The sequence below is a fragment of the Anabrus simplex genome, chromosome 3, assembly GCF_040414725.1.
Source record: "Anabrus simplex isolate iqAnaSimp1 chromosome 3, ASM4041472v1, whole genome shotgun sequence".
Lineage (NCBI taxonomy): Eukaryota > Metazoa > Arthropoda > Insecta > Orthoptera > Tettigoniidae > Anabrus > Anabrus simplex.
In genome coordinates this window covers 307,722,739-308,876,171 of record NC_090267.1, presented here as the reverse complement: position 1 = coordinate 308,876,171, position 1,153,433 = coordinate 307,722,739, and the positions used below count along the sequence as shown (strand labels likewise).

The window sequence follows — 1,153,433 nt, the reverse complement described above, 5'->3', positions numbered from 1 at the left end:
TCTAAAGGGCATAGGGAGAGCTCTGGACCTTCAAATAGAAGAAAATATGATAGATGCCTGTCACCGGTTACCTAGACTACCCGGCCAGTCTCACAGTGGGATCATCGTGAGGTTTGTTCGACGCTCCGACAAGGAGAACTTCATGCAGAGAAGGCGAGTTAAACACAACTTTTCTACACGGCACCGAGGACTTCCGGACGACAACATCATTTATGTGAACGAAAGCCTGGCGCCGGAGAAGAGGAAGCTGTTAGCACTCGCTCGCAGATTCAAGACGGAGCACAACTACAGGTATCTATGGGTAAGAAATGGAATCATACGACTAAGAAAGAGAGAAGGTTCAAAGATATGTGTAATTAATGAAACTGAAGACTTGAATAAGTTGAATTAAAAATGCCAGCTTTGACTTCTGTTATGCTTCATGTCCTTTTATTGTCTGTAGTATTAGGAAAGCGAGTGTACTCCGAGTCAGGTATGTTCAGAGAGCAGCGGGCCTAATCGCCTTTACTTTCACTTTGCAAGGGCTTCTATCCATAGCTACCGGCATTCCTCCCTGCATTACTTGAAGAGTTCTCTCTAAGTAAGTCATTAAACGTGTATTACCAGAACTGTAGAGGTCTAAGGACCAAGCTTGATTTATTTTATACAAACTTATTAGGTGAGAACTTTGATCTGTTGGCTTTGACGGAGAGCTGACTAAATTCTTCTATTAGCAATTATGAGCTCTTTGATCAGAGATATAACGTATTTCGATGCGATCGTAATAAAATATCTACAGGTAAAAAACTTGGCGGAGGTGTTTTACTGGTTATCAGCAACAAATATAAGGCCTCACAGGTTGACATAGATGTTTCAGCTGAGCATGTATGTGTTAAACTTCTGAGGGAAAATCTTGATAGTATCTTTATTTGTGTGGTATACTTTCCGCCTAGTACTAAACTGGCTGCATATAATGAATTTTACGAAGGTATTGAAGCCAGTCCTATTTTAAATAGTAAACAGTTAGTAATATGAGGAGACTTTATTTTACCACAAATTATTGCAGAAAACGATATAACATGTATATCCGTACGCATGAATAATTTTATTTCTTACCATTCATGCAATGGTAGAATGCTTCTCCTAGTATTGTCGAATATCATTGCCATTACTGTCGCCAAAAACTTCCATTCTCTCGTACCAAAGGACAAACATCTTCCGGCCTTAAACATTACTTTTTGTTACCAAAAAAAAAAAGAGGAAAATGTAATGATGCGGGAAATAAAATTGTATACAATTATAACAAGGCAGATTATGAATTGTTATACAGAGGACTTTCACACATAGACTGGAGCTTTCTGGAAAATTACACTGATGTTAACCAGACACTAGATATATTTTATTCTAAATTTTATTCTGTTATAAGTTCCTGTGTTCCGGCAACCGTCAGGAAAAAAACGATACACTTGTTGGTTTACGCAAGAGATAATAAGAAATATTAGGCGGAAAGCATACCATCACAGGAAAATGCGCGAAGGGCAGAAAAATCAGACCTCCCATTCCTTGAAATTCAAAGAATTGAGAAGAAGTGTTAAGAAAGATATAAGCATCGCGTATAAAGCCTATATCGGGCAGGTCGAGCATGAAATAGGCGTAGATACTAAGAACTTTTGGGCGTTCGTTAAAAGTAAGCAAATGAACCACTATGTCAGTGTAATGAAATACAGACAAATCTATTGCTGACAGTTTTGCAGGCTATTTCTCATCTGTACACTCAGAGAAACGGGCGCGGTATGATTTACCGAAATATGAGAATACGGAAATAGATCCATTGATGAATGTACTAAATGTTAATGAAATTAGTACTACCGAAATTCAAAATGCAATACGCAAGATGAAACCTAAAAAAGCCGCAGGCCCAGATCTAATCCCTCCGTATATACTTAAAGGCTGTGGATATATTTTAATACACCCTCTCTCAATTATTTTTAACATTTCGCTAAAAACTGGAACTTTTCTTACAAAGTGGAGTTAGGCCGCTTCACAAATCCGAGGATAGGTCAGTAATTAATAACCACAGACCCGTTGCAATTTCTTCCGCATTAGAAGAAGTCTACGAACAAACCCTATATCGGCATGTGTTCGAACATGTAGAAATTATCATCACCGACACCCAACATGGCTTCAGACCGGGGAAATCGACAACGACAAATTCGTTGAAGTGTTGGCAGCCATGGATACAGGAGGCCAAGTTGATGTAGTTTTCACAGATTTTAGAAAAGCATTCGATAAAGTTGATCACGATGTACTTTTAAATAAATTATCTTATTATGGACTCTCTCACGGCTTAATAAAATTATTTGAATCATATCTCTCTGATAGACAACAATTTGTGTCTTATAGAGGATTTGAATCTGTGTATTACAATACTCGATCTGGTGTCCCACAGGGCTCAAATCTTGGACCATTACTCTTCTTACTACTTATTAATGATCTTCCTAAATGCATACAGTATTCAAACATATTGCTATTCGCAGACGATGTTAAAATTTTCAAAACCATTCGTTCACAGGTGGACTGTAGATTTCTTTAGAAAGACCTCAATAGCATATCACATTGGAGCGTTATTAACAAGTCAGATTTTAACATTAACAAGTGTCATGTTGTGGTATTTTCCAGGAATAAAAATAAAATTAGTCACTCGTATAATATTTTGAATACTAATCTGTCATCAGTGAATTTTATCAAGGATCTTGGTGTGCATTTTGACGCTAAATTGACGTTCCCTCTACACATAAACGAAGTAGTTGCAGATGCTTACAGAATATTAGGATTTATTAAGAGATGCACACGTGACTTCACAAATCGCGAGGCAATAAAGCTATTATACAACTCCTTTGTAAGAAGTCGGCTAGAATATGCATCGACCATTTGGAATCCCATCTTTAAACTATATGAAAACAAAGTTGAAATGGTGAAAAACAAATTTCTTAGATACCTTACGTACAAAATAACTAATAATTACCCAAAATTTGATTCGTATGACGACTTAATGAAAAAACTTGGCTATAAGTCCTTAGCAAAAAGACGAGTAATTGCAGTTCTTCTATTTGTCTACAGAAACATGTTACTTTCTACTGCTCCAGATCAACAACCCAACAACATAGTAATTCACCAGTGTTAAACTCAATGAAAATATTTACCGTCTTACTAATAAACGGTGTATAACTTTTATACAAGGTTTATACACCGTTTACGCGAAATTCGTTACTAATAAACCGTGTATAAGCCTCCTGTGTATACATCTGTTATAGTTATTCACTGAATTGCTTATACAGTCCAGGACCCTAGTATAAGCGTTGTATAGCAGCGTGTAGCGGAAAAAAAGAAACGAGCGAGCAGTTTATTTTCGTGGTATTTATTGTCGACAGTAATACAATCGTTGTAAAATATTCGACTTATCCATTTAACATTGAACACACGTTGAAAGAATGACGATAACGTTGATGATCTTCACGATATTTTAAACATAGAAGACATACGGTACCGTACACCATTCAGAGGTTATGGAAGCTAGACATCTTCGTAAAGTAAAACACTTTACAGAGACGGAATGACAATGAATAACTATAAAAGAAATGATGGTTGGGCGTATTTTTGTTTAAAAATATGTTACAGCTTAATAGACCTTTGATATTGCGAGTTTATTATACACTATCTGCCCCTACAAAGATCTTTCTTAATTGAGTACCTACCGTATACAAGGGGACATATTCCTCGAGATAAAAAGTGGCATAACTTGAAAACCATACGTAATATGATTTCCATACTTTGTAGTTGAATACGTAGAAATGTGATGTATAAATGCCTAATAGAAACTTTTTTGATCTAACCTTTCGTTTAGCTACAAAACAGGTTTTCCTTTCTCCTGAAAAGTAAGGATTTTGGAATGTGTACCCTTTTCAACTCGCCGGTTCAATTACAATTGCTTACGTTTTCCGAACTACCCCAGTTAGGAGCTTTTGATATTTTCTTAAGCTTTTCCATTTCTTTTTTAGCGTCCATTACACAAGCAAGCTGAAGAAATGTTGATATCAATATAAGTCAATTTCCAGCTGTCTCACGGAATGACAATGAATACGGTAACTATAAAAGAAATTATGGTTGGGCGTATGTTTGTGTAGTAAGGTGTTACTGCTTAATAGACTTTAAATTGCGAGTTTATTATACATTATCTGCCTCTACAAAGATCTTAGATCTTTCTCAAAGTTGAGTATAAAAAGGGACATATTCCTTGACATAAAAAATGGTATAACTTGAAAACCGTACGTAATATGATTTCCATACTTTGTAGTTGAATACGTAAAAATGTGATGTATAAATGCCTAATAGAAACTTTTTTGATCTAACCTTTCGTTTAGCTACAAAACAGGTTTTCCTTTCTCCTGAAAAGTAAGGATTTTGGAATGTGTACCCTTTTCAACTCGCCGATTCAATTGCAGTTGCTTACGTTTTCCGAACTACCCCAGTTAGGAGCTTTTGATATTTTCTTAAGCTTTTCCATTTCTTTTTTTAGCGTCCATTACACAAGCAAGCTGAAGAAATGTTGATATCAATATAAGTCAATTTCCAGCTGTCTCACGGAATGACAATGAATAACTATAAAAGAAATTATGGTTGGGCGTATGTTTGTGTAATAAGGTGTTACTGCTTAATAGACTTTAAATTGCGAGTTTATTATACATTATCTGCCTCTACAAAGATCTTAGATCTTTCTCAAATTTGAGTATATAAAGGGACATATTCCTTGACATAAAAAATGGTATAACTTGAAAACCGTACGTAATGTGATTTCCATACTTTGTAGTTGAATACGTAGAAATGTGATGTATAAATGCCTAATAGAAACTTTTTTGATCTAACCTTTCGTTTAGCTACAAAACAGGTTTTCCTTTCTCCTGATAAGGAAGGATTTTGGAATGTGTACCCTTTTCAACCCGCCGATTGAATTACAATTGCTTACGTTTTCCGTACTATCCCAGTTAAGAGCTATTGATCTTTTCTTAAGCCATTCCATTTCTTTTTTTGGCGATCATTACACAAGCAAGCTGAAGAAATGTTGATATCAATATACGGTAAGCGAATTTCCAGCTGTCTCACTTAGTGCTGCCACTGCCTTTTCGATATGCCGTGCTACTGTGCGACTTTCCGGAAAGTTTTGCTCGTAGATAACCAACAGAAGCGATCATAAAGGCGGTGAACGTGCGAAATACGTCAGTGAACTACAGGAAGAGATTCCTACTCCTTGGAACGACTGTATACGTGCTGTGTAGTAATACAGTGCGTATACCTCGTTTATTAGTAAGAAAAATGTAAAACGCTTATACAGGGTTTATTCACTGTATAACTAAACAAGAGTTAAACAACGGTATAAGGACTTTTTATTAGTAAGACCCTAGATATATTTGTAACTACATACACATTCATAGTAATACAATGTAAACAAATAACTTAATTGTTTTCTGTTCTAAGTTAAAATCCCACTTTGCTGACTCCTATTGTTAGGCTCATAACTTTGGTTATCTTTCTAGTTTCTAGTTATACCATCTACCTCATCATCATTATTATCTTCGATAACATCACTACCATCATGTATAATTACAGTACTAATGCAGCTTTAAAGCAGTTTGTAAATCATTTTAATTGTAACATTTTAAATATTGTTATAATATGTGCATACGTAACTGAATATTTGTAACATTGTGTTACTGAAGAAAAGTGTATTTTTATTTCATTTATGACTTTATTTTACAAGGACTTTCATAAGAGATATTATAATTTTAATTTAATATTTGTTTTTATCCAATGTAATAGTATATGTGTTTCACATCATTAGGTTTGTACCTGTCTGAAGCACAATAAATTAAATTAAATAAATAAATTAAATAAATCTATTTGTAAGAGAACATCTAACTTCAGGTTTCTCTTGCCTCCTCTCTTTCATAACAATATTCATGTACATTATAAACAGTATAAACAGAGGGGGAAGTCCATATTCCTGCCACCTCTATTAATTGATTTCCATTCTGTCTGCCCCCAGTCCAAACTTATAACATATGTAAGATATATCGGAAAAGTTTAATATGTAAAATGTGTTGACTGACACAGGCTTGCTTTAAAATTTCCATTAATTTAGATTATTTTGTCAAAAGCCTTTGCAAAACCAATGAATGCAATATGCATTTCCAGATTAAAGACGCTAGGCCTACCATACTTGCCAACTTTTAGCATTCAAAAATAGGAAGATTTTTTTAATTCTTGGATTTCATCACATATATTGCGCCACAGTCGAGGTGAAAAAAGGATAGGATAAAAGGCATACATATCTACAGTCACGATGCGAATTCACCATTAAGTTCAAAATCTTAAACTAAGAAAACATAAAAATTGTTGCAAGGAAATGTACCTAATCATTCTCATTTATGACACATACATAATATTTATATCACGCCGACACATGCAACAAAATGCATAATAGTTTCCTTCATTAGACTGTAAAATGAACGGAAATGTTATGCTATAGGTATCTCTGAAAACTCGGAGATAACGTTTGTTATGTTCTTTGGCCATAACGTGAAGAGAAAATACCAGAATCACCGTCACTATTCCCTGAAATACGTTCAACTCATTAAAATTATGAGGTAAGAATGAACACAAATGTACTGAAATACGCGAAAGTACCACGTACAAACTAATCAATATGCCTCATACATTATTAACATATGAGTTTGACACGGCGAAAAGCACAGAACTACAAGAAAAAACACGTGGCCTAAAACTCCAAGGAAAGTTCGCTCAGAAAAGTTGTTAACAGCGCTCGAACCACACAATAAGAGACTCATTCTTTCGTCCAGATTATCTTAGTCAAATACGGTAGAGACAATACGCGACACTCTGCGAGATATCGAGGGACAGCGACTAGAGCTTTGTCTAGCGGAGTGACCTGATTCTGTCATAAGAGCACGTGTATTTGTTTGTGAATTTTTTGGGGTTATATATGCGTTTGCATCAAGTTGACATAAGTAAATAGTAGCGTATGTCATTCCTTTATATATCCTGTCAAAATGAGTGGAAAGATATGTGCTGCGTTTCGCTGCAATAACTATGAAGTGCAGAAGGATTCGCGGTCTTTCTTCCGTTTCCCTCGTGTCAAGAAAATGTAAGTAAATACTGTGTTTGCATATACAGTACACTGACTGACAGAGCAAATGCAACACCAAGAAGGAGTGGTTCGAAAGGGATGAAAGTTGGGGAAAAAACAGAGACGGCACGGACGAATAATTGATGTTTATTTCAAACCGATATGCAGGTTACACAATACGCACGGCATCGACTCAGTAGGATGTAGGACCACCGCGAGCGGCGATGCACGCAGAAACACGTCGAGGTACAGAGTAAATAAGAGTGCGGATGGTGTCCTGAGGGATGGTTCTCCATTCTCTGTCAACCATTTGTCACAGTTGGTCGTCCGTACGAGGCTGGGGCAGAGTTTGCAAACGGCGTCCAATGAGATCCCACACGTGTTCGATTGGTGAGAGATCCGGAGAGTACGCTGGCCACGGAAGCATCTGTACACCTCTTAGAGCCTGTTGGGAGATGCGAGCAGTGTGTGGGCGGGCATTATCCTGCTGAAACAGAGCATTGGGCAGCCCCTGAAGGTACGGGAGTGCCACCGGCCGCAGCACATGCTGCACGTAGCGGTGGGCATTTAACGTGCCTTGAATTCGCACTAGAGGTGACGTGGAATCATACGCAATAGCGCCCCAAACCATGATGCCGCATTGTCTAGCGGTAGGGCGCTCCACAGTTACTGCCGGATTTGACCTTTCTCCACGCCGACGCCACACTCGTCTGCGGTGACTATCACTGACAGAACAGAAGCGTGACTCATCGGAGAACACGACGTTCCGCCATTCCCTCATCCAAGTCGCTCTAGCCCGGCACCATGCCAGGCGTGCACGTCTATGCTGTGGAGTCAATGGTAGTCTTCTGAGCGGACGCCGGGAGTGCAAGCCTCCTTCAACCAATCGACGGGAAATTGTTCTGGTCGATATTGGAACAGCCAGGGTGTCTTGCACATGCTGAAGAATGGCGGTTGACGTGGCGTGCGGGGCTGCCACCGCTTGGCGGCGGATGCGCCGATCCTCGCGTGCTGACGTCACTCGGGCTGCGCCTGGACCCCTCGCACGTGCCACATGTCCCTGCGCCACCCATCTTCGCCACAGGCGCTGCACCGTGGACACATCCCTATGGGTATCGGCTGCGATTTGACGAAGCGACCAACCTGCCCTTCTCAGCCCGATCACCAATACCCCTCGTAAAGTCGTCTGTCTGCTGGAAATGCCTCCGTTGACGGCGGCCTGGCATTCTTAGCTATACACGTGTCCTGTGGCACACGACAACACGTTCTACAATGACTGTCGGCTGAGAAATCACGGTACGAAGTGGGCCATTCGCCAACGCCGTGTCCCATTTATCGTTCGCTACGTGCGCAGCACAGCGGCGCATTTCACATCATGAGCATACCTCAGTGACGTCAGTCTACCCTGCAATTGGCATAAAGTTCTGACCACTCCTTCTTGGTGTTGCATTTGCTCTGCCAGTCAGTGTATATTCTTCCAGTCACAAAGGTACTTTTATAGAAGGCCTACTTCCTAAACTTCTGACCTGCACGACCCATATTTTAACTGGCTTAAAATATAATAAGCACATTTCATTGTATTAGTGCTGCAGTTAACCTTCAATACCGAAGTGTTGTTGTAGGTGTGATCTGTGGGTTTTGATTTAATTCAGGAAAATGCATATGCATATGTGTGTGGCTGGTTGGGTTCCAAGTTACCCCATTTGGAATGCCGTAATGCGTTGTCAAGCAGTGGAGAAAATATGGTTAATTTAAGAAATGTGATGATGATGATGATGATGATGATGCAAATTTGATTTACCCCAATGTAATGGCAAGTATTGCTTATAGGGAAATTTTGAATGTTTTTGCGGCTAAATTTATAGATTTTCTTTCTGTTAGTAGGTTTCAAGTTAAAAGGAAAATTGTCGAGCTCTTAAATGTAAATTCATTGAATCATGTGTGTAAGGAATGTGCCGATGTTTTTATTGACAAGTGTCCTAATGTGATGTACAATGCTTTTAAATGAGAAGAAAGACAAATCTAGCCATGAAAGTTCAGGCAGTTATGCTACAGCTAAAAAAGTAATGCATAAATGAAATATCAAGCCCTTTCACAGCAGTCCATTTCACATCTTGGTTATATGTCTAATTTCAGTCTTTAAATAATAACCTGTTAAGTAATTCTTCATTCATATATCCAGAACTGCTTTAGCAACTTTGAAGTTAATATTTTAGCAACAATTTATTTCTAGGCGTAATTTATTTATCTATTTCCGTATATACATTTCCATTGATATTTGAATTTAGCGCGAATTTTCAGGTCAGGCCACTAGGAGCGCCACTTGCGAATTGTCTCCCATTTTAACAAGGCTAAATCCGGAAGTGTCGCGTATTGTGTCTACTGTATTTGTCTGAGTCACTAGCGCACGCTAGCCTCTCTTGCTTGTAGGATGATTGCCGTCCCGAATCCCCAGCTGTAAAGAACACACGCTGCTGTGGTAAGCGGGAAACACGATATACGAAGGCGACGGACGATACACTCGCTAAATAAAGCGTCAAATAAATACGCTTGAAAATGAGGTTGCGTGAATTACACAAGCACATAAGAATTTATCCCTTATCCTAGGGGAAAAGTTTTGACCATGCTGGGGTTATACAAAGGGCACTAGGAAAGTTTTGCAATGTGAGTGAACGCTTTAGACTTATTCAAAATAATTTCCACCACACTCAATACCCTTTTCCATACGTCGAAACCAGTCACTGAATCAACTCTGCCACTTTTCTTCGGTTAAATTTTCACACTCTATTCCATGCTACCAGAAGCTCCTCGTCGGATGCAAAACGCCACCCTTTCAACGTCATCTTCACTTCTGGGAAGAGTGCAAAGTCACATGGGGCAAGATCAGGACTGTATGGAGGGTGATCAAGCACAGTCAACCCTGATCTGGCAAGCAAATCCATTGTTGCATTAGCACGATGTGCTGGAGCATTGTCGTGATGCAAGAGCCAAGTGTTCAGCTGTGATCTTGGACGGAGCTGGTTGAGAGCCTGGATGACCTGAGGCAGACAAGTCTCACTGTACCACTTCACAGTAACTGTCCTTTGTGTTTCTAGCACAACCCGAGTCAGGATGCCCCGTTTAGTGAAGAATACTGCAATCATCCTTTTCTTCACTGACCTTGACTTTCGCACAGTCACAGGAGTACCCTCATCTTCCAACAGCCACACCTTGTTCTGGGATTTTGTTGGGACATCGTAATAATGAAGCCAAGTTTCGTCACCTGTAGCGATGCTTTTGACGTTATGCGAAGTCCTATTTTCAAACTGTTTTAGCATTTTTCGACACCATTTCACTCGATGTGCCCTTTGTTCCTCTGAAAGTGAATGGGGCACCCAAAGAGAACAAATCTTTCTAACATGGAGATGGTCGTGTAGAACTGAATAAATAGCTGGTGCAGGGATGTGGAGGATCTCTTCTACCTGCCGATAAGTCAACCGCCTCTCTTGCTGCAACATTTTCCTCACAGCTTCAATGTTTTCCTCAGTCACTGATTCAGACGGTCGCCCAGAACGAGGATCATCTTCAACACCAAAATTTCCCCTCTGGAACTCTTTGTACCAGCGGAAAATAATTGTCCGATGTTGACAGTCTTTCCCCAGCACAAGAGTCATTTCCTTCAGGCACTAGTCAACAGTTAATCCACGAGCAAAATTGTAGCGGATAATTGCGCGATATTCACCTTTAGACCACACTGACATCTTAACTTGCTTTCAATCCCACAGCTTGGTAACAGCTGGTGTGAAGGTCGCGCCTTGCTGTCTTCTAGACCGGTTTTTACCCCTCTTTTCATCCCTCACCATAACGGGAGTGTCTAGCCAACCGTTTTTGCGTATTGCAAAATTTTCCTAGTGCCCTTTGCATTTGTGAAAAATGGAATTAAGTAAAAATAAATCAGAAAATCGGAGGACGAGTTAAAAGGGGAAATTTCTGGGTACTTCGGAAGGGTTAGCAGGTACGTACTTTTTCTGTAAGGATTTTTATCACAGCAAAGTATCGGCCTTCACGAAACACGTTATGTTCACTTCCAATTTTTACTATTATATTATGTTATTGGCTTTACGTCCCACTAACTACTTTTACAGTTTTCGGGGAGGCCAAGGTGCCGGAATTTAGTCCTACAGTTCTTTTATGTGCCAGTAAATCTACCGACACGAGGCTGACGTATTTGAGCACCTTCAAATACCACCGGAGTGAGCCAGGATCGAACCTGCCATGTCGGGGTCACAAGGCCAGCGCTTCAATCGTCTGAGCCACTCGGCCCGGCACTTCCAATTTTAGCATAGTATTTGTATATCCTCTGGGCGTAGAGCTAACCACTCTACCCCATCAAGTGCCGAGGTTACGGATGGTGGAAACCTTTACCTTCCACCCCTCCAAGGGCCTTCATGGCCTGTACGGAGATGACTTTGTATATTTAATTCCTTATGATATTGATATCAATCTTGTAAGCCAAGTTTAGCTGACTTATACCACTATAATCTCCATAAAACAATTCCAAGCTTATGTATCGAAATAACCATGGCCTCTTGCCAGCTGTTGGGTAATTCCCCATTCCAAACCATATTTAGAAAATCTTAGAAGCCTGTAAATAAATTCTTCACTAGAGTATTTGAACAGTTATGAATTCAGTTGATCTTCGCCAGGATCTTCATTGTTCTTAAGAGCCATTTTCAGTTCTGGCTGGGGAAATTCATTTGATATCAGTATTTGCCAAGTTTGACTGTTCTAAAGACAAAAGAACTGTCTTCTTGACTTACTTGACCTCCTTTCCGGAGACTTCTTACTAGTATTCTTCTGACCACAGATGTTGAAATAATTTATCAATGTTTCAGAGGTTACACCTAAGAATAATCAGAAGAAATGAATGTTTTAATATGAAATTAACTCCACAGACAGGCCTATTCATATAATTGTATGTATTAATTTACAGTAATATCATCATATAAGTTGCCAGCAGAATCAGGAATCATATATCTCGCAGAAACTCTGTGGGACTAAGGGCAGAAACACACTATCGTCACGTTTCGTGAGCTCACACGTATTGTGTCGCACTCAAACTTGTCCAGAAAAATGTGCTATGCCTTTTCCACACTGTACGGAATGTAGTGAGATCATACTGCAGTTCATGTCACGGCTGTTCACATACCGAGACACTTGACCGTACGATTAAGGGCGCACATCCGTGAGCTTGCATTCGTGATATAGTAGGTTCGAACCCCACTGTCAGAAGCCCTGATCATAAATGGTTTTCCGTGGTTTCTCATTTTCACACCAGGCAAACCAGGCTGTACCTTAATTAAGGCCAAGGCCAATTCCTTCCCACTCCTAGCCCTTTCCTATCCCATCGCCATCATAAGAACTATCTGTGTCAGTACGACGTAAAGCCAATAAGTAGGGAAAAAACACCGGAGGTGGCGCAGGGGCAAATTGGCAAGATGACGGCTATACACAGGCTCTTATGAGACTAACTCTGGGGAGCAGGCACAGGGGCAAGTAGGGAAGATGGCCGTCACGCGCAATCCGCCTCTACCCACGCGCTACTACCTCCGACATCCTGAGACAATAGGATGTCATCTTACGAAATACTGTCCAAAGAGGCTACTAAAAGGGTGCCTGACTTGGGAGAGCATGGGTTAGTGAACTCGGGGTCTTTAGCTGAGTCTAGGCAATGATGTGTTCTAAGCTGTTGTCTACCTAACCTCCCTTAGCGAACTCTTGAAGGACACTTCATTCCGAGGTGGTAGGGTCGAGTAGAGTAAATTTCCTCTAGGGACACCCCTTGCCCTCAGGTAGAGGCATAGCAGAGTGAAGCTCCTCCAGGGACAGCCTTGCCTTAGGTAGAAGCCGAGCAACCTGTACTATTGTTGTGTCTGCATTGGCGAACTCGGCGTCTTTAGCTGAGTCTAGGCATGATGTGTGCTAAGCTGTCATCTATCTAACCTCCTTGGCCAACTCTTGTAGGGGGCACTTCCACCCGAGGAGTGGTTGAGCAGAGTAAATGCCATTCCCAAGGTTTTGAACGTGGAGTTGACATAAACTCACAACTAAAGAGCTTAAGTGCAATTCAAATATCCTCACCCTGATTGAAATGTACGTATGATGAAGGTGTACTGACAACAGTAAATGTGCAGACATGTACTGTACATCTCAACAGCGAGCTAAGCAGTATATTCCGATCTGGTGTAGTAAAGGAATGCCGACAATGTGTTATGACGCAAGACATCTAACTTGAGAGGACTCGAGGTCTTTAGCTACAGGTCAAAGCTTGTTAGCGGTGATGTTACTACAGCTCTCGCTACTATGATGATGTTACTCTTAGGCCTTAACTCTACAGAACTACCTCACGGGCTCACAACTTGTAACTTATGACCTATTAGTTTACAGCCTGACATTCGGAGAACTGAGGCAAGGGCTGCTATGCAAGATAGCTGCTATACTCTATTCGTATAGACCTAACTAGAGGGCTCCCTCAGAGGCTCACAACTTGCTCACTTGACTGAAGCATCTCTAAAGGTATATCAATGTGCATGAATTTATATAAAAAATCATTTTAAAAAGAACATCCACATTCAGAACATTGGATCATGGTGACCCGGTGCCACCATTTTTGTATGCAGTAAGAGCGCCATTAGTGCCGGGTTAATTTGATAGGACCTCCTAAATAATTTTTTGGAGGTACCGGTATAGCTAAATATTGAATATTGTTTATTTTCAAAACAAATAACTGTTAGCTACTACAAGTTTTATCTTGCATAGACATGTGTGTGTAGTTACTCGAAGGTCACTAAGTGTATGCAATGCGTCATACAGGCACTGTGCTAAGGTATTACCAGCAACGGCTCCTGAGGTGAACTGGCGGAGGGGCACTACTTTTTCACAAATTTATGCACTCTGACAAATAAGCTTATGTGGTGTGTCCCTTAATATGGGATTAATTTGTTCTAACAGACATTGACACAATCCATCCGCTGTCCGGTCGATTGGATTCATGAACCCCCAGAATCTTTTATGGACGTGACCCTCTAATGCATATCGAAAAACAAGTATCAATTGGCATTTGTTTGAAACATCTGTTGTTTCATCTGTTTCTATTGCAACGAATTGGCATGTATTAAGGTTTCGTCAGACACATTGGCTCAAACCCTACGCTGACTTTATTGACAATCTCAGAAAAGAAGCAAAACATGACTTTGAAAAAGATCTGTACAAACTGTTTAATAATGCAATGTTTAGAAAAACAATGGAAAATATCAGGAAGCGAATAGATATATGTTTGGTTACTGATACTAAAATGTTAGAAAAACATGTAGAAAAACCTCATATTATTGACAGAACCATATACGGACCACAGCTAACTGCAGTTCATCTGGCAAAGCGTACGCTGTTATTTAACAAACCTTTTTATGTTGACATGAGTGTACTAGACATATCAAAAACACTTATGTATTCCTATCATTCTGATATTTTGCTTCCTTATTACGGAAAAGAAAACCTAACTTCGATGTACATGGACACCGATTTGTTTATCCATGTAGTAAAAACAGATGTCTACAAGGATAAACTACACTTCCTACATCATCTTGACACATCCGATTACCCTGCTGATCATATGTGCTACTCACTGAAAAACACGGAAGTGTTAGGAAAATTTAAGGATGAAGCTTGTGGAAAAATTATAAAAAGATTTATTGGTCTAAGACCTGAGATATATGTCCTTGACACAGATGGTTCTGATATCAAGAAGATAAAAGGTATTACAAAAAGGGCTGTGAAAAATTACATCCATTTTGAAGACTATAACACTGTCTCACAAAGAAAGAACAGAAAAGGGTTCCTATTAATATCATACCTCAAAGCTTCACAAGTTATCATCCTTACAATTAAACAAGATTGCACTCTCTCCTTATGACAAGAGAGTAATTGCAGTAGAGAGTAGTTGAGTAATTGAGAGTAGTTAAAATACAGTGCAATGTAAAATGTATTTCAACTATTTCTACAACAGAAGAAAATCTAGAACAAATTAATCAATTTGCATCAGGCTAAAAGCACTCTACATATTATTATATATCCCAGTTCACCCATACCTCCTTCCATTTTAAGCTATGTCTCGTGGTGGATCGAGTAGCTCCAATGTCGCAAATTCCTAGCTCCTTAAAATCTCATCCTACATCCTTATTCATACCTAGAGTGCCCAAGCCCCGTTCAAAAAGGATGAGGGCACTATATCCTTCTCCTCTTTCAGTTATTCCTCTTAAAATTCATCCAGAACAGGCTTTCTAGGCCTCTACCTAGGGGAAAGGGGTGTCCCTAGAGGAGCTTTACTCTGCTCGACTCTACCACCTTGGAATGAAGTGTCCTACAATAGTTGGCTAAGGGAGGTTAGGTAGACGACAGCTTAGAACACATCATTCCTAGACTCAGCTGAAGACCCCGAGTTCGCTAACCCATGTTCTCTCAAGTCAGGTGTCCCTTTTTAGTAGCCTCTTTTAACAGTATTCCATAAGATGATGACATCCTATTGCCTCAGGGTGTCAGAGGTTGTAGTATGCGGCCCTATAAGCCATAAGTTACAACTTGTGAGCCCCTGAGGGGGTCCTCTACTTAAGTCTAAACAACTAGAGTATGGCAGCTATCTTGCATAGTAGCCCTTGCCTCAGACCCCCCCAAAAGTTGAGCTGAAAAAACTAATAGGCCATAAGTTACAAGTTGTGAGCCCCTGAGGGAGCTCTGTAGAGTTAGGCCTAAGAGTAACATCATCAATCACCATAGTAGCGAGAGCTGTAGTAATATCACCGCTAACAAGCTTTGACCTGTAGCTGAAGACCTAGAGTTCCCTCAAGTCAGGTGTCTTGCATTATAACACATAATCGGCATTCCTTTACTACACCAGATTGGAAAATACAGCTTAGCTTGCAAAGTCTTCTTTTTCTCCCCTGTTGTGATGTACATGTCTCCACATTTACTGTTGTCAGTACACCTTCATCGTATGCACATATGTATCAGGGTGAGGAGATTTGAATTGCACTTAAGCTCTTCAGTTTTGAGTTTATGTCAACTCCATGTTGAATCCGTGGGAGTGGCATTTACTCTGCTCAACCACACCTTGGGCGGAAGTGCCCCCTACAAGAGTTGGCCAAGGAGGTTAGATAGATGACAGCTTAGCACACATCATGCCTAGACTCAGCTAAAGACCCCAAGTTCACTAACCCATGCTCTCTCAAGTCAGGTGCCCTTTTAGTAGCCTCTTCCTACAGTATTCCATAAGATAACGACATCCTATTGTCTCAGGGTGTCAGAGGTCGTAGCGTGTGGCTAGAGGCAGATTGCACGTGTCGACCATCTTGCCCACTTGACCCTGCGCCAGCTCCGGTCTTTTTTTCCTACTCCAACAGTAAAAGTAAAAAACTACTGTTCAAGTCGACTGACGTCATTATGGCACAGAATTAGGTGACAGCGCTCCTCATGTGGAGCATAATTTTCTGCTCTAGCACATACCTGGCGAAATGACATGGATGGAAGCATTTTCTGTAAACGATATGAAAGAAATGTTAATTGAATTGGTGTGGATGCACAAAAATCACAATTAACTATACAAACCAGTAAATGCAGCATGAGGCACGGCATGAAATAGCAAAGGAAGTTCACAGGTGAGAACTAAAATGAAGTAATGAAATAATTTAAATGGCCTTAGGCATTCAGCTAGGAAATACAGCTACCTGCATTGATGATGACGATGATGATACACTTACCTGAAGCATACAGCTAACTTGTGTTTGGTGCAGTTCTTGAAATTATGTCTTTTGGCCAACAATTTCATCCTTGATGAGATTATACAAGTAATTAAATTCTTCTTTGTTCAAGTTGAACACTGAAATCTTTCTGGATGTCTATTTACCTCCCTTACTAAATTGTTTTGTTTCATGTACCCACTGTCTTTTCCAACAGACAGTATCCATGACAAAAGAAACAGCACAGACAATTAGAAGTTCATCAGAATCCGATGAAGTCAGATGTACTGGTAATTTGCCATCATACTAAGTATACTGTGATCTGTGAGCATGAGTACAGTGTGTTTCCTGTCTTCACACCACATGCAGTGACAGCATCAACCTTTCCTCAACAATGACTTAACTCAGCACGTACATTCATCTAGACCAAATTGTAAAGAAAAATGATAACCTTAATGAGGCTATAGAGTATAAGAAACCATTATATGATCAAATTCTGGTGTATTTAAAAATACTTGAAAAAGATTACGAAAGAAGAATTGGAATCTCTCCACCTCCAGATAACCCTATGACATGTTCCTCCCCCTTTGAAGCACAAGGTAACAACAAGGAAGTTAGTGACACACCAATATCCCCTGCTCCTCCACCTCCTCAAGTACGTGAACAAGAAAGAACACATCACTACTACACCAGACACAAGACCATAAAAAAGACAAGAGATACTGTTCCAGAGGAAAGCAGGTTTAAAAAGAATTGACAACTAGGAATTAGTTATATTATCATCTCCAATAGTAATAACAGCCATTTTATGAAACCTAGATTTCTTCATTTCGACAATTACTAACAAAATGTATAATTTTTAATTTATAAATTGGCTTAATTTTTTTTATCTGCAAAAGTGATAGAATCATTAAAATGTTCATGAAACTGGAGAACACTAAGTACACCATCATACAAGTGTATGCCCCACAGACAGGCTGCAGTGAAGAAGACAAAGAGAAATTTCGGCAAGACCTGGAAGATACAGTTAATGAGGAAAATGTTATTATTATTGGAGATCTAAATGTGCAAGTTGGGGTAGACTGACTTGGGTACGAGAACATCATTGGTCCACATGGATTTGGACAAAGGAACCCAGAAGGAGAACAACTATTAGATCTGTGCAGAAGAAATGATCTTATAATCAAAAATACATTCTTCAATAAAAGAGACAGTCACAGAATAACAAGGTACAGTTGGGATGGCCAGTATAGAACATTGATTGGCTACGTAATCACGAATAAAGGTGGTGGCAGGTACATCACAGATGTAAAGGTCATCCCTAATGAAAGTATGGACAGTGACCACAGATTGTTGGTAGTAGACTTCAAACATAAGACAAATGAAACACAGAAACTTATTACGAAAAAACCAAGGGTTGAAACTTGGAAGTTGCAATAAGTCCAAATAAAGGAAGAATACAAACCAAGGATTCAAAAGAGTTTGCCGAAGTGTGAAGTAACCAGCATTAATGAAGAGTGGAAGGCCTTCAAAGACACCTTTGTGAGAGAAGCCAAAAACCTATGTGGAGTTACAAGTTCTATCAAAAGAAAAAAGGAGACCCATGGTGGAATGATAGAGTGAAAACAGCAGTGAAAGAAATAAACCAAATAAAGAAGGCACTGGACAAGGAAAAGCAAAAACAGGGACAAGAACGAAATGAACAAGAAATACAAAGACTTCAAGGAGTACAAAGGAACAAGAAACTTGCTGTAAAGAACATTGTAAGGGAAGAAAAAGAGAAGAAATGGAACGAGTTTGCAGACAAATTGGAAGAGGTTAGTAGAGGAAATATGAAATTGCTATACAGAGTAGTGAAAAACAAGCGAAGGGATCAAGAGACCATAAAAGCAATAGAACGTGATGATGGAACTCTGGCACAAGAAGAGGGAGAAATTAAACAAGAACTCAAGATCTATTTTGAAAAGCTGCTGAATGGAGATACAGAAAACATAACGGATAGAGGAGAGCCAAGTCGAGGAACCACAACTGAACCACCAATTACATGGCTTGAGGTTGAAAATGCGCTCAAGAGCATGAAGAAAGGAAAGGCAGTGGGCATAGATGAACTAAGTGCAGATATGCTGAAAGCAGCGGGAATTCCAGGAATCCAGTGGCTCTACAGACTGCTCAACAAGATATGGAAGGAAAATACTATTCCTGAGGACTGGAAGATGGGCATCATTGTACCTCTCTTCAAGAAAGGAAGCCGACAAAAATGTACTAATTATCGTGGTATCACACTACTGTCTCATGTCCTGAAAATATTGGAAAAAATAAGAGACCAGAATCAGAGATATTGTTGAACCAATTTTGGAAGAAGAGCAGTATGGTTTCAGACCAGGAAGGTCAACTACAGACCTTATATTTGCAATTAGGATGCTAATGGAAAAATACTGGGAGAAGAACAAGCCTTTATTTCTCATATTTTTGGACATTGAGAAAGCATACGACAGTATACCAAGGGAAAGAATTTGGCAATGCATGAAAGAACTTCATAGACAAAGTGAAAATATTGTATAGTGGGAACAGAAGCTGTATTCAAGTAGGATGTGGTTTGTCGGACTGGTTTGAAACAAAGAGGAGTGCAGCAGGGCAGCTCATTGTCACACTTCTATTTATTATTGTAATAGATGTAGTAATGAAATCTATTAAAAGGAAAGAACATGGAGATATCAAAGCCTTCACATTTACAGATTATGTTGCGATCTGGAGTGACTCAGAAGAGGAATTGGGAGAGAGAATACAAAGCTGGAATGAGGAGTTTAAGAAATATGGTTTAAACATCAGCAAGACCAAGATGGTGGTGATGAAAGTGTATGGGGAAGGAGCAGAACCAACAGTCATGTTAAATGAAGCTCAACTGGACAGCGTTCCAGTTTTCAAATACTTGGGTAGCGTTATATCAAATGACAACCTAGTAAAACATGAGGTGAACAATCGAATCTATAAGGCAACACAATTTTACCACCAGGTAAGACACCTGCTGTGGGATGAGCAAATACCCGTGAAAACAAAAATGACATTGTACAAGTCCTATTATACACCAATTCTTACATACAGTCTCGAAACCACAACACTGACCAATAGAGATAATTCCAAACTTCAGGCAGCTGAAATGAAATTCCTACGCACTATGATCCAGAAAACCAGAAAGACAAGATTAGGAATGAGAAAATTAGAGAAGTAGGAATGGATGATTCTGTCCTCAATAAGATTCAGATATCAAGACTGAAGTGGTTTGGTCACATGAAGAGGATGCCAGTAAACAGAACTGCAAGGAAGGAATTTGACAGAAAGGTAGAAGGAAGACGACCCGTGGGAAGGCCACGAAGGAAATGGATAGATTTAGTTAAGAGCGATTTACTGCTGAGAGGTCATGATTGGGACAAGTTGGTGGAGGAAGAATGGTACAAGGACAGGATGAGATGGAGGAGGCTCATATACCACACCCGGGAAACTGGAGATGGTTTAGGATGATGATGAAGATGAACTTTTTAAGAAAGAGTATTCATCAGGACACATTCTCTATAGCCTATTGTACAAGTGTTTCCTTGACAACCACTTTCAATTGTAAAAAGAATTTATATATTTTCTCAGGAGTATTTTGTTTTTAATGTTGTCATTTAATCTTCTTATGCTATTTTTTAAGGACACTTTCTCTCAAAGCAATGATACTTTGTCAATATATGATTTTTTCATCTAAACAGTGTTATGTGGCTGAAGATGTTAATATTATACAAAACATGTACCACTTTTAACCAATAAGTTGCCTTAAGCAACTAATAATAATAATTATTATAATTTCGTGTGGCTATTTATAGCTGAGTGCAGCCCTTGTAAGGCAGACCCTCCGATGAGGGTGGGCGGCATCTGCCATGTGTAGGTAACTGCGTGTTACTGTGGTGGAGGATAGTGTTATGTGTGGTGTGTGAGTGCCTTAAGCAACTAATGTATTGACAAGGTGGAAAACAAAAAATAGTTGCGAATCAACAGAGGTTGCTCGGATGAGATCAAGAGACGTCATTAAATTGCTTGCACGACTGTCAAGCTACATAATATCTGGAAGGACAGGAAAATCACTAAACACAAAACTGCAGTTTGTCGATATTTTAATGTTCTTGATTTTCTCGTATGCTACTGAGACATGGATTATCAAGGCAGCTGACAGGAAGAGGATAAGAACATTAGAAATGTGGGTGTACTGCTGTGTCTTAAGAATAACTTTGACAGAACACAGCACCAACTCATCAGTTCTTGAAGAGCCAAAAGTCAAGAATAGGCTAATGGAAAAGATGAACTGATCATGTGTAAAATAATTTAGACACATCTCCAAACAAATGGGTGTGATGGAGAAGCTGGGAAAGTGCTATGAAGACTAGAACCAACCAGATGGGTAGACCAAATAAAGATTACATAACATATCACCACACACACACACGAGAGAGAGAGAGAAAATATGCAAAAAATATAACAGCAAAGGCAGAATCATATAAAATCTCAGGTTCAATATATTATGCAATCAACTTCACATAATAATATTAGGACACATTTTTCAAAACTATTGGATGTATGTCATAAAGCTTCCTATTGCTTTTGGTATGTACTAATAAATACTTAAATCAGTTCACCTAGAGCCACCGGCGAGTGCAGACGTACGGAGTGGAGGGTCCCTGGAGTGGGAGAAGGTAGTGTAAGTGCGGAGTGTTGGAAGTCAGCGAGGTGCTTACAGGCAATGATTGGTACAGAGCAGTACAGGGCGAGCATAGGTGGTTGGGAGGGAAGGAAGAAGAAAGAAGAAGTGAAGACAAGAAGATGCAGAATAGAACTGGATAAAATAGGATACTTTATACTTTCTGCAGCGGTGATTTTGATATTGCTTTGGATTGGGGGAGTAGAACTGAACCCAGGTCCGACTTACAGAGGAAATATGAGCTGGGAGGACATGGAAACAATCAGAAAAATCGTAACAGAGGTGGTAGCAGAGACATGTCCCCTCGAACAAATCAAGAACATGATCAAGGAACAAACGAGGGAGTTTGAAAAAATGAAGGGGTGGTTTCAGGAAAAGATAGAAGACACAGCTTCACAGGTGAGAAGAAATGGTGAAGAAGTTTCAGCATTAAGAGAGGAGATAGGGAGATTGCAAGAGGAGGTATCGAAACTGAAAGCCGACGTAGTTGTTAACACCCGAAGTCGCAGAAATAAATGCTTATTTATATATGGAGTGCAAGAGGGTAAGAAGGAAGATAAGACGAGTATAGTTTATAAAGTAGTGGACTTAATTCAGGGTAAAATGAAAATAAATTTTAGTGAAGTGGACATTGATGATGTGACAAGAGTGGGAAGATTTAGAGGTAATAGGCCTATCAAAGTGCAATTATTTTCTACACTGATGGCTGATACAGTGGTGCGTAATGCAGGTAACGTGCAAGGAGAAAAAATATGGATAAGGAGGGACATAGGAGCTGAAGAGCGGAGGAATGAAAAAACTCTTAAAAAACACATGATACGAGCTAGGCAGCAAGGGTTGAATGCAGTCATCAGAGGACAGGAATTAGTGGTGACAGGCAACAGATGGAGGAGAGTATGGTCGGTGAATAGACTGATGGACCTAGAACGGAGGATGAAACAAGATGAGGAGGCTAAGAGAAGTGTAGTGAATAACGGGGATGACAAACGAGTGGAAGATAATAGGCAAGTGAAAGATAACGAGGGTAGAAGTGTAATTATAGGAAGTAGTACTGAAAAGTGTCAAGAGAGACAGAACGAGGTGCTAAGTGGAAGTATGAACAACGGTAAGGAAAGAGCAGTGGATGGGCAATGCAGGAGAGAGGCTGAAGATCAAAGGGGTGATGGGGGAAAGGAGAGTGAGCAAAAAGAAGCTGAGAGAGCTGAGTGTAGTGGTGTAGTTAGACAAGATCAGGGTATAAAAGTAAGGCCAGTGTTAACCTATGAGTACCTCGCTCAGAAGTTGGGTAGGAGCGCAGGGAGAGATAGAAGATATATTTGTAGAAGAAGTAGAGATGGTGGTACTGAGATTGCATTGGTGTAGGGTATAAATGCTGAGTGATGGCAGATGAGTGTGTGTTAGGGCTGAATTGAGGTGTTGGAAGTAGAGGTGGTATATGTTGAAATGTGGTGTTGGAAAGGTATGGAGATGTAGTTATGATATGTTATAGGGTTGAAATGTGGTGTTGGAGAAGTGGTGGTATAAGATGGTGGATGACAGTTTGTTGATATTTGGAGCTGGAGGAGTGATGGTAAATGTGGTGTTGGATAAGTGTTGTAATTTGGCTATTTGTAAATTTTGGTTTGGGGGAAGATGGAGTTTTTGGTAGGAAATTATGATGGATATTAGGATGAGTATGAGTGTATGGCAAATTGAGCAAATTATGATATGTTATAGGGTTGAAATGTGGTGTTGGAGAAGTGGTGGTATAAGATGGTGGATGGCAGAAGGTGAGTGTATTTGTAGAAGAAGTAGAGATGGTGGTACTGAGATTGTATTGGTGTCTGGTATAAATGCTGAGTGATGGCAGATGAGTGTGTGTTAGGGCTGGATTGTGGTGTTGGAAGTAGAAGTGGTATATGTTGAAATGTGGTGTTGGAAAGGTATGGAGATGTAGTTATGATATGTTATAGGGTTGAAATGTGGTGTTGGAGAAGTGGTGGTATAAGATGGTGGAAGGCAGAAGGTAAGTGCATTTGCGGAAGGAGTAGAGCTGGTATGCTGAAGGGTGGTGTTGGAAGTATTGAAGGCTTAGTATGATATGTTATAGGGTTGAAATGTGGTGTTGATGGCTATTTAATTTTTGGAGCTGGAAACAGGTGAGTTTATTATCATTTTGTATTGTATTGGTGACTGGTATAAATGCTGAGTGATGGCAGACGAGTGCGTGTTAGGGCTGAAATGTGGTGTTGGAAGTAGAGGTGGTATATGTTGAAATGTGGTGTTGGAAAGGTATGGAGATGTAGTAATGTAACTCGGCTATTTGTAAATTTTGGTTTGGTAGAAGATGGAGTATGGTTGATTGGAACGCAATGACGGAATAGGATGGCCGGGTTGGTATGCAATCATGTAATGGCTGGTTTGGAATGCAACCTGGTAATGCTGCGGTTGCAGCTTATGCTGGAGTAGGTCAGGGAACAATAGAGGTGATGAAAATGCTGAAGTAAGAAGGCTGCGTACGTGAGAGTGATAACAAGCATGGAGTTGTAACACCAGCAGTAGAATGTAAACATTGACCAGGCTGTTGTGAATTGATGTAGATGGAGTTGGTTCTGGTATAAAACCGGGACGGTATTGTTTATTTCATTTGATGTTATTTAGTATATAGGGGAGAGGGGTGGCTCAGGTTGGACTATTCTTATTAATTTTATTTGTTATTTATTATTATTATTGTGAACATGTATTCGGGGCTGAACGCCTGTTTTGTTCACTAATAAATACAAATACAAATAATAAATACTTAAATAAAAAAATTATTTCAATACAGGAAATAAGATGATAAGTTGTAAAGGATCAGGTATCATAAGAGAGAAATGCATTAGAATATAATTATTAGTTTTGTAATATACTTACGAAAAGAACATTATACAATTCCAGACACCACCACTTCAAATTACACCATTTTATGAATAACAAGGTACAGGAATGTATATACGAGTGACTAATATAGATATAGATATATATATATATGTGTATATCAATTACATAACAATGGGAAACAACAAAATGCCAGCAAATAACAAAGTAAGCTGGTTGGCAATGCAAGCATTATTAAAGCTGAGAATACAAAAACACCCCACTGCAATAATAAATATACTAGATATTTGTTGACACTTGTTGCCGAATCTATAGTGATTTTAAGAACCTACATATCACTGGATTAAGTATCTCCTGTGACCCCTACTTTTCACTCTTCATTTCAACTTCAAGATATAGTATTACTGAAATTTAAGTACATATTAACACATGGTTTGAATGATTGTGTGTTTTTTCTTTTTTTTTTTTTTCTTTTTTCCTCACAGGTTTAAGTGAACAATATTGCTGGCATCAAGCCATAAAGCAATCAGCTGCATTTTCTTTGAAGATATTTACATCATTAAATAAATAAATAAATAAATAAATACATAAATAAATAAATAAATAAATATATTAGAAATTTTACTTTTTTTTTATAGGAAAAACATTTACAGAAAAGGTTTGTCTTATATATAAATCTACAAGTTGTAACCCATCAACAGCAATGCAACCTAGCACTGATACACATGTACACATGCCCAGAGAACTGAAGAATGTTCTACTGAACTGATAAATGTATACATTATTAGATAGTATTTCTTCACCAAGATTACAGTCTTTTTTCTTTCTTCCATTTTTATCAATAATCAAACAGCACTGAATCTCAGCTAGTTTGGGAAACAGTCTATATTTTCTCTACAGGTATCCATCTGACATGTTCATTTAATTGTACAGAGAAATTTATTACAAATTTGTCTTCAATTTTGAATAATGAAGGTTGAAAATAAAATAAATACCTACAGACTCCTGTCTTATGAATGTTCACGAACATTCTTAATAATAATAATAATAATAATAATAATAATAATAATAATAATGTTTTTGTGTGGCTACTGTTGGCCTGATCCCAGCCCTTCTAAGGCAGACACTTCAACAAGGGTGGGCGGCATCTGCCATGTATGCGAAACTATGTATTGTTGTTGTGAAGGATTGTGTTGTATGTGATGTATGAGTTGCAGAGACGTTGGGAGATATTACAAATACCCAGACCCTGAGCTAAGGGAATAAATCATTTAATATAAAGTCCCCAACCCAGCTAAGAATTGAACCAGGGGCCCTCTGAACCAAAGGCCACTATGGTTGAGAGAGAACCAAAATGGAATGCATTAAGATTACACATGAACGTCAGAAGTTAAGAATTTCCGGCCCTATGTTGTTATAACATATAATCTGTACATCAATATTTTGGATAAATTTACCTTATAAAAACACATCAGATGAGTTTTATATTAAATTTCATGTTCACACAATGTAAATGCTAAGGATTCTATCGTACTGAAAATCAAGTTCCATCAGGCATAATTGCTGCTTCTGGGAAGGGTATCATTTCAAAGTTCTCAACATAAATTACATTAGCAAGAACTACATAAAACAAATACCTTATATTTACAGTAACAAAATGAAGTATACCTTTATACAGTATTTTGAAAGAAGTCATTTCATAATTTGAAGGAAATTCTGTCTATCTTTACAACTACAGTACATTTAAGGATAAAAAAAATACTCATAGTTTGTTTGAACTACAAAATTTTATCTACCGGTATAAAACCTTTACCTAAGACAGGGATAAAAATGCAAAAATATTCATATTTGATGCATGTGATGCACCAAATATGGAATGTACTGCATAAAATAGTGGCTTTTTTTTGCATGAATAATAAAATATACAAGCCTAAACATCTATGGAATCAGTCGTTCATCAGTAATGAAAGCATCAAATCACAGCTAACGTATGTTGTACATCTCTCCTACTTTTGAAATGTACAAAGCTGAGTAATCAAAATCATCAAGGTCATGAATCTAACACAACAGGGACAGTTTGAGGTTATAATTTTGATTTTCTTTTCAAACTGTAGCTTATATTAATGTCAATCAATGGACCATACAAGAACATTTAATACAGTCAAGGGTCTAACTGTACATCAATACACCTGACTACACAATGGGGTCATTTCAATAAATAAGACTACCAACATACATCAAAGGAACCCAAGCAGATTACATGGCTGCATCCTGCTTCTCAAATTGAAAATTTGGTGGTTTTTAATAATACTGAACTACATAGCTCACAGGAAGTACAACATAGCTTACGTAAGAAAGAAGAAAATGTAAAACAGATCATAAATGCACAACACAAAAATTCACTGCATAGTTAACACAAACAGAAGAAAATTGATATTGTATCAAAATGAACTACATTAACAAAAATTCAAATTCTGACATATCTTTTCCACAACCATCTTGAATTTATGGAAATTAAAACATTTGGCAATGTAACCAACATTTCAATTACTAGCCCATTCATTTCAAACCCAGAACTCGTGTAAATTAATGGTATGAAAAATCTTTTCATTATTTGTTAACAACAAAAACTCAGCACCAAATATCAAATGTTCTTTAATACCTTTAGAAGAATAATTTGGACCAGACCAACTGGTACTACCGACCTTGGGAAAGAATAACCATGATCTATCTCAGTTCTAGAAGGCCCATTTCAACAGACAGTATAAGAGAAAGAGGAATGACAAATTCCACTTGCACTGTTACATTGCTATGTTTATTATGGCCATAACATTCCATATACAACTCTAGAGGTTCTGACACAGCCAAGTTTTGTGATTGGATAACTAGTATTTGCTATGACAGATACTGTTATAATATAATAAACATGATGCTTCTCAACCTCGATGCACAAATTTGTCTAACCTTTACAATACATGTTCTTACAATTATCACAAACAGAAAATGGGCTATGAAGTATTACGAACAATATGAACACATTCCAATCCTCTAACACTTACAGTATTTGCTATCAATTTCCAGGCAATTTCACAACAGGTTAACTACAGTGCTGACCCAATAAGTAACAACACACTTTAAAAAAATTGTTATTATTATTATTGCTTATACTCCCAACGCACTTGAACAAAAACTTCTAGCAAAGCCATTTTCATACAGGCCATGAAGGCTCTTTGAAGAGCAGGAAGTAAAAGCTTTTCCTTTCCATAACCTCGGCACTAAGAGAGAGTGGTTAGCCCTATGCCCAACCGCCTTTGCTCCCAGGAATGAATTTGGTGCTCATTTTTGGTGCAGACTGAGTGAACCTCAGGGTCATGTGTCACTCTAGAAGTGGAAATCTTGTTTCTTAATTTTTCATCTTCATAGCAGGAATCAAACCTAAAGTTAGTATATAACAGGTTGCCCAGAACAGGGGTTTCTGCGTTCAGAGGGCTTCAGCTACGCTCGGTTATGACGTCAGCCAGTTATCCACCACCAAGGTTAGTAACCTTGACCGCCAGTCTCATTAAAAGTCTGTGCAGTAATACTGTATGAGAGTAGTGTATGAGTTTCTTTAATATGTACAAGTGAGTTGCAGTTTTGATTTTATAATTTCATGGTACTTTCTACGCCTAGTCCTTGTGGTGAATAGCTGCTTTGTTATGGCAGTATTATTTTGTGTTTGGCTTGAATTGATTTGCCTCGGGTTGCATATAAACATGCTTGGTATGAGGTGTACGGTTGCAGTGTGCAATAACAGCCGGGTGAAAACCAGGAAAGATCCCTCCAAAAGTCATATCAAATACTTCAGTTTCTCTACAAATGAGGACCTAAGAAAGAAGTGGATCCAAAGATGTAGGCGTGATGGAAAGTGGAACACAGATTCGTGCCGGGTGTGTTCTGAACATTTTTCTGATAGCGATTTTGAAAGGGATCTAAAGGGCGAATTGTTAGGGCTACCTTACAAACGTGTACTTAACAAAGACGCTGTTCCCTCTAGAAATTTGGGTGTTTTGCGTAGCATAGAACAAGTGTCACATGATAGATTAAGAAGGAAGGAAAGGGGGCGCAATAGGAAAATGGTTGACGAATTATTAAAAGATTCAGAACATAGCACAACTATTGCAAGTTTACCACCTCCTCCAGCCACTTTACCAACCCAGGTCTGTGATAATACTACGGCCCTGATTGAAGAAATTGAAAGATTGAAAAAAAAAAAAACAGATGACGAAAGAGAAACTAACAATGTCCTTAAACTGAAATTAGATACAACGGAAAGCAAATTATATCAATGCTGCATATCTATAAGTAATTTGCGTAAGTAGTTAATTAAATGTAGGAAATTAAAAAATTCTGCTCAGAGCATCCATACAAAACTGGCGAACGGTTTGAAAGGAATGTTTACTGAAAATCAAATAAAGATACTCACAAACCAGAAAAAACACGTTAATTGGACTGATGAAGACATATCGGCGGCTTTCACTTTAAGGTATCTAGGGAAGAAAACTTACATTTATGAAACAAAAACTGCATTACCCTCTGCCTGGACTTTCAATGCAGGAAAAATGAGCTTCAAAAATTGACATGCGAAATGGAAGGGGAATCGTGGAAGATATTCTGCGTATGATGAAGATTGCTGTTGTCTCGTATAAAGACCATGAGAAAAATACAGTCCTCCAGTTTGACGAAACGTGCGTTAAAAGTGCTTTCGAATATGATCCCCTGAAGGATGAAATTATACGCCCCAGTTCATTACTGCGAGCCGTGATGGTGAGAGGACTGTTCAAGAATTGGAAGCAAGTAATTTACACAGATTTCGATAAAAGGATGACAAAAGACATACAATACAATTTGGTTTCTTGTCTTTCGGAAAGAGGGTACAAAGTAATGGCATGTGTGACATGGGAGCAGCAAATCAAAGCTTGTGGAAAGCATATAAAATCAATTAAACAAAAACATGGTTTCTGAACCCACGGATGTCAGTAAAAGTGTACTTCTTTGCAGATACCCCTCACCTGTTGAAACTAATTAGGAACTGGTTTTTCGACACAGGCTTCAAATTTTCTGATGGTAAAGTTGTCTCAAAGGAACCTGTGGAAGCTCTGGTTTAGAATCACAGCCACGAAATTAAAGCATGCCACAAAATCGATGTCAGTCATCTAAACTGTAGGGGTACAGAAAGGATAAACGTAAGAAAAGCTGCAGAATTAAAGTCTCACACAGTGTAGCTACAGCGTTACATCATTTCAAATTAGGAGATGATGCAACTGTTGCTGAAAGCACAAGTGAATTCATTGAAACAGTTAATTGGTAGGATCTCATTAATTCCTACAGTTCGATGACGTTTTTGAGTATTCGATGACGTTTTTGACTTGTTATGCTGAAGAAGGTGACGATATGTTGAGTCACATCATAATGGAAGACAAAACATGGGTTTCACATATCACGCCCGATTCGAAGCAACAGAGCATGGAATGGAGACACACACATTCGCCTGTAAAGGTAAAGGCCAAACGGACTCTGTCCCAGAATAAGATCAAAAACTCTCGGTTTCTATGAAGAGGGTATCCAAAACTTAGCTGTAAGGTATGATAAGTGTTTAAACAAACTTGGCAGCTATGTTGAAAAATAGAGAAAAGTATGTAGAATCTGCACATAAATTGGTGTTTGAAAATCGTCTTTCGTTGTGTAGTTATTTTCAAACAGCCCTTACTTAAAAAACATGCCTTGTAGGTCAACTTACCTGCTTTTCCACTAAAAAGAGATGAGTGAGAAAAAGTATTCAAAAAGTGTTACTTCTCTTCTGACCTTTTAATTCTTTCTTGTGAAAACTAGTGCAAGTCTCTTTTTCTCATCAAGGAGTGACTGTTGACTCATTATTGACCCTTCTGTTACAGTCACCTTCTACAATGCAGGCAGAAACAGTATGTGTACAGAATTTGTTATGTACTTAGTAATAACCTAGAACAGTCTGTTCATTTTAGCCCAAGTTACCACTATGGCAAGTTGTGCACGCAATTTAGCAGACTTAAGTAAACCAACATACAGTGAAAATTATCGGGAAGACCAACTCAAGAAGGATAAATATCAACGTAAACGAAGTGATGGCAATGATCAAGATTGGTGTTAATTTATATCTTATTTTCTTCTGGTGATATTAAACTGCTTCTTCACTGTTCTATTGGTAATGTTCAAGGGTTAAATCATACTGTTGGACCAATCTAATGAGGTGCACCATGGTAATTTCAATACTTTGGTTGTGCTTCAACATTCCAAAAATCTTGAATGGTAACAGTAATGCTTTATATAAGGTGTAGCAATCCAACTGATGAGCCCACTGCTACACTGGGGCAAAATGCTGGTAATTTCACAATTGAAAAAGCCTAAGGAGCTTAATGTTTTCAGTAATGCTTTACTTTGTTTCATATTCCACTGTCATAGCCTTAAAAATTACTGACCAGAACATGAAAATTTTTGTTTTTATCATAACTTTTCACACTACAGTATGCTGAACTGGTGTTTTCAGCTGTAATTTATTATGGTTTTAGGTTCTTCTCCCTTGACATTAGAACAAACCTACAGTGATACTTTAACAGAAGAAATACTAAGATCCGGATGACCTACGTCATCCAAATCTATGGATTTTGATTCTGATGACAGTGTCAAAGAACCTAATTATAGGTCTGACATCCCTACAAATATGAATGATAAAACAGGGGAGAGTAACTCAAAATTTCAAGAAGAGATACTGCAGTGCAGCAGCGAAATGCCTCAGAAGGATTCCTTTCAAGATACAAATTCTTCAAGCTTTATGAACAGGAAACTTGGATCAGTGTGCTTCTAAGCAACAGGAAGGGACATGAAGCGACAGGGAAGTTAAAAAAAACAATCAAAGGAAACTTTATGTGTCAGAGAAAGAAAAGGAAATTTAAGCAAGAGAAATGCTTCCTTTGAAACAGTGCCGAATAAAGTGCACAGAATGCTTCAGAGAAGCAGATCAGAGTTCTCTATATTTCTTCACTTATAAAACCTAAAAGCCATAGTGTTTCTGAAGACAGCAGGGGAAAATTAAGAGTGTAGATCTGCAAATATGAACAAATTATTAAAGGGCCCATCCCTAAAGAATGTTTCTGAAGAACATTTGGGGAAGAAACAGGTTTTATTGACCGGGTGATTCAGAAGAAAAAGATTTCATTATCAGAAGCAATTTCACTTGATGCTAGAGAGAAATCTATCCCTGTAAACAAGATAGAGGACTTAAAATAGTACAGGATCACATTCTCTCATTCCCCAGTTATGAAAGCCATTACTGTTCGAAGAGAACTTAGAGAAACTGTCCCTGTCCTTCAACCTCAAAATAACCAAACGAATGTGCAAACTATCATGTCAGTAACAGTTTATTCTATGTTTCCAACCTTTTCTATCTCATGCCCGAGTTAACTCTGATGTCAACATGCCTCCTGCTTCCCAAACACTAGTTAACTCATATTTCAATCAATCAATCTATCAATCAATCACTACTGATCTGAATTTAGGACAGTCGCCCAGATGGCAGATTCCCTATCTGTTGTTTTCCTAGCCATTGTGCTCTTCTCTACTTCAAAGTTCAGTCTGATGCTGTAATTTTATTGACCATCACATGCTCTGTCCAGACGACTATTCATAAATTGTCTTACCGTATTTTCATGATAATTATGTTCCTTGCGTTTTTCTTTCACAGCTGTCTTCTGAGATGGGTGTGCAGAAGTGTAAAGAAAGCATGTAGGAAAATTATATTTTAGAAAGTTTAGGTAACCAAGAGAAAACTATTGCTAATGTTATTGTTCCAGAGCTGTTTACAGTAGGTACGTGAATAGAAGGTATTTTTAGCCTATTTCAACCATAGTCGAAACATCCAGAAAAATCTGTATGGGTCATGCATAAGACTGAAAAGAACTTCGGAGTGAAAAGGTTAAAAAGTTGAAACAAGATACCTGCCATAAATGTAACTTTTTGAAGGTCAAGATAAACAGTTTGGCAAGAGGAGATAGGGAAAGTTCTTGAGGAGGGTGAAGTACACCAAAAGGCTATCAAAGACGTGAATGAAGCCAAGAGAAGAAATAAGAAAGCTGCTCAGGGTAAGTGCACCAATAAGCTGTAGAAGATGCATATGAAGCCAAGAGTAGAGACAAGGAAGCTGCTGAAGATGACATCACCAAAGGTGTTTTTGCTTTTGAATTACAGCAATGCTTATAAACAACTTAACTACATCTACATCATTTATAAACGATAGCTGCGGATATTCAACTTGACCATTCGCAACTTGGCAACTAACGATGCATCATGTCTTATGAGGAATGAAATGACAGCAGGGAGAGGCAGCAATGAGATAGCCTCCTGTCTTTATCAGTTCATCGTACAAATACCCCATTTTACTCTGACTTTTGTACGGGTCAGAAGTGAAACAGTATAGTGGACACCATGTTTCAAATCATTATGGAAGAGAGTCCTAATGTTCATGAAATACACCAGAAGTTTTTAGTGAGTGGACATACTCACATGCAGTGAGATTCAGACCACTCAGTAATCGTCGGCGGCGGCGGTAGCGCCAGCAGCCACTACAGTAAAACCTCGTTAATTCAAAGTCATTGGGACGCAAAAATAAGACTTCGAATTACGTGATTTCGAATTAACCACCAACAAGTACTTTGGAAACGCCAACCCTTGCGGCGTCACATTATATTCTAAGACCCTTTACTGCATTCAATTAACCTTGATTCACAGTTTACAGCTCTCAAATGCCATGGTAAAAAACTATTTCCAAAATGAATCCAATAAGGTGCATTTACAGCATTCAAATAATGCACTTGGATAACTCACCGACAAACATAACCTCACATAGTGAAATAGAAAGAAAGAAAGAAAGAAAGGAAGCAAGAAAACATGATTCAAAGACGAGGAGTGCTTTATTAAGTGGATTACTGTACTGTATACATTTTAGATGCCTTGTGCTTGCACAGAAAGTACCCGATGCCCTTAAAACATCGCGGCTTATCAAACTTTCCTATGACGAGGGGAGAAAGTCTCTCGCTTCCGTCAACATTACAACAACAGTACAGTGAATATACTTGTACGATTTCCCGCCATGGCACTTCTAAGACCCATTAATGCATGCAATCACCTTGATTCTCAGTTTAAACTTTTCAAATGCCATGGAAAACACCTTCAGAAATTTATCCTACAAGGTGTATTTACATTATTCAAATAATGCACATGTATAAAACAATGACAAACATAACCTCACGCAATGAAAGGAAGAAAAACATGATTCAAAAACGAGGAAAAATTATGCTGGCTCCCCTGTGCAAATGCTTTATCTTTTGGATTACTGTACTGTCTGCATTTTTAGATGCTTTGTACTGGCATGGAAAGTGCCCGACGCCTTTAAAACGTCGTGGCTTTTCGAACTTCCCTATGAAAGGGGAAGGAAGACTCTCACTTCCGTGTGCACTGCATATCAACACAATACCTTTCCCGGCTGGCAATTCTCTCCTTTAAAACCATAAGTGCGTTTGGCCTCAGCATTTTATAATACACACAAACAATGAAGTTCCATCGTCATTGACAGTATTATTTGGTGCGTACGAATTGATTATAGGCTATAAGCCACGCTTTTAAGCCAACCGTCGGCATCGCCAGTGTTGATGAAGGCTTCTATGCCGTTCATATGATCCTTGTCAAGAACTGCCACATTGGTTATGTAGTCATCCCATTTGATGTTCATGATGGATCTAAGTTTCTACTGATGGAAGCTTTCCAGTTTCTTTATGTCACGACAGTAAAGTGTCCAGGTTTCACATCCATATAGTAATGTTGTTATGACTCAGTAATAGAGAGGGGGAAAAAATGATGGGAATGAAGATTAAGCAACCCAATGAATGGTACCACCTCAGAGATCCTGTAGGAGGAGGAAACCATCCAAAGTATCCAACATTTTAAAACCTCTCCTCACAGAGCAAAGTAAATCGACCATTTTAAGGTCTATATTATGCTATTTTAGACAACCTCTTGAACTTTGTTTTCTTCCTCCTGTAAAATTTACTTTTTAAGGCTAATATGGTTTTTCACAAACTTTGAAAACATAACACCATGTTCAAGGTTGATACAAAACTTACCATTAACATTTACAAGTAAATCATACCATTTTCGTAAGGACAATCCCAATTATTTTTTGTACTAAACTGCACACATAAGGTCTAACTCTAACTGAATCATCTTGTGCAGTTTATTAAAACATACCTATCACAAAAACTACAACTATAGTATTTATCTCCTTTTGTCACAAAGAATTGTATATTTCCACACAATGAAATTAGCAGAGGGAAATGGATGGCTGTCTATTAATATAATCTTACAATCATATCCAAAACTTCCACTGAATCAAACCACTGGCACATAATAATTGATTTACATAGATATAACCAATACAAAACAAAATTTCAGGAAAATTCCTTCAAATCTGCAAATCTTGAAAGCAATGTTAGCTAAAATATCACTATTTGACCTAAAAAGTGAAGTCAAGCACCATTAATAATTTGTCATGCTTCACTATTGCTTGCACGAAGTATCTTATTTGCTCATTTTTCTAATGATTTCAACTCAGTTTGTTCTTTTATTACAAGAGTAATGAAGAGAAAGCATTTAATGGTATATCATCTTGAGCAAATAACTACACAACCTTCAGAAGAATTAGCAGTGACCGGGTGAGTTGTCCGTGCGGTGAGCTTGCATCTGGGAGATAGTCTGTTCGAACCCCACTGTCGGCAGCCCTGAAGATGGTTTTCTGTGGTTTCCCATTTTCATACCAGGCAAATACTGGGGCTGTATGTTAATTAAGGACACAGCCACTTCCTACCCACTCCTAGGTCTTTCCTATCCCATCATCGCCGTACAACCTATCTGTGTCGGTGAGATGTAAAGCAAACTGTAAAAAAGAAAAAATTAGCAGACTCCATCCATTTGCGAGGAGGTGCTAAGTGTACACTTACGGATCTTGCTTCAGTATAATTCTACACCCGAGACAGATGGCAAGAGATGACGGATGATCTAGCAGAAATGATTAATAAATTCAAAGTTTGTGTTTGTATCATCAATACTAACACTGAAAAATACTTCTGCTACTGTTTCAATTACCAGTACTTTTCCAGGTGTACGATTTCTCACTAAACTCAATTACTGAAAATATTTTCTTAGACTTCATAATTAAGTAGGGACATGGTATAACTTTTTTTAAATTTATAGAAATACTTTATTATCCAAAACATCTGACATCTAGACCCAAGATATGAATCTAAAAAGTACTATTAATGTTTCCAAGAAAGACTTGGATCTCAGTATTCTTGACAGTATTCTAACCATGTTCTATCTTAATATCATGAAATTGCACAATACTGGCAAGGATGTGCCATACCAGAGTGTGCACACGATTCCAGTCAGTGAACAGGTGAATTACAATGACTTTTTTCGGTCTTGAAGAACAACAATTTCCAAAATGAGGGAAGGATTCCACACTGATCACTCTAAAATCTGCTCTGCATAATACAGTATTGTTAGCTATCAGGAAACAGAGTCATGAAATCTAATGTTGAAGACAACCTCAAATATTACTTTTTTAAAACCACTGCAAGCTGGAATAATGATAGACACCTCAGGTGAATTGTTTATGAGCTTGTAGTTCAACACAACTGTTAAGTTCATAGCTATGAGATATCCAGTTCTAAGTGAAATCCAAACCATAGAGGTGTGAATATTAATTTACAAAAGCCAACCCTCCTTGGCCAGAACTGAACTGGAGCCTCCTTGGTGATAAGTCAGTGATAACGTCACTCAGTCATCATGCCCCTTACGAACTATGAGATATGATCTTACCAGCATGTACACAATATAAAAATCTAATGCCATGTTCCAATTCTTTTATATGGAATGCATACTATACGACTTCCACGCAGCTCTGGCAGCATCTAAGATCACATAGATCCAAAATATACCAGTAATGTTCTGTTATCTGCCAATGGTCTCAAAGAGTAAGCTACCATATTTCAGGAACTGGTTCTTCTTTTCATACAACAAGAATCCTGACCTTGCAGTAGATATATTATGATTGCAGATGAACAGTAGACAAAATATTTCTATTTATTCTCCACGTAAATTTTCTCAGCCTACAAATAATAAATACTACCGGCCATGAAACACAATTTTTATTTGCATTACTGTACAGTAATTGTAATAAATTCATACTTTCCAAGCAGGTACACAAGTAATGGATCACACAATATCACATGAGCACGAAACAAGATTCAATTTTCAATCATCAAAATCAATCAATCAAACATCCTTTACGAGAACTCAACATTATAAATATATTTCCTGCACATTTTTATCATTTTCAATTGTCAGATAGACACATTCTATTGCATCGGATCAAATTTTACCACACTACAAATTTCACTATAAATTTGCATTTATTTTGGATATGTTGAGAATATTCATATATATTCACATGACTGGCTGAGCCACCATCAAGTAACGCCACCTACACACTACGGTTTTTCTTCCATTCTGACATGTCATTATTATAACCTCCATATTATTTGTTTCTCTGTATCCATCTGTGATTTACAGCTGTAATAAATAGTTATTCTAATATGAACCGTGCTCATCTTGTTACATTCTGTAAAAACGTGCCTTTTGAACATGTTATGGGCCCAGCTACGTAAGCCTACATACGATTTTTTAGTAACACAGCCTTCATGTGCATTTTCCATGTGCAAAAATTATCCTTTGACAACGTCTCGATGCACACCATACTTCAACTGTTCATCTTCACACACTCATTTCTTTGCAGAAAACACTTGATTAAACGTTTAAGTCAAACTCTTTAAGTGTGCGCGACACGATACTTCCACGTGTCTAATTATCAATGTGTTTTATCACTACACATTTAATCCCTTTCCGAAACACCGTGCCTTTTCAAAAGGTTATGGGCCCATGAAACTGGTATCACAGTTGAACAGAAAGGTTACGTTATGATCATCTTAGATCGCCTTCAAAAATCTAATCGCAAGCCAGTGGCCACACCAATTTTGAAGCTGGAGTTAAGCTGTTAAGATTTGAGTACTTGGTCCAAGGATGATAGTGACAGGCCCTTCTACAGAGAATTGATAGGTGCACTTAAGTACCTATCAACTGCAAAGCGTCCAGGCATATCTCATGCAGTGAGGGTTTTAAGCCAATACAATGATTCTTTCAGCAATAAACACTGGCAAGCGGCAAAAGGGGTACTGAGGAACCTGAAGGGTTCTTCTTACATGGGGATCACTTTTGGAAGCTATACCAACAATTTAACTGGATATATAGATAATGATTAGGCTGCATGCATCAAAGATTGCAGATCATATGCTGGCTTCGCCTTTACAATGTACGGCGGAGTCGTATCTTGCGAACCCAGAAAACAACGGACAGTGGCATTTTCCTCAATGGAGACTGAATGTATGGCCTTGAGTGAGGCTTCAAGAGACTAATGTACTAACGACGATTAGCAAGGGAGATAGGCATTAACAGCGTGTTGACTGTACAGCTATATAATGACAATACTGGCGCTCAGAATCTTGCTGGAAATCAAGTTTTCCACTCTAGGACTAATCACACTGATGTGCGACATCATTTTGTACGAGAAGTTCCTTCATCTGGGGACATTCATCTCAAATACTTAACTAAGAAGATGCCTGCAGACATATTAACCCAGGAGCTACCGAAGGAAGTGCTTAGAATGTCTGGTGTCAGAAGACTGAAATGTTGAAGCTGGTTCAGCCTTCGAGAGGGGGTGTTGAAAATATTTATTTCACATGACGCTGGCTGAGCCACCATCAAAAGTAGCACCACCTACACAGTATTCACCTACACAGTTTCACTGTACCCACATGTGATTTGTGTCTGCAATAAATATACAGTATAACACCAATTTTGCGTGACCTCAATTTAGCATAAACCCCTATTTAACGGTAAAAAATGCTAAAATTCTCAACTATTTATTTCTACTATGTCACGAGCTTGCTGAGAATGAATGAAGGCAGAAGAGGAATTTAGAGCACAGGCACATAGGGCTCTGTATTAACAGTAGAAGCAAACCCCCGTTTTAATGAAAATGTTATTATGCCCTTCAAAAATTCCTATATTTATCTGTGCAATATCCTTCGGTTTCAATGAGAACCCTTTTACTGATTCATCCGTTATAACAGGCAAATGCGGGCGTGTTAGTTTCTTGTTATCAATATTCATATATTTTACTCCAGTCTCTAGCATATACATTGAACATGATCGATCTTCCATATCGATTCCTTGTGCATAATTACATAAAATAAATTTCATCGTAAAGTCCGTATTGTCGTACGTATACTCCAATCAATCTTGAGCGAGCTCTCCTCGCAACTCTGACTGGTGTAAACAAACACTGGGAGAACATGTTTTTGCAATAAGTGCACTGACAGAAGTTGTTAAGTTCTTAGAAATAAAGGCTGAAGTAAATGACTGCTTAATTTTAATACTCTGTGCTAAAATAAAATAAGAATGTGATAATTCTCTTTCTCACGATACAGCAGTGTGCATAACTAATTTGATGCTGCTTGTGGTCCAAAGAGGCCCAACATCCAGGTCATTGGTCCCCATAACTAATTTCAGAGGTTAGGTTATGTACTTCCACATCAGGTTAAATTTCAGAAAGGCTGTTCCCATGTAAACATTGTTTGAAGTAAGATAATGAAAAACGTGTCACAAGCCTCTGGAACAATGATGAAATAATTTTTAAGAATGAAAATGAATATGCATGTTCAGACTATTAGAATCAGAAAATACCATGCTAATGAGTAAGCTGCTGTTTGGAAAACATCCGCAATTTTTTTTTTAAACACACCGATTGCTGTTTCATACCGATTTTAATATGTTTTTGTGCGACTTTGGTATCCTTCCTGACTTTCGTAGAAAATCATGTATAACCTCGTATGAAGAACCTTAAACCGAAGTGGTTTCGCATTCACCAACATAAATCTACTCTCAATAATGGACTCCTCATTATCAGGAATAATGGCAAACATACTCCTAAATAACATTGAAAATAATTTCTTAAACAACTAAGAGACAGAGGGAGACCAAGTTTTAAGAAGTGTGCAACTAAAAGAAGCTACTGAGCTGGTTACAAATAGAGGATTATGTAAGCACTTAGTTAATTTGCAGAGGCTTGCAGGCTTAATGCTAAAAGGCAAAATAGAGTACGAAGAAGATGTATGAGATAATAATCCATCATCTAGTATTTCCTTCTGTTGTACTAATCTGATGATAGTGCAAAGGAATAATTTGTTAGGCTGTACTCAAGCATGCATGCATTAATTATTTATTTAGTTCAATTTATTTACTTTCAAAGAACAATCTAACCCAAAGCTAGTTATGGCATAATACAGGCCTCTTGCTTAGATGGCAAGGGCAGTTTACCACAAGATGATCTTCAGCACAAACAGCACAAAGTTGTAACTACACTATACAGTGTATAGGGTAAGTATCTCCTTGTTTTATTGCTGTCGCTGCGTAAATAATGTGTGATGATACAATTGATGTTAATACAGGCAAAGATTTCTGGAAAAGATGCTTCTACTGAAACCTTGATTTAAGGTAAACCCCCATTTAAGGTTTAAAAATAATCAGGTCCTTGTAAAAACGCTAAATAGGGTTCTACTGTAGAAATTCTAATATAAACCATGCTGACCTTATTACTTTCCAAAACACTGTGCCTTTTTAACAGGATACATTCTATTTATTTTAAGCATGGGATTAGTGAAGTGCCAGAGGATCCTTAAGTGGTCAGTTATCTTGTTCATCATTAAGTCTACCATAACACTCATTGCTTTCCCTTCTCCATAAATATATGTTGAATCCCCTTCAACAAATCTCATTCCATCAGATAAGTATATCTGCAGAGAAAAGAAGCTTCTTATGTAGCATCATCTCACTGCGTCACACTTGTTGAGTAAACAAAGATTATAATAACATGGAAACTGTGAATCCATTTAAACCCATATAATTTACAAAAACTGACAAAGTTTTAAAAAATACCAGCATGAGGTACAGTCATCATCCAAGGTCCCATGAAAAGATCACTTGCCACGACCCAAACATTACCCATCTCAGAGGCTTTAGGACACACTCCACATTTGCCAAGTTAAACAATGGTCAAATACCCTTTGCTTCTTTTTTCTTTTTTACAGCCCTGTTATTTATATTTTCCTATAATTTACAAAGTCTCAGCATTTCTCATATGTTTACAATGTAATTTACAACAAAGAATCAAGAGCTCATCTTGCAATATTTATACAATTTAAAGACAGCACAGCAGCTTCTCACCAGAGGAGCTTTGCTACCAGTTATCTGGACACTGTAGAATGTATCAAATCCTGGATTCATCAATACAGGTATTCCATTGGTAAATAAGCAACAAATTAATATCATTTGATGCATATCATGTTATTTACATAATTCCTCTACCTGCAATGCAGGTAAAACAATCTAAGGAGACCAGCCAGGAAAGAACATGCTGCATACACCAAGTAGTTGGGTCCAGCACTATGCACCAAAGGAACAATCTGGCATAACCATCATTCTACTTAAACCTTAACCAGTACTAATGGAAATATGACCAAATCAACTAATATGTGCATATGCATGCTGATCTATACCCATTTGAGAACAGCCAAGTTGTTCCTTACTTGTGATATTTCCTGCAAAGATGTCATTTGATATGGTTTGTTATACAAACTTCATTAAATTTTGTTTTTCTTTCTCCTAATTTACAATTGTCTGCCTTCTACATTTTTATCATTGGTCCCTGAAAAGTGTAAAAAAAAAAAAAAAAGGGGGAGGGGGGGTTTCTAGCATAAAACAAATCTGGACAATGATAAACTTCTTACACCAGAAAAGTAATGCTTTTTATATCCATTGTTTATGCATGGCAAAACCAACACACTTTTACACTCCCACTGTATTATTATAATTCAGAATGCGTGATTAAATTACACCTGAGAAATGCATTCAAAAATGCATATAAAAATTACATTTGTATTGCCAGTGTAATTCTAGTCCAGTATACTCTTGTAGAGTATAAAATAAACTGAAATGATATTGTATTCCAGTACAGTTTCGTATATTGCCATGGAAAAACCTTCAAAATGAGCCCACATTATGATTCATAACCTTATTATACCTTGACATGTCTACAAGAACTGAGGACATTTCTACACAACATAGTAGCTAAATATGGCAACTAATAAATAATAAATTAAATGAAAAAAATAAATATATATTTTATAAATAATATTTCTTCTAGTTAGAATATAGCATTTACCAAAATAATGTTGAAGCTAACAGTATATAACGAAACTCACAAAGAGGTATAGGTCTAGACTGCATGCTCACGGAATGGCTTCTAGACAATCCCGAATGTGTGTCCATGTTTGCAATCCCTGTAAACATAAAAGGTTCAAATAAGGTAAAAAAATTATCCTTCTACATAATTCCCTGAGGAAAGGTACCGAAGGCTGAGAATGAGAAATACTAAAAGTGTTGAGTTACACAGTGATGTGATTTATACCTTTATGAACACCCTGACTATCTGTGTTATGTGTTTATTCCTGAAGTAAATTATCTTTCTTCTTCCCTTCTTAAAAGGCCAGTGCCGGTATGTTTGGGAAATTTTTACTTTTTCTTGTAAATATGTGTGTTGGTACATATATCAAACAGTTGAATGTTAATAAATATGGTGTTCGAAGATACATTCCCAATATTGATCCGGCCCGGAGGAAAGATGTATATAAGATGTAATTGGAAAGATGTATATATTTAATTTATGGTAGGTCATTCTAAATTATTATTATATATATAGGGTTTTTGGTCATTTATTTCACATTATCATCTCATTTCTTTGTATCACGGCAATAACGAAATCTGAACGAGTTAAGTCTTGAGTAAGGTATTACAACATCACCCGTATTAATAGCTTGCAGTAAATTTCCAGTAGCCCGAGGTCAATCAACCGGATACACCATGCTAATTTTAGCCCTTTACCACGAAAAGGATGTCATCGAGATTCCAGAATTACCCTACCCGTCTACTTTTGAATGAGGCAGCTAGAATTTGTCAACTCCCACTTTTTGAAGCTGCCTATCTGACACGAAGCCCGCAAACTTTCAACCTATGTGAATGAACAATACGAAACAAGGTGATGGATATACAACGATTGGAAAGAAGAAGGGATAGAATATCAGATCTTACTGGACCGTGTGATATGGGAGATGGAGGAAGAATTTAGAGTTGATATACTTCAACAACAAGAGCTCGTGAGGGTCTTAACTACTTAACATCAGAACATCGGAGCGTTGGAGGTCTTAACTTCTTAGCGTCTGAGGGCCTTCCTTGGTGTCTGATGGTCATGATGATAGGCGAAGAAGGTCGTTTTCGTCATTCTTATATACAAGAGACGACAGGGCAGATAACAAGAGGAGGTTCTCCGTTTAGTTCACAAGTCCTCACATCTGAGTAGAGCGCTACTCAAAGTTACTTTCATTAAGAACTGGCTACCAATGACTAGAGATAAAGTTAGCAAGAGACCAGTTTTGACTTGTCTGGAACAGAAGATAATTTTTTTAATATCTTTAGTTATGCTACATTTCTGTAATACGGAAGAATACAAGTGTATTCTCTCCAAGAATGTAACCCTAGGTGGTTTTGATATTGAAATTAGGGCTCATTACCATATTATGTAATTAGTATTATAGGAAGTGTTAAGGTCAGGAAACTCGCCATCCAAATAGTGTATATATTAGTGGGCAATGCACGAATCAGAAATAGGACTGGTACTTACTACGAGAGATAACAGCAGTACGAGAGGACCATCAAACAACAACTCCTACATCGAACATGTCCGGATACCAGAATCTACAAATGGTGAGCTAATGGCAAAAATTACTGCAACAGTTCAGTTTATTAAATTTTATTTCATTCAATTTTTCTTTTGTTTCCGTTAGGTTAAGTTTTCATAAATACGCTGTCATGTTTATCATCCTAATGAATCGTTAATTTAATTGGTACTTTCATAAATTCTTATTTAAGATCCTTAGTTTCCTAGTGTGAGTGCACTTAACGGTTAGTGTTCTGTCACCCCACTTCTGGGAGTATCTAGTCTCATTACTTATTACTATTTATTATCAACTATTGTCTTCAAGCCATAAGTCTGAAGGCTGGCGCCCAAGAGATATTGTTTATGGAGAGTGAAATGAGCGAGTATTTATATTAAAATTAAGGTGACCCGGCACGTCACAAACTGGGTGGCAGGAAAGAGTATCTGGGTGGGGAATACTACGTAAAAAATTAATATTATAAAATTTCATTTATTCCCCTCAGGGCATCAAGAGTAATATCACACAGGCAAACACTAACTGCAAAATTGAACTATTTCAGTGCTATTATCATGAATAAGACATAACAGAATATTTTGTATTTCTAGTATTCTACTGCTCGATCATAATCATGTAACACCGTGGCTTACCATTCGGTTGCTGTGGAGTGCCATACGGGTTTGTGACAACATGCGGAATCGAGTGCTCGCATGCAATTCCAAGCTAATTGAGATACTGCTTGCACACGACACTACATGATAGTCAAGCTAAACGTTTAAACTCCGATATCATCGTCTTCATTTCCCGTTTCCAGCTTCCCGGGTCAGGTTGTGAATCAAGGACCTGCATCGCTGCCTCTCTCTCCACCACTCTTCTCCTTTTTTAAGTACATCTTCTGGTTTTCTTCCGCTCTTCTCTATGCACTCGCACACTGAATCTGTCCACCTCTTTGGGGTCTACCTCGTGGTCTCTTTTCTGTTAACTTCTCTGAAAAAGCTTTTTTTGGCACACTCTCTTCTCCCATTCTCATTATATGCCCATACCACTTTAGCTTTGTTGTTTCTACCCTGTCTTGAAGTTTCAAGATTCCTGTCCTTTTCCTTATCTCTTCATTTATAATTCTATCCTTTCTAGTCTTGCCCTCGATACCTCTTAGGAATTTCATCTCCGCTGCCTGTATTCTACTCTTCTCTCGTTTTGTTGTAGTCCACGATCCAGCTGCATAGGTTAGTATGGATTCATAACAGGACATCTTGGTTCCACAAAATACCCCTTACACTCTGGTAGAAGCTGTTTGCTTGTATTCTTTTTCCACTTTCCTTGGTAATCTTTCCATCTTCTGTGATCACATTTCCCAAGTACTTGAAACTTTTAACCACTTCCAGAATTTTACCATTCAGTTTTATCTTTCCTCTTCCTTCCTTCCTTAACCTTGTCATCACTATTGTTTTACTTTTCTCTGTGCTTACTTTCATCCCAAATTTTTCTATCTCTTGCTTCCATACATCTACTTATTTTTGCACTTCCATTTCATCATCACCCCATATCACTATATCATCTACAAACAACATGGCTTGCGTTGCCTGTCTTTATCTCTGTTTAATGTTCTTATGAATTTCCCTGTCGGAGACCAGTTTCAATTGTAAACCATTTTGTTTTTTCTATACTAGTCGTCACACTACTAACACTATTTTTGTACATAGCTTTTATCATATGCACTTCCACTCTGTTAACTTGTTTTTTCCTTAATGTGTCCCATACCAACTGTCTGGACAAACTGTCATAACCTTTCTCAATGTCAATAAATGTCATTACTATGTCTTTTCCTAACTCTCACTTTTTCTCCATCATATGTCTTAATGTAAAGATCAGATCAAACATTGATCTGTCTTTCCTAAAACCATACTGTTCTTCTTCCATTCCTCCTTCTAGCTTCCTCCTCAGTCTTCCTTCCAATACTCTTTCAAATATCTTAGCTATATGGGCAATAAGGGTGATCCCCCTGAAGTTATTGCATTCCTTTTTATCACCTTTTTTAAATATCGGGATAATTAAACCCTTTCCCCACTCTTCTGGGATCTTTTTCTTCCTCCAGATTATTCTAAATAATCTATACAGCCACTGTAGCCCTATTGGTCCTGCTGCTTTTATCATTTCCGTAGTAACCTCATCCATTCCTGCTGATTTAACTCGCTTTATCTTTTGTATGGCTTCATCTATTTCTAACATTGATATCTCCTTTTCTTGTTCTTTCTTTCCCCATTGTTTCTTCTTGCTCCTTCTCATCTACCCGTTCACTGTATTTAATATTTCGAAGTTCTGAGGAGTATTCTTCCCATCTTCTTAGTATGTCATCTCCTGGTTTCGATATCTGTCCTATTTCAGTTTTTACAAATTTTGTATCTTCCCTATTTTGTAAACTATTCTTCACCAAACCATACAAAACCTTTTTACTGTACTTCCCTTTATATCTTCTCATAAAGTTTCCGTGAAACTTTCCCAGGTCCTCCATTTCTCTTCTTGTACTATTTTCTTACCTTTTTGGCTTCTTTATATTTCTGCCAATTCTCTGTACTATTGCTGATTATCCGCTTCCTTCAAGTCATTTGTTTCTTTTTAACTGCTTCCTTTACCCTGCTGTTCCGCCAAGGAGTCTCCTTTTCCTTTTCTCTCCCTGATGATCTTCCTCAGGTGTTTATTTCTAACTTTCATCTCTTTATTTTTTTTTCCCTTTTTTCTATTAACTTCGTTATTTTACCAAGTCTTAATTTGGCTACCACCACTTTATGGTCTCCTTCGAAATCTTCTCTTGGCATTGCTGTCACATCTTCCAGTTGTCTTATGTTTCTCCTTCTCCACCAGAATAAGATCAATCATTGTCTTTGTCTTTCTATCTCCCCAACCATATCTAGTTAATTTTTGTGAGTTCTTCTTTCTAAACCACGTATTGCCAACAATTAATCCATTCCTTCTACAAAAATCTATTACCAAATCTCCTTCATCTTCGTTTCCATAACTATACGGGCCAATTACCTTTTCTTTTCCTTGTCTGTCTGTTCCAACATGTGCATTCATGTCTCCCATTATTATAACCTCTTTGTCTTTAATACAACTTTCTAGTCCTTCTAGAAACTGTTCTAAACATTCATTTGCATTCCCCGATTGGGGTGCAAAAACCTGTATAAAATCCTTGATTCCACTCTCGAGTCCAAGTCTAACTTTAATTATCCTGTCACTGATCTGGTCAATTTTGTCCACATATTGTGCTAGGTAAGCTTTGATATAAAAGGTGCAATTGTGCTGACAATACTTCAGATTTATCACTTAAATAATTTTACAGTGTTAACATTTTAATTTGGAGCACCAAATGACTCAAACAAGTATTAATATTATGTAATTAGCAGCACATATCTATGTTATATTAGCCGGGTGGTCTGTAAAAACAGCAGGGCAGGGCGCCCATTAAAAAGGTCCTAGGGAGAACACTGGCTTTTGATACACAATTCACAATGCTTACTTTTCGATTCACTAATGAAAGAGTATAACCAACAATCTAGATCCAAGCTGTGGAAAGATCATTCTATAATCTGTGTTGCAAGTGATTCAAGATAACATGGTTTCCGAGTATATACATCTGTCACGGTATCCTGAAGGCAAAAGATCACATATTGTGAGGTCACACGATCAATGTGATCATTCTATTACAGCCCCATTACTAATCCATTCAAGAGCTGGTGTACTACACTGCTGCCATATCAACTGTACTTAAGCAAAGCAAGAGCTCTTTTCAAGTCCTGGTTTTCAATAGCTCAGTAAATACAATTGTATGAAGTTAACTTCGCTACTTAGCTTAAAAAAGGCTTCAATTTATAGAATGGTTTTACAAAAGCCAAGACTAGCTTCATGCTGCACAAGGAACTACTTGTAGATTTCCAAACCTTAGTTCACATATGTGCAAACTGAAAACAAATTATGGGAAAGCAACTTAATCTAAAACTTGAAAATTCCAAATATTCAAGTCAAAGATTTATTATTGATTATAACAGATTTACATGCCACAGATTCCTTGGCAGTGTTTTGCTGATTTTGTAATTTCAGAGTTGTGTGGGAAAAGAACTGTATTGTAAAATATGTTAACAGTATTTATTTATTTATTTATTTATTCGTGTCAGTAGCACAATATAGATTACAGATTGCAAATTAGATAAAATATATAAATTACAATATTGCATAAAATTAAACAGTTATTTACAAAATATCGGCCCAGAATTTGGCCACGTTAACAGCAATGATACTGGCCTGTGCCATATCAAGTTCTGTACATTTAACAGGGCGTAGAGGGCAATTAATAAGGTGCCTTGTCGTTTGTACCACGCCGCATTCACATAGGGCCTGATCCCCCTTCAGGAGGCCCCATTTCTTCATATTGTCCTTTGATGTTCCAACGCCTGCTCTTAGTCTGTTCAGTGCCTTAAATGCAGTCCAGGTTTCTTCATGACCAGGGGGAAGCTTTTCCTCCAATTTTAAGCGTTCTGGATGAAAAGGGATCTTCTGATTCCAGAGTAGAAGTCTGGTCTTGCTTGCATCTGCACTAGCGCGAGGTGAGGAGTGCATAAAACTGTTCCTGGACTTCATTCAAGTTGGTGGCAGTTTGTGTCCATGTAGGGGGTGGGCTGAGCTGGTAGAAGCCCTTAACCTCTCCACATTTGCAGCTACTTCGCGTCTGATCTCAGGAGGGGCTATTCCTGCAAGGGAGTACAGTTTGTCTGTTGGTGTTGGTTTCAGACATCCTGTAATATGTCTGCGTGTTTCATTCAGGACGACATCGACCTTTCTGGCATGTGCAGATTTATACCAAACGGGACTTGCATACTCCCCTGCTGAGTAACAAAGTGCTAAGGCTGTTGTCCTTACCGTATGAGGGTGACCGCCCCACTTAGAACCTGTCACTTTACGGAGCAGGGAGTTCCGAGAGGAGATCTTTGCCTTGATGTTTGAACAGTGCTCCCTGTAAGTTAGAGAACGATCCAAATTAACACCCAAGTATTTTGATGTGTAATTATGTTCTAGGACTTTGTCTTTCCAATTCACTTGCAGCTTTCTTGAGGCTTGTTTGTTCTTCAGATGGAAAGCACATACTTGAGTTTTTGATGGATTTGGTTTGAGATTATTGGTCTCATAGTAGCGAGACAAAATATCCAATGCTGAAGTGAGATTATTTTCTACTCTTTCAAAGCCTTCACTCTAAGTAGCCAAGGCCAGATCATCAGCGTACAGGAAGCTTTTAGTATGAGGTGGATGTGGCTGGTCGTTGGTATATATATTGAAAAGTAAGGGAGCTAGCACATTTCCTTGAGGAAGACCATTCTTTTGCGTTCTCCATCGACTTCGCTGACCCTGAAATTCAACAAAGAATCGTCGGTTCTGTAAAAGGGCACCAACAATTCTGGTAAGCTTGAAATCCTTTGTAAGGCTGTACAGTTTTTGTAACATGATTTGATGTTGTACGGTGTCATAGGCACAAGAAAGTTCTACAAACGCTACTCCTGTGATCTTTCGGGATTGAAAACCATCTTCTATATACTGTGTTAGGATTATTACTTGCGCAGTACAGTTCATGCCTGGCCTAAAACCAGCTTGCTCTGGGATTAACAAAGGTTCCACAGATGGTGCAAGGCGATTATGAAGCATTCTTTCTAAGATCTTGTAGAGGTGTGACAAAAGGGAGATCAGTCAAAAGTTCTTAGTGTCATTAGGGTCCTTGCCGGGTTTAAGGATAGCAACTACTCTGGCCTTCCTTCAGATTTTTGGAACGCGACAGTGCTCCAGGCAGTTATTGAAGAGTTGGAGTGTCCATTCTTTGGTAGCATTTCCAAAATGCTTGATTTGCTCTATAAGAATGTTGTCTAGACCAGGTGCTTTTCTGTTCTTTCACATCTTGAAGGTGTTTTTCCAGCTCTCCAAACACAAAAGGTTTGGATATTTCACAGGTTTCATCTTCAATGTTCCTTAGAAATTTTGGTGGTCTAGCTCTGCATTTAATTTTGCCATTCAACAAGAACTGATGGGCAATTTTATTCGGGGATACATTATAATGAATAGATGCATTGGTGGGGTCATTATTCAAACATTTTAGTAGTCTCCAGGCTTTCATGGTGCTCTGAGACATATCCAGTTCTTCCATCAAATTAATCCAACGTCCCCTTTTCAATTTACCAACAGTCTCTATCAATTTATTGCCTCGTCGCCATAAGACCTATCTGTGTCAGTGCAACGTAAAGCAAAAAAAAAAATTATTACCAGCCTGTATTGTTTCTTCACTAAAAGGATCCGCTTCAAAGAGCGAAATGTACTTTTTCAGATCTTTTACTGCACACAGATCTAAACCTTGTATGTACTATGTTCTGCAACCACGTGGGATTGACTTGCGTGTGAACATTTCTTGATTGCATCAGTGAACTTACCATATGATTCTGGACTTGGATCGATGTTCAAGATCGTTTCATCTAGACTCTTGGTGAAGTTATCCCAGTCAGCTTTCTGAAAATTGTACCTTCTTCGAAAAGGTATTATTTGAGGTCGAACCACTGAGAACACCTGACACTTAATTGGTCTGTGCTGAGTATGAGGAATAGATTCACAGACTTCCTTTACACATTGATGGGATATGGTATCAATAACAAATGAGATCAGGATTGTATCCGCGTCTCCATCTGCCACAAAGGACGGTGGAAGCTTGCTGTCATGAATTAAAGACAAGTGATTCATTTCAGCCCAGCTAGTCCATCTTCGTTGTCATCTCTATATCCCCAAATGGAGCTGTGGCAATTGAAGTCACCCACAACAAAACAGATCTTACTTCCTAGAAGATTAACGGATTGGGAGACGTGAAATGGAACATTTGGTGGTTTACAAACTGACGTTATCATACAGTTTGATAATTTGAAAACTGAGGTTGATAGTACATTGAGTTCAGGGCTTGCAAAAATGGCACTGCCGTATTTTCTGTGAGGTCACTCGGCAACAAGTCACATTCTATGTACTTTTGGTCGGTTTTGTGTACTACTTCTGTAAGTTTCCTGAAAACAAAGAATGGCACGCGCGTGTGGGGGGGGGGGCACATTTGCTGTAATATGGCCTCTTTATTCGATGTCATGCCCTCTATGTTTACTGACATGATTGTTAGCTTTGGTCCTGAAAAGGACCCTTTGAAATATTTATTAACCATACTGATTAGTAATAGTGCTACTGGAGTAAGAGAATAGCCATCTAGGAATAGCCTAGTCCGTTACCCAGGAGACACCCGGATGTATGACAATATCACATGTAAATACACCCTTCTGTGACGTTTCTCTCGTGTCAACAGTGAAAAGCATGTAAACAAGCTACAAGAAAATTGAAAATAGAGTTTTAGAAGTTATCCTGACAAACATGGTTTTTGCTAATAAAAAAAAATTTAAAAATCCATTTATAATTACCTACAAAATAACAAGTATTTGCTAATTTTGCATTATTCACATTTTCAGTCAAATTTTTTTTTAAATTCGCAGCTATCGCAAAATGCAAAATTTTCTAGTCCCTAGCTATCTGTAAGTTAGCAATTTGGTTTGTGGTATAGGTTACTGTAGTCACGTCCTAGTTCATGAACCATGGGCAACGGCTGAGTGATCTAGTAAGTGGCCCAAAGAGTTGGGATACCAGCTGCTATGGAATAGCAGTGCACATCTCAGATATATTCTGAATCATGGCCCTCCTTGTGCTCACGTGGCTAGGACTATACAATCCACAGGTGATCCCTAACTTGTTAGAGGAAAGATTATCGCTGGGACTATGGTGTAAGTGGGGTAGCACCCTGCTACACAGAATTTTCATTGAAACTCTGAATGTTTTAAATCTTTTCCTGCCAAGCTAAAATGCTGTAGTACTGCTAAAACTGTCAACCTTAATTAAGGCAAAACGTAAGGTCTTACTGAAAATTTTGTACTCTCCTCAGTTTTGAAGCTATATACAGTAGATAAAAAAATTTGATGATTCATTATATATCCATGTATATCTCCTGTGATTTACTGAAGTACGCATAGGAGTGATATCAGTGATTTAACCATGTTTGATCTGTTTTCTTAAGGTAAATATGAGGTAATAAATCATAGTTTAAAGGTATTTAAATCAAACTTTAGTGAATCAAACTAGTAAACTATACACTTAAGTGACAGTGTATGATAACAAAATGAGGAACCTACTGGACATATGATAAAAAGGAAGTGAAGCCACATTTAAATGTAAAACCTACAGTATGTTTTATTTTGATGGCAAGGTAAATTCATAAATTTCATTCTACTTAATTTACAATGCTTATGCCATAGAGCAGATGTCTGTTACGTGTAATGCAGTGCTGGATTTGTGAGGCAATGTCATTTTCTTTTTGTTATTCTTCTTATTTGCTTTTCATAATTTATTTGTATTCCTGGATGTTGTTCTTTTCTTTCTAAATTAAGCTATAACCCTTTCTTTATGTATCTAGCCATCCTATGCACTCGTTATCCTATTTTAACCCGCATAGGCCCTAGATTTCATACTTACCCACATTCCCAAATCATTTTAGGGCACAATACATACATACATACATACATACATACATACATATAGCACATTCATCATCATCATCATTTCCCTTTATCCAGCTGTAGCCGGGTAGGGGCAAATATGGTTCCTCTTCACTTTCTTCGGTCTTTCCTCCACTCCTCCTCCAACACTGTGTCCCAGTCCAGGTTTCTTTCTATAATGCTGCATTGGATGGTATCCTTCCATCTCAATCGTGGTCGTCCACGGCCTCTCCTTCCTTGGATTTGCATTTCCATCACCTTTTTTGGCATTCTTTCGTCGCTCATTCGCTTTATGTGCCCAAACCATCTTAGTCGGCTCTTCTCTATTCTATCATTCATTTTTTCCACTCCAATTTCTTCCCGGATTTTCTCATTCCTTATTTTGTCTCTTCTACTCTTCTGTATCATACCCCTCAAGAATTTCATTTCGGCCGCCTGTATTCGACTCTCATCCTTCTTTGTCATTGTCCAAGTTTCTGCTCCGTAAGTTGTTATGGGTACGTAATACATCTTGTACATAGTATCCTTTGCTTCCATTGGCACATCTTTGTCCCATACCATATTTCTTACACTATGATAGAAACAACTTCCAGCTTGAATCCTTTTACTAATCTCAGCATCCAGTCGAGCATTCTCCATTAATTCACTCCCCAGGTATTTAAACGTTTCCACTACTTCCAGGGGCTTGTCTGCAAGTCTAATCTGACCTTTCCCTTCTTTCTCCCCTCTAGTCATAACAAGAGTTTTACTCATTTCTACACATTTTCAATCCACATTCTTCAATCTTCCCATTCACCACATTCAACTGTTCTTGAACCTTCCTGTCGTCTTCTCCCCAAATCACAATATCATCTGCAAATAACATCATGTTCATTTCTCTTCCTCCATATGCTGCTTTTGCTGTTCTCATGATGTCATCCATGACTAATGTAAACAGGATTGGTGATAGAACACTTCCCTGTCTCAGCCCACTAGTTATTTTGAACCAACTTGTCCTGCCAACTTGTGTTTGCACGCAACTACAACATTCCTTATACAATGCCATGATCATTTTTATTAATCCCTGTCCAATTCCTTTTTGCACCAGACTGTCCCAAACTTTCGTCCTAGGGACACTGTCATATGCCTTTTCAATATCAATGAATGTCATCACCATATCATTCCCGTACTCCCAATGCTTTTCCATTAGTTGTCTCATAATGAAAATGGGTTCTATTGTTGACCTTCCACTTCTGAAACCAAACTGATTTTCCTGTATCTGCTTCTCAACCCTCAACCTTATTCTACTTTCCAGTATCCTTTCCATTATCTTAGCAACATGGGATATTAGAGTAGTTCTTCAAAATTTTCTTATCACCTTTCTTGAAAATTGGGATGATTATTCCTTTTTTCCAATCCTCAGGGACCTCCTTATTCTCCCAGACCTTCCTGAGAACCCGATATGTCCACTGCAGGCCTACAGCTCCAGCTGCCTTTATCATCTCCACTGAAATTTCATCTATTCCAGCAGTTTTTCCATTCTTCATCTTTCTTACTGCCATTTCAATTTCATTCATTTTAATTTCTTTATCCATTTCTTCGTCAACTAATTGCCTTTCCTGGTCGTCCATTGAATGACTGTCATCCGTTCTTATGTTCAGCAGCTTCTGATAACATTCTCTCCATCTATTTCTTATTTCTTCTGGCTTTGTTAAAATTATGCCACCTTCATCCTTCACAAATCTGGTGTTTACTTGATCTCTCTTTTTGTTTCTTAAGATACCAAACAGTAATTTCTTGCTGCCCTGCGTATCATCTCTCAATGTCTGTGTAAATAAGGCCCAGCTTTTCCTCTTTTCTTTCTCCACTACTTTCTTGGCCTTGCCTCCACATATTTTCTTCTACTTTCTTCAGTCTTAGATGTTTTCCATGCTTTCCATGCCATTTTCTTTTCCGTCACTTTAATCTTTACCCTATCATTCCACCAGTGTGTTTCTTTGTCTTTCACATTTCCTGATGTTCTACCACACACCTTTTCTGCACATCCAACCAGTGCTTCCTTAAATCTTTTCCATTTCTCTTCAACATTCCCCACCTCTGTCCTGGGTACCAAGGGTATTATTTCCTTTTGAAATTCTTCTTGTATGCTTTTCTCCTTCAACTTCCATACTTTAATTCTTTTCTCTCTTCTTAACTGGGGTTTTTCAATCTTTCCAACTTTCAATTTTCCTATCACAACTCTATGATCTCCACCAAAGGCTTCTTCAGGCATGGCTGTTACATCTACAAGGTTCTTCCGGTGTTCTTTCTCTATGATTATATAATCAATCATGGTCTTTGTTCGTCTGTCTCCCCAGCCATACCTTGTAATCTTCTGACTGTTCTTCCTAAACCAGGTGTTTCCAACAATCATTTGATTCCTCATGCAAAAATCCACCAACAACTCGCCTTCTGGATTTACATTTCCATATCCAAAGGGCCCTATCAATTCATTAGCCATTTCAAATGCGGTTAATTTTGGCATGTACAAACTCTCTATTCACATTATCATCGATTCTGGCAACCTCCCAAACAAGCGACAGTCTGACGTGGATAAAAATCTTCTCCTTTGAGATAACTCCAGTATGTCAATAAATGGCAACTTCTGGAAATTCTCCAATAAACTCAAAATATATTAAACTAAAGCTGAAATAATTTACATTAACATACCTTCCGGCATACTTTGATCTGCAAGACTACATAACCAGCCAACGTCTCCCTTAAATCAGCCACCTTCTGATGCTGGAACCTTTCGATGTCAATGAGTGCATTAGTAGAAAAATCCCTGAAAATTTTAAAAGAACAATGCAGGGAACACACACTGGTTGAAAAGAGAATAGTAGAACACAACAACTTACTGAAAGAATTGTGAAACAGAGACAAATCAGAGTAGAATCAGGGATGAACATAGAGCAGATTTCTGCTTAGACATCTTGTAACTGTTCCCTCTCGTCAAAACACTTGAGGAGATGAAAGTTATTATCTTGGGACACATGAATATTAAATAAACTATTTGTGACTTGCCCGCAAATTGCCACGCAAATAGAAACAATTAACATTCCATGGTTCCCCATTTCTCTATGTAATGTTTGGGCGCCATGGTTACAGTTTTAAACAAAACTGTAAACCAAAATTTATATTTACTAGCATAGAGACTTATACTTAGATCACAGGGGTAGGATTTTAAATAATTAACCATCAAGTATCGCTTAAGAAAGAAAATTAATGCAATATAAAATACAAATGAATTTATTATACAAAAAAATGAGATGAATCGGAAAAGTTTCCTTAAAGCGTGGAGGAATTTATAATTTACTGAATTTACTATTGCTTGCTTTATCTAATTGAAGCTCACCAGTTGCAGCTTCCGTTGAAGTCATCTGGTTTCCGTGGTTACTCGTTCTCTTCTTCTCGATGTAGACTTTGCTCCATGGACATCCTTCCTTCCTTCTCTGATATGGTACGGGCTATCTGGACTAACACTCCCTACTTGCCTAGTCTTTAAATTAGACATTGGCCCTATACTTGTAAAAACTGATCAGCGTAGATCGTATGAGGAGAAAATTCAGAGATATGAATTTTTCCATATTAGTAGAAATCTCAATCCAACTGAGCTATACTATTTATACGGTACAGACTTGTACCAAAATTCCTTGAACTAAACATAGTTCTTCGTCCATAATATTTACTGAAAATTACATAAGCCATAAGCTTGTTTCGTTTCACGTAGATCCGATAACATTACCGCAGCTGAGTACTGTATCGAAGCGATAACACATTGTACAAAAATAACTATGTCGCGGAGCGACCACACACTGTATCAAAATTCAAATCACGTCGTTCAAAGTAGATGTTCACAGTTGAAGTAGTAGTGATGGAGTATCTCGTAGTTAGGTTGTAAGGTCGTAAAGTCCCGTTCTCGTGTTGAGAATCAGTATATATCCGGGCTCACCCCCACTCTTGGTAACAGTTCTATCTCAAAACTCATATACAACGAAGTACCTGATTCGATAGATCGAAGCATCAACTCCCCTCCTCTTCTTCCTCGACAAGTCCAGAAGGCGTGGTGATGATATAGCTGACCAACTTGCAAGCCTCGCGCATGGGTCGCTGTTTACTAGCCTTGGTCATAAAATAAACCCATGACTCACGCAAAATCCCAAGCTTCAAGAATAACCCTCCGTATACACAAACATGAGATGAAATGAAAACAACTATGTCTCAACATATTGACCGTATTTACAACATAATGAATTCTTATCCTACATAATATAATAACTTAAATAATAAAACGATGTTATCATATATACAATACGATTCCAAAAAGCCTTGATTACAAATGATTGACGTTGAATAAATATGTTATTACGAATAATTGCCGATGGCGGATAAACTTGATATCAAATGATATCGCGTAAAATGATATTATATTAAATTAGTAGGGCTGGAGAAGCCTGGACGGTTACAATCTCGAACAGAACTTCCTGTCACTCTTCATCCCTTTCTACGAGTGCACCCTCCCATCAACTAGACCTCAGAAATGTGTAATATTCTGTAATATTCTGTACCATTTTGCTTTGTACTGGTCTTGCTGCTCAAACTGAAGAAGACAAGGTCTATGTCTTCAGTAGCTTTAGGTTTTATCCCTGAGAAATTAATTTGTTTTAGAACTCTAAGTCATCTTCAGCCATAAGCAGATTTTACAACATTGTGCGATCCATAGTTCAAACTCTTGAGATTTACATGCAGCCTTCTATCATTAAAACTTTTCCAATAATTAAGCATTTAACAGCAAATTGGTCAAAGAAGTATTTTATGTAACATTACATGTAAACTACAACTTGAATAACAGACTAACTTTAAAACAAACTTTGTAAGTGAAATTACAAGCTATGATTTGATTGGCTGTTTGCATAGTTCCAAACATCAAGATATTTAGGAATTTCTTAACCTTTTCATTGCCGAGTTTTGATGACCTGCCGAGCCCTGTGGGCCGGGTTTTTTTTTTAAGGAAGAAGCACTTTGACAGATACATATTTACTGTTACTATTAATGGAATGCATACCATCCCCTTAGTCCTACAGCCCAATACGATGTTGGGGATGAAGTGAGATTATATTTTACACCATATTTTATGACCGGATGCCCTTCCCGACGCAAACCTCAGTTGAGGAGGTAATGAATATGAAATGAATGATGGTGAATGAAACTGGGTACAGAAGTGGAAGGAATTAGCTGTGGCCTATGAATAGGAACTTTCCCGGCATTTGCTTGGGGGTACGAAAGGGAAACCACAAAGAAAAGAAAAGAAATTCTCAGGACAGCTGACGGTGAGGTTCGAACCCACTCGTCTGCCGAATGGATAGCTTGACTCCATAGCCGTAGCAGGTTAATACGCGCGGCCACTCCTCTCAGTGATACTATTACTGAAATACAATACAAAATTCTTGATCCAAGAACTGGTAATATCAAAATCATTTACATTTGAGGAAAAAATAATTTATCTGAAGAAGGGGTGACAATTCCGCATGAGACTCGTCATTACTACTTTGTCTCGCACTTTCTTGTAGTTCAATGTCGCCACTTAGATATTCTCCATCTTCATTATCATATAGCTCTCCAGAAACACGATTTATGAGGAAACATTCAATTTCTTTGTCAAGAAGAGATGAATGTATACTTCAAGACGCCATGATGGCTGCACGCAAGCGGGAAAGATGTTCCACTCCAACGAAGATGAAATAACACTAGATCGCTTTCAAAACACACGTAATGGTACATCTGCAGTACAGAAGTTCTTTGAGCATTTCCATGGAATCTCAAAGCATGACACTATATCGCGTTCATTTGTGAGATCGGTGAAGTACACACTGCACCAAAACGTATATATACGGGTTTGGCGGACATGGCACGGCATTCAATAACGTATATATACGGGTTTGGCAGTGATTGGGTTAATAGACAAATAAGTATTTTAACAATTCCTTATATTTACATAATCCTGGTACAACACCTTTTTTTTAACAGCACAACATACTCTGCAGAAAACCAAAACTACATTTATTTTTCAAAAAACAAATCATACCATATTCTGAGTAAAAGTGTTTTTGCATGTTATCACTAATTCAAAACAACTACACACTACATGCAAAGGTCATTAAACAAGAAGACAAATAATTAAAGAATTCTGACATACCCTACACAATCACTTTTCACAAACTTAAACTTTAGCAGTTCTTTCACCAGTGGGGTCCGAACTTCAGATTTCCAAATAATGTAGGTTTCCAATTTTATTGCTGTACCGGGCGGTACACCTCCACGCCGCTAGTTCAAATATTGCGCCAATTGAAACTCCGCTACAGGAGAAAGCCTGAACTTTAAAAAACTGTATTAACTCAACAGTTTCTCCGAAGATGGCTCTGTGTGAATTTTGATGTGTTTTTGTTTATCATTGATCAAGAAGTGTGGACATTCCCTAACAGATGTCTCTACCAAAATCTATGGTAATACACTCTGGTGCAATGGAATGAACGCTCTTTAAGAAATTTTGTATTCCTGAGTTTTGTTTTTACTATATTTTGTTCTGTGGTTTGTGGGTTGGCAACATTAATCCTTTCTTTCCGCCTGTTTTGAATTTAACCAATCACTAATTTCTGTAATTAATTTTCCTCCAATCATTGCTTTCTTCTTTGAATTTCCATGTGTAATTATTTGTCTACCAATAAAATTGGGAGGTGTGTCTACTCGTTCTTGAAAGGTCTCGAATTTTCCACGAGGGTATAAAAACTGCTGATTTTCTTGTCTTGGGGCCACTTCAGTAACATCTAGCTTAGTGTGTGGATATGTAGTAGGGGACGGGAAGCGCCTCGTTCTTCAGACAGCAGTTCTTCTACAAGGTAATGGCCTTTTAACATCTTTATTTCTTGCTAGCTCAGCAGTCTAACTCTCGGGGAGGGTTTGAAACCTTTAATATGTAACCCATCTTTTTAAAATGTAAATTCCTTTTCTGTCTATGTAAAATCTACAAATCTCTTTTAATGTAAAGCGGGGATAGAGAGTGCTTTACCCTCTCGAGCTCCCCTTCATTTTGAAATTGAGGTGACTACGTTTTCATAACCGTTTCTTCTCTTCCTTAATGTATTAAAGTTTTCTCATATGAGTCACCTCCCTAGCTTGGGATTAGCCCCTGTATTATCACCCTAGCGCCACATAGGTTTAACAAAAAAAAAAAAACTTCAGTGTAGGAGTGCAAGTAATCGCCCCTATTCAGTTTTGTATTTTGGGCCATTTATTTAACTCGTTTTGTTTTCCTTCCTGAGAAGGCCCAGTAGATTGGGTACGAGGTACCCCTGTACCATTATATGTGTGCCTTGAGGGCAGTTAGTGTGAAGTCTGCTTATGGCCTCCTGATAGGCTTGAACTTTGAGAGCGGGTCTGCTATTTCCTAAATTTGATCTCTGTGTGCCTTTAGGAGGCTTAACATTGTAATTTGGAGCAAGTGCTCCTTGGCATGATGGGGTTTTCTGCCCCTTTGTTCACTTTTGTACCTTGGTAAAGTTGGGCTAATAGCTCAAGGATTGTGATTGTGGGGCTCAAAGCCCAGACCTTGTAATAATCCCCTAACACCTATAATTTCTTTGTATCTGATTTTGGTTTGTTGTTGACTTCTTAAGATTTCAAATTCTATGTCACCATTGTTCAGTTTTGAAAATATAACCTTTGTTGAAATTTCGAACTTGTAGTTAGACCCATTCCAGCCCGCACCTTCTTTCACCTCTGCTTTCCACGGATAACTCCGTAACAACTGCAGAGAATAATTATTCATCTTGAAGACAGTTTCATCCCCACAAACTAAGTTAAAGAGTAAAAGTTCCATGTAAATACATTTCACGCTAAGTAATTTTAGACAAATCTTAGTTCACCACTTGAAAGTATATTGAGTGATGTAGAATAGAGTTGTTCAGCAGAACATACTTATAGCGTTGCACTGACAGACATATTTCTTGTGCCAGAACTGGCGCGATCTGTTGTTACCATTTATTGTACAAGGTACTGGTATGCCTTCCGTTTGTAGCACATGAACACATCAGAAACCTTAAATGGTACAAATTTTGTCAGAAAATGGTTGATAGGGAAACAGAGTCAGAGGTAGCTGCCGTACAAGCAATTATTTCTGTAATAATTCAAATTTTATGAAAATTTAAGAACACTGTATCCGTATTGAACCGAGAATAGAACAGGAACAAACTAATGGGTCCACCTTTTCAATACAAAACAATGCTATAATATTTAAATTTAAATTACATTTTAATTAATGGAACTAGTTTCAACTTTTTCTGTGTCATCTTCAGCCATAAAACTTAGAAAAACAGACATTGACATATATAAAATAAGCATACAAAGCAATGAACAATACAATTGAACATACGACTAAATTGTAAATGAATTAACGTGATGAAAGATCGCTTCTTACAACACTAAGTTACAGATTAATTAAAAGTATAACACCATTTCTTGAATCACTGCATAACGTTTTTTAAGATAGCTCTCTTTAGATCATAAGGAACTTTAAGTCCAAGTTCAATATTTATTCTGAAAATGTTGATTATATATTTGTAGCTTGTGGAAAGTGTAAAATTTCTTTTTATAAAAAGATGTAACGAATAAAAATTTAATCTATAAGCCTGATCAGAACTTGAAGTTCCGGGTTCAAATTTGTGTTGCCAAAAATTAAGGTACGAAAAGAATTTGCATCACTGTTCAAGAATCAAGTACATGTCTTCTCTACACGAGACATACAAAACAAAGCACAGGACCAATATGGCCATATTAAGTGGTTAAATGGACTGAGAATTAAAATGAGTATCACCTTATACAACACTAAGTTAAAATGTTCTTAAAATCTTAACACCAAGTCTTGAATCAACAAGTAATATTATGAAAGTTCTCTTTTGAAATCTTAAGGAACTTGAGTCCAAGTTCGAATTCCAGTCTCAAATTGTTTATTATATACTTATAATTTATGTGAGAATGAGCTGGAACAGTACCAGATTAAAATGTAACATTCCTTCTTAAAACACGACGTAATACTGTATGATATGTTTATCTATAAGCCTGAAAGGAACTTTGAAGGTCCCGAATTTGACTTTGAGTTACCAATTTTCGAAGTGTGAAAAGATGGATCCTCTTCAGATATGTGTTGTTTTTAGAATTAATGACACAAAATTCTTTTCTTTTTAGACAAACATTTTAAATTGTTTAAAGTAATTTTAGCATGTGTTGTATATGCTATGTCTCAATATCTTTATTTTGTACAATAACTATTCCACAGTGTCAATACTTTTAAGAAATCAACAGTTCAATTTTTATAAGTGACTAGCAAGATACCCGTGCTTTGCTACGGTATTATACTGAAATTTATAATTGAATGTTGTTTTAGATATATAATCAGTCGAAATTCGCGATCTGAATCGTTTTCTGCGAGAATCCGCCAAAATTCGCGATCTGACTCATTTTCTAATAGATTATGGCAAGTTTCCTCCCATTTTTCAATCTTTATTTCCAGCAATCGATTTCCTACTTCCCAGGCTAGGTCCAGGTATTCCACCCTGTCAGTTGGGTCCCTAAATCTTTGCCATCTTTTCTTATAAGCATTTTTAATATGGAACAAATACTTCAGGAGATCCGGCGTGGTGTCGTCTTGGGTGCCTTGGCGGTACTGAACCCGCGGCCAGACTGAATTCTTAGTCATTACCCGTCCAGGACCCATTTCCACCGCGGTCCGCACATTTGACGACGGTCCAGAACAATATTATTATTATTATTATTATTATTATTATTATTATTATTATTATAGATGTTCTGGACCCCAAAGCAAGATGCAAGACCGCTACTTGGCGGTAAATTACATCTGCTGCCATTGTTATTGTTGAGAATGTGACCAGCACCAATGTCGCGCGTAGGCAAGTGTGCGGGATTTCTGGCGATAGGAATGACATACTTCCGTGCATTATTGACCTGATTATAGAGGTGAACAATTGGACGGTCAATCTCATTCCTATCGTTTATTTCAAATGTGTTTAAATTTTTATTCATATGCCAGGAGAATCTACTGTAATATAAGAACGTTCTCCGAAGGAAAAGTTGGCTGTTGAAAACGAACCCAGGAAAGATTAAAAAGATCGGTTTATGATCAGAATAAGTACATCGAAAATATACAGCCTGTTTCCAGTCATTCGACAGGGTCAGGAATGGAATGAATAAAGCCCCATCTAGCGGCGACAGTAGGAATTGTGCCGGCTGCCGAAGCACTCCTCTGGGGCAATGATCGATGAATGACAAATGAAATGAAATATTGGACAGTGTTGCTGGAATGAATGATGACAGGGAAAAGCGAAGTATCCGGAGAAAAACCTGCCCCGCCTCCGTTTTGTCCAGCACGAATGTCACATGGAGTGACCGGGATTTGAACCACGGAACCTAGCTGTGAGAGGCCAGCGCGCTGCCGCCTGAGCAACGGAGGCTCCTTATAAGTACATTATGAACAGCAAAATCAATTGGTCTCACCTCCTTTTACACCCCACCGCCGTTAAGTTTATTTACCCCCCCCCAAAAAAAAATGAAAAGAAGGAGTGTTTCTTTATGTTTAAAGGAGATTCCAAATCCCAATGTTCACGTGTATTACCTTGAGTTTTGAGATATAAGTATCCCCATAAAAATAATTCGCTTTTTTTACTTCCTTTCACACTTCTCCCCCCCCCCCCCCCTTAAGTGAATTTTCCGGCAAAAAATACTTGTTTCTTTAATAGTAAAGGATCTTCTAAATAGCAATTATCACGACTCTAACTTCTTCAGTTTTTTATTTGTGTGTCCTCATGAAAGGAATTCAACTCCTTTCCACTCCCGCCCCCCAAGATGGTTTCCCCCACAAAACGCGTATTTCTTTGTTTTTAAAGGAGATCAAAATACCAATTTTCACGTCCGTAACAACTTTAGTTTTTGTTAGATGTATGTATTCTCATACAATTAAGTCAATTAATTTTAGAATTCTTCCCCCCCCCCCACCCCTGTCATTGGATTTTCCGAGAATACGCGTTTCTTTTTTTTTAAGGGAGATCCCATATACAAATTTTTAATTCTGTAATATATTCAGTTTCTGAGATATATGTATCCTCATTAAAGGCATTCAACCCACTATTCACCCTTTTACACCCCTCCTATTGGGATTTACAGAAAACGAAAAAATACTTATTCCTTTACTTTTAAAGGAGATTCTAAATACTAATTTTTACATCTGTAAACTTTTAAAGTTTTAAGATATAGACACAATCATTTTAAAAATTCAGCCCCCCTTTCACCCCCCATTATCCGGATTTTTCAAAAACGAAAATATACGTGTTTCCTTATTTTTAAAGTGGATCCCCAATACCAATTTTCAGGTCTGTAATATCTTCAGGTTCTGAAATATAAGTAGCCTCGTTAAAGGCATTCAACCTCTTTTTCACCCTTTTCCACCCTTCCTATCGGGATTTTCCAAAAACAAAAAAAAAAGTGTTTCTTTATTTTTAAAGGAGATTCTAAATACCATATTTTACATCTATAAACTTTAAAAGTTTTGAGATATAGATACACTCATTTTAAAAATTCACCCCCATTTTCACCCCCATTATTTGGATTTTCCAAAAACAAAAGAATAAGTGTTTCTTTATTTTTAAAAGAGATCAAAGGTACCAATTTTCAGGTCTGTAATATCTTCAGTTTCTGAGATATAAGTACCGGTATTCTGATTAAAGGCATCCAACCCCCTTTTTATACCGTTTTTCACCCCTCCTATTGGGATTTTCTGAAAACAAAAAATACGTATTTCCTTATTTTAAAGGAGATTCTAAATACCAATTTTTACATCTGTAAACTTTCAAAGTTTTGAGATATAGATACACTCATTTTAAAATTCCAACCCCCTTTTCACCCCTTTAGCGAAGGAATATCCAAAAATCCTTTCTTAGCGAGCACCTACATCTTAATATGAATCTATGCCCAAAATTTCATTTCTTTATGTCCAGTAGTTTTAGCTCGGCGATGATGAATCAGTCAGTCAGTCAGTCAGTCAGTCAGTCAGTCAGGACAAGCTACTTTATATATATAGATAATGTCCTCAAACCAAAGCTTGGTTTAAGATTAAATAAGGCTGATGATGCCCAATAAAAGAAGGGCAAAACATATCCCTTTGAATCTAGTAATTTGTATGTTCATTTAACCACATAACCGTGGAATTAATTGTACTGAATAGGTGGGGTTATGAAATACTCCTTTTGTAAACTTAGTGAGATAGCTTGCCTTTGCTGGGGGGACCTAGTGTTTACAGTGCACTATGTCTTCTGGTATGGGCTATAGCAATTTGGTTACTTTCATTGATCTGTCTCAGCTTTATCCTTGGCTTTGACAAAATGAAAGTGACTTGAGGTATGAGTGAGGCTAGTAATGCCAATCCTTCTGCAGCCAGTCGCTGCTATGAATGGTGTGAAAATATTGCTCATAGGGTCAGTTGGTGCGTGCATTTCAGTGGGCTTGGCAGACTGATATGTAATAGCAACTTCTGGCTTGGTGAGGAAAACAACGGGAAACTACCTCACTCCTCATTTCCCTAGTACGCCTCTTCAGTGATGCCTAGGCCATCTACGACAGCTGATGGCGGAACTGTTGAGGATCCAATCAGCCTTCGGGCTGAGGACTAAACGTACACATACAGTGAGATAGCTGTTTTCAATATGGAACAAGGATGAGAGTAATGGTTTGTAATACAATTATGTTATCGAGACCAGAACAAATGCTGCTCCTTACTTACATAAAGCCATGGGAGGTTTTGGGACTGCCTATTACAGTTTTGGTACTAATATAAGACTGGGAAATTCGGTTTATACGTTAAAATGTTTTAAAAAACTGCAGTCGTTCTATTTACGCATGTTACATAATTTAAGAACTTTGCGTCATTTCGCACTCGTACCGACTTTTACAGCGAGCGCACTTTCGAGCTGAGCTCAAGGTCGCGAATAACCGTAATTTCAGAAGTGTTAGTGATATTTTTTTCTCTTTCCTATTTGATTATGATTAGTGACGGGCAGAATTGAATATAATGCATTTGAGAACTTGAGAACTGAAACCATATTCTCGAGTTCAACATAACCCTTAGAAGTCGATGTAGGCCTAATTTACGCGGTACAAGATTTCCATAAATGACTACGAACAGTATACCAGTGACCAAACAGCAATGGAAGATTTAAAAAAAAGGGATTTCACCATCATGTTGGACACTTTTGCATCTAATGTTCATTATTTTATTAGATTATAGAATTGAAAACTACTTGTGGTCGATTGTTGTTTGACTTGGCATTACGCGTATTAGATTTTTTGAAGAGTTTGGCTAATCAAAGTTGCTGAACTGAAAAAAGTTTTCAGAGGAAACTGACGAAGTTTCTCCATTAAAACCGAATGTAAAGTTTCGAGATTTTTAAGTTGCATACTGTTAATTAATGTTTGAAGTGGACCCCGCAGTCTAACTTGCCTGCCTCTGACCCGGGTTCAATTACCAGCCAGGTCAGGCATTTTTACCTGGATATGAGGGCTGGTTGTTCACTCATTCTATGATTACCTTAAATTGAAGAGCTATTTAATGGTGAGATGGCGACCACGGTCTAAAAAGCCAGGAATAATGGCCGAGAGGATTCATCACACTGACCATGCGTCACCTCGTAATCTGCAGGCCTTCGGACCGAGCAGCGGTTGCTTGGTAGGCGGAAGGCCCATTGGAGCTGTAGTTTGGTTTGGTTTAGGGGTGTTTGTAACTATTCATATTTCATTTTTTTAATTTTTAGTCAAATTGTTGATGGTTCATTCGTTCCCAGATTTTCCATTTTCCCGTGTTGTACGTTTTTTTCCGTGGTCCCTCCAAAAACGGAGAATCGAGTTTCCACTATATTTATTACAGTGCCTCTAAAAATGATGTAACTACAACATTTTTAGGCATAATGGAGCTTAATAAATAATGTAATGCCTTAGCTATTACAACAACAATTAAAACTTGCTTGAGACAGTATTCTTTAGACCCATGCAAATTGAAGGGGATAGGAACTGACAATGCCAATGTGATGACAGGAGTAAACAATGGTGTTCATAAGCTGCTTAAAGAAGATGTAGATTTATTTATTTCGACTTTCCCCAACTTTACTGGGAGATGCGGTTCTTCAGGATGTGTACGGAACATTACAAGGCAGTCACTGCAATTTCTTTTTTTAATGCCTGATTGAGGTTAAATGATTTGCAGAACTGGACGAAAAAGAGAGAAATTGTTCCTCTAGCACCAACCATTAATCCTAAAACTTCTGTATCACCAGCAGATATTCTTGTTGATAGAATGGAATGGTTGGTTCATATGTTGTTTTCTTTTCCTCGTGTACCTCATTGGGTTGCGCTTCGGATGTCTCTAATATCATCGTCGGATCTATTATAAAGCCCTATCGGTGGTTTTTGAAGGCTATCACTTCAATTCGGCACGTGCTGCCTATAGAGAGACTGTGAACCTCCTCAAAGACTGCAAAGCCTGAGTCCCTTAATGCTTGAGCAATGGTAGATCATATTTTATGGTGTCTAGTATTTCGTAGAGCTTCTCCATGCAAGCAGTAACCGAGGACATGAGCAAGAGTTTCTACCTCATTGTGGCAGCGCCGACAACAGTTAGTGTCCATGGTCCTGCAAGGAATAGCTCGTACAGCCACTATGTTGCCTGTCATTTCCAAGGCATCACGTCATTTGCTACAAGATAATCCTTGAAGGCAACTAACCCACTGATTAGCTGGAGACTTTCGGTGGGAGATTGCACCACTTACAAAATTCAACTTCTCTCAACTTGGTTCTTATTTTCCAGGGGTCTAAAAAACCATCTTTTTTATTCAATACGCTGCCATCTGGTGTTAGATGAAGCCTTTTCAAAAAGTTGAGGCTTTCTTCCTTTGTTTCCCTTGTACTTAGTATGTACGGATGTTTGGAATTAAAGAGCATTAATGTGTTGAAGAACAACCTTCCAACATGAAGGAATTAGCCCTAATAGAGATCGGGCCAGCTAGGAAGACATCCGGTGAGGGGAAGTGTGCGAGTGAGAAAGCAGAGCCGTGGGAGCGAGAACGCTGACTTCCCCTTCTCACTCAGTGTTGTGGCGACGTACAGTTGATCCGAAATATTTGTTATAACTGACATGTAACACGCCGCAGATTTTCAGTTCGTGGAATTCCCTTCCGGCTGTAAATTACCGACATACCAAGCCGAAATGAATGCATTTAGAAGTGTTACAGATGACAGATTGAAGGAGTTACAACATAAGTTAATCTCTTATTACAGTAGCTGTCAAAATCGTTTCCGTGTATCAATTTGCGTAGTCCTTTTAAATTATAATTTGATGTAAAATTAACTTTACGATGCTGTAGATATACAGTGTAGAATATGGTTTGCAATAACACCAGGCTTCATAACCTGAGCCACGTCATATAAAATAACTCGATAATAATAATAATAATAATAATAATAATAATAATAATAATAATAATAATAATAATAATAATAATTGTTCCGAGGTATCTGTGGAACAGCAGAGGTGAAAGAAGGTGCTGGGTGGAATAGGTCTCAACAACGAAATTAAAATTAATTTAAAATTTAACAAAGGTTATATTTTCTTTTCGAGATCAAGAAATAACAAATATAACAGGAACTCAGTTGTATATCAACAAGTTAAGAATGTACAATTACAGTTTATTAATGGATTTTGGGCTTCGAGCCCCAGATTTGCAATCCCTGAGCAATGAGCCCAACTTTACTAATACACAAGATTCAACAAAGGGGCAGAAAACCCCAATCATGCCAAGGAGCATTTGCTCCCTATTACTCAGTAAAGCCTGCTCGAGGCACACAGAAACCAAATTTAAGAAAGAGCAACCCGCTCTCAAAGTTCAAGCCTATCAAAGGCCACACCAAACTCCACCTTCAAGCCGTCCTCCAAGCACATGAAAACAGGGGTAAAAATACCCAACCTCCTGAGGCCTATTCCATAAAGAAACAGGACAATTACATGGCCCAAAATATCAACTTGAGTGGAGGCATACTCAACACTCCTAATACACTTTATTAAAACCTAATTTGGCCCTAGGCCGCTTATACAAGGGCTAATCCCATACTACGGAGGTGACACGAAATAAAACTTTATTACATTACAAAGAGATGGGAAACTGGGCACTCTCTATCCCAATTTGTAGTTAAAGAGACAGAACTTTATACCAAGTGTCTTTTACATTTTAAAGGAAGGTTACATGGTAAAAGTTTCGAACCTGCCCCGAGGGTTAAACTGCTGAGCTAGCAAACAAAGAAGTTATTAAAAGGCCATTACCTGATGGATGAACTGCCGCCTGAAGAAAGGGGCGCTTCCCGCCCCCTGCTACATAATCACACTAAGAAGATGTTACTGAAGTGGCCCCGAGACCAGAAAAACAGCTGTTTATATACCCTCGCGGAAAATTCGAGACGTTTCATGAATGAGAACCCACACCCCCTTCACTTTTATTGGCTAGGATTAAGCAACATATCCATATTGGACAAGATACACCTTATTAGTCAAAAATTAATTAAAGAAATTCGGGATTGGCTAAATTCAAAACAAGCGGAAAGAGAAGGGTTATACTGCCAACCCAGAAATGACAAAAAGAAATTTAACAAAGCACAAACTTATGAACACAAAATTTCTCAAAAAAAAACAGTTCCTTCGCTTCGCACTAGGGTGCACCATTGTAGTTCTTCAGTAGTGCCATCTAGAAGAGAATGTTCACACTTCTCACTACAGAGAAAACAAAAATAAATCGAAAAAGACACAGTTCAGAACTCTTCTGAGAAACTTTAGAATTAACATGGTTGTTAAAGTTCAGGCTTCCTCCAGTAGAGGAGTTTCAACTGGCGCAATGTTTGAATTAGCGGCGCGGAGGTGTACCGCCCGGTACAATAATAATAATAAGCTACAAGAAAATTGAAAAACTCTCAGATACTATGCGAAGAAGGAGGATAAACTTTTACGGTCATCTTCTCCTCAGAATGAACTCTATGATTAACCGAACAAATCTTGACTTCTTCCGTAACCCAAAACAAAACCGAACTGGTTTAAAGAAACTGAAAAATACATGATAGAATTAAAAATTACAGAAAATTCACTATTCGGTCGAACAGTTAAAGTAATAACTAAAGAAGAAAAACGTTCCAAAACAAATCTACATTAAAAGCCAAATCTATTATCTCGGAAGACGAGAAGAAATGAAGATCAGAAAGAATGAAGAAATACTGGGCACTAAGAAAAGAACAACACACAGAGAAAGGATTGATTCAACATACCCCAAAGAGGGTGAAACGAAATAATAATAATAATAATAATAATAATAATAATAATAATAATAATAATAATAATAATAATAACCTATATGTTAAAAAAAATATGAAAACTAAAGTCAGTCAGTCCGGCCATTCTATCCAGTCGATTTCCTTCATTCTTTTTTTAAATGAAAGGTATTTATGCACAGATTTGTCATCAGGTACTATAAATCACTTAACTTCCGCCTTCCTCAAATTATTTGATTTTCAATTTTTTGTCTCTTTGAAGCAATCATATCTTTGGTTCTAATTGAGGTACGGAGTTTGTTTTGGCCCAAGAACACTCAGTGGATCAACCTCTTTCATTTCAGCTCTTAATTATTCAAACTGGTTGATTCTGAGGAAAGTTATGAGTGCACATTCAATTTGACGTCTCATTTCTTCAACATTTGTTCTCAGGTACAGAAACAACATCGAAGAATTCGCTTGACACTAGTATTGGTTCCTTTGAACTTTAAGTCTTTACCTAACTTTGCACAAATTTTTGAAACTGTAGGTAAACATTTTTTCAGCTAAATAAAAATTGCTAACAATACGACGTACGGCACCTTTGTCAAAGTCGTCCAATCCAGTAATATTCTTTGTGCGCATTCTATTTTTGTTTGGTGTTTCAAACAGACTATCCATAGGTTTTCCTAATTCTTTCGTTTTTCGCTCTTAATCCGTACCAAAGAACTTTATGACACTCCAACAGCTGCTGCTACTCTTTCCCGCATTTTTTTACAATCTATCACAAACTTTTCTTCCATTGCCTCCCTTTCCATAAAGACTATAACGTTCAAGATTGCTGCACGAGTCTGATTCTTTAGCACCTTACGATGCACGCTACTTTTAATGCCTTCCATACTGTCACAGATAGGCCTAACGTACACCACCACTAACCACAGTTACTACTCAACGGGAAATTAGAAGGCAGAGCGCGGCAGCTGAGTGTAAACTTATGCACTGAACTGTCCTTGTAGCAGGAGCTCTGTTAGGAGGGGATAGGCTACGCGAGACAGTCCAAAGTGCGCATGCGCTCCCAGATGTCTTCCTAGCTGGCCCGATCTTTACCTTGAATATCCTAGGACAGTGTAGCATGGGGTCCGGCATATCGGCGGAAACTTGGAAGATTTCTTTTAATGTTCATCTGATCATTTTATCTGAATCTTCAAGAAATTTTACAGGAATTTGCTCAGAGTGAATGTTTGTAACTGGTAAATAAGAAATTGAGGTATTTAGAATACAGAATTTTTTTAAGAGTTTGTAAACGAGGTGAGGACGACAGAGATTCTAACTTGTTTCTTAGATTAATCATTGATGCTTGAGAGTTGAATGTGATAATACTCTCAATGTTCACTCCCAAATATTTGATCGATTCTCCCAGAAAGATACTCTTGACGTCTCCTCTGCAAGTTGAGATATCTTCACCAATGAGCTTACCACATACTGACTTGGACAGATTAATATTCAAACCAATCTCACTGAATCCTTGAACTGCCATTCGTGCAAGTTTGAGGGCAGATTATTTATCCCTACCGATGACTACGGTATCATCCGTGAAGCCTCAGTTAACGGCTTAAAGTCAGGTGTTACGGAAAATCCATATTCTGTAACCACAGGTTCATCGTCGAGTTCTTCCAAAATATGATCCGTTGCAAGATTGCATAATGCTGGAGATTAAAGAGACCCCCGCAAAATGCCTCTTCTGTGCAATATTGGCTTGCTTTTGAAGTGGTTACATTCAATTTGTGTTTGATTTCTTTCTTGAAACTTAACAAACAAAGAAGAAAGCTTTGAGGGAGCAGCGGAATTTTCCAGTGTTCTTCTAAGATGTTTGTGGCCTATGTTGTCGAAGGCTTTGTGAATATAAAGAAAAATTATAGTAGCATTGATGCTATTCTTCTTTGCACAATGTAATATCGACTGCAATATGGATGTGTTCAGTACTATGCCAGGTGAATTTGTGAAACCTCTTTGGTACTCAATGAACACTAAAAATTCCCTTAATCTCCGGTCGAGAACTCACTTGATCACTCTTCTAAGGACTGAAACAATTGTGACTGACTGCCAGTTTGAGCTTGATATCTCATCTCCAGATTTAAATATTCATACTGTTCTTGCTTTGTTGAAACAAGGTGATGCATGTGATGTCTCTAACATACGGGTAGCTGGAAGAGCTCATTAGCACATGATCAGGTCTGGGTGACGTATCAACTGCTATTTTCTGAATTGGTAATAGAATTTCCCCTTTCGAAATGATGTGTTGGTATGTATCATCTAAAATAATTCTCTCAGGATCAGGTAACTGCTTTGTATAGGAACTTCTGATACAGTCATTACTGACAGAAAAAATATGGGGAAAATTATTTTCTATATCCTGAATAGGAATTCTGCGTTGTGGTCGACTATCGCCAAGAACACGGTGAACTGCTTTTCTCCTCTGATTATAATATTGATATTGCACTACCTGGTATTCATATTTTTCTTGTCTCTTGGTTCTATTGCGCTTTGTTTGCCTTTCCGGGTTTGATGATTGTGTATAATTCCTCTGAATATTTAGGTCCATCCCATTTTTCCTCAGGTCATAATACCTGCGAGCAGAGTGCTTAGGATCCAGGAACAATATCAATAGCTTGAGCAAGGAATTGTGTAAATTTATGTACACTTTCTGAAAACGGATTTTCATCCATATTATCCTCAAATTTCCTTTTCCATTCTGCAATTCTTGATTTTAATAGATTAACATATGAGTTTGAACAGGGAGGATTATCTTTAATTGTCGAGGAAGAGGACGTTGACGATTCAGAAGCGTTGGCAGAAATGTTCATCTGAAGTGATACAAGTCTCAGTCGAACATCAGGATGAGATTTGCTTGTGAGATGTGTGTGCCATTCCATTCAATTGGCAGTTCCCCATGCATGTACTGAAACTTTACCCCAAAATAATGGGTTTCATATAAGTGAGATTTATAAATGGTTCTCTGAATCTTCCCTCAGGCAGCTTGCATAAAAAACACATTTACCAGGCTATCAATGATGGCCATGAGCCTTTGAAAATAGTTCAGTCCTGTAATACCAGATGGCTATCAATTTACTCAGCAATTGTTAGAATAATTGCACAATGGCTGGAACTGAACACACGTTTCAGAATTGTTAGGATCAGTGGGAACTGTTATACTAAAGAAACTCTGCATGCTATGCTTAAAAATGAAGACTATTCCTTGAAGGGATTCTTGGGGATATTACAAGAGTAAATAAAGCCTTTGAATCAAACCAGCAGACCCAGCTAAACTCTTAACTCACTTACAATTGTTGATTGAATCATTGGGAAAAAATACTGTATTGCCTACATTCAAATGTGATTAGACCAATAGTGACTTTGAAAACAATCTTAACCCTAAACCACACCTGGGCTATTATGTAAAAGTAAAATCAGAAAGACGAAGACGGAACAAAATTTCACTGCAGAAAATGAACAGTTAATTCAAAGATGATGTACATGTTTTGTAGTTTCTTTGATCAAGGAACTGTAGAGAAGACTTCCTGAAAATATGGAAATATTAAAAACTTTTGCTCGACTAAGTCCTGGTTATGCTCTTCGACAAATTAAGGAATCTTTGATTCCATTAATGGAGATGTCTAGCACCAAACCAGAAGTGAAGGGGAAAATATAGGGGCACAGTGGGGTGCAGTAAACTTAATTAAATGGCAGAATGTCACTAGCTTTTGGTGTGAAGTCATTAGTTATAGAGATGCTTCAAACATAAACCCATTTAAAGAACAAGCCCAGTTTGCATTAGCAATGTTACTTTTGCCCCGGTCAAATGCAGAGGTGGGACGGTTGTTCAATCAAATGAATGTTGTAAAAACAAAATTAAGAAATTTTTTTTTGGCTAGTTGCTTTACGTCGCACCGACACAGATAGATCTTTTGGCGACGATGGGATAGGAAAGGCCTAGGAATGGGAAGAAAGCGGCCGTGGCCTTAATTAAGGTACAGCCCCAGCATTTGTCTGATGTGAAAATGGGAAACCACGGAAAACCATCTTCAGGGCTGTCGACAGTGGGATTCAAACCCACTACCTCCCGGATGCAAGCTCACAGCCGCATGCCCCTGACTGCACGGCCAACTCACCCGGTAATTTAGAAATAGGATGGGGACAGAGCTATTGCAGTCAATCTTGAAAGGGCTGGACTAAGATGGCTTAGTAAATGCTGCCATGATTTTGAACTGCCCCAACAAGTGTTAAAACAAGCTGGGGCAGTACAAGTCTACAAGACAACATCTGCAGGAGCTTCAACATCTAAAGCCTCTTCAGAAAACTAAGATGGAGATGCAGAAGTATTAATTTTCTAGTTTGGTAAGTGTTCAACGATGACTTTTCTCTGTTGTAACAGATCTGTGGGGCTGCTACCTTAATACATGTGTACTAATATTAATGATACTGAGGGTTATATATAACGAGTGACAAAAAAATCAGTGTGTTTTATGTTACATTTGGTGGTTTTTTGTGTGCATTTAGAAGCTTTATTCATGTTGGTGTTGGCAACACTGATGAGGATCATCTCGCTGACTTTTTCATTTTGTACACTATATCAAGATGGAGAAGGTAAGAAGCAACTGTGGCTTTGGAAATAACCAAGTATACCTATAATTCAAAAATGCTGGTATATGCAGAGAACCTGATGACTGAACTGAGCAAGGTTTGTCTTCAAGGCTACCATTACCATAAGAGAGATGCTTGAACCAATTTGATAGTGTTTTAATGCCAATCCCCTGTTTATTTCCACTCAACATACTATAACCTTCCAATGTATGTCAGGATGAGATTGGTGAACACATTGTAAGTTTATGTTGAGAAATAATGTCAATGAAATCTTATATTCGGTTATCACACCTCCAGGTGAATTTGAGTTCAGTTGACTTGTCTAATTATGTGGACGGCATCGCTGAATTAAAGATAGCGGCGGATTGATAACAAGCTCTAAACCCCGTGGTGCCTTGGAAATATTGGTAGACAATTAAACATCGTGGAACATAGGGCAGGATTAAATGAATAATACACATTCCTCAAGTAAAGTTTCTGAAATGCATGAACGGCAGAATATCAGTGTCAGAATGTTACTGAGGGCCATGAAATGTGTGAATAATAAGTTTATATGAGAGGGCCATACCTTGTACATCTAGTCTCGCACGATTCGACGATCGAGATGAAGAATGAAACCGTCGATTACTAACCTAAATACGAGGCAGCAATTATTAAATAAGTTCCTTTGCTAGTACAGCTGATTTATACGAGATCGTTACGCATTATGTGTCAAATGTTTCCAATTGTCAAGAACATATGGGAGCTAGAAGCATAGAAGAATTCTAAAAAGCAAACCGTCTGCGATTATTATGTTGTTGTAGAATTTGTTTTGTCTCTGAGGAAGTTGACTCTCAATCTGTATCTTAGAAGGATCGGAAGCAAAAATTCGTGGAGAAAAATTGTGTTGAGATATATTAGCGTGATATTGGCATATTATAAACACTTATTATATTGTAAAACAAGATATCTTCTTATCGAAAGTGCAAAGGCAAGTGTGTCAATTGAACTGTAAAATTGTATCAAGGTGTATAACCCTGTCCTAATTGATATCTCTGAGTTTCAGGTAACATGGAACCGTTAGTTATTGGTTATACATATGAGATGACTGCACGTATTAACATGAACAACTAAAATAGAGGGACCTCGAAGGATCTGGCCAGGAATGTGATGGACACTAATGGATAATGTTAATAAGTGAGAGCTGAACACGGAAGGTGACACCGTCGTGGAGCAACAACCCAAGATGAGTACTTGAATATCGTCTATATATTCCGCCATGTAGTTGCTTATTTTAGATGTAGAGTAGTATTTATTTTAATGTCGATTTGACATGTATAATTTTCAACTTGAAGGCGACCGTTATTTGTTCATCATTGCGTTGTATTACTTATGATCGTTGCGTCTAGTGCGGTGAGTCAATCTACGTTGTGATAATATGCGATGGTCGTGTAAGTTTTCTTTTAATGTCTGCTGGCAAGGTTTTACGGAATGATTTTCGGCATCGATGATATTGGTACCGTAATGGTGTTATGGTGATGAGCGTTAACTTAACTCGTGGCTCAAAATACCCCGGAGGAGCTTAGTATTTACGACGTGCGATTCTGTGGTCTTCAAATATTATGTGCTTGTGCAGAAATACGGTGTTTGATAATGGAAGTGTGATATTATTGTGGTGATATGGTGTTAATGCGGCAACGTATTTAGTAGTTTTGACGTAATTGCCTGAATAGATTGTTCCTAGGTATTGTGAATTCGCTGTGCATGACGATTTGTGCGACGTGATAAGGTGTTTGATACGGTAGGATCTTTGAAAATATGTACGTGGATAGAGAGATGTGGATGGTTATAGACGTGTCATTAGGATTACGTATTTTATGATGATGTAATGTGAAGGTCCTGATGATGGCATTGGCGTTAGGAATTGTGTTGGTCATGCGTGAATTGTGATGTTGTTGTGATGAATGATTTATTTAGGCACGAGGCCGTATTTTAGAATAATGTTATAGGATTTTGCACTCACGAACACTAATAGATGGTCGTCACATTTATCCTATTTAAATACAAGATTGACCAGAGCGCACGATATTAAAGGGATGTTTAGGATCTTCGCAAAATAATCGGTAACGTAAAGATATTGGGTCATGTCGTAAAGGAAATATGATCTCCTATGGTAAGTAAATCATTTCTTTGCTAGTTGGATATTTTGTAGATCATTTGAGTTGACGCCTAGTGCTGATGTAGTTATTTCAGGCCAAACGTCGCAGTGGAATCCGGAGGCGCAGAATCAACGTAGTTAGAGAAAGTTATTGTAGATGCTGCAATGTCTATTGATGTCCTTTGTTTAGGTGCAGTCTTCGATGAATGTTCGAGAGGATCGAGTCTGTCTTTTAAATGCATGATTTTGATGGATGACATATTATGTTACGATCCTGTGTCTTTCAAACATTTCTCTTGCATTTATGATGATTTATGAATTTAGAATAACGGTGTTTTCAAGTTGCTAGGTAGACAGTTTACCGATAAATAATGCGATGTTTTAAATTAGAATGACGGAATATTTTGAGATATTTGAGTAGGGACAGCATTCTGAAGTGGACGATTCAATAATTCCCAGTTATTTATTTCGAAATGCGTGATGGATAATAGATCTTTCACTGTAAGCCTTCAGCAGAGGGACACTTTGTCTCTTTTGTTTTTTTGATTTTCTCTTGATTGACGATGTTATAATTTCTTTGTAACAAGAGCATGAAGTTAGGTGTTTATTTCAATTTTAACGTAACATTTATTTTTTTTCCTTGCTATATCCGTTTGTGTTGCTAATAATTTGCTCATAATGTAATTGACATTCGAAGTTATTTGAAGTCATTAAACGGAAAATCCTTCCATAAATGAAACATTTTACAGAGTTCTCATTTCATGTAACGTAGGAATACTAGGATAGTTATTTAATTTAGGATAAAATAAAATGATGGTCAATGTATCTTGATGAATATGCCAATATCCTAGATCTCTAAACAATCTGTTGCGGAATAGTCATGTAATTTTAGGCAGGAAATGACGATTACTTTCTACGTTTAAACCACGATGATAACAGTCCACTATATAAACCTGTGACCCGACTCGTCGGACTTGCACGTCCCTAGAGTGGAGGCTTCATGGATCTCCGACTGCTTTGCTTTGCCGCGGCATAACCCAACACTGAGATACAGAATTAAGATGTGCAAAATGGTCACAGGGATTGTTGTCAGGGCTCAATACTTATACCCACATAGCTGTTGACTTTAAATAGTATATATATATATATATATATATATATATATAGTGATTTTACAATCCTACATTTCCAATGAAATGTATATTCTCACAGTTGAACCTCAGTTATATACAGCAGAAGTCCGCTATAGCGAGTTCGGCATTTAACGAGAACCCCGTTATAATGATAACTTTCGTCCATCCCTTCGGAATTCCTATATTAAACTGTGTATTATCCTTCGATTACAGCGAGAGCCCTATCACTGACGCATCCGTTATTATGAGCGATTATGCGCGCTCGATTTTTCCCATTGCCGATATTAATGCACTCAGTCATTATACTGCATACGATCGATCATCTTCAACCGTATCATTTTCTCGCTATGCCCACCAGCGAGCTCTCTCATCGACATTCGAAGGCAATGTCAGAGTCGATTAGTAATACCCATCGACTGCTCTTCCGCAAGGAAAATGGAAGGGGAGAACATGTTTTTGTAATAAATGCGTAAATAACGTGCCCGATAACCGTAGTTAACTCGTTAAAAATACAGGTTGAAGTAAATGATCTCTTAATTTTAATGGTATACTGTATTCTGAAATGAAGTAAGAATGTGATACACCTCAAGATATGGCAGGGTACATCACTGATTTCAGAGGATAGTTTAGATTTTCTCGCGTGTAGTTAAATTTCGGAAAGCTATTCCCATGTCAATGTTTAGCGAGGAGGTTATCATTTCTCTACATGCGTTTCAAACAGGTTTTCATGATACAAATACGGTTAGGTTAGGTGACGCTGTTTGAAGAAGAAAACTGAAATGTTTGCCACAGAAGCCCTTGGAGTGATACCGTATTTCTCCGAAACCAAGACTACTTTTTTCTTCTTAGAATCTCTTGCGAAAAATCAAGGGTCGTTTAGCATTCGTGGCCTGATAGTAATGAACACCACTGGCAACTACTGCAGTAACCACGCTGTTTCTTTTCACCCCCGCACGCGCGCACAAAAAACTCATTGACAATAAACGACCGCTAGCCGCGACGACCGGTTGTACAGTGCCTATGTGTAACGTCACTGGATCTCGGGAAATAGCGAAGAGAGAATGACATTCTATTATCCTCTAAAAAAAACGTTTCTCAAATCTGCAGAATGGCATCAAAACATACGAGCCTTTGAATTCTTAGAAAGGCCACGGCTACTCAGTAGTAGAGTTATAACGCGTCTGCTGTACCTGACGCTTAGTAAAATTAAGTTTTATAGACAGCAGGAATATTTTCGTTATGGATCGTCATATTGTAAAGATACGTGGAACAGATATTGCCAACAAATTTTAAGTTAATGGCTATTAAACACTCGGAAATGTATAATAATTGTGCAGCCGCAAGAAAATACGACATAGGCCTAACTAAAGCCAATATTCGGCGTTACCGTGAAGACAAAGATAGCTTTAAAATGCGTACTGCACAAAAATGCATTCAGTGGCCCGCAACAAGGACGCTTTAAAGAAGTCTGAAATTGTGAGTTTGTACACAAAAATGCAAGGGCGGAATTGCCATACCGCGGTGCAATAAACTCGTTCGTTGACTTTCAAAGTCCGCGATTAAGACCTATACATCGCTAGCCGCTGAAGTTGACCAATCCGGCAGGCAAGACGTGCGTGTAGCGGCAGCCAGTTATATCTGGCGCTGAGTGAAAGCAACAGTTTTACAGTAAGCAAGAATATTTTCGTGATGGATCGTCGTATTGTACAGACGCGTGGAATGTGTATTGCCGGCAAATTTTCTACGAGTTCCCTTCAATATTATTATGCCAATTTTAAGTTAATGGTTATTAAACCCGCTGAAATAAAGCATAATTGTACAGCCGCAAAAAATACAGCATAACTAAGGCCAATGTTCGACGTCTACACATGGTCTAAAAAGGTGTACTGTATACGAAAGATATTCATATGATTTTTTAAAGCACTTTTTAAGCCGCATAAAAAATTTTTGAAGGAAAAAGTGGGGGTCGTCTTGGATTCTGAGAAATATGGGAATATATTTTTTTCAGAATGAAATTAAACACACACTTTCACATAGTATCGGATTTCGAAAAACAACAAACAAGTGAGCCGTAGTGTGGATATTATCCGTGAAAATGCAAGCTTTGAACAAACTGATTGCCATAAAATTCCCGATTTTTAAAAAAATCTGATATGACAATCCGCTATAGCGAGTGAATTTTTTGCTGTTATGCAATCTTGCTATAACAGACTTCTACTGTATATTGTTATTTGTCAGCCCTGTGGTAGTCCCTTTCAGTACTTCCTAGAAGGGGCTAGCAGGTCAGAAGACAAGGGATCTCCTAGCCGGCCTGGAGGACGGGGCCGGTCTTTCCATGTCTTTTTCTTGTCGGCTGGTTTACCTGCGAGTTTATGGGAGATGCAGTCAGAATATTTCACCTCTAGCCACATCACAAATATTCTGGTTCACATCACCAGAAAAACAAATGCCTACAAGACCTGCCTAGCAACAACTATACATAACTTCATATCACAAGTTCAAATTCGTAAACAAGAACTTTTTACGTTTAATGGCACCATCCATCAACAAAACGGTCTGGCAATGGGTTCACCAGCCTCAGGTATTCTCCCAGAAATCTATCTGGACTTTCTCGAGAATACTAAAATCAACAACAAATTCGACAACATCCTTTTTTGGCCTAGGTATGTCGATGATGTCCTAGTAGTTATAAACGAGAATCTGGAAGATGCTCACACCACACTTCAAGCACTAAACAACATCGATCCCCATATTACATTTACCTTGGAGTCAGAAGTAGATCAAAAAATCAACTTTCTGGATCTTACTATCACTAGACAACAGGAATCTTTAACCTACAAGATTTAAGGAAAACCCACTCAATCGGCTGTCACAATCCGACAAGATTCAGCTCACCCCCTCCCCCACAAAAAAGCAACATAGAACAGTCTTGTACACAGAGCATTCAACGTACCCATGAATAAGAAAGATCTTAATATCGAATTGAATACTATCCACCACATTGCCAGATTCAATGGCCTAATAGCCATTTTATAGAAAATTTCATCAACAAACATGAATTTCGCCCCAAGACCACACTTAAAAAAGAACTATCTAAACATGACTTTTTTCCACTTTTACTTACGTCAACGGAATTCACAAGATCACTAATGTTTTAAAGAAAAAAAGGTATGAAAATAGCCTTTAAAACCAACAACAACACATCCTACATAACACATCACATATTAATAAAATAAATAGGTAAGCAAAATCAGGTGTGTACAGGCTTAAACGTAACACATGTTCTACTATTTATGTAGGGCAGACCGGTAGGAGCTTTAATATTAGATATTCAGAACATTTCAATGCAGTCAAATACAACAAATTCTCAGCCATCGGCCAACATATGGTCGACTATAACCACAAATTCACGAACATTGAAACAGACATGGACATTCTCGAAATAGCTCAGAAAGGACCTCGACTCAATATAATTGAGAATTTTTACATACATTTGGATCAATACTTTAATGCCATTTACAATCTCAACGAAATAACTGAGAAACCCAATATTTTATTTGACCTTTTCATTACTTATTACAGGAAAAACAAATTGGTTGTTCAAATCTCTTTCTTTAAGTCAATTAAGGGTCCCCCGCCAACACAAACATCATCAGTTCCCCTCTTACCCACCCCACCTTGATCCATTGCCCATCCCTCCCACCTTCCATCACTTACGTCACTCTTCCCTTCCGTATTTCCCCTCTCCTCTCTCCTGCTGATCTACTCCGTGCGATGCTCACTCCGCCAGTTGCATTCAATACAGCAAGTTTGTTCTACAGAACGCAAGGTGAGTCATCGTTATTTTGTTTCTTTCCCTTGCTCGTTCTCTATTTTATTCTTCATGTTAATTCTAACTTCTTTTCTTCAGGTTCATTGGGCTCCGATTGAATTGAGACTACTTCCGTTTAACACAGCAAGTTTTCATTCCATCATAGAACATGCCCAACTCTGTCAACTTTTAATTTTACGCTGGTCTCATTGGACAAATTTTCCCTCTACGCTAATGTGGAACTCACATCTAGAACTTTCCAGAACATAGGACTTCGTATATACCAGATATAACTTTAATTGTGCAACACAGGAGTAACCGTCAACCAGAGACTTTCTCATCAGAAGATTTCATGTGACTTCACAAAGATTTTTTATTTTTTTATTTGTCAATGTTAACGCATCTTTGCTACATTTATCATAATTCATATATACGGTATTTCACTTTTGTATGTCATTCCAACTCTATCATTTCTCCACATTACTTTATTTTATTTTATGACTATGTCTTTTGCTTTTGTACTTTGGCTAGGCTGATGATGGTCCATAATCGACCGAAACTAGTACCTGTTAATATCATTGTAATGTTTTTGTAAACATCAAATGATTTTTAGTATTGAGAAGGTGGAACATTAAAAAAATGTATTTATTTTAAGTATAGTCTTAACTCAATACGGAACCTAACCATGAAGTTTATTACTTTGAACAAGTCCTTTAACTCGTTATCGATCGATCTCAAACACATCATCTTAAGTCTTCATTATGTGAATGCAGCTTAACAGGATGCTTATGACTTCAACTGGATTTGTTTCAGCAGGAAATAGTGGTGTTCCTTTTACTCTTTTGACTGTGATCATTGAGTTATGAACATCAAGTGGAATTGCTTCGGCACGAAATAGTGCTAATTTTTTGCCTGTGCTCATTGTGTTAGCTGTTTTTAGATCTTTATGACTTAATTTTTGCACTGCTTTGCTAATTGGCTGATGATGACACTTCAAATGTGTTGAAACCAGTTCCAAATGAACAGGTTGTAACTTCTATTTGGTTCAACAACGGAGTATTGAAAGGTGGATCCTTCCTTCCGGGTCAGGAATGGAATATAAAGTGTAATAATGGCTCGGTGGCAAAAACTTACTCCTGTACAGCTATTAGCAGAACTTGAAAAGCTACGAGAAGACGAATCAGGTGACGAAGACACATTATCAAATATAGATGCAATGAGTGATGAGGACTTTATACTTCAACAGTGTGGTAATATGTCTGTTAGTAATAGTGATTCGGCTAATGAAAATATACACACAGTGGACTTCGTACCTACAATTGACGCAGGGTCAGGGTCACCAGCCGTGATCAATCTTGCAGCAAAGGACTATCTCATAGCAGCAGGCAACCTGTTCAAAGAGGAAGGGGACGAAGTGGGAGAGGTCATGAATTGGTAAAGTCTCCTTGATTTGCACCAGGGGATCAGTTATGTGGTAAGGATTGAACAACTATTTGGATTGTCATCGCCAGTAGTATTTAGTATTTATTGAACGTTACAGGCATTTACCCCAGATACATGTTCACAATGCCCAGTTACATGCACAAACAACTTACAATAAAAAGAAAAAGAAGAGACTCCTTGGCCATGCCATGAGGTCCATTAGATACTCCGCAAAATGTAACACTCCCTAGGGAGGATCACCACAGTAGTCATCCTCAGTCCCTACATCCCACATCCATCATCTCCACTGGATATTAAGAAAGCAAGATAAAATAATAATAATAATCATACGACCTACTACTACTGTCCGGCCGTGTCATCACCCCTGGTGAGCAAAAGGGCCACCCTCCCAGTGATGACACGACCGGCCCTATCCGTGGGGCCCAAAAGGAAGACCCCAACATCCCCTACCAGCTGACAGTGCAGATTTCTCACCATTCCACTTGCGGCCGGCCACATGAGGCGGAAACCCATCTCCTCATGTCTCTCTCTCTCTCCCCCCCCCCCCCCCTTCCCTCACTCCACATATGCCTCTATCATTCTTTTTCAGACTCTCTGCATATATTTGGGGTAGACCTGTCCTACCCCGTCCTCTTACGGTTATGTCCTGCCCTCCACCTACCCATCTCTCCTTACCATCTCTTACTATACATAAATAGTGAGAAATGAGCACATGCCAAAATAAATACAACTAGGTGTCGTAAACTATAAGGAAAGAATAAGGCAAATGAGACGTGACCAGTCAACATGTTATGTAACAACAAAGACGAAAGATAGTGGAGAAGGAAAGATTATGCAACCATGTGTGGGCCTACTTCTACACTTTCATCTTACCCTGTCAGCGTGTCTGGTAGCACTTACCACTCCACGCTGACATCATAACATTTTAAGTTGCTCAGTGCCAATCAACTACTTACTTACTTAAACTGGTCACTTCACTGATTACATTCCAGGTCAACTATGCATTTGCTTAATTACATCATACAATACCTTTCACTTTCCTGAAACATAGTTTTTTTACTGAACTTAAAAACTTATTCAAGTTACCTTCACTTTTCCATTGGTTCGCTATCCACACTAAAAAATTTTGTTCGTCATTTTGCTTGCACATTTCTTGTTGTTTCACGCTTAGAAACAATGCCCTCAACTTCTGCCTCTGAACAAGAACATAGTAAGTGCAAATCATCATTTTCCTCACATAGGATACATTGTGAGCTCTCTTTACTCCTAATCCATCCCTTATTTCTATGCAATCCCATCAGCCATCATAATATCCCGCCTTTCAATCTTCCCTACCCAAATCTTATGTTTAAGAAGACCTTATAAAATAGACTGAGCGAAAGCCTTTCTATACATTCTTCTAACCATTTTTGCATTTGTATATCCTTAATTCTCATTATCATGGCCCTCTGGGTTCTGCTGTCTTTTCCCTTCCATATCTCCCGCCAAATATATCCCATACCCAGATTCTCAACATAGGTTTTAATTTTTGCTAGCCAACAATCATCATACATTCCTTTCAATTCTTGTTTGAATGTTTCCTGCAGCAAAACACAGCCTCTTCCCTTCTAAGCCTCATTAAATAATTCAATATTCTTAACGCAATCTACCTCTATATACCCTCCGCATATTATTAATGCCCCCACATTAGCTGTACATTGCTGTATCTCATAACTGTCTTGCTAAATTTGTGTATTATTTGGTTCAAACTAATCCTTTTCTTTTCTAGTCCCCATACTTCTACCCCATATTGAGCTCTACTTAGGACTAATGTCTTTAATACGAATCTCAGTACTTTATAGCTTATCCCTGGGTATTTAGCAACTAGAATTTTTATTGTTTATTGTTGCAAGGCTGCAACCCCTCTCAGTTTACACCTCTTGATGTGATCATCCCACCCTCCTCTGCTATTTAGCAGCACTCCTAGGTATTCTGATCTCTCTACTTCCTCAATTCTTTCCCCCTGCATCATCCATTTCCTTCCTTTTTTTTGCCCTCTTCCTCTTACTTATAATCATCACCTTCGATTTGTTACAATTAATTTTTAACGACCACTTCTTTGCATATTCCGCTAATTTATCCATACTTCTCTGCAATCCGCCACCTGATAGAGTCATTAATAGGGTTGCCATAATCTCGAAATCCAAAACCAGGACAAAACTTACGGTCAGAGTTATCGATCGAAGGAAATAGAAATATGAGGAATAAGGAGTCCTCATGCCCCTAAGCATAGGGAAATGTGCATTTAATTAATGATCCAGAGTTGAGGAAGGACTACTTCATTAAGAAAGCCTTTATTACCAAAAATGAGAATATGCATTAAATTATTCAGTACACAAAGTTCCATTGTCATCATTTAAGTAAGCTTTTCTTATACCAATCGTATTTTTCAGAACTTTGAACAGATGAAAGGAACTTCATCTGGTTCTCAATCAGTTTATGAAATTCACTGCAACTTACATTTTTCATATTGTACTGTATTTGCAACATTGCATTAACTGATTTTACTATTAACCTATTCCTTTCTTCTGTCCATTGAGAATTCATGAGGGAAAAGACTCTCTCTACATTGGGGTTATGACCGGGAACGGAGAAATAAAATTCCACAATTTTCAGCAACTCTGAATACTGCTCACTACAAATACAATTATGAATGAAGAACACCCATTTCTTATGTGACATCAAATTCTCAAAACTTTCATCTTTGACCTCCCCCAAAACACACTTTAATTTCAGTACTTGGTCAAAGAGAAGGGACTCATTCAATTTACAGCTTGTGTTTTCAAGCATCCACTTGAATGTCTTTTCAACATTTTCCCATGAAGGTACAGTCTTTAGCAAAATCCAGTCAAAATGTTTAATATCAGACAAGGGCTTACTCCATTTTATCAAGTAATCAGTAACAGTTTGACAGAAAAGAGAGACTTCCCCTAGAAATGTAGACTGCTATTGTGCAAGGTCAGACATTAATTCTTTAACTTTCGACGTAACGAAAACACACTGTTTTCTCTCTCCTAAAATTTGCAGTATATTTTCTACCTCCAATCTTAACTCATTCACTGATATGTCTTCCCTCTCAATACTGCTAACTGCCCTCCGGAAAGGATTCATTAGTGCATTCAAGAAGAGCAGATACATTTCACCAACAGAATCAGAAAAGAATTTCTTGAGAAGGAAAAGACACATATCAAGTGAAAGAAAGTAAGACTTAAGTGCCTTAAACATGTGGATGAACCTCTCTATAGCAGGAAACATGGTGAGCCACCTGGTTCTTACATGTCTAAGTAGGTCCTCATGTGTCACATCAACAAATTCTGAAAATTCGTTTAGCGATGCTACACGAACAGTATATATGGAGAAATAATTAAAAACTTTTATGATAATGCTCTCAATATTATGAGAGAGGACATCTGCACCAGTCTGAATTACGCAAAATATGAGCTGGACAACCTACTCCTAAAATTTCCCTATTCAGTTTATTCTGAAGTTTCTTGTACACATTGTTTTCTCCTTTTCTTGCAACACCCCCAAAGTTAGAATTTGTGTTATCTCCATAAAAAGCAGATACTTTATCACTAACCCCATGTTCTAAAATGGCACTGTATACACACTCTGTTACTGTACTAGAATTCTCACTGTCACATTCATTTAAATTTAACAATCGACTTTGGACACCGTCATAATCAAAATACTGCACAAGAACAAGAAATATTTACAAATACTTGTGGTTGCTAGCATCAGTGCTAATACCAACATAATTGGCCTTTGATAGACTGTTCCTTGTTCTGTCTTCAATGAACAGTGAAATCACATTATTAACGATGACTTCTGTTTTAGTTTTGGCACTGGAAAAGTTTACTGCAACTTTCGAGTCACTAAAAACCTGAGATATAATTTTTGAAGTGCAAGAACTGGAGTTGTATGAATGATGGTACTTGACACAGTGAAATGCAAATGTAGCTTTTGCTGCAGCTACTTTATTACCATCTGCCTGTGTTTTGAAAAAGCTGGTGAGCTGTTTGGAAGATGATGAACCCACTGCCGTCGTATGCTTTTTCGATTTCACGTAGTTCAGAATATCACGTCTACCTCCATTATTGATTGAAATGTAGACACTGTGAAGAGGAAAAACGTATAATACGATCATTTTTTCTAGGAAAACAATGATGTAGCACCTGCACAATTAACAATTTAAAAACGATTTCAATGGGTCTGTGTATAAACGTAATGTTACTCACCCGCAAATTTTGCAGAAAGCTTCATATTCAGTAATAATAATCATATGACCTCAGCTACCGTGTGCAGACATTTCAATTTGACGCCATCTGGCTGTCTGCTCGTCAATTTCAACGTTCCGTTTTACTGTAGGGTCCCAGTAGATGGCAGACCGAGTAAACCGAAACTCTCTTGGGCATCTATGGCTGAGATTTAATTAATTTTGTCGGGTAAACACCAAATGTGTCACCAGAGATCTTTTACATGCCGACATCGTACGACATGGAGTGTCGAACGGACTTTTTTCCGCCCTTCAAAAATCCGACTACCTCTGCCGGGTTTGAACCCGCTATCTTGGGATCCGGAGGCCGACACTCCACCGCTGATCCACAGAGGTAGCTTTCATATTCAGTTCTTCCTCGTTTATACTTGGAAACTGTTCAGTATATCCCTATATATGTCTAGCCGACATTATTAAACCACCAGGCAAATAATAACAACTATTTAATACAATATAACACAACTAAATCGCAAGCACAACAAACCATGCGAACATTCAACAAGCTAATCAAAGAGGATAATACTCTTCATTGCCAGAGATGACTGGCCACCCCTGTATTGACAACTCACAATCTCACAAATAAAGAGAATGTACTGTATACCATCAGAGTTGACTTACTGCCCACTGTTTCGATATCTCGAAAGCTGTTCTGTTCTCTTTTGATTTTATATAATGTGAAGGCAAAGAGATAACATATTGATGCTTCTTTGACAGCAATTTTTTTTTTACCGGAAGTTGACTTCAAATCCAGCAAATATCGCGGACATTTGCCTTTTCGGCCCGGACGTTTTAATTTACCCTAAAACCGCGGACTGTCCGTGAAATCCGTGGCGTATGGCAACCCTAGTCATTAAAAATATATAATCTGCGAATATTAAGCCTGGAATCTCTATATTGTTCACTGTCGGAACAGTCCAATTTGCTCCTCCTTGCCCATCCAGAATATCATTTATAAATAATAATATAGGCAATAATTTGCATCCATGTTTTAGACCCAGCTTGCACTCTATCGGCTTGCTAATTAAATTATCCTCTAGTTTGACGCTACTATATATTTTCTCGTACAATGCCTCAATCGCTCGGATCATCTTCCTTGATACTCCCAACCTCCCTAATTTTTCTGTTAAAGCTCTTCTACTCACAGTGTCAAAATTTTCTCAAAGTCAATCGCTGCAAAAAATATGCTACCTCTTTCCCAAACCATGCATTTTTCTGTTATCTTCACAATGATGATATCTATTGTTTGCCTCCCTTTCCTGAATCCTCCTTGAAATTTAGATATTATATCATTCTCTTCAGAGCAATCCCTTAATTTATTTGCCAAGACTCCTGTGTAAATTTTACTCAATGAGTCTAAGAGAGTTATTCCTCGGTAGTTGTTAGGGAGCTTTTTATTCCTCTTATATATATATATATATTGGGCAAATAATCCCATATTCCCATTCTTTTGGAACCTTGCCCCCATTAAAAATCCTGTTAAATAATTTTACAATTCTCTCCCCCATCTGACTGTATTTACTTATTTCTTTCCAAAATACATTGCTGATACCATTACCCCCCCCCCCCCCCCCAGCTGATCTCCTCTTTACCTATCAACCCATGAACTTCTTCTAGTGAGTGTAAATTCCTTATCTAGTTCATGTATACTGTACCAGGAAGGCATAGGCCCTGGCACATATAAATTATAAATTTTATTTTCTAGCATACAATTCAGTCCCGATGCATGAACAGCTGTGTGAGAGAATGTTCTCGTACCTACTGCACTCCATGAGGGAGAATGCAAGTCAAGCAAGGTCAAGTGACATTACCGCTGCCTGTAGCTTACTTCCCCTACAGAAGTTTCTTGGTTATTTTTATGAACTTTTTAACGATTGGACCAATTAACACGAGACCAATGCTGAATTGTAGCTAATGTTCTGGAAGTAAAATCCTGCAAATTTGAAATCAATCCATCCAGTGGTTTCCAAAATATGATAATTTAAAGTTTGGGAGGAATACTCGCCCCTTCATCACCTGATTTCGAGCGCTGTTCGCCAGACCTGTATAAATAGGCCACTGGGCCAAGGCCTTAACCAGTCCCGTGTACAGAGTCCTGCATGCACAGTGTGTGCAGAAAGTATTCGTGATTCACGAGGACATAATCGTGGCCGTACTCGAACGCTGTTGAAATAGTAAAAGAACGTTGTACCGTACGTGAAGTTCCGCCGCGCCGCGACGACGGTAAGATTCTAGACGTTTCTCAAAGTGAATTATCGTAATATAACACTTGTGAATTTATTAACAGAGTGAAGCTATAATTGGAAGTGAGAATTGAAGTGTCTAATATTTTACTGACTAGTCTACGACACCGTGAACTGTACTAATTTCACATATTTGTAAAACTGCAACAATATCCTAAATCATTGCGTGTGGTAAACCGAAATCATAATTTAAGACTACTGCAATCAGTCTAAGACATGTTTCTTTTACGATAATATATCATTGAACTGTGTGTAACTTTATTTACTCGACTTTATTTACTCGACATTTGTCCCATAACAGGGCAAAACTTAACTATTTTCCTTGTACACTTTCTCGATCTTTCGATCACCACTGTGAAAAACCAGTGAACATTAAGGACTATTTACAATAATATTAAATAGTACAGACTAGTGTGGTGTACATACAACCATAAAATCACCTTAATTTGTTAATAACATTTGTTCAGAGACTGCGATAGAGACTGTTACAAATCACATTTTCAAGTGCTTAGGGACTGTGTTCACTACTTTACAATCGTATTTCAGACATAATTAGTGACGATTATGAACTGTGTTACATCTCAAACCCATGAACTGTGTATATAAGAACTGTGTCTTCTACAGCATGGACTGTGAATGTTAATTCAACATTGTAAAATCAGTGTAAGAATAGAATTGTGCATTACGATGGTGTGTAGTATTGATATCCGTGATATTTGTGAATTCAATAGTGCCAACTGAACTTTCCGTGTTCCGACATTACTCCAAGAACAACGGAAATCTTGGCAAAAGTACTACGAGATCCTGCTACATCGAACGTCGCTTCCAACGAGGGATTTACATGGTTTATTCAGTTATGGTACCTATCGTGGGACGTCGACGAGGGAGATCGATAGAATGTTCCAGACACCAAGTCACCAATTCCAACACTTGTAAGCAGATCTTCTCGTATTCTGAGTGAGTAATCACAACTGATTGACTTTTACAAAGCACTTAGTCCAGTACAGTGCTCTTACAACTGCTTCGTGTGGATATCAATTCATAATTTTATCGTCATTTAAAGGAAGTTCATATTTTGCTATAAATTCCTTTTCAAAGTTATGAATTAATTGAATTCACATTACCTAGAGGAACTTTAGGATTTTCAAGTGCTTTATTAATTCCATTTTTCAATCCAAACGAACTGAAAGACTTACAGCAAGAGATCAAATATTTTATTTAATTTATCAAACTTTCCATGACAAGTGTGTGTTCATTTTTGTGGTTTGAAAATTAGAAAGACTGTAGGTCAGCACCATAAATAATGAACTGATCCCAGGTGTAAAGTGATATTTTGTGTTTACATTTAAATTAGAAAGACTGTAGGTTGTTCATGTTCTATGGAAGAGTAATAATTATTTTGATATTCCCAAGCAAACAGACGTCAAGAAGGTCACAACATAAATCTTTTATTTCACATTTTTGGCAAATATTAGCCACAAATTCGAATCGCAATTGGAACTGCAGGGTGATATATCTGTGGATATTGTTAATAAATTTTACAAAAAAAGAATTACCATCTATTATTCGCCCTGCAATACTATCCGTCTCTGTACCTGCTCCAAAAAACACCGAACACCACCCGAGATCCTTCCCATGCTCAAACCCCACAATCATTTCCCGGTACAATACTTACAACCATATTACTCCATATGACCTGCCTTCTTTCCTTATACGCCCATTCATCTCTTCCTCCTAATACCTTGTTAAAATATGTCACCCATTGATCATAATCGATATTCGTTTTCTTATATCCCTTCCCTCCTTTATTATTTATATTTATTCTCTCCTATATTCTTTCAGTTTAATTCGTCCTACATTCCCTAGTAATTAGCTCTGATTGGTCCTTCATCCACTGCTTCTTCCTTTCCGCAATTTTTTGTTTGTACTTTTCCTCAATCTGCAAAAGACTTCTCGTTCTTTGCTCCTTCCTTTTACTCTATATTCTTTTTTTTTTTTTTTTGCTAGGGGCTTTACGTCGCACCGACACAGATAGGTCTTATGGTGACGATGGGATAGGAAAGGCCTAGGAGTTGAAAGGAAGCGGCCATGGCCTTAATTAAGGTACAGCCCCAGCATTTGCCTGGTGTGAAAATGGGAAACCACGGAAAACCATCTTCAGGGCTGCCGATAGTGGGATTCGAACCTACTATCTCCCGGATGCAAGCTCACAGCCGCGCGCCTCTACGCGCATGGCCAACTCGCCCGGTCTATATGCTTTTAACGCTCTCTTCGCTGCCTTTCTGAGAGCCTCACATTCCTTGTTACACCACCCTTCACCTTCCATCTTTTTCCTTCTACTATCTTGGACTGCCCGTGCCAATCTCCTTACGGGATATTCTATTAACTCCAATGCTCTATGTTTTCCTCCAGAGCCCTTTCCCACCCAATTCTAATTAATTGTATTTCATTATCCATAAGGGCGTCTAACTCCCCTTTTGTGTTCTCTGTCCATATTTATTTAGTATAGCCACTACCCCTCTCTAATGACCTTTTTCTGCATCCCTCCTTAAATTCCTTTCTCCTTCTCACTAATCTAACCCATACCGGAGCGTGGTGCGATTCAATCCAGTTCTCCACCCCTATACTTTTGATGTTCCCTAACATGTCTTCCGAACTCATTACTATGTCAGTAACACTCCCCCCATGTTCAGTAATATAAGTCATTTTGCCTTCTCTGTCCCCCTCCCAGTAACAATTTAAGATAAAAAAACTCCCAACATCACAGAATTCCAGAAAATTTCCACCGTAGCTATTAATTACCTTATTATTTCTTCTTCCTATCCCTATTGTCAACTCGTCTTCCTTGCTAAACCTTGGACTTCGCTTGTCTATTCTGGCATTCCAATCCCCAAGTAATAATACTCCGTCCTCCTCATACCTCCCTCTAACAATACTGGTTTTTACTAGTAGTTCCTCAAAGAAATCATTTGCATATAAGAGATCCTTTGGGGTGACAGTAGGCAAAAATCAAGCAAACATGTTTTTCTCTCCCTACCTCTCTGCCCATGTTAAATCTTATCCACATAACTCCTTCAATGTTGCTCTCAATATCTTCTATTAATTCATTAAACTCTTCTTTAACTAGCACAACTATTCCTCCGGGCGATCGGCCCTTTTTATTCAATCTTTTTCTTGACTTGTGCCTTACCGTAAATCCCCCCAAAGTTATCATCCTGCCTACCTCTAGCCATGTTTCCAAGAGTGCTACTATGTCATAACTTTCTATTAAATTTTACACTCTTATATTACCTATTTTACCCAATAAACCTTCAATATTAACAAAGCCTATCTTCCAGTCTAGTTACAACTTTTTTTTCCCCTACCTTCCCAATTACCATCTTTGTTTTTGCTTCTCGTCACTATCTCCCTCTGCCTCCATTCCATCGTACTTTGACGTTTTATCATCATCTTTCTTTTCCTTATCATCTAACCCTTTTTTTTTTTCCCCACAGGTCCTTCAGGCTCCTGCTTCTCCCCTTCAACATAGAATCTCACCCTTTCTTTTCCTCCCTCAGATCAACAACCACTGTATCAGTTTTTTCTTTAAGAACATTATCTGACAGCACTTCCTGAATCTGCGGACTTAATTTTTCACTCTCACTACACTGCATTGCACTGATTTCTTGACTCGACACTTCAATTAACGTTACCACGTTTTCTCCCTCCTCTTGGGTGTTCTCCTGCCTGCCTTTTAGCCGCTTCGTTACTTCCTCTTCCTGTTTGAGCTCTTCCTCCATGCCTTTTAATTTTGCCACAGACCAAACTCACCACCAGACACCATTAGATACCACCAGCCTTTGTTCCTTAATAAATGCTCTAAGACCCTGATGCCTAGCTCTACCTAGAAGCTTCTTCAGGATTTTCAAGTTCTCGATCCCTTCTCTTCCCAAGTCTCTCTTGACCCAGATCCCTTCACCTTGCAAGTTCCTTGCGTTTCTTAACACTATGTCCGCCATCAAGGTTGATATTAACTTCACTTTAATTAGCCTCTGACCTTTCACCTTACCTACTCTTTCAACAACATCAATGTCTGCTTCACTGAAATTGATTTTCATTTTATTTTGGACGACGTCCAAGACTTTATATATAAGGTTCACTTTTTTTTCACTCCTTTCTTCCTGCAACCCATAAATATTTATACATTTCTTCATCCTTTCTTGGTTAACGTTGTCTATTTCCTTCTTTTAAAAAAAGACCTTTTCCAAATTTTTTACCTGCTCCCTTAGCATTCCAGTTGCGTCTCATTATTTTCTACTTTTTTACCGTGACTCCCCATTGTTCCTGGAACCATACCTTCATATTTTCAAATCCCTTAGCTTGTTCCTTTCTCATTTCCTTTGCCAGTTCGTCTCCAGCATTTACTTTAACAGCATCCCCTACCAGCTCCTTAATTTACTCCCAGTCCTCCCAGCTCATGTTTGGGCCCGGGTTCATCTCCACACCTCCTATAATTAGTAGCATTGTTATCACCGCCGCTACCAGTAGTGTCTCGCCAATCTTCCCGTGCACTCCCTTGTTCGCCGCACGCCCTACTGTCTTCTTCTGCCTTCGCTGCCAGCTCCCAATCGCCACCCGGTATTGCTCAATGCCTACCAAGTTTTCCGCAGTCACAATTCAACACGACCACTCTGGTTGCTTGCTCAAGTTGCACTGTGTCTTCGACAGTAGTGGGAACCCCCTGGAAGGAAGGCTGCTCAGAATGTACTGAATGAGACAGCAGGGCCTACTTCTTACGCTTACGTAACGTAGAGACTAATAGCAAGGTTAGTGCCTGGCGTTTATTCATTGACATGTCCATTTTGAAGCAAATATAGATGTGCACAGAGACCAAAGCTTGTACACAGACAATGGATAATAACTGGTCTAATTCTTTGGAAGAATCAGATGCTTTTATTGCTTTGTTATACACTTATGAAGTTTATAAACCTACTAGTCTAGCTGCAGATCATATGTAGTCTTCTTTACGGGGTCCCCCTGTTTACACTAACACTATACCAAGAAATAGGTTCAAAGAAATTCTAAGGTATTTGTGCTTTGATCTCCGTAAAACCAGATCTACTCCTTTGCAGACAGATACATTTGCTTTGGTGTCTGCTATTTGGAATAGATTTATTGAGAATTGTTATGCGTGCTACAAACCAGGAGCGAATGTCACAGCTGATGAACAACTCTTCTCCAGCAAAGCTTGGTGGAGGTTCACACAGTACATGGCCAACAACAACATTTGGCATAAAATTCTGGCTACTGGTAAACGTCGGTTATAAGTATGTGTGCAATGGGTTTCCTTACCTTGGGAAAGACTAAATGCAACCTGCCAATAAGTCACTGCCTGAAAATGTTGTCATGAAACTTACAGATCCATACCCATGAAAGGGCGTAACATGACAACTGATAACTTCTTTACATCGGTCAAGTTGGCTGAGAGACTGAAAGAGAAGAAAACTAGTATTGTTGGAACAATCAATTGAGTGAGGACGGAAATCCCAAAGTCAATAAAAGCATTACCTATGTATATGTACGGGACTGTCGTACTTCAGAAGGAAGATTACACTACTCTCACAGTGTATCAAGGAAAAGTGAACAAGAATGTGCTTCTGCTAAGCACTCTACACCCCAGCATTCAAGTCAGTAAAGATAACGAGAAGCTCCCTAGTACTACTGAATTTTATAACGGAACTAAGTATGGTGTGGATTTAGCTGATCAAATGGCGCGTAAATACACCACTAGCTGAAGGTGGCCTGTGCATTATTTACAACGTACTTGATCTAGTAGCAGTAAATTCATGGATAGCTTACAAGGAAGTTCCGGTACAGAGAATCTCTCGATATGATTATATTCTTGAAGTAATACAAGGACTAAGATCTGATTTCGTAAATACAAGATCCCGGTTGATTGAACTCCCAACAGTACAGTCTGAGCCTCAGACTCGGGTCCAATGTGCTAGTCGCAAGCGACAACAATGTCAAGTGAACTTCAATTATAATCAGAACAAAACCTCTGACACGTATTCTTCGTTCAACTAAGTAGTCTGTGGGAAATGTTTGTGTAAGGTAATCACTTGCATAAATTGCTTGTCAAGTGCCTGAATAGGCTTGTAAACAAATACTTATTTTTAACGCAAGTTTTCAGAAAGGCATTCAATAGCAAGTCCGCCAAAATATTCCATTGTTATCTATTAGGAGTGAATATGAACAATTATTAATATTCAACAATGGATTGATCTGTATACAATGTATCGCAATGTTTAACTGTGTTGTTTTAAAATAATTTATTGAACATTCACATGTTTCCCAGATCCTGGATGCTAGATATATATCAGTAAGCTGCAGCAGTCAAAATATCAATACAGATATAAGATGAAATTCTTAAATTTAAACTCGGCCTTTATAGGTATGAGGAAAGTTTTGTCGTTCTAGTGTTAAATGCAGCGCGGTCACTTCCCATGACCTGTCACACCACTACTCCGTACCCCTCTGACAATCTGCAGCTGAAGTCCTGCTGCCAATAATAAGATTCTAATGTATTGCATTTCTAACTTGCCTGTGTTTTCATCAGAGGAAATAACATTATTTTAACTTTTATGTACAAATAAACAGCATTTAACGAAAATAAACAGGTATAACACAGAATTATGTATAAATGTGTAACGTACAAATGAGGTTTAATTAACACGTTTTAAAGTTATATTTTGCCAGAACCCACAGAAATGTAGGTATACAACAGAATTACACACAAATGATATACACACATACATAATCTTTATAGACTGTTATGCCTTTCAGCGTTCAGTCAGCAAGCCTCTGTGAATTTACAAAACGGCCCAACGGTTTGCAACTAGTGTTGTGGCCTCATTTAGTTCTCTACCTCTTATCTTTAAATCGTTAGAAACCGAGTCTAACCATCATTGTCTTGGTCTACCTCTACTTCCCTTACCCTCCATAACAGAGTCTATTATTCCCCTAGGTACCTATCCTCCTCCATTCGCCTCACATGACCCCACCACCGAAGCCGGTTTATGCGTACATCTTCATCCATCGAATTCATTCCTAAATTAGCCTTTATCTCCTCATTCCGAGTACCCTCCAGCCATTGTTCCCACATGTTCGTACCACCTATCATTCTTGCTACTTTCATGTCTGTTACTTCTAACTTGTGAATAAGATATCCTCAGTCCACCCAACTTTTCGTTCCCGTAAAGCAAAATTGGTCTGAAAACAGACCGATGTAAGGATAGTTTTGTCTGGGAGCTGACTTCCTTCTTACAGAATACTGCTGATCACAACTGCGGGCTCACTGCATTAGCTTTACGACACCTTGATTCAATCTCACTTACTATATTACCATCCTTGGAAAACACACAACCTAAATACTTGAAATTATCGACCAGTTCTAGCTTTGTATCACCAATCTGACATTCAATTCTGTTGAATTTCTTACCTCCTAACATCAATTTAGTCTTCGAGAGGCTAATTTTCATACCATACTCATTGCACCTCTTTTCAAGTTCCAGGATATTAGACTGCAGGCTTTTGGCACAATCTGCCATTAAGACCAAGTCGCCAGCATAGGTCACACTGCTTACTATATTTCCACCAAACTGAATCCCTCCCGGCCATTTTATATCTTTCAGCAGATGATCCATGTAAACTACGAACAGCAAAGGTGAAAGATTGCAACCTTGTCTAACCCCTGTAAGTACCCTGAACCAAGAACTCATTCTACCATCAATTCTCACTGAAGCCCAATTGTCAACATAAATGCCTTTGATTGATTTGAATAATCTACCTTTAATTCCATAGTCCCCCAGTATAGCGAACACCTTTTCCCTCGGTACCCTGTCATATGCTTTCTCTAGATCTACGAAACATAAGCACAACTGCCTATCCCTCTCGCAGCATTTTTCAATTACCTGGCGCATACTGAAAATCTGATCCTGACAGCCTCTCTGTGGTCTGAAACAACGCTCATTTTCATCCAACTTCCTCTCAACGACTGATCGCACCCTCCCTTCCAAGATGCCAGTGAATACTTTGCTTGCTATACTAATCAATGAGATACCTCGATAGTTGTTGGAATCCTTCCTGTTCCATTGCTTATAGATAGGTGCAATTACTGCTTTTGTCCAATCTGAAGGTACCTTACCAACACTCCATGCCAATTTTACTACTCTATGAAGCCATTTCATACCTGCCTTCCCACTATACTTTACCATTTCAGGTCTAATTTCATCTATTCCTGCTGCTTTATGACAATGGAGTTTATTCAGCATTCTTTATACTTCCTCAAGCGTAATTTCACCAACATCATTTTCCTCCTCCCCATGAGCTTGGCTGTTTGCAACACCACCAGGATGATTTCCTTTTACATTGAGAAGATGTTCAAAATATTTTCTCCACCTCTCCAGTGATTCCCTGGGATCTATTATGAGTTCACCTGAATTACTCAAAACACTGTTCATTTCCTTTTTCCCTCCCTTCCTAAGATTCTTTATTACTGTCCAGAAAGGTTTCCCTGCTGCTTGACCTAGCCTTTCCAAGTTATTACCAAAATCTTCCCACGGCTTCTTTTTGGATTCAACAACTATTTGTTTTGCTCTGTTTCATCTGCGTACAAATCCCTGTCTGCCTCGGCCCTTGTTTGGAGCCATTTCTGATAAGTCTTCTTTTTTACATTTACAAGCTGCTCTCACTTCATTATTCAACCAAATTTCTCACTAATCATATCCATGTACTTCTGTCTAATTTCCTTGTCCTGGAGATTTTCTACCCTTATTCGTTTGCAGACAGATTTCACTTTCTCTACCCTAGGCCTAGAGATACTTAGTTCACTACAGATCAGGTAGTGGTCTGTATCATCAAAAAATCCCAGGAAAACTCTTACATTCCTAACCGATTTCCTGAATTCGAAGTTGGTTAAAATACAGTCTATTATGGATCTGGTACCTCTAGCCTCCCATGTGTGAATAGCCTTATGCTTGAAGAATGTATTTGTAACTGCTAAACCCATACTAGCACAGAAGTCCAGCAAACGCTTCTCATTCCCATTAGCTTCCGTATCTTCCCCACATTTACCAATCACCCTTTCATATCCTTCAGTTCTATTCCCAACTCTTGTATTGAAATCGCCCATTAGCACTATTCTATCAATGCTATTGACCCTGACCACGATGTCACTCAATGCTTCATAAAACTTGTCAACTTCATCCTCATCTGCACCCTCACATGGTGAATACACGGAGACAATTCTAGTCCCAATTCGTCCAAGTGACAAATCTACCCACATCATTCACTTATTTACGAGCCTAACAGAAACTATGTTGCGTGCAATGGTATTCATGATAAAGAGCCCTACTTCAGATTCTGCCCTTCCCTTTCTAACACCCGTCAAGTACACTTTATAATCTCCTATATCTTCTTTGTTATCTCCCCTTACCTGAATATCATTTACTCCTAGCACATCCAGATGCATCCTCTTTGCTGACTCAGCCAGTTCTACTTTCTTTCTTCCATAAGCCCCCATTACTATTGGTAGCTCCCCATCAAATTCAATTTTGTTCAGCAAGTTGTTTCCAAGGAGTCCCTCGCCTGTCAAATGGGAGTGGGACTCTGTTACTCCCATAGGTCCAAGGCTTGTTTAAAATGTTGAGAACCGAGCTCGATAGCTGCAGTCGCTTAAGTGCGACCAGTATCCAGTAATCGGGAGATAGTGGGTTCGAGCCCCGCTGTCGGCAGCCCTGAAGATGGTTTTCCGTGGTTTCCCATTTTCACACCAGGCAAATGCCGGGGCTGTACCTTAATTATTATTTTATTTTTTTTGCTACGGGCTTTACGTCGCACCGACACAGATAGGTCTTATGGCAACGATGGGATAGGAAAGGCCTAGGAGTTGGAAGGAAGCGGCCGTGGCCTTAATTAAGGTACAGCCCCAGCATTTGCCTGGTGTGAAAATGGGAAACCACGGAAAACCATCTTCAGGGCTGCCGATAGTGGGATTCGAACCTACTATCTCCCGGATGCAAGCTCACAGCCGCGCACCTCTACACGCACGGCCAACTCGCCTCGTGTGTACCTTAATTAAGGCCACGGCCGCTCCCTTCCACTTCCTAGGCCTTTCCTATCCCATCGTCGCCATAAGACCTATCTATGTCGGTGCGACGCAAAGCAAAAAAGTTCTGAGCTCAATAAATTCATGAAGCAGGATGCTACCCTACTTGCACATAGTTCAAATGAGGATCTGTGCTAACGGGTTATGGACCACCGGTGAATTGTATAGTCCTAGCCGCCTGAGCACAAGGAGGGCCATGACTCAGAAAATGTCCGAGATGCCCACTCCCATTCCATAGCAACTGGTATCCCAACTCTCAGGACCACTTACTAGGCCACTCAGCCGTTGCCCATGGTTCACGAACTATGACGCGACTACAATAACCCAAACCATGAACCATCACAATTGATATATGTATAAATAAACCACGAGGAATATTATTTGTTATATGTTGCCAAGCAAATCAAATATAAATGAACATAACTTTAGTGGTAGAAGATTTTTCAGACAAACTAGTACAAAAATAAAATCAATGGAAGATATCTATCACTGAAATACAGACACAGGAAACACAACTACAAAAGCCATCTAAAACTAAAACTAGGGTAACGGTAGTCAAACTCACTTCAGTTCCTCCTGAGCATTCCTAATACTGCTCTTGCCCTCCTGAATCCTCTGATCAAGTAGATTCACTTTCAGTTCACGTACTTCCTCAGTATCCACAGTCCCAAATAAACGGGACATCAAGCCAGTCTTGCCTAAGAAAGAAAATTATTCACAGTAAGCTCCACGTTAAATATCATAAGACTCAGTACAGAGGAAAGACTTAACACTGCTTTCCGTAACATGTATCAAATTATTTTAACTACATAGAACAGTATTTTTTGCAAACATTTTTCAACTTCCTTTAGAACAAATCATCTAAGACAGGATGACTTGGAAGATCTGAAAGCAGTAAGCCTAGCAGTCTAAAAGCACAGGAAATCCATCAGTACCAGGTGTATGCACAAGTTCTCGCCGGTTTGTGTGGTAAAGATAAACATGTAATTTTCACGGGAAATTCATTTCTTGTTTATTCAAAATTTTGGCCATTGGCTTCTACACACTTCACCCATCTTTCAGGTAAGTAATGAATACCATGCCAGAAAAACTGCTTGTCTTTTGCAGCAAACCATTTGTCGAGCCATTTTCCAACTTCCTTGAAATTGGTAAGTGCTGCTCTGTGAGCGCATGCCCCACTGATACGAAGAGGTGATAGATGGCGCCAGGTTGGGGAGTACGGTGAGTGCGGCAGGATGTCCCACCCAAGCGACTTCAAGGTGTCTTTCACTGGTTTTGCTGTGTGAAACAGCGCAATTGTGTAACAAAATCACTTTGCCATGTCTTCTGGCACATTCCGGCTTCAAGAGTTCATAATACACAATACTGCTCTGGTCCCACCACACACAAAGCAAGGTCTTCTTGCCGAAAATGTTTGGCCTTGGTGTTGAAGGACCGGCTTCACCAGACGACAGCCACAATTTTCTCCGCTTCGGGTTTTCAAAATAAATCCATTTTTCGTTACCTGTCACAATTCAGTACAGAAATGATTTTCTTTCGTGGTGTTGAAGCAGCATTTCACAAGTGACTTTGCAATTTTCTGTTTGATGTTAATTTAAATTGTGTGGGACTCATTTGCGGAGTTTACTGATCTTCCTCATTGCTTGTAAATGTCTGCTGATTGTTTCTTGTGACACATTTAATGCTGTGTCACTTGCTGATGAGTTTGAGTTGGGTCATCATCCAGTAACGCCTGCAATTGCTCGTCTTCACACTTTTGTGGTCTACCAGAGCACACACTGCCCTTCACATTAAAATCGCCATGTTTCATTGTCAAAACCATGTCTCACATGTTCTAATCGATGGAGCATGTTCACCATATGTTTCTACCAGCAAGCAATGTCTTTCCACGGCCTTTTTCTTTTGATTAAATAAGAAAAGCAATGCGTGTCGCAAATGTTCTTTTTCAGGTACAAACGTCGGCTAGTGTTTGGCGGACTCAATTTGTGTATTGGTAGGTTAATGTCAAACAAACTGACGTATGTATCAAATTCATACGCTGCGAACTGTTCGCTGGCACCATTCCTTAGTGAAACCGGAAAATACTTGTGCATACACCTGGTAATAGTGAGTGCTGAGGAAAGTCACTTTACTGCCACCAAATTAGAGACATCATTAAGATACAGAACATGCAATAATCAAGTCATACACAAGAATATAACAACACGAAAATTAATTAATGATGGGGGGAAAATAGATGTGAGAATAGGGAAAATATGCACCAAGATGAACATCTGGAAGCTAATGTAATGCAAGTAAAATAGTCAAATGCTTGAGGAAAAAAAAAAGCAGTGTCTACCCTTAAGCACACGTGTTAACCTTTCACTGACCTCTATACGTGGTACAGGCCCTCTTTTCTTCTTCAGTAGCCAATGACCTCTATATGTGATATAGACCCACACATGGCTTCATATTTACGGTTGTAGCGTAGAGTTTTGGAGTTATCGAAATGTAAATGGTTTTCATTCCAAGTAGAAATGTTGGGAATTATTAGTGTTGTAAAATAAGAATTGTTTTTTAAAATGTAGTTGTTTGTGCAAGGATAAATTTTTTGTCAAGCAAATCTGAGGAATAATCTTTCTTTTTTTAAGGCTGTTTACTTCATTCTTTCCCCACAGAAAAAATAAAGATACCATGATCCAAAAAGTTTGTCGTTTTGCATGTTGTTCTTTGCTCTATTTTGTACACTGAAAGTGCTGGTTTATTTAGTATACAGTAGAACCCTGTTTATCCATAATCCATTATCCCACTTCGGTTGACGCACTTTTTCGGATGACACATGGCAAATATTTTCGGAAGTTAAATGTCGAAATAAAAATGCATAAACTCTGTTAAGCAAAGGTATATACTGCATATTAACATTAAAATATTTACAGAATGTCACTCAATGTATAAAATCAGTTATTTTCTTCTGTCATGGAGCTCTTTTTTTTTTTTTTTAGTTGCTTTACATCGCACCGACACAGATAGGTCTTATGGCGACGATGGGACAGGAAAGGGCTAGGAGTGGGAAGGAAGTGGCCGTGGTCTTAATTAAGGTACAGCTCCAGCATTTGCCTGGTGGGAAAATGGGTGTCATGGAGCTCATGTCGCGCCACCGTTTTATCAACAATACAGTAGAAGTCCGCTGTAACGAATATAGCATATGGCTTGAACTCCGTTATAACGACAGCTTTCTTCTGTCCCTTGAAAATTCCTATATTTAACTGTGTATTATCCTTCAGTTACAGCGAGAACCCTATCATTGATGCGTTCATTATTATGAGCAATTAAGAGCGAGTAATTTTTCCCATTATCAATAATTATGCACTCCAGCGATTATATTGAATGTGATCAATCATCTTCAGTATAGATTTTTCGCTATGTGCACTAGCGAACTCTTGTAGACATTCGAACTCGAAGGAGATTTCAGAGTCGATTAGTAATGTTCATCGACTGGTGTTCTATAAGCATATTTCGAAGTGAAAGAGAACACGTTTCCATAACAAATGCATAAATAATATGGCCGACAGCAGTAGCTAACCCGTTAGAAATAACGGCTGAAGTAAACGGTTGCTTAATTTCAAATTTATGTACTGAAATAAAGCAAGAATGTGATACACCTCAAAATACGGCACAGAGTTGATGACTGATTTCAGAGGTTAGTTTATTCAGTAAAACCTTGTTAAGCATTTCTGCAGGGGACAAGGAAAGATAATGTGTTAAGCGAGAAAACTTACTATTGAATACACGAATAAAAACTATCCAACACAAATATGTAAACACTCGATATTTTTTTTTTTTCTGACATGCGTGCATTTAACGTTGTGTATGCACGGGTACAGTGAAAGATTTAGGCTATCTATCATTTCTGAAGATGCGATAAGAGTATTAAAAGGCGTGAAAAAGATGAGAGAACAAATATGAAAATCTCTTCTACTGGGGCTTATTACTGTATTTACTCTCGTGTTAGACCCCTTTTTTCCCTACATTTACAGTCAAGAAACATAAGCGGGGAGGGTTCCAATATGTGGTAACCTCAAATTTTGTGCAGTAAACACATAACTTCTAGGCTATAAAGAGCTATAAATTGTACATGTTAACATTCGATACTATTCTTTAACAAAGTTACAAATGTATTCTGAGTTTTACTGGCTATTTTTGTTGGAAGGCAGTATTTCGAAATTTAGAAAGAATAAATTATGAACACGCGACTTTTAGACCTACATATAAAGTAAATATAGTCAGTTTTAGTTACTCTTATATCACATCATTCGTTTCATCTCATTATCTCATTTGATGAGGCTGACGTCAGGAAGGGCATGCGGTCATAAAAACTCGCTACGAAAATTCGTCTCACTTCATATTCGACCCCATAGAGGTAAGAGATAAGGGTATTGTATTATGCAGTATTACCGGTAATACTGATGTATCCACAAAGATGCACACAAATGCTGTCAGTTGGTACACTTATTTATTCACAATTATTTACAAGTTAAACACACACAACCTTATTCACAACCGTCACAAACAGAACACGTCGCTACGAAAACATCAACACACCACCATCTTTAACAAATGCCTATCACTAAGCATATGCAACATGGAGAGCGCAACCTGAAAACAACTGACTGCTTACGAGCATGTCGCCCAAACATAACACGAGGTCACAAGTATACTCCTGTTAAACCATAACTTCAACTAAAGAGTAACTCACGTCTATCATCAAGACCACCTCCCTATATAAGTGCCTGTCCAGGCTTCTTGAAAGATACGTTACTAAATACCTCCTCGTAAATTCTAGGGTGCTTAATACATAGATATAATGTACAGAATATTCTCCATAGTTCTCGTCTACCTAGTACCATTCTGAATGTTACAGTGTGTTTCACAATACTGTAGTGGATTACAAGTATACAGGTAATAATAAAATATATACAGGTTCTTATATTAACTGAACTAATATAAATGTCTATATACAGTTCATGTTTCATGACATAACATCGCAAACAATGTGATCATCTGACTATGTAAATAATAATAATAATAATAATAATAATAATAATAATAATAATAATAATAATAATAATACTAAATGGATGTAAACACTTCATGGCCATACATTACTAATAATAATAATAATAATAATAATAATAATAATAATAATAATTCGAGCTCGATTCTTGCATCATTTACCCATGGGTAAGGGAATATTGTTTTCAAGTTATATCAGTTTATCACACTTGGATCAATACAAAAGAATGTAATGGCAGTAATTTGTGTGTCAGTTAAAGCAGTAGGCCTACCACACGGTAAACTTGATCATTGCTCTCATTTGAATTATCGTCGTCTTGTGCTGCTAACTTCCCTGCTACCGGCATGTCGTCATTCCAAATGACGTCATCTTTACAGCAATCACAAGTATTCAAGATCCCATCTTTTTGCAACTTAAAAAATAGTTTCGTTCCCGACTATAGTCCTAACAGCGAGAATCTATTCGCAAATGGTTCCTGAATATGGTCTCTGTTAATCCCAGTTGGTGAATGTTTAGTAGAAGCCACCGATTCTGAATAAAGCCATGCTGTAAAAAGTGTGCCAACCCACCAGCTGATAACTAGCGTATATTACGAGTTGTACTTCCGAATGTAATACATAGTGACTGGAAGCATTCTTTGGATAACTGCGGCTAATGAAAGCCAGACCTTTATTTCTAAGTATATTTCATGCTTGTTCTCTAAATTTATCACATCAGGATTTATCTAAGCAGCTATAATTGAGATATGAGAGACCACATTGTTTAGGTTATGTATGCTACTAAGTACCCAGCTAGTGTCGAAGTTCCATGGCAGAAGGAATTTAAACAAATAACAGGAAAGCTTCTTGCATTTATGGATATCTACAGGTGTGGCAGTAATGCATTTTATTATGTTAAGTTATAACAAGTCAAGTTTTGTTTTAACTTAACATATAAACATTCAATATGGACTAAACATGAACATTTATTACATGTAATGCATTTTATTATCATAAGGTTTAAATTTGCACGTTCGTTGCCTCCATTTTGTTTATTAACGCATAATATGTTCTGTTTGGTGTCTCCGAAAATCGTAAAAGTAGTCAGTGGGGACGTAAAATAATTTTTTTTAAAAGGTACGTTGGCGAGTAAAACAATAGTTATGATTGAATAGTTTATATCGCGTTTTAAACCTACTTCTCTCCAAAGATTACGCAGGATATACTGACCCGAGTTACAATATATTAAACGATCACTTTGTTAATGATCTTGCCTGCTATATTAACAGCAACAACCTTGAATATTTCTTAACTAATGTAAATTCGTTTCTTCATCCCGAAGTGGTACAGCCCCCAACGGAGGGGAGCTGCAGGTACCATTTTGACCGCATATCAACTTTCCTGTCATTCTTAAATCTCTGGCAATACGGTACTGGGAATCGAACCCAGGCCACCGAGAACGGCAGCTAACTGTGCTAACCATTACGTTGGCGGATATTCTGAACTACAGAAAACAGACATATAGCATGACAGATGCGTGCTTTAATTGCATAGGTCGGACACAAAACTAGTCTATTTATACAATGTCATCAAAGCTGCAGTAGGCCTACGCTACAGAAGCAACGTTTCTTAACTACGAAACACAGATGATGTACCACATGACTTTGACACGTGTTTTCATTGCATGGGTCGTATGGACGAAACTATTCACAAATTTGTGTGATGTCATCGGAGCTGCAGTAGGTAAGGCTTGTACCCATTTCGAAGCGGAATCTCTGTTCTTCTCTGATGAATTACGTTGGTGGATCTTGTATGCAAGATTTATTTTTTTATTTTCTTTGCTCCAAAAAGCCAGGGGGGTCTAATACGTGAGGGGGTCTAATACGGTAAATAAAAATAGTGTATTAAAAGATGTGTAAAACATCTGATAACACACACACAAAAAAAAGTTTACTGTGGGGCCACATAAAAATATCAGCACATTATTGCAGATCGCGCACTTTCTAAAATGTCAGCTGAAGCTTTATATTTCAGACCAGTGGGTTAAACACTGTCTTCTGGTCACACCCTTCGACCATGAATTAGGAGGTTAAACTCGGCCATCTGCAAGAAAAATGACTTTGACAGTCATTTTGAATGTGTAACACTTCGATTTACTCGAGTAGAAACTCGAAGCTGCGAATTTCAACACACATGCCACAGCTGAAAGATGCAGATGCCTGTCCACTTCATGGATTTTGTCTTCATTCGTAAGCGATTTTACAATTTTTTCAGTATCTATAATGGGACTACCACAACATTAATATGCACCACGCTAGTCAACTTCACACTATTTTCCTAATCCTTAAGTAGTCTAACCCGCGAAAAATATTCACTATCCTTAACTCTGTCACTCAGCACAGAATAAGTTTCTAACTTCAGAATGGAATGCAAAATACAAAATCAGGCTTACTGGGTTATTCACTAATATCAATGAAAACTAGAAAGCAATACTGAACTTTCCTGAGGCTAATGGCTTGCTTCCCAAAGCTAAGTTACTCTCTAAATTATCGGAATTCAAGGCCATTTCCCGTTTTTGCATAACTTTCCCCGACCTGGCTCCTGTGGCGAAGGCTCAAATCTGTATTGGAAATCGCATTCCTTTCACAAGGGATGACAAAGAACAATTTCAGGGCTGGGAAAAATGTGATCGTACTGAGCAGTACTAATGAAAATTTGTGACGCAATAAGTGAGGTATGTTTAAATAGATTTTATACGACGTGAATCGGGACTTCGAATTTATGACGTGCCAAGCGAGAAATCGTCTTAATGAGGAATGCACTACAGAGTTTCACTGCATTTTCGTGCATCCGGATAAATTTCAGAAAGGCCATTCCCGAGTAATTTATAGAGAAAAGGTTATCATTGCTCTACTGGTGCTTGAAATATGTTTTCATGATACATACAAGGTTAAGTTAGGTTAGGTGACTGTTTGAATAAGAAAACTGAAACATTTGCCACAGAAGCCACTGGAGTGATACTACTTGAATTCTTCAGAATGAAATTGAACATACGCATTCACTATGTCTCATAATTAGAAAAATAACTTACAAGTAAGCTGTAGCGTGGAAATCTGCAAAAACCCAAGTTTTTAACAAATGGACTGCCGTTCCATACCTATTTTAATGTGTGTGGGATTTTACCCCCAACTTTTAAAAAAATCTGATATAACGACAATCCGCTATACCGAGTAAATTTTTTGCGGATGTTGTAGAACTGGACACAGCTGTCAAGGCGTGGGTACGCAGCACTCCGAAAGAATGGTTTCACGAAGGTCTGGAGAGACTGACACATCGATGGCAAAAGTGCATACGGTTGCAAGATTATGTTGAAAAGATGGATGTAACAACTGATTTGGGTAAAAAAAAATAAAGTGTAAAACAATATAGTACGCCCTTTATAGTATTAATAAGATCGTCAATAAATAGGACGAAAAGAAGAGGATCTAGGATACTGCCCTGTGGGACGCTAGAATGTACCATAACAAGAGTCAAACTGAACCCAGCAAGAACCACACGCTGAGTTCTGGTATTGAGGAAGCTCTGCAGGAGAATTAGTGGGACTTTGCTAGTTGCTTTTACGTCGTACCGACACAGATAGGTCTTTTGGCGATGATGGGACGGGAAAGGGCTAGGAGTGGGAAGGAAGCGGCCGTGGCCTTAATTAAGGTACAGCCCCAGCATTTGCCTGGTGTGAAAATGGGAAACCACGGAAAACCATTTTCAGGGCTGTCGACAGTGGGGTTCGAACCTACTATCTCCCGAATACTGGATACTGGCCGCACTTAAGCGACTGCAGCTATCGAGCTCGGTTGCAGGAGAATTAGGAAGCGACCATGGATATTACGTTCTGAGAGTTTAGAGGAAAGTATATGGTCTACAGTATCAAAAGCCTTTGCAATATCAATGTAACACATGTCCAGCTAAGAATCAGCATTAACAGCAGATGTTGCATGACAGAGAAGAGCCAGATTAGTTAGGCAGGAGCTACCAGGAAGAAAAACATGCTGCTGGGACGATACAAAAGGAAGGGTGAAAGAAAGGAGACGCTGGTGGATAATCTCTTCACAGATGAGTGACAGGGTGGGTAATATAGAAACCAGGTGATAGTTTCTGATATCAGACCTCTTTCCACTTTTAAAAACCGGAGTGATGTTAGCGATTTTCCAGTCGTCAGGAAAGTAGAGAGCTAAGAAGCAATGGTTAAATATAACAGCAATAGGATGGCCAAGAGTTGCAGCGGTATTCTTAAGGAAGACAGGACTGAGACCATCCGGACCAGTAGATTTATTTTCTGGCAGGGAGGAAAGTAAAGAATAGACTTCTGACTCAGAGATGAAAAGATTACTGAGACTATGAGAAGGAACAGAATCAATACATGGAAAATCTGGGAATTGAACAGTTGCAACAAAATTAGATGCAAAGTAATCGTTAAAAATTTCCAGTCTATTACTACCACTGGCTAAATTATCACCCCAAGTCACTGTGTCTGGTATCAGATTTGTATTTTTCCTACTGTTTATCAGAGACCAACATCTCTTGCTATTACTTCTCACTTCTAGGCAGGCAGAGTTTATGTAATCCTGGTAATCCTGTTTTAGAAGCTGTTTATGGTGTTTACGAAAGTCAGAAAAAATTTTATACTTGGCTTCAGAAGGTGACCTTTTCCAGTCTTTCCAGGCTTTCATTTTATTAATTGCTGCAATTTTGGTGTCACTTTTCTTCCATGGAGGGCATCTGGCAGATGTTTTAAGAGTGGAAACAAGGTCACGGATCACAGCGCGAGTCCAGTCATAGGACAGGTCCACTGCTTCTTGAACTTCACCCACTTGCAGCAAGTGCCAGGGTAGAAGAGAGAGGGTGTGATTGACAGCCTGCCAATCAACCTTTCGTCACATGGGTATACAGTTCCTGGTATAGGGTCGATGACATTTCGGGGGGCGGGGAGGGGCAATAGAGAATGTTGCCTCAACAGACTTGTGGTTCGATTTAAAAATATTTCGTCGTATAGAAATAACTGAAGGCACAACGGAGCAGAGCAGTTAGTTAAAAAGACCATTCCCACAGGTGTTCTCAAGGACGTACTGTTGGAAGTGTAGGCCCGTAATATAATGGTCGAGATACCACTTGTGGAAACTATTAGAAGGGACACCTTGCGCAGGGGATTCAAAGATATAGAGAGGTTAAAGTCACCCAGTATAATTACATTAGGATTCAGATTAATGGCTTTCATTACAGAAGAGAGAACATTTTCAGAATAATTGAAGGATGATCGAGGTGGTCTGAAAAAACAAGTACATAGGTTAGCGTGCCATTTGGATTTAACGACCAGGAGAATCCCCCGCCCCGAGATCCATGATCCGTTCTGGAAACGGAGAACTCCTTGGAAAGAGGGATTTCTGTGTCCGAAACGAAGTCAGTTAACCAACTTTCAGAGAAGGGGACAATATCGAATGAGGATAGTTCTTGTAGGTACAGCTCATAGTAATTTTGTTTTTAAGAGAGCAGATATTCTGATGATAAAATGAAAACGCACTATCCACTGCAGGTCCTGGGTTCATCTCCAAATCACCAGTTAACAGTCAGAATGTCAATAACAAACTTAAAGTAGACCAAGTAGAAAACAGAGACAATTTACTGGAGGCTGGAATCGAAACCGGTGCTACAAGAATGCAAGGAAGATTTGCAGTCAGCAATAAAGGAAAATGAAACTCACGAATGGCAGTCAACTAGTTTCCAACCTGAGGTATGTTCCATCTTGAGACGGGAAGTCATGCACTCCCGAGGGGGGGCTTGGGTACGCCAGCAGCCGCCGTAGCATGTGAAATAAAAACAAAGCCTTTTAAATTGTACAGACTTATTTCCGAGCACTTCACAACACATGGAATATTGCGCACACTATTTGTTTTGACACCAAAACTCCTAAAAGAACACACAGGAAATACACACAATTACCCTCACTCGCCGCCATCTTGAAGCCTTGAGCCCAGGCATACGTCATAATATAAAAATAGGGTTTGCCCGGTAACTCTCAGCACACAGAGCAAGAGAATTACTAATATCGACAGCTAAGAACGAGAGGGTAAAACAAAATATTAAAATACAATTTTGCCAGAGCATTTCGGTTAAGCCGGGTTTCGGTTAAGCAAAGTTCGGTTAAGCGGGGTTCTACTGTACTTGTCTTTTTCCTTGGCTTGAAATATTTTTGTAATTCTCCACAGTGTTCTGTGGAGGTGTCAGTGCTGTTTTGTGTCATACGATACGAGAACCAGTTGTGCATGGTATATATATCATTGGAAAGACTATATGTCAACCTATTATCTGCAATATGTGTAGAGTGGTTTGTTTTGTCATAAATTTTGTTCCTCTCAATGAGGTTTGTCCTGTTGCATTTGGTCTTTCTTCAGCTGCATCAGTTCATGTGACACACCGCGCACAATGGCAAGCTCCAGTCATAGTTTATCTGACAGTAATGTGCTTGAAATATTGTAGAATTCAGATGAGAGCTTAGCTGGAAGTAGTAGTGACAGTAATAGCAGCAATGATAATGAACTAGATGAGGTGGCTGTGGGAGATGCAGTGATAAATGATAAGAGTGCCGATGAGTAGGAACCAATACAGTATATCAAGCTGCTCAAAAGACTCTTGAATGCAACCATTCTAAATTCTCTAATAATACCATACTTACGCAAATAATCCCCACTGCCGAATAATCCCCGCACCCTAATTTTAGGAAGGCTCATTTGGAAAAAATTAAATGAAAATTCCTTCCATTGAAAGAATAACATAGGCATGAAAAAACATTTCATATCACTCCGTGAGGTCCACGTAGACTTTACGCAAATATGAACATGTAAATTTACGGATATAGCTGCTTCGCCTGAACATATTTGAAAAAATACATTATCACTGCTATAAAATAGATTTGCCATGAAAATTATGAAGTAGGCCTAGGTATTCCATTAATCTGAACTTGCAGTAGGCTCGATTCCCTGTAGATTGAAAGATTTGTTGTCTCTTGCATCAATAGTATCCTCTCCTAAATTACTTACAAATTTGTTACACACTACGTCTAAAACACTTTTCACACGCGGTCTTTTCTTTCCGCGGATATTAACACGACCGGTGGTGGATAATTCTTTTTCGTGCAATGTAAACAGTTGAAATAGACATACCAGCGAACCTGGATGTTAGTTTTGCGATATAGTAAAACCTTGTTAATTCGAAGTCGTTGGAACGGAACGCAGAAATCGGACTTCAAATTACGTGATTTTGAATTAACCGCCAACTCGTACTTCAGAAATCCCAACCCTTGTTGCGTCAAGATATACTCTAAGATCCATTACTGCATGCAATTAACATTGATTCACAGTTTAAACCTTTCAAATGCAATGGAAAAGAACTATTTCCAAAATGTATCCAACAAGGTAATTTACAGTATTCAAACAACACACTTGCATAACTCGCTGACAAACGTAACCTCACGCAAAGAAAAAAGATTCAAAGACTAGAAGTATATGCTGGCTCCCCTGTGCAGGTACTTTATTCATTGGATTACTGTACTGTATGCATTTTTAGATACCTTGTATTTGCACAGAAAGTACCCGAAGCCCTTAAAACATTGTGGGTTTTCGAACTTTCCTATGGCAAGGGGAGGAAGTCTTTTGTGTCCGTCTGCATTGCAACACAGTACAGTGACCCTATCACCTTTTAAAAAGTCTGTTTGGGGAAGGCATTAAGAAAATCCATGCTGCTTCATTGGCACTGACAATATTGTTCATTGCGTTTGAATTTACTGTAATTATAAGCTACGCTTTTACGCCAACTGTCGGCATCGCCACTGTTCACGGATTTTGCTTCTTCACATACTGCCTGTTGCGTGATACAGTGGCGTTCCTTAAAATGCTGAATACAAAAAGAATTTCGATTTCACTTGAACTTAGCAGCTATGAAACAAACTGTCAACACACTGAAGTGAAAGTGCGGAAAGCTACCACTGCAAATTCCGGAAGACGCATTCTGTTGTGACACGGAGAAATTCTGAATTTAAATTACTGTGTAAAATACAAATTTTTTAAAATGTAAAGGCAGATTTTAATTAAAAGTCTGAATTTTTTTCCATTTAAATATGAGATACGGGGGTAGTTTTCTTCCATGTGCACTTACACAAAGCATAAATTTACAACCAATATCGAAAACTAGGTGAGCCAGGAGCATTGCCAACATTGACGCAAATAAAACCCACACCCCAATTTCGTGCTTCAATTTTGTTTAAAAATATGCGGGGATTATCCGCGTAAATACGGTATTTAGCCAAGTGACAGGGAAAAACATTGAGCAGTTATCTTATCGAGTTCAGCTTGTGGAAGGTTTGTTTACAAAAAACGCTCGCTCAGGCGGGGAACAAAATATTCAAGGTCAGTGCACATCAGATAATACAGTTCGAAGGTTGCAGGAAAGGCATTTTATCAGGAAATTAGCACCATAACTGAGAAATCTAAACCTCAGAGATGTCGTATCATGTGTTCCAAGCACGGCAGAAAGAAGACATCAGTGTGCTGCTGCCAGGAATGTGACTTGGGTGTCTGTCTCGAGGAGTGCTTCGAATTCTATCCTCTATCACATCAAACTAAATTACTAAGGTAATGTGAAACAATTATGTAATTATCTGCATGTACATAGTTTTATCATACAAAAATCCAAATTTTGTGAATATCGGACTCCTTATACTTGTAGTAATGTTTCAAGTGAATCAATGTATTTTAGCAACGTGTAGTTGAAATCTCCTCTGGCCAAAGAGCAGGAGGCTCTTTAAATGGCTGCAACACTGAGGGGTTAACAAAAGTAGGTCTCCTACAAAAAACCCATTTACAGCTTAACACTTATTTCTGAAAAACACTACAGAAAATAACCCTCCACCATGCAATTTATACAGACAAGAGTTAGAGAAAAGCACGGCCAAGACAATAAACACTATTGAACATGGCATGGAAGGCCTACAAATCTTACCACAAAAGATAGTTTAGCACCACTGATGAGTTGCCATAAAATTGTCATGGCTTACTCTTGTAAGCAACAGAAATAATTCCCTGCAACTACAATGTAGTAATTACCTGAGATATGTCCGAACTGATGAGTTGTCATAAACAAGTATACATTACGAACCCATTCCTTCCATATCAGCAATGGTAGCAAGTACAGCTATTATTCAACTGTGATGAAAGTCCACATAACATGACTATACACATGGTAACTCATTTTTTACTTAACACTTATATCTCTGTTATAACTCATAAGTAAAAATATACTGGGACAACGAATGGTTGAGAGTGCAGGGTGTCTGCAGAAGTCTATAATACCAGCAAGAAGCCACAATGTGTGTGTGTGTGTGTGTGTGTGTGTGTGTGTGTGTGTGTGGGCCAGCAACCAAAATTGTTGAGGCTCATGGTAAGTGATTTTAGTTTTAACACAGTCAGGACTAAGTCCATATTTTGAATTTGTCCTAAAAAAACAGACAATTTTAGTTATTTTCTAAAAATTCCTGCTCTGAACCTACAACCTACTCTATGTATCTTAATCTGTGATACACCATCTGAAATGTGCTGTCTTCTACACTGATATCCTACTTACTGCATTTTAATACTCTGAATGCTGTACAACTATTGCAATGTTATTCCTCACTATGTAAACCGAAAAGAAAAAAAAAGTAACTAAACCAATCTGTTGCTCTGGGAATGTTGATTACATATTATGAAAATCTTAGGGGCTACATATTAACTAATTTATACTATCAACTAATTAACAAATTGTCTTATTTCTTGGTGATAAATTGTCCCCCCTCATCAACAGTGCCAAGTTTAATGTATGGATCAGAAACTTAGATGAAGATGGATAAGACTAGAATACAAGCAGTGGAAATGAAGTTTCAAGGTGTCGGGTAGGTTTAACAATAATGGAACAGGTTTTTATTTTTTTCTAGTTGCTTTACATCGCACCAGCACAGATAGGTCTTATGGTGACCATGGAACAGGAAAGGCCTAGGAATGGGGAGGAATCGGCCGTGGCCTTAATTATGGTACAGCCCCAGCATTTGCCTGGTGTGAAAATGGGAAACCACGGAAAACCGTCTTCGGGGCTGCTGACAGTGGGGTTCGAACCCACTATCTCCCGGATGCGAGCCCACAGCTGTGTGCTCCTAACCGCACGGCCAACTCGCCCGGTAATGGACACAGTAAGAAATGAGAGAGTTCGGGGAATGTTAAATTCGGTACCCCTACAGAAAAAGATAGAAAAAAATCAAGGCTTCAATGGTATGGACATGTTAAAAGAATGGGAGAAGAGAGGAAACCAAGAAAGATGTTAGAAATGGAGTTGAAGGGAAGGAGACCTAGAGGAAGATTGATGGACGGATGGCAGCAAGGTGTAAAGGAGAGCATCGAGGCAGTGATGGAAGTGAAGTGGTGGACGGACAGAAAACTGTGGAGAGGCTTATATTCCAAGCAGACCCAGCCTGTGGTTGGAAACTGCTCCAGATGATCATGATGATTTTCATTACAAAGCCTAGGCCTAAATTTTGAGAAGGTGTATTTGAAACATTATGATTTTGGCCTACTCAAAATAATTTACGGCAACCTTCAGACACACCGGTAGTATTCCCCAACTTATCAATTTCACTATTACAGTCATTATCGACATTTTCATTATGAAGCCTAGGAATAAATGTTGAAAAGTTGTACTTGAAATGTTACAATTTAGGCCTACTCAAAATAATTATTATTATATATAACATTCAAACACATCAGTAGTATCAATCTATTTTATTATTAGTCACCTACATCATCTTCTACATAAACTATTTCAACTATTTAGTCTTTTTCTACCCTTTTTCATACCATTGTTACTATTTTACAATCATAGATGTTACATTCCTTCACTTCTCTGCACTGAATCTTTGATTCCTGAAAAATATAGCGAAAACTGCCATCTAGAGAGAGAATTTTTTTACAATACAGTACCATGCACATGTAGACTTAACGAGCCCGTAAAAAATGTGTGCAGGGATTTTAAATATGCTTCAGTCTGTAGAAGTTAAGGGTTTGTGCAATTTCAAAAGAACAGAAGCCTGATTATGAGCGTGGATGCTAGAATGCCAAGGACCCTGATAACCCTTCACAACTGATATCAAAAGTAGGACTGAACAGGTAGTATGTTTAGTAGGAGGAAATTTAGTCATTAACAAGATGGAGTCTGCTTCCAGGCCCTGTTAGATAAGCTCTATGCTAGACGCACCTCCGTCATATTTTCGCTCACCACTTATTAACCACTTGACGTACTTTGACGGATCTCTCCGTCCAGGCTCTCGATCGCATTCCGGTACAAAGCCGGATCTCTCCGTCCGTGCGTAGTGTTAATTTCCGGACCCGCTCCAAGCCGGTTTCCTTTGTGAAAGGATTTGATATTAGTAAGGTAAACTCTTGACAGATGGAAGCACTGTTTTATTCCATTGATGCATTCGATAAACACGTCTGTGCAGTTATTCCGTGGAAAGAATTACCTGTAGCTTAGCAACCTCATCGTAAGCGAAATCATGGCTGCCTCCAAGTTGAGTGACGAAGCGATTATAAGGGAATTTTTAGAAGATAGTGACATTGATATTGAAATAAGCAACGAAGAATTTAGTGGAAGAGAATGTAGTGAAAGTAGTTCGTGTGACAGCAACGTGAGTGCTGGTAGGGGTGAACAAAGTGCTGTTTTGTCGTCAAATGTAACACTGAATTTTAGGCCTACATCTGATGCTACACCAGCGGCTTCTAATCATCTTTCACTCGATAGGGAATGGAACTAGGAGCACATAAGTAATACTCCAGAGTATCATTCATGCATCGCAACTGGTGAAATAAACAGTGTTGTTCAAAGGCGCCTAGGACAATGCCCTAATGAACTGCAAGTTGTGAACGAATTTCTAACAGCAGACTTTTGGGAACATGTAACAAAAGAGACAAATGCTTACGCAAGTAAATGTCTTGTATCTGCTGCCGAGGATACAAACAGGGTGATATCATATGAAAAGGAACACTGGTTTCCTGTATCTGTGGATGAAATAAAGGCACATTTTGCTCTGTGCATCCTAAAAATAAGAAGCCCTCACTCCAAGACTATTGGTCTAAGCGCAGGGTTATGGAGACTCCAATTTTTGGAGAAACCATGCCTTTCAAGAGGTTCAAATCTATAAATAAATTCCTCCACTTGTCCAGTGATGCCCCTGAAACTGCTGGTGATAAACTTAGGAAAGTAAGGCCTGTGCTTGATTTACTTTTAGATAGATTTCAAAAGGTCTATATGCTTGGAGAAAACGTGTCTATAGATGAAAGTCTGATGAAGATCAAAGGTAGGCTTTCATACGTACAATATAACCCATCAAAGAGAGCCAGGTTTGGCATAAAAATATACAAAGTGTGTGCATCTGATAATGAGTACTGTTGGAACTTCAGAATTTATACTGGGAAGGAGAATGGCAGTGAAGTAACTACAGTGGGATTACTTTCAAGTGAAAAAGTAGTTATGGAAATGTGCGGAGAGCTTTTGGGTTGCTGGAGAACGCTGTACATGGACAACTGGTACAGTTCACCAACATTAATCAGAAATCTTCTGGATAATAAGACTTATGCTGTTGGTACAGTGAGGCCAAATAGGAAGTTCATGTCCAAGGAACTTAGCAGCACAAAGCTGAAAAAGAGGGAACTCATCTTTGTTTCCAGTAATGGGGTTTTGGCTGTGAAATGGGTAGACAAGAAGGTGGTGCACATGTTCTCTACACAACATAGCAGGCCAGATTACCTTGAAGTGGTGAAGTATGATGGCAAGAAGTAGTTCAGACCCAATCTTGTTGTTGACTACATCTGTGGAATGGGTGGTGTTGATTCTCATGACGAGAGACTCGCATCATTCCCCTTGATGAGGAAGTATGTAAAAGGATACAAAAATATATACTTCTACATACTAGACATGACACTTATTAATTCCAACAAATCACCTCCTCAACCCTGACAAGAAGAGAGTAGGCTTTACCAGCTTCCAGATCAATTTGGCCGAACAGCTGTTGGCAAGTGTGACTTTGCCCGATTATCCAAAACGAGGACGCCCAAGCCCTGGGAATACACCACTGAGACTTCAGGGAAGGCACTGGGGACACTTTCTAACCAAAATACCCCCAACAACGAAGAAGGTTATCCCATCACGGAGATCCAAAGTCTGTATGACACGGGGTCTGAGGAGGAATCTTTATTTGAATGCCACCGGTGCAAGGTGGCGGTCCATGTAGATGAATGTTTTATGATCTACCATACCTACCATACACATAAAGACTTTACAAAGTGTAACTGACAGTAGTTTGAATATTTCCTCTCATTAGGTTTCTGTAAAATATGCTTTTTCAGTGTCAGTGATAATATCATGTGAAGTAATGAAAATAAATGGTACACCAAGGCGTAAATAAATTGAATTAAATGGTATGTGAATGGGTTAACCTTTGGCCTCTGCACTTCGTTACGACTGTTAATGTACTCGATTTCTATAGAACACTTTCCCGCCTTGTCAATATTTTACATATTGTATTATACTTAATTAACGTACATGTTTCGAGAGCTAACTACTTTCTTCTTCAGCGGTGCCAAAACATCAAAACTAAATCTTTGGACTTGATACATTTGTACAGATATAGTTATCAACAGAAATTAGATATAAATCTTGAAATTGTTAAAATATTTCTTTGTGTTTCAACTTTTACTTACTATGTAATTTATTACAAACTTTAAAATAGAAAATTTCAAATCATAAAATGAATAAAACCAATTAAATTAGTCACTATATGCTAAAATTTAAAATCTGCTCTGCTCTTGGAACTTACGTCCTTATTTACATATAAAAAAGAAATAAAATGTTTCTTTGTGTCTAAATTTACATTTACTTTGTCATTTAGTAAAACACTTTAAAATAGAATAATTTTCAATTCATAAAATAAATAACACCTCTTAAGTCACTATATGTTGAATTTAAATTATTTTCGGCTCTCTTTTTGAAATTTCTCCGTTCCTTAATTCTGCTGTATTTCTGAGACCTTTCACATAAATTAGAAATTACTCCTCTTAACCCCGTCCGACCATGCTAGCCATTTTAACCGGCAAATTCTTCAGTTTCAGTTGGTTACAAATTTATCCACAAATTAAAATACAAACTGTGACAATAAAGTTCGGTGAATAGTCCTGTACTATTAACACAGATGAACAATGCACGACAGTGACCTTACTGTCCTTCGAAATAGTCCCCTCCCATAACTATGCACTGCTGAGATCAGCGATACATTCCTGGAAACTTTGCAAGAAGGCTTCCTTTGGGATGGTGATAAAAAGCCTCGTCACATTTCGTTGGATGTCAAGAATATCGTCAAATCTCTTTCCTTTCAAAGCGAGTTTGAATCGTGGGAATAGGAAGAAGTCTGGAGGATTGAGATCTGGCGAGTATGGGGGATATTCAAGTTGCACCACCCCCTTTTTTTGCCATGAACTGTTTGACGATCATTGGCTGTGTGTTTTATTCATTTTATGATTTGGAATCTTCTATTTTAAAGTTTGTAATAAATGACATAGTAAGTAAGTAAAAGTTGAAAAACAGAAATATTTTAACAATTGCAAGATTTATATATAATTGTTCTGTTGATAACTATATCTGTACAAATATATCAAGTCCAAAGATTTAAATGAGCGAACCACTTGTGCTCACAATTCAAGTACAGTGCTTGATCTTCTTCAACATGTACTAACATCGCATGCATTTCTTTCGGTGTCTTGCCAGGCTTAAAACAAAACTGTACATTGATCTTTCGGTCACTGATGTTCCTGTTCAAAGTTCAGAACCAATGCACTAAACATGCACTGTGTCAAATTGGTCTTACACGGCACACACACAATGCTCAACAGAACAACGTTGAAAGCAGGTGGTCAAAACCTGCTGCTATGCAGGTGCAGCGTTGTGTGTCGCCAGTGTTGCCGGATCGACCGGTCTGACTTTATTCACCGAACTTTATTGACACAGGTTGTAACATTACAGTAGTTTGAACCAAACAAACATGTACTTGCTCCTTTGCCTGCTGTCAATGACCTTACGAGGCAAATTGCTACTTCTTGCTATGCTGCCAGTTACTTAATGACCATACTAACCATTTTAACCATCAAATTCTTCAGTTTCAACTGGTTACCAAATTTATTCACAAATTAAAATAACATTCCGCTAGTCTGAATGAAACAAACATGTTCTTGCTCTTTGCTTGCTGTCTATTTTAACTTTTAGCATATACAGTAAAACCTCCCTATAACAGACACCTTCAGGACTGAAAAAAATGTCCGTTATAAAGGAGTGTCTGCCCGCGAGAGGTTATGAAACCGGTACCATTAAACATAAGTTGGAACACAATAACCCATGTATTGTATGTGTTAACAATTCTCGCAAATGTACCTTTAATTGTATACTGTATATAGTATTGCACAATATACTGCACTGTACTCACATGAGAAAGTTGTAGATGGGCTGCAGCAGCTGTGATGCACTGTATTAGAGAGACAAAGACACTTCTATGGAAACCTCTACTGAGCACACTGTACACTATTACCATTCACCATGTTAAAATTAAGAAGAACATATGAGTTTTTGAAACTTCAAATCAGTTTGTAGATGTAGCAATCTCTAGCACAGTACAGTAAAACAGCACTTGAGAAAATCCTTAATGTATGTTTGTTTTGTCTATTTTGGTTTAGCAATGATGTTTTCACTATGTGCAATTAAATCCTGGGTCATAATACACCTTTTTCATCATTTTGTTTATAATAAAATTCTTTCAGTCGCTTAAAAAAGCCAAGAGCCTCACTGTACGAGGTTATTGGCAGCACATTCATTTCCGTATTTTCTTCAAAGTCGTCATTAGCAACGCCTTCACTCCCGCCATCGTCAGAATATTTTTGTCCTCCTTCCCTTGGATTGACTGAAGAATCATTTTCGTGTCTCCACTCTCACACTCTGTTGGAATATCTGAATCAATTTCGATATAGGTGTTCACTTGTACACTGTAACCTGCTGCATTAATCAACTCTTGTGTTGTTTCCATGCTGTCAGGAAGGGTATTGGATTCTATTTCGGGATGTCCACCACTAGCAGGAAACCCAGCTTTCAGAAAGCAGTTACGAATTGTTGAGGCCGTGACTTTTTTCCATACATTGGTTATCCATGAAATTGCTTGGAGAACATTCAGCCCCTTTGTCAGTGTTTGAAGGGTTACTTCATTCCCGTTAAGTTCTGATACTATGTGCTTCATCACTAACTGTCTGTACATAACCTTGAAGTTCTGAATCACTCCTTGGTCAAGCGGCTGAGAAACTGATGTTACATTTGGTGGGAGAAAGACGATCTTCACATTTTGCAACTTAATTGTATCCGGATGTGATGCTGCATTATTGAAGAATAATAACACTTTTCGCTCCTGGCGTATCATTTTCTATCCAATTGTCCTAGCCACTCTGTCATTATTTCTCTGGCCATCCATGCTTTTCCATTCGCTTTCCATTCAATGCCAAACTTTGTAATGTCCATATTTTTAAAACACCTTGGTTTTGCAGCTTTTCCTATCACAAGGGGCTCCTCCCGTTCTCCACTCATACTTGCACATAACAACACCATAAGACGTTCTTTCGCAATTTTTCCACCAGTACAACGATTTCCTCTGAAACACAAAGTTTTGTCGGGTAAAGCACGGAAAAATAATCCAGTTTCATCGGCATTCGAAATATTTTCCGAAGCATACCCGTCTATGATTGAAGGTATTTTTTCTTGCCAGTTGTCAACAATCTCCATATTAACACTGGATGATTCTCCGCAAATCACTCTGAAGTTGATACCATGTCGCTTTCTGAATCTTTCTAGCCAGCCATTCGAGGCTTTGAAATCTCCAATACCTAATTCTGTCGCGAATTCTAACGCTTTTGCTTGTATCATTGGTCCTGACACAGGGACATGACTTCTTATTTTAGCGAACCACTCTAGTGTTACCTTGTCAATGAGAGCTCCACTACCACTTTTGAAACAGTTTAATGCGCTGTTTGTTGCCATTTAAATGCTATTCTTTCACTAGTTCCTCTTGCTTTTTCACAATTTTACCTGCCTGTGTCTTTCCAATCTTAAACTCTTCGGACAGTTTACGCACACCACACTTCTCACGTTTATGATAGTCTATTATGCCTACCTTTTCTTTTAAAGTTAAAAACCTCCTCGGAGCCATGTTTACACCAACTTACTAACGTAAAATTGAACACATCAAAAGTCCACGAGTCAATGAAAAGTAACCTGACAGTGAAAGTACGAATTCCAGCGCTGTCGAGCATGTCAGATCACACAACTTCCAGAAGTGATAGCGTAGCATAGTGTTGCCTTCCAAGAACGTGTACAGCCAGGATCAAAAGTTACGGTGTCTGTGATTCTTATAAGTACCGTGTGTGCAAAAAGTAAGCGAATACATACTGTACAGGGCACAAATACAGAATTTTTTGAAAAAGAAAGTGTTCGTTAGGAGAGGTTTAATTCGAGTTTCTCGTGGCTATGGTGTGTCCGTGTCCGTAATAAAGGGTGTCCGTATAAGAGGGGTAAATTACTCATACACAACATGGCATTTAATTACGGACCTAGAAAATTGTCCGCCAATGAGGGGTGTCCGCCGGTGAGAGGTGTCCGTTAAGACAGGTTTTACTGTAGTGCCTAATTTAATAGGTTTTATTCATTTTATGATTTGAAATTTTCTATTTTAAATTTTGTAATAAATGACATAGTAAGTAAGTAAAAGTTGAAACACACAGAAATATTTTAACAATTTCAGGATTTATATATAATTGTTCGGTTGATAACTATATCTGTACAAATATATCAAGTCCAAAGATTTAGTTTTGATGTTTTGGCACTGCTGAAGAAGAGAGTAGTTAGCTCTCAAAACCTGTACGGTAATTAAGTATAACAAAATATGTAAAGTACTGACAAGGCAGGAAAGTGTTCTATAGAAATTGAATATAAGTCAATACAGACAGGATTAACCAACATGGTTAAATTAATCAATTCTGTCAACATACTGTCACTTGATCATCTGTGCCTTGTGCCAGATAACGTCATCACCACTTGACCTCCTACGACAACATTCTACCATGTTAAAAGGAGAACAATAAAACTTTGATTTCCACCTATTCAATCAAAGTTTTATCGTTCTCCTTTTAACAGACTTTCAATACGGAAAATATGAGGATAGTCTCTTGCAATTCTATCATGTTCTCGACATCTTGCATTTGCCTATACATCTTTACTTCCCCTTTCTTCCCTCTCCAGAACAACATAAATTTGGCCGCTTCAACATACTCCTGGAAATGGACTATGGACCTGTTGTAGAGAGCATGATTTTCTCCGGCGCTTTGTCTCCTGTCACTATGGATGTATGCACTATAATGCTGGGAAGCTTCAGAGGTATGAAAATTTGTAGTACTTTGTGTAATTAAAGTCATTTTTCTACTACACTTGCTTATTGGAAGTGTACCATCATAGTCAACCTATCGCTGAAGGACTGAGAGGAAATATGGAAGGACAATGTTTTGACTTACGACAGCCTCGTATCAGTAGATTTACTGGCACATAAAAGAACTCCTGCGGGACTAAATTCCGGCACCTCGGCATCTCCGAAGACCGTAAAAGTAGTTAGTGGGATGTAAAGCAAATAACATTATTATTATTGATGTTTTGACAGACTTCATTTGGATGTTCTTGGAATGCCTTCAGCACCACTTATCTCTTGGCAACTTTTGCATGTAGGACTTTGTATCCTTTCGTCCCTTTTTTTTTTACCGAGTAGTGCAGATCTGGAGTTTACAATGCAGTTATTTCTTGTAAATTTTCTACTTTACCCCTTTTGATCTGTACTGCTCCTTTGGTATTTTTTTCGGGATGCTTTGTTTTTACAGTTGGTATTAGTGTAAAAATATGTCTGCATGTATCGATATATCCTTCGCGATAGTGTTTAGTTGTACTGAAAAAATGGCTGGGAAACAATTCTGTTAACATGTTTGTAAAGTTATTGAAAATAATTGTACTAGTCTGGACGTTGATCATCCCGTATGCCATGCATTCATATTAACTTTACTTCTTCTACCTGATTAACTGAAAAGGTGTGCTAACTTTGAATGGTGTTTAATGGAATATGTTGAAGGTATTGTAAATTTGTTTACCCTGTGAGACGTCTTTTGTCTATTTTACCTTTACAGTATATAATGCAAGTACACTATTCATCAGCAGCGTTTGTTTCCTATGTTAGGGGCAGCTGCAAGGGCGTCTGCTCTTAATGCAAGGGGCAGACTGAATAATTGCTGGCAGCAGCTCCAAAATGCCTTCTTGAGTGGCGACCCCATCATAACAATAGCCTAAAAATGAGTAATGGTATACCATCAACTCAGGCAGGAGCTGGCAGGAGCTAGACATGGGGAAATGAAAATGATCTATATCTCCGAGATTCAATGGTTATACAACCCTGCCCCTTTTCCTTTTCTTGAAATTTGTACCTGAAATAGCCTCATACTTATCAGACAAATGCATGTCATTTTGGATATTGAATATATTTATATTTAAATTTTGGTTAAAAAAAATTAAAGGTTATTTCACTCCCCTTTGCCCTCCTTTTCGAGGTCACATCTACCACTATGTTCAGTAATTATTCATGACTGCAGTACTGAAACATGCTTGGTATAAATCTACGTATCCTTGTCCTTGTTCACTTAAACTTATTACCTTCAAACTCCCTGTACCATCCACCTTGGACCTCCACTGCCCAGTATTCTTGACCTACACTCCCATTATACTCTGATGTTTGCTTCTTTAATATAGGAGGCTAATGCTTTAAGTTTTTACTGCTCTTGACATCTATACTACTATGCGTTATTTTGCTTCGTACTTTATCACAACACTATTTAAGGCTAGGCAGAGTAGCATTACAAAGGATAGCCAGTTAAACTATTATTTTATACCAATAATATTGTATTTTCGCATAACACTAATCGTGACAATCCACAACCATACAACGTTCATGGGGTTACTTGTGCCATCCTGAACCATATGGAAAAATGGTGAATACAGAGTGCTACAACACCTATCTTCAGAATAACCTACAGCACATACTCAAGTATAAATGGCCTGCATTGCTTCACAATGCAATATTGTTCTGCAGAATAATGCCACACCCCATATGGCAAATGCTATCAAATGCCACTTATGATGCTGGAGGTGGTAAGTACTGTATTTAAGCACAGACCATAAACCTTGTGATTATGATTTTAACCCCAAACTGTGAGTTTCACTGTGTGAGCAACAGTCCTGTACACACTGAAGAGATTGCCAATACAGTGAAGCAAGAATACGAGACAAGATGCAGCTAATCATCGCCTACCCAACATTGATAGTCTCTCACCTTGAAGGTTGCTAATGAATGAGATCACAGCTACGTAAACTTCATTAAACTGTATTCAACAGTATTACTCTCAAGGCGCGCACTAACAAGTTCAACTGGTGTGGTTTTACTCTCCTCTCTGTCTAAAGGACAATATGCACTAGCGTATAATGTGTCTGTCTCTTCTGGAGAAACAAGCATTTGCCCGATAAAATGTGGTTGCTGTCGCTCCCATATTACTTCTTATGGAATTTAATCACACTCACAAGAAAATAAAGCAGAACCACTTGGGGGTGTGCTCATAAAGCCCTTTTTGTGAAAGTTTGTGGATATTGCACTTCTTTAAGCTCAAGTATCTGCACATGTCCAAGCTACAGGGAAAAAATAGAAGGAAGAATCAAGGCAGTATCAAAAACAAGAGGTACAAAAATAACTAATGGATTCTTACAACTAGACAGAACAGGTAGGGCTAAACTACTAAAAGAAAGTGAATGAAAACACAACACATATGTGTGGATTTGTAGCCTACACAATATATGCTGTCCACCTTTCTGCACGTTGTCTTTCTCTGTGGTACGAGAAGCCACCTGTGCTTCTGCTCGCTCCAGCTGCAACTGCAACATCTCCTGGCGCCGGCACACAGCCTGCAATGCTCCAGCAAAGAACAGATATTCCTTCAGTTGATCTGCAAAGAGTTCCTCTTCTTCCAAAGGAATATCAATTCCAGCAGCAAAAGAATCCAAGTAGTGTCCAGCTTTCTAAAGACAAACAAATTGAATTTCTCTCATACAAGCAATAACAAATTAATTTAACTGGTTGATCCTCAAGACCTGGACATCAGTACAGAAGTGCATATTAGAGAAGTACATGAAAGCTTGCCTAAAACAGATCCCTATAAAGTGGAAAACTAGCCATTCGACAATTTCCTGACAAAAGATTTTCTACGTAAAATAATACACTACTTTGAACAGAAAACTGCATGTTGCAGATACGAAATAACTTTTGGGTCTCATAACCTGATAACATTATTAAAACTGTTTTAAATTTCTCCCGTGTATTATTCCAGATGATTATAAACTACAACACATACATACATACATTGGTAGGTAAGTTTCAGAAACCTTTAATACTATCTCTTCCATTTTGTCTTCAAGAACACAGGCATACAAAATTGAAGACTTAACATTCCTTATCCCACAATCAGAACAAGAATCTTTCAAGTAAGAAGCAATTCGAATTGAGGTACATAAGGGACCCTCTTGCAAAGCATAGCATTGCAGACTTTCTTCCATGTAGGTATGAGAAGTGGACACCACGAAAGAAATCTTAACATTCAACTGGGGAGGAAGATCAGTCAGTAAAGAACACACCGCATGGCACTGGTTAGATCATGCATCAAATGTACCGAGTTTTACATCTCCTTTCCCGGACAAAGCTATAACAAGATTTGTCCACATCTCTAGTACAGTACATACAGGGAGAGGCAGCAAAAAGTTACCGTACTATGCAGGAGGCATCAGGGGAACAGAATACCCACAATGCATTGCTGGATTCACCAGCAAGTAGTAAGCTCCATTACGGTAGGCCTAAATTATTAGTTAACCCTCTTCTGAACACATTTAAATCCATGTTATCCCCAGAATGAAATGAATTCTTTTTGCCTCCATCCTGAAAATGCAAACATTTATAAAAACAATTTTAAAAAATTGTGTTGTGCAATAACTAATGATGCTAGAAATATAATTATTTTACCACATGAAAGTCAACTGTCCTCAGGTTGAACATAACACAGTTTATATGTCCACTTAAATTTAGGCGACATTGTCCACAGAAATGTTTTCTCAAGTTTCCCTGACTTTCCCTGACCTACTGAGAAAAATTTCCCTGACTCATGAAAACTGAGTGATAAGTTAATTCATTGAACAGCATGTTTCACAAGGAAGTTAAAAAAAAAAAAGGAAATTCCAGCCTCCACCGTTCCCATAGCTGGCTTAATTCTCTCTCCACTTCCTTTTTTCCTCCTTTTTAAAAATTATTTATTGAAAACAATTACACTTAATAGCGGAATCTCTGAAGTTGATTCTGACAAGTACAGATATCAACAACAATGACTCGGGCACTGTAACATACTCTCTCTTGAACTCACAGACTCCACCTCGGAGCCCAACAGTTACTCACAGTCCATCACTTACCTTCGAGTCCAACACTGACTGTCTCACCGACTGTCAGTATATATAACCTCAAAATCTATATATACATAAGTCAGTATATATATATATATATATATATATATATATATATATATATATATATATATATATATATATATACTGTTCGATCAACCATCTAGAATTATTCATTTCTGGAAGGGTTCTTACAACACTCTAATGGAACACACACTAAACATCGATCGACCAGCTAGTCGAATGGAGTACTTCAGTAATGGATCCAGCTCGAACTTTCGTTTACTGTTTACCAATACACATAGAAATTTCTCTAACATTCCTAATGTCTCTACATATATCTGGATAATAAACCTTACAGGAAGTTTCCAGAACCCTGCATATATACCAAATTATAGTACAATAAATCTAATATACGAACATTATAGTTTTCTACCGCTTTCAACTATATAGATGGTTAAACCTATACACAGTATGTATTTGAAGTTATACAAATTTCATAATACATATTCACAGGGATGTATGTATTAGTCATGTTTAACGTTTAATAAAAGATAATTTAGCATTTAATAAAATATAGTAATTAAAATATATTAAACATAATAATTGAAGGTTTTACACCAGTTACGATGTCTTACCTACGACAACTTTTGTCTGCTTTTGTGACTTTTAGTTGATTTTCTTTAATTTTTTGTTTAAGGTGGTTAAATGTTCTAGTAAAGGGTGTACTTGTATTTGATGTTTGATTTTTGAATAGTTCTGGAAGTTTTTTCTTTATATCATGTCTGATTTAGTCTTGTTTTTCTTTGGGCATTTTTACAATAGTTTGTTCTATTTCAGCAATGGTGGCAATGTATTCTTTTTGTTTTATATGGACCTAACGAGTTGTGTTCTGGACCTTTGTTGAGTATTTGTAACTATCTTCACTGCACTGATAAAAGTCTGACATATGACCATACTACTGCAAGTTCTCTTTGCATATCTTGTTTCACGTCTGATAGAAACAGGTATTCCAATTGAAAAGTATTCCTATAAATTAATTGTTATTTATTTAGTGTATGATAATGCAAAGGTATGTACAAGTTATGCACACAATCTAAGAGAAGTAATGCAAGTTCACAAGATCAGAATATCGGTTACAAATCCAAATCGGGAATCTACTGGACGGCTTCACTGAATGCGAGATGAAGATCTGTCAAAGTGTCCTAGAAAGCTTCAAGTGGGTATGTAAAGGCAATATGTTCAATCGTACGCAACTGCTCACCACAGGCACAGTTCGGTGAAGTCTGCCATCCCCGTTTGGCAACTATAACACCACATCTGCCTTGATCAGTCCTTATTTAACTGAGAATTGTCCACTGATGTCTGGAAAGGTAGAGCACAGCTGGCTGAATACAAGGGTTTTAAATGATTTAATGGTGCGACAGAGAAAAACATTCTTTCCATTAACGTTTACAGGCATCTGTGACGTTGAAAGAGCTCCGAAGATTGTCTGCCGATGGCTGCCAAGAATTCAGTTGCGTTCTTGTAATTCTTAACATATCTGCATGGACTGATAAAAAACATGAATCAATCAATCACCATTGATCTGCATTTAAGACTGTTGCCCACGTGGCAGATTCCCTATTAGTTTCTTACAGGTCTGTTCTAAAAAGATTTCAAAGAAGTTAGAAATTTATCAAATATCCCCCTCGATAAATTAATCCAATACCTAATTCCCCTTCCTTCTTCCTTATATGAGAACTGGAAAAGATTCAAAGGAAAACAGCATGATTTGTTAGGGATGATTTCTGACAAAAGAATAATGTTACAAAAATGTTGCAAACTTTGGGCTGGGAAGACTTGGAAGTAAAGAGATGAGTTGTTCGACTAAGCAGAATGTTCTGAGAAAAAGAGAGAGAGAGAGAGAGAGAGAGAGAGAGAGAGAGAGAGAGAGAGAGAGAGAGAGAGTGTGTGTGTGTGTGTGTGTGTGTGTGTTTAACCACCTAATCCATAATCATTTTCATATCCCCTATCTATAAAATATTCAACCTTCCCTCAACCCATTCCTCCAACCACATTCTTTAATTTTCATATTCCATCATATTTTGTTATGAATACCTGTAAACCATTGATTATTTTCGTATATATAAATGATATGATGAACATGTGAAGAAGTCTATATTTATATGACTAAAAGATGCCACATCTGATGAAGCTCCTTTTCACCTACGCACTTCTACTTCTCAACGAGATTATTGCATGGGTGCCCAGCAGCAGCTCAAGAGTGAAGTTCTCATCTTTGGTGTATTTAATATTATATAGTTAGCCATCATGTGGTAATTTTACAAACTTTTCATCAATGAACTTAGTAATATACATTTAGCCATCTTGTGGTGAATTTACAAACTATCAGTGAGCTCCAATATTTTGTTTTGAATTGTCTATCTTACCAATACTGCATTCATGATCTTTCTTTCAAATGTATTTATGTTAAAATCGTTTCATACATCTATGTGTGAATGTGCTTGTAATCTCATTTAAGTGTTTGTGTACAGATGATGGCTCCAAGAAGCTGAAACATGTCCACTTTTGTTGCATAAATAATCTTTTTAGATTATAATATTGTGTACTGATTAGGTGGTTACACTATATATACAGGTATATATCTCAAGTTATATACTGTAGTCAATGCAGACCAAAATGAGCATGATTACTTGTAATAATAAGCAGAATGTTTCAAGCTGTCATTGGAGAGATGGCTTGAAATGACATTAGTAGATGAATAAGCAGGGATTGCCTGCAATTTTCCTCTTCGTCTTCAGTAGCGATTCTGATCTCCCAAGTAATAGTGGTATTATGTTGCTTAAGACAGGTAACCAGTGAGTGTCATTAGGATGAACACAACCAGTAATGAGGTGCATTGTCTGAGTTGGGTACTTAATATTTTGGTATGAACACTGTTTACCCAGATACAGGAGCAGTATTCAGCAAAGGAATAACAAAGAATCAGAGCAGTGAATCGAAGGACAGAAACATTAACTCCCAAAGAGGTGCTGTTAGTTTCTGGAGTACAGTGTGTTATTCTGTGTTTTAATCATAACAATTACAATAGTAATCGCTGAGGACTAGAATTTATCACATACGTATTACAAAAAACTGTCATCTGTGTTTCGTTTTAAAAAATTTATCACACAAATTTTAATTTCAGAGGTGATGGCCTAACATCTGAAAGCATTTTAGTATGTCAACATGGAACATGGGATTACAGAGCTAAGCTTTGATACACTGGGAGGGAGTGAGTCGTCTTCTTTCTTTTTCTACCACTTTTCCCCACACCTGTGGGGTTGCGAGTACGAACTGTGTCGCACATGTGAATTTGGCCCTGTTTTATGGTGGGATGCCCTTCCTGACACCAACCCTACATGGAAGGATGTAATCACTATTGCGTGTTTCGGTGGTGGTTGGTAGTGTAGTGTGTTGTGTGAATATGAAGAGGAAAGTGTTGGGACAAACACAAATGCACAGTCCCCAGGCCAGAAGAATTAATCAGAGGAGATTAAAATCCTCGACCCAACCGGGAATCGAACCCGGGACCCTCTGAACCGAAGGCCTCAACACTGAGCATTCAGCCAATGAGTCAGACCCAGGGAGTGAGAATATAAGTCATCTTACACCAGGTTCTCACAGTACAAGTTAGTGATTTAATTTCCAATGGTTAGCAGATGAAAACAATTATTAAAAATATAAAATACAATTTTCTGAAATACAGTATGTTGATATAGGCCTATTCATTTCAAGCCCTCTACAATACTACTGTCTCTGTTCTTAAAACTTCAAATATGTCCTGAAATGTAGCTCTTTTGACTTATACTCTTTAGCCCTGGCACGAAAAAATCATTGTATAACAACTTCTGAACCATCAAATATTGAGGATATTTATGTAATGAAACATCAAAATAAGCTATCCACCTGGTGGTCATGACTGTTAAGATGTCAAGCCTTTATGGCCTGCCATGTGTTTAGCCAGTTCAAGTTCCATTGACAGAAAACAATCACCATCAGAATGTTGGGCAGCAGGATAGGAGAGGTGAAATAAAATTCCTGATCACTAGATTGCACCTCAAAAGCCTGGGTTCAATTCCCAATCTCTCCGAAGTGCAGAATTGGAGTGAGAGCTTATGATGCTGTTGATAGCAAGTCATCCATTGGATGGGGATGTTTAACCTTTATCAGGCCCTTAGGTGTTATTTGAAAGAAGTACACTACAGTATGTGCCAACAAAGGGTTTTACCCTCTACCAATCTAATCATTATCATAATCATCATCAACATAATACAACACATACCATGCAGTCATCAAACTGGATATTATAATCTTCACTTTTGAGGCAAGAAGCAACTAACTCCTTGACTAAAGATGGTGCACACAAATACAGCCTCAGCTGCCAAAATGCAAGTCATTTCAGTTAACATCATTAAATTTACAACTGTTATGTTCTTCAGTGTGTCAAAACTAATTTATCTCCTATATTAATATATACAGCGAGACTGAGTAGTTTGTATGTTACGTGAAATCTCAGAAACCATTGGACCAATTTTGAAATTTCTTCCACCATTGGAAAGCTAGTATAATGGGTAACATAGACTATGTATCATCCTGAAATATCAAAGGGTTCCCATAAGGAACAGGACTGATGGAAAAAATCGCAGCAATAATATATCAGAAGGTTTGTATATTTACCTGTCTGTGTTTTTTCATATAAAATCTACTTGACTGATGGAGCTCAAATATGGCAAGCTTATAGCTGATACCTATGCATTTACTAGCAAGACCTAGTATTCTCAGTGCACTATTACTACTTTCATTAACCTGTCTCATTCTTGCTTTTTTTTTTTTTTTTTTTTTTTTTTTTACCCTTGCTAGTGGCTTTACGTCACACCGACACAGATAGGTCTTATGGAGACGATGGGATACGAAAGGCCTAGGAGTTGGAAGGAAGCGGCAGTGGCCTTAAATAAGGTACAGCCCCAGCATGCGCCTGGTGTGAAAATGGGGAACCACGGAAAACCATTTTCAGAGCTGCCGACAGTGGGATTCGAACCCACTATCTCCCGGATGCAAGCTCACAGCCGCACGCCGTTGACCGCATGGCCAACTCGCCCGGTGTCTCTCATTCTCATCCTTGGCTTTGTCAACATGAAAGTGGCCAAGGTATGAGTGATGCTAGTAATGCCATTCCTTATGCAGCCAGTCCCTGTCATGGACGGTGTGAAAATATTGCTCACAGCGTCAGTTGGTGCGTTCATTTTAGTGGGCTTGGCAGACTGATATGTAATAGCAACTTCTGGCTCAGTAAGGAAAGCAACAGGAAACAACTACCTCACTTCTCATTTCCTTAAGTACGACTCTTCAGTGACACCTAGGCCACCTATGACAGCTAATGGCAGAACTGTTGAGGATCAAACCAGTCTCCGGGCTGAGCAATTAACATACACATACATACATTTGGTTAATACACAAATTATTTACTATCACGCTATCTTGATTATGCTTGTTGTTTAAATGAGCCTAACATCTACGTTATCGGCCCCTCATGGTATGAAATGAGACAAAATTTAATGACAATTTAAAATCCCAAAATTCATCCACTGACCAGAATTCAAAACCTGATGAAAAGAAAGAATGGATAAATATGAATGTAAAAAGAATCAGCAGATCCAACTCACAATATTAAAAGTTCAAAATAATTCCAAAATAAATCCACTGACTAGAATTCAAAAAAGACGATGATGAACAATAACTATGAACTTAAAACAATCAGTGGATCCAACCTGCAATGCCCCACCTTCCCAGAAACTAACTTAAAACAATGGTGTATACCAACCAACGGGCTGCTTTCAAAGCACAATCCTGAATCGATGATGTTTGTTTAAAGGGATCCGAAATCCAGATCAACGGCCCAACATAATTTTTTTTTAAATGCTATTTGTTTGGGGCATTTATCTAGGAAGACCTTTTGCCTCTACTTGCACCATATGTGAGGAACCTGCATGTATTATTCAAATGGCAGAAGTGTAACGTGTTGAATGTGAGGAAAGGAACATTAAGGACGACACAAACACCCAGTCCCCAGGACAGGGATATTAATCGCTTACAATTTAAAAACCCTGACCCAGCCGGGAATCGAACCCGGGGCCGGCATGTGACAGGCGGACATGTTGCCCTCATAATGGTACTTATCGCTGGTAAAGTAGAACCATGGTATTTCTCCTGTAGCAGTACTAATCACAAGTAACAGACTCAAGGTGTTCCTCACATTGTGATACTACTCATAGCTAACGCAGACCTATGGTGTTTCTCACATAATGGTGCAACTCATAGGCAATGCAAACCCATAGTATTCCTCACATAGTGGTACTAATCACAAGAAAAGTCTACTCATAGTGTTCCTCACAAGATTGTACTAATCACAGGTAATCTAATGGTTCAAAATTCAGCATCCCTTGATCGCACCTTTCAGTTGCCTCTTAAAACAGAGGATACCGTGGTTGAATTCTTAGTCTGTGTCCCCCACTCACAGGGGGTTTCACGCTCTCTTTTAGTGCACTATGTAATGAAAGAAAATGTGAAGCAAGTTGGAGCAAAACGTATGCTTGGAACCTTTAAAATTGAATATGCTGCCTGAACAGTTAGTCCTACTGAACAATGGAGAACACCAAGTACTTGAAATTAAATTTCTCAGAAAAAACTTTATATGAATTTTCTTCGTATCTCTGATAGTTTTCCAGAAAAAATTGTTTGTCTTTGTTTCTTTCACGTAAAAGCATTTTGACGGACTGTGCTCAAATTTGTCAAGCATACAACAGGAAGCTTTTGTTAACTTATAGGCTACTTCCTATTACGGAGTATCTTACACGAGCCATGCAGAGAAATAAAATGTGAAGCAAGCCATAGGAAAATGTATACCTGGGACTCATAGAAGTGAATAGCCTGCCTAAATGATTAGTCCTATTTAATAATGGAGTCAGCAAGTGTACTTAAAATTATATTTCTTAGAAAAAAAGTCTGTAAATGTTTCCTTTGTAACAGTATTCCAGAAAAAGAGGTTTCTCTGAGGTTTAATACAACACAATCTCTTATGTAGGCTATGTAGCAAAACAAAATGTGAAGTAAGTCAGAGAAAAACATAATCCTGGGACTGTTAAAGGTGAATAAGCTGGCTGAGCAGTTAAGTCATTAAACATTCAAGCAGAACAGGTGTACTTCAAATTTGATTTGCCAGAAAAAGGTTTAAATGAATTTTCTTCATAACTAATAATTTCCAAGAAAAAAACGTTTTCTGTGTTTTAGCGTATACTTCTCAGGTTTCACGTGTGATGTCCTTACAGTGAACAAATAAAATTAACCACAAAATGGAAGAAGCTGCACCCTTTCATTTGAGAACTGTTACACACATTTGTATGTGATTCACGACACCCACTCGCGCTCTCACCTTCCCTTTACTTTTTGCAGTAACCAAGTAAAAACCATATACAACGGACTCTGCTTAAATTTGAAGACCATACACTAGCACGGCATGAGTATCTTATTTTAAATGCCTTTGATTACCAAGGAACATAAATAGATTAAACAAATTACAAAACAAAAACAGAAACACACTTGGTCAGCTATCTCGGCATGCAAGTTCACTGTAAGATACTCCACTGATATACCAAGAGATCATTTTACCTTTAACTCAGTCACAATCTTCCTGATTCTTAACATTCTTGAAGTTATGACAAACGTTAGCGATACGTGTTGGAAATGTTGTATACTGCTCTTTAGGAAACCGTTTTAGATTATTTCTATATGCAGGCCAATTACAGTATCTCATGTTTGTTGTTTGCGTCATCAGTCCATAGAATGGTTTGATGCAGCTCTCCATGCCAGCCTATCCCGTGCTAACTTTTCCATTTCTACGTAACTACTTCATCCTACATCTGCTCTAATCTGCTTGTCATAGTCACACCTTGGTCCACCACTACCGTTCTTACTGCCTACATTTCCCAACAAAAAAAAAAAAAAAAAAAACTGAACAGGGCATTTTAAGATGTGTCGTATCATTCTATATCATCTTCTCGTCAAACTTAGCCAATTAATTAATTGAAGGAACAAGAATCCACCTGATCGATACTTTCACTTTTATTTAGCCTTAGGCTATTTCATAGACATTAAATTAAAAGTTCAGAACATGTTTCGAATGCATTGCATTCATCATCAGCTGCTTACATTTGGCAAAAGTAAAATTAGCTAAGAACAGTCTCACAATTTTCTTAAAACCTTAAAAACAAGTGTTAGTAGTGCATGTGTGAATGGATGTGGGGGGGGGGGGGGGAGGGTAGAGGGGGATGCATTGAAGGCAATTGTTAAACTATGAATTATTATTTAAAATCTTAATGTTAAAAACACTGATGGACTAAAATATAGTTCGCTGTAAGTCTTGTGAATTTTCCATAAGTTCGTTGATTACTGAAGAATTTGTATGCACTATGTGAAGTATTTCTGTTGAACTGTTGGTAAAAAGTTTCTTTAAGAAGGCATCCGGTGTTTTCACGTCTCTTATCTCCTGTTGGGTGGAGAGGTGTGGCTTGTTTCGAATATGAAGTTTGCTATTTGTAGTTTGAATTGCGAATTTTTTCCTGCCGGTTACAGGTCATGATACAGACGATCCAACTTTTTTCAATTCAAACTACAAATAGCAAACTTCATATTCGAAACAAGCCACACCTCTCCACCCAACAGGAGACAAGAGACGTGAAAACACCGGATGCCTTCTTAAGGAAACTTTTTACCAACAGTTCAACAGAAATACTTCACATAGTGCATACAAATTCTTCAGTAATCAACAAACTTATGGAAAATTCACAAGACTTACAGTGAACTATATTTTAGTCCATCAGTGTTTTTAACATTAAGATTTTTAATAATAATTCATAGTTTAACAATTGCCTTCAATGCATCCCCCCTCTACCCTCCCCCCCCCCCCACATCCATTCACACATGCACTACTAACACTTGTTTTTAAGGTTTTAAGAAAATTGTGAGACTGTTCTTAGCTAATTTTACTTTTGCCAAATGTAAGCAGCTGATGATGAATGCAATGCATTCAAAACATGTTCTGAACTTTTAATTTGATGTCTATGAAATAGCCTAAGGCTAAATAAAAGTGAAAGTATCGATCAGGTGGATTCTTGTTCCTTCAATTAATTAATTGGATCATATAGTCGATACGGATATGAAGTGGATAGTATGTAACAAATTTAGCCAAATCGATCTCCTCTCACCAATTCAATTCAGTATCTCTTCACTCGTGAATTGATTATTTTAACCACAATGGTTCAATTTTGTCTGTACTGACTTACATTCAATTTGTGAAGACACCTTTCCGCCTTGTCAATACTTCACATTTTATTGTATTACCTCCCGTACATGTTTCGAGAGCTCAACTGCTCTCTTCCTCAGCGGTGCAAAACATCAAACAAAAATCCTTGGACTTGACAAATTTGTACAATACATTCATCAATAAAAGAAATTATACATAAAATCCTGAAATTGTTTCAAGAATTTCTTCCATTTCAGCTGGTACCAAATTTGTCAAAATTGTCTGAACCAAACAAACATGTCCCAGCTCCTGTGCCTGCTGCCATTGAATTTGACTGTTAAAAATGATTTGCATGGTCGGATGAGATTAAGAGGAGAAATTCCGGTTTATATGAAAGGTCTTAGAACTTTAGCAGTGTAAATAAGGATTTACGGATAGGAGAAGTTTTCAAGAACAGAGCAGACAGCCTTTCAAATTTTAGTATACAGTATAGTGACTAAATAGGTTTTATCCATTTTGTGATTTGAAAATTATTTTCTTTTTTGAAGTTTTTACTAAATGACATAATAAGGATAAGTGAACATTTTGCTCATTTGTTGCTTAAAGGGGCATAACAGCTAGGTCATCGACCCAGTGAACTATTTTGTGTCTAAAAAGGATGTTTTTAATGATTCCAAGATTTTATGTATAATTTGTTTTATTGATGACTGTATTGTACAAATGTGTCACATTCAAGGATTTTTGTTTGATGTTTTGTACCGCTGAGGAAGAGGGCAGTTCAGCTCTCGAAACATGTAAGGGAGGTAATAATGAAATTTAAAGTATTGACAAGGCAGAAAAGTGTATTCATAGATCTTCATTTGTGATTCAAACTATTCATCTCACCTTCAGCATTCTTCTGTAACACCACATTTCAAAAGCTTCTATTCTCTTTCTTTCTGAACTAGTTATCATCCATGCTTCACTTCAATACAAGCCACGCTCCAGATGAAAGTCTTTGGAAACATCTTTCTAATTGCTATATCAATGTTCGAAGTGAGCAAATTTCGTTTAAGAAAGCTCTTCCTTGCTTGTGCTAGTCAGCATTTTATGTCTTCTTTAATTCTGCCAACGTTAGTTATTTTACTCTACTATTTTAATAATAAAACATTAATATTAATAAATAATAATGTTCCTTTGAAATTGAACGTTCGCAGATATATTAAAGAAAACTGCTTCACTGTGTTAATACTGCTGTCATGTTGGTTTCCTGTCCATTGGCAGATTTTCTGAGACTTTCGGAAAACCACAGAGACAGTCTTTCTGAAGATACAAAAAAAAAAAAAAAAAAAAAAAAAAAAAGGCAGTTGGAGAGTGTGTCTGCCGTTATAATTAGAACTGCCCAACGTGATTGTGACTGGCAGTAGGTAAGGGGGCCTGCCATTACAATGAAAACTCACTAGCCCACTCTTCACATGAGAAACGATATATGGCGACCTCCCCATCGTGTTTCTGGGGTAATATTAAGAGCTATGCAATTTAATATAATCTTACAATGAGTACACTACTTCACTTGGAATTCTGTAAACAATGTAGAATTCTATAGTGAAGCCTGAGCACATCAGCTAGTGAATAAATTATATTTAGAAATTACTTGAAATACCTGAAAAAGAAACTACTTAATTGAAAATAGAATGACAAGTTTTGTCCTTGAAAGATCATCAAATTCTATCAAATCACACCTGAGAATATTAAGAAATGTATAAACATTTATTTAAATTCTATGTAAGCCCTTAAGTACTTGAAATTTGGAACATATCTGAATGAAGTCCTCCCGCAGTGCTTCCTCACTCCTTACTAGTCTAGCATAGAAAAACTGAAGAACATAACAGTTATAAATTAACTGAGTCAAAATTGAAAAGAAATGGCTTCAAATATCACAAATTAACTTCAGCCAGGCAATTTGCAAGTTAATTTTGAAATTCCAAGCTAGCTAACAAATCATTCTCTTGATCACAATTGAACAGAGTCAGCAATCTTGATGACAAAACACAGAACTAACATCAATGGTTACAATTTTCACTGCGATCGGTATTGACAGTTATCAGTTAAATCAGTTACAGTTGATGTAAATTAACATTTTATTTTGTAACATCAATGGTTTAATGTGTCAAGATAATTTTTTCCAAATGAAAGAAATATGAAATTAAAGCATTCTAACTTGATTTTTTGTAGTCTACAGTAGTGTTTTATTTTTGGCTAATTATTTCAAAATGACAGACTGAATCTCCTAGCATCATTCTAAAGATACGTTTCACTGCTATTAATACAAATACTTTGAAATTGTTTCCAAAATGTGTCTGTTAAATACAAGCACCTTCCTTGAAGAGTACGACACAGTTTAATAAATATTACATGAACATTAAATAGAGGAGACCTGGGAGCAAATAAACTTGGCAAAAATAAACCATCCTTTGAATTATGTTAACACACCTGGAGTCCATCACCCATTTCTTTCTCCTTGGCACTCCACTCACTGAAGACGCGACCATAGTTTGCATGAAGTTTATGGATACCATACAACCGTTCTACCATCCTTGCACGCACACGTAGAAGGTTGTTGAGATTACTCTGTGAATAAAATGTTCAAATGTCATCATTATTCCTTCAATGACAGACATTCTAATAAATTAAGAAAATACATCCTGTCCTCAATTTGTCAAATGGAATTCAATGATCTTCATAACTTTCAAAACTGAAGGAGTTCCAAGAACACAAAATGCACTCATAGTTCATAAAATATTTAGGAAGAAAAGAAGAGATTGAAAGAGCTACATCGTTCAACAAAATGAAGTGTTTATGAGATACAATTTCAACAGAAATATGCCACTATCATGAAGGCAAGACAACCAAAATTATATACTAAAACATGCACAGAACAATACATAGCAGTACATCTTTATAATAGATTCTTATGCCTTTCAGCAATCAGTCTGCAAGTCACAGTGAATTTACTAAATGTCATCACATACCTCTATTTGTCACTAGTTCTGTGGCTCCCTTTAGTTGTACAGTATACCTCATCTTTAAATCACTAGAAAATGAATCTAATAATTGTTGTGTTGGTTTCCCTCTACTTTTCTACTCCATGAACGAGTTACTATTCCACTAGGTAACCTAGCCTCCGCCATTCACCTCGCATGACCCCCATTACCGATGCTGGTTTATGCTAGTTCCCTCCTAACTAAGCCCTAATATTTTAAAAATTCTTGGTAAAAATTAACATATATACTGTCCACCTGTTCAATACAATAAAATGTTACCACTTAAAATTAAATGGCTTGTCTAAACATTCGATACCTTAAAACACACTAGTTCTATGTCCGGGCATTATGAACAAAAAATATATATGTGTTTAACCCATAAGGAAGACATTTATGACATCTTAGCACTCTGAATACAATAAAATGTATAATAGGATATCTAGTGTAAAAAGATATAGAACAAAGTCCACCACTGGAACATTATTTTTTTTTACTATTTCATTTACATCACACTGACATAGATAGGTCTTACGATGACGATGGGATAAGAAAGGGCTAGTAGTGGGAAGGAAATGACCGTGGCCTTAAGTAACGTACAGCTGGTGTGAAAATGGGGGACAACGGAAAACCATCTTCAGGGCTACTGACAGTGGGGCTACAACCCAATATCTCCCAAATACAAGCTGACAGTTACGTGACCCAAACCGTGCAGCCACTTGCATGGTACTGGAACATTCTAATTATCTTAGGTACCCACTGTCCATACCAATACAGCTTCATCACAGACATCCTTTGCAGGGGGCAAATTGTTGATGAAGGCATTGCAATCTGATGGGAATACACCATTTTTCACCAGATTCAACAAGTGTTAAGCACTGTGTTTTCTTTTCATAGCAATGTTTGCTCAATCAATTGCACATGGATTCACCACAAGCTTGTGGAAATCATTCTTCACACTGTACTTGAACAGCATTGTCAAACAGTTTGCTTGGAAACTAAACCACTTGACATGAAGCCAATTAACTTCTCATTCGTAGATCTTTCGTTTGCTCCTTCATAACTTGTTTCATCAGCTGGTCTGAATCAAAATGTTACTTTTTTTTTTTACGTCCCACCAACTACTTTTTCGGTTTTCGGAGTCGCCTTGGTGCCAGAATTCTGTCCGGCAGGAATTCTTTTACTTGCCAGTAAATCTACTAATACCAGGCTGACGTATTTGAGCACCTTCAATGCCACCGGAGTGAGTCAAGATCGAACCTGTCAAGTCAGGTTCAGAAGGCCAGCACTCTAAATCCTACACACTATCGCAGCTCCGTTGAATTACAGTATACAACCGAGATTTCTTTCTGGCCATTTTGATGGCAACTTTACACTCATGTGGAGTACAAATATTTTTATAATAATAAATTTTATTGCGCACAATGTGCAAAATTTGTTTAGTACATCAAGTAAATTACATTTCACTCAAGGAGAACTTTGTTCAGAGCAAAATTGAGTCAGAGACACTGTTCTCTTCTTGCACTTCATAACGTGATATATATCACAATGTACATTGCACAATACACATACACACTACTGGCTGGCCCGGTAGTAGGATTTCTTGGCACAGATACGGTGGTGAAAGCCATGTACTCCAAAGCATGTCACCAAATGTCTCAACTCATATGCCTCTTTCATCCAATTCTTATTTATCAGCGAGTCTGCACAGTAAAAATTTTCCTCGATCGAGTCCCTTTTCTCTCATAGTTCTCGTAACAGTTCCTCGTATGCCGGAGTTTGCTGTAGAGGCATTTGCAGTCTTAAATTCTCTATCAAGAGGGTTTCCTGAGCTAAAACATATACATACTAGGATCAGGTGAATTTAGATACCCCTAGAACCCTCTTAAGGTATTTTGGTTTCATGCTTTCCAGTTCTTGTAGCTGATTTCTTGATAGGTAATCCCATATTACTTTAATCCATATGTGAGCGTTGGTAGCACTTTGACTTGGAAACGTTTCATGGCCATCTCCAGTGACATTCTTTGCAGATGTTTGATATCACGCTTGTAAGTGCAGCAGCTAGTCTCTTCTTTATGTGTACTGAGAAGGTCGTCCCAGAGACTTATAGTGTGATCCCCAGATACGTGAACTGGTTTTTCCGTGTTAATGTATATCCCCCACACACAATGTAGTCCCCTTTCAATAAGCGTCCTCCTCTCCAGAATACCATTAATTCTGTCTTCTTTTAGATTCATCCTTAGCTCGTCATCTGCCCATTGTGTGATAAGCTCCATCCGTTTTGCAAGTCTTTTATATTATCAGCGGCTAGTGCCATATCATCCGCATATATGTATATAATTACATCTTGTGCTCCCTCTTTGATTTTCGAAGCGAGATCCTGGGTCAGCGCATTGAACAATAAAAAGCTCAATGTGTCCCCTTGTAGCACTCCGATGGTTTGATCTATCCAGTCTGATTGGGATACCGAGTCACTGATCTAGACTTGGTTTGCCGCTAGTATGTTAGCTATCAAATTCGTCAGATCCGAGCGTCCCACGAGGCTTCCCAGTTTCTCGATTAATTTCCTTCTATTGACAGTGTTAAAGGCTTTGGTGTAATCAATGAAGATTACATACTTCTTCCCGTGGGCTTCTGTTCTTTCCTGTATGTCCTTTAGCAAACAGCTCACCACTATCAGGGTGGATCTCAATTTCCGGAATCCAAATTGTTCACCAGGTAACAGTGGTTCCATCAGGTTACTTATTTTCTGTGCTAATAGTTTGGTGAGTATTTTAAATGCCATTGATTCCAGGGCTATACCTCTGTAAGATTCTGGTTTAGTCATTTCCCCTTTAAATCCTAGGATCGTTTCTCCTTGTCATTTATACAACAGCTTTATGACTGCCTTCCACCATGCATTGGGTATGTTACCGGATTCCACGCACTTGTTCATTAGCATTGTCCACACTGGTTCTAGATAGGGTAGTGTAGCTTTTAGATGTTCTGCGCAGAGTCCATCTACTCCCAGTGCCTTGTTAACCTTGCTTGTTAAGATGGCCTCTCTCACTTCCTTGCTTGTGAAGATAGTAGTTCTACAACTTTCCTCTCCTCTAACTTCGGTCTGGTTTCCTTAACGGCTAACACAACTCTCATATGATTCTCCCAGGTCTCCATAGGTATGTCTGCAGGGAATCGCGGTCTGCCATGGTCTAAGTGCCTTATAAGGGTTCTTCTCAGCATCCTTTACAAGCTTTTAGTCTTCCTTTGCCCTAAATTCCCGCTCTTTCAGCTTTAGTAGTGCCTTGAATTTCTTTCTCGCTGTCTGGTAGCATTCCAAGTCTTTTTGTCTTTTGTTCTTCTAGCTATGTCCAATTTTTCTAGTGTAATTCGCCTTTCTAGGTAACACTCCTTGTCAAACCATTTTTGCGCTTTCCTGGTGTCCTCCCTGGCTGCTGTTGCTTCTTCAATGAATTTCGTCATTCCTGCCATGGCCTCATCCAGATTTCCCTCACTGATATCTTGTAGTAGGCGTAGTATCTTACCAGTGATCTCCTGGAGCATATGTAGGTCCAACCTTCCCTCTATCCTTTGTGTTTTTGTTTATTCATATGTGTGTGTTTGTCTTGAGTGTTGTTCTTACTGGTATATGTTTCCTGATTAATGCTGCCTCATTTCTTATTAGGACGTTATGTTCCAATGCATCGAAGCGTCTAATGAATGCGAGGTCTATGGTGCTTCCCTCCGTTGTGGCATATGTATGGGAGTGCCTTTTCGTCATTCACTAATGTGAGCCCTTCACCTAGCAGTTAGTCCAGTACTATTTCCGCTTGTTATTTGCTTTATTTATTGGGCAATTCAGGTAGCCCGCAATTGTCACTTTTTTATTCGCCTGTATAGTGTCTAATGCTCTCTGTATACCATCTACTATGTCTATTACGCTGTACTCTGGTCTGTACTATATGCCTACTAATGTTCCTATTTTATTTTGATCATCAATTGATTTTCCTCCTTGAGAATTGTTTCAAAGGGGATATATTTCGAGTTTGATTAGGCATGTTATTCCACCTAACGGCCTTCCTCTATCGCCTTTCCTCGCGAATGCATGAATGTTATAGAATCCTTTCACTTCACATTTTGATTCCGCGGTAATAAATGTCTGTCAGTAGACAGATGTCAAACTCACTGAAAATGTCTCTCAGCATCTATCTTAATACGCCTTCTAGTTCTTCTACATTCCAGTTGAGAACTTTCACTCGATCCAGTTCCATCTGACAATCTTTTCTTGCACCTCCAGGGATCTCAAAAGGGCAGTCATTACGTCCTTTGGCCAAAATGCCCGCTCATGTACTTGTTCTTTCATTGGGATGCCTATTTTGAACGCTCTCCTGGTATTGCTGTCAATAACCATTTAACAGTTTATTGTTCCCGACACCCCATTTTCCCTTAGATATTCTTGTCTTCTTCTGTGGTTTCTGGGGTCAGATGTCCCAGATATAGCCATGCGTCTCCCTGTACTGCCTTCAACTTGCTTTCCCCTTGTCTTGTGCCCCTAATTCTTTCTCTTGTTTCCTTTTCTCCTTCCCCCTCTGATACTCGTCCACTCCTGGATCCCCTTCTTCCTCTCATCATTTCATCCGCACCAGGTTTAGAATTTCTTTCGGTTCTGGTAACCATCACAATTTCTACTTCCTCCTTGGATTCCATCGTTCCTCTTGGGTATTTTTGCCTTTCTTGCATTCTTGTCTTATTTTGTATTCTCACAAATATTTTTGTTTCCAACATATCTCCATTGCAGCATGATTTGAGTCAACCTCGAGGTAGTTATGACCACTCTCCTTAAATTGGAGGTTTAAGGTTTTCAAGTTGGGGTGCAATAACGAACCTAGTAGATCTATTTCCATACTTGTTTCATAAAGTTACTGCACACAGATACTATGTCCGGACACTTGTGTGCGCTTGTAAAGAAGAGAGATGAGGACATGTTAATTTTAGGTTTCTCGGTTCTTTTGATATTTCCCACTTGATATGGACAAAGAACAACTGTGCATTCAATGCAGTTTCTCATGACTAATTTATTGGTACCAATATGTCGATATCCCAAATAAAATGGACATAGCACTTATGTGTTTTAAGGTATGAATATATAAGGACATGTTTCAACCTGTGTTAAGTTTGTCTTCAGCTTGATGTACAAAAAATAAGACATACATATAAAACAGTAGTACATGAGGAAAAACTAATAAGAGAGAAGAAATTTAACAGTATACAATAAAAACTCAATTTGGTTTAAAATATTTATAATTCTCCAGTCTTGCTGTGATTAAAATTAGTGCTGATTTGACTAGAAATAAGTCCCGAGTTGAACAAAAATTGGTTGGCTGGAGGAGTATCGTTCAAATCAGGTGGACTGTTTTCAATGGAAATGTCAAATATTATTGGTTGTCAATGTTGGAACAGAGTGAAATTTAGGCTCCATATTTCTTCAATGAATAATAAAATCAAACACTACAACACATTTATCAAACACATTGGGTTCTTAAAAATTAAGATTTTGATCATGTCATTCTAATTTAACGGGACATATCAGCCATACTCTCATGCCTAAAAGATAAAGATCAAGATACTGATTACTCTAGTCAAAGTGTTACATAAAGAAATATATGTGTTATAAAAATGAGGAAAATTGTTATAAGTTCCCAAAATACAATTTACACAATTAAAACGTTTAAAAATATGTCCGAGAAAAATTAGTAATGTTGGTGCAATCTTACATTGAAATTCTTAAAACATTTTTAAAATAGCCAAACTGTCCTTATTTACATAAACGATAAGAAAGTACATGGCTAAAATTATGGCCTTGAGGTACAAAATCAAAATGAATGTAATCTGGTTAAAGACAACACAAATTTGAAGTCTTAGAATGGCAACAATGAACCTTAAGTGGTTTAATCATTTAAAAAATACATTAAATATTTTTGTAGAAAGTTTATAGTAGGCCTATTATCATAAACTATAAATTTTCTACAAAAATATTTAATATCTTGTATAAATGATTAAGCCACTTAACCCTCAATCACACGCGCCGAGGTGAAATCCACCCCAGTTGAGTTAGATACTTCGACGCAGAGCGCAATTTGTTTTGCAGCCGTTTCTTCTTTTAGGTACCTTCCTAACACCTCCCACTCCAAACGCTCAGCCATGTGCAGGCAGTTCCGGCACAGTCGTCAAGGAGGGTACACCTTCAAAGTTGGACCGATGTGAAATACACCCCGTGTGAGTGCTTGCGTAACACCTTTTTTGTTTCAGTGTATTGTCGAGATATGTGCCCTTATTTGTTTCAACACAGCTGTGTTAGGCATATTGCATGAGTTCTATTTTCATTTTGTGTTTCCCATGGGGAGAAACTTATCTGACAAGAAAATGGATAATTTCTTCATCGAAGAGGACAGAATAAGACGTTCATTTGATTCGGTTGACAGTGATGAAGATTCTCTTGGCAGTGACGTCAGCAACGGCAACGAGGATAATTTAAAAGACAGTGAGCATGACTCGGAAACTGAACAGGAGGTACTGAAAGTGATTGAGATGACGATTTGCCATTAGCACATAATTATGTTAGACATTTACAAAGGAAAGGATGATACCGTTAGGAAAAAGAATCCTCCGCCAGGAAATATAAGAATTAGGGCAAGAAACATAGTTTCCATAATCTCCCTACTGTGAAAACTGCAGCTAAACAGGCAAATACTCCTCATGATGCTTGGCTATGGAACACAGCTTCACTTATTACGAAGGGTGTGCTCCGGAATAAAGGCAAGTACCACCCTCCCACTTCCCCCGGAACTTCCTAGTGAATTATGTGTGCAACAGCTGATTGATACAGTATATTTTTAGTGTTAACTACATGTTTCAGACAGTCAACCATTCCATTCCTTGTATGACCCACTATTTTCTCTGAGTGGAAGGAATTTTACAAGCCACATTTTGTGCTGTTATTTCCAAATATTTTCTCGAATAAGTGTGTGTTGAAACTGTACAGTTTTCATGATTTATTACTCCTTTTGCTTAACATAAACGAAATACAACAGACAATTCTCATGGTTGGTCCGTATTGAAGCTGACTATAAGCAAATTATCACAAAATAATTTATTCTATTGTACCACCCATTCAATACAAGCCACGTGCTACGTGGGTGAAATTAACATAATACTATGTACACTTCTTAGGAACATGTTTCGCCCCTTGTTAAGGGCATCATCATCCTGTAGGTAACCTTAAGGTCAAAAGTCAGAATCATTAACCAATCATACAACAAATACACTGAAAATATGTTACACTTTAAAAACATGTTAAGTTAACATGCTACAATTATAATATGGAAAGATGCCTATTACAAATTAAGAGTATTGAGAATAACTAGTGTCTGAACACATGGTAAATAAATTTAAAAGAATGTAAATGAAGACTAAAAATAAAAAATGTTTAACGAAGACCATGACTTTGCAGGTCTTGGGCTAGTAACAGTCGTGAAAGATTGAAATCTTTTGGGTATAATAATCCCAAGAACTCTGTATCTGAACTTGATACAAAAACAATGTCCAATAGTTACAGTATAAACAACAGCTAGAGATTGAGAATAATTTAGGTAATTTGAGTGTTGTGATTAAAATGCTGTAACATTTGAAAAATGATCGTATGTTTTTTGTCGCGTAAAGCGGTGTCGTAAATCCAAGTTCAGGCTGGTGCGTAATTGTTGAATTGTGTCCTTGACGGTACGAACAGTCATGTGTGAATATTCTTGCTTGCAAAATTGATAATTTTTCAAATGTTCCAGCATTTTAATCACAACACTCAACTTACCTAGATTATTCTCAATCTCTAGCTGTTGTTTATAACCAATGGACATTGTTTTTATATCAAGTTTGGATACAGAATTCTTGGGATTATTATACCCAAAGAGGATTTCAATCTTAATCACGACTGTTTCCAGCTCAAGACCAGCAAAATCATGGTCTTCGTTAATTTTTTTTGTAGTTTTCATTTACATTCTTTTAAATTTATTTCCCATGAATTCAGACACTATTTATTTTAAATACTCTTGGTTTGTAATAGGCATTTTTCTATATTATAATTATAGCATGTTGACTTAAGATGTTTTCAAAGTGTAACATATTATCAGTGTATTCCTTGTATATTTATTCTCAATACTCTTAGTTTGTAATAGGCATTTTTCTATATTATAATTGTAGCATGTTAACTTAAGATGTTTTTAAAGTTTAACATATTTTCAGTGTATTCCTTGTATGATTGGTTAATGATTCTGACTTTTGACCTTAAGGTTACCTACAGGATGATGATGCCCTTAACAAGGGGCGAAACATGTTCCTAAGAAGTGTACATAGTATTATGTTAATTTCACCCACGTAGCGCGTGGCTTGTATTGAATAGGTGGTAAAATAGAATAAATTATTTTGTGATAATTTGCTTATAAACAAAATAGATGATGTTCTCAAAGAATTCAGCAATCTTTTTTCTGTAATTAGCGTAAACTTACGAAAATCCGTCTGGAAAAAAGCGTATATCAAATTATGCTTCGTACTGATGTCCATTGACCAATTGTGTAATAAAGAAGTGATAGAATATTAGCGAAAGAGTTGTTTTATTTCAATAACTTACAGAAATCCAAATCACTATCATAATTTTTGAAATACAGTATGTTGTTTTAAATCCTGGGGTGTTTAAGACCCCGTGCGTGTTTGAATCCTAAAATTTGGCACGTGTGCTTAAGGGTTAAGGATCATGGTTACCATTCTACGACTTCAAATTTGGGTTCTCTTTAACCAGATTCCATTCATTTTGATTTTGTACCTCAAGACCATAATTTTAGCCATAGACTTTCTTAACGTTTACATAAATAAGGACAGTTTGACTATTTTAAAAATGTTTTAAGGATTTCAATGTAAGATTGCACCAACATTTCTTATTTTTCTCGTACGTATTTTTAAACATATTTTAATTGTGTAAATTGTATTTTGGGAACTTATGATAAGTTTTCCTCATTTTTATAACATATATATTTCTTTATGTAACACTTTGACTAGAGTAATCAGTATCCTGATCTTTATCTTTTAAGCATGAGATTACAGCTGATGATGCCCATACAATGGGTGAAACATGTCCCGTTAAATTAGAATGACAAGATGTAAATCTTAATTTTTAAGAACTTTTGTATCAATACTGAATTAATAAAATTTATCTCTCGAGGTGATTCGAGATACCGAGGTTTTACTGTATTTATATCACACTGACACACGCAACAAAATGCATAATAGTTTCTTTATTAGACTGTAAAATGAACAAATTTAATTTTATAGGTATCTCTGAACACTTGGAGATAACGTTTATGTTTTTTGGCCATAATGTGAAGAGAAAATAACAAACTGACAGACCCAACTCCCTGAAATACATTCAACTCATTAAAATTATGAAGTAAGAATGAACAAAAATGCACTGTCCGACTCATTGGCTGAATGTTCAGCGTTAAGGCCTTCGGTTCAGAGGGTCCTGGGCTCGATTCTCGGCCAGGTCGTGGATTTTAATTGCCTCTGATTAATTCTTCTGGCCCGTGGACTGGGTGTATGTGTTTGTCCCATAACTTTCCTCTCCATATTCAGGCAACACACTACACTACCAACCACCACAGAAACACGCAATAATGATTACAACCCTCCATATAGGGTTGGCATCAGGAAGGGCATCCGGCCATAAAACAAAGCCAAATCCACATGTGTGACACAGTTCGCACCCGTGATCCCACAGGTGTGGGAAAAGCAGTAGAAAAGAAGAAGAACAAACAAAAATGTACTGAAATACGCAAAACTACCACATACAAAACAGATCGGTATGCCTCATACATTATTAACATACAACTTTGACATAGGGGAAAGCAGAGAACCACTTGAATAAAACATGTGGCCTACAACTCCAACGAAATTGCATACAGAAACGATGTTAATAGTGCACGAACCACACAATAAGAAACTCATTCTTTCGTCCCGATTAACTGAGTTGCTAGCGCGCGCTAGCCTCTCTTCCTTGTAGAACGACTGCCGTCCCGAATCCCCAGCCATAAAGCACACGTGCTGCTGTAATGAGCAGGAAACACGATACACAAGGCGAAGGACGATACACTCGTGAAATAAAGCACCAAAATATACACTTGAAAATGAGGTTGGATAAATTACACAAGCACATAAGAATGTATCCTTTATCCCAGGGGTAGAGTATTGACCGTACTGGAGGTTATATTAGTAAAAAATAGAAAGAATTAAAAATAAGTCGCGAAATCGGAAGACGAGTTAAACAGAAAGTTTCCGGTTAAATGGGAAGGGTTGGCAGGTATGCGAAGTGTAATGTAACAAACAATTTAAAGAAGGTTTTGTTTTAGTAAAGTGACAGGTATGAATATTCTTGTTACTATGATCGAGAGAGTGAACTTAACCTCCAGAGGACTTAGTATCTCACCATTAATGAACCCACTGCTTTGAGATTTTATGCTACCTCTTAATTTGTTTATTATTATTATTTTGCTAAACTGATTGGAAACTTGTTACAAGTTGACAGGTTATCAAGACTGTACGCCTATAGAATAGTAAAGAATAAGACTGACTTCTTAGAAAAATGAACGTGTTGTAATACCACCATTTATTTTAAGGTTGTTTTGTGCTAATTATATCAGGTTAGTCAACCAATCGCTTGTCGGATTATATCAGAAGTTTCTGAAATCATGGCATCACACAACAAAACATACTACAGTAGAAGTCTGTTATAACGAGAATTTATAACAGGGAAAATTTTACTCGTTATAACGGATTGTAGTTATATCCGATTTTTGTAAAACTCGGGAAAAACCACATACACATTAAAATCGGTACGAAATGGCAATCTTTTTCTTCAAAACTTGAGTTCTTGCGGATGATATCCACACTACTGCTTACTCGTTTGTTATTTTTCTAAATCCAATACTACTTGAAAGTGTATGTTTAATTTCATTCTGAAAAAATTATAGTATCACTCCAGAGGCCTCTTTGGCAAACATTCCAGTTTTCTTCTTCAAACAGCGTTACAACCTAACCGTACATATGTATCATGAAAACATATTTCAAGCACAAGCACATGTAGAGAAATGATAACCTCCTCGCTACAAATTTACATGGAAACAGCCTTTCCAAAATTTAACTAGACGCGAGAAAATATAAACTATCCTCTGAAATCAGTTGTGTACTCTGCCATATCTTGAGGTGTATCACATTCTTACTTAATTTCAGTATATAACTTTAAAATTAGGCGATCGTTTAATTCAGCCTTTGTTACTAATGAGTTAACTAACAACTGCTTTTGGCCATGTTATTTATGCATTTATTACAAAAAGGTGTTATCATATTTCATTTTTAATATTCTTTTAGAGAACAGCAGTTGACAGGTATTACTATTAAGTCCTACGTTGCCTTCAAATGTCGACAGGAGCTCGCAAGGGTACACAGCGAGAAAACAAGACAGTACCGAAGATGATCTATCACATTTTGTGGCAACTGTTTCAGTTTTCTTATTCAAACAGCGTCACCTAACCTAACTTAACCGTACTATATGTATGATGAAAAAGTATTCCAAGCGCAAGTAGAGAAATTATAACATTCTCGCTATAAATTTACATGGAAATAGCCTCTCCGAAATTTAACCAGACATGAGAAAATATAAACTAACCTCTGAAATCAGTGATGTGCTCTGCCATATCTTGAGGTGTTCCGCATTCAAACTTAATTTCAGTGGAGAGTATTAAAATTAAGCGATCATTTACTTAGCCTTTATTTCTAACGAGTTAACAACTGCTATCCACCACGTTACTTACGTGTTTGTTGCGAAAACTTATTCTCCTTCATTTCTAACTTTCTTTATGGAACAGAGTTGACGGGTATTACTAATCAACTCTAAAATCGCCTTTGAATGTCGACAAGTGGTGGTGGTGGCTTTAAGAGGAAGAACAACTAGGTAACCATCCTCTCTGAACAAATTAGTGAAAAAGAAATTTACAATAAAATAAAAATATATATTCATCGAAAGAATTTGGAAACAAAGTACAAAGTACTGAGCCAGGATCGAACCTGCCAAGTTGGGGTCAGAAGGCTAGCGCCTTAACCGTCTGAGCCACTCAGCCCGGCGGGGATACATAAGAACGCAGCTTATAATAACACGATTATCAGAGCACTTGATATCCCTCTATCTCGTAAGAATTTTAGGAAAGTAATCAACACCATTCACACAACAGCTAAAAGTAATGGTTTCAGTAAAGCCTTAATGAACAAAATTCTTAATACATTTAAGAGTAAACTTAACCCCACCTTGGGGAAAGAACCTCCCCCTAAAGAGAAGTTTATGTTTACCTTCAATAATAACAATAATAATACATCAAATTTCTGATATTTTTAAAAATCGTAAGTTAAAAATAGCTCTCAGGACTACTCACATCAATTCTAAATTACTGTATGATCTCGAATACCACCCGCCAGCCACCGAATAAGACCCGCACCCTTATTTTGAAAGAACAAAAATTTTTTTTTAAAAGTGAAGTCAAAATTATTTACAATCTTTACTAACACACATCAAATGATTAGAAAATATTAATAAAAGTAAACGAACATTTCTAGAACGATATCCAACGAGTTCATTCATCATCATCATCAGTACCAACTTCAGAACTTTCATCACCACCTTCCCACAAAATGTCGTCATCGCTGCCATCCATAGCATTACAAATGCTACATTTCCTGAAGCTCTTCCATATGAGGTCTCCAGGGATATAATTCCATGCCGGCAAAATCCGCAAACACAGCAGCTGAACCTCCGGGTGTTGAATGCGACCAGTTGGCGTCAGTGTGTGATTATCAGCCGCCACCCATTCAATTTCTGGAAACTGTACACTCAGTCCACAAAAAGCTCTACAATCACCAGTACATGTTAATAGCACATTTTTCTTCTTTCTCCAATCGTGAATACACGACTCGTCAATATCTTATTGCCTACCAGCGGCACGATTTCCAATAATTTCAGCTTCCCGAACTACTTTCAGTTTCTCACTCGCAGTAAAAGATCGCAAACGCTTTGTGGAATTCATGTTGATACTCCAAGAATGTGCATGAGACTGACGCCAAGCGCGGAAGTAGCGTATACTGAGAGCGGAGAGAGCACTGTTGCCAAGCCGCGCCGGCGGTGATGCCCGATTTACGCGCATTCGGAAAGATAAATTTCCCAAAGTTTTAAATAAGACCCGCGCCCAACTTTGGAAGTGATATTTTCAAAAAACAGTGCGGGTGGTATTCAAGATTATACGGTACTTCTTAATCCCCATACCATCAGTGAAAACAATAAATATACGAACTCTGGGGTATACAGATTGAAGTGTCAGTCTTGCCCCTCAACATATGTAGAACAAACAGACTGTAATTTTAATATAAGGTACACTGAACATCTTAACGTCTTGAAGTACAACCGCTACTTAGCCATGAGCAAACACTGTAAGGATCTACATCACAAATATACAACAACTGAGCAAGATTTTACATTATGAACAGAAAGGTCCCTTACTCAATATACTTGAGAATGTTTATATTGGTACTGATAAATATAGTAACTCTTCACATAATTTAAAACAAAATTAATGAGAAGAAGAATGGTTTGCTTCAAACTTTTGTCCCACTTATTTGTCAACAGTTTGATATTAAGAATGAGTTTCACTGTCGACATTTCAAAACTATACCCGCCCTTTGCTCAGTATCCCCCTCCCGTACCTTACTTCTTCCCGTTCCCCCTTCCGCTTCCCCTCCCAACCGTATTAACTCTGACTTAACAACAGCCAACAACACACACGTCTAGTATGAACTGAAATATGAGAATGACAAGGTCCTGCCACTCGAGAGGACAGCCACCTAATGAGTACGTTAGTTGGATTCATAACCTTTTATTTCATGCCATGGTTTATTTGTATCTCCCATTCGTTTCCCTCTTTTTTCCCATTGCAGACTACATGTACTCACAATCCCCTCATTAATAGTTTCACTACTTTGAGCAAAACAAATGTGAAATACTCAGATATCGCATGAGCTATTGATTCCAACTGCACCATTTACAGAATATCAGCACCTTGGAAGATAGATTTTCCATTTTACAAAGGACTAGATAAGTTTTTGCTTTAACCAGAAGAGTTTTAGAGAAGAAAACTTTTTCATCTGAACATTAGCACGTCTTTTAACTGTCATTCATGACCATTGTTCCTTTAATTCTATACAATTTTCTCACCGTTTTATTTATCAGTGTATATACCGGTATGTAACATTTTAAGCTTCCTACTGAAGATGGCTTTTAGATAAGCCAAAACACGTCTAGTTAGACACTGTCCCATCTAACACAGATGGACACTTTTAAAAGGAGGATAACAAAGATTGTAAAGTAAAGCTATATAGGTCAGATGACTACTGCATCATCCACTCACCTATACACAGCATAAATAACAGAAATAACCAGCAATTCAATTTGGAGTGTTTAGAGGTTTAAAATGGAATTGGTTGGCATCTATATTACAACTGTGATGAGTACCACTAAGTCTAGCAACTGAGCTGTGTTCTACAATAAATATCTCTAGGAAAATTGGAATCTATCTGCCTAAATCCGGTTTTACTCATGGGCAGCTGAATATGACATTCAGGTGAAAACTCCAACAGACGTACACTGTACAGGTAGTAATATTAATGAAACAAGTGAGCAAGGCGAAGACAGTGATACTTCATATACAATGAACGTCATAAACATTAGAAATACAATTTAGTTGTTGTTCCGAGTTCATCAGTGTAGTTTTATATACCTTTATGTAGAAGTTGCCAATGTTTTGAATACATTGCAGTCTTCTTTATCAAGGCAACTGATGCACCCCTGCTCGAGCCACGGTAATTAGTCTCCCCAGGGAGCTATATTAAACTATGAAGGTGGTCACTGTGCCTTGCCTTAAATAGTATCTCCTCCCGCCGGCTACCGCCAACCCTGGGGGACATCTCGAAACATCTGGAAGAAACCACTCGCTCAGCAGTCAGCTGGGAGTTACCAGTACTGCTACGTACCTTGAGAGTTCGTCTTGTATTTTCATAGTCTGACCTCCATAATAGTCATTTGTGTATAATAGGCATCCAAGAATTACTGATTTTGTAGGCTACTTCTAAATGTATACTGTTCAGATGTTTCTTATTTTCTTTAGCCTACTGGATTTTTCTTTCCAGATTCCAAGGAACAGCTACTGAAAGCTTAGTTCTGTCAAAAGAAATTTTAGGTTGTGTTTTGCAGAAATGCTTACAGCTGAAACTTCCATGTCTTGGTTTTTGGTATGACAGATAGGTTCTATAAGTCAGATAGAAATCAGATGCTTCACTTCATCTACATGGCAGATAACACAATTTATAAGTTTATCAGTCTGCTGAAGCACAAAATATAATACCTGTGGAACTATAACAAGTGAGACAAATTACATGAATATAGCAGTCCATTATCAACACTTTAATAAATCTGAGAGTTTTCTCAACTTTAATACAACTCTGGTTCCACAGTGCTATCCCCAGTGTACAAACCTTGAATGATTTCAGGTCGTTGGCTTTGATCGTGGCTTGCTAACACAAATCTGTCTGTAGAGAAGATGGGGGAAGGCAGAGGGAGGGAGATTGTTCAGTGGAGAGACAGACAGACAGACAGACAGAAGTGTACATGACTATAGCCTATTTGCTGTTACGTATTTAAGAAAATGAATGCATGATAATGATTTATGATTTTTGAAAGAATTTAATGTGCAAGAATGTATTAAAGAGCACTTTGTGTGACAATCTGCCCAAATTCAGAAAATTTCAGAGCAGATACCATAGCTATTTTTAATGTGATAGACTGACTGGTACAGGTAACTAACTTCCTTTGTAGTCTGTAAAGGTCTTGATGTAAAATTTTCTTCGTTACGTCCCAATTTTGTCTGCTGTGTTTCTGACATATAGAATTATCAATGTCTTCAGACAAGTCAGTTCCTTCTTTCCTGTATTCTCTTTCACCACAGCCTTTCCTTTACTTAGTTCTATTTTCCTAAAAAAAATGTGTATGTTGTGTAACAAGTATCCATATCTTCAACCCAAAAAACAAACTAAATAGTAATTTAGCAGACCAAGAAAGCTTCACATCTAAGATCACAAATACAATTACAGAACAACGCAATCACCTAGGTTGCTTTGCAGACTTTATTGCAGAACATGTCTTGATAAATCGGTTTCTCATTTTATTGAAATATGTTTAAATATTCTCAACTGGGAGAAGTGCCCAACAAGCCCTTAGTTTATCATACATTTCACAATGATAAAAGTAAAATATAACAACATACAGTTCCTGTTGTCGCTATAGCTAAAATGACAAACCGATTTTCGTTTCACGTAGACTTGATTGTTTCAAATCACACAGTTTTCTGTTGAACACGTTCCAAGATGAACAGCTGTACAACAGTACAAAAGAGCTACTTATAAGAACCAGTAACAAATGTTCTTTAAATGCTATGAAAGTACTGTATGCTTTCCACACAGACATTTGAAGGCGAAAAAAAACCCACATCATTCAGGCCGATATCACAACATTCATCAATAAATCCCAATAAAATTGTGTACCTTAATTTTTGTACATGTTGAATGCATGCCATATAAATTAAAACCAACCTGCAATTCATTGCCATAGTTCTTAATAGCTTCAAATCTCTTATCAGGCTGCTTTAACCTCACTGACACACTGAGTGCTTTCAACTTTGATTCAGCCAGCTGTAGGTACCCTGAAATGACAATAAAACACAAGAATTACATGTTTTGTATAAAATATATTAGGGCTCAGATGTTTAGAAAAAGTCATATTTTTCTTTGTATTTTCTTGCCTGATTGGATTTTGGTGCAAATCCGCCACAAATGATTTTTATTTGTCATATAAGTGCATATTTTGGTTAATTTTTGTCATAAGGTCATATTTTGAGCTATTTTCGTAGAAACATAATTTGGTCATATTTCGGCGGTTTGGCGACAACTGTAGCTGTGGAAAATTCTAAATTCCCATGGAGGGAAGATATTTTTCACCAACAGAGCATGTCAAAAACGTATCAGATGTAAGGCTTTTCAGGCGTTTGCTCTATTAACCAGCGTTTCATCTTAGGTCCGACACTAGACTCGTCAGAGCCTGACACATCCCACTCTGACGAGTCTAGTGTCGGACCTAAGACGAAACGCTGGTTAATAGAGCAAACGCCTGAAAAGCCTTACATCTGATACGTTTTTAACTGTAGCTCTGCAAAATCATAGTCAACTTTCCGAATGAGAACTAATATTCACAAAACTGCTTTTCCGTATCACATCTGTAGTTAATAAAAGTGGAATACTCTGCCTCTTCTATCAAGATTGCGCAGGAATTGTTTTCCAACAGTTTGTCAGAAAGTCTGGCATATATTAAGTCGAACTTTTGAATTATATAGAGTGCAATTGCTCATTTGGAAGCTGCTAGCTTAGAAATTCATGCAAGTATTGAAATTGTGAGATGTGTTGAAGTTTCAGCACGACGATCACATGGAATAGTTGGCATTGTAACGGTTCAAATCCCGTTACAAGATGATATCTGTATTTTTATTATTTTATTATTTTATCTGTGTTGTTGTTATTATTATTATTATTATTATTATTATTATTATTATTATATCTGTGATATTATTACTATTATTGTAATTATCATTCTTATTCAATTCAATTCTGCAACGCTTGTCGCTTGCAGGATTGTACTTAGATGTATGCATATATACGTATGTGTAGAATAACACTCAAGACATGTATACAGTGAGAATTGTTATATATCAGATGTTGGATATGACATTGCTATATTGTGCAATACTCCTGACATTTCTGTCAAGTCATCGCCACGTCATGGCTACGTCATCGTGCTCACTTAGCACTGAGCTCAGTTCCTTTGAGTTTCTTAGGGAGCCCCAGGGGATTTCACCATTACATGTAATATCTGTCGCGTTGTGGGAGTATGTCATTGTTATTTCTGGAGGTTACGTATGTGTGCTATCCAACGTCTATAAAAGGCGGCTACATATTGTAGCGTCAGTCATTAGTTAAACGGAAGCAGTACTACAGTGAAGAAGCCAAAAAGGATAAGTGAACAGTCATTATTCTACTGGAAGCAGAGGCCCTAAGTCGGTCAGTCAACGAGAGTCCATGAGTGGGAACGAGATGGAGAAGACTCAGTGAGTCATTAGTTTTTGGTCATTGAGAGAGTGAGACCAAAGTTGGTCGGTCACTTAGTTGAATACCATACAGATTTACCAAGAAATTATATGATATGAAGGAGAAGCAGTCGCATGGATACGTCACCAAATTAAGCGTGACATCTACAGTAAACACCAGATTTAAGGAATACGTCGTAATTACACTCAAAGTGTTGAAGGTACAGTCAAGTGAAACAGTGAGGGATATACTTTGTATAAATTGTTAAATGTCCGGCCAAGAAGAATTCAAATTCATGCCCAGTTTCTTTCAGTTGCAATGTCATAAATTCATGTTCTCATCTGTTTTATCACAACAAGTCTCACTATTTTTTTTATATTATTTAAAGAATATATTTTGTTCTATCAAATGAATTTATAGTATTATTTCAATGACAGTAAAATATCTTAACCTCAAAATTAATGGGGAAACCAAACGCCAATCTCCTTTTCCCAGAACTTATATGGTAAGTTGTCAAAAGTAAGCTTATTACCCCACACCCTAGAGATAGTCAAGATTCTAATTCTATTATTGCTGCACTGAGTGGTAGATGGCGCCCTTCAAATAACGTATGTGTAAGTAAGCAGGTAAGAAGTGTGAGTACAAGGTTCGACATTGTGTATTTTATTTAATTAATATTAATTTTCATATTTTCCATTTTAAATGCAGATATTCACATTTTTCAATTTAAATGCAGATTTATATGTTTCAAAAGAGAGTCAACGAGTCACGAACATCTTACAGCATCAGTGTAAAATGGAAACTTCAAAACGTGCTTGATGAAAGTGGCTCTCCAGCCGAGTGTTAGAAAATAATTTTATTTGTGAAACAACAATTACAACTTTTCTAAATACTCTCCATTAGCATGTATACATTTTTTCCATTCTCAGAAACCACTTAGGAAATGTTTCAGTCCAAGCTTCTTTCGGGATGTCATTTAGTGCACTCTCGTACGCTGCAATGGCCTCTTCATCTGACGAAAACTGCTACCCACGTATTTTTTCCTTGGTCTTAGGGAACAGAAAGTCACATGGGGCCAGGACAGGTGAAGAGGGTGGATGAGGTAACACTCGCACTTTTTCCCTTTATAAAAAGGCCATTGTTCTGGCAGCCCTGTGTGCAGATGCATTGTCGTGATGCAGCAGAAGGTGCCCACTCTTGGACTTTGGGTGCTGTGATCACCAACTGGTGAGGACTTTGGGAAGACAGTCATTCACGTACCATTCAGCATTGACTGTACGACATGTGTCCAAGGTCACAGAGGTGAGATGCCCCATTTTCGTAAAAAAGTTGCCACCATCTTTTTTCCGGAGCTCCGACTTTGTTGAACTTTTGTGGGTGGTTCCTCCCCTGGAAAGCACCACACAGAAGACTGTCTCTTCGTTTCAGGGTCATAATGGTAGACCTATGTTTCATCACCTGTGACAATACTGTAGGTGTCTTCGGACTGCCCTCCATTGAATTTTTCTAGCATGAAATGACACCAGTCCACTCTCTCCTCCTTTTGGCTTTCTGTCAGGGAATGTGACACCTAACGGGCACATCTCTTGGTAAGGCCTAAATAATCGTGAACGATGGTCTGCGCTGCTCTTGACCCAATATTTAAGGTCCCTTCAATGTCACAAAATGTAAGATGTGGATCTGCTTTGATCATTTCCCTTACGGCATCAATGTTTTCTTGAGTCAGAGCTCTTGCTGGGAGACTGGGACAAGGTTCATCTTCAATTACTGACTGCCGACCCCTTGAAAACTTAAAGATAGAAATTTCATAATGTTCCATATTGAAATGTATCACAATGAAATTGAAATAATAAATAAGGTAGTTCAACCTATTCAATACAAATAAATACGAAATGTAGTGTTACATTCTTATTTAATTATAAGCGGAAGCGGTACCAGTTTCGACCCCAATCCGGGTCATCAGCCGAATAAAACGCAAAAAACAATGCATAGGTAAGAAAGAAATTAAAGATAAAGTCCCCACAAAAAACAGTTGAAGAGGCAATATAAAACAACAGGGATAGCCACTGTAAAATTCAGAAGAAGTAGAAGGTAAGTCACTTAAAAAAGCAAGGCGCAATCTTCTGAACAGCAGCATAGCACCAAGTCCCTTACATAATACTTCTTAATTCATCCAAACATTTTTACTAAAAAATTATCGATTTTATCCAATAAATCTATCAAAAACACTTCTGAATTAATCGACAAATTAAAGAACTTTGACATCCAACCAAATTTTTCTCTCCATTCTTTTGACATCGTAAACATGTATCCTAGTACTCCAATTTCCAAATTATTCCCCATAATAAACAACAACTTAAACATATTCAGTAATCTGAGTAAACTAGAAATTCAAGACTTCACATCTATCTTAAAATTGGTTCTCAAAAATAATTATTTCACCTCTGATAACACCATTTACCAACAAGATGGTTTAGCTATGGACTCACCAGCTTCAGGCATTCTAGCTGAAATATACCTCGACTTCTTAGAAAACACAAAAATTAATAATTTCTCTAATATTCTCTTTTGGGCCAGATATGTTGATGACACATTAGTAATCTTAAATGAAGAATCAACCAACACAGCCTCTACACTTCTTCTAAACAACACTGACTCTAACATTAAATTCACCCTTGAATCAGAACACAACAAAATTCTAGACTTAGCTATAAGTAGACATCCTTCTTTAACTTACAAAATTTTCAGAAAATCAACCCAAATAGCAACCACAATACGGCAAGATTCTTCACACCCTCAAGCACATAAACGTGGTACTTATAACAGCGTAATTTTTCATGCCTTCAACACCCCTATGTCTAAAAATGATTTAAATAACGAATTGAACACCATCCGTAATATCACTAAATTTAATGGCTTTTAACAACTCTTTCATAAACCATATTATCAACAAATTCAAACACCGTCCTAAAACTACGTTCTCAAAAGACAAAAGCAAACCCACTGCATTTTCTACTTTCACTCAAGATGCTTATAAAATAACTAATGTTCTTAAAAAACACAACATGAAAATTTCTTTTAGAACCAATAACAGAAATCTTGATATATTACACAACTCTAAATCACTGAATAAATCGAATGCTTTTTCTAAATCGGGAGTATACAGAATCAAATGTAACAACTGCAGCTCCTCATACATCGGACAAACTGGCCGCAACTTCAACATCAGATACTCCGAACATATCAACGCCATTAAATACAACAGATTCTCTGCTATAGGATAACACATACAAGACTCCAAGCATAAATTCACTAATATTGAAAGAGATATTAAAAATATCTTAAAATCGTTAACAAAGGCCCCCTCCTAAACACTACTGAAAATTGTTTTATTCACCTTGACCAATACTTCAACCCTAATTTCAATTTAAACGACATTTCTGAAAAACCCAATATCCTATTTGAATTCCTAATTCTTCTTCTCAAAAATTCTAAATTTATAAACCCAAATTCAATTTTTCATGCCTTACAAAGTTCCTACCCACATTTTCTACCTCCAATAACCCACCCTCCTAACCCACCCTAAGCTACCCCTCCTTTATTTCCCTATCTTATCCTTTCCCATCATCTGTCCGGCTCCATGGCTAAATGGTTAGCGTGCTGGCCTTTGGTCACAGCGGTCCCGGGTTCGATTCCAGGCAGGGTCGGGAATTTTAACCATCATTGGTTAATTTCACTGGCACTGGGGCTGGGTGTATGTGTCGTCTTCAGCATCATTTCATCCTCATCACGACGCGCAGGTCACCTACGGGTGTCAAATAGAAAGACCTGCACATGGCGAGCCGAACATGTCCTCGGACACTCCCGGCACTAAAAGCCATACGCCATTTCATTTCATCCCATCATCTTTTAACTTCAAATCCTTTTAACCCTTTGACCGCCAGCCTCATACGCGGTGCCCAAGCCCTATACTGCCAAGACCTAATGAGCACATTTTACCTTGCAGTAAATTATTCCTAATAACTTCTGTTCCATTTATGTAAATTGGATGGACATTTTTTTGTTTTGAAGGTAATGCTTTGGACATTTAATTGATGTAAATTAATGCACTTTAATTTTCTAAATTTTTATTTTATGAAGTGATAATTCAAATAAATATTTTCTTTCTCTGAAAAGATATTATTTCGTGAACAAAAAACGTCAAAAAAATATATTTTTACTATCAAAAACTGCATTATTTTAGAGAGGTGGTATTTCCTGTGCCGCATATAAAAATATAGAGCTCTATGTACGATATTACAGTTACAATATTATTATTATTATTATTATTATTTGACATGAAATTTTCTGATCTTACATTATATGCAAATAGCCGCAGTTCCTGGTTTGGTTTAAGTAAAAAATTATTACTAATGTCTATTTCACACACATTGAACACTCAAAAATTCACTTTTTGCCTTAAAAATATGATACAAGAAACTATTTACGAATAATAGACATGTTTATGACGTGCTCTAGCAAATGTGCTTAGCGAGGCACAAAGGGTGTACACCCTTCTTACACTGTTTGCAAATGTATCTGGTCTTTTTCCTTTTACCATCTTGACTGGTACTGATCTTGCTGCATACGGAACAGTTGTGTTCTTTTTTTTTTTCCGATAAGAGAGCAAGGGGTTCGTTGGCCGCCCGCGGGAGCTGAATTGCCACTTGGTCACCAAGCCACTCGGCAGCTAGTTCCTCAACTACTGAAATTGTGAAGTCAAGTCTTGATAGGGGTTTGTCCGTATTATCTTTAGACAAAATGTACAAGTTGATTATCATTCTACCAAATATGTGAAATGTCACTTTTTTCCAATACTTTAGTGTCCGTCGCTCATGTAAATAAGAGTACAGCATTTGATCTGATGAGTCAACTCCGCCCATATAAGAATTGTACTGCTGAATAACAGATGGCTTGCTGGTTATAAATAACTTGTTTCCTTTCTTCCTTGATTTCATTTCACTTTTTGCCTCAGCCTTTGTAGACAGGAGAAGTACTTGCTTTTTCTGCGATTTTTTTAGCCGACTGCCCACCATTAGCGTAAATCCTTTGCGGCGATATTTAGTTTTTCCAACAGAAAATGTTTGCTTCATAGTAGAGGGTATACCTTTCCGATTACTACGTAATGTGCCAGTTAGATGTGTCAGTTTTGAATACAAAGCCTTAGTTAGAGGAATTGAGGTAAAGAAGCTGTCTACGAACACATGGAAGCCCGTATTCAAGTAATTTCCCATTCCCAACAACTTCATCACAACCGTATAACCAAGCCCGTTTTTTCCACTGTCACTATTTTTGTCTTGATCCCTCTTACCTTTGTAGCAAAGAAATGACAAGCAGTAATGCGTAACACTATCACAGAGTAACCACAACTTGATTCCCCACTTGTGGTGATGCTTGTTGGGCATATACTGCAGCAGCTGCGTATGGTTTTTCGTACCAACTAAACTCTCGTCAATTGACAGTTGTTCATTTGGGGTGTAGTAACGTCTGAAAACTCTATTGGCATGATCAACTATAGGACTAAATCGAGCACAGGGGTCATAGCCGGGCTGTCCCGGTTTTGGCAATGTTCGAGTGTCTACCATGTGAAAAAATTTCAGAATTGACTGGAATCTGTTCCTAGCAACATTTTGCTAAACCACGGAATGTGTTGGGAAGATCTGGCACTCCAATACAATTCAATTGTTGGTTTTTTATTCAAACCCATGTTCACTAAGACAGCAAGGAAAGCTTTCATCTCAACAAAGCTCACAGGTCTCCGAACACGATTCCTGCTGTGTCCTCCAAATTTATGGCGATTTTCCTGAATAAAATTTCTTGCGTACATGTTTGTATAGGTCACTAACATGTTCAAGAAAGACATAGGAAAGAACAGATCAAAATATGAGATAGGAGGAGAATTCCGAGGTGGACAGTGTTTACTGCCTGGATTTTCACGGAATGCGAAGGAATGACTGTGTAAGGAGTCATTGCCCTCAACAATCACATCCCACCCGTCACTGTCACGTTCAGATTCACTGCTGGAAACATCAGGAGAGACGCGGGGGCGGCCACGACAGCGGGATGGCTGAGTTGTAGATGTAGTTTGACCATTGGCAGAAGGGTCGTCCTCCTCAGACGATGACAAGATTCACCTATTTATAGAACCGTTTGTTACACTGTTCCGAAAACTCATACTGGAAGTAGCAATAGGTGAATACGTTGAGTCTGAATCACTGTTTTCCACGTCAGTTTCACTAACTTCTGAAGATGAACTGGTTTGTAATTTGTCAAACTCACTATCACTAAGGAAATCATCATCTGCAACGAGATGTTGAATGGTATTTTCACTCAACAGCGAACGACTCATTTCACACACAGGAAAGGAATAATGCACTGACAGCGACAATGACACACAGTGAACTGAGAGAATGACAGCAGGGCTAGGCGGGAAGCGGTAGAAGCTCGTAGCTCGCCACGTGCCAGCACCTTGCAGCAGACTTACTCCCGCCAACTACTACAACAAAACATCAGTTTCTACACGGTTATCAGTGCTACCAACTTTAAAACATGTTGTATATAGTCTTATTTAAACCTATACTAGTCCAAAACATGTATTATTTATTATTAACACGAATAAATAACTTACAAAATATTTTTACAGGAACGTCCGATCAATCGGACGTTGGCGTTTTTAGACAACCTCGAACGTCCAATCAATCGGGTGTTGGCGGTCAAAGGGTTAATCTTCTCGTAACTACTAATCCTCTTCCTTTATTAACTTATCCTATCTTTCCTTTCCACCTTTCCTCTATATTTAAAAAAAAAAACTACTTCCCGAATTGAACTGTATACTAATATACTATATTGCCACCTGCATTTTGGGTCTTGACATTCAAATTTAAACTCATGCCTTGCGCTGACTTTGACTACTTCAATTACGACCTGAATTTTTATCTTCAAGAAATAGCGCACTGTGCATATACGTTTTTCATTTGTTTCCGGTATTGCGCGTTTTACCATTTTTCTCTTCACAATTGTTTTTTACGTCAACTGTTCTAAAAAATATGCAAGATCCTAGTTACATATTTCAATAATATTGAATTGTATTATATGTATACATATATATGTACATTTTCGTGACCGAAGCAAATACTGGATCATTAAGCTATTCATCAAGTTCAGTCGGCGTTTGAAAGCACAGCGCCTGATGTTGAATATGTCGTGCTGATCTTCGGGAGCTGGCAATTTACTTCAATTGAGCTATTACAAGTTGTCCATTTCATGACCGTATCGATGTTTAATCAAGAAGTAAGTATTAATAACCACCTAATCGATACTTTATTAATGCCTCAGGCAAAATTGAATAAAATTAAAACTTACAGGACATGTTTCGACCACTTAGTGGTCCTCTTCAACTGTATAAATAAAGAACTGAAAAGAAAAACATTATGACAATAAGCACAAATAAAAGTTCTTTAGAGACTCCTTTGATAAAAATGGAGGTCATCACATCGTTACTTCACCAGGTCGCGCTCAAATACAGACCCTCTAGACAGCACAGAATAAACATCTTTTCCAAACAAGAACGAGAGGCAAGATGACCTAATCTCATGACCTCCATTTTTATCAAAGGAGTCTCCAAAGAACTTTTATTTGTGCTTATTGTCATAATGTTTTTCTTTTCAGTTCTTTATTTATACAGCTGAAGAGGACCACTAAGTAGTCGAAACATGTCCTGTAAGTTTTAATTTTATTCAATTTTGCCTGGGGCATTAATAAAGTATCGATTAGGTGGTTATTAATACTTACTTCTCAATTGAGCTACTCGTCTTCGCTTCTGCACGATTTTGGATCTTCACATTTGTTGGATTGTGTTGTGACTTTGCGCCTGATAGTGTATGCAAGCTGGCTCATTTAACTGTTCTTCGCTTCTCGTGTACATTATGCGACAATGCCAAACTTTGCGTGTGCTATGCTGCTGTTCAGAAGATTGTGCCTTGCTTCTTTTAAGTGACTTACCTTCTACTTCTTCTGAATTTTACAGTGCCTATCCCCGTTGTTTTATATTGCCTCTTCAACTGTTTTTGTGGGGACTTGATCTTTAATTTCTTTCTTACCTATGCATTGTTTTTTGCGTTTTATTCGGCTGATGATGACCCAGATTGGGGTCGAAATCGGCACCGCTTCCACTTAAAATTAAATAGGAATGTAACACTACATTTCGTATTTATTTGTATTGAATATATAAACTACCTTATTTATAATTTCAATTTCCCTTGAAAACTCGCGAAACCAATTTCCAACTATGGGTCTAGAAGGGGCAGCCTCACCAAAAACGCGCAGCAAAGAAGAATGGCATTCTTCAGCACTTAATTTATTTTTATAATCATAAAAAATCATTGCTCGAAAATGGCGGCGCAACAGATCCATCTTGCATCGTGTCTGACTCCTCACTGCCTGTGCTTCTTCCCTCACTATGGAGGAACTACCGCTAGGAGGGGTGGCGTGCATATGTTCCAAGGTTGAAAAACATCGCTCTTTCAAACGAAAATAATCCCATTGTCCTGAGAATTACGGTTTACGCGCTGTTAAAAACTTTCGGCATAACCTTCGCACATTACTTCTTTAGCCTTTGCTGGTACATCTTTATTCCATATTTATCTCCGTACCTGGTGGTAAAAGGCACTCCCCAGTTGTATCCTTCTACTAATTTTCATATACAGTTTTCCATTTTCTGTCACTCCACTTCCCAAATATTTTAAGAACTCTATTATTTCTGGTTCCTTGTCTCAGAGGTGCCAACCTTTGAAATGGCTTTTCAGTAATTCCCCTCCTCTCAAAAAAATTGAGAGTCAAATACAAAGCATCCCCCCCTCTTGTCGATAACGACACCCCCCTTTGTCCTGCCCGACAGCAATCTGTTCTAAAGTATATCATATTATGCAATAAAATTTGCACATTACCAGTTAGTTCTGTCATAATACATTCTTTGTAGCTTGTTTCACACCCAGCAGCTGCTTTTTAGTGTGGGTTTTCTTGAATCATCCTTTCCTCTATGATATGTTTGCCTTCTGAACAATAAGCAATTTCAGTGTAGTAAGCTTATGTAGGCCTGAAGTCCTAGTTTTTCCTATTAACACTGTAAATTTTTGTGGGAGATATACTGTCAGGTACACATAATACTGCAATAATACAACATTACATTTTATAATGGAGAAAAGCAGAGTAGAGCTCCTTCATTCACAATGAATTTCACAACACTGACAGTAGCAAAAGGAAGTGGCAATCGAAGTATTATTACCAACTTACAAGCATTGAAATGAGGAGGGTTGGGCATTAATGTTTGAAATGATTCACTCCCCCCCTTCTTTCCTTTCTTCTCCGTAGAAATTATTTTTTCGAATGTCGCTTTTCAATAATAATTTCTCCCTTGACTGTAATGCCATAAGCGTGAGGGGAAATCTGTATTAATTACGGATAATCCGTAATATTTGGCACGTTTGTTGTCTACTTCGATAACTCCTTTTCCTCCTTTACTTTCTATACTCATCACCATTGACTTTCTCTTCTCCACATTGATCTTCCAATGCCCAATGTTCAATCCTTTTAGACAGTACATTCAGTTTTTACTGTACACTACCCCTCATCTTCTCCCCAGATCACATAATTATCCGCAAAACATCATTACATTCTTTCCCCTCTATAATCTTCCCATGCGCCTGTATGATGTCATCCATCACCATTATGAACAGAAAAGGTGACAACACACTCCCTTGTTTGAGCCCAATTTTAAAGTCCAAACCATTCTGTTCTATCCACTTTTGTCTTCGCATAGCCATGACGAATACAAGAACAAGTGTGAGGACTCCTAGAGTTCAAGTGCGCCACGCCAGGCAGCACTAGAGTGGGTAAACTCAATAGTACCGATCAGCTGGTCTTAGGAATGATGCAGAAAAAAACGTATTACTCTGTAACTTGTAAGTATATACACTGTCTTTTAAAAAACGATGAGAGATTACAATTAAAATACCATGGCAAGGTACAACGGAAAATATCATACATGGAAATATGAACTACGGCCTTCATCACGTGTTGCGGAAAGCACAGATTATTGGAGTGTACATACAGAGTTAAACACATAAACACATAACTAATTCCCAGAATATTAAAACAAACACCCATGAACTATTTAAAGGTAATATTATACTTACCAACTCAATTTGTCGCTTACTGGGCTTTCGAAAGCTTTGTGATGATTTGGCGGATGTTCGAGATTGTAAATCTCGCCGGATTTCCTTCATTCTGAAGAAAAATTGGCACTTCAGATAATGACAAATAAGTCTTATATTCGTCATGCTAATCTGTAAACATAGAACAGTTGAACTCCACGGCCGTTCTTATATTCGTCACGGTATTGGTTTGATGCTTTATAGGGTGCCGATGTCCAGGCTTTCATCAAAATCAGAAATATATGCCAGTTTTTGGTTCATACAACGGGCCGTTCTAAAAGATCTTTTCCTTCTTGCTAAGGTGTTTGTTATCTCTATAATTAAACGCCTGTGTATTTCTGACCTGCTTCTCCAGGAAATTCTCGATTTTGCTGAGCTGAGACTGGATCTAGCTCGAATTAAATTTCGATTAGCATTTTTCGGGTGCCTTTTGAGCGATAATGCTGTCTTTTCGGCATCAGAAAGTACATTAGAATGACCCAAATTTTGATCAACATTAGACTGACCTTTTAATTCCCCATTCACTGCTGCACTACTGTCTTTAAACATCTTTCTTCTTTTCCTGATGGTGTCCAGGTTTTTTTTTTTCCTGTTTGGAGTTTCACGGGACTTAATCTCACTTGAAAGATATTTCGGCAAATTAGGGAAAATGTGAGGCACTGCTTCTGGGCGTAATTTTCATCTCACACGAGAGATATCCACTTTTTTACAATTCACTATAAAACTATCTGATTTTATTATCAAATCATCAGAGAAATGTACATGACAAATTCTGCTATTACGTGTTAACTCAGTATCCTTCTGTGGAATAGCTGTGGCTCACTTTTCAAATTGATTTCTACCCTTTGGTGGTGAAAAATTCACGTATCATCAAATACTCTATCATAGCCCGACCTACATCTAGGCACAAAACAGTACGGCATGCTGAACTATTAAATTAATCAAACCACACAAGCTACATGCTTGAAGTACATAACACACAACGAACTGAGTTTAGGAACTAAAAAGAAAGAAAATTTAACTTTTTTCACTGAAATATCTCGCACAGTAACGTCTCCCGCACTTTTCTATGCATGGCTTGCCGGAACTAATGGACTACGTGTTGATATAATCGCCTGCAGTGCTTGCAGTGGCGGGACCACAAACTACCATGCTATGACTGAGTCCTCACACTTGGCTTTATATTTGTCATGGCATAGCTGTAACAGTTTTCATATATTGCTTTCATCATTGATATTAGTTCCTTGCCAATGCCCCTGTGTGTCAGGCTTTCCCAAGCATTTGATGTGGGTATGCTGCCATATGCCTTTTCTAAGTTATATAAGTCATTACTATATCCTTACCAGCTGCCTCTGTGGATCAGCGGTAGAGTGTCGGCCTCCGAATCCCAAGATAGCGGGTTCAAACCCGGCAGAGGTAGTCGGATTTTTGAAGGGCGGAAAAAAAAAAAAGTCCATTCGACACTCCATGTCGTACGATGTCGGCATGTAAAAGATCTCTGGTGACACATTTGGTGTTTACCCGACAAAATTCATTAAAAATCTCAGCCATAGACGCCCAAGAGAGTTTCGGTTTACTCGGTCTGCCATCTAGTGGTGGCGTAGAGTAAAACGGAACGTCGAAATTGACGAGCAGACAGCCAGATGGCGTCAAATTGAAATGTCTGCACACGGTAGCTGAGGCCATACGATTATTATTATTATATCCTTACCATATTCCCAGCTCTTTTCCATGATCTGTCTGAGAATGAAAATGGGTTCTACTGTACTGTTGACCTTCCACTTCTGAATCCAAATTGTTCCTCTTGTAAACTGACTTTCCACCTTATCTCTAATTCTTCTTTCCAATATCCTTTCCATTATCTTGGCAACATGGAAGAGGATGGTGATTCCTCAGTAGTAGCTCCAAAATCATCTTATCTCCTCTCTTGAATATTTATATTATAACCCCGCCCCCCCTTTTCCCAACCCTCGAGCACATTTTTCTCTCTCCATACACACTTGAATATTCTGTAAGTCATCTGGAGTCCCATTGGTCCTTCAGCCTTGATCATTTCTATGGCTACTTCATCTGTGGTTACACAAAGCATAAACGTACACCTTTGCTTCTCATTCCCGCCAGTTCTAACCATGACATTGGATGCACCTTTCTTGTTCACAGTATAATCAAGCAGCATTTCGAAGAAAATTGGTATCTGGTCCACGTTGCCTATTTGTGGAAGTATATAAGAGTTTTTCTTGCGTAAAATGATCACATATTTATGGAAATTCACAATTTTATCTTCATGGTCTATTGGAAGATACTGCGTGAAGATAGTTTTTCTTCAAAAACTATAGCCATAACGAACATAAAATCGCAAAAGCCATCCACGACTAGCTTTGAATCCTGTAACACCTAGTTCTTTTGCAATTGACAGGGTTTTAAGTTGGCACATTTCACTCGTAGTGGCACATCCAAACTGTCTCTTTGCCTCGATAAATGCACATAATCTTGCTTCAGTCTCAGAAAACTTTGCTTTCTGCCCATAAAATGCCCGGCGATTACTACTAGTTTGCTGAAGCCATAATTTAGTTTCTTGCCAGTCACGAATACAGCTCTTATCCACATCGTATTTTCTTCCTGCTGCACGATTTCCAGTTTCTTCTGCGTCTTCTATAATCTGCAGCTTTTCTTTGGCCATGAAAGACCTACAGCGTGTACCTTTAGTTGCCATTTCAAACACGTTATTCACTTCAACTGATGCACACAGAGGAATGACACCATGGCCAATGAAGAGTTGCCAACTATGTTTGGCACAGTCCCGTTCGATGGATCTTATAAATTTGCAGTTCTTCTCCAAATCTCATTATAATTTCAAACTACTGTATTTCTTGGAAAAGGGGCATGACTGAACATATACAATCACATATTGAATAACATGACAACCAATATAAAACAGTTTACATTAATTTCCAAATTATACAACATGCAAAATAAGCGCATTCCACCATTTCCAGACACGTCGACATTCTAGAGTGCACAGCCTGGAGGGTAAGGGCCAGCTGGTGGTATACCATACAGAAACTGCTGTCATTACCTGTCGACAGGTCACAGACCGGGAACATATAGTATGCATCTGAATGAGACATAGCGGCTTCCCTTTCATATGAAGTAGAGCCACAAAAAGAGAGACAGACAATTACAGCGAAAAGACTCTGATTCCTAATTTCCTATTTTCAGCAAAATAAGAAATAAAGCCATGCTGCATCAATATGCAGACTTTTTTTCCTTAGCATTAAAATATTAAGTCTCACTCACTAATACATATTTATAGTTGACAGTACTATACTGATAAAACCTTATTTAATAGCAATAATATTTCCGGCTAGATTCCATGTATTCATTAAGTTAGAACCTGTCAGAAAACCTGCTTGCTGCTCTAGTTAATTTTCACCCACTACCTTAATATTAAAAGCCTCCAGATCTAGCGAGAAAACTGCTGAATTAGCAACACTAGGATCATTCACAACCACACTTGTTTACCATTATAACAACCCCATTCAGATTCATATATATTCATAATAGTTCATACGTTTACTTCCTTTCAGTTGCTAGGCATTTATTATCTTCTCACAAGCAGTGAACTAATGCCAACATCGAAAACTAGGTGAGCCAGGAGCATGTTGCCAGCCTTGATGCAAATAAAACCTGCATCCCAATTTCTTACCTCAATTTTTTTAATAGGCGGGGATTATTCGTGTAAATACGGTAATAGGAATACAAAGCACTAGAGGCGAAAAAGATGTGGTGAGCTTCTGCCTCGCACTTAATAGGCAGAAATGCGGGGTCATATTTCCCAGGGCTGAACGTATCTGCGAAATGCAATGTAATCTGGAACGACTGAAGGAATCATAACCATACTTTCATTAACAGAGGTGGAGTTTTGTCCACATTTGCAATGACAGAGTGTGTGCCTTCATAGAAGAAACATTCTTTTCCCGTGTAGCTTTCTTATTCTAGAATTTAAAATGGTCCTCAGCATGCATATGCTTAAATATAATATGATTGGCCAACGTAGGATTCTGATGATAATGCCTGAAAGCATGCCAACAACCACATACCTATGGCTGCACCTCTTGCGTCAGTCCATCATGGGACCTGCTTCCTGCAAAGGACGATGGATGAGGACAATATTGTTTCCTCTGCAGAATTCCAGGTGTAATGGAACAAACATGGTCATCAACAGACCCCAGCACCTCATCAGCTATCAGTGTTTGGAAAAGTAAGGCCAATTTGCCCGACGAAATTACCAGCACTTCAGTATTTCGGAGTGTGTCTGATTCAAGAGCATGAGGTATCGGGAAATGGTCACCATCGCAGAGGTCGCTGTGTACTTGCCACAGTAACAGGAGAACTAACGCAAAGCTGCAAAGAGTGACAGCCAAGTGGAAGAATGTGGCATCTGTGCTACTAAAATGAGTAGGTTCCCATGTGTTGAACACAAAGATTAAAAATCAAACTGGTTAATCAATCGCTCAATAATACTCCCCCTACCACACAAAGAGGAGAGCCCCAGAGGGGATTACGGGTAGAGCCCTGCACAGATGCAGATATCCACGGATTTATGTATGGCAGTGCGGATAATTTTGCTGATAATTTCTAATAAATGACGTTTATTGATTTTCACTCAGGGATACGCTTGTTTATGCTTGTGGTCTGCGACCTTTGGCATTTGTATGGGAGAATAATGATATATAAAGAGCCTTGAAACCATAAAGCTGTAAATAGGACCTAAGCCTAACAGGCTCCTGCCCACAATTATTGGAAGGAAGGATCAAAGATCAACAAGTCGGTAGTTGTCGCAAGAGAAAATCCCTCATAAACCTGCGATTGTAGGGGTTCTGGTGCCAGGTGTCAAGCCTATTGTATTAAGTTAACAGATACAACCGTTTCAATACCTTGGGTGTAATATACTGTAGTTAAACATTTAAATTATCCGCGGATGTCCATTTTGCGGATGCGGATGAAGGAAGTGTGGATGCACAGCGGATGCAGATATTATTTTGTATATCCGCGCAGGGCTCTAGTTACGGGTGTTTACTTCTCCCAGTAAAAAGAAGAGACGGCTGGAAATGAGCAGCTGGATCTTGGAGATCACATATATTAAGATTCTAAGTTGGTGGAAAGTACACATTGCACACCATTGTCATTACTGGCAATGAAGTGCGAACTGCAACTGTGTCCAGTTGAGTTCGTAGCAGAGCTTCTGCACCGAAGATGTTGGAATGGACTAGGATACAAACACCTCCAGCCGCTCTGCCAACCACAGCTACTCTGTCCTTAGAATAAAGACAATATGCTCTCACAGCAGTGCCATGTCCAGATTTTAAATGAGATTCCTATATATAGGCTATGGTGGTCACAAAGACATATCAGTTGATACAACTCAGCTGTCATTGTGTGGATGAGATGCACGACTAATTGCTTGTCCTCCTTTCATCCAGCTATCTGCCGTTTTCTGCCATCATTATAGTCATCGCCATCTATGATAATGAGTCGTCCAGTCTCCACTGTCTCCTCAGTACAGGATGAATTGGCAGCTGAGCACTCTGTAGATGGTGAACTGTCTGATATGGAATGATGGACCTTCCTCCAGGGACTGGATAAGTAGCCAGAATATGGATGGAAAAGGATAGTACCAAACCTAGGAGATCAAGAATGAAATAAATTGGGTAAACTGAAGGTCATGATGAGTCAAGATTTACAATAGACGAAAGTTGAAAATGAGAAGACCTAACAAAAAGAGACAGAAACCACACTTGGGAGACCAGTGGTGACTGCCTCATGTTGGTAATAATGGCAACAGTAGTAACTAAAACATGGGAAAATGTTATTCTGCCACTACCTCGTCTTGCACAGCAGAAATACAGAATAGGAGGGGGAAGAATTCCAAAGAAACTGTTGAGTTTGATTTCTTGATTAACAATTCAGAGAGAGTTCAATTTTTAGTACTCATTTTGAGAGACGAGTGATTCAAACCGGAGTAACCTAGGGAAGAGGGATAGTTAAAAATTCTCACCATTAATCTGGACCAAATCTTGATCCTTCTAGTTAGAAAGTTAATGATTTACTACATCCCAAATCAAATCTATATTCTTATAATTCAACAGAAATAAAGAATAAATATAATATTTTCCCTTAATTTGCAACATACATTCTCAACAGAAATTCACAAAGAAAATACCCCAAATTAAGAACCTTACCAGTTTCCTTGATACTTTCACGCCATCCATCTTCTTGTTGTAGGAAACCAATGAATAGATGGTCATGTGATATCATAGGATGTGATGCCACTCGAAGAAGAAAATTCTGAAAATACAATAGTTGCTTTTACATTAGACACCAATATTTTTAACAAATTCAGTCCCTAGCCATATTATTTGATGCACCTGGTTTTATTTACAATACATTGCCTTTGAAGGGCTTGCTTTGTAATATGGCTCACTTAATCATTGTTACAATGGGCTGAATAATGTCAGAGAGCTATTATGTGAAATGAACATATCTGTTGTAATGTATCATTCTTGTGACAACATATTTCTGATGAACAAGTATCAGTTACATTATTGGAAGGAACAAGAGCAGACGTGTTTGAAGACCGTGTTATTAATATGGGTATTATTGGTTTTTTCTCATCTTACAGTGATCTTAAACTTATGATTTTTTTTATTTGTAAGAGACTGTTTATGAAACATAATTGGTAAAAACAAGTGATCTGACACTTCAAAGGACTGCAGAGGTAACAGCTCTGATTGGCACCAAAATTTTGAGATTTCTCGAAGATTGCACGTATCTCAATCATCAGTGAGGTAAATAAAGACAAACTGACTGTGGTGAGGAATTATCACCTCAAAGGAGGAAAGAGAGTGGTCGGAAACCAATAATTACGCCAAGGTCTGAATGCTGCTTAAAGAAGGTATTTCAATCGGTCTGCTTCTACGAAAGAAATTAAACTTAAATTTGAACACTGAGACAACCCTGCAGCTGAAACAACTGTAATGTGAAAACTTTCACAAATGAACTTGAAGGCCCACAGCCCTGTCCGGAACCCAAAATTAGTGGCTGCTTTGATTGCAAAAACATCTTATATGGGCAGAGGAATACAAGCATTGAGATTTATACTTCTGGAAATCAGCAAGTTTCATTTAAGTGTATATGCCTTGTGATAAATGTATTATCAGCATTCAAGGCCATTCCTAAAGCAAAAGCTCATGGCCTTTACATTTCATTTCAGATTTGGTTTAGTGATGACTCAATATTTGAAATTTTGGCAAATAAATCTCAGTTTGTGCGAAAGCACTTTGATGAAAGGTACCATCCCGACTGTGTTAAATTTTCAGGAGAGCCTTTTTTTGGTCCAGAGGTTAATCTTTACTTATTTGTAAAAAAAAATTTTTGTATTGTAGCTTTTGATGTTCTTCTACACAATCTACCATGAGAAAATTTGATATTTACATATTAAAAAAGTAATATGTGACATATTATCATGACCATATCCAGAGTGTGACTAATACTAATATGACGAATGGAAAATTATCTATTGTTACTGATGTTCTAATCATACTCGCACTGGGAAATAAAATACGGAGGAAGGAACTAAAACATTAAGATCAAATGACACTACTTTATTCATAATTGTATGTACAAAATTGACCAAAGCAAACTACCATAAATTCACATTAATATCCTGCATCTGAAATAAGAAATTATTCACACTAACAAGTCTTACTATGACAAAGGACGTACAATGCACAGAAACTGACTGGAAATTCGTGTTTAAACAATAAAATGAAGAGAGAGAAAATGGACATTGATATTCACACAAGACAGTCTGCAATAGTTGAAAGAAGTTTAATCATCATCTATGTGTTCTTTTATGTCAGGATAAACTTCTGGAACTCCGTATGCACACTTCAGGTTGTGACAGAACGGATGGAATATTTCCGGAACTAGTAGTAGAAGATCCACAATATCCTTCCTTTTCTCTCTTGTGATTGGCAACAGAGCAGTGGAACATCTTTGAGGTCGACGTACAGCATCGGTTTTCCCTCTGCGAATAAAGCTTAATTGTTTAAAGTCTTCATCCTCTTTGAGACTATTCTTGAAATGAATCATGCCAAACTCTTTAGTGTATCTGAACCACTTGGCATTTAACCAGTTAAATGGTTCTTCATTCGTGTCCTTTCTCAATTGCAATGTGCACTTTAACAAACCTGAGAAGTCCAAAAACATCAGAATGAAGGAGTTCCGTAACTTCAAAATGTCTTTTCTTCCCTGCTGTACGTACCAATTGGTACCAATCATGCCGATGGTAAATAGGGAGTTCTAGTTTATTCTTTTGCTTTTCAATAAATGCATGGTCAACATCACATTTCATAGGGCTATGGCCACTGATCATGAACTTGTGATCAATTACTTCAAAGTTAGGATTATCTTGCATTACCGTCAAAAGCACCGAGGCCACATGGGAGTTCTTATTTTGACCTCCACAAGGATCAGAGTAAAGAACTACATGTTTAACATCTGATGGGAGCAAAGTAAATTTGCAGGCATTTATTATAGTTAACGTTATCGCTGTATTCTTCACATTGGCTCCATTTTGCCATCTCTATTTTGTGAAGCACACCGATTGTAGCTCAGAATTGTAAACGAAATAATAATACGTACAACCTCAAACACTGAATGAAGCTTCCCGTTTGGCTTCCATAACCTTCTTGTATATTTGCAATAACATTGAGATAATCTTTCACTGAAATCATTCCACTACTGTACAATGTGAGAGTAACAAGCAAAGCTAAATTAAATGTTGTAACAGTGTGCTAGCAAGACTGCATTGTGAGTTCATGTTGAGGAAGTTGTCTTACACTGTTTTGAGTAATCACGGGAAGCTACGCTGTCTCATCAAAACAGTATAACTTGAGTTGTTATACTTTTCTTGAACACAACTCAAAACTTCAAACTAGTACTCTATGAATTAAACCGAATTCCATAGCCACTTTTCATTTTAGACTTATACTGATTTGACCTTTCAAATGAGCGTATTTTCTTACATAATATAGGTGACATCTCATTTTAGCCATTTATTACTTAGACTCTTTTGCCTTAACACTCTAGAAATATCCTAACAAAGCAATGATTTCATCAGTTACCACTAACTGGTAGAGCAGCTTTGGCTGGAACCATGTGAAAAGTGCTTTCTCCAAATCTACGTACCTTCCTTTTTGCTAACGGCTGAACTTTGCTGATTTTGAACCCAGTTCTTAGAACTCATCCAAAATAGAGTGTTTTATTGATGACTGTACATAGCGTGTTACAAGCAATCCCCAAGTCTGAAGCAACTTCAGTTTTTGTTTTGTGCAGATTAGCGTCCACTTCTCGTATAAATTTTACTTTTTCATCTATGATATAACTTTTCCTTTTCCTGTTTTCCATGGCTAATCAAAAGCAACTGAATGACAAAACTACTGTTCAACACTAAACACTAGATACCAGCACCGTGGACATTTTACTTCTCCATTGTTCCCATGAAAGAAATTCTCATATTCAAACAAATTTACTATATTTGCTTTTGTTTCCACACCGAAATTGCCCACCTTGCTTGTAATGTACCTTAATCTTTGGCAGCACTGTGAAGGTAAAACACGACAAAGGTAGAGGAGGAGCAAGCTAGAGAGCGAAGGGGACCCGCTCGGTTGGCCTTTGTTAAGTCACCAGTAAGCAAGGTTCAACAATATCACTCAGTGAAACTCTTCGAGTTCTGTTTCAGCACTGAAAACCGACCGCTCTACTTCTGCCTACGCCGACAAAGAGGAACCTTCGTAAATACAGAAGTTTCTTTAAAAAAAGCACTTGTTCATTACAATTACGCACAACTCACTTATATTTCACCGACACTTAATACGTAAAACAGCGAATTATGTATAAACGGATTACATGTAAATAAGGTTTAATTAACACGCTTTTGAATTACATTTCGCCGGGACCTAAAGGAAATTACGTACAAATACGAATTACGCAGAACAGAGTTAAGTATAAAGCAGGTTCAACTGTATTGTGCGATTAATTATATAAATTTTCTCGAATCCCTCTTGCAGCACTCAGTTTGGATACAGTATTGAAGCATAATTTTGTTTTTCTGTATGACAAAATTGCGTCAATCTTGTCTAGCATTTAACGAACCAGTCCGCGAGCTTTGAGGCTCAGATCGTACTTCAGGCAGTCTCGGTCCTTCGGTCCCTATGCCATAGTGAGCTGAGCTTGAAAAGCTCATGCAGCAATGAGCTGGTCCGGTCAGAGCTGGAAAAAATCTAAAGAAAAGCAACTCGATTTGTTCTGGGTGATTTCTGACAAAAGAGTAGCTTTACAAAAATGTTGCAAAGTTTGGGCTGGGAAGACTTGGGAGAAAGGAGACGAGCTGCTCGATTAAGTAGTATGTTCTGAGCTGTCAGTGGAGAGATGGCGTGGGTAGACAAATAAGTTTGAGTGGTGTCTTCAAAAGTAGGAAGGATCACAACATGAAGATAAAGTTGGAATTCAAGAGGACAAATTGGGGCAAATATTTATTTATAGGAAGGGGAGTTAGGGATTGGAATAACTTACCAAGGGAAATGTTCAATAATTTTCCGATTTCTTTGCGATCATTTAACACTAGAACCGCCGGAGCGGTCAAAATGACCGCTACACTTTTTCAAAGCCTTATTTTGACCACATTTTCTGTCGTATTGCAAAGAGCTTCAGTGACTTTTCCTGATTACCGGTCAGAATTATCTGTATTAAATGTAATTAATTTTGCGTGATTGGTTAGGACGTAGGTAACGAGTATACCTAGAACCGCCGGAGCGGTCATTTTGACCGTTGTATTATCATAATAAAATGTATTAGAACATGTGCTTATTCCTCTGTTTGAGATAACATTTCTTTATAATTATTCTCCCTGCAATAATTTAAGCACAACTATGAAACTCTGATAGTATATCTACGGCTATTGTTCATTCTCTTCTTTATTCATTTTTCTAAAGGCGGCCAATGGGTCACTCTCCTCTGAGAATAGCTAACATTCTTTCGCTGTCACAATTCCCTAATGATATACGTTATTTTGATGTCAACATTACAACCTTGGTACTGAAATTTAGCAATTAGACTGCAATTATGCCTGGTGTAGGCTGAGAACTGAAATTTTCGATTGTTCTATTACAGCAGTAGAAAATGCAATAGGAAAAGCTGGAAGAAAGAAGGGACGCATCTACACAAGCCTCCCAGGACCAAGTAATACGTTACTAGGTACAGATGGCATCACGGAGTGGACTGTAGGAGAGTTTGTGAAGACTACACCTGGCAGGGTGGCTTGTCACAACATCTTGAAAGAAAATCCAGGACCTACTCCATATTCAAAGCGGTATGTTTCTGACGACAGTGTAGCGTGTGCATGGCGTCTTTTTATTGATGAATCTATATTGAGACACATCAAACACTCTACGGAAACTGAAGCAAAACGCGTATTAGGAGATAAATTGTAGAGTGTAAGTTTAGAAAACTGGAGGCATTCATTGGCTTAGTGTATGCTCGTGGTGTACTTGGAGCCAGTAGCACTATACCTAATAAACTCCGGTCTAAAAATTGGGGGCCACCATTCTTCAGTGAAACAATGGGGAGGAATTTGTCGAGAAATCCATATATTTTTGCGTTTCGACGTCAGAATTACAAGATTAGAATGTTTGAAAACTGATAAATTTGCGTTAGTATCAAAAGTATGGGACAAATTCATTGAAAATTGTCAATGTCTTATATTCCATGTGAAAATCTGTCTGCTGATGAGCAGATTTTTCCAAGCAAAACAAGGTGTCCATTCTTACAGTACATGCCCAACAAACCAGATAAAATTGGTATTAAATTTTGGCTTCTTGTGGACATTGACTCAAAGTTTCCGTGCAATGAGTTTCCTTACCTAGGAAAAGACGATCTCAGACCACATGATGAGGCTCTACCCGAAAGTGTAGTAATGAAGTTGGTGGAGCCGTTTCAAAGGAAGGGGCGAAAAGTGACTACTGATAACTTTCTTTGCAACAGTGAAACTTGGTAAGAAGTTGAAGAGTAATGGTTCGAATATTGTTGGAACCATTAGACGATCAAGGAGAGAAATTCCTAAAGCTGTGAAGGTTATGAAAGCTAGTCTGTACGACTAAACTCTCCTGAAATATTCCAATGACACACTTACTGTTTATCAAGGAAAACGAAACAAGAACGTCCTTCTATACAGTACTTAGCACTCAGAATATGAACTTCAAGCTAATCCCAAAAGGATTCCCGAAACAGAAGACTTCTACTACAATACGAAATTTGGCGTGGACATGGTAGATCAAATGGGAAGAAAATATAATGTTCGATCCGTTACACGAAGATGGCCTGTTCATGTATTTCATAATATTCTTGACTTGGCAGCTATCAACTCCTGGATGTCTGGCTCCATGGCTAAAAGGTAAGCATATTGGCCTTTGGTCACAGGGGTCCCGGGTTCGATTCCCGGCTGGGTCGGGAAATTACATTACATGTTATAAACCTCATTTTAGGTCCGTATTGAAAATTTAACAGTTCAACAATGATAAAGGTGTTTTAATTTATTCCACCTATTCAATACTTATATTATCATGTATAGTTGTTACATAATTAAATTCTTAGTTACATGGGACATGTTTCGCCCTCAATTAAGGGCATCTTCAGCCTAAATACAATAATCAAAATTACAACTAAATTAAAAGTGGACGTTAAATACAATCATCAAAAATACAACTAAAATAAAAAGTGGAAGTTAAAAGTTTAGTCTGTTCTTAAAATTCAGAACAATAAAATTGTGAAAAATGATAAAATAAAAAGATGCTAATGGAAAACTTTCTTATGATTAAACTATAATCTTGTCAGAGACTAAAACTTCTATTAAAATTCGAATTAAAACAGTTCATATAAAATATTGGAAAATCAAAGTGGTAGTAATAAAAAGCCAACGACATGAGGGCGTGTACACAAGCATAAACTTGATTGTCATGAATACAATCTTTTCAAGGCCGTTGATGAAATTCGTAGTAAGTAAGGCAGAAGCATCTATTGAAAAATTGTAAGAGGCCGTTAGCACCGGTAGGTAATAAAATGGCTGAATCCTTGCCGGAAAATGTCAACAGATGCAGAAATAAGTTTTCTGTAAGAAAAGGAAAAGAAGAAATAAGAAATTGAACGTAAGGAGAGAATTCAGTCTTACATAATTTTGAAACAGATGAGGACTTACATGTAAGTGGAAGTTGTTATTTCTTAACTACTGTTGAGTTGGTTGCTGCCCGTCTGTTGGCTCTAAGTCTGGTGTTATAACTGTGCTGCAGAGGCGGTAGCGAACTCGGAGGGGAAGGAATAGGGGAGTGCGGAAGGGAGGAGAGGATGGGTGGAGTCAAATGTGACGAGGCTGACAAAGGGGCGGAGTCAACTGCATTGCTGGAAGTAGGCCTAATATCTGTAGGTATGGGAGGAGTATTAGGGTTTGAAGAATTAAATATATTAGGTATCCTAAATTTATTCGAACTAACTGACTTTAATAATTTCGGCATTAATTCATGTAACATACTTTTATTGTCCGTGGTTTCATTGAGATTCTTTTGCTTATTGTACGTCTGATCTAAATAGATGTATAAACTTTCTAATTCATTCAGCATTCTTCCTTTTTGTATGTTTCTAATTATCGTTAAGTCTTTCTCTATGGATTCAAATCTGTGGCCAGTCTCCCTCATATGCAAACTCATCGCTGAGTATTTCCTATGTTTTTCCGCGTTAACATGTTCCATGTATCTTGTCATAAAATTTCTCCCAGTCTGTCCAACATATGAAAAATTACACTGAGTACATTTAAGTCTGTATACTCCCGATCCTAAATAACGATTCTTATCATAATTAACTTTTTTATGATTAAAGAATATGGACTGGTTAGTATTAGTAGTTTTAAAAGCTATATTAAAATTATGTTTCTTGAATACGCTAGTAATCTGGTGTATAGCTGGATTATTAAAAGTGAATGTAGCATACTCAGTTTTTTTGGTCTTTTCTGGTATCAGATTCGTAGATAATTTGTTCTTAATTTTATTGATTAATTTGTTGATCATTTCTATTTTGAAACCATTTTGTTTAGCGAGGTATCTAATATAATTCAATTCTTTCTTCAAATTCATGGGAGATAGAGGGATTCTAAATGCTCTATAAATTAGACTGTGAAAAGATGCTTGTTTATGTGAACTCGGGTGTAAAGAGGAATTGTTTATAGTTGTAGATGATTGTGTCGGTTTTCTAAATATTTGGAAATCAAAAGCGTTAACCTTACGCGTAACTGTTATATCTAGAAAATTCAATGAGTTATCGACTTCGTCCTCTTTCGTGAATTTCAAATTAGGTTCGATTTCATTTAATTTATTTAAGATTTCTTGACTATGATGTCACTAATAGTCAAGAAATCTTAAATAAATTAAATGAAATCGAACCTAATTTGAAATTCACGAAAGAGGACGAAGTCGATAACTCATTGAATTTTCTAGATATAACAGTTACGCGTAAGGTTAACGCTTTTGATTTCCAAATATTTAGAAAACCGACACAATCATCTACAACTATAAACAATTCCTCTTTACACCCGAGTTCACATAAACAAGCATCTTTTCACAGTCTAATTTATAGAGCATTTAGAATCCCTCTATCTCCCATGAATTTGAAGAAAGAATTGAATTATATTAGATACCTCGCTAAACAAAATGGTTTCAAAATAGAAATGATCAACAAATTAATCAATAAAATTAAGAACAAATTATCTACGAATCTGATACCAGAAAAGACCAAAAAAACTGAGTATGCTACATTCACTTTTAATAATCCAGCTATACACCAGATTACTAGCGTATTCAAGAAACATAATTTTAATATAGCTTTTAAAACTACTAATACTAACCAGTCCATATTCTTTAATCATAAAAAAGTTAATTATGATAAGAATCGTTATTTAGGATCGGGAGTATACAGACTTAAATGTACTCAGTGTAATTTTTCATATGTTGGACAGACTGGGAGAAATTTTATGACAAGATACATGGAACATGTTAACGCGGAAAAACATAGGAAATACTCAGCGATGAGTTTGCATATGAGGGAGACTGGCCACAGATTTGAATCCATAGAGAAAGACTTAACGATAATTAGAAACATACAAAAAGGAAGAATGCTGAATGAATTAGAAAGTTTATACATCTATTTAGATCAGACGTACAATAAGCAAAAGAATCTCAATGAAACCACGGACAATAAAAGTATGTTACATTAATTAATGCCGAAATTATTAAAGTCAGTTAGTTCGAATAAATTTAGGATACCTAATATATTTAATTCTTCAAACCCTAATACTCCTCCCATACCTACAGATATTAGGCCTACTTCCAGCAATGCAGTTGACTCCGCCCCTTTGTCAGCCTCGTCACATTTGACTCCACCCATCCTCTCCTCCCTTCCGCACTCCCCTATTCCTTCCCCTCCGAGTTCGCTACCGCCTCTGCAGCACAGTTATAACACCAGACTTAGAGCCAACAGACGGGCAGCAACCAACTCAACAGTAGTTAAGAAATAACAACTTCCACTTACATGTAAGTCCTCATCTGTTTCAAAATTATGTAAGACTGAATTCTCTCCTTACGTTCAATTTCTTATTTCTTCTTTTCCTTTTCTTACAGAAAACTTATTTCTGCATCTGTTGACATTTTCCGGCAAGGATTCAGCCATTTTATTACCTACCGGTGCTAACGGCCTCTTACAATTTTTCAATAGATGCTTCTGCCTTACTTACTACGAATTTCATCAACGGCCTTGAAAAGATTGTATTCATGACAATCAAGTTTATGCTTGTGTACACGCCCTCATGTCGTTGGCTTTTTATTACTACCACTTTGATTTTCCAATATTTTATATGAACTGTTTTAATTCGAATTTTAATAGAAGTTTTAGTCTCTGACAAGATTATAGTTTAATCATAAGAAAGTTTTCCATTAGCATCTTTTTATTTTATCATTTTTCACAATTTTATTGTTCTGAATTTTAAGAACAGACTAAACTTTTAACTTCCACTTTTTATTTTAGTTGTATTTTTGATGATTGTATTTAACGTCCACTTTTAATTTAGTTGTAATTTTGATTATTGTATTTAGGCTGAAGATGCCCTTAATTGAGGGCGAAACATGTCCCATGTAACTAAGAATTTAATTATGTAACAACTATACATGATAATATAAGTATTGAATAGGTGGAATAAATTAAAACACCTTTATCATTGTTGAACTGGGTCGGGAAATTTAACCAAAATTGGTTAATTCCCCTGGCACGGGGACTGGGTATATGTGTCGTCTTCATCATGTGTCCTCGGACACATCCCGGCACTAAAAGCCATACGCCATTTCATTTCAACTCCTAGATCATTTTAATAATAATAATAATAATAATAATAATAATAATAATAATAATGCTATTTGCTTTACGTCCCACTAACTACTTTTACGGTCTTCGGAGATGCCGAGGTGCCGGAATTTAGTCCCGCAGGAGTTCTTTTACGTGCCAGTAAAGTGCCAGTAAAATCTACCGACACGGGGCTGTCGTATTTGAGCACCTTCAAATACCACCGGACTGAGCCAGGATCGAACCTGCCAAGTTGGGGTTAGAAGGCCAGCGCCTTAACCGTCTGAGCCACTCAGCCCGGCCCTAGATCATTTTCAAACACTGACAGGGAAGAAGTTCAGTCGCCGAAATGACATCCTGAAACTAGCAGTGGAGCTTCGTGTGGGGTACATGGGATCGAAACCTAAGTCTGCGGATAGAGAACCCGAATTTAGGAAGCCTGTGGAAGGAAATGTACAGAATAGGCAATGCCAAATGAGGAAATACAGGAATAAGACAAGTTTTACCTGCAGAAAGTGCAAACAGCGAGTGTGTGGTTCTTGCTCAAAGGACATAACTAAGGTCGTGGTATGTAGTTCCTGTTTCTAAAGATGCAGGATTGCATCAGCGTGTGCAAATACACTGAAGGAAAAGAAGGAGACAAATATGTTGTGGTACGTGGATTTGGCAAACAAGTTTCAGGTCATAAATTGCACTAAATGGAATATTATAGTAATTCTGTTTTCTGATAATGAGTAATAACTATTTTTACCGTTTATAGTAAAGGAATTTGAAGTAAAAACAATGTTTGTTTTTAGTTAAGTGTGTTTTATAGAAACGTTTTTGTGTTGTAATAAATTAGGAAAATATTACATTTGCAAAACTGTTAAATGTTTTGAATCTTTTCCGTGTTAGATCCCATAATTAATGTTTTATAAACTTAGTAATACATATTTTAAACGATGATAATGAGTTACTATACGTATTGAGCATAAAAATAATAATTAGAATACAGCGGTCAAAATGACTGCATCGGCGGTTCTAGGTATACAGTATGTTCCGGCGGTCCTAGTGTTAAGAAACGGCTAGGAAAACAACAGATAGGGAAAATGCCACATGGGCAACAGCCCTAAATGCAGATCAGTAGTAATTGAATTAGATTAGTGATTAATCCTTCCATAAACTACAGTAAAGTTGTATTATAAATGTTGGTGTAAGATGTTACATAAATTGTTTAAAATGTTCAGAACTACACTGTCCATTGTATGGCACTTGATTCTTAAACTTTTTAATAAACCTCATGTGTATTTTGTTACACTTCCTCTGCTACTACAGAGTAAGCAAAGGAGAGATCAAATTTAATATCTGAAAGAACAACATTAAAAAATCAAAGATCTAATCAAGTTATATAATTAGTCAAAAATCACCAGCTCCAGTATTTCTTAGATAAGGAAATGCAAATTACCTCTAAACCAGCCCTTCGACGATCAACAAAATCAGGATCAAAAGTATCAGATGCTACTTTCTGCCAAGTGTACATAACTTTCTTTTCAGGCAATGGAGGTAGCACAACATAAGGATATGTCACTTCTAAGTAGGTTCTCAATAATTCAAATTCACTGTAACGTCGCCACAGTGAACTTATTTTGCTGAAGGCTCCATTCCAATCGAGGTCAGTGACTCTGTAATCAAAATATACAAAGTCTATTAAAAAAATTAGTAAAAATAATTGTATAAATCTAAAGAGTCTGTTTATAATATGTCGTCCGGCTCCATGGCTAAATAGTTAGCATGCTGGCCTTTGGTCACAGGGGTCCCGGGTTCGATTCCTGGCAAGGTCGGGAATTTTAACCATAATTGGTCAATTTCGCTGGCACGAGGGCTGGGTGTATGTGTTGTCTTCATTATCATTTCATCCTCATCACGACGTGCAGGTCGCCTACGGGTGTCAAATCAAAAAGACTTGCATCTGGCGAGCCGAACTTGTCCTCAGACACTCCCGGCACTAAAAGCCATACACCATTTCATTTCATTTTTTTATAATATGTTAAACACAAAAGTAAAAAATCTAAACCAGTAGACACAAAGCACTGACACAACACAAGTCTGGGAAAATTGTCTCCAACCAATAAATTAATCAGGATGCATGTTATTACTCCTCCATCATTCAGCCTGTAAACCTCGTAAATGAATTCTGTATCTCCACAAAGTTACATTAGCAGTAAGCAGCGATGCTTTGCCTTTTATCAATTCTTACTCTAAAGTCAAATTTTAACTTCTAACTTACCTCTGCCTTTATCCCACCCTACAGCCAAGACCATTACTCTGCAAGGCATGTGCACTCATCCACTAAATCTATGCAACTGCATCATTTTTTATTTTTTTGCTAGTTGCTTTACGTCGCACCGACACAGATAGGTCTTATGGCGACGATGGGACAAGGAAAAGCTAGGAGTGGGAAGGAAGCGGCCGTGGCCTTAATTGAGGTACAGCCCCAGCATTTGCCTGGTGTGAAAATGGGAAACCACGGAAAACCATTTTCAGGGCTGCTGATAGTGGGGTTTGAACCTACTATCTCCCGAATACTGGAAACTCATCATTTGAGTTGACTAATATGATTTTTTTTTTTACAAGTATCCTTGATATCTATGCCTAAGTGGCTTTATGCCGCACTGACACAAATAGGTCTTATGGCGATGATGGGACAGGAAAGAACTAGGAGTTGGAAGGAAGCGACCGTGGCCAGTTGTGCTGGGTGTGAAAATGAGAAACCACGGAGAACCATCTTCAGGGCTGCCGACAGTGGGGTTCAAACCCACTATCTCCCGAATACTGGATACTTTTGCATAAGGCCAATGTAAGGGAAGAGTGTTAGAAAGGAGTTCGCTTCAGGGAGCAAGAACTGGATAACGGGTAATACCACACTTTCTTGTAGTTCAATATCGCCCCCTATATATTCTCCACCTTAATTATAAAATATAGCTCTCCAGAATCACTATTTATGAGGAAACATTCAATTTCTTCATCAATAAGAGATGAGTGTATACTTTAAGACTCCATTATGGCTACATGTTAGCAGGAAAGATGTTCCACTCCAACAAAGCTGAAATAACGTCAGATCACTTTCAAAACATGTGAAATGGAGTGGTATATATATCGTACAGAACTTCTTTAGGTATTTCCACAGAATTTCAAAGCACGACACTATATCCCGTTCATATAATGGAATTGGTGAAGTACACACTGCACCAAAATGTGTGGTTTGGCGCTGAATGGGTTAATAATTCACTGAAATGTGGTGCAATACCACGATTAATCACATAAGAACACTTACTTTCACCAAAGGTGTCTGGCTCCATGGCTAAATGGTTAGCGTGCTGGCCTTTGGTCACAGGGGTCCCGGGTTTGATTACCGGCAGGGTTGGGAATTTTAACCATAATCGGTTAATTTCGCTGGCACAGGGACTGGGTGTATGTGACATCATCATTTCATCCTCATCACGACGCGCACGTCGCCTACGGGAATCAAATCCAAAAACCTGCATTTGGCGAGCCGAACTTGTCCCCGGACACTCCCAGCACTAAAAGCCATACGCCATTTTTTTTAACCAAATGTGAATTTTGATGCAATTGCACTATCTGGGAACATAAGTTTAAATGTATCACGTATGTCTGCACATGAACTCCTCTTGTATTTACTAGCAACAACTTTTAACGCCCATAAAATTTCGCCTCAACCACTCAGCCCGGCAGAGAATATAAGAAGAGTATATAAAGTCTGGGAATATGGCTCTACAATCTAGGCTATAAATAATTTTACTCAGACTGGATGAAATGGTATGTTAGGGGAGGCCTAAACATAATTCTCAAATATTCGTGTTGTTAATGGTCCTATCGATAAACACTACATAACAAAAGTTATAGACAATATAATTTCCTATCATTTATGTCTTGCACAGTTTTTTTTCTTTTTTGCTAGTTGCTTTACGTCGCACCGAAACAGATAGGTCTTATGGCGACGGTGGGATAGGAAAGGCCTAGGAGTTGGAAGGAAGCGGCCGTGGCCTTAATTGAGCTACAGCCCCAGCATTTGCCTGATGTGAAAATGGGAAACCACGGAAAACCAACTTTAGGGCTGCTGACAGAGGGATTCTAACCCACTGTCTCCCGGATGCATGGTCAACAGCCGTGTGCTCCTAACCGCAATGCCAACTTTACACCGTTTTACCATACCGGCTATGATAACAGAGATATTCATGAATTCATACTTTTGTTGCTTAGTCTGTCAACATAGAGTATCACTAATGTGGATTTATTGTTCAATGGTGATGGTTGTGGTTTTTGTCATGATTGTTGTAATGTGAAAAACCGCGTGGTCATCAACCCATATCAGCAAGGGAAATTGTAAACATGACTATCAAAATTAGAAAAATATTGTGAAGGAACTTTGTGAAAGGAGTTTCACAGAGTTGGAAGAAAACTAAAAATGAGGGCCTGCAGTATCAAAAGCCCATGAAACTGATCAACAATAACATTACATTGACTAAGATGTACAATATTATAGGTTAGGATCCACCTTTCAATACTCCGTAATAAGATGGTAAAAAGTAGTTACAACCTGTTTAATGGGACCGGTTTCAACACATTTTAAGTGTCATCATCAGCCAATTTGCGAAGATTTTAAAACAACTAGCACATTGAATACAGGCAAAAAATTAACATTGTATCATAACGTAGCAATTCAGTAAATGTTCAAAACACAATAATCACAGTCAAGAGAGTAAACAGAACATCACTATCTTGCGCCGAAAACAAATATAGCTGAAGTACATAAGCAGGTCAAATATTCACTTATGTAAAGTCGTTGCTAGGCAGGTCTTGTAGGCATTTGTTTCTCCGGCCGAAGAGCAAAAGGTGACGTGAATGAAGTCCTAGGAAAACAGTGTAGGATTTAATTTCGTCAAATTTCAAAGTGGATATATAGGTTTTTTAAAATAATTAAAAACGTTAAAAAAGAATAAAGCCAAATAAAAAATATATTTAAAAAATAGGAAGAAATAATGAAAGAAATACGAGGTTCAACTCGAAACAACTTGCCGTAGTAATTGATAAAGAAATGATAAATAGAGAAAGGGGGGGACGTTAATTAGAGGGTGGTGATGGTGGTGGTGGTGGTGGTTATTGTTATTAGAGGAAATACAATTGGGCAACAATCCTTAATATAATACTAATTCGAAGAAAAAAGAAAAAAAAAAGAACCGACACTTCGAAAAATGAAGATATCGGTTAAAGGAAGACAAGGGCCACGAAGGGCGTGAAAATGAAAGACTCCCTAGCCCTCGCAAACCTAATAGCATCGGGGTCGGAAAAGAACAAGAATTGACCAAGGGAGGTCGGACAGGATAGATGAAAGTGAGGAGCCTGGCACAAGTAAGTGGAAGCAATGCCAGGACTCAGCTAAGGGCCCCGTGGTCGCCAACCCACGCTCTGAAGTTCAGAGCCCCTGGGGAATGGAGTTTTTAACTTTAAATTACATTGACTATTGATAATGTGCTTTGTCTCTTCCACTGCCACTCATCTCCGATAGATGGCATTACAGCTGCATGCCCACTAGAACAGCCTACCTGAAAATTGGCAGGAACTAGTTGGGGAATTAAGGTAACTTTCATATGTAGCATACATTTTCTGGTAACTACTGGTATGTGACACACTAGTTTTATTATAGTATTCCAGCTATTCAATCCCTCTTACCAGGTGCTGATAGAAATGGGGAGTGTGCACACTTTACAGTAAATGGCAGACAAATGTTCACCGCTGCCTGCGGTGCGGCCATTCCAGTTCTGGAACTTGGCACTGTTAGAACGCCAGCATAGTACTGTTTGTGAAAAGTGAGAAAATCTGCCCTTTCACATTTGATGAAGCATTTCTTAGGATGGAATTGCTTTTAGACATGGCATTCCAGTTGGTTAATACCATATTCCATAACTGCCAATTTTTAGAAATGAAAAATAGGAAGAATTTTTAATTCTTGGAATTCATCACGTATATTGCACCACGGTCTCGGTGAAATAAGAGACAAGGTAAAAGGCATACATATTTACAGTTACAACGCAAATTGACCATTAAATTTAATATCTTAAACTAAGAGTCCATAAAAATGATTACAAGAAAATGCACCTAATCATTCTCATTTATGACACATACGAATAATATTTATATCACACCGACACACGCAACAAAATGCAAAATAGTTTCATTTATTAGACCATAAAATGAACAGAAATTTATAGCAATCTCTGAACACTTGGAGATAATGTTTGTTATATTCTTTTGGCCATAACATGAAGAGAAAATACCAGAAACTGTCACCAACACAACTCCCTGAAATACATTCAACTCATTAAAACTGTGCACCGAAATATGCTAAACTACCACATACAAAACAATTCAATATATCTCATACCTTATTAACATAATGACTTTGACAATTGGGTGGGGGGGCACAGAAACGCACGAAAACACACGTGGCCTATAACTCCAAAGAAACTATGCACAGAAACAATGTTTAACAGCGTGCGAACCACACAATAACAAACTCATTCTTTCGTCCCGATTAACTAAGTCGCAAATGCGTGCGAGCCTCTCTAGCTTGCAGGACGATTTCCGTCCCGAATCCCCAGCTGTAGTGCGCACACGCTGCTGTGGTGAGCGGGAAACACGGTATATGAAGGCGACAGACGATAGATACTCTAGCGAAATAAAACATCAAATAAATACGCTTGAAAATGAGGTTGCGTAAATTACACAAGCACATAAGAATTTATACTTTATCCTAGGGAAGAGTATTGACCATACTGGAGGTTATATTGGTCAAAAATAGGAAGAAATAAAAATAAATCGGAAAATCAGAAGACGAGTTAAAAAATTGAAAGTTTCCGGGTATATCGGAAGGGTTGGCAGGTATGGTATTCTGACAAGAATACCAACGTCATTGTAGTGACCTATGTCGAGTTAAGTTTCAATATTTTTCTGTGTCTGTTACAGCATCAGGGGAAAATGGATGGGTGGATTTTTATAAAAGTATTTCAATTCAGAATAAGGTCGAGCAGGATCTTAGCTGTAAGTTGTCCAAGAAATTTCACCAGGGGGGAGTGCTTCACAGGGGCCTGAAGCATAAAACTATCTCTCTCACAGTTGGTTTTACAAGAAAATAGCTCATGATTAATTTTTGTTCTATATTTCCTTCTGAGACAGCAAAAAATATCAGTGGCAGTCATGTGAAAGTTTAAGTCAAAGAGCCGGTAATTAGCTCAACAGACTGTACAGAGAGTTGCTATGGATACTGTTCCGGCAAATATTTGGCTTTCTTTTATACAGGAAGTGAAGAGATCAATTCAAGATCAGAAATAACACAAAAATTATAGTCTTTTCCCTGCTCTCTACTCATAAAGCATGACGAAAGCTGTACATCCCACTAATGACCCCGATGGTCACTGTTGGTGACTGGTTGGATTCTGATTAATCAGGAAACATTGATAGTGACAGGATTAGGTTAGAGTTTGGCTATGTCACCCAGATACCTTAATATTGACTACTGTCAGTGTCAAAATTACTGTCAAGGATGGTAGAGTTAGTGTTTGTAACAAAATTACTGATAAACTTACTGGGTGGTTCAGTCCTCTTTCTCTGAAAGCACTGTATGTTTTGTAATATATGAAACCATCCCTTTTCAGTTTCAATTCACAAGGGAAGGGTGCATACCGGGGAATCACAGATCTTATGTAACCTTTGCACACACATTAAATGAGCCAAGGATAACACAACCGCCAAAATATTTATTTCGGAAATTAACTTACACGACCTACAGAAAACGTTAAAATTTTCATGTCTGAATTGGCGTGCTTGGCCACGCAGGACTGTAGTGCGTGCCGAGTTCACTCGCCAAGGAACCTTTCTTTTTATTCTGCTAGTAACTGCGTAGCACATGAAAATGATGTAGCGGCATGAAGAGAAATAATTTAATCCCTCCATAGATTTTGGGTCAATAAAGGCAACATAATAAGATTGTTATGGAGAAAAAGATTAATCAATATCTTATAGTTTCTGCAACATTGATACTCGTCGTAGAAATGCTGAAAGCACAAAGCAGTTCTACCAAAAAAACACCTAACGAAGCGAGGATAAGGGCGAATGGAACTTGTTAAGTCACTGCTTTCAAGTCAATATTGCACAGGATGCTCAATGGCTCCTGGGTTTTTGAATAAGTACTGGCTTTGGTACAAAGCTTACTGCCACAAGGCATGAAAACAAGGAGATGACAGTGGTATGTCAGATTGAAATTTTAAGATGGTGTTTCTCTGTGCCAAAATATCAAATTCAAAGTGTCAGATAATATACGTACAATGCCTTTCCATACTCTAAACCCATATACATCTAGTACACAGTAAGCTGTGGCACCAGGAGCGATCATCATCAGCTGTACAGTATCTTCATTTGGGCCGATGACCTTCAATGTTAGGCCCCTTAAAACAACAAGCATCATCATCATCATCAGTATCTTCATTTTGTATAGATTTATGTCCAGAAAAGGAATCCAGAATGAGCGCACCTTTACAGGATGGTGTATTTTTGCTTGAATACGCCATTAAGACATTCATTCAGTTATGTCGCGCATTCCTATCTACGAAATGTCACTGTAAAATTTGTCACAAATGGAACATAATAATTGCCTTTACACAGTTGAAGTCTGAAATCTACGGTAAATTGAGAAATATTTCATTTTTGGAGAATATTATGTATACCTTTACAAGTACTTTTGGTGCTACGCTCACAGTAACACACATGTCCTTTGTTTGTCTTACACTTTCTACAATTTCATGTGTGATGTCTGTATTCACTGAATTTCTTTGCTTTCATTTCATTGCTTCAGCATTTGCCTCATTGAAGAACGAAATAACATCGTGAATGCTGTTGACCTCCATTTTGCTGTTTGAACTGGCCGCACTAGTCATATGGACACAGATAATGAGAATCCACAGACATAGCACTCCCATTCCTCGGTGCTAGCCCTGGACCTCAAGAAATTAACAAAAGACGGCACCAGCAGCGGAATACGACATAAAGGAGTCCTTAATGGTTATGAATTTCATGTTTTTGGTCCGTATTGAACTGAGAATAATATATAAGTAATAATAATAACAACGTAAACGTTTCCACCTTTTCAATACTAAAATATATTCACAAAATTATAAATTACACGGTACTAGTTTCGACCCATCTAGGGGTCATCATCAGCCGTATTGGAGCAAAGATCACTTTTGGCGAAATCCTAAGAAAATGTTATTTTAAAGAATAACAAGTGAAATGAGATGTTATTATGGTAATAGTTAATAATACAAGGAATATACATACTAAGAGGTTTTTAACAAAGAATAAAGTATAAATGGGGTGTTGTAAAAATTATAATCATGGAAATCAGTAAGTTCTTGTATTGAAATGAAATATGGCTTAGGAAGAGAGCTTAAGGTGGGGCTGAAGGGTGCGGGAGAAAGTGTAATTGTCTTGGAAAAGTACCTTTGATTAAATTTAGGATTGAGTTTAGGTTGGCTGCAATATTGTTTCTGAGGAAAGTGATAAAGTGTCCTATGGACATCCTCGTATTAGCAAACAAGGGCCCTTTACTCAACATAATGGAAAATTACTACATACACCTAGACCAATACTTTAATGCCAGTCACAATCTCAATGAAATCTCAGAGAAACCCAACATACTCTTCGATCTATTTATCACTTTCCTCAGAAACAATATTGCAGCCAACCTAAACTCAATCCTAAATTTAATCAAAGGTACTTTTCCAAGACAATTACACTTTCTCCCGCACCCTTCAGCCCCACCTTAAGCCCTCTTCCTAAGCCATATTTCATTTCAATACAAGAACTTACTGATTTCCATGATTATAATTTTTACAACACCCCATTTATACTTTATTCTTTGTTAAAAACCTCTTAGTATGTATATTCCTTGTATTATTAACAATTACCATAATAACATCTCATTTCACTTGTTATTCTTTAAAATAACATTTTCTTAGGATTTCGCCAAAAGTGATCTTTGCTCCAATACGGCTGATGATGACCCCTAGATGGGTCGAAACTAGTACCGTGTAATTTATAATTTTGTGAATATATTTTAGTATTGAAAAGGTGGAAACGTTTACGTTGTTATTATTATTACTTATATATTATTATAAAGGAGTCCTGTCTACAGGCCTCAAGTATGTATTCATATTTCTCTAATAACAACGGTATTTCTTAATTTACCGCAGATTTTTCACTTCATTTAAGTAAAAGCAATTATTATGTTCCATTTGTGACAAATTTTACAGTGACATTTCGTAGATAGGAATGCGCGACGTAACCCATTCATTCACTTGTATAGATCTCACTTTTTCGATTTAGTGGACCAACATGAATATTTTGATGCGAAAACGTGGGGTTTTTTTTTCACAGTCTTACTAAACACACATTTCGACTCTTAAAGTGATGCATAAAGGCCCCATAAGTTTGTCACTTGCAGTAACTGTTGGCATTATGGTGTAACTGATTTTCCCCCTTTTAAAGTCAATGGCCCTTCCTGTATATATATCTCTAGGCTGAACCCACTCTGATCACTGTTTCATATGTTTTAGGGGCCGTAGGACTCGAAAACAGATTTAACTCCTCCTACGAATATTTCTGCTTCTGCCACGGAAAAAGAAGACCAACAAAGAAGTAGTGCTTTGTTCTTTATCGTCGTTAGGCTACAGATATTTTTGGAGGCATAATACCATTGCACTTCTTAAAGTTACGTACCAAGTGTGGCATGCTTTAAACCCTGTGCATTCTTCAAGAGCAACTTGCATAGCCCACTGCTGGATGATCACATTAAGAATTATTCTATAATAATGTTGATGGGTAAAATCAATTTTTTTTGTGACAGCACATACTATTACTCTCAATTGGAAGTGATGCACCAAAAAGGGATCTCAATATCCATTGCAAAGAACTTCACACACAAAGTGAAAACAAGGCCTTAAAAATAGGTTTCCCTTTCAAATTCCTTGAAGATGCTGTACGACCGGAATTCTGGCCAAATAGAACAATCGTAAGAAGATTTCGTTTTCGGAGAGCAAACCGTGCTGAAGGAAGAGAACTACAATAAACATACACATATGCTCCTATGGAACACTGAAGGCATAAAAAAATGCTCTGCCTCTCTTTCCAATAGAGACATTAAGCAACTACAACGCCATTATACTGACAAACATTCTTAACACAGAATTTCAACATTCAAGGATATTATGGAATTCATTCGTTCACTCGTCAGACCACAGGAAGACCATCAGGAGGGGTCTCCATCTTTCTCAAACCAAACGTAGGGAAAATAAAACAAATAATAAAAGAAGAAAACACAGTAAAGACCAGCCTACTATCAATCATTGGCATGTATGTTCAACCACATATGTCAACAGAGGACACAATCGAAAGAATAACGGAGGCCTTGTCACAAACGCAAACAGATGATAGAGTAATCTTCGCAGGCGACCTAAATGCAAGAATAGACAAACCAACCGTCAGAACAGAATTGATTAAAGAGGCTCTGGAAGAAGCCGGCTATGTCCTTGTTAACAGTCCCTACATGAAAACGTACATAGCCTCGAATGGAAGCAGCGCCATAGATTTAGTCTTTTACAGAGGTACAGACATTTAAAAAAAAGCAAAAGTCAAAAAGCATTATGGACTTCAGCCATAGCTCCGATTAGGAAACATGTACCAATCTCGACAGTCTTTGAAATTACTCATAAAGATCAATTGCCAACACAACCAAGTAAGAAAATATCCAGGAAATTAGATCCAGAGAAACTAAGACATATCGGTGATGAGATAGATAAAGCCAGGCTATTAGTTCAACGACGTGAACTAACTGAAGCAGTAGAAATGTGTACAAGAACCCTTCAATCATGTCAAACTCACACGAAAGTAAGGAGATCACAACCATGGTTCAATAAAGACTGTTACAATGAACGGAAAAAGACCCTCCTGGCACTACATCGAGCGAAGAACACATCAAACCCGAGTCACCTGGCCCAATACGCCGAACAAAGAAGGAAATATAAATCACTAATCAAGAAAACAAGAACAGAGTACATTGAGGAAGACGCCAGGAGACGTGCTGCAAACGCCCAAAATGACCCATTCCTAGTGCTTAGGAAACCAAAAACTTCAGCATCAAATAATATCTCAATGGAGTCATAGGAAAACCATTTCAAAAGCATTCTCAGCCTCCAACACCGATCAACAGCTTTTGAATTAACTCCAGTAACAATGACAGGAAATCACATCCCCATAACGAGGCACGAAATATATAATACAATAACAGCAGCAAAAAATGGACAGGCCCCTGGCCCAGACAGCATTTGCACAGAACACCTGAAAGACTCTACCTGTCATGCTAGACTACTGGGTAGAACTATTCAACACATGCATGCACACTGGGGAAATTCCAGAGCAATGGAGATTGTCAACAATCAAAATGATATTTAAGAAAGGAGAAACTGACAATCCTGATTCATATCGAGGTATAGCCCTCGAAAATACATCATTCAAAATCTTCATGAAAATCTTAACAATTAGGCTTGCAGACTCCCAGATACCAGAAAATCAATTCGGCTTCCGAAAGGGAAGAAGCACACTACATGCCGTAAAATACCTAATAGAACAAGTCCAAGATACATTGAGGCATCCAGGAAAGAAATATTTTGTAGTCTTCGTACACTATCATAAGGCTTTTGACCTTGTTGATAGAGCAACACTCATCCGGAAACTCAATTACCTAATAGGAGCTACACATCCGATAGCAATCAATCTCGAATATCCTCAAATATAACTATGTCCAAATATCAGACAACATAACCCTATCCAAAAACGTAACCCAAACAAACGGAGTCCTACAAGGTGACCCAATCAGCCCAATTTTATTCAACATCATGACAGCAGACATCGCAGAAATAATCACAGATACCTCAGCATTGCTTATACTTTACGCAGATGATATGGCAATAGGCTCAGAAAACATAGAAGAGCTCCAAGAGGTCCTCAATAGGCTCACATCATGGGCAGAAAGAAATGGTTTGCAAATAAACCACAACAAAACTAAACAAATGACCTTTAGGAAAGGAGGAAAACATGCACCTAAAAATACAATAACCATGCACAACAAACCTCTGGAAGTAGTGCCGAAATTCAAGTACCTTGGAGTCACCCTCCAAACTACTCTAACATCCTACAATATCCACGTCAAAGAAAGAGCAGCCGCAGCAATAAAAGCCATCTACAACATTCAACAACCTCAACAAATATCATTGGGTACAGCAATGCTACTGTTCAGAACAGCCATATCACCAATAGCAACCTATGGGATTAGCATCACCTGGGAAAAACTCACACTCAGCGACCTGATGACAACAGAAAAAGTCAAGTCCCGATATCTCAAGAGAATACTAGGCATTGGGAAGTCAGCCCCTTCAAGGTTAACATATGTTCTAACCAAGGAGGACTACTTCATTGACGATATCAAAACACAGTTTTGTCTACCAAACACCAAGCCCTACGAGAATGCACGCCAAACTTTAAACGAGAAAAGGAATGCTATTTGGTCCGACTTCTATTCCACGGACGCTATGACGGAAGAGTGGAAGCAAGCAAATTACGAGCTAGAGCACGTAACTACACGTTACGCCACTCATGGATTTCACCACAGATTCTGCCAAACCAAAAACTTCCACCAGCCGAACGAAGACTGTATATGTAACCTGTGCAACGATCATTGTGAAAGATACCATGCACAAAACTGCAAAATGAGGACAACCTCAATAATAAGAATGGCATTAGCATAGTTGACCATCTGTACAAAAACTGTTTTTGCACATTGTGTGCTTTTCATTTAATAATAATAATATCAATTGAAATAATAAATAATGTGGTTCAACCTATTCAATACAAGTAAATAAGAAATGTAGTGTTACATTCTTAAGCGGAAGCGGTACCAGTTTCAACCACCAATCTGGGACAATTGTTTTCTACATCAACTGTTCTAAAGAATCTACAAGATCCTAGTTATATACTTCAATTATATTAAATTGTATTATATATATTTTCGCAACCGAAACAATTACCGGCTTGATCATTAAGCTATTCACCGAGTTTCGTCGGTATTTGAAAGCACAGTGCCGGACATGAGAATGTTCTACACATTTTTGGGACTTCATATTTATTAAATTGTGTTGTGACTTCGCGCCTGATAGTATATGCAGGCTGGCTCACTTAACTGTTCACACCTCTTCTCGTAAACATTTTGAGGCATAGTGCCGAACATTGCGTGTGTTGAGCTACTTTTCAGAAGATTGCTCCTTAATTCATATAAGTGACTGACCTACTTCTTCTAGATTTTACGATTTAAAATCACGCAGTGCTAATCCCCATTATCTTATATTGCTTCAACTGTTTTTGTGAAAGACTCTTCCTTTAATTTCTTGTTTTCCTATGCATTGTTTTTTAATTTTTATTCGGCTGATGATGATCCAGATTGGTGGTCGAAACCGGTACTGCTTCCGCTTATAATTAAATAAGAATGTAAACACCACATTTCTTATTTACTTGTATTGAATAGGTTGAACCATTTTATTTGTTATTGATATTGTGATACAGTTCAATACCGAACATCATGAAATTTTAATCTTTAAAATGGGATCTAACATACATTTTTTCCAAAAGTGAGGTTTCTTCAGAATACAGATCTATTTGGACGTTCCTGCATAGTAGCATCGTCATGTGGAAGAATTCAGAACTTGTTGCTATGCTAGAGGGTGGAAAACTTCTGTCTCGCACGGAAAAAGGATCTAACTCCAGTCCAAAATGGTGTTTTTTGCAATTAACTCATAATAGAGATTTTGGTGGTTAGACCCCTATTCGGCACATTGCTTCATTTGTTGTGCCACGTCCCACTGTTCTTTACACGCTTTCCCATAGGCCTATAGAAATAATTTTTTGCTTTTGACATGGTGGAACTTTTGTTTCACCAACGAAAACTAAAGCAGGCCCCACTTACCACTTCTCCAATATTGGACAATCTTCCTTTTGTATTCAATACCTGTAAGTTCGTCTTTAGCATTCCCTGGTTGACTATGATGACCTCCTACCAAATATTCGTCATCGGAATAGTTTGCTTCAGGATCACATGACATGTCATTTGAGATAAAAGTGACATGACATGCTGTCTATGTAAACGTTACTTCTGATGACACCTGTAAAAAATTCACACACAAGCTTTGAAACGGAAGCAAACCTACAAATAAACAGACCCACCAATATACCGTCAATAGCATCCAGCTATGTTCTTTAACGCTGAAAGGCTTAATATGAAATGTTACATATTTTTCTTCCAATGCAAAAATAACTTTGCCTATGTTGATTACCATTATACAAACAACCACTTGTTCCATACATGGACTATAAGTATATGTCAGCATGGCCTCAAATCAGCTGCTGGACAGTGCAAGTTGCGGGTAGGATGTGAAGTAGAGGTCTCTCGACAAGTGAACCCAGCACCCGGTGCAGCACTGCTTAGCCAAGCGTGTTGAAATGGCGTATGGCTTTTAGTGCCGGGAGTGTCCGAGGACATGTTCGGCTCGCCAGATGCAGGTCTTTCGATTTGACTCCCGTAGGCGACCTGCGCGTCATGATGAGGATGAAATTATGATGAAGACGACACATACACCCAGCCCACGTGCCAGAGAAATTAACCAATGGTGGTTAAAATTCCCGACCCTGCCGGGAATCGAACCCGGGACCCCTGTGACCAAAGGCCAGCATGCTAACCATTTAGCCATGGAGCCAGACGCCGAGCCTGTTAATTCAAACATACAAATTTTAACACATTCCGTGCATCACACAAGCTAATTTCTGGAAGAAGTATTTTGGCCATTGTGTTATTCTTGACTCATTGAACATATGTGTAAAATTTACATAAGATCGGTGATTCCCCGGTATGCACCTTTCCCTCGTCAGTTAATTTGTAACTGTGCTTCTTCAGTGTGCCAAAACTAACTTTTAGTAATAATTTTATAAACTATCTGAAAAAGAAAAACATATGGTAACAGTAATATACTTCAAAAAGAAACAACTTCCAGATACGAAAATATGTACCAATGGGTGGAAGACATACAAGCTCCGAGGGGAGGGATACTACATGAGACTATTTTAATTAAGTTGTTTCTTTTTCAAGTGCGAGAGGTGTACTATATTGTTTTACACTATTTTTTGCAAAGGTTGCGGCAGAAATACCTGACAAATTTCAGACGTAAATAACTTGGCAACACAACAAGCCATTCACAATTTTGCTGTGCAGTTTAAAAGAGCAGGGTTTGCCAATTATGTCACATACAGTAGATTTGAGCAAACTAAAGGTCGTATTGGCCACAGCTTTCAAACAGGTGTTATTGTCGTGGTGCGCGCGGTCTTGGCCTTGGAGAACACTTTCATCGCCTCGTCCGGGCTAGTCAGTCAGCCAGTCACTAGCATGGAGTGGAGTGGTGAACACCGAGGTTTTGCGATTTCAAAAATGCCGACTTTGTTACCACAACACAGTGTTTGTTTCGCAGACACTTCGGTTTCTGTCGACATGACAAAGTTCCGAGCAGGAACACCATTCTGTTCTGGGTGAACAGTTTGAGAAAAGGTGGTTCGTGTGTGAAAACGAAGCCGCCTGGTAGGCCTCTTAGTGTCCAAACACCAGAGACCGTCCATGCAGTGAGACACACTGCTACGCAATCTCCTCAACGTTCGGTGCATAGACATTCACGTGCTATGGGACTCTCGAATTGCACCATAAGGAGGATTTTACACGCAGACGTGAAGTTCCATCCGTACAAAATGGTGGTGTTCAGAAACTCAGTGAATATGATTGGACCAACCGCAGAGCGTGTTGTGACACTATCCTGGAAGCTGTAGCAGCTGACACCAATGTCCTGGCAAGTGATGAAGCATACTTTCATTTGACAGGCTATGTTAATAAACAACCAATCCTCAACAGCTCCATGAGCGACCTCTCCACAGCAAGCGTATTACTGTTTGGTGCGCTGTCGCTGATTTTGGAATTGTTGGCCTTTACTTTGTTGAAGAGGAGGACAGAACTGTAACAGTAACATCAGATCGTTAAGTACAGCTGTTACGCAACTTCCTGCAGCCGACACTCACCGACTTAGGGAATCCTGCTGTGTGGTTCCAACAAGATGGTGCCACTGCACACACAGCCAGGGCGTCGTTGGGTCTCCTCAGAGAAATGTTTCCAGGACGTCTTATCTCCTTATGGGGTGACATTCCATGGCCAGCCCGTTTCCCTGACCTCGTCCCATGCAATTTCCTTCTCTGGGGATATTTGAAGGATCGAGTCTTCCAACGTAAGCCGCGAACACTACATGACCTGAAAGCTGCCATCCGCGAAGAAATCGAGGCAATACCATAAGACTTGCTCAAGCGAGTCATGCGGAACTTCTGGGAGAGGCTTCAGAGGTGCATTGAACAGGACAGTCGGCATTTGGATGACATTAGTTTCAAAACCTAGTGTGTATGTGTATGTGTATGTGACGCAAATGGCAAACACTAATCTTTCCAACTGTGCAATAAATCTTTAAATGGCTTGTTGCGTTGCCGAGTTATTTACGTTTGAAATTCGTCAGGTATTTCTGCCGCACCCTGTACATCCGGGTATGGTTCACATTTCACGTTTAAAGGTGGCGATGTGTAACTAGTGTCTTGTTTCACCGTTTGGTAGCAGCACACCCAAAGGGGCCAACGAATGCACTCGCCATAGCCTTTTCACAACAACACTGTCAGCGTAGGAGCAGACAACATGGAAAGCAACCATCAGGGAGACCGCTATATGACTTTGTTCCTATGGAAAGAAGGCATGATCACTGCAGAAAATTCATCGGCGCTTGGTGGCAGTCTGTGGAGAATATGTGCCGTCATGGAAAACAGTTTACAACTGGGTGGAAGGTTGGAAAACAGGGCACACATCGGTGGACAAGGGAACCAGTTCTGGAAGGAATGTGACACTGTCAACACCAGCCAACATTGCCCGGGTCAAACAGGCCATCCAAGGAAACGAATGCATCACATTTAAAGAAATGGAGGCAGCCATGGCAATTAGCTGACAACCTGCAGCAGATCGTGCACGGCCACTTACAGTTGGAGAAGGTGTCATCTAGACTCTTGTCCGCAGACAAAAAGCACAGGCGTGTGGACGTGTGCAGAGGACTTTTGCAATGCCATGATCAAGATCCAGCCAACTTCATGGAACCTAAGTTATTTTTAAACAATATTTAAAAAAAGCACTGTATGTTACAAAAATCATGAAACATACCAATCATGTCCAACATTGTAGTGCCAATCTTAACTTCCTTGGCACTAACCGATTTCCTGCTTCTAAGCTCACTGTTATTTGTAATATTGACATGTTTGCTAATTACAGACTACTACTTCTTTTTCCTGAAGGCCTGAGTGGTGGAGCATGGAAATTTTCAGTGATTTTCTTTTTTTGTGTTTTTGAGAGTTTTGTTCAAGTATCTTGAGTTGTACTGACTCTACTACATCTAAATTTACCATTTTCCTTTCTATCAACTTTGATAATTTGTCTCATCTTTTTAACTTCTTCGTACGAAAGTATGTACGAATGTGTCAAAGAGATACAGCCAGCTCCGAGGAGGGATACATACATCAGACTGTTTATAAAACCTGATGATTTTGAAATCCATACCCAGAATTTTTAAGTTTAGAGGAAATCTTTGAAAACTGATGTTAAGAGAGTGGGGCAGGAGATGGGATATCCATTATGAAATTTTGAGTACCTGTATATCCAGAGGCAGTGCAACTTTGGATTCAAAATGCCCAGGGAAATCATGTCAATTTTCCCTCATGTCACACAGGCATATCCAATATGAGGAAGAGGGGATATGACTGAAGGACTACCTTCCGAACACTGGTGGGAAGTAGTGCTGTGGCTAGTGAGGGAACAGGCAGCAGCAGAGAGCACCGAGTGAGGACAGTGTGCGAACGGAGCTGCTACTGTCTATATTCCTCTACCTGGACAACCTATGGCTCATACAGAGAGCATAGCCACTTGTTGGCAGCCCTGAGAGCACTCGATGACGTAGGATGCCTGGGTGGAGGAGTGGTTGCAGCACATAACATAAACGTGCTTGCAACACCAAATACCCCCTGCAGCTTGTAGTAGGGTCTTTCTTTAGCAGCTTAATATCACACAAATTCAGAGTTGTTAATAATAATAATAATAATAATAATAATAATAATAATAATAATAATAATAATGGCTTTACGTCCCATTAACTACTTTTTTTACGGTTCTCAGAAACACCAAGGTACCAGAATTTTGTCCCGCAAGAGATCTTTACGTGCCAGAAAATCTACTGACACGAGGCTGACGTATTTGAGCATCTTCAAATACCGCCGGACTGAGCCAGGATCGAACCTGCCAAGTTCGGGTCAGAAGGCCAGCGCCTCAACAGTCTGAGCCACTCAGCCCAGTAAAAGATAAGTTATAGGCAACGTGCGAATTGTGGGGAAATAATGAAAAATCATTCTCTGTCAATGGTGAGGCTCAAGCTCTTCATCTCACGAATGCAAGCTTATAGCTGTACCACACAATCAACTTGTTCGTTGTAGCAGGATTTTGGCCCTGCTTATGATGCGAGGATGACAACAGTAGTTAAAGTACATTATTTCGTCTGCACTGCCGATTAGCCATCTGCTAGCCCCAATCTCAACCCCTCAAAGTACAAATTGCGGTCAGTGTTACAAAGCACAGTTTGCAACAAGAGGCACCAGCAATAATTGAAAGTTTCAGGTGCTAATGCAACAGATAATAGGACAGGAAGAGGTAAAATTTCCATTGATCATTCGCAAAAGATAGGTTAGAGATCTGAAATGGCACAGCTCGGACGATATTATTAGTAATAAACAAAAGTTGCCAATGTCTGAGAATTAAGATGAGAGAAGATCTTTGCTCTGGAGACATTATAATATTGGTCTGGACAAGACCATTAGTCTGCATAGGTTAGGATATGGACAGGTTAGGATATGGACTGGACAAGCCCACTCGCCTGAGGGAACATAAACGAAGCCCATATTAGGGCCGCGAGGTGGCCAACAGAGCTCTAATAATAATACTATTTGCTTTACGTCCCACTAACTACTCTTTTACATTTTCGGGGACACCAAGGTGCTGGAATTTAGTCCCGCAGGAGTTCTTTTATGTGCCAGTAAATCTACCGCCACGAGGCTGGCTTATTTCAAAACCTTCAAATACCACCGGACTGAGCCAGGATCGAACCTGCCATGTTGGGGTCAGAAGGCCAGCGCCTCAACCGTCTGAGCCACTCAGCCCGGCCAAGAGGGCTCTAGCAACCCCTGGAGCCCAGTTAAAATGTGACAAACATTATAAAGTAACAAGAAGTAATGTTATCCACCGCATGACATGACAAATTCAAACTGCACAGTTTTCTTATTTTTATAGTTACCGAACGTGCCAGCACTGAGACCAGATATGATACAAGCTCTACTGGAACAAATAGAAATTTTGACATTATAGCTGCCCAAGTCAGCCAAAAACCATACCGAAAATGGTCTCATTTCTCAGATTTACATAGTTTCTGTTTTAATACCTCTATATACTTAAGATTACTTCTACGAGTGGGTTATTGGGTCCCTGAAAAGTATTAAGGTAGGATCTCTTCAAGTATCATATCACGTTATTATTCTAAGCATTTTTTTTTCTACAATTAGCTTTACATCGCACCGACACAGGTAGGTCTTTTGGCGACAATAGGATAGGGAAGGCCTAGGAATGTGAAGGAAGCAACCGTGGCCTTAAGGTACAGCCCCAGCATTTACCTCGTGTGAAAATGGGAAACCACAGAAAAGCATCTTCAGAGCTGCCGACAGTGGGGCTCGAACCCACTATCTCCCGGATGCAAGCTCACAGCTGCATTCCCCTAAACGCACAGCCAACTCGCCCAGTTCTACACATTTTCAACTGCAATTGTTGACCACAAGGGCAAAAGTTCAGTTACTGCAATATTTTCTCAGCGCAGACATCTACACGCGATTACATTGTCATTTGTTCCTTTCTCGCCAACTTCTCATTGTGGATGTGATCAAGCGGTGCACAAGACCGCCCACTTTTGAACTTACGAACTTGTGACGGCTAGTGACCAAACCATTGGTCTGGAATGGTTAGGTCCGGCTAGTGACAAAACCATTGGTCTGGACTGAAAAGGTTAGGTTAGTGACAAAACCATTGGACTGGAATCAAGCAAAGGGGCCTCAAAGCGGCTGCTGGGCCTCTAGCACTCCATACGGTGAGAGCAGCGCATTGAAAAAGCTCAATAATTTATCATGCCTGCTAGTGGCAAAACTATTGATCTGTATTGTACATTGTTTCATTACAGATTGCACTTAGTTGTGTTTTTGTTGTGTGCGAGTTGGTAACGAAATGCACTTCACTTCACTGCTGGGAATTACATCATATCCGACTGTATCTCAGCCAATGGAAATGCTAATGTGCGCTTGAGCAATGAATAATGGCGTGTGATAAATTATATTAGGTTATAAATGTAAATGTACTTTGAGGGGATGGCGGGTGGGTCCCTGGCAGTTGCAGTGAACACATCTCTCCTCTACAAGGTATTCCACGTAAGAATTGTAACATTTCAAATCCCTTATGGTGCTATAAAATTTATGCCGCACATACTGAATTTCTACCAACAGAAGTATCACCCAGGAAGATCTTAAGCCAGATGTTTTGAAGATAAACTGGTGCTATTTGTCTTGAACATAGGCTATCAAGTGCAACATAAATTGGAAAAAATAGTCAACTTGCTCATAAAATATCTGGCAAGCACTTATGGGCCTTAGAGCACTAAATGCATAAGCTTTATGACATTTTCAGAAAGCGAGTTACTTACTTGGTCTCAATAAGGTAGACTGTGTAAAAATCCCTAATGTTTAAAGCTCCATTCTCTCTTTTTTCTGCTTCTGTTACAGATATTTCCATGTGATCCAACAGAGAATCCTGAAAAATAAAATATTAACAAATCCTATGCAGTATAGAAAATATCACAGCAGTAACAAAAGGGTTACAACATACAGTGCTAGTGAAATGACATGTTAATTTCTGTTTTTAAAATAAGATCATATGGGTTTCAAGGTAAATAAGGAGTAAAATTTGGAGACCGTTAGTAAATATTATTATTAAAATGTCAAAATATATATGTACATACCCTCGACTATATCGCTGGCTTTCTTCAGTGGCACTGTGCTTGAACATGCTGCCCTGTTACCTGTTGAAGTCCAGGGCTGATATCACAGAATGTCAAGTACTATGTCTGAAGTCTGAATATATCTGTCCATGACTGACATGGACAGTTCAAAGCCAAAACTGGAGGTGAAAAGTGTACGAAAGCTTTATTTCACTAAAAAATAGCATGACCCCTGGACCAATAATACTATTAATGAACTAATTATCGGCATAACTCTACAATACGTCCTAATGCAATGTCGTAATATATTACTGTTACAAACAAGGAATAAGTTATCTACAATGAATGAAAGCAAAAGACATCACAAGAGAGACATTCCATTCTACATTTTAAAAACAAAAGACTTGATAACACCCAGTGACCAAGTAAAGAAAGTCGTTTGCAATGTACATATATATAATTGATGTACTGATGTTTTAATGATATTTGCTACGGCTCACCAAATTTTTCACTTGATTTACCTTAAAACCATTGTTCTCTTGTATTTACAAAAGAAAGTAGCATAACATTTCACTATCACTAATGTGTGCCATAACCAACTAAAGAACTAGGGCCTACTTTGCTTATCAACTTACGGATACTAAAATGGCAGTAACGGGGGTCTAAATGGAGTCTGTAAGTATTTAACATAAAGAGGGTAAATAAAATTGAGGATTTGCAAGAATTGTACAACAAATTTGAAACTATAAATTCATACCAAGCTGTCAACATTCTTATGGAACCTATGTACTACAAGTTTATAAAAATCAAGTGGAGGAATCCATTCTTGTAAACGAGTACTCTAATATAAAATGTTTATTTGCTGCCTCATTCCAATCCAGCACAATCTGCCAGAAGTAGAATATGATTTTACTATTCCCACTAAAACAATGAAAACATCCAAACATGCGTATCCAAATTTTACAAGTAAGCTAAACCTAATTGCTTTAAAACAAATATATCAAGATAAATAAATATAAACGGTTTTGCATCACAGCCCAATAACAAACCTACCACCATGCCTCCGTTTAACATTTCCTCTAATCCCATGCCAGTTATTCACAAAAATCCAGGGAACATTTTCATACCTACTCAATACATCGGATGTAAACATTTGACAGCACAACAAAAACGAAGAATAATTGGCAAATGGGAATGTTTCCACACAAAATGCACTCAGTAGACAATAGATTTGGAACTAAATAATCGGATGTTTTCATTCTCGTCACTATAATATGAAAAAATATGATTAAAAATATACAAAATTCTACACAAAAACGGCACTGACAGTTCAAGTGTTAGATGTACCATTGCAAATAAAATCTGGGGAACGCTGATATAATAACAAATCCATGAAATTAACACCACTTACCTTTTTTTCATATTCTTGAGATTCAATATTTGCATTTACTTTCTCTTGAAAGTTTTCCCTCATAAAGTTGTCCTCCATTACACAAATCAGAAATTAATTGCGATAACTGCGCTAAGTAAAACAGGTGCCTACTGTCACTACCGTCCTTTACCAATGCACAGCCTACCTGTGCACTGATCATCGACCTCAACAACACGCTCTACACTCGCCAAAAAAAAATATAAAAAAATGCAAAAGTATTCGTAACAAAATGCACATAGAAAAATCAACCCTAGTAGTAACACACCAGCGCACCAGAAGCGCTACAAATAAGGAGTAGATGTTGATTATTGCCCGTTATTTCTACGAAGGGTATATTGAATGCTTGAAATAATAACATCCGAAGATACAATTTCTGCAACGCCTATGTGATAGAAAACTAAGATTATAGCTGTCTCTATATGTATGCCAGACATAGTTTAGTATCTCTTAAAAGGCCGGTCTCCACTGATTAAAATTTAACACCAACATGTTACATTTAACATGTTAACATTGACATTTATATTGTGATTGTGTCTTCCGATTGACTTTGCATGTTAACTCAGAATGTTGAGGTTAACACTTTTAAAATGTTGGCCTGGAGCGGAAAAAACGTAAAGTCAATTCGTTGTTCGTGAGATGTTGGCACAGCTTCGGCAACTTTCTTGCCGTTTCCATGTCAACAAATAGTCAAACGACAGAAACGACGTGCTTTTCGTGAAGTAGGATTATAGTTACAAAATTCCGCAACACTCATTCTCTTTGTTATAAGATACAAATACGGTACCGGTACGCGCACGCGTGTCATTCTTTCTGCACTATACTAAAACTTATAGTCAGGAGTTCAGGAGTGGAGCAAGATTACTTTCGACTTAATTAATAACGTACCGTAATAGAAATGCCTTGTTTGTGGGATGTCTCATCAAAGGAATACAGAGATAAAGCGAAGAAAGCCGACAGTTTCTAGGAACTCTTAATTATCTATAACTAGCTGATGTTCCCGTGCTTCGCTACGGAACTCTACATTGTATTGAGAACTGTAGGTTAGGAAGTGTCCACGTTGTGAGCAAGACTGTATTAAATTGCATACTCTTAACGTTACCCTAGAAACGCGAAGGAGAAATCACCAAACGTATTTTCTCATATGAAGACTGCATTAGGGAATTTTCATTGTAATGAAAGGCCCGCTTGCCTACCATCAGTCACAATCAGGTTCGGGAATTTCATTATAATGGCAGACACTCACACTCCACCTGCCTCAGAAAGACAGTGTTAGTGGTTTTCCCAACTGACGTTACAATGACTCAGTAGGATGGCGCGAATAAAAGCAATGAATCCACATAAAATACTCGATCAAATGAAAAACCACACATTCTCTCACTTTTAACAAACAGTACTAAGCTGCCGATCTAACAGTCCAAAGTTCCAGAGCTGGAATGACCAGACCGCAGACAGCCGTGATCTGTGAACACTCTTAGTCTTTCTTCGGGGGAGTGGTCGAATACTGGAGAGTCCCAGGGCAAAAACTACGCCGTTTTACTAATATGTTTCCCAGGAGTACCCGATGAGTCGAAAAAGCTCAATTCACTACATTGGCGGCGGAAAAATCTATCAGATTTGGAGGCAATTTTTTCCTCCAAGCCAGAGGAGAAATGTAGAAATGTAGAATGAAGAGGAAGAAGCTCTTTTTTAAGAAACGGCTCTTTTTCAAGGTTGTATTTTGAGTTATTTAGTGAATTGTGGTGCTATAATTTGGAATATGACTAAATTGTAATTCTAGACCAGGTCATATTACTACTACTACTACTACTACTAAGTGAGGCTCTGCCGTAAGTGTGCACACTACTCATTCAAAACAGCGCGTCAGAGTAGGGATCGAATAGCTGGAATACTACGATGAACCAGTGTGTTACATACCAGCAGTACGGTATCAGAAAATGTATGAACCAGAGGAATGACATATTGTCTAGGTTACCTTAGGCACAATTCGGTGCCTGGCTGACATGTACCACATCCTTTCCTTCCTTCAATTTCCTGCTCCACCTTCCCCTAATAATGTTAAATAATTTTGCAATTATATCCGGGTGCATCCATTCTCTGTTCAACAACTTTAAGAGGAATGACATGCTAAAGAAGAAAGTTTTCTAACTCCCCAGTGATTTCCCACCATTATTCAGTCAGGCTGTTATACTTGGTACGCAACAGTAAATCCATCTATCGGCAGCATATGAGACAAAGAATATCACAACAAACAATGGTCAATGTAGTATTATTGTTGATCAATGTTAAGGGCTTTCAATATTGTAGGCCTTCAAATTTAGTTTTCTTCCGACTCTGAAATATGGATGATTGGTATACAAAGGAAGGGGTGCGTCGTGCACTTTAAAAAACTATTATTTCTTGCAAACATACTACTTTGAAAAATTAAAGAATAACATCAATAGAAAAGCCATGACAAATACGTAATTATTATTCCATCGGATTAAATAATGAAGTCCTTAGGAAAAGTCTAGGACATTTCATCCTACCGCGCATTTTGGTGAGGGACGAGAGACAGGGAGAGTTCGTGTGCGATGAATGATAGGAATGGAGAGGGTGCAACCCAGCGCCAACAGATAGCCTAGCCAAGACCAACTACAATTACTAGCCTAATTCTGTCGAATAACTCCAAGAGGTCTATTCAAGTACCCATCCAACGGATGAATCGCCATCAATAGTGTCATATTTCTCATTGGTATTGAACCCAGAATTTTGGCGCGAAATCTAATTATTAGAAATTGTATACCACCACCTCTCCTGCCCCGCCGGTCTACATTCTGTTGGTAGAAAGTTTCCGACCAAACGTACAAGAACTGCACAACCGCGGTGTCAGTAATTTCAAGTTGATATATAAAGGATGATGACAACCAGGCACATATCAATTAATATGTTAATATTATTGTTATATTTTGTGAACACCCAATGTTCTTCTTGACGAGCCGCCACTGAATTTCACAAAACGGTCTAAGATAATCAGAAAGAATGTTTACCCAGAGTTTACACGCAACATATGCCAAGCTGACTGGTCTGTATTTATCTATTTTATGTTTACCAACCTTTTCTTTACATCTTGGGACTGTTACTCTATAGCAACCCTCCACTAATTTGATGTAGCTCCTACATGCAAACGACAATAAAATAAGTAGGTACTTCAGATATGGTACGATATTCGCAGTTCCAGCTGCTTTCCTAGCTTTCAAATTTGTGTCTTTTTGTAAAAATCTTTATCATACGTACTTATTAGTACTTCATTAGTATGCATCTCCTCTACCTGGACATTATCCTTGTGTACTGTTTAGAAACTCCTTCGTGCCTCTCTTGTGAACGTTATAATACTGTATAACATTCCTAATTGTAAACCTTCTTCCGTTTATTTTTGACTACGATTAAAACAGCTTCATTATTACTTATATACACTGCATAACGAAAATCGATGCACCACGAAGGAATTGTCCGATGTCGTTAAAAATCGGTGGATGTGAAGAACAGAGATAGAAAAATAAACGATCAAAAGTGCAGAACAATCGAATGATTCCTTGCAGAGTTAGAGCGTTACAAAGTGATGAAGTCAATAAGATGTTGGTCCACCCCTGGCCTGGATGCCAACTGTCACTCAACGTGGCATAGACCGATAAAGTTCCCGGATGGTTTCCTGCGGAATATTGTGCTAAAGGGTCTCCAACTGTTGGGCTAAATCGGCGACATTCCGGAATGTTAGCAAATGTGCTCTATGGGAGAGAGATGCGGCGACCGAGCTGGCCCCAGACGGATAGGGCAAGCTTGAGACAGTTCATAGCAACACGTGCCGTGTGCGGCCGGTCATTATCCTGTTGGAAAGTAAGGCGTGGATGTCGCTGAAGGAACGGTAACACAACCGACCGTAGAATATCATCAACATACCGCTCTGCTGACTGTGTGCCAGGAATGACTACCAGAGGGGTCCGGCTATCAAAGGAGATGGCACCCTAGACCATCACCCCCTGTTGTGGGGCTATGTGGCGTGCGATAGTCAAGGCAGGATCCTCACACTGGCTTGGACGTCTCCAAACACGTCTGTGGTTGTCGTCAGGGTACCGTTGGAAACGGGACTCGTCACTAAAGACTATACGTCCCCCAGTCAGCGCAGTTCCACGTTGCTCGAGCGCGGCACAACTGTAATCTGGCTGGACGCTGAACAGGCATGGGTGGTAAGCGGAGCAACGGGCGGCGCGAGCGCAAATTCCTCTCGCTCAGGCGTTTGTTGACGATCATGGTGGATACATGTGTACGGGTCACACGCTGGATCGTTGATAACGACGACTCCGGTGCTGTGACAGCTGTTCTGACAATCGTTCTGTCTTTCTGTGCTGTTGTGGCCCTCAGTCGACCACTGCCGTCCTGACGCTGATGCCTGCCGTTGCTGACTCACGCTGACCGCCGCATCACTTCGACCCAAATGTCCAGCGACAGCTCGATTCGACCACCCAGCTTCTTTCAATCAGATCGCACGACCTCTTTCGTAATGAGCACGAATCCTTAGGCGTGGCGTTCTTATAGCCGACGTTAAGATAGCGTAATCGAATGCAACAGCTAACCTGAGCATACGCTTCAGAATAGCGCCTTATATATACCTGATGCATGCCCAGTTCGGATGTGCGGGAGCTCCCGCTATCCATCCATTGGGCACGAAACTTTAATCATTTGCATGTTCGGTCCGAATGTCCTTGCATACGTACGAAGTAATTTCCTTACAATCGGACAACGCCTTCCCGGTGCGTCGTTTTTCTTGTTTTTTTTTTTTTTTGCTAGGGGCTTTACGTCGCACCGACACAGATAGGTCTTATGGCGACGATGGGATAGGAAAGGCCTAGGAGTTGGAAGGAATCGGCCGTGGCCTTAATTAAGCTACAGCCCCAGCATTTGCCTGGAGTGAAAATGGGAAACCACGGAAAACCATCTTCAGGGCTGCCGATAGTGGGATTTGAACCTACTATCTCCCGGATGCAAGCTCACAGCCGTGGGCCTCTACGCGCACGGCCAACTCGCCCGGTGTTTTTCTTGTTATAGAGTGTATTACCGAACTTCAGTTTCTCTATACAGCTCGTCTCGTTTCATCAGCACTACGTCTAGAACACTACGTCTAGCACTACGTCTAGACCTTGTAATAATTAAGAGGGGAATTCCTCAAGGCAGTATTATTGGGCCTTTATGTTTTCTTATATATATCAATGATATGTGTAAAGAAGTGGAATCAGAGATAAGGCTGTTTGCAGATTATGTTATTTTATACAGAGTAATAAATAAGTTACAAGATTGTGGGCGGTTGCTGGGTGACCTCGATAGTGTTGTGAGATGGACGGTGGGCAATGGTATGATGATAAACGCGGTTAAAAATCAGGTTGCGAGTTTCACAAATAGGAATAGTCCTCTCAGTTTTAATTACTGTGTTGATGGGGTGAAAGTTCATTTTGGGAATCATTGTAAGTACCTAGGTGTTAATAAATAAGAAAAGACCTCCATTGGGGTAATCACATAAATATGATTGTTAATAAAGTGTACAGATCTCTGCACATGGTTATGGGTTATTTAGGGGTTGTAGTAAGGATGTAAAGAAGAGGGCGTATAAATCTCTGGTAAGACCCCAACTAGAGTATTGTTCCAGTATATGGGACCCTCACCAGGATTACTTGATTCAAGAACTGAAAAAAATTCAAAGAAAGGCAGGTCGATTTGTTCTGGGTGATTTCCGACAAAAAAGTAGCGTTACAAAAATGTTGCAAAGTTTGGGCTGGGAAGACTTGGGAGAAAGGAGACGAGCTGCTCGACTAAGTGGTATGTTCCGAGCTGTCAGTGGAGAGATGGCGTGGGAGGACATCAGTAGACGAATAAGTTTAGATGGTGTCTTTAAAAGTAGAAAAGATCAGAATATGAAGATAAAGTTGGAATTCAAAAGGACAAATCGGGGCAAGTATTAGTTTATAGAAAGGGGAGTTAGGGATTGGAATAACTTACCAAAGGAAATGTTCAATAATTTTCAAATTCCTTTGCGATCATTTAAGAAAAGGCTAGGAAAACAACAGATAGGGAATCTGCCACCTGGGCGACTGCCCTAAATGCAGATCAGTAGTGATTGATTGATTCTTCCCTGTAGTTGGTTTCAGTGTAGTAGTTTGTAAACTAACGGCTTTCTTCTCTCCCCTCAATTATGGCTACGATACTCCCTAAATAACCCCCACCATCCCCTAAAATATTAGGGATTTTAAAATACCCTGAAACCAAAACCTAGAAGTTGATGTTGAATTTCGTGTAAAATGTCGTTCCTGCAAATTTTCTGCATTATTTTGAATTTAAAAACCACAGAGAAAAAATATTAAGTTTGTAGTAAGCAGTGGCGGCTGGTGATCGTTCTGTTGGTGGTGCCAACAAATTCAATATTTGTAAATGATTCTTTCAAAATTGAAAGTACAGATATTGCATATTTACCTATGCTATAAGTTACATGAAATCACATTGTGAAACTGTCCTATTTTAGTGGATAATAAATGGCACAAATGTATAAACTGAGAAAGTAGTATATATATATACACTGACTGACAGAGCAAATGCAACACCAAGAAGGAGTGGTCAGAACTTTATGCCAATTGCAGGGTACACTGACGTCACTGAGGTATGCTCATGATGTGAAATGCGCCGCTGTGCTGCGCACGTAGCGAACGATAAATGGGACACGGCGTTGGCGAATGGCCCACTTCGTACCGTGATTTCTCAGCCGACAGTCATTGTAGAACGTGTTGTCGTGTGCCACAGGACACGTGTATAGCTAAGAATGCCAGGCCGCCGTCAACGGAGGCATTTCCAGCAGACAGACGACTTTACGAGGGGTATGGTGATCGGGCTGAGAAGGGCAGGTTGGTCGCTTCGTCAAATCGCAGCCGATACCCATAGGGATGTGTCCACGGTGCAGCGCCTGTGGCGAAGATGGTTGGCGCAGGGACATGTGGCACGTGCGAGGGGTCCAGGCGCAGCCCGAGTGACGTCAGCACGCGAGGATCGGCGCATCCGCCGCCAAGCGGTGACAGCCCCGCACGCCACGTCAACCGCCAATCTTCAGCCTATGCAAGACACCCTGGCTGTTCCAATATCGACCAGAACAATTTCCCGTCGATTGGTTGAAGGAGGCCTGCACTCCCGACGTCCGCTCAGAAGTCTACCATTGACTCCACAGCATAGACGTGCACGCCTGGCATGGTGCCGGGCTAGAGCGACTTGGATGAGGGAATGGCGGAACGTCGTGTTCTCCGATGAGTCACGCTTCTGTTCTGTCAGTGATAGTCACCGCAGACGAGTGTGGCGTCGGCGTGGAGAAAGGTCAAATCCGGCAGTAACTGTGGAGCGCCCTACCGCTAGACAACGCGGCATCATGGTTTGGGGCGCTATTGCGTATGATTCCACGTCACCTCTAGTGCGTATTCAAGGCACGTTAAATGCCCACCGCTACGTGCTGCGGCCGGTGGCACTCCCGTACCTTCAGGGACTGCCCAATGCTCTGTTTCAGCAGGATAATGCCCGCTCACACACTGCTCGCATCTCCCAACAGGCTCTACGAGGTGTACAGATGCTTCCGTGGCCAGCGTACTCTCCGGATCTCTCACCAATCGAACACGTGTGGGATCTCATTGGACGCCGTTTGCAAACTCTGCCCCAGCCTCGTACGGACGACCAACTGTGGCAAATGGTTGACAGAGAATGGAGAACCATCCCTCAGGACACCATCCTCACTCTTATTGACTCTGTACCTCGACGTGTTTCTGCGTGCATCGCCGCTCGCGGTGGTCCTACATCCTACTGAGTCGATGCCGTGCGCATTGTGTAACCTGCATATCGGTTTGAAATAAACATCAATTATTCGTCCGTGCCGTCTCTGTTTATTTCCCAACTTTCATCCCTTTCGAACCACTCCTTCTTGGTGTTGCATTTGCTCTGTCAGTCAGTGTATATATAGTGTGTGTGTGTGTGTGTGTGTGTGTGCTTTAATCCACATGCATTTAATAAAAATGAACGAATTAACATATCAGAAAAATGTGAAGGAAACATATGAAGGAACTACTCACCGAAAGTATTTGTTCCAAAGTATCGACCGACACCCACAAAGGAACTAATACAAACTGTACTGAAAGTAACACGTGTATGACTCGCACAGGAATAAATAACCGTAGGTATTTGCCAACATACGCACTCGCACAAACATTATGTCGCAATTTCAGATGCCACAAAGTGTTAACACCTACATACATTTTGAAGGGACATACTCTGCATTCTATACGATTGAACCCAAAATTAATTTTACGAAGCTACACTTAAATACATAAAATAAACACCAGAAAAATTAGCAAGCTTGATATTTTGTGCTTTCGTCCTGGTCGGTAAAGGTAATTATATCGCCAAGTAACAGTGATTGTTTCAGTAAAAATATAGAAATATTTATTCAGCCTATTAATAATTTACTAAAAATGTCGCTAGGTGTATATATTAACATGAAAGAAGAATAATATCTTGTCATTAAAACAAACAAGAGTCGTCACATACAGTCATGAAATAATCGCAGAATAAGGTATGGATACAATTACTTGAAATTTATATTTGATGTAAACTGCACCTAGGAGCAAAAGGATCTCATATTCTTCGTTTATTACATTGACGATGAAATGGCACACAGGCACTACTTCACGAGCCGCCCCGTTGCGGTATGGATATAAATACTATCGGGTTTACCACATTCACATTAATGTGTACCACCAAGATTTTAGGGTTTAGGTTTTAACTTATGTTCACACGTTTTTCCTCCAGTAAATCCAGGTAGTATGTGTTCGTTTCTCATGTCATTTTCAACTTTTCTCTATGATAGCTTGATTTTTGAATTTTTTAAATAATTCAGGCATTGATGAACCATCTAGTGTTGATGACGGTGATCCAGTGATAAGTGATTATGAGCCTCTGTAGGAGCCGAATCCATATAAAGTGAAGTAAAATAACATTAAGGAACAAATAGTGCTGCAATGAAGACACCCTCGCCCGTGCCAACGATTTACACTACAAAAAGGCGAACCTTTTGGAAGAAAGAAGGTTTCCAGAAAGAGCCGTTTTCGATGCCTATTGATTGGACCAGTATTCATGTTCGAAAGTTTGTACTCTTGTGTGGTTATTTTATATTAGTACACTCAACAGTAGGTAAAGACAGTTACAAAGGCACGTAGTGTTTGCTGAATTTTTCACCTTTATTTTCAGAATCCGCCTGTTGAAAGAACGCTTTTGCAGTACCATGAAGACTCTTTTGATGACGACTACATATATTTGGCTGCAGAGAAGACTAACATGTATCCCGTGAAAAAAAGCAGGGAGGCCATCAACACAAATCCTGAGCAATTGTAAATGTTTTTAATAATTTACTAATGGGCTGCATTCGATATTCCAGGTTGTCCATGTATTGGCAGAAGGATATTCAGCTAAATCTAACTTCATACTACATTTCATGTGATAGATTTTAGCACTGTGTACGAATCTACATGTAATCTGTACTATAATTATACCCAATGATGCTGACCCGAATGCACTTTAGAAAATGCAATTAGTGATCCAAAATGTGTGTATGCTTATTAAAAATACGTGAAATCAGGTAAAATGTTTAAAACATACAAAAACCAACATCCAGCCCTCGCAATGAAAAAATTCCAAACACTGCTAATTTGCTCCACATTTACCTCCACCTTGTTGACATTGTTTGTAATTTCTCCAATTTAGTTTCCGATCATCTTTAAGTATTATCTGAATCCCTCGTTGGTTGTCACCCAGGAGTGTTTAAAACTCGTGAGAACAGGCAATACTTCATTTGAAAAGCCATGAAAGTTGAGTTAAGAGAGCTCGTTAAATCTTGCAAAATCTGTCACATGAGGAAGCCTCCCTTGAACACTCGTTTAGGATTGCTGTCTTCTCAACAGACTGATCGACCCATGGAGTGAGTATACAGCCTTTCCCAAGGATGAAATCTGGAACAGTTTTGTACTTGTGTGCATTGACAGATTTACCCGTTTTTCTGGATATTAATTAGTAGAATGGCTAATTCCCAACTCACCATGATTTGGTTAAATTCGTTCTTTTCATCTGTTGGTCGATGTCAGTTTCTAGTACCAGATAACGCCAAGGCCTTCACCTCCAATCTATTCTGCTATGAATATTATATTTCTCATGTCATCACAACTGCATATTACCCTCAGCCCTCCTATATAGATAGACTGAATCTCAAACTTCGTTCTCCGCTGATCGCATTTCATCATGACGTTCACTTCCGTTGGGATACGTCGTTACACGGGTTATTGATGCATTCAGTTTTGCAGTTTGTGTGTCTCACAAATATACCCCTACGTCTTTAATGTATGCATTAGCTCCTAACTCCGTTTATTCCAATTTATGGTCCATGAATGACTGGTTGCCCGAGAGTGTAGATCCTGACAAGATTAATAGTGTGTGGCAGAATACCAGATATAACTTCAAAACGTCTCACACGGTAATAAAAGAAAAGTACGACCATGGACGGGGGACCATTAAAACTAGCGGTTAGGGTTAAGGCACTTGCCGAAATATTCCTGCGAGCAGCGATGCAGCATGTTACACCTAGATATCGTGGACCGTGGAACATTTTAGAGTTCCTTACTCCGGTTACCCTTCTGGTGAATAATCCGGAAATGCATATTTTTAGAGTACAACTATCACAGGAGAAGCCCACTTGCCGGCTTTAGTAATGTATTTCTTGGTGTCTACGTGGGTTCTTATATGTATTATCATCTTGACAGTCAACTGTGTCATTCTGTTTCAATTAATTGGTCTCTTGTTCTGGCAACAATCCCCTTGTGTGCATGTACTTACATGTCATTATTTCATTTAATATTAATATATGAACTATTTTTACCAAAGACTGCCGCGACTTCTCGTTAGACGCAGATAGTACATCGTGTGACCTACCGGATTTTTCCCAGTCGGGTTATGTCACCTAAAAATGCTCACATATAACCAACAGATGGCATCATATTCCTAGAATTGCCTAAAAGTGGACTTACATTGCTTTTCCTCTATGGTTTTCAAATCTAAACATCAATGTTGGATATTTATACCAAAGAGTTTAATTGCTAATGAAATTTCTAGATAGCCTACAGCTTATAAAATATAATAAAAGATTCGCATACGGTACATCATGATGCAAGCCGTTCTAAATCCTTCATCCTCTATACGTCACGATTATAAATTTGTCAGACATTTCCATAAAATGCTAATGTTAGTGTTAATATCAGCGACAAATTGTGATTTCTTGGATTTCTTTTTATCTACTATTCACCACTGAAGGTGCTCTTCATCGCTGTCTGTACCTTGTCATCCAACAGTATGCATATCGGGTAATATTTCGTGATCCTTCCGTTTTGGATCTGTTCTGTCTCTATAATCGTGTATGTTCTCCCGTACGGACGATTCCTTTCCCCCATTGGGGTATACCTTTGCTTCGGGTTGTGTTCCTGGTTGGATTTCCTGCAAGTGATGTTTTCCTTGCCTAGCCACCTCTCTGAATCTCTTCGTGGAATTGGTTGGGCTGGTCGAGCGTGTTGATTCAATCAATCAATCAATCACTACTGATCTGCATTTAGGGTAGTCGCCCAGGTGGCAGATACCCTATCTGTTGTTTTCGTAGCCTTTTCTTAAATGATTGCAAAGAAATTGGAAATTCATTGAACATCTCCCTTGGTAAGTTATTCCAATCTCTAACTCCCCTTCCTATTTACAAATATTTGCCCCCATTTGTCCTCTTGAATTCCAACTTTATCTTCATATTGTGAACTTTCCTACTTTTAAAGACACCATCCAAACTTATTCGTCTACTGATGTCCTCCCACGCCATCTCTCCACTGACAGCTCGGAACATACCAGTTAATCGAGCAGCTCGTCTCCTTTCTCCCAATTTTTCCCAGCCCGAATGCAACATTTTTGTAACGCTACTCTTTTGTCGGAAATCAGCCAGAACAAATCGAGCTGCTTTTCTTTGGATTTTTCCAGTTCCTGAATCAAGTAATCCTGGTGAGGGTCCCATACACTGGAACCATACTCAAGTTGAGGTCTCACCAGAGACATTTATGCTCTCTCCTTTACATCCTTACTACAACCCCTAAATTCTCTCAAAACCATGTGCAGAGATCTGTACCCTTTATTTACAATCATATTTATGTGATTACCACAATGAAGATCTTTCCTTATATTTATACCTAGGTATTTACAATGATCCCAAACGGGAACTTTCACCCCATCAACGCAGTAATTAAAACTGAGAGGACTTTATTTGTGAAACTCACAACCTGACTTTTAACCCCGTTTATCATCATATCATTGCCTACTGTCCATCTCACAACATTATCGAGGTCATTTTGCAGTTGCTCACAATCTTCCAACCTATTTATTACTCTGTACAGAATAACATCATCTGTATCTCTGATTCCACTTCTTTACACATATCATTGATATATATAAGAAATATAAAGGTTCAATAATACTGCCTTGAGAAATTCCCCTCTTAAATTTTACAGGGACAGATAAAGCTTCACCTACTCTAATTCTCTGAGTTCTGTTTTCTAGACACAGAGCCACCCATTCAGTCACTCTTTTGTCAAGTCAAATTGCACTCATTTTTGCCAGTAGTCTCCCATGATTTACCCTATCAAATGCCTTAGATAAGTCAATCGCAATACAGTCCAGTTGACCTCCTGAATCCAGGATATCTGCTATATCTTGCTGGAATCCTACAAGTTGGGCTTCATTCGAATAACCTTTCCTAAACACAAACTACCTTCTGTCAAGCCGTTTATTAATTTTGCAAATATGTCTTATATAACCAGAAAGAATGCTTTCCCAAAGCTTACATAAATGCATGTCAAACTGACTGGCCTGTAATTTTCAGCTTCATGCCTATCACCCATTCCTTTATATACAGGGGCTACTATAGCAACTCTCCATTCATTTGGTAAAGGTCCTTCATGAAAACAAAAATCAAATGAGTACTTCAGATATAGCACTATATCCCAAACCATTGTCTTTAGTATATCCCCCGAAACCTTATCAATTCCAACTGCTTTTCTAGTTTTCAACTTTTGTATCTTACTGTAAATGTCATTGCTGTCATAGTTAATTTTAATACTTCTTTAGTATTAGTCACCTCCTCTATCTGGACATTATCCTTGTAACCAACAATCTTTACATACTGCTGACTCAATAATTCACCCTTTTGAAGATCCTCGCATACACACTCCCCTTATTCATTAATTATTCCTGGAATGTCCTTCTTGGAACCTGTTTCTGCCTTAAAGTACCTATACATACTCTTCCATTTTTCACTAAAATTAGTGTGGCCACCAATTATGCTTGCCATCATGTTATCCTTAGCTGACTTCTTTGCTAGATTCAATTTACTAGTAAGTTCCTTCGATTTCTCCTTACTTCCACAGCCATTTATAACTCTATTTCTTTCCAACCTGCACCTCCTTCTTAGTCTCTTTACTTCCCTGTTATAATATAGTTGGATCTTTACCATTCCTTACCACCTTTAAAGGTACAAACCTATTTTCACATTCCTCAACAATTGCTTTAAACCCATCCCAGAGTCTGTTTACATTTTTATTTACCGTTTTCCACCGGTCATAGTTGCTTGTTAAAAACTCCCTCATGCCTGTTTTATCAACCATATGGTACTGCCTAACAGTCTCACTTTTAAGACCTTCCTTTCTTTCACATTTATTTTTAATTACCACAAAAACAGCTTCGTGATCACTAATACCATCTATTACTTCGGTTTCTCTATAGAGCTCATCTGGTTTTACCAGCACCACATCCAGAATATTCTTCCCTCTAGGTGGTTCCATCACTTTCTGAATCAGGTGCCCTTCCCATATTAACTTATTTTCCATTTGTTGGTCAATCATCAATCAATCAATAGTGATCTGCATTTAGGGCAGTCGCCCAGGTGGCAGATTCCCTGGTCATGCTTCCTGTTATTCGCATTACCTTCCCAGTTGACATTTGGTAAATTGAGATCACCCGCTACGTTCACGTTTCTTTCCTTATCGTTTCCCACATAACTAATTATCTTATCAAATAATTCTGAATCATCATCTGCACTACCATTTCCTGGTCTGTACACTCCTAAGACATCTAGTTGCCTATTATCTTTAGAAATGAGCCTTACGCCTAGAATTTCGTGCTTGTCGTCTTTAACTTTTTCGTAGCTTACAAATTCTTCATTCACGAGAATGAATACTCCCCCTCCTACCTTTCCTATCCTGTCTTTACGATACACCCTCCAGTTCCGCGAGAAAATTTCTGCATCCATTATATCATTTCTCAGCCATGATTCAACTCCTATTACAATATCTGGTAAGTATATATCTATTAAATTACTTAATTCTATACCTTTCTTTACAATACTTCTACAGTTGAGCACTAACAGTTTTGTGTCATCCCTACTTGATTTCCAGTTCCCTGTTCCCTTAACACCGCTGCCTAGCGCACCCTGTTTCCCTGAATGTACCTCCCTATAACCCTTCTAAACAAATTTCCTAACTTATATGTACCACTGCGGTTTAAGTGAAGGCAATCTGAGCGCAGATCCCTATCTCCTACCCACCCATTAGGATCTAGAAATTTCACTCCCAGTTTCCCACATACCCACTCCATAGTCTCATTTAAATCCCCAATCACCTTCCAGTCAGTATCCCTTCTACACAGTATTCCACTGATAACAATCTCCGCTTCCTTAAACTTCATCCGTGCTGCATTTACCAGATCCCACACATCCCCAACTATGTTGGTACTTATACCTGCTTGTCTTACGTTGTTAGTACCAACGTGAAATACTACCACCCTCTCCTTTCCCTCCTCCTTCTTTTCTACTTTCTTCAACATCTGCCTTAACCTAATTCCTGGATAACACTCTACCCTGGTTCCCTTTCCTCCACACACTTTCCCGACATGTCTAACGATAGAATCTCCTATGACCAGAGCCTCAACCCTACCCACCTCATTTGATCCCCTCCCCTCCTGGTCAATCCTATCTTTCCTGACAGCTGCAGAAGCTACTTCCTCCTCCCTTTTCTCCATCCCATGACCCTGTTCCACCTGTTTTTTCCTATCCACTACTCCACATTTCCCTTTCCTACCTCTTCCCTTTCTCCTACTTCCAAACTTCTCGGCAACATTTCCCTGTTCCTCATCTTTCTCGGTTGTTCTACCCGCAGTGACTCGTACCGATTTCTCACCGACACCTGTCTTGAATGTTGATCCTGAATGGAGCTCTTAGTCTGCAATCTCCTTCCCCTTATAACATTAGACCACCTGTCTTCCACAATTCCCCCCATTTCCTTCCAATCCCTCTATTACACCTACTGTATCCTGTACATTGTTTGGAGGCCTACTTTCCTTCCTGTACTCTGAGAGTATCCTAATTATCTCCCTCAAGCTCTCCAATCTCCCTCATACTCCTTAATGCCTGGCCACACCCACAGTTCCTACACTCGCACTGCTTAGCATTTTTTACTAAATAATGATAAGAAAAGGAAAAATAAGATAACTTATTCTGTGCTAAATAAAAATGAAAGGAAAGAAATATTGTCTAGGTTAGTTCACAAAGAACACACAAGGGAAAATTATTTAATATAGGCTACTACTACACTACAATACTACTTAATTGTACTATTTTTATTCCTACAACACGTTAACACGATGAAAATTGCTGTTAATTACTGGGAAGAGGGAATAATACACAATTATTAACTGCAGTTAAGTCTACCCTAATTACAACAACAGAATTTTTAGTAAGAGAGTTACTACAGATACCACAGAAACGGTACTATACTATACAAATATTTCACAGTAATAGAATAAACACACTACTGGTACTTTCTAATAAGATGCTATAACTCAATACACTACAATAATTTTAAACTACGTTCAGACTAAGTATAGATACTACAATACACTACAATAATTTTAAATTACGTTAAGACGTATTCTAATTACAACAGGTTATTACCAAGCAAAAACAAAAAAAAGAAAATTACCATTAAAGTTCGAAATTCGCAAAACTACTCGAATTATAGAATAGGCACTCTAATTTCTAATAAGTTACTATACTACACTACAATAATGTTAAAACTACGTTCGGACGTATCCTAGCTTCTTACTAAGCACAAATAGAAATTAAAATTCCAATTAGGCCTAAATTTAGATATTCACAAGAACTACCGGTAGGTACGGTACTCAAAGATTACCAACAAAATTAAACACGTATACAGGTTAATATTAGTACTACTTTGTCCTACTATGCTGTAATAGAAATGAAACCTGCCGCTTGCACAAAAATACGCACTAATTTAACAGGTAAGATACTTTCTAATATACTGTATCTACACTACAATTCTCAACTGAAATGCGGTTATGTGATCTTTACAGATAGTGGATTACTAATATTTTCCATACTCCGCGGGACGGAGAATAAAAGTGTCCTTAAATGTTGGAAAATATGAGTCTGTTTACAATAATTTCTCAAAAGTATTTCTGTCTAAACTACGCCAGGGACTTGAATTGCAGTTATTGGAATGTAGGTACTTGATTATTAGCCAACCGCTCATAAATACTGAAATGTCCAGGGTGTGAAATATAAATTAGGGATACTTTAACTGCCTATTCAAAACTACAAATGATCGGAATACAAGAATCAGCTGATTTTTATTTATATTTCCTTGATACACTACACCCTTTGTACACAGACTGTAGCCTACAATGCCAATATTTGAATAAGAAGAGCGACAATAATCAATAACAATTACGACTGTTAACTATTTGTCAGTGAAATACTGTCTATTCTGTTGAAATCCTTTCTTTCTGAGACAATAATTTACGATACCCTCATTTGTTGGACATGTATATTTGTGTGTGGGGACTTTTATCTGCAATTATCGGCCATTGTTGAACTGCCGTTAAATTATGTGCCGGTACTGTGGGTATTTAAAATGCATTTAAAATCCATTATTACGTCAATAATTTTGATTTTCCTTATTGGCCCAATAAGCTAATCCTTGACTTGAGCATGCGTAGTGTCTCTCTTGAAGGGAGCGCTCTGCAGTTGTTTTGCTGTCTCGTCAACTAGCGAGCAAGAAGTCTTGTTCTGACCGAGCAGTGAGTTGGACGCCATTTGCCTTGTTCCTTAAAAGACTTTGAAGACTGGCGAAATGGAGTTAGATACTCCCGGTTAGACGGGAGATAGAATAGGCAATGGCCTGAATACGTTTTCTGTCTTGTTATGTTCCACTAGTGATAGTAACTTTGTATTTTGGTGATTCTTTTATTTCTACTATGTGAGTGTTGACTGTGAGCCTGCGTGCCAAGGCAGGCAGGTTACCTCTGAAAACATGTGTCTGGTGTAAGTTGTGATAAAGGATTGCACTAATTTGGATATAAAACCACCAGCATGTAAGTAATATTTATTCAAAAATTATCTTGGAGCAACGCGTACTTCAGTGGATTACTTGGAGGAGACATTGTTTACAACCGTCGTCTTGGAATTTTCAAAAACATTATCTTGTCCGTTAACGAACCAACGTTATCACTGTTATTTAATTTTAGGCCTACCTCGAGTTATCGCCAATGTAGTGTGAATTGAATTTGAACTCTATACCCGGTATTTGGAAATTTACTAGCCGACTGGAAAATTTAAATCACTATTGATAAAATTCTCATGTAAAAGTGATATGTAAATTTAATTACGAGGCGAATTGGAAACTCGCGGTGAGCATATGTGCTTTATGTCATTCCTTCCTTGCTGTTATTGAGATTGTTGTACGTTTTTGGTTTTCTGCTCCATATACGGTGTGCGTATTGTTTTGGTTGTTCGTATTGTTATTTTTTTATTATTATTATTATTGCTCGGTGTGTTTCTCTCTCTGCCTGTTTTCTCTGATTTTGAAATGCGTACTCTGATTGTATCGTATTTAGTGTGATTTTCCGAATTGTGTCATGTTGCTATGTAGTCCTTTCTTGCCGATATCTCCCGCGTTCGGTCTTATCTCATGTGCTCATTGTTGTGGTTCCAAGGCCGCCTCGTAGTAAATTTAATAACGACCATCTTGGTCTTATGTAAAATTATTCTTTATAGGAAATGCCACCTTCTATGAATTTAATCTCATGATACATGTAATTATAATTTATTATTATTATTATTATTATTAGTCATGTCAGTACTCCTCGGTTGTAGAAATCTGAAATTTCTTTGCCCGGTTCATGAACTTCGGGGTGATTAACGCTCACATTCCTTATTCTTACGTAGTTTTGTTACGTCACTAGCCTAAATACTTATTATCTGGTAAACGCTAAAATTTTGGCAGGCTTTGCCTATTATTAAATGAAATTTTAATAGCTTGGGTCATTCATTGTTGGCTGCCATATTGAATATAGTCGGAAGAAAAACAAGCTCCTCAAATAAATACCAAAACTAAGTAATTACGCAAACTAATCTTGTGAAAATAACTTTCCAACATCCTTAACATCTAGACACGGTTGTGCTGTGCTCGCTTTGCTCTCTAGAGCTCGCTATCACCTCGTGCCCTTGTTTACAGAACTGTGTGACTGTACTGAATAATAGTATTATATAGACACGTGCACATAAGGGATTAGTGTTACCTGTGAGTGGGGACGAGGGTCCCCGGGACTTAGTGAGGATGGAGGAATCATCAGACGGTGGCCTAGGTACTCTATCTAACCATAATTCACTTAGCTCAGCTATAGGTACCGCATTAAACTTGTGCTATTCAGACGGACCGTTAAGTGATGTAGACCAAATACCTTCTCAAATATCTACACTACGTAAACGTGGTCTCCCGGACGAGCGTCCTGATTACTGGAATGAAGAGGGCCTAAGTGTGAAGAAGCTATCAGTGTCAATAAGTGCCAGTGAAAATTCTCATGAACATCGAACTAGCTGCCCAATTCCGCCAGCCCCATCTGTGCAGCCTGTGCAGTTGAATACGTCCCAGCATACAGCTAGCCAGCTTGCTCCAAGTCAACAGGTACGAAGCAGCGCTCAGCATGAGTCATACCTCTATAAGTTAGATGATGAAGGTCCGTTCATAGTGTATGCTGAACATAAACCCGATGAGGCAGGTGCGGTAACTAAACATATCGGCCGGTTACATCCAATGTCCGTGGGAAAGTGTATTAGGGCCTTAATTCCAGACATGCGTACTTCTATAATGAACATTACTACAAAGGGACGTAATAGGGTTCAAATAGAACTTTCTTCCGCTACCTGTGCAAACAGGCTTGCTCAGTTACAATCCCCCTCACTCAGTCTTTACATACCAAGGCATCTAACGGTGAAGACAGGTCTTATTCGTGCAGTAGATACGTCCTTCTCGGAGGAAGAATTACTTTCAGAAATTCAGTCAGATAAGAAAATATTAGAAGTACATCGCTTTCACCGTAAACTTGTACGAGACGGACAGACTGTACTAGTGCCTCGGCAACTGTTGCGTGTTGTATTTGAAGGTCGCACTTTACCTCCTTACGTGTATATATTTAACACTCGGTGTGGTGTAGAACCTTACGTCCAGAATGTAACCCTTTGCTACCAATGTCTTAAATACGGCCACGTAAATAAACAGTGTCGTAGCAAAGCACGCTGTGCATGCTGCGGCGACAGTCACATCACTGCAGATTGCCTTACTCCAGATCCGCCTAAATGTATTTACTGCTCTGGCCCTCATCGTGCAGATGATCGATCCTGTCCAGAATACGAACGACAGCGTAGGATTAAATATAATATGGCCCATTTAAATATCACCATTGAGCAAGCACTCGAAATGGAATCTACAAGCACATATGCTAATACTGTGATGCAAAATAACACTCCTCCAGCAAGTACATCTTATCACAAGGAATTTCCACCCCTTCCTTTCCCTGCACGTGGGCCACTTCCCACCAATAACCTTTCCAACTCTTCTTTCCCTAGTACCTCTAAGGTGTCCTCTCGTTTTACACCCAAACGTTCTTTCACCCCAAAGTCTAGAGTTCCAGTTCACAACCAGTGGAAAACATACTACAATGGACAGCGTTCTCCTGCCAACTCCACTGGACCTATATACCCTACACAACAAGTTCAACCAAGTCAACAGCCTCAAACAACACCACAGGCTCTACCTACAACTCCACTGCTTGAAAACATTGTCCAGTTTATTTTGACGCTTAAAAACACGGCCTCCTCGGAAATTGATCCCTCTCATATACGTGACGTTATTTCATCACTTTTAAATCAGAATAACCATGGATACCGCACATCAACTGAATAAAATAATACAGTGGAACTGTCACTCAATACGAGCGCATAAACTTAGCCTTCAGACTCTACTGCGAGATTACTCCGTTTCAATGTGTGTAGTTAGTGAGACCTGGCTGAAGGATACTACCCCCTTTCAGCTTCCAGGCTACAATTTTATAAGAAGTGATCGTGGTGATGGTTATGGAGGGGTTGGAATTCTCCTCCAGAAGAACATCATTTATGATCAAGTAACTCTTAATCTTCGAGGATCGAAATTGGAAACATGTGCCATCAAGGTTAACTACAGGGGTTCACCGTTAACTATTGTTTCCGTATACCGATCACCTAACCAACTGGTATCTGTACACGAACTGCGTCGACTCTTTTCCCAACTTTCACAGCCTGTACTTATCTTCGGAGACTTCAACTCACACCACTTGAATTGGGGAAGTTCTTCTACTGACTCACATGGAATACAACTCATGGGTGTAGCTGAAGAAGAAAACTTAGTGCTACTGAATGATGGGTCCCCTACCCGTATTTCTCGACCTAATCAAGCTCCTTCGGCAGTAGATGTTACTTTTGCATCTCCTTCAATAGCACTCGACTTCTCCTGGCAGGTTCTACAGGACACTCTAGGATCTGACCACTTTCCAATATTATTAACATCGACTAATACATCAACCATTCCTCATACCATCTACCCAACATATCGTTGGAAAATTCGACAAGCTGACTGGGCAAGTTACAAGGAAGCAATAGATCTCATCCTGGAAGAATACTACGAAACGAATGACATTGTCAGAGACTACGAAACATTCTGCGATTCCATTAATCGAGCAGCCTGCCTTACAATTCCACAAAACAGACCATATGCATACAGCAAACGACCTCCAACTCCCTGGTGGGATAACGAATGTCAAGCTGCGTTGCATGACAGGCGTGTGGCACTCCATCATTATAAACAGGATGCTTCTGAAGCTAATTTCCTCACCGTACAACAAACTCAAGCGAAAGCAAAACGCTTATTCAAGCTTAAAAAGCGTCAAGGTTGGCGCCAATATTGTACTTCTCTCAACTCATCTATCTCTCCTGCTACGATGTGGCGGAATATTCGTCGTTTCCGAAACTCACAGAACTGCCCTCAGTTTACATCTACATGTACGATACCAATAAAAGAGGACATCCTGAGAAAAATGGCCCCTCCTTCAGCTCATATAGGTTATTTACCACGCAATGGCCATGAAGATAATTTCCATCCACTACTTCGTCCATTTGAATTTAAAGAACTTATTAAAGCCTTGAAAACTAGTAATAATACTTCCCCAGGCCCAGATACCATCCATTACCCAATGTTACTCAACATGTCTAGTGATGGACATAAGAAACTACTTAAGCTGATGAACAGGATGTGGTTTCAAAGAGTGCATCCTCCGTCATTTAAACTTATTCGTCTGGTACCATTATTGAAGAATGGGAAAAATCCACGACTGTCTTCATCCTATCGCTCACTGTCCTTGATATCCTGCTTGTACAAGACTATGGAAAGGATGATTAAGCATCGATTAGAATGGTGGGTAGAACATCACAAGCTGCTACCACCTCAACAAATGGGTTTTCGACGTGGGAAAGGTACAATAGATACACTTGTACATCTAATTACAGACATCCAACTTGGTCTGAGCAATAACAATTACGTTGTGGCATTGTACACTGATCTGTCTTCTGCGTATGACAGCGTGCTTATTCCCGTCTTAGAAGACAAATTACGCTTCCTACATCTCCCAGAGGACTTTATTGGGAACCTCAGTTGCCTTCTACAAGATAGACATCTCATCATGTTTCACAATGGCACGACAATTGGTCCTCGAATGACATCCCAAGGTCTTCCACAAGGCTCTATCTTGTCTCCGTTGCTTTTTAACATATACACAGCAGACCTCACATCTATATTTTCTCCTGAGATTCAAGTTCTTCAGTATGCTGATGATATTTGCATTTATACAGAAGCTGAATCCTTGGACAAGTGTCAAGAACATATGACGGTTGCCATGAGGACTTTCACTCCTTGGCTTCATAACCATGGATTAACGATATCTGCAGGAAAATCAGCAGTCTCTATCTACACTCGACATTCGAGACCCCCACTGGACACGATTCATCTGGGTTCCTACTTATTTCCCTACAAGGTGGTGGTGCCTTATCTAGGACTTCTCATCGATCACAAATTGACATGGTCTCCACATATTCATCATGTGCTCCGTAAGTGTGATATTTCAGTCAATATCTTACGAGCCATTAGCGGCTCTTGGTGGGGCTGTGACCCGAAAATTGCGCTGCAACTGTACAGAAGTTTGATTCGACCTCTCCTGGATTATGGAAGTGGATGCTTTGCTACGGCTTCCAAAACATTGTTAACTAAACTAGACAAATGTCAGTATAAGGCCCTTAGACTCTGCATAGGAGCAATGCAGACTACACCTACAAATGCTCTGCTACTTGAAACACTCGAACATCCTCTTCATCTACGAAGGCAATATCTAGCGGGGAAATATATTTTCAAACTTTTTCAATACAGGGAGTCTCCAATACTTCACAAGATATCCAATCTGACTACCCTAGTACTGACTTCACGCTACTGGAGAAAGAAACGTCAACCGATCCTAGTGGATGAATTTACCAATCTCAGTGGTTGCAGGCGTATTATAAGCACTACAGATACCCATCCCAGTTTTAACTGTTCTTTTGAAACTACTATTAAGAAACTGGATATTCGACTAGAAACATCATTTGAGATCACTGTGAACTGTAACGATGTCAGCCTGAAACGTTATCTGGCAGAATGGCCACACGCCCGACACATCTACACAGATGGATCAAAGGACTATAATACAGTGGGTAGCGCCTATATCGATGTTCAATCCGGCAGTTGTGGTAAGTTCAAGCTACCTCCGACAGCATCTATATTTACGGCTGAGCTTACAGCCATTTTGGGGGCCCTCGAATACGCTGCAAATCTTCCTGAGCGGTTGATTGTGGTGTTGTCTGATTCTAGATCAGCACTGCAGAGTCTACAAACCATTAACTCACGGACATCATCCTTGATTCTCGTACACGAGATTATTGCACAGGTACATCGACTTGAGACACAGGGGAAGAAAGTTTCATTTGTGTGGGTAAAAGCCCATGTAGGAATCCCAGGCAATGAGCTAGCAGACAAAGCAGCACGATCTGCTGCCACTGAAGGCCAACAGACTTACACGACAGTTCCAGCATCGGATTACACCTCCTTGCTTCGTCGACGGCAATTGACGGCGTGGAACAACGAGTGGCATGATACCTCCCAACAACGCGGAAAACACTATGCCACTATCCATCCAGATATTCCAAACGTTCTTTGGCACCATCAGCGTCCCTATTCGCGTCAATTCATCAGAGCAATCGCAAGAATGAAGTTTCATCATGGTTGTTTCCCTCAGCATCTGCACAAAATCCAAGTACTACAATCTCCCGTCTGTTCATGTTCAGATGATACAGTTGCCGATCTTAATCATATATTCTTTGGATGTCCACACTACTTTGTACGCACTACTTGCCTACTTCAAAATTTATTGGCATTAGGATACCAATTACCCCCTATTCTTTCGTCAATTCTCCACAAAAGTGATCAATCTGCTTACTTTGAGTTATATGCATTTCTTTCTGACATTGGACTGCGAATCTAAGTCCTTCGCCTAGCATCGAACTTACCCTATAGTACTACAACACTCCTACCTTCTTCTGATCCACGGCCTAGTCACGCGTACCACTGGATGTCCTCATAGGCATTATGATGAGAAGATGAATCCATCTCTCCTGTCTCCGAGCAACAAATAAATTAAAACATAAGTTCCTATAAAACTCCCTTCCATTCATAATTCACTGGCTGAGTGGGCTTCGACCCGAATGCCAAAAAAAAAAAAAAAAAAAAAAAAATAGCTTGGGTCGTGAGTTGCTAGTGGACCTTTAGCGTGTGTGGTTGTTCGTTTTACATTGTGGAACATAATTTTTTTTTCTCCCCTTGTAATACTGTATGAATTTGGGGAATATTTTTATGGTTCCTAGTTATTAACTTTTGGTTCGTTTCTTTAAGTTATTTTGTAATTTTGGTTCTGCTTGCCACATATTTCGGGTTTGTGTGTATGGTGTGTATTGCCTAGTGATTGACAAAAGGAAGATTGAATCCTTGTTGCAACAAGTTAATTATCTATGGCCAGTAATTAATTTACAATGGTATACCTTAAAGTTTAAAGTCTAATATTAAAATTAAAAATAATATATTTTTTTACAAAAGGCATTTGTTAATAAGATTGTAATCCTCTTCTGTATTATAATTCTGCTACTGGTCTGAGTTAGTACCATTTAGTTTTAATGAATTCAGTTCATTTATTTAAATGTTAAGTATTTTGAAAGAAAGTTATTTACCCTTTATTTTTTTGAAAGAAAGTGTTTATTTAACCATAAATGCTATTTTTTTCTCTTTAAGTAAACATCTTATTTACAATTTTATTTCGTCTGTCATTTAGTAGTTAACAATGTTGACCTGCCAACCTGTCAAATGTTAACGTAAGATCCTGCCCTTTTCACTCCCTATTTTGCCCTCCACGCTTCGTATTTGGTGCTACTGCCCTTATGGTAAGTATTGAGTTTGGTTTTCGTTGTTGTTTGGTGCTTTTCTTGATAAGGTTGCAGTAGTGTTGTGGTAGCAATTCGCTGTGGTTGTTGTTGTTGTTCTAACAACTTGATAAGTTGCACAGGTCAACATTGCTAGTTGCAAAAAATAAAATAACTGGTATTTAAACTTGTATTTGTAAGACCAAGTGTAAAGTCTAATCTAACTGTTGTCTGTTTCATGTCAATCATGGAGTCTCGCCCCTTGCCAGTTCCTAGAATGTTGCGGAAGCTGGAGTTAAGCTATGAGGTGCAGATTCGTGGTAGGAAGCCATCCGGTACTATCCAGGGTGACGTAGAATTACTTTCAGAAATTGCTGATCTCCCCATTGTTGTACCTGACATGTTAGAAGCAGAGATTGGTGAGTCTGTTTTGTTCATTACTGATGCCTTAGATGAAATAAGTGAATTAACTGAAGCCTTTAAAACATCTCAACCTTCAGAGTACCAGGTACAGAGACAAATAGCTCGTGTGACGCATTACACGAATCGCCTCCAGGATCTGTTTACCTTAAAAATGGATCGGTCCACTCTGAACCAATGTACTGTGTTGCTAACTAAGGCTGTTAACATATCTGCTGATTTGAACGTCATCATGCAAACTCTTTAATTGGGAAATATTAATATTAATGCTGGTTCTCAAGATAATGACCCCAATGTTTCTGCTGCTCATGATTTTAACCAACCCATTTCTAGCTCTGTTTTGGGTAATCACTCATTAGCTGCTTTTCATGGCCAACCTGTATTATTGGTTGATAATCCTGGCATGCTAAGGTGCGATAATGTGAACCCTGTTTGTGATTTGCTTAAAGGGGTTAACAAGTTGTCCATTGATTCAATTGAGGAAACAGTGTCCTTTTTGAGATTACTGGTCGAGGTAAAAGAGACCGCAAATTGTTTTAAACTTAGCTCTTCCAGTGTATTCCGAACCCTATTTTCCCATTGTGTTGGTATCCTTAAATCTGAGATCTTAGAAGCTTGTTCGGGTGATACTACCTTGGACCAATTTCATGATGGAATTTTAAGGAAGTTTATACCGTTCAGAGCGCTCAAGGATTTAACAGCAAAACATTGTTTTCGGGTACAGTTGTATTCTGAAAGCCTGTATAACTATGTCAATGACCTTAAGTTTTATTGTAATGTGTTCAGGCTATCTATTGATGAGGCAAATATGGTAGATAGTATAATGAGTGGTGTATCCCCTGAGTACCGTTCATACCTGTCCTTTAGGAAATGTCCTGAAACATTTAGTGAGCTGAAAGTGGCTTGTATTAAGGCTGAAGAAGCCAAACATGGTGATAGCTGTAGACCTGTTAATGTACCCCCTCCAACTGGTCCTTCCCCTAGGCAGTCCTCTGGTCTGAACGCCAGTAGTTTAGGTGCTGTTTCAAAAAATGTTTTGCTTGCGGGTCTAAAGACCATCTGAGGAACAAATGCCCATTGGTAAAGAGGAAGAATTTGCCTACTAGTAATTTTCCTAGCCCCCAATTTCAAGGCGTTGCTTACCCGGTGCCAAATTATCCACCTCCCTCTGCTAATTTCGGCTTGAGTAATACTAATCAGCGCATCTGACTAGGTGAAAGTACTGATAACGCAAGCCCCTCCATGAGTAATTTGAATGACCATGATAATACTTATGTCTATGATAATGATGTTGTTTGTCCTGGTGACTGTAAAGGTATTTCAGGGAGTGTCCATTCTAAAATTCCGATTATTCCTGTAGAAATCAATAATGACCCTACATTTGCACTGGTGGACTCTGGCAGCGTTACCTCTGCTATTAATTGGTCTTGGTTTTCTAAAAATCAATCTGTCTGTAAATTTCCGAACCTTGAGCCCCTTTCAACTGTGTTTCATGTCGCAAACGGCTCTGTCTTGAATGTTAAAGGTTATGTAAAGGTCAAAATTCGTATTAATCATTTCACCTGGAAATTTAATTTCATTGTGGTCGAAGGATTATCGCATGATGTAATTCTTGGTTACGACTTTGCTGTTCACGTAGGATTAATTCTTGATGCCCATAATCGTTGTCTGTCTTTCAAGTTTTGTACAGATTATGCTCTGCCATTGGTCAATTATCTCCCTTGTTCTGGTAAACATCTCTGTTCTATTGATGCACACGACCAAGTTACTGAGGAAAAATGTGACCTGAGTCATTTAACTAGTGAACAAGCTCAACTGATACATGAATTGTGTGATGAATTTCCTGAGGTATTCACGGATAAGCTAGGGGTAACTAATGTGCTTGAGTATAAAATTGATGTGAGTGACACCATCCCTGTTCGATCTCCTCCCTATCGTCTATCTCCCCCACGTATGAAGGTTCTGAAAGAAATTATTGATAAGATGCTTGAGGAAGGAGTTATCAGGCCTTCAACTTCTGCTTATGCGTCCCCCATCTTCCTAGTCCCTAAGCCCCAAGGTGGCTTCAGGCCTGTGATCGACTACCGATCTCTCAAAAAGAAGATTATCTTGCAATCAATTCCACTACCTGACTTGCATACTTGCTTTTCATTCTTCTATGGTGCTAAATTTTATTCTGTATTTGATCTCAATCAGGCGTATCACCAGATCCCTCTGGCCGAGGAAAGTAAGCATTTAACCGCATTTATCACGGACTGGAACTTATACGAGTACGAACGAATCCCGTTTGGCCTCAGTATGGCGCAGCTGTGTTGTCGAGACTACTAGATTCCATATTGTCTGACATTAAGTTCAGGTTTGTGTACAATTATCTTGACGATGTCGTCTTGTACTCGGAAACCTTTGAGGAACATCTCTCTCATATCAGGGAAGTGGTTCGTCGCTTTAAGCAAGCTCGTCTCACTGTCAAGCGATCTAAAGTTTCCTTTGCGCAGCCTCGTATGTCTTTCCTGGGTCATATCGTGTCGCCTAATGGTGTAGCTGTGGACCAGAGTAGAACCCAAGCCATCTATGATTTTCCAGTACCTAAGGATCAGAAGGGAATAGCCCGCTTCGTTGGTATGGCCAATTTTTTCCGAAAATTTATCCCAAATTTTGCCCAAATTGCTGCTCCCCTTAATGCCCTTCGGCGTAAGGATGTTAAATTTGTCTGGAAGGAACCTCAACAAATTGCTTTTGATAAACTTAAATCTGCTCTGGCAAACGCCCCTGTCCTGGCTATTCCTAACTTCTCAAAACCTTTCATTATTCAAACTGATGCTTCTGGTTCTGCCGTTGCTGGTGTCCTCCTCCAAGAAGATGAGCTAGGTAGGAGACCCATTGCTTATGCCTCGCGTACCCTGAATTCTGATGAAATGAAGTATTCCATATACGAACTTGAATGTTTGGCCGTTATTTTTTCCCTTGAAAAGTTCCGCATGTATGTAGAACACTCTAAATTTCTTCTTGAAACTGACAACATGGCACTTAGTTGGGTATTAAATAGACCTAAGCGCACGGGTAGGTTGACCCGTTGGGCAATCCGCATCTCCGCCTTTAATTTTGATGTTCGCCACATCCGTGGTACTGAAAATGTTGTAGCTGATGGATTGAGTAGGATGTTTGGTGAAAAGCCTCTTGACCCTCCTGATTTTGATGTCAATTCCCTTCCTAACCATTCTGCATGCCAATCCAATTGCATTAATGCTATGTTGACTGACTCTCCGTTGCTGTTCCATGATATGTCAAAATTGCAAGCTAGTGATCCTGAAATTAGTTCCATTGTTAAACAACTTGAAGATGGTAACGTTGTTAAGCCTTATAAGCTTGTTAACAATGTCTTATGTTGCAAGGCCAGACATGACAATAAGTACAAAATTGTGTGTCCTCAAATCCTCATCCCTGAAATCTTTAAGTATTACCATGACTCCCCCATGGGAGGACATTTAGGTGTTTTTAAAACTCGTCAAAATATACGAACGCATTTCATATGGAAGAATATGGATTTTCACATTAGGGAAATGGTCAAAGCTTGTAGACTGTGCAGTATAAGTAAACCTAGTTTGAATACCCGTGTTGGGTTGTTGTCCTCATCTCACCCTACTAAACCAATGGAGACACTGTTCATTGATTATGTCGGAGCGTTCCCATTAAGCTCTAAAGGAAATCGATTTGCACTAGTGTGTGTTGACGGTTTTACCCGTTTTACTTGGATTTTCCCGACGAGAAAGATGGATGCTCAGACCACTATATCTTGTCTCAATTCGATCTTTTCTGTATTTGGTCCTCCTAAGTTCATTGTGTCTGACAATGCTAGATCCTTTGCCTGTAACCTGTTTAGGAAGTTCTGTTTTGATCTCTCGATATCCCACGTCACCACTACACCTTACTATCCCAACCCCAGTTTTGCTGAAAGAGTTAACCGCAACTTACGTGCTGCCCTCATTGCATACCATCATAACCAACAATCTAAATGGGATTCTTGTATTCATTAGCTTACTTATGCGTTTAATTCATCTGTTCACGAGTCTCATGGCCAAACACCCATGTCTTTAATGCTTGGATTTACCCCATTTTCCCCCATCTCTAATGTGTTTAACATTGATTCTCTCCTCCCTGATGATCCAGATCCGGAGGAGATTCGTAAAATGAGGAACAGAGCTAGAGCAAAACTTGTTGTTTCCTATGATAATGTGCAAAAGAAGTATGACAAAGGACGCAGGCCTACCAATCTATCTGTGGGTGACACTGATTTTGTCAAGTCTTATCCTAGTAGTAAAGCTGTAAATAAATTTTCTGCTAAATTAGCAGCTCGTTATCACGGTCCTTGTACGGTATTAGAGTTCTTAACTCCAGTATCCTTGTTAGTTAACGACCCAATTGCCAAACGCATTAGACGTGTACACTTGAGTCAAGTTAAGCCCACTTAATCATCAAAATTTTGTAAACATATTTATGGTCATGTAAACTGAATTTCTTTAAAAATTGCGTTTAATAATTTTCTTCAAAATTATGTAACTTACTCACACGCAAGATACATTGTCAGATATTACTATCGATGACAGACTATGTAAATTATTATGATTATAAACTTCAAGTGACATCAAAACTTATACATCTAAATTTTCAACGGTATCCTCCATCAGACATTTTCGAGTGCTACTTCGTTTCGGCTGTTCGAGTGATTAGTTATATGCCATGCCACGACGCCATTAATGCCTGTGTTGTGTATTTCGACCTGCAAAATTATTTACGGTCTTTGGAACATTATTCTGTGCTCCCACATATTATGTTGCAGTTTGTTTTGCGCGCGCTTTTCCAGCCATGCAACTATTTTAAGAGAGCAAGAATGTGTGATAGCTATGGTTGCCTACTACGCTCTGTACTGGTATGATAATCCTACTCTGTGTCATGTGCTGTCAACTTGTGTGGTGTGTGATGAGACGCTGGCCACGTTGCATCCCATTCTGTTCACACTCAACATGTAATCTGCTAGTATTGTGTGAAGGTCAACATTCCTGCAACCAAGTAAGACCATTCCATGTTTACTGTGCTTAATATGTTGGACTATCACCTTCTGTAATCAACGTGTGAAGATTTATTTTGGACATTGAAATTGAACCATGTAATATTGTATCCCAAAGTCTTGACCCTTCGCCTCTCCGTGTTTTGGCTTTCGGAGGGGAGAACTGAGACAATAATTTACGATACCCTCATTTGTTGGACATGTATATTTGTGTGTGGGGACTTTTATCTGCAATTATCGGCCATTGTTGAACTGCCGTTAAATTATGTGCCGGTACTGTGGGTATTTAAAATGCATTTAAAATCCATTATTACGTCAATAATTTTGATTTTCCTTATTGGCCCAATAAGCTAATCCTTGACTTGAGCATGCGTAGTGTCTCTCTTGAAGGGAGCGCTCTGCAGTTGTTTTGCTGTCTCGTCAACTAGCGAGCAAGAAGTCTTGTTCTGACCGAGCAGTGAGTTGGACGCCATTTGCCTTGTTCCTTAAAAGACTTTGAAGACTGGCGAAATGGAGTTAGATACTCCCGGTTAGACGGGAGATAGAATAGGCAATGGCCTGAATACGTTTTCTGTCTTGTTATGTTCCACTAGTGATAGTAACTTTGTATTTTGGTGATTCTTTTATTTCTACTATGTGAGTGTTGACTGTGAGCCTGCGTGCCAAGGCAGGCAGGTTACCTCTGAAAACATGTGTCTGGTGTAAGTTGTGATAAAGGATTGCACTAATTTGGATATAAAACCACCAGCATGTAAGTAATATTTATTCAAAAATTATCTTGGAGCAACGCGTACTTCAGTGGATTACTTGGAGGAGACATTGTTTACAACCGTCGTCTTGGAATTTTCAAAAACATTATCTTGTCCGTTAACGAACCAACGTCATTACTGTTATTTAATTTTAGGCCCGCCTCGAGTTATCGCCAATGTAGTGTGAATTGAATTTGAACTCTATACCCGGTATTTGGAAATTTACTAGCCGACTGGAAAATTTAAATCACTATTGATAAAATTCTCATGTAAAAGTGATACGTAAATTTAATTACGAGGCAAATTGGAAACTCGCGGTGAGCATATGTGCTTTATGTCATTCCTTCCTTGCTGTTATTGAGATTGTTGTACGTTTTTGGTTTTCTGCTCCATATACGGTGTGCGTATTGTTTTGGTTGTTCGTATTGTTATTTTTTATTATTATTATTATTATTATTATTGCTCGGTGTGTTTCTCTCTCTGCCTGTTTTCTCTGATTTTGAAATGCGTACTCTGATTGTATCGTATTTAGTGTGATTTTCCTAATTGTGTCATGTTGCTATGTAGTCCTTTCTTGCCGATATCTCCCGCGTTCGGTCTTATCTCATGTGCTCATTGTTGTGGTTCCAAGGCCGCCTCGTAGTAAATTTAATAACGACCATCTTGGTCTTATGTAAAATTATTCTTTATAGGACATGCCACCTTCTATGAATTTAATCTCATGATACATGTCATTATAATTTTTTATTATTATTATTATTATTAGTCATGTCAGTACTCCTCGGTTGTAGAAATTTGAAATTTCTTTGCCCGGTTCATGAACTTCGGGGTGATTAACGCCCACATTCCTTATTCTTACGTAGTTTTGTTACGTCACTAGCCTAAATACTTATTATCTGGTAAACGCTAAAATTTTGGCAGGCTTTGCCTATTATTAAATGAAATTTTAATAGCTTGGGTCGTGAGTTGCTAGTGGACCCTTAGCGTGTGTGGTTGTTCGTTTTACATTGTGGAACATAATTTTTTTTTCTCCCCTTGTAATACTGTATGAATTTGGGGAATATTTTTATGGTTCCTAGTTATTAACTTTTGGTTCGTTTCTTTAAGTTATTTTGTAATTTTGGTTCTGCTTGCCACATATTTCGGGTTTGTGTGTATGGTGTGTATTGCCTAGTGATTGACAAAAGGAAGATTGAATCCTTGTTGCAACAAGTTAATTATCTATGGCCAGTAATTAATTTACAATGGTATACCTTAAAGTTTAAAGTCTAATATTAAAATTAAAAATAATATATTTTTTTACAAAAGGCATTTGTTAATAAGATTGTAATCCTCTTCTGTATTATAATTCTGCTACTGGTCTGAGTTAGTACCATTTAGTTTTAATGAATTCAGTTCATTTATTTAAATGTTAAGTGTTTTGAAAGAAAGTTATTTACCCTTTATTTTTTTGAAAGAAAGTGTTTATTTAACCATAAATGCTATTTTTTTCTCTTTAAGTAAACATCTTATTTACAATTTTATTTCGTCTGTCATTTAGTAGTTAACAATGTTGACCTGCCAACCTGTCAAATGTTAACGTAAGATCCTGCCCTTTTCACTCCCTATTTTGCCCTCCACGCTTCGTATTTGGTGCTACTGCCCTTATGGTAAGTATTGAGTTTGGTTTTCGTTGTTGTTTGGTGCTTTTCTTGATAATGTTGCACTTTCAACAAAATTTACAACAGTATCGCGTTATTAAAAGAAGTTATTACCTTTGTGATAGCTGGGACCGTCGAACTGCTATTTGAAATACCCTGTCACATGCCTGCACCAATAGATATAACCGCTGCCGAAGTTACGACTCTTTTTAACACACTGTTGTCCGGGCGCGCAATACTCCATACTTTCCTGTGGACCTGCAACAGAAGAACACCTAGCATGAGAAGTAGAATGAAATATAAATACATGTAACTTTTAAATGACATCAAAATTTCCTGTAAATGGTTCTAGGACTTTGTTTTCATTCTTATTTGTCCATCCATCAACCTTACTGTCCTTACTATCACTGGCAACTTCACTCGTATTATTGTCGCCGTCAACAGACTCGTCTGAACTGAATGTCGCACTTGCACTTCCGCGCGTATATTTCGATGTTGACGGACACACATCTTCATAATCACTAATACTTACACTTTCACAATCACTAAGGACATCAGATAAATTATCAGCATGCAATTCTCCAAATATTTCATCATCGTTCAAGCTGTCTTTGCTACGGCGCGCCACGCTGACACCTGACAATACACTCGATCACTCGGTACAGAGTGTTATGAAACCACACTTCCTGTGCCAAAAGCATTGTCAAGAAAAGAATATATCTATCTAAATTCCGGTCAACAAAGATTTTAGTTTGTAAACAACACGAAATATTTTGATTAATAAACAGCGGAGAAGGAAAAATCACTCAAGAACGAAGCAATGTGATAAAACGTTAATTTACGTAGCCGGTCGTCCGCGCACCAATACGAAACTACGTTAATTAACGTAGCCCGTCATTAATGTGTTAATATCCCGTCTTTGTCAGTACCGTATTTTTTATCAACAAACCTAGCAAACCTATTGATATTTTAATAATACTATTAAAAAGAAAGATATATTTCTTCTTTCACGCAGACCTAAATTACCGGTTGTAATCTAGCGAACGCCTACGGAGCTACTCAGTGTGAAAACTGTAAATAAATACCACTAATCGCAGATTAGTACAAATAAACATTAAACACGATTATTTGTGGAGCTAAATGTATAACACACACACAATTTGGTTAATTTCTACAATTATTAACTACTTTATCACTGAGATAACACAGAGCTCTTGGAACAGTCAGCCACTCGCTAGCGCATCCAACAATCCAACCTATCCTCTCTATGTTGTTCGGGATTTCTTTCCCTGTATTTCGTTTTGTTGGCATCCGTAGTTGTTATGTCACCTATACCTACTGTAGGGGATCTGGTATGTTGTCCGGCGACGGTTGGTCGAATATCTGCTAGAGTGGAACATGGAATATTATTATAGGAATTGGAGGGAATAGGATTGGATGTAAGGGTTATACGCTGGATAAGAGCATTTCTAAATTCAAGGAATGAGTTGACTATGTTTGTAAGACATTATAAGTAGAATTTTGTAAACAATATAAATTTATTAAGGATGATGTGTATGTTTAATAGAAAAAATTATTAGCGTAAATTGTATAATATTGTATTCTGGGAAAATTTTCTTCGTCTCCTGTTAATTTAAAATTTAGTGCTTGACAATAATGTATTTTAGTGTACCATTTACCACCGAGGTAGACACCTCATTTGCAAATAAAGAGATTTTGATTTGATTTAACTCTTTCTTTGTTTCTTCCATCGTTTCCTTGATCATCTTTTTGTTGGTATCCGGAGTTATTATGTCTCCTATACCTACTGAGGGGGTTCTGGTATGTTGGAAATAGGACACCTGAAAACAATCAACTAAGAGCAGGAGATAAATCAGCTTGGTTATATGTCGGCCGAATACATGAAACGGTCAAAGATTCAGATCTTGTAGCGTGCCTAAAAGATAATGGTTTTGCCGGGAAGATTGAATGTGCTCAGCTAAAAGCAATCGGTAACAATAAGTCATTCAGAGTATGAATACCGTTCGAACTGAGAGAGTTAGTAGAACAACCACACTTCTGGCCGAAAGGTGTCTTAGTAAGGCGATTTCTTTTTCGAGGACACCAAAGAGAAAGCATACGGCTATAGGAAGGAAACAAGTAACACATTGGAAGTGATGACATGGAACGCTGAAGGTGCAGTAAATGCATTCGATATGTTACCAAACGATGATTTAGCAGACTTTGATTTCATCATTTTAACAGAAACTTTTCTAACTAGAGAGTGGAATATTCCTACTTTTTATACGATGCATGTTTTTGCCACTCAAGGACAAGCGGATAGACCAGTGGGATCAATATCATGCCTTCTCAAACCCAAAATGGCCCCCTTTAAATTGCTGTACGAAGTACCGTAGATGATAATAGTCAAAACAAAACTATGCACAGTGATAAGCGTATACTTCCCACCACGATACAAGGCAGAAGACATTGTGGATATTATTAGTGCTGGGCTTCATGGAATACAACCACAGGATCTATTAATACTCACGGGAGACCTGAATTGCAGGATAGATATTCGCAACTCTAAAACAGAGGTACTTCTGGAATACCTCAAGACAGAAGGGTTGAGCCTTATTACCGAACCAAGTGAAAAGACATATATATGCCATAATGGAAATAGCACTAATGATTTGTTATCTTCCAATATGAAGGACGTCGAAATGATTTCCCAGACAGTTCTACGCACAGCAACCAGGAAGCACTTACCAGTGGCAACAACACTGATGCTGCGAGAGAGAACCAGAGCCGTCACTAAAACTACGGAAGTTTCAAAGAAAGTCAACATGCGGGTAATATCAGAGTCTAATGCACTAATAGATATGGTGTCCCTACATGTCCAAGATGGTGATATTGATAGTGCAGTATCGAAACTACAAAACATTATCCCTAATTCCGCTATAAGATATAGTCAAACCGAGAAAAGAGCAAAACCATGGTTCGACGGGTCCTGTTACCAGGCTAGATATGAAACAATCAAACTCCTCCATGCTGCTGCAGATACGCTAGAAGAAGAAGCATTAATAATGTACGCCTGCAAAAGAAGGGAATACAAAAAGCTAATAAGGGAAACTAAAGCGAAATACTATGAAGAGACAGCACTAAGACAGATAGAAGAGTCAGAAAACAACCCTTACATGGTTATCAAGCCGAAACGACCAACATTCCCTCGGAATAATCCCATGAAGTCGTGGACGGCTCATTACACACAGGTTTTGACATTGAAGGACACGAGAACACGCATCATCAACGATAGCACCGAAATTGACGGACCAATAGATATGTTCAGCGCACAGGAGATACAGGAGGTACACTTAAATTTAAAAAATTACAAAGCTAACGGGCCAGACATGATCTATAATGAACATTTGAAGAGTTTGGCTCCTGTTATCTTTGAACCCCTTACTAGCCTGTTCAACGAATGTGTTAAACAGGGAAGAATACCAGATCGATGGCGGACTTCAACGATAAAGACCCTTTATAAAGGAAAGGGAGCCTTAAGCGACCCTAATTCATATCGAGGAGTAGCACTAGAATGCACATTACTGAAGATATTGACTAAACTGTTAACGCAAAGGCTGAATGCTTTAATATATCAGTACCTCCCAGAAGAGCAATTTGAATTTAGGAAAAACCGGTCCACAATACAGGCTATAGAATGCCTTCAGAATGATATTCATGAAGCCTTTAGATTAAAGAAGGGAAAGCCACATGTTATATTCGTGAATTATTCGAAAGCCTTTGATACAATTAGTCGAACACAAGTCATACCAAAGATTGAGTATTTCATAGGAAAAAATAATCCATTATTGCAATTAGTAAAAAACATCATGGCAAAGAATGAGGTGCAAATAGACGATTCTATCACAATATCCGATCCAATAGATCAGACTAGAGGTGTACTACAGGGTGATCCTTCAAGCCCTCTCCTTTCTAACATCGCAACAAATGATGTCATTCAGGCAACGAAGACAGAAGGCACGAACGTTTATATGTACGCAGATGACATGGTTTTAGTGTCCAGATCAATGCCTGCTCTGCAGTTGGCATTTGATCGACTCGTAGAGTGGGCTAAAACAAATTACATTCATGTTAACAGAAGTAAAACCATGACTATGACCTTTAGGAAAGGAGGCAGACATGCAGCAAGTGATGTGATATATTTAGATGGAGAACCATTAATCAGTGTGAATACATTTAAATACTTCGGAATAACACTGCATATACAAGGAACCAATTTCACAGCGCATATCAAACAAAAATTAACAGCAGCAGTGGTAGCTATTAATGACATCAAATATTTGTATAAATTATCCCTTCAGACAGCGTTGAAGTTGTTCAGAGTGAAAATAGCACCTGTAATAACCTACGGCATCTCCAGTATCTGGCCGCATCTGCCGGTAAGAAACTTAAAGGATGTGGAGAAGACAAAAGCAACATTTTGAAAGAGAGCCCTATGTTTATTGAAATTCACCTCTTCGAGACTGGTGTAGGAGCTAACTAGGGAAATGATGCTTTGTTGGAAATGCGGGACAAATTCTCTCTCCCATCAACTCCAGCGTACCAAAGTTTATTGCGCGAACGCCAGAGAAAGAAATCGGAAATCTGGTTGGACTTCTACAGTACGGAAGCGATGATGAGTGACAAATGGAAGGAAGCACACTACGAGTTACGGCATGTATCAACAAGGCTTGCTGTGCATGGTTTTCACTTCAAACTATGCTCCACGACGAAATATCACCCGCCAAATAAGGGATGCACGTGTACTTTGTGCGGGAAGCAGAGTGATCGCTATCACGTACTAAGGTGTGAAGGAAGGAAAATTCCTCTAGTTAAGTTCTGCATTGAATGATTTTGTTTATTCTTTGTATATGGTAATTAGCTGCAATAAATATATTATTATTAATATCAGCGACAACAGAGGGCTAAATTTACTTTAAAGGAAACCAAACAATCAGTGACCCGCTTTTAACTGATAGCCCACCCACGGACATCCATGAGCCCTCATGAAGCAAAGAGAATCTTCGTCCAATGTGAACATAGCGCGGAGCAGGACCAAGACCGACTCCAATCCTCAGACCGTAATATAAAAAAGCATGGCGGCCGAAGTAGCCGGATTGCGGGTATTGGTTAACACGAAAATATCACGTAATATTACATAAACGGCGGTAATTTAACATGATAAATAAGACATCATATGTAGAATAAGCTTTTCACACATGAAAACGCTTCGCCAACATGTACGCACCACATATAATCATCTAGAATTGCATATATTCTACTAGAAAAAAGAACAAGCTGATTATTTAGACATTTCAATTAGTCAAATATCGTTTTCTGTTAGATTTCACTTCGCTCGACAGATGAAAATCTATATATATATATAATAAGAGTTTTGTCTGTACATTGCTCAGAATTTAAAATGGATGATATTTCTGTATCAGTTGTGTCCACAGTAACAAGGAAATGCACTTTTTTATTTCCCGTAATTTCTGTCTGTCTGTCTGTCTGTCTGTCTGTCTGTCTGTCTGTCTGTCTGTCTGTCTGTCTGTCTGTCTGTCTGTCTGTCTGTCTGTCTCTATGTACACGCATCACGAGAAAACGGCTGAAGAGAATTTGATGAAAATCGGTATGCAAAGTCGGGGAATAAGTCGCTACAATCTAGCCATAAATTATTTTATTCAAGCTGAGTGAAATGGTAGTTTAGGGGAAGGCCTAAAATTTAATTCTCAAATATTTATGTTGTTATTGGTCGTATATTAATGAAAATCGGTATGCAAATTCGAGGTAATACGTCGATATAACCTAGGCCATAAATAATTGTATTCACTCTAAGTGAAATGGTAGTTCAGGGCAGTGCATAAAATTTAACTCTCGAATATTTATCTTATTACTGGTCTATGTTAATGAAAATCGGTAATCAAAGTCTGAAAATAAGTCGCTACAATCTAGACTATAAATAATTGTATTCACGCTGAGACAAATGGTAGTTTAGGGGAATGACTAAAATTTACTTCTCAAATATTTATGTTATTAGTGGTCCCATATTAATGAAAATCGGTATACAAAGGCATGGAATAAGTCTCAATAATCTAGGCCATAAATAATATTATTCACGCTGAGTGAAATTGTAGTTTAGGGGAACGCCTAAAATTTAATTCTCAAATATTTGTGTTATTAGTGGTCGTATCGATAAATACTACAAAGCTTAAGTTATATGGCATTAAATTTCCGATCATTTATGTCTTATACATTGTTACCGTACCGGCTAAGATCACAGAGATATTCATGAATTTGGACTTTTGTTACTAAGTCCGTATCACCACCGAGTCAAGAGAAAATGGGTAAACAGAACTTAATGACAATCGGTATGTAAAGTCGAAGAATAAGGAACTACAGTCTGCATTATAAATAATTTTATAAGACTCCCTAATATTACAGAGTGGAAAGAAAACTAAATGTGAAGGCCTACAATATAGAAAGCTCATAAAATTGTCAACAATAACATTACATTGACCATTGTTTGTTGTGATGGGCTTTGTGTCTTCTGTTGCCATTCAGCTATGATAGATAGGATTACTGCTGCGTACCAAGTATTTTTAAATAGTTGCTTTACGTTGCACCGATATAGCGACAATGGGATAGAATAGGGCTAGGAGTTTGAAGGAAATGGCCTTGGCCTTAATTAAGGTACATAACAGCATTTGCCTGGTGTGAAAATAGGAAACCACGGAATACCATTTTCAGGGCTGCCGACTGTGTGGTTCGAACCCACTATCTCCCGGATGCAAGCTCACAGCTGCGGGCCCCTAACCACACGACCATCTCGCCCGGGCGTACCGAGTGCCTGAATATTGGCGGAAAGTAGCTGGAGAGTTAGATGACATTTTGTTTAGTGTGCCATTCATCTGATTCATACATTTTCTGATACTACTGGTACGTAACATACTGGTTCATACTGGTCATTCCAGCTCTGAAATTCTGGACCGTTACATCGGCACCGTGGTACTGTTTGCTAAAAGTGAGAAAATGTGAGGTTTTTCAGTTGATCGAGTATTTTATATGATAACATTGCTTTTATTCGCAACATTCCTACTGACCTTTTTTGTAATGATCTATGTTGACTGATATAACTGATATTGTGTTTACCGAGCTCGATAGCTGCAGTCGCTTAAGGGCGGCCAGTATCCAGTATTTGGAAGATAGTAGGTTCGAACCCCACTGTCGGCAGACCTGAAAATGGTTTTCCGTAGTTTCCCATTTTCACACCAGGCAAATGCTGGGGCTGTACCTTAATTAAGTCCACGGCCGCTTCCTTCCCACTCCTAGCCTTTTCTCTCCCATCGTCGCCGTAAGACCTATCTGTGTCGGTGCGACGTAAAACAACTAGCAAAAAAAAAAAAAAAAATGTGTTATTCCGACAATGTCTATGTGCTTCAAAATGTCGAGCGATTTAGATGCAAGTGTATTTTACAATAATCTGTGCTTTTCCTGCGGAAATGAAACTGATGAGTGTGACAGATGGAGCAATCTGTATACTCTTACACAGAAGAAATAGTGACTTGGGGAATTAGCTGGGTTTGTAACGTAAGGTTTTACACTACCAACACCTTCATATTCATGCTGTGGTTATCTGTTATCAAGCAGACAGCGCCGAACTGAAGCTCGCCCATGTGGTTAAATATCAATGTTTGGTCAATAGAGTTTATGCACTCAAGTTCTTTAATGGGTAAAAACCTATTATATCACTTATGTCTGAACGTTTCATTACTAAGTTTACCATCCTTGCGTGAAGTGCTGTTATGCCATATGTCAACATTATGTTAACATTACCAGGGCCGTTCATTGGGTTAACATAATCATTTCGGCTGTACTTGGGCTGAGTGACTTAGACGATTAATGCGCTGGCCTTCTGACGCCAAGTTGGCAGATTCGATCCTGGCTCAGTCCGGTGGTATTTGAAGGTGCTCAAATACGTCAGCCTTGTGTCGGTAGATTTACTGACACGTAAAGGAACTACTGCAGGACTAAATTTCGGCACTTTGACGTCTCCGAAAACCGTAAAAAATGTAGTTAGTGGAACGTAAAGCCAATAACATTATTATTGCGGGTGTACTTCCCATTCATTGGGCGCTGAATTTCAGCAATTGTCCACCATTTCAAAACTAAGGTAACAAATTATGATTCACAGTTCTCACGAGAGCGAATAAATCGAGGAATTTCGTACCTTAATTTATTTTGAAATATTCAAAATGATGTTAGAAATATTATTTTGAGTTTTATAATGTATTTTCATCTATCCAGCCAAGTGTAATCTAAGAGAAATCGTTATTTGACGAATTGAAATTTCTAAATAATCACCTTGTTAGTCTCCTTTCTTGTAGAATATATGTGATTCTAGTTGATTATATGTGGTGCGTACTTGTTGGCGAAGCGTTTTCATACGTGTACAAGTGATTTTTCCCTATGATGTGTTACATTTATCATCTTAAATTACCACCGTTTATATAATACACCGCCGTCTCAATCTAATACACTGCCTGCTCTATGGTATGCGGTTCACATGCTGCTCTGGGTGAGCTCTTAGCGTCAGAAACCTCCGCTATGGGCGCCAGCTAACGCACCCAGTTTATCTCCATACCCACGTTGTTGTGTTCCTGTGCGTTTGCGTCGAGTATTTATGCGTGTATCTCTGGTTGTAAAATGATGAATTGTTGTGTTCCTCTCTGTATGTCATAGAAAGGAATCCAAATTCTTCAGGTGTGGCGTTTCATGAAATCCTCCCAAGCAAAGAACTTTGTCGAAAATGGCTTAAAGCTATATCAAGCCAAGGATCAACCAAGGATAGTTAATGGATTCCATCCGATTATTCTCGTGTTTGTAGCCTGGATTTTAGAGATGGAGATAAGATATAAAACTAGAAAAATATATCGAAGCCAGAGAGTGTGCCTAGCCGGTTTTCAAATTATCCCCATTACCTTCAAACCAGAAAAATAGCTCCACGAAAAACCAGACAGCGACAAGATATATCTTCGGAACAAATCTATGAGGAAACAAGTTCTTCAACCGCAGGAAATGTATTGGATGAAGAGTACGAAATTCATGTGAACAATGATGTCTCAATCCAAGTCAATATTCCAAGGAGCGAGAATGACAGCATCTGAAAATCATACATTAGAGGCTCCGATCGAGAATTCTGAAACTGCGATAAAATCTGATGACTAACCATAATGAACTTAAAAGCCTACAGAGGAAATTCGAAGACAACCCAGAAATAGATTGTCTGAATGAAGTAAATAATAATTTATTGTAGCCAATGGCCATACACATAATAATACACAATGGTTAGGTTTCATAGGTAATTAAATTCCATAGAGTAACAATGTAAGTGTAACAAGTAAAGGAAGCAGCTAAGTGTCATGAACAAAAGACCGTTTCTCTTTTACATCAAATTCATAATTTTCTCAAGAAAAAATCTGCGCGGTCAGAACAAATCATACGGTACTGTATGGAGTGGAGGAAAATATTGCAAACAGTTACGAATATGTGAGGATCCTTGTTCTAGTGTCAGCTCCATAACAAAGTACTCTGGAAGGTAGCCTAAATGGGAAATTTTGACTGTCGGGATTTCATATGTAGTGAAAGAAAGATTAGAGCTGAATGTAAAACTCTCAGACCAGCAGAGAGTAGTGTAACAGTGATTGCCAATTAAACGGCTAATTAGGTACGGCTCCTCTGCGATCTATCCAGTGACAAGTTCGTTTGTGTGGTCAATATTGAAAGTGTATGCGGCACAGATATCGGAAAATCTCCTGCTCTCGTGAATAAACTGTTGCGTTTTGTTGTAAACGGACTTTAGACACATTTCCCTATTCTTGCTGTCTACTTCCTTGTTTTAAAGGCTTATAAGATTCCGATCTATTCCTTTTTGTATAAATATGGTCAATGCCACTGACTAACAATCATAGAACCAATGTTTCTGTGTTCAAACATTTGGAGAGGGAAAAGTGATAACCTGTGTGTCTCGTCCAAGTCATTCCAGTCGTTATCTTCTCACACTTTTGACTGTTGTAATTTGATTAAAAAGTTTATCGCCTCCAGAGGGACTTGTCATTCAAGCCTATTCTGTATTACGAAAACACAGAAGAATTTCGAAAAATATTAATGTTCTGCTGTACAAATATCTCCCCAGCGATTACTGTTGCTATTCGCTTCCTGATAAAAAAAACCATACCCGTTTATATAAACACAAGTTTAGACTTTCCAGACGCGAAATCGACGGTGCGCTTCATGGAGTCAATTTACAAATTTCCACTTTCCACGACGTAATTGACAGAATTAAGCACATTAAGCAAAATAATCCAGATTGTGTGCATGTCTATTCAGCAGTATGTAAAATACTGCAATGGTTAATGATAATTTCATCGAGTACATTTGAATAATTCAGTTGGAATCAAAACGTGCAAAACTGAAGTGCCTGACTAATGGGACACAGGTGCTGTCTCACTAACTGTGAAATATATAGTGGAAGGTGTGTTTCATCTGTCACAAAATGAATTATTTTATGTTCTCACTAGATGATTTTCTGGAGACGCAATAGAAGCTTTATTTAGTGCAGTGATATTGGGTGGTGGATCTGATGACATGACGAATGCACACGCTGCCGTATGTGCTATAAAACGTATCCTGAAATCTGTACATGAACAAAGGGTCAGCGAAATAGAGATAGAAAAATTAGTATGTCCACTGCTGGTAAATAACAGTAAGAAAACGACTGAAAAGGTGCTCCGTTATTCGTGTCGTGACAATTCTGAAATTTTCATCTGTCATGCAGCAGTGGGATGATCCTAATATATCTACTGTAACTGGTAAAATTATATATATTTTACGTATCTATCTCTTAAGCGAAACTCAAAAGTGAAATGTTAGTTTCTGTATGTGCAATACCTGCTCAATTGATGGGCTATCCCTCGTAAACGAGTATGATTGTCTTCCTGAACAACTAAGTTTTTGAGAGACCTTAAGTGACTGTAGAGGCCAATTCTAGTACCGCAGCACATTTTGACACACATTTGTTCTGTTAGGTACTGGCTGTGTAGTTTGGTTTTTCTTCGTGAGCTCACGTTGTTATCTTGCAATACGCTTGTCAATTTCTGTTCTGCGCCTTTCTTGCTCGAAGCGCTGAGTTCCTTCCCAGACATTGCGATGCTAGACTATGCGGTTGCGTGGCGTAGTTTCCCAGTTGTTAGTTTTCATTTGACACTTTCCCATGTTGGTTTTTAGTGCATCTTTCTAATACTTTTGTGGTCTTCCAAGTTTTCTATCACCATCCTATCAATCAATCAATACTGATCTGCATTTAGGGCAATCGCCCAGGTAGCAGATTCCCTATCTCTTGTTTTCCTAGCCTTTTCCTAAATTATTTCAAAGAAATTGGAAATTTATTGAACGTCTCCCTTAGTAAGTTATTCCAATACCTAACTCCACTTCCTATAAATGAAGGGAGTACATCATTTGCTTTGGGAGACGGAATTCAGGCATGCGAACGATGTAGCCTGTCCAGCGAAATTGATGCTTGATAATCATGGCCTGAATGCTAGTGGGGTTAGCTACTTCCAGAACACTGATGTTAGTGCGTCGATCTTGCCATTTCACCCTCAGGATCCTTCTCAAGCAACGTTGGTGGTATTTTTCCAGGCATCGTATGTGCCTCCAGTAGGTAGTCCACGTTTCGCATCCAAGTGTAGGAGATGGTATAAAGGTAGCTTAAGTCTGTGTGCTGATATTATGATTATTAAAAACCCTTAGGCGAAGACGACCAAAAGCCATACTAGCACATTTGAGGCGGTGTTGAATCATCATCAAGATTTTCATTTGCTGACAGATGGCTGCCAAGGTACGAGAAACGTTCTATGTTCTTCAGAACTTTGCCTTGGACTGTGATTGTAGGACATACGGAGGTGGAGTTGGGTGCAGGCTGGTAAAGGATCTGAGTCCTTTGGATGTTAAGGCTTAGGCCAATATTTGTATAAGCTTCATCAAATGCATTTAAGATTGCTTGTAAATCGTGTTCAGAGTTTGCAAGAACAGCATTGTCATCAGCATACTGAAGTTCAATGATGGATTGATGGATGTAGTGAAATGTTTGGTCTTGGCTCGTAGTCTACTGAGATTGAATAAACCTACATCAGTCCTGTATGCAATTTCTTTGCCTTTTGGTAGTTTCCCATCAACGAGATGAAGTACAATCCCAACAATATTGAGAACAGAGTGGGAGCTATCACACAACCTTGCTTCACACCTGCTGTGATTTCAAAATTTTCTCCAGGGTTATTGTTGACAAGAACCATGCTCTTCATATTATCATGCAGCAATGTAAGAATATTTATGTACTTCTGAGGACAGCCTATTATTGCTAGGATCTTCCACAGGGCATCTCTTTTAACCGAATCAAAGGCTTTGGCATGATCTATGAATGCCATGTACAGAGGTAGATGTTGGTTTTGCATTTCTCCTGCATTTGTCTAGCACAGAAAATCATATCTGTTGTGCTGCGATTGGGTCGAAATGAACACTGAGTTTAACCTAAGCAGTCTTCAGCGACAGGTATCAGACGGTTGGAGAGAATTCGAGTGAGAATTTTCCCAGCAATAGACAGAAGGGTAGTTCCACAGTAGTTACTGAACCATGCTCCATTAACATGTTTCCCAAATGCAATGTTTTACCATTAAAATGAGTTGTGTCGACCTCAGTTCAAGGAAAAACTTATGTATTTCCATCGATGCACTACATAGCGCAGCACTCTGCATTATGTGTATTGACGATCTTTTCTTTTACAAGACAACTAGGTTTTATCTTTTGACGCATATCTTTGCCTTGCTTGCTCGAGATATTTTAACAATGAAGCCCAGGCGGTCCGGAATTGCCTTTCTCTGTTTTAGGTGGATTCTTAACTTATTTAAATGAGCCTTTACTACATCCATATCATAAGTTAACTATGGATATAACAGGTATGTGCTTTTAGTTGTTACTTTATTATTTCGATGTTTGTGGACGTTTTTTTACAATGCTTGCTAACTGGTCGATGTGCGTCTTTGTACTTCGGTGCGTGTAATGACCTGTGGGAGTGCCTGTGCTTGTTATTATCATTACGGTTCATATGGGATTTTGGTCTAAGACTCATCGCTTTTTTGGTGCACTTCGTTTTGTTGTACTTCGCCATCTATGAAGCCATGACTTTCGTGTCGACTAAAAGTTTCATTTGGGTCGTACGAAACTCGAGCTTGATGGGCTTTGGTACGTGATCTTGCCTGTTTCCCTGATTATATATATATATATATATATACATTTATATTGTGCTCCCATAGTGCACGCTACTTGTTGAATATGCGAGACCTGGAACTGTGTTAAGGTGAGTCATGTGATGTGTATCGGCACCTCGTGTGAATGTTTCGAATGAATGCTGGTGTCTGAACGATGTGTAAGATGGGCTATCGATTAGTTTATTTAAATTTTGATTTTAATTTTTTTGATCTTATTTCTGTACCTTATTTTCTATTCTTGGTACAGAATTGTTATATACACTGACTGACAGAGCAAATGCAACACCAAGAAGGAGTGGTTCGAAAGGGATGAAAGTTGGGGAAAAAACAGAGACGGCACGGACGAATAATTGATGTTTATTTCAAACCGATATGCAGGTTACACAATGCGCACGGCATCGACTCAGTAGGATGTAGGACCACGGCGAGCGGCGATGCACGTCGAAACACGTCGAGGTACAGAGTCAATAAGAGTGCGGATGGTGTCCTGGGGGATGGTTCTCCATTCTCTGTCAACCATTTGCCACAGTTGGTCGTCCGTACGAGGCTGGGGCAGAGTTTGTAAACGGCGTCCAATGAGATCCCACACGTGTTCGATTGGTGAGAGATCCGGAGAGTACGCTGGCCACGGAAGCATCTGTACACCTCGTAGAGCCTGTTGGGAGATGCGAGCAGTGTGTGGGCGGGCATTATCCTGCTGAAACAGAGCATTGGGCCGCCCCTGAAGATACGGGAGTGCCACCGGCCGCAGCACATGCTGCACGTAGCGGTGGGCATTTAACGTGCCTTGAATACGCACTAGAGGTGACGTGGAATCATACGCAATAGCACCCCAAACCATAAATAATAATAATAATCGTATGGCCTCAGCTACCGTGTGCAGACATTTCAATTTGACGCCATCTGGCTGTCTGCTCGTCAATTTCGACGTTCCGTTTTACTCTAGGCCCCCACTAGATGGCAGACCGAGTAAACCGAAACTCTCTTGGGCGTCTATGGCTGAGATTTAATGTTTTTTGTCGGGTAAACACCAAATGTGTCACCAGAGATCTTTAACATGCCGACATTGTACGACATGGAGTGTCGAATGGACTTTTTTCCGCCCTTCAAAAATCCGACTACCTCTGCCGGGTTTGAACCCGCTATCTTGGGATCCGGAGGCCGACACTCTACCGCTGATCCACAGAGGCAGCTACCCCAAACCATGATGCCGCGTTGTCTAGCGGTAGGGCGCTCCACAGTTACTGCCGGATTTGACCTTTCTCCACGCCGACGCCACACTCGTCTGCGGTGACTATCACTGACAGAACAGAAGCGTGACTCATCGGAGAACACGACGTTCTGCCATTCCCTCATCCAAGTCGCTCTAGCCCGGCACCATGCCAGGCGTGCACGTCTATGCTGTGGAGTCAATGGTAGTCTTCTGAGCGGACGCCGGGAGTGCAGGCCTCCTTCAACCAATCGACGGGAAATTGTTCTGGTCGATATTGGAACAGCCAGGGTGTCTTGCACATGCTGAAGAATGGCGGTTGACGTGGCGTGCGGGGCAGCCACCGCTTGGCGGCGGATGCGCCGATCCTCGCGTGCTGACGTCACTCGGGCTGCGCCTGGACCCCTCGCACGTGCCACATGTTCCTGCGCCAACCATCTTCGCCACAGGCGCTGCACCGTGGACACATCCCTATGGGTATCGGCTGCGATTTGACGAAGCGACCAACCTGCCCTTCTCAGCCCGATCACCATACCCCTCGTAAAGTCGTCTGTATGCTGGAAATGCCTCCGTTGACGGCGGCCTGGCATTCTTAGCTATACACGTGTTCTGTGGCACACGACAACACGTTCTACAATGACTGTCGGCTGAGAAATCACGGTACGAAGTGGGCCATTCGCCAACACCGTGTCCCATTTATCGTTCGCTACGTGCGCAGCACAGCGGCGCATTTTACATCATGAGCATACCTCAGTGACGTCAGTCTACCCTGCAATTGGCATAAAGTTCTGACCACTCCTTCTTGGTGTTGCATTTGCTCTGTCAGTCAGTGTATTTGGCCATGTCTTTACTTTGGGTCCGGCCTAGTCGCCTGTCGGCCATGTCTATACTCTTATTTTCTATTCATCGCGCATGCCTGTAATCCTCTGGACCAGGGATGCTGTACTCAGCGCCTTGTTGATACCTTCCTTCAATTTCTTGCGTTTTTATGTTGATCTCTCTGGACATGTGGGCTGATATTTTTTTGTCAGTGAGAGGCTTCTATTGTTGTTGCGCTGATAGCAAAAGGAAAGATATGTGGTGTGAATAATGTAATCTCGTAAAAAGATACTGCTTATATTACCGTGCGCACGTCAATTTGATTGGAATGCTAATTGTAACGATGTTGTTATTGAATCAGTGAGCTGGTAATAATATATTTTAGTGTTTCATTATTATTTATGTTGAGCTCACTCCACGATGTCTAGAAATACGCTTGAGAAGGTATGTTCATATTTTATTTATTGGTTTGTCTTGTACAATTGGCTTCTTTTCCATGCTTCTTAATTCAAATACTACTTTATTAATAAACCCTGTCCTTATGTATATTCAGCGTTTCATTTATAGTAGTCTTGGATAATCATCCTTGTTCATTAATAACGAGGGCCATCTTCAGTTCAGGGCTGTCTTTCTGCCTTCCCTAATCGGAGTCCGCACCTCAATTCTCCCGATATGCGCATTTATTTACATTGCGTTAGATATGTAGGGGAGGGGGTTCGGCACAAATGGTAGCAGAGGCGTGCTCGATTAGGGTATCTCCTCTGAGAAGAAGGAAATTCGGACGATATAGAACTGGAGATGGAGATTATGTATTAAGTCTAGTCCAAAATTCCCATGCCTTCAGTTCATGAAGCCAATATATATTTTTAATTTTAACCTTGAGTGTTATTAGTAATTGCATGTGTGTGTGTGTGGTGTTTAATATCTCTAAGAAATAGTCTGTATTATGGAAAACCTGAAAGATTTAGAGTTGAATAGAGACAGCGAGGAATTTGCGGCAGAAATGTCTAACCTTGAGAGTGATGAGAGAGCGTAGTGCTAGAATTGACGTAATGCCTGTATCTGGTAGTAACAGTGATAGATGTACGGGCGATAGGCATCCCATTGCATGTGGTAATCGTGCCTTCGGCGAGAGCGGTGTTGGCCCTGTTTTTCCAAGTTCCAGATTTACTAGCGATTGTAAGGTAAATGTAAACCCTGTGTTCGATGTTGCACGAAAGTGGAAATTGAATTTCTCGGGGGAAGGGAACGGCTCCAGTGTGATTGAGTTTCTGTAACGGGTTGAAGATATTGCTGAGTGTAGCTCAATACCCCTTGACTTGTTTATTCCTGTCATTCCTGGAATGCTGGAAGGGCCGGCATTGCGATGGTTCAGATTAATAAAAGGTAGCATTCAGTCGTGGGAGGAGTTTGCTGCTCGAATAAAACAGCGCTTTGGATTGTCCGACATGGACTATTGTTTGAGGCAGGAAATTTTTAGAAGGACGCAAGGGATAGGGTAAGGCATTGACGATTATGCTACAGGCATTCTCATCTTGTTTAATCAGATGTGCGTCCAGGTGCCTGAATCCGAGCTGTTCGATTAGTTTTACCGGATTCTACCCCCTTATTATAAATTACATATCAAGTGGTCTGAGGTAGAGTGTATCGAGGACATCATAAACCTAGGTCGCGAGTTTGAGTCTGCCGTAAATCAAAATAAACTGTATCGCCCACCCCCTACTCCATCTGATTGTTCTTTCCCCGATGTTGCCTACCGTGCGGCCGCCAAATCTGTCTCCTTCGTTACAACACCTTTTGACTCCCCCCTTTTATTACTCCTAGTCGTAGACCTAACCTTGCATCTGCACCTCAACGTTGTGTAAATGCTATCCAATCTTCTGACCCGCCTACTGTAAGAGACTCCACGGTGAGAAAATGTTGGAATTGTGGGAAATTGTGGCACGGTTCTAAGAATTGTTGGTCAAGGTCTCCTGCTAAATGCTCGAAGTGTGGTCTTGCTGGTGTCACTCTGCGCGTATGTCCTCGGTGCAATTCTCAACAGGGAAACGAGAGGCGCGCCGGCGTGATGGCCCGTCGTTGGCGCCTGATGACGGTGTAAATAGGAGGATCAGGGGCCTTCGTTCATCTACACCCTGGGCTAAGATTCATATAGGATCGCGCATATTCTATGCTCTGTTGGATACCGGATCGTGTGTTTCGTTTGTCAACCAGTCCTTGGTATCTTCTGTCAATTTAGCGTATCTCCAAGGTTGTGAGACCTTAGGAAAGTTCCTGTTTGCTGACGGCCGTCAGGTATGTCCGGTGGGTCGAGTCGAATGTCACATTAAAATCCATGATTTGTCATGGATTGGACTTTCAATGTCGTTCCCGACCTGTCAGTGCCGATGATTCTTGGAACTGATATCATGCTAGCTATCGGCCTGTCTATTGATTTTATCACTCGCACCTTTGCCTTCCGTTTTAAATCGGGCGTTAATTACCCCCTTTAAACCCCCTTTCCTGCGTGCCGCTGTATGCCCGTAACGAAATGCCAACTTCCCAACGCCTCATGTGACCTCCCTGACAATCAAAATCTTATGTTAAAAGGACTGTTGGAAGAGTTTCCTGATGTTCTAAGTGCCGAGCTAGGATGTGCTAAAAATTTCTCCTACACCATCGAACTGAAAGATGATACCCCTGTAAGGTCTCCTCCGTTCAGTTGCTCGCACCAAAGTCATCCGCCATGCGCGAATGTGTGAACGACCTTTTGGAGAAGAAGGTCATCAGCCCCTCCAAGTCACACTATAGTAGCCCCGCCTTCCTTGTCCCCAAAAAGGACGGTAAATTCAGATTTGTGATATACTATCCTAAAATCAATAAAAATGTTGTCTTTGACAGTTTCTCCTTGCCCACCATTGAGAATGCGTTTCAAATTTTCATGGAGCCAAATATTTCACAGTTTCCGACTTCAATTCAGCATATTTCCAAATCCCTTTGGACCCCAAGAGTCGCCCCTGCACTGCCTTTGCCACTCCTTTGGCCTGTTTGAGTTCAATAAAGTGCCGATGGGCATTTCTATTGGTGGCCAAGCGCTCAGCCGTGTGATGGATACGATCTTCGGAGATCTAAAATTTTCCTGCGTCTTTAATTTTCTGGACGATCTTCTCATTTTTTTCTGCCACCTTCGACGAGCACCTGGCTCATCTGCGTGAATTTCTCACTCGCTTGCGAAAACACGGATTCACAATCAACCCGAAAAAGGTGTCCCTTTGCTCCAAACGTTTGAATTTTCTGGGTCATGTCATCTCCGATTCTGGAATCGCTGTGAACCCCGACAGGGTTAAATGTATTAGGGAGTTTCCTTAGCCTAAAAATGTCCGCGGCGTCAGGAGATTTCTCGGTATGGTTTGTTTCTACAGCCGTTTCATCCAGAACTTTTCTCAAATTTCGGCCCCCTTAATCTTTTAAAAAGGAAAAACTGTCGTTTCGTGTGGGAGGAAGATCAAACCCGTGCCTTTGACTTACTGAAGAAGGCCCTTTGCGAAGCCCCTGTACTCTACAGTCCTGATTTTTCCCGAGATTTTCTTCTGATGTGTGATTCTAGTGAACTCGCCATTTCTGCTCTGCTTAACCAGTCCCATGAGGATGGGAAGCTAGTCCCAATTGCATACTTTAGCAAGCTGTTATGTGGAGCTGAATTGAGGTACTCGATTTATGAGAAGGAATGCCTGGCTGTTGTATTAGGTGTTGACAAATTCCGCTCATAATTGGAACACCGTCATTTCTTCGTCCATACGGACAATCAAGGCCTATAGTGGATGAGCGCGAATGTCAAGCGGCTCGGTCGCACGGCTAGATGGATCCTCCTGCTTTCGGCCTATAAATTTACAATTGTGCATATACGTGGTAAGGAAAATATCGTGGCCGATTTTCTGTCGCGAATGCTTGACGGGGAAAAGGAGAGTGAGGTCGAGTTGGAGAAAGACTATTGTCAGACTGATAGTATTGAGAGTATTAATATCCTGCAAAATTATCCCTGGTCCTTCACGGACATCTCCGAGCATCAGAAGGGTAACTGTGAGTGTCAGGAATTGTTAAAAGGAGTCGATGATGGGTCTCTCCGAGACAAGTCGTTCAGTGTCAAAAGAGGGTTGTTGGTTCGTCGAAATTGCAAAAATGGAAAGGACAAGTTTTATGTGCCGGTTAAATTAAGGTCCATGATGTTGCATTATTATCACGATTCGTACCTAGGCACTCACCTCGGCCAGTACAAAACCTTGCACGGTATCTCTCGTGATTTCTTTTGACCGAATCTCAAAAAGGACGTGCTTGAGTATGTAAGGAGCTGCGATGTGTGTTAGCGGTCTAAACCTGCGCAATCATCTCAAACCGGTTTCCACTCTACTGATGTTGCCACGCCCCAGGGGAAAAGCTGTTTATCGATTATTTTGGCCCTCTCACGAAATCCCAGAAAGGCAACGTTGGAAATCTATCCGTCGTCGACGCCTTTTCCAAATTCGTTTGGTTATTCCATGTACGTAAAATAAATTCAAGCAACGCCGTCCAGCTCTTAACCCGGCATGTGTTCGGAGTCCATGGTCCCCCGAAAGTTTTAGTGTCTGACAATGCTTCTACTTTCCGATGCCGCCAATTCCGGCATTTGTGTTTCGGATGGGGTGTTAAGCACGTGTTTCTGAGTCCTCACTACCCCAAGCCTTCCCACGTCGAACGATTCCATCGTAATTTGAAAGCCTGTCTGTCAGCCTTCCACAGCGCGGACCAGCGTATCTGGGGCAATAATCTGTCATTTTTTTGTTTTAGCTTTTAACAACGCACTTCATGATTCTCATCGCAATTCCCCAGCTTTTCTGTTTCTAGGGAGAAATCTTACTGACCCGCTCCAATTGAAATGGAACATTGGATATCTGTCGGAGCCGTCCAAAAACAGGAGCGTGGAGGAGAAATGGAAGGAAGCCTTGGAGCACTTAGTCAGAGCCCGTGACCGGGTGGCTAAAAGATTCGACCAGGGCAGAAAAAGAGTCACTGTGGAAATTGGAGACCTAGTCGTGGTGAAGATGTTTCCAATAAGCTCTACAGCTGTCCAAATCACTGGTAAACTGTGTCTGAAATGGTCTGGTCCCAAGAGAATTGTGAGGTTCCTGGGACCGGTAACAGTGGAATATAGGATTTAACGAATAAGAGGTTATCAAAGGCTCACGTGAGTTTGTTAAAGCCCTATCGTCAACGAGCCAGTAATGTTTGATCCATTTGCCTTTCAGTTTTGTAGTATCATATGCTTGGTTGACCTGTCATACTATTACCGGGATTCTAAAGTCCTTCCTTTTTCAGGGATAATGACGCTAAATAAATTGTATGGAATGGATGCTGGTATTGTTCAGTGAAAATGAACCAAATGAATTCCAAAACCTTTAAATAGCAGGAGAAGTCGCACCTGATTACACCGTTCCCCTTGGAAGTCCGGACTCTGATTCATGAATGAAATGGGTCGGATGATGCAAAAAAAAAAAAGGAATAGACTGATTGATTCAGCATAACCCTTGTGAGATAATACGCACATCAATATGTGACGAACTGACTTATTTGAATGTTGTTGAAATTGATGCTTGAAATCATTTGTGTTTGTATTTGTGTATAGGTATAGTTTAATTTAAGGTCTTAGTTGTAGTAAATGCGCGCATTTAAGTTAAGGGAAACCTCATTTAAAATGTGTCTGCTTGCCTGATCACCAAGAAAAAAAATTTAAATCCGGGGCTGTTGGATGGTGAACCATGCTCCATTAGGATGTTTCTCAAATGCAATGTTTTACTATGCAAATGAGTTGTGTCGACCTCAGTTCAAGGAAAAACTTATGTATTTCCATCGATGCGTTACATAGCGCAGCACTCTGCATGATGTGTATTGACGATCTTTTCTTTTACGAGACAAATAGGTTTTATTTTTTGAAACTTATCTTCGCCTTGCTTGCTCGAGATATTTTAACAATGGAGCCCAGGCGGTCCGGAATTGCCTTTCTCTGTTTTAGGTGGATTTCTAACTTATTTAAATGTGCCTTTACTACATTCATATCGTAAGTTAACTATGGATATAACAGGTATGTGCTTTTAGTTGTTACTTTGTTATTACGATGTTTGTGAACGTTTTTTTACAATGCTTGCTAACTGGTCGATGTGCGTCTTTGTACTTCGGTGCGTGTAATGACCTGTGGGAGTGCCTGTGCTTGTTATTATCATTACGGTTCATATGGGATTTTGGTCTAAGACTCATCGCTTTTTTGGTGCACTTCGTTTTGTTGTACTTCGCCATCTATGAAGCCATGACTTTCGTGTCGATTAAAAGTTTCATTTGGGTCGTACGAAACTCGAGCTTGATGGGCTTTGGTACGTGATCCTGCCTGTTTCCCTGATTATATATATATATACATTTATATTGTGCTCCCATAGTGCACGCTACTTGTTGAAAATGAGAGACCTGGAACTGTGTTAAGGTGAGTCATGTGATGTGTATCGGCACGTCGTGTGAATGTTTCGAATGAATGCTGGTGTCTGAACGAAGTGTAAGATGGGCTATCGATTAGTTTATTTAAATTTTGATTTTAATTTTTTTGATCTTGTTTCTGTACCTTATTTTCTATTCTTGGTACAGCATTGTTATTTATTTGGTCATGTCTTTACTTTGGGTTCGGCCTAGTCGCCTGTCGGCCATGTCTATACTCTTATTTTCTATTCATCGCGCATGCCTGTAATCCTCTGGACCAGAAATGTTGCACTCAGCGCCTTGTTGATACCTTCCTTTAATTTCTTGCGTTTTTATGTTGATCTCTCTGGACGTGTGGGCTGATAATTTTTTGTGAGTGGGAGGCTTCTATTGTTGTTGCGCTGATAGCAAAAGGAAAGATATGTGGTGTGAATAATGTAATCTCGTAAAAAGGATACTGCTTATATTACGGTGCGCACGTCAATTTGATTGTAATGCTAATTGTACCGATGTTGTTACTGAATCAGTGAGCTGGTAATAATATATTTCTAGTTTTTCATTATTAATTATGTTGAGCTCACTCAACGATGTCTAGAAGTACGCTTGAGAAGGTATTTTCATGTTTTATTTATTGGTTTGTCGTGTAGAATTGGCTTCTTTTCCATGCTTCTTGGATAATCATCCTTGTTCATTAATAACGATGGCCATCTTCAGTTCAGGGCTGTCTTTCTGCCTTCCCTAATCGGGGTACGCACCTAAATTCTCCCGATATGCGCATTTATTTTCATTGCGTTAGATATGTAGGGGAGGGGGTTCGACACATTACCACAGTAAGTTCTGATCCTTTATCTAAGACCGTAACTATCAGAGCATCTCTGAGATCAGGAGGTATTGTTTCAGTGTTCCATATTTTGACTGTGAGCATTAGTGCACGTTCAACAAGAATTCGTCCACATTCCTTGAAATAATCAGCAGGAATTCCATCTGATCCGGCAGCTTTATTATTTTTGAGCTGTTTAATAGCATTTTCAACTTCTTGTAAGGAAGGAACTTTGCCAAGGTGAGATTTTGTAGGTTTTGTGGAATTTTGAAGATTTCTACTATGTTGATCTCTGGATCCTTGTTCAGCAGTTCATGGAAATGTTTTTCCATCGTGCATGAATGTAATTGCTGTCTTTTAGAAGAGTAGAGCCATCCCTAGATTTAAGAGGGTTTAATCCTTCAGCTCTTGGGCCATATGCGGTTTTTATCATGCTGAAAAAAGTTCTAGTATTGTTAGTTTCGGCTAGATGTTGCATTTCTTGGGACTTCATCGTCCACCAACTGTCTTTCAGAACATGGGTTTTTCTCTGACATCTGCTTTCGCTCCTTGATATTCTCGTTTCTTAGAGAGCCAACTAGGATTGATCTGCCAAGCTTGGTGTGCTGCTCTCTTTTTGTCTATTAGAGTCTGAATTTCTTGGTTATTTTCATCAAACCAGTCTTGGTGTTTGAGCCTAAGGTGTCCTACCGATTCTTCACCAGCTGACAGTATTGCAGTCTTCAGTGTTACCCAGTGTTCTTCAGTGATTTCAGGATATTCATCCGGCAGTTTATCACCTAAGAGTTGTTGAAATTTTGCTTTAGTGCTATGATCCTTGAGACGGTCTGTGTTCATTTTAGATCTCGTAAGTTTTCTCTGCTTTCATCGCTGCTCGTGGATATGAAGGGTCATCGTGGACCGTATAAGTCGGTGGTCCGTCCATCAGTCGTCAGCACTTGCTAGAGCCTTTGTGATTAACCCATCGCGTTGGTCTCTGGCGCGTAGAATCATGTAATCAATTAGATGCCAGTGTTTTGACCTTGGATGTTGCCATGGTGTTTTAAATTTATCCTTTTTTCTGAAGAGGGTATTAGTGATAACTAGATTGTGCTCTGAGCACTTCGTGAGCAGAAGGGTTCCATCTACTTTCCAATTACTTTGGTCCATAGCGTTGAGTCTCTACCTACTCGCACATTGATGTCTCCCAAGAGAATGATTTTGTCAGCTTGGGCTATTCTTGTTAGAAGTGTGTCAAGTTGGCAATAGAATGCTTCTTTTTCGTCTTCTTCACAAGTGAGGGTCGGGGCATATGCACTAAATACTGTTGATACTAACTGAGTGTTGGTGAGCTTGAGGCGTAAGCTCGTGAGTATTTAATTTAACCCAGAAGGAATTTCATCAAGATAAGGGACAAGTTCATTTGCAATGGCAAAACCAACACCATGAATGCGGGGCTCATGAATGCTTTTACCTTTCCAGGAAAAAGTGTATCCGCCTCCTTGTTCTTTAAATTGTCCCTCATCGGGCCTTCTAGTTTCACTCAGTGCTGCAATGTCGATGTTAAATCTTTTTAGTTCACGATCCACGATAGCTCTTCTCCTTTCTTGCCGATTAGCTGTATCATTATCCATTCGAGTATGGATGTTCCAGTTTGCAAAATTCATCTTTATTTTCTTTTGACCTCTTATGGTATACCCTCTGGTGGCGGTTTCAAGATCGGGATGTGTTGAGGCTGACTATGTTTAGGGCACCTTTTATATCCCCCTCCCCATTCAGGGTGAGCAGAGTGGTTCTTGAATAGGCCTGCTCAATCACGAATGCAGAACACGAGTTGCTTTACATCCTCTCCTCAAGCAAAACGGCGATCACACATTCGTCGCCTACGTGCCGGTTCGTCACTAGGAGCTCCCAGACTACACAATACTGCTCCCGTCACAACTCCCCGATCGCCGCAGGACTTGTAGTGTATGTGCTGAGTTCTTCAGAAAACGTCTGTGCGTGACATCTTTTAGTGTGAGAATGCTGCTGCACATCAACTATCGCACATTTCTTGAACATGTTAAGGATCATTCTTAATTTTATATTGGTGTTATTGACGAACTCTCAGTTAACCAACATGTGCTGTGTGTGTGGTAAGGGCTGCCATCTGTTATGTCGCTGTAAACTCAATTCTCGCGGCACAGGGCAGGCAGTATGTAGAGATTGAGACGGCGGTGTTTTAACTTATTAGTCGGTTTCCCAGCCTACTCACCGTATAGGGAGTTCCTCCTTAACGAAAAAAGCGGCAGCATATACTCCTCATGTACGCTACCAAAATTGGTAAAATGCAGCAACAACCAAGCTACCTTTGCATCTTTAGTACCGAGTACCACCAGAGGTACTAAAACGGGCCGAATACCACACAACGTATGGGATTCGAATTGATAGTTTGCCTCGTGTGTTAGATGCGGCTATTGGTGGTTATGTTGATCGGATCCCTAGCGAGATACCTTCGTAGATAGTAGTCGGTAGTATATATGTCTAAATCTAATCCGTGGATCCAAAGTCAATACGGATGTCTCTATTCATCGGAGGTATTTCCAGGACTTCTTTCTCCAGCATCGGTCGGCGTGACATGTCTTCTCAGAGAGTTTTAAAATAGGAGAAAGTGTGAGATGATTTTCTGTCTCCAATAAATGTAGCACGAATATCTTGATTCCTGGTGTCTGTAGCATGTATACTACGGAGCTTTTCGTCACCTTAGTCGTTCTGGAGTGTGAGACGGGTGAGAAAAGAGACCACTTTCTCGTCTGTACCGACATGTTAAGTTCTCCGCAGTCTATTGACACCTCTTTCCCTCAACGCCCTCTGGCGAAACATATTCATGACTTTCTAGCCAGGTTTTGTGTTGCTGGCACCAAAATCACTTTCGCGTGTCTCCAAAATCTCTTTATGAATTTGCGGATGAAGTCCGAAAAGAAGCGCTACTTTCACCATCTAGACCTGTGAATGTACCAGCTAGGGACATTTGTTCTCTGCAACGTCATATCATCTTGGCGTCCTGGGAATTTGAGCGGCTAGCTACCCTAACTACCATCAAGCCGAGAGCAATTAAGAAGACAACTGCCTTGTGGCGGTCATCTGTCCGGCCTTCGCGGAGAGAGGCGTTGACTTTGTGTAGGCTGAGGATACGTTATGGAAAATCTACGCACTCTTATCTCCTAAAGAGGTATGTACGATAGTGTGTTTTTGTGAGACCGACGCCAACCCACATCCTAACAGAGTGCACCGATCTCTCTGGCCTACAGAACCTCGGCATACAAGTGACGCTCGAACTTATACTCGCTGTTGATGCGAATATTGCTGATCTCGTGAGAATGTATTAATCAAGGGCATAAACATTTCAATTGTTGTGTTATCCAGGGAACGTATGTTCCATTTTGTTGGGTTTGTGCCCTTTGCGGTTTCATAAAATATCTTTCATTTTAAAAGTCATTTTCAAATTGCTTCGTTGAATAAATGGATTCATTTTATTTTATTTCTGTTTTCATTTGAAGAATGTCTGTTGAAAAGGTACTATTTCCACCTTAAGAAATGTGTGGAAAAGCCCAAGAAACGTAAAATAAAAGGCGCATGCAATGTACCCCTGCTCGGGTTTGGTACAACTTTTAAGGAACTACGAGGGCAGATCAGAAAATAAGTTGAACTTCCCAGTTATGGTCATTTATTACACCACCTATACAACAGCAACACGACTATAACGACATACACTGTAACGTCACTTTTCCACATAGTTTCCAAGAGACTCCAAACATTTCTGCGAACGCACAACCAACTTGTCGATGCCGGATGCACAGAAATTTCCTCCAGCTTTCTGCAACCACTCGGAGAGAGCGGCCTCCACCTCCTCATCGGTCTGGAAACGTCGACCACCGAGCTCCGTTTTGAGCTTACCGAACAGATGCGAGTCACATGGCGCTACGTCGGGACTGTAGGGTTGATGTTGCCAGACCTCCCAATTGAAACGCTGCAGCAATTCTCTCGTTTGGCGGGCATTGTGAGGTGTTGCGTTATCGTGCACAAAATCACACCGGTGCTCAATTCCCCCGCCGCTTCTCTTTAATCGTTTTACGGTACCGGGCAATGTTTTACAATACGACGCCGCGTTGATCATCGTTCCTTTCGGCATGAATTCCACGTGCAGCAAACCCTCCATGTCAAACAACACTGTCGCCATATCCTTACCGGCTAAAGGTTGAACCTTGGCTTCCTTTCGTTGTGGTGATGAGGGGTACACCCATTCCATTGATGTTCGCTTCATTTCGGGGGTGAAGTGGTGGACCCACGTTTCGTCGCCTGTGACGATCCGCCGCAGAAACCCCTTGCCGTCTGCGGCATATCGTTGCACAAATGCCAGGGAGGATTGGAAACGTTGTCCCTTGTGCTCATCGGTGAGAAGACGTGGGACCCACCTTTGACACAGCTTACGATATCCAAAGTCCTCGTGAACAATGGCGAACACACTGCCATACGACATGATCAGCTGCGTCGCGATTTCCCTCAGTTTAATGCACCGGTTCTGTCTAATGATCGCATTCACACTGTTGACTTTTGCACGGGTCCTGGGCGTTGTGGGCCTGCCTTCGCGATGGTTCTCCGTGATATCCGTGCGTCCGGTTTCGAATTGCTGACACCACTTTACGTTACCTTGCCGGAAAATGGCCCGCTCCCCATACACAGCAATAATTTCACAATGAATGTCCGTGCAATTCTTCCTTTTGGCCCATAGGAATCGGATTGTCGCACGCACCTCATATTTGGAGTGAACGTCCAGTTGACGCGCCATTTCATTTGGCCGCTATTCACACAATACTAAACGAGACACCACAGCGACCTGCCTAACAGACGTGTGGGCAGTGTCTGTCCCTTTCTCCGCTGTGCGCACGTTTGCGACACACAGTGCACTGCTGCGGTGCGTTAGTGCAACTAACCTTCTGATCCACCTGCGTACATATTTCTGGTCGGGATTACTCATGGCACTCCATAACATTCAACTACTGTAATGCATGTGTACGATATACTGTTGTACTTTTGGAAGTGGAAATAGCACCTTTTGAACAGATACTCATCTTTTGTTCGGAGAGGATGATTACCTAGTCGTACTTCTTCTTAAAACAAAATACACTACCACCACCAACACCACCACCAACACCACCACCTTTGGATTTTGTAGCCTCAGTGTTGCCTTCACAAATATTTTCTTAACGTATGATATTAATCGGTCAACGTGAGGAAAATGCCATCTTATTTCTTCAGCAACTCCATGCAACCCGTGCGTAATACACGTTAAATGGACCATTTTTGTGTAGACTACATTAAGTAGCCTTGCTACTTTCACCATGTATAGTATGATGCGGCATCGTTTACTAGCAACAGGATTCGTTCTCGCATTACTTAATAATCCCACATTTGCCTTATGGTATTGTCTAAAAACATTGAAATTGTGGAATGGTTAGCAGCATCTAGAAAGTCTGAATGGAGTATATAACGTATACATCCATACACAAACCCCTGACGATCCACGAGAATCGTGCCAGTTGTGACTATTCCGGGGTTTTCCGTGGTCAGCAGAGGTAAGGAATCGTGAGGGGTAATTGGCTAGAGAGTGAAAAACAGAGTATAAATCACTTCGGTAGGTATTGTAGGTATTGTAGGTATTTCTTTTCTCAGGAATCAAAAAACGTTAGTATAAAAATGGCAAATCAAAAAGAGTATGATATAGATCCGGCAGTTGAAACACTAACGAGAAGAGTACAGGGGCTCACCTTTTACAATTTTGGCGAAGGCACATTAACACCACTGGAGCTCGTCAGCACTGAATAAGAAACGAGGGGCTTAGAAACCTCGGAACAGATACATTAGTAGCTCCGAAAGGTACAATATTTTGTAAGGTAACTCCCATTTCAGATTACAGTCAGTTTAACAAAGATAATATACAATGCCGAGCGGAGGATAGCCTCAGTTTTGAGAAGTATTCGTATTAGAAAATGAGACCACGCCTCAGTACATTTAAACTTCACGGGTTACAACCTGGTACTACACCTTACACGGTTTACAAAAGTGCCCCATCACATGGTATAGAAGTTACCTTCGAGATACATTAATAAACAGAGCATTTATTACACTTTATTAACAAAATTTTGCTTAACACCAAGGTTACCACAAGGTTAAAAGCATATGCAGGGGTCTAATGCTCGGCCACAGAAAAGGAAATATTTTGTCGTGATACCTGTCATGATCCTAAGGACAGGACAGGCTGGGGACTTGGGCTCGATTTTAGGAAGCTTACACTATCACAATAACAAAGCTACACTTCCAATTCACTCACAACTCCCTTCACCTGGATTATGCAAAGCAACTGTATACTCTTACAAGTAAACAAATAAACAAGGAAACTGGTCTGTACAAATATGAACAAACTTGATATGTGAGAGGGATTCTCTCAAGTCCTTGTCCTCTCGAATTTCTTCTACACATGATATTTTACGACTGCAAAATGATAGAGAAACTTGGTGAATAATTAACTCGTATTTAAGGATCTTATTTCACCTCCCTCTTCTATCTTTTCTCTCGATTCTCCTCTCTGCTACGCCGTAGCAGTCTCGGATGTCGTGATATCTAGTCGAAAGGAAAATGTAGCTCCACATACTAGAACTCGGTACACAGAAATACCGTTGTTACCCAACTAAAGTCAAATTCCCTTTGTTGTAGTTTTCTGGTTATATATGCGTTTGTTGAGCATAATAGCACACTGCCTTTACTTAAATCTCTTTAACAGTTGGGTAGGGTTCCTCTCTCTGATTCTCTGTGGATCACTGCCACGATGCGTAATTCACGGTACCTGTATCAGTTCTCCTTTTTCTCTATGGATCTCAGCCACGACACGTAACTCACAGTAGCTGGATAGCCCCCCCCCCCCCCTCACGGGCTTTTCAAAATTCATCTTATATGGTTAGGTCCTACTTTCTCGAATTTTTCCAGTGCCTTCCGAAATATCATTCCCTACTACCCACAGAGTTATGTTGTGTCTGTCTGATTGGCTCGCATGTTCCTCCCACCAATCTAACGCGGAGTGTCGAGGAATCTATAGAACAAAGTATTTTTCCGATGAGTCAAAATTATTGCGTGGCCTACGTGACACTTCTTCCCACTGGTTTCTCGATCTACCCGTCAAGGTTTCCTATAGCGTTTATGTTTCTGCATTGCCGCCGTTCTGTTGGATATCTCATCATGTTGCACACACACTGGACTCGCTTCCACTAAACTTAGATTTATCTTAAAATTATATTGAATTATACGCGTTTAATATTTCGAATTTACACTCAAATATAATCATCACTCGCATGAATATTCAGGGCACTGAAACTTTCTGCCACTATTGCACATTTGCTTAGGTTTTAAACCATTACTCCCAATCTCTTACTCTCGGAGGTCGCGGATTCGAGACTCGCACGTGTCTGTTCTCTCGGCAATGAAGTATGAAAGGGGCGCATCACGACATGCGGTGGTGACAACATCCAATAGGCCGGTAATCCTAAATCGAGAGGAGGCTGAAAATCAAGCACTTCAGAATTTAAAGACGAGAACCCTAATTGGGCTTAAGGTCCAACGAAACAGAGGCTAAGCCCATACTAAGGGGCCGACTAAGTGATAGAACATATAAGGCTGAAAGCAGAAGTTAAATTTAGAAGACGAGAAAACTTAATCACCCAATTCGAATTGAAGGGGAGAATTACGAGGGTAACCAATCGCGCTCCCTTGCATTAAGTATACTTTTCATCAGGGAATACAATTTAAGACCGAATACTGCCCACAAGGACCATCATTACAATTAGAAATGATGCCCTAACTATTTCATACTAACAAAAGCCGCTGAAAACTACACTACACTTCACATTCAGAAATAATCACTTAGTTACTGTTATTGGGCCGATGACCTTCGATGTTAGGCCCCTTTAAACAACAAGCATCATCATCATCAGTTACTGTTATTCTGCCATACTTTGTTCGTTGGGACTTCCTTCGGGCCAGACCCTCGCCTCCTATCTTCCAAGGGAGACTGTCTCTGTCCTCGGTCAAGACGCATACACAATCATCGTAGCAAGTTCAAAAAATACACGGCTTATATAGGGAAATGGTATAATGATCTAGGTGTTTTAGTCTCCTGAGCACTGTTTGGGTAGCCTCAATTAGATATTACAGGCTATGATTGGCCAAATATTTTACATTCCAGCTTATGATAGACATATAGGATTAGATGATGTTTCGGAGGCAGTATTAACAACTTCAGAAACATAATTTTAACAACAGCCTGTAGATAGGTTCACCAACTTCGAATTACAAACTTTGTCAGTGACTAATACTGGACTTTGCCTTCAAACAGATATCAGGTCCATCTAGCCATCGGAGGAGAAACGTTTACAATGACACAACATTCTCAGTTCTTATCAGAGATGGCCATAGTAGAGAAACGCATAAAATCAGGCGATGATGCTGTACCACCGGTACTGTAACATCCGCGACATACCTCCCAGAAACAACCGTAATCTCATCAACCGATACACAGGCGATATTGTTGCTGCAATTCATTCTAATTTCTTAAACGCGAATTTATATCAGGAGGGCAAAGGACTTTCCCTCCATGTTGCCTTGTCCTAGATCAACTGTGCTGTGTACATAGTTAAGAATTTTCGGAATTGCTTCTTGTTCACTTTCTTGAGCGGAATGTTGGTAGATACTAACATTTCGCACAGTTCATTTAAGAAATGGAAAGGTTTGGCAGACTAATATTTCGATGTATCAAACAAAAGCCTACCTGCTCTCTTCAGAAGACTCTCTATTCACGCAACTTTTATGCTTGCCGTAGCGCAGTGGTGCTAGCACTTTAAATCGATTTACCGCCGCTACCTTAACTTCACACTTTTTACAAGAAAGTGTTTTTCCGTCAGGACTGAAGAACTTTTTCCCGTAATGATGATGATGATGATCAATCAATCAATCAATCAATCAATCAATCAATCAATCAATCAACACATTTTCTCACTTTTAACGAACAGGACTACACTGCCGATCTAACAGTCCAAAGTTCCAGAGCTGGAATGACCAAGCCGCAGACAGCCGTGATTCGTGAACACTCTTCGTCTATTTTCAGCGGGGAGAAGGTCAAATATTGGAGACTCTCAGGGAAAAAACTATGCCCTTTTACTAATCTGTTTCCTAGGAGTACCCGATGATTCGGAAAATATCAATTCACTACACTAGTGGCGGAAAAATCTATCTGACTTGGAGGCCAATTTTTCCTCCAGGCCAGAGGAGAAACCTCCTCTTCATTGATAATTTTGAAAAGTGAAGAGGAAGAAGCTTTTCTTAAGAAAAGGCTCTTTTCAGGGTTGAATTTTGAGTTATTTAGTGAATTGCGGTGCTAAAATTTGGAACAGGCCTAAATTGTTATTGTAGACCAGGCCCTACTACTACTACTACCACCAACACTACTACTACTACTACTACTACTACTACTACTACTACTACTACTACTACCACTACTAAGTCAGCCTGTGCCGTAAGTATGCACACTGCTCATTCGAAACAGCGCGTCAAAGTAGGGACGGAATAACTGGAATACTATGAAGAACCAGTGTGTTACGTATCAGCTGTATCAGAAAACGTATGAACCAGAGGAATGGCATGCTAAAGAAGAAAGTTTTCTAACTCCCGGCTATTTCCCGCCAATATTCAGTCAGGCTATTATACTCGGTATACAGCAGTAATCCCATCTATCGGAGTTGAGAGCCAGCATAAGAGACAAATAACATCACAACAAACAATGGACAATTTAATGTCATTGTTGATCAATATTATGCGCTTTCGATATTGTAGGCCTTCACATTTAGTTTTCTTCCGACTCTGAAATACCACTCATCATAGTCGGTACGGTAAAACTAAATCAGTCATAAACGATCGGAAATTGTAAACTTTCGTTATGTAGTACTTTTCGATGGACCAAAAACATAGGTACTTAAAAATTAAATTTTAGGCGCCTTCCCCTAAACTACAATTTTATCCAGGCTGAATAAAATTGTTTATAGCCTAGACTGTAGTTTCTTATTCCCAGACTCTATATACCGATTTTCATTAAATGCTATTAATCCATTTTCTCGTGGCTCGGCGTCGATACGGACTTAGCAGCAAAAATACAAATTCATGAATATCTGTGTTATCATAGCCGGTACGGTAAAAATGTATAAAATATAAATGGTCGGAAATTTAATTTTATATAACTTTGTTTATATAGTATTTATCGATACGATCACTAATAATATAAATATTTGGGAATCACATTTTAGGCCTTCCCCTAAACTACCATTTCACTCAGCGTCAATAAAATTCTTTATAGCCTAGATTATAGTGGCTCATTCTCCGACATTGTATATCAGTTTTTAATGAGATAGAACCACTGGTGACGTAAATATTTAAGAATTAATTTTAGGCCTTCCCCTAAAATACCATTTCACTCAGCGTGACTAAAATTATTAATATCCTATATTGTAGCGACTTATTCACTGACTTCATATACCAATTTGTATTAAGATAGGACCACTAATAACATAAATATTTGAAAATTAAATTTAAGGCCTTCCCCTAAACTACCATTTCTATCAGCGTGAATAAAATTATTTATGGCTTAGATTGTAGCGACATATTTCCCGACTTTGCATACCGATTTTAATTAAATTCTCTTCATCCGTTTTCTAGTGATGCGTGTACAGACAGACAGACAGACAGACAGACAGACAGACAGACAGACAGACAGACAGACAGACAGACAGACAGAAATTACGGAAAAGTAAAATGTGCATTTCCTTGTTACTGTGGACATGACCGATACAGAAATACCATTCTTTTTAAATTCTGAGCAATGTACAGACAAAACTCTTATTTTATATATATAGATTTCCCATGGTTTAACCAAGAATACGTCTAGTAAGTTATTGAGACGAGTCGTTTCTTGTACTACTTGTGTAAATCCTCCCTCCCGAATTAACTTATTTGCCAGTTTCTGTTCATGGGCTTCACTTGCAGCTCCATTCCATTCAACCTCAGGCAAGTTTAGATCTCCCCCAATTATTACCACATCATTATTATTGTTTTTATGAGTATAATCTATTATTTCCTCAAATATTTCCATGTCTCTTTCCTCTCTTCCAGGCTTGTATGTTCCTATAATTCCCACCTCCTTCATATTATCACAAATTAATTTTATCCCTAATATTTCATCCCTTTCATCGGTAAACCATTCATGTGAACAATAAGTTTCCTTCACCAGAATAAACAACGCTCCTCCCTTTTTATCTCCTCGGTCTCTACAATAGACTGTGTACCCTTCTGGAAATACTTCTCTATTACCCACCCCTTCTCTCAACCACGATTCCACTCCTAACACCACATCAGTCTCATAAGATTCCACCAATGTACAGAATTTTAATTGTTTATTTACTACACTCTGACAGTTTACCAAGAGCAATCTCAGACCCCCTCCTCCCTAAAACTTGACTGTTGCAATTGGGTAACTTGAGAAATTCCTTACTTTCCTGAGTTTCATTTTTAGCTGGCTGAGCCAGCTTGAAGTACAGCTGGCTCTTTCTAATAGTTTCCCTGGTCAGTATTATAACTCAAGGGAGTTACCTTTTTTACAGTACATATCTTATGATTAATAAAATCTAGAACAATATTTGCTATCTTTCGTTTACCTGAATTGTTTAGATGAAGGCCATGCTTTGTGTAACAGTGTCTCTCGAAACTGCTGCTATCAATTACCTGTGTATTACGAAAATTCACAGGTAATTGAAAGCAGCAAATTTTAACCATATCTGTATTAACTTTGTCCATTTCAATGTTCACACACGAGTCTCTAATCAAATCATGCCTGTGGGGCACGTTCACTACGAAGATGTTAGTGTGAGTCAGCTTACCTAGTGTACATTTAAGTTCAGAAATAGCATTCTTAGCGTCGTTGTGAACTACGTCGTTCGTCCCGCCGATGATCACTACTGCATCACGACTACCGAGATTTCTTACCGCCTGCTCCGTGTTTTCCAGAAATAGAAACACACCGCTTGACATTGCCCTGAAGTTGAACCGACACTCGTTAATAGACGCTTCATATTCCGAACCGCACGTCAAGTTACTAAAAGAACAATGTACTCCGCATTGTAAGGTATTTGTTGTACACAGAAAAAGGACATGATTGTTCTCAAAGCAGGGTCATACTATGGCAGGAGGACGTCCCGTTTGTCAAGTGCAAACGTTTCGAAAATTGTTTTTAAAGTTCAATTGAACTAGATTTTAAAGCTGAATTAGGTCAAATCTGTTACTGTACGACCAACCAGATGAAGTAGACAGAGAAAAAAGTATATCTACCTGCCTACAGTGCCGTATTACAATGATAAATACGAGCTGGACGACGAAGAAGTGAGGGGTCTCATGATCGGTGCAAAAGGCACAATCCCTAAGAAGACGAGCTTCAACATCAGTACCAAGGAGCTCAAAGCGCTCAGGGGTTCTCTTCTGATGCTCATTCAGACACCACTTATATTCGCCAGACAAAGATCATGGATTTACCATTTACAAAAAAGAATCCTTATATTTAACGAAGTTGTTATAGTGTATTCTTTGTCTTTACGCAGCCACCAAATGGATTTTGAAAATAAAATAAAAATAATAGCGATGTTCGACTCTTCTTAGATTAATTACCCATTTTATAATCATTTAAATTAGTTCACTTAGTTTGTTAACTATCTTACTATGCTTTCGTAACTACATAGTTACATGTACGTAAAACCGAGCGAGTTGGCCGTGCGGTTAGCTGTGATCTTGCATTCGGGAGATAGTGGGTTCGAACCCCGCTGTCGGCAGCTCTGAAAATGGTTTTCGTGGTTTCCTATTTTCACACCACGCAAATACTGAGGCTGTACCTTAACCCTCAAACACACGCGTATGGGGTGGAATCCGCCCCAGCTCATTTTATTTCCTTGTGAAATGTACAAATAACTTTTCTGTGCTCTCCCAGCTCCTGTACCTTTCTGGGTGGATCACCGCAGAAAGTCATTCTTACATAATCTATCTTAAAACCTCCAATTAATACATTAATTCATATTTTACAATACAATACGTGGGGTGGAAAGCACCCTCACGCATGTCTGCTTCCTAAGATCTGGCGCGTGTGCTTGAGGGTTAATTAAGGCCGTTGCTTCCTTCCCACGCTTCCCTGTCCAATCTACGTATCTACCTATCTACATCGGTGCGACGAAAAGTAAATTATTAAAAAAAACCTTAAAATTCCTATTACGGACTCTTCTTAGATTTCGTAACTCATTTTATAATTTTTAAAGTTAGTTCACGTACTTAGACTACTATGCTTTTCTAACTGGATTATTGTACATAGAATGCGGTATTTTGTATTGTTCCGAAATGTAATTAATCATTTCATAATTATTCAAGTGAGTTATTGTTATGGTGTGATTTTTACTGTAAAACGGATCCCATTTAGTATCATTGTAAGTAGTATAATTGTATCGTTCTGCGGCCACCTCCTCCTCCGGCTCTCGGGAGATTTTGGAGCGAGATTTGAATTTGTAAACAAAACCACGTGCTTTTTGACAGCTGTCAACGACAACAACGCATCGCTAACCTCACTGCTGCCATCTTGACGGGCCTAAACCTCAGTGGTACCAACTTAACCTCACAAGCGCGAGACAAATCCACGTGTTTTTGACAGCCATGTGCTTTTTGACAGACAACAACGCATCGCAAACCTAAGTGCTGCCATCTTGACGGGCCTAAGACCTCAGTGCTACCAACTTAACCTCACTAGTGCGAGATTTGAATTTGTAAACAAATCCACGTGCTTTTTGACAGCTGTCATCCGCCATCTTTAAACTACAGAGCACCGTGCTGCCCTCTTTATCGCAGTAGCTGCAAATTCGTCACCTGTCATCCGCAGTGCTGCTATCTTAACGGGCCTAAACCTCAGTGCTACCAACTTAACCTCACTAGCGAGAGATTTGAATCTGTAAACAAATCCACGTGCTTTTTGACAGCTGTCATCCGCCATCTTTAAACTACAGAGCACCGTGCTACCTTCTTTATCACAGTAGCTGCAAATTCGTCACCTGTCATCCGGAGTGCTATCTTAACGGGCCTAAACCTCTGTGCTACCAACTTAGCCTCACTAGCGCGAGATTTGAATCGGTAAACAAAGCCACGTGCTTTTTTGACAGCTGTCATCCGCCATCTTTAATCCAGAGAGGACCGTGCTGCCATCTTTAGTTGAAATGTGGTGGGGGTAAATTCCACGTTCTTCACAAACCCACGTGCTTTTTTGACAGCTGTCATCCACCATCTTTAATCTACAGAGCGCCACGCTGCACTCTGTGGTGGCGGACAATTTGAAATGCTGCCAAGAGAGCATCGTGTTGGCATCTTTATTCTTTGACATGTGGTGGCGGCAAATTCCACATCCGCCATCTGAGAGCACCGTGCTGCGCTCTTGATCGTAGTAGCGGACAATTTAAAAAGAAGCGATTAAGAATATATAATCGAACACTGTACTCGATATAACATATGATCAGAACATCGATTTGTTCTAAGAGAAAACAAGACTAAAGTTTTGAATAGCTTGCGTATGATAGCGATTGCTATAACCTCCTTTTCCAGCTCTGTTAAGGCATAGCTTTATCGAACATACAACGCGATCTTACACATAAGACAGCACGCATACCGCGTACCTACAAGTTTAGACTTGAACACATACTACTGTTTATAGTTCGACGTTGTTGAACACTGCATTGCATGACTAGAATCGAGCACTGTTTAGAAAGAAAAAAAATTATCTTCTCAACATACTTACTAAGCTGCTCTTCCTCCTCTATCAAGGTACATCTCTATCGAACGTGCATCGCAAAAGCAAGAGTATTGCAAGTTTAGACTTGAACACATACTAGAGTTCGATGTTGCTGATATTGCTCTTCTCAACATGAGATAGACGATAACATACCTACGAATCTGCTCATCACCTTCTTTCTTGACATATTTACTCTTCTTCCTTGAGTGATATACTATTGAACAAAACTCTATCTTGCTAATAAGGAGCGGGAGGAATGTAATACCTAACCTAAAATAAAAGAATATGTCAATTCTACATTATTTATTTACATCTTGTATGTACAAGTTTTATCTCGCATCATTTTACCGTAGTGATGTTTGCGTACTTCTCCTATTCTCGACATAATTCTTGAATGTACAAGTTTAAACTTGCCGTACTACGCTCTCAGCGTATCTCTCCCTATCTTTATACAATATGTACAGTGAATTGTGATATAATACAGCTTAACGTATATATTATAAAGTACACACCTCTAGCATAACGTTTTTTTACACACACCTGCTTTATGTAAAGTAGTACCTATCAATAATACTATGCCCCCAGGCTAGAGTGTTGGTAGAATTTGGAATGACAAACCGTTTGCAATCATCATTATTAAGGGCTACCTTACTAATTAAATGAGTGTACAACTGGTGCTTCTTGCTTCTAATGACAGACATTTGCTTATGCAAAATAGGTGGATTACTTTTAATGCAATTGTTATAGTTTTCAAAACTTAGCTGATTCTGAACTACATTCTTTTTAACCCCCTTCAATCTCTTTATTTGTAGTTCATTTAAGAGTTTTATGGAATATGACTTGGATTTAGTACCTACAAATGAATCGATAATATTTCCAGCACATTCATCTTTCATTTTACCTAGAACCTTTTTGTTCACTAGCGGAAGATGATATTGCTTATTTGCAGGATAGTTACTAGTATCAAACCTACCCAAGTCTGGCTTTATATCATTGTAATAGTCATCAGTTTTGATTTGATAATAAACGAATCGGTATCTGTGTAGAGCAATTGCGCATTATGCGCGTACTCCTTCATCATATAATCGTAATGGAATTCATACGTGAGTGTTTTAGCCAATTCAAGTACTGCAAAGCCGACGTAGGTATGTTTGTCGTACTTAACCCTAACACGATTCATCTGTATAATAACTAAATTCTCATGTATGATGGTACAGCTGTGGAAATTTGGTTTACTTATTAAATAGTTAGCACCATACCTTTTCTTAATATTTTCCCAGTTTGTAATCAATTTTACATCAACGCGTTTGTCAACAATTTCCATAGTCTTACCAAACACACTGTTATTCATGAGCTTGTAGAAAACTTTCTCAAACTCGTTAACTGCATTTGTTCTTAAATTATTGTTCAGATCGATATATGGCTTTAGCCACGGTGACTGATTTAATTCTAGTACGCGATGAATTTTGGATAACTTCAAACCATGCTGCAAACACTGTTTTAAATTTCGGTAATGAACGGTATACTTAGATTTATCACACAAATTAGCAATTAGCATTTTCGTCGTTGATGCGATGAACGGGGGCTTCATATTTTCAGGGCAGAACGGTAAGTCATTATGAGAAGTGTGTAACTCTTTAGAATACTGTAAGTCAACTTCGAGGAAATAGCCTTTATCAGCTTCATCGCCTAGGGCGTGCAGCTGTAAAGCATCAATTTCGCACTGCGTTAGCCAGCGGAAACCACTCACCGGTAGATGCTGACTCATCGCCCACCCATACTGATTATTAGCATCGAGATAAACAATATACTGAGATTCCTGACTAGAATCGAAACTCGGCATGTACTTATTATTTGCCTTAGAATACCGCCCACTGCACTGACTTAGACCGCCTCGAATAGACGATTTTATAAAGTGCACCATATCAATATCAGTTAGCAGTTCCAAATTCACCTGCGTGTATTTTAACATGGCATCCCAACTTAACTCAGGCGCTGTAAAATACTGACATGGGTCAAGGCTGTAGGTTTCCTTGCAAACACAGCGAAAATTTTCAAAAACAACAGCTAACAAAAGTACATCCGTCTTTAAATATAAGTCGGAGTATTCACCTAGCGTTTGAATGTGGAACTGCTCCCAGATATGTTGTGCATGTAAATAGTCATCATCACTAATATCCGCTGAATTCAGCGAGCTGTAAAAGGATTGTTTCGATGGTAAAGCACGTTCCTCGAGGCGTTCAAAGCAGTCAAGATATTCATAACAAAAAACACCCATACGCCGAAGTAAATTAAACTGCGCTTCTTCAGGAAAAACGCGTCGAATTTCCGTAAATTGTTCTGGCTGTAAATGACTAGAAAGTTTATCGAGGCTACTCGCCATAAAGCGAAACGAGTCAAGGAATCTCAGTTTTATAGAATGCTCCTCATCTACTTTTACAGACTTTGCAATTGCAATGTACCGCTCTTTATTCTGAGGGATTATATCTACTTTTTCATCTGAAGCTCCAAATTGTGAAATGATGAAATGTGAGTCGTAACCAGATAAGTTATGAAAAATTACAGGGATAATATTTGGAACTCTGTACTTAAGATTACAGCTATTATGAGCGGTACATCTGTAGAATCCAGTTAAATGATCATGATCAAAAACTTTAGGGTCATTTTCGGAAAATTCCCCATCACAAATGCTACATTTTGTAGCATGTTCATGATCATTTAACTGAATTTCGGTGAGTGGATTCATAGGAATATTACTATTTAGAATACGACCAAGACGTACTGCATCACTTTCAAGTTTTTCTAAAAATACTTTAGCAGCATCAGGTCCTCGATACAGCTCTAACTTGTTAAGCGTACTATCATAACTACACTTGATGTAATACGCGAAGCTATACGGGACATACATGTGCGTAGTATTAGTGAAAGAGTTGTTAGGATTAGGTAAGCATGTGCTGCATGGCTTGAGGATGGCTTCAAAGTCTGCATAAATCACGAAAGGTACCCACATCTGCTTGTCATAATTTGTAAATTTTAAAACATCATTGCCTGTAGTAGGTATCTCTGTACGTACATGATTTCAGTCATTCTTGGAATGGTTCGTTAACTGATCTTCAGTTCTAAAATACTGCAAACATCCATCACATAGCCACTTTTTGTTACACCTGTTTGACAACTGATTACCAACAAGTCTACTCAGATTTTTAATCCAGCAAAAGTGGCTATTCTCACTGTTTTCGATATAGAGTAAGTTAACATGAGTACTCTTCTTATTACATGTATAATACAGAGGACATACTACAGACTTTTTTCTACACCATACACATTAATGCTAATGTTATTTAGTTCTTCAAAGCGCTTAATATCCTATAACTGCACAGGAAACTCTATACTATCGAAATTTAGTTGCGTTGAATAGTGTGGATATGATGATGTTCTCTTAGCTACGTCTGATTTCGCAGGATTTAAAGCCGACATCACCGCCCATGCAAAACATGCTTCGTCATTGTTTTGGATGTTTACAACAGCTTTTCTTTGCTGAATCCATGTCGGCAGTTCGATGTACGATGAACCTCGCATAGGATTGTACTTATTGATGTTAACTTCTAGATACATTATTTCAACTAAAGCCCACCTGATTCCTTTTCCTGAAATTCCTCGCTCTTAGTTGAAATAATGTTCGAGACATCCCTAAGTACATCACCAAAATTAGTCGACTGACTTATGACGAAATTTTTCGTATTAAAGGATTTAATGTCCGTTATTTCCGATTCATCCGTGCTTTTAATGTACAAGGCGAAAAGTTCAAAATTAACTTTAAATAAATTTTGATTGGACAAAGTTTTAGCGAGAAGCTGTTGTACATCCGGTTGAACACAATTTAAAAAGTTCGAAGTGCTCTGGAACTTTTGACTGACACGAATTCTACAACTAAAAATCCTACTTTTAAATGCTGTATTAATTTCCTCGATGTTTGCATTACAACCACTTCTACTAGCATTATTTTTATGCTCATTACTGCGTAAGTGCCCCTGAAAATGCGAAGATGGTACATCAGTGTTACAGTGCTCGCAGTGAATAGTTTGAAGTTCATTATTTTTTCAAGGTTTTTACTACTAGTACTTTCTACAGCTACATCCGTTTTTTACGCCTTTCTCCTATTACCTGAGGGTTATAGTTGCAAGTAGATACCTGATACGCTTCTACTAAGTGAGCCTCGTATCGCTCTACGTTAGCGAAATACACACCACAAACTTTACATAAAGCAGATGTTATGCTAGGGTGTTTTGATTTCATATGGCGCATGAAGTTATCTCGCCTTGTAAACGTTACATTGCATTTCTCACAGCAGGGGAACATCTGAAATGAGAACAACCAATAGAGATTTGGCGAAAGTTGCTATGTTCGAAAGAAACCAAGTTTCAACCTATGGAGGTCAGTCGCAAAGAACAAACGAAAATTTAATTAATAACGGTCAACCAGCATGAGGATTGAAGAAAACAACTATGTATCAATAGAGATTAGACTAAAATTACGATGTTCAGAAGAAACGAAGTTTCAACCTATAGAGGTCAGACATTGCTGAAAGTTTGAAATTACAAGATTAACCTCTTCTACAGCATGTGGATTAAAGAGAACAACTATTTATGAATAGATTAATTTTACGATGTTCGGAAGAAACCAAGTTTCAACCTATAGAGGTCGGACATTGCTGTGAGTTTAAAAATATAAGATTAACCTCTTCTACAGTATGCGGAATGAAGAGAATAACTATTTATCAATAGACTAAAGTTACGATGTTCGGAAGAAACCAAGTTTCAACCTATAGAAGTCAGACATTTTTTAAGTTTGAAATTATAAGATTAACCTCTTCTACAGCATGTGGATTGAAAAGAATAACTATTTACCTATAGACTAAAGTTACGATGTTCGGAAGATTCCAAGTTTCAACCTATAGAGGTCAGACATGGCTGTAAGTTTGAAATTATAAGATTAACCTCTTCTACAGTATGCGGATTGAAGAGGGTAACTATTTATCAATAGCCTAAAGATATGATGTTCGGAAGAAACCAAGTTTCAACGTATAGAGGTCAGACATGGCTGTAAGTTTGAAATTATAAGATTAACCTCGTCTACAGCATGAGGATTGAAGAGAATGACTATTTATCAATAGACTAAAGTTACGATGTTCGGAAGAAACCAAGTTCGAACCTTTAGAGGTCAGACATCAAGTTTCAACCTATAGAGGTTAGACAAGGCAGTAAGTTTGAAATTATAAGATTAGCCTCTTCTATGGCATGCAGATTAAAGAAAATAACTATTTATCAATAGACTAAAGTTACGATGTTCGGAAGAAACCAAGGTTGAAGCTGTACAGGTCAGACATTGCTGTGAGTTTGAAATTATAAGATTAAGATCTTCTATAGCATGTTTATTAAAGCGAACAACTATTTATCATTAGACTAAAGTTACGAAGTTCGGAAGAAAAGAAAGTTTCAACCTATACAGGTCAGACATTGCTGTAAGTTTGAAATTATAAGATTAACATCTTCCATAGCATGCGGATAGAAGAGGGAAACTATTTACCAATAGACAAAAGTTACGATGTTCGGAAGAAACCAAGTTTCAACCTATAGAGGACAGACATGGCTGTAAGTTTGAAATTATAAGATTAAACCTCTTCTACAGCATGTGGATTGAGGAGAATAACTATTTATCAATAGACTAAAGATATGATGTTCGGAAGAAACCAAGTTTCAACGTATAGAGGTCGGACATTGCTGTGAGTTTGAAATTAAAGATTAACCTCTTCTATAGCATGAGGATTGAAGAGAACAACTATTTATCAATAGAGATTAGCTTAAAGTTACAATGTTCGGAAGAAACCAAGTTTCAACCTATAGAGGACAGACATACCAAAAATCTTCGCACTGCAGACTGTAACTCGGATGAATAAAATGCGTGCGTTCAAGCCTGAAACTCGAATGATAATATTCTGGTCGTACCTAAAAAGAACAATCATATATGAATGTAGTGTAGGGTACGTCAGCTAGCCTAGCTATCTTTACAACTCAAAGTTCGAAATATACCTTAAAATGCACGTGCTGCAGACTGTTACTCGGACGAATAAAATGCGTGCGTTCAAGCCTGAAACTCGAATGATAATATTCTAGTTGTACCTTAAAAAAACATATATGAATGTAGTGTAGGGTACGTCAGCTGGCCTAGCTATCTTTACAACTCAAAGTTCGAAACATACCTTAAAATGCACGCGCTGCAAACTGTTACTCGGATGAATAAAATGCGTACATTCAAGCCTGTAACTCGAACAATAATATTCTAGTTGTACCTAAAAATATATATATATATATGAATGTAGATGTTTATTACCTAGCTAGACGTTGCTTTGCAAACACTAACTAACAGTTCAAGCTTACCGTAAGTCGAAGGCTGAAGAATAATATTCACAGCAGACAGTACTTAGACGAGGATGTGCACGCAATAAACACACACAAAGAACTGTGAGCGCTTCAGGCAGACTGCAGCGAGTAAATATGCTGCTTGTCACCAAGCGGATGTGAAAGTTGCAGACGTTTGCAGTACAGTTGGAACGAAATGTTTATGCAACAAGAGCTCTCCTGAGTGCCTTACGCTGAGTTCTGCAGGCTGACGTATTTAAGCCGGGATCGAACCTGCTGTTGATGCCGAGGTGTCAGAATTTAAGAGTTCTGCAGTGGATCGAGAGTTGGAAAGTTAGCGCGCGATCCTCGACCTCTGGACTTAAACGGGAGGGTACTAAGCTAAGCAAGAAGCCGACATCCGCGGTATACCTTACCTGTAGGCACTTAAAGGTATTGAGCTAAGACCGCATCCGGCTAGATCATGTAATTACACGTTATGACGATCGCGCAGGTCCCTCGCCTAGCATTTGCTATTTTTACGGCTTCCGACAGTAGGGGTTCGAACCCGCTATCTCCCGAAATAGCGAGAATGACTGCGGGTACAAGACTGTTGAGGGTGATTCATCTATCGGATGGAGGCGATCCTACTGTTGCATATTACATTCTCAGGTAGTTTCGAATAACCAGAGGGCGTACAAAAAGCCAGCATTAAGTAAGGGCATATAACGCTGTTGATGGGGACGTTAAACCTTGTGCAGGCTCCTTCGAAAATGATTGTGAGTACAAGATGTTGATGGTGATTCATCTGTCGGATGGAGGCGATAAGCTATGTGCAGGCTTCTGCGGTAGGAGTAGGCTATGTGCCGGCACCGAGTTTTACCCTCTCCCTGCTGTTGTATATTACATTCTTAGGCAGTTTGGAATAACCAGAGGGTGTGCAAAAAGCCAGCATTAAGTAAGGGTATATAACGCTGTTGATGGGGACGTTAAACCTTGTGCAGACTCCTTCGAAAATGATTGTGAGTACAAGATGTTGATGGTGATTCATCTGTCGGATGGAGGCGATAAGCTGTGTGCAGGCTTCATCGGTAGGAGTAGGCTATGTACCGGCACCGGGTTTTACCCTCTCCCTACTGTTGTATGTTACATTCTTAGGCAGTTTCGAATAACCAGAGGGTGTGCAAAAAGCCAGCATTAAGTAAGGGTATATAACGCTGTTGATGGGGACGTTAAACCTTGTGCAGACTCCTTCGAAAATGATTGTGAGTACAAGATGTTGATGGTGATTCATCTGTCGGATGGAGGCGATAAGCTGTGTGCAGGCTTCATCGGTAGGAGTAGGCTATGTACTGGCACCGAGTTTTACCCTCTCCCTACTGTTGTATATTACATTCTTAGGCAGTTTTTAAAAACCAGAGAGTGTGGAAAAAGCCAGCATTAAGTAAGGGTATATAACGCTGTTAATGGGGACGTTAAACCTTGTGCAGACTCCTTCGAAAATGATTGTGAGTACAAGATGTTGATGGTGATTCATCTGTCGGATGGAGGCGATAAGCTGTGTGCATTCTTCATCGGTAGGAGTAGGCTATGTACCGGCACCGTGTTTTACCCTCTCCCTACTGTTTTATATTACATTCTTAGGCAGTTTCGAATAACCAGAGGGTGTGCAAAAAGCCAGCATTAAGTAAGGGTATATAACGCTGTTGATGGGGACGTTAAACCTTGTGCAGACTCCTTCGAAAATGATTGTGAGTACAAGATGTTGATGGTGATCCATCTGTCGGATGGAGGCGATAAGCTGTGTGCATTCTTCATCGGTAGGAGTAGGCTATGTACCGGCATCGAGTTTTACCCTCTCCCTACTGTTGTATATTACATTCTTAGGCAGTTTCGAATAACCAGAGGGTGTGCAAAAAGCCAGCATTAAGTAAGGGTATATAACGCTGTTGATGGGGACGTTAAACCTTGTGCAGGCTCCTTCGAAAATGATTGTGAGTACAAGATGTTGATGGTGATTCATCTGTCGGATGGAGGCGATAAGCTATGTGTATGCTTCTTCGGTAGGAGTAGGCTAGTACCGGCACCGAGTTTTACCCTCTCCCTACTGTTGTATATTACATTCTTAGGCAGTTTCGAATAACCAGAGGGTGTGCATAAAGCCAGCATTAAGTAAGGGTATATAACGCTGTTGATGGGGACGTCAAACCTTGTACAGGCTCCTTCAACAGGAGTAGCCTATATGCCGGTATTGTGCAGGCTCTTTCAATAGGAGTAGGCTATGTGCTAGCACTAGGTTATACCATCTCCGTACAATCATAATATTTTATCTTAAGAACTTACACCAGAAGGAATTACTAACACGATTAAGAAAATGTTCCGTGAGTTACAAGTAGCTTATCATGCACGCACTGTCCTCGCTGAAGGTTACTACAGCCGGAAGACTAGCGTACAATTTCAGTCAACGCATGCATTCCGCACTTCACTCTGACTGACTGCGCTGATACAACTTCAAAGACAGTGTTCTAAGCAGCGGAACAAAAATCGAACAACGAATGATGTAACCCGGTGTGAGCACATAGCCTGTTCCTAAAGCTTAACACTGTAAATGTTAGGAGCTCCTTTTTTACAGCTAGATGCGGTTCCTAACGTAACAGGACCGGGATTAAAAATATATTTTACAGCAGTGTGCCCCCTCTTGAAGCAAGATTCTAAATCGCAAGAATCTGTTTTAAGGCTAGATGCCCTTCCTGACGCTGAAAGACCAGGATTTAGCCAGTTTCCCTTCCTGATGTAACAAGACTAGAGTTTATTTTTAGGCTGCACTTGGCTAGAAATAGCCACACGAAATTATTATTATTATTATTATTATTATTATTATTATTATTATTATTATTATTATTATTATTATTATTATTATTATTATTATTATTATTATTATTATTATTATTATTATTATTATTATTATTATATAAAAAGAGAATTGCCGGCTCCTACGGTTTGGTTTATTGTGCTTGCCTCTCACCCGGCAGTCTCGGGTTCGATTCTCTTAGAACGAAGGTGCACCTCAAACACATCAATCAATGTTCTGATCATATGTTGTATCGAGTACAGTGTTCGATTATACTCTTAGTTTTTTTGGAGAAATGTAGATACCAAGCCCTTTCAAAGGTATCTAGCTAAAGAGGACCGGGCGAGTTGGCCGTGCACGTAGAGGCGCGCGGCTGTGAGCTTGCATCCGGGAGATAGTAGGTTCGAATCCCACTATCGGCAGCCCTGAAAATGGTTTTCCGTGGTTTCCCATTTTCACACCAGGCAAATGCTGGGGCTGTACCTTAATTAAGGCCACGGCCGCTTCCTTCCAACACCTAGGCCATTCCTATCCCATCGTCGCCATACGACCTATCTGTGTCGGTGCGACGTAAAGCCCCTGGCAAAAAAAAAGCTAAAGAGGGCAGCACGCTGCTCTCTAGATTAAAGATGGCGGATGATAGCTGTCAAAAAAGCGCATAGGTTTGTTTCCAAACAAGAGAATGTAGAACTTGCCGCCACCACATTTCAACTAAAGAGGGCAGCACGGTGCTCTGTAGATTAAAGATGGCGAATGACAGCTGACGAAATTGCCCGCATGATAGCAGCACGGTGCTCTCTTGATTAAAGATGGCGGATGACAGCTGTCAGAAAAAAGCACGTGAGTTTGTTTCCAAACAAGAGCACGTGGAATTTGCTACCGCTACAAAGAGGGCAGCACGGTCCTCTCTGGATTAAAGATGGCGGATAGCAAAAGCACGTGAGTTTGTAAAGCACTTCGAATTTGCCGCCACCACATAGAGTGCAGCACGGCGCTCTCTTGATTAAAGATGGCGGATGACAGCTGTCAGAAAAAAAGCACGTGAGTTTGTTTCCAAACAAGAGCACGTGGAATTTGCCACCGCCACAAAGAGGGCAGCACGGTCCTCTCTGGATTAAAGATGGTAGATGGCAAAAGCACGTGAATTTGTAAAGCAATTCGAATTTGCCGCCACCACATAGAGTGCAGCACGGCGCTCTCTTGATTAAAGATGGCGGATGACAGCTGTCAGAAAAGCACGTGGCTTTGTTTACCGATTCAAATCTCACGCTAGTGAGGTTAAGTTGGTAGCACTGAGGTTTAGGCCCGCCAAGATGACAGCACTGCGGATGACAGGTGACGAAGATGCAGCTACTGCGATAAAGAGGGCAGCACGGTGCTCTGTAGTTTAAAGATGGCGGATGACAGCTGTCAAAAAAGCACGTGGATTTGTTTACAGATACAAATCTCTCGCTAGTGAGGTTAAGTTGGTAGCACTGATGTTTAGGCCCGTTAAGATAGCAGCACTGCGGATAACAGGTGCCGAATTTGCACCTACTGCGATAAAGAGGGCAGCACGGTGCTCTGTAGTTTAAAGATGGCGGATGACAGCTGTCAAAAAGCACGTGGATTTGTTTACAAATTCAAATCTCGCGCTAGTGAGGTTAATTTGGTAGCACTGAGGTTTAGGCCCGTCAAGATTGCAGCACTGAGGTTTGCGATGCGTTGTTGTCTGTCAAAAACGAACGTGGTTGTCAAAAACACGTGGATTTGTCTCGCGCTTGTGAGGTTAAGTTGGTACCACTGAGGTTTAGGCCCGTCAAGATGGCAGCAGTGTGGTTAGCGATGCGTTGTTGTCGGTGACAGCTGTCAAAAAGCACGTGGCTTTGTTTACAAATTCAAATCTCGCGCCAAAATTCAAATTTCCCTCCAAAATTCAAATTTGCCGCGGGAGGCGGAGGCCTTTCCCGAGAGCCGGAGGTGGAGGTGGCCGCAGAACCATCCAATTATACTACTATTGTAAGCGCTTTGTGAAGAATAACGATTCATATTTCACCACGTCATCGCGAAACACTGCTTTTCTCGCAGTCCGAGACGGAAACAAGACCATTACAATACAATATTGTAGTTGGTACTTGACGGAAGAGCGCCGTGTGTCGACATTAGAGCCGAGATGTGAAATATTCGATACCTCAAGGTTACACTCGTCTCCATGGCAACGAACAAACCCTTCGTCCATGCTTTTGTTTTCACTTATCAGCTCTGATGTCGCAAGCCCCTTCAGTTTGGAGTAGAAACGTAACTGGTTACTGGACGACAGTATTAGGTCTTAGCGAGTGACTCAAAGTACATTTAAAGTAGTAACGTGTTGTGTTTAGTGTTAGCTATTGTTTTACCCCATGAGAATCACCAAAATACGATTTTGAATCCACCAGTACGCAAAAGGCAATCTAGTTTAGTCACGTTTTTTGAAAAGAAATCCAAAACGGTGGAAAGTGAACAGGATATTTCAACGGAATGTATAAAACCTGAAGCTGAAACGATTAAAAATCTGTGCGCACTAACTAAAGGCCATCAAAGATTGGACTTACCATCCGCATCCACTTCTAGTGCCAGTGAATTGTATGCAAATGCAAAGGGACATAGCAAACCTTGTGGGAAAATCTGCTAAGGTAGGACATCACACACACACAGTATTAGTACTATTATCAAACAGTGGCGGCTCGTGGCTGTAAAGTATGGTGAAGAGCTAGGACAGTGTCCTGGAGCTTCAGACTCTGGGTCGGGGGATACAACTGGGGAGGATGACCAGTACCTCGCCCAGGCGGCCTCACCTGCTATACTGAACAGGGGCCTTGGTGGGGATGGGAAGATTGGAGGGGATAGACAAGGAAGAGGGAAGGAAGCGGCAGTGGCCTTAAGTTAGGTACCATCCCGACATTTGCCTGGAGGAGAAGTGGGAAACCACGGAAAACCACTTCCAGGATGGCTGAGTTGATCTCCCGAGGCTTAGTGGACCCCGTTCCAGCCCTTGTACCACTTTTCAAATTTCGTAGAAGAGCCTGGAATCGAACCCGGGCCTCCGGGGTGGCAGCTAATCACACTAACCACTACACCAGAGAGGAGGACAAGATTTAGGAACTACGTGTTGTTTTTGGTTGTTTTGTACTCGTACCTGTGACTGCCGGAGGGTCCAGCACGTGACCACGATTTATTGAATTTAATGTTTCGTCATGAGCACGAAAAGCTAGTTCTTGCTTACTTAAATAGAGCACTGCATCAATTACCAACTGAAGGAAAAGCCTATTTAAATGTACATTTTCACTGAACTGTACAATTACAATATACAGTCTGGCCTTTTCCTTCAGGACATCAGAGATCGTATTTTGGTTTGTTTCCAATGTCTTGAAATCTAGCTGCCGTATTTTATGTTCTGCAGAGTCTGAGTGCTTATGTAAAGAACGTGTTATGTTCATAAGGGCTGAAAATCATTCTTTATTCCAAACGTTATTTTTATTGATAAAAGGCAAGCAGGCCCAACAAAACAACTTCTGTAGAGCTGGAGAGGAGCACGACCATGGAAATTCCTTAAACCACGATCGTTTGAAACTAAGATAGTAAGGTTTACTGGAATGTTTCACTTCTTTTGTAGCACAAATTTGCAGTGATTCGGTAGGGCGATCAAAACCTAGAACTTCATTCTGATCTTCGTTTCTCCAACGTGAAAATGGTGTTTATAATAAAATGCACATTATGTCATACATAGGATACATATTTAAATAAAACAGCACAACACTACGAATGAACCACGATGCGTAAGTACTCGTACTTCACACAGGATGACGCAGGGAAGACGAAACATTCCGAACTTCCGATAACTTCACTAGCACATTCCGCTATGTGGAAAGTACGCGGGTGACGTCACGGTTGTCATGGCAACCGCCAAGGCCAAGCGCTAGGAGGGAGCACTTGGGAGGTAGAGGCAGCTGCGGAATCTCTCGTCTTCACTCAGTCTCACGCGCCGTACTGTGGCCGACAGCCGGCGCTTTCGTGAGTTCCCCTGGTTCTCATCAGGTGATGAGGTGCTCCAAACGCCGTACAATAAAACATTTTCTTTCCGTAAAACCAACAAAACCGAGCTCGATAGCTGCAGTCGCTTAAGTGCGGCCAGTATCCAGTATTCGGAAAATAGTGGTTTCGAATCCCACTGTCGGCAGCCCTGAAGATGGTTTTCCGTGGTTTCCCATTTTCACACCAGGCAAATGCTGGGGGTGTACTTTAATTAAGGCCACGGCCGCTTCCTTCCCAGTCATACCCCTATCCTGTCTCATCGTCGCCATAAGACCTATCTGTGTCGGTGTGGCTTAAAACCAATAGCAAAAAAAAAACAAATGTCATAAGAAAAATAAATTTAAGTAATTCATCATGGTGAAAATAAGTGGTGAAGTGGCACTTCACCTACTTCACCTGAAAAGCCTCTCCTGTTATCAAAATAGTGCAGCAGGTCGAACTACAACCCTGAACTGCTAGTGGGTACATTTTTAGACGTTCGGAAGAGGTTATTATTATCAGTTGTTACACTTTGATGATTAATTCCATAATTATAAGTATTTTATCATTATCGAATAGTTAGAAATAAAGTAAAAAAAATTACATTCACTTATGTAAATTTTTCAGATGGATGTCGAAACTAGGCACAATGTTCTGACTGATGTTTGGGTGCCAGATTACAACTTCAAGTTTCCAGGTAGTGGCAAGAGGAACATAAAATTTCAACTCCATTGGTTAAATAGATGGAAGTGGCTAACATATTCTCAAATCGACGATGGTGCTTATTGTAGATATTATCTGCTCTTTTCTTCTCATGGAGCTGGAGTAGGGCATCAGCCCTTGGGCAAACTTGTTAAAGCTAAGTTCAATGTGTGGAAAGATGCTGTTGAAGAGTTCAATAGGCATGAAAAAACCGAGTACCACAAGAATTATATATTACGGGCGAGCCAATTCAAACTTGTCGCTGAGAATAAGAAAGACCCAAGCGACATACAAATCGACAAGAACGTGAAAAAGGAAATCGAAGACAACAGAAAGAAGATTATTCCTATTATCGAAACTATAATTTTGTGTGGCCGCCAAGGTTTACCCCTTAGAGGACATACAGACGATGGACCCATTATATTGAATTATGAAGAGCCTACTGAAAATGATGGAAATTTTAGGAATTTTCTTCGTTTTCGTGCAAGAAATGGGGATAAAGATTTAAAAACTCATTTGCTTACAAGCAGCCGCAATGCTAGGTACATTGGCCCACAAACTCAAAACGAGATCATTCACGTGTGCAATGACTTTATTGTTGAAAACATCGTGCGCAGAGTGAATAGATCACAGTGCTTCACTGTACTGGCCGATGAGATAAGTGACATTTCTGGAATGGAACAAATGTCAATTTGTGTTCGGTATGACGACCCTGACTCTCAGACACTCAGGGAGGACTTCCTCCAGTTTGTACCGATCACAGACGCCAATGGAAGAGGTTTGGCTGCCAAAATAATTGATGTGCTTCAGAAGATAGAAGTCAACTTAAATTATTTAAGAGGACAAGGATATGATGGAGCTAACGCTATGAGTGGGCAGTTTAATGGCGTCCAAGCGATAATAAGGGAGACCTACCCATTGGCTTTGTACGTGCACTGCAGCTCACATGTTCTCAGTCTTGCTATAACCCATGCATGCTCAATCCAAGGAATCAGAAACTGTTTGGGTACTGTGGGGAATATTTGTTCATTTCTTAGGTTTCCTAAAAGGCATTTAAAGACTCGATAGATGCCACTGTTCCTGAAAGTGACAAAACGAGGCTTAAAGCATTGTGTCTAGCAAGATGGGTGGAGCGCTATGACTCAATTGCAGTATTTTTAGAACTGTTTGATGCCGTCTTTGCAGGTCTTGAAAATATAATACAATGGAATAATAAAGAAGCCTCTACTAATGCTCAACAATTGTTGTGTGCTGTGCAGAACTCAGAATTCCTTGTATCCATACATACACTAAATAAAGTATTTAGTATAAGTGCCCCTCTTAGCAGATTTTTTCAAAATGAGGAGTTGGACATTGCAAAAGCATTTTCATATGCTAATGTTGTGGAGAACAGGATTACCAAGATCAGAGGAAACGCAGAAGAGGAGTTCATAAACATATTTATGCAAGCAAACAAGAAAGCTTCTCAATTGGACACACAAATTACCATTCCTCTTATAGCAAAGCGCTAAAGGCAGAGGTGCAATGTCGAAACATTTGGTAGTCCAGAAGAATATTTTCGCATATCCATATTCATACCTTTTTTGGTCAATTTCTTAGCAGAACTGAGAAAACGTTTCACATCTCATAAACTGACTTTGCAGTCTTTTATGTGCCTTCTACCTCCAAGTGACAAGAAAACACCTACTGAGGAAGATGAAGAGGCAATTAAAGTCTTAAGACAAAAGTATTCTGTGGATCTCCAATGCGGTGAAGATAGTGCTCTAGGAGAGATGAGTGTGTGGTACGGCTTGCTTTCATCTCGAGAGAAGAAACCCAAAGGTGCTTTAGAAGCTCTTCTTTTATTTGATCAAGAACGCTTTACATCTCACAACATTTTCGAGGTCACGCTGCAGTTGCTCACAATCTTGTAACTTATTTATCACTCTATAGAGAATAACATCATCCGCAAAAAGCCTTACCTCCGATTCCACTCCTTTACTCATATCATTTATATACATATATATAAGAAAACATAAAGGTCCGATAATACTGCCTTGAGGAATTCCCCTCTAATTATTACAGGGTCAGATAAAGCTTCACCTACTCTAATTCTCTGAGATCTATTTTCTAGAAATATAGCAGGCCATTCAGTCACTCTTTTGTCTAGTCCAACTGCACTCATTTTTGCCAGTAGTCTCCCATGATCCACCCTATCAAATGCTTTAGACAGGTCAATCGCGATACAGTCCATTTGACCTCCAGAATCCGAGATATCTGCTATATCTTGCTGGAAACCTATAAGTTGAGTTTCAGTGGAATAACCTTTCCTAAAACCGAACTGCCTTCTATCGAACCAGTTATTAATTTCACAAACATGTCTAATATAATCAGAAAGAATGCCTTCTCAAAGCTTACATACAATGCACGTCAAACTTACCGGCCTGTAATTTTCAGCTTTATGTCTATAACCCTTTCCTTTATACACAGGGCTTACTATAGCAACTCTCCATTCATCTGGAACAGATCCTCCGACCAAACAACAATCAGATAAGTACTTCAGATATGGTACTATATCCCAACCCATTGTCTTTAGTATATCCCCAGAAAAATGATCAATTCCAGCCGCTTTTCTAGTTTTCAACATTTGTATCTTATTGTAAATGTCATTGTTATCATATGTAAATTTTAATACTTCTTTGGCCTTAGTCTCCTCCTCTACTTCAACATTATCCTTGTATCCAACAATCTTTACATACTGCTGACTCAATAATTCTACCTTTTGAAGATCCTCATAAACACACTCCCCTTGTTCATTAATTATTCCTGGAATGTCCTTCTTGGAACCAGTTTCTGCCTTAAATTACCTATACATACCCTTCCATTTTCACTAAAATTTGTATGACTGCCAATTATGCTTGCCATCATGTTATCCTTAGCCGCTTTCTTTGCTAGATTCAATTTTCTAGTAAGTTCCTTCAATTACTCCTTACTTCCACAGCCATTTCTAACTATATTTCTTTCCAGTCTGCACCTCCTTTTTAGTCTCTTTATTTCTCTATTATAATAAGGAGGGTCTTTACCATTCCTTACCACCCTTAAAGGTAGAAACGTGTTTTCGCATTCCTCAACAATTTCTTTAAACCCATCCCAGAGTCTGTTTACATTTTTATTTACCGTTTTCCACCTATCATAGTTACTTTTTAGAAACTGCCTCATGCCTGCTTTATCAGCCATATGGTACTGCCTAATAGTCCTACTTTTAAGACCTTCCTTTCTATCACATTTATTTTTAACTACAACAAAAACAGCTTCATGATCACTAATACCATCTATTACTTCAGTTTCCCTATAGAGCTCATCTGGTTTTATCAGCACCACATCCAAAATATTTTTCCTTCTGGTTGGTTCCATCACTTTCTGAATCAGCTGTATTTCCCATATTAACTTACTTGCAATTTGTTGGTCATGCATCCTGTCGTTCGCATTTCCTTCCCAATTGACATCTGACAAGTTCAGATCTCCCGCTACAATCACATTTCTTTCCATGTCGTTTCCCACATAGACGACTATCCTATTAAATAAATCCGAATCCGCGTCTGTGCTACCCTTTCCCGGTCTGTACACTCCAAATATATCAAGTTGCCTATTATCTTTAGAAATGAGCCTGACACCTAGAATTTCGTGAGTCTCATCTTTAACTTTTTCGTATCTTACAAATTCTTCTTTCACCAGAGTTAATACTCCCCCTCCCACCATACCTATCCTATCTCTACGATACACACTCCAGTGCCGTGAGAAAATTTCTGCATCCATTATATCATTTCTCAGTCATGATTCAACTCCTATTACAATATCTGGTAAATATATATATATATTAAATTACTTAATTCTATTTCTTTCTTTACAATACTTCTACAGTTCAACACTAACAATTTTATGTCATCCGTACTTGATTTCCAGTTCCCTTTTCCCTTATCACCGCTCCCTAGGCCACCCCGTTTCCCTGAATGCACCTCCCTATTAGCCTTCCAAACAAATTTCCTAACTTATACGTAATACCAATATAAATGGTCCGTTATTGGACATTATAAATTTTCCAGCTAGCTCATTCTTGGTTGCCAGCGTTTCGCCCTCGTGTGCTAGGGTGGGCTCATCAGTTGGTACCTAGCACACCTACCAATACGCTGGCTAGTGCATACCGTGGAGGCCACTGCGTAGGCTAACTGGAGCCACCGGCAGTGCCAATGCACTAAGAGACTTTGTCTCATCACTAAAACTTGATGCCTGCTTGGCCATCAGATGATATAGATGTTGATTCCCATAGGGAATCTGAAATATTTGTCCTGAATGAGCAAATTTATAATACCAATATAAATGGTCCGTTATTGGACATTGTAAATTTTCCAGCTAGCTCATTCTTGGTTGCCAGCGTTTCGCCCTCGTGTGCTAGGGTGGGCTCATCAGTTGGTACGTACCACTGCGGTTTAAGTGAAGGCCATCTGAGCGCAGATCTCTATCTCCTACCCACCCATTAGGATCTAGAAATTTCACTCCCAGTTTCCCACATACCCGCTCCATAGTCTCATTTAAATCCCCAATCACCCTCCAGTCAGTATCCCTCCTACACAGTATTCCAATAATAACAATCTCCGCTTTCTTAAACTTCATCTGTGCTGCATTTACCAGATCCCACACATCTCCAACTATGTTGGTACTTTTATCAGCTTTCCGTACGTTGTTAGTACCAACGTGAAACACTACCACCTTCTCCTTACCCTCCTCCCTCTCTTCTACTTTCCACAACATCTGCCTCAACCTAATTTCTGGATAACATTCCATCCTGGTTCCCTTTCCTGCACACATTTTCCCCACGTGTCTAACGATGGAATTCCCCATGACCAGACCCTCAAACCTACCCATCTCATTTGATCCCCTCCCCTCCTGGTCAGCCCTATCTTTCCTGATAGATGCAGAAGCTATTTCCTCCTCCCTTTTCTCCTTCCCATGACCCTGTTCTACATGTCTTTTCCTATCCTCCACTCTACATTTCCCTTTCCTACCTTTTCCCTTCCTCCTACTTCCACACATCTCAGCAACAGTTCCCTGTCCCTCATCTTCCCTCTGTTGTTCTACCTGGAGTGACTCGTACCGTTCGCACAGACACCTGTCCTGAATTCTGATCCTGAATAGAGCCCTTAGCCTGAAATCTCCTTCCCCTTAGAACATTAGACCACCTGTCTTCTACAACCCCCCCTTTTCTTCCCCTCCCTCTGTCTTCTGTGAGAATCCTAATTATCTCTACCGAGCTCAATAGCTGCAGTAGCTTAAGTGCGGCCAGTATCCAGTATTCGGGAGATAGTAGGTTCGAACCCCACTGTCGGCAGCCCTGAAAATGGTTTTCCGTGGTTTCCCATTTTCACACAAGGCAAATGCTGGGGCTGTACCTTAATTAAGGCCACGGCCGCTTCCTTCCAACTCCTAGCCCTTCCCTGTCCCATCGTCGCCATAAGACCTATCTGTGTCGGTGCGACGTAAAGCAACTAGCAAAAAAAAAATTATCTCCCTCAAACTCTCCAACTCCTCCCTCATACCCCTCAATGCCTCTCCACACCCACAGTTCGTACACTCGCGCTCCTTAGCCATTCTTTAGGGAAATGATGATGATGATGATGATTATTATTATTATTATTATTATTATTATTATTATTATTATTATTATTATTATTATTATTATTATTATTATTATTATTATTATTATTATCGTCCCACTAACTACTGTTCACGGTTTCCGGAGATGCAGGAATTTAGTCGTTGCAGGAGTTGTTTTAGCTTCCAGTAAATCTACCGACACAAGGCTGGCGTATTTAAGTACCTTCTAATACCACCGGACTGAGCCGGGATCAGACTCCACAAGTTGGGTTCAGAAGGCCAGAGGTTCAACCGTCTGAGCCACTCAGCACAGTGTCACATTCAATTAATTTCGTTGATACCACTGAAAGCGCTGCACAATATCTAGTTCAATCCGCCAGAAATTACGAAAATTTCACGTATATATTTTGCCAACGGCGGTAATTTATCTTGGTCAATGTCACATCATAGGGAAAATCACTGTTGCACCTATGATAACGATTCGCGAACAACTATTAATCACATATAATCAACTAGAATCACATATATTCTACTAGATTAGATGGACAGCACCATAGTAAAAGAGGAAAGCAAGCTGATTATTTCGAAATTTCACTTAGTCAAATAACATTTTATCTTAGATTTCACTTGACCGTATAGTTGGAAATACTGCATAAAACCGTTAATAATAATAATAATAATCGTATGGCCTCAGCTACCGTGTGCAGACATTTCATTTTGACGCCATCTGGCTGTCTGCTCGTCAATTTCGACGTTCCGTTTTACTCTAGGCCCACTAGATGGCAGACAGAGTAAACCGGATCTCTCTTGGGCGTCTGTGGCTGAGATTTTTTAATTAATTTTGCCGGGTAAACACCAAATGTGTCACCAGAGATCTTTTACATGCCGACATCGTACGACATGGAGTTAAAATTATATTTATAACATCATTTTGAATGTTTAAAAATAATTTAAGGTGCCAAATTCCTCAATTTATTGACTCTAATGAGAACTATGAAACATAACGTGTTGCCTTAGTTTCGAGGTGGTGGACAATTTCTAATGTTCAGCACTAAATGAAAGGGAAGTACACTCGAAATGATTCTGTCAGCCCAATGAACGGCCCTGGTGATGTTAAGCCTTTGTTACTGGAAATTCAACATATATTGACATGTGGTATAGCAGCACTTCCAACAATGATGGTAAACTTATTAGTGAAACGTTCAGACACTAAAGATATAATAGGATTTTCCCCATTGAAGAACATGAGTATAAAAACTCTAGTGACTCTAAACACTGATACCTTTAACCTACATGGACGAGCTTCAATTTGGTGTAAACTGCTTGGCAACAGATACCCGTAATAGGAGATTTTATGTTCTAAAACAATGGGTACTGAATCAGCATTTTCACATGAGGTCATTGACCCCTGGCTAGGTCATTGACCCCATGATGTCACTGCCACGTGCTATTGTTTACAAACAAGACCACGTGCACGTGTTTTGACAGCTGTCATATTCACAGCTGTCATGTTGACAGTCTTAACCTTACTTTTAAACACGTGCTCGTGTTTTGGCGCGGAATTTGTATAAGAGAACGTACCTAACCTCACAGCTGTTTTCTTGACGGAACTTAGCCACGTACTTTTTGACACGTGTGAAACGCGGAATTTTGAAAAAGAAAACGACCCTTAACCTCACTGCTGTCATCTTGACGGGACTTAGTCAAGTGCTTTTTGACAAGTGAGAAGAGAAGAATTTTGAAAAAGAGAACGACTTTAACCTCACTGCTGTCATCTTGACGTTACTTAGCCACGTGCTTTTTGACAAGTGTGAGGCGAGTAATTTTTGTGAGGCGTAGAATTTTGAAAGAGAGAACGACCCTAACCTCACAGCTCTCATCTTGAAGGGCCTTAGCCACGTGCTTTTAACACGTGTGAGGCGCGGAGTTTTGAAAAAGTGAACGATCCTAACCTCACAGCTGTCATCTTGACGGGACTTAGCCACACACCATGTGCTTTTGACAAGTGTTGAAAGCGGAATTTTGAAAAAGAAAACGACTCTAACCTTATGGCTGTCATCTTAACGTTACTTAGCCACATGCGTTTTGACAAAGTGTGTGGCGCTGAAATTTTGAAAAAGAGTACAACGCTAAACTCACAGCTGTTTTCTTGACAGGAATTAGCCATGTGCTTTAAACAGGTATGAGGTGAGGAATTTTTCTGAGCAGTCTTCTCCGCTTCTCCTCTAGGCAAACGCTGCGGACGGTACATAACTTAAGGCCACGGCCTCGTAAAACTGGGGGTCAAGGCTTAGCTACCTGCGATGTGGTGCAACTACAACGCTGTAATAATTGACGAGGGCTGGGCGGCATATTTTTTTAAAATTAAGGATGGGTTTTCTAATGGGTCAGAGATGGAATGAACCCCCATCTAGCTGTGAGGAAAATATAGTGTCTTTTAGTTACCACATTTAACAGGCAGGGGGATACTGTTAAAACATCTAACCTTGCTAGGACAGGAATCGAACCCGTCTACAAGCAGCCGGTCGCAAGTTTGGAGTCTCCTAGCACTGTTCTAAAATAGCATCTTCTGCCTACATAAAGAATTAGAGAGTTAACAAATATTCCACTTTTTTATGCTGCAGGCCTTCGGGGTCTGTGCAGCGGCCGCTTGGTAGGCCAAGGCCGTTCAAGGGGTAAAGTGGTATGGAGATTGGTAATGGACATCACAACGCGCAGGTCGCCTAGGGATAGCCAACATGCCCGGTAATTTAAGAATAACAGAAGTTTTCGTTGCATGTGAGTTTGAAAATGGCTCGTAAGAATCTTCTGCCTCCTAGTATTTTCTGCAACAGTAAAGAATTACAGAGTTAACAATTATTATTTAAGACGATAAGAGCAATTTAATAATAATAATAATAATAATAATAATAATAATAATAATAATAATAATAATAACAATAGCATGGTGTCTCTGAGAGGGACTACAGGGTCTGCTATACTAGAGAGACTATTCATAACAGTGACTACTCAGCTATAGATTTATCGACGGATAGTAAGATAGCGACCCGGTCAGATCTGGGGTTTGATTCGCTTGGCAGGTCAGGAAAAATGTAAGGATATCCGATAGAGAGGTAATAGAAATTTAACATAGTCAGAATCGATTAACAATACAATAGATAGTCATATTGTTAATATTTATGGTTTCACATTTTTTTCGCTAACACCACGACGCAAATGTGATAATTATTTTAATATACAGTAATTCTCAGTACTGTAAGGAATCGGTACTGTAAGTAAGTGAAAGTTGCTGTACTTGCATGCGTATGCTGAACCACATCCGGTCTAGCCTCTTGCAACGTGCAGGCAGAAACAGTATCTCGTTCATTTCTTTTTATGGCTTCGCACAAATCACACACCCACATACAAAATTCTTAATATGTGATTTAATATTACCCTTATTTTTTCCACATATAAGTATATACTGGTAAACTCAGGTAAACAGAAAATGTGAATGAAGAATTAAACTCGTGTGTTTGCTATATCTAAGTTTTTTACTGCGCGTATGCGAATAAAGTGTGCAGAGAATTAAACTCGTGTGTTTGCTTTATCTAAGTTCTTATTACTGCGCGCAGTAATAAAATATGTACGTGTGTAAAGGTTAGCTCACAGCATTTGCTTGTCGCACAAATATTTTTCCTATGTAACAATCAATTCCGTATTTTGTGTCTTGTGTTCTTTTACGATACGGAGTACAAGCAAATTAAATGTCTGTTGTGCGTATAACACTAGCGAAAATGAGAATTGTTGTAATTTTCTCACCTAATGTAGTGGGATTATTATCATGTATAGTTTGTTGCTATTTTACACATTCTTTACACATTGTTTTCTACTACACAACAGAGAGTTTCAGTGTTCGATTCCATGCATGTAATAGTGTTTTTTTATTCTGTCACGATGACTATGTGTTTGTGCCATGAATCATGTGTAGACAGCTCGCGAAATAAGGAGTGAGTTAGTTTCAGATTTTTTTATTCTAACATTAAACAGAGAGATCAGGGTTCAAATCCATGTCTGCAATAGAGATTTTTCTGTTACGGTTACTATGTGTTGCATGTAAGAGATATTTTTTATTTTGACACTGAACAGAGAGATCAGGGATCGAATCCATGTCTGTAATAGAGACTTTTTACTCTGTTACGGTCACTATGTGTTTGAGAACTCGCGAAATAAGGAAAGAGGTAGTTTGCCGTTGAGTTTCAGAGTTCGAATCCATGCATGTAACTGTTTATTACAAAATGCATGTATATTTGTAATTTATGAGTAAGGTAAGATAAGAATAGACTATGTATGTTCTAAACACGAAATTGTTGTCATCTTGCTCTTAGTAGAGGGCACGGCACAATGCATTTCCGGTCCTCTGTAACAGGATTGAACCTGTACAGATTGCTTGTGCTCTGTCGACATGCTTAGTTTGATAAGGAGAGGGAGGTCACGCTATAACGTCGTCGGATGGAGACGTAAAGCCCTTAGCAAGATGGCGACGGTAATCTACACCATGCTTATTAGTTTGATATCATATCAATAACGTAAGTATATCTGCAGCAAAACGGAGTGATTGGTGTTATTAATGTACGTATAGTTAACATGTAATGATAATGTATTAAATTACTTGGCCTCATCCTCTCATCCGTTATTCTTGGCAAACTAGACCGGGATCGATAACAGATAGCTCTTCAATTGTATTAATAACAAAATTATGATTTTCTTTGTTCGAAGTAGATGTACATTACTGTTCTTTACATTATTCATTTCATCTTTTTATCTTCCGTGCGTTGTAAAGGGGACCCCGAAGCCTATCTCTAAAACAAGGACAGACGATGAGGAGAAGGAGGAGGAGGAGGGAAGGCATATATCCGCAAAACATGGGCCACGCGATAAAGAAAAGAAGGGTATCTATCCGTCGAATAGAGACGTAAAGCCTTAAACAGACCTTACAATAACATAGGTGCACAAATAAGTAGAGATGCGTTTTAGGTAAAGGAAGAGGAGGTGTGATCATAGGTATTTGTCCGTCGGATAGAGACGTAAATCCACCAAGATAGTTTTGGGAAGGGGGAACTGGCAGGATGGTGTCGGGAAGGGCATCTCTCCGTAAAACTATGGCCCTGTGAGGTTAGGCCCCTCTAAGATGACGTCGGGGAGGGATCTTGCAAGGTGGTGTCGGGAAGAGCATCTAGCCGTAAAACTATGCGCTGTAAGGTTAGGCCCGTCCAAGATGACGTCGGGGGAGGGATCTGGCAAGATGGTGTCCGGAAGGACATCTTGCCGTAAAACTAGGGCTTGTAATGATAGACCCCTCAAAGATGACGTCAAGGAAGTGATCTAGGAAGATGGCGTCGGGAAGGGCATCTGCCCATAAAACAAGGTCCTGTGCAGTTAAGCCACAGCGTCTGTGAGGTTTGCCTTGCACTCTTGCGTGCCTCGACACGTGGTCGTGTTGTCAGCTGTTAATAAAAAGAGCATGTGGTGTGTCGCTAAGTCCCTTCAAGATAACAGCTGTGAGGATAAGATCGTACACTCTTCAAAATTCCGCGCCTCATACCTGTCAAAAGCACGTGGTGTGTGGCTAACTCCCGTCAAGATGACAGCAGTGAGGTTAGAGTCGTTCACTTGTTCAAAATTCCGCACCTCAGACTTGTCAAAAAGCACGTGGCTAAATCCCGTCATGATGACAGCAGTGAGGTTAGAATCGTTCTCTTTTTCAATACTCCGTGCCTCACATTTGTCAAAAGGCAAGTGGCAGAGCCCCGTCAAGATGACAGCAGTGAGGTTAGGGATCGTTCTCGTTTTCAAAATTCCACGCCTCACACTTGTCAAAAAGCACGTGGCTAAGTCCCGTAAAGATAACACCTGTGAGGTTAGGGTTGCCCACTTATTCAAATTCCGCACCTCACATCTGTCAAAAGCACGTGGTTAGGACCTGTCAAGATAACAGCAGCGTGGTTAGCCACGTTCTCTTATTCAAATTCCTCACCAAACAAGTGCACGTGGTCAAAAAGTCAGGTTTGGATCTTTCAAGATGACAGCTGTGTGGTTAGCCCCGTTCTCTTTTTCAAATTCCGCACCAAAATACGAGCACGTGCTCAAAAGTGTGGTTAGGACCTACCAAGTTGACAGCTGTCAAAACACGAGCACGTGGACTTGTTTGTAAACAATAGCACGTAGCTGTGACGCCTTGGGGTCAGTGACCTTGGCAGGGGTCAATGACCTCGTTGGAAAATGCTGATTCAGAACCCATTGTTTTAGAACCCGTATTCTCTTACTACCGATATCCACAGCATGAATCGGAAGGTATTGGTACTCTATAAACCTGGGTTACAAATGCAGCTAATCCCAGCATGTCACTGTTTCTTCTGTGTAACTGTGTACAGATATAAGTTTTGTTATACTCCAAGATCCAGCCAAACTATTTCGCAGGCAAGCATAGATTCTTGCAAAATACAATTACATCTTGATCATGAGATACTTTGAAGCACGTAGACACTGACAGAACATCACCATATCAATTATCATCTATCTAAATGAATGGTTTTATCGAGGAATACAAATAGGTTCACTATTTAGAATTAGAAAAATATCTTTCCTAACCTCAGAGATATTCTCAGATGAATTATGCAACTACTGTTTTCTCGAAATATTCACGATGTGTATTAATAATCCACTTCTCTCTTAATGTTTATTCCTTAGAAAACTTAAGAATAGTTGTATGAGAGGCATTGCCGTAGTTCGATTTAAATCCGGTTCACAACACGATCAAATCAACACAGTAATTCTCACATTACGGCGCATAATTACAGATCCTAAATGATCAATGACCCATGAAAATACACTCACACACTTACACTGTGCAAAGAAACCCATATTTATCGTCTATTTTCACGAAATTACACCGACTGAATAAGAAAACAAAAAAATGAACAGGCTTATAAATTTCTGTTGGAAAGAGATCTTCCTTAACCACAAATTTCAATTCCACACATCCAACAGTTACATCTTTGACTTCCAAATTTTCCCGACGAATAATTCTTATCCATTTCTCCCGCAAAGATCTACCTTCAGGGGATTTAAAAGTTGAAGTATCTGCAACAGTATAATTCGATCTACAACTACGAACGCGGCAGGAACAACCCATTTTGTGAAATGTTACATCATGGCATATATACACTATTACAGGCTACACTAAAAATACCAACATATACACTCCTAATAATACTCCATACTAATAAACCCTAATAGATTAGTATTTCACCAAATATATAATTTATACTTCAATGCCTCGATCAAAATGACACATTTTAACAGAATGTAAGCATAGATATGAACCAACCACATATCTCAAACGTTCGTCCACGGAGACGCCATTTTACTGCCAATCGATAGTAGCATTAAGGTCTGATATATTGTAGTCTGTCTTGCGAAGACCGACTCCATGTGTCAGACCGTAATATAAAAAACATGGCGGCCAAAGTAACCGGAATGCTGGTATTGGCTAACACGAAAATATCACGTACATATTACACTGACTGACAGAGCAAATGCAACACCAAGAAGGAGTGGTCAGAACTTTATGCCAATTGCAGGGTACACTGACGTCACTGAGGTATGCTCATGATGTGAAATGCGCCGCTGTGCTGCGCACGTAGCGAACGATAAATGGGACACGGCGTTGGCGAGTGGCCCACTTCGTACCGTGATTTCTCAGCCGACAGTCATTGTAGAACGTGTTGTCGTGTGCCACTGGACACGTGTATAGCTAAGAATGCCAGGCCGCCGTCAACGGAGGCATTTCCAGTAGACAGATGACGTTACGAGGGGTATGGTGATCGGGCTGAGAAGGGCAGGTTGGTCGCTTCGTCAAATCGCAGCCGATACCCATAGGGATGTGTCCACGGTGCAGCGCCTGTGGCGAAGATGGTTGGCGCAGGGACATGTGGCACGTGCGAGGGGTCCAGGCGCAGCCCGAGTGACGTCAGCACGCGAGGATCAGCGCATCCGCCGCCAAGCGGTGGCAGCCCCGCACGCCACGTCAACCGCCATTCTTCAGCATGTGCAAGACACCCTGGCTGTTCCAATATCGACCAGAACAATTTCCCGTCGATTGGTTGAAGGAGGCCTGCAGTCCCGGCGTCCGCTCAGAAGACTACCATTGACTCCACAGCATAGACGTGCACGCCTGGCATGGTGCCGGGCTAGAGCGACTTGGATGAGGGAATGGCGGAACGTCGTGTTCTCCGATGAGTCACGCTTCTGTTCTGTCAGTGATAGTCATCGCAGACGAGTGTGGCGTCGGCGTGGAGAAAGGTCAAATCCGGCAGTAACTGTGGAGCGCCCTACCGCTAGACAACGCGGCATCATGGTTTGGGGCGCTATTGCGTATGATTCCACGTCACCTCTAGTGCGTATTCAAGGCACGTTAAATGCCCACCGCTACGTGCAGCATGTGCTGCGGCCGGTGGCACTCCCGTACCTTCAGGGGCTGCCCAATGCTCTGTTTCAGCAGGATAATGCCCGCCCACACACTGCTCGCATCTCCCAACAGGCTCTACGAGGTGTACAGATGCTTCCGTGGCCAGCGTACTCTCCGGATCTCTCACCAATCGAACACGTGTGGGATCTCATTGGACGCCTTTTGCAAACTCTACCGCAGCCTCGTACGGACGACCAACTGTGGCAAATGGTTGACAGAAAATGGAGAACCATCCCTCAGGACACCATCCGCACTCTTATTGACTCTGTACCTCGACGTGTTTCTGCGTGGATCGCCGCTCGCGGTGGTCCTACATCCTACTGAGTCGATGCCGTGCGCATTGTGTAACCTGCATATCGGTTTGAAATAAACATCAATTATTCGTCCGTGCCGTCTCTGTTTTTTCCCCAACTTTCATCCCTTTCGAACCACTCCTCCTTGGTGTTGCATTTGCTCTGTCAGTCAGTGTATATCACCGCCGTCTCAATCTCTATATACTGCATGCTCTCTGCCGCGATAATTGCGTTTACAGCGACATTGCAGATGGCAGCACTTACCGCACCCAGAGAACATGTTGTTTAAATGACAGTTCGTCCGTAACACCAATATAAAATTAAATATAATCGTTAACTTATTACTAATTGAGAAGATAAGGCACATACAGAAACTAACATTTCATCTTTGAGCTTGACTTATGATATAGAAACGTAAAATATATAAAATTTTACCAGTTACGGTAGATATATTAGGATCATCCCACTGCTGCTTGGTACATAAACATTGTAGAATTTTCTCGACACGTGTAACGAAGCACCTTTTCAATCCTTTTCTTACTGTTATTTACCAGCAGTGGACGCAAAAAATGTTCAACCATTGTAATATTTTATTTGCTGGTGGATAGAAATGCACACAGTCTGGATTGTTTTGCCGAATGTGCTAAGTTCTGTCAATGACGTCATGAAATGTGAAAAATTTGTAAGTTGATTCCATGAACAGCACCGTCTTTTCCGCGAATGAAAAAAGTAAACCTGTGTTTATAAACGTGCATGGTTTTCTTTCATGAAGCGAATAGCAGCAGTAACCGCTTTCCAAATCTTTCCAAATTCCTCTGTTTATTCGTAATACCGAACAGGCTTGGATGCCAAGCCTCTCTGAAGGCGATGAACTTCTTTCACATATTTGGAGGTGATGATGCCATTGCTGTCATTTTACTGTCTAGGAACTGGGACTTCACATTTATAAAATGCTAATAGTGAAAACTGAAAAGAAGTTTACGACTAGGACAATATGGATGAGTCACACAGGTTCTCACTTTTCCCTCTCAAAAATGTTTAAACATTGGTTCTATGATTGCAAGTCAACGGCATTAATTATTTATGAACTAAAAGAGATAGATCGGAGACTTCTAAGCCTTTAACGAGGAAGTAGGAAGCAGAAATAGAGAACTTTTTTGAAAGTTAATTTACAACAAATCACAACAGTTTATTCGCGAGAGCAAGAGATTTTACAATATCTGTGCCGCATATACCTTCAACATTGACCGCGCAAACGAACTTGTCACTGGTTTGGTCATAGAGGAGCCGTAAGTAATTAGCCATTTAATCAGCAATCACTGATACACTCCTCTCTGTTGGTCTTAGAGTGTTATATTCAGCTCTAAGTCTTTCCTTCACTAATTGGGAAATCCCGACAAACACTATCCTCATTTTCCATTTAGGCTACCGGTACCTGTCCAGAGTACTTTGTGACGGGGCTGACACCAGACCAGGAGTGCTGCCATATTCGTAACCGTTTAGGATAGTATTCCCCACGCCACATAGTACCGTGTAATTTATTCTGGCCGCGCAGAATTTGTCTTGCAAAAATTATGGATTTGATTTAAATGATTAACGGTGTTTTGTTCAATATATTTAGCTCCTTCTTTACTTTATCCCGACGATCAATTTCTGGGTTGTCTTCGAATTTCCTCTGTAGTCTTTTAACTTATTATGGTTAATCAGCTGTTGGTTAGTCGTCAGCTGTTATCGCAGTCTCAGAATTCTCGATCGGAGCCCCTAATCTCTAATTTTCTGATCACTGCTGTCATTGTTACTCGTTGGAATATTGACTTGGATTGAGACATCATTGTTCACATGAATTTCGTACACGTCATCTAATGTATTTCCTGCAGTTGAAGAGCTTGTTTCATAGATTTCTTCCGAAGAAATATCTTGTCGCTGTCTGGTCTTTCGTGGAGATATTTTTCTGGTTTGAAGGTAATGGGGATAATTCGAAGACCGACTAGGCACACTCTCTGGCTTCTATATATTTTTCTTTTGGTTTTATCTTTTATCTCCATCTCTAAAATTCAGTCTACAAACATAAGAATAATCGGATGAAATCCATTGACAACCCTTGGTTGATTCTTTCCTTGATATAGCGTTAAGCCAATTTTCACGAAATTCTATACTTGAAAGGATTTCAGGAATCTTCACACATGAAGAATTTGGATTTCTTTCTATGATATACTGAGAGGAACACAACAATTCATCATTTTATAACCTGTGACACACACATAAATGCTGGGTGCAAACGCACCGGAACACAACAACGTGGGTACAGAGATAAGTTGGGTGCGTTAGCTGGCGCCCTTAGCGGAGGTTTGTGACACTAAGAGCTCACGCTGATAAGCATGTTATCCGCATAGCATAGAGCAAGCAGTATGGTTAGGATGGAGGCGCCTGTATCGATTAGCTTATCAGCTGTACACCCCTTCAACCTTCGCACATGAGTAATGCTCCGACGTGCAGTTATAATGACATCATCGTAAGCTTTAACCAAATTCCTGTGGAACACTATCCCTGTGCAGAAGTTCGTAGATTTTTGCTTCTCCAGTTTGACTGCCACATTCCTAAACATTGTAACTGCAAGCAACCGTCTACTCTGCTCTGCCGTTGATGTCTTTATTAGTACGGATCCATCGCGCAGCTTTCGCATTTTATTGACTTCACCACCAACAATGTCCCCAGCTGAATTTCTTATAAGGAAACGTCTTTCGTTTAGAAAGCTCTAATCATCGACCCTGGAATCCACCAGGAATCAGGGAGCCGATCGTCTCTTTTTCGCTGTTAAGAGTATATCTTCTCATCTTCTTAACTTTTAAAGACGCCGTATGAAGGCCTACAGCCTTAGGTGAGTTAACCGCAAAATGACCAGATTCCTTTCATGAACACTCGGTAAGGCTTAATTCTCCAGAGGGAGCCTGGTATTGGAAGAGGCCCGCTAGTGACTACTCTCCCAGTAAGCATGCATCACTTCACACGACCCGAAACTTGTGATTGGGCGAGGATAAACATCCACACATATGCATTCACTCCAAACCAAACCAAACCAAACCAAACCAAACCCCATGGCACTACAGCCCTTGAAGGGCCCTGGCCTACCAAGCGACCGCTGCTCAGCCCGAAGGCCTGCAGATTACGAGGTGTCGTGTGGTCAGCACGACGCTTCCTCTCGGCCGTTATTCTTGGCTTTCTAGACCGGGGCCGCCATCTCACCGTCAGATAGCTCCTCAATTCTAATCACGTAGGCTGAGTGGACCTCAACCAGCCCTCAGGTCCAGGTAAAAATCCCTGACCTGGCCGGGAATCGAACCCGGGGCCTCCGGGTAAGAGGCAGGCACGCTACCCCTACACCACGGGGGCCGGCATGCATTCACTCACTCAGACAAAAATTCTGACTGAGGCAGAGAGGCTGACTAGACAGTCAAAGAAATGAACATTAATTAGGTGAGCAAAAGAAAGAATTATGAAGGAAGGAAAATAGCACAGACACTTCTGAGGCAGCTCATGGGACACCATGTTGGTCTGGCTCTACTCCGAGGCCAATCCTACGTGGTTAACCCTGAGCTGGCACAGCACACGGGATCAATGAGCACACAAGGCCACATCGACATCAAGGTGTTGGTGTCCATAGAGGGGGTAAAAGTAAAATAGTGGAGTGGATTAGTATTGTGAACACAACGAAACTGTCTGAGAAATTATGTTGGCTTTTAACAAGAAAATATGTACATGAGCTGTTCCCCATGATAAGTATGTCGGGAAAATTGGCATATATTACTTGCATGTTATACAAATTTGTCGAAAACAATATCTCGCCTAGAAACTGCTGGTTTAGAATTGTGCAAGAGTTTTGAAATAGTAAAGTACATGGTATTCAAAGTAGAACAAGCGAGAGGTAGTGTGTCAGTTAAGGAGAAGAATAAATTCCGTAAGGTACTGTGCGCAAATGAAGGATATGCAACAATGTGCAGAATTTAGAGGGTAGTGGATCGGGCTTAGGCAAAGATAGCACACAACAAAGTAGCGGTGAACTGACTGTCTTTAAGTACAATCCTGTTACGTCATGTGTCGTAGAAATTAACTTTTCCCAGTCCAAAAAAATACTGCGCGATCTTCGAAGGAGATACTTTTCAACAACCTGAGAATGAAAATAGTTGTGATGTGCAAGGTAGAATTTTACTATCTGCCCAACAGAAGAGAAAAGGGGACAGGTAAGGAATGAAAGAATAAGGGAGGAAGCTGGTGTGCACCCATCCCTGAATGAAAAAGTGACAAGGGCCCGTTTGAAATGGTTTGGCCATGTCAAACGATTGGACGATGTAAGGACAGCAAAACAATGGCTACACACAGTCGTGGCCGGAAAACGACCGGTAGGAAGACCTAGGAAGAGATGGCTGGACCAAGTGAAAGAGGACATAGGAACAAGAGGAGTCAGCTGGGATGTCGTCTTGAGAGAAGAGTGGTACATGGACAGACAGAAGTGGAGAGTGCTCGTAAACCACACCCGGCAACTGGAGTGGAAAACTAATGATGATGATGATGATGATGATGTTCAAAGAGTAATTCATCGACCTATATCTGAGGGAGGAAGACTGGTTATTGTTAATTCTGGAACGAAATGTGACTTTGTACCTGGTACATTTTTCTTTATTTTACTTTGTTTTCTTATTATTGTGACCTGATATCTCTTCACATGGTTATTAGGGTATTTAGAGCTTGTAGTAAGGATGTAAAGGAGAGAGCACATAAGTCTCTAGTAAGACCCCAATTGGAGTATTGATCCAGTGTATGGGACGCTCACCAGGATTACTTGATTCGAGAACTGGAGAAATTAAAATGAAAGCAGCACGATTTGTTCTGGGTGACTTCTGACAAAGGAGTAGCGTTACAAAAATGTTGCAAAGTTTGGGCTGGGAAGAATTGGGAGAAAGGAACCGAGCTTATGACAACGTGATATGGTCCGAGAAGGCGTGGAATAAATCTGGTAGACGAATAAGTTTGAACGGTGTTTTAAAAGTAGGAAATATCACGGTACGAAGATAAAGTTGGAATTTAAGGGTACAAATTGGGGAAAGTATTTGTTTTTAAGAAGAGTAGTTAGGGATTGGAATAATTTACCAAGAGCGGTGTTCAATAAATTTCCAAATTCTTTGCAATTATTGAAGAAAATACTAGGTAAACAACATCTGCCATCTGGGCAACTGTCTTAAGTGCAAATCAGTGGTGATTGATTGATCGATCGATTGATTGATTGATTGATTGATTGATTGATTGATTGATTGATCGAGTGAATGATTGATTGATTGATTGATTGATTGATTGATTGATTGATTGATTGATTGATTGATTGATTGATTGATTGATTGATTGATTGATTGATTGATTGATTGATTGATTGATTGATTGATTGATTGATTGATGGATGGATGGATGGATGGATGGATGGATGGATGGATGGATGGATGGATTGATTGATTGATTGATTGATTGATTGATTGATTGATTGATTGATTGATTGATTGATTGATTGATTGATTGATTGATTGATTGATTGATTGATTGATTGATTGATTGATTGATTGATTGATTGATTGAAATTAACTGGCACGATATAGGAAGTGGCATTATAACTTTCCGGTTCACAGAGTTCTATCTGTGGTTCTGCGTCTTTAGTACCCAATACCAACAGAAGTACCAAGGCCGGCCGAATGCCACACGGCCAGTTGGGTTTCGAATTGATAGCTTGTGTCGTGATTTGAATATCGATTTCGGTGGTTGTCTTTAACAAACTTTTAGCGAGGTACCTCCATGGTTAGTTCCGCGACCGGATATACGTCTACATCTGGATGTGGTCGAATATCTGCAACATGGTTGGGCCACTTAGAAGCGAGAAACAAGCTTGCAAAGCAGTCTACATTGGTGATTTCAACAGTCACCACCAGGACTGGAAATACAGAACTGATGACGATAATGGGGAAGCAGTACTGGAATGGATGGATAGAAACAACCTCTTTCACGTCTGATGCCAAAGACCGGGACATATTCAAATCAGCAGCCTGGAAACGGGGGTATTGTCCTGATCTGTGCTTTGTGTCCAGAGACAAAGGAAACAAACCTCTACCAACTACTCAAAAAGTGCTCCACGACTTCCCTCATAGCCAGAACAGGCCTGTACTATACGAAATTGTCTTCCAAATCCCTCTGATCACATCTAGCCCTCGACCACGCTGGAATTTCAATAAGGCTGATTGGCCTGGCTTCGCAGAAGAACTTGATAAATGCGTAGGCCGGAAACCACCTACACATATCGCTTATGAAAGATTCATAGGAGCTGTGGTGTCAGCAGCAAAGAAACATATCCCTAGATGGTTTCGCAGGGAATATATCCCTGGATGGAACGAAGAAAGCGAAAACCTTTACCAACAATTTATTGAGAGCAGTGACCATGAAATTGCAGACCAGCTTCTACACAGCCTAGATGCAGCCAGGCGGCAAAAATGGGAAGAAAAAGTTAGCTTTCTAGACTTCACTAAATCGAGTCGACAAGCATGGTCTCTCCTAAAGAAGCTTGGAGACGGAAAAGCAACTGGACGGACGATTTAGAAATCCATTCAAACAAGGTCGCCTCTCATCTGGTCATGACTTGCAAAAGCAAAAGAAACTTACTAAGAACTTAAAAGAAAGAACTGGAAACTCCTGAAAAGTCGTTCCCCGGTGGCACACTCCAAACCATTTAGCGTGGAAGAAATAAACATAGCTATCAGTGACACTAAATCAGGTAAAGCCCCTAGTGAGAATGGTATACACCAAGAGTTCTTCGCTCACTGTGGAGAAAAGGCTCGTGCCTGGCTGGCTAAATTCTATACTGATATCCTTGAAAGAGGCAAGACACCAAAACTATTCAGTCATACAAATATTATTGCCTTACTAAAGAAAGGTAAACCAAATGAAAAACCGGAGAGATACCGCCCTATTGCCTTGCACAGCGTTGCATATAAACTACTAGAAAGACTTCTGCTCAACAGAATTGGTCCCGAGATACTCAAGAAAATTCCAGTGGAACAGGCGGGCTTTAGGCCACAGAGAAGTACGACAGATCAAGTTATGTCTCTTACATCCTACATACAAGCAGGCTTCCAAAGAAAACTCAAGGCCTCAGTGGAATTCATAGACTTGACAGCAGCCTATGACACAGTCTGGAAAGATGGATTACTCTACAATTTCCCGAAAGTGGTCCCATGTAGGATAACTGCACGACTCCTGAACAACATGCTGAGTCAAAGACAATTTCGTGTGTACAATGGGACAGCTGTAAGCAGTCAAAGATCGCTGAACAACGGTCTGCCACAGGAGTCATTTCTCGCTACTTTGCTGTTTAGTTTATATATTGCAGACATGCCGAAGACACTTTCAAGGAAATTCGGATACGCAGATGACTGGACACTTGCTATCAGAGACAAAACAGTTGAGAAAACCGAAGAGATCCTGACTGAAGACCTCAAGACACTGGCACACTACTTTAAAATATGGGGACTCCAACTAAACATCAGCAAAACGGAAGTTCGTTGCTTCCACCTAAACAATAAAATGGCTAACAGAGAGTTAAATGTGTATATGGACAACCAGGAATTGAGACATAATAGGTACCCTAAATATCTAGGAGTCACACTGGATAGAACACTGTCTTATAAATAACATCTCCTGAACGTCTCTGCCAAAGTAAGAACTCGCAACAATATAATTCATAAACTGTGTGAAACAACTTGGGGATCTACAGCTGCAACTCTGAGATGTTCAGCTTTAGGGTTGGTGTACTCGACTGCTGAATACTGCACTGCTGTTTGGCTGAATAGTGCACACACAAACGTCATATATCCCCAGCTGAACACTAAAATGCGTCTCATCACTGGCACAATCAAGTCTACTCCCACACAGTGGCTACCAGTGTTAAGTCATATCCCTCCTCCAGATCTCAGACGTAAAGATGCTCTCCTAAGAGAATTCAGTAAAATAGTGAATAACCCAGAACTCCCGATACATAATGACATCGGCGATGCGAATATTAATCGTCTGCGTTCGAAAAAACCACCAACTAGGGATGCCATGAACTTGTGGAACAGCAACTACCAAACTTCCGCTGAGTGGCAGAAGAGACTAAACGAAAAATACTGCCCGACAATGCATTCTGTGAAGTAGACGCCGCCACCTGGTTTCAACCTCCCTCGTAGACTATGGTCCGCACTGGACAGGGTCCGAACAAACCACGGGAACTGTGCAGCCTTCCACTACAAGTGGAAAAGAATTCCAACGCCTGAGTGTGACTATGGCGCTACACAGCAGACAGTGAAGCACATCATCGAAGAATGCAGGACTAAAAAATACAATGGCTGTGCTAGTGACTTTGCTCTTGCGACTCCAGAGGCTATAGACTATATAAAAAATAAAAAAATTGGACATACGTATATAACGTAGATCTTATAAAAATAGACGCTGTATCTCTAGCTATACGCCAAATAAAAATTATTATTATTATTATTATTATTATTATTATTATTATTATTAGTATATATTTCTTAAAATGTAAATAAACGTATATTTATTATAGTATATATATATATTTATTCGTGTGGCTATTTTACCCGAGTGGAGCCCTTGTAAGGCAGACCCTCCGATGAGGGTGGGCGGCATCTGCCTTGTGTAGGTAACTGCGTGTTGTTGTGGTGGAGTATAGTGTTATGTGTGGTGTGTGAGTTGCATGGATGTTGGGGACAGCACAAACACCCAGCCCCCGGGCCACTGGAATTAACCAATGAAGGTTAAAGTCCCCGAACCCGAACCCGTGACCCTCTGAACCGAAGGCCAGTACGCTGACCATTCAGTCAACGAGGCGGACATTTATTATAGTAAATTGTATTTATTTATTTCTTTGCATATTGTTATTACTATGAAAACATGTCCTCTTTATGATGCAAATAAAAGAGTATTTCTTACCAAATAGATTTGTTATACCTGCACCAGTCAGACAAGGGGCTAGGGAAGTATCTTTTACTGAGGTACATATATGTATATTTGAAAACTGAACGTCCATATACAGGTAAGTGGGTCGCCTTATGGTAGAAGTCCAAACTGTGTCAAATTTGGGTGAGTAAGCATATGTGGTATTACGAATCACAAGAAACTGAGTTAATTGGCTGTGGAGTTCAATCACATCGCTGTGAGCTTGTTTCCGGGAGATGGTGGATTCGAACCCAACGGTCGGCAGATCTGAAGGTTTTTTTGTGGTTTCTTCATTTTCACTCCAGGCTAATGCTGTGGTTATTCCTTTGTGGCAGCGATCGCTTCCTTTCATTCCAGTCATAGCCCTCTTTCCTATCCTATTCCTGCCTTACGACCTGTCTTCATTAGGTGCTATTTAAGCCAATGTATATAAAAATATGTTAATGTTGTTTGACTCATTGGTGACCCTGTACATTGTCTGGGTTTCCCTACTATGGCAAGCTTGAGATACACAAACCAGCAAGCTGAAAATATGTTTTAAAATGCCCGTCCCTTACTGCTTATTGAAGAAAGAACAAGAAAACAACATCCAAACAAACAGGTCCTACATGGTAAGTTAGTTTTGCACTTTTGGAAATCGCAATAAATCATACAGTCTAGATATCTCTCTCTCTCTCTCTCTCGCTCGCTTTTAAGAATACGTTTTATAGTACATCAAAATAAAGGCAGGGAATGTTTAAAATTAATTTAAGCGAGTGAAGGAGAGAGTATATGACTGGCTCAGATGGTAGAGTACTGGCTAACTGAGCTCAGATTCGTAGGTTCGTGTCCGGTGGTATTTGAAGGTGTTCAAACACGCCAGTCTCGTGTCTGGAGATCTACCGGTATGTAAAAGAGCTCTTGCTGTTGCAGGACGAAATTCTGACACCTCGGCGTCTATAAAAACCATAAAAGTACTTAGTTGAACGTTAAACGAATAATATTATTATTTTCAATTTTGCAGTGAGCTTGAAAGTTGAAGTAATTTCCGTTCTCGTAGCTTGGCACGTTAGTGCTCCCATGTGTTTCCTAGACAAGGTTGAAGATATAACCAGCCTGCAAGCTGTACACGTGCCCAATAATCTTTCTCCTTTGCTGGTTATTGTAGAGAGAAGAAAACATTCGCACAAAGGAAAGGAAAACAGTAAATAATTTCTGGAACTTTCGAAAATCATACTGCAAAGATTTAGTTAATAAATTGCATCGATTGAGATATCCCTATTTTCTAGAATACGGTTATAGTAATGTGTATATCAAAATACAGGCAGAAATACATAATATTAAATTGAGCGAGGGTGAGAGAGTGTGTTTATACACTTATTCCTCATTGAGCGTGGAGACCGACTTAATTAATATATTTATTTCATCTACACTTTTATGATTTACTTGGGTAAGGGAACTTCCATTTCATCGAGGTTAGTTTGCTATGATTATGTCTGGTGATGTTAATATGTAACTAGTCAAGTTGGCAGCAGTGATGACCCATTGAAAGAAACGAGAATAGGGCGGTGATATTTACCCTCTAGTGCAGGGCCTCTCATGGTGCATGCGCCCGTGCAAGGTGCAGGAGACGACTTTACTAGGTTGACCAGAGTGCAAACCCCCACTCCACTTCCCCTACACCTGTCTCACCCGTTCAGCCTGTCTTCGCCTTCTCCACCTTCCCCACTGATTCTCCCCTCACTGCGAAATATTTATGTGCGGTGAGCGGTAACACTGTTATATAGGACAATGTTACCGGTGTTAAAACAGTCTTCTTTCAATTTGGTTTGAGCAGACAATTTATCTTCTCTAGCTCTTATTTTCCTTTTTCTTTGCAATCACACCAGTTATGCCTGGAACAAGGGACTGGCTGACAGCAATTCTGAGAACCTTCTTTAAATTACAGTCAGAAATGGGCCTGCTCGCAAGCAATCCAGTTTTCGTACAAATCAAAACAGGAAAAAAATAACCTTTCACATATGCATGTGGAACCATACATAGAAATATTCTTAGCTGCTTCTCGATGCAGCTTAGGAAAATCGTCCTTCGACAAATTCACGTAGAATTTGAGCAAGGCCTTTGTATTAGAAAATAGATCCTTTCGATCAACATATCACATAATTATTGTCCCACGGATTAAACATTGGGCTTTATCGTCACGAATGACAAAAAATACGAAAGTTCCCAGCTCGATTGAAATGGACTTTCGGAAGTCTTTGCTTCCTTCGACACAGTATTATGTTTTGGTCTTGCATTTATCTATTTCACTGATAAACAAGCCGTCTATCACCGAACGCTTCGTCGCTTTCACCGCACTACACCATTCGAGTCAAGCCGAGTTGAGCCGAGCCAGACCGATGCAGAGTGCATGGAGTCTCTGCGTCTCGATTTGCACGCGTGAGATTTTGGGCGTTTGAGAGGCCCTGCTCTAGTGTATAGCCTTACGTTGCGATTAGTATACGTGGGAATGAATGACTGGCTCTAGGGGTGGGTGTGAAAGCTGGTGCATTCCTTGTGCTTCTGAAAAGTTAAGAAATACTTTCTCCTAATAATCAGACTTCTGTGTTGTGTTCCTGCACATATCTAGGAAGCATAAGCCTCACTGGTATAAATTCTCTCCTTGCCCTTTCTTAGTCAAAGAAAATGGTTTGTTGCTACTTGTGGACTTTTATCATACGTGCATACATTTAAAATCACCCTAAAATGATACAGTATAAACATTCTTCAAAATTCTACATATTGATCCGAACTTTCTAGGAAGTTGAAATAATGATTGATTACTCAAAACCGGCAAAAATTGCGAAAAAAATGCTAAGTAAAAACATGCTATTATCGTTTGCTATACCGCACAATGATTTTCTATACTTCTATACTCAGTGCTCCGCTATCCCATGACATTTGCTCAGTCAGCGTACATTATTTTCAAATAAATGTGTGACAAACGGTAAATGTTCTGCAAAATTTGTACATAATCCGATCTCAGGTGCACTACACACCAAGAAAGTATCATTTCGTAATATGATAATTTGGTATCAATTTTCATACTAGTAATTATTTTAAAATAATTTTGTGCAGGTCTTTACTGAGAAATGTTTCAAAGTGTTACGAGAGACGAGAGACAGTTGTTCCCTGTTACACTCAACAGAAGAAACTGCAGCTGATGCAACCAAGTGGCAATTTCTCTGCGAACAAATTGTAAAAAACGAATTATTTCGACTGCTTCTACTAAACCGCCTAGACCATTTCCTCCGTGTAGAGTGAAATTAGACTAGGATATACTGAATATATTTTGCGTGTAGTCTGCGGGGTCCCTTAAAGACCGGGCGCGCCTGTAGTGCGTCGGCGGAAGCAGAGTGGATCTCGGCCCACAAGTTGCCACGGCTGGTCCGTAGTCCGACAGCTCTGCACTCTGACCAGCGAACCGAGCAGAGGACGGGTGGCCACTGAGTATACTTCTGAGCAACGTTCTAATACTAAAAGCAAAAAGATGTCATTTCAATAATACCCGCCTCTTATTAATAACAATATAAGAAAGTTTAATTGATTAAAGTCTTACATAGAATTGCTTTTACAGGAGATATGTGTTCATTACTCTACCAGCCCAACCTCAGAAATACTTGTATAACCTATTCAAATATAACCTGCACCATTCCCGATTCGTTTAGCAGCTACTAACAATGCCATTGGCCGACATATAACGGAAAATAAAGTCATTCCCAGAAATCGACACAAATACATTCCGTTAACGATGCGCGTAGAATAAACGAAGTAATTAAGACCTGTAAAGTAAACAATGAGGAATACACAACAACAGTATTTTTCTATGAAGCTTACCTTAATGTAGTAGAGTGTATAGCTCACATGCAGCTTTGAGATGCCTCGTCTCTAAACGGAACGTTGTTTTAAAAAGGTAATCTATGATGTTGTACTCTTCATTAATTCAACTTAATTCAACACTATCGAACATAAAATGCACTGTTGTCATTCTAGGACTTGCTAGAGATCTATTGGCAGTTGCCCGGCCTCAACCTGGGGAAGGCTCGTATTTAAGGTATATTACGCCCCGTGCACTCAACTATATTACGCCCTACCGCATCAATTTTCAGCATAACTTTTTATGTTTCGACTATAAATAATAATTTACGTTAAAAATGAGGGACGTTATAGTCTTACATTTGTTATAGTTAATGCATTCGTCAGACTGAAATGCCTTAAAGTTTCATTAACTAAGTCGACACTGGAAAATATTGATTCCTTCTTAACAAAACATTTTAAATTGTTTTGAAAAGTGTCTAAACTTATCCGAATATACATCATATAAACCGAGCGAGTTGGCCGTACAATTAGGATCGCGAAGCTCTGAGCTTGCATTCCAGAGGGAGAGGATTCGAAAACCATCGTCTGCAGCCCTAAAGAGAGGATTTCCGTGGTTTCCCCAAATTTCACACCTTGGCAAATGCTCATGCTGTACCTTAATACATAGTAAACAAGTAGAAAAGGATCACTACAGTTTAATGGATGCTACAAAACATCACTGAAAAAACGACACACTACGTAATGGAGTTTTGAAAATTACATAAATTAGAGAAAACTCCTCGCATTTTCCGCTGCGAATGAGTTAATCACTTCCTCGAAATGGGATTGACTGTGATATCTGATTCTATGGTGGGCTCTCCAAGATTGACCAGTCGTTCTTGACACTGTGACGTCCGTAGATAATTTTAATTCTTTTTAAAACTGAGAATGAACATTCAGCAGAACAGTATTTTACTGGAGTACCTTAAGTGAGGTGAACAAATTTGGATGGACATCAGTAAATATTTTGAAGCCAACTTCCTGCAGAGAAATGGAAAAGAGGAAAACTTACCAATATATTCCTCATTTACGGACAAGAGACAGCTTTTAAAATGGATACACACTTCACCACAGTTGCTATCTATGACAGAATGATAAAAGTTTCTATGTTTCTCCACAGCATCGAAATTATGAGCAGCGTCTACTTTCTCGATATTTGAGAGAAATGAAAATCTTGAAGTGTATTCTTTGAAGACATTAACTCTCTGCTGTAGTTCATTTTGAAGAATACAACTTTTCCATTCTCTTCCAGCTCTCGTCATCATCTTTGAAGCAGTCTGATCCTATTTCTTCTTTAGGACATTATGATTCTATTTCTGACTCAGACGATTCATAAAACAACCTGTTACGGTAATTTGACGGTCTTGTCTTGAAATGTCAACTATAGAAGTAGTTGAAACGGAGCCTGATCTCCTTATCAAAGCAAGTTTCTTCTAGTTAAGTATTTGTAAACGAGAAGAAATGTCCGAAGTTATGTTAAAAACGTAGTAATAGAGTCATATATTTCAACAAGTGTGGACATGTCCACATCTTCAGCTTCAAAATTTTCATTACTTTGCTAAACAGCTGAATAATATATCAATATACGGAATCCATAATTGCTACCTCAGTACTATTTAACTTTCCAAGAAAAGGTACAGTTTCTCATCTGACTTTCTTTTCGTTTCCCGACATCGTTTTTAGTGCAGAAAACACTGCTTTCCAATCAGCATTTAAGCTCTTCCAAGCATCTTCACGTACACACTATCGAGCTGTTGACAGTGATTTCAATGCCATGCTTTTAGAATAAATAAAAACAATTTCTAATGTGTTCCATCTACCTGCAGAAGTTTACATAAATATTTCAATTAATAAAAAGAACGTTCTAATTTTGTCCAGCATGTTACTGTGTGCGTTCCAAATACATTTAGCGAGTGAGCTGAACATGGAATGAAGAAAGTAAGGCAATTCATTTCCTCGAATCGTGCCCTCAAGCCTGAATATATTCCTGATATGTTGGCTGCATTGTCATATGACTGACCTCTACAAGTGCTAAGTTTCAGACCATCTAGCTCTAGAGAATTCAAATCTGCGCCAGAAAGCTTTTCTCTGGCATGGAATATAGTTTTATAAACAGAAATGTTTAACTAAAAAGCTATAATTAGTTACATGTCTAATTATTATACTTAACTTGTCATTATGGGACACATTTGATGTAGAATCTACTATGATAGAAAATACTTACAAATAAGAATTTCACTAGCAGTTTTTTCACTCACTGATTTACAGATAAGACGTGCGGGTGCGGTACTAATTCTTCACAAGTTGCTGGTGACGTACTGTGCCGTTTCCATGTGGGACGAGCGCCACAGCGCGAGTGACGACAGCGAACACGAGGTCCGGAAACATGGCGCCGGAACAGTCTGGACATGAACTCATCTACATACGTCGAAAACGCAAGAAAGTGAGAGTAAAAGATAGAGACTTAACATTCATTTTTAGCAAAGATGTGTAAAATCATGTATATAATGTAAAATTTAAGCTAAATGTAGAATATAGAATGTATTAAGTAAGACGAAACCAAAGATCATACAAACTGGGTAATGTTATGTAATGTAAAACAGCGAGAGTTGTAAGAGTGACGGTGGTGACATCTAGGTATCGATAGACATAAGTATGTATTTAAGATGAACTTCCACATCTAGTATGATACACCGCTTCTGCTACTACCCTTGCACGTTTAAATACAATACCGCGCACTACGTGTCGGTTTAGGAGCACTTAAAACTACACCAACCAACGCCTTATCAATAGAAGCCGGTGAACAGCCTTCAAAGATTCGGCGACAGACCTTAGCCGCTATGTATGTCCTCAAACATTTTACTGTCACCCGGACTCAGCTTTTCTCCAAGCTACGTCTTTTACATTATAATTCTTCACATCCTCCCCGTGGAAATCGTGTCCCTACTTTATATACTGCCTTTCGTTCTCTTATCTCGAGAGAATTTGAGCTCCTCCGTTTACCCACATTGCCCTTATACTCTATCCCTTATGATAGTCAGTCCTTTTGTCCTCAAGTAATTATATCTTCTTCGGAATCATTTTCTTGTCTGACACATTCTACTCCTCTTTCCCCTCTTGCAACTAAACGTATTCGACTTTCCCTCAACTTAAGGGAAGTAAGTATTTATACCGACGGGTCAAAATCAGTACACGGCGTTGGAGCAGCCTTTTATATCCCTCAACCGTATACTCTCTCTGAGTTTTCCCTCCCTTCTGCCTTTTATGTTATAACCACCGAATTGTTTGCTATTCGACAAGCCCTCATTACCATCAGGTCACATGCGTATGATAAGGTTACGATTTTCACGGATGCACAAAATGTTCTGCATGCCTTATGCTCGTCTCTTTCTTCCCCTAATTGGTACTTATATTGCGTCAAGTATCTCTTATATATCCTTACTCCTTCTGGCGTATACGTAACTCTGGTTTGGGTTCCCAGTCACTCTGGTATCATGGGGAATGAGATTGCTGATCAGGCAGCTAAATGAGCATCACAAAAATCTTCCCCTCTTTCTCTAGCAATCCCTCCTTCTGATCTCATACATGAAGTGCGGGCTATATCGTATCAACAATCGCAGTCTGACTGGAATGAATCGTCACGAGAAAAGGGACATTTTTATCATCTATTTCAACCTGTTATTCGTCATAAACCGTGGTTTTATTATGGCACGTACTCTCGGCGCCACATCACATCTATTATTCGTCTACGTTTTAATCATGCTCTTACCCCAATATAAAAATCGATTTCATCTTTCTCCCCCAACTTCCTGTGTTTGTGGCTTGCCTGATACTGACAGTAATCACCTCCTGTTACAATGTCCTGCTTTTTATGTTCCCCGCCAGCGCTTCCTATCCTCTTTGCTTAACATGAACATCCCCTTCCCCACAAGTATTTCGTGTTTACTATTCTCTCTAACTCCTACTCTTGTTAACAGCATAAATCAGTTTCTTGATGATGCACACATTGTATTATAATCCTTTAAAGGCCTCTTTGATCTCACTCTTCCATTGCAAAATGTTTGTCATATTTTGGGTGGGATATAAATCACCTTAACCTGTGTCTTATATGAGGTCATCATGTTTTGTGTGAGACCTATGTTTTTTTTCTATCAGCTATACCTTTAACGTTTTATTACGAGTGATATATGTGTCAGTATTGATGTTATTAATCTGGTTTCGTGAGTGGACGATAACAAATGTGTTCAACCACACCATTCTAGAAGAAGAAGAAGATACACTTCTGTTCCATGTCTTTGTTTGGATGAAAAAGGCGGAGTATGAATCTTAGCCATTGTTGTTGATGTAATGGAAGTGTGCAGTCGATATATGTGAAGATCAAGGAAGGTTGTTGTTAAACAAGCACATTATTGGCATATATTAAGAGAAGTCGAAGCGTATGCAGGTTGAGTGTATAAAGGGAGTTGTAACATACGACGCACGCAGTAAAGGAGTGCCAGTAGTGATAAATAGCAACGAAATATTGGAAGTTATGCAAGGCCAAGCCATTATAGGAAAATCAACGTGGTACATGGAAAAGAATGTCGGTATCTTATGAATAGTTACATATAGCTGGAAGTGTATGCATTATGGAAATTAATAATGAATTTGTGTGTACTTGATAATCTAATGTTAGACTTTTTCAGATGTGATCTACATCAGAGTGAGATAAAGATTACAATGATGTACCCAGGTAACAAATACGAAAACATGGAGAGCTAAATTGTAAAAGCAGGTCCAGCTGAGACGATGGCGCGGTTACGGGGAAGGATCGCATAGACCATGCGCTCCCTCTACCCTGGGCTCCAAGTCAGTAATCTTCATCTTAATAATAATGGTTTTTCATGTTCCATTTTATTGCATTACTTAGTAGTCATGATGTAGATATTAGGGTAAATACATGTCCTGAAGTAGTTCGTTAAACGCGAGAATAAGCACACAGTGAGCGATTTGATATTGAGTTAGTTGGCATGTAGTAATTTATATACGCGTTTGGCGACACGGTGTTAGAAATTTTACGGTATCTTGCGAGTGTATGATTGTTTATGGTAAGAGTCGACATCGGCATTGTATACATTGTGTTGTATCGTAATTACTGAAAGGTACGAGGTTATGCGTGCATATGTGAAATGCGTTAGAGGAAGAATTTGAGCATATTTATTATGAAGTAAATAACGGTAACGCATGGGTAATGGAGATGTGATTTGTTTCGAGTAGCGATATGGTGAACTTCGTGAATTCAAGGGCGAATTATTCTTCGAGTGATTAAATGCAGCATGTTTACTATGATTATGATAATGAGAAGGAGGCTATGGCATATCGTGATATCGAAGAAGATATTGTACAAGTAAGTAATGCAATAAACAGTGAAGCTACGAATGATAATAAGAATATGAGTCGACGTGAAGTGAATATAGTAATGATGATGTGAGTACCAAGCGTGTATTAACTGCCTGTAATAGTGATAGTTACTGTGGTTATGTATAATTCAGTGCAGTGTGATATCGAGGTATGCTAATGAGGCGTGGGCGAGCTCACGTGTATCTAAGATTCATGTAGTGAAATGTGCTGTGAAATGAAAGTTGTGAAATCATTTGAGATGTGATAGTGAAAGTTCACCGTGCAATTCGTCGCGAAGAGCGTGCCATTCAAATGTGTCATGGCTATCATGGAATTAGATCATGTGAATGGATGCGTAATGCTCATATATGTGTGTGTATGCTAAAATTGTAATGCTTATATATAAGTATATGCTAAGATTTTAATACTCGTATGTAAGTGTATGCTAAGGTAGTGATGTTGATGATTACTAATTGCGATGCAATGTTGGTTACTGTGATTCAATCTATTACCACGACACTACGGATGTCATATCTGAAATTCACGTTCAGTTATTATGATTGTCGGCCGGTACGATAGCAATACGGTTGCGGCGTTTGGAACTTACCACACACATGGTTGCGAGGATACGTACCATGATATCAGTTAGGTACTTCATGGGCATAGTAATTAATTTTAAGTAGTAGAGATATCATATGATGTTGATTGACACATGAATGTAAATATTTCTTGTTGTTCCATGCGTTGTTTTCCTATCATTCATTTCATGCAGTAGTGTTAAGTCAAGGTGATCCTCGAAGGTATGTGTGAGGATGAGCGTGCGGTTATTGTTGCCTTAAGACGAGCATCCTCAGGACAATATAATTTAATTAAGATATAGTAATGATCACTGATTTCAGTTAGGGTAATTAACACATGAAAAGGCATTATTGGATGGACTCATTCGACTCAAATAAAAGCAAAACTTCCTATAATGTACGCCTTGCTCCGAATAGGACATGAAGGTACCCATGTCAGTGAAATTAAGCAAAGAATATTATCAGATAGGTTGATTCATCCAGACGGAACAGGTTAAATGAGATCTCAAAAAATGGTTATCAATTCCAAGGTTAATGCAAGTTAATAAATAAATTGTAAACTTGTGTTCGTGTTCACGACTAGCTCTTGGAGAATAAGAATTGCTTAACCAATATCAGTGCATTATGTTGAGATAGGGACAAGTCAATTAATTGGTTTCGATGGAAATGATTGCATAAGTTAAAAGTTAGATTACACTTTGGTTTCGTCTTAGTTAGCTAGGGTTTTTCAATGAACAAACGGAATCCAACCCAGAATATCTCTATCCTTTCATTAATAATTAGCCGCAAATAACCTTACCTGTAAACCAAATCAAGGTCTAACCTCATGGTCACAATGAATTATGAGAAATTCTAACCGCAAGAAAAAAAAGAGAACAAAATCAATGTTGCTACACGCATCGTATAAGTCATGGAAATAGGAAATCCAAACAGAACAACGACGAACTGGAAACTTCTATGCATAGAAATTGAAGAGATACTCTGCGAATTAGACTCGGGAACTAGGTAGCCCGATAGGATTCCCAATCCGACCTCCTACGACAGACGCGATTCGCTTCCACTTGAACGTAGACACCTGAACTAACAAAAGTTACTCGTCAATCCAGACATTTCAGCTATCCGAGGTACTGCGACTCTATGAAATAGCCCCACAACGAGAAAAACCCGGCAAGGCCCTGAGTGTAGATAGGACGCGCATCCGAGGGGGTGCAGTACTGTACATCATCTTCCATGGTTACCAAACCGTGCAATATCTTGTGACATATTTTCAGTGTTAACATGCAGTCTCGGTGAGCGTTAGAATTTTCATGTTTACCTATTCGCACGCTTACATGACTCCATTCATTAAAATAAATGTTGCAAATTGAGATGTACCGCTGAATAATTTGCAAAGTGGCGCAAAACATTCATCCTTTGCTAGGAGAATAAACAAGACATTCACGGTTGACAATATTTATCCATTCACTAAATCCTTTTGGAACAGTTTTCTGCCGCAAACTCGCCAAGAGAAATGAGAAAAGACAACTTCTTTATTTAATTTATTCCATTTTTCGACAAATAAACCCGAGGCTTGTTGGTGTATTCCCAATAAAATGGGTCGTTACTAGAGACACAAATTCCTGAATCCAAAGCTTTGGAGAGTGTAGAATTTCTGGGTAGTACGCATTGTTCCGAATTGTCTTTAATGCTTTCACCCAAATGTTCTGGTCTACGCTCTTCACTTCTGCTTTTACCACTAAAACATGAGTCTAGTCGAGGTACCTCAACATTTAACTCCCTGTAACGTGCTCTCCTACCCATTTATTACTTCAAGATTTCTACTTTACCATCTGTCAACTTCTGGGGCCTGCTCTCACTACAGCGTGTGCTTTGACTGATTACCCAGCCCGCTATGCACTCTACTACTGCTCTCCCTCCGACCCCTCCCCTCTTCCACTGCATGTATACGTCACGTCTATTTCTCGTACATTCTGGACTCTGCTATCTTCCACTATAAATGCCTGCCCTGGCCTTGAACAGGCAGTCGAGGACGAGTTTGACTGCGCTAGCGAGAGGACGTACGTGCCTATCGCTCCGCTGTCCCTCTCCTCTCACCGAGAACTTCTGAGAACTTCGAGTGGATACACTACCTGCCGGAACCGGTTACCGTTTCTCGGTACCTAGGGATAGATAGGGAATCTGAGGACCAGGGACCCGCTTAACAACGGATCATCCCGCGCCCACTAGCTAGCTCTAGAATGTCCCCACACTAACACACACGAAACCAGGCTCGCAATTTCCAAAAGAGCAAACATTCGCTTCGGAAAGGGCAATTTGTCAGCAAGCCTGGGACCATTGCAGACACAATTGCCGAGCAACCAGAACGTCCAGAGCCGACCGATGGGGAAGAGCCGCTGTTATCATAGCGCTCTGACCAATCGCCAGTCGCCATTATTACGACGGAGAGACACCCTCACCTCTCTACTCGAATGTGGCGAAGCTGTACTCACAGCGTCGCAAACCCAACACCACATATCCGTGGCTACAGTTTGAGGGCAGCCCCACAGCAACGGCCGCTGGCAGGAATACTAAGCCAGCCTTTCTTAAGGCTGGTACAAGTAGCCTTGTCACGCGCGGCCCCAACAGGTCACAGACGACACTCGCTCCGGACACTGGCCCCTTAGAGCAGGGAATTGATGTGACAGATAGTGTTTCACTCACGAAACACTATATTCTACACATGACAGGCATACATAGCATTGACACTTAACACAAACACCCCCTCGACAGCTAACCGGAGCCTAAGCTCGCACCTTCTAGTCCAACCAGTGCCGGTCCGCGCGGAACGCTGTATAGCAGAGGCGGCGGCCGGCCTGGCGAAACCTGGGGGCGGCGCGCCAACCGTCCCGGTAGCCCAAGAGGCCAAACACAAAACGGAGAGCACCTCTGCCCCCAATACAATCCACCCCCTCCTACCTAACCTGGTGGTCGTGCAGCCAGACACCGGGAAAGAGGGACCCAGTCCTACAGGCCCGAGCGAAGAGGCGGTCCCACAGGGAAGGAACGTGGGGGAAAAATAACCGGACTCGGCGAACGGCGCCATCACAAGTCCAACCTCCCCCCAAGCAATCCAGCATCCCGGAATCCGACTTGGACGAGGCTAAACTGGTGATGGACCTGTCAAGTTCATCGCAGGAGGCCGACTCTGAAAGCTCGGAGGGAGAGGAGTTGAGCGAGCAAGGGTTGACCGAACCCGTGGCCCCAGCCACCCAGACTAGAAATCAGGGTGACGGTTTTATGGAGGCTAAAGGGAAGAAGAGGGAGGACGGGAAAGGAAAAGGACCCCAGCCTCTGAGCCGCAAGGCTGAGAAAGGCGGGGGTCGAAAGCCAAGTACCCAGGCCGATAGCTCCACGGACACTACAAACGACACGATTATGCCACCACCAAACACAGACACGAGGCAGACACATCACAAACTACCTCAACCAGCACAATCAACAAAACCAGCCACCCGTAAGGGGTCTAAACCCCCACCCCTTACGGTCTTCACAACAACATTAAGCAGGCTGAAACGGAGCTTCTCAAAAAGCTGACATATGAGCAGAGAAATTACTATTTCTCCAAGCCGAGAATAAATGCGCATGAAGCAGTCCGGCTTTATATGTCTACCTTCGAAAGCTATGAAATCGCCATACAAGTGCTGAAAGGGCTTAATATCAAATTTGTAAATATATTGCCCAACGGTACAGTTAAACGATTCGTAGTGAGAACGCCCAACAACTCATATAAGCCGGGAGATATCGGGCTAGCCATGCAAGCCCAGGGTATCAACGCTCTTACAGTGTATCGGGTGCGAATAGAAAACAGACCAGCCAAAGGCTGTCTCTTCCTAGTTGCCGTGGCGGACATCCCAGGAGCAGACAACCTGAGGATAATGCGGATGCTGGCGAATATGCTGGTGACAGTCGAACCGTACCACCCCCCAGCCACTGGCCCTCAATGCGGAGTGTGTCAGAGGCATGGGCATTCAGGAGCGGCCTGCCAGCTGGATCCCATATAAAGCAGATGCGCAGCCTCACACCTGTCTCGCGACTTCCCCCACGGCAGCGACCCCGCGTACTCTAAGTGCGCTAACTGCTGGGGGAAACACGCGGCTAACTTTAGAGAATGTCCCAGCCGCGGGGACTACGAAGCCGCTTATCAAGGCAAAGGGCCAAAGGGTGACAAACGTGGCGACCCTAAAGCCCAATTGGGCCCGTCAGGCACAGGCGTTGCACGCAAGCAGAAAACAGGCCCCTCAGGCAAAAAGGAATCTTCAGGTCCTGCAGGCCCTTCAGGCAAAAAGGGCCGAAAATAAGGCCAATCAGGCATAATAAACACATCAGGTGGAGGCAAATTTAACTTGCAACCCCCAAGGACGGTGGGTACACACAACCCCGGGCCCTCAGCCCAAGCACCCCTCACCACCGTCCAAAGTAAGACCTCCAGGAACAACACAAAAAAGAAGGCCCTACCCCAAAACCTACAAGGCAGGTTAAGACCACGCACGCTGTCCCCGAGCTGCCCCAGGGCCCACCCCAAGCCAGTTCCACCCCCGCATGCAACCTGCCGCCAACAAACCAGCATCCGAGGCCCCGCCCCCAATGCCCGCCCCAGAACCACAACAACCAGACCCATCTCGCCACATACACACAAATCACCAAACCAGATACAACAACCTGAGGGGAACACGGCAGGGAGAACGTTCAAGGATAGGATAGAAGAAATCCTGAAAATCATCTTCCCGAACTTGAACCTCACTGCAATCATAACCTCTGCAGTTATGATAGCCAACTTGCTGCCTTTTCCATGGCTGAGGAACCTGGCGAATATGATCTACGAACTCCTAACCCTAGATGGCTGAACAACAGAAAGAGGAAACATTGAAAAGACAGAAAGGAAGATCTTGAGGAAGATACTAGGGCCCAGGAAAGTGGGTCAAGAATTTAGACTGCGACCAAATGAGGAACTATACAAAAGGACCGAAAAAATCACAACATCCTTCAAGAAGAGAAGACTCTGCTTCTACGGACACATTAAAAGAATGCCACCAGAGAGAACAGCCAAGCGAATTCTGGAATACATGGAGAACAGGAAGACACAAACTAGCTGGCTTAAAGGGGTCAAGGAGGATATGGAGGAAAATAATATATCACAGCAGGCAGTGTACAACAGACAGGAATACAGAAAAATCATCAACAAAATTAAGGGATTCAAAGATCAAAGTAGAAAAAAACGGACCGGCAACAACTGGTCACGAGAACGTAAAGAAGCCCACTCCGAAAGGATGAAGAAGTACTGGGCCGATCGAAAGAGGAAGAACCGTAAATGAATGATACTTAACGTGGTCCATAGTAGACCTATTCGAAAACAATAATAATAATAATAATAATAATAATAATAATAATAATAATAATAATAATAATAATAATAATAATACACAAGGGCTTCGAGTTCTAATGTGGAACTTCCAGGGCGTCAGGTCAAGAAAATACGAACTCGAAGCCTTCCTAGCCGCGAATACCACACATGTAGCTCTCCTAACAGAAACCTTCCTCCCACCGGGGAAGAAGTTCACCATAAGAGGCTACAAATTACACAGAAGCGACAAGGCTAATAGAGTCGGAGGGGTGGCAGTTCTGGTAAGGAAGGACATTAAACATATGGAACTAGACTAACCAGAACTGGTCGAGCTGGAGGCATGCAGAATTGCCATGCCAGTGCGAGGAACACTCATCAATGTCATATCGGCATACGCCAGACCTAAAAGCCTTAACACACGAGACATAGAAACGGTACTAAGGCTAAATCGAAACATGATCCTAGGAGCAGACCTAAATCCGAAACACGCCAGCTGGGGCTGCCTGAAACCTAACTCAGAAGGCACACAGCTGTACAACCACATGCTATTCCAGGACTATGTGGTAACCGCCCCCAGTGAACCCACGTTCCTAGCGCCAAACGATCAGGTCGACGATATACTAGACATAGCCCTACTGCGACATATTCCTCAAAGACACAGCATAAAAGTCATAAACGACCTAGGGTCGAGGCATCAATCAGTGATATTAACACTGGAAGCGAACCCAGAGGAATATGAGAATAACCCCAAGCGCCGACTCAACTATAAAGCAGCCAGTTGGAGTAAATTCTAAAGAAAACTCGATTCACTCCTACAGGGGACGGAGGACATACAAATAGTAAACCCATCCCAAACGGATTAATCCGTAAAAACACTCATAAATGCGATCCGGACAGCCACAACTGCGAGCATCTCGGTACACAAACCTAAACAACACACTAACATCGAAATACCGGCCCCACATTAAAGATCTGATACGCAAGCGCAACCAACACAAGCGCAACTAGGCCCGATACCACCACGATGAAGACCACATACGTAAAATGAACTCAGAACTGAAATCGAAACCGAACTAATGTAATACAGGTCGCGGATCTGGAATAACAAACTGAGTACGTTTGCCACAAATACCAGACCGGTGTGGAACTTAGCGAGATATTTCACGCGAGAACCACACGTGATCCCAACAATTAAGGGGCCTAATGGGCCAGTATTCGAAAACCAAGATAAAGCCGAGGTGATAGCTGACTCACTGGAAGCGGCCTTTACACCCAATGACGAACTGTCAGATCCCGCCTTCATTAGACAAACATAGGCCAAGGTAGAGGAATTCCTAGCAAACGCACTTAAGCCCGAGGTTAAGAAGACTAAGATCCACGAAATTAAGTGGATAATAGATCATCTTAACCCGAAGAAGGCACCCGGCCCAGATGAGATTCAGAACATAATACTCAAAATGCTAACTCCGAAAGCCCTCACACTACTCACTAATATATACAATGCAATTTTTTCAATTGCAGTATTACCCGGAACAGCGGAAAAGGTCTAGAATCCTTGTATTTGGCAAACCAGGCATGGACAAATCTATCCCTAATAATTACAGGACCACCAGCCTCCTGGACGCCCTCACCAAAGTATTCGAGAACATACTACTGAAAAGGCTATTAAGGAAAAAAGGAATCATTCGAAATGAACAATTCGGTTTTAGGAACGGCCACTCCGCCCCGCAACTGCTTACCCGGGTCATAGAAAAAGCGACCATCGGACTAAACAAGCAGAGGGACACAGGCACGGTATTCCTTGATATCCAGAAGGCATTCGATACAGTCTGGCACGAAGGCCTACTAGCGAAATTAATAGATCTCGAATTCAACCCAGGGTACATAAGATTAATAAAATCATACCTGGAAGGCCGAGAGTTTCATGTAGATGTTCACAACACACTGTCAAGCACGGACCGATCAGGGCGGGCGTATCCCAGGGGTCACTAATAGGCCCAATCCTGTTCATCCTATTTACGAATGACATGCTGACAGCGGAACTCACTACCACGCACCTCTACGCGGATGACACTGCTATTACAGTACAACACCCTCAGCTAGCATGCACCCGAAAGAGACTAAAAGTAGCACTGCGAACCCTCGAGCCCTGGCTAACCAAATGGCGTATCAAGGTCAACGTTGACAAATGCCAAGCTGTGATGTTCACTAGGAAGAACAGACGCACACATAGGCCAGCCAATATAAAACCGCTCAAACTATTTAATCAAGATATAGCATGGCACGACAAGGTCAAATATCTTGGAGTAGTCCTAGTTAGAAAACTATGCTACATCACATTAAAGACATCCAGCGGAAAACTCACGCACGACTGTCACAGCTCTATCCTATATTCAATAAAAGATCCAGTATTAACAAGAGAGTAGCAATCAACATGTACAAGGTCCTAATCAGGCCAATAATAACGTACGCAGCACCTGCCTAGGGCTACACTGCTAGGACGAACCTGGATAAGCTGGAACTAACACAAAACAAATGCATTCGAGCAGCTGCTAGACTCCCATATGACACACCAATACACCACCTACGCGCAATTGCGAAAGTCAGCTCGATAAGGCAACACATGCGAAAACAAACACTCCAAATGTACACGAAGTCATCGGGTAATAAGATCAACCCACTAGTCAGTGGAATAGGACGCTACGACGTCGATCTATACACCAAATATACCACGCCGAAGCACATTCTGGTCAGCCACAGGGTAAGGAGGCCAGGAGTCCAAAAACGCCCCCCACCCCTCCTAAGCTGACACCAACTCACTACACCGCTCCACTTAATATTACGCACACACACTACAATACAAACACCTGTATATATGTACATGTATATCTATGTCTCTTATCTTATGTTACAGGGAACCAAGCGAGGGAGGATTGAGAGAAGAAACGCAACGACGAAGGCAACACAGCCAAAATAAGAGACGACCCAATCCACCCCCACCTCCCGCCAGTGACAACCCTGCCTCCCGCCAGTGACAAGGGAGTGGACAGAAAACCCCTGCAGCTATCACTTAATTATTTAATTTACTAATTTTACAGGACATGATAGCGGAAGAGCGCCCCGCACTCTACCGAGAAACGTATAAATGTAAATATGATAACGATGTATGTGTGTATGTATATATAGTTGCAGAGACAAGTGTGTGCCACCAACACCGCAAAGAAGGGACGTCATCAGGCGAGAAGAAGAAGCCCCTTACCCCAAGTAAGGCTTGGCTATACTCCCCTTCTCCTTAAAGGAGACTTGGCACCAGAGACCGCTGGCTGCTGGACCAAGGGACTAACCTGTGGCCCAAAGCCCAGACGCCAGCGGACACGAGCCGCGCCAGGCAGTGACAAGGACTGATTCCCCATAATAATTGACAAAATCTAGGAAAATGGTTATGATTGCATGACACATACGCCTAAATAACACGTCTGGACTTTTCAGCCACATCCTTGCATGTGCTATCAAAAGATGCCAGGTTTTACATGTAGACTCTTTCTCTTTTTCTGCCTATGTGGTTTTTCCCTGACACTGCAATACCACACCTTAAAACCATTAGCGTACTGGCCTTCGGTTCAGAGGGTTCCGGGTTCGATTCCCGGCCGGGTCGGGGATTTTAACCTTCATTGGTTAATTCTAATGGCCCGGGGGCTGGGTGTTTGTGCTGTCCCCAACATCCCTGCAGGTCACACACCACACATAACACTATCCTCCACCACAATAACACGCAGTTACGTACCCATGGCAGATGCCGCCCACCCTCATTGGAGGGTCTGCCTTACAAGGGCTGCACTCGGCTAGAAATAGCCACACGAAATTATTATATACCATTAAAATAATACAAACTAACCTGGTAACGGGTCTAACATGGAAATAGGCAGATACTCCTTGTATCATTTCCCACTCTTCCCAGTTATCTCTTTCTACTTAGAACTAATAGCATGTCGGAGGCAATGTAGAATGAGTCGATTGCCACGACGGGGGAGCGAGCTAGCCCCCCCCCCCCGTAAAAAAGAACAGGCAATCAGACATGCAGTGACGAACTGTGTGGAGGGAGGCGTTCGCACTCACATAACGGCTGGCCCGTATGCGGTATCTTATTTTAACTGCAACATCACATCTGAACTTTCGACGACTGGCTGGGTGAGCAAAAATTAATCGTATTGTGCTTTCAACTCCTAAATAAGGAACTATTAATCTCTTCCATTATGGCCTTCAGGCTGGATTCGCAGTATTACATTTTGTGTGGCAACTAAAATTATCTACGAGTATGTTCATTCTCGATTTATAGTTTTCAAACGGTTATTGCCACTAGACTTACTTCGTGTACAGATGTTTGAAGAGATAATCATATCTGTGATTTTCCTTGTTGTGGAACAGTGTGTACGCCTAACTGTGTGCGCGACTTAACTACTTTGTGGAAACTTTTATGCGGGCTAAAAATCTTCTTTCCCCGTCCCCTCGCCAGCCCTTTGATTTCTTTTCTCTCCCCTATTGCTCATTTTTTCTCCTTCTAGGTGACCCTGGTTGTCTTCTTATTGTACTGTGGCCTTCGTGGATACCAATCAACATAACAAATTATTTGTTGTTTTGTTTCTTTCATTTATGCCTCACAACTCACAGCGTTGCCAAGGTGAACATTTTACATTTAAACGATCTCGCATTCGCAGGATGTCTTTCTAAACATAGTGCTGTTTTTAATAGGGTGTTAGTCATATTGTAATCTAGTCGATATTTGCAGGATATAACCTTATCCATAGTCCTGTGTATTAAATTTTGTAAAACTTTTCTCTTCTCTTCCTGATTGAATCTATACTGTTATGAATTTGCCCCGTTTTATGGTGTTACAATTTCTAGTTTATTGGTTTCCATTAAACCTAGTCGTCTACTCTGTAAAATCAACTTATACACTAATACTTGCCTATGTAACCATACTTTTATTGGTATTTGTAATATAAAATGTTGTGCTAATCTGAGTGGTTGTACGTTCCTGATCGTCTTTTCACCATACCGCTTTCTCTTCCCAATTTGTACATACCACGTAAGACTTCTGGAAAGATCTCACTAGAACGCTTCACGCAAAACACTACCCACTAGCTGCGATTTGGATTTTGAATCATAACTTGATTAGTCTCTTATTAATGAAACATCTTGTTAAATGCTGGGCACTCACCGTGTAAAGGTGTCCAAAGTCTTTACTGTTTACATCGCCAAACTGCAGTTCTTTGCCCATCCCATATCGCCTGTGCCAACTACACTAGTCAGACTGGTGTCTCAATTTTGGAGTGTATTTCTATTCTAAACTGTTATTCCAACTTTTACTTATCTGAGTTTATAATTGTGATTAAGCGTAATCGACCATTAGCATTATTATTTTTATATCATATCCAATTAATCACAATCGACAATAACTACAAAGCAAGAAGATACGTCACATCCCCTTCCGCCATTTTTAATTGGCTTTCATCCGATACGCAGCACCACCAATCGCGATTCGTTCGTCCATCCATAATCGGAAAAATAAATCACTTACACTAATTACACAGTCTTATAATGTGTATAATAAATACACATGACAGCAACCTTGTCTGAAATACACCGTATATTAATACCGTAGTCAAAACAACACACAACCTGCAGATACTAATCAACGTTACAAGTTATTTGTTGTTTTGTTTGTTTCATTTTATGTCTCATAACTAGGGGCCGTATTTTTTGGTAATAACGATATGCACGAGTTTTCTTGAGATCTTCTTTCTTGTCTATATATGACTTCCCAGGTACTAACAATATCGTATTTTAGCAAAATGAATTCGCGAAATATCGCAAAATTTTATTTATTGCGCGAATTGCGCAAATAATCGCGAAATATACACCATTTTGTGTGAAAAATGCAAAATGGCACCAGAAGAGCTCTCCAATAAACGTTTAAATGCTTCTGAGAACATGACTATTGTAGTTTCTTTCTCATTTGCTTGATAGCGCTGTATATTCTCCACACAAATGCACACAAAGCGGTACGCACTGTGTATCGAAAGTATGTGTATTCAGTGCCGCGACCTCTACGCAAGACCGACTCCAATCCTCAGACCTTAATGCTACTCTCGATCGTTCAAAGATGGCGAATCGAGTAGCCGTAATTGTTGGAAATCTGGATTCGTTTTGGTTTGTTGTTATGGTATGTACTCTGTTAATTTTATGAAAGTTGACGATAGATGTTAGTTTCTTTGTAGAATATAAGTGTGCGAGTGTATTTATATGAGTCAGTGGACACATACGATCTGTAATTATACGCCGTAATGTGAGAATATGCTTGACTTGATCGTGTTTTTACCCAGAACATGAGTGCACTAGGTGGACCAGGTTTTAGTCTAACTAAGACAATGCCTCTCATACAACTATTCTTAAGTTTCCTACGGAATAGAACATGAAGATAGAAATGGATTAGGAATATACATCATGATTATTTTGAAGTCCATGACAAAACTGTAGCGTGCATACATCATTTTGAGAATAAATCTGAGGTTAGGAAAGACATTTCTCTACTTCTAAACTATTCGTGTTCCTCGAACAATTTAATTTAGATAAAATATAATTGATATTGTGTTATTCCGTCAGTGTCTGTATGCTTCAAAGTGTCGAGTGATTTAGATGCAAGTTTATTTTACAATAATCTGTGTTTTGCCTGCGGAAATGTTTGGCTGGATCTTGGAGTATAACAAAACGTATAAGTGTGACAGTTGTAGCAATCTGTATACAGTTACACAGAAGAAATTGTGACTTAGAGGAATTAGCTGGGTTTGTAATGTGGAGTTTTACACTGCCAACAACCTTCCGATTCATGTTGTGGTTATCTGTTATCAAGCAGACTGCACCGAATTGAAGCTCGTGCATGTGGTTAAATATCAATGTTTAGTCATAGAGTTCTTGCACTCATGTTCTTTAATGACTAAAAACCTATTATGTCTTTAGTGTCTGAACGTTTCATTACTAAGGTTACTATCATTGTGTGAAGTGCTGTTATGCCATATGTCAACATTATCTTAACATTACCAGGGCCGTTCGTTGGGTTAACATAATCATTTCGGGTGTATTTGGGCTAAGTTAAAGCCCTGGCCTTCTGACCCCAAGTTGGCAGATTCGATCCTGGCAGTCTGGTGGTATTTGAAGGTGCTCAAATACGTCAGCCTCGTGTCGATAGATTTACTGGCATGTAAAAGAACCACGGCAGGACTAAGTTTTGGCACTTCGACGTCTCCGAAAATCGTAACAAATGTAGTCAGTGGGACGTAAAGCCAATAACATTATTATTTCGGGTATACTTCCTATTGTCCACCACTTCAAAACTTTTTTTTTGATAGTTGCTTTACGTCGCACCGACACAGATAGGTCGTATGGTAACTATGGGATTCGAACCCACTATCTCCCGGATGCAAGCTCACAGCAGCGTGCCCTTGACCGCACGGCCAACTCGCACGGTACACTTCGAAACTAAGGCAACAAATTGTGTTTCACAGTTCTCATGAGAGCGAATAAATCGAGGAATTTCGTACCTTAATTTGTTTTGAGTCCGCCTCTGTGGTGTAGTGGTTAGTGTGATTGGCTGCCACCCCCGGAGGCCCGGGTTCGATTCCCGGCTCTGCCACGAAATTTGAAAAGTGGTACGAGGGCTGGAACGGGGTGCACTCAGCCTCGGGAAGTCAACTGAGTAGAGGTGGGTTCGATTCCCCCCTCAGTCACGCTGGAAGTGGTTTTCTGTGGTTTCCCACTTCTCCTCCAGGCAAATGCTGGGATAGTACCTAATTTAAAGCCACGGGCACTTCCTTCCCCCTTCCTTGTCTATCCCTTCCGATATTCGCATCCCCCACCAAGGCCCAATGTCTCACGCTCCAGGACACTGCCCTTGAGGCGGTAGAGGTGGGATCCCTCGCTGAGTCCGAGGTAAACCAACCCTGTAGGGTAAGCAGATTAAGAAAGAAAGAAATGTATTTTGAAACATTCAAAATGATGTTTGAAGTATCATTTTAACAGTTTTATCATGTATTTTCATCTATCCAGCGAAGTGAAGTCTAAGAAAAAGCGTTATTTGACGAGTTGAAATTTGTTGGTCTCTTTTCTAGTAGAATGTTGGCGAAGCGTTTTCATACGCGTAAAAGTGATTTTCTCCATGATGTTACATTTATCATGTTAATTTACCGCCGTTTATATAATATGTACGTGATATTTTCGTGTTAGCCAATCCCAGCAATCCGCCTACTTCGGCCGCCTTGTTTTTTTATATTACGGTCTGAGGATTGGAGTCGGTCTTGGTTGTGGTCGTAACAAGATACAAGACCGGTTGTAGATACAGCAGTGCGCAATGAGAGTTCATTACTTACGAACCTTTATCGGCAAATGTCCAACATTTAAGTATAAAAATGCCGAAAACTGAAGTCAGAACAGGTTTTTCGAGGGCCGAAGTATACAACAGTGAGGGGTTCGATGTATTTGACGTTGCAAGAAAGATTCTAATGTATCAATTGTGTACCGGTAATATTCGTAAAGTTGAAACGTAGGCTACGATATACAGTGCAGAGAATCAGAATGAAGCAAATGAACATAATTCCAAGCGGCAAATAACAATCGGCGATACTTTACATATCGTAAAGATGTTAAAAAATTATAGAGAGCAATCTGTAATAGATACAAAAAAAAAAGCATTCATGCAAGCCAACATGCCTCTAGAAAAATAGGATAATCTTGACATGAGGAAGAGAATGAATATTAAAGGAGAGGTAAATAAGACTGTCTTTACTGTAAAATATGATGGTATTGATAGGCCTATTGTAAATAAATCACCTGTTTGAGTAGTAATAATGGTATTGTTTTTATGTCCCACTAACACTTTTACGTTTTCTGGAGACGCCGAGATACTGGAATGTTGTTCCGCAGGAGTTCTTTTACGTGCCAGTAAAATAGTGACACGAGGCTGACGTATTTGAACTCCTTCAAATACCACCGGACTGAGCCAGGATCGAACCTGCCAAATTGGGGTCAGAAAGCCAGCGCTTCAACCATCTCAGCTACTCAGCCCCGACAGGGGAAAAGAGCATATCCAAGAACATCTTCCAGAGCTACATTACTTTCAAAAATGCAATGAAAGCACATCTGGTTGAGGAAGTGAAAGAAGACAGTGTTAGCAAAGTTTTAGGAGGTTTTATAAAAGACCACATTGAATTTACATCCAAGTGTTCGCAAGCTTTATGGTTTCCGACGTCTAATGTGGTCAGCGAGAGGAGCTTCTCTGCTTACACAAAGACACAATCTGACTGTCGCACAACTCTGCATCCTGTTAATGTTGAAACCATGCTTAGTTTGTACTTTGGAGACAAGTAATTCAACGTATAAAAATGTAGGCTATGTATAAATGTATATCACAGGGCAGATCACCTAACTTTAGTTCAAAGTATCAGTGATTTATATGCCGGCCCTGTGGTGTAGGGGTAGCGTGCCTACCTCTTACCAGAGGCCCCGGGTTCGATTCCCGGCCAGGACAGGGATTTTTTACCTGGACCTGAGGGCTGGTTCGAGGTTCACTCAGCCTACGTGATTAGAATTGAGGAGCTATCTGACGGTGAGATAGCGGCCCTGGTCTAGAAAGCCAAGAATAATGGCCAAGAGGATTCGTCGTGCTGACCACACGACACCTCATAATCTGCAGGCCTTCGGGCTGAGCAGCGGTTGCTTGGTAGGCCAAGGCCCTTCAAGGACTGTAGTGCCATGTTTTTTTAGTGATTTATATATTTATTTCTATAACAATTTGCATATTTGGTTTTTCTAAGATTTAATAACAATGATTTATTACAAGAGTTTACTTTAAAACCCCTTATCACAAAGTTAGTTACATTTACGCCATACGCTACTACAAGGAAGATTTTGCAGGAAACATCGATCAGTATAACAATTTATTTCACGAAATACCTACCAAAATAGTGTCAGTTTAACACCGAAATCAACAGTTTTATTTCACCAAAAAATAAGGCCCCTACTCATAACTCACAGCGTTGCCAAGGTGAACATTTTACATTTAAACGATCTCGCAATCGCAGGATGCACTATTTTACACGTTGTTCAGATAGACTCTTATGGATAAAATGTAATCAAATAATTATGTGATCAAAAACTAAAAACCTTTAGACGGGTGCTACGACATACGAGTCAAACATGAACAATAGTGTATCGGGGAAAATCAATTAACAATTATCAAATGATCTTTCCTTTTTGCTATATTTTGCCACCCTGTGCAGTTGCATAATGCACATGCCTAAACACGGGCCTGCCTAACCCGCATTCCTTTCCCCATGTACAATGCTTTTCTCACTAGCCGGTCCTAATAATGTAGACCAGTGGTCTTGTCTGTAGTCCGTAAATTTTCCTACGTTGGCAGCCTTATGTTGCACCATCATGCCTTCCGAGAGAAAGAAACAAAAGACATTCATACCGTCCCTAGATGCCTGAACGGCAAGTGGTGACTGTGTTAATTTTGGACAGCGCATAGTAAAATTTTGCCACATGCAATGCTGGCGAAGGCACGTACGATAATGAACTCAATAAACTTTCTGTTAGCCAGTGTTTTTTGACATACGCCGACGGATGATATTAAGCATTTATAGGGGTACCAATTGTGAACTGAGTCTCGAGGCTATGATATTAAATGAATGTTTAAAGTTTTAGCGTGCTGTAGTTTTATCAGTTTGCATGATTAAATATGTTTGGTGCATTATCGCTGATCACGCTTTGGTACTTTAGCCGTTTAATGTTAATAATTTTTCTGATTCTTGCTACCTATACCAAAAATGCACAAGTCATATTTTACATTTTTAGGTCACATTTAATTAGTTTTAGGCAGACTTGCTTGCATATTTTGTACTCCTTTAGGTCGTAAACTTCGAACCCTACTGATACTTGGCTGGGTCTACGCAACGAAACGGATAAGAGATTGTCTAATATCTCAAAATAAATATACTGCACACTATTTACAGTGCATCTAAACATACAACAATAGGCAGAAAAAGCATAAGTTTAACTTGAATATATTCTGCCGCAACTAATGTGAGAGGAATTTGATAAAGTTTAGTAATTAAATGGGGTGAAGTGCATATCTGTATTTCCGAATGGTTTCATTTTATCTTTATACATTATCGTATACATAATAATAACTTAACACTCTTTAGATAAGATAGTAACAGAATTACATCGAATGTTAGTGTCGGTCTTAGCGAAAGCACTGCTTTTAACACATCAGCTTTACACAAAGAATCTGGATCCTTTAATTTTGACTCTCTTCAAGAATATAACCAATACACCAAGGTGTTAATCTGGAGTCTAGAGAAAATTCTGCAGATTCGTTCTAGTTGTAGGCATCTGGAAAACAATCAAAGAGTGGAACATACGTATTAAAATCAAGTAACAACGGTAGGAAAGGAATTCTATGAACCAGTATAGATACATGAAAGATTAGCTGTTATTCTTTAAATGTTACATTGATTCAAAGATTATATTTTATGTAGAATAAAATGTATCTGGGCTTAACTGAGAATTTTTTAACTTCGTAAAGTATAAAATTACAAAAGCATACACACCTCTTCCCGTGTTCCTCTTGATACTTCTCATGCAGATTGATACAGACACCATCAAGGCACATTATGCCGAGTTTGTTGCCAAAGGTTCGAGAGGTCGTCTTCTCTAGCTTCTAATGGCATATCTATCCCTCCAGTTGGCCTCTCATTGCAAGGCTCGTAAGTTCACATCAACATTTGTACCTGTCATCCCTTTAGACCTAAATGCTTCATAAATTGTGGGTGTTCATCTTTGTTTTGTTGTCTCTGGGTACCAACTTTCATCTGCTCGGTTTGTTCTCGTTTTACAGGTAAACTCCTCATGTTATCTTCTTTCGAGACTGAAGTTCACAGCTGAAAAGCAGAGAAATATGTGTGATCATCTATTATTATCTTACATGGTACTGGTAGGCTCTACACATAACTTATGCAAGGAGATTACTGCTACAATATCGTCACTAAGCATAGCTTACTGTGCGATACGAGAGATTCTGACAGAATAATGTCTTCGTGAATTCCCAGCAAATAAATCATAGTGGTAAAGGTTATAAGAAATTACACGATAATATAATATAATTGATTAATCGTATATGATCAATGGTCCTGCTCATTTACTGAATGGGCAGCGTCAATGTCTACGGTTTAGAGGAACCCAGGTTCGATCCACAGAAATACGCAATATTAAATACGTCCCTCCACATAGGGTTGACGTGAGGCAGGTCACCCATCCATTAAACAGTGCTATGTTCATATGTGCACGCCTCAGTTAACAGCCACAACCCCACAAGGATATCGGTAAAATGATAGAAAAAGAAGATGATATGAAGAATAATAGCACTACATAAAAAATGTGGCACGTACAGCGCAATAAATACCGGTAGCCTTTGCCAAGCTGTAGAAATTTACTTCAGAAAGTGGAGACTTAAGCCCAGCACCAATAAAACGCAGGTGTCTTGTTTCTACTTAAAAATCACTAATACTAAATTGAACGTGAGTTTCTGTGTCAGGATAGTTCACAACTGGAAACCAAAATATCTTGGAGTAACCTTGGATCGAACACTATCCTACCAGCAACATCTGCTAAACTCCGGACAGAAACTGAAAACACGTAACAACATCATTCAGAAGCTTTGTGGAACTACCTGGGGGTTTTCGGCAAGCGTTTTTCGGTCTTCAGCTTTAGGCTTGGTGTATTCAAGTGCTGAGTACTGTGCTCCGGTATGGATGAACAGTCATCACACAAGATTTATAGATACTGAATTGAATTCCACTCTGAGCAAAATAACTGGCACAATTCGATCTACGCCAACTCATTGTCTCCCGCTTTTATCTGGAATAATGCCATCTGATTTATGCAAATCCACCGCTCTCATCAAGGAATTCCATAAAATCTTAAGGAACCCCAGTCTACATGTACATGACGATCTACGAACTGTCAACCAAAAAAGATTACGTTCACGCCATCGAACTTTACGTAACGCTTTATACGTGGTTGCTTGAGGATACAACCCAACTACAGGGTGGAAAAGACGGTGGGAAGCAGCAACGGAGATGCACCTGCACAGTATGTTCTCGAATGCTAAACTTCCAAGTGGATTCCAGCTTCCACGTAAAACATGATCTGCTTTAAGCAGAATAAGAACAGTTCATGGCAGATGCAGAGACATGTTGTTTAAATGGAACAAGCTGCCGGCACCAGCGTGTGACTGCGGAGATGCACGACAAACCAGATATCATATTGTCAGAGAGTATGAAACGCGGGCATACACAGGCAGCAAAGTGGATTTCCTGATGGCAGCTCCAGGAGCAATACAGTGGATAAATGATCTCGACATTAAGTTGTAAGGAGTATTTTCTTGTTCATTGTTTTCTTGATGTGTAAATATGTATATAATTTATTTCTATACTCAACTTGATTGTATGGGTCATACGCAAAATAAAACGAAAAATTAAAAAAAATATTTTGATGAGGTGCACCCTAATAAAGAAAACTGATGGAGCATGACACTGCCATAATTAATTCATTATTTCTTTATTTTAACTTAAATTGTTTCAATAAACGTTCATCAAATACCGGGTAATGATATGAGAAGTATGAAACAGGTTTTAGCGATCACATGAATAACGCTGAGATGTAATTACTAGAAACAATAGAATCTGTTTAACGGCCGGATTCCCCTCCTAACGTCAAAGTCTAACAAGTAATAGGACGTTAAGTCAACGGGATTTGAATCGTTGTATCCATCATTTTATTTCAAACTAAATGTAAGTGTCTGACTTAAGTATGCACGAACAAGGTAATGTGTATTTTTGCTGAGATGACATGTCACTTCCGTTCACGTTTCCGCAAGCAGTAGCAGAAACTCACAGTACTGTTCCCATTTGGCCTTGTAACTTGGAGGAGACTACATGCATACAAAAAGTAATGATTTAAAATCTTTTTCCTCCCGCTTTTTAAATGTAAGTATCTTAGGTAACTTGCCTGAAGTTGAATGGAATGGAGCTGCAAGTGAAGCCCATGAACAGAAACTGGCAAATAAGTTAATTTGGGAGGGAGGATTTACACAAGTAGTACAAGAACCGACTCGTCTCAATAACTTACTAGATGTATTCTTGGTTAAACCATAGGAAATTGTTGATAAAACTGAGGTAATTGAAGGAATAGGTGACCATAAGGCTGTAATAATGGATGTAGGACTGGTACCAAAAAGGCTTAATAAGAGGGTCACACAAGACAAGAAATTATACAGAAAAACTAAAGTTGATGAATTTGGGACTTACCTTAAATCACAATTCAGTTGTTGGATAAGTGAAGGGAGTAATGTGGATACACTCTGGGCTAAATTTAAAGGAATCATGTGGGAAGGAGAGAAGAGATTTGTACCTGTTAAGAAGGGTAAAATGACCTCAGACCCTGTTTATTATACAAGGGAAATAAGAAAATTAAAAAGAAAATGTAGATTAGTAAACAGGAAAATCAAAGAGGGTAGGGAGAATAGAGAAACTAGAAAACAGCTAATGAGGGAACTGAATAGAGTGAAAAAGGAAGCAAAAGAGAATTATATGAATGGCATTCTTCAAGAGGGTAATGACCACAAAGGGAAATGGAAAAAGCTGTATTCATATATTAGGAATCAAAAAGGAAAAGGAATCCAAATTCCTACAATGGTGGGAGAAGGGGGTGAACACTATTTAACAGATACTGAGAAAGCAAACCTCTTCAGTAGGGAATTCAGAGATTCAGTAGAAGATTGTCAGGACCTGGAAACCATAACAGAAGATAGAGGGAGAGACGCATAGGGAAACAAGAAGCTTCTCATTCACAAATAAAGATATTTTCAGAGAAATCCAACTGCTTCAGCAAGGAGAAGCAGCAGGAAGTGATGGAATTACTGGAGAGGTATTAAAGACGATGGGGTGGTATATAGTGCCTTATTTAAAATTTCTCTTTGACTATGTCATAAATAATAGTGTAATACCAAAGGAATGGAAGGAATCTATAATAATACCAATTTATAAAGGAAAGGGTGATAAAAGGAAACCAGAGAACTACAGACCAATCAGCCTGACCAGTATAGTTTGTAAAATACTGGAGAGTTTAATAGCAAAGTACATCAGAGGGATATGTGATGATAAAAATTGGTTCATGAGGAGCCAGTATGGATTTAGAAAGAAATTTTCTTGCGAGGCACAACTGGTGGGATTTCAGCAGGCCATACCAGATCAGTTGGATTCAGGAGGCCAGTTAGATTGCATAGCCATAGATCTTTCCAAAGCCTTTGATAGAGTGGAACATGGAATATTATTAAAGAAATTGGAGGGAATAGGATTGGACGTAAGGGTTATACGTTGGATAAGAACATTTCTAAATTCAAGGGTTCAGAAAGTAAAAGTAGGAAATTATATATCACAGGAAGAGAAAGTTTGGAAGGGAATTGCACAGGGTAGTATAATCGGTCCGTTACTTTTCTTAATATAGGCAAATGATTTAGGGAACAATATAACATCGAAAATAAGATTGTATGCAGATGACATAATTGTTTATAGGGAAATAAATAACATTGAGGATTGCTCAGAATTACAAAGGGACCTTGAGAGTATCCAAGAATGGGTTGAAGAAAATAATATGAAGATTAATGGAGGCAAATCAACTGTTACAACTTTTACAAACAGGAGCTTTAAAACTGAATTTGAATATACTTTGGATGAGGTAGTTATCCCTAAAGATGGCAAGTGCAAATACTTAGGTGTGAGATTTGAAAGTAATTTGCACTGGAAGGGTCATATTGATGACATTGTTGGGAAAGCATACAGATCGTTACATGTCATAATGAGGCTACTTAAAGGATGCAACAAAGAATTAAAAGAAAAAAGTTACTTAAGTATGGTTCGTCCATTATTGGAATATGCAAACAGTGTTTGGGATCCTCACCAAGAATACCTAATAAAAGAACTAGATGGTGTGCAGAGGAAAGCTGCAAGGTTTGTAACAGGGGATTTCCGGAGAAAGAGTAGTGTATCAGAAATGTTAAAGGAACTTGGTTGGGAACCTTTAAGTAAGAGAAGGGAGAAAACTAGACTTATAGGATTATATAGAGCCTATACAGGAGAAGAAGCATGTAGAGATATCCGTGAGAGGCTTCAGTTGGAAAATAATTATATTGGCAGAACTGGCCACAAGTACAAAATTAGAAGGAGTTTTAGCAGAAGCGATTGGGGTAAATTTTCATTCATTGGGAAGGGCGTGAAGGAGTGGAACAGTTTACCAGGGGTAGTGTTTGATCCTTTTCCAAAATCTGTACAGATATTCAAGAAGAGAATAAACAACAGAGAAAATAAATGAAATGTTAGAGGGCATTCGACCAGTGCAGGATATTGTAAATAAAAAATGTGTGTGATTAAATTAATTCCATCCCCTGGTCTATGGAGTTTGGACAGCCCAAGTAGGGGACTGCCTGTAGGGGTGAAGTACAGTGGGGACTTCGAGGGCCCTGGGACCGCTACGGTAGCTGTGAAGGCCCTTCAGGAACTCTGAAAAGTGGTGGCAAAAGGGGCTCTGGTTAAGACGCAGCAGGTCGTTATGCTACTTAGGTTCCAAAATGGGTAAAATATAAATATGTAAATAAATTCAATGTTAATTTTAATCTTATACCAGTTGTATATTATTATTAGAAGTAATTTCACATACTGTATATGAGTTGACTATGTTTGTTAGATATTATAAGTAGATTTTTGTAAACAATATAAATTTATTAAGGATGATGTATGTGTTTAATAGAACAAATTATTAGCGTAAATTGTATAATATTGTACGCTAGGAAAATTTTCTTCGTCTCTTGTTAATTTTAAATTTAGTGCTAGACAATAATGTATTTTAGTGTACCATTTGCCACCGAGGTAGACACCTCATTTGCAAATAAAGAGATTTTGATTTGATTTGATTAGATATATCTGTGTGTAAGTGGTATCTCGCAACATTCTTGTCCATGTGTTCCGTTTTTCGAGAAAAAGGGTGACGTGTATTTGTATATCAGTGTTCTGGTCGAGAACACGTGTTGTGATGTATACATATTTTGTAAATTTGCAATCACTGAGCGTGTTAGCTGTGCGGTATGTGTAATATGTGTTTTTCCGTAGTTTCTGATTTTCGCACTTAGCAAATTATTTGTAAATTACGGTTTACCGAGCGTGGCAGCTGTGCGATATGTGTAATATGTGTTTTTCCGTAGATTCTGATTTTCGCTCTAGGCAAATCATTGAAGTTGTGCTTTAGCTATATATATATATCTTGTGAATTATCGTTTACTGAGCGAGATAGCTACGCGATATGTGCACAGTGTGTTTCCGTAGTTTTTTATTTTCGCACTAGGCAAATCATTGAAGTTGTACTTTTGCTATACCGTATACATATTTTGTAAATTATCGTTTACTGAGCGAGGTAGCTACGCAATATGTTCAATGCCTTATGCATAAGATCGCGTTGTTATAGAAACGTATATTCGATAGAGACATAAGGCTATGCCTTGACAGAGCAAGAAGAGGAGGAGGAAGTTATAATAGGCTACGTATAGCCGCCATCTTTCGCAAGCTGTTCAGAATCCTAGTCTTTTGAGCATTGTAGTAGGCAATATATATTTTTTCTCTGTTCGAATCCATCTTCTTCGAACAAAGGTATCTCCTGCTACCCAGTGAACATGTTCTAAAGACAGCAATCAGTGATCTGAGTAGGTACATGCTGTAACGACATCGTGTATCGTGTTCGTTTCTAGTCTTGTTGTGTTTTTATCACTTATTTAGTGATCTGAACACATCAATAAATGTTCTGAACACATGCTGTTGTTAACGACATCGAGTACAGCGTTCGATTCTGGTCTTGTTATGTTTCAATCTCTTCCTTAGTGATCTGAACACGTGTTGTATGTAACGACATCGAGTATTTAACATTGTAGCAATAAGGTTAGAATCTGTCGAGATAGCTACACTAAGGATAGCTATGTTTATGAATATTGTAAACATAGTAACAGTACTTTTTTATTTTCTACCGCTAGAGCGTGTTTGCATCACCTATCGATGATACATGCATCAATTATCATACTAAACTTCTTCCGACAGAGCGTGCGGCAATCGCATGTGCGCGCGCACACCTATCAATGATGCATGCATCGAATATCGTACTAAACTTCTTCAAATAGAGCGTGCAACGATCGCATGTGTGTCCGTGCACCTATCGATGATGCATGTATCGATCCCACTACCACGTGCCTAATGTGGAACTCATGAGTGTTTAGCCCCGTCATGATGGTATCATGATGCTCTCTTGTTTAAAGATGGCCGCTGACAGCTGTCAAAAACCACGTGGCTTTGTTTACAAACAAGAACACGTGGAATTTCAAATTGCCGGTCATCACGTGCCTAAGGTGGCATCCATGAGGATTTAGCACCGTTATGATAGCATCATGACTCTCTCTTGTTTAAGGTTGGCCGCTAACATCTGTCAAAAAAGCACGTGGCTTTATTTACAAAGAAGAGCACGTGGAATTTCAAATTTCTCGCGCCTACGTGCATAAGGTGGCACCCATGATATTTAGTGCCGTCAAGATGGCAGCACTGAAGTTAGCGATTGCCTGTTGTTTAAAGATTGCAGCTGTCAAACAAGCACGTAACTTTATTTAAAGATGGCCGCTAACAGCTTTCAAAATACACGTAGAATTTCAAATATCCGCCACTACATGCCTAAGGTGGCAACCATGAGGTTTGGTGCCGTCAAGATGGCAGCATCTTGCTCTCTTGTTTAAAGATGGTTGCTGACAGCTATCAAAAAGCATGTGGTTTTGTTTACAAACAAGAGTACGTGGAATTTCATCTTTCGCGCGCCCACGTGACTAAGTTGGCACCCATGACGATTTGGCTCCGTCAAGATGCCAGCACGATACTCTCCTGTATAAAGACCGCCGCTATCAGCTGTCAAGAAAGCACGTTGAATTTCAAGTTGCCCGCCACTTCGCGCCTAATCTATGAGGTTTAGTGCCATAAAGATGGCAGCACGATGCTGTCTTGTTTAAAGATGGCTGCGAACAGCTGTCAAGAAAGCACATGGCTTTGTTTACAAACAAAAGCCCGTGGTGATGACGTCACGGTCACGTGGTCATGACATCACGGGCCAATTACCTCGGCGGGGTCAATGACCTCGGGTGGTGACGCAGCAGAAAAATGCTGACGAGGTGGTTTGGGAACCCTATTGTCCTACTACTATCAAGCTTATTTTTTATACATCTGCTGTTTATGTACAAAGCCTAACATCATTGTAGGATACTAAAGTACTATTGTTTGCATTCATCAACGATTCCGCTGTAAATTTACTTGCGTTTTGTAGCGTGAAATCCTTTAAGGACTCATATTTCAATTCATAGCACCCCAATTGAAAACTTGATTTCATTTTACCTCGATTCTCAGGAGACACCATTGTTCAGTTCTGATATGGTTACTTGGCTTCAAATTACCCGCCACCACGTGCCAAATGTGGTTGCCATGAGGTTTAGTGCCGTAAAGATTGCAACACTGAGGTTAGCGATGCGTTGTTGTTTTAAGATGGCTACTGTCAGCTTGACAGCTGTCAAAAAGCACGTGGCGTTGTTTACAAACAAGAGCACGTGGCTTTGTTTATAATGAAGTGCATGTAGTGATGACGTCACGGTCAAGTGGTCATGATGTCACGGGGTCAATGACCTTGGCGGGGTCAATGACCTCGGGTGCTGACGGAGCAGAAATTATGCTGACGAGGTGGATTGGGAACTCTATTGCCCTACTACTCTTGATGGCATATCAGTACTGCTGTATACGACAGGTCTAGTAGATATCCTAGTTGTCTCAGAAACCTTGTTAAATAATAATGAGGCCCAATTTTAAAACGTAATAAATCATTCTTGTGTGCTTGATCATAGAGGTAGCAAAGTTGGTCACGGCCTGGGCATTTACATATCGTACAAATAAAAGATAATATTAAAATAAAATATGAGTGGGGCCGTAGCTTGTTGTGGATTGAGTTTGACAAGGGAAATTTAATTTATATCATTGCAGGCTATAACCCAAATAGGAGTATGGTATACCATTTATTACATCATCATTTGAACATTTTCCAAGTCATATAAGTAATAAGCTGTGCATATTTTTAGTGACAGAAATATCGCCATTTTATCCAATGATCAGCTAGAAAGAAAATATTTAAATCTACTACCATATCCTGCTATGGTTTAAGGTGTTTTAAAGTACGGCCGACTGGATTCCTCGCTGCGCTCCTAGTACCGGCTTTGAAAATCGCTTGTGAAGCCCAGCATAGAGCTGTAGTGGAATGTTTCTCCGTAACGCTGCTGGTGCGCTGGTCATCTAAAGCACTAACAGGAAGCTGTGTACCGCAAATTATCGTACGGTATTTCTAGTTTAATTTGTATTGTTTTGCTTTCGTAAGCGTTGGCAATAGGTGCGTAATGACAGGGAGTAAAGAATACAGGGAGATGCCTTGGAACGCTGAGAGTTAAGTCCAACGACAGTGCTCTACGTAGGGGGCGTGGTCGTCCATAGGCGCGAGAACGCATGTTGTTTTTTGATAGTCGAACCCATCACAGCTCATTGAAGTGAATACGGTGAACGCAAATTGTAATTGTGGGAATTTTCACACATGAACACTATACGACACACTATTGGTTCGAAACCCTCTGTCAGCAGTCCTGAAGATGGTTTCCCAAGGTTTCCCATTTTCATACCAGGCAAATGCTGGGGCTGTACCTTACTGAAGGCCACGGCCGCTTCCTTCCCATTCCTAAGCTTTTCTCGCCGTAAGACCTATCTGTGTCGGTGCGACGTAAAGCAAAACAAAAAAACAAAAAAACCGTAAAAGAGAAACTAATATTAAGATGGTACTGTACCTGTTATAATGGCGCGTTGTGCATACGGTTGCATGAAACGGAAAACCTAAAATATTCCTGGAACAACACTTCACAGCTAAGATCATAAGTATAGCTTATAATATGTACCGGTAGTGCAATATATTATATTACCTCCATTGTAATTGTGCTAGTATTTCGGAGTCCCAGAAGCACCGTCCACTTACCACCTCTGAAATATGTATCCCATTGTGGGTGGTGGCGGTAGAAAAAATCCACGGTATCGCCTACCTGTCGTAAAAGGTGACTAAAAGGGCCCAATGGGCTCTTAACTTGGGAGTGTGGGTTGGTGACCACGGGGCGCTTAGTTGATTCCTGCATTGGATCCACTTGTGTCAGACTCCTCACTTTCATCTATCCTATCTAACCTCCCTTGGTCAACTCTTGTTCTTTTCCGATCCCGACGGTATTACGTGTGGAGGCTTAGGGAGTCTCATTTTTACGCCCTTCTTGGGCGTTTTTCTTTGGCAAATACCGGTACCTTCAGTTTTCGAAATGTTGGGCCCGTTCCATTTTTTCCCTCTGAATAGTGTTGGTATTAATTCAGCCCGTGACCACGATATTTGTAATGTTACAAGTAAGTGGAATTAGTGAAATCTTACTTGGAGAGCGTATCACAGGAGAGATGTGTTCATTGCGATGTCCAGGAACCCACCATCCCGCCCCAAGAAGCACATTTGCTTTTATAATCTGATTAAGCTTATTTCACGCCATTTTCATTTCTGTTGTAGCTACTTGTATTCCTATTGGCCAATGTAAAGTGGCACGTGATCTTCCCGTAAAGAATGTTGATCATAATCCGTTACTAACCGCAGCACAAAAAAAAAAAAAGCGCAAGTATATGAAATATGTAAAGAAAACAATAACTGTCCAGACCAATGGTCTTATCCACGGCAAGAATCCTAAACACCCAGACCAATCGTCTTGTCTAGATCCTATCCTAACCGTGTACGAAAATAGGGGCCTACTGTCGGATTTTTTATTATGGACACTCCAGTTTAGGCTTTAATTACAAACGAACCAATAGGCCTATGGAAATTCGAGTTATACCAATATTTTCCTTCGCACTGAACTGCTGAGCACTGCTGCAGAACATCCTTTCCGAGAAGGCCGCGAGCGAGTAAACAAACAACGTTTGTGTGAATAGTGACCCACGGGCTGAACTAATGATATAGTGGGTATAGTGTTAATAGGGGATGGTATACTTGATGGTTGTACTTGCTATTAAAACAATAATCACCACCACCACTCTAAAGTATGTAGTAAATAATGTTGCTAAGCCCAGTTTGGTGATTTGTTGTACACCCCCTTCAAGCAATCAGACTGCAGTATGCTGTTATTAACAGCAAACTCACTGGCTAAAAACCACCATCTCTATGCTTTGAGCGAAAGGATGAAGAAAATTGTAGCATTCTGGCAGACTACTTCAAGAATTTACTTAATTGTTCTAAACTGCAAAGCCCCACTGAGACCAAGGAACTCTTAATCAGGTACCGGTACCCAGATTCCAGACCACCCGACAGAGATGAAATCAAGCGCCACATTGCCCGTCTCAAAAATAACAAAGCGCTGGCGGTAAGAATCAGTAGTAGCAGAACTATGGAAATATGCCCCATAGGAATCACTTGATCTCTTGCAAAAGCAAATAGAAGAAATTTGGAGCAAGGAGACCCTACCCGAAGATTGAAAAATAGCCATTACACACACACAAAGAAAGAAAAGCAGCATGAAGAACATCAGCAACTATAGGGGAATATCTTTGCTACCCGTGACTTACAAAATTCTATCACTTGCCATCCTGGAGCGTTTGGAAGCACAAGTCGAACATCAAATAGGTGAAAACGAGGGTTCAGAAAAAGTCGCTCAACAGCCGAACAGATCCAAAATCTCAAAACGATCATCAGATATTGTACACTAAGGTCCAAGCAGTATGTGTCTGTGTTTGTGAACTTCTAGAAAGCGTAGACTACGACTCCACTGACCGGGAGGTCCTGCTAAACATCTTAAAATGAATTTGGAGTTGATTTGAAACTGTTGGCATTAATTAGAGCCACCCTGATCGATACAAAATCCAAGGTGAAGTTCCACGGATGTCTCTCGCATTCATTTGACATCAACCAGAGTCTAAAGCTCCAGGACACAGCCCTTGGAAGGCGGTAGAGGTGGAATCCCTCGCTGAGTCCGAGGGAAAAGCCAACCCTGGAGCGTAAACAGATTAAGAAGAAGATATAAATGGATGCAACAATTAACGTACCATTGCCACCTTATGCTATGCCGACAATTTCGAGTTAGTAAACGGGGTAGCTATTTGTTTAAATTTATTTATCGTATGGCTTTCAGTGTAGGGCCGAAGTGTCCAGCTCACCTGTTGCAGGTCTTTGACTCCCATAGGCGACCTGATCGCCTGGATGTGGTCTGATGTTTATAATGCGGTAAGGAGAGGGTGAAACCCCGTGTCGCCACGTAGCCTACTCCTGTCGAGTAACACCAAGGGTTCTGCTCAAAGCTTTACGTCCCCATCCGATGACCTCACTCCTTATGAGCATGGCGGAGAGGTTTTGGAATTTAATCCAGGCTTTTGACTCGCAGCATGAAGAATAGGCAGGGAGGGGGAGGGCTGGAAACCACGGAAAACCACTTCCAGGGTGGCCGAGGTGGGAATCGAAATCCTCTCTACTCAGTTGACCTCCTGAGGCTGAATGGACCCCGTTCCAACCCTCGTACCACTTTTCAAATTTCGTGGCAGAGCCAGCAATCGAACCCGGGCCTCCGGTGTGGCAGCTAATCACACTAAGCACTACACCACAGAGGCGGATATTATTATTATTATTATTATTATTATTATTATTATTATTATTATTATTATTATTATTAATATTAGGAAGAGCATCCGGTCATTAAACAGGGCCAAGTCCATACGTGTGACAGTTCACACCTAAGACTCCACTACGGTACCGTATGAGAGCGGTGGAAGAAGAAGAATGTTCAATAGAATGAGGGTATTGTAGGACACTTCAGAACAAGATTTAGCTGTTTTATTTCCTTAATGACTGGGAAAATACTATCTTTTATTACATTCATGACAATTTACAAGCACCTAAAATGAGTGACATACACACAGACAAAAGGGTACGAATTTTTTACCATCAATTATTGAGGTACCGGTACGTCTTCCGTAATAGAAGAAGCGTGAAGAACAAGATATTTGGCTATGATCGTTAAGGTGTTGAAATCTATATGGTCTGACACCGTGGTTAGCCGGTTCGAGTCCCTTTGGCCGAAAAAAATGTCACCATCAGAATGTTGATTGGCAGGGAGGGGGAGGGCTGGAAACCACGGAAAACCACTTCCAAGGTGGCCGAGGTGGGAATCGAAATCCCCTCTACTCAGTTGACCTCCTGAGGTTGAATGGACCCCGTTCCAACTCTCGTACCACTTTTCAAATTTTGTGGCAGAGCTGTGAATCGAACGCGGGCCTCCGCGGGTGGCAGCTGGAACGGGGTCCACTCAGCCTCGGGAGGTCATCTAAGTAGAGGTGCATGGGCGCCCGCAAGGGGGGGCAAGGGGGGGCAAGGGGGGGCACTTGCCCCCCCCCTGGAATTCTAAAGATGTTGATGTTCAATTGTTTAATATCATACCAGATTATTTCATAAACTGAAATTACTCACAGTCATCTAGCATATGTTATAATTGGAAGTTACTGTAAACAATTTAATGTTGCTGACGTTATATTGGTTTTTATATTCAAGAACATTGTTAATGTGCCCCCCCCCCCTGGAAAAGATCCTGCGGGCGCCCATGTAGAGGTGTGTTCGATTCCCACCTCAGCCATCCTCGAAGTGTCGGGGAATAAAACTGGGAAGGAGGACAAGTACCTCGCCCAGGTGGTCTCGCCTGCTATGCTGAACAGGGGCCTTGTGGGGGATGGGAAGATTGGAAGGAATAGACAAGGCCGTGACCTTAAGTTAGGTACAAGCCCGGCATTTACCTGGAGGAGAAATGAGAGAAATGAGAAACCACGGATAACCACTTCCAGGGTGACCGAGGTGGGAATCGAAACCCCCTCTACTCAGTTGACCTCCCGAGGCTGAATGGACCCCGTTCCAACCCTCGTACCATTTTTAAAATTACGTGGCAGAGCTGGGAATCGTGGCAGCTGGAACGGGGTCCACTCAGCCTCGGGAGGTCAACTAAGTAGATATGGGTTCGATTCCCACCTCTGCTATCCTCGAAGTGATTTTCCGTGGTTTCCCACTTCTCCTCCAGGCAAATGCCGGAATGGCACCTAACTTAAAGCCACGGCCGCTTCCTTCCCTACTCCTTGTCTATCCCTTTCAATCTTCCCATCCCCACACAAAGACCCTGTTCAGCATAGCAGCTAAGGCAGCCTATGCAAGATACTGGTCCTCCATCCCAGTTGTATCCCCCGACCAAAAGTCTCACGCTCCAGGGCACTGCCATTGAGGCGGTAAAGTCCGAGAGAAAACCCACTCCTGGAGGATAAACAGATTAAGAAAGAGAGAGAGAAAGAAAGAAAGAAAGAAAGAAAGAAAGAAAGAAAGAAAGAAGGAAAAGGAAAGAAATTTTTATAATATGTAGAGAGAGAGATAACTGATATTTATGTTAATTTTCAGCACTCTTTTGCAAAGTCTTTGTGCATAAATTAATTCATAAGCCTATATTATCATTTTTTCGTTTTTTAAGTGTGTAATTATCCGGCTTACTTATCACGTGTATATTTTGCTCCACATTATCTAATCTCATTGAGCTATGTTTTTGTTAGCACTTAAAACATGTTCGTTAAGCAAAGCAATTTTTGTATCTATTAGTCTGCCCGGCTTTCTTTTTTTTTTTCTTTTTTTTTTTTTAAAATGCGAATTGAACGTCATAGGTTAGTTACGTACGTTTGCCTACGCAACGTAGGCAACGGTTACGTATGAGTGTACTCCTACAACATAGTCAAAGTGTGCTAATCCAAAGGAAATTGTCCACAAGTTTCCTTGTACAGTATGGCCGCTTCCGGTTTATCCTCAGGTTTGCGAATTGAGGTAAATGACATATTTTGGCACATGAAGGGGTGGCTAGATCTCTGTATTTGCTGTTTACCTGAATGGAATAAGTTCCTTGTTTCCAATATGCAAGCATTCCGGTGTATTTTAAGTTATGTCATCTCTATATTTCCTTTTTCTTTAGGATTCTAAGCTGGGAATGATCAAGGGTTGGTTAAGCGATATTTTGTTTCTTCAAGTGTCTTGTCAAGAGGTGGGTGAGTGTGTTATACCGTTACAAAATTTCAATTTCTAGTGTTTCTTTTTACAAAGAATATTTGACGTACCTCTATAATTGATGGCAAAAAATTCGTACCCTTTTCTCCGTATGTCACTCATTTTAGGTCCTTGTAACTTGTAATGAATGTAACAGAAGATAGTAATTTCCTAGTCATTAACTAATAAATAAAACAGTATTGTGTCGTAGGTGTTTTACCATGCAATTTTTTATGGTCTTGTTTACTGTGTGTTGCAAATGACCTTTCTGTGACCTTTACATTTAGTAGTTCAGTAAAGATGTGAGATTTCAGATAAATCTCATTCTCAAGTATCCTACGGTATCCTCATTCTATTGAATGTTGGCTTGATAAAATTGTATTTTGGAGGCCTGTGAAGCACATTTACCTGTAAGTCTTATTTTGATAATTTAGGATAATAGCTTATTGGCAATTGTTACAAGGTGAAGATACCAGATACTAGGCAGATCTCCACAATTACCTACTTTATTCATTATAGCACCAAAGAAAAGTAAGTGTCACATAATCATGTTGCTATGTTTGATCATTTGAGGGGGGTAGATGAAAATAGAATAATCACTTAATGCCACTATTAGCTAAAATTAAAGTCGCCAGAATGTGAGCCTGCTGATTGAATTATCCTTAACCAAAGCCAGCTTCAGTCTTGTTTATTGAAGGGGGTTGAAAGGTGATTTTGTCAAGTGTATTGTTCCGCACGTTCCACAATCTCTCAAATGTACAGACTTCGCTATATAGTAACTTGCTCAGGTGATGGTCATCTTCATGGTAAAAAGATTCACCAAAGGAGTTGGAGCCTGTATATGTGTAGTTCTTTGCTGTGTCTTGTATTACCATCACGGCTATTCAGTTTACATCAGTATTCATCATCCTGGCTGCTTCACATTGATTGCTGTCCTTGGCTCTTGGAACAGTTGATCTCTTGCTATAGATGGTTTCCTTGTCTGGATGATGAAATCATTACACACTCATGTTTCGCTAGGATCACATTAACCCCTTCAGACCGTGTACGTACAATTGTGCGGGTTCGTGTTTTATATATGTCTGAGTATTTGACGTTTTCTTGGTGCTAGACCAGACTGCAGTGCTTGTGCGTGACACGTAACATGTACTTCAGTTGTTTTTATTTAGCGCTTGACCGCCAGGAGGGGTGAATTAAGTCCGGACATGCACAATTGTGTGGGTGCTTTTTTTCAGATGTTAGTTTCTATTTTGTGAAATAAACTATAAATATATGTATTTAAGAGCAGTTTACTCAGTTTTTGATGTACAAACAAAAATTCACACATCCAGTCTTCTTTCTGGTCTGAAAGGGATAGAGTTACCGGTATCAGTTTTTTCATGGTAGGAAGTACATTTTGGATGGCGTAGAATTCTTTGACACTACTTTTTTTTTTATGAAACTAGGGTTGCATCGTCCCTTGAGTTCTCTCTCAAAAAAAAAAAAAAAAGGGAAGAAAATGATACAAGGTTTGCACATTAAAACCTATTAGCCATAGGAATAATGTAAATCATAATACAATAATCAGACTGGACTTTTTTTTTTTTACCATGGGTACCTAAGATTTGCCTAGCTGAAAGGCTGAAATTTTTTTAAACCTTTTAATCATAACTACAGATTTTCCTGTATATGTATCAGCTTGTTCAGTTTACTTACTGAGAAGGAAGAGCAACTGTTTGTTGTATTTTACCCTATCACAACAAATGCTACTTTAGCTGTATTTCTGCCCTCACTGCCCATGGTATTCATTTCATAGTAGGAGCTGTAAGGTGTTTGTGATATACCTGGAATTTTCTCAGCCATTGCAATATGTTTTAAAAGTTTTGTTTTCAACTCTACTTCTTTGCCTTGCTGTACAAGTTGCAATAGAAGCCAGAGTTTTATGACTGTACTGCCAGATAATCCATTAGTTTTTTGGTGTTAGAGGTTGTCAGTCATTATCATATAGGTAATTAAGTCCTACTGATTCAGCACTTGGGAACTAAAGTATCACTGAAAGTTTTGTGGATAAAACTTGGCAGGTCAGTAGAACTGGTTCAAAAGACTGACCATTTATTAAACCACTTACTATGCTTCCAGAAACCCTACCTTCCTTATCTGCAGTATCATAATTAAAGTCAGAGCCAATTCATTCAGGCCAGGCTGAGTGACTCAGACGGTTGAGGTGCTGGCCTTCTGACCCTAACTTGGCAGGTTTGATCCTGGCACAATCCGGTGGTATTTGAAGGTGCTCAAATACGTCAGCCTTGTGTCTGTAGATTTACTGGCATGTAAAAGAACTCCTGCGGGACAAAATTCCGGCACCTCACCGTCTCCGAAAACCATAAAAGTAGTTAGTGGAACGTAAAGCAAATAATAATAATTATTAATTCATTCAGGATAGTGCATATGATTTAATCCATAAGGAATTCCTTGAGGGTGTGTGTTAGTTGAGTAACTTAACATCGTTCCTGCTTTTCAACAAGGCAGCTACAGTTAGAATCCCTGCCAAGTATTTGGGATTTTTGAGATGAAAAGTCAAGGCTATGAACATAGTATCAACACTCACGTAAAACACTAAGTGTGCTTGCTTTTGAATTCATTGAGACCTGGATTGTTGAGTTTTTAGAGGAGAATGTCTGCTCTCATCAAGAGTGGCAAAGATGATAGTTGAACTTGTACCTCAGACACAGAGTTGATGGTTTTGTCAACAGTATCATGCTCTGCTTGATGTTTCAGTGTTTGTTGGTTTAAGAACTGGTAGTTGAGATGTTTTGTTGCCTTGCCAATAAAAACGTGTTGCTGCAGCAAAAGCCCATGAGTAGCTGGCACTTTTATTTAGTTTAAGTTGCTGAATACATCCCGCTGTCAGTAGTGTTCATAAATGTTCTTCTTTTGCTCAGAGACTTAGCCCTAAGTTTTACAATTTTTGTTTGTACTTTTTTGCATTGTGACATTGCTGAGTGAAGAGCAAGATTTACCTTCAAATGAATTTTACATTAATTGGTAGGCAGGCTAAATTCAGGCTCTTGTGACCCTTTTTTTTATGTCATTGTGTTGGGACCATTATTGTGCTATGCTCTGATGTAAAATATTCTACATAGGGGACCATAGCTAAGAGACCTGCAGTGCTGTTGGCACACCTGTATGTTATTTACTCCAGTTATGTTAACATGTTCACAGTTCTGAGTGACAGGATGAACTGGGAGAGAGCCTACCTAGAAAAAATAAAATAGCAGTTCATTGCTTTAACCGGATTTTGCTATTCCTCTTCTAGCTGGGATGTTGGGTGGAGAGCATGTTGAATCTGAATATGTATTTAGCTTCCATGACCACATTGTGCTTGAAATAGACTTTCAGCATGTAAGGTCATGTCGAGTACATATAGTACATGCTGAATAGATTATTAAGTACAGAACAGAAATGGTCAACCAGACGCCAGTGGGAAATTAACACACAACCTTTCACGTTGGATGCTCTGTCAATTGACCTACAGTGGCCTTGGTTATTTTTGTTCTGTTAGGAGCTACAGGTTTGGCTCTACAATCAACTCAGCTATAGAGTGCATGCTAGTCGGCCACTGTGGGCCGTTCAAATTTAGTATTTAGCTTTAAAAAGTGCATTGTACTTGAAATAAACTTTCAGTGTATTAGATCGTATCTAGTACATATAGCACTAGCTGAAAAGATGTTAAATACAGAACAGTTTATAGCCACATCCCATGTAGTTTGAAATCCACGTACAACTTTAGGTCCTCCTGCTTATGATCACTAGGCCTATATTTAATAGTATAAAACTATGTGCTTGCACTTTGTGTTCCAGTACACATTTACACGTACAGTTTTGTAGCAGATAATAAGAATTGGAAAACTAAGTCCTTATACATAGGCTTCAGAAATTTGAATAAAGGTGACAGATAGCTATTTTGATTCATATGCCATATATTTAAAAACAGGTTGAGATAATGCTTCTTTACTTACAAGCTCCTTTATTTTTTCTCCTGATGTTTTCAGTGGGCTTTCACATTTGTGTATCTAACTCAGAAGTTCATTCCTAAATTCGAGTGATCTTAATTTACAGTAGGAGTAGTTAGTGGGATGTAAAACAATTAACATTATTATTACTTTTCTAGTGATAAATACCATTATGAGGGCCGATGACCTGGATTTTGGACCCGTTTCGAGAACGAGCATATTCTAATCGATTCAGCATGGTGCTATAGAAGCAGTCCCTTGGTCCGTTCTACTATTGTTTTGTGCCAGCTTCTGTGCATGTGAGGCACTGTGGGTCGGATCACTGATCGTTTTAATTTCATATCAATTCCATCCATTCTTGAATTCTGGTCAGTGGAGGATTTCAGACTTTTAATTTGTCATCTCATTTCGTACCATTAGGGGCCGATGACCTCGATGTTAGGCCCCTTTAAACAACAAACATCAATCAATCATAAGTCAAGAAAGGAAGGATGCCGGGGCAGTACCTTAACTAAGGCCCTGGCCGTTTCATTCCCACTTCTAGCCCTTCCCCGTTCCATCGTCGCCGTAAGACCTATCTGTGTCGCAAGGTAGTTCTACGTACCTTGCCTCTGTCGGTGCGGCGTAAAGCTAACCTAAAAAAAATAAAAATAAGGAAAGTTCAAAAATAAATCAATGGGGAACTGAGATACTACACCTGAAGGGGGCAGAAAGGAATACTGCACCTAAGTAGATAGGAAATGAAAGACAGCTGAGGAGGAATGAAAGAAAAGTGTAAAATATTGTAGAGAAAGTGCAGGATGCAACTTATTCTGATGATACAGTACATCAAAAGACAATGTTTTCATTACTTCAAACTTCGGGTGTGATGGAAAATACTCTTATTTACATTCTGTATCCTACCATGTGCAGTAAATATTTTTAAAGTGACAGCTGGGTTATAAAACTATTACAAGTTACTATGCGTTGCTTAGGGTGGTGGAGGTAAGGCTATTCGTATTCAGTAGCATTTTTTTTTTTTTTTTTTTCGAACTGATACCGTAAAGATTCCATGTTTTGAAAGGTCCAAGGTGATGTTTACTCTGGTGCCTCAGGCCTAGACACACAACCATGATACGACAAGAAGGCAGAGTTGAGTTGTTCGATGAATACACCCCGTATTAAATTTGCATTTACTTGTTCACGTTTTCACACACGGTCCAGAAAAATAAGCGTTGTTGGATTTGTAGAGACCTCTTGTGTTCACGGTTGCGGGATCGAATCCCGGTGCAGGTGGTTGGCATTTAAGTGTACTAAAATGCCATGGCTGTTGATTTGACGCGATAAAGAACACCTTTTCAGTACAAAATTTCAAAAATTCCGGCGTTTCTTGAAGCTGATGGCAGTTGGTGGGACGTTAGACTCGTAGCATTGTGATCGTGTTTTTATTATCATTTTTAAAATACCAGAATATAACCTTATTTCAAGTTCCGTGACAAATTCACAACCCAAGCATTAACTTTCATGTTTTAGTGCTGAAATCTTAATTGCACATAGACTGGGTTTGATGAGTGTATGCTGGTCATGATCCTTCCATCTTCACCACGCCTAGTGAAGATTAAATAATAATAATAATAATAATAATAATAGTGGCAGTCACTGGTACCTTGAAAGGTCATAACTGAAACTGGAGAGGTCATAGTAAGGTCATCAACATGGTTGGTTTATGAAAAATCTGTTCACATCCTGTAGATTAGTTGTATGAAGCTGTGGTATCGGAGGCTACGGCAGAACTGTATTAGGCCAATTAATGCTGTTTGACGTTATCGTTGAGTAGGAAAATCTAGTCTTTACAGTGGCTTTCGTCGCACCACTAATATTGCCATCGTTCTAGAGGGAGTGAATGGGTGGGGTGAGGTGGTATGCAGGATCGCTAATCAAGCCTTGCGTTTGTTGTGGGAAATAATCTCTGCCGTTTTAGACGTTGTGAACATGAATGGATGATGCCTAATAACACGCACTGAACGTCTTTATCCCTGTTGTCTTCGCTTTCTGTTCGCTCTCGGGCTAACAGCCAGCATCAAACTATTGTCTTAGCCTTGTGCTATTCTGGCGGCGGGTTTCTGGATGGATACTCGCCAACAGTTACGAATTTTTTGGCCCCATGTCCTGTTTTTAGTTTTAAGTAGACCAATCTTGGGTGTTTTACTTTTGAACATCATTCGTGTATGAGATCGTCAGTCGAACATCTTAATTTTATTTCCAGGAATGAATGTACTTATTACCGTGTGGCTTTTAGTGCCGGGAGTGTCCGAGGGCATGTTCGGCTGCCTGGTGCAAGTCTTTCTATTTGACCCCAATGGGTGACTTGCACGTCTGGATGTGGGGATGATTATGATGATGACGAGGTAGGGAGAGAGTGTCGAATAACATCAAAGGGTCTGCTCAAAGCTTTTACGTTCGCATCCGACGGACGAATCACCATCAACAGCGTCATATGCCCTCACTCCATATGAAGTTCATATTATGAATGCTGCGGAGAGGTTTGGAATTGAACCCAGGCTTTTGCCACGCAATCTAGTGATTAGAAATTGTATACCACCACGTCTCCTTCCCCTGTCGGCCAACATTCTGATGAACATTTTTTCGACCAACGGGTCACGAACTGGCTAACCACAGTGTCACTGTATAGTCTTGACACCAAAAATCATGGCCACCAGGCGGGCTAGGAATAAATGTAATTGAGTTTTAGGTTCTTACGCCCCTTCTTTATAATTATTAAAACGTATAAACGCAGTGTTGTTTTTTCACACCACCTTTCATACCTTATATCAGATTACTTTTATTTCTTAAGCTTGTATTTCTCGTAAATAATTCAGCATTGTTTCCTGAGCAAATAGTTCTTGCCTTCAATCATATTTAAAAGTAGGAAAGATCACAATATGAAGATGAAGTTGGAATTCAAGAGGACAAATTGGGGCAAATATTCGTTTATAGGAAGGGGAGTTAGGGATTCGAATAACTTACCAAGGGAAATATTCAATAATTTTCCAATTTCTTTGCGATCATTTAAGAAAAGGCTAGGAAAACAACAGATAGGGAATCTGCCACCTGGGCGACTGCCCTAAATGCAGATCAGTAGTGATTGATTGATTGATTGATTGATTGATTGATTGATTGATAGGAAATTGAAGCGAGTGTCAAGGATTTTCTATATTTTAAGTGGTACCTGTTGCTATAGCAATACACAGTATATTTTTATAGCAGCAATATAATATAAGAATCAGCACTGTGGATGCATTAGTATAGTTTCTCTTTACTGATTTCATTAGGATGCTCAGTGTATATTTCCCATTTTTCAAGCTCATGTACTGAGAGCCATGTTACTAAAAAACATTTCTTTGTCAGTTTCAACCTTTTTTTTCATTTTTTGTCAAGAAAAATTCTTTATTTTTGCACTAATCATTGAAGTGAACATTTTTTCAATTTTATTCAATTCATTATCTGCTTCCAAAATGATTTTCAGTGCACTTAATCAGATATTAAGTCAGTTGTAAAACTGGATAGTGGATACATTTCCTCCACTTGGAAAATCTAATGCTCCTGTTCCATCTTTTGATTCCCTTTTGTTTTCTGAAGTTTTAATTGTTGATGAGCCATGGCATTTAGCTTACTGACTCGGAGAATGAGGTTCAGAACCTGGTAGTTATGGAAATTTTTTCCTATAACTTCATTGAAATATAAAAGCTCCTCCTGTAGATTTCTGGTAGAGGTTGATCTCTGAACCCAAGCTCAGGCTGAGGGAATAACACTCCTTTCTCATGGGTTTAAGATTCTTGAGAAAATCTTAGAGAGCAGATTGCGACTCATCTTAGAGCCACAGTTAGGAGAGGAACATATGGCTTTAGGTCTAACAGGTCCACACCAGACAGTGTCCATATGTTAATGGAGAAATATTGGGAAAAAGGCAAAGATCTATTCATAGTTTTCCTTATTATTATTATTATTATTATTATTATTATTGCTATTATTATTATTATTATTATTATTATTATTATTATTATTATTGCTATTGGCTTTACGTCGCACCGACTCAGATATGTTTTATGGCGACGATGGGACAGGAAAGGGCTAGGACTGGGAAGGAAGCAGCCATGGCCTTAAGGTACAGTCCCAGCATTTGCCTGGTGTGAAAATGGGAAACCACGGAAAACCATCTTCAGGGCTGTCGACAATGGGGTTCGAACCCACTATCTCCTGAATACTGGATACTGGCCGCACTTTCCTTGTTATTGAGAATGCATATCACAGCATTGCAGGAGAGAAGATATGGGAATGCTTGAGAAAAAGGAATGCATGGTAGAGGGACTGGTCAGAAATGTTTACTGTATGAGCACTGTACCGGCTGTGTGCAATTGGGTGACAGACATTCATCGTGGTTCCAGACAGATATGAAATTTGAGGGAAAACGCAGGTGACTGGACTAATTTTTAGATATCAGAAAACAAATGTCCAAAATCATTTGGATAGAGAAATGTAATTATGATAAGAAGCGATTGGAAGAAATAGATGTAGATTTTAAAGAACAGTACTAGAGAATTCTACAAAATATTTAGAGACGGGATACTGGGTTACAAGCCACTGAACCTTCACTTCAAGTATTCAGCGGGGAGACTGGTCACTAACAATAAAGACAACTGTGAGTTACTTGCGAAATACTTCGAGGAACTCCTTAATTGTGAAGAACCTTTTGAAAGATCACCTTCTGTCAGATCCACCAACTGTCCAGCAGATAGAGCAATATATTGACCATCTTAAAAATAATAGGCACCTGGTGAAGATGGGATACTAATGGTAATGTTGAAATTTGGTGGTAAATTGGCAGCTGAAGCTTTACGCAAATTTATCACAGATTGTGGGGGAAAAAACCAATACCACTTGAATGGAAACAGGCCATAACTCACTCCTGGCACAAGAAAGGGGATAAGACAGACCCCAACAATTATAGAGGTACTTCTTTACAGCCAATAGCTTACAAGAGTCAAGTGTTGTTCCACAATCTAATAATGATGTTATTTTGCTTTATGTCCCACTAACTACTTTTACGCTGAGGTGGCGGAATTTAGTCCCACATGAGTTCTTTTACGTGCTAATAAATCTAAATCTACTGACACGAGGCTGGCGTATTTGAGCACCTTCATATTCCACCAGACTGAGCCAGGATCGAACCTGCCAAATTGGGGTCAGAAGGCCAGCGCCTCAACCTTCAGTCACTCAGTCCGGTGTTACACAATCTAGAAGAACAAGCAGAACACACTGTTGGCGAGTACCAAGCTGAATTTTGAAGAGGTCGATCTTGTTCAGAGTAGATTATCCATCTTAAAACAATCCTTAGGATCAGAACATTACATAACTCAACACAGTTGTCTTTCATTGATTTCAGAAAGGCTTATGAATCACTAAATAGGCAATCCATATTTGTAACTTGAAGAGAATTAAGCATAGATAAAAATACTAGAAAACTGTTTGAACAAACACTAACAGATACATACTACCTCAAAATCAAGACTGAAGTTTGTCAAAGTGATGGACTTTCACCAATTCTCTTTACGGTAATTTTGTATTAAACAAAATCATGAGGGAATGGGAAATAAGGTTACATGGAAAAGATGTTCAGGGGATCCATTTGGGATAAGGAAAAGGAAGATTTGAGGTGAAATCTCTTGCCCTTTCAGTAATTCAAGAAAACAAATTCCAAGCAGAAATGACATAGCCATTAAAGCTGGTCTTCAAATTACATATGAAAAAACTAAATATATTGAACATAGACATAATGGAGAAAAGTACCTAACAACACAACATGGACATATTCAAAGAGTTGATAAATTTAATGTCTGGGAGAATGGATCCGGTCAAATGGACTTGATAACACATCCTGCAAAGAGAGATTGAAGAAGATGGACATGGCTTATAAATTCACTCAATACATTACCGTTACAACAGATGATCTAATCATTCCAGGCAAAAATCAGGCACTACAAAACTTTAATTAAACCAGAGGTATTGTATGGATCAGAATGTTTAATGTTGGAGCAAAGAGGTGAACAAGAGAAGTTGGAAAGAGAAAGAAAGGAAAATACTTAAGGAAGATTTTGGGACTTCAAAAGAATGAAGATATTTGGATGAAAAGAAAAAAAAAGAAGACCTATGCTGCAATATAGAGAAAACTACAGACATAATTAAAAGACGAAGACTACAATTATACGGTCACCTTCACAGAAAAAACAGACGACAGACTTAACTAAGAAGATTTTTGATTGTATCTCCAAATTAAAACATGCCACTGGTTGGCTGGAAGAGATATGATGTGATCTACAAAGACTGAAGATTGCAGATGACATGATAAATAACAGGGTGGCTTATCGGCAAATTTTTCACTTTTGCATATTCAACGTCAGTCTTGGAGAGTGTTATTGGAGGAACAGAGGCAGGTGATCAGCCACGCATGAAGTAGTTCTGGGAAGGAAAGAAAAATATTGTACCATAGTCTTAGGTTCTAAGTGGTCTATAATTGGTCAAATTCTTTAGTAAACGGAAATAATAATAATAATAATAATAATAATAATAATAATAATAATAATCATCATCATCAAAGATCAAAAAGTGAAATGAAATACTAGCCTCTATTAATCCTTGAGAAGAAAGAAGGTATACTAGCCAGGATGATTAGCTCAGGCAGCAGAGCACTGGCTTTCTGAGCCAAACTTGGCAGGTTCGATCCTGGCTCAGTCCGATGGTATTTGAAGATGCTCAGATGCATCAGCCTCGTATTGGTAGATTTACTGGCATGTAAGAGAACTCATACAGAACAAACTTTTGGTACCTCGGCATCTCCAAAAACTATTAAAAAGTAGTTAGTGGAGTATAAAACCAATGTGTCGTTGCCATCAGTTAATAGACTTGTTTAATGCAGCTCTCCATGCTACCCTATCCTGTGCTAACATTTTCATTTCTACGTTAACTGCTACATCCTACATCTACTCTAATCTATTTGTCATATTCATACCTTGGTCTACCCCTGCTGTTTTTACCGCCTGCACTTCCCTCAAAAACTAACTGAACAAGACCTGGGTGTCTTAAATGTGCTGTATCATCAGTCTCTTCTTCTGATCAAATTTTGCCAAATTGTTCTCCTTTCACGAATTTGATTCAATCACAACTGTTTAATGTTCAATATAAGTTTACAAACTAGAAAAAGGGGTATTGTGCCATGCAAACCAGTCATTGGTCAATGACATCAGTTAAGACAGTGTTTTCCTTTTAAAAAACAGAATAATTTGGTCAGTTTTTGCTTTTCTCATTGGGAACTTCTGAAAATTCAAATTTTAAAAGTTCATTTGATGATGAATGGGATATAATAGTTTTCTTCAGACAGTTCATGAATTTCTGCCTACACACGTACGTACGTACGTACATACATACATACATATTATCTGCGCACTTTTTAGCGATAGATTTACACCCTAGTGCTGAATCGGTCGACTTCGGTTATCTTCGAGATTCGTTTTGGCAACCTTTGAAACACAAACTAAGAATTGCTTATCATCACTGTGCGACATCTGGTGTGTATTTTAAGTACTCGTACTGTTGTTGTTTACACAGCAAAGCCAAACTATAGAATTCATGTAGGAACACGTTTCGCATCAGGAAATGTTATATAGTATTATATATTGTGTGTGTGACACAGTTGTTGGCATAAGATAATAAAGGTTTGGAAAATTCATATTGATCGATCATATTATCAATTCAGTTCAGATTTCATTTCCATTCAGTTGGCAGTACTACCGGAACCGGCAGTGCTCTCTTCTTACTCCTCAACCGAGTACAAAAATCTATTACTAAAAAGTGCGCGTACAATACATACATACATACATACATACATACATACATACATACATACATACATACATGCATGCATGCATATACATTCATTATAAACCGATTTGCTTGTCAGCACTCAGTCTGTGATGCTCTGTGAATTTACAAAATGCCACCACAATCCTCTACTCTTAATAAGCTCTGTGGATTCATTTAGTTCTTCTCTTCTTATCTTTAAACCATTAGAAACTAAGTCTTAACCAATGCCACCTTAGTCTCCCTGTACTTACCCTTCATGGCTGGGTCTGAGTCCATTATTCTCCTAGGTAACCTATCTTCCTTGCCTCACATGACCCCACCACCAAAGCTGGTTAGTGTGTACAGCTTCATCACTAGAGTTCATTCCTAACTTGGCCTTTCTGTAGTGATCGTTCTTGCTATTTTCATATCTGTTACTTCCAACTTATGAATAAGATATCCTGAGTCTACCCAGCTTTTACCCCTGTAAAGCAAAAGTTGGTCTGAAAACAGACTGGCCTAAAGATACTATCATCCAGGAGCTGACTGCTTTCTTACAGAATACTGTTGATTGCAACTGCGAGTTCACTGCTTTAGCTTTCCTGCACCTTGATTTGATCTCGCTTTCTCTACTACCATCCTAAGAGAATACACATCCTAAATACTTGAAATGCTCTACTTATTCCAGCTTTGTATTCCCAACCTGGCATTCAATTCTTTTAGTTTTCTTATCTACTGACATCATTTAGTCTTGAAAAGGCTAACTTTCATATCATAATCCTTGCACATATTTTCACATTCCAAGATACTGGACTGCAGGCTTTCAGCGCAATCTGCCACTAAGCCTAAGTCATCGGCATAGGCCAAACTGCTTGCTACTTCTTAACTGAATCCCTCCCTGCCATGTTATATTTATCAGTAAAAACTAGGATTGTTATTTTATATATATTTTTTTTACGATTTGCTTTTTCGTTGCACCGACACAGATAGGTCTTACGGCGACGATGGGATAGGAGAGGCCTAGGAGTGGGAAGGAAGCGGTCATGGCCTTAATTAAGGTACAGCCCCAGCATTTGCCTGGTGTGTAAATGGGAAACAACGGAAAACCATCATTAGGGTTTCCGACAGTGGGGGTTTGACCCCACTATCTCCCGGATGCAAAGGATTGTTATTATGCTTATGTTCGCACTTAATAACAATCATAGTTTTACGAATATGGAAAAGGACATGAAATTACTGTATACAGTTCAGAAAGGGAATTACATAAATATCTTGGAGAAGCTGTTTATTTACTTGTTGAAGAAAGGTAATAGTTACTTAAATTTGAATTAAATTTTGGCAGGAAAAAACTCTGTTTGAATTGGCAAACTTATATATTAGAAAAAAGAAAAGAGAAAAATAATAGTGTATCTATGACCTTTCTCCCTATCATCAAGGTTTCCCATTACCTACAGTACATTGCTAGCCACAGCTGATCTACATTCACAGTCCTAGAAGAACATCACGTCAACAACAAGCATTATTTTAATTAGCATCAACAACATATTGAAGAACAGGTTAGCATATAGTGTTATCTGAGTGGAACCTTGTATTAGCTTAAGATGTTTGAAGATATAATAGCTGTACTTCAATATTGTTTAAGTAATAGTTGAACATCTAATAATTAATTTGTCATTCACATAAAGTCATTGGATTTTGGTAAGTATTATTTCAATGAAGAAGAGAATGATGTTTTCTCGAAACATGTGTGATTAGATTAGAATATGTATTAAACAGACAAGGCAGATCATATTATCACCTGATTTTCCATGTAGTGAGATTGTTACTTTAAGAATACTGTTGAGAATACTTCATAATCTCCTATGTCTTCCTCGTTATATCCCCTTACCCAAATATCGTTAACTCCTAACCCACCCAGATGCATCCTCTTTGTTGACTTAGCCAGTTCTACTTTATTTCTTCCGTAAGTTCTCCATTGAATTCCAATTTGTTCGCCAAGTTGTTTCCAAGGAGTCCCTTGCATGAAAAATGGAATTAGGACTCGATTACTCCCATAGGTCCGATGCTTCCTCAAAACTTTCTGAGCATGCTCTGTAAAAATTCTGTGAAGCTGGATGCTAACCTACTTACACATAGTCTCAGTGAGGATCTCTCCTCAAACAGATTAGGGAGCATCGGTGGATTATATAGTCCCAGCCGCCTGAGCACAATAAGGGCCATGACCCAGACAATGTCCGAGATGCCCACTCCTATTCCTTGGCAACTGGAGTGCCGACTCTCAGGATCACTTACATACTACATTGCCTATGGTTCATGAAGTAGGGGTTGAGTAGGCCTACAGTAACACACATACACTTTTTTTCTTTCTTCTAAGGGCAATGACAATCATAGCTTGTATATGGTGATAGTTTTTATTTCTTAGTGCATTACTGCATAGACAGTATTCTTAGTTGTAGGCAAGGGTATCAAACTCACTGATGCATCGGTACTTGTTGTCAATCTCTTTCCTGATGGAAATATGTCTTAGATAGTTTCGAATTAAGTGGTATATTTTCTAATTAACTTTCCAGAAGGGTTGGGGACTAATTTATTAGTGATGATAAAATCTGTTTGTGCTGTATGGCCATGATGTGTTTACTCAGCAGTAAAAATCCTCGACCTGTTTCCAGTCATTCGATCAGGTCAGGAATGGAAAGAAGCCCCCATCTAGCAGCGAGGATAGGAAATGTGCCGGCTGCTGAAGCCTGAGGAAAAACTTTTAACTCAGTATAAAAACCATTCCCTTTTCATATGCAGCAGAGTATTCATTAGATCGATATATTACAGTCACATAGAATAATAATAGTGTCACATTTATCTGTATTTTTCACAAGAGTACATCTGCTGTATAATTATACTCTTGCTTTCTTTGGCATTCTAATGTGATACTGTAGACTGCACACTTCCATTTTCAATCTTGGTATATATTTTTATTTTCTTGATTTTACTCCCTTCAACAGGACAGTAGTTAGAGCCATTATTTCATGAATGATGACTGTAGTTTTTGCAACAGTAATCTGAATTAAAAAGCAAGTAACAATCCAGTTTATATAATTACAGAATCTACCACGATGTGAATTTTCTACCATCAAGAACAATGAAACCATAAGAAGACTGTCAGGCTTGTTTTGTATGAAAATACATAATATTTGGGTTTAAGAAGAGTAGCCTACAAGTCTTTCTGGTTCGTTTCTTGAAACTTGAGTTGAAGCAGTTAGAAATAACTGGAGGAACTTACATTTCAAATCCATTCTTTGTATGAGTTGTTGAGTGATTTATTGTTAATGTAAATATAAGGATCTCAGTAACAAATTGCCTATCATGGAGGATACCAGTGGCTTTTCCTTTCCATTACAAACATTAATGCATACGTATTACTGTAATTCACTTTCTTCTAGTGCTACAATGTGTTTATAAAGGACAACATCCTAGATTTACTCAATGGGATTGAGATTGGGGCTCCTCAGGAGCCAGGCAAATATCTTCACATCCGTGGAGAACCAGCTGGCCACAGTTCGATAGCGATGGGCTGCAGCATTGTCTTGCTATAGGTATGTCACCTGCAGGGTTCTGGCGGCAAACAAAGAGGTGAACATGATCTGCCAGCAGGTTTCTGTAACTGGTGAGGGACGTTGTTAGATGTACCAGGGGTCCTATTTCATCCCATGTGAACAGTCCCTTTACGAGAATACCGACTTGCTCTGTACCCTGCTGGCAAGAGAGATCCATTGCTTCATGTGGTTGACGACCAACTGGTACCTCGACTTATCTGTCCGGGTAATTTTTTCCCATACTTTGAGCATCCAATGGTAGTGTTCCTTTGCCCATGTCAGTGGTTGTGCCTTGTGACGGATATTTAGCGGTGTTACTCTCTTGGGAAGCTTGCTTCTGTACTCCATGGTGAGGATATGGTTCTGGGTGGAGGCTGCTCACATGTCGTTGTCCAGCATTGAAATGACGAGTGCTCTTCTGTACTTAGCCCCGTCTATCCGCTCTTACGATCCGAGTTAGCCGACGGCGACTTTGTCATCATCGCGTCATACTTAACGACAGCTGACCAGCCGACGCGGCCCTTGTATAGTCCGCGCACCTTTTTGCGATATTATTTTGTACCGGGCTGAGGAATAAGGAGGGAGCTGTCCCGGTTCCGGTTAAACTGCCAACTGAATGGAAATGAAATCTGAATTGAATCGATAATATGATCGAACATTTATTATCTTACGCCAACAACTGTATCACACATACATTATTTAACAGTATATAACATTTCTCGATGCGAATCTTGTTCCTAGCATGAATTCTATAGTTTGACTTTGCTGTGTAAAAAAAATCAGTACTAGTACGTAAAGTGTACGCCAGATGTTGCACAGCGATGCATAAGCGATTCATAGTTTGTGTTTCAAAGGTTGCTAATACGAATCTCGAAGATAAGAGGTCGATCGATTCAGCACTAGGTTGTGCATGCATCACTAACGGGTGCACGTACCCATCATCGCGTTATACTTCACGACAGTTGACCCTGGCGGTGGCGGTTTTGCCCAGATCATGTTATCACTTCATACGGTGGCTTTCGGAAAGGCCAGTGACGGCACGATTTCAGAGATGGAGTGACAGTCTGCCCGCGATCAAATCCGCTAAGGTCTCGTGTCTTACCCACAGACATATAGTAAACTAGCTGATGTACCCGTGCTTCGCTACGGAATTTTACATTGTATACAGAATTCTAGGTTAGGTAGTATACACGTGAGCAAAATTGTATTAAATTGCACGGCTCTTAACGTTACTTTAGAAACGCGATGGGGAAGTCACCAAACGTCTTTTTAATGGTAGGCCCTTTAGCTTACCATTAGTCACAATCAATTCGGGGAGTTTTCATTATAATGGCACTCGCTCACTCTCCACCTGCCTTTTTACATCCTCAGAAAGACTGCGTTAGTGGTTTTTCCAACTGAAATGAACATAGGCCATTACAATGACACCAGTAAGAATGTCGTGATTAAAAGCAATGTTGTCATATGAAATACTCCATCATACGAAAAACCTCACTTTTAACGAACAGTAGTACAACGCCGATCTGACAGTCCAAAGTTCCAGAGCTGGAATGACCAGACCGCAGTCAGCCGTGAGCCGTGAATACACTTATTTTCGCGGGGGGGGGGGGGGGGGGGGGCGAAGAATGGAGAGTCCCAGGGCAAAAAATATGCCCTTTTTTACTCTCTGTTTCACAGGAGTACCCGATGAGTTGGAAAATCTCAGTTCACTACACTGGCGGGGGGAAATCTGACTTGGAGGCAAATTTTTCTCCAAGTCAGAGGAGAAACCCCCTCTTGGCTGCTAATTTGGAATAAAATGAATGCAGCATTTAATAAAAGTGAAGAGGAAAAAGCTTTTCTTACGAAACGACTCGTTTCAGGATTAAATTTTGAGTTATTTATCGGGTAGTGAATTGTGGTGCTATAATTTGGAATAGGTCGAAAATGTAAATCTAGACCAGGTCATAATGTGAACCTCTGCCATTATTCCGTTAATTGTGCACACTGATCAATCCAATCAGCGCGTCAGAATAGGGATCGAATGGCTGTACTGTGACGAACCAGCGTGTTACGTACCAGCAGTATCCGAAAATGTATGAATCGGAGGAATGGTATGCTAGAGAAGAAAGTTATCTAACTCCCCTGCTATTTTCCGCCAGTATTCAGGCAGGCTGTTATACTCGGTACGCAGCAGTATCCAATCTATCGGAGATGAGTGGGAGCATTTAGAGACAAAGAACATCACAACAATGGTCAGCGTAATGTTATTGTTGATCAATTTTATGAGCTTTCGATATTGTAGGCCCTCACATTTAGTTTTCTTCCGACTCTCAAATACCACTCTGATCATAGTCGGTACGGTAAAACTGTATAGAACATAAATGATCGGAAATTGTATTCTCTCTAAATTATGTTATGTAGTACTTTTCGATAGGACCAATAACATAGGTATTTAAGAATTATATTTTAGGTGCCTTCCCCTAAACTACCATTTCTCTCTATATAATTTTATTAACTAGCAAAGATCTTCAGTCAGTATGAAGATTATTAAGCAGCAACATACGCTGCCAGTCGCTAACCTTGTTTCCTGTCTGCTCCTGTAGCCCTTGAAAACATCAGTTTATTATCTATTAATATTTTCAGGTACGATCCACTCAATTCTGGATCGAGTTGCATTTCTTTACCTGCTAACATCGGCAAACGTGCTGTAGTAAATATTCAAAACACAGATATTTTTTGCTTTCTATGGCGTATAGCTGCCTTTTTGTAACCAGTTCGTATACATAAGAACCGTCCAAAACAGTATGAGGTCACCTTTAACCGGTTACTAGAAACACTTAATTTTGTCGGTGTAATTTTCCTATGAAAATAACAGATATTTCCCTCTTTGACAAAAACAATCCAGAGTTTTCTTTTATGGTTTACGGGATTAAAGGAAATACTGCTGTTGGCCCTTTGTATGCAGCAAAATAACAGAAGAGTTATATTCACCTGTTATACCTCTCGAACAACGACGTGAACCACTATTGATTAAAAACTAACATTTCAAGACTTGTAGGTTCACAACTTTCTGCACATAACGGTAAGAAGTTCGTGTGTGATCGGTGTTTAAACTCTTCGAGCAGTCAGTCACAACTTGATAAACATATCGATTGTGTTACTCATCCCGCGGTAAAACTTGTTCTTCCGGAAGCTGGAAAGGCAACTATGACGTTTGTGAACATTCACAAGCAAATTCCCGTTCCATTTGTCGTCTATGCCGATTTCGAATACTTAACCGTTCCAATCCAGCGATGTGCACCAGACCCATCTTGTTCGTATACTGATGCAGTGCAACATCACATTCCGTTTTGTGTTGCCTATCACGTTGTTTGTTCTTTTGATAGTAAGCAACAAAAGAATAACTATGACGCAAAGGATCGTCGAACCGGGCGAGTTGGCCGTGCGCGTAGAGGCTGAGCTTGCATCCGGGAGATAGTAGGTTCGAATCCCACTATCGGCAGCCCTGAAGATGGTTTTCCGTGGTTTCCCATTTTCACACCAGGCAAATGCTGGGGCTGTACCTTAATTAAGGCCACGGCCGCTTCCTTCCAACTCCTAGGTCTTTCCTATCCCATCGTCGCCATAAGACCTATCTGTGTCGGTGCGACGTAAAGCCCCTAGCAAAAAAAAAAAAAGGATCGTCGAGTAATACGATTAGCTCCTCCAGCAAACGACACGGATGCAGCTAGAAAGGACTATGTAGATAAAAGAGTAAACAGTTTACAGCCTTTAGTGCCAGTCCTAACTGAAAAAGGCTATGCAGCAAACGACAACCTGCACAAAACGATATCTAGCTTCAGAATTAAGTAGGCCTAAACTTGGGACTGTGCAATATGGGATGGTTTATATGAACAAGCTGAGACTGACAGATGCAGCTGATGCAAAAAATCCTTTTGATATTGTTACTAAATAATACTTGCTTTATACAAGGAAAAAAGAGATGTTAGTGATTCCGACCGTGTTGAATTTAGACCGAAGAAGGTAATGTAATAGTTTCATTTCTTTTGAGAGAGTTTGGCTGTAATAACATAGATAAACCAATAACATAAATATACAACACTCAGTTGTTTATTGTGTGTTGACGAGAGAAGTTGTGTGCAGGATGGTGAAAAAACGTTATCCTGAGTTGTAAAGAAGAAAACGAAGGCAGTAGGATGGCAAGCAGCTGTAAAAGCAGCACGACAGGCTTTTCGAGTAGAAAAAGATCGGATAGCCATTACTAAGTCACTGCGAGCAGCAAAAGCACGAGTTAGTCTTAGAAGTAAAGTGTTGTTTCGCAAGTGTGCGCGGATTATTCCCGTACCAAAACGTGGAGGATTTTTACCTGCATTATTTGCTGGGCTAGCTGCCCTTGGTCCCCTCCTTGGTGGGGCTAGTGCTGTAGTAAGAACGGTTAAAGCCGTAGAAGAGGCAAAGCAGCAGTTGAAGGAGAGTGAACGGCACAATAAAACTATGGAGGCAATTGCATTGCGTGGTAAAGGAGTACACCTGGAGCTGGCGCCGTACAAAAAGGACTGGGCATATACATGTCACCAAAAAACGCCTACTGAATGCACTGCCACGGCGAGCCCTAACCCATGAAGAAGTGACTAAGTATGCCAAACAACTCGGAATTCGTGACTTCCGCGGTGAGTTTATGCGAAATCAGCTACCAGCACATCCACGTCACGACGAGAGTGCCGTCATCAACTTACTTCGATAGTTACGGAAACTTATCTCCTCCAGCAGAGCTCCTACGCTATTTCGGAAGCAGTGCAGTTATTGTTTACAATAAACACCGTGTACAAAAATTTCATACACACACGTCGTGTGGTCGATTATGTTTTAAGTTCCTATATGAAACTCAAACATCGGACCAAGTGCATCAGTGTTCACGCGATGTCCGACGTTGCAAGAACGTTTACTATACACGGGCAAGGACCTGAAACCACCGTCTACTTCAACCCACCGATTGAACTTGGACATCGACCTTACAGTCTTGGACTAGTATAGTTTGAAGGTTATAATAAAATCTATAACGTGCAAGAAGGATCAAACAAATTCTATTATGATGAATACGTGCTAACCTTACCGCAGGGTACGTATTCTGTAGATGATATTTATGAATATATTGAAAACAAATTAATTCAACAGTTTAGTCTTGAGGGCTTTCTTACAAAAAAGTACAGGTTCTCCCTTACAGCAAGCAACGTAACTCATAAGTGTATTATAGAATCGTCTGACCGCCCTACAATACTCTTAGACGATCATCACGTGACTATCACCTGTAATATTATTACAGACGTGTACAGCAATCAACAACCTTCGCACGCCCTGCACGACTTTATTATTGAAAAGGAAGGTGGTTATAGCATACGTGAGAAACCATCAGCAGTGCTCTATCACCCTGTAACTCTGACACGTATCAGTGACATTACCCTTCGGCTTGTCAATAAAAGCAATCTGCTTGTTCATTTAGACCCTCACACACACGTCACGTACCTTCATCTCAAGCCAACATGAAACGTATTTACACGTCTCGATATAAAACAAGAGTTCACCAAAGAAACGTCTCACTTGTTCACAACGACTCATGAGGCTAACACGTGCTCATCAACAGGTGTTAATGATCTAGGTTACACCTTACAACACCATGGAAAACATTCTAGACGTCGTGACCTCAGCGGAAACGCAAGAGGGCGTAGTAAGAAGTGAGCTTGATTCCTACCAACCCTTTACGTTTGGATTGAACAATAACGATGAAATTTGCACGGTCATTCATCAACAAGATGTGTACACCCTGCCCCACGAAAGTTACATTTACATTGAAGGACAGATAGTAAAAAGTGATGGGACTAGTGGAAGCACCTCAACCCTAAATAATAATGCACTTGCTTTCCTCTTTTCGGAGGCCCGCCTTGAAATTAACTGGGTAGAGGTAGACAGTACAAGAAATGTAGGCGTTTCAAGTGCTATGAAACATTATCCATCGTACGGAAGTGAAGAAAGTAAACCATTACGCACGGCAGGATGGTGTCCGGGAGCTACTAATGAGTGGATGGTTAATACAGACGGAACTTTTACCGGAATGCTACCATTAAAACACATTCTCGGATTTGCTGAAGATCATAAGCGTATTATACTCAATGCAAAGCAAGAGCTCATTCTTTTTCGCGATCGCAGTGATTACAATGTGCTCAAAGCAGCATCAACACCTATCGATTCAAAAGTTATCTTACAACGTATTCTATGACGAGTGCCCCACATTACCTTATCCGACAGAGACTGGCATGGTAATACCGATTCGCTTCCGAAGCTGGGAACTGCATGAGTATGCGGTACTACCAACTACAGATAAACACAGTTGATCTGTAAAAACATCTCGCTTCACAGAAAGACCTCTTTACATCCTGTTCTGTTTCCAAACCAATCGTAAATTTGTATACAGTGCTGATGCTTCACAATTTGATCATTGTCAATTAAGAAACTTTCGACTCTATCTGAATGGAATTATCTATCCTTGCGAAAACATGGAACTAAATTTTGAAAAAGAACAAAAACAAATTTGGACCACTATACGCCATGTTCTGCAATTTTCAGTTTTCGTGTTATCAGAAAGAAAATCGCCCTTTGTTTTCTCCAGAGGAGTTTAAAAACAAAAGACTGTTCCTACTTAGAAGAAGCCATGAAGGAGTCACCAGTCGACATTCGTCTTGAATTTGAAACAGCTGAAAACATTCCTGCAAATACAACAGCCTCCTGCCTTATTATTCACGAATCCTCTATCAAATATTGTAACACGGCTGTAAATACATAGGTATACACCATGCAGAAATCAGTCCTTAAAGAGATATGAACTGCACCGATTGTATGGCCATGGAAGAAGACAAAGTTTTAGTAACACTGCAAGTCTACCTCCCGACCTATTTGTACATGTAAGTGTGAGGCCTGCGTCTTTCAACAAGCAAACAACACATTAGTGTGTGAGGCTATAAATGCCTATAATAAACATAAGTTTTTGTGGTATATGCCAAAGCATTTAATACCCTATCTACCATCTAGTTTTGTAGCAAAGTATGCCTCTAAGGATGCAGAATATTCATGGAAGCTGCTACCACTTCACCTTAAAATGGCACCAGAAGTTGTCGCTTGCCGGTACTGCATTCAACATTACAGTTGGAGAAGTAAAGACGACTCTGATGACTGGGACGGACCAAACCCTATGATTAAAGATTGTTCAGAATGTATTTTTCGGTAATGTAATCTATTCCTATTGTGTATACCTATAGTTATTTTTTCAATAAACAACTGCATTGAATGATCTACCAGGCTTAATGGTTTGTCATACTCCTACTATAAGCAGTTACATCCCAAGCTGCTTACCATTTGAAACGCCTCACATCTTTTATTTTATGTTTAATTTAAGACTTACCGTATTTTAGCAAACATGTCCCTTCCACTCTCCCTGCCAACTCAGTACTATTTCATGTTCATGTTATCTTGCGTCAAGGGCACAAACTGTGACGTTTCTTATTCCAGCATTACTATTCAGAACAATGTAGAAAAGTAAACACAGCAGGTAGTAATCTGAGTATTGTTTGGCATTAGTCATTTACTTTTCCTGTACGTGACAGCAGGTGATCAGAAAATTCGGTTTGTGTCTATTATTGTTTCACATTAGCATAATAGCCGAGCAGTTATCAGACCTGTGAATAACCAGGAAAAAAGCAGATCCAGAATAACCTTAGTGTATGCTAATCATTGCACACTGCACTAACTCAGTGGTAATAGGTACTGAAGAATACACTTCCAATGTTCTTCCACTACAACGGAATATAAAATAGAATGAAATATAATACAATATTCCATTAAAATATTTTCCACACATTGAAAGAGAAAAAAATACCTGTCCGTGTATAAACCGGGTAGGTCACCGCCAACACACCACTATCATGGCGGACATGACGTAGGAAGGGCATCCAGACGTAAAATTAGTACTTGTCAAACACGTAGGGAAGAGCATCCAGGCGTAAAACTAGTACTCGTCTCACCAACGCCTGCTGGATAGGCCACAGCCAACACACCACCATCATAGCGGACACGACGTAGGAAGGGCATCCAGGCGTAAAACTAGTACTCGTATAACACGTAGGGAAGAGCATCCAGGCGTAAAACTAGTACTCGTCTAACATGTAGGGAAGGGCATCCTGGCGTAAAACTAGTACTGGTCTCACCAACTCCTGCAGGGTATGCAACCGTCAACGTACTAGCATCTGCGCGGGAAACGACAGCCAACACCCAAGATGGCGCCTGCGCGGGAAACAACAGCCAACACCCAAGATGGCGCCTGCGCGGGAAACGACAAGCAACGCCCAAGAGAAATGACCTTGAATTTGGTTTTAGATGCTCAGTCTCCCACTACTCACGACAATGCGCCGTGTCACAAGCAAAACCAGTGAAAGACACCTTGAAATCACTTGGATGGGACATCCTTCCGCACCCGCCGTACAGCCCCGACCTGGCGCCATCTGACTATTACCTCTTCGCAACAATGGAGCACGCGCTCGCAGAGCAGCATTTCAGCAATTTCGAGGAAGTTGTAAGATGACTCGACGAATGGTTTGTCGCAAAAGACAAGCAGTTTTTCAAGCATAGTATTCATAACTTTCCTAAAAGAAGGGCGAAGTGTGTAGAAGTCGATGGCCAATATTTTGAATAAACAAAAACTGAAGTTCCCTTGAAAATTACATGTTTTCTTTACCACAAAAACCGGCAAAAACTTACGCTTACTCCTGGTAACACCCGCTGTGTGTCAAAGACACAGTCACTAGTATCGTGTGTGTTTGTTTGTTTGTTTGTGTGCTGTGAGTACACGTGTTTACAATCACTCGCCACGCATGCGACGTAACGCAAACGGAAACATTGACCTTTGTCTTTCCGGCAATTATAGGACGTGGACAGTTGTACCATATTGTAACAGATACACTTCTTATACACCCTTCACGTCTTCAGTATAACTTTCCCATACACCATGTATATTAGTTTTCTATTATGTTAATGGTAGTGATTCATAAACTATCATATTTTACCTTAGATCATGGAGCTCTCCTTCATGTTACTGGTATGTGTATTTTCTTCTTTATTTAACCTCCTCCTATTCATCTTCTCTTATTATTCTCTAGGCTGATTTTTGTTACAGCGAATTTTAGAGAACGGTTGAACTGATGAAAACTCTTGTCCTGTAGATTTGCATAGTATCTTTAAAAGCATAAACTTTCTTGCCGTATATTTTAAATAATTAAAAAATACAGCATTGTGATAGGCCAAAGAACTCGCCAGTACTTCAAAGCTACATGAACCGCGAGAGCGCCGAGGTATGTAGCACGATAGATGGGGTGGGGGGTAAGCATGCATGCGCAGTCAGACGTCGTCCTGGTCTGCTGTACTTCGGCATCTTCCAGCCTGTATTGTAGCGAGTCCCTATTTTACTGTCTCGCCTGGTAGTTCTCCCTATATTTCCTAGTCTGAAGTGATTTTGGATACATGTAAACGTTTCCTTCTCCATATTTGTTAACTTGAGTGATTTCGGATAAATTTTAACATTGAGACCGTGAATTTCTTCCATTCCGGTATTTAGCGAAGCGAGTCGATCGTACGTGTCATATTGATGTGCTAATTTTCAATTTTGATTTGGCAGACATGGTACTCATAACAAACTAGGAACAACTTTCAATTATTAATGAAATCAGTGACGTGCTCCGACAAAACAACTCAAATATCAAGAACGCATTTTTCATCGATGGTCCCGGGGGCACTAGAAAAACATTTAGGGTATACTGTATAATGCAAGCCGGCCCCGTGGTGTAGGGGTAGCGTGCCTGCCTCTTACCCGGAGGCCCCGGGTTCGATTACCGGCCAGGTCAGGAATTTTTACCTGAATCTGAGGGCTGATTCGAGGTCCACTCAGCCTACGTGATTAGAATTGAGAAGCTATCTGACGGTGAGGTAGCGGCCCCGGTGTAGAAAGCCAAGAATAACGGCAGAGAGTATTCGTCGTGCTGACAACATGACACCTCGTAACCTGCAGGTCTTCGGGTCGAGCAGCGGTCGCTTGGTAGGTCAAGGCCCTTCAGGGCTGTAGTGCCACGGGGAGGGGGCGTATAATGCAAAAGTGCTTCAATTTAGGACTTAATGCTGTATCAGTAACATGGATAGGAATAGTCGCTATCTTGTTGCTCAGCGGTTGTACAGTGCACATTACATTCAAAATCAAAATTTAAATGAGAGTTCGGTGTCTGGATTAAAATTAAATTCCAAAGCAGCTGACGAAATTCCTTTCAGCACAGCTCGGTATGGGATAAATCCCCAATGGCCAATAGTCGTTCATTAATGTGTGTGAATCGTCTTCTACAATACATCATAAGTAACGACATTCCATTCTTTCAGGTGGAAAAATTGTTGTACTTAAGGGATATTTCAAAAAGGTTTGGCCTGTTTTGCCACATGCTTATCGCCAAACAATTATTTATAATTGTATGGGTATTAAATACTCTCCTCTTTGACCCTTCAAAATATGCCGCTTACGTAAAAATATGCGGGCAAAACCACAAAAAAAGAAAAAAGAAAAATGGAATTCGCTGAATTTTCGCAAGAAATCGTTAACGGCTACTACCCATCTGTAGATGCCGATGGATCAAATGTTATTGAACTACCAGCCAGAATTTTAGCACATGATGATATCGTGATTGAAATTTACAGCAAAACGTTCACTTCTGCAAACTATGTCATTATTTTCTCGAAAGTTGTCATTCTTAATTAATTTGGAAGTCATTGGGCTTATACCCGGTAGTTCAAAACCATACGCTAGCGTTAACATATTAATGCTGAAGATGAAAGGTAGCTATTTCAATTTCCTACGTAATTCTTGAATTCCTTGGAATGAATGATTTGCCTCCACATATTGTAAAAATTGGAGCCAGAGTTATGCTCCTTAGAAATATGAATGTTTAAAATAATACGTGAAGATAAAGCTGGACAGAAAGCTCTAATCGCTCGAATTGACTTAACAGCATCCGGTAAAACCCTTCCATTTTCTTTCAAGAGGCACCCATTTTCAATTATCTTGGCATTTTGGATCACGATCAATAAACCTCAAGGGACGTGAAGGTCTCAGCCAATATTCAGCCATTGCCAGTTAACTGTTGCAATGTGAAGAGACCGATATTTTAAAATTGCAATAGTGCCAAAAGGAATGCACCGAGCATGTGGCTGCGCGGTTTGGGTCACGTAGCTAACAGCTTGCAATCGGGAGATAGTGAGTTCGAACCCCACTGTCGGCAGTTCTGTATGTTGGGTATTCATTCCGAAGGCTGGTTTGATCCTCTACAGCTCCACCAACAGCGCCATAGATAGCCTAGGTGTCACTGAAGAGGCATACTAAGAAAGTGAGGAGTGAGGTAGTTTCCTGTTGCTTTCCTCACTGAGCGAGAAGTTACTATTGAATATCAGTCTGCCAAGCCCACTGAAATGCATGCAGTTCTGAAGATGGTTTTTCCGTGTTTACCCATTTCATACCAAGCAAATGCTGAGGCTGTACCGTAATTAAGGCCACGATCTCTTTCTTCCCACTTCTAGCCATTTCTTATCCCATGGTCGCCTCAAGAACTATCTGTGTCGGTGCGACGTAAAGAAAATTGTAATAAATCTCAAGGAGTGTCATATATAAGGAAATACTTCAATAAATATTTACCCCATTGACCGTCATGTCTTGACGGGTTTCAGCCAATTATTATTATTATTATTATTATTATTATTATTATTATTATTATTATTATTATTATTATTATTATTATTATTATTATTATTGCATTGTTGGGACTTACTTGAGTTGCTGTAATGCAGTTCTCCAGCAGTTATTTAACTGTTAGTCTCCTTCAGTTTTCTTCCAGAGGAGTATGGCATCTGTAGAAACTGCAGTGCTGAACATGCGGTGATCTGAAAACAGAAAATAATGCACTTAAAATGGAATAGGAACACATTTAGGATTGTATCAATACACGAAAATGAATTGGCTGAACTTCTGATAAATAAAGACTACATACAGTATGTCGCTGCAGATTGTAAAAGGTTAGTTGAGTTTTTCCTGCATGCTTGTCATATTTAAGAGTATAGCCAAATGGTTTTTCCCCCCGAATTTGCTCACAAAATAATTTCTTGCTTCAGATTAATATCCGAATACCCTGACGTCTTGCTTTATTAAGGACAAACTCGAAAAATGCCACTGTTATTCTCAACTTAACCTCACTCTCAATACTGTGGATCATAGTGAAATATATATCACCTAATTTGGAGCTACAAAAGATTGTGTTGCTAATATCTGGATGACCAGTGGGGAATGAAAATGTGGCATTTTATCATATTCTACAATGTGATAGACATAGACCTTATCAGTGCGCACAGTGGTTTCGCTCCCAAGCATGGTATTTGCTATCAAAATGCAGAATCCCGAAGACAATCTTCTTACATGATAACCAGAAATGCACCCGTCATGAGTCCGACTCGTTGGCTGAATGGTCAGCGTACTGGCCTTCGGTTCAGAGGGTCCCGGTGCCTTTTGTGCCTTTTGTGGCTCTTCCCTTTCTTTTGCCCATATCTTCACCCTTCGAAGCATCGGAGCTCTCTCATGTTCCCTATAGTTAGTGTTAGAGGAAGTCCGGCTCCCTGGCTGAATGGTCAGCGTAATGGCCTTCGGTTCAGAGGGTCCCGGGTTCGATTCCCGGCCGGGTCGGGGATTTTAAACTTCATTGGTTAATATCAATGGCCCGGGGGCTGGGTATTTGTGCTGTCCCCAACATCCCTGCAACTCACACACCACACATAACACTATCCTCCACCACAATAACACGCAGTTACCTACACATGGCAGATGCCGCCCACCCTCATCGGAGGGTCTGCCTTACAAGGGCTGCACTCGGCTAGAAATAGCCACACGAAATTAAAAAAAAAACGTCATGAAACAAGAACTTTGAGTATTAATGCAGATCAGTGAATGATGGCAAAGGCCTTGCCAAAAAAGAGGATACTGAAAATAATGCTGCTAGGTAGTTACAGAAGGACGCATACAGTAGCCGCTCAAAACTAAAGCATTGCGAATATATTGTTGTCGAGATAGGCACCAAGCATGTGTCCACCTACCTATTCAACAGAGGATTTTTTTGGCCTTTCCAAAGTTTATCAGCCCAGTTTTACGGTCGGGTGCCCTTCCAGACGCAACATTTATGTCTAGGGATGTATTCACTATTGCATGTTTCTGTCGTGGTTGGTAGTGTGGTGTGTTTAGGTGAAGTGTATTAAGACGAACACAAAAACCCATTCCCCGAGTGAGAGAAATTAACCATATGCAATTAAAATCCTCGGCACGACCTGAAATCGAAGCCAGGACTCTCAGAACCGAAGGCCATTACGCTGACCATTCAGCCAGGGAGCCGGACTTCCTCTAACACTAACTATAGGGAACATGAGAGAGCTCCGATGCTTCGAAGGGTGAAGATATGGGCAAAAGAAAGGGAAGGACCACAAAAGGCAAGAAAATGAAAACCCCGTAGGGCTCGCAAACCTAATTCCGTCGGAGTCGGAAGAGAACGAGAGTTGACCAAGCGAGGCCAGACAGGAAATATCAACGTGAGGAACCTGACAGAAGTAAACGAAACCAATGCCAGACTCGGTAAGAGGTACCGAGGTCGCCAACCCACGTTCACGAGGTGAAAGTCCCTGGGGTCCTCCTAGTCGTCTCTTATGACAGGTAAAGAGTACCGTGGATGTATTATACCGCCCCCACCCACAGGGAGTAGAGAGAGAGAGAGAATTGAATACATCATGAAAAATGAGATAGGCTACAGGCAAGTTGATGGAAAACTAAGTGTGGGAATTTTTCAAGGAATGTGTTGCAACGATCTAAATTAAGGTGGCGAAAGTAAACACCATGGTTAAGAGTGGGCAGTCATATAAGGAACGTGATCAATAGGGCTGCTGATAAGAAAGGAAGGACCCCCTGTGGCTGGGGGACGCAAATGAATACACCCACGGTATCCCCTGTCTGTCTAAGAGTCAACTAAAGGGGGCACAAGGGGCTCTCAACTTGGGACTGTGGGTTGGTGACTACGGGGCCTTTAGCTGAGTCCTGGTATTGCTTCCACTTACTTGTGCCAGGCTCCTCAATTTCATCTATCCTGTCCGACTTCCCTTGATCAACTCTTGTTCTTTTCCGACCCCGAAGGTATTAGAGTATTTGAGGCCTAGTGAGTCTTTCATTTTCACGCCCTTCGTGGCCCTTGGCTTTCTTTGTCTGTTATTTCATTTTTTGAAGTGATGGATCACTACTTTTTTCTTCTTTTTTTCTCTTTATCTATCCTCTTTGGTTGGGGGCGCAGACGAAGAATACATCCACGGTATCCTCTGCCTGTCGTAAGAGGCGACTAAAAGGGGCGAACAAGGGTTGATCAAATTAGAACCATGAAACTATTTGTGATTAGTACCACCACGCGGGGAACACCATAGGTCGCCTTTACTTGCGTGTAGTACCACTATGTTGGGTACCCAATAGGTTTGTGATTAATAGCAAACGTGGGCACGACGGCTTTTACAATACCTGTGGTTAGTAGCACTATATGAGCGACACCTTGGGATGAAGGAACACATGGTTCCGGCTTGCCTGTGATTAGTACCCCCTACATGAGGAACGCCACGGGATAGTACGAGTCCCTGTGGTTAGTGCACTTAGGTGATGAGCACCATAGGTTTGCGTTGCCTGTCAAGGGCGCCGTAATGTGCGAAACATATCAGGTGTATAATACATGTGCGAATTTCGTTATCTGTGAGTCGTACCCATAATAAATGGAATACCGCGAGTCTACGCTACTCTTGATTAGTACCGCAACATGGGAAATACCATGGTTCTACTTTTCTAGTGCCGGGCTGAGTGGCTCAGGCGGTTAAGGCGCTGGCCTTCTGGCCCTAACTTGGCAGGTTCGATCCTGGCTCAGTCCGGTGGTATTTGAAGGTGCTCAAATACGTCAGCCTCGTGTCGGTGGGTTTACTGGCACGTAAAAGAACTCCTGTGGGACTAAATTCCGGCACCTTGGCGTCTCCGAAAACCGTAAAAGAGTAGTTTGTGGGACGTAAAACAATTAACATTATTATTACTTTTCTAATGGTAAATACCATTATGAGGGCCGATGACCTGGATTTTGGACCCGTTTCGAGAACGAGCCTATTCTAATCGATTCAGCATGGTGCTATAGAAGCAGTCCCTTGGTCCGTACTACTATTGTTTTGTGCCAGCTTCTGTGCATGTGAGGCACTGTGGGTCGGATCACTGATCGTTTTAATTTCATATCAATTCCATCCATTCTTGAATTCTGGTCAGTGGAGGATTTCGGACTTTTAATTTGTCATCTCATTTCGTACCATTAGGGGCCGATGACCTCGATGTTAGGCCCCTTTAAACAACAAACATCAATCAATCATAAGTCAAGAAAGGAAGGATGCCGGGGCAGTACCTTAACTAAGGCCCTGGCCGTTTCATTCCCACTTCTAGCCCTTCCCCGTTCCATCGTCGCCGTAAGACCTATCTGTGTCGCAAGGTAGTTCTACGTACCTTGCCTCTGTCGGTGCGGCGTAAAGCTAACCTAAAAAAAATAAAAAAATAAGGAAATTTCAAAAATAAATCAATGGGGAACTGAGATACTACACCTGAAGGGGGCAGAAAGGAATACTGCACCTAAGTAGATAGGAAGTGAAAGACAGCTGAGGAGGAATAAAAGAAAAGTGTAAAATATTGTAGAGAAAGTGCAGGATGCAACTTATTCTGATGATACAGTACATCAAAAGACAATGTATTCAATACTTCAAACTTCGGGTGTGATGGAAAATACTCTTATTTACATTCTGTGTCCTACCATGTGCAGTAAATGTTCTTAAAGTGATAGCTGGGTTATAAAACTATTACAAGTTACTATGCGTTGCTTAGGGTGGTGGAGGTAAGGCTATTCGTATTCAGTAGCATTTTTTTTTTTTTTTTTTGTTCGAACTGATACCGTAAAGATTCCATGTTTTGAAAGGTCCAAGGTGATGTTTACTCTGGTGCCTCAGGCCTAGACACACAACCATGATACGACAAGAAGGCAGAGTTGAGTTGTTCGATGAATACACCCCGTATTAAATTTGCATTTACTTGTTCACGTTTTCACACACGGTCCAGAAAAATAAGCGTTGTTGGTTTTGTAGAGACCTCTTGTGTTCACGGTTGCGGGATCGAATCCCGGTGCAGGTGGTTGGCATTTAAGTGTACTAAAATGCCCTGGCTGTTGATTTGACGCGATAAAGAACACCTTTTCAGTACAAAATTTCAAAAATTCCGGCGTTTCTTAAAGCTGATGGCAGTTGGTGGGACGTTAGACTCGTAGCATTGTGATCGTGTTTTTATTATCATTTTTAAAATACCAGAATATAACCTTATTTCAAGTTCCGTGACAAATTCACAACCCAAGCATTAACTTTCATGTTTTAGTGCTGAAATCTTAATTGCACATAGACTGGGTTTGATGAGTGTATGCTGGTCATGATCCTTCCATCTTCACCACGCTTAGTGAAGATTAAATAATAATAATAATAATAATAATAATAATAATAATAATAATAATAATAATAATAATAATAATACTTAGTGGCAGTCACTGGTACCTTGAAAGGTCATAACTGAAACTGGAGAGGTCATAGTAAGGTCAACAACATGGTTGGTTTATGAAAAATCTGTTCACATCCTGTAGATTAGTTGTATGAAGCTGTGGTATCGGAGGCTACGGCAGAACTGTATTAGGCCAATTAATGCTGTTTGACGTTATCGTTGAGTAGGAAAATCTAGTCTTTACAATGGCTTTCGTCGCACCACTAATATTGCCATCGTTCTAGAGGGAGTGAATGGGTGTGGTGAGGTGGTATGCAGGATCGCTAATCAAGCCTTGCGTTCGTTGTGGGAAATAATCTCTGCCGTTTTAGACGTTGTGAACATGAATGGATGATGCCTAATAACACGCACTGAACGTCTTTATCCCCGTTGTCTTCGCTTTCTGTTCGCTCTCGGGCTTACAGCCAGCATCAAACTATTGTCTTAGCCATGTGCTATTCTGGCGGCGAGTTTCTGGATACTCGCCAACAGTTACGAATTTTTTGGCCCCATGACCTGTTTTTAGTTTTAAGTAGACCAATCTTGGGTGTTTTACTTTTGAACATCATTCGTGTATAAGATCGTCAGTCGAACATCTTAATTTTATTTCCAGGAATGAATGTACTTATTTACCGTGTGGCTTTTAGTGCCGGGAGTGTTCGAGGGCATGTTCGGCTCGCCTGGTGCAGGTCTTTCTATTTGACCCCAATGGGTGACCTGGACGTCTGGATGTGGGGATGATGATGATGATGACGACGAGGTAGGGAGAGAGTGTCGAATAACACCAAAGGGTCTGGTCAAAGCTTTTACGTTCGCATCCGACGGACGAATCACCATCAACAGCGTCATATGCCCTCACTCCATATGAAGTTCATGTTATGAATGCTGCGGAGAGGTTTGGAATTGAACCCAGGCTTTTGTCACGCAATCTAGTGATTAGAAATTGTCTACCACCACCTCTCCTTCCCCTGTCGGCCAACATTCTGATGAACATTTTTTCGACCAACGGGTCACGAACCGGCTAACCACAGTGTCACTGTATAGTCTTGACGCCAAAAATCATGGCCACCAGGCGGGCTAGGAATAAATGTAATTGAGTTTTAGGTTCTTACGCCCCTTCTTTATAATTATTAAAACTTATAAACGCAGTGTTGTTTTTTCACACCACCTTTCGTACCTTATATCAGATTACTTTTATTTCTTAAGCTTGTATTTCTCGTGAATTATTTAGCGTTGCTTCCTGCGCAAATGGTTCTTACCTTCAATCCTATTTAAAAGTAGGAAAGATCACAATATGAAGATAAAGTTGGAATTCAAGAGGACGAATTGGGGCAAATATTCGTTTATAGGAAGGGGAGTTAGGGATTCGAATAACTTACCAAGGGAAATATTCAATGATTTTCCAATTTCTTTGCGATCATTTAAGAAAAGGCTAGGAAAACAACAGATAGAGAACCTGCCACCTGGGCGACTGCCCTAAATGCAGATCAGTAGTGATTGATTGATTGATTGATTGATTGATTGATTGATTGATTGATTGATTCTACTGCAAGGCTCTTTATAGAATGGCGATATTTTAGACCACAACAGAAGAGGTGCAAAGTATTTTAATTTAACAAAGAGTTGCATAATATTGTGAAATTACAGTTTCTAACTGTATTATACAGGATGTCCCAGAAGGAATGGTCACTATTCAGGGAGATGGCAGGAACGATCATTTGAAATAAAAAATTTCATGTGGACTCATGCCCTGTTCCGAATGGTTTCCGAGATAGAACACATTTACTGTACATTTGTGTTTGGGCTAGTGGCGCGTACATATGTGTCTTACCCACCCAACTTCTTTGATGTTTTATTCTAGCCCAGCCTACCTCGTTGCTTTCAGCCTCTTTGCTCGGGATGTCTTTCTGCCATTAAACTAGCCCATTGAACGCGCAGTTGTTCATGGTGTATTGTAAGTGAAGTAGTGCGAGGGATTGCGAGTGTATCAGAAAGCATCGGTTAACTGTGTTTGTTTACGCGCTGGCTAAAATGCCACGCATCTACACTAAAGAATATTCAGATATAGTGGATGTTTACGGCTTCTGCGATAGTAGTGCTGCTGCTGTCGAGGAATACCATCGGGGCTTTCCGACACGTCGAATTGCTGATCGTAGATTGTTCACCAGAGTTTTCAGCACATTGTGTCAAAAAGGTATTTTTCCAAGTTCCCATTTTTCTTCTGAACGTGTAGTTCAACAACCTGTGGAGGAACAGCAACGCATTGTTGGAATGGTGTAGCGTAGTCCTACTACCAGCACACGGCGATTTTCTGCACGTATCAGTGTCCCACAAACACGTGTATGGCGAATATTACATGCGGATAGCTTGTACCCATTTCAAAACGTCAAGGAGGTGCGCGCCACTAACCCAAAAACAACTGTACATAAAATGTGTTCTATCCCGGAAGCAATTTGGAATGGGGCGTATGTCCATATGCAGTTTTTTGCTTCAAATAACCGTTCCTGTCATATCCCGGAATATTGACAATTCCTTCTGGGACACTCTGTATAGATGCCTGTTATCGAGATTTGTGAATGCACATCAGATAGATGAATTAAATTGAACTTAGTGTTATTTGGCATGCATTATTTCTATGCAGATTTAGAGAAAATAGCGAAGGACAGCTTAGAGAGTGTTTGTTAGCAGTAAGGGATGGTGAGATTTCTCAGAGGAATATATGAGTCAAATTTAATATTCCAAGAAGGTTGATGATATATGAAGACTGACACCAAGTGAGGAAGCTGGGGCAGCCACCTTTATTCAGTCAAAAGGAGGAAGGATGATTTGTAAAATGTAGAAATCGTGAGTGATTTTTGGATATCTGATTACTTCGTGCAGTTTGCATGCCAGAGTACGAAACTATCTGACTCAAATAGAATGATAAATAATCAAATTCAAGGACAATTTGCCTGGTCAGGAGTGGGTTACAGGATTTCTGCAGCGTCACAAAACTCTTAGTGCGATTTACATCTAACATTAAACGCAGCAGTACTGCAGTAAATAAGGAGATTCTATTGGAATCTGGGATAATTTTTTACCAATGTTCTTAGTGAAAATATATGGAATTTCGATTAATCAAATCTTGTTCATAATCGTGCACTACGGCGATGACCTAGATCAGGGCGCCTCAGAGTGCGTGCACCTGGTGCATGCACTGTGTACGGTGCAAAAGCCGACTTCGCTTGGTAGACCAGAGTGCAGACCCCCTCTCCTCTATTTGGAGCAATAGCGCTCTTTCCCCACGCCTGTCTCCCTCTTCCTCACTTGCTCCGTAGCGCTCCAAATCCGAGCCGAGCTTAGCCGAGTAGCCCAGAGACGAAGCGTTGGTCCGAGCCGAGCCGAATGGGACCGATGCACTGTGCACAGGAACTCTGCGCCTCAATTTGCACGCGTGAGATTTTGGGCGTTTGAGAGGCCCTGACCTAGATATTAGGCCCCTTTAAACAACGAGCATCATCATCAATCGCGGACTAAAGAACATGAGAGCGTGGACACCCAAGTGTCCAGAAAATATACATCTTCCAAATCGAAAAGTGAATGTAATTTTGTCAGGAATTGTTCGTAATTTTCTTGTTTTCTGTAGGAAAAACTAAAAAAAGGAAGGCTTAAAGTATATAATACTTATAAGAACTGCTACGCTATGATGCAAATATACCTTCCTTTGAATTTAGTGGGTGATTGTTTCATTTGTAATGTTCTTTCATTGCTACATTCCCATTGTTACCTTGAAATTTACAATGATATTTAGCTTCTCCCCTTATTAGGATACTTTGCACCACTTTCTGATGTAGTAGAGAAAATACCCATATTCATTGTTTACGGGGTCCCTTTGATGCTTTTATTATACATTTATGACAAAAGAGTGTTTCCTTTTACAGTGTGGCTCCTATTTTGGGCAGAATACGAACATTATTCCTTAAAGCAGAGCAAAGTAACTCCAGTTTGCGGTTCCTGTTGTATGTTTAAATTTCCAAGTCGAGTATTGAGAGGCTCTGTTGCCTTTTAATACTCCCCGTGATTTCATGGTTCATAAAAGGTCCTTGGAAGTAATTGTCCAATTAATTAGTTGGAGGAGGTCATATGAGGGGTCCGAGTGTTGCTGGACGATGAAGTTTCGACTCTATCAGCTGATCGCAAATGTAAGCTTTACAGTGAATTAACAATAGCATTTTAATAACATTGATTGTAAACTCTTTTTTTTAAATACAATATTTTAAGTCTTAGTAAGATTGTACACTTTTTAAGTTAGCTGAACCTCTGGTTCGCTTGAAATCCCGAGAAATGATAAAGATAAGAAATGACACGCTGTTAAACGTCGCCGGTGCCTAGTTCATTGTTTGGAAGAGGCATTGAGCTGGTTATGAAAGATATTACCTTAGCTGTATGAAGTGTGTAGGAAGTTATTCTATTCGCAATGTGGTTTAAACGCAATACCGTTCGCTCGCGGTATGTTTGTAATAATTTATTTAGTATAATATAAGTGCGGAAAGAGATCTCTTGCAAAATTAATGCGTGTGTTTTAGATACAGTTTTTTGTACGAAAGTGCGGAAAGAAAACTATTACAGTCATTTTCCGCACGCCTCCTAATACATGCACCTACAGTAGAACGTTTGTCAGTAGCAGTTAATGAATAATATTATCGCAACAAACACTTCTATAACGATTTATAAATTAATATTGGTTAATATTAATTGAATACCTCCCCAGAACTGTACAGACAAGAAATGTGTTCCACCTATCAATACTTATTTATTGTAAGTGGATTTACATTAGTACCGGTTTCGGCCTTCCATGGCCATCATCAGCTAGTACGTAATTATATTACAGCCATTAGACAATATCACAAAGATGTTATTATGTTAGATCATCCGGATGTCTAATGGGAATAACGCACTCGTAGTAGAACACAGCAAGCTTCCAAACATATCGCTACACGAGCTCCACAACAACAATAATAATAACTACAACAAGAATACAGACGAGAGAGGTATCGCCACCGACAGCTCCTAATCAAAATTTAAACTCACGTCTTGCAGTCTGTCATAAAACTTACTGAAGTACATCGACGGTTGGATTACATAGTTCCCCCTATGGGTGGGGGACGCAGATGAAGAATACACCCACGGTATCCCATGCCTGTCGTAAGAGGCGACTAAAAGGGGCCCAAGGTGCTGTCAACTTTGGAGTGTGGATTGGCGACCACGGGGCCATTAGCTGAGTCTTGCGCCTCCCTTGGTCAACTCTTGTTCTTTTCCGACCCCGACGGTATTAGAACATTCGAGGCCTAGGGAGTCTTTCATTTTCACGCCCTTCGTGGCCCTTGCCTTTCTTCGTCAGTTACTTCATTTTTTGAAGTGACGGATCCCTTCTTTCTTCTTTTTTCTCTCTCTTAACCCCCTGTGGGTGGGGGACGCAGACGAATAATACACCCACGGTATCCCCTGCCTGTCGTGAGAGGCGACTAAAAGGGGCGACCAAGGGATGATAGAATTAAAACCATGAAACTACTTTTGTTTCGTACCATCATGCGGGGAACACCATGGGTTGCCTGTACTTGCGAGTAGTATCACTAAATTAGGTACGAAATAGGTTTGTGATTAGTAACAGTAAGGAGGCTGGCCTGGGGGTTTCCAGTACCCGTGCGTCGTACCCATGTGAGCAACACCGCGGGTCTGGGCATAGCCTGTGTGTTGTACCGCTATATTAGCGACTCCGTGGGTCCGCGTTGCCCGTGATTGGTACCCGCTATGTGAGGAACGCCACGGGATGTGTGGTTAGTACACCTAGGTGAGGAACCTTACCGGTTTGCGTTGGCTATGAGTGACGCCATTGTGTGAGAAATACCATAGGTCTGCGTTACCTGTACGAAGTGCAATACTTGTGAGCAGTACCATCTTGTGTGGAACACTGTGAGTCTTCGTTACTTTTGATTAGTACCCCAACATGACAAATACCATGGTTCTACTTTACTCGCGACATGTACCATTCTGTGGGGCCTTAGACGTGGATATGCACCCCTTTAGACATCAAGCATCATTGTGCTTTATAAGTGGTCCCTTGGTCAGTAATACTATTATTTACGATCTTTTTTGAGTCTGATCCACTGTTTTCTTTGCTTCTTTCTTTTTTTTGTTGGGTTCATGTCCATCCATTCATTCTTCATGACATTTTGTATTTTATTTTGGTCAGCGGATGAAATTGGAACTTTTTGTTATTTCATTTCGTACCATTAGGGGCCGATGACCTCGATATTAGGCCCCTTTAAACAACAAGCATCATCATCATCATCATCATCATCATCATCATCGGATTACATAGTACCCAAAAAAAATTCACGACAAAGGTTTTCACCACGAATCAATATGACATATATCAGCCATAGAATAATCTCGAAGATCACTTCATACAACTAAATTAACATGATACAGAAGCACAAGAACCAAAAAGAAGATTGAAGAAGGAAATCCACGCAACGGGAACTCAAATTTTAACAAGTGTTTTAACATATATATACACCATATTTTAGAGTGTTTAACTTAAGTGTTTTATACTGTGGCTTATGTATTTTAATATGTTTAATGTACTCATGTCCAATGTATACTCAATATGTTTTAGTTTACTGTAGCCTTCATCACCACTTTGATCACAGATATTTTAAACTCACATAGACAAACACTACTACAATTTGTTTTATTTTCATCCCCATTAGACATCCGGATGATCTAACATAACATCTTTGTGATATTGTCTAATGGCTGTAATATAATTATGTACTAGCTGATGATGGCCACGGAAGGCCGAAACCGGTAGTAACGTAAATCCATTTACAATAAATAAGTATTGATAGGTGCAACACATTTCTTGTCTGTACAGTGAATCCAATCAATACGGAAAATGAAACTTATAAATAATAATACCTCCCCAGAATATCGTTGATTAATCCTTTTGGTCTACTTTAGAGGAAACAGTGTAAATAATATCATTTAATATTTATTCACAGATAATTTTATGCATGCATACCTTGTGATAGTACATATATCAACCCACGCACTGTATTCAGAAGTAGGAGATATTGTTATTGTTATTATTATTATTATTATTATTATTATTATTATTATTATTATTATTATTATTATTTCATTTGTATATTTATTGTTAATATATTAAGCTGGAAGGTCTCCATATGTGATATGAGTAATTTGTTTTGTACAGACGGATGGGGAAACAGTGCTATTTACAACTCGGAAACTTTGTATGTCATGTGGAATAGCCCAGAGTCCGTTGATGATGTTATTGTCTTGGGATCCGAACGTGGTTCAGGGCGTGATCTTGGAATGACAAGAGGATCTTCCACTCGTTGGCCAACATCAATCTAGACGTATCATGAAAGAGTAGAGGGAAGCTGAGGTCTATATAGGCATGTGTGAAAACAGCGGAGGAGAGGACTTCAAACTGTGGTAGGAAGAGATGTAACTTTGGTGGAACGTGGTCTTATAATGTTTGTGGTATGTGAAGTGTGGTACTCACCTACAACTGTGGGGCGCTTAGGCACTTGGTATTTTATTACTTGTGGCGGCTTGGTATAGTGTGTTGGCGAAAGCTATGGGGTACTGTACCTCAGACTTCCCAGAATTTATGTTTTGGAACGACAAGCGTGTGTTGCTCAGGTGAATGTATCTTTAAACCAAGTGTTAGAATCAGTGAATACAGAATTATAAGGTACAGTATCAGTGTGATGTAACAAGTGCCAATAATGAGAATATGCAAGTTGTGTTGATACACAGAGACATTGAAGGGCATTCTTCTACACATATTATATGCCTTGTAATTAATCTTCATCGGTCTGACTACAAATGGTAACTTGGTCCTTGGTTTTGGTTTCCCCACTGTTTTTGTTGTTGTTGTTGTTGTTGTTGTTGTTGTTTTTGTTGTTGATGATGATGATGATGATAATTGTGTAAATATGGAGTCTTCTAGCGGTATTTTGTGAGTGTATTTTATGTATATTTAGGTGTGTTGATGAGGGGCCTTGCTCGGATATTATTTAGAATATATAGAACATATTTTTAAATCAGTGGAGTTATTGATGAACCTAGGTGCAGTTCCTACCTATTTAGTAGTTTTCCGAAGGTTACGTAAGGCCTGAAGCAGATGTACCCCACCAGTACACAGCTTTATGTACACGCCCTGGGAGTGAGAAAATTATGCTCTATCAAAATTCGAGGGATCCATTCTGGTGAACTCTGGCGCTCATACTACGGACATTTCGAAATATTATTTTTATTAATTTATTTTAATTATTATTCACATATAATAATAGTATTACAACATAAACATTCATTATAGACTGGTATGCATTTCAGCTTTCAGTCGGCAAGCATCTGTGAAATCACTAAATGCCGCCACAATAATCTGTTTGTATCCAGCTCTGTAGCCTCGTTTATTTCTGCACCTCGTATGGTTAAGTCATTAGAAACTGAGTCTAACCATCGACGTCTTGGCCTTTCTCTACTTATTTTACCCTCCGTCGCTGAGTCTATTATTCACCTAAGGTAACCTAACCTTATCCATTCGCCTAACATGACCTCACCACCGGAGCAAGTCAATGCTTACGGCTTCATCAATCGAGTTCATTCCTAACTTAGCATTTTATCGCCTCATTCCGAATACCCTCCGACCATTGTTCCCACTTGTTTGTACGAGCGATCATTCACGCTACTTTCGTATCTGTTACTTCTAAATAAGATATCCTGAATCCACCCAGCTTTCACTCCCCTAAAACAAAGTTGGTCTGAAAACACACCGGCCTAAAGATAGTTTCGTCTGGGAGCTGACTTCTTTCGTACAGAACACTGTTGATCGCAACTGCGAGCTCACTGTTTTAGCTTTGCTGCAACTTGATTCAATTGATTTCAATACTTGAAATGATCTACCTGTTTAGCTTAATATCCGCATCCTGACATTCAGTTCTCTTAGGTTTCTTCCCTACTGACATCATTTTAGTCTAGGAAAGGCTGTTTTTATATCATACTCATTGCACTTATTTTCAAGTTCCAAGATATTAGACTGCAAGCTTTTAGCACAATCTGCCATCAAAACAAAGTAGTCGGCATGGGCCAAATTGCTTACTACATTCCCACCTAAATGAATCCCTCCCTGCCACTTCATACATTTCAGTAGACGATCCATGTAGACTATAAACAACAAAGGTGAAAGCTTACAACCTTGTGTAACCCCTATAAGTATCTTGAACAAGAACTAATTCTACAATAGATTCTCACTGCAGTCCATTGTCAACATAAATGTAATAGTTTGCATGTAATGATCTACTCTTAATCTCATAATCCTCCAGTACGGTTAACATTTTCCCCTCGGTACTGTGTCATGTAGTTTCTCTAGATCTTCTAAACATAAACATAGTTGTCCTAGATACTTAGTTACTGGAGATCAGAGAGTGGTCTCTATCCTAAAAAAATCCCGGAATTTCTGCACATGCCTAACAGATTTCCTGAATTTAATGTCTGTTTTATAGTCTATTGTGAATCTGGTGTTCCTGTCATCCCATATGTAGCGGTGAATAGCTTTATGCATGAAGAATGCATTCGTAACCGCTGATTCCATACCAGCACAGAAGTCCAATAAACGGTCCCCATTCCTATTAGCTTCCATATCTTCCCCACATTCATCTATCACCTTTTCGTATACTTCAGTTCAATTCCCAACTCTCGCATTGAAATCGCCTGTTAAAAATATCCTATCCTTGCTGTTGACCCTGACTACGATGTCACTCTGTGCTTCATAAAACTTGTCAACATCTTCATCTGTACCCTAACTTGTTGAATACACTGAGACTATTCTCGTCCTGATTCCTTCAGCAGGTAAAAATCTACCCACAATGTGGAGTGGCGCTGTTCACCAGGAAAAAAACAGCACGCAAAATAGTTTCTGTTAGGCATGCAAATGAACGAATGATGTGGATAGATTTGGTGGTTGGAGGAATTAAGACGAGAATCGTCTCAACGTCTTTACTATGCGAGGAAGAAAATGAGTAGAGGATGATGTGGTTTATGCAGCACTGAGTTACATCGTAGTCAGGGTCAGCAAATATTTTCAGCCGGTAAAATCTTCTTGTTTAATTTCGATATATGGCTGCTCTAGATGTTTTATAAGTTATGCTGTAAATATCTGCTTATCGTGCTGACGAACACTTGGCCTAGGCCGAGAGAAGTGTTCCGTGCCAGTTTTAAGGGGTTATTTATATCCTCTCTATCTTGTAAAGCGGACTTCAGTTATTTCAACGAGGAATCACAATGAAATAATGGCTGTTCATTGTCAGGATGCATTGTATTTTATCGTGTGTACTTTCAACGTACTTTTTCTGTCAGATATTTCCAGCTGAAATGTGAGTTGTCATTCCTAACAGTCTTCAGGCCTAATTTCTTTACATGGGTTTTAGAATTTGATTTTTCGAAACATATTTAATTTTCCGTGTTAGCACGGCTGTTTCTGACTAAGGCAGTAGTATTAGAAGTTTTCAGCGTTACCGCATTAAGGGTATTTTTATTAGGTGGCAAGTACTTGCTACATATAACCCTTAGGGGTGTGGAGTATTTAATTTAGAAAACACTTTAAGTAGACTTCATGCAATTGCATCGACATTGCGTAATATGACCACACATTCTTGTAGGCAAGTTTCACAAACGGCGTTCGATTCACCCTTCTTTTCCTCCTACGGAAGTGATATTTTGTTGAGTCGTGCAGTAAACTGAAATGTTGTTGTAATCATTAGTTTGTATAGCTACGTATAATGAGACTCTTGATTAAGGCCGTCGTATCTGAATAAAAGTCTTCAAAAATATTATTTGAAATGTTTATTGTCGTTCTAACTCGATGATCATATCACGACTTACATTAAATTGGAAAATATCAAAACATGAATAAAAGTCGTATTCGGTAACATTTTGTTGTTGTTTAGAGATGTGTTATGGAACTGAATATCTTGTTATTGGGTTCCCCTTAAACCAGTAGCCGTCACCATCATCATTCAGTGAAACTTTATAGTATTTGGATATGCTTCTTTCTATGTCGGGCGGATGGCCTAGATGTCAGGCCTAATAATAATAATAATAATAATAATAATAATAATAATAATAATAATAATTCTATACTCCCTGTCAGCGTCTTTGGTAACTCTTTAATAAGGCATCTTTGACAGGAATATTTGTGCCGGGTTGAATGGCTTAGACGGTAGAGCGCTGGCTTCCTGAACCCTAGTTGGCGAGTTCACTCCCAGCTTAGTCCAGCGTAGTATTTGAAGATTCTCAAACTCAAATGCCCCAGCCTTGTGTCGGTAGATTTAGTGGCAAACATTTCCGAAAACCGTAAAAATAGTTAAAGGAACGTAAAACCGTTTGTATGGTGGGGTGAACAAATTGTCGTGAGATAAGGCGCGGTGAGTATTACAGCGCGCGATTGCAATTTGATGTATTAAAGAAAACATATCATTTCTTAATTATATTAATGGCGTCTGTTATTATATGAAAGGTCGTGGAGACAATTTTAGCAACAGCTTGATGAGATATGGAAATATAATCGGATTTCCTTTATTATTATTATTATTATTATTATTATTATTATTATTATTATTATTATTATTATTATTATTATTATTATTATTATTATTATTACGGTTTAGGTTTGGAAAAGAGCACCGGAACTTGAACGAAGTAATTGTGTGAGATATGTTCAAAGAAAAAGAAAAGAGAGGAGTGCACCCTCAGAATAACGGTTCGCCATCTGGTAGAGTAAAACGGAACGTCGAAATTGATACGCAGACAGCCTAGATGGCGTCAAATCAAAATGCCTGCAAACGATAGCTGAGGCTGTACATTATTATGTCGCTGTGGTCTGGGATCGAATCAGACTTCCTAAACCAGTGCCTTAGCACAGTGGTATTCAAACTTTTGGGTTGGTGTACCCCCAAAATCCAATTGTTTTACCTTCGTAGCCCAGAAGTACGAGTATATTGCGATTATACCAAAAACAACAAATGATTGTTGCTGGATACCAAATAATAATAATAATAATAATAATAATAATAATCATCATCATCATCAACTGCAGCTTATCCCGCTTGTTCAGGGTCCCTGCACGCACTGAGGCATGAACGAGTCGTGGCTTGGGATTTAAGATAACATACCCTTCCTGACACTACAGGATTTTCGGGGGATTTTCAACTAAAAATCCCACACCAGCAACACGAGGAATCAAACCACGGTCGCCCGGATGACAGGCAAGCAGCAAAACCACGACACGACCCTGTTTCCCAATAATAACAATAATATATTGTATATATATGTTATCTTCGCTGGGCAAAGGAAACCTCGTAATTCCTTCGGAGTAAAGTTCACGGAAGAAGCCCCAAACTAAGTGCTCAGCAATGACCGAAGAACTGTTTCTAGCATTTTCATTGCTTAACGATAGTCCAATTATTCGACCATTGGAATCTTCTGTTCCCTTCTCAGGCAATGCGGCAAGCCTTCACAAGAGAGATTGATAAACGTGGTTTTCTCTTGAGTGGAATTACGAGGTTTTCATTGCCTGGCAACGATATACATAAACCAAACCAAACCCCATGGCGCAACAGCCCTGAATAATAATAATAATAATAATAATAATAATAATAATAATAATAATAATAATAATAATAATAATAATAATGGGTAATGGGTCTACCAGAATGCACAGCAAATTGTGGATCTAGAAGTATATGTGAAGATACCAGCATCCAAGCAGATATAAGCAGGAAAGTAGTAAAATATTGGTTAAGATTAAGAAGGGGAGAGGGGGGGGAATATTGAACCTAGCATACCAACACCAGATGAGACACTTAGATGATGATTATTGGCTATCGAAAGTGAAAAGTATGCTAGATAAAATAGGAATGGTAGAATATTGGGACAAAGAGATGAACAGTAAAGGGAACAGATTCATTAAAAAATGAACGATTAGAGTGAGGGACATAGAGAAACAGATGCTTAGGGCAGAATGTGAAACCAAAAGAACACTAGCAGAATTTTGCGGAATTATTCAAAACATGTCGATAAGAAAGAAAAAAAAAAAGAATCCCAAATAGGGAACTAAGAGGTGTGGTGTGGTGGCTAATGGGGTTATATAAAAACAAGGGACTGAGAGAGAATCATAATGAAAATCTTTGTCTATTCTGTGGCGAAGTAATGGAAGAAGCTCATTTATTGAGAACATGTAAGGGAACAAATGTACTGAGAACTAAATATCTGGGTGATGAATATAAATTAAAAGTTTAAAGAGAGAAGGAATTTTATACAATAGCTAAATTGTTAAATAAAGAATGGATCACCCCAGGAAGAATAGCTAAGTTTTTTGTATTTTAAGAAACATGTGGCAGAAAGAAATGAGAAGAGATTAGCAGTAACTAAAAGTAATTCTATTGTTAGTAAATGTGATTTTGAATGGTGTGATGATAGACAAGTAAACTTGAATTATATATGGTATAATGAGTAATGAGAGGTAGCATGAAAACAGAATAATGCACTAAGTAGAAACCTGAAGACAATGTAAGACACAAGTTCAGCAGGGATGTAATATGATGACTGTACAACAAGTGGTAGTGGATCGTGTCAGGAGAGGTAGAGGTGGAATGTTATGACTTGCTGTGTCAGTCAGGTGAGATAAAGGAGGATACTCTCCTCCATATGGATGGCCTTAATTCATTTTAATTTTGCCATTCTAATTTTAACTTCTCGTTTTAAATGTAGTAATATAAAAATTGTTGTATTAAGTAAGCTAAGGTAGGGGAAGATACATGTTGTCCTAGACTGTATAATATTGTTAACGTCTAGGACAAAATAAATTACATTCAGTATAGTAATAGTCAATAATTGTGAGAGAGAAATGTAAGTCATGTGTCGAATTTAATGAATTGTAATAAACGAATGCTCTCTCTCTCTCTCTCTCTCCAGCTTCAGGTGATCCTGAACTAGAAGACGCGTGTATTCTGTTCTATTCTAATCACGTTGACAGAGTGGACCTCGAACCAGCCCTCAGATCCAGGTAAAAATCCCTGACCGGGTCGGGACTCGAATCTGGGGCCTCCGGGTAAGAGGCATGCACGCTACCCCTACACCGCGGGGCCGACTCTACGATATACACGAGTATAATTATTAATGAAACAATTGCAATTGTATTATGTGCACTGCTACTGAAGAAACATTGACGTGAATGAGTGGATTTCGAAACAAAAAATTAAAACAGAGCAATGCAGCATAAGTAAGCATTTGTACATGCCTAGTCAATGGGAAGTACAAAATGATCCATAGGCCTATTTTAGGATGAATAATGTAGTAGTAGACAAAAAAACACTAAATAAAAACAAGATTTTATTGAAAATGAGCAGGTTCAACGCATTCCTGAACTGCTTACTGAAAATAGAAGCTGCGATGAATTTGCGTACCCCTTGAGACGACTCTGCGTACCCCTAATGGTTCGCGTACCACACTTTGAACACTGCCTTAGCACTCTCGCCTGTAAAGGTAGGTTTCGTTCATTCATGGTGGATGGTTTCAAGTATGGATCATAAACTCACCGGAAATATCGGCCAGCCATCCTGTGGTCCTCCTAAAGCGAGGTTAAATTTGATACAGAAGAAATGCAAAGGATATTCACATTACTTTGTGGAGTGGCTTAGATAGTAGAGCGCTGACTATCTGAGCCCAGGTTTGTGAGTTTGATCCCAGCTAGGTCAGATAGTATTTGAAGGTGCTTAAATACGCCAGCCTCGTGTTGGTAAGTTTATCAACATGTAAAAGAATTCCTGAGGTACAACATTTCAAACATTTCGGCGTGTTACAGAACTGTAAAATAAGTCAGTGGATTGTAAAATAAATACCATTACTTTGGATAAAAAAGTTATGATCATGCACTAAACACACTACAACTTCTTTGAATCCAAAATATAAACTGTAATGTTACAATGATTTGCCGTTGATCACGGCGTAACGGCTAGTGTTTTTAGCTGCCGTCCTCGGGGGCCTGGGTTCGATTCCCGGTACTGCCAGAAACTTAAAAACTGGCAGGAGGGCTGGTATGTGGTTGAAATTGTACGTGCAGCTCACCTCCAATGGGGGTGTGCCTAAAAAAAGCTTCACTACCTCGGGATGAGGACACGAGTTTACTTACAGTGTCCACCATAGTCCCTCACATGAAGCAACTGTTACATATGTTAGGAGACTTATTTCCGGGCTAAAGAACTCATTGGGGCAAAATTGCGGCATTCTGGAGTCTATTAAGACCGGTTGAAGCCTTAATAATAATAATAGGAAATTATAGATTGACAGAATAACGAGTTATAACAAACTTGATATTGTACTGACAGACAAGACGTCAAAGGGCACATATCTGATCGAAATTGCAATCCCAACTCCTGAGAAAATCTAGAAGATCAGGGAGAAAGTCCACAAGTACCTGCCACTGGCAAATGAAATAAGAGAGATGTGGCATCAGGATAGAACTGTGGTTGTTGTAATAGTAGTGGGAGCACTAGAACGAATTCCCCACGAGCTGTATAGGGCCTAATGCACTTCGCCACCTAAATCTCAAGAAGAACTGCATTGAGTTGCAGAGGTTGGTGGTTTTAGGATTTTTCGGCATTATGAGGAAAGTGCTGAATTCGAAGGATCCATAATTGAAGAAAATCATTAGACCAACAGTGTTTCACTAAGCTTGAATAGTAATCCCGCGTACCGGGCGAGTTGGCCGTGCGTGTAGAGGCGCGCGGCTGTGAGCTTGCATCCGGGAGATAGTAGGTTCGAATCCCACTATCGGCAGCCCTGAAAATGGTTTTCCGTGGTTTCCCATTTTCACACCAGGCAAATGCTGGGGCTGGACCTTAATTAAGGCCACGGCCGCTTCCTTCCAACTCCTAGGCCTTTCCTATCCCATCGTCGCCATAAGACCTATCTGTGTCGGTGCGACGTAAAGCCCCTAGCAAAAAAAAAAAAAAAAAAAGAAAAGTAATCCCGCGTAATGTACCTGATCACCGGGGTAACGTGAGAACCTGGCTAATAATATGTTTATATTCAATCGAGTAAGGTAGGTATAAGATGGATGTGCTTCTGTCAGTAAACTGCTGGACTGAATATTGGTGTTCTGAGTCTTTATTTCTTGGCATTGATCGTAGCGCATTATGTGTTTGGTAACTGCATGGCAAAATGCCACCAGGGCTGGATAGACAATCAATTCGTATTTAACACCCAGACCGCTGAACTTGCACGTGAAATGTTCAGTGAATGTGGGTAACAAATATTGATAAGTTGGAAAAACAAAAAGATTTTACAACTTACCCCGATCCTCGGCGGTCGCCAATGCTCGTAGCTACTGACTGTGTGTGGAGGTGACACAACAGGTAGTGTCGGGCCAGCCGAGCGAGTCCAAGCTACTCCGTTCCTCTGCTGAGTCGACCTCTCGCCTACCGCGACCACCGATTTTGAACGACTAGTTTGTTTTTTATTGTGAAGTGTGCCTAGTGCTGTTTGTCACCTGGTGAAGGTGGAGAAGTAACTGAAGTATGGTGGCAGCAACACACATATCAGAAGAGGTTAGTATTTCCTGTACTTCATACTGATTTTGTTGTATGTCCTTGTAGTGACCTTTCTACTTAATTGCCAATCCGCAAAATCTGTTTGGAATTTAGGGAAGCAAACATTTTTATAGTAATAGGTCTTTTTAATGTACGAATGGCATTTGTATTTCACAACCTGTTGGTGACCGAAAAATTACTTCAGACTGGAAGTGTGATTAACGAAAATATCGTACATTTTTCTCAGTCCAAGTGAAATTGTTGACCATTGAATCATTGAATCCGCACACGTTTAAGAATTAGTGCCAAAGGATCGAAATCACAATTTTCAGTACTAGAAATATTATTTCGCCGACCTGTGGCCAATAGTTGTTAAAATTGTTTATTGATAAATTAAATTAGTTTTCTATTGAGGATGGTCAGTTTAAACAAATGGTGTCATTGTAGGGATTACATCGTAATTTTGAAATAGAATTGCGAATTGGGTCAATGTGTTGTTTCTACTTTCTCCTCAGGTGGCTTCTCCTATCATATGTACAGCGGTTTATTTATAAGTCAATTTATCTTTAATAAAATGGTGGTATTGCCAGTATCAATCAGAAATGAAAATGCAAAATACTTTATCGGTATAGCACTAATGCATTTAATTTATTTAGAAATCTAATGTTTTTCAAGTTAGTTTAGGCAGTTCTTATTTATCGACACTCAACCATATACTAACAAAAAATTACCATTGTGTGCCGACGGGTAGTTTTCGGATAAGCACCATTCATATAATGCAGTTTGATCACTTTTTTTAATCGACCTCGATGCTATTAGGTTTGTGTATCTGGAAAGTTAATTTTTCCGGTATTCATGGTCATACCTTAGTTTGCCTGTTACCGTCATTCTTCTGAGAGGTTGAAATGTTTGGTTCCTGTCCCATTATGAAACTGATGACCTTGATATTAATTTTCCTTAAAATAATGATCAGTCAGTCTATGGAAATAGTAAATTGTACCTTCAATGTAGTTAGGAGGAACTCACCTCTTTGATTTGTTGTTTCGAATAGCCGCCGTCGGTTGAGTGGTTCAGAAGGTAGAAGTTGGCGGGTTTGATCTTGGTTCGGTCCCGTGGTTTTGAAGATGCTCAGATACGCCAGCCTCGTGACAGTAGATTTACCGATACGTGAAAACACCTGCGGTATAAAATTCCGGCACCTCGACGTCTCCGGAAACCATAAAAATAGTTAGTGGGACTTAACACCAACAACATTATTATTTGTGGAAATAACTATCACAAAACTTAACATTTGAAAACATTGTCCTTGGACGTGCGTATGAATTTCTATATGTACAGTGTATTTGTGTTAGCTTGTAATGTTCATAACACAAACAAATGTCTACTACTTTGTAATCCATAATTGGAATCGCCGCCGTCGTAAGATTTGGTTCTCACACTAACTCTGTGAGGAGAATATCTATCTATATATAAAATAACATGTCCTGACTGACTTACTGATTCATCATCGCCGAGCCAAAACTGCAGGACATAAAGAAAGTAAATTATGGAGGTACATTTATATTGGAGTATAGGTGCTCACTACGGAAGGATTTTTGTATATTTCATCGCTAAGGCGTGAAAAGGGGGGTGAATTGTTTAAATTAGTATATACATATCTCAAAAAGATGAAGACATTACAGACGTGAAAATTGGTATTTGAAATCTCCTTTAAAAATAAGGAAACATTTTTTGTTTTCGGAAAATCCATTTTGGTGGGTGTGGGGATGGGGGGGGGAGGACTGAAAAGGGGTTGAATTATTTTTATGGGGATACTTATATCTCAAAAACTGAAGATGTTACAGAGGTGGAAATGGGTATTTGGAAACTTTTTAATAATGAAACAAGTATTTTTTGTTTGTTTTCGACTTGAGAGAAGATTGTTTCTCACATGTACAGTTCTATGCCACATGGTCATCTTAGCCCCATAATGGAGTACCACAAACGAGGTTTACAAAGAGTTTCTGGAGTAAATGAAACTCAATTTTTCGATGAGTTTTTATACTTTAGGGATGTTCAGTTAATGTCGTAGTACAGTACCGAGGAACAATTACTTTTATAAAATTACGAAATCCACGCGAGCGAAGCCGCGGGTAACTGCTAGTTGGGATATATAGACCGAATGAAAGTTGAGTTATTCGATCTTGGTCCACGGCAGCTGACTTGAGTGTGGTTTTCCCCTCGCGGTTTTTCATTTCTACTCCTAGCAAGTGTGGCAACGGAATTATATTTCAAGGATCAGGTCACATTTCCATACTTTAGCCTCGCAAATTACAGGTTGTCTGATAAATGTACTCGAGCCCAACACGGTTTCATGACCCACATCTTGGTGTAGTGATTTGTTTTTCTGCCGACTGTTCAGATGAATCCAGGCTCGGTTCTCGAGCAAATATAATAGCTGAGTAGCCTGGTAGCAGTTTTGAATTCTAGTCAATACAATTGTTATTTTCAAAACTGAAAGTGGCATTCGTTGGCGGTTCCGATTCCACGTATAACTGTAGGTTCCGAGATTTATATTAGGACCTGGGGTGAGGTTGATTCACTCCTGTAAGATAAATTGGGAGAACGGTATAGTGTGAAAGTAGAGTTAGAGAAGTTCAAGTTAATGGTGCTGAAATATTCTGCATTTACTACTTTACCCTCAATTCTGTTTCAAGGAAGGCTGTCATTGGACAGCATTCTTTAACCGCAGATGGTTGAGAAGCACGAGGTTTATTTTTTAAATGAAGCTTCTCAATATGATGATAATCTTCTGGAACCCACCTTCCTTCAATGTCCGTTGGTTAGGTGTTGCGGGAAGTGTTCAGTATATATTATAAAATAACTTAAGTGTTTAAAATCATGAATGGTGTTTTCCATTTACACAGTCGCTGACTAGTGAGTAATAATAGTTGAGCGATTTGGCAAAAGTTTGCACTCACGTGCTACCCTGGTGAGTACAATGTGAACAACACGAAGTACCCAGAGCCAGCGCCAGAAAGTTGTGTATGTCGCTATTTGTGTCTTTATGTTTTCATTTTCTTTTGCACTGCCATCACATGTAGGCTACATGTTACCTGGTGACAGGTTATGTGCACCTTTGAAGGATACATACCATGGAAAGAAATTAAAGAATGATCCAAAGGAGTTCAATAATTTATATTGAATACGTACTGACTTTGACGTCCTAAAATGATCTTCACATTTCGTAAGTCATCTGACTTCACATTTTGTAAGTCATCTGATTAGTGAAATCTTGTCTTCATATCTCAATGCGTTTAATTTATCACGGATTGTGATGTAATTCATGTTAGTCTTTCGTGCCTTTTAAGTCCTCCCTGAATCACTGATACCCTGGCTTCGTGGGGCCAATTTTGTTTTCTTATTCCTTCTGGTATGTAACCAAGGACAGAATTATTATACATATATTGAGAGAAGAGTTAATGAGAACTAATATCATTCATTTTTTCTACCAAACAACAAAGTTTCCATGCGGTTTTTAAACACGCAGAGTTAAGTTCTCGGGACTGATGATCACGATATATGTAGCCCATAAATGGGACAATTGATTTGTCTCGGGTATTGTTAGTGCCTTTTCTTGGCTAAATCTAATGTTAATAGTGACTGTGTCTTCTACTATGTGCAACGTCAAATTTGATATTTTTATTGACCTGTCTTAGTCCCATCTTTAGCTTTGACGATATGAAAATGACTGAGGTAGCTATGTGCAATGTTAATACCAGCATTCCTTATGCAGCCAGTCCCTGTTATGAATGGTGTGAAAATGTCGTTCATAGGGTCGGTTGGTGGGTGCATTTCAATGGGCTTGGCAAACTGATACGTAATAGCAACTGCTAGCTCGGTGAGGAAAGCAATGGGAAACTACCTCACTCCTCAGTTCCCTAGTATGCCTCTTCAGCGATGCATAGGTCATCTATGACAGCTGATCTTGCAGCTGTTGAGGGTCAAACCAGCCTTTGGGCTGAATACTCAATATAGGCTACAGGAATTGTTCTTGTTTTTTGATCCAAGTATGGTCGGTACGTAGGTCGATGTGACAGTCCGTAAGTAAGTTAGCAAAAGTTCGTTGGAGTTACAAGGCATATTTCTCCCACACCGAGCTCGATAGCTGCAGTCGTTTAAGTGCAGTCAGTATCCAGTATTCGGGAGATAGTAGGTTCGAACCCCACTGTCGGCAGCCCTGAAGATGGTTTTCCGTGGTTTCGCATTTTCACACCAGGCAAATGCTGGGGCTGTACCTTAATTAAGGCCATGGTCGCTTCCTTCCCACTCCTAGCCCCTTCCTATCCCATCGTCGCCATAAGACCTATCTGTGTCGGTGCGACGTAAAGCAACTTGCAAACAAATATTTCTCCCATATGGGGAAGATGCCGAAAAATTGAGTTTCCGACGGTGGTTTCTTTTCTAAGTAGGCCTACTGTAGTTATGTAGTTTGCAGGTAAGTGAGCCATGGACTACGGCTTAGTTCTGAGAGTTGAGGTATTGTGGGCCTCTCGAAGATATGCTTATCCGTAACCTGGACGAACTCTTGTACAGAAAAATCAACGTAAAATTTTGTGTACCTCGACTCACGTTGTGGTCTTCAGCAGTAAAACATTTATTGTCTCAGACTACTGTATAATATCGGGTATTTGTTCAGTACATGCTTTGCCAGTAATCTTGTGTCATTTAATGATGTTAGGTGGCAGGTAGCGTTTAAAGGAATTTGTATTATCATTTAAAGTCATGCTAAAATCATTAGTACAACCGTTTATATTAACTCCGCATATTAACTAGCGAAGAAATCCCTCCGATAATGTGCTTCTTTCTTTCGGTCGCTACCTCCTGTGTGTGGGGGACGCAGACGAAATACACCCACGGTATCCGCTGCCTGTCGTAAGAGGAGACTAAAACGGGCCACCAAGGGATGATTGAATTAGAACCATGAAACTACTTGTGATTAGTACCATCACGCGGGGAACACCATGGGTCCCCTTGATTTGCGAGTAGTTCCGCTATGTTAGGTACACAATAGGTTTGTGATAAGTAGTACCAGAGAGCGGTTCACTGTGGGTTTCCAGTACCTGTGATTAGTGTCACTATATGCGGAACATCACGGGCTTATTTTTCCTGTGATTTGTACCACTATGTGAGAAACACCACGGGCCTGGACGTTGCCTGTGATTAGTACCACTATATGAGCGACACCGTGGGTCTGTGTTGCCTGTGATGATTGTACGCACTATGTGAGGAACACCACGGGATAGTAAGAGTCTCTGTGATTAGTACAGTACCCAGTAATCGGGAGATTGTGGGTTCGAACCCCACTATCGGCAGCCCTGAAGATGGTTTTCCGTGGTTTCCCATTTTCACACCAGGCAAATGCTGGGGCTGTACCTTAATTAAGGCCACGGCCGCTTCCTTCCCATTCCTAGACCTTTCCTATCCCATCGTCGCCATAAGACATATCTGTGTCGGTGCGATGTAAAGGAAATAGCAAAAGCAATGTGATTAGTACACCTATGTGAGGTGCACCATGGGTTTGCGTTGCCTACGAATGGCGCCATTATGTGAAAAACACCATAGGTCTGCGTTACCTGTGCGACGTACAATACTTGTTAGTAGTACCATGATTGGAACACCGTGAGTTTACGCTACTTTGCTTAGTACCGCAGCTTGAGAAATACCATGGTTCCACTTAACTAGCGATAAGTACCATAATGAGGGGCCGTTGACCTGAAATTTGAACCCCTTTACACAACAAGCATCATCGATTCAGGATTGTGCTTTGGAAGTAGTCCCTTGGTCAGTATGTAGTTTCTGGGAAGGTGAGGCATAGCGGGTCGGATCTACTGATTGTTTTAAATTCATATTCATCCATTCAGTCTTCATCATCGCGTTTTGAATTCTGGTCAGTGGATGAATTTTGTACTTTGAAATTGTCATTGCATTTCGTCTCATTTCGTACCATTAGGGGCCGATGACCTAGATGTTAGGCCCATTTAAACAACAAACATCATCATCATAATCAGCTTTCGGTCGTACTTGTATTTGTGGACTTCTCAGCCAATCATTTGTGGTGTCCGGTGGTGTTCCTAAGTCTAGCATCCTTCACAATGTTCAGAGCTAGCCTGTGACCTAAGAGTGACGAAGTTGTTCACAATGTTCATAGGTTAGACAAGGGACTTCACGGATATGGTCCATCAGGCGAAATGCAAATCTTTGGAACATAATTTATGCTTGTGTCAGTAGGCAGGACGAGATAGTCAGTGGTTGTTTGGAGAAGGGGACGGACGAATGGAAATACCGTCAGACGTCTTTGTTTCAATGAAGTGTCAGACGTGGTGCACACAGCGGAATGTAGAGAGAAGTATAGAGCGAAACGTACTTAACTGTTCTCTTCGTAATTTAAATTATAATATGCGAAGAGTTCGCTTTCGCGGGAGGCGCAGCTACTTAACTTTCTCACTCTCTGACGGATGGAAATTGGTGTGAGAAGTTTTAGAAGGCATTAGGTGCTAAAGTTGTTAGTGTCAGCAACATAGTAGATTGTGAAGAGTTGATTGGTAATTTCGTTGTGAGAATCGGAAATAGAATGATTTTAACGTTTCGCCGATTTGAGTGACTCAGACAGTAAAAGGTGCTGGCTTTCTGAGCCCAAGTTGGCAGGTTGGATCCTGACTCAGTCCGGCGGTATTTGAAGGTGCTTACATACGTCAGGCTCGTGTTGATAGCTTTACCGGCACGTAGAAGAACTCATGCAGGACAACATTCCGGCTCCTCGGTTTCGCCGAAAACCGTAAAAGTAGTCAGTGGGACGTAAAAATATTATTATTATTATTATTATTATTATTATTATTATTATTATTATTATTATTAACGTATCATCAGTTATTGCAATATTATATAAAGAACATTCGTATTTGGCCTTTGTAGGCAAATTCTACAATCATACTAATCTTTCTTATAATAAAAATGTAACTTTCCTTTAATTATGATCGAAGGAAGTGCTCGGAAAAATATTCACAAAGAACATCCACTATATTGTCAAAAGTTTCCGGACACGCCAGTTATGTTTAGTTGAACAATCAAAAATTGACACAAGAAACATTTTGAAGTGTTGTATCGGGTATCATCGTACTTGGGTGATGCGGTACAGCTACAACAAAACGTGATGCATATCGCTTATTGTTAAACGACACGTTCATGATGAAATCCGACTGTCAATACACAGTGCAACTGTCCGTATGCCAGAATAACATAAAAGAATACACTGAATTGGACGAAAAACTACCATAATGCTTAAATAAATATGTGAAGTGAGGGACACGCCTGGCAAGTGAAGCTCGACGTGAAGCACTTCGAGTGACGCAGCGTGTCAGTGTTAGTGTAGGGAAAAGGTCCTTGGTTATCAATAAGGAAATCCAGGGTTCGAATACTGGCACGGTCAATTCTTTATTTACTGGACTCCGTTACTCTATTGTGTAACTGCATCATTTTGACAGTCTTTGCATTTCCGCTCGGAGTGCTTGCAATGATCGCGTAGTTCATCATCAGTGGCTCTCGAAGGACTGTTGTAGAGGTGTAAATATGTTACGTGCCATGCACAACAGAGAACAGCCGTACACTATTAAGCATGTTCATGTGAGTGCCAGTTAGCACCGTGGAAGCGTACTAGACTCTCAAAAGTAAAAACCAGGGCTCGAGTATTGCTCTACGCATTACTTTTTAACATTTTTAGTCTTGCGTTAACCAAATACATGTGTATTTCTATTCATTGTGAAATCTGGCATTGCGCTTTTTATTATGTTAGTCCTAAAAGGACTATTTTAACCATGACTGAGTAGCCTGCCTCGTCCAGGATCCATTGGCCTGAACTACCTGTCGGAGCCGACGCGGTGCTGACTCAACAAGCTTCCTAAATATTCCTCGTCGAGGGCGATCTCCTCTCATGCCTCCAAAGTATCATGCGGACGTGTTGGAGGGTGAGGACAGTGTTTCTTTATATGGCGTTTCAATGGGATTCAATTCTTGAGCTCGAGAGACCTAATTGAGCAGTTCAATAGCGTCCTGCTCAGAAAACCAGCTCTGAACACGACCGCTTGCATCGATTGTGAAGAGTTGTCTTTCACGAACTGTACTACCTCATCTGGATAGCGCTTTCCCACACTCGGAACTATAATACTCTGCAGAATGTTCAAATATTAATCTGATGTGAGACGTTCATCTATCCAGCCCCATCAGACGATATCCACCTCCAACATGACGCAAATATGCGGCACTGCGTGAACACTCGGCTATTTTATTGTATCAGGCTCCCCCGGGTCTTATAAACATGAATCGGCCCGATCTCCGCCGAACTGAAAGAAGTCTCGTCAGAGATCGCATGGTCCCAACTACGATAACTCCATCTCGGCAAAGCCGCACCGATCAAACATCTGTTCATCGGAGAGAGGCTCTTTGGCGGCAGTTTTTCTGCAGTGGAGGCCGGCTTCTCGTAATCGTTTACGGACCGCGTATGGACATCCAGGAAAATTGGTCGCCTGCATGTGAGCTCCGAGCAGTCTCTGAGCAGCTCTAGATGAAACGCTACAACGAATCTCTTGATCACGAAAGCTGAAAGTGTCATGTAGGATGAGACTCAACTTGCTCTGTTGACTTGGGTGAATGATGTGCCTTGTCCGAATGGAATGAAGTATTTAGCATCGAAGTTAGCTCGGCCAAACTTAGTGTGTTCGTTGCCTGACGTCATTTAGGCGTATTTATTCGAGGAGAAAAAATAAGAAACCGTTCCTGCCCGGATTCGAACCTTACCTGTTATAGTAGACAAGACTTATGTAGACTACAGCTAACCCATTGTGCTACGTGCCATGTGCTTATAATTTCACAGTGATTTATGCAAGAGCATGTCACGAGGGGGATGAGAGCGACTGTCAAATGAGTGAGAGACCTAGCTCGATAGCTGCAGTCGCTTAAGTGCGGCCAGTATCCAGTAATCGGGAGATAGTGGGTTCGAGTTCCACTGTCGGCAGCCCTGAAGATGGTTTTCCGTGGTTTCCCATTTTCACACCAGGCAAATGCCGGGGCTGTACCTTAATTAAGGCCACGACCGCTTCCTTCCACTTCCTAGGCCTTTCCTATCCCATCATCGCCAAAGACCTATCTGTGTCGGTGCGACGTAAAACAAATAGCAAAAAAAAAAAAAAAAAAAAATGAGTGAGAACTACGGGCCGTGTTGCTAAACGCATCCAGCTGACTGTACAAAGCCGAACATAGCCGAAGTGGACTTCCTTATATTTCACGCCTCCGGAGATGTGACAGTGTTGTTGATTGTTCATTTGTACAGAATCGCTTGTTTACTGTTGAGGTAGAGGTACTGTATCCTTGATACTTCTTTGCTGTCGTCATAGTAGAGTATTAGCCAGAGAATGCGACTTCCAGCGTGCCATGATTATATAGACAGCTTTCCTCCCCGATAAGCAGCAGCGGCGATTAGGGGTTGCGTGGGGGCACTCGCCTCCACCCCCCCCCCCACACACACACACTTTCTGGAGAAAATATTACATTTGTATTACATTTTAGCCGGCTGAAACTAGGAGTTATTAAAAGAAGCAATTTGCACAAGCCCTGTTGTCTTTTCAGCCAATTCTTTCCTTTATTTTATTCATTTATTAAAAATTACTAGCGGAAATGCGCACAAAACGCCGTTCGTCCCGGCTAACCGATTTCTATAGCACCACAGTCGCAGTCTGGCGGTCTCTTTGTCAGTGAGTTTTTTAGTGTGTAGTCAAATACTAAATGATTTTAATTGTGTAATCACACCGTACTTCATTTTAATTGTAAAAAAATGTCTAATATTGTTCCTTTGAAAGTTTTATTGTATAAGTATTGAATCAAAATCTTGAACAATTATTACCGCACTGAAGTTGGTAAACTGTCAACCTTTACCTCTCTGTCGAAATTCGCCCAGAGAGCATCAAAAACAATATTTTGTAGCTTTTCATTTTTTTTTTTTTTTACAGTTTTGATTTATATAAACCCCCCCGCCCACTATATCCCACAAACCCGGGTAGTTTGTTGTCTGTATATTTTTTTGCCACTGGGTGAGTTAGCCGTGCGGTTAGGAGCGCGCAGCTGTGAGCTTGCATTCGGGATATAGTGGGTTCGAACCCCACTGTCGGCAATATTGAAGATGGTTTTCCGTCGTTTCCCATTTTCACACCAGGCAAATGCTATGTCTGTTAATTAAGGCCACAGCCGCTTCCTTCGCAGTCCTAGCCATTTCCTATCCCATCGTCGCCATAAGACCTATCTGTGTCGGTGCGACGTAAAGCAAATAGCAAAAAAAAAAAAAAAAAAGTTTTTGCCCCCGCACTTTTAATTCCCAATCGCGGCTACTGCCGGCAAGTCAGTACAGGGAATTTCGATCTTCCTGAAGATTGCTCGATCAGCAGTAAGTGATGCCATTGTAATGTGGACGTTACAGGGAGCGACAACAGCACAACCAGGGACCGGCGAGTAATGAAGACAGTAGTGCGACAAACCTGCATATCGTCAGTTGGAAGAATCCACACTGAGTTCCAAAGTGTGCCCGGTAACACCACCAGAACCAGAACTGTTAGCCGAGAGGTGTACAAATTGGGTATTCGTTGCCGTGCAGCTTCGCACAGACCGAACTTCACTGACATCAGTGCCCGCCGTCGGATAAGGTGGTGTAAAGAACTGCGCCAGTGGGCTCCTGAACAATGGAGGCAAGTTTTCTGGCAATCTGACGGACGGGTAAGGAGGATGCCAGGTGAACGCCACCTTTCTGATTATTAGTGTGTACTACGAACTGTGAAGTTTGATGGAGGCGTTATCATGGGACTGTTTATCATGGTCCTATAGTTCTTGTTCATGGAGCGCGAAGACCAGTGGGTGTGAAACAGTTCTAGACAATTTTGGATTTCACACATTATGGTAATAGTTCGAAGAGAGTCTATTTCTGTTTCAACATGAAAATGCCCGAGTGCATACAGCAGCGTCTATAGTTATGGTTTGACCGAGCTCGATAGCTGCAGTCGCTTAAGTGCGGCCAGTATCCAGTATTCGGGAGTTAGTAGGTTCCAACCGCACTGTCGGCAGCTCTGAAAATGGTTTTCCGTGGTTTCCCATTTTCACACCAGGCAAATGCTGGGGTTGTACCTTAATTAAGGCCACGACCGCTTCATTCCCACTCCTAGGCCTTTCCTGTCCCATCGTCGCCATAAGGCCTATCTGTGTCGGTGCGACGTAAAGCAAGTAGCAAAAAAAAAAAAAAAAATGTTATGGTTTGATGACATGAGGGCTAAAGAACTGGATTAGCCTGTCCACAACCACAATCTTAACCCTATCGAGCATCTTTGGTATGAGTTGGAACTCCGAGTGCGAGCGAGACCACAACGCCCACGAACTGCTTCCGATCTACCCAAGAGTCTTCAAGAAGAATGGAAATTAATTCCTGTGGCACACACCAAAACCTGGTGGACAGCCTTCGCAGAAGAATTGTATCCGTGATAGCAGCAAAAGGCGGACCACTGTCTTACTAGAAACGGTATCACAGGTAACTCGCGAAAGGGCATCAGTCCGGAAACTTTTGGCAGTATATGGTGTGTAATTTAACTTCGTATCTCTGCGGAATATAAAGCTTTCGTTTGATAATAGTACACATTTTCTAGATATTTTACTCAAGGAGTTTTACGGTTTGTGGAAAAGTTAGTCCGATTGATATTTCTAGTGAATCGAGATCGTACAGTAGTATCATTTAAATTGTCCATTATTTATGCTCACATACCATTAGTAAATTGTCCGGCTCCATGGCTAAATGGTTAGCGTGCTGGCCTTTGGTCACAGGGGTCCCGGGTTCGATTCCCGGCAGGGTCGGGAATTTTAACCATCATTGGTTAATTCCGCTGGCACGGGGGCTGGGTGTATGTGTCGTCTCCATCATCATTTCATCCTCATTATGACGCGCAGGTCGCCTACGGGAGTCAAATCAAAAGACCTGAACCTGGCGAGCCGAAGTCGTCCTCGGACACATCCCGGCACTAATAGCCACACGCCATTTTTTATTAGTAAATTAACTACCAACAGTTTCACAATTCATTGAATAATAAACTGATTCTGTTTCATTAGATACGTTTTGTACTGAAAGATTTAAAGTTCACACGATATAATGCGGGAAAAATTCAAGTGGGTCATTTAGATTTCAAATTTGTTGCATCCCCTACCGCGCCTTTCAGCTCGTTGGCAGTATTAGTATTTTCCGTCCAATCTGACGTGTTGCTTCAGCAGCCTGCCTAGTTATCTGTGACATTGTTGGCACCCGTCACCAATTCCATTGGAGGGCTTCACTTCTGATTTAATCCCACCGGACTCCACAAAGCTAAATGCCTCTTGCGTCCGGTTCTAATGGCTTCCGGAAATTTTTGAAAATTAGCTTTCAGATTAGCCAAACATGCATGAACTGACAAGCAAGAGGTGGCGTCCTTTGCTCATCTTAAACAAGGAAAATCCTTGTCGGTGAATAACCTAGGAGAATTTTATTTGCTAGCAAGCTATTTTGCTTAATTTTTAGGGTCTGAAAATACCGTAAAAGTACTAAGCGGAACGTAAAACCATTATTTATTTATTTATTTATTTATTTATTTGTTCATTCATTTAGTTAGTTATTTATTTCATTAAGGTCATCTATGGACCACGTTTACACAATCCACCAGATCTTGTATCTGTTATTATTATTATTATTATTATTATTATTATTATTATTATTATTATTGTTATATTCTGTTTGTAAGGCTAAGATAAATCCATTGCGACATGTAGAAAGAAATTATGACTTGATCCATTGCTTAAAATACTACTACTAATTGGCACTTCAAAACATTATAAGCGAAGATGAGAAAAGAGAAAAATATGTATTCTTAGTTAATGCTCTGTTCTCTTTGAATATCAAAAGAAAAGCGTCGGCTCGATAGTACTGTAAATGTATCATTTGTATGTGGTGGAGAACGCATATTCTAGCGTAGACAATTCAAATTTGAAATCATTATAAAGCGCACCGGAAGATCACAGGAAAGGTGCTACATGAGATACAGTAGTGCAAAATGGGATTGCTCAACGTCGTAGTCATGTGTTGTAGAAGACATTGATTCAAACACAGGTGATTGTCACACCTGCAGCAGATATCGACGACCCTTGGGGCTTTTTGAGGAAGGTTTTTAACATCTAAAAAGTAGTGATCAACACATTACGGAATGGAAACTTTCTGTCCCTTGACACGTACAGAAAATTATTCGGATACTTGCTATTTAACACTCATTGTCGTATATTCATAAACATTTTGTTCTTGTAAGGGCTAACAGCCGTAATAAAAAGAAATAACTCAACATTTCCTATAATAATAATCGAAATACCGCCTGTGGGTGGGGGACGAAGACGCAGACAAAGAGACGATATCCCCTGCATTCCATTGTATCTGCAACTTGCCTGCCAAACTTACGACTTGTTTCTTGAAAACATAAAAATTCTTACGATAAGCTGCTTCAGAAAATATACTGCTTAACCGTCCAAATTCTGATATAAGTTCTGTGCGAATCTTCCAGATGTGGACAACACTTGAAAAATATCGTAATGGGTGGTAGATGCTATTGTTTGAAAAACTATTTCAGTCATCTCCCAATTTATCATGGATGGTATTCTGTTAGATTATATTCAAAGCAGTTGTTATCTGTATTGGTTATCATATTGGCATCAGAATTTCTGCTATTAACCCTGTAATCCTTGTGCACCGCAGCCAGTGCTGACAGTAACAGTTTTCCTCTGGAGATAATTATTTTTACGTGCCAGTAGCCTATACCTACAAACACATGTCCCAAGGTTTTTAATACCAACTAACCGCGCCAGGATTAGACCGTGTAATCTTTGAGCATAGGTGGTGGTAATTTAAGGGTACGTCCAAGATGCACGCTGGTTTTTTAGTCAGACAGTCGGCGCTAACTGACTCCCAGCGGCAGGTGGGATGTGGCCATTAAGAAAGCTGGTTGTCAGCGCAGACAGAGCTGCCACAAAAGAAAAGATATGAGATACAAGATACAACTGATCATTGTAGCATGGAACTAACAAGAGAACAGGCTGCAGCTCCATTGCTGCTAAGTGATAATGTTACAACCAAGTTAAAACGAATGAGAAGTGATATACATTCAATTAATGAATTAAGATCTATTTACGGGGAATACAAACACCTTTTTCCACAGTTACATACTTACTTCATTTCTGTAGAAATCTTTCTCCAACAGCCATAGACGATGTTCCTATTGGAATGACCTTTAATTCCCATATCGGAGAATTAATTTGAACTTTTGAAATCAAATCCTCGATATCCATCATTAACAAAATGTCAAACACACTCAACACGAAAATCAACAGTCTGCGCGGCAGGTTGTCTGAAACCAAAATGAACTATTCATTCCGGTAAACATCTGAGTCAGACTACCAGTGCGCAGGCTTCCTGCGCGCAGGTGCAGTATGGCCAGTCCCGCTTAGCAACAAAGGATATACTTATGCCGACTCGGCGCCGACTGTCTGACTCAGAAAACCAGCGTGCATCTTGGACGTACCCTAAGGTATTATGCTGACAGTCTCTGACAATCAGCTGCCAGGTTTGGCCAGTAATGTGTAATTTTATATATCTTTTCGTAGCTAGTTTTCTCGGACTTTTCCGTAAGTAATTAGGACTCTAAATATTGTACTGTGGTATAAATAACTTTGTAACAACGTAACCCGTCATTTTCTGTCATCGCATGGTTAATACCTGCGCCGTCTCCGTCTCTTATCGACCAGAGCTAAACAAGCATTTGGTTTAGTTGTCCGTGTACGCGGTCTTAGTCGGTCTCTTTTCGGATGATAGTGCGGGCTAATTTAGTGAGTATGAGTTCATTTCAAATCATCTGTCTTGTACAGTTTATAATTATTGCGGACACAGCTAAATCAGAATATAATTGCGTGTTCGTTCGGTTTTGACAGCATTAGTAGTCCCATGGTTGAAATAGGAAGAATTTCAACTTAAGCTTAAGGATATCGGGTAATGAGAGTTACGGCAATGGGAGGTGGGAAAGGGCCGATGACCTAATGTTCGGCCTCTTAGGACAACAGTCAACATCAAAGGTGGAAGAATGAGTGACTCGTAGACCTCGCATACCAATGCCGTTAAGTCGTTTAATGAACAGGAGTCCATTACAAAATATCAAACAAGAATTATGAAAGATACAAACCTTGTAAAAGAAAGTGGAAGTAATGCCACTCAAGCTGTTCTCGGTTTTCGCCATACGCATTTCACAAGTTGAGAGCGCTGTAAAGAGGAATAAAAACTTGGTGTACTCTCTTTGTGTGTGTGTGTGTGTGTGTGTGTGTGTGTGTGTGTGTGTGTGTGTGTGTGTGTGTGTGTGTGTGTAAGAGAGAGAGAAAGAGAGAAAGAGAGAGACGGAGAGAGAGAACTAACTAGATGCTAAGCCCTACTACAACTGGTGAAACACCGAGCTCGATAGCTGCAGTCGCTTAAGTGCGGCCAGTATCCAGTAATAGGGAGATAGTGGGTTCGAGCCCCACTGTTGCCAGCCCTGAAGATGGTTTTCCGTGGTTTCCCATTTTCACGCCAGGCAAATGCCGGAGTTGTACCTTAATTAAGGCCACGGCCGCTTCCTTCCACTTTCTAGGCCTTTCCTATCCCATCGTCGGTAGTCGCCATAAGACATATCTGTGTCGGTGCGACGTAAAGCAAAAAAAAAACTGGTGAAACAAGACTACAGTTCATTGAATGAGTTGAATTGTGCAACTCTGCTTTTTGTGATTTTCAAGATTTTTTTCTACTATGATTTTGTCATCCATAAAGAGGCTATTTTACTTCAGTTCGATTCGAAGCAACTTTTGCGTCTTTAAGCCAATCTGTTCTCTTCAAAACCATGTATCCTTTTATTTTTAAAAATCACTTACAGGGTAGTTTATGCCCTATGACAATCTCAAATTGACATGAGATTAAAAGAGCAAGAAGTAAAATAGGATTTGTATTTTGCCCAGCTGTTCGATTATTTTGTCGTAGCTGTGTTAATCTATACTAATATTGCGAAGAGAGAAATTTGAGAGTTTGTATTTGGAGGCTAATTCGGAAACCACTCAACCGATTTTAATTTTTTCACCAATGAAATCGTATTTCTTCCAGATTATTATAGACTATGTAGAAGTACGCCAGCTTATCAGGAGTGCAGGTATTTTTAGAAAAGTAGACCAAGTCGGAAGAAATGGATATGGTGCCTGAACCGTCACTCCTGTCAAAAATGGAGCCCATTATGTCTTACTTACAATGCAGTTTTCCATACACGAAAAAGTTAAACAGCATTTTCCGCCTAACTCTTAGCAGTTCTCCAGAAAAAAAAAATGAAAAATGAAAAGCCCTTCTATGCTTTCGTGAATACATTATCCGATAAAAACCAAAATAACACGTAAACTCTTATTCATATAAAAAGAGAGCATACAGTACATGCAAGGTTTAGAAATAAATTTCCTACATATATATGCATATGTATTTTTCAAGTGACTAATAATCAGCCAGATAGCAGTAGGGCTATGTTTGTCCTAAAACAAACAACCGTCAGCATTTCTGTGCTGAGTCAGCACCTGAGGTCATTGACCTGGCAAGGTCATTGACCCCTAGCATACGTACATACTGTCCTCGCCGGATTTTGCATAAGATAGCAAGCCTAACCTCACAGACACATCTTGGAGGGGACTAACCTTACTTTTACGGACAGCTGCCTTTCCTGGCGTCACATTTTGCATACATGAGCAAGCCTAGCATCACAGTCGCAATCGTGGAAGGGCTTAACCTCTCAGGGCCTAGTTTTACGGGCAGATACCCTTCTCGACGTCAACAGTTGCCATCTTTGGGGCCTAACCTCAGAGGGCATAGTTTTACGGGAAGATGCCATTCCCGGCGGCAATAGTCGCCATCTTGGAGGGGCTTAACCTCACTTTTACGGCTAGATGCCCTTCTCGACGCCATCTTGAGTAGTAGGGCAATGGGAATTCTCGCGACGCCATCTTGAGTAGTAGGGCAATGTGGATTCGCGTAAGAAAGCAAGCCTAACCGTATGGAGGGGCCAAACCTCAATTTTACGATTAGATGCCCTTCCCGACGCCATCTTGTGTAGTAGGGCAATGTGGATTCGCGTAAGAGAGCAAGCTAACCTCATGGGGCCTAACTTCACTTTTACGGTTAGATGCCCTTCCCGACGCCATTTTGAGTAGTAGGGCAATGGGGATTCTCGCGACGCCATCTTGAGTAGTAGGGCAATGGGGGATTCGCATAAGAGGGCATACCTAATCTTATGGAGGGGCCTAACTGTACAGGGCGTAGTTTTACTGCCAGATGCCCTTCCCGTCGCCATTTTGGAGGGGCTTAACTATACAGGGCACAGTTTTACGGTCAGATGACCTTCCCGTCGCCATTTTAATTCTCCCACCACAGGGAGCACATATGGCCTAACCTAGTTTTACGGCCATATACCTGTCTCGTCGCCATCTTCGAGGGGGCTAACTACATAGGGCCCAGTTTTATGGTCAGATGCCCTTCCCGTCGCTATTTTGGAGGGTAATAACTACACAGTCGCCATCTTGTGCTCAGTTTTGCGGTCAGATACCTTCTCTCCTCACAGGCGACATTTTGAAGGGGCCTAACTACACTGTCGCCATCTTGGCCTCAGTTTTACGTATAGATGCCCTTCCCGTCGCCATTTTCGGAGGGACCTAACTACACAGTAGCTATCTTTGGTCCAGTTTTACTAACAGATACCCTCTCCCCGCCATTTTGGAGGGGCCTGGGCCTAACCGCACAGTTGCCATCTTGGGGTCTAGTTTTACGGTCAGTTGCCCTTTCCGCCTCCTACTCATCTGGTCTAGTCCCTCTTTGGTGTAGTGACAGAGCTGTGGCGTAATAAGCGGGGCGATTTTAAAATGCACACAACCGAACGCGCAGGCCTCCTGACAGAGCTGTAACGCCACAGCGTGAGTGATTTGAAATGCGGACTGATGGCTAAGGGTGCATGGAGTGTGTCTATTCCTTGTCTTGTTTTTCTACGGTGTCGGTTTTTTGTGAATGAGATGAATCTGTTAAGATCGATTACCTGATGCCCTTCCTGACGCCAGACGATAAAATGAATGTTATGATATATGGAGAGAGGGTAAAACCCGATAGTAGCACATAGCCTTCTCCTGTCGAATAGCATCGAGAGGTCTGCGTAAGGCTTTATGTCTCAATCCGACGGACAAAGAACCAACAACAGCGTTATGTGGCCTTTTGCGGAAAGGATTGGACACACAATCTAGTACTTAGAAATTGTATACTACAACCTACCTTACCCTGCTAGACTGAATGGCTCAGACGGTTGAGACGCTGGTCTTTCCGTCGCAAACGTTTGTCTCACCGTATACACGATCCTCCTCTTCCTTCTCCTAAAGTCATCTCTATTTTATAGTCTACCTGTGCCAGAGTTGTCTCCGACGGGACTGAGCATGTGCTAGACTAAGGGCATTCCGTTTTAACATGCTGCGATAACGTCGTCATGGTTATGCATATTTAGACTTGTTCGTTATCAAGGTCACTCTCTAGTACACTCAAGCTTTATAGATTGTATGAGTGTGAATATTTCGATAAGTGTGAGTAGGCAAAGGGAATGCAGTAAGTAGAAAATTTTGAATTTAATGAAATATTTATTGTGTAATTATTTACAAAATTAAACTACTACCGGTTAGGCCATATAAAACAGTCTTGGTTATGTTGCCGACAAGGTTGTTGTACTACTTAACAGCTTACTGCGAAGAGGTAGCTTGCTTCCAAAATTGCATTGCCCCCTGCAACATTCAAATTAAACAAAACATTTATTGTTTATGAAATTATTTTTAAATATATTGTACTATGTATGTTATGCTTTACAAAGAAGTTGATGCAGTTTTTACCTTGTTGTTTTTCATGTGTTTTGTTCATTTCTGAATTATTATCAGGTACTATAATGAAGGGGAAAAGTTCATCCATACACTGTGTACAGTTTATAATCTTCGGATTAGGTCCATCCCAATCATCTGAACAATTTTTTACCTCGATGCTTGTAATGACGTCGACAGGGTCTGCATAAAGCTACATCGATTGACATCTTATTGTGGAGAGGAAGGATGTCCAAAAAAGCATCTACGAAAGGAACAGCCTACGAAGATAAAAATCCTGGTGGCAAACATTGAATCAGATGTGTAGGCATCTGATATAAGGTTCTATATTTATAGAACATCTTAATAGCCTCACTTATTTGTGTGAGATAAATAAGATGTTGCGTTTTAGTTACGCTGGTAGGCGAACAGGATACGCATTCACAGTTTTGTTTGTTATCAAGACGATTGTTTGTAACCGTGTAGTCTTTTTCTTCTTTATGTTCCATAGTGTACGTTGTAGAAGCACACACTAATGCTTGTGATAAGTGGCTATCCATATTTATAGGCCCGAATTCATAGTCAGTACTTATTACTTAAAGGTTCCACTTATGTATAAGGGAACACTTATAAGTATTCACTTAATATGAGTTTACATTTCGCAGAGAGCACACTCATTGATACAGTATGTATTCACTAGAGATGTGGCAATGCTGTATATTATGCCCATGCTTCCTGGATCGTGTAGATCTGGCTACCGAATAGTGGGATGATATAGTTGGGGACAAAACATGACCTCGCCTCACACCACTACTTTCCAGCGGCAGCTCGGTGTCTATTAGCGACTAATAGGATTTACTACCTCTACTGCAGCCAATGTTGCCAAATCGGCTACTGCACTGTACACGAAGAAAGGGTAAATACTACAGAGAGTGAGGAAGAAAGTGGTTTGGCAACCTCTCCAAAACAAACAAGGATTACTTAGAACTCGTTAACTCAGCAGGGTGCAGGGTGTGATTGACTACTGGCTTCCAGCTCGCTTCTAGGAACTGAGGTCGTCATGTTTTGTCCCCAACTATATATTGTTTTGTATATCGAAGGACTTCGCGCGACCGCGCGCGACATTTTTGAAGTTAAAAGATCGTCTATATTGTATTTGGTTATCAGAATGGATAACAAAAAGCGAGCTGAGGGGGCACCTGCAAGGACATGCGCATAATAAAGAACAAGCAGCCAGACAGACACAGTTTCTCATCAGAATATGAATGACGTGGGAAAAACTTGTTGTGGACAACGCAAACTACGAAAATGTCCAGAGTGTATTTTCTTCTTAATATAATGTGTTTATAGTTATCCAGGTACTCGAATCTATACAAATATTCATCCAAATGTAGAATATCTAGCCTTACAACGCGATTTGACAAATACATCCGTAGCCGTTACGTTGTAATAGGCGTAATTACTTCCCCAATAAAATGTCAATAGTATGTTTTGATGTGCGATGCCATAAGTTCAGAAACTTCTGATATAATCCCGACAAACGATTGGTTGACTAACCTGATATAATTAGCACAAATCATCCTTAAAATAAATGGTGCTAGTGCCACACGTTCATTTTTTATAACTCAGTGTAGTTCTTTACTATTCCATAGGTGGTCTACAGTCTTGATAACTTACCAACTTGTAACACGTTTCAAATTTAATCGAAATACCGGTAATGACGATGGTGATGATAATAACAACAATAATAATAACTACCTGAAATTAAGAGGTAGCATAAAATCTCAAAACAATATCTTCATTAATGGTGAGATAGTGAGTCCTCTAGAGGTTATGTTCACTCTCTCACACAGAGATACAAGAATATTCATAATTCTCACGTTAGTAAAACGAAACCTTCTTTAAATAATTTAAAGAAGGTTAAAGATTATTGTTCGTCACATTACCTATCGACAGGATTTTTCATTTTTTTCAAATCATTCTGTGAATGAAATGCAACATATTCAGCAAAATCATTATCCTCCATCTTGCTGGAACGTAAGTGAGTCACTTAAGAGTGCGTGGAAGGTCCACTTATAGCAGTAAGTGGGACACTTAAGTGGGTAATATGAAATGAAACCTGGCTTACAAGGGGGCACTTATGTATAAGTGCTGTCTATGAATTCGGCCCGTACTATTGTAACAATATTCGTTGGCGGATGGTAAGTGACGTCACCCATATGAATAATAAGACAATAGGCTGTTGTGTTAGCAGGAATGTTTTCAGATGTTTCAAATTCTAAACGTATATCGACAGGAGATTCTTCATGATAAGAGCAGTCTATAACTACAATCGGTACTTTATTTTTAAATTCTTCAGGCGAAAATAGCGTAATTTGATGATTGGAATTTACAAAACATGTCATAGAGCAACCCAAAATTCATTTTCTCAAAAATGAATGTCCATGTTTTCGTAGGGATACGTAATTCCGCTGAGATATAGTAGTCTAATATTTCTTAATTTACAGTTATCAAACTTTTCCATGGTTGAATTTACGATGGGTTTGAAATCTAAAAATAATATACAAAGACTTTTCAGTAAAACGTGACGTTTTAACAGTCCGGCTATGCTTGTTTGTAGGTGGTAACACAGGTTATTCATGCAGCTCCCAACTTCGAAAACGTATTGGTAATGGTATTTTATTTTCTACAATCGAACTCGATCAGATAATGTTACATGTGGAATCCTCGACAGTATACGATGAAGTGAAATTTTCCAGTCTACTGGTCTTTCTGCTGCTTTAAGAGAATTGTTATCACTTCGATCACGGATTAGAATTAGCTCTTGTTTTGCGTTGATTATAATACGTCTAAAATCACCTGCAAAGCCGAAAATATGTTTTAATAGTAACGTACCAGAAAGAGTACCGTCCTGATTAATCATCCAGTTGTTATTAGCTTTCGGACACCATTCTGCTATCCGTAAATATTACTTTCTTCATCACTATAAGAAGGGCAGAGTTTCTTTGCAGTTGTAATTCCAACATTCTTCGATCTATCTATTTCCACATTATTTATTTCATAACGCGCTTCAGAAAAAAGAAATGCTAGACCATGGTGGTTTAGTTGAGATGTGCTTGGTCCACTTCCATCTGCCTTATCTAAGCGTCCTTCAATATGGAGGTAGCTTTCGTGTGGTAGGGTGCATACATCTTGCTGATTAATGATTGTTATTTTGAGTCCAAAGTAAAAGGTTGATAAGAATGAAGCTCACTTCCTACTACACCTTCATGAGTTTCTACTGTGTTCATAATGTCTAGCATTTCTTCCATTTTGTTGTAGCGTATAACCTAAATCTCGGAGAAACTGCTTATGGTCATCTGTTAACTCGCTGAGTCTTCGCAAACATGTAGTATGTTTCCGGGATGTACACCGTGTTTGATAGATTTTCATACTGGTTTAAGATGAAGTTTGTAAGCTACGTAGGTGTGACCGACAGAAATTAATAAGCTGATTATATGTATTCACAAGCCTAAGAGTGATGTTACTAATGTGTTTTACAGACACAAGATGATAAAGAGCTATGGACGGTTTCTCACGAATAGTATAACCACTTTCCTCTGTAATAAAAAAAGTCGTTCAGGGCGTGTGAAGGTTGTTGATTACTATTTAAGTCTGTAATAATATTACAAGTAATGTATACATGATGATCATTGAAAAGTGTTACAGGTTGATCAGACTCGTAACGTACGTTCGGTATGAGTTTTCTTGGTGAGAATCCAAGCAATGGTCCAATCGAATCGGGTTGTGATTCGAAGTCAGTCTTGAATGATGGCTCAATAACACATTTATATGTGATGTTGCTCAAAGTAATTCAGAACTTGTAAATATTACCACTAAAACTCTCTTCACCAAACTGTTCAATTAACGTACTTTTAATGTAGTCATGAATATCATCTACTGAATAACTGCCTGATGGTGGCTTTAGCACATACTCATCGTAATAGAACGTGTTTACGCCATCACGCACATTATAGATTTTATTGTAGCTTTCAAATGACGCAAGTCCAAGACTATGTGGGTGATGACCGAGTTCGATCGGTGAATTAAAGTAGACGGTTGTTTCAGGATCTTAGTCCACTCATGAGACACCTTATCCCAGATCATCTTTACAGCATTCGCAACTTCATTAACCACAAATGCCTTTGGTAATGCATTCAATTCTTCTTCTTAAAAGTGTTTAGTTTCTTTTTCCATGCATAAAACTTTACGAACCGGGCGAGTTGGCCGTGCGCGTAGAGGCGCGCGGCTGTGAGCTTGCATCCGGAGATAGTAGGTTCGAATCCCACTATCGGCAGCCCTGAAGATGGTTTTCCATGGTTTCCCATTTTCATGCCAGGCAAGTGCTGGGGCTGTACCTTAATTAAGGCCACGGCCGCATCCTTCCAACTCCTAGGCCTTTCCTATCCCATCGTCGCCATAAGACCTATCTGTGTCGGTGCGACGTAAAACCCCTAGCAAAAAAACTTTCCGGTTGCCTTTTCAACTGCGTTACACTTAGTATCAGATAGAAATGACATGATGTCTTTACAGATGTTTCTTTCACATTGACGTCATTTTGACACTGCAATTTGCATATGTTGTTCACCTCCCGGCAGGCACTGCAACACAACCATTCAAAGAGCAAGCACACATGTCGTAAAGACTGTTTAATTGTTTCTCCACTATGCTCCTCGTGAGAGTTCTAAATGATGGACATCCTAATTCATGCATATCGGTAATTTCACACGTTGATGGTAGATATTCACGCATCCATTCCTTCTTTTCACAACCCTTTAGAAAACAAGTTGTGCTCTTGACAAATGAGCGTTCATGATCATAGCTAGAAAGCGATAAGGTATTCCTTTTGCTTCCCACTGCAGATCTAAATTGTTTCTATCCATTATGCCTGCTTTTGCATTCATCTGTTTGCAAACAGTAAGGAAAAGGTGGACTAAATACTAAACTGACGAGTTTTTGGCGCCCATAACACAGTGCAGTCCATCACAGCCACCTCTTTGAACACAAATTTGTTGCCGTTCACTTTGAAGCCTTGTACGTCAACTATTAGTGTTCTTGTCATGATGGAATAAAGCGCTCTACTCTCTATCATAGTAATTCATACTTATACCATCTATAAAGGCTTGAGTTTACTAGAGAGTAACCTTGATAGCGAACAAATATAATCTTGCATAACAATAACGACGTAATCAGTGCATATTCAAACGGAATTATAAATCGCCCGCGCTTATTACGTCATAGCTCTGTCACTACACCAAGGGGGACGAGGCCAGATGAGGAGGAGGAAAGATGGGCATCTGACTGTAAAACTGGACCCCAAGATAGCGACTGCTCGGTTAGGCCCCTCCAAAATGGTGACGGGAAGGGAATCTGTCCGTAAAACTGGGCCAAAGTTGGCGACTGTCGTTAGGCCCCTCCGAAAATGGTGACGGGAAGGGCATCTATCCGTAAAACTGGGCCAAAGATAGCGACAGTGTAGTTGGGCCCTCCAAAATGTCGTCTTTGAGGAGAGAAGGGCATCTGACCGTAAAACTGAGCACAGGATGGTGACTGTGTAGTTATGCCCCTCCAAAATGGCGACGAGAAGTGCATTTGGCCGTAAAACTAGGTTAGGACATATGTGCCTCCTCTGGTGGGAGAACCAAAATGGCGACGGGAAGGTCGTCTAAACATAAAACTGTGCCTTGTGTAGTTAGGCACCTCCAAATTGACGACGGAAAGAGCATCTAACCGTAAAACTAGGCCCTGTGTAGTTAGGCCCCTCCAGGAGGTTAGGCATGCTCTCTTATGCGAATACACATTGCCCTACTACTCAAGATGGCGTCGCGAGAATCCCCATTGCCCTACTACATAAGATGGCGTCGGGAAGGGTATCTAGCCGTAAACGTGAAGTTAGGCCCCTCCAAGATGGCCACTGTTGCAGTCGGGATGGGCATCTGCCGGTAAAACTAGGCCCTGTGATTTTAGGCCCCAGGATGGCCACTGTTGCCGTTGGGAAGGCATCTACACGTAAAACTAGGCCCTGTGAAGTTAAGCCCCTCCATGATAGCGACTGTGAGGTTAGGCTTGCTCTCTTACGCAATATCCGCGTCGGGAAGGGCACCTGGCCGTAAAAGTGAGGTTAGGCACTCGAAGATGGTGTCTGTGAGGTTAGGCTTGCTCTCTTATGCAAAATCCGGCGGGCACAGTATGAATGTATGCTAGGTGTCAATGACCTTGCCAGGGGTCAATGACCTCGGGTGCTGACTCAGCCCAGAAATGTCGGTCGTTTGTTTTGGAAAACACATAGCCCTACTACTCCAGATAATAACGCTTTTACGTGTTAAAGGAACATTTCGAGTATACGATCCGGTGGGCTCGCGCTTCGAGCTTGATACTGTTGAATGCATTAGGTTGAACATTGTTATCGGTATACATTAATGGTGCAAGTCCAACAATCGTTTTGCTTTTTCACTTTTCGAAAGAAACTTTGTTGAGGTGGAAGACGGAGGACAGCGAATGAAAATATATAATAAACCGAAGGGAATGTAGATTACGTCTGGGATCTGTAAAAAAGAACACGCTGTGTAATCTATTGGAAGTACAAGAAATGTCTTCTGGCTGCGCGAATTGACACACACTAATTGACGTAGAGGCTGAGGAGAGACATCGAACATTTTTTATTTTATTTTTTACAATTTGCTTTGCGATTAAATAAATTGTGCCAGATAACCCGCGATTTTCGGGTGTGGGTAATGCACGTAATTGTATGTTAGTGCTCGGAGAGATACCATCCTAGTATTTATCTGGAGCTTAAATGGAAAATTACGCATAAGCATTTCAAGGAAGACCGACTGGGAGATTCGCCCTGATCTGTCTCCTGATTCCATGAATAGGCTACATTCCTAACGGCTAGCGCTTTCACCCGCTGAGATGCTCTGGTGAGCGGTGGAAGCAAAAGGTGTCTAATGTATTTGGCTGAAGTTAAAAACCTCTCTGTAACTCTGAAATCTTTTAATTCAAATAAAAGTACTTCATAACAAATCACCAGACTGCCTTTAGTTGCGTCCCGATACATGCTCAGTGTACAACAAGCAGTAATATTCTATTAATGGCATGTACCCGCGGCGTCACCTGCGTTCCTTTATTCAACCGTTAGGTGTTTTTAAACCATGAATTTAAAATCAAATTTAAAAAAACGTGTTTTAACATGCATCCTTTTACGTAAATTCCATTAATTATATTCCATAATTATATTGTTGCTTTCAGTGCTTATCCCGTTTGTGAATGGTACAAATACTATTCAAACAATGACCCTGTAATATAAAAATCAAACTTATTTTTTATAGAGCTTCCGGATAATCTGTATCAAGTATCTTCCATACGTTAACAGTTCAATTGCTCTTTGACACAGCCATAGGTGATCGGTGAAATGCTGTGCCAACCTGTGACACAAATTCCCCTGTGGGTGGGGGCGGTAGAATAACGCCCATGATATCCCCTGCCTCTCGTAAGAGGCGACTAACAGGGGCCTCAGGAGCTCTGAACTTTGGAGCGTGGGATGGCGACCACGGGGCCCTCAGCTGAGTCCTGGCATTGCTTCCACTTGTGCCAGGCTCCTCACTTTCTTCTATTCTATCCGACCTCTCTTGGTCAACACTTGTTCTTTTCCGACCCCGACGCTATTAGGTTTGCGAGGGCTAGGGAGTCTTTCATTTTCACGCCCGTCGTGGCCCTTGTCTTTCTTTGGCCGATATCTTCATTTTTCGAAGTGTCGGATCCCTTCCATTTTTTCTCTCTGATTAGTGTTATATAGAGGATGGTTGCCTAGTTGTACTTCCTCTTAAAACAATAATCACCGCCACCGCCGCCACTGTGACACAAATATCAGATCTCTGCTGGGCATCGTACCCATACACACAGACAAACACTTCCGGATATCACGGACTGAACGAAAATAGATTCCTATGTCATGGACTTAAACTGGCAACTTAAGTGTATGAAATTAATTTCGGGTAAATATGAAATAACTAACTACCTACTTGCCTAAATAACTAACTAACTAACTAAATAAATAAATAATGAAAAGAGGTCTTCACCTGCATAAAAATCATCTAAGGATACGCCTACGTTAAAAATTTCAGATCTCTGCGTGCCGTAGATTTTGCTGGGCATCACAGACATTTTCCTTATACACACAGACAAACTCTTCCGGATAATACGGACTGAATATGGCCCCTCGTGTCGGGAACCAAAATTGGCTTCTTACGCCAAGGACCTAAAATGGCCCCTTGATTTGTATTACCTATCTTACGTACTTAGTCTAAGCGTCATTGACAGCAGGCTGGATTATCATATCCCAACACACGTTTTCTGTCGGCTTTTCATTCATAACTCACCAGCGAAAATGAAAATTAAAAATCAGGCTTCGAGGTGCATTTGGATCCTTTTTCATCTACGTGTGATAAAAATTTCACATCTCTGCATGTCGTAGATTTGGCTGGTCAACGCGCACACACAGGTAGACAGACAAAAAAGACTTCCTTTTATTATTACAGATAACATCTTATGTTATATTTAGGACTAGCAAATGTACCCGCGCTTCGCTACGGTATTCTACACTGCATAAAGATTTCTCCGTAAATTACTGTAAAGGCAGATTATATTAAATTGCATATATCTTAGCGCTATCCGAGGAACAAAACAGGGAGGACGTCATACGTTGTTTCCGATATAAGGTAGACATCGGGGAAGTTTTGTTGATAATGGCAGGCCACATTTCCACTGCCAATCACAATCGAGTTCGGGAGTTTCTACTATAATGGCAGGCTCGCTTGGCAACCACCATTCACAATAGAGATGGAAAGTTTTCATTATAAGGATAGGCCCCTTTTCCTAATGCCAGCCACAATCGAGTTGTAGATATTTGATTATAATCGAAAAATGCTGCGCTATATAACGTATCAACAATCCAGACACGAACGTATCAACAATCCAGACACGACAATAAGTCGTAGGATAAAAGTTGTAGATCTCTCCAAATTGAGCGGTGATTGTGCCACTAACTATCCCGAAACGATTGTGCTATCTATTTTGTAATAAGACTTACCGTTTAGCCACTAACCACCCCGAAACGAAGGTCTGCACCGTCATTAAAATGAATCCATATCTTAATATTTTCGGAGCCAAAAGTTATACGTTTGAACAGCTTGGAACTTTTCCTCAAAGAAAAGTGTGTCCTGGTTTCGGGATTAAGCAGTTGCATATGTGCGGAGTAATTAAGGAAGAAAGTAATACAGTTAAGAAAGTTGAACTTAATAGAAAATAGGATTATAACTGATGACAGCCGGATAGGACAAATATGTAAATACGAAGTGGATGTTTCGGAAAATAAAATGCCCCTCAATAAATTTTGAAAGTATGAGTTACGGATATATAGAGAAATTTAGGCGCAGGGATTCTTAGACAAACAGATAAAAAAGGTAACTTATGGTGTTATTACTTAAGTCTAAATAGGCAAGGCAAAGGCAAGGGCAAGAAATTAAAGCGGAAAACAGAAGTAGGATAGAAATACAGTAAAAATTATAGCAAATGCCAGAAAACACCATACGGTGTGAAATAATAGGCTACACTCCGCTGTACTATTCAAATATTAACAACTCCCCTTAATGCTATTCGAGGACGATTGTAACATCCAACGGTATTCCGCCAATATCCCGCAGAATGGTCGATTAACGTCTCTCTTGCTTTCTAATCAAGGAACAACCACGAGTTTACAGGAATGATGACGAAAATAGCAATACGTTACTTCCCTGCTAGCAAGCAGTCCAGAGACGTTGCCATAGTAACCTGGAGGTTCGTTGTTGGTGTGTCGGACACATAGTGCAGAGCAAGAGACCCGCAGAAAATAGTAAATTTCTCCGTCATTTGAAGAGTAAGCGAAATTATGTACATAACAAAAGTTGTTTATAACGAAGGTACGTTTCACATATAGTCCACGGATTTTACACAAAGTCAATAGTATAAGAGAAAATGGAAGAAAACTCTTCTGGTTTTCCTATAAACACCCCATCATTCAGAGATTTTTAAGTAATATGCATATCAAAACCTTTCCCGGGATGAGTATACTCTAAATATCAAGTTTAGTCGAGATCTATCCAGCCGTTTCGCCGTGATGGTGGAACAAACAGAGACACGAAAAATAAAAACCACTGATACGGTCTTGAGTTGACCTAAAACGGATAAATGTCTGTAAAATTGGCAAAACAAACGAAATTACAGGCAGCGGACCCCTACAACTTTATTTATATAGATGATGATTATTATTATTATTATTATTATTATTATTATTATTATTATTATTATTATTATTATTATTATTATTATTATTAAGGGGTTACCCGTGGACCCGCAGAGGTGAAAGAAGGTGCCGCGGTGAATGGGTCTAACTACAAAATCAAAGATAATTTAAAACTTTAACAAAGGTTATATTTTTTTTCTTAAAAAATCAACAAATTACAATGTAACAGGTACCAGTAGCAATAAACAAGTCTAGGAAAGACAAGAATGGTGGTATCAACAGAACTTGGGCTTCAAGCCCTCGCTTAACAATTCCTGAGCTATACACTTAACTTTACAAAGATCATAACTTTACTTAAGGGCAGAAATCCTCTAATACCTGGAGCCCTGGCTCCCAACTCACAATATTAATCTTACTTTGAAGAAGAGGTAACCGGCTCTCAGTTTTCAAGCCTATTCAAGGCACTATCGGAAATTACAATTACTTGCCATCAAGGCACAACCTACAAAATGAAACAGGGGTATCGTGTACCCAACCTACTGGGCCTTAGCAGAAAAAGAACAGGTTAAGTAAATGGCCCGAAACACCAAATTGAATGGAGGCGTGTACTTGCACTCCTAAATATGCATTCTAAAACCTAAAAGGCACTAGACCGATGAAACAGGGGCTATTCCCAAACTATGGAGGTGACTCGTATATGAATAACTTAAAACATGACGGAAAGGAAGAAAACCAGTTACAAAACGTAGTCACCTCAAACCAATATGAAGGGGAGCTCGAGAGGGTAAATCACTCTCTATCCCCGAATTACAGTTAGAGATTTTATGAAATTTTCACATTAGCCGGCAGAACTTACATTTTCAGAGAAGTTGGTTACATATTAAAGTTTCGGACCTATCCCTCGGGTTAAACTGCGGAGCTAGCAAGAAATAAAGATGTTAAACGGCCATTACCTTGCTGAAGAACTGCTGCCTGATGAAAGAGGCACCACCCGCCTCCTGCTTCACACACACACACACACACACACACACACACACACACACACACACACACACACACACACACACACACACACTTAGTTAGATGTTGATCCAATGGCCAAGAGACGTGAAAATCAGCAGTTTATAAACCCTCGGAGAAGGTTCGAGACCTTTCATGAATAATCAAGACACAACCACAGAATTTTATTGGAGGATACAAACGTTACACACAAAATCGAAGAGGAAACCTGTGATAGGCTGAAAGTTAATTACAGAAATTCTTGATTGGCTAAATTCAAAACTGGCGGAAAGAAAATATAAATATTGCCAACCTAAAGATGAATGAACAAAATTTAGTAAGAAAAAATCTTATGAATACAAAATTTTTCCAAAAAGGTTCTTTCACTTCGCACCAGGGTGCATGATCAAAGTTTGTTTGTAGTGACATCTATGAGAGAATGTTCAAGCTTCTTGTTAAATGGAAAACAAAACAAGTTGAAATTCACACAGTACTGGAAACTTCACAATAACAAAATTTTTAGTGGTGCCATCTTCAGAGAGAATTTATAAGTTGGTCCAGTTTCAAGTTCACTGTTTCTCCTGTAGAGGAGTACTATCAGGCGCAAGATTTAAATGGCGGCGTAGAGGTGTACCTCCCGGTACAATTATTATTATTATTATTATTATTATTATTATTATTATTATTATTATTATTATTATTATTATTATTATTGTTGTATGTATGTTGGGTATTCAGCCCGAAGGCTGGTTTGATCCTCTGCCGCTCCGCCAACAGCTGTCATAAATAGCCTAGGCGTCACTGAAGAGGCATACTAGGGAAATGAGGAGTGAGGTAGTTTCCCGTTGCTTTCCTCACCGAGCCAGCCGTTGCTATTATTACGTATCAGTCTGCCAAGCCCACTGAAATGCATGCACCAACCGACCCTATGAGCGATATTTTCACACCATGCATAACAGGGACTGGCTGCATAAGCAATGATATTACTAGCATCACTCATAAGTCAGTCACTTTCATATTGTCAAAGACAAGGATGAGACTGAGACAGGTCAATGAAAGTAACAAATTTGATACAGCCCATACCAGAAGACATAGTGCACTGTAAACACTACATCTTGCCAACAAAGGCATATTATTATTATTATTATTATTATTATTATTATTATTATTATTATTATTAAGAGAAGGCAATTTTCTGTAAGAATGTCCACAAATATTTTTTACGCCCTTGTCTGCGGCTTTACAGAATATCACACCACGGCTACTTTTAGAATTGCGTTATTTTTATCATGTTACTGTCTTAATAATATGTTTTGGGCGTGATAGCTGAGTTACATTATCACTGGCTTTTCACCATGGCACGGGTGCCTCTGTGGTGGGAGGGTGGTAGAATACATCCATGTTATCCCCTACCTGCCGTAAGATGTGACTTAATCGGATAGTCCCGCAGAGTCTCTCAAGTTGGGAGCAGAGTATATTAGCATCCATAGATCCCGTAATTGAGTCTGACATTGGTTCCTGTTACTTGTGCCAGATTGACCTCAGTTGGTCAACTCTTGTTCTCTTCTGATCTCGACGATATTATGTTAGCGAGACCTCGAGAGTCTTTCATTTTCGTGCCCTTCATGACCCTTCCCTTTCCTTTGCCGCTACCCTTATTCTTCGATGAGTTAATGTTATGAAGGTCTGATAATCTCATTGTTTTTCTGTTAAAAGTGCAATTCCTAGAATCTCAATTGACCTTTCAGAAATACATTATTATTTTCTTCCCCGGGAGGAACAACAATTGTCACAGTAATGCTTGCTAAATAGGAATGAAATGGAACACTTCCGACGGATGTTTCACGAGTAGTTGGCGATATGCTTAGTTGACAGACGAAGTTGTGCCCTGTTTAGTTTTTAATGCGAAATAGCGACAACAAACGAAAAAAATTGCATTGTCTGACTATTGCAGCGTTCCAATGTGCCAGAGGCTAGGTCGAGTAGATTCGTACTATCTGTGTCTTAAGCCTTTACGGAAAGAGTGGCTGCATGCGATTCGCAGGAAAGACTTTAGAAATTAAGGTATGACCTGCAATATCAAGGTCTACTTAAACCTGACCTGTCCTTTAGAACAATATTGCGTTGGATTGTACTAAGCACTTCACAAACTCAATAAACCTATCATTGAGTAGTTTGTAACCTGAATCACAGAGTGACCTATCATTTGAAACCGGAACATCACCATTTTCAGTCTTTCTAAGAACGAAATAATTCAACATCTCCAAGTCTGAAATGTTTGCTTCTGTGTTATGAGCTGAAACAAGGCAAGGCGCTGAAGGGAAATCACATTCAGACCGACTAGTAATATCCAGTTACAGCAGTCCTACCAATGCCGTACTTATGTACGCTTCTACACTTTAATAAAATATATATTTTTTAAATCAGGCATGTTTTCAAAAGACTACCTTGCGGTGACAGCATTCCACGTTTCCCATTTTCACACCAGGCAAATGCTGGGGCTGTACCTTAATTAAGGCTGCGGCCGCTTCCTTCCCATTCCTAGGCCTTTCCTGTCCCATCGTCGCCATAAGACCTATGTGCATCGGTGCGACGTAAAGCACCTAACAAAAAAAAAAAGAATTCCAAGTTTAATACAATCAGTAAAAAATCGATTAGCTGTTATTTATTTCCACCTCTTTTCTTCAATTCCGCTTTCAGATCAGCAATATTGTCATCGCACCTATACTTACTCGCATTAATATTCGTCCAGAGCGATTCGTTTATTAATACCGCCTGTATTATACGTTGAAAAGAAGTATAAGAATATTCGATAGATGTATGTGTTGAAGTGTTCCACATGTATGTATTAGAAACTAATGCATGGTCTTCTGTAGTTTCTATAGATGTTGAAAGTATCATCGGTGTGCGCCACTTTAATATTCGGCCACCCCATGTGTTGACCACTACTACCACGGCTGTTTACTCAAGCGCAGTTCTCCGTAATCAATGTATCGAAGTGCTGCTGCAGAACGTCAGTAAAATGGGTCTGAAAGAAAAGAATACTACGTATGAGCAACATCAACTTATTTTATTCCATCATGCTAAAGGGATGTCTCAGAGACAAATAAGCAAGCTTTTGAACATACCAAGGAGCACAATAGGAGACATAATAATATTTGATGAGGAAGATAGGCTCGAATCACTTCCTCAGCAAGGCTAGCCTAAGAAACTCAATGAGCAAGGAGAACGGATATTGATTAGGAATATTAAGAAACAACCCGGGATTAGTGCTCCTAAATTAGCAGCGGAACTATTCCAGGAGTGCGGTAAGAAAGGCCGTCCTGAACCGAGTCACGAGGAAACAAGGATACAGTGGTAAGAGCTGCGAGAAAGAAGCCCTTCATGAGCGATGCAAACCGAAAGACGAGATTGCAGTTTGCAAAAGACTACTTCAAGAAAGATGATTCTTGGCGAAACGATCCAATTTTTGCCGACGAAAGCAAATTCAATGTCTTTGACTCGGAAGGCAAGGTATATGTGTGGCGGAAGCCAAATACAGAACTGGAAAACTGAAATATACGGCCCACTGTCAAACACGGTGGAGGAGGTATCATGATCTGGGGCTGTGTATCTTCAGGTGGAGTCGGTGAAATTACTAGGATTGATGGCACTATGAAGAAAGGACACTATCTCCTCATCTTGAAGGAAAATCTCCTTAAGTGTGTTGCTAAACTGGGCATCAGAGATTTACATTTTATCAGGAAAATGATCCTAAGCACAGAGTTTTTATTGTGAAAAGTTGGCTCTTGTAGAACTGTCCCAAAGTGATTAAAACACCGTCTCAATGCGCAGATCTCAACCTAATCGAAAATTTGTGGGCAGAACTCAAACACAGGGTTCGCAGAAACCCCTGTTCGTTCTAAGAAAGAACTTCGAAGACGAATTGAAGAGGAATGGCGAAGCATCCAGGTTGTCGATACCAAAAGACTGATTTCCAACGTGCGACATCGTTTACGAGAGGTCATTCGCAGAGAGGCAGGTGCTACAAAGTCCTAACAGTTGACTGTAATGTATTATTTAGAGGTGATGTACGGGTGGCCTAATATTAAAGTGACTCATATTCCGTAGGCGCTACTTCTCACAAAGTAATTTATTTTTCATTCAATATTCCAAAAGTGCATTTGTATTTGCAATACTGTGTCTTGTGAAAACATAATATTCGTCCATTAATATAAATTTTTGTTTTTGTTTTTTTGTTTATGAATAATTTATTTTTGCTATTTGCTCTACGTCTCACCGACACAGATACAGTGCATAACAGTATTGTTTGTACACCCCACATAGCAGATACGTATAATGTATTTATAATTACTAAATAGTGCTTAACCAATGCACAAGACTTGCATAAGTTATTGCACAAGGTTTTGAGAACTTGATGTTAGCGATCAAAAGTCTCGGTACATCTTTTTAAAAGAATAGGAGTGAAATATGTTGTGTAGTTACCTATTTGCTTGCAACAGTCTTGTTTGTACACGTTCACTGCCTCGTATTCGCTTGGGAACACTGCTAGTTAGCTAGTGTCTATCTGTGCTGTGCTAGTGTGTATAATTTCGCAGATAGTGCACCAGGCCGTGTGTTATATAATGGGTAAAAAACAGAGTTAAGTGACGAACTAAAAAATGTAATTGTATCTCTCGGATTGTAAGGGTATTCTCTGTGTGAAATTGGGCGCAAAATTAATAAACCGCATTCCACAATACACTATGTGTTGAACAAATTCAGATAGGGCCTATAGAGGAACCACAAAGCATTTGCCAAGGAAAGCAAAAGAAAGATACTAAAGAGGAGAGATGGACATTATATTGTGAAACAACTAAAATAGAATCGACAATTAAGTGCACCTAAGATCCGCGTATTGTTGGAAGTACGAAGAAGAAAATGTCAAGCCACATAATTCGTAGGGTATTGTGGAAATATGATTATCACCGTAAGACGACCACGGGAAAGGCCGTCCGTTACTAAGAAAAATCGACAAGCCAAAATGATATTTTGCAGAGAGTATGGAAACAAGAATTGTACGTTATGGAACAAAGTTATTTGGTCCGATGAGACCAAAATATCTCTATACGGTTCACATGGAAACAGTTTATGTACGGAGAAAAGTAAAGACAGCCAATAAACATACAATGGAGGTAGATCAATTATGATTTGGGGGTGCATGGCGTATTGTGGAGTGGGAAATATCGAAATCATCAATGGCATAATGGACAGATGGGGTTATTTAAACATTTTAAAGAACAATGTCAAACAGAGTGCTGTAAAAATATTGTTGGGGTCTCGCTACATCTTTCAGCAAGATAATGATCCCAAGCACACAAGTAATATTTGAAAGCAGTGACTGATTTGAAACGTACCAACGCAAGTGCGAACTCCTGCCCAGTATCCTGACTTGAGCCCCATAATACATTTATGGGTCGATCTATTTTTTTTTTTTTTGCTAGTTGCTTTATGTCGCACCGACACAGATAGGTCTTATGGCGACGATGGGACAGGAAAGGGCTAGGAGTGGGAAAGAAGCGGCCGTGGCCTTAATTAAGGTACAGCCCCAGCATTTGCCTGGTGTGAAAATGGGAAACCACGGAAAACCATCTTCAGGGCTGCCGACAGTGGGGTTCGAACCTACTGTCTCCTGAATACTGGATACTGGCCGCACTTATGCGACTGCAGCTATCGAGCTCGGTGGGTCGATCTAAAAATAAGGGTTTATGCAATGAAACCTCAATCACTTGAGCAGTTAAGTAGAGTTGACGAAGAATGCGGGAAAAACCGACCTAAAAAGATGTGAGAAAACTGGTTCATTCCATGTAGAGAAGGTGCAAGGCAGTTCTCACGACCAGAGAATACTCATCGGGGTATTAAAACCAAGGCAACAAATGTTTTTCAGTGAACTTTTCATTTTCTTCTGTAAGTGTACAAACAAGATTGTTGCACGTTGAAACGCCCGGTTTTGGTACATTGTTTGTATTTTTGTTAAATTGTTAGATCACAGATCTGGTTTTATTATTTACATTTATTAGTGTATCTATTAAGATATGGGCAATAAAATACAACACAGTAATTGTATACACAAGTTTAACCGCTATTTCTACGGGCGTCAAATATAAAGACCTGTACCCGGCGAGCCGAACATGTCCTCGAACACTCCCGGCATTAAAAGCCATACGCCATTTCATTTTTACCGCTATTTCGTTGCAGTCAGTTGGTACAAACAAGACTCTTATGCACTGTAGGTCTTATGGGGACGATGGGACAGGAAAGGCCTAGGAATGGGAAGAAAGCGTCTGTGGCCTTAATTAAGGTACAGCCCCAGCATTTGCCTGATGTGAAAATGGGAAACCACGGAAAACCTCCTTCATGGCTGCCGACAGTGGGGTTCGAACCCACTATCTCCCGGATGCGAGCTCACAGCTGCGAGCCCCTGATATTAACAAATTAATGTACAGTATAAAACTATAACAAGTCGCTGAGTATTAATAGGAGTAAGTGCATGTTATTTTCTATCTCTTTTACAGCATTACCAGAGGGTAACTTCATTTTCTTTCAATAGAAATAAAACTGTTTTGAAAATCACAAATTCCTAAATACTTGATATAAGTAATACCTAAACCAAATGAGGGGTGGGAAGTAGAGTCGTACAATAAGCGAGTCTGAGCTCATTCCATTAGACTATATCTCTCGGCCTCTACTACACTATATACTCACAACAGCAAGTTTGATAAGAGAACGGGCCCGTCTGTTTGAACGAACAGACTCGCTCATGAGATGAGTGAACGAGTCGGGACCGACTTGACCGTACTCATTGCTGTTCAGTCGAAGTGGGCGCTGTTTGACCAATGAGCTGTGTATGTCATTCTCAACTCAAAACTAGATAACATACTCGGTACACCAGTCCATTTAGTTGTTCACTCAGTGGGTGGTCGAAGAGCGAGTTATTGCCTTGTTTCTCCTTTACGTGTGTGCGTAACGAGTGTTGCATGGCCCAAGCATAAGGCTGGACGATAACATACAGTCGCGTATTGTCTCTATATTTGACGATAAAGATGTGCCGAGAACTAATATATTTGGCAACGGTATGCCAGTGAGTGAGACCCTTGCACTTGAGTTTCTGAGCTGCTCGATCTGTCCAGACTCGTTCTGCTCACAGCATGGGAAGTTCAGTTTTTCTGCAAGTTACGTCTTTTCGAGTTAGGATCTTCAGTGATTGACAAGAGCGCTAGAGCAGGTAGCTTTCAACGAGTCTAAACTTCGAAATAGGGCGGGACCCATTTCTCATAAGTACATTCGAGCGAGTCTAAACGTCATTTTGCACTGCTCTAGCGGGAAGCGCTCACTACCCCGCGTTCTATTCCTGGCCGACGCGGGATTTTTAACTGCGTGTGGTTAATTCCTCTGGCTCGGGGACTGGGTAATTGTACTCATCTTTAAATACTTCTCATTTACGTACAACATACCACACTACTAACCACTATAGAAATATGCAATAGTGTATACCCCCTTGCGCATAGGGTTGGCATTAGGAAGGGTATCCGTCCGTAAAACTGGGCCATATTAGCACGAAATGCCGAATCCAAGACATTGGGAGAAGGCCAGGAAAAAATAATGTTTGTTTTACGACTCACTAACTACCTTTATGCTTGCTGGAGACGCCGAGGTATCCTAGCTAGTATGTGCCAGTAAATCTATAAATACGAGACTGGCGTATTTAAGCACTTTCAAATACCACTGGATCGAACCAGGCGAGAAAGAGAGAGTGAGCGCTTGCTTGCCGATCATTTAGACCACGTTTGGGTTTCATAACTTGGGGCTTAAAACGGGTACTATTGCTGCAGTCCTGGAATGAGGCTAAACTCAAGATAACTACTGCCAGCATCTCATCTACAAATTATACAAGTCCGCATTTCTGTCGGGTAGCGTGGGTTAGTGGTAGTGATTATTATATTAAGGGGAAGTTCAGCTACGCAATCATCCCCTCTTACCACTAATCAAAAGACAAAGAAGGGCCATGGTAGGCGTAAGCATGAGACCCCCTATACCTCGCTAACTTAATGCCGTCGCAGTCGGAAGACCACAAGAGTTGATCAAGGAAGATCAGATGCAGAAGTTGAGAGAGGGGAGTTACGGAAGCAGTGCGCGATTCGGCTGTGGGGCCTGTAGTTGCTGACTCACGCTCCCATGTTGAAAGCCTCTGGGATCTTCCTTTCAGTTGCCTCTTAAGCGTACTTACCGGCTCAGCTACGACTGTAATATGCTGACCTAATATCTAAACTTTATTCAGCTTATATCAGGCATTTGAAAGTTTAGTCAAACAGCTGAATGAATCAAGTGCAGCTGATCCGAGATACTGGGCTATCCGTTGGTCTTTTGTTCCTGATGAGGGGATGTAGCTTTTTTGATGGTTGCAAAACGATATAATGATCAAAGCAGCCGCGAAGCAAAGCAAGATATGAGTCGGTTGTTTTGGTTTTGCTGCTTAGCTGAAAGCAGCAGGAAACTACAACTGCATGTATCTGAATTGTTGAACGATAATTAGGCGAACTGCAAAAGAGAATCGAAACCTTTGAATTGTGGCGGTAAAAAAAAAAAAAAAAAAAAAAAAAAAAAAAAAAAAAAAAAAAGATTGGCAAAAATGAAAGGGTAAATCGGGTTTTTGCATGGATATCGAACCAAGTTGGTGAGAAGAAATCTACTTCGAGGAATTCGGCCATAGAAGAGTCAGGTTGATTGTTCACATGTTCAGACACCGAGATCTTGTTCACTTCCTTTTGGCGAGAAGTATTGTTGGAAGAGTCCTATGCTTGAATATGGATTTGTGTAAATATTGACAACAGTGAATACATAAATGTGAGAAGGTTAGAACTGGATAGAATGTTGTGAAAATCTGCATACAGGTCAGAATAGCACGGCGACTAAAAGGTGGTCTGAAATTGCGAGCGTGGATGGGCGACCAAGGCGCGCTTAGCTGAGTCATGGCATTGCTTCCACTTACTTGTGCCAGGCTCCTCACTGTCATCTATTCTATCCGACCTCCCTTGGTCAGCTCTTGTTCTTTTCCGACCCCGACGATATTAGAGCATTTGAGGCATAGGGAGCCTTTCATTTTCACGCCCTTCGTAGCCCTCGTCTTTCTTTGGCCGATACCTTCATTTTTCGAAGTGTTGGATCCCTTCCATTTTTTCCTCTGAAATTGAAAACCTACAGCCTGTTTTCCAGTCTTTGACTGGGTCAGGGATATAATGAATGAACCATACATAGGCTATTAGTACTATGGGGTCGCCATTCCCAAAGTGATATATTAAGGACTGATAGATGCTATGAAATGAGAATGGAGAGTGTTGCTGGAATGTCAGATGACAGGGAAAACCGGAGTACCCGGAGTGTCCCGCCTCTGCTTTGTCCAGCACAAATCTCACATGGAGTGACCGAGATTTGAACCACGGTATCCAGCGGTGAGAGGCCGACGCGCTGCCGTCTGAGCCACGGAGGCTCTCCATTTTTCCTCTAATTAGTACTACTACTAATAATAATAATGCTATTTGCTTTACGTCACACTAACTACTTTACGGTTTCCGGAGACGCCGAGGTGCCGGAATTTAGTCCCGCAGGAGTTCTTTTACGTGCCAGTAAATCTACCGACACGAGGCTGTCGTATTTGAGCACCTTCAAATACCACCAGACTGAGCCAGGATCGAACCTGCCAAGTTGGGGTCAGAAAGCCAGCGCCTCAACCGTCTGAGCCACACAGCCCGGCCCTTCCTCTTAAAATAATAATCACCACCACCACCCAGATACATGAAAAAATAATTCTGACCTGATTGCTATGTTGCCTTCTTTGACTGCTAGCTGATGAATCATTTCCTTTTGCTAGAAGATGCCGCGATGATATGCTTAGTTCTGTGCCGCTAGCCCGTGCGAGATGCTTCTGATATGCTACTTGTGATCACGGAAGCTGTGCTCTCACTGGTTGTAACAGCTATTGATGCGTCATAATCTCTCCTCATTGTGGGTTATTTGACCATTTAACCCAACACATATGGACCGTCAGCGGGGTCACGCATTTGATCCTCTTCCCATTCACCGATAATTCTTTGGTATGTTTATGTAATGTATCTATGGATACTTTAAATGTTTCCAAAATGTCCGGGCTGAGTGGCTCAGACAGTTATAGGCCGCTTAGAACGTAAGACTATGGTACAGTTTTTTAATTTATATTTCCTTCCCAGAACTTAATACTTCGGCTGATCGCCTGCCTCCGTTCCTCCGATAACACTCTCCGAGGTCGACGTCGAATTTGCAGAAGCAAAAAATCCACAGAAGTTATGTCACCGGAAGGTCACCCCGTTATTTATTATGTAATCTGTGATCTTCATTCTTTGTAGATCCCATCGTATCTCTTCCAGTCAACCAGTAGTGCGTTTTAATTTGGAGATGATATCAAAAGTCTTCTTAGCCTGTCGTTCGTTCTGTGAAGGTGACCATAAAATTGTAGTCTTCGTCTTTTAAATGTATCTGTAATTTTCTCTTTATTGCGGTAGAGGTCTTCATTTTTTCTTTTCTTCCGAATGTCTATTCTTTTGGGGTCCCAAAATGTTCCTATTTTCCTTTTTCTTTCTTTTCTAATTCCTCTTGTTCACCTCTTTTGTTCAACGTTAAACATTCTGATCCATATAATACCTCTGGTTTAAATACAGTTGTATAGTGCCCGAATTTTGTCTTGAACGATATCGATCACTTGTAACAGTGTTGAGTATGTTTATAAGCCATGTCCATTTTTTCTATCTCTCTTTGCAGGTTGTGTTATCGAGTCCATTTGAGTAGATCCATTCTCCCAGATACTGTATTTAAATTTATCAACTCTTTGAATATGTCCATGTTGTGTTTTTAAGAACTTTTCTCCATTGTGTCTTATGTTCAATATCTGTAGTTTATTCATATGTAATTTGAAGACCAGTTTTAATGGCTATGTCATCTAGAGTTTCCACCATTATTTGTGCTTGTAATTTGTTTCCAACTTACTGCTATATCATCAGGACGGGCAAGACATTTCACCTCATATCTTCCTTTTCCTTGCCCCAAATGGATTCCTTGAATGTTTTTCATGTCATCTGATTTCCGATTCCCTCGTGATTTTCTTTAATACCGTACCAAATTAAATAGAATTGGTAAAAGTTCATCACCTTGTCGAACTCCAGTCTTGACTTTGAAGGAGTCTGAAAGTTCTTGTAGAAACTTAACTTGAGGTTGTATCTGTAAGTGTTTTTGTTCAGACAGTTTTCTAGTATTTTTTATCACCGGGCGAGTTGGCCATGCGGTTAAAGGCGCGCGGCTGTGAGCTTGCATCCGGGAGATTGTGGGTTCGAATCCCACTGTCGGCAGTCCTGAAGATATTTTTCTGTGGTTTCCCCATTTTCACACCAGGCAAATGCTGGGGCTGTACCTTAATTAAGGCCACGGCCGCTTCCTTCCAACTCGTAGGCCTTTCATATCCCATCGTCGCCATAAGATGTATCTCTGTCGGTGCGACGTAAAACCACTAGAAAAGAAAAGAAAGCACTTTTATCTATCCGTAATTCTACTACCGTAGGAACACGGGCTGCCTATCTAGTGAATCAGAAGCTTTTTTTGAAATCATTGAAAGAGACAACTGTGTTGATGTTACATACTGTTCTGATTCTAAGAATTGTTTTAAGATTAAAAATCTGCTCTGGACAAGATCGACCTTTTCGAAATCCAGCTTGGTACTCGCCCATAGTGTGTTCTGCTTGACGATCTAGATTGTGTAATAAGGCTTTAGAAATAATTTTGTAAGTTATTGGCTGTAATTGTTGGGGTCTATCTTATCCCCTTCCTTGTGCAAGGGGTGGATTATGGCCTGTTTCCAATCGTGCAGTTGGCTTATTCTTCCTTTTCCCCAGTAGTCTGTGATAACTTTGTGTAAACCTTCAGCTGCCAAGTTAAGAGTACCACCGAGTTTCAACATTCCAGTTAGTATCCCTTCACCAGATGCCTTATTATTTTTAAGATGATTAATGTATTGCTCTATCTGCTTAATTATTATTATTATTATTATTATTATTATTATTATTATTATTATTATTATTATTATTATTATTATTATTATTATTTCCAACGTTTACAGCAGATATTTTAGTCACACGAAAGAATAGAGGAATATATGTCGCATTTCCCGAGATGTTCTAAACGGGCTACCGTACCTTCCAACAGTTCCATTAATCATTGACCGAGTTAGTGCCTGCGCGTGGTAGTACTGCTTGTATGCATGCTTATTCAGCTGAGTTATCCACCTGAAGCAGCGCGTGAACCGTTGAAGATATCGACATTCTATTTTATCGGACTTGCAATACTTTTTAATTGTGTCAGTATCTTCTGAGATAATGGTTATAACATTGTTTTTTTTTTTTAAATGGAACTATACTATTTTCTTCACCTAGACTTAAACTTACTAATATTATGGATTGAGTACCGTGGTCATTTTGAAAATCGGTCAAGTACTTCTCGAGAAAATGTAGTATATTCAAACTTGCTTTATTTGCCAGCCGGGTGCTGCCCTGTTCGATTAGCACAACGTATGAACCATGAGCTACAGTGAGAGTCATAATTTTTCGGACAGAGTTCCTTTAAAATTAAAAAAAAAGAGATTAATAACAAACATATATAGTTTAATTTTGCTTACTTCAGAATGAATAGTTACACATACAGATACCAAAAATAAACATGCACTTTATTTCATGATACACAAACAATTTGAAACTTATGAATGTAATTACAATAATACAAAATTGCTTATTCATAAATATTCGGACAAAAGTCGCAAGTACAACAAAATATGAAGGATGGAGTTCATGTAGGAATATTAATACTTCGTGATTCTTCCCTTCCTGCGAAGCACTTCAGTCAGGCGTCTCGGCATGTTCTCCACGAGTTTTATTGTGGTAGAATGGGACAAATTTTCCCACTCCTCTTGCAGTCGTCTCTTCACATCAGCCTTGGAATTTATGGGAAGTTTACGGATGTTGTTTTCCAGTATGTCCCACAAATTCTCTGTGGGGTTAATGTCAGGACTTTGTGGGGGAGGATTCACAACTTTAGGACAGTTGTACAACAACCATAGCCGTACATTATTGGCCGTATGTTTCGGGTCGTTGTCCTGATAAAATTTAAAACAGTCCCCAACTCTCATACTTTCTGCACTTTTCTTCAGGTTTTTTTAATTTTTTTTTTTTTAATAAATCTGAAGATACTTGCGGTGGTCCATGGTTCCGTCTATAAAAATCAGCTCACCTACTCCTTGAGCCGACATACAGCTCCACACCATAACATGTTCCCCTCCGTGTTTTACCGTTGCCTTCATATTTCTTTCTCCAAACTATGATGCGCCCATCTGAGTCAGAAACGTTGAATTTCGATTAATCGCAGAAAATTACAGTCTTCCACCAGTTCATATTTTTGCGAAGATGCTCCTTAAGCAAATCGTCGTTGCTTGACCTATTTATTTTGTTGATATAGGGCTTCCTTCTTGCAGTTCGCCTGTGATAATCACCTCTATATAATACTCTCCGGATTGTACTTGCACTGATTTTCTTTCCAAACTCGCTCTCAACTGCAGCGGCAACAGTGGATGTAGTAAAACGTGGATTTATTTTCACTTTTCTTACTACTGCTCTCTCTTCTCTCCTAGTAAGGACTCTCGGGCGACCTGTCTTGACAAATTTTCAATTCTGTCTTGAAATTTGTATCGGCAGATAATATCGTTAACAGTACTTTTCTTCATGTTCAGCAAATCTGCGATTTGTCGACATGTTTTCCCTTTTTCATGATGGAATATTACTTATTGCCTTTGATGAAATGTACTGTTGTTTCATCTGCGTCCCATTTCACTCGTGAATCGTTGCGTCTGATTTGTGCATTAGGAAGGCACAGACTGGGATCTTCCTGCACAGCGCTTAACCAAGTGCAAAGCATGCCTCGAGTAGCTAAACATCTCATGTCCGAAAAATTTTGACCAGCAAATTTTCGTATCTCAAATAAGTAAAAGATATTATTACTTTGTAAACTCATCTACAAATCGCAATTGGATAATTACGGTACCTACGAAGTGCATTAAATTCAGAGTTTAGTAATTTCGAATGTATTACCTGTTCTTTCTTTAATAACAGGGGTATTACATGTATAGATTATTCTGTCCGAAAAATTCTGACTGTCACTGTAGCTGTTGACATACATAACTCCTCCTGATGGCTAGGTATTCTCTCTACTGTGCCCATACGTTCACTGAATTGTATGATTTAACATCTTTAATATCGCCGTAGGTAACAAGTAAAGGAAAAACAGATATGCGATGGGTTTCCTATTAGACTTCGCTTAGTCAACGCTTATTCTTTTCTGATTCCGACGGTATTAGGTTTGCGAAGCCTAGGGAATCTTTCATTTTCACAGCTTTCGTGGCCGGTCTCTTTTTTTTATTCATTCTTCGAAGGATCGAACTACTTCCTTTTTCCTCATCTGTTTAGTGTTAAGAAGAGGTGGTTGCTCGGTTGTATTTCTTCTTACAGTTATACTCACTTCCGACACCACTATTACTTCCAAACATTCCGTGTAAGCTTAACTACTTTACCTCATACTAAGCCTTTCTTTCTTTCTTTCTTTCTTTCTTTCTTTCTCTGCAACTTTCCCCACTCCTGGTGGGGATGCGGTTGCGATCATTGTAACGCATGTGGATTTGGCCCAATTTCACGACCAGATGTCCTTTCTGAGGTCAACCATGTATGGTTATCTTTTTCTAGTGTTTTAACTTCGCACTAATTCAGATGGGTTTTCGGCGATGATGGGATAGGAAAGGTCTAGGACTGGGAAGGCAGCGGTCGTGGCTTAAATAAAGTACGACCCCAACGTCTGCCTGGTAAGAAAATGGCAGATCATGGAAAACCATCCTCAGGGTTGTAGATGGGGCTTGAATCTACCATCTCTCAAAGGCGAGCTAACAGCTACATGAGCCGTACATTGCAGCTAGCTCGTTCGGTCCTGTGTGGTTAATGTCACGCCAGCATAATAATGTTGTCTCTTAGAAGCCGTCGAACATCCAATGTTCCCTTACCTGTTAACGTCGGCAATACGGAAGGTGTTACATCATACAGTTTATGATAGTGTATATTTACAGTGGGTAAAATAAGTATTCATACACTGCATGTGCGGCTTGCCACATAACTTTAATAGAAACACAAATACTTCGTTTCCTGGTACATGAATTACATTTCTTTATGACGTGTGAAGAACCACCAACGGATAGAAATTATGCAGTCTTTACAACAAAACAAAATGAATATAGTTTTCTGTTCGCAAAATTAGTATTCACGCATGTTGAAACACTGTTCTTAATCACACAGATTGGTAATCAGTACTTCGTATGCATTCCCTGGGCATTTATAACTGCTCGAAAGCCTTCGTAACATAGAATTTGCAAGGTTTGATATGATTTCGGTATCAATTTTCGACCGTTCCTTCTTCAGATCAATGAAAACTTCTTATGACGAGAATGTCAGTTTCCTTACTTTCCGCTCCAACAGTATCCACAGATTTTGAATGGGATTGAGGTCTGGGGATTGTGGAGGCGTTGGAAGTTGCTCGCGAACATTATATAGCAGCCATTCTTTAGTTATACGAGCCGTATGTTTGGGATCGTTGACGTGTTGAAAAACAAACGAGTCATCAGGTTTTAATTTCGCAGCACTGGCCAGCAAATTATCGCAGAGTATGTTCACATATGCTGTGGCAGTCATATTATTCTCAGCAACAACAACCAGTTCTCCCACCTCAGCGTAGCCCATGCATCCCCACACCATGATATGACCTCCGCCATGCTTGACAATTGGTACAGTGTGCTTAGGGTCAAATTCTTGATTTGGTTTACGCCACACATACCTTCCCCCATCAGATCCAAAAAGGTTAAACTTGCTCTCATCCGAGAATGCAACCTTTTTCCAGTACAGTATTACATGGGTTTATCGAGATATGCGCGAGCAAATTCCAGTCTGTTCACCCTATTGCGCTGATTAATGAATGGTTTCTTTCTTACCGCTCTGCCTTTCAAGCCAGCTTCGTGAATGTAATTCCTTATGGTTCGAGGTGTTACTTCCTTGCCTGTTACCGTTGCGACGTCTTCAGCAAGCATTCGGCCGCTCACGCCCGAGTTCTTGCGCGCTTGTACTACATATCGCGACTTTCCGTTCGTTAAGAGTTCTATGACGGCCAGACCTTCGCACATTCGCCGTAGATCTTGTTCGTTTGTATTTGTTCACAACACACTGAACAGTAGCATGCGAGAGGTTCAGTGTTTTTTAGCAATGTTTCGGTAACTAAGTCCCTCTTGCTATAAGGAAATTATTTTTTCGTTCACAACTGTCTTCAACTCATACGATCGTTGTCGCACTCTGTACACCCGTAGTTCCAGGCACTAATACTCACTGTTAAACTGGATACTCCAATGATGATTTGTTTTGAGCCGTCAGCCGGCGACGTTTACCTACCATACATGACTGCGATCCAATTGTACGAGTATGGGCATTGTTTGTGTGCCGTTAAATAATACTTTATCGTAAACCAGGGAATATAGTACGTACACCACTGTACGTCGCAGTTAATTACGTCAAACCGTAGTACATCTATAGTGTTCGTATAGCCTAAATCGCTTACCATCAATTCCAGTTTGTGTACCGTATGAAACCAAATATGTATGAATACTTATTTTACTCACTGTATGGGCTCAATAGAACGAATACCTAGCTATAAGAAGAAAGTGAACGAATTCTGTGTCAACAGCTAGCTCATGTTTCGTACGTAGCGCGAATCGAACAGGGTGTTCCGACCTCATACGGACAGGTCTCTGAGAACACGTGGTGCTATATGTCTTTTCACGTGAGTTTAATCCTGATGTAAACATCGTATGTCCACGCCTCCGCCAAAGAAAGAGTTGTGATTCGCTGACCATGTAGTACCGACCTCCACCCCGTCAACGTCTCGTGTTCGGACGTACAGGGCTGCGCATCGCATACGACAACAGTGGGAAGATCTGCACTTCTGAATACACGACTAAACCTGGATTCTGTTCACTTAGTTCATCGAACACATTCACAGTGCACTGCCTATGGTCACTTCCGAGCGGTTTTCCTTTTGTGTGCTTCACTACACACGATGGTCTTACCGCTTGCTCCATTTCTCTCACTATGAATATTGACACTGACTGCTGCTGCACGCTGTACAGCTTGGGACTTTCCCCCACTACGAGAAGACTTCCTGTATTATACCACGCCTTGTGCTTTCATTTCTTGTTATTTAATCACCAGTTTATATTTTAAAAACATACATATATACACCGGCATATATGACAACCATATTTTAATTTGAATACGTAATCTTCCAAACTCTCTAAATGTAATAAACTAAAAATAAATGCCACGTACTACTTTTCTTCGAGCTCTCATACAGTCGAGTGAGTGCGACGGTTGCTTCTCCAATCAACTACGTCTATGTTCACGTGCAAAGTCAACGTGCTCCACCTATTTGTTTACGTCCGGATTAAACTCTCGTGAAAAGACATATAGGAACCACATGCTGGTTCATACACATAGAAAGATGAACTGTACTTAATTATACATATACTAGGTTTATTACACTATATACACATCGTGATACATTTGTTTAACCTGTCGCTCACGCGATGGTTTAGATATTTACAGAACTTGTCCGCATAGCACATTTAACTTAGTTGAACGAAGTGGCGCGAGAGCTGATTTCATGAAGACAGCACAAAACCAACCAGAGGGAAAAATATCCTGGATGTGGTGCTGATAAAACCAGATGAGCTCTATAGGAAAACTGAAGTAATAGATGGTATTAGTGATCATGAAGCTGTTTTTGTGGTAGTTAAAAATAAATGTGATAGAAAGGAAGGTCTTAAAAGTAGGACTGTTAGGCAGTACCATATGGCTGACAAAGCAGGCATGAGGCAGTTTCTAAAAAGTAGCTATGGTCGGTGGAAAACGGTAAATAAAAATGTAAACAGACTCTGGGATGGGTTTAAAGAAATTGTTGAGGAATGCGAAAACAGGTTTGTACCATTAAGGATGGTAAGGAATGGTAAAGACCCACCTTATTATAATAGAGAAATAAAGAGACTAAGAAGGAGGTGCAGACTGGAAAGAAATAGTTAGAAATGGCTGTGGAAGTAAGGAGAAATTGAAGGAACTTACTAGAAAATTGAATCTAGCAAAGAAGGCAGCTAAGGATAACATGATGGCAAGCATAATTGGCAGTCATACGAATTTTAGTGAAAAATGGAAGGGTATGTATAGGTATTTTAAGGCAGAAACAGGTTCCAAGAAGGACATTCCAGGAATAATTAATGAACAAGGGGAGTGTGTATGTGATGATCTTCAAAAGGCAGAAGTATTCAGTCAGCAGTATGTAAAGATTGTTAGTTACAAGGATGATGTCGAGATAGAGGAGGAGACTAAGGCCAAAGAAGTAATAAAATTTACGTATGATAACAATGACATTTACAATAAGATACAAAAGTTGAAAACTAGAAAAGCGGCTGGAATTGATCAGATTTCTGGGGATATACTAAAGACAATGGGTTGGGATATAGTACCATATCTGAAGTACTTATTTGATTATTGTTTGGTCGGAGGAGCTATACCAGATGAAATGAACTACCTCGTTCGTTTAAACTACCTAGTTCATTTGTACGACATAATAAGCTCGCACCACCGCCGTCTCAATCCTATATACTGCCTGCTCTATGCTATGCGGTTAACGTGCTTCTCAGCGTGAGCTCTTAGTGTCACGAACCTCCGCTAGGGGCGCCAGCTAACGCACCCAACTTATCTCCGTACCCACGTTATTGTGTTCCAGTGCGTTTGCATCAAGCATTTATGTGTGTGTCCCTGGTTGTAAAATGATTAATTGTTGTGTTCTTCTCTGTATATGAAAGCAGGAAATCCAAATTCTTCAGGTGTGAGGATTCCTGTTATCCACCCAAGTAAAATACTTTAGTAAAATTGGCTTAACGCTATATCAGGGCAAGGATAAACCAAGGGTAATCAATGGATTCCATCCGATTATTCCCGTGTTTGAAGCCTCAATTTTAGAGATGAGGTAAAAAATAAAACTAAAAAATATATTGAAGCCAGAGAGCGTGCCTAGTCGGTCTTCGAATTATCCCCATTACCTTCAAACCAGAAAAATAGCTCCACGAAAGACCAGACAGCGACAAGATATTTCTTCGGAAGAAATCTGTGATGAAACATGCTCTTCAACCGCAGGAAATAGTATCAATAGTCAATAGTCAATATTCTAACGAGTAAGAATGACAGCAGAGGTTAGAAAATCAGACATTAGAGGCTACGATCAAGAATTCTGAGACTGCGATAACAGCTGATGACTAACCATAATAAAGTTAAAAGACTACAGAGACAATTCGAAGACAACCCAGAAATTGATCGTTTGAAAAAAGTAAAGGAAGCAGCCAAATATAATGGAAAAACGACCATTTAAAAAAATCAAATCCAAAATTTTCGCAAGCCAAAATCCGGGCAGTCAGAACAAATCATGCGCTACTACGTGGCGTGGGGAATGGTATCCCAAACGGTTATGAATATGGCAGAACTCCTGGTCTTGTGTCAGCTCCGTCACGAAGTACTCTGGACAGGTAGCGTAAATGGAAAATGTTGATTGTATTTGTCGGGATATCCCAAGGAAAGACTTAGAGCAGAATGTAAAACTCTCAGACTAACTGACAGGAGTGTAACTGATCGCTGATTAAATGGCTAATTAGGTACGGCTCCTCTAGAACCGAACCAGTGACAAGTTTGCTTGTGTGGTCAATGTTGAAAGTGTATGCGGCACAGATATTGTAAACTCTCACGCTCTCGCGAATAAACTGTTGTGTTTTCTTGTAATCCGACTTTCAGAGAAGGTATCTAGTCCTGCTGCCTACTTCCTCGTTAAAGGCTTAGAAGTCTCCGATCTATCCCTTGTAGTTCAGAAATGATTACTGTAATGCCTTTCGGAAAAACAATCTAGATTTTGTGCATTTCTATTCACCAGCAGATAAAATACTTACAATGGTTGAATGATGATTTCGGTTGGAATCAAAACGTGAAAAACTGAAGTGTCTCACTAATGAGACGGCAGATGCTGTCTCGCTAACTGTGAAATCTATAGTGGAATGTGTCTCTTATCTGTTACAAAATCGGTTATTTTATGTTCTCGCTAGATGATTTTCTGGAGACGCAATAGATCTATTTAGTTCAGTGAGATTGGGTGGTGGATTTAATGGCATGACGAACGCACGCACTGCATTATGTGCTATAAAAATGTATCCTGAAAACTGGTCATAAACAAAGGGTCAGCGAAATAGTGATAGAATTTTTTTTGCGTCCACTGCTGGTAAATAACAGTAAGAAAAGTACGGAAAAGGTGCTCCGTTATTCGTGTCGAGAAAATTCTGAAATTGGCATGTACCATGCAGCATGGGATGATCCTAATATAATATCTACTGTATTATTTTACGTTTCTCTATCTTAAGCCAAGCTCAAATGTCGAATGTTAGTTTCTGTATGTGCATTATCCTCTCAATTAGTAACATGTTAAAGATTCTTTTTCAGTTTATATTGATGTTACGGACCAACTCTCATCTAACCAACATGTTCTCTGGGTGCGGTAAGTGCTGCCATCTGCAATGTCGCTGTAAACGCAATTCTCGTGGCACAGAGCAGGCAGTATATATATACTCCGTACGACTCTACTTCTAAATTGACGTTTTAGCAGATTTTGGCTCTGCGCTGAAGCATAGACATCCAACCAATCCCAAGCTGTCATTCATATCGATTTATATCGGCAAAGCACGATCTCGAAACCTAGTTGCCAACTCTAATATTTACATTCGCCACGTGGTTAACCTATCTCGCTCAGCGTGTATGGTATTCGGTACGGTTCGCGATCTTTTGCATTGTCCTTCAATATTTAGCGTGTTTTTCATATTGTTGGAGGGTTCCAGTGACTCTGAGATCAATGGAGTGTTCACTTTGTAGGCCATAATCTCCTTTCTGTGCCAGCCGTTAGCCGTTAGTGATGTGTTATTTCCTCATTCTTTTTTATTGTTAATAATATATTATCTTTTAGTGCCAGATATTGTTAGAAAATGTAGTTCTTGTGAATTTGTTTTCAATCCATATTCATTCGTTTTTCTGAGTACTGTATTACAATTTAAAAGGGCTGTTTACCGCGGTCATATTGCATCAGCTGTTCTCGCAGGCGTAGCGCTCTGGCAACAGAGGGAAGGCGATGCTCATTTGTTTTGCGAAACTTCAATTTAGAAGTAAGGCCGTGCGGAGTATAGATTGAGACGGCGGTGGCTCGCACATAAATGGCCAATGGCGTGCCGTGTTAATGATCACATGACAGCACATCTCCTCTCACACTTCTCAACTGGCGGCGGCGCTGTGCATTGTGTATTTGTTTGCTGTTCGTGCTAGGAGCTCCGAAAGACGACAATGAAATTCCAAGTTCGCAAAATGTCGTACCGGTACTTGCCTGCTAGCTGTAAATGTGCTCGTGTTTGTTCGAGTCCGGTTTTATGCAAAATACGGTCCACAATACACACAGTGGGGTGATAATATGGCTGGTTTACCTCTTAAAACACTACGAAGAAAATAAAAACGTGTTTATAGTCTGGCACTTACGTACTGTAAGCGTTCTATAATACACGACAGTTGTGGGGAATTATACACGGGCATTGGTAAATAAATACTTTGTCTACACACAAAACATCAATGTCAACAACATGACGCACAACGAAATCACACGCACTTGGAGCGGAGTAGCAAAATCATGTTATCACATGGTAACCGACACGAGACTACAGTATTGTATTCAGTACGCGTAGGTTATCTTAAGATGAGTGTATTGGCGTAGAAGAATAATCAATTAAAATAACAACATATGTTAAAATTGTTCATATCACATAGAAAACGCTCATAAATTTTAAAGTGCCCAAATACGACAGCCTCTTGTCAGAAGATTTACTGGCACGTAAAAGAACTCCTGCGGGATAGAATTTCGGCACCTCGACCTCCATGGAAACCATAACAATAAATGGGGACCGTAAAACAGGTCAGATATTCAGATATTACTGTTAAAAAATAATAGCTGCTCAACCCTTTTTCCTTTTCCTGTGAGACGATTCTTAATCTCGGTTACTATCTGTCCTGCCCCATGTGTAATGATGTCTAAAATGAGATGAATGTAGTAGTGGTTAAAATTAGGTGGTGATAGACAGAAAACTATAGAAGTTCATCATTTCAGTCATTACTCTCATTACTCCCCTTATTACAATGTAATATTAATGGAAATATTAAGGGAATTAGATTTTACACACCAATAGAGCATATAAAAAGTTAACGGGCTTCTGATAAAACACCTGCATACATCCTACCGTCAATAGGTAGGGCCTGACACATGCCACTCTGATGAGTGCATTGTCGGGCATAAGGAAAAACATTGGTTTTATAGAGTAATTACTTGTATATACTTATATCTAACATAGTAATATTAGTTAGTTATTCAAGAACATTCCTTATTAACAGGACGTTTCCACAGGATTCGTCTTCCCCAGCTCTTTAAAAGCCGAAAAGGACAATTATCATCTTAGAGAAATGTTTTCCCGTGGATAAAACATGTAAAACGCTTCTTCTCTCTCAAACAGCTGATTCATACGCCCCTCGATCCGCCGAGGTTTAAATAGCGAAAGAGGTGCGGTGCGGTTGAAGGCTATATGATTTATCGTTCATATTTAGACCTAAGCAAGCACCAGCTATCGTAAAATATACATACTAACTCGCGCCGCTATGCTGTTACTAAGATGCTCATAATAATCTACCTCGTTCATTTGAACGACTTCGTTCATTGAATGACGTGCCGCGCGAGCTCTTTCCGTGTAGACAGCCCAAATGAACCGACTCGTTCATTTGAACGACTTCGTTCATTGAACGAGGTGCCGCGAGAGATGTTTCCATGCAGACTGCACAAATGAACTACCTCGTTCATTTAAACGACGAATAAACTTGCACAAAAATGGCCAATGGCGTGACGTGTTAATGGTCACGTGACAGCACATCACTCACACTTCACAAATGGGGTAGAAGGAGTTATACAAAATTAGAAAGCTTATATGTCTCTCCGTCTCTTAGATACCATTTCTTTACTTAGGCAGGCGGGCGGAAGCATTGTGTAGCTGTTTTCTGTTCGTGCTCATAATAAACTAACTCGTTCATTTGAACGAAGTGCCGCGAGGGCTGTTTCTAGGCCTATATCACGTCATGAACTACCTCGTTCATTTGAACGACTCAAGGCTATGAACGGTATCTAGTGAACTAGTTCGAGCAAAAGAACTAACTGGACCCATCCCTACTAGTCACACATTCGCTCAGACGCTCACCCGATTGCACGCGAAGGTGCCCGATCACTTCCGACATAAAAAAACCCCAGGAAGTGGCGCAGCGCCAAAACAGTGGCGCTCTGGTCAATCACAAACACAGGGCATCCTCTGTCTTGCAAGTGAAGCACTTTTGAATGCATTACATTTTCTTGAGAAGTATACTTGTTCGGTTTTCAAAATAATCACGGTGCTGAATTTGTAATGTTTGTAAGTTTAAGGCTTAATGTAGAAAGCAGAATATTTCCATTAAAAAAAAAATAGTACCCGTACCATTACCGGTATCTCGGAATGATAAATTACTAGTGTAAGTCCAATTATGGAGCCCCTTGTTAACATCACTGAATATCTTTAACGGTTCAAGAGTTATTTGAGGTGGTCATCTTAGCTGAATAACTCTGTATTTGAATTCCGACAGGTTGGCTGAACGGTCAGCGTACTGGCCTTCGGTTCAGAGGGTCCCGGGTTCGATTCCCGGCCGGGTCGGGGATTTTAACCTTAATCGGTTAATTCCAATGGCACGCGGCTGAGTGTATGTGTTGTCTTCATCATCATTTCATCCTCATCATGACGCGCAGGTCGCCTACGGGAGTCAAATAGAAAGACCTGTACCTGGCGAGCCGAACCCGTTCTGGGATATCCCGGCACTAAAAGCCATACGACATTTCATTTCATTTTCTGTATTTGAAAAGTTTAAACGTGAAATTTTATATGAGATTGCAACATTTGTAATTTGATGATGGGCTGATAACCTAGGTGTCAGGCCGCTTTATGCAACATTAATACTTTTTATTTTGATGATGCGTCGTGGCCTCCTTAGAGACCTGTTGTAGGTCTTTCTAGTTGACGTCCTTGAGCGTCTGGGTGTGTATGATGATGATTATACTAATAAATAGTACGTAAGCCTGTCTTTGATAGTTGAAATTATCTATAAGGTAACAGGAAATTCTAAATGGACTATTAATATAGGCCTATCTTAGGTATAAATATTAGACTTTCCAGATTTTATACGGCATTTGAATGGAATCAAAACAGGTATTAAAGTACTTCCTTACAAACCATATGAGTGCAGTTGTAGCTTAGAGTTGTACTTTGAAGTCTATGGATCTGAGTACTCTTGAAAAAAAAAAAAATAGCTATGTACAGCTGTCCAAAACACTGGAGAGATTCATCCCAACTTTAAAATTCGTCCTGGTGGCGTATTCAGTGTGACATAGAAGGCTAAATTGAGAGGAAATGGCCTCGATTTAAGAACGAATGGTATTCCCGCATTCACATGTCCTAAATTTGTTCTTGGAATAAAACACTTTCTTCCTGAAGCTGAGCACGTCTGAACTTCTGCATGAACGATATTTTTGTCTAGCTTCAGTAGATTCAATCTCGTTCCGTTGCACAAACCAGCTTTGTTAAATTCAATAACATCATCGCACACTATGCAATCAATGGTAATGTACGTTATTTGGTCATCTTTCAAGCTGTTCAGAACTATTGTTTCTTGGGCAAAAAATATGCTACTTTGGAAAACACCGTACTCTCGCTTGGATGAAAAGAACCAAGTGAATCTCGTAGAATATTTTTTGAAATCCGGTGTTGTTGAATGTCGACAGTGCCATTTGGTCTAGTTCTCCGTATGTGCAACAAAATGACAACCTCACCTCGTTGAATGAGAGGCATTTTATCGAGAAAGAACCAAGCCAACGAAATTCCATCTCAGCCGAAACATGTCTCTACCATAGAGACACTTGCAACGAAACATCCAAGATCAACATTAGTGAAGATGTCATTTCTCAAACTTGTATGTCCAACCTATACGGCGTCGGGTATGAAGTAAGATGAATCTTCGCAGCAAGTTTTTACGACCGGATGCCCTTCCTGGTGTCAACCTCAACAGCGGAGTTAATGAGAAAAAACGAATGACGTGATATTGATAGAAGGGAGAGGGTGGAACCCCTGGCGACACATAGCCTACTCCTGTCTAATAGTACCGAAAGTTCTGTTCAAGGCTTCACGTCTCTAACCGACAGACGAATCACCATTAACAGCGTCATATGCCCTCACTCCATATGAATACTGCGAAAAGTTTTGGAATTTAATCCAGGCTTTTGGCATGCAATTTAGTGATTGTTAGAAAATGCATACCACTACCTTTCCTACCCTGTCGGCCAACATTGTAATGCTTTTTTTTTTTCCGATCAACGGGACTCGAACCGGCTAACCACGGTGTCCGATCATTTAGCCTGCACGCCTAAACGATCATCGCCACCATGCGGGTTGTGCTAACCGAGGAGACAGTGTGTTTTCATACCCCACAGTGGAAAAAGAATTATTCATTCATTTCACAGAAAGATAGAATTTTTCACTAAATAGTTCAAGTATGATCGGCATCATCATCAATGCAGTGTTCTTGCAACCCATATAACTTCGATGATAGAAACGTATTTTTCTTTTAAACAGTATGAAAGTCGTAGTCGTGAGAGGTTCATTGTATTTTTCTTGTAAAGGACACATAAGAACATGAACACTGCGAAAAGGTTTGGAATTTAATCCAGGCTTTTGGCACGCAATCTAGTGATTAGAAATCGCATACTACGATACTACCACCTCTCTTACGTTATGTACAGTATGTTCATAGTTCTTGTAACCCATATCAGGCACCGTTTCCTCCATATATAGTGTTTCCGGAAGGTAACAGAAGTCACGATGTATGCAGTTCGACCCAATGTCGATAGATATAACTGTATACCTACATCATCATGGCGAATGAGACAATAACTTCGCTGAAAGAAACGTATTTTTCTTTTAAAAAGTACAAAAGTTGTGGTCGTGAGAGGTTGATTGTATTTTTCTTGTTAGGTAGATATAACAATCTATATCTGGGAACAATTTCAGCTGTTGAAATCTTCCCGTTTTCTCAATATCGCTGTGAATGACAGTATTAGGCATTATATAATAATAATAATAATAATAATAATAATAATAATAATAATAATAATACGGGGTCCACTCAGCCACGGGAGGTCAACTGAGTAGAGGGTGTTCGATTCCCACCTCAGCCATCCTCGAAGTGGTTTTCCGTGGTTTCCCACTTCTCCTTCAGGCATATGCCGGCAAACGTTCAGCATAGCAGGTGAGTCGGTCTGGACGAGGCAGTGGTCCTCCTTCCCAGTTGTATCCCCGACCCAAAGTTTCAAGCTCAAGGCCACGGCCGTTTCCTTCCCTCTTCCTTGCCTGTCCCTTCCGATCTTCCTATCCCCCCACAAGGCCCCTGTTCAGCATAGCAGGTAAGGTCGCCTGGGCGAGGTACTGGTCCTCCTCCCCAGTTTTATCACCGATCCAAAGTTTCAAGCTCCAGGACACTGCCCTTGAGGCGGTAGAGGTGGGTTCCCTCGCTGAGTCCGAGGGAAAAACTAACCCTGGAGGGTAAACGGATTAAGAAAGAAAGCAAGCAAGAAATAAATAATAATAATAATAATAATAATATAATAATAACTAATTGTGTATCGCCACCTCTCCTACCCTGTCGGTCAACATTCCTGATGGTGATTGTTTTTCACGAATGGGACTCGAACCAGCTAACCACGGTGTCAGATCGCAAAGACGCCTTAACGACTATGGCCACCAGGCGAGCTTATAATAGAATGGCCGGGCTGAGTGGCTCAGACGGTTGAGGCGCTGGCCTTCTGACCCCAACTTGGGAGGTTCGATCGTGGCTCAGTCCGGTGGTATTTGAAGGTGCTCAAATACGTCAGTCTCGTGTGGGTAGATTTACTGGCACGTAAAAGAACTCCTGCGGGACTAAATTCCGACATCTCGGCGTCTCCGAAAACCGTAGAAGAATTTAGTGGGACGTAAAGTAAATAACATTATTATTGTAATAGAATTACTTTGTAAGTAATATTTTCGCCATTCTTTAGGAGCGATTGCATTCTAATTCATCTATATTATAATTTGTTTGTTGACTCAATCACTTGATTTTAAGATAAATAGTTCGTATATTTAAGCAAGTTGGCTGCGCGGTACGGCTATGTACCTTTAAACTTGCAACTGGAGATGATTTGTAGCTCACCATCGGCAGTCCCATAACCTGGCAAATGCCACACCCGCTTTCTTCCGAGTCTCCCATCGCCCCCGATAACCTGAGTGCGACGTTAAGAGGACTACTAGAAATCCTTCCCCCCTTTTCCGCTTGCTAGTTCGAATATTTAATTTCTTGGTTTATCTTGAACGTTATGTATTTTTAATTTACAATATAAAATATTAAACATTAGTGTACACTATTCATTTCCTAAAATTGAACCTACTAAACAACAACACTACGGTAACAACAACGGTTTAACGTCTCGGTATATGCTGTCGATCATTTGTGTCGTCCGCTGTCTCTCAGTTGTCCTTCATATGTTCCTGAGGCTCAACCGAACCTTATGATGAATTATGACGCCGTTTTAAGATATGGTTGATTGAATGAAAAATTGTGTAATAAAATCGTTTGCAAGATATATGCTGATTCCATTGTCTAATCTCTTCACACATTCATGAATGTCAAAAATGATACCAACATCCACACACAAAATCTGCCCGCCACTACTAACGTACCGGTACTGATGATGTACTCATGTCTGTGCCTTTCTTACATCAACCGTCATGGGCATGGCCTTGTTCTGATCCGTTTACCAGATTGAATCATCCTGAACACAGTTCTACTGTATAATAAATGTAGCTTTTATTGTCTGTGTAATTGCATAATTTAGCGGGAAATACACATATAGCCTACATAGATTAATACAGATATTATTTGTACTTACTTGACATGGCTGCATCTTTCCTCGGTGACTGCCTTACTCGTTGTGCCGGAGATATCTGCACTGACCTTGATGTATTTACTGAGTTCACCAGTTATCACTGTTTGTGTATGACGATATTGATACCACATGTTTTGCAAGATGAATACGTAAGGTAGTGTAACTCGTGGTGAAGGCTGAACGGGCAGTCCCAGTATCTGTCTCGGCGTGGTGTCGGGCTCACGTGTGTTGAAATCATGGTGCGTGAAGAGAGGGGACTCCGCAAGGTATGTATAGGTTTCGCATGGTCGGCTGCCTTTAGTAACTTTTCAACAAGCCAGGTGTCGTTTTTATTTAAATTGTATACACTAATGGATATGAGTCATACAGGGACAACGATTGGTAATCCTTCGTAATTCTCCTGTAGCTTGTCCAGTAGGCTAGTGCTATGTATCTTTAATTCGGAGAACATTTTCTGACAGTTTCAATGATGTACATATATTTTTTACTTACCGAATAAGTTGGATTATGACTTATTAACATGAATAACGGAAGGTGCTCCAGTGTGGTAATTATTCGCCATGGAGAAAAGTGTGGACCAAATTACGTATGGGTTTTATCATAACTAAGTAATGGATGTAAGAAGTGAAGAGAGGTAAGAACCAGTATCAGACGCTTCCGCGCAGAATTGGCGTTGCTGATTCATTTTCATTTATAGGACTTAGTGTTCATCAGTTCCTTCTGTTGATGCGTATGTAAAAATCCTGTGTGTCGTGTGCATTTGTAATTAATTGAGCATGGAATTGGGAAGTAAACAGGACGACCAGATATCATAAATAGAAAAGAGGGCATGGTGCCCCAAAATGTAGGACATTCCAAAAAGAGTATAGAACATTACAGAATAAAGGTTGAAAACACTCATTATATTGATTTCATTTCATATAATATTGAATTTCGTGTTATACCTATTACATTTTATTATACATGCCCAGGGAAAGCCATGTTACGTTGGAAAAATAACAATTCATTTAAATGGAAAAGGCAGTGAGTTATAACCAATTAAGGAACGGTTTAGTGGGCACGGCCATCATATGCTTTACCGCATTTTTCTGATGAACTAATCTTCTTTAAAACACTTTGTTGACGTAGAATACTTTTAGAACTTCTCAACCTGCCATTTTATGGTAGAATTCCTGAATACAAGATCGCTTTGAAAGCAAGTCGCCAAAATACGACATTTGAAATTACTATTAGGCCTATCACAAGTGGAGGACATTTTGGAATTATTGAAAATTCCTCCCGGACGTCGGACAGAAGGTCACATTGTAGGACATTTCCGGTAAAAGCTCGTCATCCTGACAGTAAAAGCTAATTGCCTTGAAAAATTCGTCTCATCATTTTCCTGGAATCGGCATGGAGGAAAACTAAGTGTAACACATCGTACACTATCAGGAGTGACAGTCCGTCGCCGTTTATTACGGTCTGGGTTACCGGCGCGTCGTCCACTTCTCCGATTATTTTTGGTTAATGTGCATAAACAAGCTAGACTGCAATGGTGTATGGAACGACTTCATTGGGGACAGGAATGGCAGTAGATAGTGTTTTCGGACGAATCCAGGTTCTGTTTGTTTGAAAATGATGGCTGCATTTTGGTTCTTCGCAGACAGGGGGAGAGGCATCACATTGACTGCATTCGCACAAGACACACAGCTCCAACTTTAAGGCCTTATGGCATGGGGTGCTATTGGGTACAACCACAAATCACAGTTGTTGCGTTTCTACGGCACTGTGACCAGTAATTGAACAGTGAGAACTGAGAGAGAGAGAGAGAGAGAGAGAGAGAGAGATTTGATATTTTTGAATTGAATTTATTGATAATGATGATATACATGCCACTGAGGCTGAAAAGCCCCTTTATGTAGCGTCTACTTATAACACAATACAAGTTTATGAATATACTAACTACATTTTAGAGAGAGAGAGAGCTAACCAAACAGTGTACTTGTATGTATGTGGTTAATATAATTCATAAATATTAGTGTAAAAGATGCCAGGCTCCATGGCTAAATGGTTAGCGTGCTTATAATTTCGTGTGGCTATTTCTAGCCGAGTGCAGCCCTCGTAAGGCAGACCCTCCGACGAGGGTGGGCGGCATCTGCCAATGTGTTGGTAACTGCGTGTAATTGTGGTGGGGATAGTGTTATGTGTGGTGTGTGAGTTGTAGGGATGTTGGAGACAGCACGAACACACAGCCCCCGCCCCGGGCCATTGGAATTAACCAATGGAAGTTAAAATCCCCGACCCTGTCGGGAATCGAACCCGGGACCCTCTGAACCGAAGGCCAGTACGCTGACCATTCAGCCAACGAGTCGGACGTTAGCGTGCTGGCCTTTGGTCACAGGGGTCCCCGGTTCGATTCCCGGCAGGGTCGGGAATTTTAATCATCATTGGTTGATTTATCTGGCACGGGGGCTAGGTGTATGTGTTGTCTCCATCATTTCATCCTCGTCACGGCGTGCAGGTCGCCTACGGGAGTCAAATCAAAAGACCTGCACCTGGCGAACCGAACATGTCATCGGACACTCCCGGCACTAAAAGCCATACGCCATTTCCATTTCATTTTCAGTGTAGAAGATACCAGTCGAGTATTTATTTATCCATTACCCCGCCATGACGTTACACTATATTTTGTATGCAACATACTTAATGACTGAATAAATTGTGTTCTATTCTACGCCCATGGCTCGCGTGTTATTTGTTCTCAGCCGGCACACACATCAACGAAAGCGACCTCATTAAAAAACATGATTTTGTACCCGTTCTACTCCCCCCTTTGGGTGGGGGCAGTAGAATAACCCACGGTATCCTCTGCCTGTCGTAAGAGACGACTAAAAGGGACCACAGGGGCTCTTAAGTTGGGACCGTGGGTTGGTGTCCACGGGGCCCTTAGCTGAGTCCTGGCATAGCTTCCACTTACTTGTGCCGGGCTCCTCACTTTCATCTGTCGTATCCGACCTCCCTTGGTCAACTGTTGTCCTTTTCCGATCCGGACGGTATTAGGTATCGAGGGCTAGGGAGTCTTTCATTTTCACGCCCTTCGTGACTTTCTTTGGCCGATACTTTCATTTTTCGAAGTGTCGGATCCCTTCCATTTTTTCCCGCTGATTAGTGTTAATAGAGGATGGTTGTCTAATTGTACTTCCTCTTAAAACAATAATCACCACCACCACTCTCCGCTCTGCGCTAGTCGGTAGAATCACTTATTGGTACGACCCTTGCTATACATTGTGTGACTGCGGTGCTGACGGGCAGTGACTCACTCCGGGCCTCATTATCCATTCAAGGCATTTACTCCTTGTCTCGTGACTTTAAACTAAGTGGCTTGAAGGACTTTGGATTTACATTCAACATCAGACTGTTAATACATTTGATGTATTTTGAATTTTTACCTTCAAAAGGTGATCCCAGTGTCGATTGAAAGAAACAGTGATATGATGGCAACAAAAATATATTTTAATTTGTCGAAATCTAGCCAGGAGATTGGTGTGAAACGAACGTAACTACAAATATTGATATATATATTTACACCTGTCGAGAGTAAATTTGTTTTATTAGGTGACAAAAATTCGTAACCCAGTTCCGAACAGTCTTGTAGGCTATTTAATACACTTCCTAACTATAAAACATGTTGCATTATTTCCTGTAAAATAAACAATGAAGAGGCACCACGATCTATACAGGATGAACCGAAATTCGCGCACTCGGACGTCGCAGCGCGACTCCTCACATGCCAGCAATAAAAAAAAAAAAAAAAAAAGTCTCACACAAAAGTTCGTCCTGCGAGTATATCCGGCAGAAAAAGGACTACTACGATCCTAGAAATGGACGAACAATCGTTTCCATTGGTCAGCTTTGAAAAAGCAAGGTAATGGCCGAATTTTCATAAACATGTGATAGCTCCCGCAGATAGCTTGAGGGGAAGGTATCAACCTCTTTTATTTCATGTAAATTTCTAAATCTGGGGTATAAATGTAGGATTTTCGGCCGGTGTGAGGACTCTGTTCTATTCCCTACTGGGAAATATGTAATGTAACGGAACAAAGAGTGATTCCTCTGTTAACCGGCTCCATGGCTATGCGGTTAGCGTGCTGGCTTTTGGTCACAAGGGTCCCGGGTTCGATTCCCGTCAGGGTCAGAAATTTTGGCCATCATTGTTGAACCCTTGCTGGCAAGATGTAGTGTTTACAGTGCGCTATGCCTTCTGGTTTGGAATAGAGCAATTTGTTACTTTCATTAACCTGTCTGTCTCATCCTTGGCTTTGACAATATGAAAGTGGCCGAGGTATGAGCGATGCTAGTAATACCATTCCTTATGCAGCCAGTCCCTGTTATGATTGGTGTGAGAATATCGCCCATAGGGTCGGTTGATGCATGCATTTCAGTGAGCTTGGCAGACTGATATGCAATAGCAACTTCTGGCTCGGTGAGGAAAGCAACGGGAAACGACCGCACTTCTCATTTCCCTAGTATGCCTCTTCAGTGACGCCTAGGCTCTCTATGATAGCCTTTGGTGGAACTGTAGAGGATCAGACCAGCCTTCGGGCTGAATACCCAACATTCATACCTCTGTTGGTTCCCGTTCAACTTGGTATGGGGTGACTAAAGTTTCTAAAACTTTAAAATTCTTAACTCTCTTTTGGTATTTAATTATTCTCATTTAGTCACCCCGCTGTAGAATAGGCTTAGCCTCTGTATCATTGGGCCATAAGTCCACTTAGGGTTTTAAGTTTTTCTAGAAGGAGTGCAAGTGTTTCATCTCCTTTGCATTTTGTTTATGGCCGGTTACAGCCAACCTTTTCTTTTTACGTTAAGGCCATTTAATATGGGCTCTCTTGCCCCTGTAGATTGATTGTGGTGTGTAGAAATGAGTCTGGTGTGACGTTCCCTTGAGGGATAGAAAGTTATAAACTGTTGAGCAATAGACAAGCCCACCTCGGGGCTACCTTGTGTAAATTCTTTAATTAAGAGCAACCGATAGGTTGAAAGTGCTCAATTAGAAACTGATGCCTCTGCGAGGTTGGACGATAATACAGTTGAAGCGCAGACTCCTCTGTTGTGTGAAGGATAGGACCAAATTGTGCTCTTGTAAGTTTGGTACCAGCCAAGAGCAATTTAGCTCTTTCCTGTGTAAATTAGCATTTGTAATTCTCTCAAGTATTGTACCTGATATTTTTGGACTTTAAATCATTGTTGTTGGAGCTGACGAGCTCGAATCGTTAGTGTTGCTTCAAATTTTCTATTTATCAAATTTAAATGAGAAAAAAAAGGAAGGAAATGTAATTTCAAAATTGTTGTGTTACGTTATGCTCTAGTTAATTCCTTGTCCACCCATTCATAACAGCCGCTTCTTACACCTCTATCAACCCTGTATCAATTTATCAATTTATTATTATTATTATTATTATTATTATTATTATTATTATTATTATTATTATTATTATTATTATTATTATTACGTTAAACCGTTGGAGTCCCTTTCCCCTCTCCAAAGCGCAAAGAAATCGATGATATACAGAGCGTGGTGCCTGCGTGTAAGACTCCTTAAAGATGTATATTTTGGGATATGAGCTTTTAAACATGTTAATCATTTTATGTTAATCATTTTATTGTGAATCAGATGTCAACATTTTGATGTGAAAGAAATGTATGTTCACAATACCGTCATTTCTACCTGTCAGTTACGAACAAAATCAAGTAAATGAGAAAGAGGCTATGTATAGTTGTGAATAAGGTAGTTAAAATGTGTATTTCTTTGCAAGAACAAACAAAACTTAATATAATTTATTTTCGGCTTGTTCTGTGGCAGAGTATCTTAATAATTATTAACGTGATTAACGACTTTACTTATAATGGTTTTCCGTGGTTTTCCATTTTACACTGGGCAAATGTTGGGGGCTGTACCTTAATTAAGGCTACGGTCGCTTTCTTCCCACCCCTAGTCCTTTCCTATCCCATCGTCGCCATAAGACCTATCTGTGTCGGGGCGACGTAAAGCAAAATTGTTAAAAAAACTTTAAACTTGCGTATGTTTAAAGAATATTCTAAACATACTTCATAAAGATAATATTTCCTGACGGGCTGAGTGGATCAAACGTTTGAGGCGCTGGCCTTCTGACCCCAACTTGGCATGTTCGATCATGGCTCAGTCCGGTGGTATTTGAAGGTGCTTAAATAAGTCAGCCTCATGTCGATAGATTTATTGGTACGCAAAAGAACTCCGGCGGGACTAAATTTCGGCACCTCGGCGTCTCCGAAAACCGCTAAAGTAGGTGGGACGTAAAAAGGAATAACATTAAAAAGTATTTCCTCTCTACGTGATATTTTGTTTCTTAATGAAGTAATAAATTTGCTCTCATTCAGAAGTGGAATATCAACAATTTTGTATTAAATATTATTTTGTATCTCCTGAGAAGTTTAATATTTGTAATTACGTAGGTTATGTTACTAAGTACAGAATTTCGCTATGATGACAGGCCTTATAATCAGGGCCGAATTTAACTACTACAGCGCCTCTTGGGTCCAAAAACATCCACGGTATCCCCTGCCTGTCGTAAGAGGCGACTAAAAGGGGCCCAGGGGCTCTCAAGTTGGTGACCACGGGGCCCTTAGCTGAGTCCTGGCATTGCTTCCACTTATGTCAGCCTCCTTACTTTCATCTATCCTATCCGACCGCGCTTGGTCAACTTTTGTTCTTTTCCGACCCCGACGATATTCGAGTATTCGAGGCCTAGAGAGTCTTTCATTTTCATGCCCTTCGTGACTCTTATGACTCTTATGTTTCTTTGGCCGATTCCTTCATTTTTCGAAGTGTCTGATCCCTTCAATTTTTTCTCTCTGATTAGTGTTATATAGAGGATGGTTGCCTAGTTGTACTTCCTCTTAAAACAATGTCGCCAGCACCACCACCACCATCTTGGCCCAAATAATTTTGCGCCCTCCTTCGTTAAACTTGAAAAGACAAAATTGCAATTACTAGGGGTCTATTATGTTTATATAATGAATAAAATAATAGAGTATAATTCCTTCCAGGTAAAATATCAGTTATTATTATTATTATTATTATTATTATTATTATTATTATTATTATTATTCCAACTGAGAGAACAGACGGCTTTCAACTTTGCACTAACTACTACCCTGTCTTTAAAACCTTAACACATAATCATCGATGAGCGTGGAAATTATCATGTTTCGTTAAGTGCTGATTTCCGTGCTTCCAATCATTGAAGCCAGTTGTTTTAAATTGAGCTGTCCCTCCAAAAAGTTTACAAGGAGCACAAAAGCACATCATAGGCTGCAGGAATAAAGCAGACATTCACGTTTCATAACGTCTCCTTTTAAAAGCTTTCTTTCCAACAGCACTTTTATTGTCAGAAATCGCTAATTGTCTGGTTACATAAATTGTTTCCTGATTCTGTTTCCACTTTTAGCATAGCCGTCTCTAGTAACATTATTCATAAGCAAGAAATAAGGGTAGTCTTTTGGTTTAAAATACCTTATCTTGGTATTAGATCGTCTTCACAAGATTTTCACTTTCAGTTCCAATAGCAGACCAATGGAAACGCAAGTAAAACTGGGCGTATACTGATCAAAGTTTCCTGTGCCGGTACCATAACTTTTATTTTCGTCATTGCACGAGAGGAAGTTGTTTGAGTTATAGTTTGGATCCTGTTAAAAAACAAGTCTAATTTTGGCGTTTGAGAGAACAATTCGTTTCCCTCCTCTTCCCTTCTGCTAATCTGCGATAATTTGCGCCACTTACCGTAATCGTTTTCGACTAGCTATGTTGTGTACGTAACGCGAAAAACACGTAATAAAACTCTCGCAAATAAATAAAAATGGCTTTCACTTTCACAGACTTCTCCGGAACTCTTGGCAATTATGGGAAATTAGCGGCCTTCTCGATTCACTCAACATCACGCGGTTGACTCTAGGTGGCGTTGGTTCGCCGCCCGTTTGACTAAGTTGCAGCCCGAATTCATCTTGGTACTCGTACGAAGAACCGAGGGGGCTGTGTTTCAAGATTGAGGTGGTATTTATTATGTTATTACCGACAGTTTTCACATAAGCGGAATGAAGATTCCGTTATTCATATCGGGATAGAATAAATTTAGAATGGAGATTATCTGATGAGTTTCAAAGAGTGGCAGTTTCAATTCAGTCAGTCAGTCAGTCAGTCAGTCAGTCAGTCAGTCACCAGTGATCTGAATTTAGGGTTGTCGTGAAGTGGCAGATTGCCTGTCATTTGTTTACCCAGTCTTTTCTTAAATTATTTAAAATAAGTTGGAAATTTATCGAATTGGTGTAGATATAGTAGGAGGCAGCATTGGTAAATTATTATCCCAGTCCGTAATTCTTCTTCCCGACAAAACAACAGCTTGAGAGAATCTCAGTAGCGATAAGAAATATCTGATAATTTGATGAAATTTTCCTTTCGTTGTTAACACGACGACGACGACGACGACGACGACGACGACAACAACAACCAACAACGGTCGTGCAGTTATTAAAATGACACTTTCTTCCGGACTTGATAAAAAGTCCAGGGTCAAGAAATGGAACGAATCCGAACGACGCGACGGTTTCTATACGCAGAGAATGTGAATTGCGAAACGTCACTTGATCGATACCACTGGAAAAAACAACAGAAGATTGGCACAGAGAGTAAATGAAATTATTTTCTTGCAATGGTTACATTCTACAAATACAACAGTTGTGTTCCCGAAACGGTTGCGTTGTATCTGTCTCAGCTCTAAAAAGTGGTTTGTAACTTGGGGTTGTGAGCCGAAGGTCTTCAAGGGGATACATAAGACATTTAAGTCTAAAATTAGTGGTCGGGAAAAGGGAGTGGTCGTCTTATAGAGATAAAGAATACATTAGCGTAATGGAATAACAATTCCATTCCCGAGGTAAATGGTAGTGGAGAGGAGTCTGGTTAAAGGAGTGGTCTTGTGGAAAGGTTTTATTTACTATATTATACTAGCCTGTTGTACCCGTGCTTCGCTGCGGAATTCTACATTCTATATGGAATTCTAGGTAAAGTACTCTACACGTTGTGAGTAAACTTTTATTAAATTGGATGGCTCTCAGCGTTACCCGAGAAGCAGCACGGGAAGGTCACAATACGTTGCTTCTCATATAAAGTCCCGGTTAGGGAGTTTCGATTATAATGGCAGGTCCCCTTGCCCTACCCCATTTGCAGTATTGAAATAATTTTCTTCTGCTACCGCTTTTCGCACATCTGTGGGGTCGCAGGTGCGAACAATGTAGCACATGTGAATTTGACCCTGTTTTACGGCCGGATGCCCTTCCTCACACCAACCCTATATGGAAGGATGTAATCACTATTGCGTATTTCTGTAGTGTTTGGTAGTGTGGTATGTTGTCTGAATATGAAGGGGAAAGTGTTCGGACAAACACAGACACCCAGTCCCCGAGTTAGAAGAATTAATCAGACACGATTAAAATCCCTGACCCAGCCGGGAATCGAACACGGAACCCTCTGAATCGGACGCAGTATTGAAATAATATTCATTTAAATATTTTAAAATATATGCAGCAAACGTCGGTGGGGGACAAATTGTCCGCAATCCATTGCTAGACTCATGGGTACGCTGCAGCAGTCCGGGCAGGAGCTTAAAGTTTCATTGCGGTAGGCCTACATTATAAATTAGTTTAGAGATAATAATGAATGAAGTTGTAAACTTATGTAAGTTTTACCTTTCATCAAAGCAAAAAGTAGGCTTTCTACAGTCCCCCCTCCGCCGCATATTTGTGAGCTGTATATATTCCAAGAGGTCCTATCGGGTAGTACCGTGAACTTCATGTCGTTATGAAGTAAACTTGTGGTGATAGGCCAATGCAATGTGTATTTCTTAGTTAATATTATGGTCGTTCACAGACATGTACCCTTAATGATTTTATTATTATTATTATTATTATTATTATTATTATTATTATTATTATTATTATTATTATTATTATTATTATTATTATTATTATTATTATTATATGCCGTAAAAAGGTGAGTATAATGAATGGAACGAAACGTGAGTGTTTGGAATCTGTAGTGCTCTCCACAAGGCTGTACCCAGGGGGAAGTTAGCGGGCTTCAAACCCCATCCGAAATAAAAGTAAACTTGACAGATTTAAACAGCATATGCGGGTTTTGAAATAGCCTACAATAAATTGGAAATGTTATAAAAACGAGCATTTAAAAAATAAATAATTGAATTTAATCTATACAATCTGTGTCATCTTTAAATGTTTCTCTATGAATATAGTTAACAAATTTACTGAAAACATAAATGGAAATTTTATTTTTGGTGAGATATACGGATTGTTTGTTTTTTATGTTCTTAATACATTTTGCACCATAATAATCAATGTCAGTAAACATATACAAATATTTTCTTGTTATCGAGTCGCTCCAAGATTTTTTAGAAAATGGAATCAAACCTCTTAATATTTTAATACTTACAGTGAAACATACTGTTTCCTCCATTTTTAAACACACGACAGAAATCTTTGTATCGCACTGCATGACGTGTTAAAGCGTGCTCTGCCCACCTGGCCGCTTTGAATTGTTCTTTCTACTTCATCCGTAGACTTGTAAAAGGTACTGCTCTAAACAGTTTCAAACAAACTTTTCATTCTGTAAAACTTATTCGAAAGCAAAAATGTTACGATAGTTCTTGTTTTCGGAAGAAGCATTCCCCACCACCCGCAAATTCTAACCCCTCCAAAAAAATTCCTGAGTGCAACTTGGCTCTCCATATATTGTAATTAAACTAGTATGGTAAATTTCGTAATCTATTATATTCTTCCTTTGCTAACTTACAGGATGGTCCTCCTACATTTTTCACCTCAAATATCTTTTAATTGAAGATAGCGATAGGTGGTTTTCAGCTACGTAAATAACAATAAGGGGCACATGAAAGAACGAACAATTTTTATCCTGTGATATAATTAGCACAGAGGTTGCAATATCATTTAAAAAAATAGTACTATTCCCTTTTCTGTTGCATGCATAGTAGGTCGTAAGCACCTACATTCAGCGACGCAATTACTTCCACAGCCAGACATACCGCTGTCTTCTAGTCAGAAGGTATTATTGAGGTGAAGAATTTTGGTGGGCCACTGTTTGTAACCTGTTCAATTGAAGTATCACCTATTGTCACAACACGTGTTACTGACATACTGTATTATAAGAAGGAAGTAATTAATGTAAGTCCTGAAACAGACCGGTCTTACTCGTCTCTTTAGAAGTCCGAAAAATTTCTTCCATTTCTAGCATAAAGTAAGAGGCTTGCGATTGGATTGTTTCCTGCGTAAAATGCTATAAAAACGGTTTTCTTCTGTTCTCCTCTTTCAAGACATTCATACTAGTGCATATAATCTCGGTACTTGGTAACAATTTGTAAATTTGATGTTTGTAAATGAGAATATTTTATCTGGTAAATCTGGTTTTCGATAAGAATAATTATATCATATTGAGACTTTATGTTGTATAAGTCATTAACAGCTAATACTCGGCGTCTTATCTAGATATTACTTGAGTACTCGCTTTTACATGGCCGTATTATGTAATCAGCCACTTTGTAGAATGTTTATCTTTCTTGTATGCATGACTCTGCCACGCCCTTTTATATGTCAAACACAATACCCTCACCATCTTTCTTTGCCAATGAATGTTGCATTAGTAAAGCGTTAATCATTATTACTCCATAAAGAGATAAGTTTTCTCTCACTTTGATGAAATTCTGTACGATAACAAGTGTAGACTTGTAAATGCTTATAAACTCTGAATGTCTAACGTTCTATTGGTTTTCAGCCTCAGTTTCAGAAACAGTAATTTTAATTTCTTAAAAAGTAATCTCAATTTCAGAAAGGTTAACTTCTATTTCAGAGGGAGTAAATTTAAATGAATTTAATTTAATTTTAAAAAATACAGCTCAACTCATATGATGTGAAAACACGAACAAAGCGTTACTGTATTAGTGTATTATTTTATTCTCAGTACTGAGAAGCGTAACAATGCTATATATCTCTTAGAAACGAGTAAGCAGACCGTACAATTCCATATTGTTTCATGTACATTTAAGTAATAATAATAATAATAATAATAATAATAATAATAATAATAATAATAATACCGAGCTCGATAGCTGCAGTCGCTTAAGTGCGGCCACTATCCAATATTCGGGATATAGTGGGTGGGAACCCCGCTGTCGGCAGTTCTGAGGATGGTTTTCCGTAGTTTCCTATTTTCACACCAGGCAAATGCTGGGGCTGTACCTTAATTAAGGCCACGGCCGCTTCCTTCCCACTCCTAGTCCTTTCCTGCCCCATCGTCGCTATAAGACCTATGTGTGTCGGTGCGACGTAAAGCAAATTGTAATAATAATAATAATAATAATAATAATAATAATAATAATAATAAAAATAATTGTGCAATATGGAAAACAGAGGAGAAGTTATTCGACATCGAAGAGGAAAATATCAAAGGGTACCCGAGAAATGTTGTAATTCTGAATGCTGCAGAAAATGGTGAAAACTGGAAACAGATGGCTACAGCTAATGGAGTGAAGAACAAGACTGCTTATGACTGGCTCAAAAATAGGTAATGTCCAACGAAAAGAACGTGGCGGTAAGCGGCATCCTGAACTGTCTGAAGATGATGTCGATTCCATTATTCAGTGGATAACTGAAAATTCATAGCTTACATTAAAAAGTTATGCCAACGTTTTAAGACAAGAGAAAGGCATAACTGTTTCACAGCAGACTGTGTTCAAAACTCTGGATGTACCTTTAATAACGCTGAAGAAAGTTTACAACCATTGTGACGGGGTACATTCAATCGAAAACAAGACGAAAAGAAGACAGTACGTAGAAAAAATACTGGAATTTGTTGGCCAACAGAAGCATGTAGTTTCATTGATGAAATAAACTTACTGTAAAAGTAGTATGGGACGTGAAAGACGCGGATAAAACGCCGTTGTAGTCCGGCTCCATGGCTAAATGGTTAGCGTATTGGCGTTTGGTTAAAGGGGTCCCGGTTTCGATTCCCGGGAGGTTCGGAATTTTAACCATCATTGGTTAATTTCGCTCTCACGGGGGCTGGGTGTATGTGTCGTCTGCATCACCATTTCATCCTCATCACGACGCTCAGGTCGCCTACGGGAGTCCAATAAAAAGACCTGCTCTTGGCGAGCCGAACATGTCCTTGGACACTCCCGGCATTTCATTTCATATTGTAGGTTCCATTTCTTCTCGGGTTTAGAATTCTGGCAACGCAAACCAGGTGCGTTCAGGAGAGACCACTCCTTGAGTTTGAGCCACTGTATACGACTAGTAGCAAATAATGGACGCAAAATGGAAGACATTGTTGTTTTAGACAACGCTGCAGCTCATTCCCGTTGTGAGGAAATTCTACAAGAACAAGAGTTCATTGGGTTGCACATTTGTCGGCTAGCGCCTTACAGCTTCATGTTGAACCCAATTGAACATTTAGGGAGAGCAATAAAGGCACACATTTCAGCAACGTCTGAAGGAGAACCACGACATTTTAATGAGGGATGATCCAGCTATGACGCAAATTGAATTCGGACTTCGCCACCTGGAGATTATCGCTGATGGTGCAGTACAAGCTGTCACCGCTCAGATGTGCCTGCGATCGGTCAACCGTGTGCAGATACATTATCCTGCTGTCATGCGAATGGAAGACATGATTGTGGAAAACTAAAAAATGAAATTTCGTAGAGATGAACTTGTTGTTTGGTTATTAATTTTTACTTGATTTAATTTATATTTGCGCGCAGAATGTTTTCAGGACTACATAGAAAACATTTCACTTATATTTTTTTTTTTGGAAATTAAACAGACATTTTTCTGAAATTGAGGTTAAAAACCTATAGTTGAAATTCCATAAAAATATCGTTGATATAAGTATTATTTACGAAAGAGACCGACTGATTGACTAGACTTTTCCTACTCCTTGCCTCTTACTTTAAAATCATTACAGATTCTCTCGTATCATATGACATCATCTAAGTCAATTTAAATACACTGGTTCATCCAAGTAATTAATTAGTTCTCAAGACTTTTATTTCTTGAGTTCGAATACACTTCTTCCACTTTTCTCATCTGATGTTATTGGTTTTTCGTTTCTTTTTTGTTTTGTTTACGGAGACGCCACTTTTCTTACCCTCTTATAGCAGCAGTCATATATGTCCTCCTACTTATGAACTAGTTATCCGACGTTTACTCAGCTTCGGATGACAAACTGATCCTGGAAATAATGCGACGAAAGCAGGGCGGCATTCAGGAACGGGAAAATCGGCGCAGGTTCGGCAACGATGAAAGAAAATCATCTTGGATGACATGAGGATACAGTATCACTATCAAAGTGTACTATCATATGACGTCAAAAACACCTGTGTAGTCTGTGGCTCGGTCCGGCGGTGTTTGAAGGTGCTTGAAATACTTTAGTTTCGTCTAAGCAGATTACCGGCACGCAAAGAAATTCCTGCGGGACACAATTTCGGCACATCGGCGTCTCCAGAAACCGGAAAAGTACCTAGTTAGTGGGGCTTCTTTCCAGTAACATTATTATTTCATTAAAAGTACTTATTTGATTATTTCATCTGAGCTGTTCAGCTCGGTATGGGATGTAAAGGTAGCATTCACAATTTCCTGTAATCGTTGACTTTAAACAATGTGAGAATGACGCATGAAAAATTGTATACCACTTCGATGAACTTTGATAAGATGTTATTTTGCAGCCTTTTCCTACCGTCATCTGGCAATTGCACGTTTAATGAAAAGATATTGTATCTCTCACGTGAGCTTACGTTATCTCTGAATAGCATGGTGGTGATTGTCACGTTAGTTGCACGTGGTCATTGTGAAGATAAACCATATTGGGACATTACTCTTTTATGTCGAAGAGTGGTGCATCATGAACGAAATTCAAATAAGCTATTTTGGGTATTATTATTCCAATTAAAATTATACTTTGCCAATAGGTTTAGTGGTAGTAGTAGTAGTAGTAGTTACATTGTTTTGAGAGGAAGTACAACTGGGTAATCATCATTTCTTAACACTGACCAGAGGAATGAATGGAAGAGATGAAACTCTTCTAAGGACGAAGGTATCGGCAAAAGAAACGGAAAGGCCATGAAAGGCGTGGAGATGAAATACTCTATTGGCATCGCAAACCTAATGCTATTGGAGTTGGGAGAGAACAAGCGTTAACAAAGGAAAGTCGGATTGGAAAGATGAAAGGGAGGAGCCTGGCAGAAGTGGACTCAATGCCAGATTCAGCTGGTGCCCCCGTGGTTGTAACTCACGCTCCTAAGATGAGAGCGCCCGCCCCTTCCCCTTTTTAAGTCATCTCTTAGGGCTGGTTTACACGGGTAGAGTAGCGAGGCGAGTAGAGTGGATAGTAGAGCTACTAGCATCGTGTAAACGACTGGGATAGTAGCAAGTAGAGTAGAGTAGCTAGTACGCAGTAGAGTAGAGTGGGTTTCTGCTGTGGTAAAGTAACTCTACCACTATCCTACCCCCTCCACCGGAACCGAGCTCCGAGAGCTGGCGGAGAAGGCCGAGGACGCTCGATTTTTCAGTTGGCGCGTCATTCGCCTATTTCCATGTGTGTACTGACGGTATTCCGCTGAGTAAATTGAGCGAAATTTGGTAGCAAAATCAAGTGTACGGAAGAAGAAACATGCAAATTTGTAGAACTGACAGTGAAAAAAGAGTGTTTATGGAACATAAACAGCATTATTTACAGAAACTAAAATATGCGACGGGCGGCGGAAGAGGACTTGATTACGAAAATGGGTAAAGAGGGTTTTGGTTTTATGGAACTTAAACAGAATTTTTTTAAAAATACGATGTACCAACAACCAAGGACTGACAAAAATTCGTAAATCCAAGAAGTCTGGAGGTGGTGCCGCCGACATCTACACTCCCTCTCTTAAGTGGTTTAGTAAAGTATAATTTGCAAGGTAATACTGAAAGCCGTCCGCCTCTGTGGTGTGGTTAGTGTGATTAGCTGCCACCCCCGGAGGCCCGGGTTCGATTCCCGACTCTGCCACGAAATTTGAAAAGTAGTACGAGGGCTGGAACGGGGTCCACTCAGCCTCGGGAGGTCAACTCAATAGAGGTGGGTTCGATTCCCACCTCAGCCATCCTGGAAGTGGTTTTCCGTGGTTTCCCGCTTCTCCTCCAGGCAAATGCCGGGATGGTACGGTACCTAACTTAAGGTCACGGCCTCTTCCTTGTCTATCCCTTCCAATCTTCCCATCCCCCACCAGGGCCCCTGTTCCGCATAGCAGGTGACACCGTCTGGGCGAGGTACTGGTCATCCTCACCAGTTGTATCCCCCGATCCAATGTCTCATGCTCCTGGACACTGCCCTTGAGGCGGTAGAGGTGGGTCCCTCGCTGAGTCCGAGGGAAAAATCAACCCTGGAGGGTGAGCAGATTAATAAAGAAAGAATATTAAAAGCCACAACGTAACATTATAGCTCAGTGATATTAAGGGGAGGTGCGCCTTTGGAGGTCAAACAAATGCAGGTGTATTGTCCTATAATGGAGTACAGACCTCCCTCTTTTCGATGGAAGAAGGATTTAAAAAATACCTAAACCTATAATAGTTTCGAAGATGCAACAACAAATATAAACAAGTGTCAGCTGGATTGTCCCTTTAGATGAAGGTTTCTCAAGTTTGTGTTACACAGCGTGTTCATCATGTGTCTCGACGTGTTTAAGTTAGACAATGATGCAGGATGTGTACTTTAATCATATTAATAACATACATAGGGATCTTCTACCTCGTTTCACTTGATAGGTAAGGGTTATACTGCCCGAAGGCAGGTCCGAACCTCCGCAGAGGTGTTCCTGAGCCGGAGTGGCGAGTGGCGAGTTCCTTTCCGCCGTATCACTTGACAATGCCATTAATTTTAAGCAATAACAGAAATGTCCACAACAAATAGAATAATTTTCATATTTTGTTTGGAATATCCAAAATAATTATTGTTTACAGTACAATGTCAGGTCTTGAAACTTAATCTCTACACCTGGGCCGTAAATGCAAATGTCTTTAAACTCTTAGTTACGATGTGCTTGCGTCTTGACATGAAGCTACTACTCTACTCTACTGTATGACTCTACTCCCGTATGAACGATACAAGTGTCAACTCTACCATACAGTGGTAGAGTAGAGTAACGTGGCTACTCTACTATCTACTCTACTCGCCTCGCTACTCTACCCGTGTAAACCAGCCCTTACGACAGACAGTGGGTACACTAGATGTATTCTGCTGTATCCACCCGCAGGTCGGTTTCATTTCATGTTATACAGTTCTCAAAGTAATTAAATATGGATTTTAGGCTTTTCCCCGTTGAAAGAATTGGAAATGAGATTTCCATTATGGACTGGGACGTTTACTCAGCTTACACTAAAACTGAGTACAAAGGTAATTCTTGCAGCCGGGCATAGAGCTAACCATTTTACACTTTCTCTCTCTTAAACTCAGACCGTCCAGCGGCGTTTTTACTCTCCGGGACCTAAGCAGCTGTACGGGAGGCATAGTTCTTGACCTTGCAAGGAGCGTGCACGTGTTCGACCTAGCATCAATAGCCAGTCTGAATTTCAGCTGTTAACATGGTGAGACAATTATCATTGCAACACAGTATCTTCGTATGTAAAAGTTAATTTATTTAAGTACGAGTCGGCTCAACGGGTACGCGATGCATTTGTTCAGCAATTTCCTGGAGAAGTGCCACCTTCATGAGCACAGATTCACGTAATTGTAAATACATTTGGAACTACTGGCTCAATGCTCAGTAAAAAGCATGCGCGCACACGAACAGTTTTAACAGAGGAAAAGCTAAATGACATTGGTGCGAATCTTGAACGGTCACCGAATAAATCACTCACAAAATTAACACAGCAAGTAGGAGTTGGTTTCTTCTTCATACAAAGCTACAAAACTGTTATACATCAAACCGTACAGGTTTACACGGGCTCATTGTTTAAAACCTGCTGATCCAGCCACAAGAATGAGATATTGTGAGTGGTATCTTGCATCATTGAATGATCGTTTATTCGACCCACAGCTTGTGTTCTTTTAGGATGAGGCCTGATTTCATCTTCATGGTCGTGTGAACAGTCAGAACTGTTACTATTGGTGTGCAGAAAATCCTAATGGTGTTTATGAAGTCCCTTGTTGTAAAGGATGGCACTTCTAGCGTCTTTTATGAGGCAACCCGGCCGTTCCTAATAGAGGCGTAACGCACGGAAATAATACTTGTTCCATTAAATTCTGAAGTGTGGAAACATTGCTGGAGAGGGTATTAGTTACTATCTTATTTCAGCATGTTTTGACGGAGTCTATTACTCCCTTGTCTTCGAAAAAAGTATTTTGTATTCACCCTGTAGGCCCTATAACAAAACGAACGAACGAACGTCATTATAGAATGTTATGCCTTTCAGTATTCGGTCTTAAACCTCTGTAAGAATGAAGTAAGCACCTATTACGCATTTGATTTTCAAATCAGTAAAACCGATTCTTGTCTCCCTCTACTTTTCTTACCCTCCATCTCCACGTGAACTGCTGTGCTTGTTTCGACACCTATGAAACATGGTGGCGCACGGTATTATAAGCTTAACATCCACATCCACATACTTTGAACTTCGAAACATACACTGAGGAAGTGTATAATTTGATATATTTAGATCTTTACGCTCCACTTCTGCTCTTACTGCGGCCATCTTTGCGACGAAATATGTGTTGATTTACGTAGCAACACATTTTACCTTGTTCCGTTTCCTCTATTGTTAACAGGTCGAGAATTCTGATTGTAAAATGGTGAACCGAAGCTGTATATATTTTGAAGAGACGTTTTGAAGTATTATGATACCTGTGTTTTAATTCCATTTTTTTGTTTTTGTTCTTGCAGAGCGATGGATACATTAAGCGAGCAGACCGTGTCAAACTTCGAGAAATATTTAATAAGGTAAGTAGTCGTTATCTTACAATACCTGCAAATACAGTATTGATAAAAGTGACGAAAATGTAAACTGTAACAGTAGCGTAAGGATGGTTATTTTAAAATTATTACTAACTGTAGTACCTGGCTGTGCTCGAGTAATTCCTTTGAATGTTCAATTTTAAGATTTGTATTAAATATTTGAAATGCTTTTTTGTAGATTTCTTTATTGTGACGGTTGATATTTTACGAATTCGTTTGTAGATTTAGAGTTATTCTTGTGTGTTTAAATTTATTTTGAGATCGTGTAGTTTCGCTGTCACGTTGTCCTTGTGACAGCTGGGATTGTCTGGGAAGTAGCTGACTCTTTCAAATAAGTAATGAAAGTAAGTTATAACCATGACGAATATAAGAACAGGTGTGAGGAGTGAGGAGCTGAGGAGTCTTAAGTTCAAGCGCGCCCTGCCAGGCAGCCTTAGACTGGGCTACTACTACTACTACTACTACTAAATATTTTCATTACTCCTCTGAAGGGGGAGACGGGCCTCTTAGACGGTGACGCCGACTCTCAGGCCGGGAGATTTGTTACGGTGAAGGAGATGCTCGGAGAAGGTAAGGGGGTTGGCGGCCGTGGCCTATAGTAGGAACTGTCCCGGCATTCTTCTTAGTGCAGGAGGATGGAAAACCATTCTTAAGACAGCCGACGGTTGGGGCCAGTCGTGAGGTCCAGCTCTGTCCCGTCTCCCGAATGCAGAGGCGTAGAGCCACGGTAGAGCCATGGCCACCCCTCCTCGACTGGGCAAGCTCCACCAAGGTATATATACACCTTCGATCGCTCTAAGATATACACAGATCTGGTCACGCTCCCAGAATTCTTTGCGACTGCAGCCATTTCGGGACCAAAATTCCCTACTAATACTTGCTGTTGTCTGCGTGTTAGCCTATGTAATGGGATTACAGTTATAATTGGTTATTATGCCTCTCCAGGTTGTAAAAGTCACTCATCTAAAGGGACTAGATTATTTAGATTGCCGAAAGATAAGAATAGGAGGGGAAAATGGGTGCAGAATTGCCGACGTCGTAAATGGCAGCCAACAGAACATTCACAGCTGTGTGAGGTTAGTATAAATTTTGCTGGAGAAAATGAAGTAATTATCACCAAGTTTATTCTATTTGCTTTTGTAAAAAAGCTTGTCTATAGAAGTATTTCCCACTGACCATATGTTGATTATAATCTTTTCCTGCAGCTTCGTTTTGAGGAATGTCAATTTGAAGTAAAGAGAGCAGATGGAAGGAAGCTGCTAAAATGAAATACCATCCCTAATCCCCCGAAATCTTCTCGTGTGTCAGGAAGGCCTCGAACGAAAGAAGGCTGCCTTCAATGCTTGTAATAAAATTGGGTTTGTCAGTTTATTAGAATGGTAATTTATTGTAATCTTTTTCTTTCTTAATCCGTTTACCGTCCAGGGTTGGCTTTTCTTTCGGACTCAGCGAGGGTCCCACCTCTACAGCCTCAAGGGCAGTGTCCTGGAGCGTGAGACATTGGGTCAGAGAATACAATTGGGGAGGAAAACCAGGACTCGTTCAGGCGACCTCACCTGCTATGCTGAACAGGAGCCGTGTGGGGAATGGGAAAATGGGAAGCGATATACAAGAAAGAGGAAAGGAAGCGGTCGTGGCCTTTAAATAAGGTAACATTCCGGCATTTGCCTGGAGGAGAAGTGGGAAACCACGGAAAACCACTTCGAAGAAGGCTGAGGTGGGAATTGAACCCCCTCTACTCATTTGAGCTCCCGAGACTGAGTGGACCCCGTTCCAAACGTCGTTCCACTTTTTAAATTTCGTGGCAGAGCAGGGAATCGAACGCGGGCCTCCGGGGATGGCAGCTAATCACAGTAACAGTACACCACAGAGGCGGACTATTGTAGTAATTGTAATAATTTTGTAAATTCATGTACGTAAATCAATGACACATCAGATTCTTTAATATTTAGACATGGTTTTCTTTATAATATTAATGTAAAATTTGCATAACTTATTTAATAATAATAATAATAGTAATAATAATAATAAATTATTATTTAAAATTCATATCACACTATTATAATAATAACTCACGTCCTCACCCGAGGTTGTTCAGCTCCTTTTTTTCAAGCAGACCGCCATTGGAGGTAAGCTGTATATACAGTTTCAACCACATACCAGCCCTCCTGCCATTCTTAAATTTCTGGCAGAACCCGGGCCCCGAGGACGGCATCTAATAACACTAACCGTTACGCTACGAAGGCGAACACAACGTCTGTACCCTAAATTAGGTCTACTAGCTCAAAATATGATAATTTTGTCATATAGTTTGGTTTTAATTCCATTGCAACTTTTCACAATTTACGAAACCCGAGTTCTTATAGGAGGCAAAATATATATCATTATACACAATTCACGGGTTATAGGAAAGCTATTACTGTAATTAAATGTAGTCCGAAGCAATAAAACTGATTTTAACAGCTTTTGTGTTCTTAAATATATTTTTTTAAACCGATACTCGCCTATATGCAACACGGAAATCTGCAGGGATCGCTCGCATTGAGTCCCTAAATGGCGGCTCCATAAGTAACATTCGTGTCCTGACCTGTGCATATAGACCTTGAGCTCCACAGTACCGATCAGCTGGTCTTAGGAATGATGCCAGAGGAAACGTATTACTCCGTAACTGTAACGTATATAGGCCTACACTGTTTTTTAAAAAACAATGAGAGATTACAATTAAAATGCCACGGCAAAGTACAATGGGAAAATACAGGAAATAAGATATAAGAGCTACGGCCTTCATCACATGTTGCGGAAAGCACAGGTTACTGGAGTGTACATATACAGATAAATAGAACATAACTCCCAGCATATTAAAACAAACACCCATGAACTATTTACTTACCAAGTCAATTTGTCGGTTACTGGACTTGCGTGAAGATTTGGCGGATGTTCGAGATTGAAAATCTCGCCGGATTTCCTTCGTTCTAAGAAAAAAAAAAAAAAAAAAAAAAAAAAAAAAAAAAAAAAAAAAAAAAAAAAGCACTTCAGCTAACAGGTAATGTTAAACAAGTCTGGGGATTATATCCACAGCATGTTGAAGCATCAGCGCCCATATGACAGTTTGTAGGGGGGGGGGGGGGGGCAGACCTGGGGCTACGTAGTATTTTTAATATTTTGGAAGATAAATGGCGACTTGTATTCTGTGTTAGAATAACCCACGGTGTTCCCTGCCTGTTGGTGGGGAACGCTACTACCGCTTCTACGTAATACTGACTTTTAAATCATTTTCTTGAAAGGAAAACACCTGACTAGACTAGATTTTTGCCTTTCCCTGAGAGCTAGGGAGGGGGGGGGGGGCGGCCCCACCTTGCCCCCGGGTATGGGCGCCCCTGTGTTGAAGGCAACAGCCAGCTCCTGAAGGATCACTGAAAGTTTGTCTATGGAATCCTTTCGGTGATTTTATTCTCAACAATAAACTCTCTAAAATGAATTCATTGTTGTACCTCATTCCATTAGAAGATTTCACCCAGCATTTCTTAAGCATGGTGTCGATTATCACATTTTCCTCCTTGCTTAAGGTGTTTGTTATCTCTATAATTAAATGCCTGTGTATTTCTGACCTGCTTCTCCAGCAAATTAATTCTCGATTTTGCTGAGTTCAGACTGGATCTAGTTGAAATTAAATTTCTATTAATATTTTTCAGGCGCCTTTTGAGCGATAATACTTGTCTTTTCGGCATCAGAAAGTACACTAGAATGACCCGAATTTTGATCAACATTAGACTGACCTTTTAATTCCCCATTTGCCTCTGCACTTCCGTCTTCAATCTTCTTTCTTCTTTCCCTGATGGTGCCTAGGCTCTTTTTCCCGTTGGGAGTTTTACGGGACTTGAAAGGTACTGCTCCAGGACGTAATTTCCATCTCACACGAGAGATATCTACTTTTTCACGTCCGCAGGTGAAACCTTAATTTACCCTACACGTGTCCCCCGGGTGGTGCTAAGAAAGCAACGGCGAAGAGATGCGATCGAACTGTCTGAAAAGACCTCTCGGTCATAATGCACAGAGTAATGAAGAAATCGGTCCTTATCAGGACCCGGAAGCCTATAGCCGAAAAATCGGACCTTCAATTCGAATATGCCATCTTAACATCGAAGGCATCAGCAGAGCAAAATGCGAGTGTCTAGCTAAAATTCTGAAAGGTCAACAGATCGATGTCATTGCGCTACAAGAAACTCATATGCAACTAAGAACAAGAGGCAAGATCCCAGGCTTCAAATTAGTGGCTCACAATAATCACGAGATGTATGGCTTAGCTACCTATGTGAGAAACAATATTATTAACTACGCAGTAGTCGACTGTAGCTCAAGTGATGACATTTTCACCGTCACAATTAAAATCAATAATCTAACAGTAATGAACGTATATAAGCCACCAAACACAACGTGGCCCACTCCTCCTCTACCATCCTTACAACACCCAACCGTAATCATAGGAGACTTCAACAGTCATCACACATGTTGGGGCTATCAACAAAAAGATCTAAATGGGGAGGCAATTGTTGACTGGATGGACATGGAAAATCTTAAACTAATCTATGATGCTAAAGAAAAAGGAACCTTCTTCTCCGCGCGATGGGGTAAGGAATACACTCCAGATCTTTCCTTCATAACCCAATCCCCAAACTCTCCAAACCAGATACTTCGCTCAGTTCTCAACAGTTTCCCTCATAGTCAACACCGGCCTGTCATACTCCAAATTGGCATATATATTCTTGTCATTCGATCTTATCCGAAACATAGATGGAACTTTAAAAAAAGCTAATTGGAAAAAATTTAAAGAACAAACTGATGCAAATATAAGATGGATTAAGCCAACCTTTAATAAATATGACAGATTTGTTGGAGTTATAAAAGGTACTGCTCGGCGCTGCATTCCAAGAGGATGCCGTAAAGAATATAGTCCTGGATGGACTGCAGAGAGTGAGAGCCTTCTTAAGGAATTTGAGGAAAATGGCAACAATGAAACAGCCACAAAACTTATTCGATCGCTGAATGACAATAGAAAACAAATTTGGAACGACACTGTGTCATCTCTTGATTTTACCCACTCAAGTAGAAAGGCCTGGTCTCTCATTAGAAAGCTTGACTCATCAAAGCCAGCTGGTAGACAGAATATGAGTGTTAACATTAATGATCTAGCCAAACACATGATCTCTATCTCAAAGATCAATAGAGATAATCAAGTTGTAAGGGAAATCCGGTCAGCACTGAAACATAAAAAGCAATTAGCAAAACAACAATCATCCCAATTCTCTTGTCCTTTCACAAGGGAGGAAACCCTAGAAGGCATCAAGAACATAGAATCCGGGAAAGCAGCAGGTATAGACGGTATCTATCCTGAATTCCTGCAACATCTTGGACCTGCTACAATCACTTGGCTCACCAAATTCTTCTCCAATATTTTGGAGACAGGTAACTGTTGTATGTCCGGCGCTCCATTCTCGCTCCGCCTGCCAGCTGCACGCGCGCCTGTGTTTCATTCTGCTAGCTTCGACGCGCAGCCCTCAGTGCGCGTGCCTGACCATCGAGTGTACTATAAATGGCGCTCCCTGTCTGCTCACTTGCCCACTCGCCCCGGTGTCCAGCTCCAGAATACACCCTACGTCGAGCACGGAGGCTACTCCTCTTGAAAATGTGCTTCGACCAGGTGGACTGAATTTCTGGCAGTACGAGGTTTCACCTCTGGTCACCGCTCCCTTACCTGTTTCCGCTGCCTATGTTCCGTAATTCTTTTACAAGCCATTTTCATTCCCTAACTTATGCAAGCTCCCTTAGTTTCGCTAGGTGGAATTTCTTCAATCAATTGAACTTGCTTTTTAGGAATTCAGGCACTTCAACAAACAAGGACTCTCATAACATTTATGTTAGTGTGCCAGATAGTTCTCGACTATCAAAGTGTCAATTCAGAAATACTATCTTTTCGAGATAGAAGTGTATATAAAGACTGCAAACCTGTACATATTGTATAAGGACAGACTTTTCTCAAGATTCAATATTCCTTTTTGCTTCAAAATAAATTTCAGTTATTTGTGTAAATATCATAAAGTGAAGCAATAAAAGTTGTGATTTGTGAACTTCAACCTTGGTTACAACAGTAACCTTCCTTCACTATTCAAGAAGACCAAAGTAATATCGATCTTGAAACCCAACAAGGACCCTCTGAGAGTGGAAAGCTACAGACCCATTGCACTGCTAAGTGTTACTCTAAAGCTCCTGGAAAGACTAAAATACAATAGGATCTAAGAAACCATCAACAATCTCCTTCCCACAGAACAAGCTGGCTTCAGACCTGGAAGAAATTGCGCTGACCAAATGTTTGCATTGACCTCTCATATTGAAAATGGATTTGAGAATCGGAAGATTAGTATGGCTGTCTTCTTAGACTTATCAGCAGCCTATGATACTGTTTGGCGAGAAGGGCTCCTGCTAAAACGTATCTCTGCCATCCCCTGTGTCAAGCTTACAAATCTCATTGGCAACAGTAACCTGCCCCTCCACGACTTAAGTCTAGATCTCCATCCTGGCGCACTGGACTTACACTGGAAGAATCTGGGTTCTCCATCACGAACGCCTGGTTACACCAATGGCAGCAGTCTTCTGTTCCCAATCAACATCTTGTGACTCTACCTCATGTTCAACCTCCCGGATTCCATCTACCCAGGCGTCAATGGAGGACTCTAAACAGTATAAGAGTCAATCAAGGAAGATGCGGCTATACTCTTTATAAATGGGGCTGGCAGAAGTCTTCTGGGTGTGATTGTGGAGCTACCTCACAGACCATCCACCACGTAATTGCCGAGTGTCCACAGAGAGCATTTCAAGGTCCTTTGGAGGACATACACAACGCAACTGAGGAGGCCTTAAAATGGATCAATGGACTTGATTTGGAACTATAGGCTTCTGCTTGTATATATTGTGTATATATTGTATACTTATTTATATAATCTATCTGTGCACATCATACGATAAATAAATAATAAATAACCATTCACAATAAAATGATCTGATTTTGTTATCAAATCATCAGAGAAATGAACACGACAAATTCTGCTATTACGCGTTAACTCAGTATCCTTCCGTGGAATAGCTCTGTCCCATTTTCAAGTTGATTTCTATCCTTCGGTGGTGAAAAAAGTCTTGCACTGTAACGTCTCCCACACTTTTCTGTACCCGGCTTGCCGGAACCACAGGTGCACGTGTTGGATATAATCGTTTGCAGTGCTTGCAGTGGCGGGACCACAAACTACCATGCTATAATGGCAGAGTCCTCACACTTGGTCTTATATTCGTCATGTTATAACTATATATATTTACGTGCTGCGCTATAGATATGATGTACATTATTCCAACTCTCACTGGAACAGTCACTAATCAGCCTAGCGAAACCGAAAATTAGGATTCAACACTTACAGTATATAAGTATTTTTTTTCTTTATTTTTCAAAGCTTCTGAACCCCCATGCCATGGAGGTTGAACGTGGATTTCGAGGGCATCGAGATCCTCAGAATTCATCTCAGCGATCCCGAAAACTATGGATTCGACACTAATATATGTCGTTTTCGACTATTTTTGATGTCATCCCCCAACCCCAAGGGCAGTTCGGAGTGTCTTACCCCCAGAGTATTTTTTTCGTTTTCTTTCAGATATTAAGTCATATGTGTAGCAGGTTTGGTTGAGTGCTAAGCTGGAACACACAAACATATATCCATAATTCCGATATTATTGGGCATTCTTTTTTCATTTTGTCTGAACCCCCATACCAATGGAGACTCATCTTGAACTTAAACGGCGTCCATAATGCTTCTATACATATCAGCAACCGAAAAAACTATGAATTCAACACTAATATTGGTCATTTTTCGATTATTTTTACAGGTCATCCACTCCTCAGCCCGCCTCCGTAGCGTAACGGTTAGCGTTATTAGCTGCCGTCCTCGGGGGCCCGGGTTCGATTCTCGGTACTGCCAGAAATTTAAGAATGGCAGGAGGGCTGGTATGTGGTTGAAATGGTACACGCAGCTCACCTCCAATGGGGGTGTGCCGGAAAAGAGCTGCCCCACCTCAGGATGAGGACACGAGTTACTTACCCACTCCTCAACCCCGCCGCTATGAATCATAGGGGTGTCTTACACCTAAAATGCTTTTTCTAGATAGAACTCACGAGTGTACCATGTTTGGTTGAGAGTTATGCTGGAACATACACATCCATAACCTTTCTCAACCTCCAGTCCTAATTAGGGCTGAAGCAGGACTTACACGGCATCCAGAACGCCACAGTTCATCTCGGTGACCCCGAAAAATATGGAATCGACATTAATATAGATTTTCGATTATTTTTACATTTCATCCCCCTCGCCTCGGGTTGCTCGATGCTTGATACCCGCACAGTATTGTTTCCAGATAGTAAGTCACATGTGTACCAACTTCGGTTGAGAGCTGTGCTGGAACATACACACATCCATGAACATCAATATTATTACTAAATTTGGACGTTTCTTTTTTCACCCCTTCTCATCACCATGCCCATAGGGGCTGTACTTCGACTTAACGGCTTCCAGAATGTCACAGTTCATCTCAACTACCCCGAAAACTATGGATTCGACACAAATACCGTTCGTTATCGATTACTTTCACCCCTACTCTAGGGGTGCTAGGGGTCTCTTACCCTTACAGTATTTTTTTCAGATAGTAAGTCACATGTGTACCAACTTCGGTTGAGAGCTATGCTGGAACACACACATACGTCCATTATCTCGGTCATTTTGGACATTTTCTTTCTCACCCCTATGCCAAGGAGGCTCAACATGGAGTTAAAATTGTCCAGGGTGTCACTATTCATCTCAGCGACCCTGAAAACTATGGATCGACACTATTTTCGATTATTTTTATGTCTCACTCCCCCGCGCCCCCCAAGGTAAAGGGAGCTGAACTTAGACTTTTAAAAAATCCGGAGTGTTACTATTCATCTTAGTGACCCCGAAAACTACGGATTCGACACTATTTTCGTTTATTTGTACGTCTAACTCCCCCGTCTCTCTCCACCCAGAGGAGAGCTGAACTTGGACTTACCGAGCTCTATAGCTGCAGTCGCTTAAGTGCGGCCAGTATCCAGTATTCGGGAGATAGTAGGTTCGAACCCCACTGTCGGCAGCCCTGAAAATGGTTTTCCGTGGTTTCCCATTTTCACACCAGGCAAATGCTGTGGCTGTACCTTAATTAAGGCCACGGCCGCTTCCTTCCCACTCCTAGCCCTTCCCTGTTCCATCGTCGCCCTAAGACCTGTCTGTGTCGGTGCGACGTAAAGCAACTAGCAAAAAAAAAACTTGGACTTGAAAAAAATCCGGAGTGTTACTATTCATCTCCGTGACCCCGAAAACTATGGATTCGACTCTATTTTCGATTATTTTTGTCTCACCCCCCTCGCTCCCACCCTAAATGGGGCTGAACTTCGACTTTAAAATGTCCGGAGTCTTACTATTCATCTCAGCGACCCCGAAAAGTATGGATTCGACACTATTTGGGATTAATTTCGAGCCTCACTCCTCCGTCTCCCTCCACCCAGAGGAGGGCTGAACTTGGACTTTAAAAATCTGGAGTGTTACCATTCATCTCTCAAGGGAAGGTCACAATGTCCGCATCAACGATTTTGTTCAAACTTTGTAGGTTGGTAGTACTACATCACATAAACACACTGGCGGAGTAGTAGCGCGCAACTCTCAAACATTTTCGATAAAAGCTATTTTGAAAATGTCGAAAAAAGTTAAGAGAAGTTTAGCATTCCAGGTACCATCAAGCGAGAGACTGTGGCGCGGTGGTCGAGTGGTTAAGGTTCTCCTCTTCAGTTATGAAGATGGCGAGTTCGAGTCACGCTGCTACCAGCTTTTTACCCCTCTTTTCCCCCTTTTTTAATCTGTTACAAATTTATTTTCTTCTATTACTGTCAAAATAGATTTAAACATTTTTTTTCCCAATAATTCGGCCTCTTCTGTAATCTCTGCAGAGTCGTCGGGATCCAGTAAGCGATTTGTATAAAGAAGGTCCTCGACGTAAGTCATGGCCCTTTTCAACTGTTTATTTATTGCTTGCTCTCCCGGAAACTCGTTTGCACTTTGCGTAGCTTAACATTCAAGAACACTTTCGTTCGAACATAATTCAACATGCGAGATCTCCATGCCGATCGAACTTAATCATGAGCACGCCTGGTTACATCGCACACAACCGTTACACGACACAATGCCGTCAGACAGTGATTAACTGCTGCTCTCATTCGCAACACGAGGAAAAAGGGGATGTCAGAAAAAAAAAAGGTCAGACGAGCGTGACTCGAACTCGCGTTCTTCATAACTGAAGTGGAGAGCCTTAACCACTCGACCACCGCGCCACAATCTCTCGCTTGATGGTTCCTGGCATGCTAAACCTCTCGATAACTTTTTTCGACATTTTCAAAATAGATTTTTTCGGAAAGTTTTGAGAGTTGCGCGCTACTACTTTGCCAGTGTGTTTTTGTGATGTAGTACTACCAACCTACAAAGATCGAACAAAATTAGTGATGCGGACATCGTGACCTCCCCTTGTCAGCAACCCCGAAAACTATGGATTCGACACTACTTTCTTATTTTTATATCTCACTCCCCCGTCGACCCCCGCCTAAAAGGAGCTGAACCTGGTCCTCAGGAATTCCGATGTGTTACTGTTCATCTCAGCGACCTCGAAAACTATGGATTCGACACTGTTTTTGATTATTTTTCTCATTGCCCTCCTCGTCGCCCACCCGAAAGGGTCATCACTCTTCGTTCCCTTACATTACATATTTCTCAGTAGCGAATATAAACAGGATCCCCGGACTTCGCCGAAAATCCTACATTTAAACCACCAGATTAGAAAATTACATTCAAAGAAAAACGGCCTAAATATACCCCTTCACTACCCCCAGGCGCTATCACATGTCTAGGTAAATTCTGCCATTACCTTGCATCGCTGGATGTTCTTCAAGCAGGCCGCGCCCCTGTCCCCCAGGTTTCCGTCAAGTCGCACTTCCGCGTAGAGGCGCGCGGCTGTGAGCTTGCATCCGGGAGATAGTAGGTTCGAATCCCACTATCGGCAGCCCTGAAAATGGTTTTCCGTGGTTTCCCATTTTCACACCAGGCAAATGCTGGGGCTGTACCTTAATTAAGGCCACGGCCGCTTCCTTCCAACTCCTAGGTCTTTCCTATCCCATCGTCGCCATAAGACCTATCTGTGTCGGTGCGACGTAAAGCCCCTAGCAAAAAAAAAAACAAAAACAAAAAAAAGTCGCACTTCCGAGCATTGGAGCAGTTCAAACAAGGCGGCCCTAAAGTGTCCTCCTTTTATAGTTCCGTAAAGGCAAACTTCCAGAATACTTTGCTGATAGGCTGGATTCCTGTACACATCGCCGGTTTTAATTGGCCGGAGAACATATTTCCAAGCATCTGATTGGTAGATTTCCATCTAGCCTCTGAACTCTTAAAATATTATTTCAGAATTAATGACAAGGCTCTCGAAAGGATAAAGTTAGCCAGCAAGTGAGCATGGAAAATTTCAATGGAACTTCTTTCCGATATAGTTTTAACTATTTTATCTGATAAGACACCAACGGTGTAGGAATAGATTATTTATAAAATTTGAGAGTGCGAAAGGGCAAACACCAAAGCGTGATCTTGGAATTCAAGAAGAATACTTAAAAACGATATGACGTCGTTATCGGAGTTGACAGAAAATCTTGAAATCCCTTTAAGCAATATGGCTAAAGGATGGGGTAAGCTGCTAAAGGCTGGGGATACTACCGGAGAGGCAGCCGGAGGGTGAGGTGCTTCGAAAGTGGCATTACTATTGGAAAATGGGGGAAGGTGTTGGGGATTGCCGACCGTATTAGCTATCTGTTCAGCTAGAGCAGATACCTTTTGTTCAACCTATTCCCCGCTATCTGAGGACTCCTCTACCGAATTCGTAGTTAGTGGGGCAACGCAATCACTCTTCTCACTAACGAACCCAGACAATTGGTTCACTTTACTAGGCAGCTGAGAAATATATTGGCACAAGGAGTTAGCCATACTAGAATGTTCTTCGCTCAGCTTAAGAGACAACAGATCCCGCACTCTGTTACAGAAGTGCTAATGTACTTCAAGATTTCAAAGCTGTTCACGCTATTGCAAAACTTTACGGGGTGGAGATCTGTACCAGGGATACACCTTGCCCGGCTATTTAAACTGCGTCCCTTCTTTACGGCCTTCTATGCCAACAGACTTGAACTTGTAAACTACCAAGTGGAACAGCCTAGCCTGGACACGTTAAAGTTGGTTACCGGGGAGTTCACCTCCTTCCAAAAATTATAGCAACAGATGCAAGATCAGCAATATTGGTGGTGATAGTGGATAAAGCCTCATCAACTTCCTTCTTTCCATAAACAGGAATAGAAATAGGTAGATGAAAATAATCCTTTAATCTTGATGCGTCTGTCGCAACCGTGCCACCAGACTGAATCGAGGAGGAATCACCTGAAGTGGTGACAACATGGGTATTAAAAAAAACATTCCTCAGAAAAATGTTTAACAATTCCTGAAATAAACATTAATCTATCAAGTAGTTAGTTTTTAGCCCGGTAGAGGGATCAAACACATCGACGATAGAGCCATTTAACCGTAGAAGACGAAATTCTTTGGCCTGGACAAAGCCCATTTTGACTATTTTCTCTATTTAAAGACTAGAATTTTTTCCGTTTTCCTATTTTTCTAAATTTTGTCTAAATTTCATTAATCATACCTCGCACCAGAGATGTTCTTGCTCCTTGGTATTTACGCAAGGAAGAGCTTATTTATGAACTAGCAATTAGAAAGGTCCAGTCCCATGCAACCACGTTCTGCTACCACTTGTTACGAAGTTTCCGTGGCTCGCAGAGGAATAAGAAGCGCCTGCGTGTAATGGCTGGACAAGGAATTACTTAGAGCAGCATTTAACATAACAAATTTGGACATTTTATTTCTTAATTTTTTTAAAAAAATTGAGAGATAGAAAATCTGAATGAATAACAAACACTAGAACAGGTTGTTAATGAGCTCGTCAGCTCTGACAATATCGGGGACTTAGAAGTCCAAACATCCGGTACAAAACTTGCGATAATTACAAGGTTGTTCATTTACATATAGAAGAGCATAATTGCTCCGGACAGGTACAGTGTTTTACAAGTGCAAAATTTGCTCCTAGCAGGTACATTACACAGGAGTCCAAACTCCAAAATTACATAGGTCGCAGAGGCAGTCATTTTCCTTTGATACACTTAAATTACAATAGGCAACCCATCGGGTGACTCCACTTTAAAGTGTTCGTACACAGTTGCCCGATCAATTACTCCACAATAAGATGAATCACTGTTCACAAAAGGAACCAAAACCAAGAAACAGTTACCCTAAGGATAATAACGCATACACAGGGGCACCAATGCCCATACTACATGGCCTAAATAGTAAAAGAAAAGCTTGTACGTAGCCAGCCACAAACAAAAGGCAAGGAAGCGAAACACCTGCACTCCTTATAGAAATTGCTATAAATCTAAACAGGCTTATAGCACAATAATACAGAGGCTAATCGTATACTGCAAGGGGTGACTAAAGGAGGAACTTTTTTTTTTTGTTGGTAGTGGCTTTACGTCGCACCGACACAGATAGGTCTTATGGCGACGATGGGATAGGAAAGGCCTAGGAGTTGGAAAGAAGCGGCCGTAACCTTAATTAAGGTACAGCCCTAGCATTTGCCTGGTGTGAAAATGGTCAACCACGGAAAACCATTTTCAGGGCTGCCGACATTGGGATTCGAACCCGCTATCTCCCGGATGCAAGCTCACAGTCGCGCGCCTCTAATCGCACGGCCAAGTCGCCCGGTGGAGGAACATTTAAAGCCGAAACAAGATTTACAGTACAACATATTGAGGTGAAAACTTTTGTCACCCAATGCAAGGTTGAATGGGAAACGACAGAGGGTCATCACTCTTCGTTCCCTTACACTACATATTTCTCAGTAGGGAATAGAAACGGAGTCTTCAGATTTCGCCAAAAATCCTACATTTAAACTACTAGATTTCAAAATTACATTAAAAGAGAAACAGATGAAACTTTCCCCTCCAACTGCCCGCAGGCGCTATCACATGTCTAGGTAAATTCTGCCATTACCTTGTATCGCTGGATGTTCTTCAAGCAGGCCGCGCCCCTGCCTCCCAGGCTTTAGTCAAGTCGCACTCAAGCACTGAAACAATTCAGACAGGACGGCCCTGAAGTGTCCTGCTTTTATAGTTCCGTAAGGGCAAGCTTCCAGAACACTTTGCTGGCAGGCTGGATTCCTGTACACATCCCCGGTTTTAATTGGATAGAGCACATATTTCCAAGCATCTGATAGGTACATTACAATCAAGGAGGATCCAGCTGAAGTGTTGACAACTTCGGTACATTAAAAAAACAATCTTCAGAAAAATGTTTACCAATTCCTAAAATAAACATTACTCTGTTTTTAGTCCGGTAGACGGAGCAAACAAAACTATGGTAGAGCTATCTTAACTGTAGAAGACGAAATTCTTTGGTAGTTTACAAGTTCAAGTCCGTTGGCATAGATGGCCATAAATAAAGCGCGGAGTTTAAATAGCCGGGAAAGTTGTACCCCTGGTACAATTATTATTATTATTATTATTATTATTATTATTATTATTATTATTATTATTATTATTATTATTAACAACGAATGCATTGCTGTTGGGTGATATCCCAGTGGCAATGCCTGCCTAAGTAGTATAGTAACGAAATTAAATGAAAACATAAATTACATGAAAGTAAGACAGGTTATTACAAGAAATTATATCCAGACAAGAAATGCCAATATAAAGAAAGCATAAAACAAAATATATTGAAAGAAAAATACATGACAATTAAAAATTATAAATACGAGAATTATGACATAATAATATCAATGAAATATACGAATTTATGAATGTATATGTATATTAATACCATAATTTCAACGCAGTCACTCAGGTATTCACTCAAAATTTACTAAATATAACTTAAAATATTCTATATCTAGTAATGTAGCATAATAGTGGACTACAGTATGCATTCACATACAAATCCACAAATAACTCAAATATTTGTAATGCCTAAAGAGCTACGATTTACAGTCAGTAGACTGAGCTTCACACCCATGTATTACCACAAGCATCTGTGCTAGACTGAAGTTATGAAGGGCAACTGGATGAGTGTTAGCCCAGCTCCTTAAAAGTCTAATATAACCAATGTACAGCGACTATCTTGCCTAGTAGCCTCCGCCTCCGCTCCCAAACGTTAGGCTGATAAAACTAATGGGTCATAAGTTACAAGCAGAGATGCCAACTATTACGGATTGTCCGTCATTATTACGGACTTCGCCTCATGGTTACGGCATTAAGGTAAACGGGGAAATTATTACGGAAAATCGATATTATTCCGAAAAAAGTTTTTTTGCGGAGAAAAGGAAAGAAGAAACATGGTTTCTTTGGAGCATTACTTCTCAACCTTCCTCGTTTCAATGCTTACGAGTTCGAAAGTAAACTTCTCAGTTACTGTTGCTATCCGTGAGCGTTGTGAAATTCATTGTGAATGAAAGAACTTCTATTCTGCTCTTCTTCACTATAGAACCTTAAGTAATGTTGTGTACCGCACAGTAACTTTTCCACAGGAGTAGTTTTCAGTTTGTTAGGAAATATCTACATTAAGCACATCTACACTGAAATCGCTTGTGGTCCACAAGACGAAACTATCATCACAGGGGGAAGGATGCTTCAAGAAAACGTACGCTGAAAAGCAGGTGCCGGGTGTGAAATAAGCTACAAGGATTGTTTTAGCACAGTAACTACCGGGTAATGTGCAAGTGTTATTGTGTAATGTGATATACTTTAGAACACATTGATGTCAGGAAAGGCAAAGGGCGTGTTATCGATAGGATAGGAACATAGTTTCGATTTAACTCGAACTTTTTCGGAACGGGTGGGGGTAATTACTGATCACCCACTTCAAACGTTGGCACTTCTGCAAGTTGTAAGCCCCTGAGGTACCTCTCTAGAGTTAGGGCCGTATTTCAACCATTTTGCCCAGTAGCCCTTGCTTCAGTCCCTGAGAGTTAGGCTGATAAAACTCATAGGTCATAAGTTACAAGTTGTGAGCCCCTGATATAGCTCTCTAGAGTTCGGTCCATGAGAATAGAATATAGCAGCCATCTTGCATAGCAGCTCTTGCCTTAGATCTCGAAAGTGTGGCTGATAAACGAATAGGTCATAAGTTCCAAGTTGAGTCCTGAGGTAGCTCTGTAGAATTAGGCTTATAAGAACAATGTATCACCATTAGTCTCCGGACCAGCTCCTTAAAGTTAGCCTCATATACTCAATGTATACCGGCCATCTTGCCTCGTGAGCCCCATCACTAAGTGGTTGCGCGCGACCGCCATCTTGCACATTAGCCCCTAGGGTAGAAGCTCTCTTTTCTATCTACTACTTTGATTTTGTCCTCCGCCTCTGAATATTTATAAATGTTGCTGTCTGCTCTCAATTGCAGCTTTTAGTTTTTTTTACGTTTCTACTGAAACTTTTTCCGTTTCCGAACTCTGTGTTTGTTTTCAGTTAATCGGTTTTCATTTCTTCTTTAAGACTAATGTAAGTTCCACGTGCCTGAACATGTGCAATTTTGACTTCATAGCCAAATTTTAAATCCTACATACTGTACCAGGAACGCACGTTACATGCAGTATTTATTAAGAGCAATGTCGTATCATTATCACGCGTGCCGAGAACTCAAAGCTCGGTGTGTTAACATCTACCAGGACGAGCCAGCTTACGAGCGGACAGCCGTGCGTGACGCAGATGCGGGAGCAAGACCTACTAGCCCGCCCAACTCGTCAACCTACCTCGTGGCGAGCACTGGATAGATCTGGAACCATGAGTCATTCGATTCAGAAATTCACAAAACTTTTTAAATAATGGTCGTATCGCCTTGGGAGATACGCCATTCTGTAGCCAATCACAAGAACGTCTCTGTTGTCAAATCTCAAAATCCATAGAGGGATTTTCGAGTAAATCCAGTTCAAAATAATCACCTTATCCTATGACGTGTAGGCCTTGACCATATAAAAGACGGGGCTACACAGCGATAGACAGGCATTCTTTGGCAAGGGCTCTGCATGGTCAGACCCTATGTTATTCTGTCCGTCGGAAAGTAGAGTCGAGTGACGACGTGGAGGTTATCAAACGCAACTTATAAATTCTCACGCCGAGAATTGAACTCGGCGTAACTCTCGAACTGCGGAACTTAATATTTCTTCGAACCAAGTAAAGTGTTTATTTCGTTGCTGTTAATTTCTATCTGCAAGTGTCAAATGAAGTTTTTTGGCATATTATAAACAACGTGTTGTCTGCTCATATAAATTAAAGGCTGTATTTTCAAATTTTGGTGACAAGTGATTGTGAACGTGTCTAGGGACTGTACGGCTGTGGACAATATTTAATATCCCAGTAACTGTGATATTTAAAAGTGTTTGAAATATTTCATCGTTATAACACTAAGTGTTTGTCTATTTCTTGCTATTCAACACTTAAGTGCTCCTTAACTAATGATAAGCTTTGAGTACGATAGACTGTGCCAACCATACTGTTAAAGACGGGCGACTTAAACTGATAATCCATTATAGTGTTAATCTTAACTGGATTCGAACTGATTTCTGCACATAATTGTATGTAGTTGCTTCTAAATATTCTTCGGTGACTTTTTTTTATATTTTACGACACTCACTGTGCTAAGAGTGTCTGACAAGTTATTATTTATTTCATCGCTATTAGCAGTGTCTTACGGATAAACTCTTGAATAGCACTTTTTGTATGTCATGTGCAACAGTATTATTTTTTGTTGTGGCGAATAACCACGGACAGTGATCTGTGTTTAGTTTCATCATTTTCAGTGGTAAATGAAATGGCGTATGGCTTTTAGTGCCGGGAGTGTCCGAGGACATGTTCGGCTCGCCAGGTGCAGGTCTTTTGATTTGATTCCCGTAGGCGACCTGCGCGTCGTGATGAAGATGAAATGATGAAGACGATACATACACCCAGCCCTCGTGCCAGTGAAATTAACCAATGATGGTTAAAATTCCCGATCCTACTGGGAATCGAACCCGGGACCCCTGTGGCCAAAGGCCAACACGCTAACCATTTAGCCATGGAGCCGGACATTTTCAGTGGTAAATAACCATGAATAAATCAGTGCTATCCGCATTTTCAGTTTTAACATAATGAAGTGACGTTCGTTAATTTCTATCTGCAAGTGTCAAATGAAGTTTTTTGGCATATTATAAACAACGTGTTGTCTGCTCATTAAATTAAAGGCCGCATTTTGAAATTTTGGTGACAAGTGATTGTGAACGTGTCTGGGGACTGTACAGCTGTGGACACTCGTATAAAGTTAAACCACGAGTGATTTACCCCGCATTCAGATCACCGTAGACCTCCGAGAAATTTGAGACCTTCAGGTACGAGGCACGGATTCGATTCCAAGGTGGCAAGTGGGCTTGGGAGCACGAGTCTAGTTCCATAGTGACGAGAGGATCCTAGAGTACGAGTCCAATTCCATGGTGACGAGAGGACCCTGGAGAATGAGTTGCCTGGAGAACCTCAGGAAGGTGATTTAGGAGATGGTGTTTCACTGCACCAAGGTGATATGAATTTAAACTTGCCAATGTTTTGAATAAACAGACTATTCAAAGTACATCTTCACTTATTGTAGATAGAACCTATCCTCCTGTACCAAGCCCTAGCTATTTTTGCCTAGGAAGCGCCTTGAGAACTTCAATTCATGCTGTTTTCAAATAACAAGTTAGTACGGGCTATCTTTTACTGGTACAGTACTAACTGTAAGTTATGTATGTATGTATGTAAGGTATTCAGTCCGAAGGCTGGTTTGATCTTCCACAGTTCCGCCAACAGCTGGCATAGATAGCTTAGGCGTCACTGAAGGGGCATACTAGGGAAATGAGTGAGATAGTTTCCTGTTGCTTTCCTCACGGAGTCAGAAGTTGATATTACATATCAGTCTGCCAAGCCCACTGAAATGCATGCACCAACCGACCCTGCGTGTGATTTTTTTCGCACCATTCATAACAGGGACTGGCTGTATAAGGAATGGTATTTCTAGCATCGCTCATATCTCGGTCACTTTCCTATTGTTACAGCCAAGGATGAGACTGAGACAGGTTAATGAAAGTAACAAATTAATCTAGCCCATACCAGAAGACATAGTACACTGTAAACACTACATCTCGTCAGCAAAGGCATATACAGTACAAAGTTAACGTTACATTATGTATAATGGAACCTCGGCTAGTAACACTTGAGAACGATGTCTAAGATACAGTAGTATTCCTTTACCCTTGCCAGCTTTTTATCAGTGCTTGCGTCATTATGACCTTATATTCTCTATTTTGTATGCCCTTGTTATCTCATGAATTGTAGATGTTATGGAAAGAGGTGAAACATTCTTAGCTCGCAGAAGGGATTATGATGACCGTATTATTGGATCCTCAGTCGCAGTGGCTGTAAATAAATGGAATTTATAAAGAAACAATGCAAACATCAGGTTGAAAACCATTGTTTCTTCTTCCGATCATTAGACAAGTGTTACCGATGTTGAGAAATTGAAAATTTATATGCATTAAATCTGGGAAAGTATGCGTACGGTTCTATCCATAGACAATTTTCCTGCGAATAGAATAAAATTAAACTCCCGTAAGAGATACTCGATATAGGATGAAGTGTCTGGCTCGATCTTAAAAGACAAAGTGCGGCAAAGGCACACTAGACGACGAAGACGATGATGATTATGATGGTGGTAATGATAGCAATTTTAAAAGGATTATGAATGGAAATATTGTGAGCCGAAATAGAAATTGAGGCTTGGAGAGGAAGATTTTTCACCACTCGAAAGATGGGGGGAAAAAAAATTGGATATTTTATGAGTTTCGAATGCCGTGTGATCAGGTATATAAAATCTCTATACATATAAAATACCGGTAAGAATGATATTTCTGTATCGGCCGTGTCCACAGTAAAAGGAAATGCATTTTTTAATTTTCCGTAATGTCTGTCTGTCTGTCTGTCTGTCTGTCTGTCTGTCTGTTCAGGCATCACGAGTAAATGGCTGAAGAGAATTTAACGAAAATCGGTATGTTAAGTCAGAGTATAAGGTGCTACAGTCTAGGTTATAAATAATTTATATTCACGTTGGATGAAATGGTAGTTTAGGTAAAGGTGCCTAAAATTTAATTTTTAAAATACCTAAGTTGTTGGTCCTGTCGAAAAGTATAACATACCGTAACAAAAGTTATAGAGAATACAAATTCCAATCATTTATGTCTTATACAGTTTTAACATACCGATTATGATAATAGAATAATGAATTTAGACTTTTGTTGTTTAGTCCATATCAACGTCAAGCGTTGTTAACATGGGGATATTGTTTAATAGTGTTTACTGGCGATGATTTCTGTCATGATTATTTTAAGGTGTAAAATCGCGCGATTTTCCGTCCGTATTGACAAGGCAAGGAAAAATGTGAAGACTATTATAAAAATGAGTAAGTGACAAAAAATTGCAAAGAAACGATCGATTGAAGAATAAGGCAAGAGGGAGTCATGAAAGAAGGAAGGTCTGCCTTTACATTAGATGCTCTAATATCCCAGAGTCGGAAGAAGGCTTACAATATCGAAAGCTCATAAAACTGATCAACAGTAACATTATATTGACCATTATTGCGATGTGATTTGTCTCTTCTGCTGCCGCTCATCTCCGGTAAATGGGATTACTGCTGCGTCCCGAGTAAAACAACAGGACTGAAATTGGCGGAAAGTAGAGGGGAGTTCAATAACTTTGCACATTCTATAGGCCTATGATTGGCACGTTAACGACGGGTACTGCGGCTAATAATAATAATAATAATAATAATAATAATAATAATAATAATAATAATAATAATAATAATAATAATAGCCGGGCTGAGTGGCTCAGATGGTTGAGTAGCTGGCTTTCTGACCCCAACTTGACAAGTTCGATCCTGGCTCAGTCCGGTGGTATTTGAAGATGCTCAAATACGTCAGCCTCGTGTCGCTGGATTTACTGGCACGCAAAAGAACCCCTGTAGGACTAAATTCAGGCAACTCGGTGTCTCCGAAAACCGTAAAAATGTAGTTAGTGGGTCGTAAAACAAATAATATATTTTTGATATTGGTTTTAAGTCCGTCTAACTACGTTTACTGTTTTCGGAGATGCCGAGGTGCTATACTTTTGTCGCACAGTAGTTCTTTAATGTGCTGGTAAATGACGGACACGAGGCTGACGTATTTGAGCACCCTCAAATACCACGAGATGGAGCAAGAATCGAGACTGCCAATTTGAACTTACAAAGCCGGCGCTCTGCCGCCTGAAATACTCAAACCGGCGTATTCAAGTTAATGTGTTGGGAGAATTCCCAGTGTTCGCATGACAAACGCAGTGAGGGAAGGTAAACAAAAATACTTGTAGATTTAATAGACTGTAGATATCCATAGCCACGTGAGCCCCAGTTATACGTGAAATCCGAAATCACAGTGACGTGACTTTTTAATTTGACTGGCGGTGACAATAGCAATAATAATAATAATAATAATAATAATAATAATAATAATAATAATAATAATAATAGAACAGTTATGTGCGTCAGGTCGCTGTGGCGACTGGAAATACGAATCTAGCGTGTAGGTTCTTCTGACGTTGGTAGTCCTAATTTTTACCTGCCAGTAGATCTGATTTTTATTACAATAGCCTAAATTAGTTACTGGATGAAGTTCATAGTTTCATATTTACCTTGAATGTCAAATATATTTAATTCCGTTGAGTACCTTGAATGTCAAATATATTTAATTCCGTTGAGTTACAGGTGTGCAGTTACAAGGGTAGAATAATAGTACCAGTTCTTCTCTTCTTGCTGTCAAAGAAGCTTCGGTGCATTATGGGGCGAAACATCTAGAGGAAAGATTTCTCTAGAATCAACATAGCTTCGAAATGTTCACTAGGATATTTGGTACTTTTACCTAATAAAAATAATGTTATTGTTTCTACGTCCCACTAACTACATTTTTGACGGTTTTCGGAGATGCCGAGGTGGAGGAATTTTGTCCCACAGGAGTTCTTTATACGTGCTGGTAAATCTACCGACACGAGACTGACGTATTTGAGCACCATCAGATACCTTTACCTGGCCAGAAGGGAAGGAACTATAGAATTTTGGTTGGAGATGAGATTGAAACATTGGTGGAGCACTTTAAGAACAAAGTTGTGGGTTCTACCATGGAGTTTGAAAAAGTAAAACTAAGCCCTATATACGAATGATGCGAATTCGAAGTGCTTGGCCAAGGGGTGAAGTTCAGTGAGCTTTTGAACAACGTTTTGTAAAAAACGTTGGTAGTCCTAATTTTTACCTGCCAGTAGATCTGATTTTTATTACAATAGCCTAAATTAGTTACTGGATGAAGTTAATACTTTAACATTTATTAATATGAATGGCCCATCAATAGATAATTTTGATCCAACCAGAACAGTGAAAAACTGGTAGTGCTGAAACTACAAGACATATGCATATGCGTAAAGCACACAAAACACACACTGCTGCGTTGTATAACTTTATTTATATTGCCTTCATTTGTTTTAATCTTCGAGGGACAGCCTGTATACTTTAAGATTGTGCTTTCTGTACCACCAACCATAAGCAAAATATGTAGTCTTATGAATCACACTATAATTGTGTTATTGCGGCGCCTGGTTTTCAGAACTGGCGCCTAGGTGAGAACAATATCTGCCACTGAAACAGAAAACATGGACATCCCCAATCCTGATCTTAGTGAATTCCAAATTGATCACGTCACTATTTCCCGCAAAGCATATTTGAACACTTAAAAATACCTTACTGCGGTGGTATCGAATCCGACTCCGGCGTCTTTTTTCTTTGTTTACAATTGGCTTTACGTCGCACCAACGCAGATAGGTCTTATGTCGACGATGGGAAAGGAAAGGGCTAGGAGCGTGAAGGAAACGGCCGTGGCCTTAATTCAGGTACAGCCCCCAGCATTTGTTTGGTGTGAACATATGAAACCACGAAAAACCATCTTCAGCGCTGCCGACAGTGGGCGTCTGACCCACTATCTCCTGACTGCAAAGGCATAGCTGCGCGCCCCTAACCGCACGGCCAACTCGCTCGGTCCGGCGTATTTTAAAGCTAGTTGTAGTCGGATTAATGTTTTAATTGAAAGGGATTGGACCAATGTGTAGATTGATGCTTTCATTGCCAAGTATAATGAACATCATAATCTTTCGGAAGATACCTTCATACCAGCTGCGTAGGCAACAGGAATGGATGGTTATTTCTGTGTTTCAGAAGTCAAAAATTGTAGCTCACAATTCGTATATTTTTCAGGAGACGAGAAAAGCTGCACACTTCATGCGCCCGTGTTACCAGCGCATAGGTTGGCTGATTATATGGAAACAGCTATTTCTGCCCACAAATTTAGAGTCATAAGAGGGAGTTGCTACTTGTTGCCTAATAATAATAATAATAATAATATAATAATAATAATAATAATAATAATAATAATAATAATAATAATGCCGGGCTGAGTGGTTCAGACGATTGAGGCGCTGGCCTTCTGACGCCAACTTGGCAGGTTCGAACCTGGCTCAGTCCTGTGGTATTTGAAGGTGCTGAAATACGTCAGCCTCGCGTTGGTAGATTTACTGGCACGTAAAAGAATTCCTGAGGGATAAAATTCCGGCACGTCGGCGTCTCCGAAAACCGTAAAAGTAGTTAGTGGGACGTAAAGCAAATAACATAATAAATAATAATAATAATAATAATAATAATAATAATAATAATGATAATAATAACACAGCTGATACTCCCAGTCATGGGCGTCATTGTGCTAAGGTGGCTAGGACTATACGATCCATCGCTGGTACCTAACCCATTAGAGGAGAGATCCTCGGTGAACGAAATGGAATCGACGGGGGAGCTATATTAATCGGGCTTATGGAAGAAAGTAGAACTGGCCGAGTCAGCAAAGTGGATACATGTCGATGTCTTAGGAGTTCGTGATATTCGGGTAAGGGGAAATAACGAGAAAGAGACAGAAAATTATAAAGTTTACTTGACGGGTGTTAAAAAGGGAAGGGCAGAGTATGAGGTAGGACTGTTCATCAGGAATATAGTTTCTGTTAGGCACGTAAATGTGCGAATGATATGGGTAGATGTGGCAGTTGTATTCATTAGGACGAGGGTAGTCTCAGTGTATTCACCACGTGAGGATGAATTTGAGAAGTTTTATGAAGCATTGAGTGACATCGTTGTCACTGTCAATAGCGAGGAAAGGGAAGTGCTAATGGGCGATTTCAGTGCGAGCGTTGGGAAAAGAACTGAAGGATACGAAAGGGGATTGGTAAATGTGGGGAAATATGGAAGCTAATAGGAATGGAAAGCGTTTGCTGGACTTCTTTGCTAGTATGGGATTAGCAGTTACGAATACATTTTTGGAACATAAGATTATTCACCGCTACACATGGGAGGGTAGAGGCACCAGATCCTTAATTGACTGTATATTAACCGACTTTGAATTAAGGAAATCTGTTAGGAATATGCGGGATTTACTGGGACTTTTCGATGATACAGACCACTATCTGATCTGTAGTGAACTAAGTATCTCTAGGCCTAGGACAGAGAAAGTAAGATCTGTCTGCAGATGAATAACGGTAGAAAATAACCCGAACAAGGAAACTGAATCCAAGAAGTAGTGGGAAGATTTTGGTAATAACCTGGAAAGGCTTAGTCAAGCAGCAGGGAACCTTTCTGGACGTTAATACAGAAAGGTAAAATGGGAGGGGGAAAAGGGAATGAATAATGCTTTGGGTAAGTCAGTCGAACTCATAATAAATCCCAGAGAATCACTAGACTCGTGAAAGGAATATTTTGAAAATCTTCTCAACGTAAAAGATCATTTTACTGATGACGTCGCGAAGAGCCGAGTTCATGGGCTGGAGGACGATGGTGAAATTACTCTTAAGGAAGTGGAAGGGATGGTAAATAAACTCCATTGTCATAAAGCAGCAGGAAGAGATTAAATTAGACCTGAACTGGTGAAATGCAGTGGCAAGGCAGGGATGAAATGGCTTCATAAAGTAATATATTAGCATGGATTGTTAGCAAGGTACCTTCTCATTGGACAACGGCAGTAATTGCACCTATCTAAAGGCAAGGAAAGAGGAAGGATTGCAACAACTATCGAGGTATTTCAATGATCAGTATACCAGGCAAGGTGTCCATTAGGATTTTGGATGGAAGTGTTCGATGAGTGGTTGATAGGAAGTTGGATGAAAATCGGTGTGGTTTCAAACCACAGAGGGGCTGTCAGTTTCACATTTTCAGTATGCGTCAGGAAATTGAAAAATTATGCGAGGAGAGTAGACAGATATACACTGCCGAAAAAATAAGTACACCTGGAAAGAAGACACCGATTTTGATCCGATGGCAGATGTCACTTGGGGGATAGTAGATGTACTGATAATGGTTTCAGTGTCGTCCACCAACAGATAGCGTAGTGACATAGCTGCCAGAGCGCCATCTGCGGTACCCTTTAATAGGGAATGTTTACATTCAAAAGGCTCAGAGTGATTTAAAAGTGTGAAGCAAACAGGCGTCATGCCGCGGAGACGCACTCGTGCTTCCTATAGCCAACTGAGCGAGTTTGACAGGGGGCCATATTGTGGCCTTCCGAGTGGCGGAGTGGTCCTTTCGGAGAATTGCTACACAAGTTGGACGTGCTGCGTCAGTTGTGCAATGATGCTGGTTGCAATGGTCACGTGAACACTCTCACACCCTTAGACGAGGTTCTGGACGTCCATGCAGCACAGACGTCCGCCAAGATGGTACAGCTACCACAGCACAGATAAGAAGGTTTGTGAACCCAGAAGTGTCAACACGAACTGTTCCCAATCGGTTACTAGCAGTGGGACTACGAGCACGCACACCTCTAGCCGTCTTCCATTCACGCCACATCATCGACTTGCACGGCTCGACTGGTGCCGTCAGAGGGTCACTTGGAAGATGGAAGGGCGGGGTGTGGTCTTCAGCGATGAAAGCAGATTCTGCCTGCACGCAAGTGATAGTCGTTTGCGCGTACGACGTAGACCTGGCGAGCACTGTGCATTGGTCTAAGATACACTGGCCCCACCCCAGGCCTTATGGTCTGGGGTGCCACGACTCTCGTTTACCTTTGTTGTTAGTGGAGGGAACGCTGACCAGCGCTCGGTACGTGCAGAATGTTGTAAGACCCGTTCCTTTGCCATTCTTGCAACAGGAAGGTGATGGGTTGTTCAAACAAGATAATGCTCGCCCAAACACTGCACGTGAAACTCAACGTGCTCTGCAAGACGTGCAGCAACTTCCCTGGCCACCATGATCTCCGGACTTGTCTCCCATCGAGCACGTTGGGATATGGTGGGACGACAACTGACACGTGCGACTCGTCAGCCCACAACTCTTGCAGGACTAGGTGAAAAGGTCGAACAGGCGTTTAATAATGTATCCCAAGATAGTATTCACCATCTGTAAGATCGAATGGATGCCAGAATCCGCGCCTGCATTGCCGCCCATGGAGGATACACCTCGTACTAATATGGGTGTTTCAGCATGGATCTACACCGGTTACCTCAGTACCGTACCGCTTGAGCTATTGATCTGTAAATGTAATCATTTCATGTACTCCATATGCACTTTTTCAACAATAAATCTTGAGTTAATTGGAAAACTCTATCCCATCGTCGCCATAAAACCTATCTGTGTCGGTGCGACGTAAAGCCCTTACCAAAAAAATAAAAATAAAAGATAAAATAAAAATAAAAACATAAATTGAAAACTCTAAGAGGGTATACTAATTTTTTTTCCGGCAGTGTATTTTTGTTCCAAACCTCTAGAGAAGACAAATGACAGAGTACCGAGGGAAAAGATCTTCGCCGTACTGGGGGACTATGAGATTAAGGATAGATTTTAAAAATAATTCAGAGGCATTTATGGTGACAATTGGGCCGCAGTGAGAATTGATGGTAGAATAAGTTCTTGGTTCAAGGTACTTACAGGGATTAGACAAGGCTGTAATATTTCATCTTTGTTCATTATTTGTATGGATCATCTGCTGAGAGATATTGGAACTTGAACATACATACTATGCGTGTGGTATGAAAAATAACCTTTCCAAGACTGAATTGATGTCAAGAGGTAAGAAATCCAAGAGAAATGAATGTCAGATTGGGAATGAAAAGCTGGAACAGGTAGTTCATTTTAAGTATTAAGGATGTGTATTATCGCAGGATGGTAGTAGGCCTATAGTAAGTTATATTGAATCAAGGCGCATTAGAACTAATGCAGTGAGCTCGCAGTTGCGACCCACAGTATTCCCAGACGAAAATATATTTACATCGTTCTGTTTTCATACCAACTTCGCTTTATGGGAGTGAAAGCTGGGTGGACTCAGAATATCTTCTTCAGAAGTTAGAAGTAATAAACATGAAAATAGCGAGAATGATTGGTGGTACAAAAAGGTGGGAACAATGACAGGAGGTACTCGGAATGGGGAAAAATGAAATGAAATGTCGGAGTGTCCGAGGACAATTTCGGCTCGCCAGGTGCAGGTCTTTCGATTTGACTCCCGTATGCGACCTGCGCGTCGTGATGTGGATGAAATTATGATGAAGACAACACTTATACCCTGCCCCCGTGCCAGCGAAATAAACCAATGATGGTTAAAATTCCCGAGCCTGTCGGGAATCGAACCCGGGACCCCTGTGACCAAAGGCCAGCACGCTAACCATTTAGCCATGGGGCCGTACTCAGAATGAGGAGATAATTTAGGAATGAACTCGATGAATGAAGCTGTACGCATAAACCGGCTTCGGTGGTGGGGCCATGTGAGGCGAATGGAGGAGGATAAGTTACCTGGGAAAGTAATGGACATTCTTACGGAGGCTAAGAGAAGTAGGAGGAGACCAAGACGACAATAGTTAAACTCAGTTTCTAACGATTTAAAGCAAGAGGTATAGAACTAAAGGAGGAACTAGGTACAAATAGAGGATTGTGGCGGCGGTTATTACATTCACAGAGGCTTGTATTCTGTACGCTGGAAGGCACAACAGTCTATAAAGATGATAAATGTATGTGTAATAATAATAATAATAATAATAATAATAATAATAATAATAATAATAATAATAATAATATCAAGTGTTCGTAATTTGGGTGCCAGAAGCTTACCAAAATAGATCCTCTGAATTTAGATGGAGCATGATAAATGTTCTCTTCTTTCCCAGGGCGTGTACTTGAGACTATGATGTTTACTGGTACATCTGCTACAGACCTTACATATCCCTCTGAAAGAGATTAAATGGGTGGGTGCAGAGTCTAGGGTATGTAATAACGTCTCCACTCTTAATATACTTAAATGATCTATATTTTGACATAAACACATTCTGTGCAGGAGCACTTCATCGATACACATACAGGGTGCAGAACAACTTTGTTTCGTAAATTAAAAGAGTGCTAGGTGGTACATACACAAACATTGTGAACGTAATGTTACGTACCAGCCCCGTGGCAGCCTTCTTTCGGTACTTCCTGGATCAGGGATCTCCCGGCCGGCCTGGATGACGAGGCCGATCTTTCCGCGTGTTGTTCTCGTCGGCGGGTTTACCTGCAAGTTTCTGGGAGTTGCAACGAGAATGTTCCGCTTGCAGCCACATCCTGATTATTCTGGTTCACATCACTCGAAGTATAAAAAGGGAGGCTAGCGCCGCGCACAATAAGTTATTGTGAGACTCAGTGTGTTCGGGTTCGGAGGCTGGGCTGAAGGGGGCAGAGGTGTTGGCTGTCGCTAGTGTCCCACCGAGGTCTGAACAAGGAGTTGTGGCTGTTGGTGTGTCGGAGTGTCCAGTGAGTAGATAGACTGGAGACGGCGTACGGAACGGAAGGCTGTATACTTACTTGAGAGTACTCTGTGTTTGTTATTTCTGCGGACTGAGGATCGCCGTGAGTCAGCGAGGGAAGCGGCTACCGTGAGTGTAATTGGAACGGTGCTAATGGTCGTCATGTGAGTACGGTCCTGCTGTTTAGCACTGTTGAGCTGTTTCTGTTTAGTTGCTCACTGCATGTGACTATTTAAATCCCTGGAGTCGAACCGAGGAATGGCCATCGCGTGTTATGTAGCCAGTAGCACTGTGTTCAAACCTAGCGGTCTGCCCGCAGCTGCTGTATGGGGTGATTGTATTTGGAGAAGCGAAAGTATGGATTATAGCCGAGTCCTGGTAACACCAACAATCCGGACTACCTGCTGTGTAAAAGGAAGAGAGACTTGTCAACAAATAGCAGTTAGTGAGTGTGGCCATTCATGGGTCATCCTGAAATAAATTAGAGTAATAAAACCGACGCTGTTTTATTCGCAAGAATGGGAACCATAGGTCTGCGATAGTTAGTTTCGGCGCTACACGCTGTTAAATATTTCATATCGACTGCCTGTCTTCCAGGCGCTTGAGCATAGGCCTAAACGAGATACACTGTTCGCATTTTGTTTACATTTTAGCTTCGCTCAGGTGAAAACGGACAAACGTACAGTACCTCAGAGCGTATGTTTGAAATGTCTCCCAACTTGGCCGCACAGTTCTCATCGTCGCAACAGTGATTTGCATATTCTTTGGAAAATTCGCAGCTCTTCTCGGACACGGTATGCGAGAGTAGTGACTGACAGACGGGACTGAAGGAAGACAGAAGGAAGGTCACGCAGACTAGGGATGGGCTTAGCAGTTATTTTTGATAAACGGCTATAACTGGAGCGGTTACACAAAAATACTCGTTAACGTCAACGGTTAAAAATAACCTCTAGTGCCAAAATAAGTGGCTGAGACAGTGAGGTGCGGCCTTCTGACCCCAACTTCGCAGGTTCGATCCTGGTTCAGTCCGGTGGTATTTGAATACGTCAGCCTCATGTCGGCAGATTTACTAGCATGTGAAAGAACTGCGGGACTAATTTCCGACACTTCGTCTTCTCCGAAAACCGTTAAAGTAGTTAGGGGACGTAAAGTCAATAAAAGTATTATTATTATAACCTCTAGTACAAGAGGGGTAGATACCTAATATTCGCTGCACAAAGGAATTATGGTGCCAGCCCTGTAGTCTCGGGGTAGCGTGCCGACCTGGTCAGCGATTTTCAACTGCATCTGAGGGCTGCTTCGAGAGGTCCACGTGTTTATACACTTGAGAAGCTATCTGACGGTGATGACGGCCTCGGTCAAGAAAGCCGAGAATAACGACCGGGAGGATTCGTTCCGCTGACCACGCGTCATCTCATAATCTGCACACATGCGGGGTGAGGAGCAGTCGCTTAGTAGGCCAAATGCCCTTCGAAGCAGGAAGCATTAGGGAAGTATAGTATGTGTACCAACCGCAAGGTTGACGTAAGAGGCGTAAGTTCAGAGGCATAATTCCTTTTATGTAAATACCACTCTACCGCAGATAGGCCTACTTCGCCCACGGAAAGATACATGAAGTCGATCAGTTTAAGAATGACGAAAAATTACCTCCAAATAACAGAAGGATACTGTAAATGAATGTAAAATACATGCTTAAATAACTTTAAAGAAAAGCCACGGCAAGTGTTTAACAGAAGCATGAACAAGGAACACAACAAAAATTTAATCCACCATCATTTAAGAATACTGTTAATTACAAGCCGAAATAACTTGCATAAATTCTGATTATAGAAACTGGTAGCGAGTACGGCCGCACGGCTTTGCCCACTTCATAATTCCCGTAACTCTTAAGTGTACGGCCACACTTGCGTTTTTTGAAAACACGCGCTAAAAATGCACAACACTGACTTTAATGGGACTGGCCACACTTGCGGGAAAAAGACGCAGCGGGACAAGAGACAAGGCGCGTCTTTAAGGTCGCTCGCTCGAGAATGGGCCGGGGTCCATTTTCTTTGCGTGTTTCACGCTCTCCCGCTCAGCAGTGCCTGGCCACACTTGCGGGAAGAAGACGCTGCGGTTTTGTTCGTGTAAAACTTAGGAGAATGTTAGACAGTGAACTGATAATTTTGGAGGTACAAAGGTACCCATGCCTTAACGACACCTTAATGTCAGTGCGAGTTTTTCTTCCTCAGGAATACATTCCCGCAGCCTTGTGTTTCTTTCGCTGATAGCATTTTTCAACATACAGAAAAGCAGTTCAAATAAGGTCACGGACAATCTGTAATACTCAAAAAAATTATCTTGGTTGTCTTTTAGTTTATAGTGTAGGAGCACAAATTGTCCATTTGATGACCTGTCACTTAATACAGGATGGATCCAATGTTTTCTTTGACGCTGACGACGGCGAAGAACAACCAAGCACATAACACAACGGAATTATTATTTAAAAATCGAATGCCTTCTATATGAAGAGCAATGGCGATGTTTTGCTACTCACAATATACAACCAAAACCAAACCCCATTGCACTAGAGCCCTTGAAGTGCCTTGGCCTACCAAGCGACCGCTGCTCAGCCCGAAGGCCTGCAAATTACGAGGTGTCGTGTGGTCAGTACGACGACTCCTCTCGGCCGTTATTCAGCGCTTTCTAGACCGGGGCCGCTATCTCACCGTCAGATAGCTCCTCAATTCTAATCACGTAGGCTGACTAGACCTCGAACCAGCCCTCAGGTCCAGGTAAAAATCCCTGACCTGGCCGGGATTGTGGTGGTGATGATTATTGTTTTAAGAGGAAGTACAACTAGGCAACCATCCTCCATATAACACTAATCAGAGGGAAAAATGGAAGGGATCCAACACTTCGAAAAATGAAGATATCGGCCAAAGGAAGACAAGGGCCACGAAGGACGTGAAAATGAAAGACTCCCTAGCCCACGCAAACCTAATAGCGTCGGGGTCGAAAAAGAACAAGAGTTGACGAAGAGACGTCGAATAGGATAGATGAGTCAGGAGCCTGGCACAAGTAAGTGGAAGCAATGCCAGGACTCAGCTAAGGGCCCCGTGGTCGCCAACCCACGCTCCGAAGTTCAAACCCTCTGGGTCCCCTTTTAGTCGCCTCTTACGACAGGCAGGGGATACCGTGGGTGTTATTCTACCGCCCCCACCCACAGGGGAGCCTGGCCGGGAATCGAACCCGGGGCCTCCGGGTAAGAGGCAGGCACGCTACTCCTACACCACGGGGCCGGCATCACAATAGACAACACACTAATATAATCACGCCGTACAAACACGCAAGTGTGGCCACGTGTTGTCGTCAAGTTGGTGGAAAACACGCAAAAATCCAGCGTGAACAAACCGCAAGTGTGGCCACCCCCCTCGCAGGTCGTCCAGCTGCGTGAAAAACACACAGTCCCGCTGCGGGAAAACACGCAAGTGTGGCCGTAGCCTAAAAGGGCCCCATACACGCGCAGACTTCTGGAATACGTACCTGCACGGACTTGTCTGCGGGAGGTAAGTCGAAAGTACGCAGTTGCCCACACACGGTCAGACTAATTTACCGAGGAAGTTGAATACGGCGCGCTCAGCTGTTTTCTGTTTAAGATTATGCGCTTCGGATGGTTGGAAAATGTATACGGATTGATATTAATTAGATAGTCGGTATAGAAGATGAGTTGTTACTTGGACATAATATAGCGCTCTGCACGAAGAAGACGCGCGAAAAAGATAGCAGTTTCATATTAGTAGGTTACCACGTTTACATTTTCTGCCGCAACTCTGAGATAGCGCTTTCGTCGCAAAGTCTCCGGCTGAATTCAAGCAGCGCCAGAATGTCAGAGACTTGCCTGCAGACTTTTTATCGGCAGACTTATCGGCCATACACACAGAGACATGTCTGAAGAGACTGGTTTACGCAGACTCACCTCCGACTAAGTCTGCGCGTGTATGGGGCACTTTACATTCAGTACTACAACGGGTAACTTGCGGTCATTGGCTGTTTGAGCGTGACGTCAATGCGAGACCTCTGCAAGTCGTCCGCTTTTAATCGCTGGATAGATTCCCGATGGAGTTCAGGGAGTGCAGTATGTTTTAACCAATTATTAGCTCTTATGTCTCCTATACCAGCTCAAGCCGACTTTAAAAGTACTCTAGTGGTTAACGAACACAGTAATGTACACTGCAAAACTGCTAATCGTGATACAAGACCGTCGTTCTTGCGAACAAGATTTCAGTGGACACGCTGCGCTACTGAAACCCAATAAAGCATTTTCTGTAAAACAAAACCGAACCTTAAATATTACTAATAAACAAGCAAGCGAACGAAAGAACGAACAAACAAGGCTATTATGATAAAGTGCATCTTTATACTTTTTCTGACGTTCATGGGTTCAAAAACCGTGGTTTTTTGTTCTATTGATTCCATAATATTTTGCTTTTCACAATGTACTTCTAACTCACAACACGTTATACTGCACTTCCGTAGCATTTATGATGAGAGATATTCATCACTGGACCGAGCTCGATAGCTGCAGTCGCTTAAGTGCGGCCAGTATCCAGTAATCGGGAGATAGTGGGTTCGAGCCCCACTGTCGGCAGCCCTGAAGATGGTTTTCCGTGGTTTCCCATTTTCACACCAGGCAAATGCCGGGGCTGTACCTTAATTAAGGCCACGGCCGCTTCCTTCCACTTTCTAGACCTTTCCTATCCCATCGTCCCTATAAGACCTATCTGTGTCGGTGCGACGTAAAGCAACTAGCAAAAAAAAAAAAAATCATCACTGGTATTTTGTTCGCGTGTTGTTGTTTTTCTCTATTTTACCTGCATTATTTCCTAGAAAAATCATCCGAAGATGATAAGAGAGCGGGTATGGCGGTCGTATAAACCTACTCGAGAACGGATCTGAGAAAAAACATTCTCGAGTGAATTTTGGTTCATTCGGTTGATTAAAATGTACTTCTTTCCTAGATTCTGAACTTCTGAAATCAGATATTTCAGGGTGGAGATAGTCACAAGGATAGTTTTCTGGAACACTTGCTTAACTTTTCCCCCCGTTTAGGTCATACCATTAATGAGGTCACTCATTTTAACGCGTTTTTGTTAGGGACTTTGGAAATAGCCGAACTGTAAGAATTCATGAGAACGTACCAATTATTATTAAGTGTTACAATGAATCCACTCGTGCTTTCAGCAATATTTGCATCATCCTCCTAATTTGAAATGACGTGATGATGTAGCTGTTCTGTACGCCATTAATCCTGCACCTTTACTTACGTTCATCCGTTCAGTGCCCCAACAGTTAAGATGACTGAAATCGATTTTGTGGCATGCTTTAATTTCGTGCTGTTATTCTTAACCAGAGCTTCCAAAGCTTTTTTTTACCGATGGAAATTCTACGCCGGTGTCGAGAAACCCAAGAGCTGAGGAGTATCTGCAAACAAGTATACTTTTTCTGACGTTCGTGAGTTCAAAAACCGTGTTTTTGTTCCATTGATTCCATAATAGTTTGCTTTTCACAAGCGTTGATTCGCTCCGTCCATGTTACAGACACACGCTATTACTCTGTACTCTATTTTTGAAAGACGTGAAAACAAATTGTATAGAATGTCTTTTGTCATCTTTTTATTGAAATCAGTGTAAATTACTTGCTTCCAGTTATTGAACAATCCTTTCACCATCGCAGCTTGCAATTGTGAACTGGAGCGTATCATTTCATCCTTCAGAGGGTCATACGCGAAAGCACTTTTGGCGCGCATTTCATCAAAGTGGAGGACTGCAATTTTCTTTGAGACAGCAGCTATCTTCATCATATGTAAAATATCTTCAGGATTCCACGTCCGTTTCGCATGTAAATTTTTGAATCCCATTTTTCCAGCTTTGAAAGTCCAGGTAGAGCGGTAATGCAGGTTTTTTCTTACATAAATGTAAGTTTTCATCCCTAGATAACTTAAAAGTGATATGTCTTCATCAGCCAATTCACTTGGTTTTGCTGGTTTGTGAGTATCTTTATTTGGTTTTCTGTAAAATCTCCTTTCAGACCGTTTACCAGTTTTGTGTGGATGCTGTGAACAATATGTTTTAACCTCCTACATTTAATTAACGCCTTATGGGAATTACTTATAGATACGCGATCTTGATATAATTTGCTTTCCGCTGCCTCTTATTTTAGTTTAAGGACGTCGTTAGTTTTTCCTTCGTCATCTGACTGTTGTTTCAACCTCTCAGTTTCTTCAGTCAGGTCCATAGTACTATCACAGACCTGGGGAGATGGTGAGCTTGCAACAGTCTTGTTATGTTCGGAAGCTTTTAACAATATTCATTGGCCATTTTTGTTGTCCCTCGTTTCCTTCTTACTTTATCATGTGACAAATGGTCTATGCTACGCAAAACACCCAAATTTATAGAAGGAAGCTGCGTCTTTGTTAAGCATACGTTTTGGGGGGAAGCTCTAACAATTCGCCCTTTAGATTTCCTTTAAAATTGCTATCAGAACACACTCAGCACGAATCCTCGTTCCACTTTCCATCACGCTTATATCTTTGGATCCACTGATTTCTTAGCTCCTCAGTTTTTTAGAAACTAAATATTTGGTGTGACTTTTGAAGGTATCTTTCATTTTTTCGTCCTGCTGTTATTGCTCAGAGCGATCCTCATCTCATACCAGGCATGTGTATATGCAACCCGAGACTTAAATCAAGTCGAGCTCAGGGAAAAAAGAAAGCAGCTATTCACCACAGGGTTATTCGCTAACTCATAGAAAGTACCATGAAACTATAAAATGAAAACTACAACTCACGTGAGCATATTAAAGAAACTCACACGTTTCTGCACAGACGTCGTAACCCGAGCGTAGCCGAAGCCTTCCGAACGCAGAAACCTCAATTGTGGACAGCCTCTTCTATACCAACCGTGGGGTTGGGGTGGTAATGGCAATGGTGAAGAACAGCTAGGCAATCATCTGCTATTAACGCTAATCAGGGGGTAAATGAAAGAGTTCCGACTTTTCGAAGAATTGAGGATGTCAGAAAAATGTAAGGGTCACTAAGAGAATGAAAATGAATGACTCCCTAGGTCTTGTAATTCTAATACCGTTGGGGCCGGAAGAGAAAAGAATTAACCAAGGGAGTTCGGATAGGAAAGATGAAAGCGAAGAGGCTAGTACCAGTGGAAGCAATGCCAGACTCAGATAGGGGTCGGTAATCGTTAATCCACGCTCCGACCGAGCTCGATAGCTGCAGTCGCTTAAGTGCGGCCAGTATCCAGTATTCGGGAGATAATGGGTTCGAACCCCACTGTCGGCAGCCCTGAAGATGTTTTACCGTGGTTTCCCATTTTCACACCAGGCAAATGCCGGGGCTGTACTTAAGGCCACGGCCACTTCCTTCCCAGTCCTAGCCCTTTCCTGTCCCATCGTTGCCACAAGGCATATCTGTGTCGGTGCGACGTAAAGCCAATAGCAAAAAAAAAAAATTAAATAAATCCACGCTCCGAAGTTAGAGGCCTCTGCAGGTTACCCTTTTAGTCTCCTCTTACGGCCGGAGTTCAGTGGATGCATTCTACACTAGAGGTGGTGGTGGTGGTGATGAATATTCTAAGATGAAGTACAACCGGACAACCATCCTCCATTAACACTAATCAGAGGGGAAAATGGAAGAGGTCCGGCACTTCAAAAATGAAGGAATCGGCAAAGAGGTCAGTAATGATATTCCAAGCCCCTTACACCTACTACTACTACTACTACTACTACTACTACTACTACTACTACTACTACGGACTATTATCATACTCTTTTCCCATTTGTATTTACCTTTACTGGAATTTCAACATTAGATCTACCTTTTAGATCTGTCATCTATTTCATGCTTTAAGCCTTCAAAGCTATAAATAAAGACAGAAAATTTTTAAGCCTTAATAGTATACCTACTCCTTTAGAATTGCAGTCTAATGTCATTATTGACTATAAAGGCTGGTAGGGGAGAAAATTCTCCTAAGTTGCAGATAGTACTCTGTTGCTGTTATATTGCGTGGCGTTCGCCAGTGGTTCCATTCCAGTTATGCAACTTGTGTAACAGCAAGATCCTGCTGGTTGCCTATCGAAATCCGTGATGTGTGTGACAGGTCTCGACCTATTCCATGTAATGACCCACATGTAAAGTGATAAATTTATCCCGTTTAATATCTGTTGTGAACAATAGCTTTGGACATGTTTACCAACCTCAGAATACGAAGGTGTCGTACCGAGTGTTCTAAATCCAGGTGTATGCATACGTCTTTTCCGGTTTCACTAAGAGATGGCGCCAGTGAAGAGTACGCAGTGTATGAATTTGACACACAGGCTGCGTCAGTTTGTTCGTCTGACAGCCTATTAACATACATAAGTTGAGTCCGCCAAACACTAGCGTCTGTGCTGTATCGTTCAGTGATCATGTCGACGTTTGTGCCTGGAAAAGAAAATTTGCGGCACGCATTGCTTTTCTTATTTAGGGCCCGTTCTACCACCTACTGATCAAGTAGCGCGTAACTTGCCCTCCGCGTAAAAAGGATATTTCCGTTCGACCACTCACAGGTAGCGCTATCGGCAGCATAAATCGTAGTTATCCGGTGCGTAATTTATCGGCCACGTTGAGGGCCCGATAAGACTTAACCTGTCGGGCAAGTTTTGAGAGCTGAACATTATTAGCTGTATTTCTGGTGACATACAACTTAAATTAGCTTAGTATATTGATAAAAGCATGATACCATAACAGTGATCGATATTGTATTGCAGGACTTTGAACATTAATGCTTCCCTTCAGTTGCAAAGATCACACCAGCCTGTCGCATCGACAGCGTCGGGGATACATTTTATACGTCAAGCTTTCGCAAAGAAACTCTACAACGATCGTCTCAAATGGGCTTTAATTTTCTAATTTTAATTTTTCAGTTTTCAGATACCAGGTTTAAGTTAGTATATGTATCTCGATTGTCCCAAGCGTTCTTGAAGTGCAATGGCTAACGCGCTCTCTTCGTCCTATGAGGTATGCATGTTCGAGTCTTCATAATGCCGAATGTTTTTTGTTTTCATTATTAGTGTTGTATTCATCTCTATTTTTCTTTTCATACGTTCTTTAGTTAATAATATATTTCATTGAAATGTTTAATCACAATATTATGTCTACTAGGAAAATTCTTTATATGTGTGCTACTTATAGAAAGTGATGTTACGATTAATTCCAATCTTCATTATAGTAGTAAAGCGTATAGCATATATGACTGTCGTCCAGGTAGCAGATTCCCTATCAGTTGTTTACCTAGTCTTCTCATAAATTATTTCAAAGAAATTGGAAACTATTCCATTTCCGAATGGATATTTACCCCAATTAGTTCTTCACATTTACAGTATCTCCTAACTTTTTCATAAAGTTAAACATTAGAATGAAATGCATTATCACTAAATGGAAGCATGTGGAAGTAAACGAGGTCACAGAGGTAGTTGCAAATAGAGGATCGTGGAGATAATCAATTCCCAGAAGTCTGCAGATAGAATGCTCAAAGGCAATAAGTCCATAAGGAAGATGTGTGTGTGTGTGTGTGTGTGTGTACGTAAATAGAAGCGTGTGAAAGAGAGTTAAGAACAACTGCAGGGAACGAAAATAAATTTTGAAATGTAAATTAGAAAGACGAAGAGTATCTGCGTACCTTCTATCACGGAGCGAAAGACTTGACCAATCTACTACGAGAATACTTTCCAAAACGCTATCTTACATGACAAGTTATAACTGGCGTAAGAAAATGTAATCTCGATATTTTAATCCCAATTAGGTATTGATTTGAAGCTCATTGATTAAAATCACGAAAGCTTGACATAAATCGTTGTCCATAACTTTTAAGACTCCCCTTATTAGGCTTTTTGGTGATAATCAGCAGATGCAAGCACAGGAAAATAAGACAATCGAAATGAAATCCAAACATCTAACGATAGATAGCACCTCGCTCGAAAGTGAGAAGCAGGGAGTAAAGAACACGAGCAATTGCAGGGGCAACCGTTAATGCACAACGCTATCGCCAACAAATGATTAATTTATATCACGCATTGGTCGAAAGACGACCTGAATGGGCCAGAAGACATGGCAGAGTGATTTTGTTACACGACAATGCGCCGTCTCACGCAGCAAAACCAGTGAGATACCTTGAAATTGCTTGGATGGGACATCCTTCCGCATCCGCCGTACTGTCCCGATCCGGCGCCTCTTCGCAACAATGGGGCACGCGTTCGCAGAGCAACACTTCAGCAATTTCGAGGAATTTGAAAGTGGCTCGACTCATGGTTTGCCGCAAAAGACAAGCAGTTCTTCAGGCATGGTGTTCATAACATACCTGAAAGATGGGCGAAGTGTGTAGAAGCCAATGGCCTATATTTTGAATCAATAAAAAATTAATTTCACCTTGCAAATTACGTGTTTTCTTTACCACAAAACCCGGCAAAAACTTATGCATACACCTGGTAATGGATTAAAAAAATAACATTCATTTTAGAAAAAAATACTGTTTAATGAAGAGAAGTACAGATTTTTTTTTTAGAGCTCTCCCCGCCGCTTTCATTCGTATAACTTTATTTTCAAGTTTCTATACTTTTAGAAAAAAAATACTGGTTTAATGAAGAAAAAGTACATTATTTTCTGTATCGCAAGAGTTGGCCGTGCGGTTAGGAGCGCACAGTTGTGAGCTTGCATGCGGGAGATGGTGGGTTCGAGCCCCACTGTCAGCAGCCCTGAAGATAGTTTTCCGTGGTTTCCCATGTTCGCACCAGGAAAATTATTTCTTTCATCAAAATCTTGTTAGGCCTATGTGTATGTTTCACTATTATTTTGACTATGTAAGTATTTTTGAACTCACCAGACGAATGTAGTCATGCCTTCCTGGGATCGTACATATCGGTTGCGGAGGGATAGGTTCTGATCCGCGATATCACAAGTTGTGCGTACAATCTTCGTTTCGCGCCTTCAGGCAGGAAATAATAACTAAAAGTGAACTAAGAAGTTTCGATCTCATTTTATTCCTTTTTATAGCCTTTGTGTCACACAGCACAGAAAAAATATCGCTCTGTTTCCGCATTCGAGTAAGGAAGAGTACGAACTAGTTTTGCAAGTGTGGAATGCAAATGAACTAAGTTTACAGTTGTTACAAATTTGAAACATAGGGTGTCATGAAATCACATGGTTATCCGTTGTTACCTATAACATTTGAAAATAAAGTATGTTTTTATATAAACCAAACATCTTTGACAAAATATGGACGCAGTTTGTATAATAATCTAAATCCTGTGACACCCAAAATAAATACGTATCTTAGTTTAATTACATGTCCTTGCAGACAGCACTGCGAAGTCAAGACCAGGACAGAAAACTCGAGTGCTGCACGTGGATTATAACTATGGGTTTGGTGAGTGGGATTGGTGGAGTTGGTTGTCGAAGCGCCTACCATGAAAACAAAGAAAGGAGAGTGCACGAGCAAGATACGGCAGTGGCAGAAATAGACGAACACTTCCAGTGTAATCATTGCTGATTAAATGTTTGCTCTGCTCTGCAGCTAATAAATAATATTGTCTTTGGATATTACCAGTATTAGCTATGAATTAGATTATTTATCTTTCATTAAGGGTTCAAAAATCGCTTCATTTCGCGCCATTTTATGAAATCCGTGCCTACAAATATCAAAGAGCAAGAATGTCACTATGATTGGAAACGCTTCTGTGGAATACAGAATCACTACTAGATTTTTCTGTACCGTTGTCTTTATTTAATCGACTGGGAAATGATTTATAATATTGAGTAATTAATGAAAACGTCTGTTTGCTTCAGTTTGTGTTGCTTTGCTTTAAGTCCTTACGTTCAGATTAGGGTGATTTGTATTTAGAACTGTAATAAACTTACTGAAAATTACACTCTTCAAAGATTTCAATAACACGTTTTGAATAATAATATTATTCACAGAAATTGCGTTTTCCAGCTGCAGCGCACACAACCTGCTTGCTTATTAACAAGTACCATATCGAACTGGCTTTATAGATAAATACGCTTCTAAACCAAAGAAACAAAAACAAGAACAAGTGTTTTGATATCACTCATGACGAATGGATTGTTTGCGTATTCGTCTCCAGTTATATACTACCAGTGACATTGGAAAGGGTAGTGTCTACAGCTTATCATGTCCGACTCGTTGGCTGAACGGTCAGCGTACTGGCCTTCGGTTCAGAGGGTCCCGGGTTCGATTCCCGGCCGGGTAGGGGATTTTAACCTTAATTGGTTAATTCCAATGGCACGGGGGCTGGTTGTATGTGTTGTCTTCATCATCATTTCATCCTCATCACGACGCGCAGGTCACCTACGGGTGTCAAAGACCTGCACCTGGCGAGCCGAACCCGTCCTGGGATATCCCGGCACTAAAAGCCATACGACATTTCATTTCATTGTTTCTCATTCTCTCAGATATTTCTGAAGGTATAGATTCCACGTTTAACCAACACTACTAATGACTGTCCCTTTTAAAATTTGTGAACCACGTGTAATTTCGACTGCCGGTACCGAGAATGTGTATTTTGGACTGTTAAACTATTTTCTTGTTGAAGTATCCCATTTCACTTGTTTTTCTAACTGGTTTACGATTAGTTTTTTTACTCTCACAGGAAATCCATACCGCAGGAAGTACAGTGTGTTCAGAACAAAAACATTTTGTGTTTAATGTTATTTTTCTGTACGTTTGTCGTGGATGATGTAATTTGGAGTGTGAAGGAAAATTGATTCGAATTTGGAGCTGTACTTTGCATTGATATTTAGTGGGGATGGTAGATACGGTGGTCTAGGAAACCAAGAGAGGATTCGTCGCCTTGACCTCGCGTTACCTCGCAATTTGCAGGCCTCCAGGCTGAGCAGCGGTCGTTTGTTAGGCCACACCCATTAGGACTGTAGTGCTACGGGTTTTGGTTTATGGTAGATGAAGGTAGTCATTTATGTACCTGGGCTATTTGTATACGAAGATCAGTTGCGAAATAAGTGTTTGTGATTGGTGCATTTTCCCAGGATCAGTCATCTACATATTTCTGTTATTGTGCCACATGTGAGAAGTGGCATGCTGGCCTGTACATACTGCAGTGTGTACCGGACCCAATACGAAAAAACACATATATAACCGACGGGAGATTCGAGGACGTGGACTCCGATCAGGAGAGGCAGATAACAGCCTCGAACTGAAGACGTTGATTAATAATAATAATAATAATAATTCATGACAAGGAAAAACAACTACCAGCAATAAAAATCAAATGAAATTAAATGAGGGTTTAATAAGATAAAACGTAAATGCAAAAAAGGAAGCTACCAAAGAAAAAATAAATTATTTACGTGCCTTTGTCCTTCAGGTTAGTAGAAGCTAGCATCGTAACCGTACGAGCACAACGTACCATAAATATATGGATAAACAATACCATACGACCTACTCACAGCTTAGTTAATATATTCACAACATATTGAAAAAACCATTGACAGAAAAGATCCTCACGGACTTATATTGGTCATTTCTTTCCGGGAAGTAGTTCACATTTCATTTACTAAACATTACTCAAGCCTCCATCATTATTACAGCATCAACAATGACCATCACAAGGATAAAAGATCACGCAGCCTCTCGGAGTAGAGCGAACAATAGTTACATGAAGGCAATGAAGGTATCGAGATGGCCAGGGGTGCAGCATCTCAGTACCAAAGAGCACACAAAAGGCAAAGAAAATAAAGCGGGTGTGCGCATCACCCGAATTAAAATGAAACGAAAAATGGCGGCCATAAGAACGAGCAAAACGGTCATAAAATAGACCAAGACAAAAATAATAAACACCGCACTCGAAGTGAAAAAACAAGTGTACGAGGAATAAATAAAAAGGAAACATAAATTAACTGACCGATACGACATTCTTTTAGCCCCTCGCTCGCTCTCACACATACTGCACACACAAACATTCAGGCATTGTCGACATCGGGTAACAATAGGGTCAATTACCTCTTTTCCAAACAGATCGTAAACACATGTAGTATGACTCACCTGGCCATAAGTTAGTTCCAACACACGACGTAGAAACGTGCACACTGCAAATATGTTATAAACGATATGGACCCACGGCCCACGTACAAGCCCACCAACACAGGCGCTGGGTACGACGTATCTCCGTATCGACACCCAGAGCCTACTAACATTTGGTGACAATAAAGAAGTGTAATGTCGTGCACATAATGACAATTCTCGTAGAGACCCAGTTACCTCGTCACCACCACCACAATAATGCCCGCAAACACACACCCATTCATATCGCGGGGCAAAGACGTATATCAGTCAGTCGCGATTACAAGGCACTTGAAACAGCCACAAGATAAACATAAAATAAAAGCGAAAACACAGCTCACATTACCTGAGGTTGAAGCTGATCAATTAAAAATCAGAATATGAATACAGGCAGAGTTTAAACCTGATAAAAACCCATCGATAATTCAAAAATGCTACTCCGAGTAGAGGCGACTCCATCTTTCTTTCTTTTTGGTCATAACAACAACAAAGACATCATGTCAAGGAGATAAAAGACTCGCGGAAGGAAGGACCATCCGTTTACTAAGCAGGGGCGCTGCCCTCTGCGGTACAGTTTGGGAAATAGTTAATAGCCAGTTTAGTGAAATCAAACGAGAGCTAATGCAAGCTCTTAGCAATCACAGATAAACCTACATGTTATGAACATGCTAAACGAGTATGTTTCATCATCCCACAGCCCCGTTTTAAATTGTGTCTTCCTTTGGTGATCAGCCAAGAGACACATTTTAAAATGAGATTCAAACCTAGTAACTAGAGTGTGCACACATCTAAACCTAAAGAATCTTACATCCTAACTACAACTAAATGAAACACACAAGACAGATACAGTTACGAGCTATGTACACAACAAGGTATCATGAAATCGAGTTCATTTTGAGGTTCACTACTTTCTTAATTAACAATAACAGGCTGAATTAATCAGTCTCTCTCTTCCCTTTTTTTCTCTTATCCCTTCTTTTTACGCAATTTATTTAATGTCTCCACCAGCGATGGTCGGAATAGCTGAGCGAAAGTGAGATTGGGAGTCCTCTCCTCTCCACGGAATCTGCATTCATTTCATCTCATCTCCAATTCACGACATCCGATTATTATTTTTCCTTTCCGGTCTCTCTTTTTCATCAATAGTATCCCTGAAAGAAAAGGAATTTTAGAAGATTGCCAATTTTGCTACAAGCAAAGAACAAGTACAAGTATTAAACATAATATGGCAAATTAATGAAGTATTATTGGCTCCGTGGATGATAAACGTTCAACAAAGACACGTGAGCCTTACTAAATTTGTTACTTTTCAGGTCCTGTAGTTCAACGGTGACAGGTCCCAAGAATCTGACTATCTTTTTGGGGCGTGACCATTTATGACACAGTTCGGCGGTGACCTGGTTAGCTGCAGAACTGACAGGAAACGTTTTCACCACCACCAAGTCTCCAATTTGCAGGGCGACCTCTCTTCTGCCCCGGTTGAACCGTTCAGCCACCCGGTCTCGTGCACGGATCAAGTGGGCGACTGCTTCTTTCCATTTCTGTTCAATCTCTACGTTCCTTGACGGTTTGCTCAAGTATTCAATATTCCATTTCAACTCCAATGGGTCAGCTAGATTTCTACCAATGAATAATTCTGCCGGGCTGCGGCGATGGGACTCGTGGACTGCACTGTTGAAAGCTAGAACAAAAAAATCAAGATTTTCATCCCAGGTCCGCTGATCAGCGCTATGGTAAGCACTCAGACAGGCCTTGAGATTGCGATGAAATCTTTCGACGTGTGAGGGTTTGGGATAGTGGGGGCTCAGAAAAACCTGCGTCACTCCCCATCCGAAACACAAATGACGAAATTTATTGCCACTGAAGGTAGACGCATTGTCAGTTACTAACATTTTCGGGGGGCCATAAACTCCGAAAATATGGTGAGATAGAAGGCGAATGGCGCTGCTGGAGTTAATTTTTCTAACCGGAAACAACCAGACGAATTTAGAGAAAGCGTCAACTACCGACAGAATTCCGATGTTGCCATTTTTGGACTTCATAAGAGGACCAAAAAATCTACAAACATCTTTTCTCCGGGGTAGGATGCAATGTCAGCGGAATGAAGACCAGTTTGACAGGATTGCGCAGGTTTGCACCTTTGACATATGTCGCAACTTTTCACATACTCCAGTACATTCTTTTTCAGGTTGGGCCAAAAGAAATCCCGAGAGATACGATCCAGGGTTTTGAATTGACCCAGATGAGCACCTAGGTAAGAGTCATGGTAGTAGTGTAACATCATGGATCGTAATGCCAGAGGAACGAAAACCTTGTCTTTGCCATTTTTACGGCTGCGGTGGACTAACAGCCCTCGTTTGACACCAAATGATTTGTCTCGAAGAACCCATCGGCGACACCCTTCATCAGCTCCTGACATTCAATATCATTTTTTTGATGTTCGGAGATGTCTGTGAAAGACCAGGGATAACTTTGCAAAATGTTGACGCTTTCAACAAACTCGGATGGATAACAATCGTCTTCGGGTTCGACCTCACTCTCCGGCACTCCGTCGAACATGCGCGGCAGACAGTCGGCCACCACATTTTCTTTGCCTCGAACGTGAACAATGGTGAATTTATAAGCTGACAAACGGTGTATCCATCTAGCCGTTCTACCGAGTCGTTTGACATTGGCGCTCATCCAAGATAGCGCTTGGTTGTCCGTATGGACGAAGAAATGGCGGTGTTCCAAATAAGACCGGAATTTTTCAACTCCCAAGACTACGGCTAGACATTCTTTTTCATAGATAGAGTACCGCAATTCAGCTCCGTGCAACAACTTGCTGAAGAATGCAATGGGGACCAGCTTCCCATCCTCATCGGATTGATTTAATACGGCGGAAACTGCAAGTTCACTAGAGTCGCACTGTAGAACGAAATCACGGGAGAAATTTGGACTGTGAAGAACAGGGGCTCGACAGAGGGCATCTTTCAACTGATTGAAGGCATTGGCTTGGGGTTCGTCCCAAGCGAAGCGACTATTTTTCTTTTTGAGAAGGTTTAAGGGGGCCGAAATTTGGGAGAAATCCTTAATGAAACGACTGTAGAAGCCAACCATAACCAAGAATCTTCCAACGCCACTGCTAGAAAATGCTGGAATTGTGGTAAACTGGGACATATTTCAAAGTACTGCCGGTCTAAGAGTCCTCTCAAATGTTTTAATTGTGGTCTTACTCGTGTTACTCGGCGCGTGTGTCCGCGATGCGATCCTGAGCAGGGAAACTGAAGGCGCGCTGGCGTGATGGCCCGCCGTTGGCGCCGGATATTGGTGTGAATAAAAGAATCTGGGGTCTCCCCTCGTCTACACCCTGCGCCAAGATATATATATACATACATATATAACCGACGGGAGATTCGAGGACGTGGACTCCGATCAGGAGAGGCAGATAACAGCCTCGAACTGAAGACGTTGATTAATAATAATAATAATAATAATAATAATTCATGACAAGGAAAAACTACCAGCAATAAAAATCAAATGAAATTAAATGAGGGTTTAATAAGATAAAACTTAAATGCAAAAAAGGAAGCTACCAAAGAAAAAAAGAATATTTACGTGCCTTTGTCCTTCAGGTTAGTAGAAGCCAGCATCGTAACCGTACGAGCACAACGTACCATAAATGTATGGATAAACAATACCATACGACCTACTCACAGCTTAGTTAATATATTCACAACATATTGAAAAAACCATTGACAGAAAAGATCCTCACGGACTTATATTGGTCATTTCTTTCCGCGAAGTAGTTCACATTTCATTTAGTAAACATTACTCAAGCCTCCATCATTATTACAGCATCAACAATGACCATCACAAGGATAAAAGATCACGCGGCCTCTCGGAGTAGAGCGAACAATAGTTACATGAAGGCAATGAAGGTATCGAGATGGCCAGGGGTGCAGCATCTCAGTACCAAAGAGCACACAAAAGGCAAAGAAAATAAAGCGAGTGTGCGCATCACCCGAATTAAAATGAAACAAAAATGGCGGCCATAAGAACGAGCAAAACGGTCATAAAATAGACCAAGACAAACATAATAAACACCGCACTCGAAGTGAAAAAACAAGTATACGAGGAATAAATAAAAAGGAAACATAAATTAACTGACCGATACGACATTCTTTTAGCCCCTCGCTCGCTCTCACACATACTGTACACACAAACATTCAGGCATTGTCGACATCGGGTAACGATAGGGTCAATTACCTCTTTTCCAAACAGATCGTAAACACATGTAGTATGACTCACCTGGCCATAAGTTAGTTCCAACACACGACGTAGAAACGTGCACACTGCAAATATGTTATAAGCAGGACGATATGGACCCACGGCCCACGTACAATCCCACCAACACAGGCGCTGGGTACGACGTATCTCCGTATCGACACCCAGAGCCTACTAACATTTGGTGACAATAAAGAAGTATAATGTCGTGCTCATAATGACAATTCTCGTAGAGACCCAGTTACCTCGTCACCACCACCACAATAATGCCCGCAAACACACACCCATTCATATCGCGGGGCAAAGACGTATATCAGTCAGTCGCGATTACAAGGCACTTGAAACAGCCACAAGATAAACATAAAATAAAAGCGAAAACACAGCTCACATTACCTGAGGTTGAAGCTGATCAATTAAAAATCAGAATATGAATACAGGCAGAGTTTAAACCTGATAAAAACCCATCGATAATTCAAAAATGCTACTCCGAGTAGAGGCGACTCCATCTTTCTTTCTTTTTGGTCATAACAACAACAAAGACATCATGTCAAGGAGATAAAAGACTCGCGGAAGGAAGGACCATCCGTTTACGAAGCAGGGGCGGTGTCCTCTGCGGTACAGTTTGGGAAATAGTTAATAGCCAGTTTAGTGAAGTCAAACGAGAGCTAATGCAAGCTCTTAGCAATCACAGATAAACTTACATGTTATGAACATGCTAAACGAGCATGTTTCAAGTGTTCAGTTATTGTGTAAGCCAGGGCCTCTCAAACGCCCAAAATCGCACGCGCGCAAACAGCGGTGCAGAGTTCCTGTGCACATTGCGTCGGTTCCGCTCGGCTCGACTCGGACCAACGCTTCGTCTGTGGGGTACTCGGCTAAGGTCGGCTCAACTCAGCTCTGATTTGGAGCGCTACGGAGCAAGTGAGGAAGAGGGAGACAGGGGGAGCGAGCGAGACAGGCGTGGGGAAAGAGAGAGGGACAGCGCTATTGCTCCAAATCGAGGAGTGGGGGCCTGCACTCTGGTCAACCAGGCGAAGTCGTCTTTTGCACCGTGCACAGTGCATGCACCAGGCGCATGCATCCTGAGAGGCCCTGGTGTATGCCCACCGGACACAAAATTAGTCACCCTAGTGCGCACGCACAGATGGATCGTTGAGCCTGTACAGAAGGGGCAGCGAACGAGTCCTGTACTTAACCTCACGTGCACTGCCTCTGCGAGAGCAGAAAGCAATAGCGATCAGTGAGACATTGATGTTTCAAGTGGACATTGCACGTTAACATGGGTAGATGTAAGGATGTGACCAAGTGGCAAAAAGGGGCAATTGTGTTTGGCCATGCCCAGTCTACACGTGGCCACGAATCACGATGTCTAGAGTTGTCGTCGGAAAAAATAAATCCTGACTGAGAGGGACTGAAGACGCGTTTCACGGCTTGTGAATCAAAATCGCTTCCAAACCCGACAGGAATTGTTGCAGTAAGTGAATGAAGCTCCATTCCAATCTGTTAGCGAGAGACCATTGCGACGGTAACTGCATGCAGTGAGCATTTGGAGTCGGTCCCCATTGCTCACACAGGCACATAAAATTGCGCGCATTCAGTGGGCTAGAAATCATTGGACGTGGACAGTAGCTAACTGGTGGAACGTAATGTGATCTGACGAATCACGTTTTTGCATGTATTCCAAAGACGCACGTCGTCGATTGCACCGAAGGCCAAATGAAGCATTTAATCCTGGACGTGTGCAAGGTCAGGTTCAAGGCGGAGGTAGGTCTTCGGTGTTTTGGCGTGTTTTTCGTATCATGGATTGGACCCACTCACTGAGGTGACCACTAACATGAACCAGCATGTTTCTTTAAACATTCTGGATGATCAGGCGTTGTCTTTCAGAGAAACCTGTAGCTATAGAGCGTTCCAACCTTAAATTGCAGTACAGCGTAGATGGAGCGCACTGTTGCGAAATCGACTCGTGAAGATCATGCTCGAGTGTAACTCAAACAGGGCGTCACAGTTCCACATTTTTCGTTTGTAATTTTGTAATTTTAAGTTCATTCATAAATTAATATTTGTAGGTGCGTTGCTCTCAGACATTGGACGTACACCTTCTATCATTTCTGCAAGGCCTGATGTTCCCGCTTTGGATGAACCGGGTTCGGGAGATGAACTTGAGGATGATCCGGACGATGAAGAAAGTCGTATTAAAAACTTTTCATCGTCGACATCGTCCTGCAATTCGTCTGCTTTCCAGAAATCTCTTTCGTTTTTCTTTACTTCGTTCACGTAATTTACCCTTATGTTTTTATGGCATAAAAATGTTAGTTCAGCATTTGGAACAAAACCATGTTCATTACCCGCGTGGACTAAGGCGAATCGCGGTCCTCGGCTTTTCGGTGGCATAAGTCCCGAACTCACCCCTTCAATGGCGGCCTGCCGTGCACTTTTCACTGTCGTATCCTTCCATTCTTTCGTCACTGTCTGCCCAATATTTACCCACGATTCATCTGTGAAAATTATACGGTAGCTTTATTTTGTGCCCTCAAATGTTTTATCTCCCTGAGATATCTGTGCCTCCAATTAATAATTTCATCGGTTTCAATGAAAGCTGCTTTATTACCCCGTCTTAAATAACGGAAGCCTATATCATGTAAGAAGCGATACAACGGAAAATCGTGGCAAAGAATCTTCGCCATTTACCCGACTCAGAATCACGTTCAGTGTCAGTGGTATTTTATGTTAGCAAATAAAAGAGTGTGAACCACCCGACGCACTCCACTTCGCACAATTTCATCATATTTAATTTTCCTTGCATTTTTCTGCCGCCCTTCTCTTTTCTGCTTTTTTGACCGGAATTCGCAAAGGACCATATGTGTATTCCTTCCTTATAGCATAGATTGTTATTTCGGAACAACCTGTAGCTTTAGCTGTTTCACTGACTGCGCTGCTCATATTCAATAGTCTTTAAAAAATAATCCAGGACACTCATAATATTGCGTTCTTTTTCCCTGAGTTTACCTACGGAACGTTTCTTTCTAATTTGACGATCCATTGTACATCCTTCTGCACTTTTTCTTCGAACTAAGAACCCCCCGCACGAGCACGAACTGACAACTACACAGACTACATAAACACAACAAACACAATCCACTTGTCCTCAAGATCTGATCTCGTCCGGCTCCATGGCTAAATGGTTAGCGTACTGGCCTTTGGTCTATAGGGCCCCGGGTTCGATTCCCGGCCGGGTCGGGGATTTTAACCTTCATTGGTTAATTCTAATGGCTCGGGGGCTGGGTGTGCGCCGTCTTCAGCATTAGAATTCATCACAGATAGGGCCACATTCTTATTGACGCGCAGGTCGCCTATGCGTAGTCAACTCGAAAGACCTGCACTCGGCCTCTTCGGTGGCCACACGCCATTAAATATATATATATATATATCACTGATCTTTATTTAATCAATCTTATAATACTGATTAAATGAACACCACTGCACACTGCTGTCAGTGTATTTAACAGCTCAGCCAGCCGAGTCACTCGTGAAACGTAAACAAACGAGACGTTCTCCCTGTCATAAATTAAGAGCTAACGAGATAAGGACTTGAGGTATGTTTTAAAAATAACTTCCAATTTCGAAGACCGTTTGTTTTGCTTTAACCACGCCACGATTCTTCTGCACTTTTTCTTCGAAATTAGATCTCCACGCACGAGCACGAACTCACGAACCACATAAACGAAATACACTTTCCCTCAAGAATTGTACGTATGTCGCTGATATGTATTTAATCACTATTATACTACTGACGAAATGAGCACTGCACTGCATGCGACTGTCTGGAAATGTTAAAAGCGCATGTTTGGGAGATCACTACCGGTACTTCAGCCAGCCAGCCAAGTCACGCGCGAAACCAAAATTCAAGGAGATATTCTTCCTGTCACAAATTAAGAACTAAGCAAGATAATAACTTCGGGATTGTTTTAAAAATCACTTCCATATCTGAAGACCATTTGCTTCGCTTTAACCCCCATGCAAATTCAATAGAAAAGACGCTGGCCAGCGACTGACTTTTTCGTGCCTGCACATAAAATTCCCTGAACACGACTGAATATAAACAAATATACTGCATTTTTTTATGATTTAAATTTAAAAATAAACTTATCTACATCGAGCTGAAATGTTTCTTTACCAGAAGTCAAAACATTAGGAAAATAATGAATATAAAATAGGAGTTATGACATGATAAGTTCTATGCATTGAAGATTTTGCATTTGGCGTAACTTTCCATTATATTACCATTTTCACACTAAATTATTTTTTACATTTTTTTTTTGTTAACGGCATCAAATGCGCCTTGAAATTCTATACATAACACGATATTCACCCATTTTAACCGATAACATTCTGATTTACGGATATTTGGCAAACCTGCTGCATTAGAGTAGGACAGCGCTACCCGCAAAACATGGGAGAAGGAAAGAGACGGAATTATCCCATTACTTCTGTACTGTAATTTAAGGTTGGAACGCTCTATAGATTGTTTTCACAGGAGCTTTAAATTATCTAATTGAAGTTAAAATTGTCTGTTTACATTATTTATTTACAAGCTTTCCCATAACAATTGTTATTCTGGTTCATGTTGTCCAATTTTATTTTTATTTTGTGTGAAAAAAATGAAATGGCGTATGGCTTTTAGTGCCGGGAGTGTCCGAGGACATGTTCGGCTCGCCAGGTGCAGGTTTTTTCATTTAACTCCCGTAAGCGACCTGCGCGTCGTGATGAGGATGAAATTATGATGAAGACGACACATGCACCCAGTCCCCGTGCCGGCGAAATTAACCAGTGTTGGTTAAAATTCCCAACCCTGCCGGGAATCGAACCCGGGACCCCTGTGACCAAAGGCCAGCATGCTAGCCATTTAGCCATGGAGCCGGACATTTTGGTGTGAGATGGGAGGATAACAGGGTTGAGGGCGTTACGTCACGGATCACACTCAAGCATCACCTAGGGTGGGGGAAGGGACCCGTAGAGATGTAGGAATTTGGATAAAGTGTGGGGAAGGGGGATGTGGATCACGTAGAAGTTGGTTAAGGTAGGAGTGATCTCGGTTGAGGGCTCAACGGAAGGCACGTTGGAAAAGGGTTAAGGGATAGGAGTCGAGTTTAGGTAAGGTAAAGATATCATACAAGTCAGAGGCGTGAAAAAGGAATGGGAGCCGGAGGGCATGGCGTACGGTACGGCGTTCAATGGAGAGGAGCGATTGATAGAGGTTGGGGTTGGAATGGGCTATGGCTTCGCAGGTGGCGAAGCCATAGGTATAGGAGGTCGGACGAAGGTCTTCCCGGGAGGAGGAGGAGAAGGAAAAGTCTCCACCGAGTGTCGGCTAGGTGACGAACCAGTCGGACACGGGTGTCAGTCTTGATTTTCAGGTTAAGAAAATGGGGACGGAACATTAGGTGTTGGTCGAAGAGTTTGCCGATGTATTTCAGGGTGGGTTTGGCGCGGATCGGGGTGTTTCGTATCTGGAGCATGAGCTGGTCTGGGTTGCGGGTGGTACTGTATTTTAGTCGTTTACAATGGAAGAGGACAGATTGGGTCTTGGAGCGGTTGAGTTTGAGGTGCCAGCGGTCACACCAGGAGAGGAATGAATTGAGGCAGGGTTGGATGCTACGGTTATTGGACTGAACAGATTAGAGGGGGGCTGGGATGGAGGTATCATCAGTGTTTAGCGGGCGAAATTAATTAGGAAACTCAGAAATAGTTTGACCAGTAGTATTCCAGATTCTCTACCATCTAGCGGAACGTCGAAATGAAGCCTAAATGGCTTCAAATCAAAATACCTGCACACTTGAATTGAGGGCATACAAATATTATTTTTTATTGCTCCATTTTCCTCGTGAAGTGAATTACAGCTAAGTAGATTCTCAAGAAGAGATTTCTTTTTTTTAAATGCGTACCAGTGACATACACTCAGTGTCTGGTTCCTTGGCGGCTGACTGGTCATCATAACGGCCTTCAGAGGACTCCGGTTAGATAACCGACTGGGCAGGGAATTTTAGCTACACCTGGTTAATTCCTCTGGCATAGGGACTTGGTGTTTGTGTTTGTCTTAATGCACGCCTGTTCACTGCACACAACGCACGATAACACGGACCACCACAGAAACACGTCATAGTTTAATACATCCTTCCACATAGGGTTGACGTTAGGAAGGACATTCGGTCATAAAACTGGGCCAAGTCCACATGTGTGACACAGATCGCATCGGCGACTTACGAGGTTGTGAAAAAATCGGAAGATGATCATCATCATTCACTTGTACTGATATTAAACAGGCTGAAATGAATGGTGACCTGGCGGTATTAAACATGAGTGCCTTCTTGACGAGGTTGATTGTGGAGGTAAAGTTGATGAGAGCACGTTACTAGGAAAGACCATTCTTAACGCTTCAAGAGTGTGTTTATATAAATGAGAAAAATAAATAAAAATAAGAGTCAAGAAATTAAAAGTTAGAATTATGTTCTAGAGATCACGCGCCAGGTCACGACTCCTTCGTTGAGAATGGAAGAAAGAAGCCATGCTTAAATTAAAATTAAAAGGATGACCGGCTCCATGACTAAATTTGGTTAGCATGCTGGCCTTTGGTCCAAAGAAATCCCGGGTTTGATTCACGGTTGAATCGGGGATTTTAAACTTTATTGGTTTTGGAGTTAGTTGTTTGTACCGTCTTCCATATATTTAATAGTAGATAAGGCCCCATTCTCTTTGACGAGCAGGCCGCAGGTGGGCATCAACTTGAAGAATCTGCATCACGGCCCTTTACGGAGGCCACACACCATTAATTAATTAATTAATTAATATAATAATTATTTGTGTCTGAGATTGTAGGTGAGGTTTTTTTCTCATAAAGGTGATTTTTAAATACCGAAGAACATACCATCCACCACTGGTATACTTACCGATCTAATAAACGAGATTTTCGATACGTTTTTTAAATGATCCAGGTTTCTCCAATCATCGTGGAAAGACTCACTTGAAAGTCATTGGACAGTTTTGAAAACCAACAGGACGTAAAATGTCATATTTATTGAGCCAATAAATGAGATTTTTAATACGATTTCGAAGTGATCAGTTCGTTTTTCCAATCAGTGTGGATAGATCCACTTGAAGGTAGAAAGTGAAAGTAATAATGGAACCACAGCTCACTAAGCATTTGCATCTGCGGGTAATTACTTCTCAGTGGTCGGTACTAAAACGTTCTCAGCTACTCTGGTCATTAACACAGAAGTTCGAATGAAATCAAATCACATAAGAATTAAATTTCCGATGTGGTAGTACCGTTTGTCTGTCTGGTTAGAACTGAGTCAATCATTCGTATATTCTCACTGTGTGTGTCCAAGACATTGTAACCTACTATATATGAACGGGAGATCAAAATTTGAATAATAATAATAATAATAATAATAATAATAATAATAATAATAATAATAATAATAATAATAATAATAATAATGGCGTATGGTGCAGGTCTTTTTCTAGTAGACGACCTATTAGGCGACCTGCATGTCTGTGAAGATGAGGGCCTACCTAGGATGATTTCTAATGTTGAATACGCCACACACACCCAGCCACCGAGCCATTGGAATTAACCAGTTAAGGTTAAAATCCCCAACCCGGCCGGGAATCGAACCCGGGACTCTCTGAACCGAAGGCCAGTACGTTGACCGTTCAGCCAACGAGTCGGACAGAATTCGAATAATGAAGCTCGTTAAGATCGTATAATTTTAACCTCCAAGTTTATATCTAGTCCACAGAATTATTCCGAGAGTTGTTCACGATCCTGAACATAGTAAAAAGAACCCTGTCAGTAAGCCTACAGTTTATCGCTAATCAGTACACTTCATTACTGAATTCCACTCATTCCGTTAAGAGAGACCGGCTCTGTGATCTGCACCAGTTGTAATAACCTCTGTGTATAGTAGTAACTGTAAAACAATTACAAATGTTAATCAACAGCAAACCAACCGCAAGCATGCTGTTGGCAAACTGTAAGTAATGTCTGGCAATAACACAAACTCAACGCTAACCACACTTTGTAGTACTTTGCAAAAAGCACAGCAGTAGGTTTCTTCCGTGCTTCCATCTACAAGCCAACAGCATTACCTATAGACCCTTGTGACCAAAGACCAGCACGCTAACCATTTAGGCCCGGTTTCTTCAACGAATGTTAAGTGTTAACTCTGCTGTTAAGGAGATTTAACACATAATTTAACAAAATGGTCGTCTCATCAAGAATTGTTAAATCAAACAAATTGTTAATACTTGTGTTAAATTAACCTGGCAGCAGCCCTGTGTTAAACCTCTTAACAGCTGCTAAAATTTCAAAATGGAGGCATGTAGAAATCGTAAGTTTGAAGCTTTACTGCTGTATGAAGACTATTTATAAACTGAAGAAGGCAAAGAAATACTAAAAAATAACGACTGTTTATAGTTGTCAGAAGCAATCTTTCTAATTACCAAAGCCATAATGAAGAAGGTACTAGATGATATTGAAAGTATGTTAGAGTTTCCAACAAATTGAAACTAATCAGTGTCTCCAGTGCAGCAGTTGCTTGTAGATTTTACAAGGAGGGGTCAGACCCTGTTGGGGGACATTCAACAGTAACTCGTGTATAAGGGTTAAGGTCAATACGCTTTCGTTTTGGAAAAAAAATGAGGGCAAATATCATGAGGCAGGATCCGCTTCGGACCACATGGAGGTGATAGAACACTAAAATGCTAACACATTTTACTTGAACTTGTCAGGTCCGCAACCTAATTTATGGAGCCGGACCGTATAGACGATTGTGCGAGTACACAAATGGCTGTTCAAAGTTAAGCATTCGAAAGGCGAGAAACGTAAATGCAACTAAACAAACATAAATGCAACATTTTCTTAGGTGCGCGTGTGGCGGCTCATTTTTATATAGACCTTATTAGTCAACTACTTTGTGTGCTTTTGTGAGCATTTCATTATACCATTATTGCTCACATTATTTTTACAATATATTTAACCTTTTTAAGCGAGTGGAGGCTGTAAGTGCTAACTCCCAGGGGCTCACATCTTTGGGAAGGATGGGTTGATGACCACAGGGTCTCTAGCTGAACCTGGCATTGTTTCAATTTTCTTGTGCGAGTGGTAGAGTACATCCACGGCATCCCCTTCCTGTAGTAAAGCGAGACTAAAAGGAGGACAAAGGGCTGTCGACCACGAACCTACTACGCTGGCGTAGCAGGGGGAGGGGTGATATTCCCACGTGGCGCGTCCCAGATGCTGGATAGTGGGGTCCTAACCGAATTGCCGGCGGTCTTGAGCGAAATAGAATAGCTCTCGTGGACCAAACACACATCCCCCCGTGGGTGGGGGGGACAGGCGAAGAGTACACCCACGCTATCCGCTACCTGTCGTAAGAGGCGACTAAAAGGGGCGACCAAGGGATGATCGAATTAGAACCATGAGACTATTTGTAATTAGTACCACCACGTGGGGAACACCATGGGTCGCTTTTACTTGCGTGTAGTACCACTATGCTCGGTACACAATAGGTTTGTGATTAGTAGCGACAGTGTGTGAATCAGGGTGCGTTTTACAGTACCTGTGATTAGTACCACTCTATGAGCGACACCATGGATCTGCCTTGCCTATAATTAGTACCCACTGTGTGAGGAACACCACAGGATAGTAAGAGTCCTTGTGATTAGTACACCTATGTGAGGAACACCATAGGTTTGCGTTGCCAGTAAATGGCGCCGCAATATGAGAAACACCATAGGTCTGTTTTAGGCCTACATGTGTGCATCACATTACCTGTGAGAAGTACCCATAATGTGTGGAATACTGCGAGTCTACGTACTTTTGATTAGTACCACATGACAAATACCGTGGTTCTACTTTCCTAGCGATAGGTACCTCTGTGAGGGGCCAATGACCTAGATGTTAGACCCCTTTAAACAACAAGCATTATCATCATCGAGGGCTGTCAACTTGGGAGCATGGGTTGACGATCATAGTTTGCCTACCTGTGTCTCTCATTGCTTCCACTTGTGTTAGCTTCCTCACTTTCACCTTTCCTATCCGACCTACCGTGGTCAATTTTTGTTCTCTTCCGACTCCGAAGGTATTATGTTTATGAGGCGTCGAGAGTCTTTCATTTCCCTACCCTTCGTGGCCCTTGCCTTTCTATTGCTGATACCGCCATTCTTCGAAGTGTTGGATCTCTTACATTTTCCCTCTGACTAGTGTTAATAGAGAATGGTTACCCAATTGTACTTCCTTTTAAAAATAACCGCCGCCGCCACCACCACCACCACCACCACCACCACCACCACCACCACCACCACCACCGATCTCCTCCTCTATCAATTTTATCTTTCCTATCTAACCTCCCTTGATCAATTCATGTTCTCTTTGTACCGCTACGGTATTAGGATTGAGAAGACTAGTTTTTTTTTCTTCATTTTCACCCCCTCGTATCCCTTCCCTTTCTTTTGCCGATACATTCATTCTTCGAAGGGTCGGACCTCTTCCATTTTTAACTCTGGTTAGTGTTAGAGAGGATTGTAGCGTAATTGTACTTCCTCTTTAAACAGTCGCCACCATCTTCTCACATGTCTGCCTTACCTAAACTACCATCATAGTGTAGTTATACACCGCTACGCAGTTCGAATCACGAGGTTGTATTCGGGAAATGGTGGGTTCGAGCCGCACTGTCGATAGCCCTGAAGATGATTTTCTGTCGTTTCCCAATTTTTACAGCAAGCAAATGATGAGACTGTACTCAACAAAGGCCGCGCACGCTTTCTTCATAGGCGTAACCTTTTCCTACCCAGTTTTCGCCGAAAGGCTTAACTGAATCAGTATGACGTCAAAACACTACCAGAAAAAAAGAAAAAGAAAAAAGAGAACAGTTATCCCTATTTTCCGCTTTCAGTATCGCAGATGTTGAGCTGTTGTTGGGGGTTCTGCGTCCTGGATGATCTTCACCTTCTATATTACGTTTTATGATCTGTTGAAATTGTGTTAATATTCTGTTAAAAACATCCCTTGAGTCCTGTGTCTATTTAGATCTGCAGGTGGCAAATGGATGCTGACGGATAGTAGATATCCTGTTTTTTTTTTTTTTTTTTTTTTTTTTTTTTTTTTTTTTTTTTTTTTAAGGCGTCGTTTGCCACGTACTGAAATAGCACTTTTATGGAAGTGGTATCTTTGCCTAAGCTCCTTACAAGAATACATCTTTAATTGAGCCCAAGAAGAGAACGAACTTAGTTTTTATGCAGTGAATTAGAACCAATGATCCATCTGTCGACAGATCACCTGTATCTAATGATGCTTAACCTCGTATATCTTACGGCAGTAGGTTCCAAACGATTTTGATCGCGGATCCTTTTGGACTAGAACAAATTTTCACGGATCCTCATATGAATTCTGTTATAAATAAGCCTCCGTATTTATGTCATGTGAATATAAAGTACTTAATATTGACAATATATCATTGCTGGATGTCTTTTCTGACGTCGCGTGATTTTTCAGTTAGAAATTCCAATTTAGGATCGACCGGAATTCGAGCCTTAGTCGCCCGGGCGGAAAGCCAGCAGCTAAGCCACTGCGTTAATCACAATATTTTGTATAAACTGCATATATTTGAGTAATTTATTGCACAATTATAAAAATTTTATGTTGAAATTGCTAATGCGAAGAATGATGGTGTTTCCTTGTCTCACAAATTTATTTCATGTTGGGGGGGGGGGGGGGAGATCGAAGAAAGTTGAATTTTCCTAATTATCTGGTGTGACATCCAGATGATGACTGAAATTTTAGTTGCTACATATGGCGAAAATTCTACTTCGCACAGCCACATTATGTTAGAAATGGGAGGAGTTTCGCCACCATACGTTTAGTGACGTCCGAATATTTCTGAAGTATGCTACACCAGAATTCAGTGAGAGGAAGTTCGGCAAATCTCTGTTTGAAAGTAACCGAGCGACTTGGCTGTGCGGTTTGGGTCGCGTAGCTGTGAGCTTGCATTCGGGAGATGATGGGTTCGAAGTCCACGGCCCTGAAGATGTTTTTCCGTTGTTTATCATTTTCAGACCAGGCAAATGCCAAATGCTGGGCCTGTACCTTAATTAAGGCTACGGTCGCTACCGTCCCAATCTTATCACTTTCCCATCCTTGCGTCAGTGAAAACAGTCGATGTGTTAGTGCGACGTTAAACCACTAGCAATAAAAGAAAGTTTTCATGTAGTGTCTGAAATCAGATCAACTCAAATATTTTTCCGAACATATCATCAGGTCTTTTTAAAATGCTGGAAAGAGTTCTTGCCCAACTATCTTCTTCGGTGGAGGGTGTGAAATATTTCTGAAAAGATTCTTGCAAACCAGTAAAATGTTAGAGGATGTTAACAACAGCTTCTTCGAGGCAAGTTTCTGTATCTACCAAAAATCACTGTGTGTTGAGAAGCACTGACGTTGTTTCTTTGCTATAGGTTTCTTCCACCGAGCTCGATAGCTGCAGTCGCTTAAATGCGGCCAGTATCCAGTATTCGGGAGATAGTAGGTTCGAACCCCACTGTTGGCAGCCCTGAAAATGGTTTTCCGTGGTTTCCCATTTTCACACCAGGCAAATGCTGGGGCTGTACCTTAATAAGGCCACGGTCGCTTCCTTCCCACTCCTAGCCCTTCCCTGTCCCATCGTCGCCATAAGACCTATCTGTGTCGGTGCGACGTAAAGCAACTAGCAAAAAAGAAAAAGAAAAAAAAGGTTTCTTCCAAACTTCAAGTTTGTTCTGAAATCACATCATATCGTGCCTGGCAATGAATATAGACACATTTTCCTCTTGCATGGGAGATCAAGTTAATTTGCTTTTGCAGACATACATACATACATACGTACATACATACATACATACATACATACATACATACATACATACATACATACATACATTATCATTATAGACTGTTATGCCTTTCAGCGTTCAGTCTGCAAGCCTCTGAGAATTTACTAAACGTCGCCGCAATCCTCGATTTGCAACTAGTGTTGTAGCCTCATTTAGTTCTATACCTCTTATCTTTAAATCGTTAGAAACCGAGTCTAACCATCGTCGTCTTGGTCTCCCTCTACTTCTCTTACCCTCCATAACAGAGTCCATTATTCTCCTAGGTAACCTATCCTCCTCCATTCGCCTCACATGACCCCACCACCGAAGCCGGTTTATGCGTACAGCTTCATCCATCGAGTTCATTCCTAAATTAGCCTTTATCTCCTCATTCCGAGTACCCTTATGCCATTGTCCCCACCTGTTTGTACCAACAATCATTCTTGCTACTTTCATGTTTGTTACTTCTAACTTATGAATAAGATATCCTGAGTCCACCCAGCTTTCGCTCCCGTAAAGCAAAGTTGGTCTGAAAACAGACCGATGTAAAGATAGTTTCGTCTGGGAGCTGACTTCCTTCTTACAGAATACTGCTGATCGCAACTGCGAGCTCACTGCATTAGCTTTACTACACCTTGATTCAATCTCACTTGCTATATTACCATCCTGGGAGAACACACAACCTAAATACTTGAAATTATCGACCTGTTCTAGCTTTGTATCACCAATCTGACATTCAGTTCTGTTGAATCTCTTACCTACTGTCATCAATTTAGTCTTCGAGAGGCTAATTTTCATACCATACTCATTGCACCTCCTTTCAAGTTCCAAGATATTAGACTGCAGGCTTTCGGCACAGTCTGCCATTAAGACCAAGTCGTCAGCATAGGCCAAACTGCTTACTACATTTCCACCTAACTGAATCCCTCCCAGCCATTTTATACCTTTCAGCAGATGATCCATGTAAACTACGAACAGCAAAGGTGAAAGATTACAGCCTTGTCTAACTCCTGTAAGTACCCCGAACCAAGAACTCATTCTACCATCAATTCTCACTGAAGCCCAATTGTCAACATAAATGCCTTTGATTGATTTTAATAATCTACCTTTAATTCCATAGTCCCCCAGTATGGCGAACATCTTTTCCCTCGGTACCCTGTCATATGCTTTCTCTAGATCTACGAAACATAAACACAACTTCCTATTCCTCTCGTAGCATTTTTCAATTACCTGGCGCATACTGAAAATCTGATCCTGACAGCCTCTGTGTGGTCTGAAACCACACTGGTTTTCATCCAACTTCCTCTCAACCACTGACGCACCCTCCCTTCCAAGATGCCAGTGAATACTTTGCCTGGTGTACTAATCGATGAGATACCTCGATAGTTGTTGCAATCCTTCCTGTTCCCTTGCTTATAGATAGGTGCAATTACTGCTTTTGTCCAATCTGAAGGTACCTTACCAACACTCCACGCTAATTTTATTACTCTATGAAGCCATTTCATACCTGCCTTCCCACTGTACTTCACCATTTCAGGTCTAATTTCATCTATTCCTGCTGCCTTATGACTGGAGTTTACTATCCTTTCCACTTCCTCAATCATAATTTCACCAACATCATTTTCCTCCTCCCCATGAGCTTTGCCGTTTGCAACACCACCATGATGATTTCCTTTTACATTGAGAAGATGTTCAAAATATTCCCTCCACCTCTCCAGTGATTCCCTGGGATCTATTATGAGTTCACCTGAATTGCTCAAAACACTGTTCATTTCCTTTTTCCCTCCCTTCTTAAGATTCTTTATTACTGTCCAGAAAGGTTTCCCTGCTGCTTGACCTAGCCTTTCCAGGTTATTACCAAAATCTTCCCATGACTTCTTTTTGGATTCAACAACTATTTGTTTCGCTCTGTTTCTTTCATCTACGTACAAATCCCTGTCTGCCTCGGCCCTTGTTTGGAGCCATTTCTGATAAGCCTTCTTTTTACGTTTACAGGCTGCTCTCACTTCATCATTCCACCAAGATGTTCGCCTTTTCCCATCTTTACACACAGTTGTTCCTAGGCATTCCCTTACTGTTTCTACTACAGCATCCCTGTATGCCACCCATTCACTTTCTATATCCTGAACCTGCTTACTGTCTACTGTTCGAAACTTCTCACTAATCATATCCATGTACTTCTGTCTAATTTCCTCGTCCTGGAGATTTTCTACCCTTATTCGTTTGCAGACAGATTTCACTTTCTCTATCCTAGGCCTAGAGATACTTAGTTCACTACAAATCAGATAGTGGTCTGTATCATCGAAAAATCCGCGAAAAACTCGTACATTCCTAACAGATTTCCTGAATTCGAAGTCTGTTAAGATATAGTCTATTATGGATCTGGTGCCCCTAGCCTCCCATGTGTAGCGGTGAATAGCCTTATGCTTGAAGAATGTATTCGTAACAGCTAAACCCATACTAGCACAGAAGTCCAGCAAACGTTTCCCATTCCCATTAGCTTCCCTATCTTCCCCACATTTACCAATCACCCTTTCGTATCCTTCAGTTCTATTCCCAACTCTCGCATTGAAATCGCCCATTAGCACTATTCTATCCTTGCTGTTGACCTTGACCACGATGTCACTCAATGCTTCATAAAACTTGTCAACTTCATCCTCATCTGCACCCTCACATGGTGAATACACGGACACAATTTTTCAAAAATTATCTATAAAGTAAACCGACATTCAAAGAGATGAAATGGGTGCTAATTAAAATATAAGTACATTTTCGATCGAAGTTTGAACAGTCCTACGAGAATTTAACCCCGAGAGAGTAATCTTACTTCTGTGTGAAGCAATCACATTGTACAGTACATACGCTACTCATTTCTTCACAAAGTAATCTAAGAAGTCTTGGATTGAGTGGTTTTGAATATAATTCACTATTTTGACCACTTGTCCAATCATATTGCATTTTGCTTCATTCTGACAAGCGCTTTTCGAGCAGTATGTAATGACTACTTGCACAGGATGGCGCCACAGCTTTAATACGTTACTGATTCAGGTGTTTTCCACTTCATTGCTTTGGCTCCATCTGTACAAACATCACTACACTTCAGCTGATACAGGGTGTATGACGTACGGCCAAACTTTCAGGACACACTCTTCACACTTTAGAAGAAAATATTACGTGGATATGGGCAGTGGCGGCGATAAAGACCTCGCTGACCCGGCGGGGGGGGGGGGGGGGGGGGGGGGGGGGGGAAGGGTGGCGGCTGTTTCTTCCGCTTTCTGGTCCGATGGTACGAATATCCTTATGCCCACGGAGCGGTAAAGAGCAGACAGTTAACGTTCGAATTACGCCAATTATGTGGACAAAAATATCTTTCCACTTAAGCTTTTTATCTGAAAGTTGGTTCCCCGATTGTTCTGTTCTTCTTTCTAGTAGAATACGTTAGTGAAGCGGTTAGTCATTATCGTTTTACCGCTGAAGCCCGGTTTCGATTCCGGGCCGTTCATAAGCAGATTTGTTGGTCAAAGCGGAAGCTTTGTAATCGAGTGACCAGAACACTGGTCTTGAATTTGATTTCCGAAAGATGATAGCCGCGAATGGTAAATTCCTCTTGCTTGGGGAATTGATGTTGGTAGGCTATCTCGGGGAATTGATGTTGGTAGGCTATCTGTCGTACCTCATCCCTCTTCATCTGTATACATAACATATACATATGATAGCACAATAAGCCTGAAAGCTCCAGTTGTACATCGACTTTTTTTAAAGCGTAGGCGATGCATGTTTTCCAGTTTCATTCTGCTCATGCTCTCCACTACTAGCTGGTTTCACCCATTTCACCACTGCTCTCTACGGACTGCTATGTGAATCTCATTTCAACGCTCAACTCCCGAGTTCATATCCAAAATCAGAGTAAGTGGTAAAAACATTATCGGCTTCAACCCACTTATGTCAAAGCGTTCGTGTGCCATCTGGGTCTATCAATGCACTCGGGAGACAGCGGGTTCAAATCCCATGTTGGCTGTCCTGTAAATGTCTTTCTCATTTTCATTACCGGGGACGGTACTCTTACGAGAGCCGCATACGTTTCCTTTCCGAAGTCTTAACAAAATCTGAGCTAAAGAGAAAACTGCGAAAAAGAAAATCGGCACCTTAAAAAGCGTCCTACAATTTATTATTATTATTATTATTATTATTATTGTCGTCGTTGCGTTGTTGTTGTTGTTGTTGTTGTTGTTGTTCATTGTAATAATATACGACCTTGTACTACAAAATAAACTTGTACGCAACTTTCCTTATGAGGAAACGAGAGGCCCATTTTCAATTAATGTGCGGGGTGGGGAGAGCTTCTTAGCGCTGCTGCTGGGGGCCGGAAACTATTTATTTCTATGTTAGAACTCATTTTCTACAACTCTGCATAGTGCATTAATCATGGGGAAACACACAGAAACAGAACGTACCAGCGTACCACGTGAAACTTTTCTTACCGTGCATTAAATGTTCAGAATGCTCCGTTAGCATTGATCCATGCATCAACCCACCACGGCGGGCATCAACCCTTTGAACATATGCTCATATTTTGATTTTTTGATTGATTCACCCGTCTTTAAATTGGCAGCACTGGCATTCTATACATGACACGGTGATCAGTTGGTTCCTGAATCTATAGAATATTATCACATTTTTTATCTTCTGTTTGTCATCGATCCGTTGAGATGACACTGTATGAGAGAATTAAAATTATTCGTAATATTGAATTAATATTATGTTCGGAATTAAAAGCACATTATTATTAAAACACAGTTTAATACGAACTTGTAACGTGAGCATGCTTTTACTAAATGCATATTAAAGATAGACTTCAGAATCAAAGTAGCAGAAGTAGAACGCGTGTACTACAATGGGGAATTTGAATTTCATTAAAACACGTTTCTGACGTAGACTAGAAATCACCATAAAGCAAACAAGAATTTTCAGTATAGTTGACGGACAACCTCAACTGAAAAGAAGAAAGTTGTGCTTTTTAAATCTGCTTGAAGGCCAGCTCGTGCAAGGGTGAGATCTGGTCATCTACCCATGGTGATATAACAACTTCCTCTCGAAATGCCATGCACAGTATTGCACAGGAAAACTGTAGTTTTAATATATTGTTTATTTGAATAATATATGACCAACCCGCGTATCCATTAATAACTGTTGACAGATCCCGGGGAATCTGCAGAATACACTTCGGGGACCACTGTCTTTCGAGATTCGGTGTGGTAATGTAGTTAAGGCTTTGGTGATAGCTGATTGTGTGTTAGAAATCCAGTGCAGTGCTTTCTTAAAATTTAAAAAAAAAAAAATTGTTGAAGAAGCTGAGAAGCTCTGTATACGGGCTATCATTTGTCAAAGAACATGTAGTATACAGTATTATCATACCACTACGGAATTTCTTTCGGAAGAACCATATTTTAGATTTTGATTCTAGTCGTAGAAGCCGCATGTATTGTAAAAACTTTTCGGACATCCTTTAAATTATTTTAAATTCGATCTTGCTTGGGCTCAACAACTTTCGTTGGCTGTATATCAATGTGTAGACTATTGGACACTGTGTCTTTGCCCATGAATGTTGTGCGTCAGTTTATGAATGGCATGGATGACCGATATTTGTGTTCGATGCCAGGGTTCAAGTATGGTGATATGCTGGGATCTGTATAGTATTGTTGCATATTTACTTGTAGTAATACGTAACCCTAATATTACACTTTTCTTTTATTTTTCTTACAGTATGCATCCAAAGAAGAGAAAGGTGAAAAATTCATGACAGCATCGGATTTCCTACAGCGTTACTTAGGATTGTTTTCGGAAGTAAATCATAATCCCGAGTCTATGAATCTACTTGCTGGCATAGTAGATACAACGAAAGATGGGTAAGTAGATTTCATATAAATGCAACTTTTTAGTGTTAATGATTTCTTTGTCTTTCTTGAAAACCTATGTACTTGATAAAATATTTCCTTGGTTGAGAAGTTACGATACTCTGGTTTCATTTTGTTTCTGTTGACCATTCGACATGATAGGGCTGGGCCATACTGTTGTACAGCGCAAAATCATAATACATTTCCTTTGCCTGGTTATTCGAAGACGTGAATCTGGAACAATACTTTGATTTCAAGAGCTTTCTGCGATGCGCACGTCAAGCTGTCATGCACAAATTCTGTAGGCCAATCAGCTTTCCTTTTATGCACGTCAATTGTGTACTTGATAGTGAAATATGTAGCAGTAGTTTTCAAAACATTATATATAAACAAATCTTCTAATGTAAATATTTGATCATATTTTATCACTTTAAACCCAAGAAGTCTGATGTTAGGAAATATTCTGGTACAATACCCAAAATCGTTTTTGTTACCTATGGTGGCTAATCAATTAGGTACCTAAACATCTAAATGCACGTATACAGGCAAGAGCTGATCTGACAGAATACTGAATGATACGTTATTCTGTGCCATAGTTGGGGGAGAAATTGTTGTGATGCAATGATACGTTTTTCTTTTCTTTCTTTTGTCTGTATCATCACTCTAACAATATTTAATTTGAATTCGACGGTTCCTTATTTAGTGCGCAAAATTTTGTCATTGAGTCCTTGTAAAGTAGATTAAAAGTTTGCAGAGTAGTATCAAGCAATAAACAGTTGATAGATTTGTCCACAGTGTTACATATTATGTTTCAAATTACTAACACTTCGGGATGGAGAAAGCTGGCATCCCCCCATCTACCCCCACAAATGTTCGATGGGCAGACAATCAGGTCACTAGGCAGACCAAGGTAAACACATGATATAAACACGCCTGGGAAATACGAGTTGTGTGTGGCAAGTGCTGTCCTGCTAGAAAATTGTTGCTGGACATTTGGCGAGAAAGGGTACATGTTGAACTCAGGGTTTCTTCAACGTACCGCTGTGCAGTCAATGAGCCTCTTACTGCTATCACTAATGGACGACGATCATATGCGGTAAGTCCTTAACCATCACATGTGTAGTGGCGAATAGGAACCACTGTAAAGTGAGGCAGAGATTGTAGTGCTGATATGCGGTCCTCAAAACTCTGGTCATCTGCTCCCGAAGAAAGGCTTGATTCATCATTCAAAACAATACGAGTACATCAGCAGTACATTGTTCTCTGCTGATGCTACCACAAACGAAGGCGTTCAGGTATGGATGGTAGGAAACGTAAAGCCACGAACACTTGCGAAAGACTGCTGTCAAGCTCAAAACACGGAAGTAATATACGTAAAGCCGGTTCTAAATCAAGGCGGGTGATTTGAATTTTGCTGGATGAGCACTTTTGATTGCTGCAGTGTCAGTAAGGTCAGTAACTTCTGACGTCACCCTGATGTCACAAGGTCATGACGTCATAACCTAACCCCACAGGCTCCATAGGGGAGCCCATCGACCAGGTTCGTGACCTGTTTTGGTGGAGAGGGCTTCTCCCACCTGGGCCGTCCCTTGGTCCACCAAAAATTGGGAGAGAGGATTCTACCCCCACCGGACCATCCCTCTGTCCACCAAAAATGTAGCTGGTCTCCTTACCACCCCTCCTCAGGCTTGATGCCCGAGGGCAAGAAAGCTTACTTTGGGGAATGTAGGGGGCAGCACTGTCGATAAGAGCAAGTGGCAGACATCTGACAAAGTTACGGATTTGAGCGCATGTTTTAAATGTTTGACAGATGGTAGATTGCGGTTGATGTCTCAAAATGGTGGTATGGTTTGAAATAAGGAGTACGTATTTTGAATGTTGACAGCTGTCAAGAGAGTTTGCAGATGTGCGCGTGCACGTTTCTTTTCTTTTAAATTTGATAGAGCCTGGTGCTGGTCAAGACTTGCCTGTGCGCTGAAGAATGTTTCAAGGTGAGTGCACATGTTTTGAAAGTTGTTCACTGAGAGAGTTCTTTAAATAGCTGATAGACCGCTGTTCATATCATATATGAGAGTGCGCTTTTTTGAATTTGTCAAACACAGAGCACGTACTAGAGTGACGGGTCATGATTTGCCTGTGCACACGTTTCTTGATGCATAGAACAAACTCCTGCTGTTATTTATTATTATTTTATTTAGCATATGATGCTTACAAGACAATAAGAATTACATTAAATTATATTGTTATGTATTTACAATTTACAGCATTAGGACCACTTTTAAAATATGGATAAAAAGGTCTGCAATCTATCTAATTCCTTCTGGAGATGCTGAGTGGAGTTCATCCAAGGAGCTGGGATATGCACGTAGAGGGCACTCCTGCACAATATACTTCATGGTTTGCAATTCAAAACCACAGTCACATTGGGGAGAATTTATCCAGCCCCATTGATATAGGGCTGCACCAGTTCGACCAGTACCACATCGAATCCTGTTTAACCTTGACCAGACTGTTTGAGGTAGATTAAAGCCAGCAAGCCTTGTAGTGGGATCACTGATTGAAAGTAGGCCATGAGGTGTCAAGTTTATCCATTCATCTCTCCAGGCATTTCGGAGATTGAACCTGGTTGACGTAAGATCTACAGCCGTCTTGCAAGCTGGCCTTCTTGATTTCAATCTTGGTTTAGAAAGATGTTTGACATCATGATCAATTGGAAGAGCATCATTTTCCACGATCCTACACCACAGGCGAACAAGAGCTTGCTGTCTCCTAAGATGGGGTGGAGCGATGTTATGCAGTACAGGCAACCACTGGGAGCGAGTACAACGGAGAGTACCAGAGATGATACGCATTGTTTGGCGAAGTTGAACATCCACTAGATGGCATTGAGAGCTATTTAACCAAATGCCTGCATAATATTCAGCTGGGGAATATACAACAGCGAAAGCGTAGTCCTGAGTGTACTGGCGTTGGTACCTCATGATGTTCCAGCTAACCTACTAAGTATGTTATTACGACTGTTCAGTTTTGCAGCCGTTTTTCCAATATGATTTCGGTAGGTCAGTGTCCTGTCCAAGGTCACACCTAAGTACTTAGGACAGCTATTGTACTTCAGGTATACATTCCTAAATTTCACTGAAGATTATAGTTTGCTTGAAGGTGACTAAGGTGAAATGTGGCAACCTCAGATTTTGAGGCACTCGGCTTGAGCTGCCAATTTCTGAAGTACTCATCCATCTTCCCAAGATCTGCATTTAATATATCCTCAGCTTCATCAAAGGTGGTAGCTTGAACTGTAAGATTTATATCATCTGTAGAGATGAATTTGCGATATAGAGTTTCAGGTAGATCATGAGTATACAAGTTGAATAGCAGAAGGGATAGGACGGATCCCTGCGGTAGACCATTATTGATTGTATGGAACCTGCTCCTAACATTTTCAGTTGAAACTTGGAACAGCCTGTTAATCAGCATATTAGCAATCAGTGTGACTATTTTAAGCCAAGGAACTGCCTTTAGAAGTTTGAGGAGAATTCCTCTTCTCCAGACTGTGTCATAGGCTGCTGAGAGATCCAGGAAGGCAGAAACACTTTTGAGCTTTTCCTCAAAACCAACTTCTAGATAGGAAGACAGGGCAAGAACTTGATTGCTGCAGTCTCGTTTTTGGTGAAATCCAGCTTGTTCAATAGAAATTAATGACTCAATTGCAGGATCAATTCTATTCAGTAAGAGCCTTTCAAGTAGTTTGTAGGTGACACTAAGTAAGGAAATTGGTCTGTAGCTTTGAGGTATCTTTGGATCCTTCCCTGGTTTTAATATTGCAATAATTTTGGCCTTCTTGAAAGATGAGGCAGACATCCTGAGTTCAAAATGGAGCTGAAGAATGTCATAAGCAATCGCTTGGTTGCTGGGCCACACTTCTTAAGGAACTCTGGATAAACACCATCAAATCCTGCTGTTTTGCCAGTCTGGAGACCATCTAAACCCTTTTGTATCTCTTCTAAAGTGAATGGTTGTAAGTACACTGGATGTGGTTTGACTTCTTGTTTTAACTGATTGAATTCCAATCGTATCTTTCTACTGAACTTCTTGTGTCCTACAGTCTTAGATGTAGACACGAGGTGGTTAGCTATGGATTCTACATTGATACATGAATTCTTTCTCGATGGTATAGATGTTGGGTCCAATTTTCGTATGAGGGACCATGCTTTCCTACTTGAGTGAGTAAAGTTCAAGGTTTCAACAGTCTCGGTCCATTTCTCCCTTCTAGCATTGTCTAAGAATTTCAGAAGTTCAATTGCTTTTTCATGAGTACTGTCTTGTTCAAATTCACAGCTTAGGCGAGTTGTTTCTTCATTCCAACCGGGGATATAGTCTTTCCTAAAACCTCTAGGGATGCTTCTTTTGGCAGCAGATTTGATTAAGCCAACAAGCTGGTCATAGTTCTCAGGGCTTGGTTGCACCCATCTAATGTTAGCATCTGTATATCTTGCGTACATATCCCAGTCACCTTTATGGAAGTTCCAGCGAGGTTGGGGTACAGGTCTTATTGGAGGGATATGCATACTGATGTTATGAATGATTGGTCTAGCTGCCTGCATGGAAAGTCCTTCAGAACTTGTCTTCGGATTTGTGGTGTTGGGGTCATCAGGCCCTGCGAGACAAAGCAAAGGTCAGGAGAATAATTCTGGTTCCACCGAGCAGAATGGAATGTGCCACGATCTTTAGCATCAAATATCAGTGTGAGATTATTTATATCCATCCATTCAAACAAACCCCATTTTCGTCATTTCTGTCATATCCCCAAGGAGTATGATGGCTGTTAAAATCACCAAATTTTATACTATCTTCATCAGGTACAATGGTGACAGGATCTGGCCTGTAGACCATTGGAGGCTTATAGACGTTTATGATGGTAACATTCTGTATCTTAATGGAAGCTGAGAAGATATTCTGACGTTTATCAGATGGCGAGACTGTATAGTCTTCAATATCACTCTTAATATATACAGCAATACCATATTTTGGGTGATGTAGTTCTGTCACAATCTTGTATCCCAGAATTTTACCCCTATTAGACAGCTGAATATCATCTTCTGTGTGGGTTTCTTGCAGTGCCAATACATCTGCTAATTGTTCCTCGAGTATCTTGGATAGATATTCACATTTAGCTCTACTAATGCCCTCAATGATAAGCTGACAAATAGTTAATTGAAGGCCAGGGCCCGAATATTGAATGCTGAGTCCTTAGAAGGACTTTTTGTCTTATTTCTACTCTCATGGCCGTGAGGCCCCATGGGGCAGTGCGACAGCATCTTATCACTGCTGCTGGTCCGGCTCCATGGCTAAATGGTTAGCGTGCTGGCCTTTGGTCACAGGGGTCCCGGGTTCGATTCCAGGCAGGGTCGGGAATTTTAACCATCATTGGTTAATTTCACTGGCACTGGGGCTGGGTGTATGTGTCGTCTTCATCATCATTTCATCCTCATCACGACGCGCTGGTCACCTACGGGTGTCAAATCGAAAGACCTGCACCTGGCGAGCCGAACATGTCCTCGGACACTCCCGGCACTAAAAGCCATACGCCATTTCATTTCACTGCTGCTTTCTTAGCACCACCCGGGGGACATGTGTAGGGCAATTTAAAGGTTTTATCTATGGACGTGAAGCAACGTTTGACCCCCACTCCTGCAGTGATCGTGCGGCCTGGTTCGCTAGCCTCTCTGCTGACCCTCATATGTTTCTCACAGTTTTTGCTGACTATAAACACAACACTGATCCTAATATTTAAGCTTATAGCATGGCGTACGGAAGGGAAAGTGGGGCCTAGGATTCACCTCCATCTAGCACCATACTTGGCGTCACACACAGCCGAACATAGCCGATTCCTTTCCGACATGAAACAGACAGTATCTTAATCTAGCACTTGATAGAGGACAGCAGCTACGCGCGCACATCGGGACTTGTATTAATGTCATAATTTAATAAAATACTGAAATATACACTTTCAGTGTATGGTACCTACTCACTTTATAAATGATGCCAGGAGATCACCCCATTAGTCATAATTATTGAAAATAAATGGAAGTGTATTTTAACATTCGAAGTTCTTCAATTACACACCAAATTTGACATTATATATCACTTTGTCAGAAATATAAGGAATATACCATCAAATAATTTTATTCAGAACTATTAACTGTGTCTTTAATCAGAATCCTTGGAAAACATTCTGTAAATAAAGAATATTTATTCACTGTCACAAAAAAACATTTTATGACAGCAAACGATAAGAGTACAATTCACTGTAGTTTTATTATTAAAGTAAAATGAAGATTCATTTAGATAGTAGTTTTCAATAAATAACAGAATTGTACATAGCCAATATACACAGGTTTTATTCATGAATAGCTAGTCATCTCCATAGAAATTACACGTTTAGTTTATCTCCTTTTCAGCCGAAACCTCGTTATTATGTCTCCATGACAGTGAGAAGGTGGCGCTGATTATTGTTTTAAGAGAAAATATAACTGGGCAACCATCAACTCTTAACATGATCTCCACCCCCCTCTCCCCCATGGGTGGGGACAGTAGAATAACACCCACAGTATCCCCTGCCTGTCGTAAGAGGCGACTAAAAGGACCCCTAGGGGCTCTTCACTTGGGAGCGTTGGTTTTTGACCACGGGGCCCTTAGCCTGGCATTGCTTTCACTTACTTGTGCCGGGCTCCTCACTTTCATGTATCCTATCTGATCTCCCTTGGTTAACACTTGTTCTTTTTCGACCCCGACGATATTAGGTTCCGAGGCTAGGGAATCTTTCATTTTCATACCCTTTGTGGCTCCTGTATTTCTTTGGCCGATACCTTCATTTTTCGAAGTGTCGTACCCCTTCAGTTGTTTCCTCTCTGATTAGCGTTAATAGAGGATGGTTGCCTAGTTGTACTTCCTCTTCAAACAATAATCGCCACCACTTAACACTTATCACAGGACAAAAGGAAGGGATCCAACACTTCGACAAATGAAGGTATCGGCCAAAGAAACACAAGGGCCACAAAGGGCATGAAAATGAGACTGCCTAGCATTCATAGACCTAATAGCACCAGGATCAGAAAAGAACTAGAGTTGACCAGGAGAGGTCGGATAGGACAACTAAGTGGAAGCAATGGCAAATGCTGGAGCTGTACCTTAAATAAGGCCACGGCTGCTTCCTTCCCACTTCTAGCCCTTTCCTATCCCATCGTCGCCATAAGACCTATCTGTGTCGGTGCGACATAAAGCAACTTGCAAAAAAAAAAGAAAAAAGAAAAGAAAGAAAAGAAAAAACCAACCTAGTATTCCACTCAGTACATTACTCCATAATTATTCTTAATGTTCAAAATCTGATCTATACAGGATCTGTCAGAACAAAGTCCTGCTTGTTCTCTCCTAATCTTGCTTCCACTTTATCATTTATTCGGTTTAGCATAATCCTGATAAATAATTTTTCTGGAACAAACAGTGTGATTTCTCTCCAATTATTGCAATTTGTAAGATCTCCCTTCTTTGGAATTTTGATTATAAGTCCAATCTTCTGGCATCTTTTCATTTTCTCACACTTCTTTGAATATCCAGTACGTAAGTGTTGCCACCAAGTCTATGTTCACCTTCAGGATTTCTCATGGAATTTGACCTATTGGCCCTCTCACTGCCAGGAAAAGAAGGGTACCGGTAGCTTTATATGGTCACGTGGCAGGATTATGTTCCAACAGACTGACCAATTGTCTGTTCACCTTCTGGCGAAACAAGAAAGTTTGTACAATTTGGCTGACGGAGACTGAGGACGTACAGGAGCTGGGCCTGACAAATTTACGGAAAAGACAGAATGTGAGGTAGATCCTGAAGAAAGTCTGTGGTTTTCAGGAAAAACTTCGGAAAAAGATCCTTCGTCATAGGAAAGAAACCAGCTACACCGGGAGAAGATGTGACAATACTGGGAAAAGATCAGAGCTGAATGGTTGAATAAACATGGTCTCAGGTAGGCCCATTCGATAGAAGAAGAAGAAAAAGAAAAGAAAAAAGAGAAGAAGAAGAAGAACCACCTTACTAATTCAATGGTCTCGGCTGCCTCGTGTAAGGATTTTAATTTGATACCATTTTGGTTGCCTGAGTATCAGTCAGGGCAGAATATGGGGTAAGGCTGTTTGTCAGGAATACCATTGCACACAACATAATTTCTGTTAGGTACGTAAATGAGCGAATGATATGGATAGATTTGGCAGTTGGAGGAATTAGGACGAGAACTGTCTCAGTGTATTCACCATGTGAGGGTGCAGATGAGGATGAAGTTGACAAGTTTTATGAAGCATTGAGTGACATCGTGGTCAGTTTCAACAACAAGGATAAAATAGTGTTAATAGGCATTTTCAATACGAGAGTTGGAAATAGAACTGAAGGATAGGAAAGGGTGATAGGTAAATGTGGGGAAGATATGGAAGCTAATAGAAATAGGAAGCATTTGCTGGACTTCTGTGCTAGTATGGGTTTATCAGTTATGAATACATTTTTCATGCATAAAGCTATTCATGGCTACACATGGGAGTTTTCTGGGGATTTTTCTATGATACAGACCACTATCTGATCTGTAGTGAACTAAGTATCTCTAGGCCTAGGATAGAGAAAGTGAAATCTGTCTGCAAACGGATAAGGGTAGAAAAATCTCCAGGATGAGGAAATTAGACAGAAGCACATGTATATGATTAGTGAGAAGTTTCGAACAGTGGACAGTAAGAAGGTTCAGGATATAGAAAGAGAATGGGTGGCATACACGGATGCTGTAGTAGAAACAGCAAGGGAATGCCTAGGAAGAACTGTGTGTAATGATGGGAAAAGGCGAACATTCTGGTGGAATGATGAAGTGAGAGCAGCTTGTAAACGTAAAAAGAAGGCTTATCAGAAATGGCTCCAAACAAGGGCCGAGGCAGACAGGGAATTGTACGTAGGCGAAAGAAACAGAGTGAAACAAATAGTTGTTGAATCCAAAAAGAAGTATTGGAAACATTTTGGTATTAACCTGGAAAGGCTAGGTCAAGCAGCAGGGGAAACCTTTCTGGACTGTAATAAAGAACCTTAGGAAGGGAGGGAAAAAGGAAACGAACAGTGTTTTTAGTAATTCAGGTGAACTCATCAGAGATCCCATCGAATCACTGGAGAGGTGGAGGGAATATTTTGAACATCTTCTTAATGTAAAAGGAAATCTTCCTGGTGGTGTTGCGAACAGCCAAGCTCATGGGGAGGAGGAAAATGATGTTGGTGAAATTACGCCTGAGGAAGTGGAAAGGATGGTAAATAAACTCCATTGTCATAAAGCAGCAGGAATAGATGAAATTAGACCTGAAATGGTGGAGTATAGTGGGAAGGCAGGAATGAAATGGCTTCATAGAATAATAAGATTAGCATGGAGTGTTGGTAAGGTACCTTTAAATTGGACAAAGGCAGTAATTGCACCTATCTATAAGCAAGGGAACAGGAAGGATTGCAACAACTATTGAGGTATCTCATTGATTAGTGTACCAGGCAAAGTATTGACCGGGATCTTGGAAGGGAGGGTGCGATCAGTCATTGAGAGGAAGTTGGATGAAATGAAATGGCATATGGCTTTTAGTGCCGGGAGATCCCAGGACGGGTTCGATGAAAACCAGTGTGGTTTCAGACCACAGAGGGGCTGTCGGGATCAGATTTTCAGTATGCGGCAGGTAAATGAGAGGAATCGGCAGTTGTGTTTATGTTTCGTAGATCTAGAGAAAGCATATGACAGGGTAGCGAGGGAAATGATGTTCGCTGTACTGGAGGACTATGGAATTAAAGGTAGATTATAAAAATTAATCAAAGGCATTTATATTGACAATTGGACTTAAGTGAGAATTGATGGTAGAATGAGTTCTTGGTTCAGGGTACTGAAAGGGGTTAGACAAGGCTGTAATCTTTCACCTTTGCTGTTCGTAGTTTACATGGATTATCTGCTGAAAGGTGTAAAATGGCAGGGAGGGATTCAGTTCGGTAGAAATGTAGTAAGCAGTCTGGCCTATGCTGAAGACTTGGTCTTAATGGCAGATTCTGCTGAAAGCCTGCAGTCTAATATCTTGCAACTTGAAAATAGGTGCAATGAGTATAGTATGAAAATTAGCCTTTCAAAGACTAAATTGATGTCAGTAGGTAAGAAATGAAACAGAATTGAATGTCAGATTGGTGATACAAAGCTAGAATAGGTAGATAATTTCAAGTATTTAGGTTGTGTGTTCCCCCAGGATGGTAATATAGTGAGATTGAATCAAGGTGTAGTAAAGCTAATACAGTGAGCTCACAGTTGCGATCAGCAGTATTCTTTAAAAAGAAGTCAGCTCCCAGACAAAACTATCTTTACATCGGTCTGTTTTCAGACCAACTTTGCTTTATGAGAGCGAAAGCTGGGTGGACTCAGGATATCTTATAAGTTAGAAGTAACAGACATGAAAGTAGCAAGAATTATTGCTGGTACAAACAGGTGGGAACAATGGTAGGAGGGTACTCGGAATGAGGAGATAAAGGCTAATTTAGGATTGAACTCGATGGATGAAGCTGTACGCATAAACCGCCTTCTGTGGTGGGGTCATGCGAGGCGAATGGAGGAGGATAGGTTACCTAGGAGAATAATGGACTCTGTTATGGAGGGTAAGAGAAGTAGAGGGAGACCAAGACGACTATGGTTTGATTCAGTTTCTAACGATTTAAAGATAAGAGGTATAGAACTAAATGAGGGCACAGCATTAGTTGCAAATAGAGGATTGTGGCGACGCTTAGTAAATTCACAGAGGCTTGCAGACTGAACGATGGAAGGCATAACAGTCTATAATGATTATGTATGTATTTATTTATTTATTTATTTATTTATTTATTTATTTATTTATTTATTTATTTATTTACATAGTTTATGCCCACATTGGAGCACTTAAATCAAACTCAAATACATTTATGTCAACAAAGAATTAACTGAAGATTTAGCTTGCACCATCATTTTCCTTTCCCCAAACCTCTTCATTCTGGCTGACCTGGCTGCCCTTTCTTCATCAGATATGACATATTGTTTGTGTTGTGCAGTTTTTAATGACAATTTTATTTGTTTGTTCTTGAGGATCCTTTTTTCTTCTCTATTTTCAGTTTGCTTCATTGTAATATTCAGATCTTCTAAATCATTCTGAACTACTTTGAACCAATTATTTTTTGTTTTACTTTTCCAAAAGTAATTAAATAGTTGTTTTATTATCCTATTATTATTTAATCTAGAAAGATGACCAAAAAAAAGGCAATTCTTCTTTTTCTCGTCGTATCTATTATAGATTCACTTTCCCTATAAACCACTGCATTAGGCAATAATCTCCATTGTCCATCCACCTGATGTTTTTTATTAATGATTGTTCTGAGTATCCTTCTGTCAACCTTTTGCAGTGTATCAGTTGTTGCTTTGGTGTTCAATTTAAATAGTGTTTAACAAGCATAAGTCGCTTCAGGTTTAATGACGGAACAGTAATGTTGAAGTTTAGCATTTATTGAAAGAGATTTTTTGTTGTACGTTGGCCATGTAATTCGTTGTGCTTTTTTTAACGTAAATGTTCTGCTTTCTATTGATGATTTTTCATTGGAGTTCCAAGTTATAATTTCACCAAGATATTTAAACTTATTCACAATTTTAATTTGTTTGGTATTGGCTAAGGTAATGGTTGGTGCTGTAACAGGGAAGGTTGGCATTATTTCTGTTTTTTCATATGAAATTTGCAATCCAGCTTTTCTTGCTATGTTATCAAGTTCTTCTATTTGCAATTTAGCTTCTTCCATATCATTAGCAAGTAGTGCAAGATCATCAGCGAATGCTAAATAATTGAGTCTTATTTTTCTGTCAATCTTGATGTTAGGTTGACACATCTTATTCCATTCCCGCATGATTTTTTCCAACACACAATTAAACAATAATGGTGAGAGTCCATCTCCCTGCTGAAGTCCAGTATTAATGTCAAATGGCTTTGAGAGTTCATTTCTAAATCTGACTTTAGATTTAGTGTTCTTAAGGGTAATTCCAATAAGGCGAATAAGTTTTGGATGTAAACCAAATTCTTTTAGGATATTCAATAATGACTCACGATGGATACTATCATACGCCTTTTTAAAATCAACAAAAGTGATAACAAACGTTTTGTTTCTAACCCTATGATGCTTCATAATCCACTTTAAACTGATAATTTGATTTGGACAACTTCTCCCTGGACGAAAGCCTCCTTGGTATTCTCCAAGTTTACAGTCAAGTTGTTCTGGAATTCTCATGTATAATAATTTGGAAAAAAAATTTGTAAGTGATATCCAGCAATGATATCCCCTGATAATTGTTGGGATCTGATCTATCACCTTTTTTATGTAAAGGGTGTATTATCGCCATATTCCACTCTTCGGGCATTTTTTCAGTATTCCAAATGTCTATGAGGTATTTATGTAAATTCTGAATGGTTTGTATATTAGCATTCTTCCATATTTCTGCAGTTAGTTGATTCTTCCCTGAAGCTTTGTAATTTTTAAGTGAATCGATGGTTTTCAACACTTCATTGTAATCTGGGGGTATAACCTTTTCTAATGGTGTTTTATTTTTTGAATGAAGGTCATACTCTAGGTATTGTGTTGGTTCTTCGCTATTAAGTAATTCTTGAAAGTATTGAGCTAAAATTTCTGCATTCTCTTGGTTACTATGTGCCAGTTTTCCATTTGTATTTCTCATCATAAGTGTTGGTGGAGTATAGTTTGATTGGTATTGTCGAAACGTTTTATAAAAATCGCTCGTCTTATGTTGTATGAATGCTTCATCTATGGCGTTTAATGATTCTTTGTGATAATTTCTCTTAACCCTTCTGATTTCTTTGGCTGTTTGTTTTCTAGCATTTTTAGTTCTTCAAGGGACTTTTCTGTTCTCTTTTGTTGATCATTCAACCATTCTTTGTGCCTGTTTTGAATCGCTGTATCACACTCCACATTCCACCAAGCATGTTTCTTTTGTTTTTTAACAGGAGCAATTTCTTCAGCTATGGTTTTTAATTTTTCAATTACCGTCCCCAAATTGTCTCTTAGAGGAGTTTTAGACCTTTCAGAATACAGTTTATTATTAATTAAATAACTAAGACTGAGCTCGATAGCTGTAGTCGCTTAAGTGTGGCAGTATCCAGTATTCGGGAGATAGTAGGTTCGAACCCCACTGTCGGCAGCCCTGAAGATGGTTTTCCGTGGTTTCCCATTTTCACACCAGGCAAATGCTGGGGCTGTACCTTAATTAAGGCCATGGCCGCTTCCTTCCCACTCCTAGCCCTTCCCTGTCCTATCGTCGCCATAAGACCTATCTGTGTCGGTGCGACGTAAAAAAAAAAAAAAAAAAAGTGGAGTATTTTAAGTTCATTTATCTCAGTTAAAATTTAAAAAGTGTTTTGATACATCAGAATTAGCTATTAAATTTGAACGTGGGGCAACATTGCATCAGAAGTGTGGCACTCGTGATGAGGTAAGATGACAGCGGTTGATGGTGTTAGTTCAGCAGTAAAGTGCATTTACATTACGTTTATATAACATGCATGTGGTTTACCATTCAAACTCCCAGAAATACTTTTAAGTAGAATTTTAGCTTACTAGTTTATCTTTTTTTCATTTTAGTAATGTAGAAACTAGCACTGTACATAACAACAATAATAATAAATAAAATCAATGAATTAAACACGTGCTCCAGTAAAGTAACGCACATGTCATTGGGTGATTTACAGTAACTGTTCAGAGTTGCCTCTATTTGCAGTGATAATCATCTCAAGGTATCGAATCAATCCCATCTGTACATGCAGCAACAATTCTTCATTAACTGAAACAATGCTAGCATGAATGTGCACTGTTGATTCGAAAATGTGTTGGTTATTTCTATACACAGTGGACTTCATATGAACCTATAGAAAAAAAGAAGAGGCGTTATGGAGACGTAGTACTCCATCATTTGTAAATGTCTTCCCTTCACTCCAGAGTATAAATGTAGAAAAGTTTTTAACTGAGATAAGTGAGATAAGTGGACTTACAATATTCTAAGGATTTACATACTGGTCTTCTTATACAGCAGTTTCTGGACACCTTTATAAATATATATAAGTGGTATGTTCCGAGCTGTCAGTGAAGAGATGGTTTAGAATGACATTAGTAGACCAATAAGCTTGAAAAGAGTTTTTAAAAATAGGAAAGATCATAATATGAAGATCAAATTGAAATTCAAGAGGAGAAATTGAGGCAAATATTTGTATATAGGAAGAGGAATTAGGGACTGGAATAATTTACCAATGGAGTTATTAACCCTCAATCGGGCATGCTCTTCCGACGAACAGTCTCGGGCACGCGCGGTCTTTTAGACCGCAGAGATTATTTTCATAATTTATTGTACGGCCTTGGAATCTAATAAAAATGTTGAAGTTTAATACTGTTGCAAGTAAGTTTACTATTATTTAGATAATATTTAAAACATTTTACATACTCAATGTTCGCATTAAAAAATAAAAACTTGTTGAAAACTGAGTTTATTTACAAATAAATTTTGAAAGCTTTGAAAAATAACTTTCCGTTCTATTTATTTTTTCTGGATTTTAAAATGGAAGCTGTTTGAACTAGATATATATTTATCCTCCTCTTCACCCATTGTCACTGTAATATTTCTGGCATAAGTAATCATAAATTGAAACACCGTTTTTTCAGAAATATTTGTATTTCAAATGATAAAAACTTCCTAATCTTACAGCATAACTACCACCTTTGTGAAAAACATGTATATGAGAGAATTATACAATATTTTACGTATATTTGAGTTCATATTCAAGTTCAATTTTGCACTATTTTCTTTATGTAAACACACTGAAGAATTATTGTCATTGTTTTAACCAAATATTGGTATAGTCGACAATCTTTTGTACAATATCGTCTGGAAAAAGTAGCTCCCAGGTTCCAATTGGAGTTTTAACATTCCTGGCTAAACCTTTAGGCCCTATAAGGCATGTTACAATATTATGACCTGGTCCACGACCAGTCCTTGCGAATGTTGGGTGCGCATGCCGTTATGTCTTACCGTCCTTGCCTGTCAAATTCACTTCAGAAACACCAGCACCGCATCCATCATCACCAGATAGCTCACTATTTGTATCATGGTCAGTAACCTGAAGATTGTCAGTTTCACCTTCATCATCACTTTGTGGCTGCTGTCTGGAAGTATTTTCTGCTGCCTCATCAACTTCTTCCAATAGGCATCCTACTGCTTTGTCTCTGTCTTTCACAAATGCAGTTATTCTTTCACTTTCTTCCTTTTCAACACTCTCTATCAATAATCGGATCCTTTCCTCTTCAACAGGATTCATATTGAGATGTATATGCACACGAAACTAAACGAATCTAGTAAAACACAGCCGGGCGCGCACTGGTCACAATGGCCGAGACACAAGTTACACTAACGGGTGCATCGGTTTAAAAGACCGCAGACTGACTCGAACATCTACCTTTCTGTCTACAGGGTGTCTGACGAGGGGCCACCCTATCAGGTGGGGGAGATGGTCTGGAGGAAGGGGGGCATAGCTGACCTTCAGACGGATTCCCTGACGAAAACTTTTAGAGGTCGGTCGTTTAGACCGCTACGCGCCCGATTAAGGGTTAAATAAATTTTGAACTTCTTTGAAATTGTTTAAGGAAACACTTGGTAAACGACATATAGGGACTCTGCCACCTGGGTGACACCCCTAATTCCAAATCAGTGGTGTCTGATTGAGGATTGACTGATAGTTTATATTGAAAGAAGGGTCTATTCCGTCAATTGGCAGGACCACTGGGAGGCAGTTGTTGGAAATAGCCATGGCTTGCAATGAATCATTCAACTATATTGTCTGAAATTATTTAGTTCAAAATGATATTCTTCTACTGTTTACCACTAGTTAAATTGTTTGTCTTCTTTTTCATTTGTGATAATTTTTGTCCTTAATTTACATTTTTATACTTGTTTTTTTGTTTTAGACTTATATCTTTTGAAGAGTTCTCTGCTTTTGAAGGCCTATTGTGCATGCCCGATGCTCTCTATAAAACAGCTTTCCAGCTGTTTGATACAAACGGAAATGGAATGGTTACATTTGGTAAGTTTTCTTTTCAAATTTAAGAGCATGTTCTTATTGTTAAGCCCTCAGATCGTGAACATCAGTCAGCCAACTAGGGGCTAATGACCTTAGATGTTAAGCCCCTTTAAACAGCAAGCAACATCATCATTGTCAATCAGCCGAAACAATTTTTAGTTTGTCTTTCTCATGTAATGGATGTTATTTCATTACATTCATACAAAATCATGTTCTCTTCCCCTATCATTCTTGTGTATGTACTGTATTAGTAGAGGTTCCATGAACTCAGAATCATTAACAATGATATTGCTACTACTACTACATATCGGCCTACTCTGATCTGTACGAAGAAAGTTTTGCCTCTCCCTGAGAAAGTACAGAATTAACATTGTTTTTAGTTATAATTTAATTTATACTACATTTATATTAAGTATCATATTTATGTTAATTTATATTAAAGATGATATATTAAGCATTGGTGGTGATATCTGCTATTTGTGTTCAGTATATTAGTGTACTATTATAATATATTATTTATTTGCTGGGATCATTGAGAACCATGAAGTCTTGTTACATTTGGCAGTGAACTTTGCTTTCATGGGAGCCCAAACTTCCCACATTCTTCTTGAATGGACCTGCTTGCATCTCTATGTCCAAGGGACATTGTGTTTTCTTTTTGGTTTAGCCCGTTCATCACTATATTTTTTTGGAAGAGATCTTTGTCAAAGGCATCTTCAGGTTTGATTCATTTGATTTCATTGGATATTCAAGTTTGTTGAAGGTTAGTGGATTTATATATTTATCGTTTCACAATTATTATTGCAGTTATAAAGTTTATTCTTCTGTTTATGAATTTTTATGTGGTTGAAGCACTTAGATCGCCTTAAGTAGTAGAAATAATACAATTCCCAGTTTTGATCTGCGAGAATATAGTCCATTTCCTTTTTACATTCATAATTGCATTAATATAGATTATAATACCAGAGATAGAAATTTTCATCCTATACCAGATATTATCAGTCAATCAAATCACACTGTTTGAGTCCTTAACTCTTTATGTTATTTGTTTGGCTATGTTATTTACTTTCAATGGTAAAAAAATTTATTTATTTAATTAATTTAGTTATGACCAAAATTGGTAGTGAAGTTGATATGTCTCTGTTATTTTTATCAAAACTGTTTAATGGACTTGCAGTGAAGTATGACCTTTTTAAAATATTGATTGTTTTACACTTGTAATTGATACTGTGGATATTTGTTACTTCACTGACTGTAACAGCATTATAATACTAGGTTATCCAGAAAACTTAACATTCTTGATATGGAAAATAAACAGATTTAGTGAAAACTATTCATCAAAGTACCTTGTCTTATTTTTCATGAGTTAAGTCCATCTTTGTGAAAAATTTTAATTCTGTCAGTGTAGAACTGGGCAGACTGGAGACAAAGAGTGCAGCTTCGTCTAGTTCAGATCAACTTACTGAAAGATCTAGTTGAATTGTATTTTGCAATTGGTTATACAGAGTAGTGAAAAACAAGCAAAGGGATCAAGAGACCATAAAAGCAATAGAACGTGATGATGGAACTCTGGCACAAGAAGAGGGAGAAATTAAACAAGAACTCAAGATCTATTTCGAAAAGCTGTTGAATGGAGATACAGAAAACATAACAACGGATAGAGGGGAGCCAAGTCGAGGAACCACAACTGAACCACCAATTACATGGCTTGAGGTTGAAAATGCGCTCAAGAGCATGAAGAAAGGAAAGGCAGTGGGCATAGATGAACTAAGTGCAGATATTCTGAAAGCAGCAGGAATTCCAGGAATCCAATGGCTCTACAGACTGCTCAACAAGATATGGGAGGAAAATACTATTCCTGAGGACTGGAAGATGGGCATCATTGTACCTCTCTTCAAGAAAGGAAGCCGACGAAAATGTACTAATTACTGGGGTATCACACTACTGTCTCATGTCCTGAAAATATTGGAAAAAATAATAGAGACCAGAATCAGAGATATTGTTGAACCAATTTTGGAAGAAGAGCAGTATGGTTTCAGATCAGGAAGGTCAACTACAGACCTCATATTTGCAATTAGGATGCTAATGGAAAAATACTGGGAGAAGAACAAGCCTTTATTTCTAATATTTGTGGACATTGAGAAAGCATACGATAGTGTACCAAGGGAAAGAATTTGGCAATGCATGAAAGAACTTCAAGTGTGAGACAGCCTCATAGACAAAGTGAAAATGTTGTATAGTGGGAACAGAAGCTGTATTCAAGTAGGATGTGGTTTGTCGGACTGGTTTGAAACAAAGAGAGGAGTGCAGCAGGGCAGCTCATTGTCACCACTTCTATTTATTATTGTAATGGATGTAGTAATGAAATCTATTAAAAGGAAAGAACATGGAGATATCAAAGCCTTCACATTTGCAGATTATGTTGCGATCTGGAGTGACTCAGAAGAGGAATTGGGAGAGAGAATACAAAGCTGGAATGAGGAGTTTAAGAAATATGGTTTAAACATCAGCAAGACCAAGGCGGTGGTGATGAAAGTGTATGGGGAAGAAGCAGAACCAATAGTCATGTTAAACATTCCAGTTTTCAAATACTTGCGTAGCGTTATATCAAATGACAACCTGGCAAAACATGAGGTGAACAATCGAATCTATAAGGCAACACAATTTTACCACCAGGTAAGACACCTGCTGTGGGATGAGCAAATACCCATGAAAACAAAAATGACATTGTACAAGTCCTATTATACACCAATTCTTACATACAGTCTCGAAACCACAACACTGACCAATAGAGATAATTAATATTTAGAAATTTCATGATCCCTATTGAAGTGGGATTACAATATTTAAAAATTAAGAGGGTTCCTCCTATTCAATTCCTCCCTTCCGCCTCACCCCTTAACCTTATAATCGCATTCATCAGACCAGCTCCGTCCGCCGATCACTCAGGCTGCTCAAGGTGAGTTCGTTTCTAGTATTCTCTGGGTTTTTCTAGACTTTTCTTTTTGATCTTTCCTTCTGATCTTTTGCCTAATTCGACTTCTAATTTCTTCCCCAGGTTCCTCAACCCATATTGAAGTGGGAATTAATTCTTTGGATCTAACCAAGTTCATGTTTACGTTTATTTTCCGGAACCAAACTACAGAACACACATAGTGTCAACTTCATATGACAATAAACCCTACAACATAATTTAACAGTTTTAGGAAACTAAAGATATATACAAGCTGGACAAACCGCCATGGGTATACAACAACGGAGTCATCGTTTTAACGGATTTTAAAATGGAATGCAACTTCATCATCTACCATATTTTATTTTATATTCATCTGTGCAAATGTTATAGTGTGTTTTTATAGTTGTTTTAAAGTCATATTTCATATTCATCCTTGCAGATGTTATAGTGTGTTTAAAATTGTTTTAAGGTTTTATTGTGTTTGCCCGATTTGACTTTGTGGCTGATGATGGCACATATCTGGTGCCGAAACTAGTACCTCATGTGAACGATATGTGATTCTTTCACATTAATAAACATCTTTGTATTGAATAGGAGGAACCCTCTTAATTTTTAAATATTGCAATAGAGATAATTCCAAACTTCAGGCAGCTGAAATGAAATTCCTACGCACTATGATCCAGAAAACCAGGAAAGACAAGATTAGGAATGAGAAAATTAGAGAAGAAGTAGGAATAGATGATTCTCTCCTCAATAAGATTCAGATATCAAGACTGAAGTGGTTTGGTCACATGAAGAGGATGCCAGTAAACAGAACTGCAAGGAAGGAATTTGACAGATAGGTAGAAGGAAGACGACCCGTGGGAAGGCCACGAAGGAAATGGATAGATTTAGTTAAGAGCGATGTACTACTGAGAGGTCATGATTGGGACAAGTTAGTGGAGGAAGAATGGTACAAGGACAGGATGAGATGGAGGAGGCTCATATACCACACCCGGGAAACTAGAGATGGTTTAGGATGATGATGATGATTATAATAAAATATCATGATAGACAAATATTAGGCTGCATATGGAATACTTAAATATCTACCTGTCAAAAATTCTCAAAGGTTACTAGACAACCCAATAAAATGGACAGTTCCCATGAATTTGCTGTATTTTGTTCACTTTGAAAATTTAATTTGTTTATGTTCTTCTGTAAAATTTTCAGACTGTCAGAGCAAGATTGAGGGAGAATGGGGGATAATTTCTTCTTTTCTAAAGTGTAATGTCACTTTATTTACTGTATATATATATATATATAATTCATCGGTATCAGTATTTTGTTTATGTTCTGTCGCAAGATATTGGGAATGTCAGACCGAGATTGGGGGTAAGGGGGACAATTTCATCTTTTCTAAAATGTAATGTCACTAAATTTACTGTTTCTTTTTTTTAAAATGTAGATGAGTTTGCTGAAGTGATGAAGAGAACTATTCTTCATGAGAAGATTCCATTTAACATGGATGGAGGCTTTGTGCAGTTGTATTTTGGGAAAGAAAAGAAAAGGCTTATTAACTATGGAGAGTTCAGCCAATTCTTACATGTTGGTAACCTTCATTTATATTATAAAAAATTAGCAGCATGCAATGAAATAATATGATATGTGATGGAGAAAATGATCCTAAGATTATTGATTTCTTCAGTACATCATAAATATGTTATATGTTTATGAAGGATTTCCATGAAGAATACGCAATAGAGGCATTCCGCAGGTATGACAAGACTGGATCTGGGTTCATCTCTGCGATGGATTTTCAAGACATCATGATCAGTATTAAGAGCCATTTGTTGACGAAGGAGGTCAGAGCAAACCTTGTTGCAGTAAGTATTACACCTGCTACATTTCTTAATGAATTTTAAATTTGATGTGGTTTAGGGAAGTTGGATGTAATGAAAAATGAAAATGATGTGAAGTTTCTATTTAGTGATTGCCATGAGGCTTTTTATTATATTAGAAGCTGCATTATCTAAAGATATGATTGCTGTGTCTCTTCTACATATATAAAATGATTATCTTGCAACTAAGCATTTTCTGATTGCTGTCAGTTTTGGGTGAAATGTTTATTATAGATATTTGATAAATTTCAGTCCCTGTCAGAAATTTAGAGAAGGTTTTGTAGGATAGAAAAATGTACATATTTCAGTTTTACATAATGACTTCCAAGTAACCACATAAGTTTGAAACATTATTTAAGAAGATAAGTTTTAACTTTGTGTAATTGGTACTATCAACAAATGGGGCACACACAAGGAATAGATGTGAACTGAGTGAGAGACTTCAGACTTAAACAGAACTTGTTCACACGTGGCCAATTTACCAAAACTTGAATTGGAATTTCACATCTGGTGTTTTAAGGGTCTTCTTTTTTGTCATTATATATTTTAACGTGTGCTTTATGTCTTATGATAATGTATACGGTAAGGGATCTTAACGATTGTGTGTATATATATATAAAATAACATGTCCTGACTGACTGACTGACTGACTGACTGACTGACTGACTGACTGACTCATCATCGCCAAGCCGAAACTACTGGACATAAAGAAATGAAATTTTGAGGATACATTTATATTACAACGTAGGTGCTCACGAAGGGAGGATATTTGGATATTCCATCGCTAAGGGGATGAAAACGGGGGTGAATTTTAAAAATGTGTGTATCTATATCTCAAAAACTTAACAGTTTAAAGACGTGAAAATTGGTATTTGGAATTGTCTTAAATTTTTTTATTTTTTTTTTTCGAAGAAACCTCTTATGGGGGATGAAAAAAGGAGAAAAAGGGATACTTAAATCTCAAAAACTGAAGATGTTACAGCAATGAAAATTGGTATTTGGAATCTCCTTTAAAAATAAACACTATTTTTGTTTCTGTTTTTAGAAAAACTACAGGAGTGACAAATGGGGTGAATTTTTAAAATGAGTATATCTACAACATATCTCAAAAACACAACATATAACAGATGTGGAAATTGGTATTTTTAATCTCTTTTAAAAATAAAGTAACACACATTTTTGTTTTCGGAAAAAGAAAGTGGGTTGAATTATTTTTATTAGGATACTGATATCTCTAAAACAGAAGATATTACAGACATAAAAGTTGGTATGTGCAATCTCCTTTAAAAATAATCACTTTTTTTTTTTTTTTTTTTTGAAAAATTCCCTTGAGGGGGTTGTAAAAAGGACTGAATAAGGGGTTGAATTCTTATTATGATGATACTTATATCTCAAAAACTAAAGATGTTACAGACATGAAAATTTGTATTTGGAATGTTCTTTAAAAATAAAAAACACATATTTTTTAGGAAAATTCACTTAAGGGGGGGTGAGGTGTGTGAAAAGTAATGAAGAAAGTACTGAATTCTTTTTATGAGGATACTTATATATCAAATACTGAATATGTTACAGACGTGAAAAGTGGTATTTGGAAACTCCTGTTAAAGCAGAGAAATGCACATGATTTGTTTTCTGAAAATCCACTTAAGGGGAAGTGTTCAAGTGGTTAATTTTTAAAATGAGCGTATCTACATTATATCTCAAAAACTTAACATATTACAGGCGAGAAATTGGTATTTTTAATATCTTTTAATAATAAAGCAACACATATTTTGTCGCAGGGTAGGGAGGCTGGTGGGTGGAATAAACTTACGGGGATGTAAAAGGAGTTGCATTTTCTTTATAAGGATACAAATAAGAAGTTGACTTAAAGCAATATGCTCCTATGGGGGTTTTGACTGCGGGGGAGGGAGTGAAGAATGATGAAAAAAATATGCATTTAAATGAAACTGTTTTAATTATGAAGTTAAAATTTCAAATGGTATCCTAGGTTTGAAATAACAGAAGGTTTGAAACAAATGTGACCGCTCGGAGAGTTAAATGGGGGTTATGATCCGAAAACAAATGTATTCATTCCTTCCTCCAAGACTGTTTAACGTATGAAGACAAAATTCCAAATAGCGGTATATATTTTAAATCCTAGGTGTGAAATAGAAAACATATTTTAACATTCCACCCCCTAAAGTGTTAAATGAGGTTAGCTCCGTCAACAGAATTATTCAACCATCCAAAACAGTTTGACGTACAAAGTTGTAATTTTATGAGAAGGGTCTTCTTTTATGGCCTAGTTGTAAAATATTGTATACTTAGAAATATTTCTCCCCAAAGGGGTTTAGGTGGTGGTTGGCACACAAAAACACAATATCCATTCTTCCAAAACCATTTCAGGCACGATCTAATTTTTTTTATGAAGGGTGGTCTTCTATACCCTAGATGTTAATAAATATTTGAAAACAGTCAACCCTTAATAAATTATTCATTCCTCCATTACTGTTTGATGTACAAAATCAAAATTTCACAGGTTGGTCGCTTTTACACTGTAGAAGTTAAGTAAGATAGGGTTTAAAACATTAAAATTTTTTTGTATGGGGTTCAAATGAGTGTTAGGTCAGAAAATAAATAATCATATCCCCAGAACCATTTGACGTACGAGCTGAGGGGGGTGTTTTACAGGCTCAGCTGACAGTGGACTCTACAAATTGTAAAACTTTGAATAATAACTTTCAGTTTAAACCCATAGCGAAGCACGGGTACCTTGCTAGTACATTATATAATTTGCTGATGTTAGAATTATAAGGCCAAGGATGGCACCTGCTTGGGTTGAAACTGGTTCCTTAAATAGTGAATTGATCTAAAATCTCTTTGTCATTTTACTTACAGTGTATTGAAAGGTGGATAACCTCATACTTATTCTCTTAATCGGTTTAATTGAAAGATTTGTTATGTAGGGTTGTGGCACTGTATATCTAAAACTATATGAATAATTGATCAGTATTTTTTGAAGAACAGACCTCTGAAGAAATGATAAAACCCTAATGGAACATCCATTGATTGCAACTACCTTATTCTGACTTTTAAAATGTATAATATATAGGTTCGAGGGGTCCTTAAATGCAACTTTTTTTTTTCTCTATACATTCAATGGTCTGCGTCATATATTGATCAGGAAATTGAAATAATAGGGATATTGGCCGGAGTTCGTGGTATCGTACCTCATCACTTTGTCACTACGTGGAAGCGCTTCCAACTTTTCATGAAGCTCATCCCCGAAATTGTGACTCTCATTCTCCGAGACTCCATCAAGATCCTGAGACACCACCTCTACAGCACTGAAATGTTGCACTGATTATATTGTTTCTTTATAATTTAGAGTTTTCTTCAATTAATGGAACTGTATAGATAAAATTTGATATGTTTTACCTTATTTTTAATGGCAGCCTGTAAATACAGGAGGTTGTTCATAAATAAACGAAAATGTATATTAATTATCGAACATGATTTTTATATATTGAATGGTAAGGTTTTAAATACCAAACAGAACTATTTATTATAAATCACATTACCTTTAAACATTATATTTTTTTTAATAACATGAACAAAATAGAATGATTCTTAAATCTAAAATACAAAAGTAGAGGAAGCAATTAATACATACTAAAATATCCTGAGAAACACAGAAATCAGTTTCTTATCTCTATCTTTCCACCAAGAGCAGAACATGTCTTTAGTCTTCCTTGTTTCTTTTCTTTCTCTTCAATTCTTCCTGGTACTCATTTGAAGATATCACATATGTTTTCCTTAATCTAAACTGATGAGGTTTTTCTGGTACTTGAGGAACTTTGAGAAATTCTTTGAGAGAATCCTCGTACTGCTTGAGGTAGATTAACAAGCAAGTTCCAAAGCATTTTCATCCTCCTTCAGTAATTTCAGCTTGTAAACTTTTACTCCACCCTTCAAAATGATGATATCAAGAAGATTCTTCTTGGGAGAAGGTACATACACCTCTGAACATTAATCATTCCATGTGAAATCACGATTATCTCTGCCCTGATCATAATTTATTTCTTCTTCTGATGAACTGTTTGCCATTGTTTCATTTTGATTAGCTGATATTGTTTCATTTGTTGTACCCGGTTGGAACACTTTTCCAATAAGCGTACAAATCTGGTTCACTGTCATTCTGCTTTTCTCCATCACGTTGTAGTTTGTCGTTGAAATTGAGAATACAGGGAGGCAAGAATTCTTCCAGGTCATCAAGCACAAACTTTAACTTCTGATTGGAAGTGGAAGGGAATGAAGGGCTACCTTCGTCAACACTCTTGCTGTTGCCTTCCCACTGGAAACGTCAAAATATTTGCAACATAGTTTGTGTAGTCCACAGCGTTTGATCTGGTGAATAGAGACCACGCTTATGAAAGGTGCTTTTCATAATATCTGGCCTAGTAGCATCATTCCAAACTTTCTTTAACATGGGTGCAAAATTTATTTTGGTTACTGATGCCTCGAGAGTTCATATTTTCTCGTCTTGAAGAGCATTTTCCCATGATCCCTGTAGAGGTTGAAATACCTCCACATCTGCTGGTTGTGGAATATGGGTGGCGTTAGGGAAAAGACAGTACAATATTATTCCAGGGTCATGACAGTATTCACTGACTTGAAGAGATAAATGACTCCTGTGTCTGTCAAGAAAGAGAATAACAGGGAGCGTAATTTTCTTTGTCTCTAGCCATGACCTAAAATGCTGAAGGTAGTTCAGAAACATTGCAGCTTTCATCCAGCCAATTTCTGTTTTCTCATAGATCCATGGCTCAGGTACACTATCTTTGATAAGTTGCTTAAGTCATATGTTTCTGTAGATGATCATTGTTGGGGCACAACACCGATTGGCACAGAAATTTCTGAGCACTTTTATGCCATCTTTCTTTTTAGAGGTTGTTGTAATTTGAAGCTTTCCTTCACTGACTCCAAGGTACTTTTCTGAAACTTTATGGAACAGAAAATTTGTCTCGTCTGCATTGAAGATCCTGCTTGGGTCTTCCATAATTGATCTTACATCTTCAGATTCCAGGTAGCACGACAATCCAGCAAATCAAGCATGTATTCTCACTTCTGACACAGCAGCCCTGCCCTTGCTAATGGTTTCAGGCTGCTTCTTAGACAGGGAAGGATGCCATTTCATAAAACACTTGAAGCAGGTTTTTCCAGGTCTTCTGTGCTTAAATGGTATGTTCCTTCTTGATGGTTGCACAATTTGCTGAACAGTGTCAAGTAAATTCTTTTTCTTCAATGGAAATCCTCTCTTTGCCTTGTTGGTCACCCTTTCACTAAGACCCTCTTCTTCTCATGGACTCATGAATGGCTTCCAGCCAAGGGCAGTCTGAATCTTCTGATGTCCAGATAGTTTGTCGTTTAACCTGTGAGACATCATGCCAGTCTTAACCTGTTGAACAGCTTCAGTCAAGGCAGATAATGAATACTGACACCGTTTTATTTTTTTCAATAGGTTTAATTTTGGCTTTTGGAACATTTTCCCTGTTGAGCGTCTTTATTTTGACCATTGTGAAGCTCTGAGAACTAGTTAAGGAAAATAAGCAAGAACTGAAAAAAAGAATAATTTTCTGCTTTTAATCCTCTACTTTGTTTATTACACAATATTTACCCAGTAGCGGCAATTGGGAGTTAGAAGGGGGTGGGGGGCAGAAATTTTATGGACTACGTGAATTACCAGGGATCAAGGGTTATATGACTGGCAGAATATAAAATTAAATAAATTTAGGCACAAAAGGGAAGGTTTGGGATCAAATGTTTATGATTTCTAGTTTTAAATGGCTAAAATGTAATAAAAATTTAATTTTTTCCGAAAAGTGGGGGGCAGCTGCTCCCACATGCACTTTCTTGTCACTGCCACTGTATTTACCAACAATGAGTACCTCTGGAAAATGACGGGATTGTCAAATAAAGTGATTAGCACAACATATGGCATCAAACAGACATAAGATATCATAAAAGAAATCTAACTATACCTGTTGAGGGTTTGAATTCAGGCCCTTTCAGGTTACAGATAGACTCCTCAGCAGTCACGATCACAGAAATGCGGACTTCGGCGCAAAAGAAAACAGTACTACAAATTAAAATAGTCAACAGCCCTTTAATTTTCAGTGACGTTGTTGTTTTTGTCATCTTTTATCGAACAACCTTTTGATATTATAAAATGGGATTCAAATATCAAACTATATTTTACTTTAGAAATAAATATGAAGATAGGCAAGAACTCACAACATACAAAATTAATAAACGTACATTTATGTCAATGCAATGTATTATTTAAAGGATACCTTCTGAAGACACTGTTTTGCCAGCAGAAACAGACAATCAAAGGGACACAGCACCTTACTAACAACACAACACAACACAATATCCCACCAACAACAAAGTTCTGACACTTTCTCCACCTTTGCCAACACGTTAAAGACTTTGACCTATCAATTGACATAAAGCAAAGTTTGCAGGGATGAATTTACAAATTTCAGATATGTAAACTTATTGATATCCTTATTTTGCAATAAGATGTGTGAAGTGTTTGAAATTTAAAGGGCGATACAAATGTTGACTCCCATAATGTCCAATAATGGACCATTTATATTGGTATTTAAAGGGCGTTCGATATATAGTGCTGTTACCCTATGAGCAAATTTTAATAATTGAATTCCCGCTCAGCGTAATTTGTCCCGTCTATGTTTTGGAGTAGTAACCTGAGTGTAAGTCATTCACTGAGTGAAATTGTGTAGTTGCTATCAAATACCTGAGTTGCTTCGTTGTTGTAAAATGAAACGTTATTTAATAACTGTTGTGGCAGGTTTTATTCACTTAGAAAAAGAAAGTAGCAAATATTATCTCGAAAAATCAAATAAATGCAGCTCAGTGAACTTTAGTGGTGGTGGTGGTGTTGGTGGATCTTATTGCCTGTTGCACATTTAGTTGGAAGGAATGCTTTGCCTTTATGAATCTACTTTGAAGTACAAATGCAAGTGTATAAGCCTCTTTTTTTTTAACAAAAAAAGTAAGGAACAAATTTTCTATTTGAAGAGAAGACCTTACTGAAATAATGTTCCAGAAATCATGCAAAAAACAAAATTGAAATTTTGGTGCTAGTATCGTTATCGTCGTCATCATCATCATCCATTTTCCTCACCCAGCTTCGCTGCGCTGAGATATTTATGGGACCTTTCCATCTTCCTCTATACATACACTGTTGTGCTTACTTAACTGTGTTCCAATCCAGTTTTCTAATTATACTGTTCTTGATCATTTTCAGCCACCTAGTCTCCTTTCCTTTTCCTCTCCACTTAACCTTACTCAACCCATCACATCCTTATCTCCTCTGGTTATTATCTCTCCTTCTTTCCATTTCACTTTTTTTTTTAATTTTACAACTTTTTTTTGGGTAGATATTGCTAAAATCTCCTACATAAAATCAGTCACCTCTTCTGACTTTTCAGTCAGTGACCTGAGGTTGATTATTGCCACTTTCATAATGTTCATAATGTTCTCTACTGGTTCCCCTGGTGTAATAACTGCATATCACTTCCGTGGAAAGCCCTAGCCTTCTCCAAGGCTGATTTAAAAGTGCCAGTTTCATTGTAGGCTGTTACTACAATGGGGTTGCCACTCCATAGGCATTTTATAACAACTCCCAGCAGGTGATCAGCCCGCTTCTAACGTGGAGTACAGGCGCCTTTTGCAGCCTCTACTACCTGGTGTCATACGCTACTCGACGTGTTCCAGTGTCATTTCCTACACTGAGGGAACCATCAACCCACCTAATGAATTTTTTTTTTTTTTTGCTAGTTGCTTTACATCGCACCGACACAGATAGGTCTTATGGCGACGATGGGACAGGGAAGGGCTAGGAGTTGGAAGGAAGCAGCCGTGGCCTTAACTAAGGTACAGCCCCAGCATTTGCCTGGTGTGAAAATGGGAAACCGCGGAAAACCATTTTCAGGGCTGCCGACAGTGGGGTTCGAACTACTATCTCCTGAATACTGGATACTGGCCGCACTTAAGTGACTGGAGCTATTGAGCTCGGTCCCAAGGAAACTCATCTGCCCGAAGTCATTGGTCACCTTAAGGGTTTGGGTTGTTTACTGCTGCCCGACACTCTGCATTGAAATACAATGTTTGTGTATTTCTGGTGCTGTTATGATCAGTGTCATTGTCTGGACAAACTTGCGCACGTGTTTGGACATCCTGGCTATCAGTGTATATGTCATTTTATTCCACCTAATCAATTATCCCCATTATATAATTGTGAGATTGATCAACATGTACATGAAAATAATAAACTATATTGATAAGGAAATAGGCATACTGTCAAACGTTTGGCTACTGTATTTGTAAAAGTGAAGATGAACTTAACTTCATGGCTAAATATTATGTGACTTTGCACTAAACGAAAAAGTTAAAATTGTTGAAGCTAAGGAAAAGGACAAATTTTTGATAGAGTAAATAATGTTCCTGTTCAAGTGTGGAAAAATGCAAAGTGCTTAAAAAAATAAGGAAAAAATTATGGATGGGACGATTCAAGCGAATGGTCAAATGAAAGATCAGGCGAAGGTCACCGATAATGAGGAAATCAACAAGGTAGTGTGGGAGTGGTTCACTTTTGTCTGGTCAAAAAACATGCTCATATCTGGTTTGATGCTTCAGAGTGAAACTCATGCTGTGGCTAGATTTCTAGGAAATGAAGTGTTCAAAGTGTCTATGGGATGGCTCGACATTTTCAAAAAGAGGCACAATATTGTCTGGAATCAAGAATGCAGGGAATTTAAGGGTATGAATGAAAGTGTAGTGGATGATTGGAAATCAAAACTGCTAGGTTTGATTTCAGAATATGAAGGTAGAAACATTTTCATTGCAGACAAAACAGAATAGTTCTATCAGTTATTACTGTACCAACAAAGTTGCTCCCCATTAAGGAACAAAAGTGTGGCAGGGGTAAAATGTCTAAGGAAAGACTTAGTGTTAATGTGTGGGAATATGGAGAGAGAATTGAAAGAACCTCTTGTTATTGCGAAGGCAGCAAAACTCAGATGTTGCAACAATCTGAAAATCGATAACCTTCCGGTGGTTTGGCGAAGCAGTAACAGTTGGTTGATGGCTGCTACTTTTAATGGAAGAGTAGTTGAATGGATCAAACACAAAAAATAAAAACGGAAAGGTTATTCTTTTTCTTAACAATGCCACCTGCCACCCAAACATACATTGTCAAACATGAAACTATCTTACAGCCATTGGATAAGGGTATCATTTTCAAATTCAAATCATACTATAGGCACTTTTTTAAGATATTCTTTGATCATGGAAACAGCGGACAGCTCTTACACTGTGCTTGATAACATATTGGCAATATCCGACTTGTGCCAAGCAAGAAATGTGCACTGCGAAGCAGAGAACTGTATTCAAAACGATGAACAACTTACAACACATTACAATTTTAGAATTAGCTACAGCCCTTCTAGCAGTGAGAGAGTCCGAGATAGAGGAGGGGACGGAAGAAGATTGAGATGAGCAAGAAGATGAAGATAATAACAAGATTAAAACCAGCGAACAAGCCCTACAGTGCATTTGTGATGTAAAGCAATTTGCTAATACATCTAACTCTTCCACGCTTCTTGAACTGATGTCCTCAGCTCAGGACTGCATTCATAAAGACATAATAAGAATGCAGAGGAAACAAGTTTCTTTGTTTGATCTGTTATGATAGCATCAGAATGATTTCTGCGTATAATGCTGCATGTAATAATAAAGCACTGTAGTAATAATTAACAAATCAGTGTTCTACAGTACTACGTACATCAATCTGGATAGCTGAGCATTATGCATAGGCAGATACAGATAACCTCTAAATAATAATTTAAAATACTCGGTATACTGCATGATATTTTGTGTAGCGGTGGTGGTAGTGTTTGGTGTTTTAAGACAGAAAACTTTTTGTATAATGCGGAAACTTCGCGAGTTTGGAAAAAAATGTGGTCCCTTGTGATTCTGCTTGGAGCAAGTTTTACTGTATCTTTTTTTTTTCTTTCTTATGTGGTCATTTTAAAGGTCCTTCAGAAAGGTTTAAATCATAGTATTATACAAGGGGTGCAAATAAAGTAGTGGCAATGATAGAACACAATATTTAATGAATTAACAAGTACAGTTGCATTACATTCCTTCATTGTAGTCACCCGCAATGTCTATTACGTTTTGCCTAATGTTGGGAAGCTGTTGGAAAGGCGTTCTCTGTTGATGACAGTAATGGAGCACCCTACTGCACAAAGTACAGATGCCACGTCAGGAAATCGGCGGCTTTGGAGGGGTTCCTTCAACTTTGGAAACAGATTGAAGTCACAAGGACTCGTGTCTGGTGAGTACGGAGGGTGTTCCGAGACCTCCCAGTACCACCATTGCAATAAGAGCTTGACGTTGTTTATGACATGACACGTGCGTTGTCATGCAACACAATGGGTCAATTGTCTCGCAATAAATGTGGACATTTGTGCCACATAGCCGGACGCAGATGTCTCTTCAGAAATCGTCACTGTAGTCACTGTTGACGGTTTGTCGCTCCAGCACAGCAAGCGTAGGAATAACACCCTCGTAGCCATATGCCACAGTCAGCATAAGTTTTACCCATCCAGGTTCCTGTCAAAATTTCTGTGGACTTGGAAAACCTGGATGACGCCATTTATTTGATGGACATTTTAATTCAGGCTCGTAGGCCTCGTGCCCACATCTCGTCAGTGGTGACAATATGCTGCAGAAATGTGTCTCCTTCATTGCGGTATCTGTCCAGATGGATGCCAGCCAGTGCATACTGGTGTCATTTCTTGACATCGGCAAGTTGACGTGGAACCCAGCGGGGTGCAGTTTTCCTCATGTTTAGACATTTCGTCAGTATGTACCATGCCGTTTGATGACTGAGACGAACGTCTGTGGATAATTCCTAGACAGTCCATGTATGATCTACGGAAATAAGATTATTCACAATGTCAATCTGATCTTGAGGAATGGACGGCCAACCTGTGCGGTGCAAATCCGCTGTCTCATTCCGACCCGCACGGAATACCTTGACCCATCGTGAAACCGTCCTATATGGTAATGCATTCTGACCGCAGGCTTCATGTATTCCTTGATAACATTCTGATATATTTTTTCCACAGACAACCTTGATTTTAATCTACGAACACTGATCACCTGTTGAAAACATCCTTTAGAGTGGTGAAATCGACAATCTTCACTTCAATGCCGCACAGCAGCAACACTCCCTGATGGATGCCAGTCATTCGCACACTATACAAAGTCAACAGCGCCGCCTGACCGCTCCCATGTCCTATTTGCATATGCCCGAGCTCCTGTGAGTGTCTTGACTACGTTGCCACTACTATATTTACAGCCCTCGTAGTGAGATTATGCTTATAAGTAGAAAGTCAAATATATTTCAGTCACATATTGCTGGGAAGTGTTTAAGGGCAGAGAAAGCAAACGAAATGAACATGCTTGTTTAGATATTGGGAAATTAAAAGAAATTTCACTTTAATTCTGAATCAGAAATTAATTTTAATACAGGTCCTTCTTTTGGTGTAAATTACTGTACAGTAGTGGTTCTCAAACTGTGCTGTGTGGAACTCCAGAGTTCTGCAGTGCTGATCATGGGGTTCCATAAAATATTTTCTGCAGTAGTGGGCAGCTTGGTCTATATGTATTTTAGTAAGGGTAAACGCACACATTGTACATGAAGTTTGTCTCAGTAACATGAAAACTGTATTATTGTAAATATTATCATACCATATATCTCAGTACTGTATTAATTACTGTATTTAAGGATTCTGTAGTACTGATAAAATGAGTTTGCCAACACAACAATGGATAAATTTTCTTCATCAGTTTAGAACTGCCTAGTTTTTATTTTAAATTCTAGTCAGGCTAGCTATGAGTCACAGTTTTCATTCATAACATTCTACTTAAAAGTAAATATATGTCATTGTTCTTAAGGTGGTGCAGTTCTTTTCAGGCACACCCGCAATGGAAGGTGAGCTGCATGTACCTTTTTAACCACATATGAGCCCCCCCTGCCAATCTTAAATTTTTGCCAATACTGGGAATAATACCCAGGCCCCTGAGGATGGCAGCTAATAGCACTATTTTTACACTACAGAGGTGAACATGACATTCTACTGACGTAAATGGATGGTTGATAATTTTCTCGATGAGTAGTTCTACTTTGAATTAACATCTATATGAAGGATAACCACATTGAAGTGGCTGGAAAGTGGAAGTCTAAAAAGAAAGGATGGTAACAGAGCAGGATTTACTGTGTACAGGTCCCTAGGCTGCAGATGTGATGCAGGTTTCTTTGTGGTGTGGACCCCAAGTTGTAGCCTAATCAGCATACTCTTAAATGCGGCCCTTAAACATTGGTTCCACCATTCACTGCTTTTATTGATTAGGGTTCTGTGATGCAAAAATGTTTAAGAACCACTGCTGTATAGCAACATTTCCTAGAATTCAAAATGCTCCTTGCACAACACTTGTAATCTGATTGCCTTCACATTTGGTGCATACGTGCATTCATATAGCATTCATAGTTTGTAGTACCCATTTTAACAGTAGTCGGTACCTTTCCAAAATATTTTGTATTAAAAAAACCCATCGCGCAACAGCCCCGAAGGGCCATGGCCTACCAAGTGAACACTGCTCAGCCCACAAGCCTACAGAGTATGAGGTGTCATGTGGTCAGCAAGACTAATCTTCTCGGCCGTAATTCTCGATTTCCTAAACCGGTGCAATCTCACCATCAGATAGTTCCTCATTTGTAATAATGTAGGCTGAATAGACCTCGAACCAGCTCTGAGATCTAGGTAAAAATCCCAGACCTGGCTGGGAATCGAACACGGAACCTCCAGGTAAGATGCAGACACGCTACCCCTACACCGTGGGGCCGTATGAATAAAATAGAAGTTCTATGATGCATTACTGCATGCTGTTGAAATGACAAGAATTTAACTGAAACAAGAAATAATGTGGCTGTCCATTCCTTTTATCTCTCTTATCTATATAACCCAGTTTCAAAACAATAACCCAAAAATTGTTGCACCTGGGATGTTTTTAAAATGAACCAAGTTGATTGCAAAAATACTATAAATTTTGGAAATATTTGCTCTACTTCAGCACAGTAAGAAAGACTAACATTTCAGAAAATATAAATTTCAATTAGGGTCTTCCCTTAATTCAAAATTGTACTCATCTGTATTTGGTGTACTTTTTAAAGAATATGGAGGGCTGTTATCAGATCTTGCTGACCATTTGTATCCCCACAGGCCTTTGATAGTCAGAATGCCATTAACAAGAGAGGAGGTCGTTTGTATTTCCTGCAAATGCCTTGTGTATGTACCGTGGTAACATGAAGGAATTCACCATTTATCATCAGTTTTGAAGTGAATAGTTTTAATTTTATTTGTTACCTATGATTGGTAATTGGTACAGCAATTGTATTGTATTGTGGGCTTTATTACATTTCTTCATGAATAGACATATGAGAGGAACTGCTTGTAATACCATGACATGAATGATCTTTGAGCCTCCATTAGAGCATGTTCTCCACCTCAATCTAGTTTTCATTAAGTTTAAAAAATCGACAACATTCTATGATCATTACAAATTGAACTCTTTGTTCTGGAAGCTGACAGCATCTTGATTGATTGATTGATTGATTGATTGATTGATTGATTGATTGATTGATTGATTGATTGATTGTTTGTTTGTTTTGTTGGTTGATTGACTATTCATCATCATGTCCAGCTCGCATTTCCTGTATTGACTGTTAAAGCCTTTATTTATCATCATATCCAGCTCCAGTGTCCCGGGTGTGGTGTACAAGCGCTCCCCACTTCTTCTTGTCAGAATGTAGTTTCTGTTACTTTACATCCGCCCACTTGACATTTCTCTTGCTGACCTCTGATTTCACTGTGTCTATCCATCAATTCCTTGGCCTCCCTATTGCTTTCTTCCCTATCACTTCTCTGTCAAAGTAATTCCTTGCTGTTCTCCTTCTGTCCATCCTCATTACATTGTAGCCTGCATCTTCCTAAAAGCTTGGTAACAGGTACTGTATTTTGATGCCAGCTTCTTTCCTGTTTGCTTAATTTCTAGTATTTTCTCTTCTGGTCTTTTGGTTAATTGTTTCTGATGAATTTCATTTCTGTTGACTGGATCTTACTATTAGTCTTTGTGTAGGGTACATGTTTCAAGTCCATTGATGAGAATTGGAATGAGATAGGAACGAATCAGGGTCAATTTTGCATTTTGGGGTATTTTATCTTCCTGCATTAGGTTTCTCAATTGAAAATAAAATTGAGAAGCTTTTTGTGTCCTATTAAGCATTTTTTGTTTTAATGTGTTATCTTTTGAAATGATACTTCCAAGTTATATGAAGTTAGAAACAGATTGTAACAGAGTTCCCTCCAGAAAAATGTCTGAATCTGTACCTTACCTGATAATAATCATTTCAAGAGTTTTTGTTTTATTGATATCTGTTTTCTTTAAACTTGTTTCTCCAAAGATTTAGTTTCTCCTGTACTTCTGATTCATTTTCTTCCCAAATGAGAACATCATCTGCAAATATTAGTGTTATGCTCTTTGTAATGTTCTCTGAAGGACACAGCTAAAGCATTTTTGATAGAGCATCTTTACTGTATCTGTCAGAAAGTTTGGCACACCTATCTGTACCTTCTAGGCATTCCCAGATCATCTTCCTAGGGACACTGTTATGGGCCTTCTCGTTGTCCATAAAAACCATCACAAAGTTCTTTCCATATTCCCAGTGTTTCTCTGTTAGCATTCTGACAGCAAATATGAGGTCTGTAGTGGTTCAGTTCTTCTTGAAGCCATGTTGCTCCTCCTTAGATAACGGTTTTACTATTTTCCTTAGTCGTCTTTCAATTATTTTCTCCAGAAGTTTGAGCAAGAAAGTAAAGTGATGCCCCTATAATTTCCACATTTCTTCCTGTGTCCCTTTTTAAATAGGGAGATGCTGATGCCTTTCATCCAGTCCTTTATCTTGTCCTCTTCCCAGTTGACGGAGAGTACTCTATACAACAATTGTGTGCCTTGTGCTTCAGTTGCCTTTATCATGTCAGCAGTGAGGTTATCAAATCCTGGCTCTCTCTTGAACTTAACCACAACATATTTATACATATGTGATTAAAACTTAAAATACTAAGAACTACAAAATAACAGTAATATTTAAGACTAAAATGAAAAAATACATAAGAACCACCTACATATTATTGATTTGAAAATTATAAACTATATTACAATAACTCAAAGAAATGCAAAAAAAAAGTATAAATATTAATAATAAAAATATTAAATGTATTTAAATATTCTTTTCAGTACCATATAAAAATTACTACTGTAATTTGTACTAACTCTGTTTAATTCTAATTGGTACTAGTGATATTTTAAATTTAATTAATGATCATAAATTATTACATTATCTCTAACTGTACATTCATCTAACATTAATTTTCACACACAATCACTTGTTCTACTTATACAGATACCGTGAAGGAAGCACTTGAGTAATTGCTGGTAAGAAGTTTTAAATCTACTTTTTGATGTAGCTTCCTTGATGTTTTTGGGGGAGAGCATTTCACTATCCTGAGGCGGTGACAGTGTATGATTGATGATACGTAGTTGTTCGATGGACAGTTATTCTAGGAGGGACAATGAATGAGTATTATGGAGATATGGCAAAGAAAGGTGATGAAAATTGCAGGAATGTCTTCAGAAAGCATCTGGTACAGGAGTATTTGAATGCAGTTTACATCTGTCATTTGGTCATAACCAAGATCTTAAAAGGACAGATCAAAAGAATTAGATCAGTTTTGTTACTTCCAGGTTTTTTAAAAAGGTCTATTTTAAAAATTTCTCTATGCATATTATAAAATAAAGTCCCTGGTAATATTGCCACTGCCAAGCGTGATAGCTGCAGTCGTTTAATTGCGGCCAGTACCCAGTATTCAGGAGATAGTGGGTTTGAACCCCACTGTCGGCAGCCCTGAAGATGGTTTTCCGTGGTTTCCCCATTTTCATACCAGGCAAATGCTGGGGCTGTACCTTAGTTAAGGCCATGGCCGCTTCCTTCCCACTCCTAGCCCTTTCCTGTCCCATCGTCGTCATAAGACCTATCTGTGTCGGTACAACGTAAAGCAACTTGTAGAAAAAAGATATTGCCACTGCTCAGCCTTATGTTGTAGATTAGTATTTCATACACCTAAACCTTCCTTGATAAATGCTACATACAATGTTAGAAACCGCATTAAAATTTGCTTGGTAGTTTTCGCAATCAACCCATACAAAGACAGGCAGACACTTACCGAAGGGAGTCAAAGGAAAAATTGTCATCCAAGCACCTTCTTGATTTATGCTGCCTAAACCATAGGTCCCAAGTATGCCTTGGAAGAATTGTTGACCATAAAAATGCTCTATGAAATTGTTGATGACGTTCCTCAGTAATCTTTATGATACAGTAGTAATGTTGTTAGTTTTTATATCCCGTTAATTACTTTTATGGTTTTTGGAGACATCAATAAACTTTATATACTTTGCATGAGCACTTTGGGAGTTATCGTTTTACTGAAAGCAACACAGGAATAGTTTAAATACCGTATTGGTGAAAGGAGCGAGCTGAAAGGCAGCCAGCTGGAAGGGCCTCAATGAATGCCACACTGAGCTGTGTACAGTAAGTACATCAGGAAGAAAACAACTAATGTCATCTACAAGGAAATCTTGCAGTTCCTGTCACCATAAATTGAAAATTGCTCCTGTGCAAATCTGGTTTCTATTACTTGTAACAAATCTAGTTTTTCATGAAATATCCCATACAGCCATCGAAAGGTCTTAGACCTGCCAAATTGACTGCTGCTACCAGGTGGTTTGTTAATAATGGAATGTCATATTGTCAACATGAAGATTCTTAAGTCTAATTGGGTTTCATGATCAAGTTCACTCCCTCACATATTACATGATTCCTCAGCCGACCACACAGGGCTGTGTAAACTATGGCCCAATCTTCAGATCATGAGATCCTTGTACATTATAGGAATCAAACTTCACGTGTACACATGAGAAGGCGGACACATTACCTCTACAACAAAAGATTAACTCAGGAATTTTGAGGCTCCTGTATGAGAGAATGGTGGGTGTAGCCTTGATCTAACATGTTATGTTGTACTAATGCAATGTATAAACTTTTGTATTCAATTTTCTTGCCAGTTTTCTTTGTAGCCCTGACTTTATTTCATTGAATTATATGCATTTTATTGTAGGCAGCACGAGGAGGGCAGCAAGGAGGCCATCGAGTTAGCTTCCCCTACTTCATGGCATTTAATTCTCTTCTTAATAACATGGAGCTAATTAAGAGAATTTACCTTAATGCCACTGGAGGCAGTCGGAATGTTGAAGTGACAAAAGGTAAGTTGGGTATTATTTGGATTGGGTAAGGGATATTTATAAAGTTTATTGTATAACTCTTCATATTTGTTAATCCTAATATACACATTATTCATAATGGATTACAGGTACTATACATCTTGTTACTTCTATTATAATTTGTACATTTGTTATAGTTTTAATTTTGCTTGGTGAATCAAACTGTATAGTTTTAATTGAAGAAAAAGAAGCAAAATGGTTCATTGAGTCATATATAGACCGGGTGAGTTGGCTGTGCAGTTAGGGGTGCGCAGCTGTGAACTTGGACCCGGGAGATAGTGGGTTCGAGCTCCACTGTCGGTAGCCCTGAAGATGGTTTTCCGTTGTTTCCCCATTTTCACACCAGGCCAATGCTGGGGCTGTACCTTAAATTAAGGCCACGGTCAATTCCTTCCCACTCCTAGGCCTTTCCTGTCCCATCGTCGCCATAAGACCTGTCTGTGTCGGTGCGACGTAAAGCAAGTTGTAAAAAAAAAAAAAAAAGTCATATACAGTAGAAGTTTATACGGCATATAATGAGAACCCCGCTATAATGTGAGATTTTGTGTATCCCTTCAAATTTCCCATATTAAACTGTGTATTATTCTTTCGTTAAGGTGAGAACCCTATCACTGACGCATCCGTTGTTACGAGTGGTTAAGCATGCATGATTTTTTGTTACCAGTATTTATGCACTCAGCCATTATATTGCATGCAGTCGATCATCTTAGCTATGTCTACTAGCAAGCTCTCTCGTAGGCATATGAAAGTGATGTCGGAGTCGATGCCCGTCGAATGCTGTTCCATAAAGAAAAATGGAAATTAAAGTGGAGAACATGTTTTCGTAATAAATGCGTAAATAACGTGTCCGATAGCAGATGTTAACTCGTTAAATATAAAGGCTGAAGTGAACGATCGCTTATTTTTCTGATAAATACTGCAATTAAGTAAGAATGGGATACACATCAAGATATGGCAGAATGCATCACTGATTTCAGAGGTTAGTTTATATTTCCTCGCGTCTGGTTAAATTTTGGAAAGGTTATTATCATGTAAATTTATAGCAAGAAGGTTATCATTTTTCTCCTGGCGCTTGAAATATGTTTTCATGATACATATAGTACAGTAAAGTAGGGTTAGGTGACCCTGTTTGAATAAGAAAACTGAAATGTTTGCCACAAAATGCGATCGATCATCTTTGGTACGGTATAGTTTTCTTGCTATGTGCACTTGCGAGCTCTCACGTCGACATTCGAAGGTGATGTTGGAGTCGATTAGTAATACCCATCAACTGCTGTTCCGTAGGGAAAGTCAGAAATGAAAGAGGAGAACATATTTGCATAATAGATATGTAAATAACATGGTCAATAGCAGTTGTTAACTCGTTAGAAATAAAGGCTTGGTAAACGATCGCTTAATTTTAATACTCTACACTGAAATTCATTAAGAATCTGATACACCTCACGACAGCAGAGCGCTTCACTGATTTCAGAGGTTAGATTATATTTTTTCACATTTGGTTAAATTTTGGTAAGGCTATTCTCATCGAAATTTATAGCAAAAATGTTATCACTTTTCTATTGGCGCTTGATGTATGTTTTCATGGTACATACATGGTTAAGTTAGGTTAGGTGACGCTGTTTGAATAAGAAAACGCAAGCGATTGCCACAAAATGCGATCTTCGGTACCGTTTTCTCGCTGTGTGCACTTGCAAGCTTACTCGTCGACATTCGAAGGTGATTACATGTAATAAATTTCATGTAAAATTGAAAATTTATATATTATCTTAAATTATCGAAAACTGAAACATTTGCCACGAAATGCGATCGATCATCGAACCGTATCGTTTTCTTGCTAAATACACTTGTGAGTTATTTCATCAACATTTGAAGGCGATGTTCGAGTCTATTAGTAATACCCGTTGACTGCTGTTCTCTAAAAGAAAATTCAAAATGAAAGAGGATAACACGTTTCCATAATAAATACGTAAATGACGTGGCCAATAGGAATTGTAATGGTATTGAATGGTACTGAATAGGTGGACCCTTCTCTGTGATCAATTCTCAAGACAGACCATAACGAAATCATAACTTATGAGGAGTTGTTAACTCGAAATTAAAAGCTGACGTAAACGATCGTTTAATTTTAATGTTACACACTGAAATTAAGTAAGAATGTGATACATCCCAAGATATGGCAGAGTACGTCACTGATTTTGAGGATAGTTTATATTTTCTCATGTCTAGTTAAATTTCGGAAAAGCTATTTCCATGTAAATTTGTAGCGAGGAGGTTATCATTTCTCTACGTGTGCTTGAAATATATTTTCATGATACATATATGGTTAGGTTAGGATTTTTTCAGAATGAAATTAAACATCCACTTTCACGTAGTATCGGATTTTGAAAAATCACAAACGAGTAAGCCGTAGTGTAGATATCATCCGCGAAAACGCAAGTTTTGAACAAACTGATTGCCGTTACTTACCAATTGTAATGTGTATGGGTTTTTTCCCAACTCAAAAAAATCTTATATAACGACAATCCTCTATAGCGAGTAATTATTTTGCAGTTGTGAATTCTCGCTATAACGGACTTCTACTGTATAGAAAATAGGAACATGAATAGGAAAACATAATGGGATAAACACAATGGCAGGTTAGCGTCAGAAGAGAGAGCAATAGAAAAGGAGACTAGAACAAACATGAAAACACAAAAGGACTAGAAGAGTTTCTACATCTTCAAATAGATAGGCTCTCTTCTCATCAATTCCCATTATTCTCAGCTCCAAACAAGCTTGTTTCTACTTCCCAGCTACATCAAAAGGGTGGATATCAATACATTGAGGAACTGTCTTGATAATCTGCTTTTTTTCTTTGTCCTGTGTTCCTACTCTTTTATCACCTGTGTTCATTGTTATCTTTACCTTGTTCTCTTTTCTTGTTTTTATCTGGCTTCCTTCTCAACCGACCCATATCACATCAAGACCCAAGATCTCTCAAGATAGCCCCCCTTTAATAACTGTTGAACCCCATCCTCCTACTGAAGCTGGGAGGCAGAAACAAGCTCATTGGGAGCTGAGGAGAATTGGGATCAGTCACCATTGATCTGCATTTAGGGCAGTCACCCAGGTGACAGATTCTCGATCTGTTGTTTACCTGCCAGGCTGAGTGGCTCAGACAGTTGAGGCGCTGGCCTTCTGACCCCAACTTGGCAGTTTCGATCCTGGCTCAATCTGGTGGTATTTGAAGGTGCTGAAATATGTCAGCCTCTTGTTGGTAGATTTACTGGCGCATAAAAGGACTCCTGCGGGACAAAATTCTGGCACGTGAGCATCTCTGAAAACTGTAAAAAGTAGTTAGTGGGACATAAAAACAATAACATTATTATTGTTGTTTACCTAGGGATTGATGAGAAGAAAGCATATCTATTTGAAAATGGCAGTGTGTGAAGATTGTCCTTGATCTTTCATGTTTTTGTGTTTATCCTTATCTCCTTTTCTATTGCTCTCACTTCCAATGCTGGCTAGTTGTTGTGTTTATCTTATTATGTGTTCATACTTACGTTCCTGTCATTCTGTATATGACTTGATTTGCAATTAGTTAATTGATATTAATTTTTTTATGATGGTTGAAAAACATTTGCATTATATGTACTGCATGGAGAATTGTGATTTTTACTGACCACCTTGTATCAGCTATCTCAGCTTGAACTAAGCCCTCATTCTTGGGGATTGTGACCAGATCTTCACTTATAATCAGTCCACTGAGACATTTCAGCAAATGACCACCAGTTTGCTACTATAAGGGCTAGTTCTTTTGGGCACTTTGCTATATTTTTACACTTTGCACACAGTGGACAGCTTGTAACTGAATATGAATTGCTATAGAATAAGAAAATATGTATAGTACCTCCAAATTATTGCATGTAATTTTAGAAGTTGGATGCTGTGGGAATTTGTTTCATGCATAGGTAAGCCTATTGCATAACTTTTATCCTATTTCTTATAATATAGGATTTTTTTTACGTAGTTATATAGCTAGCTACCATTCCTTTCATTGAGTTTGGTCTGAATTTTTTTAAATTGTTGCACTTTGAGATAATTTAATGTACTTAAACTCTGACAGAAGGGTGAAGGTTTATTATGAAACTTGACCATTCTCTTAGTTTAAAATGGGTTCAAATGATATTGTTGTTATATAGTACTTTGTCTTGCATTACAGAACAGTTTTTACAGTCAGCACAGATGATGTCTCAGATAACACCTCTTGAAGTAGATATTCTTTTTCTGCTATGTGATCTTCTACATCAGACTGGGTAAGTCAGCAGTAATATATTATTTTAATTTTGATGCTCTTATATTTTTAATATTGATTGTTTTACAGTAAATTAAAGGAAAATATGTTCTCATATGTTGTAGAATATTTTAGTGATGCTTACTGTTTCGTTCCATGCTGTCTTTTAAAGAAAAATTCATGGTGAAATCGGTTTATGTCTTAGCAATAAGGCATAATTAAATTTTCTGTACGTTTCCTCTAATTTTGTTTCATGAAGAAATGTGTTCGTATAAACTAACGAGAATCGATCCCTTTTCTTTCTTTCTTGCTTGCCCCTTGGATATCAGTTATTTACGGACGAAGCCAGGGGAAGAGAATCAGCAGTGGTTGGGGTGATTATATCTCTCTCTTTATATATATCTTATTTTCTCTCTGATTCACCCCTTTCTGCTTTTGTTGTATTACCGCGCTTGTTTTAATGAAACCTTTTTGAACATGAATTTTGCTTATTTAGATATAAGATTGTGTGTGTTGTTTTAATCTTTATATTTATTGAAATTTACTGTTCTTTCTGTATTTTATATTACAATACTTCTTTTTTTTTGATGATTTATGTTAATTGTTTCCTTGCAGGAAAATTGTATACAATGACTTGCAGGCAATTACACCTGAACAGTACTTCAAAAATATCACCCAAATGCTCAAAATTAAGGCAGTGTCAGTAAGTACTCAGCTTTGCAAGTATTAACATCTTTAATTGCCACAGAAATGGTGGAATACAGAAGTGTGAGGTTTATATGTTTAACCTATATATTCTTCATAAATGGTTGCTCAAGTTTGCCTTGGTAGTTTCCAGAAATTTCGGTGTAGGAACAGTGGACTATTTTGTTTTTTGTATCTTTCTTACTAATGAGGAAGAATTAAATGTAAAGTATTTATGTGATCCTGGATCTGTTTTTAGTTTAGCAGAATGGATCCTCTTAGAAAGAACCTTGTTTTTATAATGTTTCTGTTAGTAGATCCATTCATTACAGATATTTTAGCAGCCACTTACAGTACAAGCAAATGTGTGTACTATGTAGTATTTCAACAAATGATACTCTCACATAGGTTCTTGTATGCAGTGTTCCTGTTTAATATCATGAATAGACTGAAAATGTCTCGATAGGGAAAGAGTACTTCCAGGATTCCAGGGGAACATACAGCATGTTTCATTTTCTGGGATTCATCATCAGTGTGGACTTGAGTCAGGAGAGATTTTTAATTAACTAATGGTGTAGCTAGTGTTTCTATTTTTGTTTGTTTATTCTTCCTTCTTTTTAGGATAGCGACCAGCAGTATATTACTTCAGTTTAAAGGGTTATATTTGAATTTGTTGGCTCTCTCAGTATGTTTCTTTATTTGTTCAAATTTCACCCTATTTCAGTGCAGGGATACATGATGGAAAGGAGTGATAATATTGAAGAGGACTCAAGGAAGGCGCGATACTAGCACATATCCAAACAGCATGAAAGAATATAACCCACAACATTGAAAGAAGGATATAGTTTCACATAGCAGGTGCATTTCAAATCATTCGAGCAGTTGAAATGTTTCTCTCATGTAGTTAAGTTCCATGGATTTTTAAGCATATTGCAGGCATGAGCAAATAAGATATAGGTTTGGTCATGTGTAGCATCAGGCTCAAATAGAAGACTAAGTTTGGAAAAATTAAATGTAAACATAAAGCCAGTATGTCTGAATGGTTGAATGTACATGCCATAGATTTCTGTTGTGACATGAAAACATCCGTAGCAGTATTAGTGAGAATAGACCCTGTGCTGAGAGTTTTTATACTAAAAAGCTAAATGTATCAGACATAACCAGATGTTCAGGAGCTAAAAATTTCCAGATAATCTGTACCAATTCTTGTGCTCTTTATTCAGGTTATAACTAACATGATAGGTTGATCTTGATTTAGCTGACAGGAATGGGCCTACCTTATGCTGCCAACAATATCATATGTAACCTAACGAATCAATAAACATAATGTAATACATGAACATTGAAATTTATACATCTTCATTGGAAGTATTGACCAAGTTACAACCAACATTTGTGCTTTACTTCATTTTATCAGTTCAAAGGAAGTCTTGATTCTTGTTGTAAGGTTGCATGTACGGTACATTCTATTTAGGGAAACTTTCAAGTACACTAACGGAGTTAATTTAAATGTTATTTAAATGGATGGATGGGATTCATTTTTAATTTTTAGGGGACTGCAGAGGTTATTTCTTTAGCATTCTTCATATTTTACCACTCCAAGGCTGCCTATGGAGAATAATTCTCAATGTACACTGCCTGACAATTGCTAAGGAACAACTGACCAATGAGAAAAAGGCAATGGAGAGGGCAGGACATGTTGTCTGCACCAAAGCCAGTGCACGTAAGCTCTGTATTCATTCGACAGTTCATGCATGGGGTGTTGGATGAGGTTGTTGTTGAACGTATTTGTAGGTGTTGTAAAAAACAAGGTCAAGTCCGTGTGGTATGGAAACAGGTGGCTTAACTGTAAAAGGAATGGCTGCAAGACACAATACATCATTTGAGTGCATACGATTGTGGATGAGCAGTTGGACCATTCGAAGCCAGTGAAAGTGTCACTATTGTGGCAACAGTAATGGATGTGTCCAAAAGTGTCATCTTGCTATTAAAAAAAGGCTGCTGAAGGTGGAAATGCTATGCGAAAGCATGCTGGTGTTCGTAGGACCACCACACCGCATGAGGATCGGTGAAAGGGAACACTCATCTTACTCTTCATCAGATAGCTGCAGATCTTGCAACCACTACCGGTACATGTGTATCTGCCAAAACCATTCTGCAGCAATTAAATCAGGCTGGTTTGTATGCTTGGAAGCCTGCTAAATGCATCCCACTTCAACCATGCCATCGTCAAGAAAGAGTTTGTTGGTGTAAGGAATAGATTGGTTGGGGGCACCGACAGTGGTCCAGAGTGATGTTCTCTGACAGATCTGGTTTCACTGTGACAAGTGATTCTGCCCACCAGTTAGTGTAGAGAGAGAGAGGAACACGTTACACACCACAGAATGTTCATGAGCATCATCGGTATGGCTTTCACATTATGGTGTGGGCAGGCATTATGCACAATGGCCGAACACCGCTGCATATCTTTGAGTGAGGTACCATTACAACACAGCAGTATTGCAGAGAGATTATTCTGGACCATGTTCATGTTTTTTAGGGGTGCGCTATATCCAAACTTCCTGTTTATGGATGACAATGCACGGCCACACAGAACTGTTGCTGTATTGGACTCCCTGGACCTAAAATGCTGTAGAGCATGTCTGGGATGCTCTTGGCAGATGTGTTTCTCAACAAACTCCCCCTCCCTGAACTGTGCAAGAACTGAAAACTACCTTGAGAGAGGAGTGGGACAATATCTCTCAAGGACTCCTCAACAGTTTAGTAGACAGCATAAATAACAGGTGCAAAATGTGCATTAGTGTCCGAGGAGGGTATGTTCCTTACCAAGAGACTGATATCGACTTTTCTATTGTGAGACTGAACTGTTTCAAACAAGAATGTTATTTCTTGATTTCTTTATATCTGTTATCCTGCTTTCCCATGAGTTGAACGCTGTACCATTTTTCATTGTCAGTATACCACTCCACCTCTATTACGTATTTACTGTTTCATGTCTCAGCTGTAGCTGCATCTCCCTCTGGCGTCATGTGACCACAGCTGATCATCATGGTGGGATCTCGCTTTTCTCAAGTAGTCCCCGCATGGTCTATGGCAATGTATTCGGTGAAAGTTATACAGACATCGGACTTTTGCCGTTACTCCTCCCATTCATCTTCATTGTCGTCATCTTCTCCTTCTTTTACTTCATTTAACGAACCAAAACCACACTTGATGTAGCAGTTCTTGATTGTCGATGAAGGAATGGCATCCCAGGCAACTGTCACACTCCGCATTTCATCAGTATCGTTCCACTTGCGTATTTCTCTCGTCGGAATTTTTCTAGCAACTTCATGGAGAAAATAATGCACCAGTCATTTTCTGTACGCACATTTCACAGATGAAATTAACCTTGATCTAGGGGCTGCAAGTAGCTCATAGTGTTGGCCGGCAGAAAAAGAAGATGCACATGTTTTAAAATTAAATCATGTTTCTGTGCAGCGTGCTCATCCAACAACAGAAGTATTTTTCTATCCTGGCATGCCATTTTGCGCTCAAGGCATACCAGCAACTCCTCAAAAATTTTGCCTGTCATCCAGGAATTTTTAGACGACTTGTATTTGCACGGAAAGTGCCTGATGCCCTTAAAACATCGTGGCTTCTCGAACTTGCCTTTGGCGAATGGAGGCAGTCTCTCGCTTCCGTCCGCATTGCGACATTGAAGGACTGTGACCCTGTCGTTGTAAGATTTCCCACCATGGCACTTCTCTCCCTTAAAACCATAAGTCTGTTGGGGCTCAGCATTAAAAAGCAATGCAGTCCCATCGGTGTTGAAGATATTGTTCTGTGCATATGAATTGTTATGTGAGCCACGCTTTCTCGCCAACTCTCTGCAACGCCAGTATTCACTGATTCTGCTTCTCTGCACACTGCCGGCCCGTGATATTGTGCCATTCCTTAAAACGCTGAATCCATCCGTTTGAACACTGAAACTCAAGCTCCATCTTTAGTGCCAGTTCATTCACTTTCCCCTGAATAATCTCACCATCAACAGGGATATTGTTCGCTCGAATATGCCGAAACCACTCGATCAATTGTACTTCCAAATCAGAGTGTTTAGCTCCTCAAATGTGCTTTCACTTTGCTGTATTTACATCCTGCATTTCCTGAGCTTCTATGTTCTCACGATTTTTTAAAAACTTTGAAAGCATGAACACAGGTATTCCAAAGTCTTTAGCTATTTGTTTTCGTTTCTTGTCCTTTGCCGACCTCTCTTATAATTTTCACTTTCTCACTGAGTGTCTTGGAAGAATACTGACGCTTAGCCATCTCGCAATAGGAAAAAAACCAAACACATGTGCCCTAAACTAAAATACCATAACAATAAACTAAAACACAGTATTAATAACATATAAGTACTTTGAAGTTTATTACTGCACACTAGAACTTTAAGTAAAAGGAGTAACTACAAGAATACAAAAGAACTATGATTTCACTAGAACTTAGCATCTCTGAAGCACGCTGTAGACACACCAAAGTCAAAGCGAAAGTGCAAAAAGATATGCCTGCACATTCCGGAAGACTCGTTCTATCATGACACGGAGAATTTTAAATTTAAATTACGCCGTAAAATAACATTTTTAACAAAATGAAGGACAATTTACAATTAAAAGTCTGAACTTCAATACTGGGACCGACATTGTTCTTCGAATTACGAATTATCCATATTTCGAATTAAACAATTTAAAGAACATGCAACACCATGTCTCTTGTTTTCGGGAACGAGAGATTCTTTGAGTTAGGCAGCATTTTGAATGAACCGATTTTGAATTATCGAGATTCTACTGTATCTTTCTAAATAGGACTTGTAAAATGGAAATCATGGTTCCTAAACCAGGTCCTTAACAGGTAGTACATCAAGTGACCGTGACTAGGAAATTCTTGATTTTTTTGTTGAAAATAAAAAATCTCCATTTCTAGTGTTCTACTCACCTTAAAGTGTTCTGTAAGATACCCATCTGTAGAACCTTCTCATTATTTCATGTTGAACTTGCGTTACAGTGTGTAACATGTTCTAGGAGTAGATTGTAATAGTTTTTCCAAACTGTGTGCTCAAAGATCTATCTTGTTTATCATACTTTTAACATTAAATTCTGGTTGCAAGGATGTTTTCATGATTATTTGAGTACAGTTATAAAGCCCCTGTATTAAATTTGACCATTTGTGTACTTCAAATATTTTTCACGTGAAGAATTGGTTAAGTTGAGAATACTGGCATTGTGGTCAGTGTACATGAATGCGAGAAGCAATTGAACATTTGGTTTGTAGGCTTACATTAATTAAAATATCTTACATGTAATTTGCTCATGCTGCTATATTTCTTCCTCTTTGTGATACTGAAATCAGATAGGTGATAATGTGTTTTAGAAATTAATTAAAATCCATAACAAACTGGCTTTCTTTAAAAATATTTTTTCTTCATTTTCTTCCTTAAATAGTCCTGCTTTATTTTTATATATCTAGTACTTACTTAACATCTGTTAGCTCATCACGATTGTTGATAAGAATGAACAGCTGCATACCATATTATAATCATTCTATTTTGTGGTAGAAATGAAAGAACATCAGATAGTATAGATGACGGTTATTTTCAACAATTTTTTAGTTTGCAGAGGTGGTAGATAGTTTGGACACCTTTCATCAGTGTTGAAACATAAGAGTAATGAAGATGATAAGGAATTTATTTCTATAATGTTACTGTCAGCCAGGAAACATAGATTAGCCTGGCCATTAACAGCTGACTTTGACACAGCAGAGTGATAGTGCTTTTGGACTGGGAGCAAATACAAGTTAATTACAAATTTATTACTGCCGGGGGTTACTACTGTATGCCAGATATAATAACACTTGTTGACTGAATGAAATGTATTTGGTTTTCGAAAAGCTGATATATAATACTAATATAAATGGTCCGTTATTAGATATTATAAATTTTCCAGCTAACTCATTCCTGGTTGCCAGCGTTTCGCCCCCGTGTGCTAGGCTGGGCTCATCAGTTGGTACCTAGCACACCTACCAAGACACATGGCTAGTGCATACCCTGGAGGCCACTGCGTAGGCTAATTGTAGCCACTGGCAGTGCTAATGCACTATGAGAGACTTTGTCTCACTACCAAAAATTGATGCCTGTTTGACCATCAGATGATGTAGATGTTGATTCCCATAGGGAATCGGAAATATGTGTTCCGAATGAGTAAATTTATAACACCAATATAAATGGTCCGTTATTGGACATTATAAATTTTCTAGGTACCAACTAATAAGCCCAGCCTAGCACATGGGGGCGAAACACTGGCAACCAGGAATGAGTTAGCTGGAAAATGTATAATGTCCAATAACGGACCATTTATATTGGTATTATAAATTTACTTATTTGGAACACATATTTCTGATTCCCTAGGGGAATCAACATCTATATCAAGGTGATATATGTATTGAAAATATGAAAACCTATTACATTTGATCACTAGTATGTCCTGTTATGTTGGTAGTAACACTTAAATACAAATTTTCAGATAACACATATTACAACTACATAATAGGGATTTTAACTCGACATATGTTTTCTTGTTCCTTTGATGCAACTTTCCATCGGCTAAATCTCCTCGGAAAGAAATTCCATGGATAAATGGTTTGGGACATTAGGTAACCATATTCTGTTGCTATGATGACATTTCAAAATCAGATTTGATATCTGAAGCCTATTGCTGATACTTCTTGCTCTTTTTGCATTAAATTTATTATATTAGGTATTAAGAAAAGTAAGTGATACCTTATAAGAATTAATGGGAATGTGATGGAAATGCCGTTCTGAGTAACTCACATGGTAGAGCACCGGCGGGGTTGATGCTGACTCAGTCTAGTGGTAATGTAATTGTCGTTCTGCATGATGTTCATGGAGTGAAAACTATACATGACAGAGAAAAACGATATTAGAAATTACATCTCTGGTTAAATACCTGCTCACTGATGCAATTTCAGTCCAAATTATTTACTTGCGTCAAGTAAATAATGTGCTTTCTATTTGGAATGTACGTAATTTCATAATTAATGCCCTGAAATATGAAAGTTACCTCCAGGAGTTCTAAACATATAGGTTTCTCTCACATAATTCAAAAGTTTACGTTTTCAAATTAAGTTAAGGTTCATGTGTTAGCTGAATATTGTTAATGTATCATTTGTAAGGCTTGTGACAACTACAATCAGCAGTCTGTATACTTGCTGTATATATTCATTTTGTCTGATAATCTGTTTTGCTGTGCTATGCTGTTAAATGGCTGTATTGATAATTAATTAGGCCTATAATTTGGAGGGAAGGACTGTGGTTCAGAGAAAAATATTATCTCATAATTTGCTGGAAGTAGAAATGAGAAACAACAGAGAAATATGTCAAGGGTAATTGACAGTGGATGTGAAAACACTAGACTCCCATTTCCTTCAACTTCGAATTGGAGTGTTAATGATAGTTTTAGTGGATCTGCTAGTATTGACAGTTTAACCTATTCAGAAGGTTATCAAATTTCTAAAATACTATGATAATGTGATGCCATAGTGATATCCATTAAGTGGCACTTTGTAGTAGTGTACTTCCTAACTTAGCGTGGCTTTCTAAAATTAAATTATCAGTCATTACCCTGCAGTTGTTAGTAAGTTAAATGAATGTATGTTGCAATGTTAGGTTTATTAGAAGCAGTTCAGCAACATTCATTTTTGCTTTAAGGTAGGAGAAATCTTTCCTGAAATTGTATAAAATAATTAACAGTGTTTGTGAAAATCAGTGCATAAACCATGTGCAGTGTTACGAGTGGTTCAAACGATTAGAGGAGAGTACATAACTCATTCATTATATCATTAACATTGTCTGATAATGCTTATATTGCACAAGTTTGTGAAGTTGCATGTTCTAGTAATCATTTGAGAGTTTGAGAAGTAGTGGAAGAAGTTTGATTGTTGAAAGTGATGTTAATACGCTACCACTGAAAGTGATTGAATAATATGTAATATTCACATAGAAAAAAAAATAGAAATGCATTGGAAAACTTTAGCAAGAGTAATTTTTCCATTTATCAGGAACCTATGGGTTGTGCTCATAGAGGCAAGAACTTTATGAAAACAATCCTAACCAATTATGAAATTGGTTTATTGACCAAAAATGCAGCAAATCAAGATCAAGCTGAAAATGAATGTGATTTTTTTTAATGAGTCATCTCTAGGGTTCATCATGGAGAAAAGTTGGATAATTTATTGTATTTTCTCAAAGTCCCGAAATATATAAAAGAAAATGTTTGAAGTAAAATTCCAAACTTTTGAGAAAACTCCTAGAGCCTGTTCACTAGTGAATTATGAAGTTGTGGTAGAAACATAGGCAACAGTTCTTCCTTGCTCACCCTGCTCACCTAACTTGGCCTGACTATTTACCATGTCCTGAACTAAAATTCACTCTAAAAGGAGGATGACTTCAGTTGATTGAAGACATTGAAGAGAAATAGAATGTGAACTTATCAGGATTGCTTCCAGAAGTGGAATTGGCATTGGTCTTCATAGGGAAGAGGAATATTTGAAGATGACAGAGCTAACAAGATTGCAGCTACTAAGCAATTAAAATAAGCTTGGTAATTGATTTCAACAAATTTCATAAGTCTTAAATGAGAGAACTGAGAACAGATTCAAAAACGTTTTATGGATCCATTACCAATTTTGGCATTGTAACCTCTCAATGTTCAAAAATCTACTCCTTAATCATCATTTCCTGTGGAACAAACATGTGCTTTTGCTTGAATGCTAATTCAAATAATGATGATTCTGTTCACTTCACTTCTAGCGAGTCTTAAGAGTAAGACTGTCATGTAGAGGTGCTCTAGTTCTTTAAGAATGGATGCATACATAGGATTTGGTGACAGAGGGTGTGTGCTCACACGAGTTAGCTACCACTTTCTTAGACTTTAGCAGGAGGGTTAGAAACAAGATGTGTCTGTGTAAACTATGTGGCTATCTGTTTCCCACCTTGCTGTAAGCATTTGTTTATCTCCCTACCCTTTTATGTCACTGCTATATTTTTAAGAGAATGTAATTTAGTTCTTTATAAGAATATACTTTGCTGTTCAAGATATAGTATGTGAATTTCTTCTTAATTCCTTGTGAATGAATTTGTTATTTAGCTCACTGCTTCAGGATAACTTAAATGGCACTAATGCTTATAATTTTTATGGACCTTGGGATAATCATCAATGATGTAGTAATCACCACTTTTATGTAAATAGTTGCGTTCTCTTGTGGCATTCACTTTTTGGAAGGGGTGTTAAATATACTTTAGCATTATTTTCAGAAACAATAATTTTATCATCCTGAGATCTCTTAATGAATACATACTCTTTTGAAAATACATGGTAGAACTTGACTCTAGCAGAGTCTTTATCATGTTAGTAAAGTGTAGACAAAATTGTAGGTAACCAGGCAAATTATTTTTGGGTTAGTTGACCTTTCATAGGAATGATAAGAATATACAATACATTGCAGTTATTTTTGTTGTTGTTGTTGTTGTAAAACCAAGAACAATCCCAGACCTGATTATCATACACTGACAAACACCTTATTTATGTGACGTTTAAAAATGTTCACAAGGATTGTTTAGCGTGTTCTATCTGTTTCCAGAGTCCAGAGGAGAGAGGACTCTTCATTCAAGTGCTGGAAAATGTGTACAGATTTGCACTTGGCTCAATTGGAGGAGGTAATTAGTTCTCTAATTCTGTTCAATATTTGGGTTTTGGGTGGTTCAGCTTTTTAAAAGTCTGATTTCTTTTGTAATTTTTGTAATAAATGGATAATTTTCTTTCATACTTGTAAAATCCCTACAAGCTGTTTTTGATCATTTCTTGGAAATGTAACATGTGTGTGTCCAACCCTTGTCCCATTTCTCTATGGGGTAGGGTATGAAATGAGTTGAATCTTTGTAGTGAGTTTTTATGATGGGCCCTTCCTTTCATCCTCATCAGAGGAGTTACTGAGATGATATTATAGTAGGAAGGGAGAGGGTGAAACCCAGTGTTGGCACATAGCCTACTCCTGTTGATTAGCACCTTGGAGATGGAAAAAAAAAAAAAAAGAAGTAATTGTACATTAGAATACACTTCTCTCCAATTTTAGAACCAAAAACAGGGAGGAGAGCGTTTATTTCTAGTAATCTTCTTCTGATTCTTGCTGGCATTTGTTCCATTTTGTAAAAAATCCAAGTGAAGCAGAAAATATGTTTGATTGTAAATAAGTAACATGCTGATGAGCAGTTGTGAATTACAGTAGAACTTCGATAATTCAAAATCGGTTAATTCATAATCCCACCTAATTCTAAGAAGCTCTCATTCCCGGAGACATGAGCTGCGGTTTTGTTTAATTCGAAATATGGATAATTCGTAGTTCGAAGAACAATGTCGGTCCCATTACCAAAATACATTAAATAAATAAATTAAATTCAAAATGTATTTGCGTCATGATAGAACACGTCAACTGGAACATGCTGGGGTAACTTTCCTTACTTTCACTCACTTCAGTGTGTCTACAGTGTGCTTCATGTTTGCTAAGTTCGAGTAAAATCGTAATTCTTTTGTATTCAGCGTTTTAAAGAACGCCACAATGTCACATAGCAGGGAGTGTGCAGAGAAGCCATTGTTCACAGATTCTGCTTCTTGTCTTTGAATCATGTGTTTTTTTTCTTTCGTTGCTTGAGGTTATGTTTGCCAGTCATTTATATAAATGCATTATTTGAATAATGTAAATATACCTTGCTGGATACAATTCAGAAATATTTTTTCCATGGTATTTGAAAGGTTTAAACTGTGAATCAAGGTGATTGCAAGCATTAATGAGTCTTAGATTACTCTGTGCTGGGCTGAGTGGCTCAGACGGTTGAGGCGCTGGCCTTCTGACCCCAATTTGGCAGGTTCGATCCTGACTCAGTCCAGTGGTATTTGAAGGTGCTCAAATACGTCAGCTTCATGTAAGTAGATTTACTGGCATGTAAACAAACTCCTGTGGGACAAAATTCTGGCACATCGACGTCTCCTAAAACTGAAAGAGTAGTTAGTGGGATGTAAAAATAACAACATTATTAGAATACTCTGTGACGCAGCAAGGGTTGGCATTTCTGAATTACGAGAGAAGTGCCATGGCAGGAAATCTTACAGGTAGAGTTACTGTATTGTGTTGTAATGCAAACGGAAATGAGAGACTTTCTCCCCTTGTCATAGGAAAGTTCGATAATCCACAAAGTTTTAAGGGCATCGGGTACTTTCCGTGCAACTACAGGACATCTAAAATGCATACAGTACAGTAATCCAATATGCACAGGGGAGCCAGCGTAGATTTTTTCCTCATCTTTGAATCATGCTTTTTCTTCTTTCGTTGGGTGAGGTTATGTTGTCAGTGAGTTAATCAAGTGCACTATTTTGGAAAAAAAAAAAAAAATCCATGGCATTTGAAAGGTTTAAATTGTGATTCAAGATTAATTACTTGCAGTAACAGGTTTTAGAATATTTTATGGCACGGCAAGGGTTGGCATTTCTGAATTATGAGTTGGTGGTTAATTCGAAATCACGGAATTCAAAGTCAGACTTTTGCGTCCCAACAACTTTGAATAAAGAAGGTTTTATTGTATACAAGTTTACTGGAATCCATATAGATCAATATTTAATTATTTTAAAAGTCAGTTAGAAAGAATCAGTCTTAAAATTAGCTGAGACTGAGAAGGTTAGGTACAAGCTGGTGTCTGGAATATGGTAAGGCAATTAAAATGCGCTAAACTCTTCTTGGATTAGATCCAAGGGGTCTACTAAAAGGATAAATGAGGAAGTACAGAATGCCTTATATTGATCACATTTGATTTTGAACTGAGGAACACATTCTCACCATCAAGATCTTTGCAGCTTATTTACAGATTGTCCTTTCTTTGATGTTACAGATTAGTGTCGGAAAAAAGAGTTCGGACAGAGAGACATACAAGCTAAACACTAAACTTCTGTAATATGACTTGGTAGGCCTATATCTTAATATGGAGAGAAAACTTGTGATTTTTCTTTTATGATCAAAATTTGCTTCAGAGGCTGAACTCTTTAGTGAAGGAAGACTATAAAAGATATTCTCAATTATTTTTTAAGATTGGGAGTTAGTTGCAATCTGTGTTTTTTTGTTTCCTTTAAAATGCTTCATACAATTCCCCCTCAAAGAGACATTAGCTTAAGAATTGTAAGTAATCACAGGTGTCCTGAAACAATATAATTTTGTACTTAATAAATTGAAATAACCTAGTGAAATATAATTAACTATGTTCACTGAGATGACTGTTAACTGTGGTCCTAAATAGGACTAAGATTAGCCAGCACTTTTGCCGTTGCCAAGGGAACCCCTGATTGAATCACATTTCTTACGTGCGTCACAATCTTCGGGGAGGCACCTTTCGTGTTCAGCCAGCTATTGACCCCAAACACAAGAAGCTTCTTACATGCAGATGATCTAGCTCTTAGTGCTGCACAAGGCTCAGGCTTTGAATCCATGGAGAGAAATCTGTCAACTGCCCTTAGAAATCTGTCAAAGTACTACAATCAGAACCAACTCAGACCCAATCCTTCTAAAGTGGCCCACAAACCTTCAGTTTATCGAAACGAAAAACTGTCCATATAACTGAGTGAGAAACTGAACACCTGAACTGAAGGTGTGTGGCTAGCTGAATTTTTCTTCATCAGTTTATCAGTTTTTGTACCAGTTCTGGCAAATTTTCTCGTGAATGCGGTAGCTGTGTGTTTTGTAGTGTATAAAGCAATTGAAAAAAATAAGCCATTATAAGGTAGGTTGTTGTATGTTGGATGTTTCAGCTTTAATTTTATCCGAAAAACACCACGGAAAGAATGGAGTAAATGTTTCAATAATGTGTCTTTTATTAAAATTAAATAAAACTTTTCTTCTGAAAACCATGGCTGCTCCTGTAAACACTGATTCATTTATTTAAGAAAACAAAATGAAGACTGCTGTGTTTTCCACATCTTTGATGAATTGTAGTTTACACATCGACACATTTTGGTCAGGAGTTTCTTGCTCAACCAGGAAGGGGTTATTATAGTGACGCAAGTGAAATAGACTGATATAACTTGAAAACAATATTCTTTAACACATGGGTAAATAATGCCAATATCAAATTATTATTATTATTATTATTATTATTATTATTATTATTATTATTATTATTATTATTATTATTATTATTTACAATCGCATTATTTGTGAGGTTATGTCATGAGTCATGAAACGTGCTGTACATACAATATATATTAATATATATTAATATGAGTTTCGTTAATGTAAGAACCCATAATTAATAGTGTAGAAATTATTATTAACTGTGTATGTGATGTATAATCCACTACAATAATGTGCAGCACATCGTAATATCTAGAAAAACGCTATGTACGATGAGAACTATGGAGAACCTTCCTTGCATTGTAACTATGCTATTGGGCACTCTAGAATTTATGAGAAGATATGTTGTGTCATAAGCTTGGCTAGGCAACATATATAAGGAGGTGGTCGTGATGGTGGAGTTGAGTTATTGTTTAACATGAGTTGTTTTTATGAACTTGTGTTGTGCTTGTGCCGACATGCTACAGTAGCAGTCAGCTGTTTCAAGATGGCAGTCTTAGTCTTCTGATTCTTTGTGATAGGCAGTTGTTAAAAATGGTAGTTTATTGATGTGTAACATGTAAATAATTGTAAATAAAAACCATGTATGCAAGTGACAGCATTTTGTGTGCGTCTTAGTGAATACATCATTGGTGACCGTTGTGACAGGACTGAAGAATAATTTTCGAGTGATTAAGAGGGTAAGTGCGAAATAGATCAAAATGCAAGTGATACTAGAAGATATGTCCATACAACTACTCAAAGACGAACTCGCCAACAGAAATCTTCCGATGAATGGTAAGAAGAAATCACTGCAGACGCGGTTACAAGATGATCTCTTCAAACAAAGCAAAGATAGGATGCTAAAGGGTTTAACAATGATATTTATCACTTGAAAAGCGAAGATCCCGAAAAGTTTTTTTTCGAGGTCGACGAAACATTGGAAGATGAGGTAATTATTACCAAAATGTGTTCTAAGTTAATGAACATGATACAGACACTCAATTCTACCCTAACAGAACAGATTGCAGACCAAATTTACAAAGTAAAGTAAATAATTTCAGACAAAATTTCTCCAGCTGATACAGTTTTAACTGGACAAATATCACAAGTGTATACACAGGTTTACAAAGTAGAACAGTGCCTAGAATTGAAAATTTCAACTGTAGATGACAAAATTTCATCCCAAATTAGTGACGTCACCAGTCGATTAACGCAGCAGATATCGGGCATTAGATCAAAACTGGGAAAGATCAAATAGATCGATAGTAGGGTAAGCCAGCTGGAAGGGGACATCTCGAACCTCAAGGAGGAGGTGTAAATCCAGGTTTCTGGCATAAAGCAAGAGGTTGAGGGGAGAATTTCTACCATTGAGAGAAATTTTAAAAGCCGTATCTCTGCTGTTGAGGGAAAATTTGGGAGCCGTATTTCTGCTGTTGGATGAAGGTTAGAAAACTTGTTTTCGACCATCAAGGGAGATGTGCAGAATATAAGAGAAAGCATCCTTCATGCAGTAGAAGATAGATTGACTCGAACAGGACCTATTGCCATGCTCTAATCCCTCAAACCTAACTGGCAATACAGGACACATAGACCTGAAGGTGATTATAGAGAGCCTTCCGGAATTCCACGGGCGACTGGAAGAGACCCCGACTAGCTTCATCGTGGGATTTGTCAATCTACTAGGATGGACTAATCTACCGGAGGACATCTTCGTTCAACTGATCACACCACGGTTAAAGGGGCAAGCCGCTACTTGGTGGAATAACTTGAAGGGCTCATATTTAAACTGGGCGGACTTCAAGAGGGAATTCCTTGCTAGGTTCAATTCCGAAGGGGTGAAAGCTCAGTGCAAAGGAAGCTACTGACTGAGGCACAACCCACCGGCATGAGAGCTAACACATTCGTCCTCCAGAAGTACCAGCTCTTCCAGAAATACCAGTTCTTCAAGTGGCTACACTCGGAGGGAAGCGAGAACGAGATCTTACCAGACATCACAGAGCTACTCCACGATAAGATTCGACCCCTAGTGAAAGTATCACAACCGAGATCCTTTGATGATCTGCGTATAATAATCGCCCAGCTGGAAGAGGAACACAAGAGCAAAGCTACGGAAGAGACCAGCACGGTTAGGAAGTGCTACCAGTGTGGAAGAAAGGGACACCTGAAGAACAAATGCCCAGCCTTGACGTTGGAAAACTAGTTCCAACTCATACTGGATTGAGAGGGGATGGGACCGGGAGCAGGAATGCACCTCAAGACACGACAGACAAGCAACCCTGGTCAAGTAGGAGAGGGATTGGTCAGACTGTGAGTAGAACAGGCCAACTCCACCCAGCTATCATCTTGAGGATAGGTAACAATAATTTTTCAGCCATACTCGACAGCCAAGCAAACCATTCATTTGTCAGATTACTACTGCCTATGAAGTCTCACCATCTCGGAAGGGTAGTGGGAGCAGCAGACGGGGTAACCTATTCCATCCAAGGACAGACTAACCTAACCGCTAAATGCATAGACCTGCCTATTGTAATTTACGTTGCAATAATTCCTGACAATGAAATACATGGTGATCTTGGACTATGCCCTGCAGGTGGGGGACGCACATGTAGAATACACTCACAGTATCCCCTGCCTGTCGTAAGAGGCGACTAAAAGGGGCCCAAGGGGCTCTCAACTTGGGAGTGTGGATTGGCGACCACAGGGCCCTTAGCTGAGTCATGGCATTGCTTCCACTTACTTGTGCCAGACTTCTCACTTCGTCTATCCTGACCGACCTCCCTTGGTCAGCTCTTGTTCTATTCTGACCCCGACGGTATTAGAGCATTCGAGGTCTAGGGAGTCTTTCATTTTCACGCCCTTTGTGGCCCTTGCCATTCTTAGTTTGTTACTTCATTTTTCGAAGTGACGAATCCCTTCTTCTTTTTTTTTCTCTCTCTACCCCCTGTGGGTGAGGGGTGCAGACGAAAAATACACCCAAGGTTTGAGATGACTAAAAGGGGCGACCAAGGGATGATTGTCTTTAAACATGAAACTACTTTTGATTAGTACCATCTCGCAGGGAGCACCGTGGGTCGGCTTTACTTGCGAGTAGTACCACTATATTAGGTACGAAATAGGTTTGTGATTAGTAGCAGTAAAGAGTGGTTCCCCTGTGGGTTTCCAGTACCTGTGAGTCGTACCCATGTGAGCAACACTGCGGGTCTGGGCGTTGCCTGTGAGTTGTACCACTATATGAGCGACACCGTGGGTCTGCGTTGCCTGTGATTGGTACTCACTATGTGAGGAACACCACGGGAATACCGGCGCCCGTGACTAGTACACCTAAGTGAGGAACCTAATCGGTTTGCGTTGGCTATGAGTGGCGCCATTGTGTGAGAAACACCATAGGTCTGCGTTACCTGTACGACATACAATACTTGTGAATAGTACCATCATGTGTGGAACACCGTGAGTCTTCGCTACTTTTGATTAGTACCCCAACATGACAAATGTCATGGTTCTACTTTACTAGCGATAAGTACCATTCTGAAGGGCCTTTGACCTGGATTTTGGACCCCTATAGACATAGAGCATCCTCGATTTAGGATTGTGCTTTATAAGTGGTCCCTTGGTCAGTAATACTATTAATGATCTTTTTTTGATTCAGATCCACATCTTTTTTTTTTTTTTTTGGGTTCATGTCCATCCATTCATTCTTCATGACATTTTTTATTTTGGTCAGTGGATGATTTTCAACTTTTTGTTTGTCATTTCATTTCGTACCATTAGGGGCCGATGACCTCGATGTTAGGCCCCTTTAAACAACAAGCATCATCATCATCATCATCATCATCGATCTGGGACTATGCAGCTTATGAAGACTTTTTGGGAAAAGACAAACATCTGAGGGTCGCCTGGCATGATGGAAATCTCCAGACTCAGAAGGATGCGGAATTTGACGTAGACCTTATCCAGTTAACACATCTTCAACAAAGTGAAGAAGAGGAGCTGAGACGCGTGTTAAAGGACTTTCCGGAGGTCATCACCAATAAAATAGGTTGGACTACCACGGTAACACACACCATTGAATGCAGCACTTCCTCATCCGTCAAGCAACGTCCATATCCAATCAACCCGGATAAGCCCAACTTTGTCATTCAGATTCAAGAGATGGAAGGACAAGGTCTCATCGAGTCCTCTATATCCTGTTGGGCTTCACCTATCGTCCTACCGGAAAAGAAGAATGGCGGGGGGGGGGGAGGGTGGTATTGACTGTGTGTGGACTTCCGCAAGTTGAATGAGAAGACCACGAGTGATGCCTGTCCCATGCCTTACTTGAAAGACTCGCTGAAACAAGTAAGTGGATCTCAACTCTGGATACTGGCAAGTGGAGGTCGAGGAAAGTTCTAGACCACTGACTGCCTTCATGACAGCGAGAGGATTATACCAGTTTACAGTAATGGCTTTTGGACTGAAGAATGCTCCTGCAACCTTTATGCAACTGATGGATAAGGTATTTTCAGGATATGTTGGAGATTTGTGCCAAGTGTATCTCGATGACATTTTAATTCACAGCAAGAATTTTCATGAACACCTTGTACATCTGAGCAAAGTGCTGGAACGACTGAAGATTCATGGACTGACTTGCCAACTGGAGAAGTGTCACTTCGCCCGGTCCCACATAGAATATCTTGGCCATGTCCTAATATCTGAAGGCTCAGAAAGGCAACTGGAGAAGAATTGAGCTATCGAAGAAGCTGAGTGTCCACGGACCAAGCAACAGGTACATCAGTTCCTTGGCTTGTGTGGATGGTATGGCAGCTTCATGCCACACTTCGAAGAGAAGGCAATACCACTCACAGTTCTACTCCATAACAACCGCCCATTCCAATGGACCAGCAAGGAAGAGGCAGCATTGCAAGGGATTAGGGCTGTGATATGCAATGCTCCTGGTCTAGCCCATCCCGACCCTCAACGGAAGATGTGCCTGCAGATGGACGTCAGCGACTCTGGCCTAGGAGCAATGTTATTCCAGGAGAGGATTAACAGCAGAAGGGATATTATTGAGTACACCAGCAGAAAGCTATCTCCCACCAAACAACACTACTGCACTGCCGAGATGGAAGCCTTAGCCGTGGTGTGGGCCATGGGCAAATTCAAAGGCTACTTGGAGGGAAGGATGTTCCACCTCTACACCGATAACGCTGCTCTCAATAGTACCAGAGTGACGGAACGAAGACATCGTCAGGGAAAGTTCCAGACCGTTTGGAGTCGTTTACTTTTTAAAACTATTTCCTAAACATAGAACATAGTTTATAAATTTGTTGTTTCAACACTTTCTCTCATCACATCAGGTTCATAGGATATAAACATGGTTTTGATCCGTATTGAATTGTGTTCACAATAATTACTAAACTTATGTCGTAATGGTCCACCTTTTCAATACTATATTGTGCAATGTTTACATTACATTTGTAATCTAAGAACTAGTTTCAGCCTTGGCTGGCCATCATCAGCCTTAATGTAAAACTGTACACATCCACAAAAATGACATTAAAAGGTGTTAAAAACGTCTGGGATGAACTATGTGCATAACATGTAAAATATGACAAAATTGAAATCAGGCTCTAAAATTCTTAGATGCATTGCATCATGTTAAAATTTTCCATTAGTGCTTGTTGTTACAATATCATAAAAATGCTGAAAATTTCCTCTGTTGGAAATTGTCAATGGTTGAATCAAGGACGGCATACGAAGATATGATTAAATAACTGGCACGTTCATAGTCAAAATTAATGAACTAAAGAAGAGAGTGTGCTAACCAAATGGCACAGGTTATATAAGACCTTTCGTTGCGGCATGTGGTGCATGGCCTACCATTGTACCTCTTATTCTAATGGGGAGGAGTTGAGATTGTGAGATTCAAAGAAATGGGAGAGGGCAGGGCAAGGAGAGGGGAGATGGGGGGGGGGAGAAAAGGGGAGAGAGGGGAAGGGAGATTAAGGCGGGGCCGAAGGATGTGGGAAAACAGATGGCTGCTGAGGAAAGGTGCTGTGAACAGTATGAAAAACTGAATTACGACTGTTTTGTTTGACGTTTCTAAAAGTAGGAATTAGATGGTCAAACAGGATATTTGGCTTTTCTGAAATGTCATTAAGATTATAATTTGGGTTAAAATATTGATCTATAGGCCTATGTATGAAGCATCTTTCTATAATGTTGATGATTTTGAGAATTTCCATATCTTGTTTTATGTCTGTGAATTTGTGATTATAGTCATGCATATACTGTCCCACAGCTAAAAATTTATTGTACTTCGGGGCATTAACGTGTTCTGAGTATCTTATATTAAATCTCCTCCCAGTCTCTGCAATGTAAGAAGAATTACAACTGTTGCAAATAATCATGTACACTCCTGATCTTGAAAAACTATTGAACTTTTTTATGGATGTGGCATTATGTAAGACTTCTGCATTCCTATTATTGGTTTTGAAAACTACTTTTTACATCGTGCTTTTTAAAGATGTTGGTGGCTTTGTAAACTTGTTCGTTGAACGTAAAGGTAGAAAAAGGGGAGTTGTTTTGTTATCTTATCCATTAGGTTTAGCAATATTACAAATGGTGTTCAACTCATTTTTGAGGTTTCTTTTAGACATTGGAACATTGAAGGCTCGGTACACCATGTTGTTGTATGCTGCGCGTTTGTGAATTTGGGGGTGTGAAGAATCTAGACGGATTGTAGTGACTGTTTGGGTAGGTTTTCTGAAAATCTTATAAAGGAGCCTGGGTGCCTGATAATAGTTAAGTCTAATAAATTCATTCTCCGTCCAATTTCAGACTCTGTATTGCTCTTATTCTTAATTATTACGGTATCATCTACGTATCTTGCCCAGGAAAGGATGTTGTCAAAGTTGTTATTATCAATGCTGGTGTGTTCCAAAAAATCCAAGTAAATCTCGACCAAGATACCCGAGGCCGGCAATCTCGTAGCCAAATCTCCTCGTTGATAAATAATGTTATTGGAAGTGAAATAATTGTTGTTATAACTAATTTAAGCATAGACATGTAATCCTGTATTTCTAATATAGTTTATCGATCAATTTTTGTAGTGTTTTAACAGATTTCTTAGAAAAATCGATAGTTCCTTCTTAAAAACCTTTGAATGAATTGTGACACTTTATATAACGGACTCGGTCATTTTTTTTAAAATTAGTTGCTTTACGTCGCACCGACTCAGATAGGTCTTATGGCGACGATGTGACAGGGAAGAGTAGGAGTAGGAAGGAAGCGGCCGTGGCCTTAATTAAGGTACAGCCCCAGCATTTGCCTGGTGTGAAAATGGGAAACCACGGAAAACCATTTTCAGGGCTGCCGACAGTGGGGTTCGAACCTACTATCTCCCGAATACTGGATACTGGCCGCACTTAAGCGACTGCAGCTGTCGAGCTCACTGGTCATTAGTTAATGAGCAGGCAATTGGGGACACCAGTTTTGTGTATCTTTGGGAGGGCTTTGGCAGTGGGTAGACGTGGGTTCATACTAATTAGTTTAGTTTTTCTTGATCTGTCAATAAATATGAAGTATTCTTGAGGGTCTGCTTAAGTTGACATTGGATTGTTGGGGTAGGATCCTTCTTTACTGTAGAGAATGAGCTATCTTTAAAAAATTGACTTGTTTTGCTTATACACTCAACTCTCGATTAACCGGGATAATGTAGGTTTAACGCTTCCCGTATAAGTAAAATCGCGATTAGTCCGCAAAAAGTAAAAAATAGAACAGGCGTACTGAAAGTACAGTTCATCATCATCATCATCGTCATCATTTCCTTTTATCCAGCTGTAGCCGGGTAGGGGCAAATATGGTTCCTCTCCACTTTCTTCGGTCTTTCCACCACTCCTCCTCCAACACTGTGTCCCAGTCCAGGTTTCTTTCTATAATGCTGCGTTGGATGGTATCCTTCCATCTCAATCGTGGTCGTCCACGGCCTCTCCTTCCTTGGATTTGCATTTCCATCACCTTTTTTGGCATTCTTTCGTCGCTCATTCGCTTTATGTGCCCAAACCATCTTAGTCGGCTCTTCTCTATTCTATCATTCATTTTTTCCACTCCAATTTCTTCCCGGATTTTCTCATTCCTTATTTTGTCTCTTCTACTCTTCTGTATCATAGTCCTCAAGAATTTCATTTCGGCTGCCTGTATTCGACTCTCATCCTTCTTTGTCATTGTCCAAGTTTCTGCTCCGTAAGTTGTTATGGGTACGTAATACATCTTGTACATAGTATCCTTTGCTTCCATTGGCACATCTTTGTCCCATAACATATTTCTTACACTATGATAGAAACAACTTCCAGCTTGAATCCTTTTACTAATCTCAGCATCCAGTCGAGCATTCTCCATTAATTCACTCCCCAGGTATTTAAACGTTTCCACTACTTCCAGGGGCTTGTCTGCAAGTCTAATCTGACCTTTCCCTTCTTTCTCCCCTCTAGTCATAACAAGAGTTTTACTCTTTTCTACACTTATTTTCAATCCACATTCTTCAATCTTCCCATTCACCACATTCAACTGTTCTTGAACCTTCCTGTCGTCTTCTCCCCAAATCACAATATCATCTGCAAATAACATCATGTTCATTTCTCTTTCTCCATATGCTGCTTTTGCTGTTCTCATGATGTCATCCATTACTATTGTAAACAGGATTGGTGATAGAACACTTCCCTGTCTCAGCCCACTAGTTATTTTGAACCAACTTGTCCTGCCAACTTGTGTTTGCACGCAACTACAACATTCCTTATACAATGCCATGATCATTTTTATTAATCCCTGTCCAATTTCTTTTTGCACCAGACTGTCCCAAACTTTCGTCCTAGGGACACTGTCATATACCTTTTCAATATCAATAAATGTCATCACCATATCATTCCCGTACTCCCAATGCTTTTCCATTAGTTGTCTCATAATGAAAATGGGTTCTACTGTTGACCTTCCACTTCTGAAACCAAACTGATTTTCCTGTATCTGCTTCTCAACCCTCAACCTCATTCTACTTTCCAGTATCCTTTCCACTATCTTAGCAACACGGGATATTAGAGTAATTCCCCTGTAGTTCTTCAAAACTTTCTTATCACCTTTCTTGAAAATTGGGATGATTATTCCTTTTTGTTTCACTGAGCATCTGAAAGTAAACTTGTAGTTTTGATGTAAGTCTCATATAATCTGTGGTTAAAAAATAACGTTTTCTTGTACAAAAATTTGATCTGCTCTCTCAGTCAAATATTATTTGTTCTAGTTTGGGTCTTTGTAATTGAAAAGAAGAATGATGTCTTTTAAAATTGCCTTTAAGAAAGTTGGGTGTCAAATTGTGAGCATTTCATCCATTGACAATTTTTCGACAGAGGAACTTTTCAGCATTTTTATGATATTTTAACAACAAGCACTAATGGGACATTTTAACATGATGCAACGCATCTAAGAATTTTAGGGCCTGATTTTAATTTTATCATATTTTGTGTGTTGTGCACACAATTCATCCCAGATGTTTTTAACACCTTTGATCGCTATTTGTGTGTGTACATTTGTTTTAGTTATTAGATGTTTTTGTATGGTTTTGCATTAAGGCTGATGATGGCCAGCCAAGGCCAAAACTAGTTCCTTGATTAAAAATGTAATGTAAACATTGCATAATATAGTATTGAATCAAGGACATTGGGCAGACTGGGAGGAGCTTTAATACAACAAGGTACGCGGAACACATTAATGCCCTGAAGTACAATAAATTTTCGGCTGTGGGACAGCATGTGCATGGCTATCTCGTGAGCCTCCTCATGAGCCCTGGCAGTCACTGTACATCTGGTTAGCACCAGATTCATGCACACGGTGGGCTTTGCCTGGTGGACCCACTCTGTTGCGGTGAGCAGCCTCACCGTATCAGGCCTTGCCAGGCAGTGGTCAGTGGGTGAGGAGTCCACTACACTGACAATAGCCTGTACAGTACTGATATTGGTGGATTAGATTGATTCACAGGGCCTACGGCACTCCGGTAGCGTGTCGACTGTTGGCCATTTATTCTCAATTTATTATCAGTTTGTATTCAATTTCTATATGGTTTTGTTGGCTTAGGCTATTATGGATTTGAACTCTGTTTGGGGCGAAGGCCTGTTTGGTTCAATAAATCCACTACTAATACTGAAAAATGCATGACTATAATCACAAATTCACAGATATGGAAATTCTCAGAATCATCAACAAAGGACTCCTTAATATTATAGAAAGTTGCTTCATACATATCGATCAATATTTTAACCCGAATTATAATCTTAATGACATTTCTTTAGAGATACACTGTTTGAGAAATTCGATGTCTTTGCCCAGTTTGATTTTAGTGAAATAATACTCATTCATAGGTGAAATGAAATAAAAATTGAACTAAACACGGACTTTCCATAAAGGTCCTTGTCTAGTATACATTGTGAGAACAAGTATAAACAATTGTGTCAGTACAGACATGCAGTTTGCATGACAGCTGCTGTATGCTATGTATAATATCACCAGTACTACACAAGCTAGTTGGTCACTGTTAAGTACACTGAGCAGCTAGCTTCGTGCCAGAAAGTAGATGTGTGCTCACATTCATAAAGTAGCAGGATTTACATATTCAAAATATTGAGGTGGTCTGAGAGATTGCATGTCTGTGGTTGAATGGTAAGGATGACACATAAACAATTATTATACTAGAACTGGAACATGGTATCAGTTATATAGGAAGACATGTCTAGTAAGAGGCAATTCTGTATGTAGAGCTGTGTTATGTCAAAATATTTCCTTATTTTGTGGTTTCATAAGAGAGATTAAAAAAAGTTGATGATTGCAGAGGTTGATTGATGATTCAGTTTCATAACACATCACTTATGTTCTTTCCTATATCAGCTGTTGGTGCAACTACTGTGTACCCTATTGATCTCGTGAAGACTCGAATGCAGAACCAGAGGACGGGGTCACTGGTTGGTGAATTGATGTATCGAAACAGCTTTGATTGTTGCAAGAAAGTGATCCGGCATGAAGGAGTTTTAGGCCTCTATAGAGGGCTTTTACCTCAACTCATGGGTGTTGCACCAGAGAAAGCAATCAAGCTGACGGTAGGTGCCAGTTGCCTTTTTGGTGGTTATTTCAGTGATATTGGAAATAAATTCTTCATTCAGTAGGTGTTGGGAGATGACACTGCTTTCCATATTCACTTGTTTAATTAAGGTCAGAAAATATTGGCCAAAAATTCAGATATATAAATTACACTAGTACTTTTGATAAAATATATTCACATCTTTAATGTGAATCATCAAATAAGTAGTAAATAAATAAAATTTTAAAAATAGGTTATAGTATTCAAAATACATTGTAAACATTTGTAAGCTGGCAGTAATAAACTGTAAAATCTTAAACATAAACATTTTTTTATGTAGGCCTTGTCAGTGGCTGTGAATGAATTCCTTATGAATAATTAAAACTGTTACCAGTCACAATTTTTATTCAATATTGTACTCTACTGTGTGTTTCAGAAGAAACTGTAAAATGCCTGTAGGATTCTTTTATTTCTTGAAGTATGTTCTGAAACTTCTTGCCAGCGTACATTGCACTTAGACACTGACAACATGCGTCCCATGCTCTGTCCTATATTCATAGATATAATCAATAAGCATGGTTGTTAGTAATCTATGTACCGTATTGAACTATTTGTTTGCTGAATTAGAAAAAAATTATTTTTACAAGTAAAAATGTCTCTGAATTAATACAAACGTAGACTAAACATTATTAAGCAGTTTATATAAGAATTGAACTTGTCACTGAGCACTTGCTCTCAAAAATAAAGTACACTGCTTATGTAAACACATGAATTATATGAATAAATATAACAGGTAGAAACAATATTATTTTCTGAATTCTCTTTTCCATCATTCTTTCTTCGTTTTGGTACGAATCTCCCAACCACCCATCTGTCTATCTATCTATCTATCTATCTATCTATCTATCTATCTATCTATCTATCTGTCTGCTCATGTAATTTCTTTAGTAATCTGTGCATTGAAATCTGTCATTGCTGTATGCTTGGTGTCTTCAACAGCCTCATCCACAACATTTTTCTCTGATTGTCTATTCTACTAAGATTAAATATATTCATTTTGTGTTAGAAATCTTCCTCACTCTTTTCTTTTTAATTTTTTTCTTTAGAATTTTCCATTATATTGTTTACTTCTCTGCTTTGTACTATTTTTGTTATCTCTTTCCCATCCCCTCTCATTCTGCTACAGTCAAGAAGTTCATGGACTGGCATGTAGAGTGTACATGCAACATGGCACATATTTTCACAGCTACACATTGGTCCATCCCTCAAAATAGTCTGTTAGCCACTATGCACATCTGCCAGCATTGGTATAGCTGTTGAAAATACCAAAATATATTGGTAAGAAGATCCTGTATGGCTGCTCTTGTAGCAGTGAATATCTTTCAATGTGGTGGTTTGAAATCTACATCCATGTAACCTTTCTTTTAAAGTGCTAAAGAGAAAAAGATAGCTTGTGTAGCCTTGCCTTGAAATGGCAAAAAAGCCAGTTTTTCCTATACCACAGTTCAGGATGCTCATGATGAATTGAATTGTGTAGACAACAAAAACATCTCCTTGTAGCTGTTCTTATTTACAGTTGCTCTTCATGGCCACCCATTATGCTCATCTTCCTCCAAACTGTGTCTCCCCTGTGCAAAGCATTGATACTACTTAAACAGAGCATTGCTGATCAAGACGTCATCGCTGTACACTTGTTTCATCATCCGAAATGTTTTACTAGTGGATTTGCCTAATTTTCGGCAGAATTCTTTGTTTGCTCGTTGTTCAAGCTGCAACGTCCTTATGTTCTGCTGCTCTCATTCGTCTGTGTTTTACATGTTCCAATATATATTGTATAACTTGTATAATGTATGAGATTAAATGCATCTATAAATCATTTATCTGAATGCACTAGCAAAACATTTCAGATGTTGGATTTATAACCTTCTTTGTGATCACTTACTGTACTAAAAAACAAGTCAGTTATAAAATAATGTGTCTGAGGGACAAAACAACTTGATTTTCAGTTTCATGTGTCCACATGTTGAATTTGCATTTCTTTACTTTTCACAGGTAAATGATTTGGTGAGAGATAAGTTTATGGATAAAAATGGCAATCTGCCTTTGTATGGGGAGATCATCTCTGGTGCTTGTGTGAGTATTTACATGCAACTTTTAAATATGTTATTGATAGATATTATTGTTCTATAATCTGTGGATATTTTTTACTTCCTTCTGAGAATTTCTTTTTATATCTACATACCTACTTGGCTTGTTATTGGAGAAGGAAAAATGCTACTGTGTTCTGTTCTCTTCCGTAAATAATAAACTGAGTTGTTTAATTTATGATAATGTAAAGAAAGCTCTTTCCATTTAACTATGTAGTTCTATGTACAGTAAAACCTTGTAAAACCTGTGGCATAGGGGACAACGAAAGAGAACGTATTTAGCAAGAAAATGTACTACCGAATTCATGAATAAAAACTATTCAACAGGGATATGGATACAGTTGATATGTATTTTGTTTCGACGTGTGTCCATTTTACGCCATGTATTTATGGGTACAGTGAAAGATATAGGCTATCTACCATTTCTAAAGATGAGATGAGAGTATTGAAAGGCATAAAAAAGTTGAGAGCACAAATACGAAAACCTTTTCCTCTGGGGGATATTAAATAGCAATAGTATGTTCAAATGTGTGTAAAACATTAGACGACAAATACAACAACATTTGAACTTGTGACCATAAAAGTATCAATGTATTATTGCAGATCACACTTTTTCTAAAACAAATGTTAGCTGAGGCCTTAAATTTCAGACCATTAAGTTATTAAACACTGTTTTCTAGTTACACTCTTCGATCATCGATTATATAGAGAGTCGACCATATGCTTTGATTGCCATCTTGAATGCGACAATACTTTGATCGACTTAAGTTGAAACTGCAGGGTGCAAGTTTCAGCATACATGCCACCGCTGAAAGATGCGCTTGCCTGTCTGCTCCCTGGATTATAATTCCTGGATTTTAATTTTGTCTTCATTAATAAGCTGTTTCACGACTTTTCCAGTATCCGTAACTGAGCTACCACAAGGACAATTGAGACTGCACAATGGTTCTGAAGAAATTGTTTGTCCCCACTTTTAAATACTGGAATAACTTTAGAAATTTTAAGTAAATCAGGAAAAACTCCAAACTCTAAACACTTATTAAAAATGAAAGCAAGAGGTTCAGAAATCATATGTATTATTCTTTTGATGATGTAATTAGATAACCAATAACAATCCATACTGTTAGAGTTTGATAATTTTAAGCTAACTTTAATTACTTCATCAGATGTGATTTCAACCCAATGTAAAGTGTTTCAGCAGGGGTTGATTGTGAAGAAAGTCACTCGCAGCTGTACTTGTTGCCCTAATTTGATTTCAGATTTCTTTTACAGAGTTTAAGAAATAATTATTCAGTTCTTCAGATTCAAGAAATGTGTCTTGAGTACGAGTAGGGATGTTTTCTTGTTCTATAACATCCCATGCTGCCTTGCATTTGTTGGACGCATCCTCAATATATTTTTTACAAGCTAAAGTTTTGGCATGGATAAGTTTTCTTTTATATTTTTTTCAATTAAGATAAGCTTTATACACACCATTCTGCTCGGTTCCTCCTTGGCAAGAGTTTTTATAAAATCTATACAGCAAAAGCATTCTTTCTCTATATTGAGTCAATTCATCAGTATACCAGTTCAACTTCTTGCTTTTAAGTTTACCATTACAATTAATTTTTACCAGTGGTGAACATAAATGCCACAATTCAACCAATTTATCTACAAAGTTTCCAGACACTGTTTCAGTATCATTTTTTCCCATTTGAAATTCAAATAAAAAGACCCAGTTAATTTGTTTCAGATTTTCAGTAAATATGTTAATATAATCATCACCCTGACTTTTTACCCACATCAGAACAGGTTCATCATTGTAAATTATGTCAGGCTGGTTAAGATATAATGATATAAGGAAGAGGTCATGATCTGCGAAACCCCCCGCCAACAAGTCTAAGTTTATAAATCTCTTGAAAAATTTACAATAATATTATCCAAGCATGCATTATTACATGTAGGTAGCTTGTTCGTGCAAGTTAAATTTAGAAAATTCAGAAAATTTCTAGAAATCTGCCCATCTGAATATGCCATCTCTATGTTAAAATCCCCACAAACAGCAACTTTAGCCTTAAACTTCAAAATTTTTTCCATTGCAAATTCAAAATTCTTAAGAAATACATAAGCATTGGCATTTGGAGATCTATACAAACTAACAATTATCAAATTCTGATCAACCAGCTTCACACAACTAAATTTTCCCTCTAATTTCACACAATATTGACTTAAATCAATCTTTACAAATTTAAAACACTCTCTAACTAAAATCCCACCTCCCCCATTTTTCTTTTTACACCTACAAAATATAGCTGCAACAGTGTACAGTATCCACGGGGCACAAAATATTCTGTTTGATTTTCAGAAAGCCAATGCTCAGATACACAAATCACATCAACTTTCTCGGTTTGGTGAAAGTGTTCTAATTCTAACAACTTACTTCTAATGCATTTCATATTCACTTGCAATGAATTGAGAGATTTACCCTTGCTATCCTTTTTTTGTATGCCATTTACCTCTCGGCAGCTACTTTTTGTATCACTCATTACTGGTGGAGATTTTTGACCTGATGTTTCATGTACTGGTATTTTATGAATAGGAGAATAACATACCCGAGTTTGACTACTTGCTAAACTATCTTTGATAATGGTTTGATTTGGTGACCAATCTGATTCAGTCACAGATGCTAGTTTTGGTTTACATGGCCTATTAAAATTCATAACATTTTCTAGTTAACTGAGCCATTAGTTTTCCTGGTGGGTATTATAACCTAAGGGAGTTGCATTTTTCAAAGTACATATCTTATGATTAATAAAATCGAGAATAATATTAGCAATCTTTCGTTTACCTGAATTGTTTAGATTGAGGCCATGTTTTGTGTATCAGTGGCTCTCAAAACTGCTGCATTCAATAACCTGAGTATTACGAAAATGTTTACAAATTTTAACAATATCTGTATTGACTTTGTCCACTTCAATGTTTACACACAAGTGTCTACTCAAATCATGCCTGTGCGTCACGTTCACTACAAAGACGTTAGTGTGAGTCAGCTTCCCTAGTGTACACTTAAGTTGTGAGCTTACATTCTTGGCGCCGTCGTGAGCTGCGTCGTTCGTACCACCGATGATAAGCACTGCATCGCTGCTCCCGAAGTTCCTAGTTGCTTCTTCTACGTTTTCCAGGACATTGCTGATAGAAGCTCCTGGATATATTTCTTTGGTTGCGGCTATATTCTCGTCGTCTATCACTCCTGCAATTCCCCTTCCTTGGCTATCGCCAAACACAGCTACCTTTGCTGATTTAGGCCTAGCTGGGTCTTCATTCTGAAATCTAGGCCTAATTTTTTAATGGCAGCGGTTCGCGATGATTTGGTATCACGTGCGCGATCACTTTCTTCTAGAATGAAATTATTTAGGGCAGAAAAACTATTTCTGTTGTGTATTTCCAGAAATTTAGCTGTAGATTTCTTCTTAGAGCCAACGAACCATGAACTGCTTGACACCACATGCTCAAGTTTGTTACTGGTACCGATATATCACTTGAAGAAGGGTCAGTCTCGAAATCTAGCGATCGCAGTGCAAGTATGCACCACACTAGTTGGTAACCTTCATGTAATTATATTCCTAATCCATAGGTAAGCTATCAACTCTTACAAAACAAAATTTATTATTCTTGTAAGTCTATAGGCTATCACGCGCAACAAATATTTGTTACCCTTCACTGTATCACTCAACATAGAATTAATTTGTAACTTCTGAATGGAATGTTAAATACAAGCACAAACAGGCTTACCAGATTATTTGGTTATACCACTGAAAACCAGCAAGTAAGACTGAACTTTCCTGAGGCTAACGGTTTGTCCCCTGAAGGTGTAATTTTTCCTGTAAAGTTCAGGAATTTAAGGCCTTTTCCTGTTTTTGCACAACTTTCCACGACCTGCCTCGTATGGCAAGGCCTTTTATCTATGCTGGAAATCACATTCTTTTCACAAGGGATGACAAAGGGAAAGGAAAAATACGATCTTACTAAGTGGTAAAAGCAAAGATTTGCGACATGGTAAGTGGGGTATTTAATAAATAGGATTTCAAATTTATGACGCACTAAGTGAGAAAACATCTTAATAAAGAATGCACTAACAAGGTTTTGCTGTATGTAATAACATCCATTTGATGTTGCTGCTACAATCTCTCTGCAAAAGTATGTATTATTATGGGAGCATCAATATATGTCAAGCATACAACATCAAGCAACAACACCCGGGCTACTGGAGTGGGACATTGTTGATGATGATGATGATGATAACAACAACGACAACATCTAGCCATTCATTTGAAAATTTTAGATCCCTGTATTGCATTTAAGTATTTTGTTCACTGTGCCTTAAAATACAAATTTTCAAACTTGTAAGTGCCATGTGTGTTTGTGACAGTGTAAATTAGTGTAAGTAAATGATTTGATGAATTACGGATTTGGACTGTGGACAGTATTACAGTAGAAAGGAATCTTTAGTTTGACTACAAGTACTATCCAACAAGAGTTAAAAGTGTGACATGAATTTGAGTAACTATTTTCTTCTTCTTCACCTTTTTTTTTTTTCACCTGCCCAGATTTAATTTGTTTGCATTTTGTGTTTAGTACAGGATGTATTTTACTTGATATCAAGTTCAATGTTTCATAAAAAAAAACATTCAGCTTCAAATTCCTCATACATTGTAAGCTATGTTATTCACTATATAACATATTAATTTAACGGCATTCATACATTATTTCCAAAGTAGCAAAACTTTTAGATGGTATTTTAGGATTTCTTAAAGGCAATTCTTTTTGATGTGTTTGCTGTTAATGTCTATTATCCTCTGTCTTCAGGCTGGTGCTTCACAAGTGGTGTTCACAAATCCTTTGGAGATTGTCAAAATCCGCCTTCAAGTTGCTGGAGAGATTGCTAGTGGTGCAAAAATCAGTGCCTTATCTGTTGTCAAAGAACTTGGATTGTTTGGATTATATAAGGTAATAGACGACAACGACTACTGCTACTACTACTACTACTACTACTACTACTACTGCTGCTGCTGCTACTACTACTACTACTACTACTCAGATTCTGTATTTCTGCTCAAAGTTTGCCAAATCATTCTGCTCTGTATTTGTGATCCAATCCACCTTTGACACTCTTTAGTAACACTACGCTTTAAAGGCTCCTATAGTAAAACCTTGTTAATATATTTCTGCAAGGGACAAGGAAAAATACGTTAAGTGAGAAAACATACTACTGATTATACGAATAAAAACTATCCAACAGGGGTATGGTACCCCACACTAGATAAGTTTTTCCGGCATGAGAGTATTTTTAAGCGATAAATTTCATAGTTGAGCCCGTATTGATGGATATGATTTACTTTTTACAAAAAAACTTTAGTTTATTGTCCACTTGGTTTTTGTACTTGGTTTTTGTTAAAAGTATGAGGGCATTTTACATCATGTATCTGCAGGTACAGTGAAATCTATATCTACTACTACTACTACTACTACTATGACTACTGCTGCTGCTACTATTACTACTACTACTACTACTACTACTCAGATTCTGTATTTCTGCTCAAAGTTTGCCAAATCATTCTGCTCTATATTTGTGATCCAATCCACCTTTGACACTCTTTAGTAACACTACGCTTTAAAGGCTCCTATAGTATTAAGTATTAAAGGGTAAGAAAAACACGAGAGAACAAATATGAAAACATTTTTTGCTGGGGGCTTATAAAATAACAACAGTGCACTGAAAGGTGTGTAAAACACCAGACAATAAATGTGGAAACATGTGCATGGGAGCCAATAAAAATATCCAAGTAATAGCAGACTATACTCTTTCTAAAACAAATGTTAGTAGAAGCCTTTTCTTTTGGACCAGTGGGAATTATTAAACATTATTTTCTGGTTACACTCACAGACAATGTATTTGAGGTTACAGTATACTCGACCATGTGTGACTGCCAGTAATGACACTGGCCACCATTTTGAATCTGATTAAACTTTGAGCAACCCGAGTGTTTGAGTCAAAACTCGAAGGTGCGAGTTTCAATATTCGCGACCTCTGTGCACTTAAAGATGCAGATTCCAGATCACTTTCTACAGATTTTAACTTTGTCTTCATTAGTAAGGAATTTCACCACTTTTTCCATATCCAGAACTAGGCTATCACAAGACAAATATGCACCATGCCAGTCAACTTCACATGATTATGTTCCTAATCCAGATTTAGGCTTTTATGTGATAAATATTCACTACACTTCACTTTACCACAAAATACGTTTCTAACTTCTGAATGGAATGCAAAATACAAGCACAAATAGGCTCGGTGTGTTATTCAGCAATCTCGCTGCTAACCGGCAAGCAAAACTGAACATTCCTGAGGCTAACAGTTTGCTATCCAAAAGTGCAACTTATCCGTGAAGGTCAGGAATTCAAGCCCTCGTCCCGTATTCACACAACTGTGGCGACGGCTCTGACCCCAGTTGGAAATCGCTTTTCTTTCACAAGGGACGACAAATAACATTTTCAGGGCTAGAAAAAATGTGATCGCACGAAGCGGTAATAGCAAAAATTTGTGATACACTAAGTGAGATATTTTTATATAAATTTAATATGATGGGAATCGGGACTTCGAATTTACAATGTGCTAAGCAGGGAAACGTGTTAATGAGGAACGAACTAACGAGGTTTCACTGTATTCTCTTTCATGCTGTACAAGTTATTATCCATGTTTCATCTCCATACAATATCATGCTCCTCACAAAAACTCTTCAGAAACATCTTTCTAATCTGCACACCTATGTATGAGGTGAGCAAAATGCATTTTCTTCCTAGCTCTAGTCTACAGATTTATGTCCTTCTTACTTCTGCCGTTACTTGCTATTATCATATTTACTTGCAAAGTTAACATACTTTTTTGACAAAAAATACAGGCGAAAAATTTGAGTGCGTAAATTATTCAAGGGATTCAGATACACAAAATTACTATTTACTGTTCAGTTACATTTCAAAGATACATCAAATATACTATACACAAAATTGGTTCAACTCTTTTGCAGCTATTGTCATTTGGCATAAAATCACAGCATAAAATTTCTTCTGAACAGTCCAATAAGAGTATATCAGGCGAGCTGGACATCTGGGTTTGAAGTACGGACACTGGAAAATATTCTTCCCTTTATGACCTGATAATTTGACCTGAAGTGAAATAACTATGAATTACCATTTTCCCCGCATAATCGTGGCCACCACGAAATTGTCGCATCTTTTATTTTCAATTAAAAATATTCTAAATTTCATCACATAATCATCGCATGTTCAAATTTTGTTCCTCAAGCCGCTTGAAAGGTAAATGGAACTGCAGTGTAAATTGCATATGAAAGTGCAGGTCAAGTACGTATGTGGCCTATGGGGAGTTTAGTCACAGTCACTTTTGTGACATGTCGGTACAACTTTTTGCCATCGACAACGCGGAGACTACTTCCGAGGACTGAGATCTCGCCATGTTGATCAGATGGTTCACGTGACGCCAGACGAAGATGCCGCTCCAGCTGATGAATGCGCATCTAGAACAGCTTGCGTTTTAATTTCTGCCAGTCGTCCATCAACATATCACTCACTGAAAATTTTCTTTCCACAGCTGTGCTTCCGTGCTGTTCAGCGAAGGCAATTACGTTTAGCTTGAAGCCCACAGAACAGTTTCTGTAATTAGCCATGATCACAAATAAATGTTTCACATGTTAAATTTGTTGCTAAGTACATTACTGTCAGTAACTGTTCAGTATTATTATATTTTTTAAAAATATATATATTTCTACAAACACACCAGAAACAAAATGAAACTTAAATTCTCATGCACATATGTCTACTGTAATCACGTCACTCTCAAACAAATACCTGCATCTGTACATTCCAGAGCAGTTGATACTTCCGCAAGAGTACCTAATAAACACAAAACGGGAAAAACTTACATACTCTCAGGACATGGAGACGCTCACTTGAGGTGAACTACAAGGGTTGCAAGCAGAGGTGTACCTACTCATAAATTTCCTAATACTGGGATGTTCAATTATGCTTTATAGAGGATCACAAGAATGTGGCCCTTGGTGGCTGATTACATGACAATATTATGAAAAAAGGGTACATTCATTTCAATGTTTACCAGTGATAAGAACAAATATTAACTTTTTGATGCATCAGATTCTCAGTGACTCACTTTGCCACCATTTGCCTGTGCATGCTGATACCAGTGTATGCTGTTGCAAGGCTTTGAAAGCCTTACTAAAAACAAGTGTGCATGGTGCCAGTATTTTCCGGCAACATTGCCAACAAGTGATAACTTAAAGACTTACATATTTCAAATGAGAACTCATATCACTGGTAAATAAATTGTATATTGTCTCGTGACCATGTTTTCAAACTACAGATCTTGCTGCTTTTCTTCGGACTTTTGTCCAGTTCTCGAATCAAGTAATCCTTGTGAGGATCCCATAAACTATACTCTAATTGCCATGCGTTGTACATATACCGTTATCTATCTATCTATCTATCTATCTGTCTATTTATTTATATGTTTGATTTGGACTATTTTAATTTTGATGTATTTGACGTGATTGAAGACTGATTATTAAAATCAGTCAAAGGCATGTTGACAATTGAGCTGCAGTGAGAATTGATGGTAGAATGAGATCTTGGTTCTTGGTACTTACAGGGGTTAGACAAGGCTGTAATCTTTCACCTTTGTTGTTCGTAGTTTACATGGATCATCTGCTAAAAGGTATAAAGTGGCAGGGAGGGATTCAGTTAGGTGGAAATGTAGTAGGCAGCCTGGCCTATGCCGACGACTTGATCTTAATGGCAGATTATGCCAAAAGCCTGCAGTCTAATATCTTGGAACTTGAAAACAGATGCAATGAGTATGATGTGAAAATTAGCCTTTCCAAAACTAAATTGATGTCGGTAGGTAAGAAATCCAAGAGAATTGAATGTCAGATTGGTGATACAAAGCTGCAACAGATAGATAATTTCAAGTATTTAGGATGTGTGTTCTTTCAGGATGGTTAATATACTGAGATTGAATCAAGGTGCAGTAAAGCTAATGCACTGAGCTCACAGTTGTGATCAACAGTATTCTGTAGGAAGGAAGTCAGCTCCTGGACGAAACTATCTTTACATTGGTCTGTTTTCAGACTAATTTTGCTTTACGGGAGTGAAAGCAGGGTGGACTCAGGATATCTTATTCATAAGTTAGAAGTAACAGGCATGAAAGTAGCGAGAATGTTTGCTAGTACAAACACGTGGGAACAGTGGCAGGAGGGTACTTGGAATGAGGAGATAAAGGCTAAGTTAGGAACGAACTCGATGGATGAAGCAGTACGCATAAACCGGCTTCAGTGGTGGAGTCATGTGAGGCGCATGGACGAGGATAGGATACCTAGGAGAATAATGGACTTTATTATGGAGGGTAAGAGAAGTAGAGGAGACCAAGATGACAATGGTTAGACTCAGTTTCTAATGATTTAAAGATAAGAGGTGTAGAACTAAATGAGGCCACAGCACTAGTTGCAAATAGAGGATTGTGGCGATGATTAGAAAATTCATAGAGGGTTGCAGACTGAACGCTGAAAGGCATAACGGTCTATAATGATGTATGTTATGTATGTATGTATGTATGTACATATGAGAATATTACATACACCTTAAACGTGTATCAAATAAAATTTAGATATATATTCATTTTTTGGGTAATACAAATATTGATATTAAAAAATTCTTCGTGTAATGGTCGCATCCTACTATATATATATATATATTATTTTTTTTGCAATTGGCTTTACATCGCACCGACACAGATAGGTCTTATGGCGATAAAGGGAAAGGAAAGGCCTAGGATTGGGAAGGAAGCGGCCGTGGCCTTAATTAACGTACAGCCCCAGCATTTGCCTGTTGTGAAAATGGGAAATCGTGGAAAACCATCTTCAGGGCTGCCGACAGTGGGTTTCGAATGCATTATCTCCCGGATGCAATCTCACAGCCGTGCGCTCCTAACCGCATGGCCAACTCGCTCGGTCCCTACTATTTTGAAAATTTTGGTGTAAAAAGTGTGACGATATTGTGGTGAAATATGGTAACTAAAGCAACAATCATGTAAGTAATAATGACATACCGGTAAAAAAAAGAACTTTATCTTTTACAGGCTACATCCTTAAATGTCACCACCGGCACTGCAGAAAGAATTGCTACTGCGATCACTGCTCATAGCTCGCATCTCTCTACAGGGTGGCCCACTTAAACCTTTCACCGCAGATATATCTGGAACAGCAAGAGATATTGAAAAATGACTTTTACGGGCATGAAGGCAGGGAATGGGCTAATTAAAGTAAATACTATGAGCCAGTCAAAAACGTAGTATTTTTTTCATAAAGTTACAGTTTTTCAAATGGACACCCTGTATTATTTCTTGCGCAGTCGTTAACATGAAAAATCACATAAGTAGTGGCGTTTGTTTCATCGCAATAGGTCAATTACATCCCGAGATATTGCAGTGTGAAGTTGACGCTTGAGATAAAAGAAACGTGCAGCAGTTGCACATCTCAAGAGTCAAGCACGAACCTCACGTGCCTCTAATCGCGATGTGATTAACGTACTACGATGTGACAAGCACTGTACTTAATGCTATTCTATCTAAAGTCGGATGGCTCTTCTCAACATACAGTTTACACACTAACTGGAATAACCTTGCCATGCTGGTTTCTCGTAAGGCCATCTTCTTGTTCTGTATTTTCATATTTCTCTCGTAGAAATGCAGTGTAGTTGCTTGTTCTTTTTCTCGTATTTACTATGGACAATTCAATTCGTCCAGCTCGTTTTCAAATATGCAGCCGGCAAGATTGACTTTGATCCCCTGCACTGAACATGACCTACTTCAATCAGTCCTTGAAGAGTAGTTACACATTTTGTGCAGTGTTTGTAACTACTGCCACTAAACGATCCCCTTCAGTTTTGTCGGTATTCAAAGTGTCTAATACAACATTGACGCAATTTGCACTATTGGCAAAATCTAGAACAACAGAGGCAACCAGGTGGGTGTTCATTTCAATTGATGGTACTGATGGACGAAGTGGGGTGTTAAAAACCCACCTACCATTCTTGTCAGTTGTTTTGTCATAATATAGTAGAAACACGTCTTTGTTTTTTTAGCTCTTCTGTAATGTCCTCCCACCTTCTTTCAACAATCATGGAGATGTGTAACTGACGGATCTGATTTACTGATGGTAATCTCCACTTCTGCGAACGTACTTATTAAGGCAAGTATGGATAGCAGAATTGTCTAGTTTCTCTACTGGTATGTTAGATTTCATGAATGCAGTAGTAGTGTCCAAAATAAACTTGTCTTTCGAATCTTTCACACGACTAGCATTTGATAATGTTTCTTTCAATGTGGCCACTCGAGGAACACTAACTTCAAGATGCAAAGTTTCTCAATGTTTTGAATGCTTTTTCGATTACAATGTTTGTCTAAAGCATCTTTCCTGCAATAATCTTACCAACAATCACAATATTTGCACATAAGAATGCCACAAGAAATTATAAATCCTTCATTATTATATTCTTTAAGTCTATCCACGGCAGAAACTGCTACAGTCTGCATTTAACCCAGTTTTGCAATGCCCAGTAACAAACACTGTTATCACATGGTTGCTTGTAGTCACATGAAAGTATAAAGTCATAAACACACGCAAAATTTATTTCTGAATTCCTAATATTCAAATAACCCATTGTTGGATACTGTCAAGACCCCTTTGTAATTCTGAGCAATCCTCAGTGTTATCTATTTCCTTATAAACAATTATATCATCTGCATTCAACCTTATTTTTGATGTCATATTGTTCCCTGAATCATTTGCATATATTAAGAAAAGTAATGGACCGATTATACTACCCTGTGCTATTCCCTTCCAAACTTTCTCTTCCTCTGATACATGATTACCTACTTTGACTTTCTGAACTTTTGAATGTAGAAATATTCTTCTCCAACTTATAACTCTTATGTCCAATCCTATTCCCTCCAGTTTCTTTAATAATATTCCATGTTCCACTCTGTCAAATGCTTTGGAAAGGTCTGAACCACGGGGAGTATCACTAGCTTCACCCCAGGCGGTACGGTGTAAATTAAAGTCACAGCTATGCAATCCAACTGGCCTCCTGAATCCAACTGATTTGATATGTCCTGCTGAAATCCTACCATTTGTGCCTTTGCAAGAAAATTTCTTTTTAAATCCACATTGGCTCCTAATGACAGGCTGACTGGTCTGTAGTTCTCAGGTTTCCTTTCATCACCCTTTCCTTTATAAATTGGTATTATTATAGGTTTCTTCCATTCTTTTGGTATTACACTATTATTTATGACATAGTCAAAGAGAAATTTTAAATAAGGCACTATATACCACCTCATTGTCTTTAACACGTTGAGTGCCGAGCCGATTGTAGCACACTATTCCACTGGTGCCAGGCATGTTTTTGAATAGTATTTCACTGGTGCCAAAGCAATTGTACACGTTGTAGGCTGTTTATATAATATTGGGATGTATTTATATGATGTACTAAGTTAATTTTATCTCACCATACCAAGGTCATGTGTGACGCCACATGGTCTCACAGAAATTTTTTGACATGGAATGTACAATATGAATTTCAAATATGTGATATTTATTTGCTAATTCATATTAACGCAACATTTATGAAAACCTATTAAAATGCAAAACAACTACTTATATTACATTACATATTGTTGTGAACAGTTTTCTGATAACTCGAAACAATGAAAATATGAGTCTCGGCACGATTGGCAGGCAGGGACACTCGCATTGCAACATAAGCATTAGTTTTTAAACAACAATTAACCTTCAGTCACTCTTTGTTGTGAAATGATTCAAAGCACTTCAGACAAAGGAAAGGTGTGTCAGGAAAGGTTGTGCAAACAGTTGACACACGTTTTGCGGCAGAAGCAGCAGCCTTTCTGCCCATGACCTTGCATAGTTGCTGATAGCATCTTCGACACCGACCTCGAGCTTTCCTGCAATATTGAAAGGAAGAAATAACAAATAATTTTATAATTAGTATTGACATCCTTCAGAAGTGCAAAAATGTTGAACTTGATAACACTTACCTGGTACTTTTCTGTCCTTCCGTCTTGTTGGCTTCCCCAAGGTAGTGGTTCTCTCTCTTAGGAGTACGTCTAACAGGTTGTTAGTTAGACAAGGTAGAGTGTTGACCACGTTCCTTCGAAACTCCGCAAGAGACATTTTCCGATGTCCAGTAACCCGCGTCTTATTGTACAGAAGCAGTGCATTTACAATGGCAGTACCAAACATAATGTCATCTACAACTTTGTGGTACCATCGGATGGTTTTCCTCATTGCAGTATGATACGAAGAAAGTGTGTCTGCAATATCTATTCCTCCTTTCATTTTATTGTACGTTATTACCATTTTCGGTTTAACCACATCTTTGTGTTTCCTGTTCTTTTTGCCCATAGCAATTACATCGTTAGAAAATTTGGTTGACATAATCAGTACGTCCCTCTGATCTCTCCACTTCATCACTGTCAATCCATTTCCATTCTCCATTGCAATGAGTTCTCCCTTTTTAAGCTTTGCATGTACAACATCCTTTGGTAAACCTTTTCGATTTTTCCTAAGTGTGCCAATAAAATGTGTCTTACGATCCAGTAGCACCTCAGCTAACTCAATTAATTGATGAGTAATAATTGTCGGTGCAGAGAAAGCGACCACTTTCCAGATACGGGTCCATAAGTTGCATTACAACTTGAGTAGCCATACTCAGTGTATTCTGAGCATTCAGTGTACCTTTACCAGCGTACACTTTAGTTTTGTAGGTGTAGCCCGTGTCGTCGCACAGCTTAAATTGTTTAACACTGTACCTGTGTGCCTTAATCAGGAATGATAAACGACCCCTCCACGGAATCATTGATTCATCAATTACGAGGTTTTCACCTGGAGTTTTGACACTCTTGAAGTTCATATGCATTATACCTAACAGTGGCTGAATCTTGTGCAACTTTCCAGCTGAAGCATCATTGGGACCAAAGTGCCAGAATCGAAGTAGTAACTGAAAACGATTTCTTGGCATTGCCTTACCAGCTACACTATTTCCATATGCAGAAAACTGGCTCCAGGAATTTGATAATGAAGGCATTCTTACAAGACCCATCCACAATCTCAAATCTATAAAAACTTTCATTTCCTCCTTTGTAGCATCTACCCACTCCTTCAAACGACTAGACCGCTTAATATGCATAGACCTAGTGTTTGATTTGCATTGATATTAGTTTGTAGTACCATTATATCAAGAACTTCGTCTGTTAGGAACAGTCGGTAAAACTCATATGGTGTGGCTGTAGAAGTATCAATTTGAAGATTTGATGCTCATGGCTTGTAAACAGAATATCTTTCTGTGCCCCAACACAAGGACCCTAGACATCATTGTTCACATGATTGTCTGCACCATTTGCACCGGCACCGTCCCCACCTATATCACTATCAGTATCGCCATCGTCTTCCGCATCGCTCCATACATCCGTCATGTTGTCACTGTCACTGCACTCATCATCACTAGCGTTATATTCACTGCCATCAACACTTACATCTTCCTCTCCATCAGAATCCATCAGTAATTCACAAATTCACTAATTCTCTTCTTTGCAAGTCGCTTACCATTTCTACTAAGATTATTACCAATATCTTCCATTTTTTTATATTTTTGCACAACTATACAAACTGAGTGATAATACGTACGTAAACGAGGAATAAACAATGCCTGGCGCGCTTTCACCTGTGACAACGACCACTGGCCAGTCAGTAACTTCGGAAGAATACTGTGGCGCCACATGGTGGCACACAAGAAAAATACATAGCTGGAATAGACCCTGAAGTTTGCTCTTCACGTAATACCAATTTTACGCGCATAGATATCACAGCTAATTATCTATGGCGCATCACCTGAAACTCTACTGTGCCGCCATATGGCGTCACGCCAACTCTGATTTCAAGAACGGTGTGCCGCCATATGGCGTCACGGCATCTCAAATTTGACGACCACCGTGGCGCCATAATTATGGTGGCACGTGGCACCCAACGTGTTAATACCTCCCCAGTAATTTTATCACTCCATGCTGCTTTTCCTTGCTGAAGTACTTGAATTTCTCTGAAAATATCCTCATTTGTGAATGAGAAGCTTCTTGTTTCCTTATGTGTCTCACCCTCTCCATCTTCTGTTTCGGTTTCCATCTCATCACAATCTTCTACTGAATCTTTGAATTCCCTGCTAAATAGATTTGCTTTCTCAATATCTGTTAAAAAGTGTTCACAGTCTTCTCCCACCATTGTGGGAATTTTGATTTCTTTTCCCTTTTGATTCCTAATATATGAATAAAGCTTTTTTCCATTTCCCTTTGTTGTCATTACTCTCTTGAAGTATGCCATTCATGTAATTCTATTTTGCTTCCTTTTTCAATCTATCAAGTTTCTGCATTAGCTGTATTCTAGTTTCTGTACTGTCCTTAGCCTTTTTGATTTTCCTGTTTACTATTCTACACTTTCTTTTTAATGTTCTTATTTCCCTTGTAGGATAAACAGGGTCTGCGGTCATTTTACCCTTCTTAACTGGTACAAATCTCTTCTCTCCTTCCCAAATGATTCCTTTAAAGTTTGCCCAAAGTGTATCCACATTACTCCCTTCACTTATCCAACAACTGAATTGTGATTTAAGGTAAGTCACGAATTCATCAGCTTTAGTTTTTCTGTACAGTTTCTTGTCTTGGTTTGACCCTCCTATTAAGCCTTTTTGGTACCAATCCTACATCAATTATTACAGCCTAATGGTCACCTATTCCTTCAATTACCTCAGTTTTATCAACAATTTCCCATGGTTTAACCAAGAATACATCTAGTAAGTTATTGAGACGAGTGGGTGCTTGTACTACTTGTGTAAATCCTCCCTCCCAAATTAACTTATTTGCCAGTTTCTGTTCATGGGCTTCACTTGCAGCTCCATTTCATTCAACTTCAGGCAAGATTAGATCTCCCCCAATTATTACCATATCATTATTATTGTTTTTATGAATATATTATTTTCTCAAATATTTCCAGTTCTCTTTCCTCTCTTCCAGGCCTGTATATTTCTGTAATTCCCACCTTCTTCATCTCATCACAAACTAATTTTATCCCTAATATTTCATCTCTTTCACCAGTAAACCATTCATGTGAGCAATAAGTTTCCTTCACCAGAATAAATACCCCCCTCCCATTTTATCTCCTCGATCTCTACGATAGACTGTATACCCTTCTGGAAATACTTCCCTCTTACCCACCCCTTCTCTCAACCATGATTCCACTCCTATCACCACATCATTTTCATAAGATTCCATCAATCTACCAAATTTTAACTGCTTATTTACTACACTTTGACAGTTTACCAAGAGCAATCTGACTCCCTTCCTCCCTAAAACTTGACTGTTGCAATTGGGTAACTTGAAATTCCTTACTTTCCTGAGTTTCATTTTCTAGTTGACTGAGCCAGCTTGAAGTACAGCTGGCTGTTTCTACTAGTTTTCCTGGTAGATATTATATAACCCAAGGGAGTTGCCTTTTTTACAGTACATATCTCATGATTAATAAAATCGAAAACAATATTTGCAGTCTTTTGTTTACCTGAATTGTTTTGTGTAACAGTGTCTCTCAAAGCTGCCACATTCAATTACCTGATTATTATGAATATATTTACAAATTTTAACCATATCTGTATTAACTTTGTTCACTTCATTGTTTACACACGGGTCTCTACTCAAATCATGCCTCTGGGGCACGTTCACTAAAAAGATGTTAGTGTGAGTCAGCTTACCTAGTGTACATTTAAGAGAACTGACATTCTTGGCGTCATCGTGAGCTACGTCATTCGTCCCACCGATGATCACTACCGCATCACTACTTCAGAGATTTCTTGCTTCCTGCTCCGTGTTTTCCAGTACCTTTTTGAATGGGGTCCCAGGATAGATGACGACCAATGCTGCAATATCTTCATTGTTCATTTCCTTTGCAATTCCTCTTGCCTTGCTATCACCAATTATAAGAATGTTCGACACTTTCGCGAGTGCACTGTGTAGGATTTTAGGCCTAACTTAGCCACGTCTCATAATGGAGTTAGTGCTATCAGCTTGGCTGTTTCCCATACGGATAAGTCCTTGTGTATCGCTTACTTCCCTCAGAGCTGAAAATCTATTTCTGGTGTCAGTTAAAAAATTTTCTCTCTCCAACTGTACACTTTTTCTCCTAGAATCCAAAACAACCACGTGCTTGAATTTGCGGAGTGACCTGTGTTCTGAGTGTTTACTTTTGATTCCAGTAAAGTACCTTCTCCTTTAAGAACTCATTCTGCACTTTTAATGCTTGTAACCTGTTGCAATAAAGATAGAATTACAAGTACATTATCATTACCTCCATCCTCCAAAGAATGAGACTGCAGTGATTTGCTGACCATTGTAGGCGTAGGTTTGTTACCGCTATACAAATTGCACTCGCCACAGCTCACACAGGTCCATGTATCTTCATTTTCAGCATAACCAGCACTACATATACACTCAAAATGCTACCAAATTAAATACTTTTCACACTGGATACCATTCTTCAGTTGCTTCTTGTTTACACCACACTTATTCCCGATTATTTCACAAGAGAACCGGGAGCTACCTTCACTTACATCCTTCACTGACACTATCTTAAACATATCGTGCCTTTCTTGCTAAACCTTCTTCAGCAGCCCTCTTGATCTCATTCTTCACGACTGACTACTATTCATCTATTTTGTTTTCTTCACTCTTTTCATTTAGTCCTTGTACAACATATTCCTTGAAATAATCCCTCACACTCTTTTCTGTCAACTTGTCTAGATCCCATCTCCTTGCATTCTTTCCTTTCTTCAATTTCGCTAATTTCAGATGGCATTTTATGACCACAAAGTTGTAGTCAGAATCTACGTTTGCTCCTGGAAAGGTCTTGTAGTCCAGCACCTGGTTTCTGCATCTTTGCCTAACAATAACAAAGCCTATTTGATACTCTCCAGTGTCTCCAGTTATTAGTGTTTACAGCCATCATTTGTGATGTTTGAACAAAGTATTAGCAAGGACTAAATTATGATTAATGCAGAATTCTACTAGACAACTTCCCTCTTTCATTCCTTTGTCCCGTTCTGAATTCTTTTACTACAATACTTCCTTTTCCTTGGCCTGCCACTGCATTGTCTCCCATCACAATTGGATTCTCATCTCCTTTTACATATTGTATTAAATCTTCTCTCTCTTCACATTATTCTTCAGATTTCTACATAATCCGCATATAGATCTGCTCTGTTGTGGTGGGACTTGGCTTGGTGTCTGTCTTCACATTTGTAACCGTGATTGGGACAATTACGCTTACACATAATAATAATAATAATAATAATAATAATAATAATAATAATAATAATAATAATAATAATAATAATAATAATAATAATAATAAAATGCTACAGGATAACTCTGGATTGAGAATTGGCTACAAGAAAGACAAGTTAACAGTCAACTGTTTAGCCTTCGCAGACGACCTTACACTCCTGGCATCCAGTGTGGAGGAAGCTATCCATCAACTATCCTCTCTCGACCACATAGCAGCTAAAGTAGGGCTGAAGATCGCCATCAACAAAACACAGTTTATCACCAACATCAAAGATGCACCCAAATCAATCCCACTGGGGGACAAAACAGTACAAAGGACTAACTCCTTCAAATACCTAGGAGAATGGATAACCCCAAACATGAATGAAGATCAGGCCATGAACAGCAGATGCATCAAATTGGAAAATGCCTACCACCTATGTAAGAGTATGTACAAATCCAAATCCCTCTCCCTTAACCTCAAAATCAGGCATTACACTACTGTAGTGAGACCGTCAGTACTATACGCCTCAGAATGCCTAAACATGGTAAGAAAAGGGCAACTTAGAAAACTGGAGCTGAAGGAAAGGAAGATCCTGAGAAAAATCATGGGCCCCATTAAAGAAGAAGGCAAGTACAGAATCAGGCACAACAACGAACTGTACCAACAATTGGAGAGCATTACAACATCTATGAGGAAGAGGAGATTGAACTTCTACGGTCATGTCATGAGAATGGACAATCAGAGGCTCACCTCCAGAATCTTCCACACCATCTCTAGAGGGAAAGCGACTAATGCCAAGTGGGCAAGACTCGTCAGAAAAGACCTTCAAGAATTGGACATTGCTCTCAGTGAAATTTATGACAGGAATAGGTACAGAACGTTGATCAGAACATCAAACTCTCTCCAGTCACTAACAGAAAAAACAGTACGTCCAGGAGGAGGTGTGAAATGGACTCAGGAGCGAAAAGACATTCACAGTGCAAGAATGAAGGAGTACTGGTCAAAGAAGAAAGCTGCTAGAGATAAGAACCACGTGGTCCATAGCAGGCCCAAACGGAACTAAAAAAAAAAAAAAATTAATAATAATAGTCACTTAATAATATGAATAAGGAAATAGTAATATGACACAGTGGCGGTGAATTCACATCAAAACATGGAAACGTGACGAGTATCTTTCGATATGTAAACTTACATCAAATACTAGGGAACACTTACAGGCCTAAAAATGACAACTAAGAGAGGAGAGTGGAAAGTGCGAGGGCCCTACGAGGTCCATGGGAACGTATGGCGTTATGGGGGAGAAAAGACTTACATGAAACACCCTGTAGCTCAACTATATTAAAAATAACGACGAAAAATTACGAAACAAAGTTAAATCACAAAGCAGCTGATACTTAACGCTTTTGACAAACTGATACAATTACGAATTCAAAACCACAAATGAATGGATTGTTAAATAAAAAACAGGTGAAAAACTTAAAATTACCAACATCGGGAATCTAGGGCGAACTCAGACACGTTAAATTTAAAAATGACATAAAGAAAGGAAATACTGAAATACCAAAGTAATTAAATTAAATGAAACCAGAAAACAATGAGAAAAACATTGAAATAACACTTACCGCGGAAAGGCAGGGGTTCCCGAGGGAAACCCTCGAGCTTGCGTTCGCTAGGGCGGTCGGATGTAAAAGACGCCGAGCTCACGCATGATAATTCCGAAGCCGGCAGAAAGTCCGGAAATGGCCCGATCACAACCGACCAATGGGAAACAATTTCCACTAGATTTCCTAAATTTTCGCCAATAGAAAATCTTGTTATTCTAACGAATGAAATTGCATGACCATATATGGTCATATTAAGATAGTTAGCAACTTCTCGAGATTTCCTATTGCGACACCTATTTCACCACCCATAACCGCGCGTGCGGTACAGGCTGTTTCAAATTAAATGTTACCAAATTACATCATGATATTCAGATCACTTAATCACTCTTGCAATGTTAACAATCCAATCTTGAGGTTTTCTTAAATTACATTTTTACTAGTTACATAATTTTTGAATCAAAATACTTCTTGCATCTTGCAATGTTCATACCGTTCAATATTTCTTGCCTATTGCCTAAAAGAAAAATTATTACACACATATTTCAATACATAAAATAATTCCAGTAGAGTCCAGAGTTCCAGCCAAAAATGAAATCCCCTCAGACACTTTAAATAAAAACTTTAAAATTATATTTCCACTATTGCAGTTCTCCGTCTCACCACATACTACAACATTAATAATCCTTTCACTATGCTGATTGTAGTAGTTTACCTGCTACCCTATTTTCTTATTCATTATTAAGCCAACTCATGCATTTCCTTTTTTTATTTATTTTATGTTGATAATTCTGTAGTTGACTGATCTAAAATCTTGCTTTTACAGCCAACATATTTCACTTTTACCAACTACATACAAGTTTAGCCTATCCTTTTCCCTTTCCTGGTTCCCTAACCTAAAAAAAATATAAATTTCATTATGATTGATCCATATTGAACTGTGATTACAATAGTATTTAAATATTAATTATTATTGTCCACCTTTTCAATACAAATTGTACAATGTTTCACATTACTTTTACTTTCAGGGACTAGTTTCGACATAACTGTAGGTCATCATCAGCCTTAGAGCAAATCACACAAATATATCGAAAAAAATAAACAATGTATAGACACAAAGGTCTTAAAAAACTGTATGCACAGCTCATAGAATTAAAGTTGATACTGGTTACATAAAATAAAATTCTGCTGAAAGTTCAAGAAATTGAAGGCAGTGCAGTGTCAATGACATAAAAAATGATATATACATACCATGTATGAATTAAGGTAAGGTTCAAGAGATGCACTGCACTACGTTAAAAAGATGCTATTTGATAGAGATTCATAAAATGCTGGTGCGCTGCACTACATTAAAAAGTTGCTTTTGATAGACATCTTAAAGTGCTGGTAAGGATGATGAATAGAAGTTCAATTAAGGCTGGCTCCTTAACCCTTTCCCACCCTTAGCGCCTGGAAGCGCCCGCCTGTTCACTTTGCCTTCCGGTCCTTAGTGCCCTAAAGCGCCCAGCTGCATTATCTGCACACATCTGCGATCTGTGAGATAGTTTTGCGGGTTTTTTTGGCAGTGAAGTGTTTATAAGGCATTCATGAACACGCAGTACAATCTAGAAGGCTTAGGCAATAAAAGAAAAGTGATAATGTCTTGAAGTTGCGTAGGCAACTTCAGTGGTCTTGAACTTCCACGAGCACGGGTCAGCTGTTTCGTTCGTAAACATGGCGGGATTGAATATTGCGGATATTGAAACTGAGCCGAATATAAACGTAGAAAGTGACACAGAGTCGTTGGATAGGGGTGGAGGTGAATTTTTAGTGTGTGAATAACATATCAACGACTAACGAACCTCACTGACCATCAAACACCAGAGCATCAATTTGGATTTAGAAGGAAATGATGAACCTTATAGGGTGTAAAATATCTACAAAATGACGTTCTGGGTGGCTTAAGACACCCCAAAGGCAAATACTGTACAGTCTTCATAGACTTTACAAAGGCATTCGACATGTTGGTCAGGAAAATACTGATAAATAAACTGGACTCCATGACAGAAGTCAAGGCAATTGTAAACCTCATAGGAAATCTCCTATCCCAAAACAAAGTAGAGATAAATGATGGGAGAAGTACATCAAAAGAAATCCTTCAAAACAAATGGAGTACTCCAAAGTGACCCAATTAGTCCTCTCCTGTTTAACATTGCCACATCTGACACAGTAAAATCCATCGAAAATCTGAAATCGGTTTCACTCTTTATGTACGCTGATAATATGGTCCTAGGTTCACAGTAATTATTAAATTAATGTTGTAGTGGTCCACTTTTTCAGTACTATAATATGCAATTTTCTTGAATTACATTACTAAACTATGGACTAGTTTCGGCCTTGGCTGGCCATGTTCAGCCTTAATGTAATATATCTAATAACTAAACAAATGTACAAACACACAATTGACATAAAAACAAATGTACAAAAATACAATTGACGTTAATATCTGGGATGAACTATGTGTAAAATTTGAAAAATAAATAAATTAGGCTCTAAATTCTTAGCATCTGGAGTATGCTCATCATCCAGACTCTTTCTTGCATTAATATTCATAGAATTGTTAGTTCCATCACTGCTAATCATTACAATTTCAATTGCAAAACGGGAACCGGTAAATGTTGATTCTGCAGTCAGATCATCAATCACCAAATCTACGTGAGTGGTGTTAGTAGTATGCAAGCCACTGGACGCCACTGTAAATAACCACCAGCAGATGCAGAACTGCTAGATGGTGTTTCCACATCAACCAAAGTAAATAAAATGAAATGTTCCTGTCGTGCTTGTTAAAATCATGCTGAAATGCTGTTGGACATTGTCAGGATGGCACATGAAGATATGGTTAAAACTGACAATTCTTAATTTGTGGCTGGTATAAATTCGCAATTCATTGCGGTGTCCATGAAGTTAACCTCTCGTTGCAGCATGTGGTGCGTGGCCTGTTGTTGTGCGCCTCATACTAATGGTTGTGCAAAAATGCGTTAAAGCTAATAAATGAACTTTTTTTTTCTTTCTTGTGTCAGCCCCGAGATTAAAGGAGGAATTGAGAAAGTGTAAGGTTACCATTCGATGCCATGACACTTTCAAACTTCGCGGGCGTCCTTAGTTTTTTTTTTTTTTCATTTACAGTGGTTGGTAATGGCAGCCAGTGTCTGTAATCCTTGGCAAAAGCAATACGCCTGGACCACTACTTTAGGTTATAAAAGTAAATATACTTCTAGGGGCAGGTGGGTTGGACCTTGGCAAGTGTAATGAACATATCTCTCCTCCAGAATCATTTCTAGGTAAGAATAGCAGCATTGAAACTAACATATTGTGTAATAATCCTTCAGGGGCAGTCTCTATATTTCTACCCTTTGTTGGCTGTTCAGTACAGTAGAAGTCCGCTATAGTGAGTACGGCATATAACGAGGACCACGTTATAACGACAGTTTTTGTCCTTCCCTTCAAAATTCCTGTATTAAACTGTGTATTATCCTTTGGATGCAGCGAGAGCCCTATCACTGACGCATCATTATTACGAGCGATTAAGTGCGAGCGATTTTTTCTGTACCCAGCAATTATATTGCATGCGATTGATCATCTTCGGTATCGTTTCCTCGCTATATCCAATAGTGAGCTCTCTCGTCGACATTCAAAGATGATGTCGGAGTCGATTAGTAATACCTGTCGACTGCTGTTCCATAAAGAAAAATGGAAATGGAAGAGGAGAACATGTTTTTGTAATACATGTGTAAAATAACATATCCAATAGCAGTTGTTAACTCTTAAGAATAAAAGCTGAAGTAAACAATCGCTTAATTTTAATGCTAAATACTGCAATTAAGTAAGAATGGGATACACCTCAAGATATGGCAGAGAGCATAATTGATTTCAGAGCTTAGTTTTATTTTCTCCCATCTGGTTAAATTTTGGAAAGACTATTATCATGTAAATTTATCATGAGAAGATTATATTTCTCTACTGGCATTTGAAATAGGTTTTCATGATACATATAGTACGGTTAAGGTAGGTAAGATGATGCTGTTTGAATAAGAAAACTGGAACATTTACCACAAAATGCAATCGGTCATCTTCTATACCATATTGTTTTCTCGCTATGTACACCTGCAAGCTCTCCCCTCGCCATTCGAAGGCGATGTCAGGGTCAATTAGTAATGCCCGCCGACTGCTGTTCTCTAAAAGAAAATTCAAAATGAAAGAGGAGAACATGTTTCTGTAATAAATGCATAAATAACGTGGCCGATAGCAGGTGTTAACTCATTAGAAATAAAAGCTGAAGTAAACAATCGCCTAGTTTTTTATGTTATACATTGAAATTAAATAAGAATGCGATACACCTCAAGATACGGCAGAGTACATCACTGATTCAGAGGAGAAGTTATATTTTCTTGCGTCTAGTTAAATTTCGGAACAGCTGTTCCCATGTATTTTTGTAACGAGGAGGTTATAGTTTCTCTGTGTGTGCTTGAAATACGTTTTCATGATAATATACGATTAGGTTAGGTGACGCTGTTTGAAGAAGAAAACAGGAACGTTTACCACAGAGAGATTTTTTCAGAATGAAATTAAACATACACTTTCACGTGGTATCTGATTTTAAAAATTAACAATCAAGCAAGCTGTAGTGTGAATATCATCTGCGAAAACACAAGTTTTGAACAAACTGCCGTTTCATACCGATTTTAGTGTGTATGGCTTTTTTCCTCGACTTTTATGAAAAGTCGGATATAATGACAATCCGTTATAGCGAGTAAATTTTTCGCCATTATGAAATCTCGCTACAACAGACTTTTACTCTATTCTGTTTTTCTGCTATTCATTTATATAATTTGCATCCACATGATACCTTGCCTTACATCACAGTTTACCGGGCAAGTTGGCCATGCAGTTAGAGTCGCGCAGCTATGAGTTTGCATCCGGGAGATAGTGGGTTCGAATCCCACTGTCAGAAGCCCTGAAGATGGTTTTCCGTGGTTTCCCATTTTCACACCAGGCAAATGCTGGGGCTGTACCTTAATTAAGGCCACGGCCACTTCCATCCCACTCCTAGGCCTTCCCTATCCCATCGCCGCCATAAGACCTATCTGTGTCGGTGTGACGTAAAGAAAAAAAATCACAGTTACAAGTTAATTTTGTCTTCCGTAGTATACAAACAAATTCCCAGCCGTGTAAGCAGTCAACAATAGAGTTTGTTATAATTATTCTTAACTTTTGATTCTCTTGACAAAAGGAGACCGGTATTAAGATTTAGGTATGACAAGAGTTTGTTATGATTGAATGAAAATACAGCTCTGGAGACATTAATGTTGAAGTTATCAACATGTATACAAATAATACTGAAGTCCCGACTATTTGTTGACCAATTTTGAAAAAAGTATGTTGGAATTAATTGTTTATATGTGGCAATATGTGGAAAGATATTTTATAGTCCTTTTTAGTCTTATGCTGTAGAGCTAAGAACATCACAAAGAATGGGCAATGATTACTCTGAGAAATTCTGGGTTGCTAATATCTACTGCTCTTGAAATAAGTAAATGAATGTATGAATGATTGAATGAATCTGTCTTGAAGTTCTTTTGTACAATTCTCTTTATACTAGTTTTATGACTTTTAATATTTGTGTTCATTTACCTTTCAGGGTGCAAAAGCCTGTTTCTTACGTGATGTTCCATTTAGTGCGATCTATTTCCCCATGTATGCTCACACGAAGGAGAAGTTCACAGATGAAAATGGCTATAATCATCCCTTAACTCTACTCTGTGCTGGAGCAATTGCTGGTGTGCCTGCAGCATCATTGGTCACTCCAGCAGATGTCATCAAAACGAGATTACAGGTTTGTCCAGATTCTGTGATTGTGGTATAATAGTAATTATTTGAAAGAGCAATGTCTTGTAAACCTGTAACATTACTAGTACATTTTAGAACTTTTCTCTTTTAATAACCTAATTCTGTTTCTTATTTACAAATGTATTTGTGAATTAGTGGTACAGTAAAATTGTGGTGGAGTTGTTCTAAAGAAATGTTTTCGATTACCTTCATATACTCTTATACAATTTAGGTGCATAATATGGTATGAGGAGCCTCCGTGGCTCAGACGGCAGCACATCGGTCTCTCAACGCTGGATACCATGGTTCAAATCCCGGTCACTCCATGTGAGATTTGTGCTGGACAAAGCAGAGGCAGGACAGGTTTTTCTTCGGGTACTCCAATTTTCTCTGTCATCTTTCATTCCAGCAACACTCTCCATTATCATATCATAGTATTTATCAGTCATAAATGAATCACCTTGGGAGTGGCGACCCTATTGTAATAATAGCCTATATATGTTTCATTCATTACGTCCCTGACCCGGTCAAAGACTGGAAAACAGGTTGTCGGTTTTCATTTTCAGTGTGGTATGAATAGACTCACCTATTTATTTCATTATATTATTATAATTTTATTTTGACTACAGTTGTCCATGGTCTCATAGTTGATGTTTGCATTAAGATACCCAAATGTCTTGTACAATTTTGGAATAGTATACGACACAGCTGGATACAACTCTGGGTACAAGACTTCTGTTGCTGCTGTGTGTGCGTATTGCAGTCTACTTTAATTTGAGAAAAATAATGGTGGCATCTTTCATAATCTTTCTCTTCGTTTACTTGATACACGGTCTTCAAGGGGTTGCAACTTGTCCTTTTTCCTCTTCAATTTATGCCTTGTAAGATTTAATTGAATCCTCAGGTCTATTTTTTACTTTGCAGTTGTGTTTATATTTTTATTTCATTATCACATTTGTACTCATTATTTTATTTACAGACTTTATGCTCTTAAATGAACATGGACAGTAGATAACTGTAAGTCATAAATTTAAAACTAGAACTAGAGGACACTGAAAAGTGTGTCATTTTAAACACACTCATAAGCTATTAAGCATAATGTCTCTCCACCCATAGTCTCACAGAGTGACTTAAGCCTTTTGACTTTGTTTTCAGGAAAGTTTTTCTGAATCTTTGCTCCTAGTTCTGCACTACTTTTTACTGTTCCAAATTCGTTTCTTGTTTTCTATATAACACAAGCTTTAAAACTGACTGGATTCAGGTGTACAGTGCTAATGGTTACAATCTGAGGATATGCAACTGTATCCTGCTGTTTTCCTGTCATGTTTGCTCCACTGTTACGCGCCTGGCTCCTTACATCTTAAACTGACAAGCTAATGCTGTGTAGTTTAATCGCAATAGTGTCTGCTAATCCTTCTCCTGTTAGATCGTTATCATTCACGAAGCCCACAAAGTCTTCCTGTAGTATGTTATTTTGTAATTTTCAGTACTTTTGCCACTTGTGATAGGAGTGTTATTCCTCTATAGTTATCACATTATCATATACATTTTTTGTCCCCTTTCTTAAAAATTGGTATTGTTATTCCTTTCCCTCAGTCTTCTGGCACACGTTTCTGTTTCCATATGCACTTCAACAATCTGTATACCCATTGTAGTCCATCAGGTCTAGCAACCTTAATAATTTCCACACTGATTTCATCCATCCCTTGTGCCTGCTAATTCCACCTCTAACATTGTTACATTGTCTTCCACTGTCGAGTCATCACACCGTATTACTACCGTCACTGATGCACAATTTCTCACATTCAGCAGTTTATCAAAATACTCCTTCAATCTTTTTATTTTTTCTGGATATGTTATCAACTCTCCACCTTCCTCTTTTATTGGCTTTGAATAAACTCTTTCTTTCCTATTCGTATAATTCCATACAGCTTTTTAAAATTTTTTTTACTGCCAGCTCCATCCGTTTCCATCTTTTGTGTAAATTTTTCCCAACTTCTCTTACAGTTTTCTTACATTTTCTTTTATTGTCAAGATACTTCCTTTTACTCTTCTTCTTTTTATTATCTCTTTTCCATTCGTGCTATGATTTCTTTTTTCCTCGCAGTGCTGCTCTCACCTTCTCATTTCACCATTGTGTCTCCCCTTTCTGACCTTGGTGATCTGTATATTCCCCAGAGATAGGTGGTTTGTGAGGTGCAGATACTGATGCACCTATTGGCGCTCCTCTGTCAGTCTGTAATGATTTATAAATTTATGATTTAAAAATGATGAAAAGAGAATTAAACTTCGTTAAGTGGGAGTTAACTTTTGTGTAGTAAATTAAATATGTGTGTGTGAGGGGACGGGGGGGACGGGGGCAGAGCTCAAGACTTTCAAAGTTGGCTGGCACAATAATTAGTGGGCATCGGTATGTGGTAGTCCTGGGTGGTCACCCATCCAGGTACTGACCACGCACAATTTGCTTTAGGAAATTTGCAATGAGACTGTTACCGATGGTGTTGCGCAGTGACTGTCACTTTAGTAGACTGGTACGTTTACTTTGATGTGAGTGTGTGGATGTTGTGAATTTAGAAAGCATTGTTTGAATAAGCAGCATTTAATTTGCGGTGCAACCGCCTCCTTTCTGAGAACCAGTGCTTCATCTTGTTGTTGTTGTCTCCCTTTCTTTCATTCTCGTAGATGTTTTACCACACGCACTCTCTGCCCCACTTAGAAATGCCCTTTCGAAGTTGGACCATTCATCTTCCAAATATCCTACTTCAGTAACTGAACTTTTTGTTATTTCAGTCTCTCCAAAAAATTCTTCCTGTACATTCTTACCTTTTAATTTCCACACTGTGATTTTACTATCTCTTGTCTCCTTTAATTTTTCCATTTTCCCTACTCTCATTTTTGCTATCACAACTCTATGATCTCCATTTAATGCTTCTGGTAAAGCTGTTACATCTTTCAACTGTCTGCCATTTGTCCTTTCCACTGATTTTAACCTTCTGTCACCCCAGCCATACCTTGTAATTTTCCTGATTTTTTCTTTTACTTGAAACCATGTGTTGCCTACACTTATTCCAGTCCTCTTACAAAATTCAACTAGTTTCTCTCCTTCATTTCTTTTCCGATATGCTTGTAGGTTCTAAAATGGGAAAATAAATAAACAAATAAATAAATGCAATGTACATGTTAATCTTATAGCAGATGTATTTTGCGTGATCTATAGGAGTTGATTATGTTTGTAAGTACAGAAGATATGAGTAGAATTTTGTAAATACAGTAATATAAATTTATTAAGGATGAGCTGTGTGTTTGATAGAAAAATTGTTAGTGTAAATTATATAATACTGTATTTTAGGAAAATATCTTCTTCTCTTGTTAATTTAAAATTTAGTACTTGATAATAATGCATTTTTGTGTACCATTTGCCACTGAGGTAGATACCTCATTTGCAAATAACTGATTTTATATGATTTGATCTATATGGTCTGATTACTTTTTCCTTTCCTTGTCCTTTCATTTCTCACCTTGCCTTTAAGTCTCTCATTATAAACACTTCCTCATTAGTTATCTCCTTTTCTGGTTTTGCCAGCAATTCCTCAATATCCTTCTCTTTGCTTCCTGTTTGTGATGCATGTACTTGCATGAAGTCCTTCCCTTTGTTCTTCATTCTCAGTTTAATTTTCATTATTCTGTCACTAATGTACTCTTACCATATCCAGTTATTCCTACAGCTGTTTTGAAATTGTCAGGCCCACTCAGTTTTTTGCCTCTCGGCCACCACTCCAGTATAGAGTATATCCTTTCCTCATTCTTTTCTTTCCTTTCCCCTCCCATTTAACTTTGCTCAACCTCATCATTTCTATACCCTTTTTCTCTGTAAAATCCACCACTTCTTCTGCCTTTCCTGTCAGGATCATAAGGTTGAATATGCCCATCGTCATGATCTTTGCTACTGGTTGCCCATTTTTCACAGTTCCCCCAGCACCCAAGGAGCTGAGCATCACTTGCAGGATAGTTACAGGCAAGTTTAAAAGTGCCCTGTTCATTTTTTAGGCTATTACTATAGTGGGGTCGCCTCTTCCAGAGGAATTTTATACCTACTGCCAGGTCTAACTTTAGGCCACTCCTCAGAAGTGCGGACACCGTTTGCACCCACTTCACTGAAGTTCAGATGTTGCTGACAGGAGGAAGTTCTTCCGTTTTATCTGCCGCTGGGACTGGGGTCCTCTTCTGTCATCTAGACCATTGACCATGTCTCCTTTCTGGTGAATTTGTGTGTCATTTCCTACACAAAGGCTTCACCTGGCCTTCAAAAGGAGGACTCCTCTGCCTATAGCCATTGATGCCCCCTTTGAGGGTCAAGTTTGGTATTGGCCGCTTGACCCTCGACCATACAATCACAGGTAGTACAGTCTACTGTTACATATGGTAGCCGGATGATCCTGACCTGACATATTATATGACACTAGATTAAAGATCTATAAAGCAACAAATGTACATTAAGAACATTGCATTTTAAGCTATAAAAATTCAGTTTTCAAAATGACTCCATGCTGGCATCTGAGGGTGGTCACTATTCTCATCCATTCAAAAGTTAACAAGCTCATTGTTGCATTTAATGAAAATATTGTGTATATGAAGTTAATTTCACTAATGTTCACCAGTATTAACATCATCGGTGAGAAGGATTAAATGTTGGAGAACAGTTGCATGATTAGGGATGAAGTGTACAAAGTGAGATTTTCTGAAAGAGAAATTGTTCAAAGGAAAAGGAATAATCCTACCAGTAGGCCTAAATGTGAGGGGGATGTCTTTCATTCTCATTGATCCTTTCCTCCCATTGAAATTATGATTTAAATCTTGAATATTAAGTATACAAGATGAACTTTAAATGGATTTTGGTTCAGTTCCTTATCTGAAGGGCCAGTATTGAGACCTTCAGTTCAGAGTGTCCCATGTTTGATTTCCACTTGGGTCAGGGATTTCAACTGCATATAGTTAATATCTCTACATGGGTGTCTCTGTTTATCTTAATACACACCTTATCATCCACACACGCAGATGACCGCCATTGTAACAGAGAAGATACCAAAGAACTTTTACCAATCAAACAATCGACACAGCAAATATTTTTTCCATAACCTAAAGATTAACGCTTGTGCTTATTGTCCAATATTTTTCATCTAAGTTTTCCTTATACAGCTGATGATGACCAATAAGTGGTCGAAACATGTTCTGTGAGTGATTATGTATATTTAATTTTGCCCAACGCAAAAAATAAAGTATCAATTAGATGGTTCTTTAATTATACTTGTTGATTATACTCATCGATACGGTCATGAAGTGGACAACTTGCAATACAAATGCTAACCAAGCAGGTAACATTACGAAGATCTATCTTAGACTGAAGATGAAACTCGCAAAACTAAGCACAGATATATTATTCCTTAAAGAATGTCTGAATAACAATTTAATTCCTAAATTTTTAAAAGGGGCACAAAGAAATAACTTACGCTCAGTATTCCAAATTTCAACACAGAGAACAGTTGACCGTCTATGGCTTAAACGAGAAATCAAATTTATTTATATGAAGAAATCCTTCCTTAATCGGGAACTTTACCTAGCGCACCTTTCTGCATCAATAAACTTAGTACCATTAGAATGGGATTCTGTGCAAAAATACAGCAGAGATAAAATAGAGTGTCTAATACATAAGAAACAGGCAACATTGAATAAGAAGTTAGAAAACCTAAAAAACAATTCTTCAACAAATCAAAATAAGCCACAACCTAAAACATCTTTACATACATACATACATTATCATTATAGACTGTTATGCCTTTCAGCGTTCAGTCTGCAAGCCTCTGAGAATTTACTAAACGTCGCCACAATCCTCGATTTGTAACTAGTGTTGTGGCTTCATTTAGTTCTATACCTCTTATCTTTAAATCGTTAGAAACTGAGTCTAACCATCGTCGTCTTGGTCTCCCTCTACTTCTCTTACCCTCCATAACAGAGTCCATTATTCTCCTAGGTAACCTATCCTCCTCCATTCGCCTCACATGACCCCACCACCGAAGCCGGTTTATGCGTACAGCTTCATCCATCGAGTTCAGTCCTAAATTAGCCTTTATCTCCTCATTCCGAGTACCCTCCTGCCATTGTTTCCACCTGTTTGTACCAGCAATCATTCTTGCTACTTTCATGTCTGTTACTTCTAACTCATGAATAAGATATCCTGAGTCCACCCAGCTTTCGCTCCCGTAAAGCAAAGTTGGTCTGAAAACAGACCGATGTAAAGATAGTTTCGTCTGGGAGCTGACTTCCTTCTTACAGAATACTGCTGATCGCAACTGCGAGCTCACTGCATTAGCTTTACTACACCTTGATTCAATCTCACTTACTATATTACCATCCTGGGAGAACACACAACCTAAATACTTGAAATTATCGACCTGTTCTAGCTTTGTATCACCAGTCTGACATTCAATTCTGTTGAATTTCTTACCTACTGACATCAATTTAGTCTTCGAGAGGCTAATTTTCATACCATACTCATTGCACCTATTTTCAAGTTCCAAGATATTAGATTGCAGGCTTTCGGCACAGTCTGCCATTAAGACTAAGTCGTCAGCATAGGCCAAACTGCTTACTACATTTCCACCTAACTGAATCCCTCCCTGCCATTTTATACCTTTCAGCAGATGATCCATGTAAACTACGAACAGCAAAGGTGAAAGATTACAGCCTTGTCTAACTCCTGTAAGTACCCTGAACCATGAACTCATTCTACCATCAATTCTCACTGAAGCCCAATTGTCAACATAAATGCCTTTGATTGATTTTAATAATCTGCCTTTAATTCCATAGTCCCCCAGTATGGCGAACATCTTTTCCCTCGGTACCCTGTCATATGCTTTCTTTAGATCTACGAAACATAAACACAACTTCCTATTCCTCTCGTAGCATTTTTCAATTACCTGGCGCATACTGAAAATCTGATCCTGACAGCCTCTCTGTGGTCTGAAACCACACTGGTTTTCATCCAACTTCCTCTCAACGACTGATCGCACTCTCCCTTCCAAGATGCCAGTGAATACTTTGCCTGGTATACTAATCAGTGAGATACCTCGATAGTTGTTGCAATCATTCCTGTTCCCTTGCTTATAGATAGGTGCAATTACTGCTTTTGTCCAGTCTGAAGGTACCTTACCAACACTCCACGCTAATTTTACTACTCTATGAAGCCATTTCATCCCTGCCTTCCCACTATACTTCACCATTTCAGGTCTAATTTCATCTATTCCTGCTGCCTTATGACAATGGAGTTTATTTACTATCCTTTCCACTTCCTCAATCATAATTTCACCAACATCATTTTCCTCCTCCCCATGAGCTTGGCTGTTTGCAACACCACCATGATGATTTCCTTTTACATTGAGAAGATGTTCAAAATATTCCCTCCACCTGTCCAGTGATTCCCTGGGATCTATTATGAGTTCACCTGAATTACTCAAAACACTGTTCATTTCCTTTTTCCCTCCCTTCCTAAGATTCTTTATTACTGTCCAGAAAGGTTTACCTGCTGCTTGACCTAGCCTTTCCAGGTTATTACCAAAATCTTCCCATGACTTCTTTTTGGATTCACCAACTATTTGTTTCGCTCTGTTTCTTTCATCTACGTACAAATCCCTGTCTGCCTCGGCCCTTGTTTGGAGCCATTTCTGATAAGCCTTCTTTTTACGTTTACAGGCTGCTCTCACTTCATCATTCCACCAAGATGTTCGCCTTTTCCCGTCTTTACACACAGTTGTTCCTAGGCATTCCCTTGCTGTTTCTACTACAGCATCCCTGTATGCCACCCATTCACTTTCTATATCTTGAACCTGTTTACTGTCTACTGTTCGAAACTTCTCACTAATCATATCCATGTACTTCTGTCTAATTTCCTCATCCTGGAGATTTTCTACTCTTATTCGTTTGCAGATAGATTTCACTTTCTCTACCCTAGGCCTAGAGATACTTAGTTCACTACAGATCAGATAGTGGTCTGTATCATCGAAAAATCCGCGAAAAACTCGTACATTCCTAACAGATTTCCTGAATTCAAATTCCGTTATGATATAGTCTATTATGGATCTGGTGCCCCTAGCCTCCCATGTATAGCGGTGAATAGCCTTATGCTTGAGGAATGTATTCGTAACAGCTAAACCCATACTAGCACAGAAGTCCAGCAAACGCTTCCCATTCCTATTAGCTTCCATATCTTCCCCACATTTACCAATCACCCTTTCATATCCTTCAGTTATATTCCCAACTCTCGCATTGAAATCGCCCATTATCACTATTCTATCCTTGCTGTTCACCCTGACCACAATGTCACTCAATGCTTCATAAAACTTGTCAACTTCATCCTCATCTGCACCCTCACATGGTGAATACACGGACACAATTCTTGTCCTAATTCCTCCCACTGACAAATCTACCCACATCATTCGCTCATTTACGTGCCTAACAGAAACTATGTTGCGTGCAATGGTATTCCTGATAAAGAGCCCTACCCCAGACTCTGCCCTTCCCTTTCTAACACCCGTCAAGTACACTTTATAATCTCCTATCTCTTCCTCATTATCTCCCCTTACCCGAATATCACTTACTCCTAGCACATCCAGATGCATCCTCTTTGCTGACTCAGCCAGTTCTACCTTCTTTCTTCCATAAGCCCCATTAATATTGATAGCTCCCCATCGAATTCCATATCGTTCGCCAAGTTGTTTCCATGGAGTCCCTCGCCTGTCAAATGGGAGTGGGACTCCATTACTCCCATAGGTCCGAGGCTTGCTAAAGTGTTCTGAGCTCGGTTAATTCATGAAGCAGGATGCTGCCCTACTTGCACATAGTCCAAGTGAGGATCTCTCCTCTAACGGGTTATGGACCACCGGTGAATTGTATAGTCCTAGCCGCCTGAGCACAAGGAGGGCCACAACTCAGAATATGTCCGAGATGCCCACTCCCATTCCATAGCAACTGGTATCCCGACTCTCAGGACCACTTACTAGGCCACTCAGCCGTTGCCCATGGTTCACGAACTAGGACGTGACTACAGTAATCCACAAACATGAACCATCCACAAACATGAACCATCTTTCAATTGTAAAAAACTTCTACCCCCTGTCAAGAACTTGTCGAACACATCTTTTACAGAACAAGAACTACAAATATCAGGCAAAAGGCCAAATCACAATTGGGATAGTTTCAACAACAGATGGGATTTAATTCAAACTTTGGCAGAAACAGAAACGGCCATACAAACCCTTCCAGTCAACATTCAAAATGACATTTGACATGAAGCAAAGAAAAAAATTCCCTCCGTAATTAAAGGTTTTCTGACTAATTCCATTAATACTAAGATTGAGAAAAATCTTCAGCGTAAAATTAAACGAAATGATGTAATTATAACGAAAGCCGATAAAGGTGGAACAGTGGTAATTTTAAATAAAACCGATTGCATTAAAAAAACGGAATTTTTTTTTCGTTAACAACAAGTTGTTGTTGTTGAAAAACACCCCACCCAAAAAATTCAAAGGAATTTGGAAGGAATACTGAAGCAAAGCTCTTTCCTTTTTAATGATGAAGAAATTACATAAAAAGGACATACCTATGAGACCTGTAATTAATTTTCGGGAAAGTCCCACATACAAAGTCTCCCAATTTATTCATAAGTTCTTGACCCAGAACTACGTTTTTTATACCAAAACCTCGGTAAAAAACTCCAAGGAATTTTGCAATGCTGTTAAAGATTTCAAATTAATTTCTTCTCACGTAACATGTTCCTTCGACATTAAGGATATGCACACGAACATTCTTATAAAAGACACTATTAAGATTATAAAAATTAACTTATTGGATCACAAACATATCAGTAAACCCAAAATAGAAAACTTTTTAACTATCCTGGATTTCGTATTGAACCATTCACCTTTAATAACCTGAGGATTTATGAAATCACAAATTTCTTTAAGAAATACAACGCCAAAGTAACTTTTTCAACCAAAAACAATACGAAACATAGATTCTTCAATCACAATAGAGCCAATAAACTTCAAGATGACGAATTCCAAGAATCTGGCATTTATAAGTTGACATGTACTCAGTGTAAAAAAACATATGTGGGACAATCAGGAAGGAGCTTCATAATCAGATATCAAGAACACGTCAATGGAGAGAAATACAGAAGATTCTCTGCTATGGGAGCTCATATGAAAGAAGCGAACCGCAATTTCACTAATATCAAACAGGACCTTCAAATCATAAGTAAGATCAATAAAGGAACACTAATGTAAAACCTAGAAAACATCTACATTTTTCTTGATAAATTAGAAAATGGGGAATGGAATCTTACCGAAATGTATGAGCAAAAAGACCTCTTATACGAGCACATCAACAAATACATGGAATGGGTTGACAGACAACAAATAAGACGAAAAAATGTAATAATCAAGCACGACGTCGCAGAATCACTGCTAAGTCTTCCTCCTCCCTCAAATGACGTACTAGATGATGACACAACTCCACTTCCCTTTTCTTCTGTAGATTGCATGAACAATCAAACCGTGTCACATCGCTACTACACTAGGTCGTGCACAAAGACAGCTCCCCAAGGCAGCGCGGAATAAACATCTTTCCATGATATGATAACGTGAGACAAGCTGCCCTAACCAGATGACCGCCATTTTAACAGAGAAGATACCACAGAACTTTTACCAATCTAACAATCGACACAGCAAATGTTTGCACGTTATAAATTTCATATTAGAGCCCGTGTTGTCAAAGTATCAACTTGTGAAAACTTAGATTTTATAATTCCACCTTTACAGTACTGTAATTGTCTTTATTAAAGAGATTACATTAAATTACACTCGTGAAACATGTTTCGTCCTCTTATAGGACATCTTCAGTCACAAATACATAATATTAAAAATAAGGCGACGACACATTAAAATAAGTAAATGCAAAGTCTTTGTATCCTGTGACGCGGCGTGATAGCGTCTTGTCAATCTTCAATGTTAAAATGGTGCGGCGTGAACATGATATGAAGCATGAAGTCCAATTAAAATCATATGTTAAAACTGTTGTTCAAAACAACGAATTGTCAATTATAAAACACCGTAAGTGGCTATGCGAATAAAATTATGTGCATATTGTACATAAAACAGTGTTGTGGTGATGCCACATTATAATAGCTTTCTTGATTAGGAGGTGGAGTTATACTGATGCAAGTTGAACCTGATTGTGTGTTGACAATAGGCGCCTAAAAAATAAAAAGAATATATGAATGAACTGAAGAATAAAATTCCATTAAAATGTGAACTAAGTGCCCATCCAGTCACTCACCTCCTTGCCCGTCCTACGTTGACCACTCCACCTCAAGTGCTAAGGCTAACTGAGTGACGTCCTCGAAGGTCATTGACGATCGTTCAATTTAAACTTAAAGACGCGATCATGATCACGGCGGAAACCGAAAGTGCAATACAAAAGTTACCGATAGAGAACCAAACAGAGACGACATTTAATGTAAAGAAAAAACTTTCTAATTTAATAAATAATAACAAAGATAGAATTTCTACACATCATAACCAAACGATAGCTTCATTGAAACAGAAAATTAAGGAGAATGGTTTGATTGTGACTAAGGCGGACAAGGGGAATGCGATGGTCATTATGAATAAAGAATCATACATACAGAAAACCGAAACCTTTTTCGCAGAGAATTCATTCAAAATTATAAAAACAGACCCGATGAATATCATTCAGAGAAACTTAAAGAAACTTCTTAAACAATCTTCTTTCATTCTTAATGAAAGGGAGTCCCATAAACTTATTAATATGAACCCGGTATTCCGACGGCTAAGGCACTACCGAAGGTGCATAAAGAGAATATACCTATAAGACCCATCATTAATTTCAGAAATAGCTCTGTATATAAGACGTCTAGATTTATACACAATTAAAAAAAAAAAAAAAAAAAAAAAAAAAAACACACATTATAGATTTGAGGGTAATAGGTCTATTAAGAATTCCAAAGAATTTTGCGATCATATTAAAGATTTAAACATGCAATCGAACCATAAGATGTATTCATTTGACGTCAAAAATATGTTCTCGAATATTCCAGTATCAAAAACAATAAATCTTATAAAGAATAATCTACTTAAATACAGTAATTTGAGTAGGCAAGAGATAGTTGATTTTATTAATATTTTGGAGTTCGTCGTCGCTAATAATTACTTTACTTTCAACAGCCAAATATATAAACAGGAAGGTCTTCCTATGGGAGCCCCAGCTTTGGAAATTATGGCGGAAATTTATATGGATTTTCTTGAAAATAGCAAAATCAACAACATTAAAGGATTAATAAGCTGGTTGAGATACGTAGATGATACATTTACAATAATTGACCATAGCATTACTAATGGACAGGAGGTGTTAGAACAATTAAACAATATGGATTCACAGATTAAATTTTCTTTTGAAAGTGAAAATAATAAAGCATTAAACTTTCTTGACATTATAATTATTAATGACTCTAATAAACTTAGGTTTAAAATATTTAGGAAATCTACTCAAACGGCAAACTTAATTAAACAAAATTCCGTACACCCGGCAGCACATAAGAGGGTCTCCTTTGACAGGATGATTTATAGAGCTTATAATATACCCATGTCAGAAGCAGATCGTAAAAATGAATTGGATACTATTTATTTTATAGGAAAAAGAAACGGGTTCAACAGGCAATTTGTGGATAAAATTATTAGCAAAATTGAGAAAAAATCATTTTCCACATTAACCAAGGATACCAAAAAGAAAGATAGTTATGCCCTTTTTACTTATAGTCACAGTAAAATATACAAAATCACGAATGTTTTCAAGAAACTTAATATGAAAGTTTCTTTTAAAACAACCAATAGCAACGCTCATCTTTTCTTCAATCAGTACACTATCAATAACGGCAATAGCAAATTTCAGAAATCAGGTGTTTACAAATTAAAGTGTCAGCAGTGTCCCGCCAGTTATATTGGACAGACAGGCCGCAATTTTAACATAAGGTATAATGAACATGTTAATGCGTCAAAGTACGGCAGATTCTCAGCATTTGGTTCTCATATGGACATTACCAATCATACATTCACGGGCATACAACAAGACCTTCAAATTCTCCATTTATATAAGAAAGGAAATCTTTTGAATATTTTAGAAAACATCTTTATAAATATTGATAAAAAATGCAACCCGATTTATAATCTTAATGAGATATCGGAGGATATCAATATACTTTTCGAGGAGTTAATCAATAAATTCTTTTCACGAAGGCGCTTGAGTAATACGTTACCTCACGCCTCTCTCCTTACGTCAATCTCTTCTCAACTTCCCCTCACAGTCAGTCCTCAACGACCTTCGAGGACGTCACTCAGCCTTAGCACTTGAGGTGGAGTGGTCGACGTAGGACGGGCAAGGAGGTGAGTGACTGGATGGGCACTTAGTTCACATTTTCACGGAATTTTATTCTCAGTTAATTCATATTTTCTTTTTCTTTTTTAGGCCCCTATTGTCAACACACAATCAGGTTCAACTTGCATCAGTATAACTCCACCTCCTAATCAAGAAAGCTATTATAATGTGGCATCACCGAGCTCGATAGCTGCAGTCGCTTAAGTGCGGCCATTATCCAGTAATCGGAAGATAGTGGGTTCGAGCCCCACTGTCGGCAGCCCTGAAAATGGTTTTCCATGGTTTCCCATTTTCACACCAGGCAAATGCCGAGGCTGTACCTTAATTAAGGCCACGGCCGTTTCCTTCCACTTCCTAGGCCTTTCCTATCCCATCATCGCCAAAAGACCTATCTGTGTCGGTGCAACGTAAAACAAATAGCAAAAAAAAAATAATAATAATAAAATAAAATAAAAAAATAAATAAAAATAAATGTGGCTTCACCACAACACTTTTATGTACAATATGCACATAATTTTATTCGCATAGCCACTTACGGTGTTTTATAATTGACAATTCGTTGTTTTGAACAACAGTTTTAACATATGATTTTAATTGGACTTCATGCTTCATATCATGTTCACGCCGCACCATTTTAACATTGAAGATTGACAAGACGCTATCACGCCGCGTCACAGGATACAAAGACTTTGCATTTACTTGTCGTCGCCTTATTTTTAATATTATGTATTTGTGACTGAAGATGTCCTATAAGAGGACAAAACATGTTTCACGAGTGTAATTTAATGTAGTCTTTATAATAAAGACAATTACAGTATTGTAAAGGTGGAATTATAAAATCTAAATTTTTACAAGTTGTCAGCAAATATTTTTTCCATAACCTAAAGATTAACGCTTGTGCTTATTGTCCAATATTTTTCATCTAAGTTTTCCTTATACAGCTGATGATGACCATTAAGTAGTTGAAACATGTTCTGTGAGTGATTATGTATATTTAATTTTGCCCAACGCAAAAAATAAAGTATCGATTAGGTGGTTCTTTAATTATACTTGTTGACAGGAACACTCAGTAGTGAATACTCTCCTTCACATAGGGTTGCGTCAGGTAGGGCATCCAGATGTCAGACAGGGCCAGGTCCACCCATGCAACATTAGTTGTACCTGTGTTGCCACTAGAGTATGGGAGAAGCGGAGGAAGAAGACGACGAAGAAGAAGATTATTATTATTATTATTATTATTATTATTATTATTATTATTATTATTATTATTATTATTATTATTATTATTATTATTATTATTTTGTTTTACATTTTATGGCCTGTATTGGACCACTCCAGTCAATTATACAAAGGATTTCTTGATTTCCTATCAGCCCAATATTTTTTTTCATTCTGAGAGATGCTGCCTTCCTTTGTTCTGTTGAAAATACTCTCCCATTAGACCTTTTATTGATCTTGGTCTGTAGCCTCGTGTGTGTGTCTTGAAGTATCTAATATCCTCCTTAATTTCCGTGATCCATTTAATCTTGGTCTTGCTATTCCATAATTTTTCAATTATTCTTCTGCTAATTCTGGTGTCAGGAGTTCTTATAAGATGTTCAAAGAATGATAAAAGTTTTTTCCTAATTGTGCTCAATACTGGCTCAATTTCCTTATAAACTGTTTTATTTGATGCTATTCTCCATTGTCCATTAACTTGATTCTGTTTATTTATGCAGGTTCTAATTCTTCTTCTTTCTGTCTTAAGTATTTTGTCTGTTTCAGCTGTATTAGTAGTTTTAAAAATGGTTTCAGTAGCGTAAGTTATTTCTGGGTGTGTGACTGTTTTATAATGTCTTAATTTTTCTGCTATCGATAAGCTTTTTTTAAAAAAATTTCGTTAGGGCTATCTATGGATCACGATGCTTGTATTTTAGCTGTTTCTTGATGTCATCGTCGTTGTTTGCCACAATGGATGTTCTTAGTGGTTAGTTTGGCAGCTGTTTTCTTCTTGGTGCCTCAAGCTTTTCTGGTGGCCCAGTAGTCCTTAATTTTCCGGCTAAATTCAATCTCACGTTCCTCAGACATTTTCCTGGTTTCGTCTTTTGGTCTGTGGGTAACTTCTGTGAGGGAAGTTACAAAGGATTTAGTTTTAAGAGTTGTATGATAGTTACTCTGATCAGCTATGTCATTTTGATTTATATGGAGTTCCAAAAGGTCCCTTCTCCACTTGCTTCATCCACACGAATCCAGTAGCTTTGCCCTTGTTAAGAGCCTTAAAGATCCTATGGGATAACCTATTTGAGTCCTCCATTCTGGATAGGTGTCCGTGAAAAGCCAGTTGCCTTCTTCTGAAGGTATCTATGAGATTTTCTTGGTGTTCATATAGCTCACGATTTGGTTGATACCATCGGGTTCCATCTGGTAAAATTCTTGGTCCCACTATCCATCTCAGGAACTTTCTTTCTTGAACCTCGAGGGCTCTTAGTGGGGTCTTCTTAGTTAAATATAGACACTCTGCTGCATAGAGGACCGAAGGTCTGATTACTGCATTGTAGTGTCTAAGTTTCACATTCATCGACTGATTTTTTTGAAGCATATGGTTTTCTACAGGCATGGTAAGCCTTATCTAGTTTAAGTCTCCTATGTTCAAGAGCCATTGTTTCACTGAGGTCCTCTGAGAACCATTCCCCAAGGTACTTTACACTTTTGACTTTCTTGATGTAGATATTATCACTGACTCATCATTCCAGGGACATCTTTGATGTTAGTAATAAACTCGGTCTTTCCTATGTTGATCAAAAGACCCGTTTTAGCCGCTATTGAGTGCAGTGTTTGGAACTGAGTAGTAGCCTCCTGTATGTCATTTGCCAATAAAGTCAGATCGTCTGCAAAGGCTAGGCATGGTATCCTTAGGTTGTTAGCTTTAATCCCCATCCGTAATCCAGTGTTCTCTGGAAGGAATCTCATCCACTCTGTAATGATCTTTTCCAGAACGCAATTAAATAATATGCATGAGATGCCATCTCCTTAACTCACACCTGTTTTAATGGCGAAACTCTCAGAGAGTTGTCCTCTAAACTTTACTCTGGCTGTGGTATTGTGCAAGGTGGCTTGCACCAGCCTATTGATCTTGTTAAGTCCTAGCCTTATAAAGAGTAATTCTGTCTACTGAGTCATATGCTTTCTGGAAGTTGACAAATATAGCTACCCATTGTCGGGCTTTTGACTTGCTGTATTGAAGGATGGTCTTCAGATTTTGTATCTGCTCGGTACAGGGTCTCGATGCTCTGAACCCTGCTTGATATTCTCCGAACTCTTTATCCAACTGTCTTGTTACATGGCGTTCCAGAATCTTGGAAAATATCTTACAGGTAACAGCAAGGAGTGATATTCCTCTGTAGTTACTGGGATCTGTTTTGCTTCCCTTCTTGTGGATTGGATGGATAATGGCTGACGTCCAATCATCTGGGAGCCTCTCACTAGTCCATATCTACAGCATTACTTCATGTATTCTCCTGAAGGTGTGTTCTCCGGCATGTTTTAGCATTTCTGCTACTATCCCGTCCTCCCCAGAAGCTTTATTATTCTTGAGTAGTTTAATTATATCTCTGACTTCTTCATAGGTTGGAGGAGGGATAAACTCAGTATTAGGGTTAGTTGGTTCTGTAACTTGGAGACGTTCAATAGGTTCTTCTGCATTTAAGAGTCCTTTGAAGTAGTTAGCTAGGGTCTTGGTAAAATCGCTGTCATTAAGACAAAGGGATCCATCTGGTCTCTGGAGATGTAAGGCAGGGGAAGCGAATTGGGTTGTTTGTTGTTTGAGGCCCTTATATAGATCTCTAGAGTTGCTTCTTACAAAATCCTCCTCTGCTTGCTTAAGAAGTTCCTGGTTGTGCTTCCTCTTGGCCCCTCTTATGATGCTCAACATAGTTTTCCTTTGTGCAATAAAGGCTTGTAAATTAGCTTCGTTCTTATGTACATTCCATTTGATCCACGCTAGCCGCCTAGCTTCTATAGCTTTATCACATTCGCTGGACCACCATAGATGCTTGTTCCCTTTAGGTCTGTTGGGGATTGTTTCCTGAGCCGCTACTGTATGGCATCCCTAAGTTGATCGCATTTTGTAGATGTGTTAATCCTGTTGGTATTATGAATCAGTCTCTCTTGGTAACTAGTGCTGTCTTTGAGTTTGGTGATGTCAAACCCAGGGATCTTCGTGTTTTTCGCTAACATACCCATGGTCTTTATTAGTGGTTTCAGGTTTGTATTAACCAGCGACAGGTAGTGATCAGAGTCAATGCTGGCTCCTCGTATCACCTTGACATTCATAATATCCCTGTGGTGCAGCTTGTCTATGGCTATGTGGTCGATTTAGAATTCACCCATCTTGCTATTTGGGCATCGCCATGTCATTGCTTTTCTGGGAGGATGTTTGAAAGCTGTAGACACCAAAAGTAATCCATACTTGGTGCAGACACTGATTAAGCGTTCCCCATTGGTAATTGGTTCTCTTATGGGCAGGATATCTTCCTACAATCTTCCGGTATTTCTATTCTCTACCGATCTTCTAGGGTTTCCTCAAGGGCATCCCAGTACTGGTTTGTCATTTCTGGGGTTTTCCTGTTAGTCATTGGTAGGAGTGTGGAAGTTAATCATAGAGTATCCCCTATTCTTGCATCTGAAGGAAAGCACCGATGTTCTATCGTTTGGTGATGAAAAGTCAAGTATGCTTATAACTAGCTGCTTGTAACTCTGTACTGCTGCAAACCCAGTCCCAAGGAATGGTACATTTTCCATTACTCTATTACCAGGTTTCCCTTGATATATTCTATATCCTTGAGACTCTATGGCTTCTTCGTCCAGAAACCTAGTCTCTTGGAGAGCTGCTTTACTGATGTTTTTGTCGTTCAGTACATCAGGTGTATGCTTAAGCTTTTCGGTCTTGATCAAGGAGTTTATATTCATTGTGGCTAGATACGTAATATTTCGTTTCAAGTTTCGTTTAGATCCGACTGGGTCACATGAAGGTGTAGGTCCCCCAGAACCCGATGACTTACTTGTGGATTGTCTACCACCTAAGGTATTATGTTCATTAAGTTTGAAGATGTGTGCTTGCTTACTAATTTAAAAATAAAACAGAATAAAAATATTCATGAAATATTAAAAATAAATGAAATAAAATACTGAAGCATTGAACTATGTAGTCTCACTTAGTACTTACCTTATTATTTACACATACAATTGTTGATGTGCACCAGCTACAAATAAATGTAACGATAATAGAACAAGAATCTTGAATATCTCTAGGGTGTGAGGTAATAAGCTTACTTTGACAGCATAACATTAGGTTCCGGGAAAAGTACTTTGTCGTTTGGTTTCCCAATTAAAGTTTGAGGTTATCTGATCTACCATTGAAATAAAACAATTAATTGTATTTGATACTAAACAAAGTATATTCTTTGAATTTTAAATATAAATGGTAAGATTTGCTGCGATAATTTTAATGATAATGTAAAATTCTGAAATTACAACTGAAAGAAACTCTAGGCATTAAATTTGGAATCCTTTTGACTGGACATTTAAAACATGTACAAGAAATTTATCCCTCACTGTTTCACTTAACAGTACCTTGAACACTTTGAGTGTTATTATGATGTATTCCTTTGAGTTGGTGTCAGGTGTAGGTATCTCAAACCTAATTTGGTGAAGTATCCTTTTAGTTTCACAAACGAAATATAGCATGGCTTGAAAATATAATCACACTTCACATTCAACTTTACAAGTAAGTTAATTCACTGATGACTGTTAGTCTGCATGATGACAACTTAATATTCGGTTGTCACTGAACTGACACAAGAACTCGACCGAACAGATACACAAAACACACTCTGAACATATATTCCATTGGTCATTGATGACTATGTATCCATGTCAGTGCTCTACCTCCAGCTGACTGACTGGCTAACTGTGGCCTCGCTCTCCATATGAGTATCCATGGACCAAGACTCCTTCCATCTGACTAAAACACTTCATCGCTCAAGGCATTCCCTCCAACTCACTAGCTGCTATAGGATACTGCTCTTTATATAGACACTAGTTGTCACATGGTATTACACCCACATCATCTTTAAAACTGTCCATGACATCACTCACACCCAGCTCCAAAGTGTTACAGATTGTGCTGAAATAGCTTGAGGCAAACTGGGAACTCCCTAAATTATCTCATACTTATAAATGCATACAGTGACAAAGTGATGACTTGACAGTTACTGTAACAGTATTGCACCATGTGTTGTAATGTCTTAAAAGTTTCACAAAATATATCCATATCTGATATTAGGCAGCAAATCTCACTCTACATTATCTTAATGCTAACACACGCACGCACGCACACACTCTCTCTCTCTCTCTCTCTCTCTCTCTCTCTCTCTCTCTCTCTCTCTCTCTCTCTCTCTCTCTCTCAAATATAATGAAGCAAGTGATAATTAATCAATGAATAGCGAAATCAGATGATATAATTGAATAAAACAATAATAGCAATAATAATAATCGATGCTATCCATGCCACATGCCTCTTGATGGAAAAGCACAGAGAGAGACAGAAGAGTGTACACATGGCATTTCTAGACCTAGAAAAGGCTTTTGACCGTATCCCACACGAACTTATTTGACGAGCTCTTTGCTGTCATGGCGTCCCTGAAGAGTACGTAAGCTGGGTGCAACTTCTGTATCGCAATTCCACTAGTGTCGTCCGGAGTCCTGCTGGAATCTCTCCACCTTTCGATATCACTGTGGGTGTTCATCAAGGTTCTCCCCTTTCACCATTGCTATTCATCCTCTGCATGGATACGGCAACAGCTGACATACAGACTTCACATCCCTGGACCCTTCTTTATGCCGATGATGTGGTACTTGCACAAGAAACCCGTCCTGAACTCCAGCATCAGGTTCAAACGTGGAAGGACAAACTGGCTGAAAATGGACTGCACCTCAATATCCAGAAGACCGAATACCTGGAATGTGGCCCCCAAACCAGAGGTACCATAAGTATCAGCGAAGAAGACCTGCAGAAGACCATGCAATTTAAGTACTTGGGATCCGTCGTCACCTCAAACTGTGACACCACTCCTGATACTCGGATGAGGGTTAATGCAGCTTGGCTCAAGTGGAGACAAGTCATTGGAGTCCTCTGTGATAAAAAGATGCCTCAATATCTAAAGGCAAAAGTTTATAAGCGTGTGGTACAGCCAGCAGCGATCTATGGGACTGAATGTCGCCCCATGACGAAACAACAGGAGCAAATGTTGACAAGCATGGAGATGAAGATGCTTCGATGGTCCATGGGCCTGACCCGATGTGATCACATAAGGAACACGGACGTCCGGCAAAGGTTTGGTGTCGCGCCCATCATAGACAAAGTGAGGGAAGCCCGTCTCCGCTGGTACGGCCACGTCATGAGAAAACAGGACGACTCAGTTGCCAAAACAGTGCTCCACATCAACCCAGAGGGAACAAGACCACGAGGAAGACTGGCAAAGAGATGGACTGACAACATCAGGGCAGACATGCACAGTGTTGGCTTAACACCAGAAGATGTCAACGACAGACAGAAATGGAGGAGATGTAGCAAAGCAGCAGACCCTGCAAGTCGGGATTAATGCTAAGAAAGAGAGAGAGCAATAATAATAATAATAATATACAAAAGAATATTTGTAACAGGATTTGAACCGTTACAGCTGTTAGGAAGGAAGTTGGGATAGGAAAGCTAAGTGACAGAGTTGAAAAAAATTAACTGTGGTGGTTTGGACATGTAAAAAGGATGGAGGAGAATAGATTGTATCAGTGAAGAGCGGCCTAAGAAGATGAAATCTGGGCTGGGATAAGATCACGGAAGAAGAACGGTGGAAAGAAAGAGGAAGAAGGAGAAGTGCCTTAAATATGCCAACCCGGCAGGAGCTGGATAAAGGGAAATGATGGTGATGATGTATTAAGGCTGTTGTCCAATGTTCTGGAAACTGTTCAGTGATCCAAATTTTTGTTACAGCCATGTTTAAGGCAATCCGAACTGTATTACTTGAATATTTCCACATCCCTACAAAAGCCTGGTCTTCTTGTATGCCTTATAATTTTTAAGTTCTTTTAGTGCTAATTCTGGAAATGTTGGAGGGTTGTGTTATTAAATTTGTTTTTTATTGGATTATTATTGTATTAATTTGTAATGGTTCCTTAGGTTCTTCAAAGTTCAAAGGTTTATTGAATGCTTTTACCATAATCTCAGCATTTTCACTACTGGTGTGTATCATTTTTCCATTTTAATCTTTCAACATTTCTTCTTCTTTTCTTTCATGACCGCATAGGATCACTTTAGTCAGTCCATTGTTAGGCCTCTTTGAAGGGATTGTTCGGGCTTTGCGGTCTTCCCAGTACTTCTTCAGACACTCTGATCTTCGTGTCCTTTCCTCAGTTGAAAATATGCATGTTGTTGGTTTGTTTCATGTAAGGGTAAAGTGGAGGTTTGTATTCTTGAGTTTTGTATTTAGTTTTATCTTATTTGTGGTGTCTTCTGTTGTAAGGCCTATTTCCTTCAGATCCTCTCATACTTCTCTGATCCATTTACATCCTGTTGTGGTATTTTTTGAGACGAGATTGTGTTGTACTAATTGTTTCAGAAGTCTAGAATTCTGCATCCTCATGACATATCCAAAGAATCCCAGTCTCCTCTTACGCATAGTATCTGTGATGGGTTCTGGCTCTTTGTACGCTTAGGTATTATCTGCCACTGTCCATCTTTCTGGTATTTTTTGTTGATGCAGGTTCTTCCAATCCTCCTTTCAATTATCTGAAGTCTGTTAGTCTTTGATTGTTTATTCAGGTGGAAAAATGTTTCTGCTGCATGTTTTATAACTGTGTTGTAGTGTTTTATTTTTGCATTTATTGATAGACATTTCTTTTTGTAGATATCCCATGTTAAGTTTTGTGCTTTAGCTAATCTAATTTGTTCTTGTTTGGATTGAGATTTTTTCATTTAGGTTATGATTATTACTTCTCCAAGATATTTAAATTGAGTTACTATTTTGATTTTATTACCATTTATGGAAACTTCTTTTAGTTGTGTTGGTTTTTGGGGCATAATTTTTTTTTTTTCAAATGATATTTTGAGGCCAATTTTATTTGCAATATTTTGAAGTTCTGATGTCTGGGTTTTTGCTTCTTTTATGTCCACTGCTAGTAATGTAAATCGTCGGCGAAACCCAGGCAGTTTGTTTTGATTTTTTGGCTAATCTTTATTTTTGGAGGACATTTCCTAAACCATTCCCTCATTACCATTTCTGGAGCACAATTAAATAATAGTGGTGAGAGCCCATCTTCCTGCCGGAGTCCAGTTTTAATTTCAAATGTGTCTGATGTTTCACCCCTAAATTTCACTTTTGAACCTTAATGGAGCAAGCTCGAATTCACAACTATGGTTGTTAACCACAGAGGTTCTTGTGTGTTTGGTCCGTGAGAGCTATGTTATTTCGCTTAAGTCTTCCGGCAAGCCAGTGAAGACCCCTGAATCCACCACCTGGGACGCTCCACGTCGGAGTATCGCCTCTCCTCCTGCTCGACACCGTAGTAGATTCGTGGATGATGATGATGATGATTATTATTATTATTATTATTATTGTTATCATTATTATTATTATTTCTTTTCACCTTCTTTGGGGTACATTGAATCAATTGCTTCCTTGTGCGTTGTTCTTTCCTTAGTGCCCAGTATTTTTTCATTCTCTCTGATCCTCTTATCTTCCAAGATAATAGGTTTGGCTTTTAATGTAGATTTGTCTTGGAACCTTATATTTTCGTCTTTAGGTATTACTTAAACTGTTCTATCGAATAGTGAATTTTCTGTAATTTTTAATTCTACTAGGTCTTTTTCAGTTTCTTTAAACCAGTTGGGTTTTGTTTTGCAGTTACGGAAAAAGTCAAAGATTTGTTTGGTTAATCTATTAGAGTTCATTCATTCTGAGAAGATGACCTTAAAAATGTATCCTCCTTTTTCACATAGTATCGGAGAGTTTTTCTGTTTTCTTGTAGAGCATTTCATTCTTCATGTATGTTATTGTATTGTCCTGAAATTTTGCTTCTATGATCTTTCTTCAAATTTTCCTTTCTATTAACTCTATTTTCTCCATCTGGCCTTTGAATTTCATGTTTAGTGTTTCTGCTGCATATAGTGCTTCTGGTTTAAGCACTGTTTTATAATGTTTAACTTTGGACCCCCGTGAAAGGGATTTCTTGTCATATGTATCTTTTGTTAGTTGGAAGGCCAGTTCAAGTTTATTTTTCCTGGATTCCATTGCTTTGGATTCCACAGCATTCTAACTAATCCATTCTCCATTATCATCATCATCATCATCATTTATTGATTTATGAACATACTTTGCAGTCTTTAATAATGACTTTATGAAGCTTGGTAGAAGGGAAGTCAGTAACAAGTGATTTGAATTCTGAACCAGATTCTTTTTCTTGGGATGAAATTGAGACAGTTGTAGTGAAGACGAAGAAGCTATCCTAAAATTTTGTCTTTCAGTTCTTTATGTCTTCCAGGCCTTTCAGAGATAGTATTAATATAAAAATATCAGTGTATTTTGGGACCAGGGCTGTTTTATGGACTAAATAATGGTAGAATATTAGGATCCATTGAAGTTTTTCACTGCCCTTTTATTTGAAGAAATGAATAAGATACAGAGAGTATAGTTTTTATTCTCTGTAACTGATATTTCTGTTAAAATATCCTAGACTGAAAAACTTTTTTTGTAGAAATACATGTGAGATAAGTTTTTGGATGAATGCTAGTTTTTAATTGATTTTTTGTTTTGTTTGGGACTTCAGACTCAGTTTGTCACTTTGTCTTAATTTATGTTGTAGGTGGTTGCTCGAGCTGGTCAGACAACATATAATGGTGTAATTGATGCTGCACGGAAAATCTATGCAGAGGAAGGGTTCCGAGCATTCTGGAAAGGAGCAGCAGGTAAGCGTTGAGATATATATTTTTATTTTGGCTATATCTGCTCTAGTAGGGCTTTGCAATGTTGCTTTCTTGTAATAAGGCTTTATAAATGGTCATTTCATTTTTATTGCATCTTCAGGGCTGGAGTCAGATAACTTTAAATTGATCACACACCTCATTTTTACTAAGGCAGTGTTGGATTTCAAATGACACTTGCAGAAATTTTTGGAGAGATTTTGAGGATATTTAACTGACTCAGATTTTTGTATGTATATTTTTGGATAGTTAGAACATTAAACATGCACGGTGGGAAATGTTTGGCTCAGCAACTGAGAACGTATGATTCCATAGGTTGGAACGTGCCAAATGACATGAGAAATGTATTGTAAAATTTGCATGGTTTAGCAGGAAAAAAAAAAAAAGAAAAAAATTAAGGTAAGATATTTGACCATGTCTAGCATATTAAGCATTATTCTTATAGGCTTGGTATATGCTACATGTTGTAGAGCATAACAAAACAAAGAGAAAAGGTCTGTGTTGTTTCTTCACACAATGAGCAGATCATCCAAAAAACCATGTTACTGAAACATCTTTTTTTGCTGCTCCCCTAATAGATGCAGTTTGTCAATAGCATTCTTCAGTATGTATGTATGTATGTATATGTGAAAAAGTTGGGAAGGTACATGTTTACAAATATAGCAGTGCTCCTGTGAGTCAGTCCCTCACTATGGGCGTGTAATGTAGTTGAAGAACACAGTGTGTTTGATGCACATTTTATTAGCACACCAGGAACACACCATGAAAGCATTTTCATTTCAGTTATTTACACTGCAGCTGCCCACATAAAAATTAATATCTAGAATATTTGAATATCGAACATGAGAAGCCATAGGAATAAAATCTGCTGCTTGCCAGGCATAATGAAGTATTGGTTGAAATTTGGATGAACACAGGTGATTATAAATAAAAGAGCACATTTTGGTGATAAAAATTTGGTCAGGAAGTTTTAATACTAACTACTTTTATGGGTTTTGGTGCCGGAATTCAGGCCTGCAGGAGATATTTTACGTGTCGGTAAATCTACCAACATGAGGCTTCAAATATCACCAGACTAAGCCGTGATCGTACCTGCCATGTTGGGGTCATAAGGCCAGTGCCTCAACCGTTTGAGCCACTCACGAAGTGCCCTCGTCACATTAAATTTCTGTTTTACAGATATTGTATTGTAACATTTTATGGCCAGCATAGGACCACTCCAGTCAATTATACAAAGAAAATGTAGCTTTTCTATGCTCCCAATATTTCTTCATCCTCTCAGATGCCTACAGCCTTCCTTCAGTTGAGAACCCTCTACCTTTTGCCCTTTTATTAATTTTGGTTTGTTGTCTCACATGTGAGTCATTGAGAATCTTAATTTTGTCTATTTTGTTCTAGAGATCATTTAGTATTATTTGTAGTTCATTAATATCCTTCTTAATTTCTGTGATCCATTTAATCCTGGTAATGCTATTCCATAATTTTTCTATAATTTTTCTACTAATTCTAGTTTCTCATGTATTAATCAGATGTCAACAAAATGAGATGTGCTTCTTTCTAATTGTATTCGATACTAGTTCGATTTCCTTATCAACTGTGTTATTTGAGGCTTTTTTTACAATTTGCTTTACGTCACATCGACACAGATAGGTCTTATGGTGACGATGGGATAGGAAAGGCCTAGGAGTGGGAAGGAAGCAGCTGTGGCCTTAATTAAGGTACAGCCCCAGCATTTGCCTGGTGTTAAAATGGGAAACCATGGAAAACCATCTTCGGGACTGCCGACAGTGGGGCTCGAACCCACCATCTCCCGGATGTAAGTTCACAGCTGCATGACCCTGATCGCATGCCCAACACGCCCAGTAATCCTATTTTACAGGTATACAAGTTACTATTGTCTTGTTCAGATAAGACACATGTTCCAATAGAAGAGATAATGTTTAACCTGATGAGTGCTACGCCCGCCTATAGACGGGCTGATGCGGCCGGTCCACCAGTGCTACGCCCGTCTATACATGGTGCGCGAGAATTAAATTTTTTTTTGAGTTTCCCGGTTCACTTTCGAGTGCGAATTTGACCTCTGACATGTTCTGCCATCTTTTGGGCATTATGTAGAACTAATTGATCAGAGATTATAGCTTCGGGAAGTAACTTACACAGCATTTTGTAGACGTCCGTGGAGTTCATCTGTGATGTAAACAAACATGGCGGAACAACAGTCTAGGTTCTCTTGCCGCGATGTTATTTTGAATCACAGAATCTTTCGGTTATTAACCACAGTGGAAAGTGATGATGGAGATAATCATTTTAAGGAATTGTTAGGCGATTTTGAAAGTGAGAGTGATAGAGAGAGTGCCGAAAATATTGTATGTGAGAGAGGAATAGAGCCTCTTTCTAAACTAAAGAAGAAAAACACGGTGAGTACAAAAGGTATTTTATCGCTAATTTCATGGCGGAGGGATTACTTTTCTTCACCAGAGTTTCAAGTAACTGTGACAGGCTCTGAGGACCAAGTAATGTTTGATGACAACCCGAAAATCATTGATTTTTTAGAAATTTTTGTGCCAGTGGAGTTGGAGCAGATAGTTGAACAAATCGGCATCACAAACAACCAGTAGAAACATTTAACTATCACCACATTCCAGGTTTGGAAAGTATTTTAAAATATCAATGTATATACTTCTAAGAAGTTACATGTATTAGTTGGCTACAGATTTTAGGAAATAATATTATTTTGGGCTCTTTACTTTGATAAAGATAATGCACGCATGGGCACATAAGTGTAATTTTGTTTTCTCTCAAAATAATATTGAACATAAGCGTATGATTTTCCATTTGCATTTAGATTTTTTTTTTTTTTTTTTGCTAGGGGCTTTACGTTGCACCGACACAGATAGGTCTTATGGCGACGATGGGATAGGAAAGGCCTAGGAGTTGGAAGGAAGCGGCCGTGGCCTTAATTAAGGTACAGCCCCAGCATTTGCCTGGTGTGAAAATGGGGAACCACGGAAAACCATCTTCAGGGCTGCCGATAGTGGGATTCGAACCTACTATCTCCCCGATGCAAGCTCACAGCCGCATGCCTCTACGCGCACGGCCAACTCGCCCAGTGCATTTAGATTTATAAACAACCAACATTTATAAACATTTTAAGGTAATCACACCACTGATAAGTTCAAAATTGAGGATTCTACAATTTTTTTACATACGAATGAAAAAACTCAGCACTGAGGTACCAAACAGTCAACTGGTAACTCGGCACTTAAAAGGTTAAATGTAATTTCCGTCTTACATTATACCAAATGACACTTTCATGTTGCCTACCTACAGGGAGGAATTCAAAGTTTCCCTTTCAGCAACTTGAAAAGGAGGAGCTCCTAAACAAAGTACTTAATGGATGTTACTCTAACCTCAGTGCACGCATACTCATCATCATCATCATCATCATCATCATCATCATCATCAATGCCCCACTCCAGTCTCCCGGGTGTGGTTAATGCATTGTTACTAAGTTTCATAAAAATTAAAAACTGGAAAGTCGCGTTGTTACCTTGTGAGATTCTATATAGCAAGTTTGGCTGCTCATGTTCAGTCTTGTGTACGTTTTTCGGATGTATTGTTGTTTATGTTCCATGTTTACATGCACAACCTCCTTTGTTTGTCACATCTCTCTTCTCCGATGTATTTATGTTTATGTTCCATGTTTACATGCACAACCTGTTTTGTTTGTCACATCTCTCCCTCTTTCTTAGTATACCTTGTTCTAACTGCAGACACATCGCTCAGCTGGTTTACCTACTTCTGGCTGATGTGCACTTGTGAACTGGGTACTGCAAGTGGTGTTGCTGCCTGCTATGTACTGTTTCTCATCTTTTCTCCCAAACCGCACAACTTTTATTATACTTTCTGTATGTCTGTACCTGTTATTGTTGGTATATTGAAATCTCCAGCTAAGACAATAATTTTGCTCAACATTTCATGTCTCCCCATGCATTTTAACATTTCTTCATAGGATTCCAGCTTGGATCTCGGGGGAATGTGAACAGAGTAGACATACCAGACAAACCCTTCGACTTTTAAATTTAAGTAGCAATACCTCTGACTGCATTGTCACTCCCTCAGCCTTGAGAATTTTAATCCCTTCCTTTACAGCTATTACAACTCCTCCTCCTTCCTTCCCAGTAGCTCTCTTCTGTCTGGTGACTCTGTACCCAGTATTACAAATCTCACTGTCCTATATGCTAAAGTCAAGCCAACTTTCACCTAAGATACAAATGTCAGTATTGTTATATAATAAGTTCGTACTGAATAAATCAATTTTTATTTTTAGTCCACACACAATTTGGTAATAAGTTAAAAGTTCTTTTATATCTTTGTCCTCTATATCTTTTCAAGATATAACTACAATATAATAACAGCACATGAGAACAGTGATTTCTTTTTGCAGTTTTATTGTCCCAATTCCATACCCATAAGAAAGCATAGTCCTCTCCTCTTCTGTTGTGAAGCTGCCAGTAATCTCCTCCTCTCCGGAGCCAGACTCTTGTTGGCATACACTGTGTTGTCTCTGGGTAGCCAAAGGTGTCTTGTACCTCTTCACAATTTTCACAATAATTTTACTGTGTGCTCTTGACTCGGTTCATTGGCAGACAGTGGCATACACCCACCATACCATCTGTCACTTCCATGTCAAGAGCCTTTCCCACCTGCTTCACAGTCTCAAGTATGTTCTCATTCCTACACTCAGGAACTCCTTGTACATTATTTCAAGGGTGTTCCTTCTTGAGTACTGTTCAGACTCCGTTACACAGTTTTCTAAAGCCTTCACCCTTGAGCACAACTGAGCATTCTACTGTGTTAGAGACTTAATCTGAGACAGACATTGTGCTATGTCATGCTGGCTGGGTTTTTTAGTTGATGCACGTTGTCTAATTTATCATGATATGCATTAAGTGAATTCCCTGGATCAGTTTCTCTCTGGCACTGTTCCAATTTAATGGCTTGTGCTTCTTCCCGCAGTTTGTTCAATTTAATGGCTTGTGATTCTTCCAGCAGTTTGTTTTAAAGTTCATGATATCATTTACCGAATATGATGGATTTTTAGAGATTCAGTCCTTGCATGATCTGGCCACTATTCTTGCCATCAGTAATGGCGCACGCCCTGTGAGACTAGTTTTTGCATTCCCTACACTGTGCTCTTCCTGCCTTCTCCAGCTCTTTCTTGCACCAGCACAAAGCTTTAAGTTTTTAAGAGTGACTGAATGGGTGGCTATATTTCTAGAAAATAGATCTCGGAGAATTAGAGTAGGCGAAGCTTTATCTGACCTTGTAATAATTAAGAGGGGAATTCCTCAAGGTAGTATTATTGGACCTTTATGTTTTCTTATATACATCAACGATATGTGTAAAGAAGTGGAATCAGAGATAAGGCTTTTGGCAGACGATGTTATTCTGTACAGAGTAATAAATAAGTTACAAGATTGTGAGCAACTGCAAAATGACCTCGATAATGTTGTGAGATGGACAGTAGGCAATGGTATGATTATAAACAGGATTAAAAGTTAGGTTGTGAGTTTCACAAATAGGAAATGTTCTCTCAGTTTTAATTACTGTGTTGATGGGGTGAAGGTTCTTTTTGGGGATCATTGTAAGTACCTAGGTCTTAATATAAGGAAAGATCTTCATTAGGGTAATCACATAAATATTATTGTAAATAAAGGGTACAGATCTCTGCACATGGTTATGAGGGTATTTAGGGGTTGTAGTAAGGATGTAAAGGAGAGGGCATGTAAGTCTCTGATAAGACCCCAACTAGAGTATGATTTCAGTGTATGGGACCCTCATCAGGATTATTTGATTCAAGAATTGGACAAAATCCAAAGAAAAGCAGCTTGATTCATTCTAGGTGATTTCCAACAAAAGAGTAGTGTTGCCAAAATGTTACAAAGTTTGGGCTGGGAAGACTTGGGAGAAAGGAGATGAGCTGCTCGACTAAGTGGTATGTTACATGCGATAAATGTCATTTTTGAACCATATTGATGATATTTGATTGAAATAATAACAATAAGTTACTTTATTAATTTGACCACCTAATCAATACAATAAATCTTGTCTTTGTTGAATTACATTGACATGTTAATTTTATTTCAAGGTTAAAGCCATGGCTGATGATGCCTATATGTAAGGCAAAACATGTACCATTTTAATTAATATGTCAATGCAATTCAACAAAGACAAGATTTATTGTATTGATTAGGTGGTCAAATTAATAAAATAACTTATTGTTATTATTTCAATTAAGTGGTATGTTCCGAGCTGTCAGTGGAATGACATCGGTAGACGAATAAGTTTGAGTGGTGTCTTTAAAAGTAGGAAAGATCACAATATGAAGATAAAGTTGGAATTCAAGAGGACAAATTGGGGCAAATATTCATTTATATTAAGGGGAGTTAGGGATTGGAGTAACTTACCAAGGGAGGTGTTCAATAAATTTCCAATTTCTTTGCAGTCATTTAAGAGAAAGCTACGAAAACAACAAATAGGGAATGTGCCACATGGGCGACTGCCCTAAATGAAAATCAGTAGTGATTGATTGAACATTCATGTTGAGTAGAAAGCTCCAGTATTTATTTTGGAAGTTTTTAAGCTTATTCGACCTCTGAACTTTCCACTTTATTTTTAGACCACACAACTATATTCAAAGAATGTTACTACTTGTTTTATTGATCAAGTTCCATAATACACACTAAGATATATACACAATTATCAGGGACTCAACTTTTGTGTGCTAATCACTCTGCCATCACCATCATTATTATTATTATTATTATTGTTATTGAAAAAATCTACAGCCTCTTTCGAGTCATTCGACCAGGTCAGGAATGGAAGGAATGAAGCCCTCATTTAGCAGCGAGGATAGGAATTGTGCCAGCTGCCGAAGCCTGTCACACTTCTCTAGGGCAATGATTAATGAATGACAGATGAAATGAAATGATATTGGAGACTGTTGCTGGAATGAAATATGACAGGGAAAACCGGAGTACCCGGAGAAAAACCTGTCCTGCCTCTGTTTTGTCCAGCACAAATCTCACATGGAGTGACCAGGATTTGAACCACAGAACCCAGCGGTTAGAGGCTGGTGCGCTGCTGCCAGAGCCACGGTAGCTATCATCATCATCACCACCATCATCATCATCATCATCATCATCATCATCATCATCATCATCAAATGTAGAAATTTGCCTCATCTCCCTTATGCATTCTGTACTGCTTGTCAACTTTCCTATTTACTCCATATTTATTTAGACTAATTTTTAAATTTGAAGGCACTTATTTTAGCTTTATTTTAGTATTAAAACAGACCTTTTAAAAAATGTTTTTGTTTTCTTCTGCATTATTTATCTGACTCCTAGCCAGGTGGGATAATGGACCATTGATCACCACCTTTGTCTATCTGTCCTACCTTTCTTCTCTGAACACTCCAGGCCAGTTCACAACTTTACCCTCTATTGCTTCCTCTACTTTCATGATCCACCACTTCCTTGGTTCCCCTCCTTGGTCATGTTCCATTTACCTTTTATTCCATCATTGCTTCAGGGGTTCTTATTATTTCCATCTTGCAGATATTACCAAACCACTGTATACTGTACCTATACTGTTTACTATGAACACTGAAGTTAGAAGTAACAGAACTGAGAGTAGGAAGAAATATTGCTGGTAGGAACAGTTCAGGTGGAAATGGATGGAGGAGATAAAGGCTAAGTTAGGAATGAATTAAGTGGATAAAGCTGTACATATAAACCTTTTTCAGTTTGTGAGGGGTTTGACATGTGGGGTGAATGGAAGAGGATAGGTTAATTAAGAGAATAATGGATTCAGTTTTAAAAGGCAAGATAACCAGAAGGAGATCAAGGCGATTATGATTAGAATCACATTTTAATTATTGAAAGATGTGTGGAAATAAGAGTCCACAGAGCTGTTGTTGATGGAGGATTGTGGAGGCACTTAGTTAATTCACAGAGGCTTACAGGCTGAGCGCTGAAAGGCATAATAGTCTATAATTAAGATGTATAGTTGGAAGTAGGTCCAGTAGAAGACTACTATACGTATGTAAGCTAACTAGTGCATTAAAATATAGATTTCTTATTTTTCATCGTATAATAGCTTTTATATGTCTTCTTTATGCCAAATTGAGGGAACTTTATTGTAAATGTAGCTGTAACTTACTAATTTCAGATGCCAGGGTTGTCTGGTATCCAGGATTTATCATACTCTGACTTAGTCTTCTTCTACCACTTCTTCCCGCACCTGTGGGGTCATGTGTGTGAACTTTGTTACACATGTGGACTTGGCCCTGTTTTACAGCTGTATGCCCTTCTCGATGCCAACACGTTGGAGGGATGTAATCACTTTTGTGTGTTTCTGTGGTGGTTGGTAGTGTGGTGTGTTGTCTGAATTTGAAGATGAAAGTGTTTGGACAAACAGCCAGTCTCCGAGCGAGAAGAATTAATCAGATGTGATTAAAATTCGTGACCCAGCTGGGAATCGAACCCTGGATCCTTGGAACCGAAGGCTTCTATGCTAACCATTCAACAGCACCATATGTAATGTAGTTGTATGTATGTATGTATGTATGTATGTATGTATGTATGTATGTATGTACAAAAGCTGACTCTCACAATGGGCTTGGCATAAGACACAATACAATATAGTGAAAGAAATGTATTACTGAGCAAGTAGAGAGTTTCTCAGTAGGGGAGCTGACCCTCTTACTGCCACCTCAACAATTGTTTGTAGGAAGCTCTCCTTTAACTGAAATTTTCTTTAAATGTTAAACATAAACTTTTGTGCTTTTTGGCACCCACTTATAAACTGTTCATTGTCATAAAGTAAACCTGATGTTTTTCCTTAATGTAGGTGTACACTACTGAGCAAAAATACACAATGACCGTGATAGTGACCACTTCCCAATAATTTTAACGCTCTTGAATCAAAGACAGTCCAAAATACCCAAGCGCTGGTTACTTTGGCGAGCAAATTGGCCAGAATTTTCCATTCGTGCAGTGATGGCCGACGATATACTAGAGTCTGTTGACGGCCACGTTTCTTCCATTACTGCTGGAATTCTGGCAGCTGCAGAGGAAACAATTCCTTCCTCCTCCGGTATCCCTCACCAGAAACTGCTGCTGGACCTGCAGTCATTCCATCCCTGTATGTAGGGGCCGATGACCTAGATGTTAGGCCCCTTTAAACAACAAGCGTCGTCATCATCTCTTCATGTAGATGATTTAGCTCTACATTACAGCTCCAGAAGGATGGCATGTGCTGAGAGACAGCTACAGCAAACTATTAACAGAGTCGACAGGTGGGCCCTGCAACATGGTTTTCGATTTTCAGTGGTGAAAACCTCAGTTGTACATTTCTGTCGACGTCGGCTTGTGCATCTGGAACCAGAGCTTCACTTGCGAAACAGTGTCTTACCAGTCGTAGACACCTGCAGATTGCTGGGTCTCCATTTTAATAAGAGATTAACATAGCAGCCCCACATCCGCCAGCTGAAGGTTGCCTGCATGAAGAGAATTAACATGCTTAAGTTTCTCAGCAGCACTTTGTAGGGGGCTGACCATGTGATGCTGCTATGTTTCTACATGGCAACGAACCTGTCCCGAATGGATTATGGTAGTGCGGCTTATGGCTCAGCATCAAGATCTACACTGAGCGTTTTAGACAGGGTTCACCATAGTGGAATATTAGGCTGGCAACGGGAGCTTTCCCTACTAGCCCCATTCCCTGCCTATTCGCTGAACTGGAAGGTCCATCTTAACGCATAAGGAGGCAGCAGTTACTTCTCAGCCGTGAGGCATATTTTCACAGATGGTTCTAAGATTGGTGAAAATGTTGGTTGCTCTGTCGTCACCGATGATATAAGGTTGAAAGTCTCGCTTCCTAGTGTATGTAGCTTGTATACTGCGGAGCTTTACGCCATCTTTGAAACTGCAGTTTGGACTGGGTGACCAAAGAAACCATTTTCTCATGTGTACTGACTCGTTAAGTTCTCTGCAGTCTGTTGAAACCTATTTCTCGCAAAACCCACTGGTGCAGCACATTCATGACCTTCTAGCCAGGTAACGTGATGCTGACACCAGAATCCCATTCGCATGGCTTCCAAGCCATGTTGGGATTGCACGAAATGAACTTGCGGATGAAGCTGCAAAGGGAGTGGTACTTTTACCTCTAAGACCTATGAATGTACCTGCTAAAGATATTCGTTCTCAGCCATGTCGAACCATCTTGGCATCCTGGGAATCAGAGTGACTAGCTATCCGAACTCCCAGCAAGCTGAGAGCAATTAAGAAGACAACTACCATATGGCGGTCCTCTTCCTGGCCTTCACGGAGAGAGGCCATAGTAATTTGTAGGCCGAGGATAGGTCATGGATGATCTACATACTCTTATCTCCTAAAGAGGGAAGACCTCCCAGTGTGCTCTTATGGTGCCGAATTTACCGTGGCCCACATCCTCATAGAGTGCACCGATCTCTCTGGCCTAAAATGGAGCCTCAGCGTGCAAGAAACACTTGAACGCATGTTAGTCGATGTTGCGACTACTGCTGATCTCGTCATCTGCTTTATGTGCGACAGTGGATTAATCAAGGGTATGTAAATTTCAAGTGTTCTGTTCTGTTACTCAGGGAACTCGTGTTATCTTTTGAGTCGTTAGTGATCTTTTTGTTTTATTGTGTACTTAGTTTCAAAATTCTTTTGTTGAATAAATAATATTGTTTTATTAATTTCTTTTCCACTTAATTTGTTCAGACAGGACCACCACCACCACCACCACCACCAGTTTATATTTACAAATGAGTTACATGGATTATTTCAATTGTTGTGGTTTGTTATCGACCTTTAGTCATGTGTGATGGATCTGAGGATCTGAGTATTGTTTATCACAGAGCGATTCGCCATGGCGTGACACGAACGGAAAACATTTACCATAAACACTGAGGCTATATGAATATTATTGACTAATAAGATTAACATGCATGCAACAAGTCTGAGCAATCCCTATACTAAAACACACAATTATTCTCCAAAAAAATACCAAGAAAGAACTCTCACAAATGTGGAACAAACGCCCGGGTTTGAACCGACCCTCACAAGGATACAATTTGCTGCCCCCATGGTCAGAACCATCGCCAACGCTAATTATAGTCACAACATGATACATAAACAACTTAGAGAAACACAGATTATATACAATAAACACATGAGACACCTGTCCTTCATTTTGGCATTTTCGAGTACCAGTGCCGCCGTACGGAAATGAACTGTCACCCCTTGGGATGGAAATAGGACACTGAAACCCTAGCTACATTATACTCAAATGAATAACGACAGTAAACTAACAAATATTGGTACCAATCGCCGTGTCATTTAATAGCGAATACTTCATTTTGGCGTGTTGAATATTTCCATTATTAGCCGATTCCTACAGGCCTCGTTTTCTTTAACTCAAGGCTCCCCTCTTATATGAGCGGACACGCACACAAAAACACTTCTCTTTACTAGGTCAAACGCCCTAACGCCCTTCCATGGGCGGTCGATGACCTTGGCTTTCACAGGCATAACACGGCCTTTCTTTAACAAAACACCTCATCCCGAGGTTCGTTCACAATAAACTGAGTTCTGTTGCTCATTAAGCAAATTGCATCAGCTCTCAATACTTCACCTCAATTCAACACACACATTCATTTTATACTATCATGACTTCACAACGCGACACCGGTTTCTATGATACCAATATTTGTATGATTACCTTCATTACAATTTATTATTATTATTATTATTATTATTATTATTATTATTATTATTATTATTATTATTATTATTATTATTGCTGGATTCATCATTACACTATCTTCCTACATGACTTACCTGGTAATTAGATCATACTGTGTAATCATACCGAACTTCCTCGTAACGACGATGTAATTAATCCCTAATAAATTTGTGATTAACAGATAATTAATTTCTAATTAAATCGTCACACGGTAATACAATAATGAATTAAATATACACACAGTGATCCACCCAATTCAGTTTTCACACGGTAATTACTCAATTAAATATTCACATTTAATTATCCACACGATAATTATCTCATCCTCAAGTTGCACTTAAATTGTGATAAACCTGCCAATTTAAATTGTAGCAATCCCTATCTAAATATTTCAGTGGAGGCCTGTGGTGTCAGTTCCGTAGTCATATCTCATAGTTCTGGGTGCTCACGTAATCTAATTACACTACTTACCAGCCATGCATTATCAACGCTGGACTAACTACAAGCTAACTTGAATTACTCTGAATTACTAAAAATTGGTCTCCTGACGTATCAATGATTACAAGTTCCCCGAAATAAAATGAATAAGTCAATCTACTACTGCATGCAAACTTATCAGATTATACCTTTATTTACAATTAATCGCTCAGAAGCTACGTGCATCATGACAGCACATCTACATTAAATGAAGTTACAATCTCTAACATTATAGCGTCAGGTTATGATAACTGGTTCCCGCACCATCTGATCATGTCATATTAAATAGGATTAAATACTCATCTCCATCACTTGATGACCCGTTGTCGGCTTGGGAAGTCCATTGCTGGTTTAGTGCTGATCCGTTGGCCCCAAAGCAGTTACTGGTGGCACCATTCTTCCTTTAGGCTGGGAGTCCGTGGTTCTAGGTTGATGAAACCACTGGCGGTATTCCTAGGGACACAACACGTCACTATTTATTTCCAGATCTGTTTAGTTGCGTTCAGTGTGAACGTCCGGCCACGATATCGGATCTTACTCCGCAATCTGCGGTTCAGGATCGGATTCAGTGTACCTTTGTTACTACTCGAAACAGTAGCGCCGTAGTAATAATAATAATAATATTACGAATTGTATTGAGTGTTCGCGACACGTCTCTGATCTTTAAAGTTTAATCACGGGTGTCACGTCTATCCAATCTATGCAATATTTACACACAGTACACTATTTCACTTGTAAATTTAATTTAAATTCACTCAAACAAAGGATCGATGGGAGCTTAACTTCACATAGCTCTGCCCTCGGTAAGCCACGAGTCCCGAATGACACGCTTCGCCCTCAGAAGTACTTTTTACAAAGAGACCATTTCTCCCACCCCTAATCTAAATATGACCTATCCACGGCCCATTAGAGGTGTAATAGTACGACTATCAGGTGACCAATATTTACTTGATGTGATTGAGACATAGCCATTCAACTATCCTGCGTTGGATCTCCTTTAATTAATTAATGTTTGTCCTGCTTCCCCCTCCATGCTAGGGTGAACTCCTGTCTCGAGGATGTGTGGTGACGATAACCAGATGGCCCTCGGTAACTTTCCACGCAAAACTGAGACTGTATTCTTTCTCTCTTCAAAGATTAGCGAGTTATAGGACATTAGAGACCCTAAATAAATGCCCCACTGACATTTATCTCTTTTAAATCAGGAGACAACTCCAGAATCTGAATTTCCTTAAGTTTTAGATCGTAGATAATTGAGTTGGGTAGTCCGAATTAAAGATGGCCTCTATATTTCGTTTCGAAAAAGTTGGTTTCTCCTCATTCTCTGAGTCTTGAGGAAGGGATGTCTTCTCTCGAGTGATGTCATGGGGAATCCCCATTCATAGCCCCTCCTGGGTCTAGATGGGCTTGCCTTCCGCTGTGGGCCCCCGTTGCATGAATAAATGTATTGCGCAATAGGTCGCAAACAAAGAAATCCCGTAAAATAACTTTAAAAGACTCAATTTATCTGTCTTAATGATGTGGATATTAATTAATTTCAGTTTTATTCCCTCAAAGATCATTGCATCTGTAATATCAAAGACCAGTATTGACCAGGGGTCCTCGGATCATGCCCCTGTCGGGTGCAATACGTACATATGTTCTGCGTGATTTGGAAAGCTACCTCTTTTTTGTTTTTGCTAAAGCCTCTGTATCTAGACCATTTGATTGAATCCACTTATTAAAGTATTTAAACTTACGCACATGGTTTATTGTTCCATATTTGGTGTTCAGTTGTTTTGGTTGTCATTGATGTTTGATATTACTTCCGTCTTTTCAAAGGATATATACAAGCCTGTTTGTTCTGATACCTCTTTCAGCACAATTTCTTCTGATGTGCTTTCAAAATTGTCATTATTGCTATATCATCCACAAAAGCTAAGCGGTTGAATTCTACTCCATTCTTCCTTGTCCCAATCCTTAAAGACTTGAATAAGTTTCTACCTTGTAGTATTTGACGCCCCTCTCCAGTATGTAGTTGAACAAAAGTGGTGAGAGTCCATCTCCCTGCTAACACCAGTTTTAATTTCAAAGGATGCAGAGTAGCGTCCTTGGAATTTTACCTTGGAGATAGTATTAGTTACTGCTAGCAGATTTTTGTTGACGCCCATTTCTGCAGTTATTTGAAGCAACACATCGTGGTCAGTGGAGTCGTAAGACTTTCTGAAGTTTACAAGTGTACACACGTATGTTCGGCCTCTCAACGTATGATATCTTATTATCATTTTAACATTGTGGATCTGCTCTGCTGCTGATCAAGCCTTTCTGATAACCTCTTTGGTATTCTCCAAGCGAGCGCTCAACTTGCTGTTCTAGTCGTTCTATGATGTATAACGATAGAATCTTGATTGCTACTGGGAATAATGAGATAGTTATTTACATCTTTGGTATTTCCTTTCTTATGTAAAGGGTGGATTGAAGTTACATTCCGGTCCTCCAGTAGTTGTTCTTTCTTATGCGAGATATCTGTGGCTTCTTGTGTGCCTTATTTCCATATTTCTGCTATCATGGAGTCTTCATCAGAGGCTAGTTATAAAGTTGCACATTTATTAGCCATGAAAGGGAAACCATTTTCTGTTGGGAATTTGTGAAGAACTGTATTCTTTCTGTAATAGAAGAAATATGTCCTGAAAAGAAACAACTGATAAATTCGGTCAGTTTATCGTGTAGCACATTGACTAGAGGAACAGAAGAACTTGGGGCTAATTTGTGCTCACAACTGCGCGAAAAATCAAAATCATTCAAGTGCTTATTATTGGCTCTGGATGAAAGTAATGACTTTGATGATAAGCACAATTTTTATTCGTGGCATCGACAAAGCGTGTGAAATAACTGAGGAGCTGGCATCTCTAAGAAGCAACGATGGACCTATAACGACAGGTGGAGCAAGGAATATTAGTACAAAAAGTGGATTAATTGGAAGAATAAGAAACAAATTTACTTACAGAAATACTGATATGTCTCTTGATTTACACTGCATTATTCATCAACAAGTGCAATGTAGAAAAGTATTAAATTTAGAACATGTGGTAAACATAGTGACATCTACAATTAATTATATCAATCATCAGCAGTTCCAGTCATTTCTGGCTGAAATTGATTGTGATTACAGTGATATAATTTATCAAAGTGAGGAACACTGACTTAGTTGTAGTAATATTTTGAAATGCTTCTTTCATTTTCTTGAAGAAATAAGCACACTTATGAACATAAAACAGAAAGAAGTGGCAGAATTTTGGGACGAAAGCTGGATGTGGGACTTATTAGTACTCTCAGATTTAATAGAACATTTAAAAATTTTGAATAAGGGATTACAAGGGAAAGGTGTGCTTTTAAATGAAGTGTATAGTTATGTGTTAGCGTTCCAAAATAAAATTGAAATTCCTTCGACAGCAATTAAGAGAAGGGCATGTTCCCACACTTTCCATGTGGTATTCAGCTTCTAGAAGCAAACCCAAACAGTTCAGTGCATTATGATAGGCTTATTAAGTTGATTGACTTATTGAAGAATGAGTTTAAAAACATATTTAACATATTTAAAGATCTTTCATTTGTTCGAAAATCCATTTGCATTTGCAGTTGACGTCGGTGATGCATCTGTGCAACTACAGGTCGAATTAATTTAAATTCAGTGTTGTTCCCAATTAAGGAACAAGTTTGCGGAGGGAAATCTTATTCAATTCTCAATTGATTTAATTCAATTTAATTGTTTACTCATCCATACACTGCATTTACAGTTACCAGAAGAATGAAACAGGATATGGTTACAGTTCAAACCAACTGAATTAACTAATGACGTTACTAACTGCTGTAAAATTCTGATAGTAAAAAACAAACAATCCTGTGTGTCCTAAAAGTGCTGCTTCCAAGAGTATAATTTACCTATATTTGGACCACAGACTACTTGCAAACTACAAACTCTGATTTTTGCCAATGATATCGTTATTTTATCTGAGTCTGCAGAAGAGCTGTAGGAATTGCTGAACAGCATGAACACAGTCTTGGAGGAGGAGTACAAGTTGAAAATGAATAAATCCAATCCAAAAATAATGGAGTGCAGTCATACAAAGTCAGGAAATAAGATGTTTTTCAAGACGTTCGTTTGGATCTTCGGATTATATGGAAGTGATTCATGGACAAGATTAGCTCAGAAAGAAAGAGAATACAAGCTTTTGAAATGTGATGTTACAGAAAGATGCTGAAGGTGAGATGGGTAGATCAAATCATAAATGAAGTGGTACTGAATTGGATTGGTGATTGGAGAACAATTTTGTGAAATTTGATCAGAAGAAAAGAGAGAATGATAAGAACACATCTTAAGACACCCAGGACTTGTTCATTTTGTTTTTGATGGAAGTGTAGGCCGTAAGAACAGCATGGTTAGGCCAAGGTACGAAGATGACAAACAGATTAGAGCAGATGTAGGATGTAGTAGTTATGTAGAAATGAAAAGGTTAGCACGGTATAGGGTGGCATAGAGAACTGCATCAAACCAGTCTGTGGACTGATGACCCAAACAACAAGCAGCTTGTTAATTGAGTTTTGGTGGTTAGTCTGATTACATTTTCTCCAAAATTGAAAAGCATAGCATTGTGGTATAAAATCAAAATCTAGCTGGTAGTAACTTATGCTCATGTTTATATTAGAAGAAATTAACTTATAAAGAAATCTTAATCATAGTTCCCAGATTAGGGACCTGTGAAGAAATGAAGTACCAAGGTAAAGGAGTGTTTTGTATCCAACCAAGTCAGAGCTTTGCTTCGCAAGTGTACTTGCTCATTCAGTCAAAATTAGGGTTTCATGTAGAGCTTACGATTTTTAAGCAGTTAAAATATGGGAATCTTCCAATGTTTCAAAGGAACGTAAGGAGTAAGGTATGTAATTATTTCAAGAGCATTTTCTAGCAAATATTTATTATTCATTGGTTTTATTAGCTTATTAGTTAGAACTGAGCACATGCTTCTGTAAGTTCAGACTCATGTTGGTTCATATTGGATTTTCTAGTTGAGATCATATTTATTTTTAGTATGTTCAGTATATCCAAAGCTTGAAGTATATGTTTAAAGGTAAGTGAAGATCTATTAGCTGTAGTTTTCCTCTAGATGTAGGGGTAGTAGTTTTTGTAAACTTAGAATACTGTTCTTTCCTTTATTATGGAAGAAAAAGGCAGATGTGATAAATTGCATATTTACATTGTAGGCAAGTGTCTTAATAGTGAGTGGTATGTATACAAGATTTCTGCTATGATTCTGATTTAGTGTTTAACATCAGAGGAAAATGGGTAATTAAATAGAGCTTGTTTTGATAGTTGGACAGCAATTTCACTTATCTACAAACAGTTGCTGCAGAGCAAGAACAGAGTGCTGGTGTTCACTACTGCAAAAAATGACCCAGAATTCAACTTTACAAAAAGTACACACCAGCAAGCTCTTGGATGCGAGATCATACTGGATTGTCTTATAACAAGTTGAGAGAGGCTATAAACATAACGTTTTTGCGGTACACTTGGTGCCAGGCATGTCCCTGGATAACAACCTCTGTTGGCATTGCCATGGAGAGAAAGAAATTCATGGTCATGTCCTGGGATTCTGCAGATGCAGAGAGCTCCTAAGAAACACGCGGCACCTCCAGATCAGATCTTTCATTGCCGAAAAACTCAGAAATGAGGGATTCAGTGTCCATAAGAAGGTACACGGACCGGCCATAAACGACAGGTCACAGAGAATTGACATCATAGCCTTTAAGACAACACTTCTCAGGGATTCATCTTAGATCAAACTGTAAGGTTCAAACACCATAGCGGTCAGCCAGAGGAGGTCAATCTAGAAAAGATTAAAAAATACAAAACCCCTATCCTTTACTACAAATATGAATACCACCTTCAGGAAATTGAAATAATAGGGATAATGATCAGACCTCGTGGTACCGTACCTCGTCAATTTGTCGCCACGTGTACGCACTTCCAATGAAGCTCATCTCCGAAATTGTGACTCTCGTTCTCTGAGACTTCATCAAGATACTGTGATACCACGTCTACAGCACTGAAATGCCATACTAATTATACTGTTTATGATTTAGATTTTTCTTCATTTAATGGAACTGTGTAGATAAAATTTGATATGTTTTACCTTGTTTTTGATGGCAGCCTGTAAATACAGGAGGTTGTTCATAAATAAATAGAGATGTATATATGCCTACCAGCCTATGTCTGAACTTTGCCGAATATGAAGTTTAGATTATAGCTTCTCTTAAAGCAGAGATAAAGATTTGACCACTCTCAAGGCTTAGACCTGAATCCTCCTACTTGCCCAAGGGATATATTAACTCAGTCTGCTTGAACATTAAACTGAACTATCTGTAAGAAGTATCCTTAGACAGTTATTCAGCATAAAAAATTGAACTGCGATTTTTTCATGCATGGGCCATCCTGGCATAATTGATTAATATCTTCTATTTGAAAGATGTAGGTTGCAGATTTGAATTTCTGTAATGTTCTCTTGTTTACTGTAAACCTTAAGCAGTACAAGGAACAGAACAGTGTAAAATCAATGTATCATCAAGAAACACAAAAGGGATATGAGAGAACTTTCAAGATTTCAGTGGTTAAGGTGGGAAAAAAATAATAGAGGTAGCAATTAAGATTCGCCCAAGAATAATTCAGTATTCAACAATAAACAGTGGAATGGTACAGGGATACAGGAATACTGATAAGAGAAGCCAAAGTAAAACATGCCTTTCACATTTGTTTCATCCTGAACAAGTATGTTGTTCAGAGAAGGAGACATATTTTATTGCTTAATACGATTTATCAACTCAACATCTAGACTATGCAGCCCGACTTTGAGAGACAATTGTTTATTAAAGTGCGGCAGAGTGGACATGCCCAATTAGAGTGCAGTGTTGGCTTCTGTAGTATAATATCAAAAAATGCGATGGAATTCTTCTTTATTTTCCCCTTAATGTAAAAAAAAAGAAAAAAGAAAAAAAAAAGATATTTGTTTGCAGATCTTTTGCCACTTCCCCTTAATGTTAAGAACAATAAAATTGGTGGTACCCTCATTGTAGGAAATGACACTGGAACCCATTGAGCTGTGTTCTTCCTGAACCATGTATTGCCTACACATAACCCATTTCTCACACAAAAATCCACTAACTTCTCTTCCTCTTTATTCATCTTTCCATATACAAAGAGCAAATCATAGGCAGTTGTTAGATGTAACAGCCTTGCTAGAAATAGGCTTTGTGGAGACCATACAGTAATGGTAGCAAGAAGGAAAGTAGGAGAAATAGTGAAAATGAAAGAAATGAGAGGGAAGAATGGATGGAAATGAAAAGGTATGGAAGTAAAAGAAACACTCCAATATAAATAGAAACAACACATACCCAGAACAGAGGTAGAGAGTGTGGAAGTGGATGGGACATGTCCAAGAAGGCATTTGTAAGCTGTGCAGAGAGAGCTTGTGGCAGAATTTAAGTGTTATGAAACTGGACTATACTAGAAAGTGTGTTGTCACCACCCTAAATGGACTCTCCGGATCAGGGTGGAAAGACACGCTAAAAATGCAATACAATGTGGTTCCTGTACGGACCCTCCCTGGACGTAGCCGGGATGGAGTCCATTGCAGACACTACAGTGAGCCTGAAACCCTACCCGATGTTCTTGGTTCTTATCCACGGGGGGACTTGCTTAGGAATGTTAGGCACAACAGAGTAAGATCTAGAATTGAAGCAGCATTCTCCCAGAAAGGTTACAAGGTACATAGGTGGTGGCATGTTTTGCTGACAGTGGAAGCAACCGGAGAATAGATATAGTCGCAATTGACCGAGAAAAGGACTTTGCATATATATTGTATCCCATCATTAAATGTGAGGTTGACTTCAGTCGGCCATCAGAGGTAGACGTGAAGAAGCGAGCCACCTATGAACCAGCCACCAGCTACTTCAAAGAATCATACATCATCTCTTGTATAAGGGTTGTAGGACTTATCAAAATAGTTGAGTTTTTCAAGAGTGTGGGCATTCCCAAGAATCTGTACTGCATGTGAGAAGGATTAACTCCAGAAAACTCTTCATGGTTAAACATACATTCAATCAAGGGCGCCCATACCCGGGGGCAAGGTGGGGCCGCGGCCCCCCTCTAGCTCTCAGGGAAAGGCAAAAATCTAATGTAGTCAGGTGTTTTCCTTTCAAGAAAATTATTTAAAAGTCAGTATTACGTAGAAGTGGTAGTACCGTCCCCCACCAAAACGCAGGGGATACCGTGGCTTATTCTACCACAGAATACAAGTCGCCATTTATCTTCCAAAATAATAAAAATACTACGTACCTCCAGGTCTGGGCCCCTCCCTACAAACTGTCATATGGGCGCCCATGCATTCAATATTTAAGTGTTATTGTATACTTTGTCAGATTTAGGCAGCCTATCATTGTAGGAAGTACAAATGATTAATTAGTAAAGTTCAATTACAAATTTACTTTCTCTTTCCACAGTAGTATATTTGATTCTAGCTGCAGTCAGTAGCACTAGTGTGTGTTTAAATTTGACAACTTCTTATCGTTGGCTTCTGGCAAAGTAAGGATCTTCTGTGAGACAATATTCTGACTTCCCAGGGTCTCGGAACAACTGCAGTACTGTGCAAATTAATCAGAATCAGGTTGTTTCTTTTCTCGTCATAATTTTCCCATGATTGACAGCAGTGTGCTACTCATTGCATATTCTTAGATCCTGTATGCTCTGTGCATTCTTTGCACTGTTATACATCAGTAATTTATATGTCTGATGGTTGTTTTAGGTTAAAAGTGTGTTTATTGAAGTGAAGGAATCGGTGTGCATCACTTTTGAGGAATTTTGACGTTTTCTTTTTCTGATTAATAATACCTATGTCTTCAATGGATGCGTTTCACAGGAAGCGTAGTGCGATTGTAGCATAATCTCAGAATACTTCCATGGCACAAAGAAAGTTAGCTACTAAATTTGGTGTCGGTGCAGCCGCTATAAATACAATTATTCAGCAGCACAAATGGACTGGATCAATTTCACTGAAAGTAAAGGGAAACTGTGGCAGGAAAAAGAAAGTGACACTAACTGGTGAATGTTTTCTCCTCAGAAGAAGCAAATCCCAGAATCATGGGTGACTCATGAATGGGGGTGGGGAAGGTGAGTGAATCTGCACGTTTCTAATGTTCATTGTAGACTTCTGGCCAGCTGGAATGAAAGCCTGCAAACCTATAAAACACTAGCAGGAGAAATGTGCAGGAAACATCTCTTGTGGGGAAGTAGTCATCAGGATTGGATAATGGAACACTGGAGGAAAGTTCTTTTCTCTGATAAGAGTCACTTTGCAGGAGCAGAGGGTTCACTATTTGCATCGGGTGAAGAATGAGCCAACAACTTCAGCACATTTGCAACAGACGTTAAAACACCCTGTAAGATGATGTGGGTATGTTTCACACAAGAACCGGGACCCTTAATACCAGTCGACAGGATGATGAAATCTGACCAGTACATCAACATACCAGAAAGGAAAGTTATTGGTGAGCTACAGAAGAAGTTACCAGATGATGACAGAATATTTCAGCAAGATTTGGCTCCTTGCCGTACTTCATAGAAAGTTAAGAAATTCTTCAGTGAGAACAATATTCATATCTTAGAGTGGCCAGGGAACTCTCCTGACAGTAATTTAATAGAAACCTTCTGCACTATTTGCAAAAGAAGACTCACGAAACTTGACTGTTCCACAAAAATATGCGTGGTAGAGTCTCTAATTACAGTGTGGTTTCATGATGTGAACTTAAATACATGTGCTCAGAGCTTATGGAATGTATGCCAAATTATGTAAAGCAACTTATAGAAAGAAAAAAAAAAAAGGACATGTTAGCTATTAGCAAACATTAAAGGTATATATTAGGTGAATAAGTGAAAAATAAATACAAAATGTGTATGTTATTGTTGTGTTCTGATTTATTTGCATGGGACTGTATAGCTATTTAAAGAACTTAAAACAAATAACATTTTAGGGGATACTGGGGTACAGTGGGTACATTTTGTGGGCTACAGCATTTTGTGCAGAATGTTTCTGCATATATTTTGTATATCTTTTTCTATTGTGAACTTTTAACAATAGAACACTTTATCACGTTAAACATGCTCACTGTACTCCATCCTAGAGCAGAGTGGGCATCTGCATTGGGGATACTGTAAGCAGTTGTTAAAAACTAACAGAAGAGAATAGAAAGAAATAATCTGATCACCTCTGAAGGAGTTCACTTTTAATTTTTGTTGAGTGAACTATTGTGATCAGTACATTGACTTATTCATGCCTGCGTCACACCACCAAAAGGGGAATTTTCCATGGCTTTTCTTGGAACGAAGTTTTCCAGTGGCAGCTAACATTATGCGTGTAAGCTATTTGTAGTGTGGGACGTTCAACATTATCAACTACATTGTGCTTTTCAGAGCATGAAGTGGGGTTGGTTTCTCATTAGTGATGTTACAGTATAGGTTCAAGCTTGAGCTGGTTCTTGAGAACAGTGCAGTTACCAATTTTAAACAAGTAATTATCTTATGTAAGCCCTCTAATAAGTGTTCTTTATCCAGGATTTTGTATAGAGTGGGATGTTTAACACAGGTTATTACTGAAGAGCACAAGGGACCAGAGAACATATTAGGCCCACGTGGGATTACAAATTAAGCAGTAGTGAATATGAATAACGTTTCACTGTGTATATATCGATATGCATGGTAGATTGACTTCCAGTGATGTGAAATTTTGTGTGTGTGTTCCTCTTTCAGAGGCTAATTTTGCTGCAGCATGGCATAGCTATCATTATCTATAATTTGCTACTTTCTGTATAGAAATGCTGTTTCTCCCATATTTTATATACATATACAAAGAAAATTAAACATTTTTCAAGTCAAACCAGGTTGTCCTTGTAGAAACTAGTAACATTTTTATGAGAATAAATGAAACAATTAATAAAAATTCTTCGTTGCTTATATGAAATATGTATTTGTTAGCACTATTCACATCTTATGAAGACCATATAAAAACCTGACATTTCTGTTTGGGAATCGGAAAAGTATTTGACATTGAGGTGATATGTTATGCAAATCTGTGGGATCTGACAAAATGATTACTATAAATATATGTACACTAGAGTCCTGTTAATCTGAACCCCGTCAATCCGGAAGTCCGGTTAATCCGGTTAATCCTATCTTCCTCAAATATTCAATTTTAAAAGAAATTATCATTATTGAAATGAAAGAACATATTATAGTATGAAGATTTACTTGCATTTTATTAGTCAATAACTTAATGTAAACACAATTATACATCATAAACTATCAATCACTGGTCGTTTATCTTTACAAAATCTGTTAGTTTCTTTTGCCGTAGTGATTCGAACCTACTCGAAGATGCAGTGTTAAACCAGCGTCTCATAAACATCACATCAATGAATCACGTGTTCACGTTCTACAGCGCTACCACTGACAGAGTGGCAGAACTATTAAATAAACATCACAAACAGCTCTTCACATCCCGGGCACAATGAAAAAGTGTAACCCGTTACCCTGTTTTAGCAGTTTTAGGAGACAAGTTTTAACCTAATTTTAGTCGTTTTCTCCCCTATGGGTTCTTAACTACCCTACTGAAATTTTATACAGTATTTTATTAATGTTACTGCTGAAGAATGGACATTTCAAATTACAGTATGTATTGTATTGTACTGTATTGTATTGTATTGTAGAAACTGTTTTTCTCAGATGGTTGAGGCACTGGCTTTCTGACACCAACTTGGCAGGTTCAATCCTGGCTCAGTCTGGTGGTATTTGAAGGTGCTCAAATACGTCAGCCTCGTGTACGTAGTTTTACTGGGACGTAAAAGGACTCCTGCGGGAGAAAATCCCGGCACCTAGGCATCTCCGGAAACCGAAAAAGTAGCTAGCGGGACATTAAAAAAACCCATTATTATTAAAAAATATTTTCCGGTTAATCCAAAAATTTCATAATCCGAACAGACTCTGGTCCCAATTAGTTCGGATTAACGAGACTCTACTGTATGTGAATTGGACATATGTCACCAGTATAGTGAAAGTGCGTGGTTTGATAAATTATCAGTCAAGTTTTGGTACTTGAGAAAAGTGATAATCATTGGAAGGGTGTTTGACAATATTCTATATCAGGATAATTTCAAAGGATGAAAAACAACAACAACTGATGCTACTTACAAATAATCAACCGTTACACCAAGGTTTATGTAAGTGGGACATTTCTATGTCTGCTATTGCATGGGCTTTCATAAAGACTAGTATGGCAATGGTTTACTCTTTGAACTCTTCATTTAAGCATTATCAGTATCATAAATTGATTAGAGGTATGTTAATCTACAAAGGAGGACCTCCTTCATCGTTACCATCAAGTTAAGTATACTAGAAGTATTATTCAATTAATGTGAATCAACCTGTTGCTGGTTGAAATTTATTTGTTTCTCTTTAACATATGAAGTAATATATGTTTCCTTTCTTTCTGACTGGGGTGGGCTGTGGCCCGACTCTCCCCTGTTCTCTTCGATTTGATCTACCCTTATCAGTAAGTACTTGATGTGTCTCTGTCAGATATCTTCTTCCCGCTGGTGTGCTTTTATGTTAGGAAGTTTACTTGTGTTTCTTGATTTTCATATTAATTTCATTATTTAATTTTGCATGGCAAAATGCACCCTACTGCATTTCAACACACTTATGGGTTGCTGTGCATATTACTGATAATTTCTTCAAAAATTTGAATTAAAAAGGAAAGATGTTTACATAATTTCTAATTACAGTAATATAAATTGTAGCTTATTTCTACATTTTAAACATGTAATGTTTAATTTAAACTGCTGCAGTAAAACCTCTGTGTTAAAAAGACAAGTAAGAATATAAGACGGACTTCTTACATAATTAAACGAAATATTAAAATGGAATGCATCTTATATATCAAGCTGAATATTCACATTTATGGACCTCAAGGACTAGTATAAATAAGTTGTACGGTACTGTTATGTAGCTGTGATGACAATTCTTATGTATCTTGTAAGATTGCGAGGATAATAGTTATACATCCAGGATTGTAGTAGTACAAACTTCACCGGGCGAGTTGGCCGTGCGCGTAGAGGCGCGCGGCTGTGAGCTTGCATCGGAGAGATAGTAGGTTCAAATCCCACTATCGGCAGCCCTGAAAATGGTTTTCCGTGGTTTCCCATTTTCACACCAGGCAAATGCTGGGGCTGTACCTTAATTAAGGCCACGGCCGCTTCCTTCCAACTCCTAAGCCTTTCTTATCCCATCGGCGCCATAAGACCTATCTGTGTCGGTGCGACGTAAAGCCCCTAGCAAAAAAAAAAAAAAAAAAAGTACAAACTTCAGTCATTCATGATGTGCAAATGCTCATGAGAAGGACCAGCTATCAGTATTTACTTTCTAAGGTAATCATAATTGGTAGTTTAGGGAAAGGTGCCTAAAATTTTTAATTTTTAAGTACCTATGCTATTGGTCCTGTTGAAAAGTACTACTTGACAAAAGTTGTTCAAGTTTCCAATCTATCATGTCTTATACAGTCTTACCGTACTGACTATGATAACAGAATTCATGAATTTAGACTTTCATTGCTTAGTGCATATTATCGCTGAGTGTTGGATAAGAAGAATTGCAATGGATATTACTAATGCAATAACACCACCTAATTTATTAGGGATAGATCGTAGAATCGCATAAGCAAAGAGGACATTTTGTTCAATCATGTTAACTGGCAATTGTTTTTGTCGTGATTGTCTTAGGGTGTAAAACTACATGGTCATTGGTCCATATCAACAAGGAAAATTGTGATTAGGCCTATAAAAGAAGAGAAAAATATTGTAAAGGAACTATTGCTTGAAGAATAAGACAAGAGAGAGTCATGAAAGAAGTTTATATTAGATGCCTTAATATCACAGAGACGGAAGAAAACTAAATGGGAAGGCCTACTATATCAAAAGCTCATAAAACTGATCAACAATAACGTTACCTTGGACCATTGTTGTGATGTGTTTCATTTCCTCTGCTGCCACTTGTCAACCGATAGATGAGATCACTGCTGCGTCCCGAGTAAAACAGCATGCCTGAATATGGGTGGAAAGTAGCTGGGGAGTTAGATAGCTTTAGATATGCCAAACGATTATCCCATCAACAACGGGTACTACAGCTATTTACAGCAAGGGAAATTGTAAAGATGACTATCAAAATGAGAAAAAATCATGAAGGGATGAAGAAAGACTCCCTTTACATTGGATGCCCTAATATCATAGTCAAAAGAAAACTAGATGTGAAGGCCTACAATATCGGAACCTGGTACTTAGCTTTCTCTTATACCAGAAGAAATAGATCAAATCAAGATCTACAATAATACAGAACAATATTAAACTGCTAAGGGCCACAGAGAGCAAGGAAGCGAGTACGTCACAAGAAGCCGCTAACAGGGAGAGGCATGACCACTTATGGAGCTCAGAATCTGAGTTGGATGTGAGAGTTGAACAAAAAATATATTCATGCACATGCTAAGTAATTATCCCATCAACAATGGGTACTTCAGTTAGTAATCATATAGTGTTTCGTCAGTCAACATGTTAAAATACAGAACACGATACCATTTAAGTTCACATCTACCACACAGTATTCAACAATTTAGAAATAATTTTCCATAGTGAATAATTCAGAATTTTACCAAACATTTAATAATTTGAAATACACACAAATTACATTGCCCAATGATACAGGAGAAATTTTGTAAAATTTAGATCATATTTCTTTGGTTTGATGCATGAAACACATGAAAGTGGCCTGATTCAATGCCTAAAAGTTTTTCCTTGTCATATATCACAATACAATACGCCATAGAAGGTTGTATGTTTAAACCAAAATGAAGTTAATGAATATTGAATTTTCACGACCGTATTGTAATCGAAATAGATTTTCAACCTATTAGATCGTGTTACGTACATTTAGTATGTGTTGAAGAGATATTAAGTACAGAACACCGGGCGAGTTGGCTGTGCGGTTAGGGGTGCGCGGCCATGAGCTTGCATCCGGGAGATAGTGGGTTTGAATCCCACTGTTGGCAGCCCTGAAGATGGTTTTCCGTGATTTCCCATTTTCACACCAGGCTGTACCATAATTAAGGCTATGGCTACTTCCTTCCAACACTAGGCCTTTCCTATCCCATCGTCGCCATAAGACCTATCTGTGTCGGTGTGACGTAAAGCCACTAGCAAAAGTACGGAACAGAAATGGCCAACTGGACACCAGTGGGATCCGAGCCCGCAACCTCCCGATATTGTGTTGGTTGGATCCGGTTGGCCATTTTTGTTTTGTACTAAACATCTCTTCAACACATACTAAATGTATGTAACACGACCTAATAGGCTGAAAGTCGATTTCTATCAAAATGAAGTTATTCATGATGTATATTTTGGTTTTATGCCATGTAATGAACTACATAAACACTCTCAATGCGTTTCAAAAAGAACCTTGCCTTTCTTCATCAGGAGAAAACATGATTGAGTGAGGTTGTAGCCTGTATTGCAGTTGAAATTATCTGGGTGTTTCAACTGCCTCCCTGATGATTCTGGGGCGATATTGTTTTATACGGGCAAGAACATCCACTCCTTGGAACATAACATGACCAGGTGTTAAGGCATGATCAGCAACAGATGATTTATCAGGTTGGTTGAGTCTGATACACCTGTCAACTGAAATGGGCACCATTCATTATAAAACAAAGCTTGATGCCAGTGAATTTGTAGAGGTCTTGTTTTTGAGGAGGGATAAGCATGCCACCCTAAACCCACCTGCAGCTTACAATGGTCCAGATCCCATCTCTGATGACTAAAAGAAGAAAGATTTAATGGATCTCCTCCAATTTATCTTGCCAGTTTTACACAACTTCAACAAGGAGATTCTATTGGCAAGCACAGTAAGAGACTTGCACCTCGACACCAATATAAATGGTCCTCAACATCTATATCACCTTCAATGATGGTGACGATGAACAACACAATGTTGTGTGAACATAATGTCTCTGTCAATGAAATGTGACATTTTGTGAGGTGAACCGTGTGTAATCAAACACTTACGGACAAATTACGAGTGGTTTATGTAAATAATCAATACTGGTTGTGATATTGTTCATTAATAATAAAGCTGATTTACATTCATATTACTGTGCAGCATTGCATTGTATTACTAAATGTGGGTGTGCAAAGTGTGTTAAGTCATACTTTATTCGACAACTCGTGTTGTTTGCCCCCATAATTACATGAATTTACATGGAATTTATTATGATGAACTACCCCATTGTTGTGAACAGTATTAGGTTACTTATTAAATGACAAAGTAATTTATCATCATCCACCTACTAGATAATCCTTATATTCAGGATATAATTATTTTACATTAGTTGTTATGGTACATGTTTCGCTTGTCCTTGCAAATATCATCAGCCAATTTAACCTTTTAAAAACTAGGTCAGAAAACTAGGTCAGGACCCTGAATTATTTACACAATGTGTGAGATTGTCCCTTAAATTGTAATGTTACATTTATTTTGAGAATAGTACATAGTTGTTACATCTGAACCTTCTATATACAATGGATTGTTGTTTTGGTTGAAAATTACACCATAAAAGTATCTTAATGAGCAAGATTTCTTATCATGTTCTTATTATCTTCACTTCAAATGGGAATAAAAGTTGTGATTGTAACGTCTATATATATCAGTGTACTAGCACAGTAGTTGACAATTATTAATATCATTAAAAAAGTTATAATACATACAATAGTTTATGCATATTTTGTACATTATTTTAATCTTCCACATGTGTTGCAAGGTATGTTTGTCACCAAACAGATAGTACTTACCAATGACAATAATTATATATAAAAGCGGAGCAACCCATCCCAAAGCAAGATAATTCAAAAGGCCTGGGACTACAGTAGTATTAAAGTTTCAGCACTCTTACCTATGACTCATGAAATGAGCAACACCAGTAAATATGAAATAATTTTAATTAATCTGTTTGAAATTAACAAGTATCACATATGTAGTTAGATGAATCATTTTAAATGCTAAGGTTTGTTGATAATTTAAAAATAGTATCCTTAAATGACTAACTTCCAAGTTTGCTGATAATCAAAATTAACACCTTAAGTGAGGTACCTCAATCAAAAGAAAACCATTTACTTAAATTATCTCTAAAAGAAAATAGATTATTCCTAAATAGAGCATAACATCCGGAACCTCCAAATTATTTCTGTTTGGTGAGATCAGTAATGTAAGATCAGAATTAAAGAAACAATTTCCCAACTTTTAAGGTTCAAGAATACAAGTGAGAATAATTTAAGTTTGAGACTGAATTAAGTGGATAACCATTTAGGATTCTACCACGAAATCACAAGCTTAAGGACTACAAGAATTAGTCATCTGATAACCATACTTCATTTCAATCAGTAACATCTGAAGTCTCTCATTATTTTTAAAAAACAAGGGAAGGTGCAAAGAAACCAAATTATCATCAAATAAATGTTAGAAGCTGGCAACAACCAGAACAATAGCTAAGACCAAATGTAACGTACCAAAAAACTAGGCTAAAGTCAGCTGCAATAATAATTTTGAGGTTTTCAGTTACATAAAAAGAAATGAATGAGACGATATACAATATCATTCATTATTAGGCCTAACCTCACATATACAAGGACATCAATAGGCCTTGAATAAACTTTACCCAAGATAAAATAAGGAAACAGCATTTAAATATTACTGGTAATTATGTTAGCAGAAGTAAAACTTTGATTTTAGCGAATATTACTCATTTCGAATTGAATAACACCTGAATATCAGATATAGTTCACAGTACAATAGAATCAACACCAAATTTAGCCATACATAATAATAGCATTACAATATTAAGTTAGAGGTTCCAGAATTAATACAGCAGAATAACATAAGGAAATACAAACACTACTAGGCCTAAAAGGGCGTAGAAAAAACTTAGCCCAACATAAAATAAACTTGAAGAAAAAGAACTTCGGCGGCTGGTGCCGATGAAAGGAAGGGTCTTCAACCTTTAATCCAAAAACGATCCCTAACCAGGATCATATTTCATTCCTCTTGCCATTCTGTTTAACGAGAAACATAACATTCCGTCTGATGCTGACTCAATGATAGCGTCGACTACCAACATAATTCTTCACTTGTCTGTCTCAATTATTGCTTCATTGTCACAGTTTAGGCTGGCAGCCACCAGGAGCGCCACCAACTGGATAAGGCTTTAGTTAATAGTTATGCCAACAGGCAGCATTATGATGCTCATCAACTACGTTCCTTTGTAAATTTAATCAATTATGTGACACGGATTTCAAATTATTCCCTGAAGATTTTAAGTTCCTTAGTAATGTCACATGTGGATTAAATGAAATCCTAAAATATTAAACCATTATTCTTAAAATTGGTAAAACGGGAATTGTAGTCAATATGTCAGAGACAGAATCACTGGTTGAACAAAAAATGTGCGGGTTTGTGATCAGTCATTAGTGAAACACGCACATTTGTTGTTCAACCAGTGGTTCTGCCTCTAACATATTGACTACAATTCCCATTTTACCAATTTTAAGAAGAATTGTTTAATATTTAAGGATTTGATTTAATCCACACACATTGCAACATATGTGGAATATTAAAATAATTTACACAATTTGCATAAACTATTGAATGTATTATAACTTTTTAAATGATATCGATTGTCAACTACTGTGTTAGTACGCTGATATATAGACGTTACAATCACAACTTTTATTCCCATTTGTAGTGAAGATAATAAGAACATGACAAGCAATCCTGCTCATTAAGATACTTTTATGGTGTCATTTTTAACCAAAACAACAATCCATTGTATAGAAGGTTCAAATGTAACAACTAATGTACTATTCACAAAATATATGTAACATTAGAATTTAGGGATAATCTCACACATTGTGTAAATAATTAAGGGCCGTGACCTAGTTTCTAAAAGGTTAAATTGGCTGATGATGCTTGCAAGGACAAGCGAAATATGTACTATAACAACTAATGTAAAATAATTATATCCTGATTATAAGGATTATCTAGTATTGAATAGGTGGGTGATAATAAATTACTTTGTCATTTAATAAGTATACTGAAATTCAATACGGTCATAAAATGAGATTAATCACTTGTAATTCAGTATTAGGTTCCTGAATATATAATTCAAATTACTTATATTCCACAACTCGATTTTGGGCTTCAAATTGAACTTCAAAAAATGTATTTTCTCAAAACTAGTAAACTATAACATAATACACTTTACACACCCACCCATCATTTGTGACTGTGAGTTTGAGAGAACGGCTGACCCGATTGACATCGTAAAGCATTTTGACTAAAGCTCTTAGCCTGTAGATTTGCAGAGTGCCTTTAAAAGCATAAACATTTCTTGGCGTATATTTTTAAATTATTAAAGTTAATGTAGTATTCTGATTGGCCAAACCACTCGCCAGTACTTCAAGGCCGCTTGAACCGTGAGAGTGCTGAGCAGGAGGCACAATAGGGGAGGTGGAAATGGGTAGGCACGTATGTGCAGTCAGACATCTTCCTGCTGAGTGGTACTTCACGGACAGGAATAACCGCTGTTTTGCTGCCGAGCTATTGAACCGTGCACATTACATTCCAAATTCCTCTAAATTTAAATGAGTGTTCAGAGTCTGGATTAAAATTTAATCTTAAAGCAGCTGATGATAGAGTTAGCACGGCTCAGTATGGCAAATAGCCATTCATTAATGTGTGTGAATTGTCTTTTAAAATATATCATAGTTAAAATTCCATCTGGTGGGAAAATTATTGTTCTTGGTGGAGATTTCATAAAGGTTCTGCCTGTTTTGCCACATGCTTATTGCCAAACAATTATTTATTTATAATTTTATTAAATACTCTCATCTTTGACCGTTATTCAAAACACTCTGCTTACATAAAAGTATGTGGACAGAACCACAAAAAAAGAAAAACGAATTTGCTGAATTTTTGCAAGAAATCTGTAACGGCGACTATCCCTCTGTAGATGGTGACTGATCAAATGTTACTGAACTACAAGCCAGAATTTTCGCAATGATGATATCATGATTGTAATTTATAGCAAAACGTGGCAGTAAGGAGAAATTGAAGGAACTTACTAGAAAATTGAATCTAGCAAAGAAGGCAGCTAAGGATAACATGATGGCAAGCATAATTGGCAGTTATACAAATTTTAGTGAAAAATGGAAGGGTATGTATAGGTATTTTAAGGCAGAAACAGGTTCCAAGAAGGACATTCCAGGAATAATTAATGAACAAGGAGAGTGTGTGTGTGAGGATCTTCAAAAGGCAGAGGTATTCAGTCAGCAGTATGTAAAGATTGTTGGTTACAAGGATAATGTTGAGATAGAGGAGGAGACTAAGGCCAAAGAAGTAATAAAATTTACGTATGATAACAATGACATTTAGAATAAGAAACATAAGTTGAATAGAAAAGCGGCTGGAATTGATCAGATTTCTGGGGATATACTAAAGACAATGGGTTGGGATACAGTACCATATCTGAAGTACTTATTTGATTATTGTTTGGTCGGAGGAGCTATACCAAATGAATGGAGAGTTGCTATAGTAGCCCCTGTGTACAAAGGAAAGGGTGATAGACATAAAGCTGAAAATTACAGGCCAGTAAGTTTGACATGCATTGTATGTAAGCTTTGGGAAAGCATTCTTTCTGATTATATTAGACATGTTTGTGAAATTAATAACTGGTTCGATAGAAGGCAATTCGGTTTTAGGAAAGGTTATTCCACTGAAGCTCAACTTGTAGGATTCCAGCAAGATATAGCAGATATCTTGGATTCAAGAGGTCAAATGGACTGTATTGCGATTGACCTGTCTAAAGCTTTTGATAGGGTGGATCATGGGAGACTACTGGCAAAAATGAGTGCAATTAGACTAGACAAAAGAGTGACTGAATGGGTTGCTATATTTCTAGAAAATAGATCTCAGAGAATTAGAGTAGGTGAAGCTTTATCTGACCCTGTAATAATTAAGAGGGGAATTCCTCAAGGCAGTATTATCGGACCTTTATGTTTTCTTATTTATATAAATGATATGAGTAAAGGAGTGGAATCAGAGGTAAGGCTTTTTGTGGATGATGTTATTCTCTATAGAGTGATAAATAAGTTACAAGATTGTGAGCAACTGCAACGTGACCTCAAATGTTGTGAGATGGACAGCAGGCAATGGTATGCTGATAAACGGGGTTAAAAGTCAGGTTGTGAGTTTCACAAATAGGAAAAGTCCTCTCAGTTTTAATTACTGCGTTGATGGGGTGAAAGTTCCTTTTGGGGATCATTGTAAGTATCTAGGTGTTAATATAAGGAAAGATCTTCATTGGGGTAATCACATAAATGGGATTGTAAATAAAGGGTACAGATCTCTGCACATGGTTATGAGGGTGTTTAGGGGTTGTAGTAAGGATGTAAAGGAGAGGGCATATAAGTCTCTGGTAAGACCCCAACTAGAGTATGGTTCCAGTGTATGGGACCCTCACCAGGATTACCTGATTCAAGAACTGGAAAAAATCCAAAGAAAAGCAGCTAGATTTGTTCTGGGTGATTTCGGACAAAAGAGTAGCGTTACAAAAATGTTACAATGTTTTGGGTTGGGAAGAATTGAGAGAAAGAAGAAGAGCTGCTCAACTAAGTGGTATGTTCCGAGCTGTCAGCGGAGAGATGGCGTGGAATGAGATTAGTAGATGAATAAGTTTGAATGGCGTTTATAAAAGTAGGAAAGATCACAATATGAAGATAAAGTTGGAATTCAAGAGGACAAACTGGGGCAAATATTCGTTTATAGGAAGGGGAGTTAGGGATTGGAATAACTTACCAATGGAGACGTTCAATAAATTTCCAATTTCTTTGAAATCATTTAGGAAAAGGCTAGGAAAGCAACAGATAGGGAATCTGCCACCTGGGCGACTGCCCTAAATGCAGATCAGTAATGATTGATTGATTCTGCAAAAGATGCCATAATTTTCTGGAAAGTTGCCATTCTAAATTATTTAATTATTAAACCATACACTAGCATCAACAGATCAATACTGAAGATGAAAATTGGCTACTTCAGTTTTCTACATAATTCTTGAATTCCTTGGAATTAATGGTTTGCCTCCACATATTCTTATTCTAAATATTGGAGCCATAGTTATGCTCCTTAGAACTTGGAACGTTTCCCAACGGCTCCTAAACAGATCCTGATTAGGGCCTAATTCTAAGAAGTATGTACAAAATTGTTTTAGGAGATAAAGCTGGACAGAGAGCTCTAACCCCTCAATATAATACTTCCATTTTCTTTCAAGAGGCATCAGTTTCCAGTTCGCTTGACATTTTGTATCACGATCAATAAACCTCAAGGGACGTAAAGGTCTCTTTACCTCAGCCAGTTTTCAGTCATGGCCAGTTGAATGTTGCAATGTCGAGAGAGTGATGTTTTAAAGTTGCAATTGTTCCAAAAGGTAAATTGTATAAGGAATGCACTGAGCAAGTGGCTGTGTGGTTTGGATCACGTAGCTATCAGCTTGTATTCGGGAGATAGTGGGTTCAAACCCCACTGTTAGCAGCCCTGCAGATGGTTTTCTGTGGTTTCCCGTTTTCACACCAGCCAAATGCTGGGGCTGTACCTTCCTTCCTTTCCACTGCTAGCCATTTCGTATCCCGTCGTTGCCTAAGATCTACCTATGTTGGTGCGACGTAAAAAAAAAAAAAAAAAAAAAAAAGTACAAGTACAAGAAATTTGTATGTAAGGAAATCCTTCAATAAATATTTACCCCATTGGCCATCATGATTTAATGGGTTTCAGTTAGTTTTATTTATTATTATTATTAATAATCTTCGAACCTACTTTGTGTAGTGTTAGTTTATTTGAGCATTATTTATTGTCTGCAGTATATTTCATTATTAAAGTTGCATTATTAAGAGTTTACAGTGTCTCTCTGATGTCCTCATCCTGGCCCAGACCAATGTAGGGCTGGCATTCAGGAGTGATTCCAGTTGGATTTCAAAAAGCAGTATTGTGGCTGGTCTGGCTAGGAAAAGAAAACCCATGAAGCCTATAACAACTCATATACTCAAATTCCCTTCAGAGTGAAATTGTTCCACATGGAGGTGACATGTCTCATACTGAATTCACTTCTGTCTCTTATTTAATAACATGACACTTATTTCATAGAATCTGTATGTACAGCTAATCTCTTCACAGTCCAGAACTCATTTTAGTCATGTAGCTGTCAGCTAGCATTTAGTCAGTTTGAACGTCATTCTCATACCAGCCGAATGCAAAATGACTACCTTAATGTTTACCTTAAGGCCACAGACTATTTATCGATGCCAAGTACCATGGTTTCTCAAATATGGGTGTACTAGATTATGAGCTGGGTGTGGATTTTGATTATGTCATCTTAACTGGTGCATCATACACATTGCTAACATACATAAATCGTGATCATGGCCCCCTGATTACAGAAATGCATATTTATAAAGTCATTTTTGGTCTTTTTTGATTTTTACTTTTAGATCATTTTTTTCTATTTTAGCTCATTATTTTGTCATTTTCAGCAACTCGTTACATTAAATTCTTGTTTTCAAGTCAAATTTCTTTGTCTGTGATATTATTTAGTCATTCTTGTGCATTTACATTGGGTAATAAACATATCTGAATATCATATGAGCTTTCAATAAATGAGAATACTCCAACTTCAAAATGTTTAGTACTCAAGTTCCAAAACTGTGAAATAAAGCAACCTTCTATAACCACTATCCGAACTTTTTGCAATCTATATCCCTAGAGAGACAAGACATTCCTTCTAATCTGGATGGGCTTGTGATGAGAGTGGGAGGTATTATGATTGTAGTAGGTCTTAAAGAAAGTAGACTAACATTTTTACTTACGTAGTAAAATAACTATCAAGGGCAGAAGTAAGGAGGACAAAAAAAAAACAGACTAGCACAAGCAAGGAAGGCCTTACTTAAGAAAAGAAATTTGCTCACTTTGAACATTGATATAGGAATTAGAAAGATGTTTTTGAAGACCTTCGTTTGGAGCGTGGCATTGCATAGAAGTGAAACATGGATGATAACTGGCTTAGAAAGAAGGAGAATAGAAGCTTTTGAAATGTGGTGGATTGGAGCAGACCCGTTGCAATGAAAAAGGTTATACAGTATTCAATAAAACAAATGGTACTGAAATAACAAACATTCCCTGAAGATCCAGATACGTCATTATAACATGCAAGGCGATGTTAACATTAGTGGTACAGCATGTGTTCATAATGTGCCCTCTCATGTCTCGCACATCATTAACAACGGTTCTGTAGATTGCTAAACGTATTCACGAACACAGGTTGCCGCAGAGACAAAAAATGACTGTAACCTCTCTCGTAATTCGGAAACATTCCTAGGTGGGTCATCTGACCAGAAAACGGATTCTTCAGGATGCCTTTCAGAAGAGCAAGTGACCTCTTGCACTGTGGGCTATAGCTCCATCTTGCTGCATCCATCTTGCAGTGGCTGATTCCTGGTGTCAGTGACACTAAATATGCTTTGATGTTCAGTGCATGTTTGTAATTTCATTGCTGTTTGTTTTGCCACTTACTGTTTTAGTGGCTTGCACATTTATGTATACATGACTGAGCGAGTTGGCCATGCGGTTAGGGGCGCGCAGCTGTGAGCTTGCATCCGGGAGATAGCAGGTTTGAACCCCACTGTCAGCAGCCCTGAAGATGGTTTTCCATGGTTTCCCATTTTCACACCAGGCAAATGTTGGGGCTGTACCTTAATTAAGGCCACGGCCGCTTTCTTCCCACTCCTAGCCCTTTCCTATCCCATCATCGCCATAAGACCTATCTGTGTCGGTGCGACGTAAAACAAATTGCAAAAATATGTATAGATGCCCAAGAATTCATACTACATAATATTTTACTTCCCTTATAAATGATACAGAAGTATTTAAACCTTAATATTTTGATGTAGTCATATACTGTACTGTATATATTAGTAAAAATAGGTTTGTAGAGTGTAAAATTCTGTTCATGTTGTCAAAATCTCATTTTCAGTGAAAATGTTTTATATAACATTAAGATGGAACTGTCATTATATTTCTGCGGTGCATACATAAGGTCATTCCACATCAACTTGCATTCGAGAGATGGTGGGTTTGAATCCCACCATTGGTAACCCTGAAGATGGTTTACCTTGGTTTTCCTTTTTCACAACCAGCTATTTTTTTTGCATTTAATTATAACACTACTATTGATTTTAAAACAAAATGATTATTACTGTTTAATTTAAAATATGTTAATTGATCATTTACTCAGGGTTCATATTGAAATCTGTCTTGTCCAATTCAAACAGACGCTTGTTAGTTGGCTTGCTAAGCTTTTTTTTTGTTGTTGTTGTTGTTGTTAAAATTTGCTTTACATTACACCGACAGAGATAGGTTATATGGCGACAATGGGATAGGAAGGGCTAGGAGTGGGAAGGAAGCGGCCATAGCCTTATTTAAGGGGCTTCCCCAACATTTGCCTGGTGTGAAAATGGGAAACCATGGAAAACCATCTTCAGGGCTGCTAACAGTGGGGTTTGTATGGTCTGTGATTAAAATTTGTGTTTATAATATTCCAGTTAGCATTCTTAAATACCGTAGATAAAAGAAAGCTGTGAATATTCATGCAGCAGTTCATGTTATAGGCCTACTAATTTTTAAAGGAAAAGGCTGAATTTTCTTCATTTGTCCGAATCAAAGAGGTTTTACTGTTAAAGTATTAAGAGTGTTCTTCACGTGATTTGAATTCTCTTTTAATTCAGTAATTAGTATCAGAAAATCATATCAGCAGCAACTGTAGCCTTGCTTCATCAGATTCTTTTTGAAGTATTCTTATCTGTCGTAGCTAAGAGCTTCAAACTATATTCTTCATATCTTCTCTTTGTTTTGTGTTTTGAAAGCATGTCATGGTGGAAGAAACTTTTATATTCTGATCATTGAATTTAAAAAAAAAAAATTTCTTGTGCTGTCATTTCTTAAATGTTTTATTCTTCTGTTGTTACTAAACAACATTATCATGGTCTTGTGTTAGTGATTCAGTAGAGTGTTAGTGATTCAGTAGAGATTAGAAAGTGAATATTCTGTGTGTATGTGTGTGTATGGGTTATTGGAAATCTAGAATAATAGCTGTAGATGTCTCATGGTGGAAGGGAATGGTAGTATGGATAGAATTTGCAGATTTAAATCTTAAAAATATTTTAATCTAGTTAGATATTTCTTTCTTACTTACTGGAATATCAGTCTCTCTGTTAAATATCAGAACAGTCTCTAGGCTGCAGAGTGCAGTCTTGTCCTGAACTCAAGATCACATGAAATTCTCTGAAGGCATTACATAACTTCCTGCTGTCCAACAGAATATAGATTTTTTTCAAATTTTGACAATCTATTAAATGGTGTATAGCATTTTCAGCTATACAGGCCAGATATACAGTTATTTGCAGACCAAAAAGGAGTTCTTCAATTCAGACTAATTTTTGTTCGTGCCATGGTGCAGACAAAGTAAAGAAGTGATTATAGCGGTAATATCATTCCGCTTGGATAATGTTCTGTCCACCAATGGATCAGAGTAATGTCATCTTTGGTAACTTCAATCAGTCAATCACTGCTGATCTGCATTTAGGGCAATCGCCCAGATGGCAGATATCCTATCTGTTGTTTTACTAGCCCTTTCTTGAATGATTTCAAAGAAATTGGAAATTTATTGAACATCTCCCTTGGTAAGTTATTCCAATCCCTAACTCCTCTTCCTATAAAAAAATATTTGCCCTAATTTTTCCTCTTGAATTCCAACTTTATCTTCATATTGTGATCTCTCCTACTTTTAAAGACACCACTCATACTTATTCGTCTACTAATGTCATTCCGCACCATCTCTCCACTGACAGCTCTGAACTTTTCCGAGACAATTATCCTTTCTCCCACACCCTTCAGCCCTGCCTTAAGCCTTCCCCCCTCCCCCTCATCCCCCCAAACCACCCCTACTCTTCCTAAGCCCCCTCCTAACCCGCACGCGCCTGCCCTCCTCTCTGCCCACATTTCTCTTCCCGCCACCAGTCGCACACCATCAGCTAAAGTACACACACCGCAGCGCGAGGTAAGCATCCTTTCACTTTATGGTAACCTTTTCCTCTCCCCGTGCTCTTTGTTTTTTACCAACCTTTCTCCATTTTAACAGGTTCAATTTGGTTTCCGCTAAGAACTGAGAATTAATATCTCCATGCGCAGTATCCACCTTCTTCTTAACCAGAAATTCAAAAATAACTTCAAGTCCAACAATCAACAATGCTGCCGGTCAACACAGCTTTAATAGACCAAATGCCTAATTTCTCTGCTTAAGCTGATCAGTGTCAAGCCAACTCGGCATATAAAGAGTATCACTTTTTACTCTCCAGACTTTGTACATACTTGTATATATTTTTATATTTTTATATGTGTCATTTTACATTGTATTCTTTAGTACGAGGACTACTGATATCCATGAGTGTATAATTTTTACAACACTAAGCACCCCATTTTTGTTCCAAACTTCTTAGTTTGTATATTCCTCATATAGTTATTAATTATTACTCACCTGTACCATACTAACATTTCTCATTTCATTAACACACTTCACTTTATAAATTATAAATCCATAAGATTCTTACCGTTAAAATAACATGTTTTAGGATTCGACAAGAGTTGTTTATGCGTTAATATGGCTGATGATAACCCCTAGGTGGGTCGAAACTAGTTCCATGTAATTTAAAATATTGTAAATACATATTAGTATGTGTTATTACTCATATGTTGTGTGAGCCTCAGTCAAGTTGCCATTTATGTGGATGATGCATAACTGCCTGGCCCATTTAGTTCATCCAGTGAAGTCATGGTCTCTGCTAGTCTGCAATAAGCATCCGTACAACATGTGGAGTGCCGGGCTGAGTGGCTCAGATGGTTAAGGCGCTGGCCTTCTGACCCCAGTTTGGCAGGTTCGATCCCAGCTCAGTCCGGTGGTATTTGAAGGTGCTCAAATGCGTCAGCCTCGTGTCGGTAGATTTACTGGCACGTAAAAGAACTCCTGTGGGACTAAATCCGGCACCTCGGCGTCTCCGAAAAAGAGTAGTTAGTGGGATGTAAAACAAATAACATTATTATTATTAACATGTGGAGTGACTTCTCCATATACAGCTGTAATTATTCGGTTTGGTGCGTTTCATAGGTTCTGAATTTTGAACAGCATATTTCATTTGCTCTAGAGTTTTAAAGCACAATTCTGCTGGGAGAGTAAGAAGAGAATTCCACAAACAGTTTGCTGGAACATGAGTACCAACGTATTATGGAATGAAGAAAATTGTGAATAAATTCAAAACGATGATTCCATTCTAAGCATAAAACAAGTTGAACTGACAAAAAAGTCAGGATATTTCTGAAAGACTTAATTGATTCCCCCCCCCCCCCAAAAAAAAGAAACCTTTAAGAAAACTGGCTTAACCAAGTGAAGTTCCATATTCTTCTGCATGGTGGGTGACGAGAAAACTGAAGTTTAAGACCTACACTGTCATGAAAGTGCAAAGTTTAAGCTCCAGAGATCCAGCCGCAAGGAAATATTGTTGCACATGGTTTCTTTAGTCTGTCAACAGTAGTTAATTAAATTCTGAATTAGTACTGTTTTCTGATGAAGCATGGTTTTATTTGTATGGTCTTGTAAATTTGCAAAATAACCAGCGTTGGTCACGTGAGAATCCAAGAAATAGGAGTTTGGTGCGCTATTAGTGCTAAAAGAATTTTAGAGCCAAATGTTTTTTAATGACACCAATAATTCTAACCAATACATAAAATTAATACTGAAGGAGTCTTTCCTCAACTGAGTGAACAGTAAACGTTGCTCGGATATTTCCAGCTATAGCACCATTTTAACCATTTAGCCACGTTTCCTGATACAGCAGATTCTGCTCCTAATTCATTGATGAATTTTTGGGGACAGAATAATTAGTCCAGATTTATGGCCAACTTACTTGCCTGATTTAATGGTTTGCAACTTCTATTCATCTGGTAGTTTGAAAGAAATAGATTATAGAACTAAGCCCTGAACCATAGAAGAACTGAGAAATTCAATTCACATGAAAACTTTGAAGATTCTGAGGCTGAATTGCAGAAAGTGAACTGGAATAGCCAGATGCTACAAGGCTTATCTACAGACTGAGGAAGAGCATTTTCAACACTTACTGTAATGGGGTAAGTTTTATTGCTGTACTATCTGTTTTTTAATCTGATTATTCATTGAAGTTGATGGGTTTTTTATGGGTGTACACAAATAGTGTGATGGCGACCGAGCTGTCACTTACAGGAAGGACGGGGCTTGTCCTGCATATAGAATATGACAAGTAGTAAGTCAAAGTAGGCCTTGTATGACATAAAAGGAAGTCATTGCTAGATTTGTGGTTTTTTTTATAAGATCCATATACAAAATGCAGTTTTTGGAGCCACACAACATTATTATGCTTTTTAATCTTGTTTGTTGTGACAGATCTGTAAAATATCTGTTATAACTAATTTCCATCCATGGTTAAATATCTGCAACCCTCAGGTAAGTTGTTTCTTTAAGAACAGTTCTTTTTTAATTTTATTTCTCAGTAGTTCATTGGATCTTCACTAAGCATATGATACAAAAGGAACGCATTTCTGTCTAAAATGTTATCTGATGTACATTTAATGGTAAACAAATTCATAGTATTCGCTTTGCAGATGATATTGCGTCAATAGCTGATTCAGAACACAAAATGACTAGGATGCTTGGTATACTACACAATACGGTACAGAAGTTCAGGCTAAAAATAAACATAAAGGAAACGAAAATGATGATCGTTCAAAAGAAGAAGACTGAATTGAAGACAAACATTAAATTAGAGTGTGAAAAAATAGATCAGGTTAAAGAATTTTGTTATCTGGGTAGTGTTATTACCAATGATAATCAGTGCCTGACAGAAGTCAAAAGAAGAATTGCTATGGCAAAACAAGTGTTTCAAAGCAGGAAAAATCTATTGTTAAATAAGCACGTAGGAATTGAAACCAGGAAGAAATTTGTTAAAACCTTTGTTTGGAGTGTGCTAACTTACGGTTGTGAGACCTGGACTTTGAGAAAACAAGCACAATCAATACTAGAAGCTGCGGAAATGTGGTTCTGAAGAAGACTGACAGGGACGAGTTGGACAGAAAAAAAAGACTAATATCCAAATCTAGAATGACATTGATGAGAAACGGACCTTAATTTATTCAATTGAGCGAAGGAAAGCTAAATTTCCTGGACATGTCCTATGACATGACACCTTTCTCCAGAATGTCTTCGAAGGAAAGGTCCTAGGGAAGAAGTTGAAAGGAAGACCACGTCTCTCATACCTTAGGAACATAATCGCTCAGCTGGGTTTTGCTTCCTATGTCACGATGAAAAGGACTGCTGAAGATCATGGGATGTGGCTGCAGCGACAAGGCTTAGCCTTTAGGTAATGGATGGATGGATCTTAGTACCAGGCTGAGTAGCTCAGACAGTAGACTGCTGGCCTTCTGAGGTCAAGATAGAGAGTTCATTCCCAGCTCAGTCCAGTGGCTTTTGATGGTGCTCACATATGCCAGCTTCATGCCGGTAGATTTACTGGTCCAAAAAATAACTCCTGCGGCACAAACTTCAGCACCTGAGCATTTCCAAAAACCATACAAGTAGTTACTGCAACGTAAAATCAATAACTTTATTATTTTATGTATTTCATTCGTTACGGTCATCTGTGGACCACGTTTACACAATCCACCATATCTTCTCAAACTGATTCCTCTTTTTTCTTTTATTTGCACTCCTTCCAGTTGTTCTCAAGTCTCCGACTTGTCACTCTTCAACCAAGATGATGTGTGATCTGACAAGTTTCTCCAGTGTATCCCTCATTCCTGCAGTTTTCTTCCTAAAGGTTGTTCTTTCCTGTATATCTCCCTTCTGGGTCCTCACTTCTTCAAAGTCCTTGTGAGCCTTCTTAAGCTATAAAGGTTATGCCTTCCACTTTTCTTGCAGACTAAGTGTCCTGTCTGTCACTCTCTTTGGATTCATCATCTTAATATGCCCATAAAATGATAGTCTTCTTTTCCTCATATAGTTCTCGATTCGGTCTCGATTGGAATATGAGTCGTGAATCTAGTGACTTCTTTGGACCTAAGATTTTCCTAAGGAATCTCCTTTCCCCCTTTTCCAATGACTGGGTCCGGTTACTCTTGACATGGTTTCCTCCGCATGTAGGCACTGTGCTCTGATCGTTATACAATAATGTTTTAATTTTGCTTGGATGGATATGGATTTGGATTTGTAAGTTTCATGACATAGTCTGAAAGCCATTTCCATACAGTGCGAGAATTTCTCCCAGATGTTAGAATTTCTGTACACTGTGGATTTTCCCAAATTTGGTTTTGATTCTGTCTGTTTTCTTTGAATCGATATATGAAATTTTTCAAAAGATATTCATAGACAAGTTTTGGTGGCCACATTTTGTAATTCCCGTACTTGTTTTGCAGCTGACTGTAGATTGTCATGATACACAAAGGTTAGGCAGTCAAATATGATTGCACCTTTCCCACATCCTAACTTTATCCTGTTTTGTTGTTCCCTTTTGGTTATTCTTGATTTCCTATCTCTGATGACCTTTTCCAGGGTACAATTAAACAGTAGTGGTGGAAGGCAGTCCCCTAGTCTCAGACCCATTTTTATCTCAAATGGTTCTGAGATTTCACCCATGAATTTAACTTAAGATGAGGTGTCTGTCAATGTCAATGTCTCCTTGATTAACACTAGGGATTTATCATCCAAATCAAACTCACGAAGGATGTTAAGCAGTACTTTACAATCTACTGACTCAAAGCTTCTCATTGGTGTTATCTTAATTAGAAATTTAAGGATATATAAATTTGTTCTGTGTAGGAGTGTCCTATCCTAAAACTGCCTGATCTTCACCCAACCCTTCGTCTAGACGAGTTTCAGTTCTATGCTGCGGCGCTTTTGAGAGGATTTTATATGCAATGGGAGGAAGGGAAATGCAGCTGCAGTTGTATCTAGTTCTGTCCCCCTTCTTATGCAATGGGTGAAGGAGTGCATTCTTCCATTCACAAGGAATTACTTTCATGAAAAGTTCTTCTAGTTTTTCAAATACATTTTCAGTGGGGTACTTAAATAGTTCTGCAGAGATGAAATCCTTTCCTGAAGCTTCATTGTTGTTTAGCTCTTGTATTATCTATTTAATTTCTCTCCTAACTGGTGGCAGATAATTCTTTAATTTATTCTCAAGTTCTTCAAATACTAACCCATCCTTTGGAGGATCACAATTAAGAAATTTCTGAAAATAGCTGGCCATATGTCCACTGTTCTTGTTATTATGGATAAGCTTTCTTTCTTCATCTTTGAAACATATACTAAACAATTAATAGGGTATCTGTCACCTGGGTAACAGCCCTAAATGCATATTATTGATGGTTGATTGATACTTCTAGGGGTGAATCCCATGATCTTGTTTTTGAACGTTCGATAGAAATCTGCCATGTTATTCGTCCTGAATTCTTCCTCAATTCTGTCCAGCTGTTCCTTTTCACACCTACATTTAACATTCCTGATGATTTTTAGCTGTGCATTTTCTCTGTTTCTTGAATTCTTCAAAGTGGTTTTTATTTATTCAAACACCATGTATCCCAGGCTTTGGAACATTTCCATAAGGCCTCTTCACGTTCATTATTCCACCATGGGTGTTTCTTCTTTTTGACGAGTAATAGTATGTGCTCAGCAGCTTTGTTGATCGTCCTGGCCATTTCGCCCCATTCAGAGGATTCTTAGGCTTCAAGCTCATGTTGGTACCTCTCAACAATCTCTCTATTTAATTTGAGCTCATCAATCCTGTATCTCTTTATTCTAGTAGTGAGTTTCTTCTTGGAGTTATAAATCAACCATACTCTGACTCTAGTCAGGTAATGGTCTGACCGGGCGAGTTGGCTGTGCGGTTAGGGGTGCGCAGCTGTGAGCTTGCATCTGGGAGATAGTGGGTTCGAACCCCACTGTCGGCAGCCCTGAAGATGGTTTTCCGTGGTTTCCCATTTTCACACCAGGCAAACGCTGGGGGCTGTACCTTCATTAAGGCCACGGCCACTTCCTTCTCATTCCTAGGCCTTTCCTTATCCTATCATCGCCATAAGACCTGTGTCGGTGCGTCGTAAAGCAAAAAAAAAAAAAAAAAAAAAAAAGGTAATGGTCTGATTCTGTGTTAACCCCTCTTTGTACTTTTACATTCGAAATCTTTGCTGGGCTTGAAGTGGCTACATGATCTATTTCAAATTCTCCCAAACTGGGATTTGGTGAATGTCACGCCATAACTTCTTTCTCTCTTTTTTTAAATTGAGTAGACATAAGCTTGAGATTGAATGCTCCCCATACTTGAGTTAACCACTCCCCATTCTTGTTCATTCTCTTGTGTCCAGGGAAGTTGCCAACTATTTTTCTTTCCTTCCCAAAGTCGCCCATTATTATTTTAACCATATGATCAGGTTTTTATAACAATTCTTTTTGCAGCAAAGACCAGAATTTGTCAACTTTGTCACGGTTCTTTTTGTTGTATTCACTTATCAGGGCATGCCCATTAAAAATCACATAATGTATGACTTATTTCCACTCTTCAAAGTTAAGACCAAAGGCCTCGAAGATGATGATCTAAATTCAATAATGGCATTTGTGATTGGTTTATGAACAAAGAAGGCAGTTCCTAAAATTGGTGGAGATTTTCTTTTATTACCTGTTCCATATTCCCTGATAGCTGGTAGTCCTTTGTGTCTTGTAGTTGCCCATTATAGATATTTCATCTGAAAGAAATCTTGTCTCTTGTATTGCAAGGATCTTGATTTGAAATTTCTCAAATTCCTTGACCACCTCTATCTGTTTACCAACTCTCAAGAGGGTGTTCTCATTCATCATCCCAAAGAAATGTTTCTTCTTCTTCCTAATCTTACAGGGTGAGGGATCCCGACACGATGATACAGGGCCCGCAAAATCCAATGCCCTGCTTAGACCAGATGGTGACTGGTCCCAGATCTTACCGGCTGGGGTAGCATCTTCTGATTTATGTTTTCCCATCGTGGTAGTTTGTGTGACAACAATCGTCAGCAGGGGCCTCCAAAGAATGGAACCAGATTGGTAAGATCTGGAACATGCGGGTACAGCCAAGCCTAACCTGGGTTGAGGCACTGGCCAACAAGCCGCCGGATATGGGAGCAGACACTATAGCTGGTCGTGATATATTGTACTCTTTGATCCCTGGGTACTGGGCTGCCTCCTTCGTCATTTCACACTGTACCAAAGTCCATCTTCTGTACTGTAGATGCTGTTGAGGGCTTCTCTTGTAACCCTGAGCTGGGATCCAGACCAGATACTACGCACCTGGCCACTGTGCTGTGGAACTCACATGGGCAGGTTTGTCACACCCTGAAGTAGAGCTGCCTCAAGGAGGGTCTCTACCCGCTACCCATATTATTATTATTATTATTATTATTATTATTATTATTATTATTATTATTATTATTATTATCCTTTCTTAGTAAAATGTTAAACAGTAAACATTATCTGTGCTAAATAGAGTATATATATATATATTTTTTTACTATTTGTTTTGTCCGTCTCGTTGGCTGAATGGTCAGCGTACTGGCCTTCGGTTCAGAGGGTCCCGGGTTCGATTCCCGGCCGGGTCGGGGATTTTAACCTTCATTGGTTAATTCCAGTGGTCCGGGGGCTGGGTGTTAGTGCTGTCCGCAACATCCCTGCAACTCACACACCACACATAAGACTATCCTCCACCACAATAACACGCAGTCACCTACACATGGCAGACGCCGCCCACCCTCATCGGAGGGTCTGCCTTACAAGGGCTGCACTCGGCTAGAAATAGCCACACGAAAAAAAAAAAAAAAAAAAAAAAAAAAACTATTTGTTTTATGTTGCCCCGATACAGACAGGTCTTATGGTGATGGGATTGGAAAGGAAAAGACTGCAGTCTAAGGTAAAGCATTTGCCTGGTGTGAAAGCTGGGCTGGGTAGCTCAGATGGTAGAGCGCTGGCTTCTGAGCCCAACTTGGCAGGTTCGATCCTGGCTCAGTCTGGTGGTATTTGAAGGTGCTCGTATATGTCAGCCTGGTGTCTGCAGGCTTACTACCCGCTGTGGGTGAAGGGCACAGACGAAGAATACACCCATGTGCCCCCTGCCTGGCGTAAGAGGCAAATAAAAGGGACGACCAAGGGATGATCGAATTAGAACGATGAGACTACGTGTAACTAGTGCCACCACTCGGTGAACACCATGGGTCGCCTTTGCTTGCGCATAGTACCACTATGTTATGTACAAAATAGGTTTGTGATTAGTAACAATAGAGTGTGTAATCACCTATCGGCTTTTACAGTACTTGTGATTAATACCACTATATGAGCAACACCATGGGTGAGCGACATCATGGTTCTGGCTTGCCTATGATTAGTACTCACTATATGAGGAACACTACATGATAGTACGAGTCCCTGTGGTTAGTACACTTACGTGATGAACACCATAGGTTTGCGTTGGCTGTAAATGGCGCTGCAATGTGCGAAACACCATAGGTCTGTGTTCTGTGTGCGAATTTTATTACCTGTGAGTAGTACGGTAATGTGTGGAATACCACGAGTCTACGCTGATTAGTACCGCAACATAACAAATACCATGGTACTACTTTCTTCGCAATAAGTACCATTATGAGGGGCCGCGATGACTTGGATTTTGGACCCCCTTTAGACTACATCCATCATCGATTCAGTATTGTGCTATAGAAGCAGTCCCTTGGTCAGTAATACTATTGTTTATCGTCAGTTTCTGTGAATGTGAGGTCAGATCCACCGATTGTTTCAAATTCATATCCATCCATTCATTCTTCGTCCTCACGTTTCGAATTCTGGGCTGTGGCGAATTTTGGACTTTTAACACGTTCAGTACCTGCTCCTGAGCGGGACACTTGAATGCCTGGACCAGCCATTTCCATGCCCGGCCCTCTTAACATGCATCACTTAATAAAATGTACCATTACTCCTGAACTATAAATGTTAGAAAACTGATACTTTGTGCTTACCTCTAGTAAATATTTAGGGTGTGAATCTGGTATCACAGGTTTCAAAATACGTCTAATTTTATACAGCCTATCTGTATTTTCGGCATAATGATTACTGTCACCGAAATGAAATGAAAGAATACGAAGGAAGCGTCTATTTCAGGAATAAGTTCATCACCAGAATAATCATTGTGAACAATATCTAATAATTAATCTTCCGTAAGAAACTTTGTTTTATAAGCCATTATACTTCACTCGGCAAGAATGACACACACTGCATTGGAATCTCATGTACCGTCTTGACGCGCGAGGAAGTGCTGAGATATTCCCGCTAAAACAGCTAAGATAAACATGAGCCCACTCAACGCGAGTTATCTCAAAAAGGTCAACCAACTTCCTGCTCTAACCAGTAACGCTGACTAAGGTGTAAGAATGCATAGATGACAAATATAAACAGCATTGCTTCGCGCGGAACATTAAACGTCTTACGCCGTCCACGGCCCGCAGCATAGGAGCAAGCTTAAACGTCTTACGCCGTCCACGGTCCGCAATGAGTTAATTTGTCATTACATTTCATCTCATTTCATACCATTAGGAGCTGATGACCTAGATGTTAGGTCCCTTTAAACAACAAGCATCCTCATCATCTGTAGACTTACTGGCACATTAAAGAACTCTTACGGCACAAAATTCTGGCACCTCGGTGTCTTCGAAAATGGTAAAGTAGTTAGTGGGAAGTAAAAGCAATAACATTATTATCCTGCAGTGAAAATGGGAAACAATGGAAAACTATCTTCAGGGCTGCTGACAGTGGGGATCAAACCCACTATCTCCTAAATGCAAGCTAACAGCTGCTTGACCAAACTGCATAGCGAACTTTCATTGTTATCCAAACGCTTCTCCATAAATGTGACACATTTACCTGTATTCATTTCTCACTGAACAGATAGCTGGTGAGAGAATACTGCATGATATTTTCCTACAAATAGTGCAGTCCATGATCTTTCTGCAAGCTGCACCATTCATTATATCTAGTCTGAATTGTGACTTGCTCCAGTTACTTTTGAAATGTGAATTTCAATACAGTATTGAGTTTGCTTACCATGGTGAGTTCAGTTGATATAGACAGATACAGAAATAGCAAGAATTTGTCATTAAAGAAAACATAATAATATTGTCATATTCATTGTATTGAAAGCGTGAAACAAACAGAGATCCCCTTTAAAATTACTTGTTTTAGTTGACTGATGAACTGAGAAATCCAGAGTAATTTGTTGCAGAATACAAATATTTACTTTGTTGCTTGCGTTTCATCCTTCTCGTAAATAGCAGTGAATTTTAATTTGTTAGCAGATGTTTTCTGGCCAGAGCTTATAAAGAAGAACTACTTGTAATGTGTAATAACCTTAAGTGTGTGCTTTTCATTGGCTACATGTATAGGTTATGGAACTTTAAATACTGAAGTTGACATTAATTCTGTGGCAAATTTGAGTTTACTCAGATAATTTCAAGACTGATATCTGAGTATATGCTGTGGATATGATCATGCTGCTTTTGATACCGAGTATCATGCATTGGTAGAACTAATAGTTTATCTTCTTACTAACTGCATGATGCTTCATAAAATCTATTTAGTAGCTATATTTGTTGAAAGTGATGAAAGTGATTTTTAAAATGTTTCTGTACTTATATATTAGTTATTGAGAATTAGACAGAAGAATCAACAGATGGAATAATGAAAATATTTATTTTGTACCATTTCTGTTATTGAGAGTGATGCATATTGTCATACAGTTCTTTAAACTTTAGATTATACTATAGAATCTGTCGGTCATTGAAAGCTTCTTTGCCTGCTTACTGCTCAAAAATTTCAATTAGTGTTTTGCAAACTCTACAAACTTTCAGATACAGTAGCTTGCTTGATACAGCTATGCTGACTGACATTTGCTATAATATAATTATGTACACTGATGAACAATTGAATTAGAGAGCATGTAATGCCATTTTTCGCCCAGAATACGGCAACAACACTGTGCGACTTTGAAACCAATGATTCATAACTATTGCACTGCCTCCCACCATGCTCAGGGATTGGTCCAAGCAAAGTCCAGGGCACAAACATCTCTCTCGACTTAATTCCAGAGTGCTCATTAGTACTGAGATCAGTTGACCCTTGAGTCCAGGCAAGCATCTTCATATATAGTGATTCCGGGAGAGATGGCGCAGGGTAGGCCAGTGCGAAAATCGCCTGCTAGATCGCTCGACCACTGCTTCTCATGTGTACAGTGTGTACGTGAGAACAAAAGCTATCTGTTGGATGTCAGATGATGCGAGTGATTTCGCCTGAAATCCTGGATATTTCTGGCAAGTACGTCTTCTTTACCTTCAAAGTTTTGCTACAGCATGATATAAAAGCCCACTGACTGGGTTGTTAAAGCTAAATTAAATTTGCATAGGCACAGGCGGGTGACTAAGTTAGACAACAATTATGCTGGTGTGATATACGCCATGTTCGTCCAACGTAGTTCCTGGGGCAGGGGTGAGATGGCGCGCTGCATTTCTGGGAGAGATGGCACGGGATTCTTTGAATTTCCATTTAGGTGTAAAATGTGTTTCCATTCTCCGATCAGCTTGTTAATAAAATATATAATATATTAAATAACCTATATGTATTTTTTTAAATTCTGTGTCAAATTATACTAATTATGAAGAAGAGGAAGCAGCTACAGCCTGATCAAAGTTTGTGGCACGTCTTTAATGAAACTTTAAAGCATAATATCGCCAACAAAAGAGAAATCTCAGTGAACGAAAAGAACAAAGTGCAAAGAAAAATTGCAACCACTGCCACAACGGGAAAGAATAGGAAAGGAGAAAAACCTCATTCCAATGAAGCAGCCAAAATGATTCAAGTTGGGCAAAATAATGCAATATCTGATGATTGGAACAAGTGTGTGTGGAGAACTGTTATTTGACAAAAAAGGATGATGATTGGATTAAGTGCACCGTCTGCAACAAGTGGGTGCATGAATTGTGCTCATTGTATAAGAACTTGTGTAATGGTTGTGGATGAGAGAGTAAGCAAAAACATATCCTAAAATGACTGAGGGATAAATCTTGAAGTTTAAATAATTAATTGATTTATTAATGACCAAGGAATAATAGACAAGTGAATGTAAATAAGGTAAATAAGTGTATTAAGCCTGTAATCATAGTTTACTTAATTTTTCCCATCTTAGCATATCAAGTACATAACACCATCTCACCCGGACACAACGGGAGAGATGGCGCAGGTGATACACTTTCAAATAAACAATCTCTTTCTGTAATCTACTTACATTAAGGCCATTTCCTTCAAAAGGCAGTGAGGAGAGAGATAAAGAATGATGTCTAGCATAAAAATAAGCTAATCGAAATATTGGCGAAGACTTGCTGCACGATCATTACAAAATGTGCGCCATCTCTCCCTGACTTACTCTACATGAGGTGTTAATCAAACCAGTTGGTCACAATTCAGGAGTGACAAGTTGATGCATTGTCTTGCTGTACGTACATTCTCTTGCAGGGTGCTGGAGGCAAATAAATTGAGTGGAGATGATGTGACAGCAGGTTCCTAAATCACTCAACCATTAAGGACATTAGCAGATGTACCAGAGTTCCCATTTCATACCACCTGAACAGTCCCCTTATGAAGAAAACACCTGCACTGTACCCCCTTGGGAAGAGTGATCCCATAACCTTGTGCTTGCTGATGCACTTGTATCTTGCCATTGCAACTGGACAAACTTTTTCAATACTTTAACAGTCCAGTGGTGGTGTTGCTGTGTCCATGTCATTCTTTGTGCTTTGTGATATCTGGTGAGCAAAGGTGCCCAAGTAAATAGTGGCTTCCTTAACCCATTCTGTCCAGATGATTCAGGATGGTAAGGCTACTCACACTTCACTGTTGTCCAGCATTGAATTTGCAGGTAAGCTAATTTGATGTGGACTGTCTATCTACTCTTACCATCTGAACTAGCCAATGATGACCTCTCTCATCAACTCATTGTAAACCTTTGGAATTTGACCCTGGCAGTGGTGGTATTTTCCGAAACCAAATGCTTACGGTTTCCTGGCACTGGTGTTTGTTTTCTAAAACCAAATGCTTACGGTACGCTCTTGACACAGTGGCATGTGGAAAGCCCAGTGCTTGCACGACTTCAGAGATGGAATGACCCATATGTCAGACACCAACAATCTAGCAACTGCCAAATGCACTGAGACCTCATGTCTTCACCATCCTGTGCTCAACTGTTACTTACATGGCCAGTATGAGGTCTGATGACATAGCAGTTCCTTACATGCCACATCTTGCTACTGTATTACATTTAACAGCTTGACCACGGTGCCATTTCATCAAAATGGCAGCTCTCTATTTCAGATGCTCATCAGTCTGAACATTTAACATCATAGCTTTGTAGACCTTTATTATAAAATTATCCTATATTTTCAGAAGATAAACTGTCTGGCCAGTTAATCTGCTATGGTAATGGAGTGAACCATTTTTCCAGTGTCTCCACGCCGAGCGTTGGGCGACGGTAAATAGCCTGACCCACTATAAGGACCAACGGCTAAGGGCGGAGGAGTCCTTATAGAAGGGAAATGGGCCCTCAGTGGAGGAAATGCCACTGAAACCCCATATCAGCTGTAGCATCTGTACTCCGTAGGAGCGGCTACAAAAGGCGTCTGTTCTCCATGTTAGGAGCGGCCTACAAGTTTCGGCTGGCAGTAGCTCTAAAATGCCTTTGGGAGTGGCGAACCCACCGTAATAAAAGCCTATAAGATAAGTGTACTGAAGCCTCGGAAAATGCTATGGCGTTCCCTACAAGCGACGTGCAATTCTTGCGATGCTGGCAGAAAGGTGAGAAATGGGCGACCAGCAACCAAATACATCAAGATAGCGACCATCAATGTAGTGACACTAAGAGGGAAAGTGGAAGAAATTGTAGATTTCATGGTTGACAAAGATATAGTATTGCTAGGAGAGGAAAATAAAGAAAGGATACACCTTGTACTATAGTGGAGGAAGAGAAGCCGAAAATGGTGTAGATCTCATTAGAAAGGACCTAAAGAATTTGTGGAAAACATAAATGACAGGTTGATTAAGGTCAAATTGAGACTTGAAACTGGTGTTACCGATGTAATTCAGGGGTATGCTCCACAAAGAGGAAATACAGATACGGATCGAGAGGAATACCTTGAATAACTGGAAGACCATATATAGGACAAACAGGTTGTGATCAAAGGAGACATGAATGCCCGAGTAGGTCAGGAAAGAAAAGGAGATGAAATTATTGGTCCATTTGGATATGGGAAGAGAAACAAGGCTGGAGATATTTTGGTAGACTTTTGTAGAAGAAATGAGCAGATCATTGGTAATACATGGTTTTGAAAGAAAAACAGTCAGAAGATAACGAGATATAGTTGATAGTTGAGATAACAAAATAAAAAATCTGATAGATTACATTTTGGTCGAGAAGGTAACAGGAAAATGTTGGTAGACGTAACAGCCCTCCCAAGTGAAACTTTCGAAGGAGATCATAGAGTTGTGATAGCTAGGTTAAAAATGGGAAGGATACAAAAGATGACTGAGATTAGGCAGAGAAAGCTAAGGGTGTGGAAATTGCAGGAGAAGGAAATAATGAAGAGTTCCAGACACACATTAAAACAACTATACCTAAGGAAGACATTGGAAGGGTCGAAGAAGAATGGGCATACTTTAAAACAGTCATGGTCGAGTCTGCAGACAAGACCTGTGGAAGAGTATCAGGAAGAAAGATCAAGAAACGTCCTGGTGGAATGACAGGGTAATTGATATAGTTAAACAGAAGAAACAAACTTGGAAAAGATGGCTGAGAAACAGAACAACAGAATGCAAAACAGAATACAGCCACTGCACGAAGGAGTCCTCCAAGGTGGTTCAAGAAGAGAAGAAGATATGCTGGCAAAAATTCACTGAATCTCTGCAAGAAGATACAACCGGAAACAAAAAGTTCTTATATCAGTAGGTTAAAAAGAAGAAAACCGAGCTCGATAGCTGCAGTCGCTTAAGTGTGGCCAGTATCCAGCATTCGGGAGATAGTAGGTTCGAACCCCACTGTCAGCAGCCCTGAAAATGGTTTTCCGTGGTTTCCCATTTTCACACCAGGCAAATGCTGGGGCTGTACATTAAGTCCATGGCTGCTTCCTTCCCACTCCTAGCCTTTCCTTGTCCCATTGTCGCCATAAGACCTATCTGTGTCGGTATGACGTAAAGCAAAAAAAGAAGAAAAACCCAGCTGAAGGTGCTAACTTTATTAAAAATGAACAGGAAGAAGTGATGGCACAGAAGCAGGATATATTACAGAGGTGGGGAAAATACTTTGAACAGCTTTACACCGTGCAAAATACCTTGGTACAAGGAGAAATTGAAGAACCAGATTTAGTGCAGATGGAAGATAAGGAAATCAAGGTGTCCATGGCAGAGATTGAGTGGGCCACTAAAAGAATGAAACGAGGCAAGCCAGCTGGAATTGACGAGGTCACCATAGAAATGATAATATCAGCAGGAGTAGTTGGTCTACAGTGGTTGTATAGACTCTTCAAAGTGCTATGGAGAGAAAAGACTGTTCCAAAATAGTGGGCGAAAGGGATCTTTATACCAATTTTCAAGAAAGGAGACAGCAATATGAAAATTACAGAAGAGTGACACTGATACTTCATACAGCTAAGATCCTTGAAAGAATCATGGATAGACGAATAAGAGACAGAGTAGAGGGAAAATTGGCAGAACACCAGTGTGGATTCAGAAGAGGCAGGTCCACATTTGAGCCAATATCTACATTGCGTCAAATGATGGAAAGGTATTGGGAATATGGAAAGGACATGGTAGTAACTTTCCTAGATATTGAAAAGGCATATGACAGTATCCCAAGGAATTTGGTATGGAAGACATTGAAAGAGGCACAGATTGGGAATGAATCAATGCATATGGTAATAGCATTGTATCAAAATTGCTAAAGCTGTGTTAGAACCAAAGTGGGTCAAACTGAAAGGTTCAGAGTAAAGACAGGCTTACGACAGGAGAGTGTCTTGTCTCCCTTACTCTTCATTATCATCATGGATAGAATTCTACATAATATCAAGGAAAAAAATGAAGTGGCTTAGGACTTTTAGTACCGGGAGTGTCCGAAGACATGTTTGGCTTGCCAGGTGCAGGTCTTTTTCATTTGACTCCCATAGGCGACCTGCGCCGTGATCAGGATGAAATTATGATGAAGACGACACATACACCCAGCCCCCATGACAGCGAAATCAACCAATGATGGTTAAAATTCCTGACCCTGCCGGGAATCGAACCCGGGACCCCTGTGTACAAAGGCCAGCACGCTAACCATTTAGCCATGGAACCGGACAATATCAAGGAGAAGATGATGGACGAGCAAATAAAGTCTCTTTGCTGATGACATGGTAGTTTGGTGAGATAATGAAGAGGAAGTACAGACTCAAGTTGATTTATGGAATGAGGAGATAAGAAATTTTGGAATGAAGAATAGTACTGCGAAAAGTAAGACTTTGATCATGACAAGAGGTAACAGAAAATCCAGGGGAGTGATAAAAATAGGAAATGAATCTCTTGAAATAGTGAATTTTTTTAAAATATCTAGGCAGTGTGCTATTACAAGACGGAAATTTGGATGGAGAAATTAATTTTAAAATACAGAAGTATGCAAGTTTCTACCAGTGTGTGAGAGACATTGTTTGGAACAAAGATGTACCAATGAAGTGCAAGGTTTTATACTCGTCCTATTATAAACCTATACTGACCTATGCTTCAGCAGCCTGGACATTAACTAAGCGGAACCAAAGTAAGATACAAGCAGCTGAAATGAGGTTCTTGAGGAACATACAGGGAAAGACAAGGCGAAATAGAAAACAAAATGAGGAAATAAGGAGAAGCATGGGAGTGTGTAAACTTCAAGGAGAGATTGATATAGCAAAGCTAAAATGGTTTGGACACATATTGAGTGATATGAATAAAAATGAGATGTAACTCGGAGACAAGTCTCGAAGGAGGATTGAGACGGAAGTCACTTGCGAGACAGAACTCGTCATGTATATGAATAAAGTTTGTTTCTCGCTAACGAGACTTGTCTCCTTCCGCTTGAGATGAGTCTCGCACACTGGCTCTGGTATCTGTCAGCTGACGAGTGAATTACTACAAAAAGTGGTTTTGTTGGAACAGAAGAAAGTGTTAGATTTACAAGCGAAAAGATTGAAAAGCGACAGTGTGTTCTCGAAAAAACAGAAGAACTCATTTCAGTGCAAAAACAGATTTTGCAACTGCAAATGGAAAATCTTTTACATGAAAGGGAGAGAAGAGCAGAACAAACAAGTACAACCGAAGTGGAACACCCACCGATATTTTTTTCATTTAGAATAGTTCTTGACAGACTTTTCTTCTTCTTCAGTTATGTTTAACTTGGGAGCCTATTCTGCAAACTATAGGCTACCTTTCGTATTAATCAATATTCAATAATCACTAGTTCTTATTTCAATTCTTTCTAGGCTTACATAAACGTAGTGGCTCGTACATTTGGTATACTTGAACCCCAGCTTGTGAACGACTGATTTAAGGTTTCTTTTCTTGTAAGTTTCTTTCAAGATATTGTGTAAGAAGTTACATTGTATTTATCATCACATTCAGGATCCACATACAAATGCATAATTTTCTGCGGTCATTGAGTCACTCAAACACTTTTTAGCACACGCTTCGTACTTCATTCTTCACGAATATGAAGAGTTTATTGACCATACCTGTGCATAGCTAGGGGTGTTTCTGCCTATGATGTACTTTTTTTCTACAATTTGTTTTACGTCGCACCGACACAGATAGGTCATATGGCGACGATGGGATAGGCTTAGGAGTGGGATGGAAGCGGCCGTGGTCTTAATTAAGGTACAGTCCCAGCATTTTCCTGGAGTGAAAATGGGAAACCACGGAAAACGATATTCAGGGCTGTCGACAGTGGGGCTTGAACCCACTACCTCCCGGATGCAAACTCACAGCCTTGCGTCCCTAACCGCACGGCCAACTCACCCGGTATATAATATACTACCAATACCTAGATACTGTTGCATAAACTGTCTAAATTGCAAACTTTCAAAACTTACAAACAATACAAAATGCTATCTATATTGATAATCGAAGGGAGTTGTTTGATTTGGACCGGACAAATTGCAATGAAACTTAGTAACATGATGAGCTAAGACATCCGGAACTCAATGGTGATAACCGTTCTGCCGTGATATAACATTTCCGTACCGGTATTTATTGACAGTAAATTTTTGCTCCTGTTTTAAATGGAACGTGGTGTGTAGATGGCAGCGATTTCAATGAAACACGGTAGGATGGTCAATTAAGACATCAGAACATCGCTGCATGATTGACGTTGTTATATAGGTTACCCGCAGTGTGACAAAATGAATCAATCTCAACAAGAATCCGAAAGTTTAAGGCTATTTATAGCATGCAAGTTTATATACAAATGACGAGGATTTCATATTACATATTTCAGCCTCAATTGTAAACGACAAAGAAGTATTAAAAGCCTAATATTTTGAAATATTCATATACTGTGCATGTTAGTAAAATGGGTTTGATGAGCAAGACATTCTGTTCATGTTGTCGAAATCTAATTTTCACTCTATAGCGCACTGTTTAATGTAACTTTAAAATAGAACTATCAGTGCATTTCTACAGTGCATACGCGAGGTCAATACAGCTGCAAACCACCCAGCTGTTTTTTAGCAATTACTCATAACAATGTCGTTGATTTTATGACAAAGTGAATAGCAGCAATAAATTTAAGACAGGTAGATTGACAATTCATGGAAGTTTCATCGAAATCTGTCTGATCCAAACCAAATGCTTTCCTCGTAGTATTCGGCGCAAGTGAGATTTTGGTGCGATGGTTGAGAAAGAGCAGCACTCATAGAGGCAGCAAATCATTGGCCGAATAACGTCATTATGCGAATCTGTTAAATGTTGTGAGACCAGTTACAGCATATTTTTTTAAGGGCACGAGCCGCCGGTTGAAACTTTTAAACAAACTTAGAAACAGTGCAATCGAAAAAGGCATGGGCAGGAAATTTTACGGCACTTAAACATAAATCGGATAGCTTACACCAGGACCAAAGATACTCGCACATTCGTTCAATACCATTTGGCCAACATGTGATAGAGAGCGATAATTTTCAGACTTGAAAAAATATCCTTCCAGATATCAAAATGTGAATAATAATAATAATAATAATAATAATAATAATAATAATAATAATAATAATAATAGGTAATAATTTCGTGTGGCTATTTCTAGCCTGGTACAGCCCTTGTAAGGCAGACCCTCCGACGAGGATGGGGTGTCATCTGCCGTGTTATTGTAGTGGAGGATAGTGTTGTGTGTGAGTTGCAGGAATGTTGAGGATTTAAGGTTAAAATCTCTGACCCGACAGCTAATCGAACCCGGGAGCCCCCTGAACCGAAAAGTACCACGCTGACCATTCAGCTAAGGAGCAAGACAAAGTGAATAATGAAAACCTTGAATAATTGTAAGTCATATCTTAAACATAGCTATGTTTTATTTCGGGCTTTTCCGTGATTGTGAATTAATTTTATTTATAAAATGTTAGTCGTGTTTTGTGAATAGAAAAAATGTCAACGTACAGAAAAAATCACAAATGTAGAATAGATTAAGAATAATTAAAGTAATTTAATAATTACTGAGAAAATTATTATAATTGTATGTTGCACGGTTTTGCATATTTCTGGTTTGATTTTGAACATTTTAGACTTTATGATGCATGTAAATCCTATCGCAAATGGCTATCATCGTCATCATCTTTATCATTATTGTTATATGAATATCTCGTGTATTCGCACCAGAAAATGTGCTAACCATTCCACATTTTCTTTCCGGTAACGGTAGAGATCTTTATAATCATGTTCGAGAGAATTTCTTCGTGGTTTATACATTTTTCTTCTCCGTTGTAAAACCATCATAAACTCCGCCATCACGTTTTCAGCTTGATTCTATCGGCTTGAGTCACCTTCTAGGCTGTCTCAAGAAATTCTGAGACCAGTCTCCATTCAGAGAGACTAAACTCCAGTTTATTCATATACATTTGGAGATGTGTCTCCGAGAGAATCCGCTAACGAGCTGTGTCTCAAGGAGCAAAGGTCACTGCTGAGACATCGCTTTTTTATTCATATACATTTGAGACATGTCTTCATATTTATGAGACAAGAGATAAGTCTCCGGTTTATTCATATCACCCATTGAGAATACCAAAGAGAACATTCATGGATACCGAGACTGGAAAGAGGCCCAGAGGACGTCCTAGAATGAGAATGGAGGAGCTCTGTTGTGGACTGCACTGCACTGCAAATACAGGAGTCAATAGCAATAAAGTACTAGAAGAGGAATGGTGGAAAGATCGAGTAAGGTGGAGGGCTTTGGTACAGTACCCTACCCAGAGAGAATCTGGAAAAGGGAATGAAGAAGATTCTCAAAAGATAGTGGAACTTTCTTCCTGCATTTCATAAAGTTCAGTGATTCTTAAATTAGAGTTAATGTACAGAATAGTCATATAATGAAGAAATAATCTCCTTAAGTATGGCTTCTACAAGAAATTTTTTTAAAAAAGGTGGATTCCATAGATTCATATTTTAGACAACTTGTTCTTACATATAATTTTACAAAGTTTATTCCACCTACTCAATACTGAACAATAATTGTAATGTTTATAAATACATTACAATATGTTAATAAGGGACTAGTCTCGACCCGATGTGGGTCATCATCAGCCTAAATAAGATACACTTTTGATTTGCAGATGTCCTAAAACAAAATTACATTGTGGAAATAAAAATTAAAAAAGTGAACTGTGTATGTGGTGCAGTAATATACATATGAAATGTTGATAGATAAAATTATTTTGTACTGATCATTGACAGATAAAATTTCAGGTTTACATATGCTGCAATTAGACTGTAAGAATAGTATCACAACGATTTTCTACAATTTTGATTAAAATATTGCCCTTTTTTAGTGAGTACTCTCAAATTGAACATTAAAAGTATAAGATGCCAGTCTGAATACAAAGTCCAAGTGCTTCTATTGAGTTCTATATTTCAAGTGCATCTTCCGGTGGAAAACAATGTTGAACATTGGCGCAGGGGGTGTCTGTCTTGCTTAAGGTCCAATATTTCTGATACAGAAATTAAATGTAGGCAAAACCATGCGACTTCTTATAATATAACGGATTCTTCCTGTGATATGAGGAGAATTCCCAATCCAAGTTGGAACCGTTAGAACGTGTTGATGAAAAAATTAGAATTAACGCAAAATTTTAAGAATGGAATGGCGAAAAACGAAGAAAAAGAATGAGTACTCACCTCGCACACAATGTTAACGACTTGACCAGTAGTGTTCAACTAGAGTAATGGGAATGGCAAGGAATAGAAGGGGAGGAAAGCTGGTGAAGGGAGGAGCAACCCGGTGGAGTGGGTGGCGTGCAAAGGGAGGGGCGGGGAGTTGGGAAGTGGCTTAAGGCGGGGCCGAAGGGTGGGGGAATGATGGTGATTGTATCGACGGAGGACCTTTAATTAACTTCAAGAAAGAGTTTTGATCCACCTAATTGTTTTTCTTGAAATAGGTAATGAATAAATCAAGTAAAATATTGGACTTTTCTGTTATTTCATTAAGTTTATAGTTAGCATTAAAATACTGGTCGAGATGTATATAAAAATTCTCGATTATATTACGCAGAGGGCCCTTGTTAACTATTTTGAGAATGTCCATGTCTTGTTCCGTATTCGCGATTTTATGATTGTAATCGACCATATGTTGGCCAATAGCCAAAAATTTATTATATTTGACTGCATTGATGTGTTTGGAATATCTTCTATTAAAACTTCTTCCAGTTGCCCTACATAATAACTATTAGTGCATGAGTTACATTTGAGCCTGGAAAGACCTGATTTTGCATACCTGTTGACCTTGTTGATATGTGCTGTGTTATGTAGAATGTGTCTACTGTTATTATTGGTTTTGAATGCTATTTTTACGCCTTTTCTCTTGAAAATATTAGTGATCTTATGATTTTCGTTATTAAAAGTGAAATTGGAAAAGGATTCGTATTTAGGTAGTTCTTTCTTAAGTATTGTTTTAAGGCAAAATTTATGTTTATTGATTATACTTTCCATGAAGTGGCTACCGAAGCCATTGAATTTTGCTGTGCTGCGAATAGTATTCAATTCGGTGGAAAGATCTTTCTTGCCCTTGGGTATGTTGAATGCTCAGTGAACTAGGGTATTATATGCTCTTTTGTGACGTTGGGGGTGTGTTGAATCTTGACGAATAGTAACTGTGTATTGGGTGGGTTTTCTATAAATTTTATAGATTTAAGAATCAGGATGTCTTATGATTAGATCTAGAAAGTTGATCTTTTGATCTATTTCTGATTCCAATATGAATTTGATATGGGAGTCGATGCTATTTAGCCCTTAAAGGGTGGTGGGAGCGTCAGTTGAATTTTCATTTTCAATTGCTAGAACATTATCGACATACCTGGCCCAGAAGACGATATTATCGAATTTGTTGTTAATTTTGGTGTGCTCAAGGAAATCGAGGTAAATTTCCGCAAGAATACCTGAGGCCGGTGAACCCATTGCCAGACTGTTCTGTTGGTAAATTATACCATTGAATGTGAAAAAGTTGTTGTTTACGACCAGTTTAAGTAAAGTAATAAAGTCTTGAATCCGATTTACTCAAATGACTATTTTTGTTCAGATTATTTTCCATGATGGGAATTAACTTGGAAATTTGAATGCTGGGGTACATATTTATAATATCAAAAGAGTGGAGAGAATATATTTTTTTTTGCTAGTGGTTTTACGTTGCAGCGACACAGATAGGTCTTATGGCGACGATGGGATAGGGAAGGCATAGTAGTTGGAAGGAATCGGCCGTGGCCTTAATTAAGGTACAGCCCCAGTATTTGCCTGGTGGGAAAATGGGAAACCATGGAAAAACATCTTCTGGAGAGAATAATCGGGTTGCATGCTGAACTTATTTAGTTTATTAATTCATGTGTGTTCTTAGATGAAATTTGGTAGTTATTCCTTAAGAACCTTTGGATAAATTGCGAAGTTTTGTACAATGGACTCGGTCTATAATTAATGATTGGGCGAATGGGATCACCGGCCTTATGCATCTTCGGGAGAGTTGTGGCAGTGGGAAGACCCGGGTTCATACTTATAAGTTGACTTTTCTCTTGTTCGGTAAGCAGAAAGGCTTATTTGAGGAGTCTTTGAACTTTTTGCGTAGGATCATTTTTAATTATGGAAAAGGAACTATCTGTAAAGAAATCAGTTGTTTTACTGATGTATTCATTTTTATCTATAATTACTGTTGTGTTGCCTTTCTCAGCTTTGGTTACAATTAGATCGTTGTCTTCTATTTTATTTTTGAGGCACGTAGAAGTTTTTGTTTGGCTATTATTATTAGACAACGATCTAATTGTGACCAAAGCCGACAAAGGCAACACAACAGTAATTATCGATAAAAATGAATATATCAGTAAAACAACTGATTTCTTTACAGATAGTTCCTTGTCTGTAATTAAAAAATATCCTATGCAAAAAGTTCAAAGACTCCTCAAACAAGCCTTGAAAAACACTTCCTTTCTGCTTACCGAAAAAGAGAAAAGTCCACTTATACCCGGGTCTTCCTACTGCCAGAGCTCTCCCGAAGATACATAAGGCCGGTGTTCCCATTCGCCCAACCACTAATTATAGACCGAGTCCATTGTGGAAAACGGCACAATTTATCCAAAGGTTCTTAAGGAATAACTACCAATTTTCATCTAAGAAGTCCATTAAAAACACAGATGAATTAATAGCTAAACTAAATAAGGTCAGCATGCAATCCGATTATTCTCTCCACTCTTTTTATATTATAAACCTGTACCCCAGCATTCAAATTTCCAAGTTAATTCTTATCATTGAAAATAACCTGAACAAAAGTAGTCATTCGAGTAAATCAGAGATTCAAGACTTTATTACTTTACTTAAATAAATCGTAAACAACAGCTTTTTCACTTTCAGTGGTATCATTTACCAACAGAACGGTCTGGCAATGGGTTCACCGGCCTCAGGTATTCTCGCAGAAATTTACCTCGATTTTCTTAAGCACACCAAAATTAACAACAAATTTGATAATATCCTTTCTGGGCCAGGTATGTTGATGATGTTCTAGCAATTATAAATGTAAAATCAACTGATGCTCCCACCACCCTTCAAGGGCTAAATAACATCGACTCCCATATCAAATTCATATTGGAATCAGAAATAGATCAAAAGATCAACTTTCTGGATCTAACCATCATAATACATCCAGATTCTTTAACATATAAAATTTATAGAAAACCCACCCAATACGCAGTTACTATTCGCCAAGATTCAACTCACCCCCAACGTTACAAAAGAGCAACATATAATAGCCTAGTTCACCGAGCATTTAACATAACCATGGCCAAGAAAGATCTTTCCACCGAATTGAATACTATTAGCAGTATAGCAAAATTCAACGGCTTTGTTAGCCACTTCATAGAAAGTATAATCAATAAACATAAATTTCGCCTTAAAACAACACTTAAGAAAGAACTACCTAAATACGAATCCCTTTCCACTTTCACTAAAATTTTCAAGAGAAAAGGCATAAAAATAGCATTCAAAACCAATAATAACAGTAGACACATTCTACATAACACGTCACATATCAACAAGGTCAACAGGTACGCAAAATCAGGTCTTTCCAGGCTCAAATGTAACTCATGCACTAATAGTTGTTATGTAGGGCAAACTGGAAGAAGTTTTAATAGAAGATATTCCAAACACATCAATGCAGTCAAATATAATAAATTTTCGGCTATTGGCCAACATATGGTCGATTACAATCATAAATTCATGAATACTGAACAAGACATGGACATTCTCGAAATAGTTAACAAGGGCCCTCTGCGTAATATAATCGAGAATTTTTATATACATCTCGACCAGTATTTTAATGTGTTAATTCTAATTTTTTCATCAACACGTTCTAATGGTTCCAACTTAGATTGGGAATTCTCCTCATATCACAGGAAGAATCCATTATATTATAAGAAGTCGCATGGTTTTGCCTACATTTAATTTCTGTTTCAGAAATATTGGACCTTAAACAAGACAGACACCCTCTGCGCCAATGTTCAACATTCAGTTTTCCACCGGAAGATGCACTTGAAATATAGAACTCAATAGAAGCACTTGGACTTTGTATTCAGACCGGCATCTTATACTTTTAATGTTCAATTTGAAAGTATTCACTAAAAAAGGGCAATATTTTAATCATCATTGTAGAAAATCGTTGTGATACTATTCTTACAGTCTAATTGCAACATATGTAAACCTGGAATTTTATCTGTCATTGATCAGTACAAAATAATTTTATCTATCATCATTTCACATACACCACATACACAGTTCACTTTTTTAATTTTTTATTTCCACAATGTAATTTTGTTTTAGGACATCGGCAAAGCAAAAGTGTATCTTATTTAGGCTGATGATGACCCACATCGGGTCGAAACTAGTCCCTTATTAACATATTGTAATGTATTTATAGTCATTGCAATTATTGTTTTTTGCTAGGGGCTTCACGTTGCACCGACACAGATAGGTCTTATGGCGATGATGGGATAGGAAAGGCGTAGGAGTTGGAAGGAAGCGGCTGTGGCCTTAATTAAGGTACAGCCCCAGCATTTGCCCGGTGTGAAAATGGGAAACCACGGAAAACCATTTTCAGGGCTGCCGATAGTGGGATTCGAACCTACTATCTCCCGGATGCAAGCTCACAGCCGCGCGCCTCTACGCGTACGGCCAACTCGCCCGGTGCAATTATTGTTCAGTATTGAGTAGGTGGAATAAACTTTGTAAAATTATATGTAATCTTAATTCAATACGGAACCAACAATGATTTTCATAACCATGAATAATGATGCTAACCAAGCAAAACAAAAAGCCTTCCAATACCTAAGCATGAAGCTAAAAGCAGCCAAAATATGCAAGGATGTCAATTTTCTGAAGCAGTGTATTTTATTTTATTTAACGCCAAACTTTCTAGGAAACAACAAAAAAGAAACACTGGATCACGTCACAAAAAACTTAAAGTTACAAAAAATGTTGATGTTGTTGATAATATTTTTTTGTATTTCAGCCAATTATTGAGTTGCGTTGCTGTTTTTGCTACAGAGCCTGCAAGGCACACTGTAGATGGTATATGTGATAATGCCAGTGTGTCAACACATGTTAACATCGCACATTTACTATTTTCCTCTGGACTATGGAACAAAGGTTTATTCCATCTAGCAGCTTACCATTAGATCGACTTATTCCAATAGGTTCCTGTGTGGTGTTGGTAGTATAGTGCAGTACCGTACTGGTATTGATGTTAATGCTCTTTTGATAAGGTCGTTCCTTTTATTGGGTTTAAATTATTTGATTTTCTGTACATCTGTATATTGGTCTCTAGAAATAGCCCCCCTTGATCAGTGGTAGTGGCAGCCTCTGGATCCCAAGATTGTGCGTTCCAACTCCGCAGAGGAAGTCACATTTTTTGAAGGACAGAAGGAAGCCCATTTGGCAATCCATGGTGCACGATGTCAGCATGTAAAAGTTCTATGGGGACACACATCCAGCAAAATTAATAAAAAGTTCAATGATAGGTCACCCAACCTGCTATCCTGTAAATTATAATGGTTCTTCACCATAAGACCTATCTGTGTCGGTGCAATGTAAAACAAATAGAAAAAAAAGTTATAATGGAACATCAAAATTGTCACTAAGGCAGCCTAAATGGCATCAAATCAAATCACCTGCACACAGTATCTGAGTTTATTATTATTATTATTATTATTATTATTATTATTATTATTATTATTATTATTATTATTATTAAACATTTTATTGACACTTGATATTAAGCATTGTTAGTGTGGTTAAGAATGATACAGAGAGTTTTTTTATCTGAATGATGATTCACACTTGTGTGACTATTGTAGTTGTACTAGAATTTTAATTTAAAATTAAAATATAAGTTACTGATCCATTAATGGAAATACAATACTTCTATAGTACCATTTGAGGTGGGAAAGTAAGAAGTGACAACTATTTTAATTGTCATAGATACATAGCAGATACCTGTTCTGAAGTTTCACTGACCCTTACTGTTATAACACCCCATTGTCAACAATGTAGAAGTGGACTTGGGATGCCTCTGGCAGCACCTGTTTAATTGATTACTTAAATGGAGCAACTATCCGAACAGTATGTGGAATAGTTCTAAATCGATGCAGCAAAATTATGCCTTCATACTAAGGATTAGTTAAAGTCTCAGGGGTTTAAAATTCATAAGTTAGGTGAATGGTAGAGCACTTCCCAGCTCCAGTGGTCAAACAACTCACCCACAACTTGTGCAATATTTGCTCGATCATTATTATGCAAAATGATCGGTTTTCTCAAAACTAGTCTAAGGTTCTGTTTCACAAAATTTAGTGCAATATCCACACCCATGTACTAAATTAACAGACATTTTGAGAACATTTCTTTATTTTTTAGAGAAGGATAGTGTCTACTTCTTATTTGAAAAGTACGAGTAATTTTATAAACGTTTATCCAGAAAGTAGAATAATAATAAGAAGCAGCATCATATAGCAGGGTCATGACATCATTTCAGATTTGTTTGTTATTTTATTTTATAGAGAGAACTAGTCCACGGAAATGTACACAGAATGTTCCATGACATAAGCAGCATAATCAAAATGGTTCAAATATACCTATAAACTGTGAGTTGATATGAACCTCTTAACTGCAAGAAAATAAAACATTTCAGGAGATAGTGGGTTTGAACCCCACTGTTGGCAGCCCTGAACATGGTTTCCTATTTTCACACCAGGCAAATGCTGGTCTGTACCTTAAAGAAGGCCACGGCTGCTTCTTTCGCATTCCTAGCCCTTTCCTATCTCATTGTCACCATAAAACGTATCTGTATCTGTATCGGTGCAATGTAAAGCAAATTGCCAAAAAAAAGTAAGATCTATTGTACTGTCATCCAACCTGTTGCACTGTATGGTTGCAAATGTTGGCCAACTACGACAGAGGTAGAATGTCAACTAGGCGTAATGGAGACAAAGATGCCGAGACAGAAGCTGGCGTCACTATACTGGATTGCATCTCCAGTGAAATACATTGTGGGTAGATTTGATGCTGCACTGATCCGAGATAAAATATGTGAGAGCTATCTATGATGGGTAGGAGCTGATAGTTACATAAAGATGAGTTGCACTTTAGAAGTCACCAGTTGGAGACCACAGGGATGACCTGAACAGCGATGGGCCAGTACTCTTCACAAACGTCTGCAGAGTATCATTCTTCACTCAGACATGGCCCAGCACAGAACTAAATGGAAACAGCGAATCCGTGTAGTGAACCCGCCACCTGGTGGAGCAAACGCTGTAAAATAGAGAGACCCATAGTACACAGTAAACTGTCTACTCATAATTATCTTATCGTGTATTCATTTTTAGTACCAGTATTTATTAGTACTTGTCCTGCCCTTTATGTGTTTTAATTGGTTTGAACCCCACTGTCGGCAGCCCTGAAGATAGTACAATTTACGAACTTCATTGTATAGATCCGTATTGATTCAGTTAAAACTAAGAAACAGTGTTAGGTTTTGGTCCACCCAATCAGTACACCCTGAAGTTGGTTTTCCGTGGTTTCCCATTTTCACACCAAGCAAATGCTCTACCTTAATTAACACGTTCACTACCAGCTCCTACCTGCTTTAAGGGTAAGGCCTCACTGAAAGCGTTTTAAAGCAGCAAGCATTAACGAGTGGTCCTGAGCAGTTATGCACGTAGAATCAAGCCAGCGGTTGAACATGGGCTTGGCCAGATAGAGAGTAGAACCGGCGCACCTGCTCACGCTTACTGCCCAAAGCTGCTTCAAGTCAGTTCAATTTGTTTCCTGCTGCTCAGCTGTGAGCATATTGTACCGAGCTCACTTTGTCTTTTGGAACAAAGGAATTGATTTCATCAGTTTTTGAACAACTGATATTGTATCTCAAAAATATTTCAAAGACAGGAACGTTACCTGATGTTAACGTTGTTCAGAACAATGGACAATAACAATGTATTTTCTACCTTTATATCAAAGTATGCTTCTTTAATGATCTCATATCTGTATTTTCTTACGTTATACAAAACTTTGCTTCTTTCAATTAATCAATAAAATACTATTTCAAATACAATAGAACTAGTGTTGGTATTTTACTTACTTCAAGATAACAACAAGCCTGTCCTCTACCATGATGCTTTTTCTGTAATTTTGTTCCATTCTCTGCAACCTGGGTTTTAGTTTATGTAATTATTTATGAAATGTCTCTATAGACATTCATAAGTATTCAGAAAATTGTTCACTGCAGTTGCGTAATTATTTATACAATTTCTTAAACTCACCAAGTTCTTCCTGTCTTAAATTAATTTCATGTGTCCACTGTCCATCCTATCAATTCACACTGGAGAAACCTCGCTTAGTAATAATAATCTCGCAAATCATGATACTGCTGGCGGCATGTAGTCTGTACAACGCTGTTTCAACGTCCCATTTCAGCTCAGCGCTGCTTTTGAGCTTGCTCTCGCTTGTTACTGCTCCAAGCTTAAACCTCCTTTTTGTCTGGCCCTAGCCTAAACCTCCAAACCAGCCTTTTAAATCCTCTCAGCTCTACAGTGCACTATTTTACATTAAATGTTTCTGTAAGAAAACAATCATACTGTAGGTACAATATTGAAAATTTCAACATACCTTCAGGATGATTACTAGTAGTGCTCTAGGCTATGGCACCAGATTGAACACTTTCCTGGATGGAGAGGCACACTACACTTACACTTTCCACAGAATCATGTGGTTTCATGCCAGATGTTGCTTTTTGCGCAGTTGGGAAACTGGGAAACTGTCAGATTTCATGCTTGGGGAATTTATGAAGTACTTGTCCCTTTATTTTCCCATCAAGTTGAATCGGTGAATCATTAGCTGAAGTTCACTTAGGGGCTACACCGGTGGGCTACACATAGATGCTCACGAGCCTACTGAAGACTGAGATGGGACCAGTGTCACAGAAATATTTGCGGCTTCTAATGCTTCTTCTTGTTCACTGTCTTGTATGAAGTTTCTGCATATTGTCTGCATGAATGTCAAAAAAGTTATTTTTGAGTTTAGATTAGATTTTTGGAAAAGCCTAAATGCATTTAAAGATGTACACTGACAAATGTAGAAAAACATAGGTTTTGGCCAATTCACAGTTTTTTCACATAAATGGATACATTGCCAAATACCGGTCAGCTGTATCCGCTCTGTGCATAAACTGATTATAATTAATGGTGCTTACAGGTTTCATTTTTATTTTCCCAAACCTCTTTGAAACTTCAGTCATTTCTGTAGAATGTACTGTTCAAACTATGGTAATTACTTTTTTGTCCTTCCATGAACATAGCAACACTTTATTGTCCCTATTGAAAGTCATTTCCCCTGTTTTCAAGTTCTTCTGCCTTTCACTGAATTCCTTAGAAAGTCCCCTCTTTCACCTTATTGTCCCACATACAGCCGTTTCTCATTCACGCAGTTGCTTGGCTAAGCCTACACTATTGTAAAAATTGTCCATGTACCTTGTATGCCACTTGCCAAAGTAGGGATCTAACAAGTCAGATATAGTGTCTCGGATGTTCATGCCACTTGCATCATCGATTTTCAACTTATATATTATGTATCCTGCAGGAGATTCACACACCTTCCTTACCAAAATCCCATACTTCATTATTTTTCCTCGATTGGGAACTCGGAAACACAAGTGGCCCCTCCAAGCCAACATTCCTTCATCAAGGGTGATTTTCTGATCCAGAGTGTGCAAAACTGAAAATTGGTCACTGAACCTTTCAAGAATTGGCCTAATTTTGTATAGCCAATCAGGATTCCCCTCATAATGACTGCTGTTGCTAAAGTGCAAGAACGACAAAATGTTTTCGAACCGGCTTTGTGCCATGCTTTTTGAAAAAGTCGGTGACCCAAAAATAATGTCTCCTGTCCAGTACATTTTCAAATCTGGTTTTTGAATTATTCCTGTTTGTCTGGTGGCATATGTATTCAAGGAAATCATCATTTACAAATAAATTGAAAAAAGACATTGACTGCATGCGGGCAATAAGTATATCACCATTGGAATTGCTATCACTTATCACTGAAATCGGGGATGAGTTCATCACTAGAATCATTGTTCAGTAGTATGTCCTCAATTTCCTCACTTCAAATACTGCTTTTGTAACTAGTCATTTTATCCGACACAAGAACTTGCTTCACTACACACCCTCACAAGAACACCACGACTGGCTCAAAGGGTAAAAGCATTGGAATGTACTCTTTGTTCAGGTAGTCAGGGGGAGAGACTGTTCATTTATATGCCATCTATGGTTTTCAATGCAAACTATGACTTTGCATGAATTTAACGCTAGATGTGTAGGTGCAACATAAAGCAAATTGTAAAAATGAAAAAGAAAAAAAATCATATCAGGGGTGAAGTTGTATAGTCGCTGGCATCTCATCAAGGCAGCTGCAGTCTGAATCCCAGCCAATGCATGTTGGATTTTTGAAATAAAATTCGCATCCCTGTGATTTGGATTCCATGTAAAACTGGAGGTCCCATGATTGTGGTCACAAAATTGACAGTCTCGTAAAACTGCAAGCTCACTCACACTTAATTTAGGTTATAAACATGATACTGCCATTTTCTCATTCACAGTTAGTGTTCAAAATATGTACTCTTTCTCCTTTGGTGAACAAATAAAAAGTTAAAAAATAATTAAGAATTTCACTTATTATGTTTTGTTTGTCTTCGTAACAGCCTTGGTGTTGCAACAGCTAGTCTGTTGGTTGAGTAGTGAACAGGAATATGTTATGGTCTAATTTGTAGAATGCATTCAATCAAGCAATATGCTGACATGATATAACATACTCTACTCACTGTCCTACCATACACAACCGGACATGTAATTGCTGTACTGAATATAATGTTCCCAATTCATGAAAGGGACAGTGTGGATCAGTATCATGACCTTCTTAATCACCTGATCTGTCTCCATTAAATTTCTCACTTTGGATCTGTATGAATATGCTGACATGACATAACAACCTCTACTCGCTGTCTGTCATCAAGTTGACATGGAATATTAAATAAAGCAGCTCAGAGGTAGTGTTGCATATATTTATGAAAAAAAAAAATCATCATTTAAAACATTTTAAAGAGCAGAAAAGGAAGAGAGAAATACATAGCAGCTTCTTTCAACATTTCTAGTCGTGTCACTATATACTGTTATTAAAACTCTTATGAAGTTGTTATATATTCCTGTGATTGCTGGTTAGTTTCATAAAATGCATTGCTACCAGGTAACTTGGTTTAAATTTTTAGATCAAATTTTATGTTTGGCAGTGAACAACTACTGCTAGGTGAATCAACTGGTGATTTGATGTTTGAAGAGCAGCCAAAATGTTGGCACTCTTGTGTTGTCATTAGCGTGTTAAATATCTCTAGTGACTCACTTTGTGTCACCAAACAACAGCCTTAGGAGCTGTCCAGTAGCGTTCTCCTTTTGGTGCTAGATAATAGCACAATCTGAATGTTGAAATTGTTAGGCAGATTGGCTGCATGACACCGCTTTTAGAAGATGTGCAACTCTATGGCTGATGCCATGAAATAATTAGTCATTGGATAATTTTTGGTTTAAAAAAATAGTAATTTGTTTTTCATGCTGAAACTGCTGTAACTTCTTGAATCTAGAAGTTGTGCTGTTTAATATGATATTTCTTCTTTCACTACACAATTTATCGTTTGTTCATTCTGTGTATTTGGTTGTTAGATTGAAGAGAATGGGTTTACTTTCATTTATCTTGTACACATTTTATACCCTTCTTTGCTGTTTCAGGTATATCTGATGGTTTTAAAATTTTACTTTATTTATTGAATGATACACTGTTTGCAGCACATATTTTAAAATTTCCTGTAACATAAATTTCAGAACATTAAACCAAAGTTCTTGTTTTATGTATGTTCTAGCTCGAGTGTTCAGATCATCCCCACAGTTTGGTGTGACCCTTTTGACGTATGAAGTTCTTCAGCGGTTATTTTATGTTGACTTTGGTGGAAGGTAAGTACCTGACATTTTAATAAGGCATTTTACTTTTATAACAAGATGGTGAGGTTCAGTACCATTATTTTTGAAATAACACAGAAACTAGCTTTTCAATGAAGAGTCATCATCATCATCATCATCATCAATGTCCCACTCCAGTCACCCGGGTGTGGTTAACAAGCCTCCTCCACTCCTTCCTGTCCTTCCACTTTTCCTGCTCCATTACTTCCACCACATCCAATCCAGCTTCTCTAATGTCCTTCCAAATCTGATTCATCCACCTTCTTCTCAGTCTTCCAACTGGTCTCTTTACCTTAACTTCTCTTTCTAATTCCCTTCTTGCTACCCATTCCTTACCCATTCTTTTTACACGTCCGAATCATCTCAGTCTTGCTTCCTGTATGTTCTGTACCAACGGTTCTATATTTAGCTCTCCTCTGCTTTTAATATTTTGGATTCTATCTCTTCTTGTCTTTTTAACTGATCTTCTTAAAAATTTCATTTCTACTGCTTGGATCTTACTATCTTGTCTCTTATTAGTTACCAGAGTTTCTAGTCTGTATGTTACAATTGGTATGAAATACTGTTTATATAATGTTAATTTCATTCTCGCCAGTATCCAGTAATCGGGGTATAGTGGGTTCGAATCCCACTGTTGGCAGCCCTGAAGATGGTTTTCCGTGGTTTCCCATTTTCACACCAGGCAAAGGCCGCTTCCTTCCAACTCCTAGGCCTTTCCTGTCCTGTCGTTGCCACAAGACCTATCTGTGTCGGTGCGGCGTAAAGCCACTAGCAAAAAAAAATAAAAAATATATATATATAAAATTCTTAAAATAGTTGTTAATATGTTCGGTGGAAACACTTGTTTTGTAACACATTATAATGTTTTTATAAAGTTAGCCCTATTATATCTTCTAGGTCATTGTCTCTTATAGAATAAAGATCACATTTACTCATTTATACACAAGGAAGCACCACATAAGTTACATTTATAATCATCCACTGGATTAAGAATCTGGTTAAAAATGTCTAAATGCTAATTAGGCATCTTGGCACTATGGATCCATAGCACATTATCCATCTTCTCTCTCTAATACCTTGACTTTTTCTTGATTCTTTTTGATTTTATTAGTCTGTATAATAGTTTCTGATTTCCTCAACTATCTTGCTCAATTTTGTTCGTAAACTCTCCCCAACATCTCTCCTTTTCTTCCTTGATACTCCTCTTTACTTGTAGTTTCAATCTTCTGTATTCCTCATGTAACCTTTCTATCTTATTCTCATCCCTCTGATACGTTTTTTGCTTTTCCTTATCCATTTCTTTCTTCACCTCATTTCTTTCTTTTATTTCTTTTTTTATTTTGTCTGTCTACCTTCGTGTCTCCTTTCCCTTAAACTTTGCTTCTGTTTTCTCGTATACCTCAATTGCTGCTTCCACAAATGTCTGTCTTAAATTGTCCCTCTCTTCTTCTCCACTTTGTATTTCTGTGTTAGGCAACTTCCTTTTTTATACAATCTTGGAATGCCATTCTTTTATTCTCCTCCTGCAATTCCCAAATCCTGATCTTAGGTTTCTTCTTCAGTATAATTTTAGGGATTTTTACTTGTTTTAATTCCACAATTAATAATCTATGATCACCTTCCATACTTTCACTAGGGATTATCTTCATATTCATGGTGTATCTTCCCCATTCTCGGTCTGTTGTTAAAAAATCAATGAGTGTTCCATACTGTCCATCCCAGCTATATTGGCTGATCTTATGGCTATTCCTCTTCATAAACCATGTGTTCTTTATCAAGTTTTTTTCTGATACAAAAGTCCAATAGTTCTCTCCATCTTCACTTCTATCACCATACCCATGTGGGTTTAAAGATAAAAATTTCATTGCATTTACCTTCAATGTAATAGTATTTTTATTTTCCGCCCCGTTATATGCCCCCTCAAAAATCAAGAAATATTTTTCATTTAGACATCAAATATAAATGACGAATCTCTTTTTCATAAAATATTTAAAATATACATTTTGTAGAGAAATTAATTCTGATTATAGGTATGCAAATTTTAAGTGAATAGTGTTAATACTTCAGGAATTATTCAATAAAAAGTACGGTATTTGATAGAGCTCTAACCGGTGGGCGTTCATAACCTACGTCAGGTGGCACAACACCTCCATTCTGCTGGAGTAGGCCTTGAATTTCCAGATGCATTTAATTCAATTACAATATCTTCATCATTTAAATCCGAAAATGTAGCCATCGTGTGTGCATAACACACAGTAAACAATGAAAGGAAGTCACAACAAAATCAACATGTGTTTCAAAGCTCTGCGAATTGCGATCTTCAATTGTTTCAAAGATATCGCACAAAAATGGATGTATTTAACAACGAAACCTTCCACATTCCAAGGAGAAAACATGCCTGCGTGAATGCTGCCATCTAACAGAAATATTCACAACATCTTCTAGCTTTATTTACTGGTTAAGTGGACCTGTTCCGTATTGAAAAGTATCACAGTTAAAATTGAAATAATGATGACCTGGACTAGGGTTGAAACCGGTACCACTTCTGCGTATTATTAACCCTCGAACCGGTAGTTGAAATAGCTCTAACCAGTGGGTGTGCACCAAAAATTTGCAGTACCTGATGTATGTCACTTTGACAGATGTATTATTCACAGAATATGCACATATAATACACCAAAACATTCAGCATGAACTGGACACAAAAACATTTTCATGATCACTTGAAAATGAAAATGAAAACCTACAACCTGTTTTCCAGTCTTTGACCGGGTCAGGGATGTAATGAATGAATCAGATATAGGCTGTTATTACGATGGGGTCGCCACTCCCAAAGTGATTTATATTAATGAGTGATAGATGCTATGAAATGAGAATGGAGAGTGTTGCTGGAATGAAAGATGACAGGGAAAACCGGAGTACCCGGAGAAAAACCTGTCCCGCCTCCGCTTTGTCCAGCACAAATCTCACATGGAGTGACCGGGATTTGAACCACGGAACCCAGCGGTGAGAGGCCGACGCGCTGCCGTCTGAGCCACGGAGGCGATTACTCATGATCACTTATGCCATCCTATCACTTCAATTTGCATTTCTCTATAGAGCTCATCTGGTTTTATCAGCATCACATATAGAATATTTTCCCCTGTAGTTGGTTCCATCACTTTCTGATTCAGCTCTCCTTCCCAGATTAACTTATTTGCCATTTGTTGGTCATGCTTTCTGGCATTCATGTTACCTTCCCAGTTAACACTGGGTAAATTGAGATCATCTGCATCAACCCTTCCAGATCTATACACCCCAAAATATTAAGTTGCCTATTATCTTTAGAGATTAGCCTTACACCTACAATTTCATATTTCTCATCCTTAACTTTTTCGTAGCTTACAAATTTTTTCTTTCACCAACATGAATATTCCTCCTCTCCTGTGTCTACAATAAACTCTTCAGTTCCATGACAAAATAGCTGCATCCGTTATATCTGGTGTACACACACACACACACACACACACACACACACACACACACACACACGCACACGCACACGCACACGCACACACACACACACACACAAAAGCGCTGTTTTTATATTTTCAACCTCCAATAGGCTATAAAAAACAAGGTACATTGACATAACAAGATGATTTTATCACTAAAAGTTTCATACCTATTTTTCCACATAATCACTAAAACGTTTTAGACATTTGTCATATCGTGACACCAGCTTTCCGATGCCCTCTGCAAAGAAGTCTGCCGCCAGTGAGGTAATGTGCATCAGGAGAGCCTCCTGCTCCATAAATTCCACCAACAAGATACCTTTATGGTCCCAGAAAAATGGCAGCCATTGCTTTCCTGTTGCTCAGTCAGTTTAAACTTTTCTTTTGGCTTGTTTGAAGAAGAAGGATGCTTCCATTGCTTAGACTGTTCTTTGGTTTCTGGAGTGTCATACAGGACACAAGTTTATTACCAGTAGTGGTAGACTTTAAAAACTCTTCCCTCTCACTATGATAATGCATGAGAAACATTACAGTTGACGCCATTTGCTGGCTGAGTTTTGTGATTGTCGGTCAACACTGTTGGGACCCAACGTGAACAAAGTTTCTCGTATCCTAAGTGTTGAATCACAGTTGTGTACAGAGAAGACCTTGAAATGTCTGGGGTTACTGTAGAAAGTTTACTGATTCATTTATGTACAAACGAAGAACCAAAATAATTTTGTTGATTATATGGAAAAATAAGTTTGAAACTACTGAACTTTTAATGATAAAATAATTTTGTTATGTCAGTGTGTCTTTTTTTATAGTCCATCGAAAGTTGAAGAAAGAAAGCAGCGCATGTGTGTGTGTTTTTTTTTTAAATGACTTAATTCTGTTCCTTTCTGTAGGGTACAGTACTTCTACATAATAACACTAACAACTCCGTCACCCTTAATTGACGTCCTGCTTCCTAAACTGTCATCACTGCTCCCTGGTCCGCCCTGTTTACCTGAAAGTACCTCCCTATAACTCTTCTAAACAACTCCCTTAATATACGTACAGTTTAATTTCAGGTGAAGGCAATCTGAATGTAGATACCTATCTCCTACCCAACCATTAGGATCTACAAATGTCACTTCCAATTTCCCACATACCCTCTTTATAGTCTCATTTAGATCCCAGATTACCTTCCAGTCATTATTCCTCCTACACATTATCTCACTAATTACTGTTTAATTAGTCACTATCCACAGTTTGTCTCATTTCTGTGCTTGTTTGTATTTTAATCAGGTTTTAAGCCTGGGTACCCTTCCTGTTGCTTCATATTCAACAGTCATCTTACTTTTTTCAGCCATTAACATTAGTGTGGAGAATGAATTGTTAAATACACTGGCAAAAAATGAAATTCCAACACTAAGGAGTAGTTGTGCTCGATAAGCAAAGATGACACAATTCAAATTTGCGTGCTAGTCAACAAAGATTGGTGCTAGTAGCACTACTATGACCTTGAAAAGCAAGTTTACTTGAAATACGCACTGTACACTTCATGAGCATTAGTCACCGTTCCGCATTGACATTATTATCCCAAGACAGCGGATTTGTATTTGTATGTCAGACTGGTAATTGAGTTAGTTGTACTGCCATTCATTTGCAGTATTCAAGGGAATGTTTTCTAACACAACAACGCTCATTCTCATACCACTGTTGTCACCCAGCATGCTCTACAGAATGTCGACCAGTTGCCTAGGCCTGTGAGATCACCTGACCTTTCGCCCATTGAACACGTATGGGACATTATAGGACGACAAATCCAGCATCATCCAATACCAGCATTAACCGTTGCTGATTTCACTGACCAAGTGCAACATGTGTGGAACTCCATCCCACAAAATGACATGTGGCACATGTACGACACAATGCATGCACATTTACATGCTTGCATTTAAAATTGTGAGAACTACAGCGGTTGTTAATGTACCACCATGTCGCACATCTTCTCTCGTATACTTGAATCTGTGACCTGGAAACTTAAATCAAATAAATATGTTACCTAGACAGTTGCTTAGCTTAAATTGCATTCCTCTAAACTAATTTCTTCCTGGTGTTGGGATTTAACTTTCGTCCAGTGTATTTTGTATGATGCAACCTTGACTTTGTCTCTTGTTTGCTGTAGGCTACTTCCTTTCTTCTGTGATAATTCCTTACCAACTTCCCACCTGAAGTTCAAAAATTGTATGTAGCCATTAAGGAAGATTTGAAAAAAACATTTGAATAAGGAAATTAGTTAATTGATAAGTCTATCTATCTATGATAAAGCGTTGGTAACCACAATGGTAGAGACCCCATTCTCTTTCTTGTTGGTGGTTGTGCAAAGTATGATCGATACCCTTTCTCTTAAAAAACTGCATGTTGTGAGGTTCACAATATAGACAAGCGAGAAAGGATAAGCATTGACAACAAGCATATCAGATGTGAAAACAATAGCTGCAGGGAATGTCAGAGGGTGGTATTATAAAGAACCTGAACTTAATGTAGAATTGAAGAAAAGAAAAGTGGACATGGTTCAGTTACACAATGTCATTATGAGGTAGCACTATTTTTTTATTTGTTGTATAAATGAGCTAACAAATTATCCCACCTATCGCCATCTTCCTTACTTCATTCCAGCTCTTTCCTTCTTCAAGTTCCTCAGCATGATCATATCTTTGCCACGAGTGCCTGTGTCTCTCTATCTTCCTTTTTCCCTATGATGGTGGTGATGGTAATAATTGTTTTAAGGGGAATTACAACTGGGTACCCATCCTCTATTAACCCTAATCAGAAAGAAAAAAGGAAGAGGTCCAAACCTTTAAAAAATGAAGGTATCAGCAAAAAAAAAAAAAAAAAAGTGTGAAAACGAGCCGCTTTAGGACGTGAAAACCTAATACCATTAGGGTTGGAAGAGAACAAGAGTTGACCAAGGGAGGTTGGATAGGAAAGATTGAAACGAGGAGCCTGATAAAAGTCGGAATGATGTCAGACTCAGCTAGGGACCTGTGGTTGCCACCCACACTCCCAAGTTGAGAGAACCTGAGGTTTCTTTTAGTCGCCTCTTATGACAGGCAGGGTATACCGTGGGCATATTCTGTTGCCCACACCCAAAGGGGGTTTCCAATCCAAGGCCCTTCTCTCATTAGCTTAATTTCCTGGGTATGACCAATCAGTTTCCATTTCTGCAACTTGATCTGTGTAGACATCTTGATTTCTCCCACCCTTGTCCAGAGTTCATGATTTAAAATCTTTTCTCGCCAGGAGATGTTTCAAACAGTTGTTATCGTACAGTTGTTATGGTAAAGTCATTAACTGCAGTGTTGGCGGACAAGGAGATCTGTGATACTGCCAAGTTGTGGATAAGGCAACCCACCCTGTTTGGGTTAAATGAAGAGCAAAGCCACTGCCTTTTGGTTAAGAGGGATCTTTATAAGCTTAGGGAAACAACCCCAACAGAAAGCAGCATGCCTGGGGGCTTCAGGTGGCAGTTTCACCAATGAGCTTGGATACTGTGGACTAATTACTTGCAGGCATGAAACAATTATTTTAAAAAAGTCGAGAGAGAGGAACCAGACCGATTCCTTTCATTTGTAAAACTTCAGAGGTGTGAAGCTAAAATGGATGAACAGAAAACATTAGATAATAAACACACTGACAAATCATGTGCAGAGGGCATAACAGAAGAAAAAAACATGAAAGAGCAAGGAAAAATTCCACTTCTTCACACATTGCCTGCTTCATAGACGAGCTCTCTTCTCTTCTTCCATGTCTACTTCTCAGCCTTCCGAGAAGTTTCAAGATGGTTTTCTTTAGGGAGGTTTTCTTAAGAATACTTTTTTTTCTTGGTTTACAAAGTGTAGTATAAGAAGAAAGCTGAATATGTACAAGAAAACTAAGAGGCAAAAGTAAAAAAGAGGAGTTAATACAGGTAGTAGAAGATAGGGAACTCAAGAGAAACACAGAAGTAGGAAGAAAATGCCTTGAGTTTAAGATAAATAATGAAAATGGGATAAACAAGTGCATGGAAATAAAGCATCGAAGACAGGAAGTTTGGAAGGAGAAATAGGAAAACATAAACACATGAACATAATGGCAGACCTGTAGATGGAGAGATTAGTGGAGATAAGACAAGAACATTATGAAAACATAAAAGGACAAGGAAAATTCTGCATCTTCGCACACCCTGCCTTTATCATAGATGGACTCTCCCTTTCCGTCTATTTGTATACCTTATCTTTCATTTTGTTTTGTAGTGCATTTCTCATTCATCTGTTTTTTACATTCAAACTATGGCAGAAGCAGTCAGATAACTTTTCTGCCTTATTAAGAGTGTCTGTTAGGAAATCAATAAATAGAGCAGGGGATTAGAAATTGTTACAGTGCTGTAATAAACTGCGGGTGAATGAGTGATGTGGGAAATTATTATGCATGGACTTGTCAAAATAATTTTGCTACAGGCTTTATACAGTATTCTTATTTGATGTTGGACTCAGACAAAGTTTAGGGCATAAGTCATGGCAACTATTTTTTTTCCTCACATTTTCATGGTTCTTCCATACCATGTTCATATGTCCTGGAAAGCATAAAATTCATACTACATGGACACAGTACGAGATGGTTGTTTGTTGGACAGGTACCACGCACAGGGCGATGGAACAGCAGTAGTGAGTCAGGCTCCATGCAGAATGGATGTGACAAGGCAAGGACAGCGTGTGTACATTAAACTGGCCATTCACTAGGGTTGCATTGCTGAAGAATGACATAGAGAGCATGGGAAAGCTGTGGGGTGCCCTTCCATACCAAACCGTTGCGAGATGGGCAGCAGGATTTCAGCACGGATGTGAAACAAACGGGGATGGTCCAACGGTCCAGAAGACCTGTTAGTGTCTGAACTGATGTGTCCTGTGCAGTGATTCCCCAGTGCATGCACAGAAGATGGACACTACATGAGTTACAAGCTAAAACAGGCATTGAAAAAACGAACCATCCACATCCAGACCGCATGCAGCAGAGGCTGTATGGGGGGCAACTTCAATTCTGGGGTTGGAAAGTACTGGAACAGTCGCCATACTCACCTGACCTGTCTGGATGTGATTTTGACCTCGTCCCCAAAGTGGAAGGACCATTGTGTGAGAAACTGTTTGGGACATGAAAGAACATTGCCAATGCTGTGAAACATGGTACTGCAAAATTCACACATGGTGAGGTGACTGGTATCAGACATCACCCACATCGTTAGCATTATTCATATATTCCACAGCGCCTTATGCTCCCCACTTCCATCTCTATATTTCCATTTGTCTTATAGATCCCACATTCATGTGAAAGAAGGAATAGTCGCATGACTTATGCCCGACCCCGCGTGTGCTTTGTGTTCTAGAAATGAAAGGTCACTTGTTCCACATGTCAAACTATGCATGGTTCCTCAAAATGGCAATTCAGCCGTTAACAACCACCAAGGCCACTACATTCATAAATTTGTTTGGCTTTTCCAAAAACAAAAAATACATGTTTCTTTATTTTTAAACGTTATTCCAAATACCAATTTTCCCATCTGTAACATGTTAAGTTTTTTAGATATACTGTAGACACATTCTTTTTTTAAATTCACCTGCTTTTTCTATTCTTTTCACCCAATGAGATGAATTTTCCAAACACAAAGAATATGGGTTTCCTAATTTTTAAAGGACATTCAAATACCAATTTTCATGTCTGTATCATCTTCAGATTTTGATATGTAAATATCCTAATAAAATGAATTTGACCCCTTCTTTGGTCCTTTACATTCCCCCTTAAATCGATTTTCTGAAAGAAAAAAAGAGGTTTTTTTGTAAAAGAGATTCTAAATACCAATGTTCACGTCTGTAACATATTTAGTTTTTGAGATATAAGTATTCCAATTAAAGGAATTGCCTTTTCAGTCCTTTTCAGCCCTGCACTCTTTTATATGGATTTTCCAAAAACAAAAAAGACATGTTTCTTTATTTTTAAAGGAGATTTAAAATACCACTTTTTATGTGTAACATGTTAAATTTTGGGGTATAATGAAATATAAACCTACAACCTGTTTTCCAGTCTTTGACCGGGTCGGGGATATAATAATAATAATAATAATAATAATAATAATAATAATAATAATAATAATAATAATAATAATAATAATAGTAATAATAATAATAATAATAATAATAATAATAATAATCGTATGGCCTCAGCTACCGTGTGCAGTCATTTTGATTTGACGCCATCTGGCTGTCTGCTCGTCAATTTCGACATTCCGTTTTACTCTAGGTCTGCTAGATGGCAGGCAGATTAAACCGGATCTCTCTTGGGCGTCTGTGGCTGAGATTTAATTAATTTTGTCGGGTAAATACCAAATGTATCACCAGAGATCTTTTACATGCCGACATCGTATGACATGGAGTGTCGAATGGACTTTTTTCCGCCCTTCAAAAATCCGACTACCTCTGCTGGGTTTGAACCCGCTACCTTGGGATCCAGAAGCCAACACTCTACCACGGATCCACAGAGGCAGACAGGGATATAATGAATGAACCATATATAGGCTATTATTACAATGGTGTTGCCACTCCCAAAGTGATTTATTAATGACTGATAAATGCTATGAAATGATAATGGAGAGAGTTGCTGGAATGAAAGGTGACAGGGAAAACCGGAGTACCCAGAGGAAAACCTGTCCCGCCTCTGCTTTGTCCAGCACAAATCTCACATGGAGTGACCGGGATATGAACCACGGTATCGAGCAGTGAGAGGCCGACGCGCTGCTGTCTGAGCCATGGAGGCTCTAAGATTTTGGGTATACTCATTTTTAAATTTCACCCCCTTTTCATTTCTATTCACCCCACCACCAAGTGGATTTTCTGGAAACAAAAAATATGTTTCTTATTTTTAAAGGAATTCCATGTACCAGTTTTCATGCCTGTAACATCTTCAGTTTTTGAGATATAAGTATCCTCTTAAAAAGGATTCAATCCCTTTTTCACTTACTTTTAGCCCCCTTTAGTGGATTTTTTGAAACCAAAAAATGTGTTTCTTTATTTTTAAAGGAGATTCCAAATACCATTTTTCACGTCTTTAAACTGTTAAATTTTGAGATGTAGATATACTAATTTAAAAAAGTTCAACTCTGTTTTCACCCCTTAGCACTGGAATATCCAAAAATACTTCCTTAGTGAGCACCTACATTGTAGTATACATGCATCCCCAAAATTTTATTTTTCTATGTCGAGTAGTTTTGGCTCGGTGGTGATGGAGCAGTCAGTCAGTCAGTCAGTCAGTCGGTCGGTCAGTCAGAACATGTTCTTTTATAAATATATGATAAAGAAGACAGATTTGACAATAGGCAATATAGCCTCAGTGAACAAAAGAAAAATAATATGAATACAAAGAATATATGTATAGTCGCTCAAAATGAGATTGAGTGCATGGTATGGAATGTTATTCGCATTTAATATTTTGACAGAGTTACTATCAAAATATAATTCACCTCCCATGTAGATACAAACCCCCTGTTGATACCCACAACAAACATTTTTTCTTTCCCTTTTGCTATTTCCTTACCTCGCACCGACACAGATAGGTCTGATGGTGACGATGGGATAGGAAAGGCCTAGGAGTGGGAAGGAAGCAGCCGTGCCCTTAATTAAGGTACAGCCCCAGCATTTGCCTGGTGTGAAAATGGGAAACCACGGAAAACCATCTTCAGGACTGCCGACAGTGGGGTTCGAACCAACTATCTCCCGGATACAAGCTCACAGTTGCGCGACCCTAACTGCACAGCTAAGTTGCCTGGTGAACAAACATATCTATAGGTGCAATTGTTTCTCAGGAAAGTGTACCTACAAGGAATGTATACAGTACAGTACCATGCACTCACTTTTTAATTATTTTTTTTCGTGACTGTGAATGTGAAGTGGAAAATCTATAGGACAAAAGCAAAGAGCAATAATTTTGTGCAATATTTTCTCACTGAGTCCTTTCAGACACACTAAATCTTGATGAAATTTTATTATTCATTATTTTCAGGTATCATACCTTCTCGATGTATAACATGCTTATTTTAAGAGATGGTGTGGAATGACATTAGTAGACAAATAAGTCTGATTGGTGTCTTTAAAAGTAAGAAAGATCACAATATGAAGATAAAGTTGGAATTCAGGAGGACAAATCGGGGCAAATATTCATTTATGGGAAGGGGAGTTAGGGAATGGAATAACTTACCAAGGGAGATGTTCAATAAATTTCCAATTTCTTTGCAATCATTTAAGAAAAGGCTGGGAAAACAACAGATAGGGAATCTGCCACCCGGGCAACTGCCCTAAATGCAGATCAGTAGTGACTGATCTTTAGTATACATGTAATTTTTCTTTGAAATTGTATTGTTGAAGGTTAAGAATAAATGATAAGAGCTAATTGGCTCCAAAGGGTTAATATTTATTTCAGAGTAGCATTTGTATTTCCACTCAATGACAGGATGATAATACATACCTTATTTGTTTCAGTCGTCCTACTGGCTCAGAGCACAACCTTCCAGCCACTGGGGTTGCTGATGAAATGAAATCGACAAACCCTGATCACATTGGAGGATACCAAGTTGCTCTTCCCATCTTTGCTGGCATTGAGTCAAAGTTTGGTCTGTGTTTACCAAAGTTCCGAATAGCACCGTCGTAATGAGCAGCGTTTCACCTGCTTCTCTCCATTGTTTAGACATTGAGCAATTGACATCACCGTTAAGTTAAAATGGATTGGACTAAACCGTTATGGTACTTGATGGACCTGATTTGAAGATTGAAAAGGAAGTACAATGAGAATTGTATTTTGTGTTCCAGGTCATAATCTTGCTTGAAGTTTTCAAAGTATGATGATGTTGAGTTGTGCTCAATGCTTTTACTGTGGCAAGTAGAAGTGCAGTGTATAACACGTTACACCAAGGAGGTAGTCATGTTTTATCTCATATAGAAAGAAACATTAGGAATTTAGAATCAGTGCTTTTTTGTGCGTGTGAGAGTATACAGTGACCTGAAGCAACTGGGAAGACAAAGTGTCTGTGTAAATATTGTAACAGTGAAGCAGCATCCACTAGAAGAAAATAAACAGCATTTCATATTACAATGTGATCTATTTTATTATTATATTAACGTAAATATTTATTACAATTTAAGGTCATATTTACTTGGTACAAATGCAATCCACTTTCATGAAGTTGGGAATGGGGCATAGTGATGACTACATTTTCACTGTAATATAACATGTTGTACATAAGCAAGTTTCATAATATTATATTATCAATAATTAATTTCATAAGTTGAATGTATGATACAAAATCAGTCTTAATTCATAATACAGCTTAATCGTGAATCAAATATTGGATCTTCATGTTACTGGCCAGAGGTGTTTATAATGGCTTGAGTATTTTAACTGGCCATCCACTTCTCAGTCCAATACTGTTGAACAGAAATGAGTAATTGTGATATTAGCTTGTAATTTTAAATATACTTACAAGTAACCTTTCAGGGTCCATATTTGTTTCTTGGATGGTGGATTTATGACATACTTTTGTTCATACTGCAAGAAAGAAAGAAAGCATTTTTAAATATAAAAACAATAATATTTTATTTATCTTGTTCCTCTTATACTTGCAGCACAATTTGAGCTTACTACAGAAGCCTTGTGTAAAACTACTTAAATTCAAATGGAGAATGACCTTTATGAGGTCTTAACAGTATTTTAGTTTGCCGGAGAGTATATGTAATCTAAATTCTATCATGAAAGAAACTATGTTTACAGGCTGTATGGGTAGTTTCCTAGTTTATCGTGAAATGTTATACGATAATTAGATCTTACTTAATTTTTTTTTAGTCCATTCTTATGTTTGTACATACATACAGATTAATTTAAAAACAAATTCTGAAATATTTATCTTCAAGTATTTGATCAAGTTGTAATTTATAAATAAAATTAAGTTTTTGTTTTCATTGTTTACTGTTTACTTTTGATAAAGAAAGTGCAATTTATTTTTAGACAAATTATGATTTATATATATTAGTCTGTTGTTTTTGTTGAATTTATAAGATATATATTAGTGAAATTAAGTAATGCATTGTAAATGCATGGTTTTATCCTACTTATATAATACATAGTATTATTGACACTAATTGCTAATGTATTGAATTTATTTTCATGCAGGGTGGCCCATAAGCTCCATAAAACTGAAATGAAATAATGCAATGAAAATGTATAATTACATAGTTCATTCCTAATTTCATATTATGACAAGACAATCAGAAGTGAACATGAATACTGGGTCAGTGTTAACTTATAGCCTTCAAATAACCATGAATACAGGGTCAGTGTTATTTCATAGTCTTAATAAAACTTCAAGCTTTCAGATCAGGTCCATTGAAAGTTTTATATTTCAGTTACATTTCTCAGAGCTGATGACCTTTCAGACTTGAATATAGGTCAAAATGCTTTTGACATTAATAAGTGCAGGGTTAGTTTAATAGTAATGTTTGAGTTGGTTTTGTAATTTTAAGAAATTGTTCTTTTATATGACTCTTACAAATTTCAGGCCTAGACCTTTCTTGAACTCCAGTAAAGTCAAGTGGAGTCTTTTATGTGCAGTGTTACGTTATCTATCATTATCTAGGTCTACTCTCCTTAAAAATGTTGCTAATGCAGTTATTTCTATTCATTTAACACAAGAGACAATTTAAGGCATGCTGTGAATGCAATACATCCTTTCTCTCATTGATGGGGGGAAAAAAAAAAACCCAGCATGATTAATGTATGTGGAGAACTGAGAGATTTGTTCACAGTAAGTTTCTAAAGATAAGATGTTGCACATCCACTTTTAGTGATTAATGAACATTGTACTCTTATAGAAGAGATTCAGTTTTAGCTATACAGAATGATTCTATGAGCAGTGTCCATAGCTTAAGAATTAGTAGATGACCCTTGGTGAATTATTGTACAACCACAAAGATACTCAAACAGAAATTAATACAGCCATGGGGACATTTGTTTTATCAGCAGAATGATCAAGAGATTTAGCAAACTCGGTTGCTACCTGTTGCTTCTTCAGATCATAGTCGATATAAGCGACATTTGCTATATGGGACTTAAGACAGACAAAACTGTTATGGAGTTTGTTCACCAGATATAAGAATATTGAGAATAACTAGAATATTGAAATTTCTGTAACCCTTCGAGGCAAGGTAATCAGAGAGCTGAATGTGTTATTACACTATAACCCTTGTCTATAGAATCATGAATGAATTGTTCTTTTGTTGCTAGTGTGCTTTGTTCGGATTTGAAAATTTAATATGTAGTGGAACTACAGGTACTTCTTTGTAGTGCAGATGCATATTAACTAAGCCTATTGATGCATTTCACTACTTTTGTATGACGTTGGGGTTAATTCTGTTGACGAAAGTGCCTTTAAGCTGAATTTTACATCGCTGAAGTTTACTCTAGTTCTCAGAAATTTCACTCTTGATGTTAGTTGTAATACTTCATTTTATCTTGGTGGAAAGATTTTGCATTATAATATTTAAGTCCTTATTCACTTGTTTTGTGCTTTCAGCTCTTTCTTTAATGTCCTTGCCATTTGTTGGAATTTATGCTAAGAAACATGCTTCATTAAAGATTCTTATTCTTGGCTGTACATCTAGAATTAATTCAGTTGTAGGCCTTTATAATGTGTAAGTCAAATATCGTATTCACTCGCGTATTAGACCCCTTTTCCCTCCACTTTTACAGCCAAAAAAAAGTAAAGGGGGGTCCAGTATGCGATAACCTCAAATTTTGTGCAGTGAACACATGATTTCTGGGCTATAAAGAGCTATAAATGGTACATGTAAACATTCTACACTATTCTTTAACAAAGTTATGATGTATTTGAGTTATACTGACTATATTCGTTGGAAGGCAGTATTTCTAACTGTAAAAAGACAATAAATGGTGAACACAACTTTTAGGCCTACATATAAAGTAAATAAAGTTAGTTTTAGTCACTCATATCACGTCATTCATTTTATCTCATTAATTCCTCTGATGTGGTTGATGTCAGGAAGGGCATACGATTGTAAAACCTCGGTACGAAGATTCGTCTTGCTTCATACTCGACCACGTAGAGAAAAGGGATAAGGGTGTAGCATTATCAGTAATGATGCAATATTGATACGAAATAACTTGATGGCCATTCATTTGTCTCTGTCAGTTGAGCAGCAGGCCTACCTCACAGTAAACCTGAATAAACCTGATTGCTGCTTTCATTTGAATTATCGCCCTGCGCCGCCAACTTCCCCGCTACCGGCGTGTCGTCATTCCAAGTGACGTCATCTTCACTGCCGTCTCGTTAGCTGTGCACTGCAATCAGGAGCGTTCAAGGTCTCGTCTTCTTGAACCTTTTACAAATAGTTTTGTTCCCGACTATAGAGTCCAAATAATGTGAATCTATTCCCAATGGTTTCTGGAGATTGTCTCTGTTATTTACAATTGGTGTATGTGTAGCAGAAGCCACTCCTTCCGAATAAAGCCGTGCTGTAGCAAGCATGCCAAACTACCAGCTGATAACTTGTGTATGTTACGAGTTGTACTTCCGAATTTAATATATAGTGACTGGAAGTATTCTTTTGATAACTGTGGCTGTTGAAAGATAGACCCTTATTTTTAAGTATATATCATGCTTGTTCTCTGCATTTGTCACATCAGGATTTACCTAAACAGATGTAAATGAGATAAGATAGACCGCATTGTTTAGGTTAGATATGCTATTGCCGGGATAGTGCCAAAAGTTCCATGACGGAAATAATAAAAATAAATAACAGGGAAGTTTGCCACATTCATGGATATCTACAGGTGTGTCAGTAATACGTTTTATTATCAAAATGTTTATTTTGTACGTTCGTTGGCTCCATTTTTTATTAACGCATACCCTAATATGTTTTGTTTGGCATCTCCAAAAATTGATAAAAGTAAGTGGGGGCATAAAATCATTATTATTGTTATTATTTGTTAGGTACGTTGGCGAGTAAAACAATCGTTATAACTGGATAGTTCTTATCACTTTTTAAATTTACTTCTCTTCAGAAAATACCTATAATGGTTCAGTTACGAGATATTAAACAATCACTTTGTTAATGATCTCGTCTGCTATATTAGTAGCAACAACCATGAATATTTCTCAACTAAAGTAAACTCGATTCCTCATCCCGAGGTGGTGCACCTCTTTTTAGACACGCCCTCAATGGAGAGGAGTTACACGTATCATTTTTACAGCATATCAACCTTCCTGCCATTCATAAATCTCTGGCAGTATGGTATCAGGAGTCGAACTCAGACTCCTGATAATGGCAGCTAATTGTGCTAACCATTACGCTGGCAGACATTCTTAACTACAAAACAGACATATAGCATGACTGAAGCATGCTTGCAATGCGGGGGTCAGATACAAAACTATTCACCTATTCGTGCGACGTCATCAGAGCTGCAGTAGGCTTACGATAGGAGGCGGACATTTCTTAACTATGAAACACAGATGTACCACATGACTTTGACGTGCGTTTTCATTGCGTGGGTCGTACGGAAGAAACTATTCACAAATTTGTGCAATGTCATCCGAGCTGCAATAAGACTTGTACCTGCTTCGAAGTGGAATTGTTGTTCTCTGATGAATTACGTTGGGGGTCTTATATTCGAGATTTATTTATTTCTTTTTCTTCATCTTGAAAAGCCAGGGGGGGGGGGGGTGCATCTAATACATGAGTAAATACAGTACGTACTTTTGTTTTACCCAAAACTTGCATTACTCAGTGAATATTCTTTCATGCTTAAATTTTCAATGCATCTTTTATTTTTTAAAGACAATTGTTATATGGTAGTGAAGGCCACCCTGTATTCAAAATGGTGCTTTGGTTGAAATATATTAGTTCTGGAAGATCATCAGTTGAGGAACAAGAAATATTGTTACGCATGTCTGGCACATTGCGTTCTGAGAAATTGATCAGCGTCACAATTTTCTAGTGTACAATCCTATTGCAAAAGTAAATGTATAGCCTATATTTATTTTGTGAATGCCTATAAGGGATCTGTGAAGATTTAACTGCCATGTTACATAATCTTGTACTTATAATGTTTTAAATCAGTCTGTACTAATACTTGTGAAATCAAAAATGTTAAGAAGGAAGTTTATGTAAAGTTGTTATGAAATGCGATACATCACAATCTACTTTAACTATGGTGTATTGCTCGTAATTCAATTTTTCTTAATTCTTCTTTATAGAAGCATATTTATGCTTATGGTGCTTGCTAAAATATGTACATCCTAATGATACATTATGTCTATTGAATGAAAGAATGCCTGAATTATAATATAAATTTTACAGCTGCACTGTTATACCACATCTTGTCACATTATCACTGTTTTGTAGATGATGGTGTATTCTGCTGATTGTATCATCCTATTGTGAGTAATCTCAGTAATACATCTCAAATCCCTCATTTGGTCTGAAATGTACATAAAGAAATTGTTAATCTTATCCTTGTGTTCACTTTCTCCTTTCCTTATAGGGAAAATTTTGGGACATCTGTATTGGATTCTTAATTATTATGAATGAATGACAGAAAGATGATCTGCTGTTCTAGATATTTTTTCCAGTAATAGCTTTCATTGAAAACAAAAAGTGGCTTTGACATAGAATACGTCTATGGTTTCGGAAATGTACTAGCAAGCATTACAAAAACATCAAAGTATTAAAATCAAAGTAATTTCTAGACAGCATGTGTGATGACAGTCTTCAGTAAAAATTATTTTAATTTTATCATTTGGAAGAAGTGTCCAAAGACAATCTGTCAATCTTTGTTCCCCGTCATTTGATGAAATTAGCTGGTTTTGAGGCTGCTGTTGTCTTTAATGATAGAAATGAAGTCAAGCTTAACCTTCTGAGGAAGTCATGGTTTGGACCCGAGTTGTATGCAGAGAAAAGACAACAACAAATTGGCAGGCTGCATGTCATAAAAGCAGATACTGTTCTCCTAAAGTAGATCAGTTTGATACAGAAAGAAGGGGATCAACAAGAGAGAGATACTGTAGAGGATCATGTAAAATGAGCAAGCACACAGTTATGGGGGATATTAAGCAGTATAAGGCAAAAGAACTAATTTCCAATTCTATATTCTTATTTTTTTAAGGTTTTACAATTTTTATAACATTTTTCAAAAACTATTTACATTATTGTAATGAAACTAGCCACCAACCTTCTGCATTGGGTACTGTTAATTTCACTGGAAGTTTTCCATGATATGTACATCATGTTGGTAACTGGATTATCAAAAAGTGGCATTTAAAAAAGTGAAATAATTTTAAAATCTGTTAAAATTCAGCTAGTAAAAATATCAGTAAAAGAAAAATTTCCAACTAATGAAGATTCATATTCATAAACCATGTGTACAAATTTTCTGAGTGGTATGTGTTTTGAAACCAAAAAAATGTATCCAAGTGGTACGGCAAGTAATAAAAATGAAGGTTACAGTGTCGTATTCTTCCCTTTAATTGTAATATATCAAAGTAACTAAAGCTCATAACAGTTTTCTCAACAAAGGAAAATGGCCTTTACACTTTATAAGATGAAAATGTGCAGAGAATTGCAGATGTGTTCCATCATATGTAGTTTTTCCATGCCCCAAATATGCACATTATAGTGATTAGGGCACATCAGGAACATGGATCATTGCCTCGTCATTGAGCACAAGTTTATTGACCAACTCATTTTCCTCAGTTCATTTTCTGTTATGTACTAATTGATAATGAAACCTTTTATCTTGGGGAATGAATAGACCTATCTGAAATAATTTGAGACAATCACAGTTCTTGGGTGGGACAAAATTGTACAGTAATTCTGAGTAGGCCTGTTTGTGGAGGAAGATTGTTGCATTACAGTCTCAGATATGCCTGGTAGTTTTGTATTGCTTAAACAGCCAATCTGTCTGAATTTCTTATACCACCTTCAAATGTTTGATCTGTTGTTTGGGTTTGCATAATAATAAAAAATAGACATTGAACCATTACAACAGACTTGCTTTTACCAAATTACAAGACACAAATGGCTTTCTGTTTGCCTGAAAATACCATAAAACGGGGTAACTTCGGCCATCCAGGGTAAATTCGGCCACTGACTCATGGCAACACTGATTTTCTCCTGCCCCCTATACTATAAAAGATGAATCACTTGCAACAACTAAAATATGAGCGCAATAGAAGGCTATATCAACACTCGCCAGTTCACAGAATGTAGGCGGCTTATTGTCGAGTAAAGCGATTTGTTTTACAACACCAATTATTGTCCTGTTGGGTAACATTGGAAAACAAACTGTTCTCCAGCCCCAGCATCTGATTCTGTACTCCAGCGGTTTATGGTGTTAGAATGTAAGTATGTCTGGTAACTGATCAACGGGATTTGATGCATTTTATTCAAATAGGTTTTTCATGGAATTGTTTTGTGATAAAAGTTGTCCTGTTCTAGGGTAACTTCGGCCATGCCAAGAAGATACAAGAAAGTTTTAGGCGGCCGCAGGTATTGTAATTACAATCCCGTTTACGTAAAAAATGCATTAGATGAGATAAAGAAAGGCACAACAACGATTCGGCAAGCCTTGGAGAAACATGCTGTTCCACGATCGACCCTGCAAGACAAGCTGAACAAGACGCACACAGGAAAAATAGGACGTCCAAGCATTCTTTCAGCTGAGGTTTGCTTTGACGCTTATATGTAACTGCTTCCTTTATACCCCCAAGGTATTGCTAACTGAGATATTTTATTTACCTATTATCTCTGGTGTTTGTTTTCAGGAAGAAGCCAACCTCATTCATGGACTTACTACGTGTGCTGTATGGGGATACCCGTTAACGCCTGGAGACATCAGAATTGTGGTGAAGGATTATGTAGAAGAGAGGGAAAAACAATTTCCATTTTCAAAGATAATGTGCTTGTTGCAGACTGGCTCAGAAGTTTTCTTGATAGACATCGAGATTTATCGTTTCGCTTTGCGGAAAATATCAAACGTGCTAGAGCCTCCATAGGATCAGTAGAAATTGGAAGGAAACAGCTGAACAAATGGAAGAATAAGTATAGAGGAACCCTACCTAAAACAGAATTTCCCAGAGTTTTCAAGGTGGCCCTGGAGGATATAGAGGATGAAAGGTTGAAAACTAGCCTGAAATCTGGCTTCAGAGCTGCAGGACTTTGTCCTTTTAATAAAGATGCTGTCCTAAAAAGACTTCCTGACTTTACCCAAAATCAGAGTTCGGAAAAGTCATGGAGTGAATCGTTCACGAATCTCGTGAAGACATCTCAATTAGGAGAGAATAATAATTCCAGATTCAAAGGAAAACGACTGAATGAGAGGCCTGGACGAAGTGTAACCGCAAACCACATATCAGAGCAACCCCAAGATGAACAGGAGCAGCTTGAAGGAAATGATGAACTTTGCAGCCAAGGAGAGAGAATTTCAACTGAAGACAGGGCGGCAAGTTTTGAAATGCAAGTAGATGGGACTGATGAATATGAAGTAGAAAACTTCGTACTTGTAAAATTTTCCAAGGACAAAATTCAGCGATTTTATGTTGGAGAAGTTAAAGAAACTGGAGAGCACTTGGTAGTGACGTTTTTAAGGAAGAAAGCTGGAAAGGATGTGTACTTCACTTTCCCAGTTATTGATGATAATGTGGCGTCCAGAAAGATGATATTGTAAGGAAATTGGAAGTTCGGGATCCAGTCAGACTGGGCGATACAAATTCAAGAGCTTAATTGACAGGCCAGATATATTTTAAGGTAGACGCCAGTGTATTGTGAGAACTATCCAAAATATTTTATTTTTTTCAACTTGTATCTTTCTTCATACGTTGGACTCAAGAGAATATGATTTTGCTATGTTCATTATCTTTCATGTCAGTAAAATTAGTTACATAATATAATACATAATTTTTATATCATTGAATGCCTATAGATTTAAGTTAAATAAACTTGTTTCTTCTTTGGGGAAAATGTGAGTTGTTTGGAAATATCTTGTAAAGTTGATCACTATACAGCTGTTTTACCCCGAATGGTTTTAATTTGTTTGCCGATTATTGATATCAGGCATTTTACAAGTTTATAAAAAACTTTTACAATGGCCGAAGTAATACTAAGTCGGAGGAAACTTTGTTAAGTTATTTACACGGTGGCCGAAGTTACCCCAGCTGCTTTTTCGATAATCATAATTCATTACTGAATTACAATTACTATTATGTACATACATAACAGTGAAGAAAGAATATGACAGAACTTATATTATTTTTTCAGAAAATTAGAGGGAAAATTCTATGTATATATTTTAAAAATACACGAAAAAGTGACCGAAGTTACCCCATTTTACGGCACCATGTTTTTTGCACTATTGACTCCCAGTGGAAAAAAAAACACTACATAATTGTGCCTGATGTGAAAGTAGCATGTTTTTTTCTCTGCTTGTTGACATACATTATTTTCCTCACTGTTGTTTGGTTGCTGTCTGCTTAGTTCAAATCTCCAGGGGGATTTATGAATCACCTGTACCATATTTTAATAATTATTTTAATTCTTGCACAGTGTATTCAATATTTTCTGATTTACAAGTTAACATAAATTCTGTTAATTTGAACCCCACTGTTGGCAGCCCTGAAGACTGTTTTCCATGGTTTCCCATTTTCACACCAGCCAAATGTACCTTAATTAAGGCCATGGCCGCTTCCTTCCCACTCCTAGCCCTTTCCTGTCCCATCGTCACCATAAGATCTATCTGTGTCAGTGCGACGTAAAATCCATTGTAAAAAAAATATATATATGCATATTCACATGTACTGCAATATGAACTTCAGTGTCATATCGTCGCCTTTATGGCAAACTAGTGAAAGTGACGAACTAGGGAACCTGTAGTTCTGAAGTTTTAGTCTAGATTTTATTATTTATAAAGTGTCTATACTATGACAAAGTCTCACAACTGCAACTCATTCTGTATGGCTAACAGTATGGCTAAATTAAACCAATCATTAAATATACCAATTGATCTGACATGAGTAATCACAACTTCTTTCAGCTCTCCTAACTTTTTGACAATTTGTACATTCGTTAGTTTGCTAGACGGGGAACAATATCTCTTGTAGTGCCTGCCTTGTAGAGTTATTAAGTTATTGTGTAAACACATGGATACTTCGCTCTGCTATTTGGTATCTTACATACTTATTTCATCTCTGCAATCATAGCCACCAAAGAGGGTCTAGATGCAGGGTGTTATGAAGTTGGTGGTTAAATTACAAATACAAAATTAAAAGGAACAAACAAGTGACATATCAAGATAAGAATGTGAAAAGGAATGCATAATGGAATAAATAGAGTGACTGGTCAGTGTGGGAAGAGCTGGGAGCAGTAGAAAGAGGAGACAAGGATAAACGTGAAAATGTAAAAGGATAAGAAGAGTCTCCACTTCCTTATACATTGCCACCTTCAAATAAATGGGCACTCTTCTCATCAATCTCCATTCTACATCCATATCTTCTCAGACACAGACTAGCTCGTTTCTGTTCCCAGCTCCGTAGCGTAACAGCACCATTAGCTGCTGTCCTCGGAGGCCTGGGTTTGATTCTTTGTACTGCTAGAGATTTAAGAATGAGAGGAGGGCTGATAGGTGGTTAAAATGGTGCATACCGAGCTCGATAGCTGCAGTCTCTTAAGTGTGGCCAGTATCCAGTATTCGGGAGACAGTGGGTTCGAACCCCACTGTCGGCAGCTCTGAAGATGGTTTTCCGTGGTTTCCCATTTTCACACCAAGCAAATGCTGGGGCTGTACCTTAATTAAGGCCACGGTCGCTTCCTTTCCAATCCCATCGTCGTCAAAGACCTATCTGCGTCAGTGCGACGTAAAGCAAATAGCAAAAAGAAATGGTGCATGCAGTTCACCTCCATTGGGGGTGTGCCTGACAAGAGTTGCACCACTTTGGGATGAGAAAATGACTTTAAATGATTCTGTAATGGAAGAGGAATAAGAGATGTTTACCAATTGTGTATGTATGCGGAGAGAAAGAGAGAGAGAGATTTTTCAGATCCTGGTGGCCATCCTTAAATAGGACAGATGATTTTTTAAAAGAAATCTTTCTCTGTCTCTAACATCAAAATCTGAAAGACAAACCCATAATGTTATCTCTTTAATAGTCTAGATTGTAACAGCTATCATATCTTCAGAGAAACAGACAAGGTATATTTTATTTACAATGTGATGGAGATAAGTGAAAATGAACATTTTAAATACCTACACTAAATGATATATTGAAGAACTTATTTCAAATTACTTCGTATGTCCTTCACTTGAAGTTTTGTTATATTTATCCTTTAATATAAAGGATAGTATGTCTTATGTCTCAATGCACATCACAAACACACACACGCACACATAATTGACTTCTATCTTCCATAATAGAACTTGAATGCTGAGTTGTACTGAAATTTTGAGTTTGATGTGTCTGTGTTGAATCCTTGGCTTATGGAATTAGAACATGCACTGCCCAAATTTGAGTATCCCTGGACTCCTGTAACAAATAAATATAATGTTAATGTATTTTGTGGTAGTTACACCAACTCAGATTTCAATAAGTAAATGGAAGAAAAAAAAAAAAAAGTGACAAATGAAGTCGCTTGTAGAGAAATAGGAACACAAACAGGATAAACACAATGATAGGTCAAATTGTATATAAAAAGATAGTAATGTGTAGGGGGCCTTTTTTGGCATTAATTTGTTTGATTTTGCGAAAAGGAAACAATTTTTTGCATTATTTCGCAAAATAAGGCTGACCCTATCGCTTTAATTTCACGTTAATTTTCTTAAGATTATTGAATATTTTTCATAGTTCCTTCATTGTGGTTGGGTCACGATTTTGGAATTCAAGATTACATAACAAATAACAAATTACCCTTTCAGCCTACATTTGACAATTTGTACATTTGTTAGTTTGCTAGAGGGGAAACGATATCGCTTGTAGTGCCTGCCTCGTAGAGTTATTAAGTTATTGTGTAAACACATGGATGCTTCGCTCTGCTATTTGGTATCTTACATACTTATTTCATCTCTGCAATGGCTATATGGCCATATCATTAAGGGATTGCCGAGCTCGATAGCTGCAGTCACTTAAGTGTCGCCAGTATCCAGTATTCGGGAGATAGTGGGTTCAAATCCCACTGTCGGCAGCCTTGAAGATGGTTTTCCATGGTTTCCCATTTTCACACCAGGCAAATGCTAGGGCTGTACCTTAATTAAGGCCACGGCTGCTTCCTTCCCACTCCTAGCCCTTTCCTGTTCCATCATCGCCATAAGACCTATCTATAGCAGTACGATGTAAAGCAACTTGTTTTATTAAGGGATTTCCTAGAATATTAGTAAGAAAAGATACTTCTGTCGGAATGAGAAATCCTTAGTCAGTCTACTGTTTCCCTTCACACACACGTGATATTGCAATATAATTTCAAGATTGTTATTTTCCGCTAATTTCGGTGCCATTATGCACATATCAAAAATAAGTAAATTTTGCTTTAAACTGGCCTTGTCTCTGTAATTTGCTGTAATTCGCAAAACAAGTCACTGATTTTTTTAACCAGAATCATATGACTCGTTAAGTTATCTCAAAATCACTTTAAAATATATTTTGTCGTGTTTATCGTTAATACGAAAATATCATGACTAGTAGTATAAAAAGGAACACATAATAGGATTATCACTGTTACGTATTACAGTTCAAATACAAATGTTTATTCCATGAACCTGCTACGCTGGCGTAGCAAGGGGAGAGGTGATACTCCCATGTTGTGCGTCCCAGGTGATAGATAGGGGGATCCTAACCGGTTTGCTGGTGGACTTGAGGGAAATAAAATACCTTTTGCGGACCAAACACACACCCCCTGTGGGTGGGGAAGGAAGACGAAGAATTCACCCACGGTATCCCCTGCCTGTCGTGAGAGGCGACTAAAAGGGGTGACCAAGGGATGATCCAATTAGAACCATGAAACTACTTGCAATTAGTACCATCACACAGGGAACACCATGGGTTGCATTTACTTGCACGTAGTACCACTATGTTAAGTATGCAATAGGTCTGTGATTAGTAGTGACAGTGTGTGAATCAGGTGGTGGATCCTACAGTACCTGTGATTCGTACCCCTATATGAGCGACACCGTGGTTCTGCCTTACCTATACTCAGTTCCCACTGTGTGAGGAATTCCACGGAATAGTACGAGTCCCTGTGGTAAGTCCAATTATGTGAGGAACGCCATAGGTTTGCGTTGCCTTTATAGGTTTGCGTTGCCTGCAAATAGTGCCACAATGTGCGAAACACCGTAGATCTGTGTTCTATGTGTGCATTACACTACCTGTGCATAGTACCATAATGTGTGGAATACCGCGAGTCTCCGCTACTTTTGATTAGTACCGCAACATTACACATAGCATGGTTTTACTTTCCTAGCGATAAATACCATTATGAGGGGCTGATGACCTGGATTTTGGACCCGTTTCGACTATAAGCATAATCGATTCAGCATCGTGCTATAGAAGCAGTCCCTTGGTCAGTAATAATATTGTTTTGTGCCAGCTTCTGCGCATGTGAGGCACTGAGGGTCGGATCCACTGATCGTTTTAAATTCATATCCGTCCATCCATTATTCTTCGTCCTCATGCTTTGAATTCTGGTCATTGGAGGATTTTGGACTTTTAAGTTGTCATTTTATTTCATCTCATTTCGTACCATTAGGGGCCAATGACCTCGATGTTAGGCCCCTTTAAACAACAAGCATCAATCAATCAATCAATCAATCAATCAATCAATCAAACGTTTATTGAATAGTAAACAATAGTGATACAATCACATTAACTTCTCCATTGGAAGAAGTTAATTAACTAAAATCACTTCTTTCTTGCACACAGTCAGAACGAAAAGGAACAAAAGTGTATTCTTATACAAGAGTCTGACAAGATAAGCACTATCATTCAGCTTTAGTTGAAAGATAACTCAGTTTAAAAGGAAAACTATCCAAAAGTCAAGCAGTCTAAGCACAGAAATATATGACAAACCAAGTCTTATAAGTCCACCAATAGATTATACTCCAATATTCTTCAGCTCATAAGTAAAACAGGTTGCACTATGTCCCGGAGTGTAACTCCCACGTCAACCACTCCGCCCACCTAGCTGGTACACATTTTTACTCGACCATAAGTTGTTGTGTCTGGCGTCAAGTATAAAGGTGTCGCTGGACAGACATGCCCATTTGCCTTGGTGAGGCGATCTGCTGTCCCTGCTGTGTGTCTCCATATATATAGTAATTCTGGTAAACTGACTTGTGCCTCGTTTTATATTACGAAAAACTAATGCTTAGGTAATTTAATACTCATGTAAAGAGTTCGGCTAACATAACTCAACTTGAGAATATCCTGTATTGTTTTTTCTTTCTCTTCCAGGATGTTATGTTCACTAGCATGACAGAAACCATTCTAAGGTGTTACTTTAAGATAATAGTCTATCCAGTATAATTCTTATAATTTACTTACCACACAATCCTTGATACCTGGAGGAAGAACTCATTCCATAGAGAGGGCAAGAGGGAGGTCCCTGTACATATGGCTCTTCCCCTACCACATTTCCTCTGGAAATAGAACAGTTGAATACATTACAAAGAGTACTTTCTGTGTTGTTAAGTATGCAGTAATAGTGAAGAGCAATTTAAACTTATTAGCATGCAAATGTGAATTGACATAATAATGGTAATAATAATAATTCAGACATTTTGACTGCTTTAGGGAGGTATATGTATAGGCATTTTGCAAACAGTTATTCTGTTAGAAAACTCATAACATTTATATCTCCTTGCAATGTGAAATTTGACTATGTGTCTCAGTTTAAGTTGAAAATTCTTAATGAATGTCAAATATCAATGAGGAAAAGTTTCATTTTTTATATGCAATGCTATTTTTCTAAAAAAAAAAAAACCTTCCTGCTTGTTTTGGGTCTACACAATTCCGTGATCGAATATTGTTGGATGAATTTAACGCAGTCACAAAGTACCTACATGGTTTCTCTGCTTTCATGCATTGGAACATTGGAATGAATGAAAACAACTATAAGCCTCAACTTTAGCATATATACACCGTGTACTCACCAATTTACAAGTACAATGCAGAAATAACAAACAGTACAAATCAGAAAAAATTGGACCCATTTTACTTGTTTTTACCATTTCATTTATTTTTAACTGGCCTGTTACATCGGGTCTAAAACTTTTTATGTATATATATCTTGAAGACGATAATGCTGTAAATATGTAACAATTTTACAAATACTAGTGTAAAGAAGTGTAAACTTCATTTGATGTTTAATAGATTAGGTACATGAGGTCACATGCCTCACATAACAAGTACTTTTCAAGCCAAAGAATAAGATCCATTTACTATTTTAATAAGTAACTTTTTAATGTTTGGTTTAATTGAGTCAGTTATATGAAGGTGTAATGTTTTACATATGATGTTTTTGAAACCAATTTAATGTGCGTCAGCTGAGGATGACCCCATAGGGGTCGAAACCGGTACTGACTGAATTTACTGCTTTATAGTAAATAAATATTGTATTGATAAGGTGGAGGCTTCTAAATTATTTTATGTTGTAATAGCAATCAATACGGAAATTAAGCTAATAGATTATGTTGTCCAAACTTGTGGTCAGAGGGACCTGAAAGTGTAGTCATCGAATCACAACCGAACACTCGTCCTGCATGTTCAATTGCAGCAGTGTAGCACCACTCCTTCTGGGTGTTGCAATTTCCATTTTCTTCAGTGTAAATGAAATTAAATTTTTTTCATGTTTCGAGTCCTGTCGATAGTGTTTCACATCGTGGTGACATTTTACCTTACTCGCCAGTTACTAGGAACACAGCTGAACATCCTAATGCATAAAGTAATATCTGAAGTAAAGGAAATGGGATATCAGATATTAAGAAATGTAAGTGATAATTGCTCAGTTAATGCCAGTATGATGAAAGAAATGTGTAACTGCATTATCCAACCAGAAAATATACAGTGTTGTTCTTGCATGGAATAGCTGTCATCAGCAATTAGCAACACCCTTATCACGTATGGAGAAAATACTGGAAAGGGTATTAGATAGAAGACTGAGAAAAAAAAGGTAGAAGGAGAGTCGCAAGAGGAACAGTATGTCTTTAGAAGTGGAAGATATACAGTGAACTCAATCTTCATCAGGAGGTAATTAACAGAAAAGAATTGGGAATATGGAAAGGATCTGGTCATGACATTCCTAGATCTAACAAAGGCGCACAATAGTGTTCCCAGGGAGAAGGTTCAGGAAACCATGGTCAAAAATAGACTGGGTACACAAACTGTAGAAATGGTGCAAAAATGTACAACAACTGCATCAGCAGCATACAGACTTCGGTTGCAAAGAGGAATGGTTTAGAAATTAAACTGGACTAATATAGGGGAGTATGCTGTCACCCCTGGCCCCTTTTCTGTTCGAGGTCAGCTACAAAGCAAGATCAATCTTTGTAGCGAGTTTTAACAACTGGATGCTCTTCATGATGTCAGCATCATCATTGGAGGACTTTATGAGATGAAATTAATGACGTGATATATGATCATAGGAAGGGAGAGGGTTAAACCCGGTGCTGACACATAGCTTACTCCTGTTGAATAGCACCAAGTTGTCTGATCAAGGTTTAACATCCCCATCTGATGGATGAATCACCATCAACAGCGTCATAAGCCCTCACTCCGTATGAACACTGTGGTAAAATTTGGAATTGAATATAGGCTTTTCACTCGCAATCTAGTGATTATAAATTGTAAATCACCCCCTTTCCTACCCTGGCGGCCAATATTCTAATGGTGAAATTGTTTTCGACCAGTGGGACTCAAACCACCTAATCATGGTTACAGACCATAGAAACATGATGCCCTAACAATCATAGTCACCTGGCGGGCAGTCTTGGAGAAGGACTACAAGATGAAAATAAATTAATCCAAAACAAAGGTAATGGAGTGCAGTAGAACAAAGTCAGGTTATGCAAGAAATATTAGAAAAGGGAGTGAAGTCTCAAAGAAAGTAGATGACTATTGTTGTTGTTTTGGCAATAGAGTAACTCATGATGGCAGATGTAAGGACATAAAATGCAGACTAGCTCAAACAAGGAAGGCTTTTCTTGAAAGAAATTTGCTCATTAGACCATTGATACAAGAATTAGAAGGATGCTTTTGAAGATTTTCGTTTGGAGTGTGGCATTGTGTGGAAGTGAAATATGGATGATAACTAGCTCAGAGCCCGCTCCATGTCTAAATGGTTAGGATGCTGGCCTTTGGTCAGGGGTCCCGGGTTCGATTCCTGGCAGGGTCGGGAATTTTAACCATAATTGGTTCATTTCCCTGGTAAGGGGACTAGGTGTACATGCCGTCTTCATCATCATTTCATCTTCATTATGATGCGCAGGTCGTCTAAGGGCGTCAAATCAAATTGACCTGCACCAGGCCTCTTCAGAGGTCACACACCATTATTATTAGTAGCTTAGAAAGAAGGAGAATAGAAGCTTTTGAAATGTGGTCTTATAGAAGGTTGCTGAAGTTTAGATGGGTAGATCGAATCATGAATGAAGAGATCTGAATCAAATTAGTGATAGGAGAACAATTTAGTAAAATTTGACCAGAAGAAGAGATAGATTGATGGGATACATCTCAAGACACCCAGGACTTGTTTAGTTGGTTTTTGAGGGAACTGTAGGCAGTAAGAATGGTAGGGGTAGTCTGAGGTATGAAACAAATCGATTAGAGAGTAGTTTTATAGAAATGAAAAGGTCAGTACAGGGTAGGGTAGCATGGATGGCTGCATAAAACCAATATATGGACTGGTGATCCAAACAACAACAACAACAAGAACAAGGTCCTTATGAGAAGATTTAAAATTATGATAGGGTCATAAGCACTATGGTATTTCCCACAGGTGACCTGCACTCTAAACGAACAGCATACCCTCAAGGATTGAAGCAACGGTTTATAGCTAATCTAAGGTAAAATTCTAAAATAATTTAATTGTATAAAGTCCACCTGTTCAATACACGTTTGCCATTTGATAAATGGTCTGTCTAAAAAGCTACAGCTGGACTTTATACAATTAAATTCTTTTAGAATTTTACCTTAGAAATTTAAAGTCAATACAGAACCGGAATGAAGTTCATTACTTGTAATAGTTGATAAGTCAAGATTTGTTGTGAATACTTACCCAGGTCCATAATTGCAGATGTATAGCTTAGTGTATCCTCTGGACTTGTCGTAATAAAATGAGTAGCCGCAGCCCACCAGGTATGTCTCACCCCATGCCAACTGTAAAGTGGAAATAATTTCCAGTTTCGTGAAAATATGCAAAACAATTCCTTTAATGCATTTGAATACGTATAATGTTTCAGATCACAGCATCTACTTAATTTGTTTATAACAAACCACTTTGCTGTCATGTCCCTGCAAAAAAGATTTTAAAAAATAATTATATAGAGGGTGGGTTCCTTCTTACCACTAAAAGTAAATCCTTGAAATTATTGGCCTAATTGGAATGAATAAGTCATTATATTATTCTGCAAATAAAAGTGTGACGAAGTAGCTGGACTTCTTTAAGGTATATGTATATTTTTTTCGTATGCACACCCTTGTATGTGTACTATTTTATCACTATTGGCGTGTTACTTTAAAGTCCTAGTTCTTTTATCACCATTCATCTGTTACTGTGAGTTCTGGTTCATTTGTCTCCATTGGCAGTAGCGGCAACTGGAAATTAGAAGTGGGGGGGCACAAAATTTTATAGACAGCAGAAAGTCCTGGGGATCTGGGATATATCGCGAGGTGTAGAGAACAAAGTTGAAAAAAAAAAAGAAGCTAAAAAATTATAAGTTTTGATGCTCTCCGAGCAAAGTTTGACAGAGAGGTAAACTTAATTGTGGTAATAATTGTTTTTTTTTTAAATTCAGAACTATACAATTAAACTTTCAGCATGGAACAGTTATACATGTCTTACAATTAAATATAAGCCCTGTGTGATTATACAATGAAAAGGCCATTTAGTATTTGACTACACGCAAAGAAAGTAACAGACATTAGATAGAACTACACAGACTAAGTGAGATCACCATATTGACGAATGCACGTGGCAGCAGGTGAATCATACCTCATTATCCATGACTGTGGCAAATATATACCCCTGATTCTCTTCTGCACAACACATGCTACAAGTGTGATTACTTTCTGATGGTACAATTCTGTGCGAAGCCCCGAGCTTGGAGGGAAAAGTAGGGTAAGGAATGTAGTCATCAGGAACTGACATGGACAGTATGGTAGCAACTAACGACGTGAACGTTCTTCCCATTTCACTCACACTGCAGCACATGGACTTAGCCGCATACAAAACTCCTTAAATTTTTAATTGAAATTAAACACAATGTGTGCAAATATGTTAAAGATTACAATATGTCATTATTTTTCTTCTGGTACATCACTTCGTTTTTACCAGTCCTTAGCAAGTGTGCCGATGCGTTGTGTTTGTTTAGTACAGTTCATTAGGTGGTACCTAGGACAGGTCATGCTGCAGAGATGACAGATACATTATTTGTCCTGGACGTGGAATCTGGTTGTTAGGCATATTTTCCCATGGAATCCGTGGACACCGAAGCGTGTGTATACATGGCATAGTTTGTAGTTTGGGCCCTTCCATTCATTGTTATTCATTACTTCTGTTTCATAGAAACCTTCAGGTGTCTGCTGGGCTTTTTGTCTCCTTTCTTCAAGGATGTCAGTTGATGCAGGGGTGTCTAGTAGTCCGAATGTTTGCTTGATGTCTTCCAGAAAGAACGGTTCACATGCCAGTATGTATGCCATTCGATTCTCTGTAAATTTTGAGATCTGTAGGATCCGTTTCAAGTACCTGGCCCTTATATTTTCTATTCTTTTCATGTTTGCAACAGTTAGTTTGTGCCATATTAATTATATCCCATATGTAACTACCGGGGCAACTTTAAGCTTGAACAGTGCCAATGCAGTGCTCCTCGAGAGGTTCTGCGGCTTGGGGATCTCGTACATTGCTTTGGTTGCTGCCACTGATTTTTCTTTTATGTGCAGTGTGAAGGTTGCGTCTGTGGTCTACAGTGTGAGTGAGATGGAAAGAACGTTCACGTCGCTAGTGATTTAAATGATGGTGTGATTTCGAATTGTTAATTTCCATTACAGAAGACATCATATGTTGCCAGTTTTCTTCCCCTTCTAAATTGCATAACTTTTGTCTTAGCACTGTTGATGGTTAGCGAGTTTTTATTCATCCATGCTCTGAGGTGATTGAATGCTGTCTGGATATCCGTAGGATCCCTGGATATCAGTACCATGTCGTCTGCATACATTATTAGCTTGTCCTTTTCAGTCCTCAGTTCGTTTATGATGTCCATTGTCATCAGGTTGAATAGCATAGGGCTCATCAGAGCTCCGCCCAGAACTCCTCTCGTCTGTATTAAGGCGGGCGTGTTGGAGGTTCCATCGTAGATTTCCACCTGATTTGCATTAAGGACAGCTTTTATTATCTCCTGTTTGTGTTGTAAGTCAGGTAGTGCTTTCTCAAGTTTTTGTATGTGTATTTTCCTGTCAATGCTGTCAAATGCTTTTGCATAGTCAATGAAAATGGCATACAGTGGGCTGGTTGGTTGAGTTAGTGTGCTGTCTATTTTGACTATGATTTCTTCGATGGCCTGTAATGTCGATTTACCTTCGATGAACCTGTACTGGCTTGGTGGTATCTCTCTTGCTATTCAAACACATGTGCCGAAAATATAATAGACAGCCTGGGTGAAGCCGTCGAAGTATTCAATGACAACAAACCTTTAATTGTAACTGGTGACTTCAACTGCCAAATCGACAAAAGATCCACGAAGACGGACAGCATAATAGACTTCCTAACAGACCACGGTCTGAGACTAGTCAACTCAGAATCGGAGTATACATACATTGTGCATAACGAGAAGAGTACAAACGACTTGGTATTTATTAGTAACGAAGGAATCGAAGAAGTGGAACAAAGGGTTGGCTCCAACCCAATCAGAAAGCTTATGCCAGTTCAGACCTATTTCCAACTGAATATGGAAAAGCACATAGAACACCCAGGAACATACATGAGGAGCTCTGGAAGGCAAAAAAGGAAGCAATACCAGAAATTAAAAGAAACAATCTAACAAGGAAACGTAGACAAAGGCATGACTAAACTACAAAACATTCTTTTGTCATCAACAACCAAACTACAAAACTCATTTAGTGCACAATTAAGGTTTTGTATCATCAGACACAAACTGCGCTTCTACATGTTGCTGTGCAAGTCTTCACTACTTGCTGTGGTGCTGTACGAATCAGTTATGTGCATTGAACAAGAATGTAACATTAGAGCCTGCAGGGCCTGTAATGCAGGTGGCCCGGGATTTTGAGGGGCCCAGCAGACTCCTCACAAAAAATGAAAATAATATATACCAGCCTAATGTCACTTTGTACGGAAATGATTAGGGCGGTTTCCCATTTTCACACCAGGCAAATGCTGGGGCTGTACCTTAATTAAGGCCACGGCCACTTCCTTCCCACTCCTAGGCCTTTCCTGTCCCCGAACCTATCTGTGTCGGTGCGACGTAAAGCAACTAGCAAAAAAAAAAAAAAAAAAAAAATAGAATCAGTCGAAATAGTTGTTCGTTTTTTACAATTTGTACGTAGAGAAATTTCACCTAGCAGCAGTTTATTTTTCTGAGTGTAACACAGCACAGCTGTAAACAATGTTTGCCCTTGCTTTCTCTCTTAACACTGTGACATGCTCCTCACAAAAGACTTCAACCAAATTACTGAAAAATAATTACAGCAATGAAAATTGATACCAAATAAGTTAAAAAATGATACCAACCTGAGATCATATTATGCACACATTTTGCTGAACTTTTAAGTTTTGACACACGTTTGTTAGACAACAATGTATAATGCCAATAAGTTGGTGTAGCAGTTTTAAACGAGCTCTGTCTGTGTGAAGTTAATATAGACTAGGCTTACCAGGTGTGTGGTTTGATATTTTTCAAACTTTATTTGAACAGATTTTTCATTTTCTTTTTTTTTTTGGTATTCAAATAAATTATTATAACTGGGATTTCATTATTGATTACAGAGAAGGGTTCTGTAGTTACTGAAAAATGAAACGAATTGAAGTACAAACATCTAAATGATGCATGGTTGCTGCTCAGAAGCTTGGCCATAAACCCACGGAAGCAGTCAAACTTATTAAACATTATTTTTAATAATCTTACGATTATGAATAATACCTGTGTTTATATAACTTGACAATATAATGCATTACTTATACCTCCAATAATTAATTTTATATCAGTTATTCATTGGTTTTTACGTTTTATTTGAGGGAGGCTCAAATGTTTATTTTGGCAGGCAGGCCCGTATCACATTCATTACGTCCTTGGTGTTGAATTATGTTTTGTGCATATTTCTGTAAGTAAATGTTTTAATATATAAAGAAATTAAAGGAAAGTATTAGGTGATAAGACAACAGGTTTTTTTTATTTTTTATAATTCCTAGTTTTAGGTTGCTAAAATGAAATAAAAATGTAATTTATCCTCCACAAAATGGGGGGCAACTGCCAACTTCCCCTTCCCTCCCTCTTTAATCACTGCCACTCTCCATTTGTTTTGTTACAGTATTGATCATAACTGGGCTAGATGTCATGGTAGATCTCTCTTTGGAAGTTTTCTCCATGATAGTTGAGTTACCTGAGAATAGTGTCCTGTAGCCACGGTGAAACCCGTGCTGCCGTAGTGGAAGAGACTTACTTCGTTGAACCAGTCATTAATCTGGCGCCTGAAGTCTGGAATAGGGCTTATTGATGAACGAGTAGTCCATGTGGCAGCTAAATTCTGCCCAACAGGGAAGCGACCTGTAGATAAATCAACTGTAAATCAACAAGAGAAGATGCATACGGTATTTGGCTTTTTTATTGAGAGAAGCATAGTCATACATGTACTTCGGTAGCTCATTTCAGTTAAAATATGTGATAAGGTTTTAGCTCACCAATTCTTTGACAGTTTTTGAAGATTCTGAGGTGCAGGAATTTTGACACACAAGATTTCTTTAAAGTGCCTATAAATTTACCGTTACAAGTCTAAGCCAGGACTGAAACTGATTACTTTGTCTAAAAAGGCTACCACTCTATCGTCTGAGCCACACATTCCGGCAATTGGATGTCACATCATGTACGTGTTACAAAAACACTTTTTAATGTTTTAATAGAAAACTCTTAAATTACACTGGCCTGCGGAAAAAAAAAATCTCTCCAGCGAAAGTATGAAGAGATGATTTACTCTAATTTAGGTGTGCTGATTTCAAATATGTAAACTATTTTTGTCTATCAGCTACAGTTTTTTTGCTATTTGAAATCCAAATTTGACATATTATTGTAATTTCGATAGAAAACACCATAATATATATAATTTTAATGGGACATGATTAATTGCAACGAATATACAAAAAAGTAGAGCCTCCATGGCTCAGACAGCAGCGCATCGGCCTGTCACCGCTGGATACCGTGGTTCAAATCCTGGTCACTCCATGTGAGATTTGTGCTGGACAAAGCGGAGGCGGGACAGGTTTTTCTTCGGGTACTACGGTTTTCCCTGTCATCTTTCATTCCAGCAACACACTCCATTCTCATTTCATAGCATCTAAAAGTCATTAATAAATCACCTTGGGAGTGGCGACCCCATCGTACTAACAGCCTATATCTGCTTCATTCATTACATCCCTGACCCGGTCAATGACTGGAAAACAGGTTGTAGGTTTTCATTTTCATACAAGAAAGTAACATGTTCATTGCTAGAATGTATGAATCTCTATACAAGAACACTATTGTTTGCTGCACTTTGATGTGAATGAATGCTGTGTTGATTGGCGTTTGTGTTCCTCAGTAGTTATCTCACACTAGACACCAACAGTAATCTGACATCACGGAGACATCCCATTGCCCCTGATACCTTTGTTCCATTTCCTTTAGATCCTGATGGAACCGCTCGCCATGTTCCTCACTGAATGCTCCTAAATTTGCAGGAAAATAATCCAGATGACTGTGCAGGAAATGTAATTTTAAGCTCATGCGGCAACCAAATTTCTGAAAGTTGTACAGCATGGTTTCCACAATCTGTTGGTGGTTGACATCTTTAACATTACCCAGGAATTTGCTAAAACGTCCTTGAATGATTCCTATGCCTGAAGCGGTGTTTCATTCATTGTTGCACTAAATGTCGGATCCTTCATAAGCTTCCGAATTTGGGTCCATCAATTTTGGCATCCGACAGTTCTGAAAATTTCTGACAGAGGTACCAAAAGCAGGGACTGCCTCTATCCAAACTCTTCACGTACTGCTTCATAATTCTCAATTTAAAATGTAAAGGGGGCAATAGCACACTTTGAGGATCAATTAATGGACGATATACAATGTTTTTTCCTCTAGACACGAACTGTTTCTTCTTGGGCCACTCAGACAATAACCAGTGACAATCCCTGTCCCAGGAGTCTCACTCACACAGAAAACGGGAACTTTGCATATCCTCCTTGCTGCCGTAATGTGATACTGCACACTTTTAAATCACAGCAAAGTAACCATCTGTGTTCATTGTAGTTCAGTTCCTGCAACACCATAGATAAACTGTGATAGATTTCATGAAGAGATGTTGAATGGGCGACTGGCACTGAAGTAAGTTATTTCCATTGTGCAGAAGAACACATTTGAGTCTTCTTTTCCTGGTATCAATAAATAGACGCCAGTCCTTTGCTTGGTAAATAGTTCCAAGATGATGAATGATATTTGTAGTATTAATGCTTCTGATACGAATAAACAAATAAATAAAATATCACAGTAGAACACAAGCTCGTCTTCGTGAACAAAAACTGCCAGAATTCTTCCTCCCAATTTCCATAACAATATGAATTTGTCCCAGGAAGTAAAAAGTTTCTCTTTTAATCTTGATATTAAAAGTTTGCTCTTTTCTTTAATGAGGCCTAGATCACACACCAAATCATACAAGTCACACCGATTGTAAAGATGTGGAGTTTTATCCTTTACATCTGGCACAAAGGTATCATCACCATCCTCTGCACTTTAAGATGATGAGACACACTCTCTGGTAACTGTCCTGGTGGTTTGGGGACAGGAATATTGGGTCCATGTGGTATGGTGGTTATGGCAGATGGAAGGCAGGGATACACAATGTGCTTTTTTGTTTTCCATATTGAACCCAGACACTTTACATACACAAAAATAACACTCCTCAAAATGATTTCTTCGTTCCCGCCAAGCCATTGGGATTCCGAATGGCATTGACGGCAACAACCCATTGTACCATTGCCGCAGGTTTTCTAGACACGTTTTACACACAATATGGGGTGCGAAATTCTTGTCCTGATCACCTAACTTCATGTTAAAATATGCCAAGCACAGGCTTTTTATAAATGGCATAATATTTCACTTCTGGCCTTTAATTGTATACTGGCACATATATAACAGAAAGAGTTGGGATTGTTTACACATTTTCGCCTCTGAACATCACTGCTCCTTGCCATTTTAACACAAACTAACTCACTTATTCACTCAATTGACTTCAACTGCACATTGTAACTTCCAGACAAAGGCGTGACACACGTTCTCAGATTCTCCTCTCAGACTACGGAGAAACGCGATCTTGGCGTTTTGACCTTGTCTGATATTGCGCATGTGCTAACTGCATCTGTTCTAATTGTTCTTCCGGTGTTCTTGTATGATTACCTACTCCCCTCCAAAACAGAGCACATACAATATTTTCTCTCAGACATGTCCCTACCTGCATTCCGTACAACCAATCCAAACCTTATTTACAATAACGAAGCTCCATTAGCATAAACACGAGACGGACTTGTGACAAATCTATACGTGATACGAAACAACTGGTATTATTTTTTACATAAGGACACTAAATGCAACATATATCACATACAATTACTTCTGCTGGAAAATCTTTGCAGGCTGGTGTTATTATTGGCTGAAGCTATTCTTTTATTTTTGCTATTCATTTTTCACTAACACAAGTAAGTCTTGTGGCAAGAATAAGATAGGAAAGGAAGTGATCATGGTCTTAATTAAGGTGTAGTTCTAGCCTTTCCCTTGTGTGAAAATGGGGAAAATATGCAAAACCAGTTTCATGGCTGTCGGCAATGGGGTTCCAATTCACCATCTCCTGAATACAAGCTCACACCTCATGAATCACATGGTGTAGCCATCTTGCTCAGTGGTTGATGGTGTCAATACAACAATAGTTCTCAAAATGACATTAACTGGAAAACAAGAAACACAAATGTATGCATTCTCCCACCAAGATAAAAACAAATTCCAGTAAGTAAGAAATTTGCAGACATAATATTCATGACTAATATAACATGTACTCTAGCTGCCACATGAGAAGAGGATCATTATCTGGCAGTCAATTTTGATGGTGCAGTTAACTGGAAGACCTGTACACCTTGTCCAAATAACCAGTTTGTAGGAAGAACTATTTGAATAACTATGCTCCTTGGCTGAATGGTGCGCACTGACCTTCGGTTCAGAAGACCCCAGGTTTGACCTCTGACTGTGCTCTGAATTTTAATTGCGTAAGGTTAATTCTTCTGGTTCTGTGTTCATCTTAACATCCACCAGGGGCTGCCTCCGAGGTGGTAAAGGCCTTCTCGGTTTACCCAAAAGTATGTGGGTTTGTGTCCCCATCACTTAAAAAACAATATTTCCACTGCTGAGTTGGCATGTAGCCCTGAGGCTCTCTCAGCCTACACCAGAAGTACCAGGTTAGTTTCTGGGGACAAAGGTGCTGGGTATAGAGCTAACCACACTGCCAACCACCACAGAAAAATGCAATAGTGAGTACATCTCTGACCAGATCTATATCAAGTGCCAACCCCAATAAAAAATTAAAAAGAGGCCAGGAAGAAGAAGAAGAAGCGAGTTAGCCATGCAGTTAGGGTCGCGTAGCTATGAGATTGAATTTGGGAGATAGAGGGTTTGAATCCCACCATAGGCAGCCCTGAAGATGGTTTTCTGTGATTTCCCTTGTTCACATCAACCAAATGCTGAGGTTGTACCTTAATTGAGGCAATGGCCACTACCTTCCCAAGCCTAGCCCTTTTCCATCTTTGTATCACCAGTTGTGTTAGTGTGACGTTAAACCACTACGGAAAAAAGAAGAAGAAGAGTTTTGAATAATTGGTAACTTTGACTACCATATAAAGTAATTCCTTTGATGGACATGAGAATTTGATTTGCATCATGCACGTGTTACAAAAATATTTGTCATGTTTTAATAGAAAGAAGCCTTCAGTGAGCTTTAAATGTAATTCTTTATTGTAGTGTTCACTTTAGCAATTCTTGTCATGTCTCACTTGAGTATTTTGGTCCAAATATCGAAGAATATATACATTTTAGCTCGTTTATAGTTTGGATCATGACTCAGTCATTTGGTTAGTGAAGAATATATTATCTAATTCTGCAGGTAGAATAGTTTCATGAATACTATCAAAACTACACTTACTTTATTTAGTGAGCAATGGTGAAAAGTAATTGTGCAAATGACTTACCATCATTTCTCGAGTAGTCGTGGGCGATGGTGCACTGATCGGCCCATGACTGAGCAAGAGCGGCTAAGTTATCATCCCAAACCTTAAAAATGAAATAGACAAAGACAATCTCTTAAGCAGAGTGTACATAATCAGTTGTCAACCTGTACCGGTGTTTTGGGTACAATTTATGATTATGTAAGTGAATTTGGAATCTATCTGATGGTTCTGAAGCCAAGAAATCCATTATGAAAGATTTTGTTTTCATGGAGTAAATGTCATGCATGAAATATCTGAAATAATAAGTGATATAAACACCAAGAAGGTTCAAGAAAGATGACTGATCTAGTAGGTAATGGTCACATATTTCATAGGAATGACAATCATGAGGGGAGAAGAATGCTTAGTCTGGAGGTGGAGGGTGGGAAAATGAGAGGAAGATGAAAAAGAAGATGGATAGACTGCAAAACAAACAAGCAGGCAAGTTTGTAGTTTTACATGTTTCAAGTAATTTTGATTAATCACAGCCAAAGGACTCCCAGTTTTACATGGAATCTGAACCACTGGCTTGTCACTTGACTATCACACTCCAGGACAGACTACCTTGTATGGAGATCTGAGGGAGAAGCAGTAAATTGAGGACAATGTTTGGGACAGGAGTAAATGGAAATGTCTAGAAACGTCAAGCTCACATGAATTTGAATAGAAGAAGAAGATGAACAAGAAGAATAAGTAACATATGGTTCAAGTTTCATGGATGATTAAGTGAGAGTATTTTTCGACTTATTTTTTATTATACATGGTCTCACTGTCAAGTCATGCTGACAGTCAACTTGCACTCCAGTAGCAGGGACTGATATTCTTGTTGATTTACTCATTACCAAGCACCAGGGTGACCGCGGTTCAAATCCCGGCCAATGCAGGTGAGATTTTTGAAATGAAAAGTCATGTCCCTGTGGTTAGACTTCCATGTAAAACTGGCAGTTTCGTCGGTATGATTTCAATGTTAACAGTTGCAAAAAGAACTACAAACTTGCTTTTACAGTTTATCCAATTTCTTCATGACACATCTTTGATATATTAGTGATTATACTACAACATTCTTAATATTCAGTACATACCATTTCTCGCATGTTGGAGGCTCTCGGCTGACCATTGACTTTCCCCAGAGCCAAAGACTGGCGCAACTTATTGTGCTCATCGAGGATTAACTGACGGTCCGCACAAGTCAGCCCTCCACTCTCTGCAACAAACCATCCATATTTCTTAGAGAATTTATAGAATTTCGTCTTGATAGGCTGAGTAGCTCAGATGGTTGAGGCAGGTTTAATTCTGGCTCAGTCTGGTATTATTTGAAGGTGCTCAAATATGTCAGCCTTGTGTCTGTAGATTTACTGGCACATAAAAGAACTCCTTTGAGATGCATTCTGGCACTTCGGCATCTCCAAAAGCCGTCAAAAAGTAGTTATTGGAATGTAAAACTGATAACACTATTATTAGCTTTTGTTTAGAACAAAATAGGGTTGTAACTCCAGAGAAAAGATTGACACCACCGAGCAAGTTGGTTGTGTGTGTTAATGCAGTGTTAAAACAATAGAAAATTTGACACTATAAATGAGGCACAGGTGAAGCATTTCTTTTGTTCTGATGAACAGCAACAGATTAGAAGGCTTATGCTCTTTGAAGTCAATGGGGGATTGATGTGTTACAATTCATATCCATGATGATACTTTTTTTTATTTATTTTGAAGAATGCAACAGTGTATTGAGTATGAAAATACAATGGTCTCAGTACTTCCATGTATGCACATCCTAAATGATGAAAAGTGAAAAGCTTGTGTTTGTGCTCATACATATGTTGGCAATAGGTATGGTTATTTATTCCTATGAGAGGCATTTTTTTTTTTTTTTGTACGTGTTATTTTCAGTACTGTTCTTATTATGAATAGATCATATGAAGGTGTCCTTCGAGGTTTTGAAGCAATTATTTTTACCCTAGTGAATGGGTCCTACATATGTTTTCTTTATTTTTTCTGAGAAGTTGTTCAATAATTTCTTAAAACTGGAGTTTTAAGAAAAATGTATGTGGATTAAAGAAAATATTTATTAGAAGATCAAAGATCAAGGATTTATACATTTGTTTCAACTGATATTTCATTAAAAGAACTGTCTTGTACAATAGCGAAGTTAAATGTGATTTCATGTATCATATGGCATAGGTAAATATGCACTGTCTGTACTTGCAACTTCAAAAGATTTGTTTACAAATTTTGAATTATCTGGCACTACCATAGCCTGCTATGATTAAACCATCCCAACCATGTTCGTTGGCAAGTTCAGTGGCCAGGAACTAGTAAAAACTAGATGTTTTCTATATCTGGGTTTATGTTTGTAACATTGATTATGAAGTGCAGGCAAAAACATAAACAGCATTACTGCAATAGGATGGAAGGAGTTCACTGGCCTAATGTACGATCAAAGTTCTACCAAACAGACCAATGGACGATGGTACTCGCATGGTACTCAATGGAGCATTGAATGGTTACTAAAAGCATGAGCTTCTCTAACGCTCCATAAAGATATGCGTATTACATTGATCTTTTCAGGTTTTTTTTAAAAACTGGTCATTTAAGCTGCGAAGCAAGGTGGGAAAGGACTGAGATAGGGAAGGTAGTGGCCATGACCTTAATTGAGTGTAAAACTAAAAATATCAGATTCAATGGCAAATGTTTAAAATATAATTTAACTCCAAATTTCATTAATTTGAAATGTAACAACACTTCAATGTCCGGTCAATGTGCTGTAAAAATAGGTTGAACAACTTGGCTAGAGAGCAAAATCAAGAGCCTACATGCCAAAAAGGACCTGCTAAATGAGGAAGCTTTTCACTTTCAACTTCAGCTTGTGGATGGATACAAAAAACTGGAATGTCCTTGTTTTAGAAAAGACATTCATGAATACATAAGAATCAGACTAGAGAAAAAAGTGAAAACTATCCAGAATAAACTAAGTAAACTTAAGAGCAAACTCAATTATGTCAAGGTAATTCCAGTAGAGTTGCCGCACTTTTTATAACGTTTGTTATATCTCCTTATATTTACTTTACTGTAAGAATTGTTGCAAATTGATACAGCATAATTTGAAAATAATTGCATTAGATCACAGATGAGCAAAATATTGGTAACTGAAAATAAATGGGAGAAAGGAAAGAACAAAAGAAATGTTGCATCCGCGGCGTCTCTCCTTCGAACCCGGTATAGATGCCGACTTTGCTTGGGAGAGATGCCTCAAGTAAAACAATCAAGAGCAGAATCAAATTTAAGCTTTCTTCAAATTTAAAATAAGTGAACATCGGAACACACTATAAGTTAATTATATCTATATAATTTAGTCATTCAATGGTAAAAGGAACTAACTCATAATATTTTTTCCCTATGAACGTGCATGTGCAATGGATTTTTCCCTGTGTTATATAAAGAAAACATTGAGAACATAATTCTGTCCTGACACAGATATTTAGTCTCGTTTGGTGTTGATAACAATGTGATAATTATCTTGTAAAATCTAATTTAGATCCGGATGATTCTTGAATCGAAAACTGATATTTATCCTCTTACAAGGTACAAATTTATACAGATTGTTTCTTAGCACTAAGTTCTCTAGCAATTTTTCTGCCACAATCTATACATCTGTCATTATTTGTGGAGCAATATTCACGCAGCCACTGGTTGCAACTCAAACACTGGCTCCAGTCATCCTTTTTTGGATTAGGAAATAATTTCCCCACACACACAGCGCAGTGATTTGTTTCTGAATTTTTAGGGCTCTTTCCATTTGCTGAGATGGTTCCCTTCACTGGCCATGTCCTGTCTTGTGGAGATACTGAGGAAGTTGTTTTCACCTTTTCTTTTGCTTTCTTTCCTTAAATTCCTTTTCATTTTGTTTTTGACGTTTCTTGTCAATGTTTGCAGCATTTGTCAGTAAGTGCTTTGAGTTGAGTTTTCGTCTTACTGTTGATATGGGCAGTTTTGGCATCAAACTAATCTTCTGGAGAATTTTTGTTGGCGTCATTTTATTGGGTGATGTACTAGATGTGGAAAGTTGTGGAGTGTTTTGTGGAGAATCAGCAGGATTAGGTGAGGGGTCCATAGAACTGGAGGTTTGTTGTGCTGATAATGATGATTCAGTTTTGTTTGACATTGGAAAGAAGTGTTCAGGTACTCAGTTTGGGTTAAAATGAAAAATGCCTGTTGCTTCAAAGCCACTAAGTGCTACTTTTACAGACACGGCTGTACTACAAGCTGCACCGATTAGTCGACCCATTTGTCATCGAGTGATCTTCCTTTCACTGTGTTGTGCAACTCATATGCTGAAGCTTCTTTCCACAAATATGTTTCAAGCAGCCCAAAAAATGACATGTCCAGTGGCTGCAAGGCATGAGTTCAGTGACTCTGTGGGCAGATTATTATCACAGCATTATCAACAGCTCTGAAGCAACTGCAGTGAACTACTATGAGAGGCGTAACCATCTAAAGTTAGAAGGACCTTTCCTGGTGGCTTGTGTTTTAGAAAATGAACCATGAACCGCCTATAGAACAACTCTGTATGATGACGTTGGGTTTGTGTACATGTCAGAATCAGGAGACAAGCCACCAGCAAACTGGGGTTTCTTATTAACCCCCTTAAATATCAAAACAGGAGGTATAAATTGACCTGAAGCATTACAGCAAGCCAGAGAGGTTACATATTAGCCTTTTTCTCTTGACATTATTACATGAACACATTAAGAACCTTTTTCCGTTATCACAGAACCAAACTAGATTGCTTGTTAGCCTGCACTCCAAACTCATCCATGTTAAAAACACTTTCTGGTCTGTCAAATAAATTATTATTTCTGAAAATAATGTAATTTTATATAATAACAATAGTGTTACAAATGAAAGCAACAAAATAAATTATGCATTTTAAGAATCGTGAGGCAATAAATTATTTGAATAAAATACTGGTACCTTCTGAATAGTATTGAATGTTTCCAGATTGCTTTTAAAATCTAATAGCAATGAGGCATCTCTAACGCATTGCTGTGCGGCAACTCTCCCAACTGTTGTCATACCTTAAGATTATCATGGCCAAAAATAAGCTTACTATCAATTACAGTTATGCTTCTGACTTCTACTGAACCAGAAATTACTGATTTAAGCATTTGAAATCAACTTGATATAGGCCTACAATAAATGAATACAAGGAAAACCTTTGTCAGGAAGAAACTTGTACTCTCCTCAAGATATTGGCCATAATTGGCGTAATATAGAGCAACTTTCATTACACCCACAGACAGTAATTCTACCTTAGAAACTGAAAAACCATACACATTGCCATCTAGCTCTAACGATGGGAACCTCTGCCTGCAATGTGTATGCGGCATCCTTACCAGAGCAGCATCTGTACCGGATTTACCTCATATCATAAAGGAACACTTTTAAGGCCTATTGTTTAGTTCACACACGCTGTCATTTGTTCCTTCTTCATATTTATGGTTAATTTCATATTAATTTCATATGGGCTCCATTTTATCTTGACACACCTATGTGGACTAGCATGTTTTAAATAATTTTTATTCACTGATGATGGACCTTAGTGTCTGAAAACCGGTTTTGAACTGAACAAATGTGTGCTGATACGACTGGACTATTATTATTATTATTATTATTATTATTATTATTATTATTATTATTATTATTATTATTATTGTTATTATTATTAGAGAGAAAAAGTGTATGATCCTAAATAGAATAGACCCAGTTTTTATAAAACATATATGTTATCAAAATGTATGTTGCGGGCTAATACAGCAAAAATATTATACTATTACAATATGTAGATGTACTTACGTATCATTTTGTGTCCATTGCAGTAGATGCCAAAGCAGTTGGATATCTGGTAGGAGAAGAGACATATCAGCGTCGTCAAATACCAGCAATTTGAAATCATCGCGTTATGGTTTCTGAAAATCTATAATCATAGCATTCACTAAGAAATCAGTTCACCTCAAATATAAAATGTTAGAAGTCAACATACAATTATTTACAATTGGAATATGAGAGAAGATGGAAAAATGTAAGCGTAACAACTTCTGGCGATGAATGAGAGAGAGAAATAATAATTAAATTAACATGCACATAGGAGGAAAAAAAAATGCAAGAAATCGTAAGGTACAAAGAATAATATGAATTTTGCCCATCGTTCTTAACTTTTAAAAGAAATTTAAGGATAAACAAAAGGAGCATTTAAAAAAAGGAATCTCTGATTTTTCTATACGGCAGGAATATCTTTAGAGAGCCATGCTGTCTGCAGATATTTGTCTACACGTGGTGTGCGAGATCTTATCAGGTCTTCTAATTATTGGTGTACATGGATAAACGTGTATACGGGCAATAAACTACCAGTTTCTCGATTACGTGTATCCGTATGACTCAGGACAATGGTTTCGTGGTGAGCTTTTCACGTACAGTGACGGTTTGAAAAATATGTGTTCATTTTAACGTTTATATATAAGTGTTAATTATTGCGCTCCCCTTTCTTATATTTCTGTATGTATTTTACAACTTAAATTTCTAAATGTTATAACCTCTGTAGTTGCTACTAGAATATAAATGAACTTTTAAAACGAAAATATAGTTACGTTTGGTCATATCATGCTTTAAATTATTTTAGGCTACGGTATTGTCAGGGTAGTCACGAAAAACTGCTGAACGTGTGTTATAAACTCTGAGGAAGGAAAACAAATATAACTATCTACGGAAAGGAAATCATAAATCTGTTATTAGCGTAGAGTACTTATTTACAATGGCTTGCACTGTCGAAAATATCCTTGATGAAGTTATACAATTACAACCATACAAGTGCTTTTTTTTTTTTTAGAAATAGAAAGGCAAGCATTTCTACGGTTTGTGGATTACGACAATTGCTTTTTGGTGTTAAACCATTTCTTGCCGCAGAAAATGTGCGTACCGAGCGTGCAGAACTTATTGGTATGCACAAATATCTGCATGCCACCACCGGGTACTTATTGCCCTCGCCTTCCATCAGTCGCAGAAGCTTAAATCGAACCGCTGTTGACGTTTCACCTGATATCCGCCCAGTTGCGTAAAATGCGTAATTAATATTTTATCAGATATTGCCTGCTGCGGACGTACTGCCAAACCATTTCCTTCGCAATAAACGTCTCAACACCGAAATACTCATGACTGAGACAAGGAAGGATGGGATAAGTCGTGGATTCAGTTCTGATTGTTCATCTTCCTTCAAATCGAAGCATTCGCTCAGTTCCTCAGAAATAAGTATTTCGAACTCCACTGCTATCTTCTTGTAGAAAAAAATCATGAGGTTTGCAGATAGTTTGGGAAAACTTGTACTTTTAAGCTAGGAAAAAAATCTTTGCAGTCAGGGTGAATCGAAGCCCAGTGGTCTAACTGAGAAGCGTCTCTGCACCAGTCCAAAGCGTGTAGTCGTTTGCATTTACATTTTCAAGAATTAATATCCGTGTCCGTCTGTGAACACGGTTCTAAGCAACGTTTCTTCTCCGGATACACGGATTACGAGTACCTGCAAGCGTGGGGTAGGCTGATTTGTCTATACGGCCATGAGTGTTGTGGCCGTGATAACATTCACTCGCGAGGAAAAAAATGAAACTCTATTTACGAAGCAAATCGGAATGTTTTTTCTTTCCTTTTTTAATAAGTTACTTTACGCCGCACCGACACAGATAGGTCTTATGGCGGCGATGGGACAGGAAAGGGCTAGGAGCGGGAAGGAAGCGGCCGTGGCCTTAATTAAGGCACAGTCCTAGCATTTGTCTGGTGTGAAAATTGGAAATCACGGAAAACCATCTTCAGGACTGCCGGCAGTGGGGTTCGAACCAACTATCTCCTGAATACTGGCTACTGTCCGCACTTAAGCGACTGCAGCTATCGAGCTTGGTAATTGGAATGATAACAAGACAATAGGCTTTTTCAAAGTTTTTAGAGCAGAATGCCTTTGCTGGCAAGATGTAGTGTTTACAGTGCACTATGTCTTCTGGTATGGGCTAGAATAAATTTGTTACTTTCATTGACCTGTCTTAGTCTCATCCATGGCTTTGACAATATGAAAGTGACCGAGGTATGATCAATGCTAGTAATACAATTCCTTATGCAACCAGTCCCTGTTATGAATGGTGTGAAAATATAGCTCATAGGGTCGGTTCGTGCATGCATTTCACTGGAACTTGGCAGACTGCTATGTAATAGCAAATTCTGGCTCTGTGAGAAAAGCAACGGGAAACTACCTCCCTCCTCATTTCCCTAGTATGCCTCTTCAGTGACACCTAGGTTGTCTATGACAGCTGTTAGTGGAACTGTAGAGGATCAAACGAGCCTTCGGGCTGAATACCCAACATACACACCTTTAGAGCAAAAATATATTTAAAATATTAAGAAGGAATTTATTCACCTTGCGCGTCATTGTGCCTCAGTGGCCCACTCTCATGGCGTTGAATTCGATGATGTCGCAATGGCGTCGTACAATTGACTTACCGGCGCGCCGCTACCAAATTCATCGTCACATAGCATTTGCTTGGATGGTGAAATCTTTTTGATTATTTCACCATTGTGTTAACTGTGCCGAGTTCTCTTCATGGTGTATAATTTGAATGGCGAGAGTTAAATGGTTACCTATAAAAAATAAAATGTTGTTGCAAGTTTTCAATGTTCAGTCATTTATTCACAAACTGAATTCGTATTGACTGTAATGTCACCTATATTTGTTAGCTTGACTATCTGTGAACAGAACAAGATCAGAATCTTTCAAATCGTTCGACACGTTTACTCGCTACGGTGCTCCAAATTGACCTGCATGCGTGTAATCCAGCGCTCCAAACACAAGCCCCGCCCGCAGAGAAAAAATGCATCATCGTGCTAAATTTATCGTTGTGCTATTTATCTGAGGCCTTGAATTACCTAGTGATGTCGGGATATCGAAGTATGACTTATACTTTGCCATAAGCAGCCTGTGATAAACAGACTGATTTTCGTAACGCCACCTTTCCGTGCATACAGGCCTGCGTAGTGATGTCATGTGAAAAGTGCACTAGTTCTTTAACTCTCACGAACAGTTCACAGATTTTCATTCATATTATTCATATTGCTCCTTATTTTCCTTCTTGTGGCTAAATGATATCCGTTCCAGTCCTCCGACCAGGATTAAAATGCTGGGACGACCCAGAAATCGAAGCCAGGACCTCCAGATTAGAGGAAAATATGCTAACCTTCAATCAGGCGCTGGAAGAGGAGAATTATTGGGAGTAAATAGATCAAACGTTTCCTAGTGTATTTTTGAGAAAGTGAATTAATATTTTTATTGTGTAAAATGTTCTTGTAGCTTCTTGATTCATTTAGGAAATAAGAACGTACAGTTCGAGTTAAAATTTTTGCACGGCCCTCCATGAAAAAGATATGATATGTGCTAAACAATAGATTGCATGAGTTATATTTTCATACTAGAGTTCATCGCTAAGTAATCAATAAACCATAATATTACCGATTGCATAATTGGCATTGAAAGTTAATTACTTTTTCTGTTTGATAGATGTTAAAATTTTGCAACCATCCAAATACGATTGGGTCAAGAAGAGCATCGAGTTTTAAAACAGGGGGAAATCAGCATGTGTTACACAGTACGCACCAGGATGTGCGAAAAGTGGCGGAATAAATTTAAATTTTGCAATGAGTTAAGGGAACGTAATAGCCAAGAGAAATCATCAGTGACTTCACACCAAGATGGTCGCGATTCGAATTCCGGCCAATGATTGTGAGATTCTTGAAATGAAAGTCATTCATATGAGTTTTAGATTCTTCGTAACGCTGGAGGGTCGGCGTTTACGATTACACCATCAAGAATCACGAAAAGTACATCACCTCCCCCAGCCATGACACTACAGCCCTGATGAGCCTTGGTCTACTAAGCGACCGCTGTCAAGTCAGGGCGGGAGCTTACGCATTACGAGCTGACGCGTGGTCTGTGTGGAGAATCCTCTCGACTGTTATTCTAGACGTTCTAGACCAGATATACTATAGTCAGATATTTCTTCAATTGTGATCAAGTAGGCTAATTGGACCTCGAACCAGCCCTCAGATCCAGGTAAAATCCATCACCTGACTGTTAATCGAACCCAGGGTCTCCAGGTGAGAGACAAGCATGTAACTCTACACCGCGGGACCGACCACTTCATTTTTTGTTTGTTTTTGTTTTGCCTAGTCGAGGTGGTCTTCATGGTTTATACGAGAATGTTCTTTTAATATAATATTAGAAATACTGAAATACGGAGATTTTACATGGGGAATTTCACAATTTTCTATTTTTTTTAGGGAAAAGATTAAACTCTCTTCAACTGAGCGAGGTGGCTAAGCGATAAGGATGGATCAGGAGTGCAATCTCACGGCCGACCCGCTGCTCGCAAGAGATACTAATTTAGCTTGCACTGCCTGTGTTGTAAAGCAAACAGGTGTGACCCTGACAGACACTGTGTCCTTGTGGAGTTCCTGAATGGACTGTATGCCTGGTGAACGCAGGCGACCGTCAGCGGTTTCTAGATCGAGGTACATCTACACGATACCGAAGGTCGGCGGGAGGTTGATGTCTCTTACGTGTTTCGTATTGATAATGATATGTTACTTTACAGTTAACCTGCTTTTTGTTTCTATTTCATGGGTGATGACAAGGGAATGTTTTTAATCTTCAGCCCTTAGGCTGGTTGAATCTTCAGATAGCACCATGGAAGGTTATAGGAAACCGTAAAACCCGATGGTGGTGTCGTAATAAGGTGTACTAGACAACAGGAGGAGGCACTGCTCACAAGGAAGTTTTATTTATTTTTGTTTAGAATTTGCTTTGCGTCACACCGACACAGATAGGTCTTATGGCAACGATAGGATAGGAAAGGCCTAGGAGTAAGAAGGAAGCGGCCGTATCCTTAATTAAGGTACAGCTCCAGCATTTTCCTAGTGTGAAAATGGGAAACCACCACGGAAAACCATCCTCAGGGCTGCCGACAGTGGGGTTCGAACCCACTATCTCCCGCATGCAAGCTCACAGTTACGCTCCCCTAACCGCACGGCCCACAAGGAAATAATATTTATCTAAATGGTGAAACTTATGCCAGATACAGACTACGCACAGCAAATACAGCGAACATGCAGTTTAACGTGACTGTTGATTTCGTGATCATAGACATGGGACCTCTTCTTTTACGCAGAATCCGAAATTCATGGATGTGCATTTAAAAACTGCCCATATACCAGGCGGCTCGCGAACGCCGTACTTTCTACTAATAAATGCCCTGCACGCACAAGTGATGAACGGGATATCTACTAACTGATTTTGATAGGGGCACTACTGCCACCAAGCAGGTTACGTCAGAATATGAAGAGAAGGCGGATAAGTTGTGGCTTGTGGTTGTTTGGGTTTAAAATATCTTATAAACACACCAACAATCCAATCATGCTTACCGAGAACAACATCAATTAGGTTATTTAGACCTATTTGAAGACATATTGTGTAACTATTTGGTAAATGCATTTACATTTTTGAACTTTAATCTTGAACAGTAAATATCTATGTCCTCACTCGTGATGAAACTCCCTCGCCATTTAGATGCTATTATCATCGGACGCCTGATAAGTTTTAAATACTATTTTCAGAAATTCAGTGAACGGGGAAAGTCACATAACACTGCAGCACTCTGCAAAATCGAGCAGTAAACTTGCTGAATTATGTAAGCATATTACGTTTTGCTGAATTAATAACAGGAATTCCACTTTTTTAAAATGGAAATATCGTCATTCCCACCCAAGAAATTGTAAACCGTAGCTTGTACGCTAAAACCCCGTATTGTAACACAACAATTATAATGTGTCGCTTTTCTTTGAATGTATAAATATAAGAAAAATGAAATTTACTGTTTATATTGAGCGCGGTATCAACCAAACCAGAATATTTTGAAAAGGTCGTTTTTTTTTTGCGATTATAACGTCTTTGTTTTTTGTTTCCTTAATACTGTATCCCGTCTTCTTCTGTGGTGTAGTGGTTAGTGTGATTAGCTGCCACCCCCGGAGGCCAGGGTTCGATTCCCGGCTCTGCCACGAAATTTGAAAAGTGGTACGAGGGCTGGAACGGCGTCCACTCAGCCTCGGGAGGTCAACTGAGTAGAGGTGGGTTTGATTTCCACCTCAGCCATCCTGGAAGTGGTTTTCCGTGGTCTCCCACTTCTCCTCCAGGCAAATGCCGGAATGGTACCTAACTTAAGGCCACGGCTGCTTCCTTCCCTCTTCCTTGCCTACCCCTTCCAATTTTCCCATCCCCCACCAAGCCCCCTGTTCAGCATAGCAGGTGAAGCCGCCTGGACGAGGTACTGGTCATTCTTCCCAGTTATATCCCCCGGCCCAAAGTCTGAAGCTCCAGGCGGTAGAGGTGGGATCCCTCGCTGAGTCCGTGGGAAAAACCGACCCTGGAGGGTAAACGGATGAAGAAGAAGAATGCTGTATCCCAATCAACATTTTGCTGAGTAGTGGAGGAGAGCTTCGTAGTCACAATTGACGGTCACTGCTCCACTTTCCCGCTTTACATCCCTACAAAATTGTGCTCTCTCCCTTTACTGTGACGTATGTTTGCTACGTAAGCTGCCCACATTTACGTCAGGCCAGTTCGGCCGCACTGGGCTAGCCTCAAGGGGCACCCAGCTGAGCACCTCTGGTATACACCGATGAGCCATTACATTGCGACTACCTTCCTGATACGGTGTAGAACTATCTCTATTCTGAAGAACCGCGAGGCACTGATTCACTGAGGAGGCGGAAGGTATCCTGGAGCCTGGAGCATCTTATACCTCTAGCGTGACAGCAGGTCTTCCAGTTGGCGTATACTGCTGTACGATATTGATGTGGCACGAACTTGCTTTTTCACGTCGAAGCACAAATATTCAGTTGGGTTCATATCCGCGTTATTTGGGGGCCACGGCATTAAAACAAATTCACTATCTTCTCGAATCAGTCCTTCACAATCCTAGCAAAATGGCACGGTGCATTGCCCTGTTGGAAGCGGCTGTCACACGTAGGAAACGCCATTGGCATGAATGGATGAACTTTGTTCCCAATAGCGTCCAGATATCTATCAGCTGTTAGATATTGATGTACCCGAATAATGGGCTCCAGTGTGTCCCATAAATAAAATCATCGCCCAGACCATCACACCTCTTCCTCCGGCATATCTCCGCTCAACAAAGCAACCAGTTGCTATAGACCCCGATGGTAATCAACGTACATGCGCTTGGCTGTCGATGTGATGAATCTTGATTCATCGAACCAGGCGACCTTTTTCCAATCATTCACAGTCCAGTGTCGATGATTTTGTGCCTACCTTATGCACTGCTGTCGGTGGAGTGCGGTCACAATTGGAGTACGACTGGGTCTTCGACTCTGCAGCCCTATGCGCTGAACATGTGCTGTGAAACATTGCCCTGATCACTACGTTTGTTCTTCTGGGCGATTTCTCGAACTGTAGCCCTGCAGTCACTCCGAACACTGGCCTCTGGCATCATTGAGCCCCTGTCGACTAATGGCTGGACGACTTGTCGTTTGCCCACCGCTGCAGTACTCTCGATACGTGCTCACAGGAGCGACATGAGAACACGCAACAAGCTTCGCCGTTTCAGAGATGATAGTGCCAAAGCGCCGTGTTCATTCAATAAATTCATTAAATTAGGAGAGATCATCCATTTTCCTATTCTGACGCCGAAGATACAACTTACAGTGAGCCTGCAGACCTGCCCTATATAGAAATGTCATGCTGCGAGTATATCGCGTGTACCTCTCCGTGCTCCAGGCACAATTAATTTTCCCGGGTAAACGTGGTCTTAATGTAATGGCTCACGAGTGTAAACAGATTGAAATAGATCGCACATATAACTGTAGGAAAGCGAAATGTCTACAGAAAAGGAGGATATCGTCGTTGCGCCTAAAGAAACCGCTATATGATAATATTTCAGCTTAGAACTCTGACCAGAAAGGTTCTGTCATCTAAGGTTCAGTATTGCATGAATTCTGCATGTCAACGAATTTTCGTCCTAAGTAATACGTGTGCTGCGAGTCAGTTCTTCTCCATTCAACATTTTGAGGCGCAACGAGGATGTTTTGATCAATATTCGCACTGCTGTGACCTCGTTGGTTCCCAAGAAGTCTGGTTCTTTATACGAAAAGGATTGTTCTTTTAATTATCATTAATTAAAGTGTAGTTTGAGGAGGAAAACACATTATCATTAAGCTCTTTAGGCTTTTTCAATCGTGAAATTACCAACCTTTCACGCCAGTGTGGCAGTGGGCTCATCAGTTGGATTGCTACACCTTTCCAAGATGCTGGCGGCTAGTGCGCCATTGAGACACCACTGCAAGCCTCTTATGTAGGACAATGCAATGACGGTGCACTAGGGTAAGCATGTGCCACCACTTGTATAAATGCCTGCCTTTGGCCTTTATATCACATTATGATGTTAGTCATCAGAGTCTTTATTAATTCTCTGAAATCACATTAATATTCAGTAATCGTAGGTATAGATTAATGTTATATGCTTGTTAAGCTGATAGGATTCTCAGTGATTTTTACCAAATTGTCGGTCCGATTCGTTGGCTGAATGGTCAGCGTACTGGCCTTCGGTTCAGAGGGTCCCGGGTTCGATTCGCGGCCGGGTCGGGGATTTTAACCTTAATTGGTTAATTCAAATGGCTCGGGGGCTGGGTGTGTGTGGCGTATTCAACATTAGAAATCATCATATGTAGGGGCCTCATCTTCACAGACATGCAGGTCGCCTAATAGGCCGTCTGCTAGAAAAGATCTGCACCAGGCCTCTCCGTAGGCCATACGCCATTATTATTATTATTATTACCAAATAGTCATTTATATTGTTGACGTGAATCTTTTAAATGTATTTCATGGTACTTTTCTAAACACTTTTAGACTTTTCGAGTGTCTACTTTAAAGTTTTACTTCGTCTATAGTGGCACATTGCAAGTGAAAGATGTATTATTTTGTGTTGTACAGAATAAATTAGTATATGAATTAAAATCTTTTAATTCACTTCTAAGAATAATCCCATCATTTAGGTTGTTCTGTGCGACAAATTAAAGAGCATTTTGGATACTGGTTATGAATAAACATATTAATTCACTTCTAACTATTTATTTACGTTTTAAGGGACGCATGCTAGTTCTGGATCGACATAATTGAACTCCTAAAAATTATAAACATCAGCCAGCTTAATTTTCACTTCACTTTTCCCAAAAAAGTAAACAGTAATCTGTACATTCAAAGCTTTTCCAAAAAGAAAACTTTTGAGGCACTACAGATTTCCAGGTTCCGAGCTCTAATGTTTGTCTCTCCAACAGAAACGGTTACCGGTTTGAGTTGCTGGCACTTAACTACAATATCTCAAGCCTCTATTATCACACCAATTTGTTGTCTGTCTGTCTTCTGTCTGTCTGTCAAGTTTTCAGCCCAGAGATCCTCACAATAGCACTACCAAAGGCCATGCAAATATTGGAAAATCTCAAAAACCGATGGTGGCGCCATAGTGAGGTCCAAGAGGTATAACGAGGAATGAGGTAGTTTTCCATTGATTTCCTCACTTGACCAGGAAGTGCTACTACAGCACAACCGGCCCTATGAATAGCGTTTTTATATCATTCGGATCCACTAATCATGCTCCGAATGAATGATCGGTTAACATATCCTTAACTGAATGGTTAATAATTTTAATTTCTATCCGCACTTGATACTGTATCGTGAACTTGTATTGAATTTTGGAACAGATAGTCTCACGCTAAGAAATTGAGGTTCTATGGCATTCCTTTTCAAAATTATAAACAATTCAATTGATGATTCAGAATTATTTTCTCACTTATATTTCCGTGCACCGCGCATCAATTCAAGGCAAAACGTCACGTTTGCAAACAAAAGAAGGGGGACATCGGGCCACATAAATTAACTGCTGAACAGGCTATGGAATATCTTCAACAGTGCTGTTCGTAGAAATAGTGTCTTAGATTTCAGTACTCTTTTTTACCAGAATTCCTTATCACTATCCAGAGACAATCTGTTTGAATTTTGTAAAATGGTAAACGTGTAGGCTATGTTGTTCACCTCCCGACATGCACTGCAACACAACCGATCAAAGAGCATGTACACATGTTGTAAAGACTGTTTACTTGTTTCTCTACTACGCTTCTTCAGAAGAGTTTTAAATGATGGACACCCTAATTCATGCACGTCGATAATTTCAAACGATGATGATAGATATTCACGCAACCATTCCTTCTTTTCACAACCCTTTAACAGAACAAGATCTGCTCTTGAAAAATGTGCGTTCATCATAAAAAGATAGAAATCGATAAGGTGTTCCTTTGTCTTCCCATTGCAAACCTACATTTTTTCGATCCATTCAGTCTGCTTTTTATCTTCATCTGTTTGCAAACATCAAGGGAGAGGTGGACTAAATACTAAACTAACAAGTTTTGGTGCCCACAACACACTGCAATCTAACACAGCCACCTCTGTAAACACAACTTTGTTGCCGTTTACTTTGAAGCATTGTACATCAACTATTAATGTTCTCGTCATGTTTGCACTCTACTCTCTATCACTGTATCTAGAAGATTAAAGAAAATTTCTCACACACATATTATCTATAAAGCCTTCAGTCAGTAAGCAACGATCAAGTCTAAACATGCATAACTATGATGACGTCATCGCTGCAGGTTGAAAACAGAATAATAGCATGTGCTCACTCTTGCCTTCGCGTCGTTATAGTAATGCACGTTTAAACTTGTTCGATAGAGATATAACGCTATGTCTTGACAGAGGAGGAAGAGGGGGAGGAGGAGGCCTTAACAGCCTATTTATAGCCCCCATTTTGTGCAGTAGCTTCTAAGCTAGCTTTCTTCATAAGAGCCTGTGTATAGCCGCCATCTTGTGCAGTAGCTTCTAAGCTAGCTTTCTTCATAAGAGCCTGTGTATAGCCGCCATCTTGCGCAATCGCCCCTAGGCCGTCTCATAAGAGCTCATGTATAGTAGCCATCTTGTGCAATCACCCGTGGCCGGCATCTCTAAACAGCATCTTGGTTTAAAAACTAAGTTCTCTAAGGTAATAGTATGTTGAGAATGGCAGCTCCGTAAGTATGTTGTAAAGGGCAGCTTGCTTTATAACTTTGATCGTGGTAAGTTGAGAAGGGCAGCTTGCTTGCTGCGTGGTTGTCCCGTTAAGGTTAATTTAAATTCCGCGGTATAAAGTTTACTTCCGTCAACATAGCAGCACTCAAGTAAGCCATGTGCATGTAGTTAAAGGTAGCGGCTGACAGCTGTTAAAAAGCATGTAGAATGTTTCAAATTGCCCACCTCTACATGCCTAAGGTTGCAGGCATGTGGATTTAGCCCCTGCCAGCACCGAAGTTAGCGATCGTCTGTTGTTTAAAGATGGTCGCTGACAGCTGTCAAAAAAGCATGTGGAATTTCAAATTGCCCGCCACCACGTGCCTAAGGTAATAGCCGTGAGGTTTAGCGCCGTAAAGATGGCAGCACGGTGCTCTGTTGTTTAAAGTGGCAGCTGTCAGCCATCAAAAAAGCACGTGGAATTTCAAATTGCCCGCCACCACATGCCAAAGGTGGTAGCCGTGAGGTTTAGTGCCGTATAGATGGCAGCAAGATGCCCTGTTAATTAAAGATGGGCGCTGACAACTGTCAAAAAAGCACGTGAAATTTCAAATTGTCCGCCACTACATGCCTAAGGTAGTGGCTATGAGGTTTAGTGTCGTAAAGATGGCAGCACTGAGGTTAGCGATGCGTTCTTGTTTACTGTCAAAAAAGCATGTGGCTTTCTTTACAAACAAGAGCACGTGGCTTGGTTTAAAGTTGGCCGCTGCCAGCTGTCAAAAACGCACGTGGAATTTCAAATTGCCAGCCAACACGTAGCTAAGGTGGCAACTATCAGGTTTAGTGCCGTCAAGATGGCAGCACTGAGGTTAGCGATGCTTTGTTGTTTGAAGATGGCAGCTTAACAGCTGTCAAAAAGCACGTGTAATTTCAAATTGCCCGCCACCACGTGCCTAAGGTGGAAACTATGAGGTTTAGTGCCGTCAAGATGGCAGCACTGAGGTTAGCGATGCTCTGTTGTTTAAAGATGGCCGCTGACAGCTGTTAAAAAGCACGTGGCTGCCAAAAAGGACGTGGCTTTGTTTACAAATTCAAATTTCGCGTCAAAATTCAAATCTGTCTCCCGCCAAAATTCAAATCCTTTCTAGTACGCCTCATTTTGGTGCTGCCATTGGTTTTTGCGGTTTCCTTATAACCGCATAACCTTTGGTGGTGCTATTTGAGGATCCAACCAGCCTCTGGGCTGATGACCTAACAGACAGACATATTGTGATTATAACTCTGATAATTAAATGTTGATAAAATAAGCACTATGTGGTGTCACTTTGTACTTACTCTCGGATTTCCACATAAAATATGCCCTGCTGTTGGGCATTTAGTTTGTAATTAACTGATTAATTACACATACAGTAACCAGAAATACTAACACTTTAATTATTGATGATGGGCGCCAGCTACAAATAAATGTAACAATAATAGAATGAGAGTCTTGAATACCTCTAGGGTGTAGGGTAATAAACTTACTTTGACAGCACAACATATTGGTTTTGGGAAAAGGATATTGACGTTTGGTTCCCAACTATAATTTGGGACTACCTGTTTTACCATGAAATAAAACAACTTCACTTGATACTAAAGAAATTATATTCTTTAAATTTTGAATTGAAATGGTGAAATTTGTTGCGATACTGAAAGTACAATATAAAACTCTGAAGCTATAACGGAATGAAGCTCTAGGCATTAACTCATTAACTTTAACATACTCTTGACGGGACATTTGAAATCTGTACAGGAAATTTATCCCTCACTGGTTCACATTACAGTACCTCGGACACTTTTAAGTGATATTATGACGTATTTCTTGTAACTAGCATCAGCTATAGGTATCTCAAACCTAATTTGGTGATGTATCCTTTGAGCTTAACCCGCGAAAGATCGGCCTATAAATATAACCACACTGCACAATCAACTTTACAAGTAATCCACCTAACTGTTAGTGTCCATTACAAAGACTCTATCTTCGACTGTCACCGAACGATGGAAGTAGACTTGACCGAACATATACACGGAACACATTCCGAACATCTAATACACCTGATCACTGAAGACTCCGTATCCAACTGACTGCTTCTTCACCATCCAACTGACTGACCGACTGAGGCCCCACCATCCATACGACTGCTGACAACCATCTGACTAAGACTCTCCATCGAGCAAGACTCTCCGTCCAACTGACTCACCAACTGTAGGACACCAGCCCTTTTATAGATTATATATTGTTATATGGTTTACACCTACGTCATGGTTAAATCAAACCATGACCTTACTCAAACTAAGCTCCAAAGTACTGCACATTGTTGTGTGGCAATCGCCTCAGACAGGCTAAAAACTCCCTCCGAGCACCTCCTGTTTCTCATTGAACGCAGTGACGTATGGGGTAGAACCTTGACTCGACACTAAATGTAACAGTATTACACCACCTAATGCAATTTCTTAAACGTAGGTTCACGTAATAAATTAATATATCTTACATAAAACAGGAAATCTCACAGTATACAGATTCCCTTAATACTAACACACACATACCTATGGTACATAATAAATGAAATGAAATCGAGCAAGCGATAATTAATAAATAGCGAAATCAGATGATAGAATTGAATACAAAATATAATAATACTTAATAATAATAATAATAATAATAATAATAATAATAATAATAATAATAATAACAGAGGGATGTTTGTAACGGGATATGGACCGTTACAGTATCCTACAATAAATTATTATTTGAGCATTTTTTCCAGCCTCATTCTTGAATTTAGATTTTTCAGATTATTTGGTAGTTTTTTTTAAACTTTGGCACCAGTACTTCTAATGTTTTCTGTCCATATTTATTTACAATTTATGTCCGACTCGTTGGCTGAATGGTCAGCGTACTGGTCTTCGGTTCAGAGGGTCCCGGGTTCGATTCCCGGCCGGGCCGGGGGTTTTAACCTTCATTGGTTAATTCCACTGGCCCGGGGACTGGGTATTTGTGCTGTCCCCAACATTTCTGCAACTCACACACCACACATAACACTATCCTTCACCACAATAACACGCAGTTACCTACACATGGCAGATGCCGCCCACCCTCATCGGAGGGTCTGCCTTACAAGGGCTGCACTCGGCTAGAAATAGGCACAAGAAATTATAATACAATTTTATTACGTCGCACCGACACAGTTAGGTCCTATGGTGACGATGGAATAGGAAAGTGCTAGGAGTGGAAGCGACGCGACGTTGGCCATAATTAAGGCACAGATCTAACATTTGCTTGGTGTGAAAGTGGGGAAACCGTACCCTTAATTAAGGTACAGCCCCAGCACTTGCCTGGTGTGAAAATGGGGAAACCACGGAAACCGATCTTCAGGGCTGCCGACAGTGGGGTTCGAACCCGCTAGTCCCGAATACAAGCTGATAGCTACGGGCCCTAAACCACTCGGCCACTTGCTCGGTTGTCCAGATTTATTAAGTGAAATTGTTGGCACATAATAATCAGCATTCCTTGTTCTATTACTATGTTGTTATAATTTGCCTAATCTTGTTTTTAAAATAATGCATTTTATTTGATATAGAAACAATTGACTTAAATTCATAATTCTGATCACTGTTTGGCGTGTGCCCTCCGAAAAAGCCTGCTGCAGGTCTTTCGAGTCGACACCGTACACGCTTGCTGCGCATCTGTGAGGATGGAACCCTACCTAAGATGAATTGTAATGCTGAAGACGGCACGAACACCCAGCCCCGAGCCGTAGGAATTAACAGATGGAAGTTAAAATCCCTGACCTGACCGAGAATCAAACCCGTGACCTCTTCGACCAAAGTCTAGTTTTTAACCATTTAACCATGGAGCCGGACTTTCTGTTCACTGGAAGCTATCTAGTCACCTATCATTCCTCGTTAATATGCAGTGTTGCTTCTTGATAATTACTGTACATTTCACAATTCAGTTTTGGATATTCTGAGCCAAATTTAAACTTTATTGAGATGATGCATCCCATATCCTATGCAATATTATTGTCTGTATTGAAGCAAAATATCGTCTTTGTGCCTCGAAATACCGTTATGTGACAATGTTGTCGGAAATACTGGCCCTCAGCACATTTTTAGTGAATTTCCTTGCAATCTGTACTCTTTACAAAATATAATTTTTCTTTCTTTCTTTCTTTCTTTCTTTCTTTCTTTCTTTCTTTCTTTCTTAATCTGTTTACCCTCTAGGGTCAGTTTTTCCCTCGGACTTAGCGAGGGATCCCAACTCTACCGCCTCAAGGGCAGTGTCCTGGAGCGTGAGACTTTTGGTCAGGGGATACAACTGGGAAGGAGGACCAGTACATCGCCCAGGAGGCCTCATCTCCTATGCTGAACAGGGGCCTTGTGGAGGGATGGAAAGATTGGAAGGGATAGGCAAGGAAGAGGGGAGGAAGCGGTGTAGAGCTAAATGAGGCCACAGAGCTGGTTGCAAATAGTGGATTGTGGAGACGCGTAGTTTATTCACATAGGTTTGCAGACTGAACTTTATTCACATAGGCTTGCGGACTGAACATTGAAAAGCATATATACTATTTTATAGTATTTTTAGCATTAAGAATAGTTAACAATACACCCATAATTTTTCGAAAAATTGATAATAGTAGAACGTACATTATTCGATTGCTAAGGATTAATAGAATGCAATACTTACTCCTTAAACAAAGTTCCTTCTACGCTGCGTCGCTTTTGCTACATTTAATTCACTGTTGAATCTCACGTAAAGTATGCCTATTTATACAGATCCCGGTCAGATCTAAAGCGTCTAAAGGAGGGGGAAGAAAGAAACTTTGGGTTTTAACCCATTAACCTCCGAGAATGGATCATTAGCTTCTTACCGAGGCTGATATTAAATGAAGGTTCAATCAACCCCTAGGGTTGTCAGTTCAATAATCACAGCAAACAAAAGAATTTTGGCGTCTTAAAGACCCGGAAAAGTAACATTTATTTTTGATTGTGTACTCCTCCTTGATTAGACCAGAGCCTTGAGGTTACTTTGCTGATGACTAGTGGAGTATTACATTACTATTAGGAAAGGTGGTGTGGAGATTTCCACACACATGTTAAAGGAGACTGTCTTTCTGATTCTCTCTGCGTAGAGAAATCCCCCTGTGGGTGGGGGCGGTAGAATAACACCCACGGTATCCCCCTGCCTGCCGTAAGAGGCGACTAATAGAGTCCCCAGGAGCTCTGAACTTTGGAACGTGGTCTGGCGACCACGGGGCCTTTACCTGAGTCCTGACATTGCTTCCACTTACTTGTGCCAGGCTCCTCACTTTCACCTTTCTTATCCGACCTCCCTTGGTCAACGTTTGTTCTTTTCCGACCCCGACGGTATTAGAGCACTCGAGGCCTAGGGAGTCTTTCATTTTCACGCCCTTCATGGCCCTTGTCTTTCTTTGGCCGACACCTTCATTTTTCGAAGTATCGGATCCCTTCTATTTTTTCCCTCTGATTAGTGTTATATAGAGGATGGTTGCCTAGTTGTACTTCCTCTTAAAACAATAATCACTACCACCACCACCACTGGGTAGAGAAAGAACAGCAAGATCACTGGAGCCACACCATCAAATCGTATTCAGATACTGAAAGAATATTATAAATAATATTTTTCCAATTAAGATAAAGTATTATTATTTTAACAATAATATTCAGCACCTTGGCTGAATGCCCAGTGTAGCGGCCTTCGGTTCAGAGAGTTCCGGGTTCGATCCCCGGGAGTTTTAACTGCGTATAATTAATTCCTCGGGTTCAGGGACTGGGTGTTTGTGTTTATCTTAATACACATCCGTTCACACACACCACGCCGCACTAGCATCCACCACAGGAACACATTTTAGTAAATATATCCATTCCCATGGGGTCAGTGACAGGAAGGGCGGTAAATCCGAGCCAAATAAACATGAGGCTCCGACACCAATAAAACTGGAAGAAAGACCAATAATAATAATAATAATAATAATAATAATAATAATAATAATAATAATAATAATAATAATAATAATAATAATACCAGGGGTAGACCTTTCTAGGCTATTTAAACTGCGTGACTTCTCTACGGCCATCTATGCCAACGGACCTGAACTTTTTAACTCCCAAAAATTCTTCTTCTTCTACAGTTAGATGGCTCTACCATCTATTGGTTAGCGCACCCTGATGACAAGAAACAAATTAATTACTAAGGACATATTTAGTTTAGAAGTTGGTAAACCTTTCCTTTGAGGCACCGGAGATGTCAACTCTTCAGCTGGTTTCTCTTCAATTGTAATCTACCTATCAGATGCTTGTAAATATGTTTTCAAGACAATCATCCCCGGGGTTATGTATGGAAATTCAGCCTACAAGCAAACTGTAGTTCAATTTAATCTGGAAGCATCCCCTACGGAACTACCCATAAAAGCAGGACACTTTAGGGCCGTCTTATCAGAATTGTTCCAGTGCTTGGGAGTGAGACTTGCCGAGGGCCTAGGGAGGCGGGGACGCGGCCTGTTTGAAGAACATCCAGCGATACAAGGTAATGGCAGAATTTACTTAAACATGTGATAGCGCCTGCGGCTAGTTTGAGGGGAAGGTTTCAGCCGTTTCTTTTAATGTAATTTTGTGATTTGGTGGTTTAAATGTAGGATTTTCGGTGAAGACTGAGTTATATTCCCCATTGCAAAATATGTAATGTAAGGGAAACGCGAGTGGTGACCCTCTGCCGTCTCCCATTCAACCTTTCAGTTGGGTGACTAAAGTTTTCAACCTCTAAATTTTGGAAATCATATCTCGGCTTTAAATTTTCCTCCTTTAGTCACCCATTTTAGTATGGGGATTAGCCTCTGTATCACTGGGCCTTAAGCCCACTTAGATTTCTAGAAATTTCTATGAGGAGTGCTGGTGTTTCGCCTCCTTGCCTTTTGTTGATGGCCGGTTGTGTGTAACCTTTCCTTTTTATTCCCAAGGCCGGGTACTATGGGTATTTATGCCCCTGTTTATTCTGAACTTTCATAGGCTGTTTCTTCGTTTTAGTTCCGGAAAAATCAATGCGTGTATTGAAAACAACCGAACTAACTGAGTCAATTAAATAATTAGAAACACAGGATTTTGCCATGAACATTAAGGCGTCAAATCTATATACAAAAGTCTGACACCGTGCTTAACCGGTTCGAGTTCCGTTTTCACCAACAGCATTTTGTCCGGCAGGGCAGAAGAGGTGATTGTATACAATTTATAATCAGTAGATTGCGTGACAAACGCCTTCATTCAATTCCCAACCTCTCCGTAGTGTTTATACTGAATGAGGGCGTATGATGCTGTTGATGGGGACGCATCCGCCGAATGGGGACGTCAAGACTTGAGCAGACTCCTTGGTTCTATTGGACAGGAGTAGGCTATGTGCCGACATCGGGTTTGACCCTCTCCCTTCTTATTATAGTATCACGTCATGCATTTAATCTCATCAACTCTTCTGATGAGGCCGACTTCAGGAAAATGGCATCCGGTCGTATACTCGCTATGAAGATTCATCTCACTTCGTACCCGACCCCATGGACGAACGGAAAACACACATACACACACACGCGCGCCCGATTAATTGGATACGATCTCTTGTGAATAATATTGTACACAAATTTGGACTTTAATTTTGAAGTCTATCGAAGCAAAGTCGGTCAACACTGATCTACATTTGGAGCTATCATCCAGGTGATTCCCTATCAGTTGTTTTTCTAGTCTTTTAAATTATTTCAAAGAAATTTGAAATTTATCGAACATCAACCTTGAATTGTTCCAAAATCTAATTCATCTTCCTACAAATGAATACTTTTCCCAATTCATCCTCTTGAATCCCAACTTTATCTTTGTGTATTCCTATTTTTTAAAACTCCATTTAAGCTTATTCGTCTACCAATGTTATTCCGCGCTATCACTTCACTGACAGCTTGGAATATACCGCTTGATCGGGCAGCCCGTCCCTTTACTTCCAAATCTTCCCAGCCCAAAATTTGCAACTTTTTTCGTAACACTACTCTTTTGTTGGAAATCGCTCAGAAAAAATAGTGCTGCTTTCTTTATATAATATTCTCCTGTTCTAGAGTCAAGCGACCTTCTGTGGCTTAGGCGGCAGTGCGCCTCTCACCGCTGGGTCCCGTGGTTCAAATCCCGGTCACTCCATGTCAGATTTGTGCTGGACAAAGCGGAGTTCGGGGCAGGTTTTTCTCCGGGTACTCCGGTTTTCCCCGTCGTCTTTCATTCCAGAAACAATCTCCAGTATCTGTTAGTCATTTATCGTTGCCTCAGAGGAGTGCGACAGGCTTCGGCAGCCGGCACAATTCCTATCCTCGCCGCTAGATGGGGCTTCAATAATGTGTTTGGGTGGATTTGAGATAGGATTGTTTCTCACACGGCCAGTTATATATTTGGTTATCTAGATCAAGAAGTGCATAAAATCAGACCCTTTTAATTCCATTTGGAAATGGGACAAAAATTGTAGGTAGTTTAATCAGAAGTATTAAAATAAATGCATGAAAGCACACCAAAAAAAAAGACCCGGGGATTTTAAGTAGCCCCTATGTAGTCCAATATAAAAACATTCATATTAATCATTAATTTTTCCTTTCTATTTTTACTTACGCAGATACGTATTAAATCAGCTTTATTGCGTTAATATTGCTGTCACTTTGGTGTTCTTCAAGACTTTGGGAAAACTGCAGAGATAGCCTTTCTGAGGACATATAAAAAAATAAGCAGGTGGAGAGTGAGTGTGTACTACTATAATGAGAACTGCCTGACTCGATTGTGACTGGTATTAGACAAGGAGCCTACCATTACAATGAAAACTCACCAACTCGGACTTCACATGACAAACGACGTACAGTATGGTAATCTCCCCGTTGTGTTCCCTCGGTAAATCTTACTACGTGTTCACTATTTCATCTAGAATTCTGTATACAATATAGAATTTCGTAGAAAATCACAGGTACAGCAGCTAGTAATAACGAACTCATGTAACCTTCCGTTTTTTACATTGCATTCCAGCTTTAGCTTGTTTTCCCACCTTCTGGCTCCCATTTTACTTGTACGCATTTTGCTTGTTGTGAAGATCGAAGTGTAGCCGTATTACAGAAACTGTTGTGCGATTTATGTCTTTAGCCTGGAAACTCGACGTAACTACTGAAACTGAATCCAGAACTTAAGCATCAAATTAGTTATTTAGGAAGTATACCACTACACGTCACCACTTACCGGACACCGCTAAGGCTTCGCATTTAACTTATCGCCGATGATAACGATTTCAATTAACGAGTATTAATAATTTATACATAATGTGTTGAATATGTAGGTATGGCAAAAGCAATTTTGAAATTTCTCACGATTTTTAGTACTTTTTCAATGTTTCCCTATTTCCCCTCATTGTTTGTGTCCGGTAGGCAAGAGCACGTGATAATTCCTCAAGGAAGTAGGTCTTCGGTAAGCTCAATTGTGGGCTGAAGCCAATTAATCCTATGAACTTCCTGCTGCTGGATAAAAAAAGTTACTTTATACAACGGAATGTTAAAATGGAATTGAAGTGAAGGATGAGCAGTTTCCATGCATGTTTTGTGACATCACAATACAGGAATACTACGGGAATGTAACAAATGTATAGGGCAGGATACTGATTGTGACGGTGGAGAAGAAACTGCAATTAAGTATGACAGTCAAACAGTTCTGTCGGTGAAACGATCTCCATCAAAAGTACTTACAAATTAAAGTGAATACGAACCATCAGCCCCAAAGTTATAAAAGCCTAATGTGATACGGTGTACTGATGATGTAACATTTGAAAAATATTTATCACGATTAATTATAATAGCAGTTACAGTTCTTATGGGAAACTAGTGAAGTGCTATAGCTGTATCTGTTCGAAAGCAAACTGCAAGTTAAACTAAGCGAAACTAAACATAAGAACTGAAGACTGTAAGAGAGTCTGTAATAGCACAGTTTGACAGAGAAGAATATGAATCAGTAGCCCACTGTTGGCACATTCGGGTATGGACTCTGAAAGGTGTTAGAGCAATCGGTCTAAAAGCTTCTTTCCATTTCGTCAGTGACTTCAAAGATGAATATAAAATTTCGTTCAGGGATATCATTATTTTCATGGCTCACAAATAGATTCGAAAAGACCATATTCATCGTCTAGCTCGGCTGAATGATCAGAGTACTGGCCTTCGGTTCAGAGGCTCCCGAGTTCGACTTCTGGCTGGGTTGAGGATTTGAACTGCATATGGTTAATTCCTTTGGCTCGGGGACTGTGTATACAACACACCACATTACTATCCACCACAGAAACACGCAATAGTAAATACGACCATGGACACAATTCATTGGTAAAAGGCTAGGAAGAAGACGACTTGGCTATTGCCAACACCTCCCCTTGGCTTAGTATTTAGACTTCTGATACCTTGTGTAAGATGTAATAGGAAGTAGATACAGCATATCCCCATCCACGATCAAAATAGCACCAGATATGGTCTTGAGATCAGGTTTTTTTTTTTTTTTTTTTTTTGCCTATGATGTGTCTGTGGTGAGCTCACAGTGGGGCAGAGAAGTCACACGAAAGTTCTGTGTTAAGATCCCAGACTAGGAAGTTCCAAAAACTTCGATCAGTATCGCCTTATGCAGAATGTTCTCTCACAGGAAGGAGACGACTTGGCTACTGCCAACTACTGTCGATCTAGATATTCAATTCAAGAACCAAATCAAATTTCGGAAATAATCAGTTAATAACGAGGATACGATGATAAGGCTGTATATTTCAAGCTTAAAAATTCTCACAGTTCAGACGAATACGAACAACTGTACACATTTACGTTATTGCGGACTGATAATAATGTTATTGGCTTTACGTCCCGCTAACTACTTTGACGATTTTCGCAGACGCCGAAGTGCCGGAATTTAGTGCCAGTAAATCTACCGACACGAGGCTGACGCATTTGAGCATCTTCAAATACCACCGGACTGAGCCAGGATCGAACTGCCAAGTTGGGGTCAGAAGGCCAGCGTTTCAACCGTCTGAGCCGCTCAGCCAGGCATTGTGAACTGAGATTTCTATACTTTTTTTTTTACGGCTTTTACTCAGTGACCTCAGAAATAAATTTCAATTAGATTGCCAAGCATTTGTTGCTCAACTCAGAACGTCTCCCAAAAGGTGTCAAGAGAAGTGTGTGAGTGAGACCGTTAACCCAATGAGGTCCAGCAGCTGATCGATGAGTTCTTTTAGCAGACCTGCTGTTTTCCGCAAGCCACGTGGTTATATAAAAAGAGTTGGTTACGACAGCACGCTAGCTTTTTCTGTTAATATATATCAACAGTTTGCACCTTGAGTGATGACGCAACTCGGTAACATTAATTTGCTTCTGATTCACCAACTGCAAATCTTGGAAATGTTATTTCTCTTCATCTGTTACTATCCTCTTAGGCTCTTCGTCCACCGGTGCAACGCAGTGCAACCCAACTTAAACCCAACTTGTTTAGGACAGTTCACGAGAGTTGCGTTGCACGTTCTTCGTCCACTGACGCAACTCTCCTCTGACGGTCAAATGAAAGTTTGTGAGTCTGCTACAGAAGTCTACAGTCGTACTCTCATCCACAAATTCAATGGTAGTTGGAATCTGCCGTTAATACTCTAATCGCCTCGTTTAATAAATTAGCTAGGAACTATGTCATAGATCTGCTTTTTTTCTTATATAAACGACTTTAGTAAATCGAAAAATTCTGGTATGTTTCTTTTGTATATAGAGGTAATAAATAGTTTTAATTTTTTTTATAAATTATGGTCGGAAAGTGCATTATCTATAACGTTTGTTGTGTTTATCGATAGGACCACTGATAACATAGATATTTGGGAAGGAATCTTAGGTCTCCCCCTTGACCTAAACTAATATTTCACCGATACACAAAGCTGCCTCTGTGGGTCCGTGGTAGAGTGTCGGCCTCCGGATCCCAAGATAGCGGGTTCAAACCCGGCAGAGGTAGTCGGATTTTTGAAGGGCGGAAAAAAGTCCATTCGACACTCCATGTCGTACGATGTCGGCATGTAAAAGATCTCTGGTGATACATTTGGTATTTACCCGACAAAATTAATTAAATCTCAGCCATAGACGCCCAAGAGAGATCCGGTTTACTCTAGGTCCGCTAGATGGCAGACAGAGTAAACCGGAACGTCGAAATTGACGAGCAGACAGCCAGATGGCGTCAAATCGAAATGTCTGCAAACGGTAGCTGAGGCCCTACGATTATTATTATTATTATTATTATTATTATTATTATTATTATTATTATTATTATTATTATTATTATTATTATTATTATTACCGATACACAAATAGTAATCTTATTGAATTCTGAGCAATGTATAGACAAAACTCTTATTTTATATATAAGCTACACGATTAAACACTCAATGGTAGAAGGATATTAATCATTTGCACTTTCAATGTAATGTACTTACCATTCGTATCGACATCTTTGGCTGCAGCTTCCCATGCCTTTTCCTGAGCGTCCTTGTTTGAATATTCTGGCAAACCATGGTTAAATAAACAAAGGTGGTTTTTCCATTGCTTCTACGAGTTGTATATACAACTCCTGACACGATCTGGCATAATATAATTGAATTATTCGAGCGGTGAATTGTGAAAAATAGCAGGAGCGTCTGACTAGTGTCAGGCCACGCAACTGATCCCCCTGTGGGTGGGGGCGGTAGAATAACACCCACGGTATCCCCTGCCTGTCGTAAGAGGCGACTAAAAGGGGTCCCAGGGGCTCTGAACTTTGGAGCGTGGGTTGGCGATCACGGGGCCCTTAGCTGACACCTGGCATTGCTTCCACTTACTTGTGCCAGACTCCTCACTTTCATCTATCTTATCCGACCTCCCTTGGTCAACTCTTGTTCTTTTCCGACCCCGACGCTATTAGATTTGCGAGGGCTAGGGAGTCTTTCATTTTCACGCCCTTCGTGGCCCTTGTCTTTCTTTAGCCGATATCTTCATTTTTCGAAGTGTCGGATCCCTTCCATTTTTTTCTCTGATTAGTGTTATATAGAGGATGGTTGCCTAGTTCTACTTCCTCTTAAAACAATAATCACCACCACCACCACCACCACGCAACTGACAAGGCAGTCGTTTGTGAGTTGTTCGTTCGCGAGTTGATCGACGAGTGCGTTGCAGTCGCGCAGGTGGACGAGAGCTGTGCAGTTAACAGGGGTCTGACTGTGAAACGACTCCCGTCCAATGCTCATGAGACATTTTTGGGGTCGGATCGCAGTTGCGTTGCACCAGCGGACGAAGGGCCTTACTCGCTATGCTGAACAGATTTTTGGCTCTTAACTTTCAAATGAGAGGGAATCTATTTTGAGGATAAATTTATGGAATATTATATCACTGGCACTACCGTGAAGGACTATTTTGAAACAACTGTTATCTACAACTGAAACTAAATCAGTTCGAATCACAGAACGATAACGGAATACGAACTGTATCAGTGGCTCTCGCGGTTGGGGCACAATGCTATGTTATGTCACACCGTAGGAAGCATGGCAAAAAAGAAAGTACCTGCTTATTGTGGAAAGGTTTATATTTCATTGTTGAATAAGTGGAGAATATATTAACAATACTTTGCTTCACAAATCCTGGCCATGTTGGATCTGACTCACATATTCTTATGTACACAGTGGTTCGAAATTCGTAGAGCTTGTAGAGGGACTGAGCGGAAAAGGCTTTGAATAGGAACCCATGTTTGAAAACGAAGCATGCTACAGGTAAAATAAATACAAGGAAAAAGGGGATGTTTAAAAAATTTTCAAATATTCTAGGTTGATAGGTTTCAAATACCAATAAGGAAGTCCTGCTATGACCTAATGTAAAACGTGAACTTTTAATGCCGGAACATCACTTATATCGGACATTTACTGAGAGGGGAAAATATCAGTTGCTACAAATAATACTCCAGGGTCAAGAGGATGGTCGCCGTCGATCTGGAAGGAGGAAAATGTCGTGGTTGGACAACACCAAGAAGTGGACAGTAGTTTAATCAGAACAGTTGTAAACAGATGAGAAATTGTTAAATTGGTAGCCAACATCAAGAAGACCTGAGCTGTTACGATACATACTGAAGAAGTTTTTTTTTTACAAGTTGCCTTACGTCGCACTTACACAGATAGATCCTATGGCGACGATGGGATAGGCAATGGCTAGGAGTGGGAAGGAAGCGGCCGTGGCCTTAATTAAGGCATAGCCCCAGCATTTGTCTGGTGTGAAAATGGGAAACCACGGAAAACCATCTTCAGGGCTGCCGACAATAGCGTCCGAACCACTACCAATAAATCATATTGATTGGAATATGTGCCGCACCTCATTACCTTCATATTTCATTTTACTGAAATCGCATTCTTTCCGATGTCATAGATCAGTCAGTTGTGACTGGTTAGTATTCTCTATACCTAACTTGACGTGTAGTTCATCCCGATTAGACAGATGGCACCTCATGTAACGGAGGATCGTCAAAGCATTTCTTTCTATCTTATTTTTGATTGATGTGATCTCTGATCTGGGCAAAACAATGGCTTTGATAAAAAAGATGGAGACGTTAGCCTACGAGATGATTTTCATCTCATATAAATGGACTTTCCACCTGCCAGTGATCTAGAAACATACTTAACATTTTATAATTTATTTAAAACTAATGAAAAACTTCAAAGCCAGGATATCATACTTGTAGGCGATTTCAACCTTCCATTAATAGTTAGTTCAGATTATGATATGTTAAATGGTGGAATCGCATACAAGTCCCTAGCTAATTTTATGTCTCTGTATCAATTGAAATCTCTCAATAATGTTTTGAATGTTAATGATAGAACTCTTGATCTCGTTTTAACTAATGTAAGTGGTGTTACTGTGAGTAGAGAGCAATATCCGTTAGTCCCAGAAGATTCACACCACCCTGCACTAACAATTCTTCTAGAACCAAGAGGTGAACGTGATCGAATAAAGCAAACTCGTACTATAGCGTATGATTTTCAGAAAGCAAATTTTCTTGGTATATATAACATGTTTCGAGAAACGAACTGGTCTGAGTTGGAAAAAATCGAAGATGTAGATGAAGCAGTAGAACATTTTTACGTGAAAGTAAATTCTGTATTTGAAGCCACGGTCCCCAAAAGAGCATTTTTTTGGAGAACTAAATACCCGGTTTGGTTTACTTCGGAAATAGTCCATAATATTAAGTTGAAATAATTGCATAGAAGACGACAAAAAAATTCTGATCATAGTAAACAAATATATAAACAACTCAGGAAATATGTTAAAACCTTAATCAACAAAGCTTACAATTGTTATATCTCTGAAATTCAAAACAACATCACGAAAGATACTAAATCATTCTGGAATTTTATTAAAAATAAGCGAACTCAAAAAGATCCACCCTTACAGAGTATGAAACTTAATAATATAACGCTAGATAATAGTCAATGTATCTCCAATGGTTTTGCAACGTTCTTTAAATCTGTTTACTCTTCTTCTCCACCTTCTTACGCTATTCCTGATACACCGCGATTACTGGTAAACGATTCCCTAGGAGTAGAATTTATAACCACAAGTGAATATAAAGCAGCTATTATGAAATTAAAGTCCAAAAAATCATGTGGCCCTGATGGGATACCTCCCTACATCCTAAAAGCATGTTCTGAAGTGTTACTCATTCCTCTTCTGAGACTGTATAATTTGATACTTAAGAAGCAGACATTTCCCAAAGCCTGGAAAATATCGAGAGTTTGTCCAATCTTTAAATCTGGGGACAATAAGATGATTGAGAATTATCGACCTGTCTGTATTTTATGCGCTCCGTGCAAAATCCCAGAACAAATTTTATATTGTCGTATTTTCGCTCATGTAAAGAGGGCTATAAGTGAATATCAGCATGGCTTTATGCCTGGTAGATCAACAATAAGCAATCTTGTTAATTTTGCGCAGTATTCTTTTAATGTTCTACATAGGCAGGGAAATGTTGATGTAATTTACTTGGATTTTTCGAAAGCCTTTGACAAAATTGATCACGATATTTTATTGAAAAAGCTCTCTGAATTTGGAATGACTTCGCCAATGCTATCACTGATTTCATCTTACCTTAGAGACAGGCAACGGTATGTAGCATATCGCAATTGTAATTCAGACATTTTTTCTGTCTATTCTGGTGTTCCACAGGGTTCAAACCTGGGTCCGTTGCTGTTTAACGTTTATGTCAACGATCTCCCATCTAAGGTTAAGTTTTCAAACTGCCTTTTATATGCGGATGATGTAAAACTTTACAAAGAAATAAAATGTGATGGAGACATCGACAAACTTCAAAGCGATTTAAATCAATTATACGAATAGAGTATAGAAAATAATTTACATTTCAATATAAAGAAATGTTGCTTCATGAAAATTACACACGGAAAATTCCCTAAAGAACACGTGTACTCTATCAACAACGAATTACTGACGCAGGTTAATTCAATTAATGATCTAGGAGTACGCATCACAAACAATTTGTCGTTTAACTCACACATTTATGACACAATTAATGATGCCTACAAAAAACTGGGCTTCTTAATCCGACACACCAGAGAGCTGAATAATATCCAAGCCCTCACACTTTTGTTCAACACACTTGTGAGGTCCAAACTTGAGTACGCGTCGGTAATTTGGTCTCCCATTTACAAATCTTATCAAAACCATGTGGAGAAAGTTCAAAAACGTTTCTTACGTTATCTTTACTTTAAAAAATATAACAGGTTTGTTCCTAGCGGCATAATTCACTATAAAGATCTCCTGAAAGAATTTAACTTCACTTCATTATTAAACAGACGTATAATAAATGATCAAAAATATCTCCATAGAGTTATCAGTAATGTGGTAGATAACAGTTACTTTCTACAACAATTCTCGTTCAATACCCGGAAAGGAAGTTTAAGACACAGACATCTCTTGTTTCTTCCGATTTCTAAAACAGTATTTTATAGAAGCTCACCACTGTTCAGAATGTGCACTACTTATAAAGTCACAGTTCAAAAATTTCCTGATCTTGATCTAGACTTTGCTGTTAGATACAATTATTATGTAAAATTATTAAAGAAGGCACACAGTTGAAGTAATGGTCACACTATGCTGGGCACTTTGAGTTCAGTACACTATTTCTGAAGGTTTACCCTATAGGTGTATATATGTACTATATTTATACTTATTTCTTGGTTAATTTGTGTTTCATTTTTGTGTTTTATTTTATTTAAATTCATATAATTTAATATAGATGAAGAAAATGTAGGGAAAACTGCAAACAAATTATCATTACTAATGTCTATTTGCACTTAAGATTTAATGTGCTGTTCATACCTATTGCTACAACTCATCTCTCACCAAACACATATATTTCATGCGTTACTTTCTATGATTTTCTTTTTGTATGTCAGTTTCTTTAACTGATGTCAGCCTAAGATTGGAGCTAATTTATTTTATGTTTCTGTTTTTCTAATTTTTAATTCATTTTTAGATATTAAGTATTTTAGGTCATAAGTCCTCTTCGAACCTGAAAAAGTCTACTTTTTAAATTAATTTTTAGATATTACAGTAAGTATATTTAAACTTGAAAAAGTATTAATGTGCTGTAAATTCCGTTTGCTACTCTACTTGTTAATAATGTTGTATATTTTTATTTTTAGATATTAAGTTCTGTCTAACAATTGTTATTTTTAATAATTAATGCATAATGACTAAGCCACCTGTAATTGGAGAAACATCTCTGTTGGTGGTATAAAATAAATAAATAAATAAATAAATAAATAAATAAATAAATAAATAAATAAATAAATAAATAAAAATAAATAAATTCTCTAGGTATTTATCCTTCCTTGGCTTGCCATAGTTATGCTGATTTTGTTTACTGAGAGACCCCTGTTCTGTGTATCATTTATTTATTTATTTATTTATTTGCTGCACACTATTTCAGTGTCCTTCATTTATCTTTATGTCTGCTTATTATGTTATCGTTCCTACGTTGAGCGAAAGATAGCACTGATCCAATTGTTTCGTGTGTGTGTGATGAGTTAGTTTGTGGGTTTTGATTGGAGACCTTTTTATTTCTCTTCGGCTTCCACGTCTAGCTTCAGCTTATGTTCTGTAATATGTTTTAACGTTGATGTTGTACGATTTATGTTCGCCTTCATGTGCGATATGAATGCGTGTTATGCGGCGTGTAAATAATTTTGGTTATGGTGTCGACTGGGTGAGCCAGACCTATTTGCGGCGACCCAGATATCTGATCAGTGCTCTCAGATGAAGCTCATGAGCCATTGACTGATTCTTGTCATGCTGTTATGATGGTTATCGTAACGTGTCTTGATGTTATATTTTCATTCTGCTTCGCATATTTGGTCTCTGAGAGTGTGTGTACGAGGGGGGGGGGGGGGTGAAGTATGATTATCGGAACTGTGTTATTTTTCAGTATCTTATGGATATTTGCTTTTATCATCGTTCCTATTTTATCTCGATATTGTTTTCGGCTTGCTCAGCCGATTTACATGCTTATTTCGGGATTTTACAATCATTTTACTTGTTTCATTTGACTCGTGTTTATTTGTTTCCGTAACTATGGCAACTCCTTTTTAAACTCCTTATGTTCCATATTTGTTTTCTTTTCCGCCAGCATTGGTTCACTGGTGTTTTCGATATCTGGAGATCTCTATGGAGATTGTTGGGAGCCATGTTTATTTTTATAAAAAGCCTTGACTTTATATGAGGAGCCATGGTTAATGTTATTCTTGTGTGAAAGCTGCTACTTTTACCTCTTTATGACATCTGGTCTCTAAGAAGAAATACTTTGAATCACGTTTTAATTGCCACTGTCTGGTAATGATTGAATATAATTGTATAACTTTTCATGATACCTCTGTTGCGACGGTGTAAAATTTCATGAGATTCAGTTTGATGAGTCAAACGACTCGATTGCGATTGATATATCTTCACAAACTATGTATGTGAGTATTCGACTCCCTGTGTTCCCCATTTTGCTTGTTCTATGCCCATATCATAATATTTTCTTGTTAAGCTTATGTTAATAAACATTCGTTTTAATTGACCTCTGCTCTACGTTGTCTCTCTGCTTTGGGGACATGCCTTTTAGACTTTGTTTCTCTAGTCTAAAACGCCAGGATTCAGCTCCTGGCAGTTTCTAGCCAGTTTCAACCGATCCAGAGTAAATAGGTAGGTAGGTAGTGTAATTATCAAGATACAGTATTGTCCTGAAGAAGTATACTTTCTATGAATTTCATCCGAGGGCGCTATTATTATTATTATTATTATTATTATTATTATTATTATTATTATTATTATTATTATTATTATTATTAATACCATTCATGTTCATGTATAGGTTGTCGAAACTAGTCTGTCGTCATTAGGTCTACACGTTCCATAGCACTGAACAGCCATTGTTATCACACACTAATAAATTCAAGTATTAATGGAGTAACACGTGTTGAGTAACTCAGACTGTAGATCGCTGGCTTTCTTAGCCCTAGTTGGTGGGTTCGATCCCGGCTCAGTCTGACGGTATTTGTAGGAGCTCAAATACGCCAGCCTCGTGTTTGTAGAATTACTGGCACGAGGAATTCCTGTGGGACAAAATTTGCACCACTGCTGCGACTCCGAAAACTATAAAAAGTAGTTAGTGGGACGCAAACCCAATAGCATTATAATAATTATTGCAAAGTAAACACTACGGGAGATACGAAGTATTTTATACGTACATTAATGGAGCTAAGTTGTATCGTCACTGATCTTCTATCATGGTGGTCATGGTTCTAAATGCGACACATGTGCGTTGATTGTTTCTTGAAAAAAGAAGTATTTTGTTAAAATGGTGGCCATGATTTCCTGTATCGACTTGGTTAAAATAAGGTTTTCAGTCTGTCGAGCACAAGATACAAACTTTACTAGATACTAGATACAATTTACAAGATACAAAATTTACGAAGCACTAGCGCATACCTGAAAGAAAAAATTAATAAACTTCAATTTTAGGTATGTGTTGGTGTTTTATAAATTCGTAGTTTTATATACGCCAGACTGAAGAAATTAAATGTTATTTAAAAAAAGTATGGGGTAGCATGTGGTCAAATAGATTCTTTATTGGGTTTGAAACAAGGATGCAAGCTATCTCCTATTTTATTTCTGTTATTTATAAACGATATATTAAATGGACATGGAGGTGATAACTGGATGAGCCCAGTTTTAGTAAATCAAGAAATACCAGGCCTAATTTTCGCGGACGATGTCCTGCTGATGACGTTAACGGCCGGAGGCATGCAAAAGAGCATTAATGCTGTGACAGAGTTTGCTAAAACGTGGTCATTAAAAATTAACATTTCCAAGACGAAAGTTCTGATCTGTAAGAAAGGCTGTAAACGAGCGAAGAATGAACAATGGACGATTGATGGTTGTCAAGTGGAGGTCACAAATAGATTAGAGTACCTGGAAATATATATAGCAAACAACGGGAAGTGGATCCATCAAATAAAACAAGCCAAATGGAAAGGTCTTGCAGCATTATCAGTAATTAGAATTCTTGAAAATAAATTCCCAAATATAGACTATAAGATTCAGAGAAATGTCCTGCAAGTCGTAGTTAAAAATCGAATGCTTTATGGAGCTGAGCTATGGGGTGTAGAGAAAGAGTGTGAGATACTGAATCAGGTTATAAGTAAGTTCTGTAAAATTGTAATGGGGTTACCAAATTGTACAGCAAATTGTGGAGTAAGATTAATATGTGAAGAAAATATCCAAGTAGATGTTCTTAAGAGAGTTCTGAAATATCTGTTGAGATTGAAAGGAAGAGAGGGTGGCGAGCTTCTGCAGATCGCATATCAACATCAGAGAGATAATATCCAGGGAGAGTATTGGTTAACGAAAATCAGAAGTATATTAGATAGGTTGGGATATGGAAGTTATTGGGAGAGGTTGGAAAGATCAACGAATAAACTAATCATTAGACGACTCAGAGATATTCAAAGACAGTGGTTGGTATCCGAGTGTAGAGGCAAGGCGACCCTCTCAGAGTTTATTAGGATAAGGCAGGATATGAACATAAATATTGTCAGTGTAAATAGAAGAGAAATCAGGGGTTTGATATGGTGGTTAATGGGAATTTACAAGAACAGGGGATGGATTAAAGTGAAAGATGCAACAAGGTGCCTTCTCTGTGGTGAAAACAGAGAAGAATTTCACATGTTGAAATCATGTAAAGAAACCATAGCGGTGAGAAGGAAATTTTTGAATAACAAGGAACAATATATGATAAATGAGGATGAGAATGGCTATAGGATTATTAAGATGATAAGCAAAGAATGGTATAAACCTGGTAATCTCAGTAAACTGTTAATTGTGATTAGAAATTCATGTAGAAGAGTGTTGAAAGAGCCTACAATGAGGGTAGGTCATATTACGGATGGATGATTGTGTTGCGAACCGATTAGTTAAGAAATTGCCAATAGGGATATGTAGTAAAAGGAATATTAGTATATGTAGCACTGTAAAGTCGATATGTTAGTAAGTCATAACGTAATTAACTGTCAAACTGTTTGTAATGAGACAGGGCCCAATGGATATAATGTTTCTTCCTCAGCTGCTGGCGATCCGTGGCTGTAGGTTGATAACATTCACTCATTCATTCACTACTCATTCCACATATATTATTCATTCAATCATTTATTTAATTCATAATAAGGGCTCTCTCCCCAGTTACTGGTTATCCGTACTGGGAGGGATGAGTATTTTTTCCTAACATGCATGCATGAATATCAATATATCCCTTCATAAATCCATCCATACGTGTTTTCTCAATACAGTTAGGGAATTGGTAATTAATTAATTAATTCATTTATTCATACACTCATGTAGATAATCGTAGGCGTGGCCCGTGCATGTGGAATGGCGATCCGCCTGTGCAAAGGGCACTATTTTAGATAGGGAATCATAGCCAATTAATTAATTAATTCATTCATTAATTCATACACTTATGTAAGGCTATAACCGAAGTAGGACGGGATAGGACGGGCCTATCCCAATCGAATATGTAGAGTGATCTAAATGCAACAGAGAAAGAAGAATAGGGAGGGGGGCACATGGGGAGGGGGAATTCCGCTTACGTGTGCCTCGCAGAAATTAGGGAATGGTGAGAAATTAGTGTTTGACAGCTATTAGATCAGGTGGGGTCTTCAGTTTGGGCCTTAAGGGAAAGGGCCGGACGTGTTATCCGTGGGAAGGCGGCTCCTTTTTCTCACCAGGGTTGGATAACACGACCGGGTAGTAGTCATGCATAATCCCATCCATGCATTTATCCTGTCAACCGAATGCTCTCTCCTCAGTTGGTGGCTATCCGTGACTGGGAGAGAAGTGTTCTTTCATTTATTCATGCATGCATGACAATTTAATTCGGTCATGGAATCATTAAAAAAAAACCTCATTCATGCATTTATGTACACCTATGTATAGGCACCGTGCGCGTCGCTCTAGCGGCCGGGCGGAGAACAACACGTGAGGCAGACTCGCCGTAGCTGTTCTGTTATGACTGAGCGTGTAGTCACTCAGATGATAATGGCAGAGAAAAGGAGATCAAGTAAACGCAATTGTTGTGTTGTCAGTTGTTCCAATACTTACGCAAATACGGGAAGTGAAGTACAAATTTATTGTTTTCCAAAACGAGCGATAGATGTGGACCGAAGGAGGCGATGGATAATACAAGGAGTTAACCGAACGAAGTAAGTAGGCCTACACATACATACTGCACATGTTTGCAATAAGTTCAGTTGATCCGATTTAATTTAATTTTTAGCACTGATAGATCACTTTGGCAACCTACGACTTACCGGTACTCAAGAATATGTAGTGCACATTTCATCGGAAACAGAAGATCTGGACACGCACTAAGTCCAGCCTATGTTCCGACAATATTTCCGGATGAATACAAGAAGAGGAATGTGTCGCCGAGACCCAGCTTACAGGGCTTTCACTGACAACTCAAGCGATTAAAAAAGGAAGAATCAGACGGAAAATTTTCAAGTACAGTTTGCCCTAGTAACATAACCAAGGATGCATCCGTGCGAACAGGTGCATCTGAATTTCATTGTTCAGACTTCATGTTTCCATGTTCAATAAATGAAAACTTAATTTCGGTCTGGGAGGGGACGTTACGAAACATGATAAAATGTTTGGAACGGAAGACGATCATGCAGATATCAAGGGTTCAGGTTTCCAAGGCTACAGTTCCATAAGGAACAATACACAAATGCGTGATGTAACAGGTGTGAACTTCACCGTCTTTGCCTTGCGTTATTATCAAACTGTAACGTTTCGAAATTATGTAAAGAAACCAGATTATTCATTTTCCTAATGAAAATGAAAATCGGACTGTCCTATTCTGCTTTGAGAGTGTTCACAGGACAACAATTTCACGTATTTTTACGACCGTGCTTATGCAACTGGCACTGCGTACGAAACATTTCATATTCTGGCCCAGTAAGGAAAGTGTTCAAGAAACAATGTCTCCAGCATTTAAAAGAAATTACGGTAATTGTCCAGTCATTATTGACTGCACGGAATTTAGGGTTGAATAGCCTCCCCAGGTAGATTAAGAGATTGTATTTCTAGTCTCAATACAAGGATCGCTACACTGCAAAAGTTTTAATTGCAATCACGCCTAAAGGTATGATCGCTTTAAATCTAAATGTTACGGTGGAAGAGCTAGCGACTGATTCATAACAACCGTCGGTGTTTTACTTTCTTTCAACCTGTCGATGAGGTCATGGCTGATAAAGGAGTTAGGCATCAGAACTAACTTATCTAGCTGCGGTATCATAATCGTGACACCACCGTTCTTACATGATGGGAGATTAACAGCTGAGGAAGTTGAGAGTATTTACAATATTGCGAGTGTTAGAATTCACGTAGAAAGGTGTATTCAAAGAATGAAAATATACAATATATTACAGAAATTTCCAACAGAACTTTTCCACACGTGGATGACATCGTCTATGTGTTGCGTGTTAACGAATTTGCAACCTCATCGAATAACACGAACAACAAATTGCTTCACTTTCCATTTCACTTCTGTAAGAATGTTCAAAGCAGCTCCCCCAACTGGAGATTCATTTACAAATGGGAGAGAGTACCGTATCAAAGTTATGTCGCCTAGTTTTGATCTGATTTGCTTTCGGACACAGCGAGGGATCCCATCTCTACCGCCTCAAGAGCAGTGTTCCGGAGCTTCAGACTCTTGGTCGGGGATACAACTGGGGAGAATGACCAGTACCTCGTCCAGGCGGTCTCACCTGCTATGCTGAACAGGGGCCTTGTGGAGGGATGGGAAGATTGGAAGGGATAGGCAAGGAAGAGGGAAGGAAGCGGCCGTGGCCTTATGTTAGGTACCATCCCCTCATTCGCCTGGAGGAGAAGTGGGAAACCACAGAAAACCACTTCCAGGATGGCTGAGGTGGGAATCGAACCCACCTCTACTCAGTTGACCTCCCGAGGCTGAGTGGACCTCGTTTCAGCCCTCATACCACTTTTCAAATTTCGTGGCAGAGCCGGGAATCGAACCCGAGCCTCCGGGGGTGGCAGCTAATCACGCTAACCACTACACCACAGAGGCGGACATTTGCTTTCGTGCTAGCAGATATTCTTATCTTTTTTTTTGAAACCATCGAGGGCTTCCTGATTGAGATAGAGTGTCCAGGGAGATTTTAATTATATGATCTGTATCAACCTGCGCTTTGCTGGTAAAAAACATTTCGTCACTCACAATGCGAAAGGTGTATTTGTCTGGCAAGCGCACGTCGTTAGAGACTTATAAATGTAATAGCTGTGTCACAATTTCTTCTCTCTCACATCATTCACTACCCTGTCTATCAAGAAGGTGACTACGGCCCTGCACGATTGTTCGATTTCAGTACTTGCTTCTGCTCGATGCTTTGTACGAAGACTGCAAGGAATGTGTTCCAAAATATACTCAGTTAATTCGAAGGGGGGGAAGAAATGTTCTCAAAGTCTTTTTACCGAACAGTTCTTCTACGCGTTTGCCTTTTCTATATTTTTCTGTTGACATTGTTTTCGGGCTCGGTTTTCCCCAGCGTTGCGGACGGTCTGTTTTGGAGACAACACCTTCATTATTTATATAATACACTACCGCAGCTACGCGTTTGCAATTTCTTCTGGCGCCGGCAGGACAGGAACATTCGCTGGTAGAGACTAGAGACATTACGATTCTGGTCAACCTGAATACAAAATAAAAATGCCTACAACTTAGCAAACATGCATCAATTAATCCTTACTAAATAAACTAGGTAAATTTTCACCTAACTACATCTTGCCTACCTCAGGTTTCACGATATAAGGCGGCAAATTGCCAGACGTTTGTCGGATGACTTTTCCTGTGATGTATCCGAAACCATTCGAAATTAACTCTTTAACGCCATTCACGTGGCCACTGACAACAAGGTTTCTTCCTTTATTGCATGATGATTCACTTAGATCCCCGAATTGAATCTCTTTAAACCCGCAACTTGTTCGAATGTTACACACGTTGTACTGAGACTCTCGCACTGCGCCTCACCTCTTGTTTCAGAACGGGCCACTATGTAGCGCTAGTAGTAGCATTTCGATCAACCTGCACGGTGCCTATAGTGTCTGTGAAAATGGAGGAGAACTCTGTACAAACTGATGATAAATAAATAAATAAATAAAAAAGTAGAATACCCTTGCAATAACCGGGAGAATTCCACGTGATCCACCACTCCGATCTGTCTTCCTTGTCTTCTCCTGGGACACATCGGTTCAGAAGTAAAATAATAAAGGAAGCTAGCTAGCACTATTACGAGACTATTGATAATGTGACCACAGCCATAGGATCTCCAGTTTTACGTGGGTTACGAATCACAATGAAGTCACCTTTTATCCCCAAAACCCCTCATGCACTGAAAAGGATTCAAACACAGGCTCTTGATAAAAAAAAAAATGGCAATGTCACTCCGCTAACATGCCCGTTCACGCGTATGTGAAGCCTGATTTATTTTGAAATTGAAGCTGTGGATGCAACACAAATTTTTTTTGCTAGTTGCTTTACGTCGTACCGACACAGATAGATCTTTTGGCGACGATGGGATAGGAAAGGACTAGGAGTGGGAAGGAAGCGGCCGTGGCCTTAATTGAGGTGCAAAAATGTTTGTTGATTTTACTTTTAAACTAAGAGAACCTTTGCTGAACATAATTGCTTACCCTTGGGAGTAAAGGTCCATGATGGCAATACATTCAGTTTTTTCTGCATTCATATTCAGAATAGAAAATACTTGGACAAACAAAGGTAGAATGTCAAGTTCTGCTCTTAGTGTTTTGGGGTCAATGGCTAATGGATCTTCTTGCAGAATAGTGTTAATGATGTTGTAATAGCCTGTCATTGTCCTTACCTTTCACAAAGGAGAAAATAAGAAACACGCCTCGAGCTAACAGACGCCGCTGGCAGTTCGTTTTATATTGTATATCGATAATCGATTTATAATGAGGCAATAAATATTGCTGAAAGTTGTCCGTTTAAGCCCACCGTACGCTGGTACGAGCTCGTTAGTATCATATTAGTAAACATCCGGCAAGTTTGGACTAAATAATGACCTCTTGTATTTTTTATAACATTATGTATTTTTTATAAACATCTTTCACAAACCGCGATTGACTACAAGGATCCTGAACTTTTGCAATGTAGATGTTCATAACAGAAAATATTAAAAGTATTGTACAGAAAGAAAACACTAAACGATTTATCATTTAGGAGTAGTATAAGTGATTTAACATAGTCACTGAATCTTTTAAAATGTCCACTATATGTTTTTCCAGAATCGTGTGCTGGATCCAAAGCTTTTTTTAAGATTGTATACGTATGCTTAGGGACGCTGCCTCTGCTTCCAAATAGCAGACCCATTATCACAGACCAATTTTCTGGGCTAATGTTATGTCTCTCACTCAGATATGGGATGCATGGTTCGTATGAAAATGAAAACCTAAAACCTGTTTTCCAGTCAGTGACCGGGTCAGGGATGGAATGAATGAAGCCCCCATCTTGAGGCGAGGATAGGAATGGTGCCGGCTGCCGAAGCTTGTCGCACTCCTCTGGGGCAATGATTAATGACTGACAGATAGTCAGAGATAGTGGAGAGTGTTTCTGGAATGAAAGATGACAGGGAAAACCGGAGTACCCGGGGAAAAACCTGTCCCGCCTCCGCTTTGTCCAGCATAAATCTCACATGGTGTGATCGGTATTTGAACCACGGAACCCAGCGGTGAGAGGCCGACGCGCTGCCGCCTGAGCCATGGAGGCTACGCATACTTCATAAATACTCCTATTTTCCTGATCAACTTCCTTGGTCTGGGATAAGTCTCTTTCAAACCGGATGGTTGGATCAAGAATGACAGACGTTCGATTCTGCTGGTGGATGGTAACAATATCTTTTCTTTTTTCTTTTTTTTTTTTTTTTGCTAGTTGCTTTACGTTACACCGACACAGATAGGTCTTATGGGGCCGATAGGGCAGGGAAGGGCTAGGAGTGGGAAGGAAGTGGCCGTGGCCTTAATTAAGGTACAGCCCCAGCATTTGTCTGGTGTGAAAATGGGAAACCACGGAAAACCATTTTCAGGGCTGCCGACAGTGGGGTTCGAACCTACTATCTCCCGAATACTGGATACTGGCCGCACTTAAGCGTCTGCAGCTATCGAGCTCGGCGGTAACAATATCTGCTCTTCTGGAAAATGGGTGGCGTGCACCATATTGGAGTAAATTACTGCGGAAGTAGCGTTTACTGAAGAAGTTCATACTACAGAAGTAAATTACTACGGGAGTTTTATTACTCCGAAAGTAACGTCGGAGAGTTGAAGTACAATTTACTCTTTTAGTTACTACTATAGAAGTAGCGTTCGTTACTCGCGGAGTAGTGTTGTGTTTGTGTATCTTCTATAAAGAAATCGAAATGGATAAGGTTATGTGCGATAGGAAACGAGGGAAAAATGTAAGCGAAAAATATAAATGCTTGTTAATAGAGATAATGACGATCTATGCAAAGGATATAGGGTGTAAGAACCACAGCATAAAGATGCTGAATAAGAAAAGAAATTGATGGAAAGTCGTGACAGAAGAATTCAATGCTTCGAGTGACGGAAAACGCAGTGAAGAGCAAGTTAAGATTCTGTAGAAGGACTTAAAAGCGAAGGCTGAAGCAAAGCAGAAAGTCATGGACACGCGGGAAAAATTAAAACTGATGGTGGTTTCTTCATACAGATCGCCTACATCCACAGCGAAATTTTCCCATTTTCAAACCGGGCAAATGCTGGGTCTGTAGGCCCTACCTTAAGGCCACGGCGCTTCCCAATCCCTAGGCCTTTCCTGCCCTATCGTTGCCATAAGACCTATCTGTGCCGGTGCGACGTTAAGCAAATTAAAAAAAAAAAGAAAAGTTCACCGTTGTCACCGAGAGGGCAAAAAATGGGAATATGCGCGCAGTCACAGTCAATTGCACCCACGATGTGTCGAAACCTGCCAAGGTGAAGAATATCCTTTTATTTTCCGAACAATCATCATTTGCAGGCGTACCTCCCTTTTAGCCTCAACTAGTGCTTTAACCACGCGACGAAAGATACGGCCAGCAGTTGTGCGGTAAACGTTAATTAGATCACCGGCAACTGTACTGAAATATTCCGGTACGAAACACTCGTAGGGCACACAGCAACTGTAATTTGAGAGATACAACAAAATTAAGACAAGAATTCAGCTGTAAGTGATCTCCAAGTAGATGTAGAAGGAAAGTAAAGGATTCCTTCCTAAGACCAAAAACGTTCCTGAATCTCGCCGTGTGCACATTACACGGCTCTCGCCTTTCACGCACTGTAGGCCTACGCACTATTCCATTTCCCATCGTTTTCTGCTTAGAGATCGTCAATATAATCTAAGTAATCCATACACACGTTTGAAACGTCTTTCCTCTCATATACGTTACGATATTATCATTAGTCAACAAGTCTAAACTTAGCTTACTCCATGCACGACGTGAGAGTAAATTCTAACCTATATTCGTGCGTTATTTACTTCTTTAGTAATATACTACAAGATGGTGCTCATCAACATTTTACTCTTGTAGTAACTTAGTCCAGGAGTATCTCAAAGGACTAGAAAGCTTCGGAAGTAATTTACTCTCGTATGGAAGTCGCCGAATGCTAACGTCAGGAGTACTTTACTCTTGGTTGGTGCACGCCACCCCTAGAAAACAGTGTGCAGGAGAGGAATTTGGCAGTTAGTGAGTTGAGGGTGTTGCAAGGTGCGGTGCTTTATCGTAGACGAGGCTTAACCGAACCCCACGCCGCCTCAAATTTGTCAGAACAACACCCAAAGAGCCACAACGCATTGTATTTCTGTCTAAAATAAATCTGTCATGATAAGTATTTAAATAAGCACTGAGTCCAGAAGCGTTCCTAAATCACTAAGAAATACAAGCTGATAAAAGAAAATAGGGTAATTAATGAACAGGTGTAATAGAAACTACGAGAAGCAAGGTGTATACGCTAATTGGGCTACTTCATAGCTGTTCTAACGCAAGGTCTTCAGTGTTAACCGAACGAGTTGGCCATGCGGTTAGGGTCGCACAGATGTAAGCTTACATTCGGTAGATATTCGGTTCGAATTCCACCACCATCAGTCTCTCCGTACTTCTGCAACTATTTCTATTTTTACCGGGCGAGTTGACCGTGCTGTTAGGGGCGCGCAGCTGTGAGCTTGAATACGGGAGATAGTGGTTTCGAACCCCCTGTCGGCAGCCCTGAAGATGGTTTTCCTTGGTATCCCATTTTCGCACCAGCCTAATGCTGGGGCTGTACTTTAATTAAGGCCACGGCTGCTACTTTCCCAATCCTAGCCGTTTCCCATTCTTCCGTTACCAAAATCCTTTGGTGTGTTAGTGCAACGTAATAAATAGAAAAATAAGAAACATTTTCGGCGTAAGTACAGTATATTTGTGGATTTGTTTGGTGCTGAGAATTCCCTATGAGAGTAACGTAGTTGGTGTCTAATGAATTGTGCTTCTTATAAGATGCATTCTTATGACCGTACGATTTGTTCATGTGTTTTGTGTGTTATATGATGTTATCTGAGCCGGGCTGAGTGGCTCAGACGGTTGAGGCGCTGGCCTTCTAACCCCAACTTGGCAGGTTCGATCCTGGCTCAGTCCGGTGGTATTTGAAGGTGCTCAAATACGACAGCCCCGTGTCGGTAGATTTACTGGCACGTAAAGGAAATCCTGCGGGACTAAATTCCGGCACCTCGGCGTCTCCGAAGACCTTAAAAAGTATTTAGTGGGACGTAAAACAAATAACATTATTATTATGATGTTATCTGCCATTCACAAGCTTTCGTTGCGAAAATTCTTAGTTATTTGCATAATTTTGTGGCTAAGAGGGCAGTCCCCTTGCCTCTTTTCCATTGTTTGACGTTGTTTGTGCATTGAGTATTTGCCTACTGCCAAACAGAAATATCGCACAGGAAGTTAACGCCACCTGATTGGTACCCACAACAACTACTACTGATTAGCAGCAGCTCTTTTAGGTATATGTCCGCCGGGCTGAGTGGCTCAGACGGTTAAGACGCTGGCCTTCTAACCCCAACTTGGCAGGTTCGATCCTGGCTCAGTCCGGTGGTATTTGAAGGTGCTCAAATACGACAGCCTCGTGTCGATAGATTTACTGGCACGTAAAAGAACTCCTGCGGGACTAAATTCCGGCACCTCGGCATCTCCGAAGACCGTAAAAGTAGTTAGTGGGGCGTAAAGCAAATAACATTATTATTAGATATATGTCATGTGTTTATTATATCCATTCAACGCATGAAAGTTCCTTGTATTGTTTTTAGTCGTAACCGTATACATTCTTTCATTATTCTTTTATAAAACTATAGGTGACATATAAGATATGTTATAAGACCTCCTGTGTATTTTGATAAACATCTTTCTTTATGGTGCTACATATAACTTGACTTGCATTGCCTTAATGTATAGATTATACCTAACCGAACTTAACCCCATGGCACTACAGCCCTGAAGGGCCTTGGGCTACCAAGCGACCGATTCTGAGCCCGAATCTCTGCAGATTACGAGGTGTCGTGTGGTCAGCACGACGAATCCTCTCGATCGTTATTCTTGATTTTCTAGACCGGAGCCGCCACCTCACCGTCGGATAGCTCCTCAATTCTAATCACGCAGGCTGAGTGGACTTCGAACCAGCCCTCAGATCCAGATAAAAATCCCTGACCTAGCCGGGAATCGAGCACGCTACCCCTACACCACGGGACCAGCGCATAGGTTATACAATACAGAGTTATTAAACGGTGCAACCGATCTATTTTACTACTTTTTTTTGTTGCTAGTTGCTTTACGTCGCACCGACACAGATAGGTCTTATGGCGACGATGGAACAGGAAAGTGCTAGGAGTGGGAAGGAAGCGGCCGTGGTCTTAATTAAGGTACAGCCCCAGCATTTGCCTGGTGTGAAAATGGGAAACCACGGAAAACCATTTACAGGGCTGCCGACAGTGGGGTTCGAACCTACTATCTCCCGAATATTGGATACTGGCCGCACTTAAGCGACTGCAGCTATCGAGCTCGGTTTACTACATTTTAGCGAACAGTAATTCATTTTCAGAATGAATAATAATTCCAATATGATAAAGTAAATTCTTCAGATGGAAAATAAATATGCAATTTCTGTGGGAAGTCCTATAAATCCGTTAAAATATATATTAGTAAAGCTCATCCTGAAGCACACAGGCAGGCAGCACCGTAGCATGCAATCGCTCTTGACAACATTTCAGAACCAGACGCACAAACAAATGCAAATGTCCACTCATACACCATATACAGGCAACCCTGAGAATTTAATGAAATTGTGGGAAGATAAGATTAAGAAGGTTTTAACCGCAGAAACATCGCACGAAATTATCTATATTGTATCTGATGCTCCCTGTTTTTTCCTCTCTTCGTAGAACACACTGCCAGGTGTACAACATCCGACTGTAACATGCTATAATATACGTAGAAAAGGGGCAAAAAATCAGGGATTTACCTATTCACAGAGCTCCAAACCCGGTCGAAGATTTAAGACAGAGAAACAAAAGAAAAATAAAAGAAAAATACGCTTATGATGTAGCACAGCATAACTAGTATAATCACAGGAAAAGAGTAGTTAGGAATGTTCTGAAAAGTGGGTTGAATCCTAATTGCCCTGCACAAATACACGAAATTGAGAAAAGGGAATGAGACACGTTTGGTAGCGAGTAATTTTAATCCAAATACTCCAAATATAAAGGAACTATCCGAAGTGAACGAAGCTCTTTCTATTATTCGTCTCGACACCGCACCCGGTCCGAATAAAGTGTCGGTTCGAGTCTTGAAACATCTAAAGGCAAGAAAATGTATCGCATTGCTAGGGACTGTCACGATTCGATTCGGAATTGTGCCAGATGTTTATAAGATCGGAAGAACAATTCTGATTTACAAAGGTGGGAACCCAAATAACTTCAAGTTGGAGACCTATAGCGAATGTCTCTGTTATACGAAAAATCACAGAGTGTGTTCTAGACAAGAAGCATTGTAATTACATTACATTTCATCCCGTCAAAAAGGATTTGTTCCATCTCCCGGTATCCACATGAATACATCTTTGATCAATGGCTGTCTCAAAAAGCTAAGTCTATGAAAATGAGCTGCTGCGTTGCTTTTCTAGATATCACTAAAGCCTTTTATTCTATCGGCTACGATCATATACGCCGATCTCTAGCTTCTTGCGAAATGCTGAAAATTTAAGGACTTTAGTCGTAAATCTATTAGTCGAGAACCGATTTCAAATCGAAGTAAGTCTCAATAAGTAAAAAATCATCCAGCTAGAAAGAGGAATTATTCATAGCAGTCCTATATCCCCTCGTTTGTTTAATCTGGCTATTGATAATACACTGACTGACAGAGCAAATGCAACACCAAGAAGGAGTGGTTCGAAAGGGATGAAAGTTGGGGAAAAAACAGAGACGGCACGGACGAATAATTGATGTTTATTTCAAACCGATATGCAGGTTACACAATGCGCACGGCATCGACTCAGTAGGATGTAGGACCACCGCGAGCGGCGATGCACGCAGAAACACGTCGAGGTACAGAGTCAATAAGAGTGCGGATGGTGTCCTGAGGGATGGTTCTCCATTCTCTGTCAACCATTTGCCACATTTGGTCGTCCGTACGAGCCTGGGGCAGAGTTTGCAAACGGCGTCCAATGAGATCCCACACGTGTTCGATTGGTGAGAGATCCGGAGAGTACGCTGGCCACGGAAGCATCTGTACACCTCGTAGAGCCTGTTGGGAGATGCGAGCAGTGTGTGGGCGGGCATTATCCTGCTGAAACAGAGCATTGGGCAGCCCCTGAAGGTATGGGAGTGCCACCGGCCGCAGCACATGCTGCACGTAGCGGTGGGCATTTAACGTGCCTTGAATACGCACTAGAGGTGACGTGGAATCATACGCAATAGCGCCCCAAACCATGATGCCGCGTTGTCTAGCGGTAGGGCGCTCCACAGTTACTGCCGGATTTGACCTTTCTCCACGCCGACGCCACACTCGTCTGCGGTGACTATCACTGACAGAACAGAAGCGTGACTCATCGGGGAACACGACGTTCCGCCATTCCCTCATCCAAGTCGCTCTAGCCCGGCACCATGCCAGGCGTGCACGTCTATGCTGTGGAGTCAATGGTAGTCTTCTGAGCGGACGCCGGGAGTGCAGGCCTCCTTCAACCAATCGACGGGAAATTGTTCTGGTCGATATTGGAACAGCCAGGGTGTCTTGCACATGCTGAAGAATGGCGGTTGACGTGGCGTGCAGGGCTGCCACCGCTTGGCGGCGGATGCGCCGATCCTCGCGTGCTGACGTCACTCGGGCTGCGCCTGGACCCCTCGCACGTGCCACATGTCCCTGCGCCAACCATCTTCGCCACAGGCGCTGCACCGTGGACACATCCCTATGGGTATCGGCTGCGATTTGACGAAGCGACCAACCTGCCCTTCTCAGCCCGATCACCATACCCCTCGTAAAGTCGTCTGTCTGCTGGAAATGCCTCCGTTGACGGCGGCCTGGCATTCTTAGCTATACACGTGTCCTGTGGCACACGACAACACGTTCTACAATGACTGTCGGCTGAGAAATCACGGTACGAAGTGGGCCATTCGCCAACGCCGTGTCCCATTTATCGTTCGCTACGTGCGCAGCACAGCGGCGCATTTCACATCATGAGCATACCTCAGTGACGTCAGTCTACCCTGCAATTGGCATAAAGTTCTGACCACTCCTTCTTGGTGTTGCATTTGCTCTGTCAGTCAGTGTATGTCAAAGGAGATTTATGAGCGTGATGTTTCTAGTATTCACGGTTTTTCAGTATTCGACAGATTACAAAAGCTGTCTTGTTTAGATTTTGCTGATGGCATAGCCCTGATAGCAAAATAAGAATTCAGTATGAGCAGCATTGTCCAGATGGAATGATCCATGCTCCAAAACATTTCCGAGGCTTAGGTCTCACGCGAGCCAAATGGGAGGCTCCTATCAAAAACTTCAATATCTGCAGCCATCTTCTTCATGTCAGAGCCGAACACCTTCACGCTATCAGAGACTTACGGGCGGACAATAAGTCCCTATTGGAGAAGTTAGATATTGATGAATTCGTAAACTACCACGAGAACAAAGCTTCCGCACTTGGACACTACATTCTTTAAGAGGGAAAAGCGGTGACGTTTATGCCGATCACCCTAAAACGAATTTCTGGATAATTAACATGAAAGGACTACCAAACTCCGAACGGGAAAACGCTCTCAGAATGTCGTGCAACATCCCGGCGGTTCGAGTAGTTCCTGGTAGATGTCCTGACACAATCCGCTGCCGTCATCCAGACTGCGGCGAGAATGAAACTCTTGGTCATATGCTAGGGTACTGCCGCAAAGAAAAATTGCTAAGGAACACCCGTCATCACAGAGTGAGAGCAATCTTAGCCTCTGCACTGAGAGATTTGAAGACAATAGTTTATGGAGTGCTGTTTTTAATTCGTCGCTGTTCGGGCAAAAGGTCATATCTCACAATGTTCTTCCTACCCATTATTTTCCTCAGGACTAGTCACGCCTCCCAGCCACACATGGGTATGCAGTTCTTCAGAAAATTTTTCGTTGTGTTCATTCTCGTATGCTAACGTGTAAAGGAAAATGAACCTTAAGTACATTATACTGTAGGAGTGTGTAAATACGTCAAGCAAACATACTATACATTCGTAGAGTGCGATACGGTAAGGTTCATTTTCCGTTACATGTAAGCATAGGAAAATGAACTTCTTCTTCTTCTTCTTCTTCTTCTTATTTATCTGTTTACCCTCCAGGGTCGGTTTTTCCCTCGGACTCAGCGAGGGATCCCACCTGGAGCTTCAGACTCTGGGTCGGGGGTTACAACTGGAGAGGATGACCAGTACCTTGCCCAGGCTGCCTCACCTGCTATGCTGAACAGAGGCCTTGCCGGGGGATGGGAAGATTGGAAGGGATAGACAAGGAAGAGGGAAGGAAGCGGCCGTGGCCTTCAGTTAGGTACCATCCCGGCATTTGCCTGGAGGAGAAGTGAGAAACCACAGAAAACCACTTCCAGGATGGCTGGACCTCAGTTGACCTCCCGAGGCTGTGTGGACCCCGTTCCAGCCCGAGCCGCGAATCGAACCCGGGTCTTCGGGGGTGGCAGCTAATCACACTAACCACTACACCATAGAGGCGGACAGTAAAATGAACACAACGAAAATTGTTCTGATATGTAGCTGAGAGGCGTGGCCAGTCTTGAGGAAAACAATGGATAGGAAGAACATTGTGAGATAAGACCTTTTCCCCGAACAACGACGAATTATCCTATTTTCTTTTTTCAGCTTATATTTCTTTCTTTATTAGTGATTTAGGGACGATCCTGGGCTCAGTGCTTTTTTCAACTTATCAGGATAGAAATTTATAATAAAATGCGATATAAATACGAAACAGACGATTGTTCAAATAAAACTTTGTTTCTTCTTATTATAGGTCTACCGCTTTTCTCCACACACTGGTGAGGTGGAGGGTGCGAACTCTATCGCACATGTGAACTGGAGCAGTTTTACGGGCGGATGCTCTGCCTGACACCAACTCTATACGGATGGATGTATTCACTCTTGCGTGTTTCTGTGTTGGTTAGTAGTTGATGTATTGTGTAAATCTGAAAAGAAATGTGTTGAGACAAGCACAAACGCCCAGCTCAAGCCGTAGGAATTAACAATACACAGTTAAAATCTTCCTCCTGGCCGGGATTCGAAGCCGGGGCCCTCTGAACCAAAGGCAATTACGTTGACTACTCAGGCAAGGAGCTGGACAATTTACTACACGCTTCACAATGCTCTATTTGTAACTAGCTCTGTAGCCTCGTTTAGTTCCATATCTCTTAGTCTATCTTTAAATTATTAGAAACTGAGCCTAACCATCGTGTTGGTCTCCCTCTCCTTCTCTTACTCTCCATGACCGAATCCATTATTCTCCTAGGTAACCTGTCCTCCTCCATTCGCCTCACATGACCCAACAACGAAACCGGTTTATGCTTACAGCTTCATACGTCGAGTTCATCCCTAACTTTGCCTTTTTCTCCTCATTCCGAACACCCTCCTGCCACTGTCCTCACCTGATTGTACCAGCCAATATTTTTGCTACCTTCATGTCCACCCAGCTTCAACTACCGTACAGCAAAGTTGGTCTGAAAACAGATCGGTGTAAAGATAGTTTGGTCCGGGAGCTGACTTATTTCTTAAAGAATGCTGTTAAATACGTCATAGTTTCAGACAATTAAATTTCGAAGTTCAAAATAATTCGGTTAAACATCTTAAGGGTAGTCTTTGTGGTCTGCGTAGGACAAGATAGCAATACAGTTAAATGACACACAGGTGTGATGGAAACTATTTTATGAGTGTACATTGTGGAGCGTAAATAAATAAATAAATAAATAAATAAATAAATAAATAAATAAATAAATAAATAAATAAAATTGTTCAGCAAATTTATCTATCATATTATATTTACTTACATAAGTATCATAATCATAAGTCGTTTTACCCATTACTGAGCGTCATGACCTCATTAACTAAGCTTCTCCAACCTGGATGATTTTCAGCTCTTCTTAAGGTCTGCGGAAGAGGTACACCAGTGAGCTTCTTAATTTGGCTAATCCGTCTGCACGCCGCACCGTCCCTCCCCGTGGTCTTATACCTTCCCTTGCATGATGCATTTCTCAAGATTTTCTCCATTTCTTCTCGTGACGTGCCCGAAGAACTGAAGGAACTTCTGCTTGACACAGGAAGAAAGACGTTTGGAGTCATCAATGATGGACATATTCATTCTTCTTTCAGTACACTGAACACGCAGCATTGTGCGCCAACACCACATCTCGTACACATCAATGAGTTGTTTGTCTCTGGCCTTTAGAATCCGTGTTTCATAACCATATACTGTACAACAAGAGCTTTAATAAGTGGTATCTTAGTTTTGTTTGTTATTTTCAGATCCTGAAGAGTTTCTTTGTAACAACTCTCCTTAAGTTGAACCGTTTTCTAATTTCTGCCTCACAACTTCCCGTGTCGCCGAGAGTTGATCCGAGGTAGATAAAATCGTGCACTACCTCCAATCTCCTTACTTTACCTGTGATCTAGAACTGTGCTCCTCTGTCAGTTATTAGACCTACTTTGGCCTACCGAGGTTAATGTTAAGCCCATACACTGTTAATAAACCAGCTAGTTCGTCTTCGATGCGGCCAGTATCCAATATTAGGGAGATAGTGGGTTCGAACCCCACTGTTAACAGCCCTGAAGATGGTTTTTCGTGGTTTCTCATTTTAACACCAGGCAAATGCTGGGGCTGTACCTTAATTAAGGCCACGGCCGCTTCCTTCCCACTCCTAGCCCTTTCCTGTTCCATCGTCGCCATAAGACCTATCTGTGTCGATGTGACGTAAAGCAGGTGATAAAAATATGGTGTGCAAAAGGGAAACCACGAAAGACCATATTCAGGGCTGCCGACAGTGGGGTTCGAACCCACTATCTCCTGATAGCTACGTGGTTCAAAATGCACAGCCACTCGCTCGGTAATAAAACTAAATTAATAATAATGATAATAATAATAATAATAATAATAATAATAATAATAATAATAATAATAATAATAATAATAATAATAATAATAATAATAATAATAATAATAATGTCACTATGGTCAGATAAGACTGGCAGAAATCGAGCAAGAGTTAAAGAAAAACAATACTAGGAACTTTAAAAGAAGAACTGACGAGTTATACGGCACCCACTTTATGTTTTAAACGACCGGATGGGACTTTAGAAACAAATAATGAAGGAAACTGTAAACGTTTGGCAAATAATTTCAAAGACCTTCTAAATTGCGAACCTCCTACTGACCAACTCACTTTTGAAACATCAGAACTAAATTCAGATTCAGAGCCTCCAACTGTAGAAGAAGTTGAACAAATAATACATGGGTTTAAAGACAACAAAGCTCCAGGGGAAGATGGTATAATTGCCGAATTGTGGGGACTAGGTGGCATAAACCTTGCTTAGAAAATCTATAAAATTCTTACAGATATCTGGACCAGTGAAACAATTCCTGAAGACTGGAAGTGTGCAATAATTCACCCATTACAAAAGAAAGGGGATAAAACTGACATAAATAACTACAGAGATATTCCCTTCTAGCAGTCACAACATTCTTTCAAAACTCCTACTCAAGAGACTTGAAATGTAAACAGATGATTTGACTGGAGAATATCAGACAGGCTTCAGGAAAGGCAGGTCATGCGCAAAACAGATTCTTAAGTTCAAGACCATTCTACAAATTCGTAAAATCAGGCAAACGGCGATTACATTTGTGCCTTCAAAAAGGTATATGATTCTATAGATAGACCGACACTTTTACGTGTACTGGAAGAATTCAAAGTAGACAGGATCATGCAAACACTAACAGGCACAACTTCCAAGGTACTTAAGGGAATAGAACCCATTTAATGTTAAAATAGGAGTCCGACAAGGAGATGGGTTGTCCCCTTTATTGTTTAATCTTGTTTTGGAAAATGTGATTAGATCTTGGGAAAAATAACTTAAAGGAATAACCCTTGGCAGATTACGTGAAAACAAAATTAATTTACTGTGTTTGGCTTTCGCTGATGACTTAGCAGTGTTATCCAATAACAAACAGGAAGCGATTGCATCCATTGAAAATCTCCATGAAATATCCAGAACAGGACTCCATATCTCATATCAGAAATCTCACTACATGGAAGGATCCCTTCGGTACCTAGATGGACAACCAATGAAAACCCAATATGGCAAAATAAAAAATATCCCAAGTGTCTAAATTCAAATACTGGGAGAAATCATCCAACCTTCAGGACTGAATCGTGACACAAACAAAGAAAGGGTCTCTAAACTACAAAAAGCATACAGACTCACTTGGAGAAGATATAATAAATATATATATATTCCTAAATGCTAAATTAAGACATTATAACACTGTAATCAAGCCTGAAACACTATATGCATCTGAACACTGATCATTGGGGGCAGATCGTTGATTAAAGATGTAGAAAAGCAAGAAAAAACAATCTCAAGGAAAATTTTTGGACCAGCTGTACAGGGGGAATTTGGATGGTAAAGAAATCTTATGATCTGTACCAACACTCAGAGAAAATCTCAGACACAGTTAGGAAAATACGTTTGAAATTGTATGGACATATTCTCAGAATGAGTAATTTGGCTGAATGGTCAGCGTTGAGACCTTCTGTTCAGAGGGTCCTGGGTTCGATTACCGGCCGGGTCGGGAATTTTAATTGCCTCTGACTAATTCTTCTGGCTGGGACTGGGTGTTTGTGTTTGTCCCAACACAACACACTACACCACCAACCACCACAAAAACACGCAATAGTGATTACATCCCTCCATATGTAGTGTTGGCGTCAGGAAGGGCATCCGACCGTAAACAGGGCCAAATTCCCATGTGCGACACAGTTCGCACCCATGACCCCACAAGTGTGGGAAAGGCGGTAGAAAATGAAGAAGAAGAAGAATTCTCAGAATGAGTAATCAGTGATTGACCAAATAAATTCTGAACCTAGCCCTATCAATGAAAGTAAAAAAACAAGTGGGTGCTCGAAGGTGGAAAAGATCTTCAGGGAACAGGCATTACAGATGACATTGTGTTAGTTCAGTGAATTAGTCGACAGTCACCGCTTTAAACATCACCCAAGCACAGCCACCTAATAATAATAATAATAATAATAATAATAATAATAATAATAATAATAATAATAATAATAATAATGTATGTACAGTCTTCAGCTCTAAGGATGGTTGGATCCTCAACAGCTCCGCCATCAGCTGTCATAGATGGACTAGGCATCACTAAAGAGGCGTACTAGGGAAATGAGGAGTGAGGTAGTTTCCCGTTGCTTTCCTCACCGAGCCAGAATTTGCTATTACATATCAGTCTGCCAAGCCCACTGAAATGCATGCACCAACCAACCCTATGAGCAACATTTTCACAACATTCATAGCAGGGACTGGCTGCAGAAGGAATGGCATTACTAGCATCGCTCATACCTCAGTCACTTTCATATTGTCAAAGCCAAGAATAAGACAGAGACACATCTATGAAAGTAACAAAATTGCTCTAGCCCATACCAGAAGACTTAGTGCACTGTAAGCACTATGTCCTGTCAGCAAAGGCAACATAATAATAATAATAATAATAATAATAATAATAATAATAATAATAATAATATAATTTCGTGTGGCTATTTCTAGCTGAGTGCAGCCCTTGTAAGGCAGACCCTCCGACGAAGGTGGGCGGCATCTGCCATGTGTAGATAACTGCGTGTTATTGTGGTGGAGGATAGTGTTATGTGTGGTGTGTGAGTTGCAGGGATGTTGGGGACAGCACAAACACCCAGTCCCCGGGCCATTGGAATTAACCAATGAAAATTAAAATCCCCGACCCGACGGGAATCGAACTCGGGACCCTCTGAACCGAAGGCCAGTACGCTGACCGTTCAGCCAACGAGTCAGACATAATGAAAATGAAAACCTACAACCTGTTTTCCAGTCATTGACCGGATCAGGGATGTAATGAATGAATCAGATTCAGGCTATTAGTACGATGGGGTCGCCACTCCCAAAGTGATTTAGTAATGACTGATAGATGCTATGAAATGAGAATGGAGAGTGTTACTGGAATGAAAGATGACAGGGAAAACCGAAGTACCCGGAGAAAAACCTGTCCCGCCTCCACTTTGTCCAGCACAAATCTCACATGGAGTAGCCGGGATTTGAACCACAGTATCCAGCGGTGAATAATAATAATACTAATAATAGTAATTTCAGCCACTGAAATGAAATTCTCAGTTGACGACACTTAGGTGATTTGGGTGCCAATTTGGACTTTCCATTTTCATTACTAGGTCGGGTTAGTGTAGTTAATTAACTTAACGCTTCAAAGCACCTATCAAAGAAACCAGAATTTGTACATGGACGGATCAGAATGCTTGGCTGCGATTGAACCTGCGATTCTCAGTACAAGAAACTAGCAAGTTAATCACTCAACCACAGGGCTGAGTGGCTCAGACAGTTAAGACGCTGGCTTTCTGGCCCCAACTTGGCAGGTTCGATCCTGGCTTAGTCCGGTGGTATTCGAAGGCGCTCAAATACGTCATCCCCGTGCCGGTAGATTTACTAGCACCTAAAATAACTCCTGTAGGACAAAATTCCGGCACCTCGGCGTTTTCGAAAACATTAAAAGTAGTTAGTGTGGCGTTAAAGCAATAACATTATTATTCAATCACTCAGCCAGCGGCACCGACCGTTTAAAAATCCAAACCACAGACATAACAACACATATAGTGAAATAGGCCAGAAATATTTTCTAATAATTGCTTACCTTGACTCAGAAACGAATTCGATGTTCTCAATACCAGTGTCTATAAATATCGTCGAGACTCGATGATGAATGGATGCCTCTGGACCGACTACTGAAGAAGAGAAGGCCAGGAGTAGAACTTTTCTGCTCGAGGTCGACAGAGTTAATACTCGAGCAGCCTTCATCCACCATTTATTGTAGATCCTCGCGGAATAATTATCCAGGAAAAAGAGATTCTACGGATGCGATTTTTTTTCTAAAAACCGGTTTCTTTAACTGTCTAAGAATATTGTGCTGTAAAATAGTGGTAATGCAGATGTTTGGAAAATGTCGAGTTCGCACGTGTGATGTCATTATATAGACTGGTTTGCTGCCGGTAAGGTGCCAAGGTGAATGTCAACACTGAAACTGTGGAGGGGGCACAGCGGGAGTGTCAAATCAAACAAGCCTTAGAACTCAAGGCTAAACAGAAGACCCAGCTTCTTGACCTAGACGAAGTGGGGATGCTACTAGCTGGGATCGGAGGTTCTCCAACTTACTAACTCATCAGATAGCCTCTTCAAGTCATTACACTTGCGGACCACTTTAGAGAGTCAAATATTTACAGAAGGTAATTGTTCGAGCTTGCTAGTCGCGCCGCTAAGATCGTATCCAATTGAGAAATAGCCTGCCACAGCAAAACTTGGTTAATTCGAACCTGGAGGATCTAGAAAAGATATAATTAACTAGGAATTCGAATTAATATCATACACATCACGTATCTGAATCATAAACTCGGAGCGATCCCCACACTTACTCAGTGATTATGAGTAGAAATGACAGAAGAATATGGCGAAACAGAAATAGATTATTAACTGTGCATAGCATTTTATCATTAAAACACTTCAAAAATAAAGAATACACACTATCCATGACACTACAATAATAATGTTATTTGCTTTACGTCCCACTAACTACTTTTTTGGTCTTCGGAGACGCCGAGGTGCCAGAATTTAGCCCCACGGGAGTCCTTTTACGTGCCAGTAAATCTACCGACACCAGGCTGACGTATTTGAGCACCTTCAAATACCACCGGACTGAGCCAGGATCGAACCTGCCACGTTGGGGTCAGAAGGCCAGTGCCTTAACAGTCTGAGCCACTCAGCCCGGCATGACATGACACTACAAACATGATTAATTCTTCACAACTTGTTTAAAACACTGAATATTTTGCTTTCACATTACACTTACAGCTGATATGCACTGAGGTTTGTCGTCCAGGTGGCAGATACCCTATCAGTTGTTTACGTAGCCTTTCCTGAGATAATTTCATAGACGTTGGAAAATGTATCGAACGAATATTCGCCCCAATTTGTCCTGTTGATTTCCAATTTTATCTTCATATGATGATCTTTCCTACTTCTCAAATCTCCCTCAAGCTTATTATTATTATTATTATTGTTATTATTATTATTATTATTATTATTATTATTATTATTATTATTATTTGCTATTTGCTTTACGTCGCACCGACATAGATAGGTCTTATGGTGGCGATGTGACAGGAAAGGCCTAGGAATGGGAAGAAAGTGGCCGTGGCCTTAATTAAGGTACAGACCCAGCATTTGCCTGGTGTGAAAATGGGAAACCACGGAAAACCATATTCAGGGCTGCCGACAGTTTGATTCGAACCCACTATCTCCCGAATGCGAGCTCACAGCTGCGCGCTACTAACCGCATGGCCAACTCGCCCGGTCTCAGGCTTATTCGTCTACTAATGTCATTCCACACCATCTCTCCACTGACTGTCCGTAAAATACCGTTTAGTCGAGTAGCTCGTCTCGTTACCCCCAAATCTTCCCAACCCGAAGTTTGGAACATGTTCGTAACACTACTCTTTCGTCTGAAATCGCCCAGAAAAAATCGTGCTGCGTCCCTTGGGATCTTTCCCAGTTCTCTAATCAAGTAATCCTAGTGAGGGTCCCATACACTGGAACTGGGGTCTTACCAGTGATTTATACGTCCTCTCCTTTACATCCTTACTAGAACCACTAAATATCCTCATAACCATATGGAAAGACCTGTAACCCTTATTTATAACTTCGTTAATTTCCTTTGTTTCTTCAAATTTATTGAAATATGTATATTCAGTTCCATTTTATTGTCCTTCAAAGAAAGTCTTTAATCTATCAGCAATTAATAACGGATATTTTATACCAAGTGTCCCCATATTCCACGTTCCAAGCCTTTTTGGCCAGTGGAATGTTTCATTTCGTCTGCTGACAGCTGTTTCAACTCCACGCGCGGTTCTGAATTTAGGTCTAATGAGCAGAATTTTCCTGGTTACCGCAACTCTGAGTTGACCACCTAGAAGAAAATTACGGAACGTACCCTCAGATGGCCAAGAGCTTGAACCATTTCTTAGACTCGCAATACCGGGCGAGTTCGCCGTGGGATTATGGGCGTGCAACTGTGAGCTTGCATCCGGGATATAGTGGGTTCGAGCCCCACTGTCGGCAGCCCTGAAGATGGTTTTTCGTGGTTTCCCATTTTCACACTAGGCAAATGCTGCAGCTGTTCCTTATTAAGGCCATGGCCGCTTCCTTCCCACTCCTAGCCCTTTACTGTCCCATCGTCGCCATAAGACCTATCTGTGTCGGTGCGACGTAAAGCCAATTGCAGATTCGCAATAATTACAATTCCGATTCCAGATCCAGCACGATTCTACCAAACTGTATTTCCTTTTAGAACAAAAATCACTACCACCACCACCGAGGCAGCGATCTATCATCCATACACAAATGTTTGAAAATATGAGAATTCAAATTTGATATTTTTACTTCGAATTAAACAATACGATATTCAAATTAAACACGAATTTTTAACATTGTGTTATTGAAGAATGTCTAGGGACCGCTAGAAAAGTTTGAATTACAGTATTCACGAATTCGAATTACACCAGTTCTGCTGGACATTGCATATAAACCGATAGAGGGAGTTGTTTTACTTGGCTTTGAATACATTTACTATAGTACTGCAGCTGCTGCTTCAAATAAGACACTTTGAATACTCTGTGAACATATCAGTACAGTTAATATAATTTTTGTCTGTCTGACAGCCTGTTTTCTTGTGGATTCCCCCTTGGTGTGTACATTTGTAAATAACTGGGGAGAAATCGTCCAAAGCCTACATTTTTTGGCACTACATCAGCATTCACTTAGAACTGAAGAACGCAAAGAACTGGAAACCACTTATAGGAAGGATGAGAATGAGATATTAACCTCATTTCTGTCCATTAGAGTTCCCGTGATTATGGTCACGACATCGACAGTCACGTAAAACTACAAGGTTGCTTGTTTTAGACAAGGACATTCGGGTGGAGTGGCTCACATGGTAGGGTGTTGGCTTTGCAAGCCCAAGGTGGCGGATTCGATACTGGCTGATTCCAGTGGTGCCAAATACGACAGCCTCATATCAGTAGACTTACCAGCTCGTTAAATAACTCCTGCAGGACCAAGTTTCATAACTTCAGCGTCTTCGGAAACGGTAAAAGTAGTTAGTGGGACGAAAACCAATAAAGTTGTTATTATCTTCACTTTTGTGTTACCTGAGCATCATTCCTTAAACTACCTCTATTATTATTATTATTATTATTATTATTATTATTATTATTATTATTATTATTATTATTATTATTAAATAAAAATTTTGAATTTTACAGCGGTCGTGCCCATCGTTCACTGGTTAATTAGCTTAATCGGGAGATAAGTGGTGGTGTCCGATCCATGATCACGGGTTCGATTCCATCCAACAAAAGAGAACACTTAATCTGAAAGATTGCATTTCATTTAGCAAGAACTACGAATAAAAAGAAAACTACATTACTCCTATAACAGCAGTCCTGCAGTGTCTTCCTACAAGGATGTAGAAGTAAACGGAAGTGAAATACCAGCACTCTGTTATCTTTAAGTCAGAAGTATGAGGTGAGGAAGTATATACGATGAGTAACGCACGGTTGATAGCAGTGGCGATCTGACGGACCGAAGCCTGGCCAAAGTATTAGACCTGGCACACCTATCCGCCCCGGTCCGCGCTCCTAAACCGATGTACAGCAGCAAGTCGCGCATGACGTGTCGAGGGGAGAGAGGCGAGAGTCTGGGCTGCAATTTCAGTCTCCGATGCCTTGCTCTCAGAAATATGTGCGACATTTTTTCTCACTGCTTTCAAGTTTTGTAAATGGAGCAATGTGTCAGATGCTTACATTATAATGTGCTCTGAACTTCCATCATTCTCAACTGAGGTTTGGGCTTCACTGATAGCCTTGGTAGCCCTCAGTATACGCCACTGGAGTACCCCCTAATTGATTATCTTACGAAATTTCATTGCACTTGTTCCTGACAATACAAACTGTTTCCTTGTGAGCTGGGTTGTGTAGAGTTTGAGGCAAGTGTGTGTCATAATGTAATATTTATTTTACTGATTTGGATATGTGTTCTGGGACTTGAGGCGAGTATTATCTCAGCATGCGAGTTGACATGGGACGTTACCGTCACTGCCAACGCCGAGGCACCACCCTTGGATTCAGAGAACAGTGTCGCTTCCCATTGCTATCGTAGACCTGATTTAATCACATAGCTAGCACCCTCTGTGGATCAATGGTAGAGTGTCTGCTTCCTGACCCCAAGAACGCGATTCATATACGACAATGGTAGTTTGAGAGAGGTCCATTCTGCACTCCACGACGTGCTATGGTGTCGACATATAAAAGGTCGCTGGTGACATATTTGTTGTTTGCTTGATAAGATTAATTAAAACTCAGCTATGGGTCATCCAACAGAGATCCGGTTTCTATGCCATCTCGTAGGGTGAAATACGATGTTGAAATTGACTTTGAAATAGATGAAATCAAAATGTCTGCAACACGGTACGCTATGTATTCATTATTGCGTGTCTCTGCGATGGTTGGTAGTGTGATGTGATGAGTTACATATATATATATATATATATATATAAAGATGTGTTTTAAGACAAACACAAACACCACCTACCTCGAGCCAGAAGAATTAACCAGATGCGTTAACCGGCCGTTGTTTTGACTGATGTCCTGAGCAGCTTCCAAGACACATTCCCGGAACTCTTGCAGAGTTTCCACTTCTCTGTGATAAACCTTAGATTTCATTAACCCATCAAAAAAGTAATCTAAGGGGTTTTGATCGGGACTTCTTGTGGGCCAATCCATCGTTGCGGATAGGCGGCGTCCAGGTGACGGCGCAATGCGGAAACGCAGCTCCATATATGGACATATTTTAGGAAAAGACGTAAACGCATCACCATATTTCGTGTTGTAAGACAACGAGGTTCCCCAGAAGTGTTACGTAAAGTAGGGGCAGTAGCTGCTATTGAAATGGCATTGCACTCCGTACTGGTACTTCACATGAAAGTTCTTGAAAAGCAACTGAAGAAGATGCTGCTCTGTCATATCTGTTTCCCGAAAATCCAGGGACTGGTCCTAATGATCCCCAAGAGCTGTATTTACAGATCAGTTAACTGTAAAACAAATAATCCTTGTTAAAATATAACCAAGCTTGTGTTATTCTAGTATTCAGCCGAAGGTTACCTGGTTGTACGGATTTTGTCCTAGAAATATCTCGTGTGTGTTCTTTGGGTAATGAATACCTCGGTTTATGGCATTCCAAATCATACATTACACTGACATATTTCAACGAGTTCTTGAATTGAGTTTAGATATTACGTGTGTGTGTGTGCGTGTGCGTGTGCGTGTGTGTGTGAAGTACCTAATGTATGTTTTATTTAAACATTCGTAAGAAATGTACTCATTCATTATTATTTGAGCCTATCATGCAATCGTTAGAATTGTTCTCCGTAAAGAGCTGTATAGGTTGCATTTCCCGACGACTAATTCAGTGTGCATTAATGTTGTGCACAATTTGCGGTTTAGTAGTTGAACAGAACAAAGACAATTTCGTTCCCTATCCCGTAAGCAGTGGCGGCGTGCCAGATTCGACCGTGCTGCATGCGACCAAGGCCCCACACCGCTGGCTGCGCAGTAGCGTGTGACTGGGGAAGACATGTCCATGCGCGTACCGCCATGTTGCGGGCGCTCCTCAGCTTGACGCGGAGATCGTATGTAATACGAGCTTTAACTTAAATTTCACACTCATGAAAACATCTACCCTACAAAATTAATGACAGCCTACACCGACTACCGTGTACACACGCAATAAATATACATAGTATGAAGACTGTGGTAATATTAAAATATATTTCTCTATAAAAACGGAACAATCTACACAAATCCTTTGGATAGCCCATAGGTGGCGCACCTAAAAAAAATTAAAAAGACAATAAGAAGACTGAAAAATACACTACTATGTAAATACACTAGCAGTACCTCGAAAATTATCACGTCGCTCACTTTAATACTGTATAAGGGTCATGTTTGTAACTAATTTGTTCGAACATTGTACATATCGCAAGAAGGCCAGACTCAAAGGACGAGGATCACGTAACAATCTGTCTCTTGAGAAACGTAGACTCTACAATTTAGCTTTATTGAAAATAAGAAGACATGTTCCAAGAGCAGTCTACAACTTAAGTATGATTACATATCGTGAGATAAAAATTGCCTGTCTCTCAGCAGACTGCAGAACACAAATATTTATAAACTCCTGTACCGATAATAATAATCTTCAATATCAACAAAAAAGGAAACCTGTGAAATAAAATCTTTCTATGAAAGGTAACATAGCTTACGATTCCTCTCTGGTAAGTCATTAGGCCTACAGCTAATTTTACTCAATTCTCTGAATACATTGTTTAAAAAGTACATGACTGCAGAAATCGTTCTAAAACAATCAGATACATGTTTTACCATTTTCTGAATATGAAATGCCGGCTCTGCGGTGTAGGGGTAGCGTGTCTACTTCTTACCCGGAGGCCCCGGGTTCAATCCACGGCCAGGTCAGAGATTTGTACCTGGATATGAGTGCTGGTTCAAGGTTCGCTCAGCCTACGTGATTACAATTACGGAGATATCTGACGGTGAGATAACGGCCGAAAGGATTCGCCGTGCTGACCACATGACACCTCGTAATCTGTAGGCCTTCAGACTGAGCAGCGGTCCCTTGGTGCTTTTGTGCCATGGGATTTGGTTTGGTTTGGATATGAAATAACGTAACTGGATGAGCAGAAGTTAAGTTACTGTATCATTATTGTGTGATTTGGATTTAGGTAAATGCTGCCTGACATTTGTTACACTAGTGCTAATCTTCTGTTGTGTATTTCTTAAAATGAAATGAATGTATAGGGTTAGTTTGAGTTTCTCTGCGTGGTTTAGGGTTAAGTTTTATTTTTACTAATTTGCTTTACGTCGTACCGATACAGATAGGTCTTATCGCGACAATGGGATAGGAAAGCCTTAGGAATGAGAAGGAAGAGCCCGTGGCCTTAATTAAAGTCAGCCCGGTTAGGCTTAAGTAGGAATGGTATAATTTAAGATGTAAAACCCTCCTTATAATATTATCTGCTTGAATAATACTGCTTTTACAAACTCATTCCGAATTAACATTATCTGAGCACATAAAAATTGAAAGTGCGTTCTAATTTTTCTGTAATATGAGCACCATGATTTACACCAGAATGGAAATAGTTGAAACTGAAAGTAAAGCACTTGCAAACAAAAAGATTAATATCATAGTGAACAGTTATTTTGATTAGCGTTTTCTGCTGCAGACTAGGATTGACAAGACTGTAATGAGCTTTATTTAGACTTTATATTGTCAGATCTTACTGGAATAGCGTATTAACAATTGCATTCTTTTATTATAAAGCAAATGGGAAAAATTGGAGAAATGAAGACACACGATACTAATAAATCATTTTTTAGATAACTGATAATTTGAAGCAATACCTTACCCTAATATTAAAAGGTTTTATCACGTTGTATCAATCATATCTTACGGATTCTAGGCCCAGGTTTATCAAATTTATAATACCGCAACACAGTTTATGTGAAAAATATGTAGCCTTTTTCAGAACAGCCGTTTAGTTCTAAACAATTACCTCCGATGAATTGGAAAAAGGCAAACAAAAAAGAAGAAGCAGCCTAAATATTCTAAATGTCATGTCCATGCGTTCTCTGAATCAATCACCCTATAACCTGTTTAGTTCTCGATTATGGTAAATTAAAGTTATTTTATAACAGTTCTATTTCTACTCACATGTGAAAAGAAATACCAGATCCCTTCCGATAGCAACCTGTACAAATGAAGGCTGCGCACGAATTCACCCTCGTGAATATCTTTCCATTCTACAGGTAAGGCCTAACTTTAGGCCTAATATTGCCGAAACTACTGTAATATATCAGTGCCCACATTCCTTGAAAATATTTGACAATATATTAACACTCCGTTACATATAATACTAAAATAGATCCACTAACAGGCATGATTCAAATGAAATCGAAAACATGCAAGGGTCTGTAAACATTACAACGTGCTAGTCATCCATTCGAAGCTGAAGCGCCCGCAACATGGCGATGCGCTAAAGTGTTCAATATTCCGCATAGCATCAGCGCGCTCTGTGAGTCTAGATAAGTAATATTAAAGTCTTTGCATGCGACCCGTGCCACTAGCGACCGCATAATCTATAACCGTGCCGGATGCGACCGGCGTTGACAAGCAAATTGTCATTTGATAAGTTGTGTCGTCACCCAAGATAAGGTAAGCTAAACGAAGTGCAATGCCATTTCAATAAGTTCTATAAGCAGCTACTGCCCCTACTTTACATAACACTTCTAGGGGAAACTCGTTTTACAACACGAAACATGGTGATGCGTTTACGTCTTTCCCACCGGGCGAGTTGGCCATGCGGTTAGAGGCGCGCGGCCCTGAGCTTGCATCCGGGAGATAGTGGGTTCGAATCCTACTTTCGGCAGCCCTGAAGATAGTTTCCCGTGGTTTCCCATTTTCACACCAGGTAAATGCTGGGGCTGTACTTTAATTAAGACCAGGGCCGCTTCCTTCCCATTCCTAGCCCTTTTCTATCCCATCGTCGCCTTAAGACCTGTCTGTGTCGGTGCGACGTAATGCCACTAGCAAAAAAATCTTAATTCTCTGAAATTATTTACGACTTAGGCCTACTTACTTATCGTGTCCTATTAGCACCAGGAGTGTCCGAGGACGTGTTCGGCTTGCTTGGTGCAGGTCTTTCTACCTGACACTCGTGGGCGGCCTGCGCGTCTGGATGTGGGATTATGATAATTAAGTAGGGAAAGATGAAACCCGGTTTCGGCACGTAACCTACTCCTCTCGAATAATACCAAGGGGTCTGCTCAATGCTTTACGTCTCCATCCGACGGCCGAATCACCATCAACAGCATCATATTCCCTCACTCCATTTGAACACTGCGAAAAGGTTTGGATTTGAATCCAGGCTTTTGGCATGCAATCTAGTGATTAGAAACTGTCTACCACCAACTTTCCTACCCTGCCGGCCAACATTTTGATGGTGATTCTTTTTTCATCCAGGCTAAGTGGCTCGGACGGCTCAGACGGTTGAGATGCTGGTCTTCCGACTCCAACTTGGCAGGTTCGATCCTGGCTCAGTCCGGTGGTATTTGAACGTGCTCAAATATGTCAGCTTTGTATCGGTGGATTTACTGGCACGTAAAATAAGTCCTGCGGGACTAAGTTCCGGCACCTCGGCGTGTTCTTAAACCATAAAAGTAGTTACTGGGACGTAAAGTCAGCAACATTATTATATTTTTGTTTCGACCAAAGGCACTCGAGCCTGCTTTCCCACGGTGTCAGACCTTTATTTTAGGAAAGACCAAGTTAGCTACTTATAAGCAATCTGCCACTTGGTGACAGCCCTTAATGCAGACCAATTGAGGCAGTGAGTGAGAGAGTGGGCTATGCCAAGATTTTGTCAAAATTGAGTTATTGGTACCCTTGTATAGGGCTTGCATTCATCTTTCAGTGTGCAAAATATCAAAGACTTCTGCAGGCTGCTTCCTTTCTTTTTCAAAGAACATATTTTCTGTCAATTACTCATCTCACATTTATGCTGTGAGAGAGTGAGCTATGCCAAGCAGCTAGAAGCATGCAATGTGTGCGTTGTGTCTATGTACTGCAATCTCTAAAGCACCTCGCGAAGCAACGTCTTCGGCCCACATACACATAAAGGCAATTTTCTGGTTGCATATATGAATACCGAAATTGTACACCCAGAGTTGCCTTAGACAAAATACCACTTCTGTTGGTATTTTTGGGGTTGGGAAAGCTTTCTGAAATGCCTTTCTGCATACCGTAACTAGATGACCAAGGGAATTTTTCACAGAATATGTGAAAGATTTGTGCCTTCTACTTAAATGTTCGTTAAATTCCACTGCATTCTTGCTGACTTATCAGTCCAAATAAGAACGCACTGTGTGCATTTTTTGGAGAAAATCAACTTGGGGGAGGTGAAAAAGGAGATGAATTATTTTTATTAGGATACTGATATCTCAAAAACTAAAGATGTTACAGACGTGAAAATTGGTATTTGGAGCCTCCTTTAAAAATAAAGAAATACGTATTTTTCCGGAAAATCCACTTAATGGGCGAGGGGGGGGGGGGGGCGATGAAAGAATTGAAACATTAGTTGAATTCTTTGTATGAGGATACTACTTATATCTCAAAAACTAAAAATGTTGCAAACGTAAATATGGTATTTGGAATCGCCTTTAAAAATAAAGACATATTCATTTGTTTTGGGAAAATCCACTTAAGGGGAATACAGAATTGAAAAAGTTTAATTATTTTTATGAGGCTATTTATATAAAAAACTAAAGATGTTAAAGACGTGAACATTGGTATTTGGAATCTCCTTTACAAATAAAGGGACACAGATTATTTCGTGGGGGGGGGGGGGGAGCAGTTAAATCCACTTTATTAGGATACATGCATCTCAAAACTGAAGATATTACAGTCGTGATAATTGGTATTTGAAAGCTTCTTTATAAATAATGAAACATGTACTTTTTGTTTTCGAAAAATGCACATAAGTGGGAAGGTGAAAGGAAGTGAAAAAACTGAAATATTTTTACGGATATACTTCTACTCAAAAACCGAAGTTTACAGAAGTGAAAATTGGTATTTGGAATCCCATTTAAAATTAAAGAAGCACGCATTTGTTTGTGGGAAATAAGCTTAAAAAAGGAAGGGGGGATGAAAGAGGAGTTGAATTATTTTTATGAGGATACCTCTCAAAACTGCATATATATTTCAGCCGTAAGAGTTGATATTTTGCATCTCCTTTAAAAATAAAAAGACGTATTTTTTGTTTTTGGAAAATCCACTAAAGGGACTCAAATGAATGGAAAAAGCGGGTGAATTTTGAAAATGAATACCGGTATATGTACGGTATAGGTCAAAAACTTAACTAGTTAGAGACATGACAATTGGATGGAAAATCCTTAAAAATAGAAGAACATGTATTTTTTTGTTTTCGGAAAAGGCACTTAACTGCGGTGAAAAGAAGTGAAAGAAGAAATTAATTATTTTTTATGAGGTGGAGTTGATTTCTGTTTTATGGGAATACTCATAACTGAAAAAGACGTGGAAATAGGTATTTGAAATCTCATTTAAAAATAAATATGGTTTCATTTTCGACTTGAGAGAAGACTGTTTTTTACATGTACAGTTCTATGTCGAATGGTCATCTTTAGCCCTGAAAGGCAATAAAACAAATGTGGTTTACAAAGAGTTTCTGTGGTTAATGATACTCAATTTTCGATGAGTTTTTATACTTTAGGGATTTTCAGGTAATGTCGTAGTAACGATTACTTTATCAAATTACGAAATCCACACAAGCGAAGTCGCGGGTAACTGCTAGTATTTGTTATAAAGGACAAAGTTTTATAGTAACCGGGTAATGAAGGCAAGTCTTGGGTAGGTAGTGTTAGTGAACCTATAGGTAGTAATGCTAGGTTATTTTGTTTGGATGTTTGCAGGTGGAAAGGGCCTAAGGAGCCGGTTAAATGATGGAATTACACCCTGTAAACAATTTTCCTAAAGAGTTTGATATGTATGCTTTGAAATGGTAAACAATAAATTATGTGTTAATAGGAATGCTTTTCTCATTATTAGAGCAAACACAAAACTCTAAATTTCTCAGTTTCATCCAACTCTGGCATAGCCCACTCTCTCACTCAATGCCTCAATTGTGACTGATGGGTCGCATGCGGCACGATGCTTATCCATTCGGTCGCTATTGGCACGATAATGGCCTGGTCATATCCGGCACGGTCGCATCTGGCACGTAACCGTAAGCAGTGTTCTCAATTTTTGGCCTTTCCTCTAACTTTTTCTGGTTCTGATTTAGCTTACCTTATCTTGGGTGATTACACAGTTTATCAAATGACAATTTGCTTGTCAACGTCGGTCGCATCCGACACGGTTACAGATTGTGCGGTTGCTAGTGGCACGGGTCGCATGCGGCACGGTCGCATCTGGCACGCCACCGTTTGTGCGTGACATCCTTGAGCTATGAGAGAAATGAGGGACTGGCCATTCTTTTATTGTTGGATTCGTCTCATTGAGTTTTCATCATATTTTAAACATCATCAGTTTCCTTCCCACTAAAACCTAGATTTTGGTCTTTATGGTTTGTGACCTGCAAAGAAAATGTTTATTGTGGCCATAAAGTCGCTATATGTGGTTGTTATTTATGTTCATTTGCTATCGTATGAGTTAGTCTGGTTATTTTTGCTCCAATCTGGTGAGCCGTTCGCTCGTTGCAGCGGTTTGAAGTGTACTGAACAGTCAGAAATGAGAGGTTCACGCCACAGCTCCCCCCGCAGCCTGATGCCGTTAGCGTGATAACATTGTCTATGAAGCATGTATTCCAAGTACAAACCTATGCAATGACTTATTCATGTCAAACATACTGCCTATTCTTGAAAAATTATTACCTGATACTACTGCTACTAAAATGTTTTCATTCCTCCCCTGAAGGGGGAGGCGGGCCCCTTAGACGGGGACACCGTCTCTCAGGCCGGGATATTTGTTACGGTAAAGGAGATACACGGAGAAGGTGAGGGGGTTGGCGGCCGTGGCCTATACTAGGAACTGTCCCGGCATTCGCCTTAGTGCAAGAGAATGGAAAACCACGGAAAACCATTCTCAGGACAGCCGACGGCTGGGGTCATATTTTAAACATCATCAGTTTCCTTCCCACTAAAACCTAGACGAGCTGTGGCCACTTATGGGCCAAGACCCACTCTGCATCTACCGAGTCGAATAATTACCACGGATCAGAGTACAAAATTCCGTGACGCTCACTTTCCGAATATGAGTGGTTGAGCTATAAGAGGCTGTCTACGTGAAAACAATCAACTGTTAAAACCAAACCAAATAGCCGAACAATTTTTCTTTTTAAGGAGATCCCAAATCGACATGAAATTATATGTCAAAGGAAATCAAACTAGCAGGTTTGAACTAACTTGACGTGTGTAGAAGATCGCCAAAATAATACGTACAAACCACAGTGTGTGTGAGTACTCTCATTTTAAGTGAAACAAGGTAATTGATCCATACTGCAGTTACCAGGTAGTACATCAGACAGTCAAGTCTCAAATAGCCTACCTTGGCGAAATGTCTTCATGGAGATACCTCCAAGAGCAGTTGAATGGCGTGAGAAGCTAATAATTATTAATATATTATCTTGTTATATTTTTTATTCCTTTGCTCTCATCTTTAAAACAGATGAATTTAATTCACATACATTGCTAGCGCTTTAATCCTTGATATTTGAACTGAGATGGCGGGTGTACTTGCAAAATTACTTGCGTCCTTGGTGAAATTAAGATGGTAGCAGAAAAATACTAACATTCAACATTTAATATTCTTTATTCTAAATTTTTGAAAATAATTGGACTTTCAGGGGACTTCGAGATTGAATTTTAACGTAGGTCAATTTTCAGATTATCGGTATTGGAGTAAAGTAACGTGCGAATCAATTCTCTACAAAAGGCGTTCATCTTCAGTTCTGAAATACACTAAAGGTTAAATGAAATTATATGAACTTGACAAATGCAACTAAGGTGTACCTTAACTGTTCTCTAAATATTTATTTGGATAATCTTTATGTTTACGGCCGTATGTGGAGGCATTCTCATTTGGTGGTTCTGTCGGAAAATTACAAGCTAGGCCTCATCCGAACTCCACTGGAACCCAGCTGAATCTGGCATTGCTTCCATTTAACTGCCCCTCTATTTCGTGTTTTACCTCCAAACAACTCTGGGAAAATCCTTTTCTCTTCGAATTTCTATGGTATTAAGTTTGCGAGAACTGGAAAGTTTTTGATTTTCACGCCTTTCACAGCCCTTTTTCGCTTTTAGTCGATAACTTAATTTTTCGACGAATCGGTGCTTCTTTTTTGCCTCCTACTTCACTGTTAAGAGTTGATTTTCCCGTCGTTTCATTCACTCAACCCAATTTTCTACAACTTTACTGTAAACGCGCAAACTCCGTAGATTATGGGATTTTTATGCCAGATACATTTATCGCTCTTATATAGTGGGTAGGAGGCACTATAGCCTAATACGGTATGTGTGGAGGTTGCTCTTAAATAAATAAATAAATAAATAACATGAACTGAAGTAATTAGTCTACTGGTGATAGCAGCGACGATTGCCATTTTAAGGAAAAGTACGAGACCTCGTTATTAACTGTAACAACTGAAGTAAGGAGACTAAACAACTCTGGATAAATGAAGGTATCAGATGGAGGATCCGGCTCCATGACTAAATGGTTAGCATGTGTAACTTTGGTGCTAGGGTCCCGGGTTCGATTCCCAGCTGGGTGGGGATTTTAACTTTAATTAGTTAATTCCTCTGGCTCGGGGATTGGGTATTTGTGTCTTCTTCAGAATTGTAATTCATCTTACGTAGGGTCCCATCGCACAGACCACCTGTACGGCGTCAACTGGCAAGACCTGCATCAGGCCTCTCCGGAGGTCACACGCCATTATTATTATTTAGATAAAGGAATATGGGGATCATTTCTAAAAGAGAATAATGTCAGGCTTAAATTCGATGGTGTAGTCACCACACATCTCGAAGATTGTGACCCTCGAAGATTGTGGATGGCAAATTCATCAAGATTATGTAGAACTTTAAGAAGATAATGACAGTTTACCATATGTCAGTTTGGGCACCCCTGAGGGGGTACCTAGTGCGGTGCCAGTACCGGTGCACAATGTTGCGCTCCTCACCTGGCCTGTTGTAGAAAATAAAGTATAAGAATAATAAGTATATAGATGCTGATAATAATAATAATAATAATAATAATAATAATAATAATAATAATAATAATAATAATAAAGTAGTGAAATTATTTACTGTATTGTTATTACGGTTAAGTGGGAATATGGTAAAGAACGTGACATTATTCGTTGTGTGCCATGGCTGTGTTAGAAAACATCTAAAATTTTTTACGGACCAGCGGCAGGGCCGGGCCTGGATGGTAACCCATCCAAACCCTGACCACGCCCGATGTTTCTTAACTGTATCGGGCCCTGTCGCTGGATTGTTTGCTAGAATAACATGATATTCTTGTGTGTCAGTTGTTTGTGACACTTTCAAATTTAGGAAGACAGCAATTATATTGTGTACAGCTATCGGTATTGCTCGCGATTGTGGTTTGCATATTATGCGACCAGCCTCGGCGTTCCTTGGTTCGTAGCAGAGGTTGCTAAAACGGTCCTTATCTTGTTGTAGGTGTGTGACTGTTTAGGGTAAAAGGCTTTTTAAGGGCATTTTGTCTTGGCGTGTTTTAATCTGGATTTTGTAGTATTTCTTTAATTAGAAATATGTGTACCGAGCTCGATAGCTGCAGTCGCTTAATTGCGGCCAGTATCCAGTAATCGGGAGATAGTGGGTTCGAGCCCCATTGTCGGCAGCCCTGAAGATGGTTTTCCGTGGTTTACCATTTTCACACCAGGCAAATGCCGGGGCTGTACCTTAATTAAGGCCACGGCCACTTCCTTCCAATTCCTAGGCCTTCCCTATCCAATCGTCGCCATAAGACATATCTGTGTCGGTGCGACGTAAAGCAAAAAAAAAATTAGAAATATGTATTTGAGTAAGCGGTGAATTTTGTCGCGTCTGTCTGGCTCATACTGGCCTAAGGATCTGATTAAGGGGCTATTATGTAGCTGTGTTTTGTTGTAGAAATTTGTTGTTTGGTCGAGGGCGAAGTCTACTTATGTAGGGTGTCTTTGTAATGGTATGTAAGTCTGCAATACTTGTTGTGAAGCTTTTAACTGCTCCAAGATTTCCGAGCATTGATTTGTTGAGTTTCCTTAAAGGATACTTTTGAAGTATATGTTGACTGGTCCTTTCATTAAAATCTGTCATCGGGATCATGTTTCTAATTATACGACTACGTTTATACACATTGCTAACGTCACTGAAGTCTCATTAATAGACGGAACTGCATCCCTTATTACTTTACCGCTTATCTAAGCGAGCGACCTCTAACCTCAACCATACTAACGGAGTTGAAGCAGTTGAAGGCCGAAGATCACATGATTCGGAGGACCCTCGTGTTAATCCACGGTGGAATTAAGATGATGGAAGTAATTTGTAAAACATGTGAAGTATGCATTTGTTGTTTCTCCAAGGATATCACCTTGAACTGTGCATAGCCAGCTTGAGATATTCCCAGTGATAGTAACGTTTAATATACAGTTCGACTCCCTGACTGAATGGTCAGCTTTTAGGCCTTCGGTTCAAAGGCTTCTGGGTTCGATTCCTGGCCGGGTCGGGGATTTTAATCGCGTATGGTTATTTCCTTTGACTCGGAGACTAGTAGGTCTCTGTGTTTGTCTCAACACTCTCCTCTTATGTTCGGACAACACACCAACTAACAACCATCGCAGAAACATTCCTCCACATACGGTTGGCGTCAGGAAGGGCGTCCGGATGTAAAACAGGGCTAAATCCATATATGCTCCACAATTAGCACCTGTGACCCGACAGGTGTGTGAAAAGCGGTGTAATAAAAATGAAATTGCGTATGGCTTAGTGCCGGGAGTGTCCGAGGACATGTTTGGCTCGCCAGGTGCAGGTCTTTCGATTTGACTCCCACAGGCAACCTGCGCGTCGTGATGAGGATGAAATTATAATGAAGACGACCCATACACCCAGTCCCGTGCAAGAGAAATTAACCAATGATGGTTAAAATTCCCGAAATCGAACCCGGGACCCCTGTGACCAAAGGCCAGCACGCTATTACCATTTAGCCATAGAGCCCGGACAGCGGTATAATAATAATAATAATAATAATAATAATAATAATAATAATAATAATAATAATAATAATAATAATAATAATAATAATAATAATAATAATAATAATAATGTTTAATATACAGCAACTCAAAGAACCAAAGTTGTACTTAACTTCAAGAAACCGAACTGAGATGCAAACTTAAAGAATGACAAGATTGCTTGTTTTCACATAATAACTCCGTTAGCTTCTTATTACAGTTGAGTAGCTGGGGTACGTATTCCAGTCTAATATTTGAGAAGTATGTACTGTAAGTCTCTCGCACGATGTCAACGGCGAATTAAGTTTCGTAAAAGGAGAAAGCTACCTTTAATTTTCATATTCATTTGATATTTCTTGTAGAACACATGCGATTAAGTGCGTTTCTCTATTGGGATAGTGAGCTGAGGTTTAGTCATCTGATTCCCAACCACAGTGGTCTTCGGTGGACTGTGGAATCCTCCAGTATTCTTTCATAATCACTGTACGAATATTCTCGGATAGTATCTTATTCCGACCGGCTGCATGTCGTACTTGACCATTCAGTCACCTTCCATGATCAAGGTCTCAGCCGGGAAGTCTGATGCGGTCGGTTGGTGTTTAAAAGTTCAAAAGTGTGTTTTTATTATTTGCAAGTTGCTTTACGTCGCACCGACACAGATAGGTCTTATGGCGATGATGGGACAGGAAAGGGCTAGGAATGGCAAGGAAGCGGCCATGGCCTTAATTAAGGTACAGCCCCAGTATTTGCCTGGTGTGAAAATGGGAAACCACGGAAAACCATCTTCAGGGCTGCCGACAGTGGGGTTCGAACCCACTATCTCCCGAATACTAGATATTGGCCGCACTTAAGCGACTGCAGCTATCGAGCTCGGTAGTTCAAATGTGTGGGGGACCCATATCAGCAGATCTACTGACATGGTAATGAATCCATCCAATTTTGAGGTTGAAATTCCAGAGATCCTTAACACTGAAGACAGTTGTTGAACATTATTATTATTATTATTATTATTATTATTATTATTATTATTATTATTATTATTATTATTATTATTAAAATTCAACTTCAGATTCAAACTTTAGACCTCTTGTCTCAATCTGAATTATATGTTCAGGCAGATTAAACGGCTTTGGTACTAAAAACGCCGTGGTGCCTATCCAATTTACTTCAAAAATGCTTTGACCAATTGTAAACTGTCTACGCTTGCTTCATTGATAATTAAAATGATTTTATAACGCTTTGCACAATACTCTTATACGGCAGCTGAAACGTACTGGGCTTGACGGGAAAGATTTTGACATCTCAGAAACTCTATTGGAATCTGAATCGTTGAACGTGTGATAGTCATTGTATTGGCCATTAAAATTAAGAGTCTTTCCTTGCAGGGCAGTATGTCCGAACAGTTTAACCAAAACTTCTAATGTGAAAAATAAATCGAAAGATTCCATCTGCATTTAGAAACCATTAGATTTAGAACCTGCATCAGATTTATCATCCTTAATAACTGTATGAAAATTTCCTGTAGTTCAGTACAGTTGGCTACAATGGAAGACAACGCAAAGTTCATCTAGTAAGATAGAATGATCTAAAGTTTGCAGTAACATCAGGTTTTAAATAAGTGAAGAGATTGGGAGATTCCTTGACAAAATTGATTACTCTTATTACATTGCGGCATTCCTTTTAGGGTATCCCGTAATACAAGATTCAGAGAATTTGTCAAGCAGTGCACTAACGCAGCTTCATTCTGAGCTTGTATAAATTTAGCCCGCATTTCATCGTACACACTGGCCATGTTAGCTGACCCATCGCAACACTGTCATCGACAGTTAGTTACCGGTAAGTCGAAACATCTTTTGTTGTTAATAACAGTGTTGACCGGTGAACTGTTAGGTCGGGGCGTGAGGGGTGGGGGGTGGGGGGGCGGCCATAGCACTATTCCCCACACCTCTTTCTTGACAATTTTGACAGAAAAGAGAAGAGCAAATCGAGATCTTAAGACTACCCTTATCAGCTGTTTTTGCCATTTGGATATACAATGATGATTACATTTAAAGGATACCATCACTGAAGATCTGATGTGAAAATTACGTATATACGGAATTAGTCAAGCTTTATTTGCCGAACTAGATAAATTGGAGACAAATAAGACCCCAGAAAAAGTAATAGCTCAGAGCTATGATGGTTCGAATGTGATAAGCGGGCAACACACAGTTGTACAGCCAAGAATGAAGGCTGTACAAAAGGAGAGAGCATATTTGTCTCTGGTAAGACCCCCAACTAGAGTATGGTTCCAGTGTATGGGACCCTCACCAGGATTACTTGATTCAGGAACTGGAAAAAATCCAAAGAAAAGCAGCTCGATTTGTTCTGGGCGATTTCCGACAAAAGAGTAGCGTTACAAAAATGTTACAAAGTTTGGGCTGGGAAGACTTGGGAGAAAGGAGACGAGCTGCTCGACTAAGTGGTATGTTCCGAGCTGTCAGCGGAGAGATGGTGTGGAATGACATTAGTAGATGAATACGTTTGAGTGGTGTCTTGAAAAGTAGGAAAGATCACAATATGAAGATAACGTTGGAAATCAAGAGGACAAATTGGGGGCAAATGTTCGTTTATAGGAAGGGGAGTTAGGGATTGGAATAACTTACCAAGGGAGATTTTCAATAAATTTCCAATTTCTCTGGAATCATTTAAGAAAAGTCTAGGAAAACAACAGATAGGGAATCTGCCGCCTGGGCGACTGCCCTCAATGCAGATCAGTAGTTATTGATTGATTGATTGATAGATTGATTGATTGATTGATTGATTGATTGACTGAAAAATGCGCACTTTGTTCATTCTTACGCCCATCAATTGAACTTGATTATCCAGCGTTGTGCAGCCCGCAGCAAGCAAGTGAAAGGATTTTAAAAACCAGTAATTTTCTTAAGGATTTTCCACGTTTTTCTTCAAATCTTCCAAACGGACAGCCGTACTAAATGAGATCGTTTAGAAAGGTGTCCCGAGAAATGTTGCTGCTAGATGGAATTTTAGGGCAGGATGCGAGGAACTGTTCTCGTCTACAAAACTGAATTGAGTAAAGATTGTGGATGATTGTAATGGTTGTTCTGATTGTCTCAGAAAAATCTCGTCACATATCAACTGAAGGCGCGCGGAATAGATTGGGTCTATAAGCTCGTTCTTTATAGCTTTAGATAGCCCCAGAAAAACACGACTGTTAGTTTTTCAAGGTGCCCCTGTAAAATAGAGTCTAGCAAAAGACAAAAAAGAGAAGTCACCTCCGTACAGGCCATGAAGGCCCTTGGAGGAGTGGAAGGTAAAGCCTTCCACCATTGTCAAGCGCGGCACGTGATGGGGTAGAGTGGTTAGCTCTACGCCCGGCCGCCTTTGCCCCCAGGAATTAACCTGGTACTCATTTTTTATGTAGGCTGAGTGAACCTCAGGGCCATATGCACCTCCGGAAGTGGAAATCTCGTTTCTTAAATTTTACGACTTCCTGACGGGGATTCGAACCCACGTCCTTCCGAGCGAACCGAGCACGCCTTTACCGCCTCGGCCAGGCAGCCCCTAAAATAGAGTCTAGCACGACCATTGAATTACCCAACCCACGAAAAACTCCAGGATTATCTAATAAATCGGTTTCACTGTGTTCTCGCAAATTTTCCACAAAACGTAATGCTGCCAATCAGTTTACTGAGTATGTAACGGTTTTTCGATACGTCTTCATTGAACTGTTTAATTTCCAACCTATACGCATTATCTAGCTGGCACTTGGTGTCTACCTTACGAAGCATCGCGAAATCAATACTATTGTTTATATGCTTTTCCCTAGATTTGTTTTTCTTTTTTTTGTTTTTTACTCATGCAAGTGTTTTAGGTCCGTAACACCAGTTAATGTCCTCGCGAGATCACGATAATTTATAGGCAAAGCCGTGTAGCAAAAGAACGCATTTCTTATCTCACATCCACACAACCAGTCTGCATGCTTGTATAATGTGCGATTGAATTTTCTGGTATAGCCAGCTTTACTTTTGTAAGTATTCTGAACCTGTATAATATTTAAATCAGGTTTCGGAGATCCTAATCTTTTCAGTTCTAATCTAAGCTAAGAACTAACGTATATACAGTGGACACCATTTATTGTAATCACGGATAATGTTACCAATCGTATTATATAATCACTTTTATGAAGTCCCGTACGGACAAATACTGAAAGATTGAAAATCTTCCGTTTATTATGATCATGAATTCGGTTTATATTATCACATTTGATTTCAAGGATTTCGTTCTCAAGTATGCTAGTAGAGTGCATACAAGAGAGTTACCAGAAGGAGAGGAGAATGTTGAACTTTGTCCAACAGGCTTAACGGAAGATGAATTTCAGAAATGGATGAACATTGATGAGAGCATCATTACTGATGCGAAACAGACAAAAGACGACATATGTGAGGCAGTTACTTCCGCAGCATTAGACATGAGAGGTAAAGAGCACGGAGCAGAAGATAGTGATCCTGATGATGATGATGTTGCCGAAATTTCCTGAACACCAACGAATGCTAAAATGATACAGGCGCTAGATATCTTGCGACGAGGTGTTCAGCGTAGGTCAGTGGACTTCCAAAAACATTATGAATATGAAAGATTCATTAATGGACTTTTGAGAGACAACCAGAAGCAAACAACAGAGACTACTGTATTTTACTTAGCTGAAAACAGTTAACTGTATTGTAGTGCTGTGTATTATACTGGAATCTGTTTCATTGTAGTGCATGTAGGTTATGAATAAAAACAGTAGGCTACCTATCAATTTTTATTTTTCGGCTACTGTTATCAATCGGTTAATGTTATCAAATCATCTTCGTCCCAGAGTGATTATAATAAACGGTGTCCACTGTATTCCGTATTTAAAGCGCTGAATTTTACTACCAGTTCCCTGTGGTAGGCCGAGTTTTCATGTATTTTCAGTTTTCAACTCTCTAACTCTATGAATGCCATTTTCATTTTGAAGTTGCTGCTCCGTGTACATTTGTTCACATATTTTTCATACAATATCCATGTCCGACTCGTTGGCTGAATGGTCAGCGTACTGGCCTTCGGTTCAGAGGGTCCCGGGTTCGATTCCCGGCGGGGTCGGGGATTTTAACCTTCATTGGTTAATTCCATTGGCTCGGGGACTGGGTGTTTGTGCTGTCCCCAACATCCCTGCAACTCACACACCACATATAACACTATCCTCCACCACAATAACACGCAGTTACGTACACATGGCAGATGCCGCCCACCCTCATCGGAGGGTCTGCCTTACAAGGCACCCGGCTAGAAATAGCCAAACGAAATTGTACCGGGCGGTACACCTCCACGCCGCTAAGTTAAAATTTGCGCCAGTTGAAACTCCTCTGCTGGAGGAAGTCCGAACTTTATCGACGGTATTAATTTTCAAGTTTCTCAGAAGATGTCACTACTTGGAAATTTTGGAGTTTTTGAACCGTGTCACTTTTGATGTATTTTTGTTTTACCGGTAGTAAGAAGTGTAAACTTTCTCTTCTAGAGGACACTACTGAAAAACTACTATGGTGCACCCTAGTGCGATGTGAAAGAACTGCTTTTTGGAGAAATTTTTATTTCAAAAGTTTGTTTCTTGTTAAATTTCTGTCTGTTATTGTTTAAGTTGGCTGTATACCCCTCTCTTTCCCCTTGTTTTGTATTTAGCCAATCCCGAATTTCTTTAATTAATTTCTGACCAATCTGATGTATCTTCCCCCAACTTGAATATGCTGCTTATCCCTAACCAATAAAGTGATTGTGGGCGGGTGTTTTCTTCCCTGAAACGCCTCGAACTTTCCGTGAGAGTATATAAACTGCTGATTTTAGGGTCTCGGTGCCACTTCTGTTCCAACTTTTAGTGTGTAAAGTACATAGCAGGGGGCGGGAAGCGCCTCTTTCTTCGGGCAGCAGCTCAATAACCAGGTAATGGCCTTTTAATATCATCTTTCTTGCCAGCTCAGCAGTTTAACTCTCGGGGCGGGTCCGAAGAGTTTCCACCATGTAACCTTTCCTAAAATGTAACTACTCTTAGCGTCTATTCTCTTTTAAAGCTACATATTGGGATAGAGAGTGCTTAACCCTCTCGAGCTCCCACTCATATTGCTTTGAGGTGAACTTATTTCTCACAACCGATTCTTCCTGAATGTAATGTAAATTGTTCTTTTCTAAAGTCACCTCTGTAGTATGGGATTAGCCCTTGCATCAGTGGCCTAGAGCCAAATTAGGTTTTGAAACAAATACATTAGGAGTGCAGATCGCCTCCTCTCAAATTGTTATTTTAGAGGTCATGTAATTACACTTTTTCATTTAATAGACCTCAGTAGGTTGGGTATTTTACCCCTGTGTCTATGTCCTGAGAGGACAACTTGAAGGTGGAGTTTGGTGTGGCCTTTGAGAGGCTTAAAGTTTGAGAGCGTGTGGCTCTTTCTTGAAAATTGAGTGTTGTATGCCTCGAGGAGGCTTTTCTGTGTAATTTGGAGCAAGTGCTCCTGAACATGAATGGGGTTTTCTGCCCCTCTGGTAAACTTATTTTGGAGTAAGGTTGGGCTAATTGCCCCAGAAGTGTGAATTCGGGGCTCGAAGCCCAAATACTGTAAATACTGTAATTGCACCTTTTGTTGCCTTGCTACTCTGTACCTGCCGTACTTGTTATTTCTTAATTTTGAAAAGAAAATATAACCTTGTTAAATTTTACATTAACTTTGATTCCGTAGTTTGAGACCCGTTCAAGCCCGCACCTTCTTTCACCTCTACCTACCGCAAAAACACGGTATAAATTATAAATTATATACAATATCCATGGAAACTGCGAAGCACAAGATGGCTGAAAACTACGCTCCTTACCCATGTTTTGCTGTCTTTATTCCGAATCTTGTTATTATAATGTATTCCCGCTTTTGCTGCTGCACATCGGTTCATCTTTCTGATCCTCCACAAGATTACTTTCAATAGTTTGGTGCAGGTCTTTTGTGAGGAGCGTGTCGCAGTGTTGCGAGAGACAGCAAGAGCAAGCATTGTTTACAGCTGTGCTGTGTTACACTGGTACAATAAATTGCTGCTAGATGCAACCAAGTGGCAACGTCCAAATAAAAAAAATCGACTGATTCTACCAAATCGCCCTCATCATTTCTGTGCAGTGATGTTAGGTTAGATATATATATTATTTTTATTTATTTGCGAGAAGTCTGCGGGGCCCCTTAAAGGCCCGGGCACGCCTGCATTGCAGGCCCTCCAGGCACTAACGTTACGCCCCTATGCACAGCTTTGAGAATCTTTGTGAATTTTTGAGGAATGTTTGAAACTTCCTACACTAATTTTCTACATAAAGCAATGACTTTCTCAATATTCTTTGAACTGAAAAGTTCGTCTTTGAGAGCAAATTTTAGTGTATGAACTACATGGCGCAGTCTCAAACTATCCGATCTTTAAATTGGCAGGAAACAGTATCAAAACATCCGCAAGAAATATGTAGCCTAAGTAAACAGCTGCTTACGTGACAGGGGCTTTAAAAACAAAGAGTTTCCTAGCTAGATGGCCGTATTTCGTTACGGTGAGGATAATGGTTTGTCTATTAATTTTATTTGAAAGTATTTTTTTTTCAGATTGCTTCGACGACCAGTGACTAGACAATCCACAAATGCCACTTGAGCTGTGGCATTATCATGTAAAATGACACCAAACAAACAATGCCATTAAAGGATTGAACTGTGATAAGAAAACCTCGTCCCAGCTTCAAGGAGTTTGTATCTTGTTTGAAAAAAGAATCTGAAACATGTGATTTTCATATAGCCAGGGTGGATATGAATCTCGAATATTTAAAGAGAAGAAATAAATTCTGCAGTTTTTGAGACGAAAGAATCAAAATATTTACGGCTAAGTACGACAAAACTGGAGACATCGATTCTCTTTGAGAATCTGACGAAAATGTTGTAAATATTTTCATAACAAAATTTGTAAATGATCAAGATTGTACTTATATGACAAAACAATGGTTGCATTTTTAAAATAGAGAGGACTATATTTAGGAAGAAAGTTGCGGGATTGAGGGATGATCACGTAAAAGAACCTGCTAAACTGCGGAACATCTCGGAGGGAGAACGGTGAAAAAGGAGCGTGGTTACAATGTAAACAAAAATAAACCACTTTTTCCTTTATGAAAATCAAATGATCATAAACATGTCTCCCGGTCATGACCATCCATCAACGACTGCTAATTTCAGATGGCAACCAGCCATAAAACATAGTCTGTAAGGCCGTACCCAGGAGGGGGCGGTGGAGGATAGGGATTCAACCCCCCCCCCAAATAAAAAGGAACTTGGAAAATTTAAACACATACCTATTTTCGAAAAGTGTATCTATTAAATCAAAAAAACTATTATGAAAGTAATTATTTACTAAATAAAACGATTGAATTTAACCTATAGAGACTGTGCCGTTTTAAAATGGTTTCTATAAAAATAGCATGCACAGTTGCTAGGTAGCATTTTCTGACGTTCGCAGATTTAACCTTCTAATAACCCTGCACGTGTCCCCCGGGTGGTGCGAAGGGAACAAAAAAATACTGGCAACCAGACAATCCTCGAAATCTCGTGGTAAATATCGCATCACACATTAGAACATGAATAAGTCGACAAGTGGTCCTTCTGGGAACTATCCCTCTTGAAAGCTAGGACAATGTGGGTTTGCCAGTTGAATATTGAAGGCATTTGTGGAGCAAAATGCCAAGTGCTGCATATGATCTTGGTTGACAAAAAATTATTTAGTTGCAATCCACGAAATCCACGCAGCAAAAGAAGCTCAACTTAGTTCAAGAGGAAAAATACCCGGATATGACTTACTGGGTGCTACCTATGATATGTTTATGGTGTGGCTACGTATGTCAGACAAAATATAGAAAACGCACACCTGATTTCTATAAACTACGCTGATGGTATTCATGAAGTTGTCACAAGAGTAGGCGAAATGACTTTAGTTAATATTTATAAGCCCCCAGGCATCAATTGGCCTCCTAATTTTCTTAATATCATCACCCTCCAGCAATCTGTGGGACTTCAATAGCCATCATGAACTGTAAAAACACAGGCATAGAAATGAAAATGGATACGCTTTGGTGGACTGGACCGAAAAACATGATATTCATCTTATCTTTGATGCTAAAGATAGGTGCACTTCCAAATCTGGCGCCTGGAAAACGGATTATATTCCAGATATTTGCTTTGTCCCGTCCGATAGTAGAAGTCAGCAACTTCCAACATGAAAGAAAGTCCTTGGAGACTTCCCACACAGTCAACACCGCCCAATTTTTCTTGAATTTGGGACTAGTATCCCTTTAATAAGAGCATTTCCTAGGCCCAGATGGAATTTCCAAAAGGCACATTGGGACACCTTCTCAGAAAAACTGGATAAATATGTAGGATGGATCCCACTAGCAAGTTCAAACTTAAAGTTGTTTGTCGAAGCTATAATTAATGCAGCAAAGAAGTGTATTCTGAGAAGATTCCGTAAAATATAAATTCCTGGCTGGACAGAAGATTGTGAAAACTTGTACAAAGATTATTTTGAAAGTAACGATCGTGAAATAGCAGATGATTTGCTGCGTAACATCGACACAGTTAGACGTCTAAAGTGGACTGAGACAGTCGAATCTCTCGATTTCTGTACATCAAGTAGGAAAGCTTGGTCTTTGCTCAGAAAACTAGGTAATGCAATTGCGTATGGCTTTTAGTGCCGGGAGTGTCCGAGGACAAGTTCGGCTCACCATATGCAGGTCTTTTGATTTGACACCCGTAGGCGACCTGCGTCGTGAAGAGGATGAAATTATGATGAAGACGACACATACACCCAGCCCCCGTGCCAGCGAAATTAACCAATTAAGGTTAAAATTCCAGACAGGGTCTGGAATCGAAGCCGAGACCCCTGTGACCAAAGGCCAGCACGCTAACCATTTATCCAAGGAGCCGGACAGAAAACTAGGTGGTGGCACCCCTCGTGATCGCAGATATGATGTTGTTACCCGCAACCAATTTGCAGCCAACATCGTGACCACTTCCAGAACTCCACAAGTCCGAGCACATACTATTTCGGCGAAGAAGAAATTAAAGGCACTCAAAACAGCTTGCAAAGCTGAAACTAAACATTCTCTACCATTCAGCAATGAAGAAGTAACAACTGCCATAAAAGATATGAAACCAGGGAAAGCCCCGGGCTTTGATGGCATTCACGCAGAATTCCTTTTTACTGTGGCAAGTATGTGAAAAAGTGGCTGGCCGAATTCTTCACAAACATTCTGCAAACAGACAACATACCACATGAAATGAAACGAGCAAAAGTCATAGCCTTACCGAAACCAGGTAAACCAAATGACAAGCCAGAAAGTTATCGACCCATAGCTTTACTTAGTATGTTATATAAAGTCCTCGAAAGAATGGTGTACTATAGAATTTGTTACATGTACTTTATAAATATACCGTTCGAACAGGTAGGATTCAGACCTAATCTCAGTTGCACAGATCAAGTTCTCTCTCTAACATATTTCATACAAGCTGGCTTTCAGTATCAAGAGAAGTCTTCAGTCGTATTCATTGATCTGGCAGCTGCATATGATACTGTCTGGAAGCAAGGTGTCATACTGAAACTTCTGCAAGTCATCCCAAGCCTTAAAATTGGCAATCTCGTCCATGAAATGCTCAGTAACCGTTGTTTCCAAGTACTAATGGGCAATAAGATGAGTTCACAGGTGAAGCTGGCCCCACTCCTGTTCAGTTTGTACTTACCAGACATGCCTGAAACCACAATAAGAAAGTTCGGGTATGCTGACGACTAGGCACTCGCAATGCGGCATAGAGGTCTTGACCGGGCGAGTTGGCCGTGCGGTTAGGGGCGTGCAACTGTGAGCTCGCATTCGGGAGATAGTGGGTTCGAACCCCAATATCGGCAGCCCTGAAGATAGTTTTCCGTGGTTTCCCATTTTCACAACAGGCAAATACTGGGGCTGTACCTTAATTAAGGCCACGGCCGCTTCCTTCCCATTCCTAGGCCTAGGAATATGCAATTACATAAGAAACAGGCTCCAGTCGTGATAATAAATTATGATTTAACTCGTAGAAATGAACAGTTTGATGGCAAGGGTAGCAACAACTTCATGCAGTAATTTCTGCCAACACTAGATCACTATTAGTCCACAGATCACACTTTAGACTTTTGTTAGTGTCAAAATCAGGAGACCGAGCTGATGGACAAAATGTTGTTTGTTGCAGCTAAAATTTACTTTCGTAGTGCTCACTGCCATGCTTATTAAGTGATTTTTTTTGTTCAATTTGCTTTATGTCTTATGGTGACGATGGGATAGGAGAAGGCTAGGAGTGGGAAGGAAGCGACCGTGGCCTTAATTAAAGTACAGACCTAACATTTGCCTGGTGTGAAAATAAGAAACCACGGAAAACCATCTTCAAGGCTGCCGAGAGTGGGGTTCGAAGTCACTATCTTCCGAATTCAAGTTCACAGCTGCGCTACCCTAACCGCCGGCCAATTCGCTCAGTATTTTGTGAAATGGGTAGTTATTGTAAGTGTTGTACACAACAATCACAAACCAACAATACGTTTGTTGATTACTATGGTAATGGCCAGCTTACTGACAGACACGAACCAATATAATGGAGCTACATAACGTCACATGTTGAGTTAAATTTTGCAGAATTCGATTAGCGATCTGCCCCATTTAACACCATGACTGGTATCGGTCATACTGATCACGAGTAATATGACTCCTCTGTGGAGGTGTGATGTTCAGCTCATCTACAAAGGTAATTTCTTACTCTTATACGAAGTTGAGAAATGATATTTAATGTATTGCAATCTAGTTGGTGTGTGTTTTATTTTTCAAGCAGTCGAGAATATTTAACTGTAGTGTTGTCGGAATATCGTAGTATAACAGTATTGCCGCGAGCCGTTTCTTTTTTCTTATTCTTCTTCGGCCGCTTTTAAGGCCTCATTGGACCACTTCATTCAATCATTTCCTGGTCATCTTTTTTCCGAATTGCCTAGCAGATTTTTATTCGTTCGGATCTTTTCTGTAGACCCTCATCTATATAAACACTGTTCGGATCCATGGCTAAATGGTTAGCGTGCTGACCTTTGGTCACAAGGGTCGCGGGACGTGAATTTTAGCCATCATTGGTTAATTCCGCTGGCACGGGGCCTGGGTGTATGTGTCTTCTTCATCATCATTTCATCCTCATCACGATGCGCAGGTCGCCTTCGGGTGTCAAATCCAAAGATCTGTACATGGCGCAGCCGAACATGTCCTACGACACTCCCGGCACTAAAAGTCATATGCAATTTCATTTTTGTAAATACCCTTTTCATTGTATGTAGTTACTCTATTATTGGTTTAAATCTTATTTTTTATATTTTTCAGTTTGTTTAAATTTTCTGTTTGGTTTTGCAAGTCGTCCAGAGTTATTTCTAGTTCATCCATATCCTCTCTAATTTCCTTAATCCATCCTACTTGTTGCTTCAGATTCCAGAGTTTCTTTCATTGGACATGTTTTTGACAGACATAGTCATGGCCACTTGCCACAGGTCTCTGAATATAAGTCCATTCATCAAAGAATAAACGGCGAATAAGATGTATGAAAATGAGCAAAATCATTGTTCAATATGAGTGAAGTTAAGCTGGCATTCTGTTTTTTTCGAAGGTCATTATGTTTCATAACAACTTTATTGCTATATACTTGACTATTTGTTTACCATTCATATAAGTGTGTTTTCATTTCTGTACTGCATTACATTAATGACTAATGAAAAGCAGATGTCTTCACAGTTCATCGTCCCAAACAAAGAAAATGCCAATACTTTCGGTAGGTGCTGGTTTATAATTCCCTTTCCTTTTTAATGTTTTAAACAAAACTACTGCCTTTGTAACAACAGACCGTGCTGTAGGTCCAAGCCCATCAGCTGATCGATTAAGGTAAGCTAAGCGAATGTTATGAGTTGTATTTGTGAATGTAATGGTAAGGATTGGGAGCATTCTTTGTATAATTGTGACTGTTGAAAGACAGACCTTTATTTGTAAGTATATTGCATGCTTGTTCTCGCAATTAAATCACTTCAGGATTTACGTAAACTGCTGTTGTTAAGATAATGAGACCTCATAGTTTAGGTTAGGTATGCTATCTTCACGTGATGAGTATTCTAATTTCAAGGGACATAATACTTGTCATGGAATTTATTAATTGAACTTTTACCGTATAACACGTTTTTATGTAACTATATGTGTTGCGAGTTTAAATAGTGTGTGAAAGTTCCCACAATGGTAAGAAGTCGTGCGTACCACGTCGAAAATACAGCTACGCACAAGTAGCTATACACAAACATTTTCATTTCTTTCGAATGAGGACAGGGCACTTTTCTGCGAGACGAAAATCCTAATCGAAAATGTACTGTATGAGGTACGAAGAATACAGGTGTATGTTTCGCTCATTTTCCCGAGCTAATGGTGAGTTCTGCTTTTAACATTCTTCTTGTTATACCGATGTATAGTAATGCGTTTTATTGTTGATACAGAAGAAGCATAAAAATAACATAAATGAACGTTAACTACTGAAACTTACTGTATGTGTTCTTTTAGGGTTACGTAATGTTCAGAACGCGCTTTCTTTTCTCACCAAAATTAATGCAAAGTAAAATCAAATCCCTTCCGGCCCCACGGTGTAGGGGGCAACGCGTCCGCCTGTCACCCGCCGGTCCTTAGTTCGATTCCGGCTGGGTATGGGGTTTTTAATTGTAAATGATTAATATCCCTGACCTGGGGACTGGGTATTTGTGTCGTCCTTAATGCTCGTTTCCTCACATTCAACACACTACACTTCCTCCATTCCAATTACACGCAGGTTCATATCACATGGTGCAAGTAGAGGCAAAAGATCTCTATAGGTCGACGCCGAACAAATAGCATTAAAAAGAAATACCCAGTGTAAAAATTTACAACTAAATGCAGTTTATAAAACTTAACCTCCTATTAGGCCCTACGTTATTTTGGTATTATTATACATACATTTTAAAATTAAAATATTATAAGTAGGTAACATTTAAGTGTTAGAAGAAATGAAACTTAATTCCTCGGTAATTTCCGTGATGTACAATAGGAAGCAACTAACAGATCTTTCTGGTCAGTGCATTCACATTTGAGAAAAGTTCATAAAAAACTACAAAGTATGATACCCATGTTTTGAGTGGAAGAAGGGTCTTTGAAGGATAGTGTCAGAAGTCTCCAGAAGAAAACCACGAGATCTGCTGTATTTATGGCCATCTACAGGTATTATTATTATTATTATTATTATTATTATTATTATTATTATTATTATTATTATTATTATTATTATTCGTTTAGGCCTTCTTAACTCTGGTGAGTTTTTCTTCTTCTTAGCCCACTATTCCTTCATTCTAGCACTATGGATGTCTTTCCTTTCTTGAGTCCATTTCACTCCTACTCCTGGGAGCAGTGATTTAGCTGTTAGTGACTGGAGAGAATCAGATGTCTTGATTAACATTCTGAACTTATCTAGGTTGTAAATGCCAATTTGATCAATGTTTATGTATTGTAGGTCTTTCTAAACTGAATTCGTCCATTTGGTATTTGTTGCTTTCCCTCTAGACACAGTGCTGAAGATCTTTGAAGTGAGTCTCTGGCTGTCCATCCTGATTATGTGATCATAGAACATTACTCTTCTCTTCCTTATAGCTGTTGCAATGTTCTCTATTTTACTGTATGGTTCCTTGTTGTGCCTGATTATGTACCCATCTCCTTCTTTAATGGGGCCCATAATCCTAAGGATCCTTCGCGCTTTCAATTCCAGTTTTCAGAGTTGTCCCTTCCGGGTCATGTTCAGGCATTCTGAGGCGTATAGTAAAGATGGTCTTACTGCGGTGTTGTAGTGTCTAAGTTTAAGATTCAAGGAGAGGGATTTAGACGTGTATATATTCTTACAAAGATGATAAGCTCTTTCTAATTTATTGCATCTACTCTTCATTGCACGGTCCTCATTAATATTTGGGATTATCCATTCTCCAAGATATTTGAATGGATTTGCCTTTCGTATTATTTTGTCCCCCAAGGAAATGAAATTCGGTGTTTCTCTGATGTTGGTCAGAAATTCTGTTTTGTTGACAGCGATCTTCAGCCCTACTTTAGCTGCTATGCGTTCGAGGGAGGATAGCTGGTACGTAGCATCTTCCATACTTGAAGCTAAGAGTGTGAGGTCATCTGCGAAGACTAAGCAAGTGACTGTTAACTTGTCTTTTTTGTAGCCGATTTTTAATCCAGAATTGTCAGCTAGTGTATTCGTCCATTCCCGAATGACTTTCTCCAGCAGACAGTTAAACAGGATGGGGGACAAACTGTCGCCTCGTCTAACACCTGTTTTGATCTCGAACCTTTTTGATAATACCCCTTTGAATTTAACTTCGGACATGGTGTTCGTTAGAGTAGCCTTCACAAGATTCAAAGTCTTTTTATCCAGTCCAATTTCAGTTAACGTCTCAAGGAGGGACTGTCTGTCTACCGAGTCGTAGGCCTTCTGCAAGTCAATGAAAATTGCTACATAGGGTGAAGCGCTGAGGTTTCTATAGGTAAAGATAGTTTTGAGGTTCAGAATCTGCTCTGTGCATGACTTTGACTTCCTAAATCCAGCTTGGTACTCTCCTATGCACGAGTCTAATTGTGCCTCCACTTTTTTAAGCAATTCTTTGGAGAAGATTTTGTAAGTCACTGATAAGAGAGAGATCCCTCTATAGTTGTTAGGGTCTAACTTGTCTCCTTTCTTGTGCAGCGGGTGGATGATAGCTGAAGTCTAATCCCTTGGGAGTGTTTGCGTAGTCCAGATGTCAGTTATGATCCTGTTGATACTGTCAATTGTTCACCTGCATGTTTCCATAATTCTGCAATGTTGCCATCTTCGCCTGCTGCTCTGTTAGATTTCAGTTCAGAGATGATCTGTTTGATTTCTTCTTTGGTAGGAGGAAGGGAATCAGGGTTAATAACATTCTTGGGTTTAAAGTGTAGTTTTTCCTCGGGTTCTTCTGCATTTAGAAGGTCATCAAAATATTTTGCAAGGGTTGTAGTACAATCTTCATTGTTCATTTTCAGTTCTCCGTCTGGTCCTCGAAGGCGAAGTGTTGGGGCTGAGTAAGCGTTTGTCTGAGATTTTAGAATTTTGTATAAGTTACTGGTGTTGTTCCTTTGAAAGTCTTTCTCTGCCTAATCTATGATGTCGTAGTTAAATTGCCTCTTAGCATTTCTGATGGTTTTGGCCGTGTTTTTTTCTGATTGTTAGGAAAGCTGTATGATTTTTCGTGCTTTTATTGCAGTTCCGTTTCACCCATGCCTGTCTTGTCTCCTCTATTGCCTTATCACATGTTGACTTATGGGTGCTTACTCCTCCTGGCTGCAAGGATGGTTTCTGTTGCTGCATCTGTCAGTGTCTTCTGTAGATTAGGCCAATCCTTTTTATTCTGATTATTGCTTAGAACCTTAGTAAAGTTGTTGTTGTCTTTCAACTGGGCTGGATTTCATTTTGGGATTCTGGACCTGGTGTAGTCGTTACCTCTACACTTCATGACAGGAATGAAATTTGCTTTGACCAAAAATAGGTAGTGGTCTGAATCGATATTGGCACCTCTCAGTACTTTGACGTTCATTATTTCCTTGCTATTCCTTCTATTGATGGCAACGTGATCTAGCTGGTACTCTCCTAGCAAGGGATTGGGACACCTCCAGGTCTTGGCTTTTCGCGGGAGTCGTCTGAATGCTGTAGATTTAAGAACAAGGTTGTGATTCTTACAAAGATTGATCAGCCTCTCACCATTACAATTGGTTCTCTCCTGTGGGCCGGGTATTCTCCGACTATGTTCTTGAACCTGCGCTCCTTACCAATCTGAGCGTTGAAGTCCCCCATCAAGATGATCGCGCGATGTTCTGGAATCTTTACCGATTGTCTCTTCCAGTTCTTGCCAAAAGTATTCAACACTTTCAATATCACTGTTATTAGTATCATTGGTAGGTGCAAGGAAATTAACAATTGTGTAGGCTTTGTTGAGACTTCTGAAGGCTATAGTGGACGGTCTCCCATTTGGTGATGAGAAGGAGATAATGGAGTTAATTATTTTGTTGTTGACTATGAAGCCTGTGCCCCGGCGAGGAATACTATTATTATTATTATTATTATTATTATTATTATTATTATTATTATTATTATTATTATTATTATTATTATTGTACCCGTGCTGTTCCGCAGCATTCCTTATAAATAGGTCAGATAACTCATCTTGATATGCCTGTCGTAGTCATATTGTTACACCTGCACTTTTCGATAGTTTTATGAACAGTTAATACCGGTACAAAACAACTGATTCATTTGTAATGTTGTTTATAATACCTCCTTTCATAAAATATCCACTGTGCTTCGATCATTTTCAAACGATCTTGTCCCCTCAATGGATCGAGTAGTCGACACCCTGACAACACTCCATCCCCATACTAACGCCCGGCATCCCATCAAGTCGCCCTAATAAGCGGATCATTACGCATGGCAGGTTCCTTCCTGGTGTATGTTCAATAGCCCCACCCTCTTAATCCTACAATGCGTAGTGATTCATATACGAATCGTACGATTTTCTAGCTTGCTGCTTTAACCTGTTACTGTAATTTTACGCTACCCATGTTACAGCTTCAACTGTACAGCCAATCCAACTCATATACCAGTGATGCCTTGTTTGTTTTTACTACATAATTCTTTCCACTCTGTCAACATCCACGCGTACAACCACCGTTTATTTTACATGGGCCCTTCCCATCAGATACCACAGGCTCATCCTCAAAGACATTACCGACCTCCGGTCGTTCAAATATACTTGCGCCTTGCAATACATACCCATGGCCAGTAGGCAGTAATGAAATGAAATTTTAGTGTCGGGAGTGTCCGAGGACATGTTCGGCTCGCCAGGTGCAGGTATTTTGATTTGACACCCGTAGGCGACCTGCGCGTCGTGATGACGATGAAATGACGACGAAGAAGACACATACACCCAGAACCCAGAACCAATGATGGTTAAAATTCCCGACCCTGCCGGGAATCGAACCCGGGATACCTGTGACCAAAGGCCAGCACACTCGCCTAGATATGGAGCCGGACAGTAGGCAGTAATAATCAGTCTTTGAATGTTAAAAGCTTAGCGAAAAATTGCGAAATATCGTATATATTTATATATTCCATTATGGCAAACCACATCACATACGAGTGTTAAGATATTGGCCCCAGTTAAGAATTGTTGGAAAGTCGAATACATTGAACGCAATTTGAAACTTAAAGCTTGAAATTTTCGTCACCAAACGGAAATGAAATATAATTCATGCAGTAAAGGGTTAAACCACCAATCATTTGGTAATTCAAACTCCTGCTAGCCGCAACCACATTTCAAACACCCCGCATACAAGTCGCACCTCCTACCCTTCCACGTAACACCGGAAGAGACTATACAACGTTATAATGACATTTCTTCTTCTCCTTTCTAATCTGTTTACCCTCCAGGCTTGGGTTTTCCCTCGGACTCAACGAGAGATCCCACCTCTACCGCCTCAAGCTTCAGACTCTGGGTTGGGGATATAACTGGGAAGGATGACCAGTACCTCTCCCAGGCGGCCTCACCTGCTATGCTGAAGAGGGGCCTTGTGGGGGAATGGGGAGATTGGAAGAGGGAAGGAAGCGGCCGTGGCCTTAAGTTAGGTACCATCCTAGCATTTGCCTGGAGGAGAAGTGGGAAACCACGGAAAACCACTTCCAGGATGGTTGAGGTGGGAATCTACTCATTTGACCTCTCGAGGCTGTGGACCCCGTTCCAACCCTCGTACCATTTTTCCAATTTCGTGGCAGAGCCGGAAATCGAACCCGGGCCTCCGGGGGCGGCAGATAATCACACTAACCACTACACCACAGAGGCGGATATAATGACATTTCTACGTTGCAAAATTGAATTTTCATCATTCAGTTGAAGCAAGCAACTTATCTACCCGTCGTCATGCAGCAAAGGATCCATAGTCGGCGGGGTCGGAAGATGCAGAGACACAAGGTGGCCAAGGCTGTACCATGTTTCTAAACCTCTGTATTTGGGAGATGGAGAAGGGCTGGTTCCACCGTCGGCTGTCCTGACAATGGTTTTACGCGGTTTTCCATTCCCCTGTTCTGAGGCGAATGCCGGGACAGTTCCTAGTACAGGCCACGGTCAACCCCGTTACCTTCACAGCACATCTCCTTCACTAATCCAAGTCTCCTTGGCCTGAGAGACGACTTCACCGTCTAAGAGGCCCACCGAACACCTTCAGGGACGGAATTAGTTTTCATTACTTTCTTCAGGAAGGATGATGGGAAAGGCTTGTCAAAGTCATGGAACCGGTTTTCATCAAACTTAACAACGTGGAAATTTTCAAAACTTTCAACCAACTTCCACTCGGATCATGTTCCTTCAATCCCATCACTTTCGATGCTGCAAATGACAGTGAAGTGATACCAACATAATTTGTATGGTGGATGTTAATACTGGGATTAATTATGTCCTTACTCCGCTTATTTTACATAGGCCTGTAATATATGCATAGTCATTTCATGGTTGGTGGTATTGGTAATGATATTTGTTTTAAGAAGAAGTGCTTGGCGGGAGACAAGCTCGCAGCGCAGGCGACTGGGCGAGAGGCAATCCCCGTCATACATAAAACAATGTCCCTGTAGAAATTATAATTTCACTCGTGGAACTGTGAGCAAAGGATTTCTGGAATCATATGAGGTATGACAAACATGTCATAAAGAAGGTGGCACTTAACTTGGGAGCGTGTGTTGGCGACCACAGGGCTCTTAGCTGAGTACTGGCATTGCTTCCACTTACTTGTGCCAGGCTTATCACTTTGACCTATCTAGCTTTTAACTCATGCACATAGATCACTATTTCTTGCCATACTTGTATATCCGTTACCTTATTATATATCGTGTTCTGTTTATGCATTGGCTTATATTTTTCAATATGTACGTTGCTTGACCTATCTTATCCGACCTCCCTTGGTCAACTCTTGTTATGTTCCAATCCCGACGGCATTAGAGCATGAAAGGCCTGTGAAGTCTTTCATTTTCACGCTCTTCATGGCCTTTGTCTTTCTTTTGCCGTACTTTCATTTTTTCCTCTGATTAGTGATGAAATGAAATGGCTTTTAGTGCCGGGAGTGTCCGAGGACATGATTAGTGATAATAGAGGATGGTTGACCAGTTGTACTTCCTTTTAAAACAACAATCACCACCACCACTCATAAAGAAACATGTCGAGTCATCTATTTCATTTACCAATTTTGTAGCAGAATGATTTGATTCGCCGTTCATTATTATCAGTAAGAAAAGCGCCATTATTGTTGGAGTTGCTATGGAGAGGACGTTCAATCGTGTTATACGCGCCCATGGTAGCTTGAACCCGTATCTTTTATCGATGACAATCAAATCATAAAAGGTACACATTCTTCATTTTGAGTTGAATTAATTTTTTGTACATAGCGATGAACGAATACTGTAGAAGGTTGCTCTTCATTAATTATGTTTACACCTCCATGATCAGCTGCCATTACAAATGATTTTTTTTGCTAGTTGCTTTACGTCGCACCGACACAGATATGTCTTATGGCGACGATGGGACAGGGATTGGCTAGGAGTGGGAGGGAAGTGGCCGTGGCCTTAATTAAGGTACAGCCCCAGCATTTGCCTGGTGTGAAAATGGGAAACCACGGAAAACCATTTTCAGGGCTGCCGACAGTGGGGTTCGAACCTACTATCTCCCGAAAACTGGATACCGGCCGCACTTAAGCGACTGCAGCTATCGAGCTCGGTCACAAATGATTCATTGCAAGTTTACTAGATTACATTCTTATCTGTGCCCCATTCTCAGAATAACAACAGAGAAATCTTTGAAGATATCGTTCATTTCCATGCATTTCGTTTGAACCGTACCACCAACATATTAGCGTACTAAGGGGATTAATACCATGTTTAATCAATACTTAAAGAAATTCACAGGTACTACGTCCTTTCTGTCTTTCTTACCTACATACCTGAATTAGCAACTGAAGGACCAATTTTTGAAGAGCCTACGTGGCTCAGACGGCAGTGCACCGGCCTCTCACCATTGGGTTCCGTGGTTCAAATACTGGTCACTCCAAGTGCGAATTGTACTGGACAAAGCGGAGGCGGGTCAGGTTTCTCTCTGGGTACTCCGGTTTTACCTGTCATCTTTCATTCCAGCAACACTCTCCAATATCATTTCATTTCATTTGTCAGTCATAAATCATTGCCACAGAGGAGTGCGACAGGCTTCGGCAGCCGGCATAATTCCTATCCTCGCCGCTAGATGGGGGCTTCTTTCATTGCATTCCTGAACCAGTCGAATGACTGGAAACAGGCTGTGGATTTTCAATTTCATTTTCAACCTATATTTGGATACCACATGATGTTGCTTAAAACCCTGAAATTGATCTGAAATTCTCTAATGAAATGCTGTTATTTTCCTTTTGAACAAAATTTTCTTTGTTTCTTTCGCCTAGCTCACTGATGCGGTTGTGGTAGTGGTGATGATTAGTATTTTTTTGTTTGCAATTTGCTCTACGTCGCACCGACACAGATAGTTCTTATGGCGACGATGAGACAGGAAAGGCCTAGGAATTGGAAGGAAGCGGCCGTGGCCTTTATTAAGGTACAGCCCTTACCTGGTGTGAAAATGGGAAACCACGGAAAACCATCTTCAGGGCTACCGACAGTGGTGTTCGAACCCACTGTCTTCCGGATGCGAGCTCGCAACTGCGCGCCCCTAACCGCACGGCCAACTCACACGGTGATTAGTATTTTTAAGAGGAAGTACAACTGTGTAACCATCCTCTATTACCACTAATTACAAACAAGAAATTGAAGGGGTCCGACACTTCGAAATATGAAGATACCGGCCAAAGAAATACAAGACCACGAAGAAACGAAGAAAGTTATGGTCTGCGATAAAAAAAAGCAGACTCAAGTATGAAAATATTGGTGGACAACGAAACACTTGAAAATGTCAACGGATTTAAATATCTCGGAAGCAAAATTACCAAAGATGGAAGAAGCAAGAAGGAAATCAAAAGTATAATTTTACAAGCCAAATTAGCACTTCACAAAAATAAACTTTTATTCAATACAAATTCCATTACACTTAAAACAAGAAAAAGATTATTGAAAGCGTATGTTTGGAGCATTGCCCTTTATGGTTGCGAAACGTGGACGATTGGAAAAGAAGAAAAAGGAGGTTAAATTCTTTTGAACAATGGTATTATAGAAGAATGCTAAAGATTAGTTGGACAGAAAAAATAACGAATGCTGAAGTGTTTAAGAAGGTGGAGGAAAATTATACCTTATGGAAAAGTATAAAGAGGAGGAGGACTAGACTGATAGGACATGTTTTGAGACATGATAGCCTGTTGAAAACGGTATTGAAGGGAATGGTTGAAGGCAAAAGATGTCGAGGAAGACCACGCCTACAATATGCACAGCAATACATGCCTGATGTAGGATGCAGACGCTATGAAGAGATGAAGAGGAAAGCTATGAATAGAGCCGACTGGAGAACTGCCGCAGAGAATTATCTCTGCCTCCGTCTATCATACATGCCACTTCCCCTTTCCCCTTCTCTTCCCTGAAGTACAGCAGTCGGCAGCGATTTGCGCTCTAGCACAGCAAATACGGCGAGTTCGTCAATTTGAATCGCGCGCATAGAAGTAACAAAGTAATCTGGTTTTCTCGAAAAGAAAACATGTTCTTCTCCAATCCGATTGTCCCCCTGTGGGTGGGGACGGTAGAATAAAACCCACGGTATCCCCTGCCTGTCGTAAGAGGCGACTAAAAGGGGCCCAGGGGCTTTGAACTTTGGAGCGTGGGTTGGCGACCCACGGTGACCTTAGCTGAGTCCTGGCATTGCTTACACTTACTTGTGCCAAGCTCCTCACTTTCATCTATCCAATCCGACCTCCCTTGGTCAACTCTTGTTCTTTTTCGACCCCGACGCTATTAGGTTTGCGAGGGCTAGGGAGTCTTTCATTTTCACGCGCTGGGCTGAGTGGTTCAGACGGTTAAGGCGCTGGCCTTCTAACCCCAACTTGGCAGGTTCGATCCTGGCTCAGTCCGGTGGTATTTGAAGGTGCTCAAATACGACAGCGCCGTGTCGGTAGATTTACTGGCACGTAAAAGAACTCCTGCGGGACTAAATTCCGGCACCTCGGCGTCTCCGAAGACCTTAAAAAGTAGTTAGTGGGACGTAAAGCAAATAACATTATTATTATTACATTTTCACGCCCTTCGTGGCCCTTGTCTTTCTTTGACCAATATCTTCATTTTTCGAAGTGTCGGATCCCTTCCATTTTTCCCTCTGATTAGTGTTATTCCCCTGTGGGTGGAGGTGGAAGAATAACACGCACGGTATCCCCTGCCTGTCGTAAGAGGCGACTAAAAGGGGCCCCTGGGTCTCTGAACTTTGGAGCGTGGGTTGGCGACCTCGGGGATCTTAGGTGAGTCCTAGCATTGCTTACACTTACTTGCGCCAGGCTCCTCACTTTCATCTATCCTATCCGCCCTCCCTTGGTCAACTCTTGTTCTTTTCCGACCCCGGCGCTATTATGTTTGCGAGGGCTAGGGAGTCTTTCATTTTCACGCCCTTCGTGGCCCTTGTCTTCCTTTGGCCGATACCTTCATTTTTCGAAGTGTCGGACCCCTTCCATTTTTCTCTCTGATTAGTGTTATATAGAGGATGGTTGCCCAGTTGTACTTCCTCTTAAAACAATAATAACCACCACCACCACCACCACCACCACCACCACCAATCCGTTTGCGCCATTAGAGGATGGTTGCCCAGTTGTACTTCCTCTTAAAACAATAATCACCACCACCACCACCACCACCAATCCGATTGCGCCATCGTTCTTTATATAACGCGAAGAACATCTCTGAATTTTTTGTCGGTGTAATTTAGATACAACCTGTATGCGACCCCAGTTTATATTTCTTATTTCAAGGTCCTTGAAAATTTGCTTCTCCCAAACATATTTTAAAAAATTCAGAGACGCTGTGGTTCGTAATCCATGCAAATTAACAATATTAACAGTCACGCGAAATTTAAATCCTGCCCGAAGTTATTTGCTCTAATTTCGCTATTGTATTTCTTTTGTTACAGATGGCTGACGTTTCTTCAGCTCATCCTGCTGAAGTTTCTGAGACTACGACAAGGAAGCGGTGCGGAGTATTCCTAAACTCTTTGTGTAGTAACCACTTTTCTGATCAGTAGAATGATGACTAAGAAATCTGAACGTTAACTCAGTGAAAACAATTTGGTACAACGGATATACGATATGAGTTAACGTCATTTCATCAGGAACACACTGACGAAAATATAATCTGTAGATCATCGGACTGTTAGCACTTCTTATCAATTTTATGAACGGCGTTGCAGATTCTCCTACTGGAGCTCGGTCTTATAATTCCTTGAGTTCCATCCATTGTAATGAGGTAATGTGCTGTATTATGGTTCTAGAGAACATACGTTTTCATTCAACAATCATTGCTATACCTCATTCTGAACTGTACGACATATGAAGAGAAGATTTCCAATGGGCGATGTGTAGTATCCTGAGACCCTTACACGATCTCCAAAGGGCAGGAGATACTTTAAGTACTGTCCCAGGACGAATGAACAGGACCGAGGAACGTTCATACGACGTACTGTACTAAACATTATGTATCACATTGGCAGTTTATGAGTACGTTAGTCTTAATTACTAAGACGAAATATGGATAGTGTGGGCGGTACAAGGAGACGATACAGCTGAGCATGTTAAGTGGCTGTACAAGTGCAATATGTACGAACGGGAAAATGCTAAGAAAAAGCAGAAGACCATAAACGAAGGGAGGTGACGATCTCGATCAAGGGTAATATTGACTCATTCCCAGCTACCTCTGATGTAACTTGAATCTCAATATCCCTTCATGTTGGCTGTATTCATACATGTCGCAGAATATTATCAGCAGTGTTTATTAAAAGCCGGTAAGATGTGGGGGTGGCAGTGGTAGTACTGGGATGCAGAACTAAATTATAACTACCCACTCTTGAATTTTATCAGAAGATAAAAACAAAAGTTCTATTCTTCGAATAAAGAAAAGCATGGGATAATGAAAAGGTGTCCAAATGAAAGAAAAAACCTACTAGGACCTCGAAGAACGTATTTCAGTCAATGTCGGAAGAGAACAGGAATTGCTCAAGAGAGATCGAATAGGAAAGCTTAATGTGAGGAGCCTGGAACAAAGGTCTCGTCGTCACCACACTCATGAACCCCTGGAAGTTCACTGCTTATAGACGCAGAGGATATTGTGGCTGTGTTTTACCAAAAGGGTTCATGTGTTGAAGGTAGAAAAGTACTTATGGAAATAGCCCACGAGAGGAGAAACGGTCGGAATCTGTTGATTGATGCAGTTCAAGAAGAGCGAACGTGACCGGGAGAGAATTTCGTCCCACACTGAGGGCAATAAATGACATTGAATCAAACATTTATCGGAGTAGTCATTTACTGAACATTCCAAATGTATGTTTCTTAAGAAGCAAAGTATTCTCGACCAAGCGGACGACAAAGAGTGACTTTACGATGTTAATAGGTACTGAAGAGTTGAGTGGCACAGTAGTGGTGATAATAAAGTTGCTTATTTTGCTAACCCTCGAAGTCTTCCAGATACACATCCAGTGTACTTCATCTACAAGCCACGGAGGATTGAAGCCGACTCTCCGAGGACAGTAGCTAACAGCGCTGACCGCTGCACTAGCGAGCATGACCAGGATCATCTAAAGGTAATATTATTCTTATTCTCCTCAACCCTAAGGTTCATGTGTAATATGCATGTCTTCCAAGCATTTCCATTCTTTGGCCAGCAGTTTCAAGTGGCAATAGGTGTGCTTGTTGTCGATAAATTGTACTCTAGGTCTTCCTTCGGTCCTTCTACCTTCCATTTTGCCTTCAAACAGGGTGGTGCACCAGTCAGAACGACGAAGCAAGTGACAAACGAAGCTATTTCTTAATTTGAATAACCAATGTGTGTGTCTCATTTGCTCTTTTGAGAACGTTCTTGTTAGTGACTCTATCAGTCCAAGGAATTGTTAATAGTCGACGCCAGCACCACATCTCCGAGGCTTGAGTTCCATCACTTCCGCTTATCGCAGGGTCCATGTTTCTAAGTCATAGCTTACAACACACTATACAAAACTTGTCACGAAGACTTTTCGTACCTCCTAAAGGTAGTGAACTGAACAAAATATGAATTAGTTCCATTTTTAGAAGTGGAGAGGCTTTTATGGGTCTGTGGTCAGCGAGTCCGCCTTTTATTTTTACTCGAAGGCCACGCGTTCAATTCCCGATCACATCAAGTACTTTTAACCTGGATCTGGATGCTGAATTGAGGTCTACTCAGCATACGAGAAACCAGCTGAGGAGCTATCAGACGGCGAGATAGCGGCCCCGATCGTGAAAACCAAGAATCGGTCAACCATCAATGATCGCACAGGTGGTAGATTCCCTATCAGTTGTTTACCTAGTCTTTTTTTAAACATTTCAAAGAACTTGGAGATGTATCGAACATTTCCCTTGATAATTTATTCCAGTCTCTTACTCCTCGTCTTATAAATAAATATTTGCCCCAATTTGTCTTCTCGAATTCCAACTTCATATGCATATATTGAACTTTCCTACTTTTAAAAGAGCTCCGCTCAAACTTATTCGTCTACTGATGTCTACTAATCTCTCCACTGACGGCTCGGAACATACCACTTAATCGAGCAGCTCATCTCCTTTCTCCAAAGTTTTCCCACCCTAAAGTTTGCAACATTTTAACACTACTCTTTTGTCGGAAATCACCCAGAACAAATCGTGCTGCTTTCCTTTGACTTTTTTCCAGTTCTGGTAATAAGTAGTCCTGGTGAGGGTTTTATACACAGTAACCATACTCTAACTGCGGTCTTACCAGAGATTTATACGCCCTCTCCTTTCCATCCTTACTACAATCCTAAATACTTTTCTTGACAACCGCATTAATATGTTTACGCCAATGAAGATAATTTCTTATACTAACACCCAGATACTTACAGTGTTCCCCATGAGGTACAATCACCTCATCAACTCAATAATTAAAACTGAGAGGTCTTTTTATCTTGGCTCTTGGTAAAACTTACAACTTGATTTTTCATCCCATTTACATTCATACCATTGTCCGCTGTCCATTTCTCTACACTGTTTAAGTCCCCCCGAAGTCGCTCACATTACTGCAACTCATTTACTAACAGTATAACATCATCCACAAATAGTCTTATCTCTGAATTCAAAAGATTGCGGCATGATGATCATTGTCCAGGCCTCAGCCACTTGGGTCAATATAGGTGCATAATACATTTTGTACAGCATCTCTTTAGATTTCCTTGGTACTTCTCTTTTTTATTATTTGCTTAACGTCGCACAGACACATACAGGTCTTATGGCGACGGTGGGACAGGAAAGGCCTAGGAATGGGAAGGGAGCGGTCGTGACCTTAATTAAGGTACAGCCCCAGCATTTGCCTGGTGTGAAAATGGGAAACCACGGAAAACCATCTTCAGGGCTGCCGACAGAGGGATTCGAACCCACTATCTCCCGGACGCGAAGTCACAGCTCCGCCCGGTACTTTCTTATTCCAGACAAGGTTTCTTACATTTTGGTAGAATGCATTGTTGCACTCTCTTATTAATCTTCATGTCCAGCGTTTGCATTAATTCACTCCCTAGGTATTTGAAACTCTCAACAATTTCAAGGCTTTGGCTACCAATTTTAACAATACCTTTCCCTTCTCCTTCTCCTCTTGATATCACCATGGTCTTGCTTTTCTCTGCGCTGATCTTCATACCATACTTTTCTATTTTCTTGTTCAGTGCATCAATATTCTTATTATTGTATTAATGTTAATGTTAGTTTTCTCTGAAAAGGTTTCTCTATAATATTTCAACGTGATGTACTTTTGTTTGATCCTTAGAAGGAGGAAGAAGTGCTGATCCTGACGAGAAACGTATCTCAACAAGTCAATGGAGATTTCTTCCGTACTGAATGTGCAAACTTAAGGGAGATATTGCTATCAAAATAATAAAAGAAGGTTTGGAAAGGCTCTTTTCCAAATTTACTCAGATAATGGTTCATAATGACTCAACTTTGCATAAAGGTATGATGTTTTGAACAATACTTGAAATAAGAACTGTTTCTTTAATGTCTAAAGTGGTCCAGTGAGCTACCTTCATCAGTTCTAAACAACAAGTGCAGACCTTTGTTCTAAAAGACTAACGAGCATTTTATTTACGAGAGAGGTTCAAACTGCAGACATGAAATAATACTACAAATAGAAGGAACAGTGGAAAATTGAGTCATTTAATGCTTCATCGTTTGAAATAATCGTCCCTGTTATGTTTGGCATTACAACCTGCTAGTTGTAACGAGGCTAGACGCAATTACGCGTAGTTGAATGTCATTAGATAGGAAGAGTTGGCACTTTTAAATTTATGCTAAACCATGCTTACAACACTGACTATGCCTCTGTGTCCATAGTAATATAGGAATTGGTAGTAAATGATCATTCCTACTAGAGAAACCAGAACCCAATGGTTCTTTCTGGTAGCATAGCCGCCATACTTTGGTATAATTTGCAGATTGTGATGGCGATTATTGTTTTATGTGGGAAGTACAGTGCTCCATAGTGGCGACAGTCGGAGCTTATCCGTTTTAGTCGTCTCTTACGACAGGCAGGGGATAATTTACTCCCCCCCCCCCACTTACACGGGATGGCTTGAGTGCAATTAGATGTTTCGTAAACTCAGGGGGGGGGGAGTCTTTTGTTTAATATGGATTCGAAAGAATAAAAGTATCTCGTCGAGTAATACAGCAGCCACACCAGCGGGTTATCGCCTTTGATCGCAGGAAAACTGTGGTGTTTCGAGGCTGTGGATTATTGACCATCCGAGACACTGGTACTCGTGTTGGATGGAATACGGCCACAGTGATGTGAATGTGGAATCCGTGAGTCGAGGATGGACGAACTGACTGACGTGAAGGAATCCCAACAGCTAGAGCACAACTGAACGAGGGGATACATATCTTGTGGGCCACGCTGTTACGGATATTACAGCTGCATCACACTCACTTATTGTTAGGTAGATAGATAGATATGTATATAGTTGGATGGATAGATAGATAGATATGTAGGTAGGAACGTAGGTACGTAGACTTATTCTTAGGTAGATGGATAGTAGATAGATATATAGATATGTAGATAGTTTATAGAGAGATGATATGTAGGTAGGTACGTAGGTAGATAGATAGTAGGTAGATAGATATATAGATATGTAGATAGTTTATAGATAGATAGATATGTACGTAACGTACGTAGACTTATTCTTAGGTAGATAGATAGTAGATAGATAGGTATATATGTAGATAGTTTATAGAGAGATAGATATGTAGGTAGGCACGTAGGTAGACTTATTCATAGGTAGATAGCTAGATAGATACGGTGTGTAGATAGTTGGTAAGATTGCTAGGTAGCGAGGTTGACAGATATGTAGGTAGGTACGTAGGGAGAAGGTAGATATGTAGATAGATACGTAAACAGGTAGATAGATGGATATGTGTAGGCAGATGGGAAGATAGATAGATGGATAGATAGATAGATAGATAGATAGATAGATAGATAGATAGATAGATAGATAGATAGATAGATAGATAGATAGACAGGTAGGTATGTAGGCAGATAGTAGATAGATAGGATACGTAGATAGATAGATATATGCATAGATAAGTAGATAGGTAGGTGGGTGGATAGATAGATAGATAGATAGATAGATAGATAGATAGATAGATAGATAGATAGATAGATAGATCTAGATGCCAATTACAGTCCATGCATAACAACTGCGCCTCAGTCTTCTGTTCCCAGACTTCTCGATCTTCACCTTTATTTCTCCAGATACTAATGACTAAATTTTGCAGGTCTTCTTCCACGCTGTGAGTCCACATTTTCTTCGGCCACCTCTTCTATTTCCCCTGCCGAGATATCCAATAAAGATCCTCTCGACAGTTCAAGTATCAATCATTCTTAAGCCATACCCATCTCAACTTATCTTAAATTTCGCCATATAATTAGGCCACCCAACAGTTCCTACAGTTCTGTATTTGTCCTCATTCTCCGGTCACTTTCGCGCCGCACTACTCCGAATATATTCCTTAAGATCCTTCTTCCCCAACATCTCTGCGGTCATCACCCAGCACTCGAAACCATACAAATTATAGGTCTTAGCACGGTTGTATGTACATTTCAATCTTGGTAGTGCTCCTGACATTCCTAGATTTATACTTGGTTTGCAAGATGTAATTTATATTCTTTCTGCCTATCTACTGATGTTTCATTAAGTTATCTGATCCCATTTGTAAATTTCAATTCCTTGGTTCCTTTCCATTCAATCTTGGTCTCTTCAGCATTTTCCTACTTCATGTGTTAGTTCTTTATACTTAGTTCCAGTTACTTTTCCGTGTTTTCTAATTCTATGTAAGTATCTTCAAGTACTTTCTGATGCTAACACGTGTATTAGTCTGTTAAGTAATGTTCCCTTTTGGTTGATGGGCTCTTGGTGAATTACTTTTCCCAAAACTAAGTTTTACAATAGCGTAGAGAGTGGCCCCTCCCTTCTCCTTTCTTAAATCATTAAGTCATAAAGGGCGTGTTCATTTCTCTCGCCATCATATTTAAGTAAGTGTAATTCAGACCCATATCCACCTCGTGCTTGTTAGCGTTCCTAAACTCTTTCAAAGTTGACGGAGTTGTTCTTCTTTATCCAATTCCTTTCTACACTCCAGATTGTCCAGTTCTCTACCATCTTCCTTTTAACAATTTTTTATATTTTCAAGGCCCTCTTTCTTCTAGCCATCCTTGTCTGCATATCCCAGGTGTGTACGGCTGCAATGATATACATCTCTTAAAACAAATCAGGTTCGTTGTCTTCAACATCTTTTTCCATAATGTTCGCATCAGCGACTTTTCCCTTGTATAGTTCTTCTAAATCTCCTTGCAGTTGTTGCAGAATTCCAAACCAATCCTTTATCTCTGTCTCAATTATTACCTTGTGTTCTCTCTAACATCTTTGGCCTTCTCTGTAATTGTAATAAAGGTGTGGATAAATAAATAGTTACACAGGAAGCTAGTTTCAAAGATAGATAGATAGATATGTAAGTAGATAATAGATTAGGGTATTATTTGTGGAGAATTTAAGATTCAAGGCAGTCCTTTACACGTAACAAATTTACAATAGAGGCCTGTGGCTTACAAATATAGATAATAATAATAATAATAATAATAATAATAATAATAATAATAATAATAATAATAATAATAATAATAATAATAATAATAATAATAATAATAATAATAATAATAATAATAATAATAATAACAATAACAATAATATATTGTATTTGAGTCATCAGTCCATAGACTGGTTTGATGCAGCTCTCCATGCCACCCTATCGTCTCCTAACATTTTCATATCTATGTAACTACTGCATCCTACATCTGCTCTAATCTGCTTGTCATATTCATACCTTGGTCTACCCCTACCATTCTTACCGCTTACACTTGCCTCAAAATCCCAAATGAACATGCCCTGGGTGTCTTAAGATGTGTCCTATCATTCTATCTCCTCTTCTCATCAAATTTAGCCAAATCGATTTCCATCCCAAATGAACATGCCCTGAGTGTCTTAAGATGTGTCCTATCATTCTATCTCCTCTTCTCATCAAATTTAGCCAAATCGATTTCCTCTCACCAGTTCGATTCAGTATCTCTGCATTCGTGATTCGCTCTATCCATCTTACCTTCAGCATTATCCTGTTACACCACATTTCAAAAGCTTCTATCTCTTTCTTTCTGAGCTAGTTATCGTCCATGTTTCACTTCCATACAGTCCCACACTCCAGAAGAAAGTCTTTAGAAACGTCTTTCTAATTCCAATATCGATGTTCGAAGTGAGCAAATTTCTGTTCTTAAGAAAGCTCTTCCTTGCTTGTGCTAGTCTAAATTTTATGTCCTTTCTTCTACCATCGTTAGTTGTTTTACTACCCAAGTAACTATATTCATCTACTTCCTTTAAGACTTAATTTCCTAATTTAATATTTCCTGCATCACCTGCCTTCGCTCGACTAAAATCCATTACTTTTATTTTACACTTATTTATTTTCATCTTGTCCCCAAGACTATGTCCATATCATTCAGCAGTTTCTCCAGATCTTCTGCAGTCTATTATAAAATAACAATACTTTCGGAAAATCTAAGGGTTTTGATTTCCTCTCCTTGAATCGTGATTCCCTTTCAATAATAATAATAATAATAATAATAATAATAATAATAATAATAATAATACATAAATTATCCTATAATGTATAATTATAATATTGTCATTAATCGAATTTATAAAGAATAGGAAAACCTTGAATCTTATTTCGCCACCCCTATTCTCAGTGTCACACGTCGTCATAGCCTTCAGCATTGAGGTTTTATTTTTTTCAAGGCCCTCTTTCTTCTAGCCATCCTTGTCTGCATATTCCTGGTGTGTACGGCTGCAATGATATAAATCTCTTAAAACAAATCAGGTTCGTTGTGTTCGACATCGTTTTCCATAATGTTCGCATCAGCGATTTTTCCCCTTGCATAGTTCTTCTAAATCTCCTTGCAGTTGTTGCGGAATTCCAAACCAATCCTTTATCTCTATCTCGATTTTTATCTTGTGTTATCTGTAACATCTTCGGCCTTCTCTAGAATTTCTTCTTATTTTAGTTCCGTGCTGTCTTTAACTATGTCTTCATCTGTCCCCTAAATTTACTTCCCTACTTTCTTCGTATGTGTGTTTAACGCGTTGCTGTATTTCCTGTATCCCGCTTGACCTCACGATATTTTATAATTCCTTCTTCTAATTAAGGATATCATGTGTTCCAAGGCTTGTAGTAGGATATCGTGTCTTAGTTCCAAAAATATATTTCTGATGTTCTTGTAACTTCTTTAAAAATCTGCTAGATCCCTTCACTGTTTGTTTCAGTTCTAAATTTTGTTATGTTCTCTCCAGTCTTATGCTTGCTTGAACATCTCCTTAGCCTCTCTGGTATTCTTCTCTCCCTCTCTTCAATCCTGACGTCCTGTAGGAGATGTAGCGGTCATAGTGATATTGTAGGTAAATTTTCTCCATGATTCCCTGTCACTGACTTGTTCTGTTATATCATGCTTTGTTCTTCTCCATGTACTGGTAATCTTGTTTGGACTCTTCCTCGTAGGATCTGTTCCCGGGTTTTTCCCTGAATGATGAACTTCTCCTTATTTTCTGGTCATCTTCTCATTGCATGGTCAAAGTATTTCAACCGACGAAGCCGAACTTGGCCTGAGATCCTCCTTTCAAATTTAAGCTCTTATAGGATGGAATTATTCATGCGTTGATCGGTCCATGGAGTTCTCAACATCCTTCTTCAGCAAAACATTTCCGTTGAATCGATTTTTTCCTTCTCCTTCTTTCTTAATGTCCACGAATCACATCCTACATTCTTCTTCTTCTTCTTCAAGTGCAATATCCGATCCCCCGGACGTTGTCGATAACCCTGGAGAAAGCATTCCTTTCTTTAGCTAACTTGAAGAGTTGTTCGGTGTCATCCATTCATTGGTATGGAAAATACTCGACAGTTTGCCAGCCTCATTTTCAGATTCTTAGAATTCTTGTGATCCTTCCACAGTCTTGTTATATTTTTCATTGTCACGTTAGATTGTATCTTCGTTTCGTCTCTTCTCCTGGTGACCCAAAATTTGTTTTTCTTAATCATTAAGTTCCATATCTTCTTTACTTTTTTCTTCCTCTCCTCAGAATTATGATCAACTCCAAGGTAAATTTTAGCTGGATCTTGGGTGCCTTGAGATTAAATACCTCGATGCTGCAGACTATGTCGGAATGTGGTTGCGGTCTCACCTAAATTACATTTTAAAGTGCTTGTTTGTGGTGTAGCTGTAGGACCCATAGTAGGTAGAGTGTTTGTGATGCAGCTGTAGGACCCGTAATAGCTACGCCCACTAGGTGTGTACCCTCTTGTTCGGAAGTGTGACGTGGCCGTCGGGATCCGTCACATTGGTCCGTTCGTTCGCCCTCGTCTCGCCGATTTCACACTCACATCACTGTGGCTGCATTCCGTCCAATACGAGTACCATTGACTCGGATGGATAATCTGCAGTCTCGATATAAAGTCACTACGGTCATTGGAACCCCATCCGGCAACAAAGTGAGCGGAACGTCTTTGAAAGAAAATCGTACCCTCCAAGTGATGCAGCTGGGCTTCTGAAAAACCAAGCGTTGTTGCCAAATCGGCCTAATGTTCCACAGCGTAGCTGTGTCTGTCTATTATGGAGCACTTCGAAAGGAAATACGCGGGAAGTGGACTGTCAAGTGGTAACAACGTGATACTAAAAGCCCAGGCACGAGCCTTTAATGGTTTCTAAGCGGGCCATAAACGCTGAGATGTTTCAACAGACGGATTCATGTGGCGGACAACGGAAATTGTGAATTTTCGTGACCCCAAATTCTCGTAACAGCCTCAGGGAAACGCGTCTGACAAAACGTACCCAAAATTTCGTACGCATTGTTTCTGGCACGTCTATCACTATAACTGTCATTTATTAAATCCCGTGGACATGGGACCTGGACTTTTGGTAGGAATTTATAAAATATTCCCAAAATGCACGCTCAGATATTTCTCCGCTCATGATCATTTTTCAAAGAAATATACCCTGGAAAAGCATAGTGATATACACGATACCTCCCTACACACATGTTAACACTTGTATCGTGTTGCTTCTATCAGTCTCTTGTCCAGAGCGAGAGATGTGATACGTCATGATACCACGCGAGACCAGTTGTGACAACGTTGCGCACGATAGAACTGATACCAGATATGCGTTTCATGAGACATCCTCTTGATACATATCTCAGCGTGTATGGTCCGCTTTAAGGGTAGTGTGGGACGAAAGACTTGTGTTCCGCTGCAGAAATATTGCCGACTGGAGGTCCAATGGACGTCGCGACTGTGCCACAGTTGTCCCATGACCAACGGCGACAGCATCTTGGTCTGACTGCTGTATTCCTCAACGAGACAGTGGAAAAAATAATAAAAATTAAAAGTAATAAATAAATAAATAAATAAATAAATAAATAAATAAATAAATAAATAAATAAATAAATAAATAAATAAATAAATAAATAAATAAATAAATAAATAAATAAATAAATAATAGCAGTAATAATAATAATCATAAAGGAAAATAAACCAAATTGAACTACACCCATGTTAGGCCTTGGTCTACCAATCGACAACTGCTCAGGCCTAAGGCCTGCAGATTACGAGGTGACGCATGGTCAGCACGACAAATCCTCTCGGCCTTTATTACTGAAACCGGGGTCTGCCGGAAAGGGACAGATGCGCCAATCCATGACCGTGGGGCTGCCAATAATAATAATAATAATAATAATAATAATAATAATAATAATAATAATAATAATAATAATAATAATAATAATAATAATAATAATAATAATAATATCGTCATCATCAATTTTTCTTACGGCCCTCTAACTACTTTTTCGATTCTTGGAGACATCAATATGTCGAAACCTGTCCCACAGTAGTTCTTTAAGTACCGGTAAATATGTCGATACGAAGCTGTTTTTATATTGTCACGGTTTAGGCATTTTGAATGTATAAAGTGCCAACGTAGCTGTTGAAACGAGTAACTTTTCTGATCGGTAAAGTCCTGAGTTTGGGACAACTTGTTACTAATGTATTGCATACACCATTTCTTTCTTTGGAGACACAGAATTGGCTCAATTTATTTACGGGTGTATATCTGTTTGTAATGGCGAGTTGGTGCTAATCTCTGACTGTATACAACGTTCATTAATCTCAAATACAGTTCCTAGTTACGTACTGGGATAAAAAAATGTTCCTATGGGAATAATGAACTGTATGTTACACAATTTACGCTTAGGTCCACTGTTTGTAACTGTTTGTAGAATACCACACAGGGAGGATGCGTTTTGTATTAAAAATAAAAACTAAGTGATTAAATTCTGTATTCATTCCAACCAGATATTCTGAATAGTTTTATTTCATGTTTGAGGATCCCTGTATAAAACTTACGCATAATGAAGGAAAGTAATGAAGTCTGTACTCATTGCCTAGGAATGATTAAGGTAAGATGTCTGCTTTCAAAATTTCTACGTGAAGACAATATTTGTACTGTGATTTCTTGTCACATACTTTTATGCAAGTGTTGTACAGCCAGCAGAAATGGAAAAGTCTTTTATTAGAAGCATATTTATCCAATTTTATTAGCCTTTCCTTTCCTGTGTAAATTAAATATAATCAAGATAAATCACTTGTACCTGTAAACGGAGAGTTGCCTTAACTAATATGTGCCACTGGGGTGAAATATAGAGCTAAAATGTGAGAAACAATGTTGTGTTTCAATAAATGTATTGTATTACGTCACATGTAATGTATTTATTAAGAACGAATGCCATGTAGCTTATCACATTTGGGTATAGAGGGTGTATCAGAATTATACCAACAAAAAATTAGGGATGCTCTTAGTGTTGTGTTAAGAACTATGGAGTAATCGGATTGGTATTGAAAACTTTTCTTTTCGAGAAAATAAGCTTACTTCGTTACTTCCGGGTGAGCGATTAAAATTGATGAACTTGCCGTATTTGCTACGTCAGAGAGCCAGCCACTTCCTATTCCTATGAGTCAGAGGAGGGAAGGGAAGGGAGGGGGAAGTGGGAGACAGATGTAATGCTCGGTGCGAAAGCACACATTTCTCGTTCGTTTCGCATAGTCGCTTCCCAGCCCCAGTAGGCAGTGTACAGTTTGTTCTGCACAAATTTACTACTATGAGAACTCCGTAGAAAGAGAAGATTAACTTGTACCAAGAATACAGGCAACTTTCCAGGTCGTTCGCGATACACCACACATTCTGAACAGAGTCCAAAGGTCACTACTACACCGTTATGAACTGTGCATCGAAGTACGAGGGGCCATACTGGACATTACTGTAATCAAACCATTGCACGTATTTTCTTCGTTCAATATTTCATTCCATTTACAATGTTGTGAGTGGGGTGGCAGCATTGCATCAATCAATCAATACTGATCTGCATTTAGGGCAGTCGCCCAGGTGGCAGATTCCCTATCTGTTGCTTTCCTAGCCTTTTCCGAAATGATTTCAAAGAAATTGGAAATTTATTGAACATCTCCCTTGGTAAGTTATTCCAATCCCTAACTCCCCTTCCTATAAATGAATATTTGCCCCAGTTTGTCCTCTTGAATTCCAACTTTATCTTCATATCGTGATCTTTCCTACTTTTATAAACGCCATTCAAACCTATTCGTCTACTAATGTCATTCCACGCCATCTCTCCGCTGACAGCTCGGAACATACCACTTAGTCGAGCAGCTCTTCTTCTTTCTCTCAATTCTTCCCAACCCAAACATTGCAACATTTTTGTAACGCTACTCTTTTGTCGGAAATCACCCAGAACAAATCGAGCTGCTTTTCTTTGGATTTTTTCCAGTTCTTGAATCAGGTAATCCTGGTGAGGGTCCCATACACTGGAACCATACTCTAGTTGGGGTCTTACCAGAGACTTATATGCACTCTCCTTTACATATTTACTACAACCCCTAAACACCCTCATAACCATGTGTAGAGATCGGTACCCTTTATTTACAATCCCATTTATGTGATTACCCCAGTGAAGATCTTTCCTTATATTAACACCTAGATACTTACAATGATCCCCAAAAGGAACTTTCACCCCATCAACGCAGTAATTAAAACTGAGAGGACTTTTCCTATTTGTGAAACTCACAACCTGACTTTTAGCCCCGTTTATCAACATACCATTGCCTGCTGTCCATCTCACAACATTTTCGAGGTCACGTTGCAGTTGCTCACAATCTTGTAACTTATTTATCACTCTATAGAGAATAACATCATCCGCAAAAAGCCTTACCTCCGATTCCACTCCTTTACTCATATCATTTATATATATAAGAAAACATAAAGGTCCGATAACACTGCCCTGAGGAACTCCCCTCTCAACTATTACAGGGTCAGACAAAGCTTCACCTACTCTAACTCTCTGAGATCTATTTTCTAGAAATATAGCAACCCATTCAGTCACTCTTTTGTCTAGTCCAATTGCATTCATTTTTGCCAGTAGTCTCCCATGATCCACCCTATCAAATGCTTTAGACATGTCAATCGCGATACAGTCCATTTGACCTCCAGAATCCAAGATATCTGCTATATCTTGCTGGAATCCTACAAGTTGAGCTTCAGTGGAATAACCTTTCCTAAAACCGAATTGCCTTCTATCGAACCAGTTATTAATTTCACAAACATGTCTAATATAATCAGAAAGAATGAATGAATCGAGCATCTTCGAGCATGTTAAATAATAAAGAACGTTACTGCGTGTGTGCAGTTACGGCTGTTTAATAAACGAACTGTGGCTATTGCCTGTAAGATACAAGGACAATCCTGAGGGAGACGAACGAGGGAACTTGTGCATACGAGCGGAACATTATCTCTGTCTCCATCATAAACCCCCACTTCCCCTTCCTCCCCTTCTTTTCCCACAAGCACGGCAGCAGCTTATGTTCTGCAATACCAAATACGGCGACTTCGTCAATTTGAATCGCGCGCCCGGGAGTAACAAAAAGTAACATAATTTTCTCGAGAAGAACATTTTTTTTTCCGCCAATCCGATTGCACCATCATTCTTAACACGAAGAGCATCCCTGATTTTTTCGGTGTAGTTTTGATACGCCCTGTATACGTACATACAGTATTTCAATATTATAGCATAGTTCGTAAGATAATAGCAAGCATCACACAAAGAAAAGAGAGAGAGGAAATATTAGACAGGATTAATTGATTTGTCATAGTAACAGAATGCCGGATATAACCTGAGATAAGAAATGCCTTTTCGTGTCCTGGGAAAATGGATAACCGCGGTGTTTGATGGAAGTATATTCTGACAAAAACTTTTGGAGACTTCTTCATAGTAGACGATATGTAATTGGTCCCTTTCAACAGGAGATGAAGTGGACTATGAAGCAATTGATACACGAATATTCCAATATTTATTTATTTTGACCTTAGCAGTGACGAAGTAAGGGTTGATAGCACACTCTTTCACTTAACTATACCGGGCGAGTTAGCTGTGCGGTTTGGGGCGCGCAGCTGTGAGCTTGCATCCGGGAGATAGTGGGTTCGAACCCCACTGTCGGCAGCCCTGAAGATGTTCCCATTTTCACACCAGGCACATTCTGGGGATGTACCTTAATTAAGGCCACGGTCCGCTTCCTTCCCACTCCTAGCCCTTTCCTGTCCCATCGTCGCCATAAGACCTGTCTGTGTCGGTGCGACGGTGCTACACGTCATAAAACACCTTAGTGAAACATACTACATTCTTTGGTGATTTTTTAAAATTTATTTCAGAAAACTATAATCCACCGAATGCAAAAACAAGCTCGGGACTGAAGAGGATATTATAAAATCAAAGTTAACTAAATTACAGATTTAGAGAACATACAATGAAGAAAGAAAGTAGAGCTCAACAAAGAAAATAAAATAAAAGGTATCCGAAGCATAATGGTAAAAAGAAAGAGAAAAAAATCATAACGAAAACAAGTAAAATTCAAACTGAAAAATATAAGCCAATGCATAAACAGAACACAGTACATAATAAACTAAAGAAAAAAGAAACAAATACAGGGTGACCCACAAGTCCGTTAACATATGACGAGACATACTGCACGGGATATTGGAGGTAGAGAGGTAATAATTGACACACATGATTGGCATGACATGGGGTTTCATTGAGACCGAAATAAAGTTCACAAAATGACCAACAGATGGCGCTAGACAGCAACACCTCAGGTACAAATGGCCACATGGCTTGACATGACATATTGACACCAACAACGAATGCGCAAACAGGCCAACAGATTGCGGTGGACAGCAACACGTCAATGATGCCGCATGAGACCTGTGTATGGTATAAAAGGAGCTGTCGTGAGAGAAGGTGTCAGATGCACCTGAAATCGTGGCATGTTGACGTTACCAGAAAAGACACTATTAGTGAAGCTTTATTAACTTTATTTTCATGTCAATGAAATCCCATGTCAAGCCAATCATGGGTGTCAATTATTACCCCTCTACCTCCAATATTCCGTGAACTATTGCCTCATCAAATATTAACGGACATTTGAGGAGTGTCTGTTCAAAAGGTCCTATATTCACCTTAAAAAAGTTGTGGCAAAAGCGCAAGAAACGTAAAATGAAAGGCACATGGAACGTACCCATGATGGAGTTTGGCACAAATTTTAAGGAATTACATTTTTCTGGTCTGGATTGCCCATGGCAGTCGATAATATTCAACTACTGTAATGCATGTGGACGAAATACTGATTTATTTTTTGAAATGTAAATATCTCCTCTTGAACAAACACTCCTCATTTCCCTATGATAATAAAAGTAATATTAACCTCTAATTATCGGGAACAGCAGTAATCTTCAGCTGTACAGTAAAATGCCAATGTTATTAACCTACATACCACAATCAAACAACCTATCATATGCCACCAATCACACGAAACAATAAGCGATATTCAGCAGGTAATTTCTGCATATAGTCTTAAATTTTGATATGGTCTTAGAGTTCCTGACAGGAGTCTCCGTGGCCTCTCACCGCTAGGTTCCGTGGTTCAAATCGCGGTAACTTCATGTGAGATTTGTGCTGAACAAAGCGGAGGCGGGACAGGTTTTTCTCCGGGTACTCCGGTTTTCCCTGTCATCTTTTATTCCAGCAACACTCTCCATTATCATTTCATTTCATCTATCAGACATTAATCATTGCCCCAGAGGAGAGCGACAGGCCTCGGCAGCCGGCACAATTCCTATCCTCGCCGCAAGATGGGGGCTTCATTCATTCCATCCCTGACCCGGTCAATGACTGGAAAACAGGTTGTAGGTTTCCATTCATTTGAGTTCCTGACAGCAGCTGGTAGTGAATTCCAAAGTTGTGACCCAGCCACAACGGAGGATCTATTATAATATACATATTATTATTATTATTCATCGTTAGGGCCACTAAGAACCGCGAGCTCAATTGTTTGTCTTTTTGTCGACCCACAAGGTATTCATCCTTTCGGAGTGTGCTTTCTTCCATGCATCAGAATGGACAAGCATATATTAATATTTTTAGTGTTTTTATTTCTCAATATGCACTTTACACTTGTTTATTATTTACTTCTTACCCACGTTTAAGTTCTACCAAGAATGAGACGTTTATCTCAAGGCTTCCCCAAATTATCCAATCCTTCTGCAATTAGCCCCCTAAAAAGTGTCCTTCAATTGGCTTGGACCTCGATGTTAATGTTTAAATACCGCCTTCGAGTTTCGTCAAAAATAGAGTAATCATTCAGATTTTGCACAGACGTCAGGGATCACTATCTATATCCTCCCCCACCCCACCCCACCCCCACCCCGCATGGCGCAACAGCCCCGAAGGGCCGTGGCCTACCAAGTAACCGCTGCTCAGCCCGAAGGCCTGCAGATTACAAAGTATCGTGTGGTCAGCACGACTAATTCTCTCGGCCGTTATTCTTGGCTTTCTAGACCGGGGCCGCTATCTCACCGTCAGATAGCTCCTCAATTGTAATCACATAGGCTGAGTGGACCTCGAACCAGCCCTCAGGTAAAAATCCCTGAGCTGGCCGAGAATCGAACCCGGGACCTCCAGGTAAGTGGAACCCCTACACTACGGGGCCGGCACTATTTATATATTGTACATAAAATAACATATCCTGACTGATGACTGACTGATTTATCATCGCTGGACATAAAGAAATGAACTTTTGGGGATACATTTATATTACAGTGTAGGTGTTCACTAAGAAAGAATTTTTGGGTATTCCGTCGCTAAGGACAGTTTAGAGACGTGGTAATTGGTATTTGAAATCTTTTTTTAAACTAAAGAATTTTTTTGGTTTCAGAAAATCCACTTAAGGGGATAAAAATAAGTGAAAAAAGGGTTGAATCCTTTTTAAGAGGATACTTATACCTCAAAAACTGAATATGTTACGGACGTGGAAATTGGTACCGTACATGGAATCTCTATTAAAAATAAAGAAACACGTATTCATTATTTTCGGAAAATCCACTTAAGGGGGTAAAAAAGAAGTGAAAATCTGTTAATCTCAAAATCTTAACATGTTACAGACGTAAAATTGGTATTTGGAATCTCATTTAAAAATGAAGAAACACTCAGTTTTTGTTTTCGGATAATCTACTTAAGGTTGGGTGGGGGTGAAAAGGACTGAGAAAGGGGTTGAATCCTTTACTGGGGATACTTATATCTCAAAAACTAAATATGTTACAGACGTTAACATTTCGTATTTTGAATCTCCTTTAAAAATAAAGAAATACGTACTTTTTGTTTTCGGAAAATCCATTTAAGGGGGGTGAAAAGGACCGAAAAATGGGCTGAATTATTTTTATGGTGATATTGGTGATAGTTATATCTCAAAAACTGACGATGTTACAGACGTGAAAATTCGTATTTGGAATTACGTTTAAAAATAAAGGAACAAATTTTCTGCCCGGAAAGTCCACTTAAGAGGGTGCAATGAATGGAAAGAGTGGGTGAATTTTTGAAATGAATGTATCTACAGTATGTCTCAAAAACTTAATACGTTAGAGATGTGAAAATTGGTATTTGGAATATCATTTAAAAGTACGAGAGCATGTTATCTTTTTGTTTTCGGAAAAAGCCACTTGAGCGGGGGTAGGGGGGCGGGGGTTACTGATAAAGCGGTTGAATTCTTTTTATGAGGATATATCTCAAAAACTGAAGATGTTACAGACGTGAAAATTGGTATTTGGAATCTTCTTCAAAAATACTAGAAGCCACTTAATGGGAGTGAACAAGTGAAATAGGAGTTGGATTCCTTTTATGAGGATACTTATATCTCAAAAACTGAAGATTTTACAGATGTGGAAATAGGTATTTGGAAACTCCTTTAAAAATAAACACGTCCTTTTTTGTTTTCGTTGTGAGAGTGGGCTGTTTCTCACATGGGCAGTTCTATGTCGCATGTTTTAGAGTAAGCTCTGCCAGTACCCTGGTCATCTTAGCCCCAAAAGGCAATACCACAAACCTTGTTTACAAGGATGTTCTTGAGTAAATGAAACTCAAATTTTTCAGTAAGTTTTTATACTTGAGGGAAAAGCCACTTAATGCGGTAAAAAAGTGAAAAAGCAGATAATGTCTTACAATTAGTACAGTACCGAGGAACGATTACATTTATCAAATTACGAAATCCGCGGGTAACAGCTAGTAACTATAAAGAGCAACAAGTCTCTTGTGAGTTTCTGTGGCTGTCCACTTGTACTCGATCACCGGGAGAGAGTTTTCTTTACACGTGGGACTAGCACACGAGCTCCTGCATGATGAATATTCCTGTTGGCGCGAGCCTTCGTTGTGTGTGTCGCTGGTGTCTGCAGAAATGAAGATTCGTACGAGTAGGGAAGAGATTGCACTATGTGCACCGAGCTCGATAGCTGCAGTCGCTTAAGTGCGGCCAGTATCCAGTAATCGGGAGATAGTGGGTTCGAGCCCCACTGTCGGCAGCCCTGAAGATGGTTTTCCGTGGTTTCCCATTTTCACACCAGGCAAATGCCGGGGCTGTACCTTAACTAAGGCCACGGCCGCTTCCTTCCAATTCCTAGGCCTTTCCTATCCCATCGTCGAAGACCTATCTGTGTCGGTGCGACGTAAAGCAAATAGCAAAAAAAAAAAAAAAAAAAAAAAAAAAAAGCACTATGTGCATACTATTACTACACTACCTGTACAGAGGAGAAAGCTGAAATATTTAATGACTTACGAACTCTACCATGTGGTCTACCCGCTCCTTTCGATCTAGTTTTATGCAACGCGCCGTGTTTACTACAATTCTGAAATATAGTCCTCAGCACGCAAGGCTATGCAGTAAAATGCAAATATCGCCACTCTTTTCTCTCTTTTTTAATTGTTCATCACTGCTGCTGACTTGATTAGTTACATATTGTTGGCAGGAGACATAACACAAAGATTCGTGTGCCTATTTCTAGCCGGGTGCAGGCCTTGTAAGGCAGAAAACCTCCGATGAAGGTGGGTGACATCTGCCATGTGTAGGTAACTGTGTGTTATTGTGGTGGAGGATTGTGTTATGTGTGGTGTGTGGGTTGCAGGGATGTTGGAGATACCACAAACACCGAGTTCCCAGAGCCAAGGGAATTAACCATTTAAGGTTAAATTCTCCAACCCGGCCGGGAATCGAACCCGGGACCCTCTGGACAAAAGGCCAGCACGCTAACAATTTAGCCATGGAGTCGGACCATCAAGAAAACTAACGACAATATTAGTTTCAAAATTGGAGGTTCCCTTACCCAAGTAAAGGATCAATCCAGATATACTTAATTAAGTCGGTTTTCAAGCTCAGTGAAGAATTAAGGAAATTCTCTCTCTCACCCTCACTCAATTTAATGTTTATATTTCTGGCTTTATTTTGATATACGCGTTACTATAACCATATTCTTCGATGTTTGCCTTGTGTAAATAATTCAGCTCTCTTCTTGAAATTTGTTATTAGGCCTACTTGTCGGAGTGAAGTGAAACTACGCTCTAATAATACACACAAGCAAATAGATTACATACACATGTGCCGTAAGTCAATACGAATGCACAAAGGCCAAGTTTACAAACCGTCCCATAGTCGTGACAAGACAAGGTTAGACTGATTTCCTTCCACTTCAACTGAACTAGTCTTTAAAGAGGAGGTAACGTAGGTTCCCTTTACGGAGGATTTCTTGCAGATTCTTCCTGCTTCTTATACATCCTAGCTGAATTCTGCACATACGAAAAGGACGAAATATGACCGTATTAATAAAACGCTGCGTTCGTCATTTAACACCAACTACGTTATTAACCCTTTCACTCCGTCGTAGCGAGTACTGTGGCGTGACCCTCTGGACGCGAGCAGCGAGCGGTTCACCGAGCCCGCTGTTCGGGATACTTGTCTCGCTCCGCTCTCCCGTCCGCATACGGCTCGCGACGTGAGGAGAGAACAGGAAGAGGTTAAATGTAATTTATTTTATTTTTCTGAGGAACTCCGCCTGCAGTCAACTTCCGAGAAAAGTATCTATCAGTCTGCTCGCACAGAAGAGTTATGATACTCGTGTTTAAAAAAAAAACAGCTGAAGGAAACTTAACATGCTAGCATTCTCCACTAAGCTTTTCAGTCCGGAATTAGCTGCATCGAAATTAAGTATCTTCGGATTCAGGTTCTTCTTTTTCCAATTTAGTTTTCTGCTCGGTGGTTCAGGCACCTGGTCTTCATCCTCACTATCTTCATCTTCAGTCGATTCGTCGAAGTAGGCTGGCCATTTAGAGGTGTCTGAAGTAGAAGGTGTGATTGAAATCGTTCCCTCACCAGAATCAGATGATAAATCACTACCATTGTCATCTTCTTCAAAGTCACTGCCCAATATGAGGGCAAGAGCTTCCTCCGCAGTACATCTTTCCTTCGTCATCAGGCCTTTCACAATTTAAAAGCAATTGGAAGCTAAATCGAGAAGCACAAGCACGCCAGCACAGGGGAGCAACTAGGCGCGAAGTGAGTAGCATACCGGACACATTGCTTTCGTCTTCGAACTGGTTACTCCTGTCATCTGGTAATCATAGCCATAACTATAGACTCCCAAGTCAGCCACGAGAGACCTCCAAGGCCGAATTTCCACAGCAGTCTATCGTAGTGAAACGGAAAACAGCCGAAAGACACGCGACTTCTACAGCAGTCGACCGGCTATGAGGCACGGCTCCAGCACGACTGCTAGACTACAGCAGTCCACCGCGTGCGCGGCACTGCTCCCTCCCGACTGCTAGAGCAGTCGATCGGAGTGAAAGGGTTAAATGCATTATTCGAACATGCCACAATTCTACTTACCTTCTATTACCCAGACAGATTTACAATCCTACAGAAAAAGGAAAATATGCTATACTTATATCCACAATGTAACACCAGTGATTTTCACAATATGGCAGTGGCAGTACGTATAATCTGGCAAGTCACGAAAAAATCTGACTGCATAGCGCGAACCTTCTAGATTAACCGTAACTGTAAGACGTCGTATCGACAATTAGGGTCCCTAAACTGCATTGTTAGCGACACTGAACCGAACCTAACAGTTAGAAAATAACTATAAATCACTACCTTCAATATTAACGGGGGAGAAAGAGTAAGATTGTACCCTTAGTGTATAAGCTTAGATGGCAAGGACAATACATCGGTCTCTCTGCCTAAATCATACAGGGTGGTCAGAAACAACGTGAACCGGTTATATGAGCGTTAGAAGGTTGGTCATTCTGATAAATAATTTGAAAAATATAATTTGATATCTCGCGCCATTGTCATTTTATTAGCTGCTGAAGTTAGCAAATGAGATCGCTTCGCGGGCGAATTCAAACGGACTTCGCATGGCATTGTCGCTAAATCTGCACGTGGCTTGAGACCGGGTTGACAGCACCAATCGAAGAAAGGGAGGGATTTGAATACAGACCTGCGAGCTGATAGAACCGCATCATAGCAAGTACGGTACGGTGACACAGTGTGTTTGTGTTCTCGGCATTGGTAGCTACTAGGCGATTGGTCTTTTACAGGAATGTTCGTTAAGCAGCCATGTGGCATGCTTATAGAGGACTTGGACTCAGATTGGAACGCAAGTCGCCTTCGATTGGTGCTCCCAGGCCAGTCTTAAGCCACGTGCAGATTTAGCAACACCACCTCGCAATTCATACTTGAATTCGCCCGCGAACATATCTGATTGCCTAACTTCAGCAGGTCATAAAATATTGAGTTATTTTTTTCAAATTATTTATTAGTGTGACCAACTCTATAATGCTCATATACGTGGTTCACGTTGTTTGTGACCACCCTGTATAACGACATGTGTGGTTATGGGCTTGAAGACAGGAGGAACCGTGAGCGTCACTATTAATTTATTATGGGTACCTAGAATGAACTCGTAAATCGAGCACAGATACGAAGAACGCAACAGAAGGTGCACATACAGACCAGGAACAGCGGAACTGGGAACTGCCCACTGCATGACAAGCCTCGCAATATCCCAGTGGGCAGAGGTGCGTGGGAGATGTGGTAGTGGACAATATTCGAGGGTAGTTTCCTTTCTACAGCCAATTGCCTGGGATGTGGCAAGTTTGCATACTTGATAGTTTACACAGACTGATTTGTTTATTTGGCCCTGAAAAGGGCCGTTAGCATCGTGGCATAGAGTATGGAGCTGGGTTGGACGAAGATGACGAAGTGATGATCTGCTGCTAGGACACAAGCAACCAGTTAGCTATGTCGATAACAACATGTGATGGCAAGTAGGTATGAACTTTGCATTTGTTTTCCAATAACTGTGAACGATTGAAAGGGGGATAACAAATTAATTTTCAGGTATGGGACGATAACCTAGATGTTGGGCCCCTTTAAACAACAAGCATGATCATCATTTTTAGGAACGTGGTGATCTTGTCTTCAGAAGTGTTAACTGACAATACATTTGTTGTGCCATTTCCTGCATAATGCTGCCATACAAGCATTACATACCTGACAATTTTGCTGGCTACAAAGAAAGGGCCATCTACAATAAAACATTTAAACTATACTATAATGTTCCTGGCGAGAATTCAAGTCCAACCCATAATTTCGCCAAAGATTTCAATACATATCGATGGTCTAGAACCATACTGTTCTAAATCCATTTTTATTAAAATATTAGTTATAAAAAGCTCAGCGAATGGTCCATGTCCAGAGCTAAGCTGTGAATGACTGGGAGGGAAGATGTCCATTTAAAACACTCGATGTCAACAAAACCGTTTTGTTCTATGTCCATATTTTCCCATTAATTTCCGGACCATACTGTTCCATGTCCAGCAATCACAGTACCACGTAATGTCAGACAAAACATGTCCGTTGCCTTCATTTATTTTTGGAAAGTGACAACCTATAACATAAACATTGTTGAACATAAATACAAAGAACCTGATCATAGTGCTGTTCGAGAGGTTGATTCAGTGCATACAGTTATAGAACGACACATTAGAAATATGGAACTCGATAGTCCATAGTCTGTGTTCAGGGCTATTTTTAACTGTAGGTCAAATAAGAAATTCAAAGTTAGCCAAATGGTGCCAGAGAAAGCTTTAGATTTTGATCTTAAATCAGTTGCTCTTAAATAAAATCCAAAACAAAGTGTCATACTCAAAATTAAAGCATACGCAATATGAAAAAGGCATTAGTCCAGTGAAATACAAATGATCATTTTCAGATAGTGACTAGCAGTTTCCCGCTGGTTCCACCCGCAATGTACAAACCATGGTGTTGTTCGTTACTATCCTCACGGATGTATTTGCAAAGTTTCGAGTTAATGAAATAAAGCACATGATCTGATGTGGTAATAGAATGTAATATTATGTCAACAAAACACTTGAAAATACATCACACAAAGAAGTTGAATTAAAAATTTCTTGGAACAACACTACGCACCGAACTGTTAAAAAGTCCTTCAAAGCTCTTCGTCATGGAGACAAATGTACTCACAACTTTTATTAGAATATACCAATTTAAGTAGTTATTACCTCAAAAAACGCGCTTGATCCACTGAGTGTTTTTAGACCAAAACGAACTGCGTACCTCAATTAGAACGAAAGAAATGATTTCTTCAATGAGAAACAAGTTGAAGAAATAAGACGTCAAATTGAATGTGCACTCATAGCTTTCCTCAGAATCAACCAATTTGAATAGTTAAGAGATGAAACGAAAGGGCTTGATCCACTGAGCGTTCTTAGGCCAAAACGAAATCCGTACATCAATTAGAACCAAGGATATGATTGCTTCAAAGAGACAAAAAATTGAAAAAAACAAATAATTTGAGGAAGGCGGAAGTTAAGTGATTTATAGTACCTGGTGACAAATCTGTGCATGAATATCTTTCAGTTAAAAATGAAGGAAATCGACCGGATAGAATGGCCGGACTGACTGACTTTAGTTTTCATAAAAAAAATTAATATATATAAATTTTAAGGAAGTTAGCATGTTAGTACACACTAAGCCGAGGTCTAATTCTATTGTAAGTTTACCACAACCAAACGTATATAGAACAGCAAGCCGTAAAACTGACGCAGAAAACATAAAGGACATTACGTCACTTTACAAGTATTTCTCATTAGAAGACAAAGGGGTACGGAACTGTTTCCTGAAGTGGAACTCGTATCAATGATGTATTACAATTATGTATTAAAATTAATATAACTAATATGAATGTTCTATGTCCTTCATATTTGAAATGAATCTATTTCATTAAGCCATTTTGTTCTATATCCATCACCATCACCTCCGTGTGCCCTATTAATTTCCAATGTTTGGAATGGTTTGTTCATTAAAACATCTTATAATTAGGTAGTAACCTAATAAAGTTGTCAGCCTATGATAATAAATAAAGTATAAATTGACTGCCATATAATGAAATCGTTTCTACTGTATTAAATGAGTTAAATGGGACTCTGAACAACATGGTTCTAGACCAACGATTTATTAAGATGGAGTTATAAACTTGCCTCTTCAGTTGCAGTCAGGACCCTTCTGTTGATTAGCAAGTGGTAGGAGTTTTTCTATAGCAACAGTGAGAACATTCGGACTGCGAAAATCTCGTCCATTTAAAAGAGGTCTAACGGCGTTGCGATGGAACATATTTCGTCCTGTTCAATGTCTGTTTTCGGCATATTAATTGCATTCAGCAATCACAATTCCTGATTCACTGTGCAATGGCTGCTGAATACGATATATGGCACTGTTCACAATGGGGATTGTCACAGTGCAACATTCTCCGCCAATGCGTTGGAGACTCTTTCATTATGTGGCGATGAAAAAATGAAAATCCAGTCATTCGACCGGGTCAGGAAAAAAATTAAATGGCGTATGGCTTTTAGTGCCGAGAGTGTCCGAGGACAAGTTCGGCTCGCTAGATGCAGGGCTTTTGATTTGACGCCCGTAGTGATGAGGATGAAATGGTGATGAAGACGACACATACACCCAGCCCCCGTGCCAGCGAAATTAACCAATTATGGTTAAAATTTCCGACTCAGCCGGGAATCGAATCCGGGACCCCTGTGACCAAAAGCCAGCACGCTAACCGTTTAGCCATGGAGCCGGACAATGAAGGCCCTATCAAGCGGCGAGGATAGGAAATGTGCCGGCTGCCGAAGCCCGTCGCACTCCTCTGGGGCAATGATAAATGACTGACAGATGAAATGTTAATGGAGAGTGTTGCTGGAATGAAGGATGCCCGGAAAAACCGGTGTACCCGGAGAAAAATCTGTCCTGCCACCGCTTTCTTCATTATGTGGTGATAGTTTTCGAAATATTGTGCCTTTTATCTTCGCTCGGCGAGGTCCCGTTTCCCATCCCTGCCTGTGATCCCCCTTTCCTTCCCCAGTATAGGGTTCATCTCCTTGTTAGATGCTTTATATCGTGTAATTGTACTCGGGCATCTGATGTTATCTGACATGTGTTTATTGTAATCAAAGTTTTGTGGCCAGTTCAAGTTACTGATATTTCGTACTTTTCTCAAGTATTAATAGAGGTTGTTATTGCTACGATAGTTTATTGGTCCGCTTGCTTGTTGTTTTTAATTTGTTTATTTAAAATAAAATTGTTATTTATCTTGTTATCGATTCTTTTCATATCCTAATTTGGGATCCTTTGGGTTTCCACACGCTTCCCGAACTCCGCTTAATGGTTATTACTGTATTATTACTATTGGTTACTTTCTCACTATTCCGAGTTATAATATATTTGACTTCTGCCTATTTGAATCTTACATTATGTCACAAACCATTAGCTGAGCTAACCCGAGATACCCCAAAAATTATTTTTCGATAATTTGGTGCAGGTCTTTTGTAAGGAGCGCGTCGCAGTGTTGCGAGAGACAGCAAGGGCAAGAATGTTTACGGCTGTGCTGTGTTACTCTCGGTACAATAAACTGCTGCTAGATGCAACCAAGCGGCAATTGCTCAAGGTACAAATTTTAAAAAAATCGACTGATTCTACAAATCCGCCCTGATCATTTCTGTGTAGTGATATTAGGCCATAGTCCGCCTCTGTGGTGTAGTGTTTAGTGTGATTAGCTGCCACCGCCGGAGGCCCGGGTTCGATTCCCGCCTCTGCCACGAAATTTGAAAAGTGGTTCGAGGGCTGGAACGGGGTCCACTTAGCCTCGGGAGGTCAACTGAGTGAGGTGGGTTCGATTGCCACCTCAGCCATCCTGGAAGTGGTTTTCCGTGGTTTCCCACTTCTCCTCCAGGCAAATGCCGGGATGGTACGTAACTTAAGGCCACGGCCGCTTCCTTCCCTCTTCCTTGTCTACCCCTCCCAATCTTTCCATCCCCCACCAAGGCCCCTGTTCAGAATAGCAGGTGAGGCCGCCTGGGCGAGGTACTGGTCATTCTCCCCAGTTTGTCCCCGACCCAATGTCTCACGCTCCAGGACACTGCTCTTGAGGCGGTAGAGGTGGGATCCCTTGCTGAGTCCGAGGGAAAAACCAACCCTGGAGGGTAAACAGATTACGAAAGAAAGAAAGAAAGAAAGAAAGAAAGAAAGAAAGAAAGAAAGAAAGATATTAGGCCAGATATATATCATTTTTATTTATTTGCGAGGAGCCTGCGGGGTCCATTGAAAGCGCGAGCCCGCCCGGGCTATTACGCCTCTGCCCAAATGCAAGCTCACAGTTGCACTACTCGTACTGTGCCATTAACTCGTTCGGTGAGAAGGAATAGAAAAAAAAAAGGATAGATTTAGCACATGCAGTAAGTACACGAGACTAATGAACATTATACTATAAATCGCTAAATAAAACAAAAACACAGTATGCGGCAACATCAATATAGCACGTGATAACAGCACGTGGTAAGATAGAAGCCTTTCACCTCACAGACAGCTTGGCGAGAAGCGTGCTGCCCTTGAACAAGAAACCATTCTCCGCCCACACATTCATTTGCAAGCTAAATTTCTGTGCGTCACGTAGGACAATAAATTTATATTTTACTGTGTAAAACCTTTTCATGGTCATTAAGGAATTGCTTAGCTTATCCCAGCTCTGTGGTTGCTGGTCATTGAGCAATATTTTTTTTAAAACTTCTGGAACTTGATCTGCAACTTAAAAGAAACACATAACGAACGCTAAAAGGTGCGCTGAAACATGTCGGTGACTTGACGTTGATAAATTCAGCTATAAATTTAAAAGCTTTTCTGAAAATAGTCATTAACAGTTGAACAACACACGTTAAATGGAAAGATTTTCACACAGAAGTCAGAAAATACTCCGTGAAGCGGATTTGAGTGATCCCGTCTAACAAGTTAGGAATTCGGACAGTAAATTCGGAGATGGTCGAATGAGAGGTCGTCTTGGCAACCCATTCTTAATAATCTTCTTCTAATCTTCTATTATATACATACGAATACTTGTTCGTTCGTCTTGAATGGACTCAATAACTACTGGACAGATTTCACTGAAAATTTCACAATTTGTTCTTATTACTCCTGAGAGGATTCAGCATGTGCTTTGAACGAAATCCAATAGGTATTATTTTTTTGTGATGACTAACTTTATGTAATTTAATTACAAAGTCGCACCAAGTTGTGGATCGACCTTGACGGGCAGATTGTCGCGATAGAGACTTTTTCTGTATCATAATAGTCCGGTCAAAATCCTGTATACAGGATGTTTCTGAATTCCCATTACAGACTTTGAGGGCTTGCAGTGGGGACCAAGACACTTACGATTATCATAGGAACTTGTGCCCGGAAACGTACCGTCTTCACTTTACCCGCAAGAAAACACCACAACACACGTTCACAGCTCCCGCATTTTCGGCGCTCTGTCCGACTCCTGTCGAAATACTAGGTAAACATGCATGAATCATCAAATTATGACCTGAAAACACCTACTCCTACCGCCTCTTCATCATCATTTCCCTCTTCCTTTCACAGATCTTCTTCTTCTTTTCCTTCTTACTAATCCTTCTATTCACCTCTCAACTGAAGGCGATATTTCGGTGTACTGTAGAAATGTATAAATTTTCTAAACTTTTTCTTAAGTAGTTGTTATAGAACTTATTATTCATAATTATATTCTTAATGTACTCTACGTACAATTTATATTAAATAGATGATATGATCTTTTTAAGTGTAGTTACTTTTGTTAATGCTATTACTGTTATTATTGTTCATATTATCATATTATTATCATCAGTAGTTATTATTAAGTGTTCTAGGTTAAGACTGGTTAAGTGTAAGAAAGGGAGTACATCCCTAACTTTGCCAGGATAAATAAAACATATTACTTACCTACTTACTTACTTGTGTTCTGGGTCCAATTACAGGTGGGGCTCGATGTGACGACCACCGACGTCAACACAGAGACGGTACCTTCCTACCATGCTCTCGTACACACGATCACCAGTCCCTGGTCCTCCAGCATCCGCCTCAGCCATAATCCATGCCAGTAGGACTTCATCAGTGAAAAGGATCCGCCGTAGGAAGTGAGGATCATCCACACAACGGTGCAAGAACCACCTGCAGAAGTGGGCTCTTGACACAAAATCCTGTGGCTGCATTGCCTGTATCCTCTGGGAGTTGTACGGGTGTAGCTGCTGCTCATGCAGAATACGCCAGAAAGTTGTGTGAACCACATTCAGCAGTGTCCTTATCATGTTTCTGATACTCGAAGTATCGTCCTGTTCCACTGCGTGGAGTACAGTCTCTTCAAACTCGGATGTACGGCGCCGCCGTGGAGCACCACAGATCTGTTGGCGGTGAATCTACCCGCCTCTGAGGCTCGCTGATATACCTTAGCAAAGAGAGCACGCGAAGGTGTCCGGTGGTGTGGAAAACGCTCCCTCACACAACTGACGAGCAGCTCTTCCATTGCACCGAGCTTCCTCGCACAAAATCAACATGTCAGCGTATTCCGCAAACGTGTACGCCACGGTCAATAGCAACACACTACCAATGAACTACTGTAAATACAGTACTGTACATACAGCTTACTTCTTTGCACGTAGTAAAGAATTACTGCTGTACTGTAATATGAACGAAGATCACAAGCACAACAGCAGGTACAACACGTCTCCGTACGGATCACGCACTCAACTGAATAGCATGGAACGTCAACAAACCTGTAGGGGTATGGGACATCACGTGATCGTTCAGTGACATACGTACTCTAGTCAGTGGCACCGAAAATGCGGGAGATTTGAACGTGTGCTGTGGTGGTTTTTTTGTGGGTAGCGGGACGACGGTACGTTTCCGGATACAAGTTCCTATGTTAAACTTAACCGTCTTGGTCCCTACTGCAAGCCCTTAAAGTCTGTAATGGGAATATAAAAACACCCTGTATAGGATGGGAACACGCTGCCATGTTTTATTAAGTACCTTTCTTGCTAGGAGGTTCATGACCGTGTATGTAGCCTATATAGGAGGATGGGAACACGCTGCCATGTTTTATGAAGAACTTTTTCACATCTTCTCCTAGACCACTGGAGCAATTTCAACCAAACTTGGTTTACTTATGGTTCACTATCTAGAGACAAACACTGTAGGAGTAAGCCGCCCCTAGCACCCATAGCGGTGAGAGTAGGAAGGGGTGGCCTATAAAGTAATCAAAAATAGGATCGGATCCATAGTTTCCAGGGTCGCTGAGATGAGCAGTGGCATTCTGAATGCATTTTAAGTCAAAGTTCAGCTCCAATCAGCATACGGGAGTGAGAAGAAAATGTTCAAACATGACCAAAATTATGGATCTATGTATGCATGTGTGTATGTTCCAGCACAGCCCTCAACCAAACTTGGTACAATAATGACTTATTATCTGAAAAATATACTGTGAAGGTAAGACACCAGTAGCACCCCTAGGGGAGGGGTTGATATGTAAAAATAAGCGAAAACGAGCGATATTAGTGTCGAATCCATGGCTTTCGGGGTCGCTGAGGTGAATCATATCACTCTGGATGCCGTTTAAGTCCAAGTTCAGCCTGCACCAGCATGAGGGTTGAGATGCGGTGAACAAGAATATGTCCAAAATGACCGATATTTGTGTTAAGTTCACAGATTTCAGGGTCGCTAGGCTGATTAGTGGTAGTCCCGATGGAAGTTGGAATCGTGTACATCATATCAATTGTTCCAGGCGTGAATACATACAGTTACAATTATTTGTACGTATTATTTGTTTGAAACTATCAGATACTTTCCAGACAATCCGAGCTGCCACAAGGAATTACATTAACACGAAGCTATAATCTCAAACTAAAACTTAAATTAAACACATAACAAAAACTTTAAATTTACAAAAAATGAGTTCGTAAACTATCAGTCAACGTCACAATAAAGAAATCTGCAAAAATTAACCAAACAGTTAATACAAATTCTAAAATTAAACATTGAAAGAAAGTGCCCGAGCCGTGTACTAGAGCTAGTATATACACTGACTGACAGAGCAAATGCAACACCAAGGAGGAGTGGTTCGAAAGGGATGAAAGTTGGGGAAAAAACAGAGTCGGCACGGAAGAATAATTGATGTTTATTTCAAACCGATATGCAGGTTACACAATGCGCACGGCATCGACTCAGTAGGATGTAGGACCACCGCGAGCGGCGATGCACGCAGAAACACGTCGAGGTACAGAGTCAATAAGAGTGCGGATGGTGTCCTGAGGGATGGTTCTCCATTCTCTGTCAACCATTTGCCACAGTTGGTCGTCCGTACGAGGCTGGGGCAGAGTTTGCAAACGGCGTCCAATGAGATCCCACACGTGTTCGATTGGTGAGAGATCCGGAGAGTACGCTGGCCACGGAAGCATCTGTACACCTCGTAGAGCCTGTTGGGAGATACGAGCAGTGTGTGGGCGGACATTATCCTGCTGAAACAGAGCATTGGGCAGCCCCTGAAGGTACGGGAGTGCCACCGGCCGCAGCACATGCTGCACGTAGCGGTGGGCATTTAACGTGCCTTGAATACGCACTAGAGGTGACGTGGAATCATACGCAATAGCGCCCCAAACCATGATGCCGCGTTGTCTAGCGGTAGGGCGCTCCACAGTTACTGCCGGATTGGACCTTTCTCCACGCCGACGCCACACTCGTCTGCGGTGACTATCACTGACAGAACAGAAGCGTGACTCATCGGAGAACACGACGTTCCGCCATTCCCTCATCCAAGTCGCTCTAGCCCGGCACCATGCCAGGCGTGCACGTCTATGCTGTGGAGTCAATGGTAGTCTTCTGAGCGGTCGCCGGGAGTGCAGGCCTCCTTCAACCAATCGACGGGAAATTGTTCTGGTCGATATTGGAACAGCCAGAGTGTCTTGCACATGCTGAAGAATGGCGGTTGACGTGGCGTGCGGGGCTGCCACCGCTTGGCGGCGGATGCGCCGATCCTCGCGTGCTGACGTCACTCGGGCTGCGCCTGGACCCCTCGCACATGCCACATGTCCCTGCGCCAACCATCTTCGTCACAGGCGCTGCACCGTGGACACACCCCTATGGGTATCGGCTGCGATTTGACGAAGCGACCAACCTGCCCTTCTCAGCCCGATCACCATACCCCTCGTAAAGTCGTCTGTCTGCTGGAAATGCCTCCGTTGACGGCGGCCTGGCATTCTTAGCTATACACGTGTCCTGTGGCACACGACAACACGTTCTACAATGACTGTCGGCTGAGAAATCACGGTACGAAGTGGGCCATTCGCCAATGCCGTGTCCCATTTATCGTTCGCTACGGGCGCAGCACAGCGGCGCATTTCACATCATGAGCATACCTCAGTGACGTCAGTCTACCCTGCAATTGGCATAAAGTTCTGACCACTCCTTCTTGGTGTTGCATTTGCTCTGTCAGTCAGTGTATATAGACTGTATATATAAAAGCCAAAATAATATCACTCACTGCTCACGAGACCTCGAGATCAAAAAGACCTAGAAACCTGAAATTAGGAACATAGGTCATTTTCTGTGCTGGAGGTGAAATAAGAAAGGATTTTTCAAAATTCAGCTTCTGTCCTATGCCCAACAGCATAGGCTAAAATAGGCGAAAGTCGAATTTGTCGTACAAGGACCAACAAAGCTCATTTTCAGTCTTACGACGCGAGGAAAAAGTCTCGGTTAAGTCTCTTGGGAACGGAAACCACGTTTTAAGGCCATAAAACGAACCGTTTTCGAGATATTGGCAGCACACAGTGCAAGTGCTGGAGAGTACATGTTGACAGGCTCACGAACGAGGCGAGCATTACAACTTCCTTTTGAGCAGATTGCGTTTTTAAGACAAGCAGAAATAGTGCATGAACAAGATAATATTATGTGAGAGAAGTCTACGGTGCTCACCGTCAGTTCTCTCGTTAATGCAATACGATCAGACATGCTCCTGCGTTCTATCAGACAGCTTTATATTGTTCATCAAACTAACTTTTATTCATTGCATACATCTTATTTTCTTTTATATCTGTCTTTTATCTCTTATTCTTAATACTTTCAACCTTTTCTGACGCATTTTGGTCACAACGCTATAGTTGTTCTACCAGGCATTTCGAGAGCTCCTGTGTACTGTAGTTCCTATTACTCATAGCTGACTATTTCCCTTTTCTTTTCCTTCCCACTCCTAGCCCTTTCCTATCCCATCGTCGCCATAAGTCCTATCTGTGTCGGTGCTACGTAAAGCCAATTGTAAAAAAAATAAGAAAAACATCAGTTTTTCCTAATATTGTGGACTTAGGGGAGTCTCCCTAATGCAAAAGAATGTGATAAAATAAATCATATAAAGTAATTCAAAATAATTATAGCCACTTCGAATGGAAAGACATAGATGGTAATTATATGCAACGATATTAGCTCAAGTTTCTAATGTGTAATTTTTCACGAGTTTGCCGACTGTAAAGTTCCTGTTATTGTTTTCCAGAAAGCATTATGACGCATTACAGCAAAGAAGGCCATATGTTAACGTCAACACTGGCGTTCACTAAACGAATATTGTCAATGAGTTAGGGACGCAAGTTTCAAGGAATTCAGCTGGTCTATCGTAAAGTTTTACGTCACTAGGTAACACTTCCCAAGAAGAATGGCAGGATACAATGTTTACAAGCTCGATTCCGTTAACTGGTGTTAACTTGCGGTGTACAAGACTTGACACTTCCCTAGTCACTACTCTTCCGTGAACCTTGGGGCTGAAGTGCGTAAGAAGTTAGCTAGCTTCTAAAACCTGCTGGTTGTGATGGTGATTGTTGTTTATAAATGAAATACGACTGGGCAACCGTCCTCAAACCTAGAAAGTCTAACCAAACCCAGTTCGTGTCGTCTCAGAACTCACGAGTCTCAAAACTCACGAGTATCAACATTGACGAATTCCAAGAAGAGGCTTAGTATGAGTAGGTTCCTTTACCTCGGCCAGTCTCAAAACTCACGAGCCGTGCCAGTTCTCCTTTGGATGGATAAATGACGATCCTACCCACGAAATGACTGTAGGAAAATGTAATTGGAATTGTGCGAAAAGGTCCATTGTTAGCGCCAGTCGGAACTGCGTGCCCTCTTGTAATTGGCACTTTTCTCATCAAGAGGTGAGCCTGTCGTGTAGCCTCGCACGAAGTATACGCGACAGGAGGTTGAGAAAATCACAAACATCAGGTACACACTGGTGGGCTGTTTCACTTAAAACGCTATTGCCACTTGCAATAAAACTTTACCGGCACACGCGGATGACAGTCTTTTGTGACAAAATCATACTGTCTCGCCCGACTTGGTTTTTCGCTGATCTATTACCACTGTACATTAATTTAGTTCACTCCTTTGCGAAGGAATGAATTCCAAGTTGTGCACTGCTCGATGATACCAAGCAGAATAACTGAGTAAAGATCAGTGTTATAATGGAAAATCTGGTCTGCGGTTGGGTGATAATTCCTGTTAACAATACATGGGATATCCTATTCTAAAAGTGGATGGACAAATATTGGTTGAAGGGCAGCGTGAGTCACCACGCACATCATCTCCCCTGCGGTTATCGCAGGCACCGTAGTCGTGAATTATGGGACTCATTAGAATGTTAACTTACATACGAGTTTGCAGTCGTGGGTTTTGATACTATTTTCTACTAATTTTAGCCCGTGAGTTTTGAGACTCGTGAGTTTTGGGACGTAACCAGCCTGTTGACAGTATACTGAAGAAAGTGCTGCCTAGCTGAGGCGGTAAAAGTATGCTCGGTTCACCAGGAAGGACGTGGTTTCAATTTCCTGTCTGGAAATCGTAATGTTTAGAAATTAGATTTTCACTTCTGGAGAGGCGTACGGCCCCGAGTTTCAATCAGCCTACACCAAAATGAGTATGAGGTTAATTCGTGGGGTCATAGGCATGCGGACACAGGGCTAACTACCCTGTCCTAGTTACTGCGTGAAATGAAGGTCTCCATTGCCTCGTGGAGACGGCTTTGGTTTAGGACGCGGGTGTCAAAGCTTCCCCGTCGTAAGCGTAATGCCCGTGCTGACTCAGGGCTGTGCACGCTTACTGGTGATAGACTCCAGTTACCTGTTTTGGTCTACAAGTAATGGTTGAAATATTCAGTTGTATAGACTGTAGCCTAAGGTTTGACACAGTAATTTGTTAGCGTGTTTTTGTGTACTCCTTTATCAACCTAGCTGCTTGAGGAGATGCTACTTTTATCAAAGCCTATCTTTAAGTTTTTCTTTTTACGTTTACTTTTTGCTACAGACGCGGTATGGAAGTATAACTGCATTTAGCTTCATAAATTTTCATAGGAGAGTTGAGCATGTTAAGCCCCTAAAATATAAATGCCTTTAATTTTGTACTTCAATACCTATGGCAATGTTTAAAGTATTTATTTTTCTGGTACACGGTGATTACAAATCATGTTGTTCGGCACATTTTGTACAAACGCCTTGCTGAATACATTTAATTATGTACGCTTTTAGCCTGTAAGAAAGAATATACACATGTAATGTACGGAGTGCCGTAGTTATTAAAGTGTAATGTACACCCCTCCAAGTTTGCGCTGTCAGATAACGTCCTGGTCCAATGCTCGTAACAGCTGTTTCTCGTGCACGCAGAGTTGTCAGTCAGCTCGTGACCCTTCTTTTTAATTTTGGCTTTCGGGCTTAACGACCAGCTACAATTTTGTATGTTTCTGATTATTAATTATGAATTGACAACTTTTTGTATGTTTCTGATTATTAATTATGAATCGACTTTATACATTTAAGACGAACACAAACACCCAGCCAACGAGCTGGAAAAATTAACCAGACGAAGTTAAAATCCCCGAGCCGGCCGGAAATCGAACCCGGCACCCCAGTGACCAAAGACCAGCACGCTAACCATTTAGCCATAGTGCCGGACGCTCGTGATCCTGACATGCCTGGTTTAGGAAGACGGCTCCTTTATGTGTGAATTTTCACGTGTCCACATTGTTACTTTCGAAGTTCTTCTTCTACCGCTCGGTAGGATTTCGAATGCTACCCGTATCGCAGATGTGGATTTGACCCTGCTTTACTGTGAAATGTCCGGCTCCATGGCTAAATGGTTAGCGTGCTGGCTTTTGGTCAGAGGGTTCGATTCCCGGCAGGGTCGGGAATTTTAACCATCATTGGTTAATTTCGCTGACACGGGGGCTGGGTGTATGTGTTGTCTTCATCATCATTTCACCCTCATCACGACGCGCAGGTCGCCTACGGGAGTCAAATCAAAAGACCTGCACCTGGCGAGCCGAACTTGTCCTCGGACACTCCCGGCACTAAAAGCCATACGCCATTTCACTGTGAGATGCCCTTCCAGACGGCAATCCAATTCAGAGGGATGTATTCACAACTAGCGTGTAAGCCTGTCTTCACAGTCGAAAATACGTTTTGGGAAGTCTTTAAACATTTGAAATAAATGTTGTATATTTGTTAGATATCGCTCTCTATATGCAAAACCTTTAAAGGTGACAGTGGGACTTACTTCAGTCTTATGACAGTAGATGAGGCCAACGTTGCTACATACAACAACATGACAGTCTCGCCTCGTTGAATGAGAGGCACTTTATCGTAAAAGAAGTAATCATGCAAAGATCCACCTCACCCGAATCGTACAGAAAGTAAAGGATGCAATACGGAGGCAATGCCATTGCATATGCCAGAATTAGAATGGTGAAAAAAAATTAATTTACTTCACTGGAAGAAGGTATTTTTAACAAAACATTTCAGATATGATGGTCATCATTGTATTACTGTTGTAATCTATATCTCGTGCCAGTTTCAGTATTCCAAACATTCTCAGTATCGCAATGGAAGGCGACAGAATATAGAAGGACGTAGTTTGAACTCGTCCTAATTAATAATGTTACATACTGGGCGACTTGGCAGTGCGATTAGGGGCGTGAAGCTGTGAGCTTGCATCCGGGCGATAGTGGGTTCGAATCCCACTGTCGACAGACCTGAAGATGGTTTTCCGTGGTTTCCCTTTTCACACCCGGGGCTGTACCTTAATTAAGGCCACGGCCGCTTCCTTTCAACTCCTAGACCTTTCCTATCCCATCGTCGCTATAAGACCTATCTGTGTCGGTGCGACGTAAAACCACTAGCAAAAAACGTTATTTACTTTACGTCCCACTAAGTATAGTTTTATGTTTTTCGGATACGCAGAGATGCCGGAATTTTGTCCCGCAGAAGTTGTTTTACATGCCAGTCGATCTACCGACACGGGCTGACGTATTTGAACACCTTCAAACTACCATCGAGCTAGGTCAAGATCGAACCCGGTAGTTTGGGCTCAGAGAGCCAGCGCCTTAACCATCTGAGCCACTAAGCCCGGCTTGAACTCGTTCTGATAGGAGCCAACATGGTGAATATGACACAATAACTTTGCGGAAAGAAGCATATGGCTCTTTAAAAATTACAAACGTTAGGCCTATAGTTAAGAGAGTTTTAATGTATTTTCCTATAAAAGGGGAGATAACCTACATTTGGGGCAAATTCCAGCTTCTTGTTTTCTCAGTATCACTATGAAAGGCAGACGTAGGGATATTATGTAGTCTACTGTAAATAGGTTGGTGGTTTCTGTAGTGGTGGGTGGTGTGATGTGTTGTGTGTATATTAAGAGATGTATATTGAGATATCTTCCGTGGTGTAGTGGTTAGTGTGATTAGCTGCCACCCCGGAGGTCCGGGTTCGATTCCCGGCTCTGCCACGAAATTTGAAAAGTGGTACGAGGGCTGGAACGGGGTCCACTCAGCCTCGCGAGGTCAATTGAGTAGAGGTGGGTTCGATTCCCACCTCTGCCATCCTGGAAGTGGTTTTCCGTGGTTTCCCACTTCTCCTCCAAGCAAATGCCGGCATAGTACCTAACTTAAGGCCACGGCCGCTTCTCTCCCTCTTCCTTTTCTATCCCTTCCAGGCTTCCCATCCCCTCACAAGGCCCCTGTTCAGCATAGTAGGTGAGGCCGTATGAGCGAGGTACTGGTCCACCTCCCCAGTTGTATCCCCGACCGAAAGTCTTAAGTTCCAGGACACTGCCCTTGAGGCGGTAGAGGTGGGATCCCTCGCTGAGTCCGAGGGAAAAGCCAACCCTGGAGGGTAAACGGACTACGATACGATACGATATTGAGTCCTCGAGTGAGGGGAATTAACCAAACGCGGTTAAAATTCCTAATCTGGCCGGGAATCGAACTCTGGTCTCTCTGAATCCAAGGACAAGACGCCGAACATTCAGTCAAGGAGCCGGACATCGTTACTTTCGACATAAATAAAAAGTTCCTGTATTTACTGGGACAACAGCCTTACCGAAAAAGTATGCATTCTATGGCCTTTCGTGATGAAACTGTGTACAGAACTTTTATGTGAATTCAAGGCCAGTTAAGCCTCGTCTGGGAAAGATCGCGGAATGACGACATCAAAAATTATAAACCAAGAGGCTCTTGCTATGGCCATAAATGTAGGAGTGTTCTCTTTTATATGCATACCTACATAAATACAGTTAACATTTGTTCTGTACTTTCATTTAAATAAAAAAAAAATAATCCTTTATCTATGCAAGCGAATGCAAAATATGTCATTACTTCGATTTATGACTGTATGTTCGCGCGTCACTTGACATTTGCCGATTACAATTCAATGAAATGTCATATTTAATCGAAGTAATGTTCCAATGAAATATACAGTAGGCCATAGTTCATTTGAAATACTGAACATCGGCAGAAGTGGGGGTTATACGAATGGCTGAAGCTTAAAATCGTTCACTTCTCACTAAATATATGCCGCATGGAAAAATGTTGTAGTAAAACTTAATAAACCTAGACGCCCGCGGTTCGATTCTTGGCCAATGCAAGTAACATTTTTGATTTGATATTTCACGTCCCTGTGGTTCGGATTCCACGTCAGACTGGAGATTCTATGACGATAATCACAACGCCAATTGTACTTCCTCCTCATTCTTTGCTTTCCGGACCATGTCAACTACTTTCTGAGTCACGCTGCATGCAGATCGAAGCTTCTGTTTTGCAATACACTTCTTCTAGGACTGCCGTGTAATAGTAACGTTTTAACTTACGTATTGCTTTGTGATGGTGATTATTTGTAACTGTATGGCTGAACAGAAAACACTGCAAACAATTTACAGGAATAATTGACTCACAGGAGTCTCCGTGGCTCAGACGGCAGCGCGTTGGCCTCTCACCGCTGGATACCGTGGTTCAAATCCCGGTGACTCCATGTGAGATTTGTGCTGGTCAAAGCGGAGGCTGGACAGGTTTTTCTCCGTTTACTCCGGTTTTCCCTGTCATCTTTCATTCCAGCAACACTCTCCATTATCATTTCATATCATTTATCACTCATTAATAAATCACCTTGGGAGTGGCGACCCCATTGTAATAACAGCCTATGTTTCACTCATTACATCCCTGACCCAGTCAATGACTGGAAAACAGGTTGTAGGTTTTCATTTTTCATTCAACTGACTCACAGAGCATGACATAACTCCTTCTCGCAAGGCGACAGTCATCAGGCTGACGATGCTCCAAACTTGCTATAATATAACCTTACCTGTCTACCCCTGAAATTGAATTTAGATAACATGCCAGGTTTTCCCTCCATAAATAAAAGTTATCATACGCTTAACTATTAAATTTACTGAAAATTAGTTTATCAAAAGTCTAATATTACTCACAATAAAAATTTACATCTCCATCTTGTCCACTCACAAACAACTTAATATTTACACTGTACATACATACCTTATAATAGACTCAGCACATATAATTTACACTCAAAATATTATTTAGGAAGGGCAAGATGCCTCAACTCGCGTTATGATATAAAACCAGTTACCAGTACTTGCTAAGTGCATCCCTAACCTAACACGACGCTCACTTCTTAAATCTTGACTTCTGAGCCTTTCAATTTGCCACCATCTATAGGTTGGTTGGTTAATCCAAAACATCACCACACAGGAAATACTGCACCAATTCCCCTCATCTTTATACAGATAGCAGACTGCTTGGCCTATTGCTGACAATTTAGAAGTAAGCTACGAGATCTTCCTCCCATTTTTACCTCATACTGTATATACACTGAATAAGAAGCACCATCACCACTTCAGAATACCAAGTAATGTCACTGTATGAGGTGTTAACATAATGCACTCAACATACTAGGTGATATTAAATCAAATCTCAGCTACGTACAATGTCAAGTCAAGTGTCTGCGAATAAAATATCAAATTACGTGAACTGAAGAGAACTAGAGCCAAACAAGTATGAAGGAAAACTGTTCACACACTGAGTCCATACTGGTTACTGAGACGATAAACAGTTTACAAACACGTGGTATTCTTCCAAGAATATGCAGGTAATGAACAATTGGGCTACAACTTATTTCATCACGTTGTAATTAGTTCTGTGAACCACATACAGTACATATTACACCACACTGCACATTTAAAGTCTGCTTACAATAAGCATTTCCTCGGCGAGGTAAAATCGATAGTCTTATCAAACATTACCATCACATACAGTCTCTATTGTATTTGTTACCATACACCATCTCTCACCAACCTCTCACTAGCAATGTCCATAAACGAGCAATGCCCTCTTGACTCTGTAATTGTCTAGTAATAAAGCTCCCGTAAAAATGCTCGTGCAGCACCCACTTCGCGGTATCAATTGTCGTCAACAGTGACCTCAATAGCAATAATCAGCAACTGTAACAGTCCTGCACAATAATACCCGATAATAGCAATAAACTTGTAGCACACACACATACATATACAGACTCGCTCTGTACAGCACAACGTCCGCCAAAATCCACATGTTGCCACACTTTAAACCAACTTCAACTGTCTTTATCGATATAGTAGGTGTTTTCCTAGTTGCATAAACTTTACTGCTATGCCATGTGCAGATTCATACACAAATTTAGGTTACACCAATATAAAGAAACATAAATAGGCTACATAATTCCCTACAACCAGATTTTTCTTAGAATATAATGTTCTTATATCTCAATTCAAAACTCACAAGATACCTACTACTTTATATTAAAATTATTTTTATGACAACTTCCTAACCTAAAAGTTGCGAGTCATACACTCGTACAGTTTGTTACGATCTCCGCTACCGCTACGTATACATCCTATCTTCGCATGCTGGTTTTCGCCGATCACGCCGCCACTGCTTCATTCACTCTTCTGCTATGTTCACCTGTCACCTGCCTACTCTGTTCATCACGTGATCCTGACGTCATCTTCTTCTCCACGCACCGCCTCCTCTACCTGTGTGTGTGCTTGCGCTAACCTCTATTGGACACGTGATTATGACGTTTCTGGAATATGCTGGTTTTCAACTTCTCTATTCTTCTCGATGTTTCTGTACGATTATATAATCTCGCTCCACCGCTCAAAATATTGAGTCTGGCTTCGTTACGGAGTGGTGGAAGCAGCCATACTACTGCTACGTTCGATATTGTCATTTACCATCTGGACTGTTATTTTCTTCAGGTTATCCGGTGAGCAAGTTTTATCATAATGTTATTTGGACATTAAATTCTTCATTGGGCCATCTACCCCACTTGAACTTTACTTTGGCCAGCTTATTACGGCATCAAATATATATGCAAGACATTATTTCGACTAAAACCTTTCAAACACGAACTGTACTACGGACAATGGAATTTTGAAATCACAATATCTATTTCCTTGGACCATCGTTACCTTTTGGTATAATGTTTATTTAACACATTCTGCAGTGTAACTTCACCGGGCGAAGAGAATCCCTTTCCCCGTTCAATCCCTACTTCATTTTTATCCTTTTTCCTTCTTTTCACTTTTTCTTTCAGGTTGCTTCCTCTATATCGACTTATATTATTCTTCATTGTACCCTTTATACTTATTCATACGGTTTTGATGTTTTATATTGTAAATGTGGCACATTTTCCTTGTCTTTCAAGGTTTCCTCTATATATTTCAGTCTAGCAAACTCTTGTCTGCGATTTACTAAACTTGTTGAAAAATGTTTACTATTTTTATTATCTGTTAAATACATATCCTGTTTGCTTTGTTAAATTCGAGATTTTCTTGTTCCTGTCACCTTCTTTTGGTCCTATTCCTTCTCACTGCGCAAATTCTGCTGTGAATTATTATTCTTATTATTATGATTATTATATCGTGCTGCTTCTTCTACCACGTATATGTTTGAGCTATCAACTAATATTGTATACTATTTTATCTCTGCTTCGTATGTACCTACGACGATAGCTGAGGGTATCTGTATTATTCCTGAACACCCTCACTACCACTATATTGATAATCGGGCCCCTCAGAACAGTAAGATAACAGAGCAATCTCACATCAGTATGATAGCAAACTTCTTCTCTCACCTCAAGTTACATATTTTACCGTTGATTAGTTTACCGTTTTTCGCGTTGTGAGTGAAAATAATCCGTTACAAGCGCCAAGAGTTGCATCCCCTCCGTGAGGGTATTACGACCCCTGTTTTAGGTTACGGTAATAGTTTACGTCGTGCTGTGCATTATTACCGTCACTAACACCAAGAGTTGTTACTCCTTTGTGAGGTTATTTTAGGTATGGAACGGTATTCTATTATTTCGTTATATTTTCTATTTATTCAATTACGAGTAACATTATCACGAAATTCTCTTGTAAGTAGTCGAAACTACAAATGAGTGGGAAAATTATACGGAATTTATTGTCTGTGACCCTTCTTATAGACTTCTTATTAGCGCTCCGAAATAGTCATTCACTCGCTGGTAAGTATAACGATGACTTCCGATCGCTTCAAGGTCGCCGATTATGGGTTTTTAAGTGGCTGAAGTGACTAAATATAGACCACAAGCTCTGCCTCAATATAGGCACCCCAAATCTACCAATTCTCCATGTTCGCCGGGCTGAGTGGCTCAGACGGTTAAGGCGCTGGCCTTCTAACCCCAACTTGGCAGGTTCGATCCTGGCTCAGTCCGGTGGTATTTGAAGGTGCTCAAATACGTCAGCCTCGTGTCGGTAGATTTACTGGCACGTAAAAGAACTCACGCGGGACTAAATTCCGGCACCTCGGCGTCTCCGAAAACCGCAAAAGAGTAGTTAGTGGGACGTAAAACAAATAACATTATTATTATTAATTCTCCATGTTATTCTGGAACCTAGTGGTTTTTCACTCGTCCGAATTTCTAGTATCGTTTTCACCATCACTTTTATCAGACTTGCACATTCGTCGATGTTTTTTTTAAAATGGTTTGAACCCCTCTTGGACAACATATTACCACATCGGGCGATCAGACGCTATAACCTCGCATTCTTTGATGTCACTTTGGGACTATTTCATATACAGAACGTCCTCGTACCGTTATTGCTGTTCTCTCTGTTTACATTGTCTAATCCTTCAATTGAAAATACACCACTTGCTTTGGAAAGCATGTGCTGGGGTACGAACATAGGGAGGAGACAATGCAATACAGGAGCAAGACGACGAAGTGACAACGCGACATAGGAAAAAGTCCACAGTTCTAGCTTTTTATGCAAGTAACTCAATGTTAAAAACATTTTAGGGATATGAGCTACGAATTTCAGGTAAATAAAATGTAATAAAGTATGGGAATATATTATTTATTTATTCCCAAAATTTACAACCTATTTCTTCTTCTTTTTTTTTCTTCCTTTCTTAATCTGTTTAACCTCCACGCTTGGCTTTTCCCTCGGACTCAGTGAGGGATCCTACTTCTACCGTCTCAAGGGCAGTGTCCTGGAGCGTGAGACTTTAGGTTGGGGTATACAACTTGGAAGGAGGACCAGTGCCTCGCCCAGAGGGCCTCATTGTTATGCTGAACAGGGTCCTTGTGAGGAGGGGGATGGAAAGATTGGAAAGGATAGACAAGGAAGAGAAAAGGAAGCGGCCGTGACCTTAAGTTAGGTACCATCTCGATATTTGCCTGAAGGAGAAGTGGGAAACCACTTCGAGGATGGCTGAGGAGGGAATCGAACCCCTCTACTCAGTTGACTTCACGAGGCTACGTGGACGCAGTTCCAGCCCTCGTAGCACTTTTCAGATTTCGTGGCAGAGACGGGAATCGAACCCGGACCTCCGGGGTTAGCAGCTAATCATACTAACCACTACACCACAGAGGCAGGAATCCTTTTCTTAATCATCGTTATCCGGTCGATTAGATTAGCAGTTTGCCCTTTTCTACCACTACGAGCGCTAATGTAAGTCAATACATTGTTTCACTTAAGAACCACTACGAGCGCTAATGTGAGTCAATACATTGTTTCACTTACGAACCACTACGAGCGCTAATGTGAGTCAATACATTGTTTCACTTACGAACTACTACGAGCGCTAATGTAAGTCAATACATTGTTTCACTTAAGAACCACTACGAGCGCTAATGTAAGTCAATACATTGTTTCACTTAAGAACCAGCACGAACGCTAATGTGAGTCAATACATTGTTCCACATACGAACCACTACGAGCGCTAATGTGAGTCAAAACATTGTTTCACTTACGAACCACTACGAGCGCTAATGTGAGTCAATACATTGTTTCACTTACGAACCACTACGAGCGCTAATGTAAGTCAATACATTGTTTCACTTAAGAACCACTACGAGCGCTAATGTGAGTCAATACATTGTTCCACATACGAACCACTACGAGCGCTAATGTGAGTCAGTGCAGAGTTTCACTTAAGCCCCTGTAACTACATTCTGTGTAGACATTTTAAAAAAATCAAGAAAACGCCTAAGGGTAATGAACTAAGGAACACATTATAGAAAGAATTATGTAAATAAGTTAATCTGGCTAGGATTTGAATAAAAAATGAAACGAGTAAAGAAACAAGCGATTTTAGGCTGTTCTTCCGGAACTGCATTTAAGCCGGAAGTGATTATCGAAATTTGTTTTTTAGTTTGATATAGATATCCAAGACTCACAATTTGAAATATTTCCTGGCCCTTCAATCACTCAATACTGATCTGCATTTAGGGCAGTCGCCCAGATGGCAGATTCCCTATCTGTTGTTTTCCTATCCTTTTCATAAATGATTTCAAAGAAATTAGAAATTTATTGAACATCTCCCTTGGTAAGTTATTTCAATCCCTTACTCCCTTTCCTATAAAGGAATATTTGCCCCAGTTTGTCCTCTTGAATTCCAACTTTATCTTCATATTGTGATCTTTCCTACTTTTATAAACGCCACTCAAACTTATTCGTCTACAGATGCCATTCCACGCCATCTCTCCGCTGACAGCTCGGAACATACCACTTAGTCGAGCAGCTCTTCTTCTTTCTCTCAATTCTTCCCAACCCAAACTTTGCAACATTTTTGTAATGCTACTCTTTTGTCGGAAATCGCCCAGAACAAATCGAGCTGCTTTTCTTTGGATTTTTTCCCGTTCTTGAATCAGGTAATCCTGGTGAGGGTCCCATACACTCGAACCATACTCTAGTTGGGGTCTTACCAGAGACTTATATGCCCTCTCCTTTACATCCTTACTACAACCCCCTAAACACCCTCATAACCATGTGCAGAGATCTGTACCCTTTATTTACAATCCCATTTATGTGATTACCCCAATGAAGGTCTTTCCTTATATTAACACCTAGATACTTACAATGATCCCCAACAGGAACTTTCACCCCATCAACGCAGTAATTAAAACTGAGAGGATTTTTCCTATTTGTGAAACTCACAACTTGACTTTTAACCCCGTTTATCAATATACCATTGCCTGCTGTCCATCTCCCAACATTATCGAGGTCACGTTGCAGTTGCTCATGATCTTGTAACTTATTTATCACTCTATAGAGAATAACATCATCCGCAAAAAGCCTTACCTCCGATTCCACTCCTTTACTCATATCATTTATATATATAAGAAAACATAAAGGTCCAATAATACTGCCTTGAGGAATTACCCTCTTAATTATTACAGGGTCAGATAAAGCTTCACCTACTCTAATTCTCTGAGATCTATTTTCTAGAAATATAGCAACCCATTAAGTCACTCTTTTGTCTAGTCCAATTGCACTCATTTTTGCCAGTAGTCTCCCATGATCCACCCTATCAAATGCCTTAGACAGATCAATCGCGATACAGTCCATTTGACCTCCTGAATCTCTTTAGCCCTTCAACTTTCGGTACAGTTGTGGAAATTGCTTTGTTTGCTAAGATATGCTTTCAACATTAAAAGGTGACATATTGAAGATGAATAGGAAGGGATTGAGACATCTGAGTCGAATGGGATCTTTTACATATTCAGTCTCTGAGGTCACAGTGAACTCTAGTGTCGTTGTATTGTCCGAGATCACAGTATATAATAGTTTCGTTCACTTCTTGTGTAGTTGAACGTCATTAAAAAAAAAAATGTCCAGCAGTGACAGAAGCTGCCAAGGCAGTGCGGGCGTAAAATGGTGATTTCTCTTAATCCTACCCAATGGTGAATACAGTGTGCAACATGTTAAGGAAATGCGACAAGAATGCAGTGAATAGCAAACTACATTTCTGCCATTAAACCGTATCTGCGTAAATTTTTACTACTCTCGCGATAATGTGTTGTCTTTTTGCTATTTGCTTTACGTCGCACCGACACAGATAAGTCTTATAGCGACGATGGGACAGGAAAGGCCTAGGAATAGGACGGAAGCGGCCGTGACCTTAATTAAGGTACAGCCCCAGCATTTGCCTGATGTGAAAATGGAAAACCACGGTAAACCATCTTCAGGGCTGCCGACAGTGGGATTCTAACCCATTATCTCCCGGATGCGAGCGCGATAATGTGTGTCTGTTGTGATGTTTATATATTTTATCCCATAGTACTGGAGCACCGTGTACTAAATTACTCATTATTGTAAGACTAGTATATGTACCCGTTCTTCGCACGGAGATTGGAAATTAATTTCACGATTCTTTCATGAATTTATCCGAAGTTAAATACCTGTATTTTTTTCACATCTGATTTATTTACATATAATAGTTAATACACAAAATTATTTCAACTGTTAAAAAAATTAACACACATTTAGATAGAGAAAGCGCAAACAGAAACCGTCTTTAGAACTTCTTCTTGCATAATAAGTTCATGAATTATTTGAAGCTCAGAATATCACAATAATGCCCATCTGTAGATGACAAGAATTAACAAATAACAAATGAATGAATCACACAAACGTATAAAACACTTATATACAGTTTATCTTGATTTTTTAAATTTACCCTTGGCACTTCCAGCACTTCACACTTACAGAACACTACTTAGCTGTTCCACATACTCTCCCAACCATCTCTTTCTTTACAGACACTGAATGCACATTAAAATATAGTCACTTATCTCGGACATTCTTTCGAGTTCACTGTAAGGCTCAGAAGATTTCAGCACACAGTCGACATAACAACCTAACAGTAACACGACAGCACTGTTCAGTTACGGTGGATGTAAACTAAATGTAGGGCGGATCACCCATTCAGGTGCTATATATATCTTCGGACGTCCGATGATGCACTTCAGCATCTGTTTAAATTTATTCCATCTCGGTCGAATCTTCGCACAAGTTGTAAGTCTGTGTTGGCTTGTGTCCTTATGTTGACAGAAGGTGCACAATCCGTCTCCATCATATGAATATGATGAAGTCTGCTGTTTGTCGGTATACTGTCAAGGATTACTTTATACCAACTTTCTTTTACTGCGTCTGGAAGTATGCGATTGGAGATATTCCTCCATACTCAATTCCAGTTGATTATCACAGCTGCTTTCGTTATGTTAGGGGGCTAAATACTGTTGAGACAGTATACAGTTATAAACCTTTTTCGTTGATACATCTGGAGATGTGACGACGTCCTATGGCATATAACTTTACTATCAGATATCTTGCGTGAGGTGCATGATGATGCATGTCATTATAAGCTGGTTGGTTAATGCACTGTAGGAGACTTCACCATCTCGTGAGGAAATTCTTCGATTTATGATCTCCTTCTCTGTGAAAGAGCTTTAAGTTTCTTGTTAGAAACAAGGCTTTTGCTTTCTCTTTGACGTCAATTAGTCCCAACCCACCCTGGGATTGCGGTAAGGTGAGTGCACTTCTGACAAGACGTATTAATGATACTTGCCAAATGAACCAACCAACAACCGAAATTATACGTTCACCAATCATCCTTGGTGTGGGAAAGATTTGGCTCAGATACCATATTTTGCTTAAGCAGTACATATTCACATACATTATTCTTTGTAGTAAGAGGAAAGATCTATACCTAACCTGTTGCAATATGCCCCTTAAGAATGCAAAGCATCGGCCCAGTTCTTTTTGATCATCTTGTGCACACTATTAAAGCAGGTTATTCCCAGAATTTTAATTTCTTGTGTTAATGTTACACACTCTGGAAGTGCCCATTGGACACGGCCCGTTTTCTCAGTCCTCATCGCCTTCAACTGAGCCCCGAAATATCTCCCATAATCCTCGATTACCTTGAACAAATGCTGGATATCAATGGTTTGATTTAATATTAGAGTAACGTCATCTGCGAGTGCGACAATATCTAGATTACTGGGACTGAAAGTTTGTTGTAGACTGTTAAGAAGGGGTTTCAGGGGGACAACAAAGATCAACATAGACAGCGGACAACCTTGTCATACTCATCTGTGGATTGGCCTTGTTAAATAACCGTTTTTGTTCATCTTTGAAGAGCCTCCCTTAAGAATTTTGCCCATGAGAGTCCTGAATCGAGTGTCAAAGTCAAGGGCATTCAGTGTTTCAATTATGTATTTGTGGTTTTCTCTGTCAAGTACGTGATCAAAATCTAGTGATGTTAGAAGTTTCTCTTTATTGTTGACCAATGACTCGCTTATAATATCCCGAATTACACATAGAAAATGTATTATACATCTTCCTGGTATCGCACCAGACTGATGTTTGGATGTAGCGTCGTCCATAAACGCAGTTAGACTCTTTTGTCACACATTTACTTAACAGCTTAGAGTCAATATTTAAGAGTATCATGGGCCGAAAGTCAGATAACTTGGTTAGATTTGTCATCTTGGAAAGAAGGACCACAAGGCCTTCTTTCATCTTGTCGATGTTCCTTTCTGGATCACAGGCATAATTCATTGCTGTAACAATTTCATCTCTAATGATGGACCAATACTTATGTCATATAAAAAGCTCTCCCCAGACCATCGGGACCAGGAAATTTGTTCGGTGCACTTTGTAGTATTGCCTTCTGGATTTCTACTAAGGTGATGTCTTGGGTCAAACTTTCTTGTTCCCTATGCTGAATTTTTCCTCTTATACCATCAAAGAATGGGTGTTGTTGATTTATGTTGTTCGGCGACTCTTCTTTATGTAAGGACTGAAAAAAGCTCTCCGCCATTTCTTTCATTATTTCGGGGCTATTCGTTATTTGTTCATTAGTTGTGACGATATGATGGATGTCCTTTTGACGTCCTTTCCTGCAATTCCTTATAAGGTGGTAACTGAAAGGAGACTCGTTGGCAAGATTTTGATGATCTTGCGCTTGAATTTTCAGATCGTGTGAGGTTTAGCGTATAACAGTCACCAATCAAGAGTATCTCTATATCGGGGTATGCATGTTTTCCATTTTTGCCATTTAGCGAAAAAAAATTCTTGCAAGTCAATGTTCTTCAAAATAGATTCATTTAACCTCCAAATTACTCGTCCGCGTCTTGGTCCCCACTCAGGTTGTCGGATCTTACAGAAAAATGCACAATGTTTTGAAAAATCTACTGGGCATACATCCATTTCCCTCATTTGGCCTTTCAGTCCCCCGCTGACATTTATTCTATCTATTTGAGAAGTGCCACCTTGTTATAATACGTATATCCAGTTGACATCTGTTGCTTCACTTCCCATGTGTCCTTTAGGCATGCTGTTAGTCGTAGTGTCTTAAATAGCGCTCTTGTTCAGTGGTTGAATACGTATATCCCTCTCTCCCGGTTTCTCTAGTGTCCTAGCATTTATTATATTGTCCGCTTCAGTGTTGACAGATGTGTTTACAGTTTCCTGTTCGTGTTTGTGTATTTCCTGTTCCTACATGACCTCCATTTTTGTGTTGACTATTACCGGATGTTTGTTATTGCTCGTGTTCGTCTTGTTTTGATAGCTGCATTTCTTGCTGTGTGGATATGTCGTTCAGTGAGGATACCTGGCTGACTTGTGTCAGCCATCCTTCGTTGTCCAACGGGCCGATGACCTTCGATGTTAGGCCCCTTAAAACAACAAGCATCATAAGCATCGTTGTCCAACGGTTTTTCTACACCGTAACTCAGGCTCGCAGGGCATTCACTATTAAAAAAGTGTTCTGACCAGGTGGACAGAAGAAAATCCGAGAGGTATCACCTCAGGGCGAGCCCATCGTCAGCGGTACTGTATTTCCTCAGACGACCGTAAAATCACTCTTCATTATGTATCGCTATTCACCTTATTGTCCAGTTACCACTACAGCAACGACCACCACAGTCACCATCGCTACCACCACCGCCACTGACTTCAGTCAAACTGCCGCAGCAGCTTACCACTCGGCCGTAATATCTAGTTTTGCCGCTCCTGACTACCAGGCCAGATTTCTTCCCATGACACCAGCTTCACTGGGGGGACAACACTACAGTTCGCTTCCAGTTTAAGAGGCTTTCTCCACAGTCTGATTTGGTGGAAGAACAAGCTCCACGATGCCTTGCTCTGGACCCGAAACCTGCACCATCGACAGACATTACAAGTACGAACGCCATCAATCAGCCCATTTCTATCAATTCTCCACCCATCACCACTACCCGTCTCCACTCGAACTTTCATCCATATCCGGCACAAGACGCCCCATAATTTATTCCCGTTTGCTCCAACCTACCCCCTCAGGAAAGCATTCATTTCTACTCTCCAACCGTGCCCCCGAGTTCCAGTCTCCCCACGCCATTTTCTCCACCCTGCTCAGATTTAATATGCGCCGTGAGGATATAGTGGACATCCGACGAATGACAACTGGATTCGTCATTCAAGTTAATGGGGACACCGCGGCCACTCAACTCACCACTGCAATAGGCGCTCACCAACTTGGATCAAGTACCACTTTTCAACTACTCTCTCCGCAACCCATCAAAACTCCTCCGTCCCCACCACGCTACCGCCTTCTCAGCTGTGTAATATGAGGTGTTGAGCCCTCTATTACAGAAGAAACAATAATCTCGGAACTCCATGCGTAAGGCATCCCAGTCAAGAAGGCATTCAGAATCAAGAACTCCGCGGGTTCCACCTATATGTTGAGAATTCTTCTGCCATCGCCCGAAGATATCGACCGTTTTTTAGCCAGTGGAGTCTCTATACATAGACACCACCATAAAAGGCAACCATCTCGTGCCCCACCACGACAAGCCATTCGGTGTGAGCGCTGTCTCATCTACAATAATCATACCACCATTCAGTGTACCGCCAAGACTGCTAAATGTGCACATTGCAATCAAGATCACTCTACACCCAGGTGTTCCAACACGCATCAACCCCCGCAATGCCATACCTGTAGAGGTAACCTCGCAGTGTATTCTCGCCGTTGCCGTCGCCGCCCTCCACCACCTCGAAATCAACCAGAACTCATAGCCCCATCAGAACCATTGATTCACCTACATCACCTAGCCTTCCCTTTTTCAAATACCTACAGTCGAGGATCTAATTAGTTTTGTCACCATTTCATTGCTAAATATCCATCCCTACAACAGACCCTTAGTTCCCACTCACTTACAATCCGCAGCAAATTAAATATTAAATCTTCATTTTGCTAACCAGCCGTTCTGGTCTAAATTCGCACTTCAACTTTACACCATTAGAAGCACTTGTCTGAACACATTCCCAGCCCCCTCAGCTCAAGCAACTACATCATAAAATCGAATCCTCTCCATTATTTTTAATCACCGAATGGACTTACATCCATGGGCGCCCGCAAGGGGGGGCAAGGGGGGCACTTGCCCCCCCCCCTGGAATTCTAAAGATGTTGATGTTCAATTGTTTAATTATTATTAGATTATTATTAGATTATTTCATAAACTGAAATTACTGACAGTCATCTAGCATATGTTATAACTGGAAGTTTCTGTAAACAATTTAATGTTGCTGACGTTATAGTGGTTTTTATATTCAAGAAAATTGTTAATGTGCCCCCCCCCCCGTGGAAAAGATCCTGCGGGCGCCCATGCACATCCTTTAAATGGAGGCTTGTGAGTGCACCACGGATATTCTGTCACTTTTCACATATTTGCCCTCCCCCCCCTGTCTTCAGAAAAGATCACCATGGCGAAGGAACCAACGGAAAAATTTCTAATCAGTACTGTGTTAGACTTTAGACCTTCATACATGACTGTAAAGATAAAACTCTTTAATTTATGTTAATATCCCAAGTACTGTCAAACGTATTTATATAGCAATGTACATGTAAAAAACACTGTAAATAATACTGAAATAAAATAAAGTTACAAACCCCTAACTAAGAAGACAAGCCCCTTCCCATCTCCTCCTTCTTCACCCATTTACCTCCTCCTTCCTCCATCACATCTCTCGAACCCGCCCGCATCTCTTGGCCAGAGAGAGAGGGTGTCACCTTCTAGGTGGCCCGTCCCACCCTTTCAGGGTGGGGAATGAAAACCTTTGTCAGTCAGTCAATCAGTTGTGTCGGCGATAAGGCATTGGAGTGAGTAGGCAGTTCTGCTTGGACCAGCGTGGGTGCAAGTCAGGGCACCCCGAGAGATCACGAACCGAGTGTACGGTCTAACGAGTCTGTTTCTACTTGTGTGTGAGTGACTACGTGATAAACTTTGGACAGTGCTGAGATATAGGGTTGTTCAAGGTCTATGTGTTTATAGTTAAAAGATGACCATGTTAGTGGAAAGGAAGAACACGATTGTGATCAACTTCACAGAAAGAGACACGCCCCGTCCAGCCCCATACGAAGTGCATGACTGGATTTTTGACACCTTGAAGCTAGAAGAAAGCGACATCGAGATGATCCAACTTAATGGTATATCACGGCAAGTGTACATAAAATTCAAGAAGCAGGAAGCAACTGAAAAACTGCTACAGGATTATGCAGGTGAGCACTTCCTTCTTACACAATGATGAGTTCCGTAGCAAAGTGACTATTTATTCTGCTGGTCATGGTAAAAAGTCGGTGAGAATTTTTAATCTTCTGATGGAGGTACCACATAAAATAATTGTAGGAAAAATTAGTAAATATGGGACTATTTTTTCTATTCATGATGAAACATGGAGCTCAGTTTTCCGGTACAAGGTTCATAATGCTTAATGGTGTACGAGCAATTCGATTAATATTAAAGCAACATATACCGTCTGATCAGTTACGAAAACAGCTTACTACGTGTTCGTCTTATAATGCAGTGGGACACTTACGGGGTCAATGCCCACTACGTAAACAACCTGTCCAGCTCACCGAACAACCTGCTAGTCCCACCTGGGCGAACTTGGCGAGTGGGAAACTGCTGACACAGCGCATTCCGCTGCAAGCTACGCAGTTGACGCCTGACGACAACTCACACAGTTCGTCACCTAGTGACTTACATGAAGTTATACAGGCAACACAAAATGATCAACAGAACACTATGCCGGCCACTTCTGTGACGCACAGGGAGACAGAGTTGTTAGGTCAACAGGTGGGGGATCAGACAACTGAGAACGACAATTCTGATAATAATAATAATCAAATACCGCAACCGAAAAGGCTACCTACGATTGCGTCAGATGTATTACTGCCAGCACAGATACCCCAAGAAATAAATCATAATCAGTTACAGCCTCCACAAAATCAGGATATGAAAACAGAGGCCGGAGATGTACTGACACCACCACCATCCGTCAAAGATGGTAACATGTAAAGTAGGGAAGAACATAATATATCACCGACCTTCGAAAACGAGAGACCTCCGTCGGTAGAAGAAATGGAAATTATGGAAACAAAAGTATCTCAAGTTAGCCACAGGGATCTTAGGTTAAAGCGGCCGGTAGATGACAATGGTAAAAAGAAAGGCACTAAAATTATCAAACATACTCCGAATAAATAAGATCAGCACTCGTCTCCATCTCCAAACTCATCATTATGATTGGCTCTGTGTTATTTTCCTTAACCATTCTACTTATTCATTCCGTAGCATCGCTTGATGTAAATTGCCTGAGGAGTCACAGCAAACAGGTATTACAAAGAATTTATTAGAGATTATAACATCGATATCCTTTTCCTACAAGAAGTTAACGTCTTTACATTGCCTTACTTTGGGAACAATTACCAATATATTGCCAATCCTGGGGAAGACTCGAGAAGAACTGCAATTATATACAGATCTGGATTAAGCATTAAAATCTGTGAAACACACCCGAGTAGGAGGATTACGTCAATATTAACAGAAGATAACACACTGTACATAAACATCTACCGGCTCTCTAGAACACATCGTCGCCATGAGCGAGAGGAATTTCTGACCACACAACTACCATTCTATTTACGACATAACTACAACGACTTAATTTTCGGTGAGGATTTTAATTGTGTTTTTCACGCAAAAGACCAGAAAGGAGAATTCGACCCTTCTCCAGCGCTTGAAAGGATATGTCAGGCTTTACAGCTTCGCGATGTCAGGCCTTACAGCTTCGCGATGTATGGGGAAAGTAAACACGGCAATTTCGTACAATTTACATTTTTCTGAGGAGCATCTGCATCTAGAATCGATAGATTTTACGTAAACAGAGACCTAGCACCCTATGTACATGACATCAGTGTTAAAATAATGCCCTTCAGTGATCATCACGCTGTCCTACTGAAAATTCGTACTACTAGGAGAATACCTGTTATCGGGAAGGGATATTGGAAATTAAATAATGCGTTACTAGATGACGAGCAAGTAAAAGAGAACTTACAACAGATGTGGTCAGATATGCTCAGTCATCTCATCAAACATGCTACAGGGTTCCTTAGTTCGTTCGTGTTCTAATTCACCCTTAGCAGAAGAAAAATCACAGCTTTATCATGTAGCCAACGAAAAAAAGGCACGGGAAGAGCAAAATATTATCTACTCTTCATACATATGAAAACAGACGACTCTTATCTACTAAAGACTGTCTAAATGAAACTGAGAAATACTTTAGAGAAACGTTCTGGGACTGTGAGTATTCCCCACTAGATCAAACGATCATTCTGTCTTTCGTCGAACAACAACTCAATGATAATGAAAGGCAGCAGCTCCTCCGTCCAATTGAAGAAAGTGAACTATTCGAGGCCCTATGAACGGCCAGGAACAGATCAGCACCAGGCCCTGACGATCTGACTTATTTTTATAAAAAAAAATACTGGCACATCATGAAAACAACCCTTTTAACACTGATGCAAATATTGTTCACTATTCTACAAGATTACACAGGCGTTAATGAAGTAATTACAGTCCTTATACCGAAAGTCCCCGCACCACGACTTGTATCGGATTTCCGCCCGATAACACTCCTCAACACCGATTTCAAATTCTTCACGAAAATACTGACGAAAAGAATACGACCCTACCTTAATAACATCATCAGAGTGGGGAAAGCATGTGCTCTTCCCGAAAGGAAAATAACCCGCATCCTGCAGGCAGTAAGAAATGCAGTGTTACACTTTGAAGCAGAACCAACTGAAATGGGCGCGATTCTAAACCTGGACTTCCGAAAAACTTTCGACAGAATGCATCATGGGTACTTGTTAGCAGTACTGCAACGCATGGGTCTCCCAATCGCAGTATGCAATCTTATTCTAACCCTTTATATTTCGGCGCATTCTCGCATACTTCTTAATGGACACTTCACCAGACCAATTTCAATTCAAACAACGGTACGACAAGGATGCCCCCTATCAATGACTCTTTTTGCTTGAAGTATTGAGCCTTTTATTCGTTCAGTCCACTTTGTAATATGCACTATTCCCAACCCCCATAGACTGTTGACGGTTGCAGCCTATGCTGTAGACACCAACCGATGCCCCTCAGTTGAAGTGCATAATAACAACTTACGAGAAAGCCTCTAATGCCCAAAAAAATCCGGGATATTACCGCTTGGTAGCCGATCAAAACAGACGACAATAGCGTGAGTACCTATTAAAGATAGAATTAAGATTTTGGGATTAGTATTCACCACTAATATGCGCCAAAATATTGACATAAACTGGATAACCATAGTTTCAAGGGTACGCGCCACATTATCAATCAGTTTGAGTCTAAACCCGAACATCATCCAAAAGGTGTGGCATACAAACTTATTTGCCTTATCTAAATTGTGGCATGTGGCACAAAATCTACCCATACCGGTAAAAGTAAGCCAGCGAGTTGAACTATGTATTAGTTATTATTTATGATGAGGATATATGTTTCGTGTAGCAAGATCACGAGTGTGAAAATCAGTAGAGAAAGGAGAACTGAGTCTCATAGCAGTCGGTGAAATATGCCAAGCGCTTCTAAAGCGAGAGTTAATGATTGCTAAGAGCTGCTCAGTATTCAGTGCCGACACGATGTTTTAGAAGAGCGCTGCAAGCGAGATACGATACGAGTGACCGGAAACAAGGTACCTCCTACAAGAGTAATATACAATCATTTCTTAAAGAAGAACGAAACACAACCCTATGTCACGGAGAAGTACCCAAATAGGAAATGGAATGAAATCTGGAGAAATTTCAAACATCCTCATTTACCAACTGACTGGAAATTAGCCGCATATAAATGTATAAACTAAATTATTCCAATAGAAGATAATAAAATTCCTTCACATCGCCCGATCCCCACTTTGTAAATATATCTGAAGGTGGACACACAGAGGCATGAAATTACTACCTGTGGAAGTGTGAAAGTTGTCTGGAAATGGTTTTGTTTTATGCTAAGAGAGATGACACGATCAGCTAATCCTAATGAAGCTTAAATAGCAGCTTTAGAGCTAGAATTCGGTGCGCAGCACTTGAAACTTGCGCAAAACTGGCTTGTCATGTGGTATCTCTATTATGTCCAAGAGAACGAACAGTGGTCCCTGAACACATTCATCCGATTCTAAAAGATGCCAAACAAAAAGTATTGAAACGTGTGCCACCGACAGAGAAACATCACGCTAAGGAACTCAAGAGTGTTTCATTATAACAGTCGAATGGTCGTGCAGTGAATAGTGCAGTGATTTTCACGCAATGTGGTTTGTGCCAATGGCTGTTTTATTTTTTCTTTGTTTTTCAACTGAAATGAATATTTTCTAGAACAATAGTGTACGAGAGAAAATGTAATTTTTTTGTTTTGTCGACGACAGAAGGACATGTGACAAGTGAACATTATTCCGTGATACGAGATTGACTGATTTGCTTGTCGTGTTGCGTTTGTATGTTAGTACTGTGTCTTGTAATTTGTGAGAAATAAAATCATTACTTAAAAAATCTATTAACTATTGCGTAACCGTTCAAGAATTTAACGTCCAGGTTTATTCCTCCTGTTCAAACACATTCTACTTGGAAGAAACTTTCAAGGAGATGCAAAATGAAATCTATCTAAAACTGCGAAGCAACAATAATAAAAGTAAAAATTATACGTCATAAAGAGAACTTTATAAATAAGACGTGTAAAATCTGTCATATTTCTCTGTAACATGGTAAGGGATTTTATAAAACAATTGCTAATAGTTTCTTCTACCTGAATGTACAATTTACTCTATCTGACAGTTTCAGGTTTGCATTTTAATAGTGATAATCACTAGAAGGTTACTCCTTTTTATTCATATCCTCATTACGTATCCTGTCCTAAGTGTATGGAAAATGGAAAGGAAAATATTGTCGCTCCATCCCATGGAATCCATTCGGACGTACCCTTCGTTAGAAGCTAGGAATCAGTTCGGACGTTAGGGAATAAATGTGGCTACAACCAATTGTCCTGCACATTAAGGATATTTTATCGTCAATACTGAAGCACTGTCAAGCACTGAATAACAGAAAGAATAACAATACAGATACTAGACCTAGGTTTAAATATGATAGCTTTCCACCCAGTTGGACAAGGATTCACTCTGGGGTGTGCCAAGAATGTATGACTGCTATAAGGGTCCAGAGTGGGCCCCAAGAAGTGAAGTGGGAGTGATGGTGGTGATTAATGTTTTAAGAGGAAGTACAACTAGGCAACCATCCTCTATATAACACTAATCAGAGAGAAAAAACGGAAGGGGTCCGACACTTCGAAAAATGAAGGTATCGGCCAAAAGAAGACAAGGGCTGCGAAGGGCGTGAAAATGAAAGACTCCCTAGGCCTCCATACGTAATACCGTCGGGGTCGGAAAAGAACAAGAGTTGACTAGGGGAGGTCGGATAGGATAGATGAAAGTGAGGAGCCTGGCACAAGTAAGTGGAAGCAATGCCAGGACTCAGCTGAGGGACCCGTGGCCGCCAACCCACGCTCCAAAGTTCAGAGCCCCTGAGTCCCCTTTTAGTCACCTCTTACCACAGGCAGGGGATACAGTGGGTGTTATTCTACCGCCCCCGCCCACAGGGGGGTGGGGGGGGGGAAGTGGGAGTGAATGAATCCGGCTCTTGGTCATCCTCTCCTACTGTAAGCAAACACCAGGATGATAGCTGCCATGCATTAACAGCTTATGGCTAACTCATTAATCAGGGTTAGGATTTTTAGGTGCGCACCTCTTTGTTAGGGTAAATTAAAGCTGTTCTTAAAGATATCACAGTATGACATTTTGTTTCTGGTTGCGAAAAGAGGAATTTTTCATGCACCTTTTTCCATTTTTGGGACCTTTATCCCTTTTTCCCCAACCACGCCCATAATCCCCTTTCCCCCTTTTTATTTTAAGTTTAATTCCAATTTATTCTATAAGATTTATAATCAATCAAAAAATATTTAACTTTCAATTAACGCCTCCTCAGCTTGCTGTGTACGTGCGAATAGTAAGCCTACCTCTTTCAGTAAACACTGCGCGGGAGTTGAAAGCACAATTGCAACAATGGAAAATAATTGTGTGTTCGACGAAACCTCCTTCTCTCGCTTTTCCGCTATAATATAGCCCGCAATAATGCAATTGACAATGAGTGATTATATCCCACCAGAATCAGTAGCTTACTGTTCGTGAATGTGAGTTTGTTACTTTGAGAGGCGTCATCTGTTCGCATGGAGGCGGAGACTGGTGACACAGAGATGTCAGCAACCGCACCCGCGTAGTTCCGAGAATTGAGACTGGGTTCTGCTCGAAGCTACTAGAAATCACTGAGACTGTAGTTCCTGCATGAATGAGAACATTCTGGTAACTGTCGCGGTGTTATAAGAGAGTGTGGGCAGCAAGTGAGCGAGTGAGCGCAAGAGTGAGTTGTGTGATAGTCGCATTAAGTTAGCAAGTGTACAGGTGTTAGCACTTTACAAAACGAGTGCACTACTAAATTTTACTATGCCAAAGGTGTCCAGTTCCCGATTTATTGCTCTGGCTCAGGAATTCAAACAAGATTGCATAGACATTGATGGGACTGTTACGCGATGTACTATTTGTGATTCAAGAATTGTGTTAGATGAAAAACACCAGCGAGATCGCATCAAACAACACATTTCCAGCTCTTAAGCATCAAATGAATAAGACTCTTCGAGCAAACAAATCGCGGCAACCTCTATTAAGAAATGTGTGTCAACAGAGTTCTTCAAAAAGCCAAAATTTGAAGGAATTAAACATTGATTTGTGTGCAGCTCGTACACAAGCAGGAATTCCACTCAATAAGGTGAACCATCCAGCCTTCAAGGTATTTCTTGGAAAATACACAAAAATGTCAGTGCCCGATGAGAGAGTACTTTAAGAAAAAAACTACATGGAGCCTGTTTACCAAGAAACCATATAAAGAATCAAGGTGAATGTGACTGATTGCGATGTGGGAATCATTGTGGATGAAACCATAGACTCATTGGAACGTTATGTTTTGAAAACTTTAGTTTTTCCCGTGGCAAGGCAGAAAGTTAAGCCCATGTAGTTAAAAATCGTGCACAAAGCCAATGCCAGTACAGTAATGCAATCAATTATGGAGTTCTGCCAAAAACTCTGGTCTACTGGTATCGAGTTTGAAAAACTCCTTCTTGTGGTTACGGACCAAGCTCCATACATGGTTTCAGCTGTTAACTAATTGAAACCTTTATTTCCTAATTTGAAGCATGTTCATGCCCTTCACAGGGTTTGCGTATCCATAAGGAACGAAAACGACATCGCAAATCAATTCATCTCTGCCCTGAAGAAGATTCTGCTGAAAGCTACGAGTCGTGTTGTTGTTGTCTACAGGGAAACCACTGGCCTACCCCTTCCAAATTTCCCGGTCATTACTTGCTGCGGATCGTGGATTGAGTGTGCTGCTATGTTGTGTGAGAATTTTGACAGAGTTCGTGCTTTCTTTGGATCCAAGGCACAGCAACTTCTATTACCGGAGAAAATACATAATTTGTAGACAGAACTATATTGTGTCTATAGTTACAAGTACCTGGCGGCAGTTATTAAAGGATTAGAAGAACAAGGTCTGGAAAAGGAAAAACAATGGGATATTTTTACTTCTGTGAGGGAGCAGTTAGATGGATTTGCCAAAGACAAACTTGAGTTTAGTCTTCAGAAGAATCCAGACATTGAGAAATTCACCATATCTGTAGAGTTACCATTCCGAGTGAATACTAGGTTTGCCCCACTGATTTCTGCGGATGTCGAAAGAAGCTTTAGCATCTACAAATACATTCTATCTCCTAATAGAAACAGACTTTCTTTTAAAAATGTAGAGATGCTTAATGTCTTAAAGTACAAGAGCTTCATGTTTTTTTCCTTCTTTTGATGAGTGATAATTTGATGTACTTGTTTGTAATTCAATAAACTAGAACAGAGGAAAGATAAATCATTGAGTTAGTTGAATAAACTAGTGCCGTTTTGTCCTTTTTTTTACCCTATTAGAGCGCCTTTTTCCTTCCTTTTTTCATAAGAAATTTGCACCTAAACATCCTAACCCTGCTCATTATCAATCATAACTCCAGTAATTTACAAAGGAAACATATACAGTATGCACAAGCGCGCGCTAGTACAGACACAGTTCTTCACACACCTTTCAAATTAACGCAGAATACATGGTTAATAAGCGCATTACCACATGCGTCCGAGTGATTCTTCCTTTTTTTTATTTCTATTCTTATCTGTCACTTTTTTCAGACGCTTCTGGAGTCGCGGGTTTAAACATTGTCGGATTTGTGAATCTGGTTCTCTTCTTTCGGCTATACGCCCTTCCTGACTCCAGTCTTATGTGGAGGGATGTATTCAGTATTGCGCGTTTCTGTGGTAGATGTTAGTGTGGTGCATTTTGTGCATATGGAGAGATGTGAATAAAAATAGATATAAAAAAAAGTGACTCATCCACTTCGTGTTGTTCTGCAGCCTGTGTTTGTACTGGGACAGGTTTGTCTGTGTGAGGTATGCTTGTGGGTATAGTATCCAGCTCCAATACAGTGGGTGGATCAGTGTGACGTTCCCTGTTCGCAACTATCTCACTGAGTAATCTGGGCCCTGTTTTGTTGTCGTTCTCGCCTCGCCTTATGGGGCAATCTTGTCTAAAGTGATCCGTAGTGTTGCAGTAAAAGCAAGTTTTAGGTTGCCCTTCATATATTACCTGCGCTTATATCCCTCTATGGCCATGATTGGTGGTATGGCAGTTATAAGTTCTATTCGCATAGCTCTTATACCACTGTAAATGTTATGGATGCAGGGTGAAGACCATCTTTCATTTCTGATTTCCCTTATTTTCCCATACTTGCTAAAAAAGACATTCTTTTCTCGTTCGGCATTTCAATTGATAGTTTCATTATTCTGACCAATTTACTATCAACATCTGCACATGTTATAACAACATCAGAGAAGGAACCCTTACATTTTTGTACCTGTGATTTTTCGTTTGTAGTTAGTAATATCTTCTCCATCAGTAGTTTATTGATTAGTTTGATGTGGACAGCGGTTTCCAGATTGTTGAGTTGAATGGCTTTCAGTTGATCAACTTAAAGTTTTAAGGTTTTCTGAATCCACTCATGAATTTCTGCTGGCCCTGGTTTATTTGTCTTGTCGGTAAATGCACATTTCATTGTATTCCTCCTAATGCTATTGGTTGCCATTGTCACTTTACTCTATTTAAGTGGAAAATATTAACGCACCAACGTCACACGCAATGAAGGCAGAGTACAGCGAACCGCTCTCTGCCAAAGCTCAAGCCAGACTCTGTATTCAAACATTTAATACGCCGTGTCAAACTGATGTTCTTCTACGAAAGCACGTGGCAGTAACGTGAAGTACAATAAAGCTGAACAGAGCGGAGACAGAATGGTGTAGATCACACAGTTTATTGAACGATACAGTTACTGGTCCGAAGTTGTGCGTAATTCTCCCTATTTCTTGGTTACATATTGTTTTTTAATTAAACCATTTAATCCAACTTGAAATGACATGACAGCCTGTCAAACAGTTCATGAATGACAATTGATACCTCCCTTATTATCCTCCTATCGAAAAGGTGCACACGAGAAAAATTAGGAGTTGATTTCCATTAAGGTTGGTCATGTATATTTTGTGGGTGGGTAAAATCACTGTTTCGACTTCATATAAACCCCAAACCCAATCCGGGATTTAGAAATAATATTGGCTCTAATACCTACCCGAGGACAGATATAAAGTTTGGTAGAAATATATATATAGAGTAGTTACCCAGTTATAAGAACTCAACAAACGGACAAACAAACAAATCATAAATAAACTTAAAAAAGCCCGCTCGAACTTAGACTGAAAAACGGTTCGTTAATTATATATCCCTTATTAATCCTCGTATCGAAATGATGCATATGAGAAGAAAGAAATTGATTTCTATTAAGGCAGCTAATTTCCATTAAGATTGGTTTTGTATATTTTGTGGGAGTGCAAAATCACGGTTTCGATTTAGTATAAACCCCCAGTCATTTCAAGGATTTAGGTACAATATTGGCCCTTAAACCTACCCAAAGACAGGTGGATTATAAATATGAAGTTTGGTAGAAATATATCCAGTAGTTTTCAAGTTATAAGCACTCAGACAAACAAACAGACACCAAAGCTAAAAAAATATGCAGATGGTCATTCACCTCAAATGGAAAACTGAATGAAAATTCTGCCAAAATAGCCAATATACAGACACACGGTCGTTACGATTTTATTTATATAGATAATAGGCATCAATGTTCTGAACTTCCTGCGAGCAGAGAGGAACTCAGGTATGTAAAGCGGCAGCATATCTAGAAAGTGACCTATCACGTGAAACTGCATCAAGGCGACAGAGTGGAGAAAACACATGATTTGTTTTGACCTCCTTGTAGCCTTGGCTTTGGTAAGCTATCCTTGTAGCGTGCTGCTTCTGTATGTGCGCTCCCATTGACAAGCCTCACTTTGCTTCAGCATCCTTACTGTGTTGTCACCTTGTCGTTTTGTCGCTGAAGCCTTGTTCCTTCACTGTGTTCATATTCTTACCAGAAACATTCACGAATTGTCTGGCGGGCATTTATCTCATCTTTTGTAAACAGGCATAAGTGATCCATTATGATCTTCTAGATGGCAGTAACCAGTGGCGAATTCCCCATACATGCGATTGATGCGTTACATCCCGTGTATTTTCAACGGAAAATAAATAATCATTGTCCATATTTTAATTTTAATGAACACGTGGGTGGGTAAAACACTGTTTCTACTTCCTATAAACCCCAAAAACCAGTCCAGGATTTAGAAATAATATTGGCTCTAATACCCACCCGAGGACAGATAAAAAGTTTGGTAGAAATATATAGAGTAATTTCCCAGTTATAAGAACTCAACAAACGGACGAACAAACAAGTCGTAAAAAAGTCCGCTCGAACTTACACTGAAAAACGGTTCGTTAATTATATATCCCTTATTAATACTCGTATTGAAATGATGCACATGAGAAGAAAGAAATTGATTTCTATTAAGGCAGATGGATTACTAGAGACATGTCAGCAACTAACTTACGACGACTGACCATCAATAATGCATACAACTCAAGAGATGGATGAAACGATCGTGGCTGGCTAGTGGCTGATACTAATTGCCAAAGTACTCCAGAGATGGCAGCACGAGCAGTAGACCCTTGTTGGTTGTTGATATCTTTCGTGAGGTTGGAGTGCGCAACGAACAGCCACATCCATCAAAAGAGCGGTTCAAGTTGGAATCCTGTCAGTTACCGGGTTTGGCCGGGATTTATTTGCTATTTCGTGAAATACTGGAGTTCTTGCTTGTGAGTGGTTCTTTTCTTGTACTATAAATGATGATACATGACAAAAGATTCAGTTTCGTGTGCTTATAGTGTAAGTAGTACATATCAAGGAAAGAAAATACAGGAATGATGCGATTTTGAAATCACATCACACCGATCAGAGAGTAGTTCAGCAGCTATGGATGTAGGAGCGCCAGGGTCACGCGTTCTACCGCGCAATCCGAATTGAATTCTAACCATTGTGTAACTGAACGATTATTAAGAGAACCATTTAGTATATTATCCGCGAAACTTTTAGTGATACTTTGGCTCCCTAATGCTGAATCGGTAGACCTCGGTTATCTTCGAGATTCGTATTGGCAACCTTTGACACCAAAACTATGAATCGATTATGCATCGCCGTGAGGCACCTGGCGGTATAATTTCAACACTTTACATACTGTTGTTGTTTACACAGCAAAGTCAAAATATAGGTTAGGATTGAGCATGAGCGAGGAAAATATTACGGGAGACATGTAAGCAGCTAACTTACGACGACTGACCATCTGCCGCAGGTCGGAAGGGGTATTGCAGAAAGAACGAATACTGGAGGCACGACGGTGTCATGGAAATAGCCATGGACGAGATTGTAATAGTACTGCAGATAGCAGTGACGATTTTGTAGGTGTTATTTCTGAGAATTCCTGCTAGGAACAAGATTCGCATCGAGAGATGCTATATAATGTTATATAATGTGTGTGTGACACAGTTGTTGGCTTAAGATTATAAAGGTTTAGAAAATTCATATCGATCGATCATACTATCGATTCAATTCAGATTTCATGTCCATTAAGTTGTCAGTATTACCGGAACCGAGGTAGCTCCCTCCTAACTCATCACCCCCGTAAAATGAAGTATCACTAAAAGTTTCACGGATAATACTTTATTTTACGGAGAAAAGTAGAATTATAAATGAAGGACAACCGCGTCCATCTCTGAATGTGACTACACAACTTAAGTCGCGTGTTCGTCATTTCAACAGAAATATTTAAGAAACAGACCATTTGATTAGTGGCAGTGAGATCTTAAATAAACTTTTATGTTGGCCTTGTTTGTTTTCTCTTGAAAAATGTGTTTGGAATGGCGGTCTGTTTGCGTTGATATTGGCAAATTTTTTCGGTTACATCCCCTAAACCAGAAGTCAGGAATCGCCACTGGTAGTAACGCAAGTTCTAGCTGCCATACTGACTCGTCGCAAAGTTACGTTCTCTATCGAAAGAAGCGATTAAATGCGATTGCATTTGGTACTGAATATTCACTAATAAGATCGTTCCTAATTATTCATCGGCTGAAATGCTAAATACCGACCAGTCTGAATTTAATTTTGCATTTCACACAGACCGCACTGTCTAGGATCGGTGAAAGAGACATGGTCGCTTAAGTGCGGCCAGTATCCAGTATTCGAGAGATTGTAGGTTCGAACCCCACTGTCGGCAACCCTGAAAATGGTTTTCCGTGGTTTCCCATTTTCACACTAGGCAAATGCTGGGGCTGTACCTTAATTAAGGCCACGGCCGCTTCCTTCCCACTCCTAGCCCTTTCCTGTCCCATCGTCGCCATAAGACCTATCTGTGTCGGTGCGACGTAAAGCAAAAAAAAAAAAAAAAGACATGGTTGTTGGAGTGATATCAGCGTCTGGGATATCACATTTGTATACAATTCAGCCCATTGTAGCAATGGGAGGTAAACTGCTCTTCCCACTTCTTATTGTCTTATATGAACCAAGTGGTACATTTGACCCTCTTGTGCAACAGAGCATGATGCGAATTTCTAACATATATAACTTATTCTAAGTGTTACAGACTATCCACTTCATGCCCGTATCGATAAAGTAATCTAATCAATAAATGAAAAAGGTTCCACCTAATCGATACTTTCTCTTTTTTATTTAGCCTTGGGCTATTTATAAAGATATTAATAATCACAGAACATGTTTCGATTGCTTAGCAATCATCATCAGTTGTTTTACATGTAGCTCCCACCTATACGCTTTCTACTAACACCTGTTTTTAATGTTTTAATGTATATCATGATATCGATTTTATGCTATTTTTACCTAAGCTACAACAACCATTCCCACCTGGTGGAACTTCTCTCTTTCCTTTGGCTGTAGGGCGTATACTTTTTTCGCCAATGGAGGAAATTCGCCAAACGTTTTTCTGAAGTTTTACTCGACAACTCAACAAAGCCGTAACTTTATAAGCTTATCCATAATCAGATCAGTGCCCCAATAATAATAGTTTTACGTCCCACTAACTACTTTTACGGTTTATGGAGACGCCGAGGTGCCGGAATGTTGTCCCAAACGAGTTCTTTTTACGTGCCGGTATCTCTACCGATATTTCCCCCTGTAGGTGGGGCGGCAGAATAACACCAACGGTATCCCTGCCTGTCGTAAGAGGTGACTAAAAGGGTCCCCAGGGGCTCTTAACTTGAAAGCGTGGGTTGTAGACCACGGGGTCCTGAGCTGAGTGCTGGCATTGCTTCCACTTACTTGTGCCAGGCTTTTCACTTTCATCTATCCTATTCGACCTCTCTTGGTCAGTCTTGTTTTTCCAACCCCGACGGTATTAGGTTTCCGAAGCCTAGGGGGTCTTTCATTTTCACGCCCTTCGTGGCCCTTGCATTTATTTGACCGATATCTTCATTTTTCGAAGTGTCGGATCCCTTCCATTGTTTTCTGTCCGATTAGTGTTATATGGAGGATGGTTGCCTAGTTGTACTTCCTCTTAAAACAATAATCACCATCACCACAATCTATCGATATGGGGCTGATATGTTTGAGCAGCTTCAAATACCATCGAACTGAGACAACTTGGACTCAGAAAGCCAGCGCCTTATCCGTCTGAGGCATTCAGCCCGGCTGCCCCCATATTCAACAAGATGGTTACGCATGCCTAAACAAGGTACATTTTCAATTGAATGTGATGCCTTTGATGATCCTGACGATGTTATTTGGGACACTGAATATTCGAGTTGTTCGACTCCCAACTGCACAAATGCAGTCATCCAATGTTTACAAGAGGCCAAGTCTTCATTCTACAGTACAATGTAAAATCCCGTTAGTCTTCAGTCCATTGAGACTGATATGGCTTGTCCTGAAATGGCAAGTGCCACCCGTAAGGAGGCGACAAAAATTCTGCACTAGCGCTTGTGAGGTGATAGTGTATTTCAACGTTTAAGTCCACGAACACGTTCAAGCTATTTCTCAAGTTGTCAACTGAGGTGAAGTATTAGATAGAAATATAGAGCACTGCGTTCATGATGATGGACACAGGGTCAGCGTGGGTTAAAGAAAGTATTCGATAACTGGGAAATATTCGAAATGACATTATTGTTTAATATTTCACAACAATTTTCAACATGAATTTTACTTTACCTCACAGCAGGTGAAAAAGACCATTAGCGCACGACATTGTCAACTCTTTTACGTTTTTTACATTAATCTAATCTGACCTTAAGTGGCACAAAATAACTAGAGATTGTTTTTACAAAATAATACGAATTATTTAGTACTATTACTAATATCAAAGTAAAAGATTATCATGCAGTCCATACATGCAATTTTTTAATATTATTATAGGATATTTAATATTTTTAGTCAGAAGAATAAATTAAACAAGTCTTTCTAATTACTGTAATTGGGTGGGGAAAGAAACTCTTTTCACACAACCATGAATATTCACCTGTTGAAGCTGGAGACCCATATTACAGCCGAGGCTGAGAAGTTGCCAAGGCCACCACAACCAGGGGTAATTTAACATACCGTAGTCACCTGTTCATTCTGTTCGTCTGTTGGGTCATCAGCCCGGAAGCTGGTTGAATCCTCAAAAAAAGCACCACGAAAGATTATGCGGATATACTGGTTATGGAGCAGATGCTGTAACTGATCGGCCTTGAAAAAACTGGTTTTCAAGATTTCCGTATGGTAATGTTTCTTTAAAAGACGACTACTACTAAAATGTTTTCATTCCTCCCCTGAAGGGGGAGGCGGGCCTCTTAGACGGTGACGCCGTCTCTCAGGCCTGGAGATTTGTTACGGTGAAGGAGATGCTCGGAGAAGGTGAGGGGGTTGGCGGCCGTGGCCTATACTAGGAACTGTCCCGGCATTCGCCTTAGTGCAGGAGAATGGAAAACCACGAAAAACCATTCTCAGGGCAGCCGACGGTTGGGGCCAGCCATGAGATCCAGCCCTGTGCCGTCTCCCGAATGCAGAGGTGCAGAGCCACGCTAGAGCAGTGGCCAACCCTCTTCTGCTCGGTTGGCTGGTCAGAGTCCAGAGCTGTTTGACCAAGGACCAGCCGTGGTGACTTATTGGCCGAGACCCACTCTGCATCTACCGACGTTAAAAGACGAATCTTGTTCCCTCATACCTGTAAGTACTGACGCAGAAAGTCTGAAGGAGTAACTTGAAAACAATCCTAAAACAACAACGAAGGATTTAACTCAAGAACTGAATATATCATCCCATAATGTGAGGAACAATCTGAAGAGTTGTTTACGATATCACAGTAAACCAAACCAACTTGACTTTGTTGTTGTACACTTGGTTGTGTTGGTCTCGGCAACTTCTCTCTCTCGGCTGTATACCGGGTGTGCACCATCATCACGCGAATATTCTTATTTACGCGGAATGAACCTATTTCCTCGCCCAACTCACCATTAAATAAAAATATCAATTGTTCCCTTCGTGCCGAAAAGTAGACTGGTCACATTAATACATTTGATTTATCTGAAACCTATGGTATAGTTTGCTTATAAATCATCTCTTATTTTTCAACTTCTGATTGAGCGCCTGAGATCTCGAAGCGAACCGTTGGAGGGGACTTCCTTTGTGTTCTAAACTGTTTACATCATGATACTACGAAATGCACTATCTGTGTTTCAAAATAGTAAGTGTTATGAAACAGATTTCCTGTCTCTGATTTAATCGTAAGATTAAAAATAGGCTATTCATCTTCAAGGAAGATCCTGTTTCGTACAGTCTGAAATAGTTTGGATAAATTTTCTTCCACTTCTGGATTGAGGTATGATCCTAGTCTGTCCTTCATCATTTTCATTACCACCATATTCTTGCGCTGAAAATAGATAAAAGAACATATTTAGTGTTAATGAACACACAGTCATACTGTGCAGTTACCACATATCACACTGTGACAAGAGAACTTGATTCTAGATCAAACTGAAGCCTATTTGAAATTTCATTTGCTTTATCACCTAATGTTCATTATATTTGTGTTATTATACAGTGCATGTACTGTATATGGATATTCTATACAGGACTCAAGAGTTACAAGCTGCTTCAGCAGTAATTGTTTTGAAATAAATGCTGAAACAGAATACATTTTAGTCCAGAAAATCAACAAGTTTAAAATTGGAAACCACCCAGCTTGTCGGGAGATTGGATAGTTAGCCACTCCGACTCCCAGAAGCCTAAGATAGTTTAACGTATCTGAGAATAAATATCCCTACCAGGCATGATGACAGGTATAGGTGGTAGCGATGCCGATTCCTTTGCAACCTGATCTGCGAGTTCATTTCCTGCAATCCTAAAAAGCCACGTGGGAATGTGGGAAGAAAGGGAAGAAAATGACCGTTACGTTAATTAAAGTACAGCCCTAGCATTTGCCTGGTGTGAAAATGGGAAACCATGAGAAACTATCTCCAGGCCTACTGCCAGTGGGGTTCGAACTCACTATGTCCAGAATGGAAGCTGACAGCTACATGAAAGATGGTGCAGCCACTCGCTCGGCCATTATTATTATTATTATTATTATTATTATTATTATTATTATTATTATTGTCCGACTCGTTGGCTGAACGGTCAGCGTCCTGGCCTTCGGTTCAGAGGGTCCCGGGTTCGATTCCCGGCTGGGTTGGGGATTTAAACCTTAATTGGTTAATTCCAATGGCACGGGGGCTGGGTGTATGTGTTGTCTTCATCATCATTTCATCCTCATCACGACGCGCAGGTCGCCTACGGGAGTTATATAGAAAGACCTGCACCTGGAGAGCCGAACCCGTCCTGGGATATCCCGGCACTAAAAGCCATACGACATTTTATTATTATTATTATTATTATTATTATTATTATTATTATTATTATTATTATTATTATTATTGTTACCGTGTTTTTGTGGTAGTTAGAGGTGAAAGAAGGTGCGGGGTGGTGAACAGGTCTCAAGCTACGAAAGTAAAATTAATTTAAAATTTAACAAGGTTATATTTTCTTTTCAAACTCAGAAATAACAAGAATGGCAGGTACAGAGTAGCAAGGCAACAAAGAGCAACAATAGTATTTACAGGTTTTGGGCTTCGGGCCCCGAACTTCCAATTCTCGAGCAGTTAGCCCGAATTTACATGTACATAAGGTTTAGCAAAGGGGCAGAAAACCCCAATCATGCCCAGGAGCACTTGCTCCGAATTACACAGTAATACCTCCTAGAGGCACGCAGAAACAAATTGCAAAAGAGCGATCCGCTCTCAAAGTTTTAAGCCTATCACAAGGCCACACCTAACTCTACTTTCAAGCTGTCCTCTAAGGACGTAAGCACAGGGGTAAAATACCCAACCTACTGAGGTCTATTAAGCGATAAAAGGATAATTACATGACCTCTAAAATAACAATTTGAGAGGAGGCGATCTGCACTCCTAATGTATTTGTTTCAAAACCAAATTTGGCTCTAGGCCACTGATGCAAGGGCTAATCCCATACTAAAGAGGTGACTTTAGAAAGAAACAAATTTACATAATGTTAAGGAAGAATAGGTTGAGAAAATAAGTTCACCTCAAAACAATATGAGTGGGAGCTCGAGAGGGTTAAGCACTCTCTATCCCAATATGTAGTTTAAAAGATAGAATAGATACAAGTTTCTTTACATTTTAAGGAAGGTTACATAATGGAAAAACTTCGGACCCGCCCCGAGAGTTAAACTGCTGAGCAAGCAAGAAAAGAAGTAATTAATCGGCCATTACCTGGTTGTTGACTGCCGCCGAAGAAAGAGGCGCTTCCCGCCCCCTGCTATGTACTTTACACACGAAAAGATGGAACAGAAGTGGCGCAGAGACCCTAAAATCAGCAGTTTATATACTCTCGCGGAAAGTTCGAGGCGTTTTAGGAAGGAAAACACCCGCCCACAATCTTTTATAGGTGGTTAAAGAAAACCCCTACACAAGATGAAGAAGAAACACATCATTGGTGGAAAATTAATTTAAGAAATTCGGGATTGGCTACATTCAAAACAAGGGGAAAGAAAGGGTTAATATTGCCAACTTAAACAATGGCTGAAAGAAATTTAGCAAAGAACAAACTTTTGATTAAATTTTCTCCAAAAAAACAATTCTTTCACTCCGCACTAGGGTGCACTATTGTTGATCTTCAGTAGTGTCCTCTAGAAGAGGAAGTTCACACTTCTTACTACAAGCAAAACAAAAATACGTCGAAAATGACACAGTTCAAAAACTCCAAAATATCCAGTTAGTGACATCTTCTGAGAAAGTAGGAAATTAATACCGGAGATAAAGTTCAGACTTCCTCCAGCAGAGGAGTTTCAACTGGCGCAAAATTTTAAATAAACGGCATGGAGGTGTACCGCCCGGTACAGACCTCCCCCCCCCCCCAAAGGTTCCTCCAGGGGTGACACATGAAATTTGTTTGAAAACAAGGTCCAAGTTATGATGTGGATACGAAGATTGATTGCAGAAGCATTTATCGAAATGGTTGAAATTTAGTTTGATTCAGTTTCAAAATTTCTTGTAGTAACAGCGGAAGTACTGTCTTAATGTTTGTAGAAGGTTAAATTGAGAAGGAAAACTTTAGTTTTAAAGTTGAGGAAAAATTTTCTAAGTCCACCAGATATTGTTGTTGAATTCTCAGGTGTAGTAATTGCTGATAGTAATTGTCCATGTAGTTAATTAAATTGGATGGCCAGACCGGCCGCTGCAGCTTGTGTCCAGAGGAGGCCGCTCGGACCCCTCAAGTACCCTGAGATACCGCTCGCCCGCACTATGAGAGGAGTAGAGGTGTTGAAGCACGCCGCGCCCGCGGTGAACATATACAGGCTGCGGGCCAGTGGCAGGTCGTGCGCCGCACATCAGCCTTGGCCGGGAGGAGGGCTCCGGCTCGCCGTGCACATGTCGTCCTCGCTGGGGAAGAGGGGGCCCTTCCTCTATCCAGTCGCAGCACGGCGCCGCGCGGCTGCGGGGGCACTGAAACATTAAAGCTAGGCGGCAGAATTGTTGGACCATCATCATTTTTTGAGGGCACAGGCTTTGTGCAGAGGTTGAGGGGCCAGCGGCGTGCAGAAATTCATTTCAGATGCGAGCCACTGTGTGTAGTGGAGCAGGAGACGGGAGCGTGGTAATGGCCGTGGCAAGGATAGGATGGCAGTTTAACCGTGCGGGGAAGGTTTACAAAAAACTTACATATGAAACAATATATTATAGAAGGGGCAGAATGCCTTAAAAGTGAAAACACAAAAAAAAATATATAACCTTCATATTCCTTTACGATTATATGAAGCAAGTTAACCCAGAAATTACACCGGTTTCACCTGTGACAGGTGAACCCTAAATATCCTCTCGGTGGCTGGATTGCTTAATAATAATGTGACCGGCGTAAGGAAATCTAGAATGATACACGGCCCATGAAATCTGGGGGCAAGCTTGCCCGCGGGAACAAAATTCTTGACCATCACCTGGTCACCTACCTTCAAATGGGTGGGTCTCCGTCCACGATCATATCTTTCCCTAACCTTTTCATGAGAGACTTTAAGATTGGCTTTAGCCTTCTTCCAAAGATCTTTAATATTATCCGGATCTATTGTCTCGGGTAGAATGTCACTCAGAGACCAGAGGTTAGAGAGCGGCGTGTTGGGAACGAACTTGAACATCAAAGAAGCTGGAGTAAACTTGTGAGATTCATGAACCGCCGAATTCAAAGCAAAAGCTAACCAATGCAGGGACGTGTCCCACCTGGAATGATCTTCATGATGATAGGCAATAAGCGCGGACCTGAGATTACGGTTAACCCGTTCAGCCAGAGATGGTTGAGGGTAATAAGCAGAAGTAGTTACATGAGAGATGGACAAGTCAAAACAGAATTTACGAAAAAGATTTGATGTGAACGCCTTAGCATTATCAGACACAATATATTGGCACGGACCAAAAGAGGCAAAAATAGAATTTAAGCAAGTAATGGTGGACTGAGCGGTAGCCAGCTTAGTCGGAAATAACCAGGAAAATCTTGTAAAACCATCTACGCATACAAAGATAAACTTGTTAGCATTTCCCTTAGACTGGGGGAAGGGTCCTACATAATCAATATACAGGCGTTACATGGGGCGCGACGCTTGATGTTGGTTTACTAAGCAAACAGGATTTACAAGCCTTCACTAGTTCACGGATTTCACCGTCCATACCCTTTCAGATGAACCTTTCACGAATCTTTTCACGAGTTTTAAAGATTCCAAGATGCCCCCCTAATGGGGTCTCATGATAGTACTTGAAGATCATAGGCACAAGAACAGCTGGAACGACAACCTTAATCATCTTATCATGCCTCGAAGGGCAACATAGAACACCATTCCTCAGAACATAAGGGACAACATGTTCCCCAGAAGAAAGGGTTTCCATTATCGGAGCCAGCGTCGGATCTTCACGTTGGTATTTCTCGATATCCCTAAAGAGCATGGGAGCATCTGTTAAGATGGCATTAACATCAGATAGTATGGACTCGGAAGGTGACGAACTGTCGACCGGTTCATGGGTCTCGACGTCGTTGGAAAACATACGGCTGAGTCCATCAGCAACAACATTTTCGGTGCCTCGGATATGCCTGACATCGAATTGGAAGGCAGAAATACGGATGGCCCAACGGGCTATACGGCCAGTACGACGCGGCCTACCTAAGACCCAGCTTAAGGCTTGATTATCTGTCTCCAGGTCGAATTTGACATGTTCAAGATAGAGACGGAACTTTTCTAAGGCAAATAAGACTGCCAAACCTTCGAGCTCATAGATAGAATACTTGGCTTCTTGAGCCGACAAGGTCCTAGATGCATAGGCGATGGGTCGCCTCCCTAGTTCAGTCTCTTGAAGAAGGACTGCAGCTACTGCTGACGACGACGCGTCGGTTTGGACAATGAATTTCTTTGAGAAATCAGGCATAGCAAGGACAGGGGCATTACAGAGAGCTAATTTAAGATCTTCAAAAGCGGCTTGTTGAGAAGGTCCCCACTCGAATTTGATGCCTTTCCTACGAAGAAGGTTCAAGGGCGCCGCTCTATTAGCAAAGTTAAGAATGAACTTCCTGAAGAAATTCACCATTCCAATGAACCTGGCGATACCTTTGATGTCCTTAGGTGGTTTAAAATCACGGATGGCCTGTGTTCTCGAATGATCGACTGCTACACCATCAGGTGACACAATATGCCCTAGGAATGACATAGAGGGCTTAGCAAAGGCAACCTTGGACAACTTGACAGTTAACCCAGCCTTACGAAGGCGATCGAGAACTTCTCGCAGATGATCTAGATGTTCTTCAAAAGTCTCTGAAAATATGACGACATCATCCAAGTAGTGGTACAAGTACTCAAATTTGATGTCGGAGAAGACCCTATCTAGCAGCCTAGTGAGTACAGCTGCTCCCGTGGGGAGCCCGAAAGGCACGCGGTTGTATTCGTATAAATTCCAGTCCGTGGAAAACGCTGTAAGATGTTTAGACTCTTCGGCTAGAGGAATTTGATTGTAGGCCTGATTCAAGTCCAAGATGGTGAAGAACTTGGCCTTACGGAACCATGAAAAACAAGAATGAAGGTCGGGAAGGGGCACAGATTGTAACACCACCTTCCGATTGAGAGCCCTATAATCAATGACAGGCCTGAAGCCCCCCTGGGGTTTCGGGACTAGAAAAATAGGCGACGAATACGCCGACTTAGAGGGCCTAATAATACCATCTTTCAACATCTGATCGATGATTTCTTTCAGAGCATTCATTTTAGGTGGAGATAGCCTATAAGGTGGAAAACGGACAGGAATCGAATCCGTGACCTCAATTTTGTATTCGATAAGGTCAGTAACACCAAGAGTATCAGAGAACACCTCTGGAAACGACTGACACAACTTACGAATACTATCAGCCTGCTCCTCAGGTAGATGTCTAAGGTCTAACAACATCTCATCCTGGGTAGGCGAAATAGATGAACATGATAGAGAATTACATTTCAATAATGGGATTTTACAATTAAACGCAAATTTGAAAGAGCACGACCTACTCTGGAGATCGAGCACAAGACCAGTGTAGGAAATGAAGTCAGCTCCCAATATAATGGGGCAAGACAAGTGCTTGGCCACAAACAATTTGATTTTCCATGTAAATTTAAAAATACGAATTTTGGCATTTACAGAACCTAGAATTTCTAATGGGGATGAATTAGCCGAAACATATTGAACAGGAGATGAGTCATAGTCAGGTAGTTTACAAACAGATTTCAATTTTGCATACCATACGGCCGAAATAATAGAACAAACACTGCCTGAATCTAATAGAGCTGTTATAGGTTCGTTATTTACCTCAATTTTGAGAAAGGGGACCGGTGCGGGGGTATCCGCCGCAATCCTAAGACACTCTTTAGGGCATTCAAAAGATGAATTTGAAGACTGATCGTTCCCTGAATTTTCGACCTGTTTACCAGGGGCTGAGCCTCGGGAAGAAGGATTAGTCGACTCAGCCGAAGCCACTAGTCATTTTTTATTATTGGCATTGGTGGAATTTACACCAGAAGTTGAGCAGGAGGGGGTGCTATTTGAATTTGGGCAATTCTTGGCGATATGTGAGAAATCCCCACATTTAAAACAGCCTTGTGATGAACCAGCTCCATTATTTGCCCTACTAGATTTGATCAATGGACACTTGTTCCGCAGATGGTCAGGCGACCCGCAAGCGTAACATTTACGAGGAGTGACTGATCGGCGAGGTGGAGGCCGAGTATTACTAAAGGAAGGTGGGGGTTCTTTCGCGACACGCAAGGAATCGGCGTAGCTAACCCCTTCCGCTGAAACGGCCAATGCTTCAAGTTCCGAGAAGGTTTGCGGGCACGCCGCGAAACACAAATATGACCTATAGGATGGTGAAATTCCTTCTACAATAGCCTGTACAATCTGGTCTTCAGGAAAATGAAGAGCAAACCCCCTAGTATAGAATTTAATATCTTGGATAAAGTCTGCCAAGTTTTCATCCAAACGCTGTACACGATAATAGTACTTCTGAATAAGGGAGGACCTGGCCCTAGCCGGGATGAAGTTAGCTAGCAAGTGGGCGTGGAAATCCTCAATAGATGATTGCTCGGCAATGGCTCTTACTATTTTGTCAGAGAGAATGCCAATTGCATAGGGATAGATAATTTGCAAAATTTGACATGGAGAAAGAGAAAACACAAGGGCATGATCCTGAAATTCAACTAAAAATCTTAAAAAGGAAATTACTTCACTGGTGGTATTAACGGAAAACTTAGAGATACCTCTGAGCAACATTGCCAATGGATGAGGCAAACTGCTGAACCCGGGTGACATAGTAGGTAAAGGTTTCAGTGGCAAGGAACTTAATTCAGAACGTACATTATTTAATGAGTTACGGCGTTCAGACTCGTCCAATGGGGCAGAGGTTGTTTGAGCAGCGATGGTTTTCCTATTTACTTCTCCCTTAGGATTCTCTTCCTCGCTACCTACATTCACTGTGGTGGGTAGATCGCTTTTGGGAGGAACCTCCCCAGTTAACAATTGAGTGACCTTGCTAGATAATTCAGAAATATTTTCAAGCAGCGTACTAGCTTCCTTCTTCTGAACGTCATTCAACTTTAGAGACAACAGACTGTTAACTCTATTTGAAAAATGAAACAGCCTGGCTTGCACACGCTTAATTTGATTAGGAGAAGGATCATTTTCATCAAAAAACTAACTACAGATGCTAGCCCAGTAATATTCTCGACGATCGTGGAAAGAGAGTCGTCAATTTCTTTCTTTCCCAAGGTGGGGATGGAAATGGGCAAATCAAGGGACTCTCTAAGCTTATTTGTGTCTACTGCAACCGTGCCTCCAGATTGCACATTTCTGATAGTTAACTCATAGATCAACTCCTCTTTGCGCAAATAGTTAAGATGGAGAACATCGCGAGGGCCGGGCATGATGACGGAACAATTTTGAAAAACTCAAAAAATTCCAGCAACTGAGAAAATGGTTAGAGTTCGGAAGAAAACAATGTTTAGCCGTCAAAAGGGGCTAAATTGAGACCCATTCAACCACGCTCTGCTACCACTTGTTACCGTGTTTTTGTGGTAGTTAGAGGTGAAAGAAGGTGCGGGGTGGTGAACAGGTCTCAAGCTACGAAAGTAAAATTAATTTAAAATTTAACAAGGTTATATTTTCTTTTCAAACTCAGAAATAACAAGAATGGCAGGTACAGAGTAGCAAGGCAACAAAGAGCAACAATAGTATTTACAGGTTTTGGGCTTCGGGCCCCGAACTTCCAATTCTCGAACAGTTAGCCCGAATTTACATGTACATAAGGTTTAGCAAAGGGGCAGAAAACCCCAATCATGCCCAGGAGCACTTGCTCCGAATTACACAGTAATACCTCCTAGAGGCACGCAGAAACAAATTGCAAAGGAGCGATCCGCTCTCAAAGTTTTAAGCCTATCACAAGGCCACACCTAACTCTACTTTCAAGCCGTCCTCTAAGGACGTAAGCACAGGGGTAAAATACCCAACCTACTGAGGTCTATTAAGCGATAAAAGGATAATTACATGACCTCTAAAATAACAATTTGAGAGGAGGCGATCTGCACTCCTAATGTATTTGTTTCAAAACCAAATTTGGCTCTAGGCCACTGATGCAAGGGCTAATCCCATACTAAAGAGGTGACTTTAGAAAGAAACAAATTTACATAATGTTAAGGAAGAATAGGTTGAGAAAATAAGTTCACCTCAAAACAATATGAGTGGGAGCTCGAGAGGGTTAAGCACTCTCTATCCCAATATGTAGTTTAAAAGATAGAATAGATACAAGTTTCTTTACATTTTAAGGAAGGTTACATAATGGAAAAACTTCGGACCCGCCCCGAGAGTTAAACTGCTGAGCAAGCAAGAAAAGAAGTAATTAATCGGCCATTACCTGGTTGTTGACTGCCGCCGAAGAAAGAGGCGCTTCCCGCCCCCTGCTATGTACTTTACACACGAAAAGATGGAACAGAAGTGGCGCAGAGACCCTAAAATCAGCAGTTTATATACTCTCGCGGAAAGTTCGAGGCGTTTTAGGAAGGAAAATACCCGCCCACAATCTTTTATTGGTGGTTAAAGAAATCCCCTACACAAGATGAAGAAGAAACACATCATTGGTGGAAAATTAATTTAAGAAATTCGGGATTGGCTAAATTCAAAACAAGGGGAAAGAAAGGGTTAATATTGCCAACTTAAACAATGACTGAAAGAAATTTAGCAAAGAACAAACTTTTGAAATTAAATTTTCTCCAAAAAACAGTTCTTTCACTCCGCACTAGGGTGCACTATTGTTGATCTTCAGAAGTGTCCTCTAGAAGAGAAAGTTCACACTTCTTACTACAAGCAAAACAAAAATACGTCGAAAATGACACAGTTCAAAAACTCCAAAATTTCCAGGTAGTGACATCTTCTGAGAAAGTAGAAAATTAATACCGTAGATAAAGTTCAGACTTCCTCCAGCAGAGGAGTTTCAACTGGCGCAAATTTTAAATAAACGGCATGGAGGTGTACCGCCCGGTACAATTATTATTATTATTATTATTATTATTATTATTATTATTATTATTATTATTATTATTATTATTATTATTATTATTATTTTGCTAGCGGCTTTACGTCGCACCGACACAGATAGGTCTTATGGCGACGATGGGATAGGAAAGGCCTAGGAGTTGGAAGGAAGCAGCCGTGGCCCTAATTAAGGTACAGCCCCAACCAGCATTTGCCTGATGTGAAAATGGGTAACCACGGAAAAAACATTTTCAGGGCTGCCGACAGTGGGATTCGAACCCACTATCTCCCGGATGCAAGCTCACAGCTGCACGCTCCTAACCGCACGGCCAACTCGCCCGGTTATTATTATGATTATTATGATTATGATTATTATTATTATTATTATTATTATTATTATTATTATTATTATTATTATGCTCACACTGGATTAACAGACACCCAGCTGAACCACGCAATGTGTATCATTACGGGGTGCACCCGACCAACGAACACACACTGCTTTTCTAAGTCACATACCACCTCCATCCCCAAGATGATCACAGTCATTGCGTAACTCACGGAAGAAAATAGAAAACGGTCCTCACCTCCTAATACATTCTGACAAAGGAGCTTCCCCAGCTAAACGACTAAAATATAGGCACTTGCTTGGCATACTGCAATTAATATATTTCAGGACAGCTCTTTCAATGCATCAGAAGCCTGGAAAGAAAAATAGAAACAGCAATCCTCATCACATCATCAAGATTCCCTGCGAGCGCCCAGATGGATTTCTCCTTCCCACACTACTGGGGATGACGCTAACTAGAGTTAGGGCTGGTCAAGGTAGATGTGGAGCTACCCTGTTCAAACGGGGATGGAAGATTCCACCATAATGTGATAGTGGAGAAGAGGAGCAGACAATCGACCATGTTACATTTGAGTGTCCTTCACAAGGTCACAGAGGCTCTGTAGAAGACTCACACTGGGTTTCAAACGAAGCTCTTCTTTGGTTCTCCAGTGCTTAGTTGTGAACTTGAGATGTTACATATATTGCACAGTACATAGTATTGTATTCATCATACGCTAAATAATAGAATTATTATTATATTAATGCTATTTTCTTTTATGTCCAACTAGCTACCTTTTGGTTTTCGGAGGTGCCGAGATGCCGGGACTATAATGTTATTGTTTTTACATCTCACTAAATACTTATTGACGGTTTTCGGAGACACCGAGGTGCCGGAATTTTGTCCGGCAGGAGTTCATTTACGTACCAGTAAATCTACCTATACGAAGCCGACGTATTTGAGCACCTTCAAATACCATCGGACTGAGCCAGGATCGAACCTGCCAAGCTGGCGTCAGAAGGCCAGCGTCTCAACCGTCTGAGCCACTCAGTTCGGCCCAAGATCCCGGAATTTTGTCCCGCAGTTTCTTTACGTTCCGGTAAATCTACTGATACGAGACTGATGTGTTTAAAGAATGTAAAATACACTGGATTGAGCAGGGATGGAACTCGCCAACTTGAGCACAGAAGACCAGCGCACTCTCTTCTGACCCATTCAGCCTGGCCATACCACAACAGACACTATAATAATACAGGAGGACGTGGTGATGGTAGTAGTAGTGTAAACGGGCTAGTAGGCTGCACTAGATGATTGTATAACTTACTGAGATTCTACAAGAAATCAACATCACATTCAACGTGACCTGACTGTCAAGCATTTAAAATATGACCCAACCATAACAGTTCTTCCATAAAACCGTAATCAAACTCCTCATAACTTCCAACGTACTCTGTAATTTGACTATTTATTGTTTCCAGTTAATGGCCGTGGGCGAGTGTTACGCAACTGCTTCTGTCATAAAGCCTTTTGCTCTCCGGGCAGTTATCACGTACGAATAGGATCTATTGACTGTAAGTGTTTTACAGGTGGGATGCATATGATTAAAAGTCGTACTCCTTGGGCGAGTAGTAGCGTGCTGTGGGCTGTGGGATTGGTCCGAGGGGACCAGAGAATTTCATAGCTGTGGTACAGTAAAAATTATGGTGTAGCAACCGTCAGGGGTCGGGGCCGAGGCCATGACGCATAAGAGAAGAGACGGATGATAGAATAAAATGAAAAGTGTTTCATCCGTTATGTCCAACTAATACCATATCGAAAATTAAATTTATCTGGCATGGCTATGCTAACTTTGAAAGACAGACCTCCAACAAGCTTGTTTATAACAACAGGTTTTGGCGATTATTGTTGATCCCGAACATTTTTGTTTCTCCATTTGGGTTTCTTATTTTGATATTTGTTTTACATCGCACCGAATCAGACATGTCTTATAGCGACGATTGGATAGCAAAAGGCTAGTAGTGGTAAGGAAGCGATTATGCCTTAATTAAGGTACTAAGCCCATAATTCTACCTTGCTAAAAATTGCAACTACAAGATGTAGTGCAACCATATATTTTATTACAAGCTCATCTCGCGTTCTGTGGCGTGACAACTCAGAGTGGGTAGCGATCCACCAAACATTCGAACGAGATCGGAACATTTCGGCAGACCTCGAGTACTGAAATTCTGGAAAATAACCCTCATTGCGAGAGATTTCGGCACTGTCATTAACAAAGAAAGAAATAATCAAGAATTTTGGGAAATATCTGATGAAGCCAAAGTCCACAAGGTAGAAATGTATTTAATTAGGCCTGGAGAGAAATTGACATCCGTACTGGCAGAGTAGTGACACGTGTCAAGGACATACTGTAAAAGCACGTGGGAATTCTCCTGCACGAAATTTATTAACTACGCCCGTTAAAAAAAACAGGAAAAATCAGCAAACAACACCATCATGACTGGAAAATTAGGTGGAATCTCTGGGGTGAGTTTCGAAGAAATTGCTCCAGTGGTTATCAATTGGAGTGATTGCACCACAGTAGATAACGCCAAGCATAGCGTCCCTAGAAAAGACTTAAATACCCCCTCCTCAACCAGGAGCGTCAGTCGTCATTCTATGTTCTGAGAAGGTGAACCTACGTCAGGCAACATTAAAAAGAAGACTTGAAGTGGGCGAAATAGACATGTAGAATCTCTAAAGCCAGTCGGCTTGAGTGATGAATATTTTACCAAGTGGTGAATGGTGAACGAAGACGAAACTAGCAATTGAAAAATTGTAGTTATGACATCTATCACGGTCGGGGAAGAGAATCATAACTTTAATAATTATAGAATTCCTGAACTTCTCATAGGGAGACAACAGATTTATGGATAGATTTTGTGAATTACTGCGGACAATGTTATTTTTTGTAATCGGTAAGGGAGGACGATAGTCTGGCGGAGATAAGTTCTGTGTCTCACCTGTGAAACATCTGGATAGAAAAGAGATGGAAAGATTCAGCAAACTGCATTAGTTCAGTTCTAGAAACGAAGCGGGGCGGTTTAACTGTTATATGTGTATAGAATAAATTTTGTTTAATGTGTGTTGCTTCAAGCCAAGTGTAAAATCTGTGTATGTATAAGGTAATATTTAGGTGAAGAATGTATCCTGCAATTATGGGAGAGTCGCGCAGCTGTGAGCTTGTATCCGGGAGATAGTGGGTTCGAATCCCACTATCGGCAGCCCTGAAGATGGTTTCCGTGGTTTCCCATTTTCACACCAGGCAAATGCTGGGGTTGTACCTTAATTAAGGCCATGGCCGCTTCCTTCTCACTTCTAGGCCTTCTCTATCCCATCGTCGCCACAAAACCTATCTGTGTCGGTGCGGCGTAAAGCAAATAGCAATTATGCGAGGCTAGTTTGAACGGTGTAGGAATACATTTTTGAAAGATTTGAGAATATGAAAGAGCAAACACCAAAGCGTGATCTTGGAATTCCACATCTTAAAAAAAGAAATGACGTCCTTAGTGGAGTTGACTGAAAATCTTGAAATCCCTTTAAGCAAAATGGCTAAAGGATGTGGCAAGCTGCTAAAGGCTGGGGATACTATCGATAAGACAGCGGGAGGGTGAGGTGCTTTGAAAGTGGCTTTACTAATGAAAAACGGGGGAAGGTGTTGTGGATTGCCCGTAGTTTTAGCTATCTGTTACGATGGGTCAGACGCCTTCTGTTGTTCAACCGCTTCCCCACTATCTGAAGACTTATTCGGGCTCTCTTCCGTATTCATAGTTAATGGAGCAACATAATCACTCTTCTCACTAACAGACCCGGACAACAAATGGTTCACTTTACTAGACAGCTCAGAAATATGTTGGCACAATGAGTTAACCATACTAGAATGTTCTTCACTCAGCTTAAGAGACAACAGATCCCCCATTCTGTTATAGAAGGGAAACAGCCTGGCCTGAACACGTTTAGTTTGGTTACCGGAGGATTCACCTCCTTCAAAAAACTAACAACAGAGGAAAGGTTTACCAACTCCCAAAATAAATATTTCCTTGGTAATTAATTTGTTTCTAGTCATCAGAGTGCGCTAACAATTCGATGGTAGAGCCATCTAACTGTAAAAGAAGAAAGTCTCTGGGAGTTTAAAAGTTCAAGTCCGTTGGCATAGATAGCCGTAGAGAAGGCGCACAGTTTAAATAGCCGGGAAAGGTTTACCCTGGGACAATTATTATTATTATTATTATTATTATTATTATTATTATTATTATTATTAGGCCTATTATTAAGGCATGTGTTCAACATTTTTTACACTCTCCGCCAGAAGATTATTCTACACACTTGGTACACGTACGTCCTTTCTACAGTGAAATATAGTAGCCGTGGAAACGTGATTTATATGCCTTTTCTGTACCAAATTTTGGCTGGGAGCCGTGGCGTGCTCCTGTAATCCAGCTACTTGGAGGCCGGGTTTAGAGGATGATATGAGGTCGGAAGCTCTGATGCTCAGTGACCTACGTAGACTTGGTGTCCGCACAAAGCTTGCCATCAACATGGTTACCTTGGGGGAGCCTGGAGTGACCAGGTTGACTAAGGAGATGCGAACCGGGCCAGGGGGGGAAACCCAGCAGCCAAAAGTCTCCGTGGCAAGCAGTAGTGGGATAACGCCAGGGAGTTGGAGCTGAATGACAGCCTGACCAACAAAATCAGACCTGAATCTTTCGCCAACGGCCATACCATGTTGAATACACCGGTTCTCGTCCGATCACCGCTGTTAAGCAACATTGGGCGTGGTCATTACTTGGATGGGTGACCGCTTGGGAGCACCACGTGCCGTTAACTCAATTCCCTTTCCACCCTGGTGGAGCTGGACCGGTCAACACCACCACTGAGAGTGTGTGAGACGGGAGGGTTGGTCCACGCAGCGTCTTTGTGTCTGCTGGCGCCGGTTCGCCACCCTTGCCCCGCGACCAAGCTCGAAAGTGTGTGTGCAGCGACCGAACATTTTGTGCGACACGCACAAACCAAACACGACCTCAGAGCAGGCGAGACTACCCGCTGAATTTAAGCATATTATTAAGCGGATGAAAAGAAACTAACAAGGACTCCCTTAGTAGCGGCGAGCGAACAGGGAAGAGCCCAGCACCGAATCTCGCAGGTTCACCCTGCCGAGAAATGTGGTGTTTGGGAGGGTCCACATATCCCGGGAACCTGCGGCGAGTTCAAGTCCTTCTTGAATGGGGCCACGCTCCGCAGAGGGTGCCAGGCCCGTAGAGACCACTGCGGCTTCCGGGAGGATCTCTCCTTAGAGTCGGGTTGCTTGAGAGTGCAGCCCTAAGTGGGTGGTAAACTCCATCTAAGGCTAAGTATGACCACGAGACCGATAGCGAATAAGTACAGTGAGGGAAAGTTGAAAAGAACTTTGAAGAGAGAGTTCAAGAGTACGTGAAACCGTTCGGGGGTAAACGTGAGAAACCTGAAAGTACCTCAACCGGGGAGTTTCAAGCCTTTATCCGCGCCTCTTCCCCTGCTTTGGCCAGATGGGTCCGTCCCCCTGCACGGAGCAATCCGGCGTCAGGGTGGTAACGGGTTTCTACTCGGCCGGGTAGTGGTGGGGAGGTCGGTGGGCCGCACTTCTCCCCTCGTTGGACCTCGCGACCCGTTGGGTGTCGGTATAAGGCCTGGGTGTGTAGCCTGTTCGTCCGACGAGGAGCGAGCTGACTGCCGTAGTGAAAGGACATACGTGCCTCTCGCTGCGCTCTCTCTCTCCTTGCCAGGCGCTCTGTACTTTTCAAGTATCAGCCAGGCACTTGTACTTATTAGTACATTTTCGAAGGAGCATTGTCTGAGCTGTAGCACTTCTCAGTGCTCGCTCTTTCTTCTGTTTCAGGTTATCTTACAGGAGGACCAAGATGGAGAAGCCGACCCTACCAGTGAGACTGGTCGACTACGACTACCAGGGAGCCGTCGAGAAGCTGCTGGACGCGCTCGACACGGCGGATGTCCCCAGCTATGAACGCCCGGGACTGGTGGTGTTCAACCGGCCGGGGGAAAGCGACTACCAGGGGACGCTGAGCGTCTTCGACCACCTGAATGCGACTGCGGAGTTCATCGGAGAGCCACTCCTGCCGATCATCGGCATTATGGTTGCTTCCTGGGCGATCATCATCCGCCCTAACGACGCAGAAAGCTTCAGGGTCTACGAGGAGCGCGCGTCCCAGCAGTTCCAGGTTGCCCGGCTACCAGGACTCAGGGAGCACCTGGACGTCTCGGGCTACCAGGAGGCAGCCTCGCAGACGGAGCCAACGACCGAGGACGGCGGCGGCGCTCCCGAGCGCCGCGACGGCGCGACTCCAGTTGGAAAGCTGTACTCCACGAAGTACACGCAGACCAACAAGGCGACAACCAGGGTGAAGTGGTCGCAGACGCAGGCCTACCAGGAAGGGCCTGTTACCCGGGCGCAAACCAGGAACGCGCCCGTGTTGGTGGAGAGCAGTACAGCGGTGGAGAAGGACGCCCCCTGGCGTACTGATACTGCTGCCCAAGTCCAGCCTGCCTGCACGTCTGTCGAGTTGCAGACCTCGATGTGCGCCCCCCAGGACAGGGAACGCAGTCGAGTGTTAGCACCGACCGACGCCACTGCCGCCGCCAGCCAGGAGAAAGAAGAAGATGGCGACTCAGAGGAGCTGGCAGCTACCCCGGGGTCACCAGGCCGGGAGGAGGGCCACCAGGGCGAGGCCTCTTCCCCAGCCGAGAAGCAACCCTTGGGACCAACCGACGCCGACGCCGCCGCCAGCCAGGGGAAAGAAGAAGATGGCGACGCAGCGGAGCCACCAACTACCCCGGGGTCACCAGGCCGGGAAGAGGGCCACCAGGACGAGGCCTCTTCCCCCGCCGAGAAGCAACCCCCGGGAAGAAGAAGAAGACGACGCCGCACCAGGAAGCAGAAGGCGACGCTGGCTCACCAGGAGAGGACCGCCAAGCCGCAACCCAGGACTGCTCCCAGGACAGCAGTCAACCGAGGAGCCAATCAGGAGAGGACCTCAGCAGGTAGCGGCAGTCAGGTGAGAGTGAAACGTCCCCCTCAGCAGCTCTTGCAGTGTTTCCGCTGTCTGAGGTGGGGCCACCGTCAGGTCAGCTGTGGGCTCGAGGTGAGGTGCAACCGCTGTGGTGGTGATCACTACTACACGGCCTGCGCAACACTTAGAGACGCGCCGGTGTGCGCCAACTGCTCGGGGGGCCACCCGGCCTCCCATCGCAGTTGCCCTGTCTACCGGGCCATGGCGCGGGCAGAGAGGAAGGAGGCCCGGCGCCATGACCCACCCCTTTCCAGGAGGCCCCCGCCTCGGCGGGCTTGGCCTCATTCTCCGGGATCGGAGACTGGGTACGAGGTACCCCAAGGAGGTGGAGTCGTGCGACAGGCCCTAGTGGTACTTGACGCATGGCTCCGCAGCCGGCAAGGACCGCGCTAGTCACAGCAGTGCCCAGAAGGACTGATCCCCTGAATAACTGGAACGGCGAGGAATTGGTTTATGTTTTGTGCATGTTACCTGTTCCTAACTAACATAACCTCTGGTCTTTTTCCAGCCCACATCCTTGCATGTGCTATCAAAAGATGTCAGGTTTTACATGTAGGCTATTTCTTCTTTCTGCCTATGTGGTTTTTCCCTGACCCTTCAATACCATACTTCAACACCATATACCTAATACAATCTCGCCTGGTAGCGTGTCTGACATGGAAACAGGCAGATACTCCTTGTATCACTTCCCACTCTTCCCTGCTATCTCTTTCTTCTTCTTAGAAATAATAGCATGTCGGAGGCCATGTAGATTGAGTCGTTGGTCACGCGGGGGGAGCGGGCTTCGGGGGCCCCCCGAAAAAAAAAAAAAAAAAAAAAAAGCCTGTTCGTCCGCGTCGCAAGGCGTGTTCGTCGGACAGACCCCCGAAGTTCCGGCCGACAGCTCGACGGTATGTGTGCGCGGAGTTGATTCGCCGCCCTTCGGGGCAGACGTCTGGTCTCTGACAAGCGAGGGCGCCTGGCATGGACGACGGACCTCCGGCCTGGCTCCGGCCCCCGCTCAGCTGTTAGTTTGGAGATGCCTCGGACAGAAGAATCTTGTAGACTCTCGTCAGCGGCGCAAAAGCTTCGGGTAATTTCACGACCCGTCTTGGAACACGGACCAAGGAGTCTAACATGTGCGCGAGTCATTGGGTTGACACTAAACCTAAAGGCGCAATGAAAGTGAAGGTCACGCCTCGTGCGGACCGAGGAAAGATGGGCCGCGCTGATGTGCGGCTCCGCATTTCCGGGGCGTCTCGTTCTCATTGCGAGTTGAGGCGCACCCAGAGCGTACACGTTGGGACCCGAAAGATGGTGAACTATGCCTGGCCAGGACGAAGTCAGGGGAAACCCTGATGGAGGTTCGTAGCGATTCTGACGTGCAAATCGATCATAGGAGCTGGGTATAGGGGCGAAAGACTAATCGAACCATCTAGTAGCTCCGAAGTTTCCCTCAGGATAGCTGGTGCTCGAACGAGTCTTACCCGGTCAAGCGAATGATTAGAAGCCTTGGCCGAAACGACCTCAACCTATTCTCAAACTTTAAATTGGTGAGATCTCTGGCTTGCTTAAAACATTTTTGAAGCCGCGAGAGATTTATTAAATGTCACACATGTCGTTTTCTCAAGTGACCAATTTAATTAGTCTTATTAGTATTATAAGAAAAGCCTCCGTGCCTCCGGTGGCAGCCCGCCGGCCTCTCACCGCTGGGTTCCATGGTTCAAATCCCGGTCACTCCATATGAGATTTGTGCCGGACAAAGCGAAGGCGGGACAGGATTTGTTCCGGGTACTCCGATTTTCCCTGTCATCTTTTATTCCAGCAATACTCTACAAAATCATTTCATTTAATTTCATCTATCAGTCATTAATCATTGCCCCAGAGGAGTGTGACAGGCTTCGACAGCCGGCACAATTCCTATCCCCGCCGCTAGATGAGGGCTTCATTCATTCCATTCCTGACCCGGGCAAATGGCTGGAAATCGGCTATGGATTTTCATTTTTTCAGTATTTATTAGAAAGGTGTTTCTTCGTATACTTCCAAGTTTGAACTGTTCTCGTGTCTTCGTTGCTACCGGACGGTTAGAACTGGAAATGTTATGATTCCTTTGTAGTAATCTGACCAAGGTGTCTAGTGTTCGATTTGTTACGGCATTTCTAGAGGTGAGGATGCCATGATGAATAGAAATTTAGGAACTTATCTTTCAAGATTAATAGCTAAATTGTTATATTATAAGTAACGGTTCGTCCTATATACATGATTTCAACACAAATAATTACAACTACATCTCTCGTAGTATTATTTTCATTATACATTTTCACACAGATTGCGAGGAGTGTTTGCCAATTTCAAATTGCTTGGTTTCAAGAAAGTGATAGGCTCCTTTACTCTTGGCTCTCGCTTTGGGTCTACGTATTACTTGTATCTGACAGCATGTAATCAGTGTAAAGGTACAGAAGTCTGACATATGGTGCCAGAACAATCACACAATAGGTCACATACGTTTAAAAGTCTGTCCGTGGTGGTTAGAGCCAGAGGTATTCAGAAAAAGCATTTCATTTGAGGGATAATACCCTCACACTCTTTGCCAAAAGGGTTTAAAATTAAACAAATCAGTTAATCACACCATGATGTTGACCATATGATTATAAACTCCCCCCTACTGGTAAGGACCTGAAAATGTAAATTCTCCTTTAGCCAGTTTCCAACTATTTACCCTGTTAAATATTACTATGTTCCCAAACTTTACACATACTGCATGATATTTTCATACTATTTGGTCTCAAAAGGATGTGCTTTATTTTTTAAATTTCTACTTTCATGCTTCATGAGGACCGTCGCTAGTAAGACAGTTTGCGAGGCGATTACTCCTGTGTCCGCAGGGTTATCGAATCAATCATAAATGATCTGCATTTAGGTTGGATTCTCCATCAATTGTTTACCTAGCTTTTCTTAAACGTTTTCAAAGAACTTGGAAATTTATTTAATATTTCCCTTGATAATGTGTTCCAATCCCTTACTCTCGTCCTATAAATGAATATTTCCCTCAATTTGTCCTTTTGAAATCCAACTTTGTCTTCATATTATGATCTTTCCTACTTTTGAAACTTCTGCTCAATCTCATTCTTCTACTAATGTCATTCTGCACCATCTCTCCGCTGACAGCTCGAAACATACCCCTAGTTGAACATCTCGTCTCCTTACTAGCTTTCATTTTCGTCAGTAATAATAATGTATTTGCTTTATGTCCCACTAACTACATTGTTACGGTTTTCGGAGACGCGGAAGTGCCGGAATTTATTCCCGCAGGAGTTATTTTACGTGCCAGTAAATCTACCGACACGAGGCTTACGTATTTGAGCACTTTCAAATACCACCGGACTGAGCCAGCATCGAACCAACCAAGTTGGGGACAGAAGGTCAGTGCCTCAGCCGTCTGAGCCAGCCCGTCGTTCGTCAGTAATCTCCCATGATCTACCCTGTTGAAAGCCTTGGATAGGTCAATAGCTATACAGCCCATTTGACCTTCTGAATATAAAATATCTGCTGTATCTTCCTTTATGGAAACCTACAAGTTGAGCTTCACTGGAATAACCTTTACTAAAGCCGAACTGAACTTCTATCAAACCAGTTAGTAATTTCGAATCGATTCCCATTGTAGTCACTAGTCAGTTGGTAGCCGGAAATTAAATAGTGTCTTAAATTTCCGCACTTCTCGACTAAAATTCGGGCATCACTATGACTCTTAAAATCTTTAGTAGTCAAAGGGATGTTAAACGAATAACAATACTAATGTAGTGCCACATAACTTTCCATTTCAGTCGTTGCAAAACTGGAAGACATTTACCTAGTATAAATATTAACGAGCGAGTTGGCTGTGCGGCTGTGAGCTTGTGTTCGGGAGATAGTGGGTTCGAGCCCCACTGTCGGCAGCCCTGAAGATGGTTTTCCGTGTTTCCCATTTTCACACCAGGCAAATGCTGGGGCTGTACCTTCGTTAAGGCTACGACCTCTTTCTTCCCACACCTAGCCCTTTCTTATCCCATCATCGTTATAAGACCTATCTGTGTTGGTGCGACGTAAAACAAATTGTAAAAAATAAAAAAGTATAAAGATTCCTATATTTTCGTCATAAGATGCAAGTTCGAGAACATATATAAGCTAGTACTACAACCTAGACGAACTGTTACAATAATATATTATGTATTTATTGATCTTCCTGTTCAATACATTATTTCATCTCCTAAATATTAAGGACTCTACAGTGTATACATACATCTGATAATAGTTTAATTAACATAGGTCACTGAAGATGACTTGTAAGTAGTCGAAACAAGTGTAAATAATCTTAATACTTCATCTTAACAGACGAAATAATGTATTGAACAGGAGGATTAATAATTAAATATATTATTGTAAGAGTTAAACCGTCAATACGGGAAATGAACTTTATAGTCTGTAATTAGCTATGCGAAATAAAACAGGCACTGAAATTTAATCTACGCAAAAATCAATCGCTATAGGTCATGATCGGTGAAGAAAAGATCTATTATCACCTATAGAAAGATCAATTATAGTATGAAGAGTAATTTCCTGTCCACTGCACTAGTTTTACAAAACAACCAGGATATTTTAATATGCTTACTAATTTTATGCAATTTAATTTAGTTTCAAATTTTGAGGCAGCATTTCCGATTTACTTTCTGTCTTATTTAATACAAAAATAACTCCATTCTATCTTGCAATTTACTGGTATTTAGTAAAAAATAGGTAAAGTAAGGGATATTGAAATTTTCTAGCCTCTGTTGTATATCTAATATGAAGGAGTCACTTTAGAACTTGAACACTAAATACTTTCTTCCTGAAACAGAATAGCTACACGAGACCGAAAGACCACAAAGCGAAGAGTCTTCCCCACCCCCCCCTCCGAGAAGATGGGTTTACACCTGTTATGTTACTCCCATCTTTGGTCCGGCTCTGAAGTTTAAGGTCACGGCTGAGGTCAAGATTCTAGATAGACCTTGACCTCTAGTTCCTCAGTCCAGTGTGATTTACTGAACTACAGCTTGCTATAAACCCTGAGGTATATCAACATTATCCTTTTTAAGATACCGCATGCGGTTAAGGGATGTGCGGCATCATGGTTAAATTGTTAGCGTGCTGGCCTTTGGTTCAAAGGGCCCCGGTTTCGATTCCCGGCCGGGTCGGGGATTTTCATCTTAAAATTCTAGCAAGATACCCGTGCTTCGCTACGGTATTATACTGAAATTTATAACTAGGCGTGTGTGTCGTCCTTAAAACAGAAAATACAAGAAAACAAAGAAAGAATTATAAAAATAAATGGACTAGAAAAATATAATAAAAAGGGGAGACCTACACATTTGAACAAAGGAAAATGGGGTGTATTAAAAAAATTTCCGCACCAATGAAAATTAATAATAAAATGAAATTAAGTTTGACAAAAACACTATTCCTTAATAATATGCTTACATACTTAGGAATTATAAAAACCTATGCCATTATACATAATTATTCAAAATGGCGGTGTATCATGGCCACTACTTTTCCATTTCCCGGATAAATTCCAAACCCATGAATATTGTTCTTTAATTCTTTTCATTATGATTATTAATGTTATAACTACAATATGTACTACAATCAGTGAAATCCATAAAGCATAAATACTTTTTCATGAAATTACTTTCAAGTAGTCATTTTTTATCAATTTTCATTTGTAAATCTTAACTTAACCAATGAAGCTAGCTCAATAATTCTAGTATATCCTCTTCTTCTCCATGAAATGTACATACATGTAACATTTCATCTTAATATGTTAAAAGCTTTCAGAGTTATCAGGGAAACGGTACTGAAAAACACAAGCTGCGGGAAACGAGCAACAAACTTACCGATAAAGGGCTTGCTTGGGTGCCCCGTGGTTTCCATTTTCACAACAGGCTGTACCTTAATTAAGGCCACGGCCGCTTCCTTTCACTCCGAGCCCTTTCCAATCCCGTCGACGCCATAAGACCTGACTGAGTCGGGGCGATATAAAGCCAATTATAAAAACATAAAATTCTAGCAAGATACCCGTGCTTCGCTACGGTATTATACTGAAATTTATAACTGAATGCTTATCATTTTATATATAATCTGCCAAAATTCGAGATCTGTCAGCAAAGTTCCTCCCATTTTTCAAACTTTCTTTCCAGCAATCGATTTCGTACTTCTCGGTCTAGCTCCAGGTATTCCACCCGGTCAGTTTGGTCCCTAAATCTTTGCCATCTGTTCCCATACGTATTTTTAATATGGATCAAATCCTTGAGGAGATTCGGCGTGGTGCCATTTTGGGTGCTTTGGCGGTACTGAACCTGCAGCTGGACTGCACTCGTAGTCATTACCCGGCCAGGACCTGTTTCCAGCGCAGTCCGCACATTTTATTATTATTATTATTATTATTATTATTATTATTATTATTATTATTATTATTATTATTATTATTATTATTATTGATGTTATGGACCCTGCAGCAAAGATGCAAGACCACTACTTGGCGGCAAATTACATCTGCTGCCATTGTCATTGCTGACAATGTGACCAGCACCATTGTCGCGCGTAGACAAGTGCGCGGGATTTCTGGCGATACGAATGATTTCTGTGCATTATTGACCTTATTATAGAGGTGAAAAATTGCACAGTCTATATAATTCCTATCGTTTATTTCAAATGTGTTCACACTTTTATTTATATGCCAGGAGAATCTACTGTAATCTAACTTTAAGTTCTCCAAAGGAAAAAGATGGCTCTTGAAAACGAACCCAGGAAAGATTAAAAATGATCGGTTTCTTTATATTTAAAGGAAATGCCAAATACCAATGTTCACGTCTGTTACCTTCAGTTTTGAGATATAAGTATCCCCATAAAAAGAATTCACTTTTTTCACTTCCTTTCACACTCCCCACCTCCCTTAAGGGAATTTCAGAAAAAAAAAAAATACTTGTTTCTTTATTAATAAAGGATCTTCTAAATACCAATTATCACGACTGTAACATCTTCAGTTTTTGAGATGTGTGTCCTCATAAAAGGAATTAAACTATTTTTCACCTGCGCCCCCCTAGATGATTTCTCCCCCAAAATGCGTTTTTCTTTGTTTTTAAAAAAGATCCAAATACCAAATTTCATGTCTGTAACATCTTAAGTTTTTAAGATATCAGTATCCTAATAAAAAGAATTCAACCCCATTTTCGGTCATCTTTACCCCCCCCCCCCTCCACCCACGTGGTTTCTCCGAAAACAAAAAAGACATGTGTCTGTATTTTTAATAGAGATAAAAATACCACTTTTCACTTCTGTAACATGTTAAATTTTTGACTGTAGACATGCTCATTTTAAAATTTCACCCCCTTTCTAGTTCCCCTTAAGTAGAGTTTCTGAAAACAAATCACCTATGTTTCCTTACTTTTACAGGAGATTCCAAATACCAATTTTTACGTCTGTAAAATTTTACGATTTCGAGATATACTGTAGATATAGTCATTCTAAAAATTCACCCCATTTGTTACTCCCGTTTAACCCCCATTACTTGGATTTTCCAAAAATAAAAAGTACGTGATTCTTTATTTTTAAAGGAGATTTCAAATACCAATTTTCAAGTCTGTAATGTCTTCAGTTTCTGAGATATAAGTACCCTCATTAAAGGCATTCAATCCCTTTTTCACCCATTTTCACCCCTCCTAGTGGGATTTTCCGAAAACAAAAACGCGTTTCTTTATTTTAAAGGATATTTTAAATACCAATTTTTACATTTGTAAACCTTTAAAGTTTTGAGATATAGATACACTCATTATAAAAATTCACCACCTTTTTCACCCCCTTAGCGACGGAATATTAAAAAAATCCTCCCTTAGCGAGCACCTACATTGTGATACAGGTGCATCCTTAAAATTTCATTTCATTTTGTCCAGTAGTTTTGGTTCGGCGATGATGAATGAGTCAGTCAGTAAGTAAGGACATATTCTTTTATATACAGTACTAGCAATTATCCGCGGCTTCGCTCGCGTGGATTTCGTAATTTGATCAAAGCAATCGTTCCTCGGCATTGTACTAAGACATTATCTGAAAATTCCTAAAATATAAAACCTCACCCAGAGTTTCATTTACCCCAGAAATTATTTGTAAACCATGTTTGTGGTATTAGCTTTTGGGGCTAAGACGCCCATGCTACATAGGACTGTACTGTACATGTGAGAACAGTCTTCTCTCAAGTCGAAAAAATAAATACATATATCTTTATTTTTAAAGGAGATTCCAAATACCTATTCCCACATCTGTAACATCTTCAGTTTTTGAGATATACATAAGTATCCCCATAAAAAAGAATTCAACCCCTTGATCAGTCCTTCACCCACTCTCACCCCCATCTACAGTAAGTATATTTTCCGAAAACAAAAATACATGTTTCTTTATTTTTAAAGGAGATTCCAAATACCAATTTTCACGTCTGTAACATCTTCAGTTTTTAAGGTATAAGTATCCTCATAAAAATAATTCAACCACTTTTCACTTCTTTTCACGCCCTGTTAAGTGCCTTCTCCGAAAACAAAATGGTGCAGGATTCCGTATTTTTAAAGGACTTTCTCATTGCCAAGTTTCTTGTCTCTAACATGTTCAGTTTTTGACATATAATGTAGGTATACCGATACTCATTTTAAAAATTCACCCGCTTTTCCAAATCATTCTAGCCCCTTAACTGGATTTTCCGAAAACAAAAAGTAAGTGTTTCATTATTTTTAAAGAAATTCCAAATGCCAGTTTTCATGCCTGTACGTCTGCAACACCTTCAGTTTTTGAGATAAATGTAAACTCATAAGAACAATTCAACTTCTTCTTCTTCTTCTTCTTCACTTCTTTCCATCCTTCTCCCGGCTTAAGTGGACTTTCCGAAAAAAATTCGTGTTTCTTTATTTTGAAAGTAAATTCTAAATACTAACTTTCACGTCTGTAACAGCTTCAGGTTTTAGGATAAAGTATCGTCATAAACATATTTCAACTCCTTACCTATTTTTCAACTTCAAACCCCTTAAGTCGATTTTCCGAAAAAATGCTTGTATCTTCATATTTAAAGGAGATTCCAAATACCAATTTTCACGTCTGTAACATCTTTAGTTTTTGAGATATAAGTGTCCTCATAGAAAGTATTCAACTAATTTTCAATTAATTCACCCTCTTAAGTGGATTTTCCAAAGACAAAAGATTACCTGTTTCTTTACTTTGAAAGAAAATTCCAAGCACAAATTTTCATGTCTGTAACATCTTCAGCTTTTGAGATATAAGAATCCTTATTAAGAGAATTCAACTCCTTTTTCACTCCACACCCGCCCGTTAAGTTGGATTCCCCCATTAAAAATGCGTGTTTCTTTATTTTAAAGGAGATTCCAAATACCAATTTCCACCAGTTTTCAAATACCAGTTTTCAAATCTGTGATATGTTACGTGTCTGAGATAATTTATATATTTGTATTTTAAAAATTTTTGAAATTCACCCCACTTATATCTCAAAACTGAAGGTTAAATTCACTCCTGTTCATCCCTTATATATTAGATTTTCCAACAACACAAAAACACATCTTTCTTTACTTTCAAAGGAGATTCCAAATACCAATTTTCATGCCTGTAACATTTTCAGTTTTTGAGATATAAATATCCTCATAAAAGGTATTCAACCCTCTTTTCCCCCTTTTTCACCCCCTTAATGGGATTTTACAAAAAATTGCGTGTTTCTTTATTTTCCACGTTTGTTTGTAAAGGAGACTCCAAATATCTTTTTCCACATCTTAACTTCTTCAGTTTTTGAGATAGGCTATAAGAATCCCCTTAAAAAGTTCAACCCCTTTATCAGTCCTTTCCATTTCCCGAAAACAAAAAATGCATATTCCTTTACTTTTAAAGGAGATTCCAAATGCCAATTTTCTCGTCTGCAACATATTCAGTTTTTGAGATACAAGCATCTTCATAAAAAATTATTCACTTCTTTTTTCACTTATTTTCACCCCACGTTAAGTGCCTTTTCCGAAAACAAAAAATACGTGTTTCTTTTTTTAAAAGGAGATTCAAAATACCAACTTTTATGCCTGTAACACCTTCAGTTCTTGAGATATAAGTTTCCTCACATAAATAAATCAATTTGTTCTCCTCCTCTTTCCACCCGCTCTCCCTTTAAGTGGGCTTTCCGAAAAAAAAAAACAATATGTGTATCTTTATTTTTAAAGGGGATTCAAAATGCCAACTTTCATGTCGGTAACATCTTCAGTTTCTGAGATATAAGTATCCTCTTAAACAGAATTCAACTCCTTCTTTACTTATTTTCACCCTCCCACCCTTAAGTCGATTTTCCGAAAACAAAAAAATACGTGTTTATTTTTAAAGGAGATTCCAAATACCAAGTTTCACGTCTGTAAGATATTTAGCTTTTAGAGATATACGTATCCTCATACAAACTATTCAACGAATTTTTCAATTTTCCCCCTTAAGTGGATTTCCGAAAACAAAAGAAGACGTGTTTCTTTATTTTTAAAGAGATCCCGAATACTAATTTTCACGTCTATAACATCTTTAGTTCTTGAGATATAAGTATCGTCACAAAAATAATTCAATTCCTTTTCCACCCCACCCCCGTTAATTTGATTCCCCCCCAAATACGTGTTCCTTTATTTTTAAGGGATATTCCAAATCCCAATTTTCAAGTTTTTCAGATATAAGTATCCAAATAAAATAATTCCATTTTTGCACTTCCTTTCACCCTATCCCCTTACCCGGAAACAAAAAATACGTGTGTCTTTATTTATAAAGGAACTTCTAAATATCAATTTTCATGACTGTAATATCTTCAGTTTATGAAATATGTGTCCTCATAAAAGGAATTCAACTCATTTTCACCCCTTACTCCAAGTTTATTTCCCCGCTACAGTAAAATGGGCGTTTCTTTATTTTAAAGGAGATTCTAAATACCAATTTTCACGTCTATATCAACTTTAGTTTTCATAAGATATAAGTATCCTCATGTAAATAAATCAATTAATTTTTCCATTCTTTCATCCCCTAAATGGATTTTCCCAAATGAAAGGAATATGTGTTACTTTACTTTTAAAGGGGATTCCAAATATCAATTTTCACGTCTTCAATATCTTTAGCTTTTGAGATATAAGTAGTCTCGTACAAATAATTTAACTAATTTTTCAATTTTTCACCCCCGCCTAAGTGGATTTTCCGTAAACAAAAATATGCATTTCTTTATTTTTAAAGAAGATTCCAATCACCAATATTCATGTCTGTAACATCTTCTGTTTTTGAGATATCAGTATCCTAATAAAAAGTGTTCAACACATTTTTAGTCCTTTCTACTCCCCCCTCCCAGGTGTTTTTCTGAAAACAAAAAGTACATGATTTTTATTTTTGAAAGAGATTAAAATTACCAATTTTCACTTCTGTAACGTGTTAAGTTTTGAAATATACTTTAGAGATACTCATTTTACAAATTCACCCACTTTTTTAGTTCCCCTTAAGTGGATTTTCCGAAAAAATATCTCTGTCTCTTTACTTTTACAGGAGATTTCAAATACCAATTTTCATGTCTGTGACATCGTCACTTTTTGAGATGTGAGCATCCTCATAAAAGGTATTCAAATCCCTTTTCACCTTTTTTCACCCCCTTAATTAGATTTTCCGAAAAAAATATGTTACTTTATTTTTAAAGGAGATTGCAAATACTAATATTTACGTCTGTAAACATTTAAGTTTTTGAGATATAGATATAGACTACTCATTTAAAAATTTCACCCCCCCCCCCTTTTTACCCCCTTAGAGACGGAATATCCAAAAACCCTTAGTGAGCACCTACACTCTAATATAAATGTAGCCCCAAAATTTCATTACATTATGTCCAGTAGTGTTGGCGCGGCGACGATGAGTCAGTCAGTCAGTCAGTCAGGACAAGTTATTTTATATATATGGATAGAAAAACTGGAGTTGGGCATAAGTCAATTACTTTTTAGCACGAATGCGGGATCACTCCTACCACACGGCCAACTCGCTCAGCAGTTTATATTAAATACTACGCAGATTCGTCTATAACATCCTTGTTTCCATCATCACTTAGGTTTGTTTGCGGAATTACGTACCTCACACCTAATTTCTTAAGTGATCCAATGTAATAATTAATTATTTTCCAATGCACCACGCACAGGAGCGCTATGTTTTGGTGTAGCATGCCTGATGAGAATACACCTTTCTAGGTATCTCTCACACTGTTGTCTTCAGATAGAGATCCTGCTATCATTTTCACTAAAACAGAAGCAAAACTAATTCGAAAGCAAAATACTGTGCCAATCGTTACCACCCAAATTGTTCGTCACACTGCTGTAGCCGAATAACCATATTATGCTAGATGCTAGAGTGTCAGTGGTTCCCTGCGTAGGGGCAGACGTGCTCGTTGTCCACAGTGTAACACTGTCCTTTGGTGTTGACAGATGAAAATGAAAACCTACAACCTGTTTCCCAATCAATGACCGGGTCAGGGATGTAATGAATGAGTCATATCTAGGCTATTAGTACGATAGGGTCGCCACTCGCAAAGTGATTTATTAATGACTGATGGATGCTATGAAATGAGAATGGAGAGTGTTGCTGGAATGAAAGTTAACAGGGAAAACCGGAGTACCCGGAGAGAAATCTGTGCCGTCTCCGCTTTGTCCAGCACAAATCTCACATGGAGTGATCGGGATTTGAACCACGGTATCCAGCGGTGAGAGGCCGACGTTCTGCCGTCTGCGCCACGGAGGCTCTTGGTGTTGACAGATCCCACGCGAGAACAGTGGTGAACTCTAATGTATTGTGATTATGTATCACTATCAATACGTAATTGCTATTTGCTTTACGTCGCAATGACAGAGATAGGTCTTATGGCGACGATGGGACAGGAAAGGCCTGGGAATGGGAAGGAAGCGGCCGTGGTCTTAATTTAGGCACAGCCCCAGCATTTTCCTGGTGTGAAAATGGGAAACCACGAAAAACCATCTTCAGGTGGGGTTCGAACCCACTATCTCGCGGATGCGAACTCACAGCTGGGCGCCCCTAACCTCACGGCCAACTCGCCAGGTAATTTAAAAAAATAATAATATTATGCTCCCTCATCAAGACCAGCAACACAAATTTTCCTTCGGACCTTACTTAGTAATGACTTACGTCTAGATCCTCAGGTCTGGAGCCATCCTTGATGTAGAGGTCCCTCAGTTCATTGGAGATCTTACTGAGTTGCTCGTCGTCATCTAGTGCTCCCATAAGCTCCCGATACGGGCCCAGGGTCTGCTTACCGATCAGTTCAATGATCCCCTTACTGACTAACTCCTCCTTGGGAATGTTGGTGGCGTTGGAGATAAAGCTCATGATAGTATCCTTGTCAGGATCGTCCTCCAGATACCTACAACAGATAAGTTAACTTGGTCAGATAACAGGTCGGTATTTTTGGAAGAGTCATATCCCTGCGGTTCGTATTTCACGCAAAAATGCAGTTCGCTTGGTTATTTTAGGATCAGATAGATGAAAGTGCTAGTTTCATGCCATTTGGGGGTCCAGGGACTTACATGCACAATCTCAAGAAACTAATTGTTTGCAGAATGCGAGCTGCTAACCTGCACAATATCGTCGGTTTATAGGGCAGTCATAATATCCAGAATAACAGCTTGGAAATAGAAATGCTAGGGAATTTCATTTCGTAAAAAATTTCCAGTCCGCCTCTGTGGTGTAGTGGTTAGTGTGATTTGTTGCCACTCCCGGAGGCCCGGGTTCGATTCCCGGCTCTGCCACGAAATTTGAAAAGTGTTACGAGGGCTGGAACGGGGTCCACTCAGCCTCGGGAGGTCAACTGAGTAGAAGTGGTTTCGATTCCCACCTCAGCCATCCCGGAAGTGGTTTTTCGTGGTTTCCCACTTCTCCTCCAGGCAAATGCCGGGATTTTTTTTTGCTAGTTGCTTTACGTCGCACCGACACGGATAGGTCTTATGGCGACGATGGGACAGGAAAGGGCTAGGAGTGGGAAGGAAGCGGCCATGGCCTTAATTAAGGTACAGCCCCAGCATTTGCCTGGTGTGAAAATGGGAAACCACGGAAAACCATTTTCAGGGCTGCCGACAGTGGGGTTCGAACCTACTATCTCCCGAATACTGGATACTTGCCGCACTTAAGCGACTGCAGCTATCGAGCTCGGTAATGCCGCGATGGTACCTAACTTAAGGCCACGGACGCTTCCTTCCCTCTTCCTTGCCTATCCCTTCCAATCTTCCCATCCCCACACAAGGCCCCTGTTCAGCATAGTAGATGAGGCCGCCTGGGCGAGGTACTGGTAATTTTCCCCAGTTGTATCCCCGACCCAATATCTCACGCTCCAGGAAAGTACCCTTGAGGCGGTAGAAGTGGGATCCCTCGCTGAGTCCGAGGGTAAAACCAACCCTGGAGGGTAAACAGATTAAGTAAGTAAGAAAGAAAGAGAGAAAGAAAGAAAGAAAGAAAGAAAGAAAGAAAGAAAGAAAGAAAGAAAGAAAGAAAGAAAGAAAGATAATAATAATGTTATTTGTTTTACGTCCCACTAACTACTTTTTTTAAGGTCTTCGGAGACGCTGAGGTGCCGGAATTTAGTCCCGCAGGAGTTCTTTAACGTGCCAGTAAATCTACCGACACGGGGCTGTCGTATTTGAGCACCTTCAAATACCACCGGACTGAGCCAGGATCGAACCTGCCAAGTTGGGGCTAGAAGGCCAGCGCCTTAACCGTCTGAGCCACTCAGCCCGGCGAAGAAAGAAAGAAAGAATCCATTATGCACAGGTAAAAAATCTTTGAAGTCGTAAGGAGGAGAAACGACTCTGTAGCCAAATTTCACGAAAGTCCAACACCTGTTATTATAGTCCGCAATAGATGTAATATAATGGAATTGCGGCACCTACAGTTACGTAGATATGGTAACAATCCCAATTGTACTCATCATATTTAACCTTACGAAAGTGTTGTTTCAATGAGACATTGTAAACCATGATAGTTTTTCCTGTTCAGTTTAAAATCTGTATGGCACTGCTACTTCACAATAGACCATTCTATTCCTCGACGTTACTACCTTTCACAATAACTGATGCGTGATGAGAAGTGTTCTGAAAAATGGTATTAATCCATTCGTTAAATATCATATTTATGTGTCGCGAAAATTTATGTATGTACTGAAGCCTTGGACAGGTACATTACCAAGACCAGTGTTACCAACTATGCCAACTCGCAGTCCAACCGCTAAGAGATGAGATTCAATAACGGTGAGCACAAAATTTCATCGAATAAGTGGCATGAAGTATTGGCGTTCATGCCGTTGGTTTGTGAAATAAAATAAGCACATAGGATTCCCAATCATCATCAAAATATTGAGGGAAATAATATTCTTGTTTTTCGAATTTAAGTACCATCATTTCCTGTCGCACCTGATGACAGCCCATACCAGAACGGCGCATTTTGGTGCATTCTGCCTCATGTGAGTATTCTGTTAGATGCAACTTCTCTTGTCAGCAGATACAGGTATTGCCAACATTGTCGCCTAAAAAGAGGCACAATTTCTTCGAAAATACAATATTGTGGTATTCTTTACGACCCACGTTTTGTTATACCATTGCGATCTACTAGTCTGTTAGCCATGTGCTAGTGCCAGAATGTAATTGGTAGCGTAAGGAGGGGCCAACGTACACGCAGTCACGGTTGTAATAAATAGTGGCTCACTGTACCAGCTGACTTGGGGTGTATGTAATATTTCTCCATTGCTGCGTTAATACCATTGATGGTACTGGTCGTTAGGCCAAAGACAACCTCTTGAGATAACGACCTTCTCTCGGCGTAGCCTTCTTCTGACGACCTGATCCTTGTCTTCAGGAGTTAAAAACCCTTCTTCGTAGCGGTTCTTGCAGTTTCTGGTTACGGCGGACACACTGCGTTCTACTAAACGCATGGTGTTGTACCAGATACTGTGTATAATAATAATTTCGTGTGGCTATTTCTAGCTGAGTGCAGCCCTTGTAAGGGAGACCCTCCGATGAGGGTGGGCGGCATCTGCCATTTGTAGGTAACTGCGTGTTATTGTGGTGGAGGATAGTGTTACGTGTGGCGTGTGATTTTCAGGGATGTTGGGGACAGCACAGAGACCCAGCCCCCGGGCCACTGGAATTAACCAATGAAGGTTAAAATCTCCGACCCGGCCGGGAATCGAACCCGGGACCCTCTGAACCAAAGGCCAGTACGGTGACCATTCAGCCAACGAGTCGGACAGATACTGTGTACGATTATCTCACATTAACGCATGGTATTCTCACTGCCTGTTGACCATGAAATGATCTCACTGAGCGACGCTGCCCATGATGCAGAGATACCAAATTAGCCTGGGCTCTATACAAACTAATGTGTAAATCCATTCATTTCTGCAGTATTGCCAGTGTACATACCCTGTGAAAATAAACGTCATACTACAACTTGAATTAGGAATTTTAATTTTTGTTAACAGTGTATATGACCTGACAAGTATTTAAACCAATGATTTAAATTGGTTTTGAACTTGTGTACCGAAATGCTAGTAATCTGTTATTGCTATATGGAGTGAAACTCCAGAATTAAGGGAGGGACAAGGTAGGAAAGTTGCATCAAAATCTCAGGTACGTGGCATTTCTGTATTTGTGAAATATTTATTTTGGCAGAAAATAACTCGTTTATTCGAACCCATTGACACTGTCGGTGATTTGCTGACCTACTGTTCCCACGAAAACGGATTCATTCGCAGCTGAGATCAATAGCGTGGATGGAGTTGTGTGTTTACGTTGTTTTCAGTTTGTTCTTGTTCAGGAGTTACTCTAGATTATTTTATTAAGCACTTTTAGTTGTGCCAGTGATAACATATTTCCTTTCTCTTTTTCCTAAGCAATGGAATAACATGGTTAGGCAAATAATATAATTGTATTAATTTTCTTCACAAATGCTCCCTCAAGGAAATTGTTCTTGAAGAGAACATTAATGTAAATTGAAGGATTTATTTTATTCAGTGAATTATTTTTTAGGAATTTAATCAATATTTCTCATGTCCACGTGACACTTTGGGTGTAATATTTTCATCAAACCTCATAGAATTGTTCACTAAGTTCTCTCTTTCAGATTTGCAATCTGAAGAAAATAAAGAAAATGTTAAAACATGGATTTAAAAAACCAATATGCTATATATTTTATCCACTAGATGTTAAGCAGGATAGAAAATAAATTGTATTTTTATCGCTTCTTAGGTGAATTTGGATTTTCTCTGCCTTTGTTAAGGTTAGGGTTAAAGTTAGTAGTCATTGCTCGTTATTCTATCATTTGGCCGGAAGGTAGGAAGTTTGATTTATGAATAATTAATTGATTGATAATATTTAACAATCATTAAATATGTTTTTCTTATTATTTCTCTTTCTATTCCCTAATTTCCGGTAAGAACCGGTCACCCTTGTTGATTCTTAGAAAACAGGCACAGTACATACGTAAATATACACATTTATTTATTTATTTATTTATTTATTTATTTATTTATTTATTTATTTATTCAGTTTCTTAACGCTAAAAATAGCTCCTTGAGGACATTTTTAGGACAAGGGCTATCTGTATTTCACTTCTGACCCAATATCAGGTCGCTGATAATAAGCGAAGTGCTGTTTCACCGTCTACAGAGTTATGGGAGGAAGATACGAACATCACGACTAAGCATTATGTTCCGAGGTATCAGTGGAAAGATTGCGTGGAATGATATTAGTAGAAGAATAAGGTTGAGTGGCGTTTTTAAAAATAGGAAAGATGACAATATTTTAGTATTTTAATCTATCAATTCTCTTCGGACGTCTGCTACCAGCGTTCTTTTTCCTATTTCCTCCATTTTGATACCCATCATCCGTCTTCCGTAGCGCGTTGTGTGCCTTGTAGATCTAAAGCGATTATCTTTGTAAATAAAGTTTACAGATCTTTGCATGTGGTATTGTGTTATGGGAGTATTTATGGGTTGTTGTAAGGATGTGAAGGAGAGGGCGCATAAGTCACTGGTAAGTCCCCATTTAGAGTTTGGTTCTAGTGTATGGGGACCCTCGCCAGGATTACTCTATTCGCAAATTGGGAAAGATCTAACGGAAGCATCACGGTTTGATTGTGAAATATTTTCGACAAAAGAGTAGTGTTAAGACAATATTGCTGATTTTGGGCAGGGATTAAGGAGACGAACAGCTCGGCTAAGTAGAATGTTCCGATCTGTCAGTGGAGATTGCATGGAATGACATTAGTAGACGAATAAGCTTCAGTGAAGATGACGTGGAATGGCATTAGTAGACGAATAAGCTTCAGTGGAGATGACATGGAATGACATTAGTAGACGAATACGCTTCAGTGAAGATGGCGTGGAATTACATTAGTAGACGAATACGCTTCAGTGGAGATGGCGTGGAATGACATTAGTAAGCGAATAAGCTTCAGTGGAGAATACGTGGAATGACATTAGTAGATGAATAAGCTTCAGTGAGGATGGCGTGGAATGGCATTAGTAGACGAATAAGCTTTAGTGGACATGGCGTGGAATGACATTAGTAGACGAATAAGCTTCAGTGGAGTTTTGAAAATGAGGGGAGATCATAATATGAAGGTATAATTGGAATTTAAGAGGACAAATTAGGGAAAATACTCGTTTATAGATTAAGGATTGGAATAATTTGCCAAGGGAGATTTTTGATGAATTTCCAGCTTATTTGAAATCATTTCAGAAAAACTAGGGAATCTGCCACTTGGGTGATAGCCCTGACAGATCAGTGATGTTTGTTTGTTTGTTTGTTTGTTTGTTTGCTTGTTTGTTTGTTTGCTAGAGCAATAGTTTCTAGTTCATAACTGTAAGTGGTAAGATGCATGCATGACGCCTTGGTCTTTAGGCTTACTGGAATATTCTTGTTGATGAGGATGTATCTATCTTTTCTAATCGCTATCCAAATCAATTCTATTCTTCCAGGGATTTGGTAGTTTCTTCCTAGTTGGATTTTATGATAAAATAAATTGATTCAATTACAGCTTCGTTGTTTGGACGCTCACTTTTGAGATGTTGGTTTTCGGGACAGTATTTTAAATTTTTTCAGTGTTCATCTCTAAATCAGTCGGTGTTGAGGCAGTCTTCAGCTTCTGAATCATAGTCAGGAGTTCTTCCAAGGTTTACTTTATAAGTACGATATCGTCAACAAACCGAAAATGGTTCAGGTACAAGTCATCGATTTTTATTTCTTTGCTGTCCGAATCTAGAGTTTTGAACACATCTTCCAAAGCAAGGGTGAACATTCGGAGAGATCTTATCCCCTTGTCGAACAGATCATCGTCATTATTTATTTTTCTTTCTTTCTTTCTTTCTTTCTTTCTTTCTTTCTTTCTTTCTTTCTTTCTTTCTTTCTTTCTTTCTTTCGCTAGAGGTTTAATGTTGCACTAACATATACTGGTTACACTTGAATGCGAAAGTGGGAAGGTAGAGACCGGGACCTTAATTAGGTACAGGCCCGTATTTGCCCGGTGTGAAAATGAGTAACCACAGAAAGCCACCTTCAGGGCTGACGACGGTGGGATACGAATACGCCATCTCCAGAATGCAAGCTCACAGCTACACGACAGGTAAATCATGGCCAGATTGCCTGGCATAGTTATCATCATTATTGTAGTCACACACAGGATGACCTGAAGATTTTGCAAAACAAGTATAATGTCGTCTGAGAACTAGTGATGGGACATTCGATTCATTTTACTGAATCGATTCATTTGATTCCGTTCACGTTACTGAATCGATACAGTGATCCGATTCACGGTACGTTAGAATCGCCACTCCTACTGCATCTGTATAGTATGTACTGGTAAGACAGCAGCAACAGCATTCAGTGCTCGCTGCTGCCATCTGGTCTTCATGCTATGAACTCCTTTCTTAGAAAAAATGCTAGTCACTCTAATACATCGAAGGTTTCCGGCGACGCAGGATGGGAAATATCAAGGATTAGGAAGGTAGCAGCCATGGCCTTAATCAAGGTACAGTCCCAGCATTTCCTGGTGTGAAAATGGGGAAACTACGGAAAACCATCTTAATGGCTGTCGAAGGTGGGATTCGAACCCACCATCTCCCGAATGCAAGCGCACAGCTACGCGATACTAACCGAACGTCCAACTCGCTCAGTCATTTTTGAAAACATGTATTTTTCTATCAACTGAGGAATTTTTTTAAATCGTCATATTTTGTATAGGCTACCCGAGATGTACAGTAGCCCACTGGTTTTCTGATTCAACATACTGTTGGTTAAGTTATTGCGTCAGTCGGATCACTTACTGTCCACATATGATTGAAGTCTTGTGCAACGATGTAATATACGAACTGAGAGAATCCTGAGCCGTTCTTCCCAATATAAAACAGGTACTTTTGAGTGGTCATGAGCATGACTTTTAGCCATAGGGCAGGCTAGAGTCGAGTTTAATTAATTGTCAAATGTCAACTAAGTTACACACTAAGATTCATTAAACTAATAAATAGTATAACCTAATAGCCTACTTACTTACTAGCTACTTCAGAATTATGTTTTGACTACCTTTTTAACACTGCAAATAAATCCATTTATTATTTAAACCTCCCTGTAAGAAGAGGACAGTGAATGCAAGTGGGTATTTTTTTCAAATGAGCTGAGCTCGAGAGTCCATTATAGCATACGATTCTTTCTGTGTACCATGGCTCCGTATGTATTGCTTCAGAGGAAGTTCGGCTCCCCGCCAATGTCCAGTGTACCGATAATGAACCGTGTGTGTGTCTCACCGATCCGCGACTACATACGATTCTTTCGGTGTGCCATGGCTCACTGTATGTCTCGCTGCAGCGGAAGCTCGGCTCTCCGCCAGTGTCCAGTGTGCCGATAAGGAGCCGTGTGTATCTTGTGTTTCAGTGAGCCGTGCTCGTTGACGATTCTTTCGGTGTGCCATGGCTCATTGTATGACTCGCTGTAGCGGAAGCTCGACTCCCGTCAACGTCCAGTGAGTGCGCCACTCAGCACTATTCGCTGGGAGTAAGCTGAATCGTGTGCCGTGAGCTCGTCGTTCCTGTGAATCGATTCACTCGGACACTTGAATGAATCGATACACTGCTTCGAATCATTCATCCAGTAGCCAACACTACTGAGAACTAACTTCCTTTCTGCAAAATATGTGAACACAACTAAACATCCATTGTATTACTCGCAATATACTGTAATCTCAAAGGGAGCTCCGTTTCTCGGGCGGTAGCGCGCCGGCCTCTCGCCGCTAGATTCCGTGGTTCAAATCCCGATCACTCTATGTGAGATTTGTGTTGGACAAAGCGGTGGCTGGACAGGTTTTTCTCTGGGTACTCCGGTTTTCCCTGTCATCTTTCATTCCAGCAACACTCTCCAATATCATTTCATTACATCTGTCAGTCATTAATCATTGTCCCAGCGGAGTGCGACGGGCTTCGGCAGCCGGCACAGTTCCTGTCCTCGCTGCTAGATGGGGGATTCATTCATTCCATTCGTGACCCGGTAGAATGACTGGAAACAGGTTGTGGATTTACATTTTCAAACTTTTATCTTAAGGAACTGGGCACCGTAAGTATTTGACAAGAAACGGGCTACTTTTTAAATTTTCGTATCTTCTATCCAGTGTTCGAACTTTTAAGACATTTTCCTCTCTTTCATCACTTCCATACTTAAAACACAAGCTATTACAACAACACACATTATGGACATCAAAAAATTCCAATGTATCAAACAGATCTTTCACGTATGTTAAACAAACAGTAAATGATGACCACGACGAAGCAAACCCCGAAATAAAATATCAAAATACAAACTTTCAATTGAACGCAGTGTGAAGAATGTTTTGAGTGACGCTGCCCTTGGCTTTGCTGATATTAACTTTATTACCCTGTATGCAGTAACTCTGTTCTTGTTGCCCTTGGTGTAGTCTCTATTCACGTGAACCTCATATCGTATCATCCACCCAGCGTCCATTACTGTAAATAAAATTGCTTGTTACAGAGAATTTCGTCCTTTTAATTCCTGAGTAAAAGCAATGGTGATCACGTAAACTGAAGTCAGCTCATTCATTTTCTATTCAGGTATGGAAGTTTTGTGTGTGATGTCATCATAAGCAAGGACAAGTCCGTCAACGTACGGCGCAAAACTTTGACCTTTGAGCAGTTACAGTTTACTGTTTAACGGAGGAAAGAACATTTCAAATTACTCTCTCCACATTTTCCATAAGCTGGATCTGGTTTATTTTTTAGGTAGTTATATACTGAGATATTGTCGTCTTGTTCACAAATAATGGTGCTAGAGGCTGGCAGGAATTGTCATTAATGTCAGTAGATTCTACAAGACAAGAATGAAATATACATTCGATGAAGATATTTGAAAAATAAGGTGCTGTGCCTATTAGCCGTGTCATCACTGTGGTCTATGGTTTACTGGTTTGATTCCCGACTCTTCACATTAATTTATCCTTTAGAAAACTGTTGAAGAAACGGTTCATTGCTATCAACGCTATGGTTTAGCTATTGCTGGTGGCTGCCATGTTACTAAAGCGCAGACTTAACTAGGCGTCTCGTGACAGTCTTTGAACTAGTAATTGTTTTAGTGTGCCAAAATGGCTAACAGACAAGCACGGCTTTGTTCGGTTAACATAATATTGAATTATTTCAAAAACCTGTATTGTGACTGTCTAATTGAACTGCTCTAACTAGTGTTCATATGCGTTGTGAAAATTTAAAAAATTGAAAATAGAAAAATAATTTTAAAATTTATTTATAAAAGTTAGTGGTTTTCTCCAATTCTGAAAAACAAGGTTTGCATGCGTAGCTCAAACGTTGCAGAAACCAAAATAGGTCTGTGACTGTAAGTAAGATTATCAGTTATCTATTTTTGTATAAAAATGTGAAAACGCACTAAAATGCTCAGTCCACAGTGCAAGATATAACGTCACCTGCTCAGTCTTCAATGTGTTAAAAGTAAAAAGTTACGTAATCACATACACCATGAAACATTTCTTTTACTTCAAGTTGCTTTACGTCGCACCGACACAGATAGGTCTTATGGCGACGATGGGACAGGAAAGGGCTAGGAGTAGGAAGGAATCGACCGTTGGCCTTAATTAAGGTACAGTCCCAGCATTTGACTGGTGTAAAATGGGAAACGCCCGGAAATCCATCTTCAGGGCTGCCGACAGTGGGGTTTGAACTCACTATGTCCCGAATACTGGATACTGACCGTACTTAAGCGACTGCAGCTATTGCGCTCGGATCGTGATACATTTTTGAAACAAAATACGTACTAATCATTGAGAAATGAAACAATTACATTAATCGTGGAAACTGGCTCTAGTCGTCGGCCGCGCGAGACAATGCGGCTATGAAGCTGCCTTGGTAGTACCAACTTAATATCATACTAGAATTAGGTTTCGATGATGTGCTGCTACCTGGTATTTTTTTAATGAACTGCAAGCACTGTGGAATGTATTCCAGCACTCTGCTAACGTTTGTAGTACGATGAAGCGGATATATATGCACTAGAACTCAACGCCGTACGGCATGCACCACTCGTCACGCAACATTAGAAATGACGTATGGCGTACGTCGCTCGTCTTTAAAGTGTTTTCAGGATGGCTTTGAATATATTCATAATGGCTTAAGCAAATATGATTCAAAAATGCATGTAAAACAGTTAGTTAGATACTTACCAGTTGGCGTCAAATTGACTGTTTGAGTGGTGAGCCCTGAACTGAGTATCGTAAAGAGTTTACATTAGTATTATTAAAATTTAAAAAGAATTTCAACGCAGATTAATATAAAAATGTACGTTATACGGGCGATAGTGTTTCATGCATTGGTTTAGAAATTCATCTCAACTCATTCGTTAAAACTTCCTTTTTAAGTACTTTTTTCTTTTTAGCTAGGGGCTTTACGTCGCACCGACACAGATAGGTCTTATGGCGACGATGGGATAGCAAAGGCCTAGGAGTTGGAAGGAAGCGGCCGTGGCCTTAATTAACGTACAGCCCCAGCATTTGCCTGGTGTGAAAATGGGAAACCACGGAAAACCATTTTCAGGGCTGCCGATAGTGGGATTCGAACCTACTATCTCCCGGATGCAAGCTCATAGCCGCGCGTCTCTACGCGCACGGCCAACTCGCCCGGTTTTTTAAGTACTAAACACTTCGAACTTTGTATAGTAGTTCCCCTATTTTAAAATAATAAAACGTGATTTTTCGCGCAAAGGTAAGTGTATTATAATACAGTACCGTATGTAGCAAACCGAACGACACTGGAATATTAATTGCGGTGGTACAGTATGTGCACAAAACGTGTACTATCACGTGCCACACATTGTTCATAATGTTTCTGAAGATTATTGAACATATTGATGAAGAAAGTTTGATGTAAGGACACAAAAATGGACTTATTTTCTCGGATAATTCGTAAACAAATTTTGTAGATGGTCATTTGTCTTGACAGCCGATTCCTTCAACATGTCCCAAATAAAGGCATCTGGGACCGTGAGATCCGTTGGGTAGGAAGGGCAGGAATGGAATTCCGCGAGAAATTAGGCGATCTCCAAAGTGTCGGTGCAGAAGTGATTCACGTTGGGTTACTGTAAGACCTGTTAGAGAAGTCGTCCATGATTGTAGTTTGTGGTGACTGCTCTTGGGCGCCCTGCTGTCCCCTAATTTCATTATTCGTAGGTTACAAGGTGCATGGGTTCAATAGACCCAAAGCTACACCGAGGCACATTACGGTGAAAATAATTCTATGTAAAGTTACCTATAGTCCGCGCACCTTTTAGCGATATTTCTTTGTACGGCGGTGAGGAGTAAGGAGGGAGCTCTCCCGGTTCCGGTAATACTGCCAACTGAATGGAAATGAAATTTGAATTAAATCGATAATATGATCGATCGATATGAATTTTCTAAACCGCTGTTATATTTAAGCCAACAACTGTGTCATACACACATTATATAGCATTATATAACATTTCTCGATGCGAATCTTGTTCCTAGCATGAATTCTATAGTTTGGCTTTGCTGTGTAAACAACAACAGTACTAGTACGTAAAGTGTATGACAGATGTCGCATAGCGATGCATAAGCGATTCATAGTTTGTGTTTCAAAGGTTGTCAATACGAATCTCGAAGATACCCGAGGTCGACCGATTCAGCACTAGGGTGTCCATGTATCGCTAAAAGGTGCGCGTACTATATTAATCCGGAAATACTTAGCACTAAAAAGGCTAAGAGGGGTTTGAAGGTCAGGAAGAGGTTGCACACAGCTTTAGGAAAAGAGTTGGGGAAAATAATGAGTTCGAATCCCAGTCATAGTCATCCTAGTGTTGTTTCTATAGTTTTCCATCTTCATATACAGGTCACTGCTGTTTTCTTTCCAGATGACTCACCTAATTACAGAATTCCAATTCTTACATGAGACTGTTGAATAACGATGTTCTGGGCTTATTGCATCAAGCAGCGACAACAGTCCTCCTCCAGAAACCTTAGCCTGTTACTGAACATCGTGATATCTCACTTCTAATTTGATCACGATGGATCTTGCGACCTAGCGCCATTTGGGTAACATCATAGAGAGATATCCCTGTCAGAGGCTGTCGACCCATCGGACTCGATGCCTCCCTCGGGGTCTCTTGCTGTTAACCTTGACTTCTACAGCAATCTTCTCTATAGTACCAGTTCTTCAGGTAACTTGTTCGAAGTATCGGAGGTAAGCCTGTTCTATTCGCTGTAGGAGTCTTGTCCAGATGACAAAATTCTTCCAGTACAAGAGCACTGGTTCGGTGTTCAGTCCAAGAGATATGGAGAATGTGCCGACACATCCACTCAAAGTTCATAATTTTCTTCCTGCTGTCTGTCCGACTTTCCATTGCAATGAGGGAGATGGAAGTGAGTTTGAGGTTATAGATTCTCTTCAGCTATGCGGTAACTGCCCTGGCCATATCAGTTCTCTTACCGATTTCGATTGAACATCGTCCAGTGTTGGATATCACGGAGCCCAAATAGATGCATTTCTCGGTTCCCTAAAAGCAAGCTACCTATCTCACGTCGAACTAGTTAGTTCTTTGCCATTCAGTCTCTCGACAGTCCACACCTCCGCCTTTCCTCTGTTGATTTGCACGCCATATCCCTTGCTATTCAACTTTAGGTTTTTCATAACGAACTGTAGTTCCTGCGCACTGGCAGCTAGTATCACTGAGTCATCAGCGTACCTTAGGTTCCTTTTCCCCAGACGGAAACGCCTCCTTCTCAGTTCTCAAGCATATTCCTTCTCATGATATTGTGCATATATGTTGAAGAAGAGGGGTGAGATAATGCAGTCCTATCTCGTACCAAAAATAGTAATAAGCTTGAAATCATTGTCTTTCATTTTCATAATTTTGTCTACAATTTTCGAAGTTAACCATAGACAACTTTACACATATTTTCAAGTTAACCTATCCCTGTTGAACTAACACGACCCACCTCCCCAGCAGTGTCCCCTTTCTTCCATTGAGCATAAGGCTGACTGTACGAAGTTTAATAATAATCGTATTGGGATGATCATCAGCTCCAAGACTTTGCTTCGTTATCTCGTAGCCGTAAGAAGAAACACAAAAAGGGTATTAGTAGAGTTATTGGCAGGTTTGTCCCTTGCAAACCACGTCTTATTTATCCTTACACACGATGCGTATACAAACCTTTTGCTTGACCTACTGGTTGTCCGTGGTAGGTTGTCAGAAATATTAAATGCATACTTTTAAACGTACGAACTGAAAACAATCACATATTTTTTGGATGACCAATATTCTATTTTTGAAGAATAACACATTTTTATTTTTCAGTTGCTTAACCACAATGTTAAATTAAAGTTGACTAACAAACTGAAATACATTTTGTGCCTTTCGAGGAAAAAATACTTTTTTTCCTGCTGGAAACTACATAACAAATCAAATCTAATGGAATACCTTCTAGAAGCATTTAAATATCCAGTGAAAATTCAAATTATCATTCTGCTGCTAATCTTCCATGTAAAATGAAAGGTTCTTGTATTTAATCACATACCAGGCCATGGATTAATGTTAAATTGCTGTCGCTGTTCTAATTCCTAAACATGTGTAAGACTTTTCCTCATCCCTTTGAAGAGTAGTGTGAAAGTTCTGTTCTCCAATACTATACGGCTCCTTCGCTAAACAGTGTGCTGGCCTTTGGTCACAGGGGCTCCGGGTTCGATTCCAGGCAGGGTCGGAAATTTGAACCATCATTGGTTAATTTCGCCGGCACGGGGGCTGGGTGTATGTGTCGTCTCCATTATCATTTCATCCTCATCACGACGCGCAGGTCGCCTACGGGAGTCAAATCAAAAGACCTGTACCTGGCGAGCCGAACATGTCCGTGGACTCTCTCGACATTAAAAGCCATACGCCATTTCATTTCCCCAATACTAGTAAATATTATTTCGACGGTGAAGTGTATCTGCCTTTGCCGTAAAAACGACAACCACAAACAAACCCACCCACACACACAATGTTCTGGGTTGGAGGTAGGACGTTAGTGAGACCTTTCCACTCTATGAAGGTGTTATAGAAAAACAAATTAAAATTGTAAGTTTATCACACACTGCCGTATTTTCAGTTACTGCTATGCGTCTAGTGCTGCTGCAGCTATTGTCCTGAAATTCATTAACAACTCAGTGTTCTAAATGATGTGTTCTGAGTCTCACTTTTTCCAGAAGAGCGTTTACATTCTTCAAACACCTTATACTCCGATGGCAAAGGTTGTAAGTTTTGCAATGGATCCCTTTGGTAGTAGCATCAAGAAATGTCAGTACTAATCCGTTGACTATGTTTGGATAACAGGCTCCTACAATATTTATCACCTCTTTTAAATAGTATTATTTGCTGTGTTATTGACAATGAATTCACGGACTAGTGCGAAATTAGCCATACCATGTTGCAGATTTTTTACCAGTTCCTTTACGTCGCACCGACACACGTAAGTCTTATGGCGACGATGGAACAGGAAAGGGCTAGGAGTGGGAAAGAAGTGGATGCGGCCTAAGGTACAGCCACGGCAGTAGGATTCGAACCCACTATCTCCCGACTATTGGGTACTGGCCGCATATAAGTGACTACAGCTATCGTGCACGGTTGCTGCGCAATTACCGGACTACAGCGATTTAGCCGAAGAACTAAAATTACAACTGAGTTAATTAATTGAAAATAAATTATAAAATTGTTTTGAGGTAATAAAAATAGCAACCGGGTTGAGTACTCCATACGGTAGAGTGCTGGCCTTCTGAGCTCAAGTTGGCAGGTTCCTTTTTATTTATGATTTGTTTCACGTCGCACCGACACGGACAGTTCTTACGGCGACGATGGGACAGGAAATGGCTAGAAGTGGGAAGGAAGGAGCAGTGACCTTAATAAGGTACAGCCCCAGAGGATCATGATTCGCTTACCTCTAAGCACGGATTGGCAATGCTGACCGTACAGTGCTGTCTAGTCAAAGCCAGTCCACGTCAGATCCACGTATTCTTTAAAGTACTGTAGTTCTCTTTTCTGCATTACACAGTCCAGTATATAGTATTTAAATATTTAAAATTATATTATAACTATGAACAAATACAAATATTTTAATAAAACTGATACAGATTAATGCGCAATCCGAAAGTACATACCGTGTCCTGTGCTGGCGCGCATTACCCGAACGACCTCAGCTAGAGACATTTATATGACCTTTTTCCGAGCCATTTTCCAGGAAAACAAAAATACCAATGAAAACATGTTTCAGATAAGAACAACAGACAACATGTTATTGGCTGAAGAAACAAAAACGTGGCCGCTTACTGAAAATTTCAATACATAATTTCATGGATTTAAAGATACTTGTTCAGGCTTTTACTCTTAATTATTTGCAGGGTCCGACTCGTTGGCTGAACGGTCAGCGTCCTGGTTCAGAGGGTCCCGGGTTCGATTTCCGCTCGGGTCGGGGATTTTAACCTTAGTTGGTTAATTCCAATGGCACGGGGGCTGGGTGTCTGTGTTGTCTTCATCATCATTTCATCCTCATCACGACGCGCAGGTCGCCTACGGGCATCAAATAGAAAGACCTGCATCTGGCGAGCCGAACCCGTCCTGGGATATCCCGGCACTAAAAGCCATACGACATTTTATTTCATTGTTTGCAGGTATTTTCTTAATTATTTTAGTTGGTTTATGTTGAAAAGAGTTATACAGCTGAAATCAGCAGCAAAGGTAAAGGAATCGCCCTCTTCGTACAGCACCCTCAAGGAAATAAGTTGGTTCGCAGAAAAGGTGGGCCTTTCAACATCAGAGTGGACTGAAAGTATCAAAGTGATGGCATAAGTGGCTCCAGTAAGAAGCGTGTATGGTAGAAGCCAGGAAAACAACCATTGAAGGCGTACCAGCGGTGAGATAGAAACTTCGGGACATGTTCTCTGCTACTGTCAATTCGGCCTATTGCTTAGGAATACTCTCCATCACACTTATTGCAAAAGCCTTTCACGATAACGGGTGGGAGTAATGTGAAGAAGTGAACTGCTTAACTGAAAAAGGAAGCACGAGAAGAGTAGATATTCTAGCCATCATTAAACTGAGAGCTCGTTCTGTAATATTGGACCCAACAGTACATATAGAAGCAGGCGAACAACTGCCGCATGATGTGCACTCTAAAGGTAATCGCCCACTACATCGCGCCGCGCAGCGCAGCGCAGCCGAGAAGAAATTTCCGTGGTCTGCTTCTTGTGAAATGAAATGGCTTAACGCCCACTGCAGGGAGCCGCACCGCGCCGCGCCGCGCCGCGCGGAACAAGCTTGTGGAATTTCCGCACCAGAAGCCCCCAGGTTTCTGGAACGGAACATTTTCCTTTCGGCGCGCTTGTATGGGCGAGGGTAGAAGGAAGGAATAACGGAAAGAATGTGGTTTCGTGGCGTTTCGGCAGTCTTCGTGAGTCCTCGACTAGTGCCAGCACGCTCGTACCTTCACGCGGTTAGTAGTATTGTGCACTGTACACCTTTCTCGGCGAAAGGTGATATTATTTTCTCGCTCTACACACGCCTTTTTTATTTGCTAGTTGCTTCACGTCGCACCGACACAGATAGGTCTTATGGCGACGATAGGACAGGAAAGGGCTAGGAGTGGGAAGGAAGCGGCCGAGGCCTTAATTAAGGTACAGCCCCAGCATTTGCCTGGTGTGAAAATGGGAAACCACGGAAAACCATTTTCAGGGCTGCCGGCAGTGGGGTTCGAACCTACTATCTCCCGAACACTAGATACTGGCCGCACTTAAGCGACTGCAGGTATCGAACTCGGTACACACGGCTTAACTAGGTTCAATAGTTCATAGAATTTTTCTTGGGACATACGAAAGCAGTGGGAAAATTTACTTCGGTCCTTTAGTAGATCAGGAAATAAATGGTGAAACTCTCCGTACGTTTCCCTTTTCTCATAAATGTTGTGGACCCAAACTTTTCTTTCGCGTTTTTCTTCTTCCTCATTTGCAAATATCGCAACCGTAAATAATAAGTCCTCCTCAGAACTGGAACTCATATTTCTGTGTGAGCTGCACTTCCCCAACTGGAGAGAGGCGGCGCGGTGAGGTGTGCTGTATGGGCGAAGTCTCGGAAAAAGACCCGTGGAATGTTCCACAAGCTTGTTCCGCGCGGCGCGGCGCGGTTCCCTGCAGTGGGCGATTACCTTAAGAAGCAGCCAATCTACGTTCCAGTATCCAATTACATCATGGAAAAATAGTATGTATACTCCGTCACTATTTACGGATTGTTAGTGGGTACAAGAGGTACCACACCGGGGATGATGGCCGAGTTGTGGATGAGGTTTACTGTCAAAGAAAGCTACCTAGCCGCAATTGCGTGGGTGCGTGCTTCTTTTAAGGAACCATTAACATTCAAAAACATAAAAATTGTACATATATATATATATATACTCTTCTCGTGCTTCCTTTTTCAGTTAAGCAGTTCACTTCTTCACATTACTCCCACCCGTTATCGTGAAAGGCTTTTGCAATACGTCCTTGAATTGTGTGATGGAGAGTTGGTGCGTTGTCTTATGGCAAACCCGTTGAAGATCAGTTTCGTAAATAATGGAGCTTGGGAGAGAACAAACTGCCTCACCCCCCGAAATGATGTGCTCAATTTGGTATTTTTTTCGCCAGTTGCTACTTAACCTTGGCAACAGCGCAATTTAAATCTCCTAATTTGGTGGCCGCGACTTTTTAGACGGTAACGCCGCCGCCTCTCAGGCAAGGGAAATTTGAGTTGGTGATGCGGATTGCTGAGAAGGTGAAGTGGGTCTGGTCGTGGCCCTTAATAGGAACTGTCGCGGCATTCACCTTAGGCAGGAGAATGTAAAATCCGGAAAATCATTCTCTGGACAGCTGACGGACGGTGCGGACCAGCACCGACTCCCGAATGTAGAGCTGCAAGGTTAGCTGCTCTTAAGCCGAAGCCTACCCTACTCTGTATGGGAATGGCTCAGACCACAATTTTTGAGAAGAACGATTTATATTCCAAACACGTTTTCGTACGGTTCACAGCGTTCGAGGTCAAGGGTCTCCCTTGTTAGTACCAAGGCAACTGGAATGACTTGTTGATTCATTAGTGGGATACCAGATTGTTTTGACGTCTACAAACCATTGCACAGCTCTATTTGCCGAGAATGGAACGTGCCTGTAATTCAAAGCTAAGCAAAATGTTCATGTTTATCTTCCAATTATTAGCTGTATTTGGGTCCTGTATCCATTCGCCAGAGAATGCCGGTTTACATGTCCAACTCGTTGTCTGAATGGTCAGCGTACTGGCCTTCGGTTCAGAGGGTCCCGGGTTCGATTCTCGGCCGGGTCGGGGATTTTAATCTTAATTGGTTAATTCCTACTTCACGGGGGCTGGGTGTATGTGTTGTCATCATCATCATTTCATCCTCATCACGACGCGCAGGTCACCTACGGGTGTCAAATAGAAAGACCTGCACCTGGCGAGCCGAACCCGTCCTGGGATATCCCGGCACTAAAAGCCATACGACATTTCATTTCATTTCACCGGTTTACATGATATGCATTTGCCAATCACTTGCAGACAGCTTAAAACACGGGGAAGTGCTAATGCATTAGAACTGAACTGATTCATATGATTTTACATTAGTATGCTGTACAAACTCTATTGGTAAAGTCTTATGAAAAAGGTAATTTAATTTCATTCAATCATCACATGGTCCGAGATCAGTAATGTATTTCCAAGGTCCAGATCAATAAACTGTGAGAAGTATTGCGACTTAGGCCATAGGAGCTGTTAGCATTTCAAAAGCCTCAGAAAGTACGAGATTTCATGGACTTCAGTCTCTAACAGGCCTTGAATTCGTAAAGACAACAATTATACGTACATCTTGTAAACATGTTTACACTTACGCGAGAAATACGCCTTCTCCTGCCTTAGTGTCGTTATCAAAACTCTTCCACGCTCTCAGCAACGCATCTTTCTCTTGGGCACTCAACTGGATATATTTGTCATTACACAGCACCGCCTGCTGGAAAAAAGAAAAGTTCCTTTAAGATCTGTACATTTACATACAAGATTAGATCTCTAGAATGTTTGTGCTATGACACTCTCTCACCTGGCTACAGATATGGACTTGAGACGCTCTTCAAATGTTCTCAGTTAGATATTAGGTCATTTTCAAACACAAAGTATACGAATGTTTTGGTAATTATTTCAGATCTACTTAGGAGAAGATAGTCCGTAATAAATAAATACAGAACATACAAGTGGCGCAGTCAGTCAGTCATTGTCCTCCCAGGATAGCGGGCTTGATCGTAACCGAGACAGTGGTATTTGAGGGAGTTGTAATGGGGCAACTCCTCAACGTTGGCTTTCAACACGTTTAAGAACTCTTCTGGAGCAAAATTCCGAATGCCTGCAATCTGTTAAAATGTCTTCATTGAAGATCCATTATGCAATTATTATTATTATTATTATTATTATTATTATTATTATTTTTTGCTAGGGGCTTTACGTCGCACCGACACAGATAGGTCTTATGACGACGATGGGATAGGAAAGGCCTAGGAGTTGGAAGGAAGCGGCCGTGGCCTTAATTAAGGTACAGCCCCAGCATTTGCCTGGTGTGAAAATGGGAAACCACGGAAAACCATTTTCAGGGCTGCCGATAGTGGGATTCGAACCTACTATCTCCCGGATGCAAGCTCACAGCCGCGCGCCTCTACGCGCACGGCCAACTCGCCCGGTATTATTATTATTATTTTTATTATTATTAATATTACAAAAATGAAACCTATATACAAGAAGGTAATCAAAGAATGTTTTACTGTTGCATACATTCTTCATATCTTTATTATAGCCGCGAGGTCTCCTGTTTGACGTGGAATTCAAACCACAGACTCATTTTTAATTTCAAAAATATATAGCCCACCAAGTTTTTCTTTATGTTCTGAAACCGTGGTTTACCAATTAAAGTCCCGCTGGTGGAAAAACGAAAGAGGATATTAGCTGGCATGTTACGAGAGGTGGTGGTATAAAATTTTTAATCACCATATTGCGTTCCAAAATCCTCGGTTCAGTTCCAAATCTCTCCGAAATGTTCATATGTACTGAGGACATATGGCGTTGTAGATGGCGATTTCTCCGTCGGATGGTGACATTAAGCTTTTAGTACAGCCTTTAGCGTTATTCGACAGGACGAGGCTATATGCCGACACGGGATTCACCATTTCCAGCCACCACCACTATCATCACCACCACATCATCATCCGGACGTGCAGATCACCCATGGGTGTCAAATAGGAAGCCCTGCACGACACACATCAATTTTAATAATTTTACGTTCTCTGGTTGTATTTATTTTATTTAGGGTATGTCCAATATCACATCACAACAATTCGAGTGGAAAATATAATATTAAACTAAGGGAAAATAAATTAGTTCCTTAACTAATACTATAGGTAGAGGAGAATCGGGTAATGTGGGATAGTCGGGCAATATGGAATACCACAATATCTTGCCTGTAAGGTACTCCTCTCAGGTGGAAACTCGTCGAATTACGGTAAATGTTCTCATGATGCTTTGTATTCAGTTTCGACATGCTCGTGAGTGAGGTTAGTGCGTGGAGCAAGAATATTTGTTTTTCATATTTGAAAAGCTTTTGCAGGTAATTCTTTTAAAGCTTGTATTAACTACCAACACTGAGTTTAGTCCTGGGAAATCCAATGTTATATATTGTACAACAGTTGCTTATATTGCTACACCAGTGTAACTTCCTTGTTGTGCAAAGTTTATGGCATGACGAATCCTTTAATTCAAACATGGTGTGTCGGGATATATGGAATACTGTTTTATTTTCAAAGTAAAATGACGTTTAAAATTAATTAAAATTAACTGCATTAATCCTGGTATATTATAACATGTAACTACCTATAGATCTCAGTTTCTGCATCTGTGACTTTTGTCACTGAATGAACAAGTGACTGTAAAAAGAAAACTCTGAATAATTAGTGTATACAGATTATCATTTAAGTTAATTACCAATTTTATTCTTTCGATTTTTTAAAATTTCTGTACGTCCACCTGTAAGAACGTTCCTTAAATATAACTGAAAAAAAATTATTGAAGCTGTATTTTAATTTACATATTATTTACCCTACTATTCCATATTAGCCGACTATTCCGTATTACCCACCAAGTGCAACTTTTTGAAAGAAATAATTTTGACGTGAAGACATTAACAATTTACAATTTAAAAATATAGAGAATCTTGGCTAATTGTTTGAATTTTCAAACCATATTTTTTTATATTTCATAACTGATTTCGGTAAGAAGTTATACTGCCAAAAGTAAATGGTATTCCATATTATACGACTCTCCTCTACTTTAACAGAGGGAAAATAAATTGGCCGATTGATTAGAATTTGATGCCAGTAATGATATTACCGAGCTATTACGACACCTCTGAAATATCAAATGAAGATTTTTAATATTAGGATATTGAGTTAAAGATTGAGATTATGCTTATTTCTCTAAAGGTTATCGCTTAGAGCTGTTTGGAAGTGTGTGTGTGAGAGAGAGAATGAGATCACAAATGAAGGAACATGGAAACGGAATTATTTTCGTACTCCAGACAATCGCACCTTCGGAATAGACACCTTCAACGCAAAAGTGAATGCCCGAAACGCCAAACCACCAGTGGGTGCCAGATGAGAGCTGTCTTGATTTTCGAAGCAACCTGGGCAGCTGTGACTGCATCTGGGGCTTGCACATAATCATTTTGAAGGTAAAAGTGCTTTTGGGTTAAAAAATCTCGTCAGTAAAAATAATATTCCGATGACCATTTTGTGTGTTCGTATCACTTTAAGAGGTTTTCGTCATTTGGCCAGCCTTTGCTTCTTCAATTATAATGTTAGGAAGTGCCCAGTGCTGTGACAAAGTGCTTTCAAACCAAGGTCACTTCTTAGAATCCTGGTCATTGTTCGTTTCTCTATCGCCATTACGTTTTGTTTTCTCAGAGGATTTCGTCAAATACTCCAGCAGATATTGTTGTGGAAAACGTGCTGAAACTTGATGCGAAGTCGTAGTGCGTAGTGGTAAACAATCAAAGATACCAATGGGCTGTAAAATCTACCGGTGTCCCTCAAGGGTCTGTTCTAGGGCCCCTATTGCCCGTCTTGCATATTAATGACTTATCCTCTATGTACAACAAAATGGTTGCTTTTAGCGTAATTTTATGGCAATAAATATTTGAAAGATATGTTTTATGAGAAACATTCTGCTGCCTTCGTAACGTTACCTTGTGTAAGTCGCTTTGCTGTGATCTAGACGAAACGCCAGTGAAGGACTGTGGAAACTGGTTTAAAATACGGCGTCATTTGCACCTACTGATAGAAGGCAGGTTCCGGCTGAATGGTAGGCTTCGGCCTAAAAGTGGCCACGCCTGGTCCTTAGACGACAACTCTGCACTCCGCTCGACCAACCGAGCACAGGGCTGGTGGCCACGGCTCTACACCTCTGAATTCGGGAGACGGAGAGAGCTGGTCCCCACCGTCGGCTGTCCAAAGATTGGTATTTTGAGGTTTTCCATTTCCTCCACTAAGGCACTATGAGAACGGAATGAAAACTTTTAGTAGTAGTAGTAGTAGTGCGTTCGATACGGTAAATATAGACATACACTTATCCAAGCTTCATTCTCTGCATATCGGCCCGATAGCCCTAATTTGTTTTAAGCCGTACCTTACAAATCGTCACCAGTGCGTAGTGGTAAACAATCAAAGATCCCAATAGGCTGTAAAATCATCTGGTGTCCCTCAAGGATCTGTTCTAGGGCCCCTATTGTTTGTCTTGCATATTAATGACCTATCCTACACACTTCAGTATTGTAACCACCACTTATATGCTGATGATCTGCAGATATACAAACACACCACTACAAACAATTTACGTGAAACAGTTCAGCATATTCATTCAGATATTGAAAGGATTACCGCTTATTCTAAAAATAACCACTTAATCCTAAATCCTCGTAAAACACAAAGTAGTATCATAGTAATCTCTAAATTATTACATGTAATAAGTAACATCAATCCTTCTCCAATCGATCAGTGAAATTGCTGTACCGTACCTTAAAAATGTAACTAGTCTTGGAATCTCCATCAATGAGAATCTGACCTGGAATGAACACGTAACTAATGTATGTAGAAAGGTTCATGCAGCTCTATATCCCCTGAAACATTACTAGAATTCTTTTCCTCAGAAGCTTAAATTAAAATTAATCCAAGCACTACTGTTCCCAATTGTAGACCACTGTGATACGGTACTAGTCAATCTAAATGCTGAACAAGCTTTGAGACTTCAACGAGCACAAAACTCATGCATACGATATGCCTTCCAACTGCGACATGACGCTCATGTTACACCATATTTCAAAACATTGGGATGGCTACACATAAATGAACGAAAGAATTTTCACCTAATGACACTTGTTTACCAAGTCCTCTCGACGAACACTCCTACTTACCTATCTTCTAATATTCGTTTCCTTTCCTCATTCCATGAAATTAGTACCCGTTCTAGTTCCCTACTTGAAATTCCACTAAATCGAACGAATTCCTACAATCATTCCTTTTTAGTTACTTCATCGAGACTATGAAATGCACTCCCAATGGACATTCGGCACGTTACTTCCTCTCATAATTTCAAATCTGCCTGAGGAAAGTTTTTCCTGGGAACATATAACTGAGTTGTGTGAGTGATAGTGTGTATGTTGTGTGAATGGGTTTTCTTCATCTATTATGCACTTCAGTGATTCTTATTATTACAAATACTATATTTCCTCTTTATAGTATTATTATTAGTATTGTCACACTAATTGGCATACTGATTTGTAACATAGTATATCTGTTCGTAGTATTACTTCTTTGTATAATTACTGTGTCTTACTTTTATGTTTACATTTTTAAATTTTATTGTTTAAAGTGGTTAAGTGTAAGACAGGGCCGTGAGCCGTAACTTCACCACAAATGTAAGTCAGGCATAAATAAAATAGTAGCAGTTCTTGCCGGGGTTGTCTTATCGGCTCCCATAGCTGCACTCCATGGTCGTAATGGCTCCCGCATCTGAAACGTTGCTTTTACTTGAACGGTTGTATTGGCTCCGTGAACTATTTCTAATCGATTCGATATTTATATGACGTGTTCTACTTGTTGCAGGTGAAATCATCTTCTACTTGTGTGTTGTAAATTTCCTGCCATTTTCTATTATGGAGTTCATATAAAGACAAATAAGGAATAATAATTGGAGGAAGCAAATTTAAAATTAAGCTTCTATAAAACCTTGCAAATGGAGTGATCAAGTGGAAAGGCAATACAAAAGAATATGAATGACTTTGTTGATTAGGTATTGGATGTGATAATTGCATGAATGAATCTGACTTTCGTCCTGAAATGTGGGCTAATTATAGTAATACAGGAGACCGAAGTATAAACTGCTGCGAATCTCTCCATGCAAAATTGAACCAAGCATGTAATGCTGTCCATCTAAATATATGATTCATTATGATTTTCTTGCAAACTGTTCTAATGCTCTACAGTAACTCCATTCATAGTTTTATATCCAACAGTTTTGGCTTATTGACTTGAACGCAGTTTTTGCTAAAACATTTTGTAGCACAGTATTTTCTGCTTCGGCAATGGAGGTGTTGAAGAGAATTTAATCCGACAAATACATAAAGCTTCGAAGCAATAACGCCTAAAGGGAACACAGTAGATAAAATAATTCAGGCAGCCGTGATTGATTACCAGCAGGGGAGATCATTGGACTGCAGTACACGAAACAGATCAGCTATGAATGTTTCAGTACCTGTTTATAACATGGATGAAACGTACGCACGCTAAAAACAGTTTAATGCATGTCAATAATTTAGTTTTATTTTCCAATAAATGTTTAGGCTATTACATGGATGAAACGTACTTACGTTAACATCATTTTTACCCACACCAATATTTTAGAGTTAACTGTCTTAAGCCTGTTAAATGAAAAGGGAAATTTTATTAACCCAGCATGAGCCAAAGCGACCTAAGTTAAGTGTTGAAGTGGGAGCCGAAACCAGCAGCCCCAATCAACAACCAAATAGCAAATCCAATTATTGGGAGCCGCATCCGTTCCTGTATAACGGGGTATGACAAACACTGGTTGTCTGATTACCATGGTGTCTGTTTTCTGTCCACGCAAAACTGTCTGCACTAAATTGATTACAGTAATTCAAACCCAAGAACATATCCATGTTAAAAATATATGTTATCTTATGGCTGGGAGTCATCTAAAAATTTGCGTTACGCATGTCAGCGTCACAGAATGTGTGACGGAAGTATAAGCCTAGCAACCACGCAGGCTATGTCTTATGGTCATGACCAAGAGGCATATTTATGTCAATTGATTTTCGCAAAGGAAAAAGTGGTTTATTTTCATGTTAAAATGTGGTGACTTCCACCTGCTCGGACGTAAGAGAAGATTTGTTTATTCTCTCCACAGCTGAGGATGGCTGACTTCGCCACGCTATTACTATGAAAATACACTCCAGATCATTCAGCCTGTGGTCTTTATTTTCCCCCTACGAGCTTTACGTGGCTCCTTAATGGACGTCCATGATGAAACAGATTAAGCATATGCATCGGTGGCATGGACATACAGTAATAATTTTAAAAATGGTACAACACATCAAGGTAATAATTTAATTGATGAACAGTTTCGGCAATCTTTGAAACAATTGAGCGTTTGGATATAAACTGCAGTATTTTATGTTCAGTTACATTTCTTTAATTAATTCATTTCATTTGCATATTACACTCTGAATGAATGAATGATGAATGAATGAATGAATGAATGAATGAATGAATGAATGAGTACATAAATAAATGAAATAAATAATCCTGAATAATAATAATATTCCTTCTATTATCTTGCATTTTAAAGGATCCTGAATGTTGAAATTTTATCCCACAGGAGTTCTTTAACGTGCTGGAAGCTAACGACAAGCCATCCACGTCTCTTTCACTCGTTCACAAAGTTCATTATGATTTTCTTGCAAACTGTTCTAATGCTCTACAGTAACTCCATTCATAGTTTTATATCCAACAGTTTTGGCTTATTGACTTGAACGCAGTTTTGCTAAAACATTTTGTAGCACAGTATTTTCTGCTTCGGCAATGGATGAAACTTTTTGGTAAGAGAGCGGTGATTAAAATACTGAAAGTTATTTTCTGTGACTCAAGTCCTAGAGCATCATGAGTAAAGCCAGCATTTATATGTATTAAAAAACCATGAAAATATGCATACAATTATGCACTAAAACGTTAGAATATGCACTATAAATAGAACACTATGCACTTAAAGACCTCATTTCTTTCAGATTCACTTCTTTGTGTGTGCCGAGTGAATGTATTGTCTGTTAAAACAAGTTTGTAGGCCGAAACTTATCTGTCAACATCAACTGACGTGATAGCCAATCTACTAATATTGTCCCAAGGAAATTCGGATCACTCATTTGGCAAATATTTACTGACCCCCACTCATATCCAGGTTTATTGACTATATTTTGTAATCCTGGATTTGAAGTAATCACCTTCATCAAACTTCTCTTTAACCTTTTTACCAGCTTCGCCTGGGACAGTGCTTAAAGTTATTTTATTAGCTAGTTCAAGTGATTCGTAGAGGGATGCACTTAGTCTCCAAACGCTTAATTGTTTCAAAGATTGTCGGAAAATGTACATGAATGAAATTAATATATTGAAGTATTGTACCATTTTTTAATATGACCTTTGATTCACGTAGACACGCGGTCTGATTACCTTCAAAAATCTATAACTACTTGTTTCACTTGTTCAAAATGATTTTGATAGAAGAAAACTGAAGATAATCATGTCCCCCTCTGGTGGAAGAGGTATCTCGGGAAGACTATCTTTGTAGAACTGGACGAGATGGAGCTTTAAGAAACACTTGATTCACACTTGAAATTAAACTGTTAACCGCTGGAAATAGTGTTCGTATTTCTTCTGCAGTAGGATGTAGTCCGTGGACCAAGTAAGTAATATGAATAAGACTAGGATAACAGACTTTAAGGGTTTTAGCTGCTTTCAGCATATCGTCGTTGCGCCTGCGAAGGATAATATGTGAAATATTTCAGCTTAGAATTTCTGCCGGTAAGGTTCTGTCATCTAAAGTTCAATATTGTGCCAGGTATTTTAAAGAATTTTCACTCGTGATGATATATGTGCTGCGGGTCAGTATTTCTATCACAACATTATCACATAGCGGTTTTCGCAGGTGCAACCACGACATATGGAGCTGCATCTGTGACAGTCACAAGCACCTTGGAATAATTATTCTCGGTCTCAGTTGGCCACAGAAGTCTCAGGGAATCATTAATGAATCTTGATATTGTGCTAGGATTAATTCTGTACCGAGCAAGTGGCCGCGCAGTTTGGGTCACGTAACTATCAGCTTGCATTGTGGAGATAGTGGGTTCGAACTCCACTGTTGGCAGTCCTAAAAATGTTTTCCGTGTTTTACCATTTTCACACTAGGCAAATGTTGGGTCTTTATATTAAGGCCATGCCTACATTCTTCCCACTCCTAGCCCTTTGCTATCCCATCGTTGCCGTAAGACCTATCTGTGTCGATACGACATAAACCAAATTTCAACTACTTTCCATGCTAGAAGATGAGGTTCTCCAGATTCTTGAAGGCAGAGCTTGCCAGGTCTGAAGTTTACTATGCCTTGACGACGTGCATCATAATACAGTTCTCTGCAATGTCACTTCGAATTCAGTCAATTGTTTAGTTGAACAGTGTCGGTAGGCAGGTTTTCCTAAGTGTCGATTTACCTGGTACCTACAGACTTACAGAATACTGTATTTTTTCCAGAAAAGAACATAAAGGTGGATTATTTAATATAATATAATGGAGTATTGCTACATAGCAAAGCTTTACAAAGGTAGTTGAAAATGTGTTAATATCAGACTAGGGTTTTACCTGAGTAAGAAGTAGTGGCTTCTGTGTGGTGTTGTTCTCGTTTGATCTGACGTGCGCTTTTGTCTTAGAATGTTGTTCGAATTGATTTTTTTCTCGCATTTCACTTCTTTTTAGCTTATTAGGCAGAAAAGCACATACCATTTTTGTGTAGTCATTATTGTCTGAAACACACTGTTTTAATAAAAAGATTTGACTACACTTCTCCTTAGGCATATTCACTAAATCAAAAACAGCAAAAATTCTGTAACAATAGGCAACACGTGGTTACACATGTGCTAGCACCTCCTAAACTGCATAATTCTCAAGGAATAGATTTTGAGTAGACTGGACTAGCAGGTGGTTGGTAATTGGGGAGTTGTCACTAACCTCTCCCAAGTATCCCCTACTGATCAGTCTGTGTATAATAATAATAATAATAATAATAATAATAATAATAATAATAATAATAATAATAATAATAATAATAATAATAATGGCGTGTGGCCTCCGGAGAGGCCTGGTGCAGGTCTTTCGAGTTAACCCCTATAGGCGACCTGCACGTCTGTGAGGATGGGGCCCTAGTTAAGATGAAATCCATTGCTGAAATTCATACGAAATACAGGTATCAGTATTTTACGTGCAAGTTTCGTTGGTCGCTGGTTTTATGGGGCGGTGGGACACGGGAGCGAAAAAGAGTGCCGTTTCGGCGTTCAATTCCACTGTTCTGTCAGCGAAAGACAGGATAAGGTACTAACTCGAGCTCAATCTGAACAATATTTACTTCAATCTCGCACGTTTACTTTATACACATAAATGAGATAAAGAAAATATAAATAAGATTTATATAAGTATTTATAAGCATATAAAGAATTGCTCTGCTTCTGGCATCTGCACCTGTCTTGTCTTGGGTCCAACAAACGTGACAAAAATGTCCCTAGGGAATCATAATAATGTGTTATAATATTTGATTTCTCATGCCAAATTTAAAGTCCCTAGAACACTAACAAATTAGATATTAGTCAATGTTAATTATTTCTTAGAAAACTTCTGCTATATGATGTCATTTAGATTTTTTAAATTATGTTTGGGTCATTACTGCAGACTGGTTTGGCGCAGTGCTCCACCCCACCCTATTATTTGCTAACCTTTTCATTTCTAGACAACTACTACATCCACACGAAGACGTCACAAACACGCAGCCCCCGATCCATAGAAATAAGCTAATGAAAGTTAAAATTCCAGGCCCGAATGGAAATCGAACCCGGTACCACGCGGACCAAAGACCAGCACGCTAACCATTTAGCTATGGAGCCGGACTATGGTGGTGGTGAGGATTGGACAGTTCTCTTGTTTGAAAGACACGTTGGAAAGAAAATACAGTATTTCCATTGCTCGGAAGGTGAGAAAAATATTCACGTTTCGTATACAGGGTGGTTGGAAACAACGTGAACGAAATTTGCACGTACAATACTGATTCCTGTGTTTCGTATACAGAGTGGTTGGAAACAGCGTGAACGAAACTTGTCCAATACACTCGAAAGTAACGATTCGAGACGTTAAGAGCAACAGAATGACGCGTGACTTCAAATATACCGTACGTAACCAGTATTCGGGAGATAGTGGGTTCGAACCTCACTGTCGCCAGCCCTGGACATAGTTTTCCGTGGTTTCCCATGCTCACACTAGGCAAACGCTGGGGCTGTACCTTAATTAAGGCCACGGCCGCTTCCTTTCCACTTCCACCCCTTTCCTGTCCCATCGTCGCCATAAGACCTATCTCTGTCGGCGCGACGTAAAGCAACTTGTAAAAAATATGCGTATGACATGAAGAAATATGCGACTACCTTAGTAATAATAATAATAATAATAATAATAATAATAATAATAATAATAATAATAATAATAATAATAATAATAATAATAATCGTTTTACGTCCCACTAATTACTACTTACGGTTTTTGGAGTCTCCGAGATGCAGGAATTTCGTCCGCAGAAGTTAATATACGTGTTTGTAAACAAATCTTCAGAATATGCACTAACTTTCAAATTACGCATTTGCATTTTATGCTTATATGCATTTTTGTTTAAATCCGGGCAATAATGATGAGTATAACATTTTGTGTTTCCAACTCGATTGTAGAAAGTTTTCTGCTGATAGAAGGTGACATAATTTGGACATCAATGGTTAACTAATGAACATAGATCGCTGAAGAAGAAATTTTTTCAAGAAAACTGTCTTCCTCAAGCGAGTGGCATTTCAATGACTTCCTCGTGCAAAGTTTCGGTCGGGTTTGTAGTCATTGCTCCGAAGAAATATTCTGATAGTCCGATATTAAAATGTTTCATTAGCGACGGACGTATTACAGCGACCCTAAACTTGATTGTTGCCCTTCCCAGTCCCTTAAACCAACCCTAAAATTACGGAAGAGCAGAGAATCAAATTCTGGCAACTACGCAGAAATCCTTACCTCTGCATGACGATGAGTTGCAAAGCTCATTAAGTCCCGTTGATAGCCGGTTGTCTTTACTATTGTTCCCACTGTCCTTGAATAATATAACGTATATTCCTTTTACAACTCTCTAAGATCCGGTACAAAAACAAGTCTTAAAATACTTTTTTTTCCCTTTTTTTGCTAGTTGTTTTACGTCGCACCGACACAGATAGGTCTTATGGTGACTATGGGAAAGGAAAGATCTAGAAATGGGAAGGAAGCGGCCGTGGCCTTAATCAAGGTACAGCCCCAGCATTTGCCTGGTATGAAAATGGGAAACCACAGAAAGTCATCTTCAGGGCTGCCGACAGTGGAATTCGAACCCACTATCTCCCGGGTGCGAGCTCACAACTGCGCGCCCCTAACCGCACAACCAACTCGCCCGGTTTAAAATACTTCACTGAAGGCGTGGAGCTAAACTACACATTAGCTATGCAAAACTATCTTAAACACAGGTGCAAGGCAATCCAAGCAATTGTGCGTGTCCGCACACGAGACGCAATACCCTGAAGATATTGATAGTAAACAAGACAGGCACACGCTACCAACACACTAGTGTTGGCTACTGAATGCATGATTCGAAGCAGTGTATCGATTCATTCAAGTGTCCGAGTGAATCGATTCACAGGAACGGCGAGCTCACGGCACACGATTCAGCTTACTCCCAGCGGACAGTGCTGAGTGGCGCACTCACTGGACGTTGACGGGGAGCCGAGCTTCCGCTGCAGCGAGACAGTGAATCATGGCACATCGAAAGAATCGTGAACGAGCGCGACTCAGTGAGACAAATGATACACACGGCTCCTTATCGACTCACTGGACACGCGGAGAGCCGAGCTTCCGCTGCAGCGAGACATACAGTGAGCCATGGCACACGGAAAGAATCGTGAACGAGCCGGCTCAGTGAGACACAAGATAAGCACGGCTCCGTATCGGCTCACTGCAGCGAGACATACAGTGAGCCATGCTACACTGAAAGAATCGTATGCTATAATGAACTCTCGAGCTCAGCTCATTTGAAAATACCCATTTGCATTCACTGTCTTCTTCTTACAGGGAGGTTTAAGTAATAGATGGATTTATTTGCAGTGTTAAAAAGTTAGTCACAACATAATTCTGAAGTAGCTAGTAAGTAGGTAGGCTATTAGGTTATACTATTTATTACTTTAATGAATCTTAGTATTATAACTTAGTTGACGTTTGACAATTAAACTCGACTCTAGCCTGCCCTATGACTATGAGTCATGCTCATGACCACCCAAAAGTACCTGTTTTGTATTGGGAAGAACGGCTCAGTATTCTCTCAGTTCATATGTCACATCGTTGCACAAGTCTTCAATCATATGTGGACAGACGCAATAACAGTATGTTGAATCAGAAAACCAGCGGGCTACTGTACATCTCGGGTACCCTATACAAAATATGACGATTTAAAAAATCCTCAGCTGATAGAAAAATACATATTTTCAAAAATGACTGTGCGAGTTGTCGTGCGGTTAATATCGCGTGGCTATGCGCTTGCATTCGGGGGATGGTGGGTTCGAATCCCACTTTCGGCAGCCGTTAAGATGGTTTTCCGTAGTTTCCCCATTTTCACACCAGGACTGGGACTGTACCTTAATTCAGGCCATGGCTGCTACCTTCCTAATCCTAACCTTTCCCATCCTGCGTCGCCGGAAACCTTCGATGTATTAGAGTAACTAGCATTTTTTCTAAGAAAGGAGTTCATAGTATGAAGACCAGATGGCAGCTGCGAGCACTGAATGCTGTTGCTGCTGTCTTACCAGCACATACTACACAGGTGCAGTAGGAGCGGTGACCAATGAGCCGTGAATCGGATCACTGTATCGATTCAGTAACGTGAACGGAATCAAATGAATCGATTCAGTAAAATGAATCGAATGTCCCATCACTACAACACACGTGGCAAAATGTCAGTTCAGATATATTTCTTTTTGGAATTTTAGCGCGAGTATCATTAACAGCGAAATGAATGTTGACTAATTACATAGTGCTCCAAGTTTGCTGACAGTATTAGCTTCGCGGTACGGGTCGTATAGCATTGAGCTTGTATTTGGGAGATTGTGAGTTCGAATCCCACAGCCTGCAGCCCTGAAGGTAGTTTTTGACGGTTTCCATTGGATAAAAAGCAAATGTTGGAGTTGTATCTCAATTAACGCTATGATTGCTATCTTCCTTGTTCTTGCTCTTTCCCACTCACTCATCGCCGAAAATGTGGATGAGTTGGTGTCGCGTTAAACCAATGCAAATAAAAACTCCACGCCAGTTCATGTGCACTTTGGTGTGCCCGTAAGCTATTGGTAAAAAGGAAATGTACGCCCTACTAATTAAGTTCGTGGAATTGCCTCTAGGCAGTTTTTCACTCATTCGTACAATTTTGAGTTCATGAAATTAGACGTACTTTCTTCAAAAAGTTTTCCTTGCAGTATTTTAGCGAACATATTTGTGATGATAGTGATGTAACATATGTCTGAGGAATCTGAATTCCCTATAGTTACTGAAAGGAATTAACTGTTGTACGGAACAAGTTAAATCTGTGAGAATGTAAACTATCCTCTGTGAACTTATATCAGAGTGAACACATATTTCAAGTCAATTGGATTTAGGGTGTGTTTTGAATATTGTGTCGAATATTATGTTACAGAAGTACAGCAGTGAGCTGTAATAGCTTTTAAGCATGCATTCGGGAGACAATGGGTTTGAAACTTACAAACGACTGTCCTTAAAAAGGTTTTTCTGTGGTTTCCCGACTTCACACCATAAATACTAGAGTTTTACGTTAAATCTTTGCTGCACTGAAAATGTCCACATTTTATGTCTTATCATGCACATAATAAGTACTAAAAGTTTTCTTCGTTATCCTGTACACCATAACTTGTCCATTATAAAATAAAAATGTGATATTGAATTAAAATACAGTGAAACGCCTCTAAGTTGGACACCTACGGTTCAATAAAAATGTGTCAAATGTAGTGGGGGTGTCCAATCTACAGGATGGGCTCATAGTATTTCAAAAGTACACTAACAGTAAAGGAAAGGAAAAACTCTGAGGTAGTGTGTAAGCCCTACTGCATACTGTAGATATATCTATATAAAAGTGAAATTGTGCGTGTGTGTGTGTGTGTGAGTGAGAGAGAGAGAGAGAGAGAGAGAGAGAGAGAGAGAGAGAGAGAGAGAGAGCGTGTGTGTGTGTATGTATGTGTGTTTGTTTCAGATGGACTACAAAACTACTGGACCGATTTCGCTGAAAATTTCACATTTTTTTCTTAATACCACTGAGACGGTTTAAGAAGTGGTTTGATCGAAATCCGATGGGTAGTTCTTTAACGAGTAATTTTATGTATTTAATTGCAGAGGAACGCCAAGATTGGATCGACTTGATGGACAGACTGTCGCTAGGCGACAGCAACTTACGCTGTATCATGATAGTCCGGTAAGAAATGCTGTACATAGGAAGATGGAAACACGCCACCATGTTTTATAGAGCACCTTTCTTGATAGGAAGTTCATGAGCGTGCGTGTTATTTGAAAACAGCAATCCAATATGCCGTGATCGAGATGTACTTTCATATAGTAGGACCAACTTTGATAGGTCTGCCAAGTTTGAAGAATGTAGCTGTGTATTAGATGTGAAAAAATATTTATGAAACTGTGACAATTGTAGAGTATCAACAGGGGAATGACCTGAGTTATCACCCTCTCCTAAAGAAGAGCAACTGGGGGTTTGGAGGTGGGGTCCACAACGGGCAAAGGCGAGTCTATATATTCTATCCATATATAGAGGAAGCTGAATTCCCTATAGTTACTGAAAGAAATTAACTGTTGTAAGGAACAAGTTAAACCTGTGAGAATGTAAACTATCATCTGTGAACTTAGATCAGAGTGAAGTGAACACATACCTCATGTATGTATGCATGTATGTGGGTATGTGGGTTTGTACCACATCTCCTCCTAAACCATCGAGCGATTTCAAATAAACTTGGTATGACTTAGTATCACGAGACAAACCGCATGGGGGTAAGACACCCCAAGCACCCTTAGGGGTGAGGTGTGAGGGGAACGAGTTATAATTGGAAATAGTGTCGAATCCATAATTTTCGGGGTCGCTGAGATGAATAGTGACATTCTGGATTATTTTTAAAGTTCAACCCCTCTTGTGGTGGCGGACGAGGGGGGGAGTGAGATACAAGAATAATTGAAAAGAGTTGCGAATCCATAGTTTTCGCGGACGCTGAGATGAATAGTGACACTCCGGATGTCGTTTAAGTCTCAGTTGTGTCCCAATGAGAAGGGTTGAAGAAAAAATATCGAAAGTGACCGAGATTATGGAAGTTTGTGTGTATGTTCCAGCATAGCTGTCAACTAAACTAGGTACAAATATTACCTACTATCTGGAAAAAATACTGTGGGATCAAGACAAGATTTCTGGGGATATACTAAAGACAATGGGTTGGGATATAGTACCATACCTGAAGTACTTATTTGATTATTGTTGGAATGAAGGAGCTATACCAAATTAATGGAGAGTTTCTACTGAGCCATATCAGCATATGCCTCAATTAATTATTAATAACACTGTGGAAATGTTTTATTTAATGCATATTCAAGACGCTGGTAATGAAGGCAGGAAGCGTGGAGAGCCGTGACATAGGCTAGGTGGACGCAGTATTTTTCCAGTACGAACGAACTTTTCAAGTTTGAATTGAGCCGGTGGCTATGTATCCAGTCATGTAGACTCCCTACTCTAGCTTTCAAATCCAACCAACCACGAGCTGGGAGGGGGCGGGTGGTAATTCAAACGTGGGAAAGCACTAAACAACTACATAAGGCTGACAAACTTCGTTTATCCAAGGCTGGGATCATTTGAATTTAACAGATGTATCCGTCACTGAGCTAAAATTCCACAGATCCGAAGTGATGAGAAAGTGAGAACAGAATTATCATCTACCTGTAAGTGATAAAAATGGTTACTTGTGCGCTATTTCAGTAATGCTTATTTAAACGAGAGTCCGTTGGGACTCAGTCGACGGTTAGGAGGCCAGTCTCCCTGTTTGTTGGGGAATTACCTTCTGCAACGGCCACTCTGTAAGACTATATGTTTCCGTAGAGGGGAAGCACTCACATTCTCATTCGCTAGAAATCTCATTCAGTCGGCTGCACGCGATGCGCGTCGTTCTCCGTGACAGTTGCTATTTTCATTGCATATTTCAAATTGAGCTACACGCTGTGTGCGCGTTTCAGAACTTATTCGTCAGTATTTGCTTTGTGACTAACGGTACTTCAGAGGTAGTTACTTCTATTTTGATTTCCATTAACTATTTTGAAACCGCAAGTGCGGCTTTGTGTAGTTCAGATATCAGTAAATACCTTAAGTTGAGAAACTAGTACTCGATACCTGCGAGTGATATCTCAAGTATAATTAACGCTAAAATAAGCGCAAACTTTCGGTACGCGTTCGCGAGTCGCGAAGTAACGTGTGCATTTCCGTATTATATTTAACCGCTGAGAAGGACTCATTTCGATTAGGCTTTCTTCCCTTAAATTAATGACGCACAGGTCAGACTAAAGCTTGCGCGTAGGCTAAGCCAATTGTAGCCTAGCATTAAGATCGATATCCTGTGCACGTTCACGCTAAGCGGTGAAGAAGAGGCCTTAACATACAGCATCATTAAAAACGTTTCCAGAAACGAGAGAAAGACAACTATGGCAGTATTAAAATTCGAGACCATGGCTGTTCAACCCTTGATGATTGTTGTCATGATGGGCTAAGGCAAATCGTGACACAGCGGACATGAGATTCGTTGCTGATGGCGAGTAGCTGCAAGAGTTTTAAGTTCCTATGTCAATTTAAGCACGTTTCAGGGGATATAAATATACTAGTTTACGGATTTTCCTAATTAAATATTCAGTGATTAAGCCAGAGTGGCATTTGTTTTTCGTCTGTTGTGTCTTGTTTAGACGCAAGCCTACGCAGCCTGTGCATGTCACGATCGATGACCGATAGCGCTATCGTGTTTTATGCATTTTTGTATATGTTTTTATTTACAGGTTTTATTTGTATGTGTACCTTGTTTGTTCATTTTTCTGTCTTGTGTTGTGTAATTGGGATGTATTTACCTCGTTGGATAAATTGAAGGAATGCCAGTTCTGTCTGGTCCATTTGCATATCAGTACGGACTTATAATTAGAATCAGTGATACATTTTGGAAGGGATGATCAGGGACAGTCCTGGACCAGTATTTTTTATGTTTTTATGTCCGAATATCTCGGATTTTAAATATGTATAGTCAGATTTTTCACTAGTGTATTTGTATCGCTGAAGCATCATCTTGGACGATTAAGATCAATGCCTGTAGGCAAGCGGAATTAGAAATTTAGCTGGCGTAGTTACACCATCAAATTAGTAACACGAATCATATTTCCATGTATTACATATTGAAATTTGTTTTACGGGTCGTTACCCGACTTTTCTTTGTATAGTTATTTTGCTGTCATGTGATTGATTTTTATGTGCGTGTCACATTTTTAGGACCGATTTGGGGTCAACTTTACATTAATTTAATCTTTTCATTTGTATTGGTATGGACTGAACTTATGTTTTTGGATCAATAAATCCATCGTGCCCGTTAACCTGTGTCTCATTCAGAAGATATGCCTCCATATTTCCTGTCCAAGTACTTTTAGTATGAGTTTAGTTAGAGATTTTTTGTGCCCACTTTTCTAAGATAACCACGCGCTTTTACCCTGAGTTTAGCCGGATTTTAGAACAGAATATTGTGCACTAAGGTTGCCACTTTGTTTAAAAGAAAAGGTGATAGACATAAAGCTGAAAATTACAGGCCAGTACGTTTGACATGCGTTGGATGTAACCTTTAGGAAGGCATTCTTTCTGATTATATTAGACATGTTTGTGAAATTAATAACTGGTTCGACAGAAGGCAGTTCGGGTTTAGGAAAGGTTATTCCACTGAAGCTCAACTTATAGGATTCCACCAAGGTATAGCAGATATCGTGGATTCAGGAGGTCAAATAGCTGTATTGGAATTGACCTGCCCAAAGCGTTTGATAGGGTAGATCATGGGAGACTACTGACAAAAATGAGAGCAATTGGACTAGACAAAAGAGCGACTGAATGGGTTGCTATATTTCTAGAAAATAGATCTCAGAAAATTAGAGTATGCGTAGCTTTATCTGACCCTGTTATAATTAAGAGGGGAATTCCTCAAGGCAGTATCATTGGAACTTTATGTTTTCTTATATATATAAATGATATGAGTAAACAAGTGGAATCAGAGGTAAGGCTTCTTGCGGATGATGTTCATCTGTATAGAGTAATAAATAAGTTACAAGATTGTGAGCAACTGCAACGTGACCTCTATAATGTTGTGAGATGGACAGCAGGCAATGGTATGTTGATGAACGGGGTTAAAAGTCAGGTTGTGAGTTTCACAAATAGTAAAAGTCCTCTCACTTTTAATTACTGCGTTGATGGAATGAAAGTTCCTTTTGTGGATCATTGTAGGTATCTAGGTGTTATTATAAGGAAAGATCTTCATTAGGGTAATCACATAAATGGGATTGAAAATAAAGGGTACAGATCTCTGCACATGGTTCTGAGGGTGTTTAGGGGTTGTAGTAAGAATGTAAAGGAGAGGCATAGAAGTCTCTGGTAAGACACCAACAAGAGTACGGTTCCAGTGTATGGGACTCTAACCAAGATTACTTGATTCAAGAACTGGAAAAAAATCCTATGAAAAGCAGCTCGGTTTGTTTTGAGTGATTTCCGACAAAAGAGTAGCGTTACGAAAATGTTGCCAAAGTTTGGGCTGGGAAGAACTGATAAAAGGATACGAGCTGCTCGACTAAGTGGTATGTTCCGAGCTGTCAGCGGAGAGATGGCGTGGAATGACATTAGTAGACGAATACGTTTGAGTGGTGTCTTTAAAAGTAGGAAAGATCACAATCTGAAGATAAAGTTGGAATTCAAGAGGAAAAATTGGGGCAATTATTCGTTTATAGGAAAGGGAGTTAGGGATTGGAATAACTTAGCTAGGGAGATGTTCAATAAATTTCCAATTTCTTCGAAATCATTTAAGAAAAGGCTAGGAAAACAACCGATAATGAATCTGCCACCTGGACGAATGCCATAAATGCAGATCAATATTGATTGATTGATTGATTGATTGATTGATTGATTGATTGATTGATTGATTGATTGATTGATTGATTGATTGATTGATTGATTGATTGATTGATTGATTGATTGATTGATTGATTGATTGATTGAAGACTCCCCCAGCACCCCTACGGAATGGGGAAATGTAAAAGTAATCGAAAACAACCGATATTTGTGTCGAATCCGTAGTTTTCGGGATCGCTTAGATGAACTGTGACACTCTGGATACCGTTTAATGCAAAGTTAAGTCCCAATCAATAGGGGGGAGGGGAAGGAAGGTAATAACGGGTGAATAAAAGAAAATGTCCGAAGTGACCGAGTTTATGGACGTATGTTTGTATATTCTAGCACACCTCTCAACCAAACTTGGTACACATACGCCTTACTAGCTGGGGCTGAGATGGGGTAAAAATTAAACAGTCTAAATTACCGAGATTAGTGTTGAATTCAGTGATTTTGGGTTGGCAAGGCTGATTGGTGACAGTCTCAGTCGCAGTTGAAATAGTGTACATCATATCTATTAGCACGACAGGTAAATACATATAGGGCCTAATTAGTTATCACTTATTATTTGTTTGAAAGGATAGAATACTTCTCAGTCAATTGGAGCTTCCACTAGGTTTACTCGAAAATTAAATAGTCTAAGACCTGAAATCAAACACATCTGAATAACTCTAAAACTACATAATGAATCGTAAAATATCAATTAGCATCTCAAAACGGGAATCCTACAGAAATTCACTTCACAAATAACTGACAGGTAACGCAAATCTTAAAGGTAAACATAAAACCTATCCAGGCAACGCCGGGTCCTACAGCTAGTATATAATAAAAGCAGTGGTTCGTCTAATTTATGTACAGTACAGTACACTGTTTTTCATGCCTCCTAAAACTGAAAATAAGTAAACAGTACAGTATTGTCCTATGTTTTATTTTGCATATTGTACTGTACAGAACTCACCCTTTACTGCTTAAGGAAAACAAGACTTTATTTTAATATTTGGATTTTTGAACATGCCTATTCTGATTAAGCTTTTTCGACGTATTCCAAATAGAGTTTCAATCATTTCTCGTTGGCTATACACAAACACATAACGTTCCAAAGCATTAATAAAATGCACAGTTTTTTCATGAGTAGTTGGTGGCTGTGGTTACTTTTTTGAACACTCCATCAGTTCTTCCAGAAACATCATCGTGGATTTCCAAGACATTATCGAAATCAATAAAACACCAACGTCTGACAATTGACTGCGAAGGACTTGAGGAGAAATCTCAATTCCTCTGTGAGATGCTTCTTCCTCTCCAATTGATTGGGGCATAAATTCTGGGTTATGGAAACTTTTCCGGGGATTTCGTGGAACGCAGAGGTATAAGAAGGTGTCAGGGTGAATGGGTGGACAGGAAAATGACCAGAGTAGAAGTTAAAGCACTAAATTTTGAAATTTTATTTCTTTCACTTTTTTAATTTTAAAATTTGAAAGATAATCTGAATAAACAACAACAATATTACGATGAAATCGTCAGCTCGGGTAACAACCACGGACTATAAGTCCAAATATCAGGTACAATAGAGAAAATTGTCGGCACACAACAGTTTACAAGGGACGAACATTGTAACTCTGAAGATACACTATTTTAAAAGAGCAAATTTGCAGCGGCGAAGCGTGAACTAAGTAAGGGGGGAGACAGATTTAAAAAAAAAATTAACTATTTTAATCACATTAGTGTATATATGGAATTTTGTTTTCGACGCATACAGATCTACATTCAATAATATTAATGACTGAAACTCAAATCCTATAACAACCTATAATCCTACATGCACTCGTTTAATTTTTAAATATGGACTAAATGGGCAGTGGGAAATGTCATATATTGTTATGTAGATTTAATAAGAGAAATAAGAAATAAATAGATTTTCGTACAAGTCACCTTAAACAATATTCTTGTAAATGAGTTCAATCCGCCTGTCCTTCATTTTAGCAAATATATCTATTACCCCTCGTCTTGAAGTCTCTGGTTCGTCACTGAATTCCTTAAATAGGTTTGAATTCGTTTCAAGGCATTACTAGCGCGTTCACTAGAAACTGACGTTAACGGAATATACGGCATCTAGTTAAGCAATTTTGTTGTTTCCGTATGCACACACTGAAGTTCATTATTCAGAATGTAAGCCAGTAGTTGTGGGGATTTTAATACCTTAACTAATAATGGCGGGTAAGGAAGTGCATGTACTTGAAGGGTTTTCATACTGTCATTCATTTATTAGGTGTAAGTTTGCTATATTTCGTATTTGAATATGATTATTTTATTTTTAGACTGTCTTATAATAAAATAAATTCAAATTAACTACATTAAAAGCATGTCTGAGATGATAGCCAATAAGAGCACCTTTATACCTGGGATCCAAATACTAGCCAATGAGAGCAAGAAGAGACGCTGGCAAGTCTGTCTACTGGGCGGAGACATATTGCTATAGGAAAGTCATAGTTCCACAGTCAGCACCTACAGATAGCGTTAGTGTTGCTCTATCTGAAATCAAAGGGATCATACACAGAATGGACAGCGTCTACTTTCGCCTACGTGCTTCGTGTAACTGACGCGAGCCCTAACATTGCCGAAGTGAGACGAAAATAAGTAAAACGGAGATTATGATAATGTCATGAATGTGAAAATAACTAATGTCCTAAAAATAACTGAATTAACTAGACAGTATTTCGTTCACAAAATGTTAAGGGTACACGCTGTCTACCCTGTCTCCCCTGACGCTTCGCCCCTGCATATTTGCTCCACTCACTTATACTCTAGAAGACTTAGCTCCGAAAGTTTACTGTAGTCCAGCCTCTAAGAGGCACAAGCTTCTTTACAAAATAATATCTTACAAGTTTCAAAAACAGTCGCTTCTGCTCAACAGTCAAATCCCTGCTGGGAAACATACTCTTTTATCAATAATGACACTTTAAACTGGGGCAATGAGTGCCCATACCAAATGGCCTTAATGTAAAACTAAAAGGTTTAAGAGGAACGGCCATCAATAAAAGGCTAGGAGGCGAAACAATTGCTCTCCTTTTAGAAAAACACATACAGTCCTAAATGGGCTTATGGCTTGAAGTTGCAGAGACTAAGCCTACACTACAGAGAGGTGACTAAACGAACAATATTAAAGTGCCGAAGGAGAGTGAAGAATTTAGAGGTTTAGAAAATTTTAGTCACCCCATACTAAGTTGAATGGTAATAACAGAGGGTGAACAATCTTTGTTCCCTTAATTTGCATGTTTCCCAGCAGGGATTTGAACAGAGTCCTTAGACTTGCCCAAAATTTAAATTAAAACAGAGACTTTAGAGCGTTGCATTAGTAAAATAAGTTTCGAACCTTCCCCTCAAGTTATCTGCCTGGAGCTATCACATGTTAAGTAATTTGTTCCATTACCTTGAGTAGTTGGGCCTTACGAACGACGGCAGGCAGCCCCTGCCTCCAAATTACTCCCCACACACACTAGACTGGATTGCCTCTTTTACCTCGTCTTCTGTGAACAACCGAGTAATAATGGTAATATTTTTACTATCGTTCTTCTTGGATGGTCTGGAGTCTTTGGCCTGTAGTACTTACTGAAATGTGATGTCCAAGTTTCCATTGCCATGTGCCTTGGAAATTTTGGTTGCTTTGGTTGCAGAAACCTTTAGGGATTTTGTTCCGCTCTTTCGGTAAATTTAATTTCAGTTAAACGCTGGAATGCTACCTTGGCTTCTTTAATCACCTTCTTGTAACGCCTCGTTAGTGTTGAATATGTTTGTACATTTGTTTCTCTTTGAGATCTGGCCAACTTATGTTTAGCATCTAATACATTCCTAATACATTCAACCTTGTCTCATAGCAAGGATCATTGAACTATGGTTTAACTCTACGTTTGTTTGATCATTCTGTTACCTTTAAGTTTTCCAACATATTTTCTATGAAACGTACTGCTTCGTTCAGATTTCCCGAACGTATGCTCCGTAAGAGAACCGATGTTTTTGCTAATTCCTCTACTAGGCTGGCGCTATTAATCATCCTCAAATTTGTCTCTTGTCATGAGTCGTGGGTCACGTCATCCAAGCATTTCTGTTGCGACACGGAAATAAAGGAAGACTGTCTTAACAATACTGTTTTTAAATGTTCTTGGGCAGGCAGCATTTGCAATGATAACGTTAAAAATGGTTTGCACTAACCCACTACAAAGAAACTGTCATTTAAGGGCTGTCCAATGCCCTGAGCTGAGGGGTGCCCAATGTACGGAAGGAGTTTTAACACGTAAAAGTATAAGGAATTAAGCGGAGCATTCAATGTCCAATCAAAAGGGGTGTACAGGATATGGGGGTGTCCAAAGGGACTTGTTTCACTGTACTTTATTTTAGGATCCCACATATTCAATGAACAAAAGTTGGTAGTAGCGACCACCATGACAATGTTTAAAAGCTTGAAGCAGATGGTCAACGATATTAAGCACCAAACATGAATGGATAATGTTTAGGTGGTTACGACTGCTAACAACAGTGCTCTAAAGCACCGAGCGAGCTGGCCGTGCGGTTAGAGGCGCGCAGCTCTGAGCTTGCATTCGGGAGATAGTGGGTTCGAAACTCACTGTCGGCAGCCCTGAATATGATTTTCTGTAGTTTCACATCTTCTCAACAGGCAAATGCTAGGGCTTACCTTAATTAAGGGCACGGTTGCTTCCTTTCCACTTTAAACCCTTTTCTATCCCATCCTCGCTATAAGACCTATCTCTGTCGGTGCGATGTAAAGCAAATTGTTCGTTTTTTCTTAGTGCTATCCTGAATAATAGAGAGAGGTTTATGAGTCCACTCCTGATTTAGACAAAATTAAATTGTAAATTAATCATCATTTCCATACAATGCTTGAATCAAACGATAGAATTCACCATGCATTCTAGAATCTTCACTTGTCTGTTTCTTGCTCTTGAAGGCACCCTTTTCAATTAACCCAGCTGCATAGCGTCATTTAAGTTTAGCTTTGTATTATTGTCAATGTACAACATAGCTTGGCATAGCGTAGATTATCTTGGTTTTCTGTTTTTGGTGACATTTAGACTTATAAGAGGTAGCCGAGGTTGCGCCTGTACTAGCACCAACGCCTTAGCTTCACGTGTAGACAACCTGCAATACCGGACTGGTACCCCCTTAATTTTCTGTTCTCTAATAAGAAACATCCCGGATTTCAAGTCAAAACCTTTATATTTCTTGAAAAAGAGGATCAATCTCGGTGCAAGCCATGAAGGCCCCGGGAGGAGTGGAAGGCAAAGACTTCTGTAACCTCGGTACGAATTGAGACAGAGAAGCTGTATCAGGTCGCCTGTACCTGCACCCTCTTCCCCTCCCCCAACGGCAGTGTTTCAGATAGTTATTTTTTCGACTACTGTTAAAGGTAAAAGAGTTTGAAAGGAAGGTATGAACACAAAGAAAACAACTAATCTCCGATATCTCCATTAATATTAGTTTAATCGAAATAATGTGTAGGCTATTACTAAGGCTATAGTAAAAGTTATTTTCCATCACATGTTTCCCGTGCATGTTTTTCACTCAAAAATAACAAAACGACATGCCTTAGAGGTGAATGAGACGTACTGGGAAGGTGGGGTTGAGTGGGGATCGGCAACAGCGAAGTTTTTTCACGGATAGCTGTATGTTGCCTGCTCCATAGCCAGGTTTGCCGCCTCATTTCAGCTGTTTCCAAGAAGTCGTAAAGAAATTTTCCACCCACCCTCTCCCTAGACGTATTGACTCATGGTGAAATGAAATGGCGTATGGCTTTTAGTGCCGGGAGTGTCCGAGGACAAGTTCGCCTCGCCAGGTGCAGGTCTTTGGATTTGACGCATGTAGGCGTCGTGATGAGGATGAAGTGATGATGAGGACGACACTTACACCCAGCCCCCGTGCCAGCGAAATTAACCAACGATGGTTAAAATTCCCGACCCTGCCGGGAATCGAACCCGGGACCCCTGTGGCCAAAGACCAGCACGCTAACCATTTAGCCATGGAGCCGGACATTGACTCATGGCAACAAGGAACAAAGACCAGGTGCAGCTCAACCCTCATTAGTAGGGTGCAACGTTGCCAATGCTGTTTCGGAGTTCATAATTTAGTTGTCGATTGTATATTTTGAAGTCGTAAATGTTGTGTGCCAGTGTAGTTTTGATATATAGTAATTGCACTATTATTCACTATAAAACAGCAAATTTATTAAACAAAGCCTACTGAGGAAAAGGTGTCAACATTGTCAACTTTGCATCTTCGTCACGGGCTGTGGGACGTGGTTTCGTGTGAAGGCGAAAAAGTAGACTGGGTAAGCTGCGAGATGAGAGGAATATATATCTCCATTTGCTAATTATCATGGAAGGCAGATGAAAAGAAGAAATATTGTTTGAAGATGTACAAAAGAATCCTTGTCTGCATGATAACACGTCAAATTAATACAGAAACATAACCATGAAAAAACAACTGTAGACAAGAAATAAGTGAAATTTTCTGAATTGATTGTATGCATCATCTCACTTTAGCCCTTTTTAAGAAGTCGTAAAGGTTCTTTCCACCCCCTGTATAGACATAATGGCATATGGTGACAGTAAACAAAGACTAGTTGCGCCACAGCCTTCATTGGTAGAGTTCAACATAAAGCCAAAATAGGTACTTTGGGAATCGGAAGCCACCAGCGCATACTAGGAAGCACGACCTGATGGATGTTTTTGTCCTTTCTAAAATTTGTTAATTCTCAAGACCTCATTCACCATCTGTTCAAGGAATTCCTTGCAGCTGTGGACGCAGAGTACGACTATGTTGTCCATCATTGTGAGGTCCGATGGCTGATTTTGAGAGAACCAACAAAAAAATTGTTGGATAAACAGAAGACCGGATAAAATACTTCAGATCCTTGCTGAATTTCAAATTAGAGGTTTATTTTCGACATCACTGATCACCTCAATGTTCACAACCTTTCGATTAAGGTAGAAACCACCTGATTACAGAAATACTTGATAAGATTGAGGCGTTCAAGAAAAAGTAGGTACCGTGGGAAAATGAGAGGAGCTAAAACTCATTTCCCAGATTTAGGTTCAGTTCTTGAAGGAGGAGTCCTCAATGATAATATGGAAGTTATTCGACGTTTAAAAGAGAAATTTTCCACACAGTTTAATGACTTTTCAAAACTAAAGCACACTCTTCATATATTTGTTAAACCTTTTTTTCGTGTCAGTTGGAGACGTTCCGCATAGCTTGCAGTTAGAGCTCGTGATACTGCAATGCCAACACTGGCTGAAAGTTAGGTTAACAGTTCTACTTTACAAGAGTCTTACGACAAATTCCTTCAACAAGATTATCTGAGAATGCATAAGCAAGGAATGAAAGTGCTCTTTATAGCCCATCAAGCTCAAGGTGCGAGGATCTCTCTCTCAGACTACAACCTCCGCCACTGAAAAAGGTTGGCAGTTGAAAGATCACTTGTTCCAGATATATAATTAATGCATACTAGAAAACATCACCAGTAAATCAACGTACGCAACACCCATTTAATATGGTATATACAGGGTACAAAAACGTTTGCGCGCCCTAAAACGGCCATTAAAAATACGTTGCTTTTTGTACGTCATAATCCTTTCACCACATACCTTATGTATGTCTGCCACTTTAAATCTCCAGTATTACTAATTATTAGTATGAGACTTCGAAATATGGAGATTTAAAAACTAGCGGAAATCCTTGATGATATCAACCTGGATGAAATAGACATTCGAATAATCCAAAGACTGCCGAAATTAGAGTTGGGACAAGTAGAACAGCAGAAACCAGTATACGGTGAGGTGTTCGTCAAGGGTGCATGCTGTCTTCTAATGTGAAGATCAGTGGCACAGTAAATTCGTTAAGGTATACAGACGACATTGTACTTATATATAAGGACATGAAGTCCCTAGTGAACAAGGTTGACCTGGCTGGTATCAAATGGGATCTTAACATCAATGTTACAAAGACAAATCCATGGTACTTCGTCCTCAGTGACACCAAGAGATTTTGTTGCAGTTAAACGGTCGGAATATTAAAAAAAAAAGAGTTCTTGGAGATACTTCCGTTGCATAATGACCGAAAACCTACACCCTGAGAAAGAAATTCATTGTCGAATCGAAGCAGTAAGAGCTAACTTCAACGAGATGAAAAGTCTCCACTGTCTGCAAGCACTGTATACCAACACATGGTTAAAATCTACTGTTAGCCAGTGCATCTCTATGGTCCTGAGACGTGGACTTTAAAATCTTACTCCCTAAGGCCATAAAGCTTCTGAAGTATGTATCCACCGAAGAATACTTCGTATATCGTGAACAAAAAGAACGAAAAACACCGATAGTCCTTAAACGAACAAAAGCAGGTCATGGAGCTTACTTCTTTTTTGAATTTTCTGAGTTTAGTTACGTGTTCTACAAGGAAAAATTGGTGTTATCAGTCGCAAGGGAAGAATCTGGCTGGGCGACACCAAAGAATAGACGGGGTGAACATCGCCCAACGGCCTTTCCATTTGCCACAAGACATAATATCTTACGCCTCAGTGACCACCAACGTTCGGGCGATCGAATATGACACACGAATTATTATTATTATTATTATTATTATTATTATTATTATTATTATTATTATTATTATTCTGTTATTCTTATTCTTATTCCTATTCTTATTATTATTCTTATTATTTTATTCTTATTCTTATGCTTATTCTTATTCTTATTCTCGTATTCTTATTCTTATTCTTATTCTTATTCTTATTCTTATTCTTATTCTTATTCTTATTCTTATTCTTATTCTTATCATTATTATTGTTACGGAGATATCCGTGGTAGGTAGAGGTGAAAGAAGGTGCGGGTGTGAATGGGTTTCAAGCTACGAATTTAACGTACAATGTAAAATTAATTTAAAATTTAACTAGGTTATATTTTCTTTTCAAAACCAAGAGATAACAATCATAACAGGTACAGAGTAGCAAAAATGTAGGTACAATATTACTGGATTCGGGCTCAGTGCCCTTACTTCATAACTCTTGGGCCATCAGCCCCGCCTTACTCCAACAAAAATTTTAGCCAAGGGGCAGAAAGCCCCATTCATGCCCAGGAGCACTGGCTCCAAACATTACACATAAAGCCTGCACGAGGCATACAGAAACAAATTTCAAAGAGCGATCCGCTCTCAAAATTGTAAGCCTATCACAAGGCCACACCAAACTCTACCTTCAAGCTGTCCTCTAAGGACGTATTCACAGGGGTAAAATACCCAACCTACTGAGGTCTATTACATGAAAAGAAGGTTGATTACATGACCTCTAAAATAACAATTTGAGAGGAGGCGAACTTGCACTCCTAATACACTTTGTTTTTAAAACCTAATCTGGCTCTGGGCCGCTAACGCAAGGGCTAATCCCATACTACAGAGGTGACTTAGAAAAGAACACTTTACATTACATAAACGAAGAATAGTTTGAGAAAATAAGTTCACCTCAAAACAAATGTGAGTGGGAGCTCGAGAGGGTTAGCACTCTCTATCCCAATATGTAGCTTTACAAGAAAAAGATGAAAAGAGTAATTACATTTTAGGAAAAGGTTACATGATGGAAATGCTTCGAACCCGCCGCGAGTGTTAAACTGCCTACCTAGCAAGAAAATAAGTTATTAATAGGCCATTACCTGGTGTTGAACGGCTGAAGAAGAAAGAGGCGCTTCCCGCCTCCTGCTATGTACTTAATACACTGAAAGATGGAACAGAAGTGGCCCGGAGACCCTAAAATCAGCAGTTTATATACTCTCGCGGAAGTTTCTAGGCGTTAGGGGAATGAAAACACCCGCCCACAATGTTTTTATTGGATAGGACCCCGCAATCGATTCAAGTTGGGGGAAGATACATCTGATTGGATAGAAATTAATTTAAGAAATTCGGGATTGGCTACATGCAAAACAAGGGGAAAGAGAGGGGTATGCAGCCAACTTAAACAATAACAGAAATAAATTTAGCAAAGAACAAACATTTGAAATAAAAATTTCTTCAACAAAATAGTTCTTTGACTCCGCACTAGGTTGCACTATTGTTGATCTTCAGTAGTGTCCTCTAGAAGAGAAAGTTCACACTTCTTACTTCAAGCTAAACAAAAACACATCAAAAGTGACACAGTTCAAAAACTCAAAATTTTCCACGTGGTGACATCTTCTGAGAAAGTAGAGAATTAATAGAACAGATAAAGTTCAACCTTCCTCCAGAAGAGGAGTTTCAACTGGCGCACGGTGTAGAGGTGTACCGCCCGGTACAATTATTATTAGTAGTAGTAGTAGTACCGGTAGTAGTAGTAGTAGTAGTAGTAGTAGTAGTAGTAGTAGTAGTAGTAAGTTCAGCACAAAATATTACGACATTACTGTAGTTGATTGGATTCTGCTTGTTAGCGTTCTAACCTTTTCCAGAGTACGGTAGTTACCAGAAAATGAATTACAAAATAATTTCCAGTTCCAAGTACTATAGTGTCCATAAACTCTGCTATATAGCCGGTAGCCATTCATTGCTTAGTTCAATATATCGCACTTTATTCCGTTATTGCAATAAACCCGTAGCAGGCGAGTTTACGAGCAACTGAAGGTTTCAAGAACGTGACCGCAAATACAATAGGAACACCAGCAGTTTATTATCATTGAAAGCTGGAAGAATAGCAGAATTCGCTTATTTCAGGAAGTTTTTTAGGAAACAGTACGAGCTTACTTCTTTTTTGAATTTTCTGAGTTTAGTTACGTGTTCTACAGGTAAAACTCAGGTTGTGCCTGTTGTACCCACATTTTGATTTCAATCGAATTCCCACCTTCCTTTACGGGCATCAGTCATACCAGGAAAACATTGTTATTCATTACTGAGTTTCATAGAATAAATTATAGTAAAGAAAGTAATTATTGACTATGTCAACAACTTCCTGAACGAATGAATTGCCAAACATAGGGCTATATGGATATATTGCATGTATATTTTAGGAGGAAATGGTATGATTATGTCATGAAATCAAGTAAGTCAGTATAAATGAAATCCGAGTATATTCACAGATCCTAGAATCGCACAGGCAGCTGAAACTCATTCCAGAATTATATAAAGAAGTCTGGGATGGTACCATGTGCTCCGATCTCTTGACAAAAAATGTAATTACCTAACAGTTCATGACATTAAATACAAATTATGAATTTTAAAAAGCCAGTTTGAGTGTTGAGGCGCTGGCCTTCTGAGCTCAAGTTGGCAGTTTCGCTCCTGACTCAGTCCGGTGGTATTTGAAGGTGCGAAAATACATCTGCATCGTGTCGGCAGATTTACTGTTACGTAGAAGAACTCCTGTGTGACAAAATTCCGGCACCTCGATGTCTCAGAAACTCGTCAACATTATTAATGGGACGTAAAAACAACATTATTATTTATTAATTTTCAAAATGACGCCCTTTTAACACAGATAAGAAATTCCAATTGTAAAGCAGATTACAATTAAATTATTTAACAACTTTAACACGTTTCTTTTATTGACTGAATACTATAATTGTCAACTAAACTATAGTTAAAGACATAAGCTGTAGAGAAACACTGTATAACAAAAGATTTCCTGCATAAAATGGAGCTCTAAGCAGCTCATCACATGACACTAGCCATCATTTTGTGTGCCAGCGACTATTCTAACGGAGCAAAACAAAATATCACTGTAAAGTTGAATTTTTTCCTTTAGTACGTAGTCTTTCAGTCTCAAAATCATTCATTTTACCAGCTTTAGCAGGGATCTTCCCTGTCAGTCTATTTGAGGGTTGGAGAACTTGATACTTCTGAAGTGCCATCTGAAATGTACGAACAACGAGGTACAGTAACCTGCGACATAACCCATGTAACCCATATAATCATTATCAAAACTGAAATGAAGCTATGTCTAGGTAGAATAGGAAGGTTCTCTCCTTGGCTCACCTTCAATTGGAACATGTGTCTCTTTTGTAACTGTTCTTCCAACATTCCTTTGTTTCGTAGATATCCGGTGCTTCTGCTTCCTTAAATATACATTTCCATTTCAATCACAATCAGTCACTACTGATCTGCATTTAGGGCTGTCGCCCAGGTGGCAGATTCCCTATCTGTTGTTTTCCTAGCATTTTCTTAAATGATTGCAAAGAAATTGGAAATTTATTGAACATCTCCCTTGGTAAGTTATTCCAGTCCCTAACTCCCCTTCCTATAAACAAATATTTGCCCCAATTTGTCCCCTTGAATTCCAGCTTTATCTTCATATTGTGATCTTTCCTACTTTTAAAGACACCACTCAAACTTATTCGTTTACTGGTGTCCTCCCACGCCATCTCTACACTGACAGCTCGGAACATACCACTTAGTCGAGCAACTCATCCCCTTTCTCCCAAGTCTTCCCAGCCCAAACTTTGCAACATCTTTGTAACGCTACTCTTTTGTCGAAAATCACCCAGAACAAATCGAGCTGATTTTCTCTGTTTTGTTTTTCAGTACTTGAATCAAGTAATCCTGGTGAGGGTCCCATGCACTGGAACCATACTCTATTTGGGGTCTTACCAGAGACTTATATGCCCTCTCCTTTACATCCTTACTACAACCCCTAAATACCCCCACAACAATGTGCAGAGATCTGTACCCTTTATTTACAATCATATTTATGTGATTACCCCAATGAAGATCTTTCCTTATATTAATAACTAGGCATTTACAATGATCCCCATCAACGCATGGTCATCTCTTCAGTCACATCTCTAATAATGCATATCATATCACGCATTCGAAATGAGCTTTATGATCTCAAATTACTGTATTATTATTATTATTATTATTATTATTATCATCATCATCATCATAAACAAATACATCACACCTGGGAAATATCCCGGTGGTAATGATCACTTACAGCAGTATGATAATAAAGTAAAGTAAAAACATTATTACACAACAACAACAACAACAACAACAACAACAACAACAACAACAACAACAACAACCTGACTCACTCCGGTGGTATTTGAAGGTGCTCATATACATCATGGAAATAAAATATTACAAGAAATACTACAAGTTTAAGATTCTAAATCCAGAATCATAATTCAGATTCACACACAACTTAAGTATTTCCAGGGTTTAACACTACGGTTTACATTACTGAAGGTTGAGCTTACAACTAACTTAACATTACAACACCGTCACATACAAATTCACACACATACCTTAAATAATTAAGATGCCTTAATACTACAATTTACAGTGGGTTGAGCGTTGCATTAAAGCAAGAAACCATCACATAGACATTTACACATAATTTACAGAATGCTGGACTCTATTCTTGAAGCATCTTACATTTTTGGAAAAAGGCTCTAAGACAGCTGCATTCCAAGAATCAATTCTCCACGAATATTTACCACAATTAGTTTTCTGCAATCTACTTTCTGCGGATGATCTGTCCCACTTATGTAACAGGGCTGTTCTCGTCGACAGTTCAACTGTCCCCAAGCTGGCTTATTCGTGTAGGCATTATACATGGCACATAACCATGTTTGTTTCCTTCTAGCCCCCAGTGTCTCCTACCCAAGTTTTTCTATCGTACTTGTCACACTACTTCTAGGATTTAAATCTTTAAGCACGAATCTTGCAGCCTTTCGCTGTAACATCTCAAGTTTCTTTATGAATCCTGTTTGGACTGCTGCTTAATACTCCAGGACTTGTCGTATGTACGCCATCCTACACATAACCTAACTCTTGTGAAACCTATAATTATTGTGTTTAATATATTTTAATTTATATTATTAAATGCTAAGTACGACTATACCCTGAAAATATGTATTGTACATTTGTATAACCTTAAATACGTATTGTGATTACGTCTAACCTCAAAATCTGTGTAGTTGAAAACTGTAGGAAACTCTATAATATTCGTATATTGGGCATAATACACGATCATTATAATACATTTCCGACTCGTTGGCTGAATTGTCAGCGTACTGGCCTTCGGTTCAGAGGGTCCCGGGTTCAATTCCCGGCCGGGTCGGGGATTTTAACCTTAATTGGTTAATTCCAGTGGCCCGGGGGCTGGGTGTTTGTGATGTCCCCAACATACCTGCAACTCTCACACCACACATAACACTACCCTCCATCAAAATAACACGCAGTTACCTACACATGGCAGATGCCGCCCACCCTCATCGGAGGGTCTGCCTTACAAGGGCTGCAATCGGCTAGTAATAGCCACACGAAATTATATTATTATTATTATTATTATACATATGGATGTTTCTGGAAACTTACTGTAATTATTTATTATCCAGATAGGAACATTAGGAAAGTTATAGACTTCTCCATGTGTGTTTATAAACTGTAATAGAAAATTCGAGTTTGATCTACTCCAATCGAGCAGCCAGTCGATCGATTGTTCCTTTTATATTTGGATGTGTTCCAGATAGAGTATTGCAAGAACATTTCCAGAAATGGATATTTCTAGGCTGTTTGTTGAACAGTATACAGTATATCGAGCTGACAGGCCGAGAGGCCAGAGTCAGAGCGGGAGTCAGGCAGTGTTGGACGCCGTGATGAGTCAGTCAGTGAGACAGTGACAGACAGACAATGCAGTAAGAGAATGCAGAGTGTCGGTTAGAGTGAGTTGATATCTCTATTTGTCAGAATCGATTTGACTCTTCCCTTGTGATGGAAAGGTGAATAATCAGTGAACGGACTTGTTGATATCTGTACTTTTCTCGATCGACTGTGTGATGGTGAAATGAATAATCAGTGTGAGAACTTGTTGATATCTGTTCTTGAGAGATAGTAAACCAATAGTAAATTGTTTCAGTGTGTTTCCGTTAATAGCGTTGTTTTGTGTATAATTAAGGAATAGACGTTGCGGCAATAAAGTGGTTTTATGCAAGGAAATGAACGTACCTCGTGTGATATTTATTTACGCCAAAATTAAATCGCATTGAGAACGATAGACTGGCCTAATAAGTGATATGTCAAACAGCAGAAATCTGCCTTTTTACAGGGACAGCGTTTTATTTTAATGAACTGATGAACTGTCCTTAGATGTAAAAGATATTTCCAGAGACTATGGTTTTTGTTGCGAGTAGGGCAGTTGTCTACAAATAGCCTGAGTCCGGTTATCTCGTTACCTTTTTACTCCTTAGGTAGTCATTTAGAAAACTACAAACCTCGCTTAGGCTTCTATAAAGATTTTTCTGGTTAACAAGAATATAAAATTGTTCATTGCCTTAACAAAAATAGTCGATTCCAAGTAAACAGAGGTCAAGGAAAATGAATATGGCATCGGAACGTTTTTATTAGATCTTAGTTTTCAGATATTTGTATGTATTGAACACAACACCATGCACGTTTATCCATTTACCTATTCACTGGAGGGTTTATGTTTCCTTGATTTTCGTTTGTAGTCTACGTCTGAGACATCTCTCAACACATTCCAACAATAGTCAGCAAGCACAGATTAATTCAAATGCCCTGGTACCTTCTTTCAATCGCTGAAATGCCTTGACTGAAATGCTCTCCACGCTCGTCACTCAAAGCGACATATTTGCTTGAAAAGAGGTCAAGATAGGAGTGAAGGAAGTGGACCTTCAGTGACATATTACAACCTAACTTTTGGGATGTCCTCAGCCAACCACGGAGATTTACTAGATACAAATTGCACCAAATATGTAGTATCCTGGGATTATCATTATTTATTTTACAGTCGAAGTAATGGTGAAAAAAATGAAATGGCGTATGGCTTTTAGTGCCGGGAGTGTTCGAGGACATGTTCGGCTCGCTAGGTGCAGGTCTTTTTTATTTGACTCCCATAGGCGACCTTCGCGTCGTGATGAGGATGGAATGATGATGACAACACATACACCCAGCCCCAGTTCCGGAGAAATTAACCAATCATGGTTTAAGTTCCAGACCCTGCCGTCGAACCCGGGACCCCTGTGACCAAAGGCCAGCACGCTAACCATTTAGCCATGGAGCCGGACGAAGTAATGATAACATGTAGTCGTTATTAATAGAGTCAATTCACGTTTATGAGATGAAAAAGTCGCTTCACCGCCTACATAAAAATGTTATCGACAGTATTTGTAAATGTATGCGGTATCTTGAATTCAAACATTTGGATTGTAAACCAAACAACAAATTAGCTGAAGATAATTTAGTTTACGAATGTGTCTTATGTACCCCTGAGAATTAATCACGGTACATGCTAGGATTTTTAATTTATTATTTACCGCTGAAAATTGAGTCGTCTTATAACTCGAAACACATAAAATGGTATTATTGAAAAACAACAGCAGATTCGTTTTCTTAAAGACAAAGAAAACCACACTTATATAATGAATGTCTTTTTTAGAAATAAAAGGTAGTTTACTCTGTGTTGACAATCTGGTATTTGTAACAAAAGTTATTTGCCAAAATTAGACAATGTCCGCCCATCATAACACGAATTCCTATTTTTCAAGAGAATGATAGCTAGCGAAGCGTTTCAAAGATCATGCTTACTTATTTCCTATCAAAATGAATAGCAATTGACTGCTTTTAATTCGGAAACATTTTTACTGTTGACCAGTGTTGTCTTCATGTCTTACATAAATACAGCAGTTTCAACAAAAAACTAGCAAAGAGAGCTCGCCTTACAGCAAGTGCCATCTGAAAGGTTTTGAAAAGCACGGGTCAGCGACCAACGTATTTATAAAACCAATATTCGTTTTTGTGTGCATAAACCTACCATTATAGACAACTGACTGATGCCCTTCCAACGCTAATAAATAGCCCTACGACTGGAGATGCGAAAACGACGACAAAGTGAAGACTAGAAATATTGTATATTGACTGATGCCCTTTCAAAACTAAAAGATCCGATCACAGCCGCCAGTCTCACAGGCATTACTTGTATTGCGGCCATGATGACTCCATCATATTACCTCATATTTCCTGTAGTAACACCTGAGATCATTGGAAGTCTCCAATAATCCATAGTTAAGGTTATTCACGGGTCTAGAAAACACACACACGATTGTTTTCCGCGGTTTCCCATTCTCCTGCATTAAGGAAAATTCCAGGATCGCCCCCTCCCGTTCACCTATTCCAAAGAATCTCCGTCACCGTAACAAGTATTCTGACCTGTGAGATGGCGTCACCGTCAAAGAGGCCCCCCCCCCCCAATCCTTCAGGGGAGGAATGAAAATATTGACTAGTAGTAGTAGGTTTCACCTGCACGGAATAACCAGGAATATAAGTACCAAGCCCATTACATCAAACACTAGCAACAATTACTAACATTTCTTATTATCTCCCGGATTTTTCACAGTTATCTGGGGGTCGGCACTAATGTAGAATAAGCCTAGTTTTAGGGCTGGAGACCCTTCCTGACGTCAGCCCAGTATGGAGGGATGTATTCACAACTGCGTGCTTCTGTTGTGCTTGGAAGTGTGATGTGTATTAAAACGATCACAAAAACCAGTCTCCGAGCCAGAGGAATTAATGACACGCTATTAAAATCCCCGATAAAGCCGAAAATCGAATCCGGGTCCCTCTGAATCGAAGGGCATTAGGCTCATCATTCAGAAAAAGACTAGTAACAATAATTACTACAACAAATGCAAGAAATATAAGTTATAAATATTAGTAAAATTCGTTCGTAATTGAATCAACACCTGTCTGAATAGGTCAGACGGTTTAGGCGTTGGCTTGCATTCATAGAACAGGAGTGTTAGACTCTGGAGACAATCCGGTGAGAGAGAAGGAGCCCTTGATCTTGGAGCACCATGAGCAGCAAGGAGGTTCGGTCAAATTTTCGGGTGGGATCATGTTTGGTTTATGTATGCCTCTAATTTCTATTCCGGGTAACATGACATGTATTTACAGGATTTGCTACCACCGTGGGCGAGGTCTTCACACTAATGGATGATAATACTCGTTCTCATCGGGACAGATTGGTCAGTCAGTTCCTAGAGACCCGCTGCATACAGCGCGGATGATGTGGCCGGCATATCCTCCGGACATGATCTATGTTGTACACGCATGGCGTGAAGTGAAGAGAGCACTTATCTACCGTCATAATCCTCCGGGTAACATTCAGCAACTGGTTGCCCTCCAAGAGTGAGATAATCTGCCCCATAAACAGTTGGATTCTTTGGTGCTGAGTATGACTCTTCGTATTTAAGCATGCCTCTGGGCTAAGGTGGATATACACAGAATTGAATGCCACACAATGAAAGATTGTTTGGTGTTAAATATCCCATATTAAACTTCGCGCTTTTGTTGCTTTTGGATAGCTGATTGCATTTTTTCGTATATACTTTTCGTAATGGTATAATGTATAATGAGCTCGTTGTATTGTATGTCCCTCGCATTTAATATTTTACGAAATACGTTATTCAACATAAAAATACAATTCGCCTCCATGTAGATACAAGCACTGCGCCTGCCCACAAGAAACATATCTATAGGTTAAACTGTTCCTGAGAAAAGTGTACTAGTGACGAATTTATACTATACCATGAACTCATTCTATTTTTAGTGATGTACACATAGTGAAATGAAGTGCACTAACACAGAATACCCAAAACTTTTTAGAACATTGTAGTAATAACTACAATAATAATAGCCATGATAAAGACTTGTTTAGAATCGATAACATTCACAGTTGTCCAGTTGGAATTATAATAATAACTTGACATTTTAAGGTATCAGCTTGCAATAAATGACAAAATTAACGTTAGTGAGTGACCAATTTAAAAAACGAATAGAATATTGTTTGAAACGCCAAATTATTAACGTCGATTGCATAAACAACTGCTAGATGGTGGGTCAGAAACCCACAATCTGCAATCTTGAAGATGTGTTCCATGGTTTCCCATTTACACACCAGGCAAATTCCAGAAAGGGCATCTGGCCGTAACACTACGTCAAACCTACACATGTCTGACACAGATCACACCTGCCGCGTTCTGCCAACTTGAGGGATCTATCAGAGTGAGGTAACTTTACGCTGATGTGCTTTGGTGCAAGAGAATAAGCTATATTTTGTTACGGACACTAAACAGTCAGCTGCAGTCGTTTTGAAAGTGAGATGTTTTGCTTCGAGTAAAAAGAAAATTATTGCCATTTTCTGGGTCTATAAATACTAAATGTCTGGATTGAGACGAATCAGTCTACCAGGTACGTTTCCTGGTTCGAATTGGATTGCATCCACGACTCCACCGGAGTATGTGAAAAGTGACAAAAAATGAAGGAAGTTAGTTATAACTCGCCAAATTATTACTTGAAACTATTCACACTTTGTAAATTCAGTAATACTGTAATCATTGTATTTAAATGATTTAGGTTTATGAGTTTTCCTATGGAAAAGCACAGGTAATTGTATTAACTCACCATCATTTTCTTTTTACAATTTGCTTTACGTCGCATTTACACAGATAGGTCAGATAGGAAAGGGCTAGGAGTGAGAAGGAAGCGGCTGTGGCCTTTATTAAGGTTCAGCACGAGCATTTGCCGGGTGTGAAAATGGGAAACCACGGAAAACCATCTTCAGGGCTGCCATCAGTAGGGTTCGAACCCACTATTTCTCGAATGTTAGCTCACAGTAGCGCGCCCCCAACCTCATGGCCAACTCGCTCGGTCAGGGAAGAAAGCGGTCGTGATCTTAATTAAGATAGGCTATAGCCTGGTATGAAGATGGAGAACCACGGAAAACCATTTTCAGGTCTGACGACAGTGGGGTTCGAAACCACTATCTTCCGAATTCAAGCTGATAGCACGTGACACAAACCATGCAGCCACTTGCTCGGTCTTTTTTTCTCCTCTGTGAAGAGACTAAGTTTATGGGTACCAGTTACATGAAGTAGGTCTATGCTAAGCTGACTTTTGATCCCGTCCAGTGTCCAGTATTCGGGAGATAGTAGGTTCGAATCCCACTGTCGGCAGCCCTGAAAATGGTTTTCCGTGGTTTCCCATTTTCACACCAGGCAAATGCTGGGGCTGTACCTTAATTAAGGCCACGGCCGCTTCCTTCCCACTCCTAGCCCTTCCCTCTTCCATCGTCGCCATAAGACCTATCTGTGTCGGTGCGACGTAAAACAACTAGCAAAAAAAATTGATCCTGTAATAGTATTAGCCTCCTGTCTGGCTCCTTGGCTAAATGGTTAGCGTGCTGGTCTTTGGTCACAGGGGTCCAGGATTCGATTCCCGGCACTGTGGCTGGGTGTATGTGTTGTCTTCATCATCATTTCATTCTTATCTCGACGCGCGGGTCACCTACAGGCGTCAAATCAAAATACCTGCACCTGGCGAGCCGAACATGTCCTCGGATACTCCCGGCATTAAAAAAAGCCATACGCCGTTTAATTTCATTAGCATATTATCCTCCTAAATTTTCAGTCATTATCCTCAGATTGCCTTCCTGTACCTCGGGTATGTAGATAACACTACTAAAATTCTAACAGAGGTGATGATAGTTGAGTATGATTATCTTTAAACGCTCGTATTCAACACAGAAAGACTAGAAACAAAACGTATTAGATCAATAATGCGTCACGTGACATTTCTGAGTCTTGCAGTTAAAATGGAGGACATCCAAGTATCAGGAGCACAAGGAACGGAAGAGAATTACTAGAAATGAATGAGGAAACGAACATCACTTCACATAACAATGTGGAGCTCAATTATATCTGCTGGTGACAGGAAAAGTACAATAATACACTAAGGTGCGATAGCCAAGTGTCACTAGGGTCTCATTATAGAGACTACGATTTGGATATCGAACAATGCATATCGAGTCTTCAAGAGGAAAATTACATCTATGAGGTTTAGATTGCTAAAAGCAAGCTAATGGTTTTACATGATCCTTGCCCTCTTTCTTCGAGTGCTTGATTAGGCGCTCTTATGTCACTTTGGAGCCCTGTCAAGAGCGAATGTGTCAACCGATTTTTAAAAACCTGGTTTCGTGTTGTTCACAAATAGGCAGGCTAACAAATATAGTGAAAAGATAGCGGCTACAATAATACAGTTTATGAATAAGCAACTATGGGCTGTGAAAATTTGCAACAATCAGCGATTTGGCCATCTAAGTATTAGTTTTCCCAACTCTTACGTGAGATATCATTAGAAAGCACTACGACCCTTAGGGACATAGTTATGTGGGGTCGAAAGTGAAAAAATTTCTTAAATTTCTTCATATGAACTTCAGAATGAAAATTTTGACCCATGGACTGTGTATCATTGAACAGAGAATCTTACGCCCAACATAACGGTACCTTTGAGGTAGTCAGACTTGCAACTGGTGACTTACGGAAATCAAGCGTGAGTGTCCCTCACCTATCATCAACCGTATTTTCTTTGATATCAGGACACAGATATCTTGTTCAATGTCTGGTTTATTCAAGTTGGTGGAATGACTTGCATTCAACACCATAAGTAAACAGAAAATTGAACAAAGAGCGTGTCCATCCCTGCCTTGTACAAGCAATCATAAAATCACCAGTACGTCTGGACCAGCTCTAAGATACTGTACATCCTTTTGTTAGTTCTCGTATGAAGAAATTTATAGGAGGAAGATGATGGAGAAAATATCGGGTGATTACAACTAAGCTTTTCTTACTTAACCGTCTCTACGCAGAAAACGAGCAATCGCATGCTAGGAAACGTAACAATATGCTTGGTTTCTGTGAACCTGGCGTCCATCTCATTACAAACTGTGCTCGAAATGGCGCCCATCCACGTCCAGAATAGTCTGAAAGCGTAGGATAATTTGCTGCATGGCTTCACGAAGCATCTCCATGGGCATGCTAGGTAGGGTACCTCTCTTGATATGCTTCTCTTTAGATTGGAATATGTGCGAACTTTCCTCTGATAAACCCTGTCTTTCAGATACCAGTGAACCATGCAAATCTTGTAACCCATAATCTGGAAATTATTCGTATCGAGTTTGTTCGCGAACTGAAAGTAGTTTCTTGACTAAAGTGGTTCAAGTAGGGGAAGTTAAGTTGTAAGAACCCGGTGTTTTATTATAGCATCTGTAACACACCTTTCGATTAGGCTAATATTAAGGTAAATATTGACAATCGTTTTGTCCTCTTTATGTTCTGAAATCCATCTTAACTATCAATACCTCTAACACGAATCGCAAAATAAATAGTTGATCTAAATCTTTCCTAATCCGAATTTAAATGCCAATTTTAATGAAACAGACAAGCAGACAAACGTTCAACTGAACAATACATTGGCTATTACTTGCCCTGTTCGGTATTAAAACCAAGTATAAGGTAAATATTAAAAAATACCGATGGAAAGACGATTTTATATACAGAGTGGGATAAAAATCTCTTCCCCCAAAAACTTGTTCTTAGTTTTCGTACGATGAAAATCGTCATTTATGTTCCACCATCAGTAAATCGGTACCTAAGAGATGCGAATTATGTATTACGAACAGGGTCTCATTTTTGAACAGTCGTTGTTAGGAAATAAACAATCTCTTCCAAATGTTTATGGAAAACTGTGTGTTCGACCTATTAGATATGCTTCACATTCTCAGTGTAAAGTCAACACTGAAAAGCATGACTATACGATATATATATGTATGTATGTATATACATCGAGAATGTATTGTAAGAGTTTAACCCAAAAATAACCCCATGGGAATGTTTTGTTTACCTGAATGCTAACAATCACAAGAACCCACGTTATCCACAACATTTTTCTCAGCTCACTTGTTACACACAGTGACTGCTTGTTTTAGGAAACCCATTGTCATTGAGCAGTTACCACTTTTTATAGGCGATAAAGTACTGTATTATCGGACTGAGAACAACATGCCCCGTACTCTGTCTTACGCTATATGCACCAGTAAGAAAGCCAAAAGATTATTACGTACGGTACGTTATGTGTATCTGTATGCGTCCAGAGCAGCTGAACTTTATATATCCCACCAAATAAATATCACGTTATACATTTAAAAATAAGTTCACCTGTATTATTTCACAACCTATATATTGAACTGCAGGCTGCCTAACGGAGGCGTGTTCTGTTCAATCCGGAAGGACGTGGGTTCCTTCTCCGCCAGGAAGTCGAAAAAGAATTAAAAAGGAGACTACTTCCTCTTCTCGCGAGGTACGTGGTCCTGGAATTGACTCAGCCTACACAAAAATGAGTATCAGGTCAATTCTTGGCGGTAAAGAGCTAACCACTCGATCCCAGCTAGTGCCCACGTACGAGGTCAATTGCTGGCGGCAAAGAGCTAACTACTCGATCCCAGCTAGTGCCCGGGTAACAGGTCAATTCCTGACGACAAATAGCTAACCACTCTGTCTCAGCTAGTGCCCAGGTAACAGGTCAATTCCTGGCGGCAAAGAGCTAACCACTCTGTCTCGGCTAGTGCCCAGGTAACAGGTCAATTCCTGGCGGCAAGGAGCTAATCACTCTATCCCAGCTAGTGTCCAGGTAACAGGTCAATTCCTGGCGGCAAAGAGCTAATCACTCTATCCCAGCTAGTGCCCAGGTAACAGGTCAATTCCTGGCGGCAAAGAGCTAATCACTCTATCCCAGCTAGTGCCCAGGTAACAGGTCAATTCCTGGCGGCAAAGAGCTAATCACTCTATCCCAGCTAGTGTCCAGGTAACAGGTCAATTCCTGGCGGCAAAGAGCTAATCACTCTATCCCAGCTAGTGCCCAGGTAACAGGTCAATTCCTGGCGGCAAAGAGCTAACCAATCTATTCCAGCCAGTGCTCAGGTAGGGACGATGACCTAGATATTAGGCCCCTTTAAACAACAAGCATCATCATTGCCCAGGTAAGAATAGTGGAAGCCTTTATCTTACACTCCTACAATGAACATTCATGACATTTATGGAAATGGCTTCGTTTTATATATTGAAATGCTTAGTTCTTAAAAATATGAAAAATGAAGGAGATACATTTCCAAATTACGAACAGGTACAAGACTTGCAATTGGCTACGTACTCATCAAACATTTCTTTTGATGAAGATGGAATCAAGAAATTGCCAATGCAAGGGGAAAAATTTCTACACATTAGAGGAGGCTACATACAGAAAAAAATTCGTGACTGTTTTGATATACATTAACGTAAAACGAGTTTGAGGAAAGTCCCATTCAATTTGATCGACCCTCGTAAATCAGTTTGAAATGTAATTCTTTCACACAGAGTTACAATAATAGAAAATCTTCCACCTTTTGATACTTTTTATTTGATTTTTAGCAAATTATTAATTGTAAACAATACATGTTTCGTTCTCACTTGAGAACATCTTCAGCTAATGAATAGATATAATTTTTAAGCAGGCTAACTATGTATTCATCCATTTCATCAACCCATTAACCCTCACATTGTTTTAACATCATTTTAACTTAATTTTATATTCAAATTAGTCTTTAAGAGGAACAATGTACCTGAAAAAATGTATTACTTAGCGATTCACCTAAGCTTAACCACAGCTGAAGATGTTCTCAAGTGAGAACGAAACATGTACTGTTTATAATTAATAATTTGCTAAAAAGCAAATAAAAAGTATCAAAAATGTGGAAGATTTTCAATTATTGTAACTCTGTGTGATTAGAATTTGATACGGAAAATGAAGCTAATTACTTGCAATGTAATTCTTTCCTTGTATTCATTGAAGGATCCAGACTACTACTACTACTACTACTACTACTACTACTACTACTACTACTACTACTACTACTATAATACTAGGGTAACAGAACTTCAGAAAAACAAAGCAAGACTTATTCCTGAAGGTGGTCATGTAAAGTATGATCTTAGGGTTTTGCCATTTTCATAATCGTTATTCATAAACTAATAACACAAAGTAAATTTCTAAATACCGTATATAGCAGAGTGAATAATGTAGGCGTAGTTAGAATTAATGAGAAAGAGTATAATTTCATCCCAAACGAGTGTAGCTTCACACATTTATTATTCGTGTTCATAGTGTTCATTCCGTAACGATACAAAAACAAATACAGCATCATTATTTTTCAGCAATCTGCGAACTAATTCATATTTCTAACTTGAATGTACTAATTTAAAAAACTGTCGTTGTCCAAAGGGGAACTCGTAGAATTTAGAGCAGTTGTAATACAGATTACACCGAGATCAACATATCAGAGTTTAGAACGGATTTGCCTTTAATTATTGGCACAGCCAAGATAGCTCTCAAGTCATGCCAGATTTATACACTCTTCTCTGTCATTACTTGAAAATTGGGGATTTTAATGGAAATCAGAAAAGAGGACATTCCATCCTAACGGTAGAGAATAGAAAGAGATTGCAATTCAGGGGTTTTGACATTATCGAATTTCATAGGAATAGACAAAACAGAAAATTATATTCCGCAGGACTATAAGCAGGATAATATTAAAAAAGCAGGATATTTTAGAGATACCGTATTCAATACTTCATGCGGACCACAAGATATGGGGTATCCTGCGAAAAGCAGATCAAAAAAGAGTAGCATTACAAAAATGTTGCGAAGTTTGGGGCAGGGAAGAACTGGGAGAAAGAAGACGAGCTGCTCGACTAAGCGGTACGTTCCAAGCTGTCAGCGGAGAGATGACGTGGAATGACATTAGTAGACGAATAAGTTTGAATGGTGTCTTTAAAAGTAGGAAAGATAACAATATGAAGATAAAGTTGGAATTCAAGAGGACAAATTGGGGCAAATATTCATTTATAGGAAGGGGAGTAAGGGATTGGAATAACTTACCAAAGAAGATGTTCAATAAATTCCCAGTTTCTTTGAAATCATTTAAGAAAAGGCTAGGAAAACAACAGATGGGGAATCTGCCACCTGGGTGACGCCCTAAATGCAGATCAGTATCGAGTTATTGATCTGGTCACTTTACCCTACACAAGAAGAAAGGCAAGAATATAAACGCAACACTTAACGCAGTAACAAGAATTTAGCGACTGTATGCAAGTGAATACCTGTAAAGGATGGACTAAGAAAAGCGAGAAGTTTGAGAGGGAGAGATCCCTCACAAGATAATGGTCCTGTAGATTGTGGATCTACACTCTACAGTATTGGATATGATATGAGCCTTACATCTAGAATTTCACGTTTGTCATCTATAACATTTCCGTAATTACAGTTATTCTTTCACTTGAATGAATTCTCCCCCTCCTACCTTTCCTATCCTCTCCTCACCAAATGTAAACACTCCAGACCCGTGAGAACATCCCTGCACCCATCATTTCACTTCTCAGCCATGATTCAACTCCTATTACAATATATCATTGGTAAATATTATATATTCTTTATTCTTTGTTTTTCACCAGATCTACAGTAATTTCTACCTTAGTGATCTATTAATGGAAAAAAATGGCATTGCCCAACCTAGACAAGCTCCTTTAACTTAGACTCTCCTAATTCAAACATTAATGAAATAAAATAAACATAATAATACAGCAAAACAAAATAATAAATGGGCCACCAGCGATTCCTTTCCGGAGACCCAGTCGCCCTAGTAATACATGAATTGGGTGAAATAACCTACACTAATGTAAAATAAAAGAACAGCAATTGGGCACATTAATGACCTCCATCTCCCTTCCGGCTGAACTCACGCACCTAGCACATTCCATGACTTATACTTTCCACTCTCATTGACTTACTCCGGTTCGCTGATACAGCCATAACATTACACCACTGCCGTGTTAGTGTGCCGTAATATACTCGCATTGCAATTTTTGCATGAACTACTTCATTGTACCTAGTCATCATTACTTCACTCCACCCACTTTTTGTAATTTACATACAATCAAACAGCAGAACTCATCTTTCCATTTCTACATATATCAACCATAATCACCTGAACCACATATCATATTAAATTAAGCCATCACATTTTACCAACAACTGCCAACCTTTCACCACACTATATTTACAATTAATCTCTTGCCATAATCCACTCACCATATTAACTTATAACATTTACAAGCAACAATAATTTAATCCACTCACCATTATAAATTATACCCTCACATTTTACCATCAACCGCTAACCTCATCACCTCACCATTTTTACAATCACTCTCTTACCTTACTTACTAGCAAAATTACTACTTATGACAGGAATATGAATGTACATTCAGTATTATGTCAAAATACAGACTTGAGTCTTCTAGTTCTAAAACTGGCCATCTGCACATTGTAAAATGTTTCAGTAGAGCCAGAAAACTATTTCTGATTATGTTATGCAAGACAAGAATACATTTCACACATTAAAATTGTACAAGAATAATGCTTTTCATAGACATTATGATTAATAATCACAAATAATTCCTTCTTGGGTTATCTACATTTTAAAATGAGACATGACAAATTTTGATACTAACCCTGTGAAAGTTTTCCAATTTTGGAACTAAAACAAGCAGGGTTACAGGTTGTTTCTACCAAATGAATAATAAATAATTGTTAAAGTGTTTGGAATACTTAAATATGATTTATTATGACAGTTATAAGACATATACAGTTGTCACTACAGTTGCTTGAAAAAAAAAATTAAATTCCTACACAGTGCCTCTGTTTTCCATCATAGTTGCACAATACTCTTCATTGGCACTACCTTCAGCATATTCATTTTCACCTAGGTGCAGAACATTTTTATAGGAAGCAAGGGATTTGATGCTTTTCCAGTCAGCCCCAAAATGTTTCTCTAACAGCTTCTCAACATCTCTAACTTTGAATGGATTACCAGTAATACCACCAGAAAAAATAACAGTTGGTGACTCATTTTGCAAACTTTTTTCTCTTTTAGTGACACTTTTGAGGACCCAAAAATCTGACCTGTAATGCAGTTCCTCCGAAACTGTAACATCATTTTTATGTTGTTGAAGTGAAAACTGCTTTGAAGGAGCAAACTTAAAATGCCATTGTCCTGCTGGTTTTGTAACATTTTCAGTCTTTGATTTCCAGTCATAAACTGTACACTGTGGCCCCAGATGAATAGTAGTCCCATGTTCAGAGAAGATTTCAAGATATATCTGAGGTTTTCCAATTACTTCAAGGGAGCGAATAACTTCCTCGATCCTAGCAAATACTCTATCCAGAGGGAAGAATGAATGACCGACCATGGGAAGAATTACCTCAATCTTCTGAATGTTTGCTGGAGCAAAATGTAGAAGCCAGGATGAAAACATAGTCATCATAGTAGTGTTCTTGGTCTGGTCCCCGCACCCATTAACAGCTAAATGCAAAGTTGTGATATTGTTGTAGTCTGTATTACAAAGAGTATTGTACACAGCAGATGCAATTGTACTGGAACCCTTTGAAAATTCTGATTCATTCCTGTGGTAAATGAATTCGTTTTCTCTATTGAGCAGATCTTTTGAATTCCCTTTCACAACAGTGAAATTATGTTGATATAATTGACGACTATGATAGGCCGCTTGGTCTGGTACTCTCGGCGAAAGGTTATTGTTTTTTTGGCAATCGAATGACATTGTCAGTAATCCATCAGTTTTCTCTCTGAACAGAATATAAAAAGCTTTTGCTTTTGGACATGTATTCTCTTTGGCGTTATTAGTTCATTCTTCTTGTTTACATCTGCTTCCTGCTTCATTTTTTCTGTTAATTCTATGCAAGTAGAGCACACATCTGTGCGACGTGTACCAAATCCAATATTATAACATTTATTGAATATGCCTCAGAAATAGCTTTCTTTCACACATAAATCTGGGTTATTTTGCCTGTTCTAATAAATTCGCCACATCTTTTTAATACCGAGGTCACTACTGAGGTACATACGTTCCTTAGTTTTACTTCTGCAGTAATGTGATGCAATACCTTTGAATTTTTTAATGAATGTTTTCTCTGCTGCGTGTCTATGACTAAAGGAGTGTGAATGATGGTCTCCCCCACGTGTCTCAGAGGGCATTTTTCCTGCTTTGCAGAATCGTGAAACAACACCCTGTACTCTATATTTGATAAGTCCTAGCACATTCAAGAATATTTCATGGCAAACTGAAAGCATAGTACCTACCAGACCTTTTCTTTGGGATATAATATTTAATTGCTACCTTCTGTGCTTCACGTTTTTGGATCTCTTGCATTAGTGTGTTTTAAAAAAACCCATCTTGGTTCAGTTTATCTTGATGACCATAGAAACATTGGTGAAAATATACAATGTGCATCTTATTTAGCGATGTACACTGGAACACGTATTTGTTGTGCTGGCATCTTGGCATTTTAGGAGGTCTGCAAGCAGCATATCTGACATGCAAATAAAGAAAACAATGTTTCATAAGACATAATAAGTTTAATAACAACAAATGTTCCATAGATTCCATTGTCAATTTTATGCAATACCAGAAACTTAACCTTCAAAATTACGAAGTATACACATTACTCAATAATACTCACCTTTCCAATTTATCTCTGATTTTTCCATCTATCAGGGTTTCTAGTCCTCTTCCTACTTCTCCCTGGTTCACTTGACAAAGGAGAAATATCCATATTTTTGCATAAACTATACGTAAACGTATCAAAACAGAACAATCTACTAACACCACACTTGTGCAAACAAATGACAGCCAACCAGCTGATGTCATCAGCGTCACTAACATTGGTTTATATAAAATCACTATGCAGCAGTTGAGAAGTCACAAGAATGCTACTCTATCTTTGTAATAAACATTATTTTCCCATTGAAAGGCTTTAAAGTGTTGCTATACATCCATTTAAACTATCAAACGTTCATTGTGTACCATGTAGAACACAATAATATCCAATAAGAATAGCTAGTGACTTGCCATTGACTGGCAACACTGGTAGTAATAGTGCGCTTCACGTGGCAGGCTTTGGAACTATCACATGGCTGGTTCTGGAAATAACCTACAAATATACTTTGCAATATCTATTGAATCAGGCTGGATTTAACACTCAGTGATTTAATCATAGAAAGAGAATATCTTGGACTACCGCTTTTTACAATAAAATGTAATTTCAATTTCATTGCAGATGGCCAGTTTTGGAACTAGAGGACTCGCTTATGTAAACAAACAGGTACTTTTACAGGAGCTTTACTGAATCAGCCAGGACTATATTTCCACCCTTGAATCTGGGACAATCCTGGTTTTGTGGGATGTATGATGACCCTGCCTACACATGTTCTCAGTAATGCATCATCATAAGAATCTGTGTTGAGTCCTCCCAGCCCCATTTAGACTGACCACCACTGATTAGTAGCTACAGTAAAAGGTTTGTTCAATAACCTTATTGTTTCTTAATAAGAGGTCTAAGTGAAAGATGCAACGTTTGATCTGCAAAAGAACTTGAATAATAAATAGCTTAGTATTTGTTAATACTGAATGTAGATAATGCACTCAAAAACAGTGTATTTTCTCTTCATCAAATTTGTATTCAATGGCAAATTGAAGGGAAAGGAAGTCATTTCATGTTTGAAGCTATTAAACGAATCTGGAAAATAGAAATAATGTATGGATTTGGCATGATTGGAATATAGTTGATTGTAATGTTAAAGCTAACACAAATTTAATACAAAAGAATTTCATCTACTGCAAAGCAATAGCCGATTGGGTATTTACATATGCACATGCATCTTCATTATAGACCGTTATGCCTTTCAGCATTCAGTCTGCAAGCCTTTGTGCATTTGCTAGACACCGCCACAATCCTCTATTTGTAACTAGTTCTGTGACCTCGTTTATTTATACCTCCTAACTTTAAATCATTAGAAACTGAGTCTAACCATCATCATCTTGGTCTCCCTCTACTTCTCTTAGCCTCCATAGCAGAGTCCATTATTCTCCTAGGTAATCTATCCTCCTCCATTCGTCGCACATGACCCAATCACCGAAGCTGGTTTATGCGTATAGCTTCATCCATCAAATTCATTCCTAAATTAGCCTTTATCTACTCATTCTGAGTACCCTCCAGCCATTGTTCCCACATGTTTGTACCAGCAATCATTCTCGCTACTTTCATGCCCATTACTCCTAACTTATGAATAACTGAGTCCACCCAACCTTCCCTCCCATAAAGCAAAGTTTGTCTGAAAGCAGACCTATATAAAGATTGTTTCATCCAGGAGCTGACTTTCTTCTTACAGAATACTGTTTATCACTACTGTGAGATCACTGCATTAGCTTTACTGCACCTTGATTCAGTCTCACTTACTATACCACCATCCTGAGAGAACACACATCCTAAATACATGAAATTATCTACCTCTTCCAGCTTTGTACCCCCAATCTGACATTCAGTTCTCTTGGATTTATTACCTACTGACATCAATTTAGTCTTTGAAAAGCTGATTTTCATACCATACTCATTGAACCTATTTTCAAGTTCCAAGCAGGGTTTTGGCATAATCTGCCAATAAGACCAAGTCACCAGCAAACTGCTTACTGCATTTCCACCAAACCGAATCCCTCCTGCCACTTTATACCTTTCAGCAGATGATCCATGTAAACTATGAACAACAAAGGTGAAAGATAACAGCCTTTTCTAACTCCTGTCAGTACTTTGAACCAAGAACACACTCTACCATCAATTCTCACTGCTGTCCAATTGTCAACATAAATTTCTTTGATTGATTTTATCAAATCTACCCTTAATCCCATAGTCCCCCTGATTGGCGAACATCTTTTCCCTCGGTACCCTGACATATGCCTTCTATAGATCTACAAAACATAAACATAACTGTCTATACCTCTCGTAGTATTTTTCAGTTACCTGGTGCATACTGAAAATCTGATCCTGACAGCCCCTGTGTGGTCTGAAACCACACTGGTTTTCATCCAACTTCCTTTTTTTTTTGCTAGGGGCTTTACGCCGCACCGACACAGATAGGTCTTATGGCGACAATGGGATAGGAAAGGCCTAGGAGTTGGAAGGAAGCGGCCGTGGCCTTAATTAAGGTACAGCCCCAGCATTTGTCTGGTGTGAAAATGGGAAACTACAGAAAACCATCTTCAGGGCTGCCGATAGTGGGATTTGAACCTACTATCTCCCGGATGCAAGCTCACAGCCGCGCACCTCTACGCGCATGGCCAACTCGCCCGGTCATCCAACTTCCTCTCAACCACTGACCGCACCCTCCTTTCCAAGATACCAGTGAACACTTTGCCTGGTATACTGATCAGTAAGATACCTCGATAGTTGTTGCAATCCTTCCTGTTCCCTTGCTTATCCCATTTATGTCCAAATTATTTTTTTCATCTAATATTGATAACACTTAACATGACCCATTATTCATGTACAAATGAACAAAACCATATTTACTTGTTTAGAACCCATCACATGGGTCGTTAACAACCCACTAAGCACTTGCTTGGGAAACAGGGAAAGAGAATATTCTGAACATCAACCTTAGCAACAATTTGTTTCTACAGACTTACAGTTCACTTACCTTTTGAAATGAGTGTTATCATGACACAAAAAGCAATAATTGTCATTGTTCTTTTTAATTATAACAATATTTAGTACCCAAAACACGGAACTTCAGATTCCATAACTGACAGTGGAACTGAGACTCACTCTTGGTAATTTACAAAACACCCGTCATGAAGGGGAACATTACACCTCGCACAGGCCTTCACTGTTTTATTGCGACAAATCGTGCATCGTCATCTAGGTTGTTGACTTATCAGCAGGATACATCGACTGAGCTCGATAGCTGCAGTCGCTTAAGTGCGGCCCGTATCCAGTATTTGGGAGATAGTGGGTTCAAACCCCACTCTTGGCAGCCCTGAAGATGGTTTTCCATCGTTTCCCATTTTCACACCAGGCAAATGCTGGGGCTGTACCTTAATTAAGGCCACAGCCGCTTCCTTCCCACTCCTAGTCCTTTCCTGTCCTATCGTCACTGTAAGACCTTTCTGTGTCGGTGCGACGTAAAGCAACTTGTAAAAAAAAAAAAAAAAATAGGCGATGTTGATGGTCCTTCCTCTGGCGTTCCTTGATAATGTCAAGCGATGTAAGTCAACCTCTTCCCTTAGGAGCTGTCCCATATTTGTAGAGAACTGCCTTGGTTGCTTCCCGATGGAAAGTTAAGGTATCAAGAGACATACCATAGCTTCTGCTAAGAGTCCGGGGATTGTTCATGCATAAATTCAGGAACCAAAACAAAATAGGAATGTACCATTTTTTGCCACAAATTGAAATTCATAAATCTGACACATTCATGAGATCAACTCCATTCATGCTTTGGTTGTACTTGCGGAAAACATTTGGCTGTTTGACTTTTATTTTCCCCTGTTGGCTGGCGGAGTATCTTGTGACCTTGTGAAAGGGAGCTACATGAAACTGATTTGACATAATGTTCACTACACTATTGTCTTTCCAAGATACAACTATCACACAATGCTCTTTATCAAGACAAGATTCAAAGTAACCACACTCTTTCTTTTCAATGACAGGCTTACCAGAAATAGGAGACTTTAGCATTCTGTTACTTCTGGGAGTTCCTGTAGCATGATGGCCTTTTTCAGAGATCCTACATAGAAGCTTAGCTGATGTGAAAAAGCATTCCCAGGAAATACTTCAGAAAGAATATCCACAAATGTAATTACTACCGCTTCACCTAGTCCCACTCCTTTCTCCCTCCTTTCTCCTCCTGGAACTATCACATGGCTGGTTCTGGAAATAACCTAAAAATATACTTCGCAACTTCTATTGAATCAGGCTGGATTTAACACTCAGTGATTTAACCATAGAAAGACAATATCTTGGACTACTGCTGGTAAATGTCAGCCTGGAGACAGTAGCCTGTCTGCTAAGCGGCTCCCCAGACTTTGAAGCTGAAACGAATTGGTTTGTCACGGATGAATTGCTTACACCTGTGGCGTCCGAAATACGGGATCATAGACTCATCAATAGATACTTTGTCTTCATTGGGAGCATTTATAAGAAATGACTTGCTTAGATGATCTATAAAATTTCCCAGTTAACCCATTTTGTCACCTGCCGGGAGATCCAAATTGTCACAAACATGAAGAAATCGGAATACTTCCTCAAACCTATTCCTACGCATGGTGTTCTGAACAAGTTCATTTCTAACATCATCTGAGTTCTCCCAAAACATCTTTCTTTGTTGGAGGGGTACATATCCACTCAGAAAAAGTATGCCGAGAAATCAATTCATCTCTTCCAACGATAATTGAAACTGTGGATTATTAGTGTAAGAGGCATAACCAATGGTATATTTAAATATTTGAAGAACAGTATCTGCTTTGAGAAATGCATCAAAAAATCTATAGAGTGTGATTGCACTATAAAATTTATTTTATCTGGATGATGAACATTGGATGAAGAAGAGGGTGGGAATTTCATATCACCTATTTACCAATTGAAAGAGTAAGATTTAGCTGTCCCATTAGTAGAATTTGTGTACTACCGTCAACCTGTTCGTTTTCCGGAAGTGGTACAGGTTCATCACTGAATTCGGGAGGAAGTTCTGAATTGAAGTTACTGTTTGTTGGTAGCTGCATCATTAACTCTGCTGGAGCTTGAAGCTGAGCACGATTTACTCTGTCAGGATCTGAACAATACCAGAGTCAGCATCTGTTTCTTCTCCATCCTCAGGCAGCCCAATAAAGATACCAGCACCTGAGCTGGTGATATCTGAAGGATCAGCCCTTTCAAGCTCATCCAGAATTTCTGCAACTGTTAGTTGCTGTAATCTGCAATAAATGACAGAGCAATTAGGAATACTAAGACTAATTATGTAAGGTTTAAACTAAATATATGGTCATTATCGAGCGAATGTGAAAGTCAGTGATAGTTCTCGGGTAACTGCCCAGCACGTCGTTAGCAACCCACACTAGGTTCTATTGAAAATACTGGAAATTCTAAGCAAGTCATGCAGATATCAAATTATGTATGTTATTGATGTTTTAAATAGTAAATACTGCAATGAATAACAAGCCAATGAGAATAGTTGTCAATTCTACTTACATTCTTCTCCTGAATGCAGAGGGCTGACAATCCATCTTTCTTCTACTGACTCCAGATTAAGAATAATGCCAACAATGAATCAAATTCTTGCCTAAAGGTATGATGAAATATATAATGGTTAACTTAATAGATCTTACAAGCATCAACAATGTGATAGCTTAAAAAAAGGATAGCATAATTTGATGGGTCGAAAATGACCCACCTGGGCATAAATGGGATTAGATAGACAGGTGCATTTACTGCCTTTGTACAATTAGAACATGTCTTACTAAAATTCCACGCTAATTTTATCACTCGATGAAGCCATTTTATCCCTACCTTCCCACTATATTTCACCATTTCAAGTCTAATTTCATCTATTCCTGCTGCTTTATGACAACGGAGTTCATCTACCATCCTTTCCACTTCATCGCGCATAATTTCATCAACATCATGCTCCTCCCCATGAGCTCAGTTGTTGGTGATGTCACCAGGATGATTTCCTTTTATGTTAAGGAGATTTTTCAAAATATTCCCTGTACCTGTCCAGTAATTCCTTGGGATATATTATGAGTTCACCTGAATTACCTAAAACACCATTCATTTTCTTTTTCCCTCCCTTCCTAAGATTCTTTATTATGTCTCAGAAAGGCCTGCTGCTTGACCTAACCTTTCCAGGTTATTACCAAAATCTTCCCACAACTGTTATTTGGATTCGACAAATATTTGTTTCGCTCCATTTCTTTCATACGTACAAATCCCCATCTACATCAGTCGTTGTTTTGAGCCATTTCTCATATGCCTTCTTTTTACATTTGCAAGCTGCTCTCACTTCATCATTCCACCATGATGTTCACTTTTTTCATCCTTGCAGACAATTGTTCCTAGACATTCTCTTGCTGTTTCTACTACAGCATTCCTGTATGCCACCCATTCTCTTTCTGTATTCTGAACCTGCTTGCTGTCCACTGTTTGGAACTTTTCACTAATCATATCAATATACTTCTGTCTAATTTTCTCATGCTGGAAATTTTCTACCCTTATTCATCTACAGATAGATTTCACTTTCTCTATCCTATGCCTAGAAATACTAAGTTCATTACAGATCAGATGATCTGTATCATCGAAAAATCCCCTAAAAATATGCACATTCCTAACAGATTTCCTGAATTCAAAGTTGATTAAGATATAGTTAGTTATGGATCTGGTGCCCCTACCCTCTCATGTGTAGCAGTGAATTGATTTATACTTGAAGGAAGCATTCGTTACCGCTAAACCCGTACCAGCACAGAAGTTCAGTAAATGCTTCCCATTTCTTTTAGCTTCCATACCTTCCCCCACATTTACTAATCACCCTATCATATCCTTTAGTTTTATTTCGATTTACTCCTAGCACATCCAGATGTATCCTCTTTGCTGACTCTGCCAGTTCTACTTATTTCCATAAGCTCCATTTATTGATAGCTCCCCATCAAATTCCATTCTGTTTGTCAAGTTGTTTCCAAGGAGTCCCTCGCCTATCAAATAGGTGTGGGACACCATTACTCCCATAGGTCCGATGCTTGCTTAAAACTTTCTAAGCATGCTCGGTGAAAATTCTGTGAATCAGGATCCTACACTTACTTACACATAGTTCAAGTGAGGATGTCTCCTCTAACGGGTTAGGGACCACTGGAGGATAGTATAGTCCTAGCCGCCTGAGCACAAGGGGGGCCATGACTCACAATATGTCCGAGATGCCCACTCCTATTCCATAGCAACTGGTATCCTGACTCTCAGGACCACTTACTAGGCCACTCAGCCATTGTCCATGGTTTGCGAACTAGGACGTGACTACAGTAACCTACATCATGAACCATGGGTATTTATCCAGCAATATTTGAGGAGTAGAAGAGTTTCTATCATCAAAATCCTCAGCAACCAATCAATGTCAACTGGGACTGCTTCAATCATGGTAACAATTCAAAAATATATGAGGGAAGATTGAGAATAATGCATAACATTTTTTTCTGAAAATATTTAATGCGTAGGAGCAACAAAAACATTATGCACAGATAACCACAGGTTATAATGCATCTACTTTTCAACATATTAACCAAGCCTCTTGAGAAATTTCTTCCATAATGTCACCAAGTTCAGTATGCCACTTTCATAGAACTCTGTATCCTGGGAGTATCATGATAGTCAGATGGTGGAAGGTTTGAACTGTATGGCGGAGGAACCATCCATCTTAGAGGTCGATGCTTTTTAAAAAAAATGCAATTTGTTCGGGGCGTCAACCTATGAAGATCTTTTGCCCCTACTTGCATCATATGTGAGGAACCTGCATGTATTATGTAAATGGCGGAAGTGTAAAGTGTTGAATCTGAAGAAAGAAACATTAAGGACAACACAAACACCCAGTCCCCAGGCCAGGGATATTAATCATTTACAATTAAAAACCCCTGACTTGGCCAGGAATCGAACCTGGAGCCGCCGGGTGACAGGCGGACACATTGCCTCCTACACCGGGGGGCCGGACGAGGTTGACGCTAATTAGGAACTAATATTTAGAGGCCCCATGAAGAAGAAGAAGATTTTTTGCACCTTCCAATTCCCCTCTTTAGTTTATATGAAGAAGTGGAGTGATCATGCATGGATGGCTGTTCTTCCAATGAATGGAGTTCTATGAATGAGCCTATGGTATTCAATTTCGTGTTGTGATGAGAGAAATGTCTCCAGAGATTTGGTTCATATCCTAAAAATAGGTAAGAACTCTCATTCATTTGTACATGATTTTTCTGTTTTACCAACCCATTAAATATTTTGCTTTAAAAAAAATCTGCAATACCTTATTGATCAACCATCGTAACTAAAAGTATGGCTCAATTACGAACATTTGCAGACATTTTTAAAGGTAAATGTCAGGTCTTATTTCCTGAGAGTGAGAGGTTTAATCATAGTTAAAATGATTCCAGGGGATAGCTGTAATTTATTGCTGGTGCCATCAAGTAATATATAACAAAAAGAACTTATAAGGTGCAATTTAAAAGAGATTCCCACCTTTGCTATCGTTGCTACCATCACACTGTGTGTGTCCAGATATGCTGCTGTGACATGACTAACTCTTTGGTAATGTCCCCTTGTGAGAAACCACCAAAAATATATTTTTTAAACAGTAGACTAACTCTTTGGTAATGTCCCCTTTTGAGAAACCACAAAAACTATTTTTTTTAAACAGTAAATATTTTTAACTTGGGTACATGACCAATATTTTCCAACATGTTTCAGATCATAGGGTAAGTACTATTTTAATAAGTTATCTACTGTCCCAGGGTCCTCTTGCAAAGAAGATATATGCTGTTCCAAATTGCAGTATTCAATTTAAAGAACAAGAAGAAATTAGTTGCAGTAGTTGAGAAACTGAAGGAACATCGGAAGAAAAATAATCATGAATGCCAGACATTATCTATTCAAATGGATATATTAGCCTTCACAATGAAGTTTTATAGCTAATCCATTTAGCCTCTCCTTTCAGGCATTTGTGGAAGCTGAAAAGAAACAGATGTACAAGAGCTGGGATTGACGAAGAGGGAGCCAATATGTTAGAAGGTGGCAGTCTTTTTGCATTGTCACATTTATCCTTGTCTCCTTTACTGTTGCTACTGTTGCTCCCTCTTCCAATGCTGACTTATCATTCTGTTCATCCTGTTATGTGCTTCCATCTTTTTATGTATAACTATATATAACTTGCTTGTTCCTTTCCATGAAGAATACCGTACTTACATTTTTGCAGGCATTCAGTAATGCTTTATAAATGATCTTTCCAATAAATTATTCTAAGGTTCCTGGAAGACAAGTTCTAGAGACTGTGCAAATTTATTAATGTACATTTTATTATTTTAATTTTTAAATTTTTATTACTTATTATTTTATTATTTTTATTATTTATCCCACTTTTACACCTACCGTATCCCGTACATTGTTTGAGGGAGGCCTGCCTCCAAGCAGGTTGTTTGATAACTTGATGAGGGCAGTAGGTAGTGCGAGTGTTTGTTTACTTGCAGTTGAAAGTTCTTGAGAGAGTACAGCTAGGGAAAATGGCATCAAAAATTACAGAACAAAACACACTGATATTTGTATTTGTCAAGGAGCAACAGAGACCAACAGCGCATGAAATTCACCAGAGGGTAGAAGCCTTTCCAAAGGTATGCGACTATGAACTACAAACCATCCAACTAGTAGGAAAAGAGAATGCAGCCTACCTAAAATTTAAAGTACTTAAATTCTCTTAGTGGGAGGTACAACTTCTCTTACATTAATGATTGTTGATTCAGTAACAGTACCAGTATGTTAAAAAATATTAATAAACTAGCTATATTACCCAGCGCTGCCCGGGCATTTTATTGATTGTTTACGTTTAGGTATTTTGTTACCTGTTAATTATTTGTGAAGATAATATTTGTAGATTTCATTATTGTGACGTTGACTGATTAAGAACTATTTTTTAGTTTAGAAGTTATTGTTGTGTGTTTAATTTCAAGTCTTATAGATTATTTTGTTTCTTCTTAATTAAACTAATCTTGGTAAGTTTGGACATTTTCATCATCACCACTTTTCGCCATGCCTACGCAGCTGAAGATCAAACCAGCCTTCGGGCTGAATACCCAACATACACATACAATTCGTGTTTGTACGAAGTTGGTTGAGTACTATTCTGGAAGGTACTATACACATGTACATCTACAATTTTGGCAATTTTGTCTTTCACACCTTTTACTTTCAGGATTTGTATTACCTGTTTCAAGTGATTTTTTAAATAAGTTTTCTTTATTGATTGTTTATGAACTCTTTTGCAAATTTGTAAATTTAGAAATATTGTTATGTGTGTAATTGTATGGCCGGCCCCGTGGTGTAGGGGTAGCATGCCTGCCTGTTACCCGGAGGCCCCGGGTTTCATTCCCAGCCAGGTCAGAGATTTTTACCTGGACCTGAGGGCTGGTTCGAGGTCCACTCAGCCTATGTGATTAGATTTGAGGAGCTATCTGATGGTGAAATAGCGGCCCCGGTCCAGAAAGCCAAGAAAAACGGCCGAGAGGATTCGTCGTGCTGACCACACAACACCTCATAATCTGCAGGTCTTCAGGCTGAGCAGCGGTCGCTTGGTAGGCCAAGACCCTTCAAGGGCTGTAGTGCCATGGGGTTTGGTCTGGTTTGATTTTGTATAATTGTATGTTCTAGCTTAAGATTCTTTTGTTTTGACTAAATTATTTCCTTATGACAGCCCAGATTGTCTGGGAAGTAGTTGATCCTTTCAAACAAATAAAAAAAAATAAGTTATAACGAAATGTATTTACGTGTCACATTATAGATGTGATATATACAATTCCAACTGTCACTATGACTGTCACCAATCAGCCGATCGACACCGAAAACTGTGTACAAAACTTTAATCTCAATGAATTTGGACATTTTCTTTATCACCTCTTCTGAATCACCATGCCAATGGGTGCTGAACTTGACTTAAACGACATCTAGAGTGCCACTATTCATCTCAGTGACCCCAGAAACTATGGATTCAACACTAATATCGGCTGTTTTCGATTATTTTACATGTCACCCTCTCCCCAGGAGTGTCTCACCCCTACGGTATCTTTTCAAGATAGTAACTCATATCCGTACTGAGTTCAGTTAAGAGCTGTGATGGGGTTTGACCTTCAATTAAAGGCATCTGGAGTGTCAGTATTTATCTAATTGACCCCAAAAACTATGGATTTGGCAGTAATATTCATAGTTTTCGATTAATTCTTAGTATCTTTCCCTCCGCCAGAGGTGCTAGGGGTGTCTTACCCCACGTAATTCTTTTACCAGCTAGTATAGTAAGTCATGTGTGCACCAGTTTTAGTTGAGAGCTATGCTGGAATGTAAAACATACATCCATAGTCTCGGTCATTTTGGACATTCCTTGTTTCAACCCTTCTCAACTTCCACTCTGACTGGATATGAATTGTGACTTAAATGGCATCCAAAGTGTCATGGTGTTAGAGGAGTCCTGCCCTATAGTCATTTTTTGTTTGTTTGTTTGTTTGTTTGGAAGCTATGCTGGAATATACATTCACCCATAATCTTGGTTATTTTGGATATTTTCTTCCCTTCTCACCTCTGTGCCAATGCGGGCGAACTTGGACTTAAACAACACCTTGGAGTGTCACTATTCATCTCAGCGATGCTGAAAACTATAGATTCTACTTTAATATTGGTCATTTTATATTACTTTTTTACTTCATCCCATTTCCACTCCCGCTCAGAGAGGTGCACACACATAAATACATAAACTGGGCCATTTTGGACTTTTTTCAGCCCTTCTCACCCCCATGCCCATGGGGACCGTATTTGGACTTAAACGACATATAAAGTGTCACTGTTCATCTCAACGAGACTGAAACCTATGGTTTTCAACTACCATATTTGAGATTATTTTTACATATGCCAACCCCTCTCAACCACAACCCCTAGGGGTGGCTTACCCCACAGTGCTTTTTCTGAGACAGTCATCTGTGTAGCAGAATCTCTCCTTTGCTTAGCCTCGCATGTTATTTTAGATGACGATAAAACTCTACTTCCCTTCTCTCCAGAGCTTACCATGAACTGTCGAACTGTATCACATCGTTACTTCACCAGGTCGCGCTCAAAGACAGACCCTCTAGACAGCGCAGAATAAACATCTTTTCCAAACAAGAACGAGAGGCAAGATGTCCTATTCTGATGACCTCCATTTGTATATAATTTGTATATAATGTTATAATTTCTTGTAGATAGGGTTACGCTCGGGTCCTAAAAATTAAGTATACAAAATTTGGTTCAAATTGGTGGAACAGTATGGAATGGTATAAGGTACAGACAGACATTCTGCTTTGTATACAGTATATTATTCTTCTTTTAAGATGTCGTCTCTGAATGGAGGTTGACGATCCACATGGCCAGCTCTGATCTTGACACTGCAGCACAAAAGACCTCCTCCAATGTACAGCAATGCTGTCTTCGGATATCCTTCAACCACGAGTTTCTTCGTCTTCCAATAGACCTTTTCCCATGAATTTTCCCTTCAATAATTAATTGTAGTGACTGGTATTTATTGCCTCTCATAATATGAACAAGTATCTTGTTTTCCTTTGTTTTATAACAAGCAATAGTTCTCTTTGCTTTTCCATCCGGCGAAGGACCTCAATATTTGAAACTTTCAGTATCTATGGTATACGTAGGATACGTCTGTACAAATACATTTCAAATGCCTGAATTCATTTCTCCGTATTTGGGTCCAAGGTCCAACTTTCACACCCATAAAGGAGGACAGAAAATATGTAACAGCAGATTATTCTGATTCTCAGTGACAAGCTGAGGTCTGATCATATGACGAATTTTCTCACATCAATGAATTGTTTCTGGGCTTGTTCTATGCTAGATTTAACCTCTTTCTTAGAGTCACATTGACTGTCCAAAATAGTGCCTAAATATTTGAAGGAGGATACTTGCTCAACTGTTTACCCATTTATTGTGAGGGTTACAGTATTGGGTTTTTCCTTGTAGAGAATACCATAATCTTGGTTTTGGAAGTGTTAATAAATAGGCTGTATTCCTCACTGCATTGAATTAGGTGGTTTATCATGCATTGAAGGGCAGGTAGTTCATCTGCTATGATGCCAGTGTCATCTGCATATTTAATGTTGTTAATAACTTTTCCATTTATCGTGATCCCTCCACAATCATTTGCCAATGCTTCCTTGAAGGTTGCCTCAGAATAAATATTGAACAGAAGAGGAGATAATACACAACCTTGACACACACCTTTTCTGATTGAAGTTGTTTTCATTCTTAGTTATTTCAGGGCCAATTTAATTTATCCTCTCATCAGGTATGGGAGGGATCATCCCTATCATCTTGAAAAAGAGATTTTATGTATTCCTACCATCTTTTGAGCTTCTCTTCTACACCTAAGATGATTTCATTGTTGTCATTTCTCAGAATTTGGCCATGTCATTTCCATTGCAAACCATTAAGCTCTTTTACCTTTTTATGTAGATAGAAAAAATCCTTCTCTTGAAGGATCTCAGTTTCTTTGCATTTGTCAGACATCCACATTTCTGGAGCTTCTCTGCATTTTATATGTATGATTTTGTTCAATTTTTTGTATTGAATTCGATCTTTTGTTTTATACTTCCTTCTTTCATTCATCAGTTCCAGAATTTCCTCTGTCATCCAATTCTGCTTCATTTTGTTGTTAACGTGTCCTATGTGAATGTCTTGGACTTCAATCATGCTGTCTTTGACAGAATTCCATGTGGATTCCACTTCTGTGGGATTTGTGTTTTCTATTGTTTTCATCTTTTCTTCCAGTGCATTTCTGACACTGACTCTTACATCCTGATACACTAGTTTTTTGATATCAACATGTTTGGATGGTGGAGCATTTCTTATAACTTTTCTAAATCGAAGCATTCTGAAATCCATTACCACTGGATTATCACTATTAATATCAGCACCAGGATACATTTTCATGGATGTCACATTTTTCTTTAGATGTTGACCTACCAAAATGAAATCAATTTGATTCCTTATAATATTGTCAGCATCATTGGAAGGTGAAGTCCATGTGTACAGTCACCTACGAGGAAGCTTGAAGAATGTGTTAGAAATGAACAAGTCATGTTCTGCACAAAACTGTACCAGTCTGTCTCTTCTGAAATTTCTTATTACAAGACCATAGTTACCCACTATATTTTTTTTCTGCACCAGATCCAATTTTTGTATTAAAATATCCCAAGATCAGTGTTATCTCTCCCTTCTTGGTGAACTTCATTGATTTTTCTAAGGTGTTGTAGAAAGATTCTATTTCTTTGTCATATTTATCAGCAGTTGGTACATGTACCTGAATGACATTCATAATCCGATGTGATGTTTGCAATCTCAGTACTTTAGAGCCTAACAGATTTAGATTCCATCTCAGAAGACTTACTAGATACCAGGGACCTACAAGTAATCAGATCAAGGAAATGTAGAAGGAAAAAAAGTGATCACAAACACACTGAGACACGAAGATCAACAAAATTGTACAATGCCCATCACCCTCAGGAAAGTAATTTATGTTCATCTTCACTAACACCAAAACAACAGCTGCATCGAGATCACACCTCACAATGAATAATCTATTCAAACCTCCCTCTTTTGATAGCCCATGGTCTGATACAGAAGAAGCCGATGACCTAGCTGTTAGGCCCCTTTAAACAACAACAAACAACAACAACAACAACAACAAAACAAACAGATACAGAAGTAACTCTTACGAACGTAAGCAAACTGTCGTCTATATGGAACAGTGTAGAGAATGGTGCAGTAGACAGGAGCATAGGAGGCAACATCAACCCTACAACACCAGGCACAAGTCAGAACACATGGACGTAGTAAAAACACTAATGTTAAATGACAGTTCACAGTATACAGTTAACACACCTGCATGAGACCAACTTATTTTAGAGCCTAATGACAGTTGTTACCATTTCTAAAACAGGAAGTAGAGAGTGAAAAATGTTTGTCTCTTGCTTGCTCTAGTTTTATTGTGAGAAGGGAGGGCATGCCATCCAAGCCAGGTACCATTAATAGACTACTCACTGTTGCTGCTTTGTTTACAGGGGAGGGTCAGAAAATAAACTGTGTGTATCCAGTGCAACCAGATTTCCCATAGATCTTCTGATTGTTTTAAAGTGAGGAATCTCAAGAATGGAGGGGATATATTTTGAAGAAAAGAGAGGTTTGCTTTTGTTGTTTAAGGAAGGGGTATATTTTGAGTAAATGTAAGCATTTGTAAAGTACCGGTATATGATTTGCTTAAAAAGGGACCTTTGTGCCATTTTATGTCCTGATTTAGTAACCAAGAATGAAGAGAGAGAGAATTCAAAGGGAAAGGATAATCAAAATGCAGAAACTTTAACAGCACATCAAAATGCAGAGACATTATTACAAACTCTTGTTGTGAAAGATTTAGGTGGTGAAAGACCTGACAAGCTTGCCCCAATTTTGTTACATTCTGAGTCACAAATGCTTTACATAACCAAAGAAGGGACTAGAAAGCTAGGACTCTAAAAATTGGGAGAAGAAGTGACGTCTCATTGTCTATTTTGTGGTATAGAAACTAGCAAAGTGACCTATAATGTTTATGATGTACCGCAATGCTATATAGGCAGAAAAGGACTCAATTGTTTCATTGTAGTTGGTACAAGCTAAAGCTAGGATTGCACCTTGAGGACCAATAACCATACCCTACCTAGAATAATATTGACCACAGTCCAGCAGCGTAGCCAGGATCGAGGGATGGGGGGGGAGGTGGGTTTTAGATACAAAATGACAATAGAACATAAAGAAGGTGCTTGTAAGTGTGTGGTGTGTGTATGCACGAGTGTTTTTATAAGGACACTGATACAAGTGAATTACCATATATTGATATTCAGATTGGAGTATACCGGTACTACAAAATCTTATATTAAAATGCAGAACAGAACGAAAACAATATGATCAAGGTCAACAGTTTTACAGAGAATGGTATGGTTCAGATTACAATCTAAAATCCAACTTTCAAGGCTTCTTAGAAAATAGATTCAAGAGATCTGTTGGTTTTACAATTATGTCTCGGTGAATGTTCAAAAGAGCCAACACAATGAGTCAACTTTCACTGGTTTGTTGTCAGTTTTCCCTTTATTTTCATTTGTAGAACTTTCCATTGGGGTGAGGGGTGTTGGGATCTAACCCCCCAGTAAACTCCCCCCCTCCTTTGCTACGCCTCTGAGTCTTACGAATGTTACCTTCCCTGGCTAGTTGAACTGTGAGCCTTCTCTAAGGCCATCTATGAAAACAAACTTGAACTTGTGAACTACAAGAATCTTTGATCTTCAACTGTTAGTTGTCTCTATCATCAGTTTATTTCCTCATTCTAGCAGGCCAGACTGCAATTATTTCATAAAGAAATGTTTTTGATGCTTATAAACCTGGTTCTGAGGATTGTTTTCTTAATGTTCCAAAGTTGTCAACACTTCAGCTGGTTCCTTCTCAATTGTAATTGATCTATCAGAAAACTTATATTTTCTGTAGCTAATTAAAACCAGGGGTGTGTATACGAATCCTGCCTATGTGTAAAGAGTTCTGGAATCTTCCTCTTGTAGCGCTATAAAGGCTGGGCACTTTAGAGTCGTATTGTCTGAATTGCCCCAGTACGTGGGTGGGCGTCGTATCTGAAGGGGCGCAGGGTCAAGATGGCATGAGGCAGATCCAGCAGCACAAGGTAATGGCAGAATTTGAGGGGAAGGTTTCAATCCCTTTCTTGTAATGTAATTTTATAAATACTGGTGGTATAAATGTAGAATTTCGGCCCCTGCGGACTCTGTTCTATTCCCTGCTGGGAAATATGTAACATAAGGGAATGAAGAGTGTTATCCCATTCAACCTTGCATGGGGTGACTGAAGTTTTCAAAACCTCTAAATTTTGTAAATCTTTTCGGCATTAATGTTTCTCTATTTCTTGAAGGTGTACAGGTGTTTCGCCTCCTTGCTTTATGTAACCTTTTTTTTAATTTTCCTTTAAGGTAATGCCCTTGTATATTCTATTTCCTTGTGTTATTTCCAGTTGGGAACAGTAATTATTGTGAAATGAATTAGCCCACATTGGAGGCAACTATACATGAACACTTTAATGTGAGGTGGAATTTTAATGCGCAGTAAGAGAATGATGCCTCTGCGAGGCTAAACTATTGTACTGTGGAGCTCTGTCTCCTGAATAATGTAACTTCTGAGAGCAAGTCCTGCTCTTATAAAATTTTGTACTTGTCAAGTGCAATAAGGCTTTTTTTATGTAAAGTAACTGCCTGCTAATTATTACAAGTTTCTGTACCTAATGATCAGACTTCTCAGTTCCTTATATTGTTAGAGCTGACGAGCTCATTAATAATCTGTTATATTGTCTTGTTATTGTTTCAGATTCTTTATCTATCAAATTTTAAGAAAGATAAAAGGATAGGAAAGGAATAGAATTTTGAAATTTGTTATCTTATAAGTTGCTCCAAGTATTTCCCTGTCCAGCCATTCAACCCAGGTGCTTCCTAATATTTTGTGAGCCACGGATTCCCTGGAACAAGTGGTAGCAGAGCATGGGTGAAAGGGCCTGGACAATACCCCTTTTGAATACTTTCCTAAATTCCGGATTTGAACATTAGAAATTTTTCAGTTTTCTGATTGTTCAAAAGTTTGTAAAATTTCATACATTATGTCTGGCCCCAGAGAGGTTATTGCTCCTTGGTATTTGCACAAGGAAGAGATCATTTATGAATTAGCTATTAGAAAGGTCCATCTGGAGGCACGGTTGCAACAGAAGCGTCTAGACTAAAGGATTCTTTAAAGTTAAATATTTGTATTCCTGTTTACGGAGAGAAGGAAGTTGGTGATGTTTTATCCACGATCACCACCATCTGGACCTCAAGAAAGGAACAAAAGACAGCATGAGCAGTGGCATACATCATAAAGAAGTCCTTTAAGTACATATATCTCTCTATATATTTCTCCAGTAACAACGGTATTTCTTAATCTCCCGTATGCAGTTATCAGACTGTGACTCTTATAATGGGCTTCTGATAAGTTCACCTGCATACACCCCAGTGTCAGTGGGTAGGGTCTGACACATCCCACTCTGATGAGTCTAGTCTCAGACCTAAGACAAAACGCTGGTTAATAGAGCAAACGCCTGAAAAGCCTTACATCTGATCTGCTATTTCTTAATTTACTGCAGATTTTTCACTTTGTTTATGTGAAGGGAGTTGTTATGTTCCATTTGGGACAAATATTGCAGTGAGGTTTTGCTGATGCCTTTGGGCTACATAACCACAAATCGTTATGCTACTTAGGTTCCAAAATGGGTAAAAAATAAATAAATAAATGCAATGTAAATTTTAATCTTATACCAGTTGTACAGTATTATTTGAAGTAATTCCACATACTGTATATGAGTTGAGTGTGTTTGTAAGTACAGTAAGTACAGGAGATATTATAAGTAAATTATAAGTAAAACAAAAGACAACAAAGAGAGATAAAGTCACCTCCGTACAGGCCATGAAGGCCCTTGGAGGAGTGGAAGGTAAAGGCTTCCACCATTGTTAACTGCGCCACGTGATGGGGTAGGGTAGTTAGCTCTATGCCCGACTGTCTTTGCCCCCAGGAATTAACCTGGTACTCATTTTTGGTGTAGGCTGAGCGAACCTCAGGGCCATATGGACCTCCGGAAGTGGAAATCTCATTTCTTAAATTTTACGACTTCCTGACAGGGCGAACCGAGCACGCCTTTACCGCCTCGGCCAGGCAGCCCCTTAAATTGTAAGTAAATAATATAAATTTATTAAGGATGAGCTGTGTGTTTAATAGAAAAGTTGTTAGCGTAAATTGTATAATATTGTATTCTAGGAAAATTTTCTTCTTTTCTTGTTAATTTAAAATTTTGTGCTTGACAATAATGTATTTCAGTGTACCATTTGCCACCGAGGTAGACACCTCATTTGCAAATAAAGAGATTTTGATTTGATTTGATTTGATTTGATTTGATTTGATTTGATTTGATTTGATTTGATTTGATTTGATTTGATTTGATTTGATTTGATTTGATTTGATTTGATTTGATTTGATTTGATTTGATTTGATTTGATTTGATTTGATTTGATTTGATTTGATTTGATTTGATTTGATTTGATTTGATTTGATTTGATTTGATTTGATTTGATTTGATTTGATTTGATTTGATTTGATTTGATTTGATTTGATTTGATTTGATTTGATTTGATTTGATTTGATTTGATTTGATTTGATTTGATTTGATTTGATTTGATTTGATTTGATTTGATTTGATTTGATTTGATTTGATTTGATTTGATTTGATTTGATTTGATTTGATTTGATTTGATTTGATTTGATTTGATTTGATTTGATTTGATTTGATTTGATTTGATTTGATTTGATTTGATTTGATTTGATTTGATTTGATTTGATTTGATTTGATTTGATTTGATTTGATTTGATTTGATTTGATTTGATTTGATTTGATTTGATTTGATTTGATTTGATTTGATTTGATTTGATTTGATTTGATTTGATTTGATTTGATTTGATTTGATTTGATTTGATTTGATTTGATTTGATTTGATTTGATTTGATTTGATTTGATTTGATTTGATTTGATTTGATTTGATTTGATTTGATTTGATTTGATTTGATTTGATTTGATTTGATTTGATTTGATTTGATTTGATTTGATTTGATTTGATTTGATTTGATTTGATTTGATTTGATTTGATTTGATTTGATTTGATTTGATTTGATTTGATTTGATTTGATTTGATTTGATTTGATTTGATTTGATTTGATTTGATTTGATTTGATTTGATTTGATTTGATTTGATTTGATTTGATTTGATTTGATTTGATTTGATTTGATTTGATTTGATTTGATTTGATTTGATTTGATTTGATTTGATTTGATTTGATTTGATTTGATTTGATTTGATTTGATTTGATTTGATTTGATTTGATTTGATTTGATTTGATTTGATTTGATTTGATTTGATTTGATTTGATTTGATTTGATTTGATTTGATTTGATTTGATTTGATTTGATTTGATTTGATTTGATTTGATTTGATTTGATTTGATTTGATTTGATTTGATTTGATTTGATTTGATTTGATTTGATTTGATTTGATTTGATTTGATTTGATTTGATTTGATTTGATTTGATTTGATTTGATTTGATTTGATTTGATTTGATTTGATTTGATTTGATTTGATTTGATTTGATTTGATTTGATTTGATTTGATTTGATTTGATTTGATTTGATTTGATTTGATTTGATTTGATTTGATTTGATTTGATTTGATTTGATTTGATTTGATTTGATTTGATTTGATTTGATTTGATTTGATTTGATGACCTTCCATCTTTTGTTTTTCTGAAGGAGGTGAGCCCTCCAGTAACCAACTTAAACGTGTTCAGGCTAGATGGTTTCATTTTTATAATAGAGTGGGGGATCTGCTGTCTCTTAAGCTTATTGGCTAACTCCTTGTGTCAACATATTTCTGAGCTGTCCAGTAAAGTGAATCAATACTTATCTGAGCTTGTTAGTGGGAAGAGTGACTATGTTGCCCTATTAACTATGAATAGGGAAGAGGTGAATACATCTTCAGATAGTGGGCAATTGGTTGAGCAACAACAAGCTTCTGCCCCATGTGAACAGGTAGCCAATACTGTCAGCAATCCACAACACTTCCACATTTTTTCATTAGTAATGCCGCTTTTGAACCACCCCACCCTCCGGCTGCCTCTCCGATAATATCTCCCGGCTTTAGCAGCTTGTCTCATTCTTTAGGCATGTTTCTTAAAGGAATTTCAAGAATTTCGGTCAACTCCACTAATTACGTCCTTTCTTTCTTAAGATTTCTTGTGGAATTTCAGGATCATGTGTTGGTGTTTGCTTTGTCATGCTCTCAGATCTTATAAATAATCTACCCTACACAGTTGGTGTCTTATCAGACAAGACAGTTGAGACCATATCGGAAAGGAGTTCCATTGAAACCTTACATGCTCACTTGTTAGCTAACTTTATCCCGGCGAGAGCACTGTCATAATTAATCCAGAAATATTATTTCCAAGTCCAAAGGCTAGATGAAAATCTAGTCGATTTCATTCAGGATAATAAGTTCTATACTAGGGTATTTGCCTTGTCCGGCCCCGTGGTGTAGGGGACAATGAGTCCGCCTGCCACCCAGTGGCCCCGTGTTTGATTCCCGGCTGGGTCAAGAGTTTTTATTTGTAAATGATTAATATCCCTGGCCTGGGGACTGGGTGTCTGTGTCCTCCTTAATGTTCCTTTCCTCACATTCAACACTCTACACTTCCGCAGTCCCAATTACACGCAGGTTCATGTCATAAGGTACAAGTAGTGGCAAAAGATCCACAAGGGGTCGATGCCATGAACAAACTTCATTAAAAAAAATGGTATTTGCCTTAGACTATTCCGAAGGACAAATTGTACAGACTATTATTGAAGGAATTTTGCCCTCTTACATATCATATTTGTGTTTTGCTTCCCATCCTCAATCGTTTAGGGAACTTGAGGCCATGTCTGTTTCTGCGGAGGGAGTGAAATATTCTGATACACTGCGAGTTGCACGTGATCCACCACCTTCTTCTAATATTTGTAGGCCACCCCTTCGTAAAACTTTCAGGCTCCGCAAATGTTATGCTTGTGGGTCTGTGGACCATTTAAGAAATTTGTCCTCTATTAAACAACGAAGGATCTAAACGTGGATCGTCGTCTCCTTCAGGCTGTTTCCAATGTGGTTCATTTACACACCTGGCTAAGAATTTCAACTCATCGAGTAGTACACCTTCTTGTTTTACCTCTGGTATCAAAAGCAATAGAATTTGACTAGAGTGGCCGGCTGAGTCCTCTGACCAATCTGTCTCTCAAGACTCAGTCTAGTTTAAATCTGACAAAACCATTGTATGTTCTAAGAAGGAAATACCGTATAAAGCGCTCTTTGAAGGTCCTAAAGAATGCCTGAAAATTGCTTCTGATGCACCAGGATTTGTGCCCTTCCTGAAAATTGAGATAAACAACGAACCTGTCACTGCAATTTTAGATTCTGGAAGTATTGGGTCCATTATTTCAGAAGAGTGGTATTCTAAGTTAAGGTTACTGTTGTAAATTTCCCGAATATGTTTCTCCTACTGTAACATGTGTTTCGGCCAACTCTTCCCCTTTAGAAATTTTAGGATATATTCATACTAAAATTCGTATTTCTAAGTTTACCTACAAGTTTAAGTTATTTGTTGCAAAAATAAATTCATGCTCTGTGATATTAGGGGCCAATTTCATGTCTCACTCCGGTATGGTGCCTGATCTGCAAAAGAAATCATGCACCTTCATGTTTAAAAGTAATTTCCATATGCCCATTTTGACCGTATAGTTCTGCTTCATGTTCGATTATTTCGCCTCCTCAGAGTGAGATGACGTTAGACCTTATGCATCTAACTGGAGAACGGGCTACCAGCATTCGTAAATTATGTCAGTCATTTTCCGATGTGTTTTCCGAAAATCTAGGTGAGACTGACTTAATTAAATACAAGATAGAGGTTACGGATTCTATCCCCGTACGATGTCCTCCTTATAGGTTGTCTCCGCCTAAGATGAAGGCCCTCGAGGAAATCATGGGCAAGATGTTGAGCGATGGTATTATTCGACCCTCAAAGTCGGCTTATTCTTCTACCTAAACCACAAGGTGGCTTCAGGCCAGTAGTTGATTACAGGGCGTTGAATCGTAAGATTCTTTTACAGTCAGTACCACTTCCCGACTTGTATTCATGTTTTTCTTGGTTTCGCAAGGCTAAATTCTTCACCAACTTAGATCTAAACCAAGCCTATAATCATATACCTCTTGCGGAAGAATCGAAACATCTGACTGCCTTCGATACTTCTGGAATCTGTACGAATACAACCACGTGCCTTTCGGACTCCCCATGGGCGTCGCGGTCTTCACTAGTTTTTTTTTGCTAGGGGCTTTACGTCGCGCCGACACAGATAGCTCTTATGGCGACGATGCGATAGGAAAGGCCTAGGAGTTGGAAGGAAGCGGCCGTGGCCTTAATTAAGGTACAGCCCCAGCATTTGCCTGGTGTGAAAATGGGAAACCACGGAAAACCATTTTCAGGGCTGCCGATAGTGGGATTCGAACCTACTATCTCCCGGATGCAAGCTCACAGCCGCGCGCCTCTACGCGCACGGCCAACTCGCCCGGTGGTCTTCACTAGTCTACTTGATCGGGTCTTCTCTGATATTAAATTTGAATATCTCTAATATTATTTAGATTATCTTATTTTCTCAGAGACTGTCGCAAAATATCTAGCTCATCTAGAGGAAACACTAAGACGCCTTCATAACGCAGGTTTAACGGTTGAGCTGTCGAAAGTACATCTTTTGCTAAACTATGCAGGTACGTCTTTTTGGGGCATATTTTTTTCCCCGAATGTAGTTTCAGTAGATCAATCTAGAACTCAAGCTATCCGTAATTTCAGACCTCCCAAAGATGTTAAAGGTGTTGCTAGATTCATGGGTATGGTCAATTTCTTCAGAAAGTTCATCCCCAACTTCTCTAATCGGGCGGCACCCCTGAAGCTTCTTAGAAAGAAAGGTGTGAAATAGATACGAATGTGGTCCTTATCAACAAGCTGTTTTCGAGGATCTCAAATTAGCCATCTACAAAGTCCCTGTTTTGGTTATGCCTGATTTTTCTAGGAAGTATATTGTACAGACCGACGTGTCTTCATCTGCTGTCACTGTGGTTAATTTACAGGACTCTGAAATCGGATGGCGGCCCATTGCCTATGCGTCTCGTACTTTGTTATCTCAAGAAGCCAAATATTCAACATACGAATTAGACGGTCTTGCCGTACTCTTTACCTTAAAAAATCCGTCTTTACGTAGAGCATGTCAAATTCGAATTAGAGACCGACAATCAGGCTCTACCCCGTCGTACCGGACACATTGCCCGCAGGGCTATCAGAATTTCAGCTTTCCAGTTTGTCGTGCGACATATTCGGGGATCTGAGAATGTGGTCGCAGATGGGTTAAGCAGAATGTTTTCCGGTGATCCTGATTCTTTTGATTCGGAGGAAGGCCCTCCGCCTTCTCCCTCTCCACACCTTTTGGTATAAGTGTCATTCTTACTGATGCCCCTATGCTATATCACGACATAGCGAAATACCAACGTGAAGATCCGGTGCTGGCTACCATTACGGAAACCCCTTCTTCTGAGAAACATGTATTGAGAGATTAATGGGGTCCTGTGTTGCCCATCAAGGTACGATCAAAATATGAAAATTGTTGTTCCATCTATTCCGGTACCTATTATCTTCGAATATAGCCATCAAACCCCATTATGGGGGCATCTGGGTATATGTAAGACCAGAGAGAAGATAAGGGAACTGCTCATCTGAAAGAGTATGGATGGCGGAATTAAATAATTGGTTAAAGCTTGATTAGCAAGCCCACGTTGTCTACCAATGTAGGGCTGTTGTCATCACACCAAACCTCTCGCCCAATGGAGCGATTGTATATCGATTTTGTGGGACCCTTCCCGCAATCTAAAGGCAACGGGTACAAATTTATTCTTGTGCGTGTGCGTCTGAATGGTTTTACTCGATTTTCATGACTGTTTCCTACTAGGCTTGCGACTGCACAAACTACGATTTCCTGTCACAGTTCAATATTTGCATCATTTGGACCATGTCAGTATGTATTTTCCGATAACGCTAAAGTGTTCACTTCCAATTCATGTCGTTAAGTTCTGTTTTGATCTCTCTATTTCACATGTCACTACGTCGGCATATTACCCACAGCCATCTCTAGCTAAGCGGGTTAATCGAAATTTTCGATCAGCTCTTATTGACTTCCACCACGAAGATAATTCTCGTTGGAGCACGCCCTTACATTGGTTATCATTAGCTGTTAACTCGGCCATTCACGAGTCCCAAGAGTTTTTTTCAATTTTTCTTTAGTTCGCCCAAACACTCCCTTTCATATTTGTGGTCGATCAATGAGCTATTACCAGAGACAATAGATCCAGAGTATATCCGGTATCTACGGAGAAAAGCTAGAAATAATCTTAAGGCCTCTCATCAGAGAGTAAAAATGAGGTAAGACCGCGAACGAAATCCCACCAGTTTAAAAGTTGGAGATCAAGTCATGGTTTAAAATTTTATCCCTGCTGGCAAACTCGCCCTCAGATTTCGCGGACCTTGTGTTATTTTGGATGTTCTCACCCCTGCCACTCTTCTGGCGAGTAATTCGGAGACTGAAATAATTTTTCGTGTTCACCTGTCTCAAGTCAAGCCTTTGTGACGGCCTTTAGCTTTGTTCATTGTATGCCACCAACTGATTAATTTGCTGAATTAATTATATTTCTTTCCTTAGGATATTTATAAGTTTTAGTATTATAGGAAGTTAAGACAAAGAGGACTTCCCCTAAAATTATGTTTTTAAATGAATTCTTGCTCATTATGGTTATGTTGTATCCTATAGGTTAAATTGGTTTTCTTGTTAAAATTCTTTTGCAAAAACCTTCTAAACATTCTGCAGAATCTGCCATTAGCCGCTCCTGCCTCCAAACCTGAGCAAGAAACTCCGGGTGCTCCTCCTAAGTCACATACCTTATCTACTCTATATGTAGCACCGTTTGAGAAACAGTTACTGTCGCCACCAAATTGCATGTTACAGTGACCAACTTTAATCCAAAGCCAAGTGATTTTAACCTGGGAGAGATGTAGGCGCGGGGTATGTATGTATGTATGTATGTACCCGCCTCGTTCCGATTAAGACTCCAGATAAACTGCCTCCTATGAGACTGTCATCATTGGAAGATACCGGGACCGTGCTACTTGGTCTTTGGATGCCATTGCTTCAGCCCTCAATATATCGGGAGGATGGTATCTCAGGCTACCTAAGGGGTCCGAGCGTCCCCGTCCAGGCACCCCCGTCCAGGCATCGGTAGCGGCGGGCCGCTCATGATATTGGGAGGATGGTATCTCAGGGTACCTAAGGGGTCCGAGCGTTCCCGTCCAGGCATCGGCAGCGGCGGCCGCTCATGCCGGAAATCCTGGCCACTACAACCCGGACTTGGACTACTTCGATGCTGTTATCAAGACTACTCTACTTCAATGATCCGAAACAAACAAGTAAGAATGGACTCTTCAACAAGATATACTCCTGCTTAACTATGCATTTCTCTAAAGGTTTGTGCTATGTACTTCAAGATTTCAAAGCCGTTCAGCCGATTGTTAAACCTTACGGGGTGGAAGTCTGTACCAGGGGTACACTTTCCCCGGCTAATTAAACCGCGTGCCGTCTCTAAGGCCATCTATGCAAACAAACTTGAACTTGTGAACTACAAGAAACATTGGTCATCAACTGTTAGATGTCTCTACCATCGGTTTATTTGCTCCCTCTAGCGGACTAGACTCTAATTATTTCCTAGACCGGACAAGTTGGCCGTGCGGTTAGGGGCGCGCAGCTATGAGCTTGCATCCGGGAGATAGTGGGTTCGAATCCCACTGTCGACAGCTCTAAAGATGGTTTTCCGTGGTTTCCCATTTTCACACCAGGCAAATGGGGCTTTACCTTAATTAAGGCCACGGCTGCTTCCTTTCAATTCCTCGGCCTTTCCTATACCATCGCCGCTATAAGACCTATCTGTGTCGGTACGACGTACAGCAAATTACAAAAACAAAAAACAGACATTATTTCCTAAAGATATGTTTATTTTTGATGTTTATGAACCTGGTTCTTAGGATTGTTTTTTAATGTTCCGAAGTTGTCAACACTTCAGCTGGTTCCTCCTCCATTGTAATCAACCTATCAGAAAACTTATAAATATTTTCTCTAGCCAAATTAACCGGGGGTGTGTATAGGAATCCTGCCTATGAGTAAAGAGTTCTGGAATCTTCCCCCTGAGGCACTATAATAGCAGGGCACTTTAGGGTGTTATTGTCTGAATTGCCCCAGTACTTGGGTGAGCTCTAAGTGTTTCCTTGCTGTGAGCTTGTATCCGGGAGATAGTGGGTTCGAATCCCACTGTCGGCAACCCTGAAGATGGCTTTCCGTGGTTTCCCATTTTCACACCAGGCAAATGTACCTTAATTAAGGCCACGGCCGCTTCCTTCCATCTCCTAGGCCTCTCCTATCCCATCGTCGCCATAAGACCTCTCTGTGTCTGTGCGGTGTAAAGCCACTAGCAAAAAGTGTTTTCTTGTCCAGCCATTCAGCGCAGGCGCTTCTTAATCCTCTGTGAGCCACGGATTCCACGGAACAGAATGTTGAAAGTGCATATAATAATAATAATAATAATAATAATAATAATAATAATAATAATAATATGAATTTTATTTACATAAGTATGACAAGTCAGCAGTTGTTGCACATCTACTTGACACAGGCAATTAAGCATCAAATATATAAAATTCTCTCACTGTTTTACAGATACATCCTGAAGGGATAAAACTGAACATTTTAGTTACTATAGAAATTCGTAGGCGCCAGTTAATAGATTCTTAACACATGCTCAATGTTAAAACTGAAAAAGAATATTTAAAATCTAAGCTTCAGAGGCAAATGAATATTTCTGAGATGAAACACACCTATAGTTTACTGAACATAGATGTAACAAATTCATAATGCACATAGACCCTAGTCTTCAATATAATAGTAAAATATACATAGAAACCAAATGCGTATTAAATAGAGAAAAAATTAAATGTCAATTTCACTACCTGACGAATGAGTATAAGCTCCGAAACGCGTTGTGGAATACAAATTAATATAAACTCTGACTGGTAATTATTTCTTAACGAATAAATTACCTATATTTACTACGATTGTCACCCTTAACTTGAATAAGCAATTCTCCCAACGAACTTTAATGGGAACGGAACGGGATGAAGAAAATCTGAGTACAAAGTAACTTACACAGTTTGTGTTTTAGGTTTATATACCTACACAAATGTATTCAAAATCTAAGGAATAGATGGATACGCTCACGCGTGCATTCACTTGCACTGAATATATTAGCGACCATTTTTTTAAGTGTCAAGGCATTATATTCACACTAAGAACACGTATTCACGAAATTCTTCCCATTTGACACGTGAAGTGTTAGTATATAGTACACCCTTCCGGGCCTCGAATGGACGATCCACGCATAAGAATGCCTCCGCGTAACATGGTAAACAACCACGGATGAGATTATAGTGAAGAGCGGTTCGAATTGCCTAACGAGCTTCGAAACGCTCCCCTCCTGCTTTCTGTGCTAGCCTCGGCATCTCGAGCACTTGGGGGGTGGTACGTTCGCAAGAAGGAAATAAACAAATACTTAAGATGTAACCTTTTATAATATGAAAGTAGGATCACTGGGTCCAACTGTCTACTGGATACTGCTTAACACTACAACAAATGACAAGAATCATATAATGGAGGTTACGAAGACTAATTTATTCAGAAATATGACATAAAAAACAGCCCTATACAATGAATTCTCCGCATACGGGAGGAAAAGAAAGTAATCAACACTTTAAATTGACTCGCCAGTGGGCGTCGTCTGCACAAAGGTATAATTGAGGTTTTGCGACCAATATCGTCTATCTTTCTCTCATTAGTTTCGTTCCTTTGTCGTTAAATTTATTATTCTATCGATCACACCTTGTTAATCTGAGCTGACGTCCCACTACTTGATACATTATATTTTTAGCACGTAATTAACCGATTACTACACTACATGATTGCCATATTAAAAAAAGATTATTTACATAAAACACAGACAAAAACACACATACCACTGAGCTGAACCCCGGACTTCCTTATCTGGCACCAAGACTACAACGTTGAACATCGGTTCTGTTTGAACTCAAAGTAATCCACACTAACATTAAACACAATCATATATACACATCATGTATAAAATGGGGCCATTCCTGTAAGAAAAACATGGTTATCAATATCTTCTGCCCCAGCGCAATCTTAATGGAAGCTTGCACAAGGTGGCCCACTCTGACCTGGGCTCGAACTGGACGCCTTCCGGCTGAGAGGCACATGTCTGAAATCCCTAAATTATCTACGGTCTCCAAATACCGGATATTGGGGGGATCCATAATCATTTATTAACTACCTTCCAAATCACCGTGAATTATCATTTACATAAGTGTTCTTAGCCGAACCATTTAAAACATACAAACAGGCACGGTGTGAAAACCCAGAGCCCCGAGACTTTAACTACCGTAGCGCGGCAGGGCCGCTTGTTGCGGGGGGGAGCGAAGAAAATAAAGAAGAGAGGTCATTTGTACTCCTACTGTCACTCATACATTGGCTACGGAGGATTTCTGACCCCTCTCAATTATAACGGCCAGTTCTCCTTTCCCGGAGACCATATTTCTGGCCCACTTCACTTGTTTATACCATCTTACCGCAGAATTCCCAAGAAATACTCATTTATTCACTAACTTCTCATTCTTATCGTAGAGCGCCGAATGTGCACAACATCACTTCCGAATTATCTCATCGTAAAACTATCTGGACATTCGGCCCTCTCATTACGTCTCATATCGCGTATCTCCTTTCCTTGGGCATAGGACTCTCATGATTCCTCTGTCGACCCTTCTCATTCCCTTCGCTCATCGTCCACAAAATATGTTTATTTTGTATATTTTGACCATACATTAAAGACTTAGGCCTCTCGGTGTCTCATCCCGGTTACAGACAAGAAAACACTCCAGACAATTCTGGTCAAATAATCAAGAATCACGGGAAACTCGCAAATTGCCCCTTATAATTACCTAAATAATATAGTATTACTTCTCTCAGCCGGGGCTTCTTCTCTCTTGCTGCACATGTCATAATCATATGTGTAAGCTACGCATGCATCGTCTGGCTGACCCATGAGTTTCCCCAGCATATACGATAGCCATATTTGACATTAACTAACAACCTTCGGACATGGTCTTCCCTGCTCATCAGCATTACTAATAATAACCCCTCACGAAAAACTAATCACTAAGGAAGAAATGGGTCGTCCGAGGAGTTAGCTCCCTTGAATTTACATTATCATGATAAAGAACAATAACATTTCCAAATTAGGACATGCATTAATTTACAACATTTAGGTATTACAAAGGAAAAGCTCATCCTGTGACCCCGGTTATATATTATCGTGCTAAGAAAATTATATTTTGACATCAACTCATCTGTTTGGTGGCCGTGGTTTTTCCTTCCACGGGAGACCCATGGCGGAGCTTACTGCTGCATGGCCTCGGCGCTGGAGACGAGCGTGTTGTCCTTCGACCTTGGTCCACACAAATACGTCATCCTGGTTGGCTCGTTCACTGCTACAATCTTAAAGTAATCCAAAGGGGTAACACTCCACAATTCGTCACACGGTCTCTGTTTACCGCAACACACACACAGAATTTACACAATAAACAGGCAGGTCATTCTAATCACAGGCGAGTGCATTCACAGTATGAATCGGGTGGCTCACATTGAGGACCCTGACTCAGAGTAGCGATTTGGATGATACCAATTTATTGATACCACGTACTCATTTAGGCCGGCATTGTCCATAGCTGACTCCCGCTACGCGTTTATAAATTATGCTCGCGGCTTAATTAATTGACACGCGGCACTGAAACATTTGCCTAGGCTTGCTTGGCTATTACTTGACTTCCCATCTACACTTAACAAGGCTTCTATAATTCACGGCCGCGACGGACACAATAACTCTGTCTTAGTAAGCGGTCAATAGGTTTCGGACTGTAAAAACTGGATCACAATGTAACACACTGTCCTCTCTCAACGACCCGCTAGGAACTGTGTCCAGCGAGGGCCAGCCCGGGCTTTATGATCTTCACGCCGGAAGACTGGGGGGCGTAAATCTTTCACGGTTCATTAAGGACAACAGCTCCTTTCATCCCAGGAATTCAAGACATTTAAATGGTGCGTATTGTAAACCTCTCTTTCTTCTTCCACTGAACCAGGTGCGATCGACCTGCGATCGGCAGTTCTCACGTAATTTGATTCCCGCCTTTAATTATTTCATTAGCGTCCTTTGGTGGGTGGAGTCATCTTTGAGCGCGATTCTTAGCTTGGGGGGCGCTTTACATTCACATGTGTTTGCAATACGTTACAGCTGGACATCTGATGACCTCATTTCGCCCCTTGAATAAAGTATTCCATATTTTCAGTCTGGGATACTCAGAAAATTTAGCTCTATTCATTGGTGTGCCTCCCATAATTTTCCCTGTCTGGATCAAAATATCCTATAATTTTTACGCGCCAAAATTCGACGTTGGCATCCGTGGAACGTGCATAAAAACCGGAAGTTCCTTCTGTTAGTTTGGAACCCTGGGAAACTAGGCCACACCTCGGGGCGTGTTTGACTACCGTAGCGTTGCGTCGTATCCCCAGTTCTGTCTGCAAGTTGAGAAGGCTTTTTCACGAAGGCTTGTCTCAACCCAATCTTTCCTTTGTTTTCCAGGCGATCTTTCGCGGGTTTCGTTCTAACCACACGCTGCTCGAGCCCCTTCGTCCATCATCCTTCCAATGACACGACTTTTAGAAATGATTTTAATAGGGTAGAAAGGCACCTATGATTTCAATGAGCTGTACAGGACACTGTACGGTTTCAATAGGAAGATATCATTCACGTTCATCACACAAAGTCACTACCGAAAATGTTCCAGAACCTTTTTTTCTTAATCCGTTTACCCTCCAGGGTTTGTTTTTCCCTCAGACTCAGCGAAGGATCCCACCTCTACCGCCTCAAGGACACTGTCCTGGAGTATGAAACTTTTGGTCGGGGAATACTTCTGGGGAGGAGGATGAGTACCTCGCCCAAGAGGCCTCACCTGCTATACTGAACAGGAGCCTTGTGGGGAGTGGGAAATTTGGAAGGGATAGGCAAGGAAGAAGGAAGGAAGCAGCCCTGGCATTAAGTAAGGTACCATCCCGGCATTTGCCAGGAGATGTGAGAAACCACGGAAAACCACTTCGAGGATGGCTGAGGAGGGAATCACACACCCCTCCACTCAGATGACCTCCCGAGGCTCAGTGAGCCTAGTTACAGCCCTCATACCATTTTTCAAATTTCGTGGCGGAGCTGTGAATCGAAACCGGGTCTCCGGGGGTGGCAGCTAACCACACTAATCACTACACCACATATGCGGATTGTCCAGGTAGCAAGTTAGAATACTTCAAAGAACTTCACCAGATTCTATCAAATCACACTCCAATATTTAGAAATGAATAAAAATTTATGTTTATTTCTGTTTAAATACTTAGGTACTTGAATCTGCCTCTGTGGTGTAGTGGTTAGTGTGATTAGCTGCCACCCCCGGAGGTCCATGTTCGATTCCCGGCTCTGCCACGACATTTGAAAAGTGGTGCGAGGGCTGGAACAGGGTCCACTCAGCCTCGGGAGGTCAACTGAGTTGAAGTGGGTTTGATTCCCACCTCAGCCATCCTGGAAGTGGTTTTCCGTGGTTTTAAACTTCTCCTCCAGGCAACTGCCGGGATGATACCTAACTTAAGGACACGGCCGCTTCCTTCCCTCTTCCTTGCCTATCCTTTCCAATCTTCCCATCCCCCACCAAGACCCCTGTTCAGCAAAGCAGTTGAGACCGCCTGGGTGAGGTACTGGTCATTCTCCCCAGTTGTATCCCTAGACCCAATGTCTCACGCTCCAGGACACTGCCCTTGAGGCAGTAGAGTTGGGATCCCTCGCTGAGTCCGAGGGAAAAACCAACCCTGGGGTAAGCAGATTAAGAAAGAAAGGAACTTGAAATCTAGAACTTATCTTAATGAAGTCCTCTTTACTCTCCACTCTAGCATAGAATGTGAGGTGTTGAAAATTTGTTGCTCTGTCATAGGTGTGAGTCCAGCTGTCTAGCCAGTCCATTGACCTTCTGCCACGCCACGCTACGCCACGCCACGCCAGGCCCTGGCTTAGTAAATGCCACGCTGTATATTTACTAATAGGTGTCCTATTTTTAGTGCTCCCTTTATTATTATTATTATTATTATTATTATTATTATTATTATTATTATTATTATTATTGTATTACAATTATTTTGTTGACTATACAAGGGTTCTTAATTAGCATCTAATGGACTCTCTAGTATACTGGTAATTATCAGTTATGCTATTTCCTTTTTAAACAGTAGTTGCAGTTTATTAAATACTGATAGCGAATTAGATCTTGCAAATATGTTTTTGCTATGTTGAAAATAATTCGAGTCCGCTTCTGTGGTGTAGTGGTTGGCGTGATTGGCTGCAACACTGGAGTTCCGGGTTCGATTCCCGGCGCTGCCACGAAATTTTAAAAGTGGTACAAGGGCTAGAACGGGGTCCACTTAGCCTCGGGAGGTCAGATGAGTAGAGGAGGGATGATGCCGGGATGATACCTAACTTAAGGCCAAGGTCACTTCCTTCCCTCTTCCTCATCTATCCCTTCCAATATCCCCCCCCCCGGCCCACCAAGGCCCTGTTCAGCACAGCAGGTGAGGCCGCCTAGGCGAAATACTGGTCCTCCTCCCCAGTTGTATCCCAGACCCAAAGTATGAAGCTCCAGGACACTGCTCTTGAGGCGGTAGAGGTGGGATCCTTCGCTGAGTCCTAGGCAGAAACCGACCCTGGAGGGTAAGCGGATTAAGAAAGACAGAAAGAAGGAAGGAAAGAAAGAGAAAGAAAGAAAGTAAGAAAGAAAATAATTCGATCTTATTCAATTCAACATATTACAGTGTTGTGCCTACTATACCAAATTCGTTGTACCTGTGTGAATAGTTCTTACTAGGTCCATTCTATTTTGCATTTAATTACCCAAGATCTCCACAGCACCGTGCTCCAGCAATGTGTAGTCTAGGGGTAACACACTGGAGTGCCGTTACTGAATGCTGGAGTTCGAATCTCAGTGAGGCAGAGAATCGTTTTGAATATTACTGTAAATGGTTTTAGCGTTTAGTAAGAGCGTGTCAAGGAAGGTGAGTGGAGCAGAGCAGCTAATAGGAAGCTAGAACCAAGGGCTGAGTACTGTATATGATGCCATGCCGTCAATATGCAGGATTGGAGAAACTTGGAAACGCATGCCTAAAATATGAAGGATGCGAGAACACGAAGAAACAAGTCTGAAGAAGGGAAGTTCTGGAAATGGTTCGGAAGAAATATGATATGAGTAAAGGACTGCGTTCAAAGGTTGGACTGAAAGAGAAATATGCGCCTGTGAGATAGGCAACGCGGTATAGCATGAGTCAACGACGTATTTTGGATATAGATGCGTAGTGACAGCTGGGGTCGGACGACAATTGCCTTTGACAATCAGCGCGAATGGATTTTTTTTAATCTCCCTTATTTTTCATTACCCAGTATCTCAATACGAACGCTCGGTATTGATGAAAGGAGTGGGGGTAAAGCTGTGCATTATGAGTACTGACTTTGGAGTTCGAATCCTAGTACGGCGGAGATTTTTCTGAATACTCTTAAGAAGATAGCCTCTTAAACTTGCAGTTGGGTGTAAGGAGACTCTACACAGTAAAAGCAGTTCGATATTTTAAACGTTTCATAAACATGATTATCTGCAATATATTCCGTATAAGATTTTACGCTTCATCTATTAATTTAATATTTGGTGACCTAATTGTTCGACCCGCATGGGAAACGTTCATAAATGGTAAAGACCTCCTTTCCTCGAGCATCGACCATGCACTCCCCAATTAAACTTACGACTGCTAGATTTAAAACAGTACATCAACGGTACTGGGAAATGCCAAGGAATTGAATAACCAGAAGTTACATCTTCTTACACTAAGAATGTTATAAAATGTCTCATCAGACGTAGTCTATTCGTAATTTCATAGTCTGATGATCGCTTTCTAACTGGGTGAAAAGGAAAATGTTCTTGGAAAATTGCACCGGTAATACGACGTGTTTTCATTCTGTAATGCGTTATAGAGAGGGAAATTAGGATATTCTCCAATCGTTTTAAAACTGGATACCATTACCGATGTTCTATCGTTTCGATAGGCTGTATCCATAGTCCGACGGACGACATGTTCTGCCCGAAAGTCAACATAGCCGATCGAGACATCAAAAAACCTTATTAACAATATGAATGGATTATTCGTCATCAGTGAATTTACTTTCAATGTCTACAACGGACATCGTCAACAAATCAGAACGTCAGGTATAGTACTTCTAACTACAGACGTTTGGAACAATTTAGTCGATCTTCGTTCCCACTATGGGTGGGATAGGTAGAATAACACCCACGGTATCCTCTGCCTATCGTAATAGGCGACTAAAAGGGGCCCCAGGGGCTCTCAACTTCGGAGCGTAGGTTGGTGACCACGGGGTCCTGAGATGTGTCCTGGCATAGCTTCCACTTACTTGTGCTAGGCTCCCTACTGTCATCCACCCTATCCTACCTTCATTCGTCAACTGTTGTTCTTTTCCGACCCCGACGCTATTGGAGTATGTGAGGGCTAGGGAGTCTTTCATATTCACGCCCTTCATGGCCCTTGTCTTTCTTTGGACGATATCTTCATTTTTCGAATTGTAGTACCCCTTCCATTTTTCCCCCCGATTAGTGTTATACAGAGGATGGTTACCTAGTTGTACTTCCTCTTAAAATCAGACACCGGAATTTCGTCCCGCAGGAGTTCTTTTACGTGTCAGTAAATCTACCGTCACGAGACTGGCGTATTTGAGCACCTTCAAATACCACCGGACTGAGCCAGTATCGAACCTGCCACGTTAGGCTCAGAAGGCCAGCACCTCAACCGCCTGAGTCACTCAGCCTCGCATGTTTAATGTGTACAATGTACTTTCCATGATATACATTGCTAATTGACATTAATGCATTTTTTAAAAAAAATACCTATTTTGACAAATTGTAGTGCATACTAGCATGCATATTTTGGCATTTTCAAGTACATAACTATCCGAAACCTGCAGATGATCATCTGATTGAAAAATCACTTTCTCCTCAAACGGCATGGCTCCAATCAATCTGATTATAAGAAATAGTCGCCAGGCTGAGTGGTTTAGACGGCGGAAGCTCTGGTATTGTAAGCCCTAATTGGCGGGTTCGATCCCGGCTCTGTCCGATGGAATTTCAAAGAGCTCAACTATGCCAGTCTCATATCGGTACTTTTATCGGCTCGTAAAACATCTCCTGGGAGACAAAATTCAGGCCCCTCGCAGTCTCTGAAAACCCGTAAAAATAGTCAGTGGGACGTAAATCCAATATTATTATTATTATTATTATTATTATTATTATTATTATTATTATTATTATTATTACAAGAAATAGTCGATGGTTTCATTCTAAAACGGACGTAGATGCATTCAGAACTCCTGACAGCAGAGTGCATTCACACCCGTGAAGTTCATAGGGCAAATGATCACATTTTCCTTGTCCTTATAATAAAGGCGAATGGCCTTCGAAGAGACCTTGTGCAGGTCATTCGAACTGACGTCTTTAGGCTACCTGTACCTGATGTCTATTCTAATGTTGAAGACGACACATACAACCAGTCCTCGAGGCAGAGGAATTAGCCAATTAAGGTCAAAATCCCCGACCCGTCTAGGAATTGACCCCGTGGTCCCTTGGACCAAAAACCAGTTCGCTAACCATTTAACATAGACCCAAAATAAACACGTGCACTCGATCACAATGCTTGAAGAATGTACCGCCTCAGAATCACGTAATCATCCAATACATCACTTCGCATATCAGGCCAATTCCCCGTGCTGGCACCTGCGACCCCACCAGTATGTGAGAAAAGACGGGTCCGAAATAAAGATTCAATCTGAGGGAACATGTGAGATAGTGCCATTCTGTGAAGAGTTGGAGGACAGAGGTATGATCCTGTTTTCGTTGTAGAAGATTAACAATAGAAAGTTACAAGTTACAGAATGTATTACTGGATTATATAGAGTACACTGAGCCAAGAATAGTGTTAAATAATGTATACGACACCTCTGCAGTATTTTATGCGAGGACTTCTCCGTGTTTTAAGTATAGCGGTACCTACAGTACGTGAACAGGATCCTGACGTCACGCCAGCCAAGGAAAAATAAAAGAGAGCAGAAGTGAGATGATGTGCTTTGTAACCGGAGGTCTTCATGGTCATAGTGTGCTCAGCCTCTCACAGACAGAATTATGTATCTCGCAGCTGTTCTGCTACTTATTCATTGCCAGTTGATCAGTAAGTACATTTCAAATCTTAAGAATAATTCGTTTTCATCCGTTCCTTGTCCAAATCATTCTGACATTCAAGTACTATTTCGGTGTCTTATTTACATTATTTATTTATCTTGAAGATAGGAATAACAAATGATGTCTACTGTATGCAAGACATTCCTCTAAAGAGCAAGAATAGAGTGTTCTTTCGTTATGTAGCAGAGCGTACGGGATCTTGTTTTTCGAAAATTAGGTTGTGAATGGAAAAATAATAATTTTTTTTAGGTCCCTTCAGTAGTTATAGGTTTTAAGAGATGAACACAAGACTCTAAAGTCCCTGCATTTGTTTTATGAACATTATATTAGAGTTCGATAATTCTTTTATCTTCAGGATAAGCAATATTGATTAAATGTTGCAAATATATTATTATTAAATATCCTGATAGTTTGAACCATATTGCACATGAGTATATTAGGGTTATAGTTTTGATCAGTTTTTTAAATTATTGGTCCTTGACACGAAAAATAGGAAACTAAATTATTGAAGATGTGGTGAATGAACTTAAGTAACTGTTTGTAGCAGCAGGATTTCCTAAACAGATGGTATACTGGCTTTGGAAGTTCCACATTACAATTGTTTAAGTGACACTCAAGTTCTAATCTTGTCCTTCCAAACATGGCACAGTCGAACAGTAAATGGTCCACCGTTTGTGAAGATCCACAAAAGAACAAGTTATCGCGTGCAAGGTTAATTTTGAAGCGTTCAAAGTAGCACTTAAACTTTCCATGGCCAGAGAGAAACTGAGTGAGAATGAATTCGGGCACTAATGTTTTGCACTGGAGACGGCTATATATGTCGAGAAAAATTAATTCTCTTGTGACAGACCCTTTGTACTTGTGCAGAGGTTGTTCCACTGTCTAATTAGATGAGTTTTGATTTGGGTTTTTGTATAACTTCGGGGTGATTTGTTGTAGGTGATTTCTAAGTTGGGTGAGGAGGCTGCTTTTGCGAGAGGATGTCTGCCTTTTCATTTCCAGGAGAAACGGAGTGTCCTCAGATTCAGGAAAGGCAGACGTGGGGGCACTGCTGTGCTCTAGTTCTTATACTAGCAGCTATGGGATTGACATTGTGCTTGTCGTTGACTGTGTCAACACAGCGTGTGAGTCACTTAGGCCCCTCAAATAATATGTAGGCTAAAACCTAGGCGTATGAATAATTTAATATACCGCAATTACAGCAGGTAGAAGTAATGTAATATATTGTCAAGTTGTATGAAGAAAGGGATTATTCGTTACTGTAGGATTATTGTTTTATAGGTTTTATTTGACTGCCTCTGTGGTTTCTTCTGGCTATTTGCTTTACGTCGCACTGACACTTATGGCGACGATGGGATAGGAAAAGATTAGGAGTGGGAAAGAAGCGTCCGTGGCCTTCATTAAGGTACAGCCCCAGCATTTGCCTGGTGTGAAAATGGGAAACCACGGAAAACCATCTTCAGGGCTGCCGACAGTGGGGTTCCAACCCACTATCTCCCGAATACATGACACTGGCCGCACTTAAGCGACTACAGCTATCGAGCTCGGTATATTCTTAATTTTAATAGGATTCATGTTTCAGTAACTACACAACTAAACTCTGTAACCGATACCGAATTCTTGGTTATAATAATGTATTCGATTACAACACAGAAAAGTATACGAATAAAATTAAATCAAAAATCGCACAACTGATAACTGATTAATTTCACGCAAAGAGAGCTGGTTCGAACCTGTTACTACAACTTCTTACTGACAATATACACTGTTGTCGAATAAATGTGAAACAAAAGTAAAATATTCTGAAAAATTCGTGCCTAGTTCGATCTGAGGTGCACATCAAGGAAGTATCATTTGTAACTAAAAATTTTAGTATCAATTTTCATTGCTATAATTATTTTTAAATAATTTGGTGCAGGTTTTTTTTTGAAGAGCGCGTTACGAGAGACGGAAAGGGCAAGCATTGTTTACACTTGTGTTACACTCGACACAATAAACTGCTGATAGATGCAATCAAGTGGCCAAGAAAAGGATAAAAACTGTTTTGACTGATTCTACAAAATCGCCCTGACAATTTCCGTATGGGGTGACATTAGGCTAGATATGTATATAATTTTTATTTATTCGCGAGGAGTCTGAGGGGCTCCTCACAGGCCCGGGGCCGCCTGCATTGCAGGCCCTCCAGGCACTAACGTTGTGCCCCTGGCAAAACGCGGCATCGTAGTCAGGGTCAACAGCAAGGATAGGAGAGCGCTAATGGGCGATTTCATTGCTAGAGATGGAAATAGAACTGAAGGCTAAACTGAAGGCGATGGGTAAATCTGAGGAAGATAATGGAAGCTAATCGGATTGGGAAGCGTTTACTAGATTTCAGTGCTGGTATGGGATTAGCAGTTACGAATACATTCTTCAAGCATAAGGCTATTCACCACTGCACGTGGCAGGGTAGGGGCACCAGATCCATAATAAACTATATCTTAACCGAATTTGCATTCAGGAAATCATTTAGGCATGTGCGGGTTTTCCGGAGATTTGATCTTTAGTGAACTAAGTATCTTTAGGCCTAGGATAGAGAAAATGAAATCTGTCTACAGACGAATAAGGGTAAAAATTCTTCAGGACGAGGAAATTAGATAGATGTACATGGACAAGATTAGTGAAAAGTTCCAAACAATAGAGAGTAACCAGGTTCAGGATAAAGCATGCAGAGATGCTGCAGTAGAAACAGCAAGGGGATTCCCGGGAACAACTGTGTGTAGAGATGGGGAAAAAGCGCACATCTTGGTGGAATGATGAAGTGAGAGCAGCTTCTAAACGTAAAAGGAAGGCTTGTCAGAAATGGCTCCAAACAAGGACTGATGCAGACAGGGAATTGTACGTAGATGAAAGAAACAGAGAGAAACAAATAAATGTTGAATCCAAGTATACGTCATTGGAAGATTTCGGTTATAACCTGGAGAGGTTAGGTTAAGCGGAAGGGGAACTTTTCTGGTCACTAATAAATAATCTTAGAAAGGGATGGAGGAAAACGAACAGTGTTTTGGGTAAATCAGGTGAACTAATAATATATCCCAAAGAATGGAAAGGCGTTAGGACTTTAGATAATTTTTTCAGCGTAAAATATCTCTGTTGATATCGCGAACAACCGAGCTCATGAGGAGGAGGAACAATGATGTTGGTGAAACTATGCTTGAGGAAGTGGACAGGATGGTGATTTAACTCCACTGTCATAAAGCAGAAGGAATAGATGAAATTAGACTTGAAATTGTGAAATATAGTGGGAAGGCAGGAATGAAATGGCTTCATAGAGTAATAAGATTAGTATGGAATGTTAGTAACGTACCTTCTGATTGGACGAAACAGTAATTGCACCTATCTATAAGCAAGGGAACAGGATGGATTGACACAACTTTTGAGGTATTTCACTGATCAGTATACCAGACAAGGTGTTCAGTGGCATTTTGGAACATAGGGTTAAATGCATTAAGCGGTACGCATAAACCGGCCAGAGTGGTGGGGTCATGTGAAGCGAATGAAGGAGGGTAGCATACCTAGGAGAATAATTGACTCAGCTATGGATGGTAAGAGAGGTAGAGGGAGACCAAGACGACGATAGTTAGATTAAGTTTGTAATAATTTAAAGATAGGAGGTATAGAACTCAAAGAGGCCACAGTGCCAGTTACAAGTAGAGGAGTGTGATGGCATTTAGTAAATTCACAGATGCTTGCAGACTGATCACTGAAGACATGACAGTTTATAATGAAGACGTTTGTATGTACGTATATGTGTGTGTATGTATGTATGTATGTATGTATGTATGTATGTATGTATGTATGTATGTATGTATGTATGTATGTATGTATGTATGTATGTATGTATGCTTCTTTTTTTGCTACTGGTTTAATATCGCACTATCTCAGATATGTTTCCGGCGACAACGGGATAGAAAAGGACTAACGACCGGGGAGGAAGTGGCCATGGCCTTAATTAAGGTACGGTCTAGTGTGAAAATTAGAAACCATGAAAAGCCATCTTCAGGGCTGTCGACGGTGGGGTTCGAACCCACCATCTTCCGAATGCAAGCTTACAGCTACGCGGCCTGTCCATGCAATCAACTCACTCGTTGAGCATAATTCAATTATATTAAGAATCAAGCCTCTAACTCACATATTTCATCCAGTATCAACTAGGGGCAAGGAAGGTGGTGCAGTTCCAAAAATGGCTTTCACGGTCGCAGATATAGAAATCACGGGAACAGAATTAGCTTTTGCGTGGTTAGGCCGTGTGCGTTTGCAGAGTTAGGCCCAGACGTGCCATTTGGACTCATCAGTTTGACTGGCACGCCCTTCCAAGACTCTGCTTGGGAAGTACATATTTTTGAAAATGGAGAATTCACTTCTCCTTTAGCAGGTTAGCAATCCCTATTTGCTAACACGATGGGACCACGCAGTTGAGCTCTGATCTCTGACTTCAGTTCTTTAATCATTTTTATACGTAAAAAACTGCATTGAGGTATTACCCACTTAATGATTGCAGGATCGGATAAGGGTTCACCTACTCGAATTCTCTGAATTCTATTGTATTTTCTAGAATTATAGTCGTCCATTCAGTCACTCTTTTATCCAGTTCAACTGCTCTCATTTTTGCAAATAGTCTCCCATGATCTATTCTGTCAAATGCCTTAGATAGGTCAATGGCGACACATTCCATTTGACCTCCTGAATCCAAGATATCTGCTATATTTTGCTGGAATGATTACAAGTTGAGCTTCAGAGGAATAACCTTTCCTAAACCTGAACTACCTTCTATTGAACAAGTTATTCATTTCGCAAGCATATCGAATATAATCAGAAAGAATTAGCTGAAACCCGTCAAGACATGACGGTCAATGGGATAAATATTTATTGAAGCATGTCCGTACATAGACTACGACATTCCTTACAATTTATATTTTTACAATTTTCTTTACATTGCAACGATGGTATAGGGAATGGCTAGAAGTGGGAAGGAAGTGAAAGTGGCCTTAATTAAGGTACATCCCCAGCATTTGCCTTGTGTGAAAACGGGAAACCACGGAAGACCATCTTCAAGGCTGCCAACAGTAGGGTTCAAACCCGCTATCTCCCGAATGCAAGCTGATAGCTACGTGACTCAAACCACGCAGCCAATTGCTTAGTGCAATCCTTGTACAATTTACCTTGTGGCACCACTGCAGCTTTAAAATATCGCTCTATTGACATTGCAACATTTAACTGGCCACAACTGGCTGAGGTAAATAGAGACCTTCACGTCCCTTGAGGTTAATTGATTTTGATGCCAAGCGAATTGGAAATTCATGCGTCTTGAAAGAAAATGGAAGTGTTTTATCAGATGTTGCTAAGTCAATTCGAGGAATTGGAGCTCTCTGTCCAGCTTTATCTCCACTTGTTATTTTCAGACACAACAAAAGTTGCTTTAAGTCGCACCGACACATATACTGTAGGTCATATGGCGACGATGGAACAGGAAAGGGCTAGTAGTGGGAAAGAATCAGTCGTGGCCTTGATTAAGGTACAGCCCCAATATTTGCCTGGTGTGAAAATAGGAAACCACGGAAAACCATCTTCAGGGCTGCCGACAGTGGGGTTCGAACCCACTATCTCCCTAATACTGGATACTGGCCGCATTTAAGCTACTGCAGCTATCGAGCTCGGTATACTATTTGCAAATCTAAACGATTTTCGCACATATTTCTTAGAATTAGGCCCTAATTTGGTTCCGTTTGGGAGCCGTTGGGAAACGCTCCTATTTCTAAGGAGCATAATTATGGCTCCAATTTTTAGAATAAGTATATGTGGAGGCAAACTATTGATTCCAAGGAGTTCAAGAATTTTGTAGGAAATTGAAGTAGCTAGCTTTCATCTTTAGTATTGATCTGCATACGGTAGTGAATGATTTTGAACTACCGGGTAAAAGCCCAATGACTTTCATATTAATATTAAGAATGGCAACGTTCGAACGTTATGCTATACATTTCAATCACGATATTCTTCTTCTTCTTCTTCTTATTTTGCTACCGCTTTTTCCCCACACCTGGCGGGTCGCGTGTTCGAACTGCGTCGCACATGTGGATTTGGCCCTGTTTTACGACCGGATGCCCTTCCTGACGCCAACCCTATATTGCGTGTTTCTGTGGTGGTTGGTAGTGTGGTATGTTGTCTGAATATGGTGAGGAAAGTTTTGGGACGGACACATACACCCAGTTCCCGAGCTGGAAGAATTAATCAGAAGCGATTAAAATCCCCGACCCGACCGGAAATCGAACCCGGGATCCTCTGAACCGAAGGCCAGTACGCTGACCATTCAGCCAACGAGTTGGACTTCATTCACGATATTATCATGTGCTAATTTTTTTGTAAAAAACAAACCAAACCAAACCCCGTGGCACTAAAGCCCTTGAAGGGCCTTGGCCTACCAAGCGACCGCTGCTCAGCCCGAATGCCTGCAAATTACTAGGTGTTGTGTGGTCAACACAACGAATCCACTCGGCCGTTATTCTTGCCTTTCTAGATCGGGGCCGCTATCTCACCGTCAGATAGCTCCTCAATTCTAATCACGTAGGCTGAGTGGACGTCGAACCAGTCCTCCTGTCCAGGTAAAAATCCCTGACCTGGCCGGGAATCGAACCCGGGGCCTGCGGGTAAGAGGCAGGCACGCTACCCCTACACCACGGGGCCGGCATATATTTATGTAAGCGACATGTTTTGAAGAAGGGTGAAAAAGGAGAGTATTTCATACAATTATAAATAAATAATTGTTTCGAGATAAGAATTTGGATTGGCGAGCGCTTTAGCGAATCAGAATGCTGCATTTTCCTTTAATAATTTAAAAATATACGGCACGAAATGTTTATGCATTTTGAAAAAAAGCTATACAAATCTACAGGCCAAGAGCTTTCGTCAGAATACTTTACGATGTCAGTCAGTTCAATCGCTTCTCTCAAAATCGCAGTTACAAAAATCAGCCTAGTGTTTTAAATATATAGATGCTTTCCCAAAGCTTACATGCAACACCTGTCAAACTGACTGGCCTCTAATTTTCGGTTTTATGTTTATAATCCTTTCTTTTATACACAGGGCCTGGTCTAGCAATTCTGCATTCATCTGGTATAGCTCCTTCATACAAACAGTAATCAAGGAAGTACTTAAGTTGTACTATAGGCTACACCAACCCATTGTCTTCAGTATATCCGCAGAAATCTTATCAGTTAATTCCAGCTACTTTTCTAGCTTTCAGCTGTTGTCACTTATTGTAAATGGCTTTGTTATCGTAGGTAAATTTCAATACTTCGTTAGTATTAGTCACTTCCTCAATCTGGACATTATCCTTATAATCAACAATCTTTACATAGTGCTGACCAATGTCTTTGGTGCTGATTGAATACTTCTGCCTTCTGTAGCGCGTTACATACACACTCCCCTTGTTCGTTAATGATTCCTGGAATGTCATTCTTGGAACCTGTTTCTGTCTTAAAGTACCTATACATACCCTTACATTTTTCACTAAAATCTGTATGACTGCCAATTATGCTTGCCATCATGTTGTTCTTGGATGATTTCTGCGCTAGATTCGGTTTCCTAGTAAGTTTCTTCAATTTCTCCTTACTTCCACAACCATTTCTAACTCTATTCTTTCCATCCTGCACTTCCTTGGTTTCTTTACTTCTCTGTTATAATATGACGGGTCTTTACCATTCCTTACCACCTTTAAAGGTACGCACTGCTATTTGCTTTACGTCGCACCAACACAGATAGGTCTTATGGCGACGATGGGAGAGGAAAGGCCTAGGAATGGGAAGGAAGCAGCCGTGGCCTTAGTTAAGGTACAGCTCCAGCATTTTCCTGGTGTGAAAAAGGGAAAACACGGAAAAGCATCTTCAGCACTGCCGACAGTGGGGTTCGAACGTACTGTCTCCCGGATGCGAACTCACAGCTGCGCGCCCCTAACCGCTCAGCCAACTCGCCCGATCCTTTAAAGGTACAAACCCATTTTCAAATTCCTCAACAATTGCTTTAAACCCATCCCACAGTCTCTTTACATTTTAATTGACCATTTTCCACAGGTTATATTTACTTTTTAATAACTCCCTCATTCCTCTCTTATCAGCCATATGGTACTGCCTAATAGTCCTGTTTTTACAACCTTCCTTTCTATCGTATTTATTTTTAACTACGACGAAAACAGCTCGCTCGATTGCAAAATTTCGACATCTGAATTTTGACGGATCTTGATGCATCATGATCTAAAATTAGGTTTTCGCAAGATTACTATGATTTAAGACACCGTGAGGCAGTTTTCGGTTCATTTAGGCCTCAGACCTCATATACAACGACATTTCGTTAGTTGCTCCATTTCACTCTGGATGAAAATTACGAGTTAGAAGGTTTATATCTATTCTCTTTTTAATTGCTTTGATAACTTTTATCACAGTTTGTGATTATTGGACAGCATTTTTCCTGCAACCTATTCAGGGAGTTTGAGAGATAAGTACAAATAATTTTCCTGATGGTTATTGGAAGGACCCTGACTATGTATGAGTTGTTTAGTTTAAAACCAGATAAGTCACAAATTCAAAAGTTTTCAGGGGGTCTAAAAACACTGTGACATTAGTGCATGAAAGAAGTAAACCTTGTAAATCTGGCAAGATTTTTTGCACGAGATAAGTGTATACATACCTCAGATATGAACGATCATTATTTTATAGTTTTTTAAATAATTGAAAATTTATTTCGGATGTACAGTATCTGGTTTAGACGCAAGCTGAATGGAATTATTACATTTTGAAACAATATAAATACTTATTAATAATTACCATTGTCAAAATATGAACATTAGTAATGTAAAATTTAAGTTAGAGAACAGTCAAACTGAAAGTTTTAAGCATGGATATGCTAGGTTTGTTCACATTTCTTGTCCATAGCCTGCACAAAAAACAATTACTCATTATAGGGATCATTTCCTGTATCGAGTTTCAAACTTATTGCTTTGCAATGAAACTCTATTCCACATAATTAATTGAAAAAAATACTTGATTCAAACAAATATTAATTTCAATTGATGGTGAGAGTACTGACTAGTTATTGGAGTGAAGCATCAACGGAAGCTTACAAATGAACGAAGTTCTATTGCCCAATGCATTAGCTGAAATGACTTTCATATTCCCCATGAATAAGTAATTATTCTCTTTCTTATGATGTTTCAGATAGTGAAGATGATCTCTATGTTGTGAAACCTGTCGTTGCTGGTGCTGCTGGTGGATGGATACCAGAGGTGAACAATTTCAAATGGACTGTAGGCGTACATAAAAGAAACGATGAAGGAATATTTGAACACATCTGCGGAGCATCACTAATCAGTACACAGCTCGTCTTATCAGGTAAGTTTCGCGTCAGATACTTACCGTTGGAACACGCTATGTTGTAAATTCTAGGGCTCGGAAGTTGAGGAAAAGCCTTCTTTTCCTCGAGTGTCCGGAAACGAGACCCAACATAAGTTCATTCTGGGTCATTGTAGGAGAGAAAATGCTTGGTTTCATTTGTCCTTTCTTGCTTTTTCTAGCGTTCTCTCCTTATTAGTCCTTTTGGTCTTGACGGCTTCGTTTTTGCAACTGCACCTTGTTTAGACTACATTTTTACCGTCCATTGTCAATAATTACAACCATCATTCGTTCATCAATCACCTCTTAAACATCATTTCGCTACTGAATGCATGTTTCTGAACCATATCTGAAAAGAGGAAAGGTGGAATTAAAATGAAATGGAGAAAAGAAACTAGTGCTTGAAAAAGCTAAGTGTATCAAACAAATTATGTGCAAGATAATTGAAATATCGAAAGGAGAACATTTAGATGTGAGTGTTTTTGAAGAGGAAGATCTTTCTTGATTCAAGTATGCACCCTTAACATCCGTTGATGTGGAGAAAATTTTCTCGATGTTTCGCAACGTGCTGTCTGAAAACTGACGATCATTTACACTTAAGAACCTTGAGATGATTATTGCGATACACTGCACAGCCAACTGATGTAAGCTTTACGAATTCCAATTTTTTTAACCCTAATGTGGTTAAGCGAAATATGATTCTAGTTATACACATTTCAATTTATTTCTCCGTGATATCCATTATGGGAACGCTGAATTCATTCTAGGTGGAAAAATATTTCATTCTAAATTCTGCAATTTTAACAAACACGGAATTTCTTTGATTAAATTATGTTAATCTGAACATACATACTGTCTGAAAGAATTATTTCACTCATGTACTTTTGCACTGTATGTTTCATACCACCAGAATTTTGCATGTTTTAACATAATACTGTTTGTAATTAAAACTAACATTATGCATGAATTTGAATCTCATTTTTACGTCCTTCTTTTTGCCAGATTTTAGGTCCAAATTTCGGATATTTTTAGGTCTTTGTATAGGTCTTCTATAAGGCAATTTAGATGTTTTCAACTTCGTGCCCTTGTTATGACAACACCTTTGGGAAGAAGCTTAATTTGCTCCGTTCGGAACTTATATCTTTTCAAAATTATCATACGGACTTGATCAGCAATTTTCCATGCTCTTGTTTTTGATTGTAAACACACAATTACGCGAACCACGCAATCAACTTTCTCGCTAACGGGGGGAAATGTATATTCATATAAGTCAGTTTTTATTTACTTCGTACTAACACATACAAGATATTTAGGTTAGGATTGGGAAGATAGTGCCCGTTGCCTTAATTAAGGTAAAACATCTTCAACTTCTGCCAATGGTTGTATTCGATTCTACCTTCATCCGAATGAAAGCTAACAATTACGCAGACCACTTGCTCGGTAACGGGGAAATGTATATTCATGTAAGTCAATTGTATTCACTTTTATCCGGAAAAAGCGTTTGCATAAAGCGTGCTTTAAAGATACAAGATGTAGAAATATATTTCTCATGGAAATTGCGAATAGAAAAAGAAAGTTACCCCTGTAGTGGCACTAATCTACACAAAGCTATGAAATGATAATGTTATAGGGTTTTATATTATATTATATTATTACGGTTTTCGAATACGCTAAGATTCAGGCCGGTAAATCTACCAACACGAAATTGGAGTATTTGAGACCTTTCAAATACCACTGAACTGAACAGATTACGAACCCGCCAGCTTTGGCTCCGAAAGCTATTGAGTCCTCAACCAAGCATGGAATAATGGAAAGATTCCTCTCTCACTTTTTAATCCCCTGTATGTGGGGGCGGTAGAATAACATTCACGGTATCATATATCTGTCGTAAGAGGGTACTAAGAGAGACCGCAAGTGCTCTCATACCATACATTATAAACCCTATCTTACCGGAAACAGAACTGGGATAATTTATGTTGAAACGGAAATATATCACCAGCAAGTGTGAAATTATATCTGAAGAGAAGGAGATCAAAATTTATACAAATAATAACTAACAATGATATTGTTTAACATCGGATATGATATTTTGATAGAAACAAGGTAGCCTATAGATCTCTGCGTAGTTTTAGTAATATAAATTCAATCCTTCCGTGGTTAACGTCCAATCAAATCTCAAACATTCCTAGTCCCAATTTATTTACACTAACGTATTAAGGGCGACGTTTAGTAAATTCTCAGAGGCTTGCAGACTGAACGCTGAAAGGCATAACAGTCTATAATGATAATGTATGTATGTATGTAACGTACTAACGATGTGAGTTTATGTTCCAGCGCAGAGGTTACTGAAATATTACAACATACAAACCAAATTTTGGTTTAAACGTTCGTCGTTTGAAGTCAAATATTTACAAGTTATGAAAGTAAAATTATATGGAATTGTTAACAAAAAAAAAAATACTATCTATATAAATAAAATCGTAACGACCATGTGTCTGTGTATTGATTATTTTGGCGAAATCTCCGTACAGTTATCCGTTTCAGGTGTAATAATGACCATCTGCATACTTTTTAGCTTTGGTGTCTGTTTGTCTATAACTTGTAAAGTACGTGATATATTTCTACCAAACTTCATATTTAGAATCCACCTGTATTTGGGTAGTATTTAGGGCCAATATTGTTTCTAAATCCCTGAAGTGACTGGCGGTTTGTACGAAACCGAAACCGTGATTTTTCACTCCCACAAAATATACACAGCCAAATTTGATGGAAATATACCTGCCTTAATGGAAATCAATTTCCAAACCTTTTTGCTCATATGCATCATTTCAATTGATTTTACTCTCCTACAATACATACAAGACAAGCCTGACAGGAAATCGACCAACCCTGATGGAAAACCATTTCTAAAACTTTTTTTCTCATGTGCAATTTTTCGATAGGAGGATTAATAAGGGAGATACCATAAACGATCGGTATTGCAGGCTAAGTCCAGTGGACATAGCCTAAACGGTGTTATACGTAGAGCAGATTCCTTATATGTATAAATAAAATCGTAACGACCGTGTGTATGCACATTGACTATTTTGGCGAAATTTTCGTACAGTTAACCGCTTCAGGTGTAATAATGACCATCCGCATATCTGTTAGCTTTAGTTTCCTGAAAGCCCTCATTTTTAACCCCCCCACCTCCCCCAAAGCAAGACTGAGGCACAATCTGTAAGACGAGCTAGAAAATTTAAATTTGGCAAAATTATATGTCTTAGCCTTTATTCGACGGAAAGCTTTCAAGATCTTTACATATTTCATTTTTTACCCCCGAAAAATATCGGAATAATTGAGGCAATTTTAATTTCGGTGCAGACTTTCGTTTAGAGGCATTTCGCGGCTAAATGGTAAGTCGTACCACAAAACGGATGGCACAATCTGAGTTCAATTTTAAGTGATCTACAACTTTGGTCCTATGACGTTTCGTCTTATCTCTATTCCTTATATGTTAGATTTGTTTCTATTTCTCTATTATACCTACATTTTTCTCTTTGTACACGTATAATTCGTAGTTCGAAACACTTAGGTCTACGGTATATGAAAGATATAATTATCTAATTTTTCACGAATATTGGCCCACCCAGTATCCATACGTGAGCCAAATTCTGTGTTTGTAGCTGTCACATTAGTCTCAAAAGTAATGCGCTGTGAGAAAACCTTACCCAAATTTCATTATATTCAATGTCTCTAACGCAATTTTACCCATAAATAGATGAGACAGGAGAAACTATCTTAAGAGCAGCTGTTTAGACCGCTAAATGAAGTGTACAATCCGTTTGTCGATATGATGTATCGTTTAGCAGGAGTTAATCTGTAAATGAAGGTTTGCAATGTTGTAAACATGCATATACTTCGAATGTCGATCTATTCATTGAAGTCGATTCGTAGTGACGTAGAAAGGGTGTGTTTATCATTATAATTAATATTTTACATCGATAGTGACTCTCAGCCGGAAGGCGTTCTGCTATTGTAATCATTACTCCCCCACATCGACTTTGACTGGCAGTAGAAATGGGACCCTTCTCCAACTCCTTTGTAACTAGCATTAGTAAGGAGGGACTACCATTTTAATTAATAATTCCCCTCTTGATTTGACTGGTAGAAGTCAAGGGAGCATGCAATTTTGTTCAAAACTCCCCTAACCGATTGTGCTTGTGAGTAGGTAAGTGTGCCCGCCATTATAAACAAATTTACCCATCTAAAATATGACTGGCATTAGGCATAGTGGCCTTGCTGTTATAATGGAAACTCACCAACTCGGTGTGACTGTAATTAAGAAAAGGGCCATGTCATTATATGGATAATAGCATAAATCAATTTTGACTGGCAGGAGGGAAGGTGCCTGCTATTATAATAAAAACTTCTCAACCGTAATCTGTCTAGAAGTAGGAAAGGGCGCCTGGCATTATAACGAAAACTCCCCAAATCGATTGTTACCGCGCAGTAGGTAATGGGGCCTTCCGTTATAATGAAAATTTACCTCCTGGATTGTGAATGACAGTAGGCAAGTGAGCCTGCCGTTATCATCACAACTCCGCAACTCGCACTTTACATTGGAAACAACGTATGGGAACCTCCCCCTGCTGTTTCTGGATAATGCTAAGAGACATGCAATTAAAAAAATCTTATTCACTGCATGTACAGTAATTTACTTCGATATACGTACAGGTCTACAATGTAGAGTAACCGTAGCGAAGCACGGTGCATTTGCTAGTTTAAACAATAAAATGATACCTTTTTCTTCAGAGAATTGGTCTTAAGTATACAGATGAGCCATTCAGTTGTGGTCACCTAGCTAATACGACGTAGGACCACCGTTTGCTCGCAGAAACTTAGCCAAATGGCGAAGCATCGATTCAACGAGGTGGCGGAAGATATCCTTGGGTATATGGTATCACAAGCGCAACAGCATGTCCTCCAGAAGTCGTGTGGCGTACACTGCTAGGCGCTGGTGATGCAGTCTGAACCCCATTCTCAAAGTCGAACAATATCGGGGTTATATGAGGGCCACGACAGAAAAGCAAATTCAGTATCATATTCTTCGAATCGGCCCTTCAAAGTCTCGGCAATGTGGCATGGCGTATTGTTCTTCTGGAAGAGGCCGTCACCACTTTTGACTGTTGGCATGAACGGATGGAATTGGTTCCCAATGACGTGCAGGTACCGGATAGATGTTAGGCATTGGTCTACCGGAATAATGGTCCGGGTGTGACCCATGAAAACATCGTCCGGATCATCACACTTCCTCTACCAGCCTGTATACCCCCAGCCGTTCAACCGCATGCTATAGCTTTCGATGGAAATGGGCGTACAAGGCCATCATCGGCCGTCCAGGAACCTGAATTCATCTGTCTAGGTGACCTTTCTTCAGTCATTCACGGTCCAATTGGAGCATTTTTTTTCCACCTCATGCGCTGCTTTCGGTGAAGTGCAGTCAGCATTGGGGTGTGACTGGGTCGTCAGCTGCGCAGTTTCATGTACAGCAGTGCTCACCGTCCGGTGGGAAACATTGGCCTGGTCATCACCGTTGTACCATATCCGGATTTTTTTTGTGTTATTTGCTTTACGTCGCACCGACACAGATAGGTCTTTTGGCGACGACGGGAGAGGAAAGCCCTAGGAATTGGAAGAAAGCGGCCGTGGCCTTAATTAAGGTATAGCCTCGGGATTTACATGGTGTGAAAATGGGAAACCACGGAAAACCATCTTCAGGCCTGCCGACAGTGGGGCTCGAACCCACTACCTCCCGATTACTGGATACTAGCCACACTTGAGCGACTGCAGCTATCGAGCTCGGTATATCCGGACTATATGAGGGCCACGACAGTAAAACAAATTCAGTATCATGTTACTGGAATCGGTAATTACCTGCCGGCTTCTCAAACTAAGTCCCCACAGTCGCTCTGAATAATGGACGACACCTTCACGCTCCATCTGGCACCAATGAGCCTCTGTTAATACAGGTCGTTATTTGCCTATTACTGCACCACTTTCGATACCTGCTGACAACAGCTGCACGAGAGCAGCCCACAAGCCGCGCTGTTTCAAAAATGCTGCTACCATGGCGCCGTGCCATCACAATTTGCCCTCCAAATGCGGAGAGATCGCTTTTCCCATTCTGACGCAGGAGACACTACTAACATCAAGCCCGTAGACCTGCCTTATATATACCTTGCTACCGGCATGTCATGTGCCGCTCCAGGCGTGTTGAATATTCCCGGATCGGTGTGGTCATAATGTATATATCAGGGTCAGCCAACTGCGTGTACGTGTGAGATGTCAGGTAACACGTCACACACTCCGCTCGGGCAGCGAAACGAAGTACTTAGTACTGTAACTGAGAAGTGGAGGCTAGAGGGGCTAGGGGAAACAACGTCATGCGTAGGAGAAGGCCTAAGGGCTGCAGGTAGTACAATGCGGTATGTGTAGTACATATTTCTCTCCACATACTTTATTGTAACGTAACTTTGTTATGAAGTAGCATAAGAGTTATTGAATTCTTCTCCACACTGTGTGCGCGGACAAGCTGGTATCTTCGAACTCTTCAATGATATTTGGACAAAACTCCTCACCTGCTAGGAATAAACATTCCTTTACGAATTCACCATCACTGAACGGTTTAAGTTTTTTGCAATTAAATGCGAAATTTTATAACTCAGTCGAACTACAGACTCATTGATCGAATGCTCGACAGGGTTATTTAATTTACCTTTTAGTTCTGTAATTACATGTACCCTTTCCTCGCCTTGATACTGATCATAATCTGTAGCGTGACACAAACTGTAGTGGCGTTGTAAATTATATCTTTTTATATACTGTAGCTCTTTTCTACAAACTAAACATTTAGTTGTAGCATTCCTATAATTTTCAACAAATAAATATAGATCTTCCCATAAAGATAAAAAGATCGGAGGCGTAGATAGCTTGTCGCACCGTGATCTGCCTGGTTCGTCCATACTTATGTACTGTACTTTACTACTAACATCACCACTACGTACGGCACTGCACGTGTTTATTACAAAGCGAGGCTGTCTTTCCGTCTCAATCTACGCCAGCTGATCTCCACCTACTGCGCTCTTACGTCACATGGGCTCTACGACGTCACACGGGCTCGGTTACATCACACGCCAGCCAGTTGGCTGACCCTGGTATATATGAACCGTGCTTCGAAGATCTCAGAGAGAAGTACCAGTATTAAATTACAAAAGGGAAGTCATAAGTCTTATGATTGGCGCTAGAGGGACAATTCCTAAGGAGACATTCAACTTCTTAAGAATAAACAAAATTCCGAACACCACTATCCAGACCATAGCGGACTCTGCGTTGAAAAAATCATTGGCGATTGTTAAACACCATTCGTACTCCCTGGTTTTAAGTTCCATGTATTGGCTTTTCTTTTTCAAATAAAATCTGCCTGATGGATGGCAATTTTAATCTTGAGTTATGACTCAAGCCTGTTTAACCCAAACATCATATAAAATAAATATAGTTCATATGAACTGATTAGGAGACCGATCTTTTGATTTCCTAACTAAATGCAAGTAGCATTTGTATTATGTTATCCTCATAATGTTTAATTTTAATTATATGTATATAATAAGATTGCAAATCATACTAAGTTTTACGTTTTAGCGATGTACTCTAAAGTTATACGTTTTTATTTTGATCGTAAGAGGGTTTTTTCCGTCCTTTCCAAGTCCATGTTATACTACTGCATCATTGTGAGTGGTTAAGTTTACTGTGCGACCATGTTATCGATTTTCTCAGTGTGTCGGCAAGCAGTTGGCTGTAAGTATTGTGAAGACGCAGAATGTATCCGATTCTATTGTTGACGTTCCACTTATTCTCGTCTTGCTTGTAAGATCTTGCCATTCTGCCACGTGTTTCCGGGTAGGCTATCTCTGAAACTTATCTACGTTTTAAACTTTGAGGGTGAAAAGTTTGGCTCTATTGTCTGCTATATCTAGGTATAGATAAAAGAATAATAATAATCAAGTCCGTACCCAGGAATTCTTTTCGGTGGGAGTTAGGATTCGGTGGGGAGCGGGCAGGGCTTCTGACAACAAAAGCTATAGTCACAAATATTTTCTACTTTCAAATAAATTTAACTGAAAGAAAAGTTTAAATAGTTTTATTGCAGTAACTTCAACGGGAGAATACAAAAGAAAATTCATAGCGGTCTTGTGGGTGGAATACGCTTCAACACGTGCATGCACTGTGACACTAGATTTCTGTCATTTGTTTAAAAATGGGGCTAAAATATATTTCACCGTAAATGTATAAAAGTTAGAAGTTTGACTCATTTTTTAAATCGTCTAGTGGCTCCATAACATGATTTTTTCTATATGTTTAACGAAATTGATTTTTATTGCGCAAAATGTATTAAGAAATTAAAAAACAAACAGTCCGTGCATCTCACCAAAATTAAAATTTCCATTTACGTTTTCAGTACCTACATTTTAAACTATATTCATAGAGAAACATTCAAAAATGGCACAGATTGTATAGGTTAAACTAAATTGTTTATTTTGCAAATGCTTGTTTGTATAATATTTCTAATTTATTGTAAGTAAGGATGTATTCTGCACGAATGCAGGTTCGAACCTCCGCAGAGATGTGCCTGAGCCGGAGTTTACGTACGGTAGGGTGGCCAGTTCCTTTCCGTTCCGTTCCGTTCCGTTCCGTTCCTCCATTCCCTTACCCGCCAACAGCGCGTGGCAACCCATCCACATGTTGACCACGCCTAATGTTTCTTAACTTCGGAGATCTGACGGGATCCGGTGTTTCAACACGGCTACAGCCGTTAGCTAATTTATTGTAGGTTATTTTAAAACCCGTATATGCGGTTTAAATTTGTCAAATTCATTTTTATTTCGGAGGGCGTTTGAACCATACTAACCTCCGCATGGCTACGGTTTTAATAATAATAATAATAATAATAATAATAATAATAATAATAATAATAATAATAATAATAATAATAATAATAATAATAATAATAATAATAATAATAATAATAATATATAATAATTGTTGTGTGTTGTTGTTTGAGTCATCAGTCCATAGACTGGTTTGATGAAGCTCTCCATGCCACCCTATCCTGTGCTAACCTTTTCATTTCTACGTAACTATTGCATCCTACATCTGCTCTAATCTGTTTGTCATATTCATACCTTGGTCTACCCCTACCGTTCTTGCCACCTACACTTCCTTCAAAAACCAACTGAACAAGTCCTGGGTGTCTTAAGATGTGTCCTATCATTCTATCTCTTCTTCTCGTCAAATTTAGCCAAATCGATCTCCTCTCACCAATTCGATTCAGTATCTCTTCATTCATGATTCGATCTATCCATCTCACCTTCAGCATTCTTCTGTAACACCACATTTCAAAAGCTTCTATTCTCTTTCTTTCTGAGCTAGTTATCGTCCATGTTTCACTTCCATACAATGCCACGCTCCACACGAAAGTCTTCAAAAACATCTTTCTAATTCCGATATCAATGTTTGAAGTGAGCAAATTTCTTTTCTTAAGAAAGCTCTTCCTTGCTTGTGCTAGTCTGCATTTTATGTCCTCCTTACTTCTGCCATCGTTGGTTATTTTACTACCCAAGTAACAATATTCATCTACTTCCTTTAAGACTTCGTTTCCTAATCTAATATTTCCTACATCACCTGCCTTCGTTCGACTGCACTCCATTACTTTTGTTTTGGACTTATTTATTTTCATCTTGTACTCCTTACCTAAGATTTCATCCATACCATTCAGCAACTTCTCGAGATCTTCTGCAGTCTCAGATAAAATAACAATATCATCGGCAAATCTCAAGGTTTTGATTTCCTCTCCTTGGACAGTGATTCCCTTTCCAAATTTCTCTTTGATTTCCTTTACTGCCTGTTCTATGTAAACATTGAAAAGGAGAGGGGACAAACTGCAGCCTTGCCTCACTCCTTTCTGGATTGCTGCTTCTTTTTCAAAGCCCTCGATTCTTATCACTGCAGACTGATTTTTATACAGGTTGTAGATAATTCTTCGTTCTCGGTATCTGATCCCTATCATCTTCAGAATCATAAATAGCCTGGTCCAATCGACATTATCGAATGCCTTTTCTAGATCTACGAATGCCATGTACGTGGGCTTGTCCTTCTTGATTCGATCCTCTAAGATCAGACGTAAAGTCAGGATTGCTTCACGTGTTCCTACATTTCTTCTGAAGCCAAATTGATCTTCCCCCAACTCAGCTTCAACTTGTCTTTCCATTCTTCTGTAAATAATACGTGTTAAAATTTTGCAGGCATGAGATACTAAACTAATAGTGCGGTAGTTTTCACACCTGTCAGCACCGGCTTTTTGGGAATAGGTATAACAACATTCTGCCGAAAATCGGATGGGACTTCTCCTGTCTCATACATCTTGCACACTAAATGAAATAACCTTACCATGCTGGTTTCTCCTAAGGCAGTCAGTAATTCAGAGGGAATATCATCAATTCCAGGTGCCTTGTTCCTATTTAGGTCACTCACAGCTCTGTCAAACTCTGACCTCAAAATTGGGTCTCCCATTTCATCAGCATCAACGGCCTCTTCATGTTCCAGAACGAAATTATCTATATTGTTACCTTGATACAACTGTTGGATATGCTCCTGCCATTTTTCTGCTTTGTCTTCTTTCCCTAGAAGTGGCTTTCCATCTGAGCTCTTAATATTCATGCACCTAGATTTCCTTTCTCCAAAGGTTTCCTTGAATTTCCTGTATGCAGCATCTACCTTTCCCAGGACCATACAGCCTTCGACATCCTTGCACTTCTCCTTCAGCCATTCTTCCTTAGCTACCTTGCACTTTCTATCCACTTCATTCTTTAATCGCCTGTATTCTTTTCTGCCCTCCTCATTTCTAGCATTCTTGTATTTTCGTCGTTCATCAATCAGGTCTAGTATCTCCTGAGTTATCCACTGATTCTTAGTTGATCTTTTCTTCCTTCCTAACATTTCTTCAGCAGCCCTACTGACTTCATTTTTCATTACTCTCCACTCTTCCTCTACTGTGTTTCCTTCGGCCTTTTCATTTAGTCCTTGTGCAACATGTTCCTTGAAACGATCCATCACACTCTTTTCTTTCAACTTGTCTAGATCCCATCTTTTTGCATTCTTTCCTTTCTTCAATTTCTTCAACTTCAGATGGCATTTCATGACCAACAAGTTGTGGTCAGAGTCCACGTCTGCTCCTGGGAAAGTTTTGCAATCCAACACCTGGTTTCTGAATCTCTGCCTAATCATAATGAAGTCTATTTGATACCTTCCAGTGTCTCCAGGTCTCGTCCACGTATACAGCCGTCGTTTGTGGTGTTTGAACCAAGTATTGGCGAGGACTAAATTATGGTCAGTGCAGAATTCAACCAGCCGACTTCCTCTTTCGTTCCTTTGTCCCAATCCAAATTCTCCTACTGTGCTACCTTCTCTTCCTTGGCCTACCACTGCGTTCCAGTCTCCCATCACAATTAGATTCTCGTCACCTTTGACATATTGTATTAAATCTTCTATCTCCTCATATATTCTTTCAATTTCTTCATCATCCGCTGAACTAGTAGGCATATAGACCTGCACTATTGTGGTGGGCATTGGTTTGGTGTCTATCTTGACGACAATAATTCTTTCAGTATGCTGGTCGTAGTAGCTTACCCGCTGCCCTATTTTCTTATTCATTATTAAACCAACTCCTGCATTTCCCCGGTTTGATTTTGTGTTGGTAATTCGGTAGTCGCCTGACCAAAAATCTTGTTCTTCCTGCCAACGTACTTCACTTATACCAACTACATCTAACTTTAGCCTATCCATCTCCCTTTTCAGATTCTCTAACCTACCACAACGATTCAAACTTCTAACATTCCACGCTCCGACTCGCAGAATGTCAGTATCCATCTTCCTGATGATCGCCCCCTCTCGTGTAGTCCCCACCCGGAGATCCGAATGGGGGACTAGTTTACCTCCGGAATATTTTACCCGGGAGGAAGCCATCATCAGTACATCTTTCATACAGAGAGAGCTGCATGTCCTCGGGAGGTGGTTACGGCTGTAGTTTCCCGTTGCTTTCAGCCGTGTAGCAGTATCAACACAGCTAAGCCATGTTGAGTATTATTACAAGGCCTATCAGTCAATCATCTAGACTGCCGCCCTTGCAACTACCGAAAGGCTGCTACCCCCCTTTCGATGAACCATTCGTTAGTCTGGTCTCTCAACAGATACCCATCCGATATGGTTGCACCTGCGGCTCGGCTATCTGCATCATTGGGACACGAAAGCCTCCCCACCGCGGCAAGGTCACATGGTTCGCAGAGGAGGATATAATAATTATACATTATATAATATATAATATAATGCTTCTGATGAGATGATTTTATTTCATTAAAGCATTACAAGGGGACAGATGTTAAGGGACCGAAGCTCACTTGAACTATAATCATCTGAATGCTAGATAGCTATAAATTTCAACATGACTTCCAAGGAATTTATAGAAGAGTATAAAAGGATCAACACTATTAATCAAAATACAATTAAGAGGTAATTGATCTGTTTATTATAACTTGTGATGTTTCTGCTTTGAGTTTACATTCCTTAACGTAAGAATGCTTTGCTTAAGACTATAGTGCTGTACTCTTGCATTTTGTGGTAAAGATTTTGCATTCCTTTTACACAAATACAGATAACTCAAAACATGGTTATGCTAGTTGCTTTACGTCGCACCGACACAGATAGGTCTTACGGCGGCGATGGGACAGGGAAGGGCTAGAAGTGGGAAGGAAGCGGCCGTGGCCTTAATTAAGGTACAGCCCCAGAATTTGCCTGGTGTGAAAATGGGAAACCACGGAAAACCATTTTCAGGGCTGCCGACAGTGGGGTTCGAACCTACTCTCTCCCGAATACTGGATACTGGCAGCACTTAAGCGTGTAGTATAAATGTAAAGGAGTAGTTGTAGTTGTAGTATAAATGTAAAGGAGAGGGCATATAAGTTTCTGGTAAGACCCCAACTAGAGTATGGTTCCAGTGTATGGAACCCTCACTAGGATTAATTGATTCAAGAAATGGAAAAAATCCAAAGAAAGACAGCTCGATTTGTTCTGGGTGATTTTCGACAAAAGAGTAGCGTTACAAAAATGTTACAAATTTTGGCTGGGAAGAATTGGGAGAAAGAAGACGAGCTGCTCGACTAAGTGGTATGTTCCGAGCTGTCAGCGGAGAGATGGCATGGAATGATATTATTAGACGAATACGTTTGAGTGGCGTCTTTAAAAGTAGGAAAGATCACAATATGAAGGTAAAGTTGGAATTCAAGAGGACAAATTGGGGCAAATATTCATTTATAGGAAGGGGAGTTAAGGATTGGAAGAACTTACCAAGGGAGATGTTCAATAAATTTCCAATCTCATTGAAATCATTTAAGGAAAGGCTAGGAAAACAACAGTTAGGGAATCTGCCACCTAGGCGACTGCCCTAAATGCAGATTACTATTGACTGATTGATAGATCATCCTTTGTATCTAAAAATCTGATAAATCCTCATATCCTTTCTGTGAATTAATAATCCATGTTTAGTCTAAACTTTGATTAGATTCTCGAAAGGTCCACGATTAGCTGTCATCGATATCTTAGTCATCACTGATATCACAAAGGAAACGAAGAGATATGTGTTAATAGGTTTGCTCGTACCCCACTATTTTTATATTGTCAAAGCCAAGGATGAACCTAAACCCAACGAAAGTAATGAACTTGTTATAACCGATAGCAGAAATTACAATTCTCTGTACATCTCCATAAAAGATAATCTAAAACCTCATACGTTTCACGACGGAACATAAACCTACAGGCTAATATAAGTTTTCATCTACATTATTACACTTCAAGGAGAACGATGCTATTATATAATTGATTTACGACTATGTGTTCTGATTTATCTGTTTCCACAGCTGCTCATTGTTTCTGGAACGACGGAAAGGATATTCCTCTGGATCAGTACAGATTATCTGCAGGAAATTTTTACAGAGAACTGAATGCAGACAGCAATTCTCAGAAGATGGAGGTAAGTACGCTGAAGATGTGTTTTGGACAGTATAGAAGCAGCTGGTGCCTGACGGTGGGGATTATTTTTTTTAAAGGGGACCATACATTTACACTAATTAGAAATGATAAAGTGACCTTTCGAGGAATTATTAAGGTACTAGCGAAATAGAGGTAACTGCCACGAAGGACGTAAAAACGAAAGACTCCCTAAGTCAAACCTGCCTGTGGGGTTTTCTTACCTGTTCCCCTGTCGGGCGCGTCCCAGGTGGGGAATAGGGGGGCCCTCCGGACTTGTCTGGAGGGTCTGAGGGAAATAAAACACCCTCTCGCTGACCATAAACAGGTATTTCCAGAAAACGTCTTGAGGCATTGTGATTGTTACTAGCCCAAGTCAATGCTTGGAAGTGGAGGCCTTGCCCACACATGCTAAAGAGACATCCTTGGTTCCTCCACATGCGGGGTGCTGGAACCAACACATCACTTTGCTCTACGTAGCCTGGACGAGCCGCGGGTTGAGAAAGGGGCGATCCCAACCTAGGGGGAAAGTCATGGCTGTGAACTCAGTCATGATAATGCCAAGTGGAGACTAGGTGAGTAGGCCTACTGAAGGGGGAACAAACCTGGCTAGGTTCGGGCCAGGGGCGGACCGCTGAATAGACGAATGAGGGGCGTGGTTTCTGCTACGGAGAGCCTGAGTTGAGGGAGGACAATATCTTGCTGTATGCCTCACCACGGATGGTGAGAACGACGCTCAGGACCCTAGAAGGGGCAAAAATCCTATGATTGACTGAAATATGGATGCTTATAAAGAACCAATTTCAAAAATTTCGAGATCAAGGAAAGCCAAGGAAGCTCCAGTAGAGCAGATCCGGGAGCAATCCCAAGATGAAAAAATGGAGACAGAAGTCCGAATTAGACAGGCTGTCTCCGATTCAAAACAAGAAATGGCAACAGAACCTCCAGTAGAGCAGACTCCTGTCAGAATCAATCAGCACGATACCAAACTTCTAACAAAAGAGTGGAGAGTGCTGAATGCCACTTCAATCGATAAGACAGGAAGGACAGTCGTTTTAGCCCTTGATGAAAGAGACTTTGAAGAGTTCAAAAAGAGAAGCTCGGACTTGGGCAGATCAAGTTTCAAGTCATCAGGGGAAAAACGAAACCTAATGTTGATAAAGATGGAGCTGAAGGTCCTTCAGGCCAATCTTCAGCATAAAAAAATCAGCTGTGGCCAATTTCGCCAGGAGGTTCAAGTCCGAGGCTATTGACGTAGCCCTTATTCAAGTGCCATGGGTAGTCAAGGGCAGAGTAGTAGGACTGGCAGAATCTGGAGGTAAGCTGATGTACAATACACATAGGAAATACCCAGAATATGTCTTCTTGTGAACAGGGAATTAAAATGTCTTATGTTGCAGGACCACTGTTCACGGGACTTAACCGTGGCCAAGATTAAACTTGGAAATTGGGAGGGACCCAGAGAAATGACAATAGGCTCTGCATACCTCCTATATGACTCAACTAATCTGCCCCCACCAGAAGAAGTTGAGAACCTAATTTGCAACGCAAAGAGGAAAGGCGAACACCTAGTCCTTGGAACAGATGCAAATTCACACCACACGGCTTGGGGCAGCACAAGCTGCAATGCAAGAGGTGAGCATTTTCTAGAGTTTATTATTGGAACTGAGTTGACGATACTAAACATAGGAAAAGAGCCTACATTTATAAATACAAATCGTAGGGAGGTAGTACACATTGCACTAAGCACTACGCATATTGCGAACTTTATTAAAGACTGGGAGGCGCTGGAGGAACCATCATTGGCACACGACCAGCACGTCCAGTTTGCAATAGATGCGAGACTATGTGGGATTGAGATGTACAGAGACCCAAAAAGAACTAATTGGGACAGATACAGAGAAGTTCTAGGGGAGGCTGTACAAAAAATTCCAATTAACGTGAGAGAACAGAAAGAATTGGATGGTGCAGTGGAACTATTAGAAGAGGCCATTATAGACTAATTCCATGAAAACTGCCCTCTCAAAGAAAAGAAAAACACAAAAAAGTAAGGTAGTGGAACAACAAACTAGCCAAAATGAAAAAGAGGTTAGGATGCTGTATACAATATCATCTAGAAATGGTATGTGGGACGTATATCATAGGAAACTCACTGAGTATAACCTAGAGATACGGAAAGCAAGAAGAAAATCTTGGAGACTATTTTGCGAGAAAGTGGAATCACACACTGAAACAGCAAGGCTCCAAAAGGTTCTGAAAGCAACCCATAAAAATCAAGTGGCGACACTGGAGAAATCAGATGGGTCATTTACTCAGGCGGGGAGGGATTCGCTGGAGATACTAATGGCGTGTCACTTTCCTGAGTCTGAGGAAATGACAGATGAAGAAACGGTTGGAACAGAGACCGGACCTCGAAGAGCAGACTGGAACTGTGCCAACAGAATAATAAAACATAGCCATGTAAAATGGGCAATCGACACGTTTCATACTATAAAGGCTTCGGAGCCAGATGAGATGCTTCCGATACTCCTACAGAAAGGACGGGAGATACTAGTCAGTGCCCTGACGGACCTTTACAGAGCTAGTCTAACTTTAGGGTACGTGCCGAAATCATGGTCTGAAGCTAAAGCAGTATTCATACCTAAGCCTGGAAGGGCAAATTATGCCCAACCCAAAGCATACAGACCATTATTTTTAACCTCCTTTATGTTGAAAACAATGGATAAAACTGTGGATAAATATATCAGAAGAACGGTGCAGCTGAATTCAACGTTACATGAAAATCAGCTTGCATCTAGACCTGGTAGATACACTGAAGTAGCACTTCACCAGTTGACTTGTAAACTAGAGGAAAGCCTAGAATATAAAGAAATTGCACTGGCGGCATTTCTAGATATAGAAGGAGCTTTCAGCAATACAACCTATGACTCTGTGATCAAAGCAGTGGAAAAGAGCAAGATGAGTAAAACCGTCATCAAATTGATTAAATCCACGTTAGACGGAAGGAAGATAAAAGCAACCCTGTTTGAAGAAACGTTGACGGTTAGAGCCACCCGAAGCTGTGCTCAGGAAAGAGTTCTTTCTCCTCTGCTGTGAAACCTTGTGGTGAACAAAATCATAGCTATGCTCAACGAACAAGATTTTTATACACAAGGATGCGCGGATGACCTAGTGATTGTGGTATGAGGTAAGGTGATGAGTGTTATCCAGGACCTCATGCAAAGATCACTTAACCTTGTGGAGAACTGGTGTCGGGAAGGACAACTATCAGTTAACCCGAACAAGATAACTCTGGTCCCTTTTACAAGAAGAGGGAAAGGGATCACTGAAGCTCTTTGGGCAAGATATATTGTGCCATTTCACTGTTCTCAATGAAGTCTGATTGGAACGAAAATGGAGTCTAAGCCGTGAGAACGTCAGTAGTAAAACATCAAAACATTCCTAAATGTCAAAGGAATAATGTTTTCGTCAGGTACTTGAGGAGAAAAGAACATAGAAGGCGGCGACAAAGAAAGACGCGAGAAGACTGTTAAAATTTATTATTGGAAAATAACAGTCGATTCGCACTGAAGGTATAGAAGTAGAACGTCACTCAAGACTGCTAAAGAAGAAGGATAATATCAACGAAGTGAAAGTTAAAGACGCAAATATAATAAAATAATTGTCTACGAGTTATGTGCGAGACACTGGCGTTGAAGGATATTCAGATCCGTAATAATTAAAACCATTCCAGCGGACAGAAAGACTTCCGCATTACTACGTCACATTATCCTCGCGAGACGACGTGTTAGCCGATGGAGCTTATTTTAAGAAGCTACATAATAGTGATATCAAGAGCGCAAGACAGAGAAATTGAAATATTCATATACACACTGCAAATCCTAAAGCTTTATAAAAGATTATTTTAGAGAAGCGGTACTCTTATATTATCCATAGATTATGGCAGGCTATGTCCGTAAGATTACGGAACTAACCATGCTGACGTCTTATTCTGTTCTAACTGCGCAAGAGGTCGAAGACATCATGCACTAAAGAAGTGAAGGCAGAGCTACCTAGGTTATGGCGATACGAGACGACAAATCCAGCCCATGATGACCGGCAACGACCCGAGATTGTCCCAGATGTTCCCAAAAGGATGAGGGAAATGCCGTAAACCAAGCCCGCATGTCTAACCACCAAGACATGTGATGACAACGAGGGAGTACAGAGAAAGATAAGTCATTATAGTCATTAATGTAAATGATATTTGTTTTCTTTTGGAAACTGCTATGCTACTGTATACTTATATTCTCGTTTATCAAAATATGAATGAAGTGCTATCTTAAATATTACCAAAGAAGTGATATTACACGAGAAGACAACTCATATACTGTAAGTATATTAGAGGTTAGTAGGTACTCATCTGACATAAATGCCAAATCCGTTATGTAGGAAGCAGTTAACCAGTGATAGTATAATATTCCATTCACAATGCTGTCAGTATTGAGTAAAAGGAGATTAAGATAATCTCAATGTGAATACCATACGGCATTGTGGTAAACATCAGCCTTATTTTAGAACATGTGACGTGAAGTCAAGAGGAAATGAGATCGTATGTTGGATTTTGATAACTCGCAAGTAAAAAATATGGTGATATTTTATGGAATTGTTGAAAGATTGAGAACGTAATAAATAAACGAATGGATGTTCAATGATGATAGCATAGTATACGTTAAGTTGAAATGAATTAATGCGTTTATGGTAATGTGAAGTGTAATATGAGATGAATAATGTGAAGTGAATGATTTATATGCGAATAATGGTATGAGGATATGATGAATAATGTTGGTGATGATTATTGCTTCGTTGTAAATGAAGTTATGGTTTATTTTAACGACGATATTATTTCAATTTACGTATTTTTGAGATGGAGAGAAGGTTATGATTTGTTCTCAACTGCCCGTTAATCTTTGGATAAACCATATATAGCGTTAATTACGATCTTAATAATATTCCTATGTTGATATTTACCTAGTAGATCATCAAATAATTCCTGATAAGAGGAGTGGCACAGAATTAGCATGTACTAATATGTTTCTTCTAAACACAAGTATTCTCACTCAGATTAGGAAAGCTAGGAAGCTTACTGTAGTACATTAATTGATATCACTGGTAACTGTTCTTCAAAATTGAAGACTATTCGTAGGTAACTGAGAGTAACTTCTTACAAGATAAATCACATGATATCCAGCATAATTGTGTTAAATGATCGTCAAATACGGATGATAGTACAGTATTACGACATGTATAATCCCTATATGAGCACTTAAATTAATTTATAGCTACCTCAAGCGAATAATTTGAGTAAATATTAGTTATGAGGTTTCAATCATATTATTTTCAAGGATATAATGACTTAATGAATTATCTTTTTCCGTACGAAACGCGACACCAAGAATTTTGAAAGAATGTTGGGAAAGTGTAGCACATGTGAACCATGTTAAATAATTTAATTTTTTTAATATTTCCTCACAACCAAGTTGTCAATAATTGAGCATGAACAGCTACATAACTTAGAAGACAAAATACTGTGTAGTCGACATACTTTGTCCTTGTGGCAGCCTCCGCATGGGGGAAGTTGTAATAATAAAAAATAATAACAAGTGAGTCTATCGTACTGTGATGTAATTAATGAATGTTTGAGGAAAAGCTAGCAAGATTTCAGGAACAATTTCACGTGATGGTTGATAAGACGAAAGATGAGATTCTAATTTTATTTGTGATTTAACCAGATCTTGGAATGTGCATCCGACACATTTAATAGCTCTCAGTCAATATTGTAAATATTATAATCTTATGTATTTTTCTTTATTCAGTTAGAGATCTCTAATTTTTAATACATTTCAAAGATTAATATATGAAAGACAAAGTCAACTATTCTTTATTGATCTTTTCAAGAAATAATTCATAACATACCGACTATTTTCTTCAATTTCTACTTTATTTTTAAATAAATATTATATTATAAAAATTGATTCCTCTTTAATGACTGCTTAGGATAAGGATCTAGTTGTAAGTGATGATTGCTTGAGTATTATTGTAGTTGTAAGTGATGATTATTCGCATATTTTTGTGAGTCGAATGCAAAAACTAGCCGAATTACGTATAGGAGACGTCCACCGCGTAGGTTAGGGTTTTCTGCTAGTATAATCCGGTGATCTTTTCTCGAATGCGGAACCCATAACCCAATAAATTTTAAGTATTAAGAAATTAATAGCATATTCGAGTTAGCCTGGATCTCATGCGACTCGACCTGGACGCGGAAAGGGCGCAATATATGGAAGAACAGGCACTGCACCTAGGTGTAGTGTTAGATAAAAGTCTAACCTGGAATCCACATATAGAAAGGAACACAACCCGGGCCAAGAACTTGCTGTATGCATGTAAAAGAGCCGTCGGGAAGACATGAGGCCTAATACCATCAACGGTAATGTGGATATATACAATGCTCATTCGACCGTTGATGGCCTATGCTGCAATCATCTGGTGGCAGCAAGTAAAAAAAAAAAAGACAAAAGACAAAGACACCTCCGTACAGGCCATGAAGGCCCTTGGAGGAGTGGAATGTAAAGGTTTCCACCATTGTTAACCGCGGCACGTGATGGGGTAGAGTGGCTAGCTCTACGCCCGGCCGCCTTTGCGCCCAGGAATTAACCTGGTACTCATTTTTGGTGTAGGCTGAGTGAACCTCAGGGCCATATGCACCTCCGGAAGTGGAAATCTCGTTTCTTAAATTTTACGCCTTCCTGACGGGGATTCGAACCCACGTCCTTCCGGGCGTACCGAGCACGCCTTTACCGCCTCGGCCAGGCAGCCCCTAGGTGGCAGAAAGTAAGCCAAGGAAAATTTAGTACTAGATTGGATAGCCTACAGAGAAAGACATGCATAGCCATAACTGGGGCTATGAGAATTACGCCGACAGAAGCCTTGAATACTTTATTAGACCTCCCATCACTATGCAATTTCATAAAAGGACAGGCTAGAATGAGTTCATATAGATTGGCACAATCAGAGTGCTGGAATGCACAAAGACCCAATCTAGGACACTGTAAAATTGTTAATTAAAATTGTAATAACAGAGGAAGTTCTACACATGCCTTCGGATCATATGATACCAAAGTACAATTTTGAAAAACTGTTTGAGACCCAGATAAAAAAAAGAGAAGACTGGGATATCAACAAGTGGAATACTGAAAAAGAAGATATTGTATGGTGGACTGATGGCTCAAAGACTGGGGATGGCACAGGAGCAGGGATCAACGGGTGAAGACCTGAGAGATCAAGCCAGATGAGCCTGGGCAGACACACTACAGTCTTTCAAGCGTTAGTGATAGCTATCACAACATCTCTCGAAGAAAATCTGAAAATGAACTATAGGAATAAGAACATTTTCACTTTTATGGACAGCCAAGCGGTCATTAAGGCACTAGAAGCAGTCCGGATAATATCCAGAATTGTCTGGTATTGCCATTCACTTCTCCTGAAGCTTTCAAAGTACAAATTGTCAAAATAATATGAGTACCAGGGCATGAAGGTATAGAACCAAACCAAAACCTATCCCCACGGCACTTAACACCCTTGAAAGGGCTTTGGACTGCCCAGCGAACGCTGCTAAGTCCGAAGGCTTGCAGATTACAAGGGGGCGTGTGGTCAGCACGACGCATCCTCTCGGCCGTTATTCTGGGCTTTCGAGACCGGGGAGCCATCTCACCGTCAGATAGCTCCTCAATTCTAGTCACGTAGGCTGAGTGGACCTCGAACCAGCCTCAGGTCAAGAGAAAAATCCATGACCTGGCCGAGAATCGAACCCGGGGCCTCCGGCCGAGAGGCAGGCACACTACCCCTACACCACGGGGCCGGCATATACAGGTATAGAAGGAAATGAAAAGGCAGATAAACTGGCCAGGTAAGGGGCAGAAAGACATTTTGTAGGCCCAGAACCTGTATGCGGGATTTCCTATCGACAAGTCCGACACTACATAGGAAAATGGGTACAAAAGAAACAAATGGAGAACTAAATAAAGCTGGCCCTACTTCATTAGAGGTATTACTGTGTTAGCTCTCATCCGAATGGTAAATAAATACGTTCTCCTTCGTTTGTTTGTATTTTGATTCACCGACCACTATGGTTAGATTATATTTATATAGTTGCCGTGAATAATATGCACTTTGATCAGTTACATGAGGCAAAAGTTGATTTTTTGGCAATGAAACGATACTGCCATGTTGCCGTCACGCCTTTCTTTCAGAAGGGAGTAGAATGCTTGTGCTTTTGGCTTCTCTTCTCACACGTCAAAGACTGACTTTCTTCTGGCTTTCTTGTATTATTCATTCTTTCATCAAGGGAGATGCAAGTGGAACATTCATACGTTCTAGGACTGCCAAGCCCAATATTGAAAACAGTTCGGAACATATGACGAAAGTAAGATAATTTCACTTCTTTTCTATCATCTGATGCCATGGCATCATACAACCGCCACATTTTAGTAATGTTCAGATCGGAACATAAGTATATCCGGCAGCTAGTTTTGCTCCTGCAATAATGATCTCCTATTACATTGAATTTCTTAATAAACTCTATCACATAATTCCGCTTCTCCTCATACATTTTGAGCCTGCGATCACACCCCCTCTTTTCTACTGGCATTTCCCATGACCTACAATGTCGTGAAGCAACACCGTTCACACGGTTCTTTGACAATTGCAAAGTGTCTATGAATGCCTTTTGGCAAACTGGTTAACTCTCCCTTGCAGATCTCTTATACATCGTGTACTTCACCGTGATATGTTTGTCCCCTTTGTTATTGTTTACAGACCTCGATATCTTAGGAGTGAATGAATCAGTATATTTTAAAATGTACGAGTCTTGCTTGATTTTCAACTGTGATACGTTTCCACTAGTATCGTAGAACCTCCTATGAAATGCAATCTGATCAGTTCGTATCACTTCCCTGCATCGATAAGCTACTGCTTTTATCCCATTGTTACATTGTCGTATTCACAAAGACGCACACACGAGATGTTGTCAGTTGTGTACACTGTTTTATTTACAAATTATATACACATTAATACTTGCACATCAAATGAACCACCATCTTGAACTCAATCGACTGCCACATTAGCATGTCAACCAACTGAGGAACACTTGACAAGATCACATGAGTTCACATGCTAACCTAGACTAACTAAACTCTCAATAAAAACTCATCTCCACTAACCAACCCAAGTCTCTCCTGTATATACCTTTCCTGGCCAGGTTTCTGCTGCTTATGCTGCCACTCTGCTAGGGAGACAGCTGCAACATCTTGACCGGATCGTGCTGTGTCGGGGGTTGGTGTCGCCTCCCACCAGCCTCCTCCTGTGGTAGTCGATGCGTTCTCCTCCTCATGACCGGATAGTGCCGTGTCATCATACTTCACCGGTTTGTAATAACGTGATGTGTCTGAATATGAACTGTTTTGCACTTACAGGATTATAGAGGACTAATTTATACATTATATTTACAGGTAATAATAAATTACATACTATTAATTATGTGTTCTTACATGAAATAAAGTAGTATTAATAAACATACAGCAGAAGTATCGTGACATAACCTCACATGTTCTGTTACAAAAGACAGATCATACAACACACAAATAATAAATGATACGACCACGATTCATACCAAACAAAGTCCGTACATATCTACGTAGATAATAATAATAATAATAATAATAATAATAATAATAATAATAATAATAATAATAATAATAATAGTAATAATAATTGTTACGGAGTTTTCCGTGGTAGTTAGAGGTGAAAGAAGGTGCGGGCGGGAATAGGTCTCAACTTTCGAAATTAAAGTTAATTTAAAACATTAACAAAGGTTATATTTTATTTTCAAAATCAACAAATGACAACAAATAACAAAGATGTAACAGGTACCAAGTAGCAAGTTAACAATTTAAGAATTTACAGAGACCCAAGATTAATTTATGAGCTCTCAGCTCACCACCACAACAGTTACAGGGCAGAAAACCCCTAAGTACAAGGAGCACTTGCTCCTAATTACAATATTAAGAGGGAAAGAGCAGACCCACTCTCAATTTTACAAGCCTATCACAGACTACAACAAACTTCTTTCCTAACTGCCCTTAAGGCACACATACAGAGAAACAGGGGTATCTTGTACCCAACCTACTGGGCCTTCACATGAAGAAAACAAACTCTTGGTTAATTAAATGGCCCAAAAAACCAAATTGACTGGAGGCGTAGCTTGCACTCCTACATGAAACTTCTTAAAACCTAGATGGCACTCAGCCAGTTATACAGGGGCTAATCCCATACTAGGGAGGTGACTAGTTGGCAAATAAGTTTAAGACTTTAAGAAGGAAGAGAAAAACAGTTACGAAAACATAGTCACCTCAAATTCAAAATGAAGGGGAGTTCGAGAGGGTTAAGCACTCTCTATCCCAAATTGCAGCTACTTTACATGGATACAGTAAGGTTTACATTAAAAAGGATTCGAACCTTCCCCCGCGGGTTAAAACTGCTGAGCTAGCAAGAAATGAAGATGTTAACAGGCCATTACCTTGTAGATGAACTGCTGCTTGGAGAAAGAGGCGCTTCCCGCCCCCTGCTATATATGTTCACACACTGCGAAAGATGTTACTGAAGTGGCTCCGAGACCAAAAAATCAGCAGTTTTTATACCCTCGTGGAAAATTCGAGACCTTTCAAGAATGAAAAAGACACACCCCTTCAACTTTATTGGTAGACAAGGAATTACACATGGAAACCTGAGGAAGAAAGCTATGATTGGAGGAAAATTAATTACAGAAATTACCGATTGGTTAAATTCAAAACTGGTGGAAAGAGAAGGGTTATACTGCCAACCCAAAAAATGACTGAAAGAAATTTAACAAAGAACAAACTTATGAATACCAAATTTCTTCAAAAAAAAAGTTCCTTCACTTCGCACTAGGGTGCACAATTATCGTTCTTAAGTAGTGCCATCTAGAGGAGAATTTTCACACTTCTTACTACAGAGCAAACAAATACACATCGAAACAGACATAGTTCAGAACACTTCAAAATTTACAGTAGAGACATCTTCCGAGAAACTTTTGATTTAATACAGATTGTTAAAGTTCAGGCTTCCTCCTGTAGAGGGATTTCAACTTGCGCAATATTTGAATTCGCGGCGTGGAGGTGTACCGTCCGGTACAATAATAATAATAATAATAATAATAATAATAATAATAATAATAATAATAATAATAATAATAATAATAATAATAATAGACGTCTAGGTGTCCTGTATTGCCGGTTAGGTTTGAGGGGTTGAAGGTGTGTGATAGGTCCTCTTCGAATTAATCAATCTTCTACCGTGTGAAGCATGGTCTCCCTCATATTCTGAACATCTCTCTCGATGGTCGAGAAAAACCGGTTTTCTAACGTTCCTTCAATGGCAGAAATACGGCTCCAAAAATTTCCTTCAACGGCAGAGATTCGGCTTCCAAAATTTCCCTCGACGGCAGAAATTCTGTCCTCAACCTGTTGCTTGATGCCGGAAATCTGGATTTCCACCTCCACCTTGAGGTTCGAGATGCCCCTTCCAGCTGGCTTACCCTACTATCGATCTGCTCAACCTGCCTCAGTTTTGACCTGATGTCCGATATCTGCTGCGTTAATTGGTTGATGACGTCGCTAATTTGGGAATTGATCTGCGACATTTTATCATCTTCGGTTGAAATGTTTGATTCTAGGCACTGTTCTACTTTACAAACCTGCGTGTACACTTGAGATATTTTTCCGGTTAAAACTGTATTATCTTGAGAAATATTGTCATCTACCTTCGAAATTTATTCGGAAATCTCTTCTGTTAAGGCGGAATTAACTTGTAAAATTTCGTCCGAAATGTTTTAATTTACTTTCGAAATGTTTTCGGAAATCAGTTTCCTTAAGGCGGAATTAACTTGTGAAATCTGTTCTGTTAAGGTGGAATTAGCTTTGGAGATCTTGCTATTGAGTGTCTGTATCATGCTCATTATGTTGGAACACATTGTGGTCATATTTAACTCATCGTCCAATGACGAGTCCGGTTGTTCGTCCACCTCGATGACAAACTTTTCGGGATCTACATCGTTTTTAATGAGGTCTTCTCGTAGCCGTGTCTTCAATGATCTCTTACTGCCGTTCGTCGGAAGATTTCTTTTTGCGAGTTAGTATTGGCGTTGTTTTACAGACATTTTCCAGTATCACGTTCATTTTATTCTACCGAAAATTATTCTCACTTCCTCTAATGGTCGCCACTTATCGCATTCACAAAGACGCACACAAGAGATGTTGTCAGTTGTGTACAATGTCTTATTTACAAATTATATACACATCAAATGAACCACCATCTTCAACTATATCGGCTGCCACATTAGCATGTCAACCAATTAAGGAACATTTGACAAGATCACATGAGTTCACATACTTAACTCGACTAACAACTCTCACTAACAACTCAACTCCACTAAACAACACATGCCTGTCCTTTATATACCTTTCCTGGCCAGGCTTCCAGAAAAGTATGATACATCATGCTTTCTCGTATCTTGTCTCTAATAACCTATATATAGAAATGAATAGAACATTCTGTAAAACTCAAATGACATCAGGACAAAGGTACGTTGTTCTAGACTCTTACTCTGTGTTACACAACATTGCATCGGATTTATACATCATATTTACAGGAAATAATAAATTAAATACTATTAATTATGTGTTATTACATTAAATAAAGTCGCATTAATAAACATACAGCAGAAGTATCGTGACATAACCTCACATGTTCTGTTACACAAGACAGATCATACAACACACAAATAATAAATGATACGACCACGATTTATATCAAATAAAGTCCGTACATAACTACGTATATAATAATAATAATAATAATAATAATAATAATAATAATAATAATAATAATAATAATAATAATAATAATAATAATAATAATAATAATAATAATAATAATAATAGAAGTAAACAAGTTCATAAATCGAAATACCAGCGTATATAGCTACACCTCACAAGTCATAATAATAATAATAACAACACCACATACTTATCGAGCTCGATATTTTCACTATTTGTCCATGGGTTTAGAGAATTGTTTCCAAGTTCTACGAGTCTATTACACACTTTCATCAACATGTAAGCAGCTTTGGTGGACCAGGTGGGCCATATTTACAATGAGAATAAAAGTCATTTGGTCATTTGCTACGAGCTGGGATGAAATAACACAAACTGATAGTAATCTTGTTGTGGGAATGCTACTAAAACATAACTGAAAGGGTGGAAGGTTTTGTATGTTACTCTTGTAAATAAATAGATTAATAATAACGGTACCTTTTCATTTCAGTCTTGCTCTACTCCACATTTCTTCATTATGTTGCCTCTTCCTTGGTTTATTAGTTTCAACTGGATGGCACTCCATTTCGTAAGAAAATAGTACTTTAAATCAGTTAATACAACACAATAATCAACACTACCGCAAGCGGCAGTCAGACTGAACAGCTGACAATGGGCGGGTAAAGGTAGTATGGGCCCTATTGCGCAGTGCCTTCTCACCGATCTATCTAGTTTTGCAAGTGAAATAGTAACCTAGCTGATTTTGAAACTAACCCCCAACTTCACCGGTTTGTAACAGCGTGATGTGTCTGAATGTGAACTGTTCTGCACTTACAGGATTATAGAGGACTATTTAGAGGGAGGGCCGCCTCTGTGGTGTAGTGGTTAGCGGTCCGGGTTCGATTCCCGGCTCTGCCACTAAATTTGAAAAGTGGTACGAGGGCTGGAACGGGGTCCACTCAGCCTCGGGAGGTCAACTGAGTAGAGGTGGGTTCGATTCCCACCTCAGCCATCCTCGAAGTGGTTTTCCGTGGTTTCCCACTTCACCTCCAGGCGAATGCCGGGATGGTACCTAACTAAGGGCACGGCCGCTTCCTTCCCTCATCCTTGCCTATCCCTTCCAATCTTCCCATCCCCCTACAAGGCCCCTGTTCACCATAGCAGGTGAGGCCGCCTGGGCGAGGTACTGTCATACTCCCCAGTTGTATCCCCCGACCAAGAGTCTGAAGCTCCAGGACACTGCCCTTGAGGCGGTAGAGGTGGGATCCCTCGCTGAGTCCGAGGGAAAAGCCGAACCTGGAGGGTAAACAGATGATGATGATGCTGATGATTTAGAGGAAACAAACACAGCATAACCAAAGTAAATGACAAAATTTCAAACGAAATTTCACAATTTAATTCCGCCTTAACAGAACAGATTTCCGAACAAATTTCGAAGGTAGATGACAATATTTCTCATGCTAATACAGATTTAACCGGACAAATATCTCAAGTGTACACGCAGGTTTGCAAAGTAGAACAGTGCCTAGAATCAAACATTTCAACTGTAGATGTTAAAACTTTGCAGATCAATTCTCAAAGTGATGTAGCTGCTTTTGCAACTGAACGACTCAAATAATATCAGCACTCACCTGGGGTTAAGGTAGGAAACCCAAAAAACTACTTCAAGTACGAACGAAGATTTGGATTTCAACCCTCCTCTACTCAATAGTGCTCACGAACCGGAGTGCACCTTCTTCCAGAACGTATACAATATTTTACATCTCAGACTGAGTTGGGAATCTACTGTGACACCTTCGGGATCAGAGTCTCACTTTGTATCCCAAGATCATTAAGGTGGCGCATTATAAAATAATAATAATAATAATAATAATAATAATAATAATAATAATAATAATAATAATAATAATAATAATAATAATAATAATAATAATAATAATAATAATAATAATAATGTCTTTAGCTTATCCCAGTTATTTCTGGGATGGAGCAACCCAGGCTCTCTCTTGGTTTCGGACGAGGGTTTAAGGCCGGATACCCTTCCAAACGCCACTTGATTTTTGAAACGAGATCTCAACCCAGGATTGACCAGGATTCGAACATCAGTTTTCCGGTTGGGAAGCCAGAATCTAAGCCACTGAACTGATCACGCTCCCAATAATAATAATAATAATAATAATTGTTACCGTATTTTTGTGGTAGGTAGAGGTGAAAGAAGGTGCGGGGGTGAACGGGTCTCAAACTACGAAATTAAAGTTAATGTAAAATTTAACAAGGTTATATTCTCTTTTTAAAATCAAGAAATAACAAGCATGGAAGGTACAGAGTAGCAAGGCAACAAAAGAGCAACAACAGTATTTACAGGCTTTGGGCTTCGAGCCCCGAACTCACAATTCTTGAGCAGTTAGCCCAAGCTTACATGTACATAAGGTTTAACAAAGGGGCAGAAAACCCCAATCATGCCCAGGAGCACTTGCTCCAAATTACACAGTAAGACCTCCTAGAGGCGAGCAGAAACAAATTTCAAAAGAGCGATCCGCTCTCAAAGTTTTAAGCCTATCAAAAGGCCACACCTAACTCGACCTTCAAGCTGTCCTCTAAGGACGTAAACACAGGGGTAAAATACCCAACCTACTGAGGCCTATTAAGCAAGAAAAGGATAATTACATGGCCTCTAAAATACCAATGTGAGAGGAGGCGAACTGCACTCCTAATACATTTGTTTTTAAAACCTAATCTGGCTCTAGGCCACAAATGCAAGGGCTAATCCCATACTAACGAGGTGACTTTAGAAGGAAACAATTTACATTACGTTAAAGAAGAATTGGTTGTGAAAAGGTAAGTTCACCTCAAAAACAATATGAGTGGGAGCTCGAGAGGGTTAAGCACTCTCTATCCCAATATGTAGCATAAAAGAGAATAGATACTAAGAGTCTTTACATTTTAGGGAAACGTTACATGGTGGAAAAGCTTCGGACCCGCCCCGAGAGTTAAACTGCTGAGCTAGCAAGAAAAGAAGTTATTATACGGCCATTACCTGGTTGTTGAACTGCTGTCCGAAGAAAGAGGCGCTTCCCGCCCCCCTGCTATGTACTTTACACACTGAAAGATGGTACAGAAGTGGCGCAGAGACCCTAAAATCAGCAGTTTATATACTCTCGCGGAAAGTTCGAGGCGTTTCAGGAAAGAAAACACCCGCCCACAATCATTTATTGGTTAGGGTTAAGCAGCATATCCAATTTGAAGAAGAAACACCTTATTGGTCATAAATTAATTAAAGAAATTCGGGATTGGCTAAATTCAAAACAAGGGGAAAGAAAGGGGTATACAGCCAACTTAAACAATACCAGAAAGAAATTTAACAAGAAACAAATTTTGAAATAAAAATTTCTCCAAAAAACAGTTCTTTCACCTTGCACTAGGGTGCACTATAGCAGTTCTTCCGTAGTGTCCTCTAGAAGAGAAAGTTCACACTTCTTACTACAAGCAAAACAAAAATACGTCGAAAACGACCCAGTTCAGAAACTTCAAAATTTCCAAGTAGTGACATCTTCTGGGTAACTTGAAAATTAATACATTAGATAAAGTTCGGACTTCCTCCAGCAGAGGATATTCAACTGGCGCAAAGTTTGAATTAGCGGCGTGGAGGTGTACCGCCCGGTACAATAATAATAATAATAACAATAATCTTATATATAAAAATGAACGTTTGTTTATTCGTATTCTATAGACTCAAAAACTACTGCACCAATTTCGCTGCAAATTTCATACTTTGTACTTATTGTTCCTCAGAGGGTTATGGAAGTGGTTTGACACGTCAAGTCCTCACCATTCCATCACAATCACAACACATCACAATAGGCTAATATAAGGAGAAATATCGAACCTGTCATACAAGGACGAGACAGAGCTCATTTGAAGCCTCGCGATGCGAGGAACAAACCTCGGTGTTGCCCTATGGGACCCGGAAAACACATTTTTTAAGTCTCTAAAACCAACCGTTTTCGAGATATTGGCACCTCAGTACCCCGACATTAGAAATCGGGTGAAGAAGTGACCCGCCGTAAATATGGCAACGTTAAATCAAGGATTCTAGATTATCGAAAAAACAGATATTAATGTCGATCTATAGTTTTCAGGGTCGCTGAGATGAACTGTGACAAAATTATAGATGTAATAATAATCTAAACTTATATATGTAAAATAACATGTCCTGACTGACTGACTGACTGACTGACTGACTGACTGACTGACTGACTGACTGACTGACTGACTGACTGACTGACTGACTGACTGACTGACTGACTGACTGACTGACTGATTTATCAACGCCGAGCCAAAACTAAAAAGAACTGAAGATGTTACAGACAGGAAAATTGGTATTTGAAATCTCCTTTGAAAATAAAGAAACATTTATTTTTTTGTTTTAGGAAAATCCAATTAATGGTGGGGTGATCAGGAGTGACAAAGGGGGTTATTTAAGAAAATATTACATCTACAGTATAATTATCTCAGAAACGTAAATTGTTACGGACGTGAAAATCGGTATTTGGAATCTCCTGTAAACGTAAAGAAACATGGATCATTTATTTTCGGGAAATTCACATAAAGGGAACTGAAAGAGGGGGGTGAATTTTTAAAATGAGAATTTCTGCAGAACATCTCATAAACTTAACATGTTACAGACGTGAAAATTGGTATTTTTAATCTCTTTTGAAAAGAAAGAAGCAATTTTTCAAAAACACTTGGGGGGTGGTGGTGTAAAAAGGACTGAAAAGGGGATTGAATTATTTTTATTAGGATAGTGATATCTCAAAAAATGAAGATGTTACACAGATGAAAATTGGTATTTGGAATCCCCTTTAAACATAAAAACACACATGGTTCTTTATTTTCAGAAAATCCACTTAACGGGGGGTGAAGGAATTGGAAAATTAGTTGAAATCTTTGTATGAGGATACTTATACCTAAAAAACTGAAGATGTTACAGGCATGGAAAGTCTTATTTGGAATCTCCTTTAAAAATAATGAAATCCGTATTCTTTCGTTTTCGGAAAATACACTTAAGGACGGGGGTGAAAGAAATGAAAAATGAGTTGAATTATTTGTATGAGGATACTTATATCTAAAAATAACTAAATATGTTGCATACGTGAATTTGGTATTTCGAATCCCCTTTAAAAATAAAGAAATACGTTATTTCTTTGTTTTCGGAAAATCGACTTTAGGGTGGGGGAGAGTGAATGTAAGTAAAGGAGTTGTATTATGTTTATGAGGATACTTATATGTCAGAAACTGAAGGTGTCACAGACGTGAAAGTTGGTGTTTTGAATCTCCTTTACAAATAAAGAAACGCGTATTTATTGTTTTCGGAAAGTCCACTTAAGGGGGAGAGGGGTGGCAAGAAGTGAAGAAGAAGTTGAATTCCTTTTATGAGCATACTTATATCTCAAAAACTGAAGATGTTACAGACGTGAAAATTGGTATATGGAATCTCCTTTAAAAATAAAGAAACAAGTACTTTTTTGTTTTTGGAAAATCCACTTAAGGGGTGAAAAGATTTGAAAAAGCGGGTGAATTTTTAAAAGGAATACCGGTATATCTACAGTATATGTCATAAACGTAACATGTTACAGACGTGAAAATTGGTATTTGGAATCTCCTTTAAAAATAACGGAACATGTATTTTTGTTTTGTTTACGGAAGTCCACTTAGGTGGGGTGAGGATGGAGGAAGGACAGATAAAGGGGTTGAATTATTTTTATGGGGATACTTATATCTCAAAAACTGAAGATGTTACAGACGTGGAAATAGGTATTTGGAATCTCTTTTAAAAGGGGAGAAACATGTATTTTTATTTGTTTCGACGCGAGAGAAGACATGTGCAGTTCTATGTCGCATGGTCACCTTAGCCCCAAAAAGCAAATTTACAAACAGTTTCTGGGGTAAATGAAACTCAATTTTTCGGTGAGCGTTTATTATTTACGGATTTTCAGATAATGTCTTAGTACAGTACCGAGGAACGATTACTTTTAACAAATTACGAAATCCACGCGAGCGAAGCCGCGGATAACTGCTAATAATAATAATAATAATAATAATAATAATAATAATAATAATAATAATAATAATAATAATAAGAATACAGTCTTTGAACAAGTTAGGATGTGCCGAAGTGTCACAATGAATTATGTCCTGATGAGCGGTTCTAAAATGTCACTGTGAATCTGTGTAGGTACTTGATCCTGCACCTTGATTACAAGAGAAGCGTTTTATTAATAGATCTGCGTAACCTAGTCCGGAAGGAATGAGCTGAAGATAATACATGCATAATCTCGCTTTCAACCAAACGTAGCGTGATGAAAGTGTTTATGGTTTTCTGAATGTTATGCTTACCTTAAACTATACACATACATGATTAATATTTGGCAGCCACGCGAACACTTTCCTGACATTTAATCGATTTTTGATTTTTCAGACAGACAGACAGACAGACAGGTTGGCGGGGGGTATCTCTCCGCCTATTATCCAGAAGCATATAGTTCGATTGCCGGCCCCGTGGTGTAGGGGTAGCGTGCCTGCCTCACACCCGGAGGCCCCGGGTTCGATTCCCGGCCAGGTCAGGGATTTTTACCTGCACCTGAGCCTACGTGATTAGAATTGAGGAGCTATCTGACGGTGAGATAGCGGCCCCGGTCTAGAAAGCCAAGAATAACGGCCGAGAGGATTCGTCGTGATGACCACACGGCACCTCGTAATCTGCAGGCCTCCGGGCTGAGCAGCGGTCGCTTGGTAGGCCAAGGCCTTTCAAGGGCTGTAGTGCCATGGGTTTTTTTGGTTTTATATAGTTTGGTACTTGATCTATCCGAAATATTTAAATTTAAGTTTTTTTAAAGGTTTAGAACGGGTTTATTCAACCTGGCGAGGTAAAATGAGGATCCGTATGTATGATACGCTTAATCCGGTCACAGAACTCAAGTAAAACGGCTGAAGAAATTGACACGTTGATCAGGAGTCATTATAAATACTCCAATGACTGTTTGCACCCTGGTTGGGTAGCAGTCGCCTTTACATGTCAGCGACATTAATAATAATAATACCGAGCTCGATAGCTGCAGTCGCTTAAGTGCGGCCAGTATCCAGTAATCGGGAGATAGTGGGTTCGAACCCCACTGTCGGCAGCCCTGAAAATGGTTTTCCGTGGTTTCCCATTTTCACACCAGGCAAATGCTGGGGCTGTACCTTAATTAAGGCCACGGCCGCTTCCTTCCCATTCCTAGGCCCATCCCATCCCATCGTCGCCATAAGACATATGTGTCGGCGCGACGTAAAGCAAAAAATAAATAAAAATAATAATAACACCGTCTTTCAACCAGTTGGTCATAGATGTGCCGAAGTGTCACGTTGAATTATGTCCTGTCACCAACCCTGTATGGAGGGATATACTCACTATTGCGGTTTTCTGTGGTGATTTGTATGTAGAAGGGAAGACGAATATAACAGCCCAGTCCCCGAACCGGGGGAATTAACTATACACAGTTGAAATCCGTTACTGGACCAGAAATCGAACCCGGGGTCATCTGAACCGAAAACCAGTACGCTGACCACTCAGCCATAGAGAGAGAGGTATCGGGGCACCATAACATTAAGATTAATTCTTCTCAGAGCTTTGTGGTTGTCGCCATCGCATGGCTGTAGAAGAAATATTCCTTGATATGGTAAGTAATTGTGGTGATTATTATTTTAAGAGAAAGTACCACTAGTCAACCATCCTCTATGTAACACTAATAAGGGAGGAAAAAATGGAAGGGATCCGACACATTGAAAAAATTAAGGTATCGGCCAAAAAAAGACAAGTGCCACGAAAGGCATCCAGCTAGTCCTCGAATGCTCGAATATCGCCGGGGTCGGAAAGGAACAAGACATGACCAAGGGAGGTCGAATAGGACAGATGAAAGTGAGGAGACTGGCACAAGTAAGTGGAAGCGATGCCAGGACTCAACTGAGGGCCCCGTGGTCGTCAACCCACACTCCCAAGTTAAGAACGTCTGAGTAAAATCTTTAACTGTAATATGCATAAGCACTTTCTTCCGATATGGTATGTATTTTAGTCCGTAGTAACCTAATATCATTTGGAGGACCAACATTACAAATAATATAATCCTACTGATTATATTTCCAGATAAAGAAAGTCATCTTCCATGAACGATATCGTGATTATAATCTCAACTATGCTCACGATATCGTCATTATTCAACTGGCACAAGAAGTTCTCCTCACCGACTTGATCTCCCCAATAATGATAGACTGGAGCCCTTATTTTGAGGATAACGATCTGAGGGGACAGTTTGGAACGGTAAGTACAGTGTGGCATCGAAATAAGTATATTGAACTCCTTTAAACTGAGTGTATGAGGGTGTTTATTGTTTCTAATAACTCAGGGTCAGCCAACTGCGTGTACGTGTGATGTCAGGTAACACGTCACACACTCTTCTCGGGCAGCGAAACGAAGTACTTAGTACTGTAACTGAGAAGTGAAGGCTAGAGGGGCTAGGGGAAACGTCATGCGTAGGGGGAGGCCCAAGGGCTGCAGGTAGTACAATGCGGTATGTGTAGTACATATTTCTCTCCACATACTTTATTGTAACGTAACTTTGTTATGAAGTAGCATAAGAGTTATTGAATTCTTCTCCACACTGTGTGCGCGGACAAGCTGGTAGCTTTGAACTCTTCAATGATATTTGGACAAAACTCCTCACCTGCTAGGATTAAACATTCCTTTACGAATTCACCATCACTGAACGGTTTAAGTTTCTTTGCAATTAAATGTGAAATTTTATAACTCAGTCGAACTGCTGACTCACTGATCGAATGCTCGACAGGCTTATTTAATTTACCTTTTAGTTCTGTAATTACATGTACTCTTTCCTCGCCTTGATACTGATCATAATCTGTAGCGTGACACAAACTGTAGTGGCGTTGTAAATTATATCATTTTACATACTGTAGCTCTTTTCTACAAACTAAACATTTAGTTGTAGCATTCCTATCATTTTCAACAAATAAATATAGATCTCCCCATAAAGATAAAAAGATCGGAAGCGTAGATAGCTTGTCGCACCGTGATGTGCCCGGTTCGTCCATACTTATGTACTGTACTGTACTACTAACACCACCACTACGTACGTCACTGCACATGTTTATTATAAAGCGAGGCTGTCTCTTCGTCTCACTCTACGCCAGCGGCTCTCCACCTACTGCGCTCCTACGTCACATGGGCTCTACGACGTCACACGGGCTCGCTTACATCACACGCCAGCCAGTTGGCTGACCCTGTAATAACTAGTAATATTAGTCATTTGTTAGGAACATTTTACGGTAATACAGGGTTGGACATTACATTGTTTTCAGTTTGGAATCAGATCGCTACTTCATTAGGTACTATTGGTGGAATGATACTTTCTGTAACATAACGTCGATACAGGGTCGTTAGATATTATCATCCTTTGTGAAAAGAAGCCATGTAAAAAAAACAGTGAGGCCATAGTTGTAAATACTACGAAGATCAGTGTGCCACAGTGCTGGAATCGTGTAGACCAATATGAATGGGTTCAAATTATTGGATACGAAAAGCCGTAGTACTCGACGTATATTGGCCGTATCTTCACTACAAAGACACGTTGTGTACAGAAATGAGTACGTACAACTCTTCCACATCGTTGACTGGGTAATAGTTCCATTAATCGGAACTTCAGATTATGAATAACGTCCTTTCAGTTTCAATGGATTTACAAAGATGATGGAAGATAGAAATTTTGTCCGCCGCAGTTCTTTAACGCATCAGAATCCAACGACATGGAGATGCCGCATTTTAACACCCTCAAATGCCACCAACTTCAGAAGAGATTGAGTCCACTGTCTTGGGAATAAAAGGTCAATGATTAACCGATTGCACTACTAAAGTCAGTTTATACAGAGTGTATCAGAACTACACCGACAAAATTTTTTAAAAAAAAAAAAAGGATGCTCTTCGTATTATATTGAGAACGATGATGTAATCGGATTCACGGGGAAAACATTATTTTCGAGAAAATTTAGGGTGCGCGTTAGTTCACCACCAGACTTTCGATAAATCGTCTGTCAAAGAAAACCAAACCAAACCCCATGGTACTACAGCCCTTGAAGGGCCTTGGCCTACCAAGCGACCGCTGCTCAGTCCGAAGGCCTGCAGATTACGAGGTGTCGTGTGGTCAGCACGACGAATCCTCTCGGCCGCTATCCTTGGCCTTCTAGACCGGGGCCGTTATCTCACCGTCAGATAGCTCCTCAATTCATTTTTCATTTCGTTTTAATTTTCTCTCTTTTCAGATATGGTTCAAATACATGTATTTACTAAAGAGATGGCGTTTAAGAGGTGACGGATGAACTAATGGTGATTCGAATTGAGAAACAGCAATGGAAATGCAGTCAAAAGAAGGTGGTTCCCAAAACCGTTAAGGCCTAAAAAGCTAAAATGGACCAAAAAGCCAAAAAAGCCCAGTAAAGCAAAAGAGGGTAAATAAAACCCAGCATTTTCTGACCTACAATGACCCAGAATGAACATGTATTATGTTGGGCCTCGTGTTCGGACACTCGAGAAAACAAGGATTTTTCCTCAACTTCCGAGCCGTAGCGATCAGCTTGAGGTTTTCGCACTGTAGCAGCCAGCAGTCGGTCCGTGATATCAGTTCGCCGCTATAATAGATGCTAGTTGTTTTACGTCGCACCGTCACAGTAGGTCTTACGGCGACGATGGGACAGGGAAGGGCTAGGAGTGGGAAGGAAGCGGCCGTGGCCTTAATTAAGGTACAGCCCCAGCATTTGCCCGGTGTCAAAATGGGAAACCACGGAAAACCATTTTCAGGGCTGCCGACAGTGGGGTTCGAACCTACTATCTCCCGAATACTGGATACTGACCGCACTTAAAGCGACTGCAGCTATCGAGCTCGGTCTATAATAGATGATAAGGCAACTTATTGAAATAGGTGTTGGCAATGACGAGAACGTGCACCTCTGCACTGTCGAGGATGCGGTAGACATAGTCGCTCCAGATGCCAAAACCCTCTCCACAACGATACTGTAGTTGTCCATCTCTCATCGATCCATCGTGGCCATTGAGGTCCCAACCGATGAATAAGTGCTCACTCAGGGCGAAGCGAACGATCGTAGATTCACGTGGATGTTATCCCAGAACTCTTCTGTTTCGTCGTCTGGGCAATCAGACTGAGGAGCATAGCAAGAGATTACTCGAATGGTAACTTTGATTGAGATCAGCCGTCTGCAATGTGGCAAACTTTGACTATAGCGTCTCGTAGCCTCTCACTTACAGCCACCACGACGCCATTGTGATCTGAACTTCGGTCACAATAATATATCGTATCGCTATGTGATATTACTTTTGGAGAAGTACTGACTCGCGGCACACATATCATCAATTTCTTGACAATATTCGTACAATATTGAAACTTATATGACAGAACCTTACTGACAAAAGTTCTAAGCTAAAATATTTCACATAGTGGTTTTTGCAGGCGCAACGACGATGTACAAAAGCCCTCTCTGTTCTTTTAAATACGCCTATTGGGATCTGAAACAGTTTAATGGAGAGCGCTGGTACAGTTCCTGGAAATTATAGGACTTCGTACTACTGTACATCACCTCATTTCTCGTTAGAAATTATATTTTAACAATATCAAAGTTTTGTGAAAATCAACTCAAATATGTCGTTCGAAGAATGGCCTGTAGTAAATAAATAATATGATAATATTGATTGGAAGAATTACCATGCAAACTGGAAAGTATCGACTGGGAGAATTTATAAGTTAATGTAAATTTCAGGAATCGACAAGGGAAGTATGGACTGAGAAAAATAACGCGTTTATGTGGATTGGAAAAACCACTGAGTGAAATATGCATTGGGAGAAGTAACGTGTTCTTCTTCTTTTCTTCATGGGGCCTCTAAATATTAGCTCCAAGTAACGTGATAATATGTAGTGGAAGAATAACCATGGATAACGTGGACTTGGAGAAATAACCTGTTAATGTGAACTTCACCATGAGAAATATGGACTGTGAGAAATAATACTGTATTGAAGAGGGTATTGATAAAAAGCATGCAAACTTTCAATTTTTCTTGGCTGTCATAATAAGTAAGGGATGTCTTGTATTAGGTGGAATCTGAACTATAGGGAGGTGACATTATATTTCAAAAATCCCACAAGCATTCCCAGTCCTTGGCGAGGAACCACAGACAATGTCATCCAGCTATCACACCCCTAATGTATTGGTAACTGAAATGTTTTTATTATCGTTTGTTCCGAAATAAAATCGAATTGCGCCGGGCTGAGTGGCTCAGAAGGTTAAGGCGCTGGCCTTCTAACCCCAACTTGGCAGGTTCGATCCTGGCTCATTCCGGTGGTATTTGAAGGTGCTCATATACGACAGCCTCGTGTCGGTAGATTTACTGGCACGTAAAAGAACTCCTGCGGGACAAAATTCCGGCACCTCGGCGTCTCCGAAGACCTTAAAAGTAGTTAGTGGGACGTAAAGCAAATAACATTATTATTAAATCGAATTGCAAAGATACATTAGGTCACACAAGTCTGATATAAACCAATATTTCTAATGACAATCAAATATTTTATTATAAAGAGACAAAGACAAATTAGGTGTGGATAGGAATCAACCTGCACAATCAACTACTGAAGGCAAAAGTCTTAATAAAATAACATACTATTCACATCGTAGACATGACTAGTACTGAGATAATTACTGTTGAAATTTGTCTACTTCAAGGAAATGGGAATAAAGACTATTCAGGATATGTATGCGGAGAGTACAGAGTTCAATGAATCTCATAGACAGGTAAGGAAGGTAATGAAAGTCTGCATGCCTTGGGAAAGAGGAGCAATACTTCAGTCTTTGAACAGAGATCGATTTCGAGGACACGAGTAATTTTATCGACCTCATAAACGAGTATAGTTGTTCAATGTTAAAACCCTTAATATCTCACAGAATATCTTCCTATTCAGAGTCAGTTGCTTTTCATGCGACTCAAAGGTATACTTCTTCTGAACAAGGTTTTCTATTAGTAGATAATACCGCACAAGTGAACTACACTTTCAACGACCTAAAAGTGGGACAAGTTCCTCATCAGCATTTTCACGGTCATACAAATACATTAGCTAAATGTGCATTGTGTGTGGAGTTACAGCTGTTTGTACGGTACACATAAGATCAAACTAAAAGAGAGAGAGGGATTAGATACACAAATTGTTTGTTGCTGTATTGATGCAAAAACCTGATAACGGTAATAGAAAAGTTAGTTAATGGCTAATGTACATGTATACAGTAAGGATGAAGTAGACTCATTGTCGCTTGTTTTCTTGTGTTTCAGGTTGTGGGCTGGGGTTTTACAGAACTTGATGAGCCCAGTGTAACACGCATTGCTGTGGTACTTCCATTCGTTGACTTCGATGAATGTTACGAAGTTGTCCCTCATGAATTTCACAGTTTTCTGACCGCAGACAAGTTCTGCGCAGGCCTTCGTAACGGTGAGCCATATTTACAAATCACTAGAATAACTTTTCCTTCCGAATCCTGCTTCATGTACCCACAATGTCTTCCATTTCCACCCTAATGCAGCTTCCATTCCCTCGTTAGATGTGAAAGACCCGGATAATTTCACGTTCACACTATTCTCTGCAAGCGGTTATGCGTATCGATTGCACAAAGATGATCTAATCGAAGCCGACACCTTTTATTTTTGTGCTTGTGGTTTAGATAAAGTGAACTTTGAGATCTGTTCAATGATTCGTTCTTCATTCCCTGTTCGTAAAGCAAGTTAAAAGTCTGCTTTGATCATTCTGTGATCCTTTACGATGACCACTTTGTGAAATGTAAGTCCCATTTTATCCCACAGAGCATCTGCCTATTCAGAGTCAGTTGCTTTTCACACGACTCAAAGGAATACTTCTAATTAAGTTCCTCGTCAGCATTTTCACTGTTCACCAGTGCTTGGTTCCACTTCGTGAAATTTCTTGGATTTCCTCAAGTTTGCCGAAAAACTGTTAGAGATATAATAATTGAAACAGACTTAAGCGTGAGTCCATCTTTGTAGTTATATCAATACCAAATTTCACATCAATCCACCGATCTGATTATACACCAAACTGTTGCAACCGAAACTCAAATGCAGACAAACAGATAGACAGACAGAAATGGAACCTTTACAATTTTATTTATATAGACGGTGTATCAGTAGAAATACTAACTATGTTTGAAGTCAGTATGAACTCTTTCAAGTACGAACGGTCATACAAATATGTGTTCCGTACAAACAGCTGTAATTGCACGCACATTAGATTCTGATCATCAACATCGTCAGCATCTAATGTGCAATGTATGTGCAATTACAGCTGTTTTTACGGTACACATAAAATTAAACTAAAAGAGAAAGAGGTTAGATACACAAATTACTTACGGTTGTATTTTTTATGAAGCCACTTGACATAATGTGCATCGAATCTAAATGGCTATCGATGCAAGAAACTTACGTAGTTTTTAACATTTCAACACAAATATCCTCTCGATGCACTTCCGTCCACACACATTGCAAATTTTATGCATGTTTATAACAACATTTTTAATCGAACTGATCCATACTACTACGTCTTGACATATATACCATTTCTCCTGAGACATCCTGTACAGATTATCTGCATTTATTTCAGGCACGGCTGTTTGCCCTGGTGACAGCGGTGGAGGACTGGCATTTTTCAACGCAACGAGAAATCAGTGGTACCTGCGGGGAATCGTGAGTGTAGGGGTGAGACCCAAAGGTAAATCCAAATGTTACAAGACTCAGTATTCTGCCTTCACTAGCATCAGTCACTACCGCACCTGGCTGCAGCAGAAATTACGAGAGCTCCACAATCCAAGCAGGATCACCGACAGATATCATCGGCCTCCGACCAGAGAAGATGCACTGATATTTGTGTAACTTGTCAGCATTGTACCTTCCCGCCCGCATCTCGATCCTGCCCGTCCTCCATATTTGTACGGTGACAGGACGAGAAAATTGCGGAAGGAATTGTTAAGAGGCGAGGAAAAGTCACTGCACACGGAGACATGAAACTGATACCAAGGGAAAGAACTCAGTTTCTTGCACATGTCATTCGGTTGCGTTATGTTTGGTTTCTTCATTGATTTGTCATAATATCTTGCCCACCTCTTTATAATATTTCATATGTCTATTGAAAGTTATTTGAAAACCGACACTTTCACAGTGGTCATGAGCAATGATGGGAAGAGTACAAGGAAACAGTAATTGGGCTGAATTACCTGAGACACATTCTACTCAACTACATTACTCTTTCATACAAGTAATCACTAATATTGCAATTACAATAAAGGCCACAACACTAATTGCAAATCGAGGACTGTGGCGACGTTTAGTAAATTCACAGAGGCTTGCAGACTGAACGCTGAAAGGCATAACAGTCTATAGTGATAATGTATGTATGTTTGTATGTATGTATAATTAACAGAATGCCAGTCTTAAAGAAATCATTGGCAATTTTTTCGCATGAGACTAGAATAATCCCAAATTTTGCAAAGAAAAACATATTTCATTTTGTGTTTTTAAAGGGGGAGACCCAGCTTAACACGGGGAAAATAGGCCAATATTCATTCGATTGTTAAATATGCTACAAATATTGTTGACAAATGCTGCACATACCCCAGTATTGGCATGCTTCCTAGCAATCAGAAGCAAATCAATAATGTCAAAATTCTAATTATAACATTTTAAAATAATGTTCAAAATTTCCTGCTTTTCAAACAATATATCACTGTTTTCTTCATAACTCTCTTATTGTTTCACGGATAATTATGATTTCTTCAGGGTTTCCTCCCATAGTGTTGTACTACAATCTGTACCTCATTCAAGTCAATACGGTTTATATTAGATTTTATATAATATATTTATTTACAAAAATATTCATATTTTCAGATGCTCGGAATGAAAACTCGACAAAAATATCTAAATCACAGTGTAAGTTAGTGATTGAGGTTCAGTTTGTAGGTGGAGGTTTGATACACGCTATAAAAATAGAAAAGTATGAAAATTCTTATAAACTTGGAATTTATAAGAGACAGTTATATAGTGTTAAAAAGGCGGGAAATTTTGAACATTTTATTTTAATTACAATTTTGACATTATTGAAGTTGCTTCTGGTTGCCAGGAAGCATGCCAATACTGGGGTATGTGCAGCACTTGCCAACAACAATTGTAGCATATTTAACAATCGAATGAAATTAGCCTTTTTTTCGTCCTCTGTTAAGCTGGGTCTCCCCCTGTTGAAAACATTCCTTAGCCGACAAGGGAAGGGTCCCCATACTACGAAAAACGTAAAATTAACCATTTTCCTCAAATGTGACGGAAGTTGGACTAAAGGGCGCAGAAAGGTTTCAAATTGTGAGACTTGGATATCTCTATCAAAGTAAAACGAACACATTTCTAAAATCACTTCCGGCCTAAATGCAATTCCAGAAAAAGCAGCCTAAAACTGCTTCTTCCTTTGCTCGTTTCGCTTTTTGTTCAAATCCCAGCCAAATTAACTTATTTACATAATTATTTCTGTAATGTAATGTGTTCTTTGGCTCAATACCCTCAGGCTTTCTTTGGTTTTCGAAAAATGTCCACACCGAATGTAGTTATAAGTGCTTAAGTGAAACTCTGCATTCACCCACACAGCGCTCGTAGTGGTGCTTAAGTGAAACAATGCATTGGCTCACATTAGCGCTCGTAGTGGTAGAGAAAGGAAAACTGGTAATCTAATCGACCGGATAACGATGTTAGGAAAAGGATTGTAATGTTTAAGAATAAATAAAGAATATATTCTCATACTTTATAATATTTTATTTACCTAGACTTCGTAGCTCATATCCCTAGGATGTTTTCAACAGAGTAAATTGCTGGCCTGAACTATGGATGTTTCTCCTTTTATCCTAAATACAGCAAATGACTATCATCACTGAGACTAAACATGAAACCTTGGAACATTCAAAATGACTTTTTCTCATAATTTTGATTGTAGTAATAAAATTTAACATTTCAAATAATTTGCATTTTACTTTTCAAAATAATTGGTTCCAGTGGTGGCGCGTACTATATGTTCAGTGTTTCAGTGACCCCCCTCCTAGAAATAGAAAAGTCTTAGTACAATGGTTTATCAAGCGCCTTTCCTTTAATTAGCTCTGTATATTCGTGCACATAGCTATAATTTTGACATAAACACTCGTTTGCCTTCCGGAACCAGGACTGAGGGTGCGGGGCCGTGAGACTTAAGGACGGTACGCAAGGCGTGGGGCTGGGAGGAGCAGGGGAAACATAGCCCAGGACACTGTTTCATAAAACTAACTAATAATATTACCTCATAAAATTAGAACTCATAAAAACAAATTTCTAAAATCATTTGTCAGCTGATCCAATTGGAGGTTAGAATCGGTTTGTTGCATATGTTCTCGGTTTGTGTTTGTTCTCAGTAGTAGGCTAGTGCTTGGCTACAACTAGCCATTATATGTTCGATGGTCTCACTTGATATTTACATTTTTAATTCTTTGATACATAGGAGAATGGGAAAAATAATTGAAAGTAATGTGAGAGAAGAAATTTTCTTTTCAGAAAGTTTTTAGGTTAAAGAGTCAACTATATGCAACCTATTGTACACTCTATAACCCTCCTTGTTTTTTCTTTTTAATGTACTCTTAAAAATCTCTGTTAAGATGGACTAGAAAAACTCGGTTTACTGGTGGTATAAGGCAAGAATTTAAAGGGTAGATTGAGTCTCTGAGCTGAACTGCACCAGGGAAAGGTCTCCAACCATTAGTCATCTTATTGTTCAAGTCACTGCCTCGCCAGTTCGCACAAAGTAGAATTCTAAATTTGGTCACATATAAGCATTTTGTTCAAGGAATATTTCCCATATCCATCAATACATGCTGGTTCATGCGCACATGGTGGATCAATTTCGAGCGTTCCATCAAATACTCCACAAGCTAAAGGAATACCGCGGAGTTACGTGAATATGGCAAATACTTCACCATAGTAGGAAGGGTGTCATCTATCGCTGCCACAACTCTGCAGACTGTTGCTTTTGAAGTACCATGTATATGAGAAACACAATAATACTGCGCACCAGTACCTAAACAGTGGAGTGCATCTGAAGCTGCTGTTTTGAGGTTAGTGCTTCATTCCTTGCACAGGGATATTATAAGGTATTGCCCATCCTATCAAGCAGTATTAAAATGTTCTGTAATCTAACCTAAATCTCTCATTGTATTCAATTCATATCTTGGTTCCATCCGAGTACAGGCTGTTCTTAGCCTAAAATTTATTGGACGGTGAATTTACACTCGCTTCTAATCGCTATTTGAATCACAGTCAACCATTGCTCTGATCTTCACAATTTTATACCAAAATATTAAAATACCACTCAGTTTGTCTTCATTAATGATATGGATTATGAGTCAAAATGCACTCATGGAAATAATCCCAATAATATGAGTAACTTTTATTAATTATGTTGTATATGAAACGATTTACTAGCATTGTTAGGAACAACTACTAATAATTTTGACTCATAAACTAATTATTAATATCATTAGCTGATAAACTCTATGAAACGTAATACTCATAATATTAGTTAATATTATTGGTTTCTTTCTAGTAACATTAGTGAAAAATGTTTTGTTAAACAGGGCCTAGGAGTCGCTAACAACTGGACCAGCTATATATACGAATTACACTCGAGCAGCCCCGAAATTAGCTGAAGCACTGTCTCAGAAAGCGCGGTTAAGATTTGCCATATATGGTAGGTTTTGAACGGATTTAAATTTCATGTTTTTGCGGTTCTGATGTAAGTAACCGCAATGAACCGGAATATCTTGATAACTACGATCTGTATAGCATTAATAGGCGTACGTAGCCTAAGTTTATGTATGAACGAAACTTTTAATTAGTAATACGTATTTTATGAAAAGTAAGCAGCAAAATACGTCAAGATATAAATAACAGTAGTCTGCCTAACACATTCTTGAAGCAGTTATTCCTACTCAAGAACCGTCTTCAAAATCAGAAGAAACTGGATCAGCTGAAAGTAATTGCACCTCATATTCTCTCTCCCTGTGTTCATAAACCTGTATTATATGAAGACGCTGCATAATGGGGCTTTTCAGCCTCAGTGGCATGTAAATTATGAATAAATTCAAAAACTAAAAATTCAAATTCAAAATTCCCTTTCTTCAGTCATTATTTTAACAACTTCTTAGAGGTACAGCCATGTGCCTTAAAAGGAAAGTTGCATTGCTTATCAAGACGTTTCATCCACGTGCCGCCAATGATTGGTTCTCATTGCTAAGCCTCGACCTCTTAGTGCAATGAACATCTTTGCATTTGCTGAAAAGACACTCTAGAGGGGCACTTAAAAGAATACCTGTGTTCAGTTTTAAGAACACCCGCAGTAGTGATGGATATTGTAGGATAAATTGAATGTCTTTGGAGGTACTGGAGAGGTAAGACAGTACATCATCCAGCACTGGTGAAGCTACTGGTTCTGTTGTTACCTTCAAATAAGTTAATTTGGGAGGGAGGATTTACACAATTAGTACAAGAACCGACTCGTCTCAACAACTTGCTAGATGTATTCTTGGTTAAACCATGGGAAATTGTTGATAAAACTGAGGTAATTGAAGGAATAGGTGACCATAAGGCTGTAATAATGGATGTAGGACTTGTACCAAAAATGCTTAATAAGAGGGTCACACAAGACAAGAAATTATACAGAAAAACTAAAGTTGGTGAATTTGGAACTTACCTTAAATCACAATTCAGTTGTTGGATAAGTGAAGGGAGTAATGTGGATACACTTTGGGCTAAATTCAAAGGAATCGTTTGGGAAGGAGAGAAGAGATTTGTACCTGTTAAGAAGGGTAAAATGACCTCAGACCCTGTTTATTATACAAGGGAAATAAGAAAATTAAAAAGAAAATGTAGTATAGTAAACAGGGAAATCAAAGACGGTAGGGAGAATAGAGAAACTAGAAAACAGCTAATGAGGGAACTGAATAGAGTGAAAAAGGAAGCAAAAGAGAATTATATGAATGGCATACTTCAAGAGGGTAATGACCACAAAGGGAAATGGAAAAAGCTGTATTCATATATTAGGAATCAAAAATGAAAAGGAATCCAAGTTCCTACAATGGTGGGAGAAGGGGGTGAACACTTCAACAGATACTGAGAAAGCAAATCTATTTAGTAGGGAATTCAGAGATTCAGTAGAAGATTGTCAGGAGTTGGAAACAGTAACAGAAGATAGAGAGGGAGAGACACATAGGGAAACAAGAAGCTTCTCATTCACAAATGAAGATATTTTCAAAGAAATACAACTGCTTCAGCAAGGAAAAGCAGCAGGAAGTGATCAAATTACTGGGGAGGTGTTAAAGACAATGGGGTGGTACATAGTGTCTTATTTAAAATTTCTCTTTGACTATGCCATAAATAATAGTGTAATACCAAAGAATGGAAGGAATCAATAATATTACCAATTTATAAAGGAAAGGGTGATAAAAGGAAACCAGAGAACTACAGACCAATCAGCCTGACCAGTATAGTTTATAAAATACTGGAGAGTTTAATAGCAAAGTACATCAGAGGGATATGTGATGATAAAAATTGGTTCATGAGGAGCCAGTATGGATTTAGAAAGAAATTTTCTTGTGAGGCACAACTGGTGGGATTTCAGCAGGACATATCAGATCAGTTAGATTCAGGAGGCCAGTTAGATTGCATAGCCATAGATCTTTCCAAAGCCTTTGATAGAGTGGAACATGGAATATTATTAAAGAAATTGGAGGGAATAGGATTGGACGTAAGGGTTACACGTTGGGTAAAAACATTTCTAAATTCAAGGGTTCAGAAAGTCAAAGTAGGAAATAATATATCACAGGAAGAGAAAGTTTGGAAGGGAATTGCACAGGGTAGTATAATCGGTCTGTTACTTTTCTTAATATACACAAATTATTTAGGGAACAATATAACATAAAAAATAAGATTGTATGCAGATGATATAATTGTTTATAGGGAAATAAATAACATTGAGGATTGTTAATAATTACAAAGGGACCTTGAAAATATCCAACAGTGGGTTGAAGAAAATAATATGAAGGTTAATGGAGGCAAATCAACTGTTACAATATTTACAAACAGAAGCTTTCAAACTGAATTTGAATACCGGTATACTTCGGATGAGGTAGTTATCCCAAAAGATGGCAAGTGCAAATACTTAGGTGTGAGATTTGAAAGTAATTTGCACTGGAAGGGTCATGTGGATGACATTGTTGGGAAAGCATACAGATCGTTACATGTCATAATGAGGCTACTTAAAGGATGCAACAAAGAATTAAAAGAAAAAAGTTACTTAAGTATGGTTCGTCCATTATTGGAATATGCATACAGTGTTTGGGATCCTCACCAAGAATACCTTATAAAAGAAATAGATAGTGTGCAGAGGAGAGCAGCAAGATTTGTAACAGGGGATTTCAGGAGAAAGAGTAGTGTATCAGAAATGTTAAAGGAACTTGGGTGGGAAACTTTAAGTAAGAGAAGGGAGAAAACTAGACTTATAGGATTATATAGAGCCTATACAGAAGAAGCAGCATGGGGAGAAATCCGTGAGAGGCTTCAGTTGGAAAATAATTATATGGGCAGGACTGACCACAAGTATAAAATTAGAAGGAATTTTAGCAGAACTGACTGGGGTAAATTTTCATTCATTGGGAAGGGTGTGAAGGAGTGGAACAGTTTACCAGGGGTAGTGTTTGATCCTTTTCCAAAATCTGTACAGGTATTCAAGAAGAAAATAAACAGCAACAGGGAAAGTAAATGGAATATTAGAGGGCATTCGACCAGTGCAGGCTATTGTAAATAAAAAATGTGTGTTAAAAAAATTAATTCCATCCCCTGGTCCATGGAGTTTGGACAGCCAAAGTAGGGGACTGCCTGTAGGGGTGAAGTACAGTGGGGACTTCGAGGACCCTGGGACCGCTATGGTAGCTGTGAAGGCCCTTCAGGAACTCTGAAAAGTGGTGGCAAAAGGGGGCTCTGGTTAAGACGCAGCAGGTCGTTATGCTACTTAGGTTCCAAAATGGGTTAAAAAATTTTTTTTAAGTAAATAAATGCAATGTAAATTTTAATCTTATACCAGTTGCATAGTATTATTTGAAATAATTTCACATACTGTATATGAGTTGACTATGTTTGTAAGTATAGGAGATATTATAAGTAGAATGTTGTAAACAATATAAATGTATTAAGGATGATCTGTTTGTTTAATAGAAAAAAATGTTAGCATAAGTTGTATATTATTGTATTCTAGAAAAAAATTCTTCTCTTGTTAATTTAAAATTTAGTGCTTGACAATAATGTATTTTAGTGTACCATTTGCCACCGAGGTAGACACCTCATTTGCAAATAAAGAGATTTTGATTTGATTTGATTATCCCATTTCTGTTACCATGCGATATATATCGATTACTAGAAAGTAACGGTTAGAATTTTATTTCAAGAAGTAAATTAGAGTAAAAATTGCCTTTGTAAGAAGTAATGGTTACAGAATATTCGTTGCAAGTAATTTAATACATGTACTCCATTACTTCCCAACTCTGGTCTTGGGTATTCCGTAATAGGACCGGGACGGTCACAGGACTCTCCTTCCCGTGCCGACTTCTATTCTACACACACACACACACACACACACACACATTTGATAAAAAGTGTCATTGGCATTCACTCATAGGTGAGAACAATGGTGTCTTCAGAGTGAATTAAGGTCGCCGATTATGGGTTGTCAGACGGCTTATGCGTAGACATCGGATGTATATACTGTATAAATCCTCAATGTAAGCATGCAGCTATGCTGCAAAAAATGGTGAAAATGCATTAAGAATGCACTTATTGTCATACCTGTATGATATGCAGACGTAACAGTCCTTTACTAGACTCACGCGATTCACTCACACCAATACATATAATCATGATCATGAATAAACAACTGAATGATAAACAAAAAAATTCACACCTCCTACGGCTGCCACTGTTTCACTAGTACAAACAATCCATGCATAGTTTGTGAGAGTTATCAATCTACCTCCTACAGCTGTGATTGTTCCACTAGTACAAACAATCCGTGCATAGCTTACGAGACGTATGTAATATCACGCAGTTATAATTTGTTGGGTAACAATAAACACATCTCGTTATCAGCTAAAAGAATATTGATTTTGTAAAGAGAAAATTAACAAGTGTCAGATGTTAGTTGCTTTGTTCTCAATATTGCAGGCTATAGTTTCCAGCAAACCAAGAGGGCGATGTAACGTGTACCACGATACACGCACGGTTGTCTAGGTTGTTGTGTATATTAATGTGTAACAGCGTATTATTTAATATAAATATGGAGGCAATCATTTTATTATTATGCCAAAATTAATGTCTAACATTGTAATGTGCATATATGACACATAATAATTAAGTTAGACTTTTCGAGTATTTATTGGTTAAAATTATCTATTTTTGTGGTAAGAATCAGACAGCCTTTTCTGGGACATTTCAACTTAGATTACATGGGTAATCTTGGGTAAAACCATGGACAGGTATATCTAGGTCACAGTCACGTGTATGTGATCAATACAGCACAGAAAATTTGGCTTCCTGGATTTATCCAGGCACCTGATTATGAAAACGTGGAGAGAATGAACGGAACAGATTTCGTTTTGAGTGAAGTAGAAAAGGTGAATGTCGAGGACATAAATACGTAGGAAGTGTAAGTCTGGAAGGGATTTATTATTCGTATTCAGAAGATGGAGAATTGCTTATTTGGTTTCAGAGGACGCGTGACTAGGGATGGCAGTTTTTTAAAAAATACCGATATATCGATATTTCGATATATTGAAAGCTTATTTTCGATAATCGATATTTATTGCACATAATATATCGGTATATTCAAGCGATATCGATATATCGTAACCCAAGAGTACAAGAGTAACTACAATATCACCACCAGACCTAGGGATGGCAGTTTTAAAAAAAATACCGATATATCGATATTTCGATATATTGAAAACTTATTTTCGATAATCGATATTTATTGCACATAATATATCGGTATATTCAAGCGATATCGATATATCGTAACCCAAGAGTAACTACAATATCATCACCAGATCTCAATGCATATATATCAATATTGGTTTATTCTGCCTGTGCACGCGACTGGTTGGTTGAGTTTATCTTGCTACTGGAATTCGCGGTTTAATTATCCATGGAAATTATCCATCAACGGCTGCTAATTTCAGATGACCACTAGCCTGCACGGTTGCTAGGGTTATACTTCCATAACACAAATTTTCATTCACCCGCAGCCACAAGACAGCAGTCGAGGCATAGATCCTGAATAAATAGCTTTTTTAGAGTGAAAGAAGTAGTGTCAGTAATGCTTGATGTTCATATAAACCTCGTAAATTAGTAGAAATGGCTGAAAATAGTTAAGAATATGATGCAGCATCTACCGTGCAAGTATTTATGGTTTTATCATTGCATTGATAGGATAAACAAGGAAGAGGAAAGGAAGCGGCCGTGGCCTTAAGTTAGGTACCATTCCGGCATTCGACTGGAGGAGAAGTGGGAAACCACGGAAAACCACTTCGAGGATGGCTGAGGTGGGAATCGAACCCACATCTACTCATTTGACCTTCCGAGGCTGAGTGGACCCCGTTCCAGCTCTCGTACCACTTTTGAAATTTCGTGGCAGAGCCGGGAATCGAACCCGGGCCTCCGGGGGTGGCAGCTAACCACACTAACCACTACAC

The 1,153,433-nt window shown here is 39.5% G+C and overlaps 5 protein-coding genes, 2 long non-coding RNA genes and 1 other non-coding gene across 14 annotated transcripts; 3 read left to right on the top strand and 5 right to left on the bottom strand.

Annotated features, from left to right (window-relative positions):
- Positions 1-41,938: 41,938 nt before the first annotated feature.
- LOC136866294 (sorting nexin-4) lies at positions 41,939-208,537 on the bottom strand. 4 transcript variants are annotated; one of them, XM_068226685.1, is made up of 10 exons: positions 208,384-208,537; positions 206,679-206,785; positions 186,065-186,281; positions 174,366-174,471; positions 156,329-156,438; positions 139,017-139,154; positions 125,548-125,776; positions 100,002-100,134; positions 54,840-54,954; positions 41,939-42,117 (listed from the first exon to the last, which is right to left on the bottom strand). In XM_068226685.1, exons 1-10 carry the CDS (start codon positions 208,459-208,461, stop codon positions 42,067-42,069), a joined length of 1,284 nt encoding a protein of 427 aa, XP_068082786.1. In that variant the 5' UTR covers positions 208,462-208,537; the 3' UTR covers positions 41,939-42,066. The 4 variants fall into 4 exon arrangements, with proteins under 4 accessions (XP_068082786.1, XP_066999225.1, XP_068082787.1 ...); XM_067143124.2 differs by having other exon boundaries at positions 125,566-125,776; XM_068226686.1 differs by lacking the exon at positions 208,384-208,537 and adding an exon at positions 208,100-208,236.
- A 134,211-nt stretch (positions 208,538-342,748) lies between these two features.
- Positions 342,749-406,686, bottom strand: LOC136866292 (uncharacterized). Its single transcript, XR_010859526.2, has 4 exons — positions 406,547-406,686; positions 385,284-385,395; positions 343,262-343,591; positions 342,749-343,043 (listed from the first exon to the last, which is right to left on the bottom strand). It is a non-coding gene; the product is annotated as an uncharacterized lncRNA (long non-coding RNA).
- aralar1 (calcium-binding mitochondrial carrier protein aralar1) lies at positions 357,686-762,375 on the top strand. Of its 3 annotated transcripts, XM_067143121.2 has the most exons (18): positions 357,686-357,725; positions 357,871-357,939; positions 484,465-484,521; positions 550,708-550,850; positions 566,907-567,022; positions 571,423-571,562; positions 571,694-571,840; positions 589,228-589,372; positions 593,592-593,685; positions 594,279-594,366; positions 604,038-604,113; positions 618,456-618,664; positions 620,698-620,778; positions 625,638-625,778; positions 646,568-646,762; positions 671,152-671,254; positions 744,215-744,305; positions 756,337-762,375. In XM_067143121.2, the coding sequence occupies exons 1-18, from the start codon at positions 357,687-357,689 to the stop codon at positions 756,503-756,505; spliced, it is 2,103 nt and encodes a 700-aa protein (XP_066999222.1). In that variant the 5' UTR covers position 357,686; the 3' UTR covers positions 756,506-762,375. The 3 variants fall into 3 exon arrangements, with proteins under 3 accessions (XP_066999222.1, XP_066999223.1, XP_066999224.1); XM_067143122.2 differs by lacking the exons at positions 357,686-357,725; positions 357,871-357,939 and adding an exon at positions 406,665-406,800; XM_067143123.2 differs by lacking the exons at positions 357,686-357,725; positions 357,871-357,939 and adding an exon at positions 465,518-465,723.
- On the bottom strand, positions 425,612-465,495 carry LOC136866293 (uncharacterized). The gene is made up of 4 exons (XR_010859527.2): positions 465,461-465,495; positions 439,840-440,135; positions 439,555-439,710; positions 425,612-425,721 (listed from the first exon to the last, which is right to left on the bottom strand). It is a non-coding gene; the product is annotated as an uncharacterized lncRNA (long non-coding RNA).
- Positions 762,376-767,812: 5,437 nt separating the features above from the next.
- Positions 767,813-844,334, bottom strand: LOC136867259 (venom allergen 5). The gene is made up of 8 exons (XM_067144402.2): positions 844,021-844,334; positions 790,473-790,593; positions 785,703-785,824; positions 784,603-784,684; positions 779,724-779,887; positions 775,168-775,268; positions 771,441-771,535; positions 767,813-768,434 (listed from the first exon to the last, which is right to left on the bottom strand). The coding sequence occupies exons 2-8, from the start codon at positions 790,570-790,572 to the stop codon at positions 768,310-768,312; spliced, it is 789 nt and encodes a 262-aa protein (XP_067000503.1). The 5' UTR covers positions 790,573-790,593; positions 844,021-844,334; the 3' UTR covers positions 767,813-768,309.
- Positions 844,335-955,161: 110,827 nt separating this feature from the next.
- LOC136867258 (uncharacterized) lies at positions 955,162-1,047,942 on the bottom strand. 2 transcript variants are annotated; one of them, XM_067144400.2, is made up of 4 exons: positions 1,047,883-1,047,942; positions 1,005,371-1,005,489; positions 986,041-986,275; positions 955,162-955,687 (listed from the first exon to the last, which is right to left on the bottom strand). In XM_067144400.2, the coding sequence occupies exons 1-4, from the start codon at positions 1,047,922-1,047,924 to the stop codon at positions 955,559-955,561; spliced, it is 525 nt and encodes a 174-aa protein (XP_067000501.2). In that variant the 5' UTR covers positions 1,047,925-1,047,942; the 3' UTR covers positions 955,162-955,558. The 2 variants fall into 2 exon arrangements, with proteins under 2 accessions (XP_067000501.2, XP_067000502.2); XM_067144401.2 differs by having other exon boundaries at positions 1,005,371-1,005,486; positions 1,047,883-1,047,939.
- LOC136867578 (5S ribosomal RNA) lies at positions 970,467-970,585 on the top strand. Its single transcript, XR_010859743.2, has one exon. It is a non-coding gene; the product is annotated as a 5S ribosomal RNA (ribosomal RNA).
- Positions 1,047,943-1,091,896: 43,954 nt separating the features above from the next.
- LOC136867256 (venom peptide isomerase heavy chain) lies at positions 1,091,897-1,145,669 on the top strand. Its single transcript, XM_067144396.2, has 6 exons — positions 1,091,897-1,092,002; positions 1,101,256-1,101,429; positions 1,115,436-1,115,548; positions 1,136,653-1,136,826; positions 1,141,906-1,142,062; positions 1,143,242-1,145,669. The coding sequence occupies exons 1-6, from the start codon at positions 1,091,957-1,091,959 to the stop codon at positions 1,143,508-1,143,510; spliced, it is 933 nt and encodes a 310-aa protein (XP_067000497.2). The 5' UTR covers positions 1,091,897-1,091,956; the 3' UTR covers positions 1,143,511-1,145,669.
- Positions 1,145,670-1,153,433: the final 7,764 nt, after the last annotated feature.

Bases quoted from the DNA above. Each gene is read 5' to 3' on its own strand.
- LOC136866294 (XM_068226685.1), bottom strand. From the start codon at position 208,461: ATGGAGGACAACTTTATGAGGGAAAACTTTCAAGAGAAAGTAAATGCA. The intron at 156,439-174,365 runs GTAAGGTTCTTA...TTGTCATTTCAG, and splicing joins TGAAAGTATCAAGGAAACTG to GGTACCTACAGCTGGCTGAA. The intron at 54,955-100,001 runs GTGAGTTTGACT...TAAAATTTTCAG, and splicing joins AATGCTCAGGAGGAACTGAA to GGATTTTTCTACTAATGCAC.
- aralar1 (XM_067143121.2), top strand. From the start codon at position 357,687: ATGGCCGCTTCCGGTTTATCCTCAGGTTTGCGAATTGAG. The intron at 594,367-604,037 runs GTAAGTACTCAG...ATCTGTTTCCAG, and splicing joins TCAAAATTAAGGCAGTGTCA to AGTCCAGAGGAGAGAGGACT. The intron at 671,255-744,214 runs GTAAGCGTTGAG...TGTATGTTCTAG, and splicing joins ATTCTGGAAAGGAGCAGCAG to CTCGAGTGTTCAGATCATCC.
- LOC136867259 (XM_067144402.2), bottom strand. From the start codon at position 790,572: ATGATTTCAAATTGCTGGTATTTGACGACGCTGATATGTCTCTTCTCC. The intron at 775,269-779,723 runs GTAACTCAACTA...TCCACTTTACAG, and splicing joins CTACAGGACACTATTCTCAG to TTGGCATGGGGTGAGACATA. The intron at 768,435-771,440 runs GTAAGTAAATTA...TATTTGTTACAG, and splicing joins CAGGTATCAAGGATTGTGTG to GAGTCCAGGGATACTCAAAT.
- LOC136867258 (XM_067144400.2), bottom strand. From the start codon at position 1,047,924: ATGTTGTGGATAACGTGGGTTCTTGTGATTGTTAGCATTCAG. The intron at 1,005,490-1,047,882 runs GTAAACAAAACA...TCTTTTTTCCAG, and splicing joins TTGTGATTGTTAGCATTCAG to CAGGCGGTGCTGTGTAATGA. The intron at 955,688-986,040 runs GTAAGTCATTAC...ATCTATTTTCAG, and splicing joins CCAGACCTGAGGATCTAGAC to CGCAAGAATATGGTGGTAAT.
- LOC136867256 (XM_067144396.2), top strand. From the start codon at position 1,091,957: ATGTATCTCGCAGCTGTTCTGCTACTTATTCATTGCCAGTTGATCA. The intron at 1,092,003-1,101,255 runs GTAAGTACATTT...ATGATGTTTCAG, and splicing joins TATTCATTGCCAGTTGATCA to ATAGTGAAGATGATCTCTAT. The intron at 1,115,549-1,136,652 runs GTAAGTACGCTG...TTATATTTCCAG, and splicing joins GCAATTCTCAGAAGATGGAG to ATAAAGAAAGTCATCTTCCA.